At 46.5% G+C, this 1,153,433-nt stretch overlaps 5 protein-coding genes and 1 pseudogene across 32 annotated transcripts in view; 3 read left to right on the plus strand and 3 right to left on the minus strand.

Annotated features, from left to right (window-relative positions):
- Positions 1-189,448, plus strand: part of Gat (sodium- and chloride-dependent GABA transporter) — an 879,924-nt gene extending 690,476 nt beyond the window's left edge. The window contains exons 7-12 of one of the 3 annotated variants that reach the window (XM_037414907.2): positions 44,128-44,240; positions 94,165-94,296; positions 139,064-139,166; positions 168,798-168,898; positions 170,393-170,560; positions 182,266-189,448. In XM_037414907.2, coding sequence (XP_037270804.1) covers positions 44,128-44,240; positions 94,165-94,296; positions 139,064-139,166; positions 168,798-168,898; positions 170,393-170,560; positions 182,266-182,361 — 713 coding nt within the window. In that variant the 3' untranslated portion in view covers positions 182,362-189,448. Of the gene's footprint in view, positions 1-44,127; positions 44,241-94,164; positions 94,297-139,063; positions 139,167-168,797; positions 168,899-170,392; positions 170,561-181,485; positions 182,109-182,265 lie in introns of those variants that run through there. The other 2 variants (XM_075882687.1, XM_075882688.1) reach the window with 2 other exon arrangements.
- Positions 189,449-366,737: 177,289 nt separating this feature from the next.
- On the plus strand, positions 366,738-698,683 carry shf (WNT inhibitory factor 1). Of its 20 annotated transcripts, none has more exons than XM_075882693.1 (10): positions 366,738-367,011; positions 428,875-429,014; positions 479,796-479,901; positions 570,982-571,125; positions 574,090-574,194; positions 592,601-592,769; positions 639,140-639,235; positions 664,728-664,853; positions 667,712-667,808; positions 698,096-698,683. In XM_075882693.1, exons 1-9 carry the CDS (start codon positions 366,747-366,749, stop codon positions 667,773-667,775), a joined length of 1,215 nt encoding a protein of 404 aa, XP_075738808.1. In that variant the 5' UTR covers positions 366,738-366,746; the 3' UTR covers positions 667,776-667,808; positions 698,096-698,683. The 20 variants fall into 20 exon arrangements, with proteins under 20 accessions (XP_075738808.1, XP_075738809.1, XP_075738812.1 ...); XM_075882694.1 differs by having other exon boundaries at positions 667,712-667,804; XM_075882697.1 differs by having other exon boundaries at positions 592,671-592,769.
- Positions 619,873-717,872, minus strand: Coq7 (ubiquinone biosynthesis protein COQ7, mitochondrial). 5 transcript variants are annotated; one of them, XM_075882710.1, is made up of 6 exons: positions 717,586-717,872; positions 704,678-704,752; positions 689,563-689,615; positions 634,490-634,625; positions 634,270-634,423; positions 619,873-620,358 (listed from the first exon to the last, which is right to left on the minus strand). In XM_075882710.1, exons 3-6 carry the CDS (start codon positions 689,610-689,612, stop codon positions 620,078-620,080), a joined length of 621 nt encoding a protein of 206 aa, XP_075738825.1. In that variant the 5' UTR covers positions 689,613-689,615; positions 704,678-704,752; positions 717,586-717,872; the 3' UTR covers positions 619,873-620,077. The 5 variants fall into 5 exon arrangements, with proteins under 5 accessions (XP_075738825.1, XP_037270814.1, XP_037270813.1 ...); XM_037414917.2 differs by having other exon boundaries at positions 689,563-689,622; positions 717,586-717,864; XM_037414916.2 differs by lacking the exon at positions 704,678-704,752 and having other exon boundaries at positions 689,563-689,622; positions 717,586-717,723.
- LOC142784056 (uncharacterized) lies at positions 675,722-678,923 on the minus strand (annotated as a pseudogene).
- Positions 715,208-716,881, minus strand: CIA30 (complex I intermediate-associated protein 30). Its single transcript, XM_037414915.2, has one exon. The coding sequence runs from the start codon at positions 716,879-716,881 to the stop codon at positions 715,994-715,996; it is 888 nt and encodes a 295-aa protein (XP_037270812.1). The 3' UTR covers positions 715,208-715,993.
- Positions 717,130-906,098, plus strand: LOC119163019 (nuclear respiratory factor 1). 3 transcript variants are annotated; one of them, XM_037414910.2, is made up of 10 exons: positions 717,130-717,267; positions 768,559-768,784; positions 783,759-783,873; positions 789,225-789,321; positions 812,107-812,286; positions 837,093-837,251; positions 870,623-870,814; positions 896,911-897,066; positions 899,892-900,051; positions 905,182-905,974. In XM_037414910.2, the coding sequence occupies exons 2-10, from the start codon at positions 768,604-768,606 to the stop codon at positions 905,340-905,342; spliced, it is 1,401 nt and encodes a 466-aa protein (XP_037270807.2). In that variant the 5' UTR covers positions 717,130-717,267; positions 768,559-768,603; the 3' UTR covers positions 905,343-905,974. The 3 variants fall into 3 exon arrangements, with proteins under 3 accessions (XP_037270807.2, XP_037270808.2, XP_075738805.1); XM_037414911.2 differs by having other exon boundaries at positions 870,626-870,814; XM_075882690.1 differs by lacking the exon at positions 870,623-870,814 and having other exon boundaries at positions 905,182-906,098.
- The last annotated feature ends 247,335 nt before the right edge of the window (positions 906,099-1,153,433 follow it).

Consider the following 1,153,433-nt stretch of genomic DNA (forward strand, 5'->3'; position numbering starts at 1 on the left):
TCAAACGAGAAATTTTCATAGTGGGAGAGGTCAACATGCATTCGCACTTTTAAGCCCACGAAACATGCGCGAAAAACAGGGTAAAGGCGAGTCAAGAAACGCTGTTATGAAGGCCTGCACACGGACATCTTTGTGAATCTAGCCACAAGTGTTATGCTTTTTGCATGCCAAAACCCGTGTAAATGGGGAAAACGTACTTTTAGTAGCACCAGCGTAAACAAATCTTGGCAGTTGGCTTTCTAGTACAAACAGCAATCCCTGAAATGAAAACATAAACATTTTATAATAATGGTAAAAGTGTAAGCACACACACGGGCCAGCGGAGCCTTGTCAAATTGTCAGTGCCGGTGTAACCATGTGGCGTGATACGCTATTCGCTGGCCAACACAGGCGCAGTTTGCCCCCAAAAAAGCGATGCTTTTGTATACGTAGTACAAAAAGTCTGCACTTACCAAACTTCACTTGCTTTCTGTACTTTAGCATAATTGGGGGCATCATAATCTGTAGTGTAAGCAAAATTGTGCCATACACCTGAAAAAAAGTAGTAAACGACAGGCATTATATATTGTTTTATTTCGTAGCAGTGATGTCTGGTTGATAACAGCCAAGTGGATATCAGCCTAATTAGGTGCATGCGGCAAATCTAAAATGTCGTAATTGAGGTTGTCGAAATTTTGGTCGATTGGTATTGACGTCAAAATGTGACTTCAACGGCTTGCCAAGTTTTCACCGCGCATGAAGATTCCATGATGCAGAATAATGACAACGCTAACGTGAACCTAAAGCATTTGTGAATGTCTTTCACAATATTCAGTTTTATGAAGGTTTTGCATCACTAAAGAAATCTGAAAGATTTGGGTAATTTTTCCTCCCATTGTTCTGTCCGTATGCAAAGTGCTCGCTTGATGGAGTGCTTTTAAATTAATACGTTCAGCGTAGAGCTGAAGCAAGTGACGCAGTGATGTAGGCTGTTTTTTTTTTTTTTGAGGCGTGTGGAGACGGGGGGGGGGGGGTCCGCTTACCTGAATTGGAGGCCGCGCAAGCAAATATGCTCGTCATATTGGGCTCCCTATGATCAGCCTCATAAAATTCCGCGCGCCACCACCTGGCTATGCCTGTGAAGTGATGCGAAAATTATTTGTTCACTTGCTGGTCTACATACACTATACAGCTCTAAAAAATGCGGCCGAAGGCCTCAACACCCAGCCGTTAACGTTACATAAAGTCATTGATGGAGAAGTACCAGTATAAAAGCAGTTACAACCCCGCTTCAATGTTGTTGTTTTTCGAACTAGGTATTGTTGCGGAAATGAACTTTTAACAGCAAAAGTACACTGGCACTGCAGTGGTGACAGAGGCTGCAAGAGGGTATGCAGGCAGTAATATTAGAGGTAATTCAGTCCGATACGGCTAGTGATGGATACGGTAAATAAGCAAGAGCTAATCATTTCTTTTTGATAGCGCAACCACTCAACATTGTTTTTGGAGAAAGAACAATGAGCCAGCTGTTCGAGAACTCAACATTTTTCACAAGCTGTGAACAAGCACAAATTTGGAGTTGAAAACGCCTCAACCAATGTTCCACTGTAATTACCCACATTGTAAGAGCATTAAATTTTGCTGGAACTGCCGCTCACCTGCAAGCTGATGCATGCGCAGCCTCTTGTCCGACGAGCGAACAGGCTTGCAGATAGCTGAAGACGTGTTTACGTTGTGTTTGTTCCATCCAACAGCAAAATCCACAACAGCATTGCGTTTTATAAAGATAAATATGCACTAACCTTCATAACGAGTAAGTAGAAAAGCAAATCTGCGACACATATGCACGATCCCAACATAGCACACAAGCTCGATTCTCCATGTGTTCGCCGACCACAAACCATATGAATATGAGTAGCCTGAACGCGAACCTAGTTGCGCCGAAAAAAAGCGTCGAGCAGTGCAGCACAGGCATCAGCGCAATGCTTTCAGCGTGTTCTCTTTTTAAACTTATAAAAAAACTTAGGTATACTAAAACTCATAATTTTTTATAAAAATTGAGTTTAATTTTTTTAGTGCTAGTACACAGAATTTTTTAATAATGATCACTTTGTAAATTACATCGCTTGCTATGCTAGCGCCACACTTGTGCGGGCGCAGATGGCGCAGGTTTGTCATTCTGCCCTCAAACTACACGTTGAAGCGTACTACTAAGTTTTACGGCTGATGAGAAGCGCGTCTGTGTCTGCTTTCTTTTTCTTCAATATATTTGGGGGGGGGGGGGGGGGGCTCTTTTTGCACGTGTTTCGGTGCTTGATCGGTTTTGACGCCCTTCCCTAGCAGACGAACGGCATGCCTAGGCTTTTTTTTTTGATATGCTTGTTTTGCACGCGTTTTGGCGTTTGGTCCGTTTTGACGTGCCAACTCTCCATGCGGCTGCTGCGTGTGCTAGGCACTTGCGGTAGCTGTATTCTCAGGCCTTCTGTGTTCAGCCAGCGCTGATATTTTATTATCTGCGGATGGTAAAATAAATTTGTGTTTTGTTTTGGTGAAGTTTGGAACACAGAACAAATAATAATCTGGCCCATGAATATTAATGTGGGTGGCATTCATATTTGTGTGCGGTGTCCTTCAGGGGAGTAAACGTTGCGTGACGGCAGCATCTACAGCGGTTCCTCCTTCCGTTGCTCCCTTACAAATTTAAGACTAATACAGTTGCTCCCCCGTTTTTGAACATGTCGGCCATCTTGTTCTGCTTGGTCCTTTCGGGAGTAACAGTGGGTCTGAAGGACTGAAAACAGCCGCTGCTCCAATTTCGGCCGTTTTTGGCTCTGAGTGAAGATGACTGAAGGAGGATGATCAGTGAACTCGCATACGAAAAGATAGGACGCACGAACGTGCGCACCGTGCCACTATCACCGGATGAACTCATGATCATCGATCGAATGTCCAAAGTACTTCCCCAAACGATAGGAGCAGATGTTCACTACCTCATTTCTTGCCGCAGTGTGAAGGGTGGTGGTGTCAGCTGATCAACCGTGCATCAACAACGTCTTGCGTAATGCAGCGCGTGCAACAAAAAACTGCATGAACTCGAATTGACGTATGAACTAAATGGCAGTTAGAGATAATTTATGCCGAGGCTGCCTGGGGGATTTGCCTCAGCAACTGGCCACTAGCGAGTAGCACGCCGTCACGGCTGCACAGGCTCGAATGTTTAACGTAGCGATGGTTTCCAAACATATTCTGTCGCCATTACTTGCGCTGTAAGCACCATGCAGTTGCTTCTTCTACAGAACACAAGCATCTAGCTTCCCCTAAAGGAGCGCTTGTGTCACAGCCATGATCAGACCCTGACATTGTGCGATTCACTGCACTCGAATGTTACATGTTCTATCAGCACGATCTCAATGATATCCAAACAATGCCGCGAGTATGTTTTTTTCGCAACATCAAGATAGTGAAAATTCGTCGAACAACGACGTCGTTCAGACGATACCGGTGAAATGCGAGAAAGTCTTGCAAATAGGCGTGGACTGTTCTCTACCTGCACGTTTCATTGCTCTAATCATTTCGCATCGCTGTTTAAGAGAGAGAGAGAGAGAGAGAGAACTTTGACGAGCTCGAGCCTGTTGATGGCATGCGGCGCTCCTTATTTTTCACTGTAATTGACCTTGATGCAATGCACAAGAAAAACTGTTTTTTTTTATTTTGAGCTCGCTGAAAGATACAATAAAATAAATACAAGCAAAGTGACTTACGAGCGTAAGAGAACATTAACGCACGAGGAGAAGTGCACCTCGCTGCTTGTGAGTTAGCAGCTGATCGTTCTTTGTCGATGTCACTCTGGGTGCGTTCTACGTCCTGTGAAAAGTTCTCGACGTCAAGACGGTTTTCCTAAACCCCGCTGCTGCAAGTAATCTGAGGAATTCTCTGCATCGAACGACTTCGATAACACCAGCAACGTGTCACTCACCGCGCACAACACCACCACGGCGTCACTCTACAACGTTTATTTGGGCGCATACAACAATGCGCTCTAACACCCAGCAAGAAGCGAATTACTTCGAGTGTGCTGCCATCTATCAACGAACAGAAAATCAAGGGGCACAGCGTTGGCCAAGATTTGGAAGAGTCAATCGCGAGCCTGCGCTCCTTTTCGTGTACAATGAATGGTATAGGATTCGTGCACTACAAAATCACTGACGAATGCTATACGCACTTAAAACAAGACGAGCTTTAACTGAAGTGGTCATACGTAAACATTTAACTATCCAAAGTGGTGGCAGAAAATATCGCGAAGCTGATATGTGTACTCTGCGAGCTATAATTGAAAGCGTTAGTTGCCACGTATTTTCACCAAAACTTCGCGCCTTGCATGATTGAATGAAATTTACCGTGTCACGGACAGTCCGCTATATTCACTGCTGCACAAAACATACAAAGTGGTTTGTCTTCGTTTCTTGCTACCACGTTAACAATGAGGCTAGTACAGCCGAAGCAAGGAAGCGTCTGCCTACTGATCAACTTCGGGAGGACTCCTGCACTCCGCTGGCGGCGCGACGGTCTATGAACATTGCGAATATAAATGGCTTGCCGTTATCACTTCAGACAACGTACCCATTGTGGCGTTGTTGCTCGCGCCGCGTGCTAAGATCGAGAAGTTGCTAGCGGTGCGCGGCGGAATTTTTTTTACATTTTTAGTATATATTATTTTAGCATCGCTTTCGTGACAGAAGTGCGTAAGCGGAGCCATTTTGGGCCCCGACATAAAATGCTTTCGCGGTAACAGAACTACAATATATGAGCCCAGTTATCCATGCACAAACTTACAGCGCAGTTGCGAAAACCTGTTACCTTTGCGGCAAGTACGGCACTCGTACGACTTTTTTTTTTCTCGCGGTAGCGAACTGACTCGTCGCATGCCTCTTCTCCGCTGCGAAGGGCGCTACTGGCTGCATCTAGAACGCTGCACTCTGAGCAGTGAAATCTATGAACAGCGGATGTTTCCGCACGATGCCCGCGCCTCAGCGTGGACCGTGCTAGTACGCGACTAAAAGCGAGTGCCGATGCTGCTGTTTCTTATCGGCTTTATTATCTACGGTTGAACGCGTATCTATTGTATCGATTTACTACAGGGAAAATTAAGCACTGGCATGCATCTTATACGCACCAGTTTACGCTTCCGATCTGGGTGAAGGTGCCTGGTTGGAACTCACTTTCCTGTGCCGCATAATTGGCGCTGATATAGTTTTCAGCCGTCGCATCTCCACACGTTGGCACGTTGCTTTACGTATGCATATTGTATTTATAGTTACGGAAGCAACCCCATTTCCTGAAGGCATTTTAGGGTAGCTTGAAATGGCCAATATCAACCGCACACATGATTGTGTTTCTCGGCTCCATGTGAAACATCCTCCTTAAACCGAAGCCATGTGATGCACATAGGCCCGATTGCGCTGTCGCGTTCTATTCTTCATGACAACGCTTAAGTGTCCTCCAGGCTTGTCAGGTATGATTGATTGATTGCTTTGTGGGGTTTAACATCCCGAAACCACTACATAATTATGAGAGACGCCGTAGTGGAGGGCTTCGGAAATTTTGACAACCTGGGGTTCTTTAACCTGCACCCAAATCTGAGCACACGGGCCTACGACATTTCTGCCTCTATCGGAAATGAAGCCGCCGCAGCCGGTATTTGAACCCGCTACCTGCGGGTCAGCAGCCGAGTACCTTAGCCACTAGACCGCCGCGGCGGGGCTCTTGTTAGGTATATCAGTGTTTTAACACGAAAGCGTTTTATGCCGACGCTAAGCAAGAATTCCGCGACATATTTCCCTCGCGGAAACGACGTTGAAAGAATGTACACAGTCTGATGCCAAAGAAAAAAAAACTTCCGTCAAAGACACCACACCGATGACCTCTCAATCTACATCGAAAGATACCGAACACTGTGGAGACTGAGCCACGGCCGCAGACTGTAAACAATTTATTTATTTATTTATTTATTTATTTATTTATTTCGACATATGGTGCATTTAGCTTTTGGTCTAAATGGGAGGGGCAAAAAGAAAAAAGAAGTGATTTGTAAGCACGTGAAGAAAAAACGAGTAGCTTTCTTGCAATAAAAATCAGCATCAAAACGCTAAGAGAGGCAACATGTCTGTGAATGAGTATTAAGAATAATGTCACGTGGTCATGACACGAAAAAAAGGAGCAGACTGGATGTTCTGATGAGAATGTTTATTCATCTGAACTTATGGCCACGTAAAATGAAAGACAGATTTTTTTACAAAATTCAACTCAATAGCAAATAATTCCACTGGGATGAAGATAAAAATGAAAGAGCGCCGCTTGCTTGCCGTAACCAAGCCATAGCAACTGCGATAGTGCGGTTCCTCCAAACCTAACGTGCAGTAATTCTTCGGGCGGACTTTCTGTGCTAAACATTAATTTCAGAAGCACCATGAGCAAGTGCAACGAATCTGAAGGGCTTCTTCACGCTTATCATTTATAGATTTCTTTTATTACCAAAGCTTGTCTTCAGGAAAGCATGTCTGACAATGAGCCCATGCCCGATTTGCTTGAGATGGTTCGTCTGGATTGCTGCACCAAGAGGGGGGGGGGAGGGGTCGTAATCGTAATTAAAAAAAGATTTTCAGTATTTGTTACTACGTCACACTACAAGTGTTGAAATGGTGTGGATCATCCTCAAGGTTACCAATCTCAGTATTCTTATCGGTGCTGTCTACAGGCCCCTTAATACTGATTATTCAGTGTTTGAATCGCTGCACGACTTCCTTGGTCAACATAGCAAACACTATTGCCACATTGTCATGGGCGGCAATTTCAACTTGCGAGATATTAACAGGAACCTTTTTTGCCTTCATTCTCTCAGTCGGCCTTGAGATTTACTTCTCGATAATGGGTTTTCCTACAATGTCAAGCAGGTGGTGGGTAAATCAACCAGAGTAACCGAAGCTTTAAATTCGCGCCTTGACCATGTTTTTGTTCCTGATACGGTTAGCCGCCTTGGACTCTCGGTAGATCTTCTACCTGGAATATCCGACTACAGCATGATATTATTTAGTACAGACGGCCCAAAACACGTGGTACAAAAACTACCTTGCTTGGCTTTCACCACGAGGACGACGCTAGTGTTTTAGACCTTCTTAAAATAAACTATGAAGATTTAGGTGAAATGTTTGAAGATAGTACATCAGGCGCAGATGACTTACGGCTGCATTTCAACAATATTATTCATATGTGAATAAAAGAATATATCCCCTTTAAATGTAGGAAAGTGAGAAGACCTAGTCACTGGATTACCCGCGAAATTATTTAACTAAAACATCGCGTGAAACGTCTGTCAAGAGGCGGTCTACAGAAAAAAGCCGAACTTGCAGGATCTTCGAGATGAATGACGCCAAAAGATTAGAACATCAAAGTATCAGCTTTTTTAATGTCAAAATGTATAATGCCCTTGTTAGCAATCCACGAAAGTTTTGAATGCATCTGGCCGATAAGAAGACCCTGTTAGTGAATTTTGCCTGAACGACTCTGAGTGTTACAGATTCATGTGTAATAGCGCGAGCTTTGAATAATAGATTGAGTGATATTTGGTGTTTAACGTCCCAAAACCACCATGTGAATATGAGGGACGCCGTAGCGGAAAGCTCCGGAAATTCGGACCCCCTGGAGTTCTTTAACTTGCACCCAAATCTGAGCACATGGGCCTACAACATTTCCGCCTTCCTCGGAAATGCAGCCTCTGCAGCCGCGATTCGATCCCGCGACCTGCGGGTCAGCAGCCGAGTACCTCAGCCACTAGACCACCACGGCGGGGCTAGCTTTTAATGACCAATTTTCTAATGTATTTCTACGCCGCACAAACATGGTTGTCGATTTCAGTAGCAGAAGTTTAGACATACCTGACCTCGTTTTAAGCAAACAGGGCATTTTTACAGCACTTCTTAACTTTGACACAAAGAAATCATCCGGACCGGATGACATCCCAAACAGATTTTTATTAGTCATGATACCTTACAGGGCCCGATAGGGCATTAAGTAAGGAGAGCAAGTACGAAACAAACAATACCAGAGGAAAAAGCATAAAAAAATACAGGGAAACAAAACTGAATAAAAGAAAAAAAGTTCAGTGCATCTAAGGAACTTTTTTCTCCTTTTCCTTTTCTTTTTTACACATGGCAAAAAACAGCAAATAACAGCAAAGGAGAAAAAAGCAAATATATATGTACTTATGTTCTGTGCAAAGCATTTTCACACAGGAAAGAGTTTCTTATTCCAAGAAACAATTTTTCGCCAATCACACACACTCGCGAAAGAAAGAATGGAGAAATAATTCGCGAAAATAAAAAGTAATGGTGATGACATGATACTATTTCAAGAAATGCATGCGCAACTGGTCCAGAAATGCTTCAAGGTTACTGATAGATGCAATATTGTTGGGAAGATCATTCCAAAGAACTACAGCTCGGGGAATTGCTGATGAATTGAAATTGTTAGTTCGTTCACTGATGTGTTTAATGCTATATTGATTTTGCAAGCGGCGTTATATGCATGAAGGCGCTTCCAGTGGTAAGGGAGAAGGCCTATAGCTGTAGGGAGCGATATTTATTGAATAAAGATAAAAAAATTAAACAGCAATGGAATAATGTACATTAATTGGCTCAAGCCCCGCCACGGTGGTCTAGTGGCTAAGGTACTCGGCTGCTGACCCGCAGGTTGCGGGATCAAATCCCGGCTGTGGCGGCTGCATTTCTGATGGAGGCGGAAATGTTGTAGGCCCGTGTACTCAGATTTGGGAGCACGTTAAAGAACCCCAGGTAGTTGAAATTTCAGGAGCCCTTCTTTACAGAGTCTCTCATATTAATACGGTGGTTTCGGGACGTTAAACCTCAAAAATCAATCAATCAATAAATCAATCATTTATTGGCTCAAGCGCTATGTCATGTTTGATCTGCGTTATGCTGGACTTTGGGCTGTAGTTGGAAGTAATGAGACGAGCGGCTCTGTTTTGTTCAGACTCAAGCTTGTTAGGTAGATTTGATGATGACACCACAATGATGAAGCACATTCTAATCTTGGACGAACGATGGTTTCATAGGTGACACGCAGTAAGGTTGACATGCGGGCTAGTTGGTACAAATTCATAATGGAATAATTGGAAGCACGAACCAACGGGACACATGAAAAAAAAGCAAATATATTTTTGCGCTTGTTTCTCTTCTCTAGTGTCCCGTTGGTTTGCGCTTCCAATTATTCCATTATGAGTTTCATAGGTGAGTTGTCTTAGACTGCTTGGCGAGTTCCGCAACTTGCGGCGCAGGTATCCAAATGACCTGGATGCATTGGCAGTAATGGTGTTAATATGCATGTTCCATGAAAGATTGAGCTTGAGATGGAAGCCTAAATATTTATACGAAGACGGCTGGGATAGTAATGTGCTATCTATTAGGTATGAAAACTCGGAATTTATGCGCTTGCGCCTGAAAGTTAAAACCTTGCATTTACTAGAGTTAAGACTAATCTGCCATTTCACACACACTTTTTAATTAATAAGATATCATTTTGAAGTATGAGGTGATCTTCAGTGGATTCACTTGACTGGTAAATTATGCAGTCTTCAGCGAAAAGACGTAGGTTAGAAGGTATGCCTATGGGTAAATTATTAATGTATATTAGGAACAGTAAAAGACAAAGGACACTGCCCTGGGCACATCTGATGTTACGTCACAGAGAGATGAGATAAAAGTGTTAGCTGAAGTAAACTGCTGACGGAAAGAAAGAAAGTTACGAAGCCATGATAATCTTAAAAATCCAGAAGGAGAGCTGATAATTTCGAGATTAAACGCGAGTGTGCCACACAGTCAAATGCTTAAGCGAAATCTGAAAAAAATGCAATTCGTTTGAAGATTTGCGTCCATGTTAGAGTGCAAGTCAGTTGTGAACTCTAGCAGCTGCGTGTCACATGAGAGTCCTTTTCTGAAAACGTGTTGCTGAGGAAAAATGAAGCAATGATGTTCAAGATGAGCGTAAATATGGGAGGCAATAATGTGTTCAAGTAACTTACAACAAAAGCATGTTAGTGATAAGGGTCGGTAGTTATGCGAAGAATTTCTATTACCACTTTTGAAAATTGAGATGACCTTGGCAATCTTCCAGTCCGTGAGTAGTAGGCCTGACGATAATGATTGCTGAAAAATATCGCAAAAAAAATTTTACTTGATGTTAGAACTGTGTTTTTTAACATTTTAGAGTTAATGTTGTCACCTCCAGCCCTGGTGGAGATCTTGAGATTTCCTATGAAATGGCCGATTTCTTGAAGTTTCCTTTTTCACAGATACGCTAAATGATGTGCGAAATATCTCTTTGTTACATTTAGTGCAAGTCTCGATAAGGGGGAAGTTCCTGCAGATTGGAAAATAGCGCGGGTATTACCAGTCCACAAATCTGCTGATAAGCATTATGTGACAAACTATAGGCCGATTTTACTATTATGCACTACCAGCAAAATAATTTAGCAGTTTATTTTTAGGCACGTGAGCTCGTTTTTGGGGAGCGAAATGTTCTTTGCGAGCAGCAAACATGCTTTTCGCCAGGACCTGTCGACGGTGATACACCTACTTCATATCCCCAATGAATTTATCGCAACGCTTGACAGAGGGGGGCAAACAGATGTAATCTTTCTTGATTTTCGAGAAGCCATTGACCGCGAGTCTAACTCTTATTTATAGACAAAACGTGGAAGCCTTTTATACAACAATCAGCTTGTAATGTGGCTCGACAGTTATCTCTCAAACCGCCATATATACGTCCAAGTAGCAAAATCAAAGTGTAAAACAGCACTAGTGTTTTCTGCTGTACCTCCAGGCTCGGTCCAGGGGCCTCTCCTTTCTCTTGTTTATCTGAATAACTTGGCTTTTGATTCTTCTGTACGCAGCCGCTTCTTTGCAGATGTCTGCATTGTCTATAACAATGTTGTGGCAATTGAGGACCAAGCGGCATTAAAACCATTTCATGAATATAACTAATTGATGTTATACGTGGTAGATGACCTTGAATTTCGCGAAATGTGCTCAGATGACTATAACCCGTAAAAATTCCCACTTCCCTACGCGTACAATGTGAACAGTACCCTAGTCACTCGTGTTGATCAGTTGGAATACTTGAGCTTAACTATTAGTACTATGTTAAACTTCAACACGCACATTAAAAAAATTGTAGCTATTAAGACGATCGAGACCAGGGACTGCTTCGAACGAATATGATTTATTGGAAGAAGTGAAGTAGCGCGCGCTCGCTCCAGGCAGCGGTCTTCTTTTTTCTTCTTCCGGCGTTTGATGAAGATATTTTATAGGCTCCCGCCCGCCCAAGTTGAAATGTGATAAGCTCTCGCGGGCTATTTGAAACAACCTTCCATTGGGTATATGTGGTTCACCGATCTTCTTAGAAGCTCCTTTTTGCCTGTGCGAAGGAGGCAAGCTCTTGTTATTCCGTCTCGCCCAGTGTATACAGCTTTTCAATCCGGCACATTTTCCAAAATGTTGTTGGAGCCTTGTCCTCATCCAACACGATTTCACCCTGTGAGAGTGGTTTTGATTGCCGTGTCTTGGCTTTGTCCGTAGCTCCTATTTCCTTGATATATTCTTGATGCCATCTTTTCCACCAAGCGCGCACGAGTTTGCATCTGCGTCGCCATGCGTCTTCAATGTCACCGTTGTATAGTCTTGTTTGTCCGTCTTGAAGCTGTCGCCGTCCACCTATGATGTCTGCCGGCGTTAGTGGCATTGGCTCGTCAGGTTCTCCATATACGTAAGTCAATGGTCGATTGTTGAGTGTTCCTTCAACTTCTGCTACAATTGTGCGTAGCTCCTCTACCGAAGCTGTGCTTTTCGATATTATTTTTCGCATCGACGTCTTCAAGCTTCTTATGAGGCGCTCGTAAAATCCTCCCCACCATGGCGCGCACTCGGCTATTGTTTTCCATTTAATTTGTTGGCCACTGCAGTAATTCTTTAAGACCTCGTTGTTAATTGTTTCGAGCATTCTGTTGATTTCCTTTCCAGCTTTTATAAATGTTTTGGTGTTGTCCGAGTATATTACGGCTGGTATTCCCCGTCGAGCTGTAAATCGTCGGAATGCTTGTAGAAAACTCGACGATGACAAATCGTTGGTAACTTCCAAGTGTACTCCTCTTGTTACCGCGCAGGTGAATATCAGTACATATTGCTTCACAGTCTGGTACTTGTCCTTTGCGTAAAGAGGTCCTGTGAAGTCAACTCCCGTAACTTTGAATGGCTCTGCTTCAGTGACTCTGTCTGCCGGAAGTGGAGGTATGTCTTGAGTCGCCGGTCTGGAGTTGTGCCTCTTGCAGACGACACATTTGTTTAGAACTCTTTTCACTGCTTGTCTACCCTGCAATATCCAGAACTTAGTTCGAAGTTGCGCTAGCGTCACTTGAACTCCTCCGTGTGATACCATTTTATGCACGTGACGTATTAGCAGTTTCGTGAAATGCTCATCCTTTGGTATTACTATTACGTGCTTGTTGAATTCTTGGCTGCACTGCAATCGTCCTTTCTGTCTGATGATTCCATCGTCATCAAGGTAGACTTCGTGTCCATTTTTTTCAAATGATCGATCGTTTGAATAGGCCTCACCCTTTGTTTGTCTCAGTAATATTTGGGTCTGTCTTATCCAGTATTTCTCTGCATTTGTTACCTCTTTTCCTGTCCACGGCCCTTTGTGATTTTCCTTTCTTGTGTTGTTTATGAATCTGAACACCCATGCTGTCACTCTTATAAGCCGTCCGTATGATGAATACCTTTCGATTTCCAAGATTGGCGCAATTTCGGATCTTCCCATGCATTGGTGACATTGTGTTTTATGCTGGTCTTCCACGTCTGTATTTGTGCCAATTATGCTTACTAAGTTCTTTTCCAGTGATGTTATCCATTTGGGACCATTCCACCATAACTTTGACGTTATCAATGCCTCTGCGCATATTCCTCGTGTAAGTAGGTCAGCAGGGTTGTCGTCACTTTGAACGAATGACCAGCTTGCTTGAAGTGTTTTTTCTCTAATTTCTGCAATTCTGTTGGCAACAAACGGATCTCTTTTGCTTGTTCCCTTGATACAGTTTAGCACAATCATCGAGTCCGTCCAGCAGTGTATTTCCTGAACGCTTTCGTTGAAGTGACCTTTGATGTAGTCGCATAATCTTGATGCTACCACCGCTGCCATCAGTTCAAGTCGCGCCAATGTCAGCTCTTTAACTGGAGCTACGCGGCTTTTTGCTGTTACTAGCCTTGATTTTTTGCTTCCATCGTGGTATACTGCTATCAAGTATGCTGCCGCTCCGTATGCTAATGGGCTCGCGTCAGCAAATACATGCAGCTTGTATGTTTGTACTGGTTGAGTCTTGCTTGCGTAGTATCGTGTGGTTTCTAGAACTCGAAAGTCCTCCGCTTCAGACATAAGGTTCTTCCATTTGTCGCATTCATCTTTAGGGAGCTGGTCGTCCCACGTGACGTTCATTTTCCACAGTCTCTGCAGTCCTATTTTCGCGCGTACTGTGAATGGCGACAACAAACTGAGTGGGTCAAATATCTTCGCTGTGGTTTGTAACACAGCCCTTTTTGACAAGTGCGTTGTATCTGTTAATAAATTCCACTTTTCAATAGGGAAGCAAATCATGTCCTTTGAGTGTTTCCATATCAAGCCCAGAAGCATTGTAAATTCTCTGGATCGAATATCTATGTGAGAATCGTCTCTTTCGTTTTCATCAATTATTTTGTTCAATCGCTCTTCAATGGATCCCCATTTTCTCAAATTCATCGCAGCCTCTCTGAACACTTGCTTTGCCTCTTTGTACAACTTAACTGCTTCATTAAGCGTTGCTGCTCCCAAAATGACATCATCCACGTAGATCGCTTTCTGCAGTGTCCTTGTTGTATTAGGAAACTGGTCTTCCACTTGTTTCAAATGGTGTTTAATTGTAGCTGCCAGTATAAACGTGCTTGGTGTTGTTCCGAACGTTACTCTTGTCATGCGCCATGTTTGCACTTCATTCATTAACCTTCCTTCAGCGTCATGCTTCCACCACAGAAATCTGATTGCATCTCTATCCTCTTCATGTATAGAGATTTGTAGAAATGCCTTTTCAACATCTCCAACTAACGCCACCTTTTCTTTTCGGAAATTAATGAGCAGCGATAGCATCTCCTCATTCAAATTGGGTCCTGTCTCTAGGTTCTCGTTTAGAGACATGCCTTTTCTAGAATGTGATGAGGCGTCAAACACTACTCGAACCTTTGTCGTGGCTCGGTCCTCTCTAATGATCGCATGATGTGGCATGTAGTAGCAAAGTGCATTTGGCTGTTCTGATGGCTCTCGGGCCTCCTCTGCGACTCCTAATGTCATGTACTCTGATATAGCTTTGTCGTAGCGATACAGCATGCCTTCATTTTTTTGCAGCCTTTTAGTCAATTGCTGTAGTCTTTTTATCGCATTTTCCTTGTTGCTTTCCAAGTTTACGTCCTGTTTCCATGGCAAGCTGACTTGATAGCGACCGTTTTGTTGTACAATCTTGCGCTCGAATTCTTCGACCACTTCTTTTCCGGTGTTATCCAAACTATTTCTTGTGATCCCCATCGACTCCAGGCTCCAGAACGTCTGTAGCTCTTGCTGGAGTTTTGTCTCCGCAGCTTCGACCTTCAGAACCATGACTGCTTGATTATGTGTTATTTTTGTCTTGCTTTGCTCTGACGGCCCTTGCAGTACCCATCCCAGTATAGTTTCTACAGCCATCAGTCTGTCCTCGATTCTTTGAGTTCTAGCAGTAAAGAATTCCCAATAATAGTCTGAGCCGATCAGTAGTTCTACAGAATTTGTTGCAGTCGTCTTGGTCCTGTGATCAGCTACTTGCATATTTACCAGTTTCATTTTCTCGCTGAGTTTCTTAGTTGGAGTGGCTATACAACTGTGCGAGATAACGTCGACTTGTAACGCTTCAATCACTGCTGTCGTGCTTGTTTCTCGTGATCCTACAGTCACTTGCACCACGTTCATTAGTTTGACCTTTTCGTCTCCTCCAAATGAACCAATCGTCAGTCTTTCCTGTCGCAACACCTTCGCACCTATTTCTTTCGCTAATCTCGCTTCAATAAATGAACGTTGACTTCCGCTGTCTAATAACAAACGGCAATGTCGGCCACATGTTTCTCCTTCTACGCGTGCTACAGCCGTCTGCAAAAGCACAAACTTTTGCTTGATATTTTCGGTTGCGTGTAACATAGACGTCGTCGTAGCTTCGGCTTGCGCTGTTGAGACCAGCTCTGCCCTTGTTTTCTGCATCACCGTTCTACATACTGACGTGGCATGTCGTCCCTTGCATTGCTTGCATTTTACTTGGGCCTTGCAAATGCGTGCAGTATGGTTTGGTCGCGTGCATCTGAAGCATGCTCTATTTTCAGTAAGCATAGCTTTCTTTTCATCCATTGGAATGCTCCTACCACAGTTTTCGGTTGCATGGGTTTTCTGCTTGCAGAATAAGCATACTCTGTCCGCTGAGCTATAGAAGCTTGAAGTTGTGCGCATCTGTCCGCGGTTCTCTCTTGGTTTTGCAGTTATCCTCTCTTGTTCACGTTGTCTTTCTTCACGAAAAGCCGCTTGCTCTCTTGAGAATAACATAAGCCTGTCCAGCTTTTCCTCGCACGCTTTTTCCGTTGCGTTGTTTTGCTTGCTGTTTTCTGAAGCTGAGCTGTTTCTCATAGCCTCTTTTGACTTGAACTGCACTGATAATTCTGGTGGAATTGCTCTTTTCAATACCGGTAATAACATCGGCGCATAGCTCTCGGTTTCCACTTTTAGTGACTTGAGTGCCAATACGTTAACTTGCACTCTCTGTACTAGCCTATTTAAGTCATCGGTATCTTGAACAGATCTCACTTTCTCCAAACTCGATAGCTCATTCATGTGCATTTCAATGGAATGTTCTCGATTACCAAACGTTTTTTGCAGTATTTTGATTGCGTTATCATAATTTTCCTCTACCGAGTACTGAAGTCCTTCAATAGCAGCCGAAGCTTTTCCGGTTAGTGATGCTAACAAGTAATTGAACTTCTGTCCCTTGCTCATGTTCGGTCTCAGGTGAACTGCCGACTCGTACTGAGACCAAAAACGGTTCCACTCCAAAGTTTTTCCCCCAAACTTTATCATTTCAAGCTTTGGTAGCTGAACTAGTTCCGTTGCTTCTTGTCCTGTATTTGAGGGCATCACCTGCCTTGTCCTATCGCTTGAATCCGATTGTTCAGGCTGCCGAAGTCTGGTTTCTATTGCAGATAAGATCGCCGTTAATTTCATGTCGTACTCTATGACGCTTTCGAATTCAGCTTCGGCATTGTCTTCTGTTAGAAACTTTTCCATTTGCTCGTTTGCGCTCTTGAGACTGTCGCTTATTGCTTTAATCTGCGCCTGCGTTGTAAGCAGCTGCTCCCGGTTAGCTCCATCATTAATTTGCTGCTGGGCTGCGTTAATCAGTCGCGTGATCTGGGAGCGAAGTGCTTTCCTTTTCTTCGTTATCACTTCTTTGCTCATATTGATGCGGTTAACAATGACTCCTTACTTGTCAATCGTTCGTTCTGATGCTTGTACTGTCCACCGTGGTCTCGTCGCTCGATCTAGGTCGATCCTCTGCTCCTCCGCCGTTTTCTTCTCTGCTGCTCCGTGGCAGGTTGACCTTTCTTGCCGGCGAGAAGGTAGTTTCCTGGTCACGGCACTATTATTAAGACGATCGAGACCAGGGACTGCTTCGAACAAATATGGTTTATTGGAAGAAGTGAAGTAGCGCGCGCTCGCTCCAGGCAGCAGTCTTCTTTCTTCTTCTTCTGGCGTTTGATGATGATATTTTATAGTAGCTATAGCTTCGGCACGGCTCTGGCTGCTCAGGCATTGGTTGAAACACTGTTATAGTAATACTAAATTATCTGCATACACCTTCGTCATACGTCCATTACTCGAGTACAGAGAGAGAGAGAAACGTCTTTATTCACAAAAGTATGGAGAAGGAGGGCGTGGGAGGAACCCCTAGTCCGGGGTACCTAGGATGACTCCAGCGACGAGTCGGGCCCGCTGTATCAGAGCTCGGAGGACCTCGGTCCAACGCGGAGAGCATGATCCTACAACTCCTCGTCACGTAAAAGGTGAAGAAAAGCAGATAACAGAGGAAAAATGTTCGCAGTGCACTCGATCGAGACATGGAAGGTCGTGGGCGAGTTTCCACAGCCGGGGCAACGGTCTGCATAGCACTGCCGGTAGAATTTATGAAGTGATACTAGATTATGAAATGTTTTATTCTGTAGCTGGCGTAACACCACTGCCTCCTCTCGCGAGAAAGATGGCGATGGGGCGCTCAGAGAGCGACGGACGTTCTTGTAGTGATGAACAATGTCTTTGTAAGTGAGAAGAGGATCCCCCAACTTCGAAATGGTCGCCTCCCGTTGCCGGACCGCCCGGAGGGAAATTTCGCGGGTAACAGCGTTCATTGCCCAGCAGACAGGAGTGACCAGGAGTCCGGAGTAAGTAGACGCGAAAAGTACTACTGCTTGACTCAATTAGCGGAATTTGATTCAGAATTTGGTGGGCCGCTCTTGGTGAGAAGGTCCTGATGGGAAGGCCCGAAATGCCTGTTGCGAGTCTGTCAATATGTAGACCTCACTGTGAACACGTATAGCGTATCGTATCACTAGAGTGACTCCCAGAATTTCGCCGTGAGCGGCATGTTTGCCACGCAATGCAGCTGAGTCTTGCACGAAATCGGTGCCATTTAACACTACCAAGGTGTAACCTTCGCGAGTTCGGGCAGTGTTCGTGTGAAGAGTTTGTGGTTCCGGGATGTCTTCGAGCATCGTACGCGGGATATGCGCTGGCCCTTGCCATGCTGGAGGTGCATGTTACGTGGTAAGAGTGAACAGTTAGTATTTTCAGTATCGCAGGCGATAAGTGCGTGGGGCGGGTTAACTCTCAAGTCGTGGAACGGGATATCCGAGGCGTGAGAGAATATTGCGGCCACTAGGAGTGAGTAGGATGCGTTGGCGCTGACTGACCCAATCTGCCTCAAGTAGCTCGCTTAGTGTGTTGTGTGTCCCCAACTTAAAAAGAAGACGTGTGAAAGTGTAGTTCAGAACGCCGTGGGTTAGCTTTGTCACTTCACGGATCATGGCGTCTATGCGTAGTTGTTGCGATTGGGTCAACCGCTGGAAGGGCAAGTGATATGTCAGCCGGCTGATCATGCAGGCCTCCACCAAGCGCAGCAGGTCTTCTTCTTTAAGCCCTGAGCACCGATTTGAAACCCACCAAGTAATGCACAGTGTTTGGTCAACTTGTCCAGATAAAAGGCCAACGGTGTAGTTAGCTTTGCCATCCGCTTGAACATGTAGTCTAAGGATGCGGGTACGAGGGGAATGTGGTATGGGTATGCCTTCCACGTGCACAATAATTGGGGGAGGAAGGCTACTGCTTCGAGAGCGACTGACGATGAGCCCTGATTTTTGAGGAGCACATTGCAAGCCTCCTTTTTAGTGTACTCAAGGACAGTATCCACTGCTTTCTGCAGCGGTTTTTGGGTGGCTCTATCAGAGCCCCCTGTCGACCAGATGGTGATGTCCTCCGCATAAATAGCATGCACGACATCGGGGATCTGGTCGAGCAAGCGGGTGAGCCCTGCCAGTTCGATATGAAATATTGTAGGGGAAAGAATGAAGCCCTGTGGTGTCCCACGTCCTGTAAGGTGGATCGTACCAGACCGATGCGGTCTCATTCCCACAGCGGCCATACGACCACGAAGAAATGAGCTGATGAAGTTATACATTCGAGTTCCACAATGCGACTCAGATAGATTGCGGAGGTTAAGGTCGTGTTCAACATGATCGAAGGCTCCTTTCGAATCTAAAGCATTGAGTGCTCTCGTTTGGGCGCGAAAAGAAGGCCCTAGGACTTCCTCCTGTAGCTGTAACAGTACATTTTTGGCGCAGATATGAGCTCGGTATCCGAATTGAAAGTGTGCAAAGAAGGATTGCTGTTCTAAAATAGGCTGCAGACGTCGCAAGAGTACATGCCCCATCAGCTTGCCAATGCAGGAGGTTTGGGATAACCGACGTAGGTTTTGAACCTGAACTGGTTGGCCCGGCTTGGGAATCAACGAAATATCGGCGTATCGCCATGCTTGGGAAAGCGTACCTTGGCGCCAGTATTCATTGATTATACTGGTGAGGTGGGTGATATCTCCATCAATTAGGTTGCGGAGTGTGGTGAACCGAATGTGGTCCGCTTCGGCGCCGTGTTACAGTGTAAATCTTGTAACACTACCCGTACTTCCTCAACCGTGATATCTGCATCCAACAATTCATTCCTCTCGCCTACGTGCAGATAGTCAGGGTAGTGTAGTGTTGGGCCTGTCGGAATGAAATGTTTTTCAAGCTCACTGAGAAGTCTCGAGGGGTCATCCCGATACTCGTGTATTAGGATGTGTAACTGTTGAAATGGTCTTGTTTGCGACGTTGTGGGCTCTGTGAGGGATCGACAAATCAACCATGTTTTTGTGGTGCCCAATGTTCCTGAAAGCCGGTTGCAGAATCCTCGGCTGTTATTTCTGGTGAGGGTCGCTGCGTATTCTCGAGATTCCCGCTTGATTTGATTCATTCTTTTTCTCAGCTTACGCTTCAGACGTTAACGTTTCCATCAGCGTGTCAGTCCACTCTGCGCATCCCAAAGATGGAGCAAATGTGGGGCAATATCTGGCGTTTCGGTCGTAGTACATATTGTGCACGTGGTGGCTTCTATATATTGAGTAAGAGAGTCAAGCCACTGCCCGTAACCTTGACCCTCAGCGGTTCCCGGTGACGTTCCTTCAATTTGACCCAGTCTGCAATGTGTAAACGCCGCTCAGTTCTCGTGGCGTCATTAGGTGGTAGAGTGGTCGCCACAGCATAGTGGTCGCTGACAAGGTGCTGATCTAGAGGACCACGCGCTACCACCAGGCTTGTATTGCGTACAAAGGTAAGGTACTGTACGAAACTGTACGAAACTGTACGTGGAGCATTAAAATCCCCGCATACCACACGAACCCGTCCAAAACTCCACAATTCCGTGAAAATGCGGTGAAAGCAATGCGTACGCGAACGGTGGGAACTGTACACGTTTAGTAAAAACAAGCTTTCACTGTTTGAGATTTGCGTAAATATTTCGATATTTAGGTAAGGGATGTCACTACTAGTGGTATGCACGCGACGTGTGACATGTTTCGAAACTAGTGCTCCCACAAGAGGAGAGGCACCCAAGAGCGTGTCGTAGCCTGATAAAGAAGGCAGACAATTTGGTTCATCAAAGAGGATAACATCAGGAGCGTCAGTGGATGCGGATACGTACTGCTGCCGGGATTTCCGCTTTTGACGGAATCCCCTGCAGTTCCATTGCTACACCAGTAGTCGTGGCGTGCCACGCGACGCCACCTTCATCGCGGGACGAAACGGAAGGGCGTGTGTAATGGTGTGACCGCTGTGCCCTCCCATTGGATGTTGACAGCCGAGAGATCGAATCAAATTTAGTCTCGGCAGTTGGCACGGTGGTGGTACGCGCGAGCGTGCGTTCTTCACATGACTGGACGTGCTCCACCATCTGAGGATTTCCATGCGGCGTTCTATTCTGTCGAGCACAGCCTGCATACTGGTGCCAATTTATGCTGCCAGCACGTCCATTTGGCTTTGCAGGCATTCACAACGCGCCTCCATGTCTCGAAGTAGGCGTGCTATTACCGCGAGAGGGACGAGGATTTAGTAATTGGGGTGCGCGTACTGGGGAGTGCTTGGCGGGATGGAGCAAGCTGTGCGGGACCCTCTATCTGACCCATCTTCTGAGGAGCCACCTTGGTTGCGTTCCGTTCCGGGGCCCACTGCTGCTTGAAAAAAGCGTGTACCTCCTTGTCAAGAGGTTTGCACTGCAAAGCCCTCTTGTAGGGTTGTTGCGTAGATGGGCAAGGAGCGCGAGTTTGCAATGGACGCCATGATTCCTCGCAGGAGTGGGAGCGGGACTTGAGCTGAGTCCAGGATTGGGAGCGCGTCGGGGACTTAGAGTGGTTCTTTGACTTGTGACGCGATTTGTATCGGCTCTTGGAGCACGACTCTTCTGCCTTCGTCGGGGTGTGTGAATGACGGGTTTCAGCTGTCTTGTTTGACACGGTATGTTCACTGGAGGGTTAGAGTTCACGCGGTTCATTTTCGAGGGCTTTCCGCACCCATGCCTTGTTGAGTGTCTGCCTCTCACGCCGACGGCAGTTTGGATCCGTCGTAGGGTGAGATGTGTCACAGAAATTGCAGTGGGAAGTGCACGGATGTGGCAGGGTGGGCTTGTCAGTGCCGCACGTCGGGCATATGACAAAGTCTGGTGGTAAAACTCAACCTTCTACCCACTCCCTCTGTTCCCTTGAGCAGAGCTTACCCAGCTGCGATGCGGCTGTTGCCATAGAAGAGAGCGGGAAGTTGGTTGCATGATGTCCGTCTTGTCTGGTCGAGGCTGCTGCGGCATGTTCAGGGATCGAGACCAGCGCCTTTCGATACGTTGCAACAAGACGACTTTATGTACAGGAACCTATGTCCAAATTTACAAGACTCTTCTTGGTGAGAACTGTTGCATGTTGCTTCAGCAGAGGCGATAGTGCAGAGCACTCTTTGCTGCGACCAGAACGACCGAGAGAACTCGGGAGCCAGGTTTTAATCTCTCGGTTGCCCCTCCCAATTTTCCTCACCGCCAACCAAAGCAATTCAGTCCGTTTATTGAACAGACTAAACACACTTGTTGCGATGCTCTCCTCTCACTCTGTTATTCAAGCACTTGACCTCCCGGTCCGCGAAAGAGGGACGGAAGGACCGGGCTACACAAGACGTTTTGTGAACTGTGCAAACGCACGCGATGGTGGCACAGTTCGGCTGCAGGCCCATGTCATTACTGTGGGATGACCACGCTGTCCAGCGTGACAGCCGTCCCGCGGACTCTAATCCAGATGAATGGGTGTCGATACACCGCATGTTCTCATGTCGCCCGCCGGCACTCCGCTGACCAATGACCACCTAGCTGTTTGTTAAAAGCGGTCATAGACCGTGGTCTTTTTACCAGAACGGCGTTCTTACGCCCGAATTATCGCCTCCCGAGGATCGACTTTTTGGTAGCGTGCCATTTTGCGACAAAGAAGACTAACCCCCCTGGCATGCGACGCCAGACCTTACACGCTCTTTCCAAGATTCACGCAAGTGCTCAAATGCAGCTACGTGAATACCCACAACATAAAGGAATGGCACTGAACATCCCCAACCCTGTGGCAGCACTTCGCAGTTCCTTGAACGCCAGAGGCATTTCTGAAACGCGTGCAATATTCTCTCTGCCTAAAACTTGGAACCCCACCAACCGAGCGCCACCACAAAGCAACCAAAAAACAAAAGAAAAAAGAAAAACGACACAAGGTCACAGTGTACACAAGTACAATCGTACAACTCATGCATGCTTCTAGTCATACACATACACAAAAAACACTTCACTGAAGCACACATACCCTTCTGCACATCGTGTGGTTCAAGTGAAACACCGGATACGATAACTCCTGCATGCTTACACACACACCAGAAAAAATTACACTTTACTGAGACACACACCAATTTCTACGCATGTTGCTGTTCAAGTGTCTCCAGGTTTGCGCACGTCATTCTTGACTAATGGAGTGTCCACCACGTGCCTAGTCCTCTAGTGTCTCAACGGCTCCTGAGGCACCGCTGCCATTTTCCGAGTGACCATTAGGTGCCTTCGACAGTGTGCATGCGCCGGCAACATTAGTGGGTTGCTGATACAGACCATGGTCATCAGTGCACTGAAGGGCCAGAAAGTGAACGCTCCCGAGTTCCAGCTGACTGAAAAGGAATCACAGTATTGAGTTGGAGGAAACCCGTGTCGTGCAAACGTGATCGACGCCTGAGCGTCGCTCTTTGCCCGCCGTGATCAGTAAACCTCAGAGATGACCATGAACAAGCTCACTACGAGCCAATATGGCTTTTCGGGATCTACTCTTGTCAATGGCGCTGCCTCACACAGTGTGGTGCCGTGGTGCTGAGACGCTCCCTCCGCCCACGCAATTTTGTCAGCTATCCGCTCACCCGTTAGCTCAGAAAACCGCCGAGCTACCTCCGCGTAATTCAGCCCGTAGCTTAGGTAGTGTCCACACCATCTCTGAAAATCTATCAGCTTCGTCCCTAGGGTTGGCACACTCAACCCCTTGACTACCGCAAGCTCCTCACCATCAGACGCCCGACAAGGGGAACCTGCAACACACCCTAAGTAGCTCTCCAAATTAAACTCCTAGCAACACTGTTACCACTCGAGAAGTCTCCCCAGTTCCCCCATTACAATTCAAACAGGACGCGAGCTCTTTCTAGTTAATCTCTCTTCTTCGGGAACTTTTGTTTGTCGCACCGAAGTTGCATCGGGTTGGCCATTGAATGGTACCCCGTTCTCACTAAATATCTCGCTCTCCCGCAAGAGAGCCCCATTCTCACTAATCTCGCGGACTTGGTCATGGTCTCGCTTTTGGGCATCGGCCGACTTATCAGAGACCGACCAAGTACCCACAGCTCACGCTGCTGCCGACCGCCGTTCATACTCAGCAACGCTTGATTCCACGGCTTGCTCGAACAATACGCCAACTGACCAAACTTTTGGGCAACAAAGGCGCAATTCACTCACGTCTCCCAGCTATTGAGGCTCCGCCGGCCTCTGTGCCACGCACAAACGCTCGCGTTGTCGCTCAACAATTCCTTTCACTTCCGCGCCCTCGCTGGCTATCTGCGCTTTTACCTCGGCATGCTCCTTTTCGCGGAACTCCTCGGGCGCGTCTGTATCTTTCCTGCCCGCCGATTGCGATCCATCAGGTGACGCGCGGCTGCCCTGGGGTTTGTCGTCGTCCCCGCTCCCTACGACAACATGGGTGATCCTACCCTTATATTCGCGGTTTTTCCATGGCTTTCAGGGCTCTCGGCTTCTAACTGCCGCGCTTAGCCCGTGTTCAACGGGCCACTTTTCGGCGTCATCGGTGTGCCGCCTGTCTCCTCCGGGCCTTCCAATAGGCTCTCGGAAGCGCACTCATCTTTAGGTGATTTCCACGTTTTTTCAGACAGCAGGCAATCCGCTCGTGCTGTCAGTTGGTCAGTTAACGCGCCAAGCATAGAAATCGTCCCCTTTAGGTTAGCGCTAACGCCACTTTCGCTAAACATCGTCAACAGAACCACGGCGAGCTTCTCCTTCACTGTATCACCGAACTCATATGTTAAGCTAATTGTGCTTTGCGGCTTCACTACCTCCGGTGGGAACGCGCCCTCGCGCAACACAGTGATCTCCGCCCCCGTGTCCAAAACCGCTCCGATAGGCCTATATCGAGTGGCATGGCGATAAGGTCACTGTGCGCTACCACCGGTTCTCCCATCGAAACATGCGCCACTAAGCTCTTGCTCTCAGCGCCCGGAACCTGCCCAGTCGGCTGTTTCTGGCGCTGAGGGCAATTTCATTTTCGGTGCCCTGCAATGCCGCAACTGTAGCGTGCCCTGGACTTACGTTTTCCTTCTCTGTCTAGACTTTCTCCGGTACTGCTACTTTTCGCTGTATCATTCTGAGCTCTAGCTTTGCTCGCGCCTTGCGATTTCACTGCCTTTTGATTCGCCTGTCTTGTAGCGCTGTTAACACCCTGCGCTTCCTCAAACGTTCACAGTAACGCGGATATCTCGGAGGCGCTCATCCACTTTCTCTCTTCTTGGAGTGTCACATACCGCACGGCTTCATGCGACAAATTCTTTAATTGGTCGGCAACCAAAAGCTTGACCAGGCCCTCGAATGCCGACACCCCCTTTGCTTGAAGGTAAAAGCGTAGGAGGCTCTTTAAACGTGTCGGAAGAGGTCTCCACCCTTTGTTCGCACGCTTCCATGACCCGAACAATATTCTTAGATAGTCCCTTGCCAAAATTTTGAGCTCGTTCAGCGTCGTTTGCTTGATTACCTGGTAATCTTCGTGCTCTGTTGGGCTTAGTCGCGTGGACAAAACGGGGACTCTCTCTGCTACCAACGGAAAAACCAACCGTCTCCAAAACTTTATGGTACCTCGTATGCTTCTAGGGCACTCTCCACAGACTCAAACCACATTGGTGCTTCAGCCTCTGTTGGAAATTTGGGTACTACCCCTGTCAGAACTTTCGAGTTGCGTCTCAGTTCGCTACATGGATTCCGCCTGCCGATCTCACGTCCATTCCACCGAGAGGTTCCGCCCATCATCTGCGACAGTCTCTCCATCTCCAACCGCAACTCCTGCAGTCTACGCTCCGGTGGGTGATTTCCAAAACGGTCATCGCTCTGGCTCTGCCGCGCAACCCCTCTCCCGGGTTTGTAGCATCGCTCTCGTCTCCCTACTCCCGACTTATGGCCTGCGCTCGCCTGTCCGGGCTTAAGGGGGCAAACCTCGAGTCCATAGGACACCTTAAAACTCCAAAAAAGGCAGCGGCACCCCTGATATGTAAGAGCACCAGAGGACTCAGCACTTGTGACGCTGCTGCTCACTGTCCGCTCGCCTTGCCCGCCGTCAGACACTCGACATCGCTTGATGTCGCCAGAGTTCTCGCCATACCGATGAATTGAAAGTGACAGTTGCTGGACTGCTGACTTCCTATGGTTGATGGTTGCCACACTGCAGCCTTTTCAGCTCGGAGGCTCTCTTTCCGTTGGAACAGCCGAATTCTTTGTTTTCGTCTTCCTTGTCCGCTGTATAATCAAGCGACATGATGCGTAACGAAAAAGCACGATCGCCCATTCCAATAAGGGTGGCGGCACACATGCAACTCGAACCATTGCCGCGCAATGTGAAACAACAATTCCATATGGGCCGACACAAGACACGCGCTGATTATTATATACGGCGGTACGAAAATCGTGATGTCCTCTATGTTGACGCTGCGGTAGGCCCACTTGAAGGCATGGCCACGGCTGCTGCCATGACAGAAAATGGGTGCATTAGTATTTCTGCGTCTGTTAAAACGGCACGCCCCGACGTGGCTGAGGGGGTTGCACTAGCCCTAGCAGTGGTGCATACGGCCGCAGATTCTACCATTACAGAAATGTGCACTGATTTCCTGAGCACTTATCGATATTTCCGTCAAGGCATGGCACCAAAGACATTCTCACGCATACCGAGCAACATTCCCTCACTTCTCTATCCGGTGACTATCACGTGGCTGCCTGAACAAGGGTGTATCTCCGGAAATGAGCGCATTCTGGCAAATGTCCGAGGTCTTTTCATACGGACACCGGGGGCTCGCTCACCCGAACCCGTGAGAAAACCACAAGAGGGAATCCGCACCTATCATGAGATTACGAGGTATTACCGAATGGCAGACGATATTTCCCAGCCCACACTTCTCCCTCACGCCTGATCAGAGTTCAGTTTGGCGCCAGCTGCAAACAATAGCATTTATTTCTCCCTATCTGGCAAACCTATTTTACCCCACTCTTCACCAACCATACTGCACCACTTGCGGGGCATCCCGGGCAGATCGTTTCCACTGCTTATGGAACTGCCCAAAGGCCGTGGCGGTATACCCTATCCCTAATCCTTCCCTTTCCTCGTGGGAGGCCGCTCTTCGGGTCACTGGCTCGGACGACCAGTTGTGGCTGGTGCACCAGGCCTGCCTAGAGATGTCGGCCAGGATGCTCTCTGAAGTCTAGGGGCCCAACCGCATTTACTTTGATTTCTTTTCAAATAAAGTTGTATCCTCCTCTCTCTTAACAAAATCACTACTACAGTCTCGAAGCTTCTTCCAGCAGGCGTGGTTTTCGCTGATAATTATTACAATAAAACGGGATGACAACAAAACGTGACCACCTGTGTAAAAAAGCGTCCTCCGGATGATTTAACAGAATATGAGAGTACAATAATATTGCCAGATTGCCCTAGTAATAAATTACGATACAACAATAACAAGAGCTAAATGCTCTGTTTCGGTTCGTTAACGGGCATCGAATGACTTGTGGTGCACGACATACGGACGCCTTCAGGTTGAAATCGGCGCCATGTAGAGTTTGTGATGGCCCATTGGGGACAACTTCGTAGTTGAGTGGGTCGAGACGTCTAACTACCCTGTATAGCCCGAAGTACCGTCGCTGAAGTTTTTCATTGAGTCCACGTCGGCGTATCCGCGTTTATACAGAAACACCTTCACTGGGTTGGTAAAGATTGTAACGGTGGCAGTCGGTCATCTGTCGATTCCTGATGTGGAGGTGGGCGAGTTATTGGGCTTTTTGGGGCACTGAAGGTACTCTCTCACATCGAGGTTTTCTTCGCCGGTGACGTTGGGGAACATAGCATCGACCGTTCTTATCGCGGTCCTTCCATAGACCAACTTGTATGGCGTCATCTGCGTCGTTTCTTGTACAGCGGTATTGTATGCGAAGGTTACGTAAGGAAGGGAGACCTCCCGCTTCTTGTGTTTGACTTCAATGTACATGGTCAACATGTCGGCGATGGCCTTATTTAGACGCTCGGTCAGCCCATTTGTTTTTAGGTTATACGTGGTTGTACGACTGTGCCTTATCTGGCTGTATCTCAGTATTTCCTGAGTCAGCTCATCAGTAAACGCCATAACTATGTCAGTGATGGGAACCTCTGTGGCGCCATGTTGATGTTCACAACGAAAACACGCACGAACTAAGAAAACACGCACGAACTATGGCAAGCAGGCTATTGATTATAAGATCATACAATTGCTAAACCTTCACGAATCGAATATAGACTTTACTCTGAAAACTAAACAATTTAAATGTCATCATAAATCCTTTCTTCTTTTGACTAAAGACATAGTAGATCCATAGGCTTTTATATTTAGGAATACTTGTATACTGAGTTGATTTTTTTTCTTACTGTGAACAATGATACTTAAACAGAATCGTTTGATACCAAAATTGTTTCCTGTTTATGTAAAACATATTCTGAATGCATATCATGTAGAAATAAGCTATGTAACTAAATAAGATATGTATAATGTCACTTATTTGTATATGTATTTTACTGATGTGTGAATATGTGTAATATGGCACTGATGCAGACTGTATCAGGAGGTCAAGACCTCGTCAGGCTATTTAGCCTTTAGTCTTTGCCTCCCGCAGGGAAGTTTTTGTATTTTTTTTTCTTTCCTGCAAATAAACTTTGAAACTTTGAAACTTTGAAGAACTTGGCTACCTCCGAGGCACTCCCTTTGGGCAAGGCTCTTGTTTCGGCGTAGTGGGTGCGGTAGTCAGTAGCTGCGACGATCCACTTATTTCCGCAAGTCGACGTCAGAAACGTCCCCAGGAGGTCCATCCCTACCTGCGGGAAGGGTCGCTTGGGAGGGCCGATTGGCTGGAGGAAGCCAGCTGGTCATGTGGGCGGTGTCTTCTGTCGTTGACGGTCTCGACATGTCTTTACCTTAACGAGTGACGTCGGTGGTAGGACGCGGCTAGTATTACCTTTCTTGTGTCCGCGTGAGCGTGTGGGAAACACTTAAATGTCTTGTTGTCGGATCATCGTGCAGGGTCTAGAGAAGTTCTGTTCGCGGAGCTCCAGGCCCCACAAGAAGGTACTTGGCTCGAATTCACAAGGAGTTCTTCTTTTGAAGAAGGCCTTTTCGCAGCAAAAACAACGTATAGGCCCGTTTGAATACCTTCGAAACAACAGAGGTCATGCCCTTGAGGTATTCGATTAGGCCCCTAAGTTGCGGGTTGACTCACTGTCATTCAGCGAAGTCGTCGGCAGTTATTGTACCCAAGAATCGGAGTCCTCATTCAGGTCGTCAGGCGCCGGTGGGTCGACGTTGGCACGAGACAGGCAGCCGGCGTCGGAGTGCTTTCTGCCGGACTTTCAATCGACGTTCCAATGTCTTTATCTTGAAGTCTCAAACTTCATCATGAGATGGTCTTTCACTGTAGCTAGCCAACACATGGCATAGTGGTCGCTCATAATTTTTAAGGGGCAGCCCTAGAGGTAAGGGTGGCTCTTCGACTTAGCCTGCATAATGGCAGTGCACTTAATCCTTTTGAGGAATGATTGGCTTCTACCTTCGATAGCGACCTGCTGGCATAACTAAGCACCATGTCGAGTCAGCCAGTCCTCTGCACAAGAACGGCACCGAGTTCTACACTGCTTGCGTCGGTGTGTATTTCTGTCTTGGCGAATTCACTGTAATTAATAGAGGCTTTTGTAGGCGTCCTTTTAGTTCTTCAAATGCCTCCTCCTGCGGCCTTTCCCACTTGAATTCCACTTCGGTCCTAGTAAGGTAAATGAGTGGCTCGGAAATACAAGGAAAGTTTTTCACGAACTGCCTGTAAGAGGCGCACATGCCAAAACATCGGCGGACTGCCTTCTTTTCGGTGGGTGGCAGGAAGTCGGAGATCGCGTCTGTTTTCCGCAGGTCGGGATCAACTCCAAGCGTGCTAAGCACGTGCCCAATGAACAAAAGCTTCTCCTACGCGAATCGGCACTTTTCTGGCTTCAGGGTTAGGCCGAAGGTCTTCATAGCCTAATGCACTGCTTTAAGGCACCGGAGATACCCGTCGAAGCTTGAGGAAAACACGACGACGTCGTACAAGTATACAAGGCAAGTCTACCGCTTGAATCCTGCAAGTACTGTATCCATAACACGCCGAAACGTCGCAGACGCCGAGCAAAGACCGAACGGCATGACGTTGAACTCGATGAGGCCGTCGGGTCTTCTAAAGGCAGTCTTCTCTCGGTGTCTGGCGGGGAAACTGCGACAGCGTGGCTTTTTGACGTGGACGTCGAGGGGGAGCGTAGCGTTGGACTGCTGGAGCGTAGCTCATTGCTTATGGCGGTGGCTGTGGAAGTTCAGGAGTGCTGAGCGATCGCTGGATTTTTTTCCCGAATGATGTCGGCAACGGAGTTCTCTTGCGGTTGTGATGATGATAGTAGCTTCCGTAGTTTCTCCCGTACGATCACTTGCATCGTCTCGTGCAGGTCATTGGTGCTCAGCATGTTCTCGATGCTCGCGAACGTGCTCAGTTACGTCGTTTCAAAGATATCCCAGCTTCGTAACGTGGACTCCCTGTTCTCGAGCCACGTCTTCATTGCAATTTGTAGATAATTGTAGACGTGGCGCAGTTTTTACTCGGGGTCCCATCTGTGCAAGGCAGTGACTCGGTAGTACGTCCCCAGCTAGCTTTCCGGATTTTCCACTGATGATGCGCGGAATGTTGGTGGCTCTTTGCGCTTTCTGGTGACGATTGGTGCAGGTGGCATGGCGATGGGTCATTGTACCTGCAGTTAAAGCCATGGTCTTGGTTTGCCTGGTGTTCTCAGGTAGAGGCCTGAACTCTGGCCGCATTGCCCCGCCGCGGTGGTCCAGTGGCTCAGGTACTCGGCTGCTGACCCGCGAATCGCGGGTTTGAATCCCGGCTGCAACGGCTGCATTCCCGATGGAGGCGGAAATGTTGTAGGCCCGTGTGCTCAGATTTGGGTGCATGTTAAACAACCCCAGGTGGTCGAAATTTTCGGAGCCCTCCACAACGGCGTCTCTCATAATTATATGGTGGTTTCGGGACGTTAAACCCCAAATATCAATCAATCAACCAATCAATAAATCAATCGAACTCTGGCCGCAGACTTTGTTGCCCGCGACTTGTTCGCTACATGGGGTTGCCATCGATGTCTTCACAATTAGCGCTGGGCTTGACGGGAGGTCGGGTACATGAAGGGAGCAGCACCTCCACCAGATGTCACGGGTCATGACGCGGATGAAGGCAGCACCCTGGATATTCCAAATAGGTTGTTTATTCAGCCGCACTTTTGTCCACGTAAAAGAAAAGACAGAGTACGGCAATACACTGGCACTGATAGCAGCGAACAGATTGTCGGTCATCGAACTGACAAGCGGTGAAGCGCGTCTCCATGTATATACGTGTCGTCGAGTATTCTAGTGTTATCGCTGGCGGCCGCATAGGCTCAAGAATAATCTGTATTATTCGCTAAGTAGGCGTAATGTTTCATTTTGATTTCAGTTTATTTTCAACATCAAGATACAGTGATGTTGTGGGCAGTGAAAAAAAAGCCGCTAAATGGGCCCAAAAGCCTCCTAACAAAATGATCTATTACAGTTCCGAAGATTCTCGAACACTGCAGGCGCTGTTTGTTCTGAAACAGGGTGCTAACACCCTGTTTCAAAATGAAACAGGGTGCTAACAAATCTTGAGGAAAACACGTGGCAATATAACGCATTTGAATACCAGACTCTAATGAGACTTTTCAGGTGATGCAGAAAAATTCTCAGTCATGAAAATCTCCCAAGGTAGGGAATTCCAGTCGTATCTGTTCTGAAAAAATAAATGTGTTTGTAAACGTCACTTTCAGTAAATATGTGTGCCATAGATCAATCATACTTAACGACGAGTTATCCTAGCAGTTGCTTGTTCGACCCAACAAGGTACAATGAATCCAACTTTTCCCTACATAATTTTTCATAGAAACGTTAAACGACTCGCGCTTCTTTTTTTCTTTCTAACAGAGAAATATTCTGTCATCGCATTAACGTACTTGATGAGCCGAGCGTTCGATACTTTTTCAAATCAAATCAGATAGCGTTACGTTGCACGTTTTCAAGAAGCAAAATATGTTTTATTGTAAAATTGTCCCATAGGGCTGCAGCATAGTCTAGCTTAGATAGAACACAAGATTTATAAGCCAGAACATTTTTTCTAGAAGGCACTTCCTTTAACTGTCTGTAAAGAAACATAATTTACGAAGGTTTTTTCTGCAAACATCTACTGTATGTTGTGTCGACGTAAGGTTGCTGCTCAGAGTAACGCCTCAACATTGATGTTGACCTATTTGTTACACCCAACTAACGTGAATATTGTAGGACTACATGACGGAATCGTTCTTTATTGTAACACGTTACAGAACAGCATTCTCACAATTCAGCACGATGTCGCACTTACAACAGCAATCATCGACGGCCATAAGAGCAGTCTACAATACATTGTAATCGACTGCAAAGAATATTTTTTTGAACAAAACACAATCGTTAGCGAATAATTCAATGTTTTTATATACTCGGCATGACATCAATGAAGTAATTCACATTCATTATAGAGAACAGTGGAAGCAGGACATTTTTCTGAAGAATACCAGAGCTAACATGCAGGACTTTTGGCTAATGGTTTTATATCGTACAAAACTGCACACAATCATGAGGTTAGCAGCTATCTACTTGCCAATAAACCATAAAAGCCCCATTTTTCGCAGTGTATTGAGGTTTTCATGGGGAGCTTTATCGAAAGCCTTGCATAATTCTAAAAATAGCACACCTACTTGTCCTGCCACATTCAAAACATTCAAAGAACCATGCACATTTAGTACGGTTGCGGACCGGGGTCTCACCGACGTGTCCCCCCGCTGACGTGGGTTGCTGGGACATCAGCGTTGCCTCGGACCCGGACTCCTGCGGTGGAATGGTGCAACCTATTTATTTATTTATTTATTTATTTATTTATTTATTTGTTGTGCCCTCAGGGCCTGAGGGCATTACATAGGGGAGTGGAGATATACATAACAAAAGCAATGTAAAACAGCCAAAAAAAAACTCACAGCAGATAAGTATGTGAAATAACGTAGGCATAAATGACAACAATCTATAAGGAAAAACGTATACTAGCAATAATAACCTTATATATACACACATATATACTACATATATACAAGCACATATACACATATATACAAACATTTGGAGAAGAATAATAGTTTTACGAAACACACTTTTATCAGTTATATAAGCGATATCATGGGGAAGATCATTCCAAATGACACAAGTTCTGGGTATGAAAGAGTAATGAAACATTTGGTTTGACATGATGGAACTGCAACTTTATTGCTGTGATCAATTCGAGCTGATATGTATGATGACCTTGTTAATAATTTTTGTTTCAGATAGCTGTTGTAATAAAATTTGTGAAAAAGACATAATGAAGCTACTGACCTGCGACGAGAAAGAGGAGGGAGTGACAAACTTAATTTCATAGCGGTTACGCTGCTTGTTCGGGGATAGTTGGAGAGTATAAAACGGCAGGCACGGTTCTGCGCAGCTTCTAAATTGGAAATGAGCGATTTAATGCCAGGGCTCCAGACAGATGCAGAATACTCTGATTTTGAGTGAACCAGCGTTCTATAAAGTAATAGTTTTATTGAACTGGATGAATGAGAAAAGTTTCTGCGAATATACCGAAGCATGCGGTCGGCGTTATTTATGATATAATGAATATGAGTTTTCCAAGACTTTGGGTGGAGGAAATGGTGCCGACAAGTTTGGAAACAAAAAGCAAACAAGTTTACTTGCACTATTTAGAACTATTTACAGCATAAGAGGTTGGAAGTTTCGCAAACCACATACGTGAACCCATGGTTCAGAGCAATGTCCAGCACTTCGCAGCGTCTTTTTTACCTTTTTCGGGCTCCTCCTGCTTGATCGAAACACCAATCACAAACAATACACCGTCCACCAGGGCATCAGTCACAGATTAGTAGTCGCACGTCCTGACGCAATGCTCCTCCGGTCAGTTTCAGGAAACAGAGAGGAAGTTAGATTCTTCCAGGAACAAGTTGGCGGTTGCGTTGCTGCTGCCGTTTTTTCCTGAAGGGCAGCGAATGAGTAGCGACATTTTATAGCTGAGACACGACCTGCACGGTCGGTCTGCTTCACCGTCTCGCCAAACAAGGCATGTAAGAACATTGGCTCATAGACAGTCGAAGTTGCCACATTCTGATCCTTTCGCTGCTTTGCGCCGTTTGACACTCGTTTCAAGAAAGAAGCACTGGTGTTTCCGTACATGGGAACGCAGCCCGGCTATGCTTCTCATCTCCAACATGACGTCCATGGACGAGTTTTCTGCTGTTAAACGCCAGGAACTCGTTTTTACTTGTCACATTGTCGGGGTGATTGGCGCAAACTTTGACAGCATCTCTGAAAGTCGAGCGCCAGCACAAGCAGGAGCTCTGTCCCCTCCGAACAAACCAAGCCACAAGTGTTGTGGGCGAACCAATATTTATTACTAAGTTTAAACGAAAAGCTCACGCGCAAAACTCTTAGGACTCATCCAGGCTGAGAAACCAAACTTGCTACCAAACACTTTCGCATAAGTTGCACGCAAAAACATCAGACATCAATTTCGATGCATGAAGAGCACCCCTGGATACCTTACAAAAAGCGGCTGAGCGCGTCAGCATTTTCATTCAATTTACCGTTTTTATACCTAATGTCAAAATGATATTGCTGAAGAATGAATCTTACCTCAAAAGGCGACTGTTCTTCGATGTTGTGGTTTGCAACCACGTAAGGAGACCATGGTCTGTCTCAAGGAAACTCCATGGTCTGACAAGAAAACTCCTCTTAAACACAAATATCATGTCCGTAACCAAAGTATCGAATTTGTTAATTCCGTAAAATATTTGGGATTGACCATTAATACGAAACTTAGTTGGGACGCTCACATCGACACCTTTTGCGCCAAGGCCTACAAGAAGCTATGCTTCTTAAGAAGGAAGCTGAGGTCATGTGATTGGAAAGTTAAACTTGCAGCCTATAAAACCCTAGTTCGACCAGTGCTAGAATACGCATCCCTTGCGTGGGACCCATTTTTAAAGGAAGACATAGATAAAGTGGGAAGGATTCAGCGGCTAAGCGCACGGTTCATTTTTTCAGACTTTAGGCGCCTTTCCTCCGTTTCAGAAATGTTAAATAAATGTGAGCTGGAACCACTTGAATGTAGGCGAAGAATTGCAAGGTTAGTCTTCTCTTATAAACTATACAACAATGAATCTGGTTTAAATAAAGAATTGTACATTCTGCCACCTCCTCAGCGCTCAGCAAGGTTAAATCATTCAAAAACTGTAAGACCATATGCTCCTAAAAATAACACATCCAAGTACTTCTTTTTTGTAAGAACCATTGAAGACTGGAATTGACTGCCTTCCGACTGCGTGCACGCTCCGACTTCTTCTAGTTTTGACCTCTGTGTTAGGAACCTTATGTAACCCTCTCCTGCTAGGATGGTGAAAAACTGTCTGCCGTATTCCTTAAATAAATAAAATAAATAAATATTGTAAATTTAGCACTTCTGAGCTAACACTGCAACTGATGAATGGCCTACACAAATCAAGCGCACTCCCTCTCTGAAGAGCAGTACTTGATCTCACGAGAGCCCAATTCCTGGCGTAGGTAGAGCACAGCTTTGCTCGTTACCACTGGCGTCCTGACATAAAACGGCACCTAGGCCCCAATTTCTCGCATAACACTGAACCATCAATTTCTCTGTCGTATTCGGGAGCCTACAAAACCGAATGGCTGATCGGTACTGCCTCCTGGCCTAAAAAAGCTGCTTCCTTCCTTTCATATATAGCTGAGCACTTTCATAAGTTTTGTCCCGCGAAGAGCATCGGTCCAGCGGCTTACGAACGTTGAACGACCTCTAATTTAGCGAGTGCTAAAATTGTCGTAACATTCGTCTTTGTCTACCGCCGTCAATAACCGTCTACTGCTGAGACATTAAGCTCGCAGGCCCTCCCAAAGCCTTTTTCTACGATGTGACCTAATGGTCTACCTAAACGTTTAGGTAAGCTTAAGTATAGGCTGATCTGAACCTCGATTGATTATTCTTCAGAGAAAAACAACAAGAACCCCTAGGAAACAAGCACTGCCTTCTAGCAGGCTTGTTCAGTTAATGTAACCTGCCTCTGCTAACGCCTTGGAGTGAAACCCGGTGGGTTCTCCTGACTGCTTCAATCACTCTAAATTTCTACAGCATTTTATAATACATGCTACTGTTAAAAAAACGTAGAAACTCTTACACTTTGTCTAAATGCTAATCCATACGCTACGTTGTTACACGCTGTGCAAAACAAAAAAATAACCCTAGGTTAAATCACATCGAAAGGACCTCACTATATTTGCATCTGTTTAGGCTAAAACCGTGCATCAGATGGCCCTCGATTTTCATAGTGCGTATTGACAACGCTACCGTGTCGCACCAAGCCTAATAATTTTGCAATATTATTTGGTCTATGCTAACTTTCACTTCCTTCAATTGCTCAATCACGCCATATCCTTATGACAGTGAAGGCATACAAAATTACACTAACTCTATGTAACACCGGCAAAATAACACATTTTTCTGTGTTTTCACCTTGTACACATTTTAGTACTAATGATTAGATAACTTCGATGTTAACTTTCAACCTTAAATTCAGGGCTTTTCCTCCTGAAAATTCACACCACTTCTCGTAACTTATACAAAATAAAACGACTGAAACTTGCATCTCTAATGCAACACTGAGTAACCATAGCTAGCGCGATTGTGTGAGAATTACTCAACGAACCATTCTTATTCTCTCATATAGATTCTTTTGAATGGCGCACATTGGGTCGTGGTCCTGATGGCTTCCGAGCACGCCAGAAGGTACAAAATGTACAAACTCTAAGATGTGTCCATCTGTCCCACCTCATTCGGTGCTTCTACGAGCTTCCTTCAAAAATGTGACAGGGGCGCAAGACGAGAAACAGGCGAGAAACCTTGGGCATCTTTGTGTTCGCCCCCACGCAGTGTGTAGCCATTGTGCTCTTTCGACTTTGACCCTTCGTACAAGGTCGCTTTCCTGAAGTTGCCGAACTGAACTGCTTGTTTTGTTGGGGTGGCGCACCTCTTTTTTCCCCTCTACACCTGATGATGATGTGTATGGCGCTTTGTGGCGCAAGGGCCAATTGATGGCCAAAGAGCGCCATTTCGATGAGTAGAGATGCGGACAAAGATATGTTGCGTGGCTGTATAGGGGCCTTAAAATTCCCCGCGATAATGCGGGTAAAAACATAAGTATGAAGATCATGACAGTGGCGTGATATGCAAAGGAAAAAGGGTGACAAAGCTTTTGTTAATAAAAACATGTAAAAATATTTGGTACTAGCCCAAGTGCCTCATCAGCGCCCTTGTGTCCAAGGGCTGCGAGGCAAGTGCTTTTAAATGTAGTCACTGTAGCAGCAACCTCTCTTGAGGGGTCACGCTACGCATAGCCTGGGCATATTACATGACAAAAACCGACATCTCTTAAAAAAGCTAGCAATGATTTACTTTCCCCTCCCCTCTACACCTGTCGCGCTGCTTGTGCCTCTATAGATGCCACAACTGACGTCTCTTTGAGTGGACTGGTGGCCTACCCTTTCGTTTTTCTCGCGACGGAGAAGACCCTGTCCTAAGCTTACGCAGTGCTGAATGCTTTCGCTTCTTTGTTTTTCCGCGATTCGCGTGCCTCCTTTCTCTCGATGCCATTATCATGTCGGGTCAAGTCAGCTTTGTTACCACTGATGAGATCATTACCTAGGCTTTCTCCGACGACATCGCCGCACTCCTGAAAAATTGCGTTCTTGCTTTCATCGGCCACCACGCTGATCATGTCAACTTTAGACGATCTCAAAACGACCTGTCGAGGCATGAGGAAGGTTTCCTGGTCCTTACCGAGTCCATTAGGGCTGCTGCCATGCCCCCCTTCATCCTCGCAAGGACGATCGTTTGAGACCACCCCGACCTGCAGACTGCGCAAGGCCTCGTGGTCAACATGCTCTACTAGGGTCTCCTCTAGCTTAGTGTATCCTAGAATACATGGGCCCATTTCTGGCGCGATCTTCTTTTCTAGCACTTTATGATTCGCCTCAACTTCCAGCGCTTTGCGACGCGCCTTGCTTTCAGACTCCTGTCTGAGCTGCTCCTCCTTTCTCTAAACACATGTAACGAAGATCTGGAACATCCCTACCTTAACTACCTCATAGTTTATTTATTTATTTATTTATTAGAATACCCTCAGGGCCCGTAGGGCATTACAGAGGGGGTGGGTACAACATATATAACACACAAGAAAAAAAGACAAAATAAAGAAACAAGTATCAGATGCGCAAATCAGGAAGGCAACATAAGTCAACTAAAAAATGTATAAGAATTCAAGCACATACAAGACAAAGATAGATAATGGAAACTGCGTATAGTTACAAGCATTGCTGAGAAATTGCAGTCTTGAATAACAAAGGGTCTGTTATTGATACAACGGAAGAGGGAAGGTGGTTCCAATCGGCGGCTGTTTTCGGTAAGAAGGCTGCTGAAAAGAATTTGGTGCGGCAAAACGGAATTGCAACCTTATGCTGATGATCAATGCGCGATGAGTGGTATGACGGTTGTGAAATGAGGTCTCGCTTCATTGATGGATTGTGAAAAAATATCTTATGGAAAAAATGCAGTCGCGCCAGTTTCCTCCGGACAGCTAAATTGGGTAGGTCAAGGTTAGATTTCATTTCTGATATGCTAGCAGTACGGGAATAATTAGAACAAATGAACCGAACTGAACGGTTCTGAACAGATTTTAACGCGTTAATTAAATTTTGCTGCACGGGATCCCATATAGCGGACGCGTACTCAAGCTTTGGGCGAATTAGTGATGGGTATAATAGAATTTTGAGGGACAGCGGAGCACGAGAAAAGTTGCGGCGTAAGTATCCTAGCGTTCGGTTAGCGTTATTACAGATGTAGGTAACATGCGTGTGCCAAGATAGATTGTTGGTAATGTAAACGCCGAAGTCTTTATATGAAGAGACATGCTGAAGGGGAACGGCGTTAATTCTGTAGGTACAGGGGGGAGAAATAGATCGCCGGGTTATTGACACGCATTTAGATTTGTTAGAGTTGAGAGTCATAAGCCATTTATTGCACCAGGTTGAGACAGTGTTCGTAGTTGTTCGCGTCCTGCAATCTGAGTCGCGCAATAGCATCATCTGCCTCGCAGGGCGGAACTGTGAGTATCCTTTGGCACCATGTGTCTCGCTCAGATGGCAGTTGCTTGCACTTCCGCTAAAACATAATAAAATACAAGCCAATATCCTCTGAATCCGTATATGTCTTCATATGCCTACACATCCAGCACTCTGCCTTGGCGTTGGCACAAGGTACCACATTCTGGGGACTACTTCCCGACCTCTTACGCAACTCAAGTTCTAGTTTATGCACCTTGATTCCGTGTGCCAGTCTTTATCCTTCGCTTTCACGTTCTATCCGACATTCCTCTCTCTCAGATTACCGTCTTTTGTATCACGCTCGCATTCAATGCAACGTTCTCCTTTTTTGCGCTCACGCCTCTCTTCCTGCTCTTTATTTCTTTAACCGATCAGGTCTCATGCTTCGCAGAGCTCCTCTTTATTAGATCCTAAATTATTTTAAGCATACGAGTTTTAGAAGTTCTGCAAACCACAAGCATGGTGGGCGAACCTTCACACCATTGTAATAATGTTAAGCACTTTGCAGAGTTGTTTGAAGCCTTTTCGGGCTCCTTCTGCTTGATTTTATAACCAATCACACACAAGATGGTCCACCCACCAGGGCATCAGTCAGTAACACATGGTCGGCAAAAAGTAGTCGCACCTCCTAACGCAATGCTCCTCCAGTCAGTTTCACTGAACAGAGGAGAAGTGGGATCCTTCTCGGAACAACTTGGCGGCTGGGTTGGTACTGATGCCTTTCCCGTATAAGGCAGCAAAGGATTAGTGACTCTTAATCGCGTAGACAAGACTTGCACGGTTGGTCTGCCTCGCCATCTCGCTAAACAAGCCATGTAGAGATATTGAGACGCGGACAGTCGAGGTTGCCACATTCTATTCCCTTTGTTGCTTTCCGCCTTTCGACGCTCGTTCCCAGAGAAGAGCACTGAGGTTTCCCTACGTGGAAACGCCGCCCGTCTATGCTTCCGATGGCCAGCATGGCGCCCACGGACGAGAGTCACAACAGCACAAGATGAGTGTGCATATTACATTACGCAAATCATAATGATATGTCTCAGAACTGATATGTCTCAGTCGAACTGTTATGTCTCTGTAGTTTACAGCCAGAACAGGTAATAGTAAATGGCTAGTAGTTTGAGACCCACGAACAATCTCCTTGTTTGTGTATACGAAACACCCTAGCTTTAAGGCAATCATCCAGAACCAGACCAGTAGCAATAGACTCACAAAACGAATAAGCTCAGGTAATGATAGGTGTACGGCGTTTCGTCTGAAAAAAAAAACCTTTAGAAAGTCCTTCTGGTCCTACAAATATTATATCATTCAGGCTAAGCAGAATGGTCACAACATAATTACGCCTTTTTAAATGCGAAGCTCCTTAGCGAACCCCGGCGACTTTGCTCATATCTATCTATCTATCTATCTATCTATCTATCTATCTATCTATCTATCTATCTATCTATCTATCTATCTATCTATCTATCTATCTATCTATCTATCTATCTATCTATCTATCTATCTATCTATCTATCTATCTAGCCGCCTATGAATTTTAGCTCTCCTGGCCGTTTCGATAATGGTATCAATACCAAACTTGGTATGACATAACATGACTATATGAAGAACATATCTGACTAGTAATAACATAAAAAACATGACATGAATGTCATGAATCTCATAAATTACAATTCATGGTCCTGCAGCTTTTGCGGTGGTTTCGTTCACATGGCATGTTGCAAAACTGGTATGGTATGACATGATTGCATGGTGAACACAAGCGAAAAGCAATAACAAGAAAATATTGACACGCGTGTCATGTAACATGACTACGTGCCACGCCCATGATGCGCTCGCAGCCATGTCGCTAGCGTCACATATACCAAATTTGGTTTAACAGTACATGAATGGAGGACGAAGGTATGTCACTGGTGCAAACATGATAATTATAATATATGTGTCATGTAACAACATAGCTACATGCTACGCTCATGATGCGCTCGCGGCCATTTACTTAGCTTCACATGTACCGAACTCGGTATTACGCGACGTGAATGGACTACATAGGTAAATGACACATACAAACATGATAATCACAACATGCGTGTCATGTAACAACACGACTACATGTCGCATTCTTGATGCACTCACGGCCATTTCGCTAGCTTTACATATGCCAAATTTGGTATTAAGTGACGTCTATGGATGACGAAGTTGTGTGAATGGTGCAAACATAATAATCATGAGATGCATGACATGTGAGAACAGGACTACATGCCACAGTGAAGGCGCCAATACATTTTGACGTGACGTGGTGCGCGTGCTCACCGGCATTCATTTGGTCGGGCCATGCCGGTGTTGCCACGCCAGGCATCAGTCCTGCCATGTACTCGCAGGTGCGCGCCACGCTGCGTTGCTTTGACGCACGCGTGTTTCAGCGCGTCCGGCGTCCCTTCATCACAAAAACAAGGACACAGTGTTGTCTGAGTAAAGCATCGGCGTGAAAGCAGCATGTCTCATTTCGTGCTGGTTGCCATCGAGCCGTGCCAACGGACGCTGGCCGTGCCGGTCGCGCCTGGCGTCAGACTATAGAGAGGCTGCGTTTTGCTAACGTACCGTCGCTGTGCCCAATCATGCGCGTGCGTCAACGCTACATTGGAGTATATTGGGTCCTTCATGACTCGCTCATGACCGTTTTGCTTGCTCCACACATACCAAATTTGGTGTGACGTGCCGTCAATGAATGACAAAACTAAATGACTGGTGCAAACATGATAATCCTGATACGCGTGTCATGTAGGAACATTACAACATACCACGTTCATAGTGTGCTCACGGTCTTTTCACTAGCTCCACTTTTACTAAATTTGGCATCACGTGAAGTGAATTGATGTCGAAAGTAAACTGCGATCCAAACACGATTGTCATGACACGAAAGTCATGTACGGCATCGTTTACCTCCACCTCGTAAAATTGTGCTGATTTTAAAGTGAGATATCAACCTTTCTCATTTGTGCTTTGCATATCATCGGTTCCCACTGTACGTGGGATCTGCCAATTTTTTTCAGTAAATGCATATAAGATGAGGTAGGTGCCGAATTGTAGCGCTGCTTTCTGCCCTGCTTTTTCACAACAGCCGTGATCGCATAATAATAAACAAATTGAAGGCATATAGCTCTCGCAAATGAGTTCTGCGCAAGCCCGCAAGATGGATGAAGAGTGACGAAAAGGAAATAGGAAAATCACCCGTTCGTAGCACGCAACCACGAGGAAATCCGTACGAATTCCTCAGGAAAAAAATGTCACCCTGATCCGGGGTTTCAACCCGAGACGAAAGCCTTTCCGGGGGACGCTGTGCCAGTTGAGCTAACCAGGAAGCTAGCAATTGACAGCGTTAGGGCGAGTTTATCGTCAACTCGAAGCACATGGACACAACTATTGCAGAGTATTCTGCAAGGATGAGATATTTATTATAATAATCTTGAGATAGTGACATTGCACGTTACGGATTCACACACCCTTTTTAAATTTTCTCGACAGAAATGCAACTTTCAATAAAATGATTCACTACCACACAGAACCACTGCTACGATACCTCAAGATATTTTTATTGGATTTCAAAGTGCCTCTTCAAATATTCAATATTACCGGATACCGGAGGAAATCTGAACATATGCGGGCCTTTATGGAACTTAAACTACTTGCTGGATAGGTTTTTTGTTCGCAGCTTAATCTCACAAATTAACCTTCTTTCGTGAATACGCACGAAATCCACTTTGCAGATTATCCAAATATCGGGCCAAAATAATCGGAAGTCTGAGTACTAATTGCGATCATGTTTCAGGCAGCTTACTGAAGCTACAGTGACGTACAATATTGAAGCCGTAAAAGGTATATTGTCTTTTTCTTATCAGCGTTTCTTTCGCAAACATCACGCTATAACAAACGGGTCTAGACTTCGGTTGCACAAAGTGTAACGATATGTCGACGCCGCTGTCCAGTAACCCGATATTTTAAAGACGTTAGTCTTTCTTTGGGAACCTTCCACGTAAATATTTTCGTCTGTCTTTCTGTCTATTTGTACATTTGTCTATTTGCCCGCAGTAACGATAACCCAAACGGCTCCAAACGATACTCTCAATGTCCAACCCCATCCGCAGCACCCACCAATATTTCTCAAGTTTCAGGGTTGATACTTGCGCGATTGCCGTATAAAAAGCAATTGATGCGCTTATCTTACGCCCAATAACAACACGTCAATATTCTGTATGTCCCTCTTTATACTATTAAGGCATGCATTAGTAATTCTGAGGACTGTAGTGTTTATCACGCTGCCCTGACAACGCAACGCTTGCACGACAAGGCAAGTATTTCCACAGCTTCGCTAAGACAACACGGTGGTGGCACCTACCCGTCGCCTTGCATTCTACGCCTTAAGGCCTCCGAGACAGGCGCATACGCTGTGGGCTTTGTTTTTCAAGATAGCTGACAGATAGCGCTCATGTCTCAAGTGCGACGTGCCTCGATGCGCTCGTTCGCCTCCGCTGCACGCATCGAGGCGCTAAAGCTCAGCGCCTTCAGAATACTATTTAGCGATTTTATTACGCAGAAAATCGAATAAACGTTTTGCTCACTTTCTCCTGGAGCAAGAAAATCGTATTTCGACAAAGTTTGCAGTGAAACAATCAGATACGGGGCCAAATTTTGGTACCCTTTGCGTATACCTGGTCACTGTAGGTCTTAAAACATCTCTTATCATTTTTTTCGCTGCGATCATTCAGTGTTATCTAAATGAATTAAACTTTGTTTGTAGCCTGCATCACCATTCAGAATTTCGTGCAAGCCTACATATGTACTTTTATTTAGTACGTTCATGTTTACGTATGAGGACCTTAAAATTCGAACGATGCGCTACCGTAACGCGGTAAACGTGATTCGGTGTTCCGGTTACACGGTCACGTTGAAAAGTGTGCGTACAAACTAAAAGTCCCTACTAAGTGGGTGCCGCCGATACAGGGCTTCGTGTTTGCCTTGTTGCACATATCGTCGAAACAAAGAAAGTGCCCTGCATTATTTGGAGTCAGCTGTAAGGGTGTAGGGCTGGAGATCGGGAAGCATTATAAGGCGAGGTGGAAGGACACTAAAGTGAAACATTGTGGAGTCCATCATGTGCTTCTTTCTGCCTCAAAACTTGACTTTCGCGCAGGTCCGGGGCTGGCGTTCCTGGCGTACCCTTCAGCTGTTCTGCAGCTTCCGATATCTCCTCTCTGGGCGGTGCTTTTTTTTCTCATGATCGTCATGTTGGGATTGGACAGTCAAGTAAGTACACTTGCAGAGTATGTTAGGATTGCAGCATACTGCAACTTATTTGTGAATTGAACCAATGCGGCAACAATAACAAAATACTTTTTGACTGGCCTAACAAGTGGCCATTGAAACGGAGCACTCCCAGTGCAGCCACACGGGTAACGTTTTCAGTCGCTGGTAAATTCCTTTGCTTCCTCGGTGGTACACAGGTTAAGGCACACAAGCCATGAGTAGTGGTTTCCATGACGACCGTGATGGTCCTTCTCTAGTGGCATGCATCGTTGTTTTTGCGTGTAATACCACAAACAATATTTGTAACATTCTGTAGTGGTGCGAAATGACTACACTATGATAGATGTATCATTGTGATTACCAGCATATTTTCTGAAGCGTGCGTAGTTCCAAAATGAACCTTTGGCCACACCAGCTCATTTTCTGCAACTTGCGTAGTTCCACAATTAACTCTGATACAATAAACACTGACGCACGCATGGCGCACGCATGCTGATTGGAGCAAGCAACAACATTAGACATATAGCTAATACACAAACGCGCAGCTTCGGGAAAACTGCAATACATAAAAAATGATAACCAATATGAAAACTGAGCTTTGACACATGCGAGAAACATAACGACGGGTACTTCAACAAAATAGAAAAAAAATGGAACGGTGATAGAGCTGCCTACACCTGAGTACTCCTACATTACGAAAAGAGAGGCTAGTTTGTTTGACTTCATAAGGAAGCTTATGTGCACAAAACATGAAGACACAAACGAAAGGTTCGCAAGCACGAGCGCATACTATCAAGTGATCTTTATTTATTAAGAGAAGACAATACGTACTCGTTGCAGCACCTCATGAAGACTGCGCATGAGCAGAACGCCATTTTGTATTCCTTCCAAAAAGTTAATAAAACTGTTAACATCTTGTTTAGCAAGTCAAATATATACGAAGACAGGCGTAATGATATCAGTACTAAATTTTCAAGTGTCTTAATCAGCGAGCGGTTGAGTGCGAAAGGAATGTTGTGTATAAAATACCATTCAAATGTGCCCACTGCTATTTCATTCCAACTGGCTCATGTTTGAATGTTAGATGAAAAGAGCATGTGACCAATTTGAAGGGAAGGCCGGAAACGCATATAGAAATACATTGTGGGCGTTGTTCAAGTCAGTGTGATCCTTTTTGAAATGAGGGTAATGTTTCTTTGTTCATCCTAATTAAACACTAATGGAGGTTTGAAAGCATGGTACATCTCTAGACTTGAACACATTGGTGTCAGTCCCCCATCCGTATTGGTGATTGACAACTAAATTTACTTCCTAAACAAGCTATAAAAGTGCGACATGTATATTATTTTTTATGTAAACAACTTTACTATGCCACTCCCATGATGCGCAGTAATCATGAAGTGCTGTAAGAAGCGTACGTTGTGTTTTTTTATTCATAAAAGGTGATTTGATAGCGTGCACTGGTCCTTCTGAAAATTTTGTTTGTGTTCGTGTGGTGAGCGCCCACAAGCTTCATTTATTTGCTGTTTCATTTGTGCATTTTTGCCGTCGGTGATGCCGTCGCTATGATATATATATTGTGGGCATTTGTAACTTTCATCGTCCTCATTCCTGCATAATCACAATCACCATCATCCGCTTGTCTCTTTGCCCTCATTGCCACTCTGGGTCATCATCATCGTCATCGTCTGTGTGCTGGCTCGGCCCGTTCGTTTTGCGAGGTCTTTCCTCAAATAAACGCTGTCGCAGCCAAGACTACCAAGACTTCATACGTGGTGGAGGTGGATTTTCGGTCCTCTGACCTCCCGCAGCCCGCTATACCCCCTGGAGCTTCGTTCAGGCCGCCGCTTGCGCCCACAGTCAGGCAGCATGTCCCAGACCAAGCCTAGCGGCGCTGATGTCATCAACCACGCACCGACGCAAGCTGCCCCTCCTACTTACATACACGGACATCAGCGGGAACCCCCGCTCTTCGCTGGTCTTCGGAGAGAAGACGTAGAAGACTGGCTTGATGACTACGACCGCGTAAGTGCCGCTAATAGGTGGGACGAGGCCGCCAAACTGCGTTACGTGCCTTTTTATCTGGTCGGAGTCGCGAAGACATGGTATTTTAACCACGTCGTTGACTTACCCGACTGGGCTACCTTCCAGTAGCAGCTGCGGCACGTCTTTGGGACACCAGACATTCGATCCGCCGTCGCGAGGAGGACACTCGATACTCGCCGACAACATCCCGGTGAATCGTATACTTCATACATCGAGGATGTCCTCGCACTCTGCCGGCGTGTCAATAAATCCATGCCAGAATCAGACAAAGTGCGCCACATATTGAAAGGCATTGGGCCTGTTGCCTTTAATGCCCTCGCTGTGCAAAACCCAGCTACCATCGCTGATGTCGTGGCGACATGCCAGCGCCTTGATGCGCTGGACTCCGTTCGCCTTCAACCAGACATCGGCGACCACCACTCCACGTCAGATGGCCATCTGCATGACCTCATCCGTGACATTATACGCGAAGAATTGTGGTCCATGGGCTTCACACCTCCTACACCGCGACCTACACAGCCTTCGGGAATGCCCTTACGTGACATCATCAGGGAGGAACTTACATCCCTGACTGGCTCTGCGCCCGTACAGCCACCTGCTTCTCACCCTATAGCCACGTACCCTCAAGTTGCTGCCGTGCCTCCCAGCGACGCCCATGCGACATTGCCACGTCCGTCCTACGCGTCAGTTGCTGCCGCTACACCGGTGAACTACTATTCCGTGCCCCCTGACCCTTCGGCCCACCTGACCGCGCTATCTCCAGGTGCCCCGAATGCCTTCTATTCCCCACCGTTGCGCTCGTCTCGCCCTGTATGCTACTACTGTGACTATCACGGCCACATATCTCTTTTCTGCCGAAAGCGCCAGCAAGATGAGCGTCGGAACGATGTGCGTGAACGGGATTTGTACACCGGGGCGTCTTATCAAGGTCGGCGTTATTCGTCTCCCCCGCACCGGTTTCCATCTTTTCCTGCATCGACTGCACCACGAAACAGCCGAAACACGAGACGCCGCTCGCCTTCACCCTTCCGCCGTTCCACTTCTCCACTTCGGCCCGCCTCATTCACCTCTGATATTCATTTGGAAAACTAAGTGATGCAGTTTGTGGAGGAAAAACTGCATTTGGAATTAGAACTGAAATTCCTCCATTAGGCCCATGTAACATGGTTTCTATGGAAGTGGAATGAGTGCGAGTCGATGCTTTGGTGGACACAGGTGCGACATTGTCTGTGATACGTGCTGATTTGTGTGAACATTTAAGGAAAGTAATGACGCCTTACGATGGCCCCACGTTAGTTGCTGCCCAGGGGAACGTCATTCGCCCTTCCGCGCTTTGTACTGTGCGCGTTCTCATCGACGGCATCCGCCATCATGTCCAGTTTGCTGTCCTGTCCCGCTGCTCTCACCAACCATTTTTAGGGTGGGATTTTCTATCATCTGCTTCTGCGGCGATTTGTTGTGGACTACGCGTCGTTCACCTCGCTGACACCGACTACATGCTTGACGACGATAACCAGAAGCCACTTCGTCTGGTCGCTGCGAAAGACATCGAACTCCCGCCACTACAAGAGCAAACTGTCAGCATTACGTCCAACGACATCTATCACGGGGATGTATTGGTCTCACTGTCACCACTTTGCATTCGCAAAGGTATAGTTCTTCCGTCAAGTGTCGTTCGTTTTTGCAATGGCTCGGCACTTGTCACCGCTGTCAACTCTACACCGGAGAAGGCCTTACTGCCACAGGGCACTACTGTGGCCCGTGTTGCTGACTTCGAGCCTGTACTCGTCACGCCACTTCAGGCCATCGCATCCAAAGAACCTTGCCTCGGTGAGCATGTTTCTTCCTCCGCCTTTACCACCACTATCAGCAGCGAATTGACATATTCACAGAGGCAGCAGCTGCTCGCATTGTTACAGAAACATGCAAATTCTTTCGATATTTGCTCGTCTAAGCTGGGCCGCACTAATACTACAGCACATCGAGTTCAAACTGTTGGGACGTCTATTGTACACCGCCGACCCTACCGCGTGTCTCTAACTTAAAGAAAAATTATAGAAGGAAACGTTGCGGACATGCTTAAACGGGAAGTCATCCGTCCCTCATCTAGCCCTTGGTCGTCTCCTATTGTTTTGGTCCATAAAAAGGATGGCTCTGTGCGGTTTTGCGTGAACTACCGGGCGCTCAATAAGATCACACGCAAGGACGTGTACCCTATGCCACGCATTGACGACGCCCTTTATTCCCTACATGGCGCGGAATTCTTTTCAAGCATCGACTTGCGTTCTGGGTACTGGCAGATCCCCATGCATGAAGACGATAAGGAGAAAACGGCATTCGCAACCCCCGACGGGCTATATGAATTCAACGTGATGCCTTTCGGGCTCTGCAACGCACCCGCGACTTTTGAGCGCATGATAGATACCGTGCTGCCCGGCCTGAAATGAAAAAGTTGCCTATGCTACCTGGACGACATTATTATATTCGTCAACGTTTCCTGAGCACCTAGAACGATTGGATCAAGTTTTGACGTGCCTTGCCGGCGCCGGGCTTCAAATAAACACGAAGAAATGCTCTTTCGCTAGCAAATCAATCAAGGTCTTAGAACACGTCGTTAGCAAAGAAGGCATCCGGCCCGACCCTGACAAGATTTCTGCAGTCCTTCACTTTCCGCGCCCCGAAAAACCAAAGGAGCTTTGCAGTTTCCTTGGCCTCGCCTCCTATTTTCGCCGGTTTATCCAAAGCTTCACTTCTACTGCTGCTCCATTACACCAACTACTTGCGTCCAACGTCCCCTTTCTGTGGTCTCAAGAATGTCAAACGGCATTCGACCTGTTAAGCGGGCACTCACGTCTGAACCTCTGCTCTGCCACTTTGACGAAGCCGCACCGACTATCCTCCATACCGACGCTAGCGGCCTTGGTATAGGAGCCGTTCTTCTACAACGCGACAAGTCTTCCCTAGAGAAAGTTGTTGCATATGCCAGTCGCGTACTCACCGCTGCTGAAAAGAACTACACCATAACTGAGCAAGAGTGTTTGGCTGTGGTTTGGTCGGTCCAGAAGCTCCGTCCCTATCTCCACGGCCGTCACTTCACAATCGTTACGGACCACCATGCCTTATGCTGGCTTTCTACACTGAAGAACTTGTCCGGACTCTTGGGTCGGTGGATACTACGCCTACAGGAGTACGAATTCGACATAACCTTCAAGTCAGGCAGAAAACATCAAGACGCCGATGCTTTATCTCGTTGCCCGCTTCCAACTAGCCATATGAGCGTTGGTGAGAACTCGACCGCCACATCTACCAAAGTTCATACGCTCGCATCAATAACGCAACCCTTTTCGGACGACGAGCCAACATTCATCTCCCTCCAGCGGTCCGATTCATACTGCAGACGCATGATGGACCACCTTTCGGGAGTTTCTCATCCACCAAACGCGCGACTCCGTCGTCAACTCCTGCACTTTAAGCTGGACAATGGGGTTCTCTACCACCACGTCTACCACCCGGACGGTCAGCGCTGGGTTCCTGTACTGCCACGCTCTCTTCGACTTCAGGTGCTCGAAGCCTTCCACGACGACTTGACTGCTGGTCATCTTGGTTTTAAAAAAACTCTTGACCGCATTCGATGTCGTTATTACTGGCCTGGCCTTTCTTCTAGTGTAGCTCGGTACGTCGGTTCCTGCTACCCATGCCAGCGTCGTAAACTCCCCACGTCGGCACCTGCTGGACCTCTACAGCCACTTCCGTGCCCTTCAATGCCGTTCGAGGTTGTAGGTGTTGACCTTTACGGGCCTCTCCCCGTCACATCTGCTGGCAAACGATGGATAGTGACTGCCGTGGACCACCTGACACGCTACGCTGAGACTTCCTCTGTTATTACAGGCTCAGCTGTGGAAGTTGCAGACTTCATTCTTCACGCAATAATACTGCGTCATGGGGCTCCTCGTGTACTGCTTAGTGACCGCGGCAAAGTGTTCCTGTCACAAGTTGTAAATGAAGTACTGCGCGCTTCTGGAACTACTCACAAGACAGCTTCAAGCTACCACCCTCAGACAAATGGTCTCACAGAAAGATTTCACCGAACCCTTACAGACATGATAGCCGTTTACGTCCAGCCCGACCACAAAAACTAGGATACTCTTTTACCATTCCTGACATTCGCTTACAACACCGCCATTCAGCAAACAACTTGCTACTCACCGTTTTACCTCGTGTACGGACGCACCCCGACTACCTTTCTCGACGTCTCCTTCTTTAGCAGCCATGGGAATTCATGTCAGTCTTCTAGCGAAGAATACATTTCCCGCCTGGCCCAGTCTCGCCATCAGCCTCGCATCAATACTGAAGCGAGACAGCACGAGTGGAATATCATCTATGACGAATCCCACCGCGTTGTGTCTTTCCAACCTGGTGACGAGGCGCTGCTTTTGACACCTATTCGCACTCCTGGTCTCTGTGACAAATTCCAACCACGCTTCATCGGGCCATACATTGTTTTAGAACAGACTTCGCCGGATAATTATCGTGTGACACCACTCGTCGCCCCAACAGACCGCCGCTACCGCAGCACAGAGATTGTCCACGTTTGTCGCATGAAACCTTTCACGCGACGTTCCCCGTCACTTTGACTTACGGCGGCCAGGGTGTCCGCTTCCAAGTGGGGGGAATTAGTGTGCGCGTTTGTAACTTACATCGTCCTCATCCCTGCATAATCTCAATCACCATCATCCGCTTGTCTCTTTGCCCTCATTGCCACTCTGGGTCATCATCATCGTCATCGTCTGTGTGCTGGCTCTGCTGGCTCTGCCCATTCGTTTTGCGAGGTCTTTCCTCAAATAAACGCTGTCGCAGCCAAGACTACCAAGACTTCATAATATATATATATATATATATATATATATATATATATATATATATATATATATATATATATATATATATAAGAAATAGTGACTAAAGAAGTTCGTTGGTTTGGCACTGTATATTTTCACTAACGTTTCGTTTGGTGGACCAGACTTTCTCAAAGACTTTGTTACATTCACAAAGTCTGGTCCACCAGACGAAACGTTAGTGAAAATATACAGTGCCAAACCAACGAAAGTTTTTATTTCCTGTTTCCTATTTTATAAGGGTTCACGTTATTTGTGATTTTTCCCACTATATATATATGCATACATATATCTATATAGTTTTTATTTTTTTATATATATGTATATATATAGTTCAGTAGATCCTCCGTGAGCGGTCACAACGTGGTTTATTTCGACGTTTCGGCCTAGAGTCTGGCCTTCATCAGGATTAAAGGTACAGTTTGTTGGTGCTCAGCTTTATACAATCTCAAATCAGAGGGCAAGGAAAGAGGAAAAAAGAAAAAAGAAAAAAGGAAAAAAGAAAAGAAAAAGAAGAAAAAAGAGGAAAGGAAGAGAAAAATAATATACGGTGGACTCCCCTCGGGCACCCCCCTTCCACTCTTCCTTCCACTTCCCCCTTCATCTCTCTCCCCCTTCTCCCCTTCACCTTTCAGATGTCAGCGGTCTGTGTATGCTTCCTTTCACTAACGCATTCCTCCCGACCAGACGGCGCCTCCTGGTGCTGGTGGTTCGGTGTGGTGCAAACAAGAGCTTTTTGAGGAAGTTCTAAGCCTTTAACTACTCGGAGTCCCGTCGAAATTTCGTCGTAGAAAGGGGAGAGCGGCGTATTGTGGCAGAGGCTAGTAAGCGGGCATTTTAGGAAGTTCTAAGCCTTTAACTACTGGGCGCCCTGTCAACATTTCGTCGTAAAAAGAGGGGTGCCCCGTATCGCAGCAGAGGTTGGTAAGCGGGTGCAATGCGAATTTCTTGCCCGCTTCTGGATTACGCGTGTAGTGGGGGCCTCCCGGCTGTGCTGTTGGGCATGTCATGCATGGCACAATTGATTGGGTAGTAAAATAAAACAAAACTGACGACAGTTGCACTCAGGAAGAGTAGTTACACTTGGAATTGTTTTGGGTTGTCAGTGCCTTTCGCAGCTGCAGTGCCGTGAACTCAGTTACTATTTTTATTATTGCCGTTCTTGTTTTCTAATTCCTTAATTGCTGCAAGTGTACAAGGATTCTCATTTATTCCTCTATCTAGGGTGTTAAATCAGTGGATAAGGTATGACTCTCGTTGTTCACGTTCTCGATTTGATTTAAATCCCGTCTCTACAGGCGTTACTGATAGTTTGTCGAATGCATGGTCGGGAAGATTGAGATGTTTTGATAGAGGTAGACTTGGGGCTGATTTCGCATGGGCTTTGTGATAATTGAAGCGAATCCTAAATGGTGTTTCTGTTTGTCCGATGTACTGCATACCACATACGTTGCATTCGAGTAGGTATACCGCATTAGAGAAATCGCATGTTATGTTTCCTTCTATGTTAATCGAAAACTTGGATTGTGTGCTGGTTGCTTTGTATGTTTCTCGCATCGCCTTACATACAAGACATCGTGGCTTTAAACAAGGTCGGCATGAATTTTTAGGGGGTGATGTGTTAATTTGAGAGTGGACAAGTGTGTCTTTGAGGTTACGTGGTCGTCGGTAAACGACGCCTGGAGCGGATGGGAATGCGCGTTTCAGATGTTCACTTTGTTCCAGATTGTTGTAATGTCGTTTAAGGATTTTGTTTACATTGGGGAAGTTTGTGCTGTAAGTCAAGCAGAGGTTTGTTCGTTGTGGGTCTTCTTGTGGTTGTCGCTTCATAAGTAAGTCTTCACGCTTTAGTTTTCTCGCTTTTTGAACAGCGTCATTAATTACATGTGGGGGGTATTTTTGTTTCTCGAGCATAAATTTTAGCCTCTGTGAGCTCGTGTCAAAGTCAGCGTCTCTGGAGCATATTCGCTTAAACCGGTGATCCTGGCTGTATGAAATACTGTTTTTGCCGTGGCGTGGGTGATCGTTTTGGTAATGGAGGTATTGTTGTCGATCCGTTGGTTTGCGATGTAGGATTGTAGAGAGCTTCTCTTCTTCTATTGATATGGTAACATCAAGAAAATGTACGGTTACTTGCGAGTATGTGTGTGTGAAGTGTATGTTTGAATGTACAGCATTGTAAGTGTCGATAAAGCTGAGAAGTTCGTCCTCGCTGTGGGTCCAAATAAGAAAGATGTCGTCTATGTATCTTCTGTATACCATTGGTTTCAAGGAACTTTGTGCAAGAAATTCAGATTCTAGCTTTCCCATAAATATGTTGGCATAAATTGGTGCCATTTCGGTGCCCATAGCGGTCCGGCTGATTTGGCAAAAGATTTGCTTAAACTCGAATGAATTTAATTTGAGGACCATCCTCGTCAAAGTTGCAATTGCAGAGAAATCTGGGGTGTTAGATTGTCTATGGTTTGTGTACATGTTTTTTAATGCAGCTATGCCGTCATCGTGAGGAATATTTGTATATAATGAACAGACACCAAGAGTAACCAAGTACGAATTTTTCGGCACACACAGACCTGCAATGTCTCGAAGAAAATGTGTGGTGTCTTTTATGTAAGACGCGAGGGTGCATGGAATGTGGCTTATTAGTTTGCCCACGTACCCTGATATGGGTTCAGTTATTGTACCGATGCCTGATATGATTGGTCGACCTGGGTAACCGAGTTTATGAATTTTTGGGAGGACTTAGAAGCGACCTGGACGAGGGTATGCTGCTCGCATCAGTTTGTGGTCAGTGTTGGGTGTGTGTAGGAGGAATGGTAGGAGGAATGGTAGGAGAGTATCCCAGTTTTCGTGATCTGCAAGAGTATGGTGAACACCATTTAGTATTCGCTTCAATAATCACAGAGCCCATGCGAAATCAGCCCCAAGTATACCTCTATCAAAACATATCAATCTTCCCGAGCATGCTTTCGACAAACTATCAGTAACGCTCTTAGAGACGGGTTTTAAATCAAATCGAGAACGTGAACAACGAGAGTCATACCTTATCCACCGAATTAACACCCTCGATAGAGGAATAAATGAGAATCCTTGTACACTTGCAGCAATTAAAGCATTAGAAAACAATAACGGCAATAATGAAAATAGTAACTGAGTTCACGGCACTGCAGCGGCGAAAAGCACAGGCAACCCAAAACAATTCCAAGTGTAACTACTCTTCCTGAGCGCAACTATCGTCAGTTTTGTTTTATTTTACTACCCAATCAATTTTGCCATGTATGACATGCCCAGCAGCACAGCCGGGAGGCCCCCACTACATGCGTAACCCAGCAAGGAATTCTTATTGCACCCGCTTACCGACCTCTGCTGCACTACGGGGCACCCCTCTTTTTACGATGAAATGTTGACAGGGCGCCCAGTAGGTAAAGGCTTAGAACTTCCTAAAATGCCCGCTTACTAGCCTCTGCCACAATACGCGGCTCTCCCCTTTCTACGACGAAATTTCGACGGGACTCCGAGTAGTTAAATGCTTAGAACTTCGTCAAAAAGCTGTTGTTTTCCCCACACCGAACCACCAGTGCCAGGAGGCGCCGTCTGGTCGGGAGGAATGCGTTAGTGAAAGGAAGCATATACAGACCGCTGACATCAGAAAGGTGGAGGGGAGAAGGGGGAGAGAGATGAAGGGGGATGTGGAAGGAAGAGTGGGAGGAGACGCCCGAGGGGAGTCCACCGTATATTATTTTTCTCTTCTTTTCTTCTTTTTTCTTCTTTTTCTTTTCTTTTTTCTTTTTTTTTCTTTTTCCTTTTTTCCTCTTGCCTTGCCCTCTGATTTGAAATTGTATAAAGCTGAGTACCAACAAACTGTACCTTTAATCCTGATGAAGGCCAGACTCTAGGCCGAAACATCGAAATGAACCACGTTGTAACCGCTCACGGAGGATCTAGTGGACTATATGCAACGCTACGGCCACTCAAGCACCATGCCTGCCTATATATATTTATATATATGCGACGCATTCACGAGGTGATTCTAGGAGAAGCCGACGAAGAGGAAGTGCGCGTGCATTAGAATAAACGCATGGCATCTGGACCACGACCTGTCTCCTTTTTGTAGTGTCACACAAGTCGACAGGATGGACCTCATCAGCATGCCATGGCTAAGCCAAAGCCTCCGATCAACATACAGAAGTTCAAGGGAACACCAGAAGACGTCCCCATCGACAAGTGGCTTCTTCTTTTCAACATGAAGGCAGCTGAGGCATTATGGACTCACCGCGATCGGGTCACTCACTTCAACGAATACATTGAAGGGGAAGCGTTCAAGTGGTACCTGACAGAGATTTTCGGCAACGGCGAGACAACTTGGGGCGATATCAAGCGTGACATGCAAGCCCGCTTTGCTTCGACTGACGGAGATGCCTTTTGTCTCTTCATTCACTACCGACTGAAAGGAGGGCAGACCATCAAGGACTACTACGACGAGAAAAGGCGACTAGGTTCCTTGGCTGACTTGAAAGAGTGCCACGTCATTTCTGGGCTGACTGATGGTGTTCCTCCTGATGTGGAACTGGCGCTCGCCGGACTGTCTTTCAACTCGTCATTAGAGTGGCTCACCGCTGCTCAACGGGTCGAGACATCTTTATATGGGTGAGAGGAGTTTCCTTTACTCGTAACGCTAGTATCGCATCAAGAGCTCCACGTCTCTTCAGCAGATCGCAGCAACCGACAATAACTCTTCAACCGCGTGCCCCGCAAAACAAATGTAGATACTGCTCAGCTGCTGGTGTCCCACGACAGTTTCACTGGCACAATGAATGTCCGCGCCGCGGCAATGTGTCCGCTATTGATACTGAACGGGGAAACGAGGAGGGCGACCCAGAGTTCCATTAATACACTTCAGTGCTCTCATCAACGGAAAACCAGTAAATGCAATTCTCGATACAGGAGCAAAAATTGTACTTGTATCAGTGAGGCTGTGTACAAACAGCTAAAGCTTCAGTTGATGAGAGACTCCAGCATCATGGTCCAGCAAGTTGCATCAAGCATTCGAACTTTGGGTCGCGTAAACATTCAGTTACAAATCGGGAACGTCATCAAGAAAGTTTATGCACATGTGCTGCGGGGCATGAGAACGCAATTAATTCTTGGCCTAGACAGCGCTTCATACTTCAATCTTTCTGTAAATCTCGAAAGCAAGTCAGTGACACAAGCACGTGAGAATAAGAACCTTCCGCATCACAATGAAAAGAAAACCATTCAAGCCCCGCTAATGCGAACCCTGAATTCAGAAAACTTATCAGAGCATGAGTCTGTGGCGCGCGACTCTCTTTTAAGCAAGTATGACGAGATATTTTCGAAATCTCAGACAGAAATTGGGTGCATCACTACCAAGAAACATAGGATCGCACTTACCAATGCTGTCCCTATTCGTCGAGCACCATAACGATGTTCACAGGCAGACAAAGTGGAGATCAACAAACAGGTTAAGGCTCTCCTCAAGCAAGGTGTTGTGAGGCCTTCATTATCGCCCTACGCCGCACCTGTCATTTTAGCAGAAAAGAAAGGCGAACGACGCGCTCGTCTATGTATTGACTACAGGAAACTCCATGCCGTAACGGTACCCGACTTTCAACCAATTCCACGTATAGATTATATTCTTGACCACTTAGGAAAGGCGGAGTTTTTCACTATGTTGGACGTAACGTCGGAATACTGGCATGTGCAAATGCATCCTGACGATGTTCAGAAAACTGCATTTGTCACGCCTGATGGTCATTTTGGGTGGTCGGTAATGCCGTTTGAGTTGAAAAACGCTCCAGCTACATTTGAAAGAGCCATAAAATTAATAATAGCGAAACATTAGCTCACCAATGTTATTAATTACTTTGACGATGTGGTCGTATACTCAGAGACATTTAATGATCATATACGACACCTTGAGGCGCTATTGGAAGCTCTCAAAACCAAGAACGTAAAACTCATACGAAAAAAGTGCCTATTTGCACGCTGCAGCATTGAATACCTGGGCCACAAAATTTCACAAGGAACAGTGACACTTAAGCAAAGTAATGTGGCTGCCATACTCAAATTTCCTACACCAAAATGAGAAAAAGATCTCCAGCGTTTTCTGGGCACTGTAAACACCTACCGTCAGTACATTCCCCCTTCAGCGATATCGCTCTTCCACTCACAAAACTACTCCACAAAGGCAGCAAGTGGGTGTGGACAGATGCATGCGAGCAAGCCTTTCGTGAACTGAAGGAGCGGATAACTGAACAACCGGTGCTTCGCATATACGACCCTTCGAGACCATGTACTGTGTACTGTGACGCATCTGGCGAAGGCTTCGGTGCAGTGCTGAAACAACCTGATGACAAAGGCAAAGAACATCCTGTTGCTTACTATTCCCACAAACTATTTAAGCACGAGGTGAACTATGCTATTACAGAAAGAGAATGTCTTGCCATTGTAGATGCCATTGATAAATGGCATTGCTACCTTCATGGAAAGTCATTCACTGTTGTAACAGATCACTCTGCACTCCAGTGGCTGAAGAATGTTAAAAATCCTCAAGGTCGTCTCTTCCGGTGGTCTTTGAAACTGTCAATGTATGATGTGAACATCAAACATCCAAAGGGTGCAAGTAATGTCGAAGCAGATGCGCTCACCAGAACCCCAGTAGTTATTCTTCTATCACACGACGACCTTCAGCGATGCAACAATGGGCGTCCAAAAGGAACGCACTCATTGGAAAATAACATCATCATCGTTAAAACAAAAGGACTACGGAAAATATACGTGCCCCATGAACTACGCCCAACCATTCTGAAGAATGCACATCAACATCTCGGGCATGTCGGAGTGAAAAAGATGCTATCACTCCTGTCTCCGCAATATTGATGGCCGCATATGGTAACCGATGTTTCCACTTACATTCGGCAATGTGATACATGCAGAGATGCAAGAAGACGAAAACAAAAAAAGTTTGGGACGCTTGAATCACTGCCTCCAGCTGAAGAGCCCTTCGACCTCTTTGGAATAGACACCATAGGAGGATTTTCTGGATATGGCTCTTCAAAAAGGTTTATACACTTGGTTATTGATCATGCGACTCGCTACGTATTGGCGTTTGCTCATAAAAGTGAGAACAGCGACGCCTACATTTCATGCCTAAAAACAATTTTTTCTTCTGGAAAACCATGGAAGCTCCTTTCAGACCGTGGAACAGGATTTACCACAGGCAAATTCAAGCAGTTTTTAAAACATAATAGTATACACCAACTATTCACCTCATCTTATCATCCACAATGCCACGGCATGAACGAGCGGACAAAGCAGACTATCGTAACGAGACTTGAATGTAAGATCAATGACGAACCACAGAAGTCTTGGACTAAGCTGCTTCCGGAGGTAATTGACGAATACAACAGAACACCCCACGAAGTGACCGGCTACGCACCTTCCTTCCTGATGTATGGAATTCTATCTTATCCTACTGTACTGGAACAACGGGAAGAAACCGTCGAAAAAGCACGAAAAACTGTAGTTACCAATTCTATCGCCTACCATAACAAAAACAAAGTCATTTATGATAGAAAATTTTTTCCGATTGAGTTCCAAGTCGGTCACTTTGTCCTTTACGAGACACCATGCCATCCCAACAACGGCAAACTGAGTTCTGTCATGGGAGGACCCTACAAGATTCTACGTAAGGTCTCAACAGTGAACTATGAGATCAACCGCTCCGTGATACGCTTACGTAGAAACTCTGACATTGTGCATGTTGGCAAACTGCGGCGTTATCTTGAACCTTCTGAACTGAGACTTTCTCGAGGGGAGGGGGAAGTGTGACGCATCACAAGGTGATCACAAGGTGATTCTAGGAGAAGCCGATGAAGAGGAAGTGCTCGTGCATTAGAATAAACGCATGGCATCTGGACCACGACGTGTCTCCATTTTGTAGCGTCATATATATATATATATATATATATATATATATATATATATATATCGTATGGCGTTTATTCAGTTCAAGGGCTCAGCAGCAAACGGGCATGGGCGGTCTTAGAGCGAGGGCGGCGCACACAGCCGATGATGAATGTGGTGACACCCAATAAAAATGGGGAAAGAGACCCAGACGGGTGATGATGATCGTGATAATGAATACATGAGAAGAAGCACATAATAAATGCCCACACTAATTCCCCCCTACTCCCCATCAGAGCGGCCAACCTGGCCGTAGCAACTCAATGTGGCAGGGAACGTCGCCTGAAGAGCTTCATGCGAGACACGTACATGATCTCTGTAGTGCTTTGACGGTGGTCTGTTGGGACGACAAGTGGGGTCACACGATAATTAACGGGCGAAGTCTGTTCGATAACTATGTAAGACCCAATAAAGTGTGGCTGAAACTTGTCACACAGATCAGGTGTACGAGTAGAAGGGGGCAGGAGCACCTCCTTACCAGATCGGAAGAATACAAGGCGATGGGATGCGTCATAAATGAATTTTCGATCTTGCTGTCGTGCTTCCGTGTTTACGCGAGCACGATCGCGACACCGGGCTAGTCTTGAAATGTATTCTTCGCTGGAAGACAGAAACTAGTTGACGTCACGGTTGAAAAGGGAAACGTCGAGGAAGAAAGTAGGGGAACGCCTATAAACGAGGTAGAACGGCGAATAACCGGTGGTACGCTGAACAGCCGTGTTGTAGGCAAAGGTGAGGAATGGTAGGAGAGTATCCCAGTTTTTGTGATCTGCAAGAGTATGGTGAAACCTCTCGATGAGACCATTGGCCTGAGGGTGGTACCTTGAAGCTGTCTTGTGTGTTATTCTAGTGGCGCGCAATACTTCATTTAGCATTTCTGACAGGAACACCCTTCCACGGTGTGCAGAACGAATGAATGAATGCAGAACGAATGAAGGTGTGCAGAACAAAGTCGGTCTCTTCTGAAGCAGAGGCAGTTGATACAGACGTTGTCTCTACGTAGCGTGTCAAGTGGTCTACGGGGGTCAGTATCCATCGTTTGCCAGTAGATTGGACGAGAAAAGGGCCATAAAGGTCAATACCTACCAAATCAAATAGCGTTGTGGGGCACGGAATTGGCTGTAGAGGCCCGGCCGGTGCAGTTGTCTGGATTTTACGATGCTGGCACGGGACACAGGAACCAACGTAGCACGTGATGCTAGTAGAAATACCAGGCCAGTAGAAGCGACTTTGAATGCGGTCGTGAGTTTTTTTGTTAATACCAAGATGTCCGGCAGTCAAGTCGTAGTTGAAGGCTTTAAGCACGTCAAGTCAAAGAGAGCGTGGTAGCACGGGAACCCAGCGTTGACCATCAGGGTGGTAGATGTGGCGGTACAGAACTCCATTCTCAAGCTCAAATCGCAAGAGTTCACGTGCGTTAGTTGGATGGGAAGCTCCTGAGAGCTGTCGATAATACGCCTACTGTACGGATCAGGCAACTGGCAGGAGTGAAGTGTGCGCTTATCGTCCGACAGTAGCTGGTCTATTGAGGCGAGCGCAAGCGCTGCAGTAGAAGTGATGGCCGAACTTAGACCGAGGCTGAGCTGAGTATTTGGTAGTGGGCAGTGCGAGAGGGCGTCGGCGTCTTGGTGTTTTCTACCTGACTTGTAAATTATATCGATGTCACACTTTTGTAAACGTAGAATCCACACGACGCAAGCGTCCAGACAAGTTCTTTAGCTTGGAAAGCCAGCATAAGGCATGGTGGTCCGTAACGATCGTGAAATGACGGCCGCGGAGATAGGGACGGAACTTTTGCACTGACCAGACCACCGCCAGGCACTACTGCTCAGTTATGGTATAGTACGTTTCGGTCGCGGTTAGTACTCTACTGGCACATGCAACTACTCTCTCTTGTGAAGAGGTCCCGCGTTGGAGCATAACGGCACCTATACCGCGGCCGCTAGCGTCCGTATGTGGGATGGTTGGTGTGGCCTCATCAAAGTGGCGGAGTACAGGTTCAGATTTGAGAGCACACTTTAACAGGTGCAATGCCGTTTGACATTTGAAAGGGCACGTCCGAAGCAAGAAGCTGGTGCAGTGGAGTCGCTATCGATGCGAAGTTCAGTATCAAATGGCAAAATAAGGAGGCGATACCGAGAAAACTCCGCAACTCCTTCGCCCTTTCGGAGCGCGGAAAGCGAAGCACCACAGCAATTTTGTCCGGATCCGGCTGAATTCCGTCTTTGGTCACGACGTGGCCAAAAATCTTCATAGCTTTTGTGGCGAAAAGGCATTTTTTTGGTGTTGAGTTGGAGACAAGTGGTGGCAAGGAACGTAAGAACGTCATCCAAACGTTGCAGGTCCTGAGGAAACGTTGTCGAAAAAATAATGATGTCATCTAAGTAGCAGAGGCAGGTATTTCATTTGAGGCTGCGCAGCATGGTATCAATCAAGCGCTCAAAAGTAGCGGGCGCGTCAGACAGCCCGAAAGACATAACGTTGAGTTCGTATAGCCCGTCGGGGGTTGCGAATACAGTTTTCTCTTTATCCTCTTCGTGCATAAGAATTTGCTAGTAACCGGAACGCCGGTCGAGGCTGGAAAAGTATTTCGCGCCTTGTAGAGAATCGAGGGCGTCGTCAATGCGAGGCATTAGGTACAGATCCTTGGAAGTTATTTTATTGAGCGCCCTGTAATCGACGCGAAAGCGCAAGAAGCCATCCTTCTTATAAACCAGAACCACAGGCGACGACGAAAGGCTAGATGACGGGCGAATAACCTCTCGTTGGAGCATGTCAGCTGCGTTTTCTTCAATAATTTTTCTCTCAGCAGAAGACACGCGGTAGGGCCGGCGGCGTACAACAGATGTTCCAACTGTGTGGATTCGATGTGTTGCAGTAGTGCGGCCCAACGTCGAGTAGTAAACATCGAAAGAACTTACGTGCTTTTTTAACAAAGCAAGCAGCTGTTGCGTTTGTGAAGGTTTCAATTCGTCGCTAATGGCTGCAGCTAATGCGGAAGGAGATGTAGGCTCACCTTTAGGGTGGTTGTTGGAAGAGACGGCATAAAAGGAAACGACGCACGCAGACTCGGGATCGGTCATGCAGGCCAGCGTGGTGTCCTGAGGAAGTAGAATGTTTTTTTTTTTCAGATACTGCATTCACGGCAGTTACAAGTGCACAACCATTGAGAAAACGAACTACGCCGGAAGCGAGGGCAATAGCCTTACCGACGAAACTAAAGATGGAGAGACCAAGGCGTCGCTATTGTCGATGTCTTTGGAGGTAATAGTTGCAATTCGCTCTTGACCTGGTGATGATTCTGTATACTCCGCAGCTGTCAAACAAAGTGGCCTCTGGGTGTCGTCGTTGAACGTGCAGTCCACGTCAGTGAGGTGGATGACGTGCTGGCCACAGCAAATTACTGCTGAGGCAGATGAAAGAAAATCCCATCCTTAAAAATAATTGGTGAGAGCAGTCAGTAAGGACGGCGAACTGAATGGGAAAGCGGATACCATCAATATAAAGTGGGCTGTACAGAAAGCGGAAAGGCGAATGGTATGCCCCTGGGCAGCAATCAACGTGGGTCCATCGTAAGGGGTCATCACTTTCTTCAGACGTGGAAATAGCACGCTCGGGTGGGCCGCAAAAGGGTCAAGTGGCATCGAATAGTAGTTGACTGGGGGAGCGGCAGCAACCGACGCGTAGGATTGTTGCGGCAATGTCACGTACGTTGATCTGAGGCGCAGCAGTGACTTGAGTGTAGGTTGATATGGAGCGAGAAACTGGTGGTTGTACGAGAACAGGGCCGGTCAGGGATGTAACTTCATCCCTAATGAGGTCACGCAAAGGAACTCCCGAAGACTGTGTTGAACGTGGTGAAGGAGGTGTGAAGCCCATAGACCGGAATTCTCGTATAATGTCTCGGATGAGGTCACGCAGATGGCCATGGTACGTGGAGCGGTGGTCGCCAATGTCCGATTGGAAACGAACGGAGTCAAGCGAATCAAGGCGCATGCATGTCGCGACGACGTCAGTGATGGTAGCTAGATTTTGCGCAGCGAGGGCATTAAAAGCAATAGGTTTAATGCCTTTCAAAATGTGGCGTACTTTGTCGGATTCCAGCATAGATGAATTGACATGCCGGCACAGTGAAAGGACATCCTCAGTGCAGCATGTCTAAGATTTACCGTGATCTAGTCGGCGACCGAGTATCGAGGGTCCTCTTCGCGACGGCAGAAGGCATGACCAGTGTCCCAAAAACATGTCGCAGCTGGGGCTAGAAGGTCGCCCAGTCGGGTAACTCAATGACGTGGTTGAAATACTATGTCTTCGCCACATCGGTGAAGTAGAAAGAGACGTAACGGAGATTGGCGCTATCGTCCCAGTGATTAGCAACACTCACGCGACTGTACTAATCGAGCCTGTCCTCCGCGTCTTCCCCGCGAAGACCGGCGAAGAGAGGGGAATCACGCTGGTGGTTGTGTACGTAAACAGGAGGCGCGGCTGAAGACGGCGAGGGATAGATGGCAGCAGCGATGGCAGCAGCGCCAGCTTCTCGTTCTGTGACATGCTGCCAGACAGTGGGGGCAATCGGCGGTCTGAACGCGGCTCCATAGAGTCGAGCGAAGTGTTAGAGGACCGAAAATCCACGTCCACCACGTGGAGGTACTGGGATCGATACCCATTACCTCCACTGCGTATGACGTCTGGGTTGAGACAGCGTTTATTCAGCCCAAGAGCTCAGCAGCGAACGGGCCGTCTGAGACCGAGCGCGCACACACCCGATGATGATTGTGGCGACACCCAATGAAAATGAGGATAGAAACCCAGGCAGATGATGATGATTATGAAAATGGATAGATGGGAAGAAGCGCATAACGAATGCCCACAATACACACACACACACACACACACATATATATATATATATATATATATATATATATATATATATATATATATATATATATATATATATATATATATATATATATATATATATATATAGCCCCGTCTTTTTGAAAGCATATATACTTCTGTGTGTCTATTGTCAAGACATGAAAGAACGAACCCACAAAAAATGAGCTTCTTACTTGTTTGCTTTTATACTGTGGCTTGGCTTTCGCCAGAATCATTTAGATTGTGATGTCGAAAAACGGTGAACGGCTCCTGCACGCGGCCGCCGTGAGCGAAGCAAAGAAAGAAGAGGACAGATGAAGAACAGCCGGCCCACATTGCGGGCGTAGTTTTTGTCTTGCTTATTACAACAGCGCAGCCCAACAACTGAACCGCACCACTAAGCCTCCCGCTCACGTGCTTGAGGGTCGTCGGCAGTGTGAGTCTCTGAATCATTGTCTAGTAAAGTAGAGAATGAAGATACGATCGGGCGTCAGTTGCTGTGCACGAGATCTTCGTTAGTGTTGGACTGGTGCTAACCTGACGGCGTAGTCGTCACTTATGCCTGAATAAATCATCGTACGACACTTGTTGGACGCTGCTGCCATCCCTGACCTCACCCTGGAATTTCAGAACCAAGTGCTGCCACAAGGTTTTACTACCCCGAGGACCGATGCTGCCAACAACCAGCCCGTTACCATCGGCGCTAATGCCTGCAGCGGCCACAGCGATGTCGTCCAGCGATACCGTGACCCTCCTATTTTCTGCGGTACCGGTGAGGCTGACGTGAAAGCTTGGCTTTCGACCTACGAGTGCGTCAATGAAACCAACAGCTCGGATGACCCGGCAAAATTACGTGTCGTCAGCTTCTACCTTGCTGACCTCGCCAACCTCTGGTTTCAAAACCACGAGCTTGAGCTTCTTACCTGCTCCTCGTCCGTGATGCAGCGCGCTTTCCATGTAGTACCGAACACATAAAATCAAATATATAGAACTGCTGTTATTGGAAATACCTTTGTAAGATGATTTTATTCCATTGGCGTCTTTAGTATTTACATTTTGTATTTTGTTATTTGTGTTCATTGTTAGATATTGTATTTTTTCATACTTTGTTGTTACTTCTGATGCCCACCCCTAATTTATTGTCCCTCGGGACCCTGGAAGTACCCATAAGTAAATAAATAAATAAATAAATATACTTCAAGACAGCAATTGCAGGAGTCTTCGGCTCTCCCACTTTGAAAAAAAAAATTAGCGCTGAGAAACACCTGTGCCAGCGTTCGGAACAGCCCAGCGAGACGTATATGAGCTACTACATAGAGGATGTCATCAATATTTGCTCCCATGTCAAGGTCTTCATAAGCGAAGAGGAAACGTTGAACATATGCTCAAAGGTGTCTGAAATCAGCAGACAACGGAGAAGTGATGGTGGGCTGCTGTCTCCGCAGGTAGCGCACTTAAGTGCGCGCCGGAATATAATCATCGTCATCAACATTAAGTAATTCATTGTTGCCATTAAAGGCATTAGTTGGGTGTGTCTCGCCGCTTCATTTTTCTGGCGGCTCCATACTTATTGAAGACCGGCGTTCCGGGACGTGTTGCTGTGGAAACCCAAGGGGTAACGAGTGGCTCCCAACGACGCGGACAACGAGCTACGGCAGCTATGAGTTGCAGCAGCCGAAGCAACCTGATCCTCATCGGGACCACACCAAGGGAAGCAAGGAGCGGAGCCGGCTACATTACGAGCAAGTAAGCCGTGATCTCAACAAAACACTGATCGCCTGAAAACCAAGCGCGCCGGTAGAAGCGCCCAATTAACGAGAGCAGTAAGCGAGGTGACAACGTTGTTGCAAAGTGATTGCAGTGACCGAATCACGATTAACAAGGTTATCGACAGGCTCGTCGCAAGCCGAGACGAACTTCGAAAGGTTAATTGTGAGCTCGAGGACGTGATTCCTGGCGAAGAACATGAGGCTGGGTACGAGTCTGCGGCGTATTACGACGACCAGGCACTTGAGACCCTGACGCGCCTACGATGCCGGCTGGAATATCTCATCATCGGTAACACGAGGCAGACTTCTGTTTCGACGACGCAAAACACGCTACCTGCTAGAATGACAGCGGCATCCTAAAGCGTCGAACCTCGTCTCCCAACGCTACCCATCAAGCCGTTTCATGGGGACGTGCGCCGTTAAACGTCATTCTGGGAGACATTCAATTTATCTGTCCACTCGAATCTGACTCTGAGCACCATGGGCAGATTTTATTACCTCCGCAGCTATCTGGTAGGTGACTCAGCAGCTGCAATTGCCGGACTGCTATCGACTGAGGCATGCTATGAGAGTGCCATCCAGCTGCTGATGCAGAGGTTCCGGGACCAAAGCAAGATTATACAACAGCACTTCAGTTCGCTTTGTGAATTGAAGCACGTACGTCTTCATCGGATAATAGGGATTTGCGCGGGCTTTGCGACACACTACAACTGGACGTCCGATACCTCAATGCCCCAGATGCCCCAACTAACTGTTTTTTGGTGATGCTCTACGACGTGATGCTGCTATTCTCGCCACAAGAAATTGTTGTCGCGTTCCACAGCCACAGACGTTTTCGGGATGAAGCAAAATGCTTAGAAACATCTGCTTCAGGGGAGAAAAATACGACACAGTGTAAGTAACTAGAACAGCTCTTGCGGTGCGCGCAGATAGAGCTCAAATTAAACCATGTATTAGGGACGCTCGGGTTCTCCTCAAGTGACAAAACGTCACTTTTCTCCGGAGCCCGCCCTCATCCTTGAGATGAAATAAAATTGAATTGAATTGAATTGAATTGAGAGAGCAGTGTGCTCCATCGACATCCTGCAATGAAAGCTACGGAAACCTGAACAAGCATGTGCCGTCGTCATCAGTCATACACATGCATCGGAAGCATCGAGGCATGGACGCAACTAATGTTTTTTGCAAGTCCGATAGACAAGAAACCGAGACATGCAGCGCAACTTTGAGCATACCAGAGAAAAAGGACCGACTGACCACATTTTTGTGGAGCTGTGGGTGTACAAGAAGAATCGCGACGCGAACGAGTGCCATCGGAGGCGTGCGCTACCTGGAATGGCAGACGTACTACAATAACAATACGTGACCCAGCTTATCATGCGACGAGAGGCGAGAAATCATCCAACGTTGTTTCTGAAGCTCCCAAGCTCACGTAAGCAGAGTGCCCGCGTTCGACCGCTGTTACAGACTGTCAAATGGACGACGCTGTCAGCTAGCAGACCTTCCACACTTACGTCCATACTTACGTCTTTTTCCATACTTACGTCTTTCATACTTAGACCTTCCATACTTGCGTCTTACGTCAGATGAATATTAGACGGATACAGCCAGCAAACTTTCATCAAAGAAGACCTGGCGAGGAGGTTGGGTCTGAAGATCGTTCGGGGGGCTTGCCTGTCGATGAACATATTTGTATCGGACATTCTATCGCGTGCAAGAAAATGCAAGGTTGTGGAGGTTCGCATATGGAGCCAATTTGATGAAAACGAGCACATCATCGAAGCCATATCCATGCCGGTAATTCGCAACGATATTTCTGCAATAGCCATACAACGTTCCTTCGCAGCGACGCAGCGAAATTGAGAGAGCAAAGTTACCGTCTGGCAGACGACCTAACTGCGCCTCTGGGTTGTGTCGAGAAAGGCATTAGCCTGCTAATAAGATCAGAGAAACTCTTAAAGGGTGTCAGCGGGAAAATGGTACGCAGCGCTGACGTACGAGGATTGGTCGCAGTGAACACCACTCTTGGCTGGACGCTACAAGTACATGTAACAAAAACTAGCTTCATCGAAGGAGAATCCAAAGCGACAATTTTCGTCCTCCTCATGCAAGCGAGAAAAACAGGAAGCGTAGAGCCAAGTATACTGATTTAGAGATGAATATGTGAAGTTGAACGTTACAAAACCACCATATGATTAATCGAGAAGCCGTAGTGGAGGGCTCCCTCGCGAAATTTTGACCACAAGGAGTTTTTTGACGTGCACCCAAACCTGAGCACACGGGCCTACAATATTTCCGTCTCAATCGGAAATACCCCAACGCAGCCGGGATTTGATCCCACGACCTGCGGGTCAGCATCCGAGTACCTTAGCCTCTAGATCACCGCAGCGGGACAGCAAAGTATACTGTAGTCATTTTATTCAATTGATGCGATAGGGATAGTGCCAAAGGCAACAATTGACAGGCACGCAGACAAATTGTCCATCTTCCAGAGCAGAATTCTCAAGACTGGGAAATGATACGAAGTAGCCATTTCACGTAAAATTACTGACATCGAGATGTTTATCGGCAACTATAAAGCCACCTTCAATTGTTTACGCAGTCTTGTTAAGCACATCTCAAAGCCCGAAAGATTGCGGGAAAGATAAGATACAGTGATTCGTCCGTATGTCGCTTCCGAATACGCTGAGCTTGTACGTGACAAGAGGTCAATGGATGACACCCCTTATAGAGGTCATTCGAGAAGACTCCCTCACGACCAAGCTCCGCGTGTTCTTTGATGCGTCGTCTCTCACCAAAAGAGACAGGTCTCTGAACAGTTGCCTGAAACTAGACCGAACCTAAACCTAGACCTACTGCAGGTTCTCATACGTTTTAGATGGTACCAAGTAGCCATGACAGCAGACATCGAAAAGGCTTTCCTGCAAGTTGCAATACGTAAAGAGGACCGTGACCTGCTGCGATTCTTTTGGTTCGACCAAAGGCCTATTTACGATTATTTCAATTAAGGAGTACAAATTTAGTGAATGACCAGAGTGCCCTTTGGATACACAGCTAGCTTACTCATGCTTACTGCTACTATCCAGCATCACTTGAAGACACAGGTTCATCCAGTGAAAATGGCTGTAGCAAAGCTGCTTCTCAAGTCGTTTTACGTGGATGATCTCTTATTCAGAGCGACAAGAAGGGTTAGCAGCATAGAAGGTTCTCAACCTCACCGACTCTAGTGGTTCCCTTAGCAGACTCACCAGCAAGGAGACCGACGGCCCCATTCTGAGCAGCATCATAGAATTCATTAACCATATTCTGTCACGTGGGGTATGCCTAGCTGCACAGTGGGTACCTTCGCACGTGGGTATTGCGCGCAGTGAAGAAGCGGATTGCCTTGCTTCTTCATGCAATCACCATGGCAGTGACTGTCCAGGAATTCTATGAATGATGGACAACGCTCGTCTGCTTAGATGCTGACACCTCCAAAAGCAGCACCTATACAAGCGTGTAGCGAATGAATTGTTCCCTCCCCATGTTCGTGGCCGTGGCCTGCCACGTAGTTCCCGAGTGTAGTTGTACAAACCAAGAGTGGGCTCTGTGGTGATGCGTGAATGAGTACACCATCAAAGGCATGTGCACAGCCCGTTGTGCGCAGCTTGTGGCTCCTGCGAAACACTTTAGCATATCGTAGTGCACTGTCCCACATTTGCTACGCAGTGGTCTTTGCTGATTAAGAAATATGAATTTCTGGGACTTAAGCGCGGGACTCTAGATGACAACCTCTTTCCGAGTTGTAGTGCTTCCCGACGCGACCAGGCCCACCGTACCTTCCTTACATTTATGAAACAAACGGACCTGGCCACCCACTTATAGGCAGCCTTTTTTATTATTCTTTATTTATATTTTTCATTCTCACTCGTCGAAGTCTTCGTCATTTTTTCTCCTTCATCATCTTCTTTCCTTTTCTCCCCTCTAATCTTTGTTTCCTCTGTTTCTTCCCTCCTGCCGAAAGAGTGAGCAGGCGTTGTGCCCCTCCAGATGGCAGTTGCCAGCTTGCTCTCTTCCTCTTTTCTCTGTCTCCTTGTGTATCTGTGTATGCTATTCAAATAATAATAATAGAGACGTAGAAGAAGCGAAAACTCTATAAAGGGTTCAAGGAAACTGATAGATGAAACTGGCATGCTTTTAAAGGGCCACTCACCAGGTTGGACAATTTTGAGCTGACAAGCGTAATGCGTAGCCGAGGCGTTCATGGTCACGTCTACCAAAAGTTGCAATGCTACGTGCCGTAGGAAATGGGTCAAATTTCAAGAGGAACGCTGCTCCCCCTCCGTTCTGCTAGTGCGCGCTCAGAGAACGCGGGCATGACCTGCGCGTGTGAGTGGCCCTACGTAAACGGCAATGCAGTGACGTTGATCCTCTACGTAGATCACTCTGCTCTGACATTGCAAACAGTGGCACGTGTTATGCAGAAATTATTGAACACGGCATGCATTGTTTATATAATTTATTGCTTGAAAAGATCAATAAAACTTCAGATAAATAATGAGACCCAACAAGAGAATGTTAGCGTCTTTTTGCCATTTTTCTCCTGCGAATCGCAACGAGATGTGCAACTAATGTGCCAGCGTTTCGCATGCGTTTGGGTCCCCGCGGTCAGTGCATGGAGTAGACGACCACCGTAAAACGCTTCTACGCGTTCGCGCACTCCTTGTGCTCATCTATTCTACCACGTCTGAGCCCGCGTTTCCAAAAGATCCCACAGAAACGTGCGGAATACCGCAAAATAACGCTGGTAAACAAAGCAACGCTGATCGCGTGCTCGGGTGTTAGACTTGTTTGGGCACGTCATGCGCACGTCACCTCTTGGTCGGATGCCGGAGAGGGTGGGGAAGAGGTTTGGCTTGAAGAGGCGACGCGGAGGAGCGGCAAGGGTTTCGAGCTCGCCTCCTTTCATCCTCGTTTTGCACCGCTTGAAAAAACCTGTTTTCTCCGCTCGTGATGAACCGATTCAAAAAACTTTTGTGGCAAAACGTTCCTCGTCAGACACCAAGCAACTTGCACTGTCTAGCTAAAATTTGGTATGGGGCCTGGTGAGTGGCCCTTTAAGGAAATGGAGCTCAAGTGTAGACAACAGGAACAACTGTTTGACTCCGACGAGGCACGTTCCCACGATATTACTGGACTTCTAGAAAAAGTGCTAGGAATGGCCTGGTTCAAAGAAACGGTTCACTTCATCTACAATCCGAAGAACATCCTCACTTTTTTGGAGAAGACAAAGGACACTAACCGTTTTGTCCTGTAGATGGTGTCGAGAATTTATGACCCATTAGGCTTTCTCACACCGTACAGTGTCAGAAGTAAGATGCTGTTTCAACAGTTATGGGCTGAAAAGTTCAACTGTGATGAGTATCTCCTTAGTCATCTTGCGACGAAATGGCATGACTGGAAAAATCAGCTCATTCACGTGCCGAAAATCAACGTTCCCCGTCCCGTCATGAGTTCAGTTACAGCACCACGGAACACTAAACCACCCGTATTTGTCAATGCAGGCACAAAAGCTTACGGATCTTGTGGATATCTCCGTGTACAAGGTGTGAAGAGAAACGTGACCAGCGCTTTGATCGCAGCCAAGTCAAGGATTGTTCCACTAAAAGCTTTGTCATCGCCGCGACTAGAGTTGATAGCTGCTTTAACAGGAAGTAGGCTGTTAAAACATATAGTTAAAACATGCGGAGATTAATTACTGATAACGCAATATTTTCTTTGGACTGACGCAACAATAGTTTTGAGCTGGTTATACCGACAGTTTTTGACTTCCAACAAATTTTAAAAGACCCAGTCCAGGAAATTCTGGAGAAGACTTCGCAATGCAGCTGGTGCCATTGTCATGGAGAGACAAATAATGCGAATATAATAACCCGAGGTGTATCCTTAGACGCCCTGGCTACCTACGTACCACGTGGCGAGGACCAGCTTGGCTTGGACAAAATTCTGAAAAATGGCCAGATGTTAATCTTTTACCGCCACAGACGACTGATACCATAGAAATAACAGTGACAAAGCCCACGACTCTTTTCTCTACAGGAAGCGCTGTGCAGTTGGCCCCCATACTGAATGCCACGAGGTTCAGCTCATTGTACAAACTGCTGCGTATTACTGCATGGGTGCAACGTTTCCTCTCTAACATGAAGCTCAAGATTAGGAACGATAAAGCCATTTTAGCTGAAGAAATATTGTAAGCTGAGAGATACTGGATTCGGCAAGTGCAAACCGAATCATTTGCTGATGAAAAACGTTGCCTGCTGAAACATCAAAATTCACCCAGCCACTCGGGGGGTAGCACAACTGCACCCATTTATTGACGAGGATGGATTTCTACAGGTCGGCGGAAGGCTGCAAAATGTCAACGACAGTCGAGAAGTGAAGCATCCATACCTACTTCCAGTCTACACCATTTTACTGAACTGGTAAACTCCGATGCCCAGAAGCGAGTTATGCACACAGTAGTAACGGCGATGGTACACGGCGTTAGTAAACGCTTCTTGGTACCAAGAGCTCGACAAGCGACAAAGAAAATAATAAACCGATGCCCGATATGCGCCCGTTTTCGCTCGAAACCCATCGTGCCACCGCACCCGCCTCTGCAAGCTTTCCGAGTGGAAACGACTAGACGTTTCGACAAAACATGGCTTCATTTCGCCGGACCACAGGACGCGAAAACATCCAAGGACCTGGACAGTAAAATGTGCATTTTACTTTTCACGTGAGCACGACAAAAGCATTGCACTTGGAGCTCGTGTGAGACGTCTTCATCAGCCCCTTTGTTGGCTTCCCGGCGCTTTAATACAAGAAGAAAACTACCAAGAACCATTTATTACGACAATTCCCGTACCTTCAAGAGAACATCTCAGGAGATACAGAAATTACGGAAAGGACTTCGACAACACGACTTCCAGGATTATCTCGCGAAGCAAAGAATTCAGTGGAAGTGCATTGTCGAAGCGGCCCCATGTGGGGGAAGCTGGTGGGAGCGGTTAGCCGGAACAGTGAAAATGGCACTCCGAAAAGTTTTAGGCCGAAGCTGTCTGTGCATTGAAGAACTGGCTACCTTGCCAGAAAAATTGGAACCGTCAAACCAACTTACAAGCCACAATGCAAGAGACTAATAGCGCCATATTCTACATCGATAAAAAATGGTCAATGACTTTTGCAAGCGATGGAAGCTTGACTATTTGCTACAACTGCTCATCGCTCCCGCACGCATCAATCAAAGAACTTGAAGGTCAGCGACACTATGATTGTAGACTTTCCTAAAACGCTCGAGTTATTATGACCACTAGCCCTCGTTCAAGAGGTTATCAGGAATACGATGGAGTTGTACGCCCCTGCTCAGTCAGTTTGCAGGGAGGCAAGATCTTCAAGTGGCCCATGCAGAAGCTACATCGTATAGGCGTAGATGTCACTGCATCTGAGGCCCCGGAAGATGTCGGAGATCAGAAGACAACAAAGAAGTGATGGCGACCATCTGTCTTAACCGCTAGCGTCAGGAAGTGCGTGCTGGGTTATCATCATCATCAACATTTAGTAATCCATTGTTGCCGTTAAAGATATTGGTTGGATGTGTCTCACGGCTCCGTCTTTCTGGCGGTGCCATACTTATTGAAGACCCACGTTCGGCGACAAAGGCATCGGAGACGAGGCATCCCACGTGCCTCTTGCGCGAAACCCTGCTTCGGCCGTGGCTGTCGTTAGTCATTGCAAGAGCATTGACGAGCTCCTTTGACAAAGCGTGCTTGCGCGCGGTGCCGTTGCATCCTCCGAGTTATTCTCGAGCCTCATGACTGCCTCTAACTCATCGCCTGTTACAAGGCTGTCACCAAAATCAAAGATCTGATTCAGCACAAGATGGCGTGCCAACTGTCTATGTTACCTTTCACCGACTAGTCCGTGCAGCCTGACGCATTTCCTGCTGCTCACAACAGGAGGGCTATCTGCGTTCAACTCGTCAAGTCGGAACCTTTCGCCAAAGTGTGTCGCCCTGTGGGTGCCCCTTGGACCTTAGCCCCTGTGGCAGCGCAACTTCCGCCACCACCACTGCCACCAGCATTTTCCTTCTCTGCCTCAGTGTGCCTGCCAACAGCCCGGCCTCCTTCGTCGCTACCTATATTATTTAGAAGGCAGTATGTTCAAAATCCCTAGCGTAGACGTGACAACCGGGCCATGTGCTTTCTTTGTGGCTTCACTGGACATGCAGCTTGCTGTCGCATGCCACGTGCTCATCAATCTGTCGCAACGCCTGACTACGGCAGCTACGTACATGAAGCTACTGAATATGCGGCACAGGTCAGCCTTTTCACTGCCTTCGCGATGGCCTGCCGAACACCGCTCCACCTCACCCCGCCATCTCTCGTGTGTTTGGCGTATACTTCGCACGTAATTGTGCGCGAGGCTTCTATGTCATTCGGAACCGCGTCTTTGACCGAAACACGCTTCACGTTTGATGTGCTGGCGTCTAATTCAGACGTGAGCGTGTGGGCGTCTGCCATGACAGTCGGAATCGCGTTTCTGCAAGGGCAGTTGGAACTGGTATGGTGTGTGGCAGAAATTGCGATGAATGTGATCGAAAGTGATATGGTAATTTCGAACTTTCATTCGCACATGAGCGTAAACCACGTCTGCAGTTGCGCGAATGAAGTAGTGGTTGATTGAATAAAACAAAACAGAAAAAGAGTCACTCTTCTGCAACTCTTGCGGTAGCACGGTTCGGCTCAGCTCTTACAGGGAGAGAGAAAGAGGGACGCAGAAGACAGAAGAGAAAGGTAGAGAAAGAGTGAAGTGGCAGGTTGTGGATACTTTCATACAATAGAACAGCCGAAAAAAATTCGCACATTTCATCGCGGGCGCGTGTGTGCGTCACCAGCACGTCACCTACAGGCGTGCACGTCACCTACATAGAGGAACCAATAGCGCGCGAGCGATCTTGACGCTGGCGCTGATGTCCTCCTCGCACTCTTTCTTTTCTCTCTTTCGTACGATGCGGGACCAGCCATTCCAAACTCGCAGCCCGTACACAGTTTCGGCATGAGATTCTGAGTTTATCAGGTAGGAAACTTGGGCAAGTTGGCAGGACATAACTGAATGCAGGAACAGCGCAACCTAGAAGTAGTTACTTCGTAACTACGGAAGTAAAAAAAAAACAAGGGCAGAAAAGAGCACTGACTTTTGTTGAAAGTCAGTGCTCTTTTTTGTTTTGTTTTTTCCCTTCCGTAGTTACGAAGTAACTACTTCTAGGATGCGCTGTTTCTGCTTTCAGAGATTCCGAGGCCATAAAAAGACAACTCGGCGAATCGCTACGTGACGACATGATCCATTCGTTCAAGAGGCCATGGTTGTCGTCCGTGTGCTAGTGAAGGAAAAGACGGAATCTTACGTTTCTGCGTCGATTATCATCGCCTCGACAAGATGCAAAAAAGGATGCTTACTATTTCCCGCGGATAGACGACGCCTTGGATTGACTCTACAACCCGAAGTACTTTTCATTGATGCACATCAAGACTGGCTACTGGCAAGTCGAAGTCGACGAGACATACCGAGAGAACGGCATTTACAACACTGCACGGCCTCTTCGAGTTCAAGATCATGCCCTTCAGTCTTCGCTCGGTATCTATGGCTTTTAAACGCGTTATGTATATAGAGTGCTAGCAGAATCAAAGTGGCAGACTTGTTTCGCTTGCTTAAACGAAGCCGTTGTGTTTTCCGACCTTCGAAGAGCATCTTAAAGACCTCCAAACTCACAGTGTAGCCACAGAAGTTCCGCTTTGCATACGAGAAACTTTTGTTCTTGTGCCGTGGGATGAGCAAGTTCTTAGTCCTCATCCACAGAAGACAGCTGCTCTTACTGCATTCCCGCCACCCGCCGACAAGAAGGCCGTGCGTCGATTTTTTGGCCTGTACGCCTATAAGAGGCGATCGTCAGAAACTTTGCCCGCATCGCTAAGCCACCCACTAACCGTACGAGTACCAACGTTGAGTTCAAGTTGGAAATGCTGTAGAAAATAAATTTCAAGAAACAAAAGCCGCGCCACGCCCTCCCCCCCTGCCCCCCTACCAGGCAGACGTACCTCGCATGCGCTCCGCTAATTTCACTGATTGCGCAGAGTTAATCAATTTTATTCGACTGAATTTCGACTCCCCAATGTCCACGGTTATCTCTGCACTCTGTTGACACCATTTTTCGGCTTAGTTCACCAAGTGAGTTCCGAATTTTCGCCGAATAACGGTGAGCGCAGAGCTAGGCCTACATAGCTTCGCCCAGGCTTAGCTCGAGTATGACCGCGGCGCACAGCTGTGTCAGCCACCCGGAGGCTTCGCCATCCTCGGCGCCCGCCGCGCTTGGCTCCCCTACTCCGAAGATGGCCCCTGCATCATCACAACTCAACGCTGAAGGGACCCACAACCGTGTTGCGGCCCTCGCCATAGAAGACATGGAACTTGGCGTCGACGAGAGCAACAACACCACCGCACCGTCGAGGACGACGGAGGTACTCAACAACGCTGGCCGCACCGCCGTTACAGTCCAAGGCAGCAACTTGAACCCGAGAAACACCACTGGCTGGACATTTACTGCAATGAAGCAAGTAAGATAAATTCAGCTCCAGCATCAGGCTAGCAAGGACACTCAAAGCAAGTCAACTTCGCAATTCAGTGAAAGTCAGACAAAGAAGATCGTAGCAAGGGTTACCAAATTGTCGCCTCTACCGGTAAACTTACCAAAATAGGAGCAAAAAATCATTATGAGACGAAGAGGAAGGCTCAGCCTCCCAAGGCTCGAGGTCGAAGTTGTCCTGTTAGCGGTAATTACAGCAGCGAGTATTCCCAAAACCGAGGCCATGGAAGACACCATTTGCACAAATCCTACGCAAAATATCATCGTTGTGAGCACACCAGATGAATAGCGGCAAACGGCTATGCAACCGTGCACTCCCTGTTCATCAGGAGCAAGATCTACGAAACATATGCTTATCTCATCGCCCACATGGAGCGGCAAAAGGGGTTATCGGAGGCATAGCGCAAGACGTTACAGACGAAGACGCTACAGACATCATGACATTGTGCACCCAACCAACCCAACAGCGCTGGAAGCACACAGGATCGGAAGCACGGGGTCAGTGGTAATTTTTGCCCCGCTGCGGTGGTCTAGTGGTCAACGCACTCGGCTGCTGACCCGCAGGTCGCGGGATCGAATCCCGGCTGCGGCGGCTGCATTTCTGATGGAGGCGGAAATGTTGTAGGCCCGTGTGCTCAGATTTCGGTGCACGTTTAAGAACCCCAGGTGGTCGAAATTTCCGGAGCCTTCCACTACGGCGTCTCTCATAATCATATGGTGGTTTTGGGACGTTAAACACCACAAATCAAACAGTGGTAATTTTATTTCAAGGAACCAAGGTTCTGAAAAGTGTCAAGTACGGCCCGTGCTGAGATGCCTGCGGACACTACAAGCAACATTACGATATATGTAGAACAGGTTGGAAGGTTCGACATCGTGCCGATGTGTGTCCCACGCTATAGACCAAGATTTGTTTCGTGTGCGGCGCACCGAATCCAGCACCCGATCATGCCGGGCAATGCAAGCCATGTTGCAAGCTATGCCGCGGAGCACATGCCACGGGAACGGATGGCTGCACACGCAAATATAAGGTGCCCTTTGTCGTTACCTTGCTCAGATGGGAGAAAAAGAACAATGAAAGATCAACACTATCACAAGTGGACTTTCCGGACTTGCCTCCCTCCTTCGTGAGGACAACGGAAACAACAACAAAAAAGCAGAGCGAAAGGCCTGCAATTCAGAGAGGGTGGAGTCTTTCGAGGCAAAGAGATAAAAGCGAGACTACTCTTCGAGCCGGGAAACTACCACACAAGAGAAGATGAACTTCAACCAGAGAAAGCAACCACTAGTGCGACAGCTCAACTGGACCCCAGCCACAAGACACCAAGAACAGGCTCACACTAACTCTGCACAAGACCAAATCAACAGAGCACTGTGGCAAGAAAACGAGTAGCTGAAGAGGAGCTTGGTTGAACTGAACGCCAGGCTTCACTTGTTCATCAATGTGCAGAACTGTCAAGCACCGAAACAAAGGGAGCACTCATGCCAGCAGCCAAAGGTACAGGAAGCAGCCCCGCAACCCCCGGCACCAAACCCACTGGCACTACAGGAAGAAAAGGACAACATCGAAATGGAAGAGCAACTAAGCGTGGAAAATAACACCGAACTCAAAACGGGAGAGGCAGACAGGTCTTGAGGACCGGCACCAAAGAGAAGGGCACTCGAGGGAGCCTGAGAAAGGCGTATCAACATGAGAATGAGCAGGCTCGAGGAAAGGCAAAACCAACGGGAGGCGAAAATAGACCACCTTAACCAGAAGGTCGGCGCGCTCGAGAAAAGAGTCGGAACACTCGAGCAGAAGGTCGACACACTTGTGCGAAATGTTGACGCACTCCACCGCAACATCGACATGATCATCCAAGCACTCGTTTCAGCAATAACTATGCCACAACCAGCACTGAACCTAACAATGCGTAATGAATAACGCACCAAATAAAAATCAAGGCAACCACCAAGCACGGAAACAAGCGGGACACTCATAATATGGCAGCGGAAAGCTGGTGGCTTTTAACAGAAGGCGCAGCTCCAACAATACTTATTACAAGCAGAAGACGCACCAAACGTCATAATCTCACAAGAAACACTGCAGCGAAACACCAGCACTACCAGGGTACAAATCATTTGCGACCCCCCCCTAGCGCCCAGGAAATGGGAACAAAGAAGGGAAGGGGAATCTTCACCCTGGTAAAAAAAAGTACTTATCGTAGTAGAACACAATCTTATGCCACGAAGTGCTGTCGAGTACGTGGTAACTGAAATCATGGTCGGTAAATGCAAGAAGTGCACGAGCATCATGACAGTTAGTCGATACAGTAACCCAAGACAACGCAAGCAAAAATTAAAGGAACTCATCCAGAAGACAAAGCAGATCGCGGGGGATAACATTAACATCATCGCGGGAGATTTCAACACACAACACAAGCTCTAGGGCTACCCCGAAATAATGAAAAAGGAAACCACCTGCTAAAAGACATGACAGAAAAGGACTACCGACTAATTAATGATTTGGAGACCACAACACGGAACGCACTAACGTCAACTCAACGGGACACAAGCCCAGACCTGACTTTTCTGGGCTAAACTACAAGACCACTCAGGGCGAAATGGAGGAGTACCGAAGAAACACTGGGAAGTGATCACAAGATCCTCGAGATAGTGATCCCTTATCGAGGCGACATCAAAGAAAGCAGACAACAACACATCGTGGGCTGGTATGACTACAGACAAAATTTAGCAGCTAACGGCCCGGATACCATATATAGAAGACATCGAGGCGTGGGCAGACTTGCTAAACGGCACGATCTACAGCGCAACGCAAGAACTTAACGCTGAGGCAGAAGGCGTGCAAATCGATAGCTGCCTAGCCCAAATAATGGAGGCCCGAAACTCACTCAAGAAGCGCTGGAAGCAACAACCCCATAACAGGAAACTGAGTAAAATAATCGCAAAGCTCAACGTGGAAATCAAAAAACACAGCGAGGTGGTCTGCCGGCCGCAGTGCCACGCTGTGTGCCAAGAATCAGATGGCCAGCTGCACAAGGACAAGACCTGGAAAATACTACGGCACCTGTTCGACGAACAAAACACCAAGAGAACGCAACAATACATCCTCAACAGATCCCTACACAAGGCAGTCACGGAAATGGGAGAAGAAGAAGTAAAGAAACCCCTCAACACCAAATACCTCCCTGATAAGACACCAATGGATCCGTTGCCGTTATACACCGGCATGGAGAACGCACCTTCGGGACAAGGATATCGAATATTCGGAAGCGCGGGCAGTGCTCCAATCGATCAACTGCAAGTCGGCGTCCAGGATAGACCACATCACTAACAAAGCACTACGAAATCTAAGGGATACGACAATATCCACCCCCACTAAATATTTCAAAAACTGCCGCAGCAGTGAAGACCACCAAAGCGGTCCTAATCCCAAAGCCAAACAAGCCACCGGGTATCGAAAAGTTGAGGCCAATATCCCTCACGTCATGCGCCGGGAAGCTACTGGAACATGTCTTGCTGAATCGGTGGCAGCAATACTTGGAAAAAAACAACACATACCCGGACACCAGGCTCGGTTTACGGGCCAAACAATGCTCACAGGACACAACGCTTCTTCTCAAGCACAAAGTAATGGACAGCAAGGCTAAGGACAACACGGCAGTGCTGGGGCTGAACCTCCAGGGCGCATTTGATAACGTGCACCACTCGGTCATCTTCAAACCATTGCCCCACCCTAACATGTTAACAAGATCCTTCAACTACATCAAAGACTTTCTGACGGATCGCACAGTACAAGTGATAGCAGGGGGCCTGCAGCTCCCACCCAAATAACTCTGGAGCACAGGCACGCCACAAGGATCATTGATATCCCCATTGCTATTCAACCTTGTAATGACCGGGGTTGCCAATAAGCTAAACACCATACAGAACGTCAAATACAGTATATATGCGGATGATATTACGATCTGGAAAACGCAAGGCAGCGACGGACAACTCGAGGTAGCGTTGCAAGAAGCGGTCACAGAAAAATTCCAACAAAGAAGTACTTATGGCACCACAATAGACAAGGACGAATCAAGTGGTGCAATGGCTTCATTTTAACAACAAGAGTGGGAAAGGGCTGACAAAATGGTTCCTAGTACATCAAAAGGCCCAGATTGCATTCCAATTAGGCTGATAAAGACATTAGGTCCGAAGTATAAGGAGGCTTTGAGAGAGGCAGTGAGCACAATAATAATCGATGGTGAAGTTCCCGATGGATGGAAACTCAGCAGGATGAGCATGATCTCTAAAGGAAAGGGGGACATAGCTGACATAAACAACTACCGCCCTATAGCAGTGACATCAGTGGTCTACAGGCTGGCGATGCAGATTATACAGGAAAGACTGCAGGCGTGGATAGAGGATGAGGGGGTGCTGGGGGAACTGCAGAATGGGTTTCGGAAACACAGGAGGTTGGAAGCACAATCTGTTCTCACTGACGCAGTGCATCGAAATAGCAGAAAAGGAACACGGGCCCCTGTGGCTAGCATTTTTGGATATCAAGGGAGCGTACGATAGCGTGGTTCAAGAGGAATTGTGGGGAATACTGGACACACTAGGCGTGGAACATGTAGTCACTAATCTTTTAAAGGGTATCTATAAAGGTAACAAGGTAGTTATAAAGTGGGAAAAACAAGTATCCAAGCCTGCAGAGGTAAAACGGGGGCTTAGGCAGGGGTGCCCCCTGTCACCCTTATCATTCATGATGTACCTACAAGAATTAGAGGCAAAATTAGAGGGAAGTGGGCTGGGCTTCAACCTCTCTTTAGTCAAACAAAAAAAACTTATTGATCAGGCACTACCAGCATTAATGTAGGCAGATGATATAGTGCTAATGGCCAACAACAAGGAAGATTTGCAGAGATTGACGGACATCTGCTGTAATTAGGGAGATAGGTTAGATTTTAGATTCAGTAACGAAAAATCAGCAGTCATGATTTTCAATGACAACGAAGGTAGTGAGCTTAGAATACAGGAGGTCACCCTAGAGATAACAGATAAATACAAATATCTGGGCGTATGGATAAGCAATGGGACCGAGTATCTGAGGGAACACGAAATATACGTGACGACTAAAGGTAACAGGAATGCAGCAGTCATGAAAAATATGGCACTGTGGAATTACAATAGGTATGATGTTGTGAGAGGAATATGGAAAGGGGTCATGGTTCCTGGGCTGACGTTCGGCAATGTGGTCTTGTGCATGGGATCAGAAGTTCAAGCAAGATTAGAAATTAAGCAACGTGGAATGGGTAGGCTTGCTTTAGGAGCCCACGGGAATACACCAAATCAGGGAGTACAAGGTGATATGGGATGGACATCATTTGAGGGCAGGGAAGCTAGCAGCAAAATAAAATTTGAGAAACGATTGAGAGAAATGGGAGAAGAGCGTTGGGCTAGGAAGGTTTTCAGCTACTTGTACATGAAGAATGTCGATACAAAATGGAGGAAGCGAACCAGGAAGTTGACTGGTAAATACTTAGAAAATAGCAGGTGGCTGAACCAAAAACAACTATCGGTTAAAAAGAAAGTGAAGGAAACGGAGACTGACATGTGGAGAATGGGCATGATTAAGAAGTCCGCACTAGAGATTTATCGAACTTTTAAGCAGGAAATTGCCAAAGAAAGGATCTATGTTAATACTCGGGGTAGTTCTCTACTGTTTGAGGCCAGGACGGGAGTACTGCGAACCAAGACATATCGGGCCAAATACGAAGGGGTAGACACAGTATGCAGTGCGTGTGGAGAGGAAGAAGAAACTACCGAACACTTGATAATGTTCTGTAAAGGGCTTCACCCTATAGTACAGAATGATGGCGCCGAGTTTTTCAAAGCACTGGGGTTTAGGGACCGAGAGGGCAAAATAAACTTTAAGCGGGTAGACCTAACTAGAAGGAGGTTATCTGATTGGTGGCTAAAATCAAGGCACGAGTGAAATTTAAACTCTTCACTGCAAAGTACGAATCCTCAAACTCACTTTTTAAGGAAAAAAAATAAATATAGTTTTAGGTTCATTAGGTATTACGGCTTGGTGGCGCTAGCCACCGCCCGATCTAAAGGGTACAGCCATATCCATCCATCCATCAGCAGTCGAAAATTACCTACCACACACGGGACTGAAATGCTTACCGACAAAATCGGAATTGATGTAAATTACCACAGCACGAGACAATCGCTTCAAGGAGCAGCCCGTAAACATCATGATCAGGAGGGGCGATGAAGGAGAAATCCCCAAAGTTATAGCACTTAATGTTCTGGGCCTCCGGATCAGGGACAAGGGCAGCAACGAAAAGACCCTAGTGAATTAATTACAAACGAAGATAGCTATCTTCTTTTGTAATTACAACAAGGTTGCCACAAGAAAACAGGGCATGAAAGAAGACAGTCTGCTGCGGTTAACGCAATCCTTTGCGATTGTTGCGTACGTGGCGTCCTATCGCAACTGGCGGGCGGACGAAAAGAAGACAATAAACGCAGCCATCAGCAATGCATACAAGAGCGCCATAGGGCTATACCATCACACAAGCACGGAGCACATGCTTGCTTCGAGCGTACACAATACGCTAGAAGAGATCATGGAGGCCCAACGACCAGCGCAGTACCATCGCCTAGCTCAAACCAAAACGGGGAGAGCCATCCTGAAAAGAATAGACATGAAAATACCACATTCCTCACCGAGGAAAGCGGCCGCCTTACCCCAAGACGTGATGCCCAATATCTGGATACCACCTGCACCAAGACACGTGTGCCCGCAGAATGACTAAGAACGAAGCACGGCAAGAGCGGTGGCACTAACAAAGAGACATTGCAAAGATCCACACGCCTACTACGTGAACATCGGCAAATATCACATCGTGAAGAACGCGTATACGGCGGCGGTCCTCAGAGCAAGCACCGGGGAACACGTCTCCGCAGGAAGCATATGGTGCAGAACCCCAGTGCAGGCGGAAGAATACGCCATTGCACTGGCAATGCACGCAACAAACTGTCACACGATAATAAGCGATTCAAAAACGGCAGTCACCATTTCGCAAAGCAGCGTATACCCCACTACGGTAAAAGCGCTAACTTCAAGAGCACAGAATAGAAGAATGGCAACTTACGTCACCATCAAGTGGTTTTCGGCACACGCTGGCAAGCTGGACGAGTCGGTTGGGCCAAACCGCAACTAGGAAACACACAGGTATGCGCACGCGCTAACAAAACGCTGGCTCCCGTCATCGCTCTCCGATATGCGCGAAGCAGACCCGACAGAAGCCAAGGTCGAAAACGGAAACAGCGAAGAGTTTGCCATCACCAGGTACGGAGAAGTCCTGCAGTGGTATAGGGCAAGCCGTAACAAGTATCCACCACCTAATCGGCACCTAACACACAAGGAAGCCACCACCTTCCGACAGTTACAAGCTAGATCAATTTGGACTCCGGTATGGGCGAAACACGTCTGTCCGGAAATATATCACGTGGACACGTGCCAACAGTGTAAGAAGGCACAGGCCACCCAGAGCCATATACTCTGGCAATGCTCGCCTCCCGCACGCAACACTCAAGATATCAAGATGGCAGGCAAGATCGGCAATAAGATTACCAGCACAGACCACGAGACTCAATTGGGCCATCGTCCAGCACATCCTCGTGCTCCTAGACCGGCAGAAACCCGAAACGTCGTCTTGCTCGCGGGGCAACGGATAATTGATTGATTGATTTGTGGGGTTTAACGTCCCAAAACCACCATATGATTGAGAGACGCCGTAGTGGAGGGCTCCGGAAATTTCGACCACCTGGGGTTCTTTAACGCGGGGCAACGAATAAGGGTGGACGCAAGGTGTAGGACGAAAATACGGAGCATCACAACGAAGGCAAGATTACCCACAGAGACAAGATCCAGCATGTTTCACGTTCTCCTTGGAGCGCGAGGAGGCCAGCTGTCACCTCTGGGCTTGTAGTACAGCCCCTGCCTGCATAGGGCAAGTGGGCACGCAAGAGTCTCCGGCCCTATCTCTTGCCCTGTTTTGCCGTATCGAACCCATAAAGTTGTTCTCGCTCTCTCTCAAGAAACAAAACGTCGATGACTGCGAACACCTTCATTATTCGAGGATTTTGACGAAAGCACCGATACAGAAGTGCACACTGACGAAAGCAGCGTAGAACTCGGCGCCGTCTTTGTGCAGAGGAGTGATGGACTGGAAAGGGTTATTAGTTACGCTAGCCGGTCGCTATCCAAGGCTGAAAGCAATCACTCCACAACAGAGAAGGAGTGCCGTGCCGTCATCTGGCCGACGTCAAAGTTTCATCCTTACCTCTCGACAGGCCCTTCAAAGTTGTGAGCGACCACCACGCCTTGCGTTGGCTAGCCGACCTTAAGCGCCCTTGAGGTCGCATTGCGCTATCGAGCCCAAGACTTTAAGAATATGACATTACCATCAATTACAAGTTCGGCAGAAAACACTCCGACGCCGACTGACTGTCTCGTGCCCCTGTCGAACCCCCGCCACCTAACGACCAGAATGATGGCTATATACTTGGGAACGATTAGTGACGACGACTCCCCCGCATGACAGCGAGCCGACGCAGAACACAAAGAACATATAGTAATGAGGACGGGACCACCATTGTTCCGAAAGTATTCAAGCGTGCACTTGCGTCGTTTTTCCTGGGAACAGCTCTTCTCCAAAAAAAAGAAAAAGAACTGCCTGCCGCTTCGAGCGTTCTTGGGGTGCCTTCAATCCTGCGGCCAGAAGTCCTCCAAGCCATGCACGACGATCTCACAGCTGGACACCTAGGCGTTTCTCGCACGCTCGCGAGGATACAAGAAAGGTCCTACTGGCCCAACCTTTCTGACAGTTTCTGCTCTTTTGAAAATAAAAATGTAATTAACACATCAACAAGAATTACAGATATATCTGGAACACTACTCGACTTATGTTTTAGAAACTGTCTGCTACGTGAATGCAATGCAAGTGTGCTCATGGCAGAATCAAGGGACCACTTGTCTTTCTTTATCTTTTTCATGCCACACTCATTGAAACAGAAACAAACTACATAAAATAAATATCTGCTCAAAATATTGTACATTTTCAACATTTAGTAGAAGTACTGAACATTACCTTATAATAGAGATCAAAGATCATGTGGCTTCATACCACCTCTTTCTGAGTAGTATTGAACACTAGGCAAGTGGGTAACGATTGATTGCTGGTTCATGTAAACAGCGCGAAAAACAAAAAAATATGGTGTTGGGCCCTTCCCTTAATCGGTCTTCGTTTGTTTTTTTTTGCGCTGTTTACCTCGACCTCCTCTCTCGAAGCATTTTAAAAGGACTCTATGACATTGCATTTCGCATGGAAGAAATTCGAAACCTCCGTCGTTCTAGGAAACCATGTGTAGATTCAGGCATTTCTAAAATAATAAAAGAGCGTGACAAGCTATTTTTTCTACTTATCTAAACAAAAGACAGACGTATTAACTGTATATAAAAAATTACAAATAAAACTGACTGTGATAATAAATACGCGCGTATCGCGTATTATGAAACATGTTTGCTGGCATTTCAAATGATTGCGAAGAAGTCTGGAAAAGGGTAAATTATTTAATGTGTAAAGTTGAGAAATCGATTATACCGGTGCTCATGAAAGAGGGTGAACCATCCTCGAAAGCCACGCTGGCTACTACGTTCAATGAACACTTGCTTAGATTGATTTGTGGGGTTTAACGTCCCAAAACCACCATTTGATTATGAGAGACGCTGTAGTGGAGGGCTCCGAAAATTCCGACCACCTGGGGTTCTTTAACGTGCACTCAAATCTGAGTACACGGGCCTACAACATTTCCGCCTTCATCGGAAATGCAGCCGCCGCCGCCGGGAATCGAACCCGCGACCTGCGGGTAACACTTGCATAAAGTTGGTGATTGTAGGGCCTTTGTCGATTAGATAAGCTATCATGCTGTCTATGTAAGTAACAACATGTTATCTTGTGTTTTCATGTTCCCCACAACTGAATTTAAAATGTACAAACCATTGCAAAATAAAAAATGTGCTTGTGGCATGGATGATTTGAAAAGACAGGCTATTAGAGCAGTTGCGCCTGTTACAAGTAAGTCGCTTACTGCCTATTGCTAATATTGTTCATAGTCCTCGTGTTTTTCCTGAATAACTAAAGATAGCAAAGGTGTTTATCATCTTTAGAGGCGGTGGTAAGAAGGATCTGAAAAACTATAGGCCTATCTTATTATCTCCGATTTTCTCTAAAATTTTCGAGCAGGTTGTAAACTTACGGCTTTCAAACTACTTATCACCGGAAAATGTTATGGCAGAACAACAATATGGCTGTCAGAAAAGAAAAATCAACTTAAACAGCCCTGCTAGAAATTTAAGAAAAATTACTTGATAATTTGAACTTCAAGAATGCCTTCAATTCAGTTCGGCACGAGATTTCACTACAGAAACTATCCTCATGCGCAATCAGAGGGAAAACTCTACAACTTATAAAAAAAGTATTGAAGTAATCGAAAAGAGTACATTGGCCTCGGTGGCACTAAATCTGACACTGGTAAAATAACTTGTGGCGTTCCACGGGGTTCAGGCTATTTGGTTTTCTTACGATATATAAACAATCTTCCGAACATACCATTAACACCGGGTGTTCTTTTAGATACGCAGATGACATCAAAATATTTTTTGCTGCTAACTCCCTCCATCATCTTGAACAACAAGCAAACCTTTGGCTGACACCTCCATCTCACTAGCTTAACAGTAACAGATTACAACTCAACGCAAAAAAAAAACGAAATATGTTTTATTCCGTCCCCGTAATGAGATTATCGCAAGAGAAGCCAGCATACCTTCCGAAAGGCCGGAAATATAAACTGTCACGGCGTATAAGTTTCTAGAGATAGTTCTTCAAGAACACTTGGGCAGGTACTGCTGACTGCGCAAGTTGGTCTTTACACGCCGATTACGTCTCTAACAAAATTTCCAGATTCACGGGTATCATCCGCTAATTGCAAGAAGTGCTCCCTCTATGCTTAAAAAAAACAACGATATTACAATCATGTTCACTCGCATCTCCATTATTGCTTTCTTGTATGGGGGAATACGACCAAACGAACGCTATTAATATCGACATCTTACAAAAGAAAGCTATGCGACAAAATAGAGAGTTTTAGTACTGCGTACGCTGCGTACGTGGCGGCGTTGCGTACGTAAGGACGCCACGTTCTGCGTAGTGTGCATGCGCAGACCGCAACGCGCACGTATCGCGTTACGTACGCAGCCGCACGCATGAGATGCGTGCGTGCGTACGTATGAGCTGATCGCGCCGCTCTCGAACAAGTTTGCGACAGCGCGAGACTTCGTTTTGCAAAATGGTGGCATCGAAGGCAAGCACCGACTGGCTCTGTGCCTAAAAATATGGCTATAATCTGGCTATAACACTTGGATTGGCTCACATTGGCTGTCAACAACACGTGCTTCTATTTTGATCTACCAGATGACGCAACACGCTTCTCGCTCGTTACGTACGCGGCTACTACGGCGTACTAAAAGCCGATTAGTGGCAAACGACGCCACGTAACGCAAGGCGCTTGCGTGATGCGTACGTAGCACAATTTCGCAGTACTAAAACTCTCTAATATCAAGGGTATCACTCAGGCGTCACTGTGCCTCTTTTTAAGGAACGTAAAATACTAACTACCAAACAACCTCATGAAACACAAATTGGTAACGCTGATCTATCAGTACGTTCAATACTATTGTGAGGGTTTTATAAACGACGTCTTTTGAGCGACCACAGTCACAACCTACTGCATGAGGCATTTAGAAAAAAACACGCACAAAATACGTCACGCAAAAACTATTGTACCAAATTCCGCATTTATTCAACGAACATCCTACCATGACTACTTTAACTAAGGATATTGGCCAATACTGCAGTTTTAAAAGTATGTAACAGTCATACTTACTATCGACACAAACATAATTGCCATCATCATAAACATTGTTTTGTATTCTCAATAGCTGTTGTTTGGAATTATTGAATTCTCCTCTGTCGAATATCTTATCTTTGTCACATAAATTTTATTCACGTTTGGTTATGTTTTTTAAACTGTACTTCATTTGATAGTCATATGAACTCTTCATCGATGCCATTGCCAGAAATACTATCACTATTCTTTTTACCCGTGTGGCTTGCACGTCGCAATTTCCCTTCGTGCTTTTTTCCTTGTTCACTCTTTAATTTTACAGTGAGCATTGTGTCACTTTGACGAGATTTTGTCTTGCCAGGGGGCAGATGCTTTGTCAAGCTTTTGTCTTTTTGCCGGTACTCTTGGTAAATTGTACTTCTTGTGCGCGCCAATAAATTTCAGTTTTCAAGAAGATGCGATAAAGTGTCTCTTTGCAACCACAGTTGTTACAAAAAAGATTGTAAGCCAAGGAAATGTCGTCGCAGGTAATGAGCAGTAGCTCAACGAGATGCCTGAGTGCCTCGGATGTGAGGCTTCGCAATCGCGTAAGTATGCAGATCCCAGCTGCAGCGCACGGGTCAAAAACACGTGGTCATTCACTGTGCGCAAAGAGCAACCACTTCTACGGTAAGATTTGGTCACCTACCGCACTTTTCTTTCGGTGATTTGTACATGAAAAGGGCCTCTGACATGAGCTGACAAGAACCTTTCAGCTTAGAGGCATCTTTAGGAATTGGAGGTTTGTCGCAGAAATCTAGACGTTTCTATTTAATGGAGTGTGTACGAGCTGGAAAACGTGTGCCAAATATACAACATATTTCAATTTGTAGGCAATATGTGCAAAGTGTTCCTATGAAAAAAATTGAACGGTGTTGACAAGTGTCCCATTACGACGGTTCGGGGGCTCTCTGATTTCATGTAGTATAAGAATATTTTCGAGCTCAGTGTATTTTCCAAGTCTGAGCCGTGAGATGGATGCCGCTAAGAGACTAATGGAGCTTTGAAATCTATCTATCATTTATTTAAATACACCACACGGTGCACACACAGAACTTGATCACTCAAGAGAACTCGGGAGCATAAGGCTATAGGTCCGACAAGTGTTATCTCTAAATAAGTTATAAAGTAAATATTCATTCATCCATTCATTCATTCGAAGACTTGACTAGGAAGCTTTCAAGCACGGAGTGACAGAAGAACGCCGTTCAGTTGGGGTTATGTCATCTTGCCCAGCAAGTAGTTTGAACATCGGCGTAAACTTGAGTTCGCCGTCATAGGATGCTGAGTAACTGTGCTTACTGCCCACAACCACAGCAGATAATTAGGCAGGAAAGCCTGTAGCAGCAGAGTAAGATTTGTCGGGCCAGTTGGTCAACGTCAATGGGATACATAGTAGCACAAACTTGAACAACGCAGATCAGAGAAAAGAAAAGGGTTAGAGCAGAAAGGTAGCGCCCGAGCTCTTCCTCCTATGTCTTTTCTCTTATCGGTGTTTTCGAAGTTTGCGTGACTTGGTACCTCATTAAACGTGTACCAATGCTAGAATTGTCCACTCTGCCCGAGTTTGAGCTTAACCTCACCACTCAAGAACAGGCGACTTGCACAGTACACAAGCTGAGCATAAACAGATAGATATAAAGACATGATGGCCTATAGGCTATGAAACAGCAGCGGTAATCACACTCAAGTCGCAATTGTGCAACTGTTTTTTTTTTCGCTTTGTGTGTTTTTTGTGGTCCTGATAGTACTCACTGCTGGGAGTGTGCAGATGTGTGTTGTCTGATATAAAACGGGTCTTTCGACAATAAAGCATTGGTTGCAGTACAGCCCTTGTGTTATCATCGATTTGTCAGCGTGTGGTTGTGTCCTTTTTTGCGCTGCTCATAATAACGTTGCTCACCAACTAGCCCATCAGTATTTTTACGTTCCCCCGATGCATACTTCGATAAAATAGAAGCGTTGTTGAACGTAGGTGGCCAGCCGCACGTGTTGCTACAAAGTAAAAGCTTTAATTTGGCCCTGTAGCTTGCCAATACACTTTCATTCAAGTATTTACACATTGGTAAATCCGACCACACAGTAACCTTGAAAAGTCCGCAAAAGCAGTTGCTTCTAAGCGAGTGCGAATTATTGGTAATATAAAAATGTTCGAAGTAAATTGCCGGTAAAACAATTGTGTGTTCTCAAAGCATTTGTTAACACACTGCCATTCATACTCAACAACAGGCACTATCTGACGAAGAAATAATTTGGCACAGTTCATTGTTCTCTTTCTCTCTGGGCATAAGGCCGCGTTCACACTGAGCATTCCGGCCGCCGAAAGTGCTCCGAATCCGGTTCGGCGGCGGCAAGATCCGCCGAAAGGGCCCTCTCCGCGCCGGTCACTCTCGGACCGATTTTTGCGGCGTCTGCCGCGAATCGGTCACCGTGGACCAATAGGAGCGCTAGTCAAAGAATTTTGAAAAATGGCGGCCAAGCCCTACTCGTTATGCCGCACTGCACGTAACTGAATGTTGAAACCAACGAGAGTTTAACCAGCTTTGTGTCTACTTCGCCTCCGTATTTCGTGAAAGAGGTGACCGAGCTTGCTGTGGGCGTGAGCGAGCTTGTTCCGGTCTTGCAGAACAAAACGAACCCACCAACGCCGCTGGCGTCGGTGTTTTTTCTGCTCTTCGTGCATTACAACACAGCCACTTGCCAGCAAAGTAAGCAGTACTGTCTTTTTTTTTCCTTCTTGCGTACGAGAATTGTCGAAGTATACACCACCGGATAGTGTAGTGGCGTTTGCGAGCCGCGACAACAACCGGGTGACAGCGCACCCATTCCGCGTTCGCCCCGTAGTAGATAGCATATTCGGCAGCACGGGGCGCGTCCAGTGCGAACTACGCTGCATTTCGGCGGCAGGGGAATTTCAGTCGCTGCAGAAAGCGGATGTTTCAGTGTAAACTAGGCGTAAGAGACGTGATTTTCATTTTGCCGGAGCCAGCATTTCTGCACTCATTGTTGAAACATAATCGCGTAATCCTTTAAAAACATTTTTTTGAACAATGACACCATTATCAAGATTGTTTTTTTTTTTGTGGGCTATATGCTAGGACTGCTGCAGCGTCGCCCGTCTTCTTTGGGCTTTCTGAAGGGGGCTTTCGACAATGTTAAACACAGCAGCATCCTGGCTAACTTGAGCTCCACCGATTGCGGGGCTAAGGCCTTTGCATATGTCAGAGAATTTCTCTCTAAACGCCAGGCACTTCTTCGAATCGACGACGAGGAATATGGCCCGTACATTATGGGAACACGGGGTACCCCACAGGGAGCAGTGTTATCACCGCTCCTTTGCAACATTGCTATGATGCGCCTTCCAAGCGAATTGGCCAGGGTGGAAGGCACACAACACGCAGTATATGCCGACGATATTAAAATCTGGACCACTGAAGGGAGCCTTGGTGAAATGCAGGAACGCCTTCAGCAGGCCGCATCCATAGTCAAGGCGTATGCCAACGATTGTGGACTCCAATGTGCTCCAAACAAATCAGAGCTTCTGCACGTTAGAGCGAAGCCAAGAGATAAGTCAGCCATACACATCTCCCTGTCTGGGGTTCCCATCAGAGAGGTGGAGGAGCTCCGGATTCTGGGCCTGTTCATTCACCACAGACTCAGACCGGACTCCACTATAGCGAAACTCAAGAGAATAGGCGAACAGGTAGGGCGCATGATCCACCGAGTTTCCAACAAGCGGGGTGGTCTGCGGGGCAGAGACGCGCTTCGGCTCGCCCATGCCTTCGTGACTAGCCGGATCCTCTACGCCGTCCCATACCTTCGCCCTAACAAGCAAGAAGACGAAATAATAGATGCCGTCATTCGTAAGGCTACTAAACGAGCTCTGGATCTCCCGGTGGCTACTTCCAACGCCAAACTGAGGGCGTTAGGTGTGCTCAACTCCTACCAGGAGTTGCGGGAGGCCCACCTTATGAATCAATATACGCGGCTCGTGCAGACGGCTCCCGGGCGCCGCCTGCTAAACCGCTTACATATACAGCACACTTGCACTGCAGAGGAGGCGGAGCGTATTCCGGAACTGTGGCGGCATGTGCTCTCGGTCTCTCCACTCCCCAGTAACATGAATAAGCACACGCACGAAAGCAGAAGACAGGCGCGGGCTCGGACGCTTGAGAGGCAACACGGCTCCCGACCTGGTGTATTCTACGTAGACATATCAGGTTCTTCGCCCATGGGATTTTACACGGCCTCTGTAGTTCACCGGGAAAAGCATGTCAATGGGCTCTCGTTCCGAGCACAAAATCCAGAGCGGGCTGAGGAAGTCGCGATAGCGCTTGCTGCTGCGGACTCCAACTCGAAAGTTATCATCACGGACTCCCGGAAAGCATGTGCTCATTACTTGGTAGGAGAGATATCCCCCCTAGCCAGCCAAATTCTAAAACGGGCTCTCACTGATCCAGCCCCGAAACGCATCGTATGGGCTCCTGGCCATCCGGGCATACGAGGTAATGAGGCCACTGACGCGGCCGCCCGAGCGCTTACCCACCGGGCTCCTCACCTTGGCTCTTATGACTCGGAGGCCAATACACCGCTGCTGCGGTTCAAAGAAATTCTGACCTGTTATCGCGACCCTCACCGCCTTTACCCGGCTCTTTAAAGGGGCTGAGTAAGGCGGAAGAGCGAACTCTAAGGCGCCTGCAGACAGGTACTCTACTCTGTCCTGCAATCCTAAACATTTCGATGCGAACACAAGTGGGCGGTGCCCACACTGTGGGGAGACGCGTGATATCTTCCACATGGTATGGGCATGTCCGAAAAATCCCCACCTACCCCCTTCCCCTACCCCTTCCCGAGAGGCATGGGAGACTGCCCTCCTCAACTGCTCATCACTAGAGTCTCAACGGGCTCTGGTGAGACGGGCGCGAGTAGGGGCCTCGTCATGCGGTGTCCCGGACTAAGGACGCCGGCCATGTAGCGGGGTCATGCTTTGACCCCGTACCTCTCTCTTTTATAATAAATGTTTTTCATCATCATCATCTTCTTCTCTGGGCATGCACCGTCCGACAGACTTCATCTCGCTTAACTTGTTAGATGGTGTAGCGGGGTCAGACACCAATACTGGACGAGAGATTTGAATATTCTAGCTGCAACAATACTGGGCCCGTGTTCACGAAATGTTCTCATGTTTTGAATCTTTGTAAGACACGTTTTTTGGCTACCCCGCCACGGTGGTCGAGTGGCTAAGGTACTTGGCTGCTAATTTGCAGATCACTGGATTGAATCGTGGCTGCGGCGGCTGCATTTTCGATGGACGCGAAGATGCTGTACGCACGTGTGCTTAGATTTGGGTGCATGTTAAAGAACCCCGGGTGGTATAAACTTCTGGAGCCCTCCACTACAGCGTCTCTCATAATTATGGGGTGTTTTAGTGTCATTAAGCATTCTATATCAGTCAATCATCTTTTCCAGCCAATCAAAATGCAGGACATATTATTAGCAAAGCTAGATAACACTGAAAGGGCAAACGAACTTACCAAACAGTAGTATTGCACTTTCGCTTACTGCTGCCTAATAGGACACTTATTAGAATCGTACACAGTTTTGTGGTGTTCAGCTTCTGTGATATTGGGTGAGCTCGTGACATGGTACCTGGTGATCTTTCTAATGACTACGTTCCTGTGCAGTTCTGCACCCTGGAGGGATTCATCACGGCTGTAGTCGACGAGTGGCCGCGGCTACTCCGACCGCACAAGGAGATCTTCATTGCGATCGTCTGCTTTGTTTCCTACCTAATAGGGCTCAGCTTCGTCACACAGGTGAGAAAAATTCATTGCACATTTGCTTTCGGGTACATCGCGCACAATGGTATCCAGCCGACGCAATATGGGAATAACACGGCCCAATGAAGACGCATTGAATACACGACATAGAGAAACACCAGCTATAAATGAGAATTGTGAGACCATAATCAATTCGATTGAAGTCACACCTTTGATACACTAACAAGCTATATGCAGACGGAATCTTTCTTGTTTATAGCTTCGAGCCCGTGTCATTAGGTGCAGTTTTGTGCAAAAATAGGCAAACAACGACGCAGTAATGATACTCATCCTGGTCATTGTACATGATGAGTCCTTGTGCTTTTATTCAAGCATGGAGACACATTTACCTTGACGTTGCAGCAATAGACCACAGCGTCCACTGCTACATGCTGCACGGCACTAGAAAATTGGGAGTTTGTTTGCGCCATCTTCTTGAAACAGCGCTTGCTCCGATCTAAAAAAAAAAAGCTATAGACTGAAAGGCACCGAGACCAGAAAAACTAAACTGATATCACTGACAACTGTTTTATGAGAAAGAACTTGGTATCCCAGGTAACTCTTAGCACATGAATGAGCTACACTGATAACACACGTAAAAATGACAAATGGCCTTGAGTTAGCAAAATCTTCTAAAAAGTTTGAATTTTTATTATAAGTTCAAAGGCGGCACACTAACACACTTGACAAGTTTTAGTTATGCAATGCGCCTTCAATAGTTCTCCAAACGCCTGGATTCTACTGTTCCCAAGTAAGTTGGTGTTAAATAACGGGGCGCGCAAGCGCAAAACTTGCAGCCAAGTGGAAAGTGGAATTTCGATACACTGATAAGAGGGCTTCTAGTTAGATCAATTGAACACTAAACATTTGCCACTTGGGGCAATATGTTACCGCAGAAAAGGGGTATTTCATGCGCCACCATATGCGCACTCTTCTGAAAGCTGTAGCTAGCCTCGTAAAGGCAAAAGTTTTTGTTTCTCAGAATGGTTCAGGGATCGTTATCTATTTCTTGAACAAAGAACGGCTTCATTTTACTTAGACCAGACAAAGAGGGTAGTTTCGTCACCATACAAAGTGCTGCGTCTCTGGACAAGGTGCAGCAAGCGATTCCTAAGAACTTCGCTACCACCAATTTGAATCTCGCCAAGGTTAAACGGCATGCTGTACAGTTGTGTGGTGACCAGAACATGCTGAAGCTGGCGAAGGCGGTGAAGTAGTGTAAAGGTACTAGTTTAGCAGTCTTTTGCCGCCAAGGCCCAAATGTTGGAAATCCTCTTCCGTGTCTTTGTGAGCATACGTGGTGCGTAGCTAACATTGACTGCCTTCTTTCATTCCATTGATACAATACTAGGCTAAGCTATGCTGTGCTAGTGTGCTTGGATAGCAGAACGGTTAGGACTGCTGCCTTCAGATCTCCAATAGTGGTTTTGAATTCCGCCTCATGAAGGCTTTTTTCGACAAGAATTCCTGTTCTGAATACTTGTCTTTTTCTTTCTTCCTCTCTCTGTAATCGTTCTTTTACCCAAGATGATTATTACAAACCACACTGGAGAAACCAGTGCGCGTGGTCTATAGACAAACATAAAGAGGGTGTGGAGAGAGTGCGCCCGTTCATAAGGGTGATCATCTCTGTTTCCGACAGACAAATGACAATGAGCTTCGACAGCTGCACTGTTAGAGAATCCCCAACCAAGCACTCCGTTTAGACGCTGAACCAGTGGAACGTGCTGCCCAGGTCTTAGGCAGCCGGTTAGTCCGGTTAGTCAGAACGGTGTAAGGAAGCGTTTCTCAGTTATTCATTACGTATTCGCGTTTCCTAATGAGGGTACACAGATGTTCGTCTTGGGTTCAGCACAGTGTTTACTTGATATGTCGCACACAGTGCCTCCATTTCTGTGTCGACATGTGGGAGTGCAATGAGCGATTTATTTGTTCAGTATATACTGCCCATAGGTCAAAGTGGTCAGTACCGGTTTTGCGTATTGTTACCCGGTGACACACTCACGCCACGCGTTTTAACTTGACTCGTTAGCTGTCTGTACGAAATGCTTGGGTGGAGATATCGCTTACAAAATGTGATGTCACTGTTTTTATATCATGGGGAGAGAATAGGACCACATAAATGAACCAGTTGGCAAGCACAACAAAATAGAGGGAACCGTACGCTCCGCTTTTAAAAGCTGAAAGCGGTGGTCATATCCAGCTCGTAGTGCATACTTCAACCTCTTAAGGCGTATTTTTTTATTTCATGATGTTACTCGACAAGTTGAAACTTTGTATACCTACTATACAATCGATAGCTTCGCCGTGGTGGTCTAGTGGCTAAGGTACTCCGCGGCTGACCCGCAGGTCGCGGGATCTAATTGCGGATGCTGCAGCTGAACTTTCAATGAAGGCGAAACTTTTGTACGCCTGTGTGCTCAGATATAGGTGCACGTTAAAAATACCCAGGTGGTCGAAATTCGTGGAGCCCTCCACTACGGCAGCTCTCATATTTATATGGTAGTTTTGGAACGTTAAACTTCCCTTGTCAATCAAATGAATTCGTATACAGTCGACAAAGTTGGAAGTAGCTTGTGCCATTGAAGCTTTCGCATATGGGTGCGTTCTGTGTCATGGGCATTATCCTTCGAAGCACGAAAAATTGTGCTCGTGACATCCTTTCAAGTTTGCTGTGCACCCACTCCTGCTCTTAAGAGGAATACGGGAAGTAGCATGTGCACGAAGTCGTTTGACATTCGCATGTTCTGGCGCTTAATGGCAATGGACGCTTGTACAATGTCATACCTTTTCTATATTTATTTATTGTATTTTACTTGGGTAAATACTGCCTGTCCGATTGCCAGACTTACAAGGCAGGGATAGGCGGAACAGTGAACAGAACAATATGCAGGAAGTACAAAAAAATGAGCAGCATATACAGCTGTGAATATGATATGTAGAAAAAAAAGAACGCGTTGCTTCACAAAAGACGAAACAGAAAATGCAGTCCGCAATTGTCGTGCCATACAGAGCAATACTAAAAACTGCACGAGAGAAGTTCTCGGCAGATATTGCTGTGCACAAAAAAAAAGGTGAAGTACAAGTATAGTGGGCAACAATGCAAAACGTACATCTGGACATGTTATTTGCAAGCGTGGCTATACGGTAAGGCGAACATTTTGACTAAGACTGAGCTGGGCACAAGAAGAATGGCATTGTAAAAGAAAGGGAAGTGCAGCTGTCGGAAAGATGGGGCAGGTAATGCGCGGAGAAATGATCTCAGGTCAACACTTTCCAGAGACTCTGGTGGCAATTTGTTCCCCTTGTTGATTGAGCGGGGTAAAAATATACTTGTATATGTCAGTATGACAAAGGAGCTCACCTATTCCTTTAGAGTGAGAGGAGCACGTCTTGTGGCGCGAAATTGATTCAATGCAATTGGTTTTCTGAATTGCTAGCTTGTCTTTATATGTGAGGTTTAACAACTTCATTATTTTGTGGTAACGTCTCAATTGCAAAGTTTCGAGTTTAGCGCTTTTCAAAAGAGGTAATGAAGATGTAATGTGTCGGTGGGCACTAAACACGAAACGTACAGTCTTTCGCCGTACTAATTACAGTTTGTCTATGTTAACTTGTCCGTGGGGGTCCAATACAGACGACGGGTATTCTAGTAACGGTATTACGTATGTTTTACATGTGAGAAGCTTAGTGTCACGAGTTGCTTTAGCAAGTATCCGTCTTAAGTAACCTAGTTTCATCAGAGCCTTTTTTTCATTGTAATTCATATTATTGTTCTATCTCAAATTAGATTTGAATATAACGCCAATGTTCGTATGTTGCAAAACTAATGACAAGGAGTGATTGCGTGGATTGTATTCAAATTTTAAGGGATCTTTTTTGTAGGTTATTGTCATCGCAACAGTTTTTTTTTTCGAGTTCATGTTCATTTGCTATTTCTTACACCGGTCCTGAATTTTATCTAATAAACTGTTTAAAAGAAGCTGGTCTCTAGAATTGTACATTTCTTGATAAAGCACGCAGTAATTTACAAAAAGACGTATCTTAACCGGTGTATCCCATCGCGAACAATAACATTTATAAAAATCAAAGAGAAAACAAGCCCCAAAACGGATCCCTGTGGTATGCCGGATTGAATTGGCGCGGACATTGGTTCCACCGAGCGTGAGGCACTGGTACGTGCAGCTCAAATAAGCTTCGATCCCGAAAAATAAAAAGTCATTTTCAAGATTTGCTTTAATTTGATCAGTAGCTTTCTTTTTGGCTTTGTTTCTCTAGACCAAAAGCAAGGTCATGTACCATTTCAAGCAGTTGTGTAACTGTCGATAAACTACGTTGGAAGCCATGCTGACGACTGTCTATTATGTTGCTGCTTTCGATGCACGGGGAAAGGTGCTTTTATTATATGCTGAATAACTTTAACGCATGCGCATAACGTCGACATTTGTCTGTACGCGCCAGGTGTGTACTGATTTGCCTTTTTTGTATGGGAGTTATTTTGGCATAACGCCTGTCATGAAAAAGTTCTGCTCAAGAAAGCGATTTTCGAAATATTAGGCCATTCTGCGTAGCGGCCCACAAAGACATTGGGTATGTTGTCAGTCCCACTGGTATTCATATTGTTTAACTTGAGCAGGAGGGAAAATACGCCCTCTTCCTATATTTCTATGTTCCCAATCGGCGGCAAATCATCAAACAAAAGAAATTCAGTTTCCGTGTCATTATTTTAGAGAAAACTGAACAGAAGTATTCATTGAGTATGCGCGATGTTTTTCAGCTGTTAGTTTCAGGATTGCTGTCTATGACAAGAGTATACGTGCCGATTTTGAATGCGAAGCATTTCTTAGTGAACTTCGGCGACTTTCAGCGTATCTATCTATCTATCTATCTATCTGTCTGTCTGTCTGTCTGTCTGTCTGTCTGTCTGTCTGTCTGTCTGTCTGTCTGTCTGTCTGTCTGTCCCCGCCACGTTGGTCTAGTGGCTAAGGTACTCGGCTGCTGACCCGCAGGTGGCGGTTGATCCCGCTGTGGCGGCTGCATTTCCGATGGAGGCGGAAATGTTGTAGGCCCGTGTACTCAGATTTGGGTGCACGTTGAAGAACTACAGGTGATCAAAATTTCCGGAGCCCTCCACTACGGCGTCTCTCATAATCATACGGTGGTTTTGGGACGTTAAACGCCACAAATCAATCAATCTATCTATCTATCTATCTATCTATCTATCTATCTATCTATATATCTATCTATCTATCTATCTGTCTGTCTAGCCGCCTACGACTTTTAGCTCTCCGGGCTGTTTGGTTCACGGTATCGATACCAAACTTGGTATGACATAACATATGATGAACATATTCGACTAGTGATAACATTAAAATCATGACATGTATGCCATAAATGCCATTATTTACATTTTATGGTCATGCTGCTCTTGTTGTGGTCTCGTTCACATTACTTGTTGCAAAAATGATATGCTATGACATAGTTGCATGGCGAACACAAGCCACAGACCCTAACGTGGAAATCATGACATACATGTCATGTAAGTCAGGTGTCATCACTACACGCCACGCTCATGATGCGCTGACAGCCTTCTTGCTAGCTTCGCGTATACCAAATTCGGCGTTATGTGATGCGAATGGATGACGAAGGTATGTGACTGTCCTCGCAGCCGTTTCGCAAGCTTCACATACTCCAAATTTTGTATTACGTGACGAGAATGGTTGACAAAGGGATGTGACTGCTGCAAGCATAATAATTATGTGATGCGTGTCGTGTAGCATCATGTCTACACGCTACGCTCATGATGCGCTCGCGGCCGTCTGGCTAGCTTCACACGTACCAAATTCAGTATTACGTGACGCCAACGGATGACATATGTAATTGATATGTCCAAACATGAGAATCATGACATGTGTGTCATTTAACAACATGACTACATGCCGCACTCATGAGGCACTCGGGACCGTTTCGCTATATTCATATATGCCAAATTTCGTATTACGTAACGTGAATGCATGACGAAGGTATGTGACTCGTGCAAACATAATACTTATGAAATGCATGTTATGTAAGAGCATGACTACATGCCACACTCAAGGTGTTAATACACTTAGACGTGACACGGTGCGCGTATGCTCCAGCGTTTGTTTCGTCGCATCATGCCGGCGATGCCACGCCGGGCGCCGATCTGCCTGGCATATACTCGCAGGCACGTGCCGCACTTATTGCTTTGACGCATGCGCGTTTGAGCATGCCCGGCGTCCCTTCGTCACAAACCTAGGCAGACGCGGTGCATTCTGGGTAACGTGGTTGGTTCGAAATGCAGAATGGCGCATTTCGCACTGGTGGCTGGTGGGCTGCGCTGACAGACGCTGGTCGCGTCTGGCGTCAGACTATGAGTGTTCGCGTTTTGCTAGCGTAGCGTCGATGTGCCTAGCGTGCGCTTGTCAACTTTACGTCGCAATATATTCGGCCCTTCATGATGCTCCCCCCGCCGTTTCGCTAGCTTCACATAATAAGTTTGGTATTACGGGACGTCAATGGGCAACAAAGCTATGTGACTGGTGCAGACTTGATAATCGTGAGATGCGTGTCATGTAACAACATGACTATATGCTACGCTCATAGCACGCTCGCGGCCGTTTCACTAGCTCCACATATACCAAATTTGGTATCAGGTGGCGTGAATAGTTGACGAAGGTAAATTACACGTTCAAACATAATAGATATGACATGGAAGTTATGTACGGTATAATTTACCTCCGTCTCGTAACATTGTTCTGATTTTAAACTGACAAATAAACCTTCATAATTCGTGCTTCGCATGTCAACGATCCCCACTGTACGTGGGATCTGCATTGTTTTTTATTCGGCGACAGTTACTTCAACATTACGCCAGGGAGAAAGAAATAATTTTTAGTTGCACGCTTTTATAATGAGCTTTAGCGTCAGCAATACAGTTTTTAAGCTCCAGTCTCATTGCGCAAATGAAGTTGCTTGTGGACGCTTTGTTGCGCCGTTTCAAATTTTTTTTCAATTTTTTAAGTGTTCATCCCAAGTGAGCAAATTTTTGGTTATCCAAGGGTTTGCATTCCGTATTAGTTTGCGCTTACGTGGTACAAATTCATCAACGCACTTTCTCACAAGTTTTTTGAAAAAGTTCCACAGGTGATTAACTGAGTGCTTATCCCACTTGTAGAAGGATACAAAATGTGCGAATGGGCTGTCTAGTATGTCAAGTACGTCAACATCGCTTGCATGTGCAAACACAGGAACAAAGGTTTCTCGCTTTATGACCTCGTGGGTACAGCTCAGTTACGTATCTAGGCATACCATATTGTGGTCCAATATACCCTCCAAGATTCGGATAGTAGGATTTCCCTGTAGCACCCTGTGGTTGATGAAGAATAATTCCTAGAGTCATTGCGTTGTACCTTAGAGTCGAATAGGTGCATGAACAAGTTGTGCTAAAATATGAAACAACATGATATCAAGAATATGTTCCGCCTCATTTGAAAGCGCATAGGGGAAGTCATCGTCCCAGGCAATATAGGAAGCGTTAAAGTCTCCAACAAGCATTAGATTACTGCAGTGATCTTTATAGGGTAATCAAAAGTTTTGAGCCTTTCGTAGAAGGATATGTCTGAACTGGAGGCCTATAGAAACCGCCAATAATCAGTGCACATTCTATTAGGATAACCTTTACGACAACACATTCGATTCTTACGCTGCGACAACCTCAACTCCTCCAGTGTGCCCTTGAATATAATCGCGTCTCCGCCACCGCGCGTGTCTTTAAAGTTTCGAAGGGTGCAGTAACCCGAGGATGTGATTTCATAATTATTGTTGCCACTGTTAAGCCGTGTTTCTGTAACTACTATGATTTCTGGACTGTACGCGATGACTATGCTTTCCAAATCACCTGTTTTATTGACAATGCGGCGAGCATTGATGTTTAGGCAAGTAAATATTCCTGTGTGACTGCGTGGTCATGCATCTTCTCGCCTCGCCCTAGCTCGGTGCTTTGAAACTGATACTCTAGTCATTTGTTCATCGTCCCATTCAAATAGTTCATCAACAATTTTAATTTTATTGTGCACGAGCTGGACTTTCTTTCCCGATCTGCGTAGGTCAGCCGTGCTGTCCCAGAGCTGTTATGTTGTTTGCCTAGTGGCAGGAGAGAAGTCTTCGGGTACTAACATGTGCTTTCCTTTTAGCTTAAAAAGATATTCAGAACGCTCATTCTTTCACGAGGGTCAAACAATTGCAGTGTCACAGGGCACGGTTTATTTGGCTGGCGACGCCCCATTTTGTGCAATATTTCTACTGAGCGTACGTCTACTCCCAAAGTATCTTTAAAAATCTCAGTGACGACCTTCTTGCCCAGGGCATTGGTTGATTCGGTCTTATATATCCACAAGCCTTTTCTCAGGACGCTGCATGCTTTTTTCGATTCTTTCAACTTTTTTCAGCTTGAATTCATTGGTGTTCAGCCTTTCTTCTATAAGTTTTTGACCACGAAGTAATCGTTTGAGAAGTTTCGTGGTGCTAGCTCCGGAATTCAGCTCTACGTCCCCGCACAACATAATAAACGCAGCATAAGATCCAATGTATTCATAAAAAAGTATGTAAACAGCTTGGCCACGTCAGCTGTATAAAACAACGATTGCTTGTTTTAACTTAAGGATAATAAACACCAATTTGTACAGAGAGCAGGAATGGATTTGTCATGACGCCGTTCCGATGCCAACCGACGTGCCCACTGCGCGGATGTTGCTCTATAAGCCCTTTTATAGCTACAGTCGATGCAGTCGGGGCGCCATCATGTGGTGTTGAAGGATTCAGCACGTGCGGTTCTTGGTGATGAGTAAACTGCTGATACGGGAGCGTGATGACATTCATCTTCGTCGGCGTGGTCGATGCTGTGACCATCGTAGACAGCACAGGCAGGAATGCCTGTACACTGTTGTCCTTTATGAAAGCGAACACGCGAACGCGTGGCCTGCGCTCTGCGGCGGCTGCCTACAGCACCATCCACCGGCAAGTAAAGAAAGCACGTTTGCTTCAAGTGCCATCATTTGTTATGCAAGATAAAGAGTCATCGCCGGTAGACAAGCGTTGCTATATTACGTTACCTCACCGCTCGTGCGGCGAGTGATATCGGGTGATTACTGCAGCTTGCGCAGTGGTCGCGCACAAAGTTTGATAAGTTGGCAGTAGACTACGCACTGCAGGTATCACCCTTTGCGCGAGCGGGGAGGCAGTTTAATCTAGCAACGCTTGTCTACCGGCCGTAACTCGTCGTCTTTTTAGCAACAGATGACGGCGAAAGCCAGCGTGTTTTCTTTTCTTGTTGCTTGATGGTGCTGTAAGCAGCCATTGCTGAGCGCAGGCAACGCTTTCACGTGTTCCCTTTCATAAAGGACGACAGTTTACGAAGAACAGGAATAGGCTTGTCATGACGTCGTTCCGATGCCAGATGTGCCCACTTCTATTACTTGTATTCTGAAGCTTTATACGAAAAAACGTGTGTTTCTAACGCGCGAATGTTACCTTCACTGGGTTGCCCAGTTGAGGAAGTTATTCTAACTGTATTTGCGAGTGGATGCATGGCTCTGCGCTAGAGCACCAGCTTTCTACGCAAACCCGACCCTAGATTTGATCACCACTTAAACCTATTTCATTATTTATTTGAGGAGTATCTTTTTCATTTTTTCTTTATGCAAAAATGAGTTTTCGCTCATAACTAACAGCACCTACACCCGAATAACGGCGAGAGGTTCTTTAACGCTACCACGTTAAAGCCGCATTTGCTATGGACATGTGACGACTGTGCTGAAATGCTAGCACAGAACTGCATCACCACCACAGATGATTGAGTTAGTGCCAGAATAGGGTTCTTCGATGCGCGCGCCCTCCTCCACTGCCTTGGAGGGTGAAGACAACAGCGCCGTCTGCTACAGCCTCCGCCATTACTATGCCGTCACCGCAAGCCACTTAAAGCCACGATGGGCAGCTAACGGGTGTCGCGTGGCTGCATACAAAGTTGGTCGCGTCACAACGCGCGCTATTCAAGCAACATGGCAGAAATAAAAAGTAATTGCTTCGGGAGTGTGAAAGTCTCAGATTTCTATTCTCGAATCTTCATTTTGAAAGCGTCATTAGCAGCTTGGGTTGCTCGCAGCAGAGAACAATCGTACACGCCAGCCGCGCTAACACCTTCATTAGCATCTTCTCGGACTAGTCGCTAACTATCATATAGGTTAAAGATGTGAAACACACGCCCCCATGTCCTATGACCTTCTATTTTGTGTGTGTGTGTGTGTATGTGTGTGTGTTCCGCCTTCTACAAATCAGAACAGTTTTACAGCCTGCTGAAAAAAAGAATAAAAATTAACGTGCTGTCGTGTGAAAAGAGTAAAACGGTGGTTGTGTAGAACATTTTTTTATCTTGTTTTGGAATTATTCATCAGCTACCTCATTTACAGACCACACTGTTCAACGCACGCTATTTTGAATTTTGTTTTGATCTATTTTATCTTTCTCCAAATAGCATCTAGGCGAAAAAATGTTGAAAAGATATCGTACTATTTGGTGTTTTGCATGGGGCTTTTACGGCATTAAGTTATGACTGCCATGCCGACATTGACTATCAATCCAGATTATGCATGATTTCTGCAGGAATATACTGTAAATTAGCACTTTTTACAAAGCATTCATTAATTTTGTTAAAATGAAGCACCCACATGGCTTAACAACAAAAAAAAGCAGATTTCATTCAACAAATAGCAATTTTGGGGGCCGCAACTTCATTTAGACGAATTACTATACTTTAAAAACACATATACAACTCACTGCAAGTTAACCACAGCGCATGGTTTTTTGGGTCACCGGCGATTTACCGGTAAAGCACATTTGGTCTCGCCAGCTAGGCCGGCGATTTGCTGCAGGTGAAGCCAGAAGGTCCATAAGAAAGAAGTTAAAGAGTGTCGGTTACTTTCTAAAATATAGAGACAGTCACAAAATATTCTTTGACAATGAACTGATGGGATGTGTGCTTTCAATGTAATGTTACAAGAAGAAATAGTTGAAGGTGGCGGCAGCAACAAGCGCGCGACGTAGGCGCACACCGCCACGACACTGACGCTTGTGTACAACAAGTGATTAAGAACAACGCATTTTGCGATATCTAAATTGAATGAGATGTATGTACACAGCACACACATGAACGTGTATTTCATCCGTGGAAAAGAAATGATGTAGGCCCACGTATTCACAGTTGTGTGCACGTTAAAGTACCCCCGGTGATCAAAACTTCAGGAGCCTTTTACTACGACGTCTCTCACTATCATGGTTTTGAGACGTTCAACCCCTCGCATTATTCAACGTGCCATGCAAGCAGTGCACTGGTGATCGCGCGAAGCCCGATTGGGATAAAATTTGTAAACAGGGATAAGCGTCCTTTTGCACCTTGCGTAAGTTAGTCAATCACATAAGGCTTGATCGTGATCAATATTGCCCGTGTGACAGTTCCTTAAGTTGATTGATTGATTGATTTACTGATTGATTGATTGATTGATATGTGGGGTTTAACGTCCCAAAACCACTATATGATTATGAGAGACGCCGTAGTTGAGGGCTCCGGAAATTTCGACCACCTGGGGTTCTTTAACGTGCACCCAAATCTGAGCACACGGGCCTACAACATTTCCGCCTCCATCGGAAATGCAGCCGCCGCAGCCGGGATTTGAACCCGTGACCTGTAGGTCAGCAGCCGAGTACCTTAGCCACTAGACCACCACGGCGGGGCATAGTGCCTTAAGTTATAACTCTCGAAATGCTGAAACGGCGTAACTTAAGCTGCAAAAACGTGAACCGTGCATAGGTTGCCATTTGTCGCACTTGATCTTCACCAGCCTCAAGAGTCGCCTTTTTGGATATTTCGTACATCTGAACATCCTATAGCTGTTTCGCGAGCGGTTTATGAACTGCGGCACGCAAGGTCCGGCTATTTCGCCCGAGAAATTCTACGCTAGTTTCACTCAGCAGCCTCGATAAGACGGGGAGAGCCGAATGACGGCCGCCGATCGAAACGGCGGCGCTCACCCCTTCAAAGAGTCACTCAACCCTGCAAGGGGGCGCGCGCATCGAGGAACCCTACGCTTGATTGTTGCTTGAACGTTCCTGCGTGCCATCGTACACTCTTCGTCAAATCCTGGCTCGACTGCACGCCGGCAGGCAGGAAATCAAGTCAAATTATTGCCGCTTCTAGGCGGCTCCGTAGACGTGTTCCAGAGAAACTGGACCGATTCGAAGTGGCGTTCCGAATAGCCAGGATTTGAGGTCAAATTTTTCTTCGCAAGATACGGCCTTCGGTTAGGCGTGACTTTCCGTAGGTGGCTATGTCCTGATGCGGTGGCGGAAAAAAGTATTAATTTACGCTTTCAGAGCGGTTTCTCGTAGAGAATGCGGCGCATATTACGACTACAGATAATGAAAAACCGTTAGTATCACAATCACCGGTATTTGCGAGAACAACATGCAAAGCACAGCCCGGGAATCAAACTCGGGACCGCATGCTCGCGACGCAGATGTCTTACCCATTGCACACCAGCGCCACCACATGACGGCGAGTCTTTCGCGGAGGTATACATCTACCAAGTGGGTTTTTGCAAGCCGTCTTCAGAACCTTGAACTGTTTTTGTGCCAGTTGCATGCATTTGATCAGCGAATAGATTGTAGGACTTGATGAATTCGAGACAACCACGGTTAACGCTTTCGGCTCCGACTTCGGTTCATGGTGCGCCGTTCCGCAAGAACGATTAACGTGTGTTTGTGCGTCGCTTTAGTGCTTCCCGTAAACTGCGGGTGTTACGCTCACCGAAATTAGCGGACGAGGCTGTGTTAGGCTGTCGAAACCTGCGTATGTTTCTCGCACGTGCGTGTGCTGTGAGAAATCAGGCTGATTTGTGTCGGGAAGTACACGCGTATCAAGGACAGCAGCAAACAGTTGAGAATATATTCTCAGCTGTTTGAATACAGTACGCTTTCGCACGTAAACGTTGCATGAGTATTTTAGCGTGCCTACTCTAATAATTGCATTTCGTACGCGTGAACTGCCGTGAGCTGCACGCTGGGGCATCAGCGTCTTTTTAGCATTCCAACGATTAATAATTTCTGCAAGTAGACTTTCTGCGCATTATTTCGCGATATAGAGTGATTTTTACACATTTTCAATCTTTAACTGATCTTACTTATGGGGAGTGGCTACTCTTACCTTTATTCAGCATCACATCGCTGTTCAAGTGAATGCCGAAACGCGCGCCAAAGTCAAGTATGACGTACACAAATTAGCGACGGACTGGTCGGTCTTCCTCGAAATAAATAATGCCTCTGCACATTTCTTTCGCGAACGTCGGCGTGTAGATGGGGTCAAGAAATGGTGCAGAACAAACCTCAAAATATTTATTCTTACTGCTAGCAGTGCTCTTTAGAAAATTGGAATTCTTATAGCTGGTACATTATCTCCACAGCGGTACACTGATTGTCTTGGTCGTGGTTCACTGCTACAAATCCATGCTAGAATATAACAACTGTACTTATTATTCAAAAGAGTGAGCAAATGTCGGTGACATACGCTCTCCTGCTGACTTTGATTGATTATTTGATATGTGGGGTTTAACGTCAAAAAACCACCATATGATTATGAGAGATGCCGTAGTGGAGGGCTTCGGAAATTTCGACCACCTGGGGTTTTTTAACGTGCACCGCAATCTGAGCACACGGGCCTACAACATTTCCGCCTTCATCGGAAATGCAGCCGTCGCAGCCGGGATTTGAACCCTCGACCTGTGGGCCAGCAACCACGTACCTTAGCCACTAGACCACCGGGGCGGGGCTCTCCTGCTGACTTCTGAGATCTGTACGTGAAGTTCATCATCAAATTACGCAACCACTAACTAATCAAAGGTCGACTAATAGATTTTTAGTTTTGATCATTTTTGGTCTCGCGGCGCTCGGTTTGTTTCTTTTTTGCCATGCTTTTCTGAAATCATCAGTTCAACTTGTTCGGTAGAACATGAGCATCAACATACAGAGACCATTGTTTCAGAAAGCTTTCACACATGCACTAGTACTCTTTTATTTAGTGCATTACACAGTATCAAACCTCGACAACTGATGAACGAAAAGTTGTTTGTATTCTTTTATTGAAGTCAAAAGAGTAACAATAGGACTGCACATCCCAGTGTATGCCTAAATGCAGAGAGATGTATGATATCTTGAATAAAGTGTGCCATATAGCACTGGAAAATGTTTCCGTGTCAGACCAACTTGCAGAAAACGACTATCACAAGACAGCGGGATGAAACGGCGACGCACAAATTTCACGGCATGCACACGATGGTGAACGTGACGCGGGCGCCGGGCGCCCAGCTGTCTTGGCGACGGCAGGTGGGGGGGGGGTGTTTCTTTCTTTTTTTTTCCGCGCTCACGCTTGTGGCTGAATGGTTATGCGTAAGATCATGCCGGCTCCTGGCACCAGGCTGGCGCGATGGACATGGCGGCTTTCCCCTTTTTTTCTTTTTTTTCCTTCTTGCGCCTGCTTTTACCGGCTGTATTCGTGACTTCCGTACCGCACGGATGTCACGGGTATTTTTTATTGCTGGGCTTCCTATTGACAGGATTGTAGTCAGTACGCAGGAGCGGGCTGCCTTTAGCCGTTCGTTATCCGGCACCTGAATTAGAGTGTACGCGCCTCATAGTCGCTCGCGATAGTTCTCTCCGAAATAGAAAGAGAAAGAATGTGATTCGGGAAAGACGAAAATATCCATTGGTGAGGGCACTAGCGTGCGACGTACAGGGGAACGTCACTCACGGTGCAGCCAATGTACAAGTCTCTGCACCAACGGCATAAATATCTTTCCGCTTTTCCGCTTTTAAAAGCAAAGCATTTCTTAGCGCACTTCGGAGACTTTGAAGGCATATATATATATATATATATATATATATATATATATATATATATATATATATATATATATATATATATATATATATATATATATATATATTGTCGCGGTTCAACGTAAGTCGTGCACCGAGACGTTGAGTCCAAGAATCAATGGCGTGTGTTTTTATGCAGGAGCTAAGAGCAGGCGAGCAAAACAAAAGCACGTCGTCTTCTTCAGTCCCCCTTTTCACAAGGCTGTTGGCGCGCACATCGTCTTCGTTCTTTGTTTCGGGCGCGGCATTTGCCTCCCCTTAAAAGAGCATCGCCCCGATCCTATAGCTGAGACAGTAATTTGCGCAAAAAGTCACTCTGTAGAAGCGACGGTGCCTCGCAGAGTCACTCGCTGACGTATGGCTTAATGCGCACTACGTGCACAAGCTCAGGTCGGTGCTGGTGACGCCTTGAACAGTTTAGGCTATCCGGGACGACTTCATAGGTAACGTCACTTAGTCGTCGCAGCACTCGATAAGGTCCGAAGTACCTTCTGGGCAATTTCTCGGATAGTCCCCGTCTTCGTACAGGCGTCCACACCCATACCCTGTCCCCGGTTTCGTACGTTCCAGGTGTATGACGTTGGTTATAGCGGCCTGCGTCGTACTCTTGCTGTTGGTATATTCGCAGACGTGCGAGCTGCCTGGCTTCCTCTGCGCGTTGAGTAAACGCGTCAGCACTCGTTTCGTTGTCATCGCATTCGTGTGGCAGCATCGCGTCTAACATCGTTCTTACTTCTCGTCTGTAAACAAGGCTGAATGGGGTCATCCGTGTGGTTTCCTGTTTCGCAGTATTATATGCGAACGTTATGTAAGGGAGAAACTCGTCCAAGTTTTTGTGTTCGAAGTCCACATACATTGAAAACATGTCTTCCAGAGTTTTGTTAAGTCGCTCGGTCAACCCGTTGGTTTGTGGATGGTAAGCTGTCGAATAGCGATGAATAGTACAGCTGAGCACCAACACATGATCTAAAAGCGCGGCCGTGAATGCGGTTCCGCGATCTGTTCTAACGATCGATGGCGCACCATGTCTCAGCACAATAATCTTTATGAAGAACCGGGCTACCTCCTCTGCTGTGCCTCTCTGGATGGCTTTTGTCTTGGCGTATCGAGTAAGGTAGTCAGTCGCCACTATAACCCAGCGGTTACCAACACTAGTGGTGGGAAGTGGGCCCAAAAGGTCCATTCCGATCTTGTCAAATGGCGTTGTCGGGATCTGGACAGGATGTAGCAAACCGGCTTGTTTCGTTGGAGGTGACTTGCGCCGCTGGCAATCGAGGCAGGTCCGAACATGATGCTTCACGGTAGCGGTGAGTCTAGGCCAGTAATATCTCCCTCGAACTCTGCTCAGTGTGCGCGTGTAGTCTAAATGTCCAGATGTTACCTCTTTGTGGCACGCTTGCAACACCTCAGAACGAAAAGTGGTAGGGACGACAAGCAGGTAGGTGGACCCGTCTGACGAGAAGTTCATTTTGTAAAGGACATTGTTTCGCAGAAAAAACGATGATAGTCCTTTTGTAAAGGCTTTGGGTGCATTCTGTCTTCGTCCTTCTAAATAACTAATCAAGCCGAGTAGCTCAGGATCGTCATGCTGGTGATCTGCGATGGTTGACTTGTCGAGGATTCCGAGAAACGCTGTCTCTTCATCAAAAGCAGCAGCCGACTCTATTGGTGATTGAGATAGGCAGTCGGCGTCCATGTGTCGTTTTCCCGACTTATACACCATCGTTATATCAAACTCTTGTAGTCTAAGGCTCCAGCGTGCCAATCGCCCGGAAGGATCTTTCAGACTTGTCAACCAACACAACGAATGGTGGTCACTGATAACATTGAATGGGCGGCCGTACAGGTATGGGCGAAATTTCATAACTGCCCACACCACGGCGAGGCATTCGTTTTGAGTGGTCCAGTAATTTGCTTCTGTGCGTGACAGAGTGCTGCTTGCGTAAGCTATCACTCTTTCCTCGCCGTCCCGGCGCTGCACAAGCACAGCTCCGAGGCCCACATTGCTGGCGTCAGTATGGAGCACTGTAGAGCGGTGTCATCAAAATGGGCAAGCACGGGGGTCGTGTGTACACGTTGCCGGGAGTAATTGAAAGCAGTTTCCTGTTCGTCGCCCCAAACAAATGCAACGTCATCTCTCGCAGACGAGTTAAAAGCGACGCAATGCGTGCAAAATCTGGAATAAATCGCCGATAACCTGCACATAGACCTAGAAAACGCCTCACTGCCTTTTTATCTGATGATGTTGGAAACTGTGTGACAGCGGCAACTTTTTCGGGGTCTGGACGAACTCCTGCGTAACTGAAGACATAGCCAAGAAACTGCAGTTCCTCAAAGCAGAAGTCACAATTCTCCGGCTTGAGCGTCAGGCCTGTGGCCCGTATGGCCTGCAAGACCATTTGCAATCACTCAAGGTGTTCGTCAAACGTTGTAGAAAACACAATGACGTCGTCAAGGTATACTAGGCACGTTCTCCATTTAAGGCCAGAGAGAACGGTATCCATGAGACGCTGGAAAGTAGCAGGAGCAAAGCACAAGTCAAATGGTAAAACCTTCAATTCGTACAGTCCGTCTGGCGTCACGAAAGCGGTTTTTTCACGATCCCTGAGGTCTACTTCAATTTGCCAATATCCGCTCTTTAAGTCCATGGAAGAGAAGTAACGTGCGTTTCGAAGCCTGTCAATCGAATCATCTATGCGGGGAAGCGGGTACACGTCCTTTTTTGGAACCTGATTTAGCTTTCGATAGTCCACACAGAAACGCAGGCTGCCGTCCTTCTTTTTCACTAGAACAACAGGTGATGCCCAGGGGCTTTTCGACGGTTGAATCACGTCGTCTTCAAGCATTTTTGTTACCTGCTGTTCTATTGCTTCTCGCTCTTTTGAAGCCACGCGGTACGAATTTTGATGGATTGGTCTAGCCGTGTCCTCTGTGATGATTCGGTGCTTGGTGAAGGACGTCCGGCCAACTTTCGAGTTCGACGCAAAACAGTCGTGGAACTCGTCTAGTAGCACAAGCAGGCGTTCCCGCTGTTGCTGAGTTAAAGTAGGGCTGACGTCAAGGTTGGGTGCTAGGTCACGCGGGTTTTGTGCAGGTGTTGCTTCGAGTGCTGAAAAGCAGTCATGAACATCAGCGGTCTCGTCGAAATGTGCCAACGTTGTGCTTTTTGGAAGGTGCCATCGCTCGGAGGTGAAATTGGTCAACAGCAAGTTCGTTTGGCCGTCGGTGACATTGACTATTCCTCGTGCTACGAAAATCCCGTGAGTGAAAAGCAGCGAGGTTAGTTTGTCGGCGACTCCTTCACCATCGAACGGTACGTCACATGCTACTGAAACGAGGATACATGATCGAGGCGGCACGACTATTTTGTGGTCTTTGAGACGAAAGAATTTGTGCTCTGGTGATGTCTGGGTCAGTCAGACGAGCACTCTCGTGAAATCAAACCACGCGGTCCCGGATGTTGATTATTGCGCCATGCTCCCTGAGAAAGTCCATTCCTATAATTAAATCTTTGCTGCACTCTGGGAGAACAATAAAAGTCGCGACGAACGAAGAATCTCCTATGCTGATTCTTGCTGTGCATATTTCAGTAGGGAGCTGCAATTGACCACCCGCTGTTCTTATATGTGGTCCTGTCCATGGCGTTCTTACTTTTCTAAGATAATCACCCAGCTTGCGACTTATTATAGAAAAATCGGCACCCGTATCGACTAAGGCCGTCACTTGCTCTGCGTCAATAATTACATTGAGGTCGGCGCTCACCATTTCGTCGTTGTTAATATTCGTCGGCGTCAAGTTGTTCTGTCGCGGCAGTACTGGGGAATTTTTATCGTCTTGTGGTCGGGCTGCGACCTTACCCCGAGAGGTCGCCGCCTTTAGTTTCCCCGGTAAGGGCTGGGCGACCTTGTTCCCCGAAGGTCAGCAAAAGTACGTCGATTCGGTGATGATGTATGAGCAGGGGATGGAGAGCGTGACCTGTGGGCGGAATTGGGCTGGCGATGAGGAGGCGACTCGTGATAGGGAGACCACGTTGTTGAAGGTCCTCGAAAACCAGGGTCGTCATGGCGAACAATGTAGTCGTCATTGGCACGGCGACCGTCGTACACTGGCCGAGACGGGCGAAGCGATGTGTCATTGTGATGAGTGAAGAAAACGACAACGACGGAAGTGCGGGGCAAGGCGCGTGTAATGTGCGCGTGAGTGTCAGCGAATCAGCTGACCTGTGATGGCCCATAGAGGTGGCGTGCCACGATTGGGCCACGGGCGACCATCACGTGGGAGTGGGCTTTGTGGCTGGGGACGAGCCGAAGCAGCGGCAGACGAGAGACAGCGGGCCGAAGCGTCGGACACAGGCGATCCAGGTTCCGGCCAGGGAACGCGGCCGTCCACGCTACTGTCGTCCAACTACCAGCTGGGGCGGCATTGCCGGCACGAGTACTGCATCTCGGGGCGCGGCCTGGCCTGCTGTTCTCTTCCTTGCCGAGGGCATCGCGGATCTCGGCAAGGCGTCTCCACGGTCAGCCGTTCGACACAGCGATGAACGTGGCCTGGCTAATGGTCACGGTTGCGTCGAGCATCGCGTCTCGGCGCACGCTCTTCGCTGGACGGGCTGGCCATTCCCCGCATGGAGCATCGCGTCTCCGATGCGGGTTGACTGCTCAGTAGTCGCACCCATGCCATCAAGCGCCGGTGTCGCCAGAGTGTCGCACATCGGCAAGGGACGAGCGAGACGCTCTGCCGGGCGAGACGCGGGCGTGTGCACAGAGGAGCACGGAGCCGGGCGAGGTTCAGGGTGGCCGAGGATCCAGGTGCCAGGGGAGTTCTGGCTGAATCGAGGATCGCCGAGCGGTGCCGAGCGACGCGCCAGACTCGGACGTGGGCCACGAGCTCATGACGCTCAGACTCGGACGTGTCGGCCAGGTCAAGCTCCGGTGTGTCTGTTCAAGGTCCAAGGCCGAGACCTGCCGAACGGCTCCTGCCTGGGTGCAGTGGCCGGGAGCAGGTTCGTGGGCAAGGCCTACAGGGTGTGGTCCTCGTGAGCCGTGGCCTGATCCTGGACCTCCTGAGTTGCGACCCTGACTGCTGGGTTGGCCGCAACGTCCGACTCAACGGCGCTGCACATGGTAGCGTATCCGTGCGCCGTCAGCCGTTCCACCCATGCCATGAAATAAAATTTCATGTTAATCCTTTCTCGTCCGCTATCAACAAACATAGTGACGAACGTTCCTTAACCATCACAGTCGTGGTACCAACCATAGCGAGCTATATGGCCGCCACCACCACAGTTGAAGCAGAGAGGGCGCCGATCGACGGTGCGCCAAGCGTCCGTTCTGCGAAATTGTGGGCGTCTTATGTCCTCTCGTGGTGGTGAGTAAGGCGCGGCAAGTGGTGGCTGGTGGCATGGAGACATCGGAGACATGGGCTGACGTCTGAAAGCCTCCTGCAATGGTTGCGACGAAGGTGCGGCTGTAGGTGGCTGGTAGTATGATGTAATAGGCGGGACGGGTGGTGGTCAGCGGACAGCGTCGGCGTAACTCAGTTGACGCTGATCGCGACCGAGATCAGCTGCTGAAAAAGCGTGCCTATGTTCGTCACGAACGACTGCGGCAACAGCGGTCACTAGTGTATCCACTTGAGGAGGCGAAAGCTTCTGAATTTCTTCGCGGACAATATCTCTGATAAGGTCACGTAGGGAGCCCTGATTGTCCAGAGTCACTGAAGCGGCGTTGATTGGGGTGGTAGTGGACGAGCGATCATATTGCCTCAATCTTTGGTGCAGAGCACGCTCAATGGCAGTGGCTTCTCTTATAAAATCGGCCACTGTAGTTGGGGCATTGTGCACAAGTCCAGCGAACAGTTGTTCTTTCACGCCGCGCATAAGGTAGCACAACTTCTTCTCCTCGGACATGTTGGGATCAGCCCGACGACAGAGGCGCGTCACGTCTTCAGCAAACATTGCCACAGTTTCGTTAGGTTTTTGAAGCCTTAACTTGAGCAACTGCTGAGCCCGCTCTCGACGGTCGACGCTAGCAAAGGTGTCAATCAGCTGCTGACGAAAGTCATCCCATGTAGATATACGGTCTTCTCGATTCTCAAGCCATGTGTGAGCACCGTCATCGAGAGCGAAATACGTGGGGGCGAGCTTCTGTTGAGCATTCCATTGGTTAATGTCGGCAACGCGTTCGTAATGCTCAAGCCAATCTTCAACATCTTCGTGTGGGGCACCACTGAATTGATCAGGCACAAGTGGCTGAAGAAGTGTTACCTGGGCTGGATTGGAAACGGGGCTGCCTTGTATCTCTTGGACCAACTGTGGCTGGCTAGCGGAGGCCATTGGTAGAGGTACGCAATTCCTCGTAGAATGTTCGTCGAAGGAGATCAGCTCAGGAGATAGGCCTAGCAACCGCCGACTGAAGCGGTGCACTGGTGTCGTAACAGGTGGCTGCGTGTCGGGACTTGATGAACGGCTCCCAGATGGGGTGTTGAGCATCGGCAGGCTTGCTACCCAGCGCCTCCACCAGTACCGCGGTGTCGCGGTACCAATGGCCTCCACTTCAACGTAAGCAGTGCACCGAGACGTTGAGTCCGAGAACCGATTGCGTGTGTTTTTATGCAGGAGCCAAAAGCAGGCGAGCAAAACAAAAGCACGTCGTCTTCTTCGGCAATATATATATATATATATATATATATATATATATATATATATATATATATATATATATATATATAACTCATCCCCTGATGAAGGGAGGTCCCCTCCCGAAACTGTTGGGAAATAAATATATTTATCTTTGTTGACAACGCTCCCGTTGTGCCATATCCCATACCTACACGAAGACTAACTGGCCCATTGAATTATTACTTCCACTATATATATATATATATATATATATATATATATATATATATATATATATATATATATATATATATATATATATATATATATATATATATATATATATAGTCCAGTAGATCATCCGTGAGCGTTCACAACGTGGTTTATTTCGACGTTTTGGCCTAGAGTCTGGTCTTCATCAGGAAGGCCAGACACTAGGCCGAAACGTCGAAATAAACCACGTTGTGACCGATCACGGAGGATGGACTCTATATGCCACGCTATGGCCACTGGCACTCACTATATATATATATATATATATATATATATATATATATATATATATATATATCGCCACCTACGACTTCTAGCTCTTTTTGCCGTTTGGATAATGGTATCAATATCAAACTTAGTATGGCAAAACATCACTGTATGAAGAATATATATGACTACCATATCATGAAATGATATGTATGTCGAGAATGTCATGATTTACATTTCATGGTCCTGCAGCTCTTGCGGTAGTTCGTTCACATGGCATGTTGCAAAACTGGTATGATATGTCATGATTGCATGGCGAACACAAGCGACAGACCCTTACATGAAAATCACGGCATGCGTGTCTTGTAACAACATGACTGCATGATCGACGTATGTAACTGCGCGGTAGTAAACACGGACGACAAGAAGATACAAGGACAAGCGCAGACTATCAACTGAAGGTTTATTTTTCACAAACCACATATATATGACTGAAACAGAAACAGAAAACACGAAAATCAACAAAAACTGATGACTTAGCACTTAACAATCGACCAAACGTGAACGTTTGACAAAAGCAGATTCAAGGACCATGTGCGCCACTTGCCAGATACCGTAGCTCTTTATCTAAAAGAGCTAACGACGGTTTGCTGACGCAGTGTTCTGGTTCCCGTGCCATTTTTTCCGCTTCGACGATCATACGGGTATGATCGTCTTTGTGCCTGAACATTACGACCGTGCCTTCGAACTGCGCAAGGCAGCCACACCTACTGATGTGCTGAGCTAAAAAACCCTCATTGCCAGTGCGCACATTGCGTGCGTGCTCGCGCAGGCGCTCATTTAGGCATCTCCCAGTCTGCCCGATGTAACACGCACCACAAGATAGCGGAATTCTATATACTACATTCATGTCACATCTGACAAACTGGGTTTTATGCCTGACAGTGCAAGCTTGTTTGGGCCTATTGTTTACACATGTCATTTTGGCTAGCTGAGAGAGCTTGTAAGGTGCCGAAAAAACGACCTTTACGCCCATGCGCTGACCGAGCTTTTTTATCTTGTGAGATAGCTGGTGCTTGTAAGGGATTACCGCGACTTTGTCACGTTTGCTTTTGTCTCTGTCATTAGTGCTCTCTCTGCTTCTGGGCTTTTTCTTCTTTTTTATTGTTTCTGCCACAGAAATGAGAAGCGAATCCGGGTAGCCAGCTTCTTTCAGACGCTCAACTTGATTTTGGAAGCTTGTTTCCATCATATGGAAACATGATCTGTCCAGGGCATTAGTGAAGCAGGTGTTCACTATGCCTCTCTTAACCAATTTGCTATGCGCTGATTTAAAAGGCAAAAGCGGTTTCATAGCGCGAGGCTCATACATCCAGCATGCGTGATTCACGCTGAACAAAAGTCTCATGTCTAGGAAGCGAATCGAGTTGTTCACTGGGAGTTCATGGGTCAGTACGAGTGGACTCAAGCAGTCACTAAAAACTTCAATTACATCAGATGACAACCCCATTACTCTAGCAGATTCACACTTAAAAACCACCAGGTAGTCGTCGACGAACCTGAAAATTCTCACAACTTCCTGGCAACTCAGCCGCTCTTTCAAGTTCCTGTCGAACTTCGCAAGCAACAAATCACTCAGAATCGGTGCAATCGAAGATCCTATTGAAACGCCATTATTTTGATAAACATCACCGTTCCATTCTACAAAGGTAGAGGTCAGATAGGTAGCTAGCAGGTCAAGAAAACTGCTAACACTGACACCAGCTGCATTCTGGAATGTTACGTGGCCCATTAGATCAACACATTCTTCTATGCATGAATACAAAGCGTCACGAGGGAGAGAATAATATAAATCTTTGATATCTATGGAAAAAGCACTCAAAGTGTAGTTAGAATACTCTTTGAAGAATTCAGTGACCTCCCTTGAATTCCTGACTAGAAAGGGATCATTAATCTCTAAAAGTTTCAACTTTTTCTGCAAAAACATCCCTAAGGCGTTTTGCCAAGAACCCTTCTCTGTAACAATGACACGAAATGGCACGTCGGCTTTGTGTGTCTTTGCCGAAAAAAACATCTCTAGGGCCAACTTCTCACTTTTTTCTATCTTTTTTGCTATTTCAGACAGGTTAAGCTGCGTGCACAGTTTTTTCGCCTTAGATTTGACTTTAACCAGGTCAATACCACTGCACTTTTGGAAGACGGATGTGACCGCACTTACAGCTTTCTTCAGGTACAAGTCTTTGTTGAGGACCGCGAAGCCTCCCTCCTTGTCCGAAGGCACCACGCACAGTTCGTTGTCTCGTAGATGTGAAATTGTCCTGCTTAAAGGAAGACTGCTTGCGCACGGCTTAACTCGCTGCAGCACATCAACTCCTTCAGACACGCACCTGTTACAGTCTTCTTGTTGAGCAAGGCTTGAAACACGTCTCACTATGGCCAGAAGATCCGGTGCGGTGTACTTCTTGTCTACGGCATACTTGGGGCCTAAGCTCAACGTCCGCCGCACGAAGTCTGGAAGAACTACGTCACCACACGTGTGCACAACACCTTTGAAGCGCTGCTTCGCCGCGATTCCAGAGCGTAGCCTCCTGAGTTCACCTGCCCACAGTGTGTCTGTGGTATGCTCGATGCATGCTGTGAACTCTTTCATTCTTCGTCTTTTGATACTGGGACTGACCTCCTGTTGAAGCTGAAGTTGCAGGGCTTCTCTATACAGGCGGGCCTGTCTATTCCACTCTGATCTGAGAATCTTACAAATCCGGAGACCATGGCTGCTGGAGGGGTTGACGCCACCGAATAATCCTTTCACGTCTGAAGGCAGCTGCTTCTGTCGAATATGGAACGCGAAAGCACGGGCACGGCAGGTAGCCAGTGCGACGAGGGTGATGAGTATAGACGGAAGAAGGGTTAGGGACGAAACACTGCCCGAAGAACTAGAAATGTAACTAATCAAGGTGGACGATTGGGCGAGTTGGTGATTCATGATCGACGTATGTAACTGCGCGGTAGTAAACACGGACGACAAGAAGATACAAGGACAAGCGCAGACTATCAACTGAAGGTTTATTTTTCACAAACCACATATATATGACTGAAACAGAAACAGAAAACACGAAAATCAACAAAAACTGATGACTTAGCACTTAACAATCGACCAAACGTGAACGTTTGACAAAAGCAGATTCAAGGACCATGTGCGCCACTTGCCAGATACCGTAGCTCTTTATCTAAAAGAGCTAACGACGGTTTGCTGACGCAGTGTTCTGGTTCCCGTGCCATTTTTTCCGCTTCGACGATCATACGGGTATGATCGTCTTTGTGCCTGAACATTACGACCGTGCCTTCGAACTGCGCAAGGCAGCCACACCTACTGATGTGCTGAGCTAAAAAACCCTCATTGCCAGTGCGCACATTGCGTGCGTGCTCGCGCAGGCGCTCATTTAGGCATCTCCCAGTCTGCCCGATGTAACACGCACCACAAGATAGCGGAATTCTATATACTACATTCATGTCACATCTGACAAACTGGGTTTTATGCCTGACAGTGCAAGCTTGTTTGGGCCTATTGTTTACACATGTCATTTTGGCTAGCTGAGAGAGCTTGTAAGGTGCCGAAAAAACGACCTTTACGCCCATGCGCTGACCGAGCTTTTTTATCTTGTGAGATAGCTGGTGCTTGTAAGGGATTACCGCGACTTTGTCACGTTTGCTTTTGTCTCTGTCATTAGTGCTCTCTCTGCTTCTGGGCTTTTTCTTCTTTTTTATTGTTTCTGCCACAGAAATGAGAAGCGAATCCGGGTAGCCAGCTTCTTTCAGACGCTCAACTTGATTTTGGAAGCTTGTTTCCATCATATGGAAACATGATCTGTCCAGGGCATTAGTGAAGCAGGTGTTCACTATGCCTCTCTTAACCAATTTGCTATGCGCTGATTTAAAAGGCAAAAGCGGTTTCATAGCGCGAGGCTCATACATCCAGCATGCGTGATTCACGCTGAACAAAAGTCTCATGTCTAGGAAGCGAATCGAGTTGTTCACTGGGAGTTCATGGGTCAGTACGAGTGGACTCAAGCAGTCACTAAAAACTTCAATTACATCAGATGACAACCCCATTACTCTAGCAGATTCACACTTAAAAACCACCAGGTAGTCGTCGACGAACCTGAAAATTCTCACAACTTCCTGGCAACTCAGCCGCTCTTTCAAGTTCCTGTCGAACTTCGCAAGCAACAAATCACTCAGAATCGGTGCAATCGAAGATCCTATTGAAACGCCATTATTTTGATAAACATCACCGTTCCATTCTACAAAGGTAGAGGTCAGATAGGTAGCTAGCAGGTCAAGAAAACTGCTAACACTGACACCAGCTGCATTCTGGAATGTTACGTGGCCCATTAGATCAACACATTCTTCTATGCATGAATACAAAGCGTCACGAGGGAGAGAATAATATAAATCTTTGATATCTATGGAAAAAGCACTCAAAGTGTAGTTAGAATACTCTTTGAAGAATTCAGTGACCTCCCTTGAATTCCTGACTAGAAAGGGATCATTAATCTCTAAAAGTTTCAACTTTTTCTGCAAAAACATCCCTAAGGCGTTTTGCCAAGAACCCTTCTCTGTAACAATGACACGAAATGGCACGTCGGCTTTGTGTGTCTTTGCCGAAAAAAACATCTCTAGGGCCAACTTCTCACTTTTTTCTATCTTTTTTGCTATTTCAGACAGGTTAAGCTGCGTGCACAGTTTTTTCGCCTTAGATTTGACTTTAACCAGGTCAATACCACTGCACTTTTGGAAGACGGATGTGACCGCACTTACAGCTTTCTTCAGGTACAAGTCTTTGTTGAGGACCGCGAAGCCTCCCTCCTTGTCCGAAGGCACCACGCACAGTTCGTTGTCTCGTAGATGTGAAATTGTCCTGCTTAAAGGAAGACTGCTTGCGCACGGCTTAACTCGCTGCAGCACATCAACTCCTTCAGACACGCACCTGTTACAGTCTTCTTGTTGAGCAAGGCTTGAAACACGTCTCACTATGGCCAGAAGATCCGGTGCGGTGTACTTCTTGTCTACGGCATACTTGGGGCCTAAGCTCAACGTCCGCCGCACGAAGTCTGGAAGAACTACGTCACCACACGTGTGCACAACACCTTTGAAGCGCTGCTTCGCCGCGATTCCAGAGCGTAGCCTCCTGAGTTCACCTGCCCACAGTGTGTCTGTGGTATGCTCGATGCATGCTGTGAACTCTTTCATTCTTCGTCTTTTGATACTGGGACTGACCTCCTGTTGAAGCTGAAGTTGCAGGGCTTCTCTATACAGGCGGGCCTGTCTATTCCACTCTGATCTGAGAATCTTACAAATCCGGAGACCATGGCTGCTGGAGGGGTTGACGCCACCGAATAATCCTTTCACGTCTGAAGGCAGCTGCTTCTGTCGAATATGGAACGCGAAAGCACGGGCACGGCAGGTAGCCAGTGCGACGAGGGTGATGAGTATAGACGGAAGAAGGGTTAGGGACGAAACACTGCCCGAAGAACTAGAAATGTAACTAATCAAGGTGGACGATTGGGCGAGTTGGTGATTCATGATCGACGTATGTAACTGCGCGGTAGTAAACACGGACGACAATGACATGTGTAAACAATAGGCCCAAACAAGCTTGCACTGTCAGGCATAAAACCCAGTTTGTCAGATGTGACATGAATGTAGTATATAGAATTCCGCTATCTTGTGGTGCGTGTTACATCGGGCAGACTGGGAGATGCCTAAATGAGCGCCTGCGCGAGCACGCACGCAATGTGCGCACTGGCAATGAGGGTTTTTTAGCTCAGCACATCAGTAGGTGTGGCTGCCTTGCGCAGTTCGAAGGCACGGTCGTAATGTTCAGGCACAAAGACGATCATACCCGTATGATCGTCGAAGCGGAAAAAATGGCACGGGAACCAGAACACTGCGTCAGCAAACCGTCGTTAGCTCTTTTAGATAAAGAGCTACGGTATCTGGCAAGTGGCGCACATGGTCCTTGAATCTGCTTTTGTCAAACGTTCACGTTTGGTCGATTGTTAAGTGCTAAGTCATCAGTTTTTGTTGATTTTCGTGTTTTCTGTTTCTGTTTCAGTCATATATATGTGGTTTGTGAAAAATAAACCTTCAGTTGATAGTCTGCGCTTGTCCTTGTATCTTCTTGTCGTCCGTGTTTACTACCGCGCAGTTACATACGTCGATCATGAATCACCAACTCGCCCAATCGTCCACCTTGATGACTGCATGCCACGCTCACGATGCGCCCGCGGCCGTTTCGCCAGTTTTCACATTTACTAAATTCGGTATTATGTGACGTCAATGGACCATGACGGTATGTGACTGGTGCAAACATGATAATCATGAGATGCGTATCGTTTGAGAACATGATTACATGCCACAGTCAAGGCGTCAATTCATTTCAAGGCGACGTGGTGCGCGTGCTCGCTGGCATTCATTTTGTCGCGTCACACCGGCGTTGCCATGCCAGGCACCGGTCCTGCCATATACCGGCAGACGCGCGCCGCGCTGCATTGCTTTGACGCATGCACATTTCATCGTGTCCGGCGTCTCTCTGTCACAAAAAATTGACAGATACCACACATAGTGGGAATCGATGAATGCGAAAAATGATTGAAAGATGTTGATATGTCAATTTAAAATCAGCACAACGTTACGAGGTGGAGATAAATGATGCCGTAATTCACTTCCGTGTCATGATTATCTGTGTTGAACGCGTCGTTTTCTTCGTCATCTATTCGCGTCCCGTGATACGAAATTTAGTATATGTAGAGCTAGCGAAACGACCACGAGCACATTATGAGCGTGGTATGTTGTTATCTTCTTACATGATACGCGTGTCAGGATTATTGTCTTTGCACCAGTCATATAATTCATCATCCATTGACGTCACGTAACATCAAATTTGGTATATGCGGAGCTAGCAAAACGGCCACGAACGCATCGTGAAGGATCCAATATATACTCCAATGTAGCGTTGACGCGTGCGCACGCTGGGCATGGCGACGCTACGTTAGCAAAACGCGAGCACTCTATAGTCAAACGTCAGCCGCGACCAGCGTCCGTCAGCGCCGACCGAGGGCAACCAGCGCTTTCGCGCCGATGCCATGGAGTAACATTACTCAAAGCCAATGTGTTACCCAGAACCCACAGCGTCTCCCTCTTTTCGTGATAGAGGGACGTCGGAAGCGTTGAAACGCGCATGCGTCAGAGGAACACAGCGCGGCGCACGCTTTCGAGTATATATATGGCAGGACTGGCGCCTGGCGTATCTACGCCGGCGTGACGCGACGAAATAAACGCCGGTGAGCACGCGCAATGCGTCACGTCGAACTGTATTGGCGCTTTGCCTGTGGCATGTAGTCATGTTCTCACATATGTCACGCCTCTGATGATTATTTTGTTTGCACCAGTTACATACCGTCGTCATCTATTGGCGTACGTAATGCCCAATTTGGAATATGTGATGGTAGCGAAACAGCCGCGTGCGCATCATGAGAGTGGCATGTACTGAAATTGTTACATGACACGCATTTCGTGATTATAATGTTCGGACTGTGTCAATTACCGATGTCGTCTGTTTGCGTCGCGTAATACCGAGTTTTGTACATATAAAGCTAGTGAAACAGCCGCGAGCGAATCATTAGCATAGCGTGTAGTCATGTTGTTACATGACACGCATCTCATGTTAATCATGTTTGCACTGGTATTATAACTTCGTCATCCATTCACTTCTCGTAATACCAAATTTGGTATATGTGACGCTAGCGAAACGGCCGTGAGTGCATCATGAGCGTGGCATGTAGTCATGTTGTTACATAACATGCATGTCATGATTTTCATGTTAGGGTCTGTCGCTTGAGTTCGCCATGCAATCATGTCTTACCATACCAGTTTCGCAACATGCCATGTGAACAAACCACCGCAAGAGCTGCAGAACCATGAAATGTAGATCATGACATTCATGACATACATGTGACGATCTTTATGTTATGACTAGTCAAACATTTTCTTGATACATTCATGTGAGGCCATTCCAAGTTTGGTATCAATACCATTATCGTAACGGCCAGGAGAGCTAAAAGTCGTAGGCGGCTTGATAGATAGATAGATAGATAGATAGATAGATAGATAGATAGATAGATAGATAGATAGATAGATAGATAGATAGATAGATAGATAGATAGATAGATAGATAGATAGATAGATAGATAGATAGATAGATAGATAGATAGATAGATAGATAGATAGATAGATAGATAGATAGATAGATAGATAGATAGATAGATAGATACGCTCAAAAGTATCCGAAGTACGCTAAAAAATGCTTCGCACAAGAGCGAGACGCAGTGTTGTCTGAGTAACGCATCGGCGTGAATTTCACGCCGGTGGTGGTGGTAAGAAACATTTATTTGGGAAAACGTTTGCTAGAGAGTGCCGGCGTGCCGCATCGGCGTGCTAGAGTGGCCAGACCATATTTCGGGGACGCCAGTGGAGCTGGAAGCTGCCCGTGCACGCTCCACCAAGGAGCGTTGCGCAGCCAAGGTAGAGCAGCCGAGCAGGTGCTCCTCCCAAGCCTCTCTAGTTGGGATAGTGAAAGGACGCCGGTTGCCGTCGGGCCGCGTTGACGCACGCTGGTCGCGCCTGGCGTCAGACTATAGAGTGCTCGTGTTTCGCCAACGTATCGTCGCTGTGCCCAGCGTGCGCGCGCGTGAACGATACATTGGAGTATATTAGGCCCTTCATGATGCGCTCGCGTCCGTTTTGCTAGCTCCACATATACCAAAGCTGGTACAACGACACATCAATGGTTGACAAAATATAGGACTGGGGCAAACATGATAATCCTTAAACGCGTGTCATGTAAGAACATGACAACATACCACGCTAATTGCGTGCTCGCGGCCGTTTCGCAGGCTCCACATATACTAAATTTGGTAACACGTGACGTTAATAGATGACGAAAGGTAAACGACACATCTAAGCATGATCATCATGACATGGAAGTTCCTGTACGGTATCATTTACTTCCACCTCTAACGTTGTGCTGATTTTGAATTGTCATATGAACCTTTCTTATTCGTGCTTCGCATATCATCGCTTCCCACTGTACGTGGGATCTGCCAGTTTTTTACGGGCGAAGCTCCTTATAGCGGCACCTGTTCGTCCCTCGTAGTCGTAGTAGTAGTCGTAGTGTGTTGTAGTAGTCGTATTAGTCGCACCAGTCTTACATTTTGACCTCCAAGGTGGTGCCGGTGAGAGATTTCTTCTGTGCGTTGTTGAACAATAAAAAATTCGCAGCGTGCGCGTTAACTAAAAGCCGAATTCTCCTGTCTCTCATTCCCCCTTAGCAGCCATTGGCATGTACATTGAGCACTATCTGACAAGAAAGGGTTGCTACGTTATACTCGCTGGGCATAACCTCCTTGGTTTTAGAAATGTTTAGCGAGTGTTAGGCCACAGTGCCATGAATAAAGTGAACTAGTAATTACCATGAACTCGAGGTGGTGAAAGGAGGGAAGTAGACACGAAGCGCAAGCCATAAGAAAGTGTGCGTGTGCCACCTCTCGTTTAGTCCTTGGAATGACCGCTGGATATGCAGAGTATATAAGGTCCCTAGATGAAACAAGGTAGCGTCACTCATTGTTCTCGAGCCGTCCTCCTCACTCTCTCGATTACTCCTCTTTTTCTCTGCCATACGCGTCTGTAATTGGTGCATTACTTGCACGTGATCTTGCAAATGGCTGGTGGTGTTATTTATTATTATGCAAAAGGTTCAAAACGAGTACGCATGCGCATATGGCTCCAGCCGGATTCTCGCCGTGACCAAAGACAAAATCGTAGCCAGAACATAAACTGAAGAGGAGGAGCGTTTCGGTGTGCGCTAAGTCGACCAAGATTGTTTCGCCATGCTCGTTCAATGCAACATCTGCGTTTTTCAGCAATGCTGCGTTGCCGTAAACAACAGAAAATGGTTTCGCTCTCTTCAACTTACCTCGCCCTTTCCGAGATGAAGCGCACCATGAAGTGCAACTATGAATTATTTCACGCGAATGCTTTCGTGCAACTCCGTCAACGTGTGTCGACGCGGATCTGCGAAGCGAGTTCACTTGTCGGTTTTTATTGAAACGCCAGGCGCGCGTCTAATGCGTGTCTAGTGCATGCTAGTGCATGCCAGTTGGTACAAATACATGTGGGTATGCACGTATACAGAGCAGCTGTAGGTTCTAATCAACGCACCTTCAGAAACATTTCACTCTTGACCAGTTCCCGCTTGAGCCGAAACGCGCTGCTTCGAGACACCTCACAAGTAGAACTCTCACTTTTCAGGAAGTTCCCAGCACCGCATCAAAATCACTTGGCATCACGATTGTCCAAATGGGCACATTTAAAAAAAAACGTCATCGCAGTGCGGCTGGACGAGTGTTCGTACCAGTCTGGTCGTAGTTTTTTGTTTCTTGTGGGTGCACAAGCCGGTTGTAATCAATCGTCACAACGTCACGCCCTGTGGCCACTTACAGGATCCAGCAAGAAGCACGTTCACTGTGTCACAGCACGAACAAAACACAATCGGAGAAGTGGACTAGTTAGAACTGGACGAAATACCGCGGCCGTGGAACTAAAATGCACTACGCGAGACGCCATGGCTAGTGGTGTAAAGTATAGAACTGCACAACGTTTCCGGTTGAGTAACGCACATCCCGCTTGCTCTTGTGTTGTGCCGTTTATGTTCATAAAGGTAACTGTTTATTCTACGTCTTATTTTGTTCCATTTTGTTTCATTTACATCTATTCACCGTAGCAACAGAACCCAAACATTCGCTTTTGGATGAAAGTTTAAAACCTTCTAGGGGGCGCTTCAGGCAAATAAGCGAGGAGGAAAAGGGAGGGTGTCGCTACCTTGGAAACTTGTTTCATCTTGGGACCTTAAGAATATATATGCACCGCCGGAGAAGAAAGAGCAAGCAAGTTTGAAAAAAAAACAGTTTCAGCCAGTTTAATTGTCGCAAGGCCCAGCTTCAGCGAAGTAGTGGTGGGGCTGGGAGGGGACAAAGCAGCCGGCGTCACAGATGCAAGTAACCCCCAGGTGCAGGACGCTCCAGCTGAAAAGTCACAGCATGTGATAATCACCGGGGACTCGAATTTAAATCTACACACAGAAGTCATCAAAGAGAGGGTAAGAGGCGACAAGAGTGTTGCAGTAGGGGCGTTGCCAGGACGCAAGCTGGAAGCAGTCATGAGCCAAGCGAGCGCCAAATTCAAAACTACAGCTGATAGACGAAGCCTCGTGATAATTTCAGGTGCTTTAAACAATGTCTTAAATGAAGATACAGCAGGACTAGCAACCATGTGCACAATGGCGAAAGGCGTCGGTGACATGCGCACCACTTCTCCTCAGGTACAGGTAGTGATATGCATGATACCGGAGGTACCGGTGCGTGATAGCAACCTGCAAAGAGCGGTTGTCAACGCAAACCAAGAGATATGGCGGATGGGTCGAGAGAAGGGCTCTAGGTGGTGGAAATAAACAGAGAGGTACATAGGTGGGGTGGTTTTCAACGAGACAGAATTCACTTCGATGCGTGGCTAGGTCATGAGGTGGGTTGGCGACTTGCAAGACGTGCAGTAGCTTTTTTGGGGGGCAAGCGGGCCCTTCGCGGTGCAGGATAGCTAGGAACAAAGAAAACAACCAGGGAGACTCTTTGACAGGTGGTATGGACTGATACGATTCCAAAGTGGCTCCAGTATCTAAGATAGGTAGAGTCCGGGGCGGAAATGAACGTAGCCACGAGCGCCGAGCCAATTCAGACATAGGGTACATTAACATTCAGGGTGGTAGGAACAGGCTGAAGTGGGAAGAGACAGACGAACAGCTCAGGGAGGAGAGGCCGATGGTACACGTTTTTGTAGAAACACATCTCAGGGACATGGAACAGCCCCCTAACAATCGGGACTAGGCGTAGGAATATTGTAATAGAACATAAGGCAGCAGAAAGGGGGGTGCTTTTGGGGCATTCATTCATAAAAGTACAGACTGACAAAGGGTCAAGCAGGAGTGCAAGTAACATTTATGGCTAAAAGGGAAACTGGCAGGGCAAATGACACTCTTTAGTTTCGTGTACGTGTGTACGGGAGCAAAGGTTTGCGAGGAAAACCAGGCAATGGTAGAATGTATATCAAATGACATTTAGGAGTTAGGAGGGGAATGTGAGATAAATATTCTAGGAGATATGAATGCGCATATAGAAGATATAGATGGGTATACTGACCCGACAGGCAAAATAATCATGGCTATGTGTGAAAGGCTTGGTTTGATCATTTGCAACAGTACCGAGAAGTGTAAAGGGCAAATAACATGGGAGGTGGCAAGACTGCAGTCGACGATAGATTACGCACTGATTTCACATCGGATGTATGATAAGGTCAGGGGAATGCACATGGATGAAGGTGGCTCCAGAAGTCTGGGTAGTGATCACAAACGGATCAAGCTAAGTTTTGAAAGAGCAGTGAAAGTGGGAAGGAGACAAGATGAGCAAATACAGGAAAATTTTTATTCAGAAAGGCAAATTGAAATAGCCACTAAACAAACTGAGAAATTGATCACTGAGGATAATAAAACAGTGTGAACATACGCGCATCTGTTTGAGACTGTTTGAGCTAGAGTTTGCTAAAGCACGTGACAAGTCACCCCGGAAAAGAACACACAAACCCAGAAGTTGGTGGGATGAGGTAGCTAAGAGAGCCATAGCAAAACGTCAGGAAGCCTCTAGGGAACACAGACATGCTAAGCAGCGGGGTGAACGAACAGATGATGTTGAAAGAAATGGAAAATTTTTCTAAGCTGTAGAAGGGATGCATCCCTCCTGATAAATGAAACGATTAGAAGAAAGGAAGCTCAATGGCTGGCAGAAGTACAAAAAAGAGATAGAAAGGCAGCTGTGAAACCATCTATCTAGTTTGGAACCATCTAAACTCCCTAAGAAATGAGACGAGCCTAGAGCAGAGGTTTATAACTACAACTCAAGGTGCTAGGCCAAAAGGGGACGAAGCTATTAAATATATAAGAACAAGGGGGACAGAAACATTTCAACAAAAAGTGCTTTATGCACCACAATAGACAAGGATGAATCAAGCGGCGCAATGGCTCCATTTTCACAAAGAAAGTAGGAAAGTGCTGAGAAAAGGGTTCCCAGTAGTACATCAACAGGCCTAGATGGCATTTAATTTATGCTGATAAAGACAATAGGTCCGAAGTCTAAGCAGGATTTGAGAGATACAGTGAGCAAAATTATAATCGATGGTGAAGTTCCCGATGGATGGAAACTTAGCAGGATCAGCAGGATCTATCAAGGAAAGGGGGACAAAGCTGACATAAACATCTACCGTCCTATAACAGTGACATCAGTGGCTACAGGCTGGCGATGCAGATTATAAAGGAAAGACTGCAGGCACGGATAGATGATGAGGGGTGCTGGGGGAACTGCAGAATGGGTTTCGGAAACACAGGAGGTTGGAAGACAATCTGTTCTCACTGATGCAGTGCATCGAAATAGCAGAAAAGGAACACAGGCCCTTATGGCTAGCATTTTCAGATATCAAGAGAGCATACGATAGCATGGTTCAAGTGAAATTGTGGGGAATACTGGACACACTAGGCGTGGAAGATGTAGTCACTAATCTTCTAAAGGATATCCATAAAGGTAACAAGGTAGTTATAAACTGGGAAAAACAGGTATCCAAGCCTGCAGAGGTAAAACGGGGGCTAAGGCAGGGGTGTCCCCTGTCACCCTTAATATTCATGATGTACTTACAAGCATTAGAGGCCAAACTAGAGGGAAGTGGACTGGCCTTCAAGCGCTGTTTTGTCAAACAAGGAAAACTCATTGAACAGGCACTACCACCATTGATGTACGCAGATGATATAGTGCTAATGGCCGACAACGAGGAAGATTTGCAGAGATTAGGGGACATCTGCGGTAATGATTGAGATAGGTTAGATTTCAAATTCAGTAAGCAAAAATCAGCAGTCATAATTTTTAATGACAATGAAGCTAGTGAGCTTAAAATACAGGAAGTCACGCTAAAGATAACAGATAAATACAAATATTTGGGCGTATGGATAAGCAATGGGGCCGAGTACCTAAGGGAACACGAAATATACGTGACGACTAAAGGTAACAGAAATGCAGCGGTAATGAAAAACAGGGTACTGTGGAATTACAATAGGTATGATGTTGTGAAAGGAATATGGAAAGAGGTCATGGTTCCTGGACTGCCGTTCGGCAATGCGGTCTTGTGCGTGAGGTCAGAAGTTGAAGCAAGATTAGAAATTAAGCAACGTGGAATACGTATGTTTGCCTTAGGATGTCACGGGAATACACCAAATCAGGGAGTACAAGGTGATATGGGATGGACATCATTTGAAGGCAGGAAAGCTAGCAGCAAGATAAAACTGGAGAAGCGATTGAGAGAAATGGGGGAAAGGCTTTGGGCTAGGAAGGTATTCAGCTACTTGTACATGAAGAATGTCGATACAAAATGAAGGAAGCGAACCAGAAAATTGACTGGTAAATACTTAGAAAACAGCAGGGGGCCAAACTAAAAAGAATTTTCAATTAATAAGAAGGTGAAGAAAGCTGAGACCAATATGTGGAGAATCGACATGATTAAGAAGTCCACGCTAGAGATCTATTGAACTTTTAAGCAGGAAATTTTCAAGGAAAGAATCTATAATAATTTTCAAGGTAGTTCTTTACTGGTTGACGTCAGAACGGGAGTATCGCGAACCAAGACATATCGGGCCAATTACGAAGGGGTAGACACGATATGCAGTGCGTGTTTAGAGGAAGAAGAAACTGCCGAACACTTGATAATGTTTTGTAAAGAGCTTCACCCTATAGTTCAGGATGATGGCGCAGAGTTTTTCAAAGCACTGGGGTTTAGGGACAGGGAGGGCAAAATAGACCTTAAGCGGGTAGAATTAACTAGAAGGAGGTTATCTGATTGGTGGCTAAAGTCAAGGCACGAGTGAAAATTAAACCCTTCCCTGCAAAGAACGAATCCTCAACCTCACTATTTAAAGAAAGAAAATAAATCTACCTTTTGGTTCATTAATTATTATGGCTTGGTGGCGCTAGCCACCGCCCGATCTAAAGGGTACAGCCATATCCATCAATCTATCCATCCATGTTATTAAATGTTGTGAGATGGTGGTACTTGGAGTGTTAAATATATGGGCGAATGGACACACCGACAGGTGCATGGACGGACTCACGGATGGCTGCACCGATGGAGGGACGCATGGATGGGTGCAAGGGCGGTTGCATCGATGAACGCAGGGACGGACGCACAGATGGACGTGCGGACGCACGAACAGACGCTCGCACGGACGGGCGAATGAACGCACGGATGGTCACACAGATGGACACATGGACGGACGGAAGCAAGAACGAATGCACGGATGGATGCTTCGCCCCACTCTTCATCATTCACTCCGTGGATACGCTGCCATTTTTTTTCCTGCCTTTCGATTTCAGTTCTCCGATTCCACAATGGCGTCATTACGGGAACGCGGCAACATATGAGAAAGCGTTGCGCGTATGTGGCTTTTAATGATAATTTTAAAATGAGATTGTACGTCTAGAGAGGGCGTATTAAAGCAAATGTTTGAGCGGATTTCATGTACAATGCTTCGAGCCATCAATCACAGCGGAACATGAAGTGTTATCTTTTGAATGCCCTAAGCAGGTGTTCACTCGTGTGCGGAATGTAGTCTCAACAGGAGGTCGATTCCTAATGGGAAACATAATGAGCATTTATTTATTGGGTAGTGTAGGAAGGATCTCGCAAAATCGGAAACCGGTTGTAGTAGCCACCACCGGTGAGCCATTTCTCTAGTAGTTCTTAAGAGGCGCTGTGGTTTAACGGAAAGCGATACAACCTGTCGCCATGCCACGCTGAGCTGTAACAACTATAAGAGAGCTGTAGGAATCCGCGCGGAAATAAGCACTGAGTATGTCACCACACGGGCATATTGTCTACAATTGTAGATATCTATACTAGGCGGCAACTCTCTGCGGCGGCACAGCGAAAGCTACGTAGGCGGAGCTTCTGCATATGTGTTACTACGACAGGTAGTGCGTTTTCGGGCAATTACGATTTTGGTTTCGCAAGCGCTTCCAGTATCTACGTTTTCTCACGAGCACCATATATTAAATAATAGATTCATTTTGGAGAAAAATTAACCGTTTATTTTTAAGGAAAGAAAAGAAAGCTACATTGATGCGTTCAAAGTCATGTAAGAAAAAAAAGGCACAGGTGCGCGAAAACTGGGCTATTGCAAAAAAACAGCACCAAGCCAAGTAACCATTTCCTCAACTTCAGTGCACACATGGTAGGTTTTGTTGTTTTCCTTCTTTTATACTGTCATTCATCGGCATATTCGGAGCACTTCCGGGAATACTTTCTTCTCCTCAACGCGGAACAAGTCTATTCCATTCGCAGATTCAAAGCGCTCCATGTATGTTACATTGGCAGATCTTGAGCAGCTTCGTCGCGAGATCCACTCTGTGGAGCAACTTTTTCTGTTCCGCGAAAGTCGTCGGATTCGACCGCAAGTCGCAATATCCCCGTGTCGTAAAACGGTGCCAACTTTCGGCGCGCCAACATACGTCGGTGCGTCAGTTGCGCCTTGCGTTGGAGTTCACGATTTGCTATTCGGTCATTCTAGCGACGCAGGTGGTGCCATGTAGCCATGCTACGAAGCTGTCAGACGGTAATAAAACATAAAACTGCGACGCAGTTCGGCCTTTCAGTATTCATAAACCAACGAACGCGTCTTCACGCTCTGCGACGCTGCATCTCGTCCGCCATTTCGACCTTCCGCTGCGCCACCTATAGTCGCTAGAATGATCGAATACACGGTGACAACTTTTCTTGGCACTCAAGGGAGAGCTACGGCGCTGGTGCTTCTGCGCATGTAGCTCTACGTGAAGTAGTCCCTTTTAGCGCGCGTCTCGTAACGCTGTGGAAAGTGACGGGGGTGCAGCAGCAGCGTTTCATATTGACGATGACGCCGCTTAGCGTTTAAGGTTCACGTAAAAGGGCAGGACTTCCTCACGCGTTCAGAATCGTGAAATCACAACGAAAAAATTAAATGTATTACGAATATCTTAATGGTGTGAGCTGCCTCCTGTCTCGAATAGCTTCACGTAAAAAATAAGTGAGGGATTTTTGTGTTTCACGTTAAAAATATGAGCGCTATTGCGGAACTATATTCACTGGTGGTAGGATTCACACAATTTAACTCTGTAGCCTTCACTCCAATACCATGAAAAGCCGTAGCGTCACTGTGCCAAGCGTGCCCTCTCAAGCAAGAAGAAAGACGCGTTCATCACGTTTCATTACCGAGCCATTTGCTCCAGAGGGCGCGCGTGTGCTCTATTGGTAAATTTCTTTCTCTTGCCATCCGCCAGAGTGGAGTGCTTCAGCGCGGAGTTTGTCGGCCACCCCAAATCTGTCAATCGATCACACCATTAGAGGCGCCTGAACTTTCTCGTGACTTTAACTTTACTTTTAAATGTGAAGCATTTCTTAGCGAACTTCGGCGCATCTATCCATCTATCTATCTATCTATCTATCTATCTATCTATCTATCTATCTATCTATCTATCTATCTATCTATCTATCTATCTATCTACGACATTTAGCTCTCCCGGCTGTTTCGATAATGGTATTGATGCGATACTTGGTATAGCATAACGTGGTTGTTCATATAGCAAACTTGACAAGTCATAACATGAAGATTATGACATGTAGTCATAAATGTCATTATTTACATTTCGTGGTCCTGCAGCTCTTACGGAGTTTTTATTCACACGGCATGTTGAGAAACCAGTAAACTATGGCATGATGGCATGGCGAACTCAAGTGATACACTCTACATGAAAATCATGACATGCGTGTCATGCCACAACAAGACTACAAGCCACGCTCATGATGCGCTCGTGGTTGTTTCGCTAGTGCCATATATACCAAATATGGTATTACAGTACGTGAGTTAATGACAAAGGTATGTGACTGGTGCAAACATGATAATCATGAGATGCTTGGCATGCCACAACAGGACTACATGTCACACTCATGAAGCCCTGGCGGCAGTTTTGGTAGCTTCACTTTTACCAAATTTGGTGTTACGGGGCGTGAATGGATGACGAAGGTTCGATACTGGTGCAAACACGGTAAACATGAGATGCGTGTCATGTAACAAGATGACTACATACTACGTTCATGATGCGCTCGCGGCCACTTCGCTAGCTTCACATGTACCAAACTTGGTATTACGCGACGTGAACGGACAACATAGGTAAATGACACAGCCAGACATAATAATCACGACATGCATGTTATGTAACAGCATGACTACATGCCACACTCATAATGCGCTCACGGCCGTTTCGCTAGCTTCACATAGGCCAAGTTTGAAATTACGGGACGCCAATGGATGACGAATGTATGTGACTGGTGCAAACATGATAATCATGAGATGCGTGTCATGTGAGAACATGACTACATGCCACAGTCAAGGCGCCAATAGATTTCAATGTGACGCGGTGCGCGTGCTCACAGGCGTTCATTTCCTCGCGTCACGCCGGCGTTGCCACGCCAGGCGCCGGTCCTGCCATATACTCGCAGGCGCGCGCCGCGCTGCGTTACGTTGCTTTAATGCATGCGCATTTCAGCGCGTCCGGCGTCCCTCCGTCTCGAAAAGAGGGAGACGCAGTGTTGTCTGGGTAACGCAACGGCACGAAATTGAGCATGTCGCATTTCGCGCCGGTTGCCGTCGGGCCGCGCTGACGGACGCTGGTCGCGCCTGGCGGCAGACTATCGTGAGCTCGCGTTTTGCTAACGTAGCGTCGCTAAGCCCAGCGTGCGCGCCCATTCACGCTACATTGGAGTATATTGGCCTCTTCATGATGCGCTCGCGGCTGTTTTGCTAGCTGCACTCATACCAAATTCGGTAGTACGTGACGTCAATGGATGAAGAAATATAGTGCTGGTGCAAACATCATAATCCTGACAGGCGTGTCATGTAAGAACATGACAACACACCATGCTCACAGCATGCACGCGGCCGTTTCGCTAGCTCCACATATACTAAACTTGGTATCACGTGACGCGCATAGATGACGAAGGGAAACGACACATTCAAACATGATAACCATGACACGGAAGTCATGTAAATCATCTGCTACTCCACCTCCTAACGCTAAGCTGATTTGATGGTGACATATCAACATTTCTCATTCGTGCTTCACATATCATTGATTCCCACTGTACGTGGGATCTGCCAATTTTTACGCAACCCGAATGCAATGACAGGAAGCAAAAATTTTGGTACCGATTAATCATGAGCCGGTGTCTGATGTGAGTAAATCAAAGTGGTTTAAACGCAGTCTTTACTCTGGGAAGACCGCTGTTTTAACACCGTCAATAGGGTAATATACATGAGCGCGTCTGTTGTTTGGGCGAAGCTTAGCACTGGTAATTTTATCCCCGCAAATCGCTGTAATCGCGAAGCGCAAAGAACCACTTCCTCCGTAGACGCCGACGGGAACGATGTAAGAGCACGCGATCTTCAGCGCTATGGCGTCAAGGATATTACGCAGCCAAAAGGCCGACCACGTATGCAGCTACATTTAGAAAAAGGTTCATTGCTTTTATGAACAGCTTCTAATTGCACTTTTACTACCAAAACGTTGGTGTTGCTCAATACTGGCAGGTCGCCAGTGTCACTTTCAAGGTGGCTATAGCGATTAGAGCAGCAAGATGGCAAGTTGGGCCAGTTGTATTACGTTCGTAATTGAAAATTGTGTTGAAGCGCACTAAATACAGACGGATAGAAGAGGCTGACAAGGACAGTGCCTGCTCTCACAACTCAAAGTTTATTAGTCAGAAAAAAGAATTTAAAGCGGATACATAGTCTTTCACGTTTGTGCATCAGAACAGGGTGCAACAGAAATCACTCGTGTCGGTTTTACGAAAATAGTTCATATTATGTGTCATTTATTATTATTTTTACTTGCAAAACACTTGCAAGTAGTACTTGAAAAGTTCATAAATGACACATAAACCTTCAGTTGTGCGAGCAAGCGCTGTCATTGTCAGCCTTTTCTGTCCGTCTATTTTTTAGTGCGCTTCTGCATACTTTTCGATTACATCGATTAGAGTCCCACTTTCGCAGATGGTATCACTCGCAAACAACCACTCGGTGATTGCATGAGCGACAAACAAAATATTTCATTACCACCACTGACTTCTTTTGTCCCGGCTTGATGAATACATATCACCTAAGGAATACGCTCTCATGCTTGCTCAGATTCTTCAATGTGAACTTGCTGAAACCGAGCGAAGCCATCGTTTACCGGGGTTGAAAAAAAAAGTGAAATGACGCCAGAAAACCAGAAAACTAGAAGCAGCAGAGGACAAAGAACTTGCACGGGTCACGCTTCTTAATAATAATGCGAGCGATCGTTCACCCAGAGTTTAAAATTTTTCTTTTTATATTTCCTTTTACGCTACGAAGTGTACAAATGTTAGCGTTCGGGGACTACAAGCGGAAGGATACGCTTTCGGACTTTGTAGCTTTGGCTGTGCTGCCGCAGAAAGTTGTAACCTAGTACAGAAAACACGTGCAGAAAAACAAGAGCATCACTACTAGCCCGTGTACGTGTTGCGCAAAGTGAATCGTGGTATTGCGTGAGCTGACCGCGTGACGAAAACAAGTGTGAAAGGGCAACATGACAACAATGACATGCAGATCATATACGACAATGGTTATTTGCCAAGCTCATGGTGCGTTCGCAACTGCTCAAACGAATGATAAATACTAATAATAAAGACATTTTTTTAGGATGTACATAATTGTCAGGTGGTAACAATAAATTGATAACGTGCCTCTGATATACATAATTTACTTGCCATTCTCATTGTGCGCTCGTGGCTGTGTCGCTAGATTGACGCGTAAAAAATTTGGTATTGCGTGACTTGACTGTATGGCGGACATAAAACAAGGATATTAACCTGAAAATCATGACTTGCATGTCATATATGACACAAATGACTGGTCATGCTCATGGTGCAGCCGCGTTCACTTTGTCAGCTTAATATTTACCATTGGCGTATTGTGTGACGTGGCTGTTGCGAACGTAAATGACAGATGGCAACATAAAAATCTTGAAGTGCATTTTGCAGCATGCTGTCTAATATCTGATGCTCTACTAAGAGCAAGGCGCCTTAAGTGGAGAGGTTCCTCCTGAAACCCTGTGAGGAATCAGATCATGGTCTTCAAGAAAGTTGGTTAGTCTGCGAGCTTCATGACCTTACCAACTTAGAACCGTCAGCGACATCGGCCTTATATTTTCCAGCTGTAGTCACCTTCCAAGTTTAGTTATCATAACTATGCAGACCATTTTCCACTGTCATGGAATACGTCCCTTTTCCCAGCATTCGTTAACGAAAACTGTGAGTTGCTATATCGATGTGATCCAGAATTTGAAGCGTTTTCTCAGTAACCCCGTCCGATCCGGGTGCCAGTTGTTTTGTCTTGAGTATGTGCAAAACCACACGTATTTTAAGAATGCTAAACTGTCTATCTAAGCTTTCAATGCAGTGCCTTGGTATTCAGAGTTTGGCACGAGTATGGCTCAATTAGTGTATCTGAGTTTGTGCGAAAGTTTGTCGTTGGTTCCTTCATAGTCGTTTATTATCTTATTGACTTCTGCCTATCTGCCGTTTTGGTCTCCTTTCGCTCCAGTATAAACCTACGGAGATTCTACGCCATGTTAACCCTACCCTACTATCCATTCTATTACACGTCTCTTTCCACGGGGACTCGCAAAGCTGTAATTGGTATTCCTCGATGCCTTTATTTACTTTAGCTATTCTCTTACGTGAAATCTTATAGCGTCGTTGTGCATTTCATCGGGCTTGTGGGCTACTTGTAGCCTGCCTTGTTTGCAGAAGCTTACTATCTAGAACCTGGAGGTTCGCCTCGGCCGGGACCTCACGCATTGCCTCTACAACAACTCACCTCGGTGTTGAGGTCCAGTTTTCCATACTTTTCAGGCACCTTTTCGAGCACCTTATATTTACAACTGACTTTTCTACTTAACAAAGATACATGAGGGTATTCGGAAGCGCAAAACACAAATTACGCAAAAAGAAGTAGACAAGACTATTTTTTCCTATGTATTTTGTGCTTTATGTTTCAAAATACCTTCATGAATCAGTACGAAGTTGTCTAAATTTCTGTTCTTTTAACAAAGGTACACTCAACGTATGTTCATGACTTCGGCGTTTCCAGGATTACGCGAATAATAATGGCTCCAGTTCATCTCTAGCATCTATGTAGAACTTACTTCGACCTATCAGACAGACGACAAGTGTTACGCCCATCGCCGTTTGCAAAAAAAAAGGCCGCCAGAAAACTTAAGCAAATCTTGGCTTAAAGCCTCAGTCAATGCATGCAGGACCCACTTTGATGCACGAATGCACCTTTATTGGTTGATATAGCAAGATTTTAGCAAACAATAATAAATGACTTGCGACGTCTCTTTGCCGCAGGGTGGCATGTACGTGTTCCAGTTATTCGAGTACTACGCTGCCAGTGGGTTCGCGCTGCTGTTCCTTATCTTCTTTGAAGTGGTATCCATATCTTGGTCATATGGTGAGTACACAATATACCTACTAAACATGAAAAGTGTATCAGAATCTCTTGGTGTAAATCGTTAGCATTGTAGCCAATGAAGTGGAAAGCATGAAATTTATGAAAAACACATATATTTTGTAAATAGAGACAGCAGCCTTTACTTGGTCCTAATTACTATAAAACGTCTTAAATATAAAATTGCCCCTTCTAAAAGGAGGCTTTTTTTCTGGAGCACAATGCAGCTTCGCTAAACTTTCTTCAGCATGGTTGCACAAGTATATTTCACGTGCAGAGTTCCTGCATATTCCTTATTTCTGGTAGCTCGTATGCTTCCAAATAATGGCTGCAATCTGATAAAAATGGGCTTGGCGGCTTTTCCTCGAAAAAAAAACAACAACTGCGAAATGAACCAGCAGAACCACGGCTTTTATTTTGCAGTGTTCATGTGCCTTCATAAAAAAATAAAGATGTGTTGCGCCTTGAAAATAACCAGCGGGAAATAAGCTCATGAGTATTTAGACACAACAAGGCTAAGTAAAGCAAAGCGGATTCTAATATTATCACTCGATTTATATTCCATGGCTACATTGTATGTTAGTTCTCACTATTATTTTGTATACCAAAGCAAAACGACCCCTTGAAATTTCCACTTCTCTCCTACAATGGGAAGCATGTAGCTAGACTTAAGCTCCAGCATTCACGAATGTTTCGAATAATTTCACAGAGCTTAGTATACGCCGATCATTTTTAGCGAGCTCAGGGCACAGCAGTGCTATATATATATATATATATATATATATATATATATATATATATATATATATATATATATATATATTTATATATATATATATATATATATATATATATATATATATATATATATATATATATATATATATATATATGTATATATATATATAGTGGAATAATTATTCAATGGGCCAGTTAGTCTTCGTGAAGGTATGGGATATGGCACAACGGGAGCGTTGTCAACAAGGATAAATATATTAATTTATTTTCCAACAGTTTCGGGAGGGTCCCCTGATGAAGGGAGGACCCCTCCCGAAACTGTTGGGAAATAAATAAGTATATTTTATTTATCCTTGTTGACAACGTTCCCGTTGTGCCATATCCCATACCTATATATATATATATATATATATATATATATATATATATATATATATATATATATATATATATATATATATATATATATATATATATATATATATATATATAGGCAGGCATGGTAGTTGAGTGGCCGTAGCGTTGCATATATTCAAGTAAATCCTCCGGGACCGGTCACAACGTGGTTTATTTCGACGTTTCGGCCTAGAGTCTGGCCTTCATCAGGATTGCAAATCCTGATGAAGGCCAGATTATATATATATTATATATATATATATATATATATATGACGTATGAAGCGAGGAAGCGATGGTTGATAGAGGCCGAGAAGGAAGAAGTCAGAACGGAATAAACATTGGGTATGAGCCAGGCCACGTCTCCCAATTCATCAAAGCGTCACACAAGTCGACAGGATGAAGACCTCCCAGCCACTTCATCAGTGTCTCATCGTCGACACAGTTCTCCACAAGACACCCTGAGCATACATGGACTTCCGTGCAAGCGCCTAGCATTACGCATCGACCAGCATCATGTCAGAAGCATCTACTGACCTTCCCACCCCCAAGTACACCGGAGCAGCAGACGATGAACCCGTACAAGACTGGTTCGACCTGTTTCAGTTCCACGCTACCGCTGCATCTTGGTCTGAACGGGAGATGATTACGAATCTCAGCGACTACGTCACCGGTGAGGCATTTAAATTTTACCTCACCCACATATTCGACAACGACGAGTCTTGGCAAAAGATAAAAGAGGAAATGATTGTCTGGTTTGAAGACTCTAATGAAGATTCAATTAGAACACACGCTCTCAGTGCATTCGAACTCAGTCATCGCAGTCATAAGCAGCCTTCACGCATACGAGCACAGAGCATGAATTTACAATTCCCGTCAGGTGAAGTTAGCCACATGCTCATGGAAAGGCCACGCTGTGTCGTTTTCCCAACCTTCTACCTATGCCCTCATGCGCGCAAATATCGTCAATGCTTAACTCTCCGCTGCATTAAAGAATTGAATCCACTATTGATGACTCAAATGCATTGAATACTTGGTGCCACATGCGGACTTTTCAAACTGACTTGGTATTCAGCTCAGCAGTTCCACAAAGACAAAAGCATTCAGAATCAGCATCTTGTGAAGAAAAGTCTTTTGCAGAAGCGTCTAGTGTTCATCAATCACAAGATCGAAGCGACGTCAATCCAGTGCACAACCTCACTGCCAACACTGAAAACAAAAGCGTAGGTGTGACTTCTGATGACACAAGTACCCTTCAGGCAACGACAAATAATGAGCGGTTTATGAATACAGAAGATTCAAGTGCGCGAACCCCCCCCCCCCCCCCCCCCATTGGCTTGCGCCAGAAACAGCTGCATTGGTTGGCGCCGTAGAAGCCTGCGGAGGGCTTGCAAAGAATCCGGGCACACCACGATCAATGTCGCACTACAAGCAAGTCGATGACACCAAGAAACTACAACGCCAACGTATTCTTCATCATTGTCAACGACGAAAGAAAACTTCATCGAAACCCCTCTTAAGGCTCAAAGAACATTGCGAAAAGGCCCATTGTCGTAGATACATTCTCCACCAGAGATTGAAAATACGCCTTCGATCAAAACATCTGCGACATAGCTATATAAAAATCTCCAAAAGCCACAAAAGCACCCCTTGTACTCGGAAGGAACACAGGCAGCGCCCAATCAACCTCGATCAACGAGCACGCAAGCTGCCTGCACGGCCTGTGTATCACCCACGACGAGACATTCGATGCCTACAATATGAGAACTGTCGATTCTGCAAGATGTTAGAACCTCGTTCGTTCTTCACAAGAATGACAGCTCTGATTACCCCTATCTCTACGTCCCAAGCATTTTTGTGTTATTTAGGACACAACCAGCAGCCTCGCCCACCAGAACTCCTGCGTTAATCGGACTGGTGCACGCTCCCCTGAAGTCTTTGAAAGTTTACGGAAGTCCCCTGGAGCATAGAACCAATTGTGAATTTTGACATTTGTGACTTTTCAACTTCTCCTTGTTTACTTTTTCTTGTTCGTAATTCATGCCTTCTTTCGGGGGGAGGGGGAATCGTGTGACGTATGAAGCGAGGAAGCGATGGTTGGTAGAGGCCGAGAAGGAAGAAGTCAGAACGGAATAAACATGAGGTATGAGCCAGGCCACGTCTCCCAATTCATCAAAGCATCATATATATATATATATATATATATACATATGTATATATATATATATATATATATATATATATATATATATATATATATATATATATATATATATTGTAATGAATCTGAATAACGGACGCTTTGTTGTTACTGAAGAAGACGATGACGACCAGTGGCAGTAGTAGTAGCTCGTGCACGCCGCTTGCCAGTAGCCAGGCTTGCCTCATAAAGCACCTTTCGTCAAGCTTTGTGTGAACCTTTCTCGACGTACAACACCTCTATTTTACGTGGTGGAGGAGCCGGGGTTCCCATCAACCTGTCACTTCGCAATCGGACGCTACCCTCACCGCTCACCATGAATGCTCCTGGTCCTTCTCATGCTGCCCCACCAACGACAGTCTTCTGTACTGGCGTGCCTCGGCAAAGCGACCCACCAATTTTTCGCGGCGACGACGAACAAGACGTGAAGAACTGGCTTGTCGAGTACGAAATCGTAAACGCTTCCAACAAATCGAATGCCTGCGACCAGCTCACGAACATGCGCTTTCACCTTAATGATGTGGCCAGCCTCTGTTTTAAGAACCACAAAGCCGAAATCACCGACTGATCCGCCTTCAAGACCACCATCGCTGCGGTCTTCGGTCGTCCCACCGTGCACTGGCTTCGCGCGGAACAGTGTCTGCGTAGTCGAGTTAAGCGCAGGTACGAGACCTTTAAAAGTTACATCCAAGATGTCTTGTCTCTTTGCAAGAGCGTCGATGCATCTCTAACCGAACACGACAAAATTAAGCACATCATCAATTAAGTTGATGACGACACCTTCCAGATGCTCGTCGCTAGGAACCCACAGGCTGTCACCGATGTTGTCCAGCCCTATTCGTCGCCGCCTATTCTGCGACACTACGACCCATCAACACCCACAGAGATCCACACCGACGCTAGTGGTGTCGGGCTAGGCGCTATTCTTGCGCAGCAGAAAGACGGCTTCAAAGAGTACGTGGTTGCCTATGCAAGCTGAACTCTTACCAAAGCCGAAATAAACTATAATAAACTATTCCGTCACTGAAAACAAATGCCTCGCCATTATTTGGGCGATAGAGAAATTTCGACCTTACGTGTACGTGCGCCCTTTCGACGTCGTGACTGACCACCACGCCCTCTGCTGGTTGTCGTCACTGAAGGATCTAAGCGGTCGCCTCGCCCGATGGGCATTACGCCTCCAAGAATATAATATTCGCGTGGTCTATCGCTCCGGCCGGAAACATTCGGACGCAGACGCCCTATCCCGTTCGCCTCTACCCCCTGACCCGGACTGCTACGAAAGTCTAACCTGTGACGCCACTGCTGTCCCCATCGCCGACATGCCATCTGAGCAACGCAAGGACCCTTGGGTTGCTTCGATTCTAGACATCGTGGCTGGGTGGACGACTTCTCCCCCTACTCGCACGTTGCGTCCGCAAGTCGAGCACTTCACCACTCGCGGCAACGTGCTGTAGCGACGCAACAACGCACCCAATGGACGTCACTGGCTACTCTTGATTCCACGTCATCTGCGATGCGAAATTCGTTGCACGTTTCATGGCAACCCCCAATGTGGCCACTCAGGTTTCCTGAAGACTTATTCTCGCACACGGCTCCGATATTACTGGCGTGGCATGTACCATTTTATACGACAATACGTTCGGGCTTGCTCGACGTGCCAGAGACGATAGACTCCCGCTCATCACGCCAGCGGTACCTTATTACCCTTGCCATGTTCATCCCGACCATTCGGTCGTGTCGGCACTGATATCTATGGTTCCCTTCGCAACACTGTAGACGGTAACCGCTGGATCTTAGTTGCCATCGACTACCTCACGCGGTAAGCCGAAACTTCATTCCTTCCCTCGTCTACAACAAAAGATGTTGCGACTTTCATTCTTCACAACATCGTATTACGTCATGGAGCACCTCAAGAGTTACTGAGTGATCGTGGTCACGTCTTGTCAGACGTCATCACAGCATTGCTGCGGGAGTATCACGTCGTTCACCGCACTACAAGCGCCTATCATCCCCAGACTAATTGAATGACAGAGTGCTTCAACCGCACCCTTGGTGATGTGCTGTCTATGTGCATCTCGTCAGACCACTCCAATTGGGACCGAGTGCTCCCGTTTATCACGTTCGCCTATGATACCGCCATTCAAAGCACTACTGGGTTCTCTCCATTTTTCCTCTTTTTACGTACGCGAATTTCGTGCACATGGGCACCATTCTTTCGTAAAGACCTGACTCTTCAGAGTCCACGACACTGTCTTAAGCCGCTACATACGCTGAAGAATACCGCCAACTGGCAAGATCATTCACAACCCAAGACCAAGGACGCCAAAAGCACCATCATGACGCATCAACTAACACTTCCTACGATTCAGGTTCACTCTTCTTGCTGCATGTCCCTTCTGCTACACCTGGCCTTCTACCAAGTTGGTCACCAAGTATCACGGCCCATGTCGTATAGTACGAAAAACGTCACCGGTGAATTACTTCATCGAGCCACTGGAACCATCTTCTGACCAACTTCGACGTGGCCAGGAAATTGTCCACGTGTCGAGACTTAAGCCCTGCTACAACCCTCCCGTGTCTACTTGTCCATAGGTCCCCAGAATGGCTCCTTATTTCGCGGAGAGCAATTGTAATGAATCTGATTACCGGACGCTCTGCAGTTACTGAAGAAAACGATGACCATCGGTGACAGTAGTAGTAGCTCTCGCACGCCGCTCGCCATAACCAGGCCTGCCTCATAAAGCACCTTTCGCCAAGCTGCGTCTGAACCTTTCTCGACGTACAATACATCTATTTTAAATAATATATATATATATATATATATATATATATATATATATATATATATAGACGGGAGAATCTATGGGACTATATATATATATATATACATACATATATATATCTGAGGCAGCAAAGTGCAATCAACTGAGACACCTAAGATACATTTTGGCATTCGAAGCCCCGCATCGATATATATATATATATATATATATATATATATATATATATATATATATATATATATATATATATATATATTTATATATATATATATATATATATATATATGTATATATATATAGTCCCGTAGATCCTCCGTGAGTAGTAACAACGTGGTTTATTTCGACGTTTCGGCCTAGAGTCTGGCCTTCATCAGGATTAAAGGTACAGTTTGTTGGTGCTCAGCTTTATACAATCTCAAATCACAGGGCAAGGAAAGAGGAAAAAAGACAGAAAAGGAAAAAGAAAAGAAAAAAGAAAAGGAAAAGAAAAAGAAGAAGAAAGAGAAAAAAAGAAGAGAAAAATAATATACGGTGGACTCCCCTCGGGCGCCCCCCTTCATCTCCCTCCCCCTTCTCCCCTTCACCTTTCTGATGTCAGTGGTCTGCGTATGCTTCCTTTCACTAACGCATACCTCCCGACCAGACGGCGCCTCCTGGCACTGGCGGTTCGGTGTGGGGCAAAAAAGAGCTTTTTTAGGAAGTTCTAAGCCTTTAACTACTCGGAGTCCCGTCAACATTTCGTCGCAGAAAGAGGGGTGCCCCGTATTGTGGCAGAGGCTGGTAAGCGGACGCAATGCGAATTCCTTGCCCGCTTCTGGATTACGCGTGTAGTGGGGGCCTCCCGGCTGTGTACAGGGTTGCTTTTGGGCATGTCATGCATGGCACAATTGATTGGGTAGTAAAATAAGACAGAAAACAGACGACAGCTGCACTTAGGAAGGGTAGTTACACTTGGAATTGTTTTGGGTTGTCCAGTGCCCTTTGCAGCTGCAGTGCCGTGAACTCTGTTACTGTTATCATTATTGCCGCTATTGTTTTCTAATGCTTTAATTGCTGCAAGTGTACCAGGATTCTCATTTATTTCTCTATCGAGGGTGTTGAATTGGTGGATAAGGTATGACTCTCGTTGTTCACGTTCTCGATTTGATTTAAATCCTGTCTCTAAGAGCGTTACTGATAGTTTGTCGAATCAGTAACGCTCTTAGAGACGGGATTTAAGTCAAATCGAGAGCGTGAACAACGAGAGTCATACCTTATCCACCGATTTAACACACTTGATAGAGAAATAAATCAGAATCCTGGTACGCTTGCAGAAATTAAAGCATTCAAAAACAATAGCGGCAATAATGATAATAGTAACTGTGTTCACGGCAAGGCAAGGAATTCGGCAAGGCAAGGGCAAGGAATTCGCATTGCGCCCGCCTACCAGCCTCTGCCGCAATACGGGGCACCCCTCTTTTTACGACGAAATGTTGACAGGGCGCCGAGTAGTTAAAGGCTTAGAACTTCCTAAAATGCCCGCTTACCAGCCTCTGCCACAATACGCGGCACCCCTCTTTCTACGACGAAATGTTGACGGGACTCCGAGTAGTTAAAGGCTTAGAACTTCCTAAAAAAGCTCTTTTTTGCCCCACACCGAACCGCCAGTGCCAGGAGGCGCCGTCTGGTCGGGAGGTATGCGTTAGTGAAAGGAAGCATACGCAGACCGCTGACATCAGAAAGGTGAAAGGCAGAAGGGGGAGGGAAATGAAGGGGGAATTGGAAGGAAGAGTGGAAGGGGGGCGCCCGAGGGGAGTCCACCGTATATTATTTTTCTCTTCTTTTTGTCTCTTTTTTTCTTCTTTCTCTTTTTCTTTTTCTTTTCTTTTTCCTTTTCTGTCTTTTTTCCTCTTTCCTTGCCCTCTGATTTGAGATTGTATCAAGCTGAGCACTAAGAAACTGCACCTTTAATCTTGATGAAGGCCAGACTCTAGGCCGAAACGTCGAAATAAACCACGTTGTGACACCTCACGGACGATCTACTGGACTATATGCAACGCTACGGCCACTCAACCACCATGCCTGCCTATATATATATATATATATATATATATATATATATATATATATATATATATATATATATATATATATATATATATATATATATATATATATATATATATATATATATGACGCTACGATGACTGGGAGACGTGGCCTGGCTCATACCCCATGTTTATTCTACTCTCCACTTCTTCCTCATTTTCTACCAACCATCGCTCATACGTCACACATCCAGAACGCCACAGTCAGCCTCGCCCACCAGAACTTCTGCGTAAACCGGACTGCTGCACGATCTCCTGAAGTCTTTGAAAGTTTACGGAACTCCCCTGAAGCATAGAACCGATTATGAATTTTGACATTTGTGACTTTTCAATCTCTCCTTGTTTACTACTTCTCGTTCGTAATCCGTGCCTTCTTTCGGGGGGAGGGGGAATCGTGTGACGTATGAGCGACGGTTGGTAGAAGATGAGGAAGAAGTGGAGAATGAAATAAACATGGGGTATGAGCCAGGCCACGTCTGCCATTCATCGTAGCGTCATATATATATATATATATATATATATATATATATATATATGTATATATATATATATATATATATATATATATATATATATATATATATATATATATATATATATATATATATATATATAACGAGAGTCCACCGCCGACTGGGCACTCTCCTTATCGCCTTCTTACTGGCCGAAGACCACACTTGGTATGGTAGAGCAACATCACGACAAGAACAACATCAATCAGAATCCTATCGCGTATTATGCCCAACCCACTCCTTCAGACATGTGTGACACACACCTCGGTAACATGGGCCTTGGTATGTCGGTATGTGCCACAGGGCATTGGCACTCCATACTTGCCCAGGAATGGCGAGAAAAGATCCCATCAATTTATATGCGATTGCTTTGGGAAAAGCCGACATTGGCAGCGATGACCCGATAAGCGAAAAATAAGTAAGCCACCCCATATCCATGATTGATTGATTGATTGATTGATATGTGGGGTTTAACGTCCCAAAACCACTATATGATTATGAGAGACGCCGTAGTGGAGGGCTCCGGAAATTTAGACCACCTGGGGTTCTTTAACGTGCACCTAAATCTGAGCACACGGGCCTACAACAATATCCACGAAGTGAATCATGATGAGTGGGCCAAAACCTTTCTCTATCTGTACGTTCATCCGTAGGTCAAATATACGAAAACCACCAGCGCCATTTAGTTATATTATTTCGAAAAACATATGCACACAATGCTATTCATTGAGCAATTCATAAAATTTAGGTGGCGACGTACTACTACTACTACTACTACTACTGCTACTACCACTACTACTACAGCTGCTGCTGCTGCTGATGCTGCTACAAAGAAGTGAACAACCCACAATCTAAGAAGCTTCATTCCTAAAATCAGGATCCCAACAGGAATTGAACCTGTACAATCTGCGAGGCAGTTGTCTATTTTACCACAGAGCCATATCAGGTCTCAAAAATACTTTGGAAAAAGACTATTCAGGCTAATTGTTGGTGTGATTTCAATTGTAGCCGTAGTTCCCGCTAGCTTTTAGGAGCAAAGCTGCTTAGGGTGTAGGGTAGTCTCTCGTCATCCATCGCAGCCACCCCGGGCGCTCGGAGTGCTCACCAGATGGCTCTGCGCTGCTCGCTCTACTTCGACGCATAGGCGACGTGTGCTTTAGTGTCATAGGAGACAGATGGACAGACGGACGCATGGACAGGCAGAAAAAAGCACTAACATAACGACGGATGGAAGGACAGACAGACAGACAGACAGACAGACAGACAGACAGACAGACAGACAGACAGACAGACAGACAGACAGATGGACGGATGGGCAGGCAGATGGGCAGACACAGACAGACGGCCAGACACATCGACGGACAGAAGTAAGGACGGACGGACAGACAGCAGACAGACACAGACATGTGACTGAATGCATAGAGAGGCTGACAGAGAGACACAATGACGGACAAGCGCACGGTAGTACTAACATACATTCAGGCAGATGAACAGACACAGACAGAAAAACAGATGAATGGGCGGACTGACAGGCTGACAGACAGATGAACAGATGCATGGACGAACAGACACACAGATGGACATATGGATGAACAGACAAAGAAACATATGGACAGACAGACAGACAGACAGACTGATTACACAGACAGTCAAACGAATGGGCAGACGGACAGGCGAGAGACAGGCACTCATGCAGACGGACAGACTCAGGTATACACAGAGTTATGAACATACAGACAGGCAAGCAGACTGAGGGCCGAAACCCATAACCTCGAAAATGCTCGCTAAAGCGACGAATGACACGACGTAGATTGCCTTCGCGCGAACAGTTGCTAGCGCAGGCAAACCTCATTCACGTGACGGCTTCGCCGAGCAAACTTCACCGTTGCTTGCATGAGGCCGTCTACTCGTACCAAAACAACCGCGTAGTGAGTGGTAGGCAATTTAAAAATAAAATCTGCTGTACTTTAATCGAACGGAACGTGTTTATTAATGCCTTGCAGCACTTTTTATGTGCACGTGCATAAATATTAGGTTATTTTGTCGTTGTGCACGCGTGTCTCGGGCGGAGAGAAACATGAGTAAAAGTGGTGATTCCACGACACATGAAGAGAACCGACAGTACGACAGTCATGTACATCTTGTTCCGGCGCTTGGAGCACAGCACTTCCGGGCGATGGGGGACGGTTTCCAAATCTGGCAAACCGAGCGATCGCGCGTGAACAACCAGGTGATACATCGCGCGAACGCCTTGTTTCGTCGCTCATAGCACCGCTCGTCGCTGTCGTGTGCATTTTCGCGTTTATGGCGTTTGACGTTGACTGACAGAAGGACGAGCAGACAGACAGGTGGAAGACAGATAGGCAGACGCGTAGACGGAGACTGATGGACGGGCGGACAGACAGACAGAAAAACAGCCCGGCGGATGGACGAATGGACGAATGGACGGATCGATGGACAGAAACATACAGGCAGAGAGACGAACAACAAAGGCATAGATGGACGCACAGGCAGGCACAGATGCAGATAGACTGACCGGCATATCTACGGACAGACAAACCATTGGGCAGACAGAGAGACTGACAGTTGGGCAGACACTTAGACGGATGGACAGAGGGACAGAGAGGCGGACATACATACAGACAGACAGACAGTGAAACACAGGCAGACAGGCAGACAGACAGATGGACGGACAGACAGACAAATTGATGGCCACACAGACAGACAGACGGACACACAGATAAACGAACCGACACAGACAAATGGATGGACGGTCAGACAGACTGACAGACAGGTGGACAGATGGACGGACGGATGGACAATCAGACAGACTGGCAAAGAGAAAGAAGAATAGATATATCGATAGACTGACGGAGACAGACAGATGAATGAACAGACTGGTGGCCAGGTGGAGGACGACTGGATGGACAGACATATGGACATACTGCTGAGTCTACCACGGGAAAACGTTGGCTTGACGTGCGAAACCAGACACGCAAAGAAACGAGCGCAGGGTAGGGCTGCACGTGAGCATGCAATAAAACAAAATAAGGGTTCCACCAGGGCAGCGCGGGTGTCGATCTCTTCTCTGTCTCAAAATTATTATTGCCGAAACCTGGGAGCAGGCCGACATCCTCCTCAACAATCCAGTACAAAGAATGGAAAACTCACGAAGACATCGAGGTGCCCTTCGAGGTTGACACATTACCGGCTTTCGCCGACTTGCAGGAATGTGTTTATAGGCTTCGCGACAAGAACATGGCTCTCGCCGAGCTGCATAGAGAAATTGCCGACACCCTCGGTGGTGGAACAGTTTGACGCGGAAATTCTGGGTGCTTTGAATTATTATGACAGAATCGTGAAGGCCATCAGCAGGTTTCGATCTGTGATTAACGCGTGTGCACCGGTTGGTTCGGCCATCAGCATAACTAACCAGCCGAGGCATGTGGGTACGAGTGATGAATCCAGCAACTCCATGAAAGCTGCCTGCTTGGACACCTCGGCGACACCCTCGCCGACCACAGCAGACCATTCGTGGCTGTCTCTAATATTTCGTTAGTGGCACTGGCGGAAGTGCTGGGTAAATGCGCCTCGGCTCCGAATTTTCGGCCGACACGCCGGGCTACTTGGAGACATCTACAGCTCCTACGGCAAGAAGCAGTCGCCGCCTGCGAGGACTATCTCTCGAATACGATCCTCTCTCTCAAGACGAGATGGCAACCGTGACTACCAACCAGGCGAGTCAAACCAACGACGCCTATTCTCTTCTCCCGCATGTTTTTCATGCTCCACAAACACCACGCTCATTTCATGGAGACATTTATGAAAATGTTGATGACTGGCTTGACCACTTCTCTCTTAGCCGTGCAAGCGCTACTGGGCTTTTTGCGAACTACTGGCCTGTCGGAACGCCTCTGAGTGGACTGATTTTGTGTGTGCGTGTGTGTCGGTGTTTTTCTCTTATTTATTTTTTAACTCTCCCTTTCTGTTTCAGCCCCCTATTCCCCAACCCCAGTTTAGGGTAGCATACCGGATACTAGCATCTGGTTAACCTCCCTACCTTCCTTTTTTTCTCGTGTCTCTCTCTTCTTCTATCAAGTTGCCAACATCAACGAATGGGATGAAGCTTGCGGAGAGTTTACTTTGCGTTGGAAGACTCTGCCAAAACGTGGTATGAGAATCACGAGGGTTCTTTTGCGACGTGGCAACAATTCAGCCGACAGTTTCGCGATGCGTACCGCAGCGCCGAAAGGAAAGAGGGAGTGGAGCAGGCCATCTCCTCTCGGAACCAACGACCAAACGAGAGAGTGTTTTGATGCTTGGCGAGGACATGCTTCGACTCTTCAAGCGTGCCGACCCTTCAATGTCCGAGGAAAACAACGTGCGGCATTTAATGCGCAAGGTAAAAGAGCAGCTCTTCGGTGGACTCATGCGCAATCCACCAACGACTGTGGCTGAGTTCACAAATGAGGCAACCACAATGGACCGCACTCCCCAGCATCGGTCGTCACAGTATGGACGCCACTACGTCACCACTGCTGGATGCTCCACCAGGGCTGACAGCGAGAGGCCTGCCCTCGCAGAGTTCATAAGAAGCGTCGTACGGGACGAGCTGCGCCAACTCCAAGCAGCGGGACCCCAATCACCCGTAAATGCTCTCGCAGACTTAATCTGAAATGACATCCGACTCGTGGTCACCCACTCAAACTAACAAGGCCTGAGGCCCCTATGCTGACTCATGCGGCGGCCCTGCGATCTCCTAAGAGACATGCTCTTGATCCCACTATGCGGACAATGAATCAGGCTAGTGCTACGAAGGCGAGACGCCATTACGGTTCCGAAGGCGCCAGTGCTCCGAACTCCGCCACCAAGGTCACCAGCCGTTTGGTAGCGTGTGTTACTCAGCTCGCGACTGCTTCTGCACAGAGCTGATAGACAAGCGGACGAGACGACGGTGAGTTAAAACAAGATTTGTGCACAGCACAGAAAGAGGGGAGTTACAAATTCGGCACTGGGGCTGACAGCTTAGGAACTCGAAGAGCCGAGATGCCTTCTCTCGCACACATACGTCGGCTTCTCTCTGACACCTAGGTGAACTGCTGGCGACACGCCGCTTGGCTTTTTTATAAGCACCGGATGGATCTTTGCGTCACCAAAGTCCCACCAGAAGCGCCGCTGGCCATGGTGTCAGAATCCTTCAACGGGGACCCACCACTGAGCGTGGTTGCACCCAAATACTAGGGATGTTGTCACGCATTACGTAAGACTAGAAAGCACCGATTGCCTCATCGAGCTCACTCTGCGTTTCTTGACAGACCGGCGCCGCCGCTTGAAGACGTCGTTGAGTTGATCGCGTCAGGCGGGCGCGATCGCTGGCCGTGACACAGATTGCCTTTGAAGAGGCATTGGCGTTCGGTGTGGACTCACAGGCGTAACAGCACCCCCACCGCAAGAAAATTCGCCGGAAAAACGAGCTGCTTCCGCGTGGCTTGATATCGGGCGCGCTGGTTCGCCAGGTCCCTCCAGGTTTGCCTCCTGGGCCATGGGGAAAATGTAGCTCCAGGCACAATTTCGTGAACACATCCTCTTCTTGAGGACGGATCCCAGCTACACTGGCTTGTTGCCAGAACTTGTCGGCCAGCTCCACTCGTCTTCTCTGACGACTTTTGGTCTCAGCACTTGTCGATGGTTCTGCAACTTGTCAAGAATGGTTCGACAACAGGCAACACACGACACAAGCAAGAGCCCTCGGTTACCCGACAGAACACCAGATAAAGTACAGTACAACATATGCCTAGCTACGTGTCTATCGGATTTGCGTTCCCTCCACATCAAAAGGTACATGTGAGACACAAGACTCCTCAAATGAGAACTCAAATTTATACGCGTACAACAACGCAAAGAAATAGAATGCAACGCAAAGTTGGCCCCTTGTGATCACTCTGGCCGAGAGTGCACAGCTGAGGCCGTGATAAGGACAAAGTTTTGCCACGAATCGCCAGCGAGACCAAAAAGATGGAGAAGGTACTAACTAAAACGCACAGCTGAATGCGTCTGAATTAGTGTTTCGCATTGCTTTTTTTTTTTTGTAGGGAAAGTCAAAGTTATGCTGTTGGAGTATCATGCTCCACCTCAGTAAACGGTCACTTTTAGGCGACATGTTATTTACCCAGGTTAGAAGACAATTGTCCGTTTCGACCACAAAGCACGAACCGGAGATATAACAGGCTAGGTTTTGAACGGCCTACGAAAGGCAAGCGCATTGCTTTTCAGAGGTACCGTATGCCTCTTCTCTCCCTGCAGCTGAGTTATCGACTTAAACACGAAACTGGCCTTTCGTTGCCAGCACTGTCTACCTGGCACAGTATAGCTACCATGCCGTGATTACTCTTGTCGCATTGATTGACAAATCTCTTAGAGAAATAGGGTGCCAAGAGAACGAGCTTTTCGCTTGGGGCCTGTTTCAGCTTGCAAAACGCATTCTCTTTTTCTGAGTCCCATATTACTTGAACCGGCTCGTACTTTCGAAGTGCATCAGTTAGAGGGCCGGCAATGCTAGAGTAGTATTGCACGTAAGGCTGAGAGTACCAGCAAGCCCAAGAATGCCGTTACCTCAGATTTTGTGGTTGGTCGTGGATAGTTCACGACGGCGGCTACCTTAATTTCTGAAGGTCTACGCCGGCCATGCCCCACAACGTGTCCCAGGTACGACACCTCGCCGCGCCCTAGGTGCCATTTAGTAGGTTTCGTGGTAACACCAGCTTCTTTCAACCTGTTCCGCACGCCGCGTAAATGCTCCATATGTTCTTCCCTGTTGTTTTAAAAGATGGCGACATCGTCAAGACACGGTAGAGCGAACTCAGAGAGGCCTTTAGGCCCGTGGTTCTTTAAGCCTGAAAAACAAAAGGGCGCATTTTTCAATCCATAGCTTAGCTTAAGTGGACGATACGTCCCGAATGGAGAAACGAATGCGGCATAGCGGCTAGCACGCTCCGTAAGGGAGACTTGCCAATACCCTCGCATGAGGTCTAACGTTGAAATATAGCTAGAATTGGACACTTTCTACCCTCCCCTCTGGATTTCGTATCGGAAAGTTTGGTCTCGAGTTATGGCATTAAGACGCCGATAATCGATGCATGGCCTCGACTTTTTCCCCAGCACTTGAACCCATATTAGAGGGCCTGTATAGTCACTCTCGCTCGGTACTATGACTCCCAACTCCAGCATTTTATCGATCTCTTTTTTCATGATCTGCTTTTGCTCAGGGAACATCAATATGGCTTGCTATGGATTGGCTCCTCACAAGTTAGCTCGATATCGTGTTCGATCACCTTCGTGGTTCCGGGACGGTCCGAAAACACGTCTTCGAACTCGGAAACAATCCTTTTTTAGGTCCTCGTTCAGGACTTCACTTAACCTAGGCTCTAGGTTCAACTGCTCCAAGATTACCTCCGATCCCCTTTCGATTACATCACTAGAACTCAAAGTTTCTGCTCCCTCTTCCTCTGAAGCAATAAACAGCAGATTTACGACCGCTTGACGTTGAACGTATGGTTTCATCAAGTTACAGTGGTAAATTTTGTTCAGCCGCCTTCCTAATTTCACTTCCTAATCGATATCAGAAAGCTTTCATATTACTTTTGCGGACCCTTCCCAATGAACCTCAAGCTTCTTCTTTTTGGACGGCAGCACCAGCATTACCTGACTACCTACTTCAAAGGTGCGCTTCTTCGCCGACTTGTCTAGTACTCCTTCGACAACACTTGCGCAGCCTTCATATGGCTTTCCACAAGATCTTTCGTTTTTCCAAGCCTCTGAAGGAGGTCTAGAACATCCACAACTACATTAGGGTCCTCATCGAATTCTTCCCTGGACTCACCAAGCATTCGCTAGGGTGTTCTGCCATACACAAGCACTGCATGGCTAAAACCAGTGCTCCCATGAGGGGTTGATCTCAAATCGAACAAAGCGGGAGGAATACACGCTCTTCAATGGAATTTTTGCTTGTAGCAAAGAGCTCACAGTATCGGTTTCAGAACGGAATGCGTGCGCTCTACCGGATTAGATTGCGGGTGATGGATCGAGCTGTGCACTACTTTAATTCCGCATTTATTAAAGAAGGTACAGGTAACACAGCTGGTGAAGACACTACCATTGTCGCATCACATTTCTGAAGGAAATCCGACGCGTGCAAATATAGATAGCAGTGCATTCATGACTTGAAGGGAATTGAGCTCTTTAAGTGGTATTGCTTCTGGAAATTTTGTGACAACACAGAGGGCCGTCAGGCTGTACGGACAACCTTGCCTTGACTCTGGAAATGGCCCAACGATACCAATTACTAGGTGCCAAAAAGGTTCTGTGATAATTGGCACAAGCTTCATGGGTGCCTTCCACTTGTCCGTGGATCTTCCCTCTCTCTGACAAGTCTCACATGAGTGTAAAAAGCCTTCGATATCCTTACAGGATTTCGACCATTAAAACTCAAGGAAACTCTAGCCTTGGTCTTTTTTATGCCGAGATACCCTGCCCATGACTTTTCATGCGCCAGTTCCAATAGTTAGCGACGATACTTTTGTGGCAACAAGAGCTGCTCATACTTGCGACCTGCGCATTTGTGTAGCCCCAATACAGGAGCCCTGCTTTCTCAAAAAAGGAACCATTCTTTTTCTTCTATTCCAAAGTTTACGCTTTCCATTAGCGCTTTATTCGAGAGGTCCTCATGCTGCTCTCGAATGAGCATTTCTCGATCAACCTCAACAGCTCACTCCAACTTTCCGCTCAAGGCGAGTGCTTTGCACCCCTCTCGCTCTGACTCAATGGTGCCATGTCGTCTCCTCCGCCTACAGAGACCTCGACAGTCGCCTCGGCGACGGGCCGCTCGAGTGACTGCTCAAATAACTCACATGGAGAATTTTCTGTCCGAGGTTCTGTCGACTCATCGCCAAGGTCACACAGATCAGCAGCATTTGCAGGTAGTGTTTCGCCATATTGAACAAAATCAAGCTCTTTCAAAAGCTTCCGTGCCTGCGATCGCGTAAGGGCCATGTACGCTAGGTTGAAGAAGAACGATTTACCCTGCTCTTTGAGAAGCTGCTCTGAGTTATTAGAAAATAGATGAGGAAAACGATCGAGAAGCGCAGCAGACACAGCCGCTTCTGTGTGAAGCTTACGGAACGGGCCTTTTTTGACAACCGTAGCGATTGGTAAGCAAGCACTCTGCTCCTCGGCGACTTGTGTGATCCACGCGCATTCTCCTGTAGAGTCATCCAGAGACACCAACGAAGAATGAACAACGTCCACGGTTGCCACTGAGTCTCGAAGAGCTCGACATGTTTTCCCATTCACACTAATTTCTTGGAGATACGGCTCTAACAACCGCATGTTCTTTTCCGATTCTCGTATTGTTTCGAAAGCAAACTTTTGCTTACAGTTTATCGCGATGTGCCTTTCCTTTTTGCAGTTGTAGCAGATTAGCAGCTCCTGTGATTCAAACGCCCGTGTGGTCTCAGTGCGTCGTTCAAGAACATCACTTGATTTCTCCACTTCCGTTTGTCATTCCCCTAAAGTGTCCTTCGTAAGAGACGGGTCCTTCCAGAAATTACGGTGCGGAGCGGTTTGTTCTTGATCAGGTTTTTTTGAAAAGCCCTCTTTCATCCTTTTCAACGCGCACTGCCCTGCTATGCAACTTTCAGCGAGTATAATACTCCTCAGCTACCTATGCTGCTTTGTTTATCTGTACTTTACCAACTTTGTCCTGCAGCCAAAGCTTGACATCTTCCTCGATGCAGCGGTAGAATTGCTCCAATGCAGTGCATTGTACAACTTTATCGCGATCGTCATAAACATCTTCGCCCTTGAGCCATTCAATTAAATCGGCTTTAAGACGAAACGCGAAGTCAACGCGCGACTCATTTCCTTTTTTTAGCATACCAGAACCTTTCCCTGAAAGCCTCAGGCGACAACTTATAACGTCTCAAGAGAACTTTCTTAACTTCGTCATAGCTCTCAAACGCTTCCCTCGACAAGCACGTTCTCACGTCGGACACTTCACCGTGAAGAACAGCTAACAGGTTCCGCACTCAAAGAGACCGCTCCAAAGCGTTTCGCTCACAGAATGTGTTCAAACTTGACGAGATACTTCGCCATGACCTAACCTACTACGAACGGTGGCAGTTGGTCCTGAATTTTATAACCGCTGACCTGAACAGTCGCAGAAGCTACACTAGGCGCTTGCGAACACTGTAGGATTGCCAATTTTATTCGTTTCAACTCGAGGCGCTCCTGTGTCTCGGCATCCTCAAACTCGCGACGTTCGCGCCTTTCCGCTTCTTCATGTTCGCGAACTTCTACTTTTCGCCTATCAGCTTCCTCGCGGCGTGCTTTGATATCTGCCCAGGCCTCATCAACTTATTCAGCTGACACTCTTTTATCCTTCGTGATCTCAAAGATCGCTTTCTTTCATTTCGCATAGCCCAAAGTAATGCCAAGTTCCTCACAAATTTACAAATTTCAATGAGTTCCTTCACTCTAAGGTTCTCCATCGTTTACACTAGCCTCTTGCTGTTTGCCCCTGTTTAGAATTTACTTGCCATACTCACTGTAAGTCTACTAGCAAGACGCGCAAGCATCTTTTAACACTGCCGTGTTTACACCCTTCTCATTAACTTTGTTGGTTTCAAAGCACTCCGACTAGGCTTGAAACGATCAAAGCTCACTCACTAATTCTTCACACAGCCCTCCTCTAAACTATTATAACATATGCTAGAGTATAGTCTGGGGAACTGAGGGGAAAACATCAGGCACTCACCGCATAGATGTCGCGGACGCCGGCCCATCCCACCGCTGCCACTACTGTTACGAAGGCGAGACGCCAACACGTTCCCGAAGGCGCCACTGCTCCGAACTCCACCGTCAAGGTCACCATCTGCTCGGTAGCGTTTGTTATTCAGCTTCGCACGTAAAGGCGGGCCAATTCTGACAATTTGTGGAACCGCTTTAGCCGAAGTCACTGCAATGTCTACGCTGCATGAAGCTCGGTCACGTGAGAAGCGTTTGCGAGGAAAATTGAGTATGTTCTCGCTGCGCTGAAATCCATCCCGCCGCCACTTGTACAGCCGCTGTTCTCAAATGTTCAAATTGCGATAAACCCTACGAAGCTTCCTCAAATACTGCCAAAGAATAAAAAATAGTGGTATTGAGGCTAATCGCGAGAGGCCACACATCGCGTCGCGAGGCCACCGCAATCATCAGAAAGTGGTGCCGTAGGCTCCGAAGTTCATCAGAAAATTCCAATGCCTCTGCATCCACAGCACCCATTCAATATTTTGCATCACCATCTCCTTCTGAACCCGGATGGTACTCGGCTGGTATGAAGCAGAACGCAGTGGAAAGCATGGTTTCTGTAGATTACACTTGACCTACATTGCCAAAGGTGCAGCCACATGGATCAGCAATGATTGATACCAACAAGACCACCATGGACACAACGGCCACAGTTCGCGACCTTCGTTGCCCAAGTCGCAGCCACATGCTGATTTACAGCGCATCTCGGCATTACCAGGAAACAAACCTATCCTAATAGTTCTTCAGTCACTGTTCGACACTCTTCAAGTGTTCGTTGGTAGGCTGGAATCACGGCACACTGAGGCCGTACAACAGGTACTGGACGTTCTACGTTCAGTGCTTGGTAGCCTTCAGCAGGCACCATGCACCGACGACCTACGGTGAAACGTGATACGTGATACGCCTTACGAGGAATGAATTCTGGGCGAGTTGGTATTTCTTAACTGCAAAGACGGCACAAAAGCGACAAGATACGAAAAAGGAACACACACAAGCGTAGCCTAGCAACTGAAAGTTTATGTGGATGACATCACCTCAAGCACAAGACATGAATCTCTGGCTAGCAAAGAGCAGACACTTTCAGAGGTTGCAAAGGCAGTAGAAAATTATTTTATGGCTAGCGGGCTTGGATTTGCCCCAGATAATCTGAAAATACAAGGGTGCATGGAAAAAGATACGAAAGTAATGGAAACAAAGACATACACATTGATGGCGTCAAAGTTCATGAGGCAACCGTCGCACCAATTCTGAGTTACTGGGTTCAGAGTAAAGCAAGATGAGGGAACCACGCAGCAAACATATGAAAACTAGCTTCAATAAAAGGTGCGCTAGTGATCCAGAGAATAACATACCACTAAAAGAGAATGAAGCAAGGAGACACAATTAGATGGGTACAGGAACTTGCACTAAGTCAGATAACGTACAGTTTAGCTTTCCCTGCACTAAATGAATCAGAAGAAGGAAACATCAAGTTCAATGTTCAGGGGTGCCCACAAAGTTGCCCTAGGGCTACAGGTTAGCACACCATCACAGAATCTATTCGTACTCGGTATCTGAAACAAAAACCCTGAGCTAAAGACAGCGGTACTACCTGTGCAGAGATATCATCGAACTCAGGCGGAAGCGGGGGGAAGCATACTGCTAGGGTGGGCTTCCCGCTGCACGCTCAGTACCTGGACGAGGCCCTTATAGCAATCCCGGATCCCGTCCACAGCAAGATCTCGATCTCTTTGCTGCCCAAGATTATGGGCGTAAAAGCAAACAAGCAGAGCAGAGGAGAAAGTGCGATGGCTCCGAAAAACGTTCAAAAACAAATCAAATGTTATGTATGCGAACGCTTCAGGTATAGTTTTAAACTGTCAGTTTATCAGTATTTGGCCGTGAGAACAGCATATAGTGGCATGGGCTTCCCTGTACATGCCCTCGATCGCCAAGGTAGAATGCTTTGCCATTGCCCTTGTTATCAATGGGCAGTAACAGATGGACTAACTACAGACGATTATCTCCGAATCACCTGAAGCGTGCCATTTCTTTTAGAAAGGCCACCTCCGAATAAAAAGAAGTGAATTCTTTGGCGGCAAATTGACGAACATACACACGCTCATCTGGTGTGCAGGCCTGGAGGGAAACGAAACTGCTCGAGGGCTCAGGAGCCTCGACTGTACTTTTAGTCCTTCAAAATACTCCAGGATAACAAGAGTGACAACGACCCACCCAGAACAACCCCTCGCGAAATTCTTGCTAACCATCGCGACAAAAATAGAGCACCCCCACAAATCATTAGAAGGAGAGGACGCAATTTACCTCCGCAGGATTCAAATGGCGCTGTTTGCTAACCTTCAAAGATTGAACAAATTTTCTCAGATGCTATATGGGCGCACCTGTCCGTATTGTGGCAGCTCGGCATTGTTCTACCATATTTCGGGGGGAAGCCTAAACCGGCCACCACATTTACATTCCTTTTTAGGTCACAAGATCTTTATATTTTCGAGAAATGGGAGGCGCAGCTCACCAGCTCTGACCCAGAGGTGCAGCTTGCACTTTTGCCTCACGTCAGGCAGGCGACAGTAGCCCGCGAAGCCCGGGACGTGGGGCCCCACCCATCGAGCTCATGACCAATAAAGTTTTTCCTGTCGGGTTAGAGTGTACTAGAAGTGTTCAGTGGCGTGACCGCGCCTCGCCGCCTCATTCCTTTCGCGTTGCCTGTAGCGGCAGCGCTACAGTCGAATAGTACTGAAAGAGCCGTACGCCGCGCGCAGAAAGTGCTATGCGCTTCGGCTCTTTCGTCGCACTTTCTTGATGCAGACTTCTTCGTACCTGCCCGTCATTCATGTCGAGCACATGATGCCATAGCACTTGAAGTATGACGCCCCCAAGCTACTGAACTTGAGCTCCATAAAAGCCCTTGTAAGAAGTCGAAAATAATTCATAAAGGGCGTATCTTATACTGATTTCTTCTGTCTTCACTCTTCCTTCGTTTGCTAGGCGTCTACAATATACAAAATCAATAACTGAGCCGATTCATTGGACGTTAGGCGTGCTCATAAAGCTGTAAAATAAAAAAAAATACCGTTTCAAACGCACGCAGAACCTGAAGGCCGTTAGTAGAGAGGGGAGAGGAAGAGAATCTGAACACCCTACACGGCACAATTTTTTCGTAATTAAGATTTTAGGCTATACTAAAATATTTACAAGCATTCACAGCGACACCCTCTCCTCAAAATAAATTCTTTGTGCAAGCTTTGCGACGATGGTTTACAGTTGGCGAAGCTAAATTCAGCGTGTCTCCATACAAATGCACACTGTTAATTTCACATTTTCGACAATATCACGTCCTAAACCCCTTTCGCGCATGCCACTGAGCACTACAGAGTGTGACGCCGATGACCTCGATCACCTCGTAGCTTCTGTGTCACCAAAGTTTCCTGACCTCAGTACTTTCAAAGATGAACAGCGAAAGGACACCAGGCTATCATCGCTTTGCACAGCTCCTACGGTATGCCATTTTTGTGTACGCAACGGACTCCTATATAAGAAGAACTTTTCCAGCACTGGCGCACGTTTCCTCCTTGTAGTGCCAGAAAGCCTTCGGACGGCGATTTTAAGGCTATGCACGACGATACTACGTCCGGACATTTAGGTTCTGCGCGGACGCTTTACCGTGCTAAGGAACGCTTTTATTGGCCAGGAATGCGACAGTCAGTCGAGGCGTATGTGGCCAGCTGCACACAGTGTCAACGCCACAAACGCCCACCTACTGCTCCGGCTGGTCTTCTACAGCCCTTGCCACCTCCAAGCATACCTTTCCAACAGGTGGGCATTGACCTCTTGGGCCCTTTCCCAAAGTCGGCTAAGGGCAGTCGCTGGGTCATTGTATGTGTCGATTACCTCACGCGCTACTGCGAGACGGCGGCCATACCAACCGCAACTGCCAGCGACGTCTCTGTGCTCCCGCTGCAGCACGTTGTCCTCCAACATGGCCCACCTCACGTGATCATCAGTGATCGTGGGCGACAATTTACGGCAGATATAGTAGAGGAGCTCCTCCGATTGAGTCCCGCCTTCGTCACTCGTCGCCATACCATCCGCAAACAAATGGGCTCACGGAGCGCACCAACCGAACAATTGTAAACATGCTCTCTATGTATGTGGCATCCGACCACAAGAACTGGAATGACGTGCTACCATTTATAACGTACGCGTTCAACACCGCTAAGCACGAGACAACAGGCTATAGCCCCTTTTTCTTGATGTACGCATGACCGCCACGGCACACACTCGACACAGTTTTGCCATTCTCGGCGCACGAGAACCTCTCAGTCACCGAAATCCTCTGCCTTGCAGAAGAGGCGCGTCGTATTGCTCGTCTACGCACTTTGGCATCACAGGAAAAATTGAAGGTACGCTATGACGTCCGCCACCGGCCTGTAACTTACCATCCAGGCGACTTAGTGTGGCTGTGGACTCCGGTACGAAGACGCGGGCTATGCCAAAAGTTCTTGGCCACATACGACGGACCATTTGTCGTTCTCGACAAAATCACGGAAGTCACATACACAATAGCTCGCCTCACGAGAAGTGATAGAAGAGCAGCTAAAACCCAAGCAATCGCAGTCCATGTAGCTCGACTGAAGTTGTACACACCAAGGTGAATCAGTTACCTCGCCCGGCGGGCTTCGTCTGCGAGGGGAGGAATGTTACGCATGCCTGGAAAGAAAACGAAGATGGGCGAACCGGCTGGCTGCCCGAAGCTGGAGGAAGAAAGAAGACGACAACACTGCGATCATCAACCTGTTGGCCGTTCCAGCGCTTCTCTTCGCGACCAAAATAAACGGCCCCCTTCAGCCGTATACGTCCTGGTCCTCCTTGTGCGTAACAATATATATATATATATATATATATATATATATATATATGAGATCTAACAGACAGTAATGCCAAGGAATGTACAGGGGAAGCTATTAGAACCAATATAATGTAAATAAGAAGAAAGAAAAGTGGATGAAAAAATAACAAGCCGTGAGCAGGAATCGAACCTACGACCTTCGAATAACGCGTTCGGTGCTTTAACCACTGAGCTACCACAGCGGCCTTCCCTTCATCCACTTTTTTGGGTTTATATGTGAATTTAGAAGTAGGAGTGACAATCAGCGCCATTTATAAGCCAAACGACGAGTGTGAAAACACTCTTATGCGCATGTTTGGCGTCACGTAGCACGTGAACTTATTATGAGCGGGCAGCTGATCAATTTTCCCTCTTATACAATCTAAGCACACCAAGTTTGCCAGTACGAGACCCTCGTTCAATGAAATAAGGGAAAGAAGTGTATACCTAAGGGCTCGTTTTTCGTGTTTTAACACAATATAAGTAGATCTAACAGACAGTAATGCCAAGGAATGTAAAGGGGAAGTTATTAGAACCAATGGAATGTAAATAAGAAGAAAGAAAAGTGAATGAAAAAATAACCAGCCGTGAGCAGGAATCGAACCTACGACCTTCAAATAACGCGTTCGATGCTCTAACCACTGAGCTACCACAGCGGCCTTCCTTCCATCCTCTTTTTTGGGTTTATATGTGAATTTAGAAGTAGGAGTGACAATCAGCGCCATTTATAAGCCAAACGACGAGTGTGAAAACACTCTTATGCGCATGTTTGGCGTCACGTAGCACGTGAACTTATTATGAGCGGGCAGCTGATCAATTTTCCCTCTTATACAATCTAAGCACACCAAGTTTGCCAGTACGAGACCCTCGTTCAATGAAATAAGGGAAAGAAGTGTATACCTAAGGGCTCGTTTTTCGTGTTTTAACACAATATAAGTAGATCTAACAGACAGTAATGCCAAGGAATGTAAAGGGGAAGTTATTAGAACCAATGGAATGTAAATAAGAAGAAAGAAAAGTGAATGAAAAAATAACCAGCCGTGAGCAGGAATTGAACCTACGACCTTCAAATAACGCGTTCGATGCTCTAACCACTGAGCTACCACAGCGGCCTTCCTTCCATCCACTTTTTTGGGTTTATATGTGAATTTAGAAGTAGGAGTGACAGTCAGCGCAATATAGAAACCAAACGACGAGTGTGAAAACATTCTTATGCGCATGTTTGGCGTCACGTAGCACGTGAACCTATTATGAGCGGGCAGCTGATTAATTGTCCCTCTTATACAACCTAAACACATCATGTCGGCTAGTACGAGACCCTCGTTCAATGAAATAAGAGAAAGAAGTGTATACCTAAGGGCTCGTTTTTCGTATTTTAACACAATATATGTAGATATATATGTAGATCTAACAGACAGTAATGCCAAGGAATGTAAAGGGGAAGTTATTAGAACCAATGGAATGTAAATAAGAAGAAAGAAAAGTGAATGAAAAAATAACCAGCCGTGAGCAGGAATCGAACCTACGACCTTCAAATAACGCGTTCGATGCTCTAACCACTGAGCTACCACAGCGGCCTTCCTTCCATCTACTTTTTTGGGTTTATATGTGAATTTAGAAGTAGGAGTGACAGTCAGCGCCATATAGAAGCCAAACGACGAGTGTGAAAACATTCTTATGCGCATGTTTGGCGTCACGTAGCACGTGAACCTATTATGAGCGGGCAGCTGATTAATTGTCCCTCTTATACAACCTAAACACATCAAGTCGGCCAGTACGAGACCCTCGTTCAATGAAATAAGAGAAAGAAGTGTATACCTAAGGGCTCGTTTTTCGTATTTTAACACAATATAAGTAGATCTAACAGACAGTAATGCCAAGGAATGTAAAGGGGAAGTTATTACAACCAATGGAATGTAAATAAGAAGAAAGAAAAGTGAATGAAAAAATAACCAGCCGTGAGCAGGAATCGAACCTACGACCTGTTTGTTAGATCTCATTATATTGTGTTAAAACACGAAAAACGAGCCCTTAGGTATACACTTCTTTCCCTTATATATATATATATATATATATATATATATATATATATATATATATATATATATATATATATATATATATATATATATATATATATATATATATATATATTTGCACGTTTTTGTGACCATCGCCAATATCAGCGACAGTCTTGGAACACGTCTCACCAACCTTTCGACCATCCGCTCTCCACGTCACGGAAACCACGCGCACCTACCGGCTCACGCTACCCCTCGCCGGCCTCTGATCGAAGTTTGACGCCACCACCAGCTCCCCGTGCTCCACGATCGCCGTCGCCACGGCGACACGCACGTACACCGCCGCCGGAAAACTAGTCGGTGCGGCCAGTGAGGGTGAGGCCGCGAGACCACAGGTGATATCTACAGATGTACCCCCGTCAGCGTTCATGTTGAAGAAGAAAGTTCATGTAGTTGTCGATGGAGTGACTACTATGGCACTTGTGGATACAGGCGCGACAGTCTCGGTGATGAGCGTAAATTTTAAGAACCTGCTAGCGCCAAAAGTGATGTTTTGCCTGAACCGTGGGGTGACATTTCGTGGTGTAAGTGGTGACGTGTTGTGTCTGGTGGGATATTTTACTGTGGACGTCTCGCTGTGTGGCAAGGTGTTTTGCACAGTGTTTGCGGTTATTCCGCGGTGTACACATGACGTTATCTTGGGTATTGACTTCTTGTGTGAGTGTGGGGCAACTGTAGACTGCAGAAGTGGGCATCTTTCTATACACTGTACTTTCCAAATGGCGCTCTTGGAAAATTCCTGTCCGGAGGAATGCATCTTTTTCGTCTCCGAGGACACAGTCGTTCCTGTATTTTCTGCTGTGTGTGTTCCCGTGACATGTTCCAGCAACAACTGTGGCACATTTGACGCCACGCTCGAACCGATTCCTTTCGCATGCCTGAAAAAGAACATTCTCATTCCCCATTGTATAGTGTCAGCCGTTGATGGACGGACAGGTGTGTGGACAATGAACAGTTCCATGGAGCCTGCAATTCTGCCAGGTGGCATGAAACTTGCAATGCTTGGACCCGAATCATGTACGACGCTGGTTGCGCTTGTTGGTGCTACAAGCCAAAATGAACATGTAGGCTTAGAAGGTTCAGAAGATGTAGGCTTAAAAGGTTCAGAAGATGCCCAATTGCTACAAATGGTCAGCAAGTCACTTGCCCAAAGCGAACATCATACTCTGCTCGATGTTCTATCTAAGCACTCGAAAGTGTCCGATTTTTCTAAACATAGCCAAAGGTCCTAATCCCAGCGTCCCGGATACGTCACCAGATCCACACCGAGTCGGCGCATTCCATTAGGCAGAAACCTTACCGAGTGGCACCATCGGAGCGCAAGATCATCAACGAGCAAGCCCAAGAAATCCTGCAAAAGGGAATAATACAGGAATTTGCAAGTCCGTTGGCTGCTCCCGTCATTCTAGTGAGGAAGAAGGATGGTACGTGGATATTTTGCGTTGAATACCGCCGACTGAATTCTGTTACCAAGAAAGACGTCTATCCACTGCCGCGCATCGATGACACATGTTGCCCGCCTGAAGCCGTTTACACGAAGGATGCAAGAATGACTCGGCCAGAGGGCTTCGTCTGAGACAGGAGGAATGATACGGGGTATCATTACCAGGAAAAACGAGGGAAGCGCGAATAGAGAATGAAGACGACGTTGCCTCCAATGCGATTCCCCGGAGTGAGTACGAGCCATGGCGGGGGAGATCATCATCATTATACTGTGATCGCGGACTCAGGGCCCATTAACCCCCCATTAAGTTACCTTACCTTGTGTAACAATTTATATATATATATATATATATATATATATATATATATATATATATATATATATATATATATATATATATGTGTGTGTGTGTGTGTGTGTGTGTGTGTGTGTGTGTGTGTGCGTGCGTGCGTGCGTGCGTGCGTGCGTGCGTGCGTGCCTGTCGGCCTGCCTGCCTACACTTTTGACACTTAATAATAGAACTACACCTTTAATACAAAACATCGTCATAAATTGGCTGCCTTGCAATGGCGTTACGCCGATAGATTATTTGGAAAGCAGCGCAATCGAAGCTGTCGATACAACATGAAAAGTGGTTACAGTGAATTTACGCAGAATAACAGACGGGCTATATATTCAATTGGCAATTTTTAATATGTTTGCGTGTTGTTTTATTATGTTTATTAAGTAATAAGCCTTTTGAAAGCAATAATTATTATCTTCCACAAAACTGGCAGAAAAAAAAACTGAGTCGTTACCGATATAAATTTTATAACAACGTTACTTATACTCGGGTTTCTTGTCAACTATATGAGGAACACTGTGCTTTGTATATCGTAGAGACTGCTGACAAAACGAGCGCATGATTTAATCGTATTTTCGATACTTGTCCTTTCTCTGTAGCTCGCCAGTAGCCACTTATGATGTAACGCAGCTATGCAATTTACTCGTGGATAGGGGCAATGGACATTGATTCCTAATGCATCGGTAAATTGAGGACACTCCTGCACCGTTTAGGCTAAAAATAATATTTTTTTTCTTTGCTCCGAAGGCGCTTCTACAGGTGGAAATCCTAGACAGGCCATCGCTGCTAAGCACTGAGGTTAGGGGCTGAATCATGCATGAACATGTCACACCCTGCTAAGTTTACTTGATATGAGGAGCGCTTTCACATGAACAATAGAAGTTGAAGTGTCAAGCCCGCGCGCTCGTTGCGGCGGCTGCTGCGGCGTACACACTTTTACCATGAGCGCTTGCACAACCGGCGCTTGTGTGCTTGAAAAAGGTCTGTCGCAGCCGCAACTTTATAATCACAACAGCGTCTTGAAGTCAAAAAGGATTTTCTCTCTTAATATCGCATCCAGATCTCGCCAGTAAAATATCTCGCCAAGTTCCATTCTCACTCAGCTGTTTTATTATTTTTAAGCTACATGTTTACTGGTAATTACATTCGCAACAGCAAACAGGAATAAAATGAGAGGCGGCTGCGTTTTACGAACATCAAAGGGATATGTGACTTCGCTACTCGTATTCACAAGTGTTGGTAATTAATTATGCTTCTCGTGTTAAAAACTGTCCCTGTATCTGTTCTTACAACGCACGTTTTCAACTCTCTTTTGCAGGTGCGGCACGCTACTATAATAACTTAGAAGACATGATTGGCTACCGACCATGCATGTGGTGGAAGTTCTGCTGGGTTTTCTTGACACCATGCGTCTGCTTTGTAAGTCTTTGTAAGCTTTGTAAGGTAAATTTTTGTGAAACAAAAATAATGTTGAAACTAGACAAAACTAAGGATCTGGCAAAGCGATTCAGCACTATGTAGTCATCGTTTCAATGAGCTGCGCTACATAAAACGCTAGGATTATTGAAGAGAAACCCCCAAAAATAAAATGTCGCTGAAGCCGACAATTCGGCAAAGGGTCTAGTTCCCGTCAGGGCCCTGACGAAGAGAAGCCTTTATACGGAAATATTTTCTCAACACTTAATCTTGAACTAAAGATTTTTTTTCGCAAAGAAAGAAAAAAGGAAGCAATTACCATGCCCTAACATTACTGTATGATGAGCATGACTGACTAGTCATAACATGAAAGTAATGACATGTATGTCACGAATATCATGATTTACATTTCATGGTCTTGCTGCTCTTGTGGTGGTTTAGTTCACATGACATTTTGCAAAACTGGTATGGTATGACATGACTGCGTGATGAACATAAGTGACAGACCCTAACGTGAAAATTATGGCATGCATGTTATGTAAGTCAGGACTACACGCCACGCTCATGGAGTGCTCGCGTTCGTTTCACTACCTTCACATATACCAAATTTGTTGCTACGTGACGTGAATAGATGACGAAGACGACGATAAATGTGGCATACGTGTCATATAAGTACATGACTACATACCCCACTCATGATATGCTCACCGTTATTTCGCCTGCTTCACATGTACCAAACTTGGTATTACGTGACGTGAATGCACGACGAACACAAATGCCAGGCGCAAGCATGGTAATCATGACATGAAAGTCATGTACCATAAAATTTACGTCTGCCTCGTAACGTTATGCTGTTTTTAGAGTGACATATCAACCTCGCTCATTTATTGCTTGGATATCATCGATTTCCACTGTACGTGGGATTTGTCAATTTTTTTCTTGGCACTAGGTGGCCACACTTTTCTTTTATTGCCATTTTTCGTTGTGTTCTCACAAAATGAAGCCAACACCAAGTTTTCATTTTTACGCAATATTCCAAATAGAGAGAGAGAAATACTGTTCATAAGAAAAACAGATTTTTGCCGGCGTCTGTATATCGCTGGCATGCTACTTTGTATATGGATGAAGATTTTCCTCTCTTCTGAAATCAAAACACGGGAACCTCCGTTTATTAGAAGAAGGGTACTGTTTTATTTTTTTTAAATCTGCCATTGAGCGAGAAAAACGTTCGGTACATTTGGTACAGGTGCTTTTCTTGCTGTAACAATTTGATAAGTGATCACTATTTAACAAATTACTTAAAAAATATGATACCTTCTGCACCAGCCAGATCTCCAATGACCTTCCGTTGTACACCATTGCTAGCCTGATGTGGACGGTCTTCGCGCGATGGCTGTCGCTTTTTCGGGTGCGTTGTGATTATTTACGACGGGTCGTTGTTATAAAAAAATGTATGAAGAATACTGAAAGCTATCACTTCGTGGAATGCACATGCAGGGAGTATTCGTGTTCAGCCTGGTGCAGTATCGACCGTTGAAATACATCGACTACGTGTATCCATGGTGGGGCCAGCTCGTTGGATGGATCCTTGCCCTTTCGACCATGCTGTGCATTCCTGGTTACGCCATCTACAAGTTCATCGTCACACCGGGAGACATACGCACGGTGGGCATGTCATGTTTTGCACATCTGTAAGCATGTATGCGTGTCACCGGGATCAGCCTTGGTATAGTCAGCACTTAATAATTAATTATCATTAAGGCGCAAGTGGCCCTAACGATAGTAATGTGGCCAAATGCACCGAAACCTGGCCGTGTCTTGCAGGGCATTCCGAACCTGCCACGTCTTGTTCGTGTCAATGCCTCCATTCTCCTGAAAAATCATCTTTATTGTCAGCTGTCAGTTGTTACAGTGGTACCCCGCCTCTAGGCGGACATTCAACGGAACCGACAACCAATTTTTATCGTGTACCGGTCAGTGAGCCTTATAACGGATCGGCAAACTGTAAAAAGTCACGACACATTTGTAGTTAAAGGGTTCTATCTACAACGTTTATGAGGTCGTATACTGAAATTCTGCAAACAGAGTGGTTCGTGTTTTTGCGTGGTAGTTTACTGCGCATGTGGTGCGGCCCGACTAGTCCACTGGCGGCCGCGATCGCAGCGCCACTTCTCACCACGGAACTAATTTTACGTCGTAAGCAGCACACGATTGAGTGCGGCTGGATATTAACATACATACTTTGATTCTGAGGACTCCCGTGCATGAAAGCATCACGCTACGCGACTACACACATAAAATAGATCGACTGGATACTTCATAACCAAGCTTCAACTTTCTTCCGCGAGGCTGCGCCACGTAATGGCATTTGTTACTTTTATGTATGATTTGAAATATAAATCTTTACCACAATGCGAAAACAACGCTGCTATCTGTGACTAGATTTCATGTTTTTTTTATTTCTGCTAGAACATGATCACATCGGTCCCTGTAAGGCTGCGCCAACAATACTGGACCACTCAGTCTCGTCATAAATTGTGTGCCGGCTGGGCCGTCTATGCTTACGTTTAATTGGAAGCGACAAGCAAAACCTAATATTGGAGCAGATACAGCTGGACGGCAGGCTCTGAAATCTCAGTCAGACGAAATGTTGTTTGCTTAAGCATCAGAGCATAAGAAGGTCTAACTAACACGTAACAAAAAAGCTTGCCAGCAATAAATATACTGCAGCTACAACCGGCTTTCATCAACACTGACAACAAAAAGCAAGAGGCCTAGCCAAATGGAAGGGCTTTGCACAACAAAGAAGTCATTCAAACCTTCCGCTCACTAAAACTAGGCCCGAAAGTATTCAGGCACATCTGAATTTTGCCGCATAATGCGCGAGAAATACTGCTCAATAATAATAGTAATAATAATAGTACTATTATTATAATAATATTAACGTGACGTATTTATCAATGCGAAACTTTCCAGAAAGTCGAGAAACATAAAGGACAGAGTGTCGATGAGCGGCCGACGTCAAGCATGCAAAAGCCGGGCGAGCGTGCACTCTTGACCAGGGCTGCTACTGACACTGATGCTGATGCTGATGACCTCAGATTGATGGCGCTTACTCACAGAGGGGGATGAGCTAAGAACCGGGTGGCAGGATACTTAAATGGAACTAAAATGAAATTAAAGCCAATCTGAAAACTTACTTTAGAGATAATACTGCCAATAAAGAAAAATGTTTGCTGAACAAGCGGTCAAACCATCTCTTGTTCTTGACAGACATCGCTACGAATTGTAAACTATAGACCTCAAAAAGGTTATGGTTCACTAGCACGGTAATCTTTTAGATGCATTGATGTAATCGAACACAGTTGAGCATATATCCCTGTGGCAGTAACCACATGAAGTCCCACCAAGTGATAAATGTACTGGTAGATTTACTTGTATTCCTAGCTTTTGTGATGGGGCTACTAAAAATCTTTTTCTCTGATAAGAGTACCGACGACAGAATAAAAAGAAATGTTCAATTGTTTCAATTGAACACTGAGGTTAGCTAGCTTGCTCGTGTTCTTCTTCGTCGTCGTCTCTTCACTAGATAGCCCCCGGTAAATAACAGAGCCACCCTGGTGACTTAAGACGTTGGTATTGTAGTGGGGTCATAAGCCTTGATGCGAGATACATCAACAATTTCGCGATCGTCACGACGCAAATCTTTAGATGGGGGGAAGTACTCGACGTCGTAATTGACGGGGAAAATCAAACAGCCCCCCTTGATATGTACAGTTCTTCAGAAAAAACAGTTTGCGTTTTCTTGAAGGCGATAAGGAAGGAATGTTTGTTGTAATGTCATCGGACTGCTTCAAACAAAAAGACGCTTTGGCCATCTCCAAAAAGTTTGTTGCCGTGAAAGTCAGGCTGACAAAGACGAAGACGTAAGTTGCAGCTAGATGGCTAGATGCAGTCAGCTTGAGTTGAAAGGATTGACTAAGCTTATTTTCGACGACGAAGATAGTTCCGTTTCGATATTTTTTACGGCAAAAACACAGGATGAGATCACAGGATGAGTATTTGTAAACACAGGATGAGTATTTGTAAGAGAGAAAACGTCTTGGTAGCTGCATCTAAGCTGGTGCCTGGTAAAGTATATAGGTGGTTTTGACACTGAGGACTATTTCGCTACAAAAAAATTCACTTCAAGCGATAGATCTTGCGCGTAACAAAGATTTGGTGGGGTACCTTTCTCGGTCGATGTGATGCATTTGCTTTAGACTGTTACACATAAGGAACTGCTCATTGCGGTGAAGGAATGTATGAAAAAAGGAAGAAGTACTGTTTCAAAACAGAGCTGGCGTAACTGTTCAGAACATTATGTTGCTCTTAGAATTTTGTTTAGGCTCCACCGTCGTGTACTTTGATGGCGAGACGTATTTGCAAAAATGCAGGATATGCACTGGTTTGCGTGTACCACCAATGCTATGCGATATCTATCTGTGGCTGGGTAGCTGTGTGCCTTTGTTTGCTAGGCTGAAAGTTCTAGAATACAGCAGTGAAATGGTTCCACGTGAACTCTTGGAGGCGTTCTACATCAAAATGAAGGGCACAGATTGTGTCATTCATGCGTCAGTATGTACGCTGGAGTGCCCAATTCAATTGCTTTGTTGAAACGCGCTTTAGTGTTTCGGAATAAGTAGCTTTGCGAACTGTCTGCAGCTGAGTTTGGGACGTAGGATCTGCATATTGCTCACAGTTCTATCGTAAAATAAGATCACTAGGTACTGAGCGCCCGTTCCTGTCTACTCGTCTCTACGTTTACTTTTCGGGTCTGGTGTATGCACGAGACAGGAAAAGACACGTGTAATAACCTGTCTCGTGTATGCACGAAACAAGTTAATAATTATTTCAAAGCGTAATAACATAAAAGGCTCTTCCAGTTCACTTCCCAAGAAAAAAGGCTTTTGGTAACGTCAATGCCCTTCATGATGATTGATATGTGGGGTTTAACGTCCCAAAACCACCCCATAATTGCGAGACACACCGTAGTGGAGAGTTCCGTAAACTTAGACCACCTGGGGTCGCACAAAATCTGAGCACACGGGCCTACAGCATTTTAGACTTCATGAAGAATGTAGCCGGGATTCCATCCCGCCCGCGACCTCCATATCGGCAGCCGAGTACCTTAAACCACCGCAGCGGGGCTCAGTGCGCTTCAGTGAGCTTGCTTATATTGCTAATGCTCATGTAGCCGGGGGTCTTCCCTTAAGACCGCAGCAAGCCAAAGTCCCATAGAGATGTCGAGCAGAGGAGCCGGTGTGGTTGACAGGGGCGTTTATTTACGTTATATACAGGTTCAAGGTAGCGTGATACTACAATGTTTTCGGTCGTGTGCTTCGAGCGTCGTGTTTTAAAATCCACGTCTTCCCAAGACCTTTTACAAGAAAAACAATGAAATTCAAGATGGTCCAGTCAAATAGTTCTCTTCAACTCCGCACCCGACATGGCCGAGTGAAACATTGCCTCGTTCTCAACACAGGGAAAGCGAGGAGAGGCCCGCCAAGTTCATTCCATGCTTAGAGAGAAAACGCTGCACAAAACACCACGTGCACGACACAGCACACCGCGATGTTGAGGGCTACGTAGAAATCAACTCCGTAGTCTGTTGCAGCGATTAGTGTGTGGTGGTGGGCAGGCCACAATTTCTGGAAAATGGGGAAAATGTGGCATGGAAGTGCCACGTAGAACGTGACAAAACATCCAAACACGTACTTCAGTCACTTGGATTTATTGTCCGCCGCACTCCAACGAACAAAGCCGCTCAGAGATAACCACCCTTTATAAGCCATTTTGACTGCAAACAACCCTTCTTAGGCCGTTAGTCAGTCGGGTAGCTTCAAACCATTCTACAAGGGGAGACGGCTGCACTGCAAGATTGCAAGTACCGCTTGCGTTTCATCGTCACTTGTGGTTCACCTCTGGGAGCGCTGTCCCAGAATCGTCTCACGTCCAAGCGGCGCCATGCCAGGGAGGCTGATCACAACACCGCATACGTAATTTGGGTATGTGCATTTTTGCAGCAAGGAACAAGGAGGTGAGAGAAGAGCAGGACGTTCAGGAAATCTTATTGCAAGCAAGCAGGCACCTATTCCACAAGTAGACTCACCCAAATATTTGGGCATATATGACGAAAACCCTAACAGCATAACACCATAGAAAGTACATAGCCGCTAAGGCACAACGGGCGTAAGGCTTGTTACGCAGAATAAGTAATCGCAAAGGTGGTGTAGGTAGGGCCACCATTGTAATGTTATACAAGATGTACTTGCGCCGAACATTCGAATTCAAATGTGTATTATTTTCTAATGCTGCTGCTTATAACGCTAAGCTTTGTTGAGACTCACACCGCGCTGGAATTAAACACACAAATAAAAGACACACTGAAGCACAGGTAGGACACACACGAGCGCGAGGCACGCAGGGTTCCAGAAGATGTGAAGAATGCTTGCATTGTAGAGGGCATCAAGTGTGTCAACAAACACCCTTTGCGCAGACCGAGAGGCGAGAATGTGAAAAACGTGGTAAAATTTTTAAAAGACCAAAATTTGACGCTACAATTGTCGGACAAGACGGGAAGATTTGTAGTTATGGCGGTAGACCGACACCTGGTTAAGGCTAGAGAAGCGGTTGAAAAGAACTTCTCAATAGTGGATCTCGATGGCGCATCGTTGCAGAATGTTCACAAAAAAGCCGTTAGCTTGTGTAAGCGACTGGGACTACAGAAGCTGGAAAAGGACCTTAAGGGTTGCAACGGGACCACATTGAGACCCTTCTTCACTACCAAAACGCACAAGCAAGACAATCCCTTCCGGATGATCGTGGAAGATAAAGGTACTTGGCAGCACATTGTAGCTAGATTTCTCAAAGGAATGTTGGAACTCATCGCAGTGGAAGACCCTTTTGGGGTGAGCAACTCAAACGGTATTATTGAATTCCTAAAGAAGGGACAATCAGTGACGTGCATATCTATAGACGTCAAGGACATGTACTACAACATCCCACAAACTGAGGCCATTACTACGGTGCAGGAAGGCATTGACACTTACGGGGTTGTTAGATTTCAAAATGAGTGTGGGATTAGTGTTCGTAGTTTTTTGGATTTGCTGCGCCTTTACCTTCAGTCATTGTACGTGGAATTCAATGGATCCATTTTTGTTCAGAACGACGGTATCTGCATCGGCTCGTGCTTGGCGCCGATCTTATCGAATTTGTACATGGCGAAAGGAGATCGTGAATTGCAACCCCGATTGCAAGGGTACGGCGTTGTGGCATGTTTCCGCTACGTTGATGATTTTTTATTATGTTTCCCTAGGTCGAAATGTGCCAACATAAAACCCGAAGTTTTTGTCGCGATGTTTAAAACAACATTTCGTGGTCTTGATTTCACTTACGAGTTGCCCACAAGTTCTGGCATAAAGTTTTTAGACATCATGATTTCGCAAGGTGAGGGACACATGTGCTGGGAATATGACGTTAGAGGTGATAAAAGTTTGTTAAGCTACAGCTCGGGTCACTCCAAGCTTGTGAAAAGAAGTGTTGCATATGCGTGCATGTTAAACAGCTGCCAAAAGTCGTGTGACCACATGGTTGCACGTAGTTTGATGAAGCAGATTGATAGACTTAGGGACAGTGATTACCCTGATGCCTTAATCACAGCCTTGGCCGAGAGGCTTTTAAAAACCATCGGCAGCACGCACAACACGAACGTAGGAATAAAAGAGAAGCCAGAGGAGAGGCCTATTGTTATGCCTTACGTTCACGGCATTTCGCATGGACTGAAAAAAATTGCAAGTAGGCATGGCATACCCATGACCTTTACGGCACCTCACAAATTAATTTCGCTTTGTCACCAAGTAAACAGCGGCAACCAAGGGAACAACCACATATGTTCGGTTAGGCATGTTAACAAATTTGTTCCATGTGAAACAAATGTTGTATATGGTACTCCTTTGCCTTGCGGAAATTGGTACGTTGGGCAAACTGGTAGGTGCCTTAACTCACGTTTACGCGAGCATGATTATAACTGCAAGCAAATCAGTCACCCCAGTAACTTAGCTACCCATTGCATGAAGTGTCATTGTAAGCCGAACTTTGAAAAGACCATTGTTTTATCCAGATCAGAAGACAAAAGGGAAAGAGAAATCATTGAAGCTTTCATGATGCGCAGGTTTGGTGAGGACAAATGTGTTAGTGTGCCATCTATTCATTTATCAAACAATGAATATACTTTTTTACGTAGACATTTTAGATAGTTGACAAGGCTGGATTTGATTAGCACTGATGGGCGCTTTATCTTGGTGGGCAGTGCGCATGTTCACGCTCTTTCTTTTTATCTTCTTTTTCTCTCCTTTCAACATATATATGTGTGTGTCACATTTCCATCGAATAAACAGTTGTTAGTTCGCGCTCGTGTGTGTCCTACCTGTGCTTCAGTGTGTCTTTTATTTGTGTGTTTAATTCCAGCGCGGTGTGAGTCTCAACAATGTTCAACCAACTAGCCCCCACTCTTGCCCTTCTAACGCTAAGCTGCTGGTTTGCTTGGAGCAGTAGCACTGCGCCTATGTCTGGTCTCTTTAGGCTTGCAGCTAATACTAGACAGTTATATTTTACCGTTTGCGTGATAGGGGAAGTTAAGGGAATAGCGTTACCGAACCACAAACGCTCATTGCGGACCGCGACTTATAATTTAGCGGGATAGCGTTTACGTGACTTAGGTACCCCAGTGGGGACTGTGGCACTACCTATTGGAGGGTTACTGAGTTAAAAAGAGCGAAAAGTGAGAGAAAACAAGAATGTTGGCCTTCGTCACCGCGCGAAGCATTATGGGAAGTTTTTTAGTAATGATAAAACTAAATAAATATGAATTATGCACCAAACGCAAAACCATTTATGTTGCCAGTTTGTTCACATCGATTTTCTAGTTAGGGTTAGAGATTCTAAATGGAAAGTTCTCGGAAAAACTGTGCTAACTTATCCGTAATAATCGGTCATCAAAGCTAATTGAAGGCAAGCAAAGTCATTCTACACAGCATTTTGCTGCCAACTAAGTGAATCTTCTAAGAACCACTCCAAAATCACTTAAAAGCGGGCGTCCGAAACCGTCACCATGTTTTACGCACACTACGTAAACAGCGCTGACATGGTAACGTTAAATCTGAAAAATAGCGTGCGTATGGTGAGTGGTACGGGTCATATGTGTTACTGCGCATGCGCACTTAGATCCCGGTATCCCGGTCAACTCGTAATCCCGCTAAGCCCGGTAAACTATGACTTTCTAATATCATTGGCCAGGAAGCTTACCTGCCAACAATTAACTGTACAAACATTTCTAAAAATTTACAGTTTACTGCTATGAAGAACAAAATATGCTTTATCAATGAACTAGATTCCTTCTTTCTCGATCATGGGGCCAGGTTTTGCAGTCCGCAAATAATTTTTTACAAAAGAAACTGGAAACTAAGTGTGAACGTTACGGGGGCGGGGGGTAATTGCACTGATAGCACAAGTCGGACTGTTATGATAGAATATGATGAAATTTTCCCCCAAAATCTTAATTTCAGCCCTGCCACTTTTTACACAACAGGTTAAACGATTACCTTTTGTATGCGCAAACACAAAACACGATAGCCACGCATGCTTCTGTGAATGTTGAAGGGGCAGGAGTGGTAATCGTCTCAGAATCGTTCGGCTGGTCGTGTACCGTTAGGCTCCCAGACTTCACACGTATTTTTGAAGCAGAACAGCTGGCAATTATTATGGCTATGTGAAAACTTACGCCCGGCGCGACTAGTGCGGTCATAAGTGCCGACTCCCCTTCAGATTGTACAGCTTTAACAGCTTCACATAACTCACGAGCCGTAAAGACGTTACGCCGGTTAGGTCCACCTCCGCTGAAGTGCGCCTGAAGTCATTATGGGTGCCAGGTCACTGTACACTGCAGTTGAATGAAATGGCCGATTTCTTAGCGTGAGCATCACTTCAGGGCCCAATAGTGAAGGTTCTTTCAGAAATAGAATATATAACAGCAATCAGCCTTATAAACCTAGCCTTTTGCTCTGAGAGGGTGCAAGCCGCAACAATATGGACAGAATATCAGCATCTATATTTTGCGTGGAAGGCTCAGTGGACTCAGCCTCGGCAAGGAGAAGTTATGGTCACCAGAATTGTGCGCCGTGTGCCCCCACCGAATTTTCCTTTACAGAGGGCTGCTCTGTGTAATCAGATTTGGGTGCAGGTTAAAGAAACCTAGGTGGTAAAAATATCCGGAGCCCTCCACTACCGCGTGTCATACTCATATGGTGGTTTCGGGACGTTAAATCCCACATAAAAATCAATCAACCGATCAACCAGGAGGCTGGTCTGTTGATATCGCCCCTCTCTGAAAGCTGCGGGGATATCGGAGATATTGAACATTACTTTTCACCTGCCGCAGATACGCATATGTTAGAGTACGAGTACTTGTTACTCCGTTTTTGAATATAGGACTAAATAAATTTTTTTAAGCTTTCGTGTCTCAGGTTTGGGACATTGTCAAGGGTTTTTTTTATGCTGTTTGCCAATACAATGAAGCTTCTGAACGTATTTCATGGAATTTTTTACTTCAACATATACTCCAAAAGCAATATACATATGTTTTTGAGAAGGTTTAGTATCCAACAAATTTCAGAGTGTCAGGTAATTTACGCTGTCGGCCCTACAAGCAAAATTGCACAGTGAACTTGGATTTATATATATATTACCCATTCTTCCCTTTTTATTTATTCATTATTAATTATTCACTATCGTTCAAATTATCTACTCAATTTTAAACTACATCTTGGGCAATCTCCTGGAGTTGTGATTCATCAGACGCACACAAACAAAAAAAGTATCCGGAGTGCGTTATTTATGCACCTTTGGGTCAACCGTTACATCGCCTCTGAATAAACCCCTCTCATAGACGTAGCAGAGAGGCGCAAGCGTGGAGTACACCACGTCAACGTACCACGAAACCACAGCTGTTCCAACTTCACCAGAACCGCCGTCTTGCAGGTCTGCCCCCGACAACAACAATCGCTATGGCCCAGAGCGAAGCTCAAAACGTAACTACTTCAACCACGCGCCAACGCCGGCTGTAAATACTCATTACTAGATTGAACCCTACCCGTTCGCAGGAAAGCCAGGAGATGTGCATGCCTGACTAACGCATTACAAAGGAGTGAGCTGGTGGAACCAAAGGTAGCCCATCAACCAATTGGAAAACGTCGCAATGTTTCTCATGAAAACGGCCCTGATGTGGTGAAAATACAACGAAGAGCCTTTAAGGATCTTTTTGTTCAAGAACTGAAGAAGCCCTTCAGTGACTCCAACTCGGTAAAGAAAAGTGCAGAGGGGACCTCACTCAAAGAGCTTAGACTGCGGGTGACACGTGCACCACCTATATACTGGAGGTTCGGAAGCATTGTAAGATTATTATTCTGCAGATGTTCGAAGAAAACAGAGTGACACCTCCTGAAGAGTGTAGCAGAAGACATTTACAAATGTCTGATGGAAAGCAGTTATCTCACCTTCTTCTCGAACGTCCGACTTCACTGCAGCACGTTTGAGAAGTTGAGACTCGTCGTGTTGCCCTGAAATTCGGTAGGCTGGCAACTGTGACGATGGTCGCCAGCGTCAACAAGAAACCTCCCACCAACTTGGCCGTTACTGTCCGGGCAATAGTGCGTGAAGAGCTGCAGCGACAGGACAAGCGGGTTGACGACGCCATCACTCATCCGCTTCCCAGTCAACTCTACAACACGGCGCAATCAGCTCATCTTCACTGAGGTACGCGATAAATAGAAGTACAAAAAGAAGACAGCTGGATAAAGTGCACACTAACAATTGAGAATTTATTGGAACAAACAGACATGAGTGGTTACGTGAACACATGTCGAAGAAACGATTACATGAGCAGAAAGATTGTGTTATTGAGGCACTTCCAGAAAATCTACCCCAGTGGCAAGGAACACAACCGTGGGTTTTGCGACATATGAATCACCTATTTTTTTGATAAGCTACGCTTCTTCGATTTCCCATGCTATCCTGTCCCCGAAATTGGCTTTTACTGTCGTATCGCTGAACGAGGTTGCGCAGCCGCATTCACTACAATTCAAGGAATGGTTAGGGCATGGTTGTCGCTTTAGAGAAGCTCTGTCATTCATAATCCTAATAATACCACAATGTCCCGTCCGGCCAACCTAACGCTTCTCACACGAAAGCTGAATGTCGTACGCCACAGTGACGGCGCAATCGACCTCCTTGGCCCTGTGCTTGACCTGGTAAATATCCTTGCCTTGCTTAAGAAGTTATCACCATATACTTTCCACCGCCTCCGCGCGAACGCTGCCTAAAGGGTTGCCACCAGAAAAGAAAATATTGCATGTGCACCACGCTCCCACTTTCTTTAGGCGGTGTGGGAGTGAAGTACAGATGCAATACTACTAAAGATACCAAAGAACTACACCAACACTAGATCACAATATCTTCTGGTGGTTCCTAAGAATCTTAACACTTGTGCCTTGCAGGCTATGCATGATGATCCAACATCCAGCCATCTAGGCACAGCGAAAACTTGTTTGCTGTCTTTAAGAAAGGTTCTGCTGGCCAGAAATGCACCTGACGACAAAAAACTACGTTTCCAGCTGCGACGCGTGTCAACTTTACGAGCGCCCTACAAGAGCTCCTTCGGGGCGACTACATTCTATGCCGCCCTCTATAACTCGAATCTGGCAAGTCAGGATTGATTTTTTGCTCTTTTTCCGGTCTTCCAATGGAAATCGTTCAGTGGTCGTGTGAACCGACTATTTACCACGCTACTGCTAGACAACTTCTAGACCATCGGCAACTGCAGCCGATGCGTCTTCATGTTATGTTTTGTGATTCCATGACATGGACCTCGTAAAATTGTAGTCAGTGTCCGTAGACGACACGTCACTGCAGACGTGGTGGCGGAAATGTTTCGTGTCAGCATTTCAAGGTTTCGGCACTCTACATGATATCATAATCATACAAGCGGTCAAACAGAACGAACTAGCGGAACTCTCCCGAACATGGCGTCTGTGTATGTCGCATCATAACAAGAACTGGGACAGTGTTTTACTTTTCATCACTTATGCATTTAACACAATAAAGCATGAAACTCCAGCTACAGTCCTTTCTTCTGATGAACTTATGTAAGAGTAGAAGTAATAGAAGGGTAGAGCGAGATTAGTTTTTTTTTTTTGCGCATTTATAGAAAGCGCTACATTGTTAGTCCTTTACACGCATAACTTCATTCGTGAGACTGAGTGGGACCGTTTTCGCAGCGCTGCAAGGAGCTGTTCCGCCCGGATGTGGACATTGCAACCGAGATTCGTGCCCGGAAACATCGAGAGAGGCGCATTTCAGCCACCACCGTCTGAGTGGCCTCTCGGCGTCCGTACGAACATTCCTTCGTCCGATGACGTCTGCATTTTTCGAGCCCCACCGAACCAAGCCCCGACGACGGCGGCGTTACGCTGATGGTCAGCCTCTGAACGGACCACTTGGAAATTATGCTCCGTACAGATTCAGAAGCTCGAAGCTGTCATGGCTTGTACCCGTTTCAATATTGGAGTTCTTTTCAACATTTACAGTGCTTGGCTGCAATGACTCGAATTACTTAAAATGTAGCATTTTTGTTAACCACCTTGTCACTGTATTATTAGGTACCAGATAAGAAATGCGCGGGTTTAACAGTTCTGCCTGTCGGAATGTGGAAAAGGCAATGCCGTAAAATGTAGCGCTGAGCTTTTTAAAACTCTAAGTTTGCAATTAAAATATGCCGGGGCTATCAGCTATTCGCGATTTCTGCTCCTAGCGGACACCTGAAAGTGAGCGGATACTACTTGATTCTAACCTTTCTTGAGTACGTGCTGTAAAATTGAACTTTCTTGTGTCTGCAGTCAAGAAACAGTTTTATATCACGGCGATATGTCGGAGCTAGTCGATTTATTACCAGAAGACACAAGGGGCGGCACTAACTAGGCCAGGGCTAGAAGATTCGTTGATTGGCGTCCTCTTTTAGTCCTCATCTACTTAGCATTTGGCCTCACTGAGTGACTTTGTTGCCAAAAACAAGGCGTCTTCGTCGCCGCTGAGAGGCACTGTGCAGACAACTGCACTATAGAGTCAAGCGGACCCACTCTGCGACTTCGTATAAGAACTGAACCATTTGAAGACTTTGTAGCGTGTGCGCATATTGTGTGTCATGTGTAAGACAATTTAGGTGCTCTCATTAGACACATTCAATTGAGCTTCCACAGCAGCTCTTCAGACGCATGCTTCCAGCCATTTTCAACAGGAGCCTGCGCCTGCAGACCTACTGAGGATGCCTCAATGTCTCTAATAGCTGATCGTGAAGTTATTTTTATGCCACCTGGTGTTGCTAGGCTGTCTATGAATGTATGTGTGCTTAATGAGTTTCTTCCCTTCTGTATGGTATCAGACCAACACGAAAGATCCAAGAGTGCTCTGTCCTGTTATACACTCATGTATGAAAATGTAATCTGAGTTTTGGTGTTTTGAAATATCTCTTGCCCAGTCACATCGCGCAATCCATCTCATATAGTCAATGTGCTGTACAGATTCAGATCATTGGGCACGTTGTCCACGCTACATAAGATGGGAATGTGCTCGAACAACTGCAGCACTCTAGTGATCATAAATTCGTGTATAGATCATGGGCGTAATCATTCTGCCGGCAGTTTTTCCTTTACTTATAGGTACTTTTTGATGAAAATAAACCTGCGCAATATTCTTCAACAAAAACAAACAGGTGCCTGGTACTGGTTCTAAGTATCATTGCACTGATGGATAAAGCGAAGCCTGCTACCAAGACTCGTAATATTGCTATAAAACCTCGTTCATTTGACCGTCATTATTTCGGAAAACAGGACGTTTCGTGCATGCCTCTTGGTGCCGGGCAGCATATGCTTTGCCTAATGTCATCACACTATTGCTTATTCGGTCACATTTGACGACAATACGGTTATTTCGGATGATCCTCTAGGCGCGCCAAGCGCGAAACGTGACAAGAGGGCTCTACGCGAAAGAGCATAAATGGCCTTCGTGAACAACCTCATCACCATTTTCATTACTTAGTCAACTCAAGCGTGCGGGTGTGGCACTCAGCTGCTGTGTTTATTCGCTGCAACGCACGCGCAATGTCACCGAAGTCAAACATGGTGTACGAAGAAGGGCTTTGAGCCACAGCTGGCAAATTCCACGAAACTCATTTGCTGCTTTGTGATGTATCATTCTAAAGCCCTTTAACCAACGACACATATCTTCACGTGCACAATTCACACTAAGGAATAGGTACAAAGCACATATCAGGCCAATTAAACAGCGGAGTCTGGCGCCATGGTTCAATGGACCACGAAATTGTAGGATGACAATAATTGTGGCTTTTACACGTCTCTTATGCAAAACAAGACCAGGCTTTGTGTAGTCATCAAAAGATTGAGAGTTTATTCGTGCAGGACATTTGTTAACTCAACAGAATAAAAAAGTTGGGCAAGTTGGTACAAATGCACACTCAAAGCAGCGCAGAAAGACGGCCCGAACATGGAAGACGAGCGCTCGTCCCGCGTGTTCGTGTCGTGTAGGTATTTCCCATCTGATGCATTTGTTCTCTGCTTTCTGCGCACTTTGTATGCACTTCTGGCGCTGAATCCACTTTTAACAGCTCTGTATTATACGAATTAACGAGCTCTTATACTGTGCTACAATGACTGCTTATCAATACAAAAAATTACACAGTATGTTCAGGAGCAGTTCCTCACAGGCCGGTCACTGTCACTGCAGGCATGCTAAGAACTTTTGTCGGAAATACTATGTAATTTTCTGTAATGCCATAATTCACAGCTCAGTCAATCTCTGGAAACAGCACTATCGGCAATACCAGCGGAATGACAATTATTATTACGGCCTGAGGCAGTGCTCTTTGCATCCGCAAAGGTACCTTATAAAGCTTACGCCAGCTAAATTACTCAGTTATGTCCTTGCTATGTTGAAAACACTCATTACATAGAGATAAGGCTGCAGGCAAACATAATTGAAGGAAGCAGCTTAGTCTGCGGTGCCTGAACTAAAAGAAGACTTTGCGCATGAGGATGTAGATTTCGCCAAATAATAGTTATGTTCTCTACACCAACCGCTCGGCCCAACATGTTGTATTTCAATCATACGCTCAGTTCAGAGATGTTAAAACGTGTTTGCACTCAGCTTTAATGTTTCATATAATAAAGGCCGCATTTTATTAATGTTCTTCGTCCTCCATTTAGATCCAACAAGTAACCTCGTTTTTATTTCAGTTTCTGGCTTTCGACACGTGCACAGTTATCGCGAAATTTCTTTATAGCTCCTCTTCAGATGCGCTAATATAGCAAGGTTAGAAAACGCTTATTACATAGCGAGTATCCCTGGCACGAGAGAGAAACATCTCTATGCAGTAAAAACTCGTTAATTCGAACAGGGTTGATTCGTACTGTCACTTCAGTTCCAGCGCAAACCTGTGCACTTTTATGGATGAAAACTTTGCATACTTGGAACTTGTCGGTACCAGCTGATTAAACTGGGAGCCCCTACTTTTTATCTCTCCTCGTAGTAACCTTTAAAAATCAAAGTAAACGAAATGAACTAGAGATGCAAGACAACAAAACTGCGACATTTCTCAGCACTTGAAAATTCGTACGATGCTTGAGGTTTTCTCCAAGCTGCAGACGATGCTCATAGAGTTGTCACGACAGATGTACTAGCAAACGCTTAAGTACAGACTACTTTTAATTTTGATTGCGTGATCTGCGTCACGTAACTCAAAGTTTTGTGGATCATTTATAGCGTCATATCAATTCGACGTTAGAGCTTGTTCCTTACATAAATGTCGTTGTTTGTTGTTTCTGGCATATCAGTAACAGATAAATTAAGGATTCTATTCTGTCTTAAAGCTCCACAACCTAATTTAACAAATCATGTGTCACAAAAATATAGCATCACCTAATTCAGAGGACGAGTCCAAAAATTGATTCTGGGGTACTGCTCGTAAGTGTGACGCGATGTCCGTTCATTGTAGCGCGCGCCTTCTAAGTGAAACGCTGCTTCTATAAAAAAAGCTTATAGTTTCCATCAAGTTCTTATTACCGAGCTTTTACTATGTAGCATAGAACCATTATTAATAGTGCAAGAAAAAGTGCAGCGCATGAAAAGAGCACATACAGCTCGGACACCCAACTTTCCAGACCATGCACGTTCTTATCGTTCACGATGTGACGATGCTTTTTGGTATTGTCATTGTCAACAGTATATATATATATATATCCGCAGGAAAGAAGACGCACGTACAAAGTGATTTTATTGACGTTTCGGCCATGGGTCCGGCCTTCATCAGAATGCAGTGTATGGCATGAGTGCTGTTTATATACTTGCGCATATCAATAAGACAAAAATATGAAAACCGGCATGAAAGGCGATATATGGGCATATATAAATGAAAGTCACACGATTTGAAGGGCACCTGATACATGTGTGAAAAGATATTGTTTCCATGCGCGAGCACGTGGCGAACACGTTGTTTACAAATAAAAGATAAAACGCATAAAAGATAAAACGCATAACTTACGCTTGCGCGAATTTTTCATGACCGGCCAAATTGGTTCCGCAAGCGCATTACCTTCTGGAATACGTTGGGTACCTCCTTCACAGCGAGACAGATGCTTACATATGTATATCAAAGCTGTACAATGAGAAGTACTACAGTCGTATCGAAAGCAAACGCTGTTTCGCCATAACCTATCCACCAGTGAAATGAAAGCGCTAAATGCCTTGTCCTCTCGCAACGACATCTTCATCAAGCCTGCGGACAAAGGTGGGGCTGTTGTAATGAATAAGTTTGATTACAAAGCAGAGGCCCAAAGACAGCTAGCAGACACGAGTTTTTACAAGCGTCTGGATCACGACCCCACTGAACAATTTAAATCTCTTGTGCAAAGCAGTTTGCTAAATCTTCTAGAAAACAAAAGGGTGCCTGACAATGTGATGAACTCTCTTATTCCCCTAAGTCCAGTTCCCGGTCGTTTTTACCTTTTGCCTAAAGTACACAAAATAAAACACCGCGGCCATCCCATTATTTAGGTATTGGTACTGTCACAGAAAAATTGTCCAGTTATGTGGATTCTCTGATCAGTAGTATCCCAGCATCACTTCCGTCTTACGTAAGGGACACTACTGACTTTGTTTCTGGTATAATTGATCTCTATATTCCTCAAAGTTATTTTTTGGTCACACTAGACGTAGCGTGTTACGTAGCGTGTTACACGAACATTCCGCATGTAGTTGGAATAGCCGCAGTCGCCAGGTCCTATGAGCAGCATCACCGGATAAACTTTTCGACAGAAACACATTAGCAGTATTGCTCAGGCTCATTTTAGAGCTAAATAACTTTCAATTTCAAAGTTATGTCCAAGTTAGCGGCAACTACGCCAGTATATTCATGGGCCAACTTGAAAGTGAATTTTTTCAAACCCGCACGCTGAAACCTTTTTATTATAAACGTTACATTTATGATATTTTCCTTATTTGGCCACATGGTGAACAGGAGTTGCTTTCCTTCATATCTGACTTTATAGATGCCCATCCATCAATATCATTTTCTCATACCTATTCCACATCAACGCTTAGTTTTCTTGATGTAAGCATTTCGATTGTAAATGATAGGCTATGCACTGCTCTATACAGGAAGCCTACAGACCGGCAACAGTATTTGCACTTTGATAGTAGCCACGTGAAACATTGCAAAACTAGCATTCCTTACAGCCAGGCCTTACGCTTCAAAAGAATCTGCTCAGAGCAATCAGAGTTTCAAAAAAATTGCAGAACACTAAAGGATGCTCTATTCAAACAAAAACATCCACCGCAAATCATTGATGACGCGATAAAACGTGCCGGCATGCATATTCGTAGAACGCTGTTGTGCTCTGCTAAAAACTCGACTCCCACACCACAGATAAACTTAGCCCTTACTCATTTTGCGTCAGTTCCACGAGTTGGCAAAGTTCTAAGAAAGCACCACAATATTCTAATGCAAAGTGAACGCCTAAGAACCATTTTTGCCGTACCACCTAAAGCAGTGTATCGCAAAACTGAAAATACTCGAGACATAGTCTCATGAACATCATCATCGAAAGCAGACAGTCCTTTCACGAACGGGTGTCATTCTAGCCCAAAACCGCGATGCAAAGTATGCCCGTACATGCGCACATGCCAACAAGTCGCCTGCACTGGTTCCAACTTTTCCTTAAAAATGAAAGGCAATCTTGACTGCCACTCTAAGAACATGATATACATGATAGAGTGCGCGCTATGCGAAATACAGTTCATTGGTGGAACAGAAGGGCCTTTTAGACATCGTTTTAACAACCATAAATATCATGCTAACACCTTGCCCCTCTTGCCCAAATCAAGACACGTGTGCCTCCCTGACCACTCTTTTGAAAATCTACAGGTCACATTACTAGAATCTGGTTTCCACACAAATTATAATAGAGAAGCCCGTGAATTATTCTTCATCTATAGGTTCGACGCCGTCGCGTCTGCTCTGAATGAAAACGTACGAAAATTCAGTTGCCTATCTGTATAACCTGTATCACCCTGCCCGTCTTATCTCTTCTTTAATCAGCAAGTCGCACTACATTGTCTGTATTGGTTGCTTACGTAGCAGCTTCATAACGTCTTTTATATAGCTCCTTATTTTTGTTATTATTTCATTTTTTTCTTTTTTTCATCTTGCTATTACCGGTCGGACTACTCTTCATGTTATGCGTTTTATCTTCTATGCATTTTAACTTTTAATGGTAAACAACGTGCTCGCCACGTGCTCACGCATTGAAACGATATCTTTTCACACGTGTATCATGTGCCCTTCAATTTGTGTGACTTGCATTTATATATGCCCATATATCGACTTTCCTGCCAGTGTTCATATTTTTATCTTATTGATATACTTATGTATATAAACAGCACTCATGCCATACACTGTATTTTGATGAAGGCCGGACCCGCGGCCAAAACGTGAATAAAATCACTTCGTACGTGCATCTTCTCCGCTGCGGATAATCTTACCCGGACCCACCATCACTTTTTTGTTATATATATATATATATATATATATATATCTATATATATATATATATTCGTTGTTTTACCAAGCTCCCCGAGCTACCACTCAAGGTAGGTTTGGCGACGTGCTCATTGAGTAAGTCAAGAGAAATGTTTTTTTTTTCAGCATTTGTTATTTTATATGCGTTTTGTGTTACACGATTTGATTGGTCTTGGCAGTATGTGTAGATCATTTGCTTCTAACAATAACATTTTGCTCATCTAAGGTTGAACTCACAGTATCATAGTGTGTACTCGTGAACTGTTACAATTTCTTCTCTGATAAATTCCATCAATAAATAGCAAACTCCTAAAGATATGGTTTCCTGTAGTAACCAAGAAATTCACTTCGAGGCAAGAGGTCGTCATGGTGAAGTGATTCTCGTTTTATTGAAAAACACTGTAAAAGCTGGAGATTTTGTGAAATGCTGGCATTCAAAACACAAGGCATACATAAGCAGACTGCAAGAAGGCCTCCGGTTCGGTGGAGATACGAGAAGCCTTGAATGCACCAAGTGACAAAGTTGACCCAATACTAGTGTCAAAAAGTGAATTCAATCTCCACTGTGTATCACTAGGATTACCTTCTGGACTAACTACAGTAATCCATTTATTTGCCGGCATGAAATCACCTTAAAAACGGAATTGTTTTCTATCGCTTGAAATGCTAGAATGTAACATGAGAATGACTAATTTATTTATTTATTTCATAATACTGTCAGCCCTCTCTTGAGGGCTCTTACAGGGAGGGTACAAACAAATACAAAACAACCAATATACATCTATGTGAGGTAGTAGTGCAATCAATTAGTACATGTGTAACACACTTCAAATAGGCAAACACTGTCTGCACTTACGGCAATGCCTGCATACGCATTATAAACACAGCTGAGAGCAAAAAAACAAAGAAACTCAGACCAAGGAAACGTGCAGGTTAATCGTCTGGCAGCTCCATCACTCAAATACATGTCCAGAAATTTTTCGAATCAGCAAAGATTGCTTGCATTTACTACAATGCCTGGCAACGCATACAATAACCAGCCAAATTGCTTAATGAGCTAACCTGTGCAAAAAGCCGTGGCGATTTAAATATGCTGTCCCTCAGACAGTCGGCGTGCCCTTTGAAAAGATTGCAGAAGGGTTGCTCCTTTTGTAGACTGTTCAGGGGTGACGTCACTCCAGCAGGGTAGGCGTTGTCAAGTTGATGGTCCACCGTGTCATTTCTATGCTGAGGCCCACCGAAGAATTCCAGTTCTATCCAGTTGATTGCTGTCGGCAGAACGGCGATAAACCACGGCAGAACCTGCGCAAAATCACTGGCGATTTAGGCATGCTGCCCCTCAGGCAGTCGCCGTGTCCTCTCTAAATTGAATAATTGAGCGTTTATTCGGAAATCTATAGCAAATAAATATTGACAGGTAAACACTTCGTAAACACATACGATAAAAGCACACCCCTATTCCAGCATAACAACACCGACCAAAAGTATAAGTGGCCCACTTTACCAAAGCCCACTTTTCATCACAGCAATTTCTGAAATCCTACAGCATCTGCCACTGTCCGAAAACGCAAGCTCCTTAACGAACAGAGCTATTGACGGTTTACTCATGCGAGACGGGTTGCGACATGCTATGTTAGCAGCAGTGGACCTTAGGAAGGTGTGGCAGAAATATTTTTATTGGTTTTGTTATGCCTGTAGTGTGGTTTGCTCATTTCGTACGTGGTTACAAAACTTTTATAGGTCATTATATATTTGCCACAGCTTTTCGATTCAATTTCAGTTCGTAGTACGCGTTTGTGTGTGTCTTCGTTAGTTTTTCTCCACGTTACGCGCTCGTATTTCTAGCGATCATGAATCACCAAGTCACCCAATCGGCCATTTTGAGAAGATGTTTTCTATCTGCAGACGCACCGAGAAGCCCATAGATATAAAAAGTGCGCTAAAGCCTGCAGATTTTATTTTTACTATCTGCACGTGATGCCAACTGCTCGTTTTGCTTTATTGACTGATTTCATTTGCTAATCAAGAAATCCAAGCATACCTGGCAAGTTTATTACCACACGCATTTTCCTGATACAAAACTAACAAGCGATTAACAAGAGGCAGATACAGACCAAGTTTGCACAGAAATGTATGACGTGTTCCCATCTCTCTGCACTTGACACGCTCTCACAGTAGCCACCATCCAACTATGAAATTTTCTTGGTAGCCTGTTTTGAACTGCGCATTTCTCCCGTAATTTCTGAATGGAAACTTTCATCAATAATCAGTAGAAATTACTTAATTTCAAACTCCTGAAAAACTTGCAATCAGCTTTAGCAGCTTACTTCTGTCTAATCTGTTCAAAGAATCTTACCAAAGGGAATCTTACCAGCTGACCGGAAAGCGGTGAAGAGTCTTGCAGTATAAAAGTCATGTAACATAAACTCACCCTCCTACCAACGCCCATTTCAATAAGGGGCTGTTGTCATCGAAATTACACGAAGCTTAGCGTGGACTTTTATATGCAAGAGCACTCAGCATGACATGTTGAACGTAGCAAACATTTTGAAGACGTAATTTGCTCTTACAATTGGCGAAATGCTTGTTCTATTGATTCAAACCCATCATTAGACTGACCCACAGTGACGTCGCTACGTAGGGGACGTAAGAAACATTTACAGGACATCATCCCACAACTAGGTGACGAGCGAAGAGGGATGATCCGGGCATCTTATCACAGCAACCCTATCGGAAAAAAACGGATGGTGGGCATCGTGTAAACCACCACCCACCATTATAGTGGATTAATGTAGTGGGTAAATGGTGGGAAACGCCCACCATGGCGCATGGTGGGATATGGTGGGTGCTGCAGTGCCGGCAACGCTGGAGCGCGAAATGGCGTCAGAATCACCGTGGCGAGCTGCCACAAAAAATAAAAAATAATTCTATAAAAACGGTATAAAAAAACACCCGTGCCGTAAAAAAAATTCACGGTGCTACGGAGGATCGAAAGTGCAACCTGCAGATTCCCATTTGGAGACACTAACCACTGCGCCATACCAACATGAGCTTGGATATGTGTGAAATAGTTATTTCTCATACAAATTTACGGTTCAACTTCAGTTATGTTTGTCGTGTACATGACATAGATGAGATCTGCACCTGCTACTAAAAATTGCACATTTATTAAACACAACCAACTGCTGCCTGTAACGATATCCACTGTGTTAATGGCACCAGTGCTATTTTTTTACAATTAACAACTGCAAGAAAAAAAGAACCAAGTGGACTGGGGAGCAGCAACAGTTTACCGGCGGGGTCTGCCAAGTTTAATATCCACTTCGCGCTCGTTTTGAAGGGCGACATCTGCTCACGTTTTATGACGCTTCTAGGCTCATTCCATAGATACGCCCGCCTAATTTATTTGATTGAGTATTGGGATGCTTTTCGCACAATGTAGAGGGCAGTCGTGCCAGCGCATAGTTGTAGCTCTTTCGCTAAAGCAACAACTACATAACGACTTGGCCAAAACGAATGCAGTGTATCGGAAACATTACGCTATCATATTGATTCCCGAAGCATACGAATTGCCACGTCTGAGTTCTCGCACAAAAGCTAGAGAAGTGCCGGCGAGTGCGACCGGCGGCTGTCGGTGAGAAGAGACGTACGTTCTCTGGGAGTGCTTGAATCGCGTCGCATCGATGTTTGTTGCTTCTTGAGCGGACACCATACACAATGAAAAATGCTTCATTTAGGTTAATTGATGCCATGGCTGCGCTGTATTGTCATTCTTAATCGTCGAAATTGTGTATTCTGAAACCAGGAAGCACGGATAACACAATTACGGGCTCGGTCACTAGGCCTAACCTTTGGTGGAAATCATGGTGGTAAAACATGTAGTGTACAGATCCCAGCTTGGTACACTATATAAATTGCCCGCCATATAAGCCCACCCATCATCTGTTTACTGCTTCCCAGCATTATCGCAATGGTGGGCAGAGCTTCTCAGCTTGGTACACCATGTGGCCCACCATAACAAGCAGCACCCATCATCTGCTTAGTGCTTCCCAGTATTATCGCAATGGTGGGAAGAGTTTCTCAGCTTGGTACACCATGTGGCCCACCATAATAAGCACCACCCACCATATGCTTAGGGCTTCCCAGCATTATCGCAATGGTGGGCAGAGTGTCCCATTATTGCCCACTATCTAGCCTCTGCTTTCCACCATCATTTCCACTTTACCCATCATCTGTACACCATGCCACCCATATATCCCAGCATATCCACCATATTTTCCACTAGGTCCCACCATATCCATCATAATTTCCACCATGCCCACTATTATTTCCACTACGCCCACCATGTTTTCCAGTATCCACCATGGCAATTTTTCCGATAGGGAAGACATGTTGCCACAGCACCGCTGTACCAGCGATTTTGGAAACTCTATCTGCCACACCTAAAGCCCACTGCTGCAAACATAGCGCGACACAACACGACTTGCGAATAGCGAGAGAGCGCCGGCTGCGAACGTACGCTCTATTTTTATATGCGAAACGTTTCTTCGCGTACTGCTGATACTTTGAATTTCTATCTATCTATCTATCTATCTATCTATCTATCTATATATATATATATATATATATATATATATATACATATATATATATATATATATATACATATATATATATATTATTAATTAGATCTAACAGACAGTAGTGCCAAGGAATGTACAGGGGAAGTTATTAGAATCAATGGAATGTAAATAGGAAGAAAGAAAAATGGATGAAAAAATGCTCACGGCTGGTTATTTTTTCATCCACTTTTCTTTCTTCTTATTTACATTCCATTGGTTCTAATAACTTCCCCTGTACATTCTAATATTTTGTTAAAATACGGAAAAGCGAGCCCTTAGGTATACACTTCTTTCCCTTATTTATATATATATATATATATATATATATATATATATATATATATATATATATATATATATACATAAGGAAAACAGGTGTATACCTAAGGGCTCGTTTTTCCGTGTTTTTACACAATATGAATGACATCTAACAAACAAAAATGCCAAGGAAAGTATAAGGGAAGATATTAGACCTAATTGCAATGTAAGTATGAAGAAAAGTGGGTGAAAAGATAACTTGCCGTGGGCAGGATCCAAACCTGCGACCTTCGAATGACGCGTTCGATGCTCTACCACTGAGCTACCACGACAGCTATCCCCCCAGCCACTTTTTAGGGTTTGTTTGTGAATTAAACGTGGGAGTGTCAGTCAGCGCCACCAGCAGCCATGGCGGCGAGTGTGGCACACTCTTTTCAGCCTCTTTGGCGTCACGTAGCACTTGAACTTGTTACGAGTGGGCAGCTGACCAATAGTCCGTCGTATACAGCCTAAAGGCACTAAGTCTACCAGTTATATATATATATATATATATATATATATATATATATATATATATATATATATATATATATATATATATATATATATATATATATATATATATATATATATATATATATAGTAATAATTCAATGGGCCAGTTAGTCTTCGTGAAGGTATGGGATATGGCACAACGGGAGCGTTGTCAACAAGGATAAATATATTTATTTCCCAACAGTTTCGGGAAGGGACCTCCCTTCATCAGGGGATGAGTTATACTGACATGAACTTCCTTGCTGCCGCGTCCCTCTCGCCTTGAAAGACGACGAAAAAAGAAAGAAAAGAAAGAAAGGAAAAAGTAAAAAAAGTAAAAATATATATATATATATATATATATATATATATATATATATATATATATATATATATATATATATATATATATATATATATATATATATAGATGCTCTACCACTGAGCTACCACGACAGCTATCCCCCCAGCCACTTTTTAGGGTTTGTATGTGAATTAAACGTGGGAGTGTCACTTCGACGAAGGCAGGCCCACCTGCCGGAACGTTAGTAAAACTAGTGTTTTTTCGCACGTTTGTCGACCTCTTTTTATACTGTATATATATATATATATATATATATATATATATATATATATATATATATATATATATATATATATATATATATATATATATATATATATATATATATATATATATATATATATATATATATATATATATATATATATAGCCACCTACGTCTGGGTGCTGTCGTGACCACTTCTTAGAGTAGAACAAACTTTGTATGAAGGGAAAGCGCATCGACAGTTGTGACTGCCTGGTGATGGCATAAATGATTTGAGAGTCCCGTTCTTTGTGACCTAAAATCCTCGTAAAACAGAGCACGTTTACAAGAGAGAAGGAGTACAAGAGGACAGAGTGCTGTTATACGATATTATAAACTCGCTGTTTTTACAATGAATCCATGCCAACAAGCTCAAACTTTCACCCTTTTAAAAACGTAAAATCATTTTCTTTATGACATGAGTGATAAATACCCGTATACCACCAGCCTGTGGCGTGTTCTGCACGAGAATGGGGAAGAGGGTGGGTGGAGGTAAACTAAACTTTAGTGGCCGCAATGTACATATATATATATATATATATACATATATATATATATATATAGAGAGAGAGAGAGAGATAGAGAGAGAGATAGAGAGAGAGAGAGATCTAACTGACAGTAATGACAAGGAATGTAAAGGAGAAGTTATTAGAACCAATGGAATGTAAATAAAAAGAAAGAAAAGTGAATTAAAAAATAACCAGCCGTGAGCAGGAATCGGACCTACGACCGTCGAATAACGCGTTCGATGCTGTGTTAGATCTCATTAATATTGTGTCAAAACACGAAAAACGAGCCCTTAAATATACACTTCTTTCCCTTATAATATATATATATATATATATATATATATATATATATATATATAGGTATGGGATATGGCACAACGGGAGCGTTGTCAACAAGGATAAATATATTTATTTCCCAACAGTTTCGGGAGGGGACCTCCCTTCATCAGGGGATAGGTCCCCTCCCGAAACTGTTGGGAAATAAATATATTTATCCTTGTTGACAACGCTCCCGTTGTGCCATATCCCATACCTTCACGAAGACTAACTGGCCCATTGAATTATTACTCCCATATATATATATATATATATATATATATATATATATATATATATATATATATATATATATATATATATATATATATATATTTATATATATATATATATTTTATAAAAAAAAATTTCGTGGCGCTGGCGAACGCTCATAGGATTCAATGCATTTTGTTCTCAATACTACGAAGCATATTTTTACTGCAGCCCCTCATTAACAAAACTTTTAGGCAAGAGTGTGTAAATAATCTACTTTCGTAACATTAACTGCATTTAAAAACTGCTCAAGTGCATTCATGGTAGACTATCCCATTCATGCAAAACTATCGTCACATCGCACTTGAGCAGCCATTGCCATCATTGTTTACTAAAAAAAGCTTGCGGCAATGATGATGATGATGGTTTGCCTATCGGTATGGGTAATCACTCAGTGTCGAACTCCAAAATACATTTAATGAGCAGTACAAACTACATTCCTAAAAACATGTCATTAGAATCTGAGGTGACTTTGCAGGGGACACGTGTTATTCTTTTATTTTGACGCATAAACATCTGCTTGTTATGCGGACACATCACTGACTATTGCATTGGGCGAACTTTGTGCCGTGGCTAACAAAATTCTGGATGGCCCAAGTGTCTGTGTGTTCATTTGCATGTATGAAGACTTTATTGTACAGGAAATTGCCGATGAAGCTGTAGCGTGTGCTAGGCAGCGATCCCGGTGATCCAAGACTGGATTAGCCGGAGAATTAACGACCCTGCAGGATGTGTCGAATGCCTTGGACACAATTCTCTCGTTTTCCGACGAGCGCGATGACAACTTGACAATGGACCACTTTTTAGTGGTGGTCGAGAGCTACGAAATTGCTGCAAGGAAAGGCTCAGCAGAGTAAGCTTATTGGCTTTCGGGAAGAAAATATGTTTTCAGTCAATTCAGTGTTTTTTCTGCGGCATTCTCGCGCCAACAAAATTACCGCAAAAGTGAAATTGCTTTAATTTCCCCAGTGATTTCATTATTGCAGGTTTGAGCTGTGCCACGAAAAACAGAAGCCATAAAAAATGTGATGGTTAAAACTTGGTGCAAGAACGTAAAGCTCAGTACAAGGAAGGAACATGCACGAAAACACTAGCTCTGACTACTATAAACTATTTCTTGCGTTTGCCATGTCTAAATACCAACATGAACTATCAACAACAAACAATTGTAGATACGAAACATAAAGTCAGGCTTGTTGGTCTTGGTTCATAATGTATGAAAATGCACTGTGCAATATACACGACAAAAAACATGAGAAAGCACAGGCAGCACTGCGTGCTTCTTCAAATGTTAAGAAACGTTAGGAAACATTACAATTGTGTAGGTATTTATAGGTGGCAAATGCAAGAAACGAAGGGTTCACAGTTCGCACTCGTGTCGTCATGCGTATTCTTTCATTGGCCTGTGCTTTACGTTTGCACTGTTCTTACCATCAAGATTCTCCGACTTGCCTTGCAAGCTTCACTAACGGAAAACGTGGGGTGTGCCACACAGTAACAGGTAAAAAGAAACACCTGATGAATCGACTTAGCACCTAAGGTTTCACGCTGATTAGCTCAAGTTGACAGGTTTGATTCCTGGCCATTACAGCCCGATTTTCAGTGGAGGCGATGCGCGCCCATAAAAAAATCCGGGGCAGTAAAAATTAGACCGGTGTATCACATTGTAGTATTACGCAGGAAACCCCCTACAGTCATTATTGTTGGAAAACCAGACAATGCAAATACTGCGCGCTTAAGAAATGAAGAATCGAGAACGGGCATTTTGAAGCCATCTTTTCATTACTGTACCACAACATTAAATGTCAAGCCAAAAAGGGACATTTACACGGGCCCAAGTGCACCTCTGATTGACGTGTGGCACTGGCATTCCAGAACGTGCTAGGAGGAATTTTTGGTATTTTGTGTTCTGCAGCAACAAAACCATGCAGCTGTGTTTCTGGGCTCTGCTATGTGTGACTTGCGTCCGTGTGTGTGCACCCAGCTCTTTCTACGATGAATGCCTACCACCTATCTTGACTTTCTGTAGTTCTATGCGTCATTCTTTTAACTTTGTCATATTCGAATATCTTTAGATGCTGGTAAACTAGCCTTGAACTGGGTGAAGGATCAGCAGTCGGTTGCTGCTGATGGAACCACCAATGAAGTTTCCCTCTCCAACGTAACCCCTGCTGGAAACCAGGTGGGTTCCCAACAAGGTTTTTTTTTAATCTTTTGAGCAGCTGCACAGTTGGTCTCCCCAACGAATTTTTCGGACTTCATAAATGCACCGTCACAGTTTCTATACAGCACCAACGCATTTTTGTTACCGAGTTTTCCCAATTAATTTATGTCTGAATGTTCAAACTTTCTAAATACATCGCTCATTTTTAGCCGTGCTGCTTGATTAAGATGGCTGCTATTTTTCATTGGCTTATTCAAATTTAGCTTCCAGTGACTAATTGAATAGATATGTTGCGGCCACGTCAGCAACACGTATAAGTGAGCTCTGCACATATCTACCTATAACTTTAGCAATTTTGGTTGTAGGAGGGTCAGAGTGGTGTCTATTTGTTCGTAAAGATACAAGTAGTTCAACCGCTACAAATACTGCTATTACAAAAGAAAATTTTAAATTTTAGGAGCGGAAAATAGTGTGATTTGTGAAAACAATAACAGTAGGACCACGTGTTTTTTACAATCGCTTGTAGCTTCGTTAGTATTCTACCGGGAAACTTCTTACTTATAAAGTTGAAAGTCCTTAGGATAGACCTGACGCTACTAAAGTTTGATCAGGCTAGGTTTAATAGTTCCAGAGTTATTCCGCAATCAAAATTAAGCCTAATCACTAAAAAGATTAAATTGGTAATATCACCTCGCAAACGCATTTAAATTTTGTCCGCTTAATATAATAATAAACCGCACCCCATAGGCTACAAGGAGGCCCAATTCCGTACACTCTAGGCCCCTAATTAAGGAGGTAATCAGCAAAAAGCTCATTTCATTAAAACAAATTTTCAAAAGAAGCTACAAACGCCACCGAAAAATAGCTAATATCTTCTTTTATTTATTTATTTTATTTGTGGAATACTGCAGGCCAAAAAAGGCCCAAGCAGGAGGGGCACAAACACAAACACAAGATCAATACATGAGTGACACAGCTTCACTAAAATACATCTGTGTAAGAGGAGAGCGAGTAGAGAGAAACATCAAAACAAAGAAAGCACGCGATCAGTTCATGAGTAACACAGCTTGACTAAAATACATCTGTGTAAGAGAAGAGCGAGTAGAATAGAAAAAAAATCAAGTGATATATGGAGGGGGGAGGTTCAAGATTCACAGAATTAAACATTGGGTTCATCAAGATCGAAGGTTTGGAGGAAATCAGAAGGCAAGTTATTCCATTCTGTTACAGTTCTCGGAAAAAAGGAAAACTTAAATAAATCTGTCCGTGCAAAATACGGAGTTAAAGATCGGACATGAGAATGACGAGTTTGCCTGGTCGAAACTGGGGTAACGTAATGTGATAGGTCTGGCCCAAGTTTTTTGTTAATTAGTGAGTCCAAGAATTTTAGACGGAGAAGCTGGCGCCGCGATTGTAGCGTCTGGATTCGTTATCTCGCATTAGTTCAGTAAGTGATGTACCACGACATACTTCGAGTAAATAAAGCGCACTGCTCGTCTTTGAATCTTTTCGAGGGAATATATGTTCGACTTAGTATGCGGATCCCATACAATACAAGCGTATTCAAGCTTTGGACGTATTAAAGTGGTATAAGCTAATAGTTTCACTTGTGACGGGGCGTCTCTGAGTTTGTGCCTTAAAAGACACAGTTTGCGGAAAGCCGATGACGAAACATCGGCAATGTGTGCATTCCAGGACAACTTATTCGTTATCGTTATACCTAGGTATTTGTATTGACTGACTTCTTTTAAGGGTTGGCTTTTGGAGGAATAGGAAAGCTGAAGGGGATTTTTCTTGTTAGAAATTCGAAGGCAAACCGATTTATCGAAATTGAGCACCATGCCCCATTTGTTACACCACGAAAGATTATTGTTAAGGGCAGTGTCGAGAGCGACCTGGTCATCTGGCGAATGTGCATCTGTGAAAATAATGCAGTCGTCTGCAAAAAGTCTTATTTTAACCGGATCACTAATAGCATTAACAATATCATTGCAATAAATTATAAAGAGCAGCGGACCTAGAACACTACCCTGTGGTACGCCGGAATCTACTGGGAGATGAGGTGGTGTCTGTCCACAGACGTCGACATACTGTTTCCGGCCGTTCAAATAAGCAGACACCCAGGATACTAGGTAGTTTGGAAGCGCTATAGTCTGCAATTTCTCGATGACCTTGTTATGGGGAACACGGTCGAAGGCTTTACTGAAATCTAAAAACAGTACATCGACCTGACCAGCTTTGTCTAAAATAGAAGCAATGTGATGAATAACTGAAACCAACTGGGTGACTGTGGAAAACCGTTAACTAAATCCATGCTGAAAGGGAGATAAAATGTGGTTATCATCTAAGAAGCTGTTTATACGAGTGGCAATTATATGTTCTAGCATTTTGCAGCATGCGGAAGTCATAGAAATTGGACGGTAGTTTAGTCTGCACTCTGGGTTCCCCTTCTTCACAAAAGGCAGAACACGTGCCGATTTCCAATCGATGGGTAAAGTTGCTGAACTTATTGAGGCTCGGAAGATCACAACAGTGTACTTGGCCAATATTTCGGCATATCGCCGGAGAAATGAATTGGGTATGTTGTCTGGTCCAGGGGTTGATTTAACTTTTAATCGCAGTAGTAAATTTAAGACACCATCGAATGAAATGAGGTTAGGATCTGAATCAGAAGCGTCAATGCTAATTGAGACAGGCAGGGTAGAAGTTGAAAAAACATCATGAAAATATTCGTTGAAATTTTTCGCGATCGTTTGGGGATTGTCAATTATAATGCCGTTAAACTTGATTCGGTTTACAGAGCTTTTACGGTTCCTAATAAAATACCAGAATTTTTTAGGGTCCCCTTTGATGAAGTTTTGTAACTTGACAGTAAAATAAAAATTCTTGGCACTTAATAGCTTCGGAGAGGGAGTTACGAATTTCCTTGAGAATGTTAGCGGGAGCACCTTTTTTCCGATAACGCTTGGCTTTACGCTTCATTTGTATTATTGGCCTTGTGATCCATGGTGTGAACTTTGGGGTTTTTTTTTGTTTTGTTTGGTACAAACAGTTCAATGCAGTGCAAGCATAGTTTCTTAAACTTATCCCAGAAAACAGCAGCGTCGTCGCCATCAAAATTCACCAATTCAAATTCAAGATAATCTTGGATGCTCGTATCGTTAGCACGGGAAACATTTTTCACCTGTTTAGAGTTAGGTGGGCTATTGGAGCGATTACAATGCAAGGGAAAAGAAACTGTGACCATGTCGTGATCAGATGAGCCGGGTTCAACACAAACACCGCAATCAAGAATAGTGCGATGCATGAACACAAGATCTAGTAACGTGGACGAAGCATTACCAACACGTGTTCGTTGCTGAACAATTTGGGCAAGATTATGGGAAAGCATTATATCGAACAGTATATTTGCATTATTCAAATCTGATGTCGACTGCATTTGGTTCCAGTCAATATTTGGCAGATTGAAGTCGCCGATGACAATTAGCTTTTGATTACTGTAATTTTTCATATGGGTTTTCAAGTTAAACAAATAATCCGGCAACGAATTCGGCGGCCTGTACACTGCCTACAATACAAAAGACTTATTGAAGAGTGAAAGCCTCAGGCCTATGCTTTCTGTACTTTCAACGTCCGGTAAACGGGTGACAGTAATTCCTGTTTTAACATGTACTGCAACTCCACCACCTCTTGAGGCCCTATCTCTGCGGTGCTTTCATAAGCTGGAGGTACTAAGTCTTGGTCACACATTTCGCTGTGGAGCCACGTTTCCGTTATTACAACTACATGAGGGTTGTATGCTAAGAGTACAGCCTCAAGTTGTTCGGTTTTATTTCCGATGCTTCGAGCATTCATATTAATCAGTCTAACTTGCTTCTGCGCAGCTGGTCAACACTTGCTACCCGTACTTTCGTTATCGGGTGCACTGCCGATAGACTGAGGCGATGCCGTGGCACACCGACGGCTTCCAATTAACTGAAGTTTGTTTGTTACGTCATTCCAAATAAACATATCATCACCTACACGCAACTTATCATGCACCAAAAATGCCTTCTTGCCTTGTTCTTTGTCGGCTTTTGCACTTTCCCACAGTAATTTACGTTTTGCCAACGTCTGTTTTGAGTAGTCGTTCTGAACTAAGATGTTAGTTCCCTTTAGGTTGCTCACCTTTTTCAGCACAGCTAGCTTTTCGGTGAAGTCTTGAAGATACAAGATAATCAGCCTATTCGAGCCTGATCTTCCAAGCCTATGAATCCGGGCAACCGAAGTGCATTTAACGCCAAGCTTGCTGTGTAACGTTTCAGAGACGACTTTCTTTTTAAGGTCAGATTCAGTTTCTTCCGGCTGTTCTGGGATACCAAAAACAATCAAGTTTGAACGCCTGCCTCGATCTTCAAGATCCGTTAGCTTTCGGGCCTGGAAATTCATTGAGTTTGTGTAGACCTTAAGAAGCTTGTCCAGGTCATCTAATTTTGAATTTTTAGTTTTAATTTCAGCCACATGGGTCTCGATTTCTGAAAGACGCCGTGTGAGCTCTGCTAACATGTTTTCCGTTTTAGTTGTAAGGTCTGCTACCTCACTACGGAGAGCTTTTTGACCCTCTAAAAGTTTAGCCAGCATGTCTTGGTTGGTAGGTCCGGGGTTTTGTTCGACATCACCACAAAGTAGTAACCGAAGTGCACAAAAACAATCGTATGCAAGTTTACGACACTGCCGTGGGCACGGCTTAACAACCAAACAGCGGCAATCGCTTCGAAATGAGCTGTATTCCCTACTAACCTGCACAAGGCAGAGGAAACGTTTAGCCATGTTTCCACGGATTTCGCCGTGCCCACAAAGGGAGGGGGGTTCCAGGTGTCTTTAAGTAGTCGATGACTGGATGACGTCACAGACCAAGCACTGCCAGGCGGCAGCAGCTTCAGGATGACGTCACATGGTTCCACGTGGGGCGGCTGTGACTTGCAGAAAGAGAAGTGGTGCGAATGCGGCGAGTACCCAGTGGTGGCCGTTGTAGATCCAGGAGATACGTTGGGGACGCAGAGCAGCAAGCCCTGCAAAAGGCAGAGGAAACGTTTAGCCATGTTTCCACGGATTTCGCCGTGCCCACTAAGGAAGGGGGGGTTCCAGGTGTCTTTAAGTAGTCGATGATCGGATGACGTCACAGACCAAGCACTGCCAGGCGGCAGCAGCTTCGGGATGACGTCACATAGTTCCACGTGGGGCGGCTGTGACTTGCAGAAAGGAATGTGGTGCGAAAGCGGCGAGTACCCAGTGGTGGCCGTTGTAGATCCAGGAGATACGTTAGGGACGCAGAGCAGCAAGCCCTGCACAAGGCAGAGGAAACGTTTAGCCATGTTTCCACGGATTTCGCCGTGCCCTTTTAGAACACAACAGTCCGGTTTTTTCCGTGTAAAAATAATTTTGATAGCTTAAGGTAACCGTAAGATACAGAGTTAGAAAGAATATAACGAGAACCGCTAATAAACGTGTGGCGCCCGCGTCTTCCCTCCCTCAGAGGAGGAGGGTGGCTCACTGCTCGGGAGAAAGGTACGCCCGTCAGATCAAAGTCTTGAACCACGTGTGTTTTTTTCCTTACGATTGCTTTTAACTTTGCTAATAACCTACCGGGAAACTTCTAACTCATACAGTGCAAAGCCCTAGTTGTAGACCTGTCACCGCTCAGGTTTCATTAGGAAAGAAGTAATAGCACCGGAACTATTTTGTGACCAAAATTAAGCCTAATCACTAAAAAAGAATAATTTGGTAACATCACCTCACAAACGGCGCCCCGCCGCGGTGGTCTAGTGGCTAAGGTACTCGGCTGCTGACCCGCAGGGCGCGGGTTCGAATCCCGGCTGCGGCGGCTGCATTTCCGATGGAGGCGGAAATGTTGTAGGCCCGTGTGCTCAGATTTGGGTGCACGTTAAAGAACCTCAGGTGGTCTAAATTTTCGGAGCCCTCCACTACGGCGTCTCTCATAATCATATAGTGGTTTTGGGACGTTAAACCCCACATATCAATCAATCAATCAATCAACCTCACAAACGAATTTAGATTTTGTCTTTTTTTATATTAATAAACAACACCCCATAGGCTAATCGGAGGCCCAACTCCTTACTTTCTAGACCCTTAATTAAGGGGGTAATCAGCAGAAATGTCATTTCATTAAAACATTTTTATAAAAATAACCACAAACTTGACTGATACACCGCTGAAACCTACATTTAGAACATAACAATCCGGGTGCGGCGATGGCGTAGTGGTTAGAGCATCCGCCTCGCATGCAAGAGGTCTGTGGTTCAAATCCCGGTGCCACGCAGCTCCTAACCGGGAAAAAAAAAATCCGCGTGTTGATGGAATTGCATTAGGAGGCCTGGGGTGCGGCCTCACCGGTAACCACTGCCGGGAACGCACTCCCTCACCAGAGAAGGATTGGCCACCCTGGTGCAGTATCTGGCCACTACCTCCCACATGCATACGTCAAATAACTCACGGCCCTCAGTCCCCAGCAGCTGCAAAGCAACTGACTATGGCGGCGGTCAGATGTGCAACGCAGCAGAGGGTGCTAAGAATCTCTGGACTACAGGCCGCCATTGGAACCTGAAGTTGGCAACGTTTAACGCTAGAACCTTATGTAGTGAGGGAAGTCTGGCTATACTATTCGAGGAGCTAGAGGGTGTTAAATGGGATATAATAGGGCTCAGTGAGGTTAGGAGGACAGATGAGGCCTATACTGTGCTACACAATAGGCACGTCCTTTGCTATCGGGTCTTGGCAGACAGAAGAGAACTGCGAGTGGGGTTCCTAATTCACAGAAACATAGCTGACAACATAAAGGAGCACTATAGTTATAATGAAAGGGTGGTAGGTATTGTAAATAAACTGAATAAAAGATACAAGATGAAGGTAGTACAAGCTTAAGCGCCTACATCCAGCCATGATGACGCTTCAGTTGAAAGCTTCTATGAAGACGTGGAATCGGCAATGAGTAAGGTAAAAACACAGTACACTATAGTGATGGGCGACTTTAAGGCAAAGGTAGGGAAGAAGCAGGCTGGAGACCAGGCAGTAGGAGATTATGGCATCGGCACTAGAAACGCCAGAGGATAGCTACTAGCAGAGTTCGCAGAACGCAATAATTTGAGGATTTTGAATACCTTCTACCGAAAACGAGAAAACCGCAAGTGGACATGGAGGAGCCCTAATGGCGAAAATAAGAACGAAATAGACTTTATAATGACTGCACACCCAGGAATCGTGCAGGATGTAGAAGTGGTTGGCAAGGTACGATGCAGGGACCATAGAATGGTACGGTCTCGAATCCGCCTAGACTTGAAGAAGGAACGACAGAAACTGATACGCAAGAAGCCAATCAATGAGCTAGCACTGAGAGGGAAAGTACAGGAATTCAGAGTGTAGCTGCAGAACAGGTACTCGGCTCCTAGTGAGGAAACCAATCTTAGCGTAGGTACAATGAATGATAATTTGACGAGTATCATTACGGAGTGCGCAGTGGAAGTTGTAGGCAGGGTAGTTAGACAGGACACTGGCAAGCTTTCCCAGGAAACAAAGAACCTAATTAAGAAGCGTCAAATCATGAAAATGTCAAGTACAACAGACAAAATAGAACTGGCAGAGCTTTCGAAGTTGATTAATAGACGTAAAGTATGCGATGTAAGAAGGTATAACATGGAGAGATTTGAACACGATCTGAAAAACGGAGGAAGCGTCAAAGCAGTGAAGAGGAAACTTGGGATAGGCAAAAGTCGGATGTATGCACTAAGGGACAAAGAAGGCAAAATAACTACCAATATGGATAGGATAGTTAAAATATCGACGGAGTTTTACAGAGATCTGTACAGCAGCCGAGACAACCACGACCTTAATACTATAAGAACCAGCAGTAAACCAGATGACACCCCACCAGTAATGATAGAAGTCAGAAAAGCTTTGGAGAGCATGCAAAGAGGCAAAGCTGCTGGTGAGGATCAGGTAACATCAGATCTGCTGAAAGATGGAGGACAGATTGTGTTAGAAAAACTAGCCACCCTGTTTACGAGGTGTCTCCTGACGGGAAGGGTACCAGAGTCTTGGAAGAACGCTAACATCATCTTAATACATAAGAAAAGAGATGACGAGCACTTGAAGAATCACTGGCCGATATGCTTGCTCTCTGTAGTATACAAGCTATTTACAAAAGTAATTGCTAACAGAGTAAAGAAAACATTAAAATTCAATCAACCAAAGGAACAAGCAGGATTTCGAACAGGCTACTCAACAATTCACCACATTCATACTATCAATCAGGTAATAGAGAGATGCTCAGAGTATAACCAACCACTATACATAGCCTTCATAGATTACGAGAAGGCGTTTGATTCAGTAGAAATATCAGCCGTCATGCAGACACAGTGGAATCAGGGCGTAGATGAAGTATATATAAACATTCTTGAAGAAATCTACAGGGGATCAAATGCTACCAAAGTGCTTCATAAAGAAAGCAACAGAATACCAATCAAGAAGGGTGTAAGGCAGGGGGACACAATCTCCCCAATGCTATTTACCGCGTGCTTAAAGGAGGTCTTTAGAAGCCTAGAATGGGAACAGTTAGGGATAAGAGTTAATGGAGAATACCTTAGTAACCTGCGCTTCGCCGATGACATTGCATTGCTGAGTAACTCAGGGGACGAATTGCAACTCATGATTACGGAGTTAGACAAGGAGAGCAGAAAGGTGGGTCTTAAAATTAATCTACAGAAAACGAAAGTAATGTACAACAACCTCGGAAAGGAGCAGCGCTTCGAGATAGGTAATAGTGCACTTGAAGTTGTAAAAGAATATGTCTACTTAGGGCAGGTAATAACCGCAGAGCCTAACCACGAGATTGAAGTAACTAGAAGAATAAGAATGGGGTGGAGCACATTCGGCAAGTACTCTCAAACTCTGACAGGTAGATTGCCACTATCCCTCAAGAGGAAGGTATATAACAGCTTTATCTTGCCGATACTTAGCTACGGAGCATAAACCTGGAGACTTACAAAGAGGGTTCAGCTTAAATTGAGAACGACGCAGCGAGAAATGGAAAGAGAAACGGTAGGTGTAACCTTAAGAGACAAGAAGAGAGCATAGTGGATTAGGGGACAAACGGGGGTTAAGGATATCATAGTTGAAATAAACAAGAGGAAATGGACATGGGCCGGGCATGTAGCGCGTAGACAGGATAACCGCTGGTCATTAAGGGTAACAAACTGGATTCCCAGAGAAGGGAAGCGGGTTAGGGGGAGGCAGAAGGTTAGGTGGACAGATGAGATTAAGAAGTTTGCGGGTATAAATTGGCAGCAGCAAGCACAGGACCGGGTTAACTGGCGGAACGTGGGAGAGGCCTTTGTCCTGCAGTGGACGTAGTCAGGCTGATGATATATATATATATATATATATATATATATATATATATATATATATATATATATATATATATATATATATATATATTTATATATATATATATATATATATATATATATATATGTATTGTAGTGAAGAGGAAGGAATGCCCACTACTTCAGCGACATCGACACGTTGGCGCGAGGCACGAGCTAAGACTGCCTGGTTGCTGCTGTGACGCTGCCCGTACATCTGGGTAGCTCTTGCTGCTTCTGTAGCTACTCTGATACCGCTTTTGACCTTGTATTGACATTATATTTTGGTAGAGAGTGCTGCGGTTTTCCCCAGGCCTCGAACTGCGTAGCCGAAAGCTGCCATCCGTCATGCCTGACGACGCTGTCTTCACACCCCCACCGGTTTCGCCACGCAGGAGCTGTCCCGGTGCCCAGCTCTTGCGAGAGCCCGACATCTTCAGTGGCACCGACGAGAAGGACATTGAAGATTCGCTGGAAACTTATGAACGAGCCAGCGCTACTAACAAATGGGATGATCCCACAAAGCTTGGTACCGTGATGTTTTATTTAACGGATGTTGCCAAGCTGTGGTACCGAAACCATGAGGCGGATATCCCCACTTGGACCTCCTTCAAAACCTGTATGGCAGATGTTTTTGGATGCCCTGGTGTGCGCAAACTTCGCGCAGAAGAACAATTACGAGGCCGGTCCCGACAAACTGGTGAGACATTCACCAGCTACATAGAGGACATCCTCGACCTCTGCCGGCGTGTCGACCCGTCGATGGCAGAAACTGACAAGGCGCGACATATCATGAAAGGCATTTCTGACGACGCCTTTCAAATGCTGCTCTCCAAGAACCCTGTCGCTGTCCCTGAGGTCATCGAGTTGTGTCAAAGTTTCGACGAGCTGCGGCGACAGGGCCTTCTCACGCGACGCCCTGACGTCCCGGATGACACCCTCTCAAGCCTGACCACCACATCTGACCTTCAGGCGCTGCTATCGCAGATCAAGGAGTTTGTTCGTGCTGAGGTCACTCGTCAGCTATCGCTGCTATCAACAGCCGGCCAACCACCGTCACCTCTGCCATCAAACATTCGCCAGGTCATCCAGGAGCGAGTTTGCGCGCCTCTGCCATCTGCCCGTGACACTTCACCATTGTCGAGCACTGTTGCCTGTGCGGAGGTAAATGCACCTCTTAGCTATGCTGAAGTGGCGGCTCGACCACCTCTTCAGACTTTTACGTCACTTCCCTCAGACGTGCCGCTCCGACCAACTCCTCGGTTCGCTTAGCCAAGGTCCGTCCAGAGTAGTAGACAATGGCGTACACTCGACAATCGCCCAATATGCTTTGCCTGTGGGCTACCTGGCCACATAGCGCGATACTGCCGTCGGCGCGTCCCTGTCTACCGCCAGAGCTACGACCAGACTTTTGAACCTGCCCTTTATGTGCCACCGCACCCTTCGTTCACAGGCTCTCAGCCCCTCGACCAGACGCCATCGTACGCCGACAACCGCCTTCCTGTTAACCGCCCCTCGCCATCACCTCGACGCCGCTCGCCATCGCCGATGCGTCATCCTTCATCGCCAGAGCGGGAAAACTAATTGCCGCAGTTCCAGAGGCAGGAACTGGAGCAGAGCCAGCGAAAAGACCAAGGCCTCTAACTTCACCAACGAATGTTCTGGACGCACATGTGGACGGCGTCGCTGCACTCGCTCTTGTCGACACTGGTGCTGCAGTTTCAGTGATAAGTGCTAGACTCTGCTGCTTGCTCAAAAAAGTTATGACGCCACTAGCAAGTATATCACTTCGTAAAGCCAGCGCAGATCATGTCACACTGGCCGCTGCTTGTACTGCTCGCGTCGCGATTGATGGCCTCATTTATGTCGTTGAATTACTAGTGTTGACTTCCTGCTCCCATGACCTCATTTTGGGCTGGGATTTTCTCTCCGCTAATGAGGCTGTTATCGACTGCTCTCGCGCTGAGGTGGCAGTTGAAGTGTTTGACGACGCTCTATTTTATTGTCACGTGCTTGCTCAAGAAAGACGATGGCAGTTGTGCATGTGCCACGAAGGACTACGAAATGGACAAAAAAGAAGAACTCTCTTGCGCGTTCTATTAAAAGAACCTACCTGCTTCTGGTGTCTAAGTTTCTGCGGCAAGACCTCGGTTTGACGTCGTGACACTGGTGGAGGTGCGGGGTACTACAACCTGATGCAGGAAAATCTTGCTCGGACCCGTTCACCTAGTCCAGAGACTCAGCCCCTCGTCACGACTCCAGTGCACCGATTCAGTCGGCGCCTACTAGGCCTAAGTCCAGAGTCTGCACCTGTTTCGCCACTTTCCAGCATGGCAGCTCCTACGACATCCACGGTTATCCCACCATCGCAGACCACTCTTCCCTCACAGGTAACTCTTGAACATTCTCGCGTTCCTGAAGTTTTCCGTGGGGAAGAGTACGACGATGTCGAGGACTGGCTTGAACAGTTTGAACGGGTCGCTGTATCCAACCACTGGAGCAAACAGCACAAACTTGGCCGTGCATATTTCGCACTAGAAAATAGCGCTCGCACGTGGTATGAGAACCGCGAGGCTACATTCTAATCTTGGGAAGACTTCCGTGGAAAGCTCCTCGCTACATTTTTGAACTCGGACCGACGGGATCGCGCACAGCAAGTGAATGAGGCACGCGTGCAAAAACCCAATGAAACAGCAACCATGTACGCAGAGGGTATGATCCGTCTGTTTTGAAGAGCTGACCCTGACATGCCCGAGACGAAGAAGGTGCGTCATTTAATGCAGGGTGTTAAGGAACAAGTGTTTGCGGGCCTCATACAAAATTAACCTACAACAGTAGATGAATTCATAAGAGAGGCGACAGTCATCGAGCGCGCACTGCAACAACGACGCCGACACTTTGACCGCCTGCAGAGCCACACGGCAGTAAGTGCTGCAGCTCAGAACACTGCCGTATGCGGAAGTTCCCTGCGACAAATGATTAGGGAAATACTGCGTGAGGAACTTTGGACCCTCTGCTTCCCCCCTGCCCAACCGCCAGTCGCATCTGTTGCCGAAATCGTCCGCCAGGAATTGAGGCAAGCCATTACACCACCCGCGCCAAGTCCTGAGCCACATCCAGCGAGCTACGCTGATGTGGTCCGTCACCCTTCACCGACATTTGTGGCGACGCCCTTCCAGCCACGACCCACGGCCGTACCTTGGTGGCAACGGGATTCTACGAGACGACCACCAGTTCGCCGAACTGACTTGTGGCGCATGGCCGACCATCGACCTATTTGCTACCGCTGCGGAAAACCCGGTCACATTGCCCGCTATTGTCGTCACGGCGATTCTGGGTTCGGGAACTTTTCTCGTCCCGCTTCTTTGCGCTCCGAAGACCGTCGTGCCCACAATGCCGATCAACTATCGCCTGCCCAAGCAACCCCACCGCGTCGCTGGCGGTCTCCATCACCTGCGCGTCACCGTGACTTCCCTCAGAGCTACGCGGACGTCACCAGAGGCCGTCCGTCTAGCCCGCGCCGGGGAAACTAACTGATGCGACCTCGGGGGGCAAGGTTGCCAATGGTCGACACACTGAAAAGTTCCCCCAATCATCGCAAGAAGGTATGGCGACAACGACGATGAATACGACGACGAATAATAATACTGATGAAGTTGTACGTGCCGATCTGAGCATTCTCATTGATGGACATCACGTTACAGCATTGCTCGACACTGGCGCCGACTTCTCAATCATGCGACAAGAGCTCGCCGACCACCTTAGAAAAGTCAAGACACCGTGGACAGGGTCGCACATAAGGAGTGCTGGTGGTCAGCTGATGACACCCACGGGTAAATGCACCACTAGACTTCGCATCGAGAATTCTAGCTTCGTGGCCACTTTCGTCCTGTTGCCAGACTGCTGTAAAGAGTTAATTTTGGGCATGGATTTTCGTCAAGATCATGGCACTGTTATCAATATCCCTCAACGTATGGTGACGTTTTGCGCACATCCTTATGCCGACAACAGCAGTGAAGAACCACGCGGCCGTTTGCGAATGGCCGACGATGTGACACTCCCACTGAGATCCTGCTGCCTTGTGTCGGTGTCCAGTGGGTGTCCTTGCTATAAAGATGTGATAGCAAAGCACATAGTCACTCTTTTGTTCACGCAAGGCATTTCCATCGCGAGGGGCGTCCTGGCGCTTACTGGTGGACAGGCAGAAGTGCTCCTCACAATCTTCAGCAACGAGCGCCGTCAAATCCAGAAGGGTACCGCAATTGCCTACTACGACGATGTAGACCAAGCCGGGGATTGTTTTACCTTGCAACCAGATGACGCGGCTGTCCCTGCCTCGACAACTTTGTCGATAGACATCTGCTCTACGCTACCGCCCTCTGATAGGAAGCGCCTGCTTGAACCTATACACCGATTCGAAGACTGCTTTTCGCGTACGTCGAAGGTCCAGCAAACACCATTGACCAAGCACCGCATCATTACTGAAGACAACACGCGACCGATTCGGCAAAACCCCTACCGTGTGTCTCCGAAAGAGTGCGAGGAGATTCAGAAGCAAGTACACAAGATGCTCGCGGATGACGTCATACAACCTTCGAAAAGTCCTTGGGCGTCCCCCGTGGTTTTGGTCAAGAAAAAAGACGGCAGCTTGCGCTTCTGTATTGATTATCGCAAGTTGAACCAAGTCACGAAAAAAGGCGTCTATCCACTGCCCCGCATAGACGATTCACTCGATCGACTGCGTCATGCGCGCTATTTCTCTTCTATGGACCTCCGAAGCGGCTACTGGCAGATAGAAGTCGACGAGAGAGATCGTGGAAAAACGGCCTTCGTGACGCCCGACGGCCTTTACGAATTTAACGTGCTTCCTTTTGGGTTGTACTCGGCGCCAGCCACTTTTCAGCGCCTCATGGACACCGCACTATCAGGTCTGAAGTGGCAAACATGCTTGGCCTATCTGGACGATGTTATTGTATTCTCAGCAACATTCGAGGAACATCTCAGCCGTTTATTCACCGTCCTCCAAGCCATACGTTCGGCCGCCCTTAGTTAAAACCAGAAAAATGTCATTTTGGTTTTAACGAACTCAGCTTCCTAGGCCACGTCGTCAGTCACGAAGGTGTTCAACCTGACCCGGCCAAAATAGGCGCCGTAGCGCAATTTCCTGCACCACGCGACAAAAAGGCCGTGAGACGCTTTTTCGGGTTGTGTGCCTATTACCGGCGATTTATCGAGGACTTTTCGTCTATTGCGGCGCCATTGACACGACTCACATGTGAGGACGTCCCCTTCCTTTGGGATGAACAACAGCAAATCGCGTTCAATCAACTACGACAACGCCTGCAAACACCTCAAGTTCTCGCGCACTTCGACCAGGAAGCCCCTACAGCACTTCACACTGACGCCAGCAATGTAGGTCTGGGTGCCGTTCTGGTGCAGTGGCAAGACGGCTGTGAAAGAGCAATAGCCTACGCTAGCAGAACTCTCTCTCGCACGGAGGAGAACTACTCGACCACCGAGAAGGAGTGTCTCGCCGTGGTGTGGGCGGTCATCAAATTTCGCCCGCATCTGTACGGCCGCTCCTTCAAGGTTGTTAGCGACCATCACTCCTCGTGCTGGCTCACCAACCTTGAAGATCCATCTTGTCGTTTGGCGCGCTGGAGCCTAAGGCTTCAAGAGTTTGACATGACCGTCGTCTATAAATCTGGGAAGAGGCACACCGACGCCGACTGTCTCTCATGGTCGCCAGTGGAAACTGCCGCTCCTGCTGACGAAAACATCGACGCGGCATTCTTGGAAGTTGTCAACACGGCCACTATTGCATGGGAGCAGCGCAGTGACCCCGAGCCGTTACCACTCATTGAATATTTAGAAGGACGACTTAAGGACGTGCCGCGGTTATTTGCCAGAGCACTGGCATCTTATTGCTTGCGAAACGATGTTCTCTATAAGAAACACTTCTCACCAACCGGCAACCCGCACTTGCTCGTCGTGCCTGCCTCTCTTCGAAAAGAAATTATAGAAGCGTGCCATAATGAAGCAACTTCTGGTCATCTAGGCTACACCCGAACCTTGCGCCGACTACGATGCAAGTATTACTGGCCGAAGTTACCCACTGCTGTTAATCATCACGTGCGAAATTGCACCGACTGCCAAAGACGCAAATCACCTCCCAGCAAGCCAGCCGCTCTTTTATATGCAGTCGAAGCACCAGCGATACCGTTCACCCAGATTGAATGGATTTCCTGGGTCCCTTACCAACTTCCACAACAGAGAACAGATGGATAATCGTGGCCTCCGATTACCTCTCCTGTTATGCGGATACTAAAGCTATGCAACGCGGCCCAGCAGCAGAAGCCGCTCAGTTCTTCATCGAGAACATCGTCCTTCGGCATGGCGCTCCGACAACAGTGATCACAGACAGAGGACCTGCCTTCACCGCAGAGCTTTTGGAGTCGGTTCTCATGCTCAGCGGTACAGCTCACCGGAGAACAACTGCATACCATCCGCAGACAAACGGACTGACGGAGCGCCTCAATAGGACTCTCACAGACATGATCAGTATGTACGTTGACATGGAACATAAAAACTGGGATCAGATATTGCCTTACTTGACCTTTGCTTACAACACCGCTTCACAAGAAACCACTGGAATGACACCGTTCAGTCTGATCTATGGTCGCGAAGTCACGACAACATTGGACGCCATCTTGCCGCATGAGTGTGACGACATCCATGTAGACACCGAAGAATTCACTCAGCGTGCCGAAGAAGCCAGACAGCTCGCGCGCGTGCGCATCTGCCATCAGCAGCATAAAGATGCACAACGCTACGACACCCGACACCAGTTTATTAGCTACACACCAGGTGACAAAGTGTGGTTCTGGATTCCAATACGTCAACGTGGACTGTCAGAGAAACTGCTAAGACGGTACTATGGTCCATACAGCGTCACGCGACGCTTGAACGACGTTAACTACGAAGTTGTTCTCGACACTGATTGTAGTTCTAAGCGCCGAAAGCATTTGCCCGAAGTTGTGCACGTCGTGCGTATGAAACCGTATTTATCGAGTTAATTAGCTCCCGGCTGCCGTTTTCGTACGACCACTTCATACGGCTTGTAGAGCACCTAAGTTGCGCATCGGGACGATGCTTTTTTCGGAGGGAGGCAAATGTCACGTGCTTGCTCAAGAAAGACGATGGCAGTTGTGCATGTGCCACGAAGGACTACGAAATGGACAAAAAAGAAGAACTTTCTTGCGCGTTCTATTAAAAGAACCTACCTGCTTCTGGTGTCTCAGTTTCTGTGGCAAGACCTCGGCTTGACGTCGTGACAATATGATGCTCATGAAACCGGGGACAAACTATTTGTTGCTGAAGACGTCATCATACCGCCGCACTTTTTTGCCCTCACCATGGTGTCTTGCAATTCTCTCGCCGAGTCTAGTGCCCTTTTCACTCCATCTGCTCTTTTCTTTCGTCGCAAGTGTTCGCCGCTAGCTTATGCCCTTCTAGAACTTCATGACGGCGTCAGCAGACTGCTTATCTCGAACCTGTTGTCATGTACTGTAACACTACTTCAGGGTGAGTGCGTCGGGCGTGTTTACAGTCTCGACTCTTCTGCAATTATCGACATGCCGGCTGGTCCTTCCGCCGAACACGAAGTCGCCGGAGTGACCTGTGCCTCTTCGCCGCACACTACTACGCCGGACGTACTGAGCAGCTCCATCGCCGGCACGTTAACCGTTTCGCAACGTGCTCAGCTTCTACGACTGCTGAACAAGTTCCGTTATTCCTTCGACTGCCAGCATACTCCCCTCGGCCGCACGTCAGCCGTGTGTCACCCCATCAGCACGGGTATCAATGCGCCATTGCGTCAAAGACCCTATTGCGTGTCCGCAGCCGAGCGCCAGGTTATCGATGACCAAGTAGCTGACATGCTCAAGCGTGACGTCATCCAGCCTTCGAACAGCCCCTGGGCATCTCCAGTCGTTCTCCTTAAGAAGAAGGACGGGTCAATTCGCTTCTGTGTTGACTACTGTCATCTTAACAAAATAACTCAAAAGGACGTTTACCCGTTACCGAGAATCGACGATGCCCTTGACTGCCTCCAAGCTACGGAGTTCTTCTCTTCTATTGACTTACGGAATAGCTACTGGCAAGTCCCTCTGGCACCTGAAGATCAGCCTAAAACGGCCTTTGTCACACCTGATGGCCTTTATGAATTCTGTGTCATGCCTTTTGGTCTTTGCAATGCACCCGCAACATTTCAGCGGATTATGGACAATCTTTTGCGTGGCCTGAAATGAAAAACATGCCTGTGCTACTTGGATGACGTGATTATATTTTCACCGGATTTTCCAACGCAACTCCGCAGGCTAGATGAAGTGCTGCAGTGCCTAACTTACGCCGGCCTTCAGCTCAACCTGAAGAAATGCCGCTTCGGCGCAAGTCAGCTCACCATCCTCGATCATGTTGTATCTAAAAATGGTATTCTTCCTGACACCGCCAAGCTTCGGGCAGTTGCAGAGTTCCCTAAACCTGCGTCTCTCAAGTATCTGCGCAGCTTTCTTGGCCTCTGCTCGTATTTCCGCCGCTTTATTCGGAATTTCGCTATGATCACCGCCCCCTTCACTGAACTTCTACTTAGTGACTCGAAAAGTTACGCTTGGTCACCCGCCTGTGACGATGCTTTCGAAAAGTTGCGCCGCCTGTTAACCTCGCCGCTAATCTTGCGTCAATTCGACCCGACTGCTCCGACGGAGGTACACACCGACGCCAGCGGTGTTGGACTCGGCGCCGCGCTCGCGCAGCGCAAATCGGGATTCCAGAAGTACGTAGTCGCATACGCAAGCCGTACCCTCACCAAAGCGGAGAAGAACTATTCTGTGACAAAGAAGGAGTGTCTGGCAATTATATGGGCTCTGGGTAAATTGAGACCGTACCCATATGGTCGCCCTTTTGACGTAGTCACCGATCACAATGCGCTTTGTTGATTATCCATGTTGAAGGACCCCTCCGGTCGTTTAGCTCGCTGGGCTTGCAGTTGCAAAAGTTCGACATGCGTGTTGTCTACAGGTCTGGCCGACGTCACACTGATGCCGACGCTCTATCACGCTTACCTATGTCCCCCGAAAGCTCTGCATGTTTATCTGCCGTGGACGAAACGGTTGCGTTCCCAGAAAACTGTGACATGGCGTCTGAGCAACGCAAGGATGACTGGATCAGCTCTCCTCTGCGAGTCCTTTCAGATCCGTAGACTTCTCCATCTTCTCGAACGTTGCGCCGTCAAGCGGCTCACTTTGAGGTTCGCGATGGCTTCCTTTATCGCAGGAATTACAAGTCTGACGGCCGAAAGTGGTTACTGGTCATACCTAGCCATCTTTGTGCTGCAATATTTTCAGCTTTCCACGCTGACCCTCAGTGCGCACATGCGGGCATCTTCAAAACATACGCTCGGCTTTCCTCCCGGTTTTATTGGCGAGGCGTGTACACCTTTTCGCGCTAGTACATTCAGTCATGCCCGCAGTGCCAACGACGGAAAGCTCTGCCTCATCATACTAATGGTCCGATGCAGCAAATCCCTTGCTCAGCCAGGCCTTTTGACCGCATTGGGATCGATCTGTACGAGCCGCTTCCATTCACGGCTTCCGGAAACCGTTGGATTGTTGTCGCTGTCGAGTATTTGACGCGATACGCAGAAACAGCCGCTTTGCCTGCTGCCACAGCACGCGACGTATCTTCTTTTTTCCTGCGGCACTTCATTCTCCGTCATGGCGCACCGCGTGAACTTCTCAGCGACAGATGACGTGTATTCCTCTCTGAAGTCGTCAACGCACTTCTTGCCGAATGCCGTATCATTCACCGGACTACCACCGCCTACCATCCGCAGACAAATGGATTGACGGTAAGATTCAACCGTACCCTAGCGGATATAATATCAAAGTATGTTGCCTCAGACCACTCCGACTGTGACCTCATTCTGTCTTTTGTAACATACGCCTGCAATACTGCTCCACAGGCGACTATGGGCTTTTCACCATTTTTCATGTTATATGGCCGAGACCCTTCCACCACACTAGATACCATTCTTTCCTACCACCCCGATTCCTCAGAGCCTACGCCCATCTCTGAAGCTGCCCGCCGTGCCGAGGAATGCCGTAAGCTCGCCCAGTCGTTCGCAACCATCGACCAATTGAGACAAAAATCTCGGCGTGGCGATAACCACCCATACCCTAACTTTGTTCCGGACAATCTCGTGTGGCTTTGGGTTCCCGCTGTGCCTACATGCCTTTCTTCGAAGTTTTTTCCAAAATACCACGGACCCTACCGCATTGTCTCAAAGACTTCACCAGTTACCTACAACGTCGAACCCGTTACGCCATCCACAGACCGGTGCTTTCGGGGACGTGAAACTGTTCACGTCCAGCGGCTGAAACCTTATTACGATCCGCTCGTACTTTGTTCACCGTGAGTCGCCAGGATAGCTCCTTTTCCGACGGGGGACGAAGTGTAGTGAAGAGGAATGCCCACTACTGCAGGGACATCGACACGTTGGCGCGATGCACGAGCTAAGACTGCCTGGTTGCTGCTGCGACGCTGCCCGTACATCCGGCTAGTTCTTGCTGCTTCTGTACCAACGCTGATACCGCTTTTGACCTTGCATTTACATTGGAATGTATATATATATATATATATATATATATATATATATATACATATATATATATATATACATATATATATATATCTTGAATTGGACTAGTAAAAGGCAGAGACGAAAAGGAGAGGAAGACGAAGAGTCTTGGCACGATGACAGTGTGCTGCCGCGAACGACTATTCCTTGCATCTTGTAAATAAAACCATTTCTTCACAGGTCGCTGTAACAGTTGTGGTGGACGTGCTGCGTAATCGACACCCGAAGACGGAGGTTAAACGGCAAGTTCTTCGATGAAGCCGTCGCCTTGCTGGACTTCTACCGAATCCATCTGGGCTGGACAAGTCCCACAACGCACATCAACACCAACCCCTCTCGACTTCTGCGCCGACCAGTTCGGCTCCACAACTGAAAGATGCTCGTCCCTTCGCTGGCAGACCAGATGAAGACGTCGAGGCTTGGATCATCCATTACAAACGGATGAAAAGGGCCAACAAATGGGATGCCGTTTCTCAGCTTTTGTACGTCGCGTTCTTTCTGACGAATACTGCATTAATGTGGTACGAGAATTGGGTGGATTTCTTTCTGAGTTTAAAGAGCGTTTCGGCGACCAAACAACGAAAAAGAAAAGAGCAGAACTGATGCTAATGCAACGCACTCAAGTGCCAGGAGAAACTTGCACGACCTACATTGAGGAAGTTATAAAGCTATGTAAAATCATTGACTCCGAAATGTCTGAGAAAGATGAAGTCAGGCACATTCTAAAAGGAATCGCCGATGCAGTTTACAGTTGTCTCATCGCGAAAGACACCTTGACATCTGTCGCCGATGTCATTCGCCATTGCCGCACTTTTGAGCAACTAAAGACGTGGTGCATCACGCCGAAGTTAAGCAGGCTAGCCAATGTGACGACTATCGCGCGAATAGACAGCAACCAGGCGCTTGTTCTTGCATCATTGATACGGCAAACAGTACGTGAAGAACTCGGCCTGTACGCGCAAGTGGCACACCACCCAAGCACTCATCCCCCCTACCTGCCACCAGAGTTTAAGCGAAACGTTGCTTCATTCTCCTCGCACCGAGTGGTGGAGGGCATTGAGTATTCTGATGCTACACCTCAGTATCAGCCACGTCTCTACGATCGAAGCCCTGCATATGACGCTCGATTATGACGAGGACAGCCGCGTTCTTATACTCAGGGCTCACAGCCACACTACGTACCACTGCGGTATGAACAGTACGACCCTACTACCAAGATGCAACCTACGACGAATACAATAGACTTCAGAGAGTGGCAGAAACTCGTTCTTCGCGTGATAACGAACTTCCTCGCTGACAGCAGCGGCCCAGGATTCGTTCTGATGAATATAGTATAAACCGTGACCCTCCCGTGTGCTACGACTGTGGTTTAACTGAGCATATTGCTCGGTATTGCCGCCAAAAACGCCGCCAATCCCGAAGAATACCCGCCATGTCTTCACCACCAAGACCCGGTGCTTGATATGACCTGCGGACAAACGACTTGTTTGCAAGGGACCATTTTTCGCGCGAAACCAGACGCAGCGATTCGCCAGCATCCGAGCAGAGTTTGACCCCACCTTACAATTGTTCTCGTCGCTCGTCGTCTCTTCTGCGTCGTTCTTCTTCTCCGCCGCCGGAAAACTAGCATTCGCTACCAATGAAGGTGAGTCGCCGGCGGTCTTTTCAAGATATACCTCTGCTCATTGTTATGCTGAAAAAGAAGGTGAATGTGTTGTTTGATGGAATACCGACGATGGTGTTAGTTGAGACTGAGACGACTGTGTCTGGGATAAGCCTTGCCTTCAGAAACTGCTTAGGTTGCAAAGTTATGTTTTCATGGAACGATGCAATCACATTTCGTGGTGTAGGCGGCGAGTGGCTTAATCCTCTTGGTGTATGTGCTGTCAGTGTTTCATTGGCTGGGAAAGTACATGTATCCGAATTTCCGGTTCTGTCTCGTTGTTCCCGCGATGTCGTTCTCGGTATCGATTTTCTGGAGCAATGCGGTGCTTCTGTCGACTGTGGTAGTGGGGAAATATCATGAAACAATTTGTTTCTACCGTACCTTTCCGAAGAAGACCACCGTTTCAAAGACAGGAACACACTTAGTGTGATGATTGATGAAGTGATAGCACCATCTTGGTGCATGACACCCGTTCAAGTCTATTCCACGGTGGTTGATGCTGCTTGTGTTGACCCCGTAGTGGGGCCACTACGCAAGAACTGTTCTAAGAAGGACACACTTGTGCCCTGTTCTGTTCTGTGCATGACAAAAGCAGTAGCAACTTTGTGGGCGCTGAACTGTTCTGCCATGCCGGTTGTGCTTCCTCGCGGGATGAAGATAGCTCTCGTTTATGAAGTCTCATGCAGCTCGATAGCAGCACTAGTTACGGACCTCACCACCTCTTCCTCTCCTTGTGATATTTGTCATAATGACTATATAATGCTCGGTATGATCAGTAAGACTCTCAGTACAACGTAACGGCAAGCGCTGGTGCAGGTCCTTTCCCAGCATGTTGCTGCTTTCGACTTCAAACATAGAGATGCACCCCTTAAGTTACCCTCGTCCCACGCTCGCCACAGAATAGACACCGGCTTTTCACACCACATCCGCCACAAGCCCTACCGAGTGCCATCCTTTGAGCGTAAAGCTATCGCCGAACAAGTAAAGGACATGCTGAACAAAGGCGTCGTGCGAGAGTCGTCCAACTCGTGGGCAGCCGCGGTATTTCTTGCCAGGAGAAAAGATGGTTCATGGAGATTCTGCGTAGATTACAGGCGTCTTAACACCGGGATGAAGAAAGATGTATATTCCTCACCGCGCATTGATGACGTCATAGATTGCTTGCATGCCACCTCCTATTTTTTAACGCTTGATTAGCAGTCCGGTAATCGGCAAATACCTATGGAACCCGGCGACAAAGAAAAGACTGCTTTCGTAACTCCGGATGGCCTATTTGAATTAAAGTTATGCCTTTTGGCCATTGTAAGGATTCTGCCACCTTTGAAAGATTTATGGACACAGTATTACGTGTTCTAAAATGGGAGATATGCATTTGCTACCTTGACGATGTTGTGATCTTCGGCCGTACGTTTCAAGAGCTTAACAACCGTCTCAGTCTTGTTCTCGACTGCATAGAAAGAGCTGATTGATGATTGATATGTGGGGTTTTACGTCCCAAAACCACCATATGATTATGAGAGACGCCGTAGTGGAGAGCTCCGGATATTTCGACCACCTGGGGTTCTTTAACGTGCACCCAAATCTGAGCGCACGGGCCTACAACATTTCCGCCTCCATCGTAATTGCAACCGCCGCAGCCGGGATTCGAACCCGTGACCTGCGGGTTAGCAGCCGAGTACCTTAGCCACTAGACCTCCACGGCGGGGCATCGAAAGAGCTGGGCTGGTTCTGAATTCTAAGAAATGTCGCTTTGGCGAACGTCACACTCTGGTGCTGGGGCACTGGGTCGACAAGGGGGGCGTCAGACCTGATCCTCGCAAGATAGAAGCAGTGAGCTCTTTCAAACCACCGCAGTCCGCACGAAAACTTCGCTCATTTGTCGGCCTATGCTCATGTTTTTGTCGTTTTGTTCCACGATTTTCAGAGATCGTGTATTCGCTGACAAGCATCTTGCGACAGGATGCAACCTTCAACTGGACACCAGAGTGTGATGCCGCATTCTCCCAACTTAAGTTTTTTCTACCCTTATGAAAAATTGTAATGTACTTTTATAAACAGGCTAATGTCATTCGATATCACAATCATTAAACTGTCTAATATTAGTTTAATGCGCTTTCCTAATGCGTACTTAATGAGAGTCTAGTAGTAATTGGCCACCGTTAGTGGCATCCTCACATCTGAGTTTCTGATGGCTGTTGTCTAGTGAAGTGCCATCGAGCATAAGCTTTAGGTTGACATCAAACGTCTCATTGTAGACTAAGGCCCTATGCCTTCAACAGAAGGTTTGCTGAAAAGCAGATCAATAAATCGCTTCATTATTATTATGAAAGTGTGCACACATTACAGCAATGTAAAGGAAATACCATCAAACCATTTCCACCGACAAACTGATCATTGTTTTTTACATGTCAGAATCTTTCGAGGCCAATAAATAACGCTGCAAGTATATAATGCCCGCATTTGGAAACACGCATTACATTGTCAAGCGATTCAGTTCCAATACAACAATAAATGGAGCTAGTTCGTCCTTGTTTACAATTCTTGCAAAAGTGCTGTTTTATAGTTACAAACGAACAAAGAAACACTAAATGAGACATTTCCAGGAATAACTGCATTTGTATTTAATTTTCGACTTTGCACAGATGATGGGGTCTCTTGCAGCACCGTCGTGGTGGCACCACTGCTGTATTTAAAACCTGCAAGAGAGAACACAAAGACTTAGAAGGCACTGAAGCATACATTTTAGCGCAGCACATAAATAGACATTACAATTGATGAGTTATGCCTTTTCTAAATAGCGATATATATTTATCAGTTATAATAAATAATCCATCTTTCAATGTCGAACCACATAGCCTTGACTTCACGCTGCGTTGAAAAAAAAGTACCCACTATATATTAGTTCAGAGGGCTGCCGATTCATCAGTAATTAAAGAGAAGCCAGCTATCACGAACAGATGAATCAGCTGAGTCAGCTTCTCTAAGGCAATATTGCAGAATAACCTCCTTTCACAATTTCAGTGGCACCCAATGTATGACTACGGCATGCAACAGTGTGTGTATTCCACTTCTTTGTTTCACACAAAACTTCCACATTAAAATCCCTCTTCTTTAACTGAGAACTGTTGAGGGCTCATGCTCAGAGGTGCAAAGTCATAGGCATGTGCAGGATTTCCCTACACTTGGGTGGCGGGGAGGTTCACCACGGCACTCCCCCTTACTTAGTCAAGTAAGCTTCCAATTTTGTAGCCCCCGTCTTAGGTGACAAGTTGGGGGAGAGGGGGGCTGCCCCCCATTCCTATGCGCACGCCTATGTGCAAGGTGAAATTAAGCAACAAACAGGCATATGAAATAACTCAAGTGAAAACAATTTAAAAATTGTGCTTTTTGTAACCTACAGTAAATTACACAGATATGCATGTTGTAACACGTTACAGGTCGTTTCTACACGTCTTTCTACAAGCAAAAAATGGGAGGAAGCAAGCAAAACGTTTTTGTACCCTTTATTACTTTCGCATATTATTCAATAGCTAAAATTACATTATTTAGGTACCTTGAAGAGGTGACAAATGTTTTATAAAAAAGGAAATATTTTACTTAGCTCCATGCTTTAGAGTGCACAGTTGCCCATGTTCACTAGCCAGTATTGGAAATCATGAAATTGACGCATCAGGAAAGATCGCCAGCTGCAGTTTCCAGCATGGCAAACACAGACGTTGGAAAAGAGCAAAGGGGCAGGCAAGTCTCCACAGAAGAGTGGCCTCCACTTACGCGTACACAACGCTCAGAAGAGCCACAGTAGAAGCCGTCTTCTTTAGAGCAAGCTGCTGCAATGGAGGACTTGCAGAACACAGATCAGCAAGTGATAGCTCTTTTGCGACCCTGAATTAACGCCATTCGCTTGTTGTTAAGCAACATGCACACACCGTCATCAAGAAGTGCATTGCAATTACTGGACGCTTTGAGTCCAGTACTCGCAGCGCTTGAGTAAATAATGGCTCACCAGCCACTGTCTTTCAGAGAAGAGGTCCGAAAAGCAGCAATTATTCAATAAAATGCCCGGGGACTGAGGTCACGCATCGCCGATTTCCGTCGGTTCGTGAACACCAATAAGTTCCCCATCATTGTCTTCTGCGAACCAAATTTACAGAAAGAAATCAGACTTTCTGGTTATGAGTCATTCATGTCGTCTACAACTGCGGACAATAGCAAAGTTCTGATGTTTATTCGCCGCGACCTCACCTACATCCATCATCCGGTGTCACCCCATGACGACAATCAAGATATAAGTATAACAGTAAAAAGGAAACATACCATCACGGTTGTGGGTGCCTACCTCTCTCCGTCAACCCGTTTCGACCATACAAGACTACAAGGTATCCTGTCAGCAACTTCTCACTCATGCATTATAATTGGCGACTTCAACGCCCATCATACAATCTGGGGAAGTTCGAAGACCAATGTTAAAGGCACAAAGTTGGTGTCCTTCGCCTCCGACAACCAACTTTTCTTGCTAAATGATGGCAGTCCAACGTTCCTACGTGGTTCAAGGTATAGCAGCTGCCTTGACCTGGCCTTTGTCTCACGAGGCCTCATCAGGCATGCTGAGTGGTTTCCAGACATAGAAACGCTTAAAAGTGACCACATTCCCACTTACGTCAAAATCGAAGGATTGCCCCATGCTAAGGTACGCGATAGTGTTCAGAGAGTGGACTGGTTGAAATTCCAGTCTCGCATACAAGAGCAATGTAAAGCAAACATATCCCTCGACATAGAGGAGATAATTAAAAGCACAATACACGATACTACGTGTACCCTCACCAGCTCTCCCAAAGTAACGGAATTCAACATTGAGCTAGAACGACACCGAGCAATCCGACGGCGTGCTGAAAGAAGATACCGAAGCACGGAGGCAATAGAAGACTCACGGATTGCTCGACGTATACAAAAGAAGATTCAGCGCCGGATAATTAAACTCGAGTCACAACATCGGACTGTTTTTTTGTGAGTCACTTGACCCTCAAAAACCTTTATCCCAATTGTGGAAGACGGTATGAGGTCTCCGCACAAAACCCACTCAGTGGTCACCATTCAGGGCTCTCGCACTTTCTGAACAGAGACGCGGCATTGACGTGGCAGAAGACTTCTATGCCAGAGTATCTGGGCCACTCGCAGTGCCTAATAGCCTATTGCCCTCGACTAACTGTCCACAACCACTGGATTCCCGCATGGATATGCCTTTTTCAATCAGGGAGCTCAGAGCAGCACTAGCTTTGTGCGGACGCACGTCGGCACCAGGGCCCGATAGAATTTCTTATAGGGCCTTGTGTCATCTGGGTGAGCGCGCGAGAATCCTTCTTTTAAAGTTGTACGACAAATCCTGGCAAGATGGAACGCTCCCGACAAGCTGGAAGACAAGTCGCCTAGTTCCACTTCTGAAACCAGGCAAGTCACCTTTGGAGCTCTCATTTTATCGTCCGATCGCATTGGCTAGTTGTGTAGGTAAAGTTATGGAGAGGATGATCCTGGAACGCCTGGAGTGGTTCTTTGAGTGTAACAACATCTATCCAGACGCCATGGCAGGTTTTCGGCGTGGTCGAACACAGATTGACAACGTAGTCGACCTGGTCACTTACGTCCAACACGAGAAAGGCCGTAAGCGTCTCTGCGCATCATTGTTTCTAGACGTTAAACAGGCGTATGACAACGTTACGCATGAAGCTGTTCTCACCGCTCTCGAAAATATAGGAGTAGGTGGTCGGATGTATCGCTGGATACGTAGTTATTTGTCAATGCGATCCTTCTTTGTCAGCACTGAAGACGGTCCAACCTCTCCACATTACAGCCACCGTGGCGTCCCCCAGGGTGGCGTACTCAGCCCTCTGCTGTTCAATCTTACGTTAATTGCTCTCACTGAGCATCTCAGTGAGAGCAATTTACCCTCCTTTGTTTTGTTTTAACCTACGCCGCTGTCTCTACGTGACAGCTAGCGTTGTGACAGCAAAACATTGGCGGGGTGAGAGGCATAAATGTTCATTAAAACTTCACTCTCCGTATCCATCACGCCTTCGCTCTCTACCACCTACCAGTGGCGGGGAGGAGGGAGAGGGGCACACTTTTGGCAGCTGCCACTCCCAGCCGTATTTTTGTTGTAAAAGTGTGACTGGTATTTAAATAGCCTTTGAAATGCCCACTACAACGATACGTTAGTTTATCCCCTGTCCTGCCATCGGTGCCAACTGAGTTCCGCCGCAATGGTCTAGTGGCTAAGGCACTCGGCTGCTAGCCCGCAGGTAGCGGGATCGAATCCCGGCTGCAGCAGCTGCATTTCCGATGGAGGCGGAAATGTTGTAGGCCCGTGTGCTCACATTTGTTAAAGAACCCTAGGTGGTCGAAATTTCCGGAGCCCTCCACTACGGCATCTCTTGTAATCATAACGTGGTTTTGGGACGTTATACCCCACAAATAAATCAAGCATCGGTGTCCACTGATCGGCTAATGTAACCATCCCCCTCCATGCAATTGGCAAATGGGCACGTCTATGCAACTGTTTAGGGCACCGCTTCAGCGTAAGCGATCGACGCTATGCTTGTTAGTTTTAAATACATATTCAAAATTTATGCGCGCAAGGTGGTGGAAAGCATCCCTGAATGCCCCAGTAATGTTTGCCTCCACATAGCGCTTCTCGCACGAATATCTCATCAATAATAATAATAATAATAATAATAATAATAATAATAATAATAATAATAATAATAATAATAATAGTTCTTGTTTTTTAGAAGCCCCTGCACAACTTTATATTTCTTTCTGGGTACGCTACATGAATAAGTAAATAATAAATCATTGAATAGTAATAAAATCGCAAGCTTAAGATGCCTCATTAAATGTTTAATTTGACGATTGGCAGCGTCTCGCATCCTGCAATGTGGGGAACGATAAATGCATGCAAAAAATAATCACCACGAGATGACGTGTCATTTTAGTGTCACAAAATAAAGGCCATTACATCGCACCCAATACCATCATAGCTTGCCCAAAGGCTGGCTGGCTGATTGGCTACGCAAAACGGTGTCTTTTACCGTGGAGGCAATGCATAACCACATTAGCTGCAGAAAGTTTTCGAAGTGCGGCAGGATGAACACATCGACTGATTGGAAAAAAGAAAAAAATAGCTATCGCCTTGGAGTTGTTTTACGTGAATTCATGAGACCCTGGATTATATTATTATTATTATTATTATTATTATTATTATTATTATTATTATTATTATTATTATTATTATTATTATTATTATTATTATTATTATGGTCTAGCTGATTCACATGTGTACGAAGACATTCTCTTCATGTTAATGTTATATTTACTGAAACTTGATCGAAAAATTTATGGGATTACAAACTGTTTAGTGCTTTATATTTTCGAAAGACAACATGTGCGTGAATGTCGAGATCAGCAAGTAATTGAATTAGACTTAGGTGCACGTTAAGAAATCAGAGATCCTCGAAATTTCTGAAGCACTCCACTACGGCGTTCTTCATAATCATAGAGTGGTTTTGGGACATAGAATTCCCGCGATCATTACATTTAGTAGTAAGAAATTGAGTTTTTGTTGGCAATAAAAGATTAACGCAAATTTTTTCATTCTCATGTGTTTTGACATTAGGACACGCACTGGAAAATCTGGGTACTTTGATCATCAGAAATCCTGGTGCATGTTGTCATCTGAGTCTCCATTGCACACCTGATGCTAAGAGACAGGATTTGCAGGTCTAATGTCAATATAATGACTCATTAGGTGTGCATTACCTGCGCATTAGACTCTCGAAATTCATTTTCACAAGGGTAACGTCAGCTCCACTGTTCCGTCACTTCAATCCATCTTCCCCGACTGAGGTCCACTCTGACGCTAGTGGTATCGGGAAAGAGCGGTGCTTGTACAACGTCTCTTGGCGCAGAGCTTGTCGTGGCATACATATGCCAGGCATTGCCTGAGCAAATCCGAACGCAATTACACAGTTACGGAACAGGAATGTCTGGCAGCTGTTTTTGCGGTACAGAAGTTTTGTTGTTATCTTCACGGGAGGCCATTTAAGATAATCACTGATCATCATTCGTTATGCTGGCTGGTCGGTTTGCGTGACCCTTCTCGCCGCCTCTCACGTTGGGCGCTGCTACTTCAGGTATATGACTGTACGGTGTCGTACGAGAGTGGCCATCGTCACGCTGACGCAGACTGCCTCTCCCGGATTCCTCTTGCGACTACCGACAGCGATGCTGAGAATTTTGATGACTGCCTTGCTGCTGTTACAAGCGCGTTCCCCAACGCGGCTGATTTCCAGAGGGAACAACGCAACGATCTCAACCTGGTTCTTCCTTTTGCCGCCACACTTGCCTCCCAACACAGCGGTTGCTTTAAGGTTCGAGACAAGTTCCTCTACAAAACTATCTATACTTCACACCTGGAGCACGTTTTCTTCTAGTTGTCCCTGAGAGCATTCGCTCCGAAGTTCTACGTGCAATGCATGAAGATGCGACATCCGGTCATTTCTGCTTCATACGAACGCTGAACCGCACGCAGGAACGCTTTACTAGCCCAAGATGTACAAAACAACGAAACATTACGTCGCTAACTGCGAGACGTTCCAACGTCCTAAGCGCCCGGCCACCACTACACCAGGTCCCCTTCAGCCATTAACACCACCCAGCAGGTTTTGTGATCAAGTGGGAGTTGATATTATTTATTTATTTATTTATTTATTTATTTACAATACTGCCAGTCTCTTACGAGACCAAAGCAGGAGGGCATGAGTATCAAAATACAATGAATGCTAAGTACTTTCTTACAGGCGGCATACAGAACTGTAGTTATTTTAAAATTAGTAATAATAATCCTAGTTACATAGAAACATTAGACATAGGTATTTATGCACTCCAAATATTCACACTTCGGAAGCAGCAAACTAAATCTTTGCTACATAAAAAAAAATCAATACAGTTTTATACAGAGAAGGCATTGTGTAAACTTATACATCCAAATAAATACTACTGGAAAACAATACTGGAGGTCATGGTTGAAGAAAGCCGTTGTCTCAAAGTATACTCTCAATTTTTGAAGTGAATTCTGCCAGTGATGTTACGTTAGTAATGGAGGGATCTAACCTATTCCATTCGCTGATTGACAGGGGGAAAAAGGATTGCTTGAAACAGTCGTTGTTGGAAGAGTATTCTTTGATAGTGTATGCATGTTTATGAATCCATTTCCGTTATCTAACAGTAAGAACCATTGGATAATCGTCTGCGTAGATCATCTTACGCGGTATGCCGAAACCACAGCCATTTCCTCTTCTACCGCTGCATCCGTGGCAGTCTTCCGGCTCCACTCCGTGGTCCTTCGCCATGGCCCACCACGTGGTATTATCAGCGACCGTGGCCGTCAATTCGCTGCTGATGCCGTCGAAGAATTACTACGCATGTGCACGGCACAGTTCCGTCGTTCCACACCGTATCATTCGCAGACGAATGGCCTCGTTGAACGAACAAACACAACGCTGACCAACAGGCTTGCGATGTACGTTGCTTCCAATCACAAGAACTGGGATGAAGTGCTGCCTTTTCACGTATGCGTACAACACGGCGAAACATGAAACGACGAACTTCAGCCCATTCTATCTGTTGAACGCCAGGTCACCACTAAGCCCTTTAGACACTTTCTTACCCTTCATTCTACACAACGACGACCCTGTATCGAACACCCTTTGCCTCGCGGAAGAAGCCCGTTGAATCGCTCGTCTTCAGACTCTGGCCTCTCAAGGCCGTTCGAAGGAACGATACGACGTCTGTCACGAACCAGTATTATTCGAAAATGGTAAGTTGGTGTTGCTTTGGGCACCGCAACGCAAGCTTGGACTGTGTCAAAAGTTTCTGTCATGATATTCAGGCTCATTTGCAGTTTTGAAGCGCCTCAGCCAGCTCACATATGTAATAGCTTCTTTTTTGTCCACTGGTCGACGATCGAGCAGAACGCAGCTTACTCACATTGCTCGCCTGAAACCTTTCTATCCTCCTTGTGCACCATAACTCGACCTACTGGCTTCGTCTGCTTGCGGAGGAATGTAACGCATAAATAAAGGCAGACAAGAGAAGGAGAGGAAGACGAAGAGTCTTGGCAGGATCGCAGTGTGCTGCCGTGAACGACCATCGCTCACCTCTTCTGAATAAAACCATTTAATCATCACAGCTCACTGTAACAATATATATAGATATATATATATATATATATATATATAATTATGTGTGTGTGTGTGTGTGTGTTTTTGTGACGTAAGAAGGCGGGGATGGTTAGGAAAAGTAGATAAGGAAGAAGTGCTTGATAGAATAAACATGGTCCATGAGCCAGCCCACGTCGCCCATTCATCATAGCGTCACACGAGTCACCTCACATCATTCACGAAGCCGCCGGCAATATGCCTCAACTGAATATCGACCACAGAAGAGGTGATCTCAGGCACATGCAGTTACCGGCATTATGACAGAACCATCGACTGACCTTCCCATCCACAAGTACACCGGATCAGCGGACAATGAACCTGTACAGGACTGGTTCGACCTATTCGAGCTCCACGCTACCGCTGCATCATGGTCGGAACGGGAGATGGTCGCCAACTTTACCGACTACGTCTCCGGTGGGGCCTTCAAATTCTACCTTACCAACATATTTCAAAACGACGAGTCATGGAAAAAGATGAAACAAGAAATTATCATTTGGTTTAAAGAATACAAGGACGACTACTACGAAGACTTGCTTATAACCCACATCCACAGACAATCACGATCAGTCGTCACAGTCAAAAGCAGTCTTCACTCATGAACTCACCTCCTGCTTTTCCATTGCGTGGATCTTCTGTCGCTCACAACGACCAGCTCACGTCTCACACGTTCACTATGGACGGAATAGAGCAGAGGAGCTCGCAGCGTACTCAGTTAAGCCCGGGACCTACAGTTCAGTTTCATGCGCCAGAAGAGCGCGCATCGTTCGTTGCACGGAAAGGCAGCCATTCCCAACTGGAATTTGACCAAACCACGCCTGTTGCGGCGACGCCATTGAAAGCCCTGCCATCAGAAAGCCCAAACACAGGAGGCCCGGAAGCAACTCTTACAGGTTGCCAGGTGCCAGAAGCTCACGTAATGAATGCTATTGCAGGTGCCTCTGATGTTCCTCCAGTCAAATCTGTCCTACCAACTTCGCTGCCTGAAAAGCGTTGCAACAGCTACCAACTGAACACTACGTCAAATCGCCAAGAAAGTATTGTCTTATTGCAAAAAGGCTGCCACCTCAACACTTATCGCAACATCAGCAAGGACATGACAATGAAATTGCCCAGGTTAAGCGTCTTGTTATTCGACACGGACAACTAGAGACGTCGGAAGAACACACACTGCGTCAAGAAAGACGTTTACAAATGACTCAACCGAAGCGACAACATATTCAAGATGTCTCACTCGAGAAAAAGAAAGCGTCGAATCCCAGACATTTTCCCAAGGGACGTCGAGCAAGTTTTCTCAAGCAGAGATCAATACTCAGACAACATGACATACGACGACAGAAAAGGCGAAAAACAACACCATGTATTCCGGAAGGACGTGGAAATCACTGCAACAACCTTGGTCAACAAACACGCAGACGGGTGGCGCTGCATGTGTACCAATCAAGGCAAAGAGCACGACGCCTACGCAAATCAAGCTGCTGGTGCTCAAAAGCCTACACACTATGTTCATTCCTTGCCAGAGTACAAACAGTTTCATAATCTGCAGTTCCCGCGTTTAAGGTGTACTTGTGTTCTACAGTACGCAACAGTCGGCCTCGCGCACCAGAACTGCAGTACTTACCGGACTACTGCACTCTCCTGAGAAGCTAGTGTGTTTACGGAAACTTCCTGGGACAGGGAGCAATCTTCCCTTTCTTACAGTGCACATGTTCACTTCTAAGCCGTGCATGCTTAGTTTTCGTTTCTGTTCATCTGACGTCACTTCTTTCGGGGAGAGGGGGATTCCTGTGACGTAAGAAGGCAGGAATGGTTAGGAGAAGTAGATGAGGAAGAAGTGCTTGATGGAATAAACATTGTGGATGAGCCAGCCCATGTCGCTCATTCAAAATATATATATATATATATATATATATATATATATATATATATATATATATATATATATATATATATATATATATATATATATTGTGATGTAACAGTAAAGGCAACCTTTATTAGGCCCGGAAGACACGATGAAGCGACCACGCCCAAAGCACAGAACTCAGACAAGCCAAGTCCCCACAGCAGAAGAAGATGACGACCACTCATGATGATGAATATGTGTAAAGATAGATGATGTGCTTAATGAATGCCTACACTAACTTACCCCCCCTCACGTGAAAGCGGTCATCCTGACCGCAGTTCTTGGCCGCATTTTAAAGCGAAGATGAACGCCGTATGAAAGGCTTCATGCGGGATACGTGGACTATTTCTGCTGCCCTGTAGCGGCGGTCCGTCGGAAGAAGAACGGGTGCCACGCGATAATTCACGGGAGACGTTTGCTCCAAGACAGTGTAGGGGCCAATAAAACGTAATTGAAACTTCTCGCACAGTCCGGGAGTGCGAATGGGTGTAAGAAGGAGGACTTCGTCGCCAGGGCTGAAAGACACGGCACGATGAGAGGCATCATATTCAAGCTTGCGATCCTGTTGCTTGGCTTCAGTGTTGACGCGAGCCAGCTGGCGGCAATGAAGTAGACGAGACACGTATTCTTCACTTGAAGATGAACATGGTTTGACAGGCGCAGAGAAGAACGAAACATCGAGGAAAGAAGAGGGGAAGCGACCGTGGACGAGGTAGAACGGCGAGTAACCGGTTGTGCGCTGTACAGAGGTATTATACGCAAAAGTGACAAATGGCAAAATGGTGTCCCAGTTTCTGTGGTCGGGTTCGATATACATCGCAATCATGTCTGACAGTGTACGATGGAAGCGCTCAGTCAGGCCGTTCGTCTGAGGATGGTAACTGGAGCTTGTTTTGTGTGTAGTGCCGGCTGCCTTGAGCACTTCTTCGACGAGTGCTGAAAGAAATACTCTTCCACGGTCACCCAGGATTACACGAGGAGCTCCGTGTCGAAGGATTATTGCTCGAAGGATGAAGTCGGCCACTTCCGAAGCTGATGCAGAAGGCACGGGAGCTGTTTCGGCGTAGCGGGTCAGGTGGTCGACAGCTGTAACTATCCAACGATTGCCCGTGACAGTCATAGGAAGCGGACCATACAGGTCAATGCCAACTACCTCGAATGATTGCAGGGGACACGGGAGTGGTTGTAATTGTCCACTTCGAGTTGATGTAGGTAGCTTGCGATGCTGACAAAGGGCGCATGAGGCAACGTACTTCGCGACACAGGTGGAGAAGCCCGGCCAGTAGTAGTGACATCTTATGCGGTCATACGTTTTCTGGAAGCCCATGTGTCCAGCAGACATGTCGTCGTGATATGTCTTGAGGACTTGAGCCCGAAGAGAGCGAGGTAGAACGGGCACCCAGCGTTGACCATCAGGGTGGTAGATATGACGGTACAGGACGTGGTTGTTGAGCTTGAATTGCGTCAGCTGTCGGCGAAGACGGGCGTTAGGGGGCCGGCAAGTCCCGTCAAGACGGTCCATGATGCGGCGACAGTAAGGGTCAGCACGTTGGTGAGATAAGAACAAACCACACTCGCTTGGAGAAGTTGGGTCCAAAGTAGTTAATGACGAAACATGTAGGGAAGAGACGGCCGAAAGCTTCTCGTGTGCAGCAGTGGCGGGTTTGTTAAGCGGCTCCGAAGAGAGCGGGCAACGCGAAAGGGCGTCGGCGTCTTGATGCTTGTTTCCCGACTTGTATGTCATAGTGAAGTCGTATTCTTGTAAGCGAAGAATCCAGCGACCAAGGCGGCCGGACAAGTTCTTGATTGTCGAGAGCCAGCACAAGGCGTGATGGTTCGTAACCACAGTAAAGTGGCGGCCGTGGAGATAAGGTCGAAACTTTTGTATCGACCATACGACCACTAGGCACTCCTGTTCGGTGATGGTATAATTCTTTTCAGCAGGGGTCAGTGCACGGCTCGCGTATGCGACGATTTTCTCACGTGAAGATTTGGCTCGTTGTAGAAGAATTCCACGAATGCCTCGACCACTACCGTCTGTATGCAGGAGCGTAGGCGCGGTTTCGTCGAAATGGCAGAGGACTGGTTCGGATGTGAGTGCACACTTCAGTTGGGCAAACGCTGCTTCACATTCAGGAGACCACACAAAGGCGACGCCTGATCCGAGCAACTTGTGCAATGGTGAAGCTATTGAGGCGAAGTCTCGAATGAATCGGCGAAAATAAGAAGCGAGGCCGAGGAAACTGCGCAAATCTTTGGCTTTTTCAGGACGCGGGAAGTGTTGGACCGCGGAAATCTTGTCAGGATCGGGACGAATACCGTCCTTGCTTACGATGTGGCCTAACACTTTAATCGTCTTGCTCGCAAAACGGCACTTCTTGGTGTTCAGCTGAAGGCCTGCGTTTGCAAGGCACGTAAGAACTTCGTCCAGTCGTTGCAAGTGTTGAGGGAAGGTTGATAAGAAAATAACGATATCGTCTAAATAGCACAAGCAAGTCTTCCACTTCAAGCCTCGTAAAAGTGTGTCGATCATCCGCTCGAATGTTGCTGGAGCATTGCAAAGGCCGAATGGCATGACGTTGAATTCATACAGCCCATCTGGTGTTGAAAACGCTGTCTTTTCTTTGTCATCCTCATGCATGGGTATTTGCCAGTAACCTGAACGCAGGTCTAGGCTTGAAAAGTACTCAGCACCTTGCAGTGAATCCAAAGCATCGTCTATGCGCGGCATGGGGTAAACATCCTTGTGGGTAATCTTATTAAGTGCTCTGTAGTCCACGCAAAACCGCACGGAGCCATCTTTTTTCCTTACTAAAACAACAGGGGATGACCAAGGACTCGCGGAGGGACGTATAATGTTCCGTTGCAGCATATCGGCTACATTTTGTTCAATGATTTCACGCTCGGATGAAGAGACGCGATATGGTCGACGGCGTACGATGGAAGTGCCCTCGGTCTGGATACGATGCCTAATAATGGACGTCTGTCCCAGAGATGAGGAATGGGCATCAAACAATCTCCTATGCTTTTGTAGCAAGGCAAGCAACTCATCTGTCTGTGAAGAGGTCAGTTCTGGACTAATAGTCGCTGCAAGAACAGAAACGCTTGATGAACGTCCAATAGAAGGAAGGTCAGAACACGCTGGCATAAGAGAGACAACAGAGACAGGTTGAGATTCAGAAACGCAAGCCATTGTGGTGCCTTTAGGAATGAGAATTTTCTCAGAAGTCTGGTTTGTAGCGTAGAGAAGTCCGGAGCCATTGTGGAATCGCGCTAGACCTGAAGCAAAGGCTATACCTCTTGCGAGACAGCGTGCAGATGGTTGGACAAACACGTCACCAGAGTCGATCACATTAGAAGTGATGGCAACTATCCGCTGATGGCCAGGTGGTAGCTCGGTCTCTTCAGCAGCGAGCAAGTGAACGGGCTTGTCATCCGCATACAGGGCATAGTCAGTTTCCATCATATGAACAACATTTTCTTTACAGCAGATGGAAGCGTTCGCCGTAGACAGAAAATCCCAGCCTAATATAATCTGGTGGGCACACGAATTCAGCACAGCAAATTGTACAAAATGAAGAATACCAGCTATGAAAACACGAGCGGTGCACATAGTGGCAGGTCTAATGGCGTCCCCTTGAGCAGCGTGCAGTGTAGGTCCATCATAAGGGGTAGTGACTTTTCGTAGACGTGAGCACAAAGAACGATCAATCACAGACAAAGAGGCACCAGTGTCTATTAAAGCGTCCACGTACACACCTTCTATTAAAACAGCTATCGTATTATATGGACGCACTGGAGGAATTTCTGTCTTTTCGTTCGATGCAGCTTTTCCTCCAAAAGCTGCAGAGGTTAGTTTTCCGGGCGTTGGTTGGTGAATTGCGAGACAGGTCGCAATGGAGACGTGGAATGGCGGCGGGGTGAGGGTGAGCGGCGTCTTGTAGAGCGGTAGGAACTGGTTGGCTCAGATGTCGCAGTTGGAGACGGTGAGCGGCGTAGCGGCGGATCATAAGGACGACGTTGGAAAGCGTACCAGCTTGTCCCATCATCCCGTCCGTAGGTGTCGAGTCCACGACGCTCGTCCTGCTGACGCTTCCGACAGACGCGTGCAATGTGGCCCCGATAGCTGCAGTAATAACAGATCGGACGATGCGGCCGACACGGTGGGTGAAAGGGCTGGCTAGTCACACTCGAAGTTAACGAAGCCAGCGGGACAGGCATCGAGTGTGCGGGCATCGGTCGTACCACGGGTGGTGAGCCAGCGAGGACTTGTGCGTACGTCGGTTGGAGTCGAGGTACTGGAGTGTCTACAAACGCTGGCCTGGTCATGGACGCCAACTCCTCTTTGATAACATCCCGCAAAACATTGTTGGAGGGGGGAGGTGGACTCGGTGTCATTGAGAGGCCGAAAGATTGTAGCTCTTCCCGTATAAGCGCCCGGATCATGGCACGCAATGAGGCATCAGTCGTGGTAGTGTTTTCAGAGCTGTCCGGCGGTAACCGTTGGGATTCAAGTTCTTCCAGGCGTTGGCACGTGGCAACAACGTCAGCGACCGTAGTCGGGTTTTGAATGACCAAGGCATTGAACGCGACCGTGCCTATCCCTTTCAGTAGATGACGAACTCTCTCTGATTCAGACATGGACGTGCTGAAACGGTGACAGAGAGCAAGCACATCCTCTATGTACGATGTGTAGGACTCACCGCATTGTTGCTTGCGAGAATCCAGTGTCTTCTTCGCGAGAGCTGAACGAACCGCCGGGGTGCCAAAAATTTGGCGAAGCTGTTGCTTGAAACGTGTCCAGTCCGTAATGTCCGTTTTATGATTGAAAAACCATGTTTTCGCTACGCCCGTGAGGTAGAAAGAAACACGGCGAAGCTTGGTAGGATCATCCCAGTTGTTAGTGGAACTCGCTCGATTGAACTGGTCCAACCAATCTTCCACATCTTCACCTCGAAGTCCGGCGAACGTGGGCGGCTCACGCTGGTGCGCGGTGATAATCCACGATGGATAGGCCGTGGTAGCCGGGGCCGTGGAGGTAGACGCAGAAGCGCCGGTTGGCTCGTCCTGAGGCATGTTACCGGACACCTTGTACAAACGACGACCTGAGCGCAGCTCCAGGAGGCAGATCGGGCTGGGAGAGGACGGAAGATCGTAGAGCACACTCCACCACTTGTGATGTAACAGTAAAGGCAACCTTTATTAGGCCCGGAAGACACGATGTAGCGACCACGCCCAAGGCACAGAACTCAGACAAGCCAAGTCCCCACAGCAGAAGAAGATGACGACCACTCATGATGATGGATATGTGTTAAGATAGATGATCTGCTTAATTAATGACTACAATATGTATATATATATAAATATATATATATATATATATATATGAAAGCAGATGCGCTTTCACATAACAACTGTTTATTGTGCCGACGTTTCGACAGGAACCCTGTCTTTTTCAAGGCATAATACTATTTACACATGTTCCGTGCCTTTTTATATCCTGTCGAGACAGGAGGGGAGGGGTCAATTGAGAGAGAGAGAGAAAGAGAGAAAGAGAAGAAAAAGAAGAAACTGCGAAACGGGAGGAGAAACATTAAATAAAATATAGAAAATCTAGGAGAAGAAGCAAGACCGACATGGCGTAATTAGAAAGGAGCAGCATTTCAACAGAGTAGGGCAGAGGTAGATGAGGAATGTCATCATTGTCAACAATACCTCCCCCGCACCCACACTTCCCCAAGTGGGCAGGGAGCCGCCGTTTTTGTATTTCACCTTTCCGTGTAGTCCGCTGGCGGCTCGTTCCTCTTTGAAGTGTATGACAAGTTAATGGGGAGGGCTTAAGCGCTTTAAGTGCATGCTGGTGGCATCGGGAGGAGCGAAAAAGCCGGTGAATGAGGCACCGTCATCGATATTCATTATATGCATTGGCTCCTTGTCAGTGAAGGAACAGAATGTGCGTTAAAGGATTAACGAAGGAAAAAAAAAGAAGAAGAACAGGGGGGGGGGGCAGACTGTACCACTCCGGGACAGTCACCACACAGTTGCGGCGCACTGGGAAGATATGCGCGCATGTAGGAAAAAGTTAACGAAACCACCTAGCTGTCAGCTCCTTGTCAGTGAAGGAACAGAATGTGCGTTGGAGCTTGACGAAGAAAAAAAAGGAAAAAAAAGGAAAAAAAGCAAAAAAAAGCAAAAAAAGAGTGGGGGGACAGTACGACCTCCGGGACCGCTTATCTGTGCGTTCCGGCTGTGCTTGATGAGGCAAATCATTTCTATGTTGTCAGATGCATAGGCCAAAAGCTTTGTTAGCGGGTAATATTATTGTCGTAATGAAACCGGACTGATTAGAGAGAAGCGTTTACGTCTTTTAGCGGTCGTAACGCAGACAGAGTGCCTGGGTGTTCATTTATTCCGTATTTTACCGTGTTAAATTTGAAGATAAAATAAGATTCCCGTTGTTCCCATTCTCTGATTGTTCGAAAGTTGTTTTCTAGTAGTGTAACCCTGATGTCATCAAAGCTGTGGTCTTTTAATGTGCAGTGTTTTGAAAGTGGAAGGCCTGGAAGAGATCGTACATGTGCCCGATGGTTGTTGAATCTAATTCTAAACGGAGTGTCTGTCTGGCCCACGTATTGCTTGTTACATACCCCACATTCCAGGAGGTATATGACATTGTCTGAGTCACAGTCTAGTGCACCTCTTATCCTGTGCTTAAAATCCGAGTGGGTGCTTTTCGCCACTGTCGTTGTCTGCATGTGTTTGCATACCCTGCATCTGCTTTTTCCGCAAGGGTGACACCCAATTTGAGGTTTCACACCTATCTTTGAATTTATTGAATGATCCTTAATATTTGTCGGCCTTCTGTATACAACACAAGGAGGAGAAGTGAAAATTTTGGATAGTCGCACGCTCTGTTCCAATATGTTAAAGTGTTTTCTTAGGACCTTGTTTATGTTCGGTGGGTTGCTCGTGAAAGTTAATAGCAAGTTTTTGTTGCGGTGTTGGTCGGCGTTTCTCTGGTGGTTGAGAAGAATCTGGCGGTCCAGATTTTCAGCTTTTTTGATGGCGTCATCGATGATAGCTGGTGGGTATTCTTGATTAAGGAGTACTTCGCGCATATGTGTGCTGTTTTTGTGGACGTCCTCGGTGCGGGAGCAGATTCGTCGAAATCTGTGTGCTTGGGAATAGGGAATGCTGGTCTTGCAATGTCGCGGGTGGCAGCTTTTGAAGTGCAGGTATTGTTGCCTGTCTGTAGGTTTTCTGTATACGTTAGTTACCAACGCACCATCGTCAACTCGAATGAGTACATCAAGAAAGTTTATTTCAGTGTTAGAGTAGGTGTGTGTAAAATAAATGCTGGGGTGTACCTGGTTGAATGCCTGTATGAATTTGAGGAGCTCGTTTTCCGAGTGTGTCCAAATTATGAATATATCATCTAGGTACCGTTTATAGAGTAATGGTTTGATATTACAAGATGAAAGAAAATTGGACTCTATGTGGTGCATGAATATGTTGGCGTAGTTTGGGGCCATTCTTGTACCCATTGCCGTACTGCTGATTTGAAGGTAGTACTGGTTGTTAAATTCAAAGCTGTTCAAATCGAGTACAAGTCTTGTGAAGATTTCAATTACTTTTTTACTTGGATAAGCGACAGGGTTGTGTGTGCCATACGATTCAACAAGTGCCCTTACACCATCGTCATGTGGGATATTTGTGTAGAGTGAGCTAACATCCAATGTTACGAGAAATGCACCGTCTGGAATTTTCACGTCTGCTATTTCCCGAAGGAAGTGTTTTGTGTCACGCAAGAAGGACTCATGTGTGGGTGGTATGTCTTTGATTAAAGAATCAATATAACTGGAAATGGGTTCCGTTAACGTTCCCGTGCCTGATATAATGGGTCTGCCAGTGTTATTCTCTTTATGAATCTTCGGCAGCATGTAAAAACGACCAGGCGCCGAATGTACCGTAATAAGTGCCTTTTTAAGCTTTGAATTAATGGCGCCTTCACGTGTGAGATTCTCTAGGGTTGTTACAATGATTTTTTTGTGCTCCGTGGTAGGGTCAAAGTCGAGGTGTTTGTAGAATTGTTTGTTATTTAGTTGTCGCTTGCCTTCCTCGATGTAGTCCGATCTATTCAGAACAACAATCGCGCCTCCTTTGTCTGCTGGTTTGATGACGAGATCTTCGCAGTTGCTCAACGTGATTGATGCCTCTTTTTCTCTTTTTGATATGTTATTCATGCTTGGTTTGTGCACTTTGTACGCATGTATAACATCTTTTTGAACCGCGTCTATATAGAGATCCAGATGTCGATCTCTGTTGGCGTATGGGGTCCATTGCCGTCCGATTACCCCACGAAAAAGTGCGTTATTTTTTTCGGGTTTATCAAAGAAATATTCCTTCAATCGTAAATTTCGTGCGAAGTTGTCTAGGTCTTTTAGGAGCGTGAATTCATCATACCTTCCGTTGCCAGGGCAGAATGTAAGTCCGCGTGATAGTATACTCAATTCTTCTTTACTAAGTTCTTTGTCGGAAAGGTTAATAACGTTTGGCTCTTTGGGGTGTGGTGGCAAATTTTTTTGAACGTGAGATGATTTGGTATTTTTTCTGTAAGCAGCAGTGGGTATAGCTTGTGACACATTGTCCCGCGCAAATTTCTTCCTCTTAAGTTTTTCAATTTCCTCCGTTTTTTGTGCTCAAATACGTCTAGTTCTTTAGTTTCCCACTCCGAAAGAGAAAAGTTATTTCTTAAATACCGCTCCTCGTCTGTCAGTGCGTTTAGAGTCTTTCTACAGTGTCCGATGGTGACCTTCGTTAGCTCCTGTGTGGCGTGATCGAGAATTTCGTTCCACCGTTTCATTTCCCCTTCGGCAAAGTTATGCATCGATGGTGTTAGCGACAAGCGCAGCCCCTTCGGAGCCGTACCCGCCAGTACATATTGCTCGAGGCTTTGCACGTGAAGTTCGTGCCGTATTCTTTTGTCAACCACTTTTCTAAGTTTAAGAAAACTTGGACCCGTTCTATGGCCTAGTTCATCTGAAACGGACGGAGTTTGCCCACTCGCACAGCCAGTATGTCACTTTGCACAGACGCGGCGAATAGGGCCGCAAGGTGCCCGGAGGTCGTACCTGGTTTGGGTTGGAGCTCCATCCCGTTGTGCCTCCCGTGACGAGCTGGCCTGTAGACGCCTGCTGTTGGCTGCTGGTGGTTGCTGCTTGTTCGTTGATGATGTTCGCTGTTGATTTTTCCTTGCGGGTGGTTTATTCTGGCCACTCGTTGCTGTTGATTTCGGTACAGCTGGCCGTTGTTGTTGGCCCGGATTACCCTTCGTCGCCGTTTCCGGGGTGTGTGTTGTAGGCGTCGACGACAGCCGTGGCAAGCGTGATGGCTGTGTTGCACTCGGTGAGTGGGGTCCCGACGGGGTATGCTGGCCTGAAGAACGGGCAGCAACTGTTTCTGGGGCTGCTGGGCCTCGACAGGTGGCATCGGAAGAGTCACGCCGCAGTGCTTGGGAGTAGGACGGCGTCTCCCGAAGCTCGTACGCCCCCGCCTCCGGTTGTGGCGCGTGTTCCAGCCAGTTGTTGATGTATGGCCGCCGTAGGTCGCGGAGCAGGTTGTAGATGTTCCAGGCCAGCAGAGACACTCCAGCGAAGCTCGGGTGCAGACCATCGGCCGCGAGTACGGTCCACGGCGGGAGCGCGTCGATGCGATGGTTCACATAGAAGACGCCCTCTCTCTCATGGCACAAACTCAGCAGTCGAAAGTTAAACTCCCGAGCCTCGAAGTTGAACCGCCTCACCGTACGCCAGTTGTGTCGGCGGAGTCGTTGGTTGGGGGCTCGTGGGAGCACTAGTGTGGCAAACACCATAGGAATATCTGGTCTCTCATGCCGGATGCGGTCAAGGAGGGCGACGTAACGGTTGAATGCTGTAGGGGCATCCGTATTGGCCAGGTCGTTAGTTCCAATGTGCAGAATAAGGTTCGAGGTACCTTTAGGGACGAAGTCCAATAGCTCTCCGATGTCGCCAATGCATGCGCCAGGCTGGCAGATGAAGGCAGGTGAATGGGGGCTGGCCGGATCGAAGTGTTGATGCAGGTACTTTAGTTGTGAGTCACCGACTATTGCCGTCGAGGCTCCGTGGATCGGAAACCTCCATGTAAGTTGTTTGCGAAAGGCGCGGGCAGCAGCCATTTGTGGTAAGGCTTATATGCAGAAGAATAACTTCGGTTGCCACAAGGTTATAAATATGAAAGTGGATGCGCTTTCACATAACAACTGTTTATTGTGCCGACGTTTCGACAGGAACCCTGTCTTTTTCAAGGCATAAGACTATTTACACATGTTCCGTGCCTTTTTATATCCTGTCGAGACAGGAGGGGAGGGGTCAATTGAGAGAGAGAGAAAGAGAAGAAAAAGAAGAAACAGCGAAACGGGAGGAGAAACATTAAATAAAATATAGAAAATCTAGGAGAAGAAGCAAGACCGACATGGCGTAATTAGAAAGGAGCAGCATTTCAACAGAGTAGGGCAGAGGTAGATGAGGAATGTCATCATTGTCAACAATACCTCCCCCGCACCCACACTTCCCCAAATGGGCAGGGAGCCGCCGTTTTTGTATTTCACCTTTCCCTGTAGTCCGCTGGCGGCTCGTTCCTCTTTGAAGTGTATGACAAGTTAATGGGGAGGGCTTAAGCGCTTTAAGTGCATGCTGGTGGCATCGGGAGGAGCGAAAAAGCCGGTGAATGAGGCACCATCATCGATATTCATTATATGCATTGGCTCCTTGTCAGTGAAGGAACAGAATGTGCGTTAAAGGATTAACGAAGGAAAAAAAAAGAAGAAGAACAGGGGGGGGGGGGGGGAGACTGTACCACTCCGGGACAGTCACCACACAGTTGCGGCGCACTGGGAAGATATGCGCGCATGTAGGAAAAAGTTAACGAAACCACCTAGCTGTCAGCTCCTTGTCAGTGAAGGAACAGAATGTGCGTTGGAGCTTGACGAAGAAAAAAAAGGAAAAAAAAGGAAAAAAAGCAAAAAAAAGCAAAAAAAAAGGGGGGGGGGGACAGTACGACCTCCGGGACCACTTATCTGTGCGTTCCGGCTGTGCTTGATGAGGCAAATCATTTCTATGTTGTCAGATGCATAGGCCAAAAGCTTTGTTAGCGGGTAATATTATATTCGTAATGAAACCGGACTGATTAGAGAGAAGCGTTTACGTCTTTTAGCGGTCGTAACGCAGACAGAGTGCCTGGGTGTTCATTTATTCCGTATTTTACCGTGGTAAATTTGTAGATAAAATAAGATTCCCGTTGTTCCCGTTCTCTGATTGTTCGAAAGTTGTTTTCTAGTAGTGTAACCCTGATGTCATCAAAGCTGTGGTCTTTTAATGTGCAGTGTTTTGAAAGTGGAAGGCCTGGAAGAGATCGTACATGTGCCCGATGGTTGTTGAATCTAATTCTAAACGGAGTGTCTGTCTGGCCCACGTATTGCTTGTTACATACCCCACATTCCAGGAGGTATATGACATTGTCTGAGTCACAGTCTAGTGCACCTCTTATCCTGTGCTTAAAATCCGAGTGGGTGCTTTTCGCCACTGTCGTTGTCTGCATGTGTTTGCATACCCTGCATCTGCTTTTTCCGCAAGGGTGACACCCAATTTGAGGTTTCACACCTATCTTTGAATTTATTAAATGATCCTTTATATTTTTCGGCCATCTGTATACAACACAAGGAGGAGAAGTGAAAATTTTGGATAGTCGCACGCTCTGTTCCAATATGTTAAAGTCTTTTCTTAGGACCTTGTTTATGTTCGGTGGGTTGCTCGTGAAAGTTAATAGCAAGTTTTTGTTGCGGTGTTGGTCGGCTTTTCTCTGGTGGTTGAGAAGAATCTGGCGGTCCAGATTTTCAGCTTTTTTGATGGCGTCATCGATGATAGCTGGTGGGCATTCTTGATTAAGGAGTACTTCGCGCATATGTGTGCTGTTTTTGTGGAAGTCCTCGGTGCGGGAGCGGATTCGTCGAAATCTGTGTGCTTGGGAATAGGGAACGCTGGTCTTGCAATGTTGCAATGTCGCGACATTGCAAGACCAGCATTCCCTATTCCCAAGCACACAGATTTCGACGAATCTGCTCCCGCACCGAGGACTTCCACAAAAACAGCACACATATGCGCGAAGTACTCCTTAATCAAGAATACCCACCAGCTATCATCGATGACGCCATCAAAAAAGCTGAAAATCTGGACCGCCAGATTCTTCTCAACCACCAGAGAAACGCCCACCAACACCGCAACAAAAACTTGCTATTAACTTTCACGAGCAACCCACCGAACATAAACAAGGTCCTAAGAAAACACTTTAACATATTGGAACAGAGCGTGCGACTATCCAAAATTTTCACTTCTCCTCCTTGTGTTGTATACAGAAGGCCGACAAATATAAAGGATCATTTAATAAATTCAAAGATAGGTGTGAAACCTCAAATTGGGTGTCACCCTTGCGGAAAAAGCAGATGCAGGGTATGCAAACACATGCAGACAACGACAGTGGCGAAAAGCACCCACTCGGATTTTAAGCACAGGATAAGAGGTGCACTAGACTGTGACCCAGACAATGTCATATACCTCCTGGAATGTGGGGTATGTAACAAGCAATACGTGGGCCAGACAGACACTCCGTTTATAATTAGATTCAACAACCATCGGGCACATGTACGATCTCTTCCAGGCCTTCCACTTTCAAAACACTGCACATTAAAAGACCACAGCTTTGATGACATCAGGGTTACACTACTAGAAAACAACTTTCGAACAATCACAGAACGGGAACAACGGGAATCTTATTTTATCTACAAATTTAACACGGTAAAATACGGAATAAATGAACACCCAGGCACTCTGTCTGCGTTACGACCGCTAAAAGACGTAAACGCTTCTCTCTAATCAGTCCGGTTTCATTACGACAATAATATTACCCGCTAACAAAGCTTTTGGCCTATGCATCTGACAACATAGAAATGATTTGCCTCATCAAGCACAACCAGAAAGCACAGATAAGTGGTCCCGGAGGTCGTACTGTCCCCACCCCTTTTTTTGCTTTTTTTTATTTTTTTTCCTTTTTTTTCCTTTTTTTTCTTCGTCAAGCTCCAACGCACATTCTGTTCCTTCACTGACAAGGAGCTGACAGCTAGGTGGTTTCGTTAACCGTTAACTTTTTCCTACATGCGCGCATATCTTCCCAGTGCGCCGCAACTGTGTGGTGACTGTCCCGGAGTGGTACAGTCTCCCCCCCCCCTGTTCTTCTTCTTTTTTTTTCCTTCGTTAATCCTTTAACGTACATTCTGTTCCTTCACTGACAAGGAGCCGATGCATATAATGAATATCGATGACGGTGCCTCATTCACCGGCTTTTTCGCTCCTCCCGATGCCACCAGCATGCACTTACAGCGCTTAAGCCCTCCCCATTAACTTGTCATACACTTAAAAGAGGAACGAGCCGCCAGCGGACTACACGGAAAGGTGAAATACAAAAACGGCGGCTCCCTGCCCACTTGGGAAAGTGTGGGTGCGGGGGAGGTATTGTTGACAATGATGACATTCCTCATCTACCTCTGCCCTACCCTGTTGAAATGCTGCTCCTTTCTAATTACGCCATGTCGGTCTTGCTTCTTCTCCTAGATTTTCTATATTTTATTTAATGTTTCTCCTCCCGTTTCGCTGTTTCTTCTTTTTCTTCTCTTTCTCTCTCTCTCTCTCTCTCAATTGACTCCTCTCCTCCTGTCTCGACAGGATATAAAAAGGCACGGAACATGTGTAAATAGTATTATGCCTTGAAAAAGACAGGGCTCCTGTCGAAATGTCGGCACAATAAACAGTTGTTATGTGAAAGCGCATCTACATTCATATTTATAACCTTGCGGCAACCGAAGGTATTCTTCTGCATATAAGCCTTACCACAAATGGCTGCTGCCCGCGCCTTTCGCAAACAACTTACATGGAGGTTTCCGATCCACGGAGCCTCGACGGCAATAGTCGGTGACTCACAACTCAAGTACCTGCATCAACACTTCGATCCGGCCAGCCCCCATTCACCTGCCTTCATCTGCCAGCCTGGCGCATGCATTGGCGACATCGGAGAGCTATTGGACTTCGTCCCTAAAGGTACCTCGAACCTTATTCTGCACATTGGTACTAACGACCTGGCCAATACGGATGCCCCTACAGCATTCAACCGTTACGTCGCCCTCCTTGACCGCATCCGGCATGAGAGACCAGATATTCCTTTGGTGTTTGCCACACTAGTGCTCCCACGAGCCCCCAACCAACGACTCCGCCGACACAACTGGCGTACGGTGAGGCGGTTCAACTTCGAGGCTCGGGAGTTTAACTTGCGACTGCTGAGTTTGTGCCGTGAGAGAGAGGGCGTCTTCTATGTGAACCATCGCATCAACGCGCTCCCGCCGTGGACCGTACTCGCGGCCGATGGTCTGCACCCGAGCTTCGCTGGAGTGTCTCTGCTGGCCTGGAACATCTACAACCTGCTCCTCGACCTACGGCGGCCATACATCAACAACTGGCTGGAACACGCGCCACAACCGGAGGCGGGGGCGTACGAGCTTCGGGAGACGCCGTCCTACTCCCAAGCACTGCGGCGTGACTCTTCCGATGCCACCTGTCGAGGCCCAGCAGCCCCAGAAACAGTTGCTGCCCGTTCTTCAGGCCAGCATACCCCGTCGGGACCCCCCTCACCGAGTGCAACACAGCCATCACGCTTGCCACGGCTGTCGTCGACGCCTACAACACACACCCCGGAAACGGCGACGAAGGGTAATCCGGGCCAACAACAACGGCCAGCTGTACCGAAATCAACAGCAACGAGTGGCCAGAATAAACCACCCGCAAGAAAAAATCAACAGCCAACATCATCAACGAACAAGCAGCAACCACCAGCAGCCAACAGCAGGCGTCTACAGGCCAGCTCGTCACGGGAGGCACAACGGGATGGAGCTCCAACCCAAACCAGGTACGACCTCCGGGCACCTTGCGGCCCTATTCGCCGCGTCTGTGCAAAGTGACATACTGGCTGTGCGAGTGGGCAAACTCCGTCCGTTTCAGATGAACTAGGCCATAGAACGGGTCCAAGTTTTCTTAAACTTAGAAAAGTGGTTGACAAAAGAATACGGCACGAACTTCACGTGCAAAGCCTCGAGCAATATGTACTGGCGGGTACGGCTCCGAAGGGGCTGCGCTTGTCGCTAACACCATCGATGCATAACTTTGCCGAAGGGGAAATGAAACTGTGGAACGAAATTCTCGATCACGCCACACAGGAGCTAACGAAGGTCACCATCGAACACTGTAGAAAGACTCTAAACGCACTGACAGACGAGGAGCGGTATTTAAGAAATAACTTTTCTCTTTCGGAGTGGGAAACTAAAGAACTAGACGTATTTGAGCACAAAAAAACGGAGGAAATTGAAAAACTTAAGAGGAAGAAATTTGCGCGGGACAATGTGTCACAAGCTATACCCACTGCTGCTTACAGAAAAAATACCAAATCATCTCACGTTCAAAAAAATTTGCCACCACACCCCAAAGAGCCAAACGTTATTAACCTTTCCGACAAAGAACTTAGTAAAGAAGAATTGAGTATACTATCACGCGGACTTACATTCTGCCCTGGCAACGGAAGGTATGATGAATTCACGCTCCTAAAAGACCTAGACAACTTCGCACGAAATTTACGATTGGAGGAATATTTCTTTGATAAACCCGAAAAAAATAACGCACTTTTTCGTGGGGTAATCGGACGGCAATGGACCCCATACGCCAACAGAGATCGACATCTGGATCTCTATATAGACGCGGTTCAAAAAGATGTTATACATGCGTACAAAGTGCACAAACCAAGCATGAATAACATATCAAAAAGAGAAAAAGAGGCACTAATCACGTTGAGTAACTGCGAAGATCTCGTCATCAAACCAGCAGACAAAGGAGGCCCGATTGTTGTTCTGAATAGATCGGACTACATCGAGGAAAGCAAGCGACAACTAAATAACAAACAATTCTACAAACACCTCGACTTTGACCCTACCACGGAGCACAAAAAAATCATTGTAACAACCCTAGAGAATCTCACACGTGAAGGCGCCATTAATTCAAAGCTTAAAAAGGCACTTATTACGGTACATTCGGCGCCTGGTCGTTTTTACATGCTGCCGAAGATTCATAAAGAGAATAACCCTGGCAGACCCATTATATCAGGCACGGGAACGTTAACGGAACCCATTTCCAGTTATATTGATTCTTTAATCAAAGACATACCACCCACACATGAGTCCTTCTTGCGTGACACAAACCACTTCCTTCGGGAAATAGCAGACGTGAAAATTCCAGACGGTGCATTTCTCGTAACATTGGATGTTAGCTCACTCTACACAAATATCCCACATGACGATGGTGTAAGGGCACTTGTTGAATCGTATGGCACACACAACCCTGTCGCTTATCCAAGTAAAAAAGTAATTGAAATCTTCACAAGACTTGTACTCGATTTGAACAGCTTTGAATTTAACAACCAGTACTACCTTCAAATCAGCGGTACGGCAATGGGTACAAGAATGGCCCCAAACTACGCCAACATATTCATGCACCACATAGAGTCCAATTTTCTTTCATCTTGTAATATCAAACCATTACTCTATAAACGGTACCTAGATGATATATTCATAATTTGGACACACTCGGAAAACGAGCTCCTCAAATTCATACAGGCATTCAACCAGGTACACCCCAGCATTTATTTTACACACACCTACTCTAACACTGAAATAAACTTTCTTGATGTACTCATTCGAGTTGACGATGGTGCGTTGGTAACTAACGTATACAGAAAACCTACAGACAGGCAACAATACCTGCACTTCAAAAGCTGCCACCCGCGACATTGCAAGACCAGCATTCCCTATTCCCAAGCACACAGATTTCGACGAATCTGCTCCCGCACCGAGGACTTCCACAAAAACAGCACACATATGCGCGAAGTACTCCTTAATCAAGAATACCCACCAGCTATCATCGATGACGCCATCAAAAAACCTGAAAATCTGGACCGCCAGATTCTTCTCAACCACCAGAGAAACGCCGACCAACACCGCAACAAAAACTTGCTATTAACTTTCACGAGCAACCCACCGAACATAAACAAGGTCCTAAGAAAACACTTTAACATATTGGAACAGAGCGTGCGACTATCCAAAATTTTCACTTCTCCTCCTTGTGTTGTATACAGAAGGCCGAAAAATATAAAGGATCATTTAATAAATTCAAAGATAGGTGTGAAACCTCAAATTGGGTGTCACCCTTGCGGAAAAAGCAGATGCAGGGTATGCAAACACATGCAGACAACGACAGTGGCGAAAAGCACCCACTCGGATTTTAAGCACAGGATAAGAGGTGCACTAGACTGTGACTCAGACAATGTCATATACCTCCTGGAATGTGGGGTATGTAACAAGCAATACGTGGGCCAGACAGACACTCCGTTTAGAATTAGATTCAACAACCATCGGGCACATGTACGATCTCTTCCAGGCCTTCCACTTTCAAAACACTGCACATTAAAAGACCACAGCTTTGATGACATCAGGGTTACACTACTAGAAAACAACTTTCGAACAATCAGAGAACGGGAACAACGGGAATCTTATTTTATCTACAAATTTAACACGGTAAAATACGGAATAAATGAACACCCAGGCACTCTGTCTGCGTTACGACCGCTAAAAAACGTAAACGCTTCTCTCTAATCAGTCCGGTTTCATTACGACAATAATATTACCCGCTAACAAAGCTTTTGGCCTATGCATCTGACAACATGGAAATGATTTGCCTCATCCAGCACAGCCGGACGCACAGATAAGTGGTCCCGGAGGTCGTACTGTCCCCCTCCCCTTTTTTTTGCTTTTTTTTGCTTTTTTTTCCTTTTTTTTCCTTTTTTTTCCTTTTTTTTCTTCGTCAAGCTCCAACGCACATTCTGTTCCTTCACTGACAGGGAGCTGACAGCTAGGTGGTTTCGTTAACTTTTTCCTACATGCGCGCATATCTTCCCAGTGCGCCGCAACTGTGTGGTGACTGTCCCGGAGTGGTACAGTCTCCCCCCCCCCCCCCCTGTTCTTCTTCTTTTTTTTTCCCTTCGTTAATCCTTTAACGCACATTCTGTTCCTTCACTGACAAGGAGCCAATGCATATAATGAATATCGATGACGGTGCCTCATTCACCGGCTTTTTCGCTCCTCCCGATGCCACCAGCATGCACTTAAAGCGCTTAAGCCCTCCCCATTAACTTGTCATACACTTCAAAGAGGAACGAGCCGCCAGCGGACCACACGGAAAGGTGAAATACAAAAACGGCGGCTCCCTGCCCACTTGGGGAAGTGTGGGTGCGGGGGAGGTATTGTTGACAATGATGACATTCCTCATCTACCTCTGCCCTACTCTGTTGAAATGCTGCTCCTTTCTAATTACGCCATGTCGGTCTTGCTTCTTCTCCTAGATTTTCTATATTTTATTTAATGTTTCTCCTCCCGTTTCGCTGTTTCTTCTTTTTCTTCTCTTTCTCTCTCTCTCTCTCTCTCTCTCAATTGGCCCCTCCCCTCCTGTCTCGACAGGATATAAAAAGGCACGGAACATGTGTAAATAGTATTATGCCTTGAAAAAGACAGGGTTCCTGTCGAAACGTCGGCACAATAAACAGTTGTTATGTGAAAGCGCATCTACTATCATATTTATAACCTTGCGGCAACCGAAGTTATTCTTCTATATATATATATATATATATATGTGTGTGTGTGTGTGTGTGTGTGTGTGTGTGTGTGTGTGTGTGTGTGTGTGTGTGTGTGTGTGTGTGTGTGTGTGTGTGTGTGTGTGTGTGTGTGTGTGTGTGTGTGTGTGTGTGTGTGTGTGTGTGTGTGTGTGTGTGTGTGTGACGCTACAAAATGGAGACACGTCGTGGTCCAGATGCCATGCGTTTATTCTAATGCACGCGCACTTCCTCTTCGTCAGCTTCTCCTAGAATCACCTTGTGAATGCGTCACACTTCCCCCTCTCCTCGAGAAAGTCTTAGTTCAGAAGGTTCAAAATAACGCCGCAGTTTGCTAACATGCACAATGTCAGAGTTTCTACGTAAGGGTAGCACCGAGCGGTTGATCTCATAGTTCACTGTTGAGACCTTGCGTAGAATCTTGTAGGGTCCTTCCATGACAGAACTCAGTTTGCCGTTGGTGGGATGCCATGGTGTCTCGTAAAGGTCAAATTCACCGACTTGGAACTCAATCGCAAGTACTTTTCTTTCATAAATGGCTTTGTTCTTATTATGGTAGGCGATAGAATTGGTAACTGCAGTTTTTCGCGCTTCTTCGACGGTTTCTTCTCGTTGTTCCAGTACAGTAGGATAAGGTGGAATTCCATACATCAGGAAGGAAGGTGCGTAGCGGGTCACTTCGTGGGGTGTTCTGTTGTATTCGTCAATTACCTCCGGAAGCAGCTTAGTACAAGACTTCTCAGGTTCGTCATTGATCTTACATTTAAGTCTCGTTACGATAGTCTGGTTTGTATGCTCGTTCATGCCGTTGCATTGTGGATGATGAGGTGAGGTGAATAGTTGGTGTATACGATTATGTTTTAAAAACTGCTTGAATTTTCCTGCGGTAAATCCTGTTCCACGGTCTGAAAGGAGCTTGCTTGGTTTTCCAGAAGCAAAAATTGTTTTTAAGCATGAAATGTAGGCGTCGCTGTTCTCACTTTTATGTGCAAACGCCCATACGTAGCGAGTCGCATGATCAATAACCAAGTGTATAAACCTTCTTGAAGAGCCATATCCAGAAAATACTCCTATGGTGTCTATTCCAAAGAGGTCGAAGGGCTCTTCAGCTGGAGGCAGTGATTCAAGCGTCCCAAACTTTTTTTGTTTTCGTCTTCTTGCATCTCTGCATGTATCACATTGCCGAATGTAAGTGGAAACATCGGTTACCATATGCGGCCATCAATATTGCGGAGACAGGAGTGATAGCATCTTTTTCACTCCGACATGCCCGAGATGTTGATGTGCATTCTTCAGAATGGTTGGGCGTAGTTCGTGGGGCACGTATATTTTCCGTAGTCCTTTTGTTTTAACGATGATGATGTTATTTTCCAATGAGTGCGTTCCTTTTTGACGCTCATTGTTGCATCGCTGAAGGTCGTCATGTGATAGAAGATTAACTGTTGGGGCTCTGGAGAGCGCATCTGCTTCGCCATTACTTGCGCCCTTTTCATGTTTGATGTTCATATCATACATTGACAGTTTCAAAGACCACCGGAAGAGACGACCTTGAGGATTTTAAACATTCTTCAGCCACTGGAGTGCAGAGTGATCTGTTACAACAGTGAATGACTTTCCATGAAGGTAGCAATGCCATTTATCAATGGCATCTACAATGGCAAGACATTCTCTTTCTGTAATAGCATAGTTCACCTCGTGCTTAAGTAGTTTGCGGGAATAGTAAGCAACAGGATGTTCTTTGCCTTTGTCATCAGGTTGTTTCAGCACTGCACCGATGCCTTCACCAGATGCGTCACAGTACACACTACATGGTCTCGAAGGGTCGTATATGCGAAGCACCGGTTGTTCAGTTATCCGCTCCTTCAGTTCACGAAAGGCTTGCTCGCATGCATCTGTCCACACCCACTTGCTGCCTTTGTGGAGTAGTTTTGTGAGTGGAAGAGCGATATCGCTGAAGGGGGAATGTACTGACGGTAGGTGCTTACAGTGCCCAGAAAACGCTGGAGATCTTTTTCTAGTTTTGGTGTAGGAAATTTGAGTATGGCAGCCACATTACTTTGCTCAGGTGTCACTGTTCCTTGTGAAATTTTGTGGCCCAGGTGTTCATTGCTGCAGCGTGCAAATTGGCACTTTTTTCGTTTGGGTTTTACGTTTTCGGTTTTGAGAGCTTTCAATAGCGCCTCAAGGTGTCGTATATTATCATTAAATGTCTCTGAGTATAGGACCACATCTTAAAAGTAATTAATAACATTGGTGAGCTGATGTTTCGCTATTATTGATTCCATGGCTCTTTCAAATGTAGCTGGAGCGTTCTTCAACCCAAACGGCATTACCAATCTCTCAAAATGAACATCAGGCGTGACAAATGCAGTTTTCTGAACATCGTCAGGATGCATTTGCACATGCCAGTATCCCGACGTTACGTCCAACGTAGTGAAAAACTCCGCCTTTCCTAAGTGGTCAAGAATATCATCTATACGTGGAATCGGTTGAAAGTCGGGTAACGTTATGGCATTGAGTTTCCGGTAGTCAATACACAGACGAGTGCGTCCTTCACCTTTCTTTTCTGCTAAAATGACAGGTGCGGCGTAGGGCGATAATGAAGGCCTCACAACACCTTGCTTGAGGAGAGCGTTAACTTGTCTGTTGATCTCCACTTTGTCTGCCTGTGAACATCGGTATAGTGCTCGACGAATAGGGACAGCATTGGTAAGTGCGATCCTATGTTTCTCAGTAGTGATGCACCCAATATCTGTCTGAGATTTCGAAAATATCTCGTCATACTTGCTCAAAAGAGAGTCGAGCGCCACAGACTCATGCTCTGATAAGTTTTCTGAAGTCAGGGTTCGCATCAGCGGGGCTTGAATGGTTTTCTTTTCATTGTGATGCGGAAGGTTCATATTCTCACGTGCTTGTGTCACTGACTTGCTTTCCAGGTTTACAGAAAGATTGAAGTATGAAGCGCTGTCTAGGCCAAGAAATAATTGCGTTCTCATGCCTCGCAGCACATGTGCATAAACTTTCTTGATGACGTTCCCAATTTGTAACTGACTGTTTACGCGACCCAAAGTTTGAATGCTTAATGCAACTTGCTGGACCATGATGTTGGAGTCTCTCATCAACTGAAGCTCTAGCTGTTTGTACACATCCTCGCTGATACAAGTAATTGTTGCTCCTGTATCGAGAAATGCATTTACTGGCTTTCCGTTGATGAGAGCACTGTCACACAAGTCCCGTTAACTAGGGAGGCAATCGCCGGGCTAACTCCCAGAGCCGAACTATCGGCCCCCCGAACCGCACCACGAAAGCGTGGACAATTTAGAAGGGGTCCTTATTGACGCGCCAGCAGACGCCGGCTGTGGCCCAAAGAACAAGTCAGAGCTGAGAGTTGATAAACAAACAAAATTATATTCTCAATAATGGCAGATCGAAAACAATACACGAGTATGCACACTCCACAATAGTTGAGTACAATATGTCACCAATCAACCAACGTACTACACAGTACAATCAGCCACACTCAAAAGAACGGACACAGACTACAACTCACACTACAATGCAGTCGCATGCATTTAACAATCAAGACACTTAAGGACTAAAGAGATAGAAAACCTATTCAGTCCAAAGTCCTTGGAACAAAAGTCTGAATGATACTCTTCCGAGAATCACTCACTCAAAGTCCAGCGTTGTTGTCGTTCCGCAGCCCTCGAAGTTTCTCTTCCAGGAAACCTCGCGTCTTCGATTGGCCACTCTTCAAGCTTCAACTCCTTCGCCGGAAACACGTCGGCTTCACACACGCAGCTGTTGCCACGCGTCTTCGCTCGATAGCGGTAAACACATGCTCTTGCCTGTAGCTCGAGCCTTCACCCTCAGGTGGAAATCCTCCTCTTCTCCTGCTTTGTTGCTACGGACAAAACCTTCGCCGACTACACGGCGGAATCCCTACGCGCTCTGGCGCTAACTTCCGTCTTCTCCTGCTCCCTCGTCTCGGCTGCTCGGTTAAATACCTTCCGCGCGACATTCCAGAAAGTTCTCGTCATTTCGTCGGCGCGATACGCAGCGAAGGCTGGGGAAAGGCGCGAGACTGTACGGGGGCCGTCCCCGACAGATGAGTCAACCCGGCATACACGCCCCGTTCTTTCTGGAAATTTCGAGTGCTTGCCCGGCCGCCGATGTGGGGTGAGGAGGTTCATCGGCGAAGCCACGCTTCCGAGGGGAAAGCGCGCGCCCGGGGAGCCTTGGATGTTTGTTTTCTTTTTTCTTTTGACCTCGCGGCGTCTTTTTTGCGCGTTATCGCAAAAATTTGGCGGCGCGCCCATTTTTAGCGCTCGTTCTGTGACACTGCCCCCCACTTTAAGAATATTATCTCATAATATTCAAAACCACACAAACGAGCGCGAACAGTCACCACACACTCTCAAAGACTGCAATATAGTCCGTCGCTCGTGACACGTCACATTCACAATATATCACTCAATACAATTGGACATTACAATTCAATCTCACACACATGAAATATAATCACAGGCACATGAGTACAACACTCCACCACACATTCCCAATAATACAAATGTACAAAGTTCTCTTATTACAACAATTGTACAATACTATACATCATATCACAGCACAAACACTTCGACACTTGTGACACAGGATAACACAACATTAACACAACATATGGCACTCAGCACTGCCCAACACATTCTGATTCGACCTCAGCACTTATCCTGTGTATTTCGAGCTGCGCTTGCGTCCTTTCTTGCGGTGCTCGCTCGATCTCTTCTTGTTTTTCCTCGTTCTTTTTCGGCGAGCCTTTTCCAACGACGATATCTGAGGCGGCGTCTCAGCCATCGTTGTCACTTCCGGCACCATTAACGAGTCATAACGTTCAACGGGTCCTGTCGGTTTATTTACCAGCTTGTTCATGTCACGGCATTGGGCCTGGCTGGCCGACTCCGTCATTTTCACATTCTCTGTCGGTTGGGGTCGTGCCGACGTACGTACAGCTGCCCACCCCGTGAACTCATTCAACTCGACCATCTTCTCATTCGCTGTCTCTTGCGCCGCGGCTTCACCTTGGGCTCTAGTGAGGTCCGTCACGGGATGCTCCTCCACTGTATATCGCGGTCGCTGGGTTGGCGAGGGCTCTATCTTAGGGTCTTCTCCCAAACATTCCGGATCATTCGGTCCTCGCGCCCTGGCGATGTTTCCGATGACAAGGTCGTAAAGGGGGGCCGTCATACATAGAGCGGTAACCTTCCCGCTGAAGTACGGGGTTTCCACCTCGATTTCTGCTTCGGGAAGCATCCGAGCTGTACGGTCAATTAGGCAAACCGGTTTCATTTTGCCTGTTAACTCACTTTCCCGTGCCATATTTCTCCGCACGATAACAGTGGAGCTGCCGGTATCTCCTAGAACCGTAATCTTCTTACCCGCAACTTTTCCAGGCAGCGTTGGCATTCCCTTCGTAACACCGGTTGGCTGTTTTTACATTACAGCACCCACAATAGGAATTTTCTCCCCATTTTTCAACTCTACAAATCCGTCGGTGACGGCATTATTATCAGATTTCGGTGCCACTTGCACACAGGATACCTGGTGTGTTTGACTCACTCCGTTCCGACAAGCGTCTGCTTTGTGCCCAGTCTGACCACACTTGAAACATTTTACTGCCGTAGGGCTCGTAAAGATCGTTCGACAGTTTTTCGCGCGATGACCCACTCGGTTGCACAGAAAACATCGCGGAATGCTCTCTGCTGCACGCTTCTTTTCTTCGGGAGCCAATTTCTTCAAATCATCGGGACACTCCTTCTTGACCTTGGCCGAATTAGTTCCACCTTGCGCTTCCAAGAATTGATCAGCCAATTCAAGCATTCCTTCAAGTGACTCAGCCTTCCTCTCTTTCAAGTACAGCGACAGGCTTGGGTGGCAACTAGTAAGAAATTGTTCTCTAATTAGGAGGTCTCTAAGTTCATCGTACTCCTGCGCTGTCCCTGAAAGTTCAATCCATCTGTCGAAATAATGGCAAAGTCGGGCGGCATACTGCGTAGCCGTCTCACCATCATCTGGCTTTCCTGTCCGAAATCTGTCCCGGAATCCTTCCACAGTGAATCTAAATCGCTTCAGCAAAGCAGTTTTCACCTTTGCATAGTTGGCTGCATCGGTCGGCGTCAGCCTACCGTACACACTGAGCGCTTCACCACTCAAGCAAGTACTCAAAGCAGTTGCCCATTGATGTTCCGGCCAATTTTGGCTCCTAGCAATCGTCTCAAATCTGTGAAGGTACGCGTCAAGGTCGTCCTTCCTTTCATCAAACGCTACGAGCAGCTTGCTTGGGTTCAAGCGGAAGCCATGATCTTCCCGTTCGCTGCTTTCAACTCTAGCGTGGACGGGAGTTTCGCTTCGCTGTTGCAAACGGAGCCGCTCGAGTTCCATCTCGTGCTGCCGCTGCCGTTCCCTTTCCTCTCTTTCTTCTTTCAGCTGTCGCTCCTTTGCTTCTCTTTCTTCTCTCGCCCTTTCAGCTGCCAACCTCTCTCGTTACAACTCAGCTGCCTTTTCTTCCTTGGCTCTCTCAGCTGCCAACCTCTCTCGTTCCAACTCAGCTTCTTTTTCCGCTTTGGCTCTTTCGACCGCCAACCTTTCACTTCCGTAGTTCGGCGCCAGAAAGACCCATCTTCTCACCAAGAGCAACTAACTTTTCGAGATCCATAGTGTCTCGCAAATAAAGTCTTGCCGCGTGTAAAACGTATCCGCCTAAATCAGTCTATCGGAACACTCCCCTGCACTCGTTAACGAGAACACAAAGCAACACACAAAATCGTTCCAATAGCACTATCAACAACTCGAGGCTCTTTCTCACTACTTTGGACACACTGTGCACCAAAAGGTCCTGTCGCGGACGCCAGATTAATTGTCACACATGTCCTGTTAACTAGAGAGGCAATCGCCGGGCTAATTCCAAGAGCCGAAGTATCGGCCCCCCGAACCGCACCACGAAAGCGTGGACAATTTAGAAGTGGTCCTTATTGACGCACCAGCAGACGCCGGCTGTGGCCCAAAGAACAAGTCAGAGCCGAGAGTTGATAAACAAACAAAATTATATTCTCAATAATGGCAGATCGAAAACAATACACGAGTATGCACACTCCACAATAGTTGAGTACAATATGTCACCAATCAACCAACGTACTAAACAGTACAATCAGCCACACTCAAAACAACGGACACAGACTACAACTCATACTACAATGCAGTCGCATGCATTTAACAACCAAGACACTTAAGGACTAAAGAGATAGAAAACCTATTCAGTCCTAAGTCCTTGGAACAAAAGTCTGAATGATACTCCTCCGAGAATCACTCACTCAAAGTCCAGCGTTGTTGTCGTTCCGCAGCCCTCGAAGTTTCTCTTCCAGGAAACCTCGCGTCTTCAATTGGCCACTCTTCAAGCTTCAACTCCTTCGCCGGAAACACGTCGGCTTCACACACGCAGCTGTTGCCACGCGTCTTCGCTCGATAGCGGTAAACACACGCTCTTGCCTGTAGCTCGAGCCTTCACCCCTCAGGTGGAAATCCTCTTCTTCTCCTGCTTTGTCGCTACGGACAAAACCTTCGCCGACTACACGGCGGAATCCCTACGTGCTCTGGCGCTAACTTCCGTCTTCTCCTGCTCCTTCGTCTCGGCTGCTCGGTTAAATACCTTCCGCGCGACATTCCAGAAAGTTCTCGTCATTTCGTCGGCGCGATACGCAGCGAAGGCTGGGGAGAGGCGCGAGACTGTACGGGGGCGGTCCCCGACAGATGAGTCAACCCGGCATACACGCCCCGTTCCTTCTGGAAATTTCGAGTGCTTGCCCGGCCGCCGATGTGGGGTGAGGAGGTTCATCGGCGAAGCCACGCTTCCGAGGGGAGAGCGCGCGCCCGGGAAGCCTTGGATGTTTGTTTTCTTTTTTCTTTTGACCTCGCGGCGTTTTTCCCGCCCGTTATCGCAAGAATTTGGCGGCGCGCCCATTTTTAGCGCTCGTTCTGTGACAAGCACTGAAGTGTATTAATGAAACTCTGGGTCGCACTCCTCGTTTCCCCGTTCAGTATAAATAGCGGACACATTGTCACGGCGCGGACATTCGTTGTGCCAGTGAAACTGCCGTGAGAAACCAGCAGCTGAGCAGTATCTACATTCGTTTTGCGGGGCACGCGGTTGAAGAGTCATTGTCGGTTGCTGAGATCTGCTGAAGAGACGGGGAGCTTTTGATGCGATACTAGCGTTACGAGTAAAGGAAACTCCTCTCACCCGTTTTAAAGATGTCTCGACCCGTTGAGCAGCGGTGAGCCACTCTAATGACGAGTTGAAAGACAGTCCGGCGAGCGCCAGCTCCACATCAGGAGGAACATCATCAGTCAGCCCAGAAATGATGTGGCACTCTTTCAGGTCAGCCAAGGAACCCAGACGCTTTTTCTCGTCGTAGTAGTCCTTGATGGTCTACCCTCCTTTCAGTCGGTAGTGAATGAAGAGACGGAAGACATCTTCGTCAGTCGAAGCAAAGCGGGCTTGCATGTCACGCTTGATATCGCCCCAAATTGTCTCGCCGTTGCCGAAAATCTCTGTCAGGTACCACTTGAACGCTTCCCCTTCAATGTATTCGTTGAAGTGAGTGACCCGATCGCGGTGAGTCCATGATGCCTCGGCTGCCTTCATGTCGAAAAGAAGAAGCCACTTGTCGATGGGGACGTCTTCTGGTGTTCCCTTGAACTTCTGTATGTTGAGCGGAGGCTTTGGCTTAGCCATGGCACGTTGATGAGGTCGATCCTGTCGACTTGTGTGACGTTACAAAATGGAGACACGTCGTGGTTCAGATGCCATGCGTTTATTCTAATGCACGCGCACTTCCTTTTCGCACCTTGTGAATGCGTCTATATATATATATATATATATATATATATATATATATATATATATATATATATATTTAAACTATGACGATTTATTAACTAGGTGAAAAGTGAAAGTTGCGTAGCGCAGTGCAAGGGACAGGACGGTCATCCCCACAACAGGTCGCTACTCACGCACGCTTCTTCTTCTTCTTCCCTTCGGTGGACTCCTGTGGCGTGACAATTTCTCCGGGTCAAGACGAAGCCCTGTGAACGAGTTGCGTAGCCCGACTATAACAATGCTTCGTGCTGGGCGACGTGCACTGTTAGGTTTCGACGTGACCACCGGTTTTTAGAAGTCATTTTGGCGATGAAGAATGCCACGCTACTCAAATGTTTCACCATGACGTAAGGTCCGCTATACCTGGACAAAAACCTAGTGCATAATCATTTCTTTCGCACAGGCGTCCAGAGCGAAACGAAGTGTCCAGGTTCAAGCGTGACAGACATGTGTCTAGCGTCCTAGCTGGTTTTGGCACGTTCTTCAGTAAATAGTTCTGAGGCGAGCAAGTTGACGAGCTTCCTCGGTGCGACATAAAATGCAAGCGACCGAGAAGTATTCGTGCGGAAACTAGGGAAGTATTGTTTGATTTATATGTGAGGTTTAACGTCCCAAAGGCACTATATGATTATGTGAGACGCCGTAGTGCATGGCTTTAACGTGCACCCAAATCGGAGCACATGGGCCAGCAACATTTCCGCCTCCATCGCAAATGCAGCCGCTGCAGCCGGGATTCAATCCTGCGACCTGCGGGTCATCAGCCGAGTAACTTAGCCACTAGACCACCGCGGTGGGGTCAGGGAAGTATTGTGTTGATGAAGCTTTGGGGATGGTGAGCGAAGACCGAGAAGAAAGGAGTGTAACCAGTGACTTCATGCTTTGCCGTGTTGTGTGCGTTCACATTAAATGGCAAAATAGAGTTCCCATTATTGTGGTCGTTGTACACGTATATGGCAAGCATGTTGGTCAAGGTTCAACTCGTGCTCTCAGTCAGACCGCCTATTTGAAGGTGGTAGGGTGACGAGTGCTGGTAGTCAGACCCACAAAGACGCAATAGTTACTCAACATCTGCTGTACACTGCCACCCCCTGTCACTAATCACGACACGTGGATCCCCATGACGAAGAATTTTAAAGTGCAGCAGGAAAACGGAGACGTCCGCTGCTGTAGCAAAAACGAGTGCTGCCCTCTCCTTGAATCACGTCAGGTAGCCCACACACACTATTATACAGCGGCACCCTGTATATCGATGACTTAGGGTTGGAGCCGAGTAGGCCAATGCCGATCTTTTCTAATGAATGAGTTACACTGGCATATGGCACAGCTTGGGCCAATAGAAACGCTGACGCATTCGGTGCAGCGTCCGAGGAAAGCCTGGGGGAACTGATGTTGTGTCATTGTGCATTGCACGAAGGATCACAGCTCTAAAGTTTTGGAGCACAACGAGGAGAAGGGGCACATTCAGTGGTATAGTTCTTGTAGAGTAAACCCGTGGATACTGCGAAAGAACTCCGTGTTGTTGACCGAGTGGAATTGAGAAGAGAAGTTAAGGAAGGGTCGAGTGCCTGTTCACGCTTGAAGGCCACGGCATCGGGAAACTTCGCTGATGGCACGGAAAGGTATTCACCCAAGTCATCTTGTTCATTTCTGGGGCTTGCTGACGGAATTATTGATAAACAGTCAGTTTCGGTGTGACAACGACCGCTTTTGTACGTGACAGAGACGACGTATTCTCGGAGTCGTAATTCTCAGCGAGCTAACTGGCTTGTGGGGTATCGTAGTTCAACAAACCAGCAAAGTGAATGGTGATTGGTGACTATTCTGAAGGTGCGGCCATACTGGTATGGTCGAAGCTTCTGAATGGCAAACACTACGACGAGGCAATCCATTTCAGTGACGCTGTGATTCCGTTCTGCCTTGGTCAGTGCTTGCTTGAATAGGCGATTACTTGTTGGCGTCCACTATGTATCTGTACAAGTATAGCACCAATGCCCACACCACATACATCAGTGTGTAGCTCAGTTGGTGCCTCTGGATCAAAATGACTTAAAATTGGAGCAGTGTTAAGTAAAAACTTTAACTCGCTGAACGCAGACTTGCACTTATCAGTCCTTGCGAAAGGTTTGTCCTTGTGAAGCAGCACCTTGAGTGGATGAGCTAGACGTGCGAAGTCCTTGATAAAACGGCGGAATTACAAACACAGCCCCAGGAAGGTGCGGAGGTCTTTCACTGTCTTCGGTATCTCGAATGTCACGAACGGCGACTACCTTTTGAGGGTTTGGACGGATGCCTTCCTGTCTACAAGAAAACTAAGGACAAGCTTTTGGCGTTCATCAAAGTGACACTTTTTAGAGTTAAGAACAAGTCTCGCACGGCGGGTGCAGCCGAGAATAACTTCAACCCGTTGGTTGTACTCGTGGAATGTCTTGTCGTAAGTGGCCACGTCATCAAGGTAGCAGATACATATTTCCCACCGAAGGCCACGAAGAATTATGTCCATAAATCACTCAAAGGATGCTGGAGCATTACACACACCAAAGGGCATTACAACAAAGACACCATCCGGTGTAATGGAAGCTGTCTTCTTCTTGTCTTGTAGGTTCATTTCCAGTAGCCTGACCGCAAATCGACAGATGATAAGCGGAATGCAAGCAGTCAATGGCATCATCTATTCGTGGGAGCGCATATACACCCTTTTCAGTTACTGCGTTGAGGCGTTTGTATTCGACATAGAATCACCACGAACCATCTTTTTAAATGTGAAGCATTTCTTAGTGAACTTCGCCGACATTGAGCGTATCTGTCTATCTATCTAGCCGCTTACGTTTGGGTGCTATCAATTTCAACCCCCTTCACTTGGCGAGAATCAAAATTAGCATGGGTGGATAAGATGGTTGGACGATTATTACGCGCTGGTCAAGACATAAATAATGTCACAATTCAGTCGCATACGTCGTCAAACATTTCCCGCCAGACAGTGGCACATACCCACGGGCGGGTTTGTGCCGCTGGTATGTGGGTATGTGCCACAGGTGACCGACACTTAGTATCTACCCAGGAACGACGGCAATACACAGGGGCAATTTTAACGCGTGAGCGTTAACGAATACCCGACATCGTTAGCGTCGACCCAACGAAGGCATAGAATAAATGTCAGTGTTAAGAAAAATCGGACATGGGCAGCGTTGACCCGCCGATGAATGCAAATAATAAATTTCAGGGTCCCAGCTGGAATCGAACGCAAGCATTCTGCGTAGCAATGAAGCATTCTACCACAGAGCTATGACAGGTCTCAGAAATGCTGTTCAAATAGACGCTAATCTTCGTGAAACGTGTGTAGTGGTTGCAGTGCTGACTACCCATTTTTCTAAACATAACATATGCATTCCTTTGATACGGCCGTCACGTCATGTTAACGTAAATTGTGGTTAGTTGCCATGCGCTAAAGTTGAATAATGTAGCAGTGTCCAGGGCCAGCATCTTCGCGGGCATCAGTGCTTCATATCAGCTTCCAGTGTTGCTAATACACATGTTCCAGTTAGCATCGTTGCGCAAGTGCAAACAACTTGTTCTATATAAACATCTGCAATTTTTGAACATATGTCTGTGCGTGCTACATTTGTACATATATTTAGCGCCATTTCATGACGTGTTGCTCAATAAAAAATTTGCAACACGGTCACCTTTTCTCCGCATGCTTCACATAACGTCAATTTTTAGGTACGTGGGATCTGCCGAATTTTTTTCTTGATCAGTATAACTGTAGCTGCCCAAGAATTACAGAACTCTTTAATTACGCCTTTTTGTTGCATATCCGTAACTTGGTCAGTGACGACTTTCCACTCGGCGGCAGAGACGCAGTATGGCTTCTGGCGAATAGGAGCCGCGGCCCCAGCTTTGATGCATTGTTGCACGCGCGATGGAGGTGGTGAAGGGACACGATTCGGTGGCACCAAGTCGAAGACGGGTGCATAGCGTGCAAAAAGCTCGTGGAGCGTGCGTTGATCGGACGTGAGGAGCCACTTGTTTATCATGCTGTTGAGCTTGGATGAATGGTCAGAGGCTGGCAAAACTCTGTCGGTAGTGGCAGCAACTAGAGATGTGCGCCGCCGCCGCCGAAGTTTTTAGAGCGGGCACGCCGCCGCAGCCGCCGCAGTTCGTCGTTTGTTTTTAAAGACGATAGTCTTTTTTGGAGACCTTCGGCGCAAAAACATTGGTCTGTCTGTCTGTCTGTCTGTACTTTTGTCTGTTTGTCCACCGTTACCGCAAATCGGATACTCTAAACAGCACCAGCCAATACTCCTAGTGGCCAACCCCATCCGCAGCACCCACCAATGTTGCTCAAGAATTAGCGTTAATACGTGTGCAATTGTCAATTAAAAAGCAACTATTGGGCATATATGAGGCATCATAACAATACGTATATATTCTGCATGTTCGTCTTTTACTAAAAAAGGCATACATAAGTATTTTTAAGGACCGTAGCACTTATTACGCTGCACTGACCATGTAAAGCTTGCACGAAGAAACGAGTGTTTCCAACGCTTTGCAAAGACGACACGGTGGTGACATCTACCCGTCGCCTTGCGTTCGACACCTCATCACCTCTGAGATGGGCGCGCACGCCCGTCTCAGGGCCACGCACTTTGTTTTCCAAATAAAACTGCCAGATGGCAGTCATGCCTCACGTGTGACGTGACTTGATTCGCACGTTCACCTCCGCTGCACACTTGAGGCATTTTAACGAGCGCCTTCGAAATACCATTCAATGATTTTCTTGTGCAGAACATCAAATAAAGTTTTTGTTCACTCTCTCCACACGCAGGCATTTTTCGACGACATTTGCAGATTACATGCAGATACGGGGCCAATTTTTTTTACCACGACGTCGCAGCGAATGCGCTAACCCTGCATGTTAAAGTCACACAACGCCGTACAATTTTGAAGGCCACATCGGTTGTTCCCGCTTTTAACAAAACGACCAAAGCCAGCGAGTGTTTTCACATCATAGTGTCCTCGGGGATCGACAAGCGTACTGCTGATGCCGATTGAGAAAGCCACAGGTTCAGCATAAAAAATCACAAAACCTAGAGCGGTATCTAGCTTGAGTGTCTACGCGAGTAGAACTTGTTGTTGGGCTTGTTGGTAGATCATTGCAAAAATGAACTTGAGCGTAGACACACGACACACTCTCGCACACAAACACAGCGTTGTGCGTGTTTGATGCCTGGTTGTGTGCGTGCGTGAATGTGTCGTGTGTTTGCAAATTAATTTTTTAAATGTCTACGTGGGGCGCGAGAGGCTGATTGAACGGCGCTTCGACCATCATGGCTTGGAATCGAAAAACCAGCCTCCAAAAACACTTGACGACCACAAGCGTGTGTGGTTGTCTTGCCTTCTTGTGCATGTGTTTTATGAACGCCGCTGGGTTCCTAGATTCCAAGCTATGTACTAACAGGCTAAACATCAGACTCTCCAACCACAACGCGATTGATGGAAAGTTGAAGCTTCGTATCTGCTTTAGGTAGATTTAGTTCTTGGCATTTGCGGCGTTCGTTCACCGAGAATAAAACAAGGTGACACGAACTTATTGTCAATAAAGATTTGCTTCATTCTTCCAAATATAAAGCTTATTGCAGGAACTATGCGTGACCTTCATATTGACACAAAACCAGGACAAATTTAACCGAACTGGGGTATTATACACTGCTAAGAATTCTTCTCGAGATTAGGCGCTGGCAAATAATGAAGAAATTTCTTTAAATGGTGAAAAGAACCGGTGTTTTGAACTCGGAATATTCATTATCACTTTATGGAAATGAAAATATTGTATACAACAGTAAACAATTTTTTATACCAACAGCAGGCACGCGTGCTTATGCGTAGAAAGATCGTGAAAGCACTGGTTCGTATACAATAGACCTCTCTCTCCGCTGTAAAACCCATTCAGTACACAGCACAAGAGATCTTTTTAACGCCGGGAGGTTCGTTGAGGGACGTTCACGTAGCTTCGTCGTCGTTTTGCAGCCACCTTGAGTGCCTCTACAGCGAAAAACGTAGTTATACAGACAATAAAGAGAAATCTATGCTGTTTTCTTGGTAAATTTCTGATTATATCCTAATGGAGATCGGCATGTGAAGGACACTTTGTCAAAACGATCAAATACAAACCATAAATACGCAACGTTGCCTAAACATGCTCCTGCCACTTCCAAGAAGATAACGTTCCTTGCGCCACTCCCCGAAACACACATATACGGACCCCAGCGAATACTGTAGGCCAGGTGAAACTGCGGCGCGCGGAACCAAACTGAAACTGAGAACACCCGTAGGCAGTTCACTAACTAACGGAATTTGATCACAACTGCGTATTTGCCATCATTCCCACAATATTCGAACGATCGCACTGCCCAATTTTCTTCAAAGTTACAGTACAAATCTGTATGAGCTTCAGCAAGCGACAGGAGCGAGAAAAAATCTCCGCCCAAGCATCAGCGAAAGCTGAAACGTGTGGCCCCGGTGTTCAGCAGTGGGTTGAACCCGACCCTGCACTGCAGCCTTTCGCAATTATTGGTTACATGTTCGTGCTTCCTAATGAGGTTAAACACGAGTTTCACTTGGTCTACTATACTGTTTATTTCCCATGCTTCACATTGTTCCTCACATAATGACGGTCATGGAAGAGTGTAATTAGTGGTTAAATGCTTTCGAATTCTGTTAATCGCATTGGTTGGTCTCGAACCAATGGCGGTGTGGAGGTGTGGATAGTTTGATATTTATTTATTGTAGTAAGCGCTATCTTTCGCATATCATGGTATCCTTTAAACGACATTGTTCTCTCTATTGCATGACATGAGTCTTTTGTAACTTACTTTGTCAGACAAATCTATCTGCGGGTTTCTACGTTGTATTGCCTTGGCATTTACTCAAAGGAATAAGTGAGTGCATGACCAAACAAAACGAACGAAGTGTCATTGTGTCCGACTCTTCGAGCGAACGAAATCGTCATATAAATGTTGCAATGCAGCTCTCTGCTTCCGCCACTCCACCCGCCCCACAAAAAAAAAAACTGATGTCTTCCTGAAGTCAATTGAGCAATGTATGTAGATTGTGCATGAAGCATTGGTAACAGCGCTTACTAATATATATATATATATATATGTCGTAGTAAGCTAAATGGTCATATATATATTGTAATGCAGATTTCCGCCCCCGCCACTCAACCCACGCCACCAAAAAAAAAAAAACTGATGTCTTCCTGAAGTCAATTGAGCAATGTATGCAGATTATGCATGAAGCATTGGTAACAGCGCTTACTACGATATATATATGGGATATGGCACAACGGGAGCGTTGTCAACAACGATAAATATATTTATTTCCCAACAGTTTCGGGAGGGGTCCTCCCTTCATCAGGGGATGACTTATAACTCATTATAGGAGCATCGAGAGGATCGATGCGTTCGATGCTCTCGAACGCATCGAACGCGTTATTCGAAGGTCGTAGGTTCGATTCCTGCTCACGGCTGTTATTTTTTCATCCACTTTTCTTTCTTTCTTTTTATTTACATTCTAGTGGTTCTAATAACTTCCCCTGTACATTCCTTGGCATTACTGACTGTTAGATCTCATTATACTGTGTTAAAACACGAAAAACGAGCCCTTAGGTATACACTTCTTTCCCTTATTTCATTGAACGAGGGTCTCGTACTGGCAGACTTGGTGTGTTTAGGTTGTATAAGAGGGACAATTAATCAGCTGCCCGCTCATAATAAGTTCACGTGCTACGTGACGCCAAACATGCGCATAAGAGTGTTTTCGCACTCGTCGTTTGGCTTATAGAAGGCGCTGCCCGTAACTCCTACTTCTAAATTCACATATAAACCCAAAAAAGTAGATGGAGGGAAGGCTGCTGTGGTAGCTCAGTGGTTAGAGCATCGAACGCGTTATTCGAAGGTCGTAGGTTCGATTCCTGCTCACGGCTGGTTATTTTTTCATCCGATTTCCTTTCGTCTTACATTCCATTGGTTCTAATAACTTCTGTACATTCCTTGGCAATACTGTCTGTCAGGTTAGATCTCATATATATATTGCCACGTTCCATTTCCTAAGTTTCTGTTATCGTCCCAAAACACCACACGATTCTCATCGCAAACCGCGCCTGCAGCTTTCGAGAAGGTTCCGGACTGTAGTAGATCATTTCGATAAGATCACGCCCACTGTGCGAACGGTACAGATTGTTCTGGAACCTACGCCACCGCCAGCGATAACGCTAGAACATTCGACAGAAAGAGTATAAATGCCGACGCGCTTCGCCGCTTGTCAGTTGTTGATCGAAGGCCGACGCTCCGTTCGCCGCTATCAGTCCGAGACTGCTATCTGTGCGAGACTGCTGCTGTAATTGGACTTTCCGTTTACCGGGCACAGGTTCGCCCAAATAAACAGTTAAATCCCAACACGAAGTCTCTGTCTTCGGCCACGTCACGACCCCGTGACATCTGGTGGAGGTGCTGCTTCGTTCATATACCGGACGCCCCCGTCAAGCCGTGAACCCAGCCCACGTCGCGGAGAAGACACCGACGCCAACCAGTAGCAGCGAACAAGCCGCCGACAGCAAGGGCTACCACCGGAGTACGGGCTTCTACAAGACAAGGCACGGAAGACCAAGGCCATGACCGCGACTGCAGCGACAATGACAACCGCAGCGTCCCAGCCCACGATGGTCATGCATCAACCCAGGGAACCCCCAATTTTCCATGGGTCATCGTTCGAAGACCCGGAATCCTGGCTAGAAACATATGACCGTGTGGCCGCCCTCAACCACTGGGACCAGGACGAAAAGCTGCGTCGTGTGTCTTCTATTTGGAAGACACCGCAAGGACCTGGCTCGAAAATTGAGAGTCCACGCTCTGCACGTGGGATGTTTTCTGCGGCGCATTCCTGCAAACGTTCGCGAGCGTCGCTCGCAAAGAGAGGGCCGCTGCTTTATTAGAGACCCGGGTTCAGCTACCAAATGAAAATGTCGCCATTTTCACAGAATAAATGACCCGACTATTCCGTCACACTGACCCTAACATGCCTGAGGAGAAAAAAGTTCGTTTCCTCATGCGAGGGGTCAAACAAGAGCTCTTCGCGGGACTGATGAGAAACCCACCGAAAACCGTCCAAGAATTTGCAGCCGAAGCGACCACTATCGAAAAGACCTTGGACATGCGCACCAGGCAGTATAATCGTCGCCTGACTGCAGAGTGCGCTGCTGCTCAAGCCAGTAACTCCGGAGACCTGCGTGAAACGATCCGAGCGATCGTGCGGGAAGAGCTGCGCAAGATGTTGCCTTTGGCACAGCCTCAGGTGGATTCAATCGCCGACATTGTGCGAGAAGAAGTTCGGCAATCGCTTCAAACTCCCCACGCACCGCTTCCCGAGCCGGAAGCTATGAGCTACGCCGCTGCACTGCGCCACAACGCTCCTCCCCGTCCACGCCAAAACGCCGCCCCATCGCACTTCCGTCGACAGACGCCACCGCCGCCACCACCCCCACCGACGTCATACCGTTCGCCAGCGGCCCAGCGCAGTGCACCGAGGAAGACTGACGTCTGGCGCACCCCTGACCATCGCCCGCTCTACTACCACTGCGGTGAGGCCGGACACACATACCGCTGTTGCCAGTACCGACAGATGGGACTGCGTGGCTTCGCCGTCAATGCACCGCGTCCACAGCCAGGAGAACGACCACGTGACATCGCCGACTACCTGACAGAAACTCGGTGGACACCACGAAGCCCTTCGCGTTCGCCGTCGCCCAGCCGCCGCACGTCACCGCACCACCGGCAGTACTCTGGCCCAACGCGGGGCCGCTCTCCTAGCCCGTATCCGAGAAACTAAGGGCAGCAACCGGTGGAGGTGCGGTTGCTGTGCGACGAACTACCGAAGATCCTCCGACGACGACGATGCCGCGACGTAGCTTTCCGAACACAACGCCAACCAGGCAAAGCCCTGACGGCGAAAGCTCACTTACCGAAGGTGGCCTGACGACGCAACATGGAAGCTGCGGAACAAGCCGACGCAGCCGTGACCCGACGCCACGCCCTAACTGTAATGCGAGACGGCGAACTAGCGACCTCGACCTTCTCATCGACGGCCACAGTGTGACCGCTCTCGTCGATACTGGAGCCGACTATTCTGTTATCAGTCAGTCGTTCGCCGCGAAGTTAAAGAAAGTTAGGACAGCTTGGAAAGGCCCTGAAATCCGCACAGCCGGAGGTCATCTCGTAACGCCTGCAGGAATCTGCACAGCGAGAGTCACCATTAACGGCCGTATTTATCTTACAGACTTCGTAGTCCTACAGCGTTGCTCGAGAGATGTCATCCTTGGCATGGACTTCTTATGCCTCCATGGTGCTGTCATCAACCTAAAAACAAAGTCGATAACGTCATCCACAGAACAAGCACTACCACCGCGCACGCCGTCAGGACACCATGCCTTGAATGTGCTGGAAGAACAAGTCACCATTCCGCCTCGCTCAAGCGTCATTATTTCAGTCGGCGCTCCTAAATCACCTGACTTGGAAGGCGTCATTGAAGGCAGTCAGCATCTCTTGGTCACCCGAAATATTTGCGTCGCAAGAGGAATCGCAGAGCTGCGGGGAGGCAAAGCAATGGTTATGCTCACGAATTTCAGCAATGAGTACAAACATATGAACAAAGGAACAACGGTCGCATACATCGAAGAAATTGTCGAAGCCACCAGTGCTTTCGCCCTCGCCGATTCTGCGGAACCTGCTCAGAGGAACCAAGCCCCTCCCATAGCTTTCGACGTCAATCCCAGACTTCCGAACAATAAGCAAGAACAGCTCAACGCCCTGCTCCTGCAATACGAAGATTGCTTTTCGTCGTCATCGAAAATTCGGCAGACCCCAATCACGAAACATCGCATCATAACCGAAGAAAAAGCCAGACCACTCCGTCAGAGTCCGTACAGGGTCTCTACGCGAGAACGTGAGGCCATGAAGAGACAAGTTGATGAAATGCTGCGGGATGACATTATCCAGCGGTCCAAGAGTTTATTGGCGTCCCCCGTGGTGTTAGTGAAGAAAAAGGATGGGACCCTGCGTTTCTGCGTCGATTATCGCCGCCTGAACAAAATCACAAGAAAGGACGTGTATCCTCTCCCACGAATAGACGACACACTTGATCGGCTCCATAACGCCAAGTACTTTTCGTCAATGGACCTCAAGACTGTGGCTATTGGCAAATCGAAGTCGACAAAAGAGACCGAGAGAAGACGGCGTTTATAACACCGGACGGCCTCTTCGAGTTTAAGGTGATGCCCTTCGGCCTTTGCTCAGCGCCTGCAACTTTTCAACGCGTTATGGATACAGTACTGGCAGGATTGAAGTGGCAGACTTGCCTTGTGTACTTGGACGACGTCGTCGTGTCTTCCTCGAGTTTCGACGAACATCTTCGGCGCCTTGAAGCTGTACTTCAAGCCATCAAGACTTCCGGACTCACACTGAAGCCAAAAAAGTGCAGATTTGCGTATGATGAGCTCTTGTTTCTGGGACACGTTATCAGCAAGTCTGGAGTTCGTCCCAATCCACGGAAAACAGCCGCCATCGCCGACTTCCCGCCACCCACTGTATATCATATATATATATATAGTCCAGTAGATCCTCCGTGAGCGGTCACAACGTGGTTTACTTCGACGTTACGGCCTAGAGTCTGGCCTTATTATTATATATATATATATATATATATATATATATATATATATATATATATATATATATATATATATATATATATATATAGTGATCTTGTAAAGACTGTCTTATAATTTTGTTCATCATATCGTCTTTTATTTGCTTTCTCACTACGGTAACCATTGCTTTGGGGACACTGTGGCATAAAGCAATAGATATTTTTCAAGCACCGCAGCGCCGCCTGTGTGCGCACAAGTGGCTCTGGGAAATGTCTGTACAGAACCTGGAGGGACCTTGCCAACACCACCGCCTCTCTTAGGCCGCGTTCACACTGAACATTCCGGCCGCCGAAAGTGCTCCGAATCCGGTTCGGCGGCGGCGAGATCCGCCGAAAGGGCCCTCTCTGCGCCGATCGCTCTCGGACCAATTTTTGCGGCGTCTGCCGCCGAATCGGTCAACGCGGACAAATAGGAGCGCTAGTCAAGGAATTTTGAAAAATGGCAGCCAAGCCCTACTCACTTGTTATGCCGCAGTGTACGTAACTGAATGTTGAAACCAACGGGAGTTTAACCTACTTTGTGCCTACTTCGCCTCCGTATTTCGTGAACGAGGTGACCGAGCTTGCTGTTCGCGTGACTGAGCTTGTTGCGGTCTTGAAGAGCAAAACGAACCCACCAACGCCACTGGCGTCGGTGATTTTTCTGCTCTTCGTGCATCAAGACAGCCACTTGCCTGAAAAGTAAGCAGTACTGTCTTTTCTTGCTTCTTGCGTACGAGAATCGTCGAAGTATACACCACCGGATAGCGTAGTAGCGTTTGCGAGCCGCGACAACTACCGGGTGACAGCGCATCCATCCCGCGTTCGCCCCGTAGTAGATGGCATATTCGGCGGCGTGGGGTTCGTCCAGTGCGAACGACGCTGTGTTTCGGCGGCAGGGGAATTTCGGTCGCTGTAGAAAGCGGATGTTTCAGTGTGAACTAGGTATTAGTGCGTCTCTCGCGAATCAGCAGCTACCGAATCGCAAAGATTGTCTTCATCGCCATTTTTAGATGCGGAGCATCTAATACTCGAGGCTTGTAGTGCGGCGCCGTCCGCAAGCTTCCTCCTCCTTCTTCCACCATCTGTGCATCCCTTCCTCCTCTACACACCGCGCGCGCTTCACTCCTCCACCATCTGTGCACCCTTCCTCCTCTACACACCGCGTGCGCTTCTCCTCTTCACGAACATTCGCTAGCTGTATAATGTAGCGCGCATGTGCCGTCACACTTCGAGAACATCGGCAGCTGACGCGCGCGCATGCGCCGTCGCGCTTCGAGAACATCGGCAGCTGACGCGCGCGCATGCGCCGTTGCGCTTCTCCCCCTTCTCGAACATTCGACAGCTGACAGTGCATGCGCCGTCGCGCTGTATATATACTCAAGGTCGGCGCTCGCTCGCTCAGTTGCCGCTCGTCGGTTGGTTTGTACGGCGCGTCGACGTCCGAAGTCGCGGTGAAATGAATTCCAACGAATCCACAAACACAATGATCGACGTCCCTTCGACCAGCGCCGCCCTTTCGCATACGTGTGTACGTGTTCACTCATTTAACACCCCCTCCTACAACCACGTTAACCAATTTAGCCATCGACCCAAGTAAGTCGCAATTTAACACCCCATTTCACAACCACGTTAACCAATTTAGCCATCGACCCAAGTAAGTCGCACTTTAACACCCCGTTAACCAATTATATGCTCCGCATCCTCCTCAGTGTTCCCCCGAGGGAAGCTGCGGGCAATTTTTTTCGAGAAGACATCCTGGAAGCCTATGTCTAAGCGTCGTCTGGAAAACTCATAGGCAAGAACTCAATCGGTGCATTTTCCTTCAGCATTGTAGGTGTTGTTGGGAATCGCGTAACCCAATCGCGCACAAACGAGGAGACATGCATTTTGGTGCGACGCGTTTACAGCATCTCGTGACTCGACAACAGGTGCGCTTGATTAACTAAGTGAGGGTGTCTTTGCGTGCACACACTCAGTGATTTGGGACGGACGTGTTTCGTGCAAAGAGGTTCTATAGAACCTCATAAGTGGCAGTCCCGGCCTCAAGTTTACAAAGGCGAGCGGATAGACGCCTCCCCCCCCCCCCCCCAATGCACGGCGCCAGGTGTTCTTACAAGGCTCTCGGAAGCTGCGCGCTCATTGGTTCGTGCGTGATGTCGTCAGCAAACACGGCTGCGCCCATGAGGATGCTGCAGGCGCCTGCCAGGCAAGACTAAATAAGCGCGCTGTGTTTGCTGAAGCGATCTTGATCGTGAAAAACGCCTTCCGGACATTTGGAGGGACGCGTGGAAACTTCAAGTGTGCCGAGAAACGCTGTGAGCGTGCCTCTACCGAAGCTGCACTTCACTGCCGCCGGCAGTGTTGGTCCGCTTTCAACGACTGCTGGAGACATCAAGAAGTGGACAGTCATATTTAGTAAAGATTAAGAAGACGTCGAGATGCTGGTCTCGATAAGTTCTTTTTTGTGGTTCCGAACAGAGCCATAAAATGCTTGCTTACGAGACCGTCGCTGCGCTCAAGTTCGCAAACGATGCTCGGGTAGGCACAGCTTCGTTTACTACGCTACCCAGTGCGAGCGCGACTATTGCTGCTGTTGTACAGTGCATTTAGTGCGCATAGACTTCAGCGGAATAAATAAACCACAACAAAAATAAAATTAAACTGCAACGCACAGCTTTGAGTGTTTGTCGAAAGCTATAAAACAATAAAAAAGAACACACGCGTTACTTGGGGCTTCACCGCAGAGCTGCTATGTACTTTGGAGAAGGCATGAGTAAATCTTTACGATCGCGTTACCAGAGTAAGCATCATGTTGCAAATCACTAAAGTTAGTGTGGGAAATTCTGCAGTGTGCGCATCAAAACTGCAATCCGGAATTGTTAGTGCTTTGAGCTTGCGTTTTTTACACGTAAGTTAATTGTGTCCTGTGAATGAAGAGAATAACCAGCTGCAGCTAAGTTGCGCGTAGTGTTAAAAAATGCACCCTCCTCGGCATTCCCTTTTACAGAGAATGCATGTTCGCGTAAGGCAAATGAATTATGATTGTGTGCCGAGTGCACGTGACAGGGAATGCTACACTAGCTCTAGGGCTGTGAATGATCAGTTTATGAACAGTTTATAATCTGTTTGCAGCACCTTGCTGAGAAATTCCTTGGGCCCTTTCGAACACTGCTAGTTCTGGCTCCATGAAAAAAAAAGAAAACATCATTACACCTCAGGTTGACAGGTAATGTTTGACTTGTACAGATTATGCTAACATTATTACCATAATTGTACTCTAAGGTGAAACTAACAAAATGGCACATTGCTATGCTGTTGACACATATTTGTTATGCATTGTTTAAAAAAACATACTGAAATTTTGGTGATCTTGCAAAAGTTAGTTCACGTTTTTCTATCAATGCAGACTAATCTTAGCCTATCGTACAAGTTGCTAACAGGTGGTATGCAAAAAGACTGCACATAATGCAGAGACACACTCTCTTCTTGTCATCATTTCTAACTTCTTTATTTGATACCTCCATCCTTCTAGTTGCCTATGCAAGAAATCATTTGTGTTTTGCAGCTGCTTAAGCTTGCTTCACTTCCACAGCACTTGTTTTTTAAACTCCCCGAATAATAAAGGGGTACTAACTGCCAATTTTTTTATTTACTTGCGTGAAATGAAAGGCCCGACCTTTAAGGATCTAGAAAATGTACTGCAACGTGCGAGTGCACTCCGCAAAACTAATAACAGTATCATTTTATAAGCTAGTTTCCATATCTACAGTGCCCTAACATCGTAACACAATATGAGCACCTCGTCATGTGCTTGTGCGAGAAATCGTGAAACTCACTCAGCTGCTACGCACTGTGGCTCCATTGCCAACCCACTAGTAGTCATGTTGATAAATTTCGTGATGCTGAGTGGCCGTTTTGGTACCTGATGTCATTACAACTAGCCACATTGCAGCATAATGCTCCTAGAATTGCCTGATGTGCCACGGTAAACCTGACTTTAATATAAGAAATAATATATCTTATTACAATTTTATTTGCTTCTCACTTGCTCAGAGTCATCTTTGTATCCATAAAATTCGCATGTCAGGGTAAACTCGCCTTCGAAAAGTGGTGTCTTACTTCTTTAGAATGCTGGCTGTGGAGGTCAATTCAAAGGTGCCGTTGGGGCCAACGTATTGGTAAGTCTCTAAATGTCTCTGCTGGCTTGCCATTTTGACAAAAGAGAATGGCCAAAAAAGAATGGGTTTTAGAGCTTCAGTTTCTTCTCAAAGCTTGACAGCATTTACTGTTTTACACATCAGCTAGTGGGATCCTCAATACAGATACAGCACCACCGTCTTTTGTGGAAGCTTCTGGGTGCCTTTAGGATGGCCAGTACTTCTTTTTTTGTTGTCGTGCAATTCACTCCCGCTTCGTTAAACGTCTAGCTGCGGCAACCAACCACACAAAGTTAGAAACTACTTGGCAGTCTTTAATCTCGCTATTAGAGTATCGCTCTTATTCACTATTGTGATTCATATGTATTAAACTTGAATGGTAGAGCAGTCTAGTAAACTAAATACGGGATCACGTCACGTAATTTTTAACTATTCAAACCCCTCTCTGCTTCCATTCCTTGCGTTCAATCTTTGATTTAGCCGCTGGTGCAGCCGTCGGTTTTGTACTCGATGTTATGTCGTCTCTGTGACTTGTTCTGTGATATTTACACACCTAAAAGTGCAGACTTCTTCGCATGCAACTGTCCTAAAAAAGAAGTATAAATGCCGCTAGACAGCAGGTTGCTGAACTCAAAATTTAAAACCATTTTGTTTTATCCTCTGCTACGTCTAGACTGGCCCCTGAAGCAATGTGGATCAGTGACCGGAGCTGGGATGCTGCCGCGTACTGCTGTTCGGCTCAGTGTGGAGGAGTACTGCAAAAAGGATAGCATCCGCCTTTGTGGACTTTTTCTGAAGGCGTTTAGTACACATGATTTCTCATTCTGCTTGACAAGAAACTGTTGTGCAATATAAATATAACCTTTGTTAACAATTGAAAATGTAAGATGAATCCATGAATTGCCAGAGCGAACCTGCTTCTATAGACTTCATATTGACTTTGAATAAAAGAATGGCAAATACAGTTTGTAGTGCTGAATGTTTTCCCTTTCACTTAACCTAAAACAAGCAAAATATGGTCTGTTAGATCATCTGCAAGCACAGTTACACCACAGTACTGTCTGTCATCAGAGGTGAAATAAAAGTCGAATCCACCTCAACTTTTCGAGGGCTGTAAGTACTTTCCACTGCGCAATGACTTCAGTTTCTAGCACGTTCATAATCCTTGAATTAAAATGTTTTTTGCTGGTGGTATCTTAAACTATTACAATTCCATAGTGTAAGTCATTTGGTCTGTCCTATCAATTTGTCTGCGGTGTTATGGCTATGCAGGTTGGTCGGTCAAAAATGTTTATGTGTTGCAAAATACGTAAACGAATATGGGTTAGTATACACAGAAGGAGGTCCCATAGCACAAGGCCTAAAAGCTCAAGGCTCCTGTGAAAAATATACATGTTGATAACTATGGAACAAGTGGCAAGTCATTATGATAGGAATAAAGACAAGGCAAACTTGTAATGCAAATTCCAGCTGAAATGGTAATAAAACAATCTTCAGTAATTGTACATGGCTATGAAAAAGATGGCGGTAGAATATTGAACAAAAGGGACCTCATTTAATGATAAACCGAAAAACTCAAATCTACCTCAAAGCATTGAATGACAAATGTTTAGTACATAGTGGTATTAAATTCCAAAAATGTATGGCAGCACATATGTTAGTGTGTTTGCCGTAGTTAGTGCGTGTATGTGGTAGTGAGAAATTGCTGTTAGAGGCGAACTTGGTGGGATCAGCATTTACCAATTGAAATTTTTGCAAGACATTTGCTGTTATGAAACTATTAAAACACTTAAGTACAACAATCTCCAGTGTATGTTTCAATAAATTACACACTGTTAGTACACTATGTTGCTGAAGAAGCGGAAGCGCGCTGATGAATAGAGTACTGAATGTTAGTATGCGAATGGCTTGGTTTTGGAGACGTTAAAGTGGGAGAATCTGAGATGGATAGGTGTTTGCCCATGACGTGATGCAGTAGGTAAAATGACTAAGGATAATGGCGTAGTGTAGCTTAAGCAAAGTTAAAGCATGGTCATTCTTAATGTTCTGATACCATCAGCTATCTTCTAAGTGAATTGTGATGATAGTACTTAAGATGAGCATCTAGGAGTACTCCCAAGAATGTGAACTTTGTGGAGCAAAGATGTCTGTGGCTCTTGATAGTAATAGTCCGGGTAGGTGAAAGAGCATTATGACTCAAATGAAAGATAATGAACTGTGTTTTATTTGTGTGAATTGTTAAACCATTACCTGTGCACCAGGTCTTTAACAATAATGGTGTCCAAGGACTTCTGCTGTGCAAACATAAGAGCTTTTTACATCTCATTGCTAATCTAAGAAAATAGGGGACCACAAGCAGGCCATTGTGACCAGCACATCATTGCTGTCGCCTATTCAAGACCAGAGCCCTACACCAAGAACGTCCATGTCTATTTCTACCGCTCGTGCCTTCCCATTTTTTCCCCTTTGGTTCTCCTGCTTGTTGTCGCGCGGTCACAATCATCCGCAACAATTGCCTCATTTGGAAATTTGTTCAGAAACATTCACACGTGAACCATGCTGGACAGCTTGAGATGCAAGCTGCTTTAAGGATCGATGGGCTTTGTCACATAGTCTCCATCAGCAGTGGCACTTGTGTACTGCTCTGCTTCGCCAAATTAATTCACAATAAAACAAAAAATGTAGCTATTAGTATTAGACTTCATAATTTTGCAGGTGTACATCTGCACATTTCTTAAAAATGAAATTTCAACTTTCTGGATTTATAGATGTAACCACCTCTTGGAGAGACATGAAAACTAATATTGTCATGTGGTCATGATGTTGAAGATTGCAGTGGTCGGTGGGGTTGAGACCAAACTTTTCATTTCAGCGAAACTTTGCCTGAAGTATGGAAAACCAAACTACAAGCAATACAGAGTCTGCCCTGATAGCGATAAACAGTGCGTCAGCCATCAATAATCTGACAAGCAGTACAGCGCATCTGCTTTTATACAAGTGCTGTTGAAAATACGGGGGTTGTGGCTGGTGGCTGCGTAAGCACTAGACTACTCACGTCCTATCCACAAACTTAACAGTGTGATCTCAAGTTATCACGGAGCTCCTGAAAAACTGCTGCGCCGAGTGTTGCTTAGAGTCTTTGTGGGTGAAACCCGACTTTATCGAAATAAAACACACGTGGCAATATGCACGTACATAGTTGTCAGGCTTGTCAATTATTGCTAAATTTATACCAAGTAAAAAGATACTTTTATCCCGAAAGGTCAAAAAACATCTGAATATGGCGTGTTGTGCTGCATGTGTTGATGCTGTGATAAATATATAAAGCAATTCACATACTTGTAATAACAATATATGTGAACTTCACATTCTCCAAGCAGTTTGCAGTGGCAAGTAATTTTTTTTAATTTTCAACACATCTTATGACAGCCTTAATTAATCTTCTCATATCCAGAATTCTCTGGCAAAAATAATTAACATATGTCTTTTTCTTTTTTTATTTCAGGACAACAATGAAATGTTGATATGAGGTTTTAAATTTGTTTTATTATTGTTTTGCAACAAAGCGCTCAGAGTATGTAAGCATTTGACTCAACTTGAGCCAGAAAATGGATGCTTCCAAAGCTTCTCAGAAAATACATTTTATTGATAGTAACAATTCTTATTTATCAAGGTTGCCATTCGTGATTTAGGCAAGAATTTCACCAATGTATTGGCACTCACTGCATTTCCTGTCTGGCATGTGCTGACTATTAAAATGTACTTTTTTGTAGTTTGCTTAGTTAACTTTATTCACATCTCAGCAGAGTTATTTGTGCTGTCTGACCTTCTGATTTTACCATTATTGCACAAATATTGCAATGATAAAGAAGTAAGTCCTTATGAACAGGCTTATTCTTTGTTAACTGATGTAAGCTAAGGGTAAAAAAAATATGTGCAATAAACTGATCCTTCTTGCTAATGGACGGCAAGATTAAGGGCAACTTTCACCAAATACATTTTTGTTTTTACTTGCATTGCATGTCACGAATTGGCATCACTTGTAGCCAGGTGTATTTTCTTTTTTCCATTTACGTACCTTGAGGCATGTGCAAGAGTGTGTTCAATGAGAGACGGGATACCGCACAAAAAAAAGCACTCGTGATGTTTACAGATGCCCAATCACATTCACACAAAAGGATGGCGGGTCATTGGTAGTGATAACACTATTAGGGGTGTGTAAATATTTAAATAACAGACCAAATAGCATTTGATAGTGAAATGTAATTGTACATACACGAAACACCAAATATTTAAAAAATAATTGGCCCCTAAGGGACAACCCTGAAGCAGCAAAATATGGGATCAGGTGAAGGTTTTTTTTTTGTAATCCCTGAACTACCACAATAAATTATTCCAAGTATTAGCAGCACTATTGATTCTCTAATGATTACCAGATAAAGTATTTTCGCTGAAAACTGCACTTTCACTCTCTTTTCACTGTGGTGGAACTGCATCGCATTAATATTTTCCTGTTTTTGTCATTGAATTTAGGGGCTATGACTGAATTTAGCTTCACGAATAAAAACACATGCCAGTAAGTATTTTGTTCACGTAAATTGTTCTTACAGATACAGCTTTCAACACTTGATTTTTACATGCTCTCTGTGCCAGAGTATATGTTGTGATAATTTTCCCTGTTCAAATTAATTTTAAGCTGAATGCATGGTGTTCGGTTCAAAATTGTTTAGATTTTATGCTGAACTTTTACTTAAAAGCTGGCAACACAGTTTCAACTTGAATAATAGAGTTGCTGCAGTCTTTTGATAGACAGTTGAAAAATATTTCGAAGGCTCTGGTCGCTGCTGTATACAAGCTTATCATAGTTTTCGTAATTGTAGTATTATTTGGTGACAGCTCGTGAATATTTATCTCAAACTGTTGTGGAGTTCGAGGATTATTTTTAAAAAGGTTTCCTTTCTATTTGCAATATATCAGAAGAGTATTAGGTTCATTTAAGCGTTATATTTGTTTACACTGTTATTGTATTCATATTGAATTCGCTTTTGAAATTTACTACTCGCAAACCACTTGCTTGCGCGCGTCTGTAGTACGACAGTGTTCACGCTGTCAACGCTTCACCTCTCTACATGCGTGCATCGCGGTGAAGTGAGCCACAAAGAAAAAAAACTCTAGCTTAAGACGGGTTTTTTACATGAACAAAATGCAGTAAATATCGAGGTGTATTTGGCCTAGAGCAAATACGCTGTCACCCGCGTCCTTCTCTTCTAAAGTTTGCAGGTCTATCGAGACCCTGCTACAGATATCCGTGCTTCTCATTTGGCATCGCTATCATAATCATTAGCGGTGGCATTCACTATACGAGTAGCCTAAGATATGCCAGAGTGAGTATAAACTGAGCGATCGAGTGACGTGCGCGACGTAGGCACTCAAGTGCTCCGAAACCGGCTCTTTGAGCTGCGACAAATGTTTATCGAGTTACGATTATTGTTATGTAGTCCTCACATGAAATCTTCAAACCGTCATCATCCATTTTTCACTGCATATCTGCGCAGACTTCGATGCTTTCGGCGATCGTTGCAAATTGAGCGACGAATGCTTCGGCAGCGTCGACACAAAGCGTGCGCAGAGCGTTTCTGTAGCACCTTGGTAGGACTAACTACTTGATAGCGCCGTCTTCCCATTCATCGTAGGCGGTTTGCCAGTACGCGTGCGAGCGTCAAACTTTGTTCTCGCCTTCGCCGCGGCGTTTTCATCAGTTGTGCCTCCGCCCGACACGCGAACCCTGCAGCATCGTCTTGGGCGCAGCCATGTTTGCTGACGACATCACGCACGAACCAATGAGCGCGCAGCTTCCGAGAGCCTTGTAAGAGCGCCTGGCACAGTGCATTGTGTGTGGGGGGGGGGGGGGGGGGTCTATCCACTCGCCTTTGTAAACTCGCGTCCCGGCCGCCGCCAACGCGAGCAAGTGAAGCTGCCGGCGGCCATATTGCAAGAGAAAAAACATGGCGGAACCGCCATAGACGGCAATGAAATACGCGCGTTGCGCGCGTCGGTTTGCAGTACCACGACAAAAACAATAAGATGGAAACCACTTTTAGGTGGCGCCGACGAATAAATGCCTTTTCTTGTTTATGCAACAAATTATTTCATGCACCCATTGTCAGCTGCACGCTTTCAGATCAACCTGTTGTCGAGGGATGCTTCGCATATCGAGCTTGCTGGCACACTAATGTGATACAAAAGAGTTGTAGCATATATTGGGTGTTTTATGAAATGTCCCTGCAAGTACTCAAGATCAAGAGAAACGAGACATTTGCTCGCCTCTTTCATATATGTGCTTGTGTGTGTGTAGGCAGATTACCAGATAATATATATAAGGGAGTTGAAATAATAAAGCTTAAGTTAGAAAAGAGAGGTAATCAAGTAAACAGGGAGTCACCTGTAATTTTTCTCGAGTTATCGAATTCTATCCATTGTACAGGTGGAACCAAAACTGAAGCAACGATGTCGCGTGCAACCGACAAACTTCAGGAGACGTACCCCAAATGAACCGTTTATAAGAACGATTGCAGTGGCGTTAGTTATGCATAATATTTATCAACTTCCGTTGGCGACGTGTGTTATGATGGCAAGCAAAGCCTCCAGAGCCTAGAAGCGAGGTAGCTCAATGTTTGATATAACGCCACTCACTCATTTCGGCAACTTTGTCTATCGACGTTTTGGTTTCGTCGCCAAGATTTTATTTCTTCGAACAGCACGTTCCCAGGCAGAACGCAGCACACTGTCTTACGGAAAACCGTAACACGGATAATTACGGCATGGAATTATTCTCTGCGTTTGTGAATTTCTCGATAAACATTGTGGTGACCCCGCTACTAACTGCAGCGGACGATCACTGCGGGTTCACGCTTAGCGAGCCACAGGGCCGCTACTCCGTTCACTCGCGTGTAGCGCACCGCTCCGCGTGCGCTCAACTAATAAGGCGTTTAGCGCGGCGCGGCAAATAGACAGTGTTCTAATGCAAAAGTACACAACACTTTATTGCCTCTGGCGGCACCCCAAACAACAGTACAACGTCCGCTTCCGGGAGGCGGGTAGCAAAGGCACCCGCACGCGGACGTTCACAATAACGGAAAAACCGCGAGCACGTCGCAGCTGGCAATGGCGAGCTTTGACACGCCGGTCGGGAAAAAGGTTCCTCGCGGCTATGCTGCGCACTCTCACGATGGCCAATGGGCCTGGTCGCGAGTGTTAGGGCAAACCTCGTACACGTAGGCCTACGGCAAGTGCGGCTCGTTGTGGTACGACCACTTCAAGCACTAGGCACCGCTCTGGGCTTAGCGTACGCTACCGAAGCCAGCACTCAAGTAAACACGCCTGCCGGGGTGCCCAAGGCCACTCCGGGCAGGCTACAGTCCGCGATTCTCAAAGGGGACGCGGACGAAGGAAAACACGTGCTTACCAGGCGCCGTCCACGGAGAAGAGGGCGAAAGCAGTGGTGGTTGCGGATGCGAGCACTTGACTAATTGCTGTTCCTACGTTCTACAGGTGCCCTTCCTCGACGGACTAGGATACATTCCGATAGTGACTGCAGCACCGCATTCTTGACATAGACCTGCGCCTGCGCGGATCTCCAGACTACGCATCGGGAAGCGGTGCCCTTCCTTGACGGACTAGGATACATTCCGATAGTGACTGCAGCACCGCACTCTTGTCGTAGACCTGCGCCTGCGCGGATCTCCGGTCTACGCATCAAAAGCAGTGGCCGGTGGCCCGCCCGCACCAAAGCAGTGGTGGTTGCGGATGCGAGCACTTGACTAATTGCTGTTCCTACGTTCTACAGGTGCCCTTCCTCGACGGACTAGGATACATTCCGATAGTGACTGCAGCACCGCATTCTTGACATAGACCTGCGCCTGCGCGGATCTCCAGACTACGCATCGGGAAGCGGTGCCCTTCCTTGACGGACTAGGATACATTCCGATAGTGACTGCAGCACCGCACTCTTGTCGTAGACCTGCGCCTGCGCGGATCTCCGGTCTACGCATCAAAAGCAGTGGCCGGTGGCCCGCCCGCACCAAAGCAGTGGTGGTTGCGGATGCGAGCACTTGACTAATTGCTGTTCCTACGTTCTACAGGTCAGTTGGTTTTCCTCAAGCTTTGGTATTACGTTTTGTCTTATACCGCAACCACCACCGCTGCTGCTGCTGCTTTTTGTGTTATTGGGACATTCGTGTACTCACGTTATAAGTTTCTTAGCACTGCTGCCAGGCCTGCATTGTTCTGTTCATAGCAATGACGAAGGATTTTGTGAAAGCTCTCGATGATTTCAAGCGTGAAATGAGACTTGAAATGCGCTCTGTTAAAGAAAGTGTGAAGTTTTGTAGCGACACTTGTGATGAAACCAAGGCGATTAACTCCGAACTGAAAGCTTTGAGGCAGGAACTGAGCGTCCTGCTCAAAAGTAACGAAGATCTCAAGAAAGAAAACAAGCAGCTAGCGCAACGAGTTGATGAGCTCGAACAATATAGCCGTTTGAATAATCTAGAGCTTAAGGGCGTGAAGGCAGCAGACAATGCTAATGATGTCATACGAAAACTTGGCGAAGTTATTGACGAACCAGTTTGTGCTGCTGACATTGACACATGTCACAAGATAGCAACACGAGTAACGGGCGAGAGCAACATTATCGTTCGCTTCGTGCGCCGAGACAAGCGACAGGCCGTTCTTGCGAAAGCTAGGAAACGACAGATCACAAATCAAATGCTAGGGCTTCCTGGATCCGATAGGGTGTACGTTAACGAACATTTAACCCGTGCTAATAAGCAACTACTGGGAGCCACAATTGCCCGCAAGAAAGAAATGTCTTGGAAATTCGTTTGGACAAGCGGGGGCAAGATTTTCGCCAGACGGAATGAATCTTCCAATGCCGTCAGGATTGCCGGTGAGAGCGATTTGTGCAAAATATCACAATAGCTGTATTATTTCTCGCTTGAGGAATCATGGCTATGTTCCAAATACCGACTTGTTCTTTATACAACTCTGAATCTTTCAACGCTAAGTTCCATAACCGACGCCAGGAACTGTCTGTTATTCACTTTAACATAAGAAGCCTCAAAAACAAAGGCGACCGCCTCGATCACCTTTTTACCTTACTAACAACAGAATTCGATGTATTAGTATTTTCTGAGACATGGTTGCTCACACATGATGACCGCCTTCATTTCAATAACTACGCTTATAACGGTCTCCTACGTCCCAATGGAAGAGGTGGAGGCCTTGCTATATATGCTAAATGCTGCTACCCGCACTCTGTTCTTGAGGACTACTCAATAATGAGCCCTAGTGTTGAATGTTTAGCGGTATCACTGCCCAATGTAATTATCGTAGCAATTTATAGGCCACCGACTGGAAATAAGCGAGAGTTTCTAGATTTCCTTGAAAAAATGCTTGAAAATTTGAATTCTAGCACTCTTCCATTTGTACTCATGGGCGACATTAATATAAATCTATTGCATGACGACCCGTGCACTGCCGATTTCAACGGTGTTATTTCATCTTTCGCATGTTACAATCACATTACTTTGCCTACTAGAATTACTCTTGACACAGCCACCCTTTTAGATGTTTGTGTTACAAACATTGAACCGCGTAATATTGAATCTGGATTACTGAGTTCGGACATTAGTGACCATATTCCAATTTTTTGTTTTATCAACAGAGTGCGCGAACGCAAGGTTACAGTTGATAGATATATGACGCGGCAAATAAATGATAAGAATTTAAACAAGTTTCAATGCCTCATTCGGAATATAAACTGGCATAACATATACAGTATTGATGACGTAAACAGGGCGTACTCAGAATTTATTAAGAAGTTTTTAAATGCCTATAATGACGCTTTTCCTCTAATTAGAAGAAGAGTAAATAGGAAGAAGTTCAGAAAGCCGTGGATAACCAAACATTTGCATGAAAAAATCTGCACTAAGAACAAAATGTACCACTCCTTTATTCAGAACCGGGATCCCAACATTCTAAAAGAGTATAAAAAGTATCGAAATCAACTGAGTAAAGAATTAAAGACAGCAAAAACAAATTATTTTATCGAGCGTTTTACGGGAATCCAAAACGACAGTGGTAAAGTATGGAGAGAAGTAGCTAATCTAACGAAAGGGAAAGATAATAATGCGCTGAACGAGATAAGTACGCCGGACGGAAATTTGTGTGGTTTTGATTTAGCTTGTGCTTTTAATAAGTACTTTGTCAATGTTGGTAAACCGCTCGGTGATACACCTGAACCTGATAATGTATTGATTAACAATATTACTTCTTTATCGAAGTCTGTGTTTTTTTCACCCAGTTCCCCTCAAGAAATAGTGATTTCAATCAACAAGTTAAAAAATGATGTATCTGCAGGTCATGACGATATAAAATCTGTCCCCATTAAGCGCGTTGCGCCTTTGATATCTGACGTATTGTCTTATCTTGTAAACCTAATGTTTACTACTGGTGTGTTTCCTGATGACCTAAAAATCGCCAAGGTTTGTCCGATATACAAAAGTGGCAATCGAATGGAAATGTCAAACTACCGACCAATTTCTGTGTTACCAGTATTTTCTAAATTATTTGAAGGAGTTATCAATTGCAGGCTCGAATGTTTTTTCACTAAACACAACCTGATATCTGCTTGCCAGTACGGTTTTCTGAAGAAAAAATCCGCAGAGCAGGCGCTACTCGTTATTAAAGACAAAATACTTGAAAATATAGAACACAAACACTACACTCTTGGTCTCTTTTTAGATTTTCGAAAGGCGTTTGACTGCGTACAGCACAATATCCTTTTAGAAAAGTTGAATTACTATGGTGTACGTGGTGTCACACATAACTTAGTGCAGGATTATTTACGTCATAGGATGCAGTACGTACGGGTGAATGATGTTGCATCTAACCGACTAACTGTCACTTGTGGAGTCCCCCAGGGCTCTATATTAGGACCTCTATTGTTTTTAATATATATTAATGATATTACTAAACTACCAGGCTCTCATGACATGATTATGTATGCGGATGATACGAACATATTTTTTACAGCCAAATCTCTTGTACAAGCGGAAGCTACGGTAAACTGGTACTTAGGAAACTTGCAGTCATGGCTACAACGCAACATGTTTTCCTTAAATTTATCCAAAACTAGCTACATTATTTTTAGGCCAATTAATACTGCTGATTCATATAAGGCCAATATTCAATTTGGTCGGGTAAGAATACATGAGGTCGACTGCATTAAATTTCTTGGTGTCTGGTTCCACCAGAACCTTTCATGGAACACACATGTGTCAAAATTAGCATCTGAAATAAGTAAAAGTGTTGGCTGTCTCTACAAAGTAGCTTGTCTGGTACCCGTGTGGTTGAGACTGCAGATGTATTATGCGCTTGTGTATTCTAAGTTAACCTATTGTATTCTCGTATGGGGAACAACTACGCCTACTAACTATCAAAAACTACTAGTACTCCAAAAGAGAGCCTTGCGGTGCATTCATGGGTACCGTGGCAGACCCAAAGACTTTTCCACGTTGCCATTGTTCCGTACTTACGATCTGCTTAAAGCGAACCAAGTCTACCTCTTTCGACTGTTGCAGTATATTAAGAGCAATCAACTGCACACTCAAGACTTTACTTTGTCTAACGATGCATATCACTTTCGAAAACAAATCCACCGGGTCCCTAAAACGCGCACAAACTATGGCAAACAAAAATTAAATTATCAGGTCACTGTGGTTATTAATAAAATGTTGACGAATGTTGATTTTGATGTTGCATTGAAATTATTCAAAAAACAAACAAAGAAATATTTACTCGAATCTGATTTGTGCTTTGTATAAGCTTGTATTAAGTTTATATTCTGTATATTTATAATGCTTTGTATTTTGTCTACGCTGCATGCTTGGCAGCATTGTGTTACATTGTGTTACACTGGCAAATGCAGCTAACACTGCAATTATGTGTTTTCGTTTATTTATGTCAGACTGTACAAGGGAGCCGAGGCCTCTGTCAGGCACTCCAGCCTTTAGCCCCGGCTACCCCCTTTGTGTGAAAGGAAATAAACTTCACTTCACTTCACTTCACTTCACTCCCTCGGCGCGCGCGTACCACGTGCCGTGCTCGCCCGTGGCGCCATCTATCGCCACGTGGTGTTGACAGAGCAGGAAAGCAAAGGGGTGTGGCGGAATGCCCGCGAAATTGTCGCAGGCGCGCCTCAGATCCCCACAACATGCACCAAATTCGATATTCAATCACCAAAATAAAAACATGCATGCATGCCGTCAGTCTTGCCTTGTAAGACAACACTAGAAATCTTGAAATTCAAAGGGCATTCAGATGTCATACACTTGTTCCAACGTTTCATACGTACAGCCGTAGACCGCAAGTGCTTCGTCCATGAACTTAAAACTCGTGAACAACAACCTGTCAGCGAGCATTTAAAGCTTCAAGTTATCTTTCATACAGCTATACGCATGTATTACACGCATGCGCACCTTTCAAAGTGTTTCTAATTTAACAGCATACGCGAAAAAACAGGCGATCGTCAGCGAACGAAGCGAGAATACTTACACGTGAAAAGTGGTCCCAGGCGTCTTCTTGATGTGATTTGTGCAGCCATAAGCGACGCACGAAGTGACCATGGCCTTGTAAAATGTTTAACTGCTTTACAAAAGCATGTCACCCTCTTCAAAGGCCACTGCGAGGGTGGAGCTACGAAGCGCACTTTGTCGTCTGTGTCCGATTCTTTCCTTTTCCAATATAGCGGCGACCGGCGTCACTTATCGGGGCGCACCTTCCCTCCAGAATGCATAGTATAGAACCTCCTTGGTTTCATGCGACGAGAACGCTGTCGTACGAACGGTCCGTAGCGGCTCGTTACCGTTGGCATGCAAGTAAAGAACATTTTCAAAGACGCACAATCTAGTATGCAGCCTTTCACGGAGCGTGTGCCGAACATGGCAAAATAAGTTCTGGGCACTGTAGCTAAAATACAACTACGCTAGTCAGCGTGAAACGTCCAGATACGTAGCCCACTTCCTTTATTGTTAAAGGGAGGGGGCTATACGCTAGCTTACCCGCATCCGTGTGTTGTAGCGATACGTTTTCTAGTTTCAATGTGCACACTTTCCTCGGAGCATGAGTTATACATTGCAAAGCTGGCTCTGGACACGGCAGCTAAACTACAACTACGCTGATCAGCGTGAAAGGTCGCCTAGAGTCATGGCTGTTTGCGCTAGCTTACCTACGCCTGTATTTCGCAGTGTTTCGTTTTCTACTTGTTTTTTTTTTATATGTGATCGGGACTGCACTAGCCGATGCTAAAGGGCAAAAAACAGTGGCATGGGAAAAGAGAGCCCCATGATGAAGTGGCGATCGCAAGTTGATGGGTTATTCCGAAAATGCGACTATGAAAATGTTAGAGAGCAAAGCGGAGTAGATTACGTTAAGCTTAAGTTGCTGTGTACGTACATCTGTTTTGGGAATGCAAATATATATTGTACGTACGTTTTATGATGCGGATGAGCAGACTACGCTGGCAGACTGCATTCAGCATTCACTGATGTGATTCTTATCACGTCGTAGCTTCCATCACAGCTGCCGCTACATCGATCGCTTGCTTCGCCAAGCTCGCCTCCGCCGTGGTGTACGCACGTTTCTCACACTGCGTTCTTACAGTGGCTTCTGGGATATGTTGAAAAAGGTCTATTGGATGTGCTTGGATATGAGCCACGTTGACATGAGCCAAGTTCTTGCAGAAAGTCAGATATATACACGAGAAGGAAAGTGGGAACGTTACACTCGTTTGATAAGGGTACTCACACGAAATCTTGCGCTATTGATCATCCGTCACCGGGCATTTGCATGCGACGTTACCGGTCCTTCAGACAAAATTCGTTCAGCTATAGCACCGGGTCACATGTGCTCCCTGCCGACGCTCTTTCCATGACCTTATTTTCCAGTGCTGACACTGTGCGCGCTACTGATGTCAAAACCTATTCACAACTACTCGTAACACCATTACAATGATATTGACGTCATAAGAAACTGAAGCACAGTCATTGGTGGTTCTAATCTGCCCCTTCCAGGTGCAGCAGTGCATGCTCGCTTCCCTAGCGGAACGCTCGCAAGGTGCTTCTTTATATTATACGCCTTCATCCTGGCGTTGACAGTTTCCTAACCCTTATCCAATTCCTGCCAAAAAGGGCCAGAGGCCGCAGTGAAAAATGAAGGTGGCTTCCACCGCCATAATCTGGAGCCAAGGAACACCACCGGCACGCGGCGCAAAACTGAACAGGAATCAAGCAATACAGAGCTTTGCTCAAAGAGACAGTCAATATTTTCATGTAATTGCCTAAGTTCTTTCCGTTTTTCGCAATTAGAACGACTTTTTGCTCTCTTCTTCTCAGTCTTGAGTATCCCCTTTCCCCCCCTGCCGCGCTGCCACCAATCCGATGAGCCCCACGCCGGTCACGCGCCACCGCCGGAAGCTATTTCGACATTGGCCCTCAGGTCTAGCAGCAACTGCACGGATACTCACAGTGGTATCTGCTGCGAAGTACGCAAGCTTCAACACGGCAGGTAGAACAATGGCCTGGGAGGACACAATTACCATCCATGCGTAAGTAGAACTGTCCACTGGGCCGACAAGTGAACGAGGGGCAAGAACGTTATTTCTTAGCTTGTTGGAATAGTCCGGCTCAATCAAACCAGAGCGCAAACCTTCATGGCGATAAGATAGAGTCGCTGGAACAAATTTAGCTGCTTGGGTGGGGAAAAGCACAACACTGGTCAAGGAAAATACGTCAAATCGATCATATGAAATTTCCTCAAAAGCATCCGGTAGGGTATTATTTCTAAGAGAAATTTCACCCGCTCTGTAGTCTAATGTCGCTCCACAGTCTCGCAAAAATTCAATGCCAAGGATTACATCATGAGTAGAACGTGCTAGTACAGTGAATTCACTATGAAATGCTCGTTCACCTTTGAGGGCTAAAGCTGAGCACGCTCCAAGAGGTTGCAATAGTTCACCGCCAACTCCAAAAAATTTGGACTTTCCGTTCCAGGAGAACATCACTTTCTGTCCAAGGCGACTCTTCATTGAAAGGAAGGGACATCAAACACAGAGAAGCACCAGTGTCTACGAAATCTACAGTTAACGCACTCAATACAACCACAATTTCTTCTTTAGCATACCGACAGGAGCAGGAATTTTGAAAGATGACCATTCTGCAACCTCACCTCCGTCGGTCGCACCAGCTAATTTACCAGCTGGGGCGGTGTGGGCGGGTGGCGTGGTGAGGGCAATTGACGCGTCCGAGTCGGTGGTGGAATCAAGCTGCGGTCGCACGTCGAAGAAACATTCGTAGGCATGTGCTCTCGACGTGGCATATGGAAAGGGGCATGTTGGACAGTCGGTTGCCAGAATGCGGTGTCCTGCGTGTGATGTTGGTGCGCGCGATCCCACGCTCTGCATTGTGAACGACGTCCGCAGTATTTTCCGTTGTGTCCTTCAAGACTATCATTGAAACATACAGGTGGGCTGTGCTGATTATTGTTTCAGTGCACGGGTCTCCGGGGCATTCTGTATTCGGAAGAAACTCGCCGAGGCCACGAATGTCCTGTCGATGCATAAAGCTCGCAACTTGAAGTAGCTGTGTCATAATGTTCTCCATATGGACGTTCTATCAACCTTGTTGACTGGTGTGCGCAGGTTGTGACCAAGGGACTGGTACGTCCAGACAGCGCTCATTCAGTGGACACTGGTGACACACGCGGTTGCCTTGGCCATATCGTAGCGGCGAGATCGTCAGAGACGTCTACTCTTGCTGTGCTTGTGACGATGTCCAGTCGGCCGAACTTCAGAAGTATCCGTTGCGTTTTCAGGGCTTCAAATGCACGGAAGTGACGTCTCAGGTCGGATGGCGGGGTGATAAGTATACTGTAAATGCTTTCAGCAATTACTTTAACGTGGTCATGGCACCCCCTTTTCGACCAAATCTGTGTTGTGTGTGTTGGTTCTTGTATGTTCTCAAACAAGCTGGCGAAATTTCAGCGCATTCGGTCGTGCCGGTAATTTATATTCGAATATTTATATAAACGAGCGAGTGGCCTAGTGGTCGGGCAACACTGGCAAGCTCGCTATCCGTGACGTAACGAACCGCTTGCTCCGCGAGCTTCTGCATCACGGAGGATGGATCTTTCCTTCCTCCGTGTACTGCATGATGTGCAGTACGGAGAGCAAATGTGTTTCGTGGTCAGCTGCGCTTGCAATTTAGTTGTTTCAGCGTTGTTCAACGTGCCACTGGAACTGACCGACTTGCAGTAACAGTCGCAGCAATGCGACCACATCGCCCATGCTGTGATGGGGGGTGTCAGTTCGTACAGAGCTGGGAGATTACTAGCGTCGCACTGAATACCTGCCGTTCGCTTCACATAATTTTTAAATACGTGCCTTACATTCACCAAAATATGTAAAAGCAACGGCCACTTCGCGCCGCACTTTTACCACTACTTTTAAACTCCTGCATGCAAACAAATATGTACCCGCTTTACCAGCAGCATTGTGCAAAGAGGGCTCGCGAATGCAGCGTCTCGTAATCGTTAAGCTCGCTTGTCAACCTGGCGGCTTGAATAAAGCTGCTTGCCATTTTAGAAGGTTTTCAGCAACGTCTTGTTACGCCTGGGAGTCCACATCAAACGTCAATGCCTCCGCAAAGGCAATCTGTGTCAAGGCCAGTGATTGAGCCCGCCTAACGCCACCAACTCAACAACGTCATCAAGCGGCAGCGCCAGTCTGTCTTACGCAACGCACAGCCACCTCACTCAGCCTATGAGCCCGATGAAGCAATCGGCACCTTCCAGTCAGGCGAGTCTTACGCAATGCGTGGCAACATCACTCGCCCTTGGGTGCAACCCTGCGAAGCGGCTCCGGATTTGATGTTCATTACGCAGCCCAGCGGCGTGTCCCCATTAGAGAATTCTGACATCACGACCAGCGGCGCTTCTGGTTGGACGTTGGTGACGCAAAAGATCCACCAGGTGCCTATAAAAAAGCCAAGTGGTGCGTCGCCAGCATTTGACCTATGCATCAGAAAGAAGCCGACGTATGGGTGCGAGAGAAGACTTGCTTAGAGTCTTCACGCTGTCGGCGTAGCCGGTGTCCTTGTAAGCGGCAAGACTCGTGGCGCCCTTCTTATAGCCTCGTCAATGGCACAGTTCGTAACAGTGGACGGCAGCTGCGGGATCGACCGGCGTCAGCAACATCGATGCTATGAGTGCCTGATGTTTTCCCCTCAGTTCACCACACTACTCTAGCACAGGTTGTAGTAGTTTAGAGAAAGTCTGTGTGAAGCATTAGTGGGTGAGCTTTGATCGTTTCAAGCCAAGACGGAGTGCTTTGAAACCAAAGGTAAGGCGGATGGTGTAAACACAGAAGTGTTTAAAATTGCGTGCGCGTCTTGATAGTAGACGTATATTTGGTACGGCAAGTAGATTCTTAACAGGGGCAAACAGCAAGAGGCCCGTGTGAATGATGCAGAACCTCAAAGTGATGGAACTCATCGAAATTTGTGAGGAACTTGGCATTACTTTGGGCCGTGCGAGACGAAAGCAAGCGATCCTTGGGATCATGAAGGGTCAAGGAGTATCAGCTGAGGAAGTCGATGAGGCCTCGGTGGATATCAAAGCACGCCGCAAGAAGGCTGGAAGGCGAGAAGTAGAAGTTTGCGAACGTGAAAAAGCTGAAAGGCGCGAACGTCGCGAGCGTGAGCAGGCCGAGAGACAGGAGTGCCTCGAGTTTAAACGAATAGAATTGGCATTCCCACAGTATTCACAGGCGCCTAGCATAGCTTCTGCGACGGTTCAGGTCAGCAATCAGAGAATTCGGGACCAACTGCCACCGTTCGTAGTCAGCGAGGACATGGCGAAGTATCTCATCAAGTTCGAACACGTACGTGACTGAAATGCTTTGGAGCGGTCTTTTTGGGCACAGAACCTGTTAGCTCTTATTCCCGGCGAAGTATCCGACGTGATAACGTGCTTGTCGAGGGAAGCGTTTGAGAGCTACGACGAGGTTAAGGAATTGCTCTTGAGACGTTATAAGCTGTCAAACGAGGCTTTCCGGCAAAGGTTCCGATACGCAAAAAAGGGCGATGACTCATACGTTGATTGATTGATATGTGGGGTTTAACGTTCCAAAACCACCATATGATTATGACAGACGCCGAAGTTGAGGGCTCCGGAAATTTCGACCACCTGGGGTTCTCTAACGTGCACCCAAATCTGTGCACACGGGTCTACAACATTTCCGCCTCCATCGGAAATGCAGCCGCCGCAGCCGGGATACGAACCCGCGACCTGCGGTTCAGTAGCCGAGTTCCTTAGCCACTAGACCACCGCGGCGGGGCGATGAGTCACACGTTAACTGCGCGTTTAGTGTTAAAGCCAATTTAATTGAATGGCTGAAGGGCGAAGCTGCTTATGATGATCGCGATAAATTGGTAGACTGCATTGCATTGGAGCAATTCTACCAGTGCATCGAGGAGAATGTCAAGCTTTGGCTACAGAACAAGCTTGGCGAAGTACAGCTAAATAAGGCAGCAGAGTTAGCTGAGGAGTATTGTACTCACCGAAAGTTACATAGCAGGGCAGCGCGCGTTGAAAAGGATGAAAGGAAAGAGGGCTTTTTAAAGAAACTCGATCAACCAAAACCCACTCCACGCCGTAAGTTCAGGAAGAACCCGTCTCTTACGAAGGACGCTGTCGGGGAAGGGCAAACGGAAGCGAAGAAATTGAGTGAGGTTCCTAAACAACGCACTGAAACCACACGTGCGTTTGAATCATGGAAGCCACTAATCTGCTACAACTGCAAAAAGGAAGGGCACATCGCGATAAACTGTAAGCAAAAGTTTACTTTAGCAACAATTCGAGAATCGAAAAGAACATGTGCTGGTTAGAGCCGTATCTCCAAGAAATTAGTGTGAATGGGAAAACGTGTCGAGCACTTCGAGACTCAGCGGCAAAGATGCACGTTGTCCATCCTTCGTTGGTGTCTCCAGACGATTTTACAGAAGAATGCGCGTAGATCAGGCAAGCCACGGATGAGCAGAGTGCTTGCTTACCAATCGCCACGGTTGTCATTGAAGGACCGTTCGGTTAGTTTCGCACCGAACCGGCAGTGCCTACCGCGCTTCCCGATCGTTTTACTTCTCTTTTTTATAATAACTCTGAGCATCTTCTAAAATAGCAGTGTAAATCATTCTTCTACAGCATAGTGTACATGGCACTCAGGCGATCGCAAGCGTGGAAACTTTCACAGGAGCTTGATCATGTTCAATGTGGTGAAGCACCACCTGCAAAAACTGCGAATCTGTGTGACCTTGACAGCGAGTCGACGGAACTTCAGACAGAAAATTCTCCGCATCAATCATGCGGAGAATTTTGCATCATCATGCATCAATCAAGCGACTGGTGCGGTCTCTGTCGCTGGAGGAGACGATGGTGCCATCGAGTCAGAGCGAGAGGGGTGCAATGCTCTTGCCTGTAGCGGAAAGTTGGAGTGAGCTGTCGAGAGTTGATCGAGAAACACTCATTCGAGAGCAGCGTGAGGACCTCTCAATTAGAGCGCTAATAGAAAACGTAAACTTGGGAAAAAAGAAGAAGGATGATTCCTTTTTTTAGAAGGCAGGGCTCCTGTATCGGAGCTACGCAAGCAAGGTCGCAAGTATAAGCAGCTCTTGGTGCCGCAAAAGTATTGTCGCCTACTATTGGAACTGGTGCATGAAAACGCGTGGGCAGGGCATCTCGGCATAAAAAAACCAAGTCAAGTGTCGCCCTTGAGTTTTATTGGCCGAAATGCTGGAAGGATATCGAAGACAGTACGCGCATGCGACATTTGTCAGAGAGTGCAGAAATCCACGTGAAGTGGAAGGCACCCATGAAGCTTGTGCCTATTATCACAGAACATTTTCGGCAACTAGTAATTGATATTGGTAGGCCATTGCCAGGGTCTAGGCAAGGTTGTCTGTACATCCTGACGGTCCTCTGTGTAGCCACAAAATTTCCAGGAGCGATACCAGTTAAGGAGTTTAATTCTACTCATATCGTGGATGCACTGCTATCTATATTCGCACGGGTCGGATTTCCTTCTGGAATTCAATGCGACAACGGTAGTGTCTTCACCAGCTGCCTTACCTCTACCTTTTTGGATAAATGTGGAATAAAAGTAGTGCACAGCTTGATCCATCACCCGTAATCTAATCCGGTAGAGCGTATGCATTTCTTTCTGAAACGGATACTGAGAACTCTTTGCTACGAGCAAGAATGCGACTGGGAAGCGTGTATTCCCCGCGCTATGTTCGATTTGAGATCAACTCCTCATGGGAGCACCGGTTTTAGCTTTGCAGTGCTTGTGTATGGTAGTAGCTTGAGAACAAACACCACTGCGAATGGTAGGCGAGTCCTGGGAGGGATTCGATGAGAACCCTAATGTAGTTGCGTGTGTTCTGGAGCTCCTTCAGAGGCTTGTAAAAACGGAAGATCTTGTGGAAAGCCACATGAAGGCTGCACAAGTGTTGTCGACGGAGTACTTCGACAAATCGGCGAAGAAATGCACATTTAAAGTGGGTAGTCAGGTAATGCTGCTGTGGACGTCCAGAAGGAAAAAGCTTGAGGTTCATTGGGAAGGACCTGCAAAAGTAAGATACCAATTGTGAAGTGAAATTGGGAAGGCGGCCGAACAAAAATTACGACAGTAACTTGATGAAACCATACGTTCAACGTCAAGTGGTCGTAAATCTGCTTTTGAATGCTTCGGAGGAAGAAGGAGCACAAATTTTGACTTCTAGTGATGCAATCGAAAAGGGAACCGAGTTGAACTTATAGCCTAGTAAAGTCCAGAAGGAGGACTTGAGAAGGATTGTTTCCGAGTTTAAAGACGTGTTTTTGACCATCCCGGAAAGACGGCGGTGATTGAAAATGATATCAATCTAACTTATGAGGAGCCAAATCATAGCAATCCTTATCGATGTTCCCCTGTGAAAAAGCAGGTCATGAAAGAGATCAACAAAATGCTGGAGTTTGGAGTGATAGTACCGGGCAAGAGTGACTATACATTCCCTCCAATATTGGTTCAAGTGCCGGGGAAAATTGATTGATTGATTGATTGATATGTGAGATTTACCGTCCTAAAACCACCATGTGAATATGAGAGACGCCGTAGTGTAGGGCTCTGGAAATTTTGACAACCTGGGGTTTTTTAACGTGCACCTAAATCTGAGCACACGGGCCTACAATATTTCCGCCTCCATCGGAATGCAGCCACCGCAGCCGGGATTCGATCCCGCGACCTGCGGGTCAGCGGCTCAGTACCTTAGCCACTAGACCACCATGCCGGGGCTGCCGGAAAAAAATTCCAGCCCATGCCTTGATTATCGGCGTCTTAACGCCATAACTCGAGAACAAACTTACCCAATACCAAATCTAGAGGAGAGAGTAGAAAGTGTGACATTCTAGCCATATTTCTACGTTAGACCTCGTGCGAGAGTATTGGCAAATCACCCTTACGGAGCGGTTTAGCCACTATGCTGCATTCGTTTCTCCATTCGGGACGTATCGTCGACATAAGCTGAGCTTTGGATTGAAAAATGCGCCCTTTTGTTTTTCACGCTAATGGACCGTGTTGTTAATGGCCTCTCTGAGTTCGCCCTGCCGTATCTTGATGATGTCGCCATCTTCTTGAACAACTGGAGAGAACATGTTGAGCATTTACGCGTCGTGCTGAACAGGTTGAAAGAAGCTTGTCTTACTGTAAAATCCACTAAATGTCACCTAGGGTGCTGCAAGGTTTCTTACGTGGGACACGTTGTGAGGCGTGGCCGGCGTAAACTTCAGAAATTAAGGTAGGCGCCGTCGTGAACTATCCACGACCAACCACAAAATTTGAGATAAGGGCATTCTCGGGCCTAGCTAGATTCTATCAGCATTACGTGCAAACTACTTTAGCATTGCCAGCCCTCTGAATGACGCACTTCGGAAGTCCGAGCGGTTAAAGTAGTATTATACTCAGAAAAATAGAATGCGTTTTACCAACTGAAACAGGCCCTAAGTGAAAAGCCCGTTCTCCAGGCACCCAGTTTTTCTATGAGATTTGTCATTCAATGCGACGCGAGTGATCGCGGCATGGAAGCTATATTGTGCCAGGATGACAGTGCTGGTAACGAAAGGCCAGTTTTGTATTTAAGTAAGAACTCAGCTGCAGAGAACAGGCATACAGTACATTTGAAAAGGAAAGCGCTTGCCTCGTGTGGGCCGTTCAAAAGCTAGCCTGTTATGTCTCCGGTTCGAGATTTGTGGTCGAAAGAGACCAATGTTCTCTAACCTGGTTAAATAACATGTCGCCTAAATGTGGCCGGTTACTGCGGTGGAGCATGATACTCCGAAAGCACAACTTTGACGTTCGTTACAGAAAGAGAAAGCTAAACGCTAATGTAGACGCATTGAGCAGTGCGTTTTAGCTAGTATCTTCTTCACTTTTCGGTCTTTTGCCGGCAAGTCGGAGCAAAATTTTGTCCTCATCACAGCCTTAGCTGAGTGCTCTCGTCCAGAGTAATCTCAAGGGGCCAATTTTATATCGCATTCTATTTTCTTGCGTTGTTGTACGCGTAAAAATTTGAGTTCTCATTTTAAGAGTCTTGGGCCTCACATGTGCCTCTTGGTGTAGCGGAACGAAATTCCAATAGACAGACACCTAACTAGATATATGTTGTACTATACTTTGTCTTGTGTTCTACTGGGTAACTGAGGGCACTTCCTTGTGTCATGTGTTGTCTGTTGTCGAACCATTTTTGACAAGTTGCAGAACCATCGACAAGTTCTGCAACCACAAATCGTCAGAATGGACGAGCGAAGCTAGCCGACAAGTTGTGGCGACAAGCCAGTGGAGCTGGGATCCGTCCTCAAGAATGGGATGTGTTCATGGAACTGAGACTGGAACTGCATTCTACCCACGGCCCTGGTTTGCTTCCAGGCGTGGCGAACGAGCACGCCCGACATCCGAGCCACGTGGAAACAGCTCGTCTTCCCGGCGCATTGTCTGGTGGTGGGGATGTTGTTACGCCTGGGAGTCCACACCGAACGCCAATTCCTCTGCAAAGGCAATCTGTTTCAAGGCCAGCGATCGAGCCCGCCTGACGCGATCAACTTAACGGCGTCATCAACTGGCGGCGCCAATCTGTTTTACGCAGCGCACAGCCCACGAGCCCGATGAAGCAATCGGCGCATTTCAGTCTGGCGAGTCTTTCGCAATGCGTGGCAACATCACTCGTCTTTGGGTACAACCACGCGCAGGGTCTCCGGATTTGTGATCATAACGCAGCCCAGTGGTGGGTCCCCAATGGAGGATTCTGACATCACGGCCAGTAGCGCTTCTGGTTGGACGTTGGCGACGCGATAGATCCACCCGGTGCCTATAAAAAGGCAAAGCGGTACGTCGCCAGCCGTTGACCTATGCGTCAAAGAGAAGCCGACGTATGCGTGCGGGAGAAGACTTACTTCGAGTCTCCACGCGGTCAGCGCGGCCGGTGTCCTAGTGAGCGGTGAGTCTCGTGGCGCCCATCGTAACCTCATCGGCGGCGCGCCTAGTAACAGTCTGTTCCAACCCCAAGGTCATGGGTATCTGGGTTCGTTCCATCTTTGACGCTTTCTTTGTCAGTCGAGCTGGTGGCGATGGGGTCAAAATTAAAATGCGCAGCATACACGACGGTGTCGCAACTTCTGCTGCTCAATGAATTATTGCCCGAATCTCATGCTGATTAGGGTACCGACGACATGACGATCGTACCAGCACTACTTCGGAACACCTGCGACAAGTTCGCACCACGCGTCAAGCAACACTCGCAACAAAGAGAACTACTGACCGCGTGCCGAAGGTGCCGTTTCGTAGTAGACGACCACACTGCTTCCATCGGTTTGTGATGTCACTCACGACAAGGCAAAATGGCAGTTGCCGGCGCTGGGTGGAGTTTACAGATGAAGACTTCTACGGTTTATTTTGGACAGAATTATTCTTTCACAGTCCAGTTTTCACACGTGTACAAGCATATCCGTCTCTCTACCTTCGTTTTTCGCCAAAAACCACAAATTGGTGGGTTACCATGTCACGACCCCTTTAAGCAGATGTCCTAACTTTCCTTTGTGGGTCATGTTCGGTTTTACAAGGCATCAAAGCTTCAGAAATTTTATATAGCTTGAAAATGTCTCCTCAGGTAACTGGGCCATGAAAGTGACCGCTCGGTCATTTTTTTTTGTGAGCAAATTACCTTCTCATAGTGCTTCAGCCAGTCATCGACGTCTTCATGCTTTCTTCCTGAGAATGTGCGCGGCTCCCGAAAAGGTGTGCAGCCCACCTGTTTTTGGCAAGCAGTCTTTTGCACGACCCCTTTGCAACTATTGTGAGATCATGCCGTGTAATTCATGGCAACAACTCCCGGTGGTAACCTAGCCAACCTTTTACTGCGTCAAGGAATGGTAGAGGTCGGTCGTCCAGTGCTATGTACCCAGCACGCCCACCAAAAGTGTAACGATGGAATGGATTTATTTACTAGGTGAAAAGAAAGAGATGCGTAGCGCAGCGCAAGGGTCAGGAAGGTCAGCCCCACAACGGCTCGCGTCTAGCGCGCGCTTCTTCCACCTCTTCTTCGTTTCGGTGGACTCCTTTCACGTGACAATATATGCATATATATATATACATATATATATACATACATACATACATACTTATATATATTTATGTATATATATATCAAAATGATGCGTTTTAGAGCGGCACTTTTTTATAAAACACAGACTGAGTGATACCCCCTGCCTATCTGAGCAGCACTCATCTTCTTCAGTACATTTTCCTCCCCTCCGGAAGAGAGCCATCCTAGTGACTCATGGTCAGAAGACAATAGAGGGATCGTAATACGGTTTTAGGCGGTCTGTGTGGATGGTCCCACGTCCACGGCCTCGGTGATTATGGGGCTGCTCAAGCAGCTGAACGATGTAATTGACGGGTGAAGTTTGTTTAACCACACGGTAAGGGCCGTTATACTTGCACATAAGTTTCGTTGAGAGACCAGGGATGGTTGAAGGGATGCGAAGCCAGACAAGGTCATCCGGTGCATGAGAAGCCGGAGAAGTCGGGCTATCGGGGTGGTGTTTTGGCGTTGCTGTTCAGCGATTGTGAGTGAGGGGGCCGCGTATTTAGCAGCTTGTGACATCGTCGTCGACTCAGCAACGTCCGGGCGGTAAGGAAAAATGAAGTCTAGCGTGCAAGAGGGCTCGCGACCGCAAAGGGGGAAGTATGGAGAGAAACCAATGGTTGTCTGGACAGCATTATTATGCACGTATGTTACAAAAGGCAGAGCACTGTCCCAGTTCGAGTGATTGGTTGCGACGTACATTAACAGGATATCTCCTAATGTACAGTTGAATCGTTCTGTAATGCCATTAGTTTGAGGATGATACGCGGTGGTGGTGCGATGAATCACTTGTCATTCCTTGAGAAGCGATTCGACGGCGTCCGACAAAAACACACGCAATCGGTCACTCAGGAGTTCACGTGGTGCACCGTGACGTAAAATGATCTGATACAATATAAAACGACCGACGTCACTCGCTGACGCGGAAGAGAGTGGTGACGTTTCTGCGTATCGCGTAAGGTTATCGATAGTGACGATTACGCAGTGAATTTCAGCCGGTGTAATTGGAAGAGGTCCATACAGATCAATACCAACACGGTAAATTGGTCGGGAAGGACAAGGTATGGGTTGTAGTGGAGCTGGAGAACTTGGAGTGGGATTTTTCCGGCGCTGGCAAGCGAGACAGGCACGTACGTAGCGACCAACGAAGCGATACACTCCACGCCCGTAGTAGCGCTGGGACAGGTGGGCGTAGGTTTTTAACAATCCAGCATGGGCGCATTGTGGGTCGGCATGAAAAGAGGCGCATATGTCTGTATGTCTGAGCGGAGACGTCTGAAAATCACTAGGAGCCATTGGCGCCCTTCGAAGAAATAATTCCGTCTGTATAGCAAACCATCTCTGATAACGAAGTGCTGTATTTGACGGCGCGTACCTTTAGGGATACTTCGCGAGGGAGTTCGACTCAACAAGTTGATAAGTGAAGCGATCCAAGGATCTATTCGTTGCTCCTGTAGCATGTCGCTGGCACTAAGTGCAGATATGTCGGGGGCAGGCGAAGACGGCGACTTGTGACTACATCGTAGACGTGATTGGGACAAAGCGTCTGCGTCGGAATGTTTTCGCCCAGATCGGTAAACGACGTGAATGTCGTACTCTCGTAGCCGAAGTGCCCAACCGGCGAGCCGGCCGGTGGGATCTTTTAACGAGGAGAGCCAAAATAATGCATGATGATATGTGACCACGCTGAATGGGCGCCCGTAAAGATAGGGTGGAAACTTGCCCATGGCCCATATGATGGCTAGACACTATTTTTTGGTAACTGAATAGTTGGCTTCTGCTTTTGTGAGTGCACGGCGGGCGTAAGAGACGACGTACTCATCAAATCCGGGTTTACACTTGGCGAGCACAGCACCGAGACCAACTCCGCTAGCATCCGTGTGTATTTCCGTCGGGGCAAGATCAAAATGTCGCCGTATAGGAGGTGACGTAGGAAGGTGGCGGAGTTTGGCGAATGCATCTTCACAAGCTGACAACCAACTAGAAAGGTCGCTGTTGCCGGCAAGAAGGTCAGTCAAGGGCGATATGATGGAGGAGAAGTTGCGCATAAAACGACGAAAATATTGCTACGGGGCGCCACAAACAAACATTGTAGAAAAGAGGACGATGCTTAGGGCGAGCTCGTGCTGACTGGGCTTCATATTGTATGCCTGCCTGTTTACCAAAAGAAAAGGTATTTTTCAGACGCCTTCTCCTCATAACATTTTGTTGGAGAGTGCGGGTCTTCCTACAGTCAACATCATGACAATTCTACGCAGCGGACGTTCCTTGGCTGCCTGTGCGATGCCTAATCAAGACGAGAGCGAGGATTTTTCGGAGACTACCCCAACCACGCTTCGTCCAACTACGCAGCAACCAACAGCATCGCATCCAGCTGCTACTAACCACACTGTCATCCTGGCTCAACCGCGTGACCCAGGTACCTTTTCGGGCATTGACAGTACTGACGTGGAGGAATGGCTTCAGCTGTACGAAAGGGTGAGTGCTCTTTACAACTGGAATCCAACGCTTATGTTGACTAATATTATTTTCTACCTTGATGGTACAGCTAAAGTGTGGTTTTCCAACCACGAGGAAGATATCACGAGTTGGGACACCTGTAAGCAGAAACTCGTCAATCTCTTCGGCAAGCCCATCGGGCGTCATCGTGCTGCGCAGAAAGAACTAGCGTGCCGAATCCAGTCCTGTACCGAGTCGTACGTTACGTACATGTATGTACGTAACGTACGACTCGGTACAGGACGCCCTCTGCCGGAAGGTTGATGACAAGATGCCGGAATCTGAAAAGGTCGCGCACATCCTCAAAGGAATCGCCGTTGACGCCTTCAATCTCCTCGTATTTCGAGACTCATCGACCGTAGACGATGTTATCAATGAATTCCGACGCTTCGAAGACGCGAAAAGTCGCCGTATCACTCCACACTTTTCGCGTCTTCCCAACACGGCTGCAACATCTACCTGCGAGGACGCTCGTTTGGCACCAGCCCCTGCTGCTTCCGACAATATCGCGCGCATCGTGCGCCACGAAATCGAGGCTGCGTCTCCCCTGTCGGACCAAGTTCAGGCCCCCGACGACTCTCGCGCCACGATTTCTTTGATCAAGAGTGTCGTACGCCAGGAACTGGCCAACGCCAGACTTCAGACGCTATGCCCCGTTAACCGACCTGACTATCGACTGCCCAGTACACCTAGTATGTCCCGCGGACCGAACAACCACCCACGTAACAGGAACCCGGCAGAATGGCGAACTTCCGATGACAAGCCGATCTGCTTTATTTGTGGACGAGTCGGCCATATTTCACGTCATTGCCGCACTTCCTGGGGTTGGCAGCCATGGTCGCATTATACCAACACCCGACGCCCACCTGCTGGCTCTCGGATGCCGATCTACACGGCACAAGATGATGCTTCGCCATCCAGGCCCACCCAACCAAGCCGCTCCCCGTCGCCCTCTGGACGCATATCCCGCTCAACTAACCAACGTCGCTCCCTCTCACCCTCCTACCACCAGTCCTCGGAAAACTGACAGGCGCAGCTCCTAGAGGTAAGCCTGTTTCGACGACCCGACCCGAAATTCCTCTACACCCAGACACAACAACTTGATTAATGTAAATGTTGACGGTACTTCTGTGGTAGCACTCATTGACACCGGTGCTCACATATCAGCCATGAACTCCAGCCTTTGTGCTCGACTCAAGAAAGTGCTCACTCCGGCTCCGATTACCGTTGTCCGAGTAGCTGATGGTGCAACGCCGGCAGTCACTGAGATGTGTGCCGCCCGTGTCACTGTTGCTGGACGTCATACCACTGTTCTGTTTTACGTACTGGACTACTGCCCACATGACATCATTTTGGGACTCGATTTTCCATCGGAGCATTCCGCTCTAATTGACTGTTCTGCTGGTGTTGTCCAGCTCGTCCTACCACACGCCGTAGACCCTCCTGGTCCTGCGCCGCCAAAGCTATGCTCCGCCGACTTTGTTCGCCTATCTTGTCGAGCTGTGACGTATATCGACGTCTCTTCTGATCCACCTGTGGCTGACGGCGATTATGTCATTTCACCTAATCCTACAGTCCTCCGTTCGCTCAATGTTGCGTTCCCCCACACCATCATCACAATGAAGGACAACGTGGCTTGTCTCCCTATTGTGAACTTTGTACTTTGCTCTGAAGCGCGGCCATGAGGGATATCCCTTGCAACCCCTGCCCCGGCCGGCGACTACCACATATCGGCCTTAACAGAGGATACACCATCATCTGCAAATATTCAGTCAGGCAGTACACTAGACTGCATAACTGGAATGATTGCCTCTGATCTCCCGGCCAAGCATGTGTCTGCGCTTCGTGGCCTTCTTGCATCGTATCAAGACGTCTTTGATCTTTGTGACTGACCCCTAGGTCGAACGATCGTCGTAAAGCATCGGATCAACACCGGTGATGCAAATCCAGTACACCGGCGATACTATCGGGTTTCCTCCACCGAGCACCATGTGATCCAGCAAGAAGTCGACAAGATGCTTGCCCGAGACATCATTGAACCTTCTTCAAGTTCCTGGGCTTCGCCCGTTGTGCTCGTGAGAAAGAAGGATAACAGCTGGCGCTTCTGTGTCAACTACAGAAATCTTAACAAAGTTACAAAAAAGACGTGTATCCTCTGCCGCGGATAGATGACGCTCTTGACTGCCTTAGTGGAGCAAATTATTTCTCTTCCATCGACCTTCGTTCCGGGTACTAGCAGATATCAGTTGATGATCTGGACCATGAAAAGACGGCAATTATAACTCCCGATGGGCTCTATCAGTTCAAAGTAATGCCGTTCGGGTTATGCAATGCCCCGGCTACAATCGAACGAATGATGGACGCTCTTCTTCACGGTTTCAAGTGGTCAATCTGCTTATGCTACCTTGATGACGTCATTGTTTTTTCGCCAACTTTCGAAACTTACCCCGAGCGTCTCTCAACAATTCTTTCGGTTTTCCGCAAAGCAGGGCTCCAACTAAACTCGTCTAAATGTCACTTCAGCCGCCGGTAGCTCACTGTCCTTGGACACCTCGTCGATTCTTCTGGTGTTCGTCCCGATCCTGAGAAAATCCGCGCCGTCAAGAACTTCCCTCTGCCGACCTCTGCGAACGACGTTCGAAGCTTTGTGGGCCTTTGTTCTTACTTTCGTAGATTTGTGCGGAATTTTGCTGATGTCGCACGCCCGCTCACGGAACCACTTAAAAAATGTGACTTTTGTGTGGGGACCTGAACAAGCCAAAGCATTCGTTGAACTGACGAGTACACTTACGACGCCACCGATTCTCGGCCACTTTGATTTATGCGCTCCAACGGAAGTGCGTACCGACGCCAGCGGCCACGAAATCGGAGCCGTTTTGGCACAACGACAGCATGGCTGCGAGCGCGTTATTGCATACGCTAGCCGTCTTTTATCGCCAGCAGAGCGAAATTACTCCATCACTGAACGCGAATGCCTCGCGCTCGTCTGGGCAGTGGCTAAATTTTGGCCGTATTTGTATGGACGCCCGTTCACGGTTGTCACTGATCACCACGCCTTATGCTGGCTGTCATCCTTAAAAAATCCTAGTGGACGTCTCGGCCAGTGGGCTCTACGGCTACAGGAATATTCCTACACGGTTGTCTACAAATCAGGTCACCACCATGAGGATGCCGATTGCTTGTCGCGTCATCCAATAGACCCAGCAGACGTTTCTGAGAGCGATGAGCCTACTTGCGTTTTGGCACTTCCCGCGTTTAGCAACATCGGAGATCAGCAACGCCGTGATCCTCACCTCAAAGATATAATCCTTCGGCTTAGTGGTCCCACAACTCCTCCGTCTCTCCGTATGTTCCTGCTCTAAGATGGCGTCTTATATCGCTACAGCATGCATTCTGACAGACCTGAGCTGCTGTTGAACATACCACAACATATGCGTCAGACCGTCCTTGCACAGTTGCATGACATTCCGACAGCTGGTCACCTGGGAGTTTCAAGAACTTATGACCGCGTTCGACGTCGCTTCTTTCGGCCCGGTATTTACCGATCCGTCTGCCGTTACGTCGCCTCATGCAAATCCTGTCAACGCCGCAAAAAACCAGCAACCCTTCCAGCGGGACGCCTTCAGCCCATTCAAATCCCATCCAAACCATTTTATAGGGTAGGTGTTGACTTACTAGGACCGTTCCCTTTATCGGCCAGCGGAAACAAGTGGATAGCAGTCGCCACGGATTACACCACTCGGTATGCCATCACGCGAGCCCTTCCTACCAGTTGTGTGACCGACGTCGCTGACTTTCTTCTAGAAGACGTCATATTACATCATGGCGCTCCTCGGCAACTGCTTACCGATCGGGGTCGCTACTTTTTATCACAAGTTATCCAAGACATATTACACTCTTGCGCTACAAAGCACAAGTTCACAACAGCGTACCATCCTCAAACCAACGGGCTCATGGAGTGGCTAAAGAGAACAACCACGGACATGCTCGTCATGTACGTTTCTTCCGGTCATCGCGACTGGGACTCCGCCCTTCCATTTGTAACATTTGCCTATAATACGTCTCGGCATGACACTGCAGGTTTTCGCCATTTTTTCCTCCTGTACGGACGAGAACCTACGTTGCCTTTTGACACGCTCCTTCCTGCCGTTAGCCACACGTCAGAATATGCCCGCGATGTCATCTCTAGAGCTCTAGAGGCACGTGAGATTGCTCGCCGGCGTCTGAGCGATTCGCAGGAACGACAACGACAGGTCTACGACGTGTGCCATCGTGATGTCCACTTCAGTCAAGGTGACACAGTCCTTTTCTGGACGCCGTCGCGGCGAGTTGGCCTGTGCGAAAAAGCAGACTTCACCGTACTCGGGTACGTACCGTGTGGGGCGCCATGTCACTGACGTGACATATGAAATTGAACCTCTTAACGCCACCAGCGCGTGATCGTGTTCTGACGTTGTTCACGTCACGAGGCTGAAGCGATATTACTCGGACCAACCAAGCACCGAGACGGTGCCTTCGCCGCCGGGGGTGATGCTACGGGGCGCCACGAACGAACATTGTAGAAAAGAGAACGATGTTTAGGGCGAGCTCGTGCTGACTGGGCTCCATATTGTATGCCTGCCTGTTTACCAAAAGAAAAGGTATTTTTCAGACTCCTTCTCCCCGTAACAATATGAACATAAACCAAGGAAGCTGCGAATTTCTTTTAAAGTATTCCGCATAGGAAATTCGGCAACGGCAGGAAGTTTCTTCGGATTCAGCAGAATGCCATCTCAATATAAAACATGGCCCAAAATTAAGAGTTTTCGAGTGCCGAAGCAGCATTTCTTCAAGTTGAGCTGTACACCGGCGGAGGTGAGGCAAGTAAGCACTGTCTCGAGGCGCTAAAGATGAGTTGAAAAGTCGCTTGAAATTATCATGACATTGTCTAAATAAGAGAGACATGTCTGCCATTTCAGGCCACGGAGGATGTTGTCGATCATGCGCTCGAAAGTGGCAGGCGCATTGCAGAGCCCGAATAGCATGACGTTAAATTTGTATAAGCCATCGAGGGTAACGAAAGCCGTCTTGGGGCGATCAGCCTTAGCCATGGGAACCTTCCAATAACCTGAGCGTGGATGTAGTGACGAGAAGAACTCTGCACCTTGTAAGCAGTCAAGAGCATCGTCTATGCGAGGTATTGGGTAAACGTCTTTGCACGTGATCTTATTCAACCGGTGGTAATCGACGCAGAATCTTATTCGGTCGTCCTTTTTCTTGACTAGAACAACTGGGGAGGCCCACGGGCTCTTAGAGGGCTCAATAACGCCGCGCTTCAACATGTCGTGAACTTGTTTCGCGATTATACGACGCTCAGATGCCGATACCCCATACGGACGCTGACGTAAACGAACCTGAAGGCCAGTGTCGGTTTGGTGAGATACTGTGGAAGCACGGCCAAAAGTCTGTTGCTGGTGATCGAAGCTGGCGTGGAAGTGCTCGAGGAGGGCGAGAATGTCGGCGCGCTGCTGGGCCGTAAGGTTGGTGTCGATGCAGGGCGAAATTACTTTGGTGAATGGTTGGTGAACTCGAGGGATCAATGCCATCGGCAAAGCCCAGGCACTCTCCACACAGTTACTTGGATGGCCAAGGAAACGGATTTGGTACATAAATTGCACTTGATCCATCGTGAGTGTTCAGAACGGCGAAAGGTATCAGGAAGCACTTACGGCGAACAGTGGTTTCAGAAGGCGTAAAAAGAGCAGTTGAGCCACTAGAGACGTCACAGGAAAGCGGAACTAGGGTGGATGAGAACGGGGGTATCGAAGTGCCGGCGGCAACGAAAACTTTTGCAGGTGAAAGGGGTGAGTCGAGTGAAACAGCGTCGCATATAACGGCGCGAAATCCACTTCGGCGCGAGCACAGTCGATGACGGCATGGTGAGTGCAGAGAAAGTCCCAGCCTAATATAATGTTATGGGAGCACTGTGAGAGCACAACAAACTCGACGACATAAATAACGTCCGCAACAGCGACACGTGCTGTACAGCCAGCAAAAGGGCGAATTCGTTGCTCACTCGCAGTGCTCAAAACGAAAGCGTGAAGAGGCCTTGTGACTTTTTTTAGTCGACGGCAAAGTTTTCCAGTCACTACAGACACTGCGGCGCCAGTATCGACCAATGCAAGAACAGCTATACCTTCAATGGAGACAGCAACGACGTTGGACGGCGGAAAACAAGGTCTTGTGGAGTTCGAAAGATCCGCAGTTCTTGCATCCGGACCTGCGGCTCCTAGTTTCACTCAGGGACAGGGCGAAGTCGACGTAGCATAGGGGAAAGGGAACGGCGTTGAGGTGAAAGTGACCGGTCTCTGTTGAAGTTCCGGCGAGGTGAAAATGTGTCCATGGTGGCAGGCTCGCCAGATACAGCAGGCTCAGGTCGGGGTGAGAAATCATAATTGTTGGGCCGGACGTCGTCACGCAGAAAAAACTCACGCCGTAGACAAAATCGCGCCACGTGACCCACAATTCCACAGGCGAAGCGTATGGGGCGGTTGTCATGAGTGCGCCAAGAGTTCTGAAAGCGTTGTGGTGGTGGTCGGGAGAAAGGATGGGCAGCCTGGTACAAAGGCTCAGTCGGTACGACAAAGGGGTGCGTGGACGTAGAAGTTCGCGACAAAGAAACGTGGGCGTTAGCGACAGGCGGACGTCGGGTTCCGTTCAGTGCTTTGGCATAGGTCATTGGAGCAGCCACAAGTGCTGCGTGAGCTGTTGGTAGCGCCTCGGACACTCGCTCTTGAACTACTCGCTGTAGAGATGGCACTAAAGTAGATGGGGCACCTCTGGAGATATAAGGCACGAGGGACAACTGGCGTGCGACCTGCTTTTGTACAAATTGCTTGATCTCGAGAATCAAAGTGGTGTGGTCTATAGCAGTGCCAGCCGACGTTACGCGGAGATTGTTCCATATAGCGTGCTGGCACGACGAATGGTGTCACGCTGTTTCCAGAGCTCGTCATAGCTCTGACAAAGTTGGATCACTTCCGCTACCGTTTGCGGGCTCTTTGTGACAGGCATCTGAAATGCGTCGTCAGTCACGCCTTTTAAGATGTGTTTCATCTTCTCGGCTTCTGTCATGGCCGAGTTGACACGCCGGCAAAGGTCGACCACATCTTCGATATAACTGGTGCAATTCTCACCATTCTGTTGAGCCTTAGTACGTAAGCGCTGTTCGGCCCGTAGTTTCCGAAGCGCTGGATGGGCAAACAAGTCCGCAAACGCCGTTCGGAAGGCCGACGAGGTCGGGAGGTCTCTGTCGTCATTACGGTACCACAAACTGGCGACGTAGGTCAAACACAATTGGAAGACAGTAAGCTTGTGCACATCGTCCCGCTTGTTTTGCTTGCTCACCCGGTCGTATTCGTCGAGCCAGTCTTCCACGTCCTTGTCATCTGTTCCACTGAAGGTAGGCGGATCGCGTTGCCGAAAAGAGCCCAGACAGACAGGAGCTGCAGTAGTTGAAGCCGAGGCGGCCGCCTGCTGATCGTCGTCCGTGGAGATCGTAGCAACTGAAGAAAACGTACGGTTTCGCAATTCCAGGATTATGCGTTACCCCGCACCTCCACCCAAGAAAATGAGGTGTTTAAGAGCGGCACTCTTTTATAAAACAGGAGAGTGGTCACGACCTGTCGAGTGGTAATCGTGGAACCTGCCTGTGTCCCCGGCCAACCAAACGTCGTCTTCTTCACAGACTGAGAGATACCTCCTGCCTATGTGATTAGCACTTATCTTTTTTACTACAATATATATGTATATATATATATATATATATATATATATATATATATATATATATATATATATATATATATATATATATATATATATATATATATATATATATATATATATATATATATATATATATTTGCCGTGCTCGAAACAGAGGACGAAGACGATGTGTGCCCCAACAGTCTCGTAAAAAGGGACACTGAGAAGACGACGTGCTTTTATTTAGGTCTCTTGCTCTCTGCCCCTGCCTAAAAAAACACGCCATCGGTTGCCCCTGCCTAAAAAACACGACGGTTGCCCCTGCTCACGTCGGTTGCCCCTGCTCTGCCCCTGCTTAAAAAAACACGACGTCTCGGTGATCTGCTTATGCTGGACAGCGACACTGGTGGAGGTGCTGGGTAGTATGATGTAATAGGCGGGACGGGTGGTGGGCGGCGGACAGCGTCGGCGTAACTCATTTGAGGCTGCTCGCGACCGAGATCAGCTGCTGAAAAAGCGTGGCTAAATTTGTCACGAACGACAGCGACAACGGCGTATCGAATGGAGGAGCCCAAAGCTTCTGAATTTCTTCTCGACAATATCTCTGATCAGGTCACGTACGGAGCCTTTATTGTCCAGAGTCACTGAAGCGGAGTTGATTGGGGTGGTAGGGGACGAGCGAGCATACTGCCTCGATCTTCGGTGGAGAGGACGCTCAATGGCAGTGGCTTCACTTATAAAATCGGCCATGGAAGTTGGGGCATTGTGCACAAGTCCGGCAAACAGTTGTTCTTTCACGCCGTGCATAAGGTAGCGCAACTTCTTTCCCTCGGACATATTTGGATCTGCCCGACGACATAGGCGCGTCACGTCTTCAGCAAACATTGCCACAGTTTCATTAGGTTTTTGAAGCATTAACTCGAGCAACTGCTGAGCCCGCTCTCGATGGTCGACGCTAGCAAAGGTGTCAATCAGCTGCTGACGAAACTCATTCTATGTCGATATACGGCCTTCTCGATTCTCAAGCCACGTGTGAGCGCTGTCATTGAGAGTGAAGTACGTGCGGTCGAGCTTCTGTTGAGCACTCCACTGCTTGTTGTCGGCAACGCATTCGTAATGCTCAAGCCAATCTTCAACATCTTCATGGGGCCACCACTGAAGCGATCAGGTACAAGTGGCTGATGAAGTGTTACCTGGGTAGGATTGAAAACAGGGCTGCCTTGTATCCCTTGGACCACCTGTGGCTGGCTGGCGGAGGCCGTTGGCAGAGGTACGTACTGCCTGGTAGAATGTTCGTCCAAGGAGGTAAGCTCAGGAGAGAGGCCTAGCAAACGCCGACTGAAGCGATGCACTGGTGTCGTATCGGTAGCTGCGTGTCGGGACTTGATGAACGGCTCCCAGATGGGGTGCTGAGCTTCGGCAGGCTTGCAGTCTAGCACCTCCACTAGTGTCACCACTACCAGCCACCTACAGCCGCACCTTCATCACAACCTTTGCAGGAGGCTTTCAGACGTCGGCCCATGTCTCCGATGTCTTCATGCCACCAGACACCACTTACCGCGCCTTGCTCACCACCACAAGAGGACGTGGGATGCGCACAATTTTGCAGAACGGACGCTTGGCCCCCTGTCGATCGGCGCCCTCCCTGCTTCAACTGCGGTGGGGCCGGCCATATAGCTCGCTATTGTTGCTACCGCCACACATTGCTTAGCCCGTCTCGGCCAGGATACGACGGTCACCGTGCCAATGCCTACTACATTGTTCGCCATGACAACCCTGGTTTTGAGGACCTCCAACAACGTGGTCTCCCTATCGCGAGTCGGTTCCTAATCGCCAGCCTAATTCCGCCCACAGGTCACGCTCTCCATCCCCTGCTCAGACATCGTCACCGAATCGACGAACTTTTGCTGATCTTCGGAGAACAAGGTCGCCCAGCCCTTACCAGGAAAACCAAAGGCGGCGGCTTCTTTGGGTAAGATCGCAGCCCGACCATAAGGCGATAAAAAAGCCCCAGTACTGCCGCTACCAAACGACTCGACGCCGACGAATATTAACAACGACGAAATGGTGAGCGCCGACCTCAATGTAATTATTGATGGGGAGCAAGTGACGGCCTTAGTAGATACGGGTGCTGATTTTTTCCATAATAAGTCACAGGCTGGCCAGTTATAGAAAAGAAAAACGCCATGGACACGACCATATATAAGAACAGCGGGTGGTCAATTGTTACTCTCTACTGAAAGATGCGCAGCAAGAATTAGCATAGGAGAATCTTCTTTCGTCGCGACTTTCATCGTTCTCCCAGAGTGCTGCAAAGATTTAATTAAAGAAATGGACTTTTTCAGGGAGCATGGTGCCACAATCAACATCCCGGGCCACGTGATGCCGTTTTACGAGAGTGCTCATCTGATTGATTCCTTATCACCAGAGCACAAATCTTTTTGTCTCAAAGACCACAATATAGTCGTGCTGCCTCGATCATGTATCCTCGTTTCAGTAGCATGTGACGTGCCGTTCGATGGTGAAGGAGTCGCCGACCAACTAACCTCACTGCTTTTAACTCACGGGATTTCAGTAGCACGAGAATCGTCATTGTCACCGACGGCTGAACGAACTTGTTGTTGACCAATTTCACCTCCAAGCGACGGCACCATCTAAAAGGCACAACTTTGGGGCATATTTTTGTCGTGGACGCAGCCACAAGGAGATGGCGCTATGCGTACCGCATCACGTGACGTGCGGGACGATTTGGCAGCAGATCGCTGGCGCGAGTGTGTGCGACCGTGTCTGTCGAGCTAACATGTAGCCGCGCTAGCACACATGGTTTAATCCAATCCTTTGACCATTAAACAGTTGTCGTTATCCGTCGGCTCGTTCGTGTTCTCAGTTCCCGACGACGACATGGTGGCAGCGGTGGGATGCGTGGAAGCACGACAACGCTGTGAAGAGGGCACCGGACAAGTAGGCCTAACAAACGCCGGCATCGAACACGGAACTTTGCAGCACCCATGGCAACGCCTACAGTGCCCACAGCTCAGCCTGCAACCCCGCTCAACCCTTTCGTCGTCGAACTGACGGAAAAGCTCTACTTTCGGCGACCCGAGGAGTGGAAGCGGTGGTTTACACGATGGGAAAGGTACCGCGTCATCTCAGGTTTGAAGAAACAAGACGACGAAACCCAGGTGAACACACTCATTTCCGCGATGGGCCATGAAGCAGAAGATGTCCTGGCGTCGCTCAAACTTTCTGACGCTGAGAAACTCAACTACGACGCGGTAACACGAGTGCTTGCGAAACATTTCGTGCCGCGGACGAGCGTGATATACGAGCGGGCGAAGTTCAACAGCCGGAAGCAAGAAGCGCATGAGTCAGTCGACGCGTTCGCAACCGAGCTCTACCGACTTGCCGAAACCTGCGAGTACGGAGATCTCAAAGAAGAATTGATCCGCGACAGGCTCATGGTCGGCCTTGCAAACACGCAGCTAAACGAGAAGCTGCAACTTAACGCCGAGCTGACTCTTGAAGCCGCCATCACCGCTGCACGCAACTCTGAAACGATGAAGCTGCAGCGAAAAGATCTACGGCCGCAGCAACAGGTGCCTGCGGCTGTTTACGCCATGCGTGGATGTTCGAAGAGCAAAGGAAAGCCAAATCAGCGCTGTCAAAAAACACAGCGTGACCAAACTGTGCCGACGTGCAAGTGGTGTGGCTCAACAACGCACCCACCATCACGCACTATGTGTCCGGCAAACGGGAAAATATGCAGTGCCTGCGGCAAAAAGGGACACTTTGCCGCCGTGTGCTTATCTGCCTCTGCGAGGAAGAAAAAGAGCACCCACCAAGCTGTTTTGGAAGAAGTTTACTTGGGTCAATTGACCAATCAACGGGACCTGGACCGTGGAGGACTGACTTTACAGTAAATGGCTTGCCAATGAAGTTAAATATAAACACTGCTGCAGATGTTACCGCTATACCTACAAGTCTCTACAACGAACAAGTCATGGGCAACCTGAAGCAGGCCAAGAAACAGCTGCTTGGACCCGGCCTGACCAAAATCGCAACAATAGGTCTTTTTAGCGCAACCTTGTGCTGGAATGGCCGCGAGTGTCAAGAAGAAACTTACGTGATCGACAAGTTACACGATGCACTTCACGAACGTCCAGCAATCAAATCATTGAATATCCTTCCAAGCCTCCTCGAAATCACAGCGTCAACAAGCAAGGTCAGTGACCCTGCTAACATTCTCTGCCACTACCCCAACTTGACTACAGGCCTGGGCGTTTCAAGACAGAATACAAGGTAATATTACTCCCCGATGCCAAGCCGAGTGCTATTACGTATCCGCGGCGAGTACCCCTACCCATGCTGCCTAGTGTCCAACGTGAGTTGTAGAGAATGGAGAACCTTGGTGTCATCATAAAGGCCGGCGAGGCCACAGAGTGGTGTGCACTTATGGTAGTCGCGAAAAAGAGAGGGGGCGAGCTTCGAATCTGTGTTGACTTCGGGGGGTTAAACAAGAACATTCTGCGGGAACGAGTCGTAATGCCCACTGTCGACGAATGTTTGGCCAGACTTGCCAGTGCTACATGGTTCAGCAAGCTTGATGCAAGGGCTGGTTATTGGCAAGCTCCGCTAGTACCCGAGTCCCAGAAGTACACTACATATCTGACGCCATTCGGCAGGCTTCAGTTTCTCCGATTGCCCTTTGGAATTTCGACAGCACCCGAGTTTTTCCAGGGGGAAATGCTAAGAGTTCTAGAAGGCATCCAAGGCCAAGCATGTCTACAAGACGACATTATAGTGTTTGGTCCTTCAAGGGAAGAACACGACGCACGACTGCACAAAGTACTGCAGTGCCTGCAAGAAGCTGGCATCACCTTGAACGCAGAAAAATGCGTACTACATCAGCAGTGTGTGAGATTCCTGGGATACATCGTGTCGGCGAATGGTATCAGTGCCGACCCTGAAAAGGTCAACGCACTGTGTCACCTAGCAGAGCCTACAGATGTAACAGAAGTGAGGTCCTTCTTGGGAATGGCCAACCACTTGGCCAAGTTTCTCCCGGGGCTTTCGCAGCTCACAAAACCGTTGCGTGACTTGCTTCACAGCGACGCCAAATGGTGCTGGGACAAGTCACAGCAAGAACGTTTCAACGCTGTCAAGAAAGCATTGACAAGGACTCCAGTGCTTACTCACTACGACCCTTGTAGTCATCACACTGAGTCGGCGGACGCATCGTCGTACGGTCTTGGATCAGTCCTCCTTCAAGAGACAGCGGGTTGGAGGCTTCCAGTTGCCTATGCCTCAAGATCCCTCTCTGACACGGAGACGCGATATGCGCAAATAGAGAAAGAAGCACTGGCAGTAACATGGGCCTGCGAGCATTTCCGCTCCTATCTTCTTGGTCTGCAGTTTCACGTGGAAACTGATCACAAGCCACTGGTGCCACTGCTATCATCAAGCCGCCTGGACGAACTTAGTCCCCGTCTGCAACGGTTTCGTATGAGACTCCTCGAGTTCAATTACACGATTGCCCACATCCCAGGCAAGGAAATGCATACAGCCGATGTGCTCTCAAAGAAACCGCAGAAGGAAACAGACAACAGCAGCCCAAGGAGCCTCAGCAAGGTCATCGTAGAACATGAAATTCTCGCAATGGAACTTCTGCCAGCTTCCCACGATATGCTTGAAAATATAAAGGCAGCACAAAAAAATGATCCTGTTCTAGCAAGAGTTAGGGACTACTGCACGATGTCGTGGCCCAAAGAAGTGGCACTACCTCCGGACGTGCAGAAGTATTCAGAATTTGCCCATGAACTGACACAAGTGGATGGAATTTTGCTCAAAGGCAACCGCATTGTAATTCCACAAAGCATGCAAAGTGGTGTGCTAGAGCACTTGCATGCCGGTTATCAGGGCGTTGGGAGATGTAGGGCTCGAGCCACTCAATCGGTGTGGTGGCCAGGCATTAACCAGCACATCCAAAGTTATGTGTCATGATGCCCTGTCTGTCAACAACACCATAACCCACACGCTGAGCCCATGATACTCTCCCCACTTCCCAAACACCCATGGAAAGCAATAGGAATCGATCTTTTCTGTGTGGATGGAGTTAACTACTTCGTGGTTGTGGACTACTACTCACGTTTCTTTGAAATCAAGAAGTTGAAGCGTACCACCACACAGAACACAACTGAAGCACTGAGTCAGATCTGCGCGCGCTTTGGGGTACCGGCTATCATACGATCAGACAATGGCCCTCAGTTTGCTTCGGCACAGTTCAAAGCGTTTGTCAAGCAATGGGGATCAAGTCACGTAACCAGCAGCCCCTACTTCCCTCAGAGCGACGGTGCGGCAGAAAAAACAGTTCAGACTGCTAAACAGCTGATCAAGAAATCGCCAAACATCCACAAGGCTCTGCTCGCGCATAGATACACGCCAAATAAAGAAGGATTCACACCAGCGGAACTCCTCATGGGAAGGCGCCTAAGAACTGACGTGCCCGTGGCACCACGCATGCTGAGGCTACGGTGGAGCACCGTAGAATTTACAAAACGAAACGAAGCCTACAGGATCAAGCAGGGGCAACAATATAACCGGAGACATAGGACCTTAGCAAGAGATCCCATTCAACCGCAGACAGCCGTCCGCATTCTGTCTGGTGCTCCAATAACAGGGACCGTCATTGGGCCAGCTCACACGCCTCGTTCATATGTGGTGAGCACACCTGGAGGTCTCACAAGACATACCAGCAAACACCTCCAGCCGCTACAACCTGTGGCGACAACAAGTGGACGAACCGTGAGAGCTCCAAGTCGGCTTGACCTGTGACGAGCAGGAGGTCCACTTCAAAGAAGAGGAGGTGTCGTGGACGCAGCCACAAGGAGATGGTGCTATGCGTACCGCATAACGTGACGTGCGGGACGATTCGGCAGCAGATCGCTGGCGCGAGTGTGTGTGACCGTGTCTGTCGAGCTAACATGTGGCCACGCTAGCACGCATTGTTTAGTCCAATCCTTTGACCATTAAACAGTTGTCGTTATCCGTCGGCTCGTTCGTGTTCTCAGTTCCCGACCACGTCGATTTCGATGAGATCGCAGATGTTTGTGACTGCTTTTCAGCACTCGAAGCAACACGTACACAAGACCCACATGACCTAGCACCTAACCATGACGTCAGCCCTACTTTAACATAGCAATAGTGGGAACGCCTGTGCTGCTAGCTGAGTTCCACGACTGTTCGTGTCGACCTCGAAAGTTGGCCGGACGTCCTTGACCAAGCACCGAATCATCACAGAAGACACGGCTAGACCAATCCATCAAGATCCGTTCCACGTGGATTAAAAAAACGAGAAGTGATAGAACAGCAGGTAACAAAAATACTTGAAGACGACGTCATTCAACCGTCAAAAAGCCCTTTTGCATCACCTGTTGTTCTAGTCAAGAAGAAGGACGGCAGCCTGTGTTTCTGTGTGAATTATCGAAAGCTAAATCAGGTTACAAAAAAGACGAGTACCCCCTTCCCCGCATAGATGACTCAATCGACAGGCTTCGAAACGCACGTTACTTCTCTTCCATGGACTTAAAGAGCGGATATTGGCAAATTGAAGTCGACCGCAGGGATCGTGAAAAAACCGCTTTCGTGATGCCAGATCGACTGTACGAATTTAAGGTTTTAACATTTGGCTTGTGCTCCGCGCCTGCTACTTTCCAGCGTTTCATGGATACCGCTCTTCCTGGGCTTTATTGGAGAACCTGCCTATTATACCTTGACGACGTCATTGTGTTTTCTACAACGTATGACGAACACCTTATATGAACGATTGCAGGTGGTCTTGCACGACATACGGGCCACAGGCCTGACGCTCAAGCCGGAGAAATGTCACTTCTGCTTTGAGGAACTGCAGTTTCTTGGCCATGTCGTCAGTTACGCAGGACTTTGTCCAGATCCCGAGAAAGTTGCCGCCGTCACACAGTTTCTAACACCACCAGATAAAAAGACAGTCAGGCATTTTCTGGGTCTCTGTGCATATTATCGGCGGTTTATTCCAGATTTTGCGCGCATTGCATCGCTTTTAACTCGTCTCACGAGAGATGACGTTACATTTGTTTGGGGCGACTAACAGGAAACTGCTTTCAATCACATCCGGCAACGTCTACACACGACCCCCGTGCTTGCCCATTTTGATGACACAGCCTCTACAGTGCTCCATACTGACGCCAGCAATGTTGGCCTCGGAGCTGTGCTTGTGCAGCGCCAGGACGGCGAGGAGAGAGTGATCGCTTACGCAAGCAGCACTCTGTCACGCACAGAAGCAAATTACTCGACCACTGAAAAGGAATGGCTCGCCGTGGTGTGGGCAGTTATGAAATTTCGCCCATGCTTGTACGGCTGCCCATTCAAGGTTATCAGTGACCACCATTCGTTGTGTTGGTTAACAACTCTGGAAGATCCTTCCGGGTGATTGGCACGCTGGAGCCTTAGACTAAAGGAATTGGGTATAACGATGGTGTATAAGCCGGGAAAACGACACACGGACGCCGACTGTCTGTCTCGATCACCAATAAAGTCGGCTCCTTCTTTTGATGAAGAGACAGCGTTCCTCGGAATCCTCGACACGTCAACCATCGCAGATTACCAGCATGACAATCCTGAGCTACTTGGCTTCATTATTTATTTAGAAGGACGAAGCCAGAATGCACACAAAGCCTTTGCAATAGGACTATTGTCGTTCTGTCTACGAAACACTGTCCATTACAAAATGAACTTCTCGTCAGATGGGTCCACCTACTTGCTTGTCGTCCCTACCACTCTTCGTTCTGAGGTATTGCAAGCCTTCCACAACAAGGTCACATCCGGACATTTAGGCTACACGCACATACCGGGCAGAGTTCGAGGGAGGATTACTGGCCTAGACTCGCCGCTGCCGTGAAGCATTATGTTCGGACCTGCCTCGATTGCCAGCGGTGATATTCACCTCCGACGAAACCAGCCGATTTGCTACACCCTGTCCAGATACTGACAACGCCATTTGATAAGATCCGAATGGACCTTTTGAGCCCACTTCCCACCTCTAGTGTTGGTAACCACTGGGTTATAGTGGTGACCGACTACCTTACTTGCTACACCGAGAAAAAGCCATCCAAGGAGGCAAAGCAGAGGAGACGGCCCGGTTCTTCATAGAGAACGTTATGCTGAGACGCGGTGCGCCATCAATCGTTATAACAGATCGCGAAACCGCATTCACGACCGCGCTTTTAGGTCATGTGTAGGTGCTCAGCGGTACTTTCCATCGCAAGCTGACAGCTTACCATCTACAAACCAACGGGTTGACCAAGCGACTCAATGAAACTTTGGAACACAAGCTTTCAATGTATGTGGACATCAAACACAAAACTGGGACGAGATTCTCCCTTACATAACGTTTGCATACAACACTGCAAAGCAAGAAACCACACGGATGACCCCATTCACCCTTGTTTACGGACGAGAAGTAATGACGATGTTGGACGCGATGCTTCCACACAATGTGGATGACAACGAAACGAGTACTGACGTGTTTACTCAGAGCGCAGAGAAAGCCGGGCAGCTCGCACGTCTACGAATATACCAACAGCAAGAGTACGACGCCGGTCGCTATTAACCTACGTCATACACCTGTAACGTACGAAACCGGGGATATGGTATGGGTGTGGACGCCTGTACGAAGACGGGGACTATCCGAAAAGTGGCTCAGAAGTTATTTCGGACCTTATCGACTGCTGCGACGATTAAGTGACGTTACCTACGAAGTCGTCCCGGATATCCAAAACTGTACAAGGCGTCCCAGCACCGACCTGAACTTGTGCGCGTAGTGCACATTAAGCCATACGCCAGCGAGTGACTGCGAGGCACCGTCGCTTGTACAAAGTGACTTTATGCGCGAATCACTGGCTCAGCTATAGCATCGGGGCGATGCTCTTTTAAGGAGACGCAAATGCCGCACTAAAAACAGAGAACGAAGACGATGTGCGCGCCAACAGTCTCGTGAAAAGGGGCACTGACGAAGACGACGTTCTTTTGTTTAGGTCTCGTGCTCTTCGCTCCTGCATAAAAACACACGCCGTCGGTTCTTGAACTTAACGTCTCGGTGATCTGCTTACGCTGAACCGCGACAATATATTGTCACGTGACAGGAGTCCACCGAAGCGAAGAAAAGGTGGAAGAATATATATATATATATATATATATATATATATATATATATATATATATATATATATATATATATATATATATATATATATATATATATCAAAAAAGTGATGCTGTGTCCGGGTAAGATTATCCGCAGTGAAGAAGACGCACGTACGAACGAAGTGACTTTATTGACGTTTTGGCCGCGGGTCCAGCCACATCAGAATACAGTGTATGGTACGAGTGCTGTTTATATACATAAGCATATATGGAGGCCGAAATGTTGTAGGCCCATGTGCTCAGATTTGGGCGCACGTTAAAGAACCCCAGGTGGTCAAAATTTCCGGAGCCCTCCACTACGGCGTCTCTCATAATCATATGGTGGTTTTGGGACGTTAAACCCCACAAATCAATCAATACATAAGCATATCAATAAGATAAAAGTGTGAAAATTGTCATGAAAGGCGATAAGTGGGCATATATAAATGCAAGTCACACAATTTTACGGGCACCTGATACACGTGTAAAAATATATAGTTTCCATGCGTGAACACGGGGCGGGCACGTTGTTTACAAATAAAAGATAAAACGCATAAATGATAACGCGCATAACATGAAGAGTCCGACCGGTAATAGCAAGGTGACAAAAATAATAAAATAAAGTAATAACAAAGAGAAAAACACAAAGAGCTCTATAAAAGACGTAACGAAGCTGCTACGTATTCAACCGATACAGACAATGTAGTGCGACTTGCTGAGCAAGGTAGAGAACAGATGGACAGGGTGAAGCATGTTATACAGATAGGCAACTGAGTTTTCCTACGTTTTCAATCAGACCAGACGCGACGGCATCGAGCTTAAAGATGAGGAATGATTCACGGGCTTATCCATCATAATTTGTGTGGAAACTAGATTTTAGTAATGAGACCTGTATATTTTAAGAAGAGTGGTCAGGGAGGTGCATGTGTCTTTAAATGGGCAAGTGGGGCAAGGTGTTAGCATTAGATTTATGGTTGTTAAAACGCAGTCTAAAAGTCCCTTCTGTTTGACCAATGTACTGTATTCGCATAGCACCATTTATATCATGTATATCAAGCTCTTAGAGTCGCAGTCAAGATTGTCTTTCATATTTAAGCAAAGTTGGAGCCAGTACTGGTGATTTCTTGGCATGTGCGAATGTACGGGCATACTTTGCATCGCGGTTTTCGGCAAGGACTGTACACGATCGTCCAAGGAATGTCTGTTTTTGACGATGATGATGATGAGAGTATGTCTCAATGTCTCAAACATTTTTAGCTTTGCGATACACTGCTTTAGGTTGTTCGGTGAAAATTGGTCTCTCTCTCTCTCTCTCTCTCTCTCTCTCTATATATATATATATATATATATATATATATATATAGTATAAAAAGAGGTCGACAAACGTGCAAAAAAACACTAGTTTTACTAACGTTTCGGCAGGTGGGCCTGCCTTCGTCGGAGAGAAAAAAGCAACCATCCGTTCAGGCACAAAGTAATCTAGTTCTAACACACTCAGCATCGGTGCCAAACGTTTCCTCAATTCTCAAAAAACATTTCAACATACTAGCGCAGAGTGCTCATCTTAAAGTAATCTTTCCATTGCCACCTCGGGTAGTCTTCAGACGGTCTCGCAATCTGCACGACATCCTAACTTCATCTAAAACAAGGGTTCCCGATAATGTTGGTTGTCGACCTTGCCAAAAACCACGATGCAAGGTTTGCGCGCATATGACGACGTCACACATTGCTAAAAGCACTGCTTCTGATTTCTTCTATAAAATTAAAGAAAATTTTACGTGTGACACTTACAATTGCATCTATTTGCTCGAATGTTCCGTCTGCAAATTACAGTACATTGGACAAACCGAAACGCCCTTCAGATATCGCTTTAACAACCACAAATGTCATGCTGCCACCATTCCTAACCTTCCGCTATCAAAACACGTGCACATTCCGGGCCACTCATTTGATAGTATTACAGCTACAATCCTTCAATCGGGTTTCCGTTCCCACAACGAAAGAGAGCTTCGAGAATCGTATTCAATCTCTAACTTTAAAGCCGTCACTTGTGGTATGAATGAAAGCGCTGGCAAACTTTCATTTTTACCCATTTAGCTTCCCAAACACCCTTGACTACCACCGCTATTATTGCCGCTATGCTTTCACGCAGATAGATTAGTTCCCTGTTTCAGCTTTGTTGTCAGATCATGACAAGATGTTATACCCGCGTTTATGTTTATCGATAACTTGCTCGCAGTTGTAACTATGACGTGTATTGATGTTTGTGCCAGTGATACACACGTTATGTGGCTTCATAAGTTTTTACTCATTGTTAATTATTTTTATTCGTTTCTTCTTCGCACGCTTGTTATCTCATTTTTTCTTGTCTTATCACGCGCACTGTTTCCCACGTGCTTTTAACAACCACTAGTCAGCCATTAACAGCGCTATGATACGTTACTGGCCTTTTAATATTGCGTTGCCGTCGCATGTTCACATCACTCCGACGAAGGCCCGCCCCGCGGCCGAAACGTCAGTCTTTTACAAAACAATTTTTCCTACGTGCTTGATTTTTTTGAACTTTTACTTCCGGGTCCTTTGTTATTAGCATCATTGTTTATATATATATATATATATATATATATATATATATATATATATATATATATATATATATATATATTGTGGGCATTTGTTACTTGCATCGTCCTCATCCCTGCATGATCAGTATCACCATCATCCGCTTGTCTCTTTGTCCTCATTGCCACTCTGGGTCATCAGGATCGTCATCGTCTGTGTGCTGGCTCTGCCCCTTCGTTTTGCGAGGTCTTTCCTCAATTAAACGCTGTCGCAACCAAGACTACCAAGACTTCATACGTGGTGGAAATGGATTTTCGGTCCTCTTACCTCCCGCAGCCCGCTCTACCCGCTGGAGCTTCGTTCAGGCCGCCGATTGCGCTCACTGTCAGGCAGCATGTCCCAGACCGAGCCTACCGGCGCTGATGTCATCAACCACGCACCGACGCAAGCTACCCCTCCTATTTACATACACGGACATCAGCGGGAACCCCCGCTCTTCGCTGGTCGTCGTGGAGAAGACGTAGAAGACTGGCTCGACGACTACGACCGCGTAAGTGTCGCTAATCGGTGGGACGAAGCCGCCAAACTGCGTTACGTCCCTTTTTATCTGACCGGAGTCGCAAAGACATGGTATTTTAACCACGTCATTGACTTACCCGACTGGGCTACCTTCCAGCAGCAGCTGCGACACGTTTTTGGAACCCCGGACATTCGATCCGCCGTCGCGAAGAGGACACTTGATACTCGCCGACGACGTTTCGGTGAATCGTACACTTCATACATCGAGGATGTCCTCGCACTGTGCCGGCGTGTCAATCAATCCATGCCAGAATCAGACAAAGTGCGCCACATATTGAAAGGCATTGGGCCTGTTGCCTTTAATGCACTTGCTGTGCAAAACCCAGCTACCATCGCTGATGTCGTGACGACATGCCAGCGCCTTGATGCGCTGGACTCCGTTCGCCTTCAACCGGACATTGGCGACCACCACTCCACGTCAGCTGGCCATCTGCGTGACCTCATCCGGGACATTATACGCGAAGAATTGCGGTCCATGGGCTTCACACATCCTACACCACGACCTACACAGCCTTCGGGAATGCCCTTACGTGACATCATCAGGGAGGAACTTACATCCCTGACTGGCTCTGCGCCCGTACAGCCACCTGCTTCTCACCCTGTATCCACGTACCCTCAAGTTGCTTCCGTGCCTCCCAGTGACGCCCACGCGATATTGCCGCGTCCATCCTACGCGTCAGTTGCTGCCGCTCCCCCGGTGAACTACCATTCCGTGCCCCATGACCCTCCGGCCCACCTGACCGCGCTATCTACTGGTGCCCCGAATGGCTTCTATTCCCCACCGTGGCGCTCGTCTCGCCCTGTCTGCTACTACTGTGGCTATCGCGGCCACATATCTCGTTTCTGCCGAAAGCGCCAGCAAGATGAGCGTCGGAACGACGTGCGTGAACGGGATTTGTACGCCGGGGCGTCTTATCAAGGTCGGCGTTATTTGTCTCCCCCGCACCGTTCTCCATCTCCTCCTGCGTCGACTGCACCACGAAACAGCCGAAACACGAGACGCCGCTCGCCTTCGCCCTTCCGCCGTTCCACTTCTCCACTTCGGCCCGCCTCATTCACATCTGATATTCATTCGGAAAACTAAGCGATGCAGTTTGTGGAGGAAAAACTGCATTCGGAATGAGAACTGAAATTCCTCCATCGGGCCCGTGTAACATGGTTTCTGTGGAAGTGGAAGGAGTGCGAGTCGATGCTTTGGTGGACACAGGTGCGACATTGTCTGTGATGCGTGCTGATTTGTGTGAACATTTAAGGAACGTAATGACGCCTTACGATGGCCCCCCGTTACTTGCTGCCCAGGGGAACGTCATTCGCCCTTCCGCGTTTTGTACTTTGCGTGTTTTCATCGACGGCATCCGCCATCATGTCCAGTTTGCTGTCCTGTCCCGCTGCTCTCACCAACTAATTTTAGGGTGGGATTTTCTATTATCTGCTTCCGCGGCGATTTGTTGTGGAGAACGCGTCGTTCACCTCGCTGACACCGACTACATGCTTGACGACGACAATCAGAAGCCACTTCGTCTGGTCGCTGCGAAAGACATCGAACTGCTGCCACTACAAGATCAAATTGTCAGCATTACGTCCAACGACATCTATCACAGGGATGTATTGGTCTCACCGTCACCACTTTGCGTTCGCAAAGGTATAGTTCTTCCGTCCGGTGTCGTTCGTTTTTGCAATGGCTCGGCACTTGTCACCGCTGTCAACTCTACACCGGAGAAGATCTTACTGCCACAGGGCACTACTGTGGCCCATGTTGCCGACTTCGAGCCTGTATTTGTCACGCCACTTCAGGCCATCACATCCAAAGAACCTTGCCTCGGTGAGCATGTTTCTTCCTCCGCCTTTACCACCGCTATCAGCAGCGAATTGACATATTCGCAGAGGCAGCAGCTGCTCACATTGTTACAGAAACATGTAAATTCTTTCGATATTTGCTCGTCTAAGCTGGGCCGCACTAATACTACAGCACATCGAATTCAAACTGTTGGGACATCTATCGTACACCGCCGACCCTACCGCGTGTTTCTAACTGAAAGAAAAATTATAGAAGAAAACGTTGCGGACATGCTTAAACGGGAAGTCATCCGTCCTTCACCTAGCCCTTGGTCGTCTCCTATTGTTTTGGTCCGCAAAAAGGATGGCTCTGTGCGTTTTTGCGTGGACCACTGGGCGCTCAATAAGATCACACGCAAGGACGTGTACCCTATGCCACGCATTGACGACGCCCTTGATTCCCTACACGGCGCGGAATTCTTTTCAAGCATCGAATTGCGATCTGGGTACTGGCAGATTCCCATGCATGAAGACGATAAGCAGAAAACGGCGTTTGCAACCCCCGACGGGCTATACGAATTCAACGTGATGCCTTTCGGGCTCTGCAACGCACCCGCGACTTTTGAGCGCATGATAGATACCGTGCTACGTGGTCTGAAATGGAAAAGTTGCCTTTGCTACCTGGACGACATTATTATCTTTTCGTCAACGTTTTCTGAGCCCCTAGAACGACTGGATCGAGTTCTGACGTGCCTTGCCGGCGCCGGGCTTCAAATAAACACTAAGAAATGTTCTTTCGCTAGCAAATCTATCAAGGTCTTAGGACATGTCGTTAGCAAAGATGGCATCCGGCCCGATCCTGACAAGATTTCTGCAGTCCTTCACTTTCCGCGTCCCGAAAAACCAAAGGAGCTTCGCAGTTTCCTTGGCCTCGCCTCCTATTTTCGCCGGTTTATCCAGAACTTCGCTTCTATTGCTGCTCCATTACACCAACTACTCGCTTCGAACGTCCCCTTTCTGTGGTCTCAAGAATGTCAAACGGCATTCGAGCTGTTGAAGCGGTCACTAACGTCTGAACCTCTGCTCTGCCACTTTGACGAAGCCGCACCGACTATCCTTCATACCGACGCTAGCGGCCTTGGTATAGGAGCCGTTCTTCTACAACGCGACAAGTCTTCCCTAGAAAAAGTTGTTGCATATGCCAGTCGCGTACTCACTCCTGCTGAAAAGAACTACACTATAACTGAGCAAGAGTGTTTGGCTGTGGTTTGGTCGGTCCAGAAGTTCCGCCCCTATCTCCACGGCCGTCACTTCACAATCGTTACGGACCACCATGCCTTATGCTGGCTTTCTACACTGAAAAACTTGTCCGGACGCTTGGGTCGGTAGATACTACGCTTGCAGGAGTACGACTTTGACATAACTTACAAGTCAGGCAGAAAACATCGAGACGCCGATGCTTTATCTCGTTGCCCGCTTCCAACTACCCATATCAGCGTTGGTGAGAACTCAACCGCCTCATCTACCAAAGTACATACGCTCGCATCAATAACGCAACCCTTTTCGGACGACCAGGCAACATTTATCTCCCATCAGCGGTCCGATTCATAGTGCATACGTATGATGGACCACCTTTCGGGAGTTTCTCATCCACCAAACGCGCGACTCCGTCGTCAACTCCTGCACTTTAAGCTTGACAATGGGGTTCTCTTCCGCCACGTCTACCACACTGACGGTAAGCGCTGGGTTCCTGTACTGCCACGCTCTCTTCGACTTTAGGTGCTCGAAGCTTTCCACGACGACTTGACTGCTGGTCATCTTAGTTTTAAAAAAACTCTTAACCGCATTCGATGTCGTTATTACTGGCCTGGCCTTTCTTCTAGTGTAGCGCGGTACGTCGGTTCCTGCTACCCATGCCAGCGTCGTAAACTCCCCACGTCTCCACCTGCTGGACCTCTACAGCCACTTCCATGCCCGTCAATGCCTTTCGAGGTTGTAGGTGTTGACCTTTACGGGCCTCTCCCCGTCACATCTGCTGGCAAACGATGGATAGTGACCGCCGTGGACCACCTGACACGATACGCTGAGACTTCCTCTGTTATTACAGGCTCAGCTGTGGAAGTTGCAGACTTTATTCTTCACGCCATAATCCTGCGTCATGGGGCTCCACGTGTACTGCTTAGTGATCGCCACAAAGTGTTCCTGTCACAAATGGTAAATGAAGTACTGCGCGCTTCTGGAACTACTCACAAGACAGCTTCAAGCTGCCACCCTCAGACAAATGGTCTCACAGAAAGATTTCACCGAACCCTTGCAGACATGATAGCCATTTACGTACAACCCGACCACAAAAACTGGCATACTCTTTTACCATTCCTGACATTCGCTTACAACACCGCCGTTCAGCGAACAACTTGCTACTCACCGTTTTATCTTGTGTACGGGCGCACCCCGACTACCTTTCTCGACGTCTCCTTCTTTAGCAGCCATGGGAATTCATGTCAGTCTTCTAGCGAAGAATACATTTCCCGCCTGGCCCAGTCTCGCCATCAGGCTCGCATCAATACTGAAGCGAGACAGCACGAGCGGAAGATCGCCTATGACGAATCCCACCGCGTTGTGTCTTTCAACCTGGTGACGAGGTGCCGCTTTTGACACCTATTCGCACTCCTGGTCTCTGTGACAAATTCCAACCACGCTTTATCGGGCCATACATTGTTTTAGAACAGGCTTCGCCGATTAATTATCGTGTGACACCACTCGTCACCCCAACAGACCGCCGCTACCGCAGCACAGAGATTGTCCACGTTTGTCGCATGAAACCTTTTACGCGACGTTCCCCGTCACTTTGACTTACGGCGGCCAGGGTGTCCGCTTCCAAGTGGGGGGAATTAGTGTGGGCATTTGTTACTTGCATCGTCCTCATCCCTGCATGATTAATATCACCATTATCCGCTTGTCTCTTTGTCCTCATTGCCACTCTGGGTCATCAGGATCGTCATCGTCTGTGTGCTGGCTCTGCCCGTTCGTTTCGCGAGGTCTTTTCTCAATTAAACGCTGTCGCAACCAAGACTACCAAGACTTCATAATATATATATATATATATATATATATATATATATATATATATATATATATATATATATATATATATATATATATATATATATATATATATATATATATATATATATATATATTGCAACAGCGAGCTGTGATAAGACGGTTTTATTTACAGGAGGTGAACGATGGTCGTTTGCGGCAGCACACTGCGATCGTGCCAAGACTCTTCGTCTTCCTTTGCTTCTCTTCTCTACCTTTTTCTAGTCTTTTACTTTCCCCCGCAAGCAGACGAAGACCGTAGGGCAAGTTATGATGCACAAGGTGGGTAGAAAGGTTTCAGGCTAGCAACGTGAGTGAGCTGCGTTCTGCTCGATTGTCGACCATTGTACAAAAGACTAGCTATTACGTAAGTGAGCTGCCTTAGACGCTCCAAAACTACAAATGGGCCTGAATATCGTGACAGAAGCTTTTGACACAATCCACGCTTGCGTTGCGGTGTCAAAAGTAACACCAAGTCACCTTTTTCGAATAAAAGCGGTTCATGACGGTCGTCGTATCGTTCCTTCGAACGACGTTGAGAGATCAGAGTACGAAGACGAGCGATTCGACGGGCTTCTTCCGCGAGGCACAGGGTCTTTGATACAGAGTCGTCATTGTGTAGAATGAAGGGTAAGAAAGTGTCTAGAGGGCTTAGTGGCAAGCTGGCGTACAACAGATAAAATGGGCTGAAGTTCGTTGATTCATGTTTTGCCGTGTTGTACGCGTACGTGATAAAAGGCAGCACTTCATCCCAGCTCTTGTGATTGGAAGAAACGTACATGGCAACCATGTTGGTCAGCGTTCTGTTTGTCTGTTCGACGAGGCCATTCGTCTGCGGATGATACCGTGTGGAATGACGGAACTGTGTCGTGCACATGCGTAGTAATTCTTCAACGGCATCGGCAGTGAACTGGCGGCCACGGTCGCTGACAATAACACGTGGTGGGCCATGGCGAAGGACAACGGAGTGAAGCAAGAAGTCTGCCACGGATGCAGCGGTAGAAGAGGGAATAGCTACGGTTTCGGCATACCGCGTAAGATGATCTATGCAGACGATTATCCAACGCTTGTTATTGTTAGATAACGGAAATGGACTCATAATGTCAATTTCTACTTGTTCAAAAGGTGTGCTGGGTGGTGTTAACGGCTGAAGGAGACCTGGTGGAGTGGTGGCCGGGCGCTTGTGACGTTGGCACGTCTCGCAGCTAGCGACATAACGCTTCGTCGTTTCGTACAGCTTGGGCCAGTGAAAGCGTTCCTGCGTGCGGTTCAGCGTTCGTATGAAGCTGAAGTGACCGGACGTCGCATCGTCATGGACGGCACGTAGAACATCGGAGCGAAGGCTCTCTGGGACAACTAGAAGAAAACGTGCTCCAGGCCTGAAGTAGTTAATTGTATAGAGCAACTTTTCTGGGACAGTAAAGCGACCGCTGTGTTGGAAGGCACGTGCGGTGGCAAAAAGAGGATCCAAGTTGAGATCATTGCGTTGTTCTCTCTGCAAATCAGCCGCGTTGGGGAACCTGCTTGTATCAGCAGCAAGGCAGTCGTCACAATTCTAAGCATCGCAGTCAGTAGTCGCAAGAGGAATTCGGGAGAGGCAGTCTGCGTCAGCGTGACGACGGTCACTCTTGTACGACACCGTAAAGTCGTATTCCTGAAGTCGCAGCGCCCAACGTGCGAGGCGGCCAGAGGGGTCACGCAAACCGACCAGCCAGCATAACGAATGGTGATAGGTATTTATCTTCAATGGCCTCCCGTAAAGATAACAACGAAAATTCTGTACGGCGAAAAAAGCTGCCAGACTTTCCTGTTCCGTAACTGTGTAATTGCGTTCTGATTTGCTCAGGCAACGGCTGGCATATGCCACGACATGCTCTGCGCCATTGTGACGTTGTACAAGCACCGTGCCTACACCGATACTACTAGCGTCCGTGTGGACCTCAGTCGGGCAAGAAGGATCGAAGGGACGCAACAGTGGTGCTGACGTTAGTACAAACATAAGTTGTGAGAATACGGCGTCACACTCTGGTGCCCAGTTGAAGGTTGCATCCTGTTGCAAGAAGTTTGTCAGCAGATACACGATCTCCGCAAATCGTGGAACAAAACGACGAAAATATGAGCATGGGGAAAAATGACCAAAGTTCTCATGCGGACTGCGGTGATTTAAAACAGCTGGCTGCTTCTATCTTGCGAGGATCGGGTCTGACGCCATCCTTGTCGACCAAGTGCCCCAGCACGAGAGTTTGACGTTCGGTAAAGCGACGTTTTTTGAGAATTTTAAACCAGCCCAGCTTTTTCGATGCAGTCGAGAACAAGACTGAGACGGTTGTTATGTTCCTGAAACGTACGGCCAAAGATCACAACATTGTCAAGGTAGCACATGCACATCTCCCATTTTAGACCACGTAATACTGTGTCCATAAATCTTTCAAAGGTGGCTCGAGCATTACAAAGGCCAAAAGGCATGACGTTAAATTCAAATAGGCCATCCGGAGTTACGAAAGCAGTCTTTTCTTTGTCGGCGGGTTTCATAGGTATTTGCCAATAACCGGACCGCAAATCAAGCGTTGAAAAATAGGGAGCGGCGTGCAAGCAAGTTATGACGTCATCAATCCACGGTAAGGGATATACATCTTTCTTCATCACAGTGTTTATATGCCTGTATTCTACACAGAATCTCCAGGAACCATCCTTTTTCCTGACCAGTAGAACAGGGGCTGCCCATGGGCTGTACGACTCTTGCACGACGCCTTTCTTCAGCATGTCCTTTACATGTTCGGTGATAGCTTTACGCTCAAAGGATAGCACTCGGTAGGGCTTTTGGCGGATGGGGTGTGCAGAGCCAGTGTCTATTCTGTGACGAGCGCGGGACGAGGGTAACTGAAGGGGTGCATTTCATTGTTTGAAGTCGAAAGCAGCAACATGCCGGGAAAGGACCTGCACCAGCGCTTGCCATTCCATCGTACTGAGAGTCCTGCTGATCATAGCGAGCTTTAGATTTTCATTATGGCGAATATCACAAGCAGAGGGACAGGTGGGGAGGTCTGTAGCTATTGCTGCTATTGAGTTGCATGAGGCTTCATCCAAGAGAGCTATCTTCATCCCGCGAGGAAGCACAACCGGCGTGGCAGAACAGTTCAGCGCCCACAGAGTTGCTACTCCTTTTGTCATGCACACAACAAAACAAGGCACAAGTATGTCCTTCTTAAAACAGTTCTTGCGTAGAAGCCCAACTACGAGGTCAACGCAAGCATCATCAACTGCTGTGGAAGAGACTCGAACGGGTGTCAGGCACCAAGATGGTGCTATCACTTCATCAAGCACACTGTGTTCCTGTCTTCGCCACGGTAGTCTTCTTCGGAAAGCGACGGAAGAAACAAATAGTTTAGTGATATTTACCCACTACCACTGTCAACGGAAGCACCACATTGCTCCAGGAAATCGATACCAAGAATGACATCGTGCGAACAACGAGATAGAACCAGAAATTCCGATACAAATACTTTTCCAGCCAATGAAACACTGACAACATATACACCAAGAGGATTAAGCCACTCGCCTCCTCCTCCACGGCCCCGCCGCGGTAGTCTAGTGGCTAAGGTACTCGATTGCTGACCCGCAGGTCGCGGGATCGAATCCCGGCTGCGGCGGCTGCATTTCCGATGGAGGCAGAATTGTTGTAGGCCCGTGTGCTCAGATTTGGGCGCACGTTAAAGAACCCCAGGTGGTCGAAATTTCCGGAGCCCTCCACTACAGCGTCTCTCATAATCATATAGTGGTTTTGCGACGTTAAACCCCACATATCAATCAATCAAATCCTACTCCACGAAAGGTGATTGTATCGTCCCATGAAAACATAATTTTGCGACCTAAGCTGTTTCTGAAGGCGAGGCTCATCACAGACACAGTCGCCCCAGTGTCAACTAACGCCATCGTCGGTGTTCTATCAATCAACACATTCACTTTTTTTTTATCATAACAATAGGCAGAGGTATATCTTGAAAAGACCGTCCGGCGACCTCACCTCCATTGGCCGTGGATACTAGTTTCCCGGCGGTGGAGAAGAACGACGCAGAGGAGACGGCGAGCGACGAGAATGGTTGGATGGTGGTGTCAAACTCCGCTCGGCTGCTGGCGAATCACTGCGTCTGGTCTCGCGCGAAAAACGGTTCCTTGGAAACAAGTCGGTTGTCCGCAGGTCATATGAAGCACCGGGTCTTGGTGGCGAAGACATGGCTGGTGTCCTTCGTGATTGGCGGCGTTGTTGGCGGCAATACCGAGCGATATGCCCAGTGAAACCACAGCTGTAGCACACGGGAGGGTCACGGTTTATAATATATTCAATGAAACGAATTATGGGCCACTGCTGTTGGCGAGGAAGTTCGTTATGACGCGAAGAATGGGTTTCTGTCACTCTCTTGAATTCATTGTACTCGTCGTAAGTTACATTTTGGTAGTAGGGTTGGTACTGCCCTTGCCGCAGCGGAACGTAGTCCGGCTGAGAGCCCTGAGTATAAGAATGTGGCTGTGCTCGTCGTGATTGTGCCTCATAGGCAGGGCCTCTGTCGTATAGACGTGGCTGGTACTGAGGTGAGGCATCAGAATCCTCAAAGCCCTCCGCCACTCGGTGCGAGGAGAATGAAACAACGTTCCGCTCGAGCTCTGGTGGCTGGTAGGTGGGGATGAGTACTTGGGCGGTTTGCCACTTGCGCGTACAGACCGAGTTCTTCACGTACTATTTGCCGGATTGTTGATGAAAGATCAAGCGCCTGGTTGCTGTCTATGCTCGCGATGGTCGTCACATTGGGTAGACTGCTGAACTTCGGCGTGATGCGCCTCGTCTTTAGTTGCTCAAAAGTGCGGCAATGACGAATGACATCGGTGACAGATGTCAAGGTGTCTTTCACGATGAGGAAACTGTAAACATCCTCGACGATTCCTTTTAGAATGTGCCCGACTTTGTCTTCCTCAGACATTCCGGAGTCAATGGTCCTACATAGCTCCTCAACGTAGGTCGCGACTTCCTCAACGTAGGTCGCGCAAGTTTCACCTGGCACTTGAGCGCGTTGCATTAGCGTCTGTTTTGCTCTTTTCTTTATCGTTGTTGGGTCGCCGAAACGCTCTTTGATTTCAGAAACGAATCTGTCATACGTCGTTAGCGTTTCCTCCTAATTCTCGCACCACATTAATGCAGTATCCGTCAGAAAGAACGCGACGTACAAAAGCTGAGAAGCGGCAACCCATTTGTTAGCAGCGCTCACCCGTTTGTAATGGATGAGCCAAGCCTCGACGTCTTCATCTGGTCTGGCAGCAAAGGGACGAGCAACTCTCAGTTGTGAAGTCGAACTGGTCGGCGCGGAAGTCGAGAGGGGTCGGTGTTCATTTGCGTTGTGGGACATGTCCAGACCAGATGGATTCGGTGTTAGTCCAGCAATGCGACGGCTTCGTCGAAGAACATGCGGTTCACCTTCCATGTTCGTGTGTCGATTACCCAGCACGTCCACCACAACTGTAACAGCGACCTGTGATGAAATGGTTTTATTTACAGGAGGTGAACGATGGTCGTTTGCGGCAGCACACTGCGATCGTGCCAAGACTCTTCGTCTTCCTCTGCTTCTCTTCTCTACCTTATTCTAGTCTGTTACAATATATATATATATATATATATATATATATATATATATATATATATATATATATATATATATATAAGAAAAGAAGCTGGTACACGTACGAGAAAGCAAGCAGTTCCTTTATAGATTTACGTTTCAGCCGTGGCACGGCCTTCGTCAGAGAACGAAAAGTGAACAAGGCATAGCCCGCTTTTAAGGGCCACTGATATCTCAAAAAAAACGTCATGAGTTCAAAATCGAACATCGGTGACAAGTCATTGGCGGCGATGGCGTAGTGGTTAGAGCATCCGCCTCGCATGCAAGAGGTCCGTGGTTCAAATCCCGGTACCGCGCAGTTCCCAACCGGATTAAAAAAAATAAAAAATCCGCGTGTTGATGGAACTGCATTAAGAGGCCTGGGGTGCGGCCTCACCGGCAAAACACCGCCGAGAACGCACTCCCTCACCAGAGAAGGATTGGCCACCCTGGTGCAGTATCTGGCCACTACCTCCCACATGCTTACGTCAAATAACTCACGGCCCTCAGTCCCCAGCAGCTGCGAAGCAACTGACCACGGCGGCGGTCAGATCTGCAACGCAGCGGAGGGTGCTAAGAATCTCTGGATCCGGACAGGCCGCCATTGGAACCTGAACTTGGCAACGTTTAACGCTAGAACCTTATCTAGTGAGGGAAGTCTAGCTGTACTATTCGAGGAGCTAGAGGGTGTTAAATGGGATATAATAGGGCTCAGTGAGGTTAGGAGGACAGGTGAGGCCTATACGGTGCTACAGAATGGGCACGTCCTTTGCTACAGGGGCTTGGCAGACAGAAGAGAACTGGGAGTGGGGTTCCTAATTCACAGAAACATAGCTGGCAACATAGAGGAATACTATAGCATTAATGAAAGGGTGGTAGGTATCGTAATTAAACTGAATAAAAGATACAAGATGAAGGTAGTACAGGCTTACGCGCCTACATCCAGCCATGATGACGCTCCAGTTGAAAGCTTCTATGAAGACGTGGAATCGGCAATGGGTAAGGTAAAAACACAGTATACTATAGTGATGGGCGACTTTAATGCAAAGGTAGGGAAGAAGCAGGCTGGAGACCAGGCAGTAGGAGATTATGGCATCGGTACTAGAAACGCCAGAGGAGAGCTACTAGTAGAATTCGCAGAACGCAATAATTTACGGATTTTCAATACCTTCTACCGAAAACGAGAAAACCGCAAGTGGACATGGAGGAGCCCTAATGGCGAAAATAAGAACGAAATAGACTTTATAATGAGTGCACACCCTGGAATCGTGCAGGATGTGGAAGTGATTGGCAAGGTACGATGCAGTGACCATAGAATGGTACGGTCTCGAATTCGCCTAGACTTGAAGAAGGAACGACAGAAACTGATACGCAAGAAGCCAATCAATCAGCTAGCACTGAGAGGGAAAGTACAGGAATTCAGAGTGTCACTGCAGAACAGGTACTCGGCTCTCAGTGAGGAAACCAACCTTAGCGTAGGTACAATGAATGATAATCTGACGAGTATCATTATGGAGTGTGCAGTGGAAGTTGGAGGCAGGGTAGTTAGACAGGACACTGGCAAGCTTTCACAGGAAACGAAGAACCTAATTAAGAAGCGTCAAATCATGAAAATGTCAAGTACAACAGACAAAATAGAACTGGCAGAGCTTTCGAAGTTGATTAATAGACGTAAAGTATGTGATGTAAGAAGGTATAACATGGAGAGAATTGAACACGCTCTGAAAAACGGAGGAAGTGTCAAAGCATTGAAGAGGAAACTTGGGATAGGCAAAAGTCGGATGTATGCACTAAGGGACAAAGAAGGCAAAATAACTACCAATATGGATAGGATAGTTAAGATAGCGGAGGAGTTTTACAGGGATCTGTACAGTAGCCGAGACAACCACGACCTTAATACTATAGGAACTAGCAGTAACCCAGATTACACCCCACCAGTAATGATAGAAGAAGTCAGAAAAGTTTTGGAGAGCATGCAAAGGGGCAAAGCTGCTGGTGAGGATCAGGTAACATCAGATCTGCTGAAAGATGGAGGACAGATTGTGTTAGAAAAACTAGCCACCCTGTTTACGAGGTGTCTCCTGACGGGAAGAGTACCAGAGTCTTGGAAGAACGCTACCATCATCTTAATACATAAGAAAGGAGATGACAAGGACTTGAAGAATTACAGGCCGATCAGCTTGCTCTCTGTAGTATACAAGCTATTTACAAAGGTAATTGCTAACAGAGTAAAGAAAACATTAGAATTCAATCAACCAAAGGAACAAGCAGGATTTCGAACAGGCTACTCAACAATTGACCACATTCATACTATCAATCATGTAATAGAGAAATGCTCAGAGTATAACCAACCACTATACATAGCCTTCATAGATTACGAGAAGGCGTTTGATTCAGTAGAAATATCAGCCGTCATGCAAACACTGCGGAATCAGGGCGTAGATGAAGTATATATAAACATTCTGGGAGAAATCGACAGGGGATCAACTGCTACCATAGTGCTTCATAGAGAAAGCAACAGAATACCAATCAAGAAGGGTGTAAGGCAGGGGGACACAATTTCCCCAATGCTGTTTACCGCGTGCTTACAGGAGGTTTTCAGAAGCCTAGAATGGGAACAGTTAGGGATAAGAGTCAATGGAGAATACCTTAGTAACCTGCGCTTCGCCGATGACATTGCATTGCTGAGTAACTCGGGGGACGAATTGCAACTCATGATTACGGAGTTAGACAAGGAGAGCAGAAAAGTGGGTCTTAAAATTAATCTGCAGAAAACAAAAGTAATGTACAACAACCTCGGCAAAGAGCAGCGCTTCGAGATAGGTAATAGTGCACTTGAAGTGGTAAAAGACTATGTCTACTTAGGGCAGGTAATAACCGCAGAGCCGAACCACGAGATTGAAGTAACTAGAAGAATAAGAATGGGGTGGAGCACATTCGGCAAGCACTCTCAAATTATGACAGGTAGATTGCCACTATCCCTCAAGAGGAAGGTATATAACAGCTGTATCTTGCCGGTACTTAGCTACGGAGCAGAAACCTGGAGACTTACAAAGAGGGTTCAGCTTAAATTGAGGACGACGCAGCGAGCAATTGAAAGAAAAATGGTAGGTGTAACCTTAAGAGACAAGAAGAGAGCAGAGTGGATTAGGGAACAAACGGGGGTTAAGGATATCATAGCTGAAATCAAGAAGAAGAAATGGGCATGGGCAGGGCATGTAGCGCGTAGACAGGATAACCGCTGGTCATTAAGGGTAACTGACTGGATTCCCAGAGAAGGGAAGCGGGTTAGGGGGAGACAGAAGGTTAGGTGGGCAGATGAGATTAAGAAGTTTGCGGGTATAAATTGGAAGCAGCAAGCACAGGACCGGGTTAACTGGCGGAACATGGGAGAGGCCTTTGTCCTGCAGTGGACGTAGTCAGGTTGATGATGATGATGATGATGATGATGACAAGTCATTTTGATCTGTCACCTCGTGTAATAAGATAACTGCTACAGCTTAAGGAACGTATGACTAGGAAGCCGTCGCATCAGTGAAACTTATAAACCAGTAAAACGATGATGAGGCCGTAAAGGAGACACGAGAGATTCAGGCTACTTGCTTGGCAAAACAGATATCAATCACATCTACTTCAGCACGGTACACATAAAAGTACTGAAAGATCAACAAAAAATTTTTACAAGTCACCATGGTCGCTATACAAAATATAGAGCATGCGACTTTAATGCAGTGTACGGTGGTAAAGAAAAGTGGGGCGCATTAGAGAAAAAAAGAGCATGTGTGAAAGAGGGGGGCAGGATAGTGTATGAATATGATTAACTTTGTCACCCACAAAGAAAGGTGACACGTCCGATGCTTTCATTTATGTCAGCGTGAAGACTGTTGAATTTATTGTGAGGTAGGATTCGCGAACTTCTCGGTCATGATGAGTTTTAAATCCAGACTGTAGTATGGTAGCCTTGATGTTTGCAAAGGGGTGACCTGTCATCTGGACATGTTTTGATAGTGGAAGAAGACGTGGGTTAGAAGCGTGGGCTCTATGGTTGTTAAAGCATAATCTGAATGACGTTTCGGTGTGACCGATGTATTGCTGGTGGCATGTGGAGCACTCAAGCATGTACACAACATTGGCGCTGTCACAAGTGAAGCCTCCATTGATTCTCATGGTAAAGCTTGAAGCGCGGCTAGTTACGGAGTGCGAAGTTGTCATGTGTGGGCATACCTTACAATGGGGTTTATTTCAGGGGTGACAGCCAACCCAGTTTGGTCGGTTGTTTATTTTGGACGAAGTTACGTATCACGCAGGTTTCGCGATCGGCGATAAACCACCTTGGGTGGTTCCGCAAAGATGTCTTTTAGGCGGTCGCTTTGAATCAAGATGTGGTGTTTCTTCAGAATGTCGTTTACATTCGGAGCTGATGCTGAGTGCGTTAAAATCAGATTTACACTGCTACGGGACAAGCTTGTTGATGGTTTGTTCCCCATGAGCAAATCCTCGCGGTCGATGTTTTCCGCCTTCTTGAGGGCGTCGTCAATGATTCGTGAGGGGAATCTTTGTCTGGTTAGTGCACCTCAAAGGTACTCACAGTTGCGAACGAACTCATTGTTGTCGGAGCAGATACGTTTGAAACGACAACAATGACAACAATATCCTTCCAACACCACCAGCCCAGTGCAGCCTCCGCCGTCGACTCTGGCCATCCACAGCCACCAGCGCGATCTGCCAGTATTCTCGGGTCTCAAATGGGATGACGTTGAAGAATGGCTACACACCTACGACCTCGTCAGCGAGTTGAACAGGTGGGATTCTCTACACAAGTTGCGTACGGTCCCTTTCTACCTAACTGATGTTGCCAAAACCTGGTTTCGGAACTACCTCTAAGATCTTCCCGACTGGGACACATTCGCACGGCAGCTCCGTCAGATTTTTGGTTCCCCCAGTGTTCCCGCTGAAGCGGCAACGAAGAAGCTTGCTGAACGCATTCAGCTGGTGGGTGAATCATACACCTCGTATATTGAGGATGTTCTTGCCTTGTGCACGCGTGTAAATTCAGCTATGCCTCAATGCGACTAAATACGCCATATTATCAAAGGCATAAATACCGTCGCATTCAACGCCCTTGCGTCGCAAAAGCCAACCATGACTTAAGATGTCATCACCACTTGCCAGAGACTAGAAGAACTTCAGTCTCTTAAGTCTCTTAAGCCATAAGTATTTTCGTCTTTTCCTGTGGCCCTCGACATCCGTGCCCTGGTCCGCGACTTCGTTCGTGGGGAGCTTCATGGGCACTGCTCTTCCTGCTCCCCACCGTCTATTTTAGCCTCAGCTCCAACCACCTTGCGGGACATTATTAGGCAAGAAATTGCATCTGCGTCACATTCGTCTTGGGTTGCCGAATCCAGGCCTCGTCAGGTACCAACGTACGCAGAAGTCGCGGCGCTCTCAGCACCCACCACTATCCCAGTGGCTACACAAGCTGGCCTTGTACCTGTGGCGTCAGTGTCACCACCGATGCGCCCACAGCCGTATTACGCCACACCGCGTCCTCAACGCCCAATCTGTTATTATTGCGGCTATATGGGTCATATATCTCGCTTTTGCCGAAGGCATCAACAGGACGAGCAACGTGGCTACGCTGCAGAGGAACGCAGACGCTTCAGTCCACTCACGAACTACCAGCGCACGCCTTACCGGTCTTCTTTTCAGCGTTCGCCCTCTCCACCTTACAGTAGTGGTCTGCCAGTGAACTCCCGTGAGTCTTACCGCCGCTCACCATCTCCCAATCGCCGTTCCGTGTCGCCTCTGCGACCCGCCTCCAATGTTCTAAATGCCCACTCTGAAAACTCTTCAATGCAGATTTAGGACGGGGAACTGCATCCATCGGACAGCCAGCAATTCCTCCAGATGGACCATCGAACTTGTTAACAGTGTTAGTAGAAGGTATACGCGTCAGAGCTCTAGTGGGTACTGGCGCTGCTATTTCCATTATTCGCTCTGACCTTCGCTCCTGTCTCCGCAAAGTAACCACACCTTACTCGGGCCCGCGTCTGCGTGCTCCGGTGAACGCCATTTGTCGCCCACTCGCCCAGTGTACAATTCGTGTTTTCAAAGACGGTATTCGTCATCACATTGCTGTTGCAGTTCTCCGTGGGTGCACCCACGAACTCATTCTGGGGTGGGATTTTCTGTCGTTTGCACGCGCTTCTATATCTTGTCGTCAGCGCCTTATCCACCTCAATCCCACCGACTCTTTTGTATCGGAACCCGAAGAGCGCATTTGTCTCGTCACCACTTCAGATTATGTTCTTTGGCCATCCCGAGAAGAAGTAATTACCGTTGATTTCATCAACATTGTGTATGGCGACGTGCTTCTACTACCTTATGGCCACACAGTACATCGAGGCACTCTGATCATTCCAGGCCTTGTTCCTTTTTATGAAGGGTCTGCTTTTATTACTGCGTTAAATCAGACCCCTGAACCCTTATTGTTGCCCTGTGGATAAACAGTCACATGTGCTATTGACCTGTATCCCGTTGCAATTGTTGCCCTTCCAAGTGAACAAGACCTACCAGAGCCAAGCACGCTGCCACTCTCACACTCCTCTATCGGTGACGATAAACCCTGATCTGACAGCAGCCCAGAGTCAAGAATTGCTGAATTTATTGAACAGACATCGCCCTTTGTTTGACGTTCATTCTGCTGTCCTTGGTATGACAACTTCTACGACTCACCGAATCAGACTGACGGCTCCCGAATAAATCACCGGCGCTCCTAACGCGTGTCTCTCGCAGAAAGGAAGATAATCGAGGGAAACGTCTCAGACATGCTTCGACGGAATATCATACGTCTTTCCTCGAGTCCATAGTCTTCGCCAGTTGTGTTGGTGCAAAAGAAAGACTGAACAGTACGTTTTTGCGTTGATTACCGGGCGCTGAACAAAACAACGCGCAAACATGTTTACCCTCTCCCACGAAGTGATGACGCACTAGATTCGTTGCATGGCGCAGAGTATTTTTCCAGCCTTGACCTGCGATCGGGCTACTGGCAAATACCAGTGTCTGAATCTGACAAAGAGAAGACGGCTTTTACCACCCCAGATTGGATATACGAATTTAACCTAATGCCTTTCGGACTTTGTCACGCACCTGCCACCTTAGAACGTATGATCGACAGCGTACTGCGTGGCCTGAAGTGTAAAACCTGCTTATGCTACCTAGACGACATCATAGTGTTTTCGTCTACCTTTTCACGACAACTACAACGTCTCGAAGAAGTCCTAGGTTGCCTTGCAAATGCTGGTTTACAGCTGAATACGAAAAAATGCACCTTCGCAAGCAAGACGATCAAGGTTCTAGGGCATTTAGTCAACAAAGACGGTATTCGACCGGATCCTGTAAAGCTTGCTGCGTTCTTCGAGTTTCCCTGTCCATTGCGTCAAAAAGACCTGCGAAGTTTTCTCGGCTTGGCATCCTACTTTCGGCGCTTCATACGTGATTTCGCGAGGCTTGCCTCTCCGCTCCATCAACTGCTCGCAAGTAACACGGCATTCGCCTGGGCCGAAGACTGTGAAAAGGCTTTCCTGGCGTTGAAGCAAGCCCTGACATCCGACCCGGTACTATGTCACTTCGATCCAGGTGCACCCACAATTCTTCACACTGACGCCAGTGGTCATGGTCTAGGTGCCGTTCTACTGCAGCGTAACAACACCGCACGCGAGCGTGTCATCACTTACGCCAGTCGTGCTTTGACTGCTGCCGAGAAAAATTAGACAACAACCGAACTAGAGTGCCTTGCTGTTGTATGGGCGGTACAAAAATTTCGTCCTTACCTCCACGGCCGCCACTTCACAGTCGTCACCGACCACAACGCATTGTGCTGGCTTCCGTCGCTAAAGAACTTATCGGATCGTCTTGGCCGCTGGGTACTTTGTTTACAAGAGCACAACTTTGATGTCATCTACAGGTCTGGTAAGAAGCACCAAGATGCTGATGCTCTCTCGCTGCCCTCTACCCAACCGTAATAGCCCACCGTCACCAATTTCCACCACAGCATTACCCATCGCAGCTCTCAGTTGGCTAAGATCCGGCCGCCCTTCTACCCTTGTGTCGCATCAACACGTTGACCCTTACTGCCGCTTCATATTAGCACGCTTAGAAGGCGCATCCACTCCTCCGTACGCCCGACTTCGCCAACAAGTGAAACAATTCAAGCTTCACGATGGTGTTTTACATCACTATATTTACCACGTTGAAGAAAACAAATGGGTCCCCGTTATACCACGTTGTCTACAACGTCAGGTTCTTGAGACATTCCACGATGATCCTGCTAATGGGCATCTCAGCTATCACAAAGCGTACGACAAAATACGCAGCCGATTCACCTGCCCTGGTCTCTTATCCGCGATTGCCAAATATGTTTCTTCGTGTGCCTTAAGTCAACGGCGGAAACGACCCACTACTGCTCCTTCAGGTTTTCTCCAACCTCTTCCTTGCCCCGCTTTGCCATTCGAAGACGTCGGGATAGACTTGTACGGCCCCCTTCCCGTGACCTCCAATGGAAACCGTTGGATTGTGATGGCTGTTGACCACCTCACTCGTTACGCGGAAACCGCCTTACTGCACGCTGGTACAGCCACTGAAGTAGCTGATTTTTTTTCTGCGTAACATATTTTTACACCATGGAGCTCCACGTGTTCTGCTCAGCGACCGCGGCAAGGTCTTTCTTTCCTCTATTGTTGCTGAGGTTCTACGCGCTGCCAACACCATCGACAAAACAACTTCTACTTATCATCCTCAAACAAACGGCTTGATGGAACGCTTTCATCGTACCCTCTCGGACATGATTTCCATGTACGTTAACCCTTGACAACACGAACTCGGACGCCATTTTGCCATTCGTAACGTTCGCCTACAATACAGCTACGCAACGCACCACCGACTTTTCTCCCTATTTTCTGGTCCATGGTCGCTCTCCAAGTGTAACTCTGAACGCCTCCTTCCTTTCGGCTCCAGCTATCCCTTTATCCAAACAGGCCCTTTATCCAAACAATTTTTGTCTAGCCTCGAGCACTGCCATCATCTGGCCCGAATCGACACCGGCATCTCTCAGGAAGCTCGCAAGTCTCGCTACGACTCAACTCACCGTGCTGTCACCTTTTCTCCAGGAGACCAAGTTCTTCTGTGGATTCCCGTGCGTGTGCCCGGCGTATGTGAAAAATTCCTCAGTCGTTTTATAGGGCCTTATACGGTGATTGAACAAACGTCCCCCGTTAATTAACGTATCTCACCGTTGCCGTGGGACAGAAATTGTGCACGATTCTCGGCTTAAACTGTATACCCGACGCAATTCCTAATATTGTCTCTCGCGTGGCCAGGAGGCCGCTTCCAGCGTGACAGGGAATTAGTGTGAGCGCAGTCACCGACTCTTCTTTATAAAGTGGACGTGTCATCATCATTTGTATAATTTCGTCATCTGTAGATATCATCATCAGTGTGTGCCAGCTCGAGCTCACCTCGAATAAAGCTCTTCCTCATAATATATATATATATATATATATATATATATATATATATATATATATATATATATATATATATATATATATATATATATATATATAATCAACCAAAGGAACAAGAGCAGGATTTCGAACAGGCTACTCAACAATTGACCACATTCATACTATCAATCAGGTAATAGAGAAATGCTCAGAGTGTAACCAACCCCTATACATAGCCTTCATAGATTACGAGAAGGCGTTTGATTCAGTAGAAATATCAGCCGTCATGCAAACATTGCGGAATCAGGGCGTGGATGAAGTATATATAAACATTCTGGAAGAAATCTACAGGGGATCAACTGCTACCATAGTGCTTCATAAAGAAAGCAACAGAATACCAATCAAGAAAGGTGTAAGGCAGGGGGACACAATTTCCCCAATGCTATTTACCGCGTGCTTACAGGAGGTTTTCAGAAGCCTAGAATGGGAACAGTTAGGGATAAGAGTCAATGGAGAATACCTTAGTAACCTGCGCTTCGCCGATGACATTGCATTGCTGAGTAACTCGGGGGACGAATTGCAACTCATGATTACGGAGTTAGAGAAGGAGAGCAGAAAGGTGGGTCTTAAAATTAATCTGCAGAAAACGAAAGTAATGTACAACAACCTCGGCAAGGAGCAGCGCTTCGAGATAGGTAATAGTGCACTTGAAGTTGTAAAAGACTATGTCTACTTAGGGCAGGTAATAACCGCAGAGCCGAACCACGAGGTTGAAGTAACTAGAAGAATAAGAATGGGGTGGAGCACATTCGGCAAGCACTCTCAAATTATGACAGGTAGATTGCCACTATCCCTCAAGAGGAAGGTATATAACAGCTGTATCTTGCCGGTACTTAGCTACGGAGCAGAAACCTGGAGACTTACAAAGAGGGTTCATCTTAAATTGAGGACGACGCAGCGAGCAATGGAAAGAAAATGGTAGGTGTAACCTTAAGAGACAAGAAGAGAGCAGAGTGGATTAGGGAACAAACGGGGGTTAAGGATATCATAGCTGAAATCAAGAAGAAGAAATGGACATGGGCAGGGCATTTAGCGCGTAGACAGGATAACCGCTGGTCATTAAGGGTAACTGACTGGACTCCCAGAGAAGGGAAGCGGGTTAGGGGGAGACAGAAGGTTAGGTGGGCAGATGAGATTAAAAAGTTTGCGGGTATAAATTGGCAGCAGCAAGCACAGGACCGGGTTAACTGGCGGAACATGGGAGAGGCCTTTGTCCTGCAGTGGACGTAGTCAGGCTGATGATGATATATATATATATATATATATATATATATATATATATATATATATATATATATATATATATATATATATATATATATATATATATATATTGTGGGCATTTAAAGCATGTTTCTTCATCACCTGTACAAATTCCTCATCATCTCGTGTCCTTCATCTTCATCGCTAGTGGGGATTACCCTTGAGTCGGTTCTGTGCCTCGGAGGTGACTGTTTTGGCCGCAACTTCCAGGCTTAATAAAGGCGTGTAAACGACTTCGTCACAAGGGGTGGAGGTTGCTCCTCGATTCCCCGTTCCTGCTCGCCCACTTTACCTCCTGGAGCTTTGCTCAGGTTGCCGTTTGGGCTACGTGTCCGCCAGCATGCTGCTGGACAAACCCTCAAGCGCCTCCCGTTTTACCCCTCCGGCTACGACCGCCATACCTACTCACTCTTGGATCATCAGCGGACCCCCTCGCGAGCCCCCTCTATTCGCTGGACTCCGAAACGAGGACGTGGATGACTGGCTATACCAATATGACATATTGAGTGCAGCGAACCGTTGGGACACTCCGCACAAACTCAGCCATGTCTCCTTCTATCTCACTGGCGTGTCGAAGACTTGGTTTTCTAACCACCAGGTCGACTTTCCCAACTGTAACGTCTTTAAAGAACATCTGCGACAAGTCTTCGCTAATCCAGCAGTTCGAGCCAGTCTGGCAAAGAGAACACTTGATGGTCGAAAACAACAACTAGGCGAGTCTTATACCTCGTATATCGAGGACGTTCTCTATCTCTGTCAACGCATCAACGCCTCCATGACCGAGACAGACAAAGTGCGCCATCTGCTCAAAAGCATAGGGTCTGTTGCCTTCAATGCTTTGATCGTAAAGGACCCAAGTACCGTTGCTGACATTGTAGCTATGTGCCAGCGCCTGGACGAGCTCGAATCAGCACGGCTGCAGCTGGACAACTCCTACAGCCATCCCTGACAACCCTACTGTCGACACCTCGTTACGAGCCATGATCCGCAACATGATACGAGAGGAACTGCAGTCGCTCGGATTTCCAGTACGTCAGTTTCCTTCTGACACCCCAAGTACAAATTTACGGGAAGTCATCAAGGAGGAGTCGGCGGCTATGACTGGTAATGCCTACACAGACCCTCACGCCTCCAAAGCCCCACTGACTTACGCGCAAGTCACTGCAGTTACTCCAGCCTTCGTGCCACCGATACCACCGACGACGACGCCAGCCCATCTGGCGTCCCTGACGCCCAGCACGCAAAACCAGCTTTGCTATGCGCGACCGGTGCCAGCACACCTGGATTCCATAGTCTCCAGCCCAAACAACCAGCCCTACTATCAATCATGGCGCCCGACGAGACCTACATGCTACTATTGCGGATATCGTGGACACATCGCACGTGTCTGTCGCAAGCGTCCCCGAGACGAGCGCCGTGGGTTTGACACTTAAGAACGGGATGACTATACCATAGGAACCACTTTCCAGCACCGTCATTACGCTACGCTTCATGGTCGCTCTTCCTCGCCATCAGTAACTCCTGAAACGGCTCCTCGATACCGTGGTGCCAGGCATCGCTCCCCGTCCCCTATCCGTCGCTGTACGTCGCGACTTCGACCAGCCTCTCAGTTCGCCGACCGTCGCCCGGAAAACTAAATTACGCAGCTTCTGGGGGAAAAGCTGCATTTAGTGATTATAAAAAAATCCTTCAGAACATCCTCATATTGTGATATCTGTTTCGGTGGAAGGAATAGAAGTGGAAGCATTAATAGACACTGGTGGTAGTTTCTCAGTCATTTAGAGAGATTTGTGTGCGCGTCTTCGCAAAATTACTATGCCCTATAATGGACCTGTGAGTTGTTGTGAGGGTTGAGTGAGTTGTTTGTTTCGACATTTTTGTTTGTCCGTGGTAAAGCTGGGAGGCTCATCAAGTGGTTGGTGTAGCCATCTGGTTTTTGAAAACATGCATTGATAAAGCATCCAGTGTGCTAAGGGAGTTTGAAGAAATACTGAAAATATCAGGTTATGTGGTCGCTTTCTTGGTTGAATTGGTTGTCTAGCCAAGCAAACTGCAAACTATTTATTACCGCACTATGCCCATTGCTGTACCAAGGCTTCTTTCCCAGCTGTGATCTCAACTTAGCCCACTTTTGTGCCAGGTGGTTTCGTGTTGTCTATGCATTTCGTCATTTGATTTTTTTGGCTATCTTCCATTGTTTTCATTTTCTTGGCACTTATGTGATGTGAAAAAATGCAGAGGCGCAGTAGACTGTGCAGCAGTCAAATCCTGCTACAACTAAATTGACAGGATGCATAAAAAAGTTCGTTATAGCAAAATTTCATCGTAGACCACGAAATTTGATAAGATATGATGATTATGACTCGTCCTTTCTTACCAGCAAGTGCATGCACTGAAATTTCGCTAACTCGGCCGTACCTGGCCAAACACTGCATGAACGTATTTCCTTGTGTATAACATATTTTCTTGAAATATACAGAAAATGGAGCTTAAGTCGGGATGCTGGTTATACGAAAATTGTAGTGCACAAGTTGGACTTTGTACACGACATGACACTTACGGCAACGAGGGTGATAGAAACCCATTGAGACTGTTCATATACTTGCTATTGCAGTAAAAGCAGAACTGTGGTACAGAGCACTTGGCGTGTGCACCCCATCTGGAACGCGAGGAGGGAAGGTTTATTTGGCGCCTAAAAACCCTTCCTCAAAGTTCCCGTCCGCGACCCCGGATTCATTATTGTTTTTGTCTTCTTCCCTCGCTCTACCCTCGTTAGTTCACCCCTTGCCTTCATTTGTCGCTTTTTGGTGGCCGCCAATGAAAACATTTTATCGAGCAAATAAAAAAAATGGGGAGGGTCCCTATTCCAGGACACATATGGCAACCTCAGCAACAGCTCAGGCCTGCAGAGCGAAGGCCTGACAGACCTCAGGGGCACTGTCGCGAAGGGCACCTTTTCACTGCTTTGGGCTATGGTTGGGCTGAAGGATTGGTGGAAAGGAAGGTAAGTAGGCAGCCGCGCACTCTACGTGATGTAAAAAGTTGTGGAGATAGCTAGCGCCGTATCCTGACAGGCATCGGTATAATGATTCAGGTATATCGTATGCATGAAGTGCAGGTTTGGGAAAGTTAGTCTGCAGCCGGGGAACTGCACACCCGTTGAGAAGCACAGTGGTTATCACTTATGTTCCACAGTATTACTGGTCTCTCATTTTAGGTGCAGTGCAATATGCAGTATGCATATATACCGAGCTCCATGGGAAGCTAAACAGGAGTAAGAAATGACTGCAATATAGAATTATGATTAGCTCGGAGCTTTGGAGGAAGGAGATTATAAAATTTAGCATAATAATCTCGCATCAGTACACCAAGAGTAAAGCTAGAAACTGTAGTGGCAAAAGGATATTTATGTATGATAAAAAAAAAGAAGAAAACAAGCTGTTCAGCTGCTACATGGTTGACGTACGGCAGGTACAGTGGAACCTCTATGATACGGCTTTCAGGGGACTACGCGAAACTGTCGTATAATCTGGGTGTCGTATAATCGGAAAACTAAGATTATAGGCAGTGGCACACAGCCTTGCCCAAAAAACGTGTACAGATAGCCTGAATAAGCCCAGGACAAGACCTTATGCCTCTGCAAGGAAGGTAGATTGAATTATCCTTGCCAGAGGTAGCAGCTAATGGCAGCATTACTTAGTTGAAGGAGGTGCAAGAGAATCTTTATTCTCAACCTTAAAAAAAAATACTAATTCAGTACACATTTTTGCAGTGCTAAAGTCTGAACATTGTCTATGTGCTGAAAAAGAAAAACAAAAACGAAATTGCATTGCCAACAGAGCCTCCCATCAGAAGAGTCAGACACAGGGTCCCTGTTACATAATAGTGACGGACTGTGAGTTTACATAGAATGCCTTCGTGGGCGACTTAGCTGTGCACGTTATAATTTGTTGCTTTGTGAAGTGCTACTAGTGGTATTCGGCTCTTATTATGAACGTTGACGCCAAGTGAAAGTAGTTTTGCATGCTGAAAACAGCAGCGTTGTGCCGTTATCCGTCAAGGGTGCAACAAAGGCAGGATATCAGCTGTATACCGACTAGGAAAAGTTTTCATGGCCTGAGAACATGAAAATACTAGCGTTTCGGTCGGCTGAAGCTACTATGAGTGAATAGAGCTTGACTAGGTAATGACCTCAGATACGTGTGCTCGCGATGTTGAAGCGGTGAACTTCGAGGAGAATAAATTTCTGAGAAGACATTCTACGAAGACATCCTGTCTCTCTCTCTCTCTCTCTCTCTCTCTCTCTCTCTACGTTCGAAATGTCAACCTATAGCATACTTGCCAAGTCTCCAGGCTTGGCCGGGAGACTCCCGGATTTCGACTGTTTCTTCCGTTTGTACAGTTGTCATGAAAATCTCCCGGAAATCGAAATTTCTGTGCGTGATCTGGCCGCATCGGCAAAGAAGCAGCTCAATCCGCTCCAGGCTTTTCGACCCTACTTCATTTTATTATAAATGAGTTTAAGAGGAGTTCATATAAACATACAGCAGAATATCAGTGATCCGAAACCGCGGCAGATACGAATTTGTGAAAATCTCCAGCCAATTTCCACTATGCTCATTGGGCCTAAATTCGAATGCTTCGAACACATTTCCTACTCGCGGCGGGTAATATAAACTTTAGTACGGAAACCGTCGAACGAAGGCCGAGAGCAGCATACTTGAAACTTTAGAAGTACGCGTGCAACCGGCGCATGCACTGTCTTCTACAGTGCGTGTGATTCATTGTCGTTGCCACAACTGCTGTGGACGAAACCGCGGTCACACTTGACATGATCATGTATGGCGACAACATAACTGACAGAACCCCGAAAGTGTGCGCTCAACCAGTCAAAACGGCGCTGCTTTCCGCAAACTCTGCGGACAGAACTGCGGCAGATGCAATCTTGGATCGCATAAAACGACTTAGTTTTGGTGCCTGCACATCCAAGTGTACGAGGATTGTAAAAGGAACTACCGTTTGCCGCTACCAACATGCACAAAACCGTGGTCGCAGCAGCGCGATAGCGGTGTACGAGCTCAGAGGGCGCACAGCGGTAGGTTAAAGGCCGTAAATACGTTAAAAAAACATCAAAAGGTACAGTATTGTCATAAGGGCGAAGAAGTGAAATTGACAGCAACAACTTGGAGTGTCATGCTGAGAACGGCAACCAGATTGTAACGTGCAGCCTGCTGCTCTCGCACAGATGACACACGAAAACGATACACACAGGGCAAGAGCAAACTAACAACGTTTACCGCTCGGCAAGTAACGCACTGTTTAAACAAAAACAATGCATGGTAGGTAATCACAGGTACTAATGAGTACAAACTAACAACTGTCCCAATTGTTATACCTCGCTTGGTATGAAAAGCGCGCTCTTTTTGGAAACTGGGCCTGTGCGGAGACCGAAGTGATCTTTGTGGGCCCAGCAGCTAGCGCAATCGTTACGGTTAAAGCCGAAGGCACACGATTCTCTCCACCAAAGGATAAGCGCGCACGCATAAGCATCTAACCCCCCTCCCCCAATCCGTGGGGCAAAGTATGCGTGCACGTCGCGACAAGCTGGGGTTTTTTTTTTTTCTTGAGTGTTCATATAAATATAGGTTCGTATACATACGGTGAATGAAGGCGACGATGGCAAGAAGACCAGCCCAAAATGCATATATATTGCTATCATAATGAATAAAAAGGGCCAGATGCATTTTGGCATTCCTGTCATAAGTAAGAATCTAGTAGTGAGCAAAAATTTTAACCCGCGCGTTTGCGGTAGCCAACTGCGCCATCCCGTCCGTTCACGTGTGTCTTGGTAAGACATAAGTGAGTTGTTTCGACGGAAGTAGATTCTGGTGTGTTCATCCTTTTAGACTTCATCTTTGTGGGAAAGCCTACCCTCGTGTGTTCGGCCACTCCAAGCCACCATAAAACTGCAACGCTGATGGTGGCACTTGCGATTGAGACCCCCCCCCCCCCCCATTTTTTGCGATGTTTGTTTCTTTGTCTTCGGTTTTTTTTTGGTGCTGAAAAAAAAACTAGAGGCAGTTATTTAAGCCCCTCCCACCTCTCCCTACCCGTTGGGGAAATCTCCCGGATTCAGAATCCTTGAAGTTGGCAGGTATGACCTAGAGGAAAGAGAGTTCATATTTTGAGCTCGTGAATAATTTATTTTGCATTCTTGAGTACGTTTCGTTTGAGTAAAGGTTTTTTTCCCTTGTAGATTCTGAAAGTTGTCGTAAGATGCAGGGTTGGTGTAAAACTGCATCGTACATGTACTACCAAGGTTTTTAACAATGATTTGTGTGGGGATTTCGCCGAAACCATACCGATTCGTCGTAAAATTCAGGTTGTTGCGAAACCAGGGGATGTATAACCGAAGTTTCACTGTAGTTCACAAGTAAACTTGAAGTTCTGTGTAAGACCGACCTACGACCTTGGTCTTATGTGGGAAAGGAAGCTGACACCTCCTTTCCTAAATGGAGAAGGTAGCCATATTATAGAAAGTTGAAAGGTTGAGAGGATATGGTAAAGAAAGTTGGAAAAAAAGTAGAAAGCCTTTAACATAGGCCTTCAATGAGTGTTGCTTTTGAATTCTTTTTATAAAAACAAAGATCACTGAATTAGCAAATACACTGCCTGTGTAAAATAGTAAGTGTTCCAGTTACAGGTTTATGAGCACAGTGTTACTAGTAAACCAGTAAAGGTTTGATGAGGTTGATGCCAATGTTTGTCATCAGACCAGCGCGTGTCTCGCTGCTTATTTTCCACTGACGGAAATGCATGGTTTGCTTCTTCGGCTGGTGAATAGATGGTGTGTGCGAAATTTTAACCGGACTACTGTGGCACCACTTCACTTGAATAAGATGTAAGAATTGAAGAACTGATGAGCAGTTGTAAAGAAGGCTGACAGGAGGCATAGGCATACCTGCCAAGTCTCCCGGATTGGCCAGGAGACTCCCAGATTTTGACGGTTTTTTAGAGTTGTACGGTTGTCATAAAAATCGTTCGAAAATCAAAATTTCTTTGCCTGATCTGGCCGCATGGACAAAAAGCAGCTAAAACTACTCCAGGCTTTTCGAACCTACCCCATTTTATTATAAATGATTTTAGGAGGTGTTCACACAAACGCACATAATAATCTCAGTGATACGAAACCGCAGAAGATAAGAATTCCTAAATTCCCCAGCCAAATTTTAGTATGCTCATTGAGCCTCGGTTAGAATGTTTTGAACACATTTCCTGGTCGCGGCGGGTCGAATGAAGGCCGAGAGCAGATTACTCGAAGCTTCAGAAGTACGCGTGCGACCAGTGCACTACAGTGCGTGTGTTTACGCGTGCGATCAGTCCACTACATTGCGTGTGATTGTCGTTGCCACAATCACTGAGGACGAAACCGCGGTCGCTCTTGACACGATCACGTGTGACGACGACGTAACTAAGAGAACCCCTGAAGTGTGCGCTCAACCAGTCAAAGCAATGCTGCTTTTCGCAAACTCTGCGGACAAACCTGCGGCAGATGCTATCTTAGATAGCATGAAACGATTAGTTTTGAAGGCGCGTGCGCAAACTATTGTTTGCCGCAACCGCCGTGAACAAAACCGCGGTCGCGGCAACGCGATAGTGATCTACAAGCTCCGAGGGCACGCACCGATAGGTTAAAGGCAGTAAATACGTAAATTAAAAAAAAAAGTGCAAGGGTGACGCAATAAATGCGATAGCAGCACCTTGGAATGTAACGCTGAAAACGACAAGCAGATCGAAACGTGAAGTTCTCTACTCACACACAAATGACGCACGAAAACGATACTCACAGGACGAGAGTGAACTAACAGTGTTTACCGCTCAACACGTAACACGCTGTTGAAACAAAAACGATGTGCGATACGTAATGACAGGTACAGATGAGTACAAACTAACAAGTCTTTCAGTTATACCTCACTGTGTATGAAAAGCGCGCTGTTTTCGCAAAAAGGGCCTGTGTAGAAACTGAAGTGACCTTTGTAGGCTCGGCAACTAACGCTTTCGTTTCATTGAAAGCCGAAAGCACACGATTCCCTCACCTAAGGATAAGCGCGCACCTACAGGCATCCATCCATAGGGCGAAGTACACGTGAGAGATAAGCACGCGTCGGCGCATCGCGACGAGCTTGACACTGAACGCGGGCGTATTTTTTTTTCTTCGAGTATTCATATATATAGATACATATACAGATACAGTATATACATATACGCCGCATTCTGTATATACATATACAGAATGCGGCGATGGCGTAGTGGTTAGAGCATCCGCCTCGCATGCAAGAGGTCCGTGGTTCAAATCCCGGTACCGCACAGTTCCCAACCGGATTTAAAAAAATATATCTGCGTGTTGATGGAACTGCATTAAGAGGCCTGGGGTGCGGCCTCACCGGCAAACACCGCCGAGAACGCACTCCCTCACCAGAGAAGGATTGGCCACCCTGGTGCAGTATCTGGCCACTACCTCCCACATGCTTACGTCAAATAACTCACGGCCCTCAGACCCCAGCAGCTGCGAAGCAACTGACCACGGCGGCGGTCAGATCTGCAACGCAGCAGAGGGTGCTAAGAATCTCTGGATCCGGACAGGCCGCCATTGGAACCTGAACTTGGCAACGTTTAACGCTAGAACCTTATCTAGTGAGGGAAGTCTAGCTGTACTATTCGAGGAGCTAGAGGGTGTTAAATCGGATATAATAGGGTTCAGTGAGGTTTGGAGGACAGATGAGGCCTATACGGTGCTACAGAATGGGCACGTCCTTTGCTACAGGGGCTTGGCAGACAGAAGAGAACTGGGAGTGGGGTTCCTAATTCACAGAAACATAGCTGGCAACATAGAGGAATACTATAGCATTAATGAAAGGGTGGTAGGTATCGTAATTAAACTGAATAAAAGATACAAGATGTAGGTAGTACAGGCTTACGCGCCTACATCCAGCCATGATGACGCTTCAGTTGAAAGCTTCTATGAAGACGTGGAATCGGCAATGAGTAAGGTAAAAACACAGTATACTATAGTGATGGGCGACTTTAATGCAAAGGTAGGGAAGAAGCAGGCTGGAGACCAGGCAGTAGGAGGTTATGGCATCGGTACTAGAAGCGCCAGAGGAGAGCTACTAGTAGAATTCGCAGAACGCCATAATTTACGGATTTTGAATACCTTCTACCGAAAACGAGAAAACCGCAAGTGGACATGGAGGAGCCCTAATGTCGAAAATAAGAACAAAATAGACTTTATAATGAGTGCACACCCTGGAATCGTGCAGGATGTGGAAGTGATTGGCAAGGTACGATGCAGTGACCATAGAATGGTACGGTCTCGAATTCGCCTAGACTTGAAGAAGGAACGACAGAAACTGATACGCAAGAAGCCAATCAATCAGCTAGCACTGAGAGGGAAAGTACAGGAATTACAGGTGTCGCTGCAGAAAGTACAGGTGTCGCTGCAGAACAGGTACTCGGCTCTTAGTGAGGAAACCAACCTTAGCGTAGATACAATGAATGATAATCTGACGAGTATCATTACGGAGTGTGCAGTGGAAGTTGGAGGCAGGGTAGTTAGACAGGACACTGGCAAGCTTTCACAGGAAACGAAGAACCTAATTAGAAAGCGTCAAATCATGAAAGTGTCAAGTACAACAGACAAAATAGAACTGGCAGAGCTTTCGAAGTTGATTAATAGACGTAAGGTATGCGATGTAAGAAGGTATAACATGGAGAGAATTGAACACGCTCTGAAAAACGGAGGAAGTGTCAAAGCATTGAAGAGGAAACTTGGGATAGGCAAAAGTCAGATGTATGCACTAAGGGACAAAGAAGGCAAAATAACCACCAATATGGAGAGGATAGTTAAAATAGCGGAGGAGTTTTACAGAGATCTGTACAGTAGCCGAGACAACCACGACCTTAATACTATAAGAACTAGCAGTAACCCAGATTACACCCCACCAGTAAGGATAGAAGAAGTCAGAAAAGCTTTGGAGAGCATGCAAAGGGGCAAAGCTGCTGGTGAGGATCAGGTAACATCAGATCTGCTGAAAGATGGAGGACAGATTGTGTTAGAAAAACTAGCCACCCTGTTTACGAGGTGTCTCCTGACGGGAAGAGTACCAGAGTCTTGGAAGAACGCGAACATCATCTTAATACATAAGAAAGGAGATGACAAGGACTTGAAGAATTACAGGCCGATCAGCTTGCTCTCTGTAGTATACAAGCTATTTACAAAGGTAATTGCTAACAGAGTAAAAAAAAACATTAGAATTCAATCAACCAAAGGAACAAGCAGGATTTCGAATAGGCTACTCAACAATTAACCACATTCATACTATCAATCAGGTGATAGAGAAATGCTCAGAGTATAACCAACCACTATACATAGCCTTCATAGATTACGAAAAGGCGTTTGATTCAGTAGAAATATCAGCCGTCATGCAAACACTGCGGAATCAGGGCGTAGATGAAGTGTATATAAACATTCTGGAAGAAATCTACAGGGGATCAACTGCTACCATAGTGCTTCATAAAGAAAGCAACAGAATACCAATCAAGAAGGGTGTAAGGCAGGGGAACGCAATTTCCCCAATGCTATTTACCGCGTGCTTACAGGAGGTTTTCAGAAGCCTAGAATGAGAACATTTAGGGATAAGAGTCAATGGAGAATACCTTAGTAACCTGCGCTTCGCCGATGACATTGCATTGCTGAGTAACTCGGGGGACGAATTGCAACTCATGATTGCGGAGTTAGACAAGGAGAGCAGAAAGGTGGGTCTTAAAATTAATCTGCAGAAAACGAAAGTAATGTACAACAACCTCGGCAAGGAGCAGCGCTTCGAGATAGGTTATAGTGCACTTGAAGTTGTAAAAGACTATGTCTACTTAGGGCAGGTAATAACCGCAGAGCCGAACCACGAGGTTGAAGTAACTAGAAGAATAAGAATGGGGTGGAGCACATTCGGCAAGCACTCTCAAATCATGACAGGTAGATTGCCACTATCCCTCAAGAGGAAGGTATATAACAGCTGTATCTTGCCGGTACTTAGCTACGGGGCAGAAAGCTGGAGACTTACAAAGAGGGTTCAGCTTAAATTGAGGACGTCGCAGCGAGCAATGGAAAGAAAATGGATGGTGTAACCTTAAGAGACAAGAAGAGAGCAGAATGGATTAGGGAGGGAACAAACGGGGGTTAAGGATATCATAGCTGAAATCAAGAAGAAGAAATGGACATGGGCAGGGCATGTAGCGCGTAGACAGGATAACCGCTGGTCATTAAGGGTAACTGACTGGATTCCCAGAGAAGGGAAGCGGGTTAGGGGGAGACAGAAGGTTAGGTGGGCAGATGAGATTAAGAAGTTTGCGGGTATAAATTGGCAGCAGCAAGCACAGGACTGGGTTAACTGGCGGAACATGGGAGAGGCCTTTGTCCTGCAGTGGACGTAGTCAGGCTGATGATGATGATGATGATGATGATGATGATGATGATGATTATGATTATGATTATGATTATGATGATGATGATGATGATGATGATGATGATGATGATGATGATGATGATGATGATGATGGACCTACCTTGCTCGCTGCTCAAAGGGACGTTAGCCGACCTTCCGCCATGTGTGCTGTTCGTGTCTACATTGATGGACTTCTCCATTATGTGGAAATTGCAGTGCTTAGTTCGCGTACTCAACTGCTAATATTAGGATGGGACTTTCTTTCAACATCGTCCGCGCCCATCTGCTGCCAGCAACGCGTCCTACACATGAGCGATATTACCTATTCGCTTCACGCAGATGACGCACCACTTCGTTTTTATGCTGCAGAAGACACTGAGCTACCTTCGCACAGTCTGCGAATTGTTACACTTCTGTGTGATGGCATTGACAGCGGCGATGTGCTCGTACGCTGTGTCACCAGGGGAATAGCCTTCGCATCAGGTCTGATACGTTTCGACGATGGCTTCGCATTCCTTTGCGCAACGAACCCAACGCCCGAAAAAATTCTGGTTCCGAAGGGCTGAACGTTGGCTTGCATCGCTACACCGGAGCCTTTCTCAGTGGTAACCTTTCAAGACCCTTCTCCTGAAGATCTCCCTGTTGCACGTTCTCCATCCACCTCCTCCCTCAAAACTACCATCAGCTCTGACCTGACCCCTTCGCAGACTCAACGGCTGTTTGCCTTACCGACGAAACACGAAGTTTTATTTGACGTCAATTCACCCGTATAGGCAAAGACATGCGTCCCCACGCATCGCATGGAGACTGAGGGTACGTCAATCGTTCGTCGTCGGCCATATCACATATCAGTAGCTTAGCGAAAGGTTATTGAAAAAAACGTTGACGACATGTTGAGACGGAACATAATACGCCCCTCTGCTAGTTCTTGGTCATCACCTGTCGTTTTAGTTCGAAAAAAAGACGGTTCTGTGCGCTTCTGCGTAGATTACCGGCCGCTAAACAAGATCACGCGCAAGGATGTATACCCTATGCCACGTACAGATGACGCCTTGGATTCTCTACAGGGAGCTCAATACTTTTCGAGTCTCGATCTGCGTTCGGGCTACTGGCAGATACCGATGCATGAAGACGATAACGAAAAGACGGCATTTTCGATACCAGACGGACTTTACGAGTTCAATGTAATGCCCTTCGGTCTCTGCAACGCACCCGCAACATTCAAACGCATGATTGACACCATTTTGCGTGGCCTGAAGTGGAAAACTTGCCTGTGCTATTTGGATGACATCATTGTTTTCTCGTCAACCTTCTCTCAACACACCGTGTAGACGAAGTCCTCAAGTGCTTGGGTTCCGCTGGCCTTCAGCTGAACACAAAAAAGTGCCGTTTTGCCAGCAGACAAAGGAGGTATTAGGCCACATTGTGAGTAAGGATGGCATTCGTCCTGATCTCGATAAAATATCGGCTGTTTTTCATTTTCCTCGCCCTGAAAGGACCAAGGACTTACGCAGTTTTCTTGGCCTGGCTTCATACTTCCGCCGATTCATACGAGACTTTGCCTCGATAGCGGCACCTTTGCACAAATTACTCGGTTCTGGTGTTCGTTTTGAGTGGTCTCCTGCCTGCAAATCAGCGTTTAGCCATCTGAAAACACCCTTACATCTGAACCAGTACTTCGCCATTTCGATGAAACAGCACCCACACTCCTGCATACTGACGCTAGCGGTCACGGAATCGGAGGTATTCTACTGCAGCGCGATGAGTCATTACGTGAAAGGGTCGTTGCGTATGCAAGCCGCGTTCTGACGAACGCCGAAAAAAATTACACCATTACTGAACAGGAGTGTTTAGCTGTCGTGTGGTCAGTGCAGAAATTTTGACCTTATCTACATGGCCAACATTTTACCATAGTTACAGACCATCATGCCCTGTGTCGGCTTTCCACACTCAAGAATTTGCCACGACGCCTTGGTCAATGGATTATACGTCTTCAAGAATACGACTTCACTATTACCTACAAGTGCGTTAAAAAGCACCAGGACGCAGATGCACGTTCTCGCTGCCCACTTCATATGGCGCCGTCCACTGCTTCCGCTACTTACTTCAGCGACGAACGCTTGGATAGCCGTCATTGACAAGATCCCACCTGACGACCACGGCTCCATCATGACGCATCAACTCGCTGACACTTACTGTAGACGCATCATCATAGATCGCCTTCAGGGGAAATTGCGACCGCCTAATGCCCGCCTTCGGCGACAACTCAGGAATTTCATGCTCGATAACCGCGTTCTTTACCATCACATCCGGATGGTCAATGCTGGGTGCCCGTTCTGCCTCATTCTCTTCGAGCCGCTATTGTTAAGGCCTATCCCGATGACCTGACTGCTGGTCACTTCGGTTTCCAGAAAACGTACGATCGCATTAAAGGTCTTTCTACTGGCCAGGGATGTCCGCCAGCGTAGCAAAGTATGTCGCCTCTTGCAACCTTTGTCAGCGCCGAAAGCTTCCGACATCACCTCAATGCGAAGAGCTACAGCCACTTCCATGTCCGTCGTCACCATTTGAAGTTGTTGGCATTGATATATATGGTCCCCTTCCCACAACTCCGAGTGGTCACCGATGGATAGTGACAGCTGTCGATCACTTGACACGTTACGCTGAAACGTCCTGCGTGAATTGGGCCTCCGCTACTGACATGGCTACATTTATGCTGGAAGCCTTGATCTTGCGTCACGGTGCTCCTCCTCTCGTGCTGAGTGACCGTGGAAAAGCTTTCCTTTCGCAAAATGTGGAAGAATTGCTAAAAGCCTCCGGCACCAGTCACAAGACAACCTCCAGCTATCACCCCCAAACCAACGGGCTCACTGAGCGCTTTCATCGAACTCTGTCCGACATGATGGCTATGTACGTAGAGCCATACCACACCAACTGGGATGCGATTTTGCCCTTTGTAACATTTGCTTACAATACCGCCATACAACGCATAACTGGCTTCTCGCCATTCTACCTCGTCTATGGCCGATCGCCATCTTCCTTCCTGGACGTCTCGTTCTTGACATCCGCGGTTACACCATCTGCATCAACCTGTGAACAATATGTGTCCCACCTCCATCACTGTCGCCAGCTCGCCCGACTCGACACTGAGAAGACACAACAAGCCCGTAAAAATCTGCGTGACGCATCTCACACCACCGTATTAAAAATTGTATTATTAAACTGTAATTAAGACTGTATTAAAAAGAAAGAAATAAGTGTAACAACGTCACGTCAGAAAAATTCTTGCTGTCGTTCTCAGCAAAATTTTGGCAGAAATTTGCCCCTAAACAGAAGTGATTTCATATTATATGTGTAATTAGTTCTGTCGTTACTAACAAGGAAGCTATCGCCTAATCATTTAACAAGTTTTTTTGTTCAGTGTTTACTGGTGACGATGGTAAAAAGCCATGTCCAAAAAGTGTGCATGATATCCCACGAATAAGTGACATTTCAATATCTGAGGAAGGAATTGTGTCTGCTTCTTAAAAGTGATCCATCCGTATGAGACGCCCGGTATTGATGGCATTCCTAACGCGTTCCTTGCGGGGTATGCTGATTGGTGCTCAAAGTTGTTGTGCATCATTTTCCAAAAGTCACTATCACAGCGCCCTCATCCAGAAGACTGGAAATTCGGAAAAATTATCTCTACTGTATACACAAATCAACTAACGCTTCTCTCGTTTTCGCTTATAGACCAATTTCTCTGCTTTGCCCATGTCCAAAAATATTAGAACATATTTTATTCAAGCACCTTTCGACTTTCTTCGAGGAAAACAATCTAATAAATGACAAACAACACTGCTTTCGAAAAGGCTTCTCAACCGTCACACAACTGTTGGAAACAGTTCATGGGATTGCAGCTATCCTAGATAAGCAAGGTCAGATTGACATGGCTTTCCTAGACTCTGAAAAAGCGTTTGACCGCGTGTCGCATCCAAAAATGTTCTCAGAACTTAAGCCTATACTGAAAAAAGACTCATTAATTTCATGGATTGAGGCCTACCTCTCTTGCCAAAATCAATTAGTTTGTTTCGATGACGTTTACTCCGATTAACAACCAGTCAAATCAGGAATCCCTCAGTGTTCAGTGCTAGGGCCACTTTTTTTTTAATTTTTATAGACAAAAAAGAACAACTCAGCGTCTCTGAAATTGTAGACAGCGATACTACTTATACCGGTATATCTCTGGCTAATAGGTTTCATTAACACTTTTCAAAATGTGGAGCATCCGTACGTGATAATTATGACAGGCATAACTACAGGTCACAAATTGCGCATAGCTTTTTAAAGCCTCTTTTTATAGAACCAACCACAGAATATGAAATTAAATCCCAAATACTAAAGCTAAAGAATGCATCCGCATGTGGCGAAGACGAGATAAAAGCCGAGCCGATAAAAGCACTTGTCCACAGTATCAGCGATCCTCTATCAAACATATTCAACCTCATTTCGGCTACAGGCATGTTCCCTGAAGAACTAGTTACTAGAGTAACAGTTATATGCAAGAGAGGCGACAGAAACGACAGTACAAATACAGGCCAGTTTCGGTATTACCACTATTTTCAAAAGTTTTTGAACAAATGATTAATGTGAGAATTATAAATTTCTGCACTAAAAATGATGTACTTACCGGCAATAAACACGGCTTTCAGAAAAAGAAGTCAAGTGAAATGGCACTTTTGTATCAAACAAATATTTCAAAATTTTGAAGCCAAAAAGCATACTCTAGAGGTATTTCTTGACTTTAAAAAAGCGTTTGACTCTATTAAGCATGATATCTTATTAAAAGGTAAAGCGAATATGGCGTTAGGGGACTTGTTCTCGACCTTACACGTAGTTATTTGACAAACCGCTACAAGTACACAGACACCAATCATTCAAAATCACTTCTGGGGGAAACTTAATACGGTGATCCTCAGAGTTACATCCTTGGAAGTGTGGCAGCTAGGGCCAGTTGGTATGGCATGACGATAGTTATAGCGCGAGAACAAAATGACGACACAGATGTCCTTCTTGTCTCTGTGTCGTCTTTTTGTTCTCGCGCTATAACTATCGTCATTACATCCTTGGACCACTCCTTTTCTCATTATATATAAATGATATAGTGAATATTGCGTTGACACCTGATATGTTTCTTTACGCCGACGACACGAATGTATTTTTTCAGGAGAGCGTCTACATATACTTCAATCGCAGGCTAGTAAATCGCTCAATGACTTGGATGAGTGGAAAAACGTAAATAATATTTAGCTAAAATATTGAACTACCAAAAAAACTAAATATATAATTTTTCGCTGTGAAATAAGACTATCGGAAATGACGTACATTTGAAATTTCGTGGCGAGAACATCGAGCGTGTAATAATACATAAATTTCTCGGTGTCCTCTTCGAAGAAAACCTCAGCTGGTCTCCTCATGTCGATAACTTCACAAGACGCATCTCACGTTCAATAGGTATTATAAATAGAACAAAGCAACTTTTGCCGCGGTGGTTAAAACTTCAGCTATATTACGCACTAATTGATTCCCATTTACAATACTGCCTCCTTGTGTGGGGAACAAGAACAAAAATAATCTTAGAAAGCTGCGTGTTCTACAAAAACGTATTTTGCGAGTTATTGAAAATGTGCCATATCTAACACACTCCGCTCCACTCTTTAAAGCAAATACCATATTAACAATGTAACACATACTGGAAAACAAGCTAGGCATCGCAATATTCCAGAAAATAAAGTCATGTCAGGACCACTTTTATCGACAATTCCTGGGGAAGGGACACACTTTCGAAACTAGAAAAACTGTATAGGCCAAGGGTTTCATACGAACACACTATAGCATGCAAAAATAATCTTACGCTATAATAGGTTTCTTAAATCATCATCCTACCGTTATAAGCTTGGTACAGAAAACTATTCACATGAAATGCTTCAAAAAAAAGTTAAGTTCATACCTCATTTCAATACAAGAATAATTTCGTTTTTATCTTGCTGCAGTCTATACTGTACATATACTTAGAAAATCTCTCTGTTTTAAGTGTATATAGGACAATGTATATATCTATAGAATCCTGTATATGTTTTGCCTACAAATGTATAGTATATGTAATCCTTTGTATGTATTTTCTAGACTCACATAACTCAAACTAATGTTTAAGTTATGTGTGTCTAGAAGGGAATTTGACACTAAGTCAGGCACTGGTGCCTTTTTGTCACACCTCCTAGACAGGACAAATGTACACTATATTTGTCTTTGTCTGAAAAAAAGTTGAAAGCTGAAAGTTGAAAATGGAAAAAATAAAGATCAGAAGCTCAGCCAGAACATATACCCATGACATTTCGGTTACTTTAAAGCTATTTGCGAATGACTGCATTCTTTAACGGGAAATACGTAGTGCAGACGACCAGATTCTTTTAAACGCAGCGTTAATTAAAATATTTTGGTGATAAGTGTGGGAAATGAAGGTTAACGAAAAAAACGGTAGCTATGACCGTAACACGTAAACGGCGTTCTTTGCAAAACTCATGTTTCATACATGGTCAAAAACTATCGTTCGTTAACACTTATAACTATTGAGGGTTTGTATTAAGTGCAGATTTTAAGTGGAATGATCATATTGCCTACATTGAAAAAAAATGCCTTACAGAATGTAGGATTTCTTAGACGTGCTTTGCGCAAATCTACCCCAAAATTAAATAGATGCGTATAAAATTTTTATCCGCCCGATCCTTGAGTACTCATCTCGGGTTTGAGATCATCACAGCCAAGCAAATATCAAAACCCTCGAAATAAATCAAAGAAAAGCAATCCTATTTGTTTATAATCGTTACAGCTCTTACGTCAGCCAGTGAACTGCTGAAGAGAGCTGGCCTGGATACATGGCAGGTAAGACAGCAACACAATCGATTGGAGTACAATCGATTGGAGTACAAGCTCCGAATAAACAAGGATGCGTATATAGATACTGTTCACCGCCGATCCACTCGTTCCGAGCATCCAAAAATAAACTGAAGGAGCATTATTGTAAAACAACAGCCTTTAAAGACTCTTGTTTTTTTTTTTTTCGCGCATTGTCGCTAACTGGAATGCTCTGCCTGGGGATCTGATAAACTGCGAAAATATTCAGTCTTTCATGGAAAAGTTTAGACACCGGCATCTCACATGACTTTCATCTTCTTTTCAGCTTGCCCTGCATTATTTCTTGAGATATTATCATGGTATGCTTGTGCGGCTGTGTATTCTGACTCATTGCTGATTCTCTGCACTGTCATATGGCGGTTCCCTTTTTTTTTTCATTTTTTTATGAGCAGATTCTTGTCGTTATTGCTGTTGTGTTGCTTTCTTGCTTTTCTTTTTTCCTGCGCCTGCACGCGAAAATCCCTATTATTGTGTAAGTATTGGCGTTTCACTTTTTCTCCATGTTGTAGCTACGCGTGGTGTGTTTTCTTTTTGTTGCATTTCTATACGCTACCTTACTTGTATTGCCCACCCCGGCCTAGGCCTCATGCGAGAGTCTGGCAGTATTTATGAAATAAATCAATAAATAAAACTTTGAGGCTACAATAAAAAACGCCAGACCTGCGCGTAAGGCGCAGCACAGTCACAGCGAAAGCTAGAAAACTGGCCTTTCAGATCATTTTCTAAACTCTCAGTGGGTAGCTACTGCAAGCACACTTGCTTGATCCTACGGCATTATTAATAAAATTTTTTGGGAGTAGGCCGGCATTTGATATGCTGTTTTTCGTCATTCTCCCAAGAAATGTGGCACCCGCTAAACAATCGCAAAAAATTTTGTGCCGATTGTTCATGCAATGGCTGACGACGATGAGTAATTATGCCTGAAGTGCGTATGCGCCACAGTTGAAGTGTGCACAAGAACAAGCTTTTGTAATGGGTTGTAGCATTGAAGACCCACTCGTTACACTGTTTGATGACTGCTTGTTCTTTCGCTCATTTAAAACGCTTTATAAGTCGTATTAACACGATTGCTTTCCCGATATCACGCCTGCCTAAGGCAAGTTTGCAAACAAGTCCCAACGACCGGCGTAACTCAGGGGTAGAATGCTGGGCTGGCACCCAGTGGACCATGGTTCGAACCCCACTGAGTCATTGGTACTAGGTTACTTTTCTAGGAGCGAAGCTCCTTATAGCGGCACGCGTTCGTCCCTTATAGTCATTGTAGTAGTGTGTAACCAGTCTTACATTTTGACCTCCAAGGTGGTGCCGGTGGGAGATTTTTTCTGTGCGTTGTTAAACAATAAAAATTCACAGCGTGTGCGTTAACTAAAAGCCTAATTCTCCTGTCTCTCTTTCCCCCTTAGCAGCCATTGGCATGTACATTGAGCACTATTTGCCAAGAAAGGGTTGCTACGTTATACTCACTGGGCGTAACCTCCTTGGTTTTAGAAAGGCTCAGTGAACGTTGGGCCGCAGTGCCATGTATACAGTGAATTAGTATATACGATGAACTCGAGGTGGTTAAAGGTGGGAAGTAGGCACGAAGCGCAAGCCGTAAGAAAGTTTGCGTGTGCTACCTTCCGTTTAGTCCTTGGGATGTCCGTTGGATGGCGGTGCTTCTATACAGGGAATATATGATGAAAAGAAGCAAGATGGTGGTACTTGGAGTGTTCAATAGGTGGATGGACGCACGGGTGGCTGCACGGACGGATGAACGCATAGACGGACGCAGGAGCGGATACATGGACGAACGCAGGGACGGACGCACAGATGGACGTGCGGATGCACGAACAGACGCAGGAGCGGATGCATGGACGAACGCAGGGACGGACGCACAGATGGACGTGCGAACGCACAAACGAATGGACGGACGGATGCTTCGCCCCACTCTCCATCATTCACTCCGTGGATATGCTGCCAATTTTTTTTTAATTTTGCGCGACGTGGTTGCGGACACCGGCGGCATTGGCGGACAACTACGGCACTGTAAGAGACCCGAGTTGTGATCACATAACAGCTTTCGCTGTAATACGGTGTTTTGTGACTAGTTCTGGGAGGAGCGACAACCACTGCTATTCGCTAATGCAGTTTCGTGAGTTTTTCAAGGAAACTAATAATCAGTGCATTGATGTTCTTCGTTTTCTCCGTGTGCCCATGTTGGGTATCATCGAGTGGGCATTTCTGAAATGGAGAGGAGCACGTAAGTTCAAAACCGTGAGACTCGAAATTGTCCAGAAGTAGCGCGAAACGAAGATTTCAGACGAGCAGTCAAGAAACAAGAAAGAGCGTCAAACAAATATGTGTGTCAGAACTGAAATCGGAAGGAAAAACGAACGTGTCAACACAAGCCCCCCCCCCCCCCCCCCCTTCTGATGTGATGCCTGTGGAGAGGGACACGCCACAACAGCGCGCGGGCTCTACAACACAGCTCTTCAACACACAAAAAAAAAGGAAGAGAGAACGGGTAAGCACTTTGTAATGGCATGTTTGCCCAGCTAGAGGCGTGTTCGGCAGCAGCAGTGGCGATAAGACGCAGAGACGTTCGCTCCGTGAGCTGCTGCCATCCTCGGCGAGACGGAAGGGAGAGGAGGCGGAGAGCCGGTCGTGCCAGGGCCAGTCGTGTCAGTGCTGCTCAGCATGGCGCTGCTCGTGGTGGTGGTGGTGGTGGTGGAGCTCCTGGTGGCAGCCGACGCGGGACGCGCAAAGCCTCGGAACGACGACTTCTCCCTTTGGATCGACGAGAAACAAGTACGGGAATTCAGTGGTGAGATCTCTCGCTTGCCTTCTCCGAACTCGGCTCGTCGCGCCCCAGCCTTCGTACGCCTTCTAATCGCTTCGGCAGAATCCAGCTTTCCGTGAGGCCATTGTGTCTAGCAGTCTCTTTGGGAAAATCTGCGACGATGAAAAGTGCACCTTGAATTAGGTGCTCCAAAGTACAGTAAACAAGCTGCCAGTTACAGCGTGACCATGACAACGCAAGCGTGCGCCTTGTAAACACGGAACATGATAAATTTTTTATCTGCAAACACCGTGGTATCAGGGAACATTAGCGTACGCGAAACTCGGCTATGACTTACTTCGATGATTTGTCATTGACTCTAATTTTGACTGCATTTTGTGTTTTCAGTTTCTATCGAAAAGCCTTGCCTACTTATTATGCATGCTACTTTGAGTATGCCGCGTACTCGCACAAACTTGCTGCAATTTAATCGCTCTTTTTTTACGGTATTCAACGTGTATCTGCCAAGAAAAAGCAAGTTCAGCTAGTGGGCATTTAGTTATATTTCAAAATACGAGCACAAAAAAAAAACGAATAGATGAGAGGTGTGCCATCTCTTTCATATTGCCCGACGGTTTGCTCGTGCACTGTTTTTATAGAAAGGTGAATGTAACCACTGCAGCACGCTTTTTCTCTATCGAAACCACCGTGCCACAGAACTCCATCTTTCTACTCTAATTTTTTACCGATTTAAATTATTCCTTTTACTAGTTACCAGCCATTCTTTGGTGAGTGTTGTCATCTATCCTGAGATAGCCCTGATGGTTTCCGATTTCAGTATGGGTTTTGGCAGTGAGGGTGGCGATTTGGGCTTGTTGGTATGGTTGGGCTTGTTGGTATGCAGTTCATTATTGGTTTTGGCAGCTTTACTTTCTGGTGTTCTTTCTGGATCAAGAAGTGGAATGCTAACAAGTGCAACATAATAATAACCTACATGACGACTAGTAAACGTTACTTTATTCTCATAAAAATACTTGATTGTTGTCTAACCGCAAAGTGTGCATGAATTCCCCCAAAGACAGCAAGTTTTTATGGAACATTCATGACAATTGTAAAAAATATACCAGCCCCAGGGCGCTATGCAGGATCGGCCGGGATTCGCCCGTGTTTCGCGAAACTCGGTATGCTCCTGAGCTCTGTAGACACGCCCTTATGAACTAGCCAGCAGTGCGGCCGAGATTCGCCCAAGTTTTTCGAAACTCGGGGTCTTCCTGAGCTCTGGCGACACCCGCTTATTAACGAGCCAACAGTGAGAAAAAGTCAAATCCACCCCTCGGCGCGCTGCAGTTCATTATTGGTTACGATACAACCAGTCATCGCGTCAAGGACGGCCGACTGAATCGGGCGGTGTTTTGAAGCCTGACGCATCTTCTTTCATTTGTTCGTCTGTGTTCCCTAGAGGCTTCCTGACGTTTTGCTATGGCTCTCTTAACTTCCTCATCCCACCATGTTTTGGGTTTGTGTCTTCTTTCTCTGGGTGACTTGTCACGTGCCTTAGCAAGCTCTAGCTCAAACAGTCTAATTAGATTCGTGTATGTTCACACTGCTTTATTATCCTCAGTGATTACTTTCTAAGTTTGTTTAGTAGCTACTCCTATTTGCATTTCTGAATAAAAATTTTCCTGTAGTTGATCATCTTGTCTCCTTCCCACTTTCATTGCTCTTACAAAACTTAGCTTGTTACGTTTGTGATCACTACCCAGACTTCTGGAGCCACCTTCATCTATGTGCATTCTCCTGAGCTTTACATACATTCTATGTGACATTAGTGCATAATCTATCGTCGACTGTAGCCTTCCTACCTCCCATGTTATTTGCGCTTCATTCTCGGTCCTGTTGCAAATGATCAAATCAAGCCTTTCACACATATCCATGATTATTTTGCCTGTCGGGTCGGTATAACCATCTATGTCTTCTAACTGCGCATTCATATCTCCTAGTATAATTATCTCGCACTCTCCTCCTAACTCCTGAATGTCATTTGATATACACTCTATCATTGCCTGGTTTCCCTCTCTGGCCTTTGATCCCGTCCACAAGTACACGAACCCAAGGAGTGTCATTTTCCCTGCCACTTTCCGTTTTAGCCATAAATGTTCCTTGCACTCCTGCTTGACCCTTTACCAGTCTGTACTTTTATGAATGAATGCCCTAATACCACCCCTCTTTCTGCTGCCTTCTGTTCTATTAAAATATTTCCACGCGTTGTCCGCATTGTTAAGAGGTTGTTCCATGTCCCTGAGATGTGTTTCTACAAACTCATATACCATCGGCCTCTCCTCCCTTAGGTGTTCTTCTATCTCTCCCACTTCAGTCTGTTCCTACCACCCTGCATGTTAATATACCCTATGTCTGGATTGGCTCGGCGCTCGTGGCTACGTCTATTTCTGCCCGGACTCTACCTATCTTAGATACTGGTGCCACTTTGGAATCATATCTGTCCATACCACCTGTCAAAGAGTCTCCCTGGTTGTTTTCCTCGTTACTAGCTATCCTGCACCGCGAAGGGCTCGCTTGCCCCCCAAAAAAGCTACTGTCTAGAGCACTAGAGCAGCGCTCCAGGCACCTTATAGAGCGCTAGAGCAGCGCTACCGTGCCGCCAGCGTAAGAAGCTGCCTGGTAAACACACGGCCGGGCAAGACTGCACCTGTGCGCTCCCTTCTTACGGCCTTCGCAACGGGTTTAGTACACGCCTATCGCCACTTTTTTGATGGGGGCGCTGCGACCCTGTGCACTGAAGGTTGTGCTAAAGTCAAGGCACGAGTGAAAATTAAATTATTCCCTGGAAAGTATGAGTCCTCACCCTCGCTATTTAAAGGGAAAAAATAAATGTAGTTTTTTGTTCACTAAGTATTACGGCTTGGTGGCATTAGCCACCGCCCGATCTAAAGGGTACAGCCATATCAATCCATCCATCTTTCTGCCGCTCCGTACAGCACTTGCAACGCCAACACATGAGTTCGGGCGCGCTTCTCCACTCACCGCGCGTTGAAAAGCAAGTTGCTTAATCATTGAAGACGCTAAATGGTTTATGGCATTGCTCACAGCAGATGATGCTGGGCTTGAAACTCGACACCTCTGAAGAGTGCACTTTGTTGGCAGTGTCAAAAGCCCCGAAAGTGCGTGTATGATAGTAGCCTCTTTGTGACGGAAAGGGCAAACCATAAGCCTCTTACAAAATAGTCTGGGCACGCTTAATGCTTTCTACCGTCACATGCTATTTGATGCAAAAGAAACACGGCCTTTTTCACTCCTTTCTGCGCATCTGCTGCGATTTTCTTAACGCATGCGTGGTGCTTGCTTTCGCGATAATATTGGGCCGCATTTTAATATTCTTGCAGCTACCGCTGCACTTTCTCGCATTTTAAACAATGGTGCGACACTTAGGAGCCCAATCGTCCTATCATAGTCTGGTATCAACCCACCCGATGAGCGTCGCTGTTTATTGTTTGCGTGCAAACACTTGCTGCTTCTTGTTCACTGAAAACGTCTTGTGAAGTGGAAACATCCAGATCTGTTTCGTTGGTCTCCGCTTTTCACTTACTTGATTTTTGACATAGGGGCCAAACTCGTGAAGCAGGATCTTTGCGAGGCTTGTATGCACTTGAAATCATGTAGGAAAGATAGTTCTCAAAAAGAGTATAGGCACACGCGCAGTCAGGAATACGTTTTCTGATGTGAACGGAGGCAGATAACCTTCATCGCGCAAGTGTGCTGCATACGGCTGTGGATTCAGACCTGTCGTTAATAATGAGGTTGTCTCTCGCAATATTTTTGTCATTTTCTGCACAGCTCAGGATTGTTTGGGAATTGCTGAGAAGGAACACCGGGTGTTTTCCCCGAACGGGACTTGTAATACTGAATCGCGGTGATCGAGCAGCGAAGACAGAACACAGCGATACACGTTTACGCAGCTAATATATATCCATGTGCGTAATGCGCGCACTGAAGGTTGTGCGGCTGCCTTCCCGGCTCAAAAAGTTACTGTAGATTGAACACTGACAAAGCAACGAATGAAATGCAGCCGTGATAGGTAAATACCAGAATAAAGCAAGCCACGCTAGAGATAAAAGGCAATTCACAACAACTTGCTTGTAGGAATAAGCCACAAGAGAATTTATGCAGATTTTTCAGAAAAACGGCTGCTTACTTGCGGAAAAGTTGTAATGTTGTCAATTTCTATTTCTAAACATGTTGTTATGCGAACTAGAAATATAGCACAGAACTCATTTGCACTACAGTTTTAGTTCCGGGGCAAGTGGCTAGCGAGTGTAAGCAGCTGCGTACATCGTTCACATTCTTCATGGACGTGGCTTGCCAAAGAAACGTAAAAAGGCTTGGCCTCTTTGTAATCAATATTTCCAGATGGGGTTGACGCCTTGACAATGCACACCACCACTCTTTGTTAGTGCCGTCTGAAGACAATATTGAGCAGCAAGGGCCCTCTCTTTTTTTTTACTTTCTTTCTCTTTGTACGCAGTTTTTTAGCCATTAGATATACAGGTCGCGGGTTCGAATCCCGGCTGCGGCGGCTGCATTTCCAATGGAGGCGGTAATGTTGTAGGCCCGTGTGCTCAGATTTGGGTGCACGTTAAAGAACCCCAGGTGGTCGAAATTTCCGGAGCCCTCCACTACGGCGTCTCTCATAATCATATGGTGGTTTTGGGACGTTAAACCCCACAAATCAATCAATCAGCCATTAGATATACAACACGCCTACGAGTTTAAAACAGTTGTCAGGCAGCAGAAAGCAGCTATTAGCACTTAAAACACTCCAAATGTATTTGGAAATAAAGAAAAATGGAAAATAGCTAGCAAAGGGAAGGCGCGCTCGTCATTCCGTGAGCGACCTCTATTGATTGCGACGTCGTTCTCCGACGAGACCAAGAGCCAAAGGTGTTTACCTCTCTGATTGCAGGACAGGTGCAGGATTGCTATTCTATCTCTTTGATCGTTGCCAGTGCTTTATTCCTTCTGCATTGTGCTTCTCATTAGCCAATTCTTCCGCATTTTCACTGAGTTTCAGCTTGCGTTATCCAAGAGCACATACATACCTACATTAAGCGGCAAGCCGTCTGGTAAATTAGTTTTCTTTTAGCAGATGATCCTCCCTCTATCCTCGATTTCTTTAATAATGTCCCTCTTCCTTATCGTCGAGAAACCTTATTCAAAGGTTTCCTATCGCAAACTCCCTCGTGCCATGTGCGCGGCGCAGAAGATGCAATGTGAGGGTCGCTGCGCCCCTACCGCCGACGGGTGGCGAAACATACTCAGAAACTCTCCCATCGTATTCGCGACGGGTGAGAAGGCCGTAAGGAAAGAAGTGATTTCCATAAAGGCACCAAACGATACCTCAAACGGCCAACCTCATCCGCAGCGCCCACCAATTTCTCAAGCTTCATCGTTCCTACTTGTGCGATTGTCAGTTAAGGAGCAACTAATTTGCAAATCTGAGTCACCATAACAGCACGTCGATGTTTTTTTTTTTTCATGTGCGCCTTTCTACTAGAGAAGGCACACACAAGTAATTCTAAGGACCATAGTGTATATCACGCTGCGCTGACAGTGCAACGCGGTGCTCTAAAAAGCACGGGTTTCCACACTACACGGTGGTGGCACCTGCCCGTCGCTTTGCGTTCTACTCCTTATCGCTTCCGAGACAAGCGCGTATCTTTCTCCGCGGGCACTCATGCCTTCCTTCGTTTTCGAAGATAACTGCCAGGTGGCACTCGAGTCTAACGTGCTTCCATGTGCTCGTTCACCTTCGCTGCACGTATAGAAACTCTCTAACGCAGAGCTTCCAGAATACAATTATTCGATTTCCTGGCGTAGAACATCAAACAAACGTTCGTTCACTCTTCCACACGCAACACTATCGTCTTTCGACGACATTTGCAGTGAAACATGCAGATGCGGGGCCATTTGTTTTTTCACTGATGTTTCACTCCAGCCAGCCGGAGTTATTGCGTGGCACCGCCGGAGCATTTTTCACCGCCCGTTCGCTCTGGCTGGTCGGAGTGATTACGTAGAACCTCCAGAGCATTTTTCTGGGTTTTACATTCCGGCTAATTGAAGCTTTTGCGGGGCTCCTCCGAAGTATTTTACGAATGCCTTTACTTCGTTCGGGAGAATTTTCAGTGAGATGTATAGTTAATTTTTTAGGTGTTTGCTTGTTTGTTTATTTATTCAATGCTGATCGTGTCACGCGTCGGTTAGATGAAGGAATTCTCTATTCTGATGCAAGCACTGCAGGGTTTCCGTGTATTTTTTCCACAGAGCTCTAGCAGACGAAATAAAAAAAAACACTTGATTTGTTATTATTCTATTTATTCAAAACAAGCTGCCGTTTCTGCTTGAATACTCAGCATTTGGGAAACGAAGACAAGAAGAAACAAGCATTTAAAAATCTACCAAAAATAAAAGACAAGAAAAAGATCACATGAAATCACCAGCTCTCAAGTTTGAAGCACAGCGCTTCGAAATGAAGCCGAGAATGCAGCAATACGATGCAAGACAAACGAAGAAAGCGTGGCCACCAGAAACAACGCCGAAGGAATACCTGAAGGACCATTCATGAGCTTCACTGACGATGCAAGGGTTAAGCTGATTGCTTCCTGCATAATTTAGCAAAAAAGACTTACTCATGAGGACTGCAAGTCATGCGAGAGGCACGAAATCTGAGGACGGGTACACGTAGAGTCTTGTACAGTGTGCGAGTACACGAGAATAATTGGCCTCGTAAACCGACCACACACACACAGCACCAGCGTTGAATATCAGGAGGTCGATCACATGTACTCCGGTGCCAGACAGCCGATAGGTCATAAAAACACACCTCTGTGTTGCTAACAAAGTTCAAAACTGGTGAAAGCTTCCCATATATATTCAGTATTTTCATCTGCTCAAAGCTTTAATTTTACTAACTGCACTCGCCGACCAGAATGCCTGATATCCAGACTAATGTTGATGGAATATCTACTTTAGTAAACCCTCTCAAATTATCCTCCTCGGCCGGTTGCGATCAAATTAGCAGCAAACTACTTAAAAACACAATTTACCTGTCAAGCGCAATACTAACCTTACTGTTCCAACAACCACTAAGCACTGGTGAAGTTCTCTCACGATTGGAAGAAGGCACAAATCATTCCCATTCATAAGTCTGACCACCGATCAAAAGCACCTAATTACCGCCAAACTTGGTTAACCAGCATACCATCCAAACTGCTAGAACACATTATAGCAACCAATTTAATGAACTACTTTGAATCAATCAACTTCTTTTATGCACACCAGCATGGTTTCAGAAAACTGTTATCGTGCGAAACTCAGCTGTCAGAATTCCCCGATGATATCTTGCTACATATGGACGATCATCTACAAATTGACGCCATCTTCCTCGACTTCTCGAAGGCCTTCGACCGTGTCCCACAGAATCACCTTCTTGCAAAATCGTCTACTCTTGGAATCCCCCGAAACTGATTACTTGGATAGAACATTTTTTAAAAGGACGCGTACAATACACAACTGCCAACTCTCATGACTCGTCAATTTCTATTGTTGCATCCGGTATCTCCCAGGGAGCAGGCTTATCCCCCCTATTATTTTTAATCTACGTCGATGACCTGCCATCTAACACAAAAACCAGACTTCGACTTTTCGCCGATGACTGCGTAATCTACAACGCCATTCACAAGCCTACCGTCTCCACTGATCTTCAGGAAGACATCGACACTATCGCTGCATGGTGTGGAAAATGACTCATGCCTCTTAACCTTAATAAGTGCCAATCCATGTACCTTTCCCGTAAACGCTGCACCGCAATTCACGCATACCATATCAATTGAAATGAAGTAACTCGAACAGGCTGCTATAAGTATCTAGGCGTTCACTTGACATCGTCATTTTCATGGGTCGCTCACATTGAAACAATATGCGCACATGCTTCACGCACACTTGGATTTTTGCGCCGAAATCTCAGATCTGCAGCGCCCGCTATTAAAAAACTTGCATATCAGACATACGTTCGGCCTAAATTGAAATACGCTTCATCTATCTGGCACCCCTCACAAGCATATCTCGCCTACGAATTAGAATCCATCCAGAATCGCGCTGCTCTCTTCATAACGTCAAGTTACTCACGTAAATTTAGCATCACTGAACCGAAACGCACACTTGACCTTCCATGTCTCCAATCACGTCGAATCATCTCGTGTCTCTGCTTGCTTCACTCTTTCTATTATCACCCACTTGCCACCTCGACTTCAACCCCCGCCCCGAATCTCGCCGCGCCTCAACCACAGCAAACATATCGCACACATTCAGTGCCGCACATCATCGATGAAAGATTCTTTTTTCCCCCATGCAATAACCCTGTGGAATACCCTCCCCGACAGCATTGTTTCGTCTACCGACCGCGTGACTTTTCGCGAAAAAGTAACAATGCATCTTACCTAAATTTAAATGAATTCCTAGTTGAACCGTGTTAGTAACTAACTTTTAGTGACTCATGCATTATTATGCTGATTGCTTGTGTATATTGCTGTTTTATTTCCAGTCTATGGCAGTTGTTTTTTTTTCTGCTTGCTTATTTCCTTTCTTAGCGACGTTTTTTCTCTATTTTTTGTCTTTTCTTCTTTTTTCGGCGTTTGAGGGATTAAGAGTCCCTCATATATTGTTTGCCCCCGCCTTATGTAATGCCTCCGGGCCCTTAAGGCTTCAATAAATGAATTGAAATGAAATAAATGAAATGAAACTTGATAACTCTACTTTTTATGCAACATTCGAAAGCATTTTTTTTTCGCTAAAATGAGCGAGTTTTGGTACTCCCGAAAAAAACATCAGGAGTGCTTCTCCCGAAAATTTCCTAAATTTATAAGACATTATTGCTGATATTACACCTGCATTTTACTTAGTGGTCATGGTCATACTTCAAGCAAATTAGAACCTTACACTTTGTATGTGTGCGGCCTGTCTTTAAGAAAAGCGTACCTTCACTCTCCTTCGCGAAATAGTTTTCGAGGGAAGCTGGTCTTGTATTTGTTTTCTTTTTTGTTTGTACTGGCCACTCTGTTTTGCTACTTGTTGTAGTGAACATATTTCGAAGTGTACTTATTGCATGAGCATGTATTGTTTCAACATGAACAGCCTCGATCAAAAAGTAAAGAAAAGGTCACTACTACGTAACAAACTAAATAAGCAAGAAAAACTACTAACATCGCGCCACCTCTACCAACTGCATTTTCATCGTATACTGGCAGAAATAAGGGAAGGTCGACCAGTTTACCTAATATACACGTCCGTGCAAACTTCCGGGGGTCACAGAAGGCAATGCAAGTTGAGGCGCGCGCGCCAGGATTCCCGGAATTTTCCTTTCCACCGTTCTCTTCACTGGCCAGCATTGTTGCATTGTCCAGGTCAAGACTATTCTGGTATTCGAGCACCGTTTTTCAGAGAGAGATAAAAAGAAGCGTTTTTTAGAGAAATAGGGCACATGAAGGCGAACATTTTGACAGTTGCACCTGTTTGGTCGAAGAAACATAACTCCTGTCTCTCCATCTCACAAAAAAAAAACTGTGTTCGCTGCCGCGGCAGCACGACTGGTAGCGGTGGCTGTGGTTAGAGGGAGAAGGAGGCGCCTAATTTCTGCAGCCTGGTAGGAAGCATGGCGCAGTGCCTGCGGGGAAGCGGTGGATAGAAAAAAGATTAGAGGCGTTTTCTCCCCTTATGACTAAAAAGAAAAAATGCAGCAGCGTGGCACTATCAATCAATCATTTTATTTTCCACTTCATCAAGTAGAGGGCGTGGCAAGAAAAAGCTCCTGCGAGCTTGACCAAGCTTCCCAGCCGGTTACAGAAAAGCAAGCACTAATAGCATACAGAAAGTGGCATACGAAAATAAAATCATAAATAATACATACGTTATTCTGATGCATAGTCACCGCAAGAGCACTACACGTACATGCAATTCAGGAAAAAAAAAGAAGTACAGCATCAAAAAAAAACGAAGCACAAAACTGACATTTCAGTTATCTCATGAAAAAAGCATGCAGCACAGGCCTGGAAGATGAAATACAAAAACCACTTTGCGATAGAAGGTTTAATACAGAAGGCAAAGTTATTCGTAGCATCAGAACCCCGTAGTTCTTGCGTGGAATGCTTGTTTCGAACTTTTTCATGAAGAAACGCTACTTTTCCCCATTATGAACACAAGAAAATACGGCCAGTTTTTAGAGAATGTGACCTCTCCTTCCTGTATTTCACTACATCTCCCCTCCGTCCTACAACGTTCAACCACGCTGTCAGATGCTTTTTTTTTTTTGCCCCCTCTTCTATGCAAACGTCGAGCGCTCCGCAACCCATCCTGCCAAGCGACAGTTTTACCTGTTTGCTTTTTTTGCATTCCTTGTCACTGTTTTAGTGTGCTCCTTTCCCGCCTCTATTTCTTGTCCGAAAAGCACGACGACCCCCGAAACTATCTCAATGCCACTTATACAATCACAATATCTTATTTTTTCACAAAAATGAGTGCGTAAATGCGTTCTCAAAGTCTGTACCAAACACATCGCCCTAGCTCAATTCACTACATATATACAGAATTAACGCTAATTAAAGTTATTCGTGTTTCGTTAGTTCCACTTATATGATACATCAAAATAATTTATACGCAGTGTCAGACCTAGAACTGTCTTTCATTAATATAGAAAGTGCACAATTATTACCGTTTACCGTCTTTTGTGACGCACTACAAAAAGGTCCTTTCTAATTCTCTCGTGCTAGCTTCACAAAGAGTCCCTTTTGTGACTCATCAAGGTAACAAAAAGGTGGTCTCAAAAGGCGGCCACACAGCTATAGCACTGTGAGCATCATGCATCCCAAAACAGATGAATAGTGCGCTGCTTTTTTGCATCTTGGTTTTTTCAAAAGTGAATAACTACGGACAGGTGTTAGGGTGACAACGGGCATGCTTTGATGGAAACGTGCCGGCTTTAGCAATCGTCGAAGCTAAGCTGCGTTGTTGTAAGTTGAACGTGAGAATGAGACCACTTCGTAGAACGTGGAACATGGAACAAAACAATGTCCCGGTAACCAAACGTGTTTTGATAATGGTAGGCTAGAAAGCTTATTGGCACGCGATCTATGCTTATTGAAGCGCCCTTCAAATGAAGTTTCCGAGTGTCCTGTTCCGTGTGTTACGTGTGTCATGTAATGTTCTTTGCAGACAGGACATTCAAGCATATATATAACGTTAGAGCTATTACAATTAAACGAACCTCGAATTTTAAGGTAGAAGTATGAAAACGTGCTAATGGCTTTCCGTGTTGTTTACATATGTGCGCACACTTTGCAACGTCCTTTGTTGCAAGGTGCACAGCCAATTATTTTATGCTCATTTACTTTTGATGAAGTTAATAAATCTCGGAGATTCTTAAATCATCGGTGTACCATGCGAGGTGATTCAGGGAAAATACTCTTTAGACGTTCACTTTTCGCAAGGATATTACTATGGCGTTTCTATATATAGATTGTACCTTTGGTGCCGAGAGTGAGTGCGTTAGAATAAGATTGGTGCTATTATATTTTTCGGCCAAACGTTTTCTCTCAGAATTTCCGCTCTAATTTATCAGCTCTATCTATAGCGTCATCAATTAAAGCCGATGGCTATTGCTGCTTTGGGAGAGAAGTTTCAAGCTGTTCGCAATTAGCAACGAAATCTTCGCGGTTGGATCACTGTCGTTTAAAGCGGCGGGCCTGACTGCAGGGAATCGCGGTCTTCAATGGCATACATGACGGCTCTTGAAATGTAGAAGCGGGTTTTTATCAGTAGGTTTGCGGTATAGTTTAGTAAGCAGTTTTTGTTTGCATATTGACACAGTGACGTCTAGAAAGTTAACCGAGAGTGATGAGTAATTATGTGACAGCTCGATCGAAGGGTGGAACTTATTAAACGCCCCCAGAAATTTCAAAAGGCTTTCCTCCCCATTTATCCCAATCAAAAAGGTATCATCAATGAATCACTTATAAAAGAAAGGCTTTATGTCAGTGCTACATAAGAAATCATCCTCCAAAATACCCATAAATATATTAGCATAATTCTGGCCTATTTGAGTTCCCACAGAAGTACCGCTAACCTGAACATAGTGGCTATTATTGAAATCGAAGTTAAGTTCAAGAATAAGCTTCAGCAGCGATCCCAGGGTTTCTTTATCTACAGAAGCTTTAGAACTACCATCTTTGTATGCTTTAAGGACTGCTGAAATCCCATGGATATGCCGTATGTTAGTGTGAAGTGAGGTGACGCCGAGGGTTACGAGGACTGAATTATCTGGAATGGTTAGGTTTGATATATCTTGGAGAAAACTATTCGTATCCTTTACGAATGACGGAAATGTTCCAGGAATTTGGTTAATAAGGGACTCTACATAGCGTGAAAGGTTTTCCGTTATAGTGTTCACACCAGGAATGAGCGGGCGGCCCGGGTTACCTTGTTTGTGAACCTTTAGTAGCAAGTTAACCTACCCGCTACAGCACTGCCATTTTTTGCTGCCATTTTTGCTGCCATATGCTGCCATTTTTTTTGTTTAGTTTTGCCGACAGTCGTTCATGAGATGCGATTGAAGCGCCCGAATACACAGTTTGTCAATTAGCAGCACAATCAGCCCAGAATCGTACTTAGTGGCAGCGCGCGGAGGAGGCTATGCATGTTCGCAAATCATAGGTAATTAGGACGGCCCTAGTGAGCCGTCATAGAAAACATACATAAGAGCGAAACTTCTGAGCCCATGACCATGCGTTCCACGAACGTATTTTCCTATACTCTGTATCATACATAAGGTGCAACGCTTTGGAGGCCAGCGAGATGTCTTACAAAATATGCGTTTGCGTGGGGAAGAACACGATGATTTTTCTACGTGAGGTATGATTTCTTTTCCTCTTGGAAACAGTAAGAAACAAAGAAGGTTTGTGCGTTGGAGATCAAGACAGCCCGTCGTTTTCGTCTCTTTGTTCTCATTTGTAGCCTTTCGTGACGCTATGCAGGCGCCTTCGTGCTCGTCTCGCACGAGCGTTTACAACGAAGAAAGCCAGGCGCAAGACCCGCGTAGTCACACATATTGCTAACTGAACTTCTTGTATAGCTTCCGCAGCATTGCATATATTCTATGAAACTGAGTATAGGCACCGTCCGCTGACCGGGGGAGCTGCGTTTCTGACACTAGCCCATCCTAATTTCACTGACGTTGGCCGTTAGGGGCACGCTGAAAACAGGCGCCCGCACATGTCCCCGTGTATCCCTGTAGCAATCCGCCCACTCACGCGGGCAGGGAGACGCGGGCATCGCTTTTCACTTTGACTGACCCCTACTTACTATTGCGTTTTTGTTTTCTTCGCTAGGCATTGCGTTCTGGCGCTGCATTCACACTGGAAACCACACTATGCCTATAGGTACATCGGCCAGCGCAGGCGTCCCCACCCCCATCTTGGGAGAGAGATGGATGGATGGATGAAAAACTTATTTTTGGAGAAAGAGAACACAACATTTATTGGCAATAAATAAGTCGCTATAGTGGTAGGGCCTCCTAGTCCGAAAGACCGATGGCTTGTTGCTGCACTGGGTCAGAGCTGCACAGGGTCACCTCGGAAGCTTACATGACCGGTCATGTATAGGCTTTTACAGAATCCAGTTTTAATTTACAGAATCAACTTTTGATTTATGACTGTTCTGTAAAAGCAGGATTAAACCTATTTTTTGTGGGAAGCCGTGATTTCCTTTATTTTGACTTACAGGCACCACCGATAAGTTTCCCATTCAGGTTGCCGCAAAGGTTTTTCTACAAAATGTTCGTCAGTACGACAGCATATGTGTCGGCACTATTTTGTTCATGTGGCCACTCTCACGTGCGTCTCAGTCAGGTTATTCTTTGATGACCAGACATTGCACTGTCCGCCTTGTACTTTGTTACGAAGCGTTGTTATCCGGGCATCAGTAGCAGTTCTGGCTGTGCAGCAAGCCGCTTTACGACAGAGTAGTCCTCCTCGGTCGAACTGCTTCCCGACCCCCTAGTGCCCATTAGTGGCAAAGACAGCGATCGTCATATTTGAAGTGAATGAGTCCTTTTATACAGCATAGTATAACTATTCGAGGGTCCCGTACTATGAATATCCTGCCACGTTGACTAGAACGTTCTGCATTTTCAGCAAAGTTTCGCTTCTGCCGCATCGTTGCAACTAGGACGTAGTTATCTGGTTGGGTACAATTTACCACTACTGAACAGTGGAAGTTGTCGGCAAAGTGCTCGACAGGCATACTCTGAAACGTCCAGCAATGACAAGCTTTCATACGTTCACCATCGTGTCCCCTTTGAAGCGGCACTACATACATATCATTCGCACGGCATGTCAGCGACCTTTTCTTCACAATTTTGAACCTCACAGGTTTATAACTAAGCCCCTCTCCTTGTACAATTGGTGTTTGTTACGCGTGGTGACTAGACTTAACTAATGAGGCAAACAATGAGGTCTGAAGATATAAATCATACCTGTTATATCATTTTATTCTAATTGATTGCGCCACATTGGGCGAACGTTTTAACTCACATAAAACAACTTGATGTTTCATTTCATTGATGGAGCTACCACCAAAAAACGCCCGTAAGATTCATTGAAAATATTTTGTTTTAAGCACTGAGTGGTCAAGCTAGTGAGCTCAAGTAGATAAAAGACACAATATGCATCTACTAATGTGCAATAGTAGTTGGTAATTAGCGTCTAAAAGAAAAAAAGCGACTTTCTACGGAACTGTCCAGCAGGAAAATTACGTATATTCACTGCTGTCTTGTAGGTTCCCTCATAAAGATAAAATAGTTTTCTCTTCATAGATTCATATAAAGGGCCTTGCTGCTTCTTTAGGCAGAAGTTCACAGTATCAGCTAGTATATTTTTGCCGCTTCATCGGTAATGCGTGACCAAGTACAGCCATAAACTGCCGCATCGGCACAATATATTAATTCATCAAGTTTTCGCCGGAGCACAAAAGAACTTCGCATGGAAAGTAAGTGTATTGTAATGTACATAGCCACTAAATATTTATGTGCTGCTTTGAAAACAAAAAAAGATATTCCCACAAAAACTGCATTTTTTTCATGTTCATTGGAGCGTAAATAAATTACTGCTCAGTGTACATCGAAAATCTCTTCACACAGATTAGGATAGCACTTCATCTAAAGGCACGGTAAATTTATTTTGTTATATGTGAACCGTTTTCTGGACTGTTTCGAAGTAACAAAACGCTTTTTGTTGCTCACACTATTTTCATTACTATTAGGTAACGCTTCAACCGGGCGTTAAAACCAGGTGTCATTAGAAACGGGAGATCGTAAGCTTTCTGAATTTCTACAATTTAAATTTATTTTTTGGGCGCAGCAAGCAACAGTGCGTCTGCAAACCATGCGTAAAATGCGGAGTGGTTGCCGCCGGACTGCCACCTTATAACAGGCTAAGGATGATTCAGCGGTATTAAAAGAAACGTAAGGCATTGCTTGTAGCACGTGGTGTTGCAGCTAGTGCGACGCAGCAAGTGAGCCATGCCACCAATGTGAAAGTAAGCAGTCACCGGTGTCATCAACCTGTGCAACGGAGCTTGTTGTGACGATAAAACGCGATAAAATGTGTTTTCTTATTCTGACGACAAAATGCGGCACGATGGTTAAGGAGAATTTACACATGTTGCAACGGCACACGTCCACGCCGTGCTGAGCGCACCTCCGCTGTCTGGGCGGAGAGAGTAAACAAGGGGGGAAGGCAGTGATTTATCGCGTGCTTCGCACCACCGCCCAGACGACGCCTGCCAGCGGCCTTTTCCGCGCCTTCGTGGGTGCCGCTAATTGTTTTCTTGGTTGCCGTCTTCGCTTCTCATTCTATTTTTCTTACTTCATTGCCTGCCCCTAGCTAGCCGAGCACCCCTGCGGTGTAATTGAGCGCCGTTCGACAGCTTTATATGTGATGGTGGCTCGCTTCAGCCGTGTTGTTTTAGCTCTCGCTGCATTGTGATTGACATTACGTGCGACCGACCCTGCTGCTTCCTTCGCGTGCTACACCTTGAGCGTCAACCACGCAGCTCGAGTGCGACATGCGCACGATTTAGTGGACGAAGCTCCGAACACTTCTTTTGCATTTAACCCTCATCAGTGGCCGCGACTACAAGTAGAAGGCCCGTGGATTGTAGCACTAAGTCAGGGAGTGTGTGCACTTGATCTCATCGCAGAGGAACATCTCCAACAGTTGTCGGCATATTACTGGCCATGATTTCACGCACTCGTCATGTTCTGTGTGTAAGCTTACTTTTACGTAGCGTCGTTCTATTTTATTTGCAGAACGCTTTCCACTCACCTAAAATGCCTCGTTATAGTTATTTCGTAAGCCTCAGAGGGAGAAAAAAAGCGTGTTATTGCATTTTCTCGGGAGAAAAGATGTCCTTCGCGCAGTGAACACAACGCTGTGAAAAGACAATTTCTCAAAATTAGTATTTTTGAAGTGATAAAAAAAACATGCAATGTGTTTTTTGCAGAATATCATTCCGCAGTCCTCTGAGATCAATTGAGATAGTATTAACCAAGGTTGGGTTGGCTTTTCACTTGTTTATTTATTTATTTATTATATTACCCATAACGCCCACAGGCAGTACAGTGGGAGAATAATACAATATTTTAATACAAAATATAGACTCCTGCATTTCGCCGTAACAAAATAAACGCCATTGGCTGCCAACTTACGTAGTGATACATGTGATACGCACAGTATGAAGCAGGTTATTATTAATGTCTCATTGGCCAATTTTCTTTTTTCCAAACGACAAAATTTATTAGTATAAAAGTATTATGCAAGTAAAAAAATACATGTCGATTATTGGCATACAGGCCGATCTGGTCCGTCAACAAAAACTAGCTGAGAAATTCTCCGAGCAGCGACTGCATGCCATAGTCATCGGAGTTTGAGCAACCCAGTGTTATTAGAGAATTTTGTATTTGGTATTTTAGAATCAGATAATACCACATCATAAGTCAGAATTACTTAATATTACGAGAGCTACTTATCTATACTTCCATTTTTGCTGCAAAAAAAAACATATTCGCAATATTTAGTCTGCGTCACTATTAAGATAGCCACAAATTACGAAAATGTGCTTTTTTGTAAAATTGCTGCCATCAACTGGAGATGCTTTTTGATTTCTTTTTTGTTGAAAAAAAATTTTGTTTGAATAAAGATGAATGATTTCGGGCTATTTGGTCAAATGAGCATGATATACAAAATTATCAAGAAAGTCGGAGGCATCAACTGTGCGAAGTCATATTTATTTATTCAAAATAGCTTCAAGCTCAACAGGGCATTGTGTAATAGGAGCATCACAAGAATAGATACATGACTTTTCAAAACCCACATAAAAACAATACCGTAAAAGAAGTGTCCATGATTATACAACCCCTACCAGCGACGATGATGAAAAAAGCAGAAAAAGTATATAACAAAGAGAATACAACAGCAAGGAATAGCCGATGATTACCCATGAGATAATAACGTGTAATGCTATGAAGAAGTAAACAAAATATGTAAAAAGACTTTCCGTTCTTCAAAAGAAAACATTGCTCAAGATTACACACAGAATTAAACGCCTTGTTAGCATTCAAGCCTTCTAAAAATTATTAAAATGAGGAAAAGGAGTGAAAGAAGAAACCAAAATAACCGAAAAATCTAGCAATCATTAAACTTGATATTGACACGTTCCTTTCCCCATGTTTTGTTATCGCCCCATTACGCTACGTTCAGCAAAACCGTGCGTATACGGTGTTTGAGAAGCTTCGAGGCTGTAGTAGATCGTTTTCTTAAGATTACGCCCACTTCGTGAATATTACAGATTATTCTGGAACATACGTCGTCGCTAGCGATAACGCTAGAATATTCGATGTCAAGGGTATAAATGCCAACACGCTTTGCCGCTTGTCAGTTAATCGAAGGCCGAGGCGCCATTCGCCGCTATCGTGTAAGTCTGCTACTGTAACCCGACTTTCCGTTTACCGGGCTCACCCAAATAGTTTGATATGACAACCCAGTCTCCTGCCTTCAGCCACTTCACAAACCCATTACAATACGAATAAACCGTGCAGTTAATCTTGGGAATTGGGGTTCGGAAGGTGGTGGAATTTTTCTCAATTGCTTTCAGCTGCACCCTCTTTGTAAGCCTCCAAGTTCCTGCTCCGTATGTAAGTACCGGCAAGATGCAGCTCTCATATCACTTCCTCTTTAGGGATAGCGGCAATCTACCAGTCATGACGAGAGAGTGCTTGCCGAATGATCTTGACCTCATTCTTATTCTTCTAGTTAATTTAATCTCATCCTTCTGCTCCGCGGTTATTACCTGTGCTAAGTCATAATCATCATCATCATCATCATCATCATCATCATCATCATTAGCCTGACTACGTCCACTGCAGGACAAATGCCTCTCCCATGTTTCGCCAGTTAACCCGGTCCTGTGCTTGCTGCTGCCAATTTATACCTGCAAACTTCTTAATCTAATCTGCCCACCTAACCTTCTGTCTCCCCCTAACCCGCTTCCCTTCTCTTGGAATCCAGTTAGTTACCCTTAATGACCAGCGGTTATCCTGTCTTATGCGCTACATGCCCGGCTCATGTCCATTTCCTCTTCTTTATTTCAACTATGATATCCTTAACCCTCGTTTGTCCCCTCCCTAATCCATTCTGCTCTCTTCTTGTCTCTTAAGGTTACACCTACCATTTTTCTTTTCATTGCTCGCTGCGTCGTCTTCAATTTAAGCCGAACCCTCTTTATAAGTCTCCATGTTTCTGCTCCGTAGCTAAGTACCGGCAAGATGCAGCTGTTATATACCTTCCTCTTGAGGGATAGTGGCAATCTACCTGTCATTATTTGAGAGTGCTTGCCGAATGTGCTCCACCCCATTCTTATTCTTCTAGTTACTTCAATCTCGTGGTCCGGATCAGCGGTTATTACCTACCCTAAGTAGACATAGTCTTTTACAACTTCAAGTGCACTATTACCTAACTCGAAGCGCTGCTCCTTTCCTAGGTTGTTGTACATTACTTTCGTTTTCTGCAGATTAATTTTAAGACCCACCTTTCTGCTCTCCTTGTCTAATGCCGTAATCATGAGTAGCAATTCGTCCCCTGAGTTACTCAGCAATGAAATGTCATCGGCGAAGCGCAGGTTACTAAGGTATTTTTCATTAACTCTTATCCCTAACTGTTCCCATTCTAGGCTTCTGAAAACCTCCTGTAAGCACGCGGTAAATAGCATTGGGGAGATTGTGTCCCCCTGCCTTATACCCTTCTTGATTGGTATTCTGTTGCTTTCTTTATGAACCACTATGTTAGCAGTTGATCCCCTGTAGATTTCTTTCATAATGTTTATATATACCTCATCTACGCCCTGATTCCGCAGTGTCTGCATGACGGCTGATTTTTCCACTGAATCAAACGCCTTCTCGAAATCTATGAAGGCTATGTATAGTGGTTGGTTATACTCTGAGCATTTCTCTATTACCTGATTGATAGTATGAATGTGGTCAATTGTTGAATAGCCTGTTCGAAATCCTGCTTGTTCTGTTGGTTGATTGAATTCTAATGTTTTCTTTACTCTGTTAGCAATTACCTTTGTAAATAGCTTGTATACTACAGAGAGCAAGCTGATCGGCCTGTAATTCTTGAAGTCCTTGTCATCTCCTTTCTTATGTATTAAGATGATGTTGGCGTTCTTCCAAGACTCTGGTACACTTCCCGTCAGGAGACACCTCGTAAACAGGGTGGCTAGTTTTTCTAACACAATCTGTCCTCCATCTTTCACCAGATCTGATGTTACCTGATCCTCACCAGCAGCTTTGTCTCTTTGCATGCACTCCAAAGCTTTTCCGACTTTTTCTATCATTACTGGTGGGGTGTCATCTGGGTTACTGCTAGTTCTTATAGTATTAAGGTCGTGGTTGTCTCGGCTACTGTACAGATCTCTGTAAAACTCCTCCGCTATTTTTACTATCCTATCCATATTGGTAGTTATTTTGCCTTCTTTGTCCCTTAGTGCATACCTTCGATTTTTGCCTATCCCAAGTTTCCTCTTCACTGCTTTGACGTTTCCTCCGTTTTTCAGAGCGTGTTCAATTCTCTCCGTGTTATACTTTCTTACATCGCATACCTTACGTCTATTATACAACTTCGAAAGCTCTGCCAGTTCTATTTTGTCAGTTGTACTTGGCACTTTCATCATTTGACGCTTCCTAATGTGGTTCTTCGTTTCCTGGGAAAGCTTGCCAGTGTCCTGTCTAACTGCTCTGCCTCCAACTTCCACTGCACACTCCGTAATGATACTCGTCAGATTATCATTCATTGTATCTACGCTAAGGTTGGTTTCCTCACTAAGAGCCGAGTACCTGTTCTGCAGCGGCACTCTGAATTCCTGTAATTTCCCTCGCAGTGCTAGCTCATTGATTGGCTTCTTGCGTATCAGTTTCTGTCGTTCCTTCTTCAAGTCTAGGCGAATTCGAGACCGTACCATTCTATGGTCACTGCATCGTACCTTGCCAACCACTTCCACATCCTGCACGATTCCTGGGTGTGCACTCATTATAAAGTCTATTTCGTTCTTATTTTCGCCATTAGGGCTCCTCCATGTCCACTTGCGGTTTTCTCGTTTTCGGTAAAAGGTATTCAAAATCCGTAAATTATTGTGTTATGCGAACTCTACTAGTGTCTCTCCTCTAACGTTTCTAGTACCGATGCCCTAATCTCCTACTGCCTGGTCTCCAGGCTGCTTCTTCCCTACTTTTGCATTAAAGTCGCCCATCACTATAGTATACTGTGTTTTTACCTTACTCATTGCCGATTCCACGTCTTCATAGAAGCTTTCAACTGAGGTGTCATCATGGCTGGATGTAGGCGCGTAAGCCTGTACTACCTTCATCTTGTATCTTTTATTCAGTTTAATTACGATACCTACCACCCTTTAATTAATGCTATAGTATTCCTCTATGTTGCCAGCTATGTTTCTGTGTATCAGGAACCCCACTCCCAGTTCTCTTCTGTCTGCCAAGCCCCGATAGCAAAGGACGTGCCCATCCTGTAGCACCGTATAGGGCTCATCTGTCCTCCTAACCTCACTGAGCCCTATTATATCCCATTTAACACCCTCTAGCTCCTCGAATAGTACAGCTAGACTTCCCTCACGTTGTAACCCAAGACGGAACGCCGATACCGCACGTGCAGACACTCAGAGTTTTGGGGCTGCACCTCCAGGACTTGAACCGCAACAACGTGACGGTACAGAAGCTCCACGCAAAGCTCTCGCTGGTCACCCGCCTACTCAAGAAGGTGACCACGCGGTACCAGGGCATGCGAGAAGACAGTCTACTACGACTCACCCAGTCGTTTGCAGTCAGCCACATCCCTTACGTAGCGTCGTTCCACAATTGGAAAGCGGCGGAGAAGATCAAGATTGACGCGATGATCAGAAAGGCGTACAAGACGGCCCTGGGCTTATACCCCCACACCAACACAAAACGCATGCTCTCGTTGGGCGTTCACAACACGCTGGAAGAAATCGCTGAAGCCCAGCGAACGGCGCAGTATCACCGCCTGTCCCAGACCAGGACGGGAAGAACGATACTACAGCGCATCGGAATCAACGCGCCAGCGACGACTCCGGAGGTAGCAAAGCAGCAACCCCGAGACGTTCTCCAAAGACTGAAGGTTCCACCCTTACCGAAGCACATGCTTCCACAAGAGCACCAAGAAAGAAGAACGGCGAGAGCCAAGGGTCCACAAAAGGTCACGCCAACGATCCGCGCGCGTACTACGTGGACGTGGCGAAGTATCCCCACCGGCCAAACACGTACGCAGCAGCAGTCATCGCAGCAGACACTGGAGTACTCACAACGTCGGGAAGCATACGGTGCAAGTCGCCCACGCAAGCCGAAGAGTTTGCAATCGCACTGGCACTAGCGATCCCGGATTGCCACACGGTCCTCAGCGACTCGAAGACGGCAATGGCCAACTTTGCTTCAAACAACGTCCATGGAACCACTGCAAGAGTATGTTCAACTATAGCAAGACCGGAAACCAACATTACCGTCAAGTGGTTCCCTGCGCGCACCGGGGAGCTGGACGTGGGCCCGAACCGCAACGAGGAGGCAGATACGGAGGCACACGCGCTAACTAGCCGCGGGTCTCTGTCAACGCATTCCTCGGAGCCGCAACGACCCGATGCCGAAGACGGAGAGTATTTCATCACAACCTACGCCGACGTTCTGCAATGGTACAGAACGAGCAGACGCCTCTACCCACCGCCTCACCGAGACCTACAACGCAGAGAAGCAGCCACACTACGGCAGCTGCAAGTACAAGCAATATGGACCCCCGTCTGGGCAAAGCACGTTTGCCCGGAGGTTTACACCACTGATGTATGCCAACACTGCAAGAAGGCGCGAGCCACCCAGAGACACCTCCTTTGGGACTGTGCACCACCGCCGGGTAACCAAGAAGTAATGCCAACTGCCATAAGCAGAAAAATTATCAGCCGAGAGCCAGGCAATCAAAGAGACGTGGGCCAGCACGTGCTTAGCATCCTGGAACGCCAGCGGCCGAAGGCGGCGCCCCCACGGGTTTTACGCGAGTAGGTTGCTGCTCCGGGACGTCCGAGCACGCTAGTGTCTCGCTTTAATCCCCCTACCCCTTCCGCCTTTATGCCGGATCGTCAATAAAGTTGTTTCACTCACTCACTCACTAGATAAGGTTCTAGCGTTAAACGTTGCCAAATTCAGGTTCCAATGGCGGCCTGTCCAAATCCAGAGACTCTTAGCACCCTCTGCTGCGTTGCAGATCTGACCGCCGCCATCGTCAGTTGCTTCGCAGCTGCTGGGGACTGAGGGCCGTGAGTTATTTGACGTAAGCATGTGGGAGGTAGTGGCCAGATACTGCACCAGGGTGGCCAATCCTTCTCTGGTGAGGGTGTTCGTTCCCGGCGGTGGTTACCGGTGAGGCCGCACCCCAGGCCTCTTAATGCAGTTCCATCAACACGCGGATTTTTTTTTTTAAATCCAGTTGGGAACTGCGCGGCACCGGGATTTGAACCACGGACCTCTTGCATGCGAGGCGGATGCTCTAACCACTACGCCATCGCCGCATATCCTGTGCTAAGTAGATGTAGTCTATTACAACTTTAAGTGCACCATTACACATCTCGAAGCGCTGTTCTCTTCTGAGGTTCTTGTACATTACTTTCGTTTTCTGCAGAGTAATTTAGGGACCTGCCTTTCTGCTATCCTTGTCTAATTCAGTAATCATGAATTGCAATTCGTCTCCTGAGTTACTCAGCAATGCAATGTCATCGGCGAAGCGCAGGTTATTAAGGTACTCTTCATTAACTCTTATCCCTAACTCTTCCCATTCTAGGCCTCTGAAAACCTTAGCGCGTGGTAAATACCACTGGGGAAGTTGTATCCCCTTGTCTTAACCCTTCTTCATTGCTATTATGCCGCTTTATTTATGGACCACTATGATGGCAGTTGCTCCTTTGTAGATTTCTTCCAGGATGTTTATACACGCTTTGTCGACGCCCTGATTTTGCAGTGTCGGCATGAATGTGGTCGATTGTGGAGTATATATATATATATATATATATATATATATATATATATATATATATATATATATATATATATATATATATATATATATATATATATATATATATATATATATATATCAAAAAGAAGGTGTCTTTGGATCCAATACCGTTTCACAGAAGCGATATAAGCCAAAAGTTTTATCATGAAATGTCACTATTATCAAATTTAGTGATTGGAATCCTTCCTCCGACAGACAGACAGACAGACAGACAGACAGACAGGCAGGCAGGCAGGCAGGCAGGCAGGCAGGCAGGCAGGCAGGCAGGCAGGCAGGCAAGCTTTATTAGATCCTGACGAGCTTTCGCGTGAACCCTTATCGGGGACCCGTGGAAACCGCTGACCGCGTCGAAGGCGGGGCTGGAACACTGGGACGCTCCACCCTTTTTTGGGTCCTCTGGATCACCTGATGCTGCGTATGTAGCGATAAGCTCCGGAGAGCCTTTTCCCAGTTGGCTTCACTGGATAGGGGGCCACTTGGTAATGCGGGGCATCGCCAAAGCATGCGCGCTAAGGAGCAGTAAGTTTCATTGCACTCCCGACAACTTGAGTTAATTTCTGTTGACATAGGACTGAGAAATCCCCGCGAGGAGAATGAGCCTGTCTGGAGCATTCTAAGTGTTACATACTGATATCAAACTTCGGGTGGGGAAGAGGATAGGTCGGTCTACTAAGCCGATAGTGAAAAGTGATTTCGTTGAAAGTAGGAAGCGGATCGTTAAACTGGAATCGATCCTGTGCTCATAAGGCCTTCATGCCGCCGCGGCGCGTGATATCTCGAGCACGGTCTTGGGCAAGCTCGTTGAAATCAGGTACGTGCTGATGAACCTCTGCACCCATATGGGCGTGAAACCAAGAGATGAAGTGAGTGCCAGGATTTCTTCTTTTTTTTACAGAATGGAGGCAGCCTCTCGCGCTATAAGTTACCCGATTCGAAAGATTTGATGGCCGCTCGTGAGTCTGTGAAAATGTTGGTGTGGGAAGGGCTAGTCATGCCGAAGGCCATGGCGACCTGTTCCGCAATAGCGCTAGTAGCTAACCTAGCCGAGGCCGAGGAGCGCAATTCTCCGTTGCCGTCAATGACTGTCAGCGCGAATGTGCAAGACTGGACATACTGAGTGGTGTCAACAAAGACAGTTTATTCACGATTCTCGCCGACCTTCTGTAATAATGTTCATGCTCGGCTTTTAGCTTCTCTACATTGTATTACGAGTGCATATTTCGAACTGAATGAGCTGACAAGAAACGTCTTCCGAACCTCCCTGGATAAGGCGATTTCGCGTTCATTAACCATTCAAAGAGCCATGACAGCAGCGTCTAGGATGCGTCTTCCATGCCCTAGTTGACGAGAGCCTGAGCACCTGTGTGGTGCCCTACGTTTCCATCACTTCATCAATGTCGCTGTGCATACCAAGTTCGCCTAATCTGTCAGTGCAAGTGGTTAGTGGTAACCCAAGTACTTTCTTTATGCTCTTACGCATGAGTGTATTCAACTTATTTTTTCTGTATTGGTCCAACTAAGGGTCGAAGCTACGTAGTCAATGTGGTTCATTAGGAATGCGTGAAGAATCTGGAGTAGGTTGTCTTCACATAGTCCTTTTCTGCGTCCTGATACTCTGCCGACGAGTCTCAGTATGTTTTCAGTTTTGGCCGTTATGTGCGTGAGGGTACTAGCGTTACATCCTCTCGCGTCAATACGTAATCCCAGCATTCCAATTGAATCAACTCGTGGAATGCGCAGTTCATTTCTTGCAAAAAGGGTGATGGGAATTTGGTCCAGATGTGGAACTCTCCTAACACGTTTTTTTTTTGCATGTGTGTCTACACGCACACAAACGGGCGCGCATGCGTGACTTCTGCCTCATCATACGTGCATAGAGTAGAGTGAAGTAAAATGCAACAAGAGTTTTTAAACAGTGAATATTTATTTTCATTTCACTGCTTACAATTAAATAGCAATACAAAACTCTCTTTTGGGTACTAGGTAGCATGTGCTACGTAAATATTTCCACGTTGCCACAGGCCAAAACATTACCTTTAAAATAAGTAAAAATGTCCAGATGTCTCATTTTGCTACAACTGGCGGTACAATACGAGCCGCTGCGTGGAGCAAAACGAAACAGCGCGAAAAAAGATATTTCTGTAGTTTTTGCTACAAAAAAACTGGAAGTTCACTCTGTGGGCCCTTACACAGTCTCGAGGAGCCCCGTCCCTGGACTCAAGCATTGACTAAGACAGTATTGTGTTGCTCCGAAACTCCTTGAAGATCAAACACCTCTAGTATTTATTTGCGCCAATGTCGTCTTTTGTTGAGCGCATGCACCTCATTGGATTATTAAGAAAAAATGGAGGCTAGATATGTTTCAACGCATCTTCTTCACCTCGTTTAGCCGTTTTAACGCAGAACTGCTCAGGCGTTTCATGGCCTTTAACCTCATCCGTCAAGCTTCATGAAGCAATGAATTGAAAGCTGTTCTAGATTCAGATTTTTAAAAGCTTTTTTTTTTCAATTAGGTATTGGAGAAACATCAATGAAACACAATCTCAAGACGTGTTTGTGAGTGACTTGACTTGGAGATGGGGCCATTTTTTATGCCTCTCTTGAAGGGTCTCATGAGCGCCTCTCCCTCACGTCAGCGGTGCTCAAAGGCCTGAATGGTATGAAAGACTGAATGACCGATCGGCTCCAGGCCCGGATGATATCTCAAACTGAATTTTGCGTAATCTGGACGATAAGAATATACAAATACTCACGGACGAGATTAAGAAGGTACACCAAAACAGGGCACCGTCCCGGAATCAGGGAAGCTGGCGTCAGTCAACTTTATCCCGAAACCGAGACATCCATTGGATCTTTGTAATCTAAAACCCATATCGCTGAGAGCCTGCATAGACGGTGGCCGAACTCGTCAATAATCGCCGCATTACTCAACTGATTGAAGACCACTTTGTCTTTCCGCATTACTCAACACATTGTGAAAGAGCAACTTCAGGAACCATGTCAAATTTACTGGATTTAATAGATGAAACGCTTGAGTACTGTGAACAAAATGGTGCATGCGCAATTATTGCTGGATATTTTAACATAGATGTGCTTTCCTTAAGCAGCAACAAACAAAACTTCCTTGATGGACTGCTTTATTTTGGTTATCACACCATTCAAGTAGCTACCAGGATCACACACTTGACTGAAACATCATTAGATCTATGCTTCACGAACTGTAAAAATAATATCTGTGCTAGGGTTCTGACACCTGGAATAAGTGATCATTTACTGATTTTTGCATTCTTTACCTGAGCAGTAAAAGAACGAAGGTCAGTAACTCCTAAGCGCTGTAGGAAAATTAACCATTAGGGCATTATGGTTTTTCAGAGAGTTGTTGCAGAGATGAACTGGGGTGATGTTTTTAATAACACTGAACCTGTGAGTGCTTATGACATATTCATGACAAGGCTAACAGAGCTTTACGACCTAGCCTTTCCGAATGGGACATATACGAAAAGCAAAAAGGCAAGAACACCATGGATTGATACTACGCTTCTGAAAATAATGAAACCAAGAGACAAGTTATTCAGTGAATTCGTAAAGACTAAGAACACGGAGTATTCAATGAGTTTCAAGCAGGTTAGAAATAAGCTAGCATCTCATATTAAAAAGGTGTGAATTCGCTACTCTGAAAATAAGTTTACCAAGATACTCAACGATCAAAAAACCATATGGAACACTGTCAATGATTTTTTGCAAAACAAGAATAGCAAGACCATTTCTGAGCATCAAATAGAGAGCACATCTTATTTTGGCACTTTACTTGCCAATATGTTCAATGATCCTGTTTTGAAATCAGGGGATCCCTATACATAAAGTGGTTCCGTTCAGCCTCATACATCTCACAATACAGCACACATCTCGGAATCCATTTTTCAAACTCCCACGGATGAATCAGAAGTAGCCTTACTCATAAAGAAGTTAAATAATAATTCTGCGGTTGGCTTTGACGACTCAAAAGCTGAACCACTAGAAGCAGAATCGGCGCATATTAGCGCACCCTTTGCCCATATCTGCAACCTTATCCTGAGCACTGGAACGTTACCAGACAAACTAAAAGTGGCCAAAGTATCTGTAATCCACAAAGGTGGGGATGAAAATGACACTAATAATGATAGGCCCATTTCTGCTTTGCCTGTACTCTCGAAAATTATAGAACGTGTTATTTATGCTCGAATTTCATATTTGTAGCTCAAAAAACGTTATAACAGAACCTTAGCATGGGTTTCAGAAGAACAAGTGTGCAAAAAAAGTCCTAATATGTATTAAAGGTAAAAATATCGATAATTTTGAGCAAAAGTACCACACAATCGAAATATTTCTTGATTTCAGGGAAGCATTTGGTTGCATCAAGCATGAAATTCTTCTAAAAAAGCTTAATGAATACGGAATAAGAGGCTCATCTCTTAATTTATTAAGAATTTACCTTACTAATTGGCATCAACATACTGATATGAAGCACTCAAAGTCCAAATGAGAAAGATAAATTACGGCGTCCCACAGGGTTCCATACTCGGACCACTTCTATTTTTAATCTATATAAACGATATAGTGAACGTGCCATTAACACCAGATATTGTGCTTTATACAGACGACACTAACGTATTTTTTTTTCTGGTCAAGATGTGTCCAGTCTAGAAAGACAAGCAAATATTTGGCTTAACAATTTGTCTCTATGGTTGCAAACAAATCCATAAGAAATAAATATTAACAAAACAAAATACTATATTTCTCGACCTCAGAATTGTTCTCTTCCTCGTAATCCGCAGCTAACATTCAGAGGAGGTTTGATTGAGCGGGTTCAGGCCCAAAAGTTTCTAGGTGTAATTTTTCACGAAACGTTGTATTGGTCCAATCACATAGATAAACTTCGTACGCAGGTCTCACGGTCTATTGGTGTAATTAGAAAAATAAGATGCTTACCACCCCTTTGGGTCACAAAGCAGCTACTACAATTTTGTTTACTCGCGCCAACGTTACTGCGTGTTAATCTGGGGCTCCAAAAAAAACAAATCAATTTAGTATTCAGAGACTACAAAAAAAAAATGCTGCGCATATTTGAAAATGTTCCGTGTCGAACGCCATCCGCCCCACTTTTTCATAGGCATGGTATCTTAATATTTGAAAATATTAAAAAAAACTGGCGAAATTCATTTACGACCAAGTGAAATCGAACGTGGATATATATAACCATGCTTACCTCAGCAAACAACACACGTACAGCTTTAGGAAAACCACATATTACAGTGAGAGGGTTCGGATCAACTATGGAAAACAAAAGCTAGCACGCCTTATTCCTTCGTTTTGAATTCAAACCGCATGGCCATTACCATATTCAATGAAAGATCATCAGCAATATTCAAAAGAAAAATACATGATTATCTACTGACGCTTCAAGCATAATACGTCTATTTTTTTTCTTTCTAATTTTGTATAAGTTTACTCATCTCATGTACTTCATTTTAATACATGCGTCTGAACTCTTTCAAGACACGCATATTCCTGTTCACTTATTAGCAAATTTTCACTTGTTTCACTGATGCCATCATAACAACGTTTTTTTTTTCCTAATTGTTTATTTATCTGTAGAGAGTTTATAAGAATGTTCAATAACTTCTTCATCTCGCAAATTTTTTTTTATTTTTTGCAGCTAATTTGCACTTTTTTCTTCGTGTTATTGCCCCGCCGCGGTGGTCTAGTGGCTAAGGTACTCGGCTGCTGACCCGCAGGGTGCGGGTTCAAATCCCGGCTGCGGCGGCCGCATTTCCGATGGAGGCGGAAATGTTGTAGGCCCGTGTGCTCAGATTTGGGTGCACGTTAAAGAACCCCAGGTGGTCTAAATTTCCGGAGTCCTCCACTACGGCGTCTCTCATAATCATATAGTGGTTTTGGGACGTTAAACCCCACATATCATCATTTCTTCGTGGTATTCAATTTATAAGAATATGCTTTGAGTTGATGCAGATATATTATTTTCACAGAAGATTGTTCTTATACATTCATAAGTTGCATATTTGTGCTTAATATATGTATATGTATATAAGGGAAAGAAGTGTATACATAGGGCTCGTTTTTCCGTGTTTTGACACATTATTGAGATCTAACAGGCAATAATGCCAAGGAATTTATAGGCGAAGTTGTTTGAACCAATGTAATGTAAGTAATAAGAAAGAAAAGTTGGTGAAAAAATAACTTGCCGTGAACAGGAATCGAACCTACGACCTTCGAAATACGCGTTCGATGCTCTACCACTGAGCTGTCACGGCGGCTATCCCCTCAGCCACTTTATTGGGTTTATATGTGATTTTAAACGTGGGAGTGTCAGTAAGTGCCATCTGTAGCCATGGCAGTGAGCATGGAACACTCCTTTATGAGCCTTTGTGGCGTCACGTAGCAAATGAACTAATTACGAGCTGGCAGCTGACCAAAGTCTCTCTTATACAACCTAACGGCACCAAGTCTGCCAATACGAGACCCTCGTTAATGAATAAGGGAAAGAATTGTATACCTAAGGGCTCGTTTGTCCGTGTTTCGCCACAATATTAATGAGATCTAACACACAATAATGTCAAGAAATGTATAACGGAAGTTATTAGAACAAATGTAATATAAATAAGAAGAAAGAAAAGTGGGTGAACAAATAACTTGCCGTGAGCAGGAATCGAACCTGCGACCTGTGAATAACGCGTTTGATGCTCTACCACTGAGCTATCATGGCGGCTATCCCCCCCTCCCATACGCGTATCCTCAACTCCATCTCCAGCTTTGGCTTGGGGCATAGATTCCACGCATTCAGTAGCTCTTTCGCCAAAATCACAAAGGCCATAATTGAGACAGAAGATCTCAAATCAGAATCCTTCGTTCTAGGCTTCAGAGGTACACCACAGGGTTCAGCGGTCTCACCAGATCTGTTAAATATTGCTACATGTAGGCTGCCGCGATGCATATTGTTAATGCGCGTGTTCGCCCGACGGAGAGGATGAAGCTCGCTTGCTCCTCGAGCTCGGAGCCAGACTAGCCAGCGCTGCAACCGCTCTTGCAAATATATTTTGCAAATATATTTGCAATAAATTTACTCGTTACTCAATTAACATATTTGGTGGAGGTGCAACGTTTCCTGTCCTCACCACGCAGCTCCGCAGTGGCCGCATCCTCTAACATCCCGCCATAGCTTCGAGTGACAACCCGTCCCCTTCCCCATCTGCGGCTTCTCGGACAGCCTTTGTCGTGGTCCCCACACCCCGTGATCCCGGGATATTCTCTGCGCAACCTGGCCCCGATGTCCTACCATGATGCTCACTAATCTTCTCTTCTACTCTGACGGAACCCCACGTGTCTCGTGCGAAACAAATGAGTCCAAACTCCCCAGCTGGGACACGTTCAAGGAGAATCTACGTGACATCTTTGGGGACCCCACCGGTCACCACGCAGCTGCACGACAGGAGCTGCCAACACGTGTCCAGTCACCAACTGAATCGCATGTGTCCTACATACAAGAAGTTCTCGCATTTGCCGGAAAGTGGACGAGGCGATGTCTGAAGCTGACAATGTAGGTCACGTTTTGAAGCGAATCGCGGTCTACGCTTTCAATTTTTTGGTCTACACCAACGTCTCGACTATTTACCGCATCATTCAAGAATGCTGCTGTTTCGAAACAGCAAAAAGCCGTCGAATGCGCCCTACTTTTTCTCGTTTGCCAAACACGGCGGCTACGTCCAACTGCTTCGATTCCGCCACCACACCGCCCTTTGAGCAGAGTGTCACGCGTAACGTTCGACGGGAACTTGAATCAGCAAGTCTAGCGCCGCTTCAGCCCTTTCCTTTCGAACATGCTACGATAAAAACAACCCCCACGGTCTATAAAAATGGCAGCATATTCACGGGATGAATGATGGAGAGTGGGGCGAAGCATCCGTCCGTTCATTCGTTCTTGCTTCCGTCCGTCCATGCGTCCGTCTGTGTGACCGTCCGTGCGTCCGTTCGCCCGTCCGTGCGTGTGTCTGTTCATGCGTCCGCACGGATGGACCGTGCGGACGCATGAACAGACACACGCACGGACGGGCGAACGGACGGTCACACAGACGGACGCATGGACGGACGGAAGCAAGAACGAATGAACGGACGGATGCTTCGCCCCACTCTCCATCATTCATCCCGTGGATATGCTGCCATCTGTGCGTCCATCCCTGCGTTCGTCCTAGCATCTGCCCCTGCGTCCGCCCACGCGTCCATCTGTCCGTGCAGGCATCCGTGCGTCTGTCCATGCATCTGCCTGTGTGTCCGTTCGTCCATCTAGTCAACACTTCAAGTACCACCATCTTGCATCTTTTCATCATATATTCCGCATATAGAAGCACCGCCATCCAGCGGGCATTCCAAGGACTAAACGACAGGTGGCGCACGCACACTTTGTTACGGCTTGCGCTTCGTGTCTACTTCCCACCTTTAACCACCTCGAGTTCATGGTACACACTAGTTTTCTGTACTCATGGCACTGCGGCCCAACGCTCGCTAAAGTTTTCTAAAACCAAGGAGGTTAGGCCCAGCGAGTATAACGTAGCAGCCCTTTCTTGTCAGATAGTGCTTAATGTACATGCTCTTACCAAGGCGCGACGCCAACACGTTCCCGAAAGCACCGCTGCTCCGAACTCCGCTGCCAAGGTCACCAGCCGTTTGGTAGCGTGTTCTACTTACCTCGCGAGTGCTTTTGCGCAGACCTGATAGGCGAGTGGAGGAAACGACGGTGAGTTGAGGCAATGTTTATGTACCGCATAGAAATAGAGGCGTTACGAATTCGGTACTGGGGCCGACAGCTTAGGGACTCGAAGAGCCGAGATGCCTTATCTCGCAAGCATACGTCGGCTTCTCTCTGACGCCTAGGTCAACTGCCGGCGACGCGCCGCTTGGCTTTTTATAGGCACCGGGTGGATCTTTTTCATCAACAACGTTCAACCAGAAGCGCCACTGGCCGTTATGTCAGAACCCTCCAATGTGGACCCACTGCTGCGCCTGGTTGCACTCAAAGACGAGGGATGTTGCCACCCATTGCGTAAGACTCTCCAGACTGGAAGGCGGCGATTGCTTCATCGGGCTCGTGGGCAGAGGGAGCTCGCTGTGCGTTGCGAAACAGACCGGCGCTGCCGCTTGATGACGTCGTTGAGTTGATCGTGTCAGGCGGGCTCGATCTCTAGCCTTGACTTAGATTGCCTTTGCAGAGGCATTGACGTTCGGTGTGGACCCCCAGGCGTAACAGCACCCCCGCCGCCAGACAATGCGCCGGAAAGACGAGCTGCTTCCACGTGGCTCGAATGTCGGGCGCGCTCGTTCGCCAGGTCCATCCAGGTTTGACTCCAGGGCCATGGGGAGAATGTAGCTTTAGGCTCAGTTCTGTGAACACATTCATTTTTTGAGGACGGATCTCAGCTCCACTTGCTTGTCGCCACAACTTGTCGCCACAACTTGTCGGCCAGCTTCACTCGTCTCTTCTGACGACTTTTGGTCTGAACACTTGTCAATAGTTCTGCAACTTGTCAAGAACGGTTCGACAACAGACAAAACACGACACAAGCAAGTGCCCTCGGTCACCCGACAGAACACCAGACAAAGTATAGTACAACATATACCTAGCTACGTGTCTATCGGAATTTCGTTCTCTCTACATCGAGAGGCACATGTGGGACACAAGACTCTTAAAATGAGAACTCAAATTTTTACACGTACAACAACGTAATGAAATAGAATACAACATAAAGTTGACCCCTTGAGATCACTCATGAGGACAAAACTTTCCTCGAATCGCCAGCGAGAAACCGAAAGATGGAAAAGGTACCAACTAAAACGCACGGCTCAATGCGTCTGCATTAGCGTTTACTTTCCTTTTTTGTAGCGAACGTCAAAGTTGTGCTGTTGGAGTAACATGCTCCACCTCAGTAACCGGCCACTTTTAAGCGATATGTTATTTAAACAAGATAGAGGACAGTGGTCCGTTTCGACCACAAACCTCGAACCGGAGACATAACAAGCTAGCTTTTGAACGGCCCACACGAGGCGAGCGCATTTCTTTTCAGAGGTACTGTATGCCTCTTCCCTGCCGCTGAGTTTTCGACTTAAATACAAAAGTGGCTTTTCGTTACTGGCGCTGTCTTCCTGGCACAATATAGCTCCCATGCCGTGATCACTCGCGTCGCATTGAATGACAAATCTCTTAGAGAAATTGGGTGCTTTGAGAACGAGCTTTTCGCTTAGGGCCTGTTTCAGCTTGCGAAACGCGTTATCTTTTTCTGAGTCTCATACTACCTTAACCGACTCGGACTTTCGAAGTGTATAAGTTAGAGGGCTGGCAATGCTAGAGTAGTTCTGCACGTAATACTGATAGTATCCAGCTAGGCCCAAAAATGCCATTATCTAGATTTTGTGGTTGGTCGTGGATAGTTCACTACAGTGGCTACCTTAATTTCTGAAGGTCTACGCCGGCCACGCCCCACAACGTGTCTCAGGTAAGACAACTCGCCGCACGCTAGGTGAGATTTAGTAGGTTTCACGGTAAGACCAGCTTCTTCAAACCTGTTCAGCACGACGCGTAGATTTTCGACATGTTCTTCCCAGTTGTTTGAGAATATGGCGACATGGTCAAGATACGGCAGAGCGAAATCAGAGAGGCCTTTAAGAACGCGGTCCATTAGCCTGAAAAAGAAAAGGGTGCATTTTTCAATCCAAAGCTCAGCTTAAGTCGACAATACGGCCCGAATGGAGAAACGAATGCAGCATAGTGGCTAAACCGCTCCGTAAGGGGAATTCGCCATTACTCTCGCACGAGGTCTAACGTAGAAATATAGCTAGAATTTCACACTTTCTACCCTCTCCTCTAGATTTGGTATCGGGTAAACTTGGTCTCGAGTTAGGCGTTAAGACGCCGGTAATCGATGCATGGCCTCGGATCTTTTCCCGGCATTTGATCCAATATTAGAGGGGATGTATAGTCACTCTCGCGTGGTACTACGACTCCCAACTTCAGCATTTTATCCATATCCTTAAGTGCTTGTCTGTGTCCTCTCTGAGTGTGTGTATTTTTTGCGCTTGTCTCATCATGAACCGTTACCAACACGCCCAACTGGCAGTCATCCTATCCATATCCTCTTTCATGATCTGCTTTGGCACAGGGGAACATCGATATGGCTTGTTACGGATAGGCTCCTCACGAGTTAGCTCGATATCGTGTTCAATCACCGTCGTGTTTCCAGGACGGTCCGAAAACACGTCTTCAAACTCGCAGAAAATTCTTCCCGGGTCCTCCTGCTGGACTTCACTTAACCTTGGCTCCAGGTTCAACTGCTCCAAGATTACCTCCGATCGCCTTTCGATTACATCACTAAAGGTCAAAATTTCTGCTCGCTCTTCCTCTAAAGCATCCAATGCAGATTTACGACCACTTGACGTTGAACATATGGTTTCATCAAGTTACTGTCGTAAGTTTTGTTCAGCTGTCTTCCTAATTTTACTTCATAATTTGGTCAGAAAACTTCGATATTACTTTGGCGGGCCCTTCCCAATGAACCTAAAGCTTGTTCTTTTTGGCCGGCTGCAGCAGCATTCCCTGACTACCTGCTTCAAAGGTGCGCTTCTTCGCTGATTTGTCGTAGTACTCCTTCGGCAACTATTGTGCAGCCAACATGTGGCTTTCCACGAGATCTTTCGTTTTTCCAAGCCTCTGAAGGACGCCTAGAACATACGCAACTAAATTAGGGTCCTCATGAAATCCCTCCCAGGACTCGCGTAGCATTCGCAAAGGTGTTCTTAACTGCTGCCATACACAAGCTCTGCAGGGCTAAAACCAGTACTCTCGTGAGGAGCTGATCTCAAAGCGAACATAGCGGGAGGAATACACGCTTCCCAGTCGCATTTGTGCTCGTAGCAAAGAGCTCTCAGTATCCGTTTAAGAACGAAATGCATGCGCTCTACCGGATTAGATTACGGGTGATGGATCGAGCTGTGCACAACTTTTGTTCCGAATTTATCCAAAAGGTAGAAGTAAGGCAGCTGGGGAAGCCACTACCATTGTCCCATTGGATTTCAGAAGGAAATCCGACGCGTGCGAATATAGATAGCAGTGCATCTACGACATGAGTGGAATTGAGCTCCTTAAGTGGTATTGCTTCCAGAAATTTTGTGGCTACACAGAAGGCCGTAAGGATATACCGACACGCTTGCCTTGATTCTAGCAATGGCCCGATAATATCAATTACTAGGCGCCGAAAAAGTTCTGTGATAATTGGCCGAAGCTTCATGGATGTCTTCCGCTTGTCCGTGGATTTCCCCGCTCTCTGACAAGTGTCGCATGAGCGTACAGTCTTCAATATCCTTCCAGGATTTCGGCCAATAAAACTCAAAGGAAACTCTAGCCTGGGTCTTTTTTATGCCGAGATGTCCTGCCCACGCGTTTTCATGCGCCAGTTCTAATAGTTAGCGACGATACTTTTGTGGCACCAAGACCTGCTCATACTTGCTACCTTGTACATTTATGTAGCTCTGATGCAGGAGCCCTGCCTTCTCAAAAAAGGAAACATTTTTTTTTCCCAAGTTTACGCTTTCCATTAGCACTTTAATCCAGAAGTCCTCACACTGCTCTCGAATAAGCGTTTCTCGATCAACCCTCGACAGCTCACTCCAACTTTTCGCTACAGGCGAGAGCGTTGCACCCCTCTCGCTCTGACTCAATGGCGCCATGTCGTCTCCTCCGCCGACAGAGACCGCGCCAGTCGCTTCGGCGACGGGCCACTCGAGTGATTGCTCAAATGACGCACATAGAGAATTGCCTGTCTGAAGTTCCGTCGACTCGCCGCTAAGGTCACACAAATCAGCATTTTTTTGCACTTGGTGCTTCACCACATTGAACAAGATCAAGTCCCTGCGAAAGCTTCGCGCTTGCGATCTCGTGAGAGCCATGTACGCGAAGTTGGAGAAGAACGATTTACCCTGCTCTTTTAGAAGCTGCTCTGAGTTATCATAAAAGAGATAAAGAAAACGATCGGGAAGCGCGACAGACACAGCCGCTTCGGTGCGAAGCTTACCGAACGGGCCCTCAATGACAACCGCAGCGATCTGTAAGCAAGCACTCTACTTTTCGGCGACTTGTCTGATCGACGCGCATTCTCCTGTAAAGTCATCCGGAGACACCAACGAAGAATGGACAACGTCCATGGTTGCCGCTGACTCTCGAAGTGCTCGACACGTTTTCCCATTCAAACTAATTTCTTGGAGATACGGCTCTAACATCCGCATGTTCTTTTCCGATTCTCGGATTATTGCGAAAGCAAATTTTTGCTTACAGTTTATCGCGACGTGGCCTTCTCTTTTGCAGTTGTGGTAGAATAGTGTCTTTCGTGATTCAAACGCCCGTGTGGTATCAGTGCGCTGTTTAGGAGCCTTACTCAATTTCTCCGCTTCCTTTTACCCTTCCCCTACAGTGTCCTTCATAAGAGACGGGTCCTTACTGAAATTACGGTGCGGAGTGGATTTCCGCTGATCAGCTTTCTTTTAAAATCTCTCTTTCATCCTTTTCAACGCGAACTGCCCTACTATGCAACTTATGGCGAGTGTAATACTCCTCAGCTAACTTTTCTGCCTTGTTTAGCCGTACTTCGCCAAGCTTGTCCTGCCGCCAAAGCTTAACATCCTTCTCGATGCAGCGCTAGAATTGCTCCAATGCAATGCATTCTACCACTTTATCGCGATCGTCATAAACACGTTCGCCCTTGAGCCATTCAATTAAATCGGCTTTAAGACGAAACGCGAAGTTAACGTGTGACTCATTCTCCTTTTTAGCATGCCGGAACCTTTGCCTGAAAGCCACGGGTGACAACTTATAACGTCTCAAGAGCACTTTCTGAACCTCGTCATAGCTCTCAAACGCTTCCCTTCACAAGCACGTTATCACGTCGGACTCTTCCCCGTGAAGAAGAGCTAACAGGTTCTGCGCCCAAAGAGACCACTCCAAAGCATTTCGCTCACAGACGTGTTCAAACTTGATGAGATACTTCGCCATGTCCTCGCCTACTACGAACGGTGGCAATTCGTCCTTAATTCTATAATCGCTGACATGAACTGCCACAGAAGCTACGCTAGGCATCTGCAAACACTGTAGGATTGCCAATTTTATTCGTTTCAACTTAAGGCGCTCTTGTCTCTCGGCCTCCTCAAGCTCGCGACGTTCGCGCCTTTCAGCTCCTTCATTTTCGCGAACGTCTCACCTTTCAGCTTCTTCGCGCTTGCGAACTTCTCACCTTTCAGCTTCTTCGCGTTCGCGAACTTCTCGCCTTTCAGCCACATCGCGGCGTGCTTTGATATCCGCCGAGGCCTGATCGACTTCCTCAGCCGACACTCCTTCATCCTTCATGATCTGAAGGATCGCTTATTTATTTATTTATTTATTTATTTATTTATTTATTTATTTATTTATTTATTTATTTATTTATTTATTTATTTATAATACCCTCAGGGCCAAATGGCATTACAGAGGGGAGTGGATTACATTGAATAATACATGGTACATGGTGGGGAGGGAAAAAAAACAGCGTTAGTACGAATATAAGCAAAAGTCAGCGTACAAACAAAAATACAATAAATAGGTCCTGCGTATACAATGTTAGCTACGGTATCACGAAAACGATGGTTGTCATTAATAGCAACAATTTCAGGGGGAAGGTGGTTTCACTCGCGAGAAGAACGAGGCAGGAACGACTGCGCAGCTGTGTTAGTACGATAGGTGATAATTCCAACCTTGTGACGGTGGTCGACACGGTTGGAAAAATACTGGGGTTGCAAAATAAGTTCGTCGCGCAAGATGGGGTGGTGATACAATTTATGAAAAGTTGATAGGCGGGAAACTTTTCTTCGAAGTGACAGAGTAGGCAGGGACAGATTTTTCATTGCAGATATACTGGCAGTGCGATTGTAGTTCGATAATATGAAGCGTGTGGAATTATTCTGAACTAGCTCAAGCGATGTAATTAAATTAATGTGGCTGGAATCCCAAATCGAAGAAGCATATTCTAGTTTAGGTCGTATTAATGTTTTGTACAGGGCTAATTTCAATGAAGATAGAGCTTTGGAAAAGTTACGGCGTAGGTACCCAAGCGTACGGTTAGCTTTGTTGATTATTTGTTCAACGTGCATTGCCCAAGAGAAATTGGATGTTATGTGGACGCCTAAGTACTTGTACGAGTTAGTAGATTCAAGAGGTATGTCGTTTAAGTAGTAAGTAAATTGACTGCAAACACTGCGGGACACGCGCATGACTTTACATTTGTTTATGTTCAATTCCTATAACCATGTACGGCACCAGTTATCAACAGTGTTAAGCTCTGATTGAAGAGTACACGAATCAATTATGTTATTTACCTCACGAAAAATAACGCAATCATCAGCAAATAAATGAATTCTGGATTTAATGTGGCAGGGGAGGTCATTAATATAAATTAAAAATAAGAGAGGCCCAATTACCAATCCCTGAGGAACGCCGGAGTGTACTTCAGTAAAACAAGAATTATACCCGTTAGCGTCAACAAATTGTGAGCGATTTGTGAGAAAACATTCAATCCATTTAAACACGTTATGATCAAGTTTCAGTTGGCTTAGTTTGTGAAGTAAAAGTTTATGACATACCTTATCAAATACTTTGGAAAAATTCAAAAAGATGCAATCAGCTTGTGATGAGTTGTCCAAAATGCGGTGTAGTCTGTTAGTAAATGATACCAGTTGTGTATCACAGGAGTATGATTTACGAAAGTCGTGCTGAGATGACGTGAACAAGGAATTACTTTCAAGAAAATTTACAAGGTTTGTGAATATGATGTGCTCTAATAGCTTACAGCACGTACTGGTAAGGGAAATGGGACGATAATTAGCAGGGGAACTTTTACTACCATATTTATGAATAGGAACTACTTTCCCGATTTTCAATTCAGATGGGAGAGTAGAAGTGTCGAGTGATTGTTGGAATATCTTGGCTAATATGATGGAACTAATTTCTACAGTATTTCTTAAAAATTTACTATTAATGGAATCATAACCAGGGGAAGAATGGTTGCTTAATTTGTTGATAAGGGAAGCGATACCAGAAATGTCTACTAAAATTGGTGGCATGGGGAGGTGATTGTAGCAAAAGGTGGAAGGAAGTGGAACATTAGATGTTTTTGTAAACTGGGCAGCAAATGTGTTGTTGAGGGCTGTTGCACACTGATTGATGGGAACTGTATCACCAGATGAGTCTTGCAATAAGATGTAATTATCTTTTGGGGGATTGATAACGCGCCAAAACTTTTTTACATTTGTTTTTAACATTGACGGCAATACATTAGAGACGAAGTTATCTTTAGCTTGTTTGAGTGCCCTGACGTAAATACTAGATGCGGTATTATAAGCGGCCCATCGTTCGTTAGTTGGCGAGCGCTTAGCTGAACGATAAAGGCGTTTTTTCTTGTTAGACAGGCGTTTGATAGTGGTATTATACCATGGCGATTGTGAGTGACTAGCAATAGTGTAGGTTGGTATGTGCTTTACGGTAAGGCGATGAACTTCGGCAGCAAACATATCCCAGTTAGACTGAACAGAACGGTTGTTAAAACCGGTCAGAAAGACGTCAGTAAATTCAGATAATTCACGATTGATAGCATCGAAGTTAGCTTTTTTGTAATCGCAAATAGTTTTTTTCATTGTGGTGCTTTTAGGAGGGGTAGCGTGTAAGTCAAAGGTGAGCAATGAGTGGTCACTAATACCTGGTAAACAGGTAATACTTGAAGCATAGTCTGGATGGGTGGTTAAAATCAAATCAAGAGTGTTTGTCGTAGTAAATGAGACTCGGGTGGGTTCGGTAACTAACTGTGACAAAGAGAAGACAGAACAAAAATCTAGGAAATCTTTAGAAAGCGCTGAAGAGGGTGATAAAACCGGAGGGGAGGTATGCCATTTGATATTTGGGAAGTTAAAATCACCAAGAAGGAACAATGGATACGATAGAAATCGACTGATAATAACATTGACAGAATCATGCAATTCGTTAACGAACGTAGAGGACGAAGATGGTGAACGGTAGCACACACCTATGATTACTTTGAGATGACCGAGCGTTATTAACGAGAAAACTATTTCTAGGTTACTGTTTACATGAATGGGAGATGAAGGAATGTCTCGCGAAACAGCTAGCAACACTCCGCCACCTCGGCGCTCCGTTCTGTCACATCGATAGACCGTGAAGTGTGACGCATTTACGAAAATTTCCGAATCACGCACGTGTTGAGGAAGCCAAGTTTCAGTTAATGCGATTATGTGGGCAGAACATGAGTCTATTGCGCTTGATAACGAGTTGTGTTTGTTTAGAATGCTTCTTATGTTAGTAAAAAGTACAGAAACACGAGGCGTAGTCTGTCGGCCACTGCCCCTTGCATTTACCTACGGTGACGTTCGTAGCAAACTGTTGTTAGTAGGACCAGAGCTTCGGCTACTGGATGGAAGTTGTTCGATGCTATCGCTAGCTGCATTATAAATGTAGATTTTGCGGTTGAGATGCAGTTTTGTGTAGCGCAGTTGAAAATCGGGGGATCCGGGGTAGTTTTCGCCAAATTCAATTAACTTTTTACGAGCAATTCGAGTGCAGGGTGAATAATCTTCGGATACAGATATGTCACTTTCTTTGAAATGTATTCGCTTCGAGAGAATAAGCTCTTTTGTTTTGAAACTGGCAAGTTTTGCTATGACAGGGCTACACTTGTTTGGGGAGTACGTACCGAGACGGTGGGCCCGTTCGATGGCGTTACTGGGGAGGGACATATCTGCATCGGCTAGCAAGGTATTTAGCTTCGACTCAGTTTCTTTCCAGGGTTCTTTGGCGTCAGGGATACCGTGAAATATTAAGTTGTTACGGCGAGACCGGTCTTCTAGTTCGTTTAGATGTAACTGCAAAAGGTTATTTTCAGTGGTTAGTTCTTCTATAGATTTCTCGGCGGTAGATAGTCGGTCACTAAAGGCATCGAGATCCTTTAACTTGCTTTCAATTTGATCTAATCGGCTTTGTATATTTGTCATTGTTGTTTCGATTCCTTTTTGGCCGGTCCTAATCGTTTTTACTTCTGTTACTAATTCTGCTTGACTCTTCGAACTATGAGATGAGCGTAAATGAATGTCTTTCAGCAGTTGAAACACAATTTTTATTTGTTCAGCGGGGTTATCAGGCAATGACTCAACTTCTAACAATGATTAAGAGCGAGTAGTAGGCCCGGGGTTCTCTTCTACGTCACCTGAACACAGCAGTAATGAGGCCATAGAAAAACACTCAGCAACGGTCTCGCACAACACCCGTGGGCACGGGAACAGCAATAGGAATGAATCATCATTTTTTCTAGCATGCAATCAATACTTGTTACACACCTGCATGGTGAAAACAACACGGGTGAATGCGACGCCGTTGGCGCTGCTCCCGTGCCCACTGAAGCCTGCCGGGGGAGGCAGCTCGTTTATGTGTCCCGGGGAAGATGATGTCGCTGAAGATTGGGCTGGAAACCGAAGGTCGAGTTCCATCCACGTGTCAGGGTCGATGAAAGTTGCGTTGTCAGGTCTTCCTAGGAGCTGCACGCAGGCGTAGTGGCTGTTTCCAACCACGTTTTGCGGGAGTGCGTACGAGCAATCGGAGCACCACGATACCACGGGCAGCCATTACACGAGCAATGCAAGCAAAGCCTGCATGGTGAAAACAACACGGGTGAATGCGACGCCGTTGGCGCTGCTCCCGTGCCCACTCTTGCTTTCGTTTCGCACGGCCCAGTGTAATGCCGAATTCTTCACAAGTTTTTATGAGTTCCTTCACTTTAAGGTTCTTCATCGTTCACACTAGCCTCTTTCTGTTTGCCCCTGTTAAGAATTTACCTGCCGTACCCTCTATAAGTCTACTAGCAAGACGGGCAAGCAATTTTTTACACTGCCGTGTTTACACCCTCCGCACTAACTTTGGTTTCAAAGGCTCTGACTTGGCTTGAAGCTATAAAAGCTCACTCGCCAATGCTTCACACAGACCTTCTCTAAACTACCATAACAAGTGCTAGAGTAGTCTGGTTAACTGAGGGGAAGACATCAGGCACTCACTGCATCGATGTCGCTGACGCCGGCTGATTCCGCAGCTGCCATCCACTGTTACGAAGCGCACCGCCGACAAAGTTACAAAGGGCATCACGAAACTCGCCGCTTAAAAGGACACCGGCCGCACCGACAGTGAAAGGGCTCGAAGCAACGAGATGCCTTCTCTCGCAAGCATACGTCGGCATAGGTCACCTGCCCGTGACGTGCCGCTTGGCTTTTTTCATAGGCACCGGGTGGATCTTTTGCATCCCCAACGTCCAACCAAGAGCGCCGCTGGCCGTGATATGAGAACCCTCCAATGGGGACCCATCGCTGCGCGTGGTTGCACTAAAGGACGAGGGGTGTTGCTACGCCTTGCGTGAGACTCGCCAGACTAGAAGGCGTTGATTGCTTCATGGGGCTCGTGGGCTGAGGGAGCTCGCTGTGCGTTGCGAGACAGACGGGCGCCGCCACTTGATGACGTCGTTGAGTTGATCGCGTCAAGCGGGCTCGATCGCTGGCCTTGACACAGATTGCATTTGCAGAGGCATCGACTATCAGTGTGGACTCCCAATTGTAACAATGTCAATGGCTGCTAACGGCACACGCACACTTTCTTACGGCTTGCGCTTCATGTCTACTTCCCACCTTTAACTACTTCGAGTTCACGGTATATACTAGTTTGCTGTATTCGTGGTACTGTGGCCCAACGCTCGCTAAACCTTTCTAAAACAAAGGAGGTTACGCCCAGCGAGTATAACGTAGCAACCTTTTCTTGTCAGATAGTGCTCAATGTACATGCCAATGACTGCTAATGGGAAATGAGAGACCGAAGAATTCGACTTTTAGATAACGCGCGCGCTGCGAATTTTTTATTGTTGAACAACGCACAAGAGAAATCTCCCACTGGCACCACATTGCAGGTCAAAACGTAAGTCATGTTATGCACTACTGCGAGGAATGAACGGGTGCATCTTTAAGAAGCTTTGCCCTTAAAAAAGGACGTGTATCCTTTGCCCCGTATTGGTGACGCTCTCGATCGTCTGTATGGCGCACGCTACTTTTTACCCATCGACCTTCGCTCTCGTTATTGTCAGGTTGCCGTGGACAAGAAAGACCAAGAAGAAACCGCCTTCATCGCTCCCGATGGCTTGTACCAATTCAAGGTTATGCCCTTCGGTCTATGCAACGCTCCAGCCACGTTCTAACGTATGATGGACTCTCTGCTACCCGGGTTCAAATGGTCAATATGCCTGTCTTACCTAGACGACGTCCTCGTATTTTTACCTACATTTGAGACCCACCTGTAGCGTCTGTCAGCCATACTCGTCGTCATCTGAAATGCTGGTCTCCAGTTGAACTCCTCCAAGCGTCACTTCGGCCGCCTACAGATTACAGTGTTGGGCCACCTCGTCGATGCTTCTGGTGTGCGGCCGGACCTGAGAAAATTCGTGCCGTCACGAGTACCCCGATCCACCAAAACGTCTGGAGCTTTGTGGGACTCTGTTTCTATTTCAGGCGGTTCGTGAAAGACTTTGCGGCAATCGCCCAACCATTCACCGATCTTCTGAAAGAAAGCGTCCCATTACCGTGGGGGATCCTCTCAAGCTGCTACCTTCTCTCGCCTCATCACACTTTTGACGACGCCCCCTATCCTGGCCCACTTGTTACCCATCCGCCTAAATTGAGGTCTGAACGGATGCCAGTAGTCACGGTATCAGAGCCGTTCTCGCCCAACGCCAACAGAAACACGACCACGTTATCGCCTATGCTAGCCGCCTTCTTACACCTAGAGCGCAACTATTCGATCACGGAGTGAGAATGCATTGCTGATGCTGATGCTGATGACCTCAGATGGATGGCGCTCACCCACAAGGGGGGATGAACCAAGAACCGGGTGGCAGGATACCTAAATGAAACTAAAATGAAATTAAAGCCAATCAGAAAAATTAGTTTAGAGATAATACTGCCAATAAACAAAAATGTTTGCTGAGCAAGCGGTCAAACCACCTCTTGTTCCTGACAGAGATCGCTACGAATTTTAAACTAAAGATCTGAAAAGGTTAGGGTTCACTAGCACGGTAATCTTTTAGTTGCATTGATGTAGTCAAACACAGTGGAGCATATATCTCTGTGACAGTAACCAAATGAAGTGCCACCAAGTGATAAAAGTAGTGGTACATTTACTCGTATTCCTAGCTTTTGTAATGGAACTACAAAAAATATTCATCTCTGATAAGAGTAATGACGACAGAATAAAAAGAAATGTTCAATTGTTTCAATTTCGTTGCAAAAAATGCACAGCGGTGACGCCTTGAGTCGAGCTTTGTTAAGGTAATAATTTAGTTGTGGAACTGCACAGCGCAATGTGGTATAAGTTACTTCTTACTGGCGAAATATACACCACTGTTTATTCCAACAATACCTTAAATGCTCGAAATCTTTAAATTTACCCAAATTACTTATTGCCCATTGCAAACAAGCATTTGGAAACCTTAGCGCTGTCACGTAAGCCGTATCTGGCAAAACTTAGATGGTGGGCCTACTCAAGGATTCTGCTGCTAAAAAGTCCACCATTTCGTTGAAATATAATCCGTGGTGGCCTGGTACTCATAGCAACACCAGTTTTTTTACGTTTTTCGGTACTAAATGCCAAAACGTATTCACCAGCTCTGCATTTGCTGCCGGAGAAAGTGCATTACATACAGATAACGAATCTGTAATAATAACTGCTAATGATTCGCTTGAGGGCAATTTGCGTAGGGCAAGAACAATAGCCAATAATTCTGCAATGAATATAGAGGTATAATCTGGGAGTCGAATCCAAAAATAGCAGTCCAAAGAAGGAGAGGAGATGCATTGCTCTTGTCTGAGCGGTCTCAAAGTTCCGTCCATCTGCTTCTTCTTCTTCTTCTCCTCATCTCATATGGCCCTTACCCAATGCAGGGGATTGGCCGAGTGTTAGGTTACTTAGTTTTTTCTTTCTTCGTAATACTACTCGTATATACTACGGATAGGTTTCGCAACGAATAATTACTGACTAATAACATTTAAAAGTTTAAAAGGATGGAAGCCCCGCCATGGTGGCCTAGTGGCTAAGGTACTCGGCTGCTGACCCGCAGGTCGCGGGTTCGAATCCCGGCTTTGGCGGCTGCATTTCCGATAAGGCGGAAATGTTGCAGGCCCGTGTACTCAGATTTGGGTGCACGTTAAAGAACCCCAGGTGGTCAAAATCTCCGGAGCCCTCCACTACGGCGTCTCTCATTATCATATGGTGATTTCGGGATGTTCAACCCCAAAAATCAATCAATCAATTAAAAGAATGAAAATTCAGCTCTATATTCTTTTAGTCTGACTGATAAATTTCTCTATTGCGTAGTAAACATCCCTGTGACTGTAGCCCAAAACAGAGGTGCCGAATTATAGAACAACTGATTCGGATATTTCCAGACCCAAGTTTCGAAGAGGTGGTTTTATGGATTTTCTTCTTAATGACGTATAGTGGCGACAGGATAGGAAGTAATGACTGATTGTTTCCTCCTCCCTACAGAATATACGCAGAGGAAACAACGCTTGACATGCTCTATGCAGGAAAAAGTTGAGGGAGGTAACCCGGCAGCGAAGTTTGGTCATGGCCACTTCGGTTATTCTCGACCATGAAAACGCACTTTTTTCAGGGAAATAATAGGCGCTTATATTCTGGAGAAGCTGTCAAGACGGGGTTTATCTTTATATGGCACTCACTGCTCTGTCGTCACCAACCATCATGCACTCTGCTGGCTTTCATCTTTGAAGGCCCACTCACCAGGTCCCGTACCAAACTTTTGTAAGACCGTGGAGGTTGTTGGGTGGCCGATGAAGAACATTTTGCCACATATATTTTTGAATCGGTTCATTACTACCTGAGAAAACGGTTCTTTACATATTTGTTTTTTTTAAGCGGTGCGAATGAGGATGAGAGGAGGTGAGCTCGAAACCCTTGCCGCTCTTCCTCGTAGCCTTCGCAAGCCAAATTTCTTCCCTACCCTCGCCAGCATCTGACCAAGAGGTCACGTGCGCTTGACGTGGCCGAACAAGCCCAACCCCCGTGCAAGCGAGCGGTGTTTTTTTAACAGCATTATTTTGAGGTCTACTGCCTGTTTATGCGGGATGGTTTGGAAACGCTGGCTTAGACGCGGTAGAACAGATGAGCACAATGAGTGCGCGAAGGCATAGAAGTCTACTAACCCACACGTCACGGGATCAAATCCCTGCTGTGACGGCTGCATTTCCGATGGAGGCGGAAATGTTGTAGTCCCATGTGCTCAGATTTGGGTTCACGTTAAAGAACCTTAAGTAGTCGAAATTTCCGGAGCCCTGCACTACGGCGTCTTTTATAATCATATGGTGGTTTTGGGACGTTAAACCCCACATATCAACCAATCAAATCAACGCGTAGAAGTGTTCCACGGCTGTCGTCTGCTTGATGCGCTGACCGCGGAAAAAAACGCATGTGAAACGCCGGCAAATTAGCCCCGCATCTTGTTGCAATTGACGGGGGGGGAATGAAAAAAAATGTTGCTATCCTTTTAATGCATCTCATTGTTTATCTAGAGATTTATTATTCTCGTCAAGCAACAAATACAGAAATTACGCATGTTGTGTTAAATGATTTTCGCCATCTCACGTGCCACTGTTGACAACGTCACAGCATAGTCGTCAACGTAGAGGGCTAACTTCACTGCGTTGCCGTGTACGTATGGCCATTCATACGCGCGCGCCCGCAAAAAGAAGGGGGAGCAGCGTTCATCTTAAAATTTGACCCATTTCCGCGGTGCATAGACAGACACAGAACTTTATTGAGGTCCTGAGTACCTCAAGGAGGTACAGCAGCGGGCTGCTCCCACGTCGGAACGCGTAGGCCGAGCCTCACCGCCGCGTCTTGGGCCCTCTGGACAGCCCAGAGTTGATGTGCAAGTTTTGAGCTCCTGAGCGCAGAGCTCCATTCCTCTTCGGTCATGTGCTGAGAATCGCGTGATGAGGGGCACTGCCAGAGCATGTGGTCTAACGTAGATACGGCACCGCAATCTGGGCATGTTGCATTAATGCTTTCAATAAACTGGCTGTGGGAACGAAGACTGGGGTACGACCTAGTTTGAAGCATGCGCAGTGTAGATGCCTGGGCTTTACAAAGTTGCATATGAAGAAGGGGGAAATCTTTTTGTTCAGCTGATAACGTTTGGTTACCTCGTTGAAAGTGAGGAGAACATCTCTAATGACCATTAGGTTGGAGTCTGAAGGTCCCGCAGGCTGCCCAGCACGGTAAGTTTGTGTGCTCGGGCGTAGGCGATCTCGTTCAGGTTTGCCATGGAGGCCAGATGTGATCCGAGGTGAGCCAGAAACCAACTTATGGCGTGTTCTGAAATATCTCTATTACCTAAGATGCGAGCTACTTCAGCCGATACTGATCCAGATGCAAAGGCTCGCACTGCCGCTCGTGAGTCTGTATAGACGCGTTGCCGGGAGTCGACAAGGAGAGCGAGAGCTATGGCTACCTGTTCAGCTTTAGCGAGACAGACCTGATAGACGCGGAGTGAATAACACGACCTGCATGGTCAACTGCAACGACCGAGAAGTTGGCTGTTCGACCATATGGCGCCGCGTCTACGAAGCATGCAGACTCCGCGTTTGAACGAACACTCTTGAGCAGTGCTTCACCCCTGGCCTTCCGCCTGTTTGCGTTGTGCTGCGGATGTACCTTGCGGGGTAACGGAGTGACCACAATGTTGGCCCTTTACTTAGTGAGAGACTGACTACGTTCCTGTTCTAACGCACTATACTATAGGATTGTCAGGATGCTCCTTCCTACAGCCGAGGAGGAGAACCTGGCCATCTGAGCCGTATGCTGTGCCTCGATGATCTCTTCCAACGTGTTGTGTAAACCCAACTGCATGAGGCGTTCCGTACTGGTACCCGAACGGACCCCTAGCACTGTGTTGATGCTCTTGCGGATCAAGAGTTTAATCTTAGCCTTTTCATGACTTTGCCAACAGTGCATAGCAGCAACGTAAGTAATGTGGCTTATCAAGAAAGCGTGGGATAGCCTTAGTAAATTGTCCTCTCTCAAGCCACCTCTAGAGTTGGAGACCGTAAGGATAAGCCGAAATATGCTTGCCATTTTAGCTCTGAGCTTGTTTATTATCTGTCCATTTTAGCCATTCACCTCTATAAGCATTACAAGTACTCTGATTACATCTACCCTAGGGATGATATGACCAAAGCTGGTGCAAAGCACTATATTGATATCTGGAAGGGGAACCGGCCTCGAGGCTTCAAACCTTTTCTATTAGGTCTGTAAAACAAAAGTTCCGACTTGGTTCGAGAGAGGCGTATTCCAGTGCCACTCAGAAAAGCTTCGGTGTATTCTACAGCCTCTTGGAGTGCCTCTTCTACTCTGCCTTCACTGCCACCCGTGCTCCAGACAGTGATGTCATCGGCGTAACGGGTATGACGTATGCCTTGTACTTGCGAGAGCCTCTTGGAAAGCTCACAGATAGCGATGTTGAACAGAAGTGGTGAGACCACCGAACCCTGTGGCGTATTTTTGGAGCCAAGAACGAAAGGTTCTGATTTCAGATGTCCTATCTTTATCATGGCCTTTCTGCTTCTGAGGAAAGAACTGATAAATGCGTGAAATGTATGTCCCAAGCCAAAAGTAGAGGTGTAGTTGACAATATGGGTGTGGGAGAGATTGTCAAAAGCTTTCTCTAAATCTGGTCCCAAGATTGCCCTGACATTTCTCGTTTGAACGTCAATAATCTGATGTTTAATCAACTTCGTGGCATCTCGGGTTGATAATGCCGGGCGGAAGCTAATCTTGTTGTGCGGAAATAAGCCATGGTCTTCAGTGTGTTGAGTAATGCGGCTATTAATGACGTGTTTGGCCACCTTTCTTATGCAGGATGTAAGCGATGTGGGTCTTAGATAACAAAGGTTCAGTGGACGTCCCGCTTTCGGGATAAAAGTGACTGACGCCAGCTTCCACGATTCTGGTACAGCGCCTTGTTCTCATACCTTGTTAATCTCGCCAGTGAGTATTTGTATGGAAGCATTGTCTAGATTACGCAGAATTTGATTAGAGATACCGTCAGGGCCTGGGGCTGATCGACTATTCAGTTTCATGAGAACATCCCTCACATTAGCCGTGCTGAAAGGTTCGTCTAAAGAATCCACGTGCGGACCCTCGTATAGGGGATAGTCGGCATCACAAGAGAGATCAACTGGCAGATCACTTCTCGCGAAGCATTCGAAAACTTTTTGTTCTGAGTCTTCTTGTTTGGCTATATGGAGGATTTTGTCTATTGCACCCCTCTGGTTGGATTTCGAGTTCGACATTTTAACAGGTGCTTCAGCAAGTTCCACTTGCCTTCTGTGCGCATCTGGCCATCGACCGAGTTGCAAACTTCATCCCATTGTTGTCTAGAGAGCGTCTGACAGTGTTGCTCAATCTGGTGATTCGGTTTAGCGATTTTTTCCCGCAGCCTACGGTTCAGTTTCTGTCCCTTCCATCTGCGGAGAAGGGCGTTTTCAGGTTCGAGCGAATGCGCTAGATGGATGTCCATTCTGTCAACCCTAAGATCAGTAACTATGGACTTCGTAGCTGCAGCTACATCCTCCTTGAGCTGTGCCACCCAGTGATCGAAAGAATCTGGTGACTCCCGGTTCCCACTTTTCTGCGCCCTGATTTCACGGAAACGATCCCAATCCGTGAACTGAAATTCCCTTGGAGGTCTGCTTTGTATTTCCATCGAAGTGACGAGAATGTAATGATCACTGCCGAGACTTTCGTTGAGATTGTGCCAGGTTACTGACCCCGAGTGTCCCACGAAGGTTCGGTCCCTGGAGCATGAATTTCCAGTTCTAATAGGGAATAATGGATCCGTGAGCAGACTTAGGTTGTAGTATGAAGCAGCCTGTCAGAAATATTTAGCGTTAGTGTGGTGATATTTCCACTCCTGATGTGGGGCATTGAAGTCTCCGGCAATAATGAGTGGATCCCCAGCTGCCTTTCCTACTGCCCTGGATATTAGCGACGTGAAGCGCGGTCTCATGTCCCTAGGAATACTGTAAATGTTCAGGATGAAGATGCTTTTTCGAAGCTTCTCGCTTGGTATAACCTCGACAAACAAGTGCTCAGTCTTACTACGGCTCATGGAAAGATCGTGAACTACGGTGGTAAACTTCGTCGAGACAAAGGTGCAGATACCCCTTGTATCTTGCCCAAATAATCAGTGGGACCTATAGCCCGATAGGGTAAATGAGTCCGTCAATGTTTCTTGGAGTAGGACAATCTCCTGTTTGTTAGTATGAGACCGAATGAATCGCTGAAGGACCGCCTTCTTACGCAGGGATCCACAGCAGTTCCACTGCCAAACTACAATGTTACTATTACTAGTCGGCCCCGCCATGATTGCAACTCTAGTTTCATTTGTCTTGCGGCACAATACGTATAGGGGCCTGCTTTCCACCCTTTGGAGTGGCCTTAGCTTTGGAGATACCCGATGAAAATGATGGTCTTGCCACTGTCAAACCTGATGACCCATTATTACTCTTGAATTCGAGTGTTGTAACCCTAGTGCTCAAAGTTGAGAACGCTTCGCTAAGGGACTTGAGCGTGTTCCTCAATTTTGCCTGAAATTCCTTTATGTCGTTTTTAAACTCGTTAAAGTCAGATTAAAGATCTTCCAGCCCCTCATCTCGTAAAGACTGGGACAGAGCTCTCTTCTTTGTGGGATGTTCACCTGCAGGTGCCTCAGACGGCAGCTCAATAAGCAAGTGTGCTGTTCCCGATGGGGAGGCGACTGCGAGGGCGACGACGTAGTCGCCATTTTTAGTTCAGCTACCTCTGCTTGAAGACGCTCAAAAGCGCTCCTTAGCAAAGCGTTTTCGCGTTCGAGTTGTGCAATCCTAGCTGCGTCATGCTCTGACAATAGAGGCACTTCCCTCGTTACCATGGATGGTGTTCCCTTGACACAGTCGGCTCAACGAGTGAGTATCCCTGGCGGGCAGCGCTTGTAGTCGAACAGCAGGTGGTTCCTTGGATCGCGAGCGTCCCCTGAGCCCTGGATCTGGAGCGACTGGTCTTGGATGATGACCATGCTGGTTGTCCAGTGCGCTCTCTCGACGGCGATCTTCTGTGGCTCCGCAGGTGCTCGGTACCGGTCGGCGTTGAAGACTTTGTGCGTTGACGTTCACGTCTTCGTCGGCAAACTACATATGGTACTTGAAAGCGTTGTCTGCATAGCCTGTCCGCTGTTGGGTGAGGCTCTCTACATAGGGCAGACTCGGGGGTGCACACGTGATCCTTGGATGGCGACGCTTTGCCGCAACTTCTGCAAATCACATTTTCTGGCGCCGGGCACACGTCGGCGTGACGGCCTAGCCTTCCGCATATATAGGTCACATTGGTTTGTCTACGGTAAAGCGTGCACCGTAACATACTTTGCCCACACGTCACGTTGTTAGGCACTTTCAAGCCGTCGAAAAGAACGATGACAGTTGTGGTGTTTTTTATGCGCTTGACCTCCAGCGCTCTCGGATCTCTAGGTTGAACAACCATGCTCCTCAGCTGCTTGTGATTGAAGTCCAGGTCAACGCCTCTGAGGACGCCCCTACACATGTTGTCTTGTGCGGCGAAATACGAGCTGACGTCATAGCTGGCCTTCCCGACTGTGATCGCTTAGACTCTTGAATATGCTCGGGTGTTCTTTTCTGCCGGTGTACTCACGACAAAAGCGTTCTGCGTAGGGTTGGGACACACAATGTCATCGGCTATCTCGGCCAGACTGAGTTGTGCTGCCAACATCAAAGCATGGGCCACTTTGATTTGACAAACATTCTTAACGTTCATGCCTCCTCGGGGTCTGACGATGACTCTATAGTGCTCCCTTGGTAGGCGAGGTAGTCTCGATGCAGCTATGAGACGCTTTTTTACGCCGGTGAGTTCACGACCTCCACCGGAAACGTCACCACGTTGTATCAAACTTGCATGCGCGTCTTGCTCGGACGCACCGCGTTGCGTGCGCTTTGAAAAGGCCGTTGTCTAGCCGGCCTCAAGGCACTCTTCAGGGGTAAAGTCCGCCCCTTCTACTTCAGCTTGCATAGACATGTTTTTGTTCACAAACGCACGGCCGCGCAAGAGGCCGCGCGAGGTGCGGCACGAGAGGCATGGGATGCGTACGACGTGGCCTGGCAGAAAAGTTCCAGAAATTCCGCAGTAAGATCACTCACCGAGAAAAGTCTGGTATCGGTGTGATTGGTAGCGCAAACTGCGTCGAAGGACTTGAATCTCAGTCACAGGGACCAAAAAGTTGCATCCGAAAGAAAATTTCATTCAAGTCTACTCGAAGAGGGCGTCATCTTTTCCGTGAAGTTGCGAGGACTTGAAGGACACCAAAATCTGGGACCTGGACCAGCTTCCCGAGAAATTATCAACCTTTGAAGACACGACGTGCACGAACGCAGCTTACCGTATCACCGGCTTCGGGCGGCGGCGCCGGGACGCTAAACCGGGCGCGGTGCGGCGACGGGTGCGTCGACTGGCTCACCGCTATTCGACCGACTTTCTCCGACATTTTTTGACCGAGTTGGAGGTCAATGGTGAGTGCCATTTAACCTACTTTTCGGACTATGCGTCTTGCGCAGAGGAAAACGGAGGTCGGCCCATTCCCCTGTTTCTACCCAGCATGCAAGCATAAGGACTCCTAGAAATTCTTCGTCTACATAGACGTTGATGAAGACCTTCCCGGCGCATCTCTGGTGTCGGAGAATCAACCGAGCGACGCGAGTAGCGTCTCGTCAAATGAGGAACCAAGTAACGACGCGCGAGCGCCCAGCGCCACGTCTCTCGATAACAAGAACGATGACGACGCGGGTCTGGCTCTTACTTGGACGGGGGACGGCTGGCACACCGTACTTTCACGCAGAAGAAAAAAACCTTAAAAAGCCAGAAAAGACCCGAGAAGGGACTAGAGAAGAAAAACGAAAAGCCAGCAGGCCATCCGCTTGCCGACGCAGCACGGGACAGCCAAGTCAAGCGGGATTTCCAGCACAGAAAACGCCGAGGACCGACGCCCCTTCCAAAGGAAGACATAAAGGTTATCCTGAGACCGCACAAGGGCCTCACAGTGAAAAATCTATTTGGATCCGAGCTCTCTATGGCAGTGATAAAGGCCGGCCGGAAGAGCTTTGGAGGGGAAAGTTTTTTGCTGCGGGTCCACCCAGGATTGAACATCATAATACTGTCCACGCCACACGAACAAGTGGCGGGCAGGCTGAGAGAGATCAACCAATTGAAAATCAGAGGACGGATTCACCCCTTCAATGCGTACGTGGCCGACCCAGAAGACGTGCTGCGAGGCATTGTTCACGGACTACCGCCAGGAACCACTCAGGCCGACCTGATGGCAAACCTACGAATACGGACACAAGGGGTGAAGATAGAGAGAGCCAGAATGCTGGGCTCTTCGAAGTCAGCAATAATAACTTTTACGGGTGATGTGCTTCCCAGGTGTGTCTATTTTATGGGTGCAGAGGCGATCTGTTATCCATACAAGCCTACCGTACAGGTTTGCATGATTTGTCGGTCAACTGGACACCGAACCGACGTGCGCCCGACTCCGAACGCCAATGTGTGCTCCAAGTGTGGGACGTGTGATCCTACTCAAGAACATGAATGTGCCCTGAACTACGCCATATGCGGTGAAGAGCACGCTACAGGAGACAAATCATGCGAAAAGAAACTGAAAAATGTGGCCCCCCGAAAATCACGAGTGGAGACGCCTCGAAGACAAACAGAGTGTACCTATGCCGAGAAGGATTTCCCGCAATTTGAGCAACACCAGCAGAAACCTCCTCGTTGGTTCAGCTCAGACCGAGAGGAAGCGACGCTCTAGACACGGCAGGCATCTAGACCCAGCTCCAGATCACGATCAAGATCGAGATCATCATCAAAGACCCCGCAACAGCGGAATATTAGCAAGCCTGCGGAGGCCCCTGGCAAGCCAAACTTGAAGAAAACACCGAGCAGCAGCTTGTAAACAAGCTCCGCCCATGCCAGGAAACAAGAAGCAGTAGCAGCAACCACTGGCCTTAGTACGCAGGACGTACAAAACAACCAAACAAACAAGGTGAGCTGGGCGAGTCCAGTGCCTCCCAATGTTCCTGCAACTGATAGCCCACAGTATAGAAAAATTCTAAAGGAGAACAAAAGATTAACACAAGAAATTAAACAGCTTAGAAATCAAATGGCTGCGGAGCGGAAAGAGTATAAAATGGCCATCTCGTCAATGGAAATCAAATTAGAAAATGCAATTGAGAAAATACTAAACCCAGGGTCGATAGGCAACCCCACCGTGGGCAATAAATAGGCGCGAGAGCGTCTAGCCCACGTGAAGGATAGTGCAGAAACGAGCGCGGAAACGATAGACGAAGACTCGTTCGCTAATCAATCAGAAAGCAGTAACTAGTAAAGCTAGTGCAGACGCAGGTTCAAGTAAACAGAGAAAGCATAGCTACTTTACATAAACTTCTAGGTGATTTCATGGCGGAAATGAAAACGTTTGTCGTAGAAGAACTGAAAATTCAGATGCAGTATGTTAACGATGCTGTGGGAGGCTTGCAGAGGGAACTAAACAAACGCTCCATGTCCACCCCAGGTATTGACAAACCATCCAAAGCGGGACGCGACAGCGTGGATACGACCATGCAGCATGGCCAAAAATATTATAAAAAGTGTAGAACATTTAGAGATTTGGCAGTGGAACTGTCGCACTTTTCACAAGCGCGCCGCAGCACTCCAAAATTACATAAACTCGGTACCAATTCAGCCAGACGTAATATGCCTGCAGGAGGTTGGGCCCAAGATGGTCAAACTGCAGGGATATTATTGTTTGCAAGATCCAAATTATCCCCGCGTAGCCTTGCTGGTTAGCAAAAGTATTGCAGCAAAGGTTGAGCACATAGAAAGTCTGTGGATTAATCATCAGATAATCACCCTTCTTCCTCTGAAGAGCAGCAAAGTGAAAACCGTAATATTAAATATATACAGCCCTCCCAAAGAGAAACACGAGGACTTTGGTGCACTGCTTGAAAATGTCGTCGGTATTGCAGGGGCGAAAGATCGACTTGTGGTATTGGGCGACTTTAACGCACCCAGCACCACATGGGGTTATTCGAGAGATTCCCCTAAAGGAACACGTCTCGAACACGCCGTATCCAAACTAGGATTGAGCTTAATTACTCTACCCACAACACCTACGAGGCTGGGTAACAGCGTAAGTCGAGACACGTTCCCAGATCTGACATTCACACGTCATGTTAACGACGCTAACTGGACAAACCTGGAAGAGAATCTCGGCAGCGATCACTACATAATCAGTATTTCCCTCTCAACTCCAAAACTACGCAAGGTCATAGGAGACGTGGTGATCACTGACTGGGAAAGATACAGACGACGTGATCCCTCACCCGACTCTGTACCGGAGTCGATTGGGGAATGGTGAGAGTACATAATCTCAGTTCACAAACAAACATCTAAACGTATCGCAAGAACAGCAGAGACTCCTGCAGTCGACAGGCACCTGCTCCACCTGTGGGAGAGCAGGCGCCGTATGCTGAAAAGGTGGAAAAACCAGCGACTCAACCGGAACCTTCTCCGCAAAATCGCTGCTTTAGGAGAGGAGGCAAATCAATACGCTAACAAAATTGCAACTGAGGGATGGATCCAGTTCTGCAGTTCACTACAGGACACTCTGAGCACTGCGAAAACTTGGGCCATCCTAAGGAACATGCTTGACCCAGAAAAATTGAAATCAGCCTCGAACAGAACACTACAACGAATAATGCATGATTTTCCGGCCACAGAGGAGGAGTTAATACAAGCACTTAAGGACAGATACATAGGAGAGAATACCGATAGTTGCAGTATTGAAATGCAGTACACTGGTGCGAAAAACGAGAGACTCGACGCCCCAATCACCACAGAAGAGGTCTTTGCGGCTGCCCAAGCAGCCAAGAGAAATTCTGCCCCTGGTTCAGATCAAATCACAAATGCAATGATAAGGAACCTCAGCGATAAGGTTATAGAGGCACTGACAAACCATTTTAATGACAACTATTGGCTCAAAGGGAAGATACCCGAGGAATGGAAAGTAGCCAAAATTATTACGATACCGAAACCCGGGAAGAAGCCATCCCTGCAGGCACTCAGGCCCATATCTTTGACGTCATGCATGGGAAAGCTTTTCGAAAGGGTTATTTATAATCGGCTCCAAAACTTTCTAGAGAACAACGGCCTTTTTCCAGCCACTATGCTGGGTTTCCGCAATGGCCTCTCCACCCAAGACGCATTTCTCCTATTACAAGAGGAAGTTTTGAGCTATATACCTACAGGGGGAGAACATCTAATACTAGCCCTTGATTTAAAAGGAGCATTCGACAATATCTCGCATAAGGCCATCCTAACAGAATTAAACAACATGGGATGTGGGACAAACACCTACAAATACATCAAGGCATTTCTCACAGAAAGGCGGGCTTCGATAAGCGTAGCACAAGTCACGTCAGACGCTTTTGAGATGCCAAACAAAGGTACCCCTCAAGGAGCCATCCTCTCTCCCCTGCTCTTTAATATCGCCATGTTAGGACTCACGCGAGCTCTGGATGGAGTTCCGGAGTTAGGATACACTCTCTATGCGGATGATATCACCCTATGGGCAACGCGTGGTTCTCTAGCTAACAAAGAGCAGACACTTCAAGAGGCTGCAACAGCAGTTGAAAACTTTGCGAAGGCAAGCGGGCTCAGCTGTGCCCCAGAAAAATCTGAAATTATCAGGGTACATGGAAAAAGATACAAAAGTAACGGAAGCATTGACATAAACATTGAAGGTGTCAAAGTACGTGAGGTGACCGTCGCACGTATTCTGGGTTACTGGGTTCAAAGTAATGAACGAGCGAATCATACAATAAACATATTAAAATCAGCCACGAAACAAGTTGCACGAATGATCCATAGAATAACATATCACAAACAGGGCATGAAGGAAGGAGACACAATTAGATTAGTACAGACACTTGTACTGTGTAAGGTTACGTAAAGTCTACCTTTCCACGTGTTAAACAAATCAGAAGAAGAAACCATCGAGTCTATAATTAGGGTTGCCTACAAAGTGGCCATAGGGCTACCGGTAAGCACACCAACCCAAAAGCCTTTGGACCTCGGTATATATAATACACACCCTGAGCTAAAGACAGCGGTACTGACTGCGCAGAGAAATCGTCTAAGTCAAACGAAAGCGGGGAGAGAGATACTTTCTAGGGTGGGCTTTCCGCCATACCCCCAGAACATGGACGAGGTTCTTGTAGAAATCCCGGATCCCGTCCGCAGCAAGATCTCGATCTCACCGCTGCCCAAGAACATGGACGTAAAAACAAACAGAAAGCGCCGAGAGGAGAGAGTGCGATGGCTCCGAAAAACATTCAAAAAGAAATCAAATGTTTTGTATGTGGACGCTTCAAGGTACAATTTTAAACGGTCAGTTGCATCGGTACTTAGCAACGACAACTGCATGGTGACATGTGCATCACTGTACACGTCCTCGATCGCCAAGGCGGAATGCTTTGCCATTGCCCTCGCAATCAAAGCGCAGGAACAAAGACATGAACCGCAGACAACTACCATTTCCGACTCGCAGGAAGCGTGCCGTTTCTTTTTAAGAGGCCGCCTTCCGATAAAAATAAGCAAGTTCTTAGGCGGGAGCTTGACGAACAAATACAGACTGATCTGGTGTCCAGGACACGCAGGCCTGGAGGGGAACGAAAGTGCTGACGCTTGTGCTCGAGGGCTCACGAACCGAGCAGAGCTTCGACAGCACATTCAATCCTTTGAAACACTCCAGGAGGAAGCTATCGAGGAGGATAATGACCCATCCAGAATGGCCCCTCGCGAAATTCTTGCTAACCAGCGAGGCATGCGACAAAAATACAGCGCCCCTCACAAATCATTAGAAGGGGAGGACGCGATTGACCTCCGCCGAATTCAAACGGGAGTCTTTCCCAATCTTCAAAGGTTACACAAAATTTTTCCAACGCTGTATGGGTGTGCTTGTCTGTGGTGTGGCGGCTCGCCATCGCTCTACCACATTTCGTGGGGATGCCTTAAACGACCACCAAATTTAGATACCTTTTAGGTCAGTACAAACTTTGTAATACTTTCGAGCAATGGGAGGCACAGCTCGCCAGCTCTGACCGAGAGGTGCAGCTTGCACTTCTGCGGCACGTCAGACAGACGGCGGCAGCCAGTGGAGCCCTGGACTTAGGGCCCCACCCGTCAAGCTCATGACCCCTGTCCCAAACCCTTGCAAATAAATTTTTTCCTTCCTTCCTTCCTGCATCCGAAAACATTTAGTGAAACAGGAGCCGACGTTCATACAACCGCACTAGTCGGCGCCCTCTACCGGAATCCCGCGGTGCGTAGCGTTGCGAATTTTGGCAGGTGCGATCATCAACACCGCGTCTACGCATTGCGCTTCTCAGCTCAAAGTTGTCAAACCAGATGAGTGGCTCTTTAACAGATCCCATAGGTCGACTTGGTCGCTGGGCTCTGCGACTGGAATAATACACCTTTGTTGTGACATACAAACCTGGACGCCTGCATCAGGATGCCGATTGCCTTTCTCGCTATCCAGTTGGCAAATCAGCCGCCGTACCTGACAATGACGCCTGCGTGTGGTTTGTTTCCCAGCTGACCCACATAGCCAGCGATCGACGCCGTGATGCAGCCTTGTGGGCTATCCTCGAGCTCCTCTACTCCTCTTTATCGAACCGATCCTATCGCTCGTTCGTACTCCAGAATGGTACATTATACCGGCATAACTTCCGTCCTGATGACCAATTCCTGCTGTCCCAAGCTAAATGTGGCATGCGACTTGCTTTGATGAATTGTCGTAGACGCTGTTCGCCTTGTTTCTTGCTGTAGTTGCCATCTGTAGTCTCCACGCAGGGAGCCAACGCTTGCTCGCGAGTTGACTTCTGCCAGCCTACTGACTACCACTCTGCGTTTTCTTCGAGATTATTATTGGAAACTTGTTCATCATTCACGGTGACTTCCATCTTGTTAAGAGGCGTTGCAAAAGCTCAGACCGGCGCGTGTTTGCTACCTAGCTGCTCAGCAGCGTTCGTGGCAGCTGCTGCGGCGGCAGCTGTGCATGTGTGCGTCTAAACTCTCGGTCCGCAGGCACCGATGTGTTTAGTATGAGCTGCGCAGTGAAAAAAAACTTCAGCTCCCACCTTTATTGCAGTGTGAGATGGCTCCTGATGACGAGCTAAATCTTGTGGCACCAAATACTTGAGGTTATCCGGTGATTTGCGATGCAAACTTATGCGTTGAATTCAGAGCTGACGCGAACACGCATCCGCTCGCTTCGACAATCGCAGCGCCCTCCGGATAAGTGTATAAGTGTTGGTGTAACGAAAAAAAAATGGCAGCATATCCACGGAGTGAATGATGGAGAGTGGGGCGAAGTATCCGTCCGTCCATTCGTTCTTGCTTCCATCCGTCCATGCGTCCGTCTGTGTGACCGTCCTTGTGTCCATCCGCCCGTCCATGCGTGCGTCTGTTCGTGCGTCCGCACGTCCATCTGCGCGTCCGTCCCTGCATTCGTCCACGCATCCGCCCCTGCATCCGTCCATGCGTCCATCTATCCGTGCAGCCATCTGTGCGTCCGTCCATGCATGTCTTTGTGTGTCCGTCTATTCAACACTCCAAGTCCCACCATCTCGCATCTTTTTATCATATATTCTCCATATAGAAGCACCGCCATCCAGCGGACATTCCAAGGAATAAACGAGAGGGTGCACACGCACTCTTTCTCACAGCTTGCGCTTCGTGTATACTTCCCACCTTTGACCACCTCGAGTTCATGGTATATAGTAATTCACTGTATGCATGGCACTGCTGCCCAACGCTCGTTAAACCTTTCTAAAACCAAGAACGTTACGCCCAGTGAGTATAACGTAGCAACCCTTTCTTGTAAGATATTGCTCAATGTACATGCCAAGGGCTGCTAATGGAAAATGAGAGACAGGAGAATACGGCTTTTAGTTAAAGGGCACGCTGCGAACTTTTTATTGTTCAACGACGCACATGAGAAATCTCCCACCGGCTCCACCTTGCAGGTCAAAGTATAACACTAGTTACACACTACGACTATGACTACGACTACGAGGGACGAACGGGTGCCTTTTTAAGGAGCTTCGCCCCTAAAAGTTGACGCAAAACGAGAGAAAGAACGGAGACGAATGCGAGCTCGTCTTCGTCACTTGTTTGCATTAGCGTTGTTTGTTGTTCGTGTTAAGGTAAGCTTTGTTCGCGTGCTCTGGAATAGATCAAGGCACACGAACGATGGCGGGCGAATCTCTAGGGTCGAGGATTATGTGTCGACACCAGTGTTTTGCGCGTTTTCGTTGATTTTTATTGACGCAATAATTGTTCTTGATTTTTTAAAAAAAGCTGCTCATTTTATTCGTGTTGCATTGCGTAATTTTTTAGGTGACTGCTATCCTTATTTTAGGTGCATTTCTATTTCTTACCTACTAAAAATATGAGGCGGCGCTTAAAATGCCGCTTCCTTATTCCTGGGAAAATTGCCTTCACACATGTCCAGGTCAAAGAAAGGTGGCTACTTTGGAATAAATGGTGAGAACACACTCAATCTTGGGTAATGGGACGTAGGGCTCAGGGTAATGCAAATAACCAACATACATATTGCAATCTGTGAAATGCTCAACATGGTGCAATGCACGATATCATCCTTGTGTTGATATTCTGTATTCCGCATGCTACGTGAAATATTAGTTCATGGAGCAATGCGTTTCTAGCCGCTTTAAACAAGTGTGCTAATGGTTGGCTCAAAATTGTCACAATGTCCATATCTCTGCGGTGCGCAGGGTTTCCGATGGAGATCTTTGCCATATTGGACGGCGTGGTGCTTCCGTACATCCTTGATCCAAACTTCGAAAGGTACCTGCCCGTCATTCCCTCTGGAGTGAACTCGGTCAACTTCACCTGGAAGGCCGGTGAGAACAAGGTAGACCTTTGCGGGAACATTGTCCATAGTCTCACAGCTATATGACGCTTGCTCGTGGGCGATCAGATAGGAAGTGACTTCAACAAAGCAAGCACCGTCTGAAAGCCACATGCAACAACACCACACGCACATTCTGCGGACGTTGATTAATTGATTGATTTGTGGGGTTTAGCGTCCCAAAACCACCATATGATTATGAGAGACGCCGTAGTGGAGGGCTCCGGAAATTTTGACCACCTGGGGTTCTTTAGCGTGCACCGAAATCTGAGTACACGGGCCTACAACATTTCTGCCTCCATCGGAAATGCAGCCGCCACAGCCGGGATTTGATCCCGCGACCGGCGGGTCAGCAGCCGAGTACCTTAGCCACTAGACCACTATGGCGGGGCGATTTTGCGGACGTGTATTTTGAATATGACATCGTGCGTCAGCCTGTGCCGTATCGCATTGCAATTACTTTGCTTACTCTAACATCGGTTAGATGCGGTACCCCGCTAACTCTAGGGAGGCCTTATAAGGGCCGACGTGACCAAATGCACGTTGCCGACTATTGCATGGAGTTAGCCGCACTACATTTTTCGTTTTGATTAGCTGCTTAATTAGGTATGCTAAATAACTAAGTTTTGAAGTGACAAAGTTCTACGCAAATGTCCAGCGAGAAACTTCTAGATCGGTTTCCAAAGGATCCGATTAGCCAGTCTCCAACTATCTTTTAAGTGTTAGTGCTTCTCGGCTTTTTGTTTCTCGGCTTTTTCTATATATGCACACGAAATACAAAAAACACATTTCTGTCATTAAATTAGCCCCCTCAGAAATGTATGCGTGTGCCAGTTCACAGTGTGCACGCCATTAGATGTAGCTCGTACAATAATTCTTGGAATGGCTCAACAAGTTGACAAATCGTTCAACACCCTTATCTCCGACAAATGGCGTGTCTACGTAAACTTTATCGCAGCAGTATGTATGTCATTGTTTAGCAGTTTGATTTCGTCGTGATGACTGCCGCACTGAGGAGGAATTGTTTTGTATGTGCTCAATAAATAAAATACAGCATGCGCCAAAAGTACCAGCCTCCATACACAATAAGTTGTTTTTTAGCATCTGCGTATAGACTAGAGAACGCATATCTTGCACCGAGGTTTCCCGGTGGCATACTCTCGCACGCGGCGCCATCTTGATTTGAACTCCCAAGGCGCTTATCTGTTGCGCAAAGTTAACATGACAAGCGGCTTTTTCCGGTGTTATTTAATACGAAAAATTGCTCATTTACGCCGTTCCCACTTCAAATACAGCATGCGCCAAAAGTACCAGCCTCCATACACAATAAGTTGTTTTTTAGCATCTGCGTATAGACCAGAGAACGCATATCTTGCACCGAGGTTTCCCGGTGGCATACTCTCGCACGCGGCGCCATCTTGATTTGAACTCCCAAGGCGCTTATCTGTTGCGCAAAGTTAACATGACAAGCGGCTTTTTCTGGTGTTATTTAATACGAAAAATTGCTCATTTACGCCGTTCCCACTTCAAAGAAGTCGTCGGGGCACCACTGCGCCGTTTTTGGATGCGATAAGAATCAGCGCAAGAGAAAGCTATTACTCAGCACAGTCTGTGAAGATTACAATGCGACATGGTAATCACGCGGTTGCGGTGTGTTGAAATTGCACAGATACCACTCCGCTAATGAAACCACTGAGCTCCGCCCTCGCTAGATCAATTATTTTTATGTTTTATTTACAGATACTGCAGGCCTTCCTCGCGCCCATGCAGGAGTGAAATACAAGAATACAATCAAACAGTGTATACTTTTACAGTGAATATCTTGGCATAAATGAAGTATTATACAAGAATAAGTACACAACTCCAAAGTAATATCAATGATTAGCATATATTATTGCATGACAGGCAATAAAACTGCACGAAAACATTTCCCATACAAACAAGTCACTTAAATCACACACAAATCAGTTATTTTCCGTATGCATCGCTTTTATTTTAAAAAATTAAACTTTCAATATGTTTTTAAATGAATCCATCGAGACAGCATTTACTGCCTCTGCAGATCCCGTATTTCAGTAATAAAAAGCGCGAGAAAGAGAGCTATCTTGTGGACTTTATAGTGGCTATTTGGCTGCCAGAAAGTTTTCTCGTGATTTGTCCTTACTGAAAGTTTTGACGGTTGCTTGAGATAGAATTCCTGTGATAACTTGAAGTCCCCATAGTAAAGTTGGTAGATCAATTTTAATCTGGATACCATTCTGCGTTGCTCGGGTTTTGGTAGGCTTGCCTTAATACGTAGATTTGTTACACTAGACTGTCGGGAGTAAACGGTACAAATAAAAGGTAAAGCGAAATTTTAGACTTTTTCAATTTTTTGATCAAATGTTGGGGTCAAGGGCTCCAAATAATGTCGGCATACTCTATTCATGGTAGCACTAGTGCTTTGTGTGCTCTAAATTTCACCGTGGGAGTAGTATTACGTAGCTTTTTCTTCAAAATGGTCATCAAGAGGAAAACTACGGGCTCAGTAATTGTGTACAAGTATACTTACTGCGTTTATGTAAACGCAACGCCAGATGTGTCACTCTACAGCCCTGAATTGTATGCAGTAGGCCTGTAGTACGCGGCTCCAAATCATTGCCCTACTCTTTTGCAGGTCAACCGCTAATAAGATATATTACGACTGACGCATGCATGGACGCACTGCGTACGTTTACTACAATTGTAACGGCTTTCACGAAGACAAAAAAAAATTGGCAGATCTCACGTACAGTGGGAATCGATGATAAACGAAGCACGAATGAGGAAGGTTGATATGTCACTTTAAAATCAGGACAACGTTACGTGGTGGAGGTAAATTATGCCGTACAAGACTTCCGTGTCATTATTATTATGTTTGGATGTGTCGTTTACCTTCGTCATCTATTCACGTTACGTGATGCCAAATTTAGTATATGCGAAGCTAGTGAAATGGCCGTGAGCACGCTATAAACGTAATATGTTGTCATGTTCTTGCATTACATGCGTGTCTTATCATGTTTGCACCAGTCATATACTTTCGTCATCCATTGACGTCACGTAACACCAAATATGGTATATGCGGAGCTAATGAAACGGCCGCGAGTGCAACGTGAAGGGCCCAATATACTCTAACGTTACGTTGACGCGTGCGCACGCTGGGAACAGCGGCGCTATACGTTAGCAAAACGCGAGAACTCTAGATTATCATGCCACGCGCGACCATCGTCCATCTGCGCAGCCCGATGGCAACCGGCGTGGAATGCGACATGCTGCATTTCGCGCCTAAGCGTTACCCAGACAGATTTGCGTCTCCCTCTTTTCGTGACGGAGGGATACCGGACGCACTGAATTGCGCATGCGTCAAAGAAACGCAGCGCGGCGCGCGCCTGCGAGTATATGGCAGGACCGGCGCCTGGCACGGTCACACCGGCGTGACGCGACGAAACGAACGCCGACGCGCACGCGTGCCCTGTCACATCGAAGCGTATTGGCGCCTTTACTGTGGCATGTGGTGATTTTGCCACATGACACGCATCTCAATTTTATCATGTTTGCACCAGTCACATACCTTCGTCATCCATTGAGGCCACGTAATAAAATATTTGGCATATGTAAAGCTAGCAAAACGGCCGCGAGCGCATCATGAGTGTGGCATGTACTCATGTTGTTACATGATGCGCATGTCGTGGATATCACGTTTGGATGTGTCAGTTACCTATGCCGTTCGTTCGCGTCACGTAATACCGAATTCGGTACATGTGAAGCTAGCGAAACGGCCACGAGCGCATCATGAGCTTAGCATGTAGTCATGTTGATACATGACACGCATCTCATGTTTATCATGTTTGCACCTATATCATACCTTCGTCATTCATTCACGTCCCATAATACCAAATATGGTATAAGTGAAGCGAAACGGCCGCAAGCGCATCATGAGCGTGGAGTAGTCATACTGTTACATGACACGTATCTCATAATTATCCTGCTTGCAGCAGTCACACACCTTCATCATCCATTCACGTAGCATAATACCAAAATTTGTACATATGACGCTAGAGAAATGGCCGCGAGCGCATCGTGAGCGTGGCATGCAGTCATGTTGCTACATGACACGCATGTCTTAATTTTCCTGTTAAGGACTGTCACTTGTGTTTGCCATGCAATCATGACATACCATACCAGTTTTGCAACATGTCATGTGAACGAAACCACCGCAAGAGCAGCAAGACCATGCAATGTAAATCATGACATTTATGACACACATGTCATAATTTTCACATTACGACTAGTTAGATAACTCGTCATGGAGTCATGTTATGCCATACCAAGTTTGGTATCTATACCATTTCCCAAATGGCTGGGAGAGCTAAAAGTCATAGGCGGCTAGATAGACAGACAGACAGACAGACAGACAGACAGACAGACAGACAGACAGACAGACAGATAGATAGACAGATAGATAGATAGATAGATAGATAGATAGATAGATAGATAGATAGATAGATAGATAGATAGATAGATAGATAGATAGATAGATAGATAGATAGATAGATAGATAAAGCTCAAAGTCGCCGAAGTTCGCTAAGAAATGCTTCGGATTTGAAAAAATACGACGCAGGCTACCTGTACCAGTTGATTTTATTATCCACATCTTCTTTTTCTCAGACCTCGCCGAACAAACGCCCTTGCCCGAGCGCAGCACTGTAAAAAAAAAGGAAAAAAATTACAGCTTTGGGGGTGGCGCTGCGATCGCCGAAAGGAGCGGACGTGCTTCATCGGCTTCGATTTCCTCAAATGATATCGCGGTGATTTTAACCGCGCTCAATTAGGCGCTATATATTTCAATAATTCAATGTCAATTTCAGCCGCTATTAATTTTGATGGGGCCTTGAAAGACTTTTTTAAGTAATCACGAAATGGATTCCCAAAAAGAGCTTATTGCCTCACGAACTCGGCCCCACAAAAATTTTAAGAATTCGTCTAGTACGAGTGAAGTTACAAAGATTTGTCGCACGCTGCAATCGTGTTCTCTCTTGTCTCGTCCCAGAGAAAGCACTGTAGGCTAAGCAGAGGGGAATGGCAGGGGCAAAAAATAAAATAAATTTGCGCGCGCCTCGTGACCACTATTCTTACTTTCTTGTTTCATCGAATACGCGGCTCTTTCGGTGTGATCGCGCGCACGCACGTGGACAAGTCACGGCTTCCCACGACGATCCCGGTAACGATTGAGCGCGTCATGTTCAAATCAGTCAATTGTTATTCGATGGCCTTCTACGCGCGATTCTTGAGCTTCTTTCGTCTGTTTTCGAGAGAAAACAAACCAATTTTTAGCTGATTTTGATAATTTACTGCGAATTCCAGACCGCGTGCTGCACTTTATTATTTGGCTCGCGTGGTTTCGGGAGCCTGTACTACCAATCGGCAGCGTTTTCTGACCACGCTAGAAAATTGTTGCAGGGCCCCTTTCAGTTTGAGCAATAAAGTTTTCAGTTGTTAGTAAGCACTTACGGTATTTTCTTTGTCGTCCTTGTGTTTTGTTGCGCTACATTTTCGTCATAATGAGTAAAACACATTTTTTTATCCTGGTCTATATCTCGATGCACCGGCACATTGCGAGCCATTACCTCTACTTTATAACCGCATATATATGCAGTAGAAAGTACTGAATCTGTTTGTTGAAGTGTTGAAGACGAGCAACAAAAACAACGGCGTTTACAGCACCTCCCAGTGAATTTCAGCGCACTGAAAGGCTCTTGAAACTTAGTATCGGCATTTCAGCTGCCTTTTTGTGTAGTTAAATAAGCGAGTATAACCTCTTTGTATTAGTACACCATCAAAACTAATTCAAATGGCAACCGCTTTCTTTTTTTACAATCGTGTTTCTCCAACGACGCTCACAGAGGATGCTGCTATAAGCCTAATGTACGGTACAGCCTGTGGTGTACACGTATCCCGAAGGAGTACGGCCACCAGCGTGGGTCCGGTCTTAGCGAGCCGCAGGGCACTCGTTAACCGTCGCCGTGGCGAGAACACGATACTGCTCAAAGTCACAAGACTTGATTGTGGCAACACCAAACGCAGTACAGCCCGTTGCAAAGGCGCGGCGGGAAAGCAAATAGGCTTATCCCAGCCACGGGCATAAAAGTACTACACAGGGTGCCACGAGCACGTCTCCGCGGTAAAGGTGACCCACGGAGACACCGGGACCAAGTCTCGGTTGGTCGAGCCAGGGCAAAGGCGCTCGCGTTGGCTTCGGAGGAAGAAGGGTCGGCGTAGCTAGGCCACGCACTAGGACACCGTACCACCCTTCAGCCATGCGTACGTAGTGGGGCAACAAAAGGTGAGCGTTCGCCTCGGGCGGCGTCAGCGAAGTCCGACGAGCCCCGATCGACGGGGGGAAGGGGGGGGGGGGGGGTTGACGGACAGAAAAAAATTGCGTGGCTCACCGTCTGCAGTCCCGGAGAGTATCTGTCTGCCCGCTCCCGACGCAGTGCGCGAAAACCTCTCGGGAGACTCCGCGCGCGGCGCCACAGTCAACATCCGCTACCAGGTGAGGGGGTTAAACGTCACTTCTCTCCACCAGCGCGGTAGACAACAAAGAAGGGGAGACCTGTCGGGACATGAGAACGGCAGAAAGCGCGGCAAAGCCCGCGCAAAGGCAGCGGGCCAGCCTCAACTCCCATGCCACAGTGAAAAATTACCGCTGCAGTCAGATAACGTGAACGAGAATGACCGAAAATATATCCAAGTATAGGTGACGGAAACCAAAATTTTGAGCGTGCAGTTCACAAGTGCGACGTTTCCTACACAGAACTGACTAACCACCGAGCGAGTCAGGGCGGATGCCGTTCGTGTAATCGGTTACGCTATTCTTTCTTTACTGCAAACCGTGTCGGGTGGATGTTCTGATCTCGCGAAGCGAAAAACATACACATGAACTACAGTGCGTTTGGTAGTCACACGCACATGGGCACTCATATGTGCACTTCTGAAGAAAAAAAATGCAGACAGATCACGATGATTACTTTTGACATGGGGAATGAACGCCTTATAGCCACCTGCAGCCCAAGCTCGATTGGTTACGCCCGTATTATTGAACAAGTAATGAGGCCAAAAAAAGTGCTCGAACAGTGAGGGGCAAGCGATGAAATACTTAGTATACTAGACACCTTGAAAGTGTTAAAAGTGCATAATTAAATACAGCCGGCCTTACGCACCATGGTGGGTGATGAGCGGCATATGTGTTATGTATTAAATGTGTTGAAATTGCAATAAAGGAAAAAATTCTAGCGTTGTGTAGCGTTAAATTATAGGACTCGCAATGTGGTGTGCGACTAGACGTTGTGGGTTCGAGTCTCATTCAACAATCCTTATTTTATTCAACTCTTTTTTTGTCGTAGTGCTCGTATCTGGCCACCATCGCGGTCTGCGAGCGAGGAAAGTTGTGAAAAACAATTAGAAAGCCCAATTCTACCGGAGTTCTGTTAATTTTTTTGTTATGAGTAACACTATACTCGCTTCGGTGAGTTAATGCTACTCTGTTTCGGGCAGCATTATGCTAATCGTCGGGGTTGTGTACATTGACAAATTTGGGGAATCACTACACTCTGCCCCAAAAAGAGGTGATTTACACTGAAAAAGAGAGTGAAATATGGGCCAAAATACTCTTTCAAAGATAGGGCCCAGACTCTCTTAGTTCTTAAAGTATCTGGGTGCTCTCGTGACGTCTCCGAAGGCCAAGACCGACCACTGTGATGCCGCCAGTCTCGACCTCCTGGCACAGTTGTGGCTCATTCCCACACCCAGGTACGGCGTGGCTCAGGCCAGCCTCCGCGATTTAGCCAGGCTCGAACTCCAGAGGTACTTCTGACTGATACCTGAATAACAGCATGGCCGAGAGCTGCGACCACAGTGAGGCAGTCAATCTCGGTCGCCTGAGTCTCCGACACTTCTGAAAGACCCGTCTTGGCGTGCAAAACAACGACCGCCCAGGTACATCCAGAACCGCGCAGCAAATGCATTGTGGCAGCTCGTCATGCTACTTCGCCGTCATGGCCGAGTGTAAAGATGACAGCACCGCTGGCGCGCGCACGCGCGCTGTATACGCTATAGACTGGAGAGCAGAAGAAGACGAGGTCAGATGAAAAACAGGCGGCCAAGCGAACGGGGCTGTGTCTAAGTATCTTTCATTAAATATGTATACATATAAAAAGCCAGGTTTTGCTCGCTGGAATAAAAATTGACCGCACATCAAGGTGTTTCACTGCAAATATCGTCGAAAGCCTTCTGTGTAGCAATAGACAATAAACGATCATTTGATGTTCTGCGCGAGAAGATTGGTGAATGTGACCCTGAAGGCACTGCGTCAGACCAGAGAGCACCAACATTTCTTTTGAGAAACTCGCCAGCAAAAGAATAGCAGACAGGGCTCCGAAAACTTGCAGGGATCGAAGCTAGACGCGATATGCGGAAAATTAGGGATTCGTCGAGGGCCTTCTGTACTGGCGCCACTGCTCAGCAGATGGTAGGAAGTGGCTACTAGTCAATCCCCGAACGCTATACTCTACAATTGTAGAGCGCAGTGTTCTGCGCGTCGTTCCATTCCGACCCGCAATGTGCTCACACCGGTGTTTTCGAGACCTAGGAGCGCCTACGAAAAAGGTAGTGCTGGCGTAAAATGTTCACCTTCGTCCACCAGTGCATTTGCGGCTGCCACGAGTGTCAGCGGCAGAAAAACCCGCAACAACCTGCAGCAGGTTCATTGGAGCCACTTTCATGCCCAGACTGCCCTTTTGACAGCGTTGCAATTGACCTCTACGGAATGCTGCCAATGACAACGGCAGGCAATCGATGGGGCTATTGTGGCTGTGGATCATCTTATACAACACGCTGAAACTGCTGCTCTTCACTGAGCGATAGCACAAGACGTCCCATATTTGATCCCGAATCGTTTTATGTTTCCTCATGGCCCTCCTCGCGAACTCCTCCGCGACAGTATGTTTGTTGACGGCGTCTTTTCCTCTCCAAAGAAATCCAAGCACCTCTTCAAGAGTGCCATATTGTGCACCGGATGATTACAGCCTACCACACTTACACAAACGGTTTGACTGAGCGCCTCAATTGTACTCTACGGGACATGCTCGCGACGCAGGTCTCTTCTGATCAAACAAAGTGGGACCTCGTTCTTCCATTTATGATGTGCGCGTAAACACCGCTACCCATTTCATTACCGGCTTTCTTCCATTTTTTCTATTGCATGGTCATCAACCATCGCACACTATCGACACATTGCTGCCATATGCGCCAGATCCCTGTGAGTGCACGCCTGTCTCGGATGGATGGATGGAAAAACTTTATTTGAAAAAAGGAAACCCTGCAGGGTTGCCGGCCAGGGCTCAGGCCACCCCGACGTTTTATGCGGTGAGGCGTAGCCTTTCCACCGCTGTCCGGGCCCGCTAGATTGCCCACAGTTGGTCGTGCAGATCTGAGCTAGTCAGCGCACTTAGCCAACGCTCCTCGAGAAGGTCCGGTTTTATATTGTCCTCTCGGTATATTACTGTGACCTGTGTACATTGCCATAAAATATGTGCCATATCTGCGTGTTCGTGCTTACAGAGGGTACAGCTTGTTTGCGGGTATTGTCTGGAATTTACTCTGTTCAGGTGTACTAGAATTGAAAAGGTTCTGGTTTGCAATCTTCGCCAATCTGTTTCTTGAGATCTGTCTAGCTGTTTGTGTGGTGGTAGATATTCTTCTCGTCGTCGCTTATAATGTGCCAATATGTAATGATACGTGACCAGTCTGTCTCTGTTGTCTTGTATAGCATGATCATTAATGTAATCACCTCCATTGTCCCCATCGCCTCCACCGGAGTCATCCCCCCTTATGTGGTGGGTGCAGGGGGCCGGGCCGTCGCTATTCGAGTCGTGGTGGGTAAGTTCTCGCACGGTTCGGTGGGCCTTCTCCTTGAGAAATTGAGGGATGTTTGTGTCTTCGATGTTTATTTCACCCATGTGCGCCATGATCCAGTTGAGGTATTTGGGTACAATTTTGCCGTTCTGGAAGTCTTCTGCTCTGCAGTTCAGGGTTTTGGCTGCTTCGGTGGAGACCCATCCCTTTGTGAAATTCCTAATGGCCATCTTGGAGTCACTGATTATTAATCTGTCGTGTTTTTGACCATTGACTACAGCCAGTGCAATGGCCATTTCTTCCGCTGCCTCCGACGACCTGGTCCTTACGGAGCCCGCGGTCAAGGTCTTCCCTTTTGTGTCTATGACCGCCATTGCGAAGAACGAGCCATGCACAACCCTCTTACTGATATCTTTATTTCGGGAATACCGCGAGGCGTCTACAAAAAGCACACCCTCCCACATGCCGTGGTTTTTAAGGATCATTTTCGTGCGACTTTTTTGTCTCTCAACCTTGTGTGCAGGGTGCATATTTTTTGGGATGTTTTCCGTAATTATCGTGGACCGGACGTCTGGGTGAATCTGCGCCTTCGGACCTTTCATTCCGTAGTAAATAATGGAGATCTTTTCCATGATTTGTCTACCCGCCATGGTTCAGTCAATCGTTCGGGTTGCGCAATCCTTTGTGCTTCAGCGATCTCGTCCAGCGTGTTCTGTACTCTGAGTTGTAGCAGCCTTTCGTTCTTTGTGTATTGCGGTAGACCCAGCGCAGCTCTGAACGCTTTTCTAATAAGCGCGTCCAATTTGTCTTTCTCAGCTTTGTTCCAGTGGACGAACGCCGCTACGTACGCGACATGGCTGATCGCGAAGGCCTGGGCGAGTCGTACAACGTTTCTTTCTTTAATGCCAATTCGTTTATTGGATACTCTTTGTATTAGCCTAATGGCCGCCATGACTTTTTTTTCCAAACGCGTTATAGTTTCCGCATTGGTTCCCCTGGCTTCGATCCAGAGAGCCAGGACTCTGATCTTCTGAACCAAAGGTATCGCCGTACCATTTCTAGTGGTTATTCTGATTCTTTTGTGTAATTCTGCTACGCTTCTGCAATGTATGCCTAGTCTTTTGGGGTGGTATAGTAGCAGTTCTGATTTGGCCGGTGAGCATTCCAATCTTGTGCCATCCAGATGACTCTCGACTGCATCCACCGCCTCTTGAAGTCTATTGTGCATCTCGCCTTCACTGGTATCTTGCGTAGTCCAAATCGTAATGTCGTCTGCATATATTGTGTGACTGATGCCTTCGATTCGCTCTAATTTTTCGGATAATTTCATCACGACGAGGTTAAACAGCATTGGTGACACGACGGACCCTTGCGGTGTGCCAGCGCTGCCCATGTCCACTTGGACGCTCTCCTACTCGTCCAGTCTAACCGTGGCAGTTCTTCCCGTAAGAAAATTGCAGTCGAGTCGTCATCGCATGCAGTCGAGAGTCATCCAGATGACTCTCGACTGCATCCACCGCCTCTTGAAGTCTATTCTCCATCTCGCCTTCACTGGTGTCTTGCGTAGTCCAATTCGTAATGTCGTCTGCAAAAATTGTGTGATTGATGCCTTCGATTCGCTCTAATTTTTCTGATAATCCTTTCATGACGAGGTTAAACATCAACAGTGACACGACGGACCCTTGCGGTGTGCCAGCGCTGCCCATGTCCACTTGGATGCTCTCCTCCTCGTCCAGTGTAACCGTGGCAGTTCTTCCAGTAAGGAAATTTCTGATGTACTTGTACGTGCGCTCGCCTAGGCTGAGTTGCACAATTCGTTTTAGAATGGCTGCGTGCTCGACCATGTCGAAGGCCTTCTCTAGATCTAGCCCGATTATTGCCCTCATGCCTCGTCCAATGTGGTCTATGACTTACTCTTTTAGTTGTATCATGGCATTTTGTGTGGAGAGCCCTCTTCTGCAGCCGATCATGTTGCTGCCTTATACGTTGTTAGACTCAAGGTAGTCGTTAACCCTGTTCAGGCAAGCATGCTCCATTACTTTACCGACGTAAAAGTCAGGGAGATGGGCAGCATGTTGTGGATTGCTAGGCGTTTACCCGGCTTATGAATGAGGATCACGTTGGATTTCTTTAATTCGTCGGGTATCTTCCCGTGTCTCCTGCACTCGTTTATTAAGTCTGTCAAACGGCTCGTTCTCTGGTCGTCCAGGTTCCGGAGCATCTTGTTGGACACTTTGTGGGAACCTGGAGCTGACTTGGTCTTGATAGTCTGCAGGACTGCCCTGATTTCTCGCTGTGAAAAGTCTCTGTCAAGATCTTCGTTGGGAGAGCCCGAGTATTCCTGGTGTTCGACTGCCGGGGGTCTGCCGAGATAGAGCTTGACGATTTCATCACCCATCTGATAGATGTTCCCTTTATACCTGTGTCTTAACTTGGTCATTTCCGTTTTCACCGCCGTCTTGGTGGCCGACGGGTTCAGCAGGTGCTTAAGGATTTTCCATGTCTTGCCTGTGTTTATGTTGCCGTCCATGGCATCGCACACTTCGTCCCACTCCTGATGGCATACCTGGGTACAGTGTGTTTCGTTGTGTTTGTTTAGCTCGGCGAGTTTTCTCCTTAAATTTCAATTGTGTTTTTTAGTAAGCTGCCGTTTCTCAATAGATGTTTTGGCTTTGACAAGGTATGCAAGCCTGCTGTCCATCTGCATTGGGAGGGTTCCGCCACTTTCATCTTCCTCTTCTCGTCGAGCCAAACAATCATCCCACTCCATTTTGGTTGTTACTTTTTCTACGTGTCGTAGACGTTCCCTGCTTCATTCTTCTATGTTTTCGATGGGTGCTTGTTCTTTTTTGTTTCTGCTTTTGCGGAATTTGTCCTAATCTACACGCCTGATTGTCCGTTTGCAATTCCTGGTAAGAGGATTGCCTAGGGCGATGCTGAGGATCCTGTGATCACTTTCCAGGTCTTCAAAGGTGTTTTCCCACGTGATTCGCCCGGCGTTCTTGCAGAGGGTTAGGTCCACTGTGGTGTCCCTGTGTGGACCTACACCGATTCTGGTGTGCGAGGCTGGCTCATTCAGAATGGTTAGTTCAGCCTTCTCGATGAGGTCGGCAAGGTTTTTTTCTTTCTTCGACGATTGCCCATATCCCCACTGCGTGTGTTGTGCGTTAAAATCTCCTCCAATAACAATTCGGTTGTCGCCTGCGATACTCATCGTTTCGTTAATAAGTTCTTCGAATTTATGCTTTAGGCCCTTTTTAGACGGGCTGCTGTATACGTTTAGGACAAAAGTGATGTTCTCCTTTTTGCTGCGTGGCACGACTTCTATAAGAATGTGGTTGATATCTGTGACTTGCTTCGTAATGTGTGGGATAGCAACTAGCCCCTTCTTCACTAATGTGGTCACGACTATTTCTCTCCCCCTTCCTTCTGTGCGTTGTTTGTGGGTGGCATACCCGGCAATTTTGGCGTGGTCGAATGTCTCCTGCAAAATGATCACGTCAGGTTTTTTTCTTTTTGTGGTGATTTTGATTAGTTGCGCCATGGATGCTTTTTTATTAGGAAAGCCACGGCAGTTCCACTGAAATATGACGAGTTTTCTCATTTTGATGCCCGCCATATCTAAGAAATTTTCTTCTCTAGCTCTTCGAGCCGCTTTTCGTATTTTAGTGCCAGCGCCTTACTCTCCGCCTCACTGTAGCTAAGTCGCACGACCAGCATCTCGAACATTTTCTCCATTTTGTCCGACAGCTTGTTTATCATGTCCTCGAGGACATCTGTTTTTTTCGTGCTGGATGTCGCTTTTGACCTCTTTTTCTGAGTCATTTTGCTCTTTGGTCTTCGTCTGCGGGATGTTTCGCTTGGTGCCTGGTTGCTGTGTTTCCACTGCTACCATTTCTACCTCCTCATTCTCTTTCTCCCCTGTGGTTTTGGTCGCTGGCGTGGAGAAGGCCGCCATGGTGGTCGACGGAGGCGACGTCTGTATCTGCATTTTCATGAGAATTTCATTAAGTGTTTGCTATAGTTACTCATTACTTAGAGTTTCCCCCACTTCTGCACCATCTACGTCCATTTCGGAGGTGCGTCCGATCCCTTGGCTTACAACTCGGCACCGTTGATCACCCTTCCCGAGGCCGGCGTCGGCTTTGTCGGTGTAGGCTTAGCTGGGCACACTTGTAGCTCGGGTGGTTTTTCACATCGAAAAAGCTTCAAAAAGAGTCTCTCACCTAGGTTTTTGATGTCAAAGCGTTCGGATGGATCCGCTCTAATCGGTGGTAGTCGATTTTCAGGTATTTGACTTGATAAAACCGCGAAACACATTCATAAAAGGCAGAGCCGACGTGAAGCACGTCCGCAGCGTTGCGTTGCCCGGCAGCGCCTCCCCTGTCTCGGAAGCCACCCTTTTCGCAGAAGAGTTCTGCAAGCTAGCCAAGCGGCTTACTACAGCCAACCAACAGTGCCACAAGGAGGCTGGCGACGAAGACAGTTCTCTGCAGCAACGTTAGTTCCAGAAGCACTTGTATGCCTACATGTACCGCTCTGCGCTCCTGGTTTATCTCCCAAGCTACTCTCCAACTGCAGTCCCTACCACGCGGTTGAGCGTAAGCTATGCCACCAGTAAACTGTGCCATTAAACCACTCTTCGACCGAGCCACAACTGTCGGCGTGGACGTGATATAGATCACCTAGACCACCTCCAGCAGTACTTCTACCCACTTGATCACACATACTACATTTGTTAGAATGCTTACCTGCAATATATGGCACGTACCCACTTTGATAGAATGCTTCCTTGTTTGCTCGCTTGCTTGCTTGCTTGCTAGCTTGTTCCTGTATGCTTTGACTTGTACAAACTGCTTTGACTAAACTCAAGAAACAAGATTTTTTTTATCCTTATTCACATTAACGCACAATGTTAGAAAAACGGGAGATCAAAGTTTCACGCTTTCGGCCTTGTTTGGTTTATCTCATGATGATAACGAGAAATTGGTTTGAATATAATACTGTTAGCTGGATTCAATACACTTTTGTGAATGGGCTTTATTGAAGAGGAGGATGCGTTATGGTAATGACAAAAAATGCGAGTCCTGAGTGGAAGGCGCAGCACAGTCACAGCGAAAGCTAGACGAGCGTCCTTTCAGAGCTCTTTCTAAACACTGATTAGCTAACTGCTGCAAGCACACTTGCTGCGTACCCACACACGGCACTAATAATCATAATTTCTAGGTAGTAGGCTGGCATTCGCTGTGCTATCCTTCGTCATTCTTCTGAGAAGCGTGGTGTCCGCTAAACACTTGCGAGACATTTTGTGCCAATTGTTCAAGCAGTGACTGACGACGATAAGAAGTATGCTCAAAGTGGGTATGTGCCACAGTAAATAGGCGATCAAGAACAAGCTTTTGTATTAGGTAGAAACATTGGACGACCTAGTCATTACGCTATTCGCATTGTATGGCACCTAGTTGTTCCTTTGCTGTTTTAAAACGCTTCATTACTCACCTTAACGCGATTTCTTTCCCGACATCAAGCCTGCCCAAGCACCGGCGTGGCTAAGTGGTATAATACTGGGCTGACACATTGTGGACCCGGCTTCGAGCCCCACTGTGTTTTTTGGTGTTTTTCACTTACTCAGTTTTTTTTCTTAGTTCGTGTGATAGTGAATACGAACACCAGCGGTGATGGCAGTGGTAGTGGCACCGCGCGTGACCCAAGTTGTGGTCTAATAACAGCTTTCTCTGTAAAACAGGCTACATTGTCCGATCATTGAACCATTTTCCTTTGTTACTTTCGATTATGAAGTTATTTCGGTGAAATGCACGGCCTTCGTCAGGATCCTGATGAAGGCCGTGCCATGGCCGAAACGTAGAGTAAACAATTATCAAATTTTCGTAAGTGTGCTCCTTTATCTTTATTCTTAATTATATTTGCACCGGACCCACGGAATTTCTTTTTTGAATCACATATATATATATATATATATATATATATATATATATATATATATATATATATATATATATATATATATATATATATATATATATATATATATATATATATATGAGATCTAACAAACAGTAATGCCAAGGAATGTACAGGGGAAGTTATTAGAACCTATGGAATGTAAATAAGAAGAAACAAAAGTGGATGAAAAAATAACCAGCCGTGAGCTGGTTAGCATCGAACGCGTTATTCGAAGGTCGTAGGTTCGTTTTCTTCTCATGGCTGGTTATTTTTTCATCCACTTTTATTTCTTCTTATTTACATTCCATAGGTTCTAATAACTTCCCCTGTACATTCCTTGGCATTACTGTCTGTTAGATCTCATTAATATTGTGTTAAAACACGGAAAAACGAGCCCTTTGGTATACACTTCTTTTCGTTATTATATATATATATATATATATATATATATATATATATATAATGAGATCTAACAGACAGTAATGCCAAGGAATGTACAGGGGAAGTTATTCGTAGGTCGCAGGTTCGATTCCTGCTCACGGCTGGTTATTTTTTCACCCATTTTTTTCTTCTTATTTACATTCCAATGGTTCTAATAACTTCTCCTGTACATTTCTTGGCATTACTGTCTGTTAGATCTTATTAATATTGTCACGTGCTTGTCAAAAAGAAAGACCATGGCAGTTGTGCATGTGCCATGAAGTACAAGGAAATGGATGAAAAAGAAGAACTCTCTTGCGCGTTCTGTTAAAAGAACCGACCTGCTTCTGGTGTCTCAAACCTTGCGGCAAGACCTCGATTTTAACGTCATGACACTGGTGGAGGTGCTGGGGCCTACAACCTGATGCAGGACAGTCTTGCTCGGACCCGTTCAGCTAGTCCAGAGACTCAGCCCCTCGTCACGACTCCAGTGCACCGATTCAATCGGCGCCTACTAGGCCTAAGTCCAGTGTCTACACCTGTTCCGCCTCTTTCCAGCATGTCAGCTCCTACGACATCCACGGTTATCCCGCCATCGCAGACCACTCTTCCCTCGCAGGTGACTCTTGAACATCCTCGCGTTCCTGAAGTTTTCCTTGGAGAAGAGTACGAGGATGTCGAGGACTGGCTCGAACAGCTCGCCGACCGCCTTAGAAAGGTCAAGGCACCGTGGACAGGGCCGCACGTAAGGAGTGCTGGTGGTCAGCTGATGACTCCCACGGGTAAATGCACCACTAGACTTCGCATCGGGGATTCTAGCTTCGTGACCACTTTCGTCCTGTCGCCAGACTGCTGTAAAGAGATAATTTTCGGCATGGATTTTCTTCAAGATCATGGCGCTGTTATCAACATCCCTCAACGTATGGTGACGTTTTGCGCACATCCGTATGCCGACAACAGCAGCGAAGAACCACGCGGCCGTTTGCGAATAGCCGACGATGTGACACTCCCACCGAGATTCTGCTGCCTTGTGATGGTGTCCAGTGGGTGTCTTTGCTATATAGATGTAATAGCAGATTACATAGTCGCTCTTTTGTTCAAGCAAGGTATTTTCATCGCAAGGGGCGTCCTGGCGCTTACTGGTGGACAGGCAGAAGTGCTCCTCACGAACTTCAGCAACAAGCGCCGTCAAATCCAGAAGGGTACCGGAATTGCCTACTACGACGATGTAGACCAAGCCGGAGATTGTTTTGCCTTGCTACCAGATGACGCGGCTGTCCCCGCCTCGACAACTTTGTCGGTGGACATCTGCTCTACGCTACCGCCCTCTGTTAGGAAGCGCCTGCTTGAACTTATACACCGATTCGAGGACTGCTTTTCGCGTACGTCAAAGGTCCAGCAAACAGCATTGACCAAGCACCGCATTCTTACTGAAGGGAACACGCGACCAATTCAGCAGAACCCCTACCGTGTGGCTCCGAAAGAGCGCGAGGATATTCAGAAGCAAGTACACAAGATGCTCGCGGATGACGTCAAACAACCTTTGAAAAGTCCTTGGGCGTCCCCCGTGGTTTTGGTCAAGAAAAAAGACGGCAGCTTGCGCTTCTGTATTGATTATCGCAAGTTGAACCAAGTCACAAAGAAAAACGTCTATCCACTGCCCCGCATAGACGATTCACTCGATCGGCTGCGTCATGCGCGCTATTTCTCTTCAATGGACCTCAGAAGCGGCTACTGGCAGATAGAAGTCGACGAGAGAGATCGTGAAAAAACGGCCTTCGTGACGCCCGATGGTCTATACGAATTTAAAGTGCTTCCTTTTGGGTTGTGCTCAGCGCCAGCAACTTTTCTGCGTCTAATGGACACCGTACTATCAGGACTGAAGTGGAAAACATGCTTGGTCTATCTGGACGATGTTATTGTCTTCTCAGCGTCATTCGAGGAACATCTCAGCCGTTTATTCACCGATCCCAAGCCATACGTTCGGCCGGCCTTACTTTAAAACTGGAAAAATGCCATTTTGGTTTTAACGAACTCAGCTTCCTAGGCCACGTCGTCAGTCACGAGGGTGTTCGACCTGACCTGGCCAAAATAGACGCGGTAGCGCAATTTCCAGCACCGCGCGACAAAAAGGCCGTGAGACAATTCTTAGGGTTGTGCGCCTATTACCGGCGATTTATCGAGGACTTTTCGTCTATTGCGGCGCCATTGACACGACTCACACGTGAGGACGTCCCCTTCTTTTGGGGTGAACAACAGCAAATGGCATTCAATGAACTATGACAACGCCTGCAAACACCTCCAGTTCGCGCGCACTTCGACCAGGAAGCCCCTACAGCACTTCACACTGACGCCAGCAATGTAGGTCTGGGTGCCGTTCTGGTGCAGTGGCAAGACGGCTGTGAAAGAGTACAGATTGGCAGCACAGGACTGAGTTGACTGGCAGAACATGGGAGAGTCCTTTGTCTTGCAGTGGACGTAGTCAGGCTTACGATAATATTGTTACGGTGCATCATCGACAGGAGCAAGCGTGGCACTTTGCGAAGATGAAGAAGACGCCTGTGTGTTAGGCGCTTGCGCGAGAGGCAACTCAGACATCTTGTTCGGCTGCCGATTCTCGGTGGACGCTATCCTATAAGCCTAGACCTCCCCCCGTCACATTTGGTAGAAGTGCTGTGTAACCGCCTCGCAACGAAACTTCGCAGCGGCCGTCGTTTGAAGGGTCATTCCACAACGATGACGGAAAGTACGGCGTCTGCATCTGCTCCTGGTGTTCCTGCGGCCGGAGATGATGCGGTAACTACATGTCCTTCTGCGACCACAACCTTCGTACCTGTTCGGAAAGCCGATTGGAAGAAAAATGGCCGCGAACAAAATGCTCGCGTCTTGGGCGCAGAACTCGACCGAGTCTTACGTCTCCTATATAGAAGATGTGTTATCGTTGTGTCGCAAAGCCAATGCCGAGATGCCGGAGGCTGACAAGGTTGGACATATTCTTAAGGGCATTGCGGATGACGCATTCAACCTCCTCCTTGTACAGTGGACGCAATTATAAAAGAATGTCGGCGCTTTGAGCAAGCCAAGAGCCGGCGGATTAACAGCGTGTTTACCCGCCTTCCGAATACGGCTGCAACGTCGTCTTGCGAAGACCGTGCAAGAACACAGCCGCCACCTCTAGATTCATCTGATCAGGTGACCCGAATTGTACGACGTGAACTTGAAGCCATTGCCTCTGTTCCAGCTCACACCGCTGCAGGTGACACGACCCCACTCACTGCTAACATGGTTCAAACCATCGTCCGCCAAGAACTCGCCAGCATAGGTATTCCCTCGGTGTGCGCTTTGCCCAGCCCGCAGCGAGCTCCATGGCGTCCACCCTCGTCCTAACACGAGCAGCAGTTGACGGCCCGATCTCGCGACCCTGCTGCGTGGAGAACCATCGACAACCGACCAATTTGTTTTCATTGCCACCGTATCGGTCATGTCGTCCGTTACTGCAATTACCGCTGGTCCTCGCCACCTCGGACTTCATCTCAACCTCACTACCGACAGGACAGCACCCGCTTCGCATCTGCCGCACAGCCTTTCCCACCCAACAACTACAGAAGGTTCAACAGCCGATCTCCGTCACCGTATGGTCGTCAGTCGCGTTCGCCTCCAGGACGTCGCCAGTCGTCTCGCTCACCGCAGACTCACAGGCCATCGTCCCAATTCAACCCCGCTCCTGCCTACCCGGAAAACTGAATGGTGCAGCGCCGGAGGTGATGCTGCATTTTTGACTCCCTCCACAAATCCTCTCTTGACGCTTCCAACGAGACAAAGTTTGTTAGACGTGGACGTTGACGATGTGGCTATTTCTGCCCTTATAGATACTGCAGCGCACATTTCTGTAATGAGCGCGAACCTTCGCCGATGCCTACATAAAGTACTCACGCCTGCCGCTTCCCGCACACTTCGTGTCGCTGATGGGAGGACCCGTGACGTTCAAGGGATGTGCACGGCCCATGTGTCCATTGCCGGTCATCTTACATTAGTTCAGTTTGCCGTCATTGAAACGTGTCCTCATGACCTAATACTTGGTTTGGACTTCTTGTCATATTATCCTGCGCTCATTGATTGTGCCACTGGTGCTCTTCAGCTTGAACTGCCGCAGTTTGCCGATTTTCTAGCTGACTATTTTCCCCGTTTATGCTCTCGCCACCGCGTTCGCTTGCCTCTGCAAGCTGTACATATGTCACTTTGTCATGCTCACGTCATGTGCCCGATGGTGACTACCTCGTCACTCCTATAGTCGACGTACTGATGGCCCGAGACGTCGCCCTTGCTCACACTGTGGTCGCCGTTGCTAATAATACAGTGGTTATACCACTACACAACGTGAGTCTCTTGACTCAAGTTATTCCGCAAGACAGGTCTTTGGCCACTCTATCTCCACTTGACAGCTGCAACGTTACTGGTTTGGACACCGATACTACATCCCCCTGTCTTGGCCGCAATTACATTCTACCTGCAGATGACGTTAACAAGATGATTGCTCCTGACCTCACTGCAGCGCAAGCTGCCAGCCTCCGTAGTCTGCTAACATCACATAGAGATGTTTTCGACTTTGACCACCGCCCTCTCAGCCGAACAACTGCGGTGACTCACCGGATCAACACTGGTGATGCCAGTCCTATACGGCGGCGTCCATATTGCGTATCTCATATGGAACGCCAACTAATTCAGAATGAAGGGGACAAAATAATTACTAAAGACGTAATAGAACCATCATCCAGCCCCTGGGCCTCTCCAGTCGTGCTTGTTGAGAAGAAGGATGGCAGCTGGCGCTTTTTCGTGGACTATCGCTATTTAAACAAAGTGACCCACAAAGATGTCTACCCTTTGCCTCGGATTGATGACGCCCTCGATTGCCTCCATGGTGCCCAATACTTTTCGTCTATCGACCTTCGGTCCGGCTACTGGCAAATTTCCGTCGACCCCATGGATCGCGAAAAAACCGCTTTCGTTACGCCCGATGGCCTCTACCAGTTCAAAGTCATGCCGTTTGGACTGTGTAATGCGCCGGCAACTTTCGAGCGCATGATGGACTCCCTCCTCTGAGGATATAAGAGGTCCATCTGCTTATGTTACTTGGACGATGTCATCGTCTTTTCACCTACCTTTGACAGCCATATAACACGTCTGTCAGCCGTCCTGGATGTTTTTCGAAGAGCTGCTCTCCAGCTCAATTCTGCAAAATGCCATTTCGGACGTCGCAAAATCACCCTACTCGACCACCTTGTCAGTGCCGATGGTATTCAACCAGATCCCGAAAAGGTGCGAGCAGTACACCAATTTACTGAACCACGCTCAACCAAGGACGTCCGAAGTTTTGTAGGGCTATGTTCCTATTTTCGTCGATTTGTCCGCAACTTCGCCGACATCGCTCGACCGCTTACTGATCTCTTAAAGAAGGACGTTCCCTTCGCATGGGGCATAGAGCAAGCGGACACCTTTTCGGCTCTTATCCATCTGCTGACTACGCCACCAATACTGGCCCATTTCGACCCTGCATCACCTACAGAGCTTCGGACCGATGCCAGTGGCCATGGAATTGGAGCGGTCCTTGGCCAACGACAGCACGGGAAGGACCGCGTGATTGCTTTCGCCAGTCTTCTTTCACCTGCCGAACGGAAGTTCTCCATCACTGAGCGTGAATGCCTAGCTTTAGTGCGGGCCGTGGCGAAATTCAGGCCTTACCTGTATGGCCGAACTTTTTCCGTTGTTACGGACCATCACGCTCTTTGCTGGCTGTCATCGCTAAAGGACCCATCTGGACGTCTCGGTCGCTGGGCGCTCCGTCTGCAAGAATACTCGTTCGTGGTCCACTACAAGTCGAGACGCCTGCACACAGACGCAGACTGTCACGTTATCCGGTTGAAACACCCGACTTGACAGACCTTGATTCAGACCCCTGCGTTCTCTCCATCTACGCTTTGGCTGATATCTCTACCGAACAATGACGCGACCCGTCGTTACTATCCATCATCGAGCGTCTGACCTCTGCTCCAACAGACCCTTCCGTTCGCCTGTTCAAACTGCACGATAACATTCTGTACCGTCACAGCTTCAATGCTGATGGCCCGGAATTACTACTCGTGCTTCCCCATCACCTGCGTACCAGCGTTCTCGAACAACTACATGACACACCTACAGCCGGTCACCTAGGCGTCTCTCGTACCTACGATCGTGTGCGACGTCGCTTTTTCTGGCCCAGACTGTATCGTTCTGTGGTTCGCTACGTCACTGCTTGCGACCGCTGCCAACGCCGCAAGCGCCCCTCTGTGCTACCGTCTGGCCTCCTACAGCCCATTGACATATCGACAGAACCATTCTTCCGTGTTGGCCTTGACCTGTTGGGCCCGTTTCCTACGTCCACCTCCGGAAATAAATGGGTTGCAGTCGCCACAGACTACGCCACACGCTTTGCCATTACTAAACCACTGCCGACAAGCTGTTCCACTGACGTCGCTGACTTTCTCTTGTATGAAGTCATTCTTCATCACGGCGCTCCGCGGCAACTGCTTACTGATCGAGGAAGGTGCTTTCTTTCACGTGTTGTGGATGACATTCTCCGCGCCTGCTCCACTGAGCACAAGCTTACCACCGCTTATCATCCACAGACAAATGGATTGACCGAGCGTCTGAACCGAACGCTGACGCAGATGCTGTCAATGTACGTTTCGCCACATCACCGTGACTGGGACAAAGCACTCCCCTTTGTCACGTTCGCGTACAATTCTTCACGGCACGACACAGCTAGTTATTCGCCGTTTTATTTGCTATTTGGCCGACATCCAGCATTGCCATTTGACACGCTCCTTCCTTCAGCTGCCCCCTTGTCTACTGAGTACGCCAGCGATGCCGTTTCTCGAGCCCATGCAGCCCGTCAGCTTGCCCGTGATCGGCTGCACTTGTCGCAAGCGCACCAAAAAGACCGCTATGAGAGTCGCCACCAAAGCGTGCACTTCTCGCCGGGGTCTCAGGTACTTCTCTGGACACCAAACCGCCAAGTCGGCTTATCAGAGAAGCTACTATCACACTACCATGGCCCCTACAAAGTGTTACGACAACTTAGTGACGTGAACTACGAGATCGCACCCCTAAACAATGCCTCTTCGACCCCCTCACTCCAGACAGACGTTGTACACGTTGCCAGACTCAAACCATATCGCCCTCCTCGTTCGTCGCCGCCGTACTAAGCGCCGTGACGGCGCTTCCGCCGCAGGGGAGTGATGTTACGGTGCATCATCGACAGGAGCAAGCGTGGCACTTTGCGAAGATGAAGAAGACGCCTGTGTGTTAGGCGCTTGCGCGAGAGGCAACTCAGACATCTTGTTGGGCTGCCGATTCTCGGTGGACGCTATCCTATAAGCCTAGACCTTGCCCCGTGACAATATATATATATATATATATATATATATATATATATATATATATATATATATATATATATATATATATATATATATATATATATATATAATGTGTGTGTGTGTGTGTGTGCGCGCGCGCACGCGTTTACTGTGTGCATATAGAAGGAAGGTAAATTTCTCAAAGCAAGATGCACCACTGCCTGCCTACACTTTTGACACTTGATAATAGAACTACGCCTTTAATACAAAACATCGTCATAAATTTGCTCGCTTGAAATAGCATTACGACAATAGAATACTTGGAAAGCAGCACAATTTAAGCTGCAGATACAAAGTGAGAACTGGTTAGAATGAATTTACGCAGATTAACACATGGTTACATACACAATTGGCACTTTTTAACCTGTCTGTGTGTTTTAATACGTTTAATATGTGGTAAGCCTTTCATAAGGCAATAATTATTATCTTCCACAAAACTGGAATGATAAAACAGATTCGTCACCGAATGATGTAACAACGTTACGTATACTCGGGTTTCTCTTGAAACAATCGAGCGCATTTAGGCTCATACGAGGAACACTGTGCTCTGGATATCTTAGAGACTACCGACAAACCAGCGTATGATTTATTCATGGTTTTGATACTTCTCCACTCTTTGTAGTTCACCAGTAGCCACTTATGATGTAGCGCAGCTCAAAGGGGTGATTGGCTAAGAAGCTAGGCTGATCCGTGCAAATTACGATTGACATTTGTGTGTGGGGGGAGCTCAGGGGGAGGGTCGACGGGCTTTTGAAACAGTGAATGTATCAACGCAATTTCGGCGTGCCTGCATATTCACTCGTGCGCCTTGTGACGTAGCAGGTGCTTTCGCTGATAAAGGCTCAGAAACGCATTAAACGCGCTAAAAACGAGCAATTACACGCTTTCGCAGGCTCGGGCGCGCGAGCTCTCAATGCAGACGTTCCTGAGATCTTCAGTACCATGGGACTACAGCACCGCCGCTACTGCTACCCGCCGGAGAATCAGCCGTGATGTGGCACGGCCGCCTTGTTCACTTCACTGCCCCCTTCTAATACACTGTACTTGCGCTGGCTCCCCCATTACTCTCCTCTAGAAATCTCTCCAAGTGGCGTTAACACCCCGCTGCTTGTGCGCCTCCTCTCTCTCTCTCTTCTCCTATGCCTTCCCTTTCTTACCTCGCAACAGCAACGCCAGGAGCGTCTGCTAGGGAGTGTCTCGATTAAGAAAACACACTGCTCGCGCTGCACAATCGTTGACTGGCCACCCCGTATATATAGGCACTGGATCTTTAAATTATCACGAGAACGATACCTTCAGCAGCCTTCTAAACTTTCAGCTAGGACAAATCACAACAAAATGTTTAGGCAGCCACCCAGCCACATTAATGCCCACAAGTTCGCTCTCTTTCCTCGCGCAATTTTTCATTGGAACGCATTACCTGCGGAAGTAGTGAATGCTGCCTCGACGGCTTCATTCACTCAACAGATAGAAAAGAATAGTTTCACCATATAAGTGATGTATGCTGAAAATAGTGTCATTTGAGTGCAAATCATCCGGCTACAAATGTTGAAAATATTCTTAGTTGAGCGCAGTTCTGTTGAACAGCGAGAAAATATATTTGACTTTTCTGTACTTGATAGTTATGTATTCTTTCATTTATGCCCTGTACTCCAGTGCATTACTAGTTATTGCTTGAATGTATTGTTTGTATCCCACTCCTGCATGGGCCCGGGTAGGGCCTGCAGTATCTGTAAATAAATAAAATAAAATAAAAATCTTGACTTCAAAGGTAGTGCTGGTAAAACACTTCTCTTGTGCGTTGTCGAATGATAAAAATTCACAGCATGCGTGGTTACTAAAAGCGCACTGCGGGTCTTTGTGTCCAATCGGAGTCTTCACAGCGCATTAGCAGCGATTGAAATGTTCCGGTAGGAAACACGGGTCCATGGCTGCGTAATTGGCGCCTCCCCAGGTTTCTCTCCTGCGCAACGCCGCGATGAGTGCCAGCGTCAACGTCACTGCCAGTGTAAGCGTTAGCGCCTGCTGCTTCTCATCTACACAGGGTTCCCTTAAGTATAAGATGCCGTCATTTTTTTCATGCTTGGGCAATCTTTCGACAATTCATCGTGAGGGCCGTGACAGCTGCCAGATTTGCGAGGTTCTGCATGGCAAGCGTCTGCGCTGTGCGACTCTGAGCATCGCGAGCACGCAGCAGAGTTCTTGTCCCATTTTATAATAGTTGTGGCATTGAAGCGGCTTCGGTAAAAAGGGTCACGCAGAGTGTCGACAATGGCCGACCTTGACTTGTGATGGAATGCTGCCTCCTTTAACACGACGTTTACACAGCTTGTTTCGTCAAGGTGACGGGCTTTTGGTACACCGCGTTCTTCAGACAACGGTTTTATCAGATCCGGGAAGTCACTTCGCTTATGGACATGTCGACATCATAAATGACGCCTTAGTTGAGTCGTGGCCATGAGGCGACAAACGGACATTGATGTACGTAACTGACGTTCGAAGGCTTGTAATATTATTTGATTTTGTGTTAGAAGGGCAGTTTCAGTAGGCTGACCTGTCTTAAATTCAAGTTGTATATTTGTCATTATTGTACGCCTAGTTATACACGAGGTAATACGGTCATTAGTTAACATTTCTAGTGGTTTTTAAAACATTGGTAAGGTTGGTAAAGGTCTATAGTTAGTTAAAGCGTCTCTATCTTCGCTGTAATGGATCACTATAATGTTAGCAACCTGGAGGCTTTTTTGGAAAAGTACCACAAGATACAAGAAGATTGTAGAGGTGTGTCGGGGCCGGACTGATGACTTCTATTACGTACTGTGCAGGCGCGATTTCCGAACCAGCAGCATCACAAGGTTGATAAAATCTGTCAAGTATTTCCTTAGGTGTCGTAGAAGCCAATTATGCAGAAAGACTTGTTCGTGAACTGAAAAAGCTCAAACAATTGGGATCATATAAATACTCTTCACTAAAATGGTAAAATACTCATTGAAAAGCTCCGCTCATTCTTTTTCTGATATACATTTCCATCAATCGTAATCTATCTAATAGTCTCCTTACTGCAGTCATCTCGGCCAAGAACAGTGTTCATAGGTTTCTAAACAATGTCATATTTTTCGTGACGTCAACCTTAAATAAATTTTGCAAGTATCTTCTTTTCTCCAGACGTAAAACATAGTTAACTTTATTCCTTTGAACCTTAAAATATTGTTAATAATAAACTTTTGGTGCGTATTTTCTACACACATTAATTTGTGACCCAAGGCTCTTGCGGCCGAGTGTAAGAACCTTGTACCTAAAACATTTCTCATACGCAGCTTCAAACTTTACGTGAAAGTATTCTTACGCGATTTTGTGGTCGGTAATAAGCAGTCAAGATGACCAATCAATGAGCAATGTTTTATCAAGAAAATTATTTAGGCTGTGTACATTTACGTCCCGTGCAGTCAAACATGTACAATTTGGGGTTTTCATTGATATGGTTTCTTATGAAATAGAACTATTGGCAAATTATCACTGAGGTGCACGTCTATAACACATCACGATAAATGTCTCTTTCAGTATTAATTATAGAAAAATATATATAGGTAGCTTATTCAAGTGAAATGTAAGTAGAATAATTTATTACAATTGCAAAACCATTAGGTTCAAGAGTCCTACATAATTCATTTCAGGGTGTCGTAGTCTTTTGAAAGTAAAGTTTTTATCGCCTTCCATAATAAGTTTGAAGCGCTTATCACTAACCAAGCTTAGGTAATTGTTCATGAAATAAATAAAGCCACATATGCTCGCGACTGGAGGTTTATATAAAACACAATACACATCATCAATGCATTTCACCGAAATAACTTCATAATCGAAAGTAACAAAGGAAAATGGCTCAATGATCGGGCAATGTAGCCTGTTTTACAGAGAAAGCTGTTATTAGACCACAACTTGGGTCACGCGCGGTGCCACCACCACTGCCATCACCGCTGGTGTTCGTATTCACTATCACACGAACTAAGAAAAAAAAAACTGAGTAAGTGAAAAACACCAAAAAACACAGTGGGGCTCGAAGCCGGGTCCACAATGTGCCAGCCCAGTATTATACCACTTAGCCACGCCGGTGCTTGGGCAGGCTTGATGTCGGGAAAGAAATCGCGTTAAGGTGAGTAATGAAGCGTTTTAAAACAGAAAAGGAACAAGTAGGTGCCATACAATGCGAATAGCGTAATGATTAGGTCGTCCAATGTTTCTACCTAATACAAAAGCTTGTACTTGATCGCCTATTTACTGTGGCACATACCCACTTTGAGCATACTTCTTATCGTCGTCAGTCACTGCTTGAACAATTGGCACAAAATGTCTCGCAAGTGTTTAGCGGACACCACGCTTCTCAGAAGAATGACGAAGGATAGCACAGCGAATGCCAGCCTACTACCTAGAAATTATGATTATTAGTGCCGTGTGTGGGTACGCAGCAAGTGTGCTTGCAGCAGTTAGCTAATCAGTGTTTAGGAAGAACTCTGAAAGGACGCTCGTCTAGCTTTCGCTGTGACTGTGCTGCGCCTTCCACTCAGGACTCGCATTTTTTGTCATTACCATAACGCATCCTCCTCTTCAATAAAGCCCATTCACAAAAGTGTATTGAATCCAGCTAACAGTATTATATTCAAACCAATTTCTCGTTATCATCATGAGATAAACCAAACAAGGCCGAAAGCGTGAAACTTTGATCTCCCGTTTTTCTAACATTGTGCGTTAATGTGAATAAGGATAAAAAAAAATCTTGTTTCTTGAGTACAGGCTACTGACTTTGCAAGGAGAACGATAAGCGGAGCCGACATTGTTCATAGATATGACGTCATGAAAAGAAGCCATCATATTGCGAGTCAATTTTACCTAGATCCGAAACACAAGCTGTGCGCACTACTCGGGACGATTTGCTATGCGTTGCGAAAATGTTGCCGTCTTTTGTTCACGCGAAACGCCGACTCTTTTCCTCCTTCAGTAATTTTACAATATTGGACTTATTGAGTGAGTCGAGCATTCGGATGGTACCTCTAAATGTACGCAGGCGGACCAAGAAGATCGTGCTCGATCGGCGATTTCGTGCCTTGGTCTTGTCTTCTTTTTCTTCACTTCTTCTCATGGCTTTTACCTACTGCAGGGAATTGGCCGTGTGTTAGGTGAATTTTTTTCAGTGTTTTTTCGCAATACTGTTGGTGATAATAGTTGAGCCCATCATATCAACGTCTACTTTTTTTCATTACAATTACCTCATCGAAAAAGGTAAAGCCATCCTGGCAATCTAATAGCATTCCCTCGTTTTTCCCCATTACATTCACCACCGGTTTAATGACCAATCCCCCGTAGTGGGTACGAGTCAAAGCATACAGGAAGAAGTTAGCAAGCAAGCAAGCGTGCAATCAAGGAAGCATTCTATCAAAGAGGGTACGTGCCATATATTGCAGGTGAAAAATCTAACAAATGTAGTATGTGTGATCAAGTGGGTTGAAGTACGGCTGGAGGTGGTCTACGGGATCTATATCACGTCCACGCCGACGATTGTGGCTCGGTCGCGTGAGAGGTTTAATGGCACAGTTTACTGGTGGCATAGCTTACGCTCAACCGCGTGGTAGGGACTGCATTTGGAGAGTAGCTTGGGAGATAAACCAGGAGCGCAGAGTGGTACATGTAGCCATACAAGTGCCTCTGGAACAGACGTTGCTGCAGAGGACTGTCTTCGTCGCCGGCCTCTTTGTAGCACTGTTAGTCGGCTGTAGTATGCCGCTTGGCTAGCTTGCGGCACTCTTCTGCGAAACGGGTGGCTTCCCAGACAGGGGAGACGCTGCCGGGCAACGCTACGCTGCAGACGCGCTTCACGTCGGCTCTGCCGTTTATAAATGTGTTCCGCAGTTTTATCAAGTCAAATACCTGAAAATCGACCACCACCGAATAGAGCGGATCTATCCGAACGCTTTGACGCCAAAAACATAGGTGAGAGACTCTTTTTGAAGCTTTTTCAATGTGAAAAACCACGCGAGCTACAAGTGTGTCCAGCTAAGCCTACACCGACAAGGCCGACGCCGGCCTCGGGACGGGTGATCAACGGTGCCGAGTTGTAAGCCAAGCGATCGGACGCACCTCCGAAACGGACGTAGATGATGCAGAAGTGGGGGAAACTCCAAGTAATGATACCAGAGAGGACAATGGCGATCCAACGAGACGACACGCTGACGGCGACGCGGAGGGCTGGATCAAATTCACGTATAAAAGAAAGGGCCGTGTGAGCTCTGGCGAAGAGACAGTACAGAAAGGCACCCGCTCGAGAAATTCGACGCGCAGAGGTGGGAAGAGCATCGTGAGCAAGATTTTACAAGCAAGCAAGATGCCAGGGCTACCTGCAGATGGCATCAAGATAATTGTCACACCAAGAGACGGGGTGAGCATGAGACACACGTGCAGAGCTAGCCTTAACGAAGCGATACGGCAAGAAGCAGGGGTGAGCAACGACGAAATCTTCACGATCTGCCCCAACCGTACACAAAATATTCTGGTGATCAGCACACCGGATGAGAAGACGGCGAAGAAATTTGTCAAAATCAAGGATTTAAAAATCAACGGAAGGAAGTACGAGACCAACGTGTACGTCTCGGCACCGAAACACATGGCCAAGGGGATAATCCGCAACTTTCCCCTGAAGTACACACATGATCAGCACATGCATGCCCTTGTGAACGCGAGGAACCCTTCATTGGCGTACGCCAAGAGACTGGGGAGCACGACCACCGTGATACTACTGTACGAAGACAACAGGGTCCTCAAGTGGGCTTACTTCAACAGCATCATGATGAAAGTTTCCCTCTACTGGAAGCAAATAGACTTTTGTAAAGAGTGCGGGAGGCTCGGGCACAGGCCCGATGTGTGCCCAAGACCAACAGACAAGTTTTGCCCGGCGTGTGGTGCCAAATATCCTACCAGAGACCATGAATGCACTCCCTATGCAAGCTCTGTGGAGACGCACACCCACGGCGGACCGGACTTCCAGGGTAAATTTAAGACGCCATATTTTGTAAAGCAATGGAGGTGGGCTGCGAGGAGAAACGAGGAAGAACTCCAACGGGAAGCCGACTCACCAGACCAGGACACCCGGGGAAGCAGCAACACACAACCAGCCCGTCAACCCACATCAAGGTCCAGATCCAGATTCAAGTCCAGGCTGGGAGCCTGGGGACTACGTCGTTCGGGGTCAACGTCCAGAAGCAGACACAAGGCCAGGAGCGGACGGAGATCTACCTCGAGTGGAAGGACGCCCGAAGCGACAACGAAGCAGCAAGGAGAAGAGAAGACGCCAGACAAGGTGGGCTGGTCAGACGTAGTGGCCAATCGCGATTCGGCAAGGTCCGGCAATAATGGTAACGCTAGGCATAATTACAGAGACATAGAGAAACGCGTAGAGGAATACAGAACGGAAAACAAGCTACTCAGACAGGAGCTAGAAAAAGCAAAAAAGCAAAACAGTGAATCAGCTAAAAAAATTGATGAACTACAGCCAACACCTAATGAAATACTCATGAAAATGCAGATACAGACGTCGCCTCCGTCGACCGTCATTGCGGCCTTCTCCACGCCAGCGACCAAAACGCAGGGAAAAAAGAGAATGAGGCGGTAGAAATGGTAGCAGTGGAAACACAGCAACCAGGCGCCAAGCGAAAAATCCCGCTGACGAAGACCAAAGAGCAAAATGACTCAAAAAAAGAGGTCAAGAGGCCCCGTTCTAGCACGAAAAAAAAACAGACGTCCTTGAGGACATGATAAACAAACTGTCGGACAAAATGGAGAAAATGTTCGAGATGCTGGTCGTGCGACTTAGCGACAGTGAGGCGGAGAGTAAGGCGCTGGCACTAAAATACGACAAGCGACTCGAAGAGATAGAGAAGAAAATTTCTCATCTATGGCGGGCACCAAAATGAGAAAACTCGTCATCTGGCAGTGGAACTGCCGTGGCTTCTTTAATAAAAAAGCAACCACGGCGCAACTAATCAAAATCACCACAAAAAGAAAAAAACCTGACGTGATCATTTTGCAAGAGACATTCGACCACGCCAAAATTGCCGGGTATGCCACCCACAAACAACGCACAGAAGGAAGGGGGAAAGAAATAGTCGTGACCACATTAGTGACCACATTAGGGCTAGTTGCTATCCCACACATTACGAAGCAAGTCACGGATATCAAACACATTCTTATAGAAGTCGTGCCACGAAGCAAAAAGGAGAACATCACTTTTGGCCTAAACGTATACTGCAGCCTGTCTAAAAAGGGCCTAAAGCATAAATGCGAAGAACTTATTAACGAAACGATGAGTATCGCAGGCGACAACCGACTTGTTATTGGATGAGATTTTAACGCTCGACACACGCAGTGGGGATATGGGCAATCGTCGAAGAAAGGAAAAAACCGTGCCGACCTCATCGAAAAGACTGAACTTACCATTCTGAATGAGCCAGCCTCGCACACCGGAATCGGTGTAGGTCCACACAGGGACACGACGCCGGACCTAAGCCTCTGCAAGAACGCCAGGCGAATCACGTGGGAAAACACTTTTGGAGACCTGGGAACTGATCACAGGATCCTCAGCATAGCCCTAGGCAATCCTCACACCAGGAATAGCAAACGGAAAATCAGGTGCGTAGATTGGGACAAATTCCACAAAAGCAGAAACAAGAAAGAACAGGGACCCATCGAAAACGTAGAAGAATGGAGCAGGGAACTTCTACGACACGTGGAAAAAGCCACAACCAAAATGGAGTGGTATAATTGGTGGGCTCGACGAGAAGATGAAGATGAAAGTGGCGGAACCCTCCCAATGCGGACGGACAGCAGTCTTGCGCACCTTGTCAAAGCCAAAAAATCTATTCAGAAATGGCTGCATAGGCAAAAACACAATTGAAATTTAAGGAGAAAGCTCGCCGAGCTAAACAAACACATCGAAACACACTGTACCCAGCTATGCTATCAGGAATGGGACGAAGTGTGCGATGCCATGGACGGCGACATAAACACAGGCAAGACATGGAAAATCCTCAAGCACCTGCTGGACCCGTCGACCACCAAAACGGCGGTGAAAGCGGAAATGACCAAGTAATGACACAGGTATCAAGGGAACATCCATCAGATGGGTGATGAAATCGTCAAGCTCTATCTTGGTAGACCCCCGGCAGTCGAACACCAGTAATACTCGGGTTCTCCCAATGATTTCTTGACAGAAACTTTTCACAGCAAGAAATCAGGACAGTCCTGCAGACTATCAAAACCAAGTCAGCTCCAGGTCTCAACAAAGTGTCCAACAAGATGCTCCGGAACCTGGACGACCAGGGAACGAGCCATTTGACAGACTTCATCAACGAGTGCTGGAGAAACGGGAAGATACCCGACGAATGGAAGAAATCCGACGTGATCCTCATTCCTAAGCCGGGTAAACCCCTAGAAATCCAGAACATGTGGCCCATCTCCCTGACTTCTTGCATCGGTAAAGTAATGCAGCATGCTTGCCTGAACAGGATTAACGGCTACCTTGAGCGTAACAACGTATACCGCAGCAACATGATCGGCTTCAGAAGAGGGCTCTCCACACAAGATGCCATGATACAACTAAAGGAGCAAGTCATAGACCCCATTAGACGAGGCATGAAGCAATAATCAGGCTAGATCTAAGGAAGGCCTTCGACATGGTCGAGCGCGCAGCCATTCTAAATTGAATTGCGCAACTCGGCCTAGGCGAGCGCACGTACAAGTACATGAGAAATTTTCTTACGGGAAGAACTGCCACGGTTAGACTGGACGAGGATGAGAGCATCCAAGTGGACATGGGTAGCGCTGGCACACCGCAAGGGTCTGTCGTGTCACCGATGCAGTTTGACCTCGTCATGATGGGATTATCAGAAAAATTAGAGCGAATCGAAGGCATGAATCGCACAATTTATGCAGACGACATGACGATTCAGACTACGCAAGACACCAGTGAAGGCGAGATGAAGAATATACTTCAAGAGGCGGTTGGTGCAGTCGAGAGTCATCTGGATGACTCTCGACTGCATGCGATGACGACTCGACTGCAATTTTCTTACGGGAAGAACTGCCACGGTTAGACTGGACGAGTAGAAAAGCATCTAAGTGGACATGGGCAGCACTGGCACACCGCAAGGGTCCGTCGTGTCACCGATGCTGTTTAACGTCGTCATGATGGAATTATCAGAAAAATTAGAGCGAATCGAAGGCATCAATCACACAATTTATGCAGACAACATTACGATTTGGACTACGCAAGACACCAGTGAAGGCGATATGGAGAATAGACTTCAAGAGGCGGTGGATGCAGTCTGGAGTCATCTGGATGGCACCGGATTGGAATGCTCACCGGCCAAATCAGAACTGCTACTATACCACCCCAAAAGACTAGGCATACATTGCAGAAACGTAGCAGAATCACACAAAAAAATCAGGATAACCACTAGAAATGGCACGGCGATACCTTTGGTTCAGAAGATCAGAGTCCTCGGTCTCTGGATCGAAGCCAGGGGAACCAATGGAGAAACTATAACACGTCTGGAAAAGAAAGTCATGGCGGCCATTAGGCTAATACAAAGAGTATCCAATAAACGAAGGGGCATTAAAGAAAGAAACGTTGTACGACTCGTCCAAGCCTTCGCGATCAGCCATGTCGCGTGCGTATCGGCGTTCGTCCACTGAAACAAAGCCAAGAAAGACAAAGTCGACGCGCTGATTAGAAAAGCGTTCAGAGCTGCGCTGGGTCTACCGCAATACACAAAGAACGAAAGGCTGCTACAACTCAGAGTACAGAACACGCTGGATGAGATCGCTGAAGCACAAAGGATTGCGCATCCCGAACGATTGTCTGAACCATGGTGGGTAGAGAAATCATGGAAAAAATCTCCATTATTTACCGCGGAATGAAAGGTCCCAAGGCGCAGATTCACCCGGATGTCTGGTCCACGATAATTACGGAAAACATGCCAAAAAATATGCACCCTGCACACAACGTTGAGAGACGAAAAAGTCGCACGAAAATGATCCTTAAAAACCACGGCATGCGGGAGGGTGTGCTTTTTGTAGAAGCCGCCCGGTATTCTCGAAATAAAGATATCAGTAATAGGGTTGTGCATGGCTCGTTCTTCGCAACGGCGGTCATAGACACAAAAGGGAATACCTTGACCACGGGCTCCGTAAGGACCAGATCGTCGGAGGCAGCGGAATAAATGGCCATATCACTGGCTGTAGTCAATGGTCGAAAACACGACAGATTAATAATCAGTGACTCCAAGATGGCCATTTGGAATTTCACGAAGGGATGGGTCTCCACCGAAGCAGCCAAAATCCTGAACCGCAGAGCAGAAGCCTTACGGAACGGCAAAACTGTACCCAAATACCTCAAGTGGTTCCCGGCGCACATGGGTGAATTAAACATCGAAGACCCGACTACCCTCAAACCCTCAACGAGAAGGCCCACCGAACCGTGCCAGAACTAACCCACCACGACTCGAATAGCGACGGCCCGGCCCCCCGCACCCACCACAGAAGGGGGGACGACTCCGGCGGATGCGACGGGGACAATGGAGGTGATGACAATAATGATCATGCTATACAAGACGACAAAGACAGACAGGTCACGTATCATGACATATTGGCACATTATAAGCAACAACAAGAAGAATATCTGCCACCACACAAACAGCTAGACAGATCTCAAGAAACAGATTGGCGAAGATTGCAAACCAGAACCTTTTCACATCTAGTACACCTGAACAGAGTAAATTCCAGACAATACCCGCAAACAAGCTGCACCCTCTGTAAGCACGAACACGCAGATATGGCACATATTCTATGGCAATTTACACAGGTCACAGTAATATACCGAGAGGACAACATAAAACCGGACCTTCTCGAGGAGCGTTGGCTAAGTGCGCTGTTCTAGCTCAGATCTGCACGACCAACAGTGGGCAATCCAGCGGGCCCGGACAGCGGTGGAAAGGCTACGCCTCACCGCATAAAACATCGGGGTGGCCTGAGCCCGGGCCGGTAACCCTGCAGGGTTTCCTTTTTTAAAAAAAAGTTTTCCCATCCATCCATCCGAGACAGGCGTGCACTCATAGGGATCTGGCGCGTATGGCAGCAATGTGTCGATAGTGTGCGATGGTTGGTGACCATGCTAAAAAAATGGGGGAAAGCCGATAGCGCAATGGGTAGCGGTGTTTACGCGCACGTCATAAATAGAAGAACGAGGTCCAACTTTGATCAGAAGAGACCTGCGTCGTGAGCATGTCCCCTAGAGTACGATTGAGGCGCTCAGTCAAACCGTTTGTGTAAGTGTGGTAGGCTGTAATCATCCGGTGCACAATATGGCTCTCTTGAAGAAGTGCTTGAATTTCGTCGGAGAGGAAAACACGCCGTCAACAAACATACCGTCCCTGAGGAGTTCGCGAGGAGGGCCATGAGGAAACATAAAACGATTCGGGATCGAATATGCGACGTCTTGTGCTGTCGCTCAGAGAAGAGCAGCAGTTTCAGCGTGTTGTATAAGATGATCCACAGCCACAATAGCCCCATCGATTGCCAGCCGTTGTCATTGGCAGCGGTCCGTAGAGGTCAATTTCACAATTTCAACGCTGTAAAAAGGGCAGTCTGGGCATGGAAGTGGCTGCAATGAACCTGCTGCCGGTTGTTGCGGGTTTTTCTGCCGCTGACACTCGTGGCAGCCGCAAATGCACTGGCGGACGAAGGTGAACATTTTACGCCAGCAATACCTTTTTCGTAGGCGCTCCTAGGTCTTGGAAACACCGGTGTGAGCACATTGCGGGTCGGAATGGAACGACGCGCAGAAAACTGCGCTCTACAATTGTAGAGTACAGCGTTCGGGGAATGACTAGTAGCCACTTTCTACCATCTGCTAAGCAGTGGCGCCAGTACAGAAGGCCCTCAACGAATCCCTAATTTCCCGCATATCGCGTCTAGCTCCGATCCGCGCAACTTTTTCGAGCCCTGTCTGCTACTCTTTTGCTGGCGAGTTTCTCGAAAAAAATGTTGGTGCTCTCTTGTCTTACGCAGTGCCTCCAGGGTCAGATCCACCGATCTTCTCTCGCAGAACATCAAATAAACGTTTATTGTCTATTGCTACACAGAAGGCTATCGTCTTTCGACGATATTATCACTGAAACACAATGATGTGCGGTCAATTTTTATTCAAGCGAGCAAAACCTCGCTTTTTATATGTATACACATTTTATGAAAGATACTCAGACACAGCACCCGTTCGCTTGGCTGCCTGTTTTTCATGTGACCTCGTCTTCCTCTGCTCTCCAGTCTATAGCATATACAGCGTGCGTGCGCGCGCCAGCGGTGCTGTCATCTTTACACTCGGCCATGACTGCGACGTAGCATGACGAGCTGCTACAATGCGTTTGCTGCGCGGTTCTGGATGTACCTGGGTGGTCGTTGTTTTTCACACCCCGATGGGTCTTTCAGAAGTGTCGGAGACTCAGGCGACCGAGATTGACTGCCTCACTGTGGTCGCAGCTCTCGGTCATGCTGTTATTGAGGTATCAGTCAGAAGTATCTCTGGAGTTCGAGCCTGGCTAAATCGCAGAGGCCGGCCTCAGCCACGCCGTACCTGGGTGTGCGAAATAGCCACAACTGTGCCAGGAGGTCGAGACTGGCAGCATCACAGTGGTCGGTCTTGGTTTTCGGAGACGTCACGAGAACACCCACACACTCTAAGAACTAAGAGAGTCTGGGCCCCATCTTCGAGAGAGTATTTTTGTCCCATATTTCACTCTCTTTTTCAGTGTAAATCACTTTTTTTGGGGCAGAGTGTAGTTATTCCCCAAATTGGTCAATGTACACAACCCCAACGAGTAGCATATAGTTGCCCGAAACAGAGTAGCATTAACTCACCGAAGCGAGTATAGTGTTACACATAACAAAAAAATTAACAGAACTCGCGTAGAATTGGGCTTTCTAATTGTTTTTCACAACATTCCTCGCTCGCAGACCACGATGGCGGCCAGATACAAGCACTATGACAAAAAAATAGAGTTGAATAAAATAAGGATTGTTGAATGAGACTCGAACCCACAACGTCTAGTCGCACACCACATTGCGAGGCCTATAATTTAACGCTACACAACGCTAGAATTGTTTTCCTTTATTGCAATTTCAACACATTTTATACATAACACATATGCCACTCATCACCCACCATCGTGCGTAAGGCCGGCCGTATTTACTTATGCACTTTTAACACTTTCAAGGTGTCTAGTATACTAAGTATTTCACCACTTGCCCCTCACTGTGCGAGCACTTTCTTTAGCCTCATTACTTGTTTAATAATACGGGCGTAACCAATCGTGCTTGGGCTGCAGGTGGCTATAAGGCGTTCATTTCTCCATGTCAAAAGTAATCATCGTGATCTGTCTGCATTTTTTTTCTTCAGAAGTGCACATATGAGTGCCCATGTGCGTGTGACTACCAAACGCACTGTAGTTCATGTGTATGTTTTTCGCTTCGCGAGATCAGAACATCCACCCGACACGGTTTGCAGTAAAGAAAGAATAGCGTAACCAATTACACGAACGGCATTCGCCCTGACTCGCTCGGTGGTTAGTCTCTTCTGTGTAGGCAACGTCGCACTTGTGAATTGCACGCTCAAAAGTTTCGTTTTCGTCACCTATACTTGGATATATTTTCGGTCATTCTCGTTCGCGTTATCTGACTGCAGCGGTAATATTTCACTGTGGCTTGTGGAAATTGAGGCTGGCCCACTGCCTTTGCGCGGGCTTTGCCGCCTTTTCTGCCGTTCTCATGTCCCGACATGCCTCCCCTTCTTTGCTATCTGCCGCGCTGGGAGAGAGGAGTGACGTTTAACACCCTCACCCATTAGCGGATGTTGACTGTGGCGCCGCGCGCGGAGTCTCCCGAGAGGTTTTCGCGCGCTGCGTCGGGTGCGGGCAGACAGATACTTTCCGGGACTGCAGACGGTGAGCCACGCAATCTTTTCTGTCCGTCGACCCCCCCTCCCCCCCCCCCGTCGCTCAGGGGCTCGCTGGACTTCGCTGACGCCGCCCGAGGCGAACGCTCACCTTTTGTTGCCCCACTGCGTACGCATGGCTGAAGGGTGGTACGGTGTCCTAGTGCGTGGCCTAGCTACGCCGACCCTTCTTCCTCCGAAGCCAACGCGAGCGCCTTTGCCCTCGCTTGAGCAACCGCGCCTTGGTCCCGGTGTCTCCGTGGATCACCTTTACCGCGGAGGCATGCTCGTGGCACCCTGTGTAGTACTTTTATGCCCTTGGCGTGGATAAGCCTATTTGCTTTCCTGCCGCGCCTTTGCAACGGGCTGTACTGCGTTTGGTGTTGCCACAATAAAGTGTTGCTACTTTGAGCAGTATGGTGTTCTCGCCACGGCGACGGTTATTGCGTGTCCTGCGTCTTGCTAAGACCAGACCCACGCTGGTGGCTGTACTCTTCCGGGATACGTGTACACCACAGGCTGTACCGTACATTAGGCTTATAGCAGCATCCTCTGTGAGCGACGTTGAAGAAACACGTTTGTAAAAAAAGAGAGCGATAACCATTTGAAATAGTTTTGACGGTGTACCAATACAAAGAGGTTATACTCGCTCATTTAACTACACAAAAAGGCAGCTGAAATGCCGATAATAAGTTTCAAGAGCCTTTCAGTGCGCTGAAATTCACTGGGAGGAGCTGTAAACGCCGTTTCTTTTGTTGCTCATCTCCAACGCCACAGAAAACAGATTCAGTACTTTCAACTGCATATATATGCGGTTATAAAGTAGAGGCAATGGCTCGCAGTGTGCCGGTGCATCGATATATAGACCAGGATAAAAAAATGTGTTTCACTCATTATGACGAAAGTGTAGTGCAACAAAACACAAGGACAACAAAGAAAATACCGTAAGTGCTTACTAACAACTGAAAACTTTATTGCTTAAACTGAAAGGGGCCCTGCAACAATTTTCAAGCGTGGTCAGAAAATGCTGCCGATTGGTAGTACAGGCTCCCGAAAACACGCGAGCCAAATAATAAAGTGCAGCACGCTGTCTGGAATTCGCAGTAAATTATCAAAGTCAGCTAAAATTGCTTTGTTTTCTCTCGAATAATGACGAAAGATGTTCAAAAATCGCGCGTAGAAGGCTATCGAACACCCATTGACTGATTCGAACATGATGCGCTCAATCGTTACCGGGATCGTCGTGGGAGGCCGTGACTTGTCCACGTGCGTGCGCGCGATCACACCGAAAGAGCCGCGTATTCGATGAAACAAGAAAGTAAGAAAAGTGGTCACGAGGCACGCGCAACTTTATTTTATTTTTTGCCACTGCCATTCCCCTCTGCTTAGCCTACAGTGCTTTCTCTGGGACGAGACAAGAGAGACACACGATTGCAGCGTGCGACAAATCTTTGTAACTCTACTCGTACTAGACGAATTCTTAAAATTTTTGTGGTGCCGAGTTCGTGAGGCAATAAGCTCTCTTTGGAAATCCATTTCGTGATTACTTAAAAAAGTCTTTCAGAGCCCCATCAAAATATATAGCGCCTAAAATTGACGCTCAAACCAATTTAGTGCATGTGCACCATGCACGAGGCAAAAGGCAAGAAAACAAAACAAGAACACACCTCTTGCAGCCCCCCTTCCTCTCCCAAGGAGCGTCAAGCTCAAGCGTTTTTGAGCGTCAGGTGTAGATGTCGAATATTTTCGGTTCAAGCAATAAAGCTTTCAGTTGTGATTAAGCGCTTCGTGTGTTCTCTTTCTTGTCTTCGTCTTTTTTTTTCTGTGCTACATTTAGGCCATAATGAACCAGCACCAACTCACTCGCCTCTCTGTATTGTTTTACTCTCTCTGTCTGAAGAGTATATGTGTTGTCTTCTGGGTTTCGGTTTCGGATTGACATGTGAGGATGCCAGGGGGCACCGCTCTGGCATCTAGGATTTCAAGGCGACTGTAAAATAACGAGAGTATGTGTTAGGTAACCGTGGAGTGCGGTTGTTGTGCTTTCTTTCGGCGCTTCGCGCCAACCCGTGTGTTCGGGCTGGTCGGTGTCCCCGCCGGCCGCGTACGTCTCCGTCGGCCGTCTTCTTCTTCTTCTGCTTCGTCGGGACCAGCAGCCCCCAATACAGCAATGGCGACGAGGACCTGTAAGAACCCATTTCGTTTTCCGTGTTCGTCTCTTTCGTGCTTCTAACGGACCTACTCTGATAACCCTAGACGCTCTTTGTTCCCAGAAAGGTGGCTCCTGCGTGCTGCGTCGCTTCATTCCTTCTTCATTAATCTTCGCCGCCTCTGTCGTCTTCTTCAAACAGTGAACTGGCGTCATCTTCTTCTCGACTGCACCTCTCTATTCTTCTTACTTGAAATGGCGTCTCCTATTCCACCTCCCCTATTTCTTCATTCGCCCGGAGACCCGCCACTTCCGTGGGCGGACTGGAAATTGGTGTTTCAGGCCTACGCAGACGCGGTCGGGGAGTACGCCAGCAAGCCCAAAGTCGCAAGGCCCTGCTGCTCAACGCGTTGGGCCCTGCCGGGTTAAAGCTCTTCTATACTTTGGAAGCCACCAACGCGTCCCCGACGCCAGTGTCGGGCGATGCGTTCAAGATAGCTGTTGCTCTTTTCGATGAGCATTTTAAAGATGTTTCGTGTGATTATCTCGCACGCGTGAAATTCCAAGAAAGGCGACAATTGCCTGGTGAGCCAGTCGCCGAGTTCATTACTTCTCTTCGAACGCTCGCCACGTCGTGCGGCTTCGGCGCGCTCGAGGACGGTATGATCCGCCATCAGCTTTTCACCGGGGTATTCTCGCAAAACGTCCGCTGCCACATGCTTCAAAAGGGCTCCTCGATTTCATTATCCGAAGCCCTCTCGATAGCGCGAGAGGACGAGCTTATTCGCTCCCAGTTGGAGCAATTCGCTCCGCATTCAGTGCAGCAACTTTCTGCTGCAGGGGGCCAAGGCGGCGGCTCTTCGTTTCACGGGACGCGTCAACATGGCGGCCCTTCATCTTCGTCTCGGCGCGGCAGCCAACATGGCGGCCCCTCTGCGTCACGGGGGCTAGGAAGCCGACATTATGGCGACCCCATTCCGCCAAATTATGGTTTTCAGGAAGAGCACCGAGCTCCTAATTCGCGTTCGCAATTTTCTTCTACAAGCGCAACCACGCATTGCTTTCGTTGTGGATCGGCTCGCCATTTAGCCAATTTTGCGCAGTGTCCCGCGAGAAACCGCACTTGTCTTGCGTGCGGAAAAATCGGACATTTTCAGTCCGTATGCTATTCCCGTCAAGCAAATCTTTCGGAACCAGTTTCTTCGTCCGCTCCTTCGAGCACTGCACAAACCAATACGGTCACTGTTTTAAATGTGGATGGCCTCCACACTACGTCCGAGCCCAGCATCGTAGTTTCAGTGGGCCTTGTGCCCTTGTCATTTCTCGTGGACGCTGGTGCCTCAGTCTCTTTAATCAGTGACGCTGACTTTCACAGTCATTTTTCCAACATTCGGGTTTTGCCTTCACACGTCGTTCTACAAACATATTCCAAGGAAACGATTGATAATTTAGGTCAATTTACAGCTCAGGTCTCCTATTGCAGTCGCACTGCTTCCATTACTTTTTATATAACAGCCAATGGCAGCTGACTTTTGGGACGTGATGCCATTAGGGCTTTGTCCATCAACATCATCGGTGCGTCTATGACGTGTGCTCGAGTTGACGTCCAAGATGATCTTCCGGCCAACGCGCCTTCTGAATTCCACCACCTGTTCACCCGTGAACTGGTTTGTGTGCGTGGTTTTGTGCATAAAGCGATGCGTCGACCAGGTGTGTGCCCTGTGCGTGCCAAGCTGCGCCGCATTCCTTTTCTTCTCCGTGAGCAAGTCTCAGCGGAACTGTCTCGCCTTCAAGCCAGCGGAATCATCGAGCCTGTCTCAGCTTCCGACTGGCTTTCTCCACTGGTCGTCATCAAGAAAAAAGATGGATCACTTCGACTATGCGTCGACTTACGAGAATCGAACAAGGCGATTGTCGTAGACGGGTTTCCACTTCCTCACAATGAAGAACTGCTTCATCAGCTCTCCGGAGCGGTATGTTTCTCCAAACTGGACCTCGCGTCCGCTTATCACCAAGTTGAACTTTCTGAGTGCAGTAGAGACTTAACCACATTTGTATCGCACGAAGGCTTGTTTCGGTTTCGCCGCATGTGTTTCGGGTTTGCATCTGCCCCTGCAGTGTTTCGGAAAATGATGTCAATTATTCTTAAGGGTTGTAATGGCGCCCTTTGTTACTTGGATGATACTTTGGTGTTGGGACGTACTCGCGAAGAGCACGATGCTAACTTGCATACTGTTCTCAACCGCATCAGTGAATGTGGTATGAAACTTAATAACAAGTGCATTTTTCCTGTGAATGAGTTACAATTTCTAGGACATAATGTCAGTTTCCGCGGCTTGACACCTGTTGAATCTAAAGTTCAGGCCATCGTCAACGCCCCACGGCCTACTGATGTTAAAACGTTGCAATCTTTTTTAGGTCTTGTTGGTTATTATGCCAAGTTTGTTCCTCACTATGCTGATGTTGTTAACCACTGCGTACTCTACTTCGTCAAGCACAGCCTTTTAACTGGTCAGCTGAAGCTGAGCAGAGCTTCATTCAAGTTAAGTCAATACTGGCCTCAAAGCCAGCTGTTAGTATTTTCAATGAGAAGCTTCCCATTGTCATCACGACAGATGCGTCCGATGTTGGACAGGGAGCTGTGTTTCAACAACTCAGAGATGATCAGCTGATTACTATAGCTTTTGCATCTCGTACATTGACCCCTGCTGAACGCAGATATTCAGTAGGAGAGCGTGAAGCTCTCTCTTGTCTTTTTGCCTGTGAGAAATGGCATGTTTACTTGTGGGGCCGGCACTGCACATTACGTACAGATCACCAAGCACTAGCCGCTCTTTTTTCTGCAGGATCCGAAGGCCGCCGCCCCATTCGCATTTCCAGTTGGTGTGCCAAACTCATGTATTATAATTTCAGTGTTCAATACTGTAAGGGTTCTAATAACGTGGTTGCTGATGCACTGTCGCACCTTCCTCTTCAGATACCGGTTACTGAAGAGCGGGATGAGGAAGTTGTTTGATTGGTTACTTCCTGCATTACTAAAGCTGAGCTTCAGGCAGCTACAGCTGCAGATTCCACTTTGTCTCAAGTTCTCAAATATTTACGTGAAGGATGGCCTTCCAAAGGTGCTCTTGCTTCTGAATTCTTGCCTTACTTCGCAGTCCGACAGGAACTGTCTTGTGTCGAGGACTTGCTTTTCCGCGATGAACGCGTGATTCCCCCTGCTTCTTTCCGTAACAAGCTAATACAGCTTGGCCATGAGACCCATCCAGGCATTGTCCGCACCAAACAGAATCTCTGAGACAGGTACTGGTGGCCAGCCTTAGACAAGCAGGTCGAGCATGCAGTTTACAACTGCCATATATGTCAGGCAGCTGACAAGTCTGCCAAACCTGCATTTTCTTCGTTGCACCCAGTCCAGTGGCCTGATCGGCCTTGGCAGAAACTCGGCATTGACATCATCGGTCCTTTGCATAATGTTCCGCAAAAAGCCCGGTTCATTGTTTCTCTCATTGACTACCATTCCAAATGGCCAGAAATTTGTTTCACACATATGGTTACTTCTGAGGTCATCATTGAATTTCTGTCTTCAATCTTCAGCCGGGAAAGGTTTCCTGATGCCATAGTTACGGACAATGGTCCACAGCTTCAGTCCCAACAATTCGAGGCTTTTCTTTCACAACGAGGAATTCAGCACTTGAGGTCATCAGTTTTCTATCCCCAATCAAATGGCCAAATCGAGTGTTTTAATAGCGTTCTGAAGGAACATATCCAGATCGCTCAATTAGAGCACCGTCCCCTCAAGCAAGTCTTAACTGAATGTTTAGCTTCGTACAGGTTCACACCACAAGGCACCACTGGAGTGTCTCCTGCTCAACTTCTCCACGGTAGGCAACCGCGAGTTGCTCTCGACATAGTCTCTTTGCCTCGTAACATAACAGTGTCTTCTCCTGATCAAATCCGCACCAGGATTTTTTCTCATCAACAAGCAATGAAAAGGTATGTCGACACCCGTCGAGGTGCAAAGCAATCCAAAGTTCGCACTGGCGATCTAGTCAAGGTTCGTGTGCCAGGCAAGCGCCCCAAGTATCGGGGTCCTTACAAAGTCATGGGCCAGGTTAGGCCCACTTTTTTTCGCTTAAGTGATGGTAACATCTGGAATGCTTCGCGCCTTGTTATTTTTCATACGAATTCGCCTTCAACACCTAGAAGTCTTCCTCATCACGTTCCATCCACGCCTTTCAACTACGCATCAGACTGTTACATGTGGCCTCCATGTACAGGCATTTCTTCTTCAAGGGGGGAGGAGTTACCAGTCGGTGTCGCTGGTTCAAGTACACCAAGTCATACGGTTCACTTCGAACCTTAAAATACGGCTGAGACCGTTGAACCGGACTCCAGTCCGCGAAATTCTTCCGAAGCTCATGCTGCGAGCTCTGATGACACCGCAAATTTTAACGCTCGTTCAGAGCCTTCACAATCTTCCACTGATCTTGATGTGTCACATCAGAGCAGAAGTGACCAAGGTGCAGAGACACCTGATTCTACACCCAAAAGGGCCCGCCCTAAGCGGAAGCGGCAGAAGCCCCGTCGGTTCGAAGACTATGTGATGTATAACTCTTGTTCCGAACAGTTGTGTACATTTTTTTTGTTTGTCAGTGCATTTCTGGGACTCGTAGTGTGTGAGTTCGGTGTGCCGTGCTCCAAATTTTTGTGTTCTAACGTACATACCCTGTATATACTTTTGTATCGAGCATGTATAAGTATAAACAGTGTATAGGTGAACTTTTTTCGAGGAGGGGATGGTTGTTGTGTTCTGGGTTTCGGTTTCGGATTGACATGTGAGGATTCCAGGGGGCGCCGCTCTGGCATCTAGGATTTCGAGGCGACTGTAAAATAAAGAGAGTGTGTGTTAGGTAACCGTGGAGTGCGGTTGTTGTGCTTTCTTTCGGCGCTTCGCGCCAACCCGCGTGTTCGGGCTGGTCGGTGTCCCCGCCGGCCGCGTACGTCTCCGTCGGCCGTCTTCTTCTTCTTCTGCTTCGTCGGGACCAGCCAGCCCCAACACAGCAATATGGGCATTCCACACTCTCAACAGAGACAGAGGATAAATCAGTTTCACTGTCTCTTTTCATGCAGAGTGAAGGTGCGTTTCACTCTATCCCAGACATTGCGAGAGTAGAACAACACTCCGAAGAGAAAATCAGCTTTTTTACTCTTGCGATACCCTCCGCAGATTTTAAAGTACAGTTGCGTCTGGCGGACAGCTTGGACTGTGTCACGAAGAAACCAGCAGATGCCTAATACCTGCAAAATATCGGCGGAACAGTATTCGATGCATGGGGCTTCATGAGTGGTGTAGTTCCTCGGCGCTTTTGCTCGCTCACGTCCACGCGCGATGAGATTCGTGAGTGGGGACTGTCTCGGCCTGTGAGATAGTTTTGCTCGCACAATGTCTCTGCAAACGACTGGCCATGTCTCGGCCGATAACTGCCGTGAAGTCTCCGACAAGGAAGTCCAGGTTCCGACGTGCAATCTGGCATGAGAACCACAAAACCCACCTTGCAGCCTGCTTTTGTGTCTCCTGCGAGGCGTTCTGCTGTTATATTGTTAGGAGCATTGCAAGGCACAGGTGCAGAGTCGGAATGCTTCCCTACGGATACACCGGCAGATTGGCACTCTTCTCGAGGCCCTCATTTAATTGTGGTCACTGGCTGGATGACGATGAGTCTGGAAGCTGAAGTGGTGAATTGCTGCTTTAGGCTGCAGCCGCGAAGTGGAACTTCTCCTGAGTGCTATCCTCGATGGCAGTCAAATTGTACTGAGTGGTAGCAGAGAAGAGGGAAAGAGTCCGGACGAAAGCAGCAATCAGCTTGAAGCTCCATCCTGCCCAGGATTGCAGCCGCACGCCTTCGTTACCTATGCTACGCCGCGGCGGGATTTTGAAGGCGTTCTATGGCTACGCAGCACTTCTGCTATTCTATAAATGCCTTGCGAGCTTCGAGAGCACTAACGGTAGCCACCCAATCGTCGGCGTCGTGCTTGAAGTCGCGAAATGGCGGTAGTTCGCAGGCAGCCAGCGATGGTGATACAGCCGCTGAAACTATGGAGCATGTCGACGCCACGCAGCCCACTGGCTCCGAGATCTCCGTGAGAAAACACCGGACTGTACGAGGGTGCTCAAGTGAACTGGCCTCAAAGTAGTGTGAAGCGGCTACACCCAACATGGTATCAATGGCACACAATTTGGGCACAATCACAGGTAAGAGCGCCAAACTCGGCGTTTTCAAGGCGCTCATCGTGACGTGGAATCGCGCGATCGTACGGGAAATCTCGGCGGCGCTTTCTAATGATCTACACGCAGAACACTGAAAGGGCACGTACAAGGTAGGCAGTACGAAGTAGCCACTCTGCTCTCTGCGGCAGGATTCTCAGATTCAGCGTGAAATGTGCCCCTCGGCAGCTTAGGTGCCGGCGAAGTCCTGAATGATAGGCTGCCACCACGGGAAGGTTGAATGGCGTTCCTGGGCAACAGAAGGCCGTGCGCTGCCGTGGCTACGCCACGATGTGCCTGCCCTTTGGCGAGTGAGCAGGCCTGAACGCCGCCCTTCAGTGATGGCACAGATGAGTTTAACAGTAGGGGGTACACAAGCTGCAACATTGTGGGCGTTTGTTTTACGCCAACTCCACAGCACCGAATGCCCTCGAGGACTCACTCATGTTTCGCTGGTCATAGGGCCGTTCCACATGCTTCCCGCACAGCCGCAACGCACATGCCGGAACCCCTACTGCACGCAAACGGGGGACAAATAAGCCAATTGGCGACGCTGCGGAGGGTGAAAGAACGTTGCCAAATGGCTTATTTGTTCCCCACTTGCGTGTGGTAGGGGTCCCGGCACGTGTGTTGCGGCTGTGCGGGAAGCACGGGGAACGGCCCGTAGGCTAAGCCGTTGTAATTAAGGAGACTGGGTCAACACAGTACAGCACTCGTTCACTAGTGATTATGGCACAACCTACCACGGGGGATCGGCCACGAGGCGTGCGGCAGTAGAGATTGTTAGACAAAATAAAAAAATAATAAAAAGAAGAAAGGGAAAGAACAAAAAGAGGGCTAAAATATTCGAAAAAGGTAACTTAAACAAAAAAATATTTGTGATCACTTTGGTATCTCTTAATGCAATGCTACCTAAAGTTTTATATAAACTCATTATAATGTAGTTAAGGTAAATGCATAAATGAAACATAATGATTCAGACGTACTGCTAGTATTAGCATGGCACTCTCCTTGATTCTTTTAAAGAATTATACATAGCATCGTAAATGACCCTGTTGCAGAGCCCTTGTGCCAACATCACCATAGAAAGCAATGCCAATGTAGAAAGCTTAAGGCCCCTTTTTTGAAAACTTGGTCTCAGACATCTTTGCTTTAGATTCTAATATCTTGCACACTTCATAAAGAAGTGCTCGATTGTTTCTGCTTCAATACAAAAGAGACATTGGGTGGAAGAAATGAATCCAGGCCTGTGTAAGTAAAAATTCATTAACGGTAGCCTGCATCGCAACTTTGTTAACGTAACTTCCAATTGTCTTGTGAGGCTTCCACAGATACTTAAGCGGCTGGAAACTTGTTTCGTGCTGCACAGAAGATTTTGTATGTCCCTCGTGCAGAAAAAGCTTTCTGAATCATGCGAACGTGTTATTGCGGGATGGTTTTAGAATGTTTAGGACAGGTCCTTCAACAGATGCTGCCGCTAGGGTGTCCGCCGCTTCATTTCGTTCTAATCAAGTGTGGCCCGGTACCGAAACCATCACCGACGTTCCGCCCTTATTTGGAATATGCGAATGAAGATCTGCGAAGCAGCTCGACGAGTGCGATGCTCCTATAGAGCAGCGCACACGGACAAGGAGTCAGTGAGCACCACTGCTGAAGAAATGTGTTCTGGGAGTTCGCACTATTCAAAAATAATTGCCATTATTTCTGCCTGCAATATTGGTGTGAAATCAGGCAAGGGAAGAGAAAAGGCCCAAATAACATCTGTTGAATAAATTTCCACTTCCGGTCTTCATGTCAGCTGCAGAAGCATCTGTGCCTACTACTGAATTTATTTGCAAGCTCTTGAGGTGGTCTTACAACAAGCCTTCTAAATATCTGGTGGGTAATAGTTTATCGCTTTTTTAAACATATATCTATTACCCCTGCGGGAGTAAGTACTTTGGAGTAAGTTATATCACGTTGTAATGGTGCGAACAGCTTCTCCGCGAAAATTGTTTGAGGTCTATGCAGCCTAGACGACTCACATTGAAAAAAATGTGCACGGCTCATTTAGCAAAACACATTGCAAGCGCCTGCATTGGGTAGGCATATATGTCTAGATACGTGTCCACTGTTAAGATTCTGAACCTAGTTTGGAGAGAACGCAGGTATTCTTCGTGATAATGTATATTGTTGGCTACAAAGTTTGTAAGGCCGAGACGTAAACGTGGCGCCTCACGTTCTAAAGTTAAAAGCGGGCGTAATATATATTAGCGGCTGCCTGAGTAAACAATGTTCACCCAAACTCATGTATTGCATGTACGTCTTCCCAAATTATTGGGCAGACGTACATGCAATAGATCATTAACAATGTTTTTCTATGCATTCCAAACCGACTGCTGCTGATTCGCCCTAATGATTCAACTGCACGTGAACATGTATCTGCGTTTTACTCATTGTGAGGCTCCAAATAAGCTCAGCTGTGTACCTTATGCCTAGTTATTTCAATGAATCTACCTGAGGAATATAGGCCTGTCCATAGTTATTGAATTCCACACGTAAAAAGTGAGCGGGTAAGCAAGACGGGCAATTTTGTTAACATTCAGAGACAAATTCAGCCTATTAAGCCACTCAATGTCATTCAATGTATAACAAGTATGCCTGTACAATGTTGTACAGCGAATGTATATCGCTGGAAGAAGCAAAAAATGCAATGTCTCCTACGTACACGTACACTTGCAAATCGTTATGCAGAGGAATTGAGCTTAGTAATATATTAAATAAAATGGGCAAGGGAACTTACCTTTGAGGAACTCGCCTTGTTTGTTCGTATGTTTTAAAAGATGAGTCATTCTGCGAGCAGTAAAATGTTCGTCCGCTTGAAAAATTTTGTATATGCACAATTATATACTCGGGAACCTTGGTGCTTCGCAGTCAACTAATCAATATAGTGTGTTCTACGCTGTCATTTGCTTTAGCAATATCAAAGGTCACTAAAGCGGCGTATTGGTATTTATGAAGAGCAAGTTTACTTCTACTTTCTACAGCAGTTTTGTTATGTCAGCTCCTATAGCGCGCTTCCGCGCTTTAGCAGCGTTGCGATCGTTACAACATACGTATACATAAGTCAAGAGGACAGCAACGGCGATGACAAAAATCCACCTATAAATCCCATATTTCAAAAACTTCAGCGTAAAAGGTACACAGTGGACGATTATATACGGGTATATACCCGTGACGTCAGTTAACAGCCAAAGCACAAATGTTGAAAAAACTAAACTAAAAACTGAGAAGCTCTGCAGGAACAACACGCATGGGTGGATTTAAGTGAAGAGATCATTTTTTTTAGTGCGATAGATGGCTCGCTGACGTAGCTGCCACTTGCTATCGTCGCCGGCTCAATGATTAGCCTAGTGCTATTATCTGGGTGAGTTGCCAACAGTGTTTATTCGTCAAATAACCTGCTTTCGTGTCCATATTGTTGCCATACGAATAAAATGACGCGGGCGACGACTGCTGTACAAACATTTTTCGTACCTTCAGGCCTCCGTCTTACCAAGAAATTCTGGCATGTTTCATTTCTTTTGTGCAGCACTACTATTACGACTTCGACATGTTGCAGTCCTTCGACAGCTCCATTTTGAAGGATCCCGTGATATCCATTGACACCAAAGGAAAAGTACCCCGAAAAGCAAAAGGTAAGTCACCGAAGTATGAAGTACGACACTTTCATCCCACACCGCACACATGCTACAAATTGTCATAATTGTACGATGGCATTACAGGTATTTCAAATGTGAACGTCTACAAGTTATTTGTAGACAGTACGTTTCGTAAAAAAAAAAACAGCAGTTGCAAGATATCGCTATAGGTAAGGAGCTTTTATGGTGTCAATGAATATGCTAAAAACCGAAAAATTTATTCCCTTTAGCCCCTGAACTGCATTTTTTATATTCCGGTCAAAAAGTGTCTCTTTTTTACTTATTTGAATTCTGATTGTACTAAAAAGTGACTAGTTGATGTTGTAACTATTTATCCCGATTTCGTCAAATTAAAAGAATAAAGTTTATTTCTCAATGATACACAGAATTCCAGCTACTTGCTGCTAATAAAGTTAATAACCTTACAAAAAAATGGTTACAAACACCACATCTTTTTCACATGCGTAGGCTAAACACCCTGGGGGTATTTCACCCGTGAAGCTTCTGGGTCGTGTGGAAAATTTCAAAACGCGGAATAACGCAAGGCGGCTTCCTTGTGGCGGGCACCCGCAATGTTCGCGTCCGAGCTGTCTTCATCATCTTCGGAGGAGCTACTCTTTCACTGCCATTGCTGTCTTCACTTCCGGACACAAGATACGCTGTACTCAAATCATCATCACTCGAAAAATATGACAAAAACGAATAGCGGCATTTTCGCCATTTTCTATTCAATATAATGAATGCGTTATGCGATCTGAACGAGTAACACAATTCTTGCACTCCTTTTATTTTACCTGGGGGGTCTTTTTCTTATTTTTTTCTGGAGGCGCGTGGTATCAATCTCAAATATGAAAAAGGTCACACTGAATTAAGTCATCCATTCTTGGCCGATCCCTGTGAGTGGGTACGAACAATAGCTGTTGTTCATCATCATCATTATCATCATTGTCGTCGTCATCATCATCGTCGTCGTTGTCATCATCATCATCGTGTTCATGGGCCAACTATGAATGGGCCACCGCCACCGCACGCCACCTTTGCATACAAAAACCGTGCTCTTGCCTGAATCCTCGAGCGAATGGTACCATCTTGTTAATTACACGCAACACACAAGTATGGACCATCTCCCCGTAGGGAACCATAAGGGGATACAAAGCAGCAGCGGTGCGCGCGTCGTTGTCCCGACTGAAACAGACGTTGACGCGGGTGCTGGAAGAACGGTTTAAAAGTGAAACTCTGTGTAACCTTTACTCGAGTAAACTTTTTTTAAACGCAAAGACACGGGAGTCAGGTTGGGTTTTGCGTATATTTCATGACAGATAAACGAGCTGAAAGAGTGTTTCCACTCAATGTGCACTCGAACGTCGAGAGCGTTGGAGAGGGTGAAGGGAGTGAGATGACACGGGGCGAGCGACGACAGGCTAGGAAGAAAGTGACGTCAACGCGCATGCACTGTGAGAGAAAGCGTCACCTACTTGGCACCGCCCCAACAGCTGCGGCCAGGGGGCGTGGTGCGGACAGTGGGGCAGCTTTACACAGGCTTGTCAAAGAGCTGATTCGCATCAAAAACTGCCATAAATACACACTTAATTCTCCACCTAAACCCTAGAAATGAGTACCTATTCCGCTAGGATGAGTTCTACTCGTTTAAAACACTTTGATGACAGTGCGAGCAGGACGAGCCTTGCTCGTCTAAAGCAGTTAAGGGGTTACCTAACACTATGGATAGCATAGACGAACGTGGACGCGTTGACAGGATATTTTTGTTCGTTTTAACAACAATATTTGTCCTTATTCTTTCCATACGGAAGGGGCAAGTGACCAGAGACCAAAAGCTACGAAACTATAGCTTGATTGCGCCTGACGCGCATCAGAAAATACCTTCATGCGACATACATGGCACAGAAAACGAAAACGCAGAAAACGAGCGAAATCAAAAGCACTGCACATACAGGTGTGAAGGTACATAAAATAAGCAATAAATAAAAAAATAAAACGGTACAAGCTGCAACAAAAAATGAAGTTGACAAAAAAAACAACCAACCTGTACACTGCATTTAAACATTTTTTATGTTTTTTAGATGTTAGGGACAATAATAATGAGACCTAACAGACAATCATTCCGATTTAAGTATTGGGGGTGTTATTGAATGTGGTTGTAATGGAAACGCGAGGAAAGAAAAGTGGACGAAAAGATAAGTTGCTGTGGGAAGGGACCGCACCGGCGACCTTAAAGATAACGCGTCCGATGCCCCACCAACTGGCTACCTCGGCGGCTATCCCTCCGTCCACTTTATGGAATATGTATGTGCATTAAACGTGGGAGCATCAGTCAACGTCAGTCAACGTTAGGCTGAATATGCGACTATCGTTTCCTTCATGCTTGTTTAAAATCGTTTGCAGGAAAAATTTGAGGGCTTATTTTCGTAGTGGGACTTCGTACGAGGTAGAGTCCTTATCAGCATTTCTAGTGAAAACGGTTTTGTCTTTTAAGTTAAACGTAACTAAAAATATCAAAAACTCATTACCACAGGTGGTGAAAACCTCAACACAATAGCCTATTTAGAAAAGTAGAGATACACGCATAATATAATTAAAGAAGAACATTCTGGTGTGATTGACAACTAGTAGCGGTCATATGCTTCGAATGCAAGTAGTCTGTTAATGTTAGTTCTTGATGTCGTGCCTCAACCCAAATGACTAATTTATGTGCGATTGAAAAACAGTATGATAGATTGTTAGCTTAAAGCGGGCAGGAAAATTGAAACCACATATGGAACGGAAGCCGACCGCTTGACGCCAATTCTTTTAAATATGAGCTAAGTGATTTGCTTTGCGATAAGCATTGGTTGCTAGTCCAGCGCCATGTTTTTGTTTCCCCCTTGATCGTACCCTCCTTCGCGCTGTTTTATGCTGGCGTCATACGGGCATTTTAAATCGTGATCAGCATCTATCCGGATTAACCACGATCCAGATTAGGTGCTGCTACACGGCCACTTTTAATCGCGATCAGGCCCGATCGGCATCAAAACTATTGCAATCCGCACATTGCGATCTGGCCAAGAGATGGCGATTTCACTGTCGTCTGCACCCCTGACCAAGCTTGTTGAAAGCAAAACAAACAAGAAAATCAAGCATAGTTCTATAAAAACAGATTTATCTACATATTTATTTTAAAAGAAGTTTTAAACTGTTTCAATTGAAGAAATCTCTTTAATATTGCGTATTTTAATATTCGTACTGACCGCATGTAGTTATGGGAGAAGCAGACGATAAGCAGACAAGTTCAACTCTCGCACCGTCAGAGCAGTTGAACCACCTCGAAGCACATCGATTATTAGTGTCCCCAGCTTTTCGACTACGTCACAGTGTACGCGCACTTCGTAATCGAATGAAGACATGTTTACAGTAATTTACCGCTGGCAGGAGCAACTGAGAGGCTTCAGGCACCAGAAGTGAAACTCCGGCGAGATTGCCGTTTCGCAGCGAATTGACACCTATGAGCCGGTGCCATCAGAAATGAAAGTGCAGATTGAGATTCTCGCACAGCAATACAGGTAGGTGCAGCGAAAACTCTAGCGAATGACGTATTTAATAAAGTATGTTTGTAGTGGCACGCATAGTTTTTGACGTTCGAGTGGTTCTTGCACGAATAACATATTGCTGATAAATGGCTCTATTGAAATATTATATATTCTCTTCACTACAATACGCTCAGTTTTGCAATGACATGTTTTACGGCATGCAAGTGCCACCTGGTGCATTTCATCTTACCGAAGCTCGAAGCGTATTAGCTTGGGCCATGTAACAGTGGCAAGTTCATCGCGATCAAGAAAACCGAACCGGATTACCCTGATCGCCAATAAAAGAACCCGTGTGACACCTGTGCTACTCTTCAGCAATGTGATTTTACCAGCTTACTGACGAATGGAACAACATAGCGAGTGACCTAAAAGAATCTGCTGTGTCTACTTGATTTTTACAAAGCACTAGACAGTTTGTAGGGGCAACTACTATATTTTGTGCCAGAAAGAGACAGGTCATCTAGGGTTTATGAGCAGTCCATTCGGTCTTGGCCACTCCTTCAGGGCTTTAAAAGGACAATAAAGAGCAAAACAATTTTTTATGCAGTAGTAACGAACAATTGCACAATCCCGAAAACACCACACTTACTGCGGCACGACGCTTCGTAAGCGAGAATACGGGCGATAGGAAAACGCGGGTGGAGGCACCATTCCCGCACCAAGCACCGTGACGTAGTAAATTTTGAAGGCGTCTACTGGGTCCTGCAAAGCTTTCACTTCATAAAAATGAAGTGCTTTGTCATATGTGAGTGCCATAGACCTAACACACGAAGTTTCGGAAGATTTCACCGTTCCAATGTTGTGAGCATGCGAAAATGCGTTTTGTTATTTGTTACGTCACGCACGGAGATTTTGGCGGGAAATTTAAAAATGAACTTGGACCTTGACTTTTCTCAACAAACAATGAACTTATGTCACTGAAACTGGTCGCATTTAATTTATCAGGGTGAAGATTATCAATCCAAATTAAGTAATTGCTTCATTTTAGTGTCCCTTGAAGAACAACATTTTCTCTTGTCGGGGGCGTGGCCGCTAAGAATACTGCTTGTATCGTCGGCATAAAGAATGAACTGTGGGTCGCTAGACGTGTTGATTATATTGAAAAATGCAGGAGGGCTCAACCAGGCAAGGCTAGCAGAACCGTTTATTTTGTGGTATCTCGCTCGACGTGAAACACCAACGAGAAAGAAGAATAAAGATTATGATAGTTATGTACAAGTGAAAGTGATGAAGTGCGATAAATGTGCTTACAGTAATATTGTTGTAAGCATTAAAAATAAAAGGAACGTAGAGGCGGCTACCTTCGAAGCACCGCATTTGATTGACGTATTTGAGCACCGATTCGGTGGACTGCACCACGTCGGAGATGGAGACCGTGATCAAGGCGTGGTTGCCAGGGTCTTGCGACGGACGATTCGGAGAAGCGTCGTTGTATGTACGCCGAGCGTCATACGCAGCGTCGTCGTTGTATGTACGCCGACTGTCGTACATAGCGTAATCCGGCTGAGGAGGAAATGTTGAGCGCCGCGATAGCAGCAAACTCTGTAGACGTGCCCTGCTTCGCCACAATGATAGCACACCGGTTAACGGTCAGCGGTGCGCCACAAATCGGTTTTCCGGCGCTGGTAGTTCAGTGGGGGTTCTCTGTTGAACCACGGTGCGCTGTTCGGGGGTCGACCGTATGGAATTCTTCGGGTTGGTGAGACCAGTGCGTTTGGCGGTGATAGGATCGACTGCGTATGAAGGGTAGGTGGTAGACGAGTCGCTGGATCCGTCGTCGTCAGAGGAGTGATGACGGGACATCGGACTGTATCAGCATAAGTAAGGTGCCGTTGCACGTCGCCATAGCCCGGTGACAAAGAGCTTGACCCACCTCTTCTCGGACAGCATCAGCAACAAACGACAACGCCGGCTGTTCTAGTGGTGGAATTAAACCGAGCTGACGAAGCTCCTCTCGAAGAATCTCTTGGATCACATCACGTAGAGGCTTGTCGTTTCCGCACTCTGTAAAAAAATTACTAGGTCGGAGTAAAACGCTTGTCCTCTAGGATCCACCCTATTCGGAGGAATTTTCGCTCCGGCAAGCAGGAGGAATTGCGACCCGGAGTACCTTTAACATATATTTTACTCCAACCAACTGGAGCAACTGTGTAACGCCGCCGGAGTATACTTTTTTACTGGCATTTCCCACCGGCTAGCCGCAGTGATTACGTGACACCTCCGGAGCGGTTTTTGCGGGTTTTTCACTCCGGCTATCCGGAGCTTTTGTGTGGTACCTCCGGAGTATTTCACAAACGTACCTACTTTATCCCGACAAGAATTTCATAGAGGTGGATCAGTATTTTTTAGTGTTTGCTCCGCTGTTTATTTATTGTATGCTGATCTTTTTGGTTAGATGAAAAAAGTGTCAATTCTTATGCATGCACTGTAGAGTTACTGTTTGTTTTCCACAGACCTCTAGCAGATGAAATAAAAAAAACTTAAGTTCCTATTCTTTGATTTATTCAAAATAAGCTGCCATTTCTGGTTGATTACGTGGCATTTTGAAAAAGAAGACAAGAATAAAACAAACATGCAAAGAGCCAACAAAAATTTAACACAAATATGACAGATCACATAAAGTCAACAGGACTCAAGTTTGAAGCGCGGCGCTTCAACATGAAGCCCAAAATGCTGCAAAACAGTGCTCGACTGCCACTTCTAACAGCCACTTCTAATGATGTATACTTTCCCAACCTATTCAATAAAGTTGCGAGGAGAGCGTCACCATGTTTGTTAAAAGCAATGTTATCCAGCGTTTCAAGCTGAATTACTTTTCGGCAACCTACCGCGTACCGCATAACATGAAAAATATTCAAATTTTGCTTCTTCTACACACATTGAGCATATAAAATCTATGAACGTATATTGTCAGGTGTCCAAAAAGCTTGTTGTAAAGCTTTCTGGCTGAGAAAACGCGAAGGTGCTTAATCAACTTCAGAAAAAATCGAAATACGTTAGTTTAAGACATCTTCATAAATAAAACTACTTTGTGACGCATTCAGCACTATATAATTTAGCTAAATGCATTGTAGATTTTTCTTTCAGCCTCAAACCAAGCTATTCCTGGAAAAAAAAAGTCTGGTGCTCAACACGCACAAGAAAATTCAATTGGCTTTTAAACTAGATAGCAACAACGTACTCTACTAAATACGCGATATGTGATCACTGCGTTAGATTAAAGAACACTGATTATATAAGTGGGTTTATTGACTAAAACCAACTGCCTGGTTGCAGGGGCGTCAGTCACTGTGACGGACTCACTTCTTCGTCGTCTTCTAGCTGCTCCGACTAAATACTGTCTCTCTCCCTCTTCCCCACTACATTTGCCCCGGTGGTGAAGAGGAGCTATCCTGGCAACTCACGGCGAAGCAAGCACAAGGGGATCATAGTAAGGTCTTAATCGGCTGATGTGGACTGTCTCATGACCACGGCATCGGCAGGTGTCACTGGTTCGACGACGTACTTCACCGGTGACGTGCATTGAACGATGCGGTACGGATCATTGTACTTGGGTGCAAACTTTCGGCAGAGGCCGGGAGACTCGAATGGAACTGAAAGCCATGCAAATGAGCCGACGGGGAAGCTGTGAGCAGGCTTGTCTTGGTCAAGCCGTTTTTTTTTTTTTGAGACCTTGGGCGACGTATGTAAAGGAACATGCTGATTGGCGGCACTCTTCGGCACACTGAACAAGTTCGGAGGCTGGTCCGTATTCTGGAACATCTGGGCAGTGAGTAAGTATTGTGTGAAGCGTAGAAGAGGGCTCGCATCCGTACAGAAAAAAAAAGGTGAAAACCCAGTAGCTGCTTGCGTGGCCATATTATACGCATATGTCACGAAAGAGAGCAACAAGTCCCAATTAGAATGGTCGGAGGATATGTGCATAGAGAGCATATCACCGAGCGTGCGGTCAAAGCGCTCCGTCAAACCGTTTGTCTGGGGGTGATAGTTCGTAGTGGTGCGATGAATAATACTGCATTCACTGAGAAGCTCCTGGACAACTTGCGATTGAAACGCGCGCCCACAGTCGCTAAGCAGCTCACGTGGCGCGCTTTGACGAAGGACAAAGCTATGCAAGATTAACAAGGCGACATCACGAGCAGCAGTGGCTGGCAAAGTGGCGGTTTCAGCGTAACGGGTTAGATGGTCAACGGCCACAATACTTCAGCGATTTTTAGCAAGAATACAAGGTAGTGGCCCGTAGAGGTCGATGCGGATTCTATCAAACGGCCGAGCTGGACCCGGCAATGGTTGTAATGCGCCAGAGGCATGGCAAGTTGTTTTTTGCCACTGACACTCAGTGCAGGAACGTATGTACTTGCGAACGTATGAGTACATTCCACGCCAGAAAAATCGCTGGCGAAGCCATTCGTATGCTTTCAATACGCCAGCGTGGGCGTTTTGAGGCTCTGCGTGGAAGTACAGGCGGGTGCGATATGAAGGTAATCGCGCGAGGGTCGACAAAGAGCGAGAACAGCGCCATGGCCCAGAATTCTTTTTTTCAGGAGAGGGAAGCAGTAGGCAAGCTTCCCTCACTCTTTTTGCTGTTCCTGAAGCTGCGGTCACTCCCGTCCGAAGAAGGTGTTTTTTATTTCTTTTTTTTCTTTACTGGCTTCCGATAATAGAAGAGGATGGTATTGCATGCAACACATTCTTTGCTATTATCAGTAATCGGACGGCATGAAGGCTGCATCTAGCGTGTCCATTACGTCACTGCTGCCGTGGCAAACACGGCCCGTGATGACTACATAAGGTGCGGGCTCTCTTCAGTTTTAATTTTGCTTTTTGTTTTGCAGAGTCAAGTATTTGCCAAGAAAATAGAAGGATTGTTTGAAACATGATTTATTTTTGATTCACGGTCGTCGAGAAGTTCGAGGGACTCAGAGCATCGCAATTTTCGAACGAGAGAGCATGACTTATATCATCGTAACAAAGGAACATCTGAAAATGAGATGTTTTTGCAGACACTACAGAAATTAATATCCAATATCCTTCATTGGAGACGGAAAAACTGAGGAGTCTCTCTAAACTTCCTGTTACAATACATTTAGTGCTTACAACTTAATCAATACTTTGATACGCCGCCCGAGCTCTCCTTCACGTTTGAAGTTTGATATTTTGTTTGAAGTTTATTCATCATCATAGTTTTAAACATACATCACTTCTCCAGTGGTTGAATGGAAAGGGGTGGTGAAAAGGCAACTGAATGCCTGACAATGCACCGATCCCCGCCCAGACCACAATAATGCACAACACTCAGCATGTGTGTCTAGAGCATAAATACATAGATTCAATACAGTGAAATATACAAAGTGTAGACGTAGAGCGTGGAAAAGATAAGAAATAATTACACATCTATAAATGCACTCTTTACACATAAAAGCCCTTTAAAATCCTATAAAAACAAAAACGTAGTTGTGAACAGTTGTGAGGAAGTGAAAAATTGACAGTGCGTTTCAGCAAAGCTACACGAGTTGCACTTCATTAACACACAAAAAAGACATATCACGTTTGAAGCATGAGTAGATAAGCGTGTATCTTCTTTTTGAAAATTGCTGGGGATTGACTTTCATTCACTATGGTGGTGGCCATGGTATTTGAGTTTAAAAACGAAGGAATAAGGTGCGCTAGCTTTTGTCTACCGTAGTTGGTCCGAGTCCTCTCACTGTTATAGGTGGTTCTTCTAAAGTTATACATTGGTAGTTTCCGGGAGTAAGCATCATGAAATTTAACTGCGTTTGATTTGATTTGATCGTAAATGACTGTCGCTAGCTTTTTATGAAAGATATTTTCAAATGTTAGGATTCCATGCTTAAGGAAAAGAGGAGCAGAAGGCGTTCGACGCGGAACATTCTCGATTATACGTAGCATTCTTTTTTGCAGTCGGTGAATCCCAATTTTATTTGTTTTTGTTGTCGAGCCCCAGATTAACAGGCAGTATTGTATGCGGGAATAAGCTAAAGCGTAGTAAAGTTGCTTTGTCACCCAAAGGGGTAGAAAGCACCTAATTTTTCCAATCACACCAATGGACCGTGATACCTGGTTACGTAGTTTATCTATGTGACTAGACCAGTTCAACGTTTCGTGAAAAATGACGCCTAGGAACTTTTGAGTCTGAACTCGCTCAATCGAAACTCCTCTGAATGACAGCTGCGTATTACGGAGAATGGAATGGTTTCGAGGGTGAAAAATAATGTACTTTGTTTTCTTGATATTTAGTTCTAACTGATTTATTTTCAACCATAGAGACAAATTGTTAAGCCAAAGGTTAGCTTGTTTTTCTATACTAGAGATATCCTGACCGGAAAAAAATACATTAGTGTCGTCTGCGTATAATATAATATCTGCTGTTAGAGGTACGTTTACGATATAGTTTATATATAATAGAAATAGAAGTGGCCCAAGTATGGAGCCCTGTGGGACGCCATAATTTATCTTGCCCATTTCAGACTTTGAGTGTTTTATATCAGTATATTGGAACCGGTTACTAAGGTAACTTCTTATTAAATTAAGAGACGAGCCCCTTATTCCGTATTCGGTAATCTTTTGTAGAAGAATTTCGTGCTTAATAGAATCAAACGCTTTCTTAAAGTCAAGAAATATTCCGATTGTGAGGCGTTTTTGTTCAAAATTATCGATTATTTTATCTTTAATAGATAGCAGGGCTTTTTCAGTAAACTTATTCTTCTGAAATCCATACTGATGTTCTGTAATTACTTTTCTTGAGCTACAGAAATTTGCAAATCGTACATATATCACACGTTCTATGATTTTGGAAAATATGGGCAAAACAGAAATGGGCCTGTAATTACCCATGTCATTTTCATCACCACCTTTGTGGATAACAGACACTTTAGCTACTTTTAGTTTGTCAGGGAACGTTCCAGTGTTCAAGATAAGATTGCAGATATGGGAAAAAGGTGCGCTAATATTCTCTGAAACTGCTTTCAAGGGTTCAGCCTTTAAACCGTCAAAGCCAGCAGCAGAATTGTTGTTTAAATTCTTTATCAGCACGGCTACTTCCTATTCATCTGTGGGAGTTAGGAAAATGGATTCCGGGATGCATGCTGTAATATACGATTTATAAGGCTGGACGGCACCAACGTCGTTTAGCCTTTTCGGGATAGAAGCAAACAAAGATGTCACCCAAATCAGGGTCTTGTCTGAGAGCATTCCACTCCATCTCAACATGTTTGCACAAAGTGTCTGCGTCATTGTTTGTCAAATTGGCGCGAGCCAATCGTGCCTTCATTAGTCCCCAAACATTCTCGATTATATTGAGATTGGGGCTTTTAGGAGGCCAGCAGAGCTGTGCAATGCCAGAAGCATTTAAGTTTCCTTGCACTGTGGATGCATTGTGAACAGGGCAGCCATCGTGTTGGAAATAAAAGCATCCGTCAGGAAATGGTCCATTGATGGCGAAAGGTAGGAGAACATCGTCGATGATCTCATTGTAGACTTCAGCCGTAAGTCTTCCGGGGATGCCGAAGAGTGGACCCAGACCGGCATATGTAATTGCGCCCCAGACGTTGTCCGATACACGCCCGCTTGCACCGACACTGCGAATGTTTTCATGCTCGTACCAGCAATAAAAGCGATAAATCCGTTTTCTACGCACAACATTCATAGCGTGGTAACTATGTAAAAACCGTTTCGTCGAGCCACAAAAATGGCATAGTGGGTTAGAGAAAAACGTGAGTTACTGACTAGTCGAAATGGGGAAGTGGGCCGAACATGAAATGAGAGAGAAGGATAATCAATTGTAATTAATGTTAGCAAAGTGAATTGCAAGAAAAGGCAAGCACAGCTCGGCACGGCAGAAAATCAGCTCTAGTTAATTACGGGACCATGGCCAGCAACAGGACCGGGTTGTCTAGAGTAGTATGCGAGAGACCTTTGCTGCAGTTAGGTTAGTCAGGGTGATGCTGCTGCGGATTATGATGATTATGAGTACGGTCCTAAACCTAAGAGTGGTGCCGAACCGCTGTCTGTGTGAAATGATACACAAGCAATATAAACCTCACCGGCTACCACGGACTCTCCAAACACGAAGTCGCTGGTTCCAGCAAGAGGTGAACGTCGATTCATCACTGAAGATGACCTGCTGCCAGTCTTCAGCCCTCCAATGTTCGTGCTCACGCACGAAGTCCAAACGTTTCCTTCTATGTTCACTGGTCAAAAGCGGCTTTCTAGCCACCACGTGGCTTTTCAGACCAGTAGCAGGAAGTCTTCTTCAGATAGCCGAAAGACTGAGGGAAAGGCTAAGCTCTTCTTTAATTTTCTTTGTTGTCGGGAAAGGGTCTTTGACCATGGCAGCTATTATCAAGGCATCTTCCTCTTCAGTTGTTTTTCGAGGCCTCCTTTGGTGTGGTGCATCTTCCAAGCGGTTTTCTGGGTAAAATGCTAGAAGAATGCGGTTGATTGTCTTCTGTGGCTGGTTCACCTTACGGGAAAACTCTCGCTGAGACATAAACCTTCCCAGAAATAATTTCACGGCGTTCCTCTAATGTAAGCCGTCGAGGCATTTTCTTGCGACATGTGGTCTGGGGTTACATCCAGCATTGCAGCATTGATACCCCTGTGCAAAAACGTTTGTCACAATTCTATTGGCTGGTGAAGTCAGTATTACGATGCGATGCCTATATTTTGCGTGACATAGCACGTCACTGAAATGAAGGTTGACAAGAGCTTTCCCACCAACGTTGTTGTCGTGCGGAAAGATAACAGCCTACCAAGTTACGCTTGATCTCAACGAATTGAACAATTAGAATAGAGAGAAGGGGGGGGGGGGACGAGTTCGTCGACGGGGTGATTGTCGTAGCATAGAACAGCCAACTAGGAAGAAAAGAAAGCGAAATCTTGATTTTTATTCTTCCTAAACGTTTCGCTAGGGCGTCTGGTTGCTTGGCCGGTAGATGCTCGCGTGATAACCTTCAAATTGCACCCGACTGTACGCGCACATGATGGAGCGCAAATGGCGAGGTATAACAAGAAGCAATTTCCTACCATCCGGCTGATAGTTACGACGGTACAACATGGCATTCCGTATCGCATAATGGGGAACTTGTCGACGTAGTGCTCGAGGTAGACGCTGGCGTGGTGTCACTGAAGACGAGGAGAGAACGCCGATGAGCAAGGCCATCCAAGGTTCCTTGCGCTGTTCCAAATGCATGTCAGCAGTATCGATGCTGTCGATGGTAGCTTCGACAAAGGGAACAGGTGCAACGGCTGAAGGAAGGGGCAAATGAAAAAAAGCGTCTGCGTTGGTATGCTTGCGGCCTGAGCGGTAAATGACGTGATTATTAAATTCCCGTAAACGTAGCCCCCAACGTCCAAGCCGGCTCGAAGGATTCTTCAATGAAGCGAGTCGACAGAGTGAATAATGGTCGGTAACGACATCAAATAGGCATTCGTATAAGTAAGGACGAAATTTTTGTAAAGCCGAAACAATGGCCAAACATTCCTTTTTAGAAAACAAGTATTTGTACTATGCCTTGGTGAGGGCGCGACCGGCATACGCAACTACATACTTCGAAAAGCCAGGCTTGCGTTGAGCAATGACAGCGCCAATTTCTATGCGACTGGCATCCGTGTACATCGTCGGTTGGAGCAGTAGGGTCGAAGTGGGTTAAAATAGATGGTGAAGTAGGGAGATCGCGTAATGTTGTGAAAGCATCATCGCATGCTGGCGACCAATCAGAGAGGTGTCCATTGCCAGTGATCAGCTGTGTCAGTGGTACGATTATTGAAGCAAAGTTATTCACAAAGTGGCGAAAGTATGAGCACAGTCCGAGGAAGCTGTGAATCGCTTTCTTGGTCGTAGGCTTCGGGAACTCAACGACAGCACGAAGCTTCTCTGGGTCTAAGAGGACATGTTTTGAGACAACAGGGCCGAGTATTGTGAGCTTCTGAGCTCCCAAGTGGCACTTCTTGATGTTTAGTTAAAGGCCTGCGCTCGTGAGGCAGCTCAATACTTCGCTTAGATGATGGAGGTGGCTGCAAAAATTAGGGGAGAAAATGACATCATCCAAGTAACATAGACATGTCTTCCATTTTATCCCACGCAAGATGCTATCCTTCATCCTTTAGAATGTTGCTGGCGCATTACATAGGCCGAAAATGTCAAAACTGTCATGGCCCTCACGAAGCATCGTCGACAGATTGCCCAAGCATGAAAAAGGAAATGCAAGTGTTGAGGCAAATGGTCCATGACGGCTAAACTCACAAGGAGGCTGCTGCCAAAGTACAACGCCGGCGTTCTCGTCGCCGGAGGCCCCTGAGGAGGCCTAGTGCCAAAGCAAGGACTGAACCTCGCCAAATGATCGCCGGCATACCACCTCAAGCGTTCAGACACGCCGACGACAAATCATCCAAGCAAGACGAGAGCATCACCGGCTCGCCTGAAGCATGGCCAGTGATGTCAACGATAGACTCGCCGTTTGAGCCACTGCATTGCTCGTCTAAAATCACTTCGGGACGAGAATGCGGTGATAGTCGCGATAAGGAAATCGTAGCCATGGTAAAGGCCCTCATGAATACCATTCGTATGCTCCTCACTAGTATTGACAGTCTGGCTGCTAAGAGTGCGCTTCAATTAGTGGATGTGCTGAAGCCGGTGCTACCAAGTCTGGAAAGGCACCATGGCTCCTCCTCTGCAAGCTTTTCGTAAAGAAGTCAAAGGAGCTTCCATTTTTCAGTGGAATGCCTGAGGCCTCAAGCCCCGTATTTCTGATATCTGATTATTTGTGTTTAAAAACCAGTTTTCAATTATTGTTATCTGTTAGCCACGGCTACACAATGCAATACGACTATCTAGGTACGAAGCCTTAAAATCCGCTACCTGCAACGAACAGAGTAAGTCATTTTATATATCAGATGCGACCTTACCTATTTCGAACACTGTGAAGCACCTCACAATGACAACCAGTATGTCTGATTGACAGTAAAACGTAGAGACCTCAATTTCACGCTAGTAGACACTTATATGTCACCTTCAAACCGTTTTGAACCTGAAAGACTACGTGCACTGTTAACAACCACAACTGGACCATGGATCATCACTGGAGATTTCAACGCTCACCACCCACTATGGGGAAGTCAAAAGATACACCTTCGTGGGAGGCAAGTATTCTCCTTTGCTCTGGAGCAGCAGCTGCTTTGTGTAAACGACGGAAGCCCAACGTTTCTACGGGGAACGACATACAGCAGCTGCCTTGACTTGACATTTGTGTCACGAAGCCTAAAAAGAAAGCTGAAGCGGTTCGCAGACTATGAAACACTCATGAAAGCCAACACATACCAACCTATTTAAAGATCAAGGGCCTGGATAAATTGCAAAATTGCGACACTTCGACTCACATCGACTGGACAAAGTCCAGGTCACTGACGAAAGAGAGGTGTCAAGAAAATGAAGCGCCTCCTCTTGACACCATCGAGGATATGATTAGAGGTGCTGCTCAAGAAGCGACTTATCATATTGAACATGCTTCAAAATATTGTCAACATGAAGTGGAATCGGAACGGCTCAGAGCGATCCGTCGTCGTCCAGAACGAAGATATAGGCGCACTAAGTCCATTCACGACTTGAGGAAGGCAAGCGCCGCCGCAGTGGTCTAGTGGCTAAAGTACTCGGCTGCTGACCCTCAGGTCGCGGGATCGAATCGCGGCTGCAGCGGCTACATTTCTGATGGAGGCGGAAATGTTGTAGGCCCGTGTGCTCATATTTGGGTGCACGTTAAAGACACCCAGGTGGTCAAAATTTCCGGAGCGCTCCACTACGGCGTTTCTCATAATCATATGGTGGCTTTGGGACGTTAAACCCCACAAATTAATCAAATCATCTAGTAGTCATAGCCACACCTCCACCACCACGTGATGCGCGATCACGCCTCTAAATATCTTATATCTGGTAGAAATCATGACGTCATTTCTAACACCGTCATGCACCTAAGTTTCACTTATTATTGTCAAGTGGGGACTGTACTACAAAACCAGTGTTTCATTTTTATCTATTTTATTTACTACACTTATGGCATTCAAAGAAAGAATGCGCATCTCGGGCACTGATGTTTCCTTCAGCTATGTACTGATGTTTCCTTTAGTATCCTTGCAGACACAGCGTGTACTATTCGCATCGTCCCACACATATGTTACCGGCTGTCAATGCGTTGTATTTCCTGTAATAATGGCGCGTTTTCCCGACTTTCTTTTAAATCTGAACTCTTCGGAAATTGCTTTCACCTTCTCGGGGTTTCAGAAGAATAAGCACGTAACTTTGAATTTTCCAAAATTACGAAACACTGCCTGCTTTTCAAAGTAACCTTGAAAATAAATTGGAATTGGACGGTTGCTTAAAATCCTGACAAGGTGATGTAATCTGGCCACATTGACTGATTCATGTGTGGGGTTTAATGTCCCAAAACCACCATGTTGTCACGGAGTCATGACGTGGTTGGAGGCAGGAGACAGAAGTCAGATCAAACTGTTTATTTGGGCGAACCTGTGCCCCCTAAACGGAAAGTCGGGTTACGGTTGCGCAAATGCGCTGATAGCGGCGCATGCAGCGTCGGCCGTCAATCAACTGACAAGCTGCGAAGCGCATCGGCATTTATACACTTACCGTCGAATGTTCTAGCGTTATCGCTAACGGTGACGAAGGTTCCAGAATAATCTGTACAGTTCGCGGAGTGGGCGTGATCTTATCGAAATAATCTACTACAGTCCTGAAGCTTCCCGAAAAACTGCAGGCGCGGTTTGCGCTGAGAATTCGTAGTGTATTAGGTGATAACAAAACTTTAGAAAAAGAAAGAACATGGCATTGCTCCTCTATGAAAAAGGCACCGTCCCGATGCTTTAACGGAAGATGAAGGTACAACAATAATCCAAGAATGTACAAGGAATGAATTATTGTACAGCAATAATACAAAAAACACTGTTTCCGTTCGCTAACGCACATGGAACGGCTTGAGGCGCGCGACATGAACGACTTCAGGTCACGATCGCCGTCATTGAGAGTTCATGATGCCGTCGGGGACAACCTCGTAATCGAGTGGGCTGAGACGTTGAACCACCCTGTACGGTCCGAAGTACCGTGGCAGAAGCTTTTCACTGAGTCCACGTCAGCATATCGGCGTCCACATCCAAACACGTTCACCGGGCTGGTATTCCACGAAGCGTCGTCGAAGATTGTAACGGCGGCTGTGGGTCGTCTGTTGGTTCTTAATACGGAGAGGTGCGAGTTGTCAGGCTTCTTCGGCGCGCTGAAGGTACTCACTCACATTGATGTTTTCTTCGTCGGGGACGTTGGGTAACATGACATCGAGCGTCGTTGCCCCGCACCTTCCGTTGACCAAGTTATATAGAAATATCTGCGTCATCTCCTACACCGCCGTGTTGAATGCGAAGGTCTCGTTCGGAAGAATGGCGTCCCACGTCTTAAGTTCGACATCGACGTACATTACCAGCATGTCGGCGATCGTCTTGTTTAGCCGCTCGGTGAGGCCATTGGTCTGTGGGTGGTACGCTGTCGTCCGACGGTGGTTTGTATGGCTGTATGCCAAGATCACTTGGGTTAGGTCACCAGTAAATGCCGTTCCTCTGTCGGTGATAAGGACCTCCGGGGCGCCATGAGGTAGGACGATATTTTCGACGAAGAACTTAGCTATTTCGGATGCACTGCCTTTGGGTAGGGCTTTTGTCTCAGCGTAGCGGGTGAGGTAGTCGGTAGCTACCACGATTCACTTGTTTCCAAAATCCGACGTCAGAAAGGGCCCCAGTAGGTCCATACCAATCTGCTAAAATAGTCGGCAAGGTGGTTAAATGGGTTGCAGAAGTCCCGCTGGCCTTGTCGGCGGTGTCTTGCGTCGCTGATAGTCCCGACATGTCCCCACATAACGAGTGACGCCGGCGCTAAGACGTGGCCAGTAGTACCTTTCGTGTATCCTCGCGAGCGTGCATGAAACACCGAGGTGTCCTGCCGTCGGATCGTCGAGCAGGGCCTGCAGGAGTTCTGGTCGCAGAGCTGAAGGCACCACAAGGAGTTATTTGGCTTGAAGCGGTGAGAAGTTTTGCTTTTGGAGAGAACCGTTTCGCAGGAAGAACGATGCAAGTGCATGCTTGAATACCTTCGGAACTTCAACGTTCCTGCCTTCGAGGTATTCTATTAGAGCCTTAAGTTCCGGGTCGGCCAGCTGTCATTCAGCGAAGTCGTTGGCAGTTGTCGTTCCCAAGGATTAGTCGTCATCCAGGTCGTCGGGCGGTGTTTGGTTGACAGGCACACGAGAGAGACAGTCGGCGTCGGTGTGTTTCTTGCTGGACTTGTAAACGACGATAATGTCATAATCTTGTAGTCTCAGGCTCCATCGTGCGAGACGACCTGAAGGGTCCTTCAAGGTGGCTAGCCAACACATGGCATGGTGGTCACTCACAACTTTGAAGGGCCTGCCGTAGAGGTAGGGGTGAAATTTCAACGCAGCTCAGATGATGGTGAGGCACTCTTTTTCTGTTGTGGAATAATTGGCTTCTGATTTCGTCTAGCGGTGAAAGTGCGACGGGGTGACATTTTGTCATGAACGGGGAGGAGCGTTGTGGCGAACTGCAGTGGCGTAGCTGATAGCTTCCGGCTCGGGCAGTGGTGCTTGGGGATTTAGAAGCGATTGCCGTACCTCTTCTCGCACTATGTTGGCGATCGAATCCACTTGAGGCTGCACCGAAGTCAACAGCTTGCGCAGCTATTCCCGCACGATCGCTCGGATTGTTTCACGCAGGTTTTCGGAGTCAATGGCTTGAGCAGCAGCGCAGTCGGCAGTCAGGCGACGATTATACTGCCTGGTGCGCATGTCCAGGGTCTTTTTGATAGTGGTCACCTTCGATACGAATTCTTGGACGGTGTTCGGCAGATTTCTTATCGGTCCCACGAAGAGCTGCTGTTTGACCCCTTGCATGATGAAACGAACTTTCTTCTTCTAAGGCATATCCGGGTCAGCGTGACGGAATAGGAGGGTCATTTTTTCTGTGAAAATGGTGACATTTTCATTTGGTAGCTGAACCCGAGTCTTCAGTAAAGCAGCGGCCCTCTCGTTACGAGCGACGCTCGCGAACGTTTGCAGGAATGTGCCGCAGAAGACATCAAACGTGTGAAGCGCAGACTCCCGATTTTTGAACCAGGTCCTTGCGGTGTCTTCCAGGTACAAGTACACACGAAGGAGCTTTTCTTCAGGGTCCCAGTGGTTGAGGGCGGCCACGCGGTTGTATGTCTCTAGCCAGGTGTCCGGGTCTTCGAACGATGACCCATGGAAAGTTGGTGGTTCCCTGGGTTGATGCATGACGATCGCGGGCTGGGACGCTGCGGTTGTCATTGTCACCGCAGTAGAGGTCATGGCCTTGGTCTTCCATGCCTTGTAGAGCAGAGCCCCGTGCTCCGGTAGTAGACATTGCTGCCTGCGGCTTGTTCGCAGCTCCTGGTTGGTGTCGGTGTCTTCTCCGCGACGTGTACTGGGTTTACGGCTTGACAGGGGCGTCCGGTACATGAACCAAGCAGCTCCTCCACCAGATGTCACGGCGTTGTGACGTGGTTGAAGGCAGGAGACTGAATGGTCAGATCAAACTGTTTATTTGGGCGAACCTGTGCCCGCTAAACGGAAAGTCGGGTTACGTAGCACACTTTCGCTGATAGCGGCGCATGCAGCGTCGGCCATCGGTCAACTGACCGATGGCCGACGCTACATGCCGAAACGCGTCGGCATTTATACACTTGCCATTGAATGTTCTTGGGTTATCGCTAGTGGAGACGTAGGTTCCAGAATAATCTGTGAGGTTGAGGGAGTGGGCGTGATTTTATCAGAATTATCTACTACAGTCCTGAAGTTTCTCAAAAAACTGCTGGCGTAGTTTGCACTGTGAATTGTGTAGTGTGTTGGAGCGATAACGAAACTTGAGAAAAGGAACATGGGAATATGATTATGAAATACGCTGTAGTGGAGGCCTCGGGAAATTTCGACTACCTGGGGTTCTTTAACGTGCACACAAATCTGAGCACACGGGCCTACAGGATTTTCGCCTCCATCAAAAATGCAGTTGCCGCCGCCGGGATTCAATCCCACGACCTGCGCGTCAGAAGCCCAGTACCTTAGCCACCAGACCACCGCGACAGTGCTATTCTGGTCAAAAAGGAGCATTTCACTATAAAGGTTTCTTTGGAGGCATCATTTAAGACTTTACGCCGGAGATTGGTCTCTGTTTCAATCACGTTTTTTTTAATGCCGAAAACGACAATATTGTGGGCATTTAAAGCGCGCTTCTTCATCACTTGTAAAAAACCATTATCACCTAGTGTCCTTCATCTTCGTCATTAGTGGATAAAGCTCTTGAGTCGGTTCTGCGCCTTGGAGGTGACTGTTTTTGGCCACGTCTTCCAGGCCTGATAAAGGCATGTAAAGGATTTCGTCGCAAGTGGTAGAGGTTGCTCCTCTGTTCCCCGTACCCACTCGACCGCTTTACCTCCTGGAGCTTCGCTCAGGTCGCCGTTTGGGCTACGTGTCCACCAGCATAACGCAGAATGAAGCCTCGGGCGTTTCTCCCTTTACCCCTCCGGCTACTACAGCCGCAGCTACTCACTCTTGGATCGTCAGTGGACCCCTTGTGAGCCCCCTCTATTTGCTGGACAACGAAATGAGGACATGGATAACTGGCTACACCAATTTGACATAGTGAGTGCAGCTAACCGTTGGGACAATCGGCACCAGCTCCGCCACGTCTCCTTCCTTCTTAGTGGCGTGGCGAAGACTTGGTTTTTTAACCATCACATCGATTTTCCCAACTGGAACGTCTTCAAAAACATCTGTGACAAGTCTTCGCTGCTCCGGCAGTTCAAGCGAGTCTGGCGAAGAGAACACTTGATGGTCGCAAACAACAACTAGGCGAGTCGTATACCTCGTATATTGAGGATTTTCTCTCTCTCTGTCGACGCGTCGACGCCTCCATGGCCAAGACAAAGTGCGCCATCTGCTCAAAGTCATTAGACCTGTTGCCTTCAATGCTTTGGTCGTAAAAGACCCAAGTACCGTTGCTGACATTGTGGCTATGTACCAGCGCCAGGACGAGCTCTAATCCACATGGCTGCAGCTGGACAACTCTCTTGCTGCCATTCCTGACAATCCTACTGCTGACCTTTCGTTACGAGCCATGATCCGCACCATTATACGAGAGGAACTGCAGTCGCTCAGTTTTCCAGCGCGTCAGTTTCCTCTTGACACCCCCAGTACAACTTTACGGGCCGTAGCCAAGGAGGAGTTGGCGGCTATGATTGGCAATGCGTACACAGACCCTCACGTCGCTAAAGCCCCTCTGACTTAAGCGCAAGTCGCCGCAGTTAATACAGCCTTCGTTCCACTGATGCCGCCGATGACGACGCCAGCCCATCTGGCGTGCCTGGCGCCCAGCACGCAAAACCAGCCTTACTACGCACGCCCGGCGCCAGCACACCTGGCTTCCATAATCCCCAACCCAAACACCCAACCTTGCTATCAATCATGGCGCCCGAGGAGACCTACATGCAACTATTGCGAATATCGTGGACGCATCGCACGTGTATACCGCAAGCGTCAGCGAGACGAGCGTCGTGGGTTTGACACTTACGAACAGGATGACTATGCCACGGCTAGCACTTTCTAGCACCGTCCTTACGCTCCAGTTCATGGTCGCTCTTCCTCGCCATCAGTAACTCCTGAAATGGCTCCTCGCTACCGTGGTGCCAGGCATCACTCGCCGTCCCCTATCCGTCGCTTTACGTCGCCACTTTAACCAGCTTCTCAGTTCGCCGACCGTTGCCTGGAAAACTAAATTACGCAGCTTCTGGGGGGAAAGCTGCATTTAGCGAAGCAGAAAAATTCCTCCAGAACATCCTCATAATATGATATCTGTTTCGGTGGAAGGCATAGAAGTGGGAGCATTAATAGACACTGGTGCTAGTTTCTCAGTAATTTACAGATATTCGTGTGCGCATCTCTGCAAACTTACTACGCCCTACGATGGACCTACGTTGCTCGCTGCTCAAAGGGACGCCATTCGACCTTCTGTCATGTGCACTTTACTTGTCTACATTGATGGACTTCTCCATTATGTGCGGTTTGCAGTGCTTAGTTCGTGTAATCAACAGCTGATATTAGGATGAGACTTTCTTTCAACGGCGTCCGCGTCCATCTGCTGCCGGCAACGCGTCCCACAGATGAACGATACAGCCTATTCGCTTCACCCAGATGACACACCACTTTGTTTTTATGCTGCAGAAGACACTGAGCTACCTCCGGACAGTCAGCAAATTGTTACACTTGTGTCTGATGTCATTGACTACGGCGATGTGCTCGCACAATCCTCTGTATGCTACTTGTGTTACCAGAGGAATAACCTTAGCATCAGATTGATTGATTTATTTGTGGGGTTTAATGTCCCAAAACCACCCTATGACTATGAGAGACGCCGTAGTGCAGGGCTCCGGAAATTTCGACCACCTGGGGTTCTTTACCATGCAACAAAATCTGAGTACACGGGCCTACAACAATGTCGCCTCCACCGGAAATGCAGTCGCCACAGCCGGGATTTGAACCCGCGACCTATAGGTCAGCCGTCGAGTACCTTAGCCAATAGACCATCGTGGCGGGGAAGCCTTCGCATCGGGTCTGATACGTTTCGACGATGACTTCGCATTCGTTTGCGCAACAAACCCGACGCCCGAAGAAATTCTGGTTCCGAATGGCCTAACGTTGGCTTGTGTCGCTACACCGGAGCCATTCTCTGTAGTAACTTTTCAAGACGCTTCTCCTAAAGATCCCCCTGTTGCACGTTCCCCATCCACCTTCACCATCGAAACTACCATCAGCTCTGACTTGACCCCTTCGCAGACCCAACAACTGTTTGCCTGGCTGACTAAGCACGAAGCTTTGTTTGACGTCCATTCACCCGTATTGGGACAGACGTGCGTCACCACGCATCGCATCGAGACTGATACGTCAATTGTTCGTCGTCGACCATATCGCGTATCAGTAGCTGAGCGGAAGGTTATTCAAGAAAACGTCGATGACATGTTGAGACGAAACATAATACACCCCTCTGCTAGCCCTTGGCCATCACCTATCGTCTTAGTTCGAAAAAAAAGGGACGCTTCTGTGCGTTTCTGCGTAAATTACCGGGCGCTAAACAAGATCATGCACAAGGATGTATACCCTATGCAACGTATGGATGAGGCCTTGGATTCACTGCATGGCGCTCAATACTTCTTAAGTCTCGATCTACGTTTGGGATACTGGCCGATACTGATGCATGAGGATGAGAAAGAAAAGACGGCATTTTCGACACCAGACTGACTTCACGAGTTCAATGTAATGGCCTTCGGCCTCCGCTACGCACCCGCAACATTCGAACGTCTGATTGACACAATTTTTCATGGCGTGAAGTGGAAAACTTGCCTGTGCTATTTGGACGACATCATTGTTTTCTCGTCAACCTTCTCCCAACACTTACATCGTCTAGAAGGAGTTCTCATGTGCCTTGATACGGCTGGCCTTCAGCTGAACACGAAAAAGTTCCGTTTTTCTAGTAAGAAAATGATTAAGGCCTTAGACCATATCGTGAGTAAAGATGGCATTTGTCCTGATCCCGATAAAATATCGGCCGTTCTTCATGTTCATCGTCCTGAAAGGACCAAGGACTCTCTCAGTTTTCTTGGCCTGGCTTCATGCTTCCGCCGATTTATACGAGACTTTACCTCAATAGCGGCACCTTTGCAAAAGTTACTCGGTTCCGGTGTTCGGTTTGAGTGGTCTCCTGTCTGCGAATCAGTGTTTAGCCATCTGAAAGACACCCTCACATGTGAACCAGTACTTCGCCATTTCGATGAAACAGCATTCACGCTCCTACATACTGGCGCTAGCGGTCATGAAATCGGACGCATTTTCTCCAACAATGAGAAAATACACTCTGGTAAGTGTAAAGAATCCAATTATCTCATTTATTTCTCACTTCCAGTTTGTGGTGTTCACAGCCGACCATAGTTAACCTCTTCACAGACAGGCAAGAAATAAGGTCTGTTATGCTGTCACTTTTAGACTTGTTGAAGCTGAGCCGATAGGTGAATGCATCTTCCATGAAGGCATGCTAGATATGCGAATATAGTGTGGTTTCCTTCAACAAATACTGACATAGCTTTGCTCAAGAGCGTGCAGCGCAAGGCGGTAAGATTTATCTTCAACCGCTATAGGCGAACGGATTCACCTTCCGAGCTTCTGCTCCACGCAGATCTACCTACGCTCTCGATAGAGCAAAAATACATCGGTTGAAGTTCTTTTACCAATTGTTGAACGGCCACAATGAAACTAATGCCTCCGCCTTCGCTACTATAAAAGCAAAAGAGAAGGTGCGCCAAAAACACGACCTGATCTTCGAAGAATATTTGTGTTGCAACAATACCTCCAGGTTTTCATTTTTCCCTCGCGTAATAAAAGAATGGAATGCGCTTGATTCAGCTACTGTAGCACAGCCAACACTTCGAAAATTTTTAGAAAGAGTTAGAAATCTCACATCGGTGCCCCCAAGTTCTACGTGCTAATTTAATTGCATACGGGTGAAAGCATCCACAATCTAACAATTTATTTTATTTTCTTTATCGTTTGGTTGTAGGCAATGTATTGCTATTTCTGTATGATGTATGCACTAGTTATTACCATGATCGCGACGCTTGCACGTCATGATGTCATTACTCTTGTGTTCGTTTCTTGTGTACTCTTCTTGTATTGCCACTGCATTGCCTTGCTTGTAAAAAGTTTGTATCTTTTCCACTCTTGTAATAACCCTCAAGGAGGGTTGACAGTATTTTGTAAATAAATAATTAAAAAATAAAAATGATTCTGCCAGAAGCAAGCTGGAATTCTCAGAGTGAAGCAACAACCTGCTATATTAATTGCATTTCGCCTTTTTCACAATCTTGCGGGCCACATAGCTACTGACGTAATAATTAAGTGATCCGGGAGTCACTTTTGCGTCCAATGAGATCCTTGTTCAGAAAGGGCTTCACAAGCAACAATCATTTCATGAACCTACTTGAGGCGCCCCACATTTATCAGCTAATCAAGCTTATTCTGCAATTTTATTGAATTATTGTGGATGCTTGGACATGGAACGCTGCTGAGAACTCCAAAAGGTATGTTTCCACTTGGGGGTGACTGTGCTAATTTGTAAAAACTGAGGCAATTCACAGAGATCAAAAATTGTGTCGGCAAAGGGTGATCATTCGAGCCAGACATTTGCTTCAGGATTCCGAAAAGATTTTAAATGCGTCTTGGCAGAGGCGAGACGTCATCGAGTGTTTATAGCCCAAGGTTTTGGTGGCATAGTGCCTGGTGGAAAGGGTGCTGGTTAGAGAGACGCGGAGTCATTCGGCAGTTGATTCACTCAGGAACCCGCCCTCCTTTTTCCCCAGTTGCTAAGAACCCGTTGATAACATGCTTGTAGCTACGGACGATGAATCTTTCGTCGAAATGAGCTTCGCACACAAAGCAGTTATTTTCCAGTGGTATGTCAGCATGAGGAATCGCATGCTTCCAGGCCTTGCACCGTTCATCGTCGGCAGGAGCAGAGAAGACAGACGCTTTCTTCCCTTGTTTGCGGGCCAAAACATGTCCCGCATTGCATCCAGGTGCAAAGCAGTTTGTTTGATGTTTAGCCATCACTGTGGCATGGTCATATCGGCACGTATTGATCCAGAACAAGTTGAAATAGGCAAAGCCCACACGTTGGGACTAGCGAGCACACGAGCAAGCTACTAAAAGTGCCGCGCTAGTGGCTGGCGAGTGCTCTCGACCGATCACGGTGGCGATTTGCGCGCCGCTCCGTGACGAACGGAAGTACCAGCACGCCTCCTTTCAAAGCGCGGCCGGGACGATGCTGACACCTCTCCTTCTAGCCACCATAGTGAGGCGAGGGCGCGAGCGAGTGGGTTTTGATAAGATGGCGATAACACGGTGATGGTTTCAATAATAGCGAAAGTTTGGCTACTTGGTGGTTCATGCTTGGAATGTGAAAACAGCACAAAAATATAGACAAAGGCAGAGGAAGAGATGACATCATGCTGAACTCTCAACTAATGATTTCAATAAGCTAAGAGGTTTTGACTTGATTGATATGTGAAGTTTAACGTCCCAAAACCACCATATGATTATGAGAGACGCCGTAGTGGAGGGCTCCGGAAATTTCCGACCACCTGGGGTTATTTAACGTGCACCCAAATCTGAGCACACGGGCCTACATTTCCGCCTCCATCGGAAATGCAGCCGCCACAGCCGGAATTCGAACCCGCGACCTGCGGGTCAGCAGCCGAGTACCACTAGACCACTGCGGCAAGGCTAAGAGGTTGCGACTGTCAACTTGAAGTGTCTCCGCGACGCCTTCAGCACAGACAGCAGCAAGGCAACTAATACGACGTGGATCGTCGTATTAGTTGCCTTGCTTCAGCTGGCGAGCCACCCGTGCGCATCCGTCTGTGCAGAGGTGGACGTGGAGGCACTTCACGTCAGATGGGCTGGCCAAACTGGCGCCTTTTCCGCACGTAAATGTGCGCGTGGCTGCCATGTCATACGGAACCCCGTCGTTGAACGAAACATGCTTTATGTTTGATGTGCTGGCGTCTAATTCAGACGTGACCGTCTGGGCATAGAGAAATAAAAAAAAAGGTTAAGAGTGGACACTCCCGTCGACCCCAGCAGCCCAATCAACCCTAGCACTCCTGGTGGTTGGTGAGAGCAAGTGGCGTGCGCTTCCTGTTTTGGTTTCACTGGCGCAAATTTTGAATTACTTTGCGTATTGGTCGTGGCGTAATTTTTATTTCAATTAAGTTATAATAAAAAGAGATGCAGGTAATGATATTTCACTACGGTTTTATTCATCGCCCTTGTGTTTTTCTTTTGGAACAAGTGATCAATGTATATATCAGTCAAAGAGACAGAGTATCCGCAATGTTTTATTCAAAGACAAGGTAGAGTCTGAGAATATAAAAAGCACAATATGACAAAGGTAGACAACAAATGCATCTTGCCTTACAAATAAATTGTAACAAATATTGTAACAAATACAGAGAGAACACAGACAACGCTCACATCGCTAGAGTTGGCAGAAGCCGAGAAGCTGGTGAAGTATGACACACCGGGCCAGTGGGTAAGTAAGGATCTATGGCAAAAACACGGCGCACAATGCTGATGAAGAAGAAAGAAGTGACATATACACAGCAATGAAGTCACGAATCACGCCTGGGGTTAACCGAAATAATGCATAGAAAAAAAGAGCGCACAGAAGCCACACGACACAATATAGCAGAAAGGCAAAGGTGCAGTGTGCTGGCTGTGCTTAACAACAGCTAGCCCAAAATAAAAAAAAGCAGACTTGATGCCTGCTTGTCCTCAGAAAGGTAGGGCTTTGCAGCTTGCTCACTACGTGAAAGACAAACTTTTTGCTACAACACTGGCAGGTCTTGTGGCTCTTCTTATGCGTCGCCTTCATCAAAAACTTAAGATCCCAAGTGACTTGCGTCGGGGTGGTGTTGTGACGCTTGCGAGCTAAAATAGATTGCAGTCATTACTTATCCAGAATTGTGGACCTTAATTGGTGCTACGAGAGCGGTATTACAGGGCTAATAAATAGCAGAAGGAAACAATTTTGGCTCATTATTTTCCACAAAGACTCTACATCGTACGTTATCACTCACAAGCTATATAAAAATAAAATGGCAAAATGGCAGCGTCCGCAGCCCCATCAAACGCTACAAGTTTGGGTATCTTTTGAAAATTTTGATGGGCGAGATGAGGAGGTTGATGAGAAGCTAAAATACGAAAAGCGTGATAACGTGAACCGTGCCCACTTCATACTGTGTTCGTTACCCGCTCTAAAACATTTCAACATGCGGTTTTGTTATCGATATATTACTTGAGCTGGAGAGATAAAGCATACACAGTGACCAAGCGACCCACAGTAAAGTGTACAGTTCTCCCGCATTTGCTACAAAAATACAGACAGGATACCCAAAATTCTTCTTAAGGCTATGCAAATCACTTCGAGCGAATACACAGTGTCCCTACTCCTCATAGCGGGCAACCAAAACAATGTATGCAACGAAGGAGTGGTTAGTCCAGTTAAACTGAATATAAGCATATAAGACCATAATGAAGTCTGCTGTAACGAAGTAATAACATAACAAAGCTATTGCAGGATTCGGCTCAACTCGAATACTTTAATGTAAACCCGCCGCTAATTGCTAACCTTTGAACTTGTCAAGCTGTATGCCTGAGATTGAAGACTTGAACCGAACCCTATCTAAGTTTCGGTTCACAAAACGCACATGCTAACATAAAAAAATCTGGCAAAACATTTTCAGAAACTTCGGGCGACACCCAGCAGAGCAGAAATGAAAATCGCCAACACTTGACAGATGGTGATACAAAATATCGCACACTTTCAGGTGATGTGCAGTGACCTCAATCATGGCAAGAAAGTGAGATTCAAGTTGTACGTATGCAAAAGCTGCTTCTGATGGCACAGTGAGATTCCCAAAAAGTTTGCTGGGGACGTGGTATGCTTTGAGCATTGTGAAATACTGGTGGGTACTCTTAAGCGTCTCACTGTTGTCTTTCAGTAACTGTGGGCAACTGCAACCGTCACATGCATTCTGAAGGAAGTGTTTGATGAGAAAACCAGCTACATAATATGCAGCGGAGTCATCGATAATATGGAAGTGAATGTTGGTCGCAAGTTCAGAGAGATCGTCTAGAGCGGGAAAGTCGTCAGGCTGTGGCTGTGCACAATCCTCATTGTCCACAAGAGACGCACTGGTGAGGGAGAATGGCGAGAGCTGCTCCTGGAGGAGGTCACATTCATCATCCTCGACATTTCCGTATTCTGACAGCATGAAGAGTTTTCTTATGCAGATGTGCTTCAGGCCACAAATAAATTGTGCTACATTGGGGTTGGTGTTGCAACCCTGTTTTTGCCTAATGTGGCCAAATATGTTCTCCGGAGGATCCTGTTGAAGCCTGCGTGTTAACAGGTATTGAAAATTGTAATTTTTGGAGGGGTCGTCCCATAGTTGACAAGCAGCCTGAATTGTAATTTGCCAACCTACGATGGTTTGTGGTTGACGTCTGCCAGCAAACTGCCATGATGCAATACAGGGAAGCTGGCCTCGGAGGAAGTCAATCAGCTCTGAATCATTTTTCATGATTGCATGCCGCAGCTTTTGCGAAGTTCTTTTTTTACTCGAGCTGTTCAAGGCATCAAAAACCCTGTCCATACGATCACAAAATTGAACTGTAGTGATGGCCGAGGCAGGCAGCACCTTCGCATACACCATTGCCGTGATAGCAATCGAAACTGATGCACTGAGGACCTGAGTTGCTCTGCTGACCTTCATATTAGAAAAAGGTTTCTGATGAACGTGCCGTTCAGTCAACTTTGGAGCCAATCGCAACCGCAACTCATGTGAGGACTGGTAAAGGCTTACAATGTGCGACCAGTTAACGATGTCATCCCCAATGTATAACTTGTGTGCTTGGACATTATTGCGCGTTGTCTGAAATAAATGTGGAACATCAAAAATGTAATACACCCGCTCACCATTAACTTCAAAAAAAAGCTTTGCTACAGTCACTCTTAGTTGGTTAGCGAGACTTACATTTGAACTGCCCTGGTCACAAATGACTGCTTTCACTGCAATATTAATGCTCCTAAGCTCCAAAATGAGTGACATCAGCAAGTTATGCATAACAGATGATGGTGTTGATGTGTGCCTTATAGTAAAAGCAACCGGTTGAACCCACTTTCTCGAAACACCAACAAGAAGAAAAACCAGTGCTCGATCAGCAATGGTTGAAGTGCAATGAGTGCCATCATCTGTAAAACCCTGGACAACGTCTCTTGCAGCATCATAGTACAAATTCTTTTTGAGTGCTATTTCATCGAAAACTAAAGCGCACACTCGGTCCCGTTCATTCCAAGCTTGAGTATTTGTTGCAATGGAAGAAAGGATTCCTGGAATTATGCCTGGAGTCATCTTTACATTAGCTAGCCACCTCCTTAATGAACGCCGGGAGGGCAAAGAAAAATATGGAGCCAGAAATCGGTATGCTCGCGGACCTCCGAAGTTCAAGTGATGAGCGAATTTCTTGAACCACACGGAAAACCGCTTGCCCTTGCATTTGGGCCTCAAGCGAACATGTGCAGAAAGAAGTTTAAAAACCTCCTCGGTGACGTGCGGTCGGATAACTCCAAGGGCCTTTGAAGTCGATGATGGTGCTTGGTGAGGCTGTCTCCGCAGTCTTTTAATAGTTTTCCGCTGTGCTGCTACTTTGGCTTGCAGATGTTTAATGGTTTGCTTGTACTTCATTGATGGAGATATTGTCACTGGCACACAGGAATGCACTGCAATAAACAAAAAAATGAATGCAAAAGCGAAGAACAACTAATCCCATACGAGCACTTTCCTCGCTCTTTCAGACCCAAGGTGCACAACTTTCTGTGGTGCACAGTTTTCGATTCCACTACCTAAAAACAAACCATTCACAATGTTAGCAATGCACAAAAAAAAATGAAAATCACTGAGAGCCCACCCTTACATTTTGTAAGTGCACACGTAGTGTCCTTTTGAGGATAGTTTCTTCAGAATGTCCTAAACATAGAATAGCACATTAAAAACAGCTGCAATAAAAGCATAGTCACCATTTCTTCTAGGGCACTTAGGCGTGGAGCTGTTGGCGGAGACGTCTTCTGGAGGGTCTTGTGAAGCTTGTTCAGTGCCTCGGACAGTGCTGTCAGAACAATCGTGCGAGCGGCCTGCGGAAGTCTCTATATCAATCCACTCTGGTGTTGAAGTGAACATACAACTTACCGGTCACACAAGTTCCTTTTGTGACAGCTGAACGACTGGTTAAGGTTTTCTCCGGCAAGACGAAGTCAGCAGAAATTTTTTCACCAGCTACAAGGGAGCTGCCACCTACAGAGGTTTGGTCAACAGTCAATTTGGGTAAAAAAAAGAAATCGCGACACTGAACGCACCCTGCTCATCGGGGCACCTCAATGTGTGGGAGCCGCTTTTTGAAGCCTCTACCACAGGTCCTGAAGAAATGAAATTACGACAATGTGTCAGTAAGAGGCTTAAAATAACACAAACTGAAGCTCATCCACACCTTGCAGTGCAGCTTCTGCAGTCATGTCATGGTCACTATTTGAAGCGACGCTCAAAGAACCTGCATATGTGTGCAGTTGGTACAAGTTACAAAGCTTGTAGCATGGGGAAACTTAAACAGCTCTTTCAAATGCATAAATTGGTCGAACGTGAAAGAAAAGAGAAGGCACGAACTAGGAAAGAAGTAATTTGTAATTTTTTAAATTATCAACAGTGCCAGCTTTCACTGATGAAAGGTATACGTACATGTGCACTCAGGCTTGAAGATAACGTGAAATAGCCCTTTAAAGCCTTTCAAAACAAGTTGCGCGGGTCAAGAGCATCAAAAAACGACAGAAATGTAAAGCTGCTGTTAGGAAGGTAATAGCCCACAATTCACAAAATTTAAGACTTTCTAAGTGTTACTTCTATAGTGAGGTTTCTCCATCGGCTACAAAGATCTTCGCGGTTAACTGTTGCCACTGATTCAATACAAGTGGCTGCTATTGCACATAATTGAGTTTCAGTCAATCACTTACATGGTGCAGCTGGTTGCACACTGGGAACAGCCATTCTTGTAGGCCTTGTGTTCCCAGGGTCCATGAAACTTTGAGCAGTAAAATGGTCGCTACAAACCCTGTACGTTGCATACAATAGGCTGGACGGCTTACTCAGGAGATCATCGCGTCCAGCATACTGCATCCATGCTTTCAATGCTTTCATCCTGCATTGGCAATGAACTATCAGCTGAAAGGGGAAGTGCTTGAATAGTGATTTTTTATTGTTACCCTCACTGAGCAAGTACGAACAGTAAGCCTAAAGACATGCAAACCATACAAAAGCTTTAACATACCTGCCGTCCCATGGTATGCGGAAGAAACTCGTCCCAGGCTTCTTGTGGGTTCTGCCATTGTTGAAGCACCACGATACACAGCAGTAGCTGCTGTAGCTTGGACCACCGGACGGCATGGCATCAGCCCGGTCTGAAAATGTTAGTAAATGGATGCTTCGCTGTCAAATTGCGAAAAAGATATGTTCACGTGATAAGTGTACAAGCAAACCCCTTTGAATGATTAGCTAATCGATGCACAATACAAAACCAGTGATACATCTCTGACCCATAAAACTCTGACTTACAAAGATAGACGTCAAGGCCACATACAAAGATCTTCAGAAGTTTCCAGGCTGCTATCCCTTGTAATGCAATGGTATCGCGGCCTTGGAACTTTAGAACACCTTCGTGCGTACGCAGTATCAGCAGTACATTGGGAAGAAAAATCGTAGTTGAAATTTGTGCGGTAAAATTATATTTGAAACGTCAAAAAAATTTGTGGGCAGCTTGCACTAGTGGCACAAGGCTAGTGAAGAAACGAAGATGATGGCCACTTGGCTAGTCCAGATTTTCCTCCGGCACACCAAGAAGTATTCGTGTTCCAAGCTTTCGAAAAACGCGTCGTGAAGCATGCGAGGCCCAGCGAACGCTTCTCAATATTTTGCACTGAGTCACCGAGCCTATGACCTAGCTGCCCAGCTATGCTCAGCGCATAGACGCTCGCGTCCGTGGCAGACGCAGCATGCGTCGCCTCGGCTTGACGCCGTGCCGCCTTTGCTATACTGCATACGTTGCACAATGTTTCCGTCTAGCCGCCGCATAGAGCCACAAACTTTCTTTTTAGCAAACCTCCCCGTCCTTACAAGCTTCAGAAAAAGGTTACAACTGCGTGAATGAGACGCCACGTAAAAAACAAACTAGCACACACGAAGCGCAACGTGTGTGTGTGCATCTTTCTATGTTTGTTGCATGGTGTCTTATTCGCGCAGGTGTAACCGTTTTCTGAAAAAATGACCCAACAAGCCCAACAACATGTCATTCAACAAGCTTTGCTTGAAAACGTGCCTCACCTGTTATCTCACGCACGAAAACGCCGACGCAGCCGACGTTGACGAAAGCGACGAAAGCTTCCCGCTGTCAGTCGTGCATGGGCTTGTCGCTGGGTGGATGGTGTTTATGACAGTACGGCTGAAGAAAAATAATCACGTAAGGTGTGTTGAATAAATTGTTTTTATGTATAAAGAACATACCAGATTTGGGCGTATAATTATTATTTTGTAAAAACAATTCTGTTGCATTGATTATAACTGTTTTTTTTTTGCGCTTGCGTCCTTTGACGTTTGGTGAGAGCACTAGTTCGTTACATAGTCGTGACGCACTTCTTGAGGCCAGGTTTCGCAGAATGTCCTCTTTTGTATTTTTCTTTCTCTATGGTCTGGGCGTCTGCCATGACAGTCGGGATCGAGTTTCTGCAAGAGCAGTTGGAACTGATATGGTGTGTGACAGAAGCGCCATGCAAGTGACCGAACGTTAGGTGGAAATTTCTAACTTTAATCCCTACATTAGCACCGACCACGCTAGAAGTGGCGCGTATGATGTAGTAGTTGATTGAATAAACAAAAACAGTCACTCTTCTGCAACTCTTGCGGGTAGCACAGTTCAGCTTACATAAAGAGGGAAAAGAGGAAGCATAAAAGCAGAAGGGAAAGGTAGAGAAAGAGTGTGGCGGCAGATTCTGGGTGCTTCCATACGATAGAACAGCCAAGAACACTCCGCGCATTCCACCGTGGGCTCGTGCATGCGTCAGCTGCACGTCACCTACAGGCGTGCACGTCACCTACAGAGGGGAAGCAATAGCACGCGAGCAATCCTCACTTCGGCGCTAGCGTCCTTCTCGCACTCTTTCTTTTCCTTTTTTTTCGTGCGATGCGGGGCCAGCAATTCTAAATACGCCAGCCGGGCACTGAAAAATAGAGGAGGCACTGGCCCGGTTTTAGGGTGGTGACATTTTGAACAGTGCAGCTCCTAGTAGCCGCTGGATTTGGCAGGCGACCCAGTTGCTATCCATAGTCACCGCTGAATTTGGCAGGCCGCCATGTTCATTCTCAGTTGCGGATCGACGTCCGGGGTATGCCCGTAAAAACTATGGTTATAATGCAGAGCTAGGACACAGAACTCTCCAAATATTGAGGGCTGATTCGGGCAATTTCAACATCGGGAGTGCAATGCCTTCACGGCTGTTTCACAGCATATTTCTCGTATATACGTGTGTTATTCACATGACGAGGTCGTGTTTAACTGCAAGCTTCTCGCCTTCGCTTTTATAGTCGTATTGTCCAACGTGTTAATTATCGTAGCATTCACTATGCCCCGCCGCGGTGGTCTAGTGGCTAAGGTACTCGGCTGCTGACCCGCAGGTCGTGGGTTCGATTCCCGGCTGCGGCGGCTGCATTTCCGATGGAGGCAGAAACGTTGTAGGCCCGTGTACTCAGATTTGGGTGCACGTTAAAGAACCCCAGGTGGTCAAAATTTCCGGAGCCCTCCACTACGGTGTCTCTCATAATCAAATGGTGGTTTTGGGACGTTAAACCCCACAAATCAATCAAATCGTAGCATTCACGTGCATGCGAATAAAATACATGTTGTCGCAGAACCTCTCAGATCTTCTGAGAAGTGGGGCTATTTTACACGGTCGTCTTGTGGAATGTTTCTCTTGCATGAAGATTACGGCGCCAAACGTTTTGTGTGAGAGTTTCTCCATGAAAATCATAGTTTTTGCTCTACACAATGCTACTTTACAGATAACTTCAGTATTTTACTGTTTCCTTAAACAAAATGTTGTTCTCACCTGCGCGGGTCATTTTCGTGAGTGCCCGCCAGTGGTCGAATATGCCAGGGCTGTACACAACCTTAATTACTATAATTTATTTTGATCACAGTATGTGAACGAATACATGGCAGCTCTGAAATAGCATATTCACAATCAACGCATTCATTTGTGATGCTTTCTTTTTTTCAAAGAAAAAGCTCGCAAGAATCATGGCGTATGCACAGCGCTGTGGAACTGCAGAAGCTTTAAGCTTAAAAAAGAAACCGACATAGTCAGAGCAATACAAGCGCAATCTAGTTCGCTGCTTGCTAGCGAGTACATCAAGGTATTCAATATTCTCTTATGGTTCAATAAACTGCAATTTCGCAAAATGTATTACAGATGGATTAATCAATCAACCTTTTTGTTTTGAAAATCGCTTTGCTACGCTATCAGAAATACCTTTATTCTTATGTATTACTAACAAGCCCCTTTAGCTACCTTCGTGTCAATGTAGAAGTATTTCAAAAATGACAAGCTAAAATTGAAAAAGAAGAATGAATACACACTTGTACAAATGTGACCTCCTAATAAATGTTTAATTTGTTCTCATCACATGACTGAGAAGCTCTTCAAGGAAAGCAAGTTGCATAACATGATGGTGGTTTGTATACAACAACAACAACAACAACAACAACAACAACAACAACAACAACAACAACAAGAAACTTAAGGATCCCAAAGCTTCGCCTTTAGGAGTTGAACACGATAGTGACATCCTGTTCGTAGGGTCTACTTCAAATACTTAGTGCATGAAACCCGTTCTAATTTGGTATGCATCCACTACGTCGTCTTAAAGGAATAGGCGTAGTAGCATGTGTGCCTTTTGTGGGTACCAGCTTTCAACCAAGGAGCCATTATGATAATCACATATTCTGATGGCAGTGAACACTTGATCACCCATTATTATTGCAATATTTCATGTTGCATTGTGAGGCATATATACAAGACGGGTGTGTTTGTGAAGCATTAACGCTACTTTCACAGTATTTCTAAGTACAGGAAGTTCTTTTCGCTGTTTTCACAAGCAGAGGCGTGTCCATCGTGTCTTCGTGGTGTTCGGTGGGCCCCAAGATGGGAACGATGAACGAGGCTCACAAGAGCTTTACCTGGATATGTAGTGGGCACAGACCACATGAATGGCGCTGTCCATGGATTTCTCAAGGAGGTAATCTTAAGTGTCTGCTTTTTGTCTGTCAGATTTTCCAATGAGTACTTATTTTCAGAGTCACGCAAAAAGCTGTACAGAGATGTTTGTGATACAATTTAACCCGCTCCCATTTATAGGGCCATATACAGTGGAGGTCAAGGTCAGGACGTGCTAAAAAGGGTTAAAATAATGCAAGTGGCTCCAGTCACAAAGGCCTTCTTTTTTTTAGGCTTCACACCGGCACTATGCACGTCAAAGTATTTTTAGAAGAGCGGAGTATCTTTCTACCTGGGGGGTCGGACTGTTTCATTTGTAAGAAGCCAGAAACTATTGATTATGTGTTTTTTTTTGCATTGCTGGGAGGGGGTGTATTTTTGGGATGTATTGCGGAGGACAATCAAAAAGTAGTTTACACTGGACCCTGAAGGTATCATATCTCTGCCAATTGAAAATGAGGATGGTTTGACATTTGACTTAATAATGTTAACAGGCCTCCACTGTTTATGCCGGGCCCGTATGGCAGGATTTCTCTGTGAATCATATGCACGACCCGCAAGAATGTACTCTCGAGAGTGCATGACGAAATTCTTGGAACTTACGAAAACACAGGAGTCTGTTCCTGAGTGGTTGTGGAGAGTGGAGCCCCTGACAGCTCTCAAGAAATTTTAAAGTCAGTGTCTATTAGGTAGGACTGCCACCACGCGTTTTCGTGACCTTTACGGCAATTTTCATGTACATAGTGTATGGAAACAGGCAATGCAGTCAAACATGGATGTAACAAAATCGATAAAATCCCAGAAAAATTCGTTATAAAGAGGATTTTGTTATATACAGGTTCGGTAGGAAAAATTCTGAAAATAAACGTGCAAATGAAACAAAAAGGGGACTGAAGGCAGAGCTAACCCACAACACCTACTTTACTGTAAAAAGAAAAACTGCGTTATTATTATCATAGCAATAATATGGACAGTCTCAACGGGTTTTTGCCGTTCCCGCCATGTTCCATAACAGGTCCAGATTGATAACATGCCCCCGCGCATAGTAACTTTCACGAGCGGGTAAAAGCGCAAGAGCGCTCGCAGAGAACAAATGAGTCGGCCCATCCCTATCACCTGGAAAGTGCATAAGATAACATCCACCGTGCGTTAAAACAGCCGTCGAATATTTAAAGTAAACCACCCGTCTTGAACAAACGTGAAACAACGCGGAAAGAGGGGGGGGGGGGGGGGGATCGCTCCAGCAGCAATAATGAACTTGTATTTTAAGGGTGGTCGCGATCACTGGTGCGCTTGCTACCTCGGTGAGTATCAGTGCGGTTTCTACGCGAAGGAATGGTGTGAAGAAAAAAAGCACTTCACCCTGGAGCTGTCGTATTTGCTCACACCAGCATTTTGTAGGAGTTCCGCTATATCAGATGCGAAAGAGTTGGCTGGCAGCCTTACTTCTTATAAGATTATAATTTCTTTTTTTGCTATCGCGTTCATTGCATTGCATTCAACGCGTTGTCGTGTTACCAGATCTAATCGACTAATAGCGAAAGCTACCAGCCTGCGAACTCGCGGCGAAAGACAGAAGCGCGTGACGAGTCGACTTCTGAAGATCCATCGTCACCGTGGTCTCGGCAAGTCTCCATCAGCGCCTAAAGTGGCAACCCTTCAGTGGTAACGACACGGGTTTCCGAAATTAAATAATGTCACAGTTTCGCCGCAAGGGCGAAGCAATGACAACTTGTAATGTAACGCTGAGAACGGCAAGCAGATCGAAGCATGCAGCGCGCCGCTCAAGCACAAATGACGTGCGAAAACAACATACACAGGACAAGAGCGAACAACGTTTACCGCTCGACACTTAAAGCGCTGTTTAAACAAAAACAAAAACGACGCACGAAACGTAATGATGGGTACAGATATAAGTGCGAACTAACAAATACGCCAGTTGTTACTTCGCTGTGTTTGAAAAGCGCACTCTTTTTGCAAACAGCACCTGTCTATCGAGCAAAGTGAGATTTCAGCGCCACGCAACTAAACGCAATCGTTCCGGCCAAGGTCGAAGGCGCGCGATTCTCACCGCCGAAAGAAAAGCCCAGCGTACACGCATCAACCCCCCCCCCCCCCCCTTCGCTGGGCAAAATACGCGTGAGTGATAACTTGTAGAGACTGGATTAGAGGCAAATGCCTATTTTGTTCCTTGCGTTTCTATCGTGCCATTTAAATATATGAGCATGAATTAGAGGTTAAGAAGTGATTTTATGGTGTTTTGATAGTGCCTATAAATGCCTGTTTTGGGTGTTCGTGCGTAAATGCCAATAAGTGCCTATAAATTTCTATTTTCCAAATTAGCGCCTATATGAGTGCTATTCAAGGCCAAATTTTGTTTTCGAGCGTGGTGTGAAACTGTTATTCAGGTAAAAAAGGCAACATTAATATTTCCAAACACTATAAGTTTTAACGAAGACAAAACTGACATGCAGCGAGCGATTGGTGGAGGAGCATGAGGAGTGCAGTGCTAAGTGGAAGCACGTCTCAGCGTCTGCAGGGGAAGGAGGAGAAAGGATTAAGGGTGGGGAAGAAAATAGAAGTGACGTCTATAGCCGAGGATGTGGCGGCCGCCTTCTACAGACAGCTATCCAGAGCCCTGAAGGAACTGAAGAACCGCCCTGAAAACCTGGGTGTGGTGGTAGGAAAGGAAGAGCAGGTTTTTCTCGGCAGCTGCGGTTAGCTGGAGAACGAATGAAAAATCAGGAAGGGTCACTCATGGAATGCTCTTGTTCATTCAATGGTGGCGAAGGTCGCCAAATTGTTATACTTTATACAGCGTAGCCTGATACAGGTGTCGGCATGTTTACAATCAACGGTGTATTTAGCATACATTCACCTTATGCTTGAACACGCTTGTTCCGTACCAGATCCCTTGTCATATGTCTTTAAGTGACAATCATGAAAAAATACAGAATAGAGCTTCAAGGTTTGTCCTAAGCCATTACTCAAAAATGACCGCTGTAACAATACAAAAAATGAACTAGGATGGGAATTACTATCATCGTGTCGAAATAAACTGTGGTTAAAATTCCTATGTCAAGCATTTCATGGTAAAACTCCCATTTGTAAATGAATGTATCTAAACAGTCCTCTTCGCGCAATGAATAATTAAAATCTTGGAATGTCGCATCAGATATAAATTTCTATTCATTTTTTGTTAGTTTCATGACAGAATGAAATGGCTTATAAAAATAACAAAGTGTGTTGTGTCAACGAAGGCGTGTTTTCTTTCATATTGTAACCCATCTGCTGCAGCGCCTTCGGGTGATGCAGCAGATGTGATGTGCATCCGGCTTTTGTTTTGTTTGTAATTTACTTTTTAAGCATTTCTCTCTAGGTGACATAATAAGTTGTGGTTAGACATTAGAAGTTCTTGCGTGCCCAATGAAAAGCGTTCTACCACGGTGATTTTTTGAATTGATTCTGTTCGAGCCACCAAAGCATGATGCGGAAAAGCAAGCTTGAATCTCTTGCTTCTCGTTCCATGTAGCCATCACGAGCCTCATTCCTTCCATATTCTCTTCCGTATCGGGGCTGGAGAATCACATGACGCATACGCACCAAGAACAACATGCGTAAGCAAGGTCACGCGCGCATGGTGTACCAGAGCCTACTTAATTGTGCATGTACGCCATCGATGTTGTGTCGTCTCGGCGTTCTCTGTTGTGTATCACTAGTTTCGGTGGGATGGATAAGTCAGTGCGTGTACTTTAGGAGAGGTTGGCAAAGATCATGTATTGCGACTGCGATACAACACGTCACTCCGCTGAAGCTGCGTTCAGAGACGACGCACCAAACACGAGATAAACATTGTCAGGGTTGGCGAAGGCACGATGCAGGAACGAGAAGACGAACGCAAGCTCATTGGGATAGTAGTAGTAGTAGTAGTAGTAGTAGTAGTAGTAGTAGTAGTAGTAGTAGTAGTAGTAGTAGTAGTAGTAGTAGTGTATAGTAGTAGTAGCAGAGGTAGTATGTGTAATTCTACGTAAAAAAACCACTGACTGCCGCGGCCACAGTCAAACCCGCGGCATTCGGGTCAGCAGTGGAGCACCCTCTAGCGACTTGTCCACCGAGGTGGACTCTAAACAAGGGCCGATTAGTCAATAGCACCTCGAAGCTATTCAAAATAAAAATAATAACAAGCTGAGATTATGTTTGCATGTTTTATTATTTATCTCAGCTTCCATTTATTACACTGATTTTGAAAGTACGGTGTTAAGACATAGAGAAAAGAATGACGTGGAGACTAAGAGCGCTGTCTTTCTTTTCCCCTTGTCTTCGCACTTCCCTTTCAAAATGATATGAAACAGCTAGCCCAAACCAAAGTACTCCTCATTCATGCTACACAACAGAACACACAAATTACATATGCTAGGTAGTGTAATGTCACGTGAAACGCTCTTAATGAAGTACCCTTTAGGTTGCAGGATATAATGAGGAGGTGGGACATTTTTCATACGTTTTTCTAGATATAGCTAGCATTTACCGAAGTTCTGATAAAGAGCGTACGGTATGCGACGTCAGCCCACCAATGCCAACGTAAAGGAGTGACGTAAAAACAAAACCATTCCTTGCTATACGTCACTTCCTAGATCTTGGGGTGCACAGCCGCGAGAAGGGCAAGTGGCATTCATTAGAAATCGAGCGTTTTTCATGAGATATGTTTTTGCAAATCTTAACAGGAATGATCCGGAATGCCCAGTGCACCGTTGTGCTTGTCGATTCAAAATGCTTAAACCCAGTGAGGGGCTTTTTAAAGTGTTCACTGATAGGGTAGAAATTGTTCCTACGTGATTTGACCTAGCATCCCTCTCGTCTTGGTTATCAATGGTCCGGTTATTTGTTCCTGCGCTGCCCTTCCCAGCCACAACGAAAGAAAAGAGACCCAGGAGAGTGTAATTGAATGGTGGAAACTTGACCCACAATGCTAGGCAATAAAACGAAAGACCACATACTGTGAATCACGCGAGAAACGCTTGTCAATGTTCAGTCGTTAGTACCTTTCTTTTATCTTAAACAGTACCATTTTTCCTTTTTGATTCTTGCCGTAGATACAAGTCACCGTCGTTTTTTTTGGACTATTTAATTTTTTGTTGAAATTTATCGTGCTTATAATTATGATTTTGAGGGCCTAAAACGGTGTTTTACCTGCCTGTCTTTGGTGCCTAAAACAAACATTTTCAGTGCCTAAAAGGCCGAGCTCTAGTGATAAGCGCGCGCCGGCGCATCGTGACAAGCTGGCCGCCGAGCACGGGTGGGTTTTTTTTTTTTATTGCGATCAAAATTATATGGACACTGTCGGCTGGATTTTGCCGCCGGCGTCGGCGTCATGTACCGTATATGTATACGTATCTATATATGTAAAAACGCAAGAAAGAAAAAAATCCAGAAAAAACACTCCGGCGCACGAAATCGAACGTGAGACCTCTGCGTCGTGAGAGGGAGAAGCTAACCACTGAGCCACCTCGGATATTTTTTTTTCTTTATTGTCTTGCATATCAAGACTGTTCACATTTTACACATTTACATATTGGTCAAAATACAACTGCGTCACAAAATACACCCACAGAATTCATTAAGGTACCGTCAGCTCTTAGCTGACTATTGATCAATACTTGGGCATTCGTAACAATTGCTCAATGTTCAGTCTGGCACATCCTCTTGGCCCTTCAGCACTTCAAGATGGCACACAGATTCTCAAAAATATTGGCGCGCAGATAGCACTTTTATATCCGCATTTTCAAAGGCACATCGTGTTTTGCAAATACTGTGCAGGCCCAGAAGCCTGATGAGATCATAAGGTATACGCCTGCCTCGCTTTTAATCGAAAGAAAACGGATGCCGTGTGGACTTAACGGTAAATCTTTTTTCAAGGTTCTTTGCAATATGTCCCAGAAAAAGACCCCGCTCCAGCAATCTATAAACACGTGTTCAATTGTTTCCGATTTACTACACAAGTGGCAATGTGTGCTCCATGGCCCGAATATTCCCCCATCCTGCAACCACATTTTAACTGGTAAGGTACCAGTATGTAATTTAAAGAAAAACGTTTTGACCGCTGGCGCTACAAGAATTCTTTTAGCACGTTTCAGAACATCCTGTCCTGAGCCTGTACAATATAGCTGACGGTATACAATGGTGCAAGCAGTAAAACATCGACAAGGTCTGTATACATTTTTTTTTACGTGATACTTCAGCCAGATACTCAAACGAAAATCTCAGTGACAAAAAGTGCAAAGACGAAACAACTTCCTTTAAATACCCTTGTATTTGTCCTTGCACATTTGATGACGATACGAGAAATCCCGGCAGCACTCTAGACAACCTTAGTTGTATAACACTTCTCAAAAAAAGGGTCATCTACATCACACAGAGAAGATTTGTGTGATGTAGATGACCCTTTTGGATGAGAAAACGATTGACAAGTTGTTGTGTGTACAAATGAACTAATCCGAACCAGCCATCTCAAACTTTTCTAAAGAGGTTTGTGTGGCTTGATCTTTCCCAGACAGAGTTCCAAATGAAAATTGCAAATACTCTGTGTATTTTCTGTACACTTATACTACTGCAGTGCAAAACCTGCATTACGTACCACAGCTTGCTCACCAGAAACAAGTTGCACGTTGTGGCTTGTGCGAATATCGAAATACCCCAAACTTTCCATTTTCCTACATCATTGCGCAATGCCTGTGTTTCTTTTTGCCAATACGGTTCACTGTCATGATAGAACTCCAGCGGCACTCCTAAATACTTCGCTGGTGTTTCCCGCCATTTCATGTTTAGGAATATTCTTGGCGTGCCGTCCCATCCCCGATGCCAGAATCCAAGGCACTTATCCCAGTTCACGGCACTACCATTCACCTGGCAAAAGTTTTTTCACGGCGTTTACAGCATGCATTTAAAGCCGCTTATTGCAGTGTTATTATTTACACTTAAACAGAAAGGTTCAATAAAAATAGCAAAAAGCATGGGCGATAGTGGGCACCCCTGTCACACTGACCGCATGCAACACAGGTATACGCTCTCCCGCAGTTTTATTTATTACCAATATCATCGAGCATCCTGTGTAAGCCGTCGCTAATCAAACTCCCTACGTTAATGTGTTCAAGTAATGAAAGTTGCATGTAACAGAGGTGTACCCCAAGGTAGTATATTGGGGCCGTTACATTTTATCACTTATGTCAACGACATTATAAACATAAATCACACAATCAAATATGTCATATATGCGGATGACACTTCCTTGTTTTTCTCAGGGGTGGATGTAAATGACCTAATTTCAGCAGCAAACACGACACTAGATGACTTGTATGCATGGGCGACAGCTAACTCCCTACAAATCAACTGTTCAAAAACCAAAGCCGTCCTATTACGTTCAAAAGGAACAACGTATGAAGCTACTTCAAAACTACACCTGCACGATTCTGTGATTGATTTTTCTTCGACCGCTAAAGCATTAGGAATTGTTTTTCATGAGCATATGTTATGAGATTCACAAACCGAAATGGTAAGAAACAAGTTAAGTAGGGTACTAGGCATGCTTAGGAGATGTCAGTAATTTTTAGCGACTACTCAGATGCTAATGATATACAACACGCTTTTTTCTTCCCAGTTACGCTTCGGTCTTTTGGTGTGGGGTACTGGCACCTTGCACTCTAAGCAGAAATTACTCACACTACAAAAAAAAATGCATTACGTTCCATTGCAAATGCCGAATATAATGCACATACCTTGTCTTTATTCAACAATTTCAGCGACGTAAGATTTGACAACAGGTATGAATATTGTTTACTAGTGCCTTTAAAAACTGAAATTAACAAAGAAAGTAACAATCTTATCTCCATAGCATGCTTAGAGTGCAGCACCTTGTCTCGACCTACTAGAGTGATTATTGGAAGGTTCTTCGATGCCGAACAAACTATGATCTACAAATGCTGAAACATTCAATCCCCCCCCCCCATACTAAATAAATTCAATTTTTCATTGGAGCAATTGCGCTTTCTTTTGCGACAGGATGTGTCAAATATTTTTTTACCTTCATAACGCAAGAGAGATTTAGGCAGTTCCAAAGATTTGTTTTTTATGTTCTGCTTATTTCTATTTTTTCGTATTTCCTCAAACAGTGGGACCCTATCAACATTTCTTAAAATTTTATGTATGCAATATTTCTTATTGGTGCCACTTTAAACTATGTATTTGTGTCCGTTTATTTGTTTCGAGGACTTTATGAATGTTGTCACTTTTTCTGCCTTGTATTTATGGGATGTGGGGCTGGTCAAGCTGTGTTTTTTATTGCAGCTTTTTTACCGCATTCCACACCACACATTATATGGTGTAACACTGTGGCGAAAAAAAAATAAACTTCAAAGGAGCAAGTCGTGTGGCACGCGATCAAATGCCTTTTCTAGGTCAATTTGAAGCATGGCAACATTGAGATGCATAGCGTCACAACTTTCTAGAATTGATCGTGCTGTTTATGTTGGTCATTATTTTTTCCCTTTATGCCAGAAGTTTGGTGGGACCCATCCAGTTTTGTCATAACAGTCTGGAGTCTTCTGGCTAATTTTTCATCAATATGTTATGGTCAACATTAGTTAGCCTAATTGGTATATATGCAGTAACACTTTTTAACTTCGTGGGATCTTCTGTTTTAGGTAGTAAGACCGTGTGGGTTGGCAAGAACGATGGTGGAAGTTGTTTACATTTAAAAGCCTCATTAAATACATCTTTTGAAATAGATGAAATTACATGTTTGAATTTCTTGTACACTGCAGCAATCAGGTCAACAGGTCCTGGAGACTTACCATTATTTAACTTATCAATTACTTTTTCAACTTTTCGCTCTGTTATAGGCAATTCTAAAATTTCCTTCCTTTCGTCATGAAGTCTTGGCATTAATGAAATGAAATCACTATTAAAACGATCTGCGTGTACACTGATAGGTGTGAATAACTCTTTGTATATTTGAAAGACGCACCAGTTATTGCTTCTTTCGTATGGTACCTTGTTCTTTTATATTCCATTTTTCTTATTTCACTTTTACAGGCATGTCTCTTCTCAGCTCCAAAAGCTCGTTTCGTTGGCATTTCTCCTGCTACCAAGTTTTTTTCTCGAGCTCAAATAAATGCTCCGCGATAACGTTCTTGGTCTATCAACTCTAGCTTCTGTTTAGCTCTGTTTATTTCCTCTGAAAATGTACCGGCCTGAGTACACTCTTCCGCTACTAACTGTTGCAAGTTTTCACGCAAGCACACTTCAATTTCTTTTTCAGCATGTCTCAAGATACTGGCTCTCAAGTGCTTTCAGTTTAGTAATATAGTCTGTTTAAATAGTTCCCACTTATGTGCCCAAAATTCAAGTGTTCTGTTTGCTAAGTTTTCTATGCCTTCTAGAAAAATGCGATTAAACTCTTCATTCTTTAATAGCGTTACATTAAATTTCCAGAGGTCCCAAGAGAAATGTCTGTTATTCCTTTTATGTTTACCGACTGAGAATGAAACCAAACAATGATAAACGCAACAGGTGTAACTCTATAATCGTGGCACGAAGGGATAGTTTCAGAAGACACGTATACTCTGTCAAGTCTAGCGTGGCTTGAACGCTGAAAGTGGGTAAAGGTAAACCCAAGTCCGCTTCAAAGCCATTCACCCACGTCCTCTAGCTGAGCCTTCGCCACCATATCGATTAGAACGGCAGTGCTTGAATCTCTATATGGCTTGAAACTTGATTTATCTATACTCGAACAAACGCAGTTGAAATCCCCGGCCAAAATTAGTTTACGTTCATATTTCAAATACACATCAAGTTTTTCAAAAAACTCCTTTCGATCTTGAATCACAGTGGGTGCGTACACACAGATCATTCACCATTTTTCTCTTAGTAAGGATAAATCACATATAATAAAACGAACCACCTCGCAGGTGGTTACGGACTCCACTTTCGCATTAATGCTCTGCCGAATTAACAAGAGACACCCTGCAGACGTACCCACCGCGTGACAAACGCACACATCAAAGTCTCGTGAAAGGCTGCACCATTCACTCAGTGTGCTCTGCACTCTCTACTTTAGTTTCCTGTACAGCGACGATGGCTAGATCTTGTTCTATAATCAGTTGGTAAAGCTGGTTTTGCCGCCGCTTGGCAGAAAGCCCACGTACATTTAGTCGCCAATATAATCGTCGCTATCGTGATGAAAAAAAGCCGAGTGAACGACGCTTGTCTTACCAACACCTAACCCACTGTCCGGCCGGCGCACAAGGCGTCGTCCCATCGCCACCGCGTGAAAGCAGGCGGCCAGCATCCCGAGACTTTTTGTAACCAGCCACACGCCAATGCCCTTGATTTTCCTAGGTCGGACGCTGCTGGGACGCTGCGTCTCCCTCATTCAGGCGTCGCTTTACTGGCGTAGTTTCGACTGTACCTATGTCCAAAATAGCGTCGGGGCCCAAGACTGGTTCAGGCTTGCGTTGGGTTTCCATCCGAGTCGAACGCCGTTGCGGTGGAGTGCTCATAACCGTATTTTCATCTGTGTCTTCCTTAGGTGTGTCCATCTCTCTATCGTCCACCCGCCCATGCCCGAAAGCGCGACAACCAGCGCACCTGGTCACCCTGCAGTCGCGACGAATGTGACCAGTGTTCCGGCAACGCAGGCACAGCGGCGCTTTTCCTGGCACGACCACCAGTGCCGTGCCACTCCCGAGACGCATCTGGTGGGGTATGCGATACATAGTAACGCCTTCCTTTAGTAATAGCCGAACGAATCTTGTGGTTGACTCGACTCCTTCTAAGTCTTCGTCTCTCCACTTGTCGCTGATGACTTCTCTAACTTCACCGTACTCCCGAAAAGCACGCCGTACAGTCTCTGCGTTGACGTCAAAGGCTACCCAATGTAACTAGAGACGAACCTCTTGCCTCTCTGGGTCGACGACGATGCAGCGCCAGTCTTTCACGGAAAGTAGGCCAGCGTCCAGAAGTGTCTTCTTGGCCTCATCTGTCTTCATGTTAAGAAGCCAGACGTGTGACATCTTATACGCTCCTATGTCGCTCACCTCATGAATGAAGCCTGTTTCCTTGAGCGGCTTTCGTAAGTCATTAATCCCGTACGGACGCGCTGCGATGTCACAGTGCACAATCAACGCGCGTCTGAGTCCTTCTCCTGAGGGCAGTGGTGGCAGAATTAGACGGTAGTCTTCGGGAAGTGATGTACACGAGAAACCACGGCCAGCGGCGGCCACTTTCACAGCTCTTGACGAGCCTGCCATCCTGCGTCCGCACGCATCGGTGACCAGAAGCAGAATGAGCCGCCCCGGATAACGTTGTCAATCATTCAAACGGCAGGCTATTTACATCTGCCACTTACCGCTGCTGTGTTTTTGGCATTACCAGAAAGATGACGCAATGAGCGCACGTCGCCACATCACGCAGCGGTGCCCGCTCTAATCTCCTACGCGTAGTTTGCCCGGCTTTGAGAAGGAGAGCGACGCTCCTCTCACGCCCTAATCTCGCGGTGACGAGGAGGGGGCGATCGTACGCCTTGGCTGGCCTCGGGCTTTACGTAGAACGATTCTGCTGTGCTTACCGGGCACGCATAGGTCACTGCAATTATTACAGTCTCCGTTCGCGAAAAGCGCGTGCTTTTCAGACCCAGTGAAGTAACAAATGAAACGCTTATTTGCGTGCATCCGTACCTGTGAGTACGTTTCGTGCGTAATTTGTGCGTGAGAAACGTGGGGCATGTTTCGATCTGCTTTCCATTTTGCGCGTGACCTTTCATATTGTTTCTATTGCGTCATTGGTTCGCCTTTGCGGCAAAGCTGTGACTTTATTTAGTTTTCATATATATAGATACTTATACATATACAATGAATGACGGCTACGGCGCCGGTGAAAAACCAGAAACCGAGCTTGTCCGTATATTGCTATATCGCAATAAAAAAAAGCAAAGCTGAACGTCGTCGAGGGGGGGGGGGGGGGCACACCATGCGCGTGCAGTGAAACTATACACGCGCGCACGGCGTCGAAAATGAAGAGCGAACAACATGGGCACAGACACGGATACCGCGGAAAACTATTCGCTTAATTTTACTATTTTTTGTTTTGGTTTAAAGCGGGGAGGAGGGAGGCATACCCAGGCGTACGTGCACCCGCGGCCATGAGAGTGGCGGGTGGTGGCAACGCCGGTTCGTGGTGTGCAGGCCCACCTACCCGCATCGCGCTCACTAGCGCGCAATAGCGAGCGCTCGCTCTCGCCTGGTGCGCCGTGCGTGCCGTTTCTCAGCGGCGGGGCAGTCGCGGAAGATGCATGCTTGTACCTAAGTGACAAAATGAGGAGCGAAGTCCCTCGATTGTCCGTGGGAAAAATTCGTTATATCAAGGTTGTCTCGTGCTGTTACTTTCTTACATAGAGGTCGCAAATACATATGCTTCTATGGAGCAACTGCGGGGAATAGAAAAACTTCGTTATTTATAAGAATTAGTTATACGGAGGTTCGTTATAAGCAAGTTGACTGTAAAGCAAAAAAAGTGGCTGTGTGGTAAAACATCCGATTGCCATGCAAACAACCCGGGTTGGATCCCCACTTGGATCCCAGCAACCCTGGCTTGTTCCCTACTCTGTTCCAGGGTTTCTTTTATCATTTATTTTATTTGCATCATTCTCTATTTTTCATTTAGGCATAAGATGATGACTTTTCGCTTACAACCAACGACGCCGACACTGACACCGGAATTTCTGCGAAACGAGCTCTTTAACGCTATCGCGTTAAAGCACATCCGCGCTATTTTTCATTATGAATACCTTACAATCAGCATCTGTCTTAGTGAAGTCAACAGGTTCAGCACTAACACTGTCTGCGTTAGTTTAATGCTACCCTAGCTCTTATCTCCGTAATTAGAAAAAAAAACTGATAGTCAGGCATAAGAGACACAAGCTGCGTTAGTGGTTACGGCACTTTACTTTGAACCCAGAAAGCACGGTATCGAATCCTAGCCAAATTTTGATGGAGGCAAAATGTTACAAGGCTTGTGTACTTATAATTAGGTGACAATAAAGAACTCCAAGGCGGTCAAAATTTTCAGAGCCCTCCACTGTGGCTGCCTCTCTTTTCCACTTTTTCTTTCTCTTTTCCTCTACTCAAGGTAAGGTGAGTCCATGTTACAGTCCCACACGCGAAAGTCCACATTCATGTTCACTCACGCCTGCCCCCCTCCCCCATTCTCCCTAACGCACTCCAGCATCTTTTTTTTTTGATGCCGTGTAAACGTAATCTGATTCATTTTTGTACCTTCTCATTCATTTTTGTATTTCTTTCTTTCATTTTTCCTGGAAATTTTTACAGCAACTGCATTTTATTTTTCTCTCTTTTAGGCCATGTAGATTGTATTATGCCTTGTCTACATGAAATCTGTGTCTTTTTGTTTTATGTATCATTTTTTTGCTTTTTGTACGATTGTTATATTTGTTGTTTTTAAATTCGGTTTCCAGTTGTTTTTGTGTTTTGGTTAATCTTTCTTTAAAACTTAGTGTTTCCAATACGCTTTTCTTTGCTCGCCACTTGCCTTCCTTGTATTCAATCAATACGATATCGCTAGGAGGTCCCCCTGACAGTGTTTACCTCGGGACCTCCTTCTGTAATACTTATTAGCCATGTCACTTGTATTCTCGTGATTTTACAATAAATTTCAAACCTCGAACGTAATTGATGCGTGGCAGCTTCCAGTATGTCAAACTGTACAATTGACGTACAAATCACGTCCCTGTGTAACAGTGCTAAGGCAGCATTGCAAAACAGAGATGAGCATTATGCTTGCATGTTACGACGGCTTCACCATCCACTGGTCTTGCCTGATTTGTGCCAGCCAACATTTCTTTCGCGTTGGACTCAACAGGAAGCAAAACATTCCCACTCCGTTTCGACTGTTGTTCGAACATTGTGGAGTGCAACAGACTGCCATGTTTTGTTCGTTATGAGGAGCCGGTTTTTCAGTACTAGCGAACGTTGACCCAAGCCACAAAAATTGTATAATTCAAGGCGTAAAGTTTCACTCATAGAAATGCAAAGGTAGAACACGTGTAACCACTGTTTCAATTGTCGTCTCAGTGCTCCATAACTGAACGGGGTCTGCGTGGAGACAAACTGCAACCACCTGAATACTGACGGCACTCACGTTGATTATGTTGGGCCGGATTAGTTGAGAATCAAAATAGCGACAGAAGAAGTTGGCAACAACAGTGACCGCCAAAACTTGCGGGCGTCGGCATGTACCCTATCAAAGGCTGACACTGTCCTAAACAGGCGGTAGGCGTGTGTGTATGAAAGCTCTAAGGGCTGAATGGATGGATGGATTCATATGGCTGTACCCTTTAGATCAGGTGGCGGCTAACGCCACCTAGCCGTAATACTTAGTGAACCATCAACTAGATTTATGTTTTTTTCTTTAAATAGTATAGTTGAGGACTGGTACTTTGCAGTGAAGGATTTAATTTTTACTCTTGCCTTGATTGTAGCCACCAATCAAATAAACTCCTACTAATTTCTACCCGCTTAAAGTATATTGGGGCCTCGCTGTCCCTAAACCCCAGTGCTTTGAAAAACTCTGCGCCATTATCCTGAACTATAGGCTGAAGCATTTTACAGAACATTATAAGGTGTTCGGCAGTTTCCTCCTCTTCTCGACACGCACTGCATACTGTGTCTACCCCTTTGTATTTGGCCCGATAAGTCTTGATTCGCAATACTCTCGTCCTGGCATAAAACAGCAGACAACTACCCCGAGTATTATCACATATCCTTTCCTTGGAAATTTCCGGCTTAAAGGTTCGATAGATCTCTAGTGCGGACTTTTTAATCATGCCTATTCTCCACATGTCGGTCTCCGTTTCCTTTAACTTCTTCTTAACCGATAGTTATTTTTGGTTTGGCCCCCTGCTCTTTTCTAAGTAGTTACTCGTCGATTTTCTGGTTGGCTTCCTCCATTTTGTATTGACATTCCTCATATACAAGCAGCTGAAAATCTTCCTAGCCCAACGCTTCTCCCCCATTTCTCTCAATCGCTTCTCAAATTTTATCTTGCTGCTAGCTTCCCTGCCCTCAAATGATGTCCATCCCATATTCCTTGTACTCCCTGATTTTGTGTATTCCCGTGAGCTCCTAAAGCAAGCCTACCTATTCCACGTTGCTTACCTTATCTTGCTTGAAGCTCTGATTTCATGCACAAGACCGCATTGCCAAAAGTCAGACCAGAAGCCATGACCCCTTTCCATATTCCTCTCACAACATCATACCTATTGCAATTCCACAGTGCCCTATTTTTCATCACCGCTGCATTTCTGTTACTTTTAGTCGTTACGTATATTTCGTGTTCCCTTAGGTACTCGGTCCCATTTCTTATCTATACACCCAGATATTTGTATTTATCTCTTTTCTCTAGTGTGACCTCCTCTATATTAAGCTCACTACCTTCTTTATTATTGATTAAAAATCATGACTGCTGATTTTTTTTTACTGAATCTGAAATCTAACCTATCTCCTTCATTGCTGCTTATATCCATCAATATCTGCAAATCTTCCTTGTTGTTAGCCATTAGCACTATATCATCTGCGTACATCAATGCTGGTAGTGCCTGTTCAATGAGTTTTCTTTGTTTGATGAAACAGAGGTTGAAGCCAAGTCCATTCCCCTCTAATTTGGCCTCTAATCTTTGTGTGTGTATTATGAATAACAAGGGTGACAGAGAGCACCCTGCCTAAGCCCCCATTTTATCTCTGTGGGCTTGTATACCTGTTTTTCCCATTTTATAACTGCTTTGTTACTTTTATAGATGTCCTATAAAGATTAGTGATTGAATCTTCCACACCTAGTGTATCCAGTATTCCCCACAAGTCCTCTTGTGTTACGCTATCGTACGCTCCCTTGATATCCAAGTATGCTAGCCACAGGGGCCTGTGTTCTTTTTCTGCTATTTCGATGCACTGCGTCATTGAGAACAGATTGTCTTCCAATCTCCTGTGTTTCCAAAACCCATTCTAGAGTTCCCTCAGCACGCTGTCATCCTCTATCCAGTCCTGCAGTCTTTCCTTTACAATCTGCATGGACAGCCTGTAGACCACTGATGTCACCGTCATAGAATGGTAGTTGTTTATGTAAGCTTTGTCCCCCTTTCCTTTAGAGATCATGCTCATCCTGCTAAGTTTCCATCCATCGAGGCTTCACCATCGATTCGCTTGCAGCCTCTCTCAACATCTCGTTAGACTTCGAAAACAATGTCTTTATCAGCATAATTGGGATGCCACCCAGGCCTGTTGATGTACTGCTGGGAACCCTTTTCTCAGCCATTTCCCACTCCTGTTGTGAAAATGGAGCCACTGTGCCACTTGATCTGTCCTTGCCCATTAAGGTACATAAGGCACTTCTCTGTTGTATCTATCACTCTCGTTCTTATATATTCCTTAGCTTCGTCTCCTTCTAGCCTAACACCTTGAGCTCTAGTTATAAAGCTCTGCTCTACGCTTGTCTCATTTCTTGGGCAGTTTAGATTGTTCCAAAATTTCGCAGCTGCCTTTCTATATTTTTATGAACTTCTGCCAGCCACTTAGCCCAATTTCTTCTAATCTTTTCATTGATCAAAACAATGCTTTTTTTCTACAGCTTAGGAAGATGTCCCATTTTCTTTCAACATCATATGTTGGTTCACCCCGCTGCTTAGCATGTCTGTGTTTCCTAGAGGCTTACTGACGTTTTGCTGTGGCTCTCTTTACTTCCTCATCCCACCAAATTTTGGGTTTTGTGTCTTCTCTTCCGGGGTGACTTGTCACGTGCCTTAGCAAGCTCTAGCTCAAACAGTCTAATTAGATTCGTGTACGTCCACACTGTTTTATTATCCTCAGCGATTACTTTCTAAATTTGTTTAGTAGCTATTCCTATTTGCCTTTCTGAATAAAAATTCCTCTGTAGTTGCTCATCTTGTCTTTTTCCCACTTTTATTGCTCTTCGAAAACTTAGGTTGATACGTTTGTCATCACTACCCAAACTTCTGGAGCCACATTCATCTATGTGCATTCCCCTGAGCCTATCATACATCCTACATGGCATCAGTGCATAATCCATTGTCGACTGCAGCCTTCCTACCTCCCATGTTATTTGCTCTTCGCACTTCTCAGTACTGTTGCAAATGATCAAACCATGCCTTTCAGCATATCCATGATCATATTGCCTGTTGGGTCAGAACTATACCCATCTATATCTTCTATGTACGCATTCATATCTCCTAGTATAATTATCTCGCACTCTCCTCCTGATTCCTCAATGTCCTTTGTTATACACTTTCCCATTGCTTGGTTTTCCTCTCTAGTCCTTGCTCCCGTCCACAAGTACACCAAACCAAGGAGTGTCATCTGCCCAGCTACTTTTCCTTTTAACCATAAATGTTCCATGCATCCCTGCTAGACTCTTTGCCACCACACACTTTTAAGTTTAAATGCCCCAATTCCACCTCCCTTTTTGCTGCCTTCTGTTCTATTGCAATATTCCCACACGTAGTCTGGATTGCAAGGTGGTTGTTCCATGTCCCTAAGATGTGTCTCCACAACCCAATATCATCAGCCCCCCCCCCCCTGCCCCTTAACTGATCTTCTATCTCTTCCCACTTTAACCTATACCTGCCATCCAGCATGGTAATATAGCCTATGTGTGATTTAGCTCGGCCCTTGTTCTTATGTCGATTTCTTCTTCAACGGACCCCATGTGGCTTGAATATTGGTGTCCCTTTAGAATTGTCTTTGGCTACACTGTTGGCCTCAGGGCTCTGGATCCCCCTAAAAAAGCTGTGGCTTGACGACCCGTCCTACTGACAACCCTCCTTCACGTGTATGCCGGGCTCGTACACGTCTTGGTTCACCTCCATTACGCTGTATCTGAGCTGCCGGCTCATACCCTTGATCACACAGTTGGCCTCCACTACCCTCTTTTCGATCCCACGATACTGCCCCCAGACCTCTGGGACTGTGCATATGGTCACATGCACACTCCCAGAGGCGTCTCGAAGTTTACGCATCCCACCCTCTGACTGTCTCTGAAGGTTCTGAGTCTTTCCCTACAGCACATCATTAAGGCCGGCATGAATAATGATGAGATTTTTGCCCTCCATGCTGTCCTCTACAACCTCCTGAGCTTTGGCTACTGCAACCACCATGCATGACTGGGCGTCGACCCTCACTCTCCCATCTCCCTTCACTGTCGCGAAGGCGCCATCCATAACCCTGGCCACGTTAGAGTCCCCTACCACGAGGACTCATCTGTTTCTCTGCCGTACGTGTGCCCTGTGTTCTTGCCCTGCTCGAAGACTGCCGCGCCGCAAAGCTGTATGTTCTCGGAGCCTCGATCCATGCGGTGGCCAGGCACTCTGGCCCCCTTACCTCCCTTCTCGCCTGTTCCTTTCCGCCTGCCGCCTTTTCCGCTAACCACGCCTTCCATCTCACACCGGCCGGGGCAAAGCGCCATTAGCTCCTTTACACGCCGCTCGAGCACGGTCCGTCCTTCCCGTTCTTTTCTAAGGTCGCCTTTCATGTGCTCTAATAGGCTGGCGGTAGCCTTCTCCCGCTCACGCGACGCTTCGAGCTGTTTTTGGAGATCCATCCTCTGCTCCCGTTCTACCCTCAGCTTGCCCTGCAGCTCCTCAATGCTAGCCTCCAATCCTTTCATTTGCTCTAATAGGCTAGCGGTAGCCTCCTCCCACTCATGCGACGTTTCATGCTGTTTTAGGAGTTCCATCCTCTGCTCCCGTCCCACCCTCAGCTTCCCCTGCAGCCTCTCAATGCTAGCCTCCATGCGCCACACTGCCACATTCAGTGCCTCGAACAGCCTGCACAGGAAGCTCGCGTGGTGGCACTAGCCGCGGGAGGTGGAATTGTGAATAGCTGCACGGGGCCTCCGAGATGGCGGGCGCGCGGCGTGTTTCACTGCGGCCGTCCCAATCACACGAATAGAGTGACTAGCTCGCTGGATTTCATGCCGACCATTTGTGCGCCCGCGATCTCCGATGAGAGCGCAGCTCTGGCTGACTGGCTCGCCCTATGTCATCTCCTGACGCCGACAAGGGTTCTCGCCCTTGTCGGCGAAGTTTTTTTCCTATGTGATGTGCAAAAGAGCACGCAACAGTTTGACATATTCCTGAAATTAACTGGAAGGAACAAGACCTCATGTCACTTTCTCTAAGAGAAAAAACTACAGCATTGAGGTAGCATTAATTGTATTAATCCTAACCAGTTGGCAACTTAATAAATCGCTACTAATGAATCAATTATTCATTTTGACTTCCACTCCAAAATTTGCTCTTCTCTATGCAGAATGCCAGCGACGCATGCTCGCAGAGTAGCCACGCAAACGCCACAGCGTGAGCGTGTTACAAAGTAATAACACCCGCTGGAGAGTAACAGTCGCTGAACCGACCAAACTCGGTGCTCAGCATAAGCAACTCTCTTGCTCACTTCTCGCAATGTGCTGACGTCGTCAAGTCTAGCATGAGAGCCGCCCTCTCAAAGCGTACGATGCATAGCACATGCCCGCGAGGATTTGCCTGTTTCTCTTTCCAACTACCTCCCGTCGCGCCACAGAAGCAGGAAACAGGGCGGAGGTCTAGACTATGTCTAGACTGAACGTCACCGGCTCTGCGACGACCACGGGCTGGTTACATGTGTGCTTTGGTCACTTATGGTCGCCCATTGGCACTGGTGAGCTCTACAGTGTTCAGGGGATATCTTGGGGAATCTAAAAACGAACATCAAAATCTTTTGCTTGTTGAAGAAAAGTGCCGCACACGTTCAGAGTTCTGTGTATCTGGTACGAAACACTGTGCGTTACATAGCAGTGACAATACACACTTTTTTATTGTCCAGTAGTCTACCTCGATAAATACTTGATTTTCTGAAAGACGCCGTTTGGCCGCATATATGTGCTCCTTTGATTTAGATGCAGTTGAGATTGCTTCAAGTGAACACGATACTGATATTGTCATTGTGATACCAAAACGTACTCAAAATACAGATGACAAAAAAAGGAGACGATGATAACTCAGGCACCTTCACTGTGAAGGATGTGGGGAGTAAATGTAGGTTGGCTGATTGTGGCCTTTCACAATATTTGACAAAATTACTTATCTCATTATAAGTGGCACAATCAGGGCACCTAATTATCTAGAGCGTAAGTGGAAATTGGTTGACCACCAGACAGATATTCGTAAGCGATAAAATACTACAATGTTCTGTAATGATAGGAGGGCAATATGATTCAACGATGACAATTAGCTCAGTTTTCACCCATATACGCGTCTCCAGAAAGAGGGAATGCTAGAATGCTTCAGTCACAGATGAAATAATACCTTCTTGCAATGATCTATATAAAAAAATTTTAGCAGTTGCCATGCTTTTATTTGCCAATTGGACCAGAACAAAAACAATAACAGAAAAAAATACTTGCCTTGAGTGCAGCCAAAAGATTTGTTAATACTTTTTGCTCGCACGGGAGAAAAAAAAACATGCGCACGATGAAATCTCGGGCTCTCTGCTTTCTCCCGTGGTCTCCACTGCCAGTAAAACTCACATAAAACACGCCCTCTCGCGGTAGCTGGGCACGTGAGACAATACTCACTGGTTTTGCTGAGGGACGCAGCGATTGCGACGGCCTGAAAGAAGCACACTGAGCGCCCGCAATCTCGGAAGCCATGAGCTGCGCCTTGCAGTTTACAAACTGAGGTTATAGAGTCGTTGATTGTGACTGCTGGCATGCTTGCTTTTTCAGTAGCTGACCACTTGCCTGTCTTTATTGCTGCCAAAATTGAACCCAATAATGTTAAGCCATCCAGGGCAAAAGTCACTACAAAAGCTGATTACAAGATATTATGGGACAAAGGAAGTCAAATAAATTTTCGTGCAATGCACAATGAGGTTGCCAATACAGAGTCATTAAGTCTTACTATAATCAATATCAAATACATCGGCCTAATTTGCTCGTGATGGTACCCAATCTTTCGCAGGCGCTGAAACAAATGTACGGGTGCTTTCACAAAGAGAAGGGGCATAGAATGCAACAAAAAAAATACTTCATTAGGGTCGTCGAAAAAACTGAAGGCAATATTCGATGAGTTTGGGAGATGGTTAAAGCTGCAGGTCGTTTATATAACTGTAAGCGCATGTTATGTGATATCACGACACCGGACATGCTCGATAATAACACAGATAGTTGGGCAAGTTTGTGTGGTTTCCTCGTTATTTGAAGGTCGCAGGTTCAGTTCCTGCCCTTGGCAAGTTATCTTTTGATCCACTTTTCTGTCTTCACATTTACCTTACAATTAGGTCTAATCACTTTTCCTATACTTTCTTTGCATTATAGTCTGTTAGATCTCAACAATATTGTGTCTAACAAGAAAACACGAACTCCTAAGTATACACTTTCTTCCTTTAATCTATAACAAGGGGCTCGTTCTAGCAGACTTGTTGCCTTTAGGTAGTATAAAAGAGATTAGTGATCATCTATATATATATATATATATATATATATATATATATATATATATATATATATATATATATATATATATATATATATATATATATATATATATATATATATATATATATATATATATATATATATATATATATATATATATATATATATATATATATGCCCCGCCACGGTGGTCTAGTGGCTAAGATACTCGGCTGCTGACCCGCAGGTCACGGGATCAAATCCCGGCTGTGGCGGCTGCATTTCCGATGAAGGCGCAAATGTTGTAGGCCCGTGTACTCAGATTTGGGTGCACGTTAAAGAACCCCAGGTGGTCTAAATTTCCGGAGCCCTCCACTACAGCGTCTCTCATAATCGTATAGTGGTTTTGGGACGTTAAACCCCAGAAATCAATCACACACACACACACATATATATATATATATATATATATATATATACATATATATATATTTATATATATATATATATACATATATATATTCGCGAGCACCTTTATGGCTTCACTTGAAATCCCATTCATTGAGGGACGCACCTTGAAACCTTTCTACTACAGAAGATACTTAGACCATATTTTTATGATATGGAACCCCGAGGAGGGAAGTCTTTCCCGCTTCATAGAGGATTTTAACAAGTGCCACCCGTCAATTAAATTCACGCACAAAATTTCCGAAACTAGCATTAACTACTTGGACGTCACTGTCACGGTCAAAAATGACCGCTTGTCAACAAGCCTTTACAAAAAGCCTACAGACCGTCAAATGTACCTACATTTCAACAGCAGCCACCCAAATCATTGCAAAACGGGTATTCCATATTCCCAGGCCTACCGGTACCGAAGAGTATGCACCGATATGCGGGAATTAGACAGACACGCAGAACACCTAAAGCATTTCTTATTGAAACAAAATTATCCTGAAGACATTATTTACGATGCCATACTACGTGCTCGCAACGTGAACAGGAATTATATAATTGAGGGGCCAAACAGAGTATCTAAAACGACTTCCCAAACGAACCTTGTACTAACTTACTCATCAGCGCCACGAATCAACAACATACTTTCCCGCTATTTCAACATAATCAGGCAAAGCAAACGGCTAACTTCTATTTTCGCGAAGCCACCTCACGAGGTGTACCGCTGGGATAAAAATCTGAAGGACATTCTTGTCAGAGCAAAAACAAACACCCCCAAAATTCAATCAAAGTGCCATCCCTGCGGAAAAGCTCGATGCAAGGTATGCCCACAGATGGTCACAACACGTGAATCCAAAGCGAACTTCTCGGATGTCAAATTCTGCATAACTGAAAGGCTTAATTGTGACTTAGCTTTTGACAACTCCTCAAAATTTCCGTATCAAGGTAGCCCGCCAAGTCCAGCCTGTCAACCTGGCTCATGAAACTTTCTTTCAACGCATGCATGCACGTTTTCAGAAGCGCACCCCGTAGCACAGCATAAATAGTGCCTGACTTAACTATCTTAGAATGGCCTTAAGTGACCGGCAAGATACCCTTTACAGATCGGGAATTGTACCGCCAACACAATTACATTTTGAAATGTCCATTCATGCGTTGAAAGAAAGTTTCATGAGCCAAGTTGAGAGGCTGAAGTAGGCAGGCTACCCTGCTACGGAAATTTCGAGGAGTAGTCAAAAGCTAATCAAGTGGGTCAAAGGCGTAAGTGATACGCACAGGAGAACAGAGTGCGTGCACAATGAAAAGAAACCGATTGTGGTATCCTACGTGCACAAGTTTTCCCATTGCTTGAAAAATGTGGCCAGTAGGTATGGGGTACGCGTGGTGATGTCCGCTCCCAAAGAATTGTCCTCTGTTTGCTCCCGCGTGCATAAAAGAAGTTCGGGTTTACGAAAGGCCTGCTCGTTCTGTCCAGAGAAGAGAAAAAATGAATATGTTCAGTGTAAATCGTGTGTTGTATATATGTTGCCATTGTCATGCGGGGGGAGGATTGTATAGGACAAACCGGGCGGTGCATAATTGTGAGACTAAAGGAACACTTAACTGCTGTGTTGGGGGCTGGCTTGTCTCGACGAAGCAGAAGAAGAAGTAGACAGCCGACGGAGACGTACGCGGCCGGCGGGGACGCCGACCAGTCCGAACACGCGGGTTGGCGCGAAACGCCGAAGGGAAGAACGACAACCGCACTCCACGGTTACCTAACACACACTCTCTTTATATACAGTCGCCTTGAAAACCTGGATGCCAGAGCGGCGCCCCCTGGCATTCTCACATGTCATTCCGAAACCGAAACCCAGAACACAACAACAATCCCCTCCTCGAAAAAAGCACACCTATACACTGTTTATATTTATACATGCTCGATCGCAACATATTTTACAAGGTATGTACATTAGAACACATGAAAATTCAGAGCACGGCACACCGAACTCACACACTACAAGTCCTGAAAGTGCACTGACAAACAAGAAAAAATGTACACAACTGTTCGGAACAAGAGTTCTACATCACATAGTCTTCGAACCGACGCGGCTTCTGCCGCTTCCGCTTAGGGCGGGCCCTTTTAGGTGTAGAATCAGGTGTGTCTGCACCTTGGTCACTTGTGCTCTGATGTGACACATCAAGAGCAGTGGAAGATTGTGAAGGCTCTGAACGAGCGTTAAAACTTGCGGTCTCATCAGAGCTCGCAGCATGAGCTTCGGAAGAATTTTGCGGACCGGAGTCCGGTTCAACGGTCTCAGCCGAATTTGAAGGTTAGAAGTGAACCGTAAGACTTGGTGTACATGAACCAGTGACACCAACTGGTAACTCCTCCCCCCTTGAAGAAGAAATGCCTGTACATGGAGGCCACATGTAATAATCTGAGGGATACTTGAAAGGCGCGGACGGAACGTGATGGGGAAGACTTTTAGGTGTTGAAGGCGAATGCGTATGAAAAACAACAAGGCGCGAAGCATTCAAGACGTCACCATCACTTAAGCGAAAAGAAGTGGGGCTAACCTGGCCCAAGACTTCGTAAGGATCTCGATACTTGGGGCGCTTGCCTGGCACACGAACCTTGACTAGATCGCCAGTGCGAACTTTGGAGTGCTTTGCACCTCGATGGGTGTCGACATAGTTTTTCATTGCTTGTTGCTAAGAAAAAATCCTGGAACGGATTTGATCAGGAGAAGACACTGCTATGTTACGAGGCAAAGAGACTATGTCGAGAGCAAGTCGCGGTTGCCTACCGTGGAGAAGTTGAGCAGGAGACAATCCAGTGGTGCCTTGTTGTGTGAACCTGTACGAAGCTAAACATTCAGTCAAGACTTGCTTGAAAGGACGGTGCTCTAATTGGGCGATCTGGATATGTTCCTTCAGAACGCGATTAAAGCGCTCGATTTGCCCATTTGATTGGGGATAGAAAACTGATGACCTCAAGTGCTGAATTTCTCGTTGTGAAAGAAAAGCCTCGAAATGTTGGGACTGAAACTGTGGACCATTGTCCGTAACTATGGCATCAGGAAAACCTTCCCGGCTGAAGATTGAAGACAGAAACTCAATGATGACCTCAGAAGTAACCGTATGTGTGAAACAAATTTCTGGCCATTTGGAATGGTAGTCGATGAGAGAAACAATGAACCGGGCACTTTGCGGAACATTATGCAAAGGACCGATGATGTCCATGCCGAGTTTCTGCCAAGGCCGATCAGGCCACTGGACTGGCTGCAAGAGAGAAAATGCAGGTTTGGCAGACTTGTCAGCTGCCTGACATATATGGCAGTTGTAAACTGCATGCTCGACCTGCTTGTCAAAGGCTGGCCACCAGTACCTGTCTCGGCGATTCTGTTTGGTGCGGACAATGCCTGGATGGGCCTCATGGGCAAGCTGTATTAGCTTGTTACGGAAAGAACCAGGGGGGATCACGCGTTCATCGCGGAAAAGCAAGTCCTCGACACAAGACAGTTCCTGTCGGACTGCGAAGTAAGGCAAGAATTCAGAAGCAAGAGCACATTTGGAAGGCCATCCTTCATGTAAATATTTGAGAACTTGAGACAAAGTGGAATCTGCAGCTGTAGCTGCCTGAAGCTCAGCTTTTGTAATGCAGGAAGTAACTAATGAAACAACTTCCTCATCCCGCTCATCAGTAACCGGTATCTGAAGAGGAAGGCGCGACAGTGCATCAGCAACCACGTTATTAGAACCTTTACAATATTGAACACTGAAATTATAATACATGAGTTTGGCACACCAACTGGAAATGCGAATGGGGCGGCGGCCTTCGGATCCTGCAGAAAGAAGAGCAACTAGTGATTGGTGATCTGTACGTAATGTGAAGTGCCGGCCCCACAAGTAAACATGCCATTTCTCACAGGCAAAAAGACACGCGAGAGCTTCACGCTCTCCTACTGAATATCTGCGTTCAGCAGGGGTCATTGTACGTGATGCAAAAGCGATAGTGATCAGCTGATCACCTCTGAGTTGTTGAAACACTGCTCCGAGTCCAACATCGGACGCATCCGTCGTGATGACGATGGGAAGCTTCTCATTGAAAATACTAACAGCTGGCTTTGAGGCCAGTATTGACTTAACTCGAATGAAGCTCTTCTCCGCTTCAGCTGACCAGTTAAAAGGCTGTGCTTGACGAAGTAGGGTACGCAGTGGTTCAACAACATCAGCATAGTGAGGAACAAACTTGACATAATAACCAACAAGACCTAAAAAAGATTGCAAGGTTTTGGCATCAGTAGGCCGTGGGGCATTGACAATGGCCTTAACTTTAGATTCAACAGGTGTCAAGCCGCGGGAACTGACATTATGTCCTAGAAATTGTAACTCATTCACAGAAAAAAATGCACTTGTTATCAAGTTTCATACCACATTCACTGATGCGATTGAGAACAGTATGCAAGTTAGCATCGTGCTCTTCGCGAGTACGTCCCCACACCAAAATGTCATCCAAGTAACAAAGGGCGCCATTAAAACCCTTAAGAATAATTGACATCATTTTCTGAAACACGGCAGGGGCAGATGCAAGCCCGAAACACAAGCGGCGAAACCGAAACAAGCCTTCGTGCGATACAAATGTGGTTAAGTCTCTACTGCACTCAGAAAGTTCAACTTGGTGATAAGCGGACGCGAGGTCCAGCTTGGAGAAACACGCCGCTCCGGAGAGCTGATGAAGCAGTTCTTCAATGTGAGGAAGAGGAAACCCGTCTACGACGATCGCCTTGTTCGGTTCTCGTAAGTCGACGCATAGTCGAAGGGATCCATCTTTTTTCTTGACGACGACCAGTGGAGAAACTCAGTCGGAAGCACAGACAGGCTCGATGATTCCGCTGGCTTGAAGGCGAGACAGTTCCGCAGAGACTTGCTCACGGAGAAGAAGAGGAATGCGGCGCAGCTTGGCGCGCACAGGGCACACACCTGGTCGACGCATCACTTTATGCACAAAACCGCGCACACAACCCAGTTCACAGGTGAACAGGTGGTGGAATTCAGAAGGCGCGTTGGCCGGAAGATCATGTTGGACGTCGACTTGAGCACACGTCATAGACGCACCGACGATGTTGATGGACAAAGCCCTGATGGCATCACGTCCCAAAAGCAAGCTGCCATTGGCAGTTACATAAAAAGTAATGGAAGCAGTGCGGCTGCGATAGGAGACCTGAGCTGTAAAATGACCTAAATTATCAATCGTTTCCTTGGAATATGTTTGTAGAACGACGTGTGAAGGCAAAAGCCGAATGTTGGAAAAATGACTATGAAAGTCAGCGGCACTGATTAAAGAGACTGAGGCACCAGTGTCCACGAGAAATGACAAGGGCACATGGCCCACTGAAACTACGATGCTGGGCTCGGACGTAGTGTGGAGGCCATCCACATTTAAGCAGTGACTGTATTGGTTTGTGCAGTGCTCGAAGGAGCGGACGAAGAAACTGGTTCCGGAAGATTTGCTGGATGGGAAGTGCATACGGACGGAAAATGTCCGATTTTTCCGCACGCAAGACAAGGGCGGTTTCTCGCGGGACACTGCGCAAAATTGGCTAAATGCCGAGCCGATCCGCAACGAAAGCAATGTGCGGTTGCGCTTGGAGAAGAAATTTGCGAACGCAAGTTAGGAGCTCGGTGCTGTTCCTGAAAACCAGAATTTGGCGGTATGGGGTCGTCATATTGCCGGCTTCCTCGCCCCCGCGACGCAGAGAGGCCGCCATGTTGGCCGCCACGGAAGGACTGTGCAGGCGAGCGTCCATATTGGCCGCCCCGCCGAGTCGAAGGGCCGCCATGTTGACGCGTCCCGTGAAACAAAGAGCCGCCGCCTTGGCCCTCCGCAGCAGAAAGTTGCTGCAATGAATGCCGAGCGAATTGCTCCAACTGGGAGCGAATAAGCTCGTCCTCTCGCGCAATCGAGAGCGCTTCGGATAATGAAATCGAGGAGCCTTTTAAGCATGCGGCAGCGGACATCTTGCGAGGCTACCACGGTGAAAAGCTGATGGCGGATCATATCATCCTCGAGCGCGCTGAAGCCGCACGACGCTGCGAGCGTTCGAAGAGAAGTAATGAACTCGGCGACTGGCTCGCCAGGCAATTGTCGCCTTTCTTGGAATTTTACGCGTGCGAGATAATCGCACGAGACATCTTTAAAATGCTCATCGAAAAGAGCTACAGCATTCTTGAAGGCATCGCCCAACGCTGGCGTCGGCGACGCGTTGGTGGCTTACAAAGTATAGAAGAGCTTTAACCCGGCAGGGCCCAACGCGTTAAGAAGCAGGGCCTTGCGACGCTCGGGCTTGCTGGCCTCCTCCCCGGCCGCGTCTGCGTAGGCCTGAAACACCAATTTCCAGTCCGCCCACGGAAGTGGCGGACAACCGCACTCCATGGTTACCCAACACACACTGACTTTATTTACAGTCGCCTTGAAAACCTGGATGCCAGAGCGGCGCCCCCTGGCATCCTCACATGTCATTCCGAAACCGAAACCCAGAACACAACATTAACCGTTTTAACGGCTGCTGGCGGGTTGGACCTGCCAGCTCATTGTAGGAAGTGTGGCTACTAACCATTGGCAGATAAAGCCACTTGTTTGGTTGGACATTGGGACAAGTGCTCTAGGGAAGTCATGGAGACCCTTTTCATTGAAAGGGAGGAGGAAAGGTGTGTGAATAAGCTGTCTGTGGCCCTTGGTGAAAAGGAAGTTCAGTACCTGGATTCAGCGCTCCTATGTTAAAGTAAATATTAGTTTGTTATGGACTGTTGCGTCTGATTTTGGCAAGTATGAAGATGTGTTTTTTGCTTTTTCACGGTTCTTAGACACGTGTTGCTGTTCAATATGATTAGGCATGTTTCGTACCTTGTTTGCTTTGACGCGCAGACGCCCTTGGTTTGCCACGTGATCAAGTTGAATGCTTAATATATCTGCGTGTGTCTTACAATAAAGTTTAGTTACGAGTTCAGCAAGGGGTCGTATCTTCTTCTGTCCTTGTCTATATTTTTGCGCTGTTTTAGCATATATATATATATATATATATATATATATATATATATATATATATATATATATATATATATATATATATATATATAAAGTACTGGATTTACCTAGACAACGCCCGTAAAGAAAGAGTGCGAGGAGGACGCCAGCGCGAGCATCAGGACTGCTCGCGCGCTATTGGTTCCTCTCTGTTGGGGACGTGCACACCTATAGGTGACGTGCCCGCGATGGAATGTGCGGAGTTTTTCCGGCTGTTCCATCTTAGGGAAGCACCCACAACCTGCCGCCGCACTCTTTCTCTACCTTTCCCTTCTGTGGCAGCTTGGGCTAGTTGGTATGGCATGACGATAGTTATAGCACGAGAACAAAACAACGACATAGAGACAAGAAGGAGACGTCTCCTTCTTGTCTCTGTGTCGTCGTTTTGTTCTCGCGCTATAGCTATCGTCTTCCCTTCTGCCTTTCTGCATCCCTCTTTCCCTTTCCCTGTAAGAGCTGAGCCGAACCATGCTACCCGCAAGAGTTGTAGAAGAGTGACTTTTTTGTTTTGTTTAATTGAATCAATCACCACATCATACACGCCACCGCTGGCATGGTCGACGCTCATGTGCGAATTGAAGTTCGAAATTACCATCTAACGTTCAATCACATGCATCACACTTCTGTCACACACCATACCAGTTCCAACTGCCCTTGCAGAAACGCGATTCCGACTGCAATGGCAGACGCCCAGACGCTCACATCTGAATTAGACGCCAACACATCAAACGTGAAGAGTGTCTCAGTCAATGACGCAGTTCCGAATGACATGGAAGCCTCGCGCACATTTACGTGGGAAATATACGCCAGTTTGCGTCGTATATACGTCGTTTATATGCAGAAGTGCCTTTTCGTCGACTTCTGCATGGACGGATGCGCACGAGTGCCTCGCCAGCTACAGCAAGGCAGCTAATACGACGATCCAGGTCGTGTTAATGGTATTGCTGCTGTCTGTCCTGAAGGCGTCGCGGAGGCAGTTCCCGTTAACAGTCGGAACCTCTTCACTCATTGAAACCATCACCGTGCTATCGCCATCTTATCGAAATTCACTCGCTCACGCCCTCGCCACACGGTAGCAATCCATCCAAGACACCGAAGGGGCGAGGGTGCTTCGGCACGATGAGAGTGGTTCTTAAGATAGGGAAAGGAAGAGAAAAGTGAGCCCCGTTATTGTCTGCTTCAGTGTGCGACACCGCCACAGGGCTCACAAGGGATGGGGGTGAGGAGGGATAAAAAGAGTAGAAGTAAAGGTATAGGAAAGAGGAAGAAGAAGCAACAACAAACTGAGGGGATAGGAGAGACAGGAAAGATGCAAGCACGGTCACTGGAGTCCGAGGACGGGGTACACTTGCGAGAGATGTTGTCAGTGTCTGTAGATGGCGTAGAGCAGGTCCAGTAGGTCAGAGCTGCGCTGTCGTCGAAGACCGTCGGCGACAGGAGGTGACGTAGGGCCAGCCCAGTCGGCCAGAGCTACGATGACGCCGAAGGTCGCGAGCCCGCGGGCGCACAACCGGTCGGCACGAAATCCAGCGAGCGAGTGCTTCGGCACGATGGGACAGTCGTAAACACTTCTCTGCGTTTCGGTGACTCGGCGGCCGAGCGAAAATTCGCCCCATGTCTTTGCTTCAAATGACCATGAAGCGGGCAATCTTGGGGGAGTTAACAATGCCCTCTCGGAGGCTTCCGCGGCGTCTGAATAGGCAGTTCGAGCACCCACCTGAAGTCTTTTCTTCGCTACCTTATTGTGTAACCCAGACCCCGTCCCTCGTTACCATGGATTATGGCGGGGGATGCACCACTTAGCCGGAGAGGGTGGGGAGCATGGCTGAAAATGAGGTGCAGGTGCGCAAGTTTAGTCGGTGTCGCTGCGTTACCAGAGTGCGCGTCACCAGCACGTCACCTCCAGAGGCGAACCAATAGCGCGCGAGCCATCCTGAGGCCGGCTCTGGCGTCCTCCTTGCACTCTTTCTTTTCCCTCTCTCTTGCGATGCGGGGCCAGCAATTCCAAATACGCCTCCGGGCTGTTTGTTCATTACCTGCCTCGTCTTTCTCTACTTTGCGCCAGGTGTCCTGGCTCCTAAAACACGATGTCGATCTTCGTCACTACACTCGGCCATGCTGCGTCTTTGTACTGGGAGCTGCTGTGATTGTATGCAGTGGGCCGTACTCGCTGTGCCGCTGCTCTCGGGCTGTCGGTGTTGTGGACGCCACAGCTTGTCCAGCTCAGCTGCCAAACAATCTTGGAGGTCAGAACTAGCTGCGTCGAAATGGTCAGCGTAGACCTCATCTACGCTGATAGTTTTTGTGGCAACTTGAAAGACATCGCGTCCACAGGAGATACATGCTCTTGCAAAGTGGCTACATCAGTTGCACGCTGTTGAGTTGCTCCTTTTTCAGAAGCTGTGTTGGTAGTGCAAGAAAGTGTCTACGCTGCACCGCAACCTGCTGCACTAAGCGACGACGTCTGGGCTGCTTGCGGTGCTTCGAGAGGCATCGAGTGTGCTGGTAGACATTTGCAAAACACTCAGGACCGAGCTCAGGAAGTGGCTCATGTGGTAACTCATGCTCTTTCAGCATTGTCATTATCAGGCTTCTGCTCGAGCTGTTGTGTCTTATAGTTCCACGCGCACCAGAGCCAATTTGATTTGAAGCCGCATCATCATCTGGAAACATGACTTGCACTGGTGGGTCTCTGATGGTAGCGAGCCCAGTTAGGATAGGTACCTCAGTTTTTTTTTCTGGCAATGGCGCTTAGCACGTGGGGAACGTACGCACACTTGGCCAATGGCTGCCTTGATTTCCGAGAATGTGGCTTTCGACTGAGGGTCGAATGTGTAGTGGTTGGTTGTCCTTTGTTGCGATGAAACAGACTCTGTCACGGAGCCAGCTGGTGCTTCTGTAAGCTCTAGTGTTCGCCAGCCCTGAGGTCGCCTAGGTAGTTGCTATGAATAGGTGATCTCTGCGTCTGCTCGAGATGTTAACGTGTGAAATACCGACGCGGCTGCAAAGATGAGAACTGGTAAGCCTGGTCGTTCAGGAATGGTGGTACCAGGGCAGGTTAAAAAGTTGGCTTCTGGTAAGCTGCAGAGGTGGTTCTCCTCCTGGGGTGCATTCTTGGTAGTGGTCATTGTCACATACTTATCTTAGGAGCACTTGCATCGGATAGAATTACAAGAGATGGAAGACGGGCGTGGCACAAACAACACACACTTTATAATGCAAGAGATAACAGGCAAAAATTAAAAGGAAAAAGGAAACAAACACTCGCTGACAAAAATTACGCCTATAATGATGCAAGGAAAGTAGCCTGCAAACCAGCTTAAATCTGTTCTTAGCCTTTAGTCACTGTTCTTAATCCAATATGGCGCCACCACAATGAAACGCTCTTACGGTTCACGTCACCTTCTTTCCGGTGCCGTGTCAAGGTTCGTCACGTATGTAGTTGACTTTCTCCTCAACCTCTTTGCTGTCGCCGTTGGTTGGTCCCACCAAACGAGCCACCCGTCGTTGTCGCCGGCACCCCAGACTCAGTAGTCTTCTTCGGCCCCGCTAGGCTAGGCTTAGTCTCGCCATGAACTCTCTTGATGGCAAGTCCGCTCTGCTGACTGACGTGGGCTGTCGCCGTCCTGCCCTGAAGTGGGAGGGCTGCAAGACGACCAGGAACTGCTGGGTCAGGGTATGGCAAGTACGGGCAGCCTCACTCATAACCTTCGAGGTCGACGGCCACTCCCTGGGCCTCTCACCCCCACATCTCAAAACAGGCCGTTCATGCTGTCCCTGTCGCCGTAGCGACACTCGTTCTCCACGTCCCAACAGCTCGGCGTGCCAACGCACAGTGCCAACTCATCCTCTGGGATTTTTTTTTCTCCAAGGCCTGGGTCACGTGCCACGAGTCTTTCTGCGACCAATCTTTTGCGTATACGTGGCTGTTGGGCATGCTCTCGGGTGAATCTTTTTCTTTCAATGCACCATCACAGTGCTTCCACGTTTGGCAAGCGCCTCGTGCCTCTCCTTTACTAATGACAGTCATGTATAATCGGGTGGTCGTGGAGAGGTGAGGGTGATTCCGTTCAAAAGCAGCTATGAGCTATGCGCTTCAGTCCACCCAGGACTGCTGCCATATGCCTTCGTATCGATACCATGCCGCGGCAGCAATCTGAAGGCGGTCTATAGCCAAGCACCACTTCTTTTAGTCTGTTCAGGCTTTTCCGATCTGCGAGAGTGTTGACAGTTGCCACCCATTTCTCAGCATCGTCCTTGAATCTGCAAAACTCCAGTAGCTCAAGGCAGCCGGTGGTGGTGGCACGACAAGGAAAACTCTGAAAAATAACAACGTGAGCCAATTGAGTTGGTGGGGAAGGTCGGTGAGGGTCTACCAGAGCTTTCGGTGGCTCTCTGGTGAGCTTTCTTCGTGGTCTCGCCAGGCGGCTGCGGTCAAAGCCCCATCAATCACGTGCAGTCCTAGCAAGGCCGCTGGGAACAGCACAATGGTTGATGCTATCATTTACTTATTTATTTATTTAGGTACCCTCAGGGCCAGAGGCATTAGAAAGGGGAGTGGGTTACAAGTAGTTACAAACATAATATAAAACAGAGCAAAACAAGGTATAAACACAACAAAACCAGGAAAATGCAATGTACTTCAATGTTACACGTTATACAATGTTAGCTAAAGCAGTTTGAAAAAGTTGGTGGTCCGAGATTGTTGCCGTCAGTGCGGGTAGATTGTTCCATTCCTGTGATGTACGTGGTATGAATTACTGGGAAAAGGAGTTAGTTCTGCAGGACGGCAAGCCGACTTTATGAACATGATTTATGCGAGCTGAAATGTACCGAGGAGGCAGAATGAGTTCGTTACGTAGCTGGCTGTAATAGAAAAGCTTATGGAAAAGACAAAAGCGAAGGATTTTCCTACGAGATGATAAGGAAGGAAATCCGAGGCTGGATTTCATAGTGCTTATGCTGGCAGTCCGGTTGTAGTTAGAGAGTATAAAACGAACAGAGTTATTTTGAACCATTTCAAGTGAGTGTATTAGATTTTCTTGGTTAGGAACCCAAACTGATAGCGTTGACCTCAAGGTGGAGTTGCGCGGTGATGCGCAAAAGCTCAACAGTGCTTTTGGGTGACCCACATGCGCAGCAAGTGGTGACGTCCGAAGAGTAGTTCTTCATCAGCTTACTCACTGCGGTGGTATCCTCGACCGAGAGAGCTTGGACAGCACCCCTAATCGGATGAGGTGATGTAAGAGTACTGAGCGAGACGTTGTCGCTGTGGGAAGTGCGAATGGCATTCCCAGGCAACATTAGGCTATGCACTGTCTTCATGGGGGCGGGGTAAGCCTGCCAAGATATATATATATATATATATATATATATATATATATACCAAAAACAAAAGTGATGCTGGGTCTGGGTAAGATTATCAGTAGGGAAGAAGACGCACGTACGAAGTGATTTTATTAATAAAATAAAATCACTTTATACGTGTGTCTCCTTCCCTACGAATATATATATATATATATATATATATATATATATATATATAGTCCAGTAGATCCTCCGTGAGCGGTCACAACGTGGTTTATTTCGACGTTTCGACCTAGAGTCTGGCCTTCATCAGGATTAAAGATACAGTTTGTTGGTGCTCAGCTTTATACAATCTCAAATCTGAGGGCAAGGAAAGAGGAAAAAAAGACATTAAAGAAAAAAAGGAAAAAAAAGAAAACGGAAAGAAAAAGAAGAAAAAAGAGAAGAAGAGAAAAATAATATACGGTGGACGCCCCTCGGGTGCCCCCCTTCCACTCTTCCCTACACTCCCCCCTCATCTCTCTCCCCCCTCTCCCCTTCACCTTTCTGATGTCAGCGGTCTGTGTATGTTTCCGTTCACTAACGCATTCCTCCCGATCAGACGGCCCCTCCTGGCACTGGCGGTTCGGTGTGGGGCAAAAAAGAGCTTTTTAGGAAGTCCTAAGCCTTTAACTACTCGGGGTCCCGTAAACAATTCGTCGTAGAAGGAGGGGTACTGCGTATTGTGGCAGAGGCTGGTAAGCGGGCATTTTAGGGGCGAAGCTCCTTAGGGCGTGGGCTGTGCATCCCCTGTAGTCTGTATGTAGCCACCTCTAGCTTAGTTCTTGCAGTGTTCACTAGATGGCGGTACCGTCCCCTGTATGTAGTACCTTGGAGTATGGGTAAATGAGAGTGATAGATACATGGAGGTACAGGAAAAAGCCTCGGCAGCAAAAGGAAAGAGGAATGCGGCAATAATGAAGCACAGAGCGTTGTGGGGATACAATAGGTATGAGGTCTTCGAGGTCTGTGGAAGGGTGTAATGGTTCCAGGGCTTACTTTTGGGAACTCAGTGGTGTGCATGAGGGCAGAGGTGCAAGCGGGAATGGATGTAAATCAAAGGACTGTGGGACGCCTCGCGTTGGGTGCTCACGGGAAGACGACAAACGAGGCTGTAAAGGGCGATATGGGGTGGGCAGGTATTGAGGCGAGGGAAGCGCAGAGCAAAATAAGGTTCGAAGAAAGGCTAAGAAATATGAAGGAGAGTAGATGGGCAGAGAAGGTGTTCCGTTATTTGTATAGGAAGAGCGTGGACACACAGTGGAGAAAAAGAACTAGAAGACTCACTAGTAAGTATACGGCTGGTATTGTAAGCCATATGTCAACAAAGAGCGTTAAGGGAAAAGTCAGGGAGGCGGAGAGGATTTACTGGATGGCAGCTATGGAGAAAAAACCGGCTTTGAGTAACTACCGAAAGGGCAAAAATGAAATAAGGAGGGAGGCATTTTACGATAATTCAAGGGGAAGCGCTTTACTGTTTGAAGCGAGATCGGGTTGCCTTAGAACGCGTAGTTATAAAGCAAGATTCAGTAAAGAAGAAGAACAATGCACATGCTGCGGGAAAGATAAGGAAACGGCGGAGCATGTTCTGATTGAATGTGGAGATATCCACCCAGGTGTACGTTTGGGCACGAGCCTACAGGAAGCCTTGGGTTTTAGGGACAACAATGGAAAGCTGAACACACCCGCGATTGAAATAAGTAAGAGACGGTTAGAGTATTGGTGGCAGAAAATTAGAGAGAAAGGACAAAAATAAATATTGGAAAAATAAAATATGGACAGTGTGCCGTAAATGGCAGAGAACTTAAGCTGAAAATTTACCTTTTTTTCCATTAAGATAGAATTTATCGAAGTAGAGGCATTAGGCCAACATAAAAAAAAGAAAAAATGTTTTTTTTTTTTTTGTCGAGCCTGGTGGCATACTTGTCACCACCCCGTTATAAAGGGGACACTCATAGCATCCATCCATCCATCCATGTAGCCACCTCTAGTTTAGTTCTTGCAGTGTTCACTAGATGGCGGTACGGTCTCCTGTATGTAGCCACCTCTCGTTTAGTTCTTGTAGTGTTTACTAGATGGTGGTACTTGTAGCTGATGATGAAAATATGCAAGATGTTATAAACTAGAAAGTGGTACTTGTAGTTGATGAAAGACGCGAGATCTTATAAAATAGGAATGATGTCACATATGGCGTGTGTCATTGGTTGAAGGCGATCGTTCGATTTAGTGCGGCGACGTACGCTAGGGGGAGCGTTGTAATAAAATCCGTTCGCTGTTGGCGCGCGCTCGGAGTCGCCGGATGGATAAGGCTGCACAGCGGAGAGAGCGCAAGGCACAGACCATAAAGCCGTCATAATGAAGGGACATCGCAAGCCATCCATCGTCTAAGAACAAATAAAAGTTGATTTGTGTATATACACACACACCGTTTCTCACGTCTTTACATGATGATCGACTGGGCGAATTACACGGAAGATTCACAGTTTACCGATGAATCCCTCCGGAGCTTCGCCCATTCATCATCATTCACCTCATGAATATGCCGTAATTTTTTTTAGGAAGTTCTAAACCTTTAACTACTCCGCGCCCTGTCAACATTTCGTCGTCAAAAGAGGGGTGCTCCGTATTGCGGTAGGCTGTGCAAGCGGGTGCAATGCGAATTCCTTGCCCGCTTCTGGATTACGCGTGTAGTGGGGGCCTCCCGGCTGTGCACAGGGTTGCTCTTGGGCATGTCATGCATGGCACAATTGATTGGGTAGTAAAATAAAACAGAAAACAGATGACAGCTGCACTTAGGAAGAGTAGTTACACTTGGAATTGTTTTGGGTTGTCCAGTGCCCTTCGCAGCTGCAGTGCCGTGAACTCAGTTACTATTTTCATTATTGCCGTTATTGTTTTCTAAAGCTTTAATTGCTGCAAGTGTATCAGGATTCTCATTTATTCCTCTATCGAGGGTGTTAAATCGGTGGATAAGGTATGACTCTCGTTGTTCACGTTCTCGATTTGATTTAAATCCCGTCTCTAAGAGCGTTACTGATAGTTTGTCGAATGCATGGTCGGGAAGATTGAGATGTTTTGATAGAGGTAGACTTGGGGCTGATTTCGCATGGGCTCTGTGATTATTGAAACGAATCCTAAATGGTGTTTCTGTTTGTCCGATGTACTGCATACCACACACGTTGCATTCAAGTAGGTATACCACATTAGAGGAATCGAATGTTAGGTTTCCTCGTATGTTAATCGAAAACTTGGATTGCGTGCTGGTTGCTTTGTCTGTTTCTCGCATCGCCTTACATACAAGACATCGTGGCTTTAAACAAGGGCGGCATGAATTATTGGGGGGTGATGTGTTAATTTGGGAGTGGACTAGGGTGTCTTTGAGGTTACGTGGTCGTCGGTAAACGACGCTTGGAGCGGATGGGAATGCGCGTTTCAGACATTCACTTTGTTCCAGAATGTTGTAATGTCGTTTAAGGATTTTGTTCACATTGGGGAAGTTTGTGCTGTAAGTCAAGCAGAGGTTTGTTCGTTGTGGGTCTTCTCGTGATGGTTGTTTCATAAGTAAGTCTTCACGCTTTAGTTTTCTCGCTTTTTGAACAGCGTCATTAATTACATGTGGGGGGTATTTTTGTTTCTCGAGCATAAGTTTTAGCCTCTGTGAGCTCGTGTCAAAGTCAGCGTCTCTAGAGCAGATTCGCTTAAACCGGTGAGCCTGGCTGTATGGAACACTGTTTTTACAGTGGCGTGGGTGATCGCTTTGGTAATGGAGGTATTGTTGTCTATCCGTTGGTTTGCGATATAGGGTTGTAGAGAGCTTCTCTTCTTCTATCGTTATGGTAACAACAAGAAAATTTACGGTAACTTGCGAGTATGTGTGTGTGAAGTGTATGTTCGGATGTACAGCATTGTAAGCGTCGATAAAGCTGAGAAGTTCGTCCTCGCTGTGGGTCCAAATAAGAAAGATGTCGTCTATGTATCTTCTGTGTAACATTGGTTTCAAAGAACTTTGTGCAAGAAATTCAGATTCTAGCTTTCCCATAAATATGTTGGCATAATTAGGTGCCCTTTTGGTGCCCATAGCGGTCCCGCTGATTTGTCGAAAATACTCTTGGTTAAACTCGAATGAATTTAATTCGAGGACCATCCTCGTCAAAGTTGCAATGGCAGAGAAATCTGGGGTGTTAGATTGTCTATGGTTTGTGTACATGTTTTGTAATGCAGCTATGCCGTCATCGTGAGGAATATTTGTATATAATGAAGAGACATCAAGAGTAACCAAGTACGAGTTTTTCGGCACACAGATACCTGCAATGTCTCGAAGAAAATGTGTGGTGTCTTTTATGTACGACGCGAGGGTGCATGGAATGTGGCTTATTAGTTTGTCCACGTACCCTGATATGGGTTCAGTTATTGTACCGATGCCTGATATGATTGGTCGACCTGGGTTACCGGGTGTATGAATTTTTGGGAGGGTGTAGAAGCGACCTGGACGAGGGTATGCTGCTTGCATCAGTTTGTGGTCAGTGTTGGTTATCTTTTCTGCGTCCAACAGTTTCTTTAGTTCTGTTGATACGATACGTTTGTATTCGTCTGTCGGATCACCTGGGAGGCGTTCGTAAAATCTTGAGTCGTCTAGTTGGCGGTATGCTTCTTGTAAGTACTTGGTTGTATTAAGGACTACAATTGCTCCTCCTTTGTCAGCTGGTTTTATTGTTATGTCTGTCCTAGATGCCAAATTTTTCATACTTATTTTTTCAGATTTTGTCAAGTTTTCTCGGTTTCCTTTCTGTCTGTGGTATTCGTGTACTATATCTTTCTGTACTGCGGTGATATAAAGGTCCAAGCACTTGTCTAGATTACTGTTCGGTGTCCAATCATTTGATTTACGACGGTGAATTGTTTCGTGGTTAGAAGGCCTGTCCAAGAAATATTCGCGCAACCTTAAGCTTCGACCGAAGTTGTCGAGGTCTCGGAGCAAGTGGAATTCATCGAAAAATTTTGTGGTCGGGCAGAAGCTTAGTCCCTTAGATAGCAGTTTTTCTTCGTCAGGTGACAAGCTCGTGTCCGATAAGTTTACAACTACAGTGTCCCAGGGTGTGTTCCTAGATGGGTGCTCGTTTGTACCATTAGTGATTTCCTGGGTGGTGGTGTTGTAGTGATAAGGAACTATATCAGGGAACGCGGGTTTGGGCACATGGTCTCTTTTGAGTTTATGAATTTTTGTGGTCATGATGGCTTGGTATTTATTCTGTTCAAATTCTGTTAATCGCGTGATTTCTTCGTTCGATAACGTGTTGTGGCGGAGAATGGTGTTGGTCATAGCGACCAGTTTCTTTACCTGCTTATCACTGTGATTAAGAGCGATTTCTGTTAATTTAAGAAATGCCTCAAGGAGGACGTTTTTCCATGTTATTTGGTCGTGTTCATCTAGATTTGTAGCGGCTGGGGTGAGGGAGAGTGTCATACCCTTGGGGGCTATTCTAGCACGAAGGTACACTTGCAATGTTGATTTATGCATTTCATGTCTAATTCGTTTGTCAGCAAGTTTTCGTACTTTAAGGAAAGTGGCACTGCAACTGGGAAGCGATGAGCTGGACTTACATTTCAGAAGTCAATCTTCTTTTGGGTGCGGGGATGGCACTGATGAGGTGCGCAGGTTGTAGTTATGTCCGGCAGGCCTTCGTCGTTGTGGGGAGGATTTCGGCGTTGGGCTCCCGGCGAACGTGTTCGTTGGCAGTTCTGGGGTCCGCAATAGGGGGACGCGGTTTCCTAGTTCGGCAGGCTTCCCTTTGAGGAGTGGTGTAGTGGTGCTGTCATGTAGTGCTTTTGGTCTCGACATCCGAAATGGAGGGACGCGTGTTGGCTGTTCTGCAGACTTCCCCCCTAGTAGTGGTGCGCTGTTGATGATGATGAGGGGGTGCTTGTGGCTCGCGGGAGTCACAGTTTCGCCGATCGTCGGGAACTCATCTGTGATGTTGGGTGGGTGTGGGGCTCCTGGTGTATGTTGATATGCAGAAGTCTTCTCGTGGGTGTCTTGTTGTGTTGAACGCATATTCACGGGAGCTGCTGGTTGAGTCGACCACCCCGTGATAGCTTCGAAGTCTCCGCGACCGAGTGCTTTCTTGAGGGTTTCGGCAATGAAAGCGACACCCATAAAACTCGGATGAAGCCCATCCGCAGCAAGAAAGCGTCTTGGTGGCAACTGCTCGAATTGGTAGTCAATGTATGACACCTTGCTGGGTCTTCGGCAGTAGGCCTTGACTGTCTCGTTGAATTGACGAGCGTCCCGGTTGAAGCGGTGCACGAATTGTTTGTTCGATCATTCCAGGTGTAGGTTGAGGTAACGGGGCAGCACGCATGAAACAACGAGCCTTTCCAGTTCCTGGCGTGTTCGAAGCGTGTTGTTCACTAGGCGGCGAAGGCGGCGTAGCGATTCCTCTAGTCCGTACGACGCCAGCTCGCTCGTACCGACGTGAAAAACGAGCGTGGTCACAGATCGTGGTATGTCAGCAAGCTCTTTCTCGATGTCGAATGTAGAGGCTCCGCGGATAATCACAGAGCCCATGCGAAATCAGCCCCAAGTCTACCTCTATCAAAACATCTCAATCTTCCCGACCATGCATTCAACAAACTATCAGTAACGCTCTTAGAGACGGGATTTAAATCAAATCGAGAACGTGAACAACGAGAGTCATACCTTATCCACCGATTTAACACCCACGATAGAGGAATAAATGAGAATCCTGGTACACTTGCAGCAATTAAAGCTTTAGAAAACAATAACGGCAACAATGAAAATAGTAACTGAGTTCACGGCACTGCAGCTGCGAAGGGCACTGGACAACCCAAAACAATTCCAAGTGTAACTACTCTTCCTAAGTGCAGCTGTCGTCTGTTTTCTGTTTTATTTTACTACCCAATCAATTGTGCCATGCATGACATGCCCAACAGCAACCCTGTGCACAGCCGGGAGGCCCCCACTACACGCGTAATCCAGAAGCGGGCAAGGAATTCGCATTGCACCCGCTTGCACAGCCTACCCCAATACGGAGCACCCCTCTTTTGACGACGAAATGTTGACAGGGCGCGGAGTAGTTAAAGGTTTAGAACTTCCTAAAAATGCCCGCTTACCAGCCTCTGCCACAATACGCGGTACCCCTCCTTCTACGACGAATTGTTTACGGGACCCCGAGTAGTTAAAGGCTTAGGACTTCCTAAAAAGCTCTTTTTTGCCCCACTCCGAACCGCCAGTGCCAGGAGGGGCCGTCTGATCGGGAGGAATGCGTTAGTGAACGAAAACATACACAGACCGCTGACATCACAAAGGTGAAGGGGAGAGGGGGAGAGAGATGAGGGGGGGGGGTGGAGGGAAGAGTGGAAGGGGGGCACCCGAGGGGCGTCCACCGTATAATATTTTTCTCTTCTTCTCTTTTTTCTTCTTTTTCTTTCCGTTTTCTTTTTTTTCCTTTTTTTCTTTAATGTCTTTTTTCCCTCTTTCCTTGCCCTCAGATTTGAGATTGTATAAAGCTGAGCACCAACAAACTGTATCTTTAATCCTGATGAAGGCCAGACTCTAGGCCGAAACGTCGGAATAAACCACGTTGTGACCGCTCACGAAGGATCTACTGGACTATATGCAACGCTACGGCCACTCAACCACCATGCCTGCCTATATATATATATATATATATATATATATATATATATATATATATATATATATATATATATATATATATATATATATATATATATATATATATATATATATAAATTCCTGCCCACGGCTGGTTATTTTTTCATCCACTTTTCTTTCTTTTTATTTACATTCCATTGGTTCTAATAATTTCCCCTGTACATTCCTTGGCATTACTGTCTGGTTGGATCTCATTAATATTGTGTTAAAACACGAAAAAACGAGCCCTTAGATATACACTTTTTCCCTTTATATATATATATATATATATATATATATATAAATATATATATATATATATATATATATATATATATATATATATTGAAAGTCTTCCTGGATTCGGTCGAGTTATAAGTAATCAGATGAAGCTGACGAGCAAACGAAAAACGATGATTTATTGCCAACATTTTGGCAGGGCATACATGCATATGACAGTAACACGCACTTCTTAAGGACATGACATGGGGGCCCCTTATTGTGAATAATCAGTCTTAACAATGTTGACATACACACATGTTAACAAAAAGATATTCAGGCACGCGCAGCGTTTTGTAGATAGCGGAGCAGCAGTGCGCGATACAGAATATGGGAAGGCAAGGTGACGTGAAAACATAAGATACAAACAAAATGACGGACACTTGTGATATCGCAACATTTGTGAATGAATAAAAACAATAAAAACGGCAATGCGTTGTTAAGTCGCGTTCGTTGTCAATAAAGTATGCACAAGCATAATATCACCATTCATGTCACAATGTGGTAACACAGTGTGCATATGCTCTGGTCAACGTTCTGGTGACATCGAAGCGGAACTCATGACTTTCATTGCAGACTTTAACAAGGTTCACCCATCTATTTCATTGTCACAATCGTACTCGAAGGAATCCATCTGTTTCCTGGATGTAACAGTATCCCTTTGCGGTGAAAAATTATCTATTAAAGTATACAGAAAACCCAGCGACGTTCACTGATACCTTCATTTCAAAAGCAGCCATGTAAAACATTGTAAGACGAGTATACCCTACAGTCAAGCACTTCGTTTCAAAAGGCTGTGCTCTAAAGATATAGACTTTGTTGGAAACTGCGCTAAGCTTCGTGATGCGCTAACTCTAAAACAGTACCTGCCTCAGATTGTCGACAACGCGATCATGCGCGCCGATGTGATGGACTGAAGAGCGCTTCTAAAATCAAATAAAAAAGCTGCGCACCGGAAGCACATCAATTTAATTCTGACACACGATTTCAAATGCTAACGTGATCCTCAAAAGGCACTAGAACATACTAATGCAGAGCGATCGTCTCAAAGACGTCTTCCCGGAGCCTCCACGAGCAGTTTACCGGCGATCGAGAAACCTACGAGACATACTTACGTCATTCAAATTATCAACGCCAGTTCATGTCGGGTGTCACCCATGTAACAAGGCACGCTGCAAGGTGTGCCCCCACATGACCACATCACGAATCGCTAAGAGCTCTGCGTCAAACTTCAATCTCTGGATAAAAGGAAATTTCGACTACGGCACGAACAATGCGATCTACTTGCTTCAATGCTCATTGTGTGACCTCCAATATATTGGTCAAACGGAGACAGCTTTCCGGTTGCGCTTCAATAATCACAGGTCACATGTCTTTAGCCTGCCTAGCCTTCCCCTGTCCAAACACCTCGCTATCCCAGGCCACTCTTTCGACAACATAACTGCCACAATACTCGAATCTGGTTTTAAATCACACTACGAAAGGGAAGTTTGTGAATCTTTTCTTATTCATAAATTTAATGCCATAGCATCTGGAATAAACGAGAACCCACGGAGGCTTACGTTTCTGCCAGCAAAGCAGATAAATCAACCACCGTAGCCCCCATAAACGTTTGTTCACTGCTGTGATTACATTGCGGTGCCATCGGTGACACATCAGTTAGTTGACCAGAATGTATGCACACTGTATTACCACATTGTGACATCAATGGTGATATTATGCTCGTGTATATTTCATTGAAAACGAATGTGACGTACCATGGCGTTGCTTTTTTTATTGTTTTTATTCATTCACAAATGTTGCGATATCACAAGTGTGCGTCATATTGTTACGTTAAAATGACACGAGGTGTGTCTATTTAAAATCTATATTCAAAATGATGCGTATGGCGTCGACTAAGATGGAAGCAGCACGCACAACCGACAGACTACTTCCTCGTTGTCGTCTTTTCACCGCTGATACGTCAGCTGCGTAGCATTACTCCCCCAGCGGTGAAATCGCCGTCTCGGTGCACATTAACTACGGTCTTCAGTAGGCAGGTGGTAAGGTTTTAGCCTGCTAACGTGCACAGCATCACTGGGTGTGGTTGCAGGCAGGCTTGTGGTCTCAGATGCAAGAATGATCTCATAGGTGACGTCAATTACCTGGCGGATGATACGGTAAGGACCCATGTAGCGAGACAATAACTTCTCTGATAAGCCAACTCGACGAACTGGGCACCACAGGAGAACAAGAGAATCGGGTGAGAAGTGAACGTAAGCATGCCGGCTGTCGTAGATGGCTTTCTGGGTGGCTTGCGAAGCCGAAAGTCTAGAGCGGGCGATCTGATGTGCATGGTCGGCACGAGCAATAGCGTCGCGTGCATATTCGGTTGACGGCGTTGTAGTAGTTGGAAGTAAGGTGTCGAGTGGTAACGTCGGATCACGGCCATAAAGCAAATAAAAGGGTGAATAACCAGTGGTGTCGTGGCGCGAAGAATTGTACGCGAAGGTCACGTGAGGTAGCACCAGCTCCCAGTCATGATGGTCGGAGGACACATACATCGCGAGCATGTCCGTTAGGGTCCGATCTAGTCGTTCGGTAAGGCCATTTGTTTGGGGATGGTAGGAAGTGGACAGCTTGTGGTGCGTCGAGGAAGAGCGCAGAAGATCGTCGATCACACGGGACAAAAATGCGCGGCCACGATCTGTGAGTAATTGGCGAGGAGCGCCATGCTGTAGGATGACGTCGTGGAGCAAAAAGTCGGCAACGTCAGTAGCGGTGCTGGTGGGGAGCGCTCAAGTGATGGCATACCTAGTCGCCTAGTCTATAGCAACAGCGACCCACTTGTTGCCCGATTTCGACTCGGGAAAAGGACCGAGAAGATGAAAAGACCGAGAAGGACCAACACGGAAGAAAGGTTCGGTTGGGATGGAGATCGGTTGAAGAAGTCCAGCCGGGGGCGCAGTAGGTCGCTTCCTACGTTGGCATTTATCGCAGGAGGACACGTAACGGCGAACGGACCGTGCGAGACCGCGCCAAAAGAAGCGGCGACGCACGCGGTCGTACGTCCGAGATACACCCAGATGACCAGCAGTTGGTTCATCGTGAAGCTCGTGCAGCACGGTTGAATGCAAATTTTTCGGCACGACAAGAAGGAGCTCAGGGCCATCTGGCTGGAGGCTACGACGGTACAGCGTGCCATTCATGAGGACGTACATGCGAAGTGACGTGTCGTTCGGAGCAGATTCGAGACGGTCAATAAGTTGTCGCAGAGAAGCATCACGACGTTGTTCATCACCAACCTGAAGAAACTGGGACATTGACATGACGCTGAGGCTAGGCTCGATGTCTGGTTCGTCGGTCTGATCAACAGGGTAGCAGGATAAGCAATCGGCGTCCAGATGGAGGCGTCCAGACTTATAAGCAACCGAGTAGGAACACTCCTGTAGGCGTAATGCCCAACGACCAAGTCGTCCAGTGGGGTCCTTCAGAGAAGAAAGCCAACACAGCACGTGATGATCTGTGATGACACGGAAAGGGTGGCCATACAAGTAGGGATGGAATTTCGAAACCGCCCAAACAAGAGCGAGACATTCCCGTTCTGTTATAGAATAATTGCGTTCAGACTTAGAAAGCAGACGGCTCGTGTACGCGATTACACGGTCGTTGCCCCACTGAATTTGCGCAAAAACTGCACCAATTTCGTGACCACTCACGTCTGTTCGCACTTCTGTGGGAGCATCGGGGTCGAAATGTGCAAGAATAGGAGGTGTCGTTAGAGTGGTGATTAGCTGAGAGAAGGCATCAGCTTGAGGAGGGCCCCAAGAAAATGGGAAGTCTTGTTTGGGAAGGTCGGTGAGTGGCCGTGCGAGTGCCGCAAAGTTTTTCACGAACCGGCGAAAGTAGGTGCAGAGGCCCACAAAACTGCGAACATCATGGACAGAGCGTGGGACTGGGAAGTTTGTTACAGCGCGTACTTTCGCCGGGTCTGGCCGTACGCCGGCAGCGTCAACAAGGTGACCCAATACGGTAATCTGACGAAGACCAAAGTGGCACTTGGAGGAATTGAGCTGGAGGCCGGCCCGTCGAAGTATAGATAGAATGGTCGAAAGGCGTTCAAGGTGGGTTGCAAAGGTAGGTGAGAAAATGATCACGTCGTCCAGGTAACACAAACATGTCGACCATTTAAATCCTTGTAGGAGGGTGTCCATCATTCTCTCGAAGGTCGCTGGAGCGTTGCAGAGCCCGAATGGCATGACCTTGAATTGGCAAAGGCCGTCAGGGGTAACGAAGGCGGTCTTTTCTCGGTCAGTGTCATCTACAGCAATTTGCCAGTAGCCAGATCGGAGGTCAAGAGATGAAAAGAAGGTGGCGTCATGGAGGCAATCAAGGGCATCGTCAATGCGTGGTAGAGGGTACACGTCTTTTTTGGTAATTTTGTTGAGGTGGTGATAATCAACGCAGAAACGCCATGAGCCGTCTTTCTTTTTTTACTAATACCACGGGAGATGCCCAAGGCTTGTTGATGGTTCGATTACGTTTTTCGTAAGCATTTTGGTCACTTCTTTCTGAATCACTTCTTGCTCAGATTCTGACACGCGGTTAGGCCGACGGTGAATGGGCGCAGAGTCACCAGTGTTGATTCGGTGAGTGACAATTTTAGTCTGGCCCAAGGGACGATCGTCGGTGTCGAAAATGTCACTGTATGAGGCCAAAACTTGGCAGAGAGCGTCGGCCTGGTGAGGCGACAGCTCCGATCCAATCATGTTTCGAAACATACCATCGTCTGAGCTGGGTGACCGTGAGACTGCGCTTCGATCAAGAGCAGATACTGCGACAACACTCACATCGTCCTCTGTTATGGCAGTTCGCTGGGCTAGAGACATCTGGCAGGGCAACACTTGAGGGGTGAAACCAAAGTTAAGGAGCGGAAGTAACACACAGTTATCCGCTATGGTCCCGATAGTATAGGGCACAGTAACACTGCGCGTCAGGCGAACGTCAGTAATTGGCGTAACGATATAATCACCATCAGGAACGGGAGGGGTCGATGACAAAGACACGTACGTGACGGCTCGAGGTGGCAGGCGAACGAAAGTGGTTGGGCTGAAGCGGCTGGTGGGCTTTGCAGAGTAGTCGGCAAAGATTGATAGATCAAGGCTGAGGGTACCAGACGAACAATCAATTAAGGCCGAGTGTGCCGAAAGAAAATCAAGGTCAAGTATGAGGTCATGAGGGCAGCAGGCTAGCACAGCAAAAAGGACCACGGCGTGACGACCGGCAATGCTGACACGAGCAGTGCACATTCCGATTACTGGTACAGTACCGCCATCGGCAACACATATTGCCTGCGTCGTAGATGGCGTCATGATCTTTTGTAAGCGGCAGCGTAGAGAAGCGCTCATAATAGACAGGTGCGCACCTGTGTCAATGAGGGCGGTCACAGGAACATGGTCGACTTGTACTTCAAGCAGCCTATGGTGCGTGGGAAGCGTCAGTAGAGGATTTTCGGCCGTCATTGGTATTGCAGCTTCACCTCTATAAGCTGCAATATCTAGTTTTCCTGCTGTGGTCGTCCAAAGAAGCTCGGCGAGGAAAAGCGCCGAGGTGGCGGAGAGCGGGATTGGCGACGTAGCGGCGACGGGGAGCGAGAGCTGCGGCGACCGGACGAAGGGGCGTCAGTGGAAGGCTCGTAAGATGACGACGAATAGAAATTGAAGGGTGTGGCATCTGAATGTCGAGGGGTCGTCGGATGCATGAGCGCCGAGGTAGAGAAAGTCTGACGTGGTTGGTTTGACCAACGGCGGCGGAAATAGCGAGAAACGTGCCCAGGCTGGTGGCAGGAAAAACAAATAGGCCGGTCGTCGGGTGTTCGCCATTCCGAAGGGTTACGGAAGGGCATTGTTGGAGGTGAACGGCGAGCGTGTCCTCGGGAGTAGGACGGGACTTCAGGGCGAGTCAGGGGACATGCTGATGAAAGTCCGAGGTTCGCAAACTCCTGCCTCACCACAGCTTGTATTAACGCCACTAACGACTGTTGTTGGTCAGAGGCGAGCGTTGCGAAGACGGGTGGCTGAAGAGGAGCCGGACAGGCGGCTTCGATTTCCCGACGAACAATACGTGTGACGTTGTCATACGTGGGGGACTGGCGGGCAGCTTCACACGATGAGGTCCCGGCCGTGTTGGGCAGCCGGGTGAATCGCTGAGTAATACGGCGGCTCTTGGCTTCTTCGAACCACCGGCACTCTTTAATGATGGCGTCGACGGTGGCAACGTTGTTGTAAACTAGTAGATTAAATGCGTCGTCTGCTATACCTTTCAGCACATGGGCCACTTTCTCCGACTCACTCATGTGCTCGTCAATCTGGCGGCATAGGGCGATGACGTCGTGAATGTACGCGACGTACGACTCCGTCGACGTCTGTGCACGGGCCGCCAGTTAATTCCGCGCTGCAATCTGCCGCCCAATGGTGTCGCCAAAAAGGTCGCGGATCTTTTTTTAAAGGAGTCCCAGCTCATAATCGCCGCTTCGTGCGTCTCGAACCACACGCGCGGTGAGTCATCGAGGTAAAAAAGCACATTGGCAAGCATAAGAGTCGGGTACCACCTATAGCTAGCGCTGACCCGTTCGTACCGGTTGATCCATTTGTCGACGTCAATGCCATCCTGACCGGAAAATACACCGGGATCATGACCAGGAGGTAGAACGTTGTATGTAGAAGTCACGGTAGGAGCAGGTGGCGAAGACGATGGTTGTTCAACCTGTGACATGGTTGGACTTATGATGATGCAGCCGTTGCGGAGCTTCGTGATGAAGACGGGGAAGTACCCAGCACGTCCACCACAAAGATGTTACGTAAAAATGACACGAGGTGTGTCTATTTAAAATCTATATTCAAAATGATGCGTATGGCGTCGACTAAGATGGAAGCAGCACGCACAACCGACAGACCACTTCCTCTTTGTCGTCTTTTCACCGCTGATACGTCAGCTACGTAGCCATATTATTTGTATCTTATGTTTTCACGTCACCTTGCTTTCCCTTATTCTGTATCACGCACTGCTGCTCCGCTATCTACAAAATGCTGCCTATGTCTGAATATCTTTTTGTTAACATGTATGTATGTCAATTTTGTTAAGAGTGATTATTCACAATAGGGGGACCCGATGACATGTCTTTAAGAAGTGCGGGTTACTGTCATATGCATGTATACCCTGACGAAGGCCGGTCGCCGGCCGTAAGGTTGGCAATAAAGTGTCGTTTTGTTTGCTCACTTTATCTGATGATTTATATATATATATATATATATATATATATATATATATATATATATATATATATATATATATATATATATATATATACATATTGTTATGAGTGATTGTGTTTATTTACAGATGAGGTGAAATGACGTTGGGAAAGAGCAGTGTACTTCTGAGACAGGCCTAGTCCGATTCACCCAACCACACAGTCCAAGCGCCGCTCCACTACCCTTCTTCTTCTTCCCCGCCCTGTAGGCTCGCGCATCTTCGTTGCAATATATATATATATATAAAGGCACGAGCAAAAATAAATTGGAAGAAAAAATTCCCAGGCACCCAACCGGCAGTTAGAACCAGTGACCTATCGCTCCTCAGCGAGCTGCGTTAGACCTGTCGGAGCTAACACTAGAAAAATCCAGCCCCGACGGCACTAAGTTTCGAAGAGCTTTTTTATGCTCGCACTGCACAAGCCGTGCTACCGAATGCCAACTTCTTCCATGACGAACGCTGCGTACTGAGGCACTACAGGTCTCTCCCCTGTAGAGCCTGAGCCATAGGAGTAGTCCAGTGAACGTGCTTGGATGTAAGCATCCAGACTGGAGATGTAAGTACCACAGACGTGAGAGTGGCGACGTATGTAGGTTTTAGTCGATCCCTAGCCACGACGCCTTCGCAGCCGTTCATGTCCAGCGCTGGCTTACGATGGAGTACGCAAAATGGGTCATCACAGACTGGTGTGCACAGCATTTGTATTTCATCACGCCGAATGAAGACATGACTGCAGTCGTGCAGATCCTGGCTGACGAAGACAGACTGGGAGTGTCGGTCGGCATGAACTACAGGAGCAGGGTCCCGAAGCGGCATGGTGCGCACTCTTGAATGCATCATGAGTGAAAGGTGGCGACGACGCCTCGAAGAATTCACCTGAAAAACGCAGGGAAACGCTGTAGACTAGTTCGACTGATGAGCAGCGGAGATCCGCCTTCAATGCTGATGGGATGCCCAGAAGTACGAAGAGAAAATGGTAGAGTCAACTTTCTGTGACCAGTGAGGGCAGCTTTCAGTTGTCGATGAAGCCGTTCGACCATGCGAAAGAATAGTAGGCAATGTGCGAATGTATCGAATCCCCAGGATATTGTCAAGGGCCATGAAAATGGCGGATAGAAATTGAGGACCACCATCGATGGTGCGAACAGAAGGGCATCCAAAGCGCGACACAGTCGTTTATGAAAGCCTTAGAGACTGTTGGTGCTGTGGTGTTGGAATTAGGAAATGCTTTCGGCCATCTGGTGAAGCGATCCACACATGTCAGCAGGTAACAGGTTTCTTTTGATGGCGGAAGAGGACCGAAAATGTCCAGATGGACGTTTCAAAACCTTACGTCTGAAGGTTTAAAGATAGATGTTGCCGTGACAGTGAACTTTAACCCGCTGGCATTGAAGGCAGATACGTGCCCAGCGTCGCACGGCAGCATCCATGATGACCAAACTAAACGAGATGTGACTCTCTTCTGAGTTGCACGAATAACAGGATAGCTCATGTTGTGCAGTCAATGAAAAATTGCATGATGAAAAACTGACGGCACGAAAGACTGACACGCACCAGTAGACGTTTTACACATTATTAATTAGGTAAAAAATGAAAGCGGGCACTCTGTGAATGATGAGACGTGAATGAAGAAGGAAGACGATGCGGCTCAGGATCGTTGCTCTGGTCAGCTTCAAGTTCTTTCATGTCTAGTGATGGCTGGGTCGACAAGGCACTGCTGCGAGAGAGTGCATCAGCGACAGCATTCTGGTCCATGGACGTGTCTGAGATTCGCGGTGAACTAGGAGATAAAGCATAGCTGATGAATCTACCGTGCAGTGTAATTGATGTGATTGCGATAGAAGGCAAACGTGAGGGGCCTGTGATCTGTAACGACGTAAAAATTCCGGTCCTCCAGTAAATGACAAAAATGCTTGATGGCGAGGTACACCACCAGGAATTTGCAGGCAAATGTACTGTATAATGGTTTCAGTGGCTTCAGTTTTTGCGAGAAAAAAACAAGGGGCTGCCAACCAGATACATGCTGCTCGAGAATAGTGCTAACTGCCAGGCTCGATGCATCGGTGATAAGACGAGTGGGGGCATCAGGAACAGCTGTTTGAGCATGATGGCGTCTGCCAGAGCCTTCTTGGCAGCGACAAAAGCAGATTCGGCTCTTTTTTTTAGCCAATAGGTCAGTCAAGGGCTTTAGAAATGTGGCATACTTTGAAGGAAAGTGGCAATAGAGGCCCGAGAATTCTCGGAGTCTTTTCAGTGAAGTTGGGCACGGAAAGTCTTGAATAGCTTTTACTTTGCTGGTGGGTGGTTGGATACCATGACGAGTGACAACGTGGCCAAAGAACTCTATGGTATAAACGCCGAACAGGCACTTACTGGGATTATTTATGAGGCCATAATTATCCAGGCGTTGGAACCCAGTGCACAGGACTGAATGAGCTTGTGACAAGGAGGTCATCGAGGTAGGCAAATACAAAATAGAGGCCTCTTTGATAGTGCGCTGAAAAGTCTGTGCAGCATTGCACAATCCAAAAGGCATCTTTGCGTATTCAAACAGATCGAATGGGGTGGTGATGGTCATCTTGGTGGCGTCTACAGAAATCTGATGGTAAGCATTCACTAAGTCAATCTTCGAGAACATCGTGCACCCAGATAAATTTGATGTCAAGTCTTGTATGTAGAGAAGTGGATAGCGGTCTGGTAAGGTGTGGGCACTGAGAGCGGGGTAATCTCCACAGGCTTTCCAGTAGCCAGAATTTTTTTCGGGACCATATGAAGTGGCGATGCCCAGTTCCTTGAGGAAGGTTGCACAATGCTAAGTTAAAGTCTGTGCTTAAACTCTCGGCAGGGATGGCGAGGCATTCTCCAGACAATCGACGGAGCCGTATAAAAACGGGAGGCCAGTGGTGGCAATGTGGTGAGTGCTGAAGTGCTTCACCGGTGACTCCCTGGTGTGTGGCTTCGTAATGTTGGGAAACTCAGCGAGTACTTTCGCATGCGGCAAAGTGGGTGCGAGAGCTCGAATTCCCGTTGACGGGAAGTACAGAGTATACTGTTGATGGAGAGGTACGTTTTGAGATCAATGAGGCGATGAGCATGCATGTTCACTGCAAGATTGAAAAACTAAGAAAGTCAGCCCCAAGAACAGCTTGCGAGACGTCAGCGAGAATGAAAATCCAGTGAAACGTACGGCGTAGTCCACGGTCAGGTGTAAGAAACCATTGGTTGTATGCCCAGATAACAAAATGGTTGATCGCCACATCTGTTTGTTGTGAAGCCAATCTGCACACAAGGCCGGTATGGTGCCAGCCTGGGCTTGGGTGACGACTAGGAAGAAAGTGCCAGGGATCTTATCAGAAGCATTGAAAAGGCGGCCCAACTTTGAACCAGTACCACTTGCCATCATCAGTGGCCGGTCATCGCATATCCTGACTAGGAGCACAGGTAAGTGCATTTGCGAGCAGAGGCACCGAACAGGTGGTGGTACCAGCACATTGTTGAAGATGAACCGCCGCGCATCGCGTCAACTGACCGAAGTTCCGGAGAGTGTGGTAGTAGTGGTAAAAACATTGATTTAACAAAACAAAAAAACACAAGAGAGGTATGCAGTGACCGCCTCATAAGAGGGTCGCACCTACAACTAGTAGGTGGGGATTCCGAGCATGGGACCAAATTTGTGTTGTCTGCTGCCTAGGCTTATTGAATCAAGGCCTTTAAGGCCTAAAGGTTAGAACAGCCAAGGAGCGTCGCCTCCCACTCCTCCCGGGTTGGGTTGGGGATAGGGGTATAGCAAGCAGGGTTGCACGGGCAGGCCCACACCGTGTGGTAGATGTCCGAAAACTTCTCCCCACAGTGTGAGCAGCTGCCGGAAAAAGCACAATCGAAATCTTTGAGGACTTCCAGGTGCAGCATAGTGTTCGTGAAGAGTCAGAGTAAAACTGCTCCTCCACTTTACTTAGGTTTTTGCATGGGGGTGGATAAAGGCTGTGATCAAATTGGTGATAGTCCACAATCTGGTTGAAAGAGTACACCTCATTGAATTAAAGGACGTCCTGATCGGGGGAGGTGAGTGGAAATGCCCAATGAGAGAGCACGTGGCCAGCTGCAAGGCATCTGCCATGTGCCAGCTGGAAGGCGTCTTTGCACTGTAGCTGCCCTTGCATTTACTAGAGACCTGGTGGACCATGCAGCCCACCTGGTGGCCCACCTTCCGAAGTTTGGCCCATGTGGTGTCTGACCGTCTTTGATTAATAAAGAGCCCCAGTACCCGGACTTCTGTTTGTTCAGTAATTGGACCTGTCTTTAGCGAGAATTCAATTGTAGTCGTGCACTTGGGTGAGGGGCGTATGTGCACGAATTTCAATTTGCATGGCGAGCACTGAAGGCTACACTGGCAGGCATAGCGGTCGACTATGCTCGCGGCTTGCTGCAGGTTCGCCTCAATATCTCCGAGTGCACCCTCTGTGGCCCAGATGATGATATCATCAGCATACAACGCATGTTGTATACCGGGAACATCAGCCAGCTGAGCCGGCAGATGCATCATGGCCAGATTGATTAATAAGAGACAGCACTGTATCTTGTGGTGTACCTCCAGTTCCTAAGGGGAAGGGCTGTGTTTTTTGTCCTGTATGGGAATGGAGGGTTGTCTGTCGGTTAAAAACTGCTGAATGTACTCGAACGCTTTCAAGCTACAGCCGGTGTTTGAAAGGTGTGTTAAAATTACCTTATGGGTTAAATTGTCAAATGCCCCCTTTAAGAACAAGCGAGTACAACCTCGTTGTTGTGAGGACACTCGACAAGGTCCAGGACATCCCGAATAAGTTGAAGCAAAATGTCTTGCCCGGATCTGTTTGGGCGAAACCCGTGCATCGAATCTGCGAAAATACGTTGATTTTCTACGAAATTGTACAAACGATCCAACACCATCGTCTCCATCAGTTTGCCTATACATGATGTGAGAGAAATGGGGCGAAGGTTGTCCATGTTCACGGCCTTTCCAGGTTTCAGTATAATGTGATTAGGGTAGTCTTTCATTGTATAGGGAGTGGCACTTCCCCTGACGAAATTAAGTTAAAATAATCTAATAGTGATTAATAAGCCAGGTCGGGAAGGCTAGCTAACATTTTCAGAGTAATCATGTTCATACCCAGAGCGATGCCACATTTCGGATTTCGTAGCAGCGAGTGGATTTCGGAGCCGCACGGCGTCTATGCTTTGAATTACAGGCCGTGGTCGACTGTGCTGGCGCACTCTCAACAGCTAGGTTCTGTACGTGCTGGGCCTTCACTTTCACAGTTGGTGTTGAAGCCATTTATAGAAAGCATGACACTCACTGCAGGGAGCACATTTGCTAAAAGCTGCTCACATTTCAAATTTTTGCTGCTACACTCATTATTGCAGAAGAACTGCACCTTTATGCCACTTATTTCTGAAGCAGAGTGTCTCATCAGACGTGTAGCTTTGTACTTCACTAAAACAGACACTAGACATTATGATGAAATGATGCTATTATATCCCTCGCTTCAAGTGCGAGATCAGTGTTGTTTCAGCGATCAGTCCGTAACGCGACAAGGAAATCGGAGAAGCACTGTAGCCTCAGTGAGTCTATACACCTATATGAATAGTCAGACAGATAATGCTACTCTGCTGGCACGAGATGCCTGGTTCATGGTATGTTTAGTGCTCTATTGCACACTAATCTTTCTTTCAAAAAATAATTTTTTTGAAGCCAGGGTGACAAAAATACGATCTTATTCGCTCAACGAACGCAGTGTTCCAAGTGTTCCTGCCATGCTGGGGCAATGTCACTGGAATGGCGTCGTTTGGGATCGGACTTCGCATCGAGAACGACAAGGGCCGCTACTTGAGCGGCACGCCACTTCGACTGCGATTGCAGAAACAGTGTGCCGACAACCGTAAGTGGCAATCATGCCAAACAAGAATCAAATGAATCATTGTTTGTCGATGCAGACTCTTCTCCGGCTAAAACGGGTTGTATTTGTTGTAAAGGTGTGCGACGGCTTTACATACCTCTAAGTCGATGGCATCGCAATCTCAGTCAGCTCACTGTACCATGCCTGGCCTCGCAGACCATGTATGCTGCACGTCACTGGTTGTATGGATGCCATGAGTGATGCCTTATGCCTTTACAATGGGGTGTTGGCACGGGTACCACCATGCTTGAAAACAGCAATTTTTAAATACTTTGCTAATGTTTGCCGGAGAAATGCGATGACTTGATTCTTTCGTCGACGACACAGTTCGTGCCTTGAGAACTGCATGCAGTATGTACTGTTCCATGTGTGAAAAGTACGATCGACGGTGCAAGTGCAGTATGCAACCTACAGAGACACTAAAGAGCAAAATTATTATTCGTGTATTAGTAAAGCACGATTTCGAAATCTCGAAAACACCGCTTCTACCACAACATGACGCTTAGGAAGCGAGCAAATGCACGGCAAGAAAATATGGGTGGCAACATCACCTTGAGATACCTACACCAAACACCCTGATGTAATAAATTTTGATAGCATTGATTGGGTCCTATGAGGCTTCTAACAGATAAAAATGAAGTGTGTTGTAATCTGTTAGTGCCATGGACTTAGCACACGAAGGTTCAGATAGTTTTATCAAGCCAATGCCATGAAAATACCAAAAAAGCATTTTGAAATTTCTCACGTCAAGCGCGGATTTGATTGATTGATTTGTGGGATTTAACGTCCCAAAACCACCATTTGATTATGAGAGATGCCGTAGTGGAGGACTCCGGAAATTTCGACCACCTGGGGTTCTTTAACGTGCACCCAAATCTGATTACACGGGCCTACAACATTTCCGCCTCCATCGGAAATGCAGCCACTACAGCGGGATTTGATCCCGCGACCTGCGGGTCAGCAGCCGAGTACCTTAGCCACTAGACCACTGAGGCGGGGCACGTCAAGCGCGGAAATTTTACGCGAAATTCAAAAATAAAACTTTCACCTTGATTTTTCCTGCTATTAATGAAATTACGATAGTGAAATATGTGGCTTTAGAGTTCTCAGAGTGCAGTTTGTTAATCGAAACCAAGTCATTGTTCCTCTTTAGTGTCCCTTTAACTACTCAAGTGAGTGTAGCTAAACTCGGGCACGTCGCATGTGTTTCTGCAGCTGTCTTAGCAACGGCGCTGTGTCAAGGGTATATATCACTCTGCGCAGCTTTAGCTAGCAGTGCTACACCGTCTGCGGCTCCTGAACCGAGGCATGCGCGGAGGTACTATTGTGTGGCGCCAGAACTGGAAGGCTCAGTTTTATATAGATGAGGTTTTGTAACAGTGGACTGTGGTATTTTCCCCAGAAATGCATACAAAGCTTGAAATGCTTTCAGAGAAGATTTGGTTTGCGCCCAATTTATTAGCCAAACGAGTTTCGAATACTTTTTTTTACTACTGCACCGTGTCACTAACCTTTGTCTCTACCGAGCACTGGCGACCAATTTCATGAAAGAGGCTATCTGCTCAGGCATGCTATAACGCGGTTTAGCACAACTGTAAAGGACAGCATGCACTGTACATGCGAATCAAACACAAAGCAAGCCTGGGTTCTTGAAAAATGGATTCTATATGAGGCTTGCAAGATCTTGCATGATTGTTGCTAGCAGTACATCAAACTATACCTTCTTTGCACAACCAGGTCACTTGAGAGAAAACAAGGGTCATTTTAGGAACAACCTGCCTGACTCCAGCATTCACCCAAGATATTCTCGAAGCGCCGCTTCGCTGGAGATAAGCTCTTGATAGCCCCGCATCCCGGTCGGTTGATCGCACGAGTGGTTCAGTAACTTCAAGTGAGCATCTGCGACCAGGCTGGAATACAGGATAACATATTGATGAAAGCTGGCGCGTTTCAACCGCACATCATATTCTTGAGGAATGGCGGCCGCCTGTGTCATTGTATTGTGAGCACGTATTGCATCGCTGAGCATAGGTTCTCCCAACGAATGGCTCTACTGCAGCTTTCAGTCCAGCGTCGATCACTGTCACTGCCCCATGATGTCTGATGAAGGTGCTACGTAATGACACACCACAATAACCACTGCAAAAAACTGCGACTGAATTGTCACGCAAAGCTACTGACCTCGACGTACTTGCAGAAACTATCTTTTGTTAACTACCCTGCGCTCAGTGGCTCATTCAATGCCTAGATTAAAAGGGTATTTTTTAGGGTTATTGGCTTAGTTAGCGTTTGTTGAAGGTCATAGTGTATTGTGCAAAGGCACCGAGACACACCTGTGTTTGGTATATTTGTGTTTTTGTGCTACACGGTGACGCTCAAATTAGGAATGTTTAGATCAAATGGAAAAGTTTCCATATTGTCAGAAGTAGATGATACATGATGGTGCCTACTTGAGTCTCCACGATGAGAGACACCGTTCATGATGAGACCTGCAATGCGACACTGATAATCTCGAAACAGCGCGTACGTATGAGATGCAATATGGACTGCACCTGACATGAGATATGAGCGCATGATGGTAAGCAAGCATTACCACTGGACATGACGCTCAAAAAGAGAGCTTTGAATGGTATTTTGAAATAAGTAACAATTATGCCTCACACCAGCAACATTGTCGGTCGGCACTGAAAAAGCTGCACACTTAGAATCGACGGTGAGCTTTAAGAGTTGAGTCGTAGTAGGCAATGCTGAGCTGAATAGAGGGAAAGCAAAGGTACTTGTACTAATTCTAGTTTATTTTTTTAATAAACCTGTCTAATGATTCGCTATTTAGATGTGACTGCTTTGCTCTCTGTAAAGCTAGTGTGTTGAGCTGTAATTTCTTTATTACAGCTGTACCTTCCAAGTAGAGGTGTCAAAATAAAACTTTTGTTGAAAATTATGCAGGCCCAGACCCTGAATGTGATCGAAAATGTGCTAACGGAGGTCGCTGCAACGCCGAGAAGATCTGCGAGTGTCCAAAGCGATACATGGGTCGCTACTGCAGGACAGGCAAGTCTTAGTTATGTCGATCTATTCGCAGACACAAAACAGAAAGTATTAAAATATGGGCGCCATTTTCTTCACGCTGCTTTGTATTAGAAAGTTTTATTGCACCAGACGGCGTCGGTTGAGGTTCGTCAGCCAGTCAAACATGGGCACAGGTAAAGACACAATAATTTTGTCTTCTGTAAAACTGCACACAACAAACACCGTTCCGTCTAATCAGATGGACCCAGAAGGGTCTCCAGACTACTTGAACAGGATCAGAATGCAAGCGCTGCAGCAAGAAATTTGAATTCGCCTGCTTTGAGCCTGGCTTACTCAAGTCCGGCACTGATAGTTTGCAATCATATTAACCATGCAACACCCACACACTACCAACCGAATGTCTCGTGAAATTGCGACTCCACCTAGCAATCAATCAAGATATTATCACAAAAAAGTTGTTAATGTTGTCACGCCCTTCATTTCAGGCTTTGAGAAACAATGGCTGCTAATACTGATGTTCAGATAATTATTTTATGCTGTTTCATGCATAAAATGCATTTAAATATAGCTGGCCTATTTGGCTGTTTGCTCCCTCTTGTTCTCCCGTTTGATCACGTCCATTTCTGTCACAAAAAGTGAACAGCATTGCGCCCAAGGTTACTTACTCTCGCCCCTAACTGACCTGAGATACGAGTAAACTGTTAGTAAATTTAGCGCAACTTAGGAATCCCTAGAAACACTCACACATTCGCACTCGCTTCTACGCAAGAAACACACACCACACACAGCACTTACCAACTGTTTATTGTGCCTGACTGGACATCTGATATACCTACAAGATTATGCACAAAAGCAGTGGGAAAGGAAGGTGCGCATGAGCAAAGAATCAACAACCGACGCAAGGACCAGCCACCATTCAACAAACTCGACTGTTCGTGCCCACGCATTTGCAATGGCAAGACACGCGATTGCCAGAAAAAAAAGAAAACATTCTTTTATTATGCCAAAAAGTTTACGTCGGGTAAACCAAAAAAGACGCCTGAGTGACCAATTAAGGGAGCATGCGTGAAAAAATATATTAAAAGAAAAAAAGTAAGTACGTGCATCTTGTGCCCTATGCGTCGGCTTGTGGGTGTGAACCACGGTTTAGAGGCACGCCGGTTCTCAGAAGAAACTTGAAATAATCTGCACGCCTATCATTGACCTGCATACTGGAGGTGCAGTTGTAGAAAGTACCCACTACACACCCACCTTAACTTTCATGAAGTAAGGAAGTGCCCACTATGCCTCTATGTCATTCGTCATCCTGCTGATAAGCGACGTACCCACTACGCAGCTGTAAGGCATTATGGACACTTGTGCTGAGAAGAAGGCTCGTCGACAGGCTGACCCCGAAGTGAGAGCCCTTGAAGCAGACACGGCATGCAAGCGGCGGCAAGCGAGCCTTGACTCGGAACCTGCATCTAGATTGCCTTCTTTAACATTCAACTGCAACCTCTAATTCAAGATCCCCTTGCCACATACTTCAATGACCACAATATTGTAATCTTCAGAGTAAAATGCGTCCCACAGCTTTGTAATTAGTTACGTAATCCTTGTATAAAATTGGATAGATATGTAAATGATTACATCTTGTGTATATATAGGTGTATATACAATCTCCCCTATAAAAACATTTACGTCTTTATATTATGGTAAAGGACTTCTACGGAAGATTCATGGGTTGTCCCGATCAGTTCCGAGCAAGCTCGTTTATCATCATTCACTTCGTGGAGATGTGGGATTTCAATAGAAGTAGTAAGAATTGTCGTGTTAGCGAGCCGTACATGGCGTTGTAAAAGAAACATCTTTTCTCAAGGCTGGATAATAGTAGTCCTAGCTAGTTTTTCTGTTGTTTTCCATCATTTATTTTTTAAAATATTTTTTGTCCCTTTATTTGATGATGGCTGGTTCTTGCATCAATTATTGATTACCTGCTCGTGCGCACTTTTGTTTTCTTTTGCTTCTGTGCATCATCCTGTAGGTATATAAGCTGGTTAATTCGAACATATCTGTATCGTGTGTGGTCGTTGGGCCATCCTGACAGTCCGAGCGTAACGGGAAGAATCCGTAAGTTTATTGTGCCATGCTTTATATACAGGTGGAACGGGCGAGGGCAAGCCAAAGATATCTTGACTGATCGCCACGTGTTGTATATGCAGTAGCGATATCATCCGATACATCCTCTTTCGTATGAGTAAACAAAACAGAACAGTTAAATATTTTTCTAACGGGGAGTTACAGGGTTGAACAGTGCACAGAAGAAACATCGTTCATTGCACGCCACTGGGAAGCTCATCACGACACTTGCACAAAGTTTCTGTCGTAGGTCAACCGCTGTGGTGGCCGTCGCAGTCTTGTCGAACTTCTTGAAGTTACGATGCCTGCCGTATTGGGTGCATGGAGAGCTGCGGGCCCACTACTGCAATTTGCAGTTTGTTCGGCGAAGTCCTCACTGCTGCTGGAACACGTGCGCCTTCGAAAGCTTTCACCGGTCGGAAGTAGGTGCTGGCGGTTGCGGCGGAGGACCCTTCCTTCCTCTGTGACGACATGGTATGACCTGGGAGTATTGCATGGCTCGAGGACTCGTGCTTTGGTCGACCATGACCCCCCTTTAACTCGAACGGTGTCGCCTGCTCCCAGCGGCGCTAGGGTCCTCCTGCAGGCGTTGCTCTGGCGATGCTTTCGGACCGGAAATTCTGGAACGGAACGGACATCCGGCAGCGTCGTTCGCAGTCGCCTTCCTTGTAACACCTCGGCAGGTGAAGGCGCACCCTCCATCGGTGTCGTCCTGTAAGCGAGTAATCCAAGCCAAAAGTCTTGTTTCGCGTCAGTAGTTTTCTTTAGTATTCTCTTAACGACCTGTACTCCTTTTTCTGCGAGGCCATTTGATTGTGGATACCTCGGGCTTGAAGTGACGTGTTTGAAATCGTACAGCTGAGAAAATGCAGCGAAGTCATGACTTGTGAACTGCGGCCCATTATCGGTACAAAGTTCAACTGGTATGCCATATCTGGCGAAGATGGCACTTGCTGCTTCTATGACAGTTCTCGAAGATGTGTCTTTGAGCAACTCCACCTCGGGAAAGTTGGAGAGCGCGTCATAAACACACAAGTATGTTCTACCGCCATATTCGAAAAGGTCCGCCCCTACACGGTACCAAGGCTGGGGTGGCGCCGGGCGCATCTTAAGAGGCTCTGTCGGCTGTTTGTATGCGTATTTTCTGCATGGTGCACATTTATGGCAGATCGATTCGATATCTTGATTTATTCCAGGCCAAAAAACAAGCTGTCTTGCCCTTGATTTACATTTGTTGACACCTAAGTGACCTTGGTGAATGCGATCTAGCATTTCACGTCTCATAGAAGCCGGTATTACCACCTTACAGCCTTTCAAAAGTACACCGTTAACTTGAGATAGTTCTGCTTGAAATGGCCTCCATTGGCCCTTGATATCCTCTCCAGATTCTAGGTTTTTCAGAACGTCTTTAAGCTCTTCGTCCTTCTCTGTTTCTGCTGACAACCACTTCCATGTTCGGTCGCTCACTAATGAAGACATCACACTTACCGCGTGGACTTCTACATCGTCGCTGTCGGTGTCACCCGCTTGCCTGCTTGTGGCTCTCGAGAGCATGTCGGCCAGGACGAGCTGCTTCCCTGGAATGAATTGCAAGTCAAGGTCATAACGCAGCAAACGGAGGAAGAAACGCTGTAGCCTTGGCGGCATATCGCCTATTGGTTTCCGAGCAATGGTAATCAAGGGCCGATGATCGGTCTCTGCAATGACATTGCGGCCGTAGATAAAGTGATGAAATCTTTCGCAGCCGTACAGCAATGCTAACGTCTCTTTTTCAATTTGTGAATACCGTTGCTCAGTTTCGCTGAGCGCTCGTGACGCGTACGCGACCGGCTTCCACGCGTTATTGTGGTATTGCAGCAAAGCTGATCCAACCCCATTCCGTGATGCGTCGCACGACACTTTGGTTTTTCTCTGAGGATCAAAGATAGATAGCAAAGGTTCTTTGCTCAAACTGTCGCATAGCTGCTTCCATTCCTGATTGTGGTTATCAGTCCATTCGAAGATTCGGTCCTTTTTGATCAGGCCCCTCAGTAGTGTGGTTCTTTCAGCGAGTGACGGCAAGAATTTGCTGAAGTAGTTGGCAACGCCCAGCATTCGTTGCACCGCAAGCTTGTCAACTGGTGTGGGAATTTGTAGCATGCAATTTATCAAGGATGGGCTTGGTCTGATGCCGTTTTTGTCAATCACGTCCCCGAGAAATTCTATCTTTTCGACCGCAAACGTGCACTTTTCTGGGTTGAATGTAAGGCCGGCGCGTTCAGCTGCTCGTAGCACCGACTTAAGACGCTCATTATGTTCTTCTATGGATGCACCCCAGATAAGGACGTCGTCCACGTACACTCTGACCCCAGGAAGTTCTTCAAAAATTTCATTCAGGGTCCTCTGGAAGACCTCTGAAGCCGATGCTATACCAAAGGGTAAGCGCAAAAACCGGTAGCGGCCGAATGGTGTTGCGAAGGTGCAAATTCGGGAGGTTTCGTCATCTAAAGGGATCTGGTGAAACCCCGAGTTTGCGTCTAGGCGTGAAAAAACTGTCGCGCCGGCGAGGTCTGCTTCTATATCTTCTCTGCGAGGCATTATGTAATGTTCTCTTTTTAGGCACTCATTTATGTTTCGTGGATCAATGCACACTCGGATTTTCCCGTCCTTCTTTCGAACAATAACGACAGGACTCACCCAGTCTGTAGGCTCGGTCACCTTCGTGATAATGCTGGCTCGTTGCATGCGGTCCAATTCCATCTTGAGGGGTTCTTGTAAGGCCACTGGAACACGCCGTGCGGCCTGGACGACGGGTATGGCGCCGTCACGTAACACCATCTTGTATGCTCGTTGCACGCACCCGGTTCCGGTGAACAGATGGCGAAATTCGTCAAAGATGCACTCATGGTTGCTTTTAGACACGCTGTAAACACGCGGCACAAGCCTCATGAGTTGGCATGCTTGAAGTCCGAGGATCGCTTGACGCCCCTTCCGCACGATGAAAAAATCCAGTACTGAGGTCGAGTCATTCAGTGTGACTTCGGTACGTATGACCCCGACGTGCTGAATTGCCCCTCCTCCATACGAACGTAACACCGCGCTACTTGGATTCAGCGGCGGTTGAGGGCGCATCTTGAGGTAGCAGCTCAAAGGCAGCAAATTTGCTTGTGCTCCCGTGTCGACTTTTAGGTTTACTGGCAGGTTCTTGATTTGAGCTCGCACCGTCCAGTCGCGTGGAATTTTGCCTAAATTTGACACGTCCAGAATGTCAAAGTTGTCTTCGGAGCCTCGGAGCTCGTGAACTTCCGTGGTTGTTTTGCAGCATATGGCGAAATGGTTGCGCCTGTGGCACTTCCGGCACTTCATCCCGAACGCTGGACAGCTTCGTGGTGCATGCTTGCGCCCACATCTCAGACACTTAGAAAAGGCGGGTCCTGGCGAAAAAGTTTTGTCAATAGGAGCCACGCCTACCGGATCTACTTCTTTCAGTTCGCGTGCCCAAACTTCTTGGTGTCCCGCTGCTGCTTCTGCGGCTTTACCTGCCAGCTCGGCCTTTTGTAGTGTCAAATTGTTGTCCCTTAACAGCTTTTCTCGAAGGTTGCTGTCAGTAGTCCCGTAAACGATCTGGTCTCTGATCATCGACTCCTTAAGACTGCCAAAGTTGCACGATGCTGCCTGCGTTTTCAGATCCCTCACAAAATGTTCGAAGGGTTCTCCCGGCTTCTGGATCCTTGAGCGAAATACATAGCGTTCGTGCACTTCGTTACTCTGTCCGGCAAAATATGCATCGAACTTCTGCACGACTGTTTTGTAATCGCTGCTATCCTCCTCTTGCTGGTATTCGAACGTGTTAAAGATCTCAATGGCTTCCTCACCTGCGATACTTAGGAGGAGGGCAGTCTTTGTTGCTTCCTTTCGGGGTTTGCCACTGGTCTCCGACGCGGTCAAGAACAACTCGAAGCGCTGCTTGAAGCCCTGCCAGTTCTTGCTGATTTCCCCATTAGTACGTAGTGGGGGCGGTGGCTTCACAAAATCCATGTTGTACATGCTAGGCGCTAGCTTCGGTTAACTTCTGACACCATGTATCGTGTGTGGTCGTTGGGCCATCCTGACAGTCCGAGCGTAACGGGAAGAATCCGTAAGTTTATTGTGCCATGCTTTATATACAGGTGGAACGGGCGAGGGCAAGCCAAAGATATCTTGACTGATCGCCACGTGTTGTATATGCAGTAGCGATATCATCCGATACAATATCTGCACAGATAATCTAGAGACAACCACCTAGTTGAAGTAGCTAAAGCATAGTAACAACTCAGCAACCTATAAAAAGCTGCCTGCATCTTCCCACGAAACGAATTCAAGTGAATGCGTCACAGTGGGGGGGGGGGGGGGGTATCGCGGGAATATTGCAGTTATATAAGGTGGTCAGTTGGTAAGCACTGTGTAGGGTGTATGTTTCTTGTTTGGAAGCGAGTGTGAATTTCTGAGTGTTTCTACGGACTCCTAGAAGTTGCATTTAATTTACTAACAATATGTCGAGTTACCGACTAGCCCAAAAAGTTTTCATTCACCTGTACTGTTTGTGGCCATCCAAGAGAACTACTGTGATTGCTGAAGTGATGCGGATTATTTTTAGCTGATAGCTCTACCCCTTGGCGATGTGAGTAGTGCATGAAATAGAAGGACACGGAACTGACAAGGACTAGCACTCCTCAATGGTCCGACAAGACTAGCGCTGGTCCTTGTTGGTTCCTTGTCCTTGTGTGTGTCACGCGCTGTTTATGTCGCAATAGAGTACCAACTAGCCCGGTCACGCACCTTGCTTCAGCTCCACTCTTGCCAGTACAAAGCGGGAAAGCTCCCTTGGCTCTCCGTCGTCTAGATTACGCAGTGGTGCAAGCACGTCACAATAGGCAAAAAGTCATGCCACAAGACTGAAAGCTTATGACCTGCTAGTCATGTTGCCGACAAAAAGAACGAGTTCCCACACTCAAAGCCAAGGCATATCGGAGTTAAACACACACTCTCGGGCTAGTGGGCCGACGTAGGCTGCACTGACTGTGCGAACAGCCATGCGTTCAGCTGTCCACATTTTGTTCCATGGTGAGAGTACATGAACTTGCCTTTTCTGACAATCTCCGTTACTTAAAAACCATAACCCGTCAAGCTTGAATAACGTCTTCGCTCAAGATCATGGTAGTGAAACTTTGAATGAGACTACTGTGGTAGTCTCATCTAAACATTTTGAGTGCGTGTGTAGAAAATACGCACACACGTAATAAATAATCTCTTTTTTGACAACCTGCGTTACCCAAGAGCCGTGATACACCAAGCTTGAATGGCTCTCATAGCTTAGCGGTTGTGATTTGCAACAGCAACAGCTCCCACTTCTTTATTGCAATAGCAATTCCATAGACGTTTCAGCCTCAATTTGCCGTCGTCGCTCTCGGTATTTATATTGTCACATGCTACGAAACGTCTTCAACTAGGAAGAACTGAGCCGGCGGGGAGACGCACCGAAAACTGGCAAGATGGCTGCTTCAGTAATGAACAACTAGACAGAGCACGCGCTGCCCCAGAACGTCTTCCATTCTCGCGGGCAGCCATGGCTTGCACTCGCCGTAACTAGCAGCCAAGTGGCATTATTCCCGCTCTGAGAAAAAAAAGAAGGCATCACTCTGATGCTCGGAAAGTACAAAGGCAAAGTCGGGGCGAACTAACAGAAAATACGCGCATACACAAAAACAGCGTTATGGTTCATGCGCAGTCGCACTACCGCGTGAAATACGGCTTCAGGCACACCACGTGGACAATCTCTGAGGAGTGCCTTCGCCATCGTGGCGAGAAGGCGCCGTCAGGAACTACCTCGTAGTTCACATCGCTCACGCGTCCCAAGACTTTGTATGGTCCGAAGTAGCGACTGAGCAGTTCTTCTGACAATCCCTGGCATCGGACTGGAGTCCAAACCCAAACTTGATTGCCTGGATGGTATTCAACTTGTCAATGGCGAGCGTTGTAGCGGCATGCGTCTGTACTCTGCTGGTGCTTAATGTGTAGGCGTGCTAACTGGCGTGCTACTTCGGCGTACTGGGTAAGCTGCACAGCATCAGAAGTGATCAAAGCATTGCAATTGCGTGGAAGCATTGCATTCAGCATGGTCTGGACCTCACGTCCATAGACAAGACGGAAAGGCGTGAATCGCGTAGTTTACTGAACGGCACTATTGTACGCTAATGTGACGTTCTGTAGCACCTGGTCCCAGGTCTTATGCTGGACATCTACGTACATAGATAACATGTCAGCGATGTTCTTGTTGAGTCGCTTTGTCAAGCCGTTGCTCTGTGGATGATATGCCGTGGTCTTGCGATGGTTCGTGTAGCTGAGCTTGAATACGTCATGAATGAGCTGGGCCGTGAATGCTGTTCCTCTGTCAGTGATGACGCACGACCGGGCACCATGTCCAAAAACGATCTGGTCCATAAAGAATTGGGTGACGTCGGAAGCAGTAGCGTGTTGTAGTGCCTTTGTTTTGGCATACTTTATCAAATAGTCGGTGGGTACTATGATCCACTTGTTGCCGGCAGATGATAGCGGAAAGGGCCCCAGTAAATTCATTCCTATTTCATCAAATGGCGCTCTGAATGGTTCTATTGATTGAAGAAGCCCCGCGGGCTTTAGTGGCGGGGATTTGTGGCGTTGACATTCCCGGCAGCTTTTCACGTATCGCTTCACTGATGCAGAAAGCTTAGGCCATCCGGTGTAACGAAGGCGGTTTTTTCACGATCTCGTTCATCAACTACGATCTGCCAGTAGCCACTTTTCAAGTCTATCGATGAAAAATACCTGACCCACCGCAGTCTGTCGAGGGAATCGTGGATGCGAGGCAGCGGATAGACGTCTTTTTTAGTCACGCTGTTAAGTTTCCTGCAGTCCACGCAGAAACACAGTGATCCATCTTTTTCTTCACGAACACGACCGGAGATGACCAGGCACTTTTCGAAAGTTGGATAGTGTCATCTTGCAACACCTCTTTGACTTGAGCATTTATAACGTCACGTTCCTTTGCCAAAACGTGGTAAGAGGGTTGTTTTATGGGTGAGGCATCGTTATACGTAGTTATTCGGTGTTTATTGATCGGTGTCTGACGAACCTTCGAGGTGGACGCGAAGCACTTTTTAAATTGATATAGCAGTTCATGTAGCTCGGTCTGTTGTTGTTCCGAGAGGGTCGAGTTGACATCAACTTTTCCAAGTAGTGAAGTCACGTCGCTTGGTGTCGGTCGAAGCCTGTCGTTGGCTGATGTAGATGCGAAGCATTCAAAAACGTCTGCGATAGGGTAGGCGAAAGGGATGGCGGTGTCACGAAACAGGTGCCGGAACTCGTTACTGAAATTAGTCACAAGTAGGGCAGAGTGTCCGTCATAAAGCGTGACGAGGCTGCGTGCAGGGCAGACACCTAGCGCGAACAAAAGCGTCAAGTTGCCTTCGGCGACAACTTCACCTTCCCGTAACTTGTCAGACACCACATCAACTAGGACGCTTGAACGCGGAGGCAACGTGATGCTGTCGGCAGAAACCCGAAGCATGCTGTCACGGATGTCGCCAGGTTTGTCGGAGGATCCAGCTGTCGAAAACGTCATGGTACGCTCTCGAAGATCGATAATAGCGCCATGCTCCCGCAAAAAGTCGACTCCGAGGATTAGGTCTCGGGAACAGTCACGAAGTACAAGGCAGCTGGCGAAAAACGTACGTCCCCGAATGCTCACTCTGATAGTGCACATGCCGATTAGGGTGACAACGTGCCCGCCGGCAGTACGAATTTGTGCTTCGCACCAAGGCTTCACAACTTTCTTTATGTGCGCTGCTAGTTTCCCGCTTACGATCGAGTAGTCCACACCTGTGTCCAATAATGCACTAACGTCCTGGTGACTGTCGACTAGCACATGTATATCCAGAGAAAATCTGCTTCTGGCTTTCGTCGCTGTCGTCGGGGAACCGCTCAGTGTCTGTGCTTGCGTCGTGGGAGGCCCTGCTTGCGTCGAGTATCAGTGGCCTCGCTCCTGAAGGTCGCTATCGTTACTTTTCCCGCCTAGGGCTTGGCGAGCGCGCCGGCGCCGCTCCTGGGAGGCTCCGAAAGTTTGGAGAAGATCGCCTTGGGGATAGGGACCGCGACTGCCTCCGCAGTGGCATGCGCTACTGTGAAAGGTAATCTTCAATAGCTCTCGGTCTTTCGCCAAATCTCGGTCGTGGTGCGTCGACGGCAAAACCCTGTAGTCCGAGGCGACGATAGGGACATTCCCGGTACACATGTCCAGCTTCACCACAGTGGTAACACAGTGGCCGTCTGTCCGGTGTGCGCCATATGTCGAATTTTCTGGGAAGCGACTGTCGATTTTCCAAGTGCTGAATTGGCTGTAGCGAAGGAAGTGCATCCTGATGCACAGGATTAACGAAGCGCGGTGAAGCAGGAATATATCGGCTTACAGCTTCTGCGTATGATGCACGATGTGGCTCGGCCGGGACAGGTGGGACATAGCTGTAAGGTGGCACTTGGAGAGCCTGTCGTACTTCGTTTCTGACAAGGCTGCAAATAGATCCTGCAGTAGGTTGGGACTGGCACTGAATCTTTTGTAGTTCGTCGCGCACCACCGATCGAATAAGATCGCAAAGAGACTCGATGTTGATGTTGCCTGCTGCACCTCCGATCTGACCTATTGACAAAGCGGCACTCACTTGCCGGTCGTACACAGTAGAGTGCTGCTGCAGCACTTGCTCCATGGTTGTGGCTATGGTCAAAAATTTCGCCACGGTCTTTGGGGGACAGCGAACGAGGCCAGCAAAAAGCTGCTCCTTCACTCCTCGAATTAAATGACGGACCTTCTTTTTTTCTGCCATATCGGGGTCAGCTCGACAAAAGAGGCTCGTCATGTCCTTGCCGTACATCATGACGCTTTCATTTGGCATTTGTAGGCGCGACTGAATCGCTTGCTCGGCTCGTTCACGGCGATCGGGATTGGCCCAACTTGCCAGCAGGTATCGACGAAAGACGCTCCATGAGGGAAAAGGCTCACGGTTTTCGTACCAAGTACGAGCGCCGTCCTCCAAGCTGAAATACACGTTCCTCATTTTGTCGAAGTCGGTCCAACCATTGTAATCCGAAACCCGTTCGAACTGGGCCAGCCAGTCTTCGACATCCTCCAAGACGTAACCGTGGAACACCTTCGGCACACGTGGCTTCCACAGCGTATGATGCGTGACTGCAGCGCTTTCCTGTGCGTTGGAGGCTGCAGCGCCTTCCGTAGCGTTCGGGGGTGTAACAGACGTCATCTCGAGAAGAGGTCCACGCTCAGGAGGTAGTCCTCGGAGTCTTCGGCTTGAGTGATGGACAGGTGTTGTCACTGCAAGTACAGGGCTACCTGGAGGTGTTTGGAACATCGGCTGGGGGTTACCCAGCAGCTCTACCAGCTGTCACGTGCTACAAAAGGTCTTCAACTAGGAAGAACTGAGCCGGCAGGAAGACGCACCGAAAACTGGCAAGGTGGCTGCTTCAATAATAAACAACTAGCCAGAGCACGCGCTGCCCCAGAACATCGTCTTCCATTCTCGCGGGCAGCCATGGCTTGCGCTCGCCGTAACTAGCGGATAAGTGGCAATATATATATATATTACGTGTGTCTGTGCTGAAAACAATTGTTGTATGAAGATAACACACACACGACGACCACAAACAAGTGTCACAGTCGTTACTTGAACAGCGCACTCCTTTCCTTAACGGGGGACTCTACATCAAGTGAAGTTCCCATGTGTACTCTTTAACTACAGCGCGATCCTCTCGATGGATGCAAAAAATTATGGAGCATCAGCTAATCACCAACTGCGCTTCGGTTCACACTGACGATCCGATTATTGCCAAGCAAGTGGCCATCGCCTTGTTCATTCTGGACGGTGAAAGGGAGGTCATCTATAGTGACTCTAGGTCAGCTACCTCGGCTTTCGAGCCCGGTGTTGTCTCCAAGAAAGCCCTGCAGGTGCTGCAGAGTGACGGCCGCAACGATATCAAGCACTACCTTCTTATCTGGTTTCTCGCACATGTTAGACAGGTCCAAGGCGCTCCCCCCCAACCTCAACGAGTCTGCCCACGAGACAACGGGGTTGTAGAGAACAGCATGCCACGTACAACAAAATAAAAAAATTACTTCGAGCGAAGACTATATCCATGCTTTCGACGCAAACTTAATAGGCCATAGGCCCTTACGCTCAGACTATTGCAGACGAACACGTACCCTAACCTGAGCTCCCTTCACGCTGTTCATCCTGACATGTTTCCCAATGATGCTTCCTCACATATGGGGACGTAGCAAGACTGGTACACATGCTCTGGGAGTGCAAAGCAATGCACACGAACTGCAACACTACTTCGGTCAGCTGAAAGGCGGCCCTACACAGCTTCCTCCTGGCCGACCAACTTTGGGTCGTCCAGTAGGCCCGCGGAGCGCAGGCTTGGCCTGACGGTAACGACGTGGAAGTAACCCGTTGCGTGCTGATGCGCGCCTTGCAGGACCACAATGAAGTTTCGCAACCAACTAATCTTCCTGAAGGGAAATGATGGGATGCGAAGCAGAAGCGGTGCGCATGCCATTGACCTTGCTTAAATGAGCGCTGATGCGGGTGCTGGAATAATGGTTTGAAGAGAAACTCGGTGTAGCCTTTACTCGAGTGAATGTTTCTTTGAAACACAAAGACACGGGAGGCGGATTGGGTTTTGTGTAAGTTTCATCACAGATAAACAAGCCGAAAGAGTGTTTCCACGCGACGTGCGGTGGAGAGGATGAAGTGAGAGAGAAGTGTGTTGTGAACGGGCGGAGTGGCAACACCACCTAGGTGCGTTGGGAGCAGCTGGCAGCGGCCGAGAATGAGAGAGAGAGCGACATCAACATACAGCTGCGACTTGACATCGTTCTAACAACCAGGGCGGGGAAATGTGGTGCGGCACGTTGGCATGGAGACATAAAAAGATAGCGTTACGCAGGCTAGTCAAAGAGCTGCTTCGCATCTAAAATAGTACAACCTTCCCTGTGGCGAGATAAACACGCTCAAGGGTGACCAGGAGCTGTTGGGCAAAGTACACTGTTATGAGTGTGCTGTGACTCTTCACTGTAGAGGCTCCCATAAACTGTCCCCGGAGCCCGACTACCTGAAAAGTGCCACACGACCCAGCTGCAGATGCTGAGTGCATCAGCAACAGATACTGGGCATGTCCCTCAGAGACGCTGGACACGCCTTAACCGCAAAGCTGTGCCCTCCTCTTCGAGCGTCTTGGCACCTATAAAAGGCCGGCGCATCTAGTGTTCAAATGCTTCCTCGTTCACATGTTTTGTACCTATGTTGTAAATTAAACTATTTTTTTCCTTTTGGCTGTCCTTTGCCTTGCCACTGCCTGGATGCTCCCTGCCCAGCATTGGCCCTTATGACTCGCTACTCAAAAAACCAGGGGACCTCGCGTAACAAACAGTAGCAGTGGTGGGATTGCAGTGCACCTTGCACTTAAGCCAGCTGAGACACGAATATCGCTGCAGCCCATGGCTGGAGCTACGTGAGTGTCTGTCTTTTCGCTTTTGAGATTTGCCAGGCTTTTAAGGATAGTTTTGTAGAGTGAAGCTCGCAGGTTCTTTTTGTCAATATTCAGCCCCTTCAGGTGAACGCACTAGGTGATATTAATGGAGAATAGATTGTGACGAAAGTTCGAGGTGTCAGCTTGGGCATGAATCTTGTTTCGCTACGCAAGCCCAATTTGTTATTGCTATGCGCGGAATCGGGAGAAGATGTGGGGAATGCCATACGGAAGCCGGGCATCACTTAGGCATTACTTGCCCCAAAAAAGAGACGACAGTGAGCTTCTAGAATTTTGGAAGATTGTTAAAGGGCGCCAGAAAAAAGAGAAAAAAAAGCCAGGCTGAAGTGAAACAACGTCAGGCAATCACGAAAAGGAGGCGTTCTGATGAAATAGACAGACTATTGCTTCAGGTCAAATTAAAGCGGCATGATCTTCAGACTGTGCTAGTGAAACATGCGAGTGTTCCATGATAGATAGATAGATATGTGGGGTTTAACGTCCCAAAACCACCATGTGATTATGAGAGACGCCGTAGTGGAAGGCTCCGGAAATTTCGACCACCTGGGGTTCTTTAACGTGCACCCAAATCTGAGCACACGGGCCTACAACATTTTCGCCTTTATCGGAAATGCAGCCGCCGCAGCCGGGATTTGATCCCGCGACCTGCGGGTCAGCAGCTGAGTACCTTAGCCACTAGACCGCCGCGGCGGGGCGCGAGTGTTCTGTGCAAAGGGAGAGCAGGGACTCATGATGAAACGACTGCTGGAAACAATGACTGTGCAGCAGAGGTGGCTTATCAATTAGGCATCTGGTGCCACTAAGAGAATCGTGCCTTTGCCCCTTTAGCGGACTGCCACACAGCGATTGCCCTGAGTGAAAAGCCTAAACGTGAGCTAGCTAACTACAGCGAAGAAGTACAATTGCCCCAGAATAGCTCAACTGACGAAGCTCGAAAAGTTGTCTTAAACAGGAATGATGAATGCCGTAAAGAGGGCTTGGAAAAGGTGTCTGTGATTGCAGAGGGTACTTTCTCAAAGAAACGCTGGCTGTTTGATTTTGAGCTGGAGGAAGGTGTTGGCAGTCATGTTGGTGTCTTGTGAAGGCTCCAGTATCATGCGACCGGAAACAAACCTTTTGCCTTGAACACCCTCTTTGCTGTAACGTGCAGAGGAAACCCGTGAAGTATCCAAGAAGTTTCACATAGTTCTTGAGACATGCATCTAAAAGAACGTGCTTCAAGGAGGCTTTACGTGTATGGTCGGTTGAACATGTTCAGGGTTTCCGCCGCCTGGATAGGGGCGCAATCACTTGATTCTTCTGCCTCTCACCTGCAAACTTTATTGACTGTTGTAAAATGAGCCTGGTGGGTCTTAAAGAGGATCGTCTGGTGCTCGTGGCAATCACTGCGATGGTGCATCTGCAGAGTGCAAGTCCGGAGGCCAGAATCAGTTCAGTGCGAAATATGAGCTGTGGCGGACGCTATGCGCCAGCAGATGTTTCGGGCGTCTCAAGGAACAAACACATCTGATTCCCTCAGAGTGACCCTCTGAACAGTCGCTGCGGACCCTTGTCCATTGGGTCAACGTTACCCCAGGAGAGAGGCTGTCATGAGTGTCCCACGAGCCTTCACTGTAAAAGCTCCCACAGGCTGTAACCAGAGCCCAGCTACTTGAAAACTGCCCAAGGATGGCCCATTTGCAGACGCTGTGTGTGTCCGGCACGAATACTGGGTGCGTCTCTCAGAGACACTGGATGCATCTCAACCACAAAGCTGCGCCTTTCTCCTAAGCGTCTCAGTGCCTGTAAAATACTGGCACATGTAGCGTCAAAGTGGTTCCTCGTGGTTCCTCGTGGGGGTGCCCTAGCACCCCCTCCTTTATCCCTCCAACAAGTAGTAGATAATGAGGAGCAGTTGGAGGCTGCCCTATGCAACTTGAAACCCGATGTCCAGGAGGACATCCTGGGTTGGGCAGAGAGAGTTGCGGAGGGCTACCGTGTGTAGAAACTTCTTTTCATCTCTGTCTAATTGCCCATTTCCTTTCCAAAGAAAAAATAAAGTTCTTACGGCCGCCACCACCTTGTCCACATTTTGTACATACGTTGTAATTCAAAGTTTTCCTTCTCTCTGCCCTTTTCCTTACCACTGCCTGGATGCTCTCTGCACAGTGCTCGCCCTAGCAACACACTACCCAAGAGGCCATGGATTTGGGAGCGGACTTGGGGAACGCCATGCGGAAGCCGCACACCATTCAGGCATTACTTGGCTCAAAAAGAGACAGAGAGCTTCTACAGTCTTGGAAAATTGTTAATGGGCGCCAGGCAAACGAGAAAAAGAGCCAGATTGAAGCGATACAGCGTCAGGCAAATGAGCAAAACAGGCCATCTGGTTTACAAAGTGTGCACCATCATAGAAAGTGCACAAGCGGGGCGCTGAGTGCGCTCTTTGCGTCATCTGGCTCGTAATGCAGAGAGTGCACTGACATTACCCCGAGGTCAGCATCCCGCCAGCGGCAGAGTGTGTACATAAACAATTCACTCACTGTTCGTATGCAGAAGGACGTGCATTGTTGTGTCTGAGTGGATTAAAACTCTGCGCTTCAGAGTGAGAGATATAGCTCGTTCGAATCTGAGCATCAGCAAATTTTTTTATGATTTTTTAGGCTTTCATACATTATATATGCATACATATGCATGAAATTTCAGCAATGCAAAGCCGACAGCAAAAAGCAGCCGAGAGTGTTCATATAATTGCTACCCTTATAAAATGTATGAAACGCACGACCAGGCATTCAAACCTACGAACTCGCTCTGCAGCACGTGGTGTTGAACTACTCAGCCATGAAGCATACGTCCTTCAATCCGCTAACAGCAAGCTATTCATATACACCACTTATCGGTGGCAGTAGAGAGAGCTCGAAGGTGCTTAGGCCTCTCCTCTTTATCACCGACGAGGTGGCGCGAAAAGTGCTCACTTTCAGGGTCGTTGCCCAGCTCAGATGTCACAGAAGCAGCCATGCTCGCGCGCCTCTTACCCGTACCGCCTGTACTTTGCCCTACAAAGCGTAGTCAATTATGCGCACACTTATCTTGTAAGGGGGCAGTTTGTACGTATTGTGCTTTTAGTGCAAAGCTTTCATTGATGTTACAGAGTGCATGAAAGTCACTTCGCTCACTAAAGTGACCGTGTTTGCGATAGGAATGAGCTGCTGAATAGATAAGCCGAAGTAGAGACAGTCAGTTGTGCATAGCCGGTACTTGCTGAGTGCTGTTTAAAAACAATTCATGAAGAATTGTGACAGTTGTCATCTCGTGTATACCTTCACGGTTGTTTCGTATACGTTTTTGCGTTTGAGCAGAGCGCAGCAAATGTGGAGCTTTGACAGTTTGGTATTTCTGTATTTGTTTTGTGCGTCATTTGTGCTTGAGCAGTGGGCTACAAGTTACGAGCTACTTGTTGTTCTTTTTGTGAAATTCAGATTTGCTGCTATCGAATTCATTGCTTGGTCCTTGTGATGAAACTGTCATGTGTGCTCTCCTATGCTTACGTTTGAAGTCAAGTGGTTGGCGAAATGCCTCTTTGCTGTAATAAAGGCGCAATGACCACGCTTAGCTGCTGAAACGTTTTCTACTAAATCATATCGCACAGGTTAGAGAATTTTAATGCTGGATGCTCCCTTAGACTCCTCGATAGTGAAACAGCAACTACCTCTCTATTCCCTACGTCATAGCTGCACAACGCAAATGCATTCTGACAGTATGTTAGAATATATATAGCTTTCTTAAATACTCATAAGTTATGTGCTCTGAGTGTAGCAGACTCTGTGGACATGATATAGAGCGTCGTTTGCACAAGTAGTAAAGGCTGTCGGCATGTCAGGTAAACCAGTAGATTACACTAAAGCTTCTGAAGTGACGGAGGGGCTCCGTGCCTGACGCCGACACGCAGTCATATTACTCAAGGCAGAAAGAGGATGGGCGAATTGTAGCGTACGTGGCTTTCACGTTGTTTTTGTGCTAGTAATATTGCGTGTGGTGCCTCTAATTGAACACAATGCATGGTTCTGAACACGCCAGTGATCACTTCTCGAGAAAACGATGGTGGGCTCTTGGGTATCCCTTGGTTGCGAGAATCCTGTGAAGCAGGCACTGGGCACAACTTTCCATGTGAAATTGAGCATGCTTCATTCGCTCACTTTTTCTCACATACTTTTGTGACTATGACTGCACTCCCACACGTAAACTCTTTATATTGTTATGGGGGCTATTCCCAAAGGGTTGTTATTTGCGAGGGCTTATGATTGTGTGCGAGCAAAACTTTCATTTTTGCTGCATTTCCTTATTGGTTACTTCTGCTTTGAGGCAACTTTGTAAACATACCATGTGAATTGATATCTCTGAGTGCCTTTTTTTAACGCATCTAAAATGCTAAGTGTAAAAAACGAATTCAAGCAGAAGTGCATTAAGGTCACTCCCACATTCCCTTGCCTCCTAAGAATTAAAAACAGGTGCTTTATTAGCTATAACGAGACGTGCAGCCGCAAGCATCTAGAGCATTACGGCGCTACAGGGCAGTCACTGCCTCTTTCTGGCCTGAGGAGTATTATCACCACGGCTTCACTTTGATACGTGGGCGGGTATGCAGGACCCCCACTTCAGAAGCTTTAGTATAACCTCCTTGTGTGTAAACGTGTGTGTGAGCGGAACTCCTTACTGACAGCATGTGCTCAGTGCGAGAAGGAGAGAGCTGACTGCGAGTGTAATCGCACTTCTGACCTTGGCCTGCCCAGCAGCGCTGTGCTATCCACAGTGCATGAACGGAGGAACGTGTGTGGCTCCGGGAGTGTGCGACTGCGCCATCGGATACCAGGGACCGCACTGCGAAGGAGGTGAGTGGAATACTCTGCAAACAAGCGAGTTTTTAGATATGTGAATGAAGAAAAAAAAATAATAGAAACTCACTTTTTTTAATGTAGCAATAAAAATTCACAAAATTTTCACAAAGAGAACCCTGATGGGATGCGAAGCGGCAGCGTTGCGCACGGGTGGCATTACAGGTTGAACGGCGCATACGTGGGTGCTGCGGTGAGTGCTGAAAGATTCGTTTGAAGCGGTGGCTGGCGTAGGTCTTTTTGTTCCTTCAGAGTGGACCCAGGTACTAGACTGGAGCTTGCGCGCGTTTCGTCTTGACTGCCACGGCTCTGTGATCGGTGAAGTGCACGCTGAGAAGTTCCTGCATACATTCGATGTCAAAGTTAGCGAAGACTAGATCGATGCACGTTCTCCTTATCGTGGTGGGTAGTTTCCAATCCGCTGACACGCACTTGCGATCGCATGTCGCACATGTATTCGACCAGTCATTCTCCTCCTCCTCTGCTGATGTCAACGTTGAAGTCTCCCACGGCCGTGCCCGCGACTATAAAAGGTAAGAGGCGCACACCGACACACCTCCCCGATCAGTCAGCATTTCCTCCAGACAGCGCTGAACCTGTTCGTTCCTTCGCAAGGTTGGTAGCGAGGTACAGCGCAAGAATCGTGATGTCTTGGACGCACACGGCAACGCACTCACATAAAACATAAAAGAAGCTATTCTATCTCTAATAAATGTCTTGAACGGCTAGTCGAAAGGGCTAATAGACATCTGGTCATGACATTTTATAGGCGTAGACGGGCATCAGACCATGAGATAGCTGTGGTAATGTCCTGCTAGTTGTCATCTAAAAGAAGTTCTGCAAGACTAATTTTAGATGTTTTCATTTTTTTTTGCTGTAGTAGCATTAAAAACATAAAACAAGCAATTACAACATATTAGAAGGATGTCAATTTCGGCTTGATGGTTTACCATACTCACAAACTGTTGCACGTGAAAGATGTAGACAGGAACACAGAAAAGCCTCTTTGTGTTCCTGTTTACGTCTTTTACGTGCAATAGTTTATGAGTGTGTCAAAGTCAGCACCCTTCTAACATGTTATATGAATTGTTTTGCATTTTTAATTTTGTGTGTCTCTGTGTTCCTGTCAATTATTCATCTACGAAGGTTTACGAGTAAACCATTATAATATCTTTGGTCAGCAGGCTGATGACTACCACAAAAAGTAAAAGGGATAGGAAGCGCTTTACTGTCATTTTACTCACCTCCTGCGTCAGCCGCCGTGCTGGAGACCAAAAAATTCGGCAATATACTTGTAAATTTAACCAACCATCACAGATGTACATGCAAGCTTCTATTGTGCTGATAATAGTAAATCTAATAGGCACAGAATTGACTCACTTCAGAATCAAATTTCTTGTAAAAGGACAGGCACACCATGCTTCAATGTAATAATTACTCCATTCTTTGCAAAGAGGCTTTATTATTAATAAAGTAGAAACCAATACTGCACAAAATTTAATTGAAAGTGTGACAGCAAGGCAAGTCTGACAGCGCCTGTAGCCAAGAAAATTCAGTTTCTCCATCAATGTGCTCCAGGACACAAGCTGCTACAGAATCTGACACCGTAGTGGACTCCACGTGCTATGCTTAAAAGCAGCAGTGAAGAAAAGCTGCACACAAGTAAAAGCAAGTAAAGAAGGTAAATTTTTTAACTACGCAGTATGGTAAGGCATTTTAAATAACATTATATGCATGACGGCGGTCAGATCTGCAATGCAGCAGAGGGTGCTAAGAATTTCTAGATTCGGAGAGGCTGCCATTGGAACCTGAACTTGGCAACGTTTAACACTAGAACCTTATCTAGTGAGAGAAGTCTAGCTGTACTATTCGAGGAGATAGAGGGCGTTAAATGGGATATAATAGCGCTCAGTGAGGTTAGGAGGACAGATGAGGCCTATCTACAGAATGGGCACGTCCTTTGCTATCAGGGCTTGGCAGACAGAAGAGAACTGGGAGTTGGGTTCCTTGTACACAGAAACATAGCTGACAACTTAGAGGACTACTATAGCTATACTGCAAGGGTGGTAGGTATCGTAATTAAACTCGATAAAAGGTACAAGACGAAGGTGGTTCAGGCTTATGCATCTACGTCCAGCCATGATGACACGTCACAGGAGTGGAAGCTTGGGCTAGTTGGTGCGTAGTCATATTTGCGAGATGTTTCAGCGCGCGAATAAAGGAAAAATGAACAGGGTAGACAGAAAGAGCGCTGACTTCCAACTAACTTTATTTCACAGAGTGGCAAGAATATATACGTCTAAAAAAGGATGATTACAGAGCATGAAGTTGAAATGCAAGCCTAATCTACACATTGTAACAAAGCACGTGTGACGGGTCCTCTATTGCCTCACAGCCCAGCCAGGTAATCTCATTCAGCCTGTGATAAAGCAACGGATAAATTGCTTATGCATTTATCTCCTAGCACGTGTATTTTTTCTGCTTCGATAATTTCTCAGGTGAGCTGGTCCCTGTGCCTTGCCAATATAGAGCACTGATCAAAGAGGGGTGTGCACCCACAATCTCAGCAATGAATGCCAAGATGCCCTTGTACCACATTGTGCACATTGTTTCTGTGTTCTCGGAGGCGGTCATTTATGCACCTGCCGGTTTGGCTGACATAGATACACCCACACATCAGTGGAAACTAGATTCCACTGACGTGTCTAATACAATACAGCCAGGCACAGCACACTCATACGGGTCTTGAAACACGTCTCTTGTATAGCCAAGCACAGTAGTCTTATGCCAACACACCACTTGTAGCGACAACTGCACTAATATCCTCTGATGCGACACCAATACAAAGAAAAGAAGTCAATTTCGGTGTATGTATGTATTCTGTCCGTATCAGTTGAACCTTGCTGGATGTTCGCAGGCATGAGAAACTCGCGCATCAGCAACAGCATTCAGTTGACGATGCTTTTGTCATCCAGATAAAGCTTTCAGAGGCTTTTTCTTTCTTTCCATTACCACAGCTACAGTGCCTGAAAGTGTTCACCCTAAAATTTGAAAATTTAGCCTGCCCCACGACCAAAAAATGTTCTTTGTAAATATGACTGTATGACTTTCGTGCCAGAACGGTACAGTTCCTTACCATCACCATGGGCTGACTGCAGATTGTCAGCAATGGAAATGCTGGGCACCCACTGAAGTATGACGCACCAAGTATTCAGAACGTTCCCACAAAGACAGACTGCCGCTGCAGTGGTTAAAAGGTTCAGATTGTTTTTAAAACCTTTCTAGCCACTGTACTAGGCTCCAGAAAATAAGGGCTGGTTTCACGCACCGTTCTCAGCAGTAGGCTGTGATTCCCGTCTCGTCCAGGAACTGCGCCAGGCTCTAGGGCACTAGTAGATGGGAACGCTTGCATGCGAAGTGGGAAAGGAGGGCTTCTGTGTAAGCCTCCTACTCTCGATTTTTCATTTTTGCCTTCTATTTTGGGACGTCACCGGTGACGTCATAGAAAAAATTTTCTGTTCGTCATTTATTTCTAGTAGGATGCCCGGCAACCGCCAGTGGTAAAAGTGGCGCTACCGAGAAGGCATACATGGCAGGTATAGGGAGCTTCCGCCCCCTGACTGTACTGCCGTCGCTCACCCTGGCAAAGTTGTCATGCTGGAAAGTTGATTCGCACTGAACATAGAAGTGCGCACCAAGACGTCGGCGTGCCGCCGCTGCCGATCTGTTCTCTCAATATGTTATTTATGTACAATTAAATTTTGTTAATAAACCTGCCTTTTTTTGCCAGTTTATTGTGTCGCCAGTAAATCGATGATCCTTTCTTAATCCTGCCCTCTAGCAAACGCATTTCAATCGATTCGCCTGCCCGTTACAATTACATAGCTGAATAGAAAAACTTGTTCAGTGCACCTGATAATGTAGAAAGATAGTGTTGGACTCAAACTAAACGTTATTTTAAGCTTCTGTCAAGCCCACTGTCGGTGACAGTGGGCTTGACAGGTTGGTCAAATACAGATCGGTGACGGCGCCAATGGCAGTGTTTGACGAGGACTATATATCAACTTATTCTTGCTGACAATCGAGCATATATATTCCCTTTCACACAACAGGGAGTATTCGAGTAGGGTTTTCAAACGTCTGGGGCCCCAAAGAAATAGCATAAAGGTCACTGCGCATGCGCCAAACCCAAAACGCGTTTGCGTTGGCGATGCTATTTCTCGAATTTACAGGAGAAACCCCAAAACCTGCCCTAAATTTTTTGGGTCAGACGAACGTCACGGCGCCCACTGAAGTGACGGCTCTCAGCCGAGACTAGAGTGACGAAGAATAGAGGGAGTGTCCGAAGTGCGGCAGACTTTATTTGAAAACTCATCGCTCCTGCTTGACCCAAAGCCTCTGTACGCAAAAAGCTTTGGGGCCATAAACTTTTGGGGTCTCTATTCGAAAACTCCCTAATATGTAAGAATAAAAGGCGTGAAAAGTCGGTATTGGAATAACAATCGATCCAACTGTGAAAGCGAGTGAAAGAACAGTTACAGTTCAAAGGGGAAGATCGGCGCGAGTTAATGTAAAAGCACTTCTATGCGTATGGAAGCAATTGCTTATATTGCTCAGCAGTCTAAATGAGCAAAAGCCAGCTGTTTGCGACACACATATTTATAAAATGCCTATTAAGGAATTAGAAAACAGCCTTTGATGAAGAAATAAAGGGAGAAACACAACAGATGGAATATCCTCTATCAAACAAACAATCCATTTGGCAGGTTTAGCAAGGTCGACAATTGGGTGAGATTGAGATACCACATAAACTTTGTGCCAATTACTGCACTGAACATGCATAATTCGCAACACTAAAGTGTGAAAGAGTAATGTCTTGTGTTTTCTCCGGTTTGTCAAGTACTCGCCTGACAATCAAATCAAGTAACCCGCACCATCACTTCGCCTTTACTCCAGTTGCTGATTTGTCACAATGGTGTTTGAAACAGGACATCACTAACGCAGCTTGCTACGCGAGTTGCTTCATAACATTCAGAAGAGTAAACTAAAGACACAAAGACAGCAAAGGAGAACAATCACACAGAACAAGTGCTGGACTTAAACACAATGTTCATTACAGAAAGCCCACTCACACATAGCCCAGCAACGCGTGCATAAATAGGCTATCTGAGTCATTTTACAGTTGCACACCTAACAGTGCACAGGTGTTCAGGTGTTACAAGCAGCACATTTTCATTAAACACTAAAATATCGATGCCATATGCCGTGCAATCTCTACCTAGTAACACTAGGGAAAAATGATGGATGATTTACACATAACGCTCTGCCATGTTTTGTTTCAGTTTGAAGGCTTTAAATGTTTTACGTTCAAGCTTATTTTTTATTTCTCTTTCAATGACACTTATTGATTTGAAATCAGGGACGCAGAGCCTTTGACGTGAAGAGATGAGTTTCCACCAGTAACTGTAAGGAGTAGAATGTGGTGTTCACGCAGCCTGCCATTGAAGCTGATGGGCCCTTCTGACCTTTGTACACACGGCCAGATTAGAAGGAAATTTCTAAATTACCTACGTCTGCACTGCAAAGACTGTAGCTGCATCCCTGATGTCAAATCAGGCTGTCATTAAAAAAGTAATTGAGAAATAAGATTGAACTTGAAAATTGCGAAGCTTTTCGAAATAATAAAAAAGGCAAAGTAACATATGTGATGTGAATCCTCAGTTTTTAGTCAACAGGTGCACGTGGAATTGATATTTTGGTGTTTTGTGAAAATACGCTGTTGGCAACACCTTGTCATGTTAAATTCTTGGCTCTGTGCTATTAAATTTGTAATGTTATTTGGCTCAGATAGCCTATTTACGCATGCTATTTACGCATGCGGTGATGGTTCCTGCATGTGGGGGCTTCCTTTATTAAATATTTAGTTTTTAGTCCAGCACTTGACCTGTCTGGTTCCATCACTGTATTCGTGCTTTTGGTTGATTTCTTTCAAAGTATAGTTCGCTTAAGCTGATCTCATTTATCGTCATGCTAGTGACGTAACTACCATTCTCACACGCTTCCTCTTCTCCCGATGATTTCCCAAACACACGACATGATCTATTCCACCGTTCATTCACAAACTATACAGACCTATCAACTTCCTCTCAGCATGTTGTACGAGATATTCAAGAGGATAATCTGAATTGTACATAGTGTTTTACTATAGATCTTCCTCATGCGAGTAATCGAATAATTGACAAAACTGTCAACTAATAAAAGAATCCTCTATATGACAGATTACTAAATGGCATTCAAATCTGTTGAGAGATATGAGCGGTTCTAGAGGTTGTTGAAGTGTTGTGTCCAGTCGTTCTGGCACGAGAAATTCAAAAAGATGGTGTCGAGGCAGCTTGAATATACCGAAGGAAACTTAACATTTATTCAGATTAATTACAGGACAAGCATGTTGCTAAGTGAGGAATATATCGTGAAACCAGACGAAGATTTCTTCTCCACTGAGCCTGTGCCCGCCCAGTTCAGCGTTTTTGACTAAGCATTGATACCACACTTTACCTATGGCGCCAACCTGTCCCTTTCTTGATGTGAGAAGGTGGCTAGGTCATAAGCCTCACGCTTGTATTACCGGAGCAACAAAAGAATCGCCACTTGCCACTCTCAATTAGCGGGCTGGTTGTCATCCACCATGACACCGCTCTCCTCAAGCAGGGCTTTGTGGCCGGGAACCATTGCAATAGTTTTCATCAAACACCTCAATTGCCTCATCTGGCCGCATAGCGCCCCACTTATTGTGTTGGGAGCACATATTTGGATGGCCATCAGTAGGCCCACAGCCCTCCGGCAACCTGTTCCTTTTAGTAGGAGAAGGAGGAAGAGGAAAAGAGACACCACTTCCTCCGTGTCTCACAGGCTTCAACCCAACAAGGTGTTTCGTCGACAAGTAACAGAGGGGTTCACTGTTAAAGGGAACACCGGAGCGGGTGTCGCCTGCTCGGCGTTACCGTTGGCCTGCTGCAGCTAGTTTCCCGCAGGAGCAGTGAATGCTGTGGGCGACGCTCATTTGTCATCTGCTACAGTTCCGGCCGTGCTTCAGCTTGTCGCAAAGCCAGCCGTCCTCGCACTTTGAAATTCATCCACAGGCTGCATGGTAACATTCAGATGGAAAGCTGTGGCAAAGCTCAAAAGAACTTGGATTATGTAAAAGACTACCACATTGATATTTTTCGTAGTTAAAGAAGCATGACTTCTTTACTGATGTCCTTTTCTAGCATTTCTACATAAAAAAATATCTTTTCTTGTGGAGTGCGTATTTGATGCACACTAATGCAGATTTAAGCTGCTGCAGTGTGAAAGCTCAACGAAGCATTTACAAGTGCCTTTAACAGATGCCAACAGAAAACTTTGTCAAAGTGGGCAATTCTTTATCTAACAAGAAGGCAAAAGACAGCCGGCCATCCAGCTGATGTGTCAGGTCACATTTGTGTGAATATAGATCATTCTCGTGATTTTCCTTCTAGCTCAAAAGAAAGCGACTATTTTTAAGATTTTGCCACTTAAGCTGCCCTTACTGACGAGCTGAAGAGCGGCCGCAACTGTGGCAGACGACAAAAGAGTGCCGCCCACAGAGCTCACTGCTCCTGCGCGAAACTAGTTGGTGCAGCCAGTCGGCGGTGGCGCCGAGCAGACGACAAGCTCCGGTGTTCCCTTTAGCAGTTGACCCCTCTGTACATGTGCCCAATTCCAAGGCTACTCTGGTTTAAAAAAGAAAGAAAGAAAAAGATGAAAAATCCTTTCTGACACTGGCAAAATAAAGTACTGTTATGCAACATCTACCCCCCTTCCCCCCCTCTTCTTTTTGCTCCGAAAGACCCTTAATAAAAAGGTGCATTGGGGGCCAGGTCACGCACATCAACAACATCACGGAGAGGATCAGGCAGCGCTTGGAGAGCCTTCATTGAAAGGCTGCAGCATTGAGTCACCCGCTGAAAGGCCGCAGATTTGAGTCAAAACGAAATGCAAGCCAGAAAAATCACAGCATATTCACGGAGTGATCGATGAAGAGTGGAGCGAAGCGTAACCCACGAAACACAAGAAAAGCTAAATCTTCTAGTAAATGTCCAAAAGGATAATCCAAAAGTATATAAGAAGTCTCGTTGAGATGTTATTTAAACCTAAGCAGCTTGAAAACCTCCTGTAGCTATGCTAACACGACGTTGATATATGGCTAGAAAACATCTAGCAAGAATTCTAAAAAACGTCTTTCTAGATTTTTTAAAGAACATTTGTAAACGTTTGCTATAGTTATATTATTAGAAGCCTAGTAAAATTCTTGCCAAGATTGTAAAAAAACTTTTGCTAGATCGTTTAACACATTTTTTAGACATTTATTTTTCATGCGAACCAGCTTGTTGAGCATTTCCCGTGGATAATATGTTGCATCATGTCAGTGTTTTATCATCCGTGCATTTAGCTGTTCACTGGTGAGAGTGACAAGTAGAAACAGCAACATATTTTGGCATCAAATTATTGCTGGCCCTATTTTAATCAGCAAAATTAATGCCATATTTATTGAAAGAATTAATTAGTGACTGCCATCTATCATTATGATAATCTCTTCTGTTTGAAGACAAGACGGGCTTTTAAACGTCAACTCATTATTGTTTCTGGTGTTGCCTGGAATGCATCATACTGCACATCCGAAAGCAAATGCAAAATTTCAACAAATATTGTTGCATACTTGTAACCTTTATTATACTTAACAATGACTGCACACTTTGTCCCAAAACTTGCATGCTTTATAGTAACTATATTTATACAAAGCAATTTAGGGGCTGGCTAGATACTTGGTCGAGAAACCTGCACACATACAAAAGGCACAAACTGTTCTCTTCGAGCAGACTTCTATCAGTGCAACGAAACTTAGTAGGCTAGCTTAGCAAACACATTGGCCCAGTAGCAAATATATGAAGGTAGAAAAATTGTTACAGCCAAAAAGCAGCAGTCCAACAACTGATTTTTTTCTCACCCAGTGCGCTTCAATTTAAGTATGTTAGAATCATGAGAGTAGATGTTAGAATCATCAGAAATTAATAGGTTTCACCACAAATCTGTATTTAACAATCAAATTGTTGTTTTGGCAACACCTCGAATTCTAATTCTATCCCAAAATACTCACACAAAAGACACAGTGAAGTAAAAAACGCTACAGTATTTCAGAATGTCTTCTGTCAGTCGTCATTAACAATGTTAAACATGGCTAGGTATCACTGTAATATATCACACATAGGTATTGGCAAAGTTAGGTGTTACATGTGTAGATTAACTGATGGCCAGGTGGTAGTGACAACCGTGAACAGTAGGCCATCAGGCTCGCGAAGAACACGAGAACATCTTGAGCCCTTAGCCCAGAACGAACTGTTTTATTATTTCCCAAAACGGCCACCCCGCTGCTGTGCCAGGCTTGCACAGCTCAACACAACTATCAGCGCCGCGTGGGGGCGCTGCATTTGAACCAACATTGTAACACTCCTCCCCTCTTAGGAGGAAGACTACGGGGAGTACCTATTCACCGGTTTCCTACTTCTTGTGCCACGTCGCAACTTCGGCGTGCTAGGCGTAGGCACGACAGAGTCACTGTTCACATGCACACCCCTGTTGAGCGCAGTCCCATCACTCTCTGTGGCACAGCTACTCTAGAGAAGCTAGTTCCAGGTAGCTGTTCCTGATGAGCCACTTCTGGAATAGCTGGCGTATGATGAAGCGGCGGCTCCAACTGTGGTGGAGCTGCAGCGTTAGCAGTTTCAGGAGAGGCCAATGTTTCTGTCTGCACAAGGCGCAAGTGGTCGCTGTGTCGGTTTCCCAAGGTGCTATCTTCAAAACGGACACTGGCTGATGATGGAGTGACGTCCACGACACTGGCAGGCACCCAGGGTGTGCCCCTGCGAAAGTTTGGCACGTACACATCATCACCTGGCTGCAGTGATGGAGCCTGCCGGGACCCTCTGTCAGCATACAACTTCTGCTTGAGTTGTTTTAGGAATACAGATGCCTGCAGGCTTCGCCTGAGGACATCCAACGGAGTCTTGAACATTCTTCCTGTCAAGAGTTCACACAGTGGCCGACCTGTCGCTTCATGTGGTGTGGTCCTATAGTGGAACAGAAACCTGGAGATCTGCGTTTCGAAGTTCCCAGAACCAGACTTCTTGAGTTTGTTCTTCACAGTTTGTACAACTCTTTCAGCTGCACCATTTGAGGCAGGGTGATACGGCGGTACAAGCATGCGGCGTATTCCATTTCGAGTTAAGAACTCAAGGTACTGGGCACTGGTGAAGGCAGGACCGTTGTCTGAAACTATGACATCAGGCAGGTCATGCTGAGCGAATGCAATTCTCAATGCAGAAATGGTAGCTTCTGCAGATGTAGAAGACACAGGAAAGACTTCTATCCACTTTGAGAACGCATCCACAATAACCAAAAATGTGTGACCTAGAAATGGTCCTTCAAAATCGATGTGAAGCCTTGACCAGGGTCGCTGTGGAAAAGGCCACGGCGTCTGCTGAACCGGCTGTGCAGCTCGATGTTGAGTCTGGCACTTAGCGCAGCTCTTCACGCTGTTGGCAATATCATTGTCAATGCCTGGCCACCAAATATGGCTCCTGGCAATCATCTTGCTCTTCTCGATACCTGGGTGGTTGGCGTGAAGAAAACCAAGAACTTGGGTCTGCAATGACTTTGGGATCCGTACTCTTGATCCCCAGAGTAGGCAACCCTCATGGAGACTGAGTTCTGAGCTTCTGGTATTGAAAGGGTTCCACTCTGGTCCTACTGGAAGGCTTTCTTCTTTCAGAACTGCAAGAACAATGGCCCAGAAGTGGGTCATTTCGTGTGGCTTGGGCCACAACACCTGGTGAAAGTAGTCTCGGATATGCCTCCTCTAGCAAGAAGATTTCAGCAGGTCGTGGTAATGCAGTAGTGTCAGTTGGGAGAGGCAGTCTACTAAGAGCATCAGCGTGGCCGAGCTCTTTGCCAGGCTTGTATACAAGTTCGTACTTGTAAGCAGACAGCTTCAGAGCCCACCTGACCACTCGAGGCGAAGCTTGCACGGGAACGGGCTTGTTGGCACCCAGCAGACCAAGAAGTGGCTTGTGGTCAGTGCGTGCTTCGAATGAGATGCCCCACAAGTACTGGTGGAACCGATCCTCACCAAACACTAAGGCCAGTGCCTCCTTGTCGAGTTGACTGTAGTTTTGTTCTGCTTTTGACAAGCTCCTCGAGGCAAAAGCAATGGGATGTTCCCCGCCATCAGCATCTTAGTGCGCTAGAACTGCACCTATACCATAAGGCAATGCGTCACAGCTGAGGCAAACAGGCCTGGCAGGGTTGAAATGCACTAGAACTGGAGCTGATGTCACCAAGTGCTTGCAGGCATTGAATGCATCTTGTTGTTCATGTCTCCACTCCCACTTCTTCCCTTCACAAAGAAGTAAGTGGAGTGGACGAAGGAGCGATGAAAGATTGGGTAAGAAGCGCCTGTAGAAGTTTACAAGTCCCAAGAAACTCTGAAGTTCCCTGACATCCTGAGGCACAGGAGCATGCAGAATGGCTGCTACCTCATCAACATTCGGGGAAAGGCCTTCCTTGCTGATGATGTGCCCGAGATACTCAACTTGCGGCACGAAGAAATGGCATTTTTCAAGTTTCAGCTTGAGGCCCGATTCCTGAAGCTTGCTAAGTACAGCACGAAGGTTGCGAAGGTGCTCAGCATTATTTGCGCCAGTCACAAGAATGTCGTCAAAATAGACTGCTACATGAGACAGTACCCTGAACAAGTTCTCCATCTCGCGCTGAAATATGGCAGGAGCAGATGAGACACCAAAAGGCAACCGGGTGTACTGAAATAACCCCATGTGCGTCGAAATTGTGAGATACTCTCTAGAGGCCTTGTCAAGGACAACTTGCTGGTACGCATCTCGCAAATCCAATTTTGTGAATTTCTCACCTCCACCAAGCACAGTCCACAGGTCCTCGATCCTTGGAATGGGGTACTGCTCCACTGTTGCCACTGGGTTTATGGTGACACCAAAGTCTCCACAGATTCTGATGCGCCCATCCTTTTTGGTCACAGGAACAATAGGTGCAGCCCACTTTGCTGTCTTGACTGGAACAAGAATAGAATCTCTTCTTAGTCTATGGATTTCTTGAGTTACTCCATCAGTCAAGGCGTACGGCAGTGGACGTGGCTTGAAGAACCGAGGCGGAGCATCTGAAGGAACATGTAGAGAAGCTTTAGCACTCTTGAATGTACCCAGGCCTTCTTCAAACACTTCGGCGTAGTCTTGGACTAGGTGTTTGACGTTGGAAAGTGCGTGGATGTTCACTTCAACATTGGAGACGCCAATGCCCAGCTCACGCATCCAGTTGCGTCCAAGAAGAGTGGGCGATCGGTCTCCAGCCAGAAAAATAGATAGGTCGGCCTTTCTGCCATGAAACTTCACACTAACGTCAGCTTTGCCCTGAACCTTTTTTAGTTCCCCGGAATAGCTTCGCAGAAGCACTTGTGACGGCTGCACAGGAACTGAAGGCAAAAGCTGAAGAAGACGCGACTTGGCCATGACAGAGACACTTGCCCTCGTGTCCACTTCCATGCGGAGCGGCTTGCCGCAAACGTCAACAGTGACGGTGAAAGGCGGAGGCGTCGTGGCGTAGTCGACTTGCCACATGTCAAAAACTTCGCAAAATGAAGTGGTAGCGGCGTCCTGCTTGCGTACCGTATTAACACAATGACGGTTACTCGACAACGGTGAACTGCAAGCCGAGAATGAACGTGCCTTGGTCGGGCTGTTCCTTTGGGCTTGGCTGTCCCTTCGTCGCGAATCGCACACCTTCGCCAAATGACCTCGTTTGTGGCAGTAATTGCAGATTGTCTTCACATGCTTGCATTTTGATGCAAGATGTCCATCCCCACAGCGGTAGCAGGTGACGCCCACAGAACCTGACCAGACACGGTGAGTCGAGAAAGCGCTGCTTGTGTTCGCTTGCGCCATCTCACTTGCGTCCCTTTTTGCTGCTTCCATTGCCAGGGCGGTCTGCGCAGCATCGTCGAAGGTGAGGTCCGGTTTTTCCAGAAGTCTTGTTTGGACATCCACGTTGTTTATGCCACACACGACGCGGTCGCGGAGCATGTTTTCGAGTTCAGCCCCGAAGCTGCAGTGCTCGGACAGGCTTTTTAGTGCTGCGATAAAATTGCTGACCGATTCCCCTTCCGCACGAACGCGCGAGTTGAAATGAAAACGCTGCACGACGGCAGAGGGCATCGAACAATAATGGCTTCCAAGTACTTGAAGAATCTCGTCTAGATTCTTGTCACTGGGCTTGGCGGGCTCGACCAAATTGCGGAGCAAAGCATACGTTTTCTGCCCGCAGCAGCTGATGAACACGGCAGTACGCTTGTCTGGGGCGACATCATTCGCCAGGAAAAATGCTTTGAGCCGGTCCACGTAACAGGGCCAGTCGTCTCCTCCCCCCTCGAATGGCTCGAGGTTGCCGAAACTTGGCATGGTGAACAGATGGCAGAGAGCTGCGGGAATGAAGACTTACATGGAACTTCCTTTCATCCTCGTCGCCAGTTGTTACATGTGTAGATTAACTTATGGCCAGGCGGTAGTGACAACCGTGAACAGTAGGCCATCAGGCTCGCGAAGAACTCGAGAACATCTTGGGCCCTTAGCCCAGAACGAACTGTTTTATTATTTCCCAAATCGGCCACCCCGCTGCTGTGCCAGGCTTGCACAGCTCAACACAACTATCAGCGCCGCGTGGGGGCGCTGCATTTGAACCAACACTGTAACATTAGGTATGATTGAGTATGACAGTAGAAAATCACTTGATTGCACTTACAGCAATAAATTCGAGAATACAATGAAATAAGGTTACAAAAACATTAAAACAAAATATTGCACTTACAGCATTAAATTCGAGAATACAATGAAATAAGGTTACAAAAACATTAAAACAAAATATTCAGTCAATATTACAGTGAAAATAAAACCATTGATCTGCTACAGCCTTATTGCTATGCAAAAAGTTCAATTTTAAGGGACTAACTGCAAATTACACAAAAATTAAACTTGACATGAAACCTTAGAAAGCAGCACTGACACATTCAGAGATGTGCTTTGCGCTTGTAATAAAATTCAGCCCTACGAAAAGAAAACTGCCTTTGCAGATAAGTTATGTGTCCAGGGGGACACAAAGTAAGACGATAATGCTGTCAGTCGCCCAATCAACTAAGAATACCGAAATTTTGGTGCCTACTATAAGTGGGCATGTTTGCATAGAACGATTTGTGGCAGTCATATTTCTACACACTGCCACTTGGAAAAATTCTTCGAGCATGTCTGTGCTCTGAGATATTCCACTCAGAAGTTTATTGTGCTTTTTATGATTACGCATGCAAGGCAGTGAGAATCAGCAAAATATTACTCCCTGGTGGGACGAGCAGTCAGTGCTTGCTATCACCAGCCGGTAGTAAAAAGGTAGCCATTATATTGATTGTCTATGGCTTCAATCCATGGTCAGATTATATGCAGCACCTCAGAGAGTAGCAGCTGTGTGCTAGTGCTCACTGTCCTGCGTGCATAATGATACAAGCCACAACTAAACTTTCCAGCAGGATATCTGAGCACAGGCATGCCAGAATTCTTTGGACCTATGTAGAAATGTGACTGGCTCAAATTTTTAATACGTGCATGGCCGCCTGCTGCAATCACTAATAAGTTCATTATTGAATCTTATTCGAGGGCACGGCTGACAGTGATAATTATTGTTGCACGTTGTGTTCCCCACTTAGCTATCTGCAAAGATGGCTTTTACGTAAACAACTTACGTACAGCACTGACTTTTTTAAAGAAAAACAAAAGGCTTAATATTGAACATCCTGTACATGCGAGCTACTTGAATACAGCAACCAGGTGACTCGGTGAAGTTTCCTTTCCATAGGAAACAGAAGCCATGCGCAGCTGCTGTACATCCAGTAGCCAACTTTTCCACGAGCCACCATTGATAACAGGCTTGTCCGGAATTCGTTCACACTCAGTTCGTACAAGGTGCATGCTTAGCCTGCGATGGAACCACTGAAAAAACAATTTAGTGACATGACTGACATGTGTCTCTTAGAAAAACTGAATTTTTCAGAATATTAAAAATGATTTGGAACAATGTGTCTTAAAACAATCAAGATGTACACAAACTAGAGATGTTAAAAGCGAAACTGTCTTGATGTTCTTGGCGAACACAGTTGCGACCTTATGAAAGAAAATGCAATTTCCACATTGCAGATATGTTAAAACCATGCTTGAATTGTGCTCCTGCATACTGAATTGAAAGCAAATTCAATGATACCACAACACATACATTATGCACTTTCAACAAGTATGCATTGCAGGTAACCTATATTATTGAACATGAATTTGATTTTGAATGCAGCTTTTTTCAGGCTGCTCACACGATTATACCTATAATGTCAGAAATTGGTGTCACTAAACTACTGTTGTGTGCTACCAAATTATGGTCATCAGTTTCAATGATTGTGGTTGGCTAAAATGGCAGTACCCCTCATTCAAGCATCACAGGCTGTCGAATGAAAAAAAAAAAACATACGAGGCACCCACCTTGAACCACACACCATCCCAATAAAGCATGCAAGCTTATGCAACAATCTCCGAGAACCAAAATCTTGGAAGCTATTGACTGCGATTTAGCACTAAGATTTGATGAAACTGATTTCCGAATTTATATAATTCTTGCATTGCCTAGCTCAAAAACTTGTAGTCTATAGTTATTATTCTCAAATTAATATGGTGTACAATTTTACATTTTAACAGCAATACGTGCATGACTTATGCCTGCTTACCATGATTTATAACATTATCGCGAGTTCTGAGTGATAAATAAAATATTCATTCTGCACATACCGCAGATTCCATCAACATCTGTAGCGTATGCCTAAAAAGTTTACCTTATCCAGTATACTAGCTTGCCATTAATCAGAAAATTATATTGGAGGTGGTGCTATAAACTATTCCTAATGTTTGTACATGTAGAAGTGTTTAGCAAAGTTTCAACACCAAGGTTGGGCGAGGTGCATAAAATATTTAATAAACCAAAACAAAATACAGGCAAAGTGGAAACAAGCAAAGTAAGATCAATGATGCTCAAACGCGTGGACTGATGCATGAATTAGAGCTCGCACGGTAAGGTACAGCAATTTGGCCATATTTAGCCATGAAATACTCATTCTAAAATACAGTTCAGGATAAACGAATGGCTTAAAATTCCCGGATTCAGGCCGCATGAGGGAACCTATGTTGCTGGTATATACCGAAAGTGGGAATTTTACTAAACGAGCTGCATCAACACTTAAGTGTAAGTGCAGCCTTCACGAGCCCTACCTCAGATGTTGCAACATGCTGCACACGAACACGCATCAACTCGAGTATCACGGTAGTTTATAAAGACACGTGTCGGTGCGGGTGCACACACCTGCATACATTCGGCCACTCAAAAGGAAAAAACTTCTCTGATAGTAGTCATAACGTATAACGATAGTGTAGCTGTTTAAAATGAAACGTAAAGCAGATGAAACTACCTTAGACATGTTCACTTCAATAGCACACAATATGAACAGGCATGAACACCTAAAGCTAACAAACGCCCCAGAAATATTAAACGAAAAAATGGCAGCATATCCACGGGTTGAATGATGGAGATTGGGGCGAAGCATCTGTTCGTCCATTTGTTCTTGCTTCCGTCCGTCCATGTGTCCATCTGTGTGACCGTTTGTGCATCCAACCACCCGTCTGTGTTTGCGCCTGTTCGTGTGTCCGCACGTCCATCCGTGCGTCTGTCCATGCATCCGCCCCTGCGTCTGTCCATGTGTCCATCCGTCCGTGCATCCATCCATGCATCTGTCTGTGGATCTGTTCGTCCATCTAGTCAACACACCAAGTACCACTTTCTCGCATCTTTTCATCATATATTCCGCATATAGAAGCACCGCCATCCAGAGGGCATTCCAAGGACTAAATGAGAGGTGGCACACGCACACTTTCTTACGGCTTGCCTTCTTGTCTACTTCCCTCTTTTAACCACCTCGAGTTCATGGTATGTACTAGTTCACTGTATTCATGGCACTGCGGCCTAACGCTCGCTAAACCTTTCTAAAACCAAGGAGGTTACGCCCAGCGAGTATAACCTAGCAACCCTTTCTTGTCAGATACTGCTCAATGTACATGCCAATGGCTGCTAATTGGGAATGAGAGAGATAACCTAGCAACCCTTTCTTGTCAGATACTGCTCAATGTACGCACGCTGTGAATTTTTTATTGTTAAACAACGCACAGGAGAAATCTGCCACCGGCACCACCTTGCAGGTCAAAGCATAAAACTGGTTATGCACTACGACGAGGAACGAATGGGGGTTGCTTTAAGGAGCTTCGCCCCTAAAATAGTGGTCACTCGCGAGCAGGGCCACCTTCCAACACCACTGCCAACAGAGGCGGACAGCCGCCACAACTCTGCTTGAATCTGCCGCCGAATTCCCACAACGCATGCATGCTTCATACTCCACACAAAAGGCAAAAACTTTTTCGTGCTTAACTTCGCAAAACTTTTCCTTTACACTGCTGAAGTACTACAGAAAAGCTGGGTCCCCTTGTGAACAAAAGCTCACTTATCGTGCACATGGTAAGAAAAATGTGGTGAATTTAGTGATAACAAAGCGCCGACAGCAGCAGTGTGGTACATACCTGCCAAGTGCTCCACGATATGAACCCACACGTCTTCGCTTCAGTGTAGCGCATCTTCATAATCAGCAGCACTGGCAGAACACAAAACACGAACACAAAGTGCAAGCACACTTTTAAAACACGAAAAAAATTGACTCAAACCCGCTCCTTCAAGAGGAAATTGAGCGGCGGGTAAACACGTCCAGACTAGTAAATTGTTCTAGCTGCGCAAGTGCACACCGAATTTGCGCATCTTATTTCCTAATGCTGACGAGTGAGCTCAATTATTATATTTAAATAAGTAAAAAATATATAAAAATATATATTACATAAATATGTCAAGCGATTATTATTTTGATTTTAAAAAAAAGAAACATAGAAAACACCCTGCATATATTGTATGGACAATCGAGACTTCCATCCGCAAATTCTACCAAAAGATTTAGAAAGTAACTTCTTGTAAACGTTTCGAAAAAGACTTCTTGTAAAGAACGTTTTCTCAACATCTTCTAAAAACTTTCTTTGGAAAATGTTTACTCAACGTCAAATAATATACCTATATGTCCGCATACCTTTCTAGTTGTTTCGGGAAGTTTATACAAGGTTTCGTATTTTCTGGGCAGTCCATCTGTGCATGCGCCCGATCACGTTCGAGAATGCAGGCGGTGAGCAGGTAACACCGATGAGACGCGAGCCAAGAAAGCCAAGTGCAAGCGTCTTCAGCGCGCCTACTGCTTTGTTTCATCCATGCCCCAACAGCGATCCGCCACGTACCTACATACGGCGACTATACAGGAGACTCATTCTCCACCTGGACAGCAGCCAATCAAAGAGTAGCGGTACAGTGCCATCTAGAATATTCTCACTCAACTGTAGTTTGTATGTACTTCTATTAGACAGCGCCGTCTATTATACTGTTCTGGAGGTACAGCCTTTTATTTCTCGTCTCTTCTTTTCTCGGTTATGCGTGATACATGACAAGTATAGACTAAGAAAAGCTTTGCCCTTAAAAACAAACAGATGGAACTTCAGGTATGCGTGAAAGTGGGTACAGTAGGCAAGTGGTAGTACACAATTTCTCATAGCGTGAAGAAAAAGTTGCCGAATTCTCGACACCGTGCAATGCTTTTGCAATTTTGTGAGATCATCAAGAACTGGAAATCAAGGAGTAGTTGCACTACGGAATTACTGAATCACTCACAAATGTCAGGGAAGAAGTGTTCTTTTTCAACACTGCTGTGTCTTCTCAATTTCTCCAGGATCTCCCGTGGGATCTCATCTCTGCGGATATGCAAGATTTCTGTTTTATAAAAACAAAGCTTACAAGCTTTTCTTTCACAATAAATGGTCAAATGAGAACCTATGCCATTTTTGACATTAGGCGCATGCTCTTGAATTTTTATGTTTATGCACCAGCTAGATTTCCCAACATAACATCAGCACTCATGTCAGGGCACAGACGTCAGTATTATCCAAACAAAGCGAGTTTTATAATGCGACGATGTGAATATTACACGCAAATTTTCTTGGCGTGTTACCCAGGGGGTCTAGCAATGCTTGAATATAGCTTGCGTCATTATAGGAATGTAAATGCAATGCTTATTATTTTGCTATTAACGTGGAGCCACCTATGGGACCATAACTGACGCTAACCTGGGATTATATCAGTGTCGTAAGTTTACATATGTAATGTTTATTACTTGGTTATAAAATTCGAGAGCCAGCACTGCAACCACGACTGAAGCTGTACCGACTTTACACATTCAAAGTGTCCTTCCAAAGCAGTTTTAACACCTGACTTGGCTGTTTCATAGAATACCTGATTGCCATGCAGAACGCCTGCGTTAGAGTCCTGCTGAGATACTTATTTTTTACATTTTTGCCTGCATCAGGTCTACGCTGCCAATGTAAATTCATCTCAACGCTCTCACATTTAGGTTGCTAATGTCTGTCCTCACCATTCTGGGGAAAATATAAATTGTTAATGACCTGCAGCACATACCTGCGCCTACCGCGGCCTGTGGTATACAGGTATGTGGCACACGTATCTGGAAGAACGAGTGTAAACGATGTAATTCATGTCGTGACCAGACAGTAATATTCGTAGAGCTCTCCTTACCCTCCCATAAAAATTTCGGTCTATCCCAAGTTAAAGAAACTGACAACTGGCCAGAACATGTGATTAGATCTTAGTAGAAATAAATATACTAGCAATAAATTGCAGGCCTTTGCACATTGTTACTAGGATTTACATTTTCAAATCACACCTAAAATTTATCAAAAACCATCTGGTTGCGCAGCCTAGCGGAAGAACCTTGAAGCTGGATTATTGAATATGTAGTCGAGAGTTCGACGGAATGCCGTCTGGTCAGGTAAAGGCATTGTTGAAAAAACAGGTCACTGACCAATGTCAAATAAAAACAAAGACGTTTCGGGATCCGTACGGATCCCTTGTTCACAATGGGATGACGGCTGAGCAACAGGTTCTTATGTAACGTTGAGCGCATGACGCAAAGTCCGGGAGTACACGTGGTTTAGTGTGCCAGATGATCTATTGATTGTGTTACTTGTCGTCTGAATGATTAGTGATTCGAGGTTCAGTCTGGTTGTAAAATTCTTCTCCGTGGCCATGATGCGTGCGTTGTCCCAGCTTATCTCGTGGCCCGTCTTCTCGGCATGCTCTGCGAGTGCATTTGTCACTGTGTGGCCCTTGGCGACGTCATTCTTGTGTTGCATCAGACGTCTGCAGTGATTTCCACTCGTGCCAATGTACACCGATTCGCAATCGGCGCATGGTATCTTGTAGACTACACCAGGAAAGTGTTGCCGAGGGAGAGGATCCTTAACATTTAGCAACTCAGCTTTAAGCTTGCTTGCTGGAACATGCACGATCTGCACACCACATTTTCTGAATAGACGGGCTAGGGCATCGCTTATATTTCGAATATAAGGAATTGATGCACGCTTTTTTTTTGTAGACGATGTGTTATGCATGGCTTGACTAGTTGACTGCAGTTTATGCATGACGGATTTAGTTGTTTTTCTAATAAAAATCTTGGGGTATCCATTCCTGATCAGGTCATCTTCAATGGTCCGGAGCTCCTCCTGCAGACTTCCTTCATCGGAACAAGTGCGAATCGCTCGTTGAACTAAAGAACTGCCTAAATGGCATCGAGACCTCCATCAAGTTTACTGTGGAAGAAGAAAAAGACGGTTGCCTCCCTTTCTTGGATGCAGTTGTAAAACGTACTCCCACAGGCCTCGCCTTCGCTGTGTACCGAAAGCCAACGCACTCCGGTAGATACCTCGACTATGAGTCAGTCCACCCGGTAGCCCACAAACGCTCAGTGATTCGGTCTTTAGTTCAACGAGCGATTCGCACTTGTTCCGATGAAAGAAGCCTGCAGGAGGAGCTCCGGACCATTGAAGATGACCTGATCAGGAATGGATACCCCAAGATTTTTACTGGAAAAACAACTAAATCCGTCATGCATAAACTGCAGTCAACTAGTCAAGCCATGCATAACACATCGTCTACAAAAAAGCGTGCATCGATTCCTTATATTCGAAATATAAGCGAAGCCCTAGCCCGTCTATTCAGAAAACGTGGTGTGCAGATCGTGCATGTTCCAGCAAGCAAGCTTAAAGCTGAGTTGCTAAATGTTAAGGATCCTCTCCCTCGGCAACACTTTCCTGGTGTAGTCTACAAGATACCATGCGCTGATTGCGAATCGGTGTACATTGGCACGAGTGGAAATTACTGCAGACGTCTGATGCAACACAAGAATGACGTCGCCAAGGGCCACACAGTGACAAATGCACTCGCAGAGCATGCCGAGAAGACGGGCCACGAGATAAGCTGGGACAACGCACGCATCATGGCCACGGAGAAGAATTTTACAACCAGACTGAACCTCGAATCACTAATCATTCAGACGACAAGTAACACAATCAATAGATCATCTGGCACACTAAACCACGTGTACTCCCGGACTTTGCGTCATGCGCTCAACGTTACATAAGAACCTGTTGCTCAGCCGTCATCCCATTGTGAACAAGGGATCTGTACGGATCCCGAAACGTCTTTGTTTTTATTTGACATTGGTCAGTGACCTGTTTTTTCAACAACGATTATTGAATATGGAGTCGATCACTTTGCAGTAGGTAGTTTAAGTGCTATCACGACAGCACCAGACGTAGATACGTAGAGACCTTCGAAGTGCTTGAAGTTTGCTAAAATATGCTTCGCATTTGAAGATGAACTAAGCCCTTGCTTTCCTCAAATATAAATATACAATTGGAGCGCCTTCAAAAGTACAACGCAATGATGTAATCGGGCCCTGTGAGCACTGCCTTCAACCGTGCCGCAAAGAAAGGAACGCTTGGGCGCATAACATTTCAAACTATCATAGAATGTCCACTGGATGCGTTCCACAGTGCCGCCACATGCACTTGTGCAACTGCACACGTTCTAAAGTGTGGAAGCTTTAAACCACTCACTCGTTATGCAATTCACTTGTTTTGCAGCCTGGTGCGATTCTAGGATTCTGCCACGCTATACACAAGAACAATACAGCAAACTCTGTGGGTGCCATGAATGAATGAATGCTATGAGCATCACCTTCGTGACAGGGCGGTGACATGTGAACCACCAGGCTAGCAAGAAAAAAAAAACATCCTTTGTTCTTTTTTTGTTGGCTTAACGCCTTATCTACTTTGATTAAATTGATCTTATTATACAATCAAATCTCATTAATTCGAACATGCTTAATTCGAACTTCTGGTTAATGCGAACTCGCGCTGAGGTCCTGTCGAAGCTATGTGTATTTCAATGGGCAATAACGCCCAGTAATTCTAATGCGCAAGCACTTGCGATGGTTAATTCGAACATACCACGCTTCGAAAATGCTCTCAGCACCACGCTCAATCCTGTGGTAGCACCTCCGACACTTTAACGCTGCACGCCAAAGAAAACAAAAAGAAAGAAAAGGCTGTGGAGGAATGTTTGCTCTCCCAAATGCCGATATGCAATGCGCCTGTATCACGCTTCTCTCTTTTTCGTCGCTGCCGCTCGAAGATCTTTCTCCTTTCAACACCGCGAGCAAACAGAGCAAAAAAAAAAACTGCCGCGACGAGAGCCCGCGGAGGCTCACAAGAAGAGCCAGCTGGAACTACTCAAGCTCATGCCCACTGGGAGGTCCGTTCTTCAGTATCTCAACTACAGCGAATCATACGTTGCGGATGCGGACCCGAAAAATTGCATCCGTTGGACGTATGAGTGTCCCTGTTCATTGCGCCATTCCTGCGCAACATGCAGACCACATTCCACAAAGGTAGACAAAGGGCTAGAGCAGAAGCTCTTCAACGAAAGTTCAGGCAAGACCCGAACGCCCGCTATACCGACGCGGCCAAATACCCCCGTAGAAATGCATATGCTATCAGCGTCGTCGACTCTCAAGGTCAAGAGTTTGCGTCAACCACAGTCAAGGCACGCAACTCAGAGGCAGTGGAAGAAGACGCTGTGATTTTCACTGACTTGCAAGCCGCTTGCCAGAATTATGTGAAAGGCCGCGTCTCAGCTGACGCAATTAACATTCTGCTACGGCGAAGCTCTTCACTTCCATATACCTGCGTAATCTGGGTTCCTGGACACGAGGGTCTACAGGGAAATGAAGCGGCTCACGCCACTGCCCGTGAGCACGTCAGCCGGGCTGCCCTAGAACCAAAGGATACCCAATCCATGGCTGCAGAAATGCAGGTAGTAGAAAACACCTACTCGTCACTACTTCAACATTACAAACTGGAGCGACGAGTGTACCCTCCACCCCATCCAAGACTAACCAAAGAAGAGATCGTGATTTTCAGACGCCTACTAAGCAACAAGCAACACTTAGATACATGGCATATTAATGCACCGTCTCTACCCAATGGCACAAGGCTACATGTGCCCGCTCTACAGCGTACCAGACACCCTGGCACACTTGCTCCTGGAATGCCAGTGCCATGCAAACCACGATGTGCAACTAGAGCGGGATCAAGCCCCAAAAATAAACGACGACTACCTACTAGAAACGTGAAAGGTCAAGCTCATCCTCGAGGACCTGGAAGATCAGTGACAACTCGTTGCCAGGGCCAAGTGGCAGTCGAAGCCAGAGGGTTTCTGGAACAGGTAACCCTCCAACCTTAAGGCGACACCGGGCCTCGCTCAGAATACTGTTTCTAAATAAACGTTTATTTCTCTCTCTCTTTGTCTTGGAGTGTTGGTTCTCTCTCAAATGCCGATCTGCTTCTCTCTACGTGGAGACGCTCCTTCTTTCTTGTCACGTGCTGGCCATGCTGTGGCTGCGTAGCGGAAACGTAGTCGTTGTTGTCATCGTCTTTAGAGGGCGTCAGCGCTGGACATTGCCGCGGGATACTTCTTTTGCCAGGAGAATGCTGAAGTAGAAGTAGAAATGCTTTGCATGCTGCGTGCGAAATTGACTCCCTGCAAGGCAAACATGTGCAGACGTGCATCACCGATTACTTCAATTAATGACGGATGTCCTGTGATTTGTGAATACATGTAAATCTTCTGAAGCTTCCTCCTCGTGTGTTAGCTCAATGCACATGCACCACTGCATGGTGAGCCCTGCATTCATTTAGCTTTCATTAATTTGAACTTCTTTTAATTAGAACAAATTTTCGGGCCCCTTCAAGTTCGAATTATCGAGATTCGACAGTAACAAAGAAAAATGTAAATTCAAGTTCTGTCTTTCTGCCACTTCAGGCAGAATGACCTCATTTCCCCACTATTTCTCTTCATCTCTACTTTTCTGCCACCAATGCTTTAACCGTCTCTTAATTGCTTCTATTGCGGACGTGTTAAGCTTTCCATGTTTGTCCCTCAAACCCAAAACCTCATGTCGGCTTGTACCCACACGTATACATGGGTGGATATTGCCGCATCCAATCAGAACATGTTCTATCGTTTCGTTAGCTCCCCCACAACATGCACATTGTTCTTCATCTTTATTAAATCTTGCTTTATGACAAGGCATTTTAAGGCAAGTCGACCTCACTTCGAACAGTAAAGCGCTTCCCCGAATTATCATAAAACCTCTCCCGCCTTATTTCGTTCTTGCCCTTTCGGTAGTTACTGATAGACACCACAATGCACGTCGCGTCATCTGTCACTAGTGCAGCGAAGCAAATCCTTGAAATGCTGAGTGACCAGACATGCTGCCAAATAAACGCATAACTTCCCAACCCTAGTCAAATGATGAGCATGTTCCACGCTTTTTCTATCCTGAAAATAAGTGCTGTATCCTTGTGAAACGTGGAGACCTTCTTCGACGGCGAGAATGTCTACAGCGCGTGCAGTACAGATGGCGGAAGCAACTTAATCAGGCACAGACAGAATCACATGTTTAGAGCTGTGGATGCTGTTGTCCGCAGCTGCTGCCTCATGTTTGTTCGTGCTTGAATTAGAGCATAGGGGCCTAGCATGAAGTGTGTCTGTTAGGTACACTGTAAAAAAATGTATATTAAATTAGACAAAATTTATAGGCAATATCCGTTTTGCCAGCATAAAATTTCTTGGATTTGATGAAATGGATACGCGCTGTGTTTCAAATGATGTGATATGCCAGTTCAACAATGTAAACAAAAACCTCCTGTAAATATCGTAGCCCTTTCATAATAAATGATGAAAATCTTTAGGCTTTATTTGCTTTTTCACAGAACAGTCATGTCAGAGCTCTCCACTGGGTACTATACAACTAAATGTCATTCTGGAGATAAGTATTGGTATGTTTTTCGAAACCTTATCTTTAATCTGCTTCGTAAGTAGCTCATACACATAGTGTCAGTATACTTTTCAAATGCAACTATCACTGACATTTTGTTCAAATTTAGCTGCTTACCCCTCTTCAACCTTCGTCACTGTTCCTGCCCTCGCGAGACTAAATTTCGTGACTGTGGTTCGCAAGTTGAAGAGAGTTTGAGACCTTCGAGCTAGTTCACCAGAGAAGCGACACTTTTTACAATGAAAGTCTTTTCTAGAGCAATGTATGAAGCCGACAGTGACTACCTTGCATATTAATAATATTCAGAATTCTATAAAAATTTATGCCCAACTCGACGAGCACCAGCTTCATGTCGACGATCACGGTATGTGCCTTTGGCTGAGAGGTTCTACATGATATCAAATGCTAGGAATGAAATGAATAGTGTGCCTATACAATATTACAATAATGTTGCAGGGAATGCCATAAAGCATTACGGATTCTGGACGCCATAGAAGACAAAACGGGCACTTTGTTTTTTGAAGTCGGCACTAGAAGAAAAACTTCCATAGGATAACAAAAAATATGTGTGCAAACAGAAAAATCTTGTTTTCTAGGAAAAAATTACGAAACTAAACATCTCTTTGGAAAAATAGAAAAGCAATAACAGACCATTTACGCAAAATTCATGCTATATCGAATACAGAAAACAGACCAGACTGTACAACTGTTATGTCTCTGAATTTGCTAAGCTTGTTCTATTACTTTTTTTCTCACAGAATTTTTTTTCTAATGTGTCATTGAATACAGCTTTGGTCTTCGCATATTTATTTCTGCTGAAAACGGCAGCTGAAGCAGCTGGCTGGATGCTCCAGACAAGGGAGATTCCGTCCAGGCGTATAGGCTCTTACATAGTAACAAACGTGCGAGACGTGTCGTAATGTCTCCTATTATTTTCACGCGGCCTGTGAAAGAATGGAGTGCTACATATTACAGGTTGCGCAGAAAGTTTTTGTTACAAACACACCATTTCAGCGTGTATCACATGATAATTGATGTACGCTTTGCAGCATTAGTATGGAGTCCAGCTCAGAAGGATTAATTGTTGTCTAGAACATGTTCGAAAAACACCTGCATTTCAGGCTAATTATTGCTGAGAAACTAAATAGTTGGGATCATGCTTGAATAGACAAAATAAAAATACTTACTTGTGCTTTTTTACCAGGCTCGTGGTCTTCCGGTTAACTATAATTATCCAATCGGAGCGAAGCTGGGTGTTTCTCGCTGGGGATAGAAATCTATGCAGGCTGAAAACGCCGCACCCATGCCACAATTCCTGCCTTGTGCTGTGATCATCCCAGAGAGTTCCGGGTGATGTCTTCCTCCCAGGCTGGCTGTTTTCGCATCCAACGATGTCGAAGTGGTGCCCAGACGACTTCTTGTAAGCGCGATAGGCGTAAACGGGTGCTTTTCGCATTTTGCAATTTAAAAGCTGTCGCTTGCCGCATTACCTTGGCGTATACATTACCGGCAACCTATAGACAGTACACACAGCACAATCGACTTGTATTTATTTCATCAGCAAAACGGAAACTGTTTTTCTTTTTGATAATGACATGCGGGCTCAGTGTGCTTTGCCAGCTGATTTATGAACCCTGAGGAAACTTACCACTGACAAATGCGAGCCATTTTTCTCACCATGCATTTTACAAAGGATTAAGACAACATATGCGCATTGCAATCCCTGCTCGTGGAAGAGTCAAATCCTTTCGGCGACCCAAATGGCGCCGCGGCAGCCGGCCTTGATGGTGGCTGTAAGAAGACCATAGAGTGGCGCCTCTTCAGCACCGTGCTCAAGGCCGGCGTCGTGATGTCCCTGCTCGTCGTCTCGACAGCGCCGCAACAAGTCGAGCAGCTCGGCGTGATCCTCGCCAGCGTTGGCCAGCAGCTCACGGATTTGGTTATCGTAGTGCTCCGCGATGACCGATTCCACAGCTACCGTGCACGCCATGGCGCCGCGTTGGCCCAGGAGCGCCGTAGCTGCACACGTTGTCTAGTTACTTGAGCAGCTCTTCGAGTACAACAACACGCCGCACGCGCATGCCCTCCAAGACGGCTGCTGTGTGTACTCTGCAATCCAAGCTTTTTCGCAAATGTAAGTCGTCAGCCTCCGGTGACCAGAGAGCTGTCTGTTAACTAATGCGTGCCTCCGCTCGACAGTGCAGAATTTCAACTCATCGAGCTGCTAAAATAAGATGGCCACCACATATCACAAAGTGATTTAGGCTCGGCAACATATATTTCTGTTTTTTGCCTACAGCTTGTAGTTAATTTTTTCTAAACTTTTCTGCCATGAACAAATCACGCACACACACTTGCAGCTAGCTAGTTCAGGGGTGTCAAACACACAGGCCACATGCATGCGGCCCACGGACACCTCTTTCTAGCGGCTCGCCACGCATGTGGCGGTTAGTCCCATACTTGTTTTCTCAAAAAGCTCGCTCTTATAAGTTATATGGACGTGATCGGTATCAATTATTCTTTTCTTGAAGTGTGAAGCATAACAGTGGAACATATTATTTATACTTTACAACTGGCCTCTACATTGCTGTCATTAGATCTGGAGATTAGTACTAGCATGTTTCTCTAAATCTTGTTTGCAATCTTTGTTTTACACAGTAATTGTCCACAGGTACTTTACCATGTGATTGGAAAGTGGGAAAGTTGTTCTAGTCTTCAAAACATGTAACAAAGACTCCCCTTTAAACTACCGTCCCATTTCCTTAACTACTAGCCTCCTTTGCAAATTCATGAAACATGTCATATACTCGCATGTCATAGCGTTTTTAGATTCAGTAAACTTCTTTCATCCTTCACAACACGGTTTTGATTAGAAACTTTCTTGTGAGACACAACTAGTCATATTTCTTTATGACCTTCATGCTAATCTTGATAACAATGTCCAAACAGATGTTACTACTCTAAAGCATTTGATACAGTACCTCATAATCGTCTACTAATAAAATTATCCCTGTTGAACTTAAATGGTGATGTATTACAAAGAATTAAATAATTCCTAACTAACCTTTCCCAGTTTGTTCTTGTAAATAACCGCTCGTCCAAGCCCCTTCCCGTCACCTCAGGCGACCCCCAAGGCTCAGTCTTAGGACCACTTCTTTTTCTCATATACATCAACGATCTGCCACGGCATGTATCATGTCATATTCGTATGTTCGTTGACGACTCTGTAATTCGTCATGCTGTATCAAATATTTCAGAACAAGAATCACTTCAGAACAACGTGGACATCATACACAACTGGCGCATTCATTGGCAAATGAGCTTTAAGCCTAAAAAATGCAAATTTCTTTAGATTTCTTGCAGACGTAATCTACTCCTTTCAACCTGCTCAATCGCAAGCGTCCCAATTGAACAATTTCTCATGTATAAGTACTTAGGCCTAACTTTATTGCATGACCTTTTCTGGACTGTGCACACAACGAATGTCATTTCATCACGAACAAGACCTTGGGATTTATGAAACGTTACCTTCTCCATGTGCCACAACAAGTCAAATTACTTGCATAAAAATAATGTTTTGACCGAAATTAGAATATGCCGCTGCCATCTGGAACCTTCATCAAGCCTACATCAACAATGCACTTGAATATCTTCAGAATTGTGCCACAAGATTCATTCATTCTTCATATTCTTGTAATGTGAGCATTTCCCTCTTAAAGGCTGAATCAAACTTGTCATCCCTTGCTTTTGATTGTCGTGTTGCCACGCTCTCTCTCTTTCACGAATTGTCTTTACAGCTCGCTGAATCTCCCACCTTACATCACGCCATGATCATCACGCACATCATTGTGCACCAGCCATCAAATGTAAGTAAGCCACTCACGAACACGAACAGTGAAATTTGAAGCCTTCTTTTATCCTTGAGCTGCCAAAGACTGGAACAATCTGCCTCCCCAAGCTGCCATCATAAGAAGTCATACGGAATGTTTGGTCATGTTGCCAACATGTATCACACCATATCAAACGGGATCTTTAGGGTAATAAAATAAAATGAAATGAAGTGACCCACACACATGGCAAATGTCTCGATATAGTTCCCAAATGCAACTTTCGCTAATATTTTGTTAGCGAAAGTTGCATCACCCGTCTCTTCGCTCGTCTCCACTGGAGCGGTGGAGACGGGCGAAGGGGTTATGATCAAGAGATGAGAGCAGACTCGCGAGAGAAGGGCAAGAAGTTGTGATAAAGAGAAGGGAAGGTGTGGCGGGAGGGCGACCTTGAAAACCAAAACACACGGGAAGGAGGCAGGTTGGGTAGCTTGCTTGAAAGTTCCGCCAAACTCACACATAGAAAAACTTGGGAAAGTGTGCATGGCCACCTTAATCGGTGTATGCGCGCGGCGGTGTTCGAATAATCGACGGCCGTGGTCAAAAAATCGTTTTGTTGCACCGGCAGGTTTGCGTGGCCTCACGAACTTCGATATTTCGCGATTCTTTCTGCGCAAATTAACAGCCATTTTCGCCCTTTTGCACACGCGCGGAAGGCATGCTGAGCCGAGTGCGAAGTGAGCGAGGACAAGTCCTAAACACGAAACGAATTGCAGTTGTCCGAGTCGGTGGGGTGCCGTACGCGCGTGCACTAGACGCAGACTATCGGATACAGTCGGTGGCCGACGATGTTGGCAAATGGTTGGGTCACTCCAGGCTGGGGACGTCAACAACAGTACCAGCGATCAAACACGGGGTAGATGGCGGACCGGTCTTCGAAAGATCGGTGGCAGTGTGAAAACACGGGCCTCGTCTGGCAATGCAGGGTGCTCAGAGTAGCGGGGGGACAAAGAACGAAGGGGTGAGTAACAAAAAGCAGTCGGGGCATGGAGGAAGGAAACAGCTTTCTTTCCTCCATGGGTTGAGGAGAGCGGCAACTAGAGAGTCGCGGAGGCAGGGTTGGCGTTTAACAATCAGAATGTATGGGCACCTCGCCGATGCGTGATCAGTGGTTGAAATCGGTTTGCCGGGACGTCGGCAGACTGCTGACTCCGTTTGCTGTAACCAATCAGGGGCGCTCGGAGACATTCGTTGTAAGTGCGAATTTGTGCCATTGAACCAATGTATATTTTCAGAGTCACGCGAATATTGTTCGTTTTATGCGAAAGTTTGTCTTAAGTGGGGCCAGTGTATGTGGGCTCGACTGTATACCCGTAATTGTCCTGTTATTCATCGGCCAATAAACCAGTCATTTCATTGTGACCGTATGAGAAACGCATGTGTTGTTACTGTACAAAGCTGCAATTAATTTAAATAAACTGAGGGCAGACAAACTTATGAGGTGGTCTTAGGTGGCAAAGCTTCCGTTGCCACATGCGAAGAACATATACACCCGAAACTCATACGTTCAACACAACATATGCAATAAGCGTTCCATTACCAATAACGGAGAAATGTGATTGGCTGAAACCATTTTGGAGCAGGTTTTCAAAGCAGCCAGGACCATATTTAAAAAAAAAGAAAAGGCTTTTGAAGTCGCCGATTTCTCATTGTTGAATGAAAAAGTTGAATTTGAGACAACTAAAATGGCTAAACAAAGTAGAACTGAGCAGCATTCCACAACATTACATGCACGTATACAGCTTGAACTACTTACAGTATAACCCCCTTTTAGCTCGGGACCTGCTATAATGCGGCCTTTTCTTGCACCTGTTTATCCTGACTCCAAGTATACACACACCGGTCGTGAATGAGTAAAGGTTCATCTTGGTCTATTTATTTTATCACTCAATTTATATATTCGTTTACGAGTGCATTAGGAGCCTAATGCAATATTGAATACACATGCATTTTGCCTACCTTATATGAGTAAGTAGGCATGGCAATAAAATATAGGGTTGTCGTGCATGAGGTTGTCAATACAATAAGTAAACCTCCTGCGTGGTAGCGTTATTTGCTTGAAGCTCACATATATCTAAACTCTTACACCCAAACTTTCTTTTTATTTTCCAGAAAAAACAATTTTCTTAGTGGTTCATTGCATTGGTACAGTAAATAAATGCCCTAAACACACTAGGAAGAACATATTTGTAGTATATGTATAGAAGGCAGACTAAGCCCTGGTCGTGGTGAATCGATGAATTTCAATACGAGGCATTCGAAACATCTTGCTGAATTCGGAAGAGCTCAACAGCAATCACACAAGCTACCTTTTGCATACACGCAGCTTACTACAAACGAATACAGCCAGCATATGTTATGAAAAGAGTTTCCATGCACTCAGATTTTTTGCAAGTTTAATATACCTTATGCAAAATTGCTGCCATCTGTCAGCCGTCGTGTGCATACCGCCATGTTAGAGGTTCGAATGCGGTGCAGTACGCACAGTCTGTGTGTGTTTACGTATATGTATACGTATGCGGAACGACACGAGGCGTGCATTGGCTGATAATTGCAGTGCCGACGTATTGCTGCGGCCCTTCTGCACACAGAGAGAAACTCGGAATGCTCAAAAAAGGAAGATCAGCCGTAATATGCCCCATGTTATTTTTTCAAGCTGATGACCTTTCCAGCATGTGCTTCAACATTAGCATGTTCAGTTGGTAAGTCGGGTGCAATCATTTTGTTTAAATCACTTTGGCTTGATGGAGGAGTAGGAGAAGTTTTCTTTATATACGGAATGTTTTCTTAACTTCAGAGTGCAAATATGACACTCAGCCACCGGCATGATTTTACCGAGAGATATACCACGAGGGAGCACTTCTGTACATAGGCTGAAATTCACTAGTGATAGGCAGGATGCGTTGTCCCTCATCATTACGAGCGTGAGGAACAGAAACATTGTGCGAAAGCAGAATGCCGGCATTGGGGGACACAATATTGTCAAACTTACGTGGCGCTCTTGGCCCGTAAGCACGGAGACGAGGCGACTTGAAAAGAATTAAAGCTTATTTGTGCGAACTTGTGCCCATAAAAGAATTGCGTGAAAAGACTGTCAGTGTCCTCGAAACAGCCTGCCCAATTCAGCGTCGGCGGAAGGAATACCTGTGCTCTCTTCGCCGGTACGCTTCAGGTTATTACGTGGTCCCACTGTTTATCAAAGGCATGCCCAGCGCGCAAGCAATAGAACGACGGGTTACCGACGTCACACTGTAGATAAGCTGAGGACGGTGCTGCGCAATGAAGTGGGCACCAACATAAATGCACGTGGCAGTGCTCCCCCATGAAAGAGCATCGTCCCAATGCTACAACGCAATAATTAGAAATGAAACTGGGAGCTTTCTCAACAATTTGTGTAGGAAAAAACACACATCACAAAAGATTGCCCATCAGTCCGCTAACCCTGGAAAAACTTTTTCATGCGCATGACATGCACAACTTCAGGGCGCGCCCGGCATCGTTGAGATTGCATAACCCCATCAGGAACAACTTCATGCGTGAGCGGCAACCAGATGCCATGTGATCTTGTAAGGTCTGAAGTAGCAACGGAGGAGCTTCTCGTTGAGATCGCGACGGCGAATCGGTGTCCATACCAGTACACGGTCACTAGGTGCGAAATCCGGCTCGTGGCGACGCAAGTTGTAGTGTCGGGCATCGGCGTGTTGCTGCTTCTTTTTGAGTGTTCAGGCAAGCTGGCGGGCTTCCTCTGCACGTTGTGAAAATCCGGCAACATTTTCGTCGATGTTCTCATCATCGGCATGTGATAGCATGGCATCCAGCGTAGTCGTAGCATCTCGGCCATGAACAAGTTTGAAAGGCGTCACATGGGTTGTCTCCTGCTGCGCTGTATTATACGTGAATGTAACCTAGAGTAGAACTTCGTCTCACAGCTTGTGCTCGACATCCACTTATATAGCGAGCATATCGGCAAGCGTCTTGTTGAAACGTTCCGTGAGGCCGTTTGTCTGGGGGTGGTAGGCTGTCGTACGGCGATGACAGGTGTGGCTGAAACGCAATATCTGTTGTGTAAGCTCTGCAATGAACGCCGTTCCCCTGTCAGTAATAAGGACCTCAGGTGCCCCATGATGAAGAACGATGTTCCTCACAAAGAATCTTGCGACCTCTAGTGCATTCTATGACGGTAATGCTTTCGTTTCGATGTAGCGCGTCAGGTAGTCTGTAGCCACCACTACCCATTTGTTCGTGTTGGATGACATCCGGATCGGACAAAGCAGGTTCATACCGATTTGCTGAAAGGGCTTCATTGGGGGGTCAATTGGCTGCAAGAGTCCCACCGGCCTAACAGGTGGGGTCTTGTGCCGTTGACGGTCGCGGCAGGTTCTTACATAGTGAGCAACGTCGGCGTTGAGATGCGTCCAGTAGTATTTTTTCTGGATTCTTGATAAAGTACGAGCAAATTCAAGATGTCCGGCAATCGGCTCGTCGTGAGAAGCCAGCGAAATCTCTTGCCGCAGCTTGTATGGTATGACTAAAAGGTATGTCGACCTATTTGGTGCAAAGTTCTTCCAGAGTACGCCATTGCGGAGGCACAGTGACGAGATGACACACCTGTACATCCTGGGTGGTGAATCGGTCTGGCTCTCCAAGAAGTCAATTACGCTGCGTAGGTTGACACCAGCAAAATCTCTTGCCGCAGATTGTATGGCACGAATAAAAGGTATGCCGACCTATTTGGCGCAAAGTTCTTCTTCCAGAGTACGCCATTGCAGAGGCACAGTGACGAGATGACACGCCTGTACATCCAGGATGGTGAATCGGTCTGGCTCTCCAAGAAGTCAATGATGCTGCGTAGGTCGGGATCTTCACGTTGTTTGTCTGCGAAGTCACTAGCACTGATTAGCCCGAGAAAACCGTCGTTGTCATCGTCGCTAGGTGGAGCTGGTTCAATGGGTGCTCTCGACAGGCAGCATGCGTCTGAATGTTTTCTTCCTGACTTGTAGACCACTGTTACATCAAACACCTGTAACCGTAAGCTCCAATGAGCTAAGCGACCGGATGGGTCCTTCAGGTTAGCAAGCCAGCACAAGGCATGGTGGTCGCTAACTACTTTGAATGGTCTGCCGTACAAGTACGGTCGAAACTTTGTGACTGCCCAGATGACAGCCAGCCACTCCTTTTCGGTTGTCGAGTAGTTGCATTCAGCCTTCAAAAGAGACCTGCTGGCGTACGCAATGATCCGTTCCTGCCCGTCCTTTGCTTGGACCAATACAGCACCAAGCCCTAAGCCACTTGCGTCTGTGTGAACCTCGGTGTCGGCGTCCTCATCGAAATGACCAAGTAATGACGGTGACGGTAGCCGTCGCTGAAGTTCCCGCAAGGAGTCTTCTTGTGGCTTCTGTCACTCATACTTCCAAGTTGGATTTCGTGAGGCGAGTAAGGAGCTCAGCGATTTGTGAGAAGTTCCGGACAAAATGCCTGTAATAGGCGCAAAGTCCCAGAAACCTCTGACCCCTTTCTTGTCAGCTGGTGGTGGAAAGTTGCCGATGGCAGCTGTTTTCTGGGGGTCAGGGCGTACGCCATCACGATTAACAACATGGCCTAAAAACAGAACTTCTTCATAGGCGAAGCGGCACTTCTCTGACTTTAACGTTAGACCCGAGGATCTGATTGCCTCGAGTACTGCCTGTAGCTTTTGGAGGTGTTCTTCAAAGTTTGCTGCAAAATCAACAACATCGTCGAGATAAACGAGGCAGGTTTGCCACTTGAGTCCTGCTAAAACTGTGTCCATAACCCGTTAAAATGTGGCGGGTGCAGAACAAAGTCCAAATAGTATGACTTGAAATTCAAATAGGCCGTCCGGTGTAATGAATGCTGTCTTTTCTTGGCCTGTTTCATCGACTTGCATCTGCCAATATCCGCTCTTCAAGTCCATCGAGGAGAAGTACTTGGCATTGCAGATTCAATCAAAAGTGCCATCGATTCTCGGTAGTGGATACACATCTTTTCTCGTGATGCTGTTGAGTCGGCGGTAATCGATGCAAAACCTCAGTGTACCATCTTTCTTCTTCACAAGTACAACTGGTGAAGACTACGGGCTATTCGATGGCTTAATGATGTTTTCGTGAAGCATTTCCTCGACTTGTTTTCTGATTGCATCGCGCTCTCATGGTGAAACGCGATATGGGGTACGGCGGATGGGTCGGGCTGATTCGTCGGTGATTATACAGTGCTTCGCAATCGGCGTGTGTCCACTTTTTGATGTCTTTGAGAAGCATTCGTCATAAACTAGAACAAAGCAGCATAGCTTTTCTTGCTTGTGCTCTGGAAGGGCAGGGTTGACGTCAAAGGTCGGGTCATTTTTCATCTGCGATGATAGGTCGGCGGATGATTGTGACAGCGTACATGTGCTTCCTACTTCGTCAATTGGTTCTACAAATGTAATCGTCGTGCCTTTATTCAAGTGCTTGTGCTCGGAACTGAAGTTCGTTACGAGAATGTCTGCTTGGCCTCGATGTAATTGCACGACGCCACGTGCGACAAATATTTGTCGATCGAAAAGCAAGTGCGCATTCGTTTCGGCGATCACGACTAAGGCTGATTTTTTTCGTTTAGACGGATGCGAAGACGCTTGCACGAGGTGGGATTGTCACTTCATCATCAAGGATTGCGAGGGGGGCACTTTGGTAGCCGGTGCATTCCGGTGACGAGGATCGTTCACTGGTAACCGTAAAAGATGCCGTTTTGAGGTCGATCACTGCACCATTTTCGGTCAGGAAATCCATCCCAAGGATGACGTCACGTGAGCATTGTTGCAGAACGACAAAGTTCACTGGATACATACTACCATGAAAAATCATTCGCGCATTGCAATGTCCAATTGGCGTTACGAGATGCCCTCCTGCCATGCGAATCTGTGGTTCGTCCCACGTAGTTCTGACTTTCCTCAGATGTGCTGCATACAGTCTGCTTATCACTGAGTAATCAGCGCCAGTGTCAATGAACGCGGTTACTTGACGTCTGTCGATCATGACCTGTAAGTCGGCACTTGGCGTACGGCTTCGAGGTCGAGTAGTGATTGATTGTGCAGTGTGTCGCTTGGACCGGTCACGGCTCGCGGCTGCGTCGAGTGCAAGTTTCGAACTTGCGCATTGTCGCGGTGTTAAGTCGTAGTGACTCAGTGTCAGATCGTGGCATCACGCCGTCTGGTTTTCACGCCGCGGCAATGGTTCGTGGCGTTGGAGGGTCTTCCTTGGTTTGCTAAAAAGCGGCGTCACCTCCGTACGTCGCTGCCATCAATTTCCCTGGCAAGGGTTTGAAGGTCGCCTTCCTGTTCTATAGAAACGCGCTGATCGTGGCGACTGGGTGCGGCGTGATTGAGGTGAAGGTGACCTGGGGTGGGACCGCGCTTGTCCTTCCATTTCCCTCAGATATGCCTCGATTTCATGTAGCCGCTGGCCTGGAAGGGGGCGGGGGCGTTGGCGCTGAAACCCCGTAGGCCCATTTGGTGGTTAAGGGCATGTTCGGAGTTTGTGGCCGGGTGCCTCACAGTGGAAGCATAACGGGTGTTGGTTTGGTGTCCGCCAAAGGTCAGCCTTCTTTGCTGTGGTGTCATGATAAGCCATAGGTCGGCTTTGCAGCGGCGGTCGTGGTAACGGCGTGTAGGGCTGGGGCGGCGGTGACGGTGTGTACATATCTGTGCGCGTGACCAGAGGCATCTGGCTACGAATGGCATCGGCATAAGTCATCACTGCGGGCCTCGGTACTGGTTGCAAGACCATCTGGGTCGGAAATGCTGTTTCGAGCGTCTGATGCAGCTTGTCGCGAATGATGCTTGTCAGAGGTGCGACATGTGGGCTAGCCGCAGGGAGCAATTCCTGAAGTTCTTCGCAGATTATGGTCTGTATGGTAGCACGAAGACTATGAGCGTCGAGTGTATCGAAGTCCACGTTGCCTGAAGAAACAGCTGGCAAGCTGCGGTTGTATTGTCTGGCTCACAGGTCAAGTGTTTTTTCAATCGTTGCTGCCTCTGTCACAAATTCTGCAGCTGTATTCGGCGGGTTGCGAATGAGGCCGACGAACAACTGTTCCTTCACGGCTCGCATCAGGTACTGGAGTTTCTTTTCCTCAGCCATATCGTCGTCTACGTGTCGGAAGATTTTCTGCATTTCTTCGACAAACACAGTTACAGGCTCATTATGGTGCTGCTGACGGGTCTGGAGCATGGCTTCAGACTGTTCTTTTCGGTAGGCATGTGGGAATGTATATGCCAGTCGTCTTTTAAAAATGTCCCAAGTGGTCATGGAAGTCTCCTGGTTTTCATACCAAGTCGCACGACTTCAGCTTCGGGCAGATTCTTCGAGAAAGAAAAAGACGTTGCGCAGCTTGTCTTCTTCAGATCACTTGTTATACGATGGAACTCTCTCGAACTTGTCCAGTCATTCTTGCGAGTTCTCGCAGGCGAAGTCATGAAACTTCGGTGGTTTCTTTGGTTTTTGAAACGTAAACGTAGCCGGAGCAGTGGCGTTTGTCATCGTTGTTGAAGGATGGGCTGCCACGTGTCGTTCAGGGTCTCGCAACAGTCCGTACTCCGGAGGCAGTCCCAGGCGCCTTTGACTGGTTCGGATTTCTCACGAGTTCTCTACCTTCACTGCTTTGGTGCGGTCATTTTTGCATAAAGGGCTAGCCTCACGGCTTGAAGGGGGTGTTCCAACCATAAGCACCTCCACCAAATGTCACACTTACGTGACGCTCTTGGCTCGTAAGCACGAAGACGAGGCGACTTGAAACAAAATAAACTTTATTTGAGCGAATTTGTGCCCATAAAAGAATTGCGTGAAAAAACTGTCGGTGGCCTCGCAACGGCCTGCCCGGTTCAGCGTCGGCGGAAGGAATACCCGTGCTCTCTTCACCGGTACGCATCAGATATCACGTGGTCCCACTGCTTATCAAAGACTTGCCCAGCGCGGGAGTGATGGAACGACGCGTTACCGATGCCACACAGTAGATAAGCTGAGGACGGTGCTGCGCGACGAAGTCGGCACCAACATAAATTCACCTGGCATTATAAACACCGTCTGGCACAGGTGGAACAAGGGAGATGCCTATGTAATCAGCTGTTCGTTAAGGGAGACGGTAGTGTGATAGCTGTCGGAATTGGAAGAGGGTGATGGGAGTGGAGCCGCGACTTCGATTTCCCTGCAGACAATACGAACATCACCAGGATTTTTCATAGAAGGCAGGCGAAGGTCTTCGCACGTAGATTTTGCAGCCATGTTTGGGAGATGGGCAAACTGGTGGAGAACACGGCGACTCTATAACTGAATCTTACTGACATTTACCGATGCTGCTTTTTGGGTACTTTAGTTTTCGAGCAATATGCTGGCCTAAAATGTGTGTCTTCGAAGGACAGTAGAAAAAGCGATTTCTTGAATTCATGTCTAGCTTTAGGACTAACACAATTAGTCAATATACCTACAGATGACAGTCATAACTCCCTTCGTATTCTTGACCTTGTTTTCATTTCAGAACTTGAAAAAGTGTCCCCGATAACGTTATACCAGGGCTCAGTGACCACTTAGTAATACATGCGACCTATTCTTGTAAACTACTGCATTTAACAAAAAAAAAATATAACATTGTATGATAAAGGCGATTATTCTGCTCTAAACTCGGAGCTCAAACAATCCACAACTTTTTTTTCTTACCGACCTTTCAAAGCGTTCGCTTAAAAAAAAATTGGCTACTGTTCAAAAACAAAATGTTGGATCTATTTTCTAAGCATGTGCCCAAAATTACTGCAAACGAGAAAAAGTCATCCTCGTGGTTTAACACCACATTGAAACGTTTAAACAATAAAAAGATGGCTATTTCGATCAGAAAAGTGGTTCAATAGCGCATGCGCATGGAACAGCTACTACGCTGCAGAAAAAGAATTCGAAAGACTTGCTGCCAAAGAAAAGAAAATTTTTTTTCACAAACACTGCTCGCTTTGTGAAGCAACAATCCCAAAATATTCCAGAACACAATTAACCACAGCAACGCCCAACCATTACCACTGCACAATGATCAGAACCATCCAATTCCTGATCATGAGGCTAGTGAACAACTAAACAGTTTTTTCTTTTCCATTTTTACCGTTGAACCTGTTGACTACTTGCCTTCATTTCATAATTGCAACCATAGTGTGATGGTTAACATCACATTCTGCCCAAACGGCATCGCTGAACTAATAGAGTCATTAAAACTCTCAACTTCATGTGGCATCGATGGTATCAACGCAAAAATGCTTTGCCATATTTTTCAGCCGGCACTATCATCGGGAGTGGTGCCAGAAGACTGGAAAGTGGGCAAGATTGTTCCAGTCCCCCAAAAAAGGTCCTTCATGTCTCTGCAGCAGCTATTGCCCAATTTTCCTTACTAGCGTTTGCTCCAAGCTAACGCATCATGTGATATATATTCTAACATTGTCAAGTTCTTAGCCAGCAATAATTTTTTTCATTCCAGTCAGCATGACTTTTGCTCAGGATTTCCATGTGACACGCAACTAGCTCTATTTTATCCAGATATGAGTACTAATCTTGATTTAAACGTACCTGTTGACACCCTCTCCTTAGATTTCGAAAAATCCTTCGCCAAGGCTTCACATAACCGGCTACTGCTAAAAATTTCTCGTTTAAACATTAATACAAATGTATTTATTTGGATTTGAAGCTTCCTTACCAATCGTCAACAGTTTGTCACAGCTAACTCTGTCTCATCTAGCCTTTCCTCTGTAATCTCTGGTGTGTCGCAAGGTACAGTGCTCAGACCATTACTTTTTCTCATTTATATCAATGACCTTCCATCAAACATGTATTCTAGCACTCGCCTCTTTGCAGACGACTGCGTCGTATACCATTCCATAGCAAATAGTGCAGATATTATTTCACAAAACGACCTCAATCTTATACTATCTTAGTGTAATATGTGGTTAATGTTTTTAAATGTAAAGGAAATTTCATTGGTATCTTTTCATTGCAGGTTTCATTACCAGTCAGCAGAATATACCATTTCCAGCTCCGCAGTCTCATCCGCTATATGCTACAAATATCTCGGCACCACATTCTCAAGTAACATTTCCTGACCACCTCATGTTACGAATATAGTCATCTCCATGAACCGCACTCTGGGTTTTCTACGTAGAAACTTAAGACTTGCAGCCCCATCAGAGAAATTAATATTGTATACTACCATTGTTCATACGAAATTAGAATATGCATGTTCTATCTGGGATCCCCATCAATCTAACTTATCAAACGTTCTAGAATCGATCCAATACCATGCTGCACGCTTTATCTACTCTGAATATTCTTACAAGTCCAGTGTCTCCAAACTTGAAACCCTAGCTCACCTTTGTGATCTAGAATCACGCCGTCTCATATCTCGACTATACCTTTTTCACAAGTTTTATCATGCTCCCATCGAAATGCCCGCCATCCTGCCAGTCCATCACACATGCAGCCACACAAACCATGCGAAAGCTGTATACCCTCCGCCAGCACAAACCATCGCCCATCTTCGCTCTTTTTTCGTGTCAACCGCACGAGCCTGCATTTACTGTGCACCATTCCGACCCTCATCAATACAAGATTGCCCTCGAGTCACTACTTTTCAGTGATTAATAATACTTATCTCTCATGTAATACCCCACCTGGGGCCTTTGAGGCATTCAAAATCAATCAATCAATCAATAAATAAAATGTCCAGCTACCCAATTACTGATGAATCCTCTAGTGCAAGTATGAGTTGTAAGAACATCACAACCACTATGACTACATAACCTGATATAATTGTGCGCCACGTTCATAACAACACACCTTCACACACTTGTGCATGTGCTCGTGAAGCCCTTTGGCACAGCATGGTTAGTTGATCAAAAAATGATTTCGCGAATCAAGAAAAGTACTGCATTTCATTAACTACGTAGGTGTGACAATGTAAGCATTACAAAATGGGCATGTGTACGTGGGTGAAGTTGGAATGGCCGCCATGATTGACAACTTGCCGAAGCCTAGTGCGAATCCAGCAGAGCCCCAAAGGGGTCGTAGTGCGCTGGGACGAGCCCGGTGCTGAGTCAGGAGACGCTCAAAGGCGCGGAGATGCTCCTTCTCCTGCTCCCACATGTGCTGGACGACGGGGTCGCGACCCAGCACGCACATCTGCGCAAAACGGCCACAGCATTTGCATCACAGCAACTCTCTGCATGGGGCACTGTGTGTACGCACCTGGCCAGCGTAGATGCGGTCGGCGCCCAACTCTCCGGCGAGGTCCACACGAAGAATGCGGTCGTAGAGGAGACGGCGACGACGACGCAACGACGCATCGTCGCTCGACCGACGGGTCGATGACAACAAGGCCGCCCTGAAATTACAGGCCTAGCTTAGGAAAAATCGCTTATTCCATCGCATGCTTCTATCAACTGCAGCAATGGTGCCATTGGCAGTCCCATAAGTATGGACGCTGGATGCACCCATACCCATTTCTACCTTTGCTGTCAAGGCACTGGACTGGCCTAGTTGGTAAATCGCTAGAGCGAACAAAAACCAGCGTTAAACAGTAGACACAGAGAAAAATAAAGTGACGAGAACAACGTGGCCTGCGCCCGGTGTTCTTGGCCCCGTGAAAGTTTAGTGGTGTGTGGAGCTGTATCAACACGTATGAGCAGAAAAGGGCCACATGTCCCATAAATCGCGTTTTGAAATTTGCGCCTTGCACTACTCATGTGATCTATCACATGCTTTTATCATAAGGTTAAACACTCATCAGCCAGCCAACGCAAGGCCTCCTTCCTGTGAGTGACAATGCTCAACATCTGCCAAAGTTCTTGTGGTTCCCTGAAGCGGCACTTTACTTTTTCGAATAGAGATTTTAATTACACGGGCCCAAAAATGAAGCCAAGAACTGGCTGGAATATTGCTCAAGTTACCGATAAAAGCAGTGCCAAATGAGTGAAAGTAGAGAATACTCGTCACTGGCCAGAAGTCCTCAGCGAACATTTCACCCACCTCCAAACTTCCAGGTAAGCAACATCGCAAAAAAAAGCGTGGTTCTCAGCTTTACATGTTTGGTAGTTGCAGCTTGGCATGATCAAATGGTTCTCATGAAGATCCAACATAAAACAAACTTTTACATTTGTTTGATGTAGAAGTCTCCCCAGCATTTTTTGTTTCTTTGACCATATTGTACGCCATGTTACCCTGAATATTTCCACCCTCGAATGTGAAGGTGAAAGAGCGAAAGCGAACCTGTTTAACACTTGTGGACAGCTTCGTGAAACCATCGCAGTATGGTCTCTTTGCCAATCCCAAGGTGCCCTGGCTATCTTTGCGAAAACACGCCTTCACGCTTTGCCGTCTTGTTCAGCGAGTGTCTGAGCTATGCATAGATACAATGAGCAGTGAGCACAAATAGGCAAGCAGATGACAATAGCAGGTTCCACGCTTCTCGCGTCTGCCACTCTGGCATGGCAGTACGGCCGCCGTTATGTAGGTGGTGCTGTCACGACGTTTATCGGCGCTCCTCAGAGTGACACAAACATGGCTCGCAAAGGAGCCCAGTTTTCCCTCCTGTCTACTCTTCCTCCGTGACCAACCCTACTGAACCTCTAGCCCTGGGTCATGTAAGTTGTGCCGGAATAAATATAATACCATTATCTGGTGTTGTAGCAATGTTACTAAGGAGAAACCTTCACGTGGCCCTGACAACATACCTAGCCTTTTTCTTCATTGATATGCTGAAATACTAGCTGCGTACTTGGTCATTATTTTCAATTAACTATTGATGACAGCTACCATTCTTGAGAACTGGAGAATACTTAGCATTCTACCAGGGCTAAAAAAGGGTGACTATGCATTGCTGACAAATTACAGACCAACATTTTTAACCGCACCTTGCTGTAAGCTGCTTGAACAAGTTATCACCAATCATAAGCCGAGTTTCTTAATGGAAACCATATACTATCTTCATTTCAACATTGTTTTAGGAAAGGTCTTTCAGCAGTAACTCAGCTAATGCCAGTTGTTGATAACTTTGCCTCTGTTCTAGATAAATCCAACCAGATATAATCATATTTGTAAACTTCAGAAAAGCGTTTGAACTAGTTCGTCATGCAGAACTAATTCTAAGTTTGAAAATCATAGGACTACTGGACATCATAGTTGCTTAGGTTTCACCATACCTTACAAACTACACACAGTTCTTAGTATGGGCAATCATTTTGCAAAACATTTTCCTGTCAACTCTGCAGTTCCACATAGAAGCCTGCCCACACTTATTTCTGTTATGTGTTATTGATATCGTCAAGGTGAATAATGAACCTGTTCATATTAGACTCTTTGCAGATGACTGCTGGCTGTTTAATGAAATTAAAGGTCAGAGTAATGAAGGAATCTTAAATACTAACCTGTGCAACACATATATGTAGTGTCAAGAGTGGGAGACGCAACTTAAGGCTGAAAAAATAGTATTTAGAACATACAATAAGAACATGTTATTTTTATGTGTAGTCTTCCATTACAAGAATTAACGAAGGTAACTCATTACAGATACCTCGGCATCACAAGAACTAATGCGTTCAGTCGAAAAGCATATATTTCGTACATTTGCTCATCTGCATTTCGTAAGCTATGCTAATACACCACCTGACGTCAAACTTCTCGCATATTTATCTATTATAAGATCCATGCTCAAATACACATCCACTGTTTAGGATCCTCATACTAAACAAAAAATATTGATACACTAAGCATGATCCAAGAAAAATTTGTGAGATTTATTTATTTCAGATATTGTCACTGGCTCTCCAACTCGACTAACCTATCATTATGGAATAAAAACATTGCACTTACGACAGAAAATAGCCAGAATATACTCAAACCTCGATATAATGAATCTAGATATTACGAATTATTGAATATAATGAAGTGAACGATGAATAGTTCCGTCATAGTTTCACCGCTGCAAATACTTGTTTATAAGAAATTTTTGGATATAATGAAGTATTTTAGTGGCAAGTGTGACACTGCTATCATGAAGTTTAATGTAAAAGCTCTCTTCCTTCTAAAACACCACAATTGATTAAGCAATCCTGTACCTTACGTAATGCCATTTACATTACGAACTACAAGGAATCGATGTGGAGAATCTGTACAAAAACTAATCTTCTCGAGTTCTCTTTTTCTCCCAAAAATAATCAATTGGAAGTCATTGTCTTTGTCATCACTTCAATCAGTAGAAACAATATAAAATTGCCAGGACTAATGTTACGTTGTGTTATCTGTTCTTGTTTGTTTGTGCATTTTCCTATATATTTTTTTACTATGTTTCTTTTGTGAATGGCTTGATTTCTATTGACAGTGCATGTAAGGAATGAAGTCTCTGTTCATTTCTATTTTCATTTACTGTATGAAAATGTGTCTATGTATGTACGTATTACCTTTCTAAGTACATTTTTTGCCTCTCCTGCTAGAGCCCAAATTAGGCCTGCCATATCTTGTAAATAAAAAAGTACATAAAATAAATTATCAAAAAATCTCCACCATCCACTGTGCTTGCTGTTATTCTCTATTGATAGAAACATTTTCACAAGAAACTTGGGAAACGATTGAGTTCTGCCTCAATACAGTGAAATGATGTTGCAAGAGGTGTGATGTTACGCTTTCCATGAAGCGTTAGTGCTTCAATAAGTTACATCCGCCAAGAGAACTTCGGTATTTATGCCACATGGGCCTAGCGTACCCTGCACTCTTGGATCAGACTAGCTTTCCCGTAGCAAGGTTGAGAACCTAGCGTACTTTTTAAAGTACAGTATTATAAATTTTGAGAAAAAAAGCCATGAAATTATATAAAAATTTGCATTTGTTGTTTTCTATTGTAGTTAACTAAACATGCAAAATCTGATTAGAATACAATCAGTAGTTTTTGCGTGGCCCTCAATGGGTCAACTTTCTATAAGCCTAGTCGTTTTATCAAATCTGTCACATTAGTGCAAACACACTTGCATACAACGACGGCGCAGCTGCTAGTTGAAACTGATGTGGTTGTGAGTTGTCACTCGTGGTGCTGGTGGCGCGTAGATGCAGTAAAGTTCCAAGAAATATGGACTAGCTGTTGCGCCACCTGTAGGTGCAACAGTCTTGTAAGCAAGCTGTATTTTGTATAGGCAAGTTGTATAGTGTAAAAAAAGAAGAAATACCGACGACAATTATAGCACTTTAAAACAACCAAGACGATTCGGCTCCTGCACGGGAGCCTTGCTTACAGTTAAGTGTAAAAGTCAGGCACGTTTCAATAGGTTCTGCAAGCATCAAGCATACAAATGAGCAAGTTTCCCTTGTTATGGCTGACGGTACGCTCTGTTGTCTGTATTATCAGTAATTGCAGATTAACACGTGAATAGAATTTTTTTAGTGTTTTTCAATGATGCTGACATTGTCCCAATTGATTGCATGTGCAAATATTTCTGCATGTTCCACCAAAGCATTACATGAAGCATTCATTTTCATGATGTCGTAGCGTGTTGTTTCACTCTGTTCCTAATTTCCCATTTTTCACTTAATTTTACCAGAGAGTGATCCAGCTTTTGTCCTAGAGTGTGGCTAACTTGCCCATTGTATCTGCTAAATGGGATAAAGATTCGCCGATTCCAGACACACAGGGCACCAGTGCTAGCTTTTTTGGAGGCGCATACACTTGGCGTGCAGAGCATAATAGTATACCTAACTGACAATATATGGAGTTGTATATTTATATCAAGTTTCAATAATAACTGACACTTGCAAGTACACCCGAGCTGAACAAAGGACTTTTCAGTGTCAGCTTTTTGCATTTTTCAAGTTGCCTGACACCCACATACTTTCTTTTCTTTCACCTGCTAGGCATCTGCGCAGAAAAGTGCCTCAATGGGGGAAAGTGCGTCCAAAAAGATACCTGCTCCTGCCGACGCGGGTACTATGGGCCCCGTTGCGAATACAGTAAGTCAGCATACGTTCCAATCCTTTGCGGTATTGAGTATGCAAACCTCTTAACGGGGACTTTCAATGTTGCCACAGTGCTACTAAAGGAATGAATTCTCACTTTTGTTTCTGTGAGTCCACCACTTTCAGAGCAGTCATGTATAGTAACAAATCAATAAATAGAAATAATTCTGCTATTCCTGCATACCATAGTTTTGCACTGCTGAATTTCAGCAATTGTGCAAGATGCCTGCAAGGAAGGGCAATGAGTGTGGCAATTTCTTAATAGCCTTCTGTCACATTCTCCCATTTTCTTAACTACAGCTTTTCTAGCATTTTTTTAAGATAGCACACACCAGCTACGGGGAACCGGGGTTTTTCACAGATGGCACAGCAAATTCACAGCCCAATGGGAAGGACATTGGCAATTAAAAAACAATACAAACTTTATTATATCCTTTAAAAGGTGATGTCTTGTGATATTCATATTTTGTATGCTTTGTCTTCATATTGTATGCTTAGAGTTAATGATGAATATCAGCAGTCCTTGTGGATAGGAGAGAATAAAATTTTTTAGAAACTCTTACAGTAACCCTCTACTGTAATGCTTGGAAATGAGATGCAGGTACCCGATAAATAAATAAACGTGTCATAATTACTAGCTAGAATTCTCTTGTGCCTTCCTTCAGGAAACTGAACGTTATGCTTAGTTAGATATGGTGAGCTCTTGGGCTAGTTGGTTGGACATCATTCCTGCTTAGGAGAGTACGGATTTGCTTAGGAAAAGAATACATGACAGAAAGGATGCTCACTTGCAACTGAATTTGTTTGAGAAAGCTTCATGCTAGAAAAGTGTATCCACAGACGCATTCGCAACAGACACTGTCACGAAGAAGTTTTTCCAAACTGCTGGCCAAACCCAGTAACAATCTGAAATTTTTGACAGAAAGGGGTACATTTATTTATTCAAAGATTTAACTGCTGTGAAGAAATTCAATTTTTTTTCATGGTTCCTTCACAGCAGTTAAAGGGGAGGTGTCATTAAACTTTAAGGCTAGAACAAGCCTCTTGTGGGTTTCCTTTGTATGCTAGGACACTCCACACGAACGGTCAGACGCTGTAAGTGTTAAGAATATATTTTAATTCACCCCTAAGTTGTTCCCAAATGCTCATTCTTCCGACCAAAGGCCATTGCAAGTGCGTCCAGAACTAGCTCTTTTGGAAGGGCAACAAAAGTTGTAGTGATGTCACACCAGATCTGTAGTGAGCGTAGGCGTGCTGTTATGACTGGCAGAGCAAGGACATAGCCATGCAAGAGACAGTCATCGGTGAGCCCTTATAACGCGGTCTGCGTCCAGCAGCAACGCGAGAGGTGTCCGTGTGCAGCACATCAAACGCGCATTGACGTTGCTAAGATGCGCAGTCGACGTTGAACAAAAAGGGCGTGCACAGACAAGGGTATAAAAAGCGCGTCGCTTGTTCGTTCAGTGCTCTTTCTCTGCCCTTCGCTTGGGCCTGTAGTGTCTAATGTAATGGCACGTCCCGTCGCCTAGTCTATTGAACTCCTGTAAATATGTAAATAAATTATGGTGTTTGTGTCGTCAAGAAGCCTCGCAAAGGTTCTCCTTCCCTGGCGCCTCAGTGACTGCCTGTAGCCCGCTCCTCAGTCACATCAGGGTGAAGGTTTCCCCTCCAGGAGGAAGAAAGGTTCACCGCAGCGCTACCCCTTCCTCTTAGGTCAATGTGTGGGTTTTACTATCCACAGACGCAGTGCCCCCTTGCCATTATGTCAATGTGTGGGGCTGTGTTTGCGCACCCCTTCTTGTAGGTGAGTATAGGAGTGGCCACCCGTGTCCCATGCACACGTCTACATTGGTAAGGGGAGGAAAAGTAATACTTTATCCAGATAAAAAGTCCCCAGATGGGGGCCATGGCTAGGAGGGCTCCACCTTACAGGAGCCTATTGGCATTAGCCGCTTTCCGGGCATGCATGGCCAAGGCCTTTTGGCTGGCCAGCTCCGAGCAGTCGAGCAGGGTCGCTTCCCAGTCCTCTCGGGTGAGATGGGGTAGGAGGGAAGGTTCAGTGTTAGCTGACATTCCCACGCAATGTGGAAGATGTTCGAGGATCCTTCCCCACAGGATAGGCCCTGAACACCAGAGTCGAAATCTGAGCTATTGGGCACAGCATGGTTTTCATGTAGAGGCAGAGAAGTAAACTTTTCTTCTCTTTTGAGAGTCCTTTACAGGGCTTATGAAAAGTTTTATGTTTTGCTTGGTAGTATTTGGTGATTTCCTTAAATGTAAAGACTGGATTGAAGTCGAAGTCCGTATCAGAGTGAGTTGGGGGCATGGCTCGGTAAGTAAGCCCTCAGGCCGTGGCCTTTGCGACTTCATTACTTTTGAGACCCACGTGTGCAGGTGTCCATACTATTGTATGGTGCGAAGGTGCTCCAGTGTAGTCGCTGTCCTGTAAAATTTTATAAGCGTGGTATGTGGTGTACCATCTTTCGATATTTTTGCAGGCTACCCGTGAGTCAGTAATGATGACTATCGAATCCTGGTCAGCGGCTGGAGCCTGATGGCCATTTCCTTGGCATATGTTATATCTCGTGTTTCGAAAGCAAGTCCATTTATTACAGTGTTTGGGTGGACGACCGCGGCCGTGTACCCTCCCCCAGGGTGTGGGCCGGAGGCATTCAAGTAGAAAATGCCGTGTTTGTCCTCGTAGTACTGCGCAAGAGCTTTCTTTGGCTCTTGCAAGGTGCCGACAACTATGGTTTTCTCGTGTTATGTTCTTGGGAAGAGGGCATGTGTTCAGATATCTGGGAGACATACACGCTCGTCCTCTAGTGTTGGGTGATGAATGTGCAATTTGGCAAGGAGGTGGCGCCCTGACTGTGATTGTGAGAGTCTGGTGTATTTGTTTGTTAGGTGCGCTTCCTTAAGCTCCTCAAAGGTGTTAGTCATTCTTAGGTTGAGTAGGCAGTGGTTGGCTGTGTTAACTAGAAGTTAGAGGGCTCGCTTGTAGATTTTCTGCAAATTCACCTTGATAGAATTTTCATCGAATTTGCAAAGGTGTAGGTACGGGGGCTCGAGTACAGAACACGGCTTGTTACGAAAGCGTGCGCTAGCCTCAAAGCGTCTTTGCATCATAGTCTGCCACATTTGTTCGAAACCTGTCTAATCATGCGACCTGCTTGGTCACTGACCTTACGTAATTTGGTCACCGTTTTGTCTATCTTGCGGTGTTTATGTATGAATAGGCCGAGGACTCTGACCTCATCACGCTCGAAGATGGGTCTGTTCGCTAGGAATAGTTCAATATTGTTATTACATTGCCGTGTAAAACGAGTGTGTACAAACTCCAATTTTCTTGGGGAACAATGAAGGCCACAGCGGTGAGCGTAGGTTTCTACAATTGGCACCACTCTCTGGGGGTCGGCTTCAATTTCAGCTACTGAACTGTGCTTAGCCTAAATTATTATATTGTTGGCATACAGTGTAAGCTCTACGCAACCTTTCACTATTTCAATTGAGCTGGTAGTTTCATCATTGCTAGGTTGAGGACTGCACCCTGTGGTGTGCCCCTCGTGCCCAACTTGTATGGACCGTAGTCTTTGTTTTGTATTTGTATGTAAGATTGTCGCTCCATTAGAAATTGCTTAACGTACTGAAAATTATTGTGACCACAGTTAGTTTGGGAGAGGTGCGTTATTATCGCTTCTTGAGCAGCATTATCGAATGCTCCTTTCAAGTCTAAGGTCAGTACCATCTTGTCGTTGAGGGGATATTCGATGGGGTTTATGATTTTGCGGTCAAGCTGGAGTAGTACGTCCTGTGCAGCACTGTGAGGGTGGAAGGCAAACATTGTGTTTGAAAAGATGTTTAAATTTTCTGAATAGTCAGATAGCCCACCCCATACCATTGTCTCCATTGATTTTCCTGAGCAAGAGGGAAGGGAGATCGGCTAAAGGCTATCTGTGTTTACGGTTTTGTCAGCTTTGGGAATGAATGCAACTAAAGCTGTTTTCCATTCAATGGGTAGTGGTGTTTCTCCGCACCAAATCGAATTTATGTATTCTAGGAGTGTTTTGTTGGGCAATATGGGAGGTTGGCTAACAGCTTCACCATTACATTGTCTTTTACGGGTGCTGCCCGCGTATAATTTTCCTTAAGAATGCTTTCAAGTCGTAAAGTTCGAAGGGCCGATCTAGTATTGACAAACCCTGCGTATGAGTTTGCAAGTTCTTGCGAGTCCTGGTGTGTGCACAGGCACTGATCCCGCAGTTTATTTTCAAAATCATGTATGGCTTTTTGGCGATGTTTTTGAGTTTCTGTTCTGGTTTGTGTATGGTCGATTAGTGCTCGAAACAAGCGCCAGATGTTTTTCATGGAGATTTGTCTCGCTGCCGTATTGCACCTGTCCACCCAGTTGGAGTCGGCAAGTTGCGCGGCATATTGCACTGCTTCTTGGGTGATTTTGGTCATGTGTGTTTTGAGTCTCTTGTTTAGTTTTTGTTGTTGCCATCTGCGCACTAGGCTGTGACGTGCCTCCCAAAGGTGGAGTAGATGGCTGTTCACCTCTGGAGTTGCCTCGGATAACTAGATTTGAGTTTCAATTTAGTTGAGATGACCAACAAGTTTATGAGCACAAGTCTGATATGCTTGTTCTTGAACGAGAATCAAGGTTATGTATTCTTGTCAGAATTTTGTCCATCTGGTAGACGAGCTTTTGCATAGGTTTTCGTTAGTGCTTTGGTTCTGATCGTGATGTTAAGCATGCAGTGATCATTACCCAAGGGTTTCCTCGGTGTTGATCCATTCTGCTTGTTTGATGTCCTTAGTGAAAGTGAGGTCCGGGCACGTGTTCCGGGTTACTGAGTTTCCCCTTCATGTTGGGTATACAGGGTCAGTGTGGAGAGTGGGACCTAAAGTGGACGTAAGTCCTGCTAGCATGCGCTCACATTTTTCATTCGGTTTGTATCCACAGAACGTACTGTTGGTGTTGAAGTCACCCAAGATTACTGGGGCTCCCTGCCTGCAGTTTTGAGGGCTCTATTGAAGAGCACTTGAAAGTTTACATTTCTTAGCTTAGGGGATGTGTAGAGGTGTGTCTCGTTTTTGAAGCGAAAGAAGAGTGACCATAATGTAAGAGTAGATGGTTTCAAACTCTAGGACAACCTCATTAGCTGTGTAGTTTATGTGCACACATGTGCAGGAAAGATGGTCCAGCTGACATACGGTATAATTTGTAAGAATAACAGCATCTCCTGGCTCCTGGAGTACGAGCACCAGGAGTAAGGCTTCAAATGTGGACAGGATAAGCCAAAGGTTTGCTCATTCGGCTCTGGATCGCAGACCTCGGCAGTTCCATTGGATAATTTTGAGTGGAAAAATTTGATTTGTTGCAAGTTGTACAATTAGTGAGTGGATTGTTCGCCATGTGTGAAATCACTCAAATGTATCGATTGTAGTGACACGGCAGCCAAGGAACCTGCATTTTAAAAAATGAGTCTTCCATTCCAAATGGTCAACAGCTATCCTCCTCATCCATGCCTATTTTCACGGCGCAGTGCATTTCTTTGGGCAGCCGGCCCGACATGTTATTCATGGGACCACTCCTACAAAGTTTTCTCGATTCTTGGGCAATGTGCTGAGCAATAATTTTGTGCATAGATTCTGTCACTTTCCCAATTGCGGATGCTATTGCCACAGATTTGATTTTCTAAAATGTTGAAGTGAGATTCCATGCATGGCCTCCAATGGAGTTGGGAGGCGGGTCTGGGGCTGAGCACCCGAGCTTGACTCCGAGTCGAACTCCAATCGTTTGTTCAGGACCAGGAGAAACGGACTGTCTGAATTCTAGAGTGGCAATTTTCTTGAGCAGAAATATCTGAATTTGGATTTTGAGGTTTGCGATTTTGGCCTGTTCAACACTGTGTGTTAAGAGGAGGAGGTATGTGGAGAGAGAAGAGGAGGAGGCCGCCCTACTCAGACCAGTCACCTGTGCTATGTGCTTGGCGATGGTGGCCCATGCCGTGGTCACGCTGCCAGATGGCTGTGTTGAGGCTTTCTGTTCCACAGCTCCCTTCTGCGATTGTAGTGGTTGCTGCTGCATCACCGTGTGTTTCTCCATTTTGTTGGATGGTGGCGATGGATTTCCCCTTCTGGCTCCATTGTTGGGTAAGTTGTTGGGGAGGCCAAGATGTCGATTGTTGCCTTTTCTATCTGCATTTTTTTTTTGCCGTCAATAGTTACGTCTTTTTGTGTGCGAAGTTTCACTGCTTGTGAGTTTACGACATGTTCTTCGTCATACACAGAGCACCGCAGGTGATACTCGTGAGGGACCTGCACTCCTTCCACCAACATCGCTTTTTTGAGGCAAACGGCACACGTATCCGGTCTAATGGCGAGACAGGTGTCCACCCTGTGTCCCACAGTTGCGCATGTACTGCAGGCCGAGATTGTCCAGTAGTATTTTTGCACTGGCAGTAGCATATTTTTGTAAAGAATGAAGCGAGGCTTATTTTTTCCGGTAAAAGTGATCCTGGCTTTGTTTGAGCTGCCCAATTTTTTTATTTCTACAATGTTTCCTTTTCTCTATTCGGCTTGCTGTTGGAGCGTTTGTGTCGTACCAAGCAATTATTGGTGACTACTGCGTAGTAGACCTGTTCTCTTTCGTTTCGACGGAGATAGCCATAGAGTAGGGTCGTTCTGTTGCCAGTGCCGATGTTGATCTATCTGAGCAGTTGATCTGCTGCAGCCCAATTTGGGGTGTGGACTACGATCAGCCTTTGCTCATGGGATGGCAGGATTGTGACAATTTTAGCCACTTTGTGCCCGAGGTAGGCTGTGAGAGCAGTGTCGTAATGGTTCTCCGAGAAAGTTTGGCATAACAATACGTGTTCTCGTGGTTTCAGCACGATCATAAATTCTTCAGGATCAGGTTTGGTTATAGGGCGGGGCTTCCAATTTGCCGTGACCACATTCTTTTTGTTTTTGGGGTCCGCACCGTGCTTGGAGGAGCTTGCTTTTCCTCAGCTGTTGCACTAGCTGCCGAGCTAGCTTGGGCGTGGCAAAAGGCCACCGCCTCGTTGAGGGCTTGGTTCCGATAAATTGAAGTTTTGGCTGTAGTTTAGCTCTCAGGCAAAATACAAAGAGGCTATGATACCTAGGCCATGCTTTTGGGGTCATAGCCGTTCAAGGAGAGCATGAAAACAGCCATTTTTTGAGAAAGTGGGCCCCTGCGGTTAGGCTTAGGCGCTGCCAGCAGGCCCACTGGTAAATTTCACGTGGTTCAGGCAAAAAAAATTGCCCTAAAACGGCAAAAAAAATGGCCCACCTCGAAACATTTGGTGTTCTCGTGGTCCTTACATCTTGCTGTATCCACAGAAGTCAAAATTTGCTGGGGTAGGTTGCACGGTTCGCAGCCTTTGTCTGTAATGAGGGTAGTGACCTCAGAATATCTTTGCCACGTACGTACCTGCAAAGCATTCCGGCTGCTACACCTTTGTTTTGCAGGTGTTTGTGCGGCATCTGTGTGCGAGAAGGCCAGCGAGAGCAGACGATAATCCACCCGATGTCACATCACTGCCTTATGTGGCCACATAACCAAGCCACCTACACTGTCACATCACAGCCCTATTCTGCGCCCAGAAACCAAAACCAAAAATGCTCCACATAAAAAAGGCAATATTAATTTATTGAGCGAGAATAAATGAATCTTGGTGCATATATCTTGCTTCCTGGTGCTATAAGAAAAACTTGGCAGCAAAGAACATGCAAGCAACAAAATGGTGGCACTGCCCTTTTAAATGTTTAAACTGAATAAATGTGCCACCTCCCTTTCAAGATTCTTAGATTGCTACTGAGTTTGCCAGCAATTTAGAAAAGCTTTTTTGTGTCTGTTGCCAATACACCTGCTCATAAACTTTTCTGTTTCTCGAATAAATTCAGATACAAGTAAGCGTCTTTTTTGTTGTGTGTTCGCTTCCTAAGCAAATATACGCTTTCCTAACCAAGAGTTACGTTTGGACTCCTCTATTACACTTATTAAACTTCTCACTCCTCAAAAAGTAATTAGTCTGAGAGATTATGTGGAAGCAACAACAGTGATAAGGCAGTGAACAGAAATATGCAACAAAATGCAATCAACTGTTAATTTATAGGACAGTATGTGTTAAAGAACCAGCGGGCAATGTAAGCATTGTGGTTTCTAGCCTGTACTGTCTGTCCTCCATCATCAGCAGCAGCCTGACTAAGCCCACTGCAGGACAAAGGCCTCTCTGATGTTCCGCCAGTTAACTTGGTCCTGTGCTTGCTGCTGCCACTTTATACCCGTTAACTTCCTAATCTCATCTGCCTATTTAACTTTCTGTCACCTCCTCACCCGCTTGCCTTCTCTGGGAATCCAGTCAGTTATCCTTAATGACCAGCAGTTATCCTGCCTACGCACTACGTGCCCAACCCATGTCCATTTCTTCTTAATTTAAACTATAACATCCTTAAACCCAATTTGTTCCCTGACCCACTCTGCTTTCTTCTTGTCGCTTTAGGTTACACTTATCACTTTCTTTTCCATCGCTCACTGTGTCGTCTTCAATTTAAGCTGAACCCTCTTCCTAAGCCTCAAGGTTTCTGCTTCATAAGTAAGTACTGGCAAGATAATAATAATAATAATAATAATAATAATAATAATAATAATAATAATAATAATAATAATAATAATAATAATAATAATAATAAGTTTATTTGCCATCTTTGTGAGATACAGATGGGGGGGATTGTAGAAAAAAAGCCCTCTCCAGTCAGCTTGACTAGCCTACAACCCTATTTATTTGGCAGTGCGGCAATATTACATACAAACATATTATATAATAATATAAATACGTATATACTCCTGCACTTTTACATACTTATACAAACACAAAGCCACACACACACGATACAAGGGCATGCTAGTGCTTTAATATATTTCAACGCACACTTTCCTGGTGCAGCCATTATATACCTTCCTCTTGAGGAATAGTAGTGGCAATCTACCAGATATGATTTTAGAATGCTTGCTGAATGTGTTCCACCCCATTTTTATTCTTCAAGTTATTTCAATCTTGTGGTTCAGTGCCACGGTTACTACCTGTCCTAAGTAGACGTACTCTTTTACACTTTCAAGTGAACTGCTACCTACCTCGAAGCGCTGTTATTTTCAGAGGTTGTTGTAGATTAATATCGATTTCTGCAGATTAATTTTAAGACCTACCTTTTTGCTTTCCTTGCCCAATTCAGTAATCACGAGTTGCAATTCGTCCCCTGATTTACTCAGCAATGCCATGTCATCGGCAAAGCGCAGGTTACTAAGGTACTCTCCATTAACGTTTATCTCTAACCCTTCACATTCTAGGCCTCTGAAAATCTCCTGTAAGCACGTGGTAAATAGCATTGGAGAGATTGTACCCCTTGTCTTACACCCTTCTTCATTGGTATTCTGTTGCTTTCTTTATAGAGCACTATGGTCGCAGTTGTGTCACTGATGCACTATGGTGAGCAGTTGTGCCCCCATGATTCCGCAGTGTCTGCATGAATGCTGATATTTCTACTGAATCAAATGCCTTCTCATAATCTATGAAGGCTATGTATGGTGGTTGGCTCTATTAAGAGCATTTTTCTATTACCTGATTGATAGTATGAATGTGATCGATTTTAGAGTGGCCTTTACGATATCCTGCTTGATCCTTTGGTTGACTGAATTCTAATGTCATAATAGCAAATACCTTTGCAGATAGCTTGTATATGACATAAAGCAAGCTGATCAGCCTGGAATTTTTCAAGTCCTTGCCGTTACCTTACTTATAGAATAAAACAATATTAGCATTCTTCCAAGATTTTGATACCCTTCCCATAAGAAGACACTTCGTAAAGAGTGTGGCTATTTTTTCTAGCACAATCTATCCTCTATCTTTCAGCAAATCTGATATTACCTAATCCTTACCAGCAGCTTTGCCTCTTTGCACTCCCTCCAAGGCTTGCCTGGCGTCTGTAATTACTAGTGGGATGTCACATGCGTTACTGCTAGTTCTTACGTTATGGTCGTGGTTCTCCCGGCTACTGTACAGGTCTCTGTAAAACTTCTCCGCTACTTTAACTATTCTATTCATATTGGTAGTTAATGGTAGTTATGGCCTCCATATGCAGGCATAATTAATGAAAACCAACCAACAAAGATGCCAAAAAGGTATATATAGAAACTTTAAATGCATCGCTTCAATAGTATTGAAGTAAAGATAATATGTTCAGTGAAATGGACCAAAAGACAACTCGCTGCCAGCCGGGACCAGACCTGCAATCTTCAGATAACGTTTACCAATTGAGTGAGGGCTATTATTTCCTTGTCCACCTTATTAGGTATTTATGCACTTGCAAACCTAGAAGTGTTTGTCAGTATTGCTTGTATAGTTTTGACTGTAAGCATCAAACTCCCTTTTCTTGCCAGCTGGCGTCATGTAGCACGAGATATTCTTCTTCTTTTTTTTTTTTTTTCTGAGCAAACAGCTGACCGATCAGCCCTTGCGTACTACTTGAACACATCAACTCTGCCTGAATGAGACTGCCGCTATGAACGGATGAAGGAAGAAAATTCTGAATGTTCGTTTCTTTGTTAATATAACCTTAATGAAAGCCAAAAAACAGCAATGCCAAAAAAGGTATAGGAGGCCTTAATTTTACATTATTGCAGTGATTATGATGCTACATTTGAAGCAAAATAGACAAAAACACAATCTGTCGTTGGCAGAAACTGAACCTACAACCTTTGATTGAAGTGCCTGATGGTCTAAAAATGAAGCAACAGTGATTATTCTCTGATCCACTTCATCGGGTGTTTATGTGCTTGTAAACGTGGGAGCATTTGTCAGCGCTGCTTGTAGTCATGACAGCCAGCATGGGACTTTTTTCTTGTGAGCTGGCATCACGTAGCAAGCAATCTTTTAATGGGGAAGAGTTTTTTAAGGTGGGGTCCACCAAGACATGACTGATGTATTTTCATTAGAAATATGACATTATTAAAATGTACACTAACGAATGACAAAGAAAAAAAATGAGACAAAAGTTCTGTCAACAAGAATCGAACCCTCAACTGTTTGGCCTAAGACGATAGGTGCGGGATGGGTCATCCATTGCACCACCACAAATGCACCTGACATCTTTAACACAATCTTTTTTGTACAGTGCTCTTTGTTTGCAAGGCATGGAGTGGAGGCAAGGAGTGGTAAAGTACAGAGTACTTCACCACTCGCAAGTGGTGAAGTACTCTGTCGGGACTTTAATGACATACCTGCCAACCAAGGAGCATGAAAATTGGGTAGACCGCAACAATGTGTGTGTGTGTGTGTGGGGGGGGGGGGGTTCACACCAAAGATGGGGTGGCCAAAGCAGAAAGCAGGGAAAACCTTTTCTCCAGGTAACGAAAGCGGGTGGAAAGCGAGGTGGCAAGGGCGATGATCGCTCTTGGAACAATTTTTCGCCACCTGCCGAGGCTCGACACTTTGCCGCAGCCAATCAAAACACAACGCGGCAGAGGCGTAGCGGTGCCGCTGGTGTACCTTTAGGAAACCTATTGCCACGCGATAGCGACACAAGCGCAAAAGAGCGAGATGCCCCTTCTTTACGGCAGCATGGCGATCCGAAAGAGATCTGCACTGGTACACACACTCACCGCCTCGCCGCTTTAAAAAGCCCGCTTTGCTGCGCCGCCTTTAGTGTGAGTGAGTCTGATGGGCATTTACGACCCACTGTCATTGCTTTCATACACAGCAATTGTGAAAGCATAGTGTTTCAGAGCCTTCGCCCTTGTTTTCTCGGCATCTTTAGCCATTTTCCTGATAATGGCAGTTCTCATACATCCACACCCACACCGCTTCACATCCTCGCATTTCGGGGACATTTTCCGAAACAACAATTCTGCGTGATCACACGCTTAGGGGGAAGTTGTGTTCCGCAAGAAATTCTGAGAATGTATAGGCATTCGGCACGGATCGCAGTGTCGTTGCAGCGTTTTTGGAAGAAACTCCCAATGTTGACCTGTTCTTCCACAGCACGAACGTAGTTGTGATGATTCTGTGATGTGCACCTTTACTCCGCCTTACCACAACGCGAAACCCCCGCATTATAGATGCGCATGATACAGAACTAGTGCTTGTCACCTTGCTGCGAAGTCACAAAGATTGAAAACTCTGCTGTGTACGAGTTCAGAAATACATTCAAGTGCTTCTTTGCTTTTGATACAGCCATTAACATTCCCACTGAACTCGGCGAAACATGCAACCCCTACAACAACAAAACAAACACAATTCACGCCTAGGCAAGCAGTATAGGCATAGCGTGTGAAATACGGGGGCCAAGCAGACGCACAAGTCCCTTACCTTCCTGCAATACGGTGGCGAGTGCGTCTCACAGCCACCGGTCTTCGCTAAGATGCGCAGTACTGTAGTGCCTAGAGCACACTTGGCGGTACTCTATGGTATGGTTACAATGAACTAGAAGAGTAGTGGCGAGTGCTGTACCGCAGCACTGCAATTGTCTGAGCAGGAAAGGCAGACTACGTGCGTGGTTTTAAAGAAAGTCTCAGCTGTGGCAGCCACTTTTAAGGAGATTGGAGCAACCATTCGTACAATCGGGAGATTAGGTCAAAATTTGGGAGTCTCCTGGAGAATTCAAGAGAATTGGCAGGTATGCAATGAGTGCCGATACGGAGCGATTCGGCAATAATGCAGTAAAGGCGTTGCGACTCCAGTGAAGAACCCTGGCCATGCTAGCGTCGAGGAGCCCGCCTAGATGCAATTATACCTTCTTTTGCCTTTCACTTAGTGTTAGTGGGTGAGAGTGCATTGTCAGAGTAGTGTAGTGCAAACTTTTTATGTACTACGAGAAAACAAAATCGACACAGAAAAAACACTACGAGACAGCACAAGCACAATCTAACAACTGTTCATTTTTACAGACTTATGAGAAAATATATAGGCACAATAAAAGGAGGCTGTGTTTGTTTTGTTACAACTTATTTTAGTGGCCGATAGATACTGGGCTTCTGTTACAAAGGTAAGCTCGATAACAAAAAGAAGTACCTTTTTTGGGCTGCAAAATTTTCTAACTGCAATTACAAATCGGAAAGGTATTTCCCATACCTCCGTGAGTAAATAATTTGTAGCGGCAATCAAAGAAAAATTTTTCCATATTGATCTTTTGCTTTTCTTCAAGATAACCCACAAAAGTTTTGGAAACTTATACCAACTAACAACAGCGTTTGTCACAATATAGCTCTTTCATATCCTGGCGAATCACCTGTCCCCACTGAACATCGATATGATGCTATGAATTATTATTTTTCGGCCATTTTCACCCAAGAGCCCAACTTAAACAGTGGTCTGCTTCTTCACTGCAGCTTGCCCCACGTGCCTTAAGTTGATATCACATTTAATGATATCATGGCACTGATTGACGAAATCATGGTATCCAGTGCTCTCGATCCGCATAACATCCCCGCTAAGGTCCTCAAGAGCACTAAAGTGCTGCTACAATTTCGAACAACTGGAAGCTAAGTAAGGTTGTCCCGGTATTTAAAAGTGGTGTCAGAACAGATCCTTCAAATTAGTGCCTGATATCGCTCACTTGTACCCCCTGCAAACTTCTCGAACACATTATCTACTCTCATGCTGCTTCTCATCCTGAAACTAACTCCTTTTTTTCCAGTAATCAGCATGGCTTTCGCCCAGGACGCTCATGTGAAACTCAACTACTATTTGAATTCACCACTGCACTTTACTTAAACCTTGATTCTCTTCTCCAAACAGATGTAATTTATCTAGATTTTTCACAAGCTGTCAATCGTGTGCCTCATCAAGAACTAATGATCAAAGTAAACAGTTTACTCATTCATCCACTAATCACATCATGGGTTCATTGTTTCCTAATTGGCAGATCACAGATCACAGTGATCGGGCACCATCAATCTATAGTCACCGAAGTATTTATTATCAGGAGTGTCAAGGTTCAGTTCTCGGATCCCCCTTGTTTTTAATTTTCATCAATGACCTGCCCACTGGTATTACATCTATGAGGATGTGAGGATGTAAGCCGTATGATGACCCTCTGACTTCTTTCTACATCATCCATCCGGCTGTTTGCCGATAATGGCATCCTGTACCGCTTTGTAACCTCACATACGATCGAATGCTTTAACAACGTGACCTCATTACAATTGAAAAATGGTGCACTCAGTGGCTCTTGCAACTAAGCGTCAAAAAATGCAAATCCATACACATATCACAAAAACACTCTCTCATACCCTACTCTTACTCTCTGCATTCTCTTCTTATTGAGCTCGTTCAATCATACAGGTGCCTTGAAGTTACCATCACAGGCAAACTTACATGGTCCAAACATATTCACAAGCGGGTGGCCGCCACTAGCAAATCTCTAGGATTTATTTGACGGTCACTATCATCACCACCTGTGATCAGAAAACTGGCATACGATACATTTATCCACACTAAACTGGAATTCACATCTGCAATATGGAACCCACATTAAACGTACCTTGTTGACCTACTTGAAGCTGTCCCAAACCGCACAGCCCAGTTTAGACATCCCAGTACGACCATCCGCTGAGCGTCACAAATATCAAATCATCCTTGGACATCGAATTATCAGCACTTCGCAGAAACATTTCTCACTTACGTCTCTTTCACAAGCTCTTTCCACACTCACGTGACATGTTTCTTTTCCCACCTAAACGCAATTCACGCCACCTGGCAAACTTCTTCGGTCTTCAAAGAATTTGTAGCTCTATCAATTCATTTATAAACTATTTCTCCCCATTAGCCATTGCAGAATGGAATAGTTTACTTGACCATCTGGTGATTGAACGCTACCCCTGCAAATTTTGAAACATACTAACAAATTCAATGAGTGCTAATAGGTAACGAATTGAGGTTTTTGTTTCTAAACTCCCTAAGAAATGAAACAAATCTAGAGCAGAGGTTTATAACTACAGCTCAAGGTGCTAGGCTAGAAGGGGACAAAGCTATTGAATATATAAGAACAAGGGTGACAGAAAGATTTTAACAAAGAAGTGCCTTATACACCACAATAGACAGGGGTGAATCAAATGTCACAATGGCTCCATTTTCACAACGAGAGTGGGAAAGGGCTGAGAAGAGGGCTCCAAGTAGTACATCAACAGGCCCAGATGGCATTCAAATTATGCTGATAAAGACATTGGGTCCGAAGTCTAAACAGACTTTGAGAGATTCAGTGAGCAGAACAATAATCGATGGTGAAGTCTCTGATGGATGGAAACTTAGCAGGGTGAGCATGATTTATAAAAGAAAGGGGGACAAAGATGACATAAACAACTACCGTCCCATAACAGTGACATCAGTGGTCTACAGGCTGGGGATGCAGATTCTAAAGGAAAAGACTGCAGGCATAGATAGAGGATGAGGGGGTGCTGGGGGAAATGCAGAATGGGTTTCAGAAACACAGGAGGTTGGAAGACAATCTGTTCTCACTGACGCAGTGCATCGAAACAGCAGAAAAAAAAACTCAGACCCCTGTGGCTAGCATTTTTGGATATCAAGGGAGCGTACGGTACCGTGGTTCAGGAGGACTTGTGGGGAATACTAGACACACTGGGTGTGGAAGATGGAGTCACTAATCTTTTAAAGGAAATCTATAAAAGTAACAAGGTAGTTATCAAGTGGGAAAAACAGGTATCCAAGCCCACAGAGGTGAAACGAGGACTTAGGCAGGGGTGTCCACTGTCACCCTTGTTATTCATGATGTACCTACAAGGATTAGAGGCTAAATTAGAAGGTAGTGGACTTGGCTTCAACCTTTCTTTAGTGAAACAAGGAAAACTCATTGATCAGGCACTACCAGCATTAATGTACGCAGATGATATAGTGCTAATGGCCGACAACAAGGAAGATTTGCAGAGATTGATGGACATCTGCGGTAATGAGAGAGATAGGTTAGATTTTAGATTTCAGTAAGAAAAAATAAGCAGTCATGATTTTTATTGATAACGAAGGTAGTGAGCTCAGAATACAGGAAGTCACGCTAGAGATAACAGATAAATACAAATATCTGGGCGTATGGATAAGCAATGGGACCGAGTAGCTAAGGGAACACGAAATATACGTGACGACTAAAGGTAACAGGAATGCAGCAGTGATGAAAAATAGGGCACTGTGGAATTACAATAGGTATGATGTTGTGAGAGGAACATGGAAAGGGGTCATGGTTCCTGGGTTGACGTTCGGCAATGCGGTCTTGTGCATGAGGTCAAAAGTTCAAGCAAGATTAGAAATTAAGCAACGTGGAATAGATAGGCTTCCTTTAGGAGCTCACGGGAATACAACAAATCAGGGAGTACAAGGTGATATGGGATGGACATCATTTGAGGGCAGGGAAGCTAGCAGCAAGATAAAATTTGAGAAGCGATTCAGAGAAATGGGGAAGGAGCATTGGGCTAGGAAGGTATTCAGCTACTTGTACATGAAGAATGTCGATACAAAATGGAGAAAGCGAACTAGGAAATTGACTGGTAAATACTTAGAAAACAGCAGGTGGCCAAACCAAAAAGAACTATTGGTTAAGAAGAAGGTGAAGGAAACGGAGACTGACATGTGGAGAATCGGCATGATTAAGAAGTCCACACTAAAGATCTATCGAACTTTTAAGCAGGAAATTGCCAAAGAAAGGATCTGTGATAATACTCGGGGTAGTTCTCTACTGTTTGAGGCCAGGACGGGAGTATTGAGAACCAAGAAATATCGAGCCAAATACGAAGGGGTAGACACAGTGTGCAGTGCGTGTGGAGAGGAAGAAGAAACTGCCAAACACTTGATAATGTTCTGTAAAGGGCTTCACCCTATATTTCAGGATGATGGCGCAGAGTTTTTCAAAGCACTGGGGTTTAGGGACAGGGCGGGCAAAATAGACTTTAAGCGGGTAGACTTAACTAGAAGGAGGTTATCTGATTGGTGGCTAAAGTACAGGCACGATTGAAAATTAAACCCTTCGCTTCAAAGTACCCGTCCAGCTTTACTATTTAAAGGAAAAAAAAAAAGATAAATCTAGTGGTTAGTTCACTAAGTATTGCAGCTAGGTGGCGTTAGCCACCACCTGATCTAAAGGGTACAGCCACATACATCCATCCATCCATCCAGATCATCGTTTTTCAGCCGCAGGCATGGCCACACAAGTCATATGACCCACATCGGCCGATCACACTCGTTCCTTCTCCTTTTTAAACTGCCTGAACAAAACGCAGGAGTGCAGTCATGTCAGCCAAAAAAAAGATAAATCTAGTGGTTAGTTCACTAAGTATTGCAGCTATGTGGCGTTAGCCACCGCCTGATCTAAAGGGTACAGCCACATACATCCATCCATCCATCCAGATCATCGTTTTTCAGCCGCAGGCATGGCCACACGAGTCATATGACCCACATCGGCCGATCACACTCGTTCCTTCTCCTTTTTAAACTGCCTGAACAAAACGCAGGAGTGCAGTCATGTCAGCCATAAAGTTTTCTTAAATTAACTAGAGGAGACTCTGGCATTGTGATTATTTAGCGACCATGGGAATGGTGGGTAGAATATGAATTTGCTTAGTCTTCATGCTTGCAGCCTTCGAACGCATCTGTGGCTTCATTTATTTCAGTGCTTTGGTTTTGTTTCGAATAAAAAAACAAACTGTTTTGAATTTCATTACCTGATTTGATTTGGTGAGCCTAAAAGATTAAGGTGGTGAAACGTAACTGATAATCTATTGCTGATTGCTGTTCTGCGACAAAGCAGCTTCAAGCCATGCAAAGCCAAACAAAGCTGAAAGTATCAAAATTGGGCAAATCTATCCACTACCCATCATTTACATGCTCGATGAAGCTCCACACAGTGCACCTCCCATAGACACTAGTGCCAAAGTTTCCTGTAGTGTATTTATGGGAAACTCTATGCTGTCAGCATCCCCACAGCTCAGCTCAGTGTCGTCATGAAGGCGCGCTCCCGTCGCCCGGCTTCCGCCAGCTATAATATCCGGCTGTAGGTAATATCGTGACATTGTGTCAGCTACGAGTAGTTCTTTGCACTTTTCAACTGTGATGTTGTATGTTAGTGTCTGAAGGACCGTGCCTTGCACTCGTCTAGGAACTTGATCCAATCGTATTTTTCAAGATTGCTTTCAGTGATCTATGATCACTGATTATCTTCATTTCTCTACTGAATGTGTACTGATGAAATGTGTCTAAGGCAAAGACGATATCCAGCTTTTCCTTTTCTATTTCCATATAACAAACTTCCGTCACTGTCACTTCTCTACTGACCGAAGAGACTGGCTGTCCATCTTGAAGAAGAGCTGCTCCAAGATTGCTCGCATCACACTGGATTTTTAGCTGCTTTCATAGATTGAAGTAGGCTAAAACTGAAGCTTGTGGGGGTCAGAGGCACGCTTGCATCTATTGCGCGGGCATTTTCGTCGTAGTGTGCATGAGGTTTGCCTCAGCTCTTGGGACCAAGCTCAGTGGTCATCACGAAAGTGCGCAGCATAGCTGCCAGGAACCGTTTCCCGAGTGGTGTGTTAAAACTCGCCATTGCCATCTGCGATGTGCTCGCGGTTTCCCTGTTTGGTGCAGGTCCACGTGAGAAAGCTTTTCCTCCCCGTGTCCCGAGAGAGGGCGTCGTACTGTGTTTGAGGCGCCACCAAACACAATGAAGTCTTTGTGTTTTGTTTTATCAAACACTATCTGTTCTGCTGCGCGGCGCTAAATGCTTTGCTAGTTGAGCACGCATGAAGCGGGGCGCTACAAATGAGCTGGTGACGGTACAGGATTGTGACGGTACAGGCCCTGTGGCTCGCTAAACCCAGACCTGCGGTGATCTTGGTACAGTGAGTAGCAAGCTTACCACAAGCTCTTGTCTCGGACTTTTTTGCCTTCTTCAATGTTTGTTCTAGTGGCTTTCCCCAATGCCATGATACGTATTTGACACACCGAGCTTCCTGAATGGCTCCAATGCACTTGAAATTTCGGGCAGCGATTGGGAGAGGTAGTTTATTGTACCGCAGAAGCACTGCACTTCTTGGACATCCGTTGGTTCTAACATCTGATGGATTGTTTGACCTCACTTTGATCAACTTTGAATCCTTCAATGGTCAGCGTGTGACTTAGGAAGATGACTGGTGTGGTTCAAAGTGGTGTTTTATCCTTGTTCAAATGAATTCCAGTTTGTCAGCATCTCTGAAAAAGGTTGTCCAACTTCTTGTCTACCTCAGCACCTTTTTTACTTCCGCCCACTCCAAGGACGAGTATGCCATCTGCGATGCAGAGGACACCGTGAAGTCCTTCAACTGCCACTCAAAGTTTCTTTTGGAATATTTCGCTGCTCAAGGCGAGTCCAAATGGCAGTCAGAGACATCGGTAATGCCCTTCCAGAGTTTAGAAAATAGTGAGCAAGCTTGATTTGTCATGAGAAAACATTGCCAGTATTCCTCCCGCAAGTCTAGTTTTGAGGAAACTTTTGCTTTAGCAAGAACGGGTAAAATATAATCTAGCACAAGCAATGTGTGAAATTCTCACTCAAAAGCCTCGTTCAGTGCTTTGGGACTGATGCACATTCACATTTGTCTGTTTTTCTTTGTGGCGACAATAATGCAGCTGACACATTGCTTGGAATCTGTTATGCTTTTGATGACACCTCTTTCTCCAGGTTCGTCATCATTTTTTTACTTGCGGTTTAATGCTGACATGCACTCTGCAACTTGATATTGCTTTCAGAAGTGTATCTGATTTAGTGACCGAATGAACGGTTCTTGAGAGCGTTCCTGGAGTGTCTCCAATGACATCAGGGTATTTTTTTACTATCTGACTTGTGAACTACTCTTCGGGCGTTTCATCGATTCCAGTCACAAGGCATAATCTACAGTTATATCAGACCCACTTTCTCAGCTGTTTTTCTTCCGCTAAGAGGAATAAGGTCTTTTTTGACGACTACAAACTCTACAGAATGCCCCTGTCCATTTGCTGCAATGAATTCTTGCTGAGTTTTGTCCAGCCCAGCGCACTTTACTTCCATTCCATATTCTCAGTAGTGTTGTGCACAATTCTACTTGCTGTGCATTGATGCGTCCAGTAAAGATGACATCAACTGCTGCTCCTCTGTCCACTTGAAATTTAACAATTTTTCCATTCACTATTAAGCACATGTAAATGAAGCTTGGTTGGCCACTTTCAAATGCGAAAGTGACTTCATCCTCACTACTTACTGTCAGGCCAGAAACTATTTTGCTGCTTTTACGAACTGCTGCGAAGTGATTTTGTTTTTTTGCACTTGCTGCATGTTTGTTTACAAGCCGGGCATGCTTCTTGTTTCTGCTCATGAATACTACTTCAATAATTTCATTTTGGTACAACATACTTTTGGGGCATTCCTTTAGCAAGCTCTTAGGTATGGGCGTCGGTGCAATCAATGAATTTTTCCATCCCTATTTTAAGTGATTTCATTTGAATTCCTGATGCGTCATGGGCTCGACAGCCCTTTCAATCCTTAGTGTTGGATCTTCTAACTTCAGAATGTATGCATGAACGTTATTGGTGTAGATGCCACAGACGATCTGGGCACAGATCATTTTTGATTGTTATTTTTGGAATATACAGTAATACACTTTGAGCTTCAAATCAGTTACAAAGCTGTCGAACTGCTTTTCGACCTGTTGCATGCGAGTTCTGAAGAAGTATCGTGAGCGCAGTTTATTGTGTTCGGCGAGAATGCGCGTCCAGAAGGCTGATGACGTGAGCCCAATTGAATTCCGAGTTTGGTCTTTCTGCAGTCGATTGCGCGAAGTCCAAAGTGTTGTATATATCAAGCAGTGAAGAGCCTCCTATGGTCAAAAGAAGTGCTACATGCCAGTCAGATGGTGCTCTGGCTGTGTTAGTTGCCTTGAGGTACAATGTGAAGCTCTGCTTGAAGGCTCACCATTGTTTTGCTGCGTTGCCCCTGGAGTCGGATTTCGCTGATGCAAAAATTTTCTCCATGGCTGATGCGCTGACGTTAGAACTGGCTAACTTCTGACACCATGCTTTAATATCACTTGTTTTAGTGGCTGATAAAACACTGGCCTTTTGTTAACGGGGCTTAACTGAGTTTAATAAGCATTCAGATACAAAAATAGATGTAGCTACTTGAAGATAAGAACGCAGAGTGGAGAGTCAAGAGACGAGAGAGCGGCCTGTAAGCCAGAGGGACAGATGCAACTTGATATTTCAGCTCGGAGGTCATAGAGGAGGCGCAGGAGGAAAACATAAACAGAGGCACAAGAGGAGAGTTCCAAACGAGCATGCAGCTTGCGTAAGACGCTGCACGCATGATTTCACCATTTCTGGATCCTTTTTGTGACAGTGTTGTCCGGTACTGTACTTTCTTCACCAAATTTGTTTCCTTGTAGGACGCAAGAAGTTTGTACTATGTACAATCAACTGGCACCTACCCTAGGATAGTGCAGCTCCCCCGTGCACCAATGGTGTTCCTCTGCCACCTGCAGCTTTGAGTGCGATACCACCAATTATTAAAGCTATAGCAATGAGCACCAGAGAAAGGCACCACTGAAGAATTTCTCAGCAGTATCATATAGTAATATGTTACACCTTGTCACATTCACATGATATGCAAAGCACTGGCATGGCGATGATGGAAAGCTAAAGCGTGAGGCCCGTACACTCCTCGAGGTGACTGCCGCAGCATCAACACTTCTCCCATGAGCACTTGTGTGCCCATTGGTGGCCCTCGTGAGCTCGAAAAAGGTTGATTGACCTGTAGCAGTTGTCTTCCACTGTGCATGTGCATGCGAAATTGGGGTGTTTGTCAGCACCGCTTGTAGCCATGACGGCGAGCATGCATTGCTCTTTTCTTGCCAGTTGGCAACACATAGCACATAGGTATTTTTTTTTTAGAACAGAAGCAGCTCTTTGACAAGGCTGTGTAATACTGTCCCTCCATGCAAAAGTGCCGCGCGTCACAGGTGTTCGCACGGTGCCAAATAGGTCACGCTGCTGCTGTGCGTGCACCTAACAAACGTGTTGAAACATGTCAGTTGGTGTCACCTACAAGACCTACGCCAGCCATCACTTCATACGAATCTTCCAGCGCTCACCGTCGCATACGCGTTAGCGCCGTTCAACCCATGACATCACCAGTGACGCAACGCTGCTGCTCTGTATCTCTTAGGTGAGAAGTTTTCTTTGCAGGTTCGGTCTCTGGCAAATTGTCTTTCTGTTTACTTTCTTCATGTTTATATCATTATTACAGGAGTACAGTTATCATGGTGCAATTAATGTCTCCTATTCGTTTTTCCATTATTCGTCAGTTTTCATTATGGTTGTGTCTAAGAAACAAGCCCTAAGAATTCCCTTTAGATTGACCTTCTAGGCATTTGTTAACAAATCAATAAAACATCAATGACTAGGCAATGTTCCCCCAGTCCTTAGTTATACACCCGGATTTCAAGTGGATCACTTGTCCTTCTTCACATTGAAGGCCCACTGCAGATAAAAGATCAACGAACCTTTCTTCGTCCCATCCGGAAAGCTCGTAGTCAGTCACACGGTGGCAATCTTTTATACTTTTTTTTGGCCGAATTGTTCTGAACACTAAAAAAGTGTTTAATAACATAGTTCCTAAACCTTCGAGTATCGCCGTGTGTCATTCACTTAAAACTCAGCGTGTATTGAAGTGTCAGTTGGTAAGACATTATTATGTGAACTCAAACTGCACTGTGAATGAAACACCAAAGTAGAGGTATGCAGGATGAACGATGATGATGCCCTGGATGTGCCAAGCAGCCCTTAGCATAGGATGGCCATGTGTAGCCTAGTGTGGCAAGGGAACAGTAAAGTGAAGTGAGGACCAATGTTGGGGAAAAGAGGAGGTAACCCAGGAATGTGCAGTATGATGTAGCAAGAGCTGGGAAAGAGAGATGAGCAGGAGTTAGAATAAGCAGGGGAGGGGGGGGGCAATATAAAAAGAGATTATTTTACACATATCCATTCAGATTATCATCAACATAATGTATATGGTTATGCGTTATTTTCTTCATGTATCATCATCATCATTGTGAGTTCACCGTGTCTGTTTGCTGCCCGGTTCCCACACCAAATAAATGCCTGCCCAACCAAGACCTTATACATGGTGGAGGTGCGAGCCTTTATTGTGCACAAGGTAAAGAAATTTGAAACAAAAATGTGTAGGAAGTGATTAAGAAAGAAAGATGAAGAAGAACTTAGCTGCATTTGCCAGGTGGTGATGCTTGCTATTTCTGTGGTTAACTAAGTGGTTAATTAAGATTTCACAGGCATAGAACTGGCCTCAACTTTTTTTTCTAATAAGGGAGACAACTGTCTTCACGGATTGTCATTAGACTAGAAAAAGCATGAGCATCACATTCACCTAGTATCCCCACAGAAAGGGCCTGTCTATGTTGATGCAGTGGCAAGACACTTGAAGCACGCTTTCTTTGCATGCTTTCGCAAAGTCATTCTCTGGTTTTTATTCCTAGCTCCCGAGAGGTGCGACACATTTGCCACAGTGCAATCTTCAATAAAAATTTGGAAAAGTGTTACTTATTTTGAGTGTCTTGTGTGGCATTTTGCTGAAAAATTTAATTGTTTGAAGCACAAATCACTACTGAGGGTTAAACATTCGAGGTCGGATACAGACCCTAGATTTTAGCATACACACACATTTTCAGTTTCCCCAAAAACAAAGTTTTTTTTTCAGTGGAACACTACCCAAGTAACCACGATATCCGCAGGCTGTCCAGTATAAATTCAAATGTCCAGCCGTAAGGATATCCAACACAGATAGCCAATAGACGTACTGTGAAAATCCATGTCCTGTGTGGCTGTTTTCTGGACGTCTGAACTGGATGTCCTACTGGACATTAGGTTTTGAACGTTGAATGACAATTTCTATGAGGACATGACAAGGATATGTGTATTTGCTTCCTAATTATTGTAAAATTAGAATGTAGTGAAAATATATATAGATCTGCCAAATGCCAAGTGAAAATCTTGTAAAGTTTCATTAAAAATGCTACTATTAAATAATTCAAACTTCGGCAACACATTTGATCCCAGGATGCCAAATAATTTTGCTTTACACGGCAAAACAATCTGGTTGACTTAATTATGTATCGTATGTCTTAAGAAACAATGTATTTAGTTTTATTATTGCATGTGAACTGACAAAAAAGCGGATAGAGCACGTCATAGCAATCATTATGCAGGAAAAATTTCATGCGCCAGCCTCGACACTTTTCAACAAGCGGTGCATCGCAGTCGCTCACATTTCTCAAACGTAAACGCCATACTAGCCATGCCCCTCTGGATGTGTTCGGAGAAAACACGCGCCATTGTGCCTATAGTTCGGAAACCTGCTTGACCAGCAGCACGCAGAGAGAAGGAGCGTGGGAAAACAGGGTGTTCGTTCCGTGTCGCGCGTATGTATGCTGAGCCGGCCTCCGAGCGGCAGAAGGCAGATTTTTTTTTCAAGTGCACTCTTGTGGACATCAACAGCAACATGTGAAGTTACGAAGGATTACTCTTCTACAAGAAACACCGAAACGTGGGACAAGCCCACCACTGCTTTTCGGCAGAGATTGCCACGGCAAGCAGCAGCAACCCCGCTCACTTGCATGGCACAAATAAGGCCACGTGTTACATATCTATTCTTTACGTATCATATCGAGCATTTATTTATTCTTATCATGACTTAACTATTGCCCATCATTTGTATAAGCCCTGCTAATATGTGGCTTGTTTCCAGTTCTTAGTTTGCTCGCACATTTCTTGCCATTAACCAATTTAGGACGAGCAAGTGGTCAGTACCTCTACACCTTTTTTAGAAGCATGTGCCACACCCAATAGTTTTTCTCCTGTGCTTGCCCATATTGCAGTTACTAGAATATTATTGCCATAAAGACGCGCGAGTTAGGTTTGTTGCTAATAATTTATTCAACCCGCAAAGAAGCAATTGCTGCCGCCTAAGAAGTCATCGCACTTGAAGGTGGAGGGGCATTGAACACTGAAATCCTTTAGGACTACGTACACACTTTCACAATCGCCGCTGCGGACTGTGAGTTATGTGCTTCTTAGCCTTTATATATGTTGATAATAAAGGTTCGATTGTTCTTAAAAGCTCACTTGCCTTCATTTTTTTTTTGAGAATTCATTTGCAGCAGGAAAACTCCCGCGAAAAAAATACGGACCTCCGAGGCTGTGTGGGTAACATGAAAGGTTTTTTTTTTTGTTACCTCTGTACATCCGATGAATGTCCATCGTATGTACAGTGTACATCCGTGGACGTTTGATTGATGCCCGGAATATGCGAAATGTACATCCCGTCGTATGCCTATCGGATATCTCTGGTTACCTGGGTATCTGAAATGGGGCTGAAAATATTGCAGGCAAGTGTTCCATCCCGTGCCTCAATGGTGGACGCTGTGTAGGTGTCAACCAATGCCGATGCACAAAGAGCTTTGTTGGCCCGCAGTGTGCTCACCAAGTCGACGGCACTGCAGTTGTACAGAGGGGTGAGTACGCACTGCAAAAAAAGCATGCCTGATCCCTCTTTTTACGAATCGGTAAAACTCGGAAATGAACCGGTTATTCACAAAGCTAATTGATTGATATGTAGGGTTTAACGTCCCAAAAACACCATATGATTATGAGAGATGCTGTAGTGGAGGGCCCCGGAAATTTCGACTTCTCGGGGTTTTTCAACAAGCACCCAAATCTAAGCACACGGGCCTACAGCATTTTCGCCTACATCGAAAATGCAGCGGCCACAGCCAAGATTCGATCCCGTGACCTGCGGGTCAGCAGCCGAGTACCTTAGCCACTAGACCACCATGGTGGGCCGTATTCACAAAGCTAGTTAAACGTTTATTGTGCATTGTTTCGCCACAAGGGCAAAAAAATGAATGCTACATCAAGGAATCGCAATGTCATGCGAGGAACGCAAGCAGCTCGAAACTTGCAGCGCGCACCTGAAGTAGAAAGCATGCACGAAATTGTGACAAGCAACAGTCACAGCGTGACACTTAAAGGACGCTGTTCAAACAGAAAGAAAGGTGCACGAAATGAACGCACAAGTATACACAGGATGAGCACAAACAACTGTCACAATCGTTATTTCTTTGTGTCTGAGTATTGCGCTTGTTTCGTAAACCTATAGCTCTCTTTAACTACTGCAACTTCAAAGCAAACGTGTCGTGGAAGCACAAGAGGTAGAAAATGCCCAAATCCTGAGATTAGCACGGGCGAGTGAGCCACCATGCCAGAGAACATCTACACGAACTTTGACTACGCCATGTGGAGGTGCGCACACATAGCAACGTGAAGTATGGCGCAGCGCCACGACCTTTAGAGCCCGCGAACCCAACACTCGCGCGCTGCTCCCGCAATGTCGCTACTGCTGACTAAAACGCGCTGAAGTTACTGAGCTCAGAGGATAGCCAACGGAACATGATGTGTATAAATAACTCGCCGTTACAAAGTTTAGCTATGTACGTGGTGTAGTCCAGTGGTTAGTATCACGCGCTGCGCAGCAAAGGTCACCGATTCAACACCTCGCTACAGTACTCTTCGTTCTAACTTTGTTTCCTTTACAATATGTAAATATATATTTTATGAAACCTTATATTTGTGATAGAACTATGTCGGCCGAGCTATGGTAAACCCCAGCATAAAACACTTTTGTGTTAAAAATTATCACTACTACTACTGTGTTAAATCATAACTTATTCTTCTTTGAACCACAATTCGTCATGTGATAATGAACTTGACAAGAGTGAAAGTGTAAATACATGGCTGTTTGCACCGATCCAACCAAAGTAATGTTTTGGACACAAGTAAGACCACTGTATTGCATAACACAATGTTCATGCAGGAAATCACATTTAATGGACCCCACTAGAGTGAAAAGCTGCCAATAGTTCTTAGGGCTGTGATGATCTCCAGGCGGGATACCTTGGTTTGTTGCCAACATTCACAAGGATACAGCTAAAGTAGTCAAGACTGCCAGTGCACACGACAATATTACTGGGGTTTCCCATCCCAAAGCCACAAGACCATTGTGAGAAAAACCGTGTTGAATAGTTCGAAAAATTTTTACCACCTGGGGCCCTGTTTAGGACATATTTTTGTCACAACAATATGTCATGAAAGTGTTGCTGGACCCTAATATAAAATAATGTTGTGTCAAAAATGACATTGGTGTTTCGGACATTACATAGTACTTGGAACATCTTGGTGCGTCGAACTAAAAAGCTATTCTCCACAGCATTTTAGACTATCAGCAGCGCCACTTAGTTAAACTCAAACCTCTATATAATGGACCATTGATTATAACAAAGTAAATGAAAAATATTTTTGCAGTAGATACCTTTATAATGATTTTTTGGTTGTAATAAACTTATTTTAGTGTGAGATGGAACTTTGTTATGAAGAGGTTTGAGTGTACCTTGCTATGCATGACCTTTATTTCGAATTTACTTTAATTTTTTTTGCACATTCTACTTCCAGCATCAAGACGATATTTTTTCATAGGGTGGTATTGTAAATGTGCTTGTTTTTCTTTTTATCTTGATTGCAAGTCACTGGTTAAAACTGCTACAAGTGCTATATTTTGGCACAGGTTATGCCAGAATGTACGGAAACATTCGCAAATGTTTATAGTGTTCTGATAAGACTGCATGCCCAACACAAGTACTTCCTTGTACAGGAATTAACTCACGCATTTCCAAAAGTGGACGTGTGTGGAAAGAACATATCATCAATGTAAACTGGAGTGCGCAAATCAAAGGCAAGGACGCAGAAAAGATGGAACAAAGATTTCGCACTTGTCCCTGTCTCGTCTTTTCTGCACCCTTGTCTTCAACTTGCGCACACCACTTTATCTTGAAATATGGACCAACTCACCCAGCTGCAAGTTTTACTAAACCATATTATCAATGACTGAACGTCACTGCTATCACAGCAAGGCAAGCATTTTAAGTTTTTCTTTTATTTATACAGAACCAGTTTCACTGCCTACTGTCATTGCCATGTAAAAATATGATCCCAATCTAGCGCTTTCTTTGATAAAATATATCCTAAACAGCACCTTTCAATTTCCCTTGAAATTTACCTCTGTCGAGGAGCAATCTCTGACTGATGCATCTGATGGGCTGGCGACACGAAAAGTGAGAGCTGCCATTTCGGTTTATCGCCACTTGCACAAGCTTGCAAGTGCAGCTGAACAATGCAAATATTTCAAGCATTGTTCTACTCCACTTGCCACAGTTGTGGCCCGTGAAAAGCAGCATATCGTAGCATGGCTGATTAGCGTATCGTCAGCTGCTATTTCATAACGATTCTTACTGCACTCGCATTGGATTTCTCCTTGCAGAGCACTGCCAGAGGCGCTGCGTGCATGGTGTCTGCATCCGACACAACCGGTGTCTTTGCGATGAAGGATTCTTTGGTCGGAGGTGCGCCAGGCGTAGGTACACCAATTATGCTCTCAAAGTTGCTTTTTTTTTTAATCATTTATGTAAAACTCTCTTACCAATATTTCTGCATGACTTTTCTGAAATGCTGTAGACATGGATGCACCAGCTATTTTATCGTCGACAAGGTGAGAAAGAGAGCAGTACGAAAAGCAGTAGTGGGAAAATGCTTAATTTTTTATATGTCTCATGTGCAGATGTAGTATCTACAGTCACATGCTAAGGTGCTCTTTTCAAAGAGTGCATCTTATGGTATCGTTACATAAGAGCTATCCCAAATAGATGACCTCATGTGGCTATTATACCTCATAAACTATGCTATTCAGTTCTCACAAACCGGAAGCTTCTCATGTGAAACCTTCTCGTTGTGCAAAGAAAAATATGCAAACAGGGGTTGCATTGTAGTAAATTTTTGGACAAGCGAAAACCCACTTGTCGAAAAGATGACTTGAACTCAACCACTATTTACCAATTTCAACATTCGCCCCCCTTATTGGGGAACCCTGTGCATATCTACTACGCCTTCAACTACGCAATGTCATTGACAAACGCCTATTGGTGACCACTGAAATAGCTATATTTACTGAAAAGGTGCTCAAAAGCCCCCAAAAATGCAACAAGGGACTCGCCAAAAAATAAAGCCTAAATCTGCTTATTATCAATGAAACTGGCAACACTGGGTAGAGCACATTCCGGAAGCATTCTCAAATCATGAATGGTAGTCCAGCGGTGGGCCCCAAGAAGAAGGTATATAACAGCTGCATCTTGCCAGTACTTCAATACGGAGCAGAATCCTGGATGCTTACAAAAAGGGTTCAGCTTAAACTGAGGACAATGCAGCAAGTGATGGAAAGGAAAATGATAAGGGAACAAACGGGGATTAAGAATATTATCGTTGAAATCAAGAAGAAGAAATGGATATGGGCCGAGCATATGGCACATAGGCAGGAATACCGCTGGTCATTAAAGAAACCCAGACGGCGAAAGTTTTGTTTGCAACTTATTTACAGAGCCTTGTAGCTTCATGTATGGTGATGCCAAAATTTAAGTGTAAATGCTTTAATGCATCATATCATTTATGCTAGCATCGTTAATTCCAAACAATTTTGAGTCAGTTCAGAACGCCTGCCTAAATATCATAACTAGTGCCCCACAATGGGTCAGTGCCTCAGACTACGCGCGCTCAAGCTTCGGTGACGCTGAATGGTCTGTTTTCAAATTGGGGCGTCCGCCATGGTGAAGAATGCAACAATCTGGATGATTTGAGCATTTCTATCTCATAAAAAAAAAAAGAAAAGCATTCCTGGCCTAAGCAGCCAAAAGCATTTTGAGACAAGTCTAACAAATTAGCGAGAGGGGTGACGAACAATATTGTTCTCCTCCTGCCAGCCAGGTCTTGTGCGCACACTGCAAATGTTCTTCAACACCAACAATACTTGCTTGACCTTTGCAACGTCCTGAGGGATTGCCTATCTACATCAAACCACAGAAAATGTCGATTGCACCTGTATACTCGGAAGAGCACAAACTTTTGCTTTAAAAGCAAATTAAAATATGTTATAGGCAACACTCATCGCTAATAATCGGTCAGAAATGCCCCCGCATAAAGGACCCTCAAACAACACAAACATCTCGAGTTTCTAAATTTCGTGTCAGGGCTCCCTCCTTTAAGGGTAACTGACTTGATTTCATGAAAAGGTAGATGTGTGAAAGGGAGACAGAAAATCAAGTGGGCAGATGAGATTAGGAAGTTTGCAGCTATAACGTAGCAGCAGAAAGCACAGCGCCACGTCGGTTGGTAGAACATGTGAGAGACCTTTGCCCTGCAGTAGGCATATTCAGGCTGTTGATCATGATGATGACTTGCACTCTACCCCAATCGAAATTCTGCTACTATTCAAAGTTGCTTTCACTTCCTTAGAGTCAAAACGAATGAAATTCACACATGCCTTGTTTCAACCAAACAAAAAGATATTGTGCAGATTTGTGGGTCATGACAAATATGCTAGTTTTTCTCTATAACATGTGATACATACTATTTGAATTTGATGCAGAATTATTTGAACCAAATCCTCAAACCAGCTTCGAATCTATAATTTTCTTTTTGCACAAGCCTACTCAGCCCCACTAAGGAAGACGCAAATGATGTGTCACTGCTCTTTACAAATGCAGGAAACATCCTTAACAAATGTCAAAAAGCAGTGACTATAGTGACGGGGCCTGTCAACTCAGTACAATTGTTAGAGCGAGGGGGCCCGTCAGCATGGTGTAATCGTGACTATAGTTACGGGGCCCGTCTGCGCAGTACTATCATTAAAGGACCCCTGATACCAAATTCGGAAACTCGAGATGATTGTGTTGTTTGATAGTCCTTCATGTGGGGCTGCCTTTCCCTGGTGAGCATTACCTAGAAGATACTTTTATTTAGCTTCAAAGTAAGGGAACGTGCTACACCGAGTATTCAGGTACAATCGACATTTTCTGTGGTTTCACATAGACCAGGCATCCCCTTGTGACGTTGCAAAGGTCAAGAACATTTGCGGGGCGCGCACAATACCCTGACTGGCACCTGGCTCCATTTTTGATGAAGGCGAATATGCTGTAGGCCCGTGTGCTCAGATTTAGGAGCACGCTTAAAGAACTCCAGGTGGTCAAAATTTCCAGAGCCCTCCACTACGGCGTCCCTCATAATCATATGGTTGTTTTGGGACGTTAAATTTGACATATCTATCAATGAATCAATCAATCACTCAGCAAGGACTATTGTTCGTCACCCTTCTCACTCTGTTTGCCGGGCTGCTCTCAAATCGATTAGGGCTGCTTATGCCAGGAATGCTTTTCTGTTTTTGGAGGGGAAAATGCTCAAAGCCCCCACATTGTTTCATTCTTGACCACCCGTTTGTCCCCTATTTGAAAACAGAGAGTTTCAGCATCACCGAAGCTTGAGCGCATGTAGCGTCAGGCTCTGCCCCGCTGTAGGGCGCTAGTTTCTCATAGTATTTAGGTGGGTGTTTCGAACTGACACAATATTGTCCTGAATTAATGCTGCTAGAATTAATTATATGATGCGTTAGAGCATTTACGTTATAATTTCAGCATTAACACATGCAAAGCTACAAAGTACTCAAAAACACCGCAAACAAAACTTTCGCTGTCAGGGGTCCTTTAAAGTGAGGGGGACCGTCACCGTAGTGAAATCGTAACAGTTATGGAGACCGCTGCCGTAAAGTTGTAGTCGTTTTAGATGCCACTGTCTAGCTGTTCTGGTGGCGTAGTGGCTTGATGCGCATTTGGTGAAGCGGTCGTGTTGTGACGCAAGTCGTCACTTCGAATTCCCATTTTCGAATGTTTTACTATTGTTTCCCCCTCTCTTTTTTTTTTTTTTTTCAAGATGATGCTGCTAGAAAATCATGTCACTGTCTAAGGCAGTTGTTAGACAGCCCTACTATGTGGATTTCGTAACGCAGTGTCGTTAGTGTCTGACTTCGGTGTGAATTGCACTCCTTTTCATTTTCTTCTCTTAGTATTGTTTCAAGTGTTGTTACTTCTTTTTAAATGATAACACTGTTCATTCATCGGGGATATAACAAGCAGCTTTCTTTTACGGCCAACGTGCAGGGGGTGCAACAGCCAAAATAGAATTTGGAGCAATTTTTGTAGCAGCAGAATATTACTTTAGGAGCACAAAAATCCAAATTTGGGGCAGTATGAAAAGGAAGTCTTACATTTAGGCCAAGAAACTAAACAAATCATTCAACATGCTTTAAATCATGCAGTGTGAGTAAGACCACTGCTATTTCAATAAAGTTAGTATCATGAACCATCACACTGAGCAAATAATGATAACATCCATATTAGCATTTGCCACGTCTGACTCTGCGAGTTCAAATGTGGATTTACCAAGCTGGCGAGCTTAAAATTAAGGGATTCGTAGGGGCGGCGGAAAACAAAACTGGCACATAGTTTTTTAAGGGCGTCAAAAATGTCACACATTGCTCCGAATAATTGCCAGTAACCTTTTGAGACGCCATTGATCCTACTGGAAGTCACAATCAAGCACCGTATACACACGAGAGTATAGTTGAACAAAATGTGCTGAGTCCTTGATTAGTGCTAACAGCCCCTTCAAAAATCAAAAGGTGCTTTTTTGCAGGGCACTGGCGTACTGAGGCAAAGATGGATTAAGCAGCCTTCTGCACGAGTCAAAAAAAGTCATGAAACACTGTGTCTCTCTCTCTTTCTTTTTGTTTTGCAATGGGATTAGGTTAAGGGACAACTTCCTCTCTCACTTGCAAGGCGCGTTCGACCAGATAAAGTAACAATGGCACTGGGTATTTATTGCAGGGACGATGCAACTTTATTACAGAAAAATGTTTTGGTATACGTCATTGCTATGGCAACCAACGTGGTCGCCGGGGAAGCCGATTTTCGCAACACGTCGAGTCTGTTCGCGCGCGTGATATGCGTGATACGCTTCCAGCCTTAGCTCCTAGCGTGGTATAGCCACGCTTGCCGACTAGGAAGTTCATACTTCCCACGAAGCGTTGATGGCTATGCAACGCTTTTTTGTTTTCAACTTGCGTCGTCCCGCCGATGGGCATTCCCAGCGATGGGCGGACCGATGGCGGGCGGTTTTGTTAGTTCATCTGGTCAATCGTGCGTTGCAAGTGCCCTGATCGAATGAGGTATCTTGCACCATGGTTTAGGGTTAGAGTATGCACGCTTGGATTGATTGATGACACAAACTGCAAGCAGATAGCCAACTTGACCGCCGTTTCTCGCTAAAATTAGCCCACCTGAGAAAACTTCGAGACTGGTCAGGCACATTGGCACAGTGTGGTGCAATTTTAGCAATTTCGTGGTTTTGGTGCAGCTCTGCGCAAGAATGGGAAATTGTATCAAATTGGCGCAGTTGTTGCACCCCTGCTTGTGGAATGAAGACCTTTCCCGCTGATTTTCGATTGATGCTACACTGTGCGACCAGATTCTGTTGTATGTGTGCAGATTAACCCTATTATTGCATTGAACAATTACCCTTGGCGGGATTTCCGTTTCTTTGCATTGATACTGTAGCTCCAACTAATAACTTGTTACACATAATGTGATGTTTCCAAATCAATTATTTCCAAATATTTTTCGTGTTGCTGCATAAAGGCGACACATGGGTTGATGCCAAACATTGTGCAGGTCAACATATCATGTGTTCCCAGCCTGAGGGCTGTGTAGTTGCAAAGTATGTTTCAGTAAGTTCTAAAACCACGATATGTAAGACTACAATACATGTAGCTCTGACTTCAGGCCTACTTCATCTGAAAGCGCACACACAGACTTATTCATATTATCGAATCGACTCCTTCAAACAAGGAGATATGCACCTCGCTTTCATCCTATGCATGCGTGCTATTGCTATGCTAACGCGGATAGACATTCGAGCTCTCTACGATGCAGTAGATAGTTGCACGGTGCGGTGTGCTCTCTGTAGCTGTCTCCCCATCCTGAGACGACGGTTGCCCTGCGGAAGCGAAACATGCTCAGTATCGTTCTCGGCAATTAAAATGCGAGTGGGCTGAAGTTGTGGGCGTAACCGGTCATCTGGATGCTTTAATTTGCAAGTGCTGGCTGGTGCGGCTGCGGGCTTGGGTAAACCACAAGGTGTGGCCGCTTCGATGAAATGAATACGCAAAAATGAGCGTGCATCTAGCAGCGTCTATGTATCCCACGATGAGTGAAGGTAGTCGTATAGGGAGCTTGAGCGCAGTCACCTCGCACAGAAGTAAAAAAAAAAAAAGCCAGGCCTGCGCAAAAGGCGCAGCACAGTCACAGCGAAAGGTAGAAGAGCGGCCTTTCAGAGCCTCTTCTAAACACTCATTGGGTAACTGCTGCAAGCACACTTGCTTGATACCCACTATGGCATTAATAATAAAAATTTTTGGGTTGTAGGCCTGCATTCTCTATGCTATTTTTCGTCATTCTTCTGAGAAGCATGGTATCCGCTAAACACTGGCAAAGAATTTTGTGCCAATTGATCATGCACTGGCTGACGACGAAGCATTATGCCTGAAGTGGGTTTAAGTCACAGTTAATAGTAGAACAACAACAAGTTTTTGTAATGGGTTGGGGCATATGACGACCCACTCGTTACGCTATTCGCATTGTGCGACGACTGGTTGTTCTTTCACTCTTTTAAAAATCTTTATAAATCATATTAACACGATTGCTTTCCTGCCACCAAGCCTGCCTAAGGCAAGTTTGCCAACATGTCCCTAGCACCGGCGTAGCTCAGTGATAGAATACTAAGCTGGCATCCAGCAGACCAAGGGTTAAGCACCACTGTGACATTGGTACTAAGTTTTTTTTCTAATTTCGTGCGATGTGCTTATTAACACCGGTGGCGGCAAACAACTACGGGGCTGCGCGAGACCAGAGTTGTAATCTCATGACAGCTTTTGCTTTAAAACAAACGACTTCTCCAATCACATCTGTAAGAGCCCAAACAGCAGCACTATGTTGAGGCCCATCACTATAGGCAGCGTTATTAAAACGGGCCACCTCATACTTACATCACTAGGGTACTGTATTATTTGCCTCAATGCAGTAGTGTCTGTGCACGTGCTTTCAATGATTGTCGTGAATAATCGCTATGTTTGCAGTACTGCAATAGACTTTATGGAGTGGGGAGCTCAGACCAGGACTCTGTGGCAGCTGCCACTCAGCAAGCTGGGTCAATCAACGAGAACTTGAACGTTAGGGTCGAACATCGTACGTTTGCCGAGTACCTTCATATTATAACCTGCCCAACAGCCGGCGTTCCCATGCCAAAATGGAAGCGGTGCCTATGAATAGGGGAACGACGACTGTCTGCTGGTCACAAAGGAGGCTGTGTCACAGGAGACAGGGGCTACACAGTGACCGAGCTAAGCTACAGGGATGAAAGGTGCACTTGGACCTTTGCGGTGACAACCAAGGACAGCGGCAATGACGCACAATTGTATTGAAAGCCTGTCAGCCCATCATCGAAAGTACATATTCGGAGGTGCTTCCCCTCGACCCGTGAACACCTAAGGCCGACCATTCCAGAAACTATGGTGAAAGGGAGCTGAGCGGCAGCGGCGAATTGACGAGTGGGCGAGAGGCAGTTGTTCTTCGAGGAGGTTGGAGGACGAATTCAGTCCTGTTACTTTCAACGGCAGCCGAATGAGAATAGAGGAGAGAGTTCTTCCCTGCCTTCACATTGGACTGTAGGAGTGTTTGAATGAACAGACAGGGAATAAAACCGGGGGTATAGGAACAGTGAGGGGGAGAAAGAGAAAGAAATAAATGTCTGTATTCAGATGATCTTGGAGCGCTCGTTTTCTCAAGGTGCCAGCAGATTAAAGTTCTCATCTTCAGCTTCCTTGGCATCAGGTGCAAATGTTGCGCAATGAGCGAGGCAAGTCAAAGAACAAAACAGAACCCAACTCTTGACTCAGCTGATCGTCCAGGTTCTCGCTGACCAGTGGCCTCTCCCAACGCTCCACAGTAGGATGCTGCCTTTAAAATAGGCAACATTATTCAAAACTATATTGAAAGCAGAAAAGAAAGAGGAAAGTTCAGTTGGTCAGCATGACTAGAACTGAAATTGTACACCAACAATGCATCATGTTGCACACCTACAACGTGCCCACTGCACCTCGAAAAATCAATGCGGTAGGGCTGTCTATGAACCGGCACAAACAGAAATGTAATTTTTTTGCAAAAAAAAGCAAAATTATGACTCCTTCCGAGCAATAACGTCGACCTTGACGCATTACACCGAAAATAAAAAATAAAAAAATGAAATTCGAACTGACGACCTGTGGTATGACTACACCCCAATTGCGCATCAACCCACTGCGCCCCCAAAACAGCTAGGTGATGGCGTCTAAAACAACTACAAATTTACGGCAGCACACCCCCCCTCCCCCCACATTTTCACCATTGCACTACGGTAACGGGGTCTCTCACCGTAGTCATTGCTTTACGATGACAGGGCCTGTCGCTATAGCTGCATCTCTATTATGACAGGCCCCCTCACTTCAACGATAGTACTGTGTTGACGGGCCCCGTCACTATAGTCACTGCCGTGTGAAAAATAATTGTTGCTTTTATGATGTAGTTTCGATAGTCATGACCTCATTCTATGCGAAAATAAAGGAGGCTGAAACACTTCAGTGCGGCAAGAATTTAAATATTGCCTTGTGCACTTATTCCAGGGTGCATAGCGACCACGAAAGAAAAAATTCAAGGGTTTTTAAGAACTTTCAAGGCCCCAACTAAGAATTTTCAAGGACTTGAGAAATAACATTTTTCTAAGACCATAGAAAAACAATTTTTTACAGCATGGAAGCACATATTTTACTGTAAGGAAGAAAATGCAAGCACAATTTTCATATATGCTGGTTTCATTGCACTGTTTTCTGCTGATTTCAACATCCATTTTGCTGATTCACCTCACAATCGTACTGCACACACATACACACAAAAGGGGACTAGGTTTCATTGTACTGTTTTCGGCTGATTCACCTCACAATTTAGACGCATTGCACACACGCACAAAAGGGGACTAGGTTTCATACCACTGTTTCCTGCTGATGTCAACATCGCTTTTGCTGATTCGCCTCAGTATCTAAGACGTATTGCACACATACACACAAAAGGGGCCTATTTTCAAACAGTGGACTCGAGATATTAAGTACCCGAAGCTTCCCTTCAGGTTTTAAGTTCCAGAAGCTTCCCCTTCAGGCTCTCATCCATGTCTGCAAGTTCCAGGGATTCTCGTTTGCAGTTTTTCTTAAACCGTTGGACTTCACAATCAAAGTGATGTCGCTTGTGGCTTCCGCCCGCAGAGCGTACTTGTCGGCACAGGCTGTTAAGTCAGCAATTGTTGCTTCCAGCCTCCTCTTCTTTGTCTTGATGCTCTCTATCTCTTCTTAAATGTGGCTTCTCTTTGATGCCTTTGTTTGCTCCATCACTTGTTTTTTCGTATCCTCCAAGTAGGCCCGATAACGGTTGTGTGCGGCTGCGACAGACTTCCGCAACTCCTTCGTTATGGCAACGTTCAGGATGCCACCAGCCTTGCTTACAGCGTCACAAACGATTCGCTGTGACACATACGAGATGTCCTTAAGGTTTTCGACAGAGACCTGACGGTTGACGCTGAAGCCTCTTTCAACAGTTGCCTGCCCGTGGCTCAAGACGAGAAAAAGCCGAATAACCTTCCACAAGTGCATGTAGGATGAGTCACCCTTCAACAACTCAAGGTAGAACTCGTCCAGGCCAAGAGTGTGTTTGTCAAACTGCCGCAGGTTGTGTTTCTTTTCTTGCAGAAGTTCTGTGTATTCCCCAAGGACAGAATCGCGCTCATGCTCACCCAATCGACCAACTGCAATAAGTGCGTCTAGGACCTTTCTGAAGCCTGCAAGGCAGTCATCTGGCTTTGAGGCCATTTGACGGGGATCAAGAGATGACAGGTTCCTAACCAGATGGTATGTCAGTGGGCTTTTCTCCAGAATCTTCTTGGTTGTACTTACAAGGAACTGTTTGCATTCCATCCTAAAGGCAAATACATCTTTGGCACTCACCTTCGCGGCTTTGAGTACTTGTTCAGCAGCGTGCCCAATATCAACTTTCTCTGATGATACATGGTTATTTGGGTCTGCGACGTCCATCTTCAGCATGCCGACAACTCCTGTGGAAGCAGACAGCACCGAGCACTTCACGAATCTCGCAAGAAGCTTCCTCACGAGGCACTCGAGATCTCTTTTCAAAAAGAACACCAGTGGTTTGTCCAGCTGATATTCTGTGAGGAACGGTTTTAGAATCATCGCAATGCCCAGAGCAAACTTCAGTTTGGCCAACAGCAGTGGGTCCTGGCAAAAGTCGCTGAGCTAGATGAACGATGCACACTTTGGCAAGTTCACCTCTTTCTTTTTTGCACATGCGACGTACTTTTGCACGTCACCCCAGAGGGTTATGGCAGGTTCAATGACGGGAACATTTTCAACCCAGCGATGAGAAGCGAAGCTGAGAGGAAATGTTACTTGGCCTGTCACAGTAGAGAAGTCTTCCCTTCGCGCTGGCGCATCATGAAAAATGACACTGAGGCTTGAAAGGAGATTTTCTAGGCCCCACTTGCTGGCAACAACGCCCGCCCTGTACGCGTTATGTATGGTATGAAGTCCGCAAGTGCCCAGGTCCAAACACTGAACTTGATGGTTCTGCTGCAGGTATTCCTGCATTCCTCTAAAACACTTCAGGTTTACATTGGGGCCATCCATTGACAGCTGAACAGCTCTCGCCAGCGGCAAATCTTCCAGGGCACCCAGATGCTTCTCTTGAAGGTCTTCGGCAGTTGAATGTCCCATAAACACCGACGTATAAAACCTCGTGGTCACCCGCTCGGGCATTGTGCTCCAGTAGCGCACATGAATGTCCATTTGTTTCCTCTGCAGGTAGTCGTTCAAAGACTCGTCGAACAGAACGGTGTAACCGTCCGACTGCTCCAATTCGCGTTGCAGGCACGAGAAAAAAAACGGTTCCAGACCATGGCACACCACGTATGCAGATTTCCTCTCACTGCAGGAAAATGCCTTAGCGATTTCACTGTCCGGGAACATTTTCTTGAAAAGGTCCCCCTATGTGTGGACGTTTTGTAGGAGTAGTGCGCCGTGACCATTTTCAGAGTCCATAGTATCTCCGCGTCGACCACACTCTCATGAGCTTTGCACAGGCTGCTCACATCCGACGACAATGAACTTGAAGGAGTTGGCTCGACGCGTTGCTTCTCAACAGCTGTGAAGTGGCTCCGCACAGTACTATGAGCTGTGGTTGCTGTCATGTTCTCCACATGCTTTGCGCTTTTCATGTGACTTTTGAGAGCAGACTCCCCCATTGACGACACGTCGAATGTTTTTGCACATACCTTGCACTTAGCTCGATGCGAGTTCAATGTGTCCAGAGAAATCCACTCTTTATAAGCAGCACCGGTTAACCACGCGTGCTGGAAGTTGCATTTTCCCGGCATATTGCAGCTGCAGAAGACGACTTGGACTATCCACAGACCATGTTTCCCACTACACCGGTAGGGTAGGCTTAGCTTTGGTCGTCTCTACCGCTACAACCACGCCAGACTGTCGTTATGGTGGCTAGAAGGGGAGGTGGGAGCATCGCGCGCTGCGGAGGTTGGCAGAGAGGGTGTCAGTTGTTCATGCCGACGAGCGGTAGCGCGCGTGTCGTTTTTTAGATGCCCCTCTGGGCCGAAGCGGAGCACGTGCGTTTCCGCGGCTTGCATTCGTACTGTTCGCACGATGCTCGAAGTTTTGAAGCCTCTTCACACTGCATATCGTGATGGCTAAACCAGTGAAGCGCCAGACTCACTGCTTCGCGCCCGGATGCTCTACCAGATACGTTTCAGCCTGAAAGGCAGGTGTAAAAAGGTCTCTTTTACCGTACCGTACGATGAGGACCGGCTGAAAGCATGGCAGCGGTACGTTCCACGTGGTGACAAACTGCTCGACCGAACTGCAGTCCTGTGCGAGTTACACTTCGAGCAACGGTTTATTGTGAGAGATTACACCCACATCGTGAATGGTGAAGTTGTGAAGATTCCTCGCGGCCGCCCATGCCTTACCGACGATGCAATACCGTCGATCTTCCCAAACACGCCGAGTTATCTCTCTAAACAGCTTCCTCAGAAGCGCAGCTTCCGGACATCGAGAGGAGAAGTGCTCGGCAAAAAAAGAAAAGTGAACAATGAAAACGAACTTCCTTCGATGGAGCACGATTCTTCCTTAGATGTGACAACGAACGGTGAACGTGTTCCCGGCGCGTCGTGTACAGTGGAAAAACTGGAGCATATGAAAGGTGAGAAGCTTCCAAGCAAATACTGGTCGATGTGCCTACTTGCAGATGCCCCGAATGCTGTTGCGTTTACTGTTTGTGCTCAAGATGGTGATAGTGTGTGCTTCAAGAAACTGGTGTTGTGCTCTGCTGAGGATACTTGCTATCATTGTGTAGTGTTTGTGCAAGGGAAAGTTGTAAAAAAAGTGGACGTTAAAATAGAGGTGTTGTTTGATGTGAATGGTGTGGAAAGCCTCCTCCACTCCATCAACGAGATGGTTGTGTGCTCCGGTTTTGAGCAAGGTGCTATTTCACTGGTGCGGCTTAACAGTTCCAATCAATCAAAATACAGAACGCATGGAAACAAGTTGTACAGCAAAAGTTGCTCAGGCATGTCTCAAGATCAAAGGCCTTGTATACTGACACGTGCGGTTCTTTTGGTTTACGAAGAAAGCCGCTATCACTTTCTGTTAAGCGCAACGCAGGCCGCGTTTATCTTGTATGCCACTCTGGAACGCGTTATGACGCGTGTATAAAAGACTGACACGTGCGGTTCTTTTGGTTTACAAAGGAAGCCGCTATCACTTTCTGTTAAGCGCAACGCAGGCCGCGTTTATCTTGTATGCCACTCTGGAACGCATTACGACGCGTGTATAAAAGCCGGTGCAGTGCGCCACTGGGGAGTCTTTTTTTCCGTCGGCTGACGACTGTTCACGCCGCTGTTGCTGTGAGTTGTGTTTGGCCCTGTTTTGCTGGGCACAAGTTCGCCCAATAAACAGTTCGCCTGACACCGCCCTGACTCCTGCGTGCTTCCTCTCAAGTGCTGCGTGTATCACAACCTCGTGACATCTGGTGGAGGTGCTTCTCGGTCCATGTACCGTACGCCCCCGTCCAGCCGTGAGCCAAGCCCAAGCCGCCAAGAGGACGACGCCGACCCGGTCGTTCGAGTGAGCCGAAGACAACAAGGACTACCGCCCGAATACCTGCCGCTCCCCGACAAGGACAAGAAAACAAAGGCTGCTATGAAGCCGGCATCCACGATGACGGAAGCAAGGTCTTCGGCAACCGTGGTCGTCAACCAGCCCAAAGAGCCGCCTACCTTCCGCGGATCGACCTACGAAGACCCGGAAAGCTGGCTTGACATTTACAACCGCGTCGCAGCCCTCAATAAGTGGGACCCGGACGACAAGCTGCGTCATGTATATTTTTACCTGGAAGACGCCGCAAGGACTTGGTTCGAGAACCACGAGTCAACGCTTCGAACCTGGGATGACTTCCGCGTTGCTTTCCTGCGCACCTTTGCAAGCGTCGTGCGGAAGGAAAGAGCCGCATCACTGCTTGAAACTCGGGTGCAGCTCCCCAACGAAAACGTAACGATCTTCACGGAGGAGATGACTTTTCCGCCACCCCGACGCCGACATGTCTGAGGACAAGAAGGCTCGCCTGCTTATGCGAGGAGTGAAGCAGGAGCTCTTCGCCGGACTGATCAGAAACCCGCCAAAGACGGTACAAGAGTTCCTCTCCGAGGCTACCACCATCGAGAAGACTCTTGAAATGCGGACCAGCCAATACGATCGGCGCATGTCGCCAGACGTCGCAGAAGTCCGAGGACTCTGCCCCGACGACCTGCGCGAGACCATACGCGCTATTGTTCGTGAAGAACTGCGCCGCATGTTGCCATCGTCTCAGCCCCAAGTCGCCTCTCTCGAAGATGTAGTCCGCGAGGAACTACAGCACTCACTGAGCGTTCCTGAACGGCCACAGCCCCAACCGGAGGCGATGACCTACGCCGCTACTGCACGACGACCTGTCGCCGCTCCTCGCCAACACCAGGACCCAAGGTCTCCGCAGTTTCGTCGCCAGCCACCGCCGCCACCCCCGACGCCTTCCCGCTCGCCAGTAATCCAGCGCTCGCCGAGGAAAACTGACGTTTGGCGCACCCCGAAACACCGCCCACTATGCTACCACTGCGGCGAAGCCGGGCACACCTACCGCTACTGCCAGTACCGTGAGATGGGACTGCGTGGCTTCGACGTGAACGCGCCGCGTCCGCGCCCAGGTGAGCGACCTCGCCACATCGCCGACTACATCGCCGGATCGCAGTGGCAACAACGACGACCATCCCATTCACCTTCGCCTGGCCGCTACGTCTCCCCGGATCGCCGCCAGTACACCGGCCCTAACCGGGGCCGATCCCCAAGCCCCTACCCGGGAAACTAAAGGCAGCAACCGATGGAGGTGCGGTTGCTGCACGACGCAATGCCGAAGATCCTCCTCCGCCGCCGCTGCCGATGACGACGACCACGACGCACGAACTTTCCCGACGTAGTCGCAGTACGCCGCCTGAGCAGAGTCTTTACGACAAAGCCTCGCCGCCGACACGACATAGCAGCACCGGACCAAGCCGACGCAGCCGTGATCCGACGTCCCGACCTAACCGGAACGCCAGACGACGAACCACCGACCTCGACGTGATCATCGACGGCCACAGCGTCACCGCCCTAGTCGATACCGGCGCCGACTACTCTATCATCAGAGGTCTCTTCGCCGCTAAGCTCAAGAAGGTAAAGACTGCATGGGAAGGACCGGATATCCGAACAGCAGGGGGCCACCTTATAACACCGACTGGAACCTGCACGGCAAGAGTCACGATTCACAGCCAGACGTATTCTGTGAATTTTGTGGTCCTGCAGCAATGCTCGCGAGACATCATTTTAGGCATGGATTTCCTGGACCAGCAAGGCGCAGTCATCGACCTAAGATCCAGGCCAATCACGCTGTCCACGGATAATGCAACGGCGTCAGACTGCAACGTCGCTCACAATGCCTTGAATGTGACAGAAGAGCAGGTAACCATCCCGCCACTGTCGAGCGTCATCATTTCCGTCGGCACCAAAGCGTCTACCAACTTACAAGGTGTCATCGAAGGCGACCAGCACCTGCTCCTAAACCGTCAGATGTGCGTCGCAAGAGGCATAGCCAAGCTTCATAACGGCGAAGCCAAGGTAATGGTGACGAACTTCAGCAACGAATATAGGCACTTGAATAGGGGCACGACGGTAGCACATCTAAGCGAATTTGTGGAAGCGAGCAATGCCTTCGCCCTCACCGATTCTCAGGGAGCCGCAACGTCGACAGCAGTGTCCGCGCCCGCCTTCGACGTCAATCAAAGCCTTTCCAGGCAGCAACAAAAGGAGCTCAAAGCCTTACTCCACCAATACAAGGACTGCTTCTCGTCGACATCGAGGCTTCGTCAGACCCCTCTCGCGAAACATCGCATCATAACCGACGAATATGCCCGTCCGCTCCGTCAGAGCCCCTACCGAGTTTCTGCACGGGAACGCGAGGCCATCAAGCAACAAGTCGACGAAATGCTGCGTGACGACATCATTCAGCCATCTACGAGTCCGTGGGCATCACCCGTGGTGTTGGTGAAGAAGAAGGACGGAACCCTACGTTTTTGCGTCGATTATCGTCGCCTGAACAAGATCACGAAGAAAGACGTGTATCCCCTCCCACGGATAGACGATGCTCTGGACAGACTCTACAACGCCAAGTATTTTTCGTCGATGGATCTCAAAACCGGCTACTGGCAAATCGAAGTAGACGAGAGAGACCGAGAGAAGACTGCCTTCATAACACCAGACAGCCTATTCGAGTTTAAGGTCATGCCCTTTGGTCTTTGCTCGGCGCCTGCGACGTTCCAACGGGTTATGAACACAGTACTCGCAGGCTTGAAGTGGCAGACTTGCCTCGTCTACTTGGACGACGTAGTCGTATTTTCTTCCAACTTCGACGAGCACCTCCGGTGCCTTGAAGCTGTTCTTCGGGTAATCAAAGCCTCGGGACTTATCCTGAAGCCAGAAAAGTGCCGCTTCGCCTACGAGGAACTATTGTTCCTTGGCCACGTTATCAGCAAGTCGGGAGTGCTCCCTGATCCACAGAAAACAGCTGCGATCGTCGACTTTCCTGCACCCACCGACAAGAAAGCAGTACGCCGATTTCTTGGCCTCTGCGCTTATTACAGGCGCTTCGTGAAGAACTTTTCGCGGATCGCCGAGCCACTGACGTACCTCACGAAGGCCGACGTCGACTTCAAATGGGAAACGCCGCAAGTCGAGGCATTTCAAGAATTAAAGCGACGCCTGCAAACGCCGCCAATACTGGCGCACTTCGACGAAGAAGCTGACACCGAAATTCACACGGACGCAAGCAGCACAGGGCTCGGCGCCGTGATCGTGCAGAGGACCGACGGACTTGAAAGGGTCATCAGTTACGCTAGCCGGTCACTTTCGAAGGCAGAAGCCAATTATTCCACGACAGAAAAGGAATGCCTTGCCATCATCTGGGCTACATCAAAGTTCCGCCCCTACCTGTACGGCAGGCCTTTCAAAGTCGTGAGTGACCACCACGCCTTGTGTTGGCTAGCTAACTTGAAGGATCCATCAGGGCGCCTCGCACGGTGGAGTCTCAGACTACAAGAATTTGACATCACCGTCGTCTACAAGAGCGGACGAAAGCACTCCGATGCCGACTGCTTGTCTCGCGCCCCTGTCGATCCGCCGCCCCAGGATGACCAGGACGACGACTCTTTCCTGGGACCCATAAGTACCGACGACTTCGCGGAACGCCAACGAGCTGACCCAGAGCTCAAGATCCTCATGGACTACCTGCAAGGCAAGACCGCCGACGTGCCGAAAGTATTCCGCCAAGGACTGGATTCGTTTTTCCTGCGAAACAACGTCCTCCTGAAGAAGAACTTCTCGCCGCTCCATGCCAACCACCTCCTCGTGGTGCCTTCAGCGTTACGTCCAGAGGTTTTGGAAGCATTACACGATGACCCGACAGCCGGACATCTCGGTGTTTCCCGCACACTGTCACGAATACAAGAGAAGTACTATTGGCCTCGCCTCACTGCCGACGTCGCCCACTACGTAAAAACATGCAGAGACTGTCAGCGACGCAAGACGCCGACAACTAGGCCAGCCGGACTTCTGCAACCCGTCGAACCACCTCAACGGCCATTCCAACAAATCGGCATGGACTTACTGGGGCCGTTCCCGACGTCAACTTCTGGCAACAAATGGATTGTCGTAGCGACTGACTACCTCACCCGCTATGCCGAAACAAGGGCCTTGCCCAAGGGCACTGCCGCCGAGGTCGCCAAGTTCTTCATTGAGAACATCGTCCTCCGCCACGGAGCCCCCGAGGTCCTCATCACCGACAGAGGTACGGCCTTTACGGCTGACCTAACGCAAGCGATCTTGAGGTACAGTCAGACAAGCCACCGCCGAACCACCGCGTACCACCCACAGACGAATGGCCTCACCGAGCGTCTAAATAAGACCATCGCCGACATGCTGGCCATGTACGTGGACGTCGAGCACAAGACGTGAGACGCCATACTCCCGTATGTAACCTTCGCGTACAACACGGCCGTGCAGGAAACGACGCAGTTTGCTCCATACAAGCTCGTCTACGGACGGAGCCCAACAACGACGCTTGACGCCATGCTACCGGTCAGCACCGACGAAGAAGACCTCGACGTTGCCAGCTACCTGGATCGCGCTGAAGAAGCTCGACAGCTAGCCCGCCTGCGTATCAAGAGCCAACAGACGGTCGACAGGCGCCACTACAACCTTCGACGACACCACACCGAATACCAACCCGGCGACCTTGTCTGGGTCTGGACGCCGATATGACGACGGGGATTGTCTGAGAAGCTCCTGCGACGCTACTTTCGACCCTACAAGGTAGTCCGACGTCGTGGTGAACTGGACTATGAGGTCGTGCCCGATGGCTTAACGTCATCCCAACGACACCATGCACGACCCGAAGTCGTACACGTGGTGCGACTTAAACCTTATTACGCGCGCTGATTAGCTGTGACGCATTGTTAATGTAATTTATTGCATGTACTCTCTCTTATGTTCTGTCTTTAGCATCGGGATGATGTTTTTTCAGAGGGGGGTAGTGACACGTGCGGTTCTTTTGGTTTACGAAGAAAGCCGCTATCACTTTCTGTTAAGCGCAACGCAGGCCGCGTTTATCTTGTATGCCACTCTGGAACGCGTTATGACGCGTGTATAAAAGACTGACACGTGCGGTTCTTTTGGTTTACGAAGGAAGCCGCTATCACTTTCTGTTAAGCGCAACGCAGGCCGCGTTTATCTTGTATGCCACTCTGGAACGCGTTAAGACGCGTGTATAAAAGCCGGCGCAGTGCGCCACTGGGGAGTCTTTTTTTTCCGTCGGCCGACGACTGTTCACGCCGCTGTTGCTGTGAGTTGTGTTTGGCCCTGTTTTGCTGGGCACAAGTTCGCCCAATAAACAGTTCGCCTGACACCGCCCTGACTCCTGCGTGCTTCCTCTCAAGTGCTGCGTGTATCACAACCTCGTGACAATACACTGCAGGTATCTAAGGAAACTGCTTTTGAACCAAGCATCCTATAAGAAGAGAAAAGCTAGAGTGGCTACTGGTTACCGTGCTTCGAAGAAACTAATTATGCGGGGAAGACAGCTGAGGCGAGAAAAGGCAAAAGTCAGTGAACTAAAGCAAATGCTTGCGAAAATGAAGCAAAGTAATTCTGCCCTCTCTGAATCAAACCTTCAGGAGAGTCTGTCTAAGCTGCCTGAGAAACAGCGGCAGCAGGTACAAACATGCTTTGAAGCAGCGAAAAGGAAAGGAACACAGGGGATGAAGTACAGCGATGAATGGTTTCTGGACTGCATTATAATGCGCATGAAATGCCCAAAGCTGTATGAGCATATTCGAAAGCACAAAATAATGGTCTTGCCCAGCAAGAGTTGTTTGAACAAGTATGTGAGAAATTATAATAGCAACTTTGGGTTCAATGATAATGTTTTTGCTGCCATCGAAGAAAAAAACCAAAAGTATAGATGAGTTTCACAGGCACGGAGGTCTCTTAATTGACGAGCTGAAGCTCTCGGAGAGCCTCAAAGTGACAAGCAGTGGACTCATCGAAGGTTTCATTGACTTGGGCAAATACACTTCTCTAGATCAAAGCACACAAACGTGTGATCACGGTCTAGTAGTATTGTACCAGCCATTTTCAGGCAACTTTCAGCAAATCTTAGGGGTTTTCGGCTCCCATGGAAATGTCAAGGCAGATGTGCTTGCAAAAATCATTGTCGATGCAACACTAACTGCCGAGAAGTCTGGGCTTTTTGTGGATTTTGTGACCACAGATGGTGCATCCTGGAACAGGAGTATGTGGCGACAATTTGGCATCAAGGGTTCTTGAAAGTCAGTTGTTTGCAAAGTGAAGCACCCTGCAGATCACAGCAGAAGTCTGCACTTCTTATCAGACTTTCCACATCTTGTGAAGTGCGCCCGCAACAGCATTGTGTCGACAGGTCTCCAGGTGCCCGAAGGTAGGGTCAGGATAGATGTTGTGAAAGAGGCATGGAAGTGTTACAATAGGGACATTGTGCGGCTTAAAGCAATGCCTCATGTCACAAGAGTCGTCATCGATCCGAACGGATTTGAAAAAATGAAAGTGAACTATGCCTTCACTCATGGACATAGGGTGTCTCAATGAAGTACATAAAATCCTTGAATCGTCTGGCATCCCAACACATCACTGCGCAATGGTTTCGGTAAAAAGCGACTCCCGAGTTATGCATTACGTTGCTGGATATGTCGCCCGAAGGATGCTGAGCCAAACCAAGTGCCCTGAATGTGCAAAAGCCCTTATCCGACCACGCGATTCTGATATGCCCGCAGATGCCTGCCTAATCAGAGAAGTAGACCGGGGTGGGCTGCTCTACCCATCTGATGAACTGCAGGCTTTTATCGAAAACACGGAAGACTCATTCGCGCGCTGCTTTAGCTTCAGCAAGCTTAAAGCAAATAGCATAATGGACATCATTTCTGCGTTGACAAGAAACCGGCTAACTCATCTTGGCTGCGAAAAACATTCCAGAGATGTTACTAACAGGCTCGTCAAGTTTTATACAATGACAAGGCTGCACTTCATTGTAAAAGCGGAAAACAAGGCACGGGAGGGCAAGCGACGGCAGCGAATGCACTATTTGAAGCTTCGCGGCGTAATGTAAATATGTGTGGAGTTGCGCTTTCATGTGATTGTAATTTAGAGCTGCTTGCTGTATGAGATTGGCGATGTACAAAAATAAAGATGCAGGCTGTTAATTCCCTGAACGTTGCGCATGTATACAATTTTTATTAAAATCTCCTTGATTGAATATACGTCACTCGGTGTGTAGAAAATTCACCAGACACGAAACTCATCGAAAAAGCGAACAGCTGCAAAAACTACAATATAATAAAATCGTTAAAAGTTACGCATTGAAATGTAAAGGGAGGTACCGAACATTGCGATTGTGAGCATATGATCGTTTTACACCGACGTTTCAAATGGTATTCGAACTTATACGCACGGTCTTATCGTGGAGTACGCCGCCTTGCCTTTTGGGTGCTACCGCATATGTTTGCATGCCATTAGAGGTAGTTTGTTGCCTTAATCTCGGTATACATTCCGTGCTTAAATTTTCGTTTAAAACACCCCATTGCTAGTGCACACAGCTGCATTCCAGTTATTACATGGAGGTCGCAAGCTCTGCAAAGTGCGCATACCTTCTCGTGCAGCGCCTGGCCTGTTTGGCCGTCAAGGACGCTCGCCCCCACCGACCGATCTAAAAAGCTACAGCAGCGCCGCCGCTGCCGCCATGATCTGTTCCTACACTCCGCAGCTGGTGATGCTCCCACCTCCCCCTTTTAGCCACCATACTGTCGCACTGCGCAGTAGCTACAGGAGTGGATTGGATTGAATGCCTTGCTGGCTCGAGTACATAGTTGCCAGGCGTTCAAGTGGAATCCGCTAAAACTGGCTGAACCGAAGCCTATTGACGAGATTCAAAGAAATCTGAGGACCTGAAAAAATTCAAGGGTTTTTAAGGCCTTGAAAATGCTATTATCAAATTCCAGGGTTTTCAAGGGTTTCAAGGACCGCTACGAACCCTGTTATTCTTAAATTTTAATGTGCTCACGTTGCTGTGGGCATCGTGGCTTAACGTTTGAAGAAGGGTTTTTTTGTAAAGTACGAGCAAGGTTGCAAAAAGCAACAGTAACAAATACATGGTAGTTATTCCTTAAAATCACTGAATACGCAAGAAAAGCTAAAGAAAGTGGGAGGCAGATACAGTATTATTGTTGTTCTTGCAAATTCCAGTCAGGTAAAATATGTGCTGCAATACAGAGAAAAAATGAATCGGTGATAGACAAGAAGATGACTGAATTTGCTTCGTCAAACACACCACCCAATTCACTGATTGCCATACAGGCATGAGGTTTAGTCTAGCTGCGGCTGTTTATTTACTTGTAGGAGCCGCTGTGTTAAGCAGAGATTAATGGGACGTAAGAGATCACTGTCTGGAGGCTCGCCTTTCAATCTATGTTTTCATTGTCAAATGTGTCAGTGCGTACTGAAATTCAATGATTGCACAGTTTGTACAGGCACAGAAGCGAAGAAACGTGTCTAATGCTTGTAGCTTGGCATATTGGCAACATGTGTTGGTAGGGCATGCATGAGCCAATCATCAATTAACTTGCGTAAAGAAGAAATCAAGTGCCAGAATTTTTTAGGTGACTGCCATGCATGCCGTATTAACAGGTCCACCTTTTTTTTTTTTGCTGGGAAAGGCACAGATAAGTGGGCTTTTCCATCTAGTATATATTATACTGCCATTGTGTGGCTTTTTCAGTTTTCATTCGGTGTTTGTGGTGTCTTGACTCTTCTCTTGCGTTTGCACACCCTTTAACACAAACACATGCTCGCCATGGGGTACTCTAATGAGGTTCACAAAACTCTCACAACCTAGTTGAGAGCAGCAACACGTTATCACAATCTCATACCTGATGTGCAGTCTGGCCAGCGGCTTCACTCGGTTAGCCACACAGTCCATGACCTGCATGCTTCACACAAATGCACATTGTTGTCACGCTCATTCTGGCTGACTTCCATTTAGTGCAGCCATTTTCACTACATAGATCGCAATTGCCTGTATTGTCTAATTTGCAAAATTAAATACTAGTTCATGAACAAACCTCACAGAAAAACAAAGTTAACACATGGAGCAATGAAATTTGGCTAAATTGGCTAAGAATCTTGGTTAAGATAGATTCTACAGTATCTACATCTAAAGTACCCTTTGCAGTGCCCCAGTTATCACTCACCGACAATCGCTTTTCATGGTATACCTGTTTTGTGCAGCATAAAGCCTACCAGTTAGAACAAGCAAGAATGGTAGCAATAGGAACATCCAGTTCAAAGTTATTCAGCTAAGAAAAGCCAAAATACATTTAAATGAATGGCTACTCTCAACTCCATTATCATGCAGTCACTTGACCCCGTTTCCCTCATCCTATGACATCTGAAGCTCCCCAATAAAATAAAATAAAATAAAATCAAAGCTCTTACATACAGGAGGCTTGTATGCCGTATTGCCTATTATTTCCAATGTATTGAAAATGCCGTTACAATGGTAAGAAATAATGTGGTACTTGAAGAGTGAACAGCACATGCGAAACGAGGCAGCTCATGGACGCGTTCATAATGTTTTGTAGTTTTATTAATCTTTTTTGTTGTGATGGCATCTATATAATAATGCTCTTACGCTTCTTCCCTTCACTTTCTTCAAAGAATGGCACCTGTCGCATTCCTGGCGTGTTTCCTACAATGCCAAGCCCTCTAATGCCGTGGCCTTCGACACCCTCTTTGACTGGCTTTATAGTTTTCAAGCTGAAAAAGTCGGATAGCTTTAGCTTCTTCCACTTTCAGTGAAAAACTGTGCTAAAGAATAAAAGCACCCAATATAAATCCCTATTTCGATACAGAACAACAATTACATCTAACGTTACATTTATTCAATCACAGGCCTACGCCTTCCGTTGTCATTTCCGCTCGAAATAGTTCTGGCGAGTACCACTGCGAGGTGATGCGGTCAGCTCCAATGTCTCGAAGCATTAGAGGGCCCCTTTAACCACCAACACCGAGCTGTACTTAGCACATGAAAACAATGTCACCATTTAGGAGTCACACTCGTCTGGCCTAATTTTTCACTCCTTCTGTTGCAAAAGATGTATTATAATCATGAATTGCTTTGTTTGCAATTTTTTAGCCCACATGGCAGTAGCAATCTATGAAAAACACTTCATGCCTTTCGCATAGAGAAGCATATGAAGTTCGAGCTTATTGATACATATTCATAGTAAAAAACAGCACGAAAACAAAGAAGATACAGAAAAAACAGGGCAGAGCACTGTGTTTTAAGCATGGCAACAGTCATTTAATATTACCACTCTGCATTAGTAACACTGGTGGTGTAGACCACGCCCTGGTGTTGCTCCCTGGATCATCGATCTTTTGGTTGCCGTAATAAGCGTGCGAGCTTTGAAGCCGGCTTATGAACTACCGTGACCACAGCTTTTGAGAGGACATGGCGAGCTGTTTTCTAGTTCCCTGAACATACAGGATGACGACTTGTTGGGCTGGTCTCATTGGTCCCATTGTAGCCGGTGGTGTGGCAAGTAATGAAGGGGGGTTGCGTGTGCCGTTTGCAGGTGCGTGGGAGCAACACCAGGGCATGGTCTACAAAGTTGCATGTGTGGGATGCCCAGCGAGCTACATAGGAGAGAGTAAGTGCTACTAGGAAAAAATATGCCAGCACAAGAAAGAGGTCAGGAAGATGGAGGTGCAAGACAGTGCCCTTGTAGAGCATTGTGAGAAGCATAACCATAATATTGGCTGCGACGGCACTTATGTCATAGCAACGGAAACTCTGAAATGGAAGCTCTTGCTCAAGTCCTGGCATGTTCAGCACACACCGGTGAACGTGAACTGGTCCCTGGCAACAATGCCTCTGATCTACGAGCATGACCTCTGAAACGTGAGGGAAAGGAACAAGGCGCGTCGATGCTTCCTTGACCGTTACAGCCGCTCCTGAAGAAGAGGCCAAGCCTGTCTCGAAACGTCAGGCTTTCTTCAAGATTGTGGCTGGAAGTAATTTAACTTCCTTAATTATTCTTCCAACCAGCCAAATAGACTTCCGTCAAAATGTTTACATTAAAGAGCGACTATAAATCATGAGAGCCTTTGTTACAACGATGAAACATCTACAATTCCCATTGTGTTACCATGTACTGCATCATATAAATACTCAACTTTCACTACATTCTGACCCATCACCATGGCATGTATTAGGGGAAATTCATCTCAAAAGCTGTCCTGTCACTTCAGATCTACTTTCATCATCTAAGGCCTTTAACGAAATAAAAGTATGTGGACATTTTTTTAGGGATGAAGCTTCCTTAGGGTGTGTGTCGGGCCCCTCAAAGTAGTATGTTGTAGTAGTAGTGCCCACTTCTAGTTAGCTTTAAGAATTGCTCACTAGATGGCATTGTGTGTATATGTCCTTAAAAATAATCTGACTAGATGGCGTTCGTGGTTTTTGTATAGTTTGCATGAGATCAGAGGTTCAAACAAGATTAGAAATTAAGCAACGTGAAAGGTAGGCTTCCTTTAGGAGCTCATAGGAATACACCAAATCAAGGAGTACAAGGGCATATAAGATGGACATTATTCGAGGGCAGGGAAGCTAGCAGCAAGATAAAATTTGAGGAGCGATTGAGAGAAATGCAGGAGAAGCATTGGGCTAAGAAGATTTTCAGCTATTTGTAGATAAAGAATGTCGATACAAAATGGAGTAAGTGAACCAGAAAATTGATGGGTAAATACTTGAAAAACAGCAGGAAAATTGATTGATTTGTGGGGTTTAACGTCCCAAAACCACCATATGATTATGAGAGACGCCGTAGTGGAGGACTCCGGAAATTTTGACCACCTGGGGTTCCTTAACGCGCACCCAAATCTGAGCACACGGGCCTGCGACATTTCCGCCTCCATCGGAAATGCAGCCGCCGCAGCCGGGATTTGAACCCGTGACTTGCGGGTCAGCAGCCGAGTACCTTAGCCACTAGACCACCGCGGCGGGGCAAACAGCAGGGGGCCAAACCAAAAAGAACTCTCGTTTAAGAAGAAGGTGAAGAAAACGGAGACCGACATGTGGAGAATAGACATGATTATGAAGTCGGCACTAGAGATCCATCAAACTTTCAAGCAGAAAATTGCAACAAAAGAGTCTATGATATATCTAGGGGTAGTTCTGTGCTGTTTGAGGCCAGGATGAGAGTATTGCGAACCAAGACTTATCGGGCCAAATACGAAGAAGTAGACACAGTATGCAATACATGGGGAGAGGCAAAGAAAACGGCCAAACACTTGATAATGTTCTGTAAAGGGCTTCATCCTCTAGTTCAGGATGATGGCGCAGAGTTTTTCAAAGCACTGGGGTTTAGCAACAGGGAGGGCAAAATAGACATTAAGTGGGTAAAAATAACTAGAATAAGGTTATCTGATTGGTGGCTACAATCAAGGCACGAAATAAAATAAATCATTCACTGCAATGTGCCAGTGCTTAACATCACCATTTAAAAGAAAAAAAAAAGATAAATCTAGTTTTTGTTCACTAAGTATTACGGCTAGGTGGCGTTAGCCACCTCCCAATCTAAAGGGTACAGCCATATCAATACATTCATCCATTCATTCATAGTTGGCGATTTCATATAGTTGATGGACGGATGGACAGACAGACAAACAGATGGACAGAATCATTAGATGGTGCTAGTGGTTTTCATATAGCTGACGATTTCGTATAGTTGATGGACAGATCAACAGACAGATGAACAAATGGCCCCAATCACTAGATGGCACTAGTGGTTTTCGTATATAGTTGACGATTTCATATAGTTGCCGGATGGATGGACTTACAGACAGACGTTGCTCCAGTGCCCTCTCATTATCAACTCTGAGGATATTCTGTGAATGTTGTTTTGTTCTTTTTCGCAGCGAGAGAAATGCGGCCACCTATGGCCTGGTGAGCTATATTAATCTCAATAATTTAATAGGTGCACTTTTATTATTTGTCTAAAATTAAGGGCTGAACTCTCACAACAGTGGCCGCAGTGGTACCACTTGTAAAAAGGAGCAAACATCTAGAGTGTTGCATTCACATTCACCAGTGAGAAATCACGATCTATTCATTGTGTAGAAAGTCAATAGTTCGCCCAGCACGGCTGTTCAATTTACTGTTAGACTGTGAGAAGTATTTTAACAGGAGATCAACCAATCGTCACTGCAAGGGCTGCTTCTATAAGAGAGATTTTGCCTAAAAATCACGAAAATCAAATTGATGTGCTTTGCCAGCAACGACTTTGCGCCAGCATGATACCCATTCCGAAGAACATTTAGGCCATTGAAATTGAAGGCAGTGAGAATGTGAGGCATCAATGTGCTTTGTGCACATATGCACGGACATAGATCCAAAATTTGAATCGCTCCTGTCCAGCATCTGTAGGGCCTACTCTCCTTTGTAGCGCTGCTCCTTGTTACTCTGTAAACCAAACACGCCTTTTGGTTGCTCTCTTGTGAACATAACCACCCGCTGTTGCGCACAGTGTGTTTGGCGTAGTTGTCCCACACTCACATTTGAACTGTGTCAAAAGGAACTCAGCCAATGCAGAGACGGAACCACAGCCATTAGTTTATTTTATTTATTTATTTGTAGATACTGCAATCCCACATGAGGGATTATAGCAGGGTGGGAAGTACAATCATAAATATTCCTAGGTGAACAAGAACAAAAATACGGAAGCAAAGTACAGTTCTCGGAATTACAAAAAAAGGGAAAAACTGATATACAAAATTCACGAATACATGATCAACCATGGCGACAAAATACAATTCAAAATGTACAGGATAATAAATATTCCAGAAACAGAGTCACATACGCAAGGATTGGAAAAAACACGGGTGATAATTCTACACAATTTCAAATATATACACATATATACATACATATACATACACACATATGCACACATATATATTATGCAGTTAAACACAAGGCAAACTTTTCAAGTGATGGCTGTAAAACAACGTCATTAGTTAGGTTGTTCCATTCCCCGACTGTTCTCGGGAAAAATGAATACGTGAAGCAGTTATTGCGTGTTTGAAAGGGCGTAATGGAGAGGTTACGGCGATGCCTTGTCGGATACCCAGAGGAGAAAGACAATAATTTGCTAGTGTCTATCTTATAGTGCTTCTTAATTAGTTGATATAAAAATTTGAGACGAGAAATTCGGTTTCTTTCAGTTATTGGTGGAAAATTAGCTCTCGCTAGCAGTGCACTAACAGATGTGCGACCATAACTGTTGTATATAAAACGGGCTGCCTTTCTTTGTATTTTTTCAATCTTCTTTTTATTAGTCAACGTAAAAGGATCCCATATAACGACTGCATAATCTAGAATGGGTAGAACTGTTGATTTGTACGCCAGCAAGCGCACAGTGGGAGTGGAGTGCTTGAGAACTCTCCTAAGAAATGAAAGTCTTGTGTTAGCACAAGCTGCAATATAATCGATATGTTTATTCCACGTCAAGTTGTTTGTAATGTAAACCCCTAGATACTTGTAATACTGCACCTCAGCAAGGTATATATTGTTACAGCAATATTGGAACAAGAGGGGCTCTTTTTTGTGTGAAATGCGCATAAATACGGTTTTTTTCAAAGTTTATGGGCATCTGCCAACTGTCGCACCAAGATTTAACTTTTTGAAATGCGGCATTTAACTTTATTTGGTCATTAGAATTTTTTACCTCGGAGTAAATAACGCAGTCGTCTGCATAGAGTTTTATGTTAACGGGTATGTCATTCACAATGTCATTGATATATAAAAGAAAAAGAAGCGGTCCAAGTACCGAACCCTGGGGGACGCCAGATTCCACAGAAACCCTCTCAGAGCATTTATCTTTAAATACAACATATTGCTGACGGCTATGAAGGTAAGATAAAATCCATTTAGTTAACTGCTTGTTTTTGAGTATGTTGTCTAGTTTGAAAATTAATTTTTTGTGAGAAACCTTATCAAACGCCTTTGAAAAATCCATAAAAATTGCGTCAGTCTGTTCACCATTATTAATTGTCAATGCAAAATCGTAAACGGTCTGAACTAATTGGGTACAAGTAGAGTAGCCTCTTCTGAATCCATGTTGAGACTCGGATAGGGCATTATGAGCAGTTAGAAATTCCGAAATATGATTATGAACTATATGCTCGAGCAACTTACAAACTGTTGACAATAGTGATATTGGCCTATAATTACTAATTTCATCTTTCTTACCCTTTTTATGAAGTGGTTTCACTTTGGCTGTCCTGCAATCGATTGGCAGCTGTCCTTCTTTCAACGATTTTGTAAAAAGAATGCAAAGATATTTGGCAACCCCTTCAGCGTACCTTTTGAGAAAGGCATTGGGTATTTCGTCAGCACCACCAGATTTTTTTACATCAAGTTTCAAGAGCATGTTGAAAATTCCCTTTTCACTTACGGTAATGTCAGGCATCGGCGGTAATGGTGACACAAAATTAGGCAGTTTGCCATCATCATTAGTAAAGCAGGACTGAAACTGCCTATTGAATGCATTTGCAATTTTTGTGGCATCAGTAATTTGGACACCATTAATGGTAAAAGCATCCACATCAGTATAAGATGGGGAAATTGCTTGCCAAAACTTCTGCGGCAAACTAGTAATGAAACTAGGTAATGAAACTGAAAAATATTTGTCTTTGTCAGCTGCAACTTGTGTTTTAACTTTGTGAGACAAATCTGAAATTTTGGATTCCAGGTTTACGCAGTCGCCTACAGATCGACGTTTTTTCTTTAACCTCTTTAATTTTCTCTGCAAATGTATAGCAGAACGACTTATCCAGGCATTCACACGTTTGTTTTTCTTGCGTATCAATGGCACAAATTGTTCAATACATTCATGTACAAGTTTCGTAAAAGAAGCCCAAAGAATGTGAACATTTGCATCACTGCGAGAGAAATTATCTAGATGAAACGAAAGCACGTCTATTATAGCTTCGTCATCGGCTCTGGAAAAGTTTCGAAAATACGAAGCTTCGTTAGCTTTGTCGACTTTAACATTGCTGAGGCTAAGGAAGACGGCCTGATGGTCGGAAATTCCTGGCATGATTTGAGATGTGGCGTTCTCGAAAATGCTACCGCTTACGAAGAAAAGATCTAGTAGAGTCTTACTGCTATCCTGAATTCTTGTGAAGCCTTCAACAACTTGAGTAAGGTCAAAGGCAAAAGCAATATCAAGCATTGCCTCTCCTACCTTGTCATTACGAATTTTGGGGGACATTGTTAGCCAGTCAACATCAGGCAAATTGAAATCACCAGATAGGATTTATGTCGCATCGTGCAAGCATTTTGGCATGCAAACAATGGCCTCTGTGGCACCGTGTTGTTGCAACTTTTGGCAGCATATGAAGCTGCGTGACCTCAAAGTTTCGTGACCACAAGCAGTATTGAATGATTCTGCTGGTACTGAAAAGGTTAAGATGAATACCAATGTCCCGTTGGGCCATATATCAGTCCTCGGTATAGTCAGTGTGCCTAGTACGCGCCCGATAATTCATGCAGCTAAAAGGCTCTATTAGCCTACCCCTTCCCCTCAATATTCAAGGCATATTCTCCCCTCCCCATTCCTCACTACAGCCCTGCCTGCGATATAATACATCAATAGGTACTAAATGTGCACAAAGAAGTTGATCTAACTTGCCATGCTTGACTCAAAGCAAGAAAAAATCCTGTATACGCCACTCATCATCTACCATTTCACATAACATTGAATCGCAGAATGTATGATACCTATCGATTGTTTATTTTTACATCGAATGCCAGACTCCCCTTCTATGTGACTGCAAGCGGGCACCTGGGTACACCGCTCAACTCCATAGTGATCATGATAACTACGCAGTTCGCGATGCTCAAATCAGCCAATGGCCGTGCACTTCAGCTTTATGGTGATGCCACCTAAACCACTCGTTCTCAAAACTGTCGACTACAGATGGCAACATTTTTGACCAAGCTCAAAAAATGTTGCAGGGCCCCTTTAAGACTTCAAAGGCACCTGGGAGGTATTGCCACAACGCAAATACCACTACAAACCTGTTCTGCCAAACTATCAATAAGAATACCAGAGAGCTGAGCTGTTGCTATGATTCACATTAAAAGACATGCTCAAACAGAAGAAAGAAGTTAAGACTCTACAGATGTTATTTGTTGTGTTTTCTTTCGCAGTCTATGTATGCATGCCCTGTATTTAGCGTGCATATGCTAAACTGAACAGCGAATATTGTAAATCATTTTGTGAGAGTGGTAACAGCAACATTACCTACAGCTTTCATACGAAAATAATTATGTAGTGTGTAAATACACAAGGCTTTCGTGGTGTTTAACAGTGCTGCTTGTACTCAATGCTGCAGGTATACCTAGGAGGAAAGAACGTCGGAAAAAGCAGTTCGTCTGAAAGCTGCCCATATTTGAAAGCTTACACTTCAATGCACATACAGTGGTGTGCTGCAGTGACACAGGAACAGAAGCCACCTGATGCAAGCTGCCGCATGTGTTGTAAATGTTTCTGTGTAAATAAGGTGCTTTGTGCATCACGTGTTTTCATATCAACACACAAAAACTATGAAACCACAAGCGACGTGCCAAAGACAGATTGTTGTGGTTTCTAGCCATAGAAGCAGCCAACGCTGATGTGCTTCAGAGCATAATGTGCCAAATGTGCTGCCACTCTTCAGTGACCAAGGTCTCACCAGTGCGGAAGGCCACCATTTGACTGCGACACTCGCCCCATCTAGTCCTGCTTATTGGATTTGTGCCACCTGTGTGTCCACACACAGCTGTAATCCATTAATTGACTTGTTTTTTGTTTGCATCCTCATTTAAACAATTCATTCATACTAGGATTTCAAAAAAAATCGCAGTTCACAAATGAAGCTGCGAACTGGTTTGTTGACACTGTCAAAAAACTTACGAAGGCAATAAAGTTGTCATTTCTCTGACTCGAAGCTGAATCACATTTCTCTTGCATGACATTCGTGATGAGTGCAATTGAATTCAAGGAGGATGTGATGCATGTGAACAAGATGGAAAGAGTGTCATGCAAATTCAGTAGTTTGTGTAAAAAAGAAGCTTCATTGAAACATAATTCAAGTCGGTCTTGCCTGAAGTGATTCTGAGAGAGGGAAAAGAAGAGAAAAGTGAGCTCCGTAACTGTCTGTATCACGGTGTGACAGCTCAACAGTAGTTCACAGGGAATGGGGGTGAGGAGGGATTAAAAGGATAGGAATAAAGGTATAGAGAAAGATTGATGCACTAAGCCAGCGAGCGAGGACATATCGAGGGGATTCTCCTCGATATGTCCTCGATAGAAAAGATGGAAACACGGTCACAGGAGTCCGAGGACGGGGCACCACTTGCGAGAGCTCTTGTCGGCATCAAGAGATGGCAGGGCAAGTCCAGTAGGTCAGAGCTACGCTGTTGTCGGAGATCGGCGCCAGGAAATGGCGTAGGGCCAGCCCAGTCGGCCAGAGCCATGCTGACGTCGGAGATCGGGAGAACACAACCGGTCGGCACGGAATCCAGCGAGTCGGTCTTGTCTAGCAGAAAGTGCACTGTGGTGGAGCAGAGGTTATGGTCCTCCGCTGCTGATCCAAAGGTCGAGGACTTGATCCTGGCCTTTGACGGTCACACATTGACTCAGTCGAAATGCCAGAGCACCATTTATTATGCAATGTAAGTGCACTTTAAAGGCCAATTCCGGCTATTTTTTTTACCATGTCAGGGTAGTGGTGCTTTTATGTTCCTTATACACTCTCGTCATACGCCCGATAGCTGAAATGCTCAGCGAATTGGAAAAAATATTTAATTAGCGAAAAACCCGAATAACAAAACTGAAACCCAATCGAGTGCACTTCTACGTATGACGTAGTAGTATTTACCCGAACCTGCCTGATTGCACATAATGCCTTGTCCAGGTCGTCGAAATTTGTGCCTCTGGCAATCGACTCAAACGCTTATGCTGTTATGGTGAATGTATCGTGAATTGTGTGTGGCCCACAAGGCAACACCAGTTGCCATGGCACGCCCACCAATAACGAAAAGCACATCACTCACTCAACCAACGAAGCGCCAGCCAAACCCACAAAATCCATTGCAGACAAGCAGACGCAGCAGTGGCACATCAGTTCCGTCACTTCCGCTTTGCAAAAATCATCACACCCACAATGTTGCCATTGATTTTGGCAAGCGAGGCGAGCGTTCGGAGGTAAGCTGTAAAATTCATTTGAAAAAAATCTGCAAAGCTCTTGAGTCTGCAATTTGGCATGAATGGTGCAAACGAACGTACCCAATGAATTTCACTGAGACCTCGAAAAATTGCTGGAGATGGCCTTTAAAAATACCAGAAGCGTGAAAAGCTGAGCCTGTTGGATTATGTTTAGATTCAAGAAAAACCAGTGAAAACTAAGGGCAAGAATGCAGAAGAAGGCAACCACTTTATTGAGGCATATATATGAATTCGAAGACGTTACCCATGCATGCGCACAACCTATAACTCAAGGATCTGCCCGATGCCCTTATAGACATACTTTCTCTGTGATATTCACTTATGCGCACGTGGCTATTCTTCAAGCACTTTGCATTCAGTCTTTCCCAGAATGCGGACACAAAGGCTCGCGACCATTCACAAGCAACGCTAGGTTGCTGCCTGTGACCCATTGCACACAGTAGGCACGCTCTTTTAAACACTGCCCCATGTGGCAGATATAAACATCTCTGCAGATTGCCGGGATTGAACAACCCCTATGCTGCACTCAGTGAAAACGGTTTGGTGACTAGTTTCGCAAGTTGAATTACGCTCACTGCATGAGATACGGGTACAAAGACCCGAAAGCCTGTGAGGGGCTGAGAGCACTTAGTTTTCACCAAACTTTTGGAAGACTCGTATGAGCCCGTAAGATGTCTTGCAAAAGTACGGCTTCACCACAATGTTCCTTGTCTCATCAAGTTGTCAGGCATGTAGTTTCCTCATTTTTTAGGCCAATGTTTCTCCAGCAAGAGAGGCGAGAGAAACCCAGATGCTTTCAGCCAATCCACCTGCTTATCAAGGCTTTGCTCCTTGAGATGCTGACAACTTTTACTGGAGGCATTCATGAAGAGCAGCGCTTCATTTCACTAAGTTTAAGTGCACAGATTCAGGAGGTAGAAGCGGATTTTTAGACCTGGGGGCATACTCCAAGATTCGTGCCTGTCATTTAAAAATGATATCTAAATCGAGAAACCTAGCAGTTTTGTTAACTTGGACTTCTTTAGTAAGTGCCATATTCTTTGAGCAGGCACGAAAATAGGGTTGTGTGAATATTTGAGTTTTTAATTTGATTTGAATAACACCTCATCTGATAATTTGGTTATTTGACTTTTGAATAGTAGCTAGCATTCAAAGTTTCAAATATTTTGACAGGAAGAATATCTGAAACGTGACAAAATGCAAATGGTCCAACTTGGTTAGGATGTGGTAGCAAAACCCTGCTAAAGCTAGCGCCAGTTTTTTTCAATGCCTTTTTTTTGGTCACTGAACTCTGTCCATAGTTTCATACAGGGACAATAGCCGCTTGGGTTTCCGCGGCAAACGAGGAGGCATCTGTCACGTGTGCTTATTTTGGCTGACTACTGTAGTAACTCGAGACAATGAGGTATCTAGCTCTAAACCACAATAATTCAACTACCACTCACACTTCTCCTGGCATACAATGTGGCTGTTGCAAATGCGTGTGAAAAACTTACTTTCACGTCCTTTTTTTTAAAGATCTCGATGCTACGATAGATTCAATGCAGCGATACTTCACGCATATTGTAACGCACTCAGGAAAGGTTTAGAGGGGGAGTTTAATGAGAGCAGCGGCACGAAAGACTGCGGTGATAGCAGAACCAGTGTCGTTCTCCTCTTCTTTTGCAGTTTCTCTTGGTCTCCACTTGCAGGTACACTTCTTTGTAACATTCCTTATTTCTCTGAAGAAGCCTTCTGAGCGAGTCATGCATGCATCCTTCGTGTGAATAGTGCCTCCTTTATTTCATTCAATGCTAGTAGAAACGTGTGCTCTTCAATGGGAGCCATCGATCTGCCTTAGTTCGGAGTGGTCGTGATGCGACACCACTGAAGGGGTAGGGCTGCTACCGTGCCTTGTGATGGAGGGAAAAGACCTTTCAAGTTGTAGTCGTTGCGCTGCTCAGTGGCGAAGGTCGATGCGTTGGCGAAGTCAGCGGAAAGGAAAGCGACGAGGTGGTCACAGTTGTCAGTTTTGCAATCTGTCGTGGGTAGGGCAGGGGCATTCTAGAAAGGCAGTCCGCATCAGCATGTTGGCGGCCACTTTGTGTAAAATAGTGAACCCATATCCTTGTAGACGAAGGGCCCATTGAGCGAAGCGTCCGCACAGGTCACAAAGGTTGACCAGCCAGCACAGGGAATGGTGGTTTGTGACTACGGTAAGTGGGGGACTGTAAACGTAGGAGTGAAACCGTCGCACGGCAAATATTACTGCGAGGCATTCCTAGTCGGTTAGAGTGTTTTGCATTTTGGCTTGCTTAGAGAAAGGCCTGCGTACACTACGACATGTTCTTTGTTGCCAGAGCATTGAATGAGAACAGCACCGATGCCGACACCACTTCCATCTGTGTGAATCTCTGTAGGAGGAGAAGGGTCGAAGTGCCGAATCGCTGGCTGCATCACACCTAGGGGTCCATTGAAAGGGAGTGCTCTTGCATAGAAAATTCTTCAGCAGGCAGGGGTTATACGCAAAGCCAGATATGAACCACCAAATATATTAACATAGCCCTACGAAGCTGTTTCACAGATTCAGGTGGTTCAAATGATGCAACGGCTGCCGTCTCCTGTGGGTCTGGTCATATGCCATCTTTATCCACGAGATGTCCTAACACTGAAGTTTGGCGCTCTGCAAAATGGTGCTTCTTTACAGTTGAGTACAATATCTAAACGAGTGTTGTGCTTCACAAATGTGGATCTTAAGATCACAACAATGCCAAGGTAGCACATATAAATATGCCACTTCAAACCTCGCAGTTTAGTGTCCATGAATCTTTAGAGTGTTGCAGGCGCATTAAACAATCGGAATGGCATCTTGTTAAATTCGTAAAGACCGTCTGGGGTAACATATGCCGTTTTTTTTTGTCAGCTAATTTTATTGTAATTTGCCAATATTGTACACTCCCTTTAAGACGAACTCGAACTTACCACGATCATTTGTTCCTCTTATCAGAAGTGCCCCTGAAAAATCAAATGCTAACACGCCAAGTACGCCTAATATGTTGCTTGAAAACACTGAATGAAGTATACTGAAATTGGAATGAAAAGAACAAGAAAAAAATTTATTTGGCTCATCTTGATAGAAAGTGTTTACTGAGAGTCTACTGTAGTAGAGCATATGATCACTTGTTTGAGGACACACATGCACGCATCCCTAGAGCAACCACACATGATAGTGCTAAACTGTGCCATGCTTTTGCGAGCAATCAATAAGCATGCCCTTCACGTGAACAGCTATTGCAACATGCATCAAAATGAAGGAATAGTCGCACTTAAACTGAGCAGTGATTTAAAACAATATAAGTCAAAGAGCTTGAAGGATGCTTAAGGTTCGCCTTTTAGAGAGGAACGTTCCTCTCTGTAGCACCTTTGAGTCTAGGACTCACAAACATACACAATGCCCTGAAACCTCTACATGACTACTAAAGCCGTGGCTGAGAGCGCAGGATGCACAACCAGGTGATGGGTGGCAGCCATGAATCACACCCAAGTCAGTAGTGTCTGTGCCCAGATTGGATTCAATTGCAGCTCGAAGCTTCGAGCAATATTAGCAAAATATTTGATTCAACTCGCACTCACACTTCAATATTCAAATTTGCTTCGCACCTAGAATTTCACTATTTGTACAGCTCTAATATTATTAGCCACTATAACCATATAAAAACAGTTCTTCCAGTTAAGATGTGAAAACACGTAAATGTTGTTAGACACACACAACAAAAAAACCCATGACAAACACAAAGATACTGATCCTGTGTACTTGCATGCATAAGGTACCACGAACACATTTACCATATATCAACGTATAAACCTTGCGGCCTACAAACACCCTCAACTCAGTCATCATGGTATATCACCTTATTTGGAAACAATTATCAAAATAACATACAGTCCCATTTACTTAAACAACTTTGTATTTAGACTTGTGGTCACCGTCAGTCATGAAATTTGAAGATAACAGCACCATCAAATTTATGTGCAAGAACTGTCTGAACTCTTTTTGAACAGTACCTTCGAGAAATGTTCCTTGTGAAGGAAAGAAATATCCTGCATCCAAGGGAAATTCCATAGTCCTGATTATCTGTGTTTGCATAAACTGGTTTCATTTATATGCAGATAAGAACATCCTGAAAAAGTTGTTTTATCAGTTACTTTTTCATGATATTTTGAATGCTTAATGTGCCTTTGTAAATTATATCGGTGATGGCTGAAACGCACGACTCATCAGAGCTAGCCTAGGCGCAGTGCACTGTACTTACTCAGAACCCACAGTAATAACAAAAAAGCAGTAGTTCTCACGTATTTCATCAGTATACATGAAAAATCGCCAAAATAGAATGCACCGTTTCAACCCGGCTTTGTTACCATGCCTTTAGCAAGGAAAAGGAATGCAGAAAACAAGTGTGCTACAAAGGACAACCCATGAATGTCAGTCACAACAGGATAACTAAAATGGAACTACAGCCATCAAAACATACACTGAAATGAGAAGAAAGCCAGGCACACCCTATCTGCCAAATCGTAGAAATAATCGGGGCAGTTTTGCTGAACCACTACTACACGCTTCAGCACCGGCATACTTTGGCAGCGTATACATTCAGCATGAGCGTACGCGCACATAAATGGTCTGAGCACAGCAGCAGCGGCCAGGCGAAAAGGGCAGAGGAACAATCACCTGCTGGTTGCGGCGAGTGCTGCCTTTATTTGTAGCAATTCAGGGTCTCGTCTGTGAATGACACTGACTTCTTCTCTAGAAAGAGAATGCGGGCAGAAGGAAGAAAAACATCGGGTGAGCCCGGACCCCAGACCGCTCTATGGGACACTAAAGGGATCTATGTTCATGAGCGTCACATGTGTGTAATCCATTCCTTCAAAAGTTTCTTATCGGTAGTTCAAAATCATCTTATTAACCCTTTCGGCCCTGGCGGTGTCAATTGACACCACCGCACAAATTTTCCCCTAGTATCTCGGAAACGTAACCAATACTGCTCATTCTTGGGGGCATAGTTCTTCAATGATCCCCACTACAATTGACACCAATATTGCGGCAGGTTTGTGGGGGTAGCAGCCACAAAGAAGAAGAAGCGTGACCGAGGTCTTCCGTGAAGCCGAGGCGCGTAAGTTGAGGTGGGTAAGCGCCATTTTCGGGACGACGTACCGAAAGTGTTTCAGTGAGTATTAGGCTGAAAAGTAAGACGTTGGTTTTCATTTTGTGTGCACCATTGATTGGCGGAAAAAAATAAGTCACTTTTTACAATTTCCGATCACAGAGCCCTAATTATCTAATTTGATGACACGTTAATTAATCCGAAAATACTTCTACCAGTGGCTCAATTTTTTGTTTGTGGTCTTCTGAGGTCCTAACTACTAGAAAAACGCGCACAAAAAGTGTATATGACCAAAATAAAAAATCCAGGGCTGAAAGGGTTAAAGAATTCCTTTGTTCAAGAATGCTAATTAGAGTAGAGAATGAAGTCTGAGCCATTTTTTCATCTAATATCTTGGAAGTTGTACCTTTCATGCAAATTGAAGTATGTTATACCGTAGTTGCACATTTTCGTTGCTCTCATGCTGATGAGCATTTACAGGCTTCTTTGCTAGCCTTAACTCGGAAGAGACAAGGTCAAAGGTCATCATATTTCATGAAGCTTGCATGATTGCAATAGGAAAAAACAGTGCAAATTTTTAACACAATACAAAGAGCAGGATTGACAATAGCACAATGTGTTCTTGTCTGTTCATATGTCCTGTCAAACTTTTGAACTGTTTTTCCCTTGAGTAAACAGGAACCAACTAGCTCAACATTTAACCCTACAAATTTCTCGGTGGTTTATTCCATTGTGTTGCCAACTCTGTGTTCTGTTTTATCTTTTTTTCCTGCAATGTTTACATGGGTGCAGAATACAAGCCTAAAACCAAGTATTCCAGAGGCAATCGTTCCGTTTAAGCAGTATATTTCCATTTAACAGATTTCCGTTTACTGAGAGTCTACTGTATTTTCCAAGCCAATGATTTAACAGATTTTCGTTTACTGAGAGTCTACTGTATTTTCCAAGCCAATGATGATGGAGCTCTTATTTCTCATAGGGAGTATTCGCTTGTGATAGCCATCAGTAAAATGAGTTATTGTTACGTCAGAGCATGCAATAGCTTTAATAATTTCTAGATTGGTAATCGGCGCTCAATGCACCATTTTGTTTCTGTTAATTTCCGTGGTTTTATAGCCCAAAGGTGAAGTTTAATTATTCGCACCAACTTGGTCAAAAACAAATGTTATTTTTACGCCTCTATGGCAGTGTGCCCTAATAAACTGTGTAGGGCTTAATGCTGTGTCTGATGTCACCTGTTGGGCACACAGACTGAGGGCAAAGGCCAATGACGGCCACGTGAAATGTGGCTTTTTCAATACTTATCTTATTATCCCACGATAGCCAACTTGGTCGCTGCGAATAAGGTTGCTGCCCGTAGTGTCACATGTAGTTGATGAGCAGATTTTGTCAAGTTAAGAGGGCCTTGTGCTGTCGCTTTTATCATTGCTTACACTTGCTCCGGTGCCGGACAAAACAGTGCTAGCTGGTTTGCTAGCGAGGACATAGTGGGTGCGGCGACCATAGTATGTTGCTCTTCTACGAGGTGGCCAACAAAGCTCGTGAGAAAATAAAACACCTCATTCTTATAAGGAGCCTTTGTGGGAAACATGTCATGCATATATTAACACTTTAGGCTTTTGCACTGATCGGGGGTGCGATCTCTGAGGTTACGTGCACTTTGACTAATCAGCATGATGGTCGAGAAGCACAGATCGGGCCAGCATTTTGTAGTGGTGCCTTATTCTACTTCATCCTGATCATCGGGCTTTTGTGGCTGGCTGACGTCATTTATAGTGTGGGATGACTGTCCCTTTGACCCTCCATCAATGTTACATGCACGAAAGAGTATTGGCATCAGGATAGAAATAGGAACCGGCCTGGGTGGGTCGGTGAATGTACTGCATACGACTGCCACCAGTGACCAGCTGCTTTCGTGCAGGCGAAACAGTGTCATCTCGCATGTGGGTAGATAGCTCATATAGCTGCCTAGTTTATTAGCACAATACAACTTAAAAATATTAGCTGGTACAACCTTGCAACTGCTCTTAAGTTAGCGACCTGTCGTTCACTGTGTCGTCGCACGACATACGAAAACTCTCTCGGCCTTAATGCATTTTTGTCCATGGGTGTTCCTGGCCGTTCACTTTATTCTTGCACTTGACAACAACTTGCATAGTAATAACTGGCACCTTTAATTTGGCATGCACACTCTACAAAAGAAAATATAGTTCTTTAAAGGAGAATTTTTTTTCAGGCAAGCCCGATTTTGGATATTTTTACACTCCCGACAGGCCAAATGAGTGTATATTTAATTTCATGTGTGACTACAATAAATGTACACATGTAATTATTGCTTACTGTGCAGGCGCACGCCAAATATTCAGAGCATATTTCATGACCGACTATTTCAACTTAGCATAGAAAACGGGAACATCTTTAATTTGCATTTTACCCATTTCCAGGCATAATCTATTTGACTACACACACGCCAGCACTTATCTTTTAAAACACTAGAAAATATTAGGCAGCTCGTCATTCCCTTTTGATTATGCTTTGCAGTGCCATATTTCTGTGCACTTTATGGGCATAGGAAACATTTGACTGATACATTACCATTCTCAATTTGTCAATATTCAATGCAGCGTAGCAACAACACTAAAAGGACATGGCAATTAGGTTTAGCTTATTGAAAAAAAGAAGTAATATTCTGTTTCACATCAGAGCAATCCTTTTCTTTTGAATGCCTATTGTAAAAATTGATTGATTGAAATGTCCTCTGGTATGATACATTCTCGTATTATGTTATATGCTTTAAAGAAGAGCTAACAGTAAACTTAGAATAAATAAAAGGATATCATTTTGAGTAGTACGTGTATGCTTCCAAATTAATAGGAGCGCATATATTCATTCGAATATTTACTGAACATGCAGGTGTGACTCGGCTCAATACGATCTAATCACTTATTGTACTGCTACAGTTTTCTTATGAACCATTGTAAGTAGAATGCTTTCTCCTTGCATCCCAATTCATTGAAAGGGAAGAAACAGTACAGACCAGGTGCTTCAATTCGCTCTGTCTTTCCTAGCTCTAGCTCTTTTATTAATTGGTAGCCACGGCACCAGCATGCTTGCAATGTTGTTTATTTATTTATTTTTTTGCCGAGATATTGAACATATGGTAGTTAAAGTTTTAAAGAGTAGAACTTCAGGCCAGTTGGTAATAAGAAATGGGTTAAATGAAGTATAGAAAGCAAGAAAATCGCCTTGACACAGACAGACAAATGCTTGTCCCACCTGTCTCTATTTTCTGTGCTTTACATTATAAAATAGCAGGTGTTGGGTTTTTAATCTTTAACTACAGCTATTCTTTAAAACACATCATTTAAACCTGCTTACTGCATATTGTTTACTCATCATACATAGTCATTTTCAGTATAACACAGATCTGTAACGATACGCATTTTTCATTTTCCCACTAACGCATTGTGATAATGACAGTCTAGAAATTCACTATAACTAAAATATAATACTATCAGAGATGCGGCGATGGCGTAGTGGTTAGAGCATTCGCCTCGCATGCAAAAGGTCCGTGTTTCAAATCCCAGTGCCGCGCAGTTAAAAAAAAAAATCCGCGTGGTGATGAAACTGCATTAAGAGGCCTGGGGTGCGGCCTCACCGGTAACCACCGCCGGGAACCCACTCCCTCACGAGAGAAGGATTGGCCACCCTGGTGCATTATCTGGCCACTACCTCCCACATGCATACGTCAAATAACTCACGGCCCTCAGTCCCCAGCGGCTGCGAAGCAAATGACCACAGGTGCGGTCAGATCTGCAACGCAGCAGAGGGTGCTAAGAATCTCTGGATCTGGACAGGCCGCCATTGGAACCTGAACTTGGCAACGTTTAACGCTAGAACCTTATCTAGTGAGGGAAGTCTAGCTGTACTATTCGAGGAGCTAGAGGGTGTTAAATGGGATATAATAGGGCTCAGTGAGGTTAGGAGGACAGATGAGGCCTATACGGTGCTACAGGATGGGCACGTCCTTTGCTATCGGGCCTTGGCAGACAGAAGAGAACTGGGAGTGGAGTCCCTGATTCACAGAAACATAGCTGGCAACATAGAGCAATACTATAGGATTAATGAAAAGGTGGTAGGTGTCGTAATTAAACTGAATAAAAGATACAAGATGAAGGTGGTACAGGCTTGCGCGCCTACATCCAGCCATGATGACGCTTCAGTTGAAAGCTTCTATGAAGACGTGAAATCGGCAATGAGTAAGGTAAAAACACAGTATACTATAGTGATTGGCGACTTTAATGCAAAGGTAGGGAAGAAGCAGGCTGGAGACTAGGCAGTAGGAGATTATGGCATCGGCACTAGAAACGCCAGAGGAGAACTACTAGTAGAATTCGCAGAACGCAATAATTTACGGACTTTTAATACCTTCTACCGAAAACGAGGAAACCGCAAGTGGACATGGAGGAGCCCTAATGGCGAAAATAAAAACGAAATAGACTTTATAATGAGTGCACACCGAGCAATCGTGCAGGATGTGGAAGTGGTTGGGAAGGTACGATGCAGTGACCATAGAATAGTACGGTCTCGAATTCGCCTAGACTTGAAGAAGGAACGGCAGAAACTGATACGCAAGAAGCCAATCAACGAGCTAGCACTGAGAGGGAAAGTACAGGGATTCAGAGTGTCGCTTCAGAACAGGTACTCGGCTCTTAGTGAGGAAACCAACCTTAGCGTAGATACAATGAATGACAATCTGACTAGTATCATTACGGAGTGTGCAGTGGAAATTGGAGGCAGGGTAGTTAGACAGGACACTGGCAAGCTTTCCCAGGAATTGAAGAATCTAATTAAGAAGCATCAAATCATGAAAGTCTCAAGTGCAACAGACAAAATAGAACTGGCAGAACTTTCAAAGTTGATTAATAGGCGTAAGATATGCGATGTAAGAAGGTATAACATGGAGAGAATTGAACACGCTCTGAAAAACGGAGGAAGCGCCAAAGCAGTGAAGAGGAAACTTGGGATAGGCAAAAATCGGATGTATGCACTAAGGGACAAACAAGGCAAAACAACTACCAATACAGATAGGATAGTTAAAATAGTAGAGGAGTTTTACAGAGATCTGTACAGTACCTGAGACAACCACAACCCTAATACTATAAGAACTAGCAGTAACCCAGATGACACCCCACCAGTAATGATAGAAGAAGTCAGAAAAGCTTTGGAGAGCATGCAAAGAGGCAAAGCTGCTGGTGAGGATCAGGTAACATCAGATCTGGTGAAAGATGGAGGACAGATTGTGTTAGAAAAACTAGCCACCCTGTTTACGAGGTGTCTCCTGACGGGAAGAGTACCAGAGTCTTGGAAGAACGCTAACATCATCTTAATACATAAGAAAGGAGATGACAAGGCCTTGAATTACAGGCCGATCAGCTTGCTCTCTGTAGTATACAAGCTATTTACAAAGGTAATTCCTAACAGAGTAAAGAAAACATTAGAATTCAATCAATCAAAGGAACAAGCAGGATTTCGAACAGGCTACTCAACAATTGACCACATTCATACTATCAATCAGGTAATAGAGAAATGCTCAGAATATAACCAACCACTATACATAGCCTTCATAGATTACGAGAAGGCGTTTGATTCAGTAGAAATATCAGCCGTCATGCAGACACTGCGGAATCGGGGCATAGATGAAGTATATATAAACATTCTGGAAGAAATCTACAGGGGATCAACTGCTACCATAGTGCTTCATAAAGAAAGCAACAGAATACCAATCAAGAAGGGTGTAAGGCAAGGGGACACAATCTCCCCAATGATATTTACCGCGTGCGCACAGGAGGTTTTCAGAAGCATAGAATGGGAACAGTTAGAGATAAGAGTTAATGGAGAGTACCTTAGTAACCTGCGCTTCGCCGATGACATTGCATTGCTGAGTAACTCAGGGGACGAATTGCAACCCATGATCACGGAGTTAGACAAGGAGAGCAGAAAGGTTGGTCTTGAATTTAATCTGTAGAAAACGAAAGTAATGTACAGACAACCTCGGAAAAGAGCAGCGCTTCAAGATAGGTAATAGTGCACTTCAATTTGTAAAAGACTATGTCTACTTAGGGAAGGTAATAACCGCAGAGTCAAACCACGAGATTGAAGTAACTAGACGAATAAGAATGGGGTGAAACACATTCGGCAAGCACTCTCAAATTATGACAGGTAGATTGCCACTATCCCTCAAGAGGAACGTATATAACAGCTGTATCTTGCCGGTACTTAGCTACGGAGCAGAAACCTGGAGACTTACAAAGAGGGTTCAGCTTAAATTGAGGACGACGCAGCGAGCAATGCAAAGAAAAATGGTAGGTGTAACCTTAAGAGACAAGAGGAGAGCAGAGTGGATTAGGGGACAAACGGGGGTTAAGGATATCATAGTTGAAATAAAGAAGAGGAAATGGACATGGGCCGGGCATGTAGGGCGTAGACAGGACAACTGCTGCTCATTAAGGGTAACAAACTGGATTCCCAGAGAAGGCAAGCGGGTTAGGGGGAGACAGAAGGTTAGGTGGGCAGATGAGATTAAGAAGTTTGGGGGTATAAATTGGCAGCAGCAAGCACAGGACCGGGATAACTGGCGGAACATGGGAGAGGCTTTTGTCCTGCAGTGGACATAGTCAGGCTGATGATGATGATGATGATAGAAAATGTGCTTTGAAGTAGAGTATTTAGACTAGTTCAAGGAGTACTCAATTTTGAGAGTTCATAATAAATATGCTCATGAATCAATTCATACCACATTTTAAGAATGGAACTGCAATGCAACCCTATTTTGATAATTAAAAAAAAAATGAAAGGGAGAGACAAAGAGAATTTTTCTTCGAAGAATAGAAAACTTATTATTCTGGCTGCTCACTTTCTCATAGACTGTTTTACTGGCTCTGGATACACCTACACTGCATAACACCAAGTATAAATGTCTACAAGCTTTTCTCTGAGGTTCGGATATCTTCTTATTTTCAGCCCTGTTGCGGATCCCAGCTCTGATGACCCATTGTTGCGGATCCCGGTGCTGTTCACCAGTTGTTGCAGATCGGGGGATTCCCGGTCTCTTGTGGTAGCGTGGTGTAGCTTCGGGTTGAGGAAACGAACGCTGACAAAATGGGGATACGAAAAACAAACAGGTTTATGGCACTATTTACACTTATTTACAGCATAGAAAGGTTAGGAGTTCACAAACCACGAACGTGGTGGTTGAACCGTTACATGGTTCAGAGCGACGTCCTGCACTCTGCGGCGTCGAGTCGTTATAAGCCCTGTTGGGCTCCACCTTCTTGAGTGGAACACCAATCACACACACACAACAGGCGAGGGGTACGAGCATGTACGGCCCACGTGAACGTCCAATATTGAGTCGTGAACACTGCACTGCAAGGTGGCGCCAGCTGAGCTCTTCCTCGTCGTGTGTGTGCCACTAGTCGAGAGGTCCCACGATCCTGACAGCATACATCAAAGGGCCCGCCGATTTGTTCGCCTAAATAGCGGGGCGATTTGCGGCGGCCGCCACGGTCTCTTCCAAGGAAGATGCTGTCTTTGTTGGCCTCTCTGGAACTGTTTACGATGTCGTGGTGACACGACGTCTCATCCTCCGGTTAGCAGGGACAATACCTGGTGGGCATAGGCAGCGGGCCAGTCGGCTACTTGTTTGAGGATTGAAAGAGCGCCGCTCCCCCGTCATCCCTGGACGCTGGTTCTGAGAAAACTGGGTTCCAGGCGTGGGAACGCTGCCCGGCTACGCTTCCCAGCGACAGCATGGCGCCTACTGATGGCGGTCATAACAGCCCGCAGTAACTTTTCCTGAACAATCTGCAGCTGAAAATTTCAGTTCAGGCTACTCACGAACAGAAGCCTCGGGCACACAAAACAGATACGATGCAGCTATATTAAGTGTGCAAAATGACCTTCCTTTGACGTGCACACAAAAAAGACACGATGCAGTTATATTTACTGTGCAATATGAGCTACCTTTGACGTGCATTCTCATAATGAAAATGGCGCAAAAAGCGTACCTGAATGCCCATTTTTCCAACCGAAGCCTATCACAAGCACGTCAAGAACTGTTATAGCTGTCTAGGGAGGCCAACGAAAGTTGCAATGATGTCAGACCTGATCTGTAATGAGCGTAGGCGTGCACAGTTTCCCGTCGAGGAGGAACAAAGGTTCATCGCAGAGCAACCCTTCCTTATTATGTCAATGTGTGGGCCCAATTTTGCACAGACGTGGTGCCTCCCGCCTATTATGTCAATGTGCGGGGCTGTGTTTCCACACCCCCCCTCGTGGGTAACTATGGGAGTGACCGCCCCCTTGGCCCAGTCCCGTGCCGAGCCTGTTGTAGTGAGGGAGTGACCTCAGGAGACCTCCTCCAGGTACGTACGGGCAAAGCATCGCGGCTGCTACGTGTTCGTTTTGCAGGTGCTTGCGCACCATGTGTGTGCGGGGAAGTCAGCTGGAGCAGACACTAATCCACCTAACGTGCTTCACAGCTTTATGTGGCCCATGATGAAGCCACCTGCATTGCCAAGTTACCGCCCAATTCTGTGCCAGAAACCGCAAATGGTCCACATACAAAAAGCGATATTAATGTATTTAGCGAGGATAAATGAATCTTGGTGCGTGTATTATGCTACCTGGAGCTATAAGAAACGCTTGCAGTAAAGAACATGCAAGCAACAAAAATGATGGCACCACCCCATTAAGCAAGAATTCGTCTTAACAGAGTTCATCTTAATGCGAGTTTATTGTAACCTAACCTTATATCAATGAAATAAAAATGGGAAGCCGAGTGTACACAGTCTATGTTACGAAGAAGTGTACCTGCAAGCAGAAACCAAGAAATTGGAGAAGAAGAGGCGAACAACGACACAGCTTGTCCAGTTTCCACTTGCAGGTACACGTCTTGGCAACAATATGTTGTTTCAGCACGGTGCCTTACCTCAGGCAGTGAAGCATGAAAGCATTTATCCAGGCACACAAAATTTACGCAGACTTCTGACACCGCAAAAGTCCTATAAACCCACCAACTAGCAAAATGTAGTCTCATAGCGAGAGATGAGCCAGTGCCACTCGCTTTATTTACAATAAGACCACGTATAAGCCACGGTACAAAAAAAGGAAAGCTTTACACTTATGTGTTCAAAGTTCATAAAAGCTCACTGCACTTAACTGCCACCTCACACACGTAGATTTGGCAACACTTGAAGTCTGGAATGACGAAGCTTTCGCAAGGCGACGCCTGTGTACAGTGTCAATACGTGCTAATCTCTAGGGTCTATAGCAGGGGGTCTTGCACACGCGGCCAGCCGACCATTCCCTATTTGCCCGCATATGGCATTCATCGTCCTAAAGTATGACCTTGTGGATGTTTGCAACATTACTAAATGGTGCTCACATTATATTCCTACCTATCATATATATTTAATGCTTTGTTCAAGGAAACTACGGAAATGTGGTTGCTCTTTTGTCAAAAAAAAAACTACACTCAAGTCTAAATTTTAGGTATTGAGAAGGTCGGTATCGATATGTTTCTGAATGAATACATCAAATTCATTGTCATAAACAATTTATATATGAGACATGGGAAAGGCCTTCTATCAACATTATGTTTCGTTTTGTTCAAGCTCACCCCCCTCAGATTTTCAACGCTTTGCTCTCCCAGCCTTCTGTGGGACTACATTCACGATTGCGGCCGGGTACCTGATGAAAGTTTGGTACCTTTAGCTTATCTCCAAGATGAGCTGGCAACCACGTTCAATTCATTTTGACAAGGAACTTTGGCAACTGTACATTACATGGACAATAATGCACGAGCGAAAGTGTGTTGTGCTTTACATAGTGCAGCGTTCCAAGGGTACTCAAGTATAGTGGCACCTTAACAAATCGCAAAGTGCATTACTTTGACTGCCCAGACGAACTACATTTGCACCACGTGATGCAACGAATTTCTTGTTGAAGGCAGCTCGCAGGGTAGACATGATTAAATAAAACAAAGCTGTATTTTTCTAATCTACAGAAAATAAGCATGTGTTTACAAGCTGAGCTCATTTGTGTTTTCAATTTATTCAGAACGTGAAATATGCAACATGGTAAACGTAAAGCTGAGGAAGCAATGCCGCCTATCAAGTCCATACTTTTTTATAACTGCTTATTTGAGAGCATATGTTTAAGAACATCACACTGTCAAAACACTAATTTACAGTAAGTGAAGCATAAATGCCATGACTGACAAAGAAAAATACTAGAATATTACCTCACAAAACAAAGTGATGCAGCTCCACGGTGCTCCTGACACGCGTAAAATAAAAGAGCACATCTTATCAACGTCGGCTCGTGGTCAAGTCTAGCATATTAATAACATTGATGTTAGCTTCTAGTATTTAGGCCTTGGAGGATGTGCGCAGCATAGTAGCTCTGAAGCTTCCTGCTAGCATAAGCTTGGTGCGTTTTCAGTACTCTAGCTTTTGTCAGTGCACGTTCTTGTGTGGTTTGAACTTTCCAAGAAGATGAACTGGGCATTGCTCCCACGACTTATCGGATGCCGGCATAGTGTTGAGATGTAGGCGCAATGTCGCTGCGGCAGCACATTCAAGCTAAACCCTCCAAGTACGCCGTCTTAAACTATAAACACAAACACCTTTCACACAACGTGACATTTTTTTAATATTGTACTGTGCTTTAAACAAATGCACGTTGTAAGCACTCTGAACGCATTTTATAGCTTCAAGTAGCCAAGCCTGGTCACTGCGCAGAAGCCGGCTTAAGCTCGAACACTTTGGTAGCTTTGCACTCGTGGTACAGTACGCCCGCTTCTGCTGACTCGCGTGTCGTCAACAGGTGCCACCGCCGAGCCCATAGCCCAGGGGCACTCGGTACATCTCGTAGGCGAACTCTTCGGTGTGCGAGTCGTCCACGTAGCCACCGATATAGTCCACCTCTAGTCGGAATGGGCCCGAGATGCCGTCGGCGAGCGTAATGCCCATGTGCTTTACGTTGCTGAGGTCGATGGCGCCCTGCTTGTCCTGAATGCGGCCCTTGTTGCCCACTAGGAACTTGGAGAAAGGTATGCGCGTCACCTGCCAGTAGGGCCCGCCGCGGGTGTACAGCGGGAAGTGGTAAAGCACGTTCCAGGTCACGTCGAAGTAGTGGTCGGCGCCCAGGTTGATCATGTAGGAGCGCCCGTCGCCACGAACGCGCAACTCGAGGTGCGTGAAAGGGGTCCAGTCATACGCAGCCGGCATGTTGAAGGGCCGCCGCGCCCGGGGCGAGCGCACGTTGCAGTAGCCGGTCTCCACCACCTTTCCGTCCTTCGGAACGGTGGTGTCCAGGTAGCCCGAAAAGACAGCTCCCGCCGTCAGCTGCGCTCGGGAGAAGCCCTCGTTGTTGTCGCTGTCGGCAGTCACCGTCCAGTCGGCGGCGATGCTTTGGGCGTCCCAGAACACTTGGCAGTCGCCGTGCACGTACATGGCGGGGTCACAGCGCAGAGTCTCGACTAGATCGTCGCCAAACTGGCGTAAGTCTTGCTTCAGCACATTGTAGCTATCTCTGAACAGTGTCCTGTAGTCGACCTCGGGCTGCGGCCGCTCGTAGTCTTCGCTGCCCTTGCGGCTTGGCTTGTAGAAGCAGGAACGCGCGGGCACAACCACCGAGGCGCGCAGACTACGGGCGGTAGCAGACGACGCACGAATAGCCACCGCCGACAGCTGATAGAGCGCCATTTGTCCACTTCTCGATCACACACCCGCTGCGCCAACAGCGGCGCGCAGGTCGTCGCTCAATCGATCCCGGCACGAAGCAAATCGACAGGCAAAGCAAGCAGGTGTTGGCCAAGATGTAAGCACAGTAAGAGCATCAGACGTCGATAATGGCACTGAAACGCACGGTCCTCCACACGACCCTTGGCAACAACGGCAGAAATGCAAAGAAATACGAAAGCTGCTATTTGAAGCAACGCCAGCGTGTTTGTGTCTACAAAAGCCGCCGATGACGATTTGCCTGCGTCACTTCCTGTTCCGCCTCCATCTTGCTCAGATCGGCGTCATTTTGACCGACTCTTGCGCATGGTTTTCGGCCAAATCTCGACGGGCAGGAACACATCAAAGCGGTGAGTAAACGCGAGCGTACGCGAGAATAGAATGAATTAACCCTTCGACACAGCCTGGACACCGACCGCGCAGTGCTAGGCCAGTCAGGACGCTTGTAATGTCTCGCCGAAAAGGGGGCCCCGCCTGCCTTGGGACGCCCGTACCGCGCAGCCGCAAAATGGCCGCCTGCACTTATGTGTTAGTATTTGTTTTGTTAACTAGCGAAGAAGCGCACTTTAGCCGTTGCCCTGAAGCTTTACAATGGCCGAGGTTGGCCAGAAACGTAGCTGCTTCGAAAGCGTGCGACGGCATGGTAAAATACTGAGTCGGAGACTTACCTCGCGGCACTTCAGTCGCGGACGCTAAGTTGATGCGGCCGATCGGCACACTGCTGCTGTCCGCGTGGCTGGCAAGGAGGAGCTGCGCAGCCGCAGCTCAGTCGTCGCACTTGTAGCGCACCGTCTGGCTTCCCGCCACTCTCGGTGTCATGTCACTTGCTCGCTTCGCAGGGCGCATTTGCCATGCCGCGATATCTTGCACGTTTCTAGTTAGGTCGTGAAACGAATAGAAACGCCCGCTGCTTCACCGTGTGTGGAAATCCATCAGAAACCTTTTCGTAAATGTGACGAGGCATGGAACGTCGCTGCACCGAAGGGTACTCGTCGGTGTGACCCATAAAAACAATCGATTGCATGTAGTGGTGCTGCAGAATTTTTATAATGGAAGGTAGAATCAGTCTGTTAGGGTATCATACCTGCAAGATCTAAACGAAGCTCTTTCTGGGCTAGTTGCTGTCACTGTCTGGATGATTCGTTCGTGTTCTGGGATAGTTGCTGTCAGGGTGATTCGTTCGTGTCCGCTGTGTTTTACACCAAGAAGCATCAGCATGATACATCCACGACCGATTCATGCGAGATATCTAGAACAAAAAAAAAAAAATTAGCTCTTTTGATTGCTTCGAGAGGTAAAAAGCAGCTACTGTTGGAAACAGTAATAATGTAATTTTTGTTGGTTTTCCTAGAGCAAGAGAAAGTGTGCTGCTCAGTGCACAAAGAAGGATGCGAAATGTACGAGAAACTCTCAGCTTTTTATTCAATAAAGCTTACCTTTGTTATGACGAAGGCTTCTTAGTAGAAACATTGCAAATGCAGTCTTTAGGTTGCCCTAAATTGTAGCCCACGTGCATGAATGCCTCTTTTTGTTCTTATGTTTTACCTTTGATTTTTTGTATATTCATGCTGTTAGGACAGAGGAAAAGAATAGCAAGTGTTTGGCTAATTGTGCACAAAGCTGCCAAACGCTTTGTATGCAGGTGAGGTGAGCTGTACTCCAAACGAGTCTCCAAGCTTCGAATACAGAACTGAGCGAGTTGGAACGGATTCACACTAGGGCTGTGCAGTACTAAAAAAGAAAGAAAAAAAGAGAACTACCAGGTCTACGTGGAACGCACAGCATAGTCACAGCAAAAGCTGGACGAGACTCTTTTCTAGAGCCTTTTTTCAAACACCTCGGGGGCAACTACTAAAAGCGCACTTGCGGGGTACCCATTACTATGGCATAAATTATAATTTTTGTGCAGTAGGGAGGCATCTGCTATGCCATCCTTTGTCCTTCTTTAGAGAAGTGTGGTACCTGCTACACACTGACAATAAATTTTTTGCTATTTTTTTATGCTGTGGCTGGCGGTGAAGAATTATGCCAAAAGCTTTTATAATGGGCAGGAACATTTGACGCCCCGCAGCGTCGTCTGCGCAAGCAGGCGTTTGGTGTTTGGCAACATCACAAACAGGGTGTTTACACCCCTCCCGCTTAGCCACGCATGGCTTTGCCGTGTTCGAGGAAAAGGGGATCCTGAGGGTCCGGCAGGATCCTGAGGGTCCGGCAGGATCCTGAGGGGAACACACCCCTTTGGCCTGGGCTTCACATGGACGGCACCCCTAAGCTGACCCACCCAGGAGAAATCGGCAGTCGTCTTTTCCTATCTTTCTTTCTCTACATCTTCGTTATTTCTCACTTTTTATTTGTCCTCTCCTCTCTTTTGCTTACTTGCGATTTTTCCTGGCGAGAAGGGAAGCCTCCTGTGTTCACCCCACCTTGGGATACGTCACATTTGGTTATAGTGGTGGTGTACAGCTGGCATATGCAAGCCATTCCTTGATGCCTTGCAGCGTCCCCTTGTTGGGCTCAATGGTGTGTGGCTGCCACTGCTACCGAACACAATCCATATTTTATGGCTGAAAACTTTCAACTCTCCATTGATCGCTCTCTGAAGAGGGCGCACACCAAAGCAAGCTTTCAACTTCTGCAACTCAACAAAAACAACTTCTCACGCTATCATGTTATCCGTAGTGACACACCTGCAAAACCAGTCAGAAAACTCTCCCTATTTCTAGTTTCAAGGTGCCTAATGAACACACTTGCAACAAGTTACAAAGCAACGAAAATGGCCAGTAGAGACCTCCTTATTGAAATCAGGGATGAAGAGCAATATGAAAAACTATCCAACTTGAAGACCTTTGGTGATATTCCCATCACTGTATCAGCACATCGTTCAATGAACAGTGACCGAGGAGTTGTATCAGAAGATGACCTAGTTGACCTGACAGATGCCGAACTTGTTGACAACTGGAAAGACGAGATTGTAGTCACTGTCCAGAGAATGAAGCGAGATGGCAAAGATATTCCAACTAAACACACAATCGTTACCTTTGGCTCCAGTGTTCTTCCTGAGACACGTGTAACTGGGTACACAAAGCTTCGTGTTCGCCCGTACATCTCTAATCCTTTCCATTGCTTTCAGTGTCAGAAATATGGCCATGGCTCGCAAAGCTGTCGTGGTCGGCAAACTTGTGATCAATGGGAAGCTTCAAGCCACACGTCCAACCTCTGCTAAAAACCAGTGCACTGTCTGAACTGTGACTGAAATCATACTGCATACACACGATCCTATTCATTCCGGAAGAAAAAAAAAGCATAGGTGGAAGTGCTGCGCCTATTGTGCCATTTAGTGCCAATCTGACCTGCTGCACATAAATAGCAATTTTCGTGATATTTGTCAATTGCATGTGTAAACCATGAGATCTAGTCGATGGTTATCGTCGACCGAGGGAGAATCAGTGTTGGCTACACTAATGACGTGGCCGGATCCATATTCAGTGGGGTCCGATCGCGTTGTAACTCTGTTCACTCTTGGGGCTTGCTAGAGCTCGTCTCATTGCTGTTATCGCCGTGGTTGCCCCGCAAAAGTGAGGACACCAACATGAATAACTGTGAATTACCTAGTAATACAATGAACTCTCAATAATTTGTAGCGGCTGGTAACGTGGCACGATCATGCACTAAACCGCAGTGTGCACTTACAAGTGCAAGTGTGCATCTCTTGAAGTGCCTCATCGCCACCAATAAACACAGCAGTAGTTGCCCAAATTTCCCACCAGAAAATCTTTTCTTCCTTTTAGCCAGAGTGCGGAAAATGTACTGGCACTCGCATGATTGTGGTATAGCGGGCAGTGCCGATGCCAAGGAGCATTTCCAAACTATTGCAGGGTCCAGGATACGCAGCGACTGAAATAACTATAGAATGGACACTGTCGGCCTTCCATGATACATAAGTGCGCTTCTCTACCGCGGTGTAATACTGAGCGACAACTGACAGTCTCATTGAAACACGGAGTGGTTGCGTAGACTCTATTATCTTCTGGTTAATTGCATGCAGCACGGCGCCTATGCCATCGCTGCCGGGCTGTATGCCGTACCATGCACGTGGATTTGCTGTGTGGATTTTTCTAGGCCAATTCGCTTCAGACCGAGCACAGATGAGCAGAGTAGTTATTGTGTTTAATAACAAACTTGCGCCAAGCGAAGTGCGCCGCAATTATCTGTACTGGGGTCTGGGTGCAACTTCCCTCTGCCTTTGAATCCGGTGGCCTCCGGCCAGCTGGTAAGCTCATTAGTACTGAAAGTTTAATGAAAACCATGGCAATTTTTCTCAGTAGAGATAATTGTGATTTACAATGAATATTGACCCTAGAAAGCTGCTCCAAAACTAACTCGCATTGCTCCAAAACACACCTTTTGATGCTCCGAACCTGCTCTAAATCTCCCCTTGTACTGCGCCAGAGCTGTTCCAAAACACTCAAGTCCACTTCCACTAAGAGCTGTGCCGCCGCCGTCACCTGTTCTTGCTCATGCCGTTCGTGCTGCCGCCGAAGCTCTGAGTGAGACCACGCCGCCGCCCAGAGAGACCATGCCGCCGCCGCACATTTTATTTTCGGCGCGCCCCCGTTTGTCCTATTTTTACCTGAGCGGGAATCTGGGCATAAAATGCATCACTTCACCTTCTTTTCAGCAGCATTAAAATTTTCGAGAGCGGCATTTGTGGTGTCTTGACTGCTTTCTAGTTTCCGTGCATGCGTGCCTTGCCTATATCAGGGCCCTAAAACAGCTTGTGAAGATATACAGGCTAGCATGTTGTTCTCTCGCTGTTTCTCATTCTCTTGGTGTCCTTTGGGACGCCCGAACAGTGATTCACGTGACATGATTAAGGCACATAAGGTAGAATGGTTCATATGGGAGAAGTATCAGTTGTAAATTGTTTTCGACCCTGCTTTGCCGTGCATTTGCCATCCGCCACTTCTGTTTTTCCTCTTGCAGGATTATCATGTGCGATTAACTTGTGATTTGGCTGCATTTCGATTTTTGATATCACAGGTGGAAATTAAAAGAGCGTAGCCGAGAATATTGAAATCCTGATAGGCTCTAAGCTTATCGCTCACATTGCGCACAGGCTGCATGAAGACATAAATGCCGATGAGACTGTGAAAATTGTAATAAAGAGAGTGTAGTGCAGTGCAATCGAGAACAAAGCTAAAGGAAAAGACTTCCAATTATTTCATTCTCCCTATGAACGAAATATTTACAGTGAAGAGAACGCAGCTTTCCATAACAAAGGCCAACCCACTTCGAGGGTTTTTGTATATTTTTTGATTGCGAGAAGAAATTAATAAACACTCTCCACAGGCTTTCATTATCCCTGTCATGTTGCATATAAAGTGCAAATAAATTATGTACGCATGCTGTATGCTGTTGCCATGGATTAAATCCTGTGAGCTCTATTCGCAATGTTCATACACTGTCGCGCCGCCTAGCGGAATTCAGGAGTGTCCTCTTAGAGATGATCAGTAGGCAGATGCTCCTAATGCTGCCTTGTTCGGCGGTGCTAGCCGTAGTGTTAACGCGTTAGCAAGAAACGAACACAAATCACTTTGTATGTTTCGTGCATCAGTGACTATACCAGACCACCGTGAAATGATAAATCTGATTCTTGCGAGACGCAAAGTTTTCGTGGAAATGCGGGGTAACTCGTGCTTTCGCTTATAGCCCGCATAGTATACATATCAGCTTTGCGAGATTTTCTGCAGCCACTTTGGACAGCTAAATGTTAACGTCTGACTATTTCAGTTAAAACTCGCCTTGTTTTGCGTGCGTATAGCATTCGTCAGTGCTTTTGTAGTACACGAATCCCATAACATTCATTGTATGCGGAAAGTAGCGCAGGTTTGCAATTTGCGCTTCCAAACTTTGGCCCATACTGCGCTGCTTGTTTTTTTCCGCTCGTTGATGGATGGCAGCACACTGCAAGCGATTTCTTTCTTGCTTGGTATCTGAGCAAAATGATCTCTTCACCCCCAGATAAACGTGGTTAGTGACGCCGTGTGGGTGTTGTGCGTGGTGAATGACGCATTGTTGGTGCTATAAGTCGTTTGACGGTTAGACTTCCTCATATTACTTTCAACAGTGATGTTCAATGAAACTGTTTTTACGTTGAGGAGTTTTCACTGGACATAGATGGCTGTTAACGTGCTGACAGTGACAGCGACGATGAACGATCAGCTGCTAGCTCACAAGCAGAAAGATATGTTAATGTTATTTCACGCTCGTAAGTCACTTTGGTTGTATTTATTGTATAATACTCTTCAGTGAGCTCAGAATAAAGGGATACTTTATTTTGTGCCTTGAATGTATCTTAATAATTGCAAAGCTACGCATCCCGCCAACACGCTCTAGCTCGATCAGTGAAACGAAATGGTTAGAGCGATGAAATATGCAGTTACGGACTACAGTCCACGCTAACTTCTCCTGCGCTTCAATGATGCCGTCCGAACGACGTTGTTCGACAAATTTTCGCAATTTCAATATTGCGAAAAGGTGCGCGTGTATTCGTTTCGATATCCTTGTTTTGGTCGCGCTGATGAAACCTGCAACATCTAAGTGCAGAGAATTGCACACTGTTAGAGTCTGATGACTGCTCTGACACGAGTGCTTGTGTTTCGTTGAAGAAGCAGCTAAAGGATGCTTACATTGCAAGGAACGACGGCGTAATATGTTTGCAACTCATCGCTACGTTAAACATTCGTACCTGCGCAGCCGTGACGTCGCGCTGTTCGCAAGTGGCCTACTACTGCGGCAAATCCGCCAGACAGGCTCGGCACAAATGATTTCGGACTGTCGTTCAGTTCATACATGAATTGTGGTTCACACAGTTTTCCGTAGCATGCGCAGGATTACGCAAAGCACCATTGATACACGACCGGTCAGCTGACACCAGCACCTTTTGCACTGCGGCGAGAAATGAGGTAGTGAACATTCAGCAGTTCTTAATGGCTCGGAAAAATTCTGCGAGCGCTATTCGCAATGTTCATAGACTGTCACGCCGCCTAGCGGAATTCAGGAGTGTCCTCTTAAAGATCATCAGTAGGCAGTTCTTATTGGTTCGGAAAAATCCCGCGAGCGCTATTCGCAATTTTCATAGACTGTCGCGCCGCCTAGCGGAATTCAGGAGTGTCCTTGTAGTGGGCGATGACGCCGGTGATCGCGATAATTTTGTGTGCGCATACCAATTAGTATGCCAAGGTGCACGGCGCAGACGTGGCCAACATGCCTCACATTATTTCCGGAGGGCCGCGGAAGACACGCAGCCACGCCCCTTTTGGTTGTCGCTTTTGAAGCCTGTTTTTCTTAAAAAATAAACTAGTCTTGTCCCAAACTTCAAGGAGTGTAGGTGCCTTCTTTTCGCGCCTCCGTGGGGCGAGTACGCTACAAAGTGGTGACCCGGACGTTAGGAAAAACAGCAGCCATGTCAGACGAGGAAGGCACTTAAAGCTCACCCACAATCAATGCCTCGGAGTTAAAGCTTCCTCATTTCTGGCCCAAAAAGCTTCAGGATGTGGTTCAGCCAAATCGAGGCCCGCTTCGACGCATCACATCGCAGCAGTCGAAATACCTGCACGTCATTTCAGCACTGCCACCTGACATCGCTGACGCCCTAGACGATGTGCTCGCCTCCACTCCATCGGAGAAGCCCTACGACGTACTAAAAAGCACCATCCTGAAATGTCTTGAGGTGTCCGAACGGAGCAGGCTGCAAGAACTCCTGTCTCATGAAGAGCTCGGTGACCAGCGTTCCTCACAACTACTCCACCGAATGCGTCAGCCGCTGGGCCAGCAAGCGTCAGAGGAGCGTAAACATTCATTACTTCGCGAGTTGTTTTTGCAGAGACTGCCACAGTCAACACAGATGATACTCGCTGGCTCGGATGACGTGACTCTCGAACGTCTGGCTCAACTCGCCGACCGCATCACCGACTGCACTGAGCCACCAAAAATGTCTATTGTTGCAACGGGAAGGCCCGAACATGCAGACCGGTTAGGTCGCTTAGAGGGCAGAGTTGACGGACTGGCTGCAGCAGTTGAAAACTTCGCCCTGTTCAACAAACACCGGCCTGCACGGCATCGTTTGCCGTCCCGTGCTCGAAGCCTGCAGCGCCGCGGACGCTCAAGCGAGGCAGAGCAGAGCATCTGCTGGTACCACCGTTGTTTTAGAAAGCAAGCCACTCGCTGCACCCATCCATGCTCGTGGACGGGAAACGCACCGGCCAGTCACTAACAGCGGAAAGCGACACGGGCCATCGTTCAAGCCGCCTGTTCTTCGTTGTCGACCGCATCACCGGCACACGCCTCCTTGAGGATACCGGAGCAGAGCTATCTATCCTACCAGCAGCAGCTCAACATCGCCGGGGCGGTAAGTCCATTTCGAGCCTAATCGCAGTCAATAATACTGCTATTCATCATATGGAGTCCAGTCAATGACGATAAACATTGGACTCAGGCGTACATATCGATGGCTCTTCGTTGTGGCCGACGTCAGAATTGCCATCCTGGGAGCGGACTTTCTGAGCCACTTCAATCTTGATGTCAGCGTTCGTGATCGTCTTCTCAAGGATAACGTCACTTCGCTCACTGTTATCAGACTGAAGTCTGACCTGTCCTCATGCGGCATTTGCACTTTCAACCCCAAGTTAAACTTTCAAAAAATTCTGGCTGAATTTCCTGAAATCACCAGACCTCGGAACACCGAACTGCCAATCAAACACAAGGTGACGCATCACATTGTCACCACCGGACCGCCCGTCACCGCTAGACCTAGGAGACTCGCTGGACAAAGACACGAAGTCGCCTGCCGTGAGTTCGACCACATGCTCCAACTCTGCAGTATTCGACCTTTTTTCAGCAACTGGTCTTCCGCGCTGCACATGGGTCTAAAACAAGAGTCTGGCGACCTTGTGGTGATTATCGGGCACTCAGTGCTGTGACAACGGCAGACAAATATTCTCTCCCCCACATCCATGATTTCGGCGCTCGCCTTGCGGGAATGACCATCTTCACTAAGCTGGATCTGATGACCGCTTATCACCAGATTCCAGTAGAACCAAGCGACATCCCCAAGACGGCCTTGACAACGCCTTTCGGCCTCTTTGAATTTGTTCGTATGCTGTACGGACTGGAGAACGCGGCACAAACTTTCCAGCGTTTCATGAGTGAGGTCACTTGCGAACTGCTCTTTGTTTTTGTCTACTTAGATGACATTTTGGTCGCCAGCAAAACGTCGGAGGAGCATCAAAATCACCTGCGCCTCCTCTTCAAGCGTCTTGACGAGTACGGTCTGGTTTTGAAGCCGCAAAAGTGCATCTTTGGTGTTGAAGCACTAGATTTCCTAGGTCATCGAATCGGCCCGCAAGGCATCTTGCTGCTCGAATCACGGGTGCAAGCAGTCAGGGAATTCCCCACGCCTACCTCTTTCCGCTAGTTGCGCGAGTTTCTCGGGCTAATCAACTTCCATAGGCGCTTCATCTCATCCTGTGCACACATTCTACAGCCGCTAACTGACTTGCTGCACCGGGACGGCAAGAAAACGCCCGAGTTTCACTGGTCAGCGGAGCACGAAAAAGCCTTCCAGGACGCAAAAACTCAGCTTGCCTCCGCAACACTTCTGATGCTGCACCCGCTTTCCGACGCGCCAACGTGGCTCATGGTTGACGCTTCAACGACGGCAGTTTGAGCAGTGTTGCAACAATACGACGGCAAGGACGGGAAACCGATAGGTTTCTTTTCTAAACGTCTGAAACAGGTGGAAGTGCGCTACAGCACCTTTGGAAGAGAGATGCTGGCCATTTATTCCTCCGTAAAGCATTTCCGTTTCTGCCTAGAAGGCCGCATTTTCCACATTTTAAGGGATCACAAGCTGCTGACGTATGCGTTCAAGAACAACAGTTCCTCATATTCGGACAGAGAACTGCGACAACTTTCATTTCCGAATTTTCCACGGACATCCGTCACATAGCGGGGAGCGAAAACCAAGCAGCCGACGCACTCTCCCGTATCGACACCGTTTTAGTGTCCGTCGACTTTGAGACATTAGCCGCCGCCCATCGGGAAGACCCAGAGCTTACCGAGATGAGGCAGAATCCACTGTCACTGGTGCTTGAGAAGATCCCGCTACCATACACAACGACTATGGTCACATGCGACACATCGCAGAAATCTCCAAGACCCTTCGTCCCCGTCTAGTTTCGGCGTGCAGTGTTTGACAGCCTTAACGACTTCAGCCACCTAGGAATCCGCGCGACGCAGAGGCTCGTTACTGACTGCTTTGTGTGGCCCGGAATGAACGCCGACGTTCGACGCTGGGCGAAGACGTGCCGAACATGTCAAGCAGTCAAGGTGACTCGTCACACGCGCACAACACTTCAAGCATTTTGGCCAACAGAGTGTCGTTTCGACCACGTGCACTTGGACTTGGTGGGACCTCTTTCTCCTTCCCAGGGTTACAGATACCTGCTCACTTGTGTTGACGGATACTCACGGTGGCCCAAGGCGACGCCGATTCTGGACATCGCAGCCGGGACCGTCGCACAGGCGTTTGTGGCCACATGGGTTTCATGCTATGGCTGCCCACTGCGCATAACGACCAATCGTGGACGACAATTCCAGAGCAATCTATTCTCTGCGCTGGCAAGGCTTCTGGGAACACGGCTCCAGTACACCAGGGCTTACCATCCAGCGAGCAATGGAATGGTGGAGCGGCTACACCGTCAACTGAAGGCATCTTTAACGGCCAAATTGGATAGAGAGCACTGGGTGGAGAAGCTCCCTCTCGTTCTTCTGGGCCTGCGTACGGCGATAAAAGAAGACCTCGGATTCTGTGCATCAGAAATGCTGTACGGCTCTACAATCCGACTACCGGGAGAATTCCTCGGGGAGAAACCAAGCGCTACGCCGGCGCCTTCAGAACATATGGAAAGGCTACATTCCTGGTTGGAGCACCTGCAACCCAGCACGCCGCGTCAGCCTCAACCGAAGAGTGTTTTCTTTCCCAGACATGAATGAGGCAACCCATGTGTTCGTGCGACGTGACACAGTGAAAGCGCCGTTGACTCCGGCGTATGATGGGCCCTTCCGTGTGCTTTCGCGGTCGCACAAAACTGTGACCATTCGTGTTCGGGACAGAGAGGACGTCGCTTCTCTCGATCGCGTGAAACCGGCTCACCTCATGGACTAACTCACACATTTGCTCGTTTTTTTTCTTCCTTTCTTTTTTCCCAGGCTCCGCGGTCTTGGGGGGGACCCCTTGTAGCGGGTGATGACGCCGGTGATCGCGATAATTTTATTTGTCTGCGCATACCAATTCGTATGCCGAGGCGCACGGCGCAGACGCGGCCAACATGCCTCACGTTATCTCCGGAGGGCCGCGGAAGATATGCAGTCACGCCCCTTTTGGTTGTCGCTTTCCAAGCCTGTTTTTCTTGGAAAATAAACTAGTCTTGTCGCAAACTTCAAGGAGTGTAGGTGCCTTCTTTTCGCGCCTCCGTGGGGCGAGTACGCTATATCCTCTTAAAGATGATCAGTAGGCAGATGCTCCTAATGCTGCCTTGTTCGGCGGTGCTAGCCTTTGGTTCGATATACATTCATTTGACGATCAACAGTTCATCTTGTGAAAGCGGTACGGGGATTACGTCAGTGCGTCCTATATTATGCGAGTTCACGGGTTGATCATCCTTCCGCAGCCATGTTGGATTGTACAGCACGTCACCTTTACACCATGGGCATTGCGAATAGCGAGGAACACTGCTGAACCATAGATAAAACAAGCTGCCTATTTCCATTGCAAGGAGAGTGCGTGCAATAACATCAATCTACGTGCGATGCCTACCGTCGATTGCTCCTCAACCAGAAAGGAAGTGCTGTCTGTCTTTTGCTGGACAAAGGAGTGTGAAGGGATACTCATGTAGGCAACTGCGTGGCTCGATCGGCAACTGTGAACATTGAATATAAGGGTGTGGTCACGAGTGCTAGAACGCGCTAGCGCGTTTGCTTTTTCGGCAGGCATCAGCGAATGGCTCGTCTATCCTTCTACACGCTATGATATCACTGTAGAAGCTCTGCTTTTCTTTTTTTTACCCGGAACAACCGCATTTCTATACACAAGCGTTCTAAAGTTTCGCTAGATCAGCTGAAAAAGACTTAGCTGCAGCCTAAGTTCGTTATGGGGCTGCGAGCTCCTATCACATGGTGTAAAATGGGAAGCCATGGATAGGTTTTCTGATCGAAATAGTGTTGAAGTCGCCTCAAACTTAGCGTGTTCTTCTCAAAGAGCTCAAATCAAAACTTTTTTTAATTTTCTTAAAGGCAATGACACTTATGTACTGCACACTTTAACGTCATCTTTTGAGGAATTAGAATGTTGTAACAAATCTTGCAATTTAGATGCGCCCCTTCTTAAGTTTTGTATAATGCTTATGAATATGTGCGACAAAAAAACATAATAAATGGAACCCATGCTATCATAAAGATATAATCAATCTCACTTGTTGCATAAAATGCTTACGTAAGAATCGTCATTCCTAGTGTAATGATAATGCTTCTTGAGTTAATGCATTGAAAAGTAAATACAAGCTAAAATCAAGAGGCCAAGAAGAACTACTACTTTATCGCACCCTAAAGGCACGAAAGTGAACTTTAGTGTTATCGAACCCATCCGAAAAAGACAAGCTGGTGATTGGATAGCAAATTACTTGCGATCACGCTCATAAATTTCTTATTTTAACCACGGAATGTCATCTGATGTGCAGATCTAATCAGGGGTGTCTGAAAGCTCAGTGCTTGGGCCGCTTTTGTTTATTATTTACATAAGTGATGTAGCCGAGATTATCAGTAACACCTACTTAAAGATAAGGGGGAATACAATTCATGGAACAACAAATGAAGAAAGCTAAATAAAAGAATAAACATGCATGAAAAGAAAAAAATGCCATAACAAGCAAACCAAAGGCAAACACAAAAAAAAAGGCATGCACAGTTCAGTAATACAACGTTCAGTATAGTAAAATGAGAGATCAATGAATATATGACAGCGTACAATATTGCAACAAATATACATAGACTAAATGCAAACTTGGAATTCAATAATTCAGCTAGTATGGCAGGACTGCTGACCTTAGTGAGATAGTAGGGGTGACTGGAAACCAGCCAATTCTTTAAAATCCTGGGCGGAAGGGCATTCCACTCGTTTAATGATAAAACCAAAGGACAGTGTAAATAATTTACTCTGCGAGCAAATAGTGGACGCACCTTGCGATCGGGATCACATCGGGTTGAAATGTTTATAGCAGGGTGAAATTATTCCCGTGTGACAGGGCTGTTGCTAAAGTAGATGCTGTGAGAGAAAGATAATCTGAAATGTTTTCCAATTGTAATGAGTGTTAATATACCAAGAGTTATTTTATTGATGATACACTGTGTAAACGTGAATATGAAGAATCAATGAACCTAGCTGCTTTATTTTGAATTGACTCAAGCATGTCAAAAAGATATGCTTGATGTGGATACCATATGTTGAAGCATACTCTAAGAATGGTTTAACAAGTGAATTAAATGCCTGAAGTCTAGTATCTGAAGTAGCCAGATGTAGGCAGTGTTTTAGCAATATTTTCACCATGCTTATGAAAAAAATTCATTCAGGTTCTAGAGGTAGATTAGTCCTGGATCTTCTATGTCCGGATTGTTTATTCTTGATGGCCAATCCTCCTCAAATCCTGAAGCTATAGCAAATGCCTTTAATAATTACTTTAACTTTGTTTTTTATACCGATAACGCCATCACTCCTTCATTTTATGTGAGTAGCAAACTACCTGCTCTTCCTAATCTTGAGTTGAGCTCTTTTGAAGTGCATAGCCTGACATTATTTTTGAAGTTATGAAACACTCTGGCCCAGACGGTATGCCAAATATATTTATAAATTAGTACTTAGTATGGTGTGCTAATTATCTAACCGTAATATTTAGAAAAGTAAATCTCTGCAATGGTTCCCCAACTGTGGAAATTGGCAAATGTTGTGCCCTTAAGTCCTGAAGCAAGCAAATACCAAATTATAGGCCATTATCTATGTTTTCTATACAAGCATCACACTTTTGGAGCATATAATTAACGAATACTACGTAGAATACCTAAACGCCGACTACATATTTTTCCGATCACAGCACGGCTTTTGTGCTGGCTACACAGTTGCTCGAATCTATGCATGATATTTTTGCTTCCATTAACGACCGAATACAGATTTATGCCATATTTATTGACTATTCTAAAGATTTTGACATAGTTTGCCTTGCATGCCTGTTACAAGCTGTCACTCTAGCGTCACCAGCGCGAAGTCGGCGACGGGAATGACAGCAGGTTGGTTCGTTCCGCACGCAAGCAGAGACAGTGAAGAGATCAGCGACGTAAGAAACAAAACAACTTTACTCTAGTGATATTGCAGCACACGGGATCTAATACAACACTTCAATACAACTAACAAAGTACATCAACACTTGATACAACTAAAAAATATATAGAAACCAAAACAATAAACCAGATTACAAGAGAGAACTATTACAAGGTACACAAACTAACAACAATAGACTACAATAGAAAGTTCGAAGATATAAACAGGTGAAGGCATACGTGTGATGACCGGCCGCGTTGCGTCCCCGACAATCGGATGCGAGAAGTCAGAGAGAGTTCTGGCACGACTGCGATGTCGGCGGTGTTGCAACGCTGGTGGCTTCGGGAGGCTAGTGCTTGCAGGTGACTTCGAGCCGGTTGAGCTAACTTGAGGCGAAGTCCCAATGTCTACGTTGCAGACGTTAATATCGCGTCACAACTAGACGAACGGCTAAGTTTAGGTGGCCAGCCGATACAGAGCCACACTAAAAACTTCTAGAAGAGATGCTTGTTGATCTGTTTCTACACCATGTTGGTCAGCGACTAGTCTGCCTAGCAGGGCAAAATCCTGCGCTTAAATCCCCGTCGTGTCTCCTCGCTCTCTTCCTTGGGGATAAGAGACCTCTACATGGGTCCAATCATGTGCGTTTAATTGATGGAAACTCCGCCCCAAAAATATTTTGACCCCACCCCTTTCTAATTGGGAGAGGGCCCTCAACTATCGAGAGTGACAACCTGTCGGGTTGTTGTCATACGGCTTGGCCACCAGAGCGTTTCCCACGCTTTTCCCCGTGGGAACGGTCAAACGTTTGGCTCTCAGCCGGTGCGTCTCGTAGCCTAATCCTTGTTCGAGGTGTACCGCGGCCTTCTACGAGCTTGCAGACGCCGCCACAGTTACAAAAGGATTAACCGTCGGCGGCGACGTTCTAAGAAGAGCACCCCATTCCGCACTTCTCGGCTCCCTTTCATGCGCCCGCCGCTCTCACGGTCAGTGGGGGAGTACGGCGCCCGTTAATTGCCGTGACGCGGTGTCGTCAAAAATGGCCGTCCGTGACATCGCCCCCCACTTTCAGAATGTTACTCATAACATTTGTTCACACGGAGGGGAATTTTTCGACAACAAGGAACAAAACACCTCCAACAAGGGAGACATGAGGACTTTCACTCTCATACACAACATAAATAGGCAGAGTGCATCAAAGTAACAACAAAAGGAAAAAAAAAACAATTGTTAGAGTACCAGCTTCAGTTACACGCAACATGATCAATGCGTCATACAAACAAGACGAGGAAATAGCCGTGTACGGCAGCCATCAATACAGAATACACTGCACGAATGTATACTACGAAACAAAACGGAACAGATGCGCTCCTCTACTGTAGTGCAATCCTTTAATGTGCATTACAAGTAAAAACAACCAATGCACCAAGCAAAAAGAAAATAACTCAAAATACACTTCTTATACAATGAAATACGCACATACAAACAGAAAACAACCGATGAAAGGAAAAAAAAATAATATGCTCATAGACCTCAAAAACTATATCCGGCTCAAGTAATCGGCTCCCACGTTTTCGCTACCCTTAATATGCGTAATGGTGAACTGGCACTCTTGGAGTAGTAAACTCCATCGAAGTACTCGAGCGTTCAGCTGTTTTGCCCGTCGGATATAACTCAGAGGCTGGTGGTCTGTCTTTGTTTACGGCCGCCAAATATTTGTCTACTACTGAAACACTAAGCTGTCCAGCTTTTCTGAAACTTTGGACTACGCTGTGGCCAAAATACTCTTCGTTCGCCGAACCTGAGAAAAAGTTTACTGTTTTGCTTATATGATCACTTGATCAATCGTCTTCAAAGAAAACCAACAACACTTGCACTGGTTTATGCTAAAACCGTGCCCCACTTTCTCAATTAGATTCGCTTGAATCGCACACGATGGGGTCGCATTCCCGGCGGCTTTCGAGCACGCCAGAGGTTACAAAAAGCACGAATGCCAGGCTGTGTCCTGCTGTCACGCCTCATTCTGCATTTCGGCCGGCTCCCCTCAGGAATGTGCAAGGGACGCCAGACACAGGGGGGAAGCCTGGGTAATAGTGTCTTTGTGGTCGCCCCCACGCAGTACTTAGCCGCTGTGCCTTTTCGACTTTGAACCTTCGGGCAAGGTCGCTTTCCCGAAGTCGTCGAAATGAACCGCACGTTTCGTTCGGGTGACGCACCTCTCTTTCCCCCTCCACACCTGGCTCGCCGCTTGTGCCTCCATGAACGCCACCATTGACGTTTCTTGAAACGGATGAATGGCCTAGCGTTTCGTCCTTCTCGAGATGGAGTGGGATCTGCCCTAGGCTTACACAGTGCGGTGCGCTTCCGCTTCTTTCGTTTTCGGCGATGTTTGCTTGCCCCCTTTCTCTCGATGTCATCATCCTGTCGCTTCGGGACCTTAGAATTTGGGAAGCTCGTTGGAACTGGTGCTAGGTCTTCCCTCCCGATAACGCTTTTTGAAATCTGTGTCACGACGGACTGTCGGGCCAAATTAGCTTTGTCAACACTGACGAAGCCATCAACTGGGCCCTCTCCGACGGCATCGCTGCATTCCTGAAGCGCCGCGTCCTCGCTCTGATTCGCCACTGTGCTAATCATGCCTACATTTGACGATGTCGAAACGTACTCTTGAGGCACGAAGGAGGTTTCCAGCATCTTACTGGGCCCATTAGGGCTGCTGGCACTCTCCTCATCCACTACCTCGTAGTTGTTCGCGTTCTGCTGACTGAGTGGCGCAACAGCTTCATTTGCCTCGCAAGGCAGAACCGTGAGTAGCCCTTGACACCATGTGTCTCGCTCAAGTGACAGTTCCTCGCCGGCATCGCCGTGCTCACTGCTGGATCGGCTCATCCTGCTACCCTCACTGAGGCGAATCTTTAATTGCAGTAACTGCACTTCCCATTCTCCGACTTCCCTGGCCGCTTCCCTTGCCGCTTCTCGTTCTTTCACCCTTTCTTTGCGCTCTCTCTCCTTTTATTGGCGCTCTCTCTCCTTTTCTTCGCGTTCTTTTTCCTTTTCTTCACGTTCTCTCTCCCTTTCTTTTTCCTTTTCCTCCCGGGCCAGTGCCCGCTTTTCTCTGGCTAACGCCTGCGCCTGTTCCTGCTGCTCCTTAACCCAATGTCTCAGTTCGGCGCCTTCGAGGCCTAACTGTTTACCGTGCGCGATCCACTTATCCAAATTCATACATTCCATACTGCAAACTGTCACTATAATGCCACTATAAAACCAGCGCAATCTTATGCAGGCTGCAACCGCTTCAACTGTGCGGCTCTATCACCACGCTGTCCGCACGGTTCTCGTTCACCCCTCACTGTCTTACTCTTGTACGGAACATCCTGTCGCGGACGCCAGTTTTGTTACAAGCTGCCACTCTAGCGTCGCCAGCGCGAAGTCGGCGACGGGAATGACAGCAGGTTGGTTCGTTCTGCACGCAAGCAGAGACAGTGAAGAGATCAGAAACGTGAGAAACAAAACAACTTTACTCTAGTGGTATTGCAGCACACGGGATCTAATACAACACTTCAATACAACTAACAAAATACATCAACACTTGATACAGCTAAAGAAATATATAAAAACCAAAACAATAAACCAGATTACGAGAGAGAACTATTACAAGCTACACAAACTAACAACAATAGACTACAATAGAAAGTTCGAAGATATAAACAGGTGAAGGCATACGTGTGATAACCGGCCGCGTTGCGTCCCCGACAATCGGATGCGAGAAGTCGGAGAGAGTTCTGGCACGACTGCGATGTCGGCGGTGTTGCAACGCTGGTGGCTCCGGGAGGCTAGTGCTTGCAGGTGACTTCGAGCAGGTTGAGCTAACTCGAGGCGAAGTCCTGATGTCTACGTTGCAGACGTTAATATCGCGTCACAACTAGACGAACGGCTAAGTTTAGGTGGCCAGCCGATACAGAGCCACACTAAAAACTTCTAGAAGAGATGCTTGTTGATCTGTTTCTACACCATGTTGGTCAGCGACTAGTCTGCCTAGCAGGGCAAAATCCTGCGCTTAAATCCCCCTCGCGTCTCCTCGCTCTCTTTCTTGGGGATAAGAGACCTCTACATGGGTCCAATCATGTGCGTTTAATTGATGGAAACTCCGCCCCAAAAATATTTTGACCCCACCCCTTTCTAATTGGGAGAGGGCCCTCAACTAGCGAGAGTGACAACCTGTCGGGTTGTTGTCATACGGCTTGGCCACCAGAGCGTTTCCCACGCTTTTCCCCGTGGGAACGGTCAAACGTTTGGCTCTCAGCCGGTGCGTCTCGTAGTCTAATCCTTGTTCGGGGTGTACCGCGGCCTTCTACGAGCTTGCAGACGCTGCCACAGTTACAAAAGGATTAACCGTTGGCGGCGACGTTCTAAGAAGAGCACCCCATTCCGCACTTCTCGGCTCCCTTTCATGCGCCCGCCGCCCTCACGGTCAGTGGGGGAGTACGGCGCCCGTTAATTGCCGTGACGCGGTGTTGCCAAAAATGGCCGTCCGTGACAATGCCAAACTTCTAGCTTCTTCACAACTTCTTCGGCGACAACAAGGTGGTTACTTGTATAACGGATTACTTGCGATCGCGCTGAAATTTTTTACATTTAACTATGCAAAGTCATTTTACGTACAGATTTAATCAGGGGTGCCTAGAGGCTCAGTGCTTAGGTTGCTTTTGTTTATTACTTATATATATGACGTCGCCAAGATTATTAGTAACACCCAAATTAAACTTGAAGTGTATGCGGACGATTGCGGGATCTGTAAAATCATCTCTAATACTCAAGATCAAAATGCGCTGATTACTGTTTCTTTTTGCCATTGTCTAATAAGAGCTAAACATGGTGATTGTCTAATAACTGTAAAAATACCATTGTCACAACCTTTTCAAACAAGAAATTGCCTCTTCATTTTGCATATATTAATGACAGTGCGGAACATTTCTATTTACGCCGGCTATGTCCCGAAAACTGAAACAGCAGTATTTGTAAATAAATATTATTAAGACATGATGCTGTGACTTAAACTGCTTCACCCTTTCAGGGAAGCAGATTTTTTTTTCACAATTTAAGGAACCGCTTGCTATCCCCACCAACTCTTGAATCATGATCTGACCCCCCCAGACCCCTCCCTGCACCGCCGCTGATCCAATGAACCTCGCGCCGTTGACACGCCGCTGTTGGAGGTGGAAACACCAGCACGCTGCCACTGGCAATTATGGTACCGGCGCACAGGTCTACGTCCAATCCTGAAAAAGAGCTTCGATGTTAATGGTGAAGAGCCTGCCAAACTAGAAACGTAACTCAATAAACAATTGTATCGGGCCAGTTGGTAATGATCCAAAGCACTTGTGTTGTGTGTTCTTTGTAATAGTGGCTGCGCTTCCTAGCAAGATGGATCCTTGCCAACTGGCCCGATACAATTGTTTACTGAAAAAGAGATCATCAATTGAAAGGTGAAGGAGAACATCTCATTAAACGAAGCAAGAAGAAGGGTCTTGCCTTTCTATGGACCAATATATTGCCACCCGTAGCAGTGGGTGACATGCTTATTCAGAGGCGCAGAACACAAAAGAATCGCACGCGCTATCCGTCTCTGGAGGGCAGCCCAAGAGAGGGGTCTGACAAGAGTCCTGCTGCTCTACATCTACTTCCAATAAACCTCACCTTGACCTCTAAAGGGACGCAACAATAAGCTGATGCGGAGTGTCGGGTGGCAGCGTCGCACCAGCCCTTGCCACCCCTTCGTCCTACGCAGAGCAAGTTGTTGGCTGTGGCGCCTGCCTCAAGGCGGGAATAGCTCATTCTACTCGGGCTACTATCGAACAGAGACCTCGACTCCAGGGTCATCCATTCCCAAGGTTTCACCAGGCCAAGCCCAAAATTTGAACGACCAGCTCACACATGTGGGCATTTATTGCCTCCGCGGAGGCAACGGATACAGTGGCAACCCTGCTGTCGTATGATGGGGGTGGCTCTTTGTAGCCCCCCAAGAAAACCAAAAGGCAGGTAACGGGGCCTGATGGCTTGTTACCTGCATTTCAACTTTCTAGCTAAATAGCCACACCCTTCCAGAGAGTCGCCCTACAAGCCCTGTGCCAGTTAACTTACTTCTCCATCAGGGCAGCCGCAGGATCAGGGGATTACCTCCGGGCGCTGACGTTACGGTTCGCACCACTTCAACCAGTATGACTAGCACTTCTGTCCAGACCACCGCAACCGGTATGGTAGGCACTATAGTGAACTGCTACACACTGAAGAGCCTGCGTCGGCTGAAGTCTTTCCACGGCACCGATATGAAGACTGGTTGGCCAACTTCCAGCATGTGGCTGTCTTGAGCGAGTGGAACAACGCGGCTAAACTACGACACGTGTACTTCTATGCGGAGGACGGAGCACGTACCTGGTACCAGAAACATGAGGAGCAATTCACATCGTGGCACAAATTCTGCTGCCAGCTGTTGGACATTTACACCAGTGCTGATTATCACGAACGAGCGATCCAGGCCCGCATTCAGAGGCCTAACGAAACTGTGACGACAAAAGTCAAAGATATGACGAACCTGCTCAGATGGGTGGATGCGAGAGTGGTGTAGGAGAAGTTGCACTACCTGATGCAAGGCATCAAGGAGCAGTATTTTGCTGGTCTTGTATGGAGCCCTTCGAAGGCAATTGCCGAGCTCTTCTCTGAGGTAGTCACAATGGAGAAGATGCTCCAGCTTCACTCCTCCCAGTACGAGCGGCAAATCAAAAGCACTCAGCTACTGAGGTGTTCATGGCTATTGGCAACAGTAATGAGTGTCTCCGAGAACTCAGCCGCTCTATAGTACGAGAGGATTTGCAAAAGGCCACCGCACCACCCGTCGAGAGGGTGAGCTTCATAGCAAGTGTCATAAAGGACGAGTTGCACCAGGCGCTCTTTGACCCTGTGACTTGTCAACACCGCTGAAGTACCATCTGAATACCGGCGTGCGATCTACGCAGAAGCCCTGAAGCATCCCGCTTCTTTTCCCCCTCTGTAGCCGCAACACCAACTTTAGTTGGTGCAGCAGCTACAATACTATACTATGAAGATCCGCGCCCAGTCCTAGTGCCCATCATCCGGAGCAAGCGGATCGCTAGCTCGATGATAACACCCGTCCTTTCGTAAATCTGATGTTTGGCTCACTTCGGATCGCCGACATTTATATTTTTACTGTGGCGAAGCTGATCATTTATACCTCCATTGCCCATACCTGCACCTTAGGCTGTGGGGCTTCTCTGCATATTTGACACCTCCCCGGTATGAACAGAGACCCCAAGATATTGAGGACTACCTGGCTCAACAGCACATGTCAGCTGTTGCCGGGCGTCAGTCGCACTCACCTTCGCCCCAGCGATCTGCTGGCTCACGGTCCCCCAGTCCTTGCAGGGAAAATTAACTCAAGCGACCTTTGGAGGCGAAGTCGGTGGCAGTCGACGTGCTGAAGACCTCCGATCGACGCAAGCAAGAAAGTGTGCAGATACGACTGAACGATTTTCTCGTGATATAGCGGTGCTGATCGACGATCACGTAGTTTGTGGTTTTGTAAATACCAAGACTGACTATTTTATATTAAGGGCGACGTTGCCCACCATAGCTCGCCATACTTACTCATGAGTACGCTCACTCATACTCATTCGAACGTGGTGAGTGTGAGTGAGTACCGATGAGTGTGAGTAAGAACATGAGTGATTACTTTCAGTGTGAGTAGAAGTGAGTAAGGACTCATGAGTGTGAGTAGAAGTGATTTTGAACATGAGTGAGTACTCATGAGTGTGAGTAGGAGTGAGTATGAATGTGAGTGAGTACTCCGAGTGTGAGTACGAGTGAGTATCAACGTTAGTGAGCATTGTGAGTTTGAGTGAGTACGAACGTGAGTACCTTGAGTGTGAGTATGAACGGGAGTGAGTACCCACTAGTGTGAGTATCTGTGGGTATGAACGTGAGTGTGTATTCGTGAGTGTGAGTAGGAGTGAGTATGAACGTGAATGCCGGTGTGTGTAAGTAGGTGTGAGAGTCTATCAGTGTGAGTGGGTGTGAGTGCGAAGGTGAGTGAGGGCGTATGATCTTGAGTAGGCGTGAGTATGAAGGTAAGCGAGTAACTATAAGTCTTAATTGAGGTGCGCTAAAAATTGAAGTACAAAAGGAAGACACCTGGACACAGCGTGCTATGTCCAGGTGTCTTTCTTTTGTACTTCAATTTTTCGCGCACCTCAGTTAAAATAAATTGCCAACTCGCCCAGCAGTCCGTGCTTCTCTAACTAAGAGTGCGAGTAGTCGTGAGTATGAACGTGAGTGACTGTGAGTGAGTACTCATCAGTGTGAGCTGGCGTGAGTATGAATGTGATTACTCACGAGTGTGAGTATGCAATGAGTGAGTACTCATCTGTGTGAGTAGTCGTAAGTATGAAAGTGAATAGGGGCCTAGAGTGTGGGTTGGCGTCAGTTTTAGCGTGAGTGAATACTCATGAATGTGAGTAGGAGTGAATATGAACGTGAGTGAGTACTCTTGAGTGTTAGTATAACTGAGTATGAACGTGAGTTAGTACTCTGAGTGTGAGTAGGAGTGAGTATAAACATGAGTATATACTTCAAGTTTGAGAAGGGGTGAGCATGAACGTGAGTGGGTACTCTGAGTGTAACTAGGAGCGAGTATGAACGTGAGTGAGGGCCTATGAGTGTGAGTATGAACGTGAGTGAGTGCGAAGGCTGAAAAAATTGTGGTGAGTGAGTAGTCCCTCAAAGTGCTGACCTACGTTGGCCTCACCTTGAAGAAGGTAATCATGCCCTGGCATGGCCCCGCAGATTTGAACGATGGTGGCCACTTTGTCGCTCCAATCGGAACCTGCACTAGTAGAGTTCGGATTTGCAGATCGATTTTTGTAGCAATTTACCTTGTGCTACGTGAATGTTCCCATCGTATTATTCTCTGTGTCGACTTCCTCCTGAAGTACGGGGCTATTATTGATCTCCAAGAGCGTCGTATCACCTTCTCAGCCGACTGAGCAATCGATGAGCAAGGCATACCTGCTAAGTCTCCCAGATTGGCTGGGAGACTGCCGGATTTGGGCCGTTTCTTCTGTTGTACGGTATTCATGAAAATCTGCCGGAAATCGAAATTTCTGTTCGTGATCCGGCCGCATTGACAAAAAGTAGCTTGGTACACTCCGGGCTTTTCTAACCTACCCCATTTTATTACGAATGAGTTTAAAAGGTGTTCATCTAAACTTACAGCGAAATCTCAGTGATGCGAAACGGTGGCAGATACGAATCCGCGAAATTACCCAGCCAAATTCCACTATGTCTATTGGACCTAAATTCGAATGTTCTGAACACATTTTCTGATCGCGGCAGGTCATGCGGACTTCAGTACGGAAATCGTTGAACGAAGGCAGAGAGCAGCGTACTCTAATCTTCGGAAGTACGCGTGCAACGAGCGCTTCCATTGTCTTCTACAGTGTGTGTGATCGTCGTTGCCACAACCGCTGTGGACAAAACCGTGGTCGTTCTTCACGCAATCATATATGGTGGCGATTTAACTGACCGAGCCCCGAAAGTATGCGCTCGACCAGTCAAAGCAACGTTGCTCTCCGCAAACTCTGCAGACAAAACGACTTAGTTTTGAAGGCGCGTGCGCAGCCAAGCACAAGGGGATTGTAAAAAGAACTACCGTTTTTCGCAACCACCGCGCACAAAAACCGTTGTCGCGGCAACGCGACAGCGATCTACGAGCTCTGAGGACACCCAGCGCTAGATTTAAGGCCTTAAATACGTAAAAAAAGTCAGTTTTGCTGTAAGGGCGAAGCAATGAATGCGACAGCGACAACGTGGAGGGTCACGTCGACAATGGCAAGCAGATCGAAACATGAAGTGCTCTGCTAACTCACAAATGACGCACGAAAATGATACACACAGGACGAGAGCAAACTAACAACATTTACCGCTCGACAGGTAGTGTGCCGTTTAAAGAAAAACTATGCACGATACAAAATCACAAGTACAGATGAGTAGTACAAACTAACAAGTGTCCTAGTTATACGTCGCTGTGTATGAAAAGCACGCTGTTTTCACGAAGGCGACCTGTACAAAGACGGAAGTGACCTTTGTGTGCCGGGCAACTAAGGCAATTGTTCCAGTGAAAGCAGATTATCCCCACCAAAAGATAAGCGCTCCTGCACAAACATCTACCCCCCCCCTCCCCTCATCGGTGGAGCATAGTACGCGTGAGACATAAGCGTGCGTCGACGCATCGTGACAAGCTGGGCATCGAGTGCGAGCGACTTTTTTTTTTTTTTTTAAAGACGATACTCGTTCCTGGAGACCTTAGACACAAAAATTTTTGTCTGTCTGTACATTTGTCTGTTTGTCCACCTTTAACAGTATTGGGTACTCTGAATGACACCAGCAAATACCCCAAACAGCCGACCCCATCCGCAGTGCCCACCGATGTTGCTCAAGATTCAGCGTTCATACTTGCACGATCATCAATTAAAAAGCAATTATTGCGCATATCTGAGGCACCGTAACAACTCGCATATATTGTGTATGCGCATCTTTTACTAGAAAAGGCATACATAAGTAATTCTAAGGACCGTAGCACTTATAACGCTGCACTGACCATGCAACGCTTGCACGAAATGGCAAGTGTTTCCAACGCTTTGCTAAGACCACATGGTGGTGGCACCTTGCGTTCTACACCTTATCACCTTTGAGACGGGTACCGCCCTTCTCAGAGCCACACGCTTCGTTTTCAATAATAACTGCTCGATAGCGCTCATGTCTCATGTGTGATTTGACTTGGTGCGCTCGTTCGCCTCCGATGCACGCTCGACGCACTCTAACGCAGTGTCTCCAGAATACTATTCACCGACATTCTTGCGCACACAAAAGAAATAAACGTTGCTTTGTTCACTCTCTCGAGATGCAAGACTATCGTGGAAAGGCGACATTTGCAGATTAACATGCAGATATGGCGCCAATTTTTTTCCTGAGTGCTCATATATATAGGTAAATAGATACATATACATATACGGTGAATGATGGCGGCGACAGCAAAACACCAGTCTAGACTGTCCATATAATTGCTATCCCAATAAAAAGGGGCCAGACGCGTATTTGGCATTCCTGTCGAAATAATCTAGTTGTGAGCAAAGCTTTGGCCCGTGCTTTTGTGGCAGCCAGCTGCGCCGTCCCATTCGTTCACGTGTGTCCGAGGAAGACATACGCGAGTTGTTTTGAAGGAAATGGATTCTGCTAGCTGTGTTGATTCTTTGAGACTTTCGCCTTAGTGGCAAACTTTACCCTCGTGTGTTCGGCCACTCCAAGCCACTATAAGACCGCATCACTGATGTTCGTGCTTGCGAATGAGACCCTTCCTTTCCCCTCTTGTTGTTTTTCGTGATATTTTTTTTGCTTGTCTGTCCATGGGGTTTTTTGGTGTCAAAAAATAGGGGTAAATAATTCATTGCACCCCCCCCCCCCCCCCCCCCCGTTGCGGAAATCTCCCGGATTCAGAATCCTTGAACTTGGCAGGTATGGCAAGGCGATCAACGGCGCCCTGATGTTCTTCGTGTTTCCGCTGACAGTGTAACGCTCCCTCCGCGGGCCAGTGTTATAGTTGACGTCACATGCTGTGAATTTCGAAATTGTGAAGCAGTCGCAGAAAGTAACTTGGACCACTTACTGACGCAAGGTGTTTGTGCAGCTTGAAGTATCATACAGCTTCGCGATGGCCGATCTCAGTTGCTTGTTACGAATTTCAGTAACAAACATCGACACCTTTCCTGCGGTACTTCATTAGCGTTTGCAGATGAAATAGTGAACGTTTGGAACTGCTTTACCTCTGAAGCAGTTGAGACCGCCGATACGCCACTGCGCAATATTGACATATGTTCTTACCGGTCATCCGATAACCAAACAGCACTGCGGAGGCTGTTGCTTGAATTGCACTTATGATTCGCCAATTCTTTCAAGGTTCGTCAAATTTTAGTTATTCAGCACCGAATCATCGTGTACGACGACGCCTGCCCCGTACACTATCAACCTTACCGCTTGTCAACAAAGGAATGCGAAGTGATTCGTATGCAAGTGTGGGAAATACTTGACTACGGCATCATTCAGCCTTCCAACAGTGCTTGGTCATCTCCGGTCGTCTTAGTCAAAAAGAAAGATGGAACGCTACGCTTTTGCGTTGACTATCGAAAGCTGAACAATGTGACTAAATAAGGTGTACCCACAGCCACGCATTGACAACTCGTTAGATATGCTACGCCACGCCCGCTACTTTTCCTCTTTAGAATTAAAAGGGGGGTAGGGGGGGAGGGCAGATCAGGGTAAACGAGAGAGACTGCGAGAAAACTGCCTTTGTGACCCAGATGGCCTCTCTGAGTTTTGAGTTCTTCCTTTTTGCTTGTGCTCAGCATCGGCAACTTTCCAGCGAATGGTGGACACTGTGCTCACTGGGCTGAAATGGCATGCCTGTCTCGTGTTCCTCGATCATGTGGTCGTCTTTTCTGAAGCGTTCGCACATCTTCATCGCCTACGGAGTGTGGTAAAGGCTCCTCGATGGGCAGATCTCACACTCAAACCAGAAAAGTGCTACTTTGGTTATTAAGAGCTTCAATTCCTCAGCTATGTGGTGAGCGCCAAAGGTGTTGGACCCAATCTTACCAAGCTTACCACTGTGGCCGCTTTTCCAGCTCTTACCGACAAAAAGGCTGTCCAACGCTTCCTGGGCTTGTGCGCTTATAGGCGCCTTTTAAAGGCGTCTCGAAAAGAGTGGAACTCATGACTCACCTTACAATAGACGACACGCCATTTGTCTGGGACAATGAGCAACAGGCTGCTTTTGCCAAGCTACGACAGCGCATGCAGTCAGCACCCATTCTTGCACATTCTCACGATGATGCTGAAGCAGATGCATACTTACTCCAGTAACATCGGCCTCGGCGCAATGCTCATCCAACATCAACACGGAGAAGAGAGAGTTACAACCTATGCGAGCCGCTCACTGTCCCGTGTCGAGGCGAATCACTCGACCACAAAAAAAGAGTGTATTGCTGTTATATGGGTGATCACCAAGTTTCACTCTTGCCTCTATGGTCGTCCATTCAAAGTTGTGACGGACCATCATGCCCTTTGTTGGTTGATGAACATACGTGATTCCTCATGACGACTGGCCCGGGAGAGCTTGCGCCTACAGAAATTCAACGTGACCATCGTCTATAAGTCTGGCGAAAGCATGAAGCCGTGGACACACTGTCACGTGCACCAATTCCTCCTGTAAGTTGGGTAGCAGAAGACGATGACGGTTTCCTCGGACGATGACAGCTCATCGGACTTGAGCAAACGGCTGCGAGACAGCGACGAGATTCGACCAGTCATCGATTATTTAGAAGGTCATATCGCAGTCGTACCACGCCATCTATCCCGTGTGTTGAAATCCTTTTGTCTTCAGGACAACGTCTTGTATAAAAAAAACCCCCGTTCTGCCAGTCGAACCTACCACCTCGTGGTTTTGAGGAACATGCGGTATGAGATCCTGTTCACTTGCCATGACGAGCCAGAGTAGCCGAGGCGTATTATTGGCCAGGTTTTTCGGCAAACGTCAAGCAGTATGTGAAAGGCTGTCATGAATGTCAGTCTCACAAGGCATCATGAAGCAAGCCAGCTGGATTACTTAAACCAATGGACCCGACTTACAAGCCATTTGACAAATCGGCATGGACCTCTTCGGCCCTTTTGCTCGGTCTACCAATGGCAACAAAATGGGCGATAGTCGCAACTGGATATTTGACATGCTGTAACGAGACAAAAGCGATACCCCGAGCCACGGCTGCCAAAGTAGCGCAGTTCTTTATGTGCCACACCGTATTGCATCATGGAATTCCCTCTGCAGTAATAACAGACCGAGGACTGAGAGACAGCGTTCACTGCGCAACTTACTGACAAGGTTTTTCAGCTAAGCAACACTAGGCATCAGAAGACGACTGCTTATTATTCGCAGAGCAACCAACTTACTGAGCGACTAAATGTGACAGTGACCGATATGATCTTTATGTTCTTCGACGTGCAACAAAAAACATCGGATCAGGGGTTATCTTATGTGACATTTGCTTACAACACCGTCGTTCAGGAAACAACGTGAGTCACGCCATGTCGTCTTCTATGCGATCACGTTCCAGCTATGTTGGACGCAATGCTTCCCTGTCAAGATGCTGACCAGTTAACAGCTGACGCTGAAGAAATCATCGAATGTGCTGAGGAAGCTCGCCAGCTCACAGGGCTGCACATCGGTCTGCAACAGCAGGCTCATGCACGACGCTACAATACCCGCCATCGAGATGTGCTCTACAATCCAAAAGACCAAGTTTGGGTGTAGACCCCTGACCACCGTCGTGGCCTCTCGGAAAAGTTACCAAGCCGGTATTTTGGACCTTATAAGGTGCTGCGCCGCGCCAGTGATGTGAACTTCGAGGTAGTTCCTGACAGTGGGTCATCAACTCAAACAAAATTGAGACAAATAAACTGTGACATAGTTCATGTCATGCGCATGAAACTTTATTTTGCATGTTCATAATTTCTACTGCCATTAATTTTTCTTTTTGTTTATTACGCTTAAACTTTCTTTGACTGCTTGAGTTTAGCCTTTCATCATCCTTATCGCTCTGTGTAATCTGTTTACTTTTTTGTTTTACACCTACCTTGGAGCATCGAGTCTATGCTGTTTTTTGCAGAGGCGATAGTAATGCCACCAGTAGTAGTAGGGGACATACATATGCAGAGGCACAGGACACAAAAGAAGAGCCTGCGCTATCCGTCTCTCGAGGGCATTCCCAAACAACGCGTCTGGCAAAAGTCCTGCTGCTCTACAGCGATGTCCAATAAAGCTCACCTGTACCTCTAAAGGGTGACAATAAGCTGATGCGGAGCGTCAGGGGGCAGCATCGCACCAGCCCTTGCCACTCCTTTGGCCTGCATGAAATTTGCCATCGGCTGTAGCGCCTGCCCCCAAGGCGGCAGTAGCTCATTCTACTCCGCCTACCAGCGAACAGAGACCGGCGACTCCATGGTCATCTCGTCCCAAGGCCTCCCCTTACCAGGGGAGGCCTAAAATTTGGAACGACCAGCTCACTCATACGGTCATTCATTGCCTCTTCAGTGGCAATGGATGCAGTAGCACTCCTCCTGCCAAAAGATCGGCGTGGCTCGTTAGAGTGTGCAAAGAAAACCAAAAGCAGGTAACAGGTCCTGATGGCTTGTTACCTGCATTCCAACTTTCTGTGTAAAGAGCCGCTTGCTCTTCGTACACGCAACACTACATTACTTTCATCATGAACACATACACAAGTTATACAATGGATGTAATAACCGGATAGTCCTGGGCCATGCCGATCGCTGGACCGAATCACACACACGTACGTTGGCGGGTTCCACACTGACTGGCTGGTCATGTGCGCTGTATTTATTTCCTTGCAACATCGACGTCCCCGGGCGCCGGAACGGCAAACTAATCTTATCACATCCCTCCCCCCTTTATTAATGGTTGCAAACCATTGTTTAAGGTGCGTAGCGCGATACTGGTCGTCGAATTCTGGTACTTCGACGCAGGACAGGAGTACTGGGTGCTGTGACAGCAAGTTCCGGTTCCCTCGCCACGTCTTCCCTGGGATCTTGCCTAGGCTCTGTGTCGTGGAGACGATCGGGAGATAGCTGCCTCTGACCTACGTCCAAGCCTGGAGCAAGACCAGTTACCTGCGTCTGACCCACGTCCAAGCTTGGAGCAAGACCGGTAGATTCCGGGCTGCCTGACTTTTGGTTGTCTGCACTCAGTTCCTCAGGGGCCTGGCGGATGTGATCCAAATGTCGGTCGAGTTAACCGTCGTCCGTCTTCCAGTAGAACATCCATGGACGAAGTGCGTTGTTCGGTGACGACTGCAGGGAGCCACGCAGGTCCTGGACGGAAGTTCTTTGCGAACACCTGGTCACCCGGGTGGCCCAAAACCCTGGGTCCTGTTCCTTGGTCACATCTGATTTTCTGCTTAAGTTGCTTCTGTAGCACCTTGGTCCTGAGGTCTGGGTGTAGCAGGTCCAACGCAGTCCTCAGCTTCCGTCTCAACAACAGCTCCGACGGACAGCAACCCGTGACCTCGTGAGGCGTTGACCTGTATGTCAGGAGCATGCGGGCAATTTGAGTGCGAATATCTCCAGGGCCAGCCTTCCGCAACTTGTTTTTGACAGTCTGCACGGCCCGCTCTGCAGCACCGTTTGACGCTGGATGATACGGCGGCACCAGCATTCGCCTCACCCCGTTTTTCTTGAGGAATGTGGAGTAAAGCTCACTGGTAAATGCTGGCCCATTATCCGACACGACCACATCTGGAAGGCCTTGGTTTGCGAACATAATGCGCATGCAGGAAATAGTTGCTTCAGCCGAGGGTGTAGAGACCGGGAACACTTCAATTCACTTCGAAAACGCATCGACTGCGATAAAAAAATAGGTGTTCCTGTAAGGACCGGCATAGTCCACATGCAGCCGTGACCACGGTTTCTCTGGGAACGGCCAGGGCATTACAGGCACTGGTCGTGACACTCTTTGATGCTCCTGGCAAATACGGCACCTTTGAATGGTTATCGCTATATCGTTATCCAGGCTAGGCCACCACACATGGCTACGCGCAACTGCCTTCATTTTGGACAGTCCTGGATGACTCTCATGCAGCAGCTGGAGGACTTCCTTTTGCAAGGATTTTGGAACAATGACTCTGTTGCCCCACAATAGACTGTTCCCTTGCACGCTCATCTCATGAAAGCGCGTCTCGTAGGGTCTTCTCTCTGACCCTAGGTTTATCTGGCAGCCTGACCACAACGCTGCTCTTACTTGTGACAGCACCGGGTCTCTGGAAGTGGCTGCCGCAACAGCATTTGACGACAGCACCCCTGGATATACTCCTTCCAGCATTAACACTTCGGCAGGGCAGTCAACAACAAATTCGGCAGTTGGCAGAGGTAGCCGGCTTCGCACATCGGCATGTGCAATTTGTGAACCCGGCCTATACTTCAGGTCGTAACTGTACCCCGACAACAGCAAGGCCCACCATAGCACTCTCGGAGAACAGGATTCGGGAACTGGTTTGTCTGCTGCGAGCAGGCCGAGCAGCGGTTCGTGATCTGTGACGGCTTCGAATTGCCGGCCCCATAAGTACTGCCTGAACTTTGTAACGCCAAATACAAGGCTCAATGCCTCCTTTTCTAATTGGCCATAGTTTTTCTCCGCGATTGCCAGGCTGCGGGAGGCAAAACCAATGGGGCGCTCTTCTCCAGATGAATCTCGTTGCGCCAGTACTGCTCCAATCCCAAAGGGAGATGCATCAGTGACAAGCACAGTTGGCTTTCCTGGGTCGAAGTGTGCCAATATAGCAGCAGAGGCCAATAGCTTCTTGCTTCTCCGAAATGCCTGCTTTTCATCAGTTTCCCAGCGCCATTGTGTTCCCGACGCCAACAAACTATTGAGCGGCTGTAATACGGCAGAAAGGTTCGGCAAAAACCTTCTGTAAAAATTAACCAACCCGAGGTAACTCTGAAGTTTCTTGACCGCTCGGGGTGCGGGGGCTTCCAGCACTGCTTCAGTCTTAGCCGGGTTTGGACGCAGCCCAGCCGCACTAATAATACGGCCCAAGTACTGGACTCCTGGTTTCATGAATTCGCATTTGGATAACTTCAGTCACAGTCCCGCGGTCTTCAGGCGATCCAACACTCGGCCCAAATTTTCCCAATGCTTCTTGTCACTGGTTCCTGTGACCAGAATATCATCAAAGTACACTACGACATGGTCAAGGTCGTGCAACAGATTTTCCATCTCTTGCTGAAATATAGCCGGAGCTGATGAAACCCCGAACGGCAGCCTTGTGAATTGGTATAACCCCTTCGGAGTGTTAATAATGACTAGCTCTTGGCACTCCTCATCGAGTGGAAGCTGCTGGTAGGCATCTTGCAAGTCAAGCTTTGTGAACTTCTTGCCCCCTGTAAGTCGTGCAAAAAGTTCCTCAATCCTAGGAATAGGGTAGGACTCGACGACTGTCCCCGGGTTTATGGTAGTCTTAAAATCGCCGCAGACCCGAACCCGGCCGTCGCGCTTCAATACAGGAACGATGGGCGCGGCCCACTGAGAAGTTTTCACCGGTTTGATGACGCCTTCCCGTTCCATCCTCTGTAGTTCTTCAAAAACCCTATCGCGCAAAGCAAATGGTATCGGACGTGCCTTGACAAAACGTGGCTTCGCACCCTTTTGTACGGATATAGACGCTGTAGCGCCGTGAAACGTGCCAAGCTGCTCCGAAAAATCTTCGTGATATTGGCTTACCAGGTCTTTCGTAGACTTCACGACGTTGACTCCCTCCGTCTGAGCGATGCCTAGCTTGAAGGCCTTCATCCAGCTTCGTCCAAACAGCGTAGGACATGCCCCTTTAACGACAAATAATGGTAGCTGGCGCTCCTTGTCGCCAAGTTTGACCATTGCTTCCAGCTTTCCCTGGACGCGTTTCATGTCGCCGAAAAACTTCTCAGCTGCACACTCGATGGCTCCAACGGCACCGACGGAAAAAGCTCGGCAAACTTGCCATCATCAATGGTCGACACACTAGCGCCGGTGTCCAACTCCATATCGAGCATTATGCCATTAACTTCAACCGCTATGCGCTATGCGCAGTGGCTCCGAACTAGCTGTGTGAAGCGTCCACAAGTCGAAAACTTCGGGCTCTTCAGCAGAGACAGGTAGGTCGCTCAGGTTGTTCACGCGACTAGACTGGCTCCGGTCGAAATTTTTACTTCTCGGCTGAACTCTGCAAACCCTTGCAAGGTGCCCTATTTGGCGGCAGTTGTGACAGATCGTGCTGCCGTGCTTACACCGACGCGCAGAATGACCTCCCCCGCAACGGAAGCAACAGCTATCATTTTTCCCCGTGGTGACAACGTTCGCTTGCTCCGGAGCTTCGTGAGAGAGTAGCTGTGCTTGCTGACAGCTCAATGTGCGTGAATCGTTACGCGTAGCCTCCATAGCTAGGACGGTGTCCTTTGCGGTTTCGAAAGTTAAACACGTCGTTTCCAGCAGCCGTGTTTGCATGGTTATGTCATTGATTCCGCTGACTATCTGGTCGCGCAACATGCACTCTCGAAATGTTGCGAAATTACAGTCTTCGGCTAACTTCTTCAACGAGGCAATGTAGTCACTTACGGTCTCGCCCTCTTTTCGATGTCTTGAGAAAAACTTGAAACTTGCCACTACTTCTGATAGGCGAGGGGCGTAGTGCTTGCCAAGTGGGGTAAAAATTTCGGTCAGTCCTGCTTGGGCGGGCCTGCTTGGTGGTAGGAGGCCTCGTAGCAGAGAATAAGTCTCTGGACCGCAGCATGTCAAAAATACGGCTGTCTGCTTGTCGCTCGGGATGTCGTTCGCGATGAAGTACAGCTCGGCCCTCTCACGGTATTCTGCCCACTCCGATGTACTCGGGTCGAACGGATCCAGCTTCCCGACGACAGGCATGACGACGTGTGATTGTGCTGTGCCCGTCCGGTTCGTCAGTCGACCTCGTCGTCACTTGTAATAACCGGATAGTCCTGGGCCATGCCGGTCGCTGGACCGAATCACACACACGTACGTTGGCGGGTTCCACACTGACTGGCTGGTCATGTGCGCCGTATTTATTTCCTTGCAACATCGATGCCCCCGGGCGCCGGAACGGCAAACTAATCTTATCACAATAGAACGTCAGGGACCTTAAGGGGAACCTTAGTAACCCTGACAATGTCCAAGAATTTTTACATGAACATTCATAAAGAGTGCTGTGTGTTCAGGAAGCACACTTAAAATCTAAGAAAATCAGTTTTTGACACCATTGTGTTATATTCAAAAAGGACCGGGACGATGCTGTGATGATGTCTACCGGTGGTGTGGCTATTATAGTTAATCAAAGCAGAGCATGTACACACCTACCACTAAATACATTCCTTTAAACTGTGCCTGTTTGAGCAGTTCTTCTGAATAAACATGTCACCATCCGCTGTCTTTACATACCTCCACAGTCCCATTTTCAAAAACATGAATTCCAGTCCTTGATAGATAAACTAACAGAACATTATATAATCCTTGGGGACTTAAATGCACATAGCAGTCTATGGGGTGATTCTCGCTGTGATGCACGAGGTCGCCTAGTTGAACAGTTCCTGTTCTCAACAGATGCTTGTCTTTTGAATCATAAACGGCCCACTTATTACAATTCGGCGAACAATACCTACTCAGCCATACATCTCAGCATTACATCCCCATCTCTGCTGCCTCCACTCAAATGGAATGTCATTATTAATCCCTATGGAAGCAATCATTTTCCAATAATTACGAGTACACCAATGGATAATGCAGGTCCTGCACAGATTCCAGATGGCAGATTGATAAGACCGACTGGGAACAGTTTCGAAAAACTACTCTCATAAGTTGGTCTGATATGCATGACTTAAGCATAGATGCAGCTGGGGAGTACTTTACAGCCCTTCTTATTCACGCTGCCACAAATTGTATCTCACAAGCTTTACAGTCCACCAAATGACGTGTCTTTCGGTGGAACAATGATTGTCGCAATGCCCGAAAAAAGCAAAATAAGGTGTGGAGGTTGCTTCGCAACTCAATGACAGTCGAGAATCTTGACAGTTTCAAGAACATATTCTCAAGGCAAGAGGATGCACAGACAGGTGAGAAGGGTGAGTTGGCATAAGTTTTTATCCAAAATCAATTCATATACACAAAAGGCAAGAGTCTGGAACATGGTAGGTAAGGTAGTAGGACGACAATCTCATCCACTTCCTCTTGTGAACACACAAGGGGACAGCTTGGAGGACCAGGCAAACTCTCTTGGGTAACACTTCGAACAGGTCTTCAGCTTGTCGCACTATGCCACATCGTTCTAACAATATATAACAATAATCAAAAAAACAAATGAGGGCAAATCAACAAAACGTGAAGCATACAACGAACCTTTTGTTTTAGCTGAGCTAGAAGCATAGATAAACCGCAATAACTCATTTCCAGACTCGGACTGTGTAGTATACAAAATGTTAAAACACCTGCCTTCTGAAACTCAAAAACCCTTTCATTTCCTGTATAATGCTTTTTGTTTTTCTGGCGAGATCCCATCAGCCTGGGAAGAGACCATTGTAGTTCTGATTCTAAGGCAAGGCAAGGATCTATCCTCTGTTACCAGCTACAGACCGATTGCACCAACAAGTTGCCTGTGTAAACTTTCTGAAAAGATGATTAACCGCTGGCTGTTACATTTCCTGGAATCTACTGGACCCATGCCAGTGAGGATTTCGCAAGGTTAGATCCACTACTGACCACATGCTACGCATTGACGCACAAATACACGACGCTTTTGTTCATAAACAATTTTTTCTTTCAGTATTTCTAAATTTGGAAAAGGCGTACAACACGACATGGCGTTTTGGCATACTGCGAGACCTCACAATTAGGTGTCCTAAGTAACGCGCTAATCATAATGAAAAGCTTTTTGCCCAATCACTTCTTCCTTGTCTGGGTAGAGAATGTATTCTCTCAGACATTTGTCCAGAAGACTGGAGTGCAGCAAGGGGGTGTTCTGAGTTGCACACTTTTTATTATAAAAATGAACACCTTGCATTCCTACATGCCACGCGATATGTTTCATTGCACGTATGTTGACGATGTGTAAATCTTTTTTCAATCCTCCAATCTCGCTATGTGTGAGCGGCAGGCTCAACTCTGCTTAAACAAGGCTTCCAAATGGGCAGAAGAAAATGGGTTTCGATTGAATCCACAGAAAAGTGCGGGCGTCTTGTTCTCTAGAAAGAGGAGCATTCACCCCAACCTCGACATTTATCTACGTACGTGGTCAATGCCTGTCTGTGAAGCCCGAGCATAAGTTTCTGGGCCTAGTACAGTCGAACCACTTTATAAGAGACACTGATATAAAAGGCAAATCAGAGACACCAGTGTGCCTGAAGTAAAATACGGGTTGACAGGAAAATGCATACATGGCACCCTGCTTATAACAAACATCTCATTTAAAAGACAATTATTGCTGCCCAAAGCATGCCCCTTATAAAGGGGTTCAACTATATTAGATACTAAACTAACATTAGTACCTCATATCAAATCCGTAAAAAGCAACTGTTAAGAAACCGTGAATATCCTGAAAATGTCACGCACTACATGGGGTAGTGACAAAAAGTGCCTTCTAAATTTTTATAAAAGCCTCATTCAAGCACCCCTTGACTACAGTGACGTTGCCTATCAGTCGGTGATCACAATGCCTTAAAGATGCTGAACCCTGTGCCCCATTTGGGCATTCGCCCTTCTACAGGCGCTTTTTGTACTAGCCTCGTGCAAAGCCTGTATGTTGACTCAAATGAGGGGCCATTACATCTACAGAGGTATTACCTATCTTTTGTGTACTTCGTGAAAGTGAATGCAAATACAAGCACCCCTTACCCTACACTATCAGTGATATGTCCAGTTCTGTCCTATTTGACTATCGCCCTGTCATGAGACAGCCCTACGCACTTCGTAGGAAAGGTCTAGCTGAAGAAATGGGTTTGCCACTTAAACACCGTTTCGCTGCTCCTGCTGCACGTGTCCCGCCATAGCAGTGGCAGCTCATAGATTGTGGAATATTGTTACGTGAAATAACAGTAGACAGTCCGCAGCCACAACACAGCTCACCAACAACGTCAATCTCTTCACTTTCAGTCTGAAGCGCCCTTTTTGAAGATGTTACCTACTATGCCCTGTTACCGTCAGCTGAAACCACGTAACACAACCCCCGGCATCAAAAGTGCCGACCCGGCGAGCTTACAGGGCTACAACAGGAGCAGTGTGGTAACGCTTGAGCCTTGATATGTGGACTGCATTCCGGGACAGCAGTGTAGAAGAGGTTGATGGATCATCAGGAACAAGTTGTATGTAGTGCCGGTCACTTGCCTAAGCATGCGGTACGGGCCCGTGAAACGAAAAAAAAGCTTCACTGAAAGGCCATGTCGCATAGGGGGCCAAAGAACGAGGGAACCTGTCGGAAAATTGTTCATCGCGGTGTCGCTCGTTGTAACGATGCTTCTGCGAGTCTTGGGACATGGTTAATTTGCTGTAGGCATATTCAAAAGTAGACTGCGCAGCAGCTGGCAGGAAAGTGTCCAACGGCAATGTTGGTTCGCGTCCGAACAGAAGGTACAATGATGAGTACCCTGTAGTGTCATGCCGGGAGAAGTTGTACCCGAACGTCATGTAGGGTAGGGCTAGGTCCCAATCACCATGGTCGGCCGAGATGTATTTCGATAGCATGTCCATCAGGGTGCAGTTTAAACTTTCTGTAAGCCCGTTTGTTTGGCGGTGGTACAATGTCGTAAGCTTATGTTGGGTAGAGCAGCAACGCGGGATATCATCAACCACTTTAGAATGGAACGTACGGCCTCGGTCTGTCAGCAGTTGACGAGGGGCTCCATGCACGAAAATGCAATCGCAATGTAGAAAATCGGCGACATCTGTAGCAGAGCTTGTTGGCTTGGCTCGCATAACTGCATAGCGGGTCGCGTAATTTGTAGCAACCACGACCCGCTTGTTTGCAGAGGTGGATGTTGGTAAGGGACCGAGAAGGTCCAAACCAACACTGAAGAAGGGCTCCGATGGGATGTCAATGGGCTGAAGATACCTGGCAGGGAGTCCTGACGGCTTCAAATTTCGCAAGCTTTGACATAATGGCGTACAGAGCGTGAAAGGCCAGGCCAGCAGAAGTGGCGGCGCACACGGTCAAATGTGCTAGAGACACCAAGGTAAACCGCGGTCGGCGTGTCATGGAGCTCGCAGAGGACTGTGGAGCGCAAGTGCTGTATGAAGAAGTAGATCGTGACCAGCGGGCGGCAAAGTATGCCGATATAAGGTGTGGTTCTTTAAGGTAAACATGCGAATGGAAGCGTCGTACGGCGAAGATTCGAGCGGTTATATTAGGCAACTGATATTTGGATCGCGGCGCTGCTCATCACCGAGATGAAGCAGCTGGGAGATGGAAAGGACACAACCCACGAGATCAGTGCTCATAGAGCCGTAGTCGGCCACAGGGTAGCGTGATGGGCTAACCACATCTTTGTGCATTGTTCCTGATTTTTACACTACGATGTAAGAATAACCACATCTTTGTGCAGTGTTCCTGATTATTACACTTACAGTGTAAGAATACTCTTGGAGGCGGAGTGCCCAGCGGGCGAGACGACCTGTGGAATCTTTGAGGAAGGCGAGCCAGCAAAAAGCACGGTGGTCGGTGAGAACTATAAGTGGTCAGCTGTATAAGTAAGGGCGAAATATCACGACTGCCCATGCCAGCGCTAGGCATTCGCGCTCTGTGATGGAATAATTCCGCTCCGAGGGGGACAGCAGCCTGCTGGCATGAGCTATCATGAGATGCTGCCCATGTTGTCGCTGAGCCAAAACAGCGCCTATTCCGTAACCACTGGCATAAGTGTGGACTTCGGTCAGTGCAGTTGGGTAGTAGTGAGCCAGAACAGGAGAGGAAGTGAGCAAAGTGGTGAGGTTGGAGAAAGCTGTTGCTTGCGAGGGACCCCAGGTAAAAGTCTCATTTGTCCTGGGTAAATTGGTGTGTGCAAATGCAGACAAACGACAACTGAAAAGAGACAGGGACAAGCGCTATTCCTAATGCTTTTAAACAGTGCAGAAAGAGCTTGACCTTCACCCATGAATTTCCCACTGATAACTCTCTGCAGTTTTTAGATCTATGTCTCGTTTTAGCTGACCACCTATGTTAGCGTTATAGTCCCCGTGCGCAGAAGGTAGTTTAGCCCTATGATTCTGTGCATTCTAAGCTTGTTAAAAGGGGTATTGCCAAATTGTGTCTCGTTCCGCGGTTGGGAAGTCTTGCACACATGCAATGCAAGATAGCTTTAATGATCGGGTGCGGCATTGCTGCCGCACCCGATCATTGCTGCCGGGTATCCTTGCACGATAGTGACAGCTATCGCAAAGGTTTTTCTGCGTGATGCCAAAGCAGCCCGTTCCAGCGCAGACCATGGCCTGCATCGCAGGTGGCCTCCAGCGGTGGCGCCTTATATGCATCACATTTTCCACAACCTAAAAAAGATAGCGAGTTGGCAAGGTGTGCCGATTGTGTTCTCCGCCCCACGTAAGCTCGCTGGACTTTGTCCCATAATCTTCTCTGGCGAGAAGAGATCCAGTGGTTGCGAAAAGAAACACGCATTTGTGTATGTGAAATGTGCGACAGGCATCGTCTATGAAATACCGCTGTCTTGTGGGAAATGTTACGTAGGTCATGGGCGTGAACGACCGTGCAAGGGAACATGAGCTTTCACTTGGAAATAACGGGATCATGCATTTTCTTGCGTGAAAGCTTGCATGTGCTCACTGATTTTCTCAGAGATTGGAATTTTGGGTCGAAGCGCGATACCACAGCCCATGAACTGATGGAAGCCTTTTATATCGCTGCAAGAGGTAACACTTGTGTTAGTGATATGTCAATATCATTATTTCATAGTGAGCGTGATTTTTTGCGCAGCCTGTTGTAAGATGTCTGGTTGTGACCTTGTGACCGCTTGACTATGTTATATGTGATTATATGTGTGAAGGATGAGTTGAAAGTTTGCGCTTGTCCCTGTCTCTTCTTTTCCGTTGTCGTTTGTCTCCATTTGCGCCCACCAATTTACCCAGAAATATGAATCAACTCGCTTAGCTACAAGTTTACTGAGTCTTACCTGGTTTGAGCAAATCTGTTAAGGACTGAGCAATTTCCGCAGCGTTCTTGATGAACCACCAAAAGTAGGAACAGAGCCCCACAAAGCTGCGGACATCTTTGGCGGTTTTTGGCACAGGAAAGTTCTTCACATTTCGAACTTTTTCTGGGTCAGGCTGTACAACATCAGCGTCAACAATATGCTCAAGTATTGTAATGCAGCGGCTACCATACCGGCACTTGGATGAATTCAGTTGAAGGCCGGCAACATGGAATAGATTAAGAATTTCTGACAGTCTCTCAAGGTGCGCTCCAAGAGTGGGAGCAAACACAATCACGTCATCCACATAACAAAGACACTTAGACCACTTGAATTCATGGAGCAAGGAGTCCATCATTCGTTTGAAGGTGGGGGGGGGCATTACATAAACTGAAAGGCATGACCTTGAATTGCTAGAGGCCATCAGGTGTTACAAAAGCTGTCTTCTCTTGGTTCATGGGGTCCACGGCAATCTGCCAATAACCAGAACAAAGATCGATGGAATAAAAGTAGGCAGCACCATGAAGGCAAGCAAGGGTGTTGTCAATTTGTGGCAAAGGGTAGCAGTCTTTCTTCGTGATGTTGTTAAGGTGACGATAGTTTACACCAAATTGCCACGAACCGTCCTTTTTTTTTAACTAAAACCACCGGGGATGCCCAGGGACTAGAGGATAGTTTAATAATGTCTTTGCGTAGCATCTTGTTCACTTTCTGAATGATGCTCCGCTCAAAAGCCGATACTCTGTAGGGACAGTGGTTAACAGGGTTGGCATCACCTGTGTGTACGCGATGCTGGATAAAGGACGTCTACTCTAAAGGTTCGGTTGCCAATATTGAAAATATCTTGGTAGGCCTCGAGAAGACGCTGTAGGGCTTCAACTTGCGGAGGCGGAAGATCAGTGGCAGTCATGCCTACAATTTTACGGCTGCCCGAATGTACTGCGAGTGGTGTGCGCTGCTTTGGAACAAGGGGGTCTAAGGCAAGCACTTTGGTTTGTAAATTGAGCGATGGACTAAGGTGGGCCACAGAAATGCCTCGTGGAAGCACTTGATTCATGTAGCCGAAATTCACAAGTGGTAGACAAGTTCTGTTGTCTGTAATGCTGAGCACTGTGTAGGCTACTGCAACATTATGCACAAGGAGTACGTCGGTGAGAGGCGTAGCGTAATAGCCACTGTCGGGCAGAGCTAGTGAGCACAGGAAATTGACGTACATCACAGTTTTGGAGGGCAGGGTGAACAAAGTCACTGCATTGTAATCGGCATGTAAATTGGTATGGGGAGTCACTGATGATAAATACGAATTAAATAATTTATGTCGGCTTTAAAAAGAAAGGGTCCAAGGCTGCTTTTTTGAGGTACACCCTTAATAATAGGCTTCAGCTCTGAGAACTTCCTATATATTTCAACAACCTTTTTTCAATAGTTAAGGTAACTTCTTAATAAATCTAGTAGATGACCACAAATTATATAGCAGAGTATCTTTTCAAACAACGTAGAATGCTGAATGTTATTAAAGGCCTTGCTAAAAACAACAAACATACCGAGAACGGCTTGTTTTTTTTCGAATTCAGATGATATAGTATATGCAGGAAGTGTCGCAAAGATTTTTACTGAGGCTTTCGTGGTTTTACATACCACAGGCAAATATGCAAAAAAGAGTACTTTTCGAGTGAATCGCCTTCTCGTAATCTATGAAGGCTACGTATAGGGGTTGGGTGTATTCCGCGCATATCTTTATTACCCGATTGATAGTGTGAATATGGTTTATTGTGGAGTAACATGAATGAAACCCTTCTTGGTCCTTTGAGTGATTAAAGGACTGGTCTATTATTCTGGCTGGGTGAAAAATGCTGCTGCAGTATGTTGAGTGCTTCTTGATACGATAGCTTTTTCACCTTTTTTCTGGCACGCAGTGTTCACTCGCAGCGGCTTCAGTGTAGGTGTTCAGCCCTCCTGCAAGCAATGCTCGCATCATCTTTTCTCCAGTAGTGTTGTTGCCATCTAGGAAGGCTTCTAGCAGCACCAGATATGCCGGCCAGTGGTCTGTAGCTTCCTCGAACTGTGGTGGGCTTGCGTATCCAGGCATGACTACCGGGGCAGTTCCTATAGGTTATTTTTATCCCATTGCTTGTCGCCACTGGAGTGAACACGTACTCGTGAGTAGGCCAGCCAAGCAAAAAGACTTTTATTGAAAAGAACGTGTGCAATATAGAGTGCACAGAAGGAAAACGAAGCAATTACCCTGTAGTCATCGCATGTACGGTGCGTGACGATATAAAAGAAGCAAAAAAAAATTGGCAGATCCCAAGTACAGTGGGAATCGATGATATGCGAAGCACGAATGAGGAAGGTTGATATGTCACTTTCAAATCACCACAACGTTACGAGGTGGCGGTAAATTATGCCGTACATGACTTCAGTGTAATGATCATCATGTTTGGATGTGTCATTTGCCTTCGTCATCTATTCAAGTCACATGATGCGAAATGTATATGTGGAGCTAGCGAAATGGCCGCGAGCACTCAATGAATATGGGACGTTGTCGTGTTCTTACATGACAGGTGTGTCATGATTATCATGTTTGCGCCAGTCGTATACCTTCGTCATCCATCGACGTCACGTAACACCAAGTTTGGTGTACGTGGAGCTAACAGAACGGCCGCGAGTGCATCATGACTGGCCCAATACACTCCAACGTAACGTTAACGTGCGTGCACGCTAGGCATAGCGACGCTACTTTAGCAAAACGCGAGCACTCTATATTCTGACGCCAGGCCCGGCTCAGATGACAACCAGCGCGAAATGCTCCATTTTGCGCAGATGCGTTACCCAGACAGCACTGCGTCTACTTCTCTTCATGACGGAAGGACGCCGGATGCACTGAAACGCGCATGCATCAAAGCAATGCAGTGCGGCGTGCGCCTGCGAGTATATGGCAGGAGCGGTGCCTGACGTGGCATCGCTGGCGTGACGCGACAAAACGAATGGTGGTGAGCACGTGCACTGCGTCACACCGTTACTGTGGCATGTAGTCATGTCCTCACTTGACACGCATCTCATGATTATCATGTTTGCACGAGTCACATACCTTCCTCATCCATTGGCATCACATAATACCAAATTTGGCATATGTTAAGCTAGAAAAACGGCCGCCAGCACATCATGAGGGTGGCATGTAGTCATGTCGTTACATGACACGCATGTCATGATTATCATGCTTGCACCAGTATTATACCTTCGTCATCCATTCACGTCCCGTAATACCGAATTCGGTATAAGTGAAGCTAGTGAAATGGCAGAGCTAGTGAAACGGCTGTGAGCGCATCATCAGTGTGGCATGTAGTCATGTTGTTACATGATACACAGCTCATGATTATTATGTTTGCATTAGTCACATACCTTCTTCATCCACTCACGTACTGTAATACTAAATTAGATATATGTGATGCTAGCGAAACCGCCGTGAGCGCATCATGAGTGTGGCATGTAGTCATGTTGTTACATGACATGCATGTCAATATTTTCATGTTAGGGTCTATCGCTTGTTCGCCATGCAATCATGCCATACAAAACGAGTTTTGCAACATGCCATGTGAACGAAACCACCGCAGGAGATGCAGGACCATAAAATGTAAATCATGACATTCATGTCATACATGTTGTTATTTTCATGTTACGACTAGTCAAATATGCTCGTCATACAGCCATGCTGTGCCATACCAAGTTTGGTATCGACACTGTTATTCAAATGTCCAGGAGAGCTAAAAGTCGTAAGATAAGTCTGTCTGTCTAAGAGATAGACAGAGAGACGGACAGACATGCAGACAGACAGACACGCTCAAAGTCGCCGAAGTTCGCTAATAAATGCTTCGCATTTAAAAAACGATGAGGTCATTCAGCGAGTACCATGTTCGTCACGAGTTCTGTCAGGGTTACCAAGGGCGCCTAATGGCGAACAGTACTAACAGTAAAATCTTAATATGGAAAGCCTCACTTGGTGCTCACGAAAATAAATATGCTTGCTTGCTTACTTTTTGTAAAGCACTGACTGAAATGATTACAAGCTCGCAGCACTTTCATTCCTTTTTTTTTTTTTCAACAAGAACAGTGATGCAACTAAAAAACGGAAGAAAGTTATTGTAGTTGAACAAAACGCCACAGGATGGCGCTACTGGCAACGTTTATAGATACTTTTTCAGTTTTTGAACTCCTCCTTTTGAGGCGGGCGGGATTTGCTACAAGGAATTGTGAGGGCGCTGCAGTCTAACTTTGCGCCAAGTAACTGGCTGCTTCCTGCTGGCTTCACTGTCGCTGCAGTTTCCTGCGTTCCGTGCCGGTGTTTGGTTGGACTTTTTTTTTCTGTGTCTATGTCTCGTCGCATGGCATGCTTCCACGGTCTTCTGAAGACAATTTGACGCCTGCAGTCATGAATATACTTAGACATCCACGGCGTAGGAAACTCTGATTGTTGACATTATCGGCAAAATCTAAGTATTGAACAGGTATGGACGCATCGAACACATGTGTACGTCTCCCGAGGTTAATCCTACTGTTGCTGCTATCCCGTGCACCATAGCTCAGACCCTCCGGACATCATAATGATGTGTTTTGTGACCCTGCGCACCAGTGGTAGAGGAAATGTCCTTAAAATGCCACTTCTCCCCACTGTCTGACCCGCGCTATTACTGCAGAAGTGGGAAAAAGATCCATGGGAAAGTCTGGGAAAGACGCGCCAGGTGAACGATGTTTACTTTCAAGAAACTGACATCCTTAAGACTTATAGGCATATCATGAATGGAGAAGCCTTAACCGACCAAGGTGCATGGGCATCGAGGAGTGATGAAGTGCCTTGATTATTTCCGAATTTCCTAGTGTAATTGTAATGAAGCCGCAAGATAAAAGGTACCTGTACAACAAACTACTGCTGCCTTGCGATCTGCCTGAATAATGCCGGCAATAGGTCCCCGCTCCTTCGGAGGACTCCAGTTTTTCTGAGCGATTGAAAAAAAGTGTGATTCAACTTCTCTGCAACTAGAGTTCGGTGGTCCTTGACAAGGCAGAAAAGCCTCCGGTAAGAAACTTCTATAATGCAGAATTCACAGAATACATCATATGGCAAATTTTATTGAAAGAACAGGAGTAGAGGGGCAGGGCACTGAGTAGTGGGGGGCAGAGCACGGAGAGCAGGGCCACTGAACCTGCCACTGGAATGCGCCACTTTCCCGGAGGGCAGATGAGAAGTTGACGAGTAGGGAGACCATGTGACTGAAACATTCCAAGCCCCGGCAAATTCTTTGTGGGGCAGCAGCGAAATATGTGTGAAATCGGTCAGCCACATATTTTTCATTATCCTAATACCTAGTATGCATGTGCAATGACTCATTCAGCAAACGTCCAGCTCTCATCATAGCCATCCATACAAAACAGTGGTGTCAAACTACACATGGTTGCTGCCATTGCCGCCACGCTCACCGGCTGAAAAAAATTTGGAGGCTGTGACCTTCAAATTTCAAAATGTGACCTTCAGTACGTGACTTGTCGTACTGCGCCTACTCCGCTTTTCGGGCGAGAACACTGCAAACTGCTCCTGGCTGCTCTTGGCGCAGCAAAAGCACTCTCGCTCTACCAATGGATGACAGTGCTCTGGCACCTGTTCGACCACAGAAACGTGCCGGCTGTGAAGAGAGCACTTTAGGTGTGCTTTTTTGTGCTCCTGCTCTCCCAATGGAGTTCGCCATTACTGGCTCAGCGAAAAGAGAAAGTGCGCGGCTAAGAAATATTCATTACAAGAACTGTGTGGATGGTACTAACAGACGTATGTGTGTCTTGTGTCATTTTAGCAGTTACATTGAAAAAAAGAAACAATGACAAAAATAACCAAGAACAAGGTGTAGATTGCAACCAGCGAATTGAGGAAACGCTTGATCTGTGCTACCGCTGCTCAAGAACGGAGAAAACTTGAGATACGCGGGCTGAGTGAAAAAAAAAAAAAAAAAGAAGAAGACTGCATCCCCAGCGACTCTCATTGATCTAGTTGAAGATTTACCCAAAGTGCAGAAAGTGTCCCTTCATAGTACATCTATCATGCAACAAGCAAAATGTCTGAATGGGTATAGGTACACAACAGATTGTCTTACGCTTTGTTTGTTTCTCACAAGCCCGAATTGTTAAAGGAATTAAGCTATGCGCTTGTTTGATGAAATTCGAATGCTCGTGACTAGTGCGTGACAGTGACAAGTGTTCTTGTGTCAATACACTGATGTTTTTTTATTTTGACAAATTTTGCTTTTCTTTTTAATGATCCTAAGTATTATCCACTCAGACACCCATAAATCTGAATACTTCAAAAGAAGAAAGTGCACTGGTTTTAATACTAGCTGAACAGAGAAATAGTGTCGTTTCAGTGGGATTTTAAATGTAGCTGATACCTTACAGCAATGACTCGGTTTCAACTTTCTTTAGAGTGCGGCCCACCCAGGTGCTTTTGCTGCACAAGTTAATGTGCACAGCGTCAAAAATTCCTATGCTGAGACTCGCAAAAATAGCTTCTAAACAACTAAGCTGGAACCAGATGAGTCACAGCTTTTACCGTGGCTTCGGTGAGACGTTTCTAATACAACTAAGCTCTAAATTTTGTTTCTACTACCTGGAATAACAAGAAGTTACAGGACGCAGAACGGCTTTTTAATTGACAAATGCTCGTCTAGCACCAGGCTACGCGAGTTATTATTTTCACCAAGGACCTGGAAAGGCATCGCACATCTGGGCTCTACATCATACTCCTCATGCCATAACCAAGAAGTTGTAGTGTTGTGTAAACGCTGCTCACCGGCTGCACCGCGCCTAGCTAGAGCAGACGACCTTAGTTTGCTTGGCGCAAAGTTGGCCCTGCGGCGCCGCGGTGGCGGGAACTGCAGCCGGCCGCCTGCTCCTCAAAGGCGAAGTGGAGAGTTTTGAAACTGAAAAAGTATCTCTAAACGTTGGCTACCTGTTCCACGACTGCTGTTGCAGCAGCAGCTCCAGTTACCTGGTATCTCTACCAGTTACCTGAAGCTCTCTACAGCCTGGATTACACTGCGTATTGGACAGATAACTGCTTTGGTGCTCCACCATCTGTACGTTGGACTGGTTTGCCTTTACGACTCAGCGTTGCCCGAACTAATTGCAAGCATTTGTTAGGGCACTTATATGCTGCACATGAACACCGCTTTAGTTGGACAACCAAAAGAACGAAATCGCAGCCACTTGGGAGATCGCGAAGTGAATCAAGCTTTTCAGACTGATTTTTTGCTCTTCCCAGTTTTTTTGTTCATCTGTGCACTAGGCAATCCAGAGGGATTGCACCAGGCAATCCGGAGGGCCCAAGAAAGGGCGGAACATCACGGTGTCCCGGCCCCTACTTGGACGCGGCCAGCGGCTTCCGCGGGTCCCCGATAGGGGTTCCCGCGAAAGCTCCTCAGGATCAAATAAAGTTCATTGTCTGTCTGTCTGTCTGCACTAGATAAGTAACGTAGTTTGACCATCAAGGAAATGAGCACTCTCAGCGCTCATCAAAGCAGACGAAACAGCAGTGCTGACAAGATACTATACGCTGGCCAGTGGCTCTCGTGGTCACATGATAGCACTTGTTGATAAATAGGCCAACTACGCCACACGGCCCGGAGTGCTCTTGGAAATTGAAACTGCATCCAGTCGCAACAGAGGAGTAAACTAAAAGCTCGTTAATTCATATTTAGTGACACCAGAAAAAATGTCCTAATTAACAGAGTGCCAAGCTAACAAATGAACAGGAAAAACAACATGAAAATCAAGTTGGAGAAGCCTACTTTCATTTGATGAAATATTTTGAAATGTTCATTGCTTTTCGCACCGATTACACTTGACATTACAATTTTTCTTGAGTCTTCCAAATAGCCAACAGCAAACGAGCTGTCAGAAGTACTGAAGCAAGTGTCCGTCAATATCAAATGTGCCTTCTAGACTTCCCGTAAGGTGTGATGAAGTCGCAGTTGCGGCTCCTCGCCTCTCTCTTCATCAGAATAGTAGCTTTCTTGGGCATCTGTGAAATCATTAATAATTTCTTGATCGGTTAGACTAGTCGTGGTCTCCTGACTAGTGGGCACGAAAACATGAGTAGTGGACATGACAACATAAGGGAAAATAAGAAGAGAACTTCTTTGATGCTAACAATACTGCGAAAAGGAAAATGGAAGTGAGGATTCTGTTTCTTTCCTCACTTTCTTTTTCTTTCTTCATATTTTTTGCGTCAAAGCAGTTGTCTTCTTATTTTCCTATGTACTAACTAGAACCAAAGCAAGCGTTACTGAAACACCTAGGAAACGGTGTCGAAGGTGCAGTAGAGTGAAGAAAAAAGACCTTCGGTGCCACTGCGATCGCCCTCATTAGTTGATGACAATGGTGATGCCACTTTTGTTTCATTCCAGTGGCGCCAGCACTGCTTTACCACACTTTTGTGTAGCAGCAGCCAGCCGTCAGCATTTTTCTAAAATAAGAATTGTAGAGATGAATTCTGGTGAATTAATGAAGGTTTGGTTCCGTAGATAAAATGCACTTTTGCCGGGACCAATAGAACAATGCAAATAATCAAATTTTTTTGAATAGTGGGTGTTGAATCATGTAGCCTATACTGTATAATTAAACACATTTCTTGCTCTGAGCAAATGAGTTGTGTTGCCACTATTGATGAGTCAGCCTCCAATTAAAAGCAAGAAACAGAGGTGCTAAAATTTCTTGTCACCACTTTTTTATTGCAGCTCTAACACAAGAATTTTGCACTTTTTTTTTGCAATAGGTAGCTTATGAACCACTGATCACATCTGGAGAGCTTCTTTGCTCAAGTGTGCAGTGATTATTTATTTAAAGCCATTTTTAGAGTGCCCAGTTGCAGTTTCGGTTTTGAGCTAGGCAGGAGCAGATCCGGCGGGGAGGTAAATACTGCTGCCCACGTGCCCGCATAAAACTGTGACGAGGCGGCATGGGAGAGAGCGTGCGCTAAAGAGCGGTCGCTCTCTCTGAGCGACCGCTCGCGAGCACATCAGAAATCACAGGCACGAAGAAGGAAGGTAGCGCAAGGCACGTGCCTGCAACCAACCAATAGAAACCTTTCTTGTAGGTTTGTTTGCACTTCCTTTGTCTTGATGTCGGCATCATGGGAGCTCCACATCTTGCTGAGTAAAATTGGTTTTAAATATGTTGCAGGTTATATTAGCCATCGATATGTGATAGACGTTCTGTGTGTCTACAAATAAAGTATACTCACTTCTTATCTTGCCTTCGAAATTTTGGGTCAGTGCTTTTTTAAAACGCGTGACAACAAATGGAAATATCACCATTTAGTCGCAGCATAAAAAAAGCGGCTGAACATGCAGAGGGAAGACAGACATTGCACTGCCCATTTCAACGGATGTATGAGGGGAAGAAGAAATGTTTCTAGAGAACCAGTTGAATGCGTCGTACAAATGTTCATTGTCATTGAAACAGCAGATCATTGGCTGCACTTTTACTTTGAGTCACATTATTGAAAATATTACGTGAATGTAGGCTCTTCTTCAAAACTTTACAGCCTAAGCAAGACAAGTTGTGGCTGTGCAGGCGATGAATTTTTCATGGAAACTAGAGTGTGGCTTTTTATATAGTGTTTGGAATTGACGTCAGACAGGAAAACTTGTACAACAAACATGCATAAGCCACTCTCAATAATTATTGTTCTGGGGAGTACAGCACATGTCTCCCGCAGAGCTTGCAGATAAATGAAATATGTGAGTTACATAATGTATTGGAACCATGCCTTACAACAAATGGAAATGCCATAAAAAAATGGCCTATGGCAACAATAAGCTTCTTTCTTTTTTTACTAACGGCTCTAAATGTACTCCATGCATCACACGGTGCCACCCATGAAGTTTCATACAATAATACCTAGAGAGGAATCTGGCCCTGCGATCGTGTAACTCCATGAGAATTATGGGAAGTACAGGCTTCGGATTGGATAGGGTTATCTAGAGAACTGTCTACAGACTTCTTTCTGGTTCTATAGTATCAGTTTTGTTCTCTGTGCTGCGCAAGTAGTGGGGTGCAGTAAAAAGCACCGGAGCAGCCCCTTTGTTGTTAAAAGAGACTGAAGACCACTAGGTCTGAAGTTCGCTGCCACGTTGGAGCTTTACGAGTCAGGTTTGACAGTTTATACGAAGCGTTGTCCACACACCGCTGCGCATAGATGTAGTGTCTCATGCCAGTGCAGGATATTGCATCAAGGCCATGCTTTTTCACGAGTGGGTCTTGTCTAAACTCGTTTTAAATCGACTGTTAAACGATGACAAAGCTAAGTAGACGCACTGTCACGCTCCGCTGACTCGACACAACAGAACCAGTGGTGTGTGGAGGCAGGCCACTTGGACAGGCGCACCTAGCATCGCAGAAGACGAAGCGTTAAGTGTTTCTCAGTTAATACTGTTTTGTTACTTCCATGAATGGATAGTTCATACTTTCAAGAGAAAAGCATGTTTGTTTTCAAGCATTGTAAAAAATAATTCATTAAATCTTGATGATGAATCTGAAACGCAATGGCAGAGCAGTGCCTACCCTGATGGTTAAATTTACCCCGGTTTTACTTTTGCCGCCTCGTCACATAAACCTTGTACAATAAAGTTTGCATACAAACAAATAAAGCAAGTTTCAATTAAATACAAGTTTATATCACTTTGCTTTACACTCTGGAAAGAAGCGTCGCAAATCTCAAGAATGTAATCTATTCGAAGCGCATTTCCTACCTGTACTTCCCATAACTCCCATGGGGGTACAAGCGCCGCTGAAGGAGCCCACGTAGACACTAGTGCCAGATTCCCTCTAGGTATTTGTATGAAACTCTATGTATGAAACCATATGTTATCGCAAGTCTGTGCACCTTTTGGTGCAGTCGGTGCCTGTCTGTCACACTGCCTCATCTAGCCACCATAAAAATATGAATAAGGCCACTGAATTGTCCAAACAATATTGTGGCTAAGTGGAATGCTTGTATCTTGGCAAAGTAGCTGTCTGCCCATCAATATAGAGGCTTTTTTACATGTTTACTGTCAGTCATGTTATTTTTCATACATTTGAACTTGTTAAAACAGTTATGTTTATTAGCCCTCCCTTTATCTTATTGAGGTGAGGTGGTAACACGTCTGCAGATGCCATGCAGGCACATTCCATTAATGCTCGATTCCGTGCCATCAGCATAGACTTTCTCCAATGCTTGCCGCCGGGGCACAGTCAGGGTATGTTTAAACACAGTTAAACGTAAAGTGACACGGTCTGTGCAACATGAGCGTGTTGAATGTTTCAGCCGACGGGCAAGGTGGTGGGCCGGCCACCGGCCCCTGGCTGTAGGATGAACATGAGTGGTGGGGAGCTGACGCCATCCCTGAGCGTAGCTGTGGTGAGCCACTCGATGATGTCGGCCGACGACCTGAGTGATCCGCCTTCGAGTCCCGACAGCCCCTTTGACGACTCGGACCTGCTGTCCTCGTCCACGGTAGCCGACGATGTTACCACGCAGCTTGCAGCAGCAGGTCAGTGCAGTCATTGCTGAAACAACTGTTGTAGTAAGTTGAGGACAGAGATCACTCTTTCGTGCAGTGGATGATGGTGCATATCAATTAAAAAGAAGTAGGGCTGCTCAACTTAGAAACGTGAAACCGGAAAGGTTCAAGGAATGCATGTAGAAAAAAACAACAAAAGTATTGGTGGCAAAATAATAAAATTAAATCAAGATAAGTAACATAGTTGCATAGAAAGAAGAAATAGCCTACTGTACTCAGGTTGTTTGGTGCTTAAGGAAGTGGAACAGACATTACAGTGTTGGTTGTTTTGTATTGGTAAAGCAAATGCACTGAAAACCACAGGCCTAACAACTGTTAGCTTTGTTAGTAAAGACTGGAGAATATGCAGAGTTGTAAATGAACAAAGCTTTACAATTGGCAGTGGGGGATCCAAAAGAGTCGCAAAGAGAAATGTCGGTTTCGTCGTCCGGTTTTATAAGTTTCCAAAAGTGGTGTGGGTTGTCCCGAAGCATGTTAGATAAGGTGGCTGAAAAAAAGTTTCGTTTCGCTTTTGATAATGCCACATATTCTTTGGCTGTACTTATGCCAAGCTAGCAGCGAGTTTCACTGCTTGGCTGCACGTAACTGGTGTTTTTTCTTATTTTTTCTACGCAGTGATGCCACTCATGCGCCAAAGTGCGCCAAATCAGATTTACTGCGTCATCCTAATAATATCAACTAAAATTGTGCCAAATTGCGCCAAAGTCGGATTTGGGAGCGTCTGTCAGTGGCAATTGCCAAAACCAGCACGTCAAAACGCGTACATCTTGTTCTCAGGGCCACCAATGTCACAACCACGTACCTAGAATAGCTCTGCTGGATAAACAGTAGTCGCGCGCCAGTCATGAGTAATTCACGATGCTATGGTTGGTGCCCGACTCAACTTGTGTTGTGCAAGTTCGCTTATCGGCGAAACACGTTCCCCGCAGGGGCTGTCCACGTCTACTTCAATCTGTATCAAGAAACTGTGGCGGCAATTCATCGGCGGGCGTTGTTCATTCCAGCAATTCTGTTGATAGCTCGTTTGAAAAGTTGCACGGCACGTAATTATAGCAATTTTGACTAACAACTGTACGTATAAGCGCCGCCAGAATGTGTGTCATGTGTAATTCTGGACATGGCGCACAATTTTATTTTCCATGCTCGGCGTCCACAGAAGAACACATAAACGGTAGGAATGCGTTGACACTTTTCCTTAAATATAATTTATTCATGTATTTTCATTCAGAACTGCTTTTTCATAATTCCTTCCATCAGCACATCTGCATTTGTAATCACTGTTGCGGTAAAGCTCTCAAGATACCGTGCCTTTTCGAACTCGAGATCGATTGCTAGGGTTCGAATTCAAAATTTTCATGTGCTTTTTTTTTTAATGTCATCGCATCAACACATGCCTCTTGGTCGGAGCAGCTGCAATTTCTTCCTTTCATGAACTTTGTTCTAATACGCACAGCTTGCAGCAGTGAGGCTATAGCTGGCCGCTCTGTTCATCATCATCATTTATTTTTTTCCCTAAGGGCCCCTGACGGGGTAATACATAGGGGGGGGGGGGGTCGAAAAAGGATGCACAAAGGCGATTCCAGACCAAGAACGTAAAGTAAGTTAAACTTCAAGAATTGGAATTACAGGGCAATAATAAAAACAGAACTCGTTATAAAACTAATAGCATGATTAAAAAATTGAGAGAAAGGCAACTGGCTACACAGAAATTGCGACGCTGTGGTTGTAAAATGAGTTTTGAGTAAGGGTTTAAACTTCACAGTATTTCGTTCGTTGGCTATTGCATTTAGAAGCCGATTCCAATCCTCAGTTGTTAACGGGAAGAAAGATTTGTTAAAAGTGTTGGTTGAACCTTTTTAAATTTTGGACACTCAAAGAATTGAAGAGATGGCGCAAAGTTCGAACTGGTGGGAGAAGCAGGGAGCCATGTAAGTAAGAATAATTGAAATACAGTTTTTGTGAAATAAACAAAGGCATGTTATTTTTGGTCTAAGATCCAGAGAGGTGAGAGACAGTGATGATTTTATAGTAGTAACACTTGTGCGGAAATTGTATTCGGAGGTTATAAAACGAGCCGCGCGATTTTGAATGGCTTCACGGGCCATTCAAAATCAATTAAATAAGAATGGTGTGGATTCTGAATCGGAGAGGCATACTCGAGTTTACTACGGACATTGGTTTCGTAGGCGAGTTTACAATCTGAGGCCGGTGAGCAGGGCAGGGATCTTCTGATGAAACCTTATGTTTTGGATTCATCGGCAGTAAGCTGTGCGGTATGGTCAGTCCATGTTAGTTTGCTGTTGATGAGAACACCCAGGTATCGGTACGATTCTGCTAGAGTGCAATGGTTAGACTGCAGGGATAAAGTAAAATTTAGGTTTGAAAGCTCACAGGAAACTTGCATAGATTTGCACTTAGAAATATTAAGTTGTATCATCCATAAAGAACACTGATTTTCAATTACATTTAAATCCTTTTGGAGGGCAAGTTGATCAGAGCCGTCACATATACGGCGGTAAACGACACACTCGTCGGCAAAGAGACGTAACGAAGATGTAACACTTGAGGAAAGGTCATTAATAAAAATTAGAAAGAGGAGAGGGCCAAGGACGAAACCTTGAGGTACGCCAGATATTACATTTGCAGTCGAGGAACGGTGACCTCCGATGACTGTGTATTGGGATCGATTCTTTGTATTGGGATCGAGGAAGGCTTGTATCCATGACAGTATGAGCGAGTCCAGATTAAGGAAGGCCCCTGTGAAGAAGGCCCCCGTCAGAAGGCCTCCGTGAAATGGCTATGCCCCATTACATGTCCACCTCTCACATTCGAGTTGATAGCTTACGATTAAAAAAAATGAACATCATGGCGTCGCATTTACTGCTTCGTTTTGCGGGGGTAGAGAGAGAGAGGCTGCATCACTTGAAGGGCGCATTCGCGAGCGTGCTATCTCGAGGCATAAGAAGACTGCTCGTAAACTTTCTGTGCTACTAACCTCTGCTTTGCATTTAGATAACTGACAGCGCGAAAATGGAGTGATCATTGCCCATTGAGCCAGTGTTCTTTTCAGTTATGCTTTATTGTCGGGTCGAAAATATGGAACTGTTAGTTTCACTTAAGCTATTAGCAATGAATGCGATACCAACAAATAGTATTGTTATATTAAGTAATAAGGCTTGACGTCATCCGCGAGGAGCGATAACGGCGGAATTGCCATTTTGAAGGACCGCACGTCCGCAAGAACAAGCTGCACGCGTAGTTTTTGATATCCGTACAGTGACGTGGATGACTAGAGATCCCCGGCAGACCTCACACGCCGATGCGCGTACAGATGAAATCATACTTCTCTATAGCGCCCAGCCGGCCGCTCTAGCTGCTGTTTTCTTCAGAAATATGTAAAAAGAGACATCGTGATGATATCAAACATGATCATACTGCGTGCTAGGCCCTTGTGCTATAATGTAAGCATCAACAGAGGCTTGTTGCTAACATGATATAGAAGCCGTGGCAAATAACAGTGTCGGCAGGCACGCGATTCAGGGAGAGGTGGGCACATCGGAAATGTGCCCCTCTCCCTGAATTTTTTCGCCCTGGCATATGCAGTGCAAAGCGACCATTTGTCTGCCCCCCCCCCCCCCCCTTCATATCAATGTGCTATCCTCCTCCCGCCTAGAAAGAATTCTGCCTGTGCCCCTGGCAATAGCAAAAACCAGTCGAGAATATTCATATAATTGTTATTGTGATAGAAAATGGTTCTCGCCTGCAAGTTGCTTTAGGCCCCTGCATAAAGTACCCTGCGAGGTTTTTTTCTTTGTGCACTGCTTTCTAAAGGACACTATGGGAGGTGTTTGGAGTATAAAGAGAACGCCCTAGCCGCATGAAACATCGCTGCAGAAGGAAAGCGAAGTTTAGTAAATCGTGCAATTTCAGCACAGAAAAACGATTGCCGAAGGAGGTTGGATTTATAATACTAGCTAAATGATGGCCAGCAGTATAATCGGTTTTGAAGAAGAAGAACCTTTCTTTACCCTTGAAGTTATCTTCGGGAAATGCACTCGGGACTGTGTGTGTCTCTAACCATCGTATGTCACAGCATTTTTTACGGGTCTGCTGATAACTACACAGGTGTATTTAGAATGTTACTCCATGAGTGCCATTTTGCTCAACCAGTGTTATCTCTATTTGCTACGAAAATAATCACTGAGCAAATTTTTTCAGAATGCTCAGCAGCATGACGCCATTATTTTTGCATCATCAACTGAAATAGGGAGTGCTCCTAAGATGACTCGCTCCATGAGATTCAATTCCAATGAATCGAAAAATTTTTAGCTCCTTACAAAAGCCCCAAAATAATTATTCATGTCCTTGAATATAAATGCAATTTGCTTATTCTCTAGCATGTGAAGTTGCTGCTTGAAAGTGCTCCAAAATAAAAAACTTTGCTGCTCCAAAGTGTTCCAAAATAGAAAATTTTGCTGCTTCAAAGTTCTCCAAAATAGAAAGTTTCACTGCTTTAAAGTGCTCGAAAATAAAAATTTAACTGCTCCTAAAATTGCTCTATATCCGACTACCTCGGTAGCATCGCTGTGTACGTTTTAATGTGAAGTTAAACCAAGGAGAATGGGATCTTTGGCTTACAGCAGTTATAGGAATGGGAAGTTTAATCAAGTCTTGTACCTTGTGTTTTGAATAATTCAATTGATTTGATAGATTCCTAATTGGTAAGTAAAAGAACATTCGCTATAGAAGACCGGTAAGTCGTTATTCATGGAGACATAGTTGGCTTTGTTCTAAAGTGTTAATAACTTCTTTGATTTTATGCATTTTTTAATATTGCAGAGAAACGTGGTATGGACAGCGGTGGGATCATTGAGGCTGGTAATATAAGATAGAGGGAAGAGAAGCTATTGGGATGTGATGTGAGCAGAAAGTCAAGAATGTTGCTCGAATGTCAGGTTATGCGCATAGTTTGAGTGACAAGCTGTGACAGACCGAACATAAGGCAAGTGTTTATAAATTCAGCAGAAATATTTGTGTTTTGGCAGGTGAAGAACCTGGATCATTCAATGGAAGGAAAATTGAAATTGAAAGCAAAATAAAAGTATTGGGATTAACCAGCATTACTTCATGTAATATGTCATGGAGATCTGTCGCAAAAGCTTTATCAGAACTTGGCGAAGAGTACAGTAACAAACACTAATCAGCACGAGTGGGGTAGTTGCATGACTGTGTGTCCACAGAATTTTTAAAGGTGTTTGCACAATTACAAGGGAACATTTCGATTAACTATTAGTCGCTTTTAGCACACTGCCACCTCGAGTGCGGTCATCCCTATCTTTACGAAAGATATCAAACTCGGATAGATATGGGAAGAGGTCAGCATCTGGCACTAACGAATTAAGCCAAGTTTCGGTGATTAGTACAACATTACTGGAAAAGGAGATCAGGCTACTTATAGAATTGTGTTGGAGTATCGGAATATTGCTACGAAGAATTTTCTCATCATGCTTTTTAGCCTTATGTAGATTTCAGTTTTTATTTTTAGTTGCTAGCGTTTGTGCTCGACAACAGTCTAAGTAGCATGATCAATTACGTACATTTTGATACCACAGCATAGTTTATCCTAGTGCACTTTGATGGGCATGTTTAGTGCTTTGCCAAACTCTACCAAGCATCTCTAGGCCAAGCGTGTCTGTGGTGGAAAATCATCACTTATACTGTATGTTGTGCCCTTGAGGTTGGCTCTTTTGGAAAGAATGTGACCTTTGTCCTTGAAATGGCCAACTTTGACAATAATTAGTCAATTTTTTTTTGTGTGGCTGAAGGACCCGAACGGTAAAAACTGAGGTAAATGTTTAGTGGTAAAAAACTGCATCATTATTGCGATAGCAATTATATGGACACTCTCGACAGTTTTTGCTGTTGCCGCCATGTTCGGTACCAAGTCCAAATTGATAACATACCCCCGTGCATCATAAGTTTTACAAGCAAGTGAAAGTGCTGAGCCCTGCTAAAGCAGAGATCAAATAAGCCAACCCAACTCTATTGTCTGGAGTGTGCATACGATAACATTCCTCTGCGTGTTAGAACTGCTATCGAATTTTCATACAGAAAAAAAGACGCACCCACCTTGAACGAGCATGAGAAAACACGGGCGGGGGGTCGCTCCAGTAGCAACAATGAGCTTTGATTTGAAGGGCGTGCTCGCAATCGCTTGTGCGCACAATATCTCGGCAAGAATCAGTCCACTTTCAGTGCGGAGAGGCAGTATGAAAAGAGCACCTTTTGCTGGAGCGCCTGCATTTGCTTACACCAGTGTTATGTAAGAGTTCCAAAATATTGGATCCAAAAGAGTTCGCGGTCAGCTTTACTTCATATACGATTACCATTTGTTGCTATCGCATTCAATGCGCCGTCATGTTGACAGAGCTAATCGGCTAATCGCGAAGGCTACAGTTCTGCAAACTCGCAATGCAGAAAAGATGGCGAAGTAACAAGTAGACCTCCGAAGGTCTGCCATTCTCACCGTTGTCTCGAAGAGTTTTATCAGGGCCTATTCTAACATCATCTCGGCAGTAGCGACAGGGTTGTTCATATTAAAAGAAAAAAAGCGGAGTGGAACGTCATTGGTGGCCACTACATGCTTGCACAGTGAAACCATGCATGCGTGCACGGCATTGAAAACGAGAATTGAATGACATGGATACCTTGGAAAACTATTTGGTAAAGTGATCTATTTGGTAATATGATCATCGAATGACAAAAAAGGCAAGCTTATTGTTCCTATGCCCTAGAGTGCACGGAATCCAAAGAAACGTAGTATTTTGAAGTGTTGAAGCTCCCAAAACAACTTCAGGACTTTAGCACGGAAGTGGGGCTTTCTCGCTTCTGCTTGCCGGCGTCATCGTCACTAACGACGTCGGTCCAGAATGGTCTTTACGGCTCCATGCTCCACAAAAATGAAACGAGTGTGTGGATCGCAGTGGGGATAGTTGGAGAAATACTTCTCCAAGAATTAGTGGGTTCGAATTTGTTTTCAAGGTTCTAGGAGAACTTTTATATGGTGTCCTCGATTGAGGACACCAGAGCCGAAAGGGTTATGGGGAAAGGGGGAACGAGGAGTGGTCGACTATTTCCTCATCGTCGAGGCGGGCTCCCGCAAGGGCTGCAGCAGATAGTGCTTTTTCTTTTCCTTTTCCTTCGACCACACATTCCATCTCTCGTTGCTAGAAGGTGTGGCATAGCTGCGAATTTCCGGGACTTTGCTTCTCCTCACAAGGTGCAGCCACAATCGGTTTGGGTTTTAGCTTTCAGCCTACTGCAAATACCATGCTGGTTCCGGTCTCCCCAGATACACAGTGACCTCGAAAATGGCCCAGCTGCCTCCTTGTTTGCCTCGAAAGCCTTGCATAGAGTCGAGCTCACAATGGCTTTTCTTGGCTCGTGCATTTTCTTTGCGCGAACTGGTCCTGAGCCTCTTGTTCTCGTTTTGCTAACAGGAAATCAACCTGTCTTGATGGCACATCCTTGCTTGGAATGCGTTGAAATATTTTCGTCCAGTTCACAAAGGCCGAAAGACTTTAATATTGATGACGGTCATAACAGGTCCAAAACATTTAATGAAGAGAAATATCTGAGACATTGCTATGTGAACATAGTGCTGTAAAAATTTTGCGAATGCATACTATAATAAAGAAGTTACAGGTGTTAAAACACCTGTTTTCAGCCAGTTTCAAGCTTTCGCATAGCCGCTTGCCACCCTTCTTCGCGAAAGAGTAGCCCATTCTCGTGGCTGCTCCAACATTGGCGACGTGACATGGCATCTGTGCAGAGTTGCCACTGACTTTTCAGTAAAATTCGCCAAACGACGAGTGATAAGTCCTCAAAAGTTGCCATTTTTCTTCAAGTTACAGTAGGCTAGTAGGAGGTGTATTCGGAACAGGCGGCTGAACTGTCACCTAGTCACTTCAGAAGCCACACTTTTAAAAAAGCTTATAGCTCTTAAAGCAACTAAAAAACTTATACCACGACTTCAAGACCCGCGAAGTAGTCCATTGATCTAATATTTGCTGGTAGTTTAGTGGCGGTGCACCAGTACGTTAGTATGGTGTGGTATGAAGAACTTTATTAAGGTCTTCAGGATCAGTCCATGACAGATGCTGGCTGCTCCCATGTCGGGACAGAGAGGCCAAGCCCTTCTGCTGCCACACGGGCCTTCTGGACAGCCCTGAGTTGGTCCGCCAGAGCATCACTGTGCAGCATTCGGTGCCACCACTGTTCAACTGTTCACCGTGAGAAGCCGCACGGGCCAATGCCGAGCAACGCCATAGCATGTGACCAGTACGTTAGTGTCTCAAGGATATAGGTGAAATGAGAAACAGGATACACATACTGAATTGCGTGAATGTGGGCCTTGTACTGGAGGGTCTAACTATGAAAAACAATTGAAAATATTGATACGTGTATGGAATTGTCGCCCCGACACAGCTGAATTGGCACCCAAATGAAGAAGACGACGTGGTTGTAGTGGGTTGTACTCTCGAGCTTCCCCCCTTGGCCTGCATGACTGTGCGTTCTCTAAGCCGTTAGCAAGACCAGCTCTCGGTGAATAAATCTTCCCCGTAACATCTTTTGGTGGAAGGTGCGGGGTCTTCACACAACCCGGCTCTGGAACTCCGCAGTGGACGACAGCTTTGTCCAGCCGCGATGCCTGAAACCGGCACTCAGGCCTCGCCATCCGCGCCAGCTCCATCACCGGTGTTTCCCCCCCACCTTCTCGACCCTGGCACGTTTTCCGGGACGAACAGCACGGACGTCGAAGAATGGCTTGCATTATTCGAGCGCGTCAGCAAGCACTACAGGTGGGACGAAACGCTTATGCTGGCAAATATTCTATTCTACGTACGGGCTACGGCATGCGCCTGGTATGAGATGCATAAAGAAGAACTAACCAGCTGGGACACATGCAAGCAAAAGCTTCGCGATTTGTTCGGTCAGTCAGTTGCTCGTCAAATGGGAGCCAGGCAGGAACTCGCATCGTGTGTTCAATCATCGACGGAGTCGTACGTCACGTACATTCAAGACGTACTGGCACTGTGTCGGAAGACTGACAAAAACATGTCCGAGGCAGACAAGATCAGCAACGTGTTGAAAGGCATTGCTGATGATGCTTTCAACATACTAATGTGCAAGAACTGCACCACTGTTGACTCCATCATATCTGAATGCCAACGATTTGAACAAGCTAAAAGCAGGCGAATAACCCACCACATCACGAGACTACCAAACACTGCTGCGACTTCATCTTGTGAGGATTCTGCAGCGCCCCGTTCACTTGCGCCTCCTGCCAATATCGATAGGATTGTTCGCTAGGAGCTGGAAGCCATGGCACCCGCTTCCTATCAGCCCCCTGCGCAAGACAACTGGGCAACAGTCTCGCTTATTCAAGCCGTCGTACGTCAAGAGTTTGCTAACCTGGGCGTCCAGGTTCCCCAGCCCGCCAGACTTATGCCGCAGCCCATGAGCACTCCCGTCCACAACGCTGACCACCACTCTGCTCCACTCGCTGCGGCAGCTTCGACTCCTCGGTTTCCACCACGCTACCGAAATCCATCTGAATGGCGCACGCACGATGATCGACCCATCTGCTTTTCTTGCTCTCGAGTTGGGCACATCTCTCGCCATTGCCGCAACAGGTGATATTTCCGGCCAAGCTTTCCTATTGTCGACCGCCGTCAGGACCGTGGACACTATTCGCAACCCGGTTTTCCGGATGACCATATTCAGGACCCTTCAGCTCGCCGTTCATCTCCACGCTCCGAACCGTCCTACGCTGACGTCGTCGCCCAAAGAAACTGGTCTAGCCGCTCGCCGTCACCTCAGGGTCTGCCGTCAGGATCCCCTCAACGCCGCCGCTCTCCGTCACCGGCTTATTCTGGTCATTCCCCGGGAAACTGACGAGTGCAGCTCCTGGAGGTGGCGCTGCGTTGACGACTTGGAACAAAACCCTCAACCGGCTACAAATTCTAGACGCAATTTACGTCGGGTGTTCGTTGATGGCCATGCCGTTACTGCTCTAATTGACACTGGTGCCCAAGTATCTGTTATGAGTTCTACACTTCGAGCTCGCCTGAAAAAGGTTCTCACACCGGCTATGTTCTCTACTGTTCGAGTTGCCAACGGAAGTCGAACATCGGTGCTTGGTATGTGCACTGCCCGGGTTACTGTTGCTGGCCACCACGCTTCTGTTCTCTTCGCAGTCCTCGATGCTTGCCCACACGATGTCATACTTGGAATTGACTTCTTAACCGCCCACTCCGCCCTCATCGATTGTTCTACCGGTATCTTACGGCTCGAATTGCCTTTGTGCACCGATTTCACTCCTCCAAGTCGCACTCGGCTACGATCCGTGGAGTCTCTACGGCTACCACCCCAGGCTGCTATGCACATTTCTCTGTCGCCCTTCCCGTCCGTTTCTGATGGAGACTATCTGGTGGCTCCCCTCATTGATTTGACCCTTACGCACCACATCGCACTACCACATACTATAGTGGTTGTTGCTAACAACACGATGCTACTTCCAGTTCTGAACTTCTCTACGTCGACCCAACTTCTTCCCCAAGGCGTCTCTACGTCGACCCAACTTCTTCCCCAAGGCGTCACTTTAGCCGATCTTTCCACCCTTGATGAATGTTTGATTTGTTCTTTTACCCCTGACACTAAGACCATGGCGAAACCTGTCATCATGTCGCAATATAAGGCGTTCCTCGACAAAATGATATCCAGCGACCTCTTACCTTCCCAAGTTGCAGCGCTCCGGGGTGTTCTATTTTCTTACCTGGATATCTTTGACGTCGACGACCGTCCCCTGGGCCGCACAAGTGCCGTAACCCACCGCATCGACACCGGCGACGCCAGTCCACTCCACAAACACCCTTATCGCGTGTCACGTGCTGAGCGCCAAGTTATACAGATGGAGGTCGAGAAAATGCTGAGTAAAGATGTCATTGAGCCTTCATCGAGTCCTTGGGCATCCCCTGTGGTCTTAGTTAAAAAGAAGGACAACACCTGGCACTTTTGTGTCGACTATCGCCACCTGAATCGGATCACCAAGAAGGACGTTTACCCCTTTACCCCGGATGATGCGCTCGACTGCCTCCACGGCGCCAACTATTTTTTGTCCCTCGACCTTCGATGCGGATATTGGCAAATTTCGGTTGACGACCGCGAGAAGACAGCATTCATCACACCCGACGGCCTTTACCAATTCAAGGTCATGCCTTTTGGGTTGTGCAATGCCCCGGCTACTTTTGAGCGTATAATGGACTCTCTTCTTCGCGGTTTCAAATGGTCGACCTACCTTTGCTCTCTGAATGATGTAATCGTTTTCTCGCCCTCCTTCGAAAGCCACTTGTCTCGTCTCTCGGCAATTTTTGACGTTCTTCGTTCCACTGGTCTCCAACTGAATTCGTCAGAGTGCTCATTTGGACGCCGGCAGATTAAACTACTCGGCCACCTTGTTGACGCCACTGGTGTTCAACCCGACCCTGACAAAGTACGTGCAGTCCGAGAATTCCCGGTTCCGCGTTCCACACAAGAAGTTTGCAGTTTTATTGGGCTCTGCTCATACTTCTGCCGCTTTGTCTTCAACTTCGCGGATATTGCAAGGCCCCTCACGGATCTCCTCAAAAAGATTGTGGCCTTTTCTTGGGGAAGGGACCAAGAACATTCCTTCGCGTCGCTAATTACCGCCCTCACATCACCACCTGTGTTGGCTCATTTTGATCCAGCGACTCGAACAGAGCTTCGCACCGATGCAAGCGGCCATGGCATTGGTGCTGTACTCGTTCAGATACAGAATGGCACCAACCGTGTGATAGCCTACGCTCGCCACCTTTTGTCGTAAGCGGAACAAAATTATTCCATCACTGAGCGGGAATGCTTAGCCCTCGTTTGGGCTATTGCGAAATTCCGTCCGTACTTATACGGACGTCCGTTCGCAGTCATCACGGACCATCATGCGCTTTGCTGGCTGTCGACGCTTAAGGACCCTACAGGAAGACTCGGCCGATGGGCACTTCGATTACAGGAGTACACATTCTCGGTTGTTTACAAATCTGGAAAGCTGCACAGTGATGCTGACTGCTTATCCCGGCACCCCGTTGATCCACCTAGTTCCACTGAATTGGAATCCGATGCCTGCGTTTTAGCCATCACTGACTTTCTGAAGGTGGACGACGAACAGAGCCGAGATCCATCGCTGCTCACCATCATTGACCACCTTCAATTGCGTTATGCTGACCCTTCTCTTAGCAGATACCTACTTCAAGACGTTTTGTACCGCCGCAACTTACACCCCGACGGCACGGAACTTTTACTCGTCGTACCGCATCACCTGCGAAAGGATGTTCTGCGACAATATCACGGCGCTCCAACTTCTGGACATCTAGGAGTCTCCAGAACTTACGACTGCATTCGACGACGAGTATTCTGGAAGGGCCTCTGCCGCTCTGTTCGCCGTTACGTCGCATCATGCGACCTCTGCCAGCGCCGAAAGAAGCCTACGACTTCACCTGCCGGTCTTCTTCAACCTATTGAAGTTCCAGCCGAGCCATTTTATCGAGTGGGGTTGGACTTGCTAGGTCCCTTTCTTACTTCTACAACTAAAAATAAATAGATTGCAGTGGCCACAGACATAAATAGATTGCAGTGGCCACAGACTATGCCACTCGGTATGCAATCACTCGAGCGCTACCAACAAGCTGCGCAACCGACGTTGCCGACTTCCTGCTGTACGACATTATTCTCCAGCATGGCGCTCCGTCTCACCTGCTCACAGACCGTGGTCGCTACTTTCTATCTCGTGTGGTTGATCATCTACTCCGATTTGTGCTACCCGTCACAATTTCACCACATCTTACCACCCTCAGGCCTTACGGGGCGCCTAAACGGCACATTGACAGACATGCTTGCCATGTACGTATCTACCGACCACACTGATTGGGACATAGCTCTTCCGTTTGTAACCTTCGCCTATAACTCGTCGCGTCATGAAACAGCGGGCTACTCCCCTTTTTATCTACTCTTCGGACATCATCCCTTACTGCCCTTCGACATACTGCTTTTATCAGACCACCCATCCTCCACTTCGTACGCTCACGATGCGATCACTTGGGCCCTCACGGCACGCGGGCACGCGCGGTAGCGCGCGCTCGGTTATCGTCGTCGCAGACAGCACAGAAGTCCCTTTAGGACCGTCGACATAGAGATGCCGTTTTTTCTGCGGGATCTCTCGTTCTCCTGTGGCTCCCATCTCGACGTGTTGGCCTCTGCGAGAAACTACTATCGCGATACGCTGGACCCTACCGAGTCATTCGTCAGGTCACACCTGTGACCTACGAGATCGCCGCTACCACAAACTCATCAGCTGCTGCACCCAGAATGAAAGTAGTCCACCTTTCTCGTCTCAAGCCCTACAACACCGACTCGCTCATTTAACAGGCACCGAGATGGTGCCTTACGGGCCGGGGTGATGATACGTGTATGGAACTGTCGTCCCGACACAGCTGAATTGGCACCCAAATGAAGAAGACGACAACGTGGTTGTAGTGGGTTGGACTCTCGAGCTTCCCCCCTTGGCCTGCATGACTGTGCGCTCTCTAAACCGTTAGCAAGACCAGCTCTCGGTGAATAAATCTTCCCCGTAACAATATGTTGTTGCTAAGTCGTTTCAAAGATACTGAGTATAGAATGCATAACTCCTTCGAGACCTCATTCGAAAGTCGCCAAAATTTCGCCATGTCGCCATTCAGAATTTCAGCTCGCCAGGAGCCTCTCAAATTCAATTTGACGAGAAGTAACCACCAGTGGCAACCCTACATCTGTGATACGTGATCCACGTAGCCGTTGACCGACCGAGGCTTCTCTCACATCAGTACATGTCACAGAGGCTCGGGCAGCAAACACAGAGTGAGGATCACTTTCTTTCTCGCAGTAAAGTAGTTTGACACCTCTTTATATCGGAAGCTTTCGTTTTGCCCGCTGAAACTGCATTTCTGCAGGGCTGCAGGTGCTATTTCGTAGGGAAAACAACCAGTCGATGAGCTTAGTGGTGTGTGTACAAGGAGGACTGGTTAGCCGCGGGAAACTGGCGCGGGATCTGGTCGCCGCCGTCTACAGTACGAATTTGCAATCTTGTTTGGAGAGTGTAAAAAAAACAGTTGGAGCCTGTTCAGTGCACCTTCAAAATGTTTACACGTGCCCACTGCAAAGTCGCTTCAGATCTTTGGGATTATTTTTTGAAATGTGGTTATTACTGCTAATTAAATGCATTTTTGGTTTGGTCGTACGCTGAGCAGTCACCTGTACTGATCGGCAAACTATCATCAGCAGCAGCAGCAGCTTTGTAATTAACGATGGTTAAGCTGCTCAAACGCACGTTGTGGCCATATTTTTGTGCAATTTAAGTGTACTCCAAAGACATTTGAGCAGTTTCAGAATGCAGTTAATGTTACGAGGGTGAATTACTTGTGCACCACTCCCGTTTCAAAAGTTTTGTTAATGAGAGACGGCGGTTAAAGTATGTTTTGTAGTCCTGAGTTACGAAATGCATTGACTGCAGTGGGTGTTTGTTGGTTCTCTGAAAATATCTAGTTGAAGTGAGAATTTCGCTCCCTCCGGATTTGGTTATCGCGGGTTTCAGATGGGCAAGTAAGTGTGCACTCTGTCCTTTCTCAATTTTTTTCTCGAAACATTTTGCACACAAAAGAGGGTATCTTTTTAAAAATACAATACTATCAACTAGCCCAAGTAGCTTCACTGTTTCCCTTTAACCTGACGCGACCAGAGAGGAATCTTCAGCCAGTTGAGGCATAATTATGGCGAACACCATGGCTTTTTTCCGGGTGCTTAGCGGTCGACTACACTACGGCTGGTCTTTTCCCAGGTCCTATTGGGGTAGCTGCAGCTGCAGCCATAGCCACAGGAAAGAAACGCAAGCGGCCGCACACCTTTGAAACAAACCCTTCCATTCGCAAGCGCCAGCAGACCCGCCTTCTCAGGTGAGTGCAGCAGACCAGCTTTCTTGCGCATCATCTCTGACAGTGATCTGTGGGCCTGTCTATTTATTTGCATGCCTATCCAAATTGAAACAAGAAATTGCGTCAGTGTAGTTGGGAGGCCAAACAATGTATTGGCTTTAAAAATCGACAACCTGACGATGTAACACATAAACGAAAACTTTGGTTTTCACCAGTGTGTTATGTTGTGTTTTTCATCCTTTAAAGCGAAAACATCTTTTACCAACACCCCAACAGTTCACACTTCTAAGCCTAAACAATAGGTTATTATAAAGGCTGGTGCACACCGGCGACTAGCAGTGGTCGTACGACCATTTGCGACTGGTCGCAAACAGTCGCGAACGGTAGCAAACGGTCGCAAAGCGGCTGCTTTGGCTAGTCACTACCTGACTGATTTTTCAGTCGCACGACTGCAGTCGCAAAGCTGCTTGAACCTATCAGCGATGCTCAATTTTTGTTCTTTTGCTTTTTCATTGCGCTGGCTTCCTGCCGCCAGATACAAACGAGTGCGTTCCTCTGGGTCCATGGCACCATGGCCACCACGAAATAGTTGGCTTGGAGATGGCGGAGCGCAGCAGCTCGAGCAAAGTGTCAAATTTACGTGGCGGTATTCGCAAAAAGGTAAACACCGTCAAAGTAAAGAGAAAATGAATTGTGCACTATCTCTTCCCCGTATTCAGAACCGTTTTATTGTCTTGAACTTTATTTCACCGCTTTCAATGCAGCGCGTTTGGAACATGTTTGTGCTGTATTGTAGGCTGTGGCAAGTCAATTTAAATTCAAGGACCGTTTCTGAATACGTACGACTCTCGGAATACTCCTTGTTGTCTCAGCGCAGCTCGGGAGGCAGGCGGCTTGCATGACCGGCCAACTCCCGCGATCCAAAGGACGGTCACACCCACTACCAGTTTTTTTTTCTTCGGAGGCATTTGTGATGCCAGCGCTGACACCATGGCACAGGGCATCAGCGCCATGACAATGTCTTGTTCTTCGCTTGAATTGAACTTGACGCTGTTGGGAACGCTGTGCGAGAACGGACGAAAACAATAAATGCAGCACGCCCGGTTTGCTCCGCTCACTCAGTTGGCGGTGCTTAGCTGATCAGCGCCGGTCTCTAGAGCTCTCGCTGATAACGAGATCCGGACGTGACTCTCCGCTTTTGAGACTTCCGGTCGCTCGCATGCAGCCCCTGCCGGTGTGAACATCAGTCACTTTTTGGTCGCCAGTCGCAAATGGTCACGCGACCGCTGCTAGTCACCGGTGTGCACCAGCCTTTAAGACAATGTGTAGCTTCTTGATTATGTATTTTGGGAAACAATCATATGTGACCAAATCCAGATCGCTTCCTGGTCACTCTAAGTGTAATGACTACAACAGCTGATAACATGGGGCCCAGCTTATGAAGTCCTCATATGTACCTCTGATTGTCTTGCTAGTTTTCTAGTCGTCATTAGGCAACTTCGCAAGCCTTTGCTATTGCTTTTCGAGCCTACTCCAATGGGTAGCATTGTCTGGTTAATGGAATTGTGTTGACACGTACTGTAGGTATGAGGCAAAACAAACAAAAAGCAAAACTAGAGAGTACCCAGCAACACTGTGAGAGCAATTTTAGGCAAATGTGACACAGTAATGAACGTAGTGTCCAAGTTGCAGTGGTCAGTACAAACCTACATGGAGAGCATGTCAGTAAGGCTCCTATTGAGACATTATGTTAGGGCAGTGCTCTGCAGACGATGAGCAGTGGAAAGTGTGTTTAGTTGCACAGGGCGTCGTCAGCCATTCGAGGGAAAAAAGTAGCGTTCGGCAAGGAGCTGCGGAGGGGTTCTGTAGTGTAGGACAATTTTCTCCAGGGGAAAGTTGGCACAAGTTGAAGCAGCTTTTCTTGATTACGCCATGTTCCTTCTTGTGAAGACCCTTTAGATACTATTTGCTAGTGGTTGTAGTGTATGCAAATAAATTTTGCTTTGTGTTGAACCTGTTGTTTCACTGTTAAGGTCGGTCTTGATTAGTACATTCCAGAGCTTGTAGTCAGTTGCTGGCGTTAGAATCTATATTTTCACCAGCTTTGTTTTATTTTTTGTTCTTCCCGCTCAATTTTCGCATGTTCCCTGTACCCCAATTGCAAAAAAAAAAAAAGTGAGGGTTATTCAAGTAAATATGATATCGTAGGAACAAAAAGTCTTATTTTTGTTGGCCGATATGTGAGAATTGTGCGAGGAGAACAGGAGTAAATGCGGCATTGTTCGTTTGTAAGGAACGATCAATACTGAACGTTTATAGCTCATTAATACAACGCTGCACGGCTTTTGAGATAGGCTTCAAAGACACGCTGTTGCCTTCTCCGAGCTGAAAGTGAAGGCCATGGTCTAGGGAACCTGCGACGCAGAATGGCTAAGCGCGTGACTAGTAGGCCTTCGAAGACCCGTCATTGTCACCGTGGTATCAGCAATAGCGCCTAATCTGACATCTTCTTGGTAGTGACAACATGGTTGCTCGCATAAAGAGAATTGCAGTATTGAATGTCGTCCGGAGCCACTCCATGCGCACCCAGTGAAACCACACATATGCGTACGACGTTGAAATGTACAACATAGAATTTCCACTGCAATCGAAAGTTATTATCTTTCTTTTGTTTTCAGTTTGAAAGGAGGGGCCCGGCCATGGTGGTCTAGTGGCTAAGGCACTCGGCTACTGACCTGCAGGTCACGGGATCGAATCCCGGCTACGGCTGCTAGATTTTCAATGGAGGCGAAAATGCTTTGGGCCCATGTGCTAAGATTTGTATGCACGTTAAAAAAACCCCGGGTGGTCGAAATTTTCGGAGCCCTCCACTACGGTGTCACTCATAGTCAAATGCTGGCTTTGGAATGTTAAACCCGACAAATCAATCAGTTTGAAAGTAGACGAATGGGGGTATTCTGTACATACGCCCGCAGGAAATGAAAATCGCGCCACTACCCTCATGCACTAGCGAGTGCTCACTCTCGTCTTGCAGTCACCAGGAATGGGTCGTGTGCGATGCCGCTGGTTTGCGAATTGTCGTCGGCGCGACAACCGCAGAAGATGCATACTCGTACTAAAGTGAAAAAAAAAAAAAAATCACAGCATATCTATGGAGGAAATGATGATGAGTGGGGTGAAGCGTCTGTAAGGCCGGCCATTTGTTCTTGCTTCCGTCTATTTGTGCGACCATCCGTGCGTCCATCTATGCGTCTGTCCGCCTGTCCATGTGTCCATCCCTCGGCGCATCATCCGTCCATCTGGCAGTCTGTCTTCTAGTCTGTCTATCCGTCCGTCCATGCGTTGTTTTAGTGAACACTCAAAGTACCGCCATCTCGCATCCCTTGTGGCACATACCCGCTCTGCGTGTCTGTTGAACAGTCCGTCTCTGTCCGTCCGTTACATGTCCGTCCGTCTATCCATGCGTCCATCCGTGCATCCATCCAGTGAACACTTCAAGTACTGCCATCTCCCATCTCGCATCCCCTGTGGCAGTACCCGCTCTAGAGCGGGTACGTGCCACATGGGATGCGAGATGGGAGATGGCTGAAACACTTTTTCAAGTAACCATGGAATGAATTCACTGGAAGAGCTTATTGCCTTATGAATTCAACGCCAGAAAAATTTCAAGAATCCGTCCAGTGCGAGGGGAGATACAAAGGTGTTTCGCGTGCTGCAATTGTATTCTCCCTTCTCCCGTCCCGACGAAAGCGCTGAAAGCTAAGCAGAGAGGAATGGTAGGGCCACAGAAAAACGTCACACATGCCTCGTGACCTTAAGCACTTTTTTTTTTCTTCGAATGTGTGGCTTTTTCAGTGTGATTGCGCGCGTACACGTGGATAAGTAGCAGCCACCCGTGCCGATCTCTGTAACGAGCGAGCGCCATGTTCAAATTAGCCAATGGCTTATAGATGGGCTTACTACATGTGGTTTTCGGGCATATTGCGTGATTTGACGAGAGAAGAGAAAGCAATTTCTAGCTGACTATGATAATTTATTGTGAATTCCAGGCCACATGCTTTGCTATAATATTTGGCTCACGTGTTGTCGGAAGACTCTACTACCGATCGGCAGAGTTTTCTGACCATGCTACGAAAAGTGTTTTAGGGCCCCTTTAAGGAGCTTCGCTCCTAAAATAATGGGTGAAATTCCTCGGTTGTCAGTAGTGCAACTTCATTATATCAAGGATGTCTCCCACTGCCACATTCTCATACAGAGGTCGCAAATGCACGTGTTTGGGTTCAGTGATGGAGTAATGGCGAGAAATGAAAAAAAACATGATAATATTGAAAAATTCATTGTGTGGAGGTTTGTTATAGGCAGGCTTAACTGTATTTTCATGTTCATCAAGAAAATAAATGTTCTTGACGTAAAATACAAGGTTTATTGTTTTCATAAAACTCTCTATAATTCAAAATTCGGTTGATTTGGACATTCTTTTCTAGTCCTATGAAATACAATTTAACGAGATCTTACAGTAATTTCGTTTTCTGGGGAAACCCCTGGAAAAAACCAGCGCCACTAACTCTGCGACAACTTCTCGTGACAGCACTGTGAGCGCTACAGAACCAAAGCGCGTGCCTACATCTCTCCCAAAAAATAGTACTTCAGTTTACTGGCGATTTTCTCATTTTTTTTCTTTCTGATTGAAATGGTGCTTTACTTAATTATACAGCCATGGAAAGTAGTCATGGGTAATATACAGTTATTGTTCACTTGGCAAGAATGTTTCCTTTTACTTCTATTTCTTAAGAAGCACTACCTTTTCAATATGACCTTCTTCCAAATAAACGTGACATTTATGGCGTAGTGATTACGTGCGGCTGCAAATGCACTGTTTTGTTCTCTAAATGACATATACTCATAACATGCCGCTAAAATGGACATGGAACAATCAAAATGTCACTATTATTCACTGTTTTGATGTAGATAATTTTCTAAACACATTAGCGAGGAAAACCAAAATCAGCTGCAAGCTGCCGGAGTATGTACTTACAAAGCGACACAAAAGTGTGGAAGCCGGCCTCCGTAGCCTTCGCTCGAATGTCAAGGTAAGTCGTCATCAAGTGACAAAATTATAGACACAGTCGACGCATTCTCGGAAGCATGCATGCGGCCTATTCGCGCCAACTTATATACTTGTTTGCCCCTAATGCTTTGCATTGCCTCCAATCATTTGCTTCTTTACATCACCATATTAGTCCTCAGTGCCTTCTGACAAGTGCAGCACTGCTCATGCATTTGTTTCCTGTCGTCAACATATGTGAAGCAAAGTGGTACTCTCCTTGCTATTGTTGTGCCAGTGAGTGTTTGCATGTGTATTGTCGCTGCAGGAAGCTGAAGGCAACCATTGATGAGTACACGACACGTGTTGGACAACAAGCTGTGGTTTTGGCAGTTACACCTGGCAAGCCCCAGAACCATTTTAAGGTGCGTTTCATCTTCTTTGGCTGCGTTCTGATGCATAATATATTGTCATGTGGTAGTGACGGTGAAGAAGGCAGGACGTTTTATTTGGGCGAACTTCTGCCCAGTTAATGAATATGCAAGGCACACACTGTATTCTGATAACGAGAACAGTCTCCTGCTATCGATTAGTCGATAGCAGGAGACACGGGTTGAAGTGCTGCACCATTTGCACCATCCTGCTCCAAAATGCATTTTGCCAAAACTGCTCCCAAACGGTTTTTGGTGCTTTGAATAGTGGAATGGCTCTGAATAGTGGAAAGAAAAAGTGTGCAAAGTAGGACAGTAGATGCTGAACAATGCACAATGCTTTTAGCATTCACAGTGAACTGTGAAAATGTTCAAGCACTTCAAATATTTTAATGAATGGTTACATATTCAAGTTTGCTTTGATGGAAATTCAAATTTGACATTTTGAAGCATTCGAAATTCAGTGGTTCCACTGCTGCGCCAACTGCGTCAAAGTGTGCCAAATCAGATTTACTGCACCATCCTGATAATATCAACGAAAATTGCACCAAACTGCTCCAAAGTCGGATTTGGGAGCGTCTATCACCGGCAGTAGCCACGCTGGCTCGTCAAAACCTGTGGATCTTTTTCTCGGGCCACTAAAGTCACAATCGCGTCCCTAAAATTATTCTGCTGAATTAACAGCGGTCGCGCGTGCGTCCTAAGTAATTCACGATGCTATGTATGGTGCGGACGCAACTTCGGTTGTGCAAGTTCGCCTAATGGTGAAGCACGCTCTCCGCAGGGGCTCGTGACATCTAGTCCAATCAGTGCATGAAACTGGCGATGATTTGTCGGTGGACTTTTTGATATCGCTTTCTAATTTCCCGTGCTTTGCGCTCACAGAAGAACACATGCGCGGTGGAAACGCGTTGACACCTTTCGTTTAATATACCTTATTCATGAATCTTCATTCATATTCGATATATAACAGTATAAAGCCTGTGAAGTGTTGGGCTTCTTGTGTAGGAATGCAAAACACTTCCTGGTAGAAACAAAGCAACTACTGTATCAAATGAACGTCGGGCCTATAATCGAGTATGCTTGTTCAACTTGGGATCCGTGGTTAAAACGAGACATCAAGGCATAGAAAAGGTACAAAATTTATCCATAAGGGTTGCTCTCAATAATTATAGATGGCAATTCAACATGCCCCTTGCAGGAGAAAGTTTAGGTGGGGAAACTATGGAAATGTTGAGGAAAAAGTTGAGATTAAAATTGTTTAGACATTTTTCATTCCAAAACAGGTATAGATAGAGATAAGTGCATATTTCGACTGCATTACATCTCAACACGACTTGACCCTTCTAACAAAGTTACAGAATACAAGTGCCGAACTAAGTCGTTTAGGAACACATTTTTTCCCCACACAATTTTGCAATGTAATCATTTTACTAATGATGTTGCCATCGTCACCTCTAACTCTGCCTTCTACTCCTTGTAATGATGTTACGTGCCCTTTAATTTTGCTGCCATCATAAACTCTTGAGTGTGGAGCCCAATGCTCGATACATTGTTATCAACAAAACCTGTAAATGTGTATTCATTATCAACTATGTATTGTGTAACCCCCTCTCCCCCTCTGTAATGCTTTTTGGCACTGAGGGTACTCTGATAATTTCTTCCACCAGCACATTCATGTTTGTAAACGCTGTTGCGGTAAAAGCTCCTAAAACACTCTGCCATTCTGAACTTGAGATTATTAGGGTCCATATTCAAAATTTTCGCATGCTTTTTTTTTAATGTCTTCTTATTATTAAAAGCATGATTCTTAATCGGAGCAGTTGGAGTACAGTTTTAATACGTGCTGCTTTCAATAAGGAGACTATCACTGCCGGCTCTGAGGTAGGAAAGCCCAAGGTGGAGCGGCTACCACTTGTTACACGTCCGCCTTTTGCTCTCCAAGATCGATTTGACGGTTAAAAAATTTAGCATCACGTTATCGCATTCATTGCTTCTACTTTGGGGTGGGGGGGGACAGCAGTGGGAGGGGGATAGGGCTGAAGCTGCGTCGCTTGAAGGGCGCATTCACGAGCGCGCTATCTCGAGGCCCAATGAGACATGCTCCTAAACTTTTTGTGCTACTATAACCTGTGCTTCTCGTCTAAATATCTGACAGTGCTACCGCTTCAGCCATCAGAGTGATCATTGTCCCTTTAGCCACCGTTCATCTAAGTTACGCGCCGTCGTGTCCAAAAGATACTATTTGTTTTAGTTTCACTCAGGCTCTTAGCAATGAATGTTATACAAAAGTCTGTTTGCATTGAGAGTAGAAGATAGAAGGGTATAACAGCCATCTTTAATGCCTGCCGAATTAGCGTGAGTGCCAGTGATCTCACCCTAAGTTCACAACAACTCCCCCCCCCCCCTTCATTCCTAGTTCCTTTCTGCTTTTTGAAGATGGGTGGCGGGTTCCTCTCTGCTTTAGTAACAATCGATGGCAGGCCTGGCACACAGGGTGATGCTATCGCATATGCACTCTATGCAAAGAAGGTAGGTCGGCTCTTTTATTGCGATGGCAATTATATGGACAGTCTCGGCTTGTTTTCTGCTGTCATTCATCGTATATGTATACGTATTTATATATATGAAAACTCGAGAAATAAAAAAAAAGACGCCTGCGCTCGGCTCCCAGCTCGTCACGATGCGCCGACACGCGCTTATCTCCCACGCATACCTTGCCCCACGAATGGGGGGGGGGGGGGTAGATGCTTTGTGCACGCATGCCTATTCTTCGGTAGGAAGAATCGTGTATCTCGGCTTTCATCGGGACAATTGCGTTAGTTGGTTAGTTGCCGGACCCAACACAAAGGTCGCTTTGCTGGCTGCACAGGCCCTGTTTGTGAAAAGAGCGCGCTTTTCAGACAGAGTGAAGTATAACAACTGGGACACTTGTTAATTGGAGCTTATCTGTACTCGTGACTGTGTTTCGTGCTTCGTTTTTGTTTTGTGTTGAGTGGTAAGCGTTGTTAGTTCGCTCTCCTCCTGTGTATGTTTTTTCGTGCGTCATCTGTGTGCAAGCAGCGCACTTCACATTTCCATCTTCTTGCCGTTCTCAACATTAGTTTCCAAGCTGTTGCCATCGCATTCATTACTTCGCCCTTGCGGCGAAACTGTGACTTCTTTTACCTCTGCTTTAGCTGCCTTCATTACCCCTGCTCGCATGCTTTTGCCCGCTTGTAAAACACACGATGCGTGAGGGGATGTTATTGATTAGGATATTGGGACGGCGAAGGCCAGTGGCATAGGCAGGTGGGAGGAGGGTACTGTAACGTGCCTATCGCCCCCCCCCCCCCCCCCCGAAATATTTTTTGCCCATGCCATATATATATCTCAATATTACCCCCCCTCCCCTCAGATCGAGGTGCACTTCTCCCCTTCCCCCAAAATAATATAAAAACATTTTACCTATGCCTCTGGCGATGGCAAAGACCGGTCGAGAATGTCCAATTAAAAGAAAATGGCTCTCGCCTTCTGGTCATCTTAGGCGTATGCTTAAGGTACCTGTGAGGTACTTTTTTCTTTATGCACTGCTTTCTAGAACACTACGGGGGGATTTCAGAGTATAGACAGAATGCCCTAGCCACATAAAACATCGCTGCAAATGGAAAACGAAGTTTGTGAATCGTGTAGTTACAGCACAGAGAGATGAGTGCCGGAGGAGGTCGGCTTTATGAGAATAGCTAATTGACGTCACGTTAAGCCTAGCAGTATAATCGGTTGTGAAGAAAAAGAACCTTTTTTTACCTTGGAGTCGTCTAAGGCAAATGCGGGTGCGACTGTGTGTGTCTCTAGTATTGTACGTCACAGCAATTGTCTACCATATATACTGATAACCAAATTGGTTGTAGGGCGTTCATCCTATGTACGGCTGATGAGAAGCCTATAGCTAATGTTCTAGCTGCACACATTCGTACCGTGCACAATTAATGTCCCCTATCCGTAGCTCGTCTCATCGCAGCTACACTGGTTCGGGCGAATAAGGCAACAGGCTAGGTAAAAAAGCAACACTTTATTGCTATGCATTAGCAATAGCGTGTGAGTGTCGCAAAGAGATACTACAAAAAACAAGGGTAGACGCTTACGCCTTGGTCGTTGTCGTCCTCGGCTCACAGGGGGATTGCGGGTTCAACCTCCTTCTTCCTAGGCCGGTGTCAGAGAGCTCGCGCGGCCATTCGCATGCTAGTTTTGTTCACTGACTCGGTTTCCCTCTTCCTGACGAAGGTTTGTTCCTTCGCTGAGGTAGTGAAACTCGTTCTGAGCGCTGGGAAAGAGGGAATCGCGAGCGCCGACCGTGCGGGTGTTTCATCCCTTCGCAAGAGGCTTTATTGACTCTAAAAGGGACAGTCATGTCCCCGCAACTAGGCTTTCGCGCTGCTGTAAAAGAGAAAAAAGGAGGCTGGGCGCACATGCTCCCCTACAAGGTGTATAGAATGTTATTTCATGAAGTACAATTTTATTCAACTGGAATCATGTTTACTTGCAATGAAAATAATCATTAAACAAGTTTTTTTTCAGAATGGCCAACATAAAGATGTCATTAATTTTGCATTAACTAAAATAGGGAGGGCTCCTAAGATGACTGGCTTCATGAGATTTGAAATGAATGAAAATATTTCCAACTCTTCACTGGAGGCAGGAGCCCCAAAATAATTATTCATGCCCTTGAATGTAAATGCAACTTGCTTCTCCTCCAGGATGTGAAGTTAGCTGCGCATGATTGCTCCAAAGTGGAAAAGTTTACCGCTCCAAAGTACTCCAAAACAGAAAATTTTGCTGCTCCAAAGTGTTCCAAGATAAAATTTCTTCTGGTCCAATGTGCTCTAAAATAGAAACTTTTGCTTCTCCGAAGTGCTCCAAAATGAAAATTTTGCTGCTCGAAAAGTCACTCCGAATCAGATCTCGGTGGCATCACTGGAAATGGAGAAAAAAATGTACATTAGTTGTAAGTTTCTGTAAGGATGGCTTCACTGCAGGTAAGAGGTGCAATGCTATGAGTACACCTCTCTAGGAAAAATACTGCCTTAGAGTTCCGCTTTAAGGTTAAATGAACATATTGTTCTCACATCTATTCCTCTTTTTTTTTTAGGCTCTTATACTGTAAGAATAGCAAATTTTAAAATGTAACATGTTTTACAGGTTACCACTTGCATTCTACTTAAAGTCAAATCCTGCTACTATAAAAATTTGTGTCTGCTTCCTTTAAAGCAAGATTGAAAAGTAATGAACTTCAATTGTTCTTCCAATGTAATAAACCTTATTGTTCTTGCAACAGCACATATAAATGCTACAACCTCAGACCTTGTAGGCACATGTGCAACAAGACATATTGCACACGTAAAAACAGGCTTAAAACGAAGATGCACATGCAGAAATTCATATTTGTTACGGTACAAGAAGTAGACTAAAATACAATCAGCTCACTTTTTCTTGATATGCTGTGTTTCCAAATCAAGCTGTGCGGGCTCATTGTAGCTTCTACCCAGAATCATCGTCTCGCAAAGTCGCAGAGGACAGCAGCAGGAGGCAAGGTGAGCAAAAAGATGTGCTTCTTTGTCAACAGTGTTGTTTACCTTTTGCGCAGGTTCGCTAAGTTGCTCATCTATGCAGTGCCCAGTTTGCCTGATGTAGGTCTTGCCACAAGACGGAGCTATGTCATATATATATATATACCACACAGGTGCTGCAAGGGATATAGCAGACACTGTGCTTCATTTGGCAGCTATGATGGTTATCATCGCATATCTTATTTACTCGCGTAATGAACACACCCATATAATGAATGCACTCGGATAATAAACACACCCGCAACTTCAGTCATCAAAATTAAAGCTTCTTTTTTTCTCCTGCGCAATAAGTGAACCTTCTACATTCATCCACTTTTGTCCTGCAAGTAGACACCTGGCACCTTCTTGCGCATTGGATGAATGGAAAAAGCTTTATTTTGAATCTGGCGTGTTAGTGGACTAGGCTCTCACCTATGTGTCGGCTGGATCGCCTATAGTTGATAGTCCAGGGCTGAACTGAACAGCACAGCCCGTCAATGTGCGTGGAGGTTGTCAGTGGAGGCAGTGTTCTCAATACCTTGGCAATCCTATAGAATATTGCTATGTGTGAGAAGAGAAGATCTACGAGGCTGTATAGGAAATACACAAGCAGCAATTTCGGCGTCACTGGTTTCGCAGCGGCTGAGCGGAGACAGACTTTCATCCTCTTCGTCGTGCACACACGCGCATCGCCGCATGAAATCTAAATATGCATCAATGTAGCATAATCGCCGGCGGCAGAAGCGCCGTCTCGGCGCATATATATGTCAACGTCACTAGAAGAGTGGTAGTGCTTTAAGCGCAGCACATGTACAATACTGTAGCCTGTGGGGCAGATGAAGACGACTGGGTGACAGGGCCGAGATCATATGTCACAGGAGAAACCACACGAAGGACTCTGTATGTACCTGCATAATGAGTAAGCACGTTTTGATAAGTGAACTCGATGGGTTGGAGAGCAGAGCAGGACCAAAGAACCGGGCGAAAAGTCTACGTCGTGGTGTCATTGATCATACAAATGCAGTTACCGTAGTTTTCCTTAGCAGTCAGAAGGCGAGTACGGGTGATTTCGCGTGTGTGGGCGACCCGAGTGATGGCGTCCATGGCATATTCGCTGGTCAGTACTGCAGGGGATGGGATGACGGTGTCTAGAGGCAATATTGCTTCTCGACCAAACATCAGAAAAAAATGGAGAGTAACCAGCAGTGTCATGGCCTGAAGAATTGTGGGTAAATATGATGTACGGCAAAACCATGAGTCCAGCTTGAGTAGTTGGAAGAAACATACTTAGCATGCATGTCTGTAAGAGTTAGGTTGAGACGCTCCGTGATTCCATTGGTCTCTAGATAGTGTGACATAGTGAGTTTGTGGCTTGTTTCACAGGACTGCAAGATGTCAGCTACGATCTTCGTTAAAAGGGTGCAGCCACGTTCTGTAAGCAGCTGGCTTGGAGCTCCGTGTTGCAAAATCATGTCTTGTAGGAGGAAGACAGTGACATCTGTGGCGCAGCTTGTTGGAATAGCTTGTGTGATGGCGCGATGCGAGGCATATTCGGGGGCCACAGCTACGCACCTGTTGCTTGAAGAAAACAAGGAGAAAGGGCTAAGTATGTCTAAGCCAACGTGGAAGAACGGCGCGGACGGAATGTCAAGTTGTTTAAGGTGCTCGGCGAGATGATGTTTTGCGGCGCTGATATTTGTCATAAGCCACAACGTATTTTCTGACTGAGCGCGCAAGCCCTGGCCAAAAGAAGCGCTGGCGTATACGGTAGTAAGAACATGATACGCCAAGGTGACCGGCACGTTTTTTGCAATGACAAGCAGCATGTCAGGAGATGCAAATTTGTAACTGATGATTAATGCGTAGTTCGTTTAGTGCATAGTCATGCCGCTGTCCCTGGCTAGTACATATTAACAGGGTTTTGCCGTATAAAGAATACACAATCTACACAATGGCTTAATACATAGCAAGACTTCGAGAGCGATCATTTCATTATTAAAATTCAGCTTATTAGGGGCCCCGCCAGATGCTACGGCAAATAGCTTAAGCTAGTTGACTGGGTTAAATTCAGAAATATACGTGAGGGCGTCACATAAAGAATTACAGACATCGACCAATGGACAGCTAGTCTAAAGAAGGACATTTCAAAACACAACACAATTAGTTTCACAGGAAGCTCAGATTGAAGTTCTGTATAGCTGGCTATTTCTTATGTGGGAAGCAAAACAAGTGCTGCAAGAATCCTCAAAACTGTCGAAACAGAACAGTAAAAAAAAAAAGATAGCCACACTAAACAAGGAAACCAAAGAACATGCACAACAACTTTGCTGCCAACAATGGAAGAAATCGGTACCGTCATAGACAACCAACTGAGCCTAGCCAGAACGTGGGATTTGCTTTCACATTTTTTAAACCCAGAGGACACCAAAAAGTGTGCATCAACAAAATATTAACAAAATTCTGCATGCCTATAATGGCACAAAAAAAGAGTTTCTCAAAGAGGTCACAATTTTATGTGTATCCCAGGCACCATCATGTGCTTACCCCGATTATGTAAAAGTGCCAAATCCTGACTTGATAAAAAATTTAGTGAAGCAGTGATAAGAGCTATTTTGTCAGCATAGGGTCATGACATCATTACAAACAAAACCCTGCAAATGGCAAATTAACAGGCTCTATTAATGAATGCTGGAGACGAGGCCACATACCACAGCAATGGATACTGTGCAAGTCGGTGTTGTTTACACCCAAGCCTTTCAAGCGCCGACAGCTTCAAAACCTAAGACCTATATCACTAACCTCCTCTCTGGGTAGGCTAATGGAACATGCCTTACTCACCGGACTGACTAAATACCTAGAAGACAATAACTTACTCTCATGTACAATAATAGTGTTACAAGACATCATGTTACAATTGAAATGCCATATCATAGACAAGCTTGAGATATTTACTCGAATCATCCTCGGGCTTGATCTCAAAAAGGCATTTGATAATGTCACCCACCAAGCCATACTGAATGATGTCAGTAACTTTGCTTAGGTGAGCGGACATACAGCTCGAAGAAGAAATCCCAAATCATAGTAGGAGGCCTCACATCTCAGGAAATATCTATAGGTAGTGCAGAGACACAGTAAGGATCGGTGTTATCACCTATGCTATCCAAGTTAGTCTCAACTGGCCTCTCAAGTAGATTACAAAAGATAGCAGGTTTGAATAATTATGCAGATGATATTACTCTGTAGATAACCACAAGCAGCAATGAGTCAGTTGAACAACGTTTACAAAAAGCGATCGATACCGTAGAGCAATACTTTGAAGGCAGTGGTCTCACTTGCTTAGCTGCTACTATATAGAGAAACATTAAAAGGCCGGCCCACCCCAAGCACCACAACACACATACATACATACATACATACATACATACATACATACATACATACATGCAGTCGAAACCCGCAATAACGAAACCCCGCAAGTACGAAATCCCCACGGCAACGAAATATTTCCGGATCCCCGGCGAACGTTCATAGAAGCCCATGTATTTCAAATCTCACAGCAATGAAACGTTTTTGAACAGCGATCCCGTATTAACGAATTTTCTACCACGGTGCGGGCCTTATTTTACCCTTTCGCCAAAGGTTAGGTAACTGTCGAAAATATGCTCGTATGCGTGTTATGGGCACTCAAAATTCTGCTTTTGCCGCGCTAGTGTGGGTACCACCATTTTTGTTTGCTTAAATTGGCGATGGGGTCTGTGTCCGGCAACATGCCTGGCCACACTGCAGCAGGCGATGGCAAAGGGTCATGCTGGAGTGGAGATGGCGCCGTCGACTGAGCTCAACAGGCCGAAGCAACACCAAAGCTGGAATCATTTAAAACGACGAAGAGAAGACTGAAACGGGTTGCGAAATCGAGATGAAGTTACAATGGTGCCTGAGAAAAGCTTGATGCCGGAAGCTGATTCTTTGTTGATTGTGGAAAAAGAAAAGAACGGCAACAGTATCATCATCATGTTAAGCAGCCTTCCAGCAACACCATTAGGGGGTGACTCAATCCCATCCTTCAATGCTTCCGTCATTTCGTCACTTCCGTAGCCTCACACATGTGAGCGCCGCGAGTTGTGTTGTGTGTGGCTGTTTCCATCGACATCTCAGATGAACTCACCATTGATGCGTTCGTTCGACGTAGTCGAACGAACGCATCAATGGTCGACGTCTACGTCGACATTGATACGACTACGTCGCATCAATGTCGACGTAGTCGTGTACGCGGAAGTGACCGACGAAGCTATTATCGAAAGCGTGCGCGATGCTGACGACACTGAGGACCAAGATGAGACGCACGCGGAGAAACCCAATCCGCGGGTTGTTGTTTTGGATGCGCTTTACACCCCTCGCTCCTTCTTCGGCGCACATGACAACGACGTAGCAATGGACTACCTTTTCCAGTGGGAAGGGAGAGCTGTGAAGTTGTTGCATGGCAAGGGTTGGCAAAGTTAGTTGACCGACTTCTGGCAATAAATTTTCGTTCTGCTGGCTGTATCACTGTTTTTATGTCTCATATTCGCGGCAACAAAATTCTCACAAAAACGAGATTTTTCGGCTTCCCCTGCGATTTCGTTATTGCGGGTTTGGATTGTATACAACGCCCCGCCGCGGTGGTCTAGTGGCTAAGGTACTCGGCTGCTGACCCGCAGGGCGCGGGTTCGAATCCCGGCTGCGGCGGCTGCATTTCCGATGGAGGGGGAAATGTTGTAGGCCCGTGTGCTCAGATTTGGGTGCGCGTTAAAGAACCCCAGGTGGTCTAAATTTCCGGAGCCCTCCACTACGGCGTCTCTCATAATCATATAGTGGTTTTGGGACGTTAAACCCCACATATCAATCGGACTGTATACAACTTACAACACGAGATGGACACTCCATACCTTCTAGATTTTTTTTCGTTTTTTATGATACTGACCCTGCTCAGCCACCTTGACTCTAACCCCCTGTGGCCGGTTCCACGAGCCGTTTAGTTTTTTTTTTCTGTGCACGGCACGTTCCTTGTATTTTATAATTATCTGTGCACCACAGCAATGTTCACAAATGGTACAAGTGTAGAGACATCACAGCTGACAAGCACACAGCAAGTGAAGGTCATGGAACTGTCCGCACAAACCTATGGTGACTTTTTGCAAATACACAACTTAAGGCCCAATCACATGCATATGATTTTTGAGTGATAACGACTGAGTTTGCTGTCGTCATGGCTGTCAAGAAGGGCCACTGGTCACCATCGCATCACATGTTTATGGAAAATCAGAAAAAATCGCTTGTCACCCAGAAAATAGCACCACAATAAAGCACACTTGGTTCTCACTTCAAATTGTAATTAGCTCCTCATGCTTGTTAACTGTGCATGCTTCAAGGTATAGGCTACTTCTACAGTCAATCCTCACGTACACAGCGATGTGGCAGCCATGCTTTGTCGTTAATCTTGTTATCAACGGTTTGTTTTGATGCTTGGTGGTAGCTTACTGCAATGTAGCTTACTTGCTGTAATGACAAGAGCGTCGGTGTGGTTGCCATGCGGTTGTCACGAAGTCGGCAAAGTGCGTTGTAGCATTATAGCGCATGCTTCTGGGCACCCCTTGAAATCGGAGCAAACAGCATTTTTGCGGTTAAACAATTGCGAGAAATAAAAGCACTACAGTGAAATCTCGATACAACGAATTTGAAGGGACCGCGGAAAATAGTTCGTTATTTTGAAATATCGTTATAGTGAAAACATCGAAAATTCGCACTAAAAATCGTAAATGCAACAAAAGGAGTCGCCTACCTTTGCTGTGTACACATCCGCAAACGCTTGATTTTATGACGAGCGTGAAAAGAAACAAAACGCGAAGTATTCCGGAATGAGCGCACGTTTATTTGAAAAGGTCGGTGATCTTGGCCTGGCGGGTGCCGCTCAACTGCCGCAAGACGAACGCTTCGAAGTTGTCCACATTCTTATGCTCTGCTTCGGTGGCATTGCTGCACCTGCCAAGGTAAGTGCGCATCTTTCGCACGCATTCCATGATGTCGGCGTTGGAAAGCGATTCTTCTGGTTGGCTAACAGGCGCGGTCTCAGCGTCGTCTTCGCCATTGGCGTCCTCGTCGCTGTTATCACCACGAACAGCACTGACGATGTCATCGGTCGTCAGTTCGGCTGACGTGCATGCTTCGTCGTCGCACTGCACATAGTCCTCGAACGTCACCGAGGCATCCATCGCGAGTCTTTCGACGACTTCTTGCCACATGCCACTCGCGTCGCTTTCTTCGCTGCCTCGTTCAGATTCAGATGGCATTACTACCAAGCCTGCCTTCCTTCAGCAGTTCTGGATGGTGGTTGATGTAACGCTCCACCAGGCCCCGGTAACCATTTCTGTGGCCTGTCGCACATTGATGGAGGTAGGCAGCTGCCGCCTTCTCTTCACCAGACACCACTTGCCAGGTGATTCCATTCTTTTCACGGAAACGATGAAGCCACCCCGCGCTTGCTTCGAAGCCTGTGATGTCCAAAGCATCAGCGAATTGCCGGGCTTTTTCCTGCAGCATGGTTCCCGACACCGGCACATTTTGAGAACGCGCGTCCTTGAACCAAGTCAGTACTGCAGCATCCACTTCTTGGAAATTCCCAAGTCGAAGCCGTTTTCTTGACGGTGCGAGTTGGGACCCTCGGTGCAGCTCGAGGATCTTTTGTCGGTCCTTCAGGATGGTTGCGACAGTTGATGGTGCAACCCCCATCTCGTTCGCAATGTGGATTTGTTTTTTACCGGCGTCCACTTGAGAAAGAATATCCACTTTTTCTTTCAAAGAAAACTGCCTCCGTTTCTTTTTCGCACTGCTTCCGGAGCTCATCGCGAACGCAGAAACGAATCACTCTAACCTTTAAAACGAGAAAGCCGTACGACAATCGTGCGACGTTGCCGGTCGACGTAACAAAACAAAGGCGGCGAGGTTAGGCTCAACCTGGCTCAACGAGCATGCAAAAAAAAAAAAAAAAACATCGAAAACAAGGTACTGGCGATGGCGATAGGGCTAGCCAGGCTAGTGCGCATTTAGCATAAGGCAACGCATGGAGAAATGAGCAGGAGCTCTGATGATGATGATAGTGCCACATATGGCGCTGGGCATTTAGACCGCTGCACGTAATTTTTACGCTAGAAATTCGTTATTTTGAAGTGCTCTTAAGGTACCAGGGTGATAAAATTTGATACGTTATTCTGAAACATTCGTTATTCTGAAATTCGTAGTAGTGAAATATTTTTACATTGAACCAATGGACATTTGGAAGGGGATTTCCGAAATATTCGTTAATCTGAAAAAATCGTTAATCTGAGGTTCGTTATAACGGGATTTCACTGTAGATCACTTTTATGGAGTGCGTGGGTAGTGCGGAGACAGCTTGCAGAAGGTAGCGCCATCAACCACAGACAACGAGGGGAGTGCAACAAAGAAGCTGTTTCGAAACAGTGTACACATATGTCAATTGCGAAAGGCTAAACGACCGAACAGTTTCTTGCATTACCGCATGTTTCGCTCCTCCCGGAAAAGTTTTCATGAAAATTGCCCCGCATATAAATGAGCTCCCAAATTTGCCTCAGCATTGTGAGAAAAAGTGTGTTCATTACATGAGTATATATGATATGTGGGTGACAATCACCCACGAACTGCTTAAAAATACTTTAAAGCTCAAAGTCTGTGATGGTCACATGAGCATACAGTCACTGCACAAACAAAAGAAGCTTGTGTCTTTTTGGTTAGCCCATTCTAAAGTTGTCAAAAGAGGAATTGTTTCTTAATGTATGAAATCCACTCTCAAAATATTGTGTAAGGATAAAATGCACAAAATCTTCGATAATAAAGTACATCGCCTTTTGGCTGCAGGGTATCTTATGTCACTGCTTACTGCTGTCACCAAAAGCCTCATTAAAAAAAAAAAAGGCCAGTAAGAGGGTGACGTATGAACAAAAACTGTTCAGGCCTGTCATAATGCCTTATCTTCATAAGATTAATGAGAACTAGCACACAATTCTGTCAAGGAGAGTATGCGGGATGATATTAGTAGTCATCATCATCATTATGAGCCTGAATACACTCACTAAAGGGCGAAGCCCTCTTTCCTGCTCCTCCAGTTAACCCGTTCTTGCGTTCTCCATTGCCATGTAACTTTTTAATTTCATCGGGCTTACCCAACTGTCTGCCTCTCTTTTCCTTCTTTGGGAGTTGAGTCAGTTACCCTTAATGACCAGCAGTTATCCTGCCTATGTGCTATGTGCCCGACCCATGTCGATTTCTTCTTCTTGATTTCAAGTATGATATCCTTGTGGTGAGTTTACTTCAGCAATGCTTGTGAAGGGTTAAATTGAGAGAGAGACATGAGGTGGTGCTTACGCGGCAAACCCATTTTATTATTACACGAAATGGCAAAAATCTGAACAAACCCTGAAACCACAGAAAAGAAACACACACAATAGTGGGCTATACATCAAAACTGGAACTAACTTCAATTTCAAGACAAGTTCGATTCTTACCCCTAATCTGTCTCTATCTAAAATGGCGTCTTGGTGGCTACTCTCATGTGATCGTGCAATAGTAGAACATTCTTACTGCTCAGATATCACCCCTGAAACTACGACGAAGTGGTAGCGGTGTCGAAGTTGTCCTGGAAGACCTGGAAGACGTCGTTGAACTAGCTGCTTGTCCTCATTGCCGGTGTCCGTGTCTTCTTCCCCTTATCCGGCCCGCTTGGTCAAACCAAACTCGTTCATGGTCTCATTGATGACACACTCCAATGACTGGTGTGGGCCACATTCGTTTTGGCTTGAAGTGGAAGAAATGTAGTCTACCCAGGTACCGCTGTGCTAGGTTGCGGCAAGTCCGGGCAGGCTCACTTTGGACCTCCGAGGTTGATGGCCACTTCCCGGGATTCTCAGGCCGACAACTTTCAGAACCGAGTGGCTCTACTGCTTCCGTCACTGTAGCGACGCTGACCTTCCTGACCATCGCAGTTCGAAGCTCCTCAGCCAAGTTACAGCTCATTCTTCGAGATTTTTCATTGTGGCTGAAGGCGCGTGCCGTGAGTCTCTCTTCGACCAATCTCGTATTTAACGGGGCGCATCTGCCCACTGTCGGGGTCTCGCGCACTGACGCCGCATTCCAGTGCACAACACGTGCCTCGTGCCCTCTTACTTATGATAATCCTTTAAGTACCCAAGTTCAGACTGCAATGGCAGCCTGCCTATACCTAGAGATTCTTGGCACCCTCCATTGCATCGTAGGTCTGACCGCCGCCTTGGACATCTGCTTAGCAACCACTGGAGACTGAGGGCTGAGTGTTAATTTATGCATTCATATGGAAGGGGGTCAACAAGTTCTGCACCAGGGTGCCAATCTTTCTCTGGTGAGGGGATGCATTACCGGCAGGTGGTCACCAGAGAGGCTGCACCCTGGACCCTGTAGTGTTTTCAGTTTTGGTTTCCATTTAGTTTATGTTGTTTTTACTTGCCACCAGGTGACTTCTGTATATATATGCATACCTCTGAATAAAACTGGAGTTCTGGTTTGTGATTGTCGACGACAGTGGTTGCTTCGTCGTTCTTCCGCGGCTTTCGCCATGATGCAACAATGGCGACGAGGGTGCGTCTTTTTTGGGGGGCACAACCATGCCTGCACCTTTTCAATGCCATGAGCTGCATCGGGCTTGCTCCGCCGCAACCGTTCCTGCCTGAACTCGGCCGCCCTACCTTTCCGTGAACGAAATGGTACCAAATCTTCGAAAACTACCTACTGGCATCCGGAGCGTCTGACTTTCTGCCCGAACGTCGCAAGGCCCTGCTGTTACACAGCCTTGGCGTTGAGGGTCAACGTGTCTTCTCTAGTCTACACCTTCCAATGGATGCCTCTCAGATCGGTGAGTCAACCGCCGACGACAACCTTACTGAAGCTAGCAAGACCGCCGCCGTTCAGCCTTCTGTTTACGAAGAAGCTGTAGCGACTTTAACGCAACATTTCACGAGCTCAAGCAATGTCGTCGTAGAAAGGCATCGCTTTTGCTGTCGCATTCAGCACCCAGGGGAGTCTCATCATCCAGGAGTCATCCATCGTCCAGGAGTACGTTGCCGCACTACATGCGCTCGCCGCTGCATGTTCCTTTGCTTCCCCTGAAGACTCGCTTCGTGACCAATTCGTGGGAGGGGCCTCGTTCCAGCACATTCGCAAACTCCTTCTTCTTGAGGGTTCCATCCTTCCGTTCTTCCTAGCAACACAATTAGCGTCACAAATCGAACAGGCTAGTGAGGACCTTTGAGAAATTGCTTCAAGCACCGTGCAGCATATATCAAGAAGCTCTCGCTCAACGCCGCACAACAGCAGTCAAAATGAGCACTGCCACCGTCCTTCGCGTAGCGACACGCCTCTGCCTGCACCTCGTACCGAAACTCGCTCTCATCCGGACACCCACCAACCTGCTTCCTGTGTGCGCCCACCCACTTCATCTTCTTACTGCTACCATTGCGGTTCCCGCCAGCACTGTGCCGCGTCATCCTGCTGCCCAGCGAAAGCCCAGCGTTACTATAATTGTGGGCTCAATGGGCGCTTTAGTTCAGTATGCAGAAAGAAGCAACAGGGCGTTCGTGTTCATGAGCTTAGCGACCAGAATTTGCCCGACGAAGCTATGAGCATTCTGTCAGTGACCGCATCCAGCAGGGCCAGAATTCATGCCGATGTAAGAGTTGAGCATGCGCTATTATCATTTTTTATCGACTCGGGCTCCTCGGTGTCCATTCTAGTGGGTGATCTTTTCGATAGGCATTTTGCCGGCCATAGGCTGCTGCTTGCGCCTGTGTGATGCTTCTAGTTTACTCGAAACAGCCTATCCCTGTGTGAGGATGCTTTCTATCGGCGGTCCCATACAAGGAACGCAAAGTGTCCATTCTGTTCTATGTTGTTTTGCAAGGCACATTGCTGCTAGGTATTGACACCATTAAGGCTCTTCAGCTCCATATTCACGACTCGTCCCTCTGCTGCTTTGACACTACCACGTCAACTACCAGTGCTACCAAAGTACAAGCCCCAGGCCAGGAAACAGTTTCAACTGCATGTCTTCCAGCAGAGTTGCACAATGAGTTTGCGTGCCTTTTCGACTCCAGCCTCAGCCTAGCGAAGGGTTTTGTGCATCGTGTCAAAGTTCGGCTCTGAGTTCCATCTACTGTATCAAAACTGTGCCGTCTTCCCCTTTCACTTCGAGCTCCAATATCAGATTAACTTCGTCAACTCGAGCAGTTGGATGTGATGGAGCGCATCAATGCGTCAGAATGTGTCTCCCCGATTGTTGTTGTTCAAAAGAAGGATGGAGGCATTCGTGTTTGTGTCGACTTACGGGAGCCTAATAAGGCCATAGTTACAGATTGCTTTCCTATTCCACACACCGAAGAACTCCTCCACAGTCCCGTTGGGGCAACTCATTTCTCGAAGCTTGACCTCACATCTGCCTACTACCAGGTTTCGCTCGATCCTAAAAGCCGTGATTTGACCGCTTTCATTACTCACGATGGCCTCTTTCGCTTTAAACGAGTGTGCTTTGGGTTGGCATCCGCCCCCGCTGCATTTCAACAAATGATCTTCAAAATACTTCAAGGATGCTCTGGTGTTCTCTTCTATATAGATGACATCATTGTGTTTAGGAAAATTGAAAAGGAACACTTGACCAACCTGATTGCTGTACTACGGCGCATTAAGGAATCCGAGCTCAAGTTAAATGACAAGTGCGTATTTGACGTACAGGAACTTTCCTTCTTGGGACTCAAGATTACAGCACAAGGCATTTCCCCACTGTCAGAAAAGATTACTTCCATTATAAATACTCCTGCGGCAACTGCTACTACTAGTCTGCGTTCCTTTCTTGGTCTGGTTGAGTATTACGCCAAGTTTGTTCTCAGTCTTGCTGATGTGGTAGAACCTATGCGAGCTCTTCTACAAAAGAACCAACCATTCATTTGGACAGATGCGGTACACGCCAGTTTTGCCAAAATAAAGCTTCTGCTCTCGTCCAGCCAAGTTCTGGAGATGTTCGATGCGTCCCTTCCGGTCGTAATGTCCACTGATGCGTACGACTGCAGACTGGGGGCTGTTCTCTAAGAGGTAGATGGCCATAGGTTGCGAACTGTTTTCTTTGCTTCGCGAACACTTTCACCTGCGGAGAGGAAGTACGGAGTGGGAGAGCGTGAAGCATTTGCGAGCGTTTGGCATGCGAGCACTGGCATACGTACTTGTGGGGACAACATTTCACGTTGCACACAGACCAGCAAGCCTTGGTCTCTCTCCTCTCTTCGCAAAGCACTGGCCGCCGCCCCCTTCGCATCGCATGCTTGTCGGAACGGCTGCTTCGGTAAAACTATACTGTAGAGTATTGGAAAGAGTCCGAAAACCAGGTGGCAGATGCTCTTTCTCGCCTTCCTGTTCCGTGTCCGTCATAAGATGTTTCATTCGAGGAGGTTGTGTCTTTTGTTGAATTACCTTGCCTCACCAAGGAGCAGCTTCAACAGGCCCAGCGTGATGACTGCAAGTTGGAGCAAGTCGCGACTTATGTCGCCACGTCTTGGCCTGCACATAAGATGCTCTCAAGTGAACTTCGGCCTTTCTTCTTGGTGCGTGAAGAATTGTCGGTCGTTGACAACTTGCTCCTGCGCGGAGAACGAATCGTCGTTCTGTGTCTCTCATGCCGCAAGTAATCGCTGCTGCCCACGAAGCTCATCCGTGTATAGTTCGGACAAAAGCTCGACTAAGAGAAAGGTTCTAGTGGCCAGGCATGGCTAGACAGGTGGAACTTTCTATCCAGAACTGCAGAATATGTCAGATGGCTGACAAAAGTGCGAAAACTGCTGCTACTCCTTTGCAGCCAGTACCCTTGCAAGAACGCCCATGGGAGAAGCTGGCCATTGACATCGTCAGCCCTCTGCAGAGAGCGCCGCACGGCTGCAGATATGCCATTAGACTCATCGACTATTTTTCGAAATGGTCAGAAGTTTAATTCTGTAGTGAAGTGTCTTCCCGCACAGTCATAAACTTTTTGCTTTCGGTGCTCTCTCGTGAGGGTTACCCGGACGTAATAGTATGCGACAATGGGCCCCAGTTCCCCTGTGTGGAGTTTACAAAGTTCCTCAATGATCCTGCCATTCGCCTCGTGCACTCTTCCATTTACTATCCTCAAGCGAATGGACTTGTAGAGCGGTTCAACCGTGTCTTCAAGGATTTCGTGCAGGTTGTAATGTTAGAGCAGCATCCGCTTTGTCAAGCGGGAACAGACTATTTGGCTATATAATGCTGCACGCCACATGCCACTACGGGTGTTGTGTTGCACCATCCGTTCTCCTACACGGGCGGCTACCGAGAACACGTCTAGATGTTGTGGGCAACCCATCACCAACCTTCTTCACTGATCCTGCTTTCGAACTTTGTCATCTACGCCAGCGCGTGAAGAGCAAATAAGGGTACAGCAAAGAGTACACAGACCGTCGCAGGATCGCGAAGAAGACAGCAGTGTCAGTTGGGGATTTCGTGCGAGTTAAGAAACCCGGAATATCCGCTAAGGGCGACCTCGGGTTTAGCCACCCTCAGAAAGTTGTCCACCAACGAGGCCCATCCACATTCTGGCTTGACGATGGACGAACTTGGAACGCTTCAAAGTTATCAAAGGTGCCTGCACTATCAGCCACGTGGAATCGGTATCAAAATGCGGTCTTTGAACCTGCGACCCCGCCTTCCGCGCCTGAGCGACCGAAGGATCGCTCCTCAATAGCGCAGTCCGAAGCTTCACCAGATACGCCCAGGCTACAAGCAACAGCGCCAGTTGCATCGAAGCATCTGGTACCTCAAAGTCGTGTCCAGCCACCGAGGAACAGAAGACCTCCGGATCGATATGGGCACAATGTGTAGCTGGTGTTTGGGTGTAGACTGGTGCAGTGACAACTTGAGTGCTATGTGGACTTTGTGCAGACGTTTCAGTTGTTCTGCAAGCGTTTTTGTTTTTGGTTCCTGAATTGGGTTGTTATGTAGCAGTTCACGAATGTATGCTGCACAGTTATAAATCAGACATTATTGTGAAGCGCACATGCCATATATGGTTGTAAATATTTGTAAATATTGTGTATTTTCGTACTAATCCACTAACAATTACTAACACTGTTCTTTTTAACGAGGGGGAATATGTAGTGTTTTCATTTTGGTGACTTCTGTATATATATATATATATATATATATATATATATATATATATATATATATATATATATATATATATATATGCATACCTCTGAATAAAAGTAGAGTTCTGGTTTGTGATCGTCGACGACAATGGTCGCTTCGTCGTTATTCCGCGGCTCCTGCCGCGATACAACAGACCTTTCTCCCCTTTATTTATGATTTCATAATTAGGCATTATTATTTTTTATATATATACACATCCGGTTAGGAATGATCCAGCATGGGTATTCGAACCATGAATCTCTGGCATGCTAGGCTGGTGCGGTATCTTTAAGCAAGGGTTCTGAAACACTTTCTTCGCACCGTTAAATACTACATGACTAAATGTATGAGAGGTCAGCTGCTAGCCCATAGTGAGATAACTACCAAGTGATGCCAACAGGCAGAAAAGGAGCGCTCTGTACTCATTATCATGGTTACTGGTAGCGCCGATCGACGCTCCCACGTTTAAATACGCATAACCCCATAAAGTGGATGATGGGATAGTCGCCGTCGAAGCTCAGTGGTGTAGCTTTGGACACATTATTCGAAGGTCGTAGGTTCCGATCTTGCCGATAGCAAGTTATCTTTTTGTTCACTTTTTTTTCTTTACATTTACATTACATTTATTACTAATTACGTCCCATATACTTTTATTTGCAGTGTTGTCTGTTATTCCTTATTAATGATGTGTCGATCAAAAAAAAACTTGCCGTTGAAATTTCCACTTTCCTTATCTTTATTAAGTCCCACATCAAGTTGAAAATGTTGCTAGCAGCCAGGATGCACCTTGGCGCTTTCTGTGCCCAACTAGCTTTCTAAGGTGTGCTCCCACATATGCAGTGGTAGCAATCATGGATGCCAAATGAAGCACAGTGTCTGCTGTATCCCTTGCAGCACCTGTGTGGTATATTCCATTCCTCGGTCTTGTGGCAAGCCCTACATCGGGGAAACTGGGCACTGCATAAATGAGTGACTTAAAGAAACTGCGCAAAATCTAAACAACAATGTTCACAACTGAGCCTTTCTTTTTGCTCACTTAGTCTCCTGCTACTGCTGTCCACTGCGATTTTGTGAGTCGGTGATTCTGGGCAGAAGCTACAATGAACACTCGCAGCTTGCTTTGGAAGCATAGCACATGAAGAAAAAGTGAGATGGTTGTATTATAGGGATGTATGTACTTCTTGTACCGTATCAAATATGAATTCCTGCATGTGCATCTCGTTATAGGTCTGATTCTACGTGTGCAATACGTCTTGTTACGCATATGCCTGCAAGGTCTGTGGTTGTGGCATTTATATGCGTTGTTGCAAGAACAATAAAGCAATTGTTAGTAAGTGCCAGCACACGTCTCTTTTATTCCTTGTGGTCCATCTCTTCTGTGCCAACTTTTTTAGCTTAAAAACAAAAAAAATGACATATACAAGTGTCTTGTGTCAATTTGAAAAAGAATATTGTGCAGGCGAGTTTGGTCATAAGAAATATGCTCATTTGTCTTTATGTGTCACTCTCGTGAAGATAAACGCGCTTCGCTTCAGTGCAGGAGAAAAAAATTGATGACTCATAGTTATCAAAAGAAACATCCATTTGTTCACAAACGAGACGAGCGCATATATTTACAGAGCACAAGGACACGACAGACAGTACAACAGCAAAGTGAAAGTAATACATGCGTACAAAAGGGCAAGAAGTGGAAAAGGTTTTCATCATTCGGGGCAAAAGTCAGAAACGTCGTAGAGTGATGGGCATGTGGCAATGGCATAAGCGAGTGAGCACTCAAGAGGCGACGACAGCAGACGCAGCGGTACACGCCGAACCCATTGGAGGTCATCGGCCGGACGTCCTTTCGGCATTCCCCAGCTAATGCTTTCTCGCACAGTCGTAGGAGAATCTTGAATCACGCGTCTTTGGGATGACCCCAAGACGCCGATGCCGGGTAGAAACTCGACGTGGTGCCAGGTGGGAGCCTGCAGCGACCTTCAGCCACGAACTCGGCTGGCCACTGCTCCCACGCCCTCTCTGCCCTGCAACTCCCCTTCTCAAATCCCGTGGAGTGTGCTGCTTGGGCATGTCGCGGCACATGCAGAATCTTGTCTTTGTCTAGCTCAGGCCGACCTCTCTGCCTTCTGATAAATTCTCACTCTCTCTCTCTCTTGCCTTTGTCGTTGTCTTTAAATTACTGTCCCACCCCACTCGTGCACATCATTACAGTCATACTGTTTAACCCCGTTATAAGAGGCATTTTTCTGGCAGCACTTCTTGTCCTTTATGTGAGATGTCATGACATGACAGACTGTCTAATGTTTGTCGTGTTTTTTGCAACCCAATTTTATTTTTTTTCAATTTCATTTCATTATTAAATTGATGCTGTTGTTTTTAAGTTTTGTAGTACTAGAAATAATTTGACTAGAAGTAGTAATTTATTTTACCAGAAATTATAAGACTAAAAATAGATTAGTATTGTACTAGAAATCGTTTTGCTGTACTTGTCATTGTTTGTTTTTTATGTTATTCATTCTACATTGTTTCTACTTCTATGTACCAACTCTTGTTTTTGATGTCATTCTAAATTGTTCTTGCTTAGTTTTGACCCCTCTTACACAATGCCTTTGTGAGGCCTGTAAGGTATCTGTTAATGAATAAATAAGTAGACAAATAAATAATTGTCTATTGTAAGCAGAGGACCTCGTATGCATTTTCTTATCAAGCCGTATTTTACTGTAGGCACACTGGTGTCTCTTATACCCATTTGGCTCTTATATCAGTAACTTTTATAAAAGGGTTCGACTGTATACACTGTTTGAATTCCATTTGAAATTATTTTAACCAAATCACTGTTCGCTTTGAACTTGCTTTGAACCTTAAATTCACCATTTGCACAAGCCTAATTTACAGCTAATGGCAGGAAGCGGTATGATCTCTCTTTGGGCAGGTGTTTGGAGCACATCCTCTGGAGACGGTGGTGCGTGCCTGTCGGGGTGTGCTGGTTGGTGAGCTGGAGGCTGCCCTAGCCCAACAGGCCCCACCACAAGCCCAGGACGACCCAACTCTGCACGAGCTGCCACCCCTGGTCGTCGATGGCATCCCCACGCCGGTTGAGAAGATGACCCAGGTAGGCTGACCTCCACAACCCTCTCTCTGATATGGGGCGTGGCATTGATGGTGCCGTCGTCCTTCATTTATCACAAGTGTGGTTATGCTGCTACTGAACATTCAACTTTAAGCAAAGTTTCTTTTTGAGATTACTGTCTAATCTCTGATCAGCAATTCTTGCACAAATTTTACACAAAAGAAACTGAAGACAGCAACAAAAGACGTACAAGATACATCAGGGCAAATTAACAGCTTGATGGTACATGCTGTCTTGTGTTTAAAAAAAACAGACATTGTGCATAGTTCGATCAAGCTGACCAAAAGGGCGATCGTCATAGCCTACACTGTTAAAACAGCAGCAGGGGGGGGGGGTTAAGCCCTCTGTCCATAGCACTCAGCCAAATTGAAATAACGCTTATAAACTTAGATAGGTGGCCGCGTCGGTAGCTAGGGCAGCTCTGGGCATGCATGTGGTATGTGTGTCATGTTCATCTATTTCTATTAAACAGTTGATAGCAATAGGAAGCAAAAACCATCGAAAAACCACACGAAGGTAGCGGTTAAGAACAACCACACCGGAAAATTCAAGTTGTCTGCAAGGAAGTATGGCTACAAAATATTTCTAGGTATGCAGGCTCTTTCCTTCATTCAAGGGTGCAACAGCTGCACCACTTCGATAGGTCTCTTTATTTTTGCGCCAAGCTGAGCCAAAACCATGAAGTTTGGTAAAATTGAGCAAAAACGCCCAACCAGCCTAAAAGTTTTCTCAGTTGTGGTAACTTCAGCAAGAAATGGGTTCTGCATTGGCCATTTGCAGTTTAGGCATCATCAACCAATTCTGTCCGGGCAGGCAGACCTCAGTTCTAAACTGCAGTGCAAGATACTGTCGAACATGGATATATCGAACTCGCACTTATCGAATTTCCGGGCATATCGAACTCGTAAGTTCTGCTCTTGAAATTTTGCTTTAAGAGTATAGAAATTTGCACGTTTATACCGGATGATATTTTTACCCGTCTTCGGATATATTGAACCCCACGCGAGCTGGAAGGTGCGATATCGAATGGTATTTTTACTTGCCTTCCGATATATTGAACACCGCGCAAGTTGGAAAGTGCGCTTCAGCACTCGCCGTGTCCCGCGATAATTGCAGCAGCGCAGCTCCGCGTGCGAGCGCGCGTTGGAAGGTGCGCTTTGGCCTTCGCAGCGCCCGGCGACCTCCGTGCGGCACCACGCCTCCGCCAAATCTTTAAACGCTCCTAAAAAGATTAGGGTGAGAGGGCTCGGACTGCAAAATCTCTAACTTGCGGAACAGAATTTTTTTTTTTCGTTTCTCTTTCTCTCTGTCATGCTTTCTTCGCGTACCCGTTAGCAGGAACGCAGGAGCCGCCGTCCTCTTTCTTTCACCATTTTCTTTTAAGTTTTTTGTTGCTATTTTACAAGCCTTGATAAGCCAACCACAGCTCGCGCCTTTTGCTGTTGCCCTCGCAGGTGGCCATCGCCTCGCGAGTGCCATGTTGCTTCCGTACGCGTGTCGCCATGCTTCGTACTGGGCTGCAGAAATTAGGTGCCTTCTTCCTCTTCTAACCACTACCGCCACCACCACCACGTGCATCACCTACGTACCACCACATGTGCAGCATTTATCTTTTGCGTGCGTGGTGTGCAAAGTCCCTGCGGTCTTCTTGAATTGTGAACTTTTCGTGTAGCCATGGCCAGCGTCAAGAAGCGCAAGACCCCTCATTTTGCGACGAAGTTGAAGGTTATTCAGCGTGTTGAGGTGGGCAAGAAATGTTTGACTCTCGTGGACGACTTCAAGATGCTACAAAGTGAGTACCTTGTTGAAGAACAAAGCAGACATCAAGGCAAAGGCGACGGAGCCGTGAACTTCGGGAGCCTGTCATGTGAGCACTCCTGCCCACGGTAATCTAGAAAAGGCACTCTATGCCTGGTTTTTAGAAGTGCCGCGAAAAAACATTCTGGTGGATGGCCCGATGCTGATCACCAAGGCCAAGTGGTTTACTCCTGCACTCACTGAAAGAACTTCGCCGACAAAACCGGCTGGCTTCACCAATTTAAGCGGCGCTACAACATAGTTGGAAAAACCATTTCTGGTGAAAGCGAAGCTGTCAGATGCCAGTACATCCAGCAGTGGGTGACAAAGAAGTGGCCAGAAATCCCCGCCCAGTTTGCTCCCGCGGAAATCGTCAAGTCCTGGCGATACGTGAAAGTGGACACGGTGGTCAATTGCTTCCGCAAGGCAGGCTTCGAGACTACGTAACTTGCGGAAACCGGTGAAGATGACGACGATGAGCTCATAGACAACGCGTTTCGCGACTTGTCGTCCCGCTTCCCAGTAGCAGTTTAACATGTGTCTGCGGGCGATTTCGTGGGAGCAGACTGCAATGTCCAAATCATTCCGAGCCTCGCGGACGAGGACATAGTAGCTGCAATCGCAGGGACTCAGGATGCCCAGGCCGACCGCTCATGTGACGAAAAGGATCATCCAGACAAGGCGCTGTCTACACGCGGGTAATCCGCTGCTCAAGTAGCGGCAGCGTTCAGCGTCATTCACTGTGGTGTTGGCCACATAAAGGGAGCCAGGCTGTCGCACCTGGACAGCCTTGATAATATCGAGGCTAGCGTCTTCAACATTTCAATTACGAAGCAGGCCAAGATAAGCGATTTTTTTCACGCAAGTAAAGAATTTTGTTGTGGCATGTGTGCTGAATTGGTTGTCATTTTTTAATGCGCCTGTTGTAGGTGATGATCCACGACAGGTAAGTCTCGGAGCCTGTATTTTTCATATCAAACTTTTCATATATTGAACTTATTCAGGATCCCTATTGAGTTCGATATATCTGTGTTTGACTGTATATACTCTGCATGTGAGAACACTCACGAGACTGGACCAAGCAGATAAAGCAACACCACGTGCCTGTCTCGTTCATTGACTGCCTGGAATGATGCAACTTCAAGATAAATATGCTTTGCCAATGCTTCACTAGAAATTTGAATTTCCCAGTTTGCAAACCTGGCTATGGCATGTTGGGAACTAAAGCTATATATGTATGCCATGTTCTTCGTGAGCAAACGAAACATGACGCCCTGCGAACGCTGTCGTTGCCACCAGCCACGTGTGTGGCTGGCAGAGCACGAGCTCATTTTATATGGAGAAAGAACTCCCCCACCTCCCCGAAAGGAATCGTGAGGGATTGCAAATGCATTTCTTGCCCTAAGAGAGGGTATCGTTGCCGTCAGACATTCGCCTTGACGGACTTCTGCCATCACCTTGAGAGGGGCTCAGGCAGCGAACGGTCGAGAATGAGAAGCAAGCAAAGGGGAGAGTGGGGCGCCAGCGTTGTTGGCTCTTCATTGGTGTTTCAGAGCGGCGTCTCCAACACATTTGCGGATGTTCTTGAGAGGCGCCCAGCAAGCGAACAGTCGAGCGTGAGGCGCGAGCTGATGGGAGAGTGTGGTGCAGGGAGGAGAGAGAGCGAACGGTGAGAGGAGTGGTCAAGCACTGCACCTACACTCTCCTACACTCTCTCGCACTACATGCTCCGGTTGCAAGGGGGGAGGATAAGTGCGTGCACCCACAGCTGTTGCTATGGGAGAGGGAGTGAGAGCACCTGCCTGCGCACGGCCACCACCAGAGACGCGGCCGCCGGATGCCTGACATAGTCCAACTAAGAAATGCATTTGCATTTAAAAAAAATGATTTAGGACGTCTGCAAAAAAAACTAATTCTAGTGTGCCAAGATGGCTTCACGGCATAGCTTGAAAGCCATGCAGAAAAGCTAGCTTTGCAAAAATATGCGGGGATTATTTTCAGAAAGACTTCACAGCTGAAACTACTTTTCAATTCTAGGTCGAACCCCCAACTTCATATTTAAAATTAAGGGAAAATGGGTCCACCTACAATCATGTTAATGCGGTAATTTGTTTGTAGTCTCAACGTGTTTTGCGTTACCGCACTATGCAGGCTACTTTGTCTCTAGGCCCTGACCAATACTCATTCATGCGGTGTCCCCTTCTGTTACACAGCTGGCACACTACTTGTGCTTGATAACTATCATCTCAAGTTTGTCAGCTCGGTGCCCAATGTGGTCACGCAGGGAACACCTGAGGGCTCACTGGGAATGTTAGGTACCCTCTGAGGTGTACTCCTTGTCTTACCCTCTGGCACCATCCTCATTTGCCTTCCTTAGGTTGCTATTTCTTTGTGCCCCCAAATACTGATCAGCATGCTCTGCTACATCATTAGGTGAGATTACCTTTCATTCTGTCAGGAAAACAGTTCAGTTGCTACTACAGCAATTCAAGAATTGTTCCAGAACCATGCAATCACGCACACCTTAGTATGCCTTTTCCCCATTTGCCATCTCCTTCCATCTTTGAAAATAATTTGACAAGCGGCATACGACCTGCTTTGCTGTCTCTGCATTCTCAGGCTTGCACCCATGACACCCCTCCTGAAAACCTTCCGCCGTCAACCTAAATCTTTGCAACAGTGTCTTTTTCACTTTGTAATTCATGGAGCGAATGGCGGGCATTCTGACAAAAACATTTAGGGGGGACGTGGCAATTAAAATAACATCTGCTCTTTATTGGAAGAACTTGTTGAAATTTGGCACGCTGATGTGATTTGTTATGCTGATATTATAATAAAATCAGTTTTAAGATGGATTTTATAGTTTCTTAGTTATGGAATTTATTAGATTTTTACATTCATTTCAAAATAAGTTGTACGCGGCTTTGGCATTGCGAAATTTGGCCAAAAAATAGATTTTCTGAAAATCTTATTTTCACATTCTGTGACCCCTTTTCTATCTAATTTCGAAGTTTCGGCCCTGAAAACAGCGTAGAAATGACGTAAAAAATTTTTATCGAAGCTAGGGTGGCGATGAATTTCACGGAAATTGCGAAAAAACGGCGTTTTTCGAACGGCGATATCTCCGCAACCACGTAACCTAGCGCCGCCATCTTTGTCTCTATGGATAGCGCGATTCTTTCGTTTCAAATTTGCCGCCTCGGCCGGCTGAACCAGGCAAGAGCAAGCCCACAGCAAGCCAAAGTGTAAAGGTATCACAACAGTTTCCGATTGGCGACGCGCGTCACGTGACTGTACGGCGGCTCCGCATTGGTCGCCCGTGCGGTCGCTTGTAGCAATCGGTGCAAAGGTCGTCTACTCTACGCGCTGACAGCGCTGACGGGCCGCTTACTGCATGTGTTTTCAACTCGTCGCGGCGTGGTTTCGAGATCGCATCGCGCTGCGATAAGACCGGCGCTCGTGAAAGGAGGAAAACGTTGTTATTCAGTTTGGCGCATTGCAGTTTTGAGATCGGTTCCCACATGGCCATCGTCACAAAGAGCAAGAAAGACCAACCTATCGGCGGAAAAGGTGGCCTTACACAAAATTTCATCAAGCAGCTGACTGACTATTATGGCCATGCCCTTAGGCAGCATGCTGAAGTGGAGGATATGCAGCGAGCGGTCATGGCTACATTCTACCACACCACTTCGACTGACCAGGATCAACACCACGAACTTTGCCCACCAGGTCCTGATAGCTGGTGCAGACACAGGGCTGCAGAAGCTAAAGGTGAACTGCAGCTACCCTATAAGTACCACCTGGGACGACACGTTGCCGCTGCCCTGCTGCCTGTGTACCAGCGACTTTAGGACCCACAGCTTCTTGCGCGGTGCCAGGGTAAAAAAACTCAAAATGCTGCCGAAAGCCTGCACTCAATTATTTGGTCAATTCTGCGCAAAGAAGAGCATGCTTCATTGATAGCCGCAGAAACTGCTGTCAGTGAAGCAATCTGTAGGTATAATGCTGGAAACCTCCATGCCTACACCCAACTTTGCACATCTCTTAGTCTCCAACCTGGGCGCCATGCACTTCGTAGACCAGCTGAAAAAGATGCCATGCGGAAAAAAAAGGCTGCGAAAGCTCATCAGGCTAAAGGTCAGATGGCCAAGCGACGCCGCACTGCAAAGGACACTAAGGACTACAACCCTGGTGCGTATTAGGGATGTAAACCGTGACTCAAGACTTTGAACCTCGTTTTCTCAATACTGTTTTTTTGGCATGTTGCTCAGCTCGTGGAGCAGATATCTTCGCAACTAGACAGATTTTGATTCTGTTTTTTTTTGTAATGCTCCTTGAACTTTTGTAATGCTCCTTCTGCGTCAGGGGGCTGCGTTCTTATTTTAGGGGCGAAGCTCCTTAGGGCGTGGGCTGTGCGTCCCCTGTAGCCTGTATGTAGCCACCTCTAGTTTAGTTCTTGCAGTGTTCACTAGATGGCGGTACCATCCCCTGTATGTAGCCACCTCTAGTTTAGTTCTTGCAGTGTTCACTAGATGGCGGTACCGTCTCCTGTATGTAGCCACCTCTCGTTTAGTTCTTGTAGTGTTTACTAGATGGTGGTACTTGTAGCTGATGATGAAAAGATGCAAGATGTTATAAACTAGAAAGCGGTACTTATACTTGATGAAAGACGCGAGATCTTATAAAATAGGAATGATGTCACATATGGCGCGTGTCATTGGTTGAAGGCAATCGTTCGATTTAGTGCGGCGACGTACGCTAGGGGGAGCGATGTAATAAAATCGAGTGGGCAAAATGTACAGAGGATTAATGGTTTACCAGGTTTACATACGGAGCTTCGCCCACTCATCATCATTCACTTCTTGGATATGGCGGAATTTTTTTAAAGTTTAGTCTTTTAAAAATTTTTGGTAGGGTTTCTTGTTTGTAGTGCAAATGTGCTCATTGAAGTATCGGTGGAGAAAACATGAACTACAAATTTTAGTGTTGCAAAAAAATTATTTTGAAAACGCAGCCCCCTACAGCATACATTCACCTCTGCACACAGTGTTTACCAACTTTCTAGGTCATTTTTTAAACTCTCCAGCCGCTCCACGAGGTCCAGTAATGAAATTATTTGTTTCTCAGAAAGTTTTCATGATATTATCTTGAAATTTTTGTGGGAGCATTATGAGGTCATTCTTAGTCTCTGTGCCAATTTTCATCAAAATCTAACCAGAAACAAGAAAGTTCGTTCTGAAAGGCACGTCCCCCCTTAAGGAATGATAGTTTCATAGTATGGTATAACAGCAATGCAGTGAGAGTAAAAAATAAATATGATGCAGTGTTAGTTACGTGAACTTATTGCTTCTGGTTTGTAGTAAACCATTCAGTTGTCTGTACGACGTCTTGTCTTGCGATATTTTCCCAGAAGTGAGTATTACAGCCTTCCCTCTTTCAACATCGCCATCTGTTTTGTTAGCTCATTTTACACGCATAGGCGGGGGCAGGGCTCGCCTTCTGGGGGTGAAGCTTTGTCACAGTGTCCCTCTCTATGCTAAGTCGAGCAGACATTGCGCGGCACCCGCTTTTTTGTTCATCCAATGTATGGGACAGACCTTTTCTTAGGTGAACCCTACCCCACCTTGCCCTTCCTGTGCCCATGCTTGTGTTTGTCTGCACCAATTGTCAGTCATACCTTTGTACACACTGGCCTGCTTTCATCAGCAAGCACCTATATGCGTTCGTTTTAACCTTATGCCCATGTTCGGCATGGTACTTATATGGTTCGCCACAATTATGCATGACATAAAGCGGATTGCCACAAGCGTTTCTTAGCCGGTTCTCAATTAAAAAATACCTCGCCTGAAACAAGCACAGCCACAACCCGCGGACTTAGTGTGAGGTGCGCATAGAAAAATCATGGGTGGTCAAAATGTGTGGAGCCCTCCACTATACACTCAAACCTCGTTATAATGTAATGGGATAAACGAAATAATGAATATATTGAGGTAAATGAAATTTCACTTGAAAGCTTCATTGGGAACCATGCATTTTAAACCTGACTTGTTTATTATACTGACTTATTTATTATACCTGGTGGAATAACGACAATATTGCAGCCTCTAAATGTGTCGTTTAGGAAGCCTTTCAAACTGCATGTCAAGCATAATTACCCGAGTGGATGGCCGAAGGCCTCTACGACATGACGCTGATAGAACGCATCCGAAGGCCTGATATTGCCCTATTCTGCAAGTGAATTGTCAAGGTATGGAAGGCCATTCTAGGTGAGATGGTGCGTAAAAGTTTCAAGAAAGGCTGCATCACGAACAGCATGGATGAAACCGAAGATGACCTCTTGCTTAAGAGTGAGGACTGCAGCTCAAGTGATAGCTCTAGTGACAATGAGTGAGTTGTGACTGGCCTTGCAGACAGGATATTCTGCTTGCTAAATGAAGCTTTTTCTGCCTGACTATGTTCTATGTTGCTTGAACAGTAGCTTTTGTAAAGCCTTTTTCTATACCAAATGTTTAGACAATACCAGTGATGGAACAGTGATGAAAGTGCTGCCCCAATTGTTCCAAACTGCTCCAAAAGAGAAATAATGCTGCTCCAAAGCTGCTCGGAAAGATTGTTGGCAAACCTAAAAGAATGAAGTAAAACTATGAAACCATCCCGTGAGCCTAGGCTAAACCAAAAGAAAGCTCTATACACAATCATTGTAGTATGCTACTCAAGGGTGTAAATGCTTGAAAAATCTCAAGGGGTGACACATATGAGGCCATGGTGTCCAATTTAGTACCTTACTTTGCTTTAGTACCTTGCTTTGGCTCCGTAGTTTTGGTCTCGAGAGAAAACCATGCAGTTTTTTGTTGCACCGGAAAGACATGTTCGCGAAGATTGAAGATCAAGGATTGCAATAGGATGCTGAATAAACGAGATAAAAACATGGCCGCTCAATCAGCGAAGAAATAAAATCATCAATGAGGGACTTCTGTGAGGATGATTCAGTGACATATTGCTTACCAGGAAAAAGGACACGTTTCAAGGCAAACAGAAGTGTCTAATTTTGATGAAACTCAGAGAGATGCATGAAAAATGAAAAGGAACCTTCAATATAGAGTGCGGGTTCTCCACATTAATTTCTCTGAATCCACGCCACTGTCCTGGCTCGTGAGAGTGGCATGCACAGAGAGTGTGTGTGCGCACCACCAAAACTAATGGCATCTTCGGCTGGTGGCACTGGTGGTGTTTTCTCTGCACTTGTGCAGAGCCGTACGTTCACCTGGGCACCACGCGTGCTGTGCCGAATTTTTAGCTGGGCCGGCCACGGCACGAGTGCGCGCTACGGCGGCACCGCGGAGGTCGATGGTGGAGCGTGGTGCAATCACATCAGCCCACGCGCTGGCAGACGACGCGGTGACGTTTCATCATTTCAGGCGTAATTTACAGCTGGTGCTGCCGCATAGCACGGCCGGACAGGACGAAAAAGCATGCGTAAGCTTAAACCATCCAACTGTACTCGCACAAGACTGCTTTTGTTGCCAGGATTCCACTGGACACAGAAGGCGATGCGAAAATTACCGTAACCTTCGTCGAGTTGGTACAGAATTGATGCAGCACAACCGCCTGGAGAACAGATGCACGCCCACTGGACACGTAGTGTCTCGCAAGTGTCTCTCATTGTTTGATTTTTTGTTGTTTGCTCTCTTATTACCAGTACAAGCAGGACACCGAAAATTGTCGTCTCTTAAATGATGTCTCCCGCATACAGCACCGGTGTAGCGGATTCGAGTTTTGTGGTTCACACGTTCGGCTGGCCCGTACCGAAGGCGTGAAACTGGGGCGGTGTTTGACGTGACTTCCTTTCCACCGTCACGGTGCCAGTGCACCTCAGCCGAAGACGCCATAAGTTAATGCTTCATGCCAGTAACCTCAAAGAAACAACTAAAGCGCTCTTTGCTACATTGGTATGCGGGCTTAATTATGAAGACTGCATGTTTAGCAAATGCGTATACTGCCCCGGCACAACTTTTATTACACAGTGTGCCTCAGCAAAGCCTCACCTGTATTTTTGTGGGCAGAGACAGCATACATGTCCAGCAATGGATAAGCGGAGTTTGCTGCTCACTCAAAACCATTTTTGTCACACAAGAAGAATTTTCTGAAAGGTTTGCAGACAGGCTCAGGCATCTGAAGACTCATCATTTGGTTACCAAGCAGCAGTGCAGGTACTTCCGAAAAATTAGGTCAGGTTTAAGTCCTCAAGAGGCTGTTGTGGTGGTGGATTTGGCCGAAAATTACACTTTTACACTTCGAGACAAGTCTCAGTCGTACTAATGGGTAAATGTACGAGCCACAGCACACCCTGTAGTTGTATACTTTATTGACCAGGAAAACACCCGTGGAGGTGTTTCTCTGCGATGTTTTGCCGTAATTTTCTAGCCTACGATGTTTTTCTGCGGTCTAAAAACAATATAATAAGAATTGCAGTAATTTTGGTGCCTAATTCAACAATTCAAGAAAAGTGAAGCTCACTTCAATATTCGCTATGGTGCTAGCCGCAAAAGGGATGCGACAACTGCACAATTTCATACCCTCCACTCATTCTGCCCTTCATGTTGGCTTTACATCATTCTCTAACACTCAAGAAATTCAACTGAAAAAGCCAGTCGGATTGGCGATGTAGCGTATATTGATGTTAACGATTAGGATGTCGACAGAGAACGATACAACACAAAGAAAAAAAATGTGAACGACAAGAGATTGACGTCATGGAAGCCATAATTTTATTTTTCCTATTGGTAAAACATGAAGCATAGCTTTTCTGCGAAGATCAAGTACCTGAGAAGGAGAAACCATTTTGATTTCCGCATCAGTGGGAGATAAAATGAAGCAGAGTTGGGGAACGGATACCGTTGCCCATATATTGTTCGTTGGCATTACTTTACCTAGTGCTGATAAAGCCGGTTTTGAAGAGAAAAAAAGAAAGCAAGTTGTTTCTAACAATATACACACTGATGCGAAGTGGCCTAGCCAGAACTTGCTTGAACAACTGACGTGGTTTTGATGCAAGCCCGAAAAATCAAGAACGAGCACATGTTTTACAGGGAAGACAGACATCGCTACTTCCTACCCCTGATGTTGGTCCTTCACATCAAAAATAGTTTTTTCGTATTAAATGGAATTTACAGGAATAAAATTTACCAAATCAAAAGTAAAAGCATTGCATCACATAATGAACTATCTCACGTATTTTTAGCATGATGGCCTTGATGCCTAATTTACAATTGAATCTCCCCAAATAGTCACTTTTTTTGTCAACTATGCAACGATTTTTCTCAAATGTTTTTTTGTAGATGTTTGAAATATTTTTAGCAGATAGTACCTCAACTGGTAAAAAACAAAAAAAAAAGTTTTGCGGCTTGAGCGTTGCTGCAGTTTTTACAAAAATTGCCTGAATTCACGTGTTTTCTTGCTTCTTTGTTAAGCCTATTTAGGCCGTAGATGTAATACATGGTTTTAGTTATGAAGTCTTGTGAAAGAAGAATGACAACGTAATGTGTCGCCATACCCAGTTTGAAGCTTGCATACACATAATTTATTCCCGCCGAACTTCTCCTTTTTGCCGACACATTTGAAGGGTGGTCACGTGAGCACACATTTTTTTTGAACAAAAATATTTCACTTAAGTTACTCTCACATAGTTACGTTTCAGCTCAGTTTTTTCAGCAGAATCACTGGTGGTCGAGCTTAGGGCTGAGATGTTTCACTTAAAACGACCCAGTAGAGAAATTTGAAGAGGAAGAGAGGGGAGAGAATGAGAATTTATTAGAAGGCAGAGTGCACTTTACTCTGCACAGGAGAAGAAGGATAGGGGTGATGAAGGGCATGGGGACAGGAAGAGGTGGTGCGTATGTACAGTAGCCACTTAGCACAGCACCTTACAACTTAGTATCCTGTCCAGTGCTTTTGTTAAAATCTACAGCAGCCCTTTTAGTAGGTTTTCACACTCTTCGATCAAACATTCCTGGCATAGTAAAAAACGGTGCTGTAACAACAAGGCCTAGACAAGTGAAACAGGACTTGCGCTGGCTGCCAACAACTGCATTTATTCTTGCACTGCACATATATACACTCCTGAAAATGGAAAAAAAAGCAAAGGGGATGGAGATGATTTTTCTAGCACATCTGCACATGCTGTGCTTTTTCATTAAGTGTGTGGAACACTCATCTGTAGAAATACAGGTAAACCTGCTTATAACGAACCGCCATATAAGGAGTTCCTCAATATTGACGCGTGTCTACATGTGGATGAAAATGATGATGGGGGTATTTAGTGGACACCAGGTAGTGGGCCTCTGGCTTTACTCGAGAACGAAGAAAAGAAGACAATCTTGCAACTCAGCTGTTGAGATCACGCTGCTTTCACTGTCTCAAAGCGTACCTGTGTTTTGTTTGCGTTGTATCACGACACTGGTGGAGGTGCGGGTAGTAACCCTGCCTGACGCTCCACACTCCTGCTGAGAGCTGTTCATCCAGTCCAGACGAATTGTTACCTGTTGCAACTCCTGTGCATCGCTTCAGTCGACGGTTGCGAGGCCTCTCGTCAGAGCTCACTCTTTCGCCGAAACCTCCCAGGCACCACTAACTTCAATCAATGGCCAACGCAAGCCCCCTACAGGTGCCCCAAGGCAGTTTTCCGATGAACTCATCTCTGGTGACCATCTTTCAACCACACGTTGACAACTGGCTTGACCACTAAGAGCGTGTTGCCAAGATAAATCAGTGGCCGGAACAGGAAAAGCTTTCTCGCGCCCATTTCTACCTTGACGACGGCGCTCGTACTTAGTATGAGAACAGAGAAGCCAATCTGTCACCTAGCGACACCACGGACCCGAGCTAACGGGGGAGTTTCTACTCCCTCCCACGCCTAGCCGTGCGTGGCTTTGCCGTGTCCGGGGAAAAGGGGATCCTGGGGGTTGAGCCTACGCTGGGTGATTGGACCTTTAAGGCCCCCTGGCAGAGGCAACACACCCCTTTGGCCCCGGCTTCACGTAGACGGCACCCCTGGGCTGACCCACCCAGGGGAAATCGGCAGTCGCCTTTTCCTATCTCTCTCTGCCTACATCTTCGTCTTTATCTTTAACTATCTATCTGTCCTGTCTTCTACTCTCTTCTGTTTACTTCCAATTTTCCTGACGGCAAGGGTTAACCCTGTGCAAATAGCCTACCTTGGTCTAGGCGCATTGGGTTATGGCAGTGTTGTACGGCTGACGTCTGCAAGCTTTCAGCACCTGTAAACTTGCAGCGTCCCCTTGTTGGGCTCCGTGGTGGGTGGCTGCCAACGCTGCTGAACAAAAATAAGACCGGCATGCATGGCGCATTCCCTCTACTATCTGATCGTACCGGCCTAAAGCGGGTACGCACCGACGACATAAATCTCTTCAACCAGCCAACAGAAACTTTTCCCCATTTCCACGTCATTCACTGTGAAAAAACTGAAAAGCAAGCCAGGACCGTCTCTCCTTTCCTAGTCTCTAGATGTCTTACCGAAACTCTTGCCACAGGATACAAGGTAACAAAAATGGCTAGTGGAGACCTTCTCCTCGAAATCCGTGACAAAGAACAATTTAAAAAGCTAGACCGTCTCTCACATTTCGGTGGCATACCAATAACCGTAACACCACATAGATCAATGAACACAACTCGCGGAGTGGTATCCGACATGGACTTACTTGACTTGACGGAGACTGAACTTTTGGAGGGGTGGAAGAGCCAAAATGTCACTAATGTACAGAGAATCATCATCAGAAGAGACAATAAGGAAACACCGACAAAACACTTAATACTTACATTTGCATCCAGTAAACTACCGGAATCAATTCAAACAGGCTACACAAAGACATCTATCAGGCCGTACATACCAAACCCTCGTCGTTGCTTCCAATGCCAGAGGTATGGCCATGGCTCTAAAACCTGTCGTGGTCGCCAGACTTGTGCGCAATGTGGAGTCCTAGGCCACGTGTCTGAGAACTGCAAACAACCGCCACACTGTGTAAACTGCGAAGGAAACCATGCCGCATATTCACGCTCCTGCACATACTGGAAAAAAGAAAAAGAAATAATTACGTTGAAGGTGAAGGAGAATATTACATTTAAGGGGGGACACGGGTCTTTGGAGCCGAAAAATCGTCAAAAAAGCAATTTTTTGTAAACAGCATTTTCAGAAACTACAGGTATTTTTTTACAGGTGTACTGACTTTCATATCTCTCCGATCAATATTTTAGCTGTAATATTAAATTCCTAGCGCGTGCGCGTGCGGAATTCGCGCAGCTTCGGACACCAAAAACCAGTTTTTTATAAATTCGTAACTCCATGTCCACAGCTGCACTCGCGGCCATTTGGGTATCGTTTGAAAGAGCAGTTTTTCGCCTTCAAATTCCCGCCACTGTGGCTTCTGTGCGTTCATTGGTTGCGGAGAAAACAACCATCAAAAAAGAGTAAAAACGCATGCTACGATTGGTTGTTTAGCGCACGTGACCGTTTCTCAGAGCATGATTAGCTGAAGTCGGCTTGTGGCGTCTGCTCTGGCTGCGTTGTGCGCGCTTTGCTGGCCCCCGTCGGCGCCATTCCTGAATTCTGCGATCGACGATGGAGCGGTGTGCGTCGGCGTCTCGAGCGGGAAAGTTCCAATCAGTGCACAGATTCGGAAAGAAAAGAAAAAAAAGCCTCATCGCTAACACCACGAAGCGTCAGGCAGCACCAGCAGCGAGCGTCGAAGACGGCCGGTCATCAGCGCCAAGCATCGCCGCCGCCGAGCCGGCTGGTGTAGGCCTAACGGCTCCACCAGCGTGTGAAAGTGCGAGTGGAAGTGGCCGCGTTCGCATTGATACAAAAATCCTGCAGCCAGCAGAGTTGCACGAAAATGCGAGAAATGCCGAAGCCAAGCTACAAGAGCTGGCGTCAATTTCAGCAACGACGCGAAAACAAGATCGCCTGGCTGCTGCCGGTGACGGTGCCGCGGCCGACTCGGCTGACAACGTGAGCTTCGTCGTCATCAGCTTAGACTGTGTGAATGACTTCTTGAGGTGCGTGAAGTGTAAAACTTGCGGCGGTGATGTGAATATCAGCAAATGCGATCGAGAGTACGGTCTGGCTGTGAAGCTTTTGATTACGTGCGTCAACTGTGGTGACATTTCGTCAGCGTGGAGTTCGCCGCGTGTGGCCGGGGACCAAAACATAAACCCATTCAGCATCAACATCCTCGCAGCGCGTGTAATGCAAAGCACCGGCAATCGTCAAACGGCGCTCAACGACATTTGTTCTGCCATGAATATATCGCACCGGGTTCTGCACACGAAGACGTGGCAAAACTATGTGAAAAAAAAACTGACGCCTGCAGTGGCCTCTGCTTCCGAGGAGTTGATGACCGAGTGCGCGAGTTCCGTTCGAGAGCTCTATCGCGAGCTCGGTACAAACATACCTGGCAACATCGCCGTTTCCTACGATGGGTCTTGGATGACTCGCGGACATTCTTCTCACATCAGCGTCGGAACGGTGATTGAGCTTTTTACAGGGTTTGTATTGGACTATGTTGTCTTGAGCAATTTCTGTGCAGCCTGTGAGCAGAAGCCTAAGGAGAATGACCCTTTGTACCAAACGTGGGTGGAAAACCACCAATGTCAAAAAAAACACCAGCAAGAAAGCTGGTGAAATGGAAGTTGAGGCCGCACTTATCCTTTTCCGAAGGTCTCTCTCCAAACACAACCTCCGCTACACAACCGTGTTGTCAGACGGAGACAGTCGGGCCTACCTCGCTTTGCAGGAAGAAAAGGTGTACGGCTACATGGACATCCTGAAGGAGGACTGCGTCAACCACGTCCAGAAGCACATGAGGACAAACCTGCGAAAGCTGCTTTCCCAGCACAAGGGGCATGGCCTTGGGGGCAAGGGCAGACTCACTGGAGATTTGGTCAACAAGTTGACATCATATTATGGGTGGGCCTTGAAGTCCCACAAGGGGGATGTAGATGCAACGCCCAGGGCTGTTATGGCAACCTACTTACATGTCACTTCACGTGATGATGCACCCAACCACAGCCTTTGTCCAACAGGCCCTGACTCGTGGTGCTGGCAAAATGCAGCCGAGGCCAAAAGACAGCCGCCGCCAAAGCACCACTACAGCTTGCCCGCCCATGTGTGTGAAGCGTTGCTGCCTGTCTACGAGCGCTTATCGGATAGGAATCTGCTGGAGCGGTGCCAGCGTGGCAAGACGCAGAATAACAATGAAAGCTTGCACGCCATGATCTGGGTGCTTGCACCAAAGGAGCGGCACGCTTCACTGTTTACTGTTGAGGCTGCTGTCGGTGAGGCCGTCATGAAGTTCAATGCTGGCTATACAAGAGCTGCAACAGGCATCCTCAAAAAGCTCAGCCTGACCCCTGGCCGGCAAAACTCGAAACGCCTGGCAGAGAAAGACAAGCGGAGGATGACCGCATCTGCTCGAAAGCATGTGTCGGCTGAAAATGTGAAGCAGGCCCTGGGAAAGCGCCACAGAGTTGACAAAGGTCAAAAGGACTATGTTCCTGGTGGATACTAGGCACTTGCTAGTGTAAGCATGTAAATATTTCCTGGTGTTTCTCATTAAATTTGACGTTTTGTGCTTTTTCGCATTTTCTCAAAAGCTGAATTTCTGACTTCTTGCAAGCTTGCCGAAGCAATATCTCAGCATTGCGGGTAGATAGAGCTATAATTCTTTTTTTAGGACAAAGCCAATGGGGTGGCGTTTGAAATGTAGCAAACAGATTTTTGAAATTTCTTTCGAGCAAATTTTAAATTTGCTTTATTTCTGGGTGACTGGTGGCACTATTTCAAGTGCTCAAGTTCAGTTAGCTGTAAAATCTCTTACAAGCAATTAATCAAAAAACTGCTTGCTATGTTGCAATCACCAGTGTTTCTAGTATCTGACATATGCAGATTATAGTTTTTTGATGAATACTTTTTTTTCTATTGTTACGGAAAAACATGGCGGATTACCTCTAATTATCTTGGGAACTAATTGGCTGATGGAAAAAATAATTGCATATTTCAAATCAGCAGAAAAAAAGCAACAAGACTGGCAAGCTTCGTTAAGTTTGCTTAAAAAGTAAGCGAAATTGTTTCAAGACCCATGTCCCCCCTTAAGGAAGCACGGCGAAGAGTCGCTCCATTCTATGGACCTACATACGCTGATGCGGCGCGTCAGGGGGCACCGCCGCACCAGCCCTCGCCACCCCTCCGGCCCGCGCATACCGAGCCGGCGGTTGTGGCACCTGCCCCCAAGGCGGCTGTAGCCCAGGCTGCACCGCCTACTCCCAAACAGAGACCGGAGACTCCAGAGTCTTCGGGTCTCAAGGCCTCCCCTCACCAGGCGAGGCCCAAAATCCGAACTAACAGCCCGCATGTGCGGGCATCCAGTGCCTACGAGGAGGCAATGGATACGTCGGCACCCTTGGTGCCGAAAGAGCGGCGTGGCTCCTTGGAGCGCGCCAAGAAAACAAAAAAGCAAATAACAGGGCCTGGTGATGGCCCTGTTAAGTGAACTCAAACTCCCCGTCTAAACAGCCACTCGCTGTTCGTACACACAGCACTATTTCACATTCACCATGAACACTCACATTATACAATGGAACGTCAGGGGCCTTCTCAGAAACCTTGACGACATCCAAGAACTCTTACATGAACACTCGCCAAAAGTGCTGTGTGTACAAGAAACACACCTTAATTTAAAACACACAAATTTTCTTCGTAAATACGTTATTTTCCGAAAAGACCGTGTTGATGCTATGACATCATCCGGAGGTGTTGCCATCATAGTGAATCAAGGAATAGCATGCACACACTTACAACTCCAAACACCCCTTGAGGCAGTGGCTGTTCGAGCGGTTCTTTTTGATAAACTGATCACAATCTGCAGTATTTACATTCCTCCTAGCTATCAGCTGCAAAAACGCGATTTACACTCTCTAATTGATGAACTTCCGGAGCCTTATGTTCTCCTTGGAGACTTTAATGCGCATAGCAGGTTATGGGGTGACTCTCGGTATGACGCGCGAGGTCGACTGATCGAACAGTTCCTTATCTTGTCGAGCGCGTGTCTCCTAAATCGAAAAGAACCAACCTATTATAATCTCGCCAATAACACCTACTCCTCCATAGACCTGAGCATAGTATCTCCATCTCTTGTGCCTCTACTCCAGTGGAAAGTCGTCAGTAATCTGTACGGAAGTGACCACTTCCCCGTAGTTTTGAGCACAACGACAGTAACTGAGTCTCCACCACGTGTTCCCAAGTGGCTCATAAACAGAGCCGACTGGGAACAGTTTCATACTATCGCTTGTCTAGGTTGGAATGACATCTGTACTTTGAACATTGATGTTGCTGTGAACTACTTCACAGCGTTTTTGATTGATGCTGCAACAAAATGCATCCCACAAACAAATGGACACCCTGGGAAACGATGTGTGCCATGGTGGAATTTTGAATGCCGAAACGCGCGCAAACAGCAATACAGAGCTTGGAGGCTGCTTCGGAACTCACCGACAGCCGAAAATCTTGAAACCTTCAAGAAAATAAAGTCTCAAGGCAGGAGAACGCGTCGGCAGGCCAGAAGAGAAAGCTGGCAGAAGTTTTTATCAGGGGTTAATTCATACACACAGGAGGCTAAAGTCTGGAACATGGTTGGTAGGATAGCAGGAAAACAAGTACACACACTTCCACTCGTAAGCACTCAGGGTGATACCTTGGAAGATCAGGCAAACTTCCTCGGTGCACACTTCGAACAGGTATCCAGCTCGTCCCACTATACTGACACTTTCCAAAAATACAGAACAAGAATAGAAAAGCAAGAACTCGAACACAAATCCACTAGATACGAGGCATATAACCAAGCTTTCAATCTAGCTGAGCTCCAAACATCTCTAAACTCCTGCAGTACTTCTGCCCCAGGTTCTGACCGTGTGATGTATGAAATGTTAAAAAACCTACCAAACGAAACCCGAAAAACCTTACTTTGTTTGTACAATGCTATTTGGTCTTCTGGCACTATTCCTACCTCCTGGAAAGAGGCTATTGTTATTCCCATTTTGAAAGAGGGCAAGGACCCTTCTTTACCCTCGAGTTATAGGCCTATAGCACTTACAAGCTGCTTGTGCAAAGTCTTCGAAAAAATGATAAACTGCCGACTTGTACATTTTCTTGAAACAAATAATTTGCTCGACCCATTTCAGTGCGGGTTTCGAGAAAGTAGATCCACCACAGACCACCTTGTTCGTATCGAGGCACAGATCAGAGACGCGTTCGTCCATAAACAATATTTTCTCTCTGTGTTCCTCGATATCGAAAAGGCTTATGATACTACATGGCGTTACGGAATTCTAAGAGACCTGTCCCACCTTGGTGTGCGTGGAAGAATGTTTCATATAATCGAAAGTTACCTGTCAAACCGGACATTCCGTGTCCGTCTGGGCAGTGTGCTCTCCCAAACATTTGTCCAGGAAACAGGCGTGCCACAAGGAGGTGTGCTGAATTTCTTTGCACTTGTCCATTCCCCGCAATCTGTTCTATTGTACATATGTCGACGACGTTCAGCTTGGCTTCAAGTCATGCAACTTGGCCATGTGTGAGCGGCAGGTTTAGCTGGGTTTAAATAAGATCGCCAAATGGGCAGATGAAAACGGATTTCGACTTAACCCACAAAAAGGCACGTGTGTCTTGTTCTCGCGAAAGAGAGGCATGCACTCGGAACCCGACATTCAACGGAACGGGCAACAACTGTCCGTCAAAGCCGAGCATAAATTCTTAGGCTTAATCTTGGACAACAAGTTGACCTTCGTACCCCACATAAAGTATTTAAAAACAAAATGTTTAAAAGCCATGAATGTTATAAAAGTGTTGTCACGTACTACGTGGGGTAGTGACAGGAAATGCCTCATGAACCTGTATAGAAGCCTTATTCGCACCCGCTTAGATTATGGGGCCATTGTTTATCAGTCAGCGACTCAAAGTGCTTTGAAGATGCTGGATCCCGTGCACCATTCGGGCATCCGCCTTTCTACGGGTGCTTTTCGCACCAGCCCCGTAGAAAGCCTTTACGTTGAGTCAAATGAGTGGTCGCTTCATCTGCAAAGAACCTACATGTCCTTTGTATATTTCCTAAAGGTGAAAGCAGACAAGAAGCACCCCTTATACTCCACTATTAATAATTTGTCGAGCTCCATTCTGTTTCAAAACAGGCCTTCGATGAGGCAGCCCTTCTCAGTTCGCCTGAAGGGCCTAGCTGAGGAAACTGGAGTGTCACTCGAACACAGTTTAATGGCTCCTGTAGCATACCCGCCACCGTGGCAGTGGCAGACTATAGATTGCGATGTGTCTTTTTTAGAAGTTACTAAACATGCGCCTATTGCCCATATTCGAACATACTTCTTGGAACTTCAACACAAATACACACGTCCTGAGTTTTTTACAGATGCCTCTAAGTCTAACTCCTCTGTGTCCTACGCTGCTGTTGGCCCTTCCTTTTCGGATGCTGGCCCTCTACATCCAGGCACAAGTATCTTCACAGCGGAAGCTTACGCGATACTTGTGGCAGCTAAACACATCAAACAATCACAAATACAAAAAGCAGTAATTTATACAGACTCCCTCAGTGTGGTAACGGCTCTGCACAGTCTTAAAAAACAAAAAAACCCTGTCCTCGTTTCACTTTACTCCATTTTATGCACCCTCTACACACTCAACAGACATGTTGTTGTGTGCTGGGTGCCAGGGCACCGTGAGATTCAAGGCAACGTGATGGCGGATCAGCTTGCTGCATCCGTCCACGAAAGCACCGCCATTACACCGACATCAATCCCGGCCCTTGATCTTAAGCCGTCTCTCAAATGAAAACTCAGGGACTACTGGCAGAGCAAGTGGGATACACACACACAAAACAAACTACACGTTATCAAGCCACACCTTGGCCATTGGCCACCAGTACCAAAATCACGTCTAACAGAGGTAACACTAACAAGACTCAGGATAGGACACATATACACGACACACACACATCTTTTGTTCGGTGGTGATCCACCATTGTGTGATAAATGTGGTGAGGCATTAACAGTTCTTCACGTTTTAATTCAATGTAAACATTTAGACACTCTAAGAAGACAACACTTCCCACCATCCTACCGACAACATATACCTTTACACCCTGCAATGTTCGTCGGTAGGGAACCGCTTTTTAGTCACAAATCATTATTAGCGTTTTTAAAGGAAATTCATAATTTTCATATCATATACCCGGGCATACCGTAGCACAACCTCTCTAGAGAGGTTTTTGCTGCGGTGGCTACACAGGAAAGCACTTGCCTCACGGCCCTTGCACGCAAGGGTACTAACGTGTGAGGTACTTGTGCTAATGCCATACATGTCCACCATCGTTTTTCATTATCACCAACTTTTGTCACCTATTCACACCACACACACCTTTCACGGCATGGTCATGATTTTATTACTTGTATGTTTTTACCCGCTTTACTGCGAGGAATTTTATGGCCCTTATACAGCCGCTAATCACAACCATTGTCCACATTCCTTTCTCATGAACTGGCGCTCTTTGGCCAGCAAATGGCCCTTGCGCCAAAAACACCATATATCATCATCACCAATCTGTCACCTTGGCACGACTTTCGACAGCAGTTCGTCGATACTTTCGCTAATGTCGATCGACGGGATTGTGCGCGGCAGTTATTGGAGCTACAGGTTTAAAAACCAAACGAAACTTTTGCAATGTTTCCCGAGGACATGACTCGTCTCTTTCGTCAAGCTAACCCGCACATGACAGAAGATAAAAAGTTGAGTTATTTTAGGCGCGGTGTCTAGAAACAGCTTTTTGCTGGGCTACTGTGCAAAGAAAGGCGCTCACACAGTATGCTCAGGGCAAAGAAAGGCGCCCACTCAGTATGTGGTTGTAGACAAATTGATGTCCTCTCGCTTTTCCGCATCGGTGTCTGTTGGTTCCTCCTGATATTCAGCATCATTGAATTAAGCCACGCACATGAGGTGCTTCTTGAAGTGTCGAGCACAGGTTTTGTCCTTCGATTTCAGGGTTCGCATACTCACGGGTACTTTTTGACGCCACTGGTCTGGTAGCAGTGGATCAGATGAGGCTGCGAAGAGCAGAATCTTCTCCTATCCTTTGCCATAACCAGACTTTCAGCTGGGAACAAAACACTTCATTGCCCTCTGTCCAGTTACCCTGTGTCTTCACACACAAATACGAAGATAAATTGTTCCTTCAAGCATGAATACGCACATTCAAGACATTTTAAAGAAAGGGTGTAACATGAAAATGTTCGGTCAACACTGCGGCACAGGCGTCCAGGCGCAGAAAACAAGCGTACGTCTACTCTGCCGATCTTCTTCAGCAGAATTTTTCGCCTGCTTTGTCTAAAGTTCTTAACAGTGTATCGCATATGTGTTAAAAAAAAACGATACAGTGTTTTTATGTCGTATTTCATTATGAGTATGCGTATATATGTTTCGTTTGTGTGTCATACTGAGACAGCTGAGCAAACGGTTTTCTAGCAGACGACACACTCCGCGCTCGCCAAGTGACAAGTGACGTATTGCGGCGATCCCTGTTACGACCGAGCACGCCATGCTCAAATCAGCCAATGGCTGATAGATGGGCATTCCGCGAGTGATTTTTGAGCGTCTCCCATAGTTTGTCGAGGGAAGAGAAAGCAATTTTTAGCTGACTTTGATAATTTATTGTGAATTTATTGTGAATACGACGCGCAGGAGTATGTTATCACTCTGGACTTTATATGGGACACGACGGCGACAAAAAGACACGTCAAGAGCGACCGTTATCCCAATAAGGCTATTTCACAATTGTTTGCAAAGGACAGCATTTGACAAATGTTGCTTTACAAGTGCTGTGTAATGGGGCTACATCTGCTCATAACGTCCTCGATCTCCGACTTCTCCAAACTTGTCCAGAAATGCCTTTCTGGCTGCTCCAAGCCTTCTTTTCTGGTTTGAAAACATCTTTTTTGGCTGCTTTAAGCCTGGTACAAAAGGCACTTTTGCCTGCTCCCAAGACTGCTCCCAAACCCATGTACCCTGTTCCACCCCTGGCAATCCGCATGCTCACATACATGTGGAACAACACGCTACCTGAAGTAGTCACAAACTGCTTTAGGCATCACAGCTTTTTGCACAATGCTTCTGACCCGGGTGTTATGGGTGATGTAGAAAACGGGGAAGAGATAGACGGGCGCTATGTAAATATTAAGTCAGCTGATGTGCCCCTGGGGATTACCATAATGTTGCCGTTGCCAACAAAGTGGCCAACAGGGATATCGTTGCTTAAGTTTTGGATGGTGAAGGGGAATCGGCTGACAAAGACCCAAGTGATGCAGACGAGTGTCCACGCCACACCATGACAGAAGCTGCGCAATGCTTTGCTATTTTAGAGGACATCTGCATGGTTTCCTAAGACAGTGTGCACAGACTAAGCCACTTACACGAACTTTGCAAAACTGTCGCTGCCATAGCCTTCACAAAGAAGCAAACTGTGATCTCAGACTCGTTTAAGGAATAAAGGTCTCATGATGTAGAAAACATATTTCTAGGCTTGTGCGAATATTCGAATGCTTCGAATATTCGAACGAATAGGTGAGTATTCGAATTCGCTTTAATTCGAACTTAAATTATCGAATATTTTCGAAGTATTCGCAATGAACAAATAAATGCACATTAGTCTGTTTGTAAAGGTGGTTTCGCTGCAATGTAGTAGTGCGAAGCCGTGAAAGCACCTACTTAGGAGAAATTTGCTTTGCCGCAAAGCCTCCCTTCATATATAAAGGGGCGCTGCAACGCTTGCTGAGCATGGTCAGAAAACGCTGCCGATTGGTAGTCGAGGCTACCGAGAACACGCGAGGCAAGTATTAGAGCGCAGCACGCGGCCTGAAATTCGCAACGAATTTTCAAAGCTAAAAATTGCTCTCTTCCCTCGGCAAATGACACTACAAGCTCAAAAATCACTTGTCACAGCCAAGAAAGAAAATACGGCTCTGGTCACAATCATTGGTTGATTTGAGCATGGCGCGCTCGTCGCTATTGGACCGCCGCATGAGGCCGCCGCTTGTCCACAAATACGTGCAGGATCGCACTGAAAGGCCTCGTATTCGAGGAAAAAAGAGAGGAAAAAAATGCTCAAGGTCACTAGGCGCTCATGATGTTTTTTTGTTTTCCCGTGCCATCCTTCCCTACTTAGCTTCCAGCTTTTTTGACGGGTCGAGAATGGAGAATGCAATTGCAGCATGCGACAAATTTTGGGAACTCTGCTCGTACTGAACTGATTCTAGAAACTTTGTGGCGGTAAATTTGTGAGGTGACAAGCATGTTTACTGGCTCCATGGATACTTGAAAAAGTATTGCAGGGCCCCTTTTAAGGAACATGTTACCTTCAAATCAATTATTCATTTTATTAAGCTTGTTATGATTGTTTATGTGATTTAAGTATAATAAATGTTAAAACGATATGTATCTTGCAGGTTATCACTCAGATCCTACCGAAACTACTAATCAAGGTTGTTTTCACTTCCTTTCAACGAAAAAAAAAAAGGTATTTGCATAGAGCCCCTATTTAAATTCAAAAGAAGTATCGTGCAGGTTAGTTAGTTTGTGATAAATATTCCCTTTTTTTCATATGTCATACATACTATTCGAATTCGATTTGAAATAATTTGACCAAAATCACTATTCCCTTCGAATTCGCTTCGACCCTGAAGTTCACTATTCGCACAAGCTTACATATTTCAAGTGTTTTGATGGTAATGGCGATAATTCGTACCCTTGGTTAATTTGGACATTATTTCCAGACCCGTGAAGTAGTTACTGACGTTACTTTAGTTGCTGTAGTCTACTGTAGTTACTTTGCCCATGGCCCAAGTGACATGAATATGCATATTTGCAGGCACAGCTGCGAGCCTTCATCCCGCTGATGCTGAAGTACTCGACTGGGCGGGGCAAGCCAGGCTGGGGCAAGGAGTCGACCCGGCCCCTCTGGTGGCCCAGTGACCTTCCCTGGGCCAATGTCCGCAGCGATGCACGCTCCGAGGAGGACAAACAGAAGGTCTGCTTACATTGAGGGCTCAGTGTCAAAAAGAGTAGTACTCCGAAATGAGTGCACATTCGTTAGAAAGGAGATCTTTGCTTACAGCTCTACAGCTGCAAGACTAACTATTCAAAGTTTTCATTCTTGTGATGCACTTCGAAATGTCAGCATTAAATGCTGATTTATCTCATTGCTTTGAGCACTCTGTTTTAGCCTCGTCTTCACTCTTGTTGTCCTCATCGTCATTTATTTGATTATGACAAACGGTGTTTGTCTCATCAGTAGTGAGCACAGCTGGTGTGCATGCTTTGCCGTCGTGCTGCACTTTAAGTTGAAATGTTTCTAAAGCATCAATGGTGAACGTTTTGGCAACTTCATGCCATAGCAAAAGACAAAGTTGGGCTAGTTGGTTAATGTTCATTTCATATCGATTAAAACGTGCTAATACTTATAACGTAGCTAGTTATTGTGAATGACCGGTTACAGCACGGTCTCTTTCAACTCCCATTTATGCTCCCATAGAAACACATTTATACGCATACCGCTCATTGTGCAGTTCCAAAAAATGAAAGACCGGTTATAATGCGGTAGCCAGAAAATGTTTGACAAAATCAGTAGTGCTCCTCAAAGGTGGTGTGCAGGGTGGGCCGCTGAGTAGTGGGCAGTAAGATTGTTACGGAGTGGATGCTGAGTGAATGAAGGAGAGGTGATATTTAAAAAAAAACAAAAAAACACTGAAGCAGCACTGTGGCAGCTTACCAAGTGAGGGAGGAGCGAGGTTAATTATATGAAGAAGGGTGGCCACTTGGGATGGTTGGTATTGCATTCTAAAAGGAATATACTTTCTTTGTGCACAGAATGTTTAGAAAAAGAAGTCAGATAGGACAGAGTGCACTAGTGTCCTTCGTCCTATCTGACTTTTTTATCACACAAACAAAAGATATTTTTTAGCACACACACACAAAAAAGATATTCCTTTTAGAATGCCTAGATAAATGAAGAAAAGCTTTATACTGCCACCAACATTGCTGCAGCCCTTAGACAGAAGTGCGCACTCCACATGGTGCGTGCAATCGTATTCTCATCTTTAAATCTATGGTTTTATGCCACGAGCTTTCGTTTTTGGTGCCAGGGCATAAACCTGGTGGGCTTTTGTGGTCGCCGATCTTTTGGTGGCGAACGCAGACTTCGTATCATGTGCACTGATTTTGCTTCACTGCTTGAGCAGATTGAGTGCGATATTTGCGATGCCGGACCTTCGATGATGTCTTGGACAAACTTTCTGCGACAACTTGCCTAACTGCAGGTTAGGCCTACTCAGTATTTATTGCTTTTCATTAGCAGGCTATCAGTGTTGCGGTTTTGTATGGTATTAAAAAAATTATTGTGGTGGCTGCACTTAAAGGGAAGAAATACTTATAGCTAATAAAGACAATGCCATATGTGGCATGTGTTAACAGTGCCTCATATGGCATATCGCATATGGTTCACAATTCAATTGCATTATCTTGAAATCGGGCTGAGTGCCTGTGAAATCAACTGAGTGCCGGTGATATCGAATGTTGGTACCGCTTGGCGCACGAAGTTTCGGCCATGATTCGACATAGTTTCGGTGAAATGGGCATAATCGGGGCTGTCTGAAAGGCGAATTTCTGCGATGGCGCTTTCTCTCTTCTTCTTTTTTCTTTTTTTATGCCATTTATTTCGTTGGCTATGCGGGTCTTCCCACGTTAACTTTTGAACATTCAGAAATTTTAATGCTGGTAAGCACTTCACATCGCATGCCCCGATGCTCAGACACGCAAGGCTGCATGCTTAACACGTTTTGTGCAAGGGCAGCCTATGCAAAACGTTTTGATTATAAAGTAGACTCTCAGTTAACGGAACCTGAAGGGACCGGGAAAATATGTTCTATTTAACAGGAGTTCCGTTTACTGAGAGGTGAACCTGGGTGCAGAATACACTCCCAAAACCAAGCATTGCAGAGGCAATAGTTTCATTTAAGCAGTAGTTCCGTCTAACAGATTTCTGTTTACTGAGAGTCTACTGTAGTGTGGTACCACTTATAATGCAGATATTCGTGACTTACATTATAACCTGTACAAGGACAACAGAGAAAGTAATAGCACGTGTGCAGACTCACAACTAAAATTTTATTCATTGTAAGATGATACATATGCGGTAAACAGCATAAACTCATTTGCCAATGATGCTCAAGTGAATATCTAGTGTCTACAAATTTCATTCCATGGTCAGCAAGCACCACTGACTGACAGATCTCCGTGTTTTCTTAGCCGCATAGGCCTCATAGAGCTTTCATGTATTGGAGTCTTTATGACGGTACAAAACTAGGAATGTACTAATATTCGAACGAATAGTACTATATTCAAATTCACTTTGATTAGAATTGAAATTGTTGAAAATTTCGAAGTATTCAAAATGAACGAATGGGTATACGGTTGAACCCCTTTATAATAGACACTGTATAAGAGACAAATGGGTATAAGATATACCTGTGTGCCTACAGTAAAAGAATAAGAAAATGCATACAAGCTACCCTGCTTGTAAGAGACATCTCATATAGAAGACAAGAATTTCTGCTCGGAGCATGCCCCTTGTAAAAGCGTTCATCTGTATATTAATCTGCATGTAACTTATAGGTGGCTTCACTGCAGAAGAGGATTGCTAAGCCATGAAAGTACAGTCAACTCCTCTTTAACGGAACTCGAAGGGGATCCATAAAACTTTTTCATTTATCAAAACTTTCATTTCAGCAAAGTAAACTTATTTAGTGAATCAAAACCTTTATTCAAATTGCACAAACCTCACCTTACTCATAAGGATGAGTAGGAGAAAAAAAAGGAATGAAGGGTGGTTTGTTCGTCAAGCTTCAGTTGTTTTTTCACAAGGTTCGCACCCATGCTTGACAAACTATGTTATGGACAATCCTCATGCTGAAAATAGCGCTGCAGAAGTTCAATGGCCTCTTTAGTTGATCGGTCTCGTGGCACCACTGCACTGGCAGTATTGTCATCACATTCATCGTTGGGTAGTTGATCCTCATTTTGCACTTTGGCAATCACTTCCTTGTCAGTCTCTTCACGACAGTTACGAAGATTTTCATCAATTGATTCATAGTCCTGCAGTGTGAAAGAGGCAGAGGGCACGACCTGACTGAATACTGTCTCAATGGCGGGATCAACAGGGCTTTCTTCTTCATCAGGTACAGCTTTCTTGTGCTTGAAAGCCAGCATGGTGAAAGCATCTGTGTATTTTTGTTGCCTTCACTTGCTCGCAGGCACATGCCAAAATGTGGATGGCTGCCAATAAATCTATGCTGTAGCATTTCCCGCTGCCTGCTCTAGGCAGCATTAGATGGAGAAATTGTCCGCGGTAATGAACTTTAATGTTCTGAATAACGCCTTGATCCATCGGCTGGATCACTGCCGTTGCATTGGCTGGCAAGCCATCACTCCAGAGTGATGGGTTGGAGTCCTTGAACATGACTGTGGGTTGGGCAATTATTCACAATGAAGACAACCTTCCTGCCTTGCCTCGTAAATCTTGCGTCTTCCTCCCGAAGCCAGTTTTCGAAAATGGCCATGGTCATTCACGCTCTTCCGTTCCCATGGTACCTAACAGGAAGGTGTCGAACGCCTTTGAAACAACATGAGTACTTTGATTTTTCTATTACCAACAGCTTCAATTTCTCATCTCCTGCCATATTTGCGTCGACCAGCACAGTGATGTGCTTATACTGCGTTTTCCTCCACTACTGGCTTCGCCTTTGAATGTGAGAGTCTTTAATGGAAACGCCTTATAAAAAAGACCCATCTCGTAGACAGTGAAGACGTCTCGTGGCTAAAAGCTCATCAATATTTCCTTAAGCCGCCCCTGTTGCCAGTCGGTGCAAATAACCCTGTTGAGTGCACCACTCTCACCTGAGACTGCATTGAAGACTAGGCCATGGTGGGTTTTGAAGTGGCTAAGCCATCCGTCGCAAAGTTCTTACACCCATTTGCATGGCGATCTCTCAAGCTTTCTGCTCAAGAATTGGTCTGCTTATGAGCTAATTGGAACTCCAGCACGCTTGAACCACAGAAAAGGAACTTTTTTTAGTTGTTCATAAGGCGTTGTCTGCATCCGTTTAGATCTAAAGGTCCCGTTCTTAACAGTGCCTTCAATCTTTTCTCTGTCTTTCCAGATCTGCGAGAGCATTGATTTCAGGATGTACGTATTTTGTTTTGTAGCTTCGTGTTGCAATGATTTTCAGCCGCGACTCTCGCGAAGTACTTTGCTTGTCGGGGCATCATGATCGCTCATCATGATCAGTCTCGCCGCTTGCACAGCTCATGCGAAGAACTTGAGGTACAGGCGTGAAAAAAGAACGTGCTAGGGTTTCGGCCAGAGAGAACGCCGTAGCCCTGTTCCATTCATCGCTTCACCTTGTAAAGCGGCGACGACGCCGGCACGGTCACTTTGGCCACCGTTACGTCTCTCACTACAGCCTCTCGCTTAATGTTGCTTTCCCAAACAAACACTGACATATAGTTGATTAAAAGTAGTGTAAAACAAGACCAAAACAAGAAAGTGAAACACCGCAAGTGTTTCCTCACAACTGAAAGTTTTATTGCTTGAGCAGTTTTACTCCTGTAATGAACACAAATTTTATCTAAAAAAATCGGAGTAAAGTCGGGGGTGCGAGCAAATTTTATGAAAACGATCGGTATGAGCAAGAAAAATGTGGCAATGCAAAAAAAGTAAGGTCGCTCAGCTACTTTGTGCACTTTACTCATCTTCAGTGGTTCAAAGTGCTCTTCTGTAAGCTGTTCCTGCGCCGCCTGTGCACGCCTTAAAAGCGTTTCGCGGCTATCTTTTCTCGCAGCTTTTCAACCTCAACAGTGGTATCTGCTGTGATCTCGAGGGGTGCCGAGAAGCGTGCGCAACGCCACGACGCAATTTGCCAACTTAATCATGGCCCTCGCACAATGACTGCGGCGACGCTGTTGACATTGTAGCAAGCGACCAACATTGTAGCAAGCTACCATCGAGTCATCAAAGCAAACCGTCGATAACAAGATTAAGGACAGAATACAGTGGTTGTCTCGCTAGCAACCGAAGCGAGAATCGGAGACCAAGTTGACGAAAGAGTCACGATCTTTTCTGGGCGAAAAGCAATTTTTTTCTGGTTTTTCAGAAATTTGAGACGTGATAGGGACGAATGACCCTTCGCGAGAATCATAGCGACAGCAAATCCCGACGTTGCCTCCCGAAAATTGTGTGCATGTGATTGGGCCTTAAAGGGACACTAAAGTCATCTGATAAGTCTATGTTGATTGTTGAAATGGCCGTCCAGAAACCTCGTAGTGTTACTTCTGTGCCAAAGAAGGGACTACTTTGAAATAAAATCACGTTTTAGTGGTCAGCATCAGGTTAGCGCACTTCAAACTACCCACCTCAAGAAGCGGACCGACCGGTTCATCTCACGTGACTGTTGCGGTGCACAACGTTGCACAGCTTTACTGCGCTAGTAGCAGCAGACTGAAAGCAGCAGGAGCCACAGCAGCAAAAACAGCCATTGATTAATTTTCCTCCATTGGCTCTGAGATTGCAGAGGCTTTCGTTTCAACTGCACCCCGCTAGATGGCACCACCTGTCATGCGTAACCACGCGTAAATTGAATTTTTAAACCACTCGCGCAATTCTCTATAGTAACGTCTGGCGGTTCTTTTTTCCCATAAATCAAACAGAAAAGAACAAGCAGCATTTTATTACGTCTCTTGATGCATGGAAATTCTTCATTTGGTGCAGTTAGATCCATCACTAGTGATCAATTGTAGGTGGTTTGTCTGATGTCATCAGGATCATTTCGAAAATGTCCTACTGCGGTGCTTGTGTTCTTGTGCACTTACCTTAATTTCTCGGTAAGTAGGGCACTGTTGATAATATTGTCGTTTTAAGTGTTGTCATACATTGAGCTTTCACTCCGACATAAATTGTTTTTTGACTTTAGTGTCCCTTTAATGTTTCCTATTTGCAGGAAGCGGCCGTCAGTTGGCGTGGAAACTTTTGACCTTCACTCGCTGTGTGCTTGTCAGTTGTGATGTCTCTACACTGGCATCATTCTAAACCCTGCTGGGGCGCATAGATATTTAAAAAAGACTGGATACGTGCTGCGCACAGATAAAAAATTCTATTCAGCCCGCAACAGTGAGCGAAGAGGGGGAGGGAGCGAGCCAAGGTGGCCGAGGGGCTCGGCATTATAGAAAACGAAAAAGATCCAACTAGCAAGGCACCAGGTGTTGGTTAGCAAGACTGCAGCGGACGAATGTAGGGGTGCGTTACATGGTGAAAAGAAAAATCTAAATTTTGACGACTGAAGCTGGGGGTACGTTTATTATGCGAGTGCGTTCATTACGCAAGTAATAATAGTGTCTAAACTTGATGCTCGACAAATTCCTGCACGTGTGCATCATGTGCAAGGCATGAGGCAAATACCAGAAGAGGAACTCAACGTACCTTCACCAACTCTCTCCCCCCCCCGGAAGGCTGTCCCCTTTCCTTCAGTAGTATCACTTCCTTCTCGGATATGGCCAAACAAGGATTATTGATGCACATAGATGCCCTAGTGCTAATATGGAAAGCCTCAGCAAGTTCTGATGGTGTTCGATCATGATGTTTATACAAGATCTCCGTTGTGGAAAATCTTGTTTATGTTAGTCAATTTCGCGCCAAAATCACAACCGTACAGAAGCAAAAAAAAAAAACATAGACTTATAGACGCGCATTGACACATAAAAGAAGAAAACACACTGTCTTGTAACTATTTATTCCTTAAAAAAATAGGCTAATACAGTAATGCCTCGTTGACATGTTCTCGGTTAATACGATTTCCCAGCTTCTACGCTGAAAACCGCGAAAACTAGCAAAGCTATGTGTTAATACAGTCTGCCTAATATGTTCTAGGAAAATACGAGCGGGAACCGAACACATTTACATTGCACAGTCGTGATCCACTTATTTCGCTTTCCAATAAAGCAGGGACAAGTTTAAAAACTGCAAATGGTGCCCTAGGAAACGACGCATACCTGTTGATACAATCAACTGCAGAAAATGTGCTAACAGGCGTCTGGAGAGCTTTTGGTTCAGCTCGGGCTCTCAACAACTGTCTGCTCTGACGGCCGCGTGATGGCATGCCCATTGCAGTGCACAAAGTGTTAACAGTCCGCATGTAACATTTTGTAAAGGTGGTTTCACTGCAGTGAAGAAGTGCAAAACTGTGAAAACACCTTTTCAAACGAAATTCGCACGATTGCGAAGTCCCACTGTAAAACTAAATGAACTAATTGCTCCCATATCTATTTGTCAATTTCTAAGTTTAAAAGCTTGTTATACCAACTGACATGGTCCAAGTATAGTAAATTCTAGATCGTAACACTTTACAGCTTATCTCTTGCATTCTGGGAAAACTCAAAATTTGGTGCTATTTAAAGTTGTATCCACTTGCTTTAAACCTAAAAGAAGGACATGTGCTCATTTTTCTTTATAATATGTGATATATACTAATCAAATTCTATTTGAAATTATTCAACCAAAATCATTATTCACTTCAAACCTCAAATTCACTATTCGTACAAGCCTATAGAAAACCCCGGCTCTTTCTAGATGCGGGTGGCTCAACCGCTTCATGTCCTAGGTCACTCATGTCACATTCTTCACTGTGTTGCTGAACAACATGCTGCTTGCAACAACATGCTGCTTGGCTTCTCTTGCCATGGCTTCATGCGTCACGTGATTCTTCCTCTCTCCGAAAGAATGTTCAAGGTACAAACAAACAATGCACAAAGAGAGTCTTCTAGGCAAAAAATGTGGGAGCAGACAGAAAGTTTCATATTGAAACAGAGTTCTGTAAACTCACGCGAATAGCCTCAAAGGAAAGGGCAGCGGTCCAGCAATATTTGGGAGAGCTCTTGTGGATGAAACCAGCTGTTCCACATCACGCGACATAGGCTTCTCTGGTGCCTAGATGCTGATAAAAGCATAGCTTCAGCTCTCATGAAAAACAATCGAGACTGCAGGTCGGATGTCGAAGTCGTTGGATCTTGCGTTGTGGCTGACATAGATGCTGTGCTTCCAGCTCGTATGTGCGATGACCAAGGCTGATAGAGCAATGTCTACTTTATTGATATGCATTGGGGCTGATTTCTTGCCTCATTCGTCATTTTTTGTGGTGTTGTGTACTGGCGTATTCAGTTGGGCATTTGTGAGTGCTCTCAAAAGCGGCCGCTCCACCAGTTGGTAGAATTCAAGCACTCGGGCTACCTTGGGTTGGCTCCTTTGGAGGGTCAGCCTCTTACTCAGAGCTCTCTCGACTGCTGTGACTTCAAAGTGAGAGCGTGGTGCGATCTGACTGGGAGAATGGATCACGTTACACAAGCCAGCAAATCACGCGTCTACTGGCAGGTGAACCAGGTGAACGGCATCAACAGCGTGAGCGCGCATTTCAAAAGGGGACATCACCAGGTGCGTAACACTTCGTTCACATGAGTAGTGGCGTTCTTGAGCATGTGTGGAGAGTTCAAATCTGCAAAGCTACGAATTCTCGTTGTCGAAATGACAACAGCTCGCACACATCCACATGATTTACTTTGAAGACAGCAGCTTGGACGATGACAATTGCCAGATTTATGGGCTGAGCCCAGAAGAGATGCCGAGATATCCGCTGATCTAATCGGCACTATTTGTCAACGTGGCGCATGAATGTTTACCCGGCAGCTTCCCGCACTGACTGCATGGCGGCTCTACAGGTTCGCTGCTTAGCTGCTCTGAGATTGCCGACGCATTCGGTTGTTATGCTCCCTCTCTTGCTCTGATTTCGAGCTGTTTCGGCATCTGGTGACTCAGCCAGAGGGCCGGAACGGCCAACGGATTACACCATAAGATGGTTTATTCGTAGCCACAGCCTCGATTTCGCATGTTGAAATGGTCTCTGGCGATGTTTTTTTCTGCAGAGATGCTCCTCATATGGAAATTCGTGTTGCTTTACATGGCCTGCTTCATCACATCGTTCTTTTTGCTGTCATTGTGCTTCTCATGAAGTTCCCGCTGGTTGTTGTCCTTATTGATGTAGATGTCTCTGGGGTGGTTGGACGTTCCTTTGCTGACATTGCTGATGTTGCAGTGGAAAGTGCCGAGGTGACGGGTCTTTCTGAACATGGCACTGACTTTCTTGGCAACTTGATGTGGTTCCAGCAGGTGGGCTGTTGTAATGCATTTCGGGCCAGGAAGGCAATGTTCCAGAGTTCACAGGGAAGTCTTCAGAGTCTTCTTCTACTCTGTTTACTATGAAGAATTTTTGCATCGTCCAGCGTGCAAGCTTCGATGCATCTGAGCTTTCCGTGTGGCTTTGACTGTCGGGTTTGTGTTCAACAGACCTTGATGCATGGACCCGTACGGAAGGGGCATGGCTTGGTCGAGTGCTTTCCTAATTACAGTTAAACCTCGTTATAACGAAATTGGAGGGCCGTCGCTATTTGCTCGTTATAACCAATATTTCATTATAGCCGTAGCGGGAATTTACTGCGAATATTATGCACTGTACTTACCCCAAAAAAATAGCGGGCGAAATAGCATCCCGCCGCACGGTAGTATGCAACAAAATAACTGCATTCCCAAATAAAAAGGAAAAAGTCATGCACCTGTTTTAATGCACTTCAAAATACACAGCTTGCATTTCAGGCAGACTTAGCTGCAAAGAAGTCCGTAATTGGACGTTGATGCATCTTCCTGATGCGAACGATGGTTCGCTCATCTGCGGCCGCAATGTTCAAGCCATCTTCGCCGCCCTCGTGAGCGCCCAAGTAGCGGCGCAGTACGTCCACCGCGTCTAATGCCTCCGACGCTGTCTGCACGTTTGTCTCCTGTTCGTCGACAGAGTCATCGTCACTGGTTTCGTTACGATCACTGACAGCGCGCACCATATCGCCATCCAGGAGCTGCTCTGTTGCCACCACTTCCGAGTCCGCACTCACATAGTCGCAGAACGACTCGCTGTCAGGCACGACACCGGCGTCACGAAGTGCCGTCCATGATGCAGCGACTTCGTCTGATGTGGCAAAACCGTCCGGCACAGTGGGCTCGTCTGATGGCTTATCGCTGGCGTCTGGTGCGACGGCAAATGAGGCGTGTCGAAAGCAGTTTGCGATCGTGGTCGCCGTCACACTCATCCACGCTGCCTGAAGCACTTCGAGCGCAGCGTACAAGTCAACATCGGTGTCTCACTTCATCCTTATGTTGAGCAGGAGCTTGTCTATTACACGCTTGCGGTAACCTGCCTTCGGCGACATAATCATGCCTTGGTCAAGCGGCTGTGCAGTTGGCAGGAAGGAACAGCAGCTCGATGTTTTGAAGCACGGAAGCGGTATGGTGGGCGGTGCAGTTATCTAAAACAAGGCACACCTTGCGGTTCGCCTTTGCCAGCTTCTCGTCCCATTCGCAAAGCCATTTTGAAAAAATCTCCCTGGTCATCCAGGCTTTGCGATTGGCTACATACTTGACTGGGAGCTGCCTCTTCCCCTTAAAGCAGCGAGGGGATGCACTTTTGCCAATTACGAAAATTGGCAGCTTCTCAGAGCCGGTCATGTTTGCACAAAGTAGCGCAGTGATCCGCAGTTTACTTTGTTTGCCGCCATGGCACGGCTCGCCTTTGAGGGCTAACGCCTTGTGCGGCAACATCTTGAAAAAGAGAGCAGTTTCGTCCGCGTTAAAAATATCCTCCGCGCTGTATTTTTCTAGCAGCCGCACGATGTTTTCTTTCGCCCACTTGGTAGCCTCTGCTTCGTCGACAAATCGCGATTCGTCGCAGACCGCTCTCCCGACAATGTCGTGGCGCTCCTTGAAGCATTGGAGCCAACACGAACTTGCTACAAAGTTGTCATAGCCCATGATGCAGGCAAAGTCTCTGGCTTTTCTTTGCAGCAAGGCGCCGCTCACCGGCAGATTCACGGCCCGCGTGTCCAAGAACCATTTAAAAACGGCCCTTTCGGCCGCTTCAAAGGCAAGTGCCCTCATCCTCTTAGCGCTTCCTTTCACGCCACATGCAACAGCGTCGATGATGGACTCCTGCTTGCTCAATATGGTTGACAGTGTGCTCGTCGATACGCCAAAATCTCTTGCCACGTTGCCTTTCTTGGTCCCCGATTCGATGGCTTTTATCATAGCCGCCTTCTGATCTAGCGTTATGCGCTTTCGCTTCCCGCCTGGCGCATTCATGTTGCTTGAATCATGAGCGCAGCACGATAAAACATAAGGCGGAAGCGGTCGAAAGAGAGAAGAAGCACGCAAAAGCAACGCGGTTCACGTCGGCGAGCGGCAACACTTGCCGAGAAAGTGACTGTGAAGAGGAAGGGGCAGAAAGGGCGCTCTTTTGTGCTGCCTTCTAGGAGCCAGTTACTCAAGGGGAAGGGGGTATGTAAGATCTGAAGCGCGTCTCAGCGCCATGAGAAAGGGGAGAGGGAGAATATAAAGAAGACACAAAAGAAAAGAAAAGGGCGAGACGTTCGCGGAGCTGCGGAGCGCTCCGCTGTCAGTGGTAGCCAAGCGGCACACGTGCAGCGACCTCTCCTCCGGAAACAGCGCGTGCCGTCTGCTTTACGCGCGTTTGCTGGAGGGCGCGTGGCGGGAGCTTTGAACTGCTAAATACAGTTCTCGCGTTGCGCGCCATCTCAAATTCGCATTGTCCACTGTCGTGACATCGGCTAAAAATTTTACTTCCTAACAAAATTTGTTCGTTATATCCCATAACAGGCAAATTTTGCCTCGTTAAAACGAGGTTTTGAATACATTGGTTTGTATGGGGACTTTCAAGGGGAATTAGGATTTGCTCGTTATGTCTATCATTTCGTTATAGCCTGTCTCGTTATAACGAGGTTTAACTGTATTCAGCTGCTCTATCATGATTGTAGCGAGCTTGTGAGGTGAGCGTTATGAGCAACGGAAGTCACATGGTACAAAACAAGGTGGTGGGCCACATGTACGAGATGAATGATATAAACTCGTGGGTCGTTCAGTAATACAGGTTCTATAGTGCAGTGATCACGCGTAAAAGGCTGATAACAATGTTACAGTGAAACCTGGTGGAAAGTCCGGCCTTGCGGTAAAATGGCCAGGACATATTTTTGGTGTGTATATGCATAATTTTAACTGTCAGTAATGAGAAACTCAAGCTCAGTTTTAGGGGTCTTGAAGACTTTTAGACTGTCGGGACTCTGTGTGGTTGTCTCCAGAGGATTTATTATGACAGAGCAGGGGATGCACAGCCCCTAAAATCCTGGAATACCCTTGATACTGTGTACTACTTGTAATCCTTGAAAAGACCGTAGGATTTGTTCCACGCGATGAAATAATAATCTCTATAAGTCACGCTCATTTCAAAGACTGTATCGCTTGCGAATGACCACGAAAACAAGCTGTGTTCATTAAAAGGCGTTCGGAAATTTCGGTTTTAAACTGCCCAGCCGTTCCATCATCTTAAACTAATATTGATTGTAAATGAATTCAATGCAAAGCGCATCGTTTAGTCGGGCTATGATCCCTAAATCTCGCTAGTGTGCCATTTCTTTGCCATCTCGAGCTATAGGTCACGTCCGCGACGTTATGCATGCGCAAGTGGCACTGGGTGGTGGTGGTGGTGAAAACATTTAATAACCATTAAATGGTTACAGAGAGGTGATTGGGTTGGGGCCTTATTGGCCTCCTACCCTCACAGCACTAGGTGGAACCCCTATTCCGGGGCTCCATTGGCAAGCAACGCCGCTCGCGCCCGTTGAACCAGAGCCTCTTGGGCCTTCAGGTCTTGACAGCCGAGCAGGGCCGCCTCCCAGTCCTCTTTCGTGGGATTGGGGTTGGGGGGGATAGATGGATTAGACTGGCACGCCCAGACGATGTGAAAGGTGTCAGCCACCTCACCACAGAACTGGCACGTGCCATCAAAGGATGAATTGAAATGTTTTAGCACCGCCGGGCACAGTACAGTATTGGTAAACAGTTTTAAAAGGAGGCGCTCGTCAGCGCGATGCAGTCCCTTACAAGGGTCTGGATAGCGCCGGTGCTCCTCCTTGTAGTAATTGGTAATATCTTTGAATGAAAGGGCCGAATTGTCTGATTGCGAGTAGGCTTCCAAAGACAGGGAGATAGCCCGGGAAGAGAGTGCGCGGGCGGCCTGATCGGCCTGTTCGTTACCCCTGAGTCCTTGGTGACCGGGTGCCCAAACCAGATTTCGCGGAGTTGGATTAACGTATCGGCAGCTAGGTTCCAGTATGCGCTGAGCAAGCGGTGAAGCCCACCCTAGCTGATAGTTCCGACAGGCCCCTCGTGAGTCGGTGATGATATGTTTAGAAGAGGGATAGGTGAGAGCCAGAGCGATGGCAACCTCCTCCGCGTGTGTTGCGCTGTAGGCTTTGAAAGTGAGCCCGTTTACGGTGTTTGCGTTGTGTATGACTGCGGCAGTATACCACCCCCCATGGTGCGGGCCAGCAACGTCCACGTAGCACACGTGTTCCTCTTGACCAAAGTGTCGCTGCAACGCTTCCGCGCGCGCCTGGCGGCGACCACTGTGGTTTTCTTTGGACATGTTGCGGGGAAGGGGTCGGACCCGGAGGGCGCGTCTCCAAGGTTCTGGCACTCTCACCCTTTCCTCAATATAGTAATCGTGTTTGATGTGTATTCGGTCCAAGAGGCGGCGACCGGAATGGGTCTGTGCAAGGCGCGTGTATTGGTTAACGAGGTGGGCTTCTCGAAGTTCCCGGTAGGTATTCACCACGCCTAGGGCCAGAAGTCTCTGGTTGGACGTGGTGATAGGGAGGTCGAGAGCCCGCTTGATAACTTTACGGTGGATGACCTCGAGTTGATCATCTTCGTGTTTGCGTAGGTGCAAGTAGGGAGTCGAGTAGAGTATTCTACTCGTTACGAAAGCATGGGCAAGCCGCATTGCATCCCTGCTTCGTAATCCGCCCCGCTTGTTGGAGACCCGGCGGACCATACGGCCCACCTGGTCTCCCACCGTGCGAAGTTTGGCTATTGTGGTGTCGGCCTTGCGTTGGTGGTGTATGAAGAGGCCAAGGACGCGGATCTCCTTGGCCTCACGGATCGGTCCCGAGGGAAGACTGATATGGAGCTGAGTTGTGTCCTGAGGGGAGGGACGTACGTGCACAAATTCTGACTTAGCCGGGGCACACTGGAGTCCGCAGTAGGTTGCGTAGTCGTCGACTACAGTCGCTGCTGCTTGCAGGCATGACTCCATGTGACCCAGGTTACCTTGCGTGGCCCAGATCGTGATATCATCCGCGTAAAGAGCGTGATGTATCCCTGGTAAAGAAGCCAATTTGGGGGGAAGATGAAGCATGGCTATATTAAATAGGAGGGGAGAGAGGACCGCGCCTTGAGGAGTTCCCCTCGAGCCGATGACGTAAGGCCCATGTTCCTCATCTTGTATGCGTATGTAGGCTCGACGGTCTGTAAGAAATTGTCTAACATAATTGAATGTTTTATAACCACAGTTGGTCTGACTGAGGTGGTCAAGGATTACCTCATGCTTTACGTTGTCGAATGCCCCTTTAAGATCCAAGGCCAGGACTACCTTGTCATTGTGGGGGCATTCAACAGGATCTAATATGTCATGGTGGAGCTGTAGAAGTATATCCTGGGCTGACTTCTGAGGGCGGAATCCAAACATGGTGTCCGCAAAAGTGTGCTGTGTTTCTAGAAACTCGGAGAGTCTGTCGCGCACCATCGTTTCCATCAGCTTGCCGACACAAGAAGTGAGGGAGATGGGGCGAAGGTTCTCCACGTCAATAGGTTTACCTGCCTTCGGGATGAAGGTCACGAGAGCTGATTTTCATTCAAGAGGGAGAGGAGTTTCTCCGTCCCAAATGCTATTGATGTATTTGAGGAGCGTGGCGTAGGCTGCGTCGGGAAGATTGGCCAACAGTTTGACCGTAACCTGGTCACGCCCTGGTGCAGTGCCACGCTTCATCTTGCGTAAGGCCGCCTGGAGGTCGTGGAGCTGGAACGGGGTGTCCAACTGCGTGTTCTTTTTGCCTGCGTAGGAGTATGCGGCCGTCCAGGGGTCCTTGGTGGTGCACAGGTATCGGTCCCTGAGCGTGTTTGCCAGCTGTGTTGTCGTTCCTGTAAAGTTGTGCATGACCTTATGTAAGTGACGTTGAGTTTCCGTGCGTGTTTGTGTTGGATCGATGAGAGCGCAAAACAGGCGCCACGTGTTGCGACCAGACATCTGGCGTGCAGCCGTGTTGCACCTGTCCACCCAGTTAGTGTCGGCTAGCTGAGCAGCATATTCCGCAGCTTGCTCCGTGAGTTCTAGGATGCGTTTCTTGAGGCGTCTGTTATGTTTCTGTTTTTTCCATCGTTTGGTGAGGCTGCGGCGGGCCTGCCAAAGATGGAGGAGGTGGTTGTCCACGTCCGTTTGAGTTTCCGTGAGCTGTATCAGCTGTTCGTGTTGTTTCAGTGTAGACGTCAGTGATTTAGACCAGGTGTCGTATCCCGACTGGATAGGGTCTAAAATAGGTAGAGTGGTGCGGAAAGTTGTCCAGTCTGGGATACGAGCTTGTGTAAGTGGGCGTTTTAAGGGACGCATGTACACAGTTGTGTTTAATACACAATGATCACTACCGAGAGTGTCCTGTGTGTTCAGCCAGTCGGCATGGCATATGTTGCGTGTAATTGTGAGGTCCGGGCAAGTATCTCGTTGAACAGAGTTGCCTACACGTGTTGGGCTGGCGGGATCAGTGTGGAGGGTGAGTCCAAGTGTAGAAAGAAGTTCCGCAAGCTTCCTTCCACGCGTGTCCTCTCGTGGGTAACCCCATAACCTGCTTGGGGCATTGAAGTCACCGACGATCAGGAGGGGGTCCCGTCCTGCCACCTGCATAGCTTGTGTGAAAGTTTCGCTGAACGTGACGTTCTTAAGCTTTGGGGGACAGTAAATGTTTAAAATATGAACAGGTGGGTCAGATCGCCTTATAGGCAGCACCGACACCATTGTGTATGGGAAAGGCGGTGTTGTGGGGAGTGTGACTTCCTGGGCGGTATATTGCTTGTGAACAAGTATACATGTCTCCGGGTTGTGTTGAAATGTAGTGTAATTTGTGAGTTTGACGTCCGAGCCGGGTTCCTGAAGGGCAACCACGGCAACGAGGAACTCAAAGGTCTCAAGATAGAGGCGGAAATGAGCCCGCTTCTTGTGGTTCTTGAGACCTCTGCAGTTCCACTGTGTTAGTAACAACGGCTGAGCTGCTCTGGCTCGCGACCTAGAATTGGAGGCCATGTTCGGAGATAGAGGGTGGGGTTGTGTTGTTAAGATTACTCAGTTCACCAGCACCCTGTGCTCACGTACTGGAGTCTTCAGAAAAGTCCGACTCATCTGGAGTCACTCTGTTAAATTTTGAGGGGCGATTAACGTCCCTAATTGGCCCTACGCGCTTGAGGACGCGTGGATTGTCTTGTATCCACTTTTGGATAATGTGAGTTACTGTTTGTGTCACCTGTGCGATGACAGTCTCCATATGACGCGCGATGGTGTCGTGGATAATTTTGGGGAGGTCGGCCAATTGTGTTTCTATTGCATTCACCTGGGTCTCCAGGGCCGCGACGCGACTCTCTACAGTAGTAGGAATCTCCCTGTCTGTTATATTTTCCTCTTCGTCGCTCAACGAGGGCTTAGTAGTGAGATTGGTTTTGAGCGAGTCAAGTTCGCTGGCTAGTTTTTCATTCTGAGATCGCAAAAGGGCGAGCTCATGCCTGAGTTTTTGTGTTTCGGTAGTGCTTGTGGCAGAAGAAGGTGGAGAGGAGAGAGAGGAGGGAGAGGAGGCGACCTCCACCCAACTGCCCACCTTGGGTTGGTTGCGTGCAGCGTTGCCAGATGGAGCGCCGAAAGCTGGAGATTCCGCCGCGCCAGGTGGTAGCGTTGCCGTTGCTGCTTTGCCAGGAATTGGCGCTTTGCCAGTTGACCGGTGCTTTGGTTTTGTTGGGGTCCCCGATGTCCTGGACCCTGGTTGCTGAAGCCTGATGAATTTTTCAGTGCATTCGCGGGAGCTGGTGAGGTGCGGACCCCCGCAAACTATGCACGTTGGGTTGCATTCGTGGGGGGTCATCCCCTCAGGACCAGCGCCCACGTTTTGGCCACAAAGGCTGCATCTTTCGGTGACCGGGTTGGGACAGATATCCGCCCGGTGCCCCAGTGCACCACAGCGGTAGCACGCTGGCACTGTCTTCTTGTACTCCCTGACGGGAGTCAGTTCTGCGTTATAGTGGACGAAACGCGGAACGTTTCTTCCCGCGAAAGTCAACACAGCTACGTTGGAGTTCCCCAGCTTGCGCGCATAGACTAGTTCACCGCCACGCCACTGCACACTATGTTTCAGAGACGCACTGGTTTCGAGGTTGTGCACAGAAATCACGCCGCGACACACATCACCGGTGAGCTTGAGGTGACCGCGAAGCGGCAGCGGTCCTTTGCTGGTGTTGATTTGAAAGTCCGACAGCAGTTTCTGAACCACCTCGTTATTCTGCGTGCCACAGATGATGATATTTTGCTCCCAATTGGGAGAAATGCTGATGTCATTCATGTGCTGCCTTCCGATGAGTTGGGAAATGGCAGCGCCGAGCTCACCTTGTTGAAACGCTGCCTTGAGGGCTACTGTGATGCGTGGCTTGAGCACGATCACGTAGTCGCCAGGATTCATCCTGACCGTTGGTTTCGGCGTCCACTTGGAGACTGGTGAAGTCTTTTGTGGAGCTTTAGGAGATGGAGCGCGAGCGTCTCCAGTGGCTGAATTGTTGAGAGGAGTTTTCAATGCAGACGCTCCTTCCGCGTTTCTTCGGCGGCGACGCCGACCCTCGACGAGTTGAAAAATGTCGGCTTGCTCCGCCGAAATGGTAGATGGGCCGTCGTCTGATGGATTTGTCGGGATATACGACCACGACAGAGTCGTAGGGTCGTAGCCACGTTGTTCAGGCAGCGCCATGTTGAGGAGTTGACCGAGCGGCGTCTCCGCATCCAGCAGCGGCGGAGCCGCCGCCGTGAGGCTTAGCTCGTTCGCTACGTTGTGATGCAAAGTTGCTCGAAGTGGCCGAAAATTGGGCGTACCTGGGTGAGATCGGTGTCCCCAGAATCTTGCTGACTTGGCAGATGCAGTCACACAAGTTTTAGAGCAGCCACATTGAAGAGAGCACGGTTCCAGCCGAAAATCGACGGAGCCGATGAGCGTCGCGTCCGATCACTTCGCGAAGCGCCCGCGTCTCCAGTGGCACTGGATCCATCGTAGCGGGTGCTGCTAAAGCAGCGCAGGCAGAATAAGCGGCGCATCGTGTCTTCTCTTTTAGTAGTGGACTCCTGCGTGAAAGATTCATTTTCGTTTTGTTCGCATGGGCTGCGACTGATTCATGCTGGGCGCGATTCCAGACGTGACCAGGCCGAAGAAGAGGCATGTGTCAAGTCTTGCCTAAGTATGCTCATTATCCCGCATGGATGGATGGATGGATGCTGTGAATGTCCTCTTTATAATGGAGCGGTGACATGTGTGCCGATGTGTGGCACATGGGAGTGCCGCGTTTGGCACTCGCGACAGTCGCGTTTGCACACTGGTGAGCGGTCTTTTGTCTGACAGGCTCGTGTGCGCCATTGACCCCAGTGCATTATACGTTGCTTTTAAACATGCTTTGAAAAGATTCCAGGCAGAAAGTGCAGGTTTCAGCCTGCACGGCTGCATCTTATGTGCTATCGTAACTGGGTGCGATCAGATCCAAGCAATCCCTATAGAGTGAGGTGCGCAATGTGTCAGAAGGTGGTTGATACTGAAATCATGGGGGAACGTGCTTTGGAGAGCCATCAGAAAGGCGCGAAGCACCAATCCAAAGCAGCAACACGTGAAGCCTGCTCATCCGTCGCAAGTTTTATGCAAACAGCAAACCTGACGTCCGAGGTGACTTGTTAGCGAGAAAGCATGGCAACTACTTCTCGAACTGCGACACTTCAAGAAGAGTGCAGAAAGCACGACTCTGTGATCGAAGCAGAAATATTGTGAACGATGAAAGTTGTGTCGTTGCACTACTTGTATTGCTCCAGTGCATCCATTTCACAACTATTTCAAAACATGTTTTCAGACAGTGAAATTGCACGAAGCTTCATCTGTTCGGAGAAAAAATGCACCCATATGCACTTGTGCCCATTTTTTACTTCACAAGTACGACAGATGATGGAAAAATCTGAGCATTTTATGGAAAAACAGGCTGAGATAGCTGCTTTTAGTACAGCTCCTTTCTTTAGTCATGTGCAAAAATAGAATTATGTTACACACTTCTTGAATTTTTTATGTTTGCTGCATTGAAATATTTGAAAAGTTCTTCAATTTTTTGCGAAATATTGTGTGCGAGCCCTGAGCAAATTTCTGTCATAGTCGTTCAAACAAGTCATAATCTCTTGTTTGATCATGTGCCGCGATTTATTGTTCTTGAATGTGTGTCATGTAGGGTTTGAATGCCTGTCCAGCAATGTATTCGTTGAACTTGTTGACCATGTCGTGTTCCGACCATGATGCAGTGTTAGCTTAAAGCTTAAACAGGTGGGACCAGTCTTGCGCGGCTTATCGCGTCCTGATCCGGTGTATTTGGGGATGCCAGAATCTGCCGGTGGCGCTATTATGACTCTAGTCACAGTTGGGATCCACTTTTGTGGTCTTCATGCGGTTAAGGTGTCTTGATGAGGGCCTTGCTGATGATGTGTGGCTGATGAGTCGGCTGTCAGGTCTCTATACTGACGTTATGATGAATTGGAGAAGTGGCCTGGCTCACACAGCATACTTTCATTCTAAAATACACACACTTCTTCATCATTGGCTGAACCGTAAAATATGATCCAAAACTAACTCGTGTTGCTTCCAAACACACCCTTTCATGGTCCAAAGCTGCTCTAGAACAGCATTATTTTTGCTCCAAAAGCTAAGGCCCGTTGCTGGGCTAGTTGATTGGGGTTCATCATTCGTATGGCTATAGCGCACCACGACAGGGATACTTTAGAGAGACACGCACACTGCGCTAATGTTTTATTTGATATCACACATCCTATTTATGCAATAACAGTAGGTCGATAAAACATATAAAACATAATGTAAATATACAGCACAGCTCATGCACGTGTCATTACCGAATGCGACAATCTGCACTCGCCAACGTCAAAACGCAGATTCTAGATACCTTTTTTCTTTGGCTGACAAAGCTAAGGAAGCCCCACTCACACATTTTTCTTTGTCAATTTCATAGACTTGAGTGATTTGACGCATAGTTTGAAATTCGCGATGTGTTTGGCTAGAAAAAATGGTGTTTGAAACTTCATAACTTAGTTTTCGAAGTAGGTATTGCTGGCAAGTACTCCGCCAGCAGTGCAAAGGCGCAAATTGCTGGAGCAACTGGCAATCGAAAGTTCGTATACCGTGCGAATTCCACCAAACTGTCCTTTGTAATTTCTTTACAATTCCAGGAAGAATGGGTAAACCATGACCCTCTGACCTTGCTTGCTAGAAACTTGCGGTATGCTGCCCGTGCAGCACCACTGTGTTATCACGTCTAGGTTTTCGCAAGTATATGTGTCGGTTGACCATGAGACCTTTTTTTTTCTCTTTTTTTTTGTGCACTGGAAGTAGTGAGGTTCATGTGCTTCAGCCACCACTCATTAGTATCTCTACATTGCATTACCTTGTGACTATTAAGTGTGGTCTTTCCTGAAAATTTGCGGCGTAATCGGGATCTGGAACTGGCACATGGTATCCAAAGTTTTCGAATTGACCATACTGGTGCTGGCCGCCTCTTCAAATTATCCACTCAAACTTGCATTGCAAAATACGGGACCACGGAAATCTGTCGAATTAGGTGAGATTTCGAAATGACCGAGTTCGAATTAGCAAGGCTTTACTGTATTGCGCAGCTCACCGTATATATACTCGAACCTAGGCCGAACCCAATTGGAAGCCGACCCCCAGAAGTCTGAAGCCCTGAAAAAAAAAAAACTTATCTCGAATTTAGGCCAGAAGAAAGAGCAAAGAATGCATTCACAAGGAGAAAACGTTAATTGAACATAAAGATGAAACAAAGAAGTTGGTTCGTGGTGCAAATAGCTCGAGGAACATACAGCCGCTAGTCCTGTTGTGTGTGTTTCTTTGTTGTAATTTTTTTTTCTTTTTGTACTACTTCTAGTTGTTTGCATCATAGAGATGCCACACATCGCTGACTTCTTTGCCACTGTCCTCACACAGCGCACAATGTGTGGTGCCATCAAGCACATTGATATGCCGCTTTTCTTAAAAGTGCGCAGAAAGTTCCTGGAATGTCGTCTCACGCTACAGCCTCTCCAGCGACACACATTTTTTTTGTCCACTCTAATGCCCCGCCCGGCTTAAACGTTGGATGATGACTTTGTGATTAGGACAACTTTTCTTTTATAAGCGGCACTAGGTATAATGACACTGCCTGTTTGGCACCATTGAGCTACGCCACATACAAACCACTCGAAGCGCAACTCGAAATGATGAATGGTTCGCCTCAATACTTGCCACAAAAATAAAAATAGCGACCTCACGTGTACTTAAGCCAGCTGTTGGCTTCGCTACTAATGGATATAATACCGTCTAGGTGGTACTAGATTTGCACCACTCTTCTCAATGAAAATTGGCACATTTTTCAAATTACTCTATACTAAGCTGATCGTGGAGTTTGATGCAAGGAAATTTGAAAAAAAATTATCGGCCTAGATTCAAATGAATACGGTAGTTGGTCATGATAAAGATGCTAATTTTTATTGTAATATGTAATCTATACTATTCGAATTTATTCTGAATGTGATGATTATGACGAGAGCGCCATAGGGGCGAAATCGGAGCGGGAAATTAACTGGAATAAGAGAAGAAAGATGAGTGGTGCCACGAATGTACACAGCCGGCTTTGACGGTTGCCGGGGCTTTCGAACCCGTGTCCTGGGCGCTCGCTTCCATCAAGCGTGACCTGGACGCCAGCAAGATGTCAAGGGTGTGGGACATCAACGTAAGCTCGAGCCAGCGAGCTACACGAGAAGGTGTGTTCCCACCGTGGAAGCTACCGCGACGGACTCAACGCCACGTTGCCCGGTGCTACGGTCACCGCAATGACAGAGCGCGTGAGTGTCGTCTGGAAGCTTGGTGGCGCGGCAGTCAAGTGCGTTGAGTGTTAAGATGTAGACTTACGTCTCGCGTGGACAGGAACTTGCCAGTAGACTTTCTTTAACCTCGTATCGACCTCATGTTCTTTGTGAGACTTCTTCGTGTGTGTTCTTGTCCTCGTCCAATATACAGAACGTCTCCGTGTTATCAGGTTGTCTTGAGTGCGACCGATGACCTGGGCCCATTGAGTAAAACCCTTTACTCACCACAATTGTGGCGAGCCTGCCAGGATCGGCACTTAACATCTCTCAGCCGAGAATTGGTCACGCACAGGATGCCTGTTAACGTGCAGAGACTGCTTTGTATTGGAGAGGAGGTCGGGTGGTCTTGCGCCAACTTAGAGCGAATGTTGCAAGAAGACCTCGAAGAGGAACATAATAGAATTGATTTTGAACTGTGGTACATGTGCAAAAATGACAATGAGCATATGCGTTTGAGACAGGAAGGAGAGAAGCTGTTGTCTGAGATCAGCGCAGCTATCCCGGTAATCCGAGAGATTGCAAATAAGGCAGTGCTTAAGGAGGTTAATGAAGAGGACCAAATCAATCCTCGCAAGGATGACATAGTTATTTATGATGTTGACACAAATCTGTCAGGTACACTCGAAAAAGTGTGTGTTGGAGAACGTGGTGATGCAGCTCTGGATACATGGTCTGCCAGTGAATGTGTTAAGCAGACATGTGATGGCACTGAAGGCGACAGAAGTATAGAGCAGCATGACCTCTGCGGTGGTCAGCTGAAACGTCTCGGCCATATAAAGAGCACGTCATGCGTATTTGAGACTTTTGCTTCGGAGCCCAACGAAGAGTGAGTAGCATTGACAAACCCTAAAGTAGAGCCAAAAGATTATCATAATTCGAGCAGTCGGGACGTGGCCTGAAATTGTTCTTGCGCTCTGCTCTCTGAGGTTAGCCGAGCTGTCCCCGTGGCTCGGGAGCTTTTCAGGAGGTACGCGCACGAGCGCGCATAGGCGAGCTTCATCGTTTGACTGCTATCACCATCATTGTGATTCCCGCGCACCCTCAAATGCTAAATCGGTTCTGCACACTGATCACCAATAAATCGGCCCCGCACACCGATCTTTTACGTCAGAGCACGACGCACACTATCCAGGGCAATGCTTTTCACCACATTGAACATATTTGACATCACTAATACCAAAAGTGGACTTGACTTATTCGCTTTCGACCTGAAATTTTCCAATTGCACAAGCCCACACTCCATCGAAATAGACATTTTCACAAGGTGGACACATAGAGAATGCTTCCCCAGGTTTCACCCTTAATAGCTGTTACAGCTGTGCGGCACAAGCCATGCCACAATGTAAGGGAAACTTCTTGATTATTTTAGACTATTCTAATAAAGCTGCATGCATGGCGAAGGTATCATAGCTTTCTAAAGTTAGTATGTGCACCTGCACTAACGCTGAGATTTTCGGAAATGCAGATCTAATAAACACATTCCACTGACGGTCAGATTACCTACAGCTAATGTGTGTGATTTCCAGCATGCATTTCTTTTACTTTTAGCAATGCAGTTTTGTGGGCACAGCTTTGCCCAATGAAGGGTTTTGTCTCTACCAGTCTGACTGCCCACTTTATCATCAGTATCAAGTGACAATACAGTAGACGATTTCTAAGGAACCACGATCATTTCTTTGTCTCATTAGGAGTTCTGCTTATTGGGAGTACAACGAAAAACCAAATGCTAACATGCCATGTGTACCCAAATATGTTGGTTGAAAGCACTGAATGGAATATACTTAACGTGGAAAGGAAAGGAACAAAAAGAATGCATTTATTTGGCCCAGCTTGATAAAAGCAATGCTTTCCAGTAGCATATTTACATTAATCTAATGAGTACTTATACAGTCAAATCTCATTATTTCGAACACACTTAATTCGAACTTTCGGTTATTTCGAATTCAGGATGAGGTCCCGTCAAAGCTATGTGTATTCCAATGGGTGAAAACGCCCAGTAATTCGAACGCGCAAGCACTTGCAATGGTTAATTCGAACATAACACATTCCAAAAATGCTCTCAGCACCCCGCCCAATTCCGCGGCAGCACCTGCAGCACCTCATCACTGCGCGCGAAGGAAATGAAAAGGAAAGAAAAGGCGGCGGGGGGAATGTTTGCTCTCTCTCAAAGGCTGATCTGCCACGCCCGTGTGGGGGGGAGGGGGGTCTCTCAAGTGCCAGTGCCATGCTTCCCCCTTTCCCGTCCCTGCCACGTAACCCTTCTCCTTTTAACGACGCGCGCGAAGACAGCTAGAAAAAAAAACACTGCTGTGGGGTGTTGGTTTTCTCTCAAATGCCGATCTGCTTCTTCTCTCCGCGTGGAGACGCTCCTCCTTTCTCGTCATTTGCTGGTCATGCTGCGGCTGCGTAGCAGAGAGGCGACTGCGCAGCAGAAAAGCTCCGCTATGCAGCCATTGTTGTCATCGTCTTTAGAAAGTGTTGGCGCTGGTTATATCCGCGCGCAACTTCTCTTGCCAGGAGAATGCTCAAGCCAAAGTAGAAATGCTTTGCAAGCTGCGTGCGAAATTGATTGGCTCGCTGCAAGGCAAATGTGTGCAGACTTTCAGCTTGCAGTAACTTTTCTTGAACAGCATGCAGCTGAAGATTTCAGTTTAGGCTACCCACAATCACAAGCCTTGGGCACACAATAAATGCATGGCGGATCAATATTTAGTGTGCAAAATGACTTTTCTTCGATGTGCACTCTCATATTGAAAAAGGCACATCACAATTTGCTGCGTTTCATTGCAAATAGATACGACGCGTGCAGGCCCTATACAAAACAAGAAAAACTGACCACAACATTTGCTCAGTTGCCATTGTGTGATCGCGATGACAATGCATCTGACTCTTCTGATGGAGTGCTAGCACCACATATGCGGTTTCCATTTCATGTGATTATAATGTACAATCTTTTTGCCCGCTCTCACTTTCATTTGGCCTTTTTTTCGACCCCCTTCCCTTGCGTTTCCCTCCTAGCCAAGCTCTTGTGTTGAAATTCTTTTGGGGTACTGAAGAACGCGAGGGGAATACAAATAGATGAATGCTTTTGTTGCTTTCATTGCTGATAAAGCCAGCCCTTTCTCCACGTACAGGCTAGGGGTGAGGCAGAGACCAGGTTTATGAGTTGACCTTTCTTTTTCACTTATGTCGCTTTCTCCCTCCACATCACAATTTGCTTTCGATTCGCTTCGAGTCCTTGCGCCAGGAAGTTTTTTTCATTTTGCATTCTCTTGTTCGCCTGGATGCCTTCACCGAGACTATAATGCTCGTTGCACAGAATCCCTTGTCATTGGTGAGTTCGTCTTAAAAAAAAAAAAGAGGCCAGTCATGCGGTTCATCTTGAGCAGATTTGGTTTTGCATTGAGTCTTTGGAAAACCAAACAAACATTCCTTTATTGTTCATTCTAAGCAAAAATTCATCTAAATAGGAGATTACTGTACATAACATTAGCATTGCCATTTTTTAGCCATGTTGGTAAACACAACTCAGAAAACATTTGGAGTGCTAGCAAACAAGGCTGTAAGGAAGTGTTGTTGTCTTTTGTACATCCCTGTTTCCTAGCACTCAATATTTTTTTGAATACAGAACAACACTTATGCAGCACAATGTCAAACTGATCACATATTTGAAGTTAGCCAAAGGCCGTAGGAAAAATGTCACCTCACACACCGTGACAGTGATGTCAAAGTGCGATGCCTTTCCTTTGCATCATTGTCTGTCAGTTCACATTAAAGGGGTAGTGACACAAAAATCTTAGCCTCGCATTGTTTAGCTGCAATGTGTTGGTGGAGGCCTGTTAGTCATAACTCAGCATATTATTTCCTGGATTGCGCGACAGATAATTAGTTTCGGGCTCCTCATCTTCGAGCAGTCTCAGTTTCGGTTTGAGAGAGAGAGCTGCAGAAACGACACGCCGCCAGGTGCAACTATCACCACCTTGCCTGTGCAACTTTCGACCACATCTGCACACAGAACTGTGACACACTTCCACACAGTCCACATCAAGAAGTCGTTTCGAACAGGAAACAGGAATGCAGTGTCAGCAAACACAACTTTCAATGCGTGCGCCGTGGCCATGTATTCGCAATTGCAGAGTAGTAGTCTGTTGGTGCAGGCGTGGCAAAAGAAAAATGGCGGCTCTGACATCATCATAACTTGTTGTGTTAATGCATGCATAGTGATGCGAAAGAAGTGTGGGGTCACCATGTGGTCACTTTTGAGGGTGTCAGTAACGTGAGGCTAGCTTGCGCCGTAAACTTAAAAATAATGTAAAATACCTTGCCGGCTGAATTTGCTGTTATTTTGCAGATACACATATTCACGAGAATCAATCCCACAGAAACCTCACCCATGAAATTTTGTCACTTCTCCTCTAATATTGGGTCTGTTTTTTAACATTTCAAGTAGAAGTGTGGAAAAAGCAAAATTTTGAGTGTGAAGTGGATTCAAATAATAAAGTTTGAGTGCAAATCAGATAATTTTCTAATATAACTCGAATATTTTTGAATACCCCGAAGCATAGATGTGCACACAAGGGGGCAGGGGGGGGATGCAAAACCTGCCCAATTCATTTACTCAGTTATGGCTTTGCAAGTTTTTAACAATAATGGCATCCCCTAATGCTGCATTCTAAGAACTGTTTACTTGCCATCTCTACTGCAGAAAAACCAAGGACCGAAAGCAGGCCATTCCGAGAAACACATCATCGCTTCATGCTCATTTTATTTTTCAATATATTGTAAAGCTTTCGACGCCACCAATTGGTGGCAGGGGAGCTGCAATGATACTTAGTCCCCATATCCTCCTAATTGGAATCAGAATCAAAAATGATTTCATTATGTTATCAGGAGTGTTACAAATTGTTTGTATACAGAAGGAGGTGAGTTTTCAAAGTGAGACTGAATGGGGACCTGCTACTGTAATAAATACAGAAAAAATCAATTGAATTAGCAAAACAGCAGTACAGAAATAACCAAAAAACAATACAAACAGAAAAAAGGACAATTTAAGAAAAATAACCCGAGAAAGCGGGAAAAAAAGAAGGCAATAGTCAAAAGCAGACTACAGACAAAATAAGAATAATTGAATGCTCATAATTATAGACCAAGTTCCAAAATTGGGCAACACAAAAAATGGAGGTAATTCATCACTTCTAAAATTTTACAAATTTCCAAAGTAAGACTAGATTAAAAATAAAGGTAAGTAAGCACTCCTAGACAGCTTTCATAAGAATGCAGTGAAAAAAAGCATTGAAAAATATACAATGAACAGAAAAAAATGTTACATCTATTTCAGCAATGAATGAAGATGATGCTATGCTTTTACGTATGTTGCGAAATGATATGAATAGGAAGGAGAATAACAGAAGTGACGAAAACTACCCAGATCTTGAGAGTGTTGAGAGAAAGGTCTTCAGTTTTTTTATTAATTTGCCAATTGATTGCGATGTTTTGATCGCCGGAGGTGTAGTATTCAAGAAATGGATCCCATTGAAGTGAATTGTTTGTTTGCCATAGTTATTGTGAACCTTTGGTAAAATATAATTCCGATTATGTGCAAACCCTGTCAAGTTAGTATTCACTAGATTAGATGGAGAGATAATGAACACAAGAAGCTGATTGTTGATTTGCTTGTACAGTAATATTCCTAGTTTAAATTTGAAAGTGCCATAGACCGTTAGGAGGTTGTTGACATGTAGGAGTGCTATAGCATCACGGTGATAGTGTCTATGGGTAAGTATTCTAATAGATTGATTTTGCATAGTTTGGAGAGATACAAGATGACTACTGTAAGTGTTGCCCCAGCATCTGATACAGTAGTTAAGGTGAGAATGAACAAAAGCGTAGTATAAGGAAATTAATGTACGTTGGGAAAATATATCACGGGCTTTGAGCAGAACACATATGCTGTAAGCCATTTTTCTTCGTAGGAAAGCAATATGCCAATGAAATTTCAAGTTGCGGTCAAGTGGGATTCCCAAGGTAGTAGCCTAATCATTTGCTTCAATTGCAAATTTATTTATAAACATTGGCGGGATATGAATATGTTCACGTTGGTGAGAGTGAAAAACAACGAATTTAGCTTTGGTGGGATTGATTTGTAGCTTAATATGGGAACACCAAGCAGTCAAGCTTGAAAGATCATTATTCAATTTCTGTGTCAGAGATTGGAGGTATTTGAGTGTTAATAATTTTTGTGTCATCTACGTAAAGTAAGCACTCTGAAATAGTAAGAGAAATTAGCAGGTCATTGATATAAATTATAAGAAAAAGTGGGCCGAGGATAGAACATTGCAGTACTCCAATATTTGTTACCTTCAGTGTAGATTGAAAACCTAGCAGACTTACAGCTTGACTTCTTTTGAGTAGGTAATCTTTTAGTTATATTAGCTTAGGACCATTTACACCTACGGCTTCAAGCTTCATGAAAAGAATGTAGTGGTTAATGATGTCGAATGCTTTGGTAAAATCAACGAAAACAGAACCTGCGTAGAAGCCCTTATCTATTACTCTCCTTAGCTTTTCAGTTATTGATAACAGAGCGAGGTCAGTGGAATAGCCTCGACGAAAACGAAATTGCGAAAGTTGAAGAACCTGATATTTATTGAGGTATTCGGTTAGGCGAGTTTCGAGCAATTTTTCAAATACTTTACTGAAGAAATCTACGATGCAAAAGGGTTGATAGTTGAATATTTGTGGACGGCCACCTTTTTAAAACACAGGAACAACTTTGCTACTTTTCAATTCTGCAGGGAAGATAGAAGTTTTGAAAGCTAAGTTGATTATGGATGATAAAATATCAGAAACAGCATGTGCGATCATTTTTGCGTGGGTTGGGGAAGTACCGTCAGGGCCAGCACTTGTTGTGTTCAGGTTTCGAATAACATCATGTACTTCGTGAGATGTGGTAGGAAATAACAAGAATGATCGTGGCAGACGAGAAAGGGGAAGATGATAATCAGCATCGGGGATATACGTCAGCATTAAAAAAGTAGTTACTGAAAGCTTCAGTAATCTTTGATGGGGTATCATACTTAACGTTTTTATATTTATTGATTGTGATGCTAGAGTTACTGTCCTTCCTGTTCAAAAATGAGTTGACTGTTCAAGAATGAGTTCAAAATTTCCCACTTTCTTTCTTTATATCTGAGCCAGCATCATCAGCCTTTCGTTCTAAATATTGCAGCATTTTTTCAGTTGTAATGCAAGGGTGTTGCAAAATTTTTTGTAACGTGCAAATGATTTTATATTAAAATGTTTCCGTTTTAATTTTCTATAAAGGCTTTTTTTGGGTCCTAGCTCCTTGAATAACTTTTCAGTAATTCAAGGGCTGTGAGGACTGGGGTAAACTTTTTTACATTTACAAACCTGAGTATGGCACTGAATACAGGACAATAGTATGGATGAAAACTCTGTGAGGGCTGTCTGTGGATCATCTAAGTGTATTATTAAGGACCAGTCGGTGCACATAACATCATGAATGACTTCCTGTCTAGAACATGCCTAATGAAAGATATGCTAGTTGGAGTAGTGTGACAGTTGAAGCGCACAAAAATCGGGTAATGGTCACTGGTGTCGACATTAAAAATCCCTGCATCGGGCACTTGAGATAAGTTGGAGAGTGCATGACCGATTAGGGTACTTCCATCATTGATGCAGCATGTGTGAATGGATATTAAACATTTGTAGCCAAAACTCTGGTAAACACTGGAGTAATTCAAAAAACTAGGAGAAGAAAGGTGAAGCAAATTTACATGTAAGTCACCCATGATCACTACATTTCTATGATTAAGAGCTAATGTGTGCAGTACTTTTTGGAGGGTTTCACAAAAATTAATCACCGATGAAGATGGGAATCGATAAATGCACCCAAACATGAAACTCTTGTTGTCAAGCTTAAGGAAACCGTGGTCAAGTTGAACCCAAACACTTTCGCAATCAATCAGATCTAACTCGATGTCGTGTCGTCGATTATAGTGTACGTTCGACTTGATATAAACAGCAATGCCATCATGATTGTTGCTTGCTTCTGTACTTATATGAAGGAAGAGCAAACAGATTTTTGTCGTCATCTCTAAGCCAGGTTTCAGAGATACTGGTAAGTGAGAAAGGGTTGTCAAGAGCAGATAAAAAAAGTATATCATTGAAGTGTTTGCGGATGCTCCTTGCATTAAAGTGGCCCTGAAACACTTTTTTTGGGTAACCGTGAAATTAGTAAGTCACTGGAAAAGCGAAATGCCTGAGAAAACCAACACCGCAAAAATGTTAAAAATCTCTCCAGTACGAGCGCAGTTACAAAGATTTTTCACACGCTGCAATCGCATTCTTTCTTCTCTCGTCCCAACCAAAGCACTGGAAGCTAAGCAAGGAGAGATGGGAGGGGCAAACAAAAAACGTCACTTGTGCCTCCTGACGTTAAGCACTCTTTTCTTTTCTTTTTTTCTTCGAATGTGCGGGTTTTTCAGTGGGATCAAGTGCGTACACGTGGACAAGTAGTGGACCAGTTTACAATCAATGTTATCACCTATAGTCTGCATGAGCACTACGCAGTCTTCACCATCTGTCACCGGGATTCCCTTGACTTTGACATTGTTAATCCTTTTTATTGCACAATTTGTGACACTTTCAGAGATGGTTCCGCATTTCCGCCCTGTTCTCTGCAATCAGAGAGGCGTTATCCTTCTGTAAACTTTCCACAACACCATTTGGCACTAGCTACCAGCTCACTTATTTTTTTATTGATGTCTGCAAAGTTCGCACCTGATAGCTGTGCTTAGATGATGAACTTGTTGAAAATAGCATCAACCAAATTATCACACTTCTTCAGTCTGACTTCAAGTTCAAGAACTTTTTTTCTCAGCTCAGCAGTAGTAGGCATTGCGCACAATCCAGCAAGGCAGTACAGATATGCGCAACACGACCAATCGCGGAAAATGGCAAGCAAAAAATATGGCATCAACGACAGTACAACAGCAGTGCAAACGCAAGGAAAGCGGGTTAATTTAACTATACCTGCGCAGTTAAAAATTGTGCGTAAGTCCAGGAACAATGTGTCGTTGCACTGTCGCTGTTGCCAATGGTGTCCAAACGCAAGCCTCAGTTTCTTTATATGATGATGGCAGCCGATGTGAAGCCCCTAGCGGAGCACCAGTGTAACTACCCCCGCACTGCAAAGACAGATTGATGACCGGAGTTCCACACTTGTCGCCAATGACAGTGCAACAGGCTTGCTTCCACGATAAAGCGGCTGGTGTCCACGGGTCCTTGTCGAATGCTTTGAAGCTTGGATAACTGCGCAGTAAAGAATCGTGCGCAGGTCCAGGAACGATGTGTCATTGTTCTGTCGCTGTAGCCCTGTGCATGTCTGTGCTTCGAGGTGAAATTGCAGGGAAAAAACGGGGATGCAGAAGCTTCCTAAGCATATTTTAAATTATATTTGTAAAGAAAATTATAGCTTGGCAATGTTGCAACCGGACGCCGCCATTTGGCACACTTCCGAGAGCATTTCTCAGACTTCAGATTTCTCACTTCATCTAGGTCCCCCATTGAGTAACATGCGTAAAAAAGGAAGTTTAAAAGTTCATTTCAAGGTCTTCTGTTCCCCATGTTTGGCATGTTCTTTCAGCACCTTTTGCCACTACTGGTTTGATGCTCTCTCTGGGCAACACTTTGTTGCTCTGGGACAGCATTGCGTGCTGCCTGTGGTCATGAGGTCATGGCTGTCGACAATCGCACTACTTTGTGACGTGTTCGCACTAACTCTATATTTACTGATCGATGTCGACGCTCACTTAGATTATAATTACACTTTAGTTTGGCAGCTGCGGGCAGAACCTCAATCATCATATAAAAATGGTTTGCTGCACTCATTGCAAACATTGCAGACGTGCATTCATGACCAACAGACTCGTGCGACTTTGGGTTAGAAGTTGTGCTTCAGACCTCATGACTAAAACCATCCGGTGACAACTCTTTTTACTCACGATCGAGCATGATGCACTTTAAAACATCGGGCACCATGGCTACACACACTGTTACCGAGCTTACTGCTCGGGGTCGTAACTAGGCTACCTGAAGCAAGCTTGTATGTGTATCTTTGAATAAAAAATTATTGTGCTTAAGGGCAGACTTTCAAAATAAAAAAAAACTAGGCTCTATGAGCACTGATCTACGAGGCAAATCCGAACATTGTGCACATACACATGCGAAAGCAAAGAACCTGCAATATGCTCTGTCGAAAGTAACGAATCAGATAGCCTGCTGGCTCCTTGGAACCGCGAATCGGTATTTCATTCATTAGCAGTGAACTCCCCTAGTTAAGCTTGTCGTGCAACGACCGCTTGGATCGTTGGTGAAACTAGCTAGCAGTTTTCTATGTCAGCACACCAAAACGCAATTCAGGCATGTTGCACACCGATTTGTTATCACAATATTTATTTCCTGGGAGTTCGAATACTTTGAAAAGTAAAATTCTGGTGCCAATAGAGTCGAACAGCAAATGCTATTTAAAAAATGCTATTTGAAGGTTGGATGATTCATGCACCACTAATTATAAGCAAGTACATGCATCGAGTTCAGATTGCCGTCACCATCAGTAGAGCCAAACATGGCATCGCTATGAGCCGTGAACACCCCACAAACTGCAAAGAACATTCTCTTCTCCTCTTTGGACCTTTTATTTAGCAGTCCTCAGCCTCTCATCGTTTGCCGTGACATCAATGTTGTCACCCTCTCATGTCGTCCACAGGAAGAACCCGTTTGTGTGCACACACGCCACCGTTCGTTCTCATGCAGGAGAGATGAGCTGATGAACAGAGCATGGCTACGAAAAGAGGGAAACAAGTTGGGGCTACTTTTGTATCATCAAAGACGTGGAACAACGCCATTTAAAAAAATTCTCGGAGCTAGGTCTTCATTGTAAAACCATGCACGACTGCAACACCACCACCAGATCGCAAGCTCTAAGTGGTTGAAGGGTAACACTTTTCTGTTGATCTGCTTACTTTGCATTTTTGGTAAAACTACAGTTTCCGGGTGACTGATTGTTTGCACCTCATGGTGTAACGAAGGAAAAGCGAGCTACAGCAAATAGCAAGTTTGCTTGACCCAGCAGGTGTCGTGGACGCACGCCCTGCGCCAGATAGTGATCAACTGCTACCGCTTCCATGGCCGAGAGGATCTGCTGCCAGCCTTCGAAGAGGATGACAAGGACAAAAGCAGCAAGAGCCCCACACCGCAACTTAGCCAGCAGCCAGTCACCGAGGCCCTGTCGGCTACTGCACCTACCGTTCGCATTGAAAAGGTGGGCCTTTACTGCAATTTTCTTGTGTAGCCATTTGCAGTTGAAAACTGCACACGATACATTCCTCAGTATGACTAAGTGTTTATATTCCCCGCTTTTACACTATAGAAAAGCATCTATTTATGACCGCTACCTGAAAAGATAACAGAGAGAGACATCCTTGAAGTAACAATTTCAGCCCACTGACCACCTATTGATTTTGTCCCAGATTTTGTCACTTTAGCATGAGAATGCAGCACGAAGTAGCGTCATATTGCACATAGCCCCAGCAACAGCATGTGCCTGTACATGTGCACGTAAGTGTGTGCAAGGTGGCTAGCATGGAATGCACATGAAAGTGGGAAAACTTGGCCACCTAAGCTGCTGGAAAATTGTATGGTTAGCGTCTTTTAACCTCCAGGCTGCTCCATCATATAGACGACACGATGTGGACATATGGCTGCAAATTCAAAATGACAGTGAATGAGTTGGCCATTGATTTGGCAGTGATTCTCAGTAGTGCACTACCCGTCGGAACTCGTGCCTTTTCTACAAGGGCTCATGCCCGAGTATCCTCATTAATATTGCCAAGAGGTCGGGAATTAGAAGGCAGTGTAGCAGCAGTAAATCAGTGTGCCCCAACAGATCTCACTTTTATGTAGATAGGCATATTCACTGCCATCGTTGTACCAGTTCCTGTACCTTCTGCTCATCTGTACTATTGGTTGTGTCTTCCATAGGAACAGCTTGCAAAAGTCCAAACTATCATGATAAAATAAACGGCTCTGAATTTGGCCAGAGTGACATGCATTCATTTCCTTTCAAGATGGAGCAGGTAGGAGTAACGAAAATATGGCAGTGGAAGCAGAACACTATCGACGCACGCGAATGAGAGCAGCCTCACACACACTCACTTAGGGGAATCATTCCAAGGATGAATGCAACTACTGTGTTTGCTTGCAAACTCCTCATGACTCATCCAGGCATTTGACGAAGGAGTTATTACTAGTGTGGTATGCTCCTGCTGGCGTGCATATCCAGCAACTGAAAGTGCCTTTAGTTTTGACAAATTTTGGCTAGCTTGCGTTTCACTGCATCTGAGTGTAGCAGGCTCAGATGACTCGCAGGCTTATTGTGTGTGGAAGACTGTGCCATCACTATCGAGGTTAGATGACATGCTACCGTAATTACTCGAATCTAACGCGCATCTTTTTTCCGGTTAAGCGAGTTTATAAATCGCATGCGCGTTAAAATCGAGTGCGAAAAAAAAAAAAATGAATACGGTCATTCTATTGCCATCGGCATTTCCAAAATGGCCGCCCCCTATGTGCTTCGGCATGGGCCGCATGGCGCGTCGGCAATTTCTGCCTGTGTGTAAAAGCGGCACCACGATGCCGCTTTTAAAAAAAAAAGTCATCGCGTGTGCCGGAACAGACGGAAATCGGGCCGCATTGTGGTCGTTCGGAGTTCCAGAAACGTGCATGCAATGGGACTGGCGGAAACAAAAGCAGAAGATTGTAGACAGCAAAGATTCACGCAAAGGCTTCAGTGGACCACAGCAGGGCCGATTTCCGCGAATTGAAGAGCTGCTCGCCGAGTATGTGCTTGAGCAGCAAGCGGCACAGCGGCCCGTGACGACAGAAATGCTCTAAGTGCGGGCTATGCAGTTAGCTTTAGAAAAAGGGCTAACGCGGAGCCAGTTTAAAGCGAGCAGGTGCTGGCTAACTAACTTTATGAAGAGGAAAGGCTTTTCCCTCCGAAAGCGAACGGGCATGGGTCAAAACTTGCCGGAAGAGTACGAAGAAAAGCTTCACAGTTTTCAGACGTTCATCCTAAACTTGCGGCACAACAACGGCTACCTGCTTGGGCAAATCGAGAATGCCGATCAGAGGCCTCTTTACTTCGACATGCCTAGCACTACAACCGCCGAGAAGAAGGGGGCGAAGCAAGTTCGCATGCTGACATCGGGCCACGGTAAAACAAGAGTAACGGCAATGCTCCGTTGCACGTCAGATAGGCACAAGCTTCCCCCGTACCTCATATATAAACGAAAGACGTTCCCGAAAGGAGTCGTTTTCCCGAGTAGTGTGATCGTGCGGGCCAATGAGAAAAATGGGTGCGCGTTACAATCGAGGGCGCGGTAGAATCGAGTAAATACCGTATATTCGGCAACACTTATATTGACATTGGCAGGATTGAGCAGCTATTCATGTTGCTCCGTAAATAGCACAGCAGCTGGCACATGATTTCGGTTTTGCTCGCTCACTTTGTTAAGGGGGGACGTGCCTTTGAGAATGAGCTTTCTTGTTTCTGGTAGAGTGATGATGAAAATCGGCACAGACACTAAGAATGGCCTTACCCTGCATCCACAAAAATTTCGAGGCGATAACACAAATACTTAATGAGAAACAAATTATTTTTCAATTGAACCTCGTGGAGGGGCTGGAGGATTTATAAAATGACAAAAATGGTTGGTAATTGCTGTATCCACAGCCAAATGTATGTTGAAGGGGGCTGCGTTCTCAAAATAACTTATTTGCAACACTAAAACTTGTAGTTTACGTTTTCTCCAGCGACCCTGCAATGAGCACGCTTAAACTACAAACAAGAAACTGTATAAAAAATTCTTTAAGGAGTACAATGAGAAACTAAGTTCGCAGCCCCCTGAAGCACAGTTCAAGGAGCATTGCAAAATAAAAGGAATCAAAATCCGTACAGTGGTTGCCCAGATATCTGCTCCACGAGCTGAGTATAATGCCAAAAAAACAGTATTGAGAAAACTGCGTTTAAAGTTTTAACTTCTTTTTACGCCTCTAAAACACCTAAAGATTGTGATCTTAGGTTTTTCTTGTGATATTTGACTTTTCAGGTATTCGGTCTTGGACCAGTGTGCCTTGGTTGCCCTTTTTTTCCCCCCCATAATTTCCTTTTCATGTTTTACAAAGAACAAGTATGGATTTCAAACCAAGTTCTTTGTATGAAGGAGTGATGTGATAGGCATGACAGAAACGATTGTAATTGAATGAGACCATATACTGCATTGATTACACATATTTCTTGTGCCGAAGTTGCAATTAGCGTAATTACGTTCTCGATTATAAGTATTCAATGAACATTTCTTTATTTTGAGAGAGGTTTATTGCATCAGAAAAATGGATCACACCATGACAGCCTATGCCTTCTTTCCAAATAACAAAGTTATGGGCAGAAAACTGGTGGCACAGGAATTTTAGCAGTATATTTAATGACGTAAAACAGGCATATAAAAATTCTTGCCCTTATTCATACGTGCTCTTTTGCCGCTCTAGCCGTCAAATGTATTATCATACAGCCGGTTGCAGAAACGCTAATTTACGAGGCTTTCATTGCCTCAGAACATTCATTCATAGACGTTTATGGCGATACCAAGCACGGCTCCAAGCACGTATAAATCACATCACACATGTCTAAATCGCATCACAAAAGCTTATTAACAGCACTCCATATGACCGTGAAGTGCACGGCCGCGTGGACAGTGCAACCGACGCGTAATGCACTTGCCAGCGGCGTTCGGTGACGATGCGCGAAATCTGTAATTATGATGACAAAAAAATCGGCGTGCACTGCACTTGGCATCACATTTTTGAGTGACGACGCGTGAAACTGCTAGCCGCTGTTCCGAGCGATTCTTGGCCGTGAAGGGGGGGGGGGGGGTGACGAGCTTGACTGTGTTGTCCGCTGCCCATGCGTAAAATGCCCGTACAAGATTTAGAGGAGCTAGCGAGTGATGTGGTACATTCCTTGCGAAGAAGCACGTCGCCAAGAGTGCGCTTGCACATCGTTCCTGCCCGCAGTCTCGCTGTCAGCGGAGTTAGGCCTAAAGCCGACTCCGATGACGTGCCGCACTCGTAGACCGCCGCGCGCCCGCTCGTAGTAATCTGATCGTGCATCCGGTGCGGCCACTCGTAGTAATCAGATCGTGCCCCCGCTTACAGCTTCGTTGCTTGTGAAGAAGCACGTCGCCACGAATGCGCTGGCGCGTCGTTCCTGCCCGCAGTCACGCTGTCGGCGGAGTTAGGGCTTAGACGACTCCGATGACGCGCGGCGCTCGTAGACCGCGCTCCCGCTCGTAGTAACCTGATCGCCCATCCGCTTACTGCTCATAATATATCTCAAGTGATTATCAAGCCGTGAATACGTCACGAAGTGGCGATTTTCGAGAGCCATGTCCTCGCGACGCACAAGCAGCAGACGACGATCTCCCGGAGCGAGCATCGGGCCAATGGCGAGGCGAGCTCAGGCAACATGGCGGCCACGGCCAATCAAGGTTCTCAAAACGACTTTCAAACATTTGCTTTTTGCTGGCTTGTTGTTAAAGGAAGGAGCCAACTGAGGCGGGAAAGTTAAACACGGAGAAATGCTCTTTCCGATGAGCCCAAGAAACCGGCTCCCGGCCCAAGCATCGCGAAGCTATAATTTTTTGAAAATCGCCGTTTTCTCACCATTTCCAGAAAAAGTTTTGCTACCTAGGAGGGTGAACCGAATTTTCCGAAGCACTTCTGCGCGGTTTTCAGTGTAGATATTTTGGAACCAGTTAGAAAAAGGGTTCCAGAAACTGAAAACCTGAGTTTCAGAAAATCGATTTTTTTGCCATTTTTCGCGATCCCAAAGCCACGTCCCCCCTTAAACACGTTTTTAATATTATATACACAAAAAATGTAATTGAGAGAAATATTTGGATTGTTTGTCATACATTTAAGTGTCATATTACCAGAGGTGACACAGCTGGGCATATTGTGCATCTTGATATGTTTTTGTTTTCTTCCACCAAGCTGCTCCAAAAGCATAAAAATCGCCCCGCCGCGGTGGTCTAGTGGCTAAGGTACTCAGCTGCTGACCCGCAGGTCGCGGGATTGAATCCCGGCTGCGGTGGCTGCATTTCCGATGGAGGCGGAAATGTTGTAGGCCCGTGTGCTCAGATTTGGGTGCACGTTAAAGAACTCCAAGTGGTCGAAACTTCCGGAGCCCTCCACTACGGCGTCTCTCATAATCATATGGTGGTTTTGGGACGTTACACCCCACATACCAAAAGCATAAAAATCGCTAAAATGGCACTGAACTGCTTTAAAACAACCTCAGTAGATCTCCTCTGGCCTGTTGTAACTGTTACCCAACTATCTGAAATAACCGATGATTTAATTAGTAGACTAAATACTAATGATCAAACCAACGCTATCTTTCTAGATTTGTCAAAGGCGTTCGATGTCGTCCCCCATCCCGATCTGATTACAAAACTTCTCTCAGTTGAACGAAAAGTAGTCGCATGGATAGTATGTTACTTAAGAAATAGAACACAGTGTGTCGCCATTAATGAATTTATCTCTAAAGAATTAGTAGTGTGCTCTAGTGTCCTGCAGGGCTCTGTACTGGGCCCTTTACTTTTTTTAATATATATAAATGACATTTATTTTACTGTTGAACCCCCTCTTCATATTAAATTATTTGCGGATGACTGCGTGGTATACACAGCTATTAAAACCCGAGATGACCAAAATAAATTAAACAATGCTTTGCACTCAATTGAGACATGGTGTACAAAGTGGGTTTTAAGAATAAATGCTACTAAGACAACTTTTATTACATTGAGCGACAAAAATAGGCCCCTCAGCTTTACTTCTCTTTAGGAAATACTACGATCCACAGATCCGATAAGGTTAAATATTTAGGCGTCACACTTACAAGCAACCACAGTTGGGAAACACACATTGATAACATTTGTCAGGGTGCATATAAGAAATTGGCATTTTTGAAAAGAAAGTTGCGTAGTACTCCCTGTGCTGTGAAATGAAGCGCTTACAAAGCACTAGTACAACCTAAGTTGGAGTATGCAGATGTCATTTGGAGCCCTTACCAACGATACTTAATAATTAAAATTTAAAGAGTACAAAATTTAGCTTTGTGCTTCATTTATTCTGTTTATTCGCGTCACTAGAGTGTAACCACTTTATGTATTAGGGCAAACCTTCAAACACTCGAGCAGGGTAGGGTCATATCTAGATTAAAATTGCTCTATCAGCTTTACTGCGGTCACTTCAATATGTCGCGGGAACACTATATCCAAGAGCCTTTCTTTCTTTGTTTCCTCGAGCAATTTCTTATTGGAATATGTTACCTGAAGAGGGGGTCAACTCTGTGTCATCAGAGGTGTTTTTTCAGCGTATTTGTAATATAAGCTTTGGTTAAAATGTCGTTTCAAAATTGGAAGACATTATCATTGTGTTCTTTTACCGTATACTACTGTATCGTATGCTTACACGCGATTGTGTAAGCATATTTACGCCTCCCCTTATGTGTGTTGTACGTTTTAAAGTTACGATAAGCAACACTGATGTATTGTCAAGTTGTATATAGAATTTCCATCAATGTATTTCTTTGTTTTCACTCCTGCATGGGCCCCAGAGGGGCCTGCAGTATCTGTAAATAAATAAAAAAAAGATTGATTTATATGTGGGGTTTAACATTCCGAGACCACCATATGATTATGAGAGACGCCCTAGTAGAGGGCTCTGAAACTTTCCACCACCTGTGGTTCTTTAAGGTGCAGCCAAATCTGAGCTCACGGGCCTACAGCATTTTCGCCTCTATCAAAAATGCAGCCCACTTTAATGCCGCAACCTCCGGGTCAGCAGCCAAGTGCCTAAGCCACTACAACACCGCGGCAGGGCAAGAATTTTGATGCCAAGCTCAGCCTCAATGGGAAAAAAAGGCTGAGTTGACTACATGATTTTCTGAGCAGTGCCAGGAATACCAATAAAATTAAATGCTAAAGCGTGTTTTTTACTTTGCACCTTTCTGGCGGCAAAGGCTCTCATGGTGCCGCCATAATCTCCTCTGGCCTGTTGCAAATATTGTCACGTAAGAGTGAAGGTAGCCCGAAGACATTAGACCGGGAGGCTCGTAGAAATGGAAGGAAATCCGTTTATTTGGCGGACTTGTGCCCACTAAAGGAAAGTATACACATCGGCTTAGCAGGTGGCGAACAGCGTGTTCGACGGCCGTCGGGGAACCGAATGCCCCACTAGATTGCAAGGCGCGTTCACCATCCGAGGTACCCCCCCCCCCCCCCCCCCCAAAAAAAAGCAGGTATAACAATGGTCGTAGAATCTGGGGCTATCTCATAATCAACGAATGGCCGACGTGCGAGCCACGATCTTCGCAGATGAATCGCGGTGCGCCTTGGATTACGATAAGGCCGCGTGCCGGCGGTATTGGCATGGGCAACACTATCCGCAATACGCTTTGCGGCAAACGTAAGCATCGACCCGATGCTTTGTTTAAAATAAAACAAAAGCAAAAAGACAGCCTGTGCAACATTAAATGGCATCTAAACCAATGCTGCTGGCGTCTGTATGTATCTCAGTTTCGGCATTTTCATCAAAGTGACCCAGCACTGGCGGCGACTGGCTGTAAACGTTGTTGAAGTTCTTTGAATGCCTCACGTTGCGCAGCTTTTCATTTGAAAGGGGCGTCGGACTTGGTGAGCTGTGTCAAAGGGTTAGCAATCTGTGAGAAGTTCTTGACGAACCGCCGGTAATAGACGCACAGTCCTAGGAATCGGCGCACTGCTCTCTTATCTTGCGGCTGAGGAAACTGTGCGATAGCGGCTGTCTTTTCGGGATCTGGTCATACGCCATCTTTGCTTATAATATGGCCAAGAAACCGTAGTTCGTCATAGGCAAAATGACATTTTTCTTGCTTCAGTGTCAGCCCTCATGAATTAGTTGCGTCTTGTACTGTCCGGAGCCTTTTCAGGTGGTCGCTAAATGGAGGCAAAGACGACCACATCGTCCAGGTTACGAGACATATTTGCCACTTAAGGCCTCCCAGTACTGTGTCCGTTAGACGCTGGAAGGTTGCTGGAGCGGAACAAAGTCCAAATGGCATCACTTTGAACTCATACAATCCATCCGGCGCAATGAAGGCGGTCTTTTCTCGGTCTCTTTCATCAACCTGAATTTGCCAATACCCTGTCTTCAGATCAACAGACGAGAAGTACTTTGCATCACTAAGACGATCTAGGGTATCGTCGATCTTTGGTAAAGGGTACACGTCATTCTTGGCTACACTATTCAACCGTCGGTAATCGACGCAAAACCGAAGACTTCCGTCTTTTTGACAGGGACGACCGGTGCTGCCCATGGGCTTTTCGGTGGCTGAATTACATCGTCGTGTAACATTTCCTCAACTAGCTCTCGGATGGCCTGGCGTTCACGTGCCGACACACGATAAGGGCTTTGATGGAGAGGGCGGATGTCTTCTTGTGTTATGATTCGATGCTTTGCGAGATAAGTTGGTCGCACCTGTGAAGAAGTGGCGAAACAGTCGTCATAACGTCGAAGAAGGTTCTGGAGCAGTTGCTGCTTGCATTGAGGCAAAGAAGGGTTAATGTCGAATGACAGTTGCGAGTTGTGGGTCTGTGGGGTGATGGTCGCTAAATTCGAAAGAGCGAGAGTGCCGCTGACTTCAGAAATTTCATCGAAAAAGGTAATGGTCGTGCCTTCGGCCAGGAGACGGTGTTCTTGGTAGCAGCACTGGGCCCTGTCCATTCCGGAAGTCCGCAATGCCTCTTGCGATTGCGATATCACGGCCAAGCAAAACCTGTATGTTACCTTCGATGACGCCACGTGCATTTTCGGCAGTACCAGTGGTTACAATGATTAGGGTGGTTGTTTGGGGTGGGGCGCTCACGTCATTCTCGAGCACACGGAGGGCTGCGCGGTTATGTGGTGCCGAGTATGAATTTATGGCTTCATCCAAGGAAAGTTTGATGGGTCTGGACGCCAGGCCAATAACCGCGTGATGTTGAGTGAAGAAGTCTATGCCGAGAATGACGTCACGGGAGCACTGTGCGAGCACCAAGAAAGTCGTAAGGTATGTGTGACCATCGAATGTCACCCTTGCAGTACATCGCTCCAATGGGGTGAAAAGGTGGCCTCCCGCTGTGCGGATCTGCGGGCCGTCCCAAGCCGTCTTAACCTTCTTCAGTTGTGCTGTCAATGGCCCGCTGATGACCAAGTAGTCAGCCCCTGTGTCAATCAAGGCAGTTACGGGTGGCCGTCGATAGATACTTCAAAATCGTTGACACGTGGGCTGTAGTTGCACGTTGGTTTTGGGTTCAGGTCACGGCTTCGTCTTGTTGCTTCGTTTTGCTTCGTCTCGCGGCTTGGGTTGTTGTGCGTTGTCGTCGTCGTAGATGATGTGCTGTCGTCATATATGGTCGTCGGGGGAGGGTCTTGAGCTTTTGCTCTTGAAGCAACCTCACCTCCAAAGGTTGCTGGTTTTAGTTTCCCCTGCGGGGGCTTGGGGACCTTCTTCGTTCATTGTCGCTGCGGTTCGGTGACGCGAAGCGTGGAGATGGTGGTGATGGAGAACAGCTTGACAAGTACTCTGTATGGTGCAAGTAGTCTTCGATTGCCGCAGGTCGTTGTCCAGGGCGTGGCCATGGTGCCCGAGATGAGAAGCCATGCAGTCCCATTTCCCTGTAGGGGCAGTGTCGAAGAATGTGGCTGGCCTCACCGCAGTGAAAGCATAGGGGACGGTCGTCGGGAGTTCTCCAGATGTCCCATTTTCTTGGGCTCGGGCGTCTCTCGTAGGTTGGGCAGGGAAGGGCGGATGGCTAATTGGGGCTGCAGGGTACTGTCGAAGACTGGGCTCGTTTCGTCGGGATGGCCTAGTGATCACTGCAGTGACGTAAGTCATTGCTTCGGCCTCTGTTCCAGTCGTCGCTGATGAAGAGCCAAGCGCCTGCTGGACTTCGTCACGCACTATGTCCAAAAGAGATCCTTCTTGGGGGGGCTCGGAGGGAGAAGGTAGCAATCGACGTAGTTCTTCTTTAACCACTTCTCGAATAGCTTCCTGCAGATCCTTGGTGGTTAGCCCACCTCGGATCGGTTCCGAGTAGAGCGAGCTGAGCTGAAACGGGCGGTTGTATTGCAGAGTCCGGGCGTCCAGGGTCCTTTCTATAGTGTGCGCTTCTTCAGTATATTCGGCGACTCTTTTAGGGGGGTTTCTTATGAGGCCGGCGAAAAGCGACTCCTTTGCCCCTCGCATTAGCTATCCGACCTTTTTGTCTTCGGTCATGTCTTGGTCCGCTCGCCAAAAAAGACGTTTCATTTCTTCGACGTACACATTTAGGGTCTCAATCGACTGTTGAATCCTCGATTCTAGCAGAAGCTGGGCCCTTTCTTTTCGCATGATGCTGGTGAAGGTCCTGAGTACCTCATTCTTCAGCATTTTCCAGGTGGTCAGTGTGGTCTCATGGTTTTCATACCACGTTTTGGCGTGGCTGTCCAGGGAAAAGTAAACGTATTGCAGATTCATTTCTTCATCCCACTTGTTTATGGTAGCCACGCGCTCTAATTGGTCGAGCCATTCTTTTGGGTCTTCAGCGGCATAACCATGGAAAGTTGAAGACACCCGCGGCTGCTGCAGAATGACAGGGGTGGGTGATTGCGGGTTGCTCATGGTGACTGTGGAAGCGTCCTTTCGTGGTTGCGTGGGGTCCGGTAGCAGTCCCAGCTCAGGTGGCAGGTTTCGGAGGCGGCGGCTGCTTCGAGTATCCGTGTCTTCAGCGTCCTGGTTCTCTGCAGTGGCTGTTTTAAGGTGGTTCTTGTGCATACCCCGCACCTCCACCAGATGTCACGTATGAGTGAGGGTAGCCTGAAGACAGGAGACTGGGAGGCTCGTAGAAATAGAAGGGAATCCGTTTATTTGGCGGACTCGCGCCCACTAAAGGAAAGTGTACACATCGGCTTAGCGGGTGGCGAAGAGTGTGTTCGATGGCCGTCTGGGAACTGAATGCCCCACTGGATTGCAAAGCGCGTTCACCATCCAAAATATGCTCCCCCCCCCCCCCAAAAAAAAGCAGGTATAACAGTCGTCGTAAAATCTGGGGCTATCTCGTAATGAACGAATGGTCGACGTGCGGGCCAGGATCCTCGCAGATGAATCGCGGTGCATCTTGGACCAGAATAAGGCTGCGTGCCGGCGGTATCGGCATGCGCAACACTATTCACAATACGCTTCGCGGCAATATGCGCGATCCACTAAATTGTGCTGCCGTGCTTCAAGCGTGCTGCTTCTACTAGCTTTAGACTGTGTGTTCTTGTGCCACTGTCGCTTAGCGAAAAACCACCGAGTTAGCCATCCTAACTGAGAGGCATGTGTAGCGGGGTTGGCTCTCAGGCTCTTTGTTCTGTGTAGGGCATTCATCCGGCTGCTGCTGTTTTCATGTTGACGCTGCTGCGTGCGGTCACCTATGTACGCACGTTTGCCATGTGCGAATACCTTGTTGCACTAACGAAGAGGCATCCCCCTGCATGCGACGCGTCTCGTGGATGCTCTGGCGCGTTGATTCTCAAACTGGGTTTCGTGAGCGACAGAAAGCATGCAACCCACTCCCGGTTACCCTCATTAGCAAAGATTTATTTAGATAGGCGAGTTTTCGTTGCATATTGCATCTAAAAAAGCCATCAAACGCCAAATCCGCACAAAGGTGTCTGCAGGTAGCGAGAGACTCACTTGGTGGCAGCACTAAAGACTCTTGCACGATTTATGAACCTGTGGTGACAGAACGCACATTTAAACCAGTTCAAACGATATTAACGGGTACCTCGATGCTTCATTCGTGCGTCGTGACGTGTTGCCGATCAGATGGCATAGTTTTCATGTACAGTAATCGAAACTTGCAAGTGCGCTTTAAAGGTGCCTTGCAACACTCTTTCAGGTAGCCATGGAATGTAGTCACTAAAAGAGCTTATTGCCTTACGAATTCACCTCAGCAAAACCTTTTAAAATCCGCTCAGTACGAGTGCAGTTACAAAAATTTATTGCACGCTGCAATCACATTATCTCTTTTCACGTCCTGGCAAAAGCTCTGGAAGCTAAGCAGGGAGGGATGGCACGGGCAAAGAAAATGTCTCACGTGCGTCTCATAATCTTAAGGAATTTTTTTCTGCGATAGCATTTATATGGATAGTCTCTGCTGATTTTTGCCGTCCTCGCTGCCGTCATGCACCGTATATGTATATGTATTTATATATATGTGAAAACTTGAGAAAGGTAAAAAGCCGCCCGCACTCGGCACCCAGTTCGTCACAACGTGCCAGCACACTTATAGGTGCTTGTGTGCATGCGCTTATCCATCAGTGGGGAGAATCGTGTGCCTTGGCCTTTCACCAGGACGATTGTGTTAGTTGCCTGGGCCACAAAGGTCCCTTTGTCTGCTGGGCAGGCCCCATTTTTGAAAAGAGCATGCTTTTCGAACACAGCGAAGTAAAAACAGGCACATTAATTTGTTTGCACTCATATCTGTACCTGTGATTACGTATCTTGATACATTGTTGTTAATTAGTTCTTGTCCTGTGTGTGTTGTTTACGAGCGTCATTTGTGCGTAAGTAGCGCACTGCATGTTTCGATCTGCTAGCCGTTCACAGTGTTATATTCCAAGTAGTTGCTCTCGCATTCATTGCTTCATCCTTGCAGCGAAACTGTGACTTTTTTCCACTTTTTTTATTCGAATAGGGGGCCTTTTCAGTCCGATCACACACGCATGCGTGGACAAGTAGTGGCCTCCCGAGGTGATCCCTGTAACGACCGATTGCGCCATGTTCAAATCAGCCAATGGGTGACAGAACGGCTATGATGTGTGATTTTTTAGTTTCTTCTGTCATATGTCATGAGAAGAGAAATTAATTGTTAGCTGACTAAGAATTATGAATTTCAGGTTGCGTGCTGCACAACACTCGGACCTTGTTATAACGAAGTTGAAGGGCAGCCTCAATTATTTTGTTATATTCATTATTTCGTTATATCGATTTTAACAGCTTGTGGCAACGTATGCTCAGATGGGCACACACCTATAAGCATGCAAAGAAGGAAACCGCCTCACGGTCCGATGTACCTCTACGTGACCACGCATGCATCGGAAAATAAACACAGTCGAACCTCATTAATTTGAACACGCTTAATTCGAACTTTCGGTTAATTCGAACTGATGCTGAGGTCCCGTCAAAGATATGTGTATTCCAATTGGTGAAAATGCCCTGTCATTCGAACGTGCAAGCACCTGGAACGGTTAATTTGAACATACCACGCTCCAAAAATGCTCTCTGCACCATGGCCAATCCTGCGGCAACACCTCTTAACGTTGCGCGCAAAGAAGGAAAAGAAGAAAAGGAAAGAAAGGACTGTGACAGATTGTTTGTTCTCTCTCAAATGCCGATCTGCGACGCGCCTGTGCCACGCTTCTCCCTTTTTCGTCTCTGTGCGTAGAGACCCTTCTCCTTCCAAGGCCGCGTGCGGAGACAGAGGAAAAGACAAAAAAAAAGCTGTCGCGGAGAGGCCTCCATTCTCGGTGCCTAGGGTAGCAGCGGAGACGCAGTCATTGCTGTCATCTTTAAGGCGCAGAGAGGGAAACCGATTTGCACCACGGCGCTGCTTCTCGGTCATGTGACCTGCTGAGCCCTTTCTCAATCCTCTTCGCTGGCTGTGTGAGAAGGACGACTTTTTCAGCCGCTGGTGCGTGGCTGTAAGGTCGGCGCGGTAGTTTTGAAAGAGCCACACTGAACAAGTGTCAAACTCCGCAGAAAACGATATACTTAACACACTACGGTCGTTTTTTTTATAGACTATTTTATAGACTAATTTAGTTCGTTGTATTCACTTACTGGTCATTTTACTTCGTTAGGAGGCTTAAAGTGTATGGTTCTCAATGAAGTTTTCAAGGGGAAATTCATTTACTTTGTTATATCCATTATTTCGTTATATCCCATTACTTTATAAGGAGGTTTGAGTGTATAATATTTGGCTCACGTGCTCTCAGGAGCCTTTGCTATCGATCGGCAACGTTTTCTGACCATCCTCTAAACATCTTGTAGGGCTCCTTTAAGAGGCGTCACTGTGTGCCGGCTCTGGGCTACAGAAGCTTTTAGGCTTAGCATTACACTCGACTAGTCTTTCTGCAGTGTGACTGGCATACACCTCCTCCCCCTTATTTTTTTTTTTGCAACAAATTCAGCCTCTCTGCGCACATTGAGGGGCGTTATGAGCTATTACCATTTGCATAACTCCTAGTGCCATAAGCACGCGCTTTACTAGATAGTAAGTGCGGCAAGGTTTATTAGCGCTTGCGTCGCACTCTTGATAGTGGTCCCGCACGAGGTGGCCATCAATGGTGGTGCAGTGAGCTTTTGTTGTCTGTAAAAGGGGCCCTGTAATACCCCTGTCACATGGCCACCACCAAACTCCGTTGAACACCGTCAACGCAAATCTCCCCTAGGGGGTTCGACGGAGAAAGAGTTGTGGCAGTGTCACACGGCAATGACAAGGTTGTAACAGTTGCCGCGAGGGGGCTCAGCTGGCGCTGTATGATTTTCGACACAGTATTCTAATTTCATCTCCATTGATCTTTTTTGTGAATCCTCTTTATGCGGTTTTTACAAAAAGGCACTATTAAGTAGGTATGCGACTAACAAACCATTAAAAATAATTTCAAATAAAAACGCATTTGCTAAATGTAGCAATGCTGCTAGTGACTCTGGCCACATGGTGCTTTTAGTTGTTTTGTTGCCTGTGTACAAGCTCGGTACGAAAGTTCGTATGCTTCCTTGCCTTGTGAGCGCTCATTTTGTGTTCTTCAGCCATGAGTGACACAGCGGATGATGTGAGGAGGCGGTACGATAATGCGCTGGTAATGACGATGATCGGCTGGCGCCGGCCGGCCCGACTAGCGGGGCACGGTGTGTAGGGCATTGTTCAGAGTAAGTGAGCTCTGGAGGGCGTAAATACCGTATTTACTCGCATAATAGGCGCACTTTTTTTTTTTAGAAAATCCGGCTCGAAGTTAGGGGTGCGCCAATTACGCGGGGTAAAATTTTTGAAAATTTTTTCAACTTTGTTCTCGCGCTTTAAATCTGCACACTTGTCAAGTAAAAGGCGACTTTATCGTTTACCAATTAATTCAGCATAAAACAAACATACCCAAGTACCTTTTAATGAACAAGCGAGAGCCGTCAACTGCACACACACACGTAAAATTTATTTACACAAAAGTCGTAGCTGTTCCTCCTTTTCCCTATTCGGAGTCCGAGTCGGAGATCACACATTCATCCTCGCCGAGCGGGGATTCGTTTTCGGTGTCCGAATCATCCGCACCCCCCCAACATGTCATCCTCACTTGCATCCAGTGCGTTCGAGATACCCGTCTTCTTGAAGCTTTTCCTGACGACTTCGTCGGAGATCGCCTGCCACGCTTCCACGATCCAAGCGCACAGCATTTCCACAAGCGGCCTCTTAATCTTACCACCTGGAGTCAGCTGATGTTGTCCTCCAGCCATCCAGGTGGTGTACAGCCTTCGAACATTGTCCTTGAAAGGTTTATTCAAGGACACGTCCAAAGGCTGCAGTATCGATGTGAGGCCGCCCGGAATCACTGCCAGATCTGTGTGCAGCTCCTTTTGCTCATCTCGTACGCGGTCTACTAGGTGCCCATGAAAACTATCCAGGACAAGCATGGACGGCAACAGACCACCCGGCCGCCGACCCCAGACTGTTTTCACCCAATCCACCATGAGTTCCGCGCTCATCCAGCCTTTTTCCTGGACTCTGACGTAGATGCCTTGAGGGAATTTCGCCTTTGGGAGCGTCTTACGTTTAAAAATAATGTAAGGCGGTAGCTTACGCCCATCCGCTGTCACCGCCAGCATTACGGTGCCTCGTTGTTTATCAGCGCCAGACGTTCTGACGATGACGCTCCGTGCACCTTTCTCCTCCACTGTCGTGTTCCACAGCATATCAAAGCAAAGGGGGGTCTGATCAGCGTTGCCGATCTGGGACAAAATGAAGTCTTTCTGCTGTCGGAGCTTTATAACAAAACTGTGGATGTCCACCACTTTTTCCTCATATGCTGCGGGCAAGCGCTGGCACAAGGTGGTCCGCCTTCGCAGTGCGAGGCCATGGCGCCGCATGAAACGAGTTGTCCATCCGGAGCTGGCTTTGAACTCTTTTGCTTCGATGCCCTGCGCTCGGGCTATTCTGCGCGCCTCAGTCTGCACAATATCCAACGACACAGCACAGCCGTCTTGTCGTAGCTCCCGTATATGCCGGACCAGTTGCTCTTCGACGTTCGGATACCTGCCGGTCTTGGCACCGCGGAAAGTCCGTCGTGTCTTCTTCGTCGCCTTAAGTTTTTCTTCTTGGTCCCTCTAGTACCGAATACTGGTTTCTCCAACGCCGAAATGCCTGCTTGCAGCCTGGCTGCCGTGCTCCAGCGTGTACTATACTGCCGTCAGTTTAAACCCAGCCGTTTAGCTCGCGTACTTCCCCATACTTCCCCATGGTGGAACCAAAGTTTAAAACACGACCACAACACACGCACACCGCTTGCAAAATGGCGTTTCTTTCTTTTTCTCTGATGGTGGTGATGGCGATCGAGCCGCCGGCGTTGTACACGTGACCTCCAAAAAGCGCGGCGATTTGGGGGGTATCAGTAATTGATGGGACAGCCGTTTTTTTTTTTCCGCTCATGGACGCTTTTTTTTAAAGTTTTATTTCGACAAACACGTTGGTTAGGTCGTTGCACTTCGAATTTTTTTTTATTTGCTCGTCGATTTGCCTTCTTTTTTTCTTCAGGGTACGGGGACCGCGTTCCAACTGTACCGCTGGGGGGTAGAATTGTTTCTGATCACGGCCAAGTTCGGAGTGCGCCTATTATGCGCGGAATTAAAAAAAATCGAATTTTCCGCGATCAAACTAGGGGTGCGCCTATTATGCGAGTGCGCCAATTATGCGAGTAAATATGGTATATGTAAACAAACACGCGTTGTGAATGAGTACTACAACGAAAGGACGTTTAATATTGCCAAAATGTAATATTCTTTCACTGCGGCCACTTAGTGCTCGAAATTGTTCTCTGACCTCTAGACTGCAGGGGACGAGAGTACCTCGTTTCTCTGTGAAGGGAGATCGTTGAACGTCCTTTGCCAAATGCTCCGTTTACCTTTGTTTGCATAAGGGTGGCCGTGTGACACGGACCGCATCTTCGTTGTCGTAAGGACGAGGGAGTTAAACGGTCTTCACGGGTGCCCATGTGACAGGGGTATAAGACTTTTTCATCGGCATTCTGCACTGCTTGAGTTCGTGCAGTGTTGAATACTGAGATGGCTGTAAAAAGAATCATCGATATTGGTACATCATAACGAAAGTTATTAGTGTTCAAACTTCAAAGCCTCGGCTGACGACAAGAGAAAACATTTACTTTGGCATTTCGCTTTCCCACTGATGTCAAATGCCCTTTCCGATTGCCTCTTACAGAGCGGTACCGGATGACTCGCCTCGTGATGGCCATTTTACAGCTCCTGGCGTCGTTTTACAGTTGTTTTCACACTTCCATATTTAAAGACGAAAATTTTTTTGTATCATAGCAAGTATAAAAAGTGCTTCTATAATTTTCAGTGCAGAACAGTGTGGCTTATCTGTAACCATATGAACATTACATGCAATTTGTCAAGTCGACCGAATCAAAACGCAGTCTGTGTCGTCACTTTCACTTGAGGAAGGGCCACTTTTGATGACAAATGTAGCTGCTGTGTGTTGTACTAGTCCAAAAACAGGGCGGTTTCTCTGTAGAAAAACATTAGAACAGTTTTGTTTTCGGAGTTGCCACTCGATCACCAATATTGGTGCATTTCACAGTTCGAGAACAAGCGGTGAAAACAACACGTTTAACTTGTGCTGCAGGGGCTTTATAAAAGCTTGCAGTACAATTGATGCTATGCCAGCCACACAGCCGAGCAGATATAAAAGCAGACATACAAAGTCGAAGCAAAAGTTAAAGCAAAAAGTTAATATGCTAAATCATGTCACTTTTTTAAAGCGAAGGCCCACTCTTACGTAACTGCGATTCTGGTGCAATCGCAGTTTTTTTTTTCATTCTTTATTAGTGTGATGTGTTTTCCTTTAACATGATTGTTTTACACGGAGATCTATCACGGCTCCGCTGAAGTGTTTTCATCACGGATATGTCGTACTAAAATATATACTAACACATCGCAAAGAAAAGTACGAGAAGAAGTTCCGCAGTGGGGCGTCGAACCAGCGACATTTCGTTCCTCTGCGCGCGATGCCAACCACTAAGCCACAGACCAAACCTTTTAAAACTTTGTAACCATTTCTGTACACTGTACTGCTGGCTATCCTCAGAGCTTGGGAACTTCAGCGTGCTTTTATCAGTAGCAAGATAGTATGACATACGGACGGGGGGTGTGCGCGCTCTCTGTCGTGTTGCGCAACCCTGCGCATCACTATGCGCGTTTACCTCCACATGTCATAGTCAAAGTGCGTATAGATGTTCTCTGGCATGGTTGCTCACTTGCGCAGGTGCTTATCCCAGGATTCGGGTGCTTTGTACCTTTTGTGCTTCCACTGCAAGTTTGCTTTAAAGTGAGAGTGGTTGAAAAGAGCATGAATGTCACTTTGCTCGCTGCCATGGCCACATTTAGAAAGGAGCACGCTGCTCACCCTCGGAAGAAGTAAGAATGGCGGCAATTGTTCGTGCTTGTCCTGTGTATACTTGTGCATATATTTTGTGGGTCTTTCTGTTTGATCAGTGGGCTTTCTAGGAATAGGTATAATATAAAAAAGAGAAGTGTCTCTACAGAGGTAGTTGGGCGTTTATTGTGCATTGTTTCTCCACAAGGGGGAAGGAATGGATACTACAGCAACAAATTACAGTAATGCAAAAAACGGCAAGCAGCTCAAAACTTGCAGCGTGCACCTCATGCGAAAGCACGCACGAAATGAGCATGCACGTGACGAATGTGGACTAACAACTGCCACAGCTCGACACTTGAAGTGCAGTTTTCAAACAGAAAGATGCACGCAACAAACACACAAGTATATAGTCATAGACGGTGATATTGTCACACCTGTCCCGTTATTAGGGAGGCAATCGCCGGGCTAATTCCAAGAGCCGAAGTATCGGCCCCCCGAACCGCACCACGAAAGCGTGGACAATTTAGAAGTGGTCCTTTTTGGTGCGCCAGCGGACGCCGGCTGTGGCCCAAAGAACAAGTCAGAGCCGAGAGTTGATAAACAGAACAAATATTATATTCTCAAAAATGGCAGATTGAAAACAATACACAAGAATGCACACTCCACAATAGTTACATACAATACGTCACCACTCAGACAACGTACTACACAGTACAATCAGCCACACTCAAAACAACTGACACAGACAACAATACGCACTACAATGCAGTCGCATGCATTGAACAACCAAGACACTTAAGGACTAAAGAGATAGAAAACCTATTCAGTCCAAAGTCCTTGGAACAAAAGTCTGAATGATACTCTTCCGAGAATCACTCACTCAAAGTCCAGCGTTGTTGTCGTTCCGTAGTTCTCGACGTTTCTCTTCCAGGAAACCTCGCGTCCTCAAATGGCCACTCTCCAAGCTTCAAACTTCTTCGCCGGAAATCCGTCGGCTTCACACACGCAGCTGTTGCCCGCGTCTTCGCTCGATAGCGGTAAACCCACGCTCTTGCCTGTAGCGCGAGCCGTCCCTACGGACCAAAAACTTCGCCGACTACACGGCGGACTCTCTACGCACTCTGGCGCTCACTTCCGTCTCCTCCTGTTCTGTCACTACGGGCAGAACCTTCGCCGACTCCACGGCGGAATCCCTACGCGCTCTGGCGTTAACTTCCGTCTCCTCCTGATTTCTCGTCTCGGCCGCTCGATTAAATACTTTCCGCGCCACCTTCCAGAACGTTCTTCTCATTTCGTCGGCGCGATGCGCAGCGAAGGCTGGGGAGAGGCACGAGACGGTTCGACTGCCCTCTCCGGAGGATGATTCACTCGGTCTGACCCCGCCTCCTTCGTTCTAGAAAAATCGCGGCCTTGCTGGGCCGCCGATGTGGGGTGAGGAGGATCGTCTGCGAAGCCGTGCTTCTGCGGGGAGAGCGCGCGCCCGGGAGCCCTGGATGTTTGCTTTCTTCTTTTTTTCTTTTCTTTTTTACCTCGCGGCGTTTCTGCCGCCCGTTGTCGCAAGGATTTGGCGGCGCGCTCTTTTTTTAGCGCTCGTTCTGTGACAGATATCAAACCCACATATATTGAATTTTTTGGTATATTAAGCTCGTACATTATCCCCTTGAAATTCTGTTGTAAAGGTATAGAAATTCGCTCGTCTATATCTAACGCCGCGCGAGCTAGAAGGTGCGCTTCGGACCTCCGCGCGGCACCACACCTCCACCAAAACCCGATAAGCTTGAAAAAAGGTAAGGGCAAGAGGGCTCAGACTGCACAATCTCTAACTTGCGGAACTTTTTCTTTTTTTGTTTCTCTTTCTCTCTTGCTTTCTCCGCAAACCACTCGGCTCGAAGAAGCAGGCACGAAGAAGAAGCCGCTGTCCTCCTCTTCTTGACTTTTTTTTTCTTGCTGTTTTGTGAGTTTTGATCAGTTATCCACAGCTCACGTGGTTTCCTGTTGCCCTCGCAGGTGGCCACCGCCTCACGAGCGCTTTGTTGCTTCTGCTGTCGAGTCGCCTACGTATCTTTGCATGTACAGCATTTCTCTTTTGGGTGCCTGGTGTGCATAGCCACTGTGGACTCCTTGAATTGTCGACTTCAAGTATAGTTATCGCCAGCGTCAAGAAGCACAAGACGCTTGATTTTGCGACGAAGTTGAAGGCTGTTCAGCGTGTTTAGGTGGGTGAGAAATGTTCCACTGTCTCAGACGACTTCGGAATACCATGGAGCACTCCGAGTACCTTGTTGAAAAACAAGGCAGTTATCAAGGCAAAAGCGGCGGAGCAGCGAACGTCAGGAGCCTGTCATGTGCGTGCTTCTACCCACGTGAATGTAGAAAAAGCACTCTATGCCTGGTTTTTAGATGTGCGCGCGAAGAACATTCTGGGTGGATGGCCCAATGCTGATCTCCAAGGCCAGAGACAATTTGCCGCTGCACTCAGTGGAACAACTTCCCCGACAACAAGGGGTGGCCTGACTGATTTAAGCAGCGCTACAACCTCGATGACAAAACCTATTCTCGTGAAAGGGAAGCTGTCAGCAAGCAGCCAGGACACCCAGCAGTGGATGAAAAAGGAGTGTCCGGAAATCTCCACGGAGTTTTCTCCCGCAGAGATCTTCAATGCCTGGAGAGGCATGAAGACGCACACAGGGGTCAATTGCTTCTGCAAGGTAGGCTTCGAGACGGAAGAACTTGCGTGAATCAGTGAAGACGACGACGACGAGCACGTAGACAACGTGTTTTGCGAGTTTTTGCCCCACTTCCCGGCAGCAGTTCCACACGAAGTGTCCCCGGACCACTTCGTTGAAGCGGACTACAATGTCGAGCTCATGTGACGAGGAGGATTGTCCAGACGAGGTGCTGGCTATGCGCACGTACTCCGCCGCTGAAGTGGCGGCAGCATTCGGCATTGTTTGTCCTTGTATCGGCCACATTGAGGGAACCGGGCTGTCGCACCTGGACAGCTTTGATGGGATCGAGACTAGTGTCAACATTTCAAAAAAGAAGCAGGCCAAGATTATCGATTTTTTTTCACGCAAATAAATCATTATGTTGCAGCATGTGTACAAAATTAGTTGTAATTCTTGAATGCGCCTATTGTAGGTGATGATCCACTACAGGTAAGCTCTCGGGGCCTCTATTTTTTATATGAAATTTTTCATATATCAAACTAATTCGCAAGTGCCTTCGAGTTCGATATATCAGTGTTCAACCGTACTCAGGGCAAGTGTGAACAACTGTCACGATTTTTACTTTATGAAAGTGCAGCGGCGGCAGCGAGTGAAGTGACCTTCGCGCTCTCTTGAATCACAGCTCTGATACGCGTGCAGGAGGGAACATGCTCCGTGGAGGCGGCGCTCTCCAAAACGCGAGAGGCGACGACCTTTAGAACAGGCGCGATGCTCGTTCTTCACACCATCTTGTTAATTTTGACGAAAACGCGCTCAAGTTGTGTAGTTCTGGGAATTTCCAAATGGTACATGGTGTATATAAATGGCTTGCCCTTTGCATGTTTGACAAAGTATGCTCTGTGGCCTAGTCGCTAGCACCTCGCTTTGTGGTCAAGAGGTCACTGGTTTAATTCCCCAATACAGATCTTTTCTTTCTGTTTTTTTTTTTTTTTTGCAATGTCTTAGTATTTCACAACATCATATTTGTGCAAAAATATGACAGCAGAGCCGTGATGGACCCTGGTATGAAACACTTTAGCATTAAAATAATGCATTGGCTTGCCTCTACGTAAATGTTTGGGTGATGTCTGCCCTCAGTTTTTAGTTGTTTATTTGTGTGCTTTTTATTTTAGAATTTTACGCTGAAGATGCATATAGCAAAAACCTCTTTGTGAGGCAAACTTTCAGGACTTTGTCAATTCAGGTTTCAATGTAACGAGAAAAGTGCCTGCAGAGTTTCTAACTGGGGCAGTGGATTATACGAGTGAGGGCGAGGTTGTTGTATAGTGAAAAAACGAAGAATTGAGGTGCACTGAAATCTGTCTATAACGAATATTATAACCTCGTTACAAGAGGCCTTTATAGTGAAGAAGATTTTGGCTTACTGTAAATCCAATTATTTCCAAAATATCCAATTATTTTCAACAGACCTTTATGTAAAGGCTGAATGGGTCTATTCTAACTAGAGAAAACTGCAATTCTCAAACATGGTGAAAGGAAGTATTTATTCTTAAAATATAACACAAGATATATCCCTTGATTATAGGCGTTCATTTTGTTTGTGTAAATATAGTACCTGGACACAATTTTATTCAGGTTGAACCAAATAAGTCTTTTTTGTCATTGTTTGCCCATTTTATGTCTATTTGATTCATTGTTTTAGAGTATTGTATTTGGATGTCAGCATGTTTTTTTGGCGGCAGTTCTGATAAGTGACACTTTGGATAAGACTAACTTATTTTCCCACCCTTTTTGAGCTTTTGAAAGGCAACATCAGAGGCTGCCATTATGGTCAAAAGCCTAAAAGGCTGTAGTTGTTGTCAACGAGAGTCTACAGTGCTTGTCAGGGTTTGTACAGGTCCATGAAATCCTTGAAAACCCTTGAATTTGAAGAATGCATTTTCATGGCCCTTGAAGTCCTGAAAATTTTTACCATCCTTGAAAATCCTTGAATTTTCTGAGCTGTGCACTCTCATATCGGCATCGCGACCGCTTAAATGTGATACATCGGTGTGTCAACTTGTCAAACTCCTTATTTCTGAAGCAGTAATGCAGCGTGGGTGCACATGATCTTATTTTTCAAATGTTCATGTGAAAAAAAAGTTAGTTTGTGGTGAGGGTCAAGCAGTGAATGTGATAGCAAGAAATTAAAATGTCACATGAAGAAGGGCAAGCTACCCCATACATGCAACGCACCGCTCAAGTACGAAGGATGCACGAAAAGAAAGCGCACAGGACGAGTGTTGATGAACGACTGTCACAGTGTGACACTGGAAGCGTGCTGCTAAAACATACAAGAAGGATGCTAGAAAAGAACACACATGTATCCACAGGATGAGTGTAAATTAACCACTGTCACAGTTTTTACTTCTTGGTTATTGAGCAACGTGCTGCGAGTGTCAACTGTGCTCAAGCCGACACTCTTGATGGGCTGGTGCCATCAAGTTTCAAGGCTATAGCAACCACCGTGCGGGTTTAAGAATATATTTCAAGTCGCTTCTTAAGTATACCTAAATGCCCATTCTCCTAATCGAAGCCCATCGCAAGCGCGTCCAGCATTGACGTAGCTCTATAAGAAGGGCAACGACAGTTCTAGTGATGTCACACCAAATTTGTAGTCAGGTGAGTGACCTCCGGACTTCTGCCCCGTACATACCGGCAAAGTATCGCGCCTTCTGCAGGTATCGATGAGTTTGTTTTGCAAGTGCTTGTGTGGCACATGTGTGCGAGAGCTCACAATAATCAGGATGACGCATGCGAACCTTTTGATTGCGCAGCTAAGTCAGCTACACTGCTTTGTACCTGTCCAACTCAGTCCCTACAAACAGGAACTGAAATTGTCCATATCGAAAAGGTGACAAATTATATAGCGAGAATAAATGAATCTTGGTGCGTGTATCGTGCTTATTGGAGCTATAATTAAAACCTGCAGCAAAGAGCGCGCAAGCCACCAATTTGTGGCACGACCCCTTTAAGGTCCAACTAAACATGCACGTTGAATCCCATCAGCACGTAACTTTCTGACATGGCATCGTGCCCTCTGCTTATGGAGAGTGTGGAAGAGGGTGCGAGAAGTTAGGACTACGCTCTTTTTTTTATGATTGCGATATCCATATATTTATTGTACATGCTATAAAACTGGCCATTTTTGAGAACTTTAGAGTAAAATATTCCAACTTAGCATGCCGCTTTAAGTCCTTGAAAAGCTTGCAACAGGACCTGGAAAGTATTTGAATATTCTTTAATTTTTTCTTTGGAAACCTGTACGAACCGTGGTTTGTGTAAGTGCTCAGAGGATGTTCTTGTTCATAGTGGTATACTTGTAAAATATATTATAGTGGTGGGACATATAAAATTCTTGTAAAACCTTCGCTGAGGCCAAGCATCAGTGCTAGTATGAAAAATGCATCAGTGGGTTTGTGTAAACACTCATAGGGCCGTCACACAAACTGAGAGGGCTTATGGTGAAAGGAATTTGTTCGTGATTAAACAAGCGCCAATAAGTACAAAGACTTGGAAAGGACACAGGACGAGGGTTTACTAGCAACTGAAAATTTTCATTTCGAAACGAACACTCTTATATGTGCATAACATGCATGCACATCACCACCACCCCTATTATCACAAACAACGTCAAAAAACTAGAAATCACTAGAAGCCGATAGCATACAAATGAAAAAAAAAATGGGTTAACCCCTCCCCCCCCCCCCCCAAAAAAAGAAAAAAAATTAGAAAAGAAATGCACTGAGTCATGTTACATCCAAAGAAGCAAATTACAAATCTCTTAGCAGAACCGACACCCTTCTCACCTCCTTTCTTAATTCGAAACGCTTCCATTGTTTCTCTCATCATCCGCTTCTTGTGTTTGTCAATTATTTGTGTGTCAAAAAGTTTCGGCTGACTAGTGCGCTCCTTGCAGTGCATCGCTAAGCGAGTACGGAGTCGCCCTTTAGAGAACTCTCATGTTCACAAACGTGCACATTCAGGCAACGACCTGTTTGACCAATATATTCCTTTCCAGATGTGAAAGGAATTCCGTGCACGGCATCTTTCTTGCACTCCACATACCTTCTGCCATGTTTTATGTTGCATCTTTCTTGTCCCCTTTCTCTAATCTCCCAGTGTAGGTTAGTGAACAGTATGTATCTGTTTCCTCCCTTCTTTTATTTTTGGCTAACCTTTCCATTGTTGGACAAAATTTTGGCAGCTTGTTTTCAGCTGTTCTGCTAACAAGGTTTGAATTTGCTACTCAGTCCATTTTCAAGGCTTTTTTTTTGTTTGGAGGGGGGTCTTAAAACGTGTTTTTTCCGGTTGTATGATATCAGTGGTCTCTTGTTATTTTATGTTCTTTGTGATAATAAGGGTAGTTTGTGGTGGCATGCATGTGTGTTATGCACAAATAGGTGTGTTCATTTCGAAATAAAATTTTTAGTTGCTTGTAAGTGCTCTTCCTGTGTACTTTCTGAGTCTTCGTACTTATTGGCACTTGTTTCATCATGCACTTTTTATACCAAAATACCCACCAGGCAGTCATTCTAAATGTAAAAGGAATACGCTGACCAAATGCGAACAAGCTTTAAAAATGAAAGGCGATCCGACTCCTGTTTTTTCAGAATGGGTTTCAAGAGGTTGACATTATCAGCTGCAGTGGCCTTTGTGACATCTTTTTTTGGGCTTCTTCTGATTTTTTGTGTGGGGATACAATAATATCCACGTAAACGATGATAGCTTTTGACCAAGTTGCCTTGCTAGGCTCTAACCAGAAGCGCAGAACAGAAGTGCCCCCCTGAAGTCAGATGGCTGGATTAGCGTCACATAAGTTGTCTTGCCTTTCTGTGCGCTCAATGCTCAGTGTTCACCCAAGAAATGTAACCTTTCAGGCGCTGTACACCAGCCCGCTTGCCCACTACACACCCACAATGGTGCAGACTATCAACAACCCTGACGGCACAGTCTCCATCATCCACGTGGACCCAGGAAGTGCCCTGCTCACGCTACCAGACGGCACGCAGGCACAAGTCCGCACTGTCAGCACGGTAAGGTGGCGCAAAAATTAGGATTACACCGCCATATATTGAGTCTAGTCAAAATTGATCCAACTATTAAATTTCTTCAAAATATGGCAATTATAAAACTACACCTAGGAACAAAACACAATATAAGAAAGAAGAATACAGAACCTATTTTTATGCGTACCTGCCAACCTGGCAATAAATAAATTCGTAAAACCCCCTGGGGAAGGGGGCAAAGGGGGGAAGCTTTTTTTTTTTTTTGTAGGCGTGATCAATTTGCCTTTAACAACAAGCATACTGTATTTACTCTCATAATCCTCGCACTTTTTTTGGTTGAAAACCGATGCAAAGTTGGGGGGTGCGAGAATTACGCGGGGAAAACTATCCACGAAAACGTACAGAGCGAAAAAAAAAAATGAAGTGGCCGCAAATCGGGATTCTCACACCAGCAACTAACAGCAAGCTTTGAAACGTACTAATTAATATTTACCTCAACAATAAAATCACACCTTCAACACAAGGAAAGATTTATTTGAGGCACAAAAAGTGCAAGCAAATAGTCGAGAATTAGAATACCATACGCAAAGCTTGTGGGGGTTGCGGGCAAGGCAGTAGCGTTCGTTGCTTAACAGTAGCTCTCAAAAGGTAAGCGTAGAATGTCAGTATTGGGCTGATAACTATTTAACAGAATCGTCTGCAGTTTCTTTCTGAAGAAATAAAGTTTACCATCAATCCCAGTTTTAGGCACGGCAGGCCCAACGCGTCTTGGTGGCTTTCAGCTGCAGTCACCAGTAGCGAACACAAAACTCATATGCTCCGAAAAGCCTACCGGCGGCCCTGTTGCCGTTGCTTACATCATGCTCTATCACTTTCAACTTGAAAGCAGCCTATGGCTTGGCTTGGATTGGATTAAATCTCCGTGCAATGGTACGCTTGATGCTTAAGAGATGGCGCGTGTTATCATCAACAGAGGCTGGAACGTGCAGACGACATTATTATGGCAGGTTTTGGGGGTGTGATAATCACTCGAAGAAAAAAGAAATCGTATTTTTGTTGAGCGATGTGGGGGGTGCGAGAATCGTGAGAGTGCGAGGATTGCGCGAGTAAATACAGTAATCATGTTTTGCCACCATAAGTCATATTGACGCGCTGAATTATTTTGCCCAATTTTTGCCACTAAAAGAAAAAAAAAAACAAAGCATGGCACAAAAAAAAGGAGGGAGGGTCCCCAAACACAAGCGCAAACATCGGTGTTGCGGTCCCATAATGGGCTGCAATGGCCGCACACGCGAAGGTAGGGTTTCCCACTAAGGTAAGAGTCTCAAAGGAGGAGCGCAAATGCTTCCGAAATTTCGCGTCATCGAAACAGCTATAGCCAAAAAATCGATTCCGTCAAAACAACTCGCGTATGTCTTCGCACGTGAACGAACGGGACAGCGCATCTGGCTGCCACAAAAGCGTGGGTCAGAGCTTGGGCTTTGCTTTCTACTAGATTCTTAGGACAGGAATGCCAAAATGTTTCTGGCCTTTTTCACGTCTTTACCGCCTTTAATCTACTGCTGCGTCAGCGACGTATCCTCAGAGCTGATAGATCGTGATCACATTGCCGCAGCGAGTGTGGCAAACGGTAGTTTTGTTTTCGATCCACGTGCCTTCAAAACTAAGTTGTTTTATGCTATCTATGATCACAACTGCCACGGTTTTGTCCAACAGAGTTTCCGGAAAGCAGTGTTGCTTTGACTGGTCGAGCGTTGGCCATGCACACTTTCGAAGTTCTGTCAGTAATGTCGTCACCATAAATGATCGCGTCGAACTACTGCGATTTCGTCCACAGCAGTTGTGGCAATGACAACCACACGCACTGTAGAAGATAGTGGGTGCACTGGTCGCACGGGTGCTCCCGAAGTTCGAGCACGTTGCTCTCGATCGGCCTTCGTCGAACGGTTGGCCCTCTTTCAATGGTTTCGGTACTATTGGCCCAATGTACGCATGAATTTGGCAGGAGAATTCGCGAATTCGTATCTGCTGCGGTTTTGCACTGAGACTCTATTGTACGTTTAGATGAACGCCTCTCAAATTAGTTTATAACAAAATGCAGTTGGCTCTCAATAAGCCTGGAACAAACTGACCTGCAGTTTTGTCAATGTGGTCACATCTCGCACACAAATTTAGATTTCCAGAAGATCTTTATGGCAACCGTACAAACGGAAGAAGCCATCGAAATTAGAGAGTCTCCTGGACAATGTGGGAGACTTGGCGGGTATGTGATGATAACACCAATACATATTGTTCTCTCCTGGTGGCGGAATGTAGCACAACTCTGTTTTTGTGGCCTCCATGACTAGCTACGGCAATGCGCCGTAGCTAATCGCGGAGGCCACGCTATTTTACTAATTTCCTTTTTTTTATCGGAAATGAAATATTTTTCGTGAAACTTCAGGTAAGATTCGTAAGTCGTAAGCACTGTTGAAATTCGTATATTTTGGGGGAAAATTAGAAGAGTTGGCAGCTATGCCTATGTTTGCCATGCCTTACCCGCTGGTAGACTATGGAAGAGCCTTGTGGAAGCTTTTGGAAAAGGTCTGCCTCATTCTCGCCAGGGGAACAGTAACGTTGAAAGTTGAGCGAGTTGGTGATAGTTCATCTTTACTTATGAAACAGTGCATAGAGACAAGCACAAAAGCAACGAAAGGGCAGTGGTGTTTCTTTCGTTCCTTTTGTGCTTGTCTCTGTGCGCTGCTTCATACGTAAACATCGCCAGGAGAAGTGTGAAAGGTGACGTGTCACTCGCTTTTTGCCATCATTGAGACGTAGTGTGATGGGAGTGCAGCCTGAATGTTGTTGTGCAGATGGGTGATGCCGAGGGTGGCCAGGCAGTGACACCGATCAGTGCAGTGAACATGGAGCTGAACAGTGAGGCTGCTGCACAAGCAGTGGCCACCCTGGCCGAGGCGACCATCAACCACGACGGCCAGATTATCCTCACGGGCGAGGATGGCACCCAGAGTGGTAAGTGTGGCAAGCGTAAAACGAGACCAAAACAGCCCCGGCAGCCACAGCTTTGATGGGATTGTGTGGGAGCACTTGCTGCCACAGGAAGAATGTGAGAAGTGCTCTTGCAGAGCACGGTCAGAAACATGCAGTCGACAATACCGTATTTACTCGATTCTACCGCGCCCTCGATTGTAACGCGCACCCAATTTCCAGAGCGAAAAAAAAAAAAAACATCGATTGCAACGCGCACCCATTTTTCTCGCTGGCCCGCATGATCACACCACTCGAAAAACGACTCCTTTCGGGAGCGTCTTCCATTTAAATATGAGGTACGGGCGAAGATTGTGCCCATCTGACATGTAACAGAGCATTGCCGTCACTGTAGTTTTACCGTGGACCGATGTAAGCACGCGAACTTGCTTCGCCCCCTTCTTCTCGACGGTTGTGGTGCCAGGCATGTCGAACTAAAGAGGCGTCAGATCGGCATTTCCGATTTGCCCAAGCAGGTAGCCGTTGTTGCGCCGCAAGTTTAGGACGAACCTCTGAAATCTGTGAAGCTTTTCATCGTACTCCTCCGCAAAACTTTTCGCATATGCATGTTCCCCTTCGGAAAGAAAAGCCTTTCCTCTTCATAAAGTTAGTTAGCCAGCACCTGCTCGCTTTAAACTGGCTTCGCATTAGACCTTTTTCTAAGACTAATTGCATAGCCCGCACTTGGAGCAGTTCTGTCGTCATGGGCCGCTGTGCCGCTCGCTGCTCAAGCACATACTCGCCGAGCAGCTCTTTAGTTTGCGGAAACCGACCCTGCTGTGGTCCACTGAAGCCTTTACATGAAGCTTTGCTGTCGACAATCTTCTGCTTTTGTTTCCGCCGGTCCCACACGCACGTTTCGAGAACTCCGAACGACCGCGATGCGGCCCGATTTCCGTCCGTTTCTGCACACGCGATGACTTTTCTTTTAAAAGCGACATCGTGGTGCACTCGAGTTTTTGGAGTCGGCCCTTCCACGCCGTCGATGCTAATGCACTACTAGATGACAAACTCCTCAGCACACGTATGAAGTGCCGCACATGAGAAACACATAGACAGAAATGGCCGACGCGCCATGCCGACGCACGTAGTGGGGCGGCCGTTTTGGATTTGCCGATGGCAATAGATTGACCGCAATTTTTTCGTTCGTACTCGATTCTAACGCGCATGCGATTTATGAACTCGCCTAACCGGAAAAAAGGTGCGCGTTAGATTCGAGTAATTACGGTAAATGGCTTAAGGCTGATACAATGGACAGTAATAGGCACATTCAGATTCAGGTGGATTGTGAGCTGCGTCGGTCATAGTAGCGCTTGAAGGAACTGGCAACAATCATTTGAGGAGAAGTTCCAGGTGGAGGCAAGGGGTGCCTGCAACCTCCACCGAGTATCATACCACAACTTATTACGAGACGTCTTAGTCGAGGTAGCATGAAGGTAGATCACGCACACAGCAACAGCCACCAGAACTCACTACACTGGCAATGAGTTTGGGCGCATTGAGAACACTGCTTGCTGGAAGGCCTAGGTCACGAAGCAGTGGGCTCATTCCAGAAAACTTCTGCTTTCCATTTCACCCCCCCCCCCTCCTTCTGCAACATTGAATTTCAAATTTAGATGAGTGTGATGGCAGTAGTATCAGACGGATGCAATATTTATTTATTTGCTTATGACCGGGTACAGCATTGCTACTCTGCAGCATATCCACTGCGAAGGCTGTTGTACATAAACTTGCACCATCAGGCAGGTTTGTGCGCAACTGTGTGGAGCATCACTTGCCATATGTACTCGAATCTAGGCTGTCCTCAATTCGAGGTCAACCCTTGAAATTCGCAAAGCCAGAAAACAAAAAACAAAGCTCGTCTCAAATGCAGGCCGAATGAAACAAACTTTATTTCATCAGCAGAAAACCCAGCATTTTTACTGCACAAGTGCACACTCCGTAGCACGTGTTCCTTTCCACACCGAACCTTGCTGCGCTAGCAGTTTTCTCTCCATGTGCAAAACGACACTGTAGTGGCACCACTTCATTGGTGCCATTGCTTCAAAAGCACATGTGGGGCAGGCTTTTCGCGAGCACATGATTAAAGGGCCCGTAAACCACTTCTGATATATTTCAAACATTTCATATGCATCGTGGGCAGAATGCTGTCACTATCAATGATTCTACGTGTTGGCAGCGCTACAAGCCGCCGGCGCGCTACCAATTCTAAGAAACAATCCCTCCTTCTTCCCAAGCCTTTCGTGCCTCTGCGTAACGCTCCTTTCAAACATTTGCTACTCGTCGATCTAGATATGCTGTGCTTGGTCGAGCTAGAGCCTACCACGTCTGGTCAGTCTGCAAGCAGCTGTCCGCAAGGCTTGTTGTTCGTCGTGTTGCCCGGGTGTCTTTTGAAGGCGTGCGGTCCTTTGAAGGCGGTCTTTTGAAGGCGTCCTTTAAAGGCGTGCGTGCAACGAATGGTACATACCGGCACGATTCGTATAGGCACAGCTGCTGTGGTTCGCCCACAAGCACACAGCTACAATGCAGCTGACAGAGTCGACGGACAGAGTTGCGGCAACCGGAAGTCGACAGTGTTTCAAGCAGCGCGTCAGCAATGACGTATGCCATGCGAGATTGGGAAGGGCATGGAAGGGGCGCCCCGCGAGAGGGCAAAGCGGCTCTGGTAGAGGATACCATGAAGGGTAGCACAGGACAGAGCGAGCCGAGTTGCGGTTTTGATAATCAAACTCGTCTAACTCCACTATTATTATGGCACCGTTTCGAAAAATTCTCACGGCTCCGTGTTCGTCGTACACTCGTGCACAATTTTCTCACAACAACTGTATTTCAACCCCTGGCTAGTTTGCGGCTTCTTTAAGGCATGATTCTTCTAGAATCCTACCAATGTGGCTACACTAAATGATCACTTTGAAAAAACACTGCCAACTCCACGCTCTGCACGCAAGCGAAAGGGAGAGAGGAGCAGATTTCAAAGTGCATGGTGATTGCCGGCACCGTAATCATGTGACACGATCCACAGTTCACGTGTAAAAGAGAATTTTTTTCTAGTGGCAATTCTCCTTAAAGTGAATAAAAAGCCCCCTTTTCATCAGTCAGATTTAAACTCGCAACCAATAAATTACAGTGTGGACCACTCGTAACATAATCACTATAGTACAGGACCGGTTATAATGCAGTCTTTTTCTACTCTCGTTTCTCCTCCCCTAGAACTTCATGTATATGCATACCACTAATTGTTCCGTCCCCCTAGATGAAACATTAGTTATAATGCAGTTGCCGGAAAATCTTTGAGACAAATGCAGTAAATGCAGAAAATCTTAGGGACAAATGCGGGATTGCGAGGCGAGAGGGGGGGAGTGTAAGAGAGGTGGGGAGGGGCTACGCATGCACATTGGGGGCGTAAACACGGATTCCCTGGAGAAGAGAGAGAGGGTAGTGAGTGTAGCTTAGCAGACACTCCCCACATCCTGATTGTGAAGCGAGTGAAGGGGAGTGTAGGAGAGGTGGGGAGGGGCTATGCACGTACATTGGGGGTGTAAACGCAGAATGCCTAGAGGAGAGAAGGGGTAGCGAGTGTAGCTTGGCAGACACTCCCTGCGTCAGGGTTGCGAGGTAAGAGAGGGAAAAGCATAAGAGAGGAGAGAGAGAGAGAGAAGGGGGTCTCATGCACAGTGTGGTGTAAAAGCAAATGGCCTGTATGAAAGAGAGGGGGTAGCGAGTGTAGCTTAGCAGACACTTCTTGCCTCGAGGTTGCGAGGCGAAAGAGGGGAAAGTGTAGAAGAGGAGAGAGTGGGGGAGCGAACGCGCATGCACAGTAAGTGTGGTCACGCTGCACATCGGATTTAGCTAGATTTTAAGCTGCTTTACACCGCTGGGCACACTCGCCGAATGGAAAAAGGACCATTGCCTAGACGATGGATATTTCTCGGCTCCGGTGTCGGCGCGGCTGCATCGAACTAGTGTCGCTAGCATAGCTCCCGCCGCACATGACTCAATATGGAATGTGTGATCCCTTCCTTGGCAACTACACTTAAGAGTTTCTGTTGGGAAAAGCGTCGTTGTAGTTCTGCTTGCTACAGATATCATGTTTGCTACCTCATCCGTAAATGTAAAACTTTTGTGGCTTTATGACGCGAGCTTTTGCTTTGCTGTCTGTGCGTGGTCTTGCTTAAGCTTGGCAAGTTTTCATCGTCGCTGATGTTTCGGCCGTATCACACCCACTTTTCTTGGTTCATTGCTAGAGTGCAATCTTTTCAACACCTGATCTTTATGTCTTGGCCCAACTTCCGGCAACAACATCCCAAATGGCAGGATAGGCCTAACCAGTGTTGGTTGCATTTTGGTAGTGGTTGCGCACTGTTTAAGTTGTGGTTTGGTACAGAATCAATGAAAGTCTTTGCAGTGTCTGCACTTGATGCGAAGGGATACATATTGCTGATGAAAATGAGGGTGGCACTCGAATGGTGGTTAGGGATTCGATTGTGATTGAAATGGGGTGCGCGCCTGTGAAATTGAACGATTTGTGTGTTTCAGCACGTGAAATTTCAGATGTGATTTGATATAGTTTCTGTGAAATGCACATAATCGAGGCAGTCTGAGAGAGTATCTGAGAGAGGCGATCTGAGAGAATTTTCGCGATGGTGCTTTCTTTTGTTAGACCGTCCCCCTAAACCCCACCCTTATCACATTCATTTGGTTGGCAACGCGGGTCTTTGGAAGTAAAATTTTTTTTTACATTTATAAATTTAATTGGTTGCAAGCACCACGCGTCGCACACTTCGATTCCTGGACACACGAGGCTGCATGCTCAAACATTTTGTGCAATTGAGGCCTTTGAAAAAGGTTGGTTTGGTTATAGTGCGGGCATTGGGGACTCGCAGGCCTATACTGTATGTGTCCGATGCATTGAAACTTGAGCTACAAGGGAAAGGCATTTTCCTCTCCACTATGATGTGCACTCAATCCTTGAAATGTTGGAACAACTCGTAGTCAAAGAGGTGAATATTGAACACTTTTTGTCAAGGGGCATCATGTGCCACATGACTAAGTAATTATGTGTAGAAATGTCATCCATCAACGTTCTTGGCAATAAATTGCTTGTGGCACTTGCAGCGTTCCCGGTGTCTGGTATGGTTACCATACCTGTGTCCATGTATCACGGCATGCAAGTCACCATGGCGCCCGTCGTGTCAGCTGAGGCTGCCGGTGCCGAAGGAACGGCCGACACAGTGGAGGTTCTAGCTGTCCCAGTGAGCACAACGCAAGTGGACTGACTCTGTGGTGTGCCATGTGTTGCCAAAGCACGGAAACTGTCACTGGCGAATCGAAGTGACAGGGTGGCATTTCTTTGTGGTCATACTGTGCTACTTGTGAGGTGCTGGCCATCTTTTGCAGTGTACATGCATGTTGTAACATAATGTCCTCATTACTTGCTTGGTGTGTTTTTATGGCCTGGCCTTCGTCCCTGGATGATTGAGACAATTGCTCAACAACCTCACAGGGTCGCCATCCTCGCTATGAGGGAGGGTGTGCGTCATCTCTAGTCTGCCAAAGACTCTCTGTGTGTGACAGTGTATTTATTGATAAGCGTGTGTATGAACTTGCCATGAAAATGTGCTTCACGTGTTGTTTGTGCACCCTGTACAGACCTAGGATTTCATTTGCTTTGTGATATTACGCAATACCGAGAAACTCATTTTTCTAAGTGTACGGCCCTCCATAACACAATTGTTGTTGATGATTTGTAAAACATGTATTGTTTTCATTTGGAACTGGAGCAATGATTTGTCACTGTTGTTCTCTCCTTAGCATCATTCAAAGGCCATGCTTAGTGCCCAAATTTCGGCTTTTGTGTCTGCTTGTTAATATTAAGCTTCTGTGAAATAAAGCCCGATCATGAACAGCATACGTGGCTTTTTGTTAGAGAGCTATGACTAAGGTTTAACACTTAATTGCCTGTTTTTGTTATCTTGCTCAAGCATCATTGGTCTGATAGTTGGAATATCTAGCAATAAAAGAGGTCGCAGTTGCTTGCAGCCAATCCTTGAGAATGCGCTCACGTGCAGCAGAGCCATGCTTTCCAACATTGGTTATTACCAGTCGCGGCACAGCTGTGTCGGGATGCAATGCACTATAAAGCCTGCCATTGTATCGCAACTGTAGGACCATGTAGTACTTCATGAACTCTGAGCTGGCCGTGTTGACTTTCATGTAGCTTGGCTTGGCTACTGGATCAGTAACACAATGTGCTGTCATCAATGACACGTTTTCAGTTTTTAAGACCAATATTATGGCCTTTTGAAAAGAAAATGAATTTCTTATTGTGCAGGTATTCAAGCATAGTATACAGTTGCCAACCTTTTATTCTGAGGCCAAAAATTTGCACACGCCCGTTTATTCAGACATCTTCATGGCACCGCCACTCGCCCCATTGAACCTAATGAAAACTCACGACCGTAAAAAATTCAAATGCTCGGCTGTGCGCCGTTCGATTATTCGGACTGTTTGACTGACCAGATGTGTCGCTGTATGCCATTACAAGCTGACAGCAACGTTAACAATACGTTTGCTGGGTTGCCAGCACTGATATGCTGTACTAGCTATTGATGGACGTCGTGCCAGTGGATGGATGCATGCAGAAATCGCACATGCCGATCTCAAAGGCTATGTTTGACGACACATTCTTTTGGTTTTAGCCAGTCAAGCGGCCAAGTAGTTGAGAAGTCTGTTTACCATGGCGTTTGTGTCAGTGTTGTCAGCATGTCAGTGGTGCCAGTCAGTTGCTTCTGCGGCTAGGCCTGGTTCGTCTCGTGCTATGTGCTTTCGCTCTCTTGTGTGTTCCGTGGCATGCTGAAATGGCTCCAATGCCACCCGTTGTTGCACCGTCGAGAGTGAAAAAACGGTGCCAATGCGGTAGCTACAAGAAGCTCATGATGGTCAAGAAAGCGGAGATGATTCGCCAGGTAGAAGGCGGCCGACCTCAGTCTGAAGTTTCGCAGGAATTTTTCATTTCCAAGCAAACTGTCTCAGACTACCTCAAGCGGAAGGCTAAGATCCTGAAGGCATCTGAGAAAGCATCTGCGGGTACGTAGAAATATTTCCGAGACAGCAGCCATCTGCAGCTTGAAGAGGCGCTGAACATGTGGTCCAGTGCCACGGTGGTTAAGAAAATACCTGTCTCTGGCGATTTGCTGAGACAGAAAGCAGAGACGCTCACCCTGCACATGGGTATTACCGACTGCGAGTTCAGTGACGGCTGGTTGTGGAACTTCAAGAAAAGGTATGACCTAGCCTTCAAGTGAATGCGTGGCGAGAGTGGTTCCGTCGACCAAGCGTTCGTGACCGACTACCGTGCCGACAAGCTGTGCTCAACACTGTTCCAGTATCCACCAGAAAACATCTTCAAGTTGTGATGAGGCTGGACCTTTTTATAAGATGCTGCCTGACAAGACGCTAGCTTTGTCTGGCGAACCCTTTCATGGGGGGGAAGCATAGCAAGGAGCGACTGACAGTTGTTGTGGGAAGCAACATAACAGCGACGGAGAAACTTCCTCTCATGCTAAGAAAATCAAAGAATCCAAGATGTTTTAAAGGTGTCAAATCACTCCCGGTGTAGTATGAAGCAAATTCGAAGGCGTGGATTATGCAAAACGTCTTCGAACAGTACCTTCGCAAGCTCGACCGGTGGTACAAACTGCAAAATCGCAAGGTGCTGATGTTCGTCGACAACTGTGGTGCCCATGGGTATATCTACAACTTGAAAGCTATCACAGTGGAGTTTTTGCCACCTAACACAACAAGCGTGTTGCAGCCCATGGATCAGGGCATGATCAAAAACTTGAAAATTAATTGCCGGTCACGCTTCCTGAATAGTATGCTGTTATGCGTCGACAGTAACAAAAACTGCGTCGTGGGTTTTCTGATGGCCATCAGCATGTTGTCCGATGCCTTGAAGTCAGTGACTCAGGAAACGATCTACAACTGCTTCCGCCACGCAGGATTTATTACTGGGATTGAGAAGGACAGTGCCACAGACCAGGACCCTGTGGTTGAGGGTCCGCCTACCGCAGCAGCGGACATTTTGGACGACCTCCATGCTAGTGGGGTTGATGTAAGGGCGGGTACGTTTGAAGAGTTCGCCAACTTGGACAGTACCATTTTGCTTTGCGCAGAGTTGGCCGATGACGAGATCGTCTGTCAGGTCTGCGAGCCTGCGCTGGCGGACCGTGACTACGACGATGACTTGCCACCTGCACCACAGCCATCAAATGCGGACTTAGCGCAGGCCATATCATTGCTGTTATCTGTCTAGAGGGACGGCCAGACACTTGCAGAGGTACAGGCCGACGTGGTCATGCATAAGCATGCGTGTGTGCAGACGCCCACAGACAGTTTTTTCCGGTGATCGGACCAATAAAAATTACTTTTTTTAGTGAGTTTATTTTTTCGGACTCCCGATGATTCCAACTTTCTGGCGGTTTCCGTCGAGTCCGAATAAATGGTGGGCGACTGTACAGGCCAAAGAAGTCATAGGCCCGGAAGGTAGCAGGTTAGTGAGGCTGAGTAAACCTGGTGAATAAATCGTCAATGAAGTCAGCCCGATGGAAACAGTTTTGCACACATGTAACCGTCACCACGACCCACAAAGCCTTCATCATCTCCACAGCTTAATACAGGGACACCCGAAGCTGCAAGTTAGCTGCCAGGCGAACAAAAGATATGTGCAAGGGCTTAACAGCGTGGCACCTACCTTAAACACACAGATTACGCCCAAGCCAAGCAGTTACACTTTCGGTGTTATCTTTTGTTTTTTTTTTTTTGAAAGGTAGAAGAAAGTGTGGAAGGGCTCCCATCCGCCGTCTTGATCACACACATGCAGAACAGCAAGCAAGATGTACACGCGTTATGTAGAAGCCAGCACGAGTTGAACTGCTCTGGGCTTGTTTTTAGTTCGGAAACGAAACTTCTGAATGCGAGCTAGTGTAGTTTTGCTGCTTGGGGGCCACGGAGTGCGGATGCACAATGTACCAGCTCTGCATTTTTTGTATGATTATCGACATGATATAAAAGTTCTTGGCTTCATTTTTCACACCAGTGGACGACGGAAGTTTTGGAGATCAACTACAGTGTTTTCAGGATCACTACGTCAACGCGGTAGCTAAGCTGAGCAGACCCAAACTAGACACCAGTGTCTCCACTGCCGCGGCGGTGTGGCTCTGCCGAACGCGCTGTCGGAGCTATTCGAGGCCCCTCGCTCATCTTCGGAGGCTCGATTGATGCTGAAATGGAAGTCGTGAGTGTGGACAAGGAAAGTTTATCATGGGAAAAGTTTGAAAGAGAGTCAGGCTGGTGCGAAGTGCAAAAACGCGCCAAGACACAGGTCGACTGGGAAACCTACTCGGCGAGAAATACGCAGCAAGAGACGCCCTTTGTAGAAAAGGCACTAGGAAACAAGTGGGAGAATGAGCAGAACACTCGAAAAATCATCAAAATGAGTTGGCTGCCCAATCTGCCGACGTAAAATTATAAGACCACAGTACGTCCGCGCGGCGGGCCTCACGTCTCAGAGTATAGGATGGATCACATGTATTGCTGCCTGCGCAACGCTGCGGGGGTTCGCCGGGAGATGGCTGTGGAACACAGTATGTGTATCAACAACACGCAGAACATACTCATCATCAGTACACCATACAAGGATCTAGCCCGACAATATGGAGCCATTACCAAATTATGAATAGGTTAGCAGGAAATTGAAACCTGTGCTTACAGGGTAGCCCCGGAGAACACATCAAAGGGTCTGATTCAAAGGGTGTCTAACGAGGAGAGCCCAGAAAACATCTTAACCTGTTAGTTCACCCCACGTAGCTCAGGAGTCCTTATGTGAATAGGATGGGAAACACGAACAATATTATTGTGCTGCTTGAGGGACTTCGCGTTCCAAGGTATGTGAGGTATGGAGCAATGCTCGTTAAGTGCACGCTCTACAGGAAACACTGCGATTTCTGCAGGGGATGTGGAAGCAAGAATCCAGCACAAAATTACAGTTGTAAGTGGGAATGCCAGTTATGTGGCAAAGATCACCCCACTGGAGACAAGAGATGTAAGGCAAGGTACAAGATACCATACCTGGTTAGAATACATTGCTGGGAATGGACAAGGTGAGACAAGGAGGAGGCACAGGCAGTGTGCATTTAAGCTTGCTACCAGTACAAGGGTGTTGGCATATGCTACAACAACGACGACAACACAACTAGCCAGCAGTCGGACAAGGACACTAACAAGCAAAAAAGTGCCAACGGCCTAGCATGACACCACTCCGCATCCTTCCCAAAGCTTACTGGGGAAGAGTCAAAGACAGTCTGGGTCCTTGTCGAAAACCAGATCAAGATCAAGGCCGAGGTCCCACTCGAGAGCCACCAGAGGGAGGTTCAGCGCATAAGTGAGCTTTGCAAGTGTGGTCTCCGGCACTGCCTCTCAAACTAATGTTATGAGGTCTACCTTAGAAGAGGAAATTGTGCAGATTAAAAAGTGTTGGAACAGATTACTAGAGAGAACCTAACGCTTGAAGAAGAGATTAAGCAACTAAAAGAAGAAAATGCGAAGCTTCAGGAAGTGAGGAACGTGGGTAAGATGACTAACACTCCCTCTGTTAGTAGAATACCAACGCCTAATTGAGCTCCAACATCTGTTCCCGCACAAATGAACGGGGAGTCACCGCCACTCAAAAGGAGGCTACAAGAACAAGCAGAAGGAGCCAGCAACTTTTCTATCAGTGCAGTAAGAGAATGTTTAAAGAAATGTTTCATGAACTGCAAAACTTTATTACATGCATGTACGTAGAGGTAAAGCAATGATTTGACGCACTCGAGCACAGGGTATCGGCGATAGAGAGCACGCTGAAGGACGTTGGTCGTCTGTGGCGGGGCCCGTTAAATCTAAATCGTGTAGCAGAACACCCACAGCAGAAGCCAGCAAGGTCACCGGGGAGGATCTCATAAACAAAGATGGCACCTTGTAATCAGTACAATATTTGGCATTGGAATTTCCGCAGTAACCGTAGGAAATGGGGGAAACTTGCAGCAATTCGTGATAAAAAGGGAGGCGCCAGATGTCATCACCCTGCAGGAGAATCTTGAGACAACAAAGTTATCGGGGTACAAGTCGTATAGTACTTCTCGTGAGAAGGGGACTGTCACAACTCTAGTGCACAGAAATCTCACGGCTGTGGAGCATGATAAGGGAATGCACAGTGTCAGCGATGTGCGAATGAATGTAGTCAAGGCAAGGTTCAAATTCTAAGAAAAACTGTATTGTGCTAAGTTACAGGTGAATCGGCAGCGGTTACATGTATAAGGAAACTGGACTCGGTGCAGGAGCTCGATCGGCTACGTCCGACGCCACTCGCGTCTCGGCTCGCTCTCCTCTCTCTGGCGATGCGTTGCTATGCGGTCCCGGCTCAAAGGTTCACATTTGTTTTTTTTGAATGTTCGTTGAACCAATGGGCCACCGCGTCGAGTGGACGCGCTCAGGGCTCGGAGTCCACGTTAACGCAGTGCAGCGTTTCCCGAGCAAGCACGGAGACGCTACCGGAGAAGGAGGCGCTGCCGGAGGATAAGACGCTGCCGGAGAATTCAGCTGTGCGAACTCGAGTGCCGCTGACACGGCCCTCCTGAAAATTGCGCCTGTCCTCAGGCGTGCGTGTCGTTAGATGGCGATGGTTCCGTAACTTCTAGGAGCGGCTCCTTATATCTACGAAGCTACTCCACGTTGACAATTTTTTGGTTGATCATGCCCGGTGTGTGGGGTACTCTTTAGATCTCGGCCCTGTTTCTCCGACGAGGGCCGTTATCTTGAACGGACCTTCATAGCGAGGGTCTAATGTGCCTCGAGCGCTCAGCTCAAGCAGGACGAGGTCCCCCGTTATGAACCTCGGAGTTTGCCGCTTCTTGTCGTATCAGAGCGTTGTTTTGCGCTGACTCTGCAGTAGCCTCTCCCTTGTCTCCGCACGTCCCCTTGCCAAGTCGTGCAGTCTATGAGACTCGTCGATGTCTCCCTCGACTGCGGCGAGGTTGAGCTCTCCTGGCAGTTTTGGGTCGTAGCCGTGCATGAGTCGAAATGGGCTGTGGCCACTGTGACGATGCTTCGTGGCGTTGATTGCTAGCGTTGCTCAGGGTAGTTCCTTCTGCCATTTGTCCTTGTTGTTTAGCATTTTACGTAGCACCTGTTTCAATGTTCCTACCATTCGCTCAATCAGTCCGTTTGATTGTGGCCAGTACGGTGGGGAGTTCTGATGAGCAATTCCCAGTCTGTGATGGAATTGGTTGGTTTTCTTGTTCACGAATCCCTTGGCTTGGTCCGTAATAATGACGCTGGGAACTCCAAATCGAGGAATCCACCGGTTTGTCATGAAGTCAAGGTAGTGCGTCGACGAAGTGCTCGGTACGGTCACAGCGTCCATGTATCTCGTGGCGTGGTCGATACACACGAGGATGTGGTCTCCCTTCTCGTTTAGCGGACCCATGTGATCGAGGGATATCACCGCGTTTGGCTCAGTAGGAATATCGCGTGGGATGAGGCAACCTTCATTCCGTGTCGTGCGGGCGTTGATAGTCTGGCACGTGTGGCAGGAGTCAACATACTCGCTTATGTCCTTTCTCATTGATGGCCACCAGTACTTTCGCTGCGTCAGGTCTCTTGTCTCCTCGACGCCTAGGTGGCCATTGTTGTCGTGGAAAACGATCATCACACTGCTTAGGAGGGCAGCGGGAATGATCACCCTCCGACGAACTCGTTCTCCCTCGAGAGATTTCTTCACCAGTATGTCGTTTTCGATCTCGTAGTCTGAAGATTTGTGCTTGGCCTCCTCCCGAAATCTTTTGCAGTCAGTATCCCTCTCCTGAAACTCGCGTAGGCGACTGTGTTTGCCGACCACTACTGCATAGCAGTGGAGGCCTCGGGTCGAAACGCCCTGGTCGAAAGCCTCTGCAGGTTCCGACTGCCTCGAGAGTGCGTCAGCAGCGGAGTTCTGGCGTCCTGGCTTGTGCTTGACGTCGAAGGTGTACTCTGCTAAGTCGAGCGTCCACCTCGCAAATCTGCGGTTGCTGGCTCCCTTCTGGATGAGTGAGGTATGACAAGCTGAAGTTGTCCGTGAACACTGTAAAACGAGGGCCTCCTCTCAGGTAGACCGAAAACTTCTCAGTGATTGCCCAGTGGAGCGCCATGCACTCGAGCATATTAGAGTGTAGACCACGATCGTGCTCGTTTAGTGATCTGCTTGCGTACTCTATGATTCGCTCGTTTCCGTCTTGAGTTTGAGAAAGCACCGCGCCCAGCCCGGTTTGCGAAGCGTCGACGTGAACGTTAGTCGGGCAGTCTGGGCGGAAGCTCGCCGAAATCGGCGGGTTCTTCAAGGCGTGTTTTATGGCGTTGACGGTTGCTTCATGAGCGTCAGTCCATACGAATGGAACGTCCTTCGCCACAAGGTGCCGTAGCTTGTGCGTGACCTTTGCAAACTCCGGTATGAACTTTCGGTAGTGGTTAGCGAACTGCAGAAAGGAGTACAGCTTCTTTGCATTGCGATGCGGCTCGAACTTCTCGACAGCGGCAACTCTGGATTCGTCCAGTGTTCGTCCTTCGGCGAAGATCACGTAACCCAGGAAAGATACTCTGTCTTGAATCAACTGGCATTTCCGGAGATCCATCTTCAAGCCGTTGATCACGACTCTCCTGAGTGCTTCGTTCAGCAAATCCAAAGCCACCCTCGCTGTTGTGGCTCCCTGCCCGACATCGTCCATGTACGTAGCTGTCCTAGGTAAGCCATCGAACGTGCGACGCATGACTCTTTGCATGGTCTGAGGGGCCTTGCAAAACCCAAAGGCCATTCGAAGGTATTCGTACTTTCCGTCTGGAGTGACGAATGCGGTCTTGTGTACGTCGTCCGGCTTCATTCGTATAGTCAGAATTGGCATCTTCACGTCCAACACAGTGAAGTAAGCCGATCCGTCACGCATGACATTGTCAATAACGTCTTCCATGACGGGCATTGGATAAGAAGGGTTGATGGTTTTCTCGTTGAGCTTGCGATAGTCGTGTACCGTTCGTGGAGTCGTCGGGTGGTGCGGTTGGTCGACGACTATCGTTGGAGCACCGTACTCGCTTTCGCTCGGCCTTATGATGCCCTTGGAGAGGTAGTCATTCACCTGTTCTCGGATGAACTCGCGATCAGCCGGTGAGCACCTGTACGGCCTCGATGGCACTGGTATATTGTCTCTGAGTTCGATGCTGTGTTCGGTGTGAGGACACATGCCCAAAATGTCGCCTTTGGAAGTGAACGCTTGGTGATGCCTTAACAGAATTGCGTGAAGTTGTTCCCTCTCTGCCTCGGTGGCATCCTTCGTTATCTTCCTTGTGGCGTCTTCGACTAGACTCGTGAAGTTTTCGTCGGGTGCGGGACATTTCGTGTTGAGACGCACGTACCCTTCGTTTTTGGAAACACTCTCGTCCGATTGCCGGCAGAACGTCGCAATAAGCGTTTCCCCGGTGCGGTGTGGTGTGCCTTGTTTCAGGGGTGGCACTTCGGACAATGAGAATTTTCCGGAGGGCTCGACTGGAACGAAAGTCACATCGTTCGACGTGTGAAACGTTACGTCGACGTTCGCGACTCGTCGCCAGTCTGATCCCAGAATCAGGTCGATGCCGCTGGGCAGTTGCGTTACCGCGACGTCTTCGAGTCGCACATTCGTGGTGCCCAGTGTCACATCAAGCGTTGCAGCGAGAGTTGGGCATATGCTGCGGTTGAGAACTTCAATGTTCTCGCGCGATACCCATGCGTGCGTGGGAATGTCGTCCGTCAAGGCATTGGCACTCATGATGAATAAGTTGGCACCACTGTCAATGCACACACGGACGGGTCGGTTGTTAGCATTACGGGACACTATTGGTAATGTGCCGCCCGTCGAATGCAAAAAACAGTTCGCTTGCCTAGGTGGCGTAGTCCCTGTTTCGTGGCTCCTATTGTCCCTCTTCGCTCGTTTCTCGTCCGCTCTGATCGTTGCTGGCGTTTTCGGCTTTCTACAATCACGGGACAGGTGACCGATGTCGCCGCAGTTGAAGCACGAACGAGCAGAGATGGGCCGCGGGTGTGGAGCTCCCAAGAAATCGCTGCGCGGGTTGGCCTTCGGCAAGTTGGCAGAGCTGCTGGCTGGCACCCACTGGTTCGAACCCTGACCACGGCTCGCTGTAGACGATGACGGTTTCTTGTCGTTCTCGGCACACACGGTCGTGCGACGCCTCGCGTCGAGCAAAGCCGCTCTGTCAATGAGTTCGGTTACTGTGCCACACAGCTGCGCTGCGAGTGGGTTGGCCCATGTGTCGTCCTCGATGCCGCTGAGAATGAGGGAAATTCGTTCTACCTCTGCTAAACGGTACGGCGCCTTGTTCAGAATTGCGTTCTTCGAGCACATGTACTCGACGATGGTCTCGTGGCTCTGAAGGCGTCGCTTCGTCTGCAGTTCGAGGAACTCCTGCATTGTCAGCTTTCGTTTGAATCGGAGAATGAGCGCTTCCTTCCATTGCTCCCAGGTGTCATACTGTGAGCCGTAGGTGCTGTGCCAATCCTTGGCAGATCCCGTCAAGCGGCTTGCTGCTGTCACCAACGTCAGCGATGGCGTCCAGTGGGCGAGCGCTGCGATTCTCTCCACTTGCGTAATCCATTCGTGAGCACTTTGTTGCGGCGTCCCATCGAACGAGGGGATTGAGGATGACGTGTCGCTTGTGGAATGAATCTGGATCGGGCTCGTCGTCGGTGGACCTCTCGACAGCGTGTTGGCGAGCAGGGCTTGTGTGTTCACGAGCGCGGCGAGGATCTGGGCCATGGAAGGTTCTCCCTCGTGCGTTGAAACAGTCGGCGCGGCGAGGCGTGCCGCGTCTTGGTTGGTGCCTTTGTTCAGTGACGGTGGCCGCGTCGAACCCGAGGACATCGTTATGTCAACAGGGACGGAATGGTGCAGCCCGATGGTTGAAGTCGTCACCCGTTCCGTTGGCAGTGAAGCATTCTGATGGGCTTCGTGCAATGTCTCGCGTTCACTCGTGGTCGCACGGTTAAGCTGGGCTCGCAGGCTGCTCAGTTCAGCGCAAAGCCTCGCGTTGTCGGCGGACAGTGCCTGCAGGTGCGCCTGTCTGTCGTCGTCGTAGGCAGCTTGGTCCTTGGTTGACGAGTCCGTCGGCTCTAGGGCTTGGCGAGTGATGTTGTCGCGGATGATTCTTGCGATGAGCTCGTCCTTTCGTCCGGAGCACCGTAAACCTCGTGCTCTCAGCTCGTCGACGAGTTGCTTTTTCGTTGCATTGGCCATCGTGCTGTGGTCGAGGGTCGCGAACACGCTTTCGACGATGATTGTTTCGGAGTCCCGAGACGATGTACGGCGTGGCGTCGCTTCTTCTCGTGGCGTCGTTTCCTCCTCCGCATGCAGCTCGGTCGGTTCACATCCTGTCGGCTGTGCCATGTCAGCGATGTCCGAATGAATGTAGTCAAGGCAAGGTTCAAATTCTAAGAAAAACTGTATTGTGCTAAGTTACAGGTGAATCGGCAGCGGTTACATGTATAAGGAAACTGGACTCGGTGCAGGAGCTCGATCGGCTACGTCCGACGCCACTCGCGTCTCGGCTCGCTCTCCTCTCTCTGGCGATGCGTTGCTATGCGGTCCCGGCTCGAAGGTTCACTTTTGTTTTTTGAATGTTCGTTGAACCAATGGGCAACCGCGTCGAGTGGACGCGCTCGGGGCTCGGAGTCCACGTTAACGCAGTGCAGCGTTTCCCGAGCAAGCACGGAGACGCTACCGGAGAAGGAGGCGCTGCCGGAGGATGAGACGCTGCCGGAGAATTCAGCTGTGCGAATTCGAGTGCCGCTGACACACAGCATCGGCTACATCCTTATATAAATGATACCCTCTCGTGAGAGAGAAGGAAGCTTCTGTGCTTAAGATTTATAGCCCACCCCGCAGAAGCTCAAGTTCTCTCCATTTTTCCGCAAAGCGTTGAGCATAGCGGAGAGACCGGCTCTCATCATAGTCGTCCGAAACCGGCGACTTTAAAGGGGCAATACTTTTTGAGCATGGTGAGAAGACGCTGCCGATCGGTAGAAGAGGCTCCTGAGAACACGTGAGCCCAATGTTATATGCTGCACGTGGCCTAGAATTCACAATAAATTATCAAAGTCAGCTAAAGATTGCTTTCTCTTCCCTCGACAAATGATGGAATATGTTCAAAAATCACTCTTAGAGCCCATCTATCAGCCATTGCTGATTTGAACATGGTGCGCTTGGTCGTTACAGAGATCATCGCAGGAGATCGTGATTTGTCCACGCATGTGATTACACTGAAAAAGTCGCGTGTTCTATGAAAAAAAAAGATGGTCAAGGTCAAGAGGCACATGTGACCTGTTTTCTTTCCATCCCTCCCTGCTTACCGCACATGGCTTGGGGATACAATATTGAAAATATAAAGTGACGCAACTTAAGAGCAGATGCTCAACACGAGGGCCTTACACTGATAACGAATCCTGAGGCGCCCACAGGAATAGGCAACAGCGTTAGTAATGCATGACACCGGACCTAACGTTTACAAAGAATGTAGCAGCCTCGCGATAGGTAAACAGGCAGCAGAATTTCGGCAGCGATCATTATATCATAGTTTCAACAATGCATGCAGGCCCTCAAAAAAAAATAAAGGCAGAAAACTAGCACGTGTAAAATGGGACTACTCGCACAAGATTTGAGAGGAGAATGTGGTGGATACCATACTAGATATAGAAAAATGGGTGGAGAAGCTCCAACAAAGTGTCAAGAAAGCCTCCTAAATTGTTGCCGAAGAAACGTACATGGTGATGGACAGCAAAGTGTTGCATCTGTGGGAGGCAAAGAATAGCATCCAAAAGCGTGGGAAAAGGCAACAACACAATGGTAATTTAAGAAAGTAGCTCCATTAGACAAGGAGACTGAAGTTCATGCGAATTGACTGACCCAATAACAGTGGGAAGCCACACGTAGCTCAATGGATGGAGAAATGAAGATGTCTGAGACTTGGAACATTCTCCGAAGTCTTCTAGACCTGCAAAGTACAAGGACTGCACAGAAGCATAAGCTGCAACAAGTAATCGTAGCTATGCAGGAACAGAGAAGGAGCTCTTCCACGAACTACGAAAAAAGTACTTTGCATACACGGCAGGAGAACTATTTCTTGGGTACAAGGGGCAAGACAACCTTATACTCTATGCTAGTATAACAGATGCCGAGGTTGGATATGAGCTCGCTCGACTAAACCAGAGGTATGCTTCATAGCAAAATGCTCAGAAACTTGAATGACGAATTCATTAAGGCCGTCATTGATTATGTGAATAAGTGTTGGGAGAGTGGAACCATTTCAGGTCAATCGAAGACTGCTCAGGTCATTATGATTTTGAAGCCGGGAAAGAAAGCACAGTTGTGTAACCTTAGACCGATTTCACTGACTTCATGCATAGGCAAACTGATGGAGCATGTCATCTTTACGCGCCTCACTACTTATATGGAGGAGAACAGGCTCTTCCCACCTACTGTGATCGGTTTCAGACCAAAATTATTAATGCAGGACCTCATCTTGCACTTGAAGCAGCAAATACTCGACGTGGGGACCCTATCCTTAGATTCTAAGGTTATCCTCCACCTTGATCTCACTAAGGCCTTCGATACCATTATATAAGGGAATCTTTAGGGACTGGGGATTGGACAGCACACCTCCGCATATGTGAGAAACTTCCTATCCAACTGCACTGCAAGAACTGCGATAGGAGAGGCAAGGTCTGAAGAGACTGAATTTGGCAGTAGAGGGATGCCACAGGGTTCTGTGCTGTCTCCCCTGTTATTTAATGTGGTGATGATTGGCCTACCCGCAAAGCTTGACCAGACCAGATCGAGGGCCTAAGACATAGGGTATGGAGATGGCATCACCCTCTGGGTGACGGTTGGGAATGACAGCAACATTGAAAACATATTGCAGGAGGCTGTTGACACTGTAGAGAGATATGCAGAAGGTAAGGGGTTAAAATGTTCTCTCGAAAATTAGTAAGTGCTAATTTATAGGCCCAAAGTAGGGCAAGCATATTTTGGGCGGAATAGGTGTCAAGAACTCCGTGCAACATGGGGTTCGAAAATACATTCCGTGGGTGGCAAGGGGACATATATCGTAGTGCCTCCATTACTTAGACATATTCATTGCCACGCTAGAAGGATGGAAAGGATGAAAACGCTACATAAAACGTTCAGCATATGTATTTGCAGCAGAATGCGAAAATGGCCGAAACATGGTGATCGCATCTACGAATATTCAAGGGTACTCCAATGTCAGTGGCAGTTAAGAGGTTTAAATAAATCTTGCTTTCACCTCCTTGAATGGCAGTGTACGTACAGATAGTGCAGTGGTGGCGCGCGCTGACAAGCTGCTTCAAGAAAACTTTGCTGTGGGCGAGCTACACTTTGACAAGAGGTACAGTATGGTCCACTGGTAAAGGGAACACTCAAATGTGCACCATATATTTCTGGCCCTCTAAGAGCGAGTGGATTAAGAAACAGTCTTCATAGAAGTCAATGTTTTGTCAAGAGGAGTTGGAACTTTTAACCACCAGTAGTCCTATAGATATCTAAGCGGCTATGATTCTGTAAGGTAGCGAAACCTAAACGTGCTGCTCGCGTAGGTGTTCCCTTTAACAGTGGACCTGTCTGTACATCTCCCGGCACTTCAACCTCACTGTGAACAGCGAAATTGTTCGCATCGAAAGGCCTAGGTTCATAGGCATGCTTGCCTTCAAGGGGGGGGGGGGGCGGCAAAGGTTTATCGCAGGTGCCCCCCCCCCCCTATTAATGCAGTGTGTGAGGCAGATTCTGCACCCCTCTTATAGATGACTAAAAGAGTGCCCTGCCGCCTAGTCAATGTATAGAGCAGATTTAGCGCCCCTCTGGGGAGGGGAGAGGGCGCCCACCCTTTTCCTCCGCACGCCTATAGGTAGGCCTTTCGGAGAAGCTCTTCGTATTTGCGCACGCCCTTGAAATCTCTTTTTTAAAGTGGTTTAGCTAAAACGAGCTTCACAGTGACAGCTTCAAAAAGCTTGTTTTCTGATTGAAAAAAAATGTCACACTCGGGTGCGCACAACATGGCCCGAGCCTTACCAATTAGGCGAACAAGTTTTTTTCTGCTCACCCATTTGCCTAACAAAAGCACTCCATAAGGAGCGAGCATCTTCCCGTGTAAAGAAGAAGTACCTAATGCTCGGGCGTGTTACCTAGGTTCTCAGCCCAAGGGAAACGACGTTCTATGGGTGCTTGTGAACTAAAATACTTTTTTGGGGGGGTGGGGGATAAAAAAAGACGTGCAACCAATAATTAAGAATGCGTTGTTATAAACAGATAATGATTCACTATACTCGGAAATGCATTGGAAAACCAGTGTGCAGAAAATAAAAGATTTTTATTCAGATACCGCTCGTAATTCTCGTCTCTGAGTTTGACGTTACGAATGATGGGGCTTTAGTTACAGATTAGTGCTTGGGAAAATGATGGTTAACCATGGAAGGTGTTGCAAGCAATGGCTCACAAATGAGTTCATCGTTCCGCTCTTCTACCACTTCACATCGATAAAATGTTTCAGTGCCGTCACGTGCTCACTTTCGGCACCTTGTCGATATTTCAGTTCAGTCGCGCACCCCTGTAGGTATCCTGTTATTCCAGAAGCTAATTAACCTTTTTTTCTCGGTCACCATTTGAAACTAATCCTGGAGCAACAAAATATATTTTAAATGTTCGACATTGCTTGCGCGCGTGATTGATTCCCGTTTCTGCGCAGCGCATCGCCGCCTTGGGTGACGTATGGATGGATGGATGAATGTATCTGGCTGTGCCCTTTAGATCGGGCGGTGGCTCACACCACCTAGCCATAAAGTTAAGTACTATCACTGTGTGTTTAAGGACTGAATTTCACTCGCGCCTCGATTGCTGCCACCAGTCAGTTAGCCTCCTCCTGGTTATTTCTACCCGTTTAAAGTCTATTTTGCCTTCACTGTCCTTAAACCCCAATGCTTTGAAAAATTTGGCGCCATTATCTTGGACTATAGGGTGGAGCCCTTTACAAAATATTATCAAATGTTTAGCCACTTCCTCCTTCTCTCCGAACACACTGCATACCGTATCTGTGCCGTCGTATTTTGCTCGGTACGTCTTGGTCTGCAATACTTCCGTTCTAGCCTCGAATAGCCGAGAACTACCCCGAGAATTATCGTAGATCTTTTCTCTTGCAATTTCCTGCTGAAAAGTTCATTAGGTCTCCAGTGATGATTTCGTAAGCATTCCCATCTTTTACATGTCCCTCTCCGTTTCCTTCACCTTTTTCTTTACCGATGTTTTCTTTTGGCTTGGTATTCTGCTGTTGTCTAAGTACTTGCTTGACAATTTTCTAGTTCATTTCCTCTATTTAGTATCGACAGTCTTCATGTACAAGTAACTGAAAATTTTTCTAGCCCAACCCTCCTTTCCCATTTTTCTTAATCGCTCCTCGAATTCTATCTTGCTGCTAGCTTCCCTGCACTCAGAACGATTTCCATCCCATGTCTCCCTGTACCCCCTGATTTGGGGTATTCCCATGTGCTCCCAAAGCAAGTCTACCTATGCCACGTTGTTTAATTTCCAATTTTGCTTGAGCTCCTGATTTCATGCACACGACCACATTGCCGAACGTCAAACCCTGGACTATGACACCTTTCCAAACCCCTCTCACAACGTCATACCAATTGTAGTTCCACAGTGCCCTATTTTTTATTACATCTGTATTCCTGGTTTTCTTAGTCATTAGTGACTACGTATTTTTCGTGCTCCCTTAGATATACCCCGTTATTTATCCATGTGCCCATGTATTTGTATTTATCCACTATTTCTAGCGTGACTTCCTGTATAGTCAAGAGTCCGACGGAATCCTTTCTGGTCGGGGACAAACATAGTGCAAAATAACAAAAACAAAAACGCCGACCAAGGTGAAATACACAAAATTTAAAAAGATGTTTCGGCTCTGCACACGGGAGCCTTGTTCACAGGGACCACAAATGGCGTAGTGCACTCTTCTTATGCATGTTTCATCAGGTGTTGCAGACATCGCGCGTACACAGGGGGGAGTGTCCCATTATTTTTGTTCAACGTATGCGCAGTAGTTTGAATGGCCAGAGATTCCATGTGCAATCTAGGTAACAACTTTCTTTCCGTGGCAATGATGCAGGCTTTATCCCAGTCGATAGCATGCCCAGTAGATGCAACATGTTCTGCGAAGGCATTAGAAGCTACTTTCTTGTTCTTGACGTCATTAAATTGTTCTCGGAGCCTTCTTTTGTAATTGCCCGTTTCACCAGTGTATCTGTATTCACAGTCTTTGCAAGGAATTTTATACACCACGCAGGGAAAATCATGTCTGTCCAACTTATCTTTGACATTTGTGAGACGGCCTCGGAGCTTTCGTGTCGGAACACGAGCCACTTGGACGTCGTAGCCGCGCAATACCCGAGCGAGGGTCTCGCTGAAGCCTGGGACGTAAGGCACCGATGCGCATGTATCTTATGTATCTTATGTACTTCCTGTATCTTATGCTCACTGCCCTGTTATCATTAAAAATTATGATTGTAGATTTTTCCCTGCTGAACATCAAATTTAATTTATCTCCCTCTTTACCACAGATGTCTATCAATTTCAGCAGATCTTCCTTGTTGTCGGGTATGAATACTATATCATCTGCATACATCAATGCTGGTAATGACTGTTCAATGTGTTTTTTTTTTGCTTGGCAGAAGAGAGACTGAATCCGAGCGACTCCCCTATAATTTGGCTTCTAGTCCTTGTAGATACAGCATAAATAACAAAGGTGACAAGGGACATCTTTGTCGAAGCCCGCGCTGTATTTCTATAGGTTCAGATACCTGTTCTTGCCATTTGATAACTACCTTGTTACTTTTATAGATATCCTTTAGAAGATTAGTTATTCCATATTCCACATCAAGTGTGTCCAGTATTCCCCACAAGTCTTCTTGAATCACACTATCGTAAGCTCCCTTGACATCTAGAAATGCCAACCACAGGGACCTGTGTTCTTTTTCCGCTATTTCAATACACTGCATCAATGAAAACAGATTGTCCTCCAACCTCCTTCATTTACGGAACCCATTTTTTAGTTCTCCCAGCATTTCCTCATTTTCCACCCATATCTGTAGTCTTTCCTTTACTATCTGCATCACGAGCCTGTAAACTAATGATGTCACTATTATAGAATGGTAGTTGTGTATGTTGCCTTTGTCCCCCTTTTCTTTATAGATCATCCTCCTCCTGCTTAGTTTTCACCCATTGGGAGTGCTCCTCCTAATGTTTGTTTACAGTTGAGTTCTAGTTTATTTATTAGCATGATTCGGATGCCATCAGAGCCTTTTGATGTGCTATTAGGAGCTCTTTTCTTTGCCCTTTAGCAGTCTCCTCCCAATGGAGCCACTGCATTAATAGGTCCATCCTCATCTGGTACGGTGCATGCAGTGATTTCTCGATGTTTAAATTTTTCTGTCTTCATTGTTTTTGTGTTTCGTTGCCTCATCTCGTTTTCGTCTGACCCCTTTAAATGTAGTTATAAACCTCTGTTTCATGGTTGTCTTATTATTCAGAGAATTGAGATGATTCCAAAACATTGCAGCTGCTTTTCTATCCTCTTCGTTTATTCTGCCATTCATTGGGCCCCCTTTTTTCTAATATTTTCACTGATCAAATCGCACGCTTCCCATCTGCAGCTCAAAAAGTTATCCCTTTTTTTTTTTTACATCATCTTCCGGTTCACCCCTCTGTTTAGCATACCTGTGTTCTCTGGAGGCTTCCTGACTTCTTGCTATGGCTCTCTCGACTTCCTCATCCCACCAGCTCTTCGGTTTGTGTCTGCTTTTCCCGGTTGATTTCACACGTACCCTAGCAAGCTCTAACTCAAAGAATAGAGTTAGATTTGTGTATGTTCATTCTGTTTCAGTATCCACGGTGATTATTTCTCAATCTCCTTAGTTGCTATTTCTATTTGCCTTTCTGAATAAATATTACCTTGTGGTTGCTCGTATTGCCGCCTTTCTAATTTCATTTCTCTGCCAAAACTCAGCTTGATACGTTTGTGAATACCACCTAAGCTTCTGGACCCATATTCATCCATGTTCATCACTCTTAGCCAATCATATATCCTCTGTGACTATATTGCATAGTCTATCATCGACTGCAGCCTTTCCACTCCCATGTTGTCTGCCCTTCACATTTCTCGGTGCTGTTGCAAATGGTTAAATAATGTGTTTCACACATATCCATTAGCATTAGACCTGTTAGGTCAGCATATCCATGTCTTCTATGTGCGCATTCATATCTCCTAATATAATTATCTCGCACTCTTCTCCTAGTTCGTCAATGTCATTTCCTATGCACTGCACCATTTGTTGATTTTCCTCTCTGGCTTTTGCCCCTGTCTACAGGTATACAAAACCCAGGTGCGTCGTTTGCCCTGCCACTTTCTCTTTTAGCCATAAATGTTCCTTGCACTGCTTGACCCTTTGCTAGTGTGTACTTTTATGAAGGAATGCCTCAATACCAACCCCCTTTTGCTGGCTTCTGTTCTATTACAATATTCCCACACGTAGTCCGGATTGTTAGGAGGTTTTCCATATCCCTAAGATGTGTTTATACAAAACTATATCCCACCGGCCTCTCATCCCTTAGCCGATCTTCTATCTCTTTCGACATTAGCCTATTGCTGCCACCCTGCGTGTAATACACCCTACGTCTGAATTGGCTCGGCCCTCGTGGCTACGTTGATCTCTGCCCCTGACTCTACGTATCTTAGATATTGGTTTCACTTCGGAATCGTATCTGTCCATAACACCTGTGAAAGAGTCTCCCTGGTTGTTTTCCTCGTTACTAACTATCCTGCACCCCGAAAGACCCGCGTGCCCCCCAAAAAAGCTACTGCACGTCCTGCAAGTTGCCAACCCACCTCATGACTTAGCCTCCCATCGAAGTGAATTTTGTCTCATTGAAAACCACCCCACCTATGCACCTCTCTGTTTATTTCCACCACTTCAAAGCCTTTCTCTCGACTTATCCGCCATATCTCTTGGTTTGCGTTGGCAACTGCACTTTTCAGGTTGCCGTCACGTACCCGTACCTCCGGTATCGTGCATAACACTGCCTGTACCTGAGGAGAAATGGCGCCCATGTCGTCGACCCCTTTTGCCAGTGTGGTCGCTAGTCTTGCCATATCTTCATTTAAGACATCTTTTAAACCGCCTGCAATCATCACGTGGTTTCGTCCATCAGCTGTAGTTCTGAGTTTCTGTGCTCGCTTGCCTCATGACTGCTTCTAGCTTGCATCCTCGGAACGTGCCTACTGCAACCCTCTTGTCACCTCTTACCCTCTCTTTGATTGCTTCTGTGCATCGATTTAAATTCGAGTCCCAGGCAATTATCATGTGCTGGGATTTATCAGCTGGAGCGTTCTGCACCTGGGGGTTACTTGCACCGGTGATGGTGGCTGCTTTGTCCTCTCCCAGCTCCACCACTACTTCACTGAAGCTGGGTCTTGCAACTATTGAACCGGCTGAACCTGTTTTTCCGAACTTGCTTGCTCTTTTTCTCTGCTGTTCTGGTTGCCGGTGCTATAACGTTCTCCTTGTCGGCTGCTCCTTTGTTCACCTTTGCTAGTGCCTTCTCGGCGTACTTGAGACTTTCTCCCATAGCCCTCGTTTTCTCTTGCCCTGTCGCCAACGCAGTCTCCATCTCGGGGATTCTCATCAGCAGTTCACTCTGGGCAAGCATCATTTTCTCCATTTTTTCCTCAACCTCACATTTCCTACACTTGGTGTCAGCCTCGTCTTCATTCGCGTCTGCACTTAGGTCCATTTTCAAGTCCACCCCGGATTCTGAACATTTGGGAGCCTTTTTAATCATGTCTTTTTGACACCAATTGTCCTTATGAATTGTCCCACTCGATAATTACAAAACACGACATACGACGAACCCTGCCCTACGAAAAAAAGAAAGCCTAAGCTCTACTACAAAAGGTGCGCTGTACGTGCACCTCCCCCATGGGGTGGCAAGAGAAAAAACACACACACACACAAACTAGTAAGTACCACGTGACTGACCCCCGAAAAAGCCGTACAATGTAATAAGTGCTACAAAGGTATCAAGTGCTGTCTTTGATTCAAGAAAGCAAGCTCGAAACATGCAAAACCACGTATCTGTGCGGTCGATCAGGAGCGCTCAAAAAGACGTCCATTCACCATGCCAGTCTGAACTGAACTTGGAAACGTGTATTTCCGAGTTCAGTTCTCAACGTGTGCCAGCGCCACCTGGCGGTTTCCTCCCAAGACGTTACGGGCTAGTATTCTAGCCACTGTACATGCGGCGAGAGACTACTATGATGATGATCACGATCATTTGTATGCGCAGGTGAAGATGAACTACGCAGTCAGCGCTCACACTATTTACTTCCTAGTCGAAAGTGGTCAGTAAGACGCCCATTTAATAAGGGTACGAGCGTCGGATTTAAGGCTTCAGGCGAGACACATGGATGATCTCGGTCCCGCGATGACGTCGATTAGAAGCCGAAGTAACCGGAGCGACACGATAATTCACGGTTCATGTTCGTTCAGGCACGGTGGAAGGACCCAGGTATCTTTGAACGAATTTTTCACAGAGGCTGGGTGTGCGAACAGGTGTTCAGAGGAGCAGTTCGTCGCCTGGGTAGAATGACACAACTCGACGTGTCGCATCACAACGAACTTTTCGCTGGGCCTGAATGATAAAGGTGTTGGCGCAGGCGATTGTGCGGCAATAGTTGACACGGGCAGCAAACTCTTCCGCGAGGGACGCAGATGGGACAGAGGTCGTGGACAAGAAGCTAGTGTCTAGAACAAAAGATAATACACGGCCATACATAAAGAAAAATGGGCTGTATCTTGTAGTGCGTTGAATGGCAGTGTTGTCGGTGAACGTGACGAAAGGTAGTATAGTTCTCGGGTACACTTAGCGATCATGTCAGACAAAGTTCTATGAAAATGCTCAGCGGGACAGCTTGTTTGCGGATGATATGCGGAGGTGGTCTTATGGATGGTGTCGGAGGTCCGTAGGACTTCAACGAGCACATTAGAAAGAAATGTCTTGCCACGTACGGTCACTCAGGAGAACACGAGGGGTGCCGTGGCGCAAAATATCGACACGCCGAACAAGGTCAGCCACTTCGGAGGCAGCGCCAGAAGGAAGAGCTGCCGTCTCAGCGTAGCGAGTAAGATGGTCTGCGGCTGTAACAATCCAACAGTGACTGGTCGGGGTAAGCGGAAGGGGTCCGTATAAGTCTATACCGACGAACTAGAAGGGAGCGGATGGGCACAGAAGAGGTTATAGAGGGCCGGCGGGAAGAGATGTCGGACGTTTTTGGTTCTGACATGACGAACAGGAAGTTACGTACTTGGAAACACTAGTGGAGAGGCCAAGCCAGAAGCAGTGAGTCTCAATGCGATCGTAGGTTTTATGAAAACCCATGGGCAGCCGTCGGGTCATTATGAAAGGCTTCTAAAACTTAGAGCTGAAGTGAGCGAGGTATGACAGGGACCCGTCGGCTACCGAGAGGATGGTAAACTTGCCCTAAGTAGTGCCCCATCATGAAGATTGAAACGCGCGAGTTGTCGTCGTAATTAAGCGGCTGTTGGGAGCACGGGACAAGCTCGTGAGCCGATGGATGTATGTACGGCAGTATGTGTCTGCACGTTGGGCCGAGGTGAGGTCTGCAGACTTAAGGACGTCATCCGGTGCAGTGAACTCGATGAACTAAGACTGGTCATCTCCGTGGTCTCTTGGCTGGGAGGTGCTGCGCAGCAGGTAGATGCGTCATACCTTTGCGACAGCGGAGAGTGTGACAAAGCGTCGGCATCTTGGTGTTCTCAGAACAGACTGGTATGTGACACTGTAGTCGTACTCCTGCAGTCGGAGTACCCAACGACCGAGGCGTCCTGACAAGTTCTATAGGAGGACAACCAACAGAGCGCATGGTGATCCGTGACGATCGTGAAGCGGCGGTCATACAATTAGGGACGAAATTTTCGCACGGACCACACAATAGCCAGACATTCTCGTTCAGTGATGCTGAAATTCCGCTCCGCTGAAGAGAGAGTATGGTTCGCGTAAGTCACAACTTGCTCCTGCGAAGCCTGGTCATGGTGCAGCAGGACAGTGCCGATTCCATGCCCACTTGCGTTTGTGTGTAACGTAGCAGGGGCTGTGGGATCAACATGGCGAAGAACTGGCTCTAACGTAAGACATCGCTTCAGGGTCTGGAAAAGAGCTTCACAGTCATCTTTCCAAATAAATGATGCACTTGTGGTCAGAAGTTTGTAAAGAGGAGCCGCGATTGTGGCGAAATCACAGACAAACTGGTGGAAGTAACAGGCTAAGGTGAGGAAGCTGCGTAGGTTTTTTTAGCGTGGTGGGCTTAGGAAAATGCGACACAGCGGCCACTTTGCCCGCATCAGGTTCGATGCCAAGCTTGCTGACAACGTGGCCTAACACTTTGATGCTGTGGCTCGCAAACTTGCACTTCTTGGCATTTAGCTGGAGACCGGCTTTGGCTAGACAAGTGAGCACCTCGTCCAGACGTTCCAGGTGCTGCGAGAAGCTGGATGAAAAGATGACGATGTCGTTCATGTAACAAAGACAGGTTTTCCATTTTAGGCCCCGCAGCACCGTGTCGATCATTCGCTGAAATGTGGCTAGGGCATTGCAGAGCCCAAAAGGCATCACAATGAATTCGAAGAGGCCATCAGGAGTAGCAAACGTTGTCTTCTCTTTATCAGACTCATGCATGAGGATCTGCCAATAGCCGGATCGTAGGTCGAGGCTTGAAAATTATTCTGCAGCCTGTAAGGTGTCTAGGGAGTCGTCAACCCGGGGCATATAGGATATACATCCTTCCGGCTGATTTTTTTTAGTGCCCTGTAATCAACGCAAAATCGCACTGATCCGTTCATTTTCTTAACTAGGACAACAGGAGAAGACCGAGGGCTTGCTGAAGGCCTGATAACGTTGCGTGCGGCAATGTCATTGACTTTCTCCTCAGTAACCTTGCGTTCTGAAGACGACGCACGGTAGGGGCGACGGCGAATTATACGAGACCCATCTGTAGCGATGCGATGAGAGGCCGTCGTAGTTTGACGAAAGCCACCCAAACAAACGTGAAAACGAGTTTGGTGTTTTGTTAAAATGGCCTTAGTCATTAGTTTGCTTGGAGTGAGATATCGACTCGAAGTGGCTTTAAGCGAATTAGATGAGCCACCAGGTGGTGTAAACTTAGCGACTGACGACGGAGACGATACAGTGACGACACATACCGGTGCTATATGTTGATAAGGCTGGCAACAGTGGATCCCTCTCGCAGTAGTGGTGGCTCTGTTGTGTGGTAGGCGACGAGACTGCCATGACCACGCTAAAACCGCTCTAAACAACAGGCGATGGTGATTCCTCGGAGAATGCAGCGCTCATCACGGACAACTACTGCGTCACTGTATATGGTATCGCTCGACCTAATGGCGAGGATGCGTTCTTGGGCCGGGTGCAGTACAAAATCTGCAGCTGCGACAAGGTGAGGCGACAAGAAATCGTAAGCACAGGAATGCTCAGTGCCCATAATGCGAATAACGAGCGGACCCCACGAAATGACAGTGGAAGCAGCTCACAGGAAGTCCCAGCCCAATATAATCGGATGAGCGCATGAAGAAAGCACATCAAGATTTATATGGTGGCGAATTCCGTCGATCAGAGCACGAACAGTGCAATGTCCACTAGGGCACATTCGATTGTCATTAGCACCATATAACACCGGACCAACATATGGAGTTTGAACTTTTCTTAGACGATGACATATATATTTCGCGATCAGTGACCAAAATGGCGGCACCAGTGCCCACGAGTGCGTCAATCGAGATGCCTTCTGCACAAACAGTCAGTAAGTTTTCAGGGTGCGCAGGAGGAAATGTGACACTTCCACGACACGCAGTTTCTCCTCCAAAAACTGCAGTTTCTAGTTTTCTGAGAGGCTGTCGAGGGGCATCAGGGCAGAACGTAAAGGCGAAGTAGTACGCCGGAAGGGCGACGGTGAACGACGGCGAGGTGAGCGGGAAGAACAAGGGTCACCGTGGGACAAAGGAGGCGATGGCGAACGTTGTGACGAGAGATTGTAGGCTCTTTGAACGTAGTGGTTGGACCTCGGAGCACGGTCACTATCACACAAAGAATAACCTCGTCGTTCATCTTGCTGGCGCCGGCAGCAAAAGCGGGAGATTTTTCCTCGTATGCCACAGTAGTAGCAGACGGGGCGCTTAGGGCGCCAGGCAGGGAAGTGTGGTTGTAGAAGTGCTTTGGCTGCCATCGTGGCCAAATGGTCGTGTACAACATCCGCAGGTACAGGTGAAGTTTGTGCAGGAGACCGTCAGACGACTTCGGTATACGTAAGCACATGCAAGAGCACAGAGGGTTGGGCACGTGCGACACTCGTCATTGACGCCAATTCATCCTTGACGATTTCCCGCAAAGTAGGAGGAGGCGAGCGGACAGATGAAATCGGTGCGCTGGCAGGAACAAGGCTGTGAAGTGCCTCTCTCACTATGGTGCGAATAAGAGCCCGCAGCTCATGCTCGCCAGTAAGACGAATGTCACAGGAGGCCTGTGGAAGGCGTGCGGATTAAAGCGCGTCTAGACGTTGGCACGTAGTAATGACGTCTTGAATTGTATTGGGGGTCTGAATGACGAGGGCATTGAAAGCGACAGAGTTAACGCCTTTCAGTAGGTGACCGATGCGGTCAGCCTCCGTCATGTCACTTTGGGCTCGGTGGTAGAGAGCCAGCACATCTTCAACATAGGATGTATAGGATTCGTCTGGCCCTTGATTTCGTGTGGTGAATTTCTGTTTGGCTGCTTCAGAGCATCCTGATGACGTGCCGAAAATCTGACGGAGTTGCTCTTGAATGTATTCCAATCGGGTAAGTCGCGTTCATGGTTGTCAAACCATGTCTTAGCGACTTTCTTGAGGTAGGTGATGTAGCGCAGTTTGTCAGACTCGTCCGAATGATTACAAGCGCTGGTACTGTCGTAATTATCCAGCCATCTTCGTCATTTCCGTGAAGGCCATGAAATACCGGAGGGTCTTGTTGTAGTGTACTCACGGTGTAGTGAGGCCCAGCAGACTGAGCGGGTGGTGCGAAGAAGGTGGCAGGGGGTGGGTTGTTTCGCGCCCTCACTGTTGGCAAGCACAGGCGTCGACCAGACCGGACCTCCAGGGGTGACCGGCAGAGCAAGAGGACTTTGGAATCACAGCACGCTCCTCCACTTGTGAGACGACGTCAGGTATGAAGGAGCGACCGTTGTATTTTCAACACAGATGCGTGAGCCAGCATTCGAACAAGCGGCGAGAGACTACGATGTTGATGATCACAATAATTTGTATGCGCAGGTGAAGATGAACTACACAGTCAGCGCTAAGAATATATATATATATATATATATATATTGTGAGGAACCGGTTTATTCAGCCAGGCTCGAGCTAAATCACGCTGGTTATGATATTTTCAGATGAAGAAGATGTACAGGTGATGATGATATCAATGAGAATAAAGAGTCATTCGCTTGTCGCCCTCACACTAATTCCCCCGCGCGGTGAAAGCGGCCGCCTGGTCGCTTGGAAGTATTATGAAATGCGTCGCGCATAAGTCTTTAAACGAGATACGTGCACTATCTCTGTTCCTCGGCAACGATGATCAGGACTAGCGCTAAGAGGAGAAACGCGGTAATTGACAGGAGATGTCTGTTCGACCACCGTGTACGGCCCAATGAAGCGACTGATGAATTTATCGCATAGGCCGGGGACGCGTAGTGGAGTCCATAGAAGGACTTCGTCACCAGGGGAAAAACTCACAACACGGCGAGATGAGTCGTAGCGAGATTTTCGAGTGTCTTGAGAGAGGCCGGTGTTAACACGGGCCTGGTGACGGGAGTGTGCGAGACGAGATAGGAATTCTTCAGAGAAAGGACCCGTCGAGGGTGCAGGGGCCGAAAGGAAAGAGACATTCAGAGCGAAACTCAGCGAGCGACCATGGACGAGAAAAAATGGAGAAAAGCCGGTAGTGCGTTGAGCAGCCGTATTATAGGCGAATGTTGCGAAGGGTAGAATTGCATCCCAGTTCGTGTGGTTGGGGTGAATGTACATGGCGATCATGTCCGATAGGGTCCAATGAAACCGTTCAGTCAATCCGTTGGTCTGCGGGTGGTAGCTAGAAGTGGTCTTGCGAACAGTGTTCGAGGCACGCAAAACTTGCTCGACAATGGAAGAGAGGAAGACTTTGCCACGATCACTCAGGAGAATGCGTGGAGCTCCATGACGCAAAAAGATGTGGCGAAGAAAGAAATCGGCGATCTCAGTGGCAGTCCCAGATGGTATAGAAGCTGTTTCTGCGTAGCGGGTAAGGTGGTCGACGGCCGTGACAATCCAGCGATTCCCATTGGATGATATAGGAAGAGGGCCATACAAGTCGATTCGAACGACTTCAAAAGGCGAGGCGGGACAAGGAAGAGATTGCATTAAGCCAGCCGGAGCAGTTGTCGGTCGTTTTCGCCGTTGGCAATGGACACAGGAGGCGACGTACTTAGCGACGGCTGAAGAGAGGCCAGGCCAAAAACAACGACTTCGTATTTTGTCGTAAGTCTTGTGATAGCCTAGATGAGCGGCGGTTGGATCATCATGAAAGGCTTCCAGAACTTCACGTTGCAGAGAACGTGGGATGACGGGTACCCACTTGTTGCCATCGATGTGGTAAATGTAGTGACATAAAGCATCACCAACAAGCTTAAATTGTTTAGCTTGTCGACGGAGTCTGGCGTTTGGAAGAGTAGAAGAGCCGGTCAAGCGGTCAACAATGGGGCGGCAGTATGGGTAGACACGTCGTTGTGAAACAAGGATCAATAGGGTGACAGGTGAGGAACTTAGCGCTGCGATTGGAAAGGTGCTGTCGTTTTGGAGTATCGATGGTGAGTGGCTTCCGCTGGGCAAAGGACAGCGCGATAGAGCATCAGCATCTTGATGCTTCTTCCCAGATCTGTAGGTGACATCGAAATCATACTCCTGCAAGCGAAGCGCCCAGCGACCGAGGTGACCCGATAAGTTTTTTAGCAATGAAAGCCAGCATAGGGCGTTATGGTCGGTCACGACGGTAAAATGACGGCCGTGAAGATATGGTCGGAATCTTTGCACTGCCCAAACAACAGCAAGGCACGCCTGCTCGGTGATAGTGTAGTTCTTTTCTGGAGCGGTAAGAGCACGACTTGCGTAAGCAACGACGCGTTCGCATGAGTTTTTGTCACGCTGCAAGAGTACCGCACCAAGACCATGACTACTTGCTTCGGTGTGAAGGATGGTGGGTGCGGTGGAATCGAAGTGGCACAGTACCGGATCCGACGTGAGGGCTTGCTTCAATGCCATGAAAACGCTTTCGCAGTCTTCGGACCAAATGAAGGGGACGTTCCTTGCGAGGAGTTGATGGAGCGGAGACGCAAGTTCCGCGAAGCCACGTATAAAGCGCCGGAAGTAAGAATATAACCCAAGAAAGCTGCGCAGGTCCTTTTGACGTAGTGGACGAGGAAAATCGATGACAGTGGCAAGCTTCTTGGGGTCGGGCCGAATTCCTTCTTTGCTGACAAGGTGGCCGAGAATCTTGATTTTCTTGCTAGCAAAAGTACATTTCTTGGTGTTAAGCTGTAGACCAGCTTTTGCAAGGCATGTGAGGACTTCGTCAAGACGTTGTAGATGCTGCGAGAACGTGGATGAAAACACTACTATGTCATCGAGATAGCACAGACATGTTTTCCATTTCAAACCACGCAATACGCCGTCTATCATGCGTTCGAAGGTGGCGGGCGCATTACAGAGTCCAAAAGGCATCACATTAAACTCGTACAACCCATCTGGCGTTGAAAAGGCGGTCTTCTCTTTATCAGACTCCGACATTGCTATCTGCCAGTAGCCTGACCTAAGGTCGAGGCTAGAAAAATACTCTGCGCCTTGTAATGAATCCAGTGCATCGTCGATCCGAGGGAGGGGATAAACATCCTTGCACGTTATTTTGTTTAGCGCACGGTAATCGACGCAGAAACGTACTGTCCCATCTTTCTTTCGAACGAGAACAACTGGGGATGACCAGGGACTCGAGGAAGGACGTATGATGTTGCGTCGTAGCATGTCTGTGACGGTTTCCTCGATGATCTTGCGTTCGGCCTGAGACACGCGATATGAACGCCGATGTATAATACGAGAGCCATCAGTCTGGATGCTGTGAGTAGCGGTGGTAGTCATGCTGAGGGCGGGCGAGTTCACGTCAAATAGAGAACGGTGTCTATTTAGCAGGGCGAGCAAATCTTCAGTTTGATCAGGTGTTAAGTCATTGCTTATTGTTGCCGACACTGGTGTGGCAGAGGCATTGAATGGCAGTGATTGTGACTTCGGAACATCGTTGTGGTTGTTCGGAAGAGTAACAATCGCAACAGGCTCACTGTCGACCGCGCAAGATACTGTTGAGCCACAGGGGAGCAGTACACACTCGGGCGTTTAATTTATGGCGGTTAGGTACGTAGACCCATTGAAGAAGCGAATAAGCCCTGGTGTGATCACAATGCCCCTACGTAGGGTATGACCGTAAGGGAGAATTAGTACGTCACCATCCACAATGTCGGTGCAATTAACACTTATAATTTCTTCGATGTATGGCCGAAGTACATAATCTGACTTGGTGACAAGGCAGATGCGTTCATCGTGTTCAAGCGGAGAAGAGTCAGTGGCATTTAGATGCAGGAAGCGCTGATGACATAATATGAAAGCGGACGCAGAAGACAAGAAATCCCACCCAAGAATGAGAGCGTGGGTGCACTCACGAAATACCGCGAAAACAATGTGATGACAAATGCCTTCTATGCAGACACGAACGGTACACTGTGCAAGTGGACGAATGAGAGCGTTGTTCGCCGCACCTAGAGGTGGGCCACCATAAGGTGTGGTGACTTTTTGCGAGAGGTACTGGGATCGATACCCAGCACCTCCACCACTTGTGAGGAACCGGTTTATTCAGCCAGGCTCGAGCTAAATCACGCTGGTGATGATATTTTCAGATGAAGAAGATGTACAGGTGATGATGATATCAAAAAGACCTCGCAACCACTTCATCGCCCGGCCATCATCATTGAAGACCTCAGCGAGACGCAGTGACCGAACGCGGACCACCAAGACCACCAAGCATCATGACAGCAGCATCAGACGACCTTGACATCCCTAAGTACACCGGATCAGTGGACGACGGACCCGTACAGGACTGGTTCAACCTGTTAGAGCTTCATGCCGCCGCTGCATCAAGGTCGGAACGGGAAACGATCACCAACTTCACTATGAAAGTCTGGTGAGGCATTGTGGTTTTACCTGATACACATATTCGAAAACGACGAATCATGGCAAAATATCGGAGAACAGATGATTGCCCGTTTTAACGACTACGACAAGGACTTCCTCATTACCGGCCATCTGCATACAACCACACGCGGCCGTCACAGTCCACGCTTGTTTCTTAAGGAACGTAGCTTTACACCAGGTTTCCTTTACGAAAGCCGGTATTTTCAAAGTCGTCGCTCCAGCACACGACACGAAACGTTGCTTACCCACCTCATGCACTTCATTTTTCGTCTCGAATGCGTGGTCCACCACTAGGTTTTCCATCACGCGGCTAGCTCTTCAAGCGTTCCTGACGCTCACCGTTTGCCTCATAAGGACACCATGTTCACGACAGACGAGTTGACAAACCAAGAAAATACCCAGTCGAGCCATGCTCCTTCTGCACGGGTTCAAGCATCACCATCCGGCGCATACACACTCGACAGCCGAAGCAACACCGAAGGGTTAGGCGCATCGAAAGTCACACGCTGCCATGCGCAACAGCCTCTCGTAGTGAACAGTGCAGAAAAAGCTTCTGAAGAACTTTCTATCAACTCTGAAGCATCATCTTCATTGCCTGAATTGCATGACAACAGCTCACAGACTACCAGCTGCCGAGTGGAGACACCATCAGGTTGTCATGAAAACCAGCGCGATGTTCAAGAAGGGCTTCCACCGCAATACGATCCACAGCAACGTCAGCAACGCCAGCAAAAGCAAGTCCGTGAATCGCAGACACTCCAACGGACACATCAACAAGGACGACAACGCAAAGCAAGCCTCTTAAAAAAATTCAAGTAGCAAGGCAACTTCGCATAAGGGATCGGCACCATAAACGCATTTGGCACAAACTATCAAGACTGCGCCTAGGATTACAGCTCCAAAACCTCAGGAAACACCGAACAAGACAAAAAGTCACCAGTTGCGGGTCCGAATCCCGGCTGTGGCGGCTGCATTTTCGATGGACGCGGAAATGTTGTAGACCCGTGTGCTCAGATTTGGGTGCACGTTAAAGAACCCCTGGTGGTCAAAATTTCCGGAGCCCTCCACTACGGCGTCTCTCATAATCATATGGTGGTTTTGGGACGTTAAACCCCACATATCAATGAGTCAATCAATCAATCAATCAATCAATCAATCAATCAATCAATCAATCAATCAATCAATCAATCAATCAATCAATCAATCAATCAATCAATCAATCGATCAATCAATCAATCAAAACGTCACCAGTTCTACCACGCAAAGATTCAGACACCATCCCATTAGTTTGCGACAACGGAGCCAACGCCACAGAAAACTACAAAAGAGACTGAACGTTATAATTTGTACAACGCACGAACCTAGACATAATTCCTTGAACTTCAGTTCTTGTACACGCAGGCTTCAAGCACTAATTATGTCTCAGCCGCGACACAGAATACAGCGCGTACGACAGAGGATTCGGCGCCTGCGACATTCAAATGCTCCAATGACTTCCAACCTTGTTCGTTCCTCGCAGGTGCTCAAGTCATATCATGGTCAGTGCAGTTTTGCAAGACGCGGTTACCTTCTCCAGAACGCCACAGCCAACCTCGCCCACCAGAACTCCCCCATTCAATGGACTACTGCACTATTTTCTGAAGTTTTGCGAGTTTACGGAACACCACTTGGACATAAAACCAATTGTGCATGTGGACATTTATGTCTTCTCAACCTTGCCTTGTTTACTTTTTCTTGTTTGTAATCCATGCCTTCTTTCGGGGGGAGGAGGAATGGAGGAATCATGTGACGTATGAAGCGATGGTTAGGAGAAGTAGAGAAGGAAGAAGTGAGAATGAAAAAAAAAACACGGCGTATGAGCCAGGCCACGTCACCCATTCATCGTAGCGTCACACACACACACACACACACACACACACACACACACACACACACACACACACACACACACACACACACACACACACACACATATATATATATATATATATATATATATATATATATATATATATATATATATATATATATATATATATATATATATATATATATATATATATATATATATAGATATATATTGCCGCGAACGTAATAACAGACAGCGACGAAACGACGTCTTGCTTGCCCTCAGACCAGGACGCAAAAGCCCTCTTCTTTTTCACTTCCAAGGGATTCCCCCTGCAGTTGATGGCTCATACCCTTTACCTGTGACATTACTCCCTCTCCTCGAAAAGCATCGGCTCGATGCTGGTAATGAGCGTTGAGAAAAAAATGCGAAAGAAAAGATGCTACCATGGAACCCAACAACTCCGTCGTAAGGGAAAAAAATGGGCTGGCGTTGTAGAAGAACTCAATAAAGAAAGGAGTAAGTACACAAGACAATAAAAAAAAACCTAAGTGACAAAAACAAAAAAATAGTCATTGCATGGTAAGTTAGTCCACGTTCGATGGATGACGCGAGAAATATGGCTTGAGTCTTGACACGTGCACCACATCACTTTGTGGAAACCGACGGGAACGTCTTGAGGTGCCCTCAGGGAGAACTTCATACGTAACGTCACTGAGCCGGCGCAGAACTTTGTAAGGGCCGAAGTAGTGCCGAAGCAACTTCTCAGAGTGACCACGCTGTCGGATTGGAGTCCACACCCAAACTTCATCGCCTGGTTGGAAGGTAACCTCTCGGTGTGTAAGGTTGTAGCGGTGTGCGTCGGCAGTTTGGCGAGCCTGAATACGGCATCGGGCGAGTTGACGGGCCTCCTCGGCGCGTTGAGTGAACAATGCAGCGTCCGTGTTGAACATGCTCAAGTTGTTAGGAAGGAGCATTGCGTCGAACATTGTAGTGACCTCTCGACCATGAACTAAGCGAAATGGGGTGAAACCTGTACTCTCTTGGACTGCTGTATTGTAAGCAAAAGTTACGTAAGGGAGTATATCATCCCAGTTCTTGTGATCAACGGCCACATACATTGACAGCATATCTGCAATTGTCTTGTTCAACCGTTCAGTGAGTCCATTAGTTTGGGGGGGATAACCCGTGGTTTTCCGATGTTCTGTACCACTTAGTCTCAGCACTTCTTGAAGCATCTCTGCGGTGAAAGCTGTACCACGATCAGTAATTATCAAAGCTGGCGCTCCGTGACGAAGTACGATGCTGGTGACAAAAAACTGTGTGACTTCGGCTGCGGTAGCTTTGGGCAGGGCCTTTGTTTCGCTGTAACGCGTTAAATAATCGGTGGCAACCACAATCCACCGGTTTCCAGACGAAGAGGTGGGAAATGAGCCGAGAAAGTCAATGCCAATTTGACGGAATGGTGTCTTCGGCGTGGCGATGGGCTGTAGTAGTCCTGCTGGTCGGACAGGTGGAGTCTTACGGCGTTGGCAGTCGCGGCATGTGCGGACGTACTGCTTGACTGTCTTCGCGAGGCGGGGCCAGTAGTATTAGCGGCGAATTCTTTCCAATGTGCGCGTGTAGCCAAGGTGTCCGGATGATGGTTCGTCGTGACAAGCATGTAAAATATCGTCCCGAAGCGAGGTCGGCGCAACCAGTAGGTAAGTAGCCTGGGTATGGTCGAAATTTTTCCTATAGAGGACTCCATCCCTGATGCAGAACGAGGCCAGCGAACGTGCGAAGTTTCGAGGAAGGCTGCGTTTTCGGCCTTCGAGGTAGTTAATCAGCGGGCTTAGCTCCATGTCGTCGCGTTGTTGTTGAGTCAAGTCGGTTGCTGACACAGAGGAAAGGAATGTATCGTCCTCTTCAACGTCCGCGTTCGTACTTCCAATCGGTGCACGTGAGAGACAGTCAGCATCAGTGTGTTTGCGTCTTGACTTGTGAATGACTGTAACGTCAAATTCTTGCAGCCGAAGGCTCCAGCGTGCTAGACGACCGGAAGGGTCTTTGAGGTTGGCGAGCCAGCATAAATAATGATGGTCGCTAACTACACTAAATGGTCGACCGTACAAATAAGGGCGAAACTTTGTTATAGCCCAAACAACGGCTAAGCATTCTTTTTCTGTTGCAGAGTAGTTTTTCTCTGCAGATGATAGTGTTCGACTTGCATAGGCAATCACGCGCTCTATGCCATTTTGCCATTGAACTAGTACAGCTCCAAGTCTGACGTTGCTGGCATTCGTGTGTAGCTCTGTGGCAGCATTGTCGTCAAAGTGACCGAGTACAGGTGGGGCTTGGAGATGGTTTTGTAGCGTGTCAAAGGCGTGATGCTGATCATGGCCCCAAACAAACGGTACGCCGTCTTTCGTAAGTTCATTTAGCGGTTCAGCGATTTCAGAAAAGCCTTTGACGAAGCGTCTGTATAATGCGCAGAGTCCCAGAAATCGGCGGAGGTCGCGCTTGTTCGTTGGGACAGGAAATGCGGCAACAGCTTTCGTTTTCTCAGGGTCTGGGTGTATACCGGCGTGGCTGACGACGTGACCAAGAAATTTCAGTTCCTCGAATGCAGAGTGGCATTTCTCAGGTTTGAGAGAAAGTCCAGCTGTTAGAATCGCCTGAAGAACTGCCTGTAAGCGCTGGACGTGCTGCTCAAACGTGTCCGAGAAGACGACCACATCGTCAAGGTAGACAAGACACGATAGCCATTTTAGCCCAGAAAGAACCGTGTCCATCATTCTTTGAAAAGTAGCTGGTGCCGAGCACAAGCCGAATGGAAGGACCTTGAACTCGTAGAGTCCATCAGGAGTAATGAAGGCGGTCTTTTCGCGGTCGCGCTCATCAACAGATATTTGCCAATAGCCGCTGTGTAGATCCATGGAAGAAAATTAACGAGCATTGCGAATGCGGTCCAGCGAGTCGTCTATTCGTGGTAAAGGATACACGTCTTTCTTCGTGATCTTATTCAACTTTCGGTAGTCGACGCAAAATCGGAGAGTACCATCTTTTTTCTTCACTAACACAACAGGGGACGCCCAGGGACTGGTCGATGGCTGGATGACATCGTCCTTGAGCATCTGCTGGACCTGTTGGCGTATAACGTCTTGTTCTTTTTGCGAGACTCTGTAGGCATGCTGTCGAATGGGTCTCTCGGTAGGCTCGGTGATGATACGATGCTTCGCAAGCGGTGTTTGGTAAACTTTCGAAGTCGTAGCGAAGCAGTCCCGAAATGAGCCGAGTAGCTTCAAAAGACGTTCCCGTTGTGCAGACGGTAGACCCTGGTTTACGTCGAGAGTGCTTGCAAATGTCATGGCGGAATCGTCGCACGACGAAAGAGCAGATAATATTGAGGGACCAGGGACGTCGGCAATATCCTCAAGGTATGCGATCGCAGTGTGTTTGGTAAGATGGCGATACTCGTCGCTGAAATTCGTGACTAATAGGCAAGCCTGCTTTCTACTGGGCTGAACAATACCTCGGGCAACGCAGATTTGTTGTGCCAAAAGTAGGGACAAATTTCTTTCTGCAATTACAGCATCGGGGACGTCTTGGTCACATTCAACGTTGATAAAAAGGCTGCTGCGGGGAGGTAGAGTAACAGATTCGGAGGATACACGTAGGGCAGCCTTCGATGAGCGGGCGTTATCCGGTTCAGGATGAAACGGGTCCTCGAACGGCACCTGCAAGTCTCGTAAGTCAATAATTGCGCCGTGTTCGCGAAGAAAGTCCAGCCCCAAGATGAGTGGACGGGAGCACACAGGTAATACGAGGAAAGACCCTGTGAACATCGAAGCACGGACTCAAACACGGGCTGTGCACATTCCAGTTGGCGTGACGAGGTGGCCCCCTGCCGTGCGCAACGGCGGTCCTTGCCAAGGCGTAGTTACCTTCCTCAGTTGGGATGCTAGGGCGCTGCTCATAACCGAATAATCGGCGCCGGTGTCGACGAGGGCAGCCACGACGTGATTATCGACGTGTACGGTGATGTCGGCGGAAACAGTCTTATGACTTTCGGAAACGACTGGATAGTCAGAACGGTAACGGTCTTCGTCGGGTCTTTGCGTCGAAGGAGGCTCTTTGACAGTTCGTTGGGACGCGGCTTCACCCCTAGGAGCTGCGGTTTCTAGTTTCCCCTGTGGGGACTCGGTGACCGGCCTCTGAAAGGAGCATAAGATGACGAGGGAATGCTAGGTGACGTGGGGCGGCGAGGTGATGGTGATCGTGATTGGGGGCGTTGACCAAGGCGAGGAGCTTGCTGGCCCGTAAGGTACGCTTCGATGTCGCGGGGACGCTCACCGTAACGCGGGCACCGAGCATCAGGGTGACAGCCACGGAGACCAAATTGGCGGTACTGGCAGTTACGGTAGACGTGACCCGCTTCGCCACAGTGGTAGCAGAGTGGACGGTTTTCGGACGTACGCCACACGCTGGCCTTTGTGGCGTTCTGCCGCGATCCAGACGCACGATAAGTTGGTGCACTCTGAAACTTTGAAATGGGTGGCGGAGTCGAAGAGGTGCCCTGGAACTGATGGCTAGCCTGATCCATTCTCCCCATGGTGGGATCAGGGCCATGTGGTGCAGGAGATCACAGAGCCGCCGCATAAGTCAGCACAGGGGCCTCAGGCCTTGTTGGCGCGAGTGGGGTGACCACCTGTCGGATCTCATTTCGGATTAAGTCTGCGAGATCACTTACGGGTGGTCGGGGTCCCGCTGTTTGGAGTTGGCGCAGCTCGTCCCGCACGACGCTTCTTATGAACTCAGCGAGGGCATGCCTCTCGCTGTCAGCCCCGATAAAGCATGCAGCAGGGGTCAGGTCGTGGCGTTCATACTGTGAAGACCTATACTGGAGAGTACGCTCCATTGTGGTTGCCTCATTTATGAACTCTGCCACAGTCGTCGGTGGATTGCGCACGAGTCCGGCGAAGAGCTGCTCCTTTACCCCACGCATTAAATGCCGCACCTTCTTTTCCTCGGACATTGCAGGCTCAGCACGCTTGAAGAGTCGAAGCATGTCCTCGACAAACATCGAAACTCTCTCGTTGGGTCGTTGGTTCCGAGACGAGATAGCCTGCTCCGCTCTCTCTTTCCCTCAGTGCTGCGGTATGCATCACGAAACTGTCGGCTGAACTCATGCCATGTCGCAAAGGAACCCTCGTGATTCTCGTACCACGTTTTGGCAGAGTCTTCTAAGGCAAAGTAAACTCTCCACAGCTTGCGAGCTTCATCCCATTCGTTGATGTTGGCAACTCGATTGAAGTGGTCAAGCCAGTCGTCAACATCTTCATAAATGTCTCCATGAAATGAGCGTGGTGTTTGCGGCGCATGAAAAACATGCGGGAGAAAAGAATAGGCGTCGTTGGTTTGACTCGCCTGGTTGTTAGTTGAAGTTGCCATCTCGTCTTGAGAGAGGGGACCGTACTCGGGAGATAGTCCTCGCAGGCGGCGACTGCTTCGTGCCGTGGGAGCTGTAGCTGTCTCCAAGTAGCTCGGTGTGTCGGCTGAAAATCTGGAGCCGAGGCGCATTTACCCAGCACCTCCACCAGTGCCGCGAACGTAATAACAGACAGCGACAAAACGACGTCTTGCTTGCCCTCAGACCAGGACGCAAAAGCCCTCTTCTTTCTTCACTTCAAAGGGATTCCCCCTACAGTTGATGGCTCATACCCCTTACCTGTGACAATATTATAGTGGGGAAGAGGGAGAGAGACAGTATCTAGTTGGCGCACCTGAAAGACGACTGCGACGAAGAGCTGAGCTCGTGACTGACTGACGCCTCTTGAACCAGGCAGTTGGTTTTATTCAATAAACCCCCTTACAATTTAGTGGAGGTGCAGGGTAGTCTTCGAAGCTGAAACTACGAAGTCGCACCTTACCGGCAGTGCCAGCAATGCCGGAAGAACCCTCCACCCAAGGTACCTCGCAAGTTCCCGCCTCTACATGTCCTGGCGTGTGGCGACTGCGTCACCCACCGATCTTCAGCGGCACTGACGGCCAAGACGTTGAGGAGTGGCTGGCTACTTACCACAAGGTGAGCGCAGCGAACAAGTGGGAGGTTGTGGCTAAGCTGACCTATGTAAGCTTTTACTTGTCCGGCGTCGCTAGTCTCTGGTTGCGCAATCGCGAAGCCGACATTGCCAGCTGGGATTTATTCAAGGCCTCCTTTTCGCAAGTCTTCGACCACCCCGCTGTGCGAAAACTTCACGCAGAACAACGACTTCGTGAGCGTGCTCAACAGCCAGTAGAGACCTTTACCAGCTACACTGAAGACGTTGTTGACTTGTGCAAGCGGGTAAACCCAGCGATGCTCGAAGCCGACGAAATCAAACAAATCCTCAAGGGCATATGCGATGACGCATTTCAAATGTTGTTCAAATGTTCAAATGTTTCAAATGTTCAAAGACCCAAGGACCCAAAAAACATTGCCTAACTCGTCAGCTTGTGCCAGAGTTTTGACGAACTGCGCAAGCAACGCGCCCAAACACGGCTCTCTGGAACAACGTGATTCGAACGCGGCCTTGACTCCCGGAGACCAGAACGACATGTTGGCTCGCATAAAGCAGTTCGTGCGTGATGAGGTCGCTCGGCAGCTCTCAATTTTATCGAGAGCGCCCAAGCCAGCACAAACGCATCCTTTGGCCCCAGATCATCTGGCCCCCGCCATAAGGCACGTCATACAAGATGAGGTAGCTGACGCTTTGCCTTTCGCTCGTTCACCACCTCTTGAGGCCACACCCTTGACGTATGCGCAAGTCGTTGCAGCCAGAGCACCTCGACAGCCCACTTATGCCACCTCACCGATCCCTATTCGGTCATCACCAGTTCCGTTCAGCCGGCCGATTGCAGCGTTTCCGAATCCGTGGCGCACCACAGACAACCGCCCGATTTGCTGTTCTTGTGGTTACGCAGGACATGTGGCTCGCTTGTGCCGCCGCCGCCCTCTCGTTCAGAGCGACACCATGCACAGATTGTCGCACGACTCTCGGCGCTATAACAACACGGCACGTCAACAAGGATCCTCTTCACCCGACCACCCTCCCTCAGTCAGTCACCAATCTCCATCTCCCCAACGTCGCTCCCTGTCGCCTATGCGCCGTCGACCCTGCCCTTCAGACGCGGGAAACTAGATGCCGCAGTTCCGGAGGCATGAACTGCGTCGTCGTTGAAAGAATCTAGTCCTCGCATTTCTCCGACAAACCTCATCGACGTTTTTGTGGATGGTTACTTGATGCTTATACTGTACTTATCCATAGGCTTGTGTGTAAAAGCTACGAGGCCACATTTCTCAGAAGAATGTTCCAAGCCTCGATTTCGTAGGTAGTGTAATGTTTCAGTTGCAGCTTTTTGAATTCTCCCTCGTAACTGCAGGCGTGTTACAGCCGATGCCCAAACGCAAATATCATCTGCGTACATTGATAGCCTGACCGTGCTTGGCAGATGCTCAGTGAGAGCAATTAACGTAAGATTGAACAGCACAGGGCTGAGTACGCCACGCTGGGGGACGCCAAGGTGGCTGTAATGTGGGGAGAATGGACCGTCTTCAGTGCTGACTAAGAAGGATCGCATTGACAAATAACTACATATCCAGCGATACATCTGACCACCTACTCCTATATTTTCGAGAGCGGTGAGAACAGCTTCATGCGTAACGTTCTCATACGCCCCTTTAACGTCTAAACGTTTAACGTCGGCAAATTCCCCATTACGCAATACGGTATGCCACGTTGTACCGTCGCAACTATCAGCCGGATGGTAGGAAATGGCTTCTTGTTATCCCTCGCCATTTGCGCTCCAACATATGCGTGTACTTCCACGCAGACCCTTAAAACGCGCACGCGGGCAGTTTGAAAACATACGAACGGCTTAGTCAGCGATTTTTCTGGCGTGGAATATACTCGTACGTTCGCAAGTACATACGCTCCTGCACTGAGTGTCAGCGACGGAAAACAACTTGTCATGCCTCTGGCGAATTACGACCATTGCCGTGTCCAGCTCGGCCGTTTGATAGAATTGGCATCGACCTCTACGGCCAACTACCTTGTATTCCTGCGGGAAATCGCTGGATTATTGTGGCCGTTGACCATCTAACCCGTTAAGCTGAAACCGCCGCTTTGCCACCCACTGCTGCTCGTGATGTCGCCTTGTTCATCTTGCGTAGCTTTGTCCTCCGCCAAGGCGCACCACGTGAGCTGCTTAGTGACTGTGGGCGTGCGTTTCTATCGCAAGTCGTCCAGGAGCTTCTCGGTGAGTGCAATATTATCCATCGCACCACTACAAGCTATCAGCCACAGACAAATAATTTGACAGAGCGCTTTAACTGCATGCTCGGTGATATGCTTTCTATGTACATATCCTACGACCATTCTAATTGGGACTTGGTGCTCCCTTTCGTGACGTATGCGTATAATACGGCCACGCAAGCAACTACTGGGTTTTCACCTTTTTTTCTACATTACGGACGTGAGCCCTCTTCTACGCTTGACACGATACTTACTTACCGCCCGGATGCTTAAGAATACCGCCCAGCCTCCGAACTTGTTCAGTGTGCCGAAGAGTGCCGCCAATTAGCGCGTTCATTTACGTCCGTCGCACAAGGTCTCCAAAAAGAACGACTTGACCAAGACAAGCCTGCTCACAGCTTCCCCGTAGGCTCATTTGTATGGCTTTCAGTTCCATTTTAGTCCCCCGGCCTCTCCCGAAAGTGTGCACCCAAGTACAATGGTCCGTACCACATCGTTCAATGCACGTCACCGGTCAACTACGTCGTCGAACCAGTGACACCTGCCGATGACAGACGATGCCGTGGTCGTGAGACAGTCCACATCAGCCGCCTAAAACCTTACTATGACCCCCTTGTGCTTGCTTCGCCGTGAGTCGCCAGGATGGCTCCTCTTCACCACCGGGGCAAATGTAGTGGGGAAGAGGGGGAGGGACAGTATCTAGTTGCAGCACCTGAAAAACGACTACGACGAAGAGCTGAGCTCGTGACAGTGACTGACGCCTCTTGAATCAGGCAGTTGGTTGTATGTAATAAACCCCTTATAATATATATTGTAGAGAAGCCGCCGAACACTAAAACGGGTCGAACTCTCAAGTGCTTTCTAGTGGGTCTACCCAAAAAAGAACGCAGCTCGCGCGGGGAGTCCGTGCTTGGCCGTTACTATTGCCATTGTGTATACTCGCTCTGTGCCGGCTAATAAACGCCATAACGAATTGGTGGAGTGTGCTACGATCCCCTTCGATGCCCTTGGAACTACGCTCACGTACCCTGCAATCTACCATGTCCCACGACGCCTCTCAGCAAACGCTTCCTCCCATGCTACCCCCTTGTCCCGGTGTCCCCAGGATCCGCGATCCACCCATCTTCACGGGCGCCGGTGGCACTGACTTAGAGGACTGGCTCGCCATTTACGAGCACGTGAGCGTCCCCAACAAATGGGACGAGGACGGCAAGTTGACAAACTTGGTGTTCTACCTTGCGGGCGTTGCAAGCTTGTGGTACACCAACCACGCGTCCAAGTTCGCAACCTGGTCCGATTTCAAGACTGCTATCACCAATGTTTTTGGCCACTCCACCGTTCGTAAGCTGCAAGCCGAGCAGCGCTTACGCGAACGCGCTCAGCAGGCCGGTGAATCATTCACCAGTTACTATGAAGATGTCCTGGACCTGTGCAAGAAATCCAACGACAGCATGTCCGAATCAGACAAGATCCAAAAGGTCATGAAGGGCATTGACGTGATGCCTTCACGATGCTGCTTGCCAAAAACCCAGGCACAGTAGCTGAGGTCATCACGCCGTGCCAGAGCTTTGAGGAGCTCCGCCGGCAGCGTTCGATGATCCGTCGCTCCACACCACGAGATGCAGGGCTTGCTGGCTTGGAGGCGAGATGTGGTCAGGTGGCGCTGCTGGCAGACCTCAAGTCCTTCATACGTGAGGAAATCGCGCGCCAGTTCTCTCTTCTTCCCTTTGCCCACCCACCGGCTGTTAAACAATCGGCAACTACCATTCTTCCACCCATCCGCCGAGCCATTGAGCAGGAAATAGCGGAGGTCATGCCTGCGTACCACCCACAACAATTTCCGGCCCCTGCGCCCCCAAGTTACGCCCAAGTGGTCGCAAGGCCGCCTCCAGTCGTTCAAGCGCCTGCATCACTGACTTACGCCGAAGCTGCCACACGACCTCCGTTCTTTGCAACGGGTACGCCGGCTGCGTATGTTGGCGCAACCCCTCAGCCTCATTTTCAGCCCACCATGCAGCCTTTCCAGCCACCGTTTCGGGCGAGACCCACCCCGGCAAACCGATGGCGCACACCCGACAACCGGCCCATCTGCTTTGCTTGTGGCTACGCCGGTCACGTAGCCCGTTATTGCTCTCAACTACAGCCAGCTCCCATTTCTTCTCCTGTTGCTGGCCACCTTAGCCGTTCGTATAACGACCAAGTGCCGTCTGTGCCACTGTGGTCTCGCCCAGGTCCGTCTGCTCGAAGGTCGCCGTCTCCACGACGTCGGTCTCTGTCCCCCATGCGGCCAAGTTCGGCTGCTCATGAGCGGAAAAACTAGTCGTCGCAGTCCCAGAGACAAGGACTGCGACGCTATCGCATTGTGAAAGCCCTCAGAGCCGCGCATCTGATGTCATTGACGTGCTTGTGGACAGTGTTCATGCATATGCTCTTATTGACACTGGAGCTGCGGTATCAGTTATGAGCGAAAACCTTTGCCGCTTGCTTCAAAAAGCGACGACGCCGATTTCTGGGTTGTCCCTTCGTACCGCTAGCTCACATAGCAGCAGGCTGTACAGTTCGCGTTGTCGTTCAGGACGTTCTGTATGTTGCCCAATTCATCATCATTCCTGCAAGCTCTCGTGACGTCATCCTGGGATGGGATTTTCTCTCCCGCAACGACGCCGTCATTCATTGTGCCGCCGCCGAAATTGAACTCTCGCCCTTCTCGCATTTGACGCCAGAAGACGGTCCCTCGACACTGAGCAAGATTCCCGTGAAAGACGATACTATAGTGCCTCCAAGCTCGACGATGGGTGTATCGGTCTAATGCACCGGTCTCTCCGACACAATTGCAGTCGTTTCGCCATCCGACCGTGCTTCCAGAAAGAAAGGGTTGCTAGTACCTTTCGCGACCGTGCAAATCACCCATGGAAACGCCGCTATTTTCGTGACCAACCCATCCCCGTACCCTGTTACCTTGGTTCGAGGAGAATGTCTCGGCAGAGTGGAACCAGTCAACGACGCGCAAGCCCTGGACGTACCCGAAGACTCGCGTTGTCCCGATTCACGTACCATCAGTGCTGTTTCTACTTCTGGCCCATCATCTTCTGATGTATTTGGCCCATACATTGATGACAACCTTACGTCAGTTCAGCGCTCCCAGCTTCTAGACCTGTTGCAAGAATACCGTTCTTCTTTCGATGTCGGGCGAAGTTCTCTCGGTCGCGCGTCCACTGTTACGCATCGCATCGACACTGGTGCCCATCCACCATTACGTCAACGTCCATACCGCGTGTCGCCTGCTGAACGCCGGGAAATTAACGAGCAGGTAGACGATACGCTCCGACGCGACGTCATTCGGCCCTCGAACAGTCTCTGGGCGTCTCCTGTTGTTCTTGTTGCGAAGAAAGATGGTTCTGTGCGTTTCTGTGTAGACTACAGACGGCTCAATAAGATCACTCGCAAGGATGTCTACCCACTGCCGCGCATCGACGACGCAATTCACAGCCTTCACGGAGCCCAATTTTTTTTCTTCTCTCGATCTGCGCTCGGGGTACTGACAAGTACCCCTGGCTGATGACGCTCGACCGAAGACTGCCTTCATCACACCCGATGGCTTGTACGAATTCAACGTCATGCCGTTTGGTCTGTGTAATGCACCTGCGACATTTGAGCGCATGATGGACACCGTTCTGCGCAACTTGAAATGACACACGTGCTTGTGTTACCTCGATGACGTTGTTGTCTTCGCTTCAGATTTCTCTGTGCATCTCCAACGTCTAAAAGAAGTTTTCGCACGTGTGAGCAATGCCGGCTTGCAATTAAATCTGAAGAAGTGGCACTTTGCAGCACGCCAACTCACCATCCTAGGGTACGTCGTGTCCAAGGAAGGCATTCTTCCTGACCCAGCCAAGCTTCCGGTCGTGGCCGAATTCCCAAAACCTGCGTCCGTCAACGAACTGCGTAGTTTCGTGGGCCTGTGCTCATACTTCCGACGCTTCATACGAAACTTTGCCACGATTATATCACCGCTGACAAAGCTTCTTGGAAGTAACGGGCCCCTCAATTCATGGTCGTCAGAGTGCGACAACGCGTTCTTAAAGCTCCGCCATTTGTTGACGTCTCCTCCCATTCTCCGCCACTACGACCCTACGGCCCCAACGGAGGTGCACATGGACGCCAGTTGTGTAGGCCTCGGCGCTGTCCTGGCGCAGCGCAAACCCGGGTTCCCTGATTATGTCGTGGCATATGCAAGCCGTACGCTCACGAGAGCCGAAACAAACTACAATGTCACGGAAAAAGAGTGCCTGGCTATCGTCTTGGCCCTTACAAAGTTTCGACCTTATTTGTATGGTCGCCCATTTGATGTCGTCACCGACCATCATGCACTATGCTGGCTGTCATCATTGAGGGATCCCTCAGGCCGCCTCGCCCGTTGATCTCTTCGCTACGACATCCGCGTGCTCTACCGCAAAGGACGCCAGCATGCTGACGCTGACGCCCTCTCGCGCTCCCCTCTGCCTGAAGCTGACGTGCTCTGCTCAGTATCCTCGGTTGCTGTTTCTGCCATTGATGTTTACATCATCGCTACCGAACAGCGAAAGGCTAATTTGATCGCCCAACTGATCGACTTGCTCTCTGATCCGTCCGCAACGCCATCCACGCGTGCCTTGCGTCGTTGAGCTCACCATTTCGCCATTCGTGATGGTCTCCTACACCGATGCAATTACGACGCCGATGGCCGGCAGTGGCTACTCGTGATACCCCGCAGTCTGCGGTCGGAGATATGTGAATCCTTTCATTCTGATCCACAGTGCGCGCACTCTGGGGTATTCAAAACCTACCATCGCATTAGACAACGCTACTTCTGGCGCGGGATGTACTGCTACGTCCAGCAGTTCGTTCGCTCCTGTCTCGCTTTCCAACGCCGCAAACCGGCCGCACACATGTCGCCAGCTGGTCTGCAACCGTTACCTTGCCCTGACCGTCCATTTGGGCGCATAGGTATCGATTTGTATGGACCACTCCCTCTGACGTCCACTGGCAACCGCTGGGCCATCGTCGCCGTAGATCATTTAACGCGATACGCCGAAACCGCCGCTCTTCCTGCGGCTACAGCGCGTGATGTTGCGTCCTTCCTACTGCATCGATCCATACTGCGTCACGGTCCACCCCAGGAGCTTCTCAGCGATCGAGGCCGTGTCTTCTTGTCAGAAGTCATCGACGCCATTCTCACTGAGTGCCATTCAGTCCACCACAAAACTACTGCTTACCACCCGCAGACGAATAGTCTGACTAAACGTTTTAACTGGACCCTCGGCGACATGCTGTCGATGTACGTCGCCGCCAACCACACGAATTGGGATACTATACTGCCCTTCATCACCTACGCCTACAACACCGCCCCTCAGAGCACGACCGGTTTTTCACCTTTCTTCTTGCTGTACGGAAGGCGCCCGTCACACACCAACAACACGATACTCCCGTACACGCCGGATCCATCTGAGTGTACACCTATTTCCGAGACCGCCAGGCTTGCTGAAGAGTGTCGCGAGCTTGCCAAGGCTTTTACGACGGATGAGCAAGAGCGGCAGAAGAGTATTCGTGATGGCTCCGCCACTTCTGAGCCCACGTTCCTTCCTGGTTCCCTTGTATGGCTCTCAATCCCGACCTCTGTAGCTGGCCTTTCTTCCAAACTACTCCCGAAATATGAAGGTCCCTACCGTGTGATCGAGCGTACATCTCCAGTCAACTATCTTATCGAGCCAAATAAACAATCTTCGGACATGCGCCGCCGCGGGTGCGACATAGTCAACGTGGAGCGCCTGAAGGCTTACTATGACCCGCTCGTAGTGACAAGCTGTTAGGTCGCCAGGTGGCTCCCTCTTCGACCCCGGGGTAATTGTAGAGAAGCCGCTGAACACTGAAATGGGTCGAACACTCAAGTGCTTTCTAGTGGGTCTACCCAAAAAAGAACGCCGCTCGCGCGGGGAGTCCGTGCTTGGCCGTTACTGTCGCAATTGTGTATACTCGCTCTGTGCCGGCTAATAAACGCCATAACAATATATATATATATATATATAGGGAGTAGTCGTATTAAACAACTTTATTAAGGCAAGTGAAGGTTTCCTAAGTGGCGAGGGCTCATGCCTTGTTGCCATCTCGTCAGCACGTTTGATGGCCCGGAGCTGCGTTTCTAGGCTCGTGGTCATGAGGATTCTCTGTATACCTAAAGGCTCGTTTTTTCGTGTTTGACATATTAATAAGGAGATCTAACAGACACTAGTGCCAAGAAAAGTGTTGGGGAAGTTATTAGACAGAATCGTGATATAAATGTGAAGAAAAACAAAGTAGGTGAAAAGAAAACTTGCCGTGGGCGGGAACCAAACCTGCGACTTTCGAATAACGCGTTCGATGCTCTACCACTCAGCTACGACAATGGCGATCCCCGCAGCCACTTTATTGGGTTTATGTGGGAATTCTAACGTGGGAGTGTCAGTGAGCGCCACTACTAGCCATGGAGGCTAGTGTGGCACACTCTTTTGAGCCTGTTTAGCGCCACGTGGCACGTGACATGGCCGCCTAAATCGGGCGTGCGGCGGTGTTCCTCCGGCCCTCTCATTCGGACGGAGGTGGCCGCTCCGTTCGCTACATGGCGGCGCGCGCCTATTACCCCTCCGTTCCTTAGCTCTCTATGCGGGATGGTTGGCGGTGCTTGAAGATGTCGCTTCATAGAAACCGCTGGTGAGCTGCACACCTTATCTTTCCTCACTCCTCAGCCACCTCAAATAAAACAAATAGAAGAATTGATGGTGGCTGGCGCTATATTATTTCTTTTTCTTCGCACCCCAGCTGCTGTAGTGATGATAGTGACCGAAGTGAACACATCCATTAGCCAGAGAGAGAGAAATCTTTATTCGCGCATAACATGGAGCATTCCAAATGGTCGGGCCCCTATTCCAGGGCTTCACTGGCCCTAGCCATTATTTCTACCTGTTGGACTAGCCAACGCTGATCAGCAATGGCCGAGCTGGACAGCAGTGTCTCCCATTGTTCCTCTTTGTTGTTCACGTTGTGGTGTTCTTCATTGTAATGCGTACACTCCCAAGTGATGTGAAACAGAGTTTGTGCGGCCCCACATCACGGACATATATCTCTGTATGCTGTGGGGAGAATAGACACAACCTGTGTAAGTTCGTGTTTGTGTTTGGATTCTGCGTAATGCCGTCAATTCCATTGCTGTGAGGTTATTATGCGGTGCTGGATGCAGTTCTCTACTGTCCCTGTAATACCGAAGAATTGTACCAAAGTTAGGTTCTAGGGGCGTTGGATCTTCCATTGCAGTGTGCTAGGAAGCTCGGTGATTTGTGCAGCCTCGAGCGGCCTCATCCGCAATCTGGTTCCTGGTGACGCCCTCATGTCCTGCCGCCCAGATAATGGTTTGGGCGTACTCAATCTGAAGGTCTTTATGAGCTTTACTTAGAATTTGGAAGGCCTTGATACATATTCTACCTTTTTCGTAATTATACATGCAGCCATCGAATCCGCGATTATTGTCAGTGGTGCTTTTCGCTCCCTGCCCTCCTTGATTGCCAGTGTGATTGCTATCTCCTCTGCTTCTGTGATAGAGGCTTGGGCTATGGAGGCACAACTTGTAACGTCTCCTTTTCGGTTTGTGACTACGGCAACTGTGTTCTTTGCATTTGCCTGATATGGTGCAGCGTCTGTAAATCTCGCCGTATTTAAATATTTTGCCTTGTTATCTATGTAAGTGGCTCTCGCTTTACTTCTTCCAGCATGTAGATCTGGGTCCATGTTCTTCGGTAGGGGACATATTTTGTACCAGGCTCTGACTGAGCACGACAATTCCTTAGCTCTTCCATGTGCCTGTACTTGCTCACCGAGGCCGATCCTCTGAAGAGGTTTTTTGCCAGTTGGCGTCTGTAGCAGGTGGGTGGTTACTTGCGCTTCAAAGTGGTTACTTGCGCTTCAGCCAACTCATCTTACTTATTGTGAAGTCTGAGTGCTAATAGCTTCGCAGTTGAAGTGTTTTTTGGTAGTCCGTGAGCCGCTTTATACGCCATCCTTATTATTTTGTCTGCTTTTTTCTTTCTCCTCTCTATTCATGTTCTGGTAAGCTAGTGAGTATGTTAGTCTGCTCATGACTAAGCTCTTTACCAAACGAAGTGCTTCTTGCACTTCAGTCCAGCATCATTGTTCGTTATTCGAACTATCACATGAACAATTTTTTGAGATGTTCGTTTATGCATATTCAGTGTGTGGAGACATCGCTAATTGGACTGTAGCCACACCCCTAGGATGCGAACGGTCGTTTCCTCTGCAATATTATTACTGTCTAGTTTGACCTCAAGTCGGAGGCTTGGGTCTGTCCTTTTTTTAATCTTGGAGAGCCGAATGAGTTCTGATTTGTCGGCTGAGCACTGAAATCCCCTTTCTTTAGTGTGCTCTTCGATGGTTTTAGTTGCCAGTTGGAGCCGCTCTTCTTTTTCTGCCATGCTACCCTTGATTATCCTTAGAATGGTGTCATCCGCATAGAAGGAGTGTCGGATGTCTAGAATATGTTCGAGTTTTTTGGCTAGACCAATCATAGCTATGTTGAAAAGCGTAGGCGAAATCACAGCGCCTTGTGGTGTGCCTTTGCTCAGTGGGTGGAATACTTTGGATTCGTCTTCTCCTAATTTGACGACAGCAGTTTTTTTAGTAAGGAGGTTTTGTACATATTGGTACATCCGTCGACCCCAGTTTCTCGCTGCGAGCCCATCCATTATGGCTTTATGGCTTACGTTCTCGAAAGCGTCTTTTACGTCGATGGTCATGACAATGTTTTCTTCTGCATGCTTTTGGAACATTTGTTAGTACTACCTCCTTTAAAAGCAGAGGGATGTCCTGCGTCGAGTAGTTTGAGCGGGAACAAAACATGGTGTTTGGCAACAAGTTATTTTGTTGAAGATGCTGTTGAAGTCTGGTGTTTATTAATTTCTCAAACACTTTGCCTAAGCACGAGGTAAGAGAGATTGGCCTGAGGTTTTCTATTGCCGATTTCTTTCCTGGTTTGGGTATCATAATTATTACAGCATGCTTCCATTGCTGAGGTATAGTGACAATTACCCAGTATTTGTTAATGAAGTTTGGAAGCGCTGTTATGGCTTCGTCATTTATGTTGCGAATCATGGCATTGGTGATTTTATCCGCTCCAGGTGCTGTGTTGCGTTTCATGCTGACGATAGCCGCGGCCTTTGACCTCGGCATGCGTGAAAGGTGCATCCAATTCTGAGTTTGGGAGCGGAGTGTATTTAGCCTGGTAAGGGGCTGTGATGGCTTGGGCGCCGAAACACTTAGTATAGATGCCTTGAAGGAAGTCGTCTCGTGTGCCTGGATATGCGTGCAATTATCTTTCTAGACAATTTTGTCCTTCGTGTATGGTTTTCAGAAGGTAATCATGACTTTGAGGATATTTCATGTCTTTGCTGTTTCTAGGGTTATATTTAGCGAATCGCAAAATTGTTCCCAGTTGGCTGTCGCGAGTGAATTAGCATACTGTTCTGCTTGCTGCGTTATTTCTTTAATTTTTGCTTCAAGTTTCTTATTTCGCTTTTGCCTTTAACAACTTTTCATTTCATTTCATTTATTTACTCTCAAGGCACTGGGCATTACAGAGAGGAAAGGGACAACAAATATTATAAAGAAGAAAAAACAAAACAGCAGCATTAGAATAAATTATAAGGCACTTTCAAAAATGATTGATTTGAATGCATTGGCGTCTGTGATTGAAGCGATCGATGCGGGAAGGTGGTTCAGTCAGTACATGTTCTAGGGATGAAAGAGTTGAAGTGCTGGTTCGTATGGTAGAAGGGAACCCCAAACTTGTATTAATGGTCATTGCGTGCTGATGTTTAGGCTGGTGGAAAAAAACAGTGAATCAGAGAGGGTTCTGTTAGTGTGATAGATCTTATGAAAGAGACAGAGACGTGAATTTTCGCGTCATATTGAGAGGGTATACAAATTTATTTGAGCCTTCATTAATGTGACACTTGCAGTTTGAGAGTAATTGGACAATATGAAACGTGCTGAGCGATTCTGAATGTATTCAATGTTGTCTTTGAGCATGTGAATATGAGGATCCCAGATAGACGACGCATATTCGAGTTTTGGCTGCACTAATGATTTATACAGGAGAAGCTTTAGGGTAATTGGAGCAAGCGAAAAATTTCGACGTAAATAGCCAAGAGTTTGATTAGCGTTGCATGTTATGTAGTCAACGTGAGCCTGTCATGGCAGGTTGTTAGAAATGTTGACATCGAGGTACTTGTAAGAAGAAATGTTTTTTAGAGGAGTGTTATTAAGTCGGTACGAGAGGGACACAACTTTTGAAGGGTTACGAGCTATCCTCATTGATATGCATTTATTTGTGTTAAGCTTCATTAGCCAATTATTACACCACGAAAATATATTGTCTAGGTCAGATTGCAGGGTGTCAGTGCCGTTAGAGGTCAAAATTTCACGGTAAATAACACGATCGTCAGCACATAACCTAATGGAGGAGGATATGTTATGAGGCAAATCATTAATATATAATAAAGAAATTAAGGGGCCCAAAACAGAGCCTTGAGGCACACCTGAGGTTACGGCAGTAGGAGGGGAGTTACATTCATTAGCAGTCACAAATTTCTCGCGATTACGCAAGAAGCACTCGATCTATTTTAAGATGTGTGGGTCAAGATTTAGTTTACTGAATTTTAAATGTAGTAATTCGTGACAAACTGTGTCAAATGCTTTAGAAAAGGCGATAAATACACAATCGATGAAAGTACCACAATCAATAGCAGAGAAGAAATCATAAGTAAAGCATAACAGCTGAGTTTCACACGAGTAACTTTTTCTAAAACCATGTTGAAAGTTAGTAAAAAAATAATTATTCACAAGAAAGTTGAGTTGCAGTAAATGACATGTTCTAATAGCTTACATGGCACACTAGTTAGTGAGATGGGTCTATAATTGTGGGGATCGTTGGTGTTACCTGACTTGTGAAGAGGAACCACCTTCCCCCCTTTCCAGTCGTTTGGCAGGGTACTCGATTCCAAAGACTGTGAAAAAATTCTGCACAGTATTAAGGACGAAAACAATGCGGTGTTTTGAGAAACTTGGCGTGAATTCCGTCATCTCCGGGGGAAGAAGAAGGCTTGAGATTTTCAATTAATTTCCTTATGCCCTCCCAATCAAGGTGTACTGGCTCCATTAGATTGTAGTTGTGAGTAGACAAGTTAGGAACAGCGGTAGGCGCCACGTTTACAAATGAAGATGCGAATACACTGTTAGGAGCTAGGCAACAATTTTCTCTTGGAATAAATGATTCGCTCCCTGAAACTAGGTCAATTTGTTTTTTTGTTATTTCCACCAATTACCTGCCACATTCTACGAGGATTAGTTACTAACAAAGAAGGCAACGTTTGTTCAAAATGAGTGCTTGGCAAGTGAGAGTGCGCGTGCGTACTCGTCGGCTACACTACGATAATCATCCCATCTTTTGATGTTGCCCGAGAGCTTCGTACTTCGAAATATGCGCTTTTTTTATTAAGTAGCCACCTTAAAGTAGGCGTGAACTATGCAGACAGATTGTTATCGGTGATTTTACGACGCGGTATGAAGCAGTCGTTAAGTTCTTCGATTTTAGCTCTAAAACGTAGCCAGTTTTCGTTTACCGACTGTTCAGAAAAGCTAGAAAAAAATTGCTGTGAAAATGTCCCCAGTTCAGCATTAATTAACGTGTAGTCAGCTCTCTCGTAATCTCTGAGTATTTCTGTAGTTTTACTAATTTTTGACGGCGTGTTCAGTACGAGAAAGTGAATGGCAGAGTGATTGCTGAGACCTGGCACGACTGACAGAAACTGGATGAGATCAGGGTTATTTATGAACACCAGGTCTAATATGGTAGAACTATTAGACGTGATGCGGGTTGGGGAGTTAACCAACTGGCTAAGGTTAAACTCTAAGCATGTATTAATAAAATAGGTGGATTCAGAATTACTGGAGCCAGGTAAGGTACAAGGCAAATTCGAATGGATGTCGGGGAAATTAAAATCGCCTAAAAGAATAATATGTGAGGTGGGAAACCGAACATGACGCATGTTAAGGGCATCGTACAAATCTGAAGAAAAACCAGCAAGTACATTAGGAGGCCGATAGCACGCACAAACGAGAGCGTCTTTATTGTGTAGGCGAACACTAATGAACACTAATTCTAGAGGGCAAACGAGAGCTACGTGCGATGAAACCAGATCGTCTGCAACAGCTATGAGGACAACGCCTCCGGAACGCGATCCACGATCGCATCAATAAAACTTGTATTTTTTTCGCAATTTAGAATTCCGGAGCTGTCTACTTCCGCGGAAAGCCACGTCTCTGTCAATATGACGACGTCTGCAAGACTGGTGTCAATCAGAGATGACAGGGCGTTTCGCTTGCCCATTACACTTCACACATTACTAAGCAGAAAGGAACAATTGTGTTTGACAGTACCACGTCGTGGATTTGTTTTTGCTACGAAGACGCTTGGACCAACAAGCTAGGAGGACTTAGGTTAGTGTCGTTTTCATTGTTATCGTCAACTGGAACACCAGACAAGACACGATCAGTGACTGGGCAGTACACATAACTTTTCTTGCTAATAACAACCTTGTTGTATTTTACTGAATACTTTTGACCGCTGGCTTTACCGAAATCAGTTGGTTTTTTCCTGGCTGTCCGTGTGGCTTAACAGAAATCTTCGTTTATGTTAATGTTCGTACCGCGCAACTTTGCTTTTTGGGAAAAGATGTTATCTCTAACTTTGAATGACGCAAACCGTACGACAACAGGGCGGCACTTGTTTGTTACAAATGCTCCTAGTCTGTGGACTCGAGATATCGCGCCATCTGAAAGCTGCATCTCAAAAGAACTTGAAAGAATTGCCCTAATCTTTGCTTCTCTGCCTGACCATGTTCCGGCTGCAGCACCAGTAATTCTGTGGAAGATTAAGTTGTCTCGTCGCGATCGGTCTTCGTAGTCGTCAAGTCGTGCGCGAAGTGCAGCATTCTCACTAAGAACCTCTGACGCAATCCAAACAGAACAATCCGAACGCGATCCCTCGGATACGTTTTCCAAAGCGTTCACCTTTTCTTCAAGGTTTGCTAAACGTGTTGTAAGGTCGGACACTTTGCTATCAAGAATCTTTGGTTATTTTTGACTAATTAAATGGTTGCTAGAAGATTGTCCTGCCACTTATCCAGGTGCTCCGTTAGGCGACCTATAGCTAATAGGACTGCATTATCCTGTACTTTGGGGTCTGGCTTTGGGGGACCAGGATTCAGTTCAACGTCACCTCCTAACAAAAGAAATTCCACAACATGAACACATTCACCAGCAGTAACCATTAAAACGTGTGGGCATGGGAATAGCAGCAAACATATGTTATTACATCTACTACAGTGAATAGAATAACAACCAACCTGGGTGAAAAGACAGAAGTGTTTTCTGGCTTATAGTGAGGTTTCTTCTTGCTTCCCACAGCTGTTTAAGGTAAGAGTCTACTTCAGGGGTGTCGTCTGTTCAATGGACAGTTTAGGTGTGCATTTGTCTTTCATTTCGGATTATTTTGCACCACTCGTCCAAGTCGTCTTGGCAGTGACGTCCACTTTTAGCGATTTTCTATATGCATGCCAGCCTGTTATTTTAGCTTTGCCCATCTGCCTGTGAATTCGGCCTGTGCGAATTGTGGTGCTTAGTATGTAATGGTCGCAGCTCAGGTTTTCAAGGGTATTGTACCTGCCCACGCTGTGACAGTTTTGTACTATCGTCAAGTCCGGACTTGTGTCCATGGATACGCTGTTGCCTGCTCTGGTTGGTATTGCTGGGTCAGTTAACAGCGTGATTCCCAGTTTCTCTATGTGTCTTGTGATATTCTTGCCTTTGGTGTCTTGCATTTATTTTCACAGCTTGCATGTCTGGCGTTAAAATCCCCAACTATGATTAATAGATTCCCTTTCGTCAGTTTTGCTGTCTCTTGAAAGAGCTTGTCAAACGTTGCTCTCTTTTGTCTTGGGGGACTATAGATATTAAGTACGAAGGCGCTCTTTCTAAGGTTCTATTTGTAGGTGATTTATGTTATGAGATGCGGAATATCCGCCTTTTCAGTGGGCTGATGACATAATGCGGTAATTGAGTAATCGACTAATGTAGCGACTTTCCATTCTGCGTCGCCGGTACTATAAGTCTCGTAGCCCGTAATTCTGGTTCTGTTCCGGCTTCCTGGACTAATATGACAGCAGGTGGCTTTTGTGTTGACGCCACCAGCTGCAACAGTCGTCCTCTTTTCCGCCGGAAACCACGGCAGTTCCAATGCCATATTTCGCACTTTTCTGACCACTGCATTTGATATTTAGCCATTATACGTCTCCTGGTTCATGGCCGACATTCCGGGCCTGTTGCAAATTTTCTCAGCTTTTTCTTTGGTGTTGGTCCCTGTGGCATGCTTTCGCAAGGCTTTCGTGAATTCGGCGTGTTGTGCCTGTATTTCCTTGTCCTTAATCTCGTGCTTTCTATCAACCTTTATCATTACTTGCTCTATAACTGTCGGCATAACTTCCTTTATAGTTTCTTTCAGCTTTGACAACGTAATTATTGAGGCGCCTCTTGCTTTCGGTAGCGTCTGCAATTTCTGGCCACTCTGAACTAGTATAGTTTTGTTGCGGATGCTGCCTTTGTTGCTTTTTTAGTTCCCTATTTTCGCGTTATAGGTCACCGATTACCACCCGCATTATCTCTAATTAGCGTTCTAAGCGCGTGAGTTGTGGTGTTTGGTGTGAGTGTAGGGAGGATTTTGCTGCTGGGCTCACCTGGCTCTTTGCTTTCTTTTTCTGCGCCTTCTTCCCCTTGTGCAGTTGTCTCTTTGCTTGGGCCTGCTTGTCGTCACCATTACTAGAGCTGGAGCCGTCTCGAGAGCCGGACCGGGATCGGCATGCAGACCGAGACCTGGATCGGGAATCGGAACGGGCTCCGCTTCGCGGTGCCGAGTCCTCGTGGTCAGTGCTGAACCAGTGTCTATTGAGTATGCCAGTGGTTTGTGGGGTACTGTGTTTGTGCGACAGCAGCGACCGGCTCCTTTGAGGGATGCTTTTGAGTTTTTTGGTGCACTCTGATGCCAACGTGAGGTAGCGTCCGCCACACAGGGCACACTCCGGATTGCAAGTGTGGTCCTGAGGTGGGTCTCTTAGCCGGCAGATGCTGCACGCCTTTGTGATTGGCGTGGGGCAAACATTCGTCCTAAGTCTCTGGCTCTTCCAAGGTTTACAGTATTACCATGTGGGTTGATAAGGCACGCACGGCATTTCGCCATCGTAATGATACACTAAGCGTGGCAGTATCGGTCCATCGAACGTGATCACTGCAGTTTGGGACTGTCCGGCCTTACGAAAATTCCGCATATGGACCTATATAAAAGTCATCATATGTGGCTACATCAGGAATTGGGCACATCAGGCTTTATATGAAATCCCCATATATGGACCTTATATAACCTTATATGCCTAATTCCTGTCATAGCCATATATGGGCCATATACAACTCGATATACTCAATTCTTTTATATACCCATATATGAACGTTGCTATATATGACTATATAGGGCAATCATCTATGTATGGTAATATATAGGAGCATCCATATAAGGTTAATTATGTCGTTATATAAATACTTTTGTTTATAGCAATTCAGATGAACAATCTACATGAATTCAGCTTGTGTCCCCGGCATAAATTATAGCCCCACAAATCATTTTACATCTAGAAATATTGCTGCTTGTTGAAAGGTCTGCATGCAGTCACCATCGTCTCCAAAACAAAGGTCGTACGTATCCTCTTGACATTTTTACTTTGGTTATTCTCTTTATCTCTCAAGTTATTCTCAAGAAATTATTGCTAAATATGCAACTTGGCAACTTATTTAGAGTTTTTGGTGGGCACATGTCACTGTTGGTCTCCTTTTCCCGAAGATATGCGTTGATTGTGTTTAAATTTATTGCTTATCTATTGACACTTTATTTATTTCATTATTCACAACGCTAATGGGCATTGCAGTGGAGAACGTTTACAAAAAGTATAATACAAGAAAGATACATAGTCAGCTAAAGAAATAATCAAAGTCGCCTGAATCACAATCCGCAGCTCAAATACATATATCAATGAAAATGCAACAGACTCAAGCAAAATGCACACACTCATTCTAACACAGAATAAAACAAATAATTTGATATTGAAGATGCCATGCTGGTTGATTTTATTCTTTGATTGTTTTGGTAAAAAAATTATTTTGAAATACGTCAGTTTTGCCTGTGCTTTCTCTTATCTTGAAAGTATGGTCAACGTGGTCTGAGACATAGCTTGGTGCAAGTAAATGTTTCGCTTTATCAATTTCGACTTGACATTTATAAAGAGCATAAAAACTTCAATGACAATTTGAGTTTCGTAAAGATATCTTCCAGTGTTTTTATTTCAAACTTTTTTGGCATGTCAGTTGAGCATTCATAGTGAGCCAAAAAGAAATATTGGATTGCTGTTTACCATATAAGCTGCGTGTGCATTGCATTATTTAAAAGACTTGATAATCAACCTTTATAGAGTTCGGCCGAAAGCGATCAGTATACATGCAAGCTTGTCATGAACAAGTAATATGACTAAAATGGCCTATAGCGCGACTTCTAAACCTGGTGTCTATAGGTCTCTGTGTGCGTGGAAAGGGAGGCTATTAGCAGTATTTCTTGCCAACGGGTCACTAAAATGTCTTTTGTACACGTAACCCACTTTCCGTGCTACTAATAATGCATCATTAACACAACACTGGTAAAGAGCTCGTTCCTCCGAAATTCCGGCGTAGGCGCTAGGCGTTTGAGGTTCTGAGTGAGGAATCATCTTGTCCGTGACCAAAAATTTCGAAAAATGCAAATAAAACAAACATTTAAAATTTTTGGGTCTGAGTGATAATTGAAACTATGCAGGCTATTTGCATAGCAAGCAAGTGCTCTACCACACAGCTATGAATCTGCTTGGAAATAAAATATGAATAACTTCCTCTGGTTGGGAATGCAGGAAAAAATGACCGCAGTTTCCCGAGTGGGAACACTGGTTGGCATGCGGAGCATATATGTTGAACTGCGATAAATGTGGTTTGTAATTTGTGACATGCGTGTGTGTTATGAGTGAACACGAGTGAAGACGCACGCACGTATGCTGCGAAAGACGATGTTTATTGATGAGACGCTTGGAGTATTTTGTGCAAGATGGCTTTGTGGTCCGTAAAGTGAAGGGTGAGTGGGTCTGGTTGCAGCGGTCAAAAGTCAAAATTTGCACATTGGCTGATGGTATCGGAAGGGACGTCAGCAAGTGTGTTTGCGAATTCGTCAGCATACATTTTTACCAGCGGCATCGGACGTGGAGCGACCGCACAAACCAACCGACAAAGGGTGGCGCACCCCGACACTCGCTTATTTAGAGCGAGCGCCGGCCCCGGCCTGCGCATGCGTGCGTTAGCATACAGCTGGCGCACGTAAAACTAAAGGTCACGCGGCGCGCAGAGGGGAGAAGCGAGCGCAGCGCGCGCTGTGTTGAGAGGGGGAAGGGATGCACAGATGGCTTGCAGAGGAGGAGGGGAGGCTGCGGACGGCGACGGCGCATGACTAGCCCCTAGAATAACACGCTCCGCATGTAAAATAACTCATGTTTAACAAACACACGCATCGTGTATACAGGTTTCACAGCACAACATGTATTATCGCAGCAATATTGCATGATACAAGCATACATTGCCATCGGGCATCATAACACGTTATTACCAACGTGACTTCGCGGTTTAAACAGCCAACCATTACAAAAGGCACACATGTTACTTTGCGTATTCTATCAAGACTGCTTAGTGGGTGCATAGCAAGTTCTAAAACATTTTACACGCACAATATGAAGAAGCACGGTCCGCTGGACGAGGTATTACATCTTTAGCGTCATCTGAGTTGCGCGTTAACTGAGTTGCGCGAAAAAACTGAAGTACAAAAGGAAGACACCTGGACGCAGCGCACATTAACAACTGAAACTTTATTGGAGAAAACAGACATATATATGCAGTCACGAGAACACGCGAGGTGAAAAAAAAATGATTAGATGAGCAGGCATTTAATTTTTTTTCCACTGGGCGGACATAGTGCGGTGTAGGGCACTCCGCTGTCGTATCAGAAGTATTATTTTGAATTTAATGTTATAAATATTGATCACAAGGCTTCTCTAAAGAGACAGCCATGCTCTAACCTGTCATCGCACCGTAGAGAGTGTGGCTGTGCGCCCTTATTTGATTATACGGTAGTTAAAGCTCGATTCAGAGACTAGGTAGCGCGGCAAATTGAAGAGGCGTATCTCGTCAAAGCTGGTGATTAATGTGTCGCGCAACCATCGTGTATGTTGGCTTGCCGCTGAGGTAGCTTTTCTGGATGTGCATCGTTTACACAATCTGTCTGCTCATCTAATCATTTTCTTTCACCGCACGTGTTCTCGTAACCGCATACATATGTCTGTTTTCTTCAACAAAGTTTCAGTTGTTAGTGCACGCGGTGTCCAGGTAGACTTCTTTTGTACTTCAATTTTTTCGCACAACTCGGTTAGGATAACATAATATTGCTCGTGGTTTAAACTATGCTAGCTTTCTTTACACAGAATGCAGCGCCCCGCCACGGTGGTCTAGTGGCTAAGGTACTCGGCTGCTGACCCGCAAATCGCGGGATTGAATCCCGGCTGCGGCGGCTGCATTTCCAATGTAGCTAGAAATGTTGTAGGCCCGTGTGCTCAGATTTGGGGCCACGTTAGATTACCCCAGGTGATCGAAATTTCCGGAGCCCTCCGCTACGGCGTCTCTCATAATCAAATGGTGGTTTTGGGACGTTAAACCCCACATATCAATCAATCAATTACACAGAATGCAGCCATGTACGATATCTTCATTGAGACAAGACACTTTCAACTTTCTCAATTACACAGTACTACCCCACCATTAAAATTGTTCAAGTAGCATTAAACAATAAAAAGTTCATATTGAGTGGTTGAATTGCGCACAAGGGACAGGATATTGCTATAGCGTTAAGCTCTGAAAAACAGAGCTTAATGGTACCCCAGTTTTTTTCACTGTAGCAATCTCTAATGCACCAGACGAGTTGATTTGTCGGATTTCGTAAAATTATGTACAGTGCTCATGAGTTAAAACGTGACATCACATTATTTTGTGTAACTATGTATACGGGTATGTGCTGTTCCTCAGGGTAACCACGCGATGTTTCAAGATCTGTATTAATAATGAACGCATTCCAGTCGAAATTACACTTATGTGGCCCGAGCTGTAATATGTGGAAATAAAATTATGAGCTCTTCCCATAGGTGTCCCGTTTCAATCCGTGAGAATTGCACCCTGCTTTGAAGATCAAACTAGCCAAACATATTCATTGCGTGTCCTTATCGAAACACGCGCAATTAAAAAAACAAGGAAAAATAGGCGAAGAAAGACAAATTAAAACGCGGGCTCCTAATTCTCCACGATATCGAGATATCCAATTGATTTTAATTGGTAATTGCGCTAGATGCAATTTATTCTTGGTACATCAAGCTTTAAGAGGAGAAAAATACAAAACAAATATATTTACATCAATATTTTTACGGAACGTACAATAGCAAGAAACGCCTATTTTACTGGTGTAGAGTTTCCGATTAAATAGAGCCCTGTCTGGAAGAAATAGAAAAAAGAAAGTGTTGTCGTATTGCTTAAACAAAACAGCCTATTCACGTAACCGCGATTACTAGGAAGTTATTTACTCAAGAAGCATGCAATTCGCTATGTTTTCGGAGTTATAATATTTGCAAACAATGTGTGATGGTAATGACAACGATGAACTTACATTAACATATAACCGAGACTTGTCTTTCACGGAGCCTGTTAATCCATCTAACCTATGAATACCTTAAGGCGACAACGTCCATTCGTACTGTTTGCGTGAGAAGCTGTGAAAGAAAGCTTGCTTCCAAGCGTGGGTGTCCATGTTTTTTTTCGCACGAAAAGTGGACAATCCTAATCTATCAGCCTACACACGCACACAAAAACACTTCCATGTCCGTCCACAATTGCAGCACATCCAGCCAAGTAGATTCCTGAAAGCTGCGTAATTATCTTGTGTAAATTGCAGCAGAAGTTGAGGACCAAATAGGAGCAAGAGAAAAGAAAAGTGGCATGATCCGCACTGCACCATGACTCTGGCGAGCGAAGAAGGAACAATGGCGCGGATGGATACACTGCAGGCTTGACATTGTAACCTACATTACCGTTAAGATGAATAATTTACGCGCTTTTCACTGGAAAGGAATCCGGTGAACTAAGTTTCATTTGTTCACAAATAATGATGCAATATTATTACCATACGACTGAAGGAACAATGGCGCGGATGGATACACTGCAGGCTTGACATTGTAACCTACATTACCGTTAAGATGAATAATTTACGCGCTTTTCACTGGAAAGGAATCCGGTGAACTAAGTTTCATTTGTTCACAAATAATGATGCAATATTATTACCATACGACTGAATGTTCGCGCAAACTATTTTCTTCGTCGTTACTGGAAATGCGCCGCGACACTTTCTTGTCTGCGGTGTCGACCGACTGCTGTGTGCATAAAACGTTCCCCGAATTTTTCCTCCCTCCGACTGGTTCCCTTGCACGTTCCGTACCGCGCGCATTCCTTGCAAACTTGCAACCTGTGGTGCAGTCAGACGAGTTTTTTGGGACAATGGAGATCAGCTTCCCCTCGCGGGCCCAGAAAGCGGCAGTTGTATGAACTTTGAGACAGCCATTCAGTAAAGCTGCAGTCGCTGGCTACCAAGACGCGTTCCAGCCAGATTTTCATTTTATTTCTCAAGAATATAAATTATTATTACTAATATTCAATCAACCAATCATGGGACTGAAAAATAATGCGGAATATACATAACTGTGCGGAAAGCTTGCTGAAAGATGGAAAATAGAAGAATCTGTACATGTGCAAATCCACGTTAGGACAGGGCACTCCTCACTAACAAAAAAAGGACTGTAGACTATGAAAAACATAACGAACCAAAAAAGTTGGCATTAAAGAGACTCGGAATTCTGTGAAGGATAGAGTGTGGGAAGAAGCTGGCAGGTAGATGCAATGGTCGATTCTTTATGGATACCTTACGCGGAATTTGAAAATTATTGCAACCGAGAAGGGCAGAATATCTTACTCTGAACTAGCTTGTAAAGAAATAAAAGCTCAGTGCAATTTTGTCGGCGGTTAAGTGACGGCAAAAAGAATATTCTAGCAGAGTTGAACAGAGTCTAGTGAAACGATGGGTGTGAATGCTTATGATATTTTTAGGACTCGCTCAGTGGCGTTACTGCTGGAATTAGCAAGGTCATTCCAGATCATATATGCATATGTAATCAAGCTGAGAAAGACATATCGCGGTGTACAATTTGTAGAAGGCTGTAGGAGAACTGCATTTCCGAGAGATATTCTGTCAACAGAGAGAGAACGAAGGCCTCGCATGACAGCACATTTAATGCGAGTAGAAAAAATTAGCATGCTATCAAAAAGATTACTGATCTCATGAACTTTACATAACGACCCAGTATTGACAGAGTATGGAACCAACACGTAGGACGTTTTGCGATACATAATAATAATAATAATAATAATAATAATAATAATAATAATAATAATAATAATAATAATAATAATAATAATAATAATAATAATAATAATAATAATAATAATAATGATAATAATAATATATTGATACACTCATATCATTCTCACATGGCCGAAAATATCTGGCCACATTGAAGCAAATGCCAAGGTCCCGGTGTCCATCAACCTCTATAGACGGCTTCGATGTTTGTAAACAAACTGGCTCACGTAGAATGGCCTACCCCAGCAGACTTCCAGTGCGCCACTTCCGGTAATGCTTCTTTAATGGTGTCGGCGGTGTTTTCGTGGTGTGTTTGAGTTCGCTGCTCTATTATTTCTGATGCATTCCATAGGATGTATTTGGTGCCACGTCTGGTGGCCACAAGAAGGGGCTCAATGTAGTGCACCGCAGGTGCAGGTGCGGCTACTGCTGCAGGTAACACGGCTCGTGAGGTCAACGGGCCCCACACAAAATATCCGCCTTGGTGTTCTGATTAGCGCACCGCCCTCCTTCGTGTTACCTCTGGCAGTGGCCGCGCCTGCAGGAGAAGCTTGTCAGCGAACTTAATTAGGCCAGTTGGTTCTGCATGCCGTTGTGGATGCGCTGTAAAAATGTGGACAGATAATTGACAGCGCACACCTGTGTTTTACCTTTCCGCTTCTTCAAAGCGCACCCACATCGTTCACATGCAGGTGAAGAGTTGCCCGATCCATAGTGAAGTTGTTCAATTAAACTTTTCGACTAGAACTGAAAATCTTCTTCCTGTTAAACCCCGAAAATATTTGTGTTTTTGTCTAAGCACACAACCTATAAATAAAACGCTTATATTTGCACCTGTGTCACGGCGGGCACTCTCTAGATCATCGGCGTTCAGAATTGCTCGCGATCCGAAGTATTCGTGCATGTGACCGAGAAAATATAAAATGTACTGGTTATGTGACGACATCCACTGGGGCTTGGTCACGTGAACTATTATGGTTTACTCACGAGTAAGCTATTCATGAATTAAACTTTCAAGTTGAACCCATCTAAGCCATCTTCACACCGAAAGCTAAATGAGCTAGAAAGCAGCGATATTAACTATAGGGGCAAAAGGACAAGCGATGCTGCGTCATTCGCACGCACAGATGAGTGCTCACTCTCCGGCGTCGCTTTCAAAAAAAAATCAAACGCAACGACAACGAAACGTGGGTACCACGACGTACACGTGCGGTGATTCATGTAGAGCATGGCTACTTTCTGCTTCATGTTGATTCAAACAGTACGCATCGTTACGATCGTTCAAACTATACGAGAAACACTTTCGCGATACCTTTTCAGTGTTCGCTTTCACGTTTTGTTGCTCATTGCGCGCGTCAGTACACGTATCAGCCACGAGTGGGAGATGACAGCTACTGATGTGTTCCCGGTGACCGGGACCTTCGACTACTCTAAAGTCTGAGAATCGTCTCTGTGCCATTAGTGTGTGTTGAGCTTTACAATGCCTTTATAGAAGTGGGAAGACCAAGCCTACGCGCTCTTAACGGGAATCCAGTTTTCTCTCGTGATCAAAACAGAACGTTTTTACTAGCATATAAAATTAGTTCAGGCTTGCAGGCAGCATCCTGGCATGATAGAGCTATGCCCGAGTGGCGAGCGCTTCATCAAAGTAATTTTATCCGCGTAAAACATCAGAACACAAGCAGCCGCGGCTAACAACAAACGGTAAAACCACACAAGAACAAGCTAAACCGGATATTTCCTGGGGTGGTTTTCTGATGAACGCACAATGTTGCCAAAGACCGGCAGGCTCTGGCGAAACCGTCTATACGCCAGTGCGTAAAGGCACGTTTTGGTGGGTACACGTACTGGCGTACATATTTTATAAGTAAATGCGCCACAGTGTTAGTGTTCAAAGGATATGTTCGCAAGCAGTTTTAATTACTACGCGGCTGCACCGTGGAGGGATGTTTACATAATGTAGAGTTTGGCTGAGGCATTATGCCAGCCCTTATTCGCAAAAATGTGCCATACTAATTGTACTCGCATGGTAATGTTTCAGTTAATTTTGACGAGGCACGTGCGACCTCGACCAAATAATGACACACGCACAAAAATAGAAGTTTTGTGAATTCCACAGTCTACGTTAAAGGTTGCAATAAACCTTCAGCATTTCAATACATAGTCCATTAAATGTGTATCATGTGTGAGTCAGTTGCACCCTCCTTAACGTCTGCTCGTTAAGTGTGTATGACAGGAGACTTCTTTGACACTTGCAAACACTACACCAAATAAATTGTTCACTAGTGCACTCATAAAACTATTGATAAATTTACTATCTGCGCAACCGCGAACGTTATACGTAGCCAAAGGAAACGCAAGATTAATTTTTGCAATAAATTGGTACAACTCTTATCTTGAATTGAAGCATATAAATGCCCGTGAGTTGCATTCACATAAGTTCCTTTTCTTTTCGAAGATACTCCCTTACATCGCACTGTGCACGATATTACGGTAAATGACCCTTGAAAGTAATCACAGATGGGGGTAAACAAGATTAACTGAAATCATGTAAATGAAGGAAGCATATCAAAACTTTCCAATAATCAGCAATTTCGGCCACTAATATGCAAGCTTAGAAATGTTTTGTTATTACCATTTCTTGCTGCCACTCCAAACTATGCATCAATGTCAACGGTATAAGTTGCATGCATGTCGTTTTCTCATATAATACATAGGATTGCTTGATCATAAAAGCGAGGTTCGGGAGCTTCAATACGTTTTTGACCGCACACGATTCCTTCCTTGTAAAACATGTCTGCTCTCATATACATTATTTATGTTGTACTAATTGAACTAATTGTTCCAATCCTAAATTTCATAGAACACTTGTACAAGTTGAATCACACGAATGCATGCATAGTTGCAGCTATCACGTACACAAAAGTGACCTAAATTTTTTTGTTTTATTGCACTGCAAAAGACAACATATGTACACTTATTAGTCTTGTTGTTGTAGAAAATAAGCAGGTCACCTTTGTGTAGGGATTGTTATATATGACAATCCGCATAAAAGTTTGTAATCGTGGTACTATATATACGTGGTTCATCCCGTATAGAGGTGCACTTCCACATATAAGGATCTACTTGATATGTTATATATGGTGTGGCCGTGCCTTATAAGGCCGGATTCGACACCTTATATGTACCAACCGCATAATATATGGCTGTATATAACACCATATAAAAATCGACCCCGCCAGATATACATCCAAATATGGTAAACATAAGCCACATATTCTGACATATATGCTTATAGGTGGCCAGATATAACTTATATACATGCCATATATGGTATTTCCGTATGGGTGAGCATGCGGGATTGAAGAATTGTCACTCCTTGAGTGCGCACTCGGAAATGGCTGAGGAGTTCAACTTCTGGCGTTTCGCATTTTAATCCGTGTACTACTCCTTTCCAATATCCGGCAGGAGTGAATATTTAGGTGTTTACAGGATAGTTGGTGCCATTGAGCTCCAGCATCTTTACCTTCAAGATTTTTTCCCTTACGTCTCCGTAGGGAGTGCTTGCAATTTGATTATGCTTGATCTGGTGCGAAGGTGAAGCAGAAATTTGTGGCTGTTACAGGCTTCTTGGTCCCCGCTTGCATGTTTTGTGACCCAGTTTTCAAGAAAATTTTGGTGCCCTCCTGTGCAGCACATGAGTAGAAAGTATAAAGAAGAGTGAACTCACCCGGCTGATTTAGTAAAAATTTTTTGTTGACTGCTTGCAGAAGAGGGAAACGATCCGAAGAATAGCGAAGCTGTATCGTGGATGCTGGCAGAGATACCTTTAGGTACTGAGTTCTTCAATGCACAACTTTACCTGCTTTACTCGCAGACAACATTTTTCCTGGCAATGAAGGGGAAGCTACGGGAGTGGAGCTTCCTGCAAATGTGCTCCTATGCGAGTCAGTCCGGTTTGGCACGCAAACTCTGTGTAAAGTGATGGCTGGGCGCAAACAGCGTTAGTTTGCATACATACACAGACGACGCTTAGTGGTTGGGGTACAGGTAGAAGGCATTTTTTTTTCACACGTGGAAAAACGTGGTGACACAAGAACACGCACAAAAACACGCGTAAACGAACACATACGCACACAGACAGAGGAGTGCGCTCACATACACACACATTCTAACACTCTCACTCCTGAAAGAGCGCACACAGACGCACATTCGCACGCACAAAAACACAAACACGCGTGAGCGCTTCTATTCACCCACACACACAAGTGAGCGCACACAGACCGACGAGCGTGCGCGCACATGCACGCACATTCGCACACACACGCACCGGAGCGCGCGCACACACACCCGCACGCACTAACGCACAAAAGAATGCAAACACACGCGTTCATTCGACCACACACACAAGTGCGCCCTCACAGGCAGACGAGCGCGCGCTCTCACATACATACACGTTCGCGCACGTGAGAAGAACACATCCACGCCGCGGGCGCACTAGACCCCACTCAAAAGCGCGCGCACACACACGCACATTCACATACTCACTCACACACGGGACAACCCACACACACACAATCGCCTCCCCAATTGCTAGCACGAAGCCCTCACTTCTCGGTGGAGACCTACACTTTCTCACTGGATTTCGTGCCGGCTCGCAAAAGTAGGGAAACAGGTCTGGTTCGTTCTCCACCGATCGCAGCAGCGCCTAGGTGCAAAAAGTTTTACGAGATGTGGCACCGTCCGGCAGTGATTTTTAGTGTGTCAAGAGGGCATATAACCATCAATTTTTTATTGATGGCGTTCCCAAAGTTTCCACGACTAGGCTTAGTGAGCCGGTCGCCCCCGAGTTTAGTTTGTGTGGTTTCTCGCCCGAGCTTTGCATGCACTATGGTGAATCCTGTCACCTGGTCGGGCTTTACCCACAAGGTCCGTGCATGCCCTCTCCTCTGTGCCCGGTGACTCTACTAGCCGAGGCGGAGGGTGGTTCCTTCCTTCGCGAAGGACTAAGCCTGCTCTCAGGGTTTGTTTGCTTTGCGTGCGGTGAAATTGGCCTCTGCACCAAACAGTAGTGCCGTAGTCCCCAAGGGACGGATTTTGTCTCACTGCGCCCTAGTGGTGAGGAGACGAGTGGAGACCGCGAAGCGCCTTGCGCCGAGCGATAGCCCATCTGTCCTGAGGGGACGTCGTAGGCTCTCAGCCGCGCGACAGTGTGAGGGCACGCGCACTTTGGTTGCGGTGACTGAAGTTACCGCCCCGAAGGGCAGTCCCGTTGTCACGTGTTTGAGTACGTCCGCTTCGCGTGCGGCGCCGAGAGTCGCCGTGCCGAAGGGTAGCCCCTCTGCCGAGTCTCGCTGGCCCCTAGTGGTCAGGAGACGGGCCATCACCGCAGTGCGCCCCACGCGCTGCGATAGCCCACCTTGCCAGGGTACGTTCGCTTTGTGCGTTGCTTTGTGTGCTCGAAACGAAACTTCCCCCCACACAACCCTGAAGGGGGGGAGGACGGGCCGGAACAGACGTACTGATGATGGATTGATGAGTTACGTGAGACTCTGGGACAAAGCGCTTTGCGCTGCGTCTTCTTCCAATCTGACAATGGCGCTGGTTGTACCCCCACGATCTTCGACGACAGCACAGCTCTGGCTAACTGGCTCGCCCTACGTCATCTCCTGCCGCCAACAAGAACTCTCGCTGAGTGGCGCCCCATTCTCAGACTCCTGCGACCGTGTCCATCTTTCCTATCCTCTTCTTATTTCTGCATGCGGGTCTCTCTGGCCGTGTTTTTTCTCTATCCCTATCCCTTTTATTCCTCCCTATTATTTTACCCATCTTTACCCCCATCCCTCTTGAGCCACTGTTCAGGTGTCGCACCATGATGCAGACAGTTACGGGGCTCACTTTCATCTTCTTTTCACTCATTTAAGAATGACTCCTTTCCGTAAGGAGGGCTGCAGTGCAAACACCATCTTCAGTGTATCTACCTCGAATTTTCGCTCATGGCCAACGCAGATTTTTCTGCTCACACACGGACGCCGATGACATGTTTTTTTCTGCGAAACAAGCTTTTTGAGGATGTCGCGCTTCAAAACGACAAGATTCACTTAAGCGAAATAAAGTACTTTGGTGATGGGTTGACCGATTCCTGGCGCCCTATATTTCGCAAATGACTAGCATCGCCGATCATTTTCACGTTCGTAGTCGCCTACATGCGGCCTGCGCTTAGATGAGAAAGTCACATTTGCAACATTGTCGTACCGTGGGAACTTAGAAGTTTCAAGTGTTGGGTCCACAAAAAAATTTCGCCGATCATCGTGCAGGGGAAAACGACTGTAGTATTACCAGCACTACGTTTTAGTTCCCAACAATGTGATTCTGTGACGACACAGCTGTAGTGCGTAACATAGCTATATATGCGGAGTACGACAATAACAAAATGCATTCGTTGCAGAACAAGGCCGCCTAAATCGTCACGCACCAATTCAGGTGGCAGTGGAAGAAACGATCGCTAAAAGAAAAGAATGAAGAGCGCGGCAGAAATAGTAGTCAGTCAGCTTAATACATGTGTCATGGAGACGAAATTTGCGAACAAGCTGCGCCATACGAAGTCGCCTTATGCTACTTGGCTCTGTATCGATCATAGCATGCTATAGAGAACAAAGCTCACTGTGTCAAGCCTGATTAAGAATACATATTAGCGTTCCTTTATCCCAGTCAGCACGTGAACGACGTCCAATGTGCATTTCTCCAAGCATGTTTATGGCGCGGCAGCGTGATGCCGTATCATATTCCAAGAGATGTATGGGAAAATTGCAGCACCGCTACTAGCTGAAGATGGTCGCGTTTTATAAACAAGCTCCCGGTTTTTCGTTTATTTTAAAGCAAGATGGCGGCTTCCACAGAGTAGTTTTGCGAAGCTGGTTGAAGCTGTACGCCGTAGAAATTTAATTAATCCAGGAGTGTGTAGTGCATGCCCTTTTGGCGTGCTATTATGTGTTTCAAGCCCCGAATGTGCGAAGACCCGCTACGTACAGATTAAGCCGTCCGTGGGCCGCAGACATCACGGACGCCGGAATGTTCGGGCTTTTGCTGCCAAATGTTTTCGTGGCTGCTGGCAACGTATACGCGGATCATTTTATGATGGACGCCGTGGTGTATGCGCGGATTGTGTGGCGATGGACGAAGTGGTGCACAACGTAAATCCCGGAAGCGTATGATAGGGGCTAGTTGGTCAGAGATTTAGGAAAATTAAACTGCGCTAAAAACGAGACACGAGAACAAAGTGCATCTGCGATCGTCCTGTCCACTTTGTTCTCGTGTCGCGCTTTTAGGGCAGTTTGATTTTCCTGACAGTAAATTCGGGAGCATGTGCATGCCCCTTTGGTGTGATGTTTGTCCTGAGATTAGCCGATGATGCAGCCCGCTCAGCCCATGAAGAAACCCGTGTAGTCCCGATTCCTCTATCAAGGAATGATGCAGCAAGACAACTTTACCTGCTGGCTCGAGATCTCACACGCACGTTCTGGTCGTCTACCAGCTTCCAAAGGTGTCAATTTTATGAACTGCATCCTTCGCTCAAGCTAAAGCTACCATCACAACTTTTCCGCTCCGATGCGACACTGTTATGCCGCCTTTGGTTGGGTGTTGCATTCACAAAGGAGTACTCCTTCCGCATTGGTATGGCAGACACTCCTACATGCGACTACTGCGGAGATGAAGAAACCATCGAACACGTCCTCTGCAGCTGCGCTTGCTACGACACACAGCGATGCCAGCTACGGATGGTTTTGAATCGACTTGACCCCGGACCATTTTGTGTGCAGAAGATGCTAGGACCTTGGGCATCTGCCTCAGTTGCGCAGAAAGCAACTAAAGCGCTGCTTCTTTACCTTAAGTCAACAAACCTGAGCGACCGCCTGTGAACTGTGTGTGCTCCCCGAGTGTGCTCGTGATTGTGTGTACCTTCTCATCTTTGTGCAACCTCTTTTCTCCCCTTTATCCCTTCCCCAGTGCAGGGTAGCAAACCGAATGTGCGTCTGGTTAACCTCCCTGCCTTTCCTTGTATCTTTCTCTCTCTCTCTCTCTTGTCCTGAGATCATGTGTTTGCCATGACGCAAAGAATCCTAGGGCTTGATTTCGCTCACTTATGAGTGGAATCTTATTCAACTACGGTGAAAAAAAAAGACGGGAGGTGATTTGTGAATATTTTTTTATTCATCACAACTCGGCTTGAGGTCATTGCAATTAAACTTGATGCTATAGACATGTAAAAATGTTTCGGGAATAGCGTCATTATAAACTGCTATGCTGCTTCTGGTGAGTGTACCTCATTTTGCAAAAGGCAGGGAGGACTCATGTCCCTGCTTTTCAGATGACATATTTTAATGTTAATCGGTGCTATGACTTGAGCATGTTATAGAACACCTTACATGGCTGCGTACAACGCATCCGTTACAGTGAATGAGGCATCCATAATCCAGTAGTAACATTAATAGGCTGCCAATCAGGACCGTAGTGTCGAAACGAAACAAAAAAGAATAGAAGTACATTTAAGGGATTGCTTTCTTTGTTAGATGTAATATTAATAATATCAAACAGACAATCATGCCAAACAAAAGTACATTTAAGGGCTAGTTTTTTTTTGTAAGACACATTGAGATTCAATAAACAATCATGTCAAGTGGCATGATAGTCTGTTAGATCTCATTATTATTGTGTCTAACAAAGAAAACAAGCCCTAAATGTAGTTATTTCCTTCATTCTTAGCGAAGGTATTGTTCTGACAGACTTGGTGCCTTCAGGTAGTATACAGAAATTATTGGTCAGCTTGCAACTCATAATAAGCTCACAGACTACGTGACACCAAACATACAAAAAAAAGTGTTCCACACTCACGGTCATGTCTACTGACCACGCTCCCACTTTAATTTACATGTACGCCATTAAGTGGACGGGGAGATGGCCGCCGTGGTAGCTCAGTTGGCCGAGTATCGGACGTATTATTCGAAGGTTGCAATTTAGTCCCTGCCCACGGCACGTTACCTTTTAGTCCCATTCTCTTTCTTCCCATTTACATTAATAACGAAACCAAAACAGGACATATTGCGAAACGAGGGACATTTAACAAGCTTAGCAACGTGGGCAGAAAAAGAAAAAAGCCCGAGTGCCGGAGATACAATTGGCAGACGGTGATTCACGAATAGATGTGCCTAGAGAATGTACCCAAATTTTGTAAAGTACTGCAATGTCGAATCTGATACACAATGGTGGGAACATGTTTGCTGCGAGAAATATGTAAATATGCACCTCTTCACAACTGCCCTTGACACCTCCAGGAATTACACAGATGAATGACGCACATACCACGCGGACTCACAGTGCCGATTGAATGACATATTTCATGGCCTTTGGGCACATGATCTTTTTGATTGATGCAATGTGCAAGGTATCGCTAATGACAATATAACAATGCACAATCTCATGGCCTCCCGAAAAAGCGTTTGTTTTTCATTTACACTCGACTCACAGAAAAGTACGCTGTTTATTCAGATGTAATTATTACTAGCCCAACAGGACATATTTCTGAACTAGAAACCAAGGACAGCACATATATTTCACAACCCAAAACCAACACTACATGGAGTCTCTTTGACATGTAAACTTTCTGCTATTTCCCCCCCCCCCCATATTAGATTTCTTATTCAACTGCATACTGTTTCTAGTTTTTCATCAGGCTAGCTTATTACATCACTAAGTAGATTGCCAGTACAATATAGTTTACTAAAGGCTCAATACTTCAATAAATGTGTGCTGTTTAATGTATAACAGCTTTTTGGTCCAGTCCTACAGATAATTGGAGTGGCTTCAGTAAGCTATTACCATCTCTTATTACAAAATACCCATCTGTCTTCAAAGCAGGTAATAAATTATATGGATGCTATAGTAATTTTTCTCGGAAAAATGTTGACTAATTTTGAACAAAATTAACCAGGATGAATAACAGGTTAGGTTAGCTCTCCATTAAGTAAATTATGATACAATTGGCAATATTTGGTACTAACCAGTGTACTTAGTAGACATATGTATATGAAAAGGGGGGATCAAAATATGCATTACTCATATCATGCTTTTGAAAGGCATTTGTACACTGCACTAATAACAAGGTGCTCTATAATTCTCATGGCATGATGAACAATCAGTACGTATTAAGAATGCTTCCAGATTTCATGTGTTTACGTTACCTATAATGAATTGGACAATAATATTTCAAGAGAGACAAGTCGGCATTAGCACTAGAATAACCGATGAGCTAGTTTGTTTGTATTCCTGTTAAGAGACAGGGCACGCAAACATGGACACCAGAGAGAAATAAAGGTGCCACAAGTGCCAACTAACAACTGAAAAAAAATTCACAGCAGCACAAAAGAAAGCAGACATGCGAACTTGCCTGCGCATATCACATGTGTCCGTGTTTGCATGTCGCATATTTTACCTTTGCGCTTGCGATAACTATAAATCAGTGGTAAAGATTCTAACCTACACATTTTCAATTCAGTTCAAGCCCCTAGTCATATCTCAATTGCTTCAGTGCTAAAATGCTGCTCAAGTCTTTTTCCGAAGAACACGGGAGTATGAAAGCGTTTCTTATGAAATATTTGTAGATAAACTGCAAGTAATCCATGACTTCCTGCCTTTCTTGGTAGGCCTTACCAAATGAAATGTTAAGCATTAAGCTAAGTGCATTTTAATAAAAAAAACAAAGCTTTCATAATTCTCATTCATACTGCTAGATTCACATACATCCATAAATTTACTTAGGAAATGTTTTTTACAGGTTGCCCTATGTCTCAATAGATATCGTCAATAGTTGTCCTACGTCTCAAAAGCAAAGCTTACTTTTCAGCGACTCTAAGGTCCGCTAGCGTATCTTCACGTGCATAGTCATGTACTTTGTCCTTTTGTAAACCCCATGCTCTTATTACTGCTGTGGTTGCTAAGTAACTGAGACATTTTTATGGGTGGGACCAATTCATCTGGTAGTATCCTTGCCGTGAATAATGGTAAGTGTTGGGCAAAGCAATATGAATGAGTCCTGAGACAAAGTACATTTTTAACGAGTTTATTTGCAGTAAGTAGATGAGAAACACATTTGATCTATTACAAATAAAACTATTAGGTATGACATATTTATTTATTGCAATAGATGAAACAGCGTCAAAAGACACTTGGGGGAGGGGAAGGGGGGGGGCTTGGTGTTACATCATGGTATGTTCTGCAATCTAATGTTAAATGGAATTTTCAGTGGAGTCTCCTGGCTCTCTTCTGAAAATGAAAATAGGAGCAAGAAAAAGGCGATTGGAAGAAAACAGCAGTCTGCAGGGTCTTTTTAACCTTTCACAGCATCAAAAAGTTTGTAGGATATTCCTCTTTGAGCATCTTTACGCCTAAAGCAAATTTCTTTTTTTATGTCATTGCTGGCAGTAACTTTCACACCTACCGATCCGAAGGGAACATGTTTCCTTCTGAACTATTTTTATTAACAAGTGAACCCTCCACGCAAAGTGGCACACATCATAACTTGCAGTTACAAAAATTTCGCGAGGCAAGACCTAGAGCAGGCGTTATACTAGTTTTAATGATCAGTACCAGACTATTCATCACTTTATCGAACTGTAAATGCAGGCTGTAAAAGTATACCTTAGTTTTATAGGTGTGTTCACTTTGACTGAGCAATATTTTCATAGTTACCTGTACGCTACAGTCACACACAGCATAAGACCCTTCACGTGGTTTCAACAGAAAGCAGCAGGTTCGAACCAACTGTATAATGAGCTTAGTAATAACAGCAGGCAGCGAGCTACGGTAACATCAACAACATATAAGCCCTTGAGAGGTCTCTTTCTATCGGTACATTTTGTCGAACTGACAAAATTTCAAAATGTGGTTGAAAAAACTCACCATAAAATACATCACTCACACAAGAACAAGTGGGCTAAAGATGTCAGGCCTGTGTGGACGACGTAGCACAATCACAGCATAAGCTGTAGGAGTGGCCTCCCATAGAGCGTTCAGTAAACTCTCATAGGTTGCCTACTCCAAGTACACTAGCTAGGTACCCACTACACCAATCGCCATCATTTTGCATATTACCAAAGTAGCCAGTGTGCCTTCGTAACATAGCTTGCACACTTTGTTCATGCTGCGGCTGATAATGATGAGGATGGCAAATCATGTTTCGGCCCTTCGTGACGAGTGGGAAGCTTTCGACCAATCACTAAATAATCAGTTCACATGATGTGACGTCTTGTGCAAGTATACTCTTCCAAGCAATTAATGTAATTCGTCACCTAACATTATGCTTGCAAAGAGTGTTTTTCCGAAGAATATTCAAGCACCTTCACGACTTTATGGCAGGATGAATGATCATCATCTAGATTCCGGCTTGGATCGCTCACACACTGAGCTTCCTTTCTCAGTACGGATGACAGCTGCGTACAATATTGCCACTAAAACTGCATGGCTATTGTGAGCTCATAACTTACACTGCAAAAAGCTTTTTTTGTACACAGAAATGATATAGCCTCACCAATGAAGAACAGCTGTGTGATACAATCGTACGCTTATCATCAAAGAAATCGCATACTTCGACAGTGATTACAGCACAGTTTCTAGGAAAAGCACATAATCTCAGGTCAAATTAGTCATTTGGCAAACAAAGTTAGGCCTTGGGCCATTCCTATATTGTGACTTTTGAGCAACAATGAGCTTCACATTGTACGCTATAATCTTCATGCACGAGTTTAAATTGACAACTTCCTCACGATTAAGACAGAGCAGTAGGTTTAAAGAGGCTCGCTGGATGACGAGGAGAATCGGATAACACTTGACAGAACTAGAGCTGGCTGCTGTCTCTGCAATCACGCACATAACATGCATTCAACACTTTTTCCATGGCCCACGATGAGCATATATCAATTTCAGTTCATCTCAGCTGGATGCCCTTTTCAATCAGGGTGCGTTTTTCAAGTTATAAAGGCTACAATATAAATAAAATATAAATAATAAAACAAAGTGATATTTTTTTACCCTTGGGTAAAGAGCATCACTTGGATGTTCCTTTGAGTCTCCCACTATTTTAGTGATTAATTTTGCAACTAGTTCTTGACCCACATTCACTACTGCCGCACACTTTTCACCCTTTTATTTACAGTCTTTAAGCTATGCAAGTGTATTCTGGATGAGAGACAGGTGTGTTTGGACAGTGTGCATTCTCATTTGAAATTCAGATTTTGTGTAAAGCCTTAATTTCTGGGGCAGTGTTTAACATCATCCACCAAAATCGCTATTAGGCCATGGGTTTTATTCATCACACTTCACATTATCAATAAGAGAATTATTCAATATACCAGGCGAGGCTCGGCAAACGCCATGGCATGCATAGCTCATCTTAAAGCACTTTGCACAATGATATTTTGCACCAAACTGTGCACAGAAGGGCATGAAATTTAGTATTTTGTGCCCGGCAGTGCCACTGAAGGTGCTCGAGCAGTCATTCAGGTTGGGTGGATGGATTGATATGGCTGTACTTTTTAGATTGGGCGGTGGCTAACGCCACCAAGCCGTAATACTTAGTGAACCAAAAGCTACATTTTTTTCTTTAAATAGTGAGCTTGAGGACTTGTACTTTTCAGTGAAGAGTTTAATCTTCACTCGGGCCTTAACTTTAGCCACCAATCAGATAACTTCCTTCTAGTTAATTCTACCCGCTTCAAGTCTATTTTGCCCTCCCTGTCCCTAAACCTCACACTCTAAGGCAAAATTACCCAAAAAAGGAGTAACGAAGTCCAATAGGCACGCGCGGTGAACGGATAGACCGTTGAAGAGCAACCACAGAGGGAAGCGTGCGGTGTGTAAACCACTTAGTCTTCAAACACGCTCCAAAGAGATGAACCGCCCGGGGATTGCAAGCAGTGCGAAAAGCGTCGCCAAGGTGACCACTCTCCTCCTCCTCTGCTGGCTCAGTCTTTCCGCGTATTTTGCCGGTGACGGTTCGCGTTGCGTCGCGCGCGAAGTGCTCGACCATGACTGCCTGGATTTGACGATCTATGAATTATGACGTGGTGCTTGTGTGTACGCTTGGATGAGCGTGGGCTGCTGCTTTTGCGTTTCGGTGCACCCATGAAGTCTGGAGCAAGTCTCTACACGTCAACACGCCGCGCTGTATATCTCTGGCTTCAAGATAGTCACGACCTACACACGACAGCAACAGTTGGAAAGGCCAATATGGCGGCCGAGATGACAGCAGGCCTATCAGATATATACTTCAGTCCTACTCAGGGCAGAAATCAGTGCTGAATTTTTAAGGAAGTAGGTTATCATTCTTTATTCTACTCTACTTGTTGCATGAGCGATACGAATCGCGCTTGCTGGCAACGGGCTGGGTCGTGTTGTATATCGCACGCACGAAATGCACCGCGAAGGTCAGCTTGGGCGTCTGCAGTTCGCCTGTGCTTTGCGACCATATGGAAATTGGCCGCCATTACCGTCGGCCTCCCGTACGCTCACTCATCGAGTGCTCGCCTGTCATCGCCGCCGCGATGAGCTCCGGGCTGACCATATTGGGCTGAGACCTCGTCGCTGTGTTGGGAGTCGTCGAAAACACGTTGCGGGTTACCGTAACGAGCTTGGTTGTAGTATGTCGCGCACTGTAAACGCACCAGCACGGGCTGACGGGGCTTTTGCTAGCGTCGAAACTCACTAAAAATTGGTCGCTATTACAGTTGGCTTTCCCGTCAATCGGTCGCAAGCAGCTCGGCGCCGTCCGTTGGCCGCGGCGGTGGACTGCGTTTGCGCGCTGTACTCGCTCGAGTTTATGGAAAAGGGCCACATTACCGTCGATTTCTTCGGCGCTAGTTCCAAACCAGCTCGGCGCTGTTTATTTATTTATTTATTTATTTATTTATTCATAATACCCCTAAAGGCCTTCGTGAGAGGGTATTACATAGGGGGGGTTACATGAGCAAAATTACAAACAATAAACGTCAAAAACGAAAAAAGGTCAAAAAATTCAAATTAAATACAGACTAAGGTTGAGATATATATTATAACATGGCCACGCCCAATCGTGGCCACGCCCAAGCGTACGCTCGCTCTCCTGTTCGAAGTTCGCTGGCGCCAAACACTCCGCGTGCAGCGCCGTGTTTGGTCTCGCGTTCGCTTGCTGGAGCTGAACGACGTCGCTCGCTTATGACTCGCCGACTTGCTAGCGGCACGGTGGTTCATGGAGTTGTGGCTGCGGCCGCCGATTTTAAGCTGTGGCGCTACGGGGATCGAATTGAGTCTGACGATGTGTGACATCACGGTGAAATTATTAGCATGTCATATCTCACGTATGTTTTCATTTCACCGTGCACGTATTTATCACATGCATTTGTATTCATCCTGTGTCACGTGTGACTCACTATTTTACATACTTACTGTGCAGCCGTGGGCACACACCGTGCTGAAGACTGTGTGCGCTGGCGTCTGCGATGCCTGTCATCCATCTCTTTCGTCAGAGCAGTTTCAGAAGGACTGTGCTAGATATGAAGGTAAAGTTATTTGTGTGTTATATTTTACACGCATGTTTTTATATTAACGAGCACGTACTTGTCATATTTGACGTATGCAAATACGTCAAATATGACAAGTACTGAGGACAACGCAGCGATATGTCAAATACGACAAGTATTGAGGACAACGCAGGGAGCAATGGAAAGAAAAATGGTGGGTGTAACCTTAAGAGACAAGAAGAGAGCAGAGTGGATTAGGGAACAAACGGGGGTTAAGGATATCATAGTTGAAATAAAGAAGAGGAAATGGACATGGGCCGGGCATGTAGCACGTAGACAGGATAACCGCTGGTAACTAAGGGTAACTGACTGGATTCCCAGAGAAGGCAAGTGAGTTAGGGGGAGACAAAAGGTTAGGTGGGCAGATGAGATTAAGAAGTTTGCGGGTATAAATTGGCAGCAGCAAGCACAAGACCGGGTTAACTGGCGTAACATGGGAGAGGCCTTTGTTTTGCTGTGGACGTAGTCAGGCTGATGATGATGACTTGTCATATGCGTGCATCTTCATCTTCTGTCACGTGTGTCTAACTATTTTTACTATATTATTGTACGTGCAGCCGTGGGAGCACAACAGGCAGAAGGCTGCGTGCACTGGCGTCTGCAATGCCTGTCATCTTTCGCTTTCGTCGGAGGAGCTCCACAAGGAGTGAGCAAGATGTGACAACGAGACTGGACTAGTACACTTCACCATGAATTCACTTAGAAGAATGGAGAAACTTCATGTGTATGTTGAAAAATAAAAAAAAATTGATGTCTCACTTTTGTCTTTCGTTGTTGCCGTGACTGCAGTTGCACAAAGGTGGCTAACTACTTTTTCGCGTGTTCTTTTCTGCGCAGTTCGTTGCTCACTGCGCTGAAAAACAGGCGGAAAAAGTATTAGGTTTGGCGGAAAATAAAGAAAAAACAATGTTTGAACTGGGGATTAAAAGTTCATCCGATTGGAGTATTTGAGTGGATCAGCCGTTCGTCTGGCGAAGTGCAACTCTGAGGACTAACGGTTGCCCGGCAAAGTGTAAATGAGGGGATTAACACTTGCCCTATAAGGTGGAAATGTGAGGTCTAAGTGTTAGTCCTTTGAGGTGAATTGTGGGACTAACGGTTACTTCCTGAGGTGCAAATGTGAGGACTAAATGTTAATCTCCTGAGTTAGTGTGTGGGGATTACTGTTAGACCCGGTTACGTTAGTCCTAATGGAAATAATGCTTGCGGCAGCTTCATAAGTCCTAAAAAAGGATGAACCACACACCCTTTTAACACCCTTTTGCCTAAGAGTGCAGGGCTTTGAAAAACTCTGCGCCATCATCCTGAACTATAGGAGGATGCCCTTCACAGAACATTATCAAGTGTTCGGAAGTTTTCTCTTGCTCTCCACACGCACTGCATACTATGTCTACCCCTTGGTATTTGGCCCGATATGTCTTGGTTCGCAATACTCCCATCCTGGCCTCAAACAGGAGAGAACTACCCGAGTATTATCATGGATCCTTTCCTTGGTAATTTTCTGCTTAATAGTTCGATAGCTCTCTTGTGCGGACTTCTTAAGCAAGCCAATTCTCCACATATTGGCCTTAGTTTATTCTTTTTGATTTGGCCTCCTGCTGTTTTCTAAGTATTTACCAGTCAATATTCTGGTTCGCTTCCTCCATTTTGTATCGACATTTTTCATGTACAAGTAGCTGAATACCTTCCTAGCCCAACGTTCCTCCCCAATTTCTCTCAATCGCTTCTATAGTTTTATCTTGCTGCTGGCTTCCCAGCCCTAAAATGATGTCCATCCCATATCACCTTGTTCTCCCGGATTGGGTGTCTTCCCGTGAGCTCCCAAGGCAAGCCTACCTATTCCACGTTTCTTAATTTCTAATCTTGCTTGAACTTCTGATCTCATGTACAAGACCGCATTGCCGAACGCCAGACCAGGAACCATGACCTTTTTCTATATTCATCTCACAACATCATACCTATTGTAATTCCACAGTGCCTTGTTTTTCATCACCGCTGCATTTCTGTTAACTTTAGTCGTCACGTATATTTCGTGTTTCCTTTGGTACTCGGTCCCACTGCTTATCCACACGCCAAGATATTTGTATTTCTCTGTTATCTCTAGCATGACCTCCCGAATTCTAAGATTACTACCTTCATTGTCATTAAAAATCAGGACTGCTGATTTTTTGCTTACTGGCTCTGAAATTCAACCTATCTTCCTCATTACAGCAGATGTCCATCAATCTATGCAAATTTTCCTTCTCGGCAATTAGCACTATATGATCTGCGTACATCAATGCTGGTAGTGCCTGTTCAATGAGTTTTCTTGTTTGACGAAAGAGGTTCTAATCCTTGTAGGTACATAATCAATAACAAGAGTGACAGAGGACACCTCCTCCTAAGCCCTTGTTTTACATTTGCAGGCTGGGATACCTGTTTTTTCCACATTATAACTGCCTTGTTACCTTTATAGATATCCTTTAAAAGATTAGTGACTCCAATTTACACACCTAGTGTGTCCAGTATTCCCCACAATTCCTCTGGAACCACGACATCGTACGCTCCCTTGATATTTAAAATACAAGCCACAGGCGCCTGTGTCCTTTTCTGTCATTTAGATGCACTGCGTCAGTGAGAACAGATTGTCTTTGAACCCCCTGTATTTCCGAAACCTATTCTGCAGTTCCCACAGCACCCCCTCATCCTCTATCCATGCCTGCAGTATTTCCTTCACAATCTGCATCGCCAGCCTGTAGACCACTGATGTCGCTGTTATAGGACGGGAGTTGTTTATGTCAGCTTTGTCCTCCTTTCCATTATAGATCATGCTCATCCAGCTAAGTTTCTATCCATCGGGGACCTCACCATCGATTAAAATTTTACTCACTGCATCTCTTAAAGCCTGCTTAGACTTCGGACCTAATGTCTTTATCAGTATTTTTGAAATACCATCTGGGCTTGTTGATGTACAACTAGGAACCCTCTTCTCAGTCCTTTCCCACTCTTGTGAAAATGAAGCCATTCCACCACTTAAATCATTCTTGTCTATTGTGGTGCATAAAGCATTTCTTTGTTGAAAATTTTCTGTCAGCCTTCTTCTTATATATTCGCTAGCGTCGTCCACTTCTAGCCTAGCACCTTTATCTGTAGTTATAAACCTCTGCGCAAGGCTTGTCCCGTTTCTTAGGGATTTTAGATGGTTCCGAAATTTCGCTGCTTCCTTTCTATCTTTTTATGCACTTCTGCCAGCCACTGAGCTCCCTTTCTTCGAATCCTTTCAGCGATCAGAAGGGATTCATCCCTTCTGCAGCTTGGAAAGATTCCCATTTTCTTTCAACATCATCTGTCGGTTCACCCCGCTGCTTAGCATGTCTGTGTTCCCTAGAGGCTTCCTGACGTTTTGCTATGGCTCTCTTAACTTCCTCATCCCACCAACTTTTGGGTTTGTGTCTTCTTTCCCGGGGTAACTTGTCAGCGTCTTAGCAAGCTCTAGCTCATAGAGTCTAATTAGATTCGTGTATGTCCACACTGTCTTATTATACTCCGTGATTACTTTCTCAATTTGTTTAGTGGCTATTTCGATTTGCCTTTCTGGATAAAGATTTCCCTGTAGTTGCTCATCTCTTCTCGTGCCCACTTTCACTGTTCTTCCAAAACTTAGCTTGATACGTTCGTGATCACTACCCAGACTTCTGGAGCCACCTTCATCTATGTGCATTCTCCTGAGCTTATCATACATCCTATGTGACATCAGTGCATAATCTATCGTTGACTGCAGCCTTCCTACCTCCCATGTTACTTGCCCTTCACACTTCTCGGTACTGTTGCAAATGATCAAATCAAGCCTTTCACACATATCCATGATCATTTCGCCTGTCGAGTCGGTATACCCATCTATATTTTCTATGTGCGCATTCATGTCCCCTAGCATAATTATCTCGCACTCTCTTCCTAACTCCTTAATGTCCTTTGATATACACTCTACCATTGCCTGCTTTTCCCCTCTGGCCTTTGCTCCCGTCCTCAAGTACACGAAACCAAGGAGTGTCATTTGACCTGCCAGTTTCCCTTTTAGCCATAAATGTTCCTTGCACTCCTGCTTGACCCTTTGCCAGTCTGTACTTTATGAATGAATGCCCCAATACTACCCCCGTTTCTGCTGCCTTCCGTTCTATTACAATATTCCCACGCGTAGTCAGGATTGTTCGGAGGTTGTTCCATGTCCCTGAGATGTGTTTCTACAAACCCGTATACCATCGGCCTCTCTTGCCTTAGCTGTTGTTCTATCTCTTTCCACTTCAGCCTGTTCCTACCACCCTGCATGTTAATGTACCCTATGTCTGAATTTGCTCGGCGCTCGTGGCTACGTCTATTTATGCCCCGGACTCTACCTATCTTAGATATTGGTGCCACTTTGGAATAGTATCTGTCCATACCACCTGTCGAAGAGTCTCCCTGGTTGTTTTCCTCGTTACTAGCTATCCTGCACCCCGAAGGGCTCGCTTGCCCCCCCAAAAGCTACTGCGCGTCCTGCAAGTCGCCAACCCCCCTCATGACCTAGCCGCCCATCGAAGTGAATTCTGTCTCGTTGAAAACCACCCTACCTATGCACCTCTCTGTTTATTTCCACCACCTCAAAACCTTCCACCTCAAAACCTGAAATTGTCACGACGTTTCGTCTATCAGCTGTAGTTTTGAGTTTTGCGCTCGCTTGCCTCATGACTGCTTGAAGCTTGCGTCCTGGGAACGCCCCTACTGCAACCCTCTTGTCACCTTATACCCTCTCTTTGATGGCTTCTGTGCATCGATTTAAATTCGAGTCCCCGGCGATTATCACATGCTGTGACTTTTCAGCTGGAGCGTCCTGCTCCTGGGGGCTACTTGCACCTGTGACGCCGGCTTCTTTGTCCCCTCCCAGCCTCACCACTACCTCGCTGAAGCTGGGCCTTGCGACAATTGAACCGGCTGAACCTGTTTTTTCTAAACTTGCTTGCTCTTCCTTCTCCACCGTTCTGGTTGCCGGTTCCCTACTGTTCTCTCCGTAGGCCGCTTCTTTGTTCAGCTTCGCTAGTGCTTCCCCGGCGGACTTCAGTCTTTCTCCCATTGCCCTCGTTTTTTCTTGTTCTGTCGCCAACGCAGTCTCGAGCTCGGCGATTGTCATCAGCAGTTCACTCTGGGAAACCATCATTTTCTCCATTTTTCCTCGACCTAACATTGCCTACACTTCGCGTCAGCCTCTTCTTCATCCGCTTCTTCGCTTGTGTCCACTTTCAAATCCACTCCACATCTTGAACACTTTACAGTCTTTTTAACCATGCCTTTCTGACACCAATTGTCCCTATACTCGATAAACATTAAACTCGTGCCCTGCACTAAGAAAAAAAAGAAAGACTAAGCTCTATTACAAAAATTTGCGTGTTCAATGTATGCGCACCTCCCCCACGGGGTGGCAAAAGAAAAAAAAAACAAAAATTCAAACACACACACCCGCACTAATAAATACCTGGTGACTGGCCCCCGAAAAGCCGTACCATAAAATAAGTGTTACGAAGATTTCAACCGCTGCCTTATAATTATAAAGACAAGCTCAAAACATGCAAAAACATTTATCTGCGCAGTCGATCCGCAGTGCTCAAAAAACACGTCCACCCACCGTGACAGCCCGAACTAAACCGCCGGAAGTGGGAAAAGAGCGCCGCGTCGCGGTGCGCGGCGGAACTTCTACAACTACATTTTTTTTTTATTAGGGGCGCGACGAAATGAACGGCCGGAGAAACACCACCGCACGTGCCCAATCTAGGCATGGAGGAAGGAAAAACTGAGGAAAAGTCCTATTTTATCGCAATGCATTGCGAGGAGTGTGGCAGAAGTGACGTCATATTTATGGGGCAGACGAACCGGTATGGGGCAAAGAAAACAGCAGACGCTCTGCGGCTTGCACTCAGCGCTGGTTCGCTTCTGCGCGTACTCATATCCCCGGGGTAAACTTGACGCGTATTGTATGTTTTGCGTGCAGTAAAATGTTGCGAGCACACCTTTCCGAGACTGCTCGTGCGTGGCGTGCTGAAGTACTTCGTGGAGTGTTTTTGTGCAACAGCACAGAAAGCACCGGTAGTTTTCGTAATCAAGATTATTTGGCCCCTACACCATCGTTCTTGAACTCAATCGGCAGTGACTTACACGTTCTCCTCGCCATAAGGCTTTTTTTTCTTAGCCAGATTTCTCGTTCTAAGGGCCGATAAGTAGTTCTTGGCTCGTATATAGTGTCTGTGTGGCAATCAACGATTTTCAGAGCTTGCTTCGTAGCTATTCCGTGAAATGCCAGCCTAGTACTTGACGTATTTCACATTGGTAAAAAGTCACCAATGTATTGTGTACGCAATCGTGCACGTGAAGTGTGCAATTCCAGTGCGGCAACAAATAACACACGGTGAGCACAAACCGTACAATACACACACATTTAGTTCGATAACTAGAAAAGTTTATTGTCCTTCCGTATGAATGACACAACTTCTAAAACACGGCATGCTGCGTACAACACTAAAAACGAAAGTTCACATGGGTTCTCAGTTGACAGAATGAGTAAGAACCAACGGAGCGTACAGCTGAGAGCACCGCATGCAAATAATATAGGTCCATTCGATTCATCTGCACCAGTCGGAACTAGTTCACGGCTGTGCACGCGAAGTTCAGAAATTGTGCAGCGTGAGTTCAGCGATGCAGGCACAGTACAACACCCGAAACGAATGACGATGCGCCGACAAGGTGCAGGCCTTATTTATTTTCGCCTAATTTACACCATTCAGCACAGACTGACCGATGGCGAATCGCACATGCGGACAGTTTATGAGGTGAAAACATCTTGAAAAAACACACCGCGTTTTTTAGAGGCACGTACGGCGACTAAGCCACCTACGCCTAATTGCAGCGTCGTCTGCTCAGCTGCACGCGCGGCAGCGCCAAGCCGTCACCATCAGCGTAGGAGGTGCAGAAAAATTGTGAACCAGTGTTGCACCTCTTCTGCACCTTTCAAAACGAATGGCAGGGTTCAGAGGTCGTCAATGCTGCACCGCAGAAACGAATGGCAAATTGTAGCGCCTCGTAAACTGGTTCACGTGGAGCCTGCGAATTGAACGAACCTTATGCACTGTATGATCTACAGTGAAGCGAACATACGTAAAAAGTGCCACCAGGTACATCCGGCGGTGCACGCTAATCGCACCGAGTATACACTACAGCTGGGCATTGCACAGCTTTCTAAAAAAACGCGCAAAAGCAGCAGTACTCCTGAATTGACTTGTTGCCGGCAGAAAACACCTACCAATCCGCCGGCGCCGCTTCCAAGGCCACTGCGGTGGCGCCGGTGGCTGTTCACCGGAAATCGCGAAGTGTTTATCTGCTTTTCCGCTAGGAGGTGGTGTGGGTGTTGGTGATCGTGCGTTGCGTGAAGGTTCGTGGTGCAAGGTCGTGCAAGGTCGAGCAGGTTGGTTGGTGCAGGTGTAGCGCGCAACAGGATATAAGTTTTCCGTTATTTCTTTGTGTTTGTGAACACCATTATTATTTTTCTCTCCTAATCAATAACTTGCGTTGCGAGTACTGTAGGTGTGGGACACGGGCAACGTTGCAGTGACGTTGACCACGTAAACGGGGTAGGTGGCTGTTTTGAAGACTTTCGGGGCGCCCGGTTAGTTGTTAAACAGCTAAAGCCGAACACGAAGGGGACCTAGTGTGAATCTACTAGCGAAATAGAACACGTGTGTGTGCGGTGTAGGCGGCAGCTTCTAACAGTTGATGAGGTAAGAGAGTTAGCGGAGGCGGCTGAATAGCGAGATTAGGGTTGAACTTAGAGCTGTCGGGCACTCGGTCCAATAGTCGGGCGGTTGATGGCTAAGGAGCCTAGGAAAACCACGTGCGAGAGTGAGCTGGTGCAGTGCGAAGAATGCAAGCGCTGGTGTTACTTGGACGAGACAGAATTCTCAAGTTTTGCCGAAGCGCAGAAGGCGAGCTTCGTGTGAAGGTTGTGTGAGGCACTGAAGGCGGCGGCGCAGCACATGGAGGTTAGCATCGAGGGGCTTCAGGGGCAGCTTAGGGCGGAACGGGAGCAGAGGATAGAACTCCAAAAACAGCTCGGAGCGTTGCGAGAGCGGGAGGAGGCTACTGCCAGCTTATCAGAGCAAATGGAGGGCGACCTTCGAAAAGAACGGGAAGGGCGGACCGAGCTCGAGGAGCGGGTAAATAAGCTAATGGCGCTTTGCCCCGGCCTTTAGTGGTGTGAGATGGAAGGTGTGGTTAGCAGAGAAGGTGACAGGCGGGAAGGAACAGGTGAGAAGGGAGGTCAGAGGCCGCAGTGTCTGGCCACAGCACGGAGGCTCCGAGAACATACAGCTCGGTGGCGTGGCAGTCTTCGAGCAAGGCAGGAACACAGGACAGATGGCAGAGAGAAAAACAGGTGAAGCAAACAGAAGCGCCATCACAAAAAGGAAGCCGGCGATTGGAGCAAAGAAGGGTCCTAGTGGTGGGGGACTCTAACGTGGCCAGGGTTAGGGATAGCGTCTTCACGACAGTGAAGAAGATGTGAGAGTGAGGGAGGAGGCCCAGTCAGGGAAGAGCATGGTGGATGCACTCGCCAAAGCTCAGGAGGTTGTAGAGGAAAGCATGGAGGGCGAAAATCTCGTTATTATTCATGCTGGGCTCAATGATGTGTTGAAGGGCAAGAATCGAAACCTTCAAAGACAGTTAGAGAATGGAATGCGTAAGCTCCGAGAAGCCTCTGGGAGTGTGTATGTGACCATATACAAAGTCCCAGAGGTCTGGGGGAAGTCTCGTGGGATTGAAAGGAGGGTAGTGGAGGCCAACTGTGTGATCAAGGGGTATAAGCCGGCAGCTCGGATAGAGCGTAATGGAAGTGAACCAAGACGTGTATGAGCCCGGCTCTCGCCCCTTTGCACACGATGGCATTCACTACAGTGGTGCGATGGGAAGGAGGGTCGTTAATAGGATGAGTCGTCAAGCCACAGCTTTTTTAGGGGGGACCCAGAGCCCTGAGACCGACAGTGTAGCCAAAGACGGTTCTAAATGGGTACAAATATTCAAGCCACATGAAGTTTGTGGGAGAAGAAATTGACGTGAGCCCAAGGGCCGAGCTAAGTCAGACATAGGTTACATTAACATGCGGGGTGGCAGGAATAGGTTAAAGTGGGAAGAGATAGAAGAGCAGTTGAGCCAGGAGGAGCTGATGGTATATGGGGTTGTGGACACACAATTCCGGGACATGGAGCAACCGCCTTGCAGTACGGACTACGTATGGGAATAATGCAATAGAACAGAAGGCAGTAAAAAGAGGGGTAGAATTGGTGTATTCATACATAAAAGTATGGCTTGGTAAAAAGTCGAGCAGGGATGCATGGAACGTATATGGTTAAGAGGAAAAGTAGCTGTGCAGATGAAACTCCTTGGTTTGGTGTACTTGTGGACGGGAGCAAATCCCTGAGAGGAAAACCGGGCAAGAGTAGAGTGTATATCAAAGGACATTGACGAGTTAGAAGAGTGAGATAATTATACTAGGAGATGCAAATGCGCACATAGAAGATATAGGTGGGCATACCGACCCAACAGGCAAGGTGATCATGAATATGTGTGAAAGGCATGATTTGATCATTTGCAACGGTACCAAGAAGTGTGAAGGGCAAATAACATAGGGGGCAAGAAGGCTGCAGTCGACGATAGATTATGCACTAATGTAACGTAGGATGTATGATAAGCTCAGGGGAATGCACATAGATGAAGGTGGCTCCAGAAGTCTGGGTAGTGATCACAAATGTATCAAGCTAAGTTTTGGAAGAGCAGTGAAAGTGGGAAGGAGACAAGGTGAGCTACTACAGGAAACATTTCATTCGGAAAGGCAAATAGAGAGAGCTACTAAACAAATTGAGAAAGTAACCACTGAGGATAATGAAACAGTCTGGACATACACGATATTATTAGACTGTTCGAGCTAGAACTTGCTAAGACACCTGACTAGTCACCCCGGAAAAGGCGACACAAACCCAAGAGTTGGTGGGATGAGGAAGTTAGGAGAGCCATAGATAAACATCAGGAAACCTCAAGAGAACACAGACATGCTAAGCAGCGATGGGAACTGACAGACGTGTTGAAAGAAAGTGGGACATCTTTCTAAGCTGTAGAAGCGAAGTATCCCTTCTGATCAATGAAAAGATTAGAAGAAAGGGGGCTCAGTGGCTGGCAGAAGTACATAAAAAGGATAGAAAGGCAGCTGCGAACTTTCGGAACCATCTAAACTCCCTAAGAAATGAGACAAGCCTAGAACAGATGTTTATAGCTACAGCTCAAGATGCTAGACTTGAAGGGGACGAAGCTATTGGATATATAAGAACAAGGGTGACAGAAACATTTCAACAAATAGGTGCCTTATGCACCACGATAGACAAGGATGGATCAAGTGGCACATTGGCTCCATTTTCACAACAAGAGTGGGAAAGGGCTGAGAAAAGGGTTCCTAGTAGTACATCAACAGGTCCAGATGGCATTCAAATTATGCTGAAAAAGACAATGCGTCCGAAGTCTAAACAGACTTTGAGAGAGGCAGTGAGCAAAACAGTAATCGATGGTGAAGTCCCCGATGGATGGAAACTTAGCAGGTCGGGCATGATCGATAAAGGAAAGGGGGGCAAAGCGTACACAAACAGCTACCGTCCTATTACAGTGACATCAGTGGTCTACAGGCTGGTGATGCAGAATATAAAGGAAAGGCTTCAGGCATGGTTAGAGGATGAGGGGGTGCTGCGGGAACTGCAGAATGTGTTTCAGAAACACGGGAGGTTGGAAGACAATCTGTTCTCACTGACGCAGTGCATAGAAATAGCAGAAAAGAAACACAGGTTCTGTGGCTAGCCTTTTTGGATATCAAGGGAGCGTACGATAACGTGGTTTAAGAGGACTTGAGGGGAATACTGGACGCACTAGGTGTGGAAGATGCAGTCACTAATCTTTTAAAGGATATTTATAAAAGTAACAAGGTTGTTATAAAGTGGTAAAAACAGGTATTCAAGCCCACAGAGGTAAAACGGGAGCTTAGGCAGGGGTGTACTCTGTCACGCTTGTTATTCATGTACCTACAAGAATTAGAGACTAAATTAGAAGGAATTGAACTTGGCTTCAACCTCTCTTTCGTTAAACAAGAAAAACTGATTGAACAGGCACTCAAAGCATTGATGTACGCAGATGATATAGTGCTAATAGCCGACAAGGAAGATTTCGAAAGCTTAATGGATATCTGCCGTAATGAGGGAGACAGGTTAGATTTCAGATTCGGTAAGAAAAAATCAGCAGTCTAGATTTTTAATAATATTGAAGGTAGTGAGCTTAGGATATAGGAGGTCACGCTAGAGATAACAGATAAATACAAATATCTGGGCGTATGGATAAGTGATGGGGCTAGTACCTAAGGGAACACGAAGTATACGTAACGACTAAAGGTAACAGGAATGCAGCAGTGATGAAAAATAGCGCACTGTGGAATCACAATAGGTATGGTTTGTAAGGTTCGATTGATTGATTGATTGATATGTGGGGTGTAACGTCCCAAAACCACTGTATGATTATGAGAGACGCCGTAGTGGAGGGCTCCGGAAATTTAGATCACCTGGGGTTCTTTAACGTGCACCAAAATCTGAGCACATGGGCCTACAACACTTCTGCCTCCATCGGAAATGCAGCCGCCGCAGCCGGGATTCAAACCCGCGCCCTGCGGGTCAGCAGCCGAGTACCTTAGCCACTAGACCACCGCGGCGGGGCTATTGTAAGGTTCCTGGTCTGACGTTCGGCAATGCGGTCTTTTGCATAAGATCATAAGTTCAGGCAAGATTAGAAATTAGGCAACGTGGAATAGGTAGGCTTGTATTAGAAGCTCACGGGTATACACAAAATCAGGGAGTACACGGTGATATGGGATGGACATCATTTGAGGGCAGGGAAGCTAGCATCGAGATAAAGTTTGAGAAGCGATTGAGAGATATAGGGGAGGAGCGTTGGGCGAAGAAGGTTTTCAGCTACTTGTACACAAAGAATGTCAATGCAAAATGGAGGAAGCGAACCAGAAAATTGAAAGGTATATATTTATAAATCAGGAGGGGGCCAAAACAAAAAGAACTATCGGTTAAGGAAAAAGTGAAGGAAACGGAGACTGACACGTGGAGAAGGGGCATGATTAAGAAGTCCGCACTAGAGATCTATCGAACTTTTAAGCAGCAAATTGCCAAGGAAAGGATCTATGATAATACTGGGGGTAGTTCACTGTTAGAGGCCAGGACGGGAGTACTGCGAACCAAGATATATCGGGCCAAATACGAAGGGGTAGACATGGTGTGGAGTTCATGCGGAGAGGTGGAGGAAACTGCCGAACACTTGAGAATGTTCTGTGAAGGGCTTCACCTTATAGTTCAGGAAGATGGCGTGGAGGTTTTCAAAGCACTGGGGTTTAGAGACAGGGAGGGCAAAACATACTTTAGGCGGGTAGAATTAATTTGGAGGAGGTTGTCTGATTGGTAACTAAAGTCAAGGCACGAGTGAAAAGTGAACCATTCACTGCAAAGAACCGCTTCTTTACTTCACTATTTAAACAAAAAAAGATAAATCTAGTTGTTGGTTCAATAAGTATTACGGCTAGGTAGCTTTAGCCGCCGCCCGATCTAAAGGGTACAGCCACATCACTCCATTCATGCATCCATGTGGTGGCTTCACGAATATGACGTCATGGCCTCTCCTATATTTTTTCTTCCTCCATGGATCCAGGCGGCCATGCACGTGAACTTACTAGGAGGCATAGATTTTCATATAATTAAACCTAGGAAAGAGTCTGGTGCTGCGATCGTGTACCCTCATGAGAATTATGGGAAGTACAGGCTTCGGATTGGATCGCATTTGCCAGTGAATTGTCTACGGATATTTTTCTGCAAATTCAGTTTCGTTGGACTGAAGCTGCGCCTTTGTTGTTCAAAGAAGCTGAAAAACTGCCAGGCCTCTCAATAAACTGCAACGCTGGAGCTGGGTAAGTCGTCTTTGATAGTTTAAGCGAAGCATCGTCCACTCACCGCTGCGCATAGATGTAGCGTACCATGCCAGTGCAGGCTTTTACATCGAGTTCACGTTTGTTGTTAGGGCGTCTTTCCAAAACTCATTGAAATCAACTGCAAAACGACGGTGACGTGAAGTAGACACACCGTCACGCTTCTGTGACTTGGCTTCACAACGAAACGAGAGGTGCGTTGGGCCAGACCACTTAAACAGACGCACCTGGAATCGCAGCAAAAAAAACGTTTAGTGTTTCTTACTTAACAATGTGCTGTTAATTCGACAAATAGCCCAGCCAACCATGTAATGTCCAGTAGACATCAAATAAATATCAACCATATGATATTTTATCTTCCATGGATGTTAACAAAAGTTAATTTATTATTTATACACTATCTAGAGGACGTCAATTTTGAACAGAGTGGACCTTCAAATTATGTCCACATCAGTTCCACACACAATATTGATGTAATATTGGCACTATTATTACAATATTTTTTTGACATGATAATACACTGATTGATTGAATATTTAGAGGATGTCCATTTTTAGGAGAGTCAACATCCATAGATCGTCCACAGAAGTTCTACAATAACACTGATATACATCAAATGACACTTATTTTTAGGTACACTATCTGTTATTTATTGTAGGTACACCATCTGTTATAATATTTTTATGTATATTTCTGGAATCTTACGTCCGAAAACCACAATACAAATGAGGAACAATGCAGTGGAGTGGTGTGGAAATTTGAACTATGTGGTGTTCTTCAACGTGCACTGACACTGCACAGTAGACATACCTCTACCATTACGCCTCTATCAAAATGTTACTGCCGCGGCCGGCATTGAACCCGTGACCTTTGGGTCAGCAGTTGAGCACCTTAGCCACTCTTCCACTGAGGCGGACAGACGCGCGTGCAATTGCACCATATGCTACAAAATATTGAGACTGCTAACTCGATAGGGATGCCTTTAGTCAAATTTATTGCAATAAATTCAGCAAAGGTCTTGGGGGATCTGTGATAGTGATGGCAGTGGTCAGTAGTCAGGAAACTGGTAGTCTGCAAATATATGCATGTGTGTAAACACCACTGTTGACACAGCTAACGTAAACTTGATGCTCAACGAGCAGTGTATGAAGCACGTTTACAGGGTGTAATCTGAACTTTGAAAAATTACCTCAACAACATCAAAAATGCAATGACAGCAGTTCCAACAATGAGTGTCACCACATATGGGGTATTTAGTCTAAACATTCTTAACATGCTGTTTAGAATCCAATGAATCACACAAGCAGAACATAATGAAGAAGAAATTAGGTTCTATGGTTGTAATAGTTACCACACACACACACACACACACACACACACACACACACACACACACACACACATATATATATATATATTAGTTATAAACTTCGACAATAGTGCAGTATAGGAAACAAAACAATAAAATATTTATTTAATCCTAACAGTTTCGGCTGGTGGACCAGCCTTCTTCGGAGGATGTAAGTGAAATATATATATATATATATATATATATATATATATATATATATATATATAAATATATATACCTCTATTTTAATATATACATACATATGTGTATTCTAAAGGGTGAAAAGTACGCATATTGTTTGATGTGTACAACTTTATGTGTGCATAAATACAGCCTTGTTTGATTACATTATACGTTAACAATGCAAGATTATGCAGGAATTACTAGTCTGTTTTACCGTAGTGTTTAATCTATTATTACAGGGTAGCCAGCTGGTCTGAGAACTGGCTAACCTCCCTGTCCTTCCTTTCTTCCTAATAATGTGCAATTTGAGCATCAAGGCTACTTCTGTGCTTAACAATAAGTTATAGAGTAAACTTTCATAATTAATCCAGACACTGCACGCAGTACAGAGACAAGAGAGTCCCCAAACACAGTGATGTGCCTCTCTTGTCCGTGTCCTTGATGCTGTTTGAGAATTAATTAGAAAAACCAAGCCCAAGCTACCCTTGTACATTTTCAATTGCAGTAACTTCTGGCCTTTCTATATGCAAGAGAAGTGCACAACTGGCCGAGAATAACAGCAGCTTGAATTGTACTTCAGCTTTCAGCTACATCTACAGCACTGCTTGCAGCTTGTACAGAGGGCAACATGTTGGTCTAGAACGCCAGAGTGTCAGGCTTTGCACTGCATGGTTCACATCTACACACAACACGAATATTTATATAGGCCACATGCAAGCTCAGGCAAGCCCCAATGAAGAGCCTTTTTGGGGAGGCGGATGCAACTCTTTTGGGTGTGAGAAGTGCTGTCTGAACTAGCACAGAAAATCAAACAGCGGCGAATCGGCCGGGTTAGTTTCGGAGTTATTTGAGCTATGTGGCAAAACTTTTCTGTTAGCAGTGTTATCATTCCCACAGCCTGTCGCAGATATATGTTGCAGAATATTCTCTGTTCTGTTCTAAGTATTACCAAGAGTGTTTCTGACCGTTTTTGACGTCCAAAACACTTGGTGCAGCCGCAGTGACAAACAAAGAAAACGCAAGGAATGAGCGTCATTGAGACTACGGGCATGATTAGATGTGGCCTATATGCTCAGCTGCAGCCCTGAGCGCGGCGCTCTGCCGTTTCGACATGCGTACTAAAACAGTGTACGCGAGTAAACATAATATTAGAGAGAATAAATTGAAAAAAAACATGACACATCACTGCTCAAAAGTGGTCACAAACACACCTGTGTGACAAACACACATGTGTTTACGCACCGTCAATACAGTCGAAATTTTACTTACAAAAAAGGCCTTTCACTTTCATGTGTTAAACACCTGAAGTGCTAAAAGCTAACAACGGTTTAAGAAAACAACGAGGAAAAGCGTAAACTTCCAAATAAAATTTTATTGCAAAGCAGTAAGAATATACACCTGACACAGACATCACAATAAAATTAATCAATGCACAAAGATGAAATCAATCAATACATAAATATAAAGAAAACAGTGAAAACTTGGCATCAGTGAATTACAAAAAAACATGTGTCAGTGAGTTCAAGTGATCTAGTTCTTTTTTCTTGTTGAAATTTTTGCGCAAGCACGCAGGGACACAGAAAGGAAGACAAACGGGCGTAATCTAACAACAGGTTTATTTTTCGCAAAACATTTACTTTATATCCATCGAATCTGCGCTCTCTGGTCACAAAAAACAACAAGTGCACTGCGCACGTATCACAAATAACGATAACAAGGTCATTGATTAACAGACATGAGCGGAATTTCTTTGTCTACTAAGACTACCGAAAGGTGGCCTTAGTAGCTTGTAATTTTTACAAGCTACAAATTTTTAGTATAACCTCCTTGTGAACTTATTACAAGCTGGCAGCTGACCAATAGTTCCTCGTATACAACCTAAAGGCACCAAGTCTGCCAGTACGAGACCCTCGTTAATGAATTAGGGAAAGACGTCTATACTTAAGGGCTCGTTCTTCCGTGTTTGACACAATATTATTAAGATCCAACAAACAATAATGCAAGGGGAAGTATAGGGGAAGTTATTAGACGAAATTATAATGTATATGTAAAGAAAGAAAAGTGGGTGAAAAAGATAACTTGCCGTGGGCCGCGGTAGCTCAGTGGTAGAGCATCAAACGTGTTATTCGAAGGTCGCAGGTTCGGTTCCTGCCAAATAAGTCGCCTTTTCAAGCCTCTGGGAAATCGGCACAACGTCCAGCCGTTTCTAGAATGACTGCTGCTCTGCGGCACGCAACACCCGGGTTGGTGACGGCAGCGAGCGCATATAACAACAAATACACAAGTAGTGACAAAAAAGCAGCATATCCACGAAGTGAATGATGACGAGTCGGCGAAGCTCCAGAGGATCACCGGATGAACTCTTGATCGTCGAATGAATGTATGTTGCACGAAAGTTGTTGGGCTCGAACTTGGTGCGTTCTCCGAATACCTTATTGTTACCTACCCTGCGGCCGGCGACCCCTCGGCAACAAGGAAGCAGGGCCACCGGAATGTGGGACGATGACTGTCTGCTGGCCACAAAGGACGCGGCAAGTACCGTGCCCCAAGGGGTTCAGTTATGGCGCCTTACAGGAGACCAAGCCAGGCTGCAGGTGGCCGGGCCAGGCTGCAAGGATGGAAGGTGCACGTGTGCGTCCGCCGGACAACCAGAATCAGCGGAGGCGACGGCATTTGTGCACGGGCCAATTGTATTGATGGCCTGTCAGCCCGGCATCGCCGGAACTTACTCGGAGGCGCTTTCCCCACGACACGGCAACGCCCGTCGTCGATCATTCCGGGAACCGGGGTGAAAGAAACCTGAGCGACGGCGGAGAACCGATGAGTGGGCAAGAGGTGGTGGGTCTTCGAAGTTGTGGCGAGGAGAAATCCGGACCTGGCACTTTCAACGGCAGCTAACCGGGAGTCGAGGAGAGACAGATCCGTGCGTTCCGATTGGACTGTAAAAGTGGTGCGTTATGATTGGACTGCAAAAGTGGTTGAATGGGGAGACAGGGGATAAAACCAGGGGTGCAGGGACAGGGAAAAAAAGAGAAACGAATAAACGTCTCTATATGCAGATGATGTTGGAGCGGTCGTTTCCTCAAGGGGCCAGCAGATGAAAAGTTCTCGTCTTCGGCTTCCTTGGCGGCAGCCGCAAATGTCGCGCAACAAGCGAGAGGCGAGTGGAAAGAACCAAAACGGAACGTAACTAAAGTACTTTGCCAAATGATACGAACCACAAAATGTTCGCTACCTCATTTCTTGCCGCAAAGCGAAGTGTCATGGTGTCAGCTGATCGACCACGCATCAACGACATCTTGCGTAATCCTGTGCGTGCTACATTCAATACTGCGCGAACTCGAATTGATGTATGAACTGTACGGCACTCTGGGATAATTTGTGCCAAGCCTGTCTGACGAATTTGCTGCAGTAGTGGGCCACTAGCGAGTAGCATGCCGTCACCACTGCACGGGACCGAATGTTTAACGTATAGCGATATGGTTTGCAAACATATATTCTGCCGTCATCATTACTTCTGCTGTAAGCACCATGGAGTTGCTTCTTCAACTGAACACAAGCATTTCCCATTAAGTAGCGCTTGTGTCGCAACCATGGTCAGACTCCTAAAGGTGCGCCATTCACTGCACTCAGATGTTGCGCAGAATCCATCAGTGCATTCGCAACAAGGATATTGAAAAAAAAAAACACATGCGTACGCTTTTCGCAACGTCGAAATTGTTGAAATTCGTCAAACAACATCGTTTGGACGGTAGCGGTAAAGTGCAGGAGAAGCGAGAGGCGTGGACTGTGGCCGCAACTGCACGTTTTATTGCTCGAACCATATTTCGCTTCACAGGTCGAGCTCGAGTGCGTTGGGGGAATGCGGCGCTTCGTAATATCCACTGCAATTGGGCTACATGCAATGCACAAGAAAAACTATGCTTTTATTTTGAGCTCACTGGAGGATATATACAATCAAAGTGACTTACGAGCGTGAAAAAAAACATTAACGCACGAGGGGGCATGCAGTGCAACGCGCTCCTCTAAAGTTAGTAGCTGATTGTTCATCGTCGCTGTCACTCTCGGTGCATTCTACGTTCAGTGAAAAATCGCGGACGTCCAGACGGGTTCTTTCAACACAACTGCTGAAAGTAATCTGAATATTTCTCTTCATCGAACGACTTCGATAACACCAACAACGTGACACTCACCATGCACAACACCAACACGGCGTCACTCACTACGTTTATTTGGGTGCGGACATGGGGAGTGGAGAACAGTTCGCTCTGACATCCGGCAAAAAGCGAATTGCTAGTTTGTAAGGTGCCTAGATGAAAGAAACTTGTTTCATCTAGGGACCTTAGAGTATGTTGCCAAGCCTGCCATCTATCAACGAAGGTAAAAATCAGGCGGCGCAGCGTTGACGGCTTGGAAAAGGAAATCGCGAACCTGTGCTACCGTCTGCGTACAATAAATGTTTTGAAATTCATGCACTACAAAAGCACTGACGAATGCTACGCACGTAAAAGGTGAGTTTCAACTTGTAAAGTCAGTCGATAACATTTATAGGGGGTTGTAAGACTGCTCGGCCGAGAACCTTGCAAGGAAGACGTTGAGCTAGACTACGAACCTTGTTATTCCTCTAAGCCTCGGCCTCAAATGCCCGCAGCCAGCAGCTGCCGCGTGCCCCGAGCGCACCGGCGAGTGTCATTTTCTTTTCTTTCTATTACTGCTCCCTACCCTTTGGTAAAAGTAGAGAGAGGGATGTGCTGAGCTAGCGGTAAATCCTGGTCACGACGGACCACAAGTGGCGCACAAGTCCACATGCCGCCGCAGTCCTTCCACAACTCACTGTAGGACCTAATGTCCCGCAGGACGCGAGAACTTATGCGCACAGCGAAGGCAACTCGGCCGCCGCCCGAAGACGTAGGCGCACTGGACTCGCTGAAGTTGATCACCGCAGTTAGGTTGTTGACGGGAAGCCTTTCAGTGACCACTCTTTGGTTTTCCCAAGTCTTGTATATCGGCAGCAGATCAGCTCAGTTTTCGATAGAGACGGTTCCTTGCCGAGTTCCAGCAATGGCCATTTAGGTGTCTCAGTTATTTCGAACTTCTCGGCTATGTTGTCTGGAGCTTTTTCGGTAGCTTTCCGGTGCACAGCATCGGTGGCACTATTGACGTCATCCATGACCATCGTCGGCCTCTACGCATTCCATTTTTTTGTTCATTCGGCGTCCTGCGGCGTGCCATTTCCCTCCTCGTAATACTCGACTTCACTATCGGTGGCTGCTTCTCAGGTTTCAGTGGCCTCTCCCTCCCACGTCGCTTTCCCCCACGTTGTCCTCAACTACCTCAACCTCCTCTTTACCATCCCAAGACTCGACGGCCTCTTCTAGGTCCTGAGAATCTTTGGCCTCTTCGCTATCACGCTTCCTGATATCCTCGGCGCAACGCTGAGATTCTTTGGCCTCTCCTTTGCCTTCCTAGAACTCTTCGGCCTCTTCCTCGACGATCTCCTACTGCACCTCCATGATCTCCTCACCGTTCGCGTTCTGCGCACCTTTGTCGGCACACCCTTCTACGTCCTCCGGACTCATCACATCACCCACCTCCTCTGTGTCCGCAGCGCCGTCCAGGTTTTCTTCAGCGTCTTTCTCGGTCTCGCCAGCCATGGAGTCCTCCTACTCGGCAGTGCTGTGGTCTGCCGCCTCCCCATGAATGCGCCGCTTGTAATGGTAACCTTTTCGGTTCCATTTCTTCTTTTTTCTCTTCTTTCCCCAACGTCACCATTAGCGCCACCAGCAGCACCTTCTCTGGCCGTAGCACCGGCTCGCCTCACGTTGTCCTTTGATGTGGCGTCCACTGCCACACCTACCGCGGCGACGTTCCGCTCGCTAGTCTGACACTCACTGGTCTCCTTCTTGTCCCCTCGGAGGTCGTCCGGTTCGCTCCCAGAGAGCTCCTCTACCGTCGCCGCGGACTGCGCAGCGTGCATGTTTTCCGGGCCTGCAGCATCGCACGCGTCGTCGCCGCTGTCGTCCTTTGGCGCCGCCACGGCAGACGAGGCCACCGCGTCATGAGCTCCGCCTGTGCCTTGCTCGGCGTCTTTCTCAGGCTCGACAGACATGCAGTTCTCCCCCTCGGCCACATCACATTTACAAAGGTAACAAATTTGTACGTTCGCTCGACATCCCTTCAGAACAGGCAATATATATATATATATATATATATATATATATATATATATATATATATATATATATATATATATATATATATATATATATATATATATATATATTTATATATATATATATATATATATATATATATATGATGCTACGATGGCTGGGTGTCATGTGGAGGACTGCGTAGATGATGAGCGACTGATGAAGGGGCTGGCAGCTCTTCATCCTGTCGACTGACTTGTGTGACGCTACAAAATGGAGACACATCGTGGTCCAGGTGCCATGCGTTTATTCTAATGCACGCGCACTTCCTCTTCGTCGGCTTCTCCTAGAATCGCCTTGTTAATGCGTCACACACACACACACACACACACACACACACACACACACACACACACACACACACACACACACACACACACACACACACACACACACGCACACACACACACATATATATATATATATATATATATATATATAGTGGAAATAAAAAATAAATGGGCCAGTTAATCTTCGTGAAGGTATGGGATATCGCACAACGGGAGCGTTGTCAAAAGGATAAATATATTTATTTCCCAACAGTTTCGGGAGGGTCCTCCCTTCATCAGGGGATGAATTATACTAACATGAACATCCAAAGTTCGTTGTTGCCGCATCCCTCTCGCCTTGAAAGATGTTTGGGAGAGTGAGAGATAAATGAAAAAAGAAAGAAGGAAAGAAGAGAGAGAAGAAAAACGACGAAAAGAAAAAAGAAAAAAAGAAAGAAAGTAAAAAAGAGGAAGAACCACTGTCAACACTGAGAGCGAAACCAAATGTCCGTGTACGTCCACATCAGGTTCTTATCCCGTGCTGGTCAGTTCTCGACGTGTGTCGGGCCAGCCAAGATTGTCGCCGTGGTAACGGGAAGGGTCCGTGACGGCGTGCGTAAGGAAAGGGTTTCCCCTTAATGGGTCGGTCGGCTCTTTACCTTTCATCTTCGTCCGTTTCCCTTTTATGGTCATCAAGTGGTAGGCGAACATAAACACTTTGTATGTACATGTGAAAAAAAAAGAATAAAAAGAAAAAAAACAACAACAAACAAGAAGTGACAGTGTACACGTACGAGTCAGTCAGAAAAAACGAGCATGGTCTCCAGCTATCAATCTTTGTGACCAATTTCCTCCTGGCTTACTTCTCGGAGGCAGGAGAGTCTTCCGGGGTGGTCGTTGATGCCGGCTACTAATGTTCGAAATTTGAAAATAAAATATGCCTCATGCTGTTCGCGCTCGCGCCTGTTTGAAAAACCAGACTGCAAAAGAGTTACGCTGATATTTTCAAAACTGTGGTTTGGAAGGCGCAGATGTCTAGATAAAGGTAGCTTCGGCAGTGAGGTGGCGTGGTACCGGTGATTATTGAGCCGCAGCCGAAATGGCGTGTCTGTTTGGCCGATATATTCTTGTCCGCAGATGTTGCAATGTAGCATCTGTATTACGTTACAGGAGTCACAATTAAGGCTTTCAGTTGTGCAGAATTTGAAATCCAAGAAGTTCGCTTTGGTTTCACTTGTTGTGACCATCTGTGGGCATACCTTGCATCGAGCTTTTCCGCAGGGATGACACCCTTATTGAATTTCGGGTGTGTTTGTTTTTGCTCTGACAAGAATGTCCTTCAGATTTTTATCCCTGCGGTACACCACGCGAGGTGGCTTCGCGAAAATAGAAGTTAGTCGTTTGATTTGCCTGATTATGTTGAAATGGCGGGAAAGTATGTTGTTGATTCGTGGCGCTGATGAGGAGTAAGTTAGTACAGAATTTGTTTGGGAGGTTGTTTTAGATACTCTGTTTGGTCCCTTAATTATATTGTAACAGGCTAGCAAAAGGCAGAAAAGAGAAGGAGAGGAAGACGAAGAGTCTTGCAAGATCGCAGTGCGCTGCCGCGAATGACCATCGCTCATCTCTTGTAAATAAAGCCATTTCATCACAGCTCGCTGTAACAGTTGTGGTGGAGATGCTGGGTAATCGACACCCGAAGACGGAGGCTGAACCGCAAGTTCTTCAATGGAGCCGTCGCCTTGCTGGACTTCCACCTAATCCATCTGGGCTGGACATGTACCACAACGCAGATGAACACCGACCACCCTCGACTTCTGCGCCGACCATTTCAGCTCCACAGCTGAGAGACGCTCGTCCCTTCGCCGGTAGGCCAGATGAAGACGTCGAGGCTTGGCTCATCCATTACAAACCGGTGAGCGCCGCCAACAAATGGGATGCCGCTTCTCAACTTTTGTACGTCGCGTTCTTTTTGACGGATACTGCAATAATGTGGTACGAGAATCGGAAGGAAACGCTAACGACATGGGACAGATTTGTTTCTGAGAATAAAAAGCTTTTCGGCGACTCAACAACAAAAAAAGAGCAGAACAGACGCTAATGCAAAGCGCTCAAGTGCCAGGTGAAACTTTCATGACCTACATTGAGGAAGTAATAAAGCTATGTAGGATCATTGACTCCGGAATGTCTGAGGGAGACAAAGTCGGGCACATTCTAAAAGGAATCGCCGAGAATGTTCAGTTTCCTCATCGCGAAAGACACCATGACATCTTCGCCGATGTCATTCGCCATTGCCGCACTTTTGAACAACTAAAGACGAGGCGCATCACGCCGAAGTTCGGCAGGCGAGCCAATGTGACGACTATCGCGAGTATAGACAGCAACCAGGCGCTTGATCTTGCGTCAACAATTCGACATACAGTACGCGAAGAACTCGCCCTGTACGTGCAAGTGGCACACCACCCAAGCAATCATCCCCCCTACCTGCCAACAGAGTTCGAGCGAAACATTGCTTCATTCTCCTCGCTCCGAGTGATGGAGGGCATTGAGGATTCTAACACCGCACCTCAGTATCAGCCACGTCTCTACGATAGAGGCCCTGCCTATGACGCTGGATCACGACGAGGACAGCCGCGTTCTTATACTCAGGACTATCAGCCGGACTACGTCCCGCTGCAGCAAGGACAGTACCGACCCTACTACCAAGATGCGACTTACGGCGAATACAGTGGATTCCAGAGAATGGCAGAAAACCGTCCGCCTGATAACGAACTTCCTCGCCGGCAGGAGTGGCCCAGGATTCGTTCCGATGAATACAGTATAAACCGTGACCCTACCGTGTGCTACAACTGTGGTTTCACTGGGCATATCGCTCGGTATTGCCGCCACCAACGCCGCCAATGATGAAGGACACCAGCCATGTCTTCGCCACCAAGACCCGGTGCTTCATATGACATGCGGACAACCGACTTGTTTCTGAGGGACCGCTTTTCGCGCGAGACTAGACGCAGTGATTCGCCAGCATCCGAGCGGAGTTTGACACCACCATCCAACCGTTCTCGTCGCTCGCCTTCTCCTCTGCGTCGTTCTTCTTCGCCGCAGCGCCGGGAAACTAGCATCCGCGGCCAATGGAGGTGAGGTCACCGGATGGTCTTTTCAAGATATACCTCTGCCTATTGTGATGCTGAAAAACAAAGTGGATGAGTTGATTGATGGAATACCAACGATGGCGTTAGTTAGCACTGGGGCTACTGTGTCTGTGATGAGCCTCGTCTTCAGAAACCACTTAGGTCGCAAAGTTATGTTTTCATGGAACGATACAATCACCTTTCGTGGCGTAGGTGGCGAATGGCTTAATCCTCTTGGTGTATGTGTTGTCAGTGTTTCATTGGCTGGAAAAGTATTTGTATCCGAATTTATGGTTCTATCTCGCTGTTCGCACAATGTAATTCTTGGTATAGATTTTCTGGAGCAATGCGGTGCTTCCGTCGACTGTGGTAGCGGGGAAATATTATTAAACAATTTGTTTCTACCATCACTTTCCAAAGAAGACTACCGTGGCGAAGACAGGAACACAGTTAGTGTGATTGATAGCACCATCTTGGTGCCTGACACCCGTCCGAGTCTCTTCCACAACGGTTGATGCTGCTTGTGTTGATCTCGTAGTGGGGCCTCTACACAAGAACTGTTCTAAGAAGGACATACTTGTACATTGTTCTCTTGTGTGCATGAGAAAAGGAGTAGCAACTTTGTGGGCGCTGAACTGTTCTGCCATGCCGGTTGTGCTTCCTCGCTGAATGAAGATAGCTCTCTTCAATGAGGCCTCATGCAGCTCAATAGCAGCACTAGTTACGGACCTCACCACCTCTTCCTCTCCTTGTGATATTCGACATAATGAAGATCTAATGCTTGGTATGATCAGCAAGACTCTCAGTACAACGGAACGGCAAGCGCTGGCGCAGGTCCTTTCCCGGCTTGTTGCTGCATTCGACTTCAAACATAGAGATGCATCCCTTCAGTTACCCTCGTCCCGCGCTCGTCACAGAATAGACACTGGCTCTGCACACTCCATCCGCCAAAAACCCTACCAAGTGTCATACCCTGAGCACAAAGTTATCTCCGAACAAGTAAAGGACATGCTAAACAAAGGTGTCGTGCAAGAGTAGTCCAGCCCGTGGGCAGCACCGGTAATTCTCGTCAGGAGAAAGGATGGTTCCTGGAGATTCTGTGTAGAATACAGGTGTCTAAACATTGTGACGAAGAAAGATGTATATCCCTTACCACGAATTGATGACGTCATAGATTGCTTGCACGCCGCTTCCTATTTTTCAACGCTTGATTTGCGGTCCGGTTATTGGCAAATACCTATGAAACCCGCCGACAAAGAAAAGACTGCTTTCGTAACTCCGGATGGCCTATTTGAATTTAACGTAATGCCTTTTGGCCTTTGTAATGCTCCAGCCACCTTTGAAAGATTTATGGACACAGTATTACGTGGTCTAAAATGGGAGATGTGCATGTGCTACCTTGACGATGTTGTGATCTTTGGCCGTACGTTTCAGGAACATAACAACCGTCTCAGTCTTGTTCTCGACTGCATCAAAAAGCTGGGCTGGTTCTGAATTAAAAAAATTGTCGCTTTGGCGAACGTCAAACTCTGGTGCTGGGGCACTTGGTCGACAAGGATGTCGTCAGACCCGATCCTCGCAAGATAGAAGCAGTGAGCTCTTTTAAACCACCACAATCTGCACGAGAACTTCGCTCATTTGTCGGCCTATGCACAAATGCTCGTCGTTTCGTTCCACGATTTGCAGAGATCGTGTACCCACTGAAAAGCATCCTGCGACAGGATGCAACCTTCAACTGGACACCAGAATGTGACGCCGCATTCTCACAACTTAAGTTTGTACTAACGTCAGCTCCACTGTTGTGTCATTTCGATCCATCTTGTCCGACTGAGGTCCACACGGACGCTAGTGGTATCGGCGTAGGAGTGGTGCTTGTACAACGTCACAATGGCGCAGAGCATGTCGTGGCATATGCCAGCCGATGCCTGAGCAAATCTGAGCGCAATTACACAGTTACGGAACAGGAATGTCTGGCAGCTGTTTTTGCCGTACAAAGGTTTCGTTGTTATCTTTATGGGAGGCCCTTTAAGATAATTACCGATCACCATTCGTTATGCTGGCTGGTTGGTTTGCGTGACCCCTCTGGCCGCCTCGCACGTTGGGCGCTGCGACTTCAGGAATACGACTTTACGGCATCGTACAAAGTGGCCGTCGTCACGCTGACGCAGACTGCCTCTCCCGGATTCCTCTTGCGACTACCGACTGCGATGCTGAGAATTTTGACGACTGCCTTGCCGCTTTTACAAGCACGTTCCCCAACGTGGCTGACTTCCAGAGAGAACAACGTAACGATGTCAACCTGAATCCTCTTTTTGCCGCCGCACGTGCCTCCCAACACAGCAGTCACATTACGGCCCGAGACAAGTTGCTCTATAAAACTAACTACTCCAGACATGGAGCACGTTTTCTTCTAGTTGTTCCCGAGAGCCTTCGCTCCGATGCTCTACGTGCTACGCATGACGATGCGACATCCGGTCATTTCGGCTTCATACGAACGCTGAACCGCACGCAGGAACGCTTTCACTGGGTCAAGATGTACGAAGCAACGAAACGTTACGTCACTAGCTGCAAGACGTGCCAACGTCACAAGCGCCCGGACACCGCTACACCAGGTCCCCTTCAGCCAATAACACTACCCAGCACGCCTTTCGAACAAGTAGGAATTGACATTATGGGCCCATTTCTGTTATCTAACAATAAGAACCGTTGGATAATCGTCTGCGTAGATCATCTTACTTGGTATGTCGAAACCGCAGCCATTCCCTCTTCTACCGCTCCATCCGTGGCAGTCTTCCTGCTCCACTCCGTGGTCCTGCGCCATGGCCCATCGCGTGCTATTATCAGCGACCATGGCCGTCAGTTCACTGCTGATGCCATTGAAGAATTACTACGCATGTGCACGACACAGTTCCGTCATTGCACACCGTATCATCCGCAGACGAATGGCCTCGTCGAACGGACAAACAGAACGCTGACCAACATGCTTGCCATGTACGTTTCTTCCAATCACAACAACTGGAATAAAGTGCTGCCTTTTATGACGTACGCCTACAACACGGCGAAACATGAAACAACAAACTTCAGCCCATTTTATCTATTGTACGCCAGGTTGCCACTAAGCCCTCTAGACACTTTCTTACCCTTCATTGTACACAATTACTACTCTGTATCGAACACACTGTGCCTCGCGGAAGAAGCCCGTCGAATCGCTCGTCTTCGAACACTGGCCTCTCAACGTCGCTCGAAGAAACGTTACGACGACCGTCACAAACCGGCATTATTCGAAAAAGGTGACTTGGTGTTGCTTTGGACACCTCAACGCAAGCGTGGATTGTGTCAAAAGCTTCTGTCACGATATTCAGGCCCATTTGTAGTTTTAGAGCGTCTCAGCCAGCTCACTTACGTAATAGCTCGTCTTTTGTCGAATGGTCGACGATCGAGCAGAACGCAGCTCACTCACAATGCTCGCCTGAAACCGTTCTACGCTCCGTGTGCGTCATAACTCGCCCTACTGGCTTCGTCTGCTTGCGGGGGAATGTAACAGGCTAGCAAAATGCAGAAAAGAGAAGGGGAGGAAGACAAAGAGTCTTGCAAGATCGCAGTGCGCTGCCGCGAACAACCATCGCTCACCTCTTGTAAATAAAGCCATTTAATCACAGCTCGCTGTAACAATATCATTCCTATTCACGTAGTATGGCATTGTCAATAATGTCTTCCGGATAATTTTGTTTTAATAAGGAAGGCTCTAAGTGTTCTGCGTGTCTGTCAAATTCCCGCATATCGGTGCATATTCTTCGGTACCGATAGGCCTGAGAATATGGAATACCCGTTTTGCAATGCTTTGGGTGGCTGCTGTTGAAATGTAGGTACATTTGACGGTCTGTAGGCTTTTTGTAAAGGTTTGTTGACAAGCGGTCATTTTTGACCGTGACAGTGACGTCCAAGAAGTTAAGGCTAGATTTGGAAATTTTGTGCGTGAATTTAATTGACGGACGGCACTTGTTAAAATCCTCTATGAAGCGGAGAAGACTTCCCTCATCGTGGTTTCATATCATAAAAATATGGTCTAAGTATCTTCTGCAGTTGAAAGGTTTCAAGGTGCGTCCCTCAATGAATGGGATTTCAAGTGAAGCCATAAAGGTGCTCGCGAAGTTTGGGGCAATTTTCGTGCCCATTGCAGTGCCACTGACCTGAAGGAAATGCTTGCCGTTGAAATCAAAATGGTTATAATTTAGTACAAGTTCAAGAAGTGTAAACAGTACCTCGCCACATACACTAGTTGATGAGTCAGATTTTACATATTCAGAAACCATAGCCGCTATTCCGTCAAGGTGGGTTATGTTGGTGTAGAGTGAGCAGACGTCAATGGTCACCAAAAAACTACCGCCTGAGATGTCGAGACTTAAAGTTTCGCAGATGAAGTGGTTTGTGTCCTTTAGGTAATAGGAAAAATTTGGGGGGATGTTTTTATTAAGGAATTGATGAATTCTGATATATTTTCTGTTGATGTGCAGTTAGTGGATACTATCGGACGTCCCAGATTGCCTGCCTTGTGTATTTTGGGGAGCAAATAGAATCGACCGGGAACAGAATGGGCTGGTAACATTGATTTAACATTTTGCCGGTAATTTTCTCGTCCCGGCGGAGATTATTTGGGGTTACTTTTATCTCTCTTTCAAATTCGGGAGTTGGGTCCGTTGGAAGTTCTTTGTAAAATTTTGTGTCTGAAAGTTGTCGTTCCCCTTCCTTTAAGTAGTCCGACGTGTTTAGAATTACTATGCAGCCCTCTTTGTCAGCCGGTTTGATGGTAATTTCGGTGTTTTTTCGTAGTTCATCGAGCGCCCTTCGTTCTTACGTTAACATGTTTCGAGATGGCCGATTTTTTTCATACGCTCTGATGATATCTTTTTGAACTGCTGATATATACATATCGAGGTGTTTGTCCCTCTGCTCACCTGGACACCATGATTTGTCACCAGCAATCAATCTATTCTCGTCCGTACAGTCCTTGCGATCATGAAAGTATTCACGAAGGCGGAGATTACGCGCAAAGTTATCGAGGTCTCGGTACAGTTCAAATTCATTGAATCTACCAGATGATAGACAAAAGGTTAAGCCTCTCGACAAAAGTTGAAGCTGAGCGGGTGTGAGCGTTGTGTTGGACAGATTGAGCACATATTTCTCATACGTTTTTGGTTGCTCTTGGCTATCACGTGGCACGGGAGTGTCAGTGTCATATTCGAGATTAAGGGTGCTTTGATTAGGATTGCACTGTAGTTTCGAGTTCCCATTTTTCTCCTCGAACTCACGTTGTGGTGCGGGTGTTCCCTGGCGTTCTTGTAAGGCCTCATTCCTCCTTTCCTGTTGCATAGCAGTGGAGCTTCTGCAGTCCCGATTGAATTTTCTATCTTTTACTACTGAAATTTCGCCTGTATTTTTTAGTTCATATCTTTCCAGTTCTCTTGCCTCATGCTCGCCCAGATCAGATACCAATTTCTGCGTAGCCACCGTGACCCTGTATTCAGCGGCCTTACGCTCACTATGGTCCGCAATGACCCGAGTCACTTGCAAGGACGCTTCTAGTAATTTTTTTCCCACTTCCCCCTTTCTGCTTCACTTAGTGTAGACATTAAGGGGTTGCAGACTAGGCGCAGGCCCTTAGGTGCAATTTCGTGAGATAGATATTTGGTTAGTTGTTCCGCGTGTTTTTCATAATGCACCCATTTTCAATGATTTTTCTATCCGTTAGAAATGAATGGGACCATGCGTGTTTAAGACTGCCCGTACCTTTTGTTTCCCCGTGTCATTTGGAAGCCGCCGCCTTGGTCTTCGCCGCATTCGTCCGCCTGGTGTTGTAAGGCCTCGCTGGTGGGAGTGGCGACGTCGTCACTGCTGGGACCCTGGATGGCTCTTTGTGTCCCTCGGCTTCTTGTTGTTGAGGGGGCTTGGCACCGGAGTTTGCCATGCAAGCAGTTGCCGCCGATCTCCGACTCACTGGTGGGACTCGCTGGCTCGCTGGCCTCGCTGGTGGTAGTGGCGACATCGTCACTGCTGGGGCCCTGGATGGCCCTGTGTGTCGCTCAGCTTCTTGTTGTTGAGGGGGCTTGGCACTGGAGTTGTCCGTGCAAGCGATTGCCGCCGATCTCCAAGCCGCCGACGTCCATCGCAGCTGCACCCTCGTGTGCTGTGCCAGCATTGCGACTCCCTCGAAGCTTGCATGTAAGCCGTCAGCAGCCAGGAAACGGTTCAGCGGGATTGTCGAGAAACCATGTTCGACGTAATAGACGCCTGCTCCCAACAACCCGTAGTGGCAGGGACGGCAGGCCTCTCTGCTGAATCATTGTATCTCCATATCAAACTGATTCATTGATCGCCAGTTCGAGTCCTGCCGTCAACGATTCGGTGCGCGAAGTAGTGGCAGACTAAAATGCAGTGTCTTGATATTCAGGCGCATCTGCCTCATTTGTTTCAATGCCTCCTTCAACGATTCCAGTGATATTGAAAGCTAGTCTTCAGGATGTACGTGGTGCCCACATGGAAAAACAACGTGTTCACCCGGTAAGGTAGGTACTCAAGTAGCGCCGGAATATTCGAAAAATAGCACTGCCATAAGAGATGAAGCACGGCGTCATTGAGTAGTTCGGGCTGAAGTGCGTGTGGACGTACCACATGATTGAGTCCCCGATGACGGCACACTTCATAGGGTAAATTGGATATCTCCGTGACAAACGCTTCGTTGATAATGCACTGGCAGCCATGGTTCAGGTCAGTCGGAGTAATAATTCAATGGGCCAGTTAGTCTTCGTGAAGGTATGGGATCTGGCACAACGGTAGCGTTGTCAACAAGGATAAATATATTTATTTCCCAACAGTTTCTGGAGGGGTCCTTCCTTCATCGAAGATGAGTTATACTAACACGAACTTCCAAACTTCCTTGCTGCCACGTCCCTCTCGACTTAAAAGATGCGTGCGAGAGTGAGAGAGAACTAAAAAAAAAGAAAAAAAAAGAAAAAAGAAGACAAAAAGAAAAAAAAGAAAAAAAGAATGAAAGTAAAAAAGGAGAAGAACCACTGTCAACACTGAGAACGAAACCAAAGTCCATGTACGTCCACATCTGGTTTTTATCCCGTGCTGGTCAGTTCTCGACGACTGTCCGGCCGCCCAAGTTTGTCGCCGCGGTGGCGGGAAGGGTTCGTGACGGAGTGCGTAAGGAAACGGTTTCCTCTTAATGCTTGGTCGGCTCTTTACCTTTCATCTTCGTCCGTTTCCCTTCTATGGTCATCAAGTGGTAGGCGAACATAAACACTTTGTATGTACAAGTGAAAAAAAGAAAAAAAGAAAACAAAAAAACAAAAAAAAACAAGAAAGGACAGTGTACACGTACGAGTCAGAAAAAACAAGCATGGTCTCCAGCTATCAATCTTTGTCACAAATTTCCTCCTGGCTTACTTCTCGGAGGCAGGAGAGTCTTCCGGGGTCCTCGATGATGCCGGCTACTAATGCTCGAAATTTAAAAATAAAATTTGCCTCACGCTGTTCGCGCTCGCTCCTGTTTGAGAAACCAGACTGCAAAAGAGTTATGCTGATATTTTCAAAACTGTGGTTTGGCAGGCGCAGATGTCTAGATAAAGGTAGCTTCGGCAGTGCGGTGGCGTGGTACCTGTGATTTTTGAACCGCAGCCGAAATGGTGTGTCTGTTTGGCCGATATACTCTTGTCAGCAGATGTTGCAATGCAGCGTGTACAATACGTTACTGGAGTGACAATGAAAGCTTTCAGTTATGCAGAATTTGAAATCCGAGAAGTTCGCTTTGGATTCACGTGTTGTGACCATCTGTGGGCATACCTTGTATCGAGCTTTTCCGCAGGGATGACACCCTGATTGAATTTTGGGGGTGTTTGTTTTTGCTCTGACAAGAATGTCCTTCAGATTTTTATCCCTGCGGTACACCACGTGAGGTGGCTTTGCGAAAATAGAAGTTAGCCGTTTGCTTTGCCTGATTATGTTGAAATGGCGGGAAAGTATGTTGTTGATTCGTGGCGCTGATGAGGAGTAAGTTAGTACAAGGTTCGTTTGGGAAGTTATTTTATATACTCTGTTTGCTCCCTAATTATATCATTCCTGTTCACGTTGCGAGAACGTAGTATGGCATCGTCAATAATGTCTTCCGGATAATTTTGTTTCAATGAGAAATGCTTTAGGTGTTCTGCATGTCTGTCAAATTCCGGCATATCGGTGAAAATTCTTGGATACCGGTAGGCCTGAGAATATTGACGCGTGTGTACTGGTGGACAAAAACGACGATAAGGGCATTTGGCAGACAACAGGTAGAGGGGCTCTGGCTGATCGAAGATAAAGAAGGTGATCTTGCTGTTCGGCTGCTGAGAGTCGCTGTGTCAACGTTTATCTGCCTTTGGTTCGCGCTGTACCGCGACACTGGTGGAACTGCTGGGCCGCAACCCGACCTAATGCTCCATACTCCCACTGGGAGCCATTCATCTACCTCGGACGCACTGTCACTCATTGCAACTCCCGTGCACCGGTTCAGTCGGCGGCTGAGAGGCCTCGCTCCTGAGGTCACTCCTTTCACTGAACCTCGCAGGCACCGATTACCTCTCCAAATGGCCAACGCCAGTCCGCACCAGCGCCCCAAGGCCCCCACCGACACAACCTTCACAGGTAATCATCTTTCAACCGCTGGTTCCCGATCACTTTAGTGGCGGCGCCCATGAAGATGTTGACGACTGGCTTGAGCACTATGAGCGTGTTGCCAAGATTAATCTATGGCCTGAACAAGAAAAGATCTCACGCGCCTATTTCTACCTTGACGGCGGTGCGAAAATTTGGTACGAGAACAGAGAAGCCAGTCTGTTAACTTGGGGCGACTTCCGACAACAGCTTGTCGACACGTTCACCAATGTCGATCGACGTGACCGTGCGCAGCAGCTGTTGGAGCTACGGGTTCAAAAACCCAATGAAAGTGTTACCATAATTGCTGAAGATATGACTCGTCTTTTTCGTCGAGCTGACCCGAACATGAGCGAAGATAGGAAGTTGAGCTACCTCATGCACGGCGTTAAAGAGCAACTTTTCGCCGGGCTACTGCGCCACCCTCCAAGTACCGTAGTGTACTTTATCAAGCAGGCTACGGCTATTGAGCGGGCTCTCCATCAACAATGCAGGCAGTATCATCGAATGTCTAGCAGGGCCCCAATCAATGCAGCCGCCATACCTGAGAATCAAAGCTCCCTGCGAGACCTCATTAGGGAGATAGTTCGCGAAGAACTGCAAAAGTTCACGACTCCGGTTGCTCAAACCCCCGTTGCGTCCGTCGCTGAAGTGGTACGCGACGAAATCCGTCAAGCATTTTCTATCGCTGGTCCTGATGACGAGCACCGTCCCATGAGCTACGCCGACGCTCTGCGACGTTCACCATCTGGTACATCGCCGCCATGCCACGCAGTGCCGGTGGTTCTTTGGACACCGCCACAAGAGCAGACCCTGAGCCGACCAACGTACCAACAGCCGTCCACAGCAGCATTATGGGCATCGTCACAAGAAGGGAGGCTTAGACGTCCACTGCTCAGAACAGACGCATGGCGCACAATTGATCGACGTCCGTTATGCTTCAACTGCGGAGGTGCAGGTCATATTGCCCGTCATTGCTGGCACCACAGTGATTCGTTCCACCCTCTTCGAACATGGTCTGATGATCGACGTGCCAACGAAGAATACATACCATGCCGGGAGGACGCCTCTTTCCATGGAGCCCGTTCTCACTTTTATGACTACCGTACTTCTGACGAGGAGGCAATACCTACCCGCCAGCCAGGTTTGGGACGTCAATCCCGCTCTCCTTCTCCCGATCATTCATCTTCGTCACACCGACGTACCTCCACGGACTTTAACGCAAGAAGGTCACCCAGCCCGCGCCGGGGAAACTGAGGACGGCGACCTCTGGGGGTAAGGTTGCAGGCCATGAAGATGACGATGAAAAGCCCCCATAACACGACGCTGTAAATCCGACAAGACGTGAGAGCGACGACATTGTGACCGCCGACATTGGTGTTTTTCTTGACAGCCAGGAAGTAACAGCCTTAGTCGACACCGGTTCCGACTTTTCCATTATCAGTCAGGACCTCGCCATCCGCCTCAAAAAAGTGAAAACGCCGTGGACAGGCCCTCAAATATGAACGGCAGGTGCTCAGTTATTGATGCCCTCTGGAAGATGCACAGCGAGAATTGGCATTGCAGGTTCTTCCTTCGTTGCGTCGTTCGTAGTTTTTGCCGCATGCTGCAAGGATCTAATTATTGGTATGGACTTATTACGAGAGTACGGCGCCGTCATCAATATCCCAGAAGGTTTGATTACGTTCCGCAACAGTTCGGGCGCACCTGATTGTACACAGGCGCGACCAAACCAATTGCGTCTATCTGATGACGATGTGATTCTCCCTCCTCGCTCATGCGCGCTTGTTGCTGTGGCAGCCACTGTCGAGTTTGACGGCGAAGGAGTAGCAGACCGAAGAAGCTGGCTCCTCCTCACACACGGCATTTCCGTCGCAAGAGGTATCGTCAGTGTCACGGCTGGATGCACGAGCCGGTGCTCATCATTAAAATTTGTCAATATCAAATATTGACAAATTTTAGTGATGAGCACCGGCCCCTTCCAAAAGGCATGGCCGTCGCTTACTTCGACAATATCACAGACGCAGAAGGCCGCTTGGCAGTAGTCGACGGGGTGCCAAAAGTTGACTCAGCACCAGTTCTCTACGTTAGCACTACTTTGCCTAAGAAAGAGCGAAAAAGGCTTCTTGAGCTACTGGCCGAATTCCAAGACTGCTTTTCGACAACATCAAGAGTTGGCCGTACGCCTCTAACCAAACATCAGATAATTACCGAGGACATGGTGAGACCAATTTACCAAAACCCCTATCGAGTAGCTCCAAAGGAACGCGAAGTGATACAAGAGCAAGTCGACAAAATGCTAGAAGATGACGTCAATCAGACCTCAAAAAGCCCTTGGGCGTCACCTGTAGTCCTCGTTAAAAAAAGACGGCAGCCTGCGCTTCTGTGTAGATTACCGAAAACTCAATCAAGTGACAAAGAGAGATGTGTATTCACTTCCTCGTATAGATAACTCTCTCGACAGACTTCGACATGCTCGTTACTTTTCATCGATGGACTTAAGGAGTAGGTAATGGCAAATCGAGGTAGACCCAAGAGACCGCGAGAAGACTGCTTTTGTGACACCAGATGGCTTATATTACTTTAAAGTCTTGCCCTTTGGTTTATGCTCAGCGCCTGCTACCTTTCAAAGACTCATGGATACCGTACTTTCTGGGTTGAAGCGGAAAACCTGCTTGGTCTACCTTGATTATGTCGTAGTTTTTGCCGCAACAATTCACCAGCACCTTAAAAGACTTGAGACAGTTTTACAAGCCATACGATTCGCAGGCTTGACGTTGAAGCCTGAAAAGGGCCACTTTTGCTATGAAGAGCTACAATTTCTTGGTTACGTTGTCAGTCACGCAGGCGTTGGTACTGATCCTGAAAATATCGCAGCTGTTGCACAGTTTCCGATGCCGACTGATAAGAAGGCTGTCCGACGATTCCTAGGAATATGTGCGTATTATAGGTGATTCATCGCGGACTTCGCACGCATCGCATCACCGTTAACCCGCCTCACGAGAGAAGATGCTGCCTTCCAATGGAGCAACGAAGAGGAAGATGCTTTTAAGAACCTCCGCCAGCGACTACAGACGCCTCCAGTGCTTGCCCACTTTCATGAGAAAGCCCCAACGATGCAACACACTGATGCCAGCAATGTTGGTTTGGGAGCTGTGCTTGTGCAGCTGCAAGAAGGCACAGAAAGAGTAATCGCCTATGCAAGCCGAACACTAAAACGCGCCGAGACTAATTACTCCACAACTGAGAAGGAATGCCTCGCCGTGGTATGGGCGGTCACAAAATTTCGCCCGTATTTATACGGCCGCTCTTTCAAAGTCATCAGCGACCACCATTCACTGTGTTGGTTGACAAATCTTAAGGATCCTACCGGGAGATTAGCGCGTTGGAGTCTCAGGCTGGAAGAGTATGACATGACGGTCGTACACAAGTCAGGGAACCACCACATGGACGCCGACTGTCTATCCCGCTCACCCATTGAATCGGCAACATTATCCGATGAGGCGGAAACAGCATTTCTTGGTGTGCTTGACTCGACCGCTATTGCGCAGCAACAACGTGACGACCCAGAGTTACTTGCCCTAATTAATTACCTGGATGGAAGATCTGAGAAGGCACCTACTGTTTTCGTAAGAACGCGGTCATCATTTAGCTTACGGGGTGGGGTACTATACAAAAAAAACTTCTCTTCAACAGAATCTGCGTATTTGCTAGTCATCCCAGCAGCCCTGCGCTTCGAAGTACTCGAAGCATGCCACAACGAGGTGACTTTAGGCCACTTAGGTTACACGAGAACGTTGGCCAGAGTACGGCACCACTACTTCTGGCCAAGGCTGACCATAGCCGTAAAACACCATGTTCGTACTTGCCTCATCTGCCAGCGACGGAAGTCACCGCCGACTGAACCAGCTGGCCTCCTGCAGCCCGTGAAGGTCCCAAGAAGACAATTCGACCAGATTGGCATGGATATTTCGGGCCCACTTCTAACTTCCACAGCTGGGAACCACTGGGTTATTGTCGCGACTGATTACCTTACCCGTTATGCTGAAAAAAGGCTATCAAGAGAGGTACAGCAGCGGAGGTGGCACATTTTTTTATCGAGAACGTTGTCCTGTGGCATGGTGCACCAAGCGTTGTAATCACAGACAGAGGAACTGCACTTACGGCAGCTCTTTCGGATCAAGTCCTCATGCTGAAAGGAACAACCCATCGTAAGACCACCGCCTACCACCCGCAAACGAACGGGCTTACAGAAATTCTGAACAAAACAATTGAAGACATGCTTTCAATGTACGTAAACGTCGAACACAAAAATTGGGACGAAATCTTGCCATATATCACGTTTGCATACAACACGGCCAAGCAAGAAACAACCCGGATGATCCCGTTCAGCCTAATTCACGGAAGAGAAGTACGAAGCATGTTAGATGCGATGCTAGCGCACGAATGCGACGACATCGAACTGGACGCCGAGATGTTTACAAAACGAGCGGAAGAAGCAAAACAACTAGCACGCTTGCAAATCCAGCAACAACAAGAGTACGACGCGAGCCGCTACGATTCTCGCCGCAGAATAGTCGTTTACCAGACCGACGACAGAGTATGTATTTGGACGCCCATACGGAAACGAGAACTCTCTGAAAAGCTCCTAAGGAGATACTTCGGGCCATACCCAGTAACTGCGACGACTGCGTGATGTTACTTACGAGGTCGTCCCCGACAGTTCGTTAGTACGAAGCTTCGCCAGCACCGTCCTGAACTAGTTCACGTTGTGCGCATGGAGCCTTATGAAAGGTAGTGACTGCGCAAGACACTTCTTAAAAAAAAAACAAAAAAACTGCACTACTGGTTTAGCATCGGGGCGATGCTCATTAAGAAGGCGGCAAATGACGCGTGTGTACTGGTGGACAAAAACGACGATAAGAGGATTTGGCGGACACCAGGTAGAGGGGCTCTGGCTGCTCGAAGAGAAAGAAGGTGATCTTGCTGTTCGGCTTCTGAGAGTCGCTGTGTCAATGTTTATCTGCCTTTGGTTCGCGCTGTACCGCGACAATATGGAATACCCGTTTTGCAATGCTTTGGGTGGCTGCTGTTGAAATGTAGGTACATTTGACGGTCTGTAGGCTTTTTTGTAGAGGTTTGTTGACAAGCGGTCATTTTTGACCGTGAGAGTGACGTCCAAGAAGTTAGTGCTAGTTTTGGAAATTTTGTACGTGAATTTAATTGACGGGTGGCACTTGTTAAAATCCTCTATGAAGCGGAAAAGACTTCCCTCATCGTGGTTCCATATCATAAAAATATCGTCTAAGTATCTTCTGTAGTAGAAAGGTTTCAAGGTGCGTTCCTCAATGAATGGGATTTTAAGTGAAGCCATAAAGGTGCTCGCGAAGTTTGGGGCCATTTTCGTGCCTATTTCAGTGCCGCTGACCTGAAGCAAATGCTTGCCATTGAACTCAAAATGGTGATAATTTAGTACAAGTCCAATAAGTATAAAGAGTACGTCGCCAGGTACACTAGTTGATGAGTCAGATTTTACATATTCAGAAACCATAGTCACTATTCCGTCATGGTGGGGTATATTGGTGTACAGTGAGCAGACGTCCATGGTCGCCAGAAAACTACCGCCTGGGATGTCGAGACTTGAAGTTTCGTAGATGAAGTGGTTTGTGTCCTTTAGGTAATAGGTAAAAGTTGGGGGGATGTTTTTTATTAAGGAATTGATGAATTCTGATATATTTTCTGTTGATGTGCTGTTACTGGATAATATCGGACGTCCTGGATTGCCTGCCTTGTGTATTTTGGAGAGCAAATAGAATCGACCGGGAACAGAATGGGCCGGTAACATTGGTTTTAACATTTTGCCGGTAACTTTCTCGTCCCGGCGGAGATTATTTAGGGTTACTTTTATCTCCTTTTCCAATTCGGGAGTCGGGTCCGTTGGAAGTTCTTTGTAGAATTTTGTGTCTGATAGTTGTCGTTCGCCTTCCTTTAAGTAGTCCGACGTGTTTAGAATTACTATGTAGCCCCCTTCATTAGCAGGTTTGATGGTAATTTCAGTGTTTTTTCGTAGTTCATCGAGTGCCCTTCGTTCTGACTTTGATATGTTGTTTCCAGATGGCCAAATTTTTTCATACGCTCTGATGATATCTTTTTGAACTGCTGATATATATATATATCGAGGTGTTTGTCCCTTTGCTCACCTGGACACCAAGACTTGTCACCACCAATCAATCTATTCTCGTTCGTACAGTCCTTGCGATTATGAAAGTATTCACGAAGGCGGAGATTAGGCGCAAAGTTATCGAGGTCTTGGTAAAGTTCAAATTCATTGAATCTACCGGATGATAGACAAAAGGTTAAGCCTCTCGACAAAAGTTGAAGCTGAACGGGTGTGAGTGTTGTGTTGGACAGATTGAGCACATATTTCTCATAAGTTTTTGGTTGCTCTTGGCTATCACGTGGCACGGGAGTGTCAGTGTCATATTCGAGATTAAGGGTGCTTTGATTAGGATTGCACTGTAGTTTCGAGTTCCCATTTTTCTCCTCAAAGTTACGTTGTGGTACGGGTGTTCCCTGGCGTTCTTGTACGGCCTCATTCCTATTTTCATGTTGCATAACAGTGGAACTTCTGCAGTCCAGATTGAATTTTCTATCTTTTACTACTGAAATTTCGCCTTTCTTTTTTAGTTCATACCTTACCAGTTCTCTTGCCTCATGCTCGCCGAGATTAGATACCAATTTCTGTGTGGCCTCCGTGACACTGTATTCAGCGGCCTTACGCTCACTATGGTCCGCAATGACCCGAGTCAGTTGCAAGGACGCTTCTAATAATAATTTTTCCTACTTCCCCCTTTCTTCTTCACTTAGTGTAGACATTGAGGTGTAGCAGACTAGGCGGAGGCACTTAGGTGCAATTTCGTGAGATAGATATTTGGTTAGTTGTTTCGCGTGTTTTTCAAATTGCACCCGTTTTTCACTGATTTTCCTAATTAATAGAAATGAATGGGACCATGCGTGTTTAAGACTGCCCGTACCTTTTGTTTCCCCGTGTCAATTGGAAGCCTCCACCTTGGTCTTTGCCGCATTCGTCCGCCTGGTCAGGCAGAGGTTGGGTTCCATGCGGATTTGAGGATTTCGGCAATGTCGCTACAACAGCAGCTGAACTCGAGGTGACAACTGCGTTCGTGCCTGCGCCTGCGTTCCTTGTTCCATCCTCAGCGTTGCGGTCAAGTAGCCGGCGGTTACTTTTATTTTATTAGATCCACCTCTTGTTCCGCAACTGTTTTAGTGCATTGATAAGTGTAATTTCTTCTTATTTCATGTCTGTTTTTTCTCTGGGCCAGAGGCCTACCTTTTGGTCAGCCTTTGTTCCACCTCACGATCTTCCCCTGGAGTTGTTTCTCCGCAATGGAACCCATAGCGTTGCTGTCGCTTTCGTGCCGACCACCGGTGGGTTCATCCGCATGAAAAATCCCAAGACAATCCAAACGGAACTTCGTGCGATCCCTCCCCACTCTCTGCTGATAACAGAGCTTCGTCAGTTTGGACGCGGGGGGATACTATGCCGCTCACCAGACAAGGCTTGCATCCAAGACCTTCTGAAATGCTCTACTTTTGCATCACATCCGGTGAGCTCTTTTATCCCACCTCATCTAGCTTACTGCAAAGGATTGGTTCGGGGGGTAGACGCAAGTCTAAGCCCAGCAGAAGTCTTGGACATCTTTTCCCCATCAGGTGTTATTTCTGTTTACCGCTGTACCAAACAGGAAAACCAACAGAAAGTTCCCACTGAAACTGTAATTGCCACATTCGCTGGAACAGATCGCCCTTCGGAGATCAAGGCATGGCCGCTTATCTATAAGGTCGAAGCTTTGGCTCCCCGTCCACTGCAATGTGCTAAATGTTGGCGCTTTGGGCACAGTACTAAAGGTTGTCGATCGGAGACTCGATGCCGCATATGCGGGGCCATATACGGGGCTGGTCATAGTACTGCTGAGTGTCAATCAGACAATAAGACATGCTGTTTGTGCAAGGCAAATCACGCTGCAGACGTTCCTAACTGCCCTGCAAGATTAAAGGAACTTCAGGTGATTGAAATCATTGAAAGGAGACAATGCTCTCGTAGAGAAGCAATTGCAGAAATTCAAAGCTGGAGTCGGGGTTATGCCGGTATAGCAGCTCGTCCACCTCTTTCTATGGATGCATCACTTTCTCAGTCCATTTCTGCTATGGTAGAAATGGCCCTAAAAAGTATAAGAAAAATTTTTACTCAATCTGTCCGACTCACTCAATAATATTATGGATTCACAGATGTCGGGCGCATCTGATCGAATAACTAAGCGTATCCAACCTCCTAGTGCCTCAAATAATAAACCTGCCGAACATCAGTCAGGTGTCTCTATCGATAACGAGGCAATGCTTTCCAGTCCTAACACAACTGAGCAGGAATGTATATCTGATTCAGAATCAATAATTAATCGGGATGTAGATATGGATGCTCGCCTTTTTAAATGCACCAGATCACCCACTAGCAAACTTAATAATTCTTCTCATCCAAAAACAAAAAAGAGTGTGAAGGAACCTAGGACTAAAGCGGACTTCTTAAATGATAGTATCTTAGATCGAGGAGTTGCTACTTCTTGCTTATCATCATAGTGTACTTTAGAGTACTTCAGTGGACCTGCCGTTCAATTCTCTCTCCAACTACAGACTAATTATACCTAATTTCTCAACAATCTCAAGACGTCATAATTTTACAAGAAACTTGGCTGTCTGCTGATCAAAACTTCTATCTGAAAGCTATCAGTGCTTTCGACTGGACCGAGATTCACGTGGTAGATGAATAATGTTTTTCATTTCATCCAAAATTCGCCATAAAGCACACTTAGTTTACCAACAAATATCACACGATTATGAAGTATTGGTTCTGGAAATTCACTTTCCCGGATGCGCGCCACTATCTATAGTCAACAACTACTTTCCGGCTGGAATACAAGATGAAAGAGCCTTTGACGTGACTGTGAGTTTTTGCAGAAACAGTATACTATTTGCGAGAGACTTCAATTCCCATCACGTTTCATGGGGATTCCGCACTGATTCACCAGGAAAACGGTTGTGGGACTGGACTAATCGGAATAACCTTATTTGTTGGAACTCCAGAGTTCCGACATTCATTCGATGTAATTCGAGGTCCGTCTTAGATTTTACATTTGCTAGCTCAAGTGTGACAATATCGTCTTGGACTGTTCTTGATACTGCTACAAGTAGTGATCACTGCCCCCTGGTATTTGAAGTCAGCATTCCTTTAGTGAGGGTAGATCGCCAGGTGCAAAGTTTTGTAAACTACTCTAAATTTAAAAAGAACTTAGAGTCAACGCTGTCTTTCTTGCTCATTATGGAAGCAAATATGAAAGCTATGAGCCTTTGTTCCACCCTAAAGTGTACAATTAAAAAATCACAGTTCACTATATCTTCAACAAAGGGAAAATTCATATCTGCCTGGTCGAATGCGGATTGCGCCAGAGATTATAGACGCCGCAACGCTGCATGGAAAAAACTCCTCACCAACCAATGTCCGACTAATTGGAGAAATTATTTATTTGCTAAAGCTACCTTTAGGAGAACAGTTTCATTAGTGAAAGACGATTATGAAGAAAAACGGTACAGCTACTTATCCAAGAGTGGCAACAAAAAAGCTCTATTCAGATTTATCCGTAATCGTAAAGCTATTACAGCACACGTAAATATTGACTCAGTTTATTTTTTCTCCAACTGATTTGGAAGATACATTAACGGAAATTGCAATAAGATTGGAGAAGAGATTTACATCACAAATCAAAATGAAGTGTGCAAAACCGTCATTCGGAAATTATTTTATTAAAGTAAGTAGGGATGAACTTGCGCACGTCGTACGTATTCTGCCAAACACAGGTCCTGGACCAGATGGCGTCACTTCAGAAATGTTAAAAATATTATTCGCCATCTCTCCTGAAGACCTCCTTAACGTTGTCAACTATTCACTTGAAAATAGTTGGATACCTCCTGACTAGAGACTTGCGAAAATAATACCGCTTCTTAAAAAACAGGGACTAAGAATGCAGATAGATAACTATAGGCCAATCGCTTTAACATCACACGTACTTAAGTTAATAGAAAGGATACTTTACATTAGGTTACGAAGTTCATAACAGATAATGCGATACTCAGTGCGTGCCAGATTGGATTTAGACCAGGTTACTCTATATGGTGGGCGCATGTTGATTTAGAGGCTCGTATAAAGCTTGCTCGGCACAGACGAAAATATGCGGCCCTAGTAACCCTTGATTTAGCCAAGGCATATGACAGTGTATAACCTCCTATTCTTATCAATGTCCTAAAAGAGCTTACGTTCCCGCAGTACATAACAAATTGGATATACGAATTTTTAAAAGACAGAAAACTTTATTGCTTCCAACGAGGTGTTTCCACGCCGAAGTATAGCCAAACGAGAGGTGTTCCTCAAGGCTCTGTTCTATCACCTGTGCTATTTACAATTTTGTTAGGTTCAATACCACAGAGTGATAAGGTACAAGTATATGTATATGCAGATGATATTGCGTTCTTAGCATCTGACAATGATATTTATTCACTACATTCGACTTTACAGTGTTATTTGGCAACATTGGAAACCTGGTTTTAGAAAATTCATATGAACCTGAACTTAACTAAAAGTGCTGTATTAGTTTTTCCGTTAGACGCACTAGTTACTATTTCTCTTCAGTACCATCAAGAAACAATAGCCCAGGTTAATTGTATTAAATATCTGGGTGTACTGTACGATCAAAAACTGAGCTGGCGTGACCACATTGAATATATTAAAATTAAGGCTACACGTGCTGTTGGAATGATAGGTAGGCTTGGCCGCCTCCGTTCCGGTCTTCGTAGAGATACGCTGATCATGATTTATCGCATGTACGTTCGTCCGATTCTTGAATTCGGATGTGTACTATTCTCTGGTGGACCAGCATACGAAATAAACCCTCTCATTCTCTTAGAGCGGGAAGCCCTACGTAGTTGTTTAGGTGTGCCAAAGTTCACAGCTAACAATGTTTTGTATCAAGAAGTTCAGATACCCACCCTTGCTTGCAGATTTCGTATTTTAACAGTAAACACCTATTTAAAATTTTCTGAATCCACTTTAAGAAGGCGACAATTTGTATTCTTTGCCGAGCCTGGTGTCTTTTTCAATGAGCATTGGTCTCGTGTATATAAACCCAAAGTGCTATTTGTTCAAACACTTCTAGATGCTTTAGATGTTAATATATTCGAGATCACACCATCTGTCAAACCAATCGGCCAAGTGCAAATAAAATTTGACGATATCTTCCCCATGAACGCTAAACACTTGCCCTCTAAATATTTGATTGGTTTATTAGAACAACACATGTCTCAATTAGGTACTAATATAGTAATTGCAACGGATGCATCTTTGAGTGGTGAGAAGGCAGGTGTGAGTATTTTTTCTCTCTCATTATTCTGGTCATTTTCATTACGCCTCCCTGATTATACACCAATATTTGAAGCGCAATTATTGGCCGTTATACTAGCTATTCGTAAACTTCGTGCGACTCATTCGACAGCTGTGATAGTGTCTGACTCGTATTCCGTGTGTTCATTCTTATCATCGTCGTCGACATCAGCAGTACTAGAGATTTTTAAATCATTAATCCCAGCAAACATTCGTCTAGTGCGAATGATATGGGTGCCAGGCCATCGTAGTATAATTATAAACGAGATGGCTGACACACTTGCGCGAACATCTCTTGATCTTCCGATTGTGCCAATCATGCCTCCTTCAGCTTATGTAATAGCAGCGAGGTTTAGAAAACTTTCCCTTTTTGAAGACTCATCAAAAATCATGATACCGAATCCAGATTTCTCGCACCTGCGCTTCACATGGAATAATAAATGGTGTCCCACGCGTAAATTGGAAGTATTGATAACAAAATCACGTTGCCGTGTACCACCTCCTAATTTCTACCTAAACAGGCCTGGTCTGGTGCCATCCCCTCTGTGCTCAAGCTGTAACGAACCTGAACATATCGACCATTTTCTTATCACATGTCACCGATTTAAAAATAAAAAAAAGTGCTTCGAAATTTCATTCAGAAAATTAGGAATATCACATAATACTCCCAATATTTTGTCTTTTGGGGCCACTTCATTGGGACACAGCGACAGGAACATCTGCGGGGCTGTCTGCGAATTCATATATAACACAAGAAGATTACCTTGCTGAGTCAGCGATCAGCTCTCGAATTTTACTAGCCACACTACCACTTATTATTTAGCTGATACACTGCAATGATTCAACTTTCAGGAGAATTTCATATAACGATTCCACCTCAGATATTCAACAAATTTTATTATTTTCCCCCCCCCCCCTTTTTCTTGTTTTGACATTGCGCCAAATTAATTTCACAGTCAAAACACAGTAATCATATTCCCCTAATCTAGAAAATCTATAGGTATTGACTTGCATTAACCACCGGCTTCTTGGCCAATCCCCCTTAGTGGGTGAGAGCCACAAAAGAAAGGAACAAGGAAGCAAGCAAGCTGAGAGTCATTGTGTCAACGTTTATCTGCCTTTGGTTCGCGCTATACCGCGACAATATGGAATACCCGTTTTGCAATGCTTTGGGTGGCTGCTGTTGAAATGTAGGTACATTTGACGGTCTGTAGGCTTTTTGTAAAGGTTTGTTAAGAAGCGGTCATTTTTGACGGCGAGAGTGACATCCAAGAAGTTAATGCTAGTTTTGGAAATTTTGTACGTGAATTTATTTGACGGGTGGCACTTGTTAAAATCCTCTAGGAAGCGGAAAAGACTTCCCTCATTGTGATTCCATATCATAAAATATCGTTTAAGTCTCTTCTGTAGTAGAAAGGTTTCAAGGTGCGTCCCTCAATGAATGGGATTTCAAGTGAAGCCATAAAGGTGCTCGCGAAGTTTGGGGTCATTTTCGTGCCTATTTCAGTGCCACTGACTTGAAGGAAATGCTTGCCATTGAACTCAAAATGGTTATAATTTAGCACAAGTTCAAGAAGTGTAAACAGTACCTCGCCACTTACACTAGTTGATGAGTCAGATTTTACATATTCAGAAACCATAGTCGCTATTCCGTCATGGTGGGGTATGTTGGTGTACAGTGAGCAGACGTCCATGGTCACCAGAAAACTACCGCCTGGGATGTCGAGACTTGAAGTTTCGCAGATGAAGTGGTTTGTGTCCTTTAGGTAATAGGGAAAATTTGGGGGGATGCTTTTTATTAAGGGATTGATGAATTCTGATATATTTTCTGTTGATGTGCTGTTACGGGATAATATCGGACGTCCCGGATTGCCTTGTGTATTTTGGGAAGCATATAGAATTGACCGGGAACAGAATGGGCCGGTAACATTGCTTTTAACATTTTGCCGGTAATTTTCTCGTCCCGGCGGAGATTATTTGGGGTTACTTTTATCTCCCTTTCCAATTCGGGAGTTGGGTCCGTTGGAAGTTTTTTTTGTAGAATTTTGTGTCTGATAGTTGTCGTTCCCCTTCCTTTAAGTAATTCGACGTGTTTAGAATTACTATGCAGCCCCCTTTATCAGCCGGTTTGATGGTAATTTCAGTTTTTTTTCGTAGTTAATCGAGTGCCCTTCGTTCTTTCTTTGATATGTTGTTTCCAGATGGCCGATTTTTTTCATACGCTCTGATGATATCTTTTTAAACTGCTGATATATACATATCGAGGTGTTTGTCCCTTTGCTCACCTGGACACCAAGATTTGTCACCACCAATTAATCTATTCTCGTCCGTACAGTCCTTGCGATCATGAAAGTATTCACGGAGGCGGAGATTACGCGCAAAGGTATCGAGGTCTTGGTACAGTTCGAATTCATTGAATCTACCGGATGATGGACAAAAGGTTAAGCCTCTCGACAAAAGTTGAAGCTCAGCGGGTGTGAGCGTTGTGTTAGACAGATATAGGACATTTTTCTCATAAGTTTTTGGCTGCTCTTGGCTATCACGTGGCACAGGAGTGTCAGTGTCACATTCGAGAGTAAGGGTGTCTTGATTAGGATTGCACTGTAGTTTCGAGTTCCCATTTTTCTCCTCGAACTCACGTTGTGGTACGGGTGTTCCCTGGCGTTCTTGTACGGCCTCATTCCTATTTTCCTGTTGCATAGCAGTGGAGCTTCTGCAGTCCCGATTGAATTTTCTATCTTTTACTACTGAAATTTCGCCTCTATTTTTTAGTTCATATCTTTCCAGTTCTCTTGCCTCATGCTCGCCCAGATCAGATACCAATTTCTGCGTAGCCACCGTGACGCTGTATTCAGCGGCCTTACGCTCACTATGGTCCGCAATGACCCAAATCACTTGCAAGGACGCTTCCAGTAATTTTTTTCCCACTTCCCCCTTTCTGCTTCACTTAGTGTAGACATTAAGGGGTTGCAGACTAATCGGAGGCCCTTAGGTGCAATTTCGTGAGATAGATATTTGGTTAGTTGTTCCGCGTGTTTTTCATAATGCACTCGTTTTTCAATGATTTTTCTATCCGTTAGAAATGAGAGGGACCATGCGTGTTTAAGACTGCCCGTACCTTTTGTTTCCCCGTGTCATTTGGAAGCCGCCGCCTTGGTCTTCGCCGCATTTGTCCGCCTGGTGTTGTAAGGCCTCGCTGGTGGGAGTGGCGACGTCGTCACTGCTGGGACCCTGGATGGCTCTGTGTGTCGCTCGGCTCCTTGTTGTTGAGGGGGCTTGGCACTGGAGTTGTCCGTGCAAGCGATTGCCGCCGATCTCCAGGGCGCCGACGTCCATCGCAGCTGCACCCTTGAGTGCTGTGCCAGCAGCGCGACTAACTCGAAGCTTGCATGTAAGCCGTCAGAAGCCAGGAAGCGGCGCAGCGGGAGTGTTGAGAAACCATGTTCGACGTAATCGACGCCTGCTCCCAACAACCCGTAGTGGCAGAGACGGCGGGCCTCTGCTGAATCGTTGTACCTCCATATTAAACTGATTCATTGATCGCCAGTTCGAGTCCCGCCGTCGGCGATTGGGTGCGCGAGGTAGTGGCAGACTAAGATGCAGTGTCATGATGTTCGGGCGCATCTGCCTCATTCGTTTCAATGCCTCCTTCAACGAATCCAGTGATCTTGAAGAGCTAGTCTTCAGGATGTCTGTGGTGCCCGCATGCAGAAGCAACGTGTCTACCCGTTAAGGTAGGTACTCAAGTAGCGCCGGAATATCCGAAAACATAGCACCGCCATAAGAGATGAAGGACGGCGTCGTTGATTCGTTCGGGCTGAAGTGCGTGTGGATGCACCGCATGATTGAGTCCCCGATTACGGCACACTTCGTAGGGTAATTTGGATATCTCCGCGACAAATGCTCCGTTGATGATGTACTGGCAGGCATGGTTCAGGTCAGTGGGAGTAATAATTCAATTGGCCAGTTAGTCTTCGTGAAGTATGGGATATGGCACTACGGGAGCGTTGTCAACAAGGATAAATATATTTATTTCCCAACAGTTTTGGGAGGGTGTCCTTCCTTCATTAGGGGATGAGTTATACTAACATGAACTTCCAAACTTCGTTGCTGCCACGTCCCTCTCGCCTTGAAAAAGTGAGAGAGAACTAAAAAAAGAAAGAAAAAAAGAGAAGAAAAAGACGAAAAGAAAAAAACAAAAAAGAAAAACGAAACAAAGTAAAAAAGAAAAAGAACCACTGTAAACACTGTGAACGAAACCAAATGTCCGTGTACGTCCGCATCCGGTTGTTATCCCGTGCTGATCAGTTCTCGACGTGTGTTGGGCCACCCAAAATTGTCGCCGCGGTGGCGGGAAGGGTCCGTGACGGCGTGCGCAAGGAAAGGGTTTCCCCTAATGGGTCGGTCGGCTCTTTACCTTTCATCTTCGTCCGTTTCTCTTCTATGGTCATCAAGTGATAGGCGAACATAAACATTTTGTATGTACATGTGAAAAAAAAAACAGAAAAAGAAAAAAAGGAAAAAAAAACAAAAAAACAAGAAAGGACAGTGTACACGTACGAGTCAGTCAGAAAAAACAAGCATGATCTCCAGCTATCAATCTTTGTCATCCATTTCCTCCTGGCTTACTTCTCGGAGGCAGGAGAGTCCTCCGGGGTCCACGTTGAGGCCGGCTACTAATGTTCTAAATTTAAAAATGAAATATGCCTCACGCTGTTCGTGCTCGCGCCTGTTTAAGAAACCATACTGCAAAAGAGTTATGCTGATATTTTCAAAACTGTGGTTTGGCAGGTGCAGATGTCAAGATAAAGGTAGCTTTGGCAGTGGGGTGGCGTGGTACGGGTGATTATTGAACCGCAGCCGAAATGGCGTGTCTGTTTGGCTGATATATTCTCGTCCGCAGTTGTTGCAATGAAGCATGTATATTACGTTACTGGAGTGAAAATTAGGGCTTTCAGTTATGCAGAATTTGAAATCTGAGAAGTTCGCTTTGGATTCACGTGTTGTGACCATCTGTGGGCATACCTTGCATTGAGCTTTTCCGCAGGGATGGCACCCTGATTGAATTTGGGGGTGTTTATTTTTGTTCTGACAAGAATGTCCTTCAGATTTTTGTCCCTGCGGTACACTACATGAGGTGGCTTCGCGAAAATAGAAGTTAGTCGTTTGTGCGGACATTTCATGGACGTTTGCTACACCTACCAGGACTTTCCTGTTCCGTGATTTTGGGATAAAATTTTACAGCCAAGTCAAGAATTGTGCTTGTTATCCGTACCGGCACCCACAGCTATGACATAAATGCAAAACCACTCACGTCTCTGCCTAACTTTGCTAAAAACCCCGTCTGATCAGCTTGCAATAATGTGCATTCGTTCTTGGAGACCACAGATGACTTCTTCGGTGTTATCGAATCCTTCAAAGGGCCATCACTGCTAAAAGCTAAAATGGAAGCAATCCTAAAGCCCCCTTTGCCAATGTTCCCAGAGGCTCCTGGCAAGGTCAATGTATTCAAGCAGAGTGTCACGAAGGCAATGTCTCGCAGAAAGCTTTTTATTCAGCTACAGCTAGAGTTGTTCCTTTGCCAGATGCTCTTGTTATAGGCGCTATTTAACGACTTTTCTCGAGGAGGGAGCCTCGAAGAATAACGAGGGTCTGAGAAGAAAAAGCTGCATCCGGCTGGCCACTGTGCGCCCCGCGCCAAACCAGGCACTGTGGCATGCTCCCGACTGGGCTGCAGAAATTAGGTGCCCTTCTCCTCTTCTAACCACTGCCACCACCACCACAAACGAGCCAGGCGCCGCTTGAGTCCTCCAGGGCAATCGGGGACCGAAATTTGAGCAGTTGTTAGTGCCTCAAGGCTGTTTTAGAGAATGTTCGCGTTTCAAGAAGCTGCTATAGTTTTGTTGCGAGGCAGGATTCACGCTACCATGAAAACTCGCGTTGAGATTGGTTATTCTCGGCTTGCCTGATTGGTCCGTATAAGCCGTTTTCCAATTGGTGCCAAACAGTGGTCTACCGCCTGGTCCGAGCACCAGTGGGTGCTGGAAAACCTTATTTAAGCAGCGACTCGGGCCCTTTTTGGGGTGAGCGGATTCGAGGTCAACAGCGGATCTCACCACCGGAGACCAGTCATGCAAGCTGAGGGTTATGCCGTCATTTTCTACGTTTTTTTTCATTTGTGACAGTGCATTGTGTAAATTTAAAGCGTAATAAATAAATAAACCCCCAATGAGTGCTTTCCGAAATCATCGTGTCGACGAGCAATGGGCTTGGAGCCATGAGCAAAAGGCCGCATTGCGTCACCTCACAAAGTTTCTGGCTAACACGGCCGAGCTGCAGCTATCAGATTTGACTCGGGAGTTTGTGATTCACACAGACGCAAGCGACCTGGACTTAGGAGCAATGCTGCTTCGGGAGCTTGGAGGTTCGCTCCGACCAAATCCGTTCGCGAGTTGTACTTTGGCGCCAGCGCACAACTATTCGGTAACCGAAAAAGAGTGTCTTGCGATAGTTTTCGCTCTCTGTAAGTTTGACGTTTACATCGAAGGAGTCGCGTTTGTGATTTAGACTGACCACATGGCGCTCATGTGGTTGAGGCGCTTGAACAAGCTAAGTGGCCGCCTGGCGCGTTGGGCATTGCTGCTGCAGCATTACGACTTCACCGTTCGCTACCACAAGGGTAAGAACAATGCCGCGGCTGATGAACTATCTCGTGCTCCAGTCCGACACGAGGTAAGTCACCCCACTAATTCAGAAAGAAACCGAGAGCAAGACACTCGCACTAACGCAAACAGCGGAGCAAACATTAGTTCGAGGTAAGAGCGTGAACCACGTAGAGGCTGTCGTTAGCACAAGGATCGCTTTCAGCAGAAGGGAACTGTAAGAAGCTCAGCAGAAAGATCCATTTTGTCGAAAGGAGTTCGACGGGCTCCGGGAGTGGGATGGTAGTGAGGCCACCAAGCACAAGGGGGCAGCTGGTATTTACTGTGGTGCGGAGCGCTCGGCAACAGCTGGTAGTGCTGTGAGTGCGCTGTATTCATATCTGCTTGATTCTCACGGCGTCCTGCTGAAGTACATCTCATCCGACGATGGCACAAGTGGGTCATTCAAAGTCGTTATACCGCGCACATTGAGGGGACCACTTCTTCGCTACTTTCATTGCCGGGCATGCTACACTTGGCTCTAAGGGTTATGCTAAGTTGTGTCACCTTACTACCTGGCCAGGCGTGAAGCGGAATGTAATGAACGAGGCGGACGTGCACCCAGCCTCATGTAACCGATTAACAGTAAGACTCCCTGGCAAATCGCGGCATGTGACGTAATGGGCCCGTACCCCACAACTCCTATCAGAAACAAGTTCTTGTTGGTGATCACGGATCACTTGACTAAATGGTTGGAACTTTTCTCCCTTAGGAAGTTGACGCCTTGAGTGATTTTAGAAAAGTTAATGGAGGTTTTCACCAGGTGCCGGTTCCATGAGCAGCTGATTACAGACAACGCGTCTTATTTCACTGCGAAGGTGTTTGTTGACACGTGCGCCGCTTTGGACATTAAGCACAAGAAAACAACCACCTACTATACTCAGCCAAACCCCACAGCGAGTCAACCGCAACATCAAGCACATGCTTGTTGCATTGTCTGAAAGACGTAGGGGCTGGGATACCAACCTTCCAGAGATTGGTTTTGCATTGCTATCGACCGTGAACCGATCGACTGGGCGTGCGCGTTCTTCTCTGAACCTGGGGAGAGAACTGCCGAATCCGATGGAGACCGTACTTGCGGATCGCAGTTGAGTGCCAGTGGCGACATTAGTACGCGCTGAATACGCAACGCAGCTGCGCGAGAAGCTATCGGAAACTTTACATAAAGCTCGGTATATTCTCAGCACTGCTAGGGCACAGCAGAAGGCGCAATATGACTGCACGCATCGGAACGTACATCACGAAGTGGGCTATGTGGTGCTGCGGCGCCATCAAGTTTTCAGCGATGCTAGCAAACAGTTGGCTGCCTCGCTGGCACCGAAATAATCCGTACTGTACTGAGTGCGAGAGTAAGTTTCCTCGCTCGTTTAACAGCTCGCGGACATGAAAGGCAAACCAAGTGGCGGACCGGTGCACGTATGCGACTTGAAACGCTACGTGTCACGGGAGGAATACGAGGACTACAGTCAGTCCCCCTCCTGGCCGCAAGCGGCGGGTGAGATCACTCGACATTAGGTTAGGAACGCAAAACTGAGTGACTTCTTGCGTAACAGGTGGAGTCAACTCTCCACGGCAGGCCGCGTTTGATATGTTTGACGCGAGGTGCAAGGGTTCACGCGCAACACATGTGCGATTCTTAACCTGTCTTTTTTTCTGTATCGACTTTCACTGAGCAGATGGAGAACTGAAAGGGAAAGAGGTGCCGCCGGAACAGCTTCAAGAGGAAACCACTTCTATCGCCGGATCACCGCCAACAACATATATGTCGTCATCGCGGCCCCCCCAACAAAGCAATGCCACTTCCATTCTACCCCATCACCCTCATCATCGGGCCTTTAAGCAAGAGGTACCAGAGTGACCAACCACCAGCCCAGCCGGGAAAGTCAGCCGCCTTGAGCTCGCTATCACAAGCACAAGCCTTCCTAGCCGACCCTTGGTTTTCCGGCACCCTTTGCCTCTGCTACCTCGAGGCCATGGCGTGGCACACCACAGATGAGACTCCCAAGCCCGCCAGACCAGTGCAGCTGTGACCCGATGCGGCAGCCCAGACCATGCTGGAGAGGGCGGCCTGAGCCAGTGCTGAACGAGACCGTCACCAACTGGCAACTCTCAGTCGTCATCAAGAACCTGAGTGGTGGGGGTCAACGTGGCGTGGTCTGGACCAGAGTGATACCGGCACCGGACCCAGATGGCAGTAAAGGCGGGGAAAGCAACAGCAGTGGCAGTAACGGCGGAGGAGGTGACAGCAGTGGCGATGACTGGCCATGAAGCAAGTGGGCACGGCCGCAGTGGTGGTGGCTACTTTGGATGCAGCAATGACAAGTGGGGGCACCTGCGGCACCCATGGCAGAGGGCCAATCACAGGAGGGAACAAATTTGGATCCTCCGTCCTTGATTTTCTCAACGATGAATAACAAAATATTCTCATGTTGCAGTCTCTGTCGTTCGGAGGCCTTCTCAAGGGGAGGAGGATGTGGAGGAGCACGTGTGCCCAGCCACCCTCTCTCTTTTACGGCAGTGCGAAAGCCTTGTTGCGGGAATACCCCCGCGGCCGGCGCTCGTGATCCTCCTTTCCTGGCGCATGGAATGGGTCTCCCCTTCCACAGCGAGAAAATGTGTTATTCTCGTCAGGGAGAGAGAAACCGGGTGAGTGAAAAAAACTAGCGTGCGGATGGCCGCACGCTCTCTCTGACACCGACCAGGAACGAAGGACTCGAACCCGCAACCCCTGTTAGCCAAAGACGTCAACAGCCAAAGAGTAAGCGTGTACTCTTGTTTCTGCACTATCTCCTCGCGCCATTTGCGCATTATTGCTAACGCATAGCGAAAAGTGTTGTTGTTGACTTAGCCTGCTGCCTTATTCGCCCAATTCCGTGTAGCTGCAATGAGACTAGCTACGGATAGAGGAAGTTAATCGTGCACGGTACAACTGTGTGTGGCTAAAACATAAGCTAGGCTTCTGCGTCAGCCGTACATAGGACGGACCTCCTACAAGGAGATTGTTCGAGCTTACAAAGTTACCTTTTGAATTGTGGAATTCACCCGCCACATTTCAGCGCGTCATGGACACTGTGCTTCGAGACGCCAAATTCAACTATGCAAGGACCTACATGGACGACGTGGTAGTCTTTTCGCAAACCTTCGGCGAGCACCTTATTCACCTAACCACAATATAACAACGTATGCAAAAAGCAAGCATAACTAGCAACCCCCAGAAAGTTCAGTTAGTCTCAAATGCAATGAATTTTTTAGATTTCATTGTGGAACGCCGGCTCATGGAACGCCGGCTCAGGGTGCTGTGAACATCGACACACGCAACGTGCACGTCCCAATCTGTGCAACCAGAGGGACAAAGACAGGTCCTGAATTATGTGATGTGTGGCGTGTGCGAAGGTTCCGTTCAGTGAAACTCATAACAAAGACATGCGATGAGTAGTGATGTGTTGTGGTGCCTGACAAGAGGAACGCGACTAATAAAGAAGTGCTACAATGCCCGACGAACCGTGTACAATAATCAGGAACTGCTTCTTAGTTTACTGTTTTCTATTTTTATAGTGTTCATTATTGCCTTTAGTAGTCTGTGGAATACGACACTCAGTGGAATGTTTATTTTTGAGTGGGGTGAGTGTAGGGCCGATGGACTCTTATCTGCAGCACGCACGGTGGAAGCAGGGTGAGGAGAGCCAGCGCCACCTTGACTATTACTAATCTAGGTCGCTCTGGGAGAGCACACGTGCGGAACGAGCGTCAGAATCCAAAAAAGCCAGGGGGGAGGGGGTTCGGGAAAGTGGCTCGAAGATAAGAAGGGGTGCGAGATGAGCCCTGGGGCTTTTCGAGGGCAGGACAGTGGTGGGATGCGGTGTAGGTCGCGCTAGACGCGATGAGGCTTTCCTCCATGTGTTATACAGAGGGGAGGTCACGCAGATTTCGGGGCGTCGGCTAATGCGAGTTGATGGCTCGTTTTCTACGGTGAATTGCGTGTTAGTTTGATTTTCTGCTGTTATGTTTCACGCTGGCTTTCCTGCCGCGATTTCGCTGCGCATGTTCCATTGACCACCAGTCTGCGGGGATTGTTTGTTCCGCGTTTTCTTCCTCCTGTGCGCACTAATACTGTGTTGTGTCGGGCCGGAAGGTCGGTTGTGATTCTTTTGAGCCGTAAACTTAAGATGTTTCTTGTTCTCAGCGTTGCTGGCTTGTGCCTTGCGAATTTTGGCTGACTGACTCCCCTGAGCAGAGGCTGGGCCTTCAACCTTGACATGGTCGAAAAATTGCTGAAGTTGACCTCAAGTCAGTTCCACTTCGGTTATTTAAGGTTAGTGATTGGCTCCTAAATGCAGACGAAGTTTATGACGAACCACCTGTAATTGGCGCACCGGCCAAGAAATCGACTTTTTTGAAAGAAATATACTTCCTTAGAGCGCAGAGAACGTTTCAAAAAGGAGAAAGAACGATTGTCTTGCTTGGGGACCTTCAACGCAAAATTTTTGGTCTGTCTGTCTGTATTTCTGTACATTTGTCTGTTTATCCGCTCTAAACATCATAGGGTATTTGAAACGGCTGACCCCTTCCGCAGCGCCTACCTATGTTGCTCAAGATTCAGCATCATACTTGTGCAATTGTTAATTAAAAAGCAATTATTGCACGTGTCTGGGGCACCATACCAACATGTATATATTCTGCATGAGCGCCTTTTACTAGAAAAGGCATACATAAGTAGTTTAAGGACCGTAGTGCTTATCACGCTGCGCTGACCATCCAACAATTGCACGGAAAGGCGATTGTTTCAAACGCTTTGCTAAGACGAGACGGGGGTGGCACCTACCCATCACCTTGCGTTCAACACATTATCACCTCTGAGGCGGGCGCGCGCACCCGTGTCAGAGCCACGCGCTTTGTTTTTGAAAAAAAAAATTGCCAGATGGCGTTCATGTCTCACGTGTGACGTGACTTTATGCTCTCTTTCGCCTCGGCTGCACGCTCCAGGCACTCTGACGCAGCGCCTGCAGAATACCACTAACAAATTTTCTTCAGCAGAACATGAAGTTAATGTTTTGTTCACTCTCGCCACATGCAAGACTATCGTCTTTCGACGACATTTGCCGAATAAATGCAGATACGGGGCCAATTTTTTCCCTTCTGAAACGTTACCTGTGCACTAAAGAAGTATATTTCTTTAGGAAATTCCCAATTCCCGGGGGTGAAAGCGTGGCTGGCTTCCACTATGTCTTCGATGTAGCTAGGCAACGGTGGTGCCTTTGCTCACGTGCTTGTATTCATTGCTGAAGTTTGAAAGCATCACTGTAGATTTCCCTCCTCGCAGTTTGGCTGTTCCTCTGGCTACAGAAATCTCGCGGTTGATCAACAGGTACTGTTCGCCTTCAACGTGCACGCCTTGAATATTTGTTGATAGCTGCATGCTGACGAAAATGCTGACGCTGTAGCGAGGGGGAATGTTGGCTTGTTTTTCTAGCACATTTAAGGCGTGCTTTTATGATGATGCGTGCGGGGCAGTGCTTTTGCTGCTGATATTGTTATCGGCTGTGATCTGAAGTATATGACTGCGCCGTGAAGGTCCACGAAGTTCATACCCAGAATGATGTCTTTGGTGCAACGACGTAGGACTAAAACGCTTGCGGGTTAAATCCGGTTGGTAATGGAGACTATCGTGGTGAATATTTCTGCCGGCGTTACTAAGTGACCTGCAGCTGTCCGGATTTTAGGAACTTACCCGCGGTCTTCACTTTTCTCAACTTTGTGGCGAACGCTCCACTGATGACGGAATAGTCGGCTCCGGTTTCGGTGAGTGCTGTCACATTGTGGTCGTCGATAAGAACGTCGAGGTCGTTAGTTTGTGGCCTCGCGTTGCAGTGAGGCCATGGCTTTACGTCTAGACTACGTCATCTTGTTCCAATGCTTTCGTGTTGCGTCAGTAGGACGTCTTTGGTACGTGAGGTTTCGATGTCAGGGCTACGTCGGGATGCTGTCATGTTCTGAAGGTTTTGTCGTAGCGTAGTCGATGGTGATGGAGGATCTTCAATAGTTCTTCGTATAGCAAATGCCGCTGTATCGGTTGCCGCCCTGTTTTTCGAAAAATGCGGGCTAGGCGACCGGCCACAGATTGCGCCAGTGTACGGCCAGCGGTGCGGCGAATTGTAGCAGCCGGGCAACGGAGAATGGTATTGTCTACGTCACGGTGTTGTATTCGGCGATGTCACGAGGTTTTTCGCCCAGCTGGGGACGCGACATGTGGACGGTGAAACCCCGGAACCCCTTCTGTCGGTATAGGCAGCGGGGTAGGTGTGGCTAGCCTCCCCGCAGTTGTAGCATAGCGGGTGGTTGTCAGGCCTTAGTAACGTTGGTTGTCAGGGGCGTGCCAAATGTCTGCTTTCCTCGGTGTGTAGCGCTGGCTGAGAAGGAAACGGTATAACGTCGGTGGTGGTGGCGGCAGCGTCTCGCGACAGAAGGTCAGTGGTGTGCGTGCGGAGGGGGGACGCAGCGTCCAGCTGCAGCAGCGTAGCTCATCACCTGCGGCTTAGACTGTGGTGCTTCTGAAACTCCAAGCGATTGCCGAACTTCTTCGCGGACAATTAATGTCGGCAATCGAGTTGACTTGCGGCTGCGATGAAGGCAGCAGCTTCCGTAGTTCGTCCCGCATGATATGTCGGATCGTCTCACGTATGTCATGAAATGATCCGACAGATCGGTGAACAGCTGCACTGTCTTGCATCGATCGACGATTGCACTGGTGGTTACGCAGTTCTAGAGTCTTGTCGATTGTCGTAGGCTCCAAGACACTCTTGAACTGTTTTAGTGGGTTCCGCACCAGCCCAGCGAAGAGTTCTTGCTTTATCCCTCGCAAGAAAAAAAACGGATCTTCTTTTCCACTGTCATGTCAGGGCCAGTCAGTCGGAACAGACAAATCGTCTCATCTGCAAAGATTATAAAGATTTCGTTCAAAAGCTGGGCCCATCTTTCCAGCAAAGCAACGGGCCTTTCTTTTCTAGCGACGCTCGTGAATGTTTCCAGGAATGCGTCGCAGAAGAGTTCTCAGGTTTTATTGACGACTCGTGGTTTTCGAACCAGGTCCTCGCTGCGTCTTCCAGGTAAAAGTAGATGCGACGCAGCTTTTCTTCCGAGTCCCACTCATTCAAGGCGGCTACTTGGTTAAACGCCTCCATCCAGGTCTCCGATTCTTCACAGGATGATTCGTGGTAAGTCAATGGCTTTCTATGCGGCTTCATTTCGACCGTGGCGGGCGTCGTCACAGGGGTGGTCATAGTGGTCACTGTAGTGGTGGTGGCCTTGGGCTTGCGAATGTCATCAGGTAGAGCGCCGCCCGTATTATGGAGGTAGCCCTCGCTGCCTGCGGCGAGCTCGATCGCTGATTGAGGTTGGCTTCAACGTTCTCTTCATGGTGCAGGCTTGACTCAAGGCTAGAGGGGGGCATTCGTTTCATGGGCCAGTAAGCACCTCCACCAGATGTCACTGGGTCGTGACGTGCTTGAAGGAAGGAGACTGAATATTCCAATGAAATTACTTATTTGGCGGAACTTATTGCCACGTAAAAGGAAAGACAGATTACAGTAATACACTGACACTTATAGCGGTGAACAGAGCGTCAGCCGTCGATCAATTGACAAGCGGCTAAGCGTGTCGGCTTTCATACACGTGTCGTGCAATGTTTTAGCATTATCTCTAGCGGCCACATTGGTTCGCGAGTAAACTATAATGTTCACAAAATGAGCGTGATCTTAACGAAAGGATCTACTACAGTCTCGAAGCTTCTCGAACACTGCAGGGACAGTTACTTGCAGAGTGATGGGGCAATAACAAAACCTGAGGAAGGAACGTGGCAGAATTAATGCAACAGTTTCTAGAAATTTTTTTCCCTCTATATCTGTTACACACACACACACACACACACACACACACACACACACACACACACACACGTGCGTGAATTCACTCCTGACAGAGTGAAAAGCACATTTGATTGACGCGTAGTTCTGGGAGTCAGCGCTAGACTGCAGCCAACAGGAAGACCTTGCACGTTTCAGGTAATCCTACAGTCATTTCGCACACCCAATGAAACTGTCATTGCGTTTACGTCTTCAGTACTCTACTAACAATGTAAGTGAACTGCAAGTTCAATTTTAGTATCGAATATTTGACTGAAGAAACTCTCTAGAAAGACGTTCATATGTCTACATATGACGTTCATATAACAGTAAAAAAGGTAAAGCAGATAACAAAGTGGCCATGTAGAACTGAGTTTGATTTTTATTGCCCACCAATTTCATTGAATATTGGTTATTTTGTTTCCATTTAAACTTTGCGTTTAAGCACTGTGCGTGTGTTCAAATTGGTATGTACACAAAATATTTCAGCAAACTACCAATGACAAGTGAAAATATCACCGATCCGATTCGTATAAAAGAACAGAAGTGAGGCTGATTTAGTAGACAACAGAAGCCAGTCCAAAAGTCAATAACACTGACTCGCTTCATAGTATTCACCATTTAAAATAATAAATATCCAACTTTGAGTACAACTGCCCCATTAGTGTGTCAGTAAAAGAGAAAGCAATGATGCCAAAAAGAGGCTAGAGGGTTTTTTTCTGTACATGGAAAAATACTCTTTGTTTCAATAAAATATGTCACGCCAATGGCTATATAAGGAAGGCATCTAAGGAGTCGGCACTCTATCTTTTTGCAGTGGTGAATCAGGTAGGCAATCACCAGTGGGACAATTTCTTAGTGCGAAGCGCGAGTTCTGTGTTCGAGCTGTAGACGCTGTGCCTGCTAAGTATTTCTATCTGTACAGGCTGTCTGCCTACTACCGGGCATCGTTAATAAATCCCTTTGCAAAGTGGTGGAGATGCTCGGTGTTGTATTGCCGCCGGATGCACCACCCGACGGAGACAATGGGCGCACGAGCGCCGGACTACGGTAAGGAGCATTACGCAAGGCTGAGAACGAGGAGGGGACTCTATTCAGAAAGTGCGCGTTACTCAATATAGCTGTTGTGTGGCGCTATGCGACACATCCAGAGAAATGAAACTAATCAGAGGTGCATGACTCCGAGATTAGTATTTTTGAATTTAGGACATGAAATGCCCGACATCAGATGTGGTACTGGAAGCAGCTTGCGCGTCACGTTTGTAAACTTCAGGTGGAATGTGAGGCACGCGGTAAGAAGGCCGAAACGAGTAGTCAGGTGAGCTCGATGCGTCCGGCTTCGCTGCGAAGTTTTGACGACATAGGCATGCAACGTGACCTGTTTTTCCGCAAAAGTAGCCAATGGGCCGGTTTTATTTATTTAGGAATACTGCAGGCCTTAATAGGCCCAGGCAGGAGGGGAAAAGTACGAACAAAAGTACAAAGTCTGCAAATATCAAGAATATATACAAGTAGGATCTATACAAAGCAACAACAAAGTGAATCTACTAACAAGTAAATGAGCACTAAAAGAAATGTGATACAAAGAAAAATAATATACAATATGAGAAGATAAACAATACAGAACTATCTAATCAATGTACAAAGGAGTTAGTAAAATACTGGATCACTGTATTGAAGGAGGAAGGGCTAGATCTAAGATGAAATGGATGCGATAGAGTAAGCAGTCATCAGCGAATAATTTTATCTGTACAGGTTCAGTAATAGAGTCAACTATGTCATTAATGTATATATTAAACAATAAAGGTCCAAGAACACTTCCTTGGGGAACTCCAGAAGTAACAGCAAGGTCACTCGAACAGCAATTATCAATTGCAACAAATTGCCTACGGTTAGTGAGGTAAGCAGAAATCCAATTTACTAGGTATGAGGGAACGTCCAGATGAACAAGTTTTTCGATTAGTTTCGCGTGTGACACGAGATCAAACGCCTTCCTAAAATCCAGAAATATGATGTCAGTTTGTCCTGATTTGTCGACAACGCTAGCGAGACTGTGAATTACAGTAGTTAATTGGGTTACAGTGGAGAGGCCCTTCCTAAATCCATGCTGCATAGGAGTTAAAATAGCTCGATCATCAAGAAACCTAGTGATTTCGTTAGCAATAATGTGTTCTAAAAGTTTACAACAAGAGGAGGTTAGTGATATGGGGCGGTAGTTTTGAACTAATGATGGATCGCCTTTCTTTAGCATAGGAATGACACGAGCAGATAGCCAGTCGTTCGGAAGCACTGCTGAAGATAGTGATGCACGAAAGATGATAACAAGAAAACGCGATAGCATTTCGGCGTATCTGTGAAGAAACACGTTTGGTAAGTTGTCAGGCCCGGGTGATGATTTTGTTTTTATATTCAACAGCATAGAAAAGACGCCAGGCAAAGAAACAAAACTAAAGTCATCCTTCACCAATGTGTGATTCAGGCAACGGGGAACAGGCGAGTTTGAAAATATACTATTAAAATAAGCATTGAAGTGAACAGCGATCTCTTGTTTAGCGACGACAGGATTGCCCTCGTGCATAATATGGTCAACTGGTTTACTTTTTTTGCTGAGAAAGCTCCAAAACTTGCTGGGAGCAGTTCGGATGAAGTTAGGCAGGGTAAATTGAAAGTAACGAAGTTTAGCTGCCCTAACAGCCTCGTTTAATTTAGCTCGGCATGGTACGATTTCGTCACGAGAAATACCCCGTCGTCTCAGACGTTTGACTTTTCTCTTCGCATGCACTATCTCACGCGTCATCCAGGGAGTAGGTTTGGATGTTTCTTTAGTTCTGCTTGGAATAAAGTTGTCGATACAGTGCATACAAATATTCTTAAATTCGTCCCAAAGTTTAGCAGCGTCATGTCCCCCAAAAGCACTCAGACTATCATCAAGGTAATCTAGTACGCTCTCATCATTGGCACGTGAATAATCCTTTACAGAAACAGTTTTACAACTAGTAGACTTGGGAAGATCGATGGTACAGGAAAAAGCCACAAGTTCGTGATCAGAAATGCCTTGTTCAACAGAAACAGAAAACTCTTGAAATGTCTGGCTAATAAATATGAGGTCAAGTATTGAAGCAGAAGCAGCGCTAATTCGTGTAGGCTCAGTAACCACTTGCTGTAAGTTATGCATCAAAATAATGTCGCGCAAATGTTCATTGTTTACGCTCACATCAGCGCTATATGTACCGCGAATCCAGTCAATGCCCGGTAGATTGAAATCACCTATTAAAAAAATTTTATTGTGTACAAAAGATGCCATGTGTTCATGCAGATCTTGAAGAAATAGCGGAGGGGAATAGCGGAGGGGTTGTCAGCAGTGCGCCAGGGATTTCCGGAGCGCTGCTGTGTAGCTGGAAATGGAATGGTGGATGATCGCACTGGCTGTGGGGTATACAATGGCCGACGACGTGGTTGCGTTGCCGCGACTGTCAGTCAGTGGTGCGGCAACAGGTGTTGGTGGAGAGGCAGACGTCGGCAATGTCAACGCCTCGGAGACCCGTTCATGAATAGCCGGTCTGATGATCAGTGGCATACCAACTCGTTCGTGAGGGCGGGGGGGGGGGCAAACGTACCTCGCTCGTCAGCATATATATGTATATATATATGCTGACAAGCAAGGTTTATATATATATATATATATATATATATATATATATATATATATATATATATATAATGTAAGGCAACGTTTTGGCTGCAAGACACTTCTTTTACTTGCCGAGGTTCTGCCCCACAACACAGGTCAGACTGATCATGATGAGTATGTACATATGGTGAGATGACGATTTGTACATAGTCATCATCATACGCAATATCATATCATCATCATACGCAATATTTGCCTTTTTAATTGACAATCGCACAACTGTGAACGCTAAACCTTGAGCAATATTGGCGGTTTCTGCGGATGGGGTTGGCCGTTTGGTGCCGTTTGAGGTATCGTTAGGGCGGACAGACAAATGTACAGACAGACAGCAGACAGACAGCAGGCAGACGGACCAAATGTTTTCCGTCGAAGGTCCCCAAGAAAGACTATCGTCTTTAAAAATCAAATATTGCGCATATCTGAGGTGCCACAACAACATGTCTATGTTTTGTATGCCTGCCTTTATACTAGAAGAGGCACACACAAGTAACTCTAAGGACTGTAGCGTGTTTAAAGCGCTGCGTTGACAGTGCAGCACGATGCTCATAAAGGTGTTTCCAACGCTTTGCTACAGCGGCATGGTGGTGGCACCTGTCCGTCGCTTTGCATTCTACACCTTGTCACCTCCGCGATCGTGCATGCCTTCGTTTTCGAAGATAACTGCCGGATGGCACTCGTGTATAACGTGCCTAGATGCGCTTGTTCGCCTCTGTTACACGCTCGAGGCTCTACAACGCAGCGCCTTCAGAATACCATTCACCGATTTTCTCGCGCGGAACATAAAATAAACGGTTTGTTCACTCTCTCCAGACGCAAGACTATCGTTTTTCGACGACATCTACAGTGTAACATGTAGATTTGGGCCAAATGTTTTCTCGTTTTAAAATTTCCTCTTATTTCTTCTTTCTTCCCTCATTTCATCTATGCCTCCCCTTCCCGAAGCAGCAGGCAGGCGTTGTGCCCCTTGTTGCGACAGTACTATGCGTTACCGGATGTCAGGGATAAAGATGTGGAGGCAAGAAGAAGGTGAACTTCGTAGAGGAATTATATAGATTATGTACATGACAATAGCTCAATGACCCAAAGATTCACATTGAAATGCTTTCCACATAAAAATCTCTATAAGCAGCCCGTGACGACGGATTTTAACGAGTTTCATTCCCCAGATCCCTAGATCTGGGAAATTTTCATACTGCACTGTTCAATAACAGGTCCCACGGCACTCGTGGCGGTCATTATGCCAGCACCACCTCCTTCATACACGCATACGCAACCCAAACACGTTTATGGTCTCGGCGATCCTGTCTCATCCGGCGAATCTTGCTTCCAGTAAGTGGCGTGTGATGAGTCTGTGATTTCACCGCTAGGGCCGACCACCCATGCTGTCTAACGGCAGTCGCTGGCCAGGCGCCTCCGAGGGCAAGTGCTTGGACATCTGGCGCTGGTTTAAGCGTCGTCAGCACATCACTCAGGGAAGTACAGTGTGGTGGTCTGACGTCCATCTTCGGTGAAAGTCGGCATTGTGGCTTTTTTGGGGGATCGAAGGCACCACCTATCGCATTTCCTCATCTGCCCCATTGACAGCACTGCTCCGTCGAGTAATTGCGACCATGCACCGCCCAGTACATGGAAAACAGCAGGGCGTCTTCGTGTTGCTCCTTATCTCCGCAAAGTGAAGTGGTAGCCTTTCTTCTGTCCTGGAGGCCGTGGTAAAGGCAGAACGCAACGCCCTATAGGTGGCAGTTGTCAGCCTGCTCTCTCCCTATTTCCACTGTCTTCACGTTTTCCGAGTACTCAATAATAATAATAATAATAATAATAATAATAATATTCTATGGGTGCTGCAAGATTTTATTCATCTCACATTGCTAATCTCACATGCAGGTGACCGAAATACGTGCAAATGATAAAAATAAAAACCTTGAATTTGCGGCAACAACATGCAATGTTTTATGATACAGTGCTTATGCTTGAAATTTTGCAAAAACAGAAACAATCACTTGGCGGCAATGTGTTTCAGAGTCAAAGAACGGTGCTGAAGCACGACAAGCATACACTTCTACAAAGGTACCTTATGCTGAACAGCAGCATCCTGTTATTGAGTTTTACAATTTTTCATAACCACAGCAATGCCATAGTGTTTGCCACAAATACAGGAAATGGGGGGGGGGGGACTGGAAGCTGTTCACTTTTTCCAAAAGGATTTAGAACAGCACTCTTTGAAATACTTGCTTTGGCAAAGGTCTACTGATGTTCATTGGAAAATGAAGACTCTTGAAGTTTACAAAATGATATCTTAATCCATACAGTGTGGTCAAATAATCAAAATTTTAATGGCATTGATACGCATAATATTAATTTAGTGAAAGACACGTCGCCAACCCCTGAAGTGTCACCCAAGGCATAAATCTCTAGATGCTAAATTGGGTCACTGAGCATGAGAACACCAAGCAACCTTAGAAAAGAAACTATTTTACACCAGCTAGTGTTTGCTAAGGCACGTTGTCGGGCTAGTTCATCATTTATATGGGTATAGCACACCATGACAAGGACACAAAAAGAAAGACACACACACAGCGCTAACTTGCAACTAATGTTTTATTTGCGATCATACGCGCTATTTGCACAATAACAGTCCGTTAAAACCCGGAAATGATCATGTTTATACAGCGCAGTTCATGCACGCGTCATCACCGATTGCGACACACTGCACTCACCAAGTCAAAGTGAAGATTCTAGATACTTATTTTCTATAGCTGACAAAGCTATGGAAGCCACGCTCACACTTTCTTCTTTCATTTTGTCAATTTATAGGCTTCAAAAATTTCACGCGTATCTGTCACGCACACCTACTACACACAACGAGATTACGAAGAATTACTACATGGCGAGGCGGGCATTCTGAATGCCACATTCAAAACTCAACAGAGCATAGGCCGTCTCGTTGAGCTTACTTCAAACCTATCCGTACCCGTCGTTAGCATACCTAAACGCAATTTCTCCTCACAAATTCCCCGATGCCACCTGCGGCGCTTGTGGGCAGACCGCTACATTAGCACACATGCTCTGGGAGTGCGGGGCGCTTAGACCGACTTATAGCAAACCCAAGTGGGATGCGCTTCTGTACAGCCGAGAACTTCAGGACCAAATCCTGGCCGTCCACTGTGCCCGCGACAAGGCCGTAAGGCTAGACCTGCCGGTCTCCACGTGGGAGTAGCCAGGTGACACGTGGCAACTTCAGCGTCTGCACTGGAACATAATAATGTTGTTCTCACTCACTCACTCACTCATCTGTCACGTGCCCTATAGAGAATACGGGTGTTTTGAAACACTGGGACGCAACCACACCTCTGACAGTGAAGGGCCAAATGACCAGATGCAGCTTTTTCTAGGTTGTAATTTCGTTTCTTAAGTATTTCGTTCACAACTTCCGGATCGACCTATGTACACGCAATCACAAGTCAAAGGAGTGCAATAGACAACACCACGACACAATACAATTCACGAATTTTCCCGGTTCTTGATTTTACAATCCTGTTTCCTGCTACTGTCTGCAATAACATTTTTGCACATTCCTCGTAATCATTCGGGAGCAGAAAACACTACATCCTCACCAGCCTTTTTCGCTATCCTTTGGAAGTTATGCAAAATGGCATGCTTGTTGGTTACTACAGCAACCTTGGCTGCCTTAGTGCCGGTTGCCAGGTCCCTGGCGTTTGCTCTTCTTTTCCTGCTTACATTTTTGGCGACAGCGGTTAACAAATGCAAGAGATAACCAGATTCTAAAAAACGTTTAGCTTGAGTCCACAAGCTTGCATCAGTTGGAAACGGGATTGTGAAATGAAGCACCGCGAAAAATTCGACCATTTATGTTTGACGACATGAACAACAGATGATAATATAATGAACATAGCATGCAGGTCATAAACGGCCTGTCTCGCATGGCCCAGTGATGGTGATCTCAGCACTATTCTGCTAGCCTGATGTTATAAGGAAACTACAATGTTACGACATGGGCACTCGATGAATATAAATGACAGGTATATACTGGAATAGCCCAAACGACTCAGTAAATAGCGGGATAAACATAGCAGTGATTATTTGGGTCTGTTCCCTTACAGAAAATCCTATATATGGGCTTTTATCAAGATTCCCATATATGGCTACATCCTGAATTGGGCATATCAGGCTTTATACGGAATCCCCATATACAGGCCCCATATAACTTGATATGCCCAATTCCTGGTGTAGCCATTAATGGGCCTTATATACCCATATATGGGTATTTCGGTATATGGGCATATATTGCCATCATCTATATATGGCTCTATATATAAACATCCAAAGAAGGTCTTATATGGATGCTTTCATATATGGCTCTATATGGATACCTTTATATATAGCTATCAGGATGATTCATCTATATGAGTTCAGCTTGTGTCACCAGCAAAAATTATAGCCGCGCAAATCATTCTTCAGGTAGAAATATAGCTGTTTGCTGAAAGGTCTGCCTGCAGTCACCATCGTCTCCAAAACAAAGGCAGTACATACACCCTCAACATTCTTGTTCAATTAAGTTTTCCTCATTATATCTCGAGATATTTTCAAGAACTAATTACTAAAAATGTAACTTGGCAACCTGTTTAAAGTTTGTAGTGGGCACATGTCACTGTTAGTCCACTTTCCCCGAAGAGATACATTGTTTGTGCTTAAATTTATTGCTTATTTATCGACACTTTCTTTATTTATCTATTTATTTCATTACCCACAGCACCAATTGGCATAACAGTAGGGAAGCGTTTACAAATGTAAAATACAAAAATACATAGTAAGCCAAACAAATAAATAAAAACATAACACACCCCAGAAAATGCAACACACGAATTCTAACATGGAATGAAACAAATAATTTAAGATAGTAGAGGGAATTCCAGAAGGCAGATGGTTCCATCCTCTGATTTTTTTGGTAAAAAGTTATTTTGCAATACGTCAGTGTTGCATGCGATTTTTCTTATATTGAACCCATGGTCAACATGGTCTAAGACATACTACGGTTCTAGCAAGTATTCCGCTTTATCGATTCCGACTTGACAATAAGAAATAGCATAAAAACCCAATTTGAGTCTCGTAAAGAGTTTTTTCAGAGTGTGTTTATTTAAAACTTTTCTGGCGTGTCAATGGCGCGCCCATAGTGAGACAAAACGAAATATTGACTTGCTGTTGACCATATGAACTGCATGTGCATTGAATACCTTAAATAAGTTGATAATCAACGTTAAGGAGTTCAGTCAAAAGCGATTGGTATGCAAGCTCGTCATGTACAAGTATTGTAACAAGGAATGACCTAAAGCACGACTGCTAAAACAGGTGTTCTAGGTCTCTGTGCGCGTGGGAACGGAGGCTTTTAGCAATATTTCTTGCCAACGGGACACTAAAAATTGTCTTTTGTAAACGTTATCCTCTTTCCATTCTGCCAATTATGCATCATTAACGTAACAGCGGTAAAGAGCTTGTTCCGCAGAAATTCTGGCGTAGGCATCGGTGGCTCTCAGTGAAAAATCGTCTTGTTCATGACCTAAAACCGAGAGAATGCAAATGAAAAAAATTTTATAAATTTTCGGGTTTGAATGATGGTCGACATCATGCAGGCCATTCCCATGGCAAGCAAGCGCTCTACCGCACAGCTATATGCAACTGCTTGGAAATAAAGCATGAATAACTTCCTCTGGTCGGAAATGCAAGCAAAATAACTGTCATGCTTAACAAATACACGCATTCTGTTTCACAGCACAACATGTAAAATCACAGCAATATTGCATGATACAAGCGTGCATTGTCATCGGGCCTTACAACACATTACTATCAACGTGACTTCGCGGTCTAAAGACAGCCAACCATTACAAAAGGCACACAGGTAACGGCGCGTATTCCCTCACGACTGCGTAGTGGGTGCATAATGTTCTAAAACATTTTACACACATAATATTGAGAAGCACGGTCTGCTGGGCGAGTTGGTAATTCATATTAACATATGCGCGAAAAAATTTGAAGTGCAAAAGGAAGACACCTGAACACAGCGCAAACTAACAAATGAAACTTTATTGGAAAACAGACATATGTAGGCAGTTACGAGAGCACGTGAGGGGGAAAAATGATTAAATGGGCAGATATCTAATAATTTTTTTTCACCGTGTGGACATCGTGTGGTGTACGGCACTGTGTGGTCGTGCGGGAAGTATTATTGAGGATTAAAAAATATAATTGTGGATCACAAAGCTTCTCTAAAAAGACAGCCGTTCTCTAACCAATCGTAACATTGTAGAGAGTGCGGCTGCGCGCCCTTGTTCGATGATACGGTAGTTAAAGCTAGATTCAGGGACACGGTAGCGCGGGAACTTGAAGAGGCGTATTTCATAAACAAAGCTGGTGATTCATGTGTCACAAAACTCTCGGTTATGTGGCTTGCTACTGAGGTAGCTTTTGTGGAAGCGCATCATTTACACAATCTGTCTACTCATCTAATCATTTTCTTTCACCGCACGTGTTCTCCTAACCACATATATACATCTGTTTTCTTCAACAAAGTTTCAATTGTCAGTGTGCGCTGTCTCTAGGTGTCTTCCTTTTGTATTTAAATTTTTCGCGCAACTCAGTATTCACATATTTCTCCTTCTTTAAAATATACTACCCATTTTTACACAAAAATGCAGCCATGTGCGAAGCCTTCATTGGGACACTTTCAACATTCTCAATTACACAGTGCTATTCCACAATTAAAATTTTCAAGTAGCATCATGCAATAACAAGTACACACTGAGTGATTGAATTACGCACAAAAAACAGGATCGATACTGCTATCGTGTTCAACTCTGGAAAGGGGAGCTTCATGGTCTCCCAGTTTTTTCACACAGTAGCAAGTCCTAGTGCATCAGACCAGTTTATTTGTCGGCTTGCGTAAAACTATCTACAGAGCTCACGGATTTAAACGGGACATCACATTATTTTGTGTAACTACGTATGCGGGTATATGCAGTTCCTCAAGATAACCACGCGATGTTGCGACATCAGTAACGATAATGTTGCCTATGATGTACGCATTCCAGTCAAATTTACACTTATATCACCCGAATTGTAAATGGTGGAAAAAAATTATGGGCTATTCTTAAGTTTTTTCGTTTCCTTCCTTGAGCATTGCACCCTACTTTGAAGAATCAAACTTGAAACAAAATTTTCACAGCGTGCCCTTATCAAAACACACGTAAATATAAAAACAAGGTGAACGTAGACGAAGAAAGACAAATTCAAACGCAAGACAAATTCAAAGGCGGGCTCATAAATCTCATGACACCCTTGCAGTTGGAGATATGCAATTGTTTTTTATTTGTAATTGCGCAAGTTGTAATTTATCCTTGGTAATTCCTCAAGTGTTAATATGAGAAAAATACAGCACAAGTATATTTACATCAATATATTTATGAAAAGTACGATAGCACTAAACCCATACTTTCCTGGTATAGAGGTTTTGAAAAAATAGAGCAGTGTCTGGGAGAAGTGAAAAAAAAGAGTGTTGTCCTATCGCCTAAACAAAACAGCCTAATGACGTAACCACGTTTAGTATGAAGTTTTTTACTCAGCAAGCGTGCAATGCGCTATATTTTCTGAGTTATCTTAATACTTATGAACAACGTGCAAGGGTAATGAAAATGATGAACTTACCTTAACATTTAACCGAGACTTGTCTTTCATGGAGCCTGTTAATCCTGATAACCTATTCAAACCTTGAAGCCACTACGTCCATTCGTACTGCTTTAGGAAGAAGTTTTTAAGGAACGCTTGCCCGCAAGCATGGGTGTCCACTTTTTTTCGCACGAAAAGTTGACGATCGCCAATTCAGCGGCGTACACACGCACACGCACACAAAAAGATTTGCACGTCCGTCCACAATTTCACCACATATAGTGAAGTATATCCTGAGAGTAGCATGATTATCTTGTGTAAATTGGAGCAGTAGTTTAACACCAAATCAGAGCAAGAGAAATGAAAATTGACAAACTCGACCAGCACTGCACCCATGACTACGGCGAGCAAAAAAGCAACAATGGCGCCGATAGATACACTGCATGCAGGCTTGAGAATGAAACATACATTACTGCTTGAGATCAATGATTTACGCACTTTTCATAAAAACTAAAATTTCCTGAGCTCATTGGCCAACAACGTTTCATTTTTTAAACAATTATTGACGCGATAATATTATCATACGACTTAATGTTTGCGCAAACTATTTTCTTCGTCGTTACTTGAAATGGGCCATGGCACTCTTTTTCCTGCTATGTCGACAGACTGGTGTGGGCCACGGCATGGCTGCATGGCACCTACGGGCACTTCTTCTATCAAGGTTCTGCGAATTTTCCACCCTCCGACGGGTGAACTTTTCTGTATTTTTTACTGTGCGCACCCCTTGCAACCTTGCCAACAGCTGCAGTGCAGTCAGGCGAGTTTTTTCGGACAATGGACTTCAACTTTCTCCCGTGGGCCCTAAAAGTTTCAGCTGGAGGACCTTTGAGACAGGCATTCCGTGGAGCTGAAATCACTGCTTCGTGTACGCTGGCTACCAAGACGCGTTCCAGCCAGATTTTCATCTTATTTCTCAAGCATTTAAAATAATAAAATAATTATTCAATCGACCAATTATCAATCAATCATATTTCACGTATCCAGGGACAACCATTGGATCTTAAGTGCTGACGAGCGCAAAAAAAAAACGAGAAACGATACACTACAGACTGTCCACAGAAAAGATAATCAATAAAACGAGCAAGAGTGAGCAGTCGAAAAGAAATCAACGCACAATGGGAACAGCAAATGAAAAAGTAGATATTCATGAAATGGGACTGAAAAATAATTCGAAATATGCACAACCGTACGGAAGGCTTCTTGAAAGACGGAAAAGTAAAGTTTCTGTACATGTGCAAATCTACGTTAGGACAGGGCAGCCCTCACTGACAAAAAAAAAATGACTGTAGACTATGAAAAACATAACAAACATAACAACAAGAGAGTTGACGTTAGAGAGACTCGGTATTCTGTAAAGGATAGAGTGTTGGAAGAAGCTGGCAGGTACATGCAACGGCCGATTCTCTCTGGATAACTTACGCGTAGTTTGAAAATTATTACAACCGAGAAGGGCATAATATCTCACCCTGAACTAGCTTGTAAAAAAATAACAGCTCAGCGCGATTTGGTCGCCTGTTAAGTGATGGCAAATATAATATTCTAGCAGTGTTTAAAAGAATTTAGTGAAATGATAGAGGTAAATGCTCATGAATTTTTTCTGGACTCCCTCAGTGGTGTTACTGCTGGACTTAGCAAGGCCATTACAGATCGTATATGCATATGTACTCAAGTTGAGCATGGCATATTGCGGTGTACAACTTGTAGAAGGCTGTAAGAGAACCAGATTCTCGAGAGATATTCTGCCAAAGGGAGAGAACGAAGGCCTCCCATGGCAGCGCATTTATTGCAAGTAGAAAATATTCAGTATGCTATCAAAATGAACTACAAGATCACTGATCTCATAAACATTACATAACGACATAGTATTGACAGCATATGCAATTGAAACGTTGGACGTTTTACGAGATACAACAACAACAACAACAATAATACTAATAGCAATAATGTTTCAATAATAATAATATTATTAATATAAAATAATAATAATAATAATATTAATACACTTATAGCCTCTTCGCGTCTCCGGAAATATCTTGTCACATTGAAGGTAATGCTAGTGTCCGGGTGCTCATGAATGTCTTACGCGAGTGTGTAATTACGCAGTATGGTGAGTATGTGCCGGCATACATATTTTATAGGTAAATGCACCACAGTGTTGTTGTTGAAAGAATATGTTCGTAAGCAGTTTTAGTTAATATGCGCCTGCACAGCAAGGGGCTGTTTACATAATGTAGAGTTTCGATAAGGCATCACGCCAGCCCGCAAAATTGTTTCATGTAAATTGTATTCGCAAGGCATTGTTTAAGCAAATCCTAATGACGTTACGGGCACATTAGTGACCTCGACAAGTAATGACACACCCTTACAAAATAGAACCTTTGTGAATTCGGCAGCCTACGGTAAATGTTGCTATAAAGCTTCAGCATTTCCATACATGGTCCATTAGGTGTGTATCACGTGTGAGTCAGTTGCACCTTTCGTAACGTATTTGTGTATGACGTGAGATTTATTTGACGCTTGCAAAGATTACACGAAATTATTTGTTTACTAGTGCAATAATAAAATTTCCGATACACTTGGCATGTGTACAGCCAAGAACATTATACATACCCAAAGGAAACGCAAGATGTACACTTGCAATAAAGTAGTACAACTTCCATCTTGAATTTAATCTAGTAGTGCCTGCAAGTTGCATTCACATAAGTTCTTTTTTTTTCGAAGGTACTACTTTAAACCTTGCACTGCGCATGCAACTATGGTAAATGTCTACTGAAAGCAATCGCAGATGAGGGGTTAACAGGAATAACTGTAATCTTGTTATATGAAGGGAGCATATAGCCATCAAAACCTTCAAATATTCCGCAATTTTGTCTACCGATATGGAAGCAAAAATGCATTGAAATTACTATTTTTGCTGCCCCTACAAGCAATGCAATACTATGAACAATATAAGTGGCATGCATTTCGCTTTTACATATTACTATATAAGATTGCTCTATAGTAATAGTGATGTTAGGGAGCTTCAATACGTTTTGTGACCTGGCACGGTTCCTTCCTTGTAAAACATGCCTGTTTTCGTATGCAATATTTACGTCGTATTAATTGCAACCCATTGTTTCAAACCTAAGTGCCATAAAAAACTTTACAAGTTAAATTACACGAATGCATGCATAGTTACAACTATCATGTAGACAAAGCTGACCTAAATTTTTGTTTTTTTGCATGGAAGAAACAACATATATAATTAATACTCTTGTTGCTGTAGAAAATAAGCAGGTCACATTTGTGTACAAATTATTATATCTTACAACCCGCATAAAAGTGTGTGATCATGGTGCTAAATATATACGTGGTTCATCCCATATAAGGGAGCACTTCCACATATAAAGCTCCACTTGATATGTTATATAGGATGTGGCCGTGCCTTAGAAGGCCGGATTTGTCTCTTTATATGGGCCAACCACGTCACATATGGCTGTATAAAACCCCATACATGAACCGACTCCGCCAGATATACGTCCATATATGGTAAATGAAAGACACATATGCTGACAAAGATGCTTATATCAGGACACATATGCTGACATATATGCTTATATGTGGTCACATATAACCTATATAATACCATGTATGACATTTCCGTAAGGGTTGGCACATGTTCGAAAATAGAGAAAGAGTGCCAAATTTCATTGTCCTGTTCGTGCTACTTTTCATTTTTTAAATAGAATATATGGTAGCGAAGCCTCTGAACTTTTATATGGGTTGAAATCTAGAGTGCCTTCAAGTGGGTCTGCCGAGAAAGGACGCCACTTGCGCTTTGAGCCCGTGCTTGGCCGTGACTGTGGCCATAGCGCATTATTGCTGAGTACCGGTTAATAAATGCCTTAAAGTGTGGAAAGTGCTGTGCCCCAATTCGATACCACTAGAGCTTCGATCCCACACCCTGCCATCTACTATGCACCATGACGTTTCTCAGCAAATGCCTCCTCCCGTGGCGCCCCCTTGTCCTGGTGTCCCCAGGATCCGCGATTCACCCATCTTCACTCGCGCCGATGGCACTGACGTGGAGAATTGGCTCGCCTTTTACGAGCGCGTGAGTGTCCCGAACAAATGGGACAAGGACGGCAAGTTGACCAACTTGATATTCTGCCTTGCGGGCGTAGCGAGTTTGTGGTACAACAGCCACGTGTGCGATTTTGCAACTTCGTCATACGTTAAGACAGTTGTCCTCAACGTTTTTGGCCACCCTGCCGTTCATAAGCTGCAAGCTGAGAGGGCTTATGCGAACGCTCTCAGCAGGCCGGTTCACCAGCTATAATGAAGAAGTTCTAGATTTGTGTGAGGGATCCAACGACGGCATGTGTGAGTATTACAAGATCCAGAACGTCATGAAAGGCATTGACGATGATGCTTTCACGAAGCTGCTCGCCGAAAACCCTGAGACAGTGGCTAAGGCCGTCACGCTGTCCCAGAGTAAAGAGGAGCTCCGGCGGCAGTGTTCGATGACCCGTCGCTTACCACCACGAGATGCAGGGCTTGCTGGCTTGGAGGCGAGTTGTGACCAGGTGGCGTTGCTGGCAGACTTCAAGTCCTTCATACGTGAAGAAATCGCACGCCATTTCTTACTCCTGGCCTTTGTCTACCCACCGGCTGTTCAACAATCGGCCACTACCCTTATTACACCCATCCGCCGAGCGATTAAGTAGGAACAAGAGTAGGGTCATTCCTGTGTACCGCCCACAACCACATCTGGCTCCTGTGCCTTAGAGTTATGCCCAAGTTGTCACCAGGCTACCTCAATTCGTTCCAGCGCGGGTCACTCGGACTAACGCTGACGCTGCCGCTGAACTTCCATCTTTCGCAGAGGGTATGCCGGCTACGTATGCTGACGAAACCCCTCAGCCTCAGCTTCAGCCTCACCATGCAACCTTTCCAGCCACCGTTCCATCCATCGGCTTTTGCGACATGAGTGAGACTTACCCCGGTGAATCGTTGACGCACACCCGACGATCGGTCCACCTGCTTTGCCTGCGGTTACGCCGGTCACATAGCACGTTTTTGCTCCTATGTGCAGCTGCCTCCAATCTCAACACCTGTCACTGGCCAGCTCAGCCGTCCCTGTCACGACGCACCGCCGTCTATGCCACCACCGTCTTTATGACCTTCTTTATGCCACCACCGTCTTTAGTTTGGCGTCTTTATGACGTCATTACCCGTCCCTCATGCCGCCAAGTTTGGCAGCTAACAAGCTGAAAAACTAGACGCCGCAGGCCCCGAGGCAAGGACTTCGACGCTATCACACCATGAAAGCCATCAGAGCAGCCCATCTAATGTCATTGATGTTCTTGTGAACGCTATTCGTTGCATCGGCCCTTATTGACACTGGAGCTGTCGTATCAGTTATGGACGCAAAACTTAGCCACGTCCTGGGTTGTCATTTAAGACTTTCTGTATGTCGCCGAGTTCATCATCATCCTTGCATGCTCTCATGACATCATCCTGGGATAGGATTTTCTCCCCCGCCAGGACGCCATCATTCATAGTGCCTGCACTAAAATTGAACTGTCACCCTTCTCGCATTTGACACCAGAAGACAGTCCTTCGACACTGAGCAAGATTCTCGTGAAAGATAATACAATAGTGCCTCCAAGCTCATCGACATCTGTGTCGGTCTACTGCGCCGGTCTCTCTGACACGATTGCACTCGTTTGGCCATCCGACAATGCTTGCAGTATTAAAAGCTTGCTGGTACCTTTCGCGACCATGCAAGTCACTCAAAGTAACGCCGCTATTTTTGCAACCAACACATCGCCATGCACTGTTACCCTGGTTTGAGGGAAATATTTCGGCAGAGTGGAACCAGTCGACGATGCACAAGTCTTGGACGTACGCGATGACTCACGTTGTCCTATTTAGCGCACCATCAGTGCTGCTTCTGCTTCTGATCCGTCATCTGCTGTTGTATTTGGCCCCTCCATTGCTGACAACCTTACGTCGGTACAGCGGTCCCAGCTGCTGTATACCTATTGCAAGAATATGGTTCTTCTTTCAATATCCGGCGAAGTTCCCTCGGTCGCACGTCCGCTGTTATGCATCACATCGACACTGGTGCCTATCCACCATTACGGCAACGTCCATGTTGCGTGTCGCTTGCTTAACATCGGGCAATCAATAGGCAGGTTGATGATATGCTCCGACGGGACGTTATTCGGCCCTCAGACAGCCCATGAACGTTTTCTGTTGTTCTTGTTGCAAAGAAAGACGGTTCTGTGCGGTTCTGTGTGGACTAGAGACGACTCAATTAGATCACTCGCAAGGATGTCTATCCACTTCTGTGCATTGATTACGCGATTGACAGCCTTCGCGGAGCCGAAATAATCTCTTCTCTGGGGTACTGGCTGCACTCATGGCTGTCCACGCTTGACCGAAGGCCGATTTTGTCACACCTGTAGGCTTTTACGAGTTCAACGTCATGCCGCTTGGTATGTGTAATGCACCCGCGACCTTAGAGCGCATGATGCACATTGTTCTGCGCAACTTAAAATGATACACGTGCTTGTGTTACCTCGGCGGCGTTGATTTTTTCGCTCCGGATTTTCCCGCGAACCTCCAACGTCTCAAAGAAGTTTTCGCACGTCTGAGCAATGCCGCCTTGTAACAAAATCGGGAGAAGTGCAACTTTGCAGCACGGCAACTCACCATCATGGGATACATCATGTGACTCGTTTCCAAGGACGGCATTCTCCCCGATCCGGCAAAGCTTCAGACCGTGGCCGAATTTTCCAAACCTTCGTCCGTCAAAGAACTGGGTACTTTGATCTGTGCTCATACTTTCGACGCTTCATACGAAATTTCATACGTCACAATCCAATCACCGCTGATGAAGCTCCTCGGAAGTAACGGGCCCCTCAAATTGTGGTCATCGGAGTGCGTCAACGCGTTCGGAAAGCTCCGTCATTTGTTGACGTCTCCTCCCATACTACGCCACTACGACCCTACGGCCCCAACAGAGTTGCACACGGGCGACAGCGGTGTAGGTCTCGGGACTGTCCTGGCGCAGCACAAACCAGAATTCCCTGAATATGTCGTGGCATATGCAAGCCGTACGCTCACGAGATCCGAGAAAAACTACGCACTCACGGAGAAAGAGTTCCTGGCGAACGTCTGGGCCCTTACAGAGTTTAGATCTTATGTTTACGGTCAACCATTTGATGTCCTCATCAACCATCATGCGCTATGCTGGCTGTCATTGTTGAAGGATCCTTCAGACCGTCTCACCCGTTAGGCTCTTCGCTTGCAAGACTACGACACCCGCGTACTCTACCGCAACGAACGCCAGTGTGCTGATGCCGTCGCCGTATTGCGCTTCCTCTGCCTGAAGACGACGTGCCCTGCTCAGTATTGTCAATTACTGTTTCTGCCATCGATGTTGACATCATCACTACCAAACAGAGAAACAATAGTTGGATCACCCCGCTGATCGACTTACTTTCTGGTCCGTCCGCAACATCATCCACGCGCGCCTTGCGTCGTCGAGCTCACCATTTCGCTATCTGTGATGGCCTCCTACACCGACGCAATTACGACGCCAATAGCCGGCAGTGACTACTCGTGATACCCCGCAGTCTGCGGTCGGAGATATCTGAATCCTTCCACACTGATCCGCCGTGCGCGCACTTTGGATATTCAAGACACCACCGCATTCAACAACGCTACTTCTGGCGTGGAATGTACCGCTACGTGCAGCTGTTGGCTCGCTCCTGCTTCGATTGCCAACGCCGCGAACCATCAGTACACCTATTGCCAGCCAGTCTGCAACTATTACCTGGCCCTAACCATCCGTTTGGGCGCGCAGGTATTGATTTGTATGGACCACTTGCTCCGACGTCGGCTGGTAACCACTGGGCTATATTTCCCGTAGACCATTTTACGCGATACGCTGAAACCGCCGCTCTTCCTGCGGCTATTTCAAACGATGTTACGCCCTTTCTGTTGCATAGATTCATACTGCACCATGGTCCTAGCCAGGAGCTTTTCAGCAATCAAGGCTGTGTTTTTGTGTCGAAAGTTGTCGAAGCCATTCTCACAAAGTGCCAATCTGTCCGCCGCAAAACTACTGCTTACCACCCGCAGAATATGGCCTCGCCGAACACTTTACCCGCATCCTAGGCGACATGCTTTCTATGTACGTCACCGCCGAGCACAAGAGTAGGGATGCCCTTCGTCACCTACGCTTACAACACCACCCCTCAAAGCACGACTGGTTTTTCACTTTCCTTCTTGATGTACGTCTCACACCATCGATACGATACTCCCATACACGTCGGATTCATCTCAGTGTGCACCTATTTCTGAGACATATTTCCGCTGAATAGTGTCGCGAGCTTGTGAAGACCTTTACGACGCATCAGAAAGAGCGGCAGAAGAGTATTCGTGTTGACTCCACCACTTCTCAGCCCACATTTTTTCCTGGTGCGCTCGTACGGCTCTCGATCTCGACTTTTGTAGCTGGCCTCTTTTCTCAACTACTCCCGAAATACGAAGGCCTTTACCATGTCATCGAGCGCACATCTCTGGTCAACTATCTGATCGAACCCATCGAACAATCTTCGGACCTGCGCCATCAAGGGCGCGACATTATCAACCTGGAGCGCCTGAAGGCTCACTATGACCCGCTCATAGTGCTGAGCTCTTAGGTTGCAAAGCGGTTTCCTCTTCAACCCCAGGGTAGTTGTAGCGAAGCCTCCGAACTTTGAAGTAAGTCGAACTGTCGAGTGGCTTCGAATGGGTTTACCCAGAAGGACGCAGCTCGCGCTGCGAGTCCGTGCTAGGCCCATGACTGTCGCTATAGCACTGAAACAACCACACGTTATTTATTGTGTCACTGTAGTGCCTAGAATATACTGGCTAGTGTGCCGTCAACCAGCTCTTTTTAGTGGAATAGGGTGGTATCAATTTGGATGAATGCCCGTGGTGGCCGCGCGGGGCGCTGCCAAGAGAGAGGGTGCCGACAGCGTGTGTTGTATCTCTGCACAGCCAATGTACAGCGGTTGCGTAGATTTTTGTGTTCGTGTTTTCAGTGTTATTACCAGGTTGTGTGTTTGTTGTTCATGTCCTCAAAAGGTGAGTGAGTGGCTGTTGTGTTTGTGCGTGTCAGGTCGCGGGTTCAATTCCCGGATGCGGCGGCTGCATTTCCGATGGAGGCGGAAATGTTGTAGGCCCGTGTGCTCAGATTTGGGCGCACGTTAAAGAACCCCAGGTGGTCGAAATTTCCGGAGCCCTCCACTACGGCGTCTCTCATAATCATATGGTGGTTTTGGGACGTTAAACCCCACAAATCAATCAATGCGTTTGTGCGTATGTCACAACTGGAACAATAAGGTGAATATAGAATGTCGAATTCAAAGCAATCGACGGAAAGGACCTATTTCGTACCGTTCTGTACAATTTGTTATTCCGTTCGAACTAACAGCGATCATTATTATTCATGACACCATCAGACGAAGCAGGTCTCGCGGATCGGGGCAGAAGAATAAAGAACGGACTGGAGACTGCTACGACCTGCTGTGGTCTGTGAAAAACACTTTGACGAGAGTTTTAGAGAGCGCGTGCTTACCATCACTGTGGACGGCGTGTTCAGTAAGACCCCCCACGACAAGCCACGCCTCAAACCTGATGCCGTACTCAAAATATTCCTTGAATATTCTGAGCGAATAGTGAGCGAAGTACCAACAAAACGATAAAAATAAATTTTTCGGTGTAGACATTTCAGCATTAAGCGCGCGCCACAGCAGCGCTCTGAAGACAGCTCGACTGCCGAACGATCTTCTGTCCTGAACCTTAAGAGTGCACTACAACCTGAGGATCCGAAATAGCTAGTGCTCAAAATTTTGAAGCTGAACGGACATCTATGAACCGCATGTGCCTACCGTATTGGCTGAAAGTGTCGATCCCTGCCAGCAGGAGTGGTAGTTTACGCCTAATTATTTAGTAAAGAAAAGTAAATAGCATCGCCACGTCCTATTATTCAATATATATATATATATATATATATATATATATATATATATATATATATATATAACGTATGATGTGTTGGTTGGTGGAAGCCGAGAAGCAAGAAGTGAGATGGAATAAACCTGGGGTATGAGCCAGGCCACGTCTCCTATTCATCATAGTGCCACACGAGTCGACAGAATGAAGACCCGGCAGCCACTTCATCGACCGGCCATCATCATCGAACACCTCAGCAAGACGCAGTGACGGAACATGGACCGCACAAGTGCATTTCAACCTTACATCATGACCAGCATCATGACAGCACCGTCTAATGACCTTCCCATCCGCAAGTACACTAGAGCAGCGGACGATGGACCCGTACAAGACTGATTCGACTTGTTCCAGCTCTATGCTACCGCTGCATCTTGGTCGGAACGGGAGATGGTTATGAACTTCAGCGACTACGTCACCGGTGAGGCATTTAAATTTTACCTTACCCACATATTCGAGAACGAAGAGTATTTGCAAAAGATAAAAGAAAAATTGATCATCTGGTTTCAAGACTATAACGAAGATTCTATTAGAACACGCACACTCAGTGCATTCGAACTCAGTCATCGCAGCCTTCACGCATTCGAGCAAAGAGCATGAATTTACAATTCCCGTCAGGTGAGGTTAGCCACATGCTCACAGAAAGACCACGTGGACGTTTTACCACTTCTCCCACCTCATGCCTAACGCGCTCACTACAGCCGGAATAGAGCAGAGGAACTCGGCGGGTACTCGACCGAGCCCAGACGATTGAATACAGATTCACGCATTAGATGAGCTCCACTCTTTAGTTGCGCAAACTGACCGATATTTACAAGTAATATTGATACACAACAGCTGGCACAACCTTGCTGCAAGAAAGAGAAAGACGACGTTGGTGGCTGGTTGTTGATGAACTGTCGCTATCTTGCTCGACGAGCACAGTGCATCGTATTTGTTTAATAAATAAGTTACCCGTAACATTATTGGTGGATGGGGACGACTCCCGTATCTCAATGGAGACGCGCAGCGGTCTCAACTCCGGGGACTCTTCGGCTACTTCACCTTCCAGAGCCTCATCACCACCGGTCTCTCGATTCGAGTCGACAACCTACGTCACCATTCCACCCTGTGGGATCCTGGAACTTTCTCCGCTGACGGTACCATTGACGTTGACTTCTGGCTGCACCGGTACGAGCGGGTCAGTGCTACCCACCGCTGGGATCCCACGCTCATGCTCGCCAATGTTGTGTTTCGCCTCGACGGCACGCCGCGGACATGGTTCGAAACCAACGAAGCCGAAATCACAAACTGGGATCTTTTCAAATCGAAGATCCGAGATCTTTTCGGCGATTCATCTGGTCGCCAGCTCGCTGCCAAAAAGACTCTCGCCACTCGCGCCCTGACGCCTACTGAATCGTACGTCTCATACATTCTTGAGGTCTTGGCGCTTTGTAGCAAGGTCTACCAGCGCATGTCAGAAGAAGAAAAAGTTAATCATGTCGTCAAAGGGATTGCTGACGATGCCTTCACCTGCTGGTTTTTATTAATGTCACGAGCATCGACACGATCGTGACAGAATGCCGCCTTCTAGAACAGGCTAAAGCCCGCCGCGTCACCCATGGCATCACGCGCCTGCCGAACACAGCTGCTACTTCTTCTTGTGATGATGCCGTCCGCTCAGTTCACCGATGTGACAACCTCACCCGATTCATTCGTCGCGAAGTCGAGGCAGCCCAACCAGTAGCTACTTCATTTCCTACGCCTGATCCTTCACCAACCACTATCTCACTGATACAAGCCGTCGTTCGTCAAGAATTATCGAACGTCTGCCTACACCTCATTCAACCAGTCTACTCTGCCGAGCCTTTTTATTGTCGTCACTCCGCTCCTCACTTTGGTTCTAACTACTCTCGACAGCGCAATTTGTCCGAATAACGTACACTGGACGACACATACGACCATGTACGTCGTCGTTTCTTTTGGCCTGGTCTTGCCCGCTCTGTTCGACGCTACGTCGCCGCTTGTGAGCCCTGCTAGCGCCGCAAAAAGCCATCTTCCCTACCAGCTGGATTCCTTCAGCCGATCGACATTCCCATTGAACCTTTTTTCGAGTTGGCCTAAACCTGCTTGGCCCATTCCATTGCTTGGCCCATTCCATTGCTTGGCCCATTCCATTGGCTCTGTTCGACGCTACGTCGCCGCTTGTGAGCCCTGCTAGCGCCGCAAAAAGCCATCTTCCCTACCAGCTGGATTCCTTCAGCCGATCGACATTCCCATTGAACCTTTTTTCGAGTTGGCTTAAACCTGCTTGGCCCATTCCCAATCTTCGGCTCAGGCAACAAATGAATCGCTGTCGCCACTGACTATGCGACACAGTACGCTATCACACGAGTACTTCCGACTAGTTGCGCAACCGATGTGGCAGACTTTCTGGTATATGATATTATTTCAGTACATGAAGCTCCACGCAAACTTCTCACTGACCGGGGCCGGACCTTCCTATCAGCTGTCGTTGATGAAATCCTGCGCTCTTGCTCTGCCAAGTACAAGTTTGCCACTACGTACCGTCCACAAACGAACGGTCTTACGGAGCACCTCAACCGCACCATAACCGACATGCTTTCTAAATACCTAACGGCTGACCACCAGGACTGGGACGTTCATTTGCTGTTTGTGACATTCGCATATAATTCATCACGTCACGACACTGCCGGCTATTCTCTATTCTATCTATATGGCCGAGAACCCGACCTACCATTTGACACCTTGCTGCCCTCGTTCACTGAGTATGCCGGCGAAGCCAACGCGCGAGCCAACCACGCACGCCAACTCGCCCGCAGCTGCCTGCAGGCCTCACAGGAGCACCAAAGACGCCTACGATTCCCATCATCGACACGTGCACTTTTCACCAGGTTTCCTTGTCCTCCTCTGGTCCCCCACTCGGCGTGTAGGGCTTTCTGAAAAACTGCTGTCACACTACGCTGGACCATACTGCGTTGTTCGTCAGGTGACTGACGTTACATACGAGATCGTTCCAGCCGATTCAACGTCATCATCATCACCTTCGAGTGACATCGTGCACATAGCTCGACTCAAGCCTTATCACCCTCCTCCTACCGCATCCGAGTCGCTCAAGCACCGAGACGGTGCTTCTACCGCCGAGGGGTTATGATACACAACAGCCGGCACAACCTTGCTTCAAGAAAGACAAAGATGACGTTGGTGGATGGTTGTTGATTAACTGTCGCCATCTTGTTCGGCGAGCACGGTGCATCGTATTTAATTTAATAAATAAGTTACCCGTAACATTATCGAACCAAATCACGCCTGTCACAGTGTCGCTCTCCAGTGTCCAGCCAGCTGAGAGTGAAAACACCAAAGGAGGCTCAGAAGCATCACTTTCAGGCATTGCCGTGAACCAAAAGTGTCCGTTAAGAACGGCGTTGCAAAAGCCTCCGAAGATCTTTCTGTTGATTCTAGCCCGAAATGTTCTTTGCCTGACAAGAATCATGAGGACTCAATGAGTTCCCACAATTTACTGGTCACATCAAGTTGAAAAAACGCAGGCTCATGTTACTAAAGGAAAACTATCTCGTCAGATTCCACAACTGCCGCAGTTACTTGAACTAGCCCGACGACGAACTAAAATGACCTCACAAGCACAGTTACGACTTAAGGGAGGTCGTCAGAAACGACACCATTTAATGGAAGGACAAAGTCAACATCCGAGCTATCTCCGCAGAAAGAAAGGTCAAGGAAGTCTTCTACACCAGATATTCGAACGTCGTCCACGATGCTATCAACGGAGCCAACGCCACAGAAAACTACGAAAGCGACTAATCTTATTATTTATACAACGCACGAACATAGATATAATTCGTTGAACTTCAGTTCTTGTACACGCTGGCTGCAAGCGCTGATTCTGTCTCAGCCGCAACACAGAATACAGCGCGTACGAGAGAGAATTCGGCGCCTACGACATTCGACCTTCAAAGGTTACAAGGACTTCCAACCTTGATCGTTCCTCGCAGCTGCTCAATTTGTGTTATGGTCAGTGCAGTTTGGCAAGATGCGGTTACCTTTTCCAGAACGCCAGAACCAGCCTCGCCCACCAGAACTCCCCCAATTACCAGACTGCTGCACTCTTTTCTGATGTTTTGTTAGTTTATGGAGCACCACTGGGCCACGAAACAAATTCTGCATTTTAACATTTGTCACTTCTCAACCTGTCCTTGTTTACTTTTCCTTGTTCGTAATCCATGCATTCTTTCGGGGGGAGGGGGAATCATGTGACGTAAGAAGCGATGGTTGGTAGGAGCCAAAAAGGAAGAAGAGCGTCGTCTAACGGGCCAAATGTCTCGATCGGAAAGAGCTCATCAGTAAGGACAAACAATTAGCGCCACCTTCCTGAACCAACCTCGTTCTCACGCATTCTGTATCTATTTCTAACGTGTCGCATGTACTCAGAAAGCATTACAACTTACTGACACAGAGCGATCGGCTTAAGGACATCTTCATTGAATCACCGCGGGTTGTATACCGAATGTCAAGGAACTTGCGTGGCTTGGTAACTTCTTCCAAGACTAGATTCATTGCTCCAGTTGGTTGTCACCCCTGTAAAAAATGCGATGTAAAGTTTGTGTGCACATTACCACTGCGACTGTTGCTAAAAGCATGGCATCTAACTTTTCACTTCGGATTAAAGGGGACTTAAACTGCGATAGCAGCAACATCATTTACTTACTTGAATGCTCAATCTGCCACAAGCAATACATCGGTCAAACCAAGACATCTTTTCGCATCCGTTTCAACAACCACAAATCACACGTAAACAGTTTGCCCCATCTTCTATTGTCCAAGCATTTTCATTTACCAGGTCATTCGCTAGACAAGATTATGGTGACACTATTAGAATCAGGCTTTAAATCGCACCATGATCGTGAAATTCGAGAATTGTTCTTGATTCAGAAGTTCAACAGTCTGTTATCCGGCATTAACGAATGCGTAGGCGAAGTGTCATGCCTTTCTACGATGCCATGACGTCCGCAATTTTGCGAAATATTTAAAGAAGCATCCCTAACGTATTGTATACTTTCTGAAGGTTATCACATATTTATTATTTTTCATTTTTATTATTTTTTATGCATGACCCTCGTCGTCAATGGTGAATGTTACAAATGCCGTTTTACATGCCCACAATCTTGTCTAGTGTTTTACATTTTTATTGGTTTTTTAGTGTAGTCATGGCTGTTTCAAAGAACTTTTGTGACACTCACATGCTGATCGCACGTGTTTTGTACTGAAGTGTTCATGCCTACCCATAAAAGCGGCCACATACTCGTGTTTCTGTTAATCCTGACGAAGGCCGTGCCACGGCCGAAACGTAGAGTGAACAACTATCAAATTTTTGTAAGTGTGATCCTTTATTCCTATATATATATATATATATACATACATATATATATATATATATATATATATATATATATATATATATATATATATATATATATATGTATATATATATATATATATATATATGTATATATATATTGCCACTGTCGACATTTCCAGATTGCGTTTGTAAAAGCTGCCACACAAGTAGCAAGAAAGGTTCGCTATGGAACGCCGTCCTGCACGCAACATGATGCTATGCCACAGCACTGGCGCGAGACTAGAGGTGATTAGGAGAAGACCGACAAAGTTGGAGTCAGCGAGCAAAACATTTTGGCCGACCATTTCGTTTTGAGTTTATGGGCACAGGTTCGCCCTAAATAAATAGCTTGTATAGTACCAGGTGCTATATTTATTAGTACCATTTGGGTGGAGGTGCAGGGTATGATTCGAAGCCCACCACAGGCAAGGAAGAGAAGCCTAGATCCTAAAAGATTGGAGCCAGCACAATTAACACCTGTGCACTAACGCACAATCCGCCAACTACGTGGTGTGCAGTCCGAGTTTGATCCCCTAATTCAGCCATCAAGACCTGTCGAGACCTCAAGCACAACCGTCACTGCTATGGCCACCCAGTCGTTGCCATCTCCATCTCATGTCATCGTGGATTCACAATGTACACCAGAGGTCTTCCACGGTGACACCTTTGAAGATGCCGAAGACTGGCTCAAAGGCTTCGAGCACGTTGCACATTTGAATAGTTGGAACGATGCCCGGAAACATCATTACGTTGACGTCGCCCTGCAATGTTCGGCACGTACGTTGTTTGAGGACCACGAAGTGTCCTCGCTGTCGTAGGACGGCTTCTGTCGGGAGCTAATCGCAACCTATCCGAACACCGACCGCAAAGACAAGACAGAGGCTGCTCTTCAGGTGAGGAACCACCGGAATAACGTGATCGTGGCCATGTGAATAGAAGACATGTCGCGGCTCTTCCACCGAGCCGAACAAAACATGGCCGAGGAGAAGAAGTTGCTGCAACTAATGCGCGGAGTAAAAGAAGATATTTTTGGAGGCCTGGTGTGTAATCTACCGCAAACTGTGGAGGAGTTTCGGTCCGAGGCAACGACCATGGAAAGGATACTACAGCAACGTGCGCGACTGTAAAACAGAGACTTCGGCGTCTCTTCAGTTAAAGGAGTCAACAACCCTCTCCCCCGACGTTGACGTCCTCCGGGAAATGGTGAGGGCTACCATTAGGAAGGAGCTCCAGAAACTGCAACTCACCCAAAGTTCTCCAGTGACGCCCTCAATCGCGGAGGTTGTACGTTAAGAAGTGTGGCAAGCAATTCTTCAAGCACAGCCTCAGGCGCCCCACCGCACGCAACTGGAACCTTAGACACAGCTGTCGTACGCGCAAGTCATACGGCAAGATATCAGGCGCCCGAACTTTGCGCAAACTCTCATTTTGCCACCGACTATTCCTTGAAGTACGCTACCACCAACGCCACAAGCGAGACCCCGTATAAGGGATGTATGGCACATTGCGTCCCAGCGGCCCCTGTGCTACCACTTAGAGGAGGCAGGTCATCTTTATCGGACATGCCACTACTGTCGGGTCGGGCTACGTGGCTTCCCAGTGAATGCACCCTGCACTCGTAATGTTGAGGGCCCTTGCGAAGTGGAAGAATTTTTATCTTTGCGCTATGCCTCTCCAAACACTCAGCGACATGAAACGTGGTCGATTGCACCAGTGCGCAATGGGTCGCCGAGTCCACGCCTATTATCTTCTTTCCCGAGGAGTCGATAACCAACCCCGCGACGGGAAAGTGAGAACCAGCGACCTGTGGAGGCTGGGCCGCTGATCTTCGGAAAACTGAAAACCCTGCGTCATTAACCAGATCAGACGATGTAGGATGAGACGATCAGATTGTGAGAAGACGGCGTTTGTGACACCCGATGGACTCTACGAGTCCAAAGTACTCCCATTTGGTTTGTGCTCTGCTCCCGCTGCCTTCCAGAGGATGATGTACACTGTGCTCTCCAGCCTCAAATGGCAGTCCTAGCTTGGCTATCTTGATGACGTGGTGCTTTTTACCCCTACGTTTGAGCAGCACGTACAGAGATTGAGAACGGTACTGGACGCTATTCGCACAGCGGCCCTTGCGATCTAACCCGAAAAGTGCCACTATGAATTCCGTGAGCTTCGGTTCCTCGGGCACATTGTTAGTTCTCGCGGTGTCTGCCCCTAACCAGATAAAATCACTGCGGTTGAAAAGTTCCCGAGGCGAATATACAAAAAAAGCTATGCGACGTTTCCTGAGGCTTTGTACTTACTTTAGTCGCTTCGTTGAAAACTGCTCCAAGATTGTGGAACCATTGAAACGGCTTGCGAAGGAAGGTGTTTCATTCATCTGGCAGCAAGGACAAGAAGACGCTTTATCTGAGTTAGGACGGTGTTTGCAGTCACCTCCCATACTCATTTTGATGAAGATGTCAAAACAGACATTCATACGAACGCCAGCAACGTTGGTGTCGGTGCTATCCTTGTTCAGTGGCAGAACGGGGAAGAAAAAGTTATTGCTTACGCAAGCCGCACTCTGTCGAAAGCTGGGTATAATTATTCAGCTACACAAAAGGAATATCTCGCAGTTATATGGGCCATCAGTGAATTCCCTCTATATTTATACGGTAGACCATTCCGAACCATCAGCGACCATCATTCATTGTGCTGGCTTGCGAACATCAAGGATCTTTCCGCAAGACTTGCCAGATGGAGCCTGCGTCTACAGGAACATGACATCACTGTAGTCAACAAGTCTGGGCACAAGCACAATGACGTGGATCGCTTGTCACGAGCACAAGTCCAGACCTCATCTCCTGAGCATAAACAAGATTCCGCATTTCGTGGAGCTGTGAATGCGTCGGAGATGGCTCATGATCAGTGAATCGACTCGGAATTATTCCTCCTGATTCAATACTTAGAGGGGCAGGAAGTCTAAGTACCGCGAGTTTTCTTTCGTGCACTACGTTACTACGTCCTCAGCAACAACGTTCTCTACAAGGGAAACTTCGAACACACTGGTGAAACGTCCCTGCTTCTGATACAATCGTCACTGCTAGCAGAAATATTAGAAGCGTGTCATAATGACCCATCGGCTGGTCACTTGGGCATTAGTAGGACCTCGGCAAGAATCCGCCAGAGATATTGGCGAAATTGGTAGATTCAGTACAGCACTGTGTCAGATCATGCTGAAAATGCAAAAGACGCAAAGTACCACCCCCAAAAGCCAGCAGGTCCTTTGAAACCGATAGAGCCACCGAAAGTTGCGTTTGAAAAGGTCGGAATGGGTTTGCTAGGACCATTTCCTATGTCATCGTTCGGGAAGCGCTGGATAGTTGTACCAACTGAATACATTACTCGGTATGCCGAGACTTCATCTCTCACAAAAGGAACGGCAAATGAAGTGGCTCAATTGTATGTGTCCCACATAGTGTTTTGACATGGCGCACCTAAAGTCCTTATAGCTGACAAAGGAACTATGCTCACTGCCAGGCTAGTACAGTCTGTCATGAGACTAACACACACCGACCACAGAAGAACCACCGCGTACTATCCGCAAACTAACGGTTTAACTGAAAGGCTGAACAGGACACTTGCTGACATGATCGCGACGTATGTGGACGTCGAGCATCGGACATGCGACACCATATTACCGTATGCTACATTTGCATACAATACCACAGTACAACAGACAACCCACTTCACGCCATTTCTACTTGTTTATGATCGGACAGTAATGACGACATTAGGCGCGATGCTGCCTGTCAACAGCACAAACGATGAGGATCCTAACATTATCGAATATTTAGAAAGGGCAGAAGAGGCGCGACAGAATTGAAGGGAGGTTCTTCATGGCCAGTTAAAGAGTGGGGGCTACAGGACTGCCCCTTGAGGTGTACCCGTGTGGCTACTAAGTACGGGAATTATTCGATGTAATTCAGGTGGATGAAAGCAGCGCAATTAGATGAAAAGACTCAAATGTAATGGAAAGTCTTTTTACCACAGATTGTGGTAAAGAGACCAGAAAGAAGAATACTGTGGTGGACGTCGTCAAACGCTCATCTAAGATTGAGAGCGAGCACGGGTTTGTCGTAGGTGGTTGGTTGTATTATTTCGTTTGAAGCTTGAGCAGGATGCCCTTGGTCGACAGATGTGGGAGATAGGAAACATTTTGTCGACAGACGCCCCCTGGCCTCAAGGTGGACGGAAAGGCGTTCACGTACCATAATTTCCATGAGCTCTCTGGCACAGGTGGTTAGTGGGATGGGTCTCAATGCCTCAACGCTGACCGGCTTGCCAGATTCGCGTATGACTGTAAAGAGTGATGTCATTCATTCGAATCTGTGTGGGTAGCTATTGCATATCAAATTTATCAGGGGGGGGGGGTTAGCGAGAGGACTGCCCCGTGAGCTCTCTAAAACAGGTGGTTTGTGAGATGGATCTCAATGCCTCGATGCTGACCGGCTTGCCCGACTTGGGCATGAATGTAAAGAGTGATGTCATCCATTTGGATCTGCACGAGGAGCTATCACATATCGACTTTATTAAGGGGGGGTAGCGAGAAGACTGCCTCGTTGAGAAGTTCAGACAGGAACGACACTGCAATGCCGTCCCACCCAAGGGTCGTCCACTGTCGCATTTTCGCCAGCGCAGCCCGGAAATCCGAAAGAGTGTATAGGGCAATGAGCTCGGCATTAGGGGTGCCGCAATACGTATATTTCCACAGATCGACAATCGCAGAAGACGCGTGCAACAATTTGCGTTCTTAAAAGCCGCCACACAAGTAGCAAGAAAACCGCGCCATAGAACGCCGTCCTGCACGCGCCACGTTGCTATGCCATGGAACCGGCACCAGACTGGAGGTGAAGAATAAGAGACCGTCGAAGCTGGAGGACAGTGAGCAAGGGACATTTTGGCTGACCATTAGGTTTTAGTTTACGGGCACAGGTGCACCCTAAATAAATAGTTTACATAGTACCAGGTGCTAAATTTATTGGTAACATTTCGGTGGAGGTGCTGGATATATTTCCAAGCCCACCCAGGCAAGGGACAGGAGCTCAGATCCCAAAAGATTGGAGCCAGCAGAATTAACAACTGTGCACCAACGCACTAGTCGCCGACTACGTGGTGAGCAGCCGAGTTTGACCCGTAATTTATTCATTAAGACCTGTCCAGAACTCAAGCACAAACGTCACTGCGATGGCCACTCAGTCGAGGCCATGTCTATTTCACCTCATCGTGGATTCTCCACGTACACAAGAGGTCTTCCACGGTGACACCCTTGAAAATGCCGACGACAAGCTTGAAGGATTCGAGCACGTTGCACGTTTGAATGATTGGGACGAAGGCAGGAAACTTCGTAACGTTTACATCGCCCTGCAAGATTTGGCACGTACATGGTTTGAGAACCACAAAGCGTCCTTACGATCGTGGGAAGACTTGCGACGAGAGCTAGTTGGAACCTATTCACAAGCGAACCACAAAAACAATTCAGAGGCTGCTCTTCAGGCGAGGAACCAACAGAATAACGAAAGCGTGGCCACGCACCAAGAATACATGTCGCGGCTCTTCCGCCTAGCTGACCAAAACTTGGCTGAAAAAAAGTTGGAGCACATTATGAGCAGAGTAAAAGGATAGTTTTGTAGGCCTGGTGCGTAATCTACCGCGAACTGTGGGGGAGTTCTGGTCCGATTTAACGACCATGGGAACGACACTACAGTACGTGCGACACCGTACAACAGAGACTTCAGCGTCTCTTCAGTTTGGGTGGAGCCAACAACCACCCCCACCAAAGTTGACATCCTCCGAAAAATAGCGAGGGCTATCGTTAAGGAGTAGTTCCAGTAGCTGCAACTCACCCAAAGTCCTCCAGCGATGCCTTCAATCGCGGACGTTGTACGTTAAAAAGTGCGACAAGAAATTCTTCCAACACAGCCTCAGGTGGCCCACCGCACGCAACCGGAACCTCAGTCACAGCTGTCATACGCGCAAGTCGTACGGCAAGACGTCAGACGCCCGAATTTTGCACAAGCTCCCGTTATGCCACCTACCTTTCCTCGCAGTACGCCACCGCCGGTGCCAGAAGCGAAACCCCACAAAAGTGATGTATGGCGCATTGGAGACCGGCGGCCCCTCTGCTACCACTGTGGGGAGGCAGGTCATCTTTATCGGACAAGCCACTAACATCGGGTCGGGCTACGTGGCTTCCCAGTGAATGCACCCTGCCCTCGTAACGGTGAGCGTCCTTACGTATTCAAAGAATTTTTATCTTCGTGCTATGCCTCTCCAAACACTCCGCGACATGAATCGCGGTCGATTGTACCAATGCGCCATGTGTTGTCGAGTGTACGCCCATCAACTACTTTTCTTTGGCGTTGTTCAGCAAGCCCGCGACGGCAAAACAAGAACATGTGGAGGCAGGGCCGCTGATTTTCGGAAAACTAAAAACACTCCATCTTTAATCGGATCAGACGATGACACTGATACAATAACGCATAAGACGGACAAGTGCAGTAATGGCGACGTGATATCCGATCTACAAGTCAGAATCGACGACGTCGAGACTACAGAGGTAATAGGCACTGGTGCAGGCTACTCAGTATTAAGTAGCATGCTCCCAAAAAAGCTGAAGAAAGTGTTCACTCATTGGTGCGGACCGCTGATACGCACCACCGAAGGGCACTTAGTCAGCCCCATAGAACTTCGCACAGCGAAACTGGGAATAAGAGGCCATGTGTACGTCAGCAGTATTATTGTTATCCCCAAATGTTCCCGTGAGGCAATAATGGGCATGGACTTCCTGCAAGCAAACAGTGCAATTATCGACTTGCAAAAATCCGAAGTTTCTTTCTCTACAGAAAACGCTGTTGCCGTGTGACATGCGGAGCAACCAATCGCTTCGTCTCTTCGTATTGTGGATGAAGATGCGACAGTGCCGCCACGTAGCAGCGCGACAGTTGCTTTGAAAAGCGACAATTTTCGGGAATAGGCCAGACTAGCTGATAAAAATATTGAACTGCTATTCGCAAAGGGGATACGCGTGGCGATAGGTCTAGTGAACCTGCGGAACAGATATACTGATGTGCTATTGACTAACTTTACTAACGGAAACAGCATGGGGCGAAAGAAGCAGCCATAGCATCACTTCATGACTATGTTGAAATCTCAGATGTTTGCACCACATAAAAAGTACCAACAACGCCCTCAAAAGTGGACAGTGTCCTCGAGAAAATAGATATTGACCAAGAGCTTTCATTTCTGCAGAAAGACCAGATTGTGGAGTTGATCAAGGAATTCGCAGAGTGTTTTTCCTCTTCATCGAAAGTCGGGCGTACTCCTGTAGCAAAACACCGCACTGTAATCGAAGGGCATGTTATACCAGTACGTCAGCATTCATACCGAGTAGCTCTGAAAGAAAGGGAGGCGATAAAGAAGTAAGTACAGGAGATGCTCGACGACGATGTCATGCAGATCTCCAAAAGCCCATGGGCATCGCCGGTAGTACTTGTGAAGAAGGACAACACCTTGCGGTTCTGTGTTGATTACAGAAAACTCAACCTCGTCACGAAGCGGGACGTGTACCCACTCCCATGAGTAGACGATACGTTGGATAAACTGCGCAATGCTCACTTTTTTCATCGTTGGACTTAAAGAGCGGGTACTGACAAATAGAAGTCGATGAACGAGATTGTGAAAACACGGCGTTTGTGACACACGACGGACTCCACTAGTTCAAAGTACTCCCATTTGGTTTGTGTTCTGCCCCCGCTACCTTCCAGAGGATGATGGACACTTTGCTCTCCAACCTCAAATGGCAATCATGCCTTGTCTATCTTGATGACGTAGTAATTTTTTCCTCTACGTTCGAGCAGCACGCACAGAGATTGAGAACGGTACTGACACTATTCACACGGCTGCTCTTATGATCAAACCCGAAAAGTGGCACTTTGGGTTCTGTGAGCTTCGTTTCCTCAGACACATTGTCAGTTCTTACGGTATCTGCCCAGACTCGGATAAGATCACGGAGGTTGAAAATTTCCCATGGCCTAGAGATAAAAGGCTATGCGACGTTTAGTGGGGCTTAGTGCTAACTATAAGCGCTTCGTTGCAAACTTCTCCCAGATTGCAGAACCACTGACACGGATTTCAAAAGAAGGTGTACAATTCATATGGCAGAAAGAGCAAGAAGACGGCTTCTCTGAGTTACGATGGCGTTTGCAGTCACCTCCCATACTCGTTCTTCATTTTGATGAAGATGCTGAACCAGACACTCATACGGACGCCAGCAACGTTGGCCTTGGTGCTATTCTTGTTCAGTGCAGAATAGGGACGAAAAAGTTATTGCTTACGCAAGCCGCACTCTATCGAAAGCTGTGTGTAATTATTTAGCTACAGAAAAGGAATGTCTCGCAGCTATATGGGTCATCAGTAAGTTCCGTCCATATTTATACGGTAGACCATTCCGAGCCTTCAGTGACCATCATTTATTGTGTTGGCTTGCGAACATCAAGGATTTTTGCGTAAGTCTTGCTAGATGGAGCCTGCGTCTACAGGAATATGACATCACCGTAGTCTTTAAGTCTGGCCTCGAGCACAATGACGTGGATCGCTTGTCACGAGCACAAGTCCAGACCTCATCTCCTGAGCATGAACAAGATTCTGCATTTCGTGGAGCTGTGAATGTGTCGGAGATGGCTCATGATCAGTGAATCGACTCGAAATTATTTCTGCTCATTCAATACTTAGAGGGGCAGCAAGTCTAAGTACCGCGAGTTTTCTTCCGTGCACTACGCTACTACGTCCTCAGCAACAACGTTCTCTACAAGGAAACTTCGAACACACTGGTGAAACGTCCCTGCTTCTGATACAATCGTCACTGCTAGCAGAAATATTAGAAGCGTGTCATAATGACCCATCGGCTGGTCACTTGGGCATTAGTAGGACTTTGGCAAAACTCCACCAGAGATATTGGCAAAATTGGTGGATTCAGTACAGCACTATTGAAGATCATGCTGAGAATGCCAAATACGCAAAGAACCGCCCCTAAAGCCAGCATGTCTTTTGAAACCGGTAGAGGCACCTAAAGGCCCATTAGAGCAGGTCGGAATAGATCTGCTGGGTCCATTCCCTATGTCATCGTTGGGAGAGCGCTGGATTAAAGTAGCAACCGACTACCTGACCCGGTATGCTGACACGTCATCTCTCACAAGAAGAACGGCAAATGAAGTGTCTCTTTTTTACCCAGAGAGTTAAGCGACATGGCGCACCTAAAGTCCTTATAGCTGACAAAGGAACTACGCTCACTGCCAGGCTAGTACAGTCTGTCATGAGACTAACACACACCGACCACAGAAGAACTACCGCGTACTATCCGCAAACTAACGGTTTAACTGAAAGGCTGAACAGGACGCTTGCTGACATGATCGCGATGTATATTGACGTCGAGCATTGAACTTCGCACACCATATCACCGTAGCTTAACTTGCATACAATATCGCAGCACAAGAGACAACCCACTTCACGCCATTTCAACTTGTTTATAGTCGGACAGTAAATACGACATTAGACGTGATGCTGCCTGTCAACAGCACGAATAAACAAGGCCCTGAAATCAGCGAATATGTAGAAAGGGCAGAAGAGGCGCGACAACTAGCACGAAACCGCATCATTCAACAGCAGGACGTCGACGCGCATCGTTACAATCTAAAACGAAGGGACGTTCAGTACTCCCCTGGAGACCAAGTGTGGGTCTGGGCGCCTGTACGTGCACGTGGCGTATCAGAAAAGCTTATGTGGTGCTATTTTGGCCCTTACAGGGTTTTTCGTCCGCTAGGCTCATTAAACTACGAAGTGATCCCTGAAGGTAAAGTATGCATAACACTACGCAAGAATCTCCCAAAAGTTGTAAATGTAGTACGGATGAAACCATGCTACGACAGGAACTGAACAAGCGAATAGACTCACGTCGTCTAACACAAGGACAAATCTTATTGTTTAGAAACTGTCAGCCGGGTGTACGTATCGGGGCGATGCGTGCTAGGAGGGGGACAAATGCCATAGTTTAACATTCGTAGGAGACGCGTGCAACACTTTGCGTTCGTAAACGTCGCCACACAAGTAGCAAGAAAGCCGTGCCATGGCACGCCGTCCTGCACGCTCACGGGACAGGCACAAGACTCGATGTGAAGAGAAAGAGACCGACGATGTTGGAGTCAGCGAGCAAGGGACATTTTGGCCAACCATTTATTGTTAAATTTACGGGCACAAGTTCGCCCTAAATAAATAGTTTGTATAGTAGAAGGTGTTAAATATATAATATATATATATATATATATATATATATTAATCTGTCCGCCGTGCCCATTCAGGGCAGCAGACGGTAAATTGTTCCACTCACAGATTGTGCGCGGGAAAAACGAAAATTTGAAGAGATTAGTTTTGGAGAATTGCGGAGTTAAGGCAAGGAAGTGTGAATGACGACCGCGCCGTGTTTCCAGGCGACTAATGTAGGGGCTGTGATCAAATAAGAGCTTCCGGTTAACTATTTGGTGCAGTAATTTTAGCCTAAATGATTTACGTCGTGATTCTAATGTTGGGATACCATGTATTTCCATTTGGGCAGAAACAGAGTCTGTTGGACCGTACATACCATAAATAAAGCGGACGGCCCTTCTTTGAATTCTTTCGAGGCATTCAATATTGGTTTTAGTGTGAGGATCCCAAATAACGCAGGAATATTCAAGTTTAGGTCTAATTATAGAAGTATATGCTAAGTATTTAACCTCAGAGGGAGCGGTTTTGAGTTTGTGTCGTAATAAACAAAGTTTACGGAAAGCGGCAGCGCATATGTTAGTTATGTGAGAGTTCCAACTTAAGGTACTGGTTAATGTTACGCCAAGATATTTGTGTTCATCTACTTGCTTAAGCGGTTGGTCACAAGTACAATAAGAAAATTCAAGGGGGTGTTTCTTTCTAGTCATTCGGAGGTAAACTGTTTTGTCATGGTTTAAGGGCATGTTTGTAGTTTTACTCCAAGAAGCAACGTTTTCTAACGCCGAGTTTAACGCAAGTTGGTCCTCGATGCTATTAATTTCATTAAAAAGTATACAGTCATCTGCAAAAAGACGTATTTGAACCGGACTGTTTATAACGTTAACAATGTCATTAAAAAATAAGGAAAAGTAAAGGGCCTAGCACACTTCCCTGCGGTACGCCAGACGTAACAGGGAGAGCGTCAGAAGTGCTTCCATTAATGTCGACGTACTGTCTACGGTTACTTAAATAGGCAGTTAGCCAAGAGACGATGAGCGCTGGAAGCCCGATTTGAACTAATTTATCGATTAATTTGTCGTGCGATACGCGATCGAAGGCCTTACTAAAATCTAAGAGTATGAGGTCAACCTGTCCCCCCTTATCAAGAACTGAAGAAGCGTGGTGAACAACTGTAAGTAGTTGAGTGACGGTCGAGAATCCCTTGCGAAACCCGTGTTGAAATAGAGAAAGGATTTGATGGGTATCTAAAAATTGTGTAATGAACGTAGAAACAACGTGTTCAAGTAACTTACAGGCGGATGATAACATAGATATGGGTCTGTAGCTGGGAATTAAGAGTGGGTCGCCTTTTTTGGGAATAGGTACGATACGGGCTATTTTAAAATGAGAAGGTAGCTTGGCCGTACGAAGGCAAGATTCAAAAATAAGTACAAGAAATTTCGTCAAAGTTTCAGCATAACGACGGAGAAATGCGTTCGGGATGCAATCGGGCCCTGGCGTCGATTTGTTTTTTAATCGAAGTAACATATTTAAGACACCATTGTGCGAAACAATATTGACATCAGGTTATGAAGATATTGAATTACTCTGTTTCAACTGAGACTGCGAAAATACGCTAAGGAAAAACAAATTGAAGTGATTCGCGATTGCTCGAGGATTAGTCAATTTAGAGCCGTCGACTGAAATTTCAGTAATGTTTTCATTGCGCTGTCTAATAAAGTTCCAGAATTTATGTGGTTCCTCTCTTAGGAAGTTCGGTAAAGTAGTGTTAAAGTAGAAATTTTTGGCACGAGTAATAGCATTGAAAAGGGTAGCACGAATTTCGGCGAGTTGTTGAGGCGCTGTACGTTTTTTCGCAAGCGCTTGGCTTTGCGTTTAAGGTGAATTATAGATCTAGATATCCAGGGCGTATATTTAGCGGTCTTCTTAACTTTATCGGGTACGAAGTTTCGCAAACAGAATAAACACATATTTTTAAATTTATTCCAAAGGACTTCAACATCGTGATCATTGAAATTTGGCCAGGTATTTTCTAAATAATCAGTAATTGCAGTGTCATTAGCTTTCGCAAAGTCTTTCACTTTTTTGAGAGCTGGGCAACTTTTTCCATTTTTGTAATGAAGGGAAATGAATGTAAAAACAATTTTATGATCTGAGAAACCGTGTTCCACAGACACGTGGTACTTTTCGAAAGATCTGGGCAGGAAAACAAGGTCAAGTAGAGAGGATGAATTGCCACAAACTCGGGTTGGTTGCTGAACTATTTGAACAAGGTTGTGTGAAAACATAATGTCGAGAATATCGTCACTGTGACAAGAATCGGGTCTTGTTTTCAAGTGGCCCCAATCAAAGTTGGGCAGATTAAAATCCCCTAGGATGAAAAGCTTATTTTTACTGAAAGTGGCCAAATGAGATCGCAAATTTACAAAAAAATCGGGCCCAGAATCAGGCGGTCTGTACACAGCGATAACAATGATTACTTTGTTTCCGAAAGAAACCCTTAAATATAGGCTTTCAGTATCTGGCGATTGCGCTAGAAGGGATGCTTTGATACTGGTTTTTAAAATCACTGCAACACCCCCACCTCTAGTTGGCCGGTCTCTTCGAAATATTTTGTAACCTGGCGGAACTAAGTTGTCATCAGGTATTTCACTGTGAAGCCAAGTTTCCGTAATGACGGTCAAGTGTGGGCTATGACATAACAAAAGGGCTTCAAGCTGTGCCGTTTTGTTAACGAGACTGCGGGCATTTAAGTTAACGACCCTGATGGCAAGTTCAGATGACTTGCACAGAGCGGACGGGTTAGGATTGTTACCGTTACCATCGGAAGACGGGTCTACGACGTCAACCGGGAGAGTTTCAATGCTAATCACCCCACTGGATTGTGAAGGCGCGCGCCGTTGATCAGAATGAGTGGAGATTTTTCGCCGCTGATTAGAGTTTGCGTTCAAGATAAAAGTATCGCCGTCAACGTGCAGTTTATCATGTACGAGGTAAACTTTTTCACCAGCAGCCTTCTCACTTTTGGCACTTTCCCAGAGCATTTTTCGTTTTTTTAGGATATGTGCTGAGTAGTCATTCTGTATGTAAATTTTAGAGCCCTTAATTTTTTTTACATTCTTGAGGACAGCAACTTTTTCATTAAAGTCCTGGAAAAACAAAATAACTGGCCTTTTGACTGGACCTTTGCCTAGCCTGTGGATTCGACCTACGGATTCGCACTTAACTCCCAGTTTTTGTTGAAATGTTTCCCTATTGACTTTTCACTTAAGATCGTCTTCTGTTTTGTTACGGTCTTCAGTTATTCCAAAAACCACCAAATTCGACCGTCTGCTTCGGTCTTCAAGGTCGACAAGTTTGCGCTTCTGAGATTCTACCGAAGTAGAAAAGAATCTTATGGCGTTGTCGATGTGGTTTAATCTTGCAGTTTTAGATTTAAGCTCGTTAATGTGAATATCCAATTCTAAAAAACCGCTCTTCAAGTCCCCTAAAAGGCTTTCAGTTTTCGCTTTCAGATCTGCCACCTCCCCTCGCAGAGCCTCTTGCCCTTCCAAAATTTGTACCAATAATTCTTGGGTTTTAGGACCTGGATTGGTTTCAACATCTCCACAAAGAAGTAATTCTAGAACAAGAAAGCATTCATAAGCACATTTGCAGCACTGATCGGGGCACGGCAGGACCAGCAGAAAAGGATTGATGCTTTTAAGACTGGTGTAAACTGAACCAACCTGCATGAGGTAGAAAAACGGCTTAAAACCAGCCATGCTCCCGCAAGGTCCGCCGTGCCCATTGAAGACAAAGTGTTAAAGACGATCTTTTATAGGCACCGCATCAGTAGACGTCACGGCCCCGAGTTGCATAGGTGGCAGCAGGGAGACGATGACGTCACCAAGATGTGGCACGTGTGGGCGATGTGGCTCTTTGACGGATAGTCGCTGGTGCAAGGGCGGCGGGAAAGTGTCCGAGGGCGAGGAGAACTGTGCGGCCAACGGGTTGGCCAGCGCAGCAAAGCAGCTTAACAAGCCCTGCATGAGGTAGAAAAACGGCTTAAAACCAGCCATGCTCCCGCAAGGCCCGCCGTGCCCATTGAAGACAAAGTGTTGGAGACTATTTTTTATAGGCACCGCATCAGTAGACGTCACGGCCCCGAGTTGCATAGGTGGCAGCAGGGAGACGATGACGTCACCCAGATGTGGCACGTGTGGGCGATGTGGCTCTTTGACGGATAGTCGCTGGTGCAAGGGCGGCGGGAAAGTGTCCGAGGGCGAGGAGAACTGTGCGGCCAACGGGTTGGCCAGAACAGCAAAGCAGCTTAACAAGTCCTGCATGAGGTAGAAAAACGGCTTAAAACCAGCCATGCTCCCGCATGGTGCGCCGTGCCCATTCCGCCTGCTGTCGACAGATTCTATTGACGCACATGTTTTCCTGAGGATGTAAAATGTTTTGCAGTTTTTCTTTCTCTTACTTTCAGTGCCTTGTTGTTTCCCTTTGATTCCCTTTGCGATTCACACAATCCCACTTAAATCATCGCTGTTACGATAAGTTTGGTTGCATTGTTGTTGTATGTGTGTGATGATTGAATTATTGTATGCTGTGTGATGTTTGGCTTCACTGCCTTACTGCCTGTACCATTCCTGCTTGGGCTCCATGCCTGCAGTATCTTGTAAATAAAGTAAATAAAATAAGATGGCGTTGAGTACACTCAAGACTCTCCTTTATTGACTCGAGTATGTGCCCCACAACCTAAACTTGACTGGTGATGATGTGTAAGTACAGATGAAAAGATGGCACGCATAAATAATGCTCACACTTATTTTCCCCGCGCACTTGAGCGGCCGGCCCGGCCGAGACTTAGGCGGGAAAGGTACAGCGGACAAAGGGTTTAAGACGTGAAACGTGGACTATCTCGGAGGCACGGTAACGACGGTCCGAGGAACCCTCGACGGAAGTGACAGGTAATTGACAGGAGATGTTCGTTCACAAACAACGTAAGGTTTTTGAACCGTATAAATATAATATTTGATGCTCCTGCTGGCGAAGTGGCACTTTTTTGTATTGAGCTGTAGGCCAGCGTTCGAAATGCACGTTAGAACTTTGTCCAAACGCCTAAGGTGCTCAGGAAAAGTAGAAGAATAAATGACGTTGTCGTCTAAATAACACAAACAGGTTTTCCATTTGAGACCACGTGAGACAGTATCTATAATGCTCTCGAATGTTGCTGGAGCGTTGCATAAGCCAAAAGGCCTGACGTTAAACTCGTAAAGCCCGTCAGGCGTCGCAAACGCTGTTTTCTCCTTGTCTGCTTCGCGCATAGGTATTTGCCAATACCCGCATCGGAGGTCGAGGCTGGAGAAATATTCTGCGCCTTGTAGGGAGTCCAGGGCATCATCTATGCGTGGCAACGGATATACGTCTTTTTTCGTGATAATATTGAGCGCTCTGTAATCAACACAAAAGCAGACAGAGCCATCCTTTTTCCGGACCAACACCACAGGAGACGACCAGGAGCTGGATGAAGGTCGAATAATATCCCGTTTGAGCATGTCAGCGACGTGTTCCTCAATGACTTGTCGTTCCGCCGAAGAGAGACGGTATGGGCGGCGGCCTACAATGGAGCTGCCTTCGGTTTCGATGCTGTGCTCTACAACGGAGGTGCAGCCCAGAACTTTGCAATGTACATCAAACGAAAGGCTGTGCTTTTGGAGAAGGTCTAAGAGGTCTCTCTTTTTCTCGGCAGTGAGATGAGGACTTATGGTGTCATTTAGGGCAACAGTGGTAGCCTTGATATCAGTAGTAGCAGACAAAGGCGGTGATTCTGCGTGAAGGGGAACCAGCCAAAAGGGCTCACTGTCAGCGAAGCAGCTCACAGCAGTGCCCTGGGGCAGCATAACTGGCGAAGAAGTTGGATTCAAGGCAGTGACCAATGCTTTACGATCGTTAAACCGCACAAGGCCGGGTGCTGTGCTCAGATTTGGGTGCACGTTAAAAAACCCCAGGTGGTCAAAATTTCCGGAGCCCTCCACTACGGCGTCTCTCATAATCATATAGTGGTTTTGGGACGTTAAACCCCACATATCAATCAATCATCAACAAGGCCGGGTGTTATGGTAAGCCCTGCAGGTTTGGAGCGAACTGATGTAGCTATGAACACGTCACCGTTAACTATATTATCCGAAGCGATCGTTAGAAGTTGTTGATCTCCTGGCGAAATGAAACAATCAGTGGCAGCAACGAAACGGAAGCTGTATGGATCGACATCGCATGAACTCTCAGTAGCTGACATTTGGATGACTCGCTGACGACACGATATGAAAGCTGATGACGAAGAAAGGAAGTCCCATCCTAAAATTACTGTGTGAGTGCACAAAGGAAGTACAAGAAACTGAATGTGGTGAAGGATGCCATCTATGAAAACGCGGACTGTACTAACACTTGAAGGCTGAAGAGGGACTCCATCTGCGCAACGAAGGGGAGGACCATCGTAAGGCGTCTTAACTTTTTACACGCGGGCTCAAAAGTCTGCACGAATTACGGAAAGTGATGCACCTGTATCCACCAGTGCCTCTGTCTGTATACCTTCAACACACAACAATAAAACATTCGATGGGCGGTCTGGAGGAGTTGGACGCAGTTCGAAAGATGCAGCTTTCCCTCCCAAAGCTGCACTGTTCAGTTTTCCAGTTGGCGGTCGGAAATCAAAGTAGAAGGTCGGAGAGGAAAAGAGGAACGCCGCATCGGTGAATGTGAGCGACGACGTGAGAACCGGGAACTGCCAACTGGGTCAAAGTTCTGCCAAGACGGCGACCGACGTGTGCTGTTCGGATACAGCAGATGATAGGGCGGTCCAGTGGCGTAGAAGTCGTCCCGTTCGAGGTTATCGTAGCTTCGTCGTTCGTCTTGCTGACGGCGTCGGCAAAACCTTGAAATATGAACACGGATGCCGCAATAGAAGCAAGTCGGCCGCGAACTGCGCCAGGCGTTGTAAGGCTGGGAAGATGGTCGCGGTGCGAGTGAGTTGAGCGAACCGTGCACTTCGGGCGTTGGTAGCTGCATTGGGCTTTGCTGGGGTGCAGGTGTCCTAGCAGCAACCTGAGCATACGTTGGCATGGCCACAGGATATGAGCTCGGGACAGGTGTGACAAGCATCGAGGCCAGGCTTTGGTGGGGCGTATGTGTCGCTGCAGCAACGTGAGCATAACTGGGCATGGGATGTGAACTCGAAGCTGGTGTACTAGTCATCAAGGCCAGTTCCTCCCTCATGACGTCGCGTAAACTAGTTGCGGATGGCGTCGTTCGGATATCGAGGTGGCGAGGTGAAGCCTCTGCATGAAGTTCTTCGTGGATGATAGAGCGGATCAATGCACGCAGCTCTGTTGTATCATGACTTGAGCTCAGATCAGACATATCAGGTTGTACCCGAGTGGTCTGAAGCTCCTCAAGGCGCTGACAGGTAGCGACAACATCGGCTACGGTTTTGGAATTTCGCACCACAAGCGCATTAAAAGCGACAGTCGCAATTCCTTTTAGAAGGTGGTGCACACGCTCGTTTTCCGCCTTATGGTTGTCGATGCGGCGGCAAAGGGCGAGAACATCTTCGATGTAAGAAGTGTAAGACTAGCCAGGGCGTTAAACACGTGCACCAAGCCTCTTTTTGGCGATATCCGAGCGCACTGACGGGTTGGCAAAAATCTGGCGGAGCTGACGTGTAAAGGCGGGCCATGTCGGAAAATCTGTGGCATGGTTGAAAAACCACGCCGCTCAAGTAGAATGCAACGTGGGTGAGTTTCGCAGACTCATCCCAGTTGATAACACTCACGCCGTCATACTCCTCGAGCCAGTCTTCAACGTCTTCACCCGGAAGCCCTGCGAACAGCGGAGGATTCTTTTGAGGGCTGGTGACCGGGTGAGAAGAGTTTCTTGGTGGTGGGAGCGGTGGCGAAGCCGGCACGCTGGACTGGGCGGCTTGCGACATTACCGGACCCAGGTCGTTTAGGCGGCGGCCTGAACGGAGCTCCAGGGATGTGTTCTAGAAGACGCTGGGATGTCCGAGAACGCGAGAGGACACCGGAACCGGGCAGAACTCTCCAGCACTTGCAAGATGGCGTCGAATACACTCAAGACTCTCCTTTATTGACTCGAGCATGTGCCCCACAAGCTAAACTTGACTGGTGATGATGAGTATGTACAAATGAAAAGATGGGACGCATAAATAATGCTCACAATATAATATATATATATATATATATATATATATATATATATATATATATATATATTGTTACGGCTGAATAAAAGGATATGTGGATTTATTTACAGGGTGAGGATGAAGTTCAGCAGTCGCGGTAAAGATGGAGATCACATCATCTGTCAAACCAATCGGCCAAGTGCAAACAAAAATTTGACGATATCTTCCCCATGAACGCTTAACACTTGCTCTCTAAATATTTGATTGGTTTATTACAACAACACCTGTCTCAATTAGGTACTAATATAGTAATTGCAACGGATGCATCTATGAGGGGCGAGAAGGCAGGTGTGGGTATTTTTTCTCTCTCATTCCTCTGGTCATTTTCATTACACCTCCCAGATTATACACCAATATTTGAAGCGGAATTATTGGCCGTTATACTAGCTATTCGTAAACTTCCTGCGACTCATTCGACAGCTGTGATAGTGTCTGACTCGTATTCCCTGTGTTCATTTTTATCATCGTCGTCGACATCAGCAGTACTAGAAACTTTTAAATCATTAATCCCAGCAAACATTCGTCTAGTGCGAATCATATGGGTGCCATCCCATCGTAGTATATTTATAAACGAGATGGCTGACACACTTGTGCGAACATCTCTTGATCTTCCGATTGTGCCAATCATGCCTCCTACAGCTTATGTAACAGCAGCGAGATTTAGAAAACTTTCCCTTCTTGAAGACTCATCAAAAATCATGACACCGAATCCAGATTGCTCGCACGTGCACTTCACATGGAATAATAAATGGTGTCCCACGCGTAAATTGGAAGTATTGATAACAAAATTACGTTGCCATGTAGCACCTCCTAATTTCTACTTAAACAGGTCTGGTCTGGTGCCATCCCCTCTGTGCTCAAGCTGTAACAAACCTGAACATATCGACCATTTTCTTATCACATGTCACCGTTTCAAAAATAAAAAAACTGCTTGAAAATTTTATTTAAAAAAAGTAGGAATATCACTTAATACTCCCAATATTTTGTCTTTTGGGGCCACTTCATTGGGACACAGTGACAGGAACATCTGCGGGGCTCTCTGCGAATTCATATATAACACAAAAAGATTACCTTGCTGAGTCAGCGATCAGCTCTCGAATTTTACTAGCCACACTACCACTTATTATTTAGCTGATACACTGCAATGATTCAACTTTCAGGAGAATTTCATATAACGATTCCACCTCAGATATTCAACAAATTCTATCATTTCGCTCGCCCATTTTTTCTCTTTTTTTACATTGCGCCAAATTAATTTCACAGTCAAAACACAATAATCATATTCCCCTAGTCTAGAAAATCTAAAGGTGTTGACTTGCATTAACCACCGCCTTCTTGGCCAATCCCCCTTAGTGGGTGAGAGCCACAAAAGAAAGGAACAAGCAAGCAAGCAAGATGGAGTCCTCAGGCCGCACCAGACAACGCCGTCTTTCTCTTCTACCTACCCGGCACATACTACAGCCCGGATCATACCGTAGCAATCTCCGGTTCACAGACGAAGCCCGCTGGTCCAGTTTAAGTCACTGGAGGGACGGAATTTCTTGAGGCGAGCCATGTGCACCAACTGCGTTCGATTTGACTGACGAGAAGGTGCGGTAAAGCGTGCCACAACGTACGTCAAGTCAGTCAAGCGATCAGCAATGACGTAGGGGCCTGTGTACTGCGGTAAAACTTCTGACATAAACCAGGTTTTCGTTGGGGGGTCCACAACCACACGAATTCACCTTTGCGGAATGAAATGGCATCATGGCGTTGGTCGTACCGTTGCTTGGAGCGATCTTGTGATGCCAGTGTGCGCAATCGAGCAATTTGGCGGGCTTCTTCAGTCCGGAACAATGTTTCGGCAACGGACTCATCGGTATGGAGCTTAAATGGGAGGATTGTATCAAGGGAGCTTCGTGGTGATCTAGCGTAGAGCAGGTAGAAGGGCGTGAAATCCATGGTCTCGTGCTTCGCAGTATTGTATGCGTAAGTAATAAAAGGTAAGATCTCATCCCAGTTTTTGTGATTGGATGCGACGTACATAGCGAGCATGTTAGTAAGAGTTTGATTGGTGCGTTCTACAAGACCATTCTTCTGGGGATGGTATGGTGTCGAATGTCTGAGCTGTGAAGTGCAGAGGCGAAGCAATTATTCCACAGCGTCCGCGATGAATTGGCGACCACGGTCACTGATGATTACTTGAGGTGGACCATGGCGAAGAACAACGGAGCGTAACAAAAAAAAATCACAGCATATCCTCCCCGGAGTGAATGATGATGAATGGGGCGAAGCGTCCGTCAGCCCACCTGTACTTCTGTCCATCCGCGCGACCATTCGCGCGTCTATTCATGCGTCCGACCATCTGTCCGTTCGTCTGTCCATGCATCTGTCCGTGAGTCCGACCATCCGTCTGTCCGTTCGTTCGTGCATCCATCCGTTATCGGGATTCTGTCTGCGAGCGCGCGCTGCTGCCGCCTTGCGCTCTCTCCGCTGTGCAGCCTTATCCATCCGGCGACTCCGAGCGCGCGCCAACAGCGAACGGATTTTATTACAACGCTCCCCCTAGCGTACGTCGCCGCACTAAATCGAACGATTGCCTTCAACCAATGACACGCGCCATATGTGACATCATTCCTATTTTATAACATCTCGCGTCTTTCATCAACTACAAGTACCGCTTTCTAGTTTATAACATCTTGCATCTTTTCATCATCAGCTACAAGTACCACCATCTAGTAAACACTACAAGAACTAAACGAGAGGTGGCTACATACAGGAGACGGTACCGCCATCTAGTGAACACTGCAAGAACTAAACTAGAGGTGGCTACATACAGGGGACGGTACCGCCATCTAGTGAACACTGCAAGAACTAAACTAGAGGTGGCTACATACAGGCTACAGGGGACGCACAGCCCACGCCCTTAGGAGCTTCGCCCCTAAAAGGCAGCGACGCCATCAGCTGTACAAGATGGTATCGCAGCGGTTTCGGCGTATCTGGTAAGGTGGTCGACGCGCACTATTATCCAGCGGTTGCTGTTTGAAGATCGCGAAAACGGGCCCAATGGGTCGATGCCCACTTGCTTGAAAGGCGTAGCAGGCGGTTCTACAGGGTGAAGAAGGCCGTGCGGTGCACTGGTAGGTCCTTTGCGATGCTGGCAGTTCTCGCAGCTTGAGACGTTATGTTTCGTAAAATCTCGTATTCGAGGCCAGTAAAAACGCTGCTGCACTCGATGCAGGGTGCGAATGAACCCAAGGTGTCCTGACGTTGGATCATTGTGCATAGTTCGGTGAACGTCGCATCGAAGACTTTGAGGTACAACCAGTAAATAACGTGCGCCGGTTGCTGAGTAATTCGTTTTGCACAACAGTTCATCACGAATGCGAAAGCGACCACTGCCTTTGAGATTCCGAGCGTCAACGAACAAAGGCTCTAAAGATAAATCATTCAATTGTTCTCGTTTGAAGATATTGGCGTCAGGAAACGTGTGAGATACCGCAGCAAAACAGATGTCGAGGGTATCTGCACTGTCCTTCGTCGTGGTAATAGGCAAGCGAGAAAGGCAATCAGCGTCCGAATGACGTCGTCCACTTCTGTACGAAATGTTGAAGTCAAATTCTTGAAGGCGTAAAGCCAATCGAGCAAGGCGGCCAAATGGATTTCGGAGGGTAACAAGCCAACATAATGAATGATGGCCTGTCACAATCGTGAACGGACGACCGCAGAGGTAACATCGAAACTTCTGAATGGCGAATACAGCCACTAAACATTCTTGCTCTGTCACCGTATAATTCATTTCAGCCTTGCTTACAGATCGACTCGTATAAGCAACAACATGCTCTGCATTATCATGGCGCTGAACAAGCACACCTCCGATGCCAATTCCACTTTCTTCACTGTGCACTTCTGTAGGAGCAGAAGGATCGAAATGACGAAGAATAGGCTCAGATGTCAGTAGAAGTTTCAGTTCAGAAAATGCGGCATCACAATCAGGTGTCCACTCGAATGGGCTGTCTGTTCGCAACAAGCTCGTCAGTGGGTGTACTACGTCTGCGAATCGGGGCACAAAGCGGCGAAAGTACGAACATAGGCCCAAGAAGCTGCGAAGTTCCTTCAGTGTCTGGGGTGGTTTGAATGTGCCGACTGCTTTGATTTCGCGGGGATCCGACCTGACACCGTCTTTGTCAACTAGGTGACCGAGGACTAAAGCTTGTCGTTCACCAAACCGGCACTTCTTAGAGTTCAATATCAAGCCAGCCTTTCTGACACAGTTTAAAAGAAGGCTTAAACGGACGTTGTGCTCTTCAAAGGTACGCCCGAAAATGACGACGTCATCCAAGTAGCATAAGCACACCTCCCATTTAAGACCACGAAGGACAGAGTCCATAAACCTTTCAAAAGTGGCGGGGGCGTTGCAAAGCCCAAACGGCATCACAATGAATTGGTACAGTCCGTCAGGCGTCACGAATGCGGTCTTATCCTTGTCCGAAGGGTGCATAGGTATCTGCCAATATCCTGATTGTAGGTCTATTGAAGAAAAGCACGAAGCCGGGTGTAAGCAGTCAATAACATCGTCAATCCTAGGCAGCAGATATACATCTTTTTTGGTCACGGCGTTGAGTCTTCTGTAATCAACGCAGAACCGCCAGGCACCATCTTTCTTCTTAACCAAGATGACCGGTGCTGCCCACGGGCTACACGACTCAACAATGACACCCTTCATCAGCATTTCCTGAACCTGGTCGGCAATAACTTTTCGTTCTGATGACGACACTCGGTAAGGCTTTTGTCGGATCAGATGAGCAGTGATGGTGTCAATTCTATGGTGAGCGCGAGAACAAGGTAAAGGTAGTGGCTTCTCCTGTTGGCAAAAGTAGAACACAGAAGCATGTCGCCTCAACAGATGGCGTAACGTCTGCTGCTCGTGTGACCGCAAGGTGGCGCTAATTATGCCTAGGATCTGCACACCTCCCAAGTACAGACTGGCAAAGGGTCAAGCAGGAGTGCAAGGAACATTTATGGCTAAAAAGGAAAGTGGCAGGTCAAATGAGACTCCTTGGTTTCGTGTACTTGTGGACGGGAGCAAAGGCCAGAGAGGAAAACCAGGCAATGGTAGAGTGTATATCAAAGGACATTCAGGAGTTAGGAAGAGAGTGCGAGATAATTATACTAGAAGACATGAATGCGCACATAGAAGATATAGATGGGTATACCGACCCGATAGGCAAAATGATCATGGATATGTGTGAAAGGCTTGATTTGATCATTTGCAACAGTACCGAGAAGTGTGAAGGGCAAATAACATGGGAGGTAGGAAGGCTTCAGTCGACGATAGATTTTGCACTGATGTCACATAGGATGTATGATAAGCTCAGGGGAGTGCACATAGATGAAGGTGGCTCCAGAAGTCTGGGTAGCGATCACAAACGTATCAAGCTAAGTTTTGGAAGAGCAGTGAAAGTGAGAAGGAGACAAGATGAGCAAATACAGGAAAATTTTTATTCAGAAAGGCAAATTGAAATAGCCACTAAACAAATTGAGAAAGTAATCACGGAGGATAATAAGACAGTGTGGACATACACGAATCTAATTAGACTCTATGAGCTAGAGCTTGCTAAGACGCGTGACAAGTCACCCTGGAAAACAAGACACAAACCCAAAAGTTGGTGGGATGAGGAAGTTAAGAGAGCCATAGCAAAACGTCAGGAAGCCTCTTTGGAACACAGACATGCTAAGCAGCGGGGTGAACCGACAGATGATGTTGAAAGAACATGGGCAACCTTTCTAAGCTGTAGAAGGGATGCATCCCTTCTGATCAATGAAAAGATTAGAATGAAGGGAGCTTAGCGGCTGGCAGAAGTACATAAAAAAGATAGAAAGGCAGCTGCGAAATTTTGGAACCATCTAAACTCCCTAAGAAATGAGACCAACCTAAAGCAGAACTTTATATCTACACCCCAAGGTGCTAGGCTAGAAGGGGACGAAGCTATTGAATATATGAGAACAAGGGTGACAGAAGAATTTCAACAAAGAAGTACTTTATGCACCACAATAGACAAGGACGAATCAAGTGGTGCAATGGCTCCATTTTCACAACAGGAGTGGGAAATGGCTGAGAAAAGGGTTCCTAGTAGTACATCAACAGGCCCAGATGGCATTCCAATTAGGCTGATAAAGACATTAGGTCCGAAGTCTAAGCAGGCTTTGAGACAGGCAGTGAGCACAATAATAATCGATGGTGAAGTTCCCGATGGATAAACTTAGCAGGATGAGCATGATCTATAAAGGAAAGGGGGACAAAGCTGACATAAACAACTACCGTCCTATTACAGTGACATCAGTGGTCTACAGGCTGGCGATGCAGATTATAGAGGAAAGACTGCAGGCATAATAGAGGATGAGGGAGTGCTGGGGGAACTGCAGAATGGGTTTCGGAAACACAGGAGGTTGGAAGAAAATCTGTTCTCACTGACGCACTGCATCGAAATAGCAGAAAAAGAACACAGGCCCCTGTGGCTAGCATTTTTGGATATCAAGGGAGCGTACGATAGCGTGGTTCAAGAGGATTGTGGGGAATACTGGACACACTAGGCGTGGAACATGTAGTCACTAATCTTTTAAAGGATATCTATAAAGGTAACAAGGTAGTTATAAAGTGGGAAAAACAGGTATCCAAGCCTGCAGAGGTAAAACGGCGGCTTAGGCAGGGGTGCCCCCTGTCACCCTTATTATTGATGATGTACCTACAAGGATTAGAGGCAGAATTAGAGGGAAGTGGACTTGGCTTCAACCTCTCTTTAGTCAAACAAGGAAAACCTATTGATCAGGCACTACCAGCATTAATGTACGCAGATGATATAGTGCTAATGGCCAACAACAAGGAAGATTCGCAGAGATTGATGGACATCTGCGGTAATGAGGGAGATAGGTTAGATTTTAGATTCAGTAAGGAAAAATCAGCAGTCATGATTTTCAATGACAACGAAGGTAGTGAGCTTAGAATAGAGGAGGTCACGCTAGAGATAACAGATAAATACAAATATCTGGGCGTATGGATAAGCAATGGGACCGAGTATCTCAGGGAACACGAAATATACGTGACGACTAAAGGTAACAGGAATGCAGCAGTCATGAAAAATAGGGCACTGTGGAATTACAATAGGTATGATGTTGTGAGAGGAATATGGAAAGGGGTCATGGTTCCTGGGCTGACGTTCGGCAATGCAGTCTTGTGCATGAGATCAGAAGTTCAAGCAAGATTAGAAATTAAGCAACGTGGAATAGGTAGGCTTGCTTTAGGAGCTCACGGGAATACACCAAATCAGGGAGTACAAGGTGATATGGGATGGAGGGCAGGGAAGCTAGCAGCAAGATAAAATTTGAGAAGCGATTGAGAGAAATGGGGGAAGAGCGTTAGGCTAGGAAGGTTTTCAGCTACTTGTACATGAAGAATGTCGATACAAAATGGAAGAAGCGAACCAGGAAGTTGACTGGTAAATACTTAGAAAACAGCAGGTGGCCAAACCAAAAAGAACTATCTGTTAAAAAGAAAGTGAAGGAAACGGAGACTGACATGTGGAGAATGGGCATGATTAAGAAGTCCGCACTAGAGATCTATCGAACTTTTAAGCAGGAAATTGCCAAGGAAAGGATCTATGATAATACTCGGGGTAGCTCTCTACTGTTTGAGGCCAGGACGGGAGTACTGCGAACCAAGACATATCGGGCCAAATGCGAAGGGGTAGACACAGTATGCAGTGCGTGTGGAGAGGAAGAAGAAACTGCCGAACACTTGATAATCTTCTGTAAAGGGCTTCACCCTATAGTTCAGGATGATGGCGCAGAGTTTTTCAAAGCACTGGGGTTTAGGGACCGGGAGGGCAAATAAACTTTAAGCGGGTAGACTTAACTAGAAGGAGGTTATCTGATTGGTGGCTAAAGTCAAAGCACGAGTGAAAATTAAATTCTTCACTGCAAAGTACGAATCCTCAAACTCACTTTTTAAGAAAAAAATAAATATAGCTTTTGGTTCATTAGGTATTACGGCTTGGTGGCGCTAGCCACCGCCCGATCTAAAGGGTACAGCCATATCCATCCATCCATCCATCTGCGACTCGTAAGAGCAACTGCGCTTGCCAGAGACTGTATCTTTCTCGCTTCCATCGTTGTTAACGACCGCTACAGAACCTTCAGTGGAATCATCGAAGACGTCAAGCTTCATTCCTCGAGGGAGCACAACCGGCAATGGCGAACAGTTCAGTGCCCACAGAAAGGTTGCTCCTTCATCAACAGATACCAAACAACGAAGGACGAGTATGCTTTTTTAGCACTATAAACGATGGCAGGTTCAACGATGGCGTCAAAATATGTGGCAGATTCTGGGGCGAACACCGCAACTGACCTCATTGACCATGGCGGCACTGTCAGCTCGTCGGAAACAATCAGAGCATCCTTCGTGGCCTGCGGCGCCTCATCGACGAGGGCAGGAACAATGTCACCGCTGACGGAAAGTTCACCGCTTCCACAATCGACGAAAGCGCCACATCCTTGGAGAAAGTCAAGACCGAAAATCACATAGTGGGTACAACGTTGCAGCACAGGAAACTCTGTTGGGAACACCTTTCCTGCCAATAAGACATTGATGGCACAAACTCCGACAGCATGAAGTACTTCCCCACCAACACCACGAATCCTTGTTGATTCGCCCCAAGAAAACATAACTTTGCGGCCAACGCGACTTTTGAAAGAAAGACTCATAACTGATATCGTAGCACCAGTGTCCACCAAAGCACTTGTACAAAAGCCATCTATTTCCACACGTATCTTGTTCTTGGACATTATAACTGGCGGAGGCATCTGAGGCAAATCCTGTTGTGCGACCTCACCTCCATCGGTCGCACTGGCTAGTTTCCCGGCAGCGGTGGTGATGACAGGCGTCGTCCTGGCGAAGGGGAACGATGGAGTCGGCCAGATGGAGGCGTCAAACTGCGGTCAGAAGCGGGAGAACTGCCACGGTGATTTCCCCGCCGTGAGGTACTCCTGGAATAGGCGGGCCAATGACCGTTGTTGTGATCAGTGCCCGCTGGCGGAAACTCTGATGGGGAATGATATCGGGATGTCGGCCCTCTCTGTCGACGACATAACCGAGCTATATGCCCGGCAATACCGCAACGGTAGCACACAGGGGCTTGGCGGTATGCACTGTACTCCTGGAAGGCATTGCGCTGACGTGGTGGTGGTCAGGTACATCTTCCTTCGGGTCGTAATAGGTGCTGGCTGGCTTATGGGGGTAACTGAAGCGGTCTTCGTACCTCGGCAGTGGGTAGTTATTGCGCTGTGACCTCGGTGGTGAGGGTGGCCTGTGGTTGCAGTCATCGATGCCTACTGCCGCAATCGACAAGAGAGGACGAGAGGGAGGTGGTGTGGGTGTAGCTTCATACGACGTCGGGCGAGCGTGTCGAGTGAGCTCTTCTCGAACGATCAGGCGTATTGTCGACGCGAGATCAAGCGGCGTGTATTCGTCAACACTTTTCCACGTTGGTTACATTCGGTAGGCGACCGAACTTGGGGGTGATGCGTCGCATCTTCAGGGTCTCGAATGTGCGACAGTGGTTTATGACGTTGGTTACCGTAGCAAGGTTGTCTTTGCTGATGAGGAACTGATACACATCCTCGGCAATGCCCTTCAACAGGTGGCCAACTTTGTCTTCCTCTGACATAGAAGGGCTGACAATCTTGCAGAGCTTCAAGATTGCCTCGACATCGGTCGTGCACGTCTCTTCTGTGATCTGAGCTCTCTGCAGTAGCGTTTGTTCGGCCAGCTTTCTCTTAGCTACGGAGTCTCCAAAGCACGCTCTTATTTCGGAAACGAAGCGATCCCATGACGTGAGGGCATCTTCGTGGTTCTCGTACCACACGAGTGCAGTGTCCGTTAAGAAAAATACTACAGTGGTCAGCTAGGTCGCTGCGTCCCACTGGTATTATTTGCTCACCCGTTTGTAGTGTGTCAGCCAGGCATCCACGTCCTCGCCAGATTTGCCACCGAATGTGCGAGGCACTATCAGATCCTGACGCAACCAGGGACAAGCCTCACGCGAACCTGGCACTAGCGGTGCTGCTGGGACTGGTAGAGGTCTGCAGCTGCGGGGATCCGGTTTCCTTCTTCGCCGTGAGACATCTCAGCTGCCAGTGATAACGGGGGAAGTCCAGCAAGGCGGCGGCTTCGTCTTAGATCAGGCGCTTGAAGCGTCGTGTTGCTTGGTTGATTACCCATCACCTCCACCACGAAACTGTTACGGTTGAAATAAAGGATATGTGGATTTATTTACAGGGTGAAGATGAAGTTCGGCAGTCGCGGTGTCAGGCCGCAGCAGACAACGTCGTCTTCCTCCTCTACCTACCCGGCACATACTCTACAGCCCGGCTCATACCGTAGCAATATATATATATATATATATATATATATATATATATATATATATATACTCCCCCGGAGTACGCTGTAATCCGGAAAGATTGTCCCACACGTGGTGGGGGTGTGGCCCTGCTGATAAGCAAATCGATTCCTTTTGTCGTGCTTCCCGATGTTATAGGCGCAGAGGCGGTATTCTGTAAAATTCATTGTGATGGAATTAGCATAGTAACCGGGTACGTTTACAGAAGCCCCTCATCAGACAACAAATGTATTATAGCGATCCAAGATTATCTTCAAACTCATGCCCATAACTCTCGACTAATCATCATGGGTGACTTTAACCTTCCCGACATAAATTGGAACAACATGCAGTACACGTCACAGTCATCGGAGACACTTATTGATTTAATTTTAAATTTCAATCTACAACAAGTCGTGCTTGCGCCAACACGTATAAAAGATCAAACAAAAGGCGTGCTCGACCTTATATTGATTAGTGGCCAGTTCCCGTTAAATAAATCAGTCGTCAATGTGATTCCGGGGATATCAGATCACCGCATACCAATCTGTCAGCTCCAACTAGGATATGACATAACACCACGTTCATCAGTAACTACTGTACAAAATTTCCCTAAAGGTGATGATGCTAGCATTGTAACCTACTTAGCTCACGAATTTGAAAACTTTTCAAACCTTGCTATACATCCAACGACTGATGTAAATCATCTATGGTCGTGCTTCAAGACTATCGTTGTGTTCTGCGTTACCCACTTTGTCCCACTGAAAACAAAAAGGCAAAAAAAACATATTCCTTGGATAACCCGCGAAGTTTTACACGCAAAGCGAAAAGTTAAGAGGCTACGCCAAGCAATCAAAAATAAAGGCAAGAATACAGTAACCGCATCTAACCTAGCACGTGCTATTACAGACTTCAAACAAAAAGCTAGCTTCGCCAAAAGGCAATATTTTACTTCAACGCTTCCGTGTTACATAAAAAACAACCCTCAACGATTCTGGAAACATTTTCGCCCTGCCGCTGAAACAAAGACGTCTTTAAGCGATAGCGATAAAACAAACCAGGCCAATATCTTCAACGATTATTCTCAATCTGTCTTTACTGATGACAATGGCACCACTCCTGCGGCCTTGCCTACAGCCCGAATTCCCATTGAACCATTAGTTATAAGTGACCCCGGGATTCTTAACCTACTTTTGAATCTAGACACGAAGAAAGCCAGTGGCCACGATGATATTGCAAATGAATTTCTTTTTCGATACGCAGAACTGTGTAGTAAATACCTCGGCATAATTTATCGCAAATCTATAGAAACAGCAAAACTGCCATCAGAATGGAAAGTAGCAAAGGTGATACCCATACACAAAACCGGAGATACCGCTGTTCCTTCTAATTTTAGACCTATATCCCTCATCAGTACGTCATGTAAGAAACTAGAGCATATAATCGCTAAGCATTTAACTATTTTTCTAGAAAACAACAATCTTCTGTCCCCCCATCAACATGGCTTCCGGAAAGGTTTATCAACAATCACGCAGCTTACCGAGGTTGTCCACGACCTTGCACTCAGTATAAACAACCATGGCCAAACTGACGTAATTCTACTTGATTTAGCAAAAGCGTTCGATCGAGTTTGTCATACTAAACTGATTTCTAAATTGCAGAACATTATTGGGGATGGGGAAATTACAAACTGGGTAAGAGACTTTCTTATAAACCGGTCACAGTTCATGGTTTTCGAAGGAGTATCGTCGTGGACGGCCCCAGTTAAGTCAGGTGTTCCCCAAGGCTCCGTCCTAGGGCCATTATTATTTCTAATTTACATAAATGACATCACTGATGACATAGACTTCAAAATTAAACTTTTCGCAGACGACTGCATTATTTATAGAGCAATTAACAGTTTGGATGACCATTTATCTCTAAATAATTCATTGAGTAAGATTGCTCACTGGTGTGAGCAGTGGCAAATGTTAATTAACCTAACAAAAACAGTTTGCATGACGGTAACCAGGAAAAAAGAACCCTTCGACTTTACCTATACAATTAACGGCGTACCTTTACAAAGAGTTACGCTGCAGAAGTATCTTAGTGTCACCTTGACTTCCGAATTGAGATGGGATGCGCACATTAACAATGTTACAGCATCGGCTTTGCGTAAACTGTTTTTTCTACGAAGGCGTTTACCCTTCGCGCCGACCGATACTAGGCTCCTAACTTACACCACATTCGTGCGACCAATCTTGGAGTACGCTAACACTGTGTGGTTCCCGCAAGGTGTTACTAATATAGCAAAAGTTGAACGGGTTCAAAGGAAGGCCATTAGGTTTATACATAATAAGTACAAACGCACCGACTCGCCCACAAACCTTTTAGAAACCTCCGGTCTACCCACGCTTGCAACAAGAGCAAAAATTGCGCGTCTCAAATTTCTACACCACATTCTGCATAACCGCAGCCGGATCGATGCATCCAGGTACATACCTTTGGCAGAATCACGAACACTACGACATAAACATGCATACACTATCAAAGAATACTCTTCCAACAACGACTGTTTCAAGCAATCCTTTTTCCCCCTGTCAATCAGCGAATGGAATAGGTTAGATCCCTCCATTACTAACGCACCATCACTGGCAGAATTCACTTCAAAAATTGAGACTATACTTTGAGACAACGGCTTTATTTAACCATGACCTCCATTATTGTTTTCCAGTAGTATTTATTTGGATGTATAAGTATACACAATGCCTTCTCTGTATAAAACTGTATTGATTCTTTTTATGCAGCAAAGATTCAGTTCGCTGCTTCCGAAGTGTGAATATTTGGAGTGCATAAATACCTATGTCTAATGTTTCTATGTAACTAGGATTAGTATTACCAATTTTAAAATAACTACAGTTCTGTATGCCGCCTGTAAGAAAGTACTTAGCATTCATTGTATTCTGATACTCATGCCCTCCTGCTTTGATCTCGTAAGAGACTGGCAGTATTGTATATATATATATATATATATATATATATATATATATATATATATATATTTATATATTTATATATATATATACTCGAAAACGTTTTCTTTGCCTACAGGCAGTCGTTGCTTCCGGAATTGTAGCCACCATACTAGCTCTACGCTGTACAGCAGAGTATGCGAGAAAAATCAAGGAGTTTTCAAGCGTACCACTGAGGCTGCATCCCTTAGTTTCCAATGGCAGATCTTTGTGGTAGGTTTGGTTTTAGCAAACAGAATTTTCATAGTAAGTACTCCTTGAGAACCACGTTTTTTTTTTAAAAGATAATTACGACACGTTGCACCCATATATACACAATGCCAAAGAAACAGTGGAGCTTGTGAAAACTTCATTGAAGTATAGTCCTTGTGATTGCTGTTTCTATGAATGGCTTGGTAGGTTCGCTGATAATGCATCATCGAAGGCTACACAGCACACATTGACGAGGACGAAGGAAGAACACTCAAGACATGCGCATAGCACCATGTATTCCTTTTTCGTTCCCGTCGACGTGTTCGCTGTATACTTTCATATTTTGCAAAGGTTTACGTTTTTTTCGTCCTTCCTCTATTTCTTAATTTTTCTGTATCATTTCAGTATGCCTTTTTTGTATCTGTTTAATTGTATTGCTTCCTTTCTTGCTCTCTCTCTTTCTCTTTATTAGTTTTTGTGGCGATCTTACTTTTCTTCCTCTTTATCTAGACTTCTCGCATCCTTTTTGTATTTCTATACCTATTGCAAAAACAGCGTGATGCCAGTACGTTTTTTGGCACTGGTACACGCTGGAGACACTGTTACACGCCTGCAACAATTACTGGAACTTCGCTGGGCGCACTGGGAAAAAGCTGTGCCACACTGGTAGGGGCGCTGGCTGAACCGCTGTCACGCTGGTTCGCACTGTAAAGCGCTGGAAGCGCTGCAATTTTCACTGGCAAGCGCTGGTAATACTGGAGCACGCACTGTTTCTACCAGCGCCGCGTTCACGTTATTATAGCATGTGCCGTGGTATGTTTTGATGTCGTAGAATATAAAACGCTTGATGCGACGGCACAGAGAGGTGCTACTTAACAGATACCGATCATGTGTAGTTTTTGCGGCGCACGCACGTATCGCAGCAATTATATAGCACCTTTTTCGCGCCCCCGCGTAAACCGGCCGTATTCGCATCAACTGTGTATTGCTGTAACAATTCCAGGTTGCAGTGTTTGTAAACCTGGAGCTGCACACCACTCCCAAAAGAAACAGGAAATTGTTTTTGCCGCAAAATTGACAAAACGTAAATGAGCTCTCTCGATCGCTTCGCAAGGTTTCCCAGCGGAGGTGAAAAAAAAAAGCTGTCGTTCGATTCCGCTACACTGCATAAAAGTATGTCTGGCCATCCTTATCCTTCTACTTACTTCAGGTAAGAGTTGTAAATGTTCCGAAGCTCAAATGCAGAGTATTAAACCATCCCAACTTAAAGCATCGAGAGCGGTCTTACCCAGTGCCCGGCCCAGCGAGCAATAAACCTGTCGTGCCGGCCGCGTTGGTATGTTACCAGCGCTTCTTGCTTCGTGTACACACAACTTTAAAGTGTGAGTATAACTGTAAAGTTACACTCACACTTTAAAGATTACTCACACTTTAAATAAGACATCCATGAACCTAAATCAACTATTTTGTCTTGTGTCGATGTCCACACAAGGAGCGCTGAGGATCGAACGTCGCGCTTTCAGCTACGCTGGCTGTCACCAAAAGCTGCCGGCCGCACTTAGCCGGTACTTCTCTGACTGATATGTAACAACACGCGATTTTCAGTTGGTAATTTGGTACGCCTTCGTGAAATGACTCCCTGGCATACGTTTTCAGCAGATTGCATTGACATTTCTATGGGTGTTTTTTTTTATTGTTGCTAGTGATATAACTGCATATATCTGTACACTGGCACGCCCGCTGTATACTGCCAGCGGAGGCAAGAAAAACAGCTGCCACTCACCATCACCACTTCTTAAATGCATTTCTGGCATTGATTGGCCTTCGACTTACTTCAGGTACAGTTTAGGTTACAGTTAAATATGTTGCAAAGCTCAAATGCAGAAACTTCTAGCATCGCAACACAGCTGTTTCGAGAGCAGTCTTACCCAGTGCCCCGTCCCAGCGAGGCCTATCATGCGTCGGTGTACATGCTGCCGGCGCTTTTTACTTTAGGTAGGCACAATTATAAAGTGTAAGAATCACTGTAAAATACAGTTTAGACATTCCTGAGCCTAAATCGACCATTTATCCGCGTGTGCGGTGCCCGCACAAGGAGCGGCAACGATCGATGTGTCGTGCTTTCAGCAACGTATACGCTGTCACCGAAAGCGTCTTCTGAGCGCAGGCGCCGGTACTTCTCTGACTCGAATGTAAGAACACGCAATTTCGAGTTGGTATTTTGGCACGCGTTAGTGAACTCACATACTGGCATACGTTTTCAGCGAATTGCATTAGTCATTACTTCGGTGATTTCTTAATGCAGGTATCGATATAACTGCAAATATGTGATCTGGAACGCTTGATGTGTACTGCTACATCATCGCTTGCACGAAAAAAAAACAAAAAATTTAAATCATCTGTACATGGTGACCAGTAGCAAGTGTGGGAACCAACTATCAAAGGAAAAAAACTATCGGCAGCAACAGCTGACAATCTGCGGCTGCTCCTTCAGTAAATTTGAGATTTTTCAGAGTTGAGCTGTACATTCTTCAAAGAACTTGGCGCTCTTGCTAATATCCGCACGACATTCGGTGCCAGGAAGCCGTTCGTCACTGTCCAATCAAGACGCAATTGTTATTTGGAAAGGAATATCGTGTCTGTCTTGACTATGCCACTTGTAAACATGAAGTGAACGGCGCGTTCTTCAGATAAATAGTCATTTTACAACCCCACAAGCATGTTCTGGTGTGGCGTAGTCACTCCACTTTCGGCTTCGGTGGGAGACGGACGTGTGATCGCTCGCTCCGTGCGAGGTGCTTCGGCGGCCAATGCTGGTCGCGGTGTTAGGTTTCCCTCTGCACCATCGGAATACCGGTTTTAGGGGCGAAGCTCCTTATAAAAGCACCCGTTCGTCCCTCGTAGTATGTAACAAGTATAACATTTTAACCTCCAAAGTGGTGCCGGTAAGAGACTTCTTCTGGGCGTTGTTGAACAATAAAAAATAGTGCTGAATGTACATGTCAATGGCTGCTAATGGGGAATAAAAGACAGGAGCATTCGGCTTTTAGTTAACGCGCAGGCTGCGATCACCATTAGCAGCCATTGGCATGTACATTGAGCACTATCTGACAAGAAGGGGTTGCTACGTCATACTCCCTGGGTGTAACCTCCTTAGCTTTAGAAAGGTTTAGCGAGCGTTGAGCCACAGTGCCATGAATACAATGAACTTGTATATACAATGAATGAACTCGAGGTGGTTAAAAATGGGAAGTAAATACAAAGCGCAAGCCGTAAAAAAGTAAAAGCTGAATTCTCCGCCTCTCATTTCCCATTAGCAGCCATTGGCGTGTACATTTAGCACTATCTGACGGAAAAGTTTGCTACGTCATACTCGCTGGGCGTAACCTCCTTGGTTTTCGAAAGGTTTAGCGAGCATTCGGCCGCAGTGCCATGAATACAGAGAACTAGTGTGTACCATGAACTCGAGGTGGTTAAAGGTGGGAAGTGGACCCGAAGCGCAAGCCGTAAGAAAGTGCGTGTGCCACCTCTCGTTTAGTCCTTGGAATGTTTACTGGATGGCGGTGCTTCAATATGGGGAATATATGATGAAAAGATGCGAGATGGTGGTCCTTGGAGTGTTGAATAGATGGACGAACGGACACATAGACAGATGCATGGATGGACGCATGAACGGACGCAGGGCTGGCTACATGGACGAACGCAGGGACGGACGCACGAACAGACGCACGCACGGACGGGCTGATGGACGCATGGACGGTCCCACTGACGGACGCATGGACAAGCAAGAACGAATGCACGGACGAATTCTTCGCCCCACTCTCCATCATTCACTCCGTAGATATACTGCTATTTTTTTTTGTTTCCTACATTGCCGTCGGGTGACAGTATGGAACAGTGTGCGTTTCTGCACGGTGATTTGGAGAAAAGACCATACTGGTTGGAAGACTTTCGGGCGCCATTAGAAGAAGTGGGACTCAGCAAAGCAATCGCTGGCGTTAGAGCCTTCCAGATGAATCACATCTGGCTGGGAAGATGCGAAGCAAGGCTGACAAAGATGCATTACTCAAAACTGGTGGACTCCAAGTCAAGGGTGGCTTCTGTGCTATCATCGACCCTATCCAGCATGATATCACTGTGAAAATCCACTGGGTTGACTTTGCCGTCTCGAATGAGAGCATTCGACAAGCGTGAGTGACTTTGGTGAAGTTCTGGTGGTTTCGAACGACCACTGGACCGTCGCTGGTTTTGAACACGGGATATCGACGACGAGAGTGGTGCGACTGAAACTGAACGAAGGCGTGGTGCTAGAAGACTTGCCGCACCTTTTTAAGTTTGAAGGGGGCACCGTCCTTCTATTGGCCACGGGTCGAGCACCACTTTGCCTAAGGTGTCACATGCAAGGACATATACGACGAGACTGCCAGACTCTACGATGTGGTGTATGCCGAGCGTTTGGACATGAAAGTCAAGATTGCATGAGGAGTTATGCCAGAGTTACGAAGACCGCGCTGCCAACAGACGACGCTCAAGATAATCTAATGGACGCCGAGGAGGCTGAGAAGTTCGCCCCTGGCAGTTCGCCCATGGGACCCGACGCCACGATTCAGGCAACTGGAGAAGAGACAGCCGACGCACCAACGCAAGATGGCAAAGACTCAACAAAGAAATCAGAGGAGTTGGCCGCAACAGGCGGCCAGCAGGACATTCATGAAACGATAGAGAAAGACATGGGTACCAGTGGCGAGATCGCTACACCAGAAGCCAGCGCAAAGTCTTCGGAAGCGACCCCGGGACGCAGCAAGCGTAGCCGAGTGGAAAACACGGGACGCAACTTGAAACGCCCGGAGCGTCTGTGGCATAGCATCATGGACGCTAAGAGCAGAAAATATGCCCTCGAAACCCGGTCGGCGTCATCGTCGCCGGTTCGGGGATGGGAGACGCGTAAGACCCCGGTTTTCCCACTGACGGTACACAAGACACGGTAAGCGCAGTATCGTAGTTTCATCCTTGTCATCAACATGGCTAGCATGACTGCGCCTTTACGCATTGGTACGTTGAATGTGTGTGGTCTAGAAGTGTGTCGCAAACAGTACCAGTTGAAACGCTTGATGCAAGAAAAAGACCTTGACTTGCTCGCGGTCCAGGAGATGAAATTAGTACTGAGGATGCGACTGATAGCTTGGTATCAGAGTTTTTATTGCGGAACATTGCGTTTGTGAGCAATGCAGTGGGAGCATCAGCCGCATGTATTATTTTTGTCAAGAACTCTCTTGGTATGGTAGTAGAAGAGGTCACAAGTTGCCGACATGGGCGTTTGGTTTTGTGTGACTTTTGTTATGGGAACACTAAATTTAGAGTTATCTGTGTATACGCACTTACAAATTCGAGAGACAGATAATTGTTTTTGGTGAAATTCAAGCGTACTTTGAATGTCAGAGATGTGTGATTCTGTTGAGTGATTTTAATTGTGTTCTGGCCCTAGAAGATTGTACGTATACTGCTAAATTAAGTGATGAAAGTGTTAGTTTACTTAAAGATAGTCTTAATAAGTACTTTTTCCACGACGTAGCTCTGTTTGCGAAGGGTGGCAGTCGCCAACACTTCACACATTTTCAAGACTCGAGTCACGCACGACTAGATCGAGCCTACGTTTGTTCTGAGATAGTACCTTTATATCAGAACTATGACGTTTATGCAGTTTCCTTCATTGATCATTGCTTAGTCTCGTTTGAGATAGGTCGAAAGTGAAAAAAAAAGGTTGTACTGGAAACATTGAAACTGAATACTAAGATAATTACACACAAAGGGTTTGTAGATAAGACAAAGAAGGAAATCGAGAATTTTTTCAAAAACGCAGAAAGGCGTGCCACGGAAAGATGGGAATTATTTAAGCAAAGAATAAAAATGAAGGCAATAGAGTGCAGTTGTCACATGCAGTATCAAGCTCAAAATTAGGAACGCGAGCTACGGGCAAAGCTAAATGATTTGGTGAAAATTGAAGCAGAAAACCCGGGCTTATTTACACATCAACTGCGGGTCGTCAAAAACTAAATGGAATTTCTTGAAGAGGATAAATATAAAGGCGCAATTATGCGAGCAAGAGCTGAGAGATACCTCATGGGTGAAGCCCCTACAAAGCGAGCCTTGTCAAATGAAAAGGCATACGCTTGAGCTCACGACATCCTAGAGACAGAATTGAATGGTAGAATACTGAGAGAACATAAAGATGTCATGAAAGCTTTTGAAAGCTACTATCAAGATTTGTTTGCTCAACGTGAACCAAAGGAGCCGGGTTATGTAGATGAGTTCTTGATAGAAATGCCGACACTCAATGCTGAGGACACCAATTTATTGGAAATGTGTATTAGTATAGGGGAAATTGAGAAGGCTATCGATGATCTTGGCATGGGCAAATCACCTGGTCCAGATGGCATTACTGCCGCCTTTTACAAGGCGTTAGGAGGGTATGGCTGTCGCATTGCATTAGGTTTTTTTAGTCTTTAGATCGCGGAGTTCTGCCTCCATCGTTTAATCGGGCGCACACTGTGCTGATTACTAAAGGGAAAGAGCAACATGTTTTACGCAAAGTGACAGGATACAAGCCAATCACGCTAACAAACGTAGATTATAAGGTGTTTATGAAACTTCTGGCTAGTAGGTTGCAAGGAGTTATGCACAAGTTGGTCGGGCCACATCAAACGTGCGGCATCAAGCGTAGAAGCATATTCACGAATATTCATGTCACCACGAATATTTCGGAGTATTGTGACGCTGCGCTTCTGAAAGTAGCCATGCTACAAATTGATCTAGCCAAGGCTTTGGACATGGTTCCACAAAGTATACTCTTCACGCTAGCTGAGTACGTTGGTCTTGGTGCGATCATATGTAAAGGTATTACATTGGCATACAAAAGTTCAACCACAAATTTAATTGTAATTGGAGAACTCTCACAGCGCATACAAGTACTTTCCTCCGTGCTCCAGGGGTGTCCTTTAAGTCTTTTGCTTTTCGCTCTATTTTTGGAACCACTTTGTCAGAAAGTGATTCACCATGCAGGGATTATTGGTTTCGGGTTGCAGTCATGTGAAGTGCGTGTTTTGGCATACGCCGACGATATTGCCTTTTTTGCTGTTGACAGAGAGAGTGTCACTTCGTTATTAGAAATCACTCAAAGGTTTTGTGACACGAGTGGAAGTTTAACGAACACAGAGAAAAGCATTGGTTTGTGGCATGGTAATTGGGACCTCATGCCCAGTTCCTTTGGAAATATTCAGTGGTTACGACACCTAGTCGTTACATAGGGGTACCATTGGACAAGTATCAAGACAGTGAAGCGTTTTGGCTTGAAAAGGCTGAAGAACTGCGCGCGAAAGCCGACGGATGGGGTGGTCGTGGCTTATTAAGTTTCTCTCGGTCAGCTGTATGCAACGTGTTTCTGGCTGCTAAAATTGTGTAACTTTTGCAAGTACTTAGTTGTACGCGTAAAAGCATTCTTAAAATCCACAGGATATTCGCCACGTTCATCTGGAGCTCTACATGGGAGCGAACATCCAGAACGAACTTGTTTCGGCGTGTTAAGCAAAAAGGGCTGTCTTTGTGTCATTTTTTTCTTAACCAAGTAATATCACGTTTTCTGCTAATAAGAGACCAGAGAGACTCTTTTTTATGTTCTTTATTCAAACAACACTGTTACACCACATGCCTGACTTCTTTGTATTTTCAGACAGGGGAGAACGACACCCCTTGTCACCGTTCTTGCGCGAAGTTTTGTTCTCATGTCGTTTCTTAAGGACAAGGTTTTCGATAGATTACCTAACTAATGTGAAAAGAAAGCGCCTTTTGAAAGACTTAATACAGAATGTTTTTCCTGTGCCCCTTTACCGTTCAAAGTGAGAAAAATCATATGGACATGACGTACTAAAGCGAGTGAAAAACATGTGTACACAACCCAATGTTAAAACCTTCTTTTTTAAACTTCATACGGAAATCTTGCCAGTAAAAACGTGGCTTGAAGAGAGAGGGATGTATGTACCATGGGGAAGCAGCTGGCTCCTGTGTAACAAACCTGAAACAGTTGAACATGTGTTTATTGATTGTAAAATTGCTATTTTCTTTTAGGACATTTTACAGAGGACTTTAAAAAAAGATTTACCTCTTACTCCATATGGAATTCGTTTTTGCCTTGTGATAGTTCTGTGAAAAATTTTGGATGTGATGTTTTTACTTGGTGTTCATTCAGTTTGGCGTAGTATGCTATCGTACAGGCACTGTGATGTAAGACTTCTATCCGTTAATGAGTGTTTCGTGGAAGCTGTTATAAAAGTGCGAGATGTGTATAGGACAACTGACTGTGTTGAAGATGTAATATCTTTGTTTGATTTGTTATCACACATGAAACTTGTGTGATGGTGTTTGTCACATTAGCTTGACCTGTAGTCAAGAAGGCAATAAAGAAAAAGATCTGGCGTGGCGTAGTGGGTACGGAGCTAAGTTCAGAATCAGAAGTGGCGAGTTCGAATCCAGTCAAACAAATTTTTATTTTCATTTTTTTATTTTCAATGTGAGTGCTCTCTATTTTACTTATATATTTATTTATTTATGGCGAGTGGACACCCCCGTTTTAACCCTGTCAAGCCATTTTGCGCAAAGCACTGGGATGCTGCCGCTCCAGCGTCTCAGAACGAGCGCGGGGAGGCGGTGGTACCAGCACCATACTGGGCCCATAATCAGGCATGGCGCTGGACGCTGGTGCCAAGTGGCGCTGGTTTTTGCAATGGGGATATCTCCCTTCCTTTTTAGTCTTTCGTTATAATTTTTTTCCATGCTATAGGTTTTGCTCTATCCCGTTCTCACCATCTATCCCCTTTTCCACACCTTTACATATATTAGTTCAATATACAAGGCTGTAGGTCAAGAAATTTCATCAATGTGGCTTCTTGGGCTAGTTATAATACTTATGCTTAAACACGTGGCTTAGCGCTAATACACTCGGTCGAGAAAGAGACAAGACATGCGCTGGACGAACGAGAGAACTTTCACCCCCCTAGAATTTTGCTGCTTCACTGCGCCGCTAAAAGGTTCAATAATTATTCACTTCTTCATATACATGTAGTGTGGTCATGTGTACGTCTTGTTGTTTTATATAATTGAAATTTTTGCTCATAAAAGCTATGTTTTTTAATCTTCTTATAATACTGCTCATTAAGAACGAAACGCCGTGAGGTAACCATATCGAGTGGCCGCCTTTACAGCCAATAACAGAATAGAACTTAGTCCTCGCTGCATGTAAGTGGGGATTTATTAGAAGAGGAAAGAGAAGCTTTGTCGCTTCTTTCAGTCTCGCTTATCGGGGACACGACTAAGTGCTTGATCGCCGTGGCTGGGGTAAGGCGACTAGAAGTTTCTAGAGCTCAGGTGTAAACGACGACTGCCCCAACGTACCCCTCTAGCGCAGAATCTTGCCGGCGCGCTTATATGCGTACAGTCGCAATATTGTATATCGTTAAAACAAAAGAGCCCACGTTTAATTCACAAAAACTCCTGCAAGCATCGTTACAATAAAACTAAAATTTCCCTATACATATTAAAAGCCCAGAACAAAAAAAGTGCAGGAAAAAAAGAAGTAGACACGACAGAGCGCTGACTTACAACTTATCTTTATGTAGAAATGCGAATGAATGCATCTATATCATGGCAGGCAAATAACACGTGTCTACCACAATATCACAAATGTCGCATGAACGTCATCATCACCGTGTCGAAACTCTGTCTCGCTGCGCACGTATTCATCTCAAGATAAGAAATCAATTTTTTTATGAGAGAGTGTTACAGACGCCCTACTAACGCATTGATCTTTAAGGCGTGCAATTTACTCCACTTTCATTATCTCCCTAGTCGTCCTTTCTTTGTGCCTGGCAAGGACCTTAGTGTTGCAAAACTGCGGTGCGAAGCCACAATCCCTCAAGTAGATGCCAAGGTAGCCGCTAATAGTGTTCTTCATCTTATATTCGTGCTTCTTCAACCTGGTGTTTACGCACTTCCTGTTTGGCCCACGTATATTTTTCCACAGGACAGCGGGATGGAATACACTGCATTTTCCGCGTATTGTATGTAGCTCAATTTATGATTTGTTGCGCAGAGCTGCGGTATGCTTGCGAGTTTGTTTATATGCGCACACATGGACACCAGCTTTATCAGTGCAGAGAACAGCACTCTGACGTTGGCATGCTTCCCTATCTTTTTCAAATTGTGTGCGATCCCATGCATATACGGTATAACAGTACACTTTTGAATTTGGTTGCAATCCGATAGTGATTGCCGGTTCTGGGTATGCTTCAGCTTTTTTAGAATAGCCTCTGCAGCAGAAACTAACAGATGTGGTGGATAACCTGCTGCCTAAAGGCGTTCTAGCCGTTTACTGAAGCTCTTTGAAATTAAGTGGCGACAAGACTTCTTTAAGACATTCATAAAGCACGTCGTGGCAATAGATCTCTTCTCAAATTTTTATTGGCAGGAACCAAAAGGTATCAATGGCTTCCTGGCTCGTGGCTCATACTTTCAGATCTGTGTCAATGTGAATCGATATGTTATTAGCTGTAAGTCAGCGCTCTGTTCTGTCTCTTCCTTTTTTCTGTTGTTCTTTGTGGTGGGTTTTTATTATGTATGTGAACCAACTCGCCCAAGCTTCAATTTTAGTAAAATTTTCACCTTTGCCTGCGTTGAACCAGCTGTGCCCCGCAGTTCGACACTCTATGAGCCTACTTTAAGCTTTGCTCCGAAGCCCCAAGCTTTCAGGTAGCGCATTATCAATGAAATCAATGCTAAAACCTCTGGTCACTATTTTACCGTGACAACAGAGTAACCACGGCCCCGCCTCAGTGGTCTAATGGCTAAGGTAATCGGCTGCTGACCCGCAGGTCGCGGGATCAAATCCCGGCTGCGGTGGCTTCATTTCCGATGGAGGCGGAAATGTTGTAGGCCCGTGTGCTCATATTTGGGTGCTCGTTGAAGAACCCCAGGTGGTCGAAATTTCCGGAGCCCTCCACTATGGCGTCTCTCATAATCATATCGTGATTTTGGGACGTTCAACCCCAAAAATCAACAGAGTAACCGCTGTGGTTCGATAAAAACAAAATCTGCAACGGCCCTGTCACGAATATTGTGGAAACACGGTGAGCTACTAGAAGCGGGTGGCGCCACGGCATCCACCCGCGCTGCAGCGCCCTACGCGGAGCCGCCGACATTTATTCATTCTGCTACCACCTAGAAGGTCGCGAACGGCACCCTAGCCAGTACATTTCAGGCAATATAATGCCACAGTCCCGGGCGCATGATATACTATACCAGATCATACATGCATGCATGCATGTCCAAAATGCGATAGTGAACTACGCATCTTGGCATGAATACCTTCATATCCTTAAGAGACAAATAATGCAATATATGCAGCCCCTTGCAAACGGCTTAGCATTACATTAATTCCGACAGTGCGTGGGATTCGCCAAGTTTTTCGCCACTGGGTATTAGGCACTCTTTTTGGTACCACAAACAACAGCATGCACGTACACTCTAAGTGAAATCCTGGCTAGACTACACGCCCACAGGCAAGAAGTCAAGTCAAATTATCACCGCTTCTAGGCGGCTCCGTAGCTGTGTTGCAGAGAAACCGGCTTGATTTAAAGTGGCCTTTAGAACAGCCGTGACAAAGATTAGCCAGGATTTTAGGTCAAATTTTTCCTCACAAGAAACGGCCTGCGGTTAGGCAGAACTTTCTGTTTCCGGGACTTTTTGCGGGTATATATCTAACAAGTGGGTTTTTGCAAACAGTCTTTGGAATCTTGAACCGTTTTCGTGCCATGTGCATGCATTTGATCAGCGAATAGTTTGTAGGGCTTCATGAATTCGAGACAACCACGATGAGCGCTTTCGGCTATGACTTCGGTTCATAGTGCGCCGTTTCGCAAGAACGATTACCGTGTGTTTGTGCGTCGTTTTAGTGCTCCCCTGTGAACTGCGGGTGTTACGCTCACCGAAATTCACGGACGAGGCTGTGTTCGGCTGTCTAAACCTGCGTATGTTTCTTACATGTGCGTGTGCTGTGAGAAATTTGGCTTATTTGTGTCTGAAAGTACACGCGTGTCAGTGACATCAGCCTATTCTCAGCTGTTTGAAGACAATGCGCTTTCGCACATAAAACGTTGCATGGGTATTTTAGCATGCCTACTCTAACATTTGCATTCCATACGCGCGAACTGCCGCGAGCTGCACGCTGGGGCGTTTTAGCATTTCAACGATTGCTTATTTCTGAAAGTACAATTTATGCGCATTATTTTCCTAAAGAGAGTGGTATTTACTCATATTCAGTCTTTAACTAATCTTATTTATAGGGAGTGCCTTACCTTTATTCAGCATCACATTGCCGTTAAAGTGAATGCCTAAACGCGCGCCAAGGTCAAGTAAGATGTACACAAGTAAGCGACGGGCAGGTCATTCTCCCTCTAAATAAATAATGCCTCTGCACATCTCTTTCGCGAACGTCGGCGTGCAGTTGGGGTCAAGAAATGGTGCAGAACTAACCTCAAAATATTTATTCTTACTGCTAGCAGTTGCTCTATAGAAAATAGGGATTTTTATAGCTGGTACATTACCTCCACAGCAGTACACTGTTTGTCTTGGTCGTGATTCACCCTTACAAATTCATCCTGGAATATGAGAACTGTACTAAATATTCAAAAGAGTGAGCAAATGTCGGTGACGTACGCTCTCCTGCTGACTTCAATTGATTGATTGATATGTGGGGTTTACCGTCCAAAAGCCACCATATGATTATTACAGACGCCGTAGTAGAGGGCTCCGGAAATTTCGACCACCTGGGGTCCTTTTACGTGCGCCTAAATCTGAGCACACGGGCGTACAACCGTTCCGCCTTCGTCGGAAATGCAGCCGGGATTCGAACCCGTGACCTGCGGGTCAGCAGCCGACTACCTTAGCCACTAGACCACAGCGGCGGGCCTCTTTTGCTTACTTCTGCACCTGACTTCTGATTCTGTACTAGATGTTCATCATCAAATTACGCAACCACTAATAAAAGATCGACCAAAAGATTTTCAATTTTGATCTTTTTCTGTCTCGCGGTCTTCGGTTTGTTTCTTTTCTGCCATGCTTTCCTAAAATCATTAGTTCAACTTGTTTGGTAGAACATGAGCATCAACATACATAGGCCAGTGTTTCAGAAAGCTGTCACGCATGCACTAGTACTCTTTTGTTTAGTGCATTGCACAGTGTGATACCTAGACAACTGATGAAAGGAAAGTTGGTTGTACTCTTTTATTGAAGTCAAAAGAGTAATAATGGAACTGCACATCCCAGTGTATGCCCACATGCAGAGAGATGTATATCTTGAATAAAGTGTGCCATATAACACTGAAAAATGTTTCCGTCTCAGACCATCTTGTAGAAAAATGAGCATCACAAGACAGCGGAAGGAAACGGCGACGCACAAATGCCACGACATGCAGGCGATGGCACGCCCAGCTGGCGTGGCGACGGCAAAGGGGGGGGGGGGGGCGTTTCTTTTTCTTTTTTTTCCGCGCTCATGCTTGTGGCTGAACGATTCTGCCTAAGTTGATGCCGGCTCCTGGCGCCAGGCTCGCGCGACGAAGACGGTGGCTCTTCTTTTTTTTCTTTTTTTCCTTCTTGCACATGCTCTCACAGCCTGTATGCGTGACTTCCGTGCCGCACTGATGATACGGGTATTTTTTATTGCTGGGCTCCCTCTAGACAGAATTTTAGTCAGTACGCAGGAGCGCGCCACCTATGTGCCGTTCGTTATCGGGCACCTCACATATAGTACTCCTCATAGCTGCAGAACCAATTGCAAAAAAAATTTAACCATGTATTGAAGAACGGTTATGAATCATATTAACTACTATCCACAAACCACGAATCCTTCCTATTACGCAAATATTACCGGAGGTCAAAGTTCTTTTTTTCTTTTCCTGAGCGTGTGATGCATGTAATTTCAACTCGTTGGAATGCTCGTGAAAATCGTAGTCACAAGTACATACAAAAATAATGGACTTTCTTGCTACTCGTGAACAAGAATGTCCATAATAAAATATTTAAGGTTTACATTCACATTTTAAGAAACCACTGAAAAAGATGGCTGAAGTGGTAATGCATGACTACCTGCTCGAAGCAGGGAAGATATTTCTTGGCTCGTACTCCTGCTTCAATTTTAAATGCGAAGCACTTTTAATCGAAATTCGGCGGCTTTGAGCGTACCTACCTACATACCTACCTACATACCTACCTACCTACCTAGCTACCAACCGACCGACCGACCGACCGACCGACCGACCGACCCGACCGACCGACCGACCGACCGACCGACCGACCGACCGACCGACCGGCCGGCCTGCCTGCCTGCCTGCCTGCCTGCCTGCCTGCCTGCCTACCTACCTACCTACCTACCTACCTATCTATCTATCTATCTATCTATCTATCTATCTATCTATCTATCTATCTATCTATCTATCTATCTATCTATCTATCTATCTATCTATCTATCTATCTATCTATCTATCTATCTATCTATTTATCTAATCTATCTATCTATCTATCTATCTATCTGTCTATCTGTCTGTGTGTCTGCCTGCCTGCCTGCCTATCTATCTATCTATCTATCTATCTATCTATCTATCTATCTATCTATCTATCTATCTATCTATCTATCTATCTATCTATCTATCTATCTATCTATCTATCTATCTATCTATCTATCTATCTAGCCACCTACGACTTTTAGCTCTCCTGGCCGTTTCGATATTAGTATCGATACAAAACTTGGTATGGCAAAACTTGACTGTATGAAGAATATATTTGACTAGTCATAACATGAAAATCATGACATGTATGTCGTGAACGTCATAATTTACAATTCATGGTCCTGCAGCTATTGCGGTGGTTCCGTTCACATGCAATGTTTCAAAACTGGTAAGGCACGGCATGAATGCATGGCGAACACAAGTGACAGACCCTTACATGAAAATCACGACATGTGTGTCATGTACCAACATGACTACATTCCATGCTCGTGATGCGCTCACGGCCGTTTCGCTAGCTTCACATATGCCAAATGTGGCATTATGTGGCGTCAATGGATGACGAAGGTATGCGACTGGTGCAAACATGATAATCATGAGATGCATGTCATTTGAGAACATAATCAAATGCCACAGTCAAGGCGTCACTACATTTTGACCAGACGCCGTGCGCGTGCTCACCGGCGTTCATTTTGTCGCGTCACGCCGGCGTTGCCATGCCAGGCACCGGTCGTGCCATATACTCGCAGGGGCGCGCCGCGCTGCGTTGCTTTGACGCATGCGCCTTTCAGCGTGTCAGCATTATTGGGCCCTTCATGATGCGCTCGCGGCCGTTTTGCTAGCTTTACATATACCAATTTTGGTGCTACGAGACGTCAATGGTTGACAAAATATAGGACTGGTGCAAACATGATAATCCTGACACGCGTGTAATGTAGGAACGTGACAAAATACCACTCTAATTGCGTGCTCGCGGCCGTTTCGCTAGCTTTACGTATACTTAATTTGGTATGACGTGACGTGAATAGATGACAAAGATAAATGACACATGTAAGCCTGATAATCATTACACGGAAGTCATGTACGGCATCTTTTACCTGCACCTCGTAACGTTAGGCTGATTTTTTAGATTGACATATCAGTCTTTCTTACTCGTGCTTCCCACATCATCAATTCTCACTGTACGTGAGATCTGCCAGTTTTTTTCTTTGTTATCTTTACCACATTGCTGTGGCTTGTCTGTTGATGACAGTTGTACAAGGAATTTTCGCACATGCGCGTAAAGGATAACTGTACGGCCTTGGATAGAAGAGCCTTGCAGCGCTGTATGAAGTTCTTAGGGCTGCTGTCTACATTCAGAATAAACATGCTTTCTCTGTAAGTACATCTAGTGATAATTTCTATCATGATGTGCTCGATTTTGCACGAAACCTAGATCGTGGACGATGTGAGTCAGCTCGCTGTTTATCAGAGCACCATTACCTCTTCCTTCTTTGTGACAGAGCAGTAACAGGGTAGCGTGGCGTTAGTGGTTTGTGTATTTTGTAAGATAATGACTTGTGGTTTCTATGAATTTGAGCGAATATATTGCTTAAGAGGGTTCGTACTTTGAAGAAACACCCTGCAGTTGATTGATTGATTGATTGATTTGTGGGGTTTAACGTCCCAAAACTACCATATGATTATGAGAGACGCCGTGGTGGAGGGCTCCGGAAATTTTGACCACCTGGGGTTCTTTAACGTGCACCCAAATCTGAGCACACGGGGCTACGACATTTCCGCCTCCATCGGAAATGCAGCCGCCACAGCCGCGATTTGAACCCGCGACCTGCGGGTCAGCAGCCGAGCACCTAAGCCACTAGACCACCGCGGCGGGGCGCCCTGCAGTTGTACTATCACAGTATGAATGCACTTGTTTGAGTGGTCATTCTATTGCTGTGGTGACTGGGCCATCGAACTACTTATTGATGGAAGTGGCAGCGCTCTTCGATTTACGACGGGTGGAATGACGTTTTCCAAAAATGATTCTACTTTGGAAAACCTCTGATTATATCTTTCTTCCGTGGCTATCATCATGGTTGCCCTGAATGTGCGAGACCACCTCGCTTATCTGTTTTATGCTTTCGCTGAGTGAAGACAGCGTATCGCGTATTCCTGATCTAGCCCACGAGGCCTTGTCCTCTTCGCTAACTATGGAATTTTTTTTGGCAGGCCTCTTCATCTAGCATGCCTGAACTATGGCCATTTTTTTACGGTGTCGATGGCGTTACGGCCCCCACGGGCTGTTGACCTCTTCCACTCCTAATCTCAGGTATCTCGGCCCTAAGTCTAGCTATCGTGTTCCTCAATTCCTTATTATTGCATTCGAGTTGTGCTAGCTTCTTATTATTCATTTGATATTCTGACCGTGGACCGCTCTTACCTTTTTCGGTGTATCTCGACGAACCCGGTTGATCTGTGACTGCTGGCTTCAGTGTTGCTGATCCCGGGACCGAGACCTCTTCGTCTGGAACAACAGCGGTTCTTCTCAACAACGAGAGCTGGAACGTCCCTTGGATTGAGACCTGGATGCAGCTGTGTTCCGGGAGCTACCTATGGAACAGGACCGCCCAGTGGACGACTCTCCCCCCCCCCCTCCTTCTAGGGGACACTCCTGCGCCAAACACGGAGTTTTACACACACACACACACACACACACACACACACACAAAAAAAGACGACTCACGTGGCTTAACCGTTCACTGATCACCCCGTACATATAACGACACGGTCGTGACTTTCAATTAAGGTGATGCCGGTGAAGAATTTCTTTTGTGCGTTGTGAAAAAGTGAAAATTCGCTGTGTCCGGCCGCGTTAAATAAAAGCGGACTGCGAGTCTCTCTCTCCAATTGGCGTATTCTGTCTCTCACTGCCCATTAGCTGCGATTAGCATGTTCCAGTAGGAAACACCAGTCCATCACCTCGTGCATTGCGCCTCCCAAGGTTTCCCTCCTGCACAACGCCGCGATGCAGCACCAGCGTCAACGTCATCAGTAAAGCGTGAGCGGCCACTGCCTCACATTTACACATGGTTTCCTTCAGTGGGTTACGGTGTAATTTTTCTTTACTTATATTTCACAACGTCATATCCGTGATAAAATACGTCGGTAAAGCTATGGCAAGAAACAAGGACTTATGGCAAGAAACACTTGTTAAAAATAACCAGTCAACGAAGAATGCTAATGGCGGAAAAAGTTTACAGCTCCCCCCCCCCCCCCCAAGGGCTCAGCCATAATTCTTGATCGCCATCAGACAGATGCAGAGTGCCCTACAAACTTGGAGCGTGTACCACGCTTATCTGTGGAAAGAAGAATGATGGTGTAGTGCCTACCTCGCAACTGGACGATAATTGAGTTTCCGCAAGTTGTGGACGCCTTGCATGTATACCTTGGTTGCCCAAAGGAAGCTTAAAAACGGACCGCTCATCGTTCCTTGCAGGCCTGACGTTGTCGAGCGACGGTGCAGAGCATGTTCGAGCGTCTTCTCCGATAAAGCGAACGAGGACGACAAAAGAGCGAATGCGGAGTCTGTCGATATCACGAGCTCTGGTCTCTAACCTCGCTTTGTTCCTTCGTCACAGGCGCTGATCGGAGCTCGTGTGCATGCAGGTAACGCCGATGCGCTGCGGCCGGCTTCGCATACAAATATCACATCATATGCACGAAGTGAATGATGGCGAGTGGGCGAAGCTCCGGGGAATAATTCACCCTTTTTTTCTTTCTTTCCTTCTTTCTTTCCTTCTTTCTTTCTTTCTTTCTTTCTTTCTTTCTTTACTTATTCATTTATTTATTACTTTCTTAGCGAAGTGCACTCCATGACCATGAGAGAGAGAGAGCCGAGAGCGAACTGGTTTTATAGCTTTTAAGGCGCCGTAGCGAGAGAAACAGCGTGTCACGAGCGCACCCGCGATCATGGTTCTCCTCTGCTTCCTACAATCGGCGCGCTCTTCGCCAGCGCTGCCAGCACGTGCAAGACAGACCAACGGACATCGGAGGGATAAGGCGCAAACCTAAGGTGCTTCGCCCCTGAAACGGAGGTGGCGCTTGTTCCGCGACATCTGCATGGCGTATAGTGGTGTGGGCAGCACTGACAGTTTCTGTAACAACATGGAAGGAATGTTATATTGCTACGAGTGTGAAAAGCGAAAACTTCGATTCAATTAGTGTTGCCTGAACACAAAACGTCCGAATTATTAGGCATGCATATTGTTACGTGATTTCGGCATTTCGACAATATCATATTCACCCATGATTTTTTTTTTGGGGGGGGGGGGGGTACGATAATAGGTTACTTTTTTTGTTAGCGTAACGGGTGAGGTATTTGGCTGCTTTTTGTCGCTAATACCTACAATACTGGAGACAGGAACGCACGAATTACTGATATCGCAGTTAGGATTTGCGAGGAATTGCGTGCAAGTGAAATAGTTTTGTCTTGACGTTTTTGATATTGAGTAGCATTGGATATGTATGCTTAGTGTGTGCCCGCTCCAGGCATTTGTCGAAAGCGTGGGCGAGAGGTACGTGAAAAGCGGCGCACCTTCCTGCAGGGAGGCGGTGCTGTTTCGACCAGATGGGCCCCTTTTCTGCTTGGCAGATGCGCGGGTGCTACTTTTCGCATTTCACGGGCACGCGGACCGAGTAATGAGCAGCCATCCATCTCGGCCCCGATCGCAGCAGCGGGCCCCGCATTCCGCGGCTCGAACCGTGTCATTTTTTCTCCTTAGTGCCTGTAGGGCCGATAATGGCCGCGAGCAACTGTCAGGTCCTTGTTCGCTGAAATAAAAGAAGCGCCGGATTATTAATCGGCTCCCCGACCTCGAGCCTCGCTCTCTGTTCCGCCACGCCGCATCTCAAAAAAGAGCGATTTTCGGTTTGGGGAGCCCTCGCTTGCGCTACGATGCCGTGCGCAAGGTCTGCAACGCGAAATTTCAGTGGTCACTGCAGTTCAAGCTCAGTTGTCAGACGTTATATATATATATATATATATATATATATATATATATATATATATATATATATATATATATATATATATATATATATATATATATATATATATATGACGCTACGATGAATGGCCGACGTGGCCTGGCTCATACGCCATGTTTATTCTATTCTGCACTTCTTCCTCATCTACCTCTACCAACCATCGGTTCATACGTCACACGATTCCCCCTCCCCCGAAAGAAGGCATGAATTATGAACAAGAAAAATTAAACAAGGAGAGGTTGAAAAGTCACGAATGTCAAAAGTCACAATTGGTTCTATGCTTCAGGGGAGTTCTGTAAACTTTCAAAGACTTCAGGAGATAGTGCAGCAGTCCGGTTCACGCAGGAGTTCTGGTGGTCGAGGCTGACTGTGGCGTTCTGGAGAAGATAACCGCGTCCTGCACAACTGCACTGACCATGACACGGCTTCAGCAGCTGCGAAGAACCAACGATGCTAGACGTCCTTGTAGAATTTGAAGGTCGGACGTCGTAGGCGCCGAGTTTTCTGCCGCGGGTGCTGTATTCTTTGTCGTGGCTGAGACAGAAGCATTGCTTCAGGATTGCGTTCACGAGATCCGAAGTTGATGATACGATGTCTATGTACCCGCAATTTGCAAATGGTAACGTTCAGTCTCTTTCGTGGTTTTCTGTGGTGGTATCTCCATCGGTAGGAGAGTACACGAAGCCTTGATATCTCGTACAGAAGACTTCTTTGACGTTTCCTTCTACGAATATGGCTCAAATGTTGACTTGGTCTTTCCTTTAGTTGGTGTCGTTTCTGACGACCATCCTTAAGCCACAGATCTGCTTGTGATCTCATTTTAGTTCGTCGTTGTGCTTGATGTAACTGCCGTAGTTTCCGGAGTTCTTTGAGCCTTAAGAGTGGTTTAGATGAAGTTTTCTTTCGTCGTTGACAATGTTGAAGCGTACGTTGACGTTGTAGTTTCTTGCTTTCGTCGACTTGCTTGGGGTGTATCATTGATCGTGGTGTGCCAGGATTCTTAGCGATTCCTCTGCAGGCTTCTACGACGCCAACCAATGCAGCTGTTTTTGGTGCAACACAATGTGGGGGGTTTCGCGCACTCGAATCTTCTGCATTCATAAACTGCTCATTGTTGGTGGTTGCCTGAAGAGTACTTGTGTCATCCGAAGTAGCACCTGGGCTTTTGTTTTCGTCGTTGGCAGTGAGGTTGCATACTAGATTCACGTCGCTTTGATCTTTTGATTGATGAATACCGGACACTTCTGCAAAAGACTTTTCTTCACAAGATGCTGATTGTGAATGCTTCTGTCTTTGTTGAGCTGCTGAGCTGAATAGTTTGACCGAATAAGATTTCTGTGAACATTCGTTGTCTGGTTTGGTTTTGCGCGGATTTACTAACCCATCATGCATAAATGCGACGGTCTTATGAGGTGCTTCCTCAGGTTTATCAGTAATGTTGATGACAGGTGATACCAAGTTAGTTTGCAAGGTACGCATGCCGCACGAAGTATTAAATTCACCTGGGTCATGAATAGTGGATTCAAATCTTTTATGCAGCGAAGAGTTAAGCATTGGCGATAATTGCGCTGATGAGGAACCAGGTGGAAGGTTGTGAAAACGATCGCGTGGTCTTTCCGTTAGCACGTGGCTAGCTTCACCTGACGGGAATTGTAAATCCATGATCCGTGGTCGAATGCGTGAAGGCTGCTTATGACTGCGATGACGGAGTTCGAATGCATTGAGAGTGCGTGTTTTAATCGAATCTTCATTATAGTCTTGAAACCAGATGATCATTTCTTCTTTTATCTTTTTCCAAGACTCATCGTTGTCGAATATGTGGGTGAGGTAAAATTTAAATGCCTCACCGGTGACGTAGTCGCTGAAGTTCGTAACCATCTGCCGTTCCGACCAAGATGCAGCGGTAGCGTGGAGTTCGAACAGGTTGAACCAGTCCTGTACGGGTCCGTCGTCCGCTGATCCGGTGTACTTGGGGATGTCGAGGTCAGCCGATGGTTCTGTCATGGTGCTGGTCGTTGTCCTCCTAGGCGATGATTTGGTAGTCAATGTACGGTCTGGGTGTCTTCTGGGGAACTGCGTCGATGATGAGTGACTGATGAAGGGGCGGGCAGGTCTCCATCCTGTCGACTTGTGTGACGCTATGATGAATGGGCGACGTGGCCTGGCTCATACGCCATGTTTATTCTATTCTGCACTTCTTCCTCATCTACCTCTACCAACCATCGGTTCATACGTCACATATATATATATATATATATATATATATATATATACTAGATATTTTTTTTTTGTTCTCACCTGGTGGACCAGCGTTCGTGACGAAGGCTGATCCACCAGCTCAAAACATTAGGCAAAGACACTTCCGTTAAAATTTCGTCGTCTTTTTTTGAAATATATATATATATATATATATATATATATATATATATATATATATATATATATATATATGTATATATATATATATATATATATTTATATATATGTATTGTTACGAATAAATATAGCACCTGGTACCATATAAACTATTTATTTAGGGCGAACTTGTTTCCGTACATGATGATACGGGGCGCGAAAAAAAAAACGACACACAACAGAGAAGAAGTACACAGACGACAGTGTGTGTCGTTTTTTTTCGCGCCCCGTATCATCATGAACCAGCACCAACTCGCCCAACTTTTCACTTTATTGTTTCCGTAAACTCAAAATCAAAAAGGCCAGCCAAAATGTCTCTTGCTCGCTGACTCCAACTTCGTCGGTCTCTTCATCTGCCCCTCTAGTCTCGTGCCGGTTCCGTGGCGTAGCATCGTGGCGCGTGCAGGACGGCGTTCCATGGCACGGCTTTCTTGCTACTTGTGTGGCGGCTTTTACGAACGCGAATTATGGCACGCGTCTTCGGCGGTGGTCGAACTGTGGCATTATTGAAAAAGGTTTTTTAATGGGCCAAACGTACATGGGAACAGAGAAGAAACAACTTAGTGGTTCTCTTATATTTTTTCGAACGATTTCGACTGGTGGACCGGTCTTTGTCAGGTTACGCGAACAAGTGCCTTTTGTCGCATTTTTGTCGCACTTCGCTCAACCTTACCTGCAATAAGGTATGTTCTGAGAAAACACTTTCAGTTCACAACGATACAGCTATCATTGTGAATTCAAAGTGCTTCTTCAAAACTTACTTTGATTGAAGGTAATGTTGGGCGAAGTGCGACAAAAATTGAAGGACGCTTGAGCTTCGTCTTCAAGAGCAGATCGGAATAACCAAACCAGGACTCGTGCGCATCGGCTTCCGGACTGCTAGCTTGTTTCTGTTCTCGGTTGATGCCTTAACAATGCCGTAAGGAAACAGATGAGCGTGCGCGTAACAGTGGCCATCTGAAGTATCGTTGAATACCTACTTCAGGCACAGTCATGGTTGGCTACTACGCCATAACTATTGCATTGGCGAAACAGCAAAGGGCCCAATACGCACTCGCAGGGCAGCACGTGAACCCACGCGGCTGTTCTACAGCGTTCTAGAAGAGGCGCAGTGTGTGCATGGAGCGCCAACCACTGAAGCGTTTCATGCAGAAAGAAAGAGGTGGTGTTGTTCGCTCATTCCAGCGACGCAGGCGGCGCCATCTAGCCGTGCTCCTAAGCTGTCACACGGTGATAAAGCTGCGACACAGTTCGGTCTCTCAGTAGTCCTAAACCAATGAACGCGTCTTCACGATCCGTTACGCTGACGTAAATGCTCGTGACATCCCCATCACGTCCGCCATTTCGACCTACCGCTGCGCTGCCTACTGTCGCTGGAATGATCAAATAGTAGCACGGGCTGTACGAACCGACGACGCAGTGCCTCACATTCCCTTCAGAAACAACGACGCCAAAAATTTTTGAGAAACGAGCTTTTCACTGCTGTCGCGTTAAAAGGGCTGCAAGCATTTTCTAGCGCTCCTAATAGAGTTGCGAGTGTTGGGTGAATGTGAAGATGCATGGTCGGAATGTGAGTTTATATAGGAGATGAATTATATGCTTGCTTCTAGCGCCCCGACAATGCCAGTTGTGCCAATCGATCAACACGCTTGACAATTAAGGCTGTCAGGGGAAAATATAGAACCGATAAACGGGCTATTCGCAAAAAATATTTGGGCGAGATGTAGCTCTGTCGAAAAATTTTATTTGAATCGATTTCAAGCAACTCTGAGTTCATTTGCACACTGTTTCACTTGCAGCTTGTATTCGCAAAAACATGCAACCATGGTATGCGCGACCTAACGTCAAGCGCATAGTTCCTTAAGCGCTATCACTCTACTTAGCCCCTAGCCAAAGATATTATCCGCTCAGCACTTACGTACGTGTGGAAGACGTTTGTGATTCTATCATTTGATTTTACGAATCCCCTGCAACATTTGCATGCAGACGGTTTATACTAGATTTTTTATTTACATCTTAAAGTGCAGCCAAGTGTCAGACCGATGTGAGAGTCTGAGACACGCAGGCAACATACATGTTTATGAATTGAATAAAACTTCTAGTGAAGACGCGAAGCTGGAGTACCTTTGAACAAACCACACCGAGTATGCCAAAACACAGAAGAACAGCGTGAATACGGTCAACTGATATGGTAAAGACCAAAAGCAGTATTGATACGCTTACATTATTTTCTTAATCTATATTAACCAATTAGCTTTTCCAATGAACCGAAAAATTCATGAATATAGATAAAAAGCGCGCAGAACTGTCAGCATACATAATGCACCAGCCTGCTACTAACGTTTACGTCAAATTTATTATTTCGTCGTACTTCTCTTGATTGATTGGCACCTTTAACATAATTGCGCAGCTTTATTAGCACTTAACAGCGCATGACTGCTGAAGTGAAATCATGAACGAGCATTTTTAGCTTTCACTGGAATCATGACGTGCCGTCGCTACACAACTTCTCTTAACTGAAGAAGGATGTGAATAGTCCCTCTAGTTCCTGTACTGCTTAAGCAACCTACAGCAAGCCTTTCCGCTCGCAAGTTTCTGTGAGCTTTGATATTCTACGACGTATAGTAGAGTTTTGCAAAAGATGAGAATGGCAGTCCTCTCATTTGTTGCGAGCAAAACACTCCTGAGCAACATACGTGGCGATATACAATGGTTAAAGCGGTCGTCGCTCTTTTACTCGATGTGAGGCCGGGGCTCAGATGGAGTACAATATGGCAGATTGAGCCTCCACAAACAATTGAAATCTCAATTGGGACACTGAAAAATCCCCTGTTCTCTGAAGAACAAACCTGTGGAAGTGCGACGTCGCAAGTGGCTGTTCCAAGCGGCTGCTGCACCGAAATGCGCTGCGCGCCCTCTGGCGTATGCAGTATGCTCACGTAATATTTTGTTTTTCCCAAGTTCGGTTTTCTATGCATTTGTCAACTTCAATATACCTTTTCTCAAAAAGTATTGAATTGATTTCGATTAAACTTTGTGTCCGTGAGCTAAAGCATCTGAACTAAAAAAAATGGCTCATTTCATAAAAGTGAAGTAGGAAAAAAAGTACACAACAATACACACCCTCTGCTGCTTTGCGCATGCAGTAATTTTGATTGTTTTTTTACAGAAAGTTCATGAAGATGTAATGTTTTTAAGTTCAGATGCGACATATGAGTTTCTAAAATAACATGCCTGATTATGATTACAGTCCTTTCAGTAGTCGCAGAGAAACGGTACACTGAATAAGTGAACCGCCCTTAAAACTTGGGAGTGGGCCATAGAAAGGATAGGCAACCTAGGCATAAAAAGGGATGTCACTTGATAACCAGTGCCATTTTTCGTCAACATGAAATATTTTGGGGGAATACTTGCTGGTGTTTGCAACATATTACGCTAAACCTCATATATACCATTTACCTACCGCACCCTTTAACCTTTGCTCTACAGTAAATGTTCGTTGATTCTAACTCAGATATTTCAAATTGCAGTTTTCGAACTGATGCCCTGGTCTCAGCCGAGTCCTGCGTATCTTAATGGAGGAAAACTGCCAATAATTTGAGCGTGTCGCCAACGACAATAAACAATTCGAACTTCTGGTTTTCCTTGTTCCTCGCAGAATATATATTTGTGGTGCAACTAGGCAAGCAAAGAAAAAGGAAGAGACAGCATGGGGCGCCAATCTAGCAACTAGTTCCATATTGAAAATCCGCGTTTTATATATACATTCTTGGTCACGTGACGATTTCAGTGCACTGACGAATTCAAGAACAGCACTTTTTCTCTAATAACAATAGTGAGCTGACACCCAGACCAAAAAGGTGGATATTCAATAAAAAAAACTAGATGCTGAACTGGCGTTCTATCCAGTTTTATTCTCTTTCTTTTTTCTCTGAGTAACGCCAGAAGTATAAGGCAACAAAAGTTATGAATTTTCGATTTGCCCAATAAACAGCTCTCCTCGTAAAAGTCAGCCCATATTGAAGTCGATGTGTGGAAAACCAAACCAAATTAACTTTACTAGAGATGGAAAGCAACAAAAGAGCAGCACTTTCTCAGCAGATGTGCAAATTTGGGTATTGATCTAGAGCCGATGCTCACACACTCTAAACGTAAGAAACGCAAGCTAATGATAATTGCTTATTACTATTGATTGCCCTAGTTCTGCCATGTAAAAAACAAGTGCCTTGCAGTATGATTAGCGTCATTGTGAAGATCGTACTGGTCCCAGGAAAGCTCTCAGCTGAACAAACTATTTAATGGAACATACGGATAGGATAGACACGGCTGGGCACGTCGTCGGGCGTCTATGGCTTCACTGCTCGCCACACACTTTCCGGAAGTCGAGACACACGTAGGCCGATTGGTTGGTTTGCTCCCACTGAGCGCGGTAGTACGTCTCTCACAATATATTTCGACATATAGGTTCCTTTAGTTGTGACATGATTGCATGTTGGTGCTTGTTTGTGGCGTATCTATGACTGATCAGTTAATCGTGTTCACTGTTACGGTTCCATGAAATCAATTAAATCACATGCCACAAACGTGTAACATCGCAATAAAGAGCCCCTAGGTGGCCTGTCTGGGCTCTCTCGGCCAGCGCTGTGTGACGTGACGTCCGTTCTTTCAAGCGGCCGCCCACTAACTTAGTTTAATTAGAACAGCTTTCTAATCCTCTACGAGTTTTAGGTTTTCAATGCGAAGCATTTTTTTTGCGTACTGCAAGGATGTTTTGCGTCTATCTGCGTATTTATCTACCTAGCCGCTTTCGTCTGGGCGTTCTCGTGATCACCTCGTAAGTTGGCGTGTACCGAAGTTAGTACAGTAGGGCAAGACGGTTCAACGAATATGACGCACATGTTAAGATCACTATGCCCCGATCCCGTCGCGTACATCATCAAACACTTCCCGCCAAACACTGGCACATACCAGCTGCTGGTTAAGTGCATCTGGTATGCGGGTATGTGCCACATGTAACACTTAATTGCGTACCCACGAACGACCAGAACAAACATGGGAAATTTTAGCGCGTGGGCGTGAAGAAAAACCTGAAATCAGCAAGGTTGACCAGACGAAACTAAAAAATACACGTAAGAGTCCGAGCAGAAATCGAACCCAAACATTATGAATGGTAATAAAGCATTCTACCACGGAACCACGCCAGGTCTCGGATACACTTTTCAAATAGACCCTAATGTACGCGAAATGTCGATTGTGCTTGCAGTGCTGGCTATTCAATGTTTTAAACATTACAGTTGTACTCCTATGATACACTCATCACGTCGGGTTAACGTTGTGGGGTCTCGAAACGGCGAGCTCCGCCACGCTCATGGAGTGAACAGAGACAGCAGACATGGTCGGGACAAACCAAACAATTCACACATTGATTTACTACTTTTTGATCGACGACGTCATAAGCCGAATTATTGTAACACCAATCGTGATCAACACGCTAAGACGACCTTATAGAATATTACACGACACTCAACAACATGACAAACAAGGCGGTGTCACCAACGCCTGACTCACCACGTGGGAGCACCGCAGACGCCCCGCGGTGGCGTCCACGACAGACCCACCGCTGGAGGCAACCATCCGCGCTACCACTCTACGCTGAGGGAGAGATTTGCTTATTTCTCGCTCGCAGACACCAAGGCTTGTCGCTGCCGGCGTTATACTGTGATAATAATGATAGTGGTTATCATGGATAGATGGATGGGTGTATCCCGCTGTGCCCTTTAGTATGAATGGATGGATGGATGGATATAGCTGTACTCTTTAGATTGGGCGGTGGCTAGCGCCACGAAGCCGTAATACTTAATGAACCAAAAACTAGATTTATTTTTTTTCTTTAAAAAGTGAGTTTGAGGATTCGTACTTTCCAGTGAAGAGTTTAATTTTCACTCGTGCCTTGACTTTAGCCACCAATCAGATAACATCCTTCTAGTTAAGTCTACCTGCTTAAAGTCTGTTTTGCCCTCCCGGTTCCCAAACCCCAGTGCTTTAAAAACCTCTGCGCCATCATTCTGAACTATAGGGTGAAGCCCTTTACAGAACATTATCAAGTGTTCGGCAGTTCCTTCTTCCTCTCCACACGCATTGCATACTGTGTCTACCCCTTCGTATTTGGCCCGATATGTCTTGGTTCGCAGTACTCCCGTCCTGGCCTCAAACAGTAGAGAACTACCCTGAGTATTATCATAGATCCTTTCCTTGGCAATTTCCTGCTTAAAAGTTCGATAGATCTCTAGTGCGGACTTCTAAATCATGCCAATTCTCCACATGTCAGTCTCTGTATCTTTCACATTCTTCTTAACCGATAGTTCTTTTTGGTTTGGCCACCTGCTGTTTTCTAAGTATTTACCAGTCAATTTCCTGGTTCGCTTCCTCCATTTTGTATCGACATTCTTCATGTACAAGTAGCTGAAAACCTTCCTAGCCCACCGCTCCTCCCCCATTTCTTTCAATCGCTTCTCAAATTTTATCTTGCTGCTAGCTTCCCTGCCCTCAAACGATGTCTATCCCATATCACCTTGTACTCTCTGATTTGGTGTATTCCCGTGAGCTCCTAAAGCAAGCCTACCTATTCCACGTTGCTTAATTTCTAATCTTGCTTGAACTTTCGATATCATGCACAAGACCACATTGCCGAACGTCAGCCCAGGAACCATGACCCCTTTCCATATTCCTCTCACAACATCATACCTATTTTAATTCAACAGTGCCCTATATTTCATCACTGCTGCATTCCTGTTACCTTTAGTCGTCACGTATATTTCGTGTTCCCTCAGGTACTCGGTCCTATTGCTTATCCATACGCCCAGATATTTGTATTTATCTATTATCTCTAGCGTGACCTCCTGTATTATAAGCTCACTACCTTCGTTGTCATTGAAAATCATGACTGCTGATTTTTCCTTACTGAATCTAAAATCTAACCTATCTCCCTCATTACCGCAGATGTCCATCAATCTCTACAAATCTTCTTTGCTGTGGACCATTAGCGCTATATCATCTGCATACATTAATGCTGGTAGTGCCTGTTCAATGAGTTTTCCTTGTTTGACGAAAGAGAGGTTGAAGCCAAGTCCGCTTCCCTCTAATTTGGCCTCTAATCCTTGTAGGTAAATCATGAATAATAAGGGTGACAGGGGACACCCCTGCCTAAGCCCCCGTTGTACCTCTGCAGGCTTGGATACCTGTTTTTCCCTCTTTATACCTATCTTGTTACCTTAAGAGATATCCTTTAGAAGATTAGTGACTACATGTTCCACGCCTTGTGTGTCCAGTATTCCCACAATTTATCTTGAACCACGCTATCGTACGCTCCCTTGATATCCAAAAATGCTAGCCACAGGGGCCTGTGTTCCTTTTCTGCTATTTCGATGCACTGCGTCAGTGAGAACAGATTGTCTTCTAACCTCCTGTGCTTCCAAACCCATTCTGCAGTTCCCCCAGCACCCCCTCATCCTCTATTCATGCCTGCAGTCTTTCCTTTATTATCTGCGTCGCCAGCCTGTAGACCACTGATGTCACTGTTATAGGACGGTAGTTGTTATGTCAGCTTTGTCCCCCTTTCCTTTATAGATCATGCTCATCCTGCTAAGTTTCCATCCATCGGGAACTTCACCATCAATTATTATTTTGCTCACTGCCTCTCTCAAGGCCTGCTTAGACTTCGGACCTAATGTCTTTATCAGCATAATTGCAATGCCATCTGGGCCTGTTGATGTACTACTAGGAACCCTTTTCTCAGCCCTTTCCCACTCTCGTTGTGAAAATGGAGCCATTGCACCACTTGATGCGTCCTTGTCTATTGTGGTGCATAGAGTACCTTTTTGTGGAACTTTTTCTGTCACCCTTGTTCTTATATATTCGATAGCTTCGTCGCCTTCTAGCCTAGCACCTTGGGCTGTAGTGTTAAAACTCTGCTCTAGGCTCGTCTCATTTCTTAGGGAGTTTAGATGGTTCCAAAATTTTGCAGCTGCCTTTCTATCTTTTTATGTACTTCTGCCAGCCACTGAGCTCCATTTCTTCTAATCTTTTCATTGATCAGAAGGGATGCATCCCTTCTACAGCTTACAAAGGTTTCCCATTTTCTTTCAACATCATCTGTCGATTCACCCCGCTGCTTAGCATGTCTCTGTTCCCTAGAGGCTTCCTGACGTTTTGCTATGGCTCTCTTAACTTCCTGATCCCACCAACTTTTGGGTTTGTGTCTTCTTTTCCGGGGTGACTTGTCACGCGTCCTAGCAAGCTCTAGCTCAAAGAGTCTAATTAGATTCGTGTATGTCCACACTGTCTTATTATCCTCCGTGAATACTTTCTCAATTTGTTTAGTGGCTATTTCAATTTGCCTTTCTGGATAAAAATTTTCCTATAGTTGCTCATCTTGTCTTATTCCCACTTTCACTGCTCTTGCAAAACTTAGCTTGATACATTTGTGATCACTACCCACACTTCTGGAGCCCTCTTCATCTAGGTGCATTCCCCTGAGCTTATCATACATCCTATGTGACATAGTGCATAATCTATCGTGGACTGCAGCCTTCCTACTTCCCATGTTATTTGCCCTTCACATTTCTCGGTACTTTTGCAAATGATGAAATCAAGCCTATCACACATATCCATGATCATTTTGCCTGTCGGGTTGTGGTATACCCATGTATATCTTTTATGTGCGCATTCATGCCTCCTAGTATAATTACCTCGCACTCTCTTCCTACCTCCTGAATGTCCTTTGATATACACTCTACCATTGCCTGGTTTTCCTCTCTGGCCTTTGCTCCCGTCCGCAAGTATACGAAACCAAGGAGTGTCATTTGACCTGCCACTTTCCCTTTTAGCCATAAATGTTCCTTGCACTCCTGCTTGGCCATTTGCCAGTCTGTACTTTTATGAATAAATGCCCCAATACCACCCCCTTTTCTGCTGCCTTCTGCTCTATTACAATATTGCCACGCATAGTCCGGATTGATCGGAGGTTGTTCCATGTCCCTGAGATGTGTTTCTGCAAAACCGTATGCCATCGGCCTCTCTTCCCTTAGCTGTTCTTCTATCTCTTCCCACTTCAGCCTGTTCCTACCACCCTGCATGTTAATATACCCTATGTCTGAATTGGCTCGGCGCTCGTGGCTACGTTTATTGATGCTCGGACTCTACCTATCTTAGATATTGGTGCCACTTTGGAATCGTATCTGTCCATACCACCTGTCGAAGAGTCTCCCTGGTTGTTTTCTTCGTTACTAGCTATCCTGCACCCGGAAGGGCTCACTTGCCCCCCAAAAACACTACTGTGCGTCCTGCAAGTCGCCAACCCACCTCATGACCTAGCCGCCCATCGAAGTGAATTCTGTCTTGTTGAAAACCACCTCACCTATGCACCTCTCTGGTTATTTCCACCACCTCAAAGCCTTTCTCTCAACTCATCCGCCATATCTTTTGGTTTGCGTTGACAACCGCTCTTTGCAGGTTGCTATCACGCACCGGTACCTCCGGTATCGTGCATATCACTACCTGTACCTTAGGAGAATTGGCACGCTTGTCATCGACGCCTTTCGCCAGTGTGGTTGCTAGTCCTGCTGTATTTTCATTTAGGACATCGTTTAAACCGCCTGAAATAATCACGAGGTTTCGTATATTGGCTGTAGTTTTGAGTTTTGCGCTCGCTTGCCTCATGACTGCTTCAAGCTTGTGCCCTGGGAATGCCCCTATTGCAACCCTCTTGTCACCTCTTACCCTCTCTTTGATGGCTTCTGTGCATCGATTTAAATTTGAGTCTCCGGTGATTATCACATGCTATGACTATTCAGCTGGACCATCCTGCACCTGTGGGCTACTTGCACCTGTGACGCCGGCTGCTTTGTCCCCTCCCAGCCCCACCACTACCTCGCTGAAGCTGGGCCTTGCGACAATATGAACCGACTGAACCTGTTATTTCCAAACTTGCTTGCTCTTCCTTCTCCACCGTTCCGGTTGCCGGTTCCCTACTGTTCTCTCCGTAGGCCGCTTCTATATTCAGCTTCGCTAGTGCTTCCTCGGCGGACTTCAGTCTTTCTCCCATTGCCCTCGTTTTCTCTTGCTCTGTCGCCAACGCAGTCTCGAGCTCGGCGATACTTATCAGCCGTTTACTCTGGGCAACCATCGTTTTCTCCATTTTTTCCTCGACCTCTCATTACCTACACTTCGCGTCAGCCTCTTCTTCATCCGCTTCTACGCTTGGGTCCACTTTCAAATTCACTCCACATCCTGAACACTTTACAGTCTTTTTAACCATGTCTTTCGGACACCAATTGTTCCTATGACTTGTCTCACTCGATATTTACAAAACTCGAGCCCTGCACTACGAAAAAAAAAAGAGTCTAAGCTCTACTACAAAAATTTGCGTGTTCAATGTAGGCGCACGTCCCCCACGGGGTGGCAAAAGAAAAAAAAACAAAAAATTCAAACACACACCCGCACTAACTAATAAGTACCTGGTGACTGGCCCCCGAAAAAGCCGTACCATAAAATAAGTGCTACGAAGATTTCAACCGCTGCCTTATAATTATAAAGACAAGCTCAAAACATGCAAAAACACTTATCTGAGCAGTCGATCCGGAGCGCTCAAAAAACACGTCCACCCACCGTGACAGCCCGAACTGTCTGAAAGTTCGGGTGGTGGCTCACGCCACCTAGCCATAAAGTTAAGTACTATCACTGTGTGTTTAAGGATAGAATTACACTCACGCCTCGATTGTAGCCACCAATCAGTTAGCCTTCTCTTGGTTATTTCTATTCACCTAAAGTATATTCTGCCTTCACTGTCCCTAAACCCCAATGCTTTAAAATTTCGGCGCCATTATCTTCGTCATTATCTTCAACATTATCAACGCTCGCGGGCACAACGCCACCTACCACTCAATCGTTATGACCTTGAATTACGTCTTCTGCGCGAGACACGCACGCAACGCGGCGCAAACAATTTTACAGGATGTGTCAGCATCCCCACAACGTCAATTTTAGTTAGGTTTAAGGCGCTAAGTTGAATTATGTAGCAGTGTCCAGTGATCCTCGCGAGCACTAGAGCTTCATACCAGCTTATCGCTTCTGATGTTGCAAAAATTCATGTTCTTGTTGGCATCGTTGCGGAAGGGCAGACAACATCTGCAACTCTTCGACATATGTCTTTGCGTGAAGCATTCATACATATATTTAGTGTCATTTCCAGACATGTCGCTTACTAACAAAACTACAACACGGTCACTTTCCCTCTGCAGAGCTCGCATAATATTGTTTTGCAACGTACGTGGGATCTGCCTTTTTTTCTGTATTAGTGCCAGATTTCCGGCTTCACACGACTCCTGAAGTGATGCAATGTTCCCTTTCATGTAAGAATCACGGGGGGGGGACTGGAATAGTGAGAACATGTTTCTATTGTCATCAGTGCTTCTTGTTTGCATTGCCGTCACCAAGTTATAAAAAGACATGCAATCGACAACAATAAAAATTGAGATATTGATGGGTGATCGTTGGGTCCGCATGACTGTTTCACAATACCAAAGAAGTTCTCCAACTTACCTTGGCTTCATCGAGAGATGAATACAAATATATCAAACCATCTCCTTATAAATAGTTTAACAAGCGACAGAAATACCACGTTTATTCACAAGGAAGCTGGAGCTCAGTAAGCACGTCACAACCAGCCGTAACACGCGTCCGTAGAGCCTGTGCGACTGCAGCGCCGTCGCATACATTCGGGACGCGTCTACACAAGGCCGGGCTAGACTGCACCTGCGCGCGCTTCTTTCCTTGCGGGGAAGAGGGGAGTGATTTTAAATGAAAAGAAGATAAAAGTGAACCCTGTAACTCTCTCTCAGTGGGAGGACACTTTAATAGTAGCTCACGAGGGGTAGGGGTAAGGAGGGATTAAAAGGATAGGATTAATAAGTATAGAAATAGAGGGAGCAGAAGGAAAGAGCGAGGCACAGGGACAGGCACATACGGTAGTAAGGCGAAGATAGTGTCGCGACGTGTAAAGAACAGGACACAGGACGACGGTGCGACTAGGAAAAACAAGGTCTGTAATAACAGAACAAAAGAGCAGCCGATTCGACGCCGTCTTCCTCGGAAGAACCGTGGTTGCTGTCCACGCTCATCACTTCGTCATCCTCTGTCTTCTTGCCTGGCCTCTAGCCGTGACATTAACCTCCCATTCAAGAAAGTATCATCCCGATGCTTTATAATCAAAGTGGTTTGTACTCATTCGAAACGCATGAGTTCATTCGGAGAAATAAGGTTCATCCGAACCACGTGCACAACCGCTGGTGCATACCTTCGACGCTTTAAGGAGTGCGCAGTATCAGGAACAACCTCATACATAATGTCACTGAGATGTCGTAGAACTTTACAGGGCTCGGAGTACCGTCTTAACAGTTTTCCTCAGAGGCCACGGCACCGAATAGGAGTCCATATCCAAACTTTCCTGGCTCGTATGAGACTGGCCGGTGACGATTGTTGTACCGCCTTGAGATAGTCTGGCTGCCGAATAATACGTAGGCGTGCAAGTTGTGGGGCTTCTTGGGCAAGCTGCATGATATAATCAGCATTCGTTTCGGCGTCTTCGCACTCGTGCGGCAGCATAGCATCCAGCATAGTGGTGAGTTCACGACCACGAAGAAGGCGCAATGGCGTTGTTCTTGTTGGTTGGTTCTTGACGAGCCGTGTTATAGGCGAACGTGACATACGGCAAGATCTCGTCCCAGTTTTTATGCTCCACATTGACATACATGCAGAGAATATCCGCAAGTGTCTTGTTGAGACTCTCCGTAAGACCATTCGCTGGCGCATGGTACGCCGTTATTAGCCGGTGAGATGTACCACTAAGTCTTAAAACTGTCTGTAATAGTTTGGCTGCGAATGCAGTTCCCCTGTCAGTTATTACCACTCACGGAGTGCCATGCCTCAGCACCACATTCTCTATAAAAAATCGGGCTACTTCATCTACCATGCCCCCCTCCAGAGCCTTTGTTTCGGCGTAACGAGTGAGGTAGTCGGTGCCTACTATAATCCCTCTGCGACCTGCTGATGAGGTTGGAAATGGGCCCAAAAGATCCATTCCGACTTGAGCAAATGCAGTAACAGGCACGTCAATAGGATGGAAAAGGCCTGCGGGTTTGATGGGTGGGGCTTTTCTGCACCAAAAATTAAGGTACGTCTGAACATAGTGTTGAACGGTCACCATCAGTCTTGGCCAGCATAAGTTCTGCCTCGCTGTGCACAGCGTACACGCGTAACCCAAGTGGCCGCATGTTGATTCATCGTGGCATGCCTGTGATACTTCGGTGCTTAGAGATGTTGGACGTCGAGTAAGTAGTCGTCTTCGTATGGCGTGAAGTTCATCTTACACAGGACGTTGTTGCGCAAGCAAAATGACGAAAGCCCTCTCGCAAATGGCCTCGGTACAGCTGAAGTGCGACCCTCTAAAAAACGAAAAATGGGGTCAAGTTCTGGGTTGTCTCATTGAAGCTGTGCGACAATAGCCGTGTTTACAACTCCAACAAAGGCTGTATCGTCATCATCTGCCGTCTCAGGTTCACATGGCACACGAGAAAGGCAATCAGCGTCTGAATGTCGCTTCCGCGATCTGTACACCACCGTCATATTAAACTCTTGAAGATTCAAGCTCTAACGCGCCAAGCGTCCTAAAGGGTCTTTTATATTAAAATTTACAGCCAGAAGAGGGTGTGATGGTCGCTGATAACAATAAAAGGACGACCATACAGATATGGGCGAATTTCATAACCGCCCACGCAACCGCAAGGCACTCTTTTTCCGTGGTGGAATAATTTTCTTCCGCGCGTGAAAGCGTTCTGCTCACGTAAGCAAATATTCGTTTGGCGCCATCCTGCCACTACACGAGTACAGCTCCTAAGTTGACATTGCTCGCATCTATGTGCACTGTTGTCGGGGCGTCATCATCAAAGTGTGCGAGGACTGGTGGCTTCTGAAGGCGTTGCCGCAGCTCATCGAATGATTTGTGCTGTTCGACATTCCATAAAAATGCGTTGTCTTCTCTGGTAAGGCGGGTCAACGGTGAGGAAATGCGCGAGAAGTTCTCAATGAAGCGTCGGTAGTACGCACACTGTTCTTAAAATCGTCTTGCCGCCTTCTTGTCAGCTGGCGCAGGAAAATTTGTAACGGCAGCTATTTTTTCAGGGTCAGGCCACACACCTTCACTGCTGACAAGATGCCCCAAGAAAAGAAGCTCTTCGAAGCCGAAGTGGCATTTTTCTGGATTAAGTGTTAGTGCGGCGGAATGGATAGCTTGAAATATTGAGTGCAGTCACCTGACGTGTTCGTCGAATGTGGCAGAAAATATGATGACGTCATCTAAATACACTGAGTACGTCCGCCACTTGAGCCCCAATAGTACGGTGTCCATGAGCCACTGAAACGTTGCCGGTGCGGAGCACAAGCCAAATACAAGTGCCTTAAATTCAAAAAGGTCATCAGGTGTCACGAAAGCTGTTTTCTCCCGGTCTCTTTCATCGACGTCCATCTGCCAATGCCCACTCCTTAGATCCATCAACAAAAAACAACGCGCATGCTGTAGTCGTTCGAGTGAATCGTCGATACGTGGAAGTGGGCAGACGTCTTTTTTTGTCACCTGATTCAGCTTGCGGTAATGCACGCAGAAACTTAAGGTGCCGTCTTTTTTCTTCACTAATACAACGGGTTAGCTCAAGGGCTTTTCGACGGCTGAATAATGTCATCTTCAAACATCTGTAGCACCTGATTTTCAATGGCTTCACGTTACCGCGGAGCTACTCGGTACGGGTTTTGCCTGATGGGTCTAATCATGTCGTTCGTTATAACTCGATGTTTAGTTAGTGGCGTTTGACGGACCCTGGACGTCGAAGAGAAACAATCTTCAAACTGGTTAATAAGGTGCAGGATACTTTGCTACTGCGCCGGCAGCAAACTTGGGCCCATATCAAAATATAGTGGTACAGGGGGCAGATCTGTTGAATTATCTTTCTCAAGAGTTAGGCAGTGTGTCATTTCGGTGAGCTCTTCCATGTACGCGACTGCCGTGCCCCTCGTCAGCTGTCGGCGTTCAGGGCTAACGTTCGTAACAAGGACCTGCGTGTATCCGCATTTTCTGCTCACGCACCTCTTGGGATAGATTTACCATGGCTGCATAGCAGTGTTGGAAATCGCTCGGTGATGTTTTCAGAATTGCTCGACGTGTCACATGCCACAGTCACGAGTGCACTCGACCGCGGTGGGACGGTCACGTCGTCGTCGAATACGCGGAAAAGTTTACGTTACTGGTCTGTACGGGGCCCATTCAAAACTTGACATGGGGCCATACAAGACGTAACCGATCTCCCAGGAATGTTGATAACGGCGTGGTATTCACACAGTAAGTCTATGCCCAAAATCAGGTCTTTGCAGCACTCCGGTAAAATCATGAAAGTAGCGACGAAATCTGAACTGCCGATAATAATTCGAGCAGCACATTTGCCCGTCGGCATCACCAATTGACCCACCGCAGTTTCTGTATTCGGACCCGTCCATATTTTTCTGACTTTCTTCAGGCAGTCAGCGGGTTTACGGCTGATGATACAGAAGTCCGCCCCAGTATCTACCAGCGCTGTTACTTGGCATCTGCCTAGATTGGTGCTTACGATTTCCGTTGATGTCGGTGACGTCGTCTCGCTCTTGGTTTCGCCCGTGGTATCATCCGTCCTATCGCGTTGTAGTGAAGATGTTGAGGATGTGGTAGCATCTCGACAGGTGGCAACCTTCCCCCCAAAGGTCGCTGCTGTTAGTTTCATTGATGACGGCTACACTCTAAGGCAAAATTACCCAAAAAGGAGTAACGGAGCGCAATAGGCGCGCGCGATGAACGAATAGAGCGTTGAGGAGCAAACACAGAGGGAATAGTGGCGCGTGAAACCAAAAGATGAACCGCCCGGACACTCCAGGCAGCGCGCAAAGCGTTGCCAAGGTAACCAGGCCTCCCTTTCCTCCTCTGCTGGCTCAGTCTTTCCCGGTATTTTGCCGGTGACGGTTCGCGCTGCGTCGTGCTCGGAGTGCTCGACAACGGCCGCCTGGATTCGACGATCTATGAATTACGACATGGTGCTTGTGTGTACGCTTGGATGAGCGTGGGCTGCTGCTTTTGCGTTTCGATGCACCCACGAAGTCTGGAGCAAGTCTTGACACGTCACCACGCCACGCTGTATATTTCTGGCTTCAAGATTGTCACGACCAACACACGACAGCAACAGTTGGGAAGGCCAATATGGCGGCCGAGAAAACAACAGGCCTATTGTATATATACTGCAGTCCTACTCAAAGCAGAAATCAGCGCTGAATTTTTAAGCAAGTATGTTGTCATTCTTTATTCTACTCTACTTGTTGCATGAGCGATACGGATCGCGCTTGCCGGCAACGGGCTCGGTTGTGTTGTATATCGTACGCATGAAATGCATCGCGAAGGGCGGCTTCGGCGTCTGCAGTTTGCCTGTGCTTTGCGACCGCTTTGAAATTGGCCGCCATTCCCGTCGGCCTCTCGTACGCTCCGCCCCGCCGCGGTGGTCTAGTGGCTTAGGTACTCGGCTGCCGGCCCGCAGGTCGCGGGTTCAAATCCCGGCTGCGGCGGTTGCATTTCCGATGGAGGCGGAAATGTTGTAGTCCCGTGTGCTCAGATTAAGGTGCACGTTAAAGAACCCCAGGTGGTCGAAATTTCCGGAGCCCTCCACTACGGCGTCCCTTCTAATCATATGGTGGTTTTGGGACGTTAAACCCTACATATCAATCATCAATCCCGTGCGCTCGCTCGTCGAGTGCTCGCCTGTCTTCACCGTGGCGATGAGCTCCGGGCTGACGATATTAGACTGAGACCTCTTCGCTGTGCTGGGAGTCGTGAAATAGACGTTGCGGGTTCTCGTAAAGAGCTTGGTTGTATTATGTCGCGCGCTGTAAGTGCACCAGCATGGGCTGGCGGGGCTTTCGCTAGCGTTGGAACTCACTGAAAATTGATCACCATTTCAGGTGGCTTTCCCGTCAGTCTGTCGCAAGCAGCTTGGGACCATCCGTTGGCTGCGGCGACGGACTCGCGTTTGCGCGCTGCACTCGTTCGAGTTTGTGGAAAGGGCCGCATTACTGTCGATTCCTTCGGCGCGAGCTCCAAACCAGCTCGGCACGTTTCGTGGCGGCGGCCAAGCGTACGCTCGCTCTCCTGTTCGAAGTTCGCTGGCGGCAGACACTTCACGTGCAGCACCGTGCTTGCTCTCGCGTTCGCTTGCTCACGCTGAACGACGTCACTCGCTTAGGACTCGCCGACTTGTCAGCGGCGCGGTGGTTCGCGGAGTTGTAGCTGCGGCCGCCGCTCCTAAGCTCTTGCGCTATGGGGATTGAAATGAGTCTTTGACGATGTGTGACATCACGGTGAAATTATTAGCATGTCATATCTCACGTATGTTTTCATTTCACATTGTACGTATCTCTCATATGCATTTGTATTCATCCTCTGTCACGTGTGACTCACTATTTTACATACTTATTGTGCAGCCGTGGGCCCACACCGTGCTGAAAACTGTGTCGCTGGCGTCTGCGCTGCCTGTCATCCATCTCTTTTGTCAAAGCACCTTCAGAAGGACTGTGCGAGATGTGAAGGTAAAGTTATTTGTGTCTCATAGTTTAACGTTTGTTTTTATATTAAGGTGCACGTATTTGTCATATGCGTGCATCTTCATCTTCTGTCACGTGTGTCTGACTATTTTTACTATAATATCGTACGTGCAGCAGTGGGAACACAACATGCAGAAGGCTGCGTGGGCTGGCGTCTGCAATGCCTGTCATCTATCGCTTCCGTTGGAGGAGCTCCGCAAGGAGTGAACAAGATTTGACAACGAGACTGAAATTGTACACTTCACTGTGAATTCACTTAGCATAATGGCGAAACTTCATGTATATGTAGAAAAATAAAAGATCTCGTTGTCTCACTTTTGCCTTTCGTTGTTGCCGCGACTGGGAAAGCAGTTACACATAGGTGGCTAATTACTTTTTCCCGTGTTCTTTTCTGGGCAATTTGTTGCTTACTGTGCTGGAAAACAGGCGAAAAAATTATTAGGCCTGGAGGAAAATAAACAAAAACAATGTGTGAGCTGGGGACAAAAAGTCCATCCGATTGCAGTATTTCAGTGGATCAACCGTTCGTCCGGCAAGGTGCAACTGTTAGGACTAACGGTTGCCGGGTAAGATGTAAATGTAAAGATTAACAGTAGCTCTATTAGGTGCAAATGTGAGGACTAAATGTTAGTCCTTCGAGGTGAATTGTGGGACTAACGGTTACTCACTAAGGTGTAATTGTGAGAACTAAACGCTAATCCTGTGAGTTCGTGTGTGGGGACTAACTGTTAGACCCAGTTCCGTTAGTCCTTAAAGGAAATAATGATTGTGGCCGCCACACTAGTCCCCGAAAGGACAACCCACACACCCTTTTAACACCCTTTTGCCTTAGAGTGTAGGGGATGTGCCCTGGAACACTCGGCGTAACTACGCTGCTGTGGCCAGTTAGTTGCCCGTGAAGGAGAGCGGGGTCGACGATACGGCCCATCGGATTGCTGTGCATGCGGGCCTGCACTGCTGTCATAGTGGTTATCGAAATAAGCACGAGGGGAGGTTTGTAGAAAGTTCTGATGTCTATGGTCGCGGTATGGGCAAATGCGGAAAACATGGGCGGCTTCTCCGCAATGGATGCAAAGTGGGTGATCGATGGTCGACGGTGCGCCACAAGTCTGTCTTACGGTTGAGTGGTTGACTGGTGGGCATCCTTTGCGACCAAGATGCAGATGTCGGCAGAGTGTACATAAGCGACGTTTGCATAGGCATGTTAGACTGTGGATACGGCAGCGGCGGATTCGGAGCTTGGGCCCACAGCTCATTGTAAAAGCCTTGGATGACGTCCCGATAAGCCAGTCGTCAGGTGTTGTACGTCACTGGAATGGGTTGAAGGACGGCCGATGCGTAGCTTACAAACCGCTGGTCTGAGAGTGACTCAGGCAACGAAAATGCCTGGCGGCATTCTTGCCGCATAACTTCTGCGACGCAAGCCACGGTACTTTCTTACGGAGTCTCAAGGAGGTTTCGGATCTCCTCATGAACGACCTCACGAGTGAGCTCACGTAGAGAACACTCACTACAGGCAGTCAAAGCAGAGAGCCTGAGAGATGTGTTGTTTGGTTGGTCGTGGTACCGGCACCGTTGCTACAGTGCTCGCTCGATTGTCGTAGCCTCTTATATAAATTCCGCTACGCTTGTTGGTGGGTTGCCTAGGAGACCGGCAAACAACTCTTCTTTGATTCTCCTCATCAAATGTAGGAATTTTTTACCTTCAGGCATCTCGGGGCTTGCCCGCAGAAATAGGCGGGTCATGTCCTCGCAAACATGGCGAAGCTCATTTGGTTTTAGTATGCGTGCCTCAATGAGGTGCAGAGCAGAATTACGGTGTTTGGTGTTTGCAAATGTCCCGGGAATTCGCTGCCGAAATTCATCCCACGAAGACAGCGCTGACTCGTGGTTCTCGTACCACGTATGAGCGCTCTCTGTCAAAGCAAAGTAGACGCACGATAGCTTTTGTTCAGTGGGGCAGCGGCTGGCCTTGGTGACTCACTCATACTCGTCTAACCAGTACTCAACGTCTTCATAAACTTCACCGTGGAAGGTCTCGGGAATTCGAGGCTGATCAACAGTAAGCTGTGAAGGCCCTCCAGTAGCCATTTTTCCAGGCAATGTGTGTTGTTGAAGTTTGTGGGGGATCCCCGGCACTAAGGCCTCGCTGACGGCGACTGTAGCAGTGGACAGGAGTATCCGCGGCAGTAACGGTTTGCGGTTGCAGACTCAAAGTGCCAGAGCGTGGAGGTGTTCCAAGCATCATTTCGAGAAGTCCAGCACCTCAACCAATGTCGCGACGTGAAAATAACAGGATACAGAAAGATAGTGCGACCAGAAAAAACAAGGTTCGTATAAACAGAACAAAAGAGCAGCCACTTCGACGTCGTCTTCCTCGGAGGAACCATGGTTGCTGTCCACACTCATCACTTCGTCGTCCTCTGTCTTCCTGCCCGGCCTTTAGCTGTGACAATAGGAAAGATGGACATGGTCGAAGGAGTCCGAGGACGGGGCACCACTCGGCGAGAGCTCTTGTCGGTGTCAGGAGATGACGTAAGGTTGGCCAGTCGGCCAGAGCTGCTGTGTCGTCGGAGATCGTGGGGGCACAACCGGTCGCCACGAAATACAGCGAGTGAGTCTCTTTCCTCACGGCCTTCTCAGTCATCCCGAGAGCAATGAGAGAGTTTTTCAGTATTGACCTCGAGGATATACCGTGGCACTACCTACTCGATGACGTCACTCATAGGATGCCGGGTTGCGTTGTCTGCTAGAACACCACATTTTCAGCGCTTTCGCTGTGGACCTCGTGCGGGCTTCCCTTTGTTTTGAAGCTCAGTGCTTAAAGGAGTGGTGAGACCTGATAATACGGGCAGGCAGACAAAGAATCGCTGTCCCCGGTGGCACTCTCGTGACTAATTTGCATCGTAAAATTGCGATTAAAAATTGGTGCAGCCATGGGGTACGATGCAAGTGGTGTCTCGAAAGCAAAGCTGCCGTATTTCGTAACTGCTGTCCTATCTGTGACGTCCAAATGATTGTAGCGCTGGGCTCTCTAGCGGGGCCCTCATGGTCAATGTTTCGCCAACTGTCTGTGGTAGGGGCGCTGCGACCCTGACCTTGCATCTGCTGCGCTGCGCACGCAGCAGAAGAGTATTCGTTCATGTGACACCGCGGAATGGGGGTTCTCGAGGGAGGAATAATTAAATATGCCTGAGCACTTTGTAATTAATCAGTCTTCAATAAAACACTTGTTCATTGCTAAATTAACATTTTCCGACGCCTGGCGTGATTTTACGCTTATGCAACCCAAAATGTGATGCGCTCGTCCTTCCACTGCATGACATTTTTTAGGGGTGAAACAAAGGGAGGTTTATTGCACTTCTGACAAGATAATCAAATACATAATTCTTCTCCGACACTTATCACACACACACGCGGTAAACACACCGATGAACAGCAAAAACGCGTTTAGACTGTACACTACAACAGAAGCGCGATTATTCGAACACTCATTATACAAAGGTTACAAGAGCGCTGTACGGCCCGCGCGCAAAAGAGCCCTTTCCGTTTACAGGCGAAAAAAGGGTGTGATAACGGTCGCCGCTGTTCGGGCTCAGGAAAACTAAGGGGTTAATCTGTACAGAGAAGAGATTCGAGACACCTAATTATACAATCCACAGGAGGGGTTGGGCATTGGCACTTTCCGTTTGCCGGTCAGGAAACAGTGAGACGCAGTGGCTGGCGTGTGCTTAAAAAGGGGTTATCGGCAGGCGTAACTTGCCTTTTTGCAGGAAAAAAAAACCTCGTATGCCAGCGGCGGAGAAACGTTTCCTCGCCGCTGGCTTCAAGCTGGTCTGAAAGGTGCCGCCACACCATGTGGCGGATACGAGCTACGGTCGGGAAGGCCGCTCTGACCGGAGAGCGGCTAACCTCAGCGAAGCAGCGTCGCTTCCAGACAATGAATATGGTGCAGAGGGCCAATAACTTTGAAAAGGCGCCTATGTTTCTGTTCAGGACTGGGGGAGGACGGATTTTAAAAATCCCTCGCAGTCAGGCGCCAAACCGGTTTGACCGCTGGGCACTCAAATAAGGCATGGGCCAGGGTCTCATCCGCGCGACAATTGGGACAGCGGGGTGCAGGCGTGATGCCGAATTTGTGGAGGCGCTGGCGGGTTAGGAGGACGTTCCAGTTTTTCCTCCATGCGAAGTCTGGGGCGGACGAAAGGATGGCACGCCCATCTGTTTTGCCTTGCCGCTTCCAGTTCCGCGACCGTCGTCTCTCCTCGGGGGTTATCTGGTTGCTGGCGATTTCTTCCACAATGCAAACAGGCGGGGTTTCATCTACGTCGCACGTAGGGGCCTCCTTTTCTAGCATGCGCATGGTGTTTGCGGCTGCCTTATAGAACGCGGAGGTAGTCTCGGCGAGTGGGGCGAGTGGTTGGTCGGCATTCAGGAACGATGCGTTTGTACTGCACCAGTAACGCATTAAGGGCCTCCCCACGTAATCAGGTACGTAAAACAAGGCCCTTGCGGTCTTCAAGGCAAGCACTTTGCTCGCCGTCAGGACATGCGTGAGCCCGAGGCCGCCCTCTTCAGCTGGGAGTTGCAGGAGGGTTCGACGTAAGGACGCGGGTTTGCCGTCCCACAGGTAGGCACCGATCATACTTGTCAATTGCGTCGCAGTCTTGGTAGTCATCACTCCTATTCGGCTTACATAAAAGGGGAAGGCGCAGATGGTTGTCATTCCGGGTATGGCCCTCTCACGAAGCGTGAGATCCTTCGGTTGGAGGCGTGCTATTGCATCCTGTGCCCGCTCGAGCGCTCCTTGCCAGGTTAGGTCGGCGACGCCATCGCAGCAAAAGTGGGGGGCGCTGCAAGCGTGCCATGATGTAGGACGTGCTGCGCTTCAGCTCCGCTGATTTTCGGCTGGAACCACGGGAAACTTCACAGTACCCCGTCAAGACCAGCATCAATCGTTTTGGCAACTCACAGGCAACACGTGGATACCAGTGTCACCCAGGTGGGCCGGCGTTTAACAACTTTACGGCCGATCATCACCCGACCACGTTGGCGACGCCGTTAAGCCAAACGGCGACGCCACAAACTCTCGAGCATGTACGGCCAAGTACCGTAATTCCAAGGTGGCTGCACAACAGGGCGGAAAGTCCAAAAGGGCGTCCAAGAAACGACGCAAAGATCAGACTCCCAGTGAGCAACCACGCCGGGAAGTCGCCAAGACAGACAAGCCTGCTTCCCCTACTGGAGGAACCGAAAAGCAGCCGACGGCGCAACCATGCGGCGAAGCCGGGTCATGGGCCAACGCTGTCAAAAACGGAAACCAGGTGGGTGGTACGGGTAGAGCTGCCTCCTCATCCCCCCCTATCATCCCCTCTACATTGCGTAACGCCGACCAAAATATTATGGCCAAACTTCAGGCACGAATTGAAGCGTTACAGGAAAGACTAGCGTTAGCCGAGGCGAAACAGACCCAACTAGTCTCCGCTCCTCCTCCCCCCGCAGTAGAGGTCATGGAGAGTGAGACCGGGGCGGCGGCGGCGGACGCGGTTGCCGCACTCGAGGCTCGTGTGAACACCCTTGAGGTCCGTATGGACAGCCGTATAACTGTCCTCGAAACCCAAATCTCAGCGGCTGTAAATGCCGCCATTGCTAAAATGACAGAAACCATCCCAATTGATAGCCCAACAAGTTGCGCGTTTCACCAAACGAGCCAGCCCAATTAAGGACGTGTCCGGCCGGTACCTTAAAACGCTTCGACGACAGATCGAATTTGAGGATGATGACAGCTGCTCCACCTCCAGAATTGAGGACACCCCCCTCCCCGCGAGTGCTGGCACGGGAGCACCGCCACCGCAATCGTTCGTTAACTCCACTGACCATGGCGGGCACCCTTAGAATTCGGAAGTCCCCACGATCCAATACGGTCACTCCCACCCAAATCACCCAGTGGAATTCTCGGGGCTTTAAGGCTCACACTAAGCGCGCCAACCTCCGGCTTTTCCTCGCAGCATTCCAAAACCTTCCTGCTGTGGTAGCCCTCCAGGAGCCAGGGAGTGCTGCCACACTCACAAACTATACTACGTTTCAGCAGAACCCTTTATCTTGTATCTGCGTGCACAAAAATTATACGGCCAACCTAGTTGATCTCGACCTTAAGCCAGCTTTCTTGTACGTGATGGTGACACTCCTTCCGCTGCATACACAGGACCCGCCACTGCACGTGCTAAACATTTGTTGCTCACCGAAACTAAGCAACATTACATTCGCAGACCTTTTTAGCCACGCCTTGAAGGCTGCAGGCAGGGACCCTCTGGTAATCGTGGGTGATTTTAACGCCCCCAGCACACTCTGGGGGTATGCACGTGAAGAGAAACGTGGACGTAAATTGACGGAACTTATTTCCACGCTGGGCCTAACTCTTCACGCCGACCCTGCCTACCCAACTCGCGTGGGTAACTCCGTGACCCGGGACACATGTCCGGACCTTACCCTCACAAAAAACATCCAGTATGCGGATTTGGTCAACACTGAGGAGACCCTCGGCAGCGACCACTGCATACTCAACACCACCATTCGCACCTATCCTTTGGCAAGACCCTACGGAGAGGCACAATTACCCGATTACACGACGTTTCGGCAAATATACGCCAATTCGACACCCATTGAGGAGCAAGGATACCATGCTTGGTCCCAGCAACTGGTTTCCTCATTACGCTCCACAGAAACACAAATTAAACTCTCCGAGGCGACTCCGGTGGTGGATAACCATCTCCTTCACCTCTGGGAGGCCCGGCGCAGCCTCGTCCGTCGATGGCGCCGGCAAAAAACAACCGAAAGCTCAAAATTCACATCGCTGAGCTCACCCAGCGAGCAGCAGAGTACGCGGCCCAGCTCGCTGACTCTAACGGGGTGGACCGTTGCAACATGGCTGCTCGACAAATGTCCAGCCGGAGTACCTGGCGCCTCTTCCGCGCCTTGATTGATCCGACCCAAACTCGAACAGAGACACAAAAGCACCTGCAACGAGCATTTCACAGCTTCGACGGAGACACAGCTAAATTGGCATGTAAACTCCGAGACCAATATCTATGCACACAGCAGGACTCCCGAGGGCCGCCGTACTCGTATGCAGGTACCGAGAATGCGGAGCTGGATCAACTGTTCCAGTTACACGACCTGAAGGCAGCCCTAGCAAAAATGAGGCGAGGAACGGCGCCGGGAAGGGATAAAATTACCGTGAAACTACTTGGCAATCATCCTGACTCGGCCTACACCATGCTCCTTGCCTACATCAATTCCATTTGGATCGGTAAAACAAGCCTACCAATTGGGTGGAAGACTGCCCTGGTCACCTGCATACCCAAAGCGGGCAAAGCCATTAACACGGACAACCTCCGCCCCATCTCCCTTACTTCTTGTGTGGGAAAATTAATGGAGACGATGGGGCACGACAGGTTGTCCGCGTTCCTGGAGACCAAAAATGCATTTGCAGACACCATGTTCGGGTTCCGCCCACACCGGTCCGCGCAGGATGTCTTGCTTCAGCTCGACCATGAGATCCTCGATGCAGTCGAGTATCCCCTGAATGACAAAGTTGTGCTCGCTTTGGATCTGAAGGGGCCTTTGATAACGTGACCCACGAAATTATTCTAACACATCTCTCACAGGTGGATTGCGGCCAAAACACTTTCAACTATATTAAACAATTCCTCACTGACCGACAATCATACATTCGGATTCAGGACATTGAACACGGCCCTTACTGATTAGGCACGAGAGGGACTCCACAGGGAGCAGTCCTCTCGCCCCTCCTATTCAATGTGGCAATGATGAGACTCCCCACTCAGCTGGCGAAAGTCGAAGGCATACAGCATGCGCTGTACGCCGACGACATCACCATATGAGCGTCACACGGCTCGGCAGGAGATATGGAGGCAAGCCTGCAGCAAGCGGCGGACATCGTGGATGACTATGCCCGTCGCTGCGGCCTTCAGTGCTCCTCGTCCAAATCGGAATTCGTGCACATACGCCCATGACCAAAGTGCACCACAAAAATCAACCTCTGCCTTCACAGCGGATCCATACCCGAACGCGATGAGATTAGAGTACTAGGGATTTTTATACACAAAAATCGCAGAGCAGACACAACAGCCGCCAAATTGCGTAAGGCGGGGGACCAGGTGGGCCGGATGGTTCGCCGGGTTTCCAACAAGCGTGCACAAAACATTCCGTGCACAAAACATTACGCACGCGGAAGAGATCGCCATCGCACTAGCCGCCGCAGATCAGGACTCGACGGTCATCATCACCGACTCAAGGGGTGCCTGTCGCAATATTGAACAGGGATACATTCCGTACCGCGCTTATAAAATTTTGCAGAACAGCAGCTACCTAGGTGCCCCCGCGCACCGAACGATCATATCGGCTCCGGCTCACACGGGCCTCGATGGTAATGAGACGGCTGATGCCGCCGCCCGCGCGCTCACTCTCCGGGCACCATTCTCGTCCCCTACCGATCCGGAACTCGAACCCAATCCCGCCTACACCTTTAAGGAGGTCGCACAATTTTATCAATCCGGCCATAACGTCTATCCGAAACCCTGTAAGGGCCTCACGAAGGCGGAGGAGCGCATCCTCCTTCGCCTTTATACTAAAACTCTATTGTGCCCGGCAATCATAAAACACTTTGACCCCGCTTGCACGGGGAAGTGCCCGCATTGTGAGGAAAATTGCTCTGACATTTTCCACATGGTGTGGGCATGCCAAAAAACCTCAAACCTTACCCCACTACCCAACCCTTCGCGGGAGGACTGAGAGGCAGCCCTGCTCGGCTGCTCTGACCTGACGGCCCAACGGGCCCTGGTCGAGCGTGCCCAGGCCGCGGCCAACGCCAATGGGCTCCCGTAAGAGGGAGCTCACCTAGTGTTTGTACGGGGCGGCCCCTTAAGGACCGCTCCCACCCTCCCTGTAAATAACATCTGTAAATAAATGTTTTTCAGGAGCAGCAGCAAAAGTATATGCCGAGCACCTTGACAGCGTCGACCCTTTCAACTCCCCCAGAGCACCGTGAGGGAATGTTCCAAATGGTAAGGCCTTGCACTTCCTCATGTTCAAGGCCACGCCTGAGACGTCTGCATAGTGTGCGAATGCTTGCGAAAACGCTTGCAGGCTGGCCGGGTCCCTGATGAACATGGATACATCATCAGCGTAAGCGAGGACCTTAATGTTGGGCTCCCCCGTTAGCGGAAAGCCTCTGACGTGCATGTTCCGGTCGATGTTCACCAGCAACGGCTCAAGCGAGAGTACGAAGAGGCAGGGCCCTAGCGGGCACTCTTGGCGGATCCCTCTCTCGCATACAAAGTTACTCGTGGGGCTGCCGTTTAGGCATGTGAGGTTACTGTACAGGATGGCAATGGTGTCAACGAAGCATGTCGTGAAGCCGAACTGGCGGAGTACCTTGATCATGTATCCATGGCGCACCCGGTCCAACGCCCTTGCCTGGTCCAAGGAGACAAAGGCTCCGGACAGGGACTTGGCAGACATGTATTTGAAGGCATCCCTTGTTACGGTAAGGTTGGCAAAGATCGAGTGGCCTGGAACCGCACAGGACTGCCAGAGAGCGACGATGGATGGCAAGAGGAGCTTAAGGTGGCTATTAAGGATGGAAGCAACCGTTTTATAGTCCACGTTCAACAGGGTTATGGGGCGCCACGCCGACAGCTCTTCCTGCGGGGCTCCCTCTTTCATTAGGAGGACAATCCTCCCCTCTCCAAAGGATGCGGGTTTCAGTTGCTTCGTAACCACCATGTTCGCCAGAGCGACAAGCACTCCCTCTAGATCGTCGAAAAAAGTGACGTAAGAGTTGGCTGTGAGACCGTCAGTGCCGGGGGCAGAGTTCGGGGGCATGCTTGTTATCGCGCCCCTAAGCTCTTCTGCAGACACTTCCGTGCTCAGTAGCGCAACCTCCTCTCCTCCTAGCCGTGGGAGGTGCTGGCAGACCTCTCTAACCCTGTCTTCTCCGCCAGTTTCTCCGTCGCTGTCGGCGTCCCGAAAAAGGGCCGAGAAGTACTCGCAGAAGACATCGCGGATTCCCTCTGGTTCAGTTGCGAAAGAATCGTCCGGGCGTTTCACTCGGGTAATTCGTATCCTGCCATTCCCAGTTGTGTCACTGGGGTGCGCTCCGAGGTGGTTAATGGGTGCGCCTCGCTCCCCAAGTGGTCTGCGCGCGCGCAGTTAAAGCAGCCGGGCATACTGGACCTCCAGGGTGTTCAGGTAGTCGCGCATGCATGTCGTCATCGTCTCCGCCCCCCTGACGATGCGTATTCTGCACAGGATCTCATTCAGTTTAGCGGTTATGCGGCGCTTCCTGGCCTTGCCCTCGTTTTGAAGAATTCCCTTCCACTCCACTTTCAAGGTGTCCCACGAACGTGGGGTTAGGTCCGGGGCGTTCGCCACGGAGGCCCGCAGCCACGCCCTAATGCGCTCGATGCTATCATCGTCTTGCAGGAGCGCTGGGTCCACTCGCCACCCATGGTCATCAGTACGGAGTCCAGGAGAGCCACTAAGCGTAGTGACAAGGGGGGGGGGGTGATCTGACCGACTCACTAGGTCTGCTGGAGCGGAAAGAACTTCGCACACCACGAGTGAGGAAAAGAGAATGTCGGGGAGACACGTCCGATCTAATCAACTGGCTGTGAGGTGAGAGGCTCGAGTTGCGACAAAAAGGTCGCCGTGGGCGATCAGCCACGCGTCGGATAACCGAAGGTGTCGAAGAGTCTTCACGAGCTCCCTAGCATAGTACGTGGACCCCCCTCTGCCCGCTCCCCTGACGTCGCGCTGCGAGTCCACAACGCAGTTGAAGTCCCCCAGCAGGACGTGCGGGACAGGTTCCGAAAGAAGGTCGTGCGGCTGTTGGAAGAAGGTGTTTGTGTTCTTCCCCGTCGCCGGGGCGTAGACGTTGACGAACCGAATCTTCCTTTCGCTGATATAGAGGTCCAACATGAGCGACCTGCCGTCAGCACCAAAGATGCAGAACACCTTTTGGCGGAAGCGTCGCGTAGTAAAGACCACTCCCACTCCACAGGCCCTTGATTTAGTTAGGGAGAAGAAGGCGTCCACCTGGAACTCGCGTCTGAAGGTTGAGACCTCTAACGGCGACCGGAAGTTAGTCTCTTGTGAAAAGAGCACATCAATACCCTGTGCTTGGGCGAAGGTCAGATTGTCTCGCTGTTTCAATTTGTCACGAAACCCGCGGACGTTCCAGGTGGCGAACTTGAGAGTTGACATGATCTGCTCTAGTGGGCGTGGGGAGAGGACTTGGGGTGGAGGAAAGGGTGGGGGGGGCGACCGCCTGGGCAGGGGCGGCACGCTTGAAGGAGCCGAGCGTAGAGGCGCGGGCGACGCGGTTGCTAGTTGGGCTAAGAAGCCCTCCGTGGATTAAGTGATGCGTCATAGGAGCCGTGGTGCCGATTAGTCGCGAGGGCAGCAGGCAGCTGTGCAACAGATAAGCATAAACAAACATCATTGCCGTGGCTTCGGCTGGCGAAAGGAGCAGAGGGGGAAAGGAAGTAGGTGGCGCGGCCACCACTGATAGCAGAAACAAGCGTGGGGGAGGGGTGTGTTGCGTCATGTTAGAAAGAGCGGAGCATGCGCGAGGAGGCGGAGGGGGTGGGTGCGGGGGACCGTGTTGCTGTGTCGCGGGGGACCGTGTTGCTGTGTTCGCCTTGAAGCAAACACGGAGAAGAAAAGAAAGGGAGGATGCATTGGCGAAGAGCCTGTCTTTTTCCGCTTGCGCTTGAGGGCGAGTGCCCTTTGCCTGTCGGCAGTGCGTCCAATTTCTGCGAATTCACAATGGGAGGGGCATCGCTGTCGCTGGAACAGACGGGTGCTTTGGAGCGCCGAGGCTTGTTTTCAAGGTTCGCGGGTAGGCTCGACGACACGCCATGTGACTTGTCCTCGCCTCTTGAAGGGGACGTTGATCTCGAACGCTCGCGCCTATCGTTTGGGGCTGCGCCGGCAGTTTGTATCTCAATGGAGGTGCACTGGTCCGTGATCAAGTGGCCAGTATCCGGCAAGACGTCGCGGCCATAACTTACGATGGCCACCTCCTCAGGGTTGGGGGGGAGAGCCATCGGTGGTGGAAGTGGCGGGAAACTAATCTCTTCAAAACCAGAGAATGCAGGCTCGTCGTTCTCGGGGCTCGGCGCCTGTGTTCGCACTTCTTGTTCCTCGCCTGCAGGTTGCGACAAATCCCATGAGTCGCGGGTGGATTCCGGAGAGCCGGATTTATGGCCGCTCGACTCGTCCAGGTCGCCATCTGAACTAGTATTGCTCGTGTCGTCTCCCGCTTTGGAGCCTGCGTTCAAGGGAGCGGGAATCGCTGATACGATGCGGGCGTCTTCCGTCCCTCGGGGTTCTTCGAACTGCCAGTGGTCCGGGACATTCGTTGTCGTGTAGGGCCGTGTCCTGGGTCTTAGGA

Source organism: Rhipicephalus microplus, unplaced genomic scaffold, assembly GCF_043290135.1.
Source record: "Rhipicephalus microplus isolate Deutch F79 unplaced genomic scaffold, USDA_Rmic scaffold_13, whole genome shotgun sequence".
Lineage (NCBI taxonomy): Eukaryota > Metazoa > Arthropoda > Arachnida > Ixodida > Ixodidae > Rhipicephalus > Rhipicephalus microplus.

Bases quoted from the DNA above. Each gene is read 5' to 3' on its own strand.
- Coq7 (XM_037414917.2), bottom strand. From the start codon at position 689,621: ATGCAGGTCATGGACTGTGTGGCTAACCGAGTGAAGCCGCTGGCCAGA. The intron at 634,626-689,562 runs GTATGAGATTGT...CTGTAATTTCAG, and splicing joins CTGGCCAGACTGCACATCAG to GGCGGCCTTGTTGTCATCGA. The intron at 634,424-634,489 runs GTGCGTACACAC...CGTTTTGCGCAG, and splicing joins ACCGCATCTACGCTGGCCAG to ATGTGCGTGCTGGGTCGCGA.
- shf (XM_075882691.1), top strand. From the start codon at position 366,747: ATGTTTGCCCAGCTAGAGGCGTGTTCGGCAGCAGCAGTGGCGATAAGA. The intron at 479,902-570,981 runs GTAAGTCACCGA...CAACGAACGCAG, and splicing joins AGTACCCCGAAAAGCAAAAG to TGTTCCAAGTGTTCCTGCCA. The intron at 592,770-639,139 runs GTGAGTGGAATA...TTCACCTGCTAG, and splicing joins GGGACCGCACTGCGAAGGAG to GCATCTGCGCAGAAAAGTGC.
- CIA30 (XM_037414915.2), bottom strand. From the start codon at position 716,881: ATGGCGCTCTATCAGCTGTCGGCGGTGGCTATTCGTGCGTCGTCTGCT.
- LOC119163019 (XM_037414910.2), top strand. From the start codon at position 768,604: ATGAACATGAGTGGTGGGGAGCTGACGCCATCCCTGAGCGTAGCTGTG. The intron at 783,874-789,224 runs GTGAGTGCAGCA...TTGTCGCTGCAG, and splicing joins CAGCAGACCCGCCTTCTCAG to GAAGCTGAAGGCAACCATTG. The intron at 837,252-870,622 runs GTCTGCTTACAT...TGCTTGACCCAG, and splicing joins CCGAGGAGGACAAACAGAAG to CAGGTGTCGTGGACGCACGC.